The sequence below is a fragment of the Equus asinus genome, chromosome 1 (assembly GCF_041296235.1).
Source record: "Equus asinus isolate D_3611 breed Donkey chromosome 1, EquAss-T2T_v2, whole genome shotgun sequence".
Lineage (NCBI taxonomy): Eukaryota > Metazoa > Chordata > Mammalia > Perissodactyla > Equidae > Equus > Equus asinus.
Window position 1 is genome coordinate 110,252,765 of NC_091790.1, and position 1,146,507 is coordinate 111,399,271.

Here is a 1,146,507-nt window from a genome sequence, read left to right on the forward strand (position 1 = left end):
TTATTTTCCGTTAAAAAAAATTATAGTCATCCTAGTAGGTGTGAAGTGGTATCGCCTTGTGGTGTTGCTTTGCATGCCTCTAATGATGCTAAGCATCTTTTCATGTACTATTGGCCACTTGTTTATCTTCTTCGGAGAAATGTCTATTCGAGTTCTTTGCCCATTTTTTACACAGATTACTTTTTAAATACAAAGGAAAAAAGGTACTTTTACCATGGAGAAATGATTAAATGTAACCTCACCAATAATGGAACAAAGCGACATCATAGTCCTCCTGATGCAGCTTACTAAGACGGACACAACATCATCTGTCCAGTGTACCTGACAAAGTTATGTAACTTGAATTTAAGAGGGAACAGATGAATACAAACTGAGGAACATTCTGCAAAACAGAATTGGATTCTCCAAAAAGTCAATGTCATAAAAAGAAAAAATTATTTTGGGATTATTCTATATTAAAGGAGCTTAAAAAGACATGACAACTAAATGCAATGCGTGATCCTTGATTGTATCCCGGGTTGGAGAAAAAGTCAGCTAAAAGGGATATTTTGAAAATTTGAATATGGCTTCTGTACGTTACAGATAATAGTATTATATTAATATTAAATTTCCTTGGCGTGATAATGGAATCTGATTATGTAGGAGAATATCTTTGTCTTAGGAGATACTTACTGAAATATTGGGGGGAAAGGGTAACTGTCTGCAAAAAACTCAAATGATTTAACAAAAATAAGACAAATACCGCCCCGCACACACATACACACACACACACACACGGCAAGCAAATGAAGTGAAACGTTAAAAACTGGTGAATATGGGTTAATATGGGTGTTCATTATGTTTTTCCCATAACTTCTCCGTAGGTTTGATATTTTTGGAAATAAGTTGAGAAAGTAAAAGTCTAAGTTCAAGCAGCGCCTTGTGTTCCGTTGGGTTTAGTATCTTCAGAATAAGACTAGCTGCTTTGCTCAGCTAAGAATCCAGTTGTAGGACCAAAGAGAGGGAAGGGTCAGGATGAACGTCTTTCCAAAATACCATGACTATTTAAATAAACAAAGGAATACGGCGGTTATCATCTCGTCCCACTGTCAACTCGATTCACATCTTTATTAGGAAGCATGATATGAGGCGAGTTTGGAGCGAGCGGGGCCTAAATTCGAATCATCGCTGGGTAAACTGCCTACCCTCTTTAGGACTCAGCTTCCTCATTGTAAGATGGAGAAGGTAACTACTTTGCGGGATTGTTGGGTTAAATTGCCCTACATGCGGCATTTATTGAACTGGGCTGTAATTCAGGTGGAAAAGCTCCATCCTACTTTGCCCGCTATTTGCATCCTTTCCTTCATTAAGCTCAAGCAGTCGTGTGGGGCAGGTAAAGGTGAGCGAGGAGATGACTCCTCCAAGGTCACACAGCTGGTGGGGGACCCAGGTTGCCGGTTCCCGGTCCGGAGCCCTTTCCACGCCCGCCGGGGAGAAGGCGGCGGCGCTCATGGGGACGCAGGGATGCAGAGGCGCCCAGGGGGAGAAGAGGCCGCGCGAGGAGAGGTGCTGGGAGACCCGCGGGGGCGCGGCCCACGGCAGGGCGCACGGCGAGGCGGGCGGCGCCGGCGGCCGGAGTGCGTAGGGGCCAGGCCGGGCCGCGGGCAGGGTGGCGCGGGCCGGGGGCCGGGCGAGGCGGGAGGCCCGGGCCGCCGCGGGGGCGCGGGAGGCGGAGGCCGTGGGCGGGGGGCGCGGGGGCCGCGGCTGCACGGGCGGGCCCCGCGGGGGCGGGGGGCGCGGGAGGGGCCCGGCGCGGGGGTCCCGCCCCCCCGGCGGGCGGGCCGGCGGGCGGCGGGAGGCGGGCGGCGGGGGCGGGGCCGGCGGGGGCGGGTCCTGCCGGGCCCCCTGCGGGAGCGGCGGCGGCGGCGGCGGCGCAGGCGCGGTCCCCGCCTCCTCGCGGCCGGCGGAGCGAGTGGAGGCTGCAGCCCGGCTCGGCTCGGCGCCCGCGTCGCCGCCGCGAAGCCCCCCGCCCGCGTCCCGCCGCGTCGGGATGAGCTCCCGGAAAGGTGAGCGGCCGCGGCGTTCCCTGCTGCGCGCACGCGGGCCCGCGGGCCGGCGGCCCGACCGTTAATGTGTGTCTTCTCTTTCCCCAGTGCTGGCCATTCAGGCCCGAAAGCGGAGGCCGAAAAGAGAGAAACAGCCGAAAAAGTGAGTCCACGCTTGCCCGCCCCCGGGCCCGGCCCCGCCCGCTCGGGGCCGCCGCCGCCGCCGCCGCCGCCGCCGCGCCGGGAAAGTTGCCGGCTGCCGGGCCCGGGGACGCCGCGCTCGCCTGCTGCGCGCCCGCGGGCGGCCCGGGGGAGGGGTGGCGGGGGAGGGGCGCGCGAGCCCGCGGCGGCCCCGGAGCGGCCGGGACCCGGACCTGGGTGGCCGCCGCGGCCGTCGGGGGCGGGGAGGCGCCGGGCGTGCGACCCCGGGCTGCGCGCCGAGCCCCAGGGGGCGCGCCGGGTGCGGGCGGGCGGGCGGCTGCTGCGTGGCTCCCACCTGGGCGCGCGGGCCCCGGAGGAAGAGGAGCCGCGGACGCGCGCGCGAGTGTGAGTGTGAGAGTGTGAGCGTGAGTGTGTCGCCTCCTCTTCCTCCCCGGCCCCCGCCCCTCGGCCTTTCTGCCGAAAGCCCGAGCCGGTTGTCGGGCGGCCCGCCGCGGGCGTGTTCCTGGCGCGCGGTCGGCCCCGGGAGGCGCGCGTTGCGGCGCTCGGCTTTTTCTTGCAAACTTTCTGCCCGGGCCGAGCGTGACTTGGCTGCGCGCGGGGTGCGGGCCGGCGGGCCGGGGGGCGTGTGCGCGGGCGGCCCGGCGCCTCCCCCGCCCGCGCGCTGCCGGCGACCTGATGGATGGGCTGGGGATGTCTCCGACGTGCCAGCCGCCGGCCTCCGCCAGCCTGGCTGCGGACCGGCGCCCGGGAAGCCGTTCCTGGAGAGCCGCGCCGAGACCGCAGAGCGCCGCCGCCGCTCCCTCTTTCCTTCCTCGTTTCCTTCCGAATTAAAAAAACCCCAAACCCAGCATTCAGCGTCTTTGCTCCTTCCTCTGGATGGGTGGCTTCGCTCTTCCTTTGGAGCAAGGAGTGCAAGCAAGGTAGTTGGGTACTTTGGGAAATGGTAGTCCATCATCAGAAATCTCGAGGCATTTGTTTCCTTTAGGGGATTCCCCTGTAGCGTTCCTAGGCGTTTTCCCTTCCTGCTCGCCTTGATCTCTGCCTAGCGAATTTCATACCCCTTGATGGCATCTATGAAAACGACCTAAGTCATTGCTAATGTGGGGGTATATCATGACAGGATTTGTGTTCATTCGAAACGGAATACAGCTTGAAAATATTTTTAGGATTTCACAAAATGTGGATATGGACATCATAATGGCCTTCTTAAAAACTGCTAGAGGGAGAGAAAAGTACTTATTAAGGACTCGAGGAACTGGTGGGTGAAAATTGGATATTGGATTCTTAGGGCGTTAAAGTAGATTGGATATTTGGTAGTTTTAGATGCTTTAAGAAATGAGTGCCAGCCTTCACGTCCATCAGAACCTTAAATTTGGGATTTCGTTTGGTGAACGACACAGGCTTAGCTTATAAGTAAGGAGAACTGTAGTGTTTATGATGCTGAGTATTGGGTTTTAGTTACAACTTTGAATTCAAAGTGCATGTCCCCATAGCCCATTATGTTCAGAAACATAAAAAGGAGTTGAAAAAAGCATGCCCCCAGTTTCGGAGATGGCTGTGTGTGTGTAGATATATGTATATATATAATCTATATGTGTATGTATGTTATATACATGTGTACATTTAGAAAAACAGTTTTAGTTAAGTAGGTCAGCGTATGTTCCGTATTTTCATGTTTCAGGGTAGGACTTCCCTAGTGGCCAAGAGCCTTTTTTGATGTGCGTCAGTTTGGATTTATATGGTGTGCTTATAAAGAATTAGCATATATCCATATCAGCTTTTACTTTTCTGATTTATCTATCAGTTTCTTCGTTGTCTCTTGTATTTATGTGATAAGATTTGAAGGGAAGCCCCCAGCCGATGACTAAATGAACTGGTAGGTCAGCAGGGTAATTAGCACGGGGGGACCAGCCCAATTATGTAACTGTTTGATTGACACAATGTCATTTTTCACTTAATTCTTGTATCAAGACTTTGTTTTAAAGGGATGCCGGATATGGTTTATTTGTTCATGTATTCAACAAGCTTTTGCATGCCTTTCCTAGGAGACGGTGACAGAGCTCTGAACAGGACAAGCACAGCTCCTGATGAAGCTTACATTCTCTGGGGGCGCGGGGAGCACCCCAAAGAGGGTGACAAGATGACAACTTCAGATAGTGCTAAGGGAGAGGGAGAAGATGGGGCGCCTTAAGTAATAGTGACAGATGACATTGGAACACTGTGCCAGGCGCTGTGCTGACCGCTTTACGTGCCTTTACCCCTTGTGACAGCCCTGTGAGGACGATGCTGTTGTCACCATTTTACAGATGAGAAAATGGGGCCACAGCATGTGTGAGTAACATGCCCGCCTGTTCAGTTGCACCTGGGCAGCCTGGGACCAGATTCCACACTCAACTCTTTGAGGAGGTGACGTTTGAACAGAAGCTAGAATGAGGGGGAGGAGACGGAAGTGTGGCGGAGTCCCTGGGGAGGCATGCCGTGCTAGGAATGTTGGAGAAACCAGAGGTCAGGGTGGCTGGGGGGCTACTGTGGAGGATGGGGAAGGGGGAGGAGTCCGAGTGGGTAGGCCTCGCCTTGTGGGCCATTGGGAGGCTTACGGATGGAACGACAGGGTCTGAGTCCTGTTTTGAAAAGAGCACTGGCTGTCGCTGTGGAGAGTGGATTGTGGGTGGCAGGGGAGCTGGCCGTCTGTGGTACGTGGGAAACCTTCGTGGCTGGGTTCAGGGTGCAGGGGGTGGCGCTGGGGAGAAGTGGTAGTAGGAGGGACTTCAGGGGCCTGGTGGTCTCGGAGGTGTTCCTCCTTTTACGGAGGGTGCTGACAGAGGTTAAGGTCATACTTAGTTTGGACCAGAATTCAGGTCTCCTGATGCCCAGGGTTTTTGCTTTTTGATTAATTCTCCAGAGGACGAAAAGGAGTAATATGTCTGATTTGAAACTGTATTAATGTAATGATTGGCAGACTTGAGTTATGTGACTCTGTGGGCCTGGCTTGATGTAGTAGGATCTGCTTTTGTCATTAAGTGCTTGTGTATGCAAGCTGGCTCTTCATTCATTTTAGTTCAGTTCAGTTCTGTGAGCGTCTGTGAACTGAGCCAATTCCTTTAGGCTAAGTTTTTAGTGTACTGAAATTTGTAGTTGTCAGGAATGAGATGAAGGTTTCTCTTCTTAGCTGAGTCAAAATTTTAATCTCATCAGATTGCTCCTGCGAGTTTAGTGTGCTAATTATTAGTTGTGCTGCTTTTTGAGTGACAGGCAGCAGGAAAGGGCTATGGTATCATTTAATCATGGATCTTAAGAATTAGCTAAATCACGTGGCTTGGGATAGACTTTTGCTTAGGCGCATGTGTATATGTGCAAAGTTTTTTAAAGATCTTTTTTATTTATTCGTTTTTTTCCCCACATGTAACTTTTTCTGAATGAGACATCATTCATGTACCGTAAAGTTCATCTTTTAAAGTGTATAATCCATTGGTTTTTAGTATATTCTCAAAGCTGTACAGCCATCATTGTTATCTAATTCTAGAACATTTTAATCACCCCAAAAGAGAAACCCTGTACTTGTTTAGCAGTCAATCCCCATTCTCTGTTGCCCTCAGCAACCACTAATTTATTTTCTGTCTCTATGAACTTACGTGTTCTGGATATTTCATATAAGTGCAATCATACAATATATGGTCTTGTGTCTTATTTCTTTCACTTAGCATAATGTTTTCAAGGTTCATCCATGTTGTAGGATGTGTTGGTACTTGGTACCTTTATATGGCCAAGTAATGTTTCATTGTGTTGATACACCACATTTTCTGTATCCATTCATCCATTGATGGACATTTGGGTTCTTTTCACTTTTTGGCTATAAATTACTTTTTAACTCTTTTTTTTTTTTAATTAAAACTTTTTATCTTGAAATAATAGGACTCACAAGAAATTGCAAAAATAGTATAGAGTTCCCTGTGTACTCTTCATCCAGCTTCCCCCAGTGGTGATATCTTCCATCACCATAGGACATTGTCAAAACCAGGAAACTGACGTTGGCACAGTACTGTTAACTCAAGTAAGATTTCGCCAGTTTTTACATGCTCTGTGTGTGTTTGTGTAGTTCTGTCAAGTGTTACTGCGTGTGTAGATTAGTGTAATCATCATCATGATGAGGATGCAGGACTGTTGCATCATCACAGAGAAACTCCGTCTCGTTACTGTAATAATTGTACCCTCCTCTCAGCCCTCACGCCTGGCGAGCGCTGGTCTGTGCTCCGTCACTGTGATTCTGCCGCTGTGAGAATGTTATATAAGTGGAATTATACGGTGTGTAACCTTTTCAGATGCACTTTTTTCACTCAGCATAGTGCCCTTGAGACTCATGCGTGTTGTTGGGTGTCTGCGTGCTCATCCTTTTGTTGCTGACCAGCATTCGCAGTGTGACTGTCCCACGGTTTAGCCACTCACCTGCCGAATGACGTTGGATAGCTTCTGGTTTTTGATTCTTCCAAATAAAGCCACTGGTCATTTGTGTACAGGTTTCTGTGTGAAGATGTTTCCATTTCCGTAGCAGAAATACTCAAGAATATGATTGCCGGAGGACTTCTCTATGTATTTTGACTTTATAGCAAGTTAGCAAGTGGGCCTCTTGGTGTCTGCTGTTCCCCTCTCTCTTTTCCTCTGCACAGTGTCTGTGATCTGTGTGCTGCTGCTCGTGGGTTCTGCACTGTATCCTTTGGGCTCTTGACTTTCTATTGGTAGGTGGGTCCTGTGGGTTGTTGCTTATCTGTTTTGACTGCTGCAGAAAATGTAAAGCATGGGGTTAGTGGCACTGGCTCAGTAAGTCACAGGTGAGACAATTTAGGAATGCCGTCCTACAGGTTTGTATCTTTATTAGGTAAGCCATAACCCTTCCCTGTAGTACACACTCAAGTGCACAAGCCCATGACTTTGGAATACTGCCATGGAAAGTAATCACCTTTTTTGTATGTGTGTGTGTGAGGAAGATTGGCCCTGAGCTAACGTCTGTTACCAATCTGCCTCTTTTTGCTTGAGGAAGATTGGCCTTGAGTTAAGATCTGTGCCATACCTCCTCTATTTTGTATGTGGAACGCCACCACAGCGTGGCTGCTGACGAGTAGTGTAGGTCCACGCCTGGGAACCAAACCAGGCCGCTGAAGCAGAGGACACCAAACTTAACCACTAGGCCATAAGGCCAGCCCTGGTAGTCTCTTATTTTTGACCTGTTTTGTTACACATTTCTTTATTCAACAAAGCACTTTTGCTTACGAGCCGTATAATTGAAGATGATGAAGACACAGGAAGCAGATTCCTGGTGCTGGGGTCTGTGTTGGGGGCTGGAAAGGTTCGGTGGCATGAATCAAGCCCACCACTGACAGGCAGGTAGGAGAGATGGCCTGGGCGTGGACCACTGCAGGGCGGTGTGGTGAGCACTGTCAGGTTTAGGTGTGGCGGTGCTTTGGTGGCTCTGGGAGGGTTCAGGGGGAGACCTGGTTTGTAGCATTACAGTCTATGCCGTTCTGTTAAGGGGGGGGGGTTGTTCTGAGGAACGCATCCTGGGGCTATTTTATCATCGTGGGAACATGGTAGAGTGCACTTACACAGACCTGGGCAGCACAGCCTGCTGCGTGCCTGGGCTCTCTGGGACTAATCTTGGGGGACCACCATCATACACGCAGTTTGTTGTTGACCGAAACATCGTTATATGGTGCATGATTGTGTTATTTTAATGAAATAGCTTTATTTTTTAATGATTAAGTAATGTGGTCATGGTAAGAAAAATCAAACAGTACAGAACAGTTTAAAGAACTAAACGTTAGTTGTAGTTCTGCCAATTATTTTGGCATATTATCCTTTTACTTGTGCATATTTTTGTTTTTAAAAAATTGAATTATACTGGGGCCAGCCCAGTGGCACAGCGGTTAAGTGCACACGTTCCGCTTCAGCGGCCCAGGGTTCGCTGGTGCGGATCCCAGGTGCGGACATGGCACTGCTTGGCAAGCCATGCTGTGGTTGGCATCTCACATATAAAGTAGAGGAAGATGGGCACAGATGTTAGCTCAGGGCCAGGCTTCCTCAGCAAAAAAAGGAGGATTGGCAGCAGATGTTAGCTCAGGGCTAATCTTCCTCAAAAGAAAAAATTGAATTATAGTATATGTATGTGTATTAGGCATATTATCCTTTTACTTGTGCTTTTTTCTCCTGAGCTTTATTGAGATATTATTGCCACATATGTAAGTTTGAGGTCTGTAACATCATGATTTGGTATATGTATATATTGTGAAATGATTACCACAATAAGGTTAGTTAACACCTCCATCCTTTCACATAATTACCATTTTTTTTTGGTGGTGATAACATTTAAGCTCTAGTCTTTTAACTTCCAGGTTTGTAATACAGTGACGTTAACTATAGTCTACTTGTGAATATTTTTGTTTTTAAAAACTTGAGTTATAGCATATATATATATACGCATGTGCGTATAATAAAGTAGTAACGTGCACTAATCTTAAGTGTACAGCTTGATGATTTTTACATACCCGTAAACCCACCACCCGGATCAAGATATAGATCCTTCCAGTGCCTGCAGGGTTCCTCAGACCTCTCCCAGTCTGCCCCTGCCACCCAGGGGTAATCGCTTTGCTGACAGCTGTCGTTGTTGGTTAGTTTTGTCTGTTCTTGAACTTCATGTGGATGAAACCCTGTAGAATCTACTCCTTGTCTGGCTTCTGTGACCCAGCGTGCTGTCTGCGGTTTGTCCGTGTTGCAGGTGGCGATAGCACCGTTCGTTAGTTGTTACTGCCTTGTAGTCCTCCACTGAGTGGATGCACCACGGCTTCCTTTTCCTTCTGTCGAGGGCTCTTTTTTCCTTCAGTTTTCAGTCATTATGAATAAAGCAGCTGTGTACATCCTGGGACACGTCCTCTTGTAGACTTGCGCTCGTTTCTCTTGGGGATGTGCCCTGGCAGTGGAATTGCTAGGTTATGGGATAGGGGTATGCTTAGTGTTAGTATTAATTGCAAAGGTATTTTTTTCCTAGCTTTATTGTGAAATAATTTTGATTGAACTACTTTCCATTCTCACCAGCAGCCTGTGACAGTTTCAGTGGCTCCACATCTTTGCCACACACACTCGATAGTGTCATTCTTTTTAATTTTAGCCATTCTGAGTATGTACTGATACCTCATTGTAGTGTTTTTTTTTCTTTTTTTAGATTTCATTTTTTTCCTTTTTCTCCCCAAAGCCCCCAGTACATAGTTGTATATTCTTCGTTGTGGGTCCTTCTAGTTGTGGCATGTGGGATGCTGCCTTAGCGTGGCCTGACGAGCAGTGTCATGTCCACGCCCAGGATCCGAACCGGCGAAACCCTGGGCTGCCAAAGTGGAGTGCACAAACTTAAGCACTCGGCCATGGGGCGGCCCTGAACATCTTTTCATATGTTTATTGGTCGTTTGAATTTTCTATTTTGTGAAGTGCCTATTTGGTCTTTGGCCAATTTAAAAGCAAAATTGGGTTATAAGTCTTTTTTCTTACAGAAAATTTCGACAGTTTTATTGAGATATAATTTACGTACCATACAGTTCATCTACTTAAAATGTACAGTTCAGGGGCCGGCCCTGTGGCTGAGTGGTTAAGTTTGTGTGCTCTGCTTCGGTGCCCCCAGTTTCGCTGGTTCGGATCCTGGGCGTGGACATGGCGCCACTCATCAGGCCATGCTGAGGCAGCGTCCCACATGCCACAGCTAGAAGGACCTGCACCTAGAAGATACAGCTGTGTACTGGGGGGTTTTGGGGAGAAGAAGAAGAAAGAAAGAAAGAAACAGATTGGCAACAGATGTTAGCTCAGGGCCAATCTTAAAGAAAAAAGTACAATTCAGTAGTTTTTAGTAGATTCACAGAGTTGTGTTAAACTGGATCTCAAAGAGCCAGTGCTAATTTGCCAAGTAAATAAGAGGAGGGAGTGAGGGCCCTCCAGGCGGAAGCACGTTGCGGTGGGTGTAGACATGTGCAGGTGTCAGATGGCATGCCATGTTCCTGGAATGTCAAGCAGGTCGGGAAGGCTGGGGTGCGGGGCATGGTGAGCGATGAGTGGGCCCTACTGCTTTGAGGAGGTTGACAAGGGGCTGGGGAGCTGATGAAAGGCGCAGACTGAGATTTTTAGAAAGATTCCTTTAGCTACTGTGTGGAGGATGGCTTAGGGGCCAGGAGATCCATTAGGAGGCTGTCGCAGGAAGCTGGCACAGGTATTAAAGGAGTACAATATGCTGGGCTCAGTGTCCAGTTTAATGTGGGAGGAGAGTGGGAAGGGTCTAGGATGACTCTCCGGTTTCTCAGTTAGCTAAATTTGTGGGTGGTGTAGCCATTCGTCGAGGGAGGGATTGCAGGGCAGCCTGGGAAGAGCTCACGATGGCTTAGGTTTTCTGTTCGAGGTGTCTCAGTGCCTTCAAGTTAGAGACATTGGTCAGCGCAGCTGGGGCACTGGGAAGAACTCTGGTTAGGAGATGTAAATTGGGGATCAATCACTCGTCAGCCATGCTGTGGAGGTGACCCACATACAAAATAGAGGAGGATTGGCACAGATATTAGCTCAGGGACAGTCTTCCTCAGTGAAGGAAAAAAAAAAACCCTGAAACAAAACATCCTCCCAGACCTTGCTGGAATGTTACATAATACATGATATAGACATCATGTTATCTTTGGAAAATCCAGAAAACTCTAATGGGGAAACATCTGGCCTCAAGGATGTGGACCTGTGGTCATTGTGCAGCACAGGTTGGCTGTGGTTAGTAGGCTTTTGCTGTTGCTGCCTTACGTTTTCCTAAATGATTTATCCGGTTGTCCTGACTCTTGCATTTCCCCCCGTATACTTGAGAATCGAGTGTGTTGACCGCTCTGTTCCTGCTTTAGCGCCACGTTGTTTTCATTGCTGTGGTTTTGAGTACATTTTAGTTTGGTTGGGTGAGGGCTCTCCCACGTCCCGCATACACACTCTGTTACTCTTGTTTTCAGAATTTTTCTGGCTATTCTTGCAAATTTATTCGTTAAGTCCTATTTCCAAGTCCCTGCCCTAGTTTGTTTTTGCCATTTGGTTTGAGATAATATTGAATTTGTAGATTAATGTAGGGAGGCCTAACAAGTCTTGAATTGGAAACACGTTTAAAAAATTATTTTTAAGATATTTTGTACCGTATCTGGAAACTATAGGAGTATATAAAGAAGAAAACAAAACGACTCATATTGTCACCGTCCAGCAAGACAGGCACGGATAGGACATTGTTAATATTTTGATACAGTTCCTTCCAGTCTTTTTTTCATCCTCGTGTTTTTTATTTGCTTAATCATCTCCTATATAATTTTGTATCCTCCTTTCTTTATTTTAACATTTTGTCATAAACACTTTTAATGTCCTTAAAAACTTTTCATAACCAATTATTGATGACTGTGAAAGATTCTAATTTACTTAACTATTTAATTTGCTTAAATGTTTCTCTATTGCTAGACAAATGTTTCCTGTTTTCAGGCATTATAATATTTCAGTGACTGTCTTTGTCTGCATTTCAGATTTTCTTAGACTTTGTGGAGTCTCAGAAATGGAAATATTAAGTCAAAGACAGTGAAGCTTTTTTAAGGCTCCCAAAGTTTGGAAAGCTCTTTTTAAAGAAGAGTCAACAAGGCTAGAGCTAGCTTATTGTGGGACATGAAGAGGAAAAGCAGTAGAAAATGACAGAGTTCGTTTGACTGAAAATGTTCTGCTTGATGAAGCGTAAGGAGAAGTTGTTTGGAGAAGGGACTGAGAGCTGTCTTGGGCGCCCTGTGAAGGGGCGCATGTCTGGGAGGCATGTCGGAGGCACTCTTGAGAGCACACAGTGAGGACGGTTCAGACAGCGAGTGCGGCTCACTGCGGAAAGAAGGCAGAGAGAACAGGGCTGGGGCCCGAAACCTGGAAAATGCCTGTTGGGGCATAACACAGGGCAGGAAGCTGAAGAAGATCAGGTTAAAGAGGATAGATGAATGGGGCAGAGAAGTCTCAGGAGCACGGGGTTTGAGAAGAGGTCTTTAGATTTGTTAATTTAGTTCATCACTGATGGCCTTCATATTTCAGGGGTTAGTATGTTTCCTTTTTGCTTTCTTTTTTTTAAATCATGACAGTTTATGAAGAATTTGCCTGTTGCTGTCGCATCATTTGATATAGGCCGATTGTATTATTTGTTGCTGACTAAGGATTAAAGGGACTTTGGTCTTGCTCTGTTTGTATTAGAGGTCTAATAGGGCCCCCAGATTTTTGGCATCAGATCTTGTGTTCTTTTCGTACCTGCGGTCACCAGGTTTTTAAGCTTGTAGCCTGCCTTGACTCCAGGGGCATCGCCAGCCAAGGTGGCAGGCGGCGCAGGCTCCCTGAGACCCCTGGTGGCGTTAGAGAAGTTGGTGTGGACAGTTATTAACCAGAGACTCGTCTCTCTCTGCTGTTTGGTGGGGAGCCTCATTTTGTGTGTGTCTCCAAGGTTGTGTTTCAGATGGAGTTTGTGTTGTCAGATACCTTATGCACCTGAATGTAAGACAGCCTGGGTTGTAAGTCCCCTTGTTCCCCAGTGAGACGAAGAAAATTTATACAGCTGGAATATGTACATTTTAGAGATACAGGTGGAACGTCAGATGTTTACCTCTGATGTTTAATTTCTTCAGTTAATTAAAATACGTTTAAATCCACAAATAAATTAATACATTAATTTAGAAATACTCTTTTCTGGTCGTTTCGTGATACATCTTTATCCAGACATTTCACAACTGCAACATCAGTGACTGTTCTCGTTAGAAACGCTTTCTCACTCACCACACACACAGAGTTGTAACTGTGTGAGGGGTGGATGTGTCAGTTAACCTGGTTGTGGTCCTCATTTTTCTTTCTTTCTTTCCTTTTTTTTTTAAAGATTGACACCTGAGCTAACAACTGTTGCCATCTTCTTTTTTTTTTCCCCCTTCTTTTTCTCCCCCAAACCCTCAGGACGTAGTTGTCTGTTCTAGTTGTGAGTGCCTTTGGCTGTGCTGTGGGAGCTGCTTCAGGACGGCCTGACGAGAGGTGCCGTGTCCGCGCCCAGGATCTGAACCGGCGAAACCCTGGGCCACTGAATGGGAGCGCACGAACCTAACCAGTAGGCCACGGGGCCGGCCCCTGTGACCATCATTTCACAAAGATATGTATGTCACATCACCGTGTTGTACACTTTACATAGATGCAGTTTTGTGTGTCAGTTATACCCCAATAAAGCTGGGGAAAAAAGTTACTACAATTGCAGAACCTGAGTAATCGCTCATGGGCACTCACCATTAGCTTCTCTCTGTGTCTCTTCGTAAAAATAAAGAAGGTTTTCAAACATGTTATTGAATGCTTTATGAATCAGTTAATAGCTTTCCACAGCACATGATATCTCTTCTAAAAAACTTCCTTCCAGCTCTATTGAGAAATAATTGCCGTACATGACATGTAAGTTTAGGGCGTGGAGGCACAGCGTGATGGTTTGATTCACGTGTGTGGAATGATTGTCGCGGAATGTGCAGCTGCCATCATCTCACGTGGATGCAATAAAAGAGAAGAGAAAATTTCTCCTTGTGGTGAGGCCTTATAGGATCTCCTCTCTCCGCTTTGCGGCATAGCACACGGCAGTGGTAACTCCTGTCACGTTGGGCATCGCATCCTAAGGCTTGTGACTGGGAGCTTGTACCTTTTGACCACCTTCCTCCGATCCCCCCGCCACCCCCTCTAGGAACTGCAAATCTGATGTCTTTATAAACTATTTTTTAGAGCAATTGGAAATTCCTGGGAAAGCCGTGAAGATGGTACAGAGAGAGCACACTTACTTCAGCCCGAACGGAGAAGCATCGTTCTTGAGTCTGTATATGATCCCAACGCTGGGATGTTATCCAAGCCAGAACTAACCATTTGCAAAACTCTGGGACCTTTTTTTCCTCATTCATTCTATGGAATTACATTTGTTATCACAATTTGGTGATTTACTTGCTTTTGAAAGCACTTTTTTTTTTTTGAGGAAGATTAGCCATGAGCTAACATCTGCCAGTCCTCCTCCTCTTTGCTGAGGAAGACTGGCCCTGAGCTAACATCGGTGCCCTTCTTCCTCTACTTTGTATGTGGGACACCTGCCACAGCATGGCTTGATGTGGCGCCTATGTCCGCACCTGGGATCCAGACCTGCGAACCCTGGGCCACCGAAGTGGAGCGCACAAACTTAACTGCTGCGCCACCGGGCCCGCGCTGCTAAGGCAATGTTTTTAAAAAGGCTTGTGTGTAGCATTAATGGGCTTAATTCCAAAATTCACCCAAGGAATAATTCCAAAAATGTGTTGGACTTATTCACCTCCTTTTAGATTGATGTTACTGGGTTGATGTCTGTAAGCCTCCCGACTCGGTATTGATTAAGTGATTTCAGACAGTTCCCCAAACGGGTCTCAGTCGGGGAAGAGCGTGTCACCCCGTCTCCCCTCTTCTCGGTCTGACGAGGACTCCTGAGCCGTGCGCCTCTGGGAATGACCTTTCTCTGCCATGGTACACAGGGCATGGTTTCTTACCCTCTGCCATCGAGCTTGGTGTTCCTGAAGTCCTGATTGTTCATTTCCTCGTGTCTGGAAGATTCTTTTTGCTTTATTGTGTTAAAATAAGATAATCAAAAGAGCAGTCTGTCATAATAAAGCCTTTGTGAGGGCTAGAGTATAAGGAAACTACCTCTTTTTTGAGGGATAATTTTTGGGAAAAGACCATCGGTTATGTTTGGGCACATATGATACTTTATGCTGTGTTCTTAGCTTGTAGACAACTCCTACAAAGTGTATATATAATGTTTTGCCCCCGATATTTGACTTCAGTTCCACATTGAATATCTTTGTAGTCAAACTACTTTGCTAATAAGTTTAAAATTAATAATTGGTTTATCAATTCCAGAGTGCATTTATTTCAGCTATCTCTTGGACAAATTATTAATGTAAGTATTTTTAGGCATTCTAATTCTCGAGTCAGGGTCTTGGAACGTGAGGCCTAAAGGGCTCGGGACGAGAGGGAGCATCCGGATGAGAAGCTTGAACGCTGTCAGCTTGGATGTGTCGCGGCACCCAGACTGCTCCTCGCCTTGCTGAGCAGGGCGTGGCTGCCCCCACCCCCTGTGCTGCCGCGGTCTGGTAGCTGTGCCTGGACGGAGGGTGTGAACTGCTGGTTTGCCAGGTGGGGCGGGAGGAGGAGTAAAGACAGACTTCAACCCGGGGGCACCTTGATGACCCCAGGAAGCAGAAGTTTGCTTGACATGGAGAAGAGAAAAGGCAGGATCTAGTTAGAAGAGATTCCTGGCTCTTGGGTGCCTGGGTGCTCCCTTTGGTCCCCTGGAGCCGGCGGTGCTCCTGGCATCTGGGAACAAAGGTCACCGCCACTGTTTCTGCTGCCAGCTTAGGTGTCACAGCCTCTTGAGTAGGGACTCTTATCCTATTGATTATTTTTATTTCTAGAATATCCCATTGAAAGTTTTTTGGGAGGGGGAGGGGCATGATGTGTTTTATCTAAAATAGGATGTACTTAAATGTTAGTTGCAGCACTGATGTGAAATCGGTGCATCTTTCCCAGATGAACAGCGGGGCGTGAGGCTGTGGGCCTGGGAACGCGTTGCCGTGGCAGGGACTCGGTGTCTGGACGAGAGTTCTCACCCTCACTTTGTCGTAGCAGAGCGCTTTTCAAATAGAGTGTTACGTAGGACTCTGTTCTGTGTCCTGCGGGAAAGGGGCACCGGAGGAGTGGCGGAGGGGGGCTTGGTGCGACCTGACCCGCCCCTCACCCGCTGTGTGGAGTGCTCCCCACTGCAGCTTCTTGGAGCACAGCTTAAGTTCTTCAGGCCCTTGTTCCTGCGTCCTTTCTCCTTCAGGGGAGAAGGTTGAGTGCAGGAGAGATGAGGGCCCGAGGAAGCGAAGGTGCTAAGCTCACGCCCCTGTTTAGTGCCTGAGCGTCTGCAGCGCTGGCTTAGAGTCCTGGGTTCTGACCCACTAGTCGTTGAAACCACCGTTGGACCTGCAGAGAGACCAGCCGTCGGGGACTGATGCAGAACAGAGAGTTTCTAGGCCCCAGAGAGAGACTATTGCAAGAGCCTTATTTCTTATTCTTCCCTTTGCTGTCAGAAAAAAAGTGAAAACAGATTCTCTTTCTCTGAATGGAGACCACTCCTAGCATGTCATGCGGGCTGGGACTTTTGTCCTGTGTGTAGATGGCAGGAGTGGGGTAGAAGTCGCTTTATGTAGATTTTAGTGTATGGGAAGGCAGTTAAAAGAACGGTGCGACTGTCTTCTGTCTTAGCTTTGAGAACTTGTTTTTTCCGTTTGGTTGTCTAGCAGCTTCAAGGCTGGGGCCTGCCGGGTCCCTCGTGTAGTCCCCAGCACCTGTAGGTGTCACGGCAGTGGCAGAGCGTGCTCCTCTGCCCCTCCTCCTTCGCTCCCCTGATGCTGCCCACCTGCAGCGTCTTTGAGATCGAGGGACGCTCGAGGACAAGTCTGCCTTCTAGAGGGTCCTAGGCTTTGCAACTTGACTGTCTTGAAGTTTGAATCCCGTCGTGCTGTGTAGGCAAAGGCTGTCTCACTTCCTCAACTTCCAGAGAAGATGTGAGAGTTTCCCGTTTTCCCAAAGTCTGCTTTGTCTTTGAATGTTCTTTGCTGAGCCTGATTCTGCCTCCAGAGGCAGCTTAGCAGGTTTCAAGAGTTGAAGGCATCACTTTCTCAGTGGTGTTAGATAAGTCGTTTAGTTTTTCTGAGGCTCAATTTCATCATCCTAAAAGACAGCTAATAATGCTTACCTCTCAGAAAATAAATGTGAGGAGTGAATGAGATGATACTTACTTCTGTGTTCACGTGAATGCTCAGTAAGTGAAAGCTGTTGGTTATTTTATAGTATTTCAATTGAATTTTGGAAATTTTTTAAATTTAATTATTTTATTGAAGTCATATTGGTTTATAACTGTGTAATTTCAGGTGTACATTATTATATTTCAGTTTCTGTATAGACTGCATTGTGCTCACCCCTGCTAGTCTAGTTTATATCTGTCACCATACTATGTGCCCCTTTGTCCCCTTTTGCCCTGCCCCCTTCCCCTCTGTAGCCACTAATCTGTTCTCTTTGTCTGTGTTAGTTTATCTTGCACATAGACGTGAAATCATATGGTGTTTGTCTTTCTCTGTCTGGCTTATTTCGCTTAACATAATACCCTCAAGGTCCATCCATGTTGTTGCAAATGGGAAGATTTTGTCTTTTTTATGGCTGAGTAGTATTCCATTGTGTGTGCGTGCACATATATATACACATATATATATATACACACGCGTGCACACACATCTTTTTTATCCATTCTTCAGTCGATGAACACTTGGATTGCTTCCATATCCTGGCTATAGTGAATAATGCTGCAGTGAACATAGGGGTACATAAATCTCTTTGAATTGTTGGTTTCATGTTCTTTGGATAAATACCAAGTAATGAGATAGCTGGACCATATGGTATTTCTACTTTAATTTTCTGAGAAATCTCAATACTGTTTTCCATACTGGCTGCACCAGTTTGCACTCCCACCGGCAGTGTATGAGAGTTCTTTTTTCTCCACATCCTCTCCAACTTTTTCTTTCTTGTCTTGTTAATTATAGCCATTATGACGGGCATGAGGCGATTGTAGTTTAGATTTGCATTTCCCTAATAATTAGTGATGTTGAACATCTTTTCATGTGCCTGTTGGCCATCTCTATATCTTCTTTGGAAAAAATGTCTGTTCATATCGTCTGCCCATTTTTTGATCAGGTTGTTTGTCTTTTTGTTCTTGAGTTGTATGAGTTCTTTATATATTTTGGAAATTAGCCCCTTGTTAGATATATGATTTGCACATATTTTCTCCCAGTTGGTGGGTTGTCTTTTCATTTTGTTCATGGTTTTCTTTGCCTTGTAGAAGCTTTCTAGTCTGTAGTCCCACTTGTTTAGTGTTTCTTTTGTTTCCCTTGCCAGAGTAGACATGGTATTTGAAAAGATGCTGCTAAGACTGATGTCAAAGAGTGTGCTGCCTATATTTTCTTCTAGGAGTTTTGTGGTTTCATGTCTTACATGTGAGTCTTTAATCCATTTTGAGTTAGCTTTTGTGGATGATGTAAGATAGTGGTCTCCTTTTAGGAGTTTTTATAATAGGTAAAAAGGAAGCTCTGGAATTATGATAAAATTTTCTCGAGCATCTAACCGTGCGCAGGCCTTTGTTTATTTTGGCCAACTTAAATCTTTACTTTTCTCAACGGTCAGTCTATGGGTTATTTACAGGAGCTAGGTCACCTAGGCGTGGGTCCTTGAAGTGACTTAGGGCAGAGTTACAGTCAGATCTAGGAATCGGGAAGGAGGTACGTATCCTTCGTAGCAGGCGGTCTCTGCCTAGATCTGTAATTTGAAACTAGAATAAGAAGGCGGGGAGGAGATGAAGATGTGATAAAAGGAATGAGTGACCCCAGTAATTTTTTAAATTTATTTTTTTATTTTTTAATCATATTTAGGCAGAGTCCAAGAGGAAATAAACATTTGGTCTCCCTTGCTGTATGAAATAAATACATTTTGGGCAAGATTGAAAAATCACTTTTTGTAAAGGGAATTCTAGTTTCCTGTTAGCTTCTGTTAAGAAATGGAAGCAGTATTTTCTCTTGAAAAGATTTCTTAATAGGCCAAGTTGAGAACTTTGGCTACTGAAGGACTGAGGTGGATGTGAGCCTGGTTCATGGCATTGCTGTTGGGGCAGGAAGTGCTTTGCAGCGCTGATAGTCTCCGAGACCTGCCTTTCCCGAGCTCTGCCTCTCGTATTTGCCACAAGACTGGAGAAATCTCTCTTAAAGATCCTTGCCTCTATAACCTGAAGTTGAAAAAACTTTGGAAACAAGCCTCGTTCCTTTTTGATACAGATGCAGTCTTAGATCTCACTAAGAAAAAGCAAATCTGGGTTGAATATGCCTTAATTTTAAGCTGAGTGTATATGACATTGAGCTATATGAAATTGGCTTTTTTCCCCTTAATTGTCAAATTCCATCAAATTTCATGTGGTTCCTCTAATACAAATAACTAATATAGCAGCTAGCACTCATTAAGCACTGACTGTGTGTTGGGCATTCGACTAAACGTTCAATGTGCATTTACCATGTTTCATTCTCACGGCAACCTTGAATTGGGCTCTTTAAAGTTTCAGCTGTCCAGAGTCCATTCATCCCACAGGGAAGAGGCCTCAGGCTTGGTACGGGGATCACCCTCACCTGTTCTGGGTCACATCGTTTGGGTCTCTTCCCTGCCGGCCCTGTTGCCGTGGGGACAGAGTGGGGCCTGTTGGAGTTAGTGCTCTGTGCCGGTGGGCCGCAGGGGGACAGCCCACCCAGAGCTGACCCCAGGGCTTCTGCTTTCTCCTGTGGGCTTGGCTGTGAGAGGATGTGCAATGGAGTTACTGAAGCCGTGTTGTCGCCAGGCAGATCCTGAAAATGAGCAGAGAACAGAGCCGAGCCAAGGGTGGAGAGAAACTCGGTCCTGAGGACGGTGTTGGAACCCTGTGTCTGAAGCAGGCGCTGCCCGCTGGACTTCCAGTTATTTGTTCCAGCCAGGTTGAGCTGGGCGCTCTCTTAAAACTGAAAGAGCTTGGGGCCAGCTCCGTGGCCGAGTGGTTAAGTTCGCGTGCTCGGCTGCGGCGGCCCAGGGTTCGGATCCTGGGCGGGGACATGGCACCGCTCCTCAGGCCACGTTGAGGCCGCATCCCACGTCCCACAACTAGAAGGACCTGCAACTAAGATATACAACTATGTACAGGGGTGTTTGGGGGAGATAAAGCAGGAAAAAAAAAAAAAAGATTGGCAGCAGTTGTTAGCCCAGGTGCCAATCTTTAAAAAAAAAAAAGGAAGATTGGCAACAGTTGTTAGCCCAGGGGCCAATCTTTGGAAAAAAAAACACAAAAAACTGAAAGGGCAGCATTATTCATAGTGGCCAGGTGGCAACAACCCAGATGTCCATCAGCTGATGAATGGATAAGTGAAATGTTGTATATCCACACAATGGAATATTATTCAGCAATAAAGAGAATGGAGTCCTGTTACACACTATGACATAGGTGTACTGTGGAAACATAATGCTAAATGAAAGAGCCAGTCATAAGTGACCACATAGTACATTATTCCATTGATGTGAAGTGTCTAGAACAGGCACATGCGTAGAGATGGAAAGCAGAGTGGCAGTTGCCTAGGGCTGGGGGCGGGGGGAAAAGGGGAATGATTGTTGATGGATATGAGATTTTTTGGGGGGTGATGAAAATGTCTAAGATTGATTGTGGTGATGGTTGCACAACTCTGTGAATATACTGAAAGTCAATGAGTTTACTCTTTAAGTGGTGGCTTGTATGATCTGTGAATTATATATATCTAAGACTGTTATTAAAGCAAATAAACACCTGGAAGAATTCTAACAGGTCACACTGTTGTTCTCATTTGCAGATGAGGGACTGAGGCGCAGAAAGGGTGAGCAGCAGGCCCGTTGTTGAGAGCTGGTGGGTTGTAGGGCTGGGGTTCAGGACCACCCGTCAGACTGCCAAGGCCAAGCTTATAGCTGTGCCCTGCTGCCCTTTTCAAAGATAAGTAAGACTCATCCTCACAGAACTTGGGAGTTGGGAGTTCCTTAGCGCTTCCTTAATCTAACCCCTTCATTTACTGATGAGAAAAGTGAACCTCGGATAGTCCAGTGACTTACTCAAGACTGCCAAGTCCGTTAGTGGCAGCCAGGGGTTTATGACCTGCTCACAGAGTGATGGAAAGTGGAAGGGACTGATGGCAATTAGAGGTTCAGGCGTTGTGCCGTGTAACGGGGAAGGACCAGTTAATTCTGATGACTCACCAGGGGACTTTTTGTAGAGGCCGCCATAGTCTGCGGGAGTAGCTGGTAAGCGGTCTCAGTGCTGGGGCACTGGGAGGTGTCCTGGGTGCCTGTACTCGTGGAGTGTACAGCAGGATGCAGAAGAGGGGTTGAGTGGAAAGTCCTGATGTGCTGTGGAGCTAGTGCTCAGGAATTCTGACTCTGGAAGCTCTAGGGCTGTCTTTGAGCAGACTTTGAGTGGAGTAGCATGATCACCTGCCTGAGAAGGATAACGGGCAAATATGTTCAGGGTGGATTGGGGGGAGGGTCAGAGATGGAGGCTTCGGAGAGAAGTTTGAGCGTGATGTCTGGGGTCCAGCTGCGGGAGGCTGAGCACCTGGGGCAGGAATGGGAAGGCGGGGCTGGACGTGGAGTCTGCGCAGGTGGGGTCCTCAGGATCTGGCAGGTGGGCGGAGGCGTGCCGGACTGTGAGCTTCTGGGGCGGTCGCCTCCTGCTTGCCTGCATCCCTGGCACCCAGCTGGGTGCCTCATGGCTTTGTTGAAAGCAGCAAGGGGAGAATTTTGATGTGACTTTGGATATTTCTGCCTCTGACTCTGAAGATTTTGGTCTGTTAGTGAACCCAGGAAGAGAAGCAGGATTGGGCGTGGAGAAGAAGGGAAAAAGGTAAGGAGTAAGCGGGGTGAGGGGAGGGCAAAAATTCAGACTTGGTTGAGTTCGAGGTGCTGTGAGACGTTTGTGTGGGGCTGTTGAGCTGGCGGCGCTGAGATCCGTGACTCAGATGAGAGGCAGAGGCTGCAGTACATTCCGGGGTCAGAAAGCCATCTGCTAAGAGGTCGTTATTGAGGCCGTCTGAGAATCAAGAGGACCAAGGACGGAGGTTTGAGGAGGACCTGCATTTTGAAGGGGCGGAGGAGGAGGCGTACAGAGGCCACGAGAGAGCCGTGCCCTTAGTGCATCCTCTGGAAGCCACCGGAGCGGGCGGTTTGAGATGAGCGTCGAGGCAGTAGGGGAGTAAATGAAGACCAGCACAGGGGCTGTGCGGGGGTGGAGCTGCCCCCTGCTGAGGAGTGGGGATGTTTACAGCGTGGTTATGAGCCTGGGGGAGGCTGCTTGTGACGGGCAGACAGAGAATCAGGGTCAGTAACAGCGGGCACTTCTGGACTTTTGCTGCACGTCAGACCATCTGAGAGCCAGGCACGTTCCTCCGTCTAATCCTCACAGTGACTCTGAGAGGTGAGCACGAGGGAAAGATGCTGTGAAATGGGGAGGGTGTGTGAAATGAAGTGATGATCTGTCAGATTACAGATGGCAAAACCGAGTCTGAGAAGTCGCCCCTTAGTCCGGTCGCACGGCTTCTCTTAAGAGGTGGCCTGCAGAGCTGCAGTCTTCTGGACTGTGAATTTCCACGGCAGGATGCTGGTCACACGAGGGACGTGTGTGTGTGAACTTTCCTTCCTGGTTGTATTGGTTATTAAATGCCCTGTAACAAATTACCTGAGAACATAGTGGCTTAATCCCTAGGATGTACACTTTAAATGTCTTACGATTTGTTTGTCACTTACACCTCACTAAAGCTGGAAAACCCCATGGTGGCCTGAGAGAACAAACATTTGTGTTGCCCCTTTTCTGGGGGTTGGGAGTCTGGCAGAAGCGTCCTGGTGGTTCTGGATCGGGGTGGCCGTCATCTGAAGGCCTGGCCGCGGCTGGAGGCCGCTTCCAAGCTGGCTTACTCACGTGGCCGCTGGCGGGCGCCTTCCGTCCTCGCCGTGTGCCCGCTCCTGGAGTGTCCTCACATGTCAGCTGGCTTCCTCCAGGGTGATGGTCCGAGAGAGCAAGGAGAAGCCGCTTTTGAGGACCTGCTCTGGAGGCCCCCCACCTGTCCCTTCCGCCATGTTGTTGGAAGTGCGCTCCCGAGGGGACAGGCGTGGTCAGTGGTTTGCGATCATGTTTTTAAAAGCACCACAGGTGGAGGAGGGAAGGCAGTGGGTGAGGAGGCGGAGACCTGTGTGCCAGACCCAGCTCGGCTGCTGGCTCCCTGAGACCGTGGGCGAGGTTTGTCCTCCCCGAGCCTCTGTTCCCTCTGGGAAGGTGGGGACGTAAGACTGCTGTCGCCTTTGAGCGCCGTAAAGGAGATGGCAGACACATAACGCCTGTGATGGCCCTGTGCCCTGGAGGGTGCCCTGGGCTTTGGCGGCAGGCGTGGCTTGTTATCCCTGCCCTTCCACTCCGTAGCTGGGTAATCTTGAGCATGTTGTTAAACCCACCCGTGCCTCAGTTTCCTCATTTGTACAGCGAGATCTCGTGGGGTTATTGTGAAGATTATGTAAGAATTCAGGTAGTATATTTAGCATAATACCTGCATATATTAGTTCAGGCGTTACTTAATAAATGGTAACCTTAAGACTCTCTTCTTTTTGCTTGTGTCCATTCTGTTACCTCTTTCTTGGGCTTTAGCCAGTACTTGGCCCTAGGCCTTTCACATGGGTTTTCTTCTGTCTTTTTTTTTTCTTTTGAGGAAGATTAGCCCTCAGCTAACGTCTGCCGCCAATCCTCCTCTTTTTGCTGAGGAAGATTGGCCCTGAGCTCACATCCGTGCCCATCTTCCTCTATTTTATATGTGGGATGCCTGCCATGGCATGGCTTTATAAGTGGTTTGTATGTCCACACCTGGGATCCGAACCGGTGAACCCCAGGCCACTAAAGCGGAACATGTGAACTTAACCACTTACCCGCTGCACCACCGGGCTGGCCCCTCACGTGGGTTTTTACGAAGAATCCCTGAGTGTGTGGGATATTAAGGGGTGGTTGGAGTTGAATGCTACTATTTATTACACTACAATCCCCCCCCCACCCCCGTTAACTTCATGTGTCTTTGGCAAGCTCACATATATTTCTTTAAATAAAACTATTTTAAAAAATATATCACCTGATTGTACAGAACTAGTTTGGTTGGAAAATATTTCAAACTATTCTGTACCCAGTAGTGACTTACAAATTTGCCGAGCAGTTACAGTCTCGTTAATATTGATGTGGTCTCTGTCATTTGTGTGGACCAATTGGAAAATGTTTTGGTTTTTCTAAACTTCTGTTTTCAAGGAAACTTGCCATTTGTGATGTAATTGCGCCTTTTATGAATAAGTGAGCCCTTAAGATGTCCTCGTTAGTGGTAGTTTAGAATTAATTGTGCACATTAATACACATGACTTTTCTTAATAGTAGTTCACTAACTGTTGCAAATGCCATACCTAAAACCTCCTCTTAATTCTTTTTTTTTCTTTATTTTTTTCTTTTTTTAAGTGCGGTAACATTGGATTATAACATTATATAGCTTTGAGATGTACGTCGTAATATATTTCGAATTCTGTGTAGATTACATCACGTTCAGCATCCCCTCACGTGTGAGCCTCATTGCCCCTTTTGCCCTCCCCCCCCCATGGTATCCACCCGTCCAGTCTCCATTGCTATGTATGGGTTTGTTGTTTTTATTCCTCTTAATTCTCATTGAAACCAGAGTTTGTTTTCATCATGGTAAAATATACGTAACATAAAACTTACCCTTTGAACCACTTTTCAGTGTACATAGAGTTCAGTGGCATGAAGTGGATTCGCATTGTTGGACACTCATGACCACCATCCACCTCCAGAACTTTCCATCATCTCAGACTGAAACTGTGTGCCCATTGGAAACGAGTCTTATTAAATAATTTTTTCACTAGGTACTATTTTGAAAACCATTTGATTAAAAACATTTTTTTAAATGACTGAGACAAGATTTATTGCACTGCTACGCTAGAAAAATAGAAATTGACACTACCCACATGGAGTATTGTTAAAATATATTTGTAGTAAAATATTTTTATAAAGGTTCCCGGATAACTTATTTCATATAATATTTAAGAGAAAGTTTCAGTAGCAGCAAAATATTACGGATACTTCTTTGGAGATCATTGTAAATAATTTAGCACACGCCAGTTTTAAGTTCTCTTTAGAAAAATTTATGTCAGGTTTGTTTTAGAGCCTGTCATCTATAAGAAATAATTTATACATATTCTTGTTTTAATTGTAGGAAGAAACAGCTAAATTTACCATCTTAACTGTTTTCAGTGTACACGACAGTGACGTTAACTGTGTGCACGTCGTTGTGTAACTCAAGGCCAGAAGCTTTTCATCTCACAAAACCGAAACTCTGTACCCGTGAAACAGCGGCTCCCGTCGTCCCTTGCTCTGCCCGCCACCTGTGCCTGTGTGTCCGAGTTGGACGGCTTTGGATCCCTTGTATAAATGGGCTCGTGCAGCACTGTCTTTTTGTGACAGGCTTATTTCGCTTAGCATAGTGTCCTCAGGAGTCATCCATTTTGTAGCGTGTGACAGGATTATCTTCTTTTGTAAGTCTGAATAATCGTCCATTATATTTATACATATTTATTTAAAAGCCATGAAACTAAGTAACTTATGAAACTAAGTGACAGAAAATTGCACATTAATTTTATAGTTCTGAGGCCGTGTGCAGTACTTTTTTTCCCCATAGACTTCTCACTTTTTAATATGTCCTTGATTTTTAGGGAACCAGAAAACTTGTAAGCACAAATGTGTGGTGCATTTTAATTCCTACAGTCAACAACTTACCATAAAAAATAAGGAGCTGCTGAGACTTGAAGCTCTGTTAATGCCTGTCGTCGTGACTGGGACTCTGGCTCTGCCGTTCTTTGTGACAGTCCTAGAGAGACTTAGAGATCGCTCGCTCACCTTTTTCATGCACCTGCTGTTTGAGTGCCTTCTATGGGCCAGGCACAGGGCAGAGGCGACAAGTGGGAGCTGGTTTCCACTTGAAGGAGGGTCGGTGAGGTCAGAATTCAGAACACTCTCCAGGACAATGGAAGGTCGCAGTGGAGAATGTTAAAGGAGCACAGTAAAGCTAATCAGAAGGTAGAAATAGTTATTGATGATGAAATATTCATTTCCTGAATGTTGTGAAAATTTTAAAACCCTGGTAAAAGCATTCAAGGTGATGATTTTGCTGTCTTGAGTCAAGCTAGAAAGAAGTTTCTTTCAGCTTTTAATACAGTAAATACTTTTATAGAGAGACTGTTACATTGCGCTCCCCTGGAAGCATATGGTAAATATTTTACATTCTCTTTTTGAAGAAAGGAAGAAGTTAAGTTTCATTGTTTGCTCAGTGAGCAGAGACAGGGAAATACATAACATGTCTGACCCAGTGCTGTCGCACAGCGCACAGTGTGATGATGGACCTGTTCGGTGTCTGTGCTCTCCAGTGTGGTAGCCACGGGCCAACCTTTGAGCACTTGACGTGTGACCAGTACGACTGAGGATCTGAAATTTTAATTTGATTTAATATTAGTTAATTTAAATTTAAATAGTCGCATGTGGGTTAGTGGCTGTGATATTGGACAGAGCAGATATCCGATCGATATCAGTGGAACCTAGGCTGTGTGGTCACACTCCAAGTCTGTTTCGGACACTTGTTTCTTGCCCAATTTTGTATTCTAAACACATTGATTTCTTCATGCATAAAATGAAAATTTAGGAATGAATTTGAGAAAAGTTTTCATCTTTCAAAAGATACGGTGTTTCAGCTTTTACCTTGTTCTCTATTGTAACTTCTAGTTGCTACGTAATAAAATGTGCCTCCTTTGTAATAATTTGTCATTTCTTGGAATATACTTGGTCATATTATTCATTTCTTTAGTCTGATGTTATGCATTTCTTTAAAACGTGAGAATGAGTTTAGACTATCTCATTAGCAAACTCCAAAGCTAAGGTTTAGCTTTCAGTGTTTGAGTCTGTGGGAGAGAAATTAGGACAAAGAGTTGAGATTCATCATAATGGACTCTTTTAACACTTGACCTTAATATAAGAGTTGTCATTGTTCTTTGTTCCGTTTACACAATTACTTAAAATCCCCTTTTCCTTCCTTCAGTGTTTTAAATCAGAAACTAGATAAGCAAGTTTTTTTGTTTTTTCTTTTTAAAGCTGTGAATGTGGGTGAAACTGAATGGGTTTAAGTCAAAAGAAAGCTTAATTGTTCATTACCCAGAGGCCATCACGCAGTTGGGGCTAAGCAAGAAAGACTTGCAAATAAAGTTAATTGTGGTGCTGTGGAAATATGGGATGATGGAAGGGCTGTGCAGTTGGACCTGTAAGTTCGGGGGTGGAGCGGGGGTCTGCACAGTATGGCTGGCTGGCCAGTACAGCCGGCCACCTGTGTTCATATGGCCTGCGAGGGAAGATGAGCTTTACATTTTTAAATGACTGAAAAAAATGCAAAAGAATATTTTGTGACATGTGAAAGTTATATGAAATTCAGATTTGAGCAGCCATAAATATTTATTGAAGCAGAGTCGCATTCATTTGTTTACATATTGTCTGTGCATTTTTGTGCTGCAACAGAGACCATATTGCTTACAAAGCCGAAAATATTTACTATCTGGCTCTTTGCAGAAAAAGTTTGCCAACGTCTGGTGAGAATGTTACTGAAAAATAGGAGGATGTGACATTGTAAGCTCAGAATAACTGGAGACTCATAACCCAGGCTTGATAACCTAATTAAGTAGGGTATTGAAACATGAAGCGATAAAATGGAAATGCGCTCGTTACGGTGAGTCAACACATGTGCGTATGAAATGAAAGATGATTAAGCTTCTTTCCTCAAAGAACCTAAGTTCTGCCAGAGAACTTGACAACTCAGCGCAGAAATTTTCCCAGGTTTTCTGGCCTTCACTTTCTCCCATTTTTAAGACTCAGGTACTGCTAAAATAATCACGTTCATCCTAACCTTCTGAATGTGCGCACGTTTGCGGTTCGGCACGCACTGCTCTGTGACACCGCCGGCCTCCCGGGCCTCTGGCGGCCCCTGCCCGCCGGCCTCGCTCTCTTCCTGCGTCACGCAGCCTTTTGCTGTGAGCCCTCAGGGCCTGGAGAGCAGGTTTGGGCTTGGAGAAGCTGTTTGTGGGCCCCTTAGCTGGGCTGACTGGTTACACATTTTTGAACTGTCGTTTGTGCTTGGGCCCCGGCCCAGCGATTTATTCCCTTGCCTCTTCTTGCGTGTCTCCTCTCTTCTCTTTTCCCGTTCCGTGCTTCCGTGCCTTCCGTTTTCTTATCCCTCCCCCATCCTTGTTTATTTGAAGCTTATCGCTTGTCCACGTCCGTCCGGGTCAAATCGATAGCTGGGGGCTGTGGGGGCGGTGTTGGAGGAGAAGGACAGGCCTAGGGGGGTGTCTGATGTTCCAGGGAGAGAAGAGTGGACGTGTAGAGAGGCGTGGAGTCAGGAGAGGACACGATGGTTCCCGAGTTGGTGTGTCTCACATTTCATGTCTGTGGGAAGGTCTTGGGAGAGGAGCCCAGGGAGCTGGGCCGAGTTGGTGCTGTCAGAGACCCTTTCCTAGACCAGCCGGTTTTCAGGTCTCAGCGTGTGTACGATTCATCCGGGCTGAAACTGCCTCAGCTGCAGCCCTGGGCATCCTGAGTCCAGATGCACGGGGTGCTGGCGGCTGACGGCAGGTGGGTACCAGCGTGGCTGGGGCGACGGCACGCTGTGGAAGGTCTGGATGTCTGTCTGAGCTTCAGCTTTTGTTAGAAGAGCACTATTTTAAGGTTCTTTCTCAGGAAAGTGACCCCGGGAAAGCCACTTCCAAAAGAATTGTTCAGAATGCATGGGAGTGGGGAGAAATTGGAGGTGTTGAGGGAAGCTACGGGGCTTAGAGCAATTAATGTGCATTTATTCAGCCTCGTTCCACAAACGGCTTGAATTGAGACTTCACACTTGGGACAGTAGCGGAAGGAAAAGAAAGAATTTGAAAATGGAAATAAAACTCCTGACACATGGGATAAAGGGGATGAAAAATGAGGGAATACAAAGTAAGTCATGTTAAGTTTTAGAAAATGCAAAGTGATATTACCTGATATTTTGATGAACAAAATTAAAATTAGCTTTACTTCAGGAAAGGAGTGAATTTTACAGGTTACTTTCTTTTAATTTTTGCAATTATCTCCTAAAATCTTGTTCTCAAGTTCTCATTGGTTATAGTTTCCCTGTCTTGTTTAATGGTTTTATTATTCTACTTTTATTGTATGCTACTGCAAACCCTGTTGGAATTGCATGAGATATAAAATAAATGATACACATTTTCTTTAGTTGGTATTTGAAAAAAAAAAGAAATGAAGTTGTTGAAAATGAACCCGCTTTCCTAGTACTATTTCCATTTTTGTCTGTTTCCTTCTAGACCATTTGCATACATTGTTTGGTTTTGGATTTTTACCAACTTTATGAGGTATAATTGACGTGCAGTAAACTAACTGCACACATTTGATGGGTTTTTGGTGTATGAATATACCTGTGAAACCATCACCACAATGTTGATCATAGACGTATCCATTACCCCCAAAAGTTTTTTTCTGCCACTTTGTAACTCTTCTGTCCTGTCCCTCCCCGTCCCCTTCCCAGGTTATGAGACAACCACGTCTTCTATCGTGTGGATGTTTGTCTTTTCTAAAACTTAGATAAATGGAGCTGTACAGCTCATACTTTGTTGTGTCTGGCTTCTTTTCACTCAGCATAATTGTTTTGAGATTTATCCGTCTTGTTGAGTGTATCAGTATTCCATTCCTTTTTATTGCTGGGTATGGGTATGTCACAATTGGTTTATATTTGTTGCTGATGGACATTTATTTCTAGTTTTGGCTTTTGTAAAGAAGCTGTGTGAACGTTTGTGGGTGGGTCTTCGTATGGACTTAGGCTTTCTTTTCTCTTGGGTAAACAGACGTGGGATGACTGGATCATGTCTTTATCCACGGCAGAGATACACTGAAGATGGTGTGGTGTATCTTTGACTGTAAGAAATGCCAGATGTTTCCCAGAGCGGCTCTGCCGTCTTTTCTTCCTACCAGCTGTGTTTAAGAGTTCCATTTCTTCCACGTCCCTGCCCACACTTGGCATGGCCGGTCCTTTTTAATATTTTGACATTATCATAGGTGTGTGGTGGTATCTCCTGGTTTTAATGTGTATTTTCTGGTGACTGATGACGTTGAGCATCTTTCCATGTGCTTATTTCCTGTCCCTAGATTTTCTTTGGTGAAGTGTCTGTTTAAATCTTTTTAACAATTAAAAAAAAAAATTGGGTTATTTATTGTTGAGCTTTGAGTTATTTTTTTAATTCTTTTTTTTCATTGTGGTAACGTTGGTTTATAACATTGTATAAATTCCAGGTGTGCATCATTATGTTTTGATTCCTGTGTAGATTACATCATGTTCATCAACCAAAGGCGAATTACCATCCATCACCACACACGTGAGCCTACTCACGCCTTTCCCCTCTTCCCTCCCCTTCCCCTCTGGTAACCACCAGTCCAATCTCTGTCTCTGTGTGTGTTTGTTGTTGTTTTTATCTTCTACTAATGACTGAGGTAATTTGGTACTTGACTTTCTCTGAGAGTTCTTTTATATATTCTGGGTACAAGTCCTTTATCAGTTATGTGATGTACAGATTTTGTTTGTTCCATTCTGTGGCTTGTCTTTTTAAAATTTTTATTGAGATCATATTGGCTTTTAACGATGTGTAAATTTCAGGTGTACATTATTATGTTTCGGTTTCTGTATGGACTGCATTGTGCTCACCACCAATAGTCTGGTTTTTATCTGTCACCATACACGTGTGTACAGCTTGTCTTTTCATTTTCTTAACAATCTTTTGAAGAACAGAGGTTCTTAATTTTGATGAAGTCTAGTTTACCAAAATTTTCTTTTATGCGCCTGCGTTTGGTATTGATTCTAAGCAATCTTTGCCTAATCCAGTCTCACAAAGATAGTCTTCTTATGTTTTCTTCTAGATGTTTTGTAGTTTTAGCTCTTCTTCCATTTTGAGCTAATTTTTTGTACTTGAAACATATAAATGAACTTTGTGGATCAGAGTTCTTTTTTTTTTTCTTACAAATGGGTATCCAATTTTTCCAGCACTTTTCATAGAAAACAGCATTCTTTTTCCACTGAATTGCTTTTGCACCTTTGTTGAAAATTAATTGACCATATATGTATGTTCTATTTCTGGACTCGACTCTGTTCTGTTGATCTCTTTGTCCTGATGCCACACTGTCTTACTACTGTAGCTTTAATAATAACTCTTGAAGTCAGGTGGTATAAGTCCTGCAAATTTGTTATTTTTCAAAGTTATCTTTTTGTTATTCTAGTTCCTTCATATTTCTCTGAATTTTAGCGTCAGCTTGTCAGTTTCTACCAAAAAGTGCTTATTTTGATTGGGATTGCATTGAATCTATAGGTCTTGGACATCTTTTGTCAGATTTATCCCTAAGTTTTTAATATTTTTGATGCTAGTATTAGTGGTATAAATTTTTTAGTTTCCGTTCTTTACTTCATTATAATTGTAGCTTACATAGGTGATGCTCACGATTGTGGATTCTGGAATTAGACCCGGGTTTAAATCGCAGCTTTGCCACTTCTTGTGTGGTGTGGGTTGGGTAAAAATCACTCAGTCTCCCTGAACTCCTGTTGTTGGTAAAGTGGAGAACGTGGACGGAATTTCTCGACCTGGGCTGTGGATGTCTGTCGCAGCTGCTCAGCCTGACAGTGAAAAGTGTCTCCAGATGTTGCCAGATGTCCGTGGGCATCGGGGAGAGGGGGGTCAGGATCAGCCCTGAGTGAGAACCATTGCTGGTGCGTCAGCAGATGGCTGTGAGGGTTAACTCAACGTGTGGACAGAGCTGAGAGCACTTGTCTGTGGCACGCTGGACTCGAGCTGTGCCGTGTCGTCCGTTCTGCACGTTGTTTTGGCACCTTAAGTTATTCTGTTTACTCTGAGCATGAGCTCAGGAAGGGTAGCCTGTGGAAGGACATCACGTCATTATGTCTTATTAGAGTCCTGGGAAAGTCTGATAAAGAATAATCGGATGTGGTGTCACTGTCTTTACCCTCGTTTGAGAAAGTGTATCTGATTACACCCCTGCGTGGCAACCAGCAAGACATGAAGAGCTAGAGTGCTCTTAAGGAACTGCACTGTCGGCCACTTTTTTTGTGTCACTTCCTCCTAGTGTGGTTTTACTGTCAAAGGTGGTGGATTTCCAGAGTATTGGTTACAAAAATTAAATGTGTTTCGACAACACAGTAGCTTCGCCTTGCCTGGTGGGCATGTGTATTTCTTTCCTGTTAATCATTGACTTTGTCATCTTTTGAAAGGAGCGTCCTGATTTCATTTTGCGGAATCCTGCAGTCCTGTTTGGGAGTGGTGGTGGAAATGCTGGTGGGCTGGAGAGTGTCCCCTGTCCTCCCCTCGTTGAGAGGCAGGCACCTGATTAGTTTAAACCTGGGGTTTCCTGCCTGGAATCTGAATCCTGTGCCTGATAACTGGAGGTCTGTCCTCCAGGAACAGGTCCAGATGAGGCCGCTGAAGTTACCCGGGTGCCTGCCTCCTAACCTTTCTGCCCGTGCATCGGTAGCCTTGCCTTTGACCTGTGAGCTCACCAGCACTTTGTTTCTCTCTTTTTTTTTTTTGAGGAAGATTAGCCCTGAGCTAACATCTGCTGCCAACCCTCCTCTTTTTTGCTTATGAAGACTGGCCCTGAGGCTAACACCTGTACCCATCTTCCTCTATATATGTGGGACGCCTACCACAGCATGGCTTGCCAAGCGCTGCCATGTCCTCACCCGGGATCCAAACCAGTGAACCCCGGGCCACCAAAGTGGAATGTGCAAACTTAACTGCTGCGCCACGGGGCCGCCCCTCCCCGTCAGTTTCTAACGACTCCGCTTCTCTTTTGTTCTGAGTGGAGTCGGGTGTAACAAACTGATGTTTAACCATTCTTCCAAATGTGCCAAGGGCCCAGAATTGTTTTGAAAACTGGTATGTAAGTACGTACTTTTCATACGAATTATTTTGTCTGGTTTTAACCTTATATTCTGATCATGTCCTTTTCTTTCCAGTGGAGGGCTAATGTGAGTATAAATCTGGTCTACAAACAATCGCACTTGACAGCGGCCGTCCCTTTTGAGGGGGTCTTCATGTGTGTGGATTGGATGCTGCGGGCTTCTCTGACACACTGAAGTAATTCTAACACTAATAAGCCAGAGAGTGGGAAACGGTTCACATTCTGCAAAACCTCACATTTCCCGTTTTTAAAAAACGGTTATTTGCTCTTGGGCTAGAAGAGTTTTGGTCCGTTTAGTTGTAGGGTAAGCATTTCTGTCTTCAGCCTGAATACTGTGTGGACGTCACAGAAGCCCGTGGTTCCCCTGAGAGGTGCTGATGAAGACTGACGTTTGTTGTTGACATTTGACTGGGTCGTTTTTCTCTCGTCTCGGCTGCAGGTAGCCTTTCTGCATGTTTAGAAGGAGATTCATTAGGACCTGGCTAGTCTTGTTGTGATTGCCTGATGAGTTTTAGGACGAGCGATGGTTGAGGACTTGCAATCTTGGAAAGTGGGTGAAGTTAGGAAGAAGCTGGTAGCTCAATCAAAGACTCCGCCTGTTAATTAAAATAGGCAGATGGCCAGTGCCAGCTTCCAGAGCATCCTTTTCAGTGGCATTTAACGTTTCTCAGGAAATTAAAGCAGAAGCCGTTTGTCAGGCTTCATTGACTACTTTATTTAGATTAGAAGTAAATTACTGTGCTTAAAGGATCTTGCTGAAAAAGGTAGATTTAAAGCTTCCATTTTAGGAAGGAGCTCTGTCATTATTAGGAAACAGGTATTTAAAGTGTTAACATTTATGGCCGGCCCAGTGGTGCAGTGGTTAAGTTTGCATGCTCCACTTCGGTGGCCTGGGGTTTGCAGGTTCAGATCCTGGGCAGGGACCTATATACCGCTCATCAAGCCATGCCCTGGTGGCGTCCCACGTGCAAAATATAGGAAGACTGGCACAGATTTTAGCTCAGGAACAATCTTCCTCAACAAAAAGAGGAAGATTCACAAGAGATGTTAGCTTGGGGCCAATCTTCCTCACCAAAATAAATAAATAAAGTGTTAGTATTTAGTCTGTTAAGATTATATAGTGCAGTTGTTGTCTTTTTTTTCTTAAGGGAGATTCGCCCTGAGCTAACATCTGTGCCACTCTTCCTCTATTTTGTACATGGGTCACAGCCACAGTATGGCCGCTGATGAGTGGTGTAGGTCCACACCTGGGAGCTGAACCCAGGCTGCCAAAGTGGAGCACGCTGAACTCAGCCACTAGACCACGGGGCTGACCTCAATATATCGCACAGTTTTAACTTTGTTCTTTTAGGTGTAACTGTCTTTACACATTGTTTCTGTTCACAGTGTAAATGTTTATTAGTATTTTTTAACATCCCCCAGAAATTCTTTAATTAACACCAAGCTTTAATTTTTTTAGTTTGGTTTGTTTGTTTGATTTGTTTTGTGATGGGGAAATTAGCATCGAGAGTATAACACGATGTCTGAAAATACCATCTGTCATACCTTTCTCAGAGGGGATGGTTGTGCTTTGCTCGTTGGTTGGTCACGGCTGTCTGGAAAGCCAAAGATCACCTGGTGATCTCTGTGAAAACCCCTGAGCTGCTGAAAGTTGTGATGAAAAAGGCATGTCCTTTAATCACAGGAAGCCGCCAGATGTTTAATCAGCACCTTCGTGGCCATTTCCTTCATAGTTTATAGCGGACTCGTAGCCACGAATCAGGTTGTGGAAGAATGTCATCAGGTGGGTTGGGGTTGCTGGGGGTACGTGGACCGTTTTCAATGAAGTTATGATAAAAGTGCTCTCTATACGTTGTCGCCTGTGTTTGAAATCTTCTTACTCCTTTTTCACCTTGTGTAACCGCAATTCTCAAACACTTTGGTCTCAGGACCCCTTTACACTTAAAAATTATGGAGGGCTCCCAAAGAGCTTTTGTTTATGTGGGTTATACCTGTCAGTATTTACTGTGTTAGAAATTAAACTTCAGTTAAAAATTATTTATAAGTAAGTTTATTATTATTTAAAAATGGTCCCGTAAGTAGCCTATTTTTTTTAATGGAAAATAACTTTTCCAAAACACTTGAGAAAAGTGGCATTATTTTACCTTTTTGCAAATCTCTCTGGTGTCTGACTTAACAGAAGACAGTTGGGTTCTCATATTTACTTCTTTATTCACCCCATTGTGATATATTGTTTGAATTGAAGTATATCAAGAAAATGTAGCCTTAAGCAGATATGTGGTTAGAAAAGAGCATTTTCAGAGAATTATAGTTATTCTTTATTACTACACTAAAACTTGGCAAGTGTTAGAAGGAAAATTGTTAGAAGAAAGGTTGTATTGTGGACTCTGGACCCATCTTGATGGAACTTTTCGTACTCTGTTACATTAAAATCTATTGATCTTCTTGTATTCTAAATGACTTTTTCCCCCATACATCATTTTGTAACATCATGCATTGGTCATTTGGAAAATAATGGCTTACTGAGTTATGCAGGTCTTCCAAATGTTGGCACGTCATTATACAGTACTCAAAATAACACTCATTAATGTCTCATCAGAAAAGTCTCCAGGGCCAGCCCTGTGGCCGAGTGGTTAAGGTCGTGCGCTCCACTTTGGTTCACAGGTCCAGATCCTGGGTGCCAACATGGCATTGCTCATCAGGCCACGCTGAGGCAGCATCCCACATAGCACAACTAGAAGGACCCACAACTAGAATATACAACTATGTACTGGGGGGCTTTGGGGAGAAGAAGGAAAAAAAAGTCATCTCCAGGTATTAAGACCTGCTGTGCTTATGGTGGCAGATAGAAGTTGCACAAAATTCTAATACTCTCTTGAAAGCTTGGGTTTCGTCATTGGCAACACAGACTTTCATCTCTTTTTCTTTAATTGGTTGGCTTGCTTCATTCATTTTATAGAAAACGTCTGCTATATAACCAAGTCTGAATAAGCATGGTTTGTGTATCTGTTCTTTCAAGTAAAAATGGTATTCTGTGAAAAAAGTGGCTAGTTCAGCTCACAACTTACGCTGTTGCCATGATAAGCTTAGTGTTGTTCTAGAAGTGTCAGTGCCCTTGGACCTAAAAAAAACAAAACACGCACAATAGAAAGAGGCAAAGCTTTTTATTTTCAGATGATATACTCTACTTGAAAAATCCAGGACTCTTGAAAATTATTATAATCAAGAAGAGTTAAAGAAAGTGAACTGTTTCAAACAGAAAAGAATCAATAATTGAAAAATATTTCAGCAGTAACCTATTGGATATATAATAATAAAAAACACCCTATTTAAATAGGATCCAAGATAATTTCTCTTTTGTAATTGAGGACATTTAAGCAGATAAATAATTTGGGCAAGTTACTTAATTAGAATATGAGTCTTTAAGGTTACTGCTTTTAGCTTGAGACTCTTAAGTGAGACAGATTATTTAATAAATCTTGTAACAGTTTTTACCAAGTTTATTTCAAAAATGAAGTTTCAAGTAACCTTTTGTTTTGGCCTCATAATAATTTCAGATTAGTGCTTTGTTTATCTTAAAATAAAACATTTTATTTTCAGGTTTTGATTATAGGAATTACCTTGAAAAGTATTTTCTTTTTTTTTTTTTTCCCCTAAGATTGGCACTTGGGCTAACAACTGTTGCCAATCTTCCTTTTTTTTTTCTTTCAAAGACTGGCCCCTGGGCTAACAACTGTTGCCAATCTTTTTTTTTTTCTTCTTTATCTCCCCAAATACCCCCGTACACAGTTGTATATCTTGGTTGTGCATCCTTCTAGTTGTGGGATGTGGGACGCTGCCTCAGTGTGGCCTGATGAGTGGTGCCATGTCTGCGCCCAGGATCCAAACCCTGGGCCGCCACAGCGTAGCATGCGAACTTAACCACTCGGTCACGGAGCCGGACCCAAAAAGTATTTTCTTAAATTCTGTTTTAAAGTTTTTTTATTGAGAAATTTGAAACTTAGAAATTGAAGTAATAGCATATTAAACCTCAGAGATCTGTCACTTAACTATAATAATTATTAAAAATTTTCCTCCATTCCTTGTATCTTTTTTTTTTTTTTGCAAAGGAAGATTTGCCATGAGCTAACATCTGTGCCATCTTCCTCTATTTTGTCTGTGAGTTGCAGCCACAGCATGGCTGCTAACAAGTGGTGTAGGTCTGTGCCTGGGAACTGAACCCAGGCTGCCGAAGCAGAGTGTGCTGAACTTGACCACCAGACTATGGGGCAGGCCCTGTATCTATTTTTTTAAAGCAGATGCGTGGCATTTCACCCCTGCATACTTCTGGGTGCACCACTGTCTTAGCTCAGGCTGCCATCACAAAATGCCGTAGAGTGAGTGGCTTAAAGGACAGAAGTTTGTTTTCTCCCAGTGCTGAAGGCTAGCAGTCTGAGAGCAGGTTGCCAGCGTGGTCAGCCTGTCAGGGGGGCCTCCTCCTGGCTTGCAGGCTGGACGGCCTCCTTCCTGCTGAGTCTTTCCTGGAGAATGAGAGTAATCTTCTGACCTCTCTTCTTGTGAGGGCACTAATCCCATCGTGAGGGCCTTACCCTCCTGACCTCAGCTAGATCTAATTGTCTTTCAAAGCCCCATCTCCAGTCACCGTCACACTGGGGTCTGGGCTTCAATATATGAATTTGGGGGGACACAGTTCAGTCCACAGCAATCACTAAAAGATTTGGACATTTTCTTACATAATCACAATGTATTATCATATCTAATAAAACTGACAAAATTCTAAAGTCTGTATTCACGTTTTCATGATTACTTTTTTCTTTTGAGGAAGGTTAGCCCTGAGCTAACTACTGCCAATCCTCCTCTTTTTGCTGAGGAAGACTGGCCCTGAGCTAACATCCATGCCCATGTTCCTCTGCTTTATATGTGGGACGCTGCCACAGCATGGCTTGACAAGCCGTGCCATGTCTGCACCTGGGATCTGAACTGGCAAACTGTGGTCAGCTGAAGCGGAACGTGAGCACTTAACCACTGCGCCACCAGGCTGGCCCCTCATGATTACTTTTTGCAGTTGATTTGTGAGAACTGGGACCCAAAAATAAGTCCATGTGTTATGTTTGTTTGTTATGCTTTTTAAACCTGGGTAACTAAAAGAATGGTTTTTAAAAGCAGTGCAGCCAGACAGCTGACTAATTTTCTTCAACCAATGGTCATGTAAAAAAAAAAAGAAGGAGGGGGAGGGGCTGGCCCGGTGGCACAGTGGTTAAGTTTGCACGTTCTCCTTCAGAGGCCCAGGATTCACTGGTTTGGATCCCAGGTGTGGACCTACACAACGCTTATCAAGCCATGCTGTGGCAGGCGTCCCACATATAAACTAGAGGGAGATGGGCACGGATGTTAGCTCAGGGCCAGTCTTCCTCAGCAAAAAGAGGAAGATTGGCGGATGTTAGCTCAGGGCTAAAAAAAAAAAAAAGGGAGAGAGGAGGGACTGCTTTAGAGTAAAAGATATTTAAAATGCAAAATAAACAAATGTAATATGTGGACCTTTTTTTTGGTGCTGATTCTAACAAAACTGTAAAAAGATGGCAATATCTTAAGTTCTGTGACTCTAGTTTTCTGGAAAACCAGTGCATATCAACTTTAGAGTTGTGAAGAAAAAAAGAATAACATTCTGAAAGTATTTTAATTACATAAAGATTTTATACTTCTCACAATTTATAGTGGTATTTTAGTTTTAAAACAGTCCCAACACGCTAATGAAAATTTTATGTGAGGATATTGTTAAAAGTCAAGATATTATTAACTCATGATATAGCTTTAAAACTTCTCCAGAGCTGAATCTGTCAGAGTAGTTTAGTAAAATTTCATGAAGAGAATTACTGATATATTTTTTTTATTGAGTTATTGATAGGTTACAATCTTGTGAAATTTCAGTTGTACATTAATGTTTGTCAGTCATGTTGTAGGTGCACCACTTCACCCTTTGTGCCCACCCCCCACCCCACCTTTCCCCTGGTATCCACTAAACTGTTCTTAGTCCATAATTTTAAATTCCTCATATGAGTGGAGTCAAACACAGATTATCCTTCTCTCGCTGGCTTATTTCACTTAACATGAGAATTACTGATATTTTTGACTGTATTTTACATTAACTGTGGTGAATATTTGATGTGAAATGACATTATTCAAATATGAATTTAACCAGTAGGTGGCAACAAATCAATATCTGAATTTATTTTAAAGCAAATTTCAGGAAAAATAGTGTAAGTCATAAACAAGGTATATTTGATTTTTTTCCCCATAAGTAAACATTTTGTGCTTGTATCCTTAATTTATGTCTTTTTTAATTTGAAAATTTGGAATAGATTTTATTTTCATATGATATGCATAGTTCATGTTAAAGCTGTGATTGACTTTTGATAGATAGATGGTTAATTTGTAGTTGTATTTAAAAACTGAGTGATAACAGTTATTTGGTTTATTGCCTGGTGGGTACAAATAATCATGATTTGGGGAATTAATTTTTGCCTTGGTTTATTAGAAGTTCAATAATCATCTGGTTAATAGGTAGTGTTATTTAACTTAATAAAAATAAGATTACAGTTTAAAAAAACCCAGAAACTTTGTAGCAAGGTGTCATAGAAAAAATTGGGAACAATCACTGTTTTTCAAAGTGGGGGTGTATTCGTATGTTGTACTCTTATAAATGCGTTTGATCCATTGGTATTTATATCAACTATACAGTATTGCATCAGAAAGTTTAATAAATGATACAAAAGTATAGTATCGTTTGTAGAAGTTTTCCAGCACCACATGTTGATGCTTGTTGTGTGTGTGTGTTCTCTTGTCTCTCTTGCTCTGTCTCATGAAACTTTGTGAAAATGCGCTGTCGGGTTACCCTAGAAAGTGCTGCCCCTGCGCAGCAGGAGAGATGAGGACTCAGAGTTTGTTTTCAGCGTTAATTTAGCTGCTTTTTTGCAGTATTAGTAGTTAATTTGGAAGAGTGAGAATAAGAGTGTTTGTTATAATATTTTGTTCTCTTCTGTATCTTTTGAATTAAAAAAGACAAAATGGAACGTAAATAATCCTGAGCAGAGCGGTCACTGGTTACACAGTGTTATTGTCACTTCAAATTTGAAAATTTCAAAGGTGTATATACATTTTGGATTTGTTCATATATACAAATTACATGTCACTATTTAATACTTGATATAGTAAACATTTTTGTGTGTCTTCTACACTCAAATAGTATTTCTAATGTAAGTTTTTTTAATGGTGTTTTTTTAAAGATCTTATTTTTTCTTCTTCTCCCCAAAGCCCCCCTGGTACATAGTTGCATATTTTAGTTGTGGGTCTTTCTAGCTGTGGCATGTGGGACGCCGCCTCAGCATGGCCTGACGAGCGGTGCCATGTCTGTGCCCAGGATTCGAACCGGTGAAACCCTGGGCCGCCGAACCAGAGCGCGGACTTAACCGCTTGGCCACGGGGTTGGCCCCTCTCATGTAAATTTAATACATCACAATTTATGTAGTTCACAAGTTTGGGCTTTTGGTGGTTTCTTGTTTTTTATTTTATAAATATCTGTTTTGTTTTATATTTATAAAATATATTTTATATTTATAAAATAAAAATGTGGCTATCTCTTGTACGGTTGGTTTTGGGGGAGGAAGAGTAATTTTTTGGGACTAGAAGTCTGTGTTGAGTCTCACGGTATGAGCGGTGTTGTGGTTCCTCTTGTTTGTTTGTAGACTGTCTTTAGAGTGAACCAGCGTACAGTTCTGTGCAGCCTGTGTCTGCGCCTCTCTTTCCTCCTCCCCGCCAACTGCTGCCTTCGTATTTATGTGGTTTCGTTAGGCGGATAAATGCACCTGGCTGTCTGTTTTCCCGTGTCGAGGTGTATTGTGCAGGAACTCGTTTTTCTCGTTCCTTCAGAATAACAGCCTTGTTTTCCTTGCGTGCTCTCTGTGGCCGTGGACTGTTGTCTGCCTCTGGCCTGTGAGCTGCTATTTTCCTTTGGTTTCTTGCTCTTCATTCTGGCATCAGCTTCAATGTTGTGCCGTAGAGAATCCTTCATGACGTCCCCTCTACAGTGCCTCCCAGTCTGTAGTCTTACCAGAACTTTCCGTCGCTTTTTGTGCCCTCTGCTCGGTTCCCTACCAGACTTCAGCTCCCCGAGGCCCGGGGCTGTGTGTGCTCTTCAAGTCTCTGAAAATGCAGGGCCTATGAGAGCGCTCGAATGTTGTATGCATTTAGTAAATCATTGAATGAGTGGACTTCGAAGATTTAAGGTTTACGTGTCGGAGCTCATTTTACTTTCTTCTGTTCATCCCTCTTGTCTCTTCCTTCTGTAGGAATGAATTTTCCTCTTCTCCAAAACAAGGATATACTTTTAGGATCAAGATTTTGTTTTTATGGGTTATTCTTTATATAAACTCTGACACATCTGAAATTTGTTATAGAATATAGTACGAGGTATGATCCAAAGTAATTGTGTAATACCCATTTATTTTAAACTACATTTATTGTGTATTGAGTTGTTTCTTACTGTTATTTGGAGTTACTAAGGATTTAAAATTTATATCTGTCTGTGGAAATACTGTTTTAGTGCCTTGATTAATGTCTCTGTTTAATCTAGAAAAATCTAGTTTTAAACTAATATATTCTGAAAACCTGGCAACATGAATATATAATAATTACCATTTAAATTATTTCATTTTTGTCACACATGTGAATTATAGAAAATATTCTGTGTGGTTTCTGCTTGGTATTCCATTTAATTTCTAAATTCCTAGTGTTGTCGTTTTTGTGCTTGGATAGGTTTCGCATTTCTAAGTTAAATGGCGCTCAGTTTGCGTTTTCTCTCTCGGTCCATCCCCCTGCGCCCCCTGGCCCACCTGTCCGTCCTGCGACTTTACTGGTTACTAAGCCGTTTGAAAGTGTGTTGCAGACGTGTTAACTTCACCCCTGAGTAATTCAGCCTGTCTCCTAGGAACAGAGAAGTTCTTCTGCAATAAAACTCTCAGGAAATTTAACATTGATACAAAAGTGTCATCTATGTATAGTCCGTATTTAAATTTCCCAATAGTGAGGTAGACATACATATATATTACACACGTCTCTGTGTACATATATAATTTAAATCCAGAATCACACACTGCGTTTAGTTGTCGCGTCTCTCAGTTCTCCCTAATTTAGAATAGTACTTACTTCTGAAACTCTCTCTGGTGAGCGACCAGCTTTTTCTTTTGTTTCCATTGTGCTGTGGACCAGTAATTGGTAAAATATAATAAAAATAAATTACTGGAAAAACAAAATGGAAGAAATAAAGACATAAAAATATGGCTCATTTTGAAAATTAGATTATACTATTGAGTTGCTGTTAAAATTTCTGAACTCTGATTTGTGGTCATGGATCAGTAACATTTTGAGGACTGTTAGTGACTGTGAATTAAGCAGCACTGGTCTAGCCTCATTCTTTTTCTTTTTTTTTTTAAGAGTGGCACCTGGGCTAACAACTGTTGCCAATCTTCTTTTTTTTTTCCCTGCTTTTTTCTCCCTGAGTCCCCCCAGTACCTAGTTGTATGTATATATTTTTTAGTTGTGGGTCCTTCTAGTTGTGGCATGTGGGATGCCACCTCATCAGGCCTGATGAGCGGTGCCGTGTTCGCACCCAGGATCCGAGCCAGCAAAACCCCGGGTGGCGGAGTGCGCGAACTTAACCACTCGGCCATGGGGCCGGCCCCCTAATTTTTTTTTTTTATGGTCATGAGAGATTTGATAAGTCCAGCCCAGTTGTTTTATAGATGTGTCTCTCAGTTTCAATTTGCCTGATTGTTTTGTCATGATTAAAATCAGGTTGGGGCTGGCCCTGTGGTGTAGCGGTTCATTTCAGCGCTCTCCACTTTGGCGGCCTGGGGTTTGCAGGTTTGGATCCCGGGCATGGACATACACCACTCATCAAGCCATGCTGTGGTGGCATCCCAGATACAAAACAGAGGAAGATGGCCACAAGATGTTAGCTCGAGGCCACTCTTCCTCAAGCAAAAAGAGGAAGATTAGCAATAGGTGTTAGCTCAGGTCCAATCTTCCTCACCAAAAGAAGAAGAAAAAAAAATCAGGTTAAATGCTTTTTTTTTGAAAGATTTTTCCTTTTTCTCCCAAAGGCCCCTCGTACATAGTTCTGTATATTTTAGTTGTGGTTCCTTCTAGTTGTGGCATGTGGGATGCTGCCTCAGCATAGCTTTATGAGCAGTGCCATATCCGTGCCCAGGATTCGAACTGGTGAAACCCTGGGCCTCTGAAGCAGAGTGCGCGAACTTGGCCACGGGACCAGCCCGGGTTAAATACTTTTGACAGGAATGCAACATGGATCATGTTATACCCTTCTCATGCATCACAGATGGGGCACATCATTATTGCTGATGGTAATAATCACTTGGTTAAAATGCTGTCTTCTCGGTTTTTCGATTGTAGAGGTTTCTTTCTGCTTTTGGAATTAATAAGATAGTTTGAGACTGTGTGAATATCTATTCTTATATTTATGCAGTGGTTTTAACGTCTCTTGATGTTTCTTGCCTGAATCTATCTTTTGCAACTGTAGGTTGCAAATGGTAATTGTCTAGTTCTGTTATCCTTTTACATTGGTTCCTCGTCGTTCTTTTGAAGCGAAGAGCTTTCCGCGCTCTAACAGAGTTCTTAAGCCGCAGAGCAGAGACTAGCCCGTACCCCCTGTTTCTGCAGGCTGCCTGTCTGCCTGGGGGAGGTGAACGGTGTCAGTATCAGAAGGCGCCCGCTTCCCTTCTGCACCTTTTCCGCTCTTGCTGCCCTTTCGCCCGTTTCCTGGCACTCTTGGTTTGCCCTGAGCCCCCTGCTTCAGAGCCTTACCTGAGTCTGCCGCGGTCCTCAGGCTCCATCTCCCTCAAACTCCTGCTCTCTGTTTTCTCTCTGTCTCACTATCAAAACTGCTTTAGTCCACATTAATGCGTGAGATTTTGTTATTTTCTTAGCTTTTCAGATCCCTTTGTATTTTAAAAAGCGATTTCTTGTAAGGTGAGTGAAAAAATTAGGTGACTAACAGGCGTTGTGACTTGGTGAAATATGTAAAGATTCAGGCGTTGTGGGAGAAAAAAATTCTTGGAGGGGGGGTGATTAAAACTGGGGTCTGTGGCCCATCCTATAGATTGGTATTGTGCAGACTCACATCTGAGCCCGGACCCTTTGTTTCTCCTGTGTGTTGTTGTAGTTGATGATGTTAAAACCTTTTACTGCTGGGCTGCAGGTTGATTTACAGCCCACTTCCCAGTTTCCTGCCCTGATCTGTTTTGTCTGATGTTGGGGTTTGTGACTGGAATGAGTTGAGGGACAGAGTCATTCGTGTGACTCTGTTGGAAGTCTGGCAATCTATTTTGGGTTTCTTCTAGAAGAAACTCTTGTAAGTTTGAGATTGTTTAGATCAGCTCGTCTGCATTTGGTACCTTGTGTTCTTTCATTCATCCAGCGAGTATCACTGGGCACTGCCAGGCTCCAGGAATACGGTGTCAACACGCAGAAGTGGCCTCCCCCCAGCATCTTGTAACCCAGGTGGGAATCAGGTGTGTAGCAGACAGGTACACATCTCAGATGGAGGCAGAGGGAGGGGCCGAGATCGGGTGCGGTGGCAGGGAGAAGGTCCAGGAACGCCCCTTGGAGGTCAGAGGGTTGGAGAGAGGCAGAGAGTCAGGAGATTATGGTGGTGGTTGACCAGCTTTTTCTGTAAAGGACCAGACGGTAAATACTTTCAACTTTTCAGGCCACATCTCTCTCGCAGCTACTTGACCATTGCCGTGCAAGAGCAGCTGTGGACAATATCTGAACGGTGAGCATGATGGTGTTTCAGTTAGACTGTGTTTCTGGACACTGAACTTTGAACTACTAATCATTCTCAGGTCTCATGAAATAGTATTCTTTTGATTTTTCTCCCAACTATTTAAAGATGTAAAAACCGTTTTTAGCTCACCTTGTTTTAATAGAAACAGGTGGTGGGCTGTAGTGTGCTGACTCCTGGAATATGGTGCTAAAATGCCCGTTATCGAGGGTCATTTGCTTGAATTCTTTAAAAACAGAGCCTTTGTATGATGGAGCTGTAGTCGGTCATGCATTATGCTTTCAGTAAGACACAGATTTATAGGTAGGCTTCAAAATTACAGTATTTCTGCACCTCTAGTAATTTTGGAACATTCCGGTAATTTTGGAAGATGAAAGGAGAGGATGTTGGGGATTCTGAGGGTGACTGACTGGTGGCCCACGCGCAGAGGAGCTCGCGTGCGTAGAAGGCCCGCATTCCAGTCATGATCTCGTCAGTTACTGGCTGTGTAACGTTGGGCATATCGTTGCACTTTTCTGAGCCTTGTCTGTTTGTGAAGAAGAGAAAGTAAACAACACACTGCTCAGAACTGTTGCAAGTAATAGTATACTGTAAAGCACCATATACAGTGTCAGCATCAGTATCTTAAATTATGCAGCCGTTTCTCACATCTTTACTATGTCATATAGGTGTAAGATAGCGTTATATTGATTAGACGGGTTCTTGGAGAATTCAGCCATCATGCAGACATTCAGTGTCTGCTAGCTGCTGGGTGCTGTTCTGGTTTGGGGATAGAGCAGTAAACAAGAAATTGTTCTGTCCTGTGGGTTATGCATACATATGTATTATGATATAATACCTGGTAGTCATCAGTGCTATAACGAAAATGAAGGCAAGGGGAGGGTTCGGGGTGGGGTGGTGGATGGGGAAGGGACTGCGGAAGGCCTCTAAGGAAATGATGCCAGAACAGAGACCTGCTGGATTTGGGGGTGTGGGGAGCTTTCGAGGCGATGGAACACGAAATGTAAAGGCCCCGAGGTGAGGAAGAGTTTACTGTGTTTGAAATCAGAATAAAGACCAGCAAGCGTGGGTTAGATCAAGTGATGTAGAAAGGCAGGGGGCGGCCTGTAGCACCTAGTGGACCATGGAAGAGAATTTGGATTCTATTTAGAGAAAGATTAACAAGCTACTGGAGGATTTTGAGCAAAGGAGTGAAATAATCTGTGTGCGTTTAAAAGTGATCACTCCCCCTTACCCTTCTTCCTGAACGAGTCAGTCCTAAAGCCGTTAGGTGGGACAGTGTGGGGAGAGGGTGTGGGAGTTGTTGTGGCCCAGAGCGGCATCTGGCCCAAGTGGGAGGGGAGCTGTCGCAGGAGTCTGCCCATGCAGGGTGACACAGGATCTTTCTGACGGTGACGTGGTGTGGGGGAGCCGAGGGACAGAGGGCAGAGCAGACTGCACGGGAGGCAGGGCTGGGGCTGTCCCCACCATATAAGGTGGCCTGCCGCGAGGTGTGAGGATTAAATTACCATAACCATCGGTCTTAATTGTGTCATCTTGGTGACTTTATTGCAGTTATCCAGACCATCCTTGTTTTTAGCATCCTAAGGTGATTAGGCATCAGGTTGGCAACTAACTCTCAGGTGGTTTGGGGAGAGAAGTCCTTTGAAGTGTGCTTTCCTGCAATTTCATTGTTTCAAAACTGAAAAAAAAAAAACAGTGTCACTCTGGCCACTGTATGGGGCATGGATTGTAGAGTGGCAGGAAGGGGCACGTGGAGACCAGGGAGGGGCTGCGGCAGTCTGCCTGCTCCGGGGGGGGGGTTGGTGACAGTGGCTTGGGCAGGTTCAGGGGTGGGAATGGTCAGGTCGAGGACAGACTTTGAAGCTGGAGCTGACTGGATTTACTGATCGGGTGTGAGAGAAGGGAAGAGTCAAGAACTGCTTCTGAGTTTCTTAAGGCCTGAGGAACTAAGGAAAGATGATGCCGTTAGATAATACCATGCATTCATTTTTTAAAAAACAGAGTTTGTCACGAGACCTGGTGTCTAGTCTTAGTTTACCCACTGAGATGGTGTGTGAACTGAGCCTGTGTCTTGACGTTTCTGGCTCTTGGTTGCTTCGCGTGGGCAGCACGGTGTAGAATCTTTACAGCGGGGCCAGCAGGCTCCTGTACCCATGCTGGGTCTTGATTTCAACAGGCGTGGATAGTCTTGCGACACTTTGTTGAAGAGCTGAGAAGTGTGGTTTATGTAATTGTATACCTAGATAGTTTAACACCTATTCTCCAAAAGTATTAATGAATAAGTCACTAACTTCCAAAGAGCTTGTTAGTGGCGAGGTGAAATACTTTGTCTTTGGTCCCGTTTTGTTAAACGTTTTTCTCATTGACTTGGATGAAGGCATAGATCACTTGATTATCAAATTATATATGTAGGGATGTTAAGAGCCCCCTTTTGGGAGGATACAGTTGGGACTCATAGAAGTCTTGCTTGAATGAAACCACCTCTAAGTGGTTGTTACTGATGAGTGGCTGCAGTTAATTTGCAATGTACCTCCTTTAGTATACATGGTTGGACTTTACAACGGGAAGAATAGGGTTATTGAGTATTCAGTGGTGGATGCGAAAACTCTACATGGCGCCTGATGGACACACCCAGTAAGTGTCGGGAATTCCTCCCAAGTCAAAGGGGTACCAACCTTGCCTGTTCATACTGCGCAGTCTTTAGCTTTCCAGTTATGAGTTGTTTGGTCACAGTGCTTTTAAGGGAAGACAGTTTGAATCCTCCCCAAAACTTGTTTCTATTGTGCATGCTTGAGTTGGTATTTCTTATCTTGAAGAAAGCTTCCTTAGGTGTCTGTTTCCAGCCAGTTCGCTGGTCTCCACTAAGGGAAGGGTGAGTGGTCTGTCCTCAGATCATCACTGTAGTGTTCATGATGTGGATGTATTTATGTAGTGTTATACATAATGTAGATATATTTCTACTTCTTGGAAATTAATGTACTGTTTCCATTTTGTCCTTAAAATATTCACTGAAAGGCAAGAAACACTGTTCCCTGTGTTCTGTGTTATTATGTAGCATCTTGTACACTTGGGTGCTGAGTCAGTTACATAGTAAGTAACTGAGAAGAAAGAATTTACTGTTCTTAACGTTCTGAACACTGCCAGTATTATAACTTTATTTGCATTGAGAATCAGCCCTTGAAAAAGCAATGCACTGCCTGCGATGTCTCAAGTATGAAATATAGGTAGGTGTTGTTGAGACGTTTCTGTGCAGCTCTGCCTTTGTGGTTTGAAAGTTTGGAACCCAGAGGAAGTCGTTTGCTGGCTGACATTTTCTAATATCGGTGGTGGTAATGCAGACTTGCCGTCTTCCCTGAAGGCTTTGCCTGCATTTGTTTTTACATATGTTAAGGAGGCATTTTCCCTAGCATAAAATTTCAGTCTTTATGTAAATGTACATTCTTACTGTTTCTTTTCATAGATCATTTTACCCAGTGTTTCTCGTCAGCTGCAGCCAGGCTGTGAGCCGCGGGGACCTGAGGGACCACTACGCTGGGGAGAGCCTTTCTGGCTGAGGTGGAGAGGGATAGACCAGCAAATGAGACATCTGTGCCAACTTAAAAAAAAAATTGAGCTGAAATTGACACAACATAAAACTAACAATTTTTTTTTTGAGGAAGATTAGCCTGAGCTCACATCTGCTGCCAATCCTCCTCTTTTTGCTGAGGAAGACTGGCCCTGAGCTAACATCCGTGCCCTTCTCTTCCTCTACTTTATATGTGGGATGCTTGCCACAGCATGGCGTGCCAAGCGGTGCCATGTCTGCACCCGGGACCCGAACCGGTGAACCCCGGGCCACCAAATTGGAATGTTTGCACTCAACCGCTGCATCACCGGGCCGGCCCCAAAAAACTAACAATTTTAAAGTGAACAGTCCATTGGCAATTGGTACATTCACAGTGTTGTGTAGTCACCAGTTCTGTCTAGTTCCACAATGTTTCATCACCCCAAAAAGAAATCCCATACCCACTAAGCACTTGCTCCCCATCACCCCTCCCCCCAAACCCTGGCTGCCGCCAATCTGCATTTTTCTCTATGGATTTACCTATTCTGGACATTTTATTTAGTGGAATCAAACAATATGTGACCTTTTGTGTATGGCTGCTTTCATTTCACGTGTTTCTAAGGTTCATTACTTGTAGCGTGAATCAGTACTTTATTCCTTTTTATGGCTGAATAATATTCCGTTATATGTATATGCCACAATTTGTTTATCCATTCATCCGTTGGTGGATGTTTGGGCTGTTTTCACCTTTTGGCTTTGAAGGTGTGTGAATGTGTTAGTTTGCGTATCAGTTTTCACTTCTCTTAGTTGTGGACCTCAGAGAGGAGCAGCTGGATTGTATTGTAATTCTGTGTGTAACTTTTTTTGAGGAACCCCTGAACTGATTTCCCCAGAGGCCACACCATTTGATACTCCCTCCAGCAATGTGTGAGGGTTTCTCCATGTCTTTGCCAACACCTGTTAGTCTCCTTTTTCTTTCCTTTTTTTGAATTATGGCCATCCTTGTGGGTGTGAAGTGATACTTTATTATAGTTTTTATTTGCATCCTCCTATTGAGTACTGGTGTTGAACATCTTTTCATGTGCTTGTTGGTCATTTGATATCTTTGGGGAAGTGTGTATTTCAGTCCTTTGCCCAGTTTTTAATCGGATTGTCTTTTTGTTGTTGAGTTGTGGTGGTATATATTCTAGGTACTAGACCCTTACCAGATATCGGATTTGTTAATATTTTCTCTTCTGCAGATTATCTTTCACTTTCTTGATAATCTCCTTTGATGCAGAAAATTTTTTTTTTAAAGATTTTATTTTTTTCCTTTTTCTCCCCAAAGCCCCCCGGTACATAGTTGTATATTCTTCGTTGTGGGTCCTTCTAGTTGTGGCATGTGGGACGCTGCCTCAGCGTGGTTTGATGAGTGGTGCCATGTCCGCGCCCAGGATTCGAACTGACGAAACACTGGGCCGCCTGCAGCGGAGCGCACGAACTTAACCACTCGGCCACGGGGCCACCCCTGATGCAGAAAATTTTTAATTGTGATTAAGTCCAGTTGATTTATTTTTTCTGTTGCACCTGCTTTTGTTTATGTAATCGAAGAATTTGTTGTCAGAGTCAAGGTCCTGGGTCTTTTACCCTTTTGCTTTCTTGTAAGAGTTTCATGGTTTTAGCTCTTATATTTAGGTTGTTGATCTATTTTGAGTTCATTCTTGTATATCATGTGAGGTAGGAGTCGAACTTCAGTGTTTTGGAATGTGGATGTCCAGTTGCCCCAGCACCATTTATTGAAGAGATTGTGCTTTCCCCATTGAGGGGTCTTGGTGTGCAAACTTTTATTTCTGTGTATATGTGGATGAGGTGGTCTAGAATTCACTTCTCAGGGGGAGCTGTATGTGAAAAGGTATCTTGGGGCCACAGTCTGGCTTTTGGTGGTAAATAGGGATTTGTCACTTGAATGCAAAATTTGCTTTATAAATATAACTATTTAAATTAAATGCTTAAATTAGTACTGATTTTATTTTGGCCTTTGAGACTTCTTATAATATCTATTTAGTTTGCCTGTTGCAGTTCAGTACTGTGGAAGTGGGCTTACTGGTTGCCTTTTCTGAAAATTTATGGTTTGTTCTCTAATTTATTCTCAAGGTGATTATTAATGTTTTTTTTAAATGAGAAATACCAAAGAAATAATATTGGTAAATTTGCTTTATGTTTTAACATAAATATTTTGCATACGCAGCTCCTCTTTTTTCCTCGTCCAAATGATTAAATTGACAAAATTTTTGTGTTAGGGGAATTAAGGTGAGAGGTGCTGAGTGAGATTTGACCGTTAGCTTCCAAGGTCTGTTCTCGAGCCTCGTTAGGGCTGTGGTGTCTGTGATTGTGAGAGAGAGAATGTGTGTGTGCATGTGTTTTTGAAGCATAGATGTTGCTTTACTCTTGGAAATTTACTTGTCTTAAATATAGAATAAAACCAACCTGCAGTCAGTACTGCAACTAGAAAGGATTATAACTGTTTAAAGATTTGATGAACTGGAGTTTTAGAAAAAGAACACTTGATTATTTGGAAAGAAAGTGGAAGAAAACTTAAGCTGCATCTTATATTATTTTTCCCCCTCCTGGATTAAACTTAAGAGGATGTTGAAAATAAAAACAAAAGCTTGTTCAAGTTAATCGTTAATATGTTTCTTAACTAAATTTTCAAGAATGTAGAAAAAGAGAGAGAGGAAGGTAATTTTAAGCCTTAATAGTGTTGCTAATGAATGTTAAAAAAGTTCATGCAACCATAAACACCTGGAGGCTGTAATCCTTAAACTCATCCAGTGTCTTTGCGTCAGCTGTTTTCTTTAAAGCAGCAGCCTGCTTTTGTTCATTTTTGAGACTCTGTCTGCCAGATATCCAGGTTGGAGTAACCGTGGCTTGTCTGTCAGTCAGGTGGGAGGGCGTCCCCTGGAAGAAGGGATAGCTCTGCTGGCAACTCAAACAGCCACACAGGTGTTTGTCCTCGAGACACAGTGTGTGCAGCGGAAGCGCTTCTTATCTCATCAGGTGGAATGTTAGTGCTCCGAGCTGAGATTTAATGAAATTAGTGTCTCACTCCTTCTCAAGAACCCTTTTAAGTGAAGCTGGTGTCACCTGAACCGCAGGTCCTTGTCGATGAAGAACACAGTGACTGCGCATGCTGTTTGGGGCCACTGCCTTGACTGGTGCCCAGGGGCAGCACTTCACCCGCTATTGCCTTTACATTGTCAGTGCAAAGGTCAGCACAGCGAGGGCCGCATGAAGACGAGGCAGTCAGTGAGGGACCACATATACGACGGTGGTCCTGTAAGGTGAGTACCATATGGCCTCTTGGTGGTCCCGTAAGATGAGCCCCATATGGCTTAGGTGTGTAGTGGGCCGTGCCAGCTAGGTTTGTGCGAGTACGCGCTATTGATGAAATCGCCTGAGGACGCATTTCTCGGAACACATCCCCTCCTTAAGCGACACATGACTGTAGTGTCTTGGTATCATTGTGGAAATAGTTTTGATCTCTTGGAATTTGTGAACCGTACTTTGAGAATTGCTGAGGTGGACACTCCCACTGTGGAATTGCTGTGGCAGCTCTTCCACCCCTCAGAAAAAAAGAGAATCAAACCAGAGTCTAATTTCAGGTATCGTGGAGAAGGAGAGAGGACAAATATTTGTGACTTTCCTGTCATTCGTTCTCATTTAAGCCTCTTGAATATCCTGTGAATAGAGATATTATTGACCCTTATTTGCAGGTGAGGGAAGCAGATCCAAGGAGGTTTCACAGCTTCCTGAGGTCGTTGAGCTAGTGGGGAGTGGCCAGTGGGCTGCAGCCAAACTCGGGGTGAAATCAGAGTCATGTGCTCTTCCCGAAGCCACGCTTGCCTCAGGTGGCATCATGGGTCCTGGAAGGAGAGTCTGATGCAGAGCTTAGGGGAATGTTGCCTTGTCCTGGTATCGCCCGTGTCCTTGCGTCACTCTCTTCCTTATCTTGTCATTAACCTTTTGCTATTAAAAATAATAGGAATCTTGATTAGAAAGATGCTCATGGAAACAACTGGTATTTACTTGATCTTTGCTCTCACTTGTAAGACTGGAGTAAGGTCAAGGAATCAAATATTGCCCAGGCTAGAAGTCAGGAAGGTCGTTTGTCTGGCGGGCTGGGTGGTTTTAGAGTTATTTGTGCTAGTTTGCTGTGGAAGTGCTTCTTCACGTGGGGGGAGAGCTGTGCTCGAGGGTGTCCTGACTGAGGGCAGACAGCCCACACAAGTGCCTGCTGCTGGCCTGTCCTCGGAACGTAATCTGAGAGGTTTCCACCACTTCGAGAGCTCTCTCCCTTCAAGTTAGAAGGCACGCTTTTGGGATTACCCTGAAAGCTGTCCTTTCATTTAGTACACCATTTTACTTTGTGTGAAAAGGCTGGGAGTTTCAGGACACCAACTAAGAAGTAATTACAGAAAATTTTTAGTGACTAATATCTATGATTGAACACAGGTTAGGAGGAAAATGATCATAGAATCTCAGAATTAACAGAAACTTGGTAAGCAGTGTATTAGACTCGTGCCGAATACAGTTAACCTGGGTGTTTGTTATTTGTGTTCACCGAGTGCAGTTCTAGGCTTGCCAGAGGGTTGAGAATGCGGGCGTATAGTGTGTCAGACTGCTGGGGACTTTGGGATTTCCTGGTCAGGTGCTTCTAGAACTTTGGAACAGTGGAACCTTTTCTTTAATTGAAATCGTGTTCGGGAGTGCAGTATCTAAAGCATCAAAGGTAGAAGGTTGAGATGAGAGTCGGGGGTCTGAATCCTCGTGCTCGAGTGGCAGGTTCTGAGGGCGCTGCTATGAGCCCTTGGTCGACAGTCGGGAACAGCGTTAACATGTGGGCGTTCGTTCTGGGCTGGGTACTGGAGCAGTGGAAATGCACGATTTCACAGTTTGGAAGCCACTCGTCTAGTGCAGCTTCTGAATTTTATCTCTGAAGGAACAGACCCACACAGCTTAAATGAGCTGCCTAGGGTCTGAAACTGTAGTTAGTGTTACTGGAATCCTGTCATCAGTTTAGCTGATGGTTTGTGTGTGTAGTGTGTTATTTTTCTAAATATGAAAGTAATACTTATTCATTGCAAAAAATTTTGAATTTACGAAAGAGTATAAAAGGGAAAAAATACTGAACATCACTAATTAGGGATTGATAATATTTTGGTGGTCTTTATTAGAAAATCGATTATGAGTCTTATGGTTAATAGATTCTACAGCCTATTCCCTTTGTCCTAAATTTTCTTTGAGAGAGTGATTTAATGAAATTTTACTAAATTTTGAACAGTTTATTTAGTGTTTCTCATTGTACATTTATGATTTTTACAGGTGTTTTTTCTTCTTGCTGTTTAGCAGTGTAACGAATGAACTGTAATAAACATTTCATGGGCATACAGTTTCTGGAACATTAACTTCCAGATTTCAAATTACTGCATCGACAGGTGTTTGAAAAACATATTTTGAAACCTATTTCCAAATGGATCTGCGGAGGGTGTTGCCAGTTTATGCTTCTACACGTCAGGTTCTTAAGCTCTTGAGAGTTCTGGGCAAATGCAGTTGAAACAGATAAGTCATTATTTAAATCTGTGTTTGTTATAAATGACGTCAAGCTTTCCCCCTTTATATTTATTAGCTGTTTCTATTTTTTTGTTTGTAAATTTCCAGTTCTTTGCCTGTTTTTCTGTTTGGATGTTTTTTCTCTTTTTAAAAAATGAGAGTTCAAGAAACACACATCCACGTGACTCTCCACCAGCCCCTCCACCCACCGCCAGTTTGTCCTATCTGTTGCCATGTTTTACTCAGGTTTAAAAAAAGAACATTAATTTTTGGCAGAAAGAAGTTTTAGTGGCCAGCCCTGTGGCCAAGTGGTTAAGTTCACGCACTCCGCTTCTGCTGCCTGGGGTTTCCCTGGTTCAGATCCCGGGCAAGGACATGGCACCGCTTGTCAGACCATGCTGAGGTGCCGTCCCACATGCCACAGCTAGAAGCACTCACAACTAGAATATACAACTGTGTACTAGGGGGCTTTGGGGAGAAGAAAAAAAAAAAGGTTTTAACTTTTTTATCTTTCAACGCGTAGAATTCTGATTATCTATTCTTTTGTGATGTTATCAGCTACTGATGACCGTTGCCTACTTTTATTAATTCATTAGGTGTTCCAAAATGTTGATATTGTGGGGCCGGCCCAGTGGCATAATGGTTAAGTTCACGTGCTCCTCTTCAGTGGCCTGTGGTTCGCAGGTTTGAATCCCGGGCATGGACCTAGCACTGCTCCTCAGGCCATGCTGTGGTGGCTTCCTACATAAAATAGAGATGGATTGGCACAGTTGTTGGCTCAGCAACAATCTTCCTCTGTCACACACAGACACGTACACACACAAAAACCAAAATGTTGATATTATAATTTTTTCATTCCTCTTTCTTTTTTTAACCTATCTCAAATCTGTCCATTTCTCTACATTTTCATGACTCCTTAACGAGTCCAAGACACTGTCATCTGTCTCAGGACTCCCACAATCACCTTTCAACCCCCTCCTTCCTTTTTTTTTTGAGATTGGCATCTGAGCTAACATCTGTTGCCGATTTTTTTTCCCGTTTTTCTCCCCAAAGTCCCCCTTCTGGTGGTGGCATGTGGGATGCCGCCTCAGCATGGCCTGATGAGCAGTGCCATCTCCGTGCCCAGGATTCTAACTGGTGAAACCCTGGGCCGCTGAAGTGGAGCGCGTGAACTTAACCACTCGGCCACGGGGCCAGCCCTCCTTCTTTTCTTTATTCATTTCCTGGTATGTTTTGTAAAGAGGAGTTTCCCCGTATCAACTGGATGTGTCCTGTGCAGTTTGTATAGGAAAGTCAGTATACGTGCTTGGTTCTTTCTTTTTATTTAGCAAATTCAAAATAGTTGATTTACTAGCTTCTTCCAAAATGACTAAGTATGGATTTAAAGTGTTCGTGTATTATTATACCTATTGATGCATAATTGTTCCATCTGTGGCCGGCAGGAGCTCCTTGAGCGCGGCTGTAAGTGACGGGGCTGAGCCCGCCTTTCTGACCCCAGCTCCTCTCAGTCCCCGTGTGCCTGTGGAATTGAGCCACTGTTCTGAGACACCTAGAAGAGGGGGGAGGCTCACGGATGCTTTCGGGGGAGTAGTGGTAATGAGTTTGTTATTGATCAGCACGACAAATCCTTGAAGCGTTCCTTTGGTGTGCTAGGGAGACAGTAGTGACCATGAATACACAATTTCAGATGGAAGCTCTGGAGAAAATAAAGCAGGGTGAGATGAGAGTGAGTGAATGCACTAATTTAGGCATCAGTGAACAGAGTGGTTGTTAATTGTTATGCACCTGGAGTCTGTAAAATAAAAATCTTGCCTTTCATGGACCAAAAACAAGCCGTGGAGGCATCGAGTGGGGCTGAGTTACCTGAGTGTGTGGGAAGCGAAGGAGCCTGAAAGAGGAGTTGAAAATGGAGCTCCGGAACGTCTGTGCAGCACATGCTTTCAGACGGAATTGAGGTTATCGAGACTTGGGAGACCGCGTGCTTGTGGTTCCTCTCATCCGTGTGATGAGGTAGTTCTGTGGTTAGCGTGGTGGCCTGTCCCGCAGTGAAGCCCGCGGCGGGAGGCTTCCGGGCTGCAATCTCGGGGTTGGTGGTCCTGGAAGAGCTTTGGCTTTGTCCCCTGAGGTGATGGCCATCAGCCTTCACTGGGGGTGGGAGAGGAGCGCCGTGCTACCTCCTTCTGGGAAAGAAAGAGAGTTCTTCTCCACATCTGGACGTGATAGCATTTTGGTGGAAGCATCACTCAAAGCTTTTAAAAATCTGTAGCAGTGTTCGTGGTGTGGAGCCGGGGTCCCTGCTTCTCCTGACGGGCTGTCCGCTCTCGAGGTTGGGGAGACGTGCCAAGATCGTCCTCAGCGTCTGGGACAGCACCTGAATGAATGGACAGGGCTCAGTAAATACTTCACTGAAATTACTGGAACCTTGCCAGAGAGCCTGTTGAAGCTCACAGCTTTAGTCTTCGCCTTTTCACTGGCTTCTTTCCTGTTCATTTCTTGCCCCATTTAAATGGAAAACAAAGCTCTAGAATCTTCTTTCCTTGCTGCCTTACCCTGTGGTTGCTAGTTTCCCTGCCTTTCTTGTTTGGGCGAGGATCATTGGAAGGATATCTTACAGTGTTATAGGGTTTTAGTCCTTGCAGTGGGGGATGGGTCCACTGTTGTTTGCTTTGTAATTGTGCTGTTTAACTTGCAAGATGCATCCTATACATATTCTTTTGTATCTAGCAGGTATTACCTATTTTTTAGAGAAGAATGTTTGTTCATGTTCTCCATGCTTAGTTCTCATTTCTCCTGCCTTCGCCTCCAGTTTTTTGTTTGTTCACAGTGTGTGGACCTACTGTGTGTCCCCTTGGCATCAGTCGGAGGAGGCACACACAGCATTGTGTAGTGGAGAGACCGTGGAGTCCTGAGGCCCTCCCTCTGCAGATGGAAGAGGACGGTGCTCTCTTCTTTCTGGGATGCTCGTGAGGCTCAGATTAGGCGTACATTGCAAACTCTAAAGGGCCGCGCAAACGTCGGGCGCTTTGCTCATGGCAGAGATGATTGCGGCAGCAAGGCCTGGACTCATGCGGAAACTTGGGGTGTTTCACATAAAAAATCCCTATTTCCATATTCTGAGGAAATGCGACTGTCTGGCTACCCTGCTACAGCGTTCTTCCATGATGGCTGTTGGCTAGGCAGTGTTGTGGTTGCTCCCCCTTCAGAGGGTTTCCATAGTCCCCTGCCGCTCATCTTACAGGAGGCCTGCTTTACTCACGTTACCTGCTGTCCCCCTGAGACGCTTGGGGTTGGATCCCCGATCTAGACGGAGGATGGACTGCGTGCCCTGCGACCAGATCTGTCTAAACCTGACTCAGTTGGTCTTTTGGTAAAAGGAGGGCAGCAGACGGTTGGAGGTTTTGGTTTCTGGGTGTTGCTGCAGTCCTGTCTTTCCGTGAGGCTGAATTAGGGTAGAATCTTAAGCTTCCGTATGTACCTGCACAACTGAAACATGCACACAGTGCTGACGAGTTGAATTTCCAAGGACGTTAGCGGATGACTGTCCCAGAGACGCAGGCTCAAATAAAATGAAATCTTTAGTTACGAGAAAGTTTATCATTCTGAAGTTCCTAAATTCCTTTTTAAAATTTTCGACTTGTAACGTGTATGTTGATGTGTGGTTTTTGGTTAAAATAAACTTTTCTTACCTTCAGCAAGTACTCATGGACTTGCCTAGAGAAATCCTTTATGAAATGAAAGATGAAGTTTTGTTACTTATGTTTGGAATTTTAAGGCATTAAGTGTGTTCTCGGCGTGGCGGTGTGCAAAACTTGTGTGCACTGCCTTTGGGCCGTGGTCCCTAACTCCCCCTGTATTTTCATAGAGGACTGATTGGAGGCCCAAAAGCGAAGTGCTGTCGCCATGGGCAGGGGGCAGTGCTGAAGGATTTTACGCAGGGCCGTGCTGGGGTCAGTTTTGTTTTTGAAACTTGCCCCTGCAGCGGTAGGTTGAGGGTTAGCGAAGTGCGAGACCCCAGGGGCGGAAGTGGTAAGGCTCCAGTTAGAGTGAAGGATTGGGGAGGAGCGCTTCCGCCTGTGTTTGCCCTGAAGTTCTAAGTCATCTAAGGACTGAGGTTAGTTATGGCATTCTTTTCAAATAGAAATGAGTGAGTTCTGGGAAAGCTGTGGCCGACAGTGTCCTCTTGGTAAGTCCCTGTGTGGTTTGAGTGGAGGAAAGGCTGCGATGTCTCGGGCTCTCTGTGGAATCTTTTAGTTTGAGTAGCAGCAACTCACGATTGCCCCTTTCTGCCCGCTGATAGGTTCCGGATATGGGTGTCACGTGCCTCAGGCAGCACAGAGGAAGCGGTCCTGCCAGCGGGGGTAGGGGCTCCGCCAGCCGCGGAGCTGAGACCAGCCTGGCGGTCAGAAGCGAGAGGTGTTGTCTGGGTTTCGGTGATGAGATTCACCACCTCTGTCTCTGCGTCAGTTTCCCCAGCTGTCCCTGGGAGTCCTCAAGGCGTTTACCTCAGAGGGTTGTTCAAGGAGTAGTTAGTCCACGTTGCCTCTACGACTGCTATCACTGTTTTTATTAATCGAGGGATCCACAAGTAAGAGTTGTTCTGCGTGAAATTTCCATTACATTATGTGTAATTATTGTAAGTAGAGATATGAGTAGAAAGCTTCAAAAGCGGAAGAATACTGTTTAACTTCAGATCACAATAAGAATGTTGCATTACAGCTTTTTAGGGTGGTCATGAGAATGAAGATTAAAGTCCATACAACTAAAGGGAAGCCAGCACCTGTCCCCCGTTCCTTAAGAGAACCCCCTGCCCCTGTTGGTTGGCCTAAATAGAAGTTGTAGTATGCGGTACTTTCCGTATAAACTGTGAGCATTTTTGCACGTACGACAGTGAGCACGAGCGGCGTGGGTTTTCTGGAGCTCTTCGAGAACGTGGTCCTGTGAACGCCTGGGAGGTGAATTGGGTGAAGGGCGAGCCAAAGAAGTGTTCAGGCGCCCCTCAGGCCGCTCCGCAGCTGCGTGCTACAAAACGGGGCGAGGCTTTGCTTCCAGTGTATTTTTTTTAGTCTCCTTGACGCAGAACTAATTTTCTATAAAAACAATGTCATAAACCATCATGACCTCCAGGTGGAGCAGCAAAAACTCTAACCCCAGACGTCTCACTCGGGGACGTATTCCCATGATGAGCCCACAACTGTACAAGTAAAGCTGTTAGCTAACATTTATTAAGGCCTTCCACTTTGCCCAGGACTTTGCCAAACACGTTTGCTTACTATCTTGTGTCATCCCGACAACAGCCATATGAGGTAGGTGTTCTTGTTATATTCTGTTTTTGTAGTTGGTGGTTAGGGATAGTAAGTAATTTGAATTTTAGGAGCTGTCATTCAAGTCAAGACAGTCGACCAGAGCCCATACTCTTGATCACCACTGCATAGCCAGTTCTTTTTTTTTAATGTAATACTATGTACTTTTAATTTTTATTTACTTACTTTTATTGAGGTAATGTTGGTTTATAACATTATATAAATTTCAGGTGTACATCATTATATTTTGACTTCTGTGTAGATTACATCATGTTCACCACCCAAAGACTAATTACCATCCATCACCACACACGGGCCTAATCACCCCTTTCGCTCTCCCCCCTCCCCCTTCCCTTCTGGTAACCACCAGTCCAATCTCTGTCTCTATATGTTTGTTTGTCCTTGTTTTTATCTTCTATTTGTGAGTGAGATCATATGGTATTTGACTTTCTCCCTCTGACTTATTTCACTTAGCATAATATGCTCAAGGTCCATCCATGTTGTTGAACATGGCAAGATTTCATCTTTTTTTTATGGCTGAGTAGTAGTCCATTGTGTATGTATACCAGATTTTCTTTATCCATTCGTTCCTTGATGGGTGTCTAGGTTGCTTCCAAATGTTGGCTATTTGAATAATGCCACAGTGAACACAGGGTTGCATGTATCTTTATGCACTCGTGTTTTCATGTTCTTTGGATAAATACCCACCAGTGGAATAGCTGGATCATATGATAGTTCTACTCTTAATTTTTTTGAGGAATCTCCGTACTGCTTTCCATAGTGGCTGCACCAGTTTGCACTCCCACCAGCAGTATACAAAGGTTCCCTTCTCTCCACGTCCTCTCCAACACTTGTGGTTTCCTGTCTTGTTAATTATAGCCATTCTGACGGGCATGAGGTAATATCTCATTATAGTTTTGATTTGCATTTCCCTAATAATTAATGATGTTGAACATCTTTTCATATGCCTGTTGGCCATCTGTATATCTTCTTTGGAAAAATGTCTGTTTAGATTTTGCCCATTTTTTAATTGGGTTGTTTGTTTTTTTGTTGTTGAGATGGATGAGTTCTTTGTATATTTTGGATATTAACCCCTTATCTGATATATGGTTTGCAAATATCTTCTCCCAGTTCTTAGGCTGTTTTTTCCTTTTGTTGTTGGTTTCCTTTGGTTTGCAGAAGCTTTTTAGTTTGATGTAGTCCCATTTGTTCCTTTTTTCTATTATTTCCCTTGCCTGGTCAGACATGATACTTGAAAATATGCTGCTAAGACCGATGTCAAAGAGCATACTGGCTATGTTTTCTTCTAGAAGTTTTATGGTTTCAGGTCTTAGATTCAAGTCTTTAATCCATTTTGAGTTAATTTTTGTGTATAGTTTAAGATAATGGCCTATTTTCATTCTTTTGCATGTGGCTATCCAGTTTTCCCACACCATTTATTGAAGAGACTGTCCTTTCTCCATTGTATGTTCTTGGCTCCCTTGTCAAAAATTAGCTGTCCATAGATGTGTGGGTTTGTTTCTGGGCTCTTGTGTTCCATTGATCTGTGTGTCTGTTTTTGTGCCAGTACCATGCTGTTTTGGTTACCATAGCTTTGTAGTATATTTTGAAATTAGGGAGTGTGATACCTCCAGCTTTGTTCTTTTTTCTAAGGATTTGGAGTCTTTTGTTGTTCCATATAAATTTTAGGATTCTTTGTTCTATTTCTGTGAAAAATGCTGTCAGAACTTGGATAGGGATTGCATCGAATCTGTAGATTGCTTTGGAAGTATGGATATTTTAACAACATATGTTAATTCTTCCAATCCAAGAGCATAGAATATCTTTCCATTTCTTTGTGTTGTCTTCAGTTTCTTTCAGCAATGTTTTATATTTTTCAGTGTACAGATCTTTCACCTCTCTGGTTAAATTTATTCCTAAGTATTTTATTCTTTTCATTGCAATTGTAAAAGGGATTGTATTCTTAATTTCTCTTTCTGCTACTTCGTTGTTAGTGTATAGAAATGCAACTGATTTTTGTATGTTGATTTTGTATCCTGAAACCTTACCATATTAACTTACTATTTCTAAAAGTTTTTTGGTGGATTCTTTAGGGTTTTCTATGTATAAAATCATGTCATCTGCAAATAGTGACAGTTTCACTTCTTTTCCAATTTGAATCTCTTTTATTTCTTTTTCTTGCCTGATTGCTCTCGCTAGGACTTCCAATACTATGTTTAAATAAGAGTGGCAAGAGTGGGCATCCTTGTCTGGTTCTTGTTCTTAGAGGGCTAGCTTTCAGTTTTTCTCTGTTGAGTATGATATTGGCTCTGGGTTTGTCATATATGACCTTTATTGTGTTGAGGTACTTTCCGTCTGTTCCCATTTTACTCAGAGTTTTTATCATAAATGCTCTATCTTGTCAAATGGTTTCTCTGCATTTATTGAGATGATCATGTGATTTTTATTCTTCATTTTGTTTATGTGGTGTATCACATTGATTGATTTGTGGATGTTGAACCATCCCTGCATCCCTGGAATAAATCCACTTGATCATGATGTATGATCTTTTTAATGTATTGTTGTATTCGATTTGCTAGTATTTTGTTGAGGATTTTTGCATCGATGTTCATCAGTGATATTGGCCTGTCATTTTCTTTTTTTGTGTTCTTGTATGGTTTTCATATAAGGGTAATGTTGGTCTCATAGAATGAATAAGGAAGCTTCCCCTCCTCTTCAGTTTTTTGGAAGAGTTTGAGAAGGATGGATATTAAGTCTTTGAATGTTTGGTAGAATTCACCAGGCAAGCTGTCTGGTCGTGGACTTTTCTTTCTTGGGAGGTTTTTGATTACTGTTTTGATCTCCTTACTAGTGTTTGGTCTATTCAAATTCTCTATTTCTTCTTGATTCAGTTTTGGGAGGTTGTATGTTTCTAAGAATTTATCCATTTCTTCTAGATTATCCAGTTTGTTGCTGCATAGCTTTTCTTAGTATTCTCTTATAATCTTTTGTATTTCTGAGATGTCTGTCCTAATTTCTGCTCTTTCATTTCTGATTTTATTTGAGCCTTCTCTCTTTTTATTTCTTGGTGAGTTTAGCTAAAGGTTTGTCAATTTTATTTTTTCAAAGAACCAGCCCTTAGTTTCATTGATTCTTTTCTGTTGTTTTTAAAATCTCAATTTCATTTATTTCTGCTCTGATTTTTATTATTTCCTTCCTTCTGCTGACTTTGGGCTTTGTTCTTCTTTTTGCAGTTCCTTTAGGTGCACTGTCAGATTGTTTATTTGAGATTTTTCTTGTTTGTTGAGGTAGGCATGAATTGCTATAAACTTCCCTCTTAGAATTGCTTTTGCTGTAGCCCATAAATTTTGGCATGTCCTATTTTCATTCTCATTTGTCTCCAGGAATTTTTTGATTTCTCCTTTGATTTCTTCATTGACTCAATCGTTGTTCAGTAGCATTTTGTTTAATCTCCACATTTTTATGGCTTTTCTGGTTTTCTTCCTGTAGTTGATTTCTAGTTTCATACCTTTGTGGTGAGAAAAGATGCTTGCTATTATTTCAGTCTTCTTAAATTTATTGAGACTTGTTTTGTGGCCTAATGTGTGATCAAACCTGGAGAATGTTCCATGTGCATTTGAAAAGAATGTGTATGCTGTGGTTTTTGGATGGAATGTTCTGTATATATCCACTAAGTCCATCTGGTCAAATTTGTCATTTAAGGCCAGTGTTTCCTTATTGATCTTCTATTTGGATGATCTATTCATCGGTGTAAGCGGAGTGTTAAAGTCCCCTACTGTTATTGTGTGACTGTCTGTTTCTCCTTTCATGTGTGTTACTAATTGCTTTGTATATTTAGGTGCTCCTATGTTGGATGCATAGATATTTACAAGAGTTATATCTTCTTGTTGGATTGTTCTCTTTGTCATTATGTAGTGCCCTTCTTTGTTTCTTGTTACAGTTTTTGTTTTAAAGTCTGTTTTGTCTGATATAAGTATTGCTACCCCTGCTTTCTTTTCTTTGCCATTTGCATGGAGTATCTTTTCCCATCCCTTCACTTTTGAGTGTCTTTAGTCTGAAGTGTCTCTCTTGTATGCAGCATATATATGGGTCTTGTTTTTTTTTTAATCCATTGGCCACCCTATGACTTTTTATTGGAGCTTTTAGTCCATTGATCTTTAAAGTAGCTGTTGATAAGAATGTACTTACTGCCATTTTGTTACTTTTTTCTAGGTGTTTTAGTGGTTCTTCTCTGTTCCTTTCTTCTTCTCTTCCCTTGTGGTTTGATGGCTTTCTTTAGTATTATGTTTTGGTTCCTTTCTCTTAAGTTTTTTTGTGTATTTATTACAGGTTTCTGGTTTGTGATTACCATGGGGTTCATATATAATCATCTACGTATGTAGCAATCTATATTAAGTTGATTGGCTTTTAGGTTTGACCTCTTGCTAAAAGCTCTACTCTTTTGCTCCCCTCCTCCCACATTTTATGTTTTTGATATCATATCTAACTTCTTTTTTTGTGCATGTGTAACCATTGCCCTATTATCATGGAAATAGGTCGTTTTAGTACTTTTGTCTTTTCACTTTCATATTAACTTCGCAGGTGGTTGATCTGCTACCTTTACTGTATATTTGCCTTTACCAGTGATTTTATTATTATTATTTTATTATTTTCTTCTTATTTGTGGCCTTTTCCACTTAAATAAGTCTCTTTGGCATTTCTTGTAAGGCTCATTTATTGGTGATAAACTCCTTTAGTTTTTGCTTGTCTGGAAAACTCTTTATCTCTTCTTCTGTTCTGAACGATTGTATATCCTAATTCAATGTGAACTTGTTATTATGATGATAAAAAAATAAAGTATTACAAATTGTATATTTACAAAAATGTATATTTTTGATTACAAAATGTATATTTATTGTCAAGTTTTGGAAATTTAGAAATGTAGAAAGAAGGGAAAAAACCTACCTATCGTCTTACCGCTAATACAACCGCTTTCAGTATAAATTCATCTCGATTCTTTATTACATCATACTTGTTTTTAATAAAGACTTCTGCAGGGTATTGTGTTGGGGCGTTTGTAGAGTTATAGCTTTGGTACTTTATTTCAAGGAGTCTTTTTCTGTGTGAAAGCATAATATAAAACGTAGGATTTAAATAATGCTTTGAAACAACAAGAGAGAGTGGAAAGTCAGTGCATGTCGACTGGCAGACAGACTGTGGCACTGCCAGTGAGCGCGGGCCGTGAGGGCCAGAGGCTTTCTCGCCTGCCTGTCCGCGACGCTGCTTGTCAGAGTCCTGGGTCCCCAAGTCAAAACCACTGGTTATACATTGGGAATTGTTCGATTCTATATGCCCTTTTTTGGTTTATCATTTGTTTGTCATTTGTAAAAGATCCTTGAATTCTTTTTTAACAAAAAGGCTTTCTTACATGAAGAAAAGCCTCTTTGTATGCACCACGGCAGATGGAATGGCGTTTGTACTTCTGAATTTTTCAGTAGTGAGACTCTACTAAAATGGCACTAAAATTAATTACTTCAGCTGATTACCTCCCCTTCCCCCTTTCTGCCCCTGTTGGGGATGTCATGGTTAGGTCCCCCTCCAGGGTCGTTTGTTATTTCTTCTACGTTATGAAATCTGACCCTTAAACTGAGACTTTTGAGCGGAGGCGTTTGTGGGTCCAGGCCGGGCTGAGTGGCACCTGCCTGCTGCTCGGTCTTTCTCTGCTCAGCAGGGTTGTGAAAGCAGACGGGGAGGAGTGAATTCTCTTTTCAGAACCAGGGTGGCTGGTGATGTGACTCTGAGCGTGCCTGTGAGCTGTTCGTCTGCGTTCACGCATTTCTTTCTCACTGTTGTAGCCGTATCTCCCCCTTCTTGGTATTATTTTCTGTTACGTGAATGCTCCTATGTTGATGTTTTAGTTCTAATTCTGAGAAACTTATGACATTTGTTCCTCATTTTCTTCTTATAAGTTACTCTGTACTTAAGTTAGAGATGTGTGCAGCATTAAAATGGTTTGCGGATAAACCTATTTGTAAGTGAGTGTTGTTGTTCCGTGCTTTCCCACCTGAGGGTGGCGTCCTGCCAGCGGGCGGGTGGCCGCGTGTCTGTCCTCGGGACTCTTCTGTGCTCAGGAAGAGCCGCGTCCTGCTGCCTCAAGGGTAGACAGCTCCCCTCCTCTTTCCTTCATGCGATTTTAGAAGAGTATTCTTTGTCTGGCTTAAAAGAGTTGACCAGATGACGACTGGGCTGTGGTTCCTTAATTTTAAAAATTTCTGCTTAAACAGTTTGGGTCTAGCGGTAGTGATGATTTATGATTATTATGACTTTCAGTTATTAATGTTCTGAAGCTCTTTATGGTGTTGCAGTACATGTGTTTAAAGGCATGAAGTGAGAGTACAGAGGTGTGTGACCCTCCAGGCCTGATTAGGTCCTTTAAAAGCCTGAAGTGCTGTCCGTCCTTTCTGTCCCGCACCATGAAAAGTGGGAGTCCTGAAATGCAAACGGAAGTAGAGAAGGCCAGCAGAGTTCTCGTCGTCACCCATGGCTTTAAAAAGTCCACAAAATATCAATCTTAGAGCAAAAAGCATTCTTCTCATCTTTTGGTACTCTTCTTTTGTTGGTTCCCTAAGCATGTCGAAAGGGAATAGATTATGCCACCCCCAAATCTGCCACATTGGTGAAAGGATGTTTTGAGCTGAAGGCATTTATCCTACTTTCTGTCTCAAAGCGGGACATAGGTTTCCATTGTAGAAGTTTCTCCCATACCAGGAAGAGGAGGGTGACTCTTACCTGCAAATCAGCCCTTGCAGCAACCCTTATTTACCACCATGTTCTAGTCACCTTCTCACAAGTGCCCCCCACCCCTCGGAAGCCCCAAGCCCCTTTTCCTTTGTTTGGCTTCTTCTCCATACTTTATTACCTTTTGTTAAGATAGCATATAAGCTTCCCTTTCTACCCATCCCTTGGGGTTACTCATCACTGAATTTTCCTGCATGTGTGCATGTTGTATGTGTAAATAAACTGGGTTTTTCCTCCTGTTAATCTGTCATTTATCACTTTGATTTGCAGGCTCCAGTTGCTGAACCTAAGAGAGTAGGGTAGTTCTTTTCTCTTCTGTGATGTGCTGATTCTTGTTCCTTTGGGTAATTCAGCACTCACTCTCCCTAAATTATACAAAAGACAATTAAAGTGACACAAGAATGAGGGAGAGAGTTTAGTTTATCTGGAAGAAGCGTTCTGCTTTTTAAAGTTATTTCTCTAGAATAAACTAAATATTAATTCTTTTTCATGGTCTTTTGTCTACTGCTGTGATAAAGTAACGGGCAGCAGGATTTTTGTTAAATATACCTCCTCTTTTCTCTTCATGCAAGGCTTTAGAATCCAAGAGAACTTAGAAATCCGTTAAAATAGGTACTTGACCTAAAGCGTTTTGAGCAATAGTTAGTTATTGCCACAGTCTCGATGCTTCTGGAGTCTAGACTGGAGTGATAGTTTATATTTTTCACTTAGATCAGAGATCTTCTTTAGTGATGTGGTAGTTTGGTTTTAAAAACCATACACTTTCTGATTTATATCTAGTCTAGGAAGGCTCTTAGTTTTTCTTTGAGCAAGGAGGCATCCTTCGTCAGGGGATCTGTAGGCACTGTGTAGCAATAGGAATAGCGAGCTGGGACCAGAGCAGTCCTGAGGCACCCACAGTGGATTGCTCTATATATCATTAGTCTCGGTTCCTGTAGTCGCTATGCTAAGATGAAAAGAGACCAAATATTTTGGCTTTTCAGTTTGTTTTTCTTACCATTAGTTATCTAACTCAGGCTTAGGATGTTACCTAATGGGGAATGAAGGGTTAAGCCAAACTCAGTCTCAAGTCTTTGGACCAGACATTTCTATTTACTGTAGCGTGCATACATGCATATGCTGCCTTGTCCCAGAAAGAATTTAAGGTGGCACTTCTCTGCAGTTTTTATGGTCTGTGAGTAAGACTTCCTTATAAATGCATTGACCAGTCTCAAGTTGAAGTGAATCTGGCTTCTAAAATGGTGTGTGCTTACTCCAACAATGCTGCCATTGTACCTCAAGGGCTCATTGCACCTTTAGCGTTTGAATATGTTCCCTGGTCATAAATCTTTATCCTTTGATGTTAGAATCAATTTTTGGTGTTGGCCAAAAGTCATTGAGTGCCAAGTTTGGTGAATAACCTGGATAGGCAGCCTGGGTCGTTAGAGCTTTTGGTTTATTGTTTTTGCCTCACGGTCTATGAGCCAGAACATTTTCAGGATGATGAAACCAGTTTCTGGGCCACAGTTAACTCCTTGTGGCATCCCGCAGACTTGAACAATGGGCCCAGTTGACTCTTGGTCTTTGTGGGCTGCTCCTGCCTTAGCAACGCCATCAAGATCAAATAAACAAGTTAACGTTGTCCTCACTTGTGATTGTGATATGGATGTTTTCCTGGGTTTGGACTGCGGCAAAGTTTTCCATTGCACATTTCATGTTTTCAGGTCATTATGAAAACTTTTAGCATTAGCTCTACTAATTTTCTCAAAGTGTTCTTTTTTCAACTATTCATGAAAGATCCAAAAGAGACAAGTTCTAACTGCTCTTTATCACTTGGTGAAAAGGTTTGGAACGCTCTTCACCAAGTTTCCATGTATTTATTCCGTTCCCCTCACTCCCACCCTCTTTGCCCCCTGCCAGATTTTCTTAGTTCAATTGAGTGAATCAATGTACTACTTTGACAGCATTTTATAGATGAGAAAACAGTCTTATGGAAGCTGAGACTTAATTTAAGGAATCAGATACTAAGGAGTCAAAATTCAAGTCCCAATTTTCTGACTCTAATTTTGAGGATTTTTTCGGTACATCATGCTGCCATGATGAAATCAGTCATACTTTCTTCAGTTTTCTTATAGTAATGTGAAAATTTAGAACTTTCCCCTTTTATTTCCATATATTTAATTTGTGGATTTAATGCCACCAAAAATGAAATGTGAATTTTTTTCTCAATAAAGGTTTTTGTTTTATATTGACATGGAGCTTACACATGCATTCAACCAACTGAAATTGTTGGACCAGACGTTTCTATTTACTGTAGCGTGCATACGTGCTTATTCTGCCTTGTTCCAAAAAGAATTTAAGGTGGCACTGAAACCAGTTGTGCTTTGCTTTGAAAATAGTTTTTGCACATGGCAGAGTTACCACACGTTCCTCCTGTGCCTGTTCCTTTGTTTTCATAAATCATGCCAGAAAATCAGTTCTATTTTATAGTCACATTAGTGTTTGTGTTGAAACATTAGTTTGTCCTAGTCATGATGAAAGATATGTAGCTATAAAAGCCACACTTGGAAGTTTATTACCTGAAAGTATTTAGTTTCTGTTCTAATATTTTGTCTTTTAAATTATTTGCACATTTAAATTAGGGTGAAGCATAAAGAGTTTATTAAATATTATATTTCATATATGATGGTGTCCTCCTGCACTGTGACTTGGAGAACGACCGTTGTTATTTTGGAAGTGCTGTGGACCTGCGTAAGTGTCGTGCTGCATTCTAAGAGCTGTGCGGCTTGCAGGAGCGGAGGCCGCTGCTTCTTTCTCTGGGGAATGTGATGCGGGCATTCACTTAGATAGCGTGTCGGTGGCAGCTTCATGGGAAGTGTGAGTGTTGGAGAGGAGTGGGTCCCCAAATACAAATCAGAATACGGTGGTTACAGGCGAGGAGATTGAGTGAGACCGTGTGCCAGAACCAGCACGCGGTCACTGCAAGTCCGTTCCCGGGTCGTCTCCACGTAGGGGTGGCGTGCTTTGCCTCCTTGTTTTTCTAGTGACCATGCAGGCCACGGAGACACTCAGTTCACATCTCATCCCCTGCAGCTCTTCACACCCGCGGGACTCGCCCAGCACGCGCTCTTAGTCTGCACGGGGGGATGTTTTGAAAAGGTCCCCTTGTTCTGGGCCAGGTCTTCCTCTTATAGCTGGAGTCAACGTAAACTGTGCTCTGAGGAGAGCTCCAGGAACTGTTAGGTTTTGTGGGAAAGGATGCTGGGTCTACACCAGGAGTTTTCCTGTGGCCCATCCCTACCTGTCAGTAGGCAAGGGTTTAATAAGGGCACTCCAAGTTCTTATCAGAAACGTCATAAACTCTGCCACACGCAAACCCTCAAAAGCTCAGTGGAAGGAAATAGTTAGTGAAGGATCGCGTGATGGACACGCAGCCTGTCCCTTCTGTTGTAGTCTAAATATTACGATTGTATTAAGCTAAGCCATTTTGGTGACCCATATTTCTAGAAGGCATTGTATCAAAAAGGGTTATGCTTCTTGTAGGATGAAGGGACCGTTATGTCTCTCCTGTGCCCACGGTACAACATAGGAAAAGGTTAATATTTCTAATTTTTTAAAGTTCCTCTTTAGAAGTTTCAGAAGTTCCTCTTTACGGTAATCAGAATGTACTAATTTTCCTTAACTAGAAACAGATATGTTGGATGTAGTGTTCTTTTAGGTTCCAGTTTTTTCCCCTATATTCTTAAAATGAGAAGATAAAGGGTGATAGCAGAAAGTGGCATAAAGACTTGCAAGCATAAGAAGTGATGGACTCAATCAGATGACGTCCGAGTTCCCTGAGAACCTGGGCTGCTTGGCAAGCTGCCAGTCCGCAGGCTGCTCCGGGGCTCGAGCTGTGGGGCCTGTGGGATGAGCGGGGTTTTCTTCAAGGCCACGGATGTGCTAGAAGAAAGGGTTAGTGTTTCAGTTAACGGAAGTGTTATTTGTTCTGCAGATAACAAAGGTAAAGGTTTGCTGTTAAGGATCTAGATACAGTTTTATCCAGACAGCAATTGACTTTATCTTTACAAGATTGACTATTCTCCTTTATTCTTAATTTCTGAAAAGTTAGCTTGCCAATATCTTTTTCAAAAAAGATAATAAAATGCGAAATTCTGAAAAGCGAAGTATTATCCTTCATCCTCTCGCTGGACTCTATGGAAAATATTTTTTAAAATTATATAGATAAAAAAATGCCATTCAAAACGTTGAAATGGGATGAAGCCTTTAGTTGAAAGGGTTACGGGGAACTCGAACTTCACTTGGAAGGCTCTGGCTCTCCCATCTGAACCCACTTACCAGTCTGAAGAATGGGCAAGTGAGACTGTGGGGCAGTGGGGGGCAGCCCCACCTCCACCCAGGCCCTGCGGTCCGGGGGCCTCCATTCCCGGGCTGCAGGAGTCACCTCCTAGGGCGCCAGTCCAGTTAGGGCCAGAGGAGGTAAGGACTCGCTGATGATTCTTAAATTCCAGTGGGCATTGGAGGGGGTAGTCCCAGAGGGTCAGGGGAGGGAGCTGGGAAATTAGGGCAGATCAGTGGTGCTGGTGATGTGGATAGCCCTGGCTGCCTGAGCTGGACAGGGTCTGGGAAGGTGGATGCACAGTTCAGGCTGAAGGAGTGCCAGTGCTGGTTGTCTTGGTGGCAGGGAGATCAGTGATGGAGGCCGATCGAAGGCCCAGGCGGCAGGCTCTGTGGGGTGGGCCCCAGCCTCCGCTCTCCCCTGCTGGGCTGGAGTGGAGTGAGCTGGGGGAGGGGCTGGGGCGACCTCTTCTAGGCTGCCGGTTGCCAGTTTATTCTGACCCATGCTATCCTGAGGGGCCTTTTATTTGATAATTTTGTTTGCTTTTATAAGACACAGAAAGATTATTATACTGTAGTAGTGATTGGATTGAATTTTGTTGCTTCCTTGTTTAGTGGGGTTTTAGCTTTTTAGTCCCCTAAAACGTCCTGCCAAAAATGCTAGCATGCAGAAGTGTCTGCCGTGAATACAAAGTAGTCGAGAAGAATTTCCCTCCGCTCTCGCTGTTTCCTGAACAAGCCTTATTCTTTCACATCTTTGTTTATTGCTTGTGGTATTTCCTCTTCCTAGAATGTTATTCTCTGCCTGGTGAACTGTTGCTCAGTGTCGATACCACCCCTCCCGGCTGTTAGCTGCTCGGTCCCTCCTCCTGCCATTGTACTTGCACTTATGTTTTTACACTGCTCACCTCGTCTTTTAGTCAGTTGATTATGTTGCTGTTTCCTGTATTAGTCTATCCCCTCTTCTTGTCTTTTACATCCCTAGGCCAAATATAGGTGCTCAGAAAACATTTGTCAAATAAATACTGTGATAAGGGCAGTAAAAATAAAATAATTGATACCTTGCACAATATACAAAAAATTAACTCAAAATAGATTATAGACTTAAATGTCTACAAACTACTAGAAGAAAACATTAGGAGGAAATCTTTACGACTTGAGTTAGGCAAAGATTTCTTAGGTATGATACTAAAAGCATGATTCATTAAGGAAAAAAAAAAGATGGATAGACTTCCATCAGAGTCTTCTGTTCTTTGAAAGACACTTTTAAGATAACAGAAAGAGAAGCCACAAGCTGGTAGAAGTATTTGCAAATCACATAAAGGAGTTTTCTCTAGAATATATAAAGAACTTTGCAAACTCAGAAAATCAGAAATGAGACAAGACACCAATTAAAAAAAAATGGGCAAAGAATCTGACATTTCACTAAAGAAGATAGACAGAAGGCAAAGAAGCATATGAAAAGATCGTCCATTTTATCAGTCATTAGGGAAATGTGAGTTAAACCATGAGATACTTCTGCAAACATTTTAAAATAGGAAACTGACCCACACCGAGTGCTGGTGAGGACATGGAGCCACAGGACCCCTCACACTTCATACCCTGTGACCCACTTCTGGGTTTCACCCAAGTGAAATAAAAACTTAGCTTCATATGGAAACCTGTACACAAATTTTATATCAGCTTTTTCTTTTTTCTTTTTCACAATTGCCAAAATGGAAGCCATTCAGATTTCTCTCAACTGGTGAATGGATAAACCAACTGTGATGCATCCATACAGTGGAATACTGCTCAGCGATAAAAGTAAATGAAGTATTTCATACCATTGCAACAAATGGATGAATCTAAAGTATATTATGCTGAGTGAAAGAAGCTAGACTCAGAAGCAGACAGACGGTACAAGTGCATTTGTGTAGGAAAAGGCAAGATTATAGGGGCAGGAAACAGATGGGTAGTTGCCAGGAGCTGGGGTGGGCAGAGTTGGCTGTAGAGTGTCCTGGGGGATGGAGCTCTTCTGTGTCTCTCTGTGGGAGTGGTTAAACAACCGCCTGTGTTGTTCGCACAGAACACTTGCAGAAAGGGTGAATTTTTCAGTATGTAGGTTATACCCTAGTTAAAACTCAACAAAACGGAAGTAATTGATGCAGGTGATTTAGCACAGGTTTTGTTAACTTGGTTAAAGCTTGATAAAACTTTGCAGGTTTGGGGGCACCAGTTTGCCAGCATGTGATCCTCTCTGAAGGCCTTCAGGTGACTGGTGTGGACCTCTGTCTGCCTAGTCGTCTGTAGAAGTGCACAACCAAGGGGGGAGGCTGTCGGATGTTGGCCCATCTGATGGAGGAGATGGTCCCTGTATCAGGGGGTGTGTGTTGAAAACTTGGCAGACGTTGACTAAGACAGCATTAAGTGTACAGTTCATGGTAAAGGAAAGTGTGCAGGATGTGACAGACACGCTGCCTCCTACCTTGCGTTTCCAGCGGTCGGACCCCTCTGTGTGGTTTGTGGAGCCTAGGTCTGCGGCATTTTGTTCTCTCGATATGTTATTGAACTCCATGTAGAACCAAAGATCTGTGATTGGCCATTCGTTTACTATTTCTAACAGTCCATTTGTTTTTATTTTTTATCTCTAAAGTAAAATTGGTTTATTTCATTTTGACAATTTTATCGCACCTGTGAGTTGTTGTTACTGAAGATTCCCTATCTTCATGCCCAGTGGGTGGGTGAAGGGGGGGCTCACTAAGTATTCTTAGTCTTCACTTTTTTTTATTGGCTTTTGACACTTGAACCCCACCATAAATGTTGTTGTGAACCCACTATCAATATTATGAGCAGCAGTGTGCAGTAGTGGCTTCTGGAGCCAGCTAGCCTGGGTCTGTCTCCCAGCTCTGCCATTTGCTAGCTGTGTGACCTCAGGCAAAATTGTTGAACTTCACTGTGCCTCTGTTTTCCTCATAGTAAACGAGGGGTGGTAATCATAATACCGACTCCGGGGAAGGTTTGTGTGGGTTAAATGAGCTGAGAGGCGGAAAGCCCCCACAACAGGTAATAACACGCAGTGAGCTGGACGTGTGTTCGCTGCTAGTGGTGGTGTTACCGTTACTATTGTCTGTGAACAGCTTTGTGAGCCTGCCTTAAGGATGAGGATGGCTGCGATGCTCTTTCTCCTCTGGCTTCCTGAGACTGGATTTCTTTAGTTCTTGTAAAGCCAGTGGATTTATACTATATTTTCTTTCTTGTTTCCCTGTAATTTTTCTCTCTCATACTTCATTGCATTTTTGAGTTTTAGTAAATTTGCTTGGTACATTTGGAATCTGTTTTCTAAAGACATAAGTCTTTATATAACTAAACTAATTGGGAATAATTTGTTACAACATACCCTCGTCTATGTTCAGAGGTGCAAAACTATTTCATTGCCTTAAGAAATGTGAGACAAAACTCAGTGTGTCTCTTTGGTTAGAAGCCAGGCCAAGGTGGTTATAAATTGAGATTTGGAAATCATGTTGAGTGGAGAGGACTGGGTGCTATAAATCAAAAGAACGTCAGCTTGTTTCCTCTCTGTGTATTGTGTTACTTTTGTAAAGTTGTGTCTTTTATACAGAGAAGTGCCCTCAGCACAAAGCTGATTGTGTTTGTCAGAGCATTTTGAAGATGCCTGTTAAAAAGCACTTGTGGAATGGTTTGTGGAAATGACTAGGAGATTTCACAGAGTATTCTTGTCCTCTTCAGATCCATTCTTTCGTAGGGAAAAATAAGATTTATCTTTTAAGTGGATGGTAGCAAACTGATTTGCTAGACTTTTCTCCTTATGGGCTTCATTAGAGATATGTAAAAAACCATGAACTGATTTGCTGGCAGTGTTCATGTCCTCTGTACTGATAGTTTGCGGTATCTTTGGCAGCCTCTCTTACCACCTGAGTAAGGCTCCTGCACTGTGGAGCCTGAACCATCCCCTTCTCAGCCCCTAGTAACTTCTGCTGTATTTTCTGTCTCTTAATTTGCTTATTCTGGGTACTTTACGTAAGTGGAATTAGCCAACACTAGTCCTTTCGTGTCTGGCTTATTTCACTTAGCATGTTTTCCAGATTAATCCATGTTGTGGTGTGTCAGAATTTCTTTCTTTTTTATAGCTGAATAATATTCTATAAATCCAATAATATAATTTAATAATATGTTTAATCCAGTGTATCCAAAATAGTATCATAGCAAGGTGTAATCTGTGGAAAGATGTTAACGAGATGCTTTTCATTCTGTTTTTGTGCTAAGCACATCTCTGTTTGGAGTAGCCCCATTTCAGGTTCCCAGTAGCTAAAGTGGCTGGTCGACTACACTTTTGGACAGCTTAGGTCTAGAGTAAGGGAAAGGTTACTTAAGATTATTAAGCAGCAAAACTTTAAAAAGTTTTTTAAAGAAAAATACTGATTGCTGGAAGGCAATATTAGAGAAGGTTGCAGTCATCGGCCATAGAGAAAAAGGATTTACGAAATGACAAAGATCCAGGCATCGCCTTGTCTGTGTTGGTAACTTCAAAGGGACCAGGAGCCTTCAGAGGAAGAAGTATTTCACTGTGAGTTTCTTTTCCTCAGAACCTCTGGCGAGACCTGAGGAACTCTCGACAGGATTTTTATTTGATTCACACCGTCCTAAATACAGTGCTGGTAAACAGTAGGTAATTAACATTTTGAGTAGAAAACTGAGTAATGAGTGGAACTGGAGCAGAAACTTGCAATGGGTGCTGTGGGGCTTGATGGAACTGTGGCCCAACTGCGGAAGTTTCCTTTCCATTCCTTGAACTTGGGCACTCGTGCCTGATGTGTGTTACACACTCCCCTGACTCCTGGGGCTGTCAGGAGCTGTGAGCACACACATGGTGTGGACTGGAGATGACCACTGGCGGCCTTTTGGGTGTGCCCCCTGTCTCCAGTGCAGGCAGTCCGCCGGGGTCCCTCATCTGCTGGATGGTGTGGCCTGGCTAGAAAAGATGAACTGGAATAGTGCATTCTCTGCCTCAGGTTTTCTGAAAATGAGAGATTAGCTCAGTTCTGCAGGGCCAGTATGTCACTGTGGATAATAATAGCACTCACTTTAAGAGTTCGGCTGACCTGGGGCCAGGTTCTGTGTCTGCCACTTAAATAGCTGGGTGATTTTAAACATGTTACCAAACCTTTCAGGCTTTCCTCTTTGTATAAAATAGAGATGATATTTGTATCTGCCTCATAGTGTTTTTTTGAAGATAAAGATATGGAATCCTTGCCAAATCCAGGAGTTACCGTTGTCATCATAATACAAATACACTGTAATCTAGAGGAAGCTGACGTGCTTCTGTATCTGTGTGCAGGCTGCGGGTATAGAGCTGGTCACTGGGGAAAGAATGACCATTGCAGACGCTCGAAGAGAGCAGGAGCAGGACTCTTTATGTGAGCCTTGACGTAGGACTCAAAGGTTCCAGTGTTCTAGATAGTTTAAGGAAAACGTTATGTACAGTGTGGAAAACTACCTATTTATAGTTTTCTCACCAGGTTAGAATGAGCTAATTAGAAGTGCACACATGTAGTGACATATGGCTGACTGTAAGGGACAAGACAGAGAAGCAGTTGCAAGCGGAAAGCCCTGGAGCCCTGGTGCTGACGCAGACCTTCAGCTACCTTCCGAGGACCTGAGAATGTCAGGGTGGTGCCAGTAATGACAGGCTTTGCGGCAGCCAAGGAACTTTGTTATGCTTAGTTTACTTTTTAATCAAACGTGACTGTTTCAATCCAGAATGGCTTGAGTAAGAGGTCATCTTTGAACTTCCATGAGCACGTGGCTGTCCAGCATCGCTCGTTCCTCGAAGCCCCCGGGAGCTGAGGTTTGCCTGTACTTCAGAGGAGGAAATAGGGGAGAGAGCGCGCTCGAAAGCAGCGGGGAAACCAGGCCATCATTTTAGGAGAAACAGGGTTCCAGCCTTGCGGGCACATGTTTCCGTGATTCTTCTGGTTAAAACTTATTTTGAAGTTATGAAGTCTTTCAAGCATATAATACTTGAAATATGAATGTAAGTTTAAAGAATAAGAAAATAGGCACCTAATACCCACTCCTTAACTCAAGAACTAGGCTGCGGTCAGTCCAGGTGATAGCCCCGCCCCCTGGTAGTCTCAGTCCAAATTTCAGACACTTAGGCTTTAGAAGAAAAGAGAAAGTTGGGTACTTCAGATGAGTTGAAATACACTGGCTAGTATATTTCAGTATAAATTGAGGAACCATTTTGTTATTAAAATAGATAGAGATAGGACTGGAAGGAAGTTGTTTTTTTTTTTTAAAGCATTAGACTAGAATTTCTTGAAGCTCTGCTCTTTGCCCTTACTTCTTTATTGCTGGTTCTTTTGTGGAAGGTGTTCTTGCTGTGCAGTATTCCCTGGCGTTGGGCTCTAGCTTCTCGGGCACGTGCCTTCCTCCTCTACACGGTCTTACAAAAGGACCCTAATATTCCGATGGTTCTACTTACAGACTTTAGTCTTCTCTTCAGCTCTCATCTGTGGGATCTCTGCTTCTACAGCAGCAGCGGATCGTACATAAGCACACTCCATCCCTTAGTTGAGACTTGATCATTTTTGGGGCTTCTAAATTAATACCTCTATTTTGAGATGGGTATTTTTTCAGTTCACCAATTTATTCCAGCAATTTTGTTTTAAGAGTATGCTCATGATGGAATTAGAAGGGACAAACTGATTTTAGTTTTTAAAGCTAGCTCTAAATGCCAGTTGTACAACCTGCATGAGACTCCCTTTCTTCTGATATAACAGTGTCAGAAGAATTGAGATGTTCTTTTTTTTTCTTCTTCAGTATAACACTCTCAAAATTCCAACAGAACTTTGCTTTGACCTTGATTAAACTGTGAATTTTATTTGAAAGTGAAAATTGGCATTTTGGAGGCTATTTATAATGGTGTGATGGCAGTCTTTTTTGCAGAGTTCTTTTGAAAGCCATGTAACCACAAAGGGATTTCTTTTAAATGGGATATCCTTTAGCAACACTTAACATTATTTAAGAAAATTATTATTATTAATTTTTTGGTGAAGATTTGCCCTGAGCTCACATCTGTGCCAGTCTTCCTCTGTTTTTTGTATGTAGGTCACCATCTCAGCTTGGCTGACGATGAGTGGTGTAGGTCTGCCAGGAACCGAACCCGGGCCACCGAAGTGGAGCGTGCTGAAATCAACCACTTGGCCATGGGGCTGACCCCAAGAAAATGATTATTATTTTTAATTAAAGTTTTTTTCTTTTTAGATTGGCACCAGAGCTAACTTCTGTTTCCAGTCTTTTTTCTTCTTCTTCTTCTCCCCGCAGCCCCCCAGTACATAGTTGTATATTCTAGTTGTAGGTCCTTCTAGTTGTGCTATGTGGGATGCTGCCTCAGTGTGGCTTAATGAGCGGTGCCATGTGTGCACCCAGGATCTGAACTGACGAAACCCTGGGCCACCGAAGCAGAACGCAGAAACTTAACCTCTTGGCCACGGGGCCGGCCGTATAAAATTATGAATACCTGTAAAAAAAATTCCAGAGCAGATGAAGGTAGAAGCCCCCGGCCACCATTCCTCGTTCCACGTCCCACCTCCAGAAGTAAGGAAGACCTTTATCTAATTATTTTAGAGTGTCTTCTCTCCTACCTTTTTCATTTACGTACATGTATATATGCTCCTGTGAAAATATATATCTATAACGAAAGTATCACACTGTGTGTATTCTGCGAGCTGCAGTTTTCTCTTAATTTTGGAGATGGGTCAGGGTGTGTATATCTACCTCCTTCTTTTCAAATGCTGTGTGTTATGAACGTGCCGTGGTTCATCGGACAGTGGGGTTGTTATCCCTTCTTTGCTGTTGCACATGGCATTGCGACGGGCATCTTTCTGTGATTCTCCCAGGACACGTGTGAATGTTTTCTCAGCTTAGGTTTGGAAGAAGTGGGACTGCCGGATTATAACTATCAAGCATTCCCTATACTGAAGTCAGTAAGTAGGATATCGTTGGGCACGATTGGCTGATTGATTAATGGTGAGAATTGTGTATTTGTAATATTGTCGTTTTAGTCGGTAGGGAGGATGCGGCCGAAGGGAAGCCAGTGATTCTCGGCCCTGGCTGCAGAGTTGCCGCTAGGGCTTTTTAGGCCTCATCGCCCCAAGAGAGTGATGTAGTAGGTCTGCGAATCAGGACGTGCGGCCCTTGCCATGAAGAGCAAAGTTAAATACAAGAGACACATCCTGAGACTTTCTTAGAATGCCCACGTTACCCAGTGCCGGTTCAGTACCTAACTTACCCCGTGAGACGCAAATACAGCAGAAGCTTCTGGTTTTCTTTAGACTCTTGATGTAAGGTAATTACTTTTTGTCCCCCAAAGCACTTAGTACAGTGGATAGGTATAGTAAATGATTGTTTTAAGGTTGACAGGAAGAAATAGATTATTTTTAGGAGGGAACAGCAAGATTATAAACATTACGTCTGAATAGGACTGAATTTGTAGGATTATGTTATAGCTTTCATACATATTATTAATATAAATGACTTTCAGCTTTTTAATTATGGAAAAATTTGAGGACATTCTAAATCAGACATGCAGAGAGCATAGTGGTTGGGACTATGCATAGTCCATGTGTGTTTCAGATCTTCCTTCTACCATGCTGCCTCTGTGAATTGTGGCAAGTTTCCTAGCCTTTCTGTGTCTCAGTTTCCCTATCTGTAAAATGGAGATGATAATATTTATCTTAGAGGGATATGGGAGTACTGAGAGAGTTATTATATGTAAAGTAATAGAAGAATGCCTGACACATTGTGACTGGTATGAAATGTTAGCTGCTGTTGTTGTTGCAATTTCTTATACATCCAGCTATTATTAATCTTAATGTCTTAAACGTCAGGCATTAGTTTGTGCTTAGAATATTATTCTAAGAGACCAGAAACTAGCAACCCAAGACATAGCTAAAGATGAGAAGGATGAAGCGCGTGCACTCTGGAATATTGATTTAAGGTGACTTTGATATAACAAAGCTGAGGTTTTTTTGTGTTTTAAGGCCCTGTTTGTTGAGTCTTGCGTGTGACAGTGGTGAACTAGCTCAGATTTCGTGTTCATGTAATTGGTGGGAAATCTCTCAGACAGCAAGACAAGCGTACAGTAGCCTCGGTCTGTTGTGCTGAAGTGTCTGCGGTCCTTTGTAACGTCTTGTAAAGCAGCAGAGGCTCGGAAGTAGACTTTACTATTGCTTGCTGCTGTTGAAGATTTTTATAGAAATAAAGGTTGGCTGATGCTTGAGGTGAGACTTTTAGGATTTACAAATGAGAGAAGTGATAATTGGCAAGGTTCCTGAGGGGGTACTGTGTGGGCAGAAATGAATCGTGGAGAATCGACAAGCCTTAGAAATAGCTCTGTGCACTTTAATATTGCCTCCCCAGCACGGTAAAGATTTTACAAACTTGTTTCTAAGTCTTGTTCACCTGTTGAATCTCTCGTTTTAGTTCTGGCCGTGTAGTTGGTTATATTTCTACCCTACGTAAACCCAGGACTTCTTTGTATGACGTATAGGATGCCCTAGGAACAGGCCCCTGCCACTGTTGCTGACCTCATTTCCACCGGTGCCTGTTTCACTCCTGCCGGTCACCAGAACAACTCGGATGGCCTACAGGTTCTTTGCTTGTGCCATGTTCCTGTTCGGAGCGGGCTTTTCTTCACCTGGCAGAGTCCTCCTAACCTTAGTGCCCAAGCCCAAACGCCTTCTCTGACCGTTCTTTTTCCCCAGACGGCCTCCTTGGGTGCGGGCTGTGCAGCACAGCTGTAGAGCTAGCCGCCTGGATGCTCATCCTGGCCCAGCCACACACTAGCTCTGGAATCTTTTTTTAAAATGGAGATTGGGGCCATCCTAGTGGCACAGCGGTTAAGTTCACACGTTTTGCTTCTCAGCGGCCCGGGGTTCACTGGTTTGGATCCCGGGTGCGGACATCCCACCACTTGGCAAAAGCCATGCTGTGGTAGGCGTCCCACGTAAAAAGTGGAGGAAGATGGGCATGGATGTTCGCTCAGGGCCAGTCTTCCTCAGCAAAAAGAGGAGGATTGGCAGCAGATGTTAGCTCAGGGATAATCTTCCTCAAAAAAAAACCCCCACAAAAAATGAAAAACAAAGAAAATAAAATGGAGATAAAATTCACATAAATCCCCTTTTTAACCATTTTAAAGTGTACAACTCAGTGGCTTTTAGCACATTTTTATAATGTTGTAAAAACGTTACCTTTATCTAATTCCAGAACATTTTCATCGCCCTAAAAAGAAACTGGTGTGTGTTAGCAGACACTCTCCCTTCCTTCCTTCTCCCTTCCTTCAGCCCCTAGATCTACTTTCTGTGTCTATAGATTTCCCGGTTCTGGACATTTCATCTAAGTGGAATCATATGCTGTGTGTTTCGTGTCTGGCTTATTGTACTCTCCATAATGTTTTCAAGCTTCATCCGTGTGGTGGCATTCCTTTATGTATGGCTATACCATATTTTTTTTTTTTTTTTATAAATTTTATTTTTTTTTTCCTTTTTCTCCCCAAAGTCCCCCGGTACATAGTTGTGTATTCTTCGTTGTGGGTTCTTCTAGTTGTGGCATGTGGGACGCTGCCTCAGCGTGGTCTGATGAGCAGTGCCATGTCCGCGCCCAGGATTCGAACTAACGAAACACTGGGCCGCCTGCAGCGGAGCGCGCGAACTTAACCACTCGGCCACGGGGCCAGCCCCATATGGCTATACCATATTTTGTTTATTCATTCATCAGTTGATAGACATATGGGTTGTTTCCACTTTTTGGTTATTATGCACAACATTATTGTGAACATTTGCGTAGAAGTTTTTGTGTGAACAGTATGAGCAAATGTTTGCATTTCTCTTGGGTGTATACTGAGGAGTGGAATTGTTGGGTCATTTGGTAACTCTTTGCTTAACTTTCTGAATAACTGCCAGATTGTTTTCCAAAGAAGCTGTACCATTTTACATTCCCACCAACAATGCATGAAGGTTCCAAATTCTCCATATCCTTGCCAACACTTGTTACTGTCTTTTTGATTATAGCCATCCTGGTGGATATAAAGGAGTATTTAATTATTGTTTTGATTTGCATTTCCTTAGTGACGAATGATGGTGAGCATCTTTGCATGTGCTTATTGACCATTTGTATTTCTTCTTTGGAGAAATGTCTATTTAAATCCTTTGCCCATTTTTTAACTGGGTTGTTGGTTTTTTAAAATTGTTGAGTTGTGAAAGTTCTTTATATATTATGAATGCTAGTCCCTTATCAGATATATGATTTGCAAAAATTTACTTCCATTTTCTGGATTATCTTTTTGTTTTCTTGATAGTATGTGTCCTTTGATGCACAAAAGTTTTTAATTCTTATGATGTTCAATTTATCAGTTTATTCTTTTATTCCTTGTGCTTTTGGTGTCATATGTAAGAAACTTTGGCCTAATCCAAAATCCTGAAGATTTATACACGTTTCTTTTTAAGTGTTTTATAGTTTTAGCCTTTATATTTAGGTCTTTGATCCATTTTGAGTTAATTTTTGTATTTGGTATGAGGTAGGAATCCGACTTTATTCCTTTGCACATGGATATCCAATTGTCTAGCATCATCTTTTGAAGAGACTGTTATTTTCTCATCTAATGGCCTTGGCACTGTTGCCGAAAATCAGTTGTCTGTAATCTGAGAGTTGATTTCTGGATTCTGATTCTATTGTGTTGATCTGTATGTCTATCCTTATGCCAGTTTTGCACTGTTTTGATTATTGTAGCTTTGTAGTAAGTTTTGAAATTGAGATGTGTGAGTTCTCCAACTTTGTTCTTCTTTTTTCAAGATTGTTTTGGCTCTTTGGGGTCCCGTGTATTTCCATATGAATTTTAGGGTCAGCTTGTCTGTTTCTGCAAAAAAGGCAGTTGGAATTTTGATAGAGATTGTAGGAATCTGTAGATCAGTTTCGAGGGTATTGCCATCTGAACGATAAGAAGTCTTCCAGTCCGTAAACACAAGATGTCTTTCTGTTTATTTACGTCTTTAATTTCTTTCAACAATGTTTTATAGTTTTCTGTGTACAAGTCTTTTACTTCCTTGGCTAATTTATTTCTAAGTATTTTATTCTTCTTGATGCTATTGTGAAATGGAATTGTTTAGCTCTGGAATCTTGAGCAAAATTCTTAAACTTTCAAAGCTTCAGTTTCCACGCATATAAAATGGTGATTATATTAAGTACCTACCTTATCCATTGTGAGGATTAAATGAATTCGTTCATGTAAAGGGTTTAAATAAGCCTGATGGTCAAGCTAAATGTTGGGTATTAGACTGTGACCTCTCTGAGGGAGGGAATTTTGTTTTACGTATTTTTATGACACCCTCTTCCTCCCTCTGCTCAGGTAGCACCTGGCTCAGTACCTCTCGGCACTGAGGGACTGTAGAAGGCTGGAAAAACTGGACTATATCACATCCATTTCAGTTCCTGAGTTTGAAAGTTAATGTGGATTTGGAGTTAGGGACACTAATTCCTCCTTATTCCATTTTGATACAGCTTCTTTTCTTATACATGCAAATAAGCCTTATACAGTAATTTTGCCACCTCTTAACATAGTGAAGTTTCTTTTTAAGATGGTTGAGTGGGCCTTGGCTTCCTAAAGGAGTTGGAAAGCAGGCTTTCATTTCCTTGGTGAACTCACAGTCCCTTATATGCCAAAATTGTACATGAAATTAAACTGTCTTAATTTAGGACATTGTAAGTCACAATATTACAGAACCAAGTAGTTTCAGTTGTATATTAATATCTAGTATGAAAAACTATTTTTAGGATTATAAAAATACTTCCTTTTTCTAAGTGTTATTCTATGATGTAATTTCTAAAATTCAAATATTGTATTAGAAAAATATACAAATGATACTTACTTAGTAAGTGTAAGATGAGAGAGCTTTAAAACTTGGCCTCGTGGTGAGCAGAGCGTTGGATGTCACCCTGAGGGTAACAGCTCGGTCATCTAAGAACTTGTGTTTCTTCTCCCCGCAGACTCAGGGTAAGAGCACCTTTGTTCTGTTTAGCGGCTGGATTAACGATTAACGATGCTCTGCTGTGGTGAGAAACCTGCAGACCATTTTCAGGGATTAGTTTCATTATGTTTCATGGCTGGTAGAAGGCAGTGATGGTGAGGCTAATAAAATTAGGCATTTATTTAAACATTTGTGTTTTCACACTTTGATGCATTTTTGTATTTAGTTGTTCCTGAAATTCCTCAACATCAACATAACCAGACAATGCTAACAAATACTGTACGGAACTGCGAAGTTATGACTGCTCCCTGCGGTGTTAGGATGGGTGATCTGGGGTCTGGGGTTGGTGCAGACGCAGCCCCAGCAGCGGTCTCTTCTCTTTGCTTTCTTGCTTGCTGGCTTCAAGAAGGGGCTGGCTGAGGATGGGAATCCTAATTTGAGGGGATTCACCCACTTTTCTTGCTGGAATTTGGAAATCAGTAACAAACGTTTCCTTTTAAACTAGTATTTCTTTTGGGTTATAAATTGCACTCAGAATAATAATTTAAAAAGTGACAGAAGGAAAAACATTTCCTTTAGTAAATGAAGTTTCTGCTAAGTTCTAAATCAGAAACCTGATGAGCCCGAGACCACCTCCTTGTCCTCCAGTGCCCCTCCTCCCACCCCGCCCAGTTGGAGAGGTCCGAGCGAGCACATTGTACCATATTCAGGAGCACAAGTAGTTCTGTTGTGGAGTTGTAGCAGGGGGAAATGTGATACTGGAAAAGGACTACTTTTAAGGAAGGGGGTAGAATTGAGACTTTATCTTGAAAAAGAAAATCAGATTCTGAAAGTGCACTTATTTTATTTAACAAAATTCAAGTTGTAATTGAAAAGTAGTAGTGAGTTTTAGAATGAACACAGAATGTATCGTGTTGGTTGTTTGTGGCATACATTTTCAGACTGAGATTTATATCATGACATGATTGGATATGTTTTAAATTATAACACAGTTATAATGATGGACATTTTTGCAGACTGTTTAAGAGTTTTATTATTTTCCCCGTTAGTCTCTGATAATCAAATAATTGTTGTTCTTGAGACACTTAGTGTGTTATTGTCCTTGTTGATTTTTCTCGTCAGTGACTAACCTTCCTAACTCCTTTTGTATCCTCATTTGTCGGCGAATTTGCCTGGGATCCTAACATTTCTTTAGTATCTTTTATCAACTTTGTCAAGTGTTTCATCTCTTGTAGCTGATTTTCAGTTTGCCCTTTATTCTGGATTTGTTTTACTTGAATTGTTGGACCGTGTGACCATAGTGAGAGACTGACCAAGAAGGGGTTTGATGAGTAGGGGTGGAGGCTACTGATGATAAGGGACGGTTGTTTGAATGGTCAGTTCATTAGTGATTTTTTTGTCTGCACGATTTTTGCTTTTGTGTACGTTGTCCTGACAGAGGAGACTTGAAGAGCGCATGCTGGGATGACACGGACTCTTCTTAGGCTGACTGACCTTCAGGGTGTTGGTCAGTTGGTCCTCAGCCTTCCTGGATGTCCCAGAGCTTACCGTACTCCTGCCCCTTTGTGAAGGCTCTCTCATGTGTCAGTCTCTTGAACTTGGTCACGACCTCAGTGCTTGGTCCCAGATGGTACCATCAGGGATTGACATTTGAGCCAGAAAAGTGTCTGCAGGCCCTCTTTGGCGTTAAAAGGGAGCTCCTTAAAAATACTCTTAGGCTTAAGTTTGAGACACCGAGAGAGAAGGCCATAAGCCTGTATCCTGGGTCGGTAGAATCTGTGAACGTGTGAAATAGAGAGGAGAAGCAGTTAATTGGTAGTGACGGGAGAAATGGAATTAGGGTCAAAGAGGCGTTGATCTGCCAGAATGGTGAAGCGTTAAGGTGGAGAGCAATCCCTCTGAACACTGGTAGCGTAAACTGAGTTTCAGGAGCTGCCCTGCCTTCTGAAGAAGACTCTGGTTCTGAGGCTTATTGAGGCATTTTCCTGTTCTTAACTTCTGATGTATTCTTGCAGCATTATCCTGTCATCGGAGGTAGGGTGACCACACACCTGTTTTTTGTAGCCTGAAATGGCTCCAAATATATGTAAGGCAGTAATTTAAAAAAACCCTCCTCATGTGTACCCAAAATAAAATCAGATTTGTGCATGATCATGTAAAGAATTTGTCAAGTGAAAGGAACTTTAGTAAATCTGTCAGAATAACACCCATAGAAAAACGGCAGAGGCCTAAGAATTTAGGTAGAACCACCTGCCTGATTATTATGTCTTACTTAATTTCCACGTCATAAAAGTAAGGGTCCTGTCTGAGCTCATGCTGATGTTGAGTGATCGAAAGGACGCGGGAGCGTATCATCTCCAGGGCGTCCCTGTGTTAATCTTACGCTGCTGTTGCCCTGGGATCCTGGGTGGAAGCAGGGCCGCCCAGTGTCCCTCTTAGGCCGGCTGAGTCTTTGAACCCCTCCGTTAGGGGACTTCGCGTTGAGAGCAGTTGTCCGTCGCTGCTCTTCCTGCTCAGGGTTCTTAGAGGTTGACTCAGCTCTGGACTCATGGCCCTAAGGGTGCCAGGAGTCCTGGAAAAGTGAAGTGCTGGAGATAGTAGGCCACTAACTGAGGAGTTACACTCGTCGTCTTTCCATTTTACTCCAATTTGAGTATCTTTTAAAGTGTGAGTATAGTGAGGATAAAAAGGCATCATGAAGATGATCTGGTAGGTTGGATGGAAGAGAATGAGCCGGGAAAGCTCAGCAAATTAGTTTTTCTTTTTTGGTGTCTAAGGTGATGACTAACAAGAGTATGTCATAGACCAATCACTTGTTTTAATCAAGAAAGCCGACTATTAGTGATGATTTTAATTGATTGGAGATAGGAGAAAATAGCATTTAAGAAGCTGGTTTAGAAGAAGGCCGGAATGTTCTGCTTGGGTTGCGAGGTCCTTGGAAATTTAGCGATAGGTCTAAGAGACAGTAATCTGGAGAAGGTGAAGAATGTTGTTGCCACCAGGTGTTTATCATTTTTTCCCGTCGACTTGCTTCTTTATAAATTCATGTGGTTCAGCTAGGTAGTGATCTCTGAGGATCCTTCTAGCTCTGCGGTTGTTTGAATCCCGACTGAGTAACTGTATCTGGAAATGGGTATTTAAGAATAAGGAAACTAACTTAGGTAGATTGTAACTTTAACACTAACTAGACTAGAACAGGCCACGAAAAAACTAGAACAAGAAAACCATGAAAATATCAACAAGTAAATGTGAATTGAAGGGAAAATTCAGGTCCCTGTCCTTAAGGGAGGTATGGTCTCAGAGGGAGTCAGACAAGTAGTGTACGTATTTTAGTAATTCTGTAATGCAAATGTATGTGATTGATCAGAGGGGCAGCGGAGGAGGCCTGTATTCTGTCTGGAAAGATGTTAGGGAGGAGGTAATGATTGGGCTGAGATTAGAAAAGTGAGGTGGGTGTGCAGGGAAACTGGCTGTACAGTGGCGTTGCGGGCACATTCTGTGTAAGAAAAGACTCGGTGTGAGAAAGTGTGGTGTGTTTGGGGACTCACTGAGTAGAGCTCAGTGTTTCTGGAGCACGAAATATATAAAAAAGGAGAATGGTGGTAATATCCCGAATGAGACAGGAGTACTAGTCTGGGGTCCCTCAAAACTTTCTACTCGGAGGGGGTGTTGCTGTTCACTGAGGTAAAGACTCTCCCAGGAGACGTTAGATTGAGACATCGATGAGTTTGTTGTAGACATTGCATTCAAGGTGTCTGGGGGTCATCTAGCTGAAAATGCCTAGTAGGGGCTGAAGGATAGATTATTCTGGGTTGCAGGAGAGAGTATTAGGCTAGATGTTCAGATTTCCTCATCATCATTGCCCTTATGGTTGTGGATGTCAGGGGGTCGGTAGCAGAGTCACTGAGTGAAGAGAGGGTCATGTGAGTGCGACCAGTGTTTAAGGCCTGGGTTAAAGAAGATGGTCCAGCAAGAAACTCAGAGCCAGGAGGAGAGTCACAGAAACACAAAAACATTAAAAAACAAGAAAGTATGTCATTCTGTCATGTTATTTACAGAAGTTAAAACAGAATTATGACTAAAAAAAATCAAATTAACCATAGTTTTAGATATGCTTATTCAAACTGCACAGGTACCGCTCACTCATTTTCTTTGTGAAATAAGGAAGTGTGGCCTTTTATACTCATTGGCCTGAATGTATAAGTGGAGGCAGTGGATGGTTGTATACATACATATTTATACGGTTGTAAGACTGCTGCTTTGGAAGAACCACAGAGTGGTGGAGAAGAGAGCAATTTAGAATTCTGGGAATGGGATGGGGTGTAAAGGTTTTAAAATGTGACCTATAAAAATAGACTGGATCTCTTCCTCAATTCATAGACCAACGTAAATTCTAGAAGAGTCCAAGATTTACTTGTAAAATAAAATTATAAAGCATCTTGGAAGAAAATAGGATGTTGATTTAAAAAATTTTAGTGTGGGGGAAGTTGGAGTTTAACAGGAAGACCATGATTCATAAAGGAAAAGATTGGTGGGCTTGGTTTCACAAAAATAAAGTGCAGGATCCCAGATAGTGTGAATAAAATAGAAAAACAGCCAACTAATTTGGGGGAAATATTTGCAGTGTGTGAGAGTGTCCTAAGTGTGGTCCTAGTAGGAGGTGACTCAGGTGACCAGAGGTTCAAGAGATGACGATGAGACTGTTGAGGAGACCAAGGTGCTTAGCCAACAGTTTTCGAAGTCGTGTCAAGATGAACATCACATCCCCCAGGTTATGGCAGGTATTGTGGTGGAATGAAACGCAGTGACAGGGCTTCTGGAGTTCTTAATGCGTGTGGGGAATAATCAGCCCCATGGATGGTCTTGACAAGGAGGAGTAGAGAGTAGCATGGATGGAGTACGTGGGTTTCAGAGGATACAATATTAACATGGCATTTGTGAACACTGTGGAACCTTTTATTCCTTTTGCAGCTATAAACAAATCTGAAGGTTTGAAGAAAATGATGTTTGGAAGCCTTTTCATGTATTGTGTGAAACCTTTTCATTTTTTTTATTTTAAAGATTTTCTTTCTTTCTTTCTTTATTTCCTTTTTCTCCCCAAAGCCCCCCGGTACATATATTCTTCATTGTGGGTCCTTCTAGTTGTGGCATGTGAGACGCCGCCTCAGTGTGGTTTGATGAGCAGTGCCATGTCCGCGCCCAGGATTCGAACCAACGAAACACTGGGCCGCCTGCAGCGGAGCGCAAGAACTTAACCACTCGGCCACGGGGCCAGCCCCCTGTGTGAAACCTTTTTGATTTGGAGCACCCAAAGTCACCCGCCAGAAAATAGTTTAGTCTTTAACTTGTCTTTCTGATGTTTGTAAGATGGCCATCAATTCCATTAGAGCCGTGTAGCTGAATCTTGGGTTTTTCAGTTTAAGACAGATTTTATATAGATACATTGGGTGTGAACTTTCATCCTTTTGGAATGAAAAATTGCCGCAATGAAGAAGAATTCAAGTGTAACCTTGTTTCTGAAATGAGTAGTTGAGAAACTGAGAATAATTCTCTAAATAGGGAGACTGAGATAGAGATTAAATTCCCACGTATAATAAAACTATGGTCCTGACAAGGTGGATGTTGGGGTTGGTAGGAAGAGGGAAAAGATGGGTTAGAACCATGGAGAAGCCATGGAAAATAGGGTAGACCTAGTGTGCCTCACTGACTCGTTCAACAAATAGTTATTTAGGATTGCTATGTTTTGCTAGGCACCACCTAGCAAATTCTCAAATTCTAGGCAGAGAGGGCCTACTGTGTGCCAGGCACCATACCACGTGACTTTCGTGGATATTTAATTAAATCCTCACAGCAGCTCTTCACCTAGGAATTATTATTGCCATCTTGTAGGAGAGGAGACAGAGGCTTAGGGAGTTGAAGTAATTTGCCCAAGGTCACATGGCTGTTCAGATGATGGGGGAGCCTGCTTTCAGTCCAGGGCTGCTTGGGGCAGAGCGTGGGCTCTTAAACACCCTGCTCCATTGGAACAGCGGGAGGGCCTTGCTGAGCGTTGGCCATGGCGCCAGGGGCGGGGCTCTGTTACCCACATGAGAATCCTCAAGGTAAGTGTCATTGTCACCATCTCAGTGAACCCCTGTGCTGTGTGCCCTCCCCAGTGGTTAGGTAGTTTGGCTACAGACTCTGGTAGGTTTTATCCCCTCCTCAGATAGCCATGCCGGTTTTATAATGCCCATCGGATGAAGCTGTAAGCTTAAGCAATTTGGAAGACTATTCTTCTTTGGGTCCATTGTATTTTACACAACTAATTTTTATTCCTTTTTTCTTTGCATCTTCTCATATTCCTGTAATTTCTATAATCAGAATTCTTAAAAATTAAATTTGTTTTACCCTTAAAAAAAGCAACTATTGAGGTCTACTTTGAAATCCTGAGACTGCCTATAGCATCACTGTTTTTTATTTTAGTATGTGGACTTTTTATTATGACTAGGAAAACAGCTTTACATGTGAAATAGTCCAGGTGATAGGACCACGTCAGTTTTATTCATGTAAAATTATATACGTTGGGTTAGTCATCAGTATTTTAAAGGCAATATGTTAATTTTTTTCTTTTCCCTCTCCCTCTTATTTTTACCTCTCCTTCTCTTTTAGTCTATTACCATTTTTTCCGAATCAGTATCAGCAGTTAATCTTTTAATTAGATTGAATTGGCGCTTAGATTTCTGTTGTAGATGGCCTTGCCAGTCCTCTCCTAAAAGGACAAGTATATTATCTGCTCGGTAACTGGGTGTTGCTGTTCACTTGTGCTGTACTGCGAAGGAGGAGGGGAAAATTAAGGTGTAAAATGGAAGTCTTTTTCTAAAGGAGTTAGGAAGTAGATTTAAAATATATCTTTAATTAAAGACAGTCAAGAAATTATAATAAAGGTTAAGAAATTTTTAATCTATAAATTGGGCTTCTGGTTTAATATTTCATTCTTAAATGACAAAAATGATTCACTGAGCCATATTTTTCAGGGCTGGTGAAATAGAAGTAGCCAAGGGTTGCATGTCTGGTTCATTACAGCCTGTAACTTTATTACCCGGGCTTCTCAAATTCTCTAGTATATTGAATCCAGTTGTTAGCATCTGTAGTTTATATTTTAATCTCCTGTATTTGCAATCTGCCCGTAGAGCCGTGCCAGCTCTACCTTAAGAAAGAAAACACCCCTCACTTAGAGGCGATGGTACTTCCTGCTTTCATAAACAGTCATGTGCATAGTTTAGCAAGGCCTGGTGCCTCTGGAGCTTTCCCCTTTATAGCACCATTGAATCCCAGTCCTGACAGAAGTGCTGCGAATCTTGTGGCCTCGTTTTGAACAAAAGGGATTAGAGAAGAAAAATCTCTTGATATAAGGCTTGAAAGCAAGGGCAGGCAATCTCGGTTGTGAATATTTTCTGATTTTTCCAGAAATCAAGCAGAAGATTGAGCTGCTGATGTCAGTTAACTCTGAGAAGTCGTCCTCTTCAGAAAGGTACAGCTCCATCTCTTGCATGAACAATTAATGGTGTAGCATTGCTAAGAAACAAACCAGGACATATTTGTTTCCTTGTCAAGTTTGCTGTATAACGTATTGTACTGCATGCCGGTCATTGTGCTGTATTGAAGGTGTATATTTGGGCAAACTGTTCTGCTTTTGCAAAGGGTAATTGATTTTTTAAAAAATAGTGAAGCTTAATCAGCTGCAGCATGCACACCATAACACAGCAGACTGCTGGTTCATGTGTGACAGCTGTTGAAGGCTTTAAAAAATAATTTACTTAGCTAAAAAGCAAACAAAAATCTTGCTTTCTTTACAGAAATACTAATATTAGATTTTCTTGCTGCATTTTGAGGTTTTTGCTACAAGAAATTACCAACGTTATTTGTAAGGTCTAGGTTAAAAATACTTGGCTTTTGGTTCTAATACATATTTTTCTTATGTGGAAAGGGAGTGCCATTTGTAAATAGCTTAAGAATTGCAAACCCACAGATTAGTCACATTCTGAAAGAGATGATGCCTCTTCAAGTCTGTGCTAGGAAATGGAACAGTCACTGCATGCAGTAATGGTTCATGCCTGCAGGTAAGGACAAAATGACTCAGAAGTATTTTTAAAGCAATTATTTTATCTGTCAATCAAATGATTATACCTGTAAGGAGATATTTCCTTAAAATGGCTATTTTACTTAATAAGTGGAATTAAGGTATTTTTATCTCAAGTCATAAATAAGGCTGTAGTTGCCTATTTTGATATGTAAATATTGAGTTCACTTGTGTTTACCAAAATTGTATATACTACATAATGTTTTAAATTGAGGTTTGGGGCATACAGTTGATGCTTACCTTTCTCTTGGTTATCTAATAGTTTATACTTAATGCTGATATTTTGTGTTTAAGATGTGTTGATTTATCTTTTCCATGGTTAGTTTTCAGGGTTATCTTTTTTCTTCATAGATTTAATATTTAGGAAAATATTATGGAGAAATAATTTTGGAGTTAAGGAATGATACAGGAAAAACATGGGAAAAAAATATGAGGTGAAGAACCTGGTGTGGTGAAATGGATTTAATTGAAGTCCACCGGTGTGTGGAGGACGCGATCTGACGGCAGAATGGTGACATTAAATCCATCGATTAGTATAATTAGGGGAAAGGCTCCTGGCTGTAATTTAGGGCATTACAAATAAGGAAGATGTTACTGCTTTCGTTAGGGATTGAAAACAGAACAATTTATTCACATTCGTGTTTATTTCTCTGTAGCTTCTAACTTCTGGTTTGTGGCTAGCCATCCGATTTTAAACAGTCTGTTTGCTGAGATGAAAAACAGTCTTCCTCCTTGTGAATGTTCTGCCGGTAAAATGGTGGTAATGGGAAGGGGAGAGGGTGGCAGTGGAAACAGGGAACGGTCCGGTGCCGACTGTAACGTTAGAGTTTTGTTACTAGGAAGAGCATTCTTAATGGGATGACAGCGATAATTGTGTGAGCTTTTTTGAATAGCATGTATTCTCTATTGATAAATTGAGGGTTGAACAGAATGGATGAATTTATTGAGAAACAAGAATGGGTGAGGTTTTTCTGCTTAAATGTACAATCTTGTAAGGAAAGATTCTAAAATATTTCGGTGATTACATTTAGTAATGCTACTACTGCTACTGCTAATTATTATTATTTTGCCTGAGCTCCTGTTGTTAAATTTGATGGAAAGGAAGGATGCATGTGCTCGTGATTTTGAAGTTTAGAAATCAGCCACAATGCTTATGACAACTTCACACACGGGTTTCCCAGAGCCTGCTTGCTTTGTTATTCTTTCGTGGGTGCTTAGATGTATGGCAGTTGTGATATGTTGACTTAATGGGTCATAAATGCAGCTTATGGGTCAGCCAACACTTTGCAAACATAGAAGTTGTTTCATTAATTAAAATATATTAAAAATAGAAGTTATACTTTTTTTCTCCTCTTTTTTAAAGGCATACAGTGATGAATAGTCAAATCATTTGTCTTTTCAATATGTTTGGGAGAACTTGAAAAACAGGAATCTGAAGTTAAAAAAAAATTCATGGCCTAGTAACACTACATCCTGCCCAGAAATTTAATAGCCTATAGTGTCATGTAGTGTTACTGTCATATTCTTCAATTCCTTGTTCACCTGTCACTTAAATTTTAAAAGCCTTTGCCTGTTTTTTAATTCAAGTTAGTTGTTTGAGGCATGGCTCGAGTCTTAAAGATATTTGGAATTTGCCTATGGTCAGAATTCCCCTGTGTTTATTGGTGGAAAGGATGAAGAAACCCTGTCTTCTTTCTTTAAAGAGGGGAGAAGCTACTTGTTTGTAAGAAACCAGAAGTTATCATTTGCCATAATTAATTTTGTTCACTGTCTGCAGTATAGAATGATCTTTTGCTATTTCAAGACACGAGTGGAGAAGCTGCTCTTCTGAGAATAAGATATGGTAGCTAAACAGTGAGGTGATGTCCCTAATCATTGTTCCATCTCGTATTTTTAACTGTGTAAATGGGAATTGCTAGTCTAGTGACAGCTAGTATTAGTTGAATTAATTTTTGTTCAGACAACTTTATATAATGGGAAAAACGAAACCAAAAATTAACTTATTTTTGTAGGCTCCTAAGGATCCTTCATTGAAAAATACACACATGATTTGAAGTCATATTATAATGGAATTTTGAAGGTTGTTTTGGGGCCTAAATTAGAAAATGTATTTTCTTAACAGGTCTCAATACCACCTTGAAATGTAAGGTATTTTTTACCTTTAACAGCAGAATGCCATCTTATGGGGGAGGCGTGGAACACTTCAGTTCAGAATGGCTGACTCATGTGACAAAAACCAACGGGCTGACAGAAAGTTACAGTTTATTTTTTGGTTTTATGTTTTGGGAGAGAGGGAAAAATGTCAACTTGCTTAATTTTTAAATTAAAGGCAGAGAACATTATTGAATGAGTAAAAAAATTAACGATGCCTGATTTGTATGTTATTATTGCCTTTTAAAAGGAAGACATGTCCCTTGCAAGAGAGTGCCCTTCTGCAGATTTTAGGAGTAAATCCTACTACAGGTGTTTTCTTTTCAGTTGAATGCCTGTGGAATGGATGAATGTGTTCCTCTTCAACGTGGTAGGGACAGGGCCAGGCACAGTTTACTTCCTCATCTACCCCCTTTAATGCAAAAAATAAATAAATAAATCAGTGATTGTTTATTTGATTCAAGAACTGGGTTTCCAGGTTTTGGTTTTTTTCTTGCCATTTCCTAGCTAGAACACCCTGAGATTTGGAAATTTATAAGGTAGAGTGGGTGGGGAAGAGGAGTAATAATATCAATAATAGCTGGAAAAAAGGCAGTAATTTATTAAACGTTCCGATGCCAGTTCTGAGTGAGGAGAGTCTGTGTGTGCACAGACACCAGGAGTGGCTGTGGGCGGACTCCTCGACAGGCCGGCCCAGGAAGATCCCGAGTGAGCAGAGCCACTTGGCTCTACTGGAATGTTTGTCAGACCATGTTGCTCCTTCTTCAGTGAACTCGTGAACAGAATTGGACAGTTCTTGATCAGTAAGGAGGAGCTGGGCCCAGAGTGCTCAGAGTTGTGGTTCCCAGTCTGTCCGGGCTGACTCCAGGGAGGGCTGAGGAGTTTGCAGGGTGAGGGCCTGAGCATCTGCATTCATTCTAAGTGTTGCCCACATCTGCTGCTTGCTGTTAAATGTAAATGGGTGTTGTAATGAATAAGACTGCAGTCAGTGAAAGTTTACTAAATAGCACTACCTATTAGGTTTGCAGTTTTCTCAGGGAACACATACTAAAAGGATCACTTCCTGTTGTGTATGTGTGTGTTTGACATGTTTTGGTGTTAAAAAGGAGTCCTGATGCTGGAATAGCTAAGAAGCACTAGCCTAGGTCATTCGCATCCCACATAGTTAGCACATACTTGAATTCACACATTGCAAGCTACCTTTTGCAGAAGAAAGAGAAGGAGAAAGTATCATAAAAACATTTATGTTGTGGCCTATGTGCCACCAATGCTGTGTCAGCAGGACTGGTGAGAAGTGGTAGAGATTGTGTGTCCTTCTGTCTGAGGGCATTTGAAACACATGAAGAACCTGTACTATTTTTGTGTGTATTTTAATTCCTTTTCTTATTTTGGAACCTCTTAAATGAAGAGGAAAAAGGGCATATGATAATGATGCGTGGTTGCAGAAAGCAAAAGGAGAAGCCTGGAAGAATAAGGAGAATGGAAGGGAGAAAATAAAAAAATAAGGGTGGGCCCAGGTGAAGAGAGAAGGCGGTAAAGGATATTCGGTGGGAAAGGATCCAGGACCAGGGTGTGTTTGATTTTCTCTTTGGTTGAGTATATTTTTGCCCGTGTCTCTGTGGTGAGCTAGGAGTAGTCATGGGAAGAGAGCCACATGTTATAAAGGGTTCTCTCAGTGTACCCCCTCCTCCCCCTCCCCTTCCAGCTCAGAGGGCAGGGCAGACAGTTACTGGTACCTGGTTTTCCCTTTTCCACCCGTCAGTCTGCCGCCCTCGGGCCTGTCTCTGTAATTGCCGGATGGATAGGTGTGCTTGAGATGTCTTTTCCCTGAGTGGCGAGATGCCATGACAGTGGCTGATTGTGTTGTGATCCCCTCTGCTCAATCCTTCTGCTTTCTTTTGTTTTTACTTAATTTTTAGTAATATTTTTATTGAAGATCTATATGGGAAAGTACATAGATCATAGATTACTATGAAATCCAGCTTGTAGAGTTCTTTTCTTTTGTAGTTTATGTTTTGTGTGTTGTATCTAAGAAATCCTTGCCAAGCCCAGAGTCACTAAGATTTTCTGCTAGGTTTGCTTATGGGAGTTTTTGGCTCATTCAAATATTTAAGACTGGGATTCATTTGGGTTTTAGTGTTAAGGTGTAAAGATTGAGATTATTTCCACGTGTGACTGTTGGTTCTTGCGTCTGATTTTGAACATTGTCTGTGAATAGAAACCCTCCTCCCTTGGTCTGTCTTCTCCCAACCTTTCCCGCGTGCGACGCACCCATGTTTCCGTGTGCAGTTGTAGTTGATTCGGTCTCATTGTTGTACGGTCGTCACTTTATGAATACACCTCACTTGACTTCTCCGTTCTGCTATTGATGAGCGTGTGGGATGTGGGCAGTTGGTGGCTGTTAGGAATCGTGCTGCCGTCAGCATTTGTCTACGTGTCTTGGTGAATGAACCTGTGCACGTGTTTCTGCTGTGTATTCTGATGCAACTGCTGGGCTGTGGTGGAGGTTGCCAATTTTCCGAAGTGAATGTGCCAGTCTGCACTCCCACCAGCTGTGCTCCAGGTCCTTGCCAGCTTGGTTCTGTATATTCTCTCTCCCGTCCTTCCCTTCCCATTTCTTTCCTTTCCCTCCTCCTCTCTCTCTCAGCGTGCTGGTGGGTGTGCCGTGTGATCCAGGGTTTGAACCTGTTGGAGGAGCATTAGAAGCGGATAGGGGCCTCTCAGTACGGACTTTCAGGAAGGAGAGCAGAATTAGAAGTTTAGACCAAACGGGAACCATAGGTTGTTGTCCTCGCAGGCACTGCTCTCTGCTGACGGATTCTCAGCTGGCTAGGTCCTGGAAGCCACAGTCACAGTTTAGACTTGGTTTCAGCAGCAACAGCATTCCCCCGGTCAAACCTTAGCAGAGGCCCGTCCTGTAAAACTTGTAGAGAGAAGCCCTGGCTGGACCCGGGGGTCGCCAGGGCCTCAGTTCTCCGTGCTCCTGAGCCGTCTGCCCCTGAGAGCCCTCCAGGGCTCCAGTGCCCTCTCCTTCAAAACCCTGGAGCTGGGTAGGCCACCTGAGGTCTGAGCAGGAAATCAGGACATTTCTGATATGTTCCAAGTGTGAAATTTTATATTGTTCATAGACTCTAAAATTTTTATACCGTATAAATAAAAGTGTAGTGTTATCTTTTAATTTGTTTAAAACAAAAAGCCTGGACAGTTAATTTTCTGAGCTTCCTGCCTGTTGGTCATCGTTTATTTGGTCTGGATGCAGTTAACTGCTAAGTTATTTTGTTTGCTATTAGTTTAAGCTCTGATTCTGTCTGCTGACTCCTCTTCATGGGGCCGCCACGTTCCAGCAGAGCAAACATTTCAGAACACGGGTCTGCTCAGGTCGGCCACTGCGCTTGAAGACCCAACCTCGTCTTCCATTGTTGGCATGAGGGTCAGCCCTGTATCTGGGCCAGTGAGCACCCACGCTCTCCAGCCCGGTCTCAGGCTCCTTTCACTTCGTCACGCTCCTCCCGCCTCGCTGTTCTGCTGCTCCCGTCCCTGCCATCCTGAGGACGCCCTGCCTGGGTCAAATTACGCCTGTTATAGCCCGCACAGAACCATGTACCTCTCCTTTGTAGCATTTGTCACAGCTGCTGTTTGACGGTGGAGAGTATCAGTGACATTTGTTCTACTTACTGGTTAACTTACTGTTACCCCAACTTAAGAGCTTAAACATAGGCGTGCTTTCATCGCAACACATTTTTAGTCCGTAGCATCATTTGCAACTTGCACATGGTGAACTTTGTGGGAAACTTCTTTAGTATAGGGAGCCATCTATTTCCATGGTGTTGGCCCAGATTAATAAATTATAGCCATATAAAGTCATACATCATCACTTATATATAGTCAATCATAGCCAGAAGCTAATTTAACTCTTATAAAGTGTCAAGGTTACAAATCTTAGGTTTTCCCATCATCATAAAAGTGCACAGTTTATTATTACATATGTCTTTTATTTTACATATATTTGTTTTAATGTAAAATGGAAATGAAAGTAAATCTGAACAACTTTCCATCTCTGCCAAACCAGGAACATCAAATCCTAGCCATTTATTTCTCAAATGTTGATATTTTATGTCACTTTGGTGCTTTTTGTCGTAGTTGCACTCCATCTTCTGCTTTTTACTGAATATTATGCTTTTTAAATTTTTAACTGTGGTCAAATACACATAAAAATTTGTAATGCTTTTTAAATGTTAGTTTTTTTAAAAAGAAATCTTTGTAGCCCTACCAGAACTGGAGAACCGGTATCATTTGCCTTTAAAAACAATGATTATTAAACTCCATCTAGATTCTGTTGTCTGATAAAGGCTTCAGGCCTGAGCCATATGCTCCCTCTGTTTACCAGGGAAATTAAATTGGCCAGTGTCGTAAAGCGGCTTAAATATGTTTAGCACCAGAGTGAGACTTGCTCTGTGCTGTCCTCAGATAGATTGAAAGAAGTTTGGGAAGGAGTAACTTGCTCATTTTGGGACTCACTGTAATTCCGTCCAAGTCCCCAGTGTCACCTAAGGCCATTTTGTTGTGTATGAGCAGTGGCACTTCCTCTTCTCTTTGGGAACCCCCCTCCCACCCAATGGTAGATCAGGGAAGTTTTGAACAAATGTGAGCAGCTATTACAAGAATAACAATGGCAACAATAAAAAATAACTCTATTTTTAACAATCATGTTGCAGATTCCCTTTGTAGCAGAATTCTTTCTGTACCAGTGGCTGGAAGAAATGAGGACGGATTTTAGTATAGGTTACGTCTGTTATCCATCCATCATTTGTCCATCCGTCTCACATTTATCAGCAGCTGCGATCCCCTAGCCACATGGTGATTTGGAAATCAGGGTGCTACAAAGGCAGCACAGGATCTTTACAGAAGCAGCTGTGGTGGGTGGCTGACCCCGACCTGAGTTGGTCAGTTTCTTAGGCATGCAGTGCTGAGCACTATGTCGTGGGCCTCTCTGCGCTGGGAGGCCCTTGGCACTCTTTGAAAGAATTACAAAAAATAACCAATAACTGCATTTTTTGGGACCTTACATTAAGACTAGAGTGGCAGTGATGGGATTACAAACACAATTGCCTACCAAAGGCCACTGTAAATGAGTGATGAGGGCCAGGTGGGCACTCTAGGAAACCGGAGGGCACAACCCTATCAGAAGAGGCGGCCGCTGACCGGCGCTTGCTGCCGTGTTGAAATGCAGGCCAGGGTTTGCCAGCTCTTGTGAGAAGTTGAAAATTTGGTTTTTATGTCAGATCTTTCTTATTTTAAATGATGGCACAAATTAAAAAACAAAACAGAAAGTTGTACCAGCCTTAGAAAAATTTATCTTCCGTCTAAATTCAGCTCCTGGTAAGTGTTTTTCTTCCGTGCGGTAGCACTTTGATTCACAATTTGTGACCGCAGACCTGTGCAGGCTTCTTGTAGAGGGTTTTCAAATCCTCTGAGTACTAGGCGTTATCTGTAGGTTGAAGGCACACAAGTCAAACTGTTGTCATGCAAAGGGGTGTATGTCTGGGTTTTTCTGATGTTTTAAATATGCAGAAACCCTGGTGGTCACTGCTCTAACTGCCACGTACGGGGATTCAAAATTCAGTAAGATGTCACCTATTTGGAGTGGGAAGGGCCCCTGAAAGATGTGCATTTCTCACACTGCAAAGTTGTTACGTTCAATCACTTATTCTACAAATATTTATTAAGTACCCGCTATGGTGGAACGTAAACCTTAATAAATAGTCTGAAAATTACAGAGGGAGAACAGTGTTCTCGCGCTCAATGCCATCTTGTCCTTTTTCTCCTTTCCGTTCTCCTTATTTCTTTCCCCTCTTCACCCACACCTCTCCCCACGAAAAAGATTTTGAGGCTAGTTAGAATATCTACAATTCAATGGAAAGAGGGTGAGAGAAAATGCAGGTCAGGTGGAGGGTGGTTACTATGGAGGATGGTCGGAGGCACACCCAGGCGGGTGGCGTTTGCTGTGCACCTTCTAGCGGTGACCGACAAATTTGGCTTGAAGTTTCCTGACACCCAAATAAAGAAGAAGAGTAACATTGCTCTTGCTATCGATAAGGAGAAAGTATACTAGTTTCCTCAGGAGAATCAAACCTTTCCTCTGACGTAATTATGATGGTGATTATTTATCCTAACCTTTTTCACATATCTCAGAAGATTTATTCATTTTAGAAAATTCAGATAAAAAGAACACCAGAAGCACTATACTTTTATCATTAAAGGTCCGTCACCATTATTAACTTTTTGTTTTTTAGTGGAAGTAGACTATAAAAATCAGGCAGACATACTTTAACAATGACAGCGTCACCAACAAGAAAACCCATTCTGGTAAATTATTTTGGAATTGAATTTTTACACTTAACATATGCAATTTTTCTTGTGTTATTAAATAATCTTCTGTAGTATTGTTTTCTTATGGTACCATTTTTATTTTATTTATTTATTTATTTATTTATTTTTTTTAAAGATTTTTTTTATTTTTTCCTTTTTCTCCCCAAAGTGCCCCGGTACATAGTTGTATATTCTTCGTTGTGGGTCCTTCTAGTTGTGGCATGTGGGATGCTGCCTCAGCGTGGTCTGATGAGCACTGCCATGTCCGCGCCCAGGATTCGAACCAACGAAACACTGGGCCGCCTGCAGCGGAGCGCGCAAACTTAACCACTCGGCCACGGGGCCAGCCCCTATGGTACCATTTTTAAAGGCTGCATGGGACTGAGTCCATGCTATGGACGGATGGACCATGATTTTCTGTATTGAGTCTTGGTCTTAGAAATGGAATCACTTGCAAAGCCGACTTATAAGGTTCTTGATAAGGAATGTTAAATTGCTTCCAGAAAGCTAAGCTACCCTCTCACTGGCAGTATATAAAGGACCTTTTTGTCTACTCCCTCATTTGGGATTCTCAGACTCGTCTCTTCCTGAGTGTTGTATAGATGACATTGAACAATATGCTAGACAGTGTTGACTTAGCATCCCTCAGCTCCTTAGCTCTTCTCTCTAATCGAGTCAGATGCTACTGTGGTGCCTTCAGTGTTTCGTCGGGTGAAGTCAGTACAATCGACTTTAACACAATGAAAGACACAGTAGCTTGTGTGTTCAGTTGTGCATTTATGAAACGCCTAAGGTGTACTTAGTGTTTGTGCTAATGAACACTAATTTTGTAAGGGATTTCAAGAAGTTATATGATCTAAGCTTCTCACTCCAGGCAAATGACGAAACATTCAACACAGATGGTTCGTTTTCCTTTTTTAATTTTTCAAAGATGTGTAGGAATTAAGATTCTCCAACCTTCCTTGTTAAACCAGGGTCTGGTGGATGTTCAATAAATATTCACTGACTTTATTGCAAATTTTAATCACCTTTTTAGTCAAGATCTTCCTTTTGCAAAATGTGTTTTTCTTGCTGGAGTTTGAACCTGTTTGGGGCCAGCGGGGTGTGCTTTGTACGGCCGGGGCCTGCGCTCTACCCTCCAAATCCTCAGGTGAGCATTGCAGGCGGAGGCCACAGCGTGCAAGGAATCAGGGTGAAACGAGACACCGTGGTACCATCTGGGAGCTCTAAATAGTGCCGTAAGGCTGGGGGAGAGTGGAGGAAAGGATGGGGAATGAGGGGAGAGTGATGCTGTGTGCCAGTGGCAGACTCTTCTGTGCCGTGCTAAGGTTTTTGGATTTTATGCTGAAGTTTGCCAAGAGCCGTTGAAAGGTTTCAGCGAGGGAGGTGTTCCGCCATGTTTGGAATGTGCACAGGCTCCTGTGGGCATACAGTAAGGTCTTCTGAGAAAGTCTAAAGCAATCACCCTTTTTTCCTTTAGAATGAAGGTTGCAAGATACGCTGTGGAATCAGTGGCAAAATGTTATTCATTTGCTCTGGAAATGCGTGCAAAAATTATGGCAGTGTTTACCATTTGAATGGCAGAGGAAGGATGAATTCCTGACGTTGGGAGTATTAAACATTGAAATGGATTGCCAAGAGAGGCTCTGAAGCATATTTTTCTCCAAGGCTTTAAAAAGAGGCTGGTCCCTTATTTGTTTGGATGGGTAGAGATGCTCCTTTCTTTATTTCCTTTTTTTTTTTTTTCTGGGTGAGGAAGATTCGCCTGAGCTAACATCTGTTGCCAATCTTCCTCTTTGTATGTGAGCCCCCATGACAGCGTGGCTGCTGACAGACAAGTGGTGTAGGTCTGCGCCCCAGAACCAAGCCCAGGCCGCAGCAGCAGAAGGCACCAAACTCACCACCGGGCCGCTGGGCCAGCTGAGATGCCCCTTTCTAAAGGTGGTTGGCCTGCTGAACCTTGTGTGTTTTTCTGTGTTGTATATGGTTAATCATATAGGATTCCTCAGTTATGGTTAATAATTTGAAATATCTGTCTCCAAATTTTCTATCGACAGTTTGTGACAGATGTCTTCTTGGTGGAGATATATAAAGAATTGCTTCTGTAAATTGTTGAAAACACTGTAGGCCAGTGCTGCACAGTAGCCTTTGTGCACTGATGGAAAGCTCTGTAGCGCAGGCATGGCTCGTGGAACATTTGAAATACGGCTACCTGATCGAAGAACTAAATTTTAAAATGTAATTTTCATTTAAAGACCACTGAACTTTATTTTCAGGTGAGAATGCCAATGAAATGTAATTTTAACCTTTCTTTTTTCATTTAGAAAAGAGTATTGGTTTCTTCATTGTTCTTTCTCTTTCTGAAGCTCCACCCTATTCCATTTCCTGATTATTTTGCTTTTTCTATCCTGACAGTACCATACTGTATAGGTAAAACAGTTCATTTTCTTTATTTTAACTCAAATTGATAATTCAAAGGAAATTGCATTTGCTAGCTATTTGTCCTTTGATAAAGTTATTTTGAGTTGTTTTCTTAGGAAATTCTTAATCTCCCTTCCTCTTTTTTTTTTTTTTTAAAGATTGGCACCTGAGCTAACAATTGTTGCCAGTCTTCTCTTTTTTTTTTTCTTTTGCTCTTTCTCCCCAAACCCCTCCCAGTACATAGTTGTGTATTTTAGTTGTGGGTCCTTCTAGTTGTGGTCCCCTCCTCTTTTAAGGGAGAAAAATATCGCTCAGTTATCTGCTATCACACCACTTACCTGAATTTTAAGTCCTCTTTTTGACAATGCACTAACTTATAAATGAAATTTAGTTTCCTAAATGTTTGGTTTTAAAGGGAAAGATAAAATGATACAGATGAATATCCAAGTCTGTGTTATGTCTGATAAAAGAGATGAAAATAAGTAGATGAATTAGAGTTTATGGTATTCATGCACACGCACACGCGTGTGCACACACAGGTTATTCTTGGTTTGTTGTTCTTGCCGTTCAATTTTAGCCAGAGCTTAAAAAAAGGTCCAAAATTCTGACTTGAAAATTAGTTCTTGTCCCCTTCATCAGCCTTCTTTTTCTTGACAGAGTTTACTAATGATGATTATAGTGCTTTTTGTACCCAGAGTGGAAAGGGCCGTCCTGTTCTTGGGGCCAGGAAAACCCTTGGCCTGCAGGAGGAGCCTGTCCGGCGGAGGCTGAGGAAGGCAGTCAGTCGTGCTCACTGTTGCTGCATCCGTTTACTGAAAAGGGAGGCTGATGGGATGAAACATAGAACTGTCCAAGAAAAGGTTTTTTTGTTCAGCTCAATCTTTTTCATTTTCTTAAGAGATGAAAGAATTGCCTTCTTTCTTACTGGATATTTATCAGTTATAATTTGACAGTCTGTGTTTGAATAAATGAAAGACTTCTCTACAGAAACCCTTGGCTGCCATGACATAATAGACCCCTTGGTGTGTTCTCTGTGATTTTCTCCTCCGTTGAGGACTGTCAGTTTTTTCTGGGCTTTTGTGGTTGAAGCAAGAGAGTGTGTACTGATGGATTTATTGTTACGGTGGTATCTTGGTATCCTTCCCTTTCAATGTAAACGCGTTTATTTCAGAGTAAACTGAGACATTGTGTTTGGGTGTCGTGAGGTGTGCGGTGTCCAGCTCACCCTCCCTTGCCGTTGCTCCAGCGCCGTGCACCTGCATAGCTCCTGCTGCTGCTGCTGCCGCTGCCCCGAGGTCAGTCGTTCCTACTGGCAGCTGAGGCCTGCCTGGCAGGTCCCCTGGCTGCTGAAGAAAAATACATTTATTAGCCCCTGCTTCTCTCAGAGTTGCTATAAAATATTTAATGGCTAGTGACAAAAATGGAACTGATTATCATAGTAGTAAAACTTACCTGCTGTTCACCCACCTGAGTGTTTAATGGAATCACAGGTTTTATGGAGAACATTAAAGGCCTTCTGATTCTTGGGACTAGATATTACGATGGATGTGTTTCGTAGAAATACTTTTAGATAAATGTAAATCAAGCATTTTCCAAGAAATTTCTTAAAATGTAATGTTTTAAAAGTGAGTCTGCTGAAGTTAACCTTTTCCTGAAGATGAGGCTCTGTCTAGGTACCTGATGTGATGTGGTACTTTTTGTAGTCTTGAAGTTAGATTCCCCTTAGGGTTCAGTGGCGTCAGCCCTGCAGGTGTGTACGGTACACCTGTGTGTCTCCAGATGTGGAATTACGCGGTGCCTGACGCCGTATCCTGGGAGGTCCAGCGCGGCCCGCCTCTCCTCCGGGAACGAACATGAGCATTTCTTTTCTTGCGTTGTTTGCATTGAAGGGCCTGTGGTGCAAAATAATGTATTTTAAAGACTAGAAGGACATTTAGCTCAAGGATATGGTCCTGCTTTGAGAGGCACACGGGCAACAAGAGCCCATATGAAGAAACTGAAGAGGTACACGTCGTGTCTCTTGTCACTCCATGTCATGCACTCATTGAAAAGAATGTCGGGAGGAATCACCACATTATCAAAATTATTTTCCTTGAGATAGTGGAAGGTAAAAGAGCATTTATGAATGATGGAACTCAGTTATCATGATTCATTTTTATTGACTGATCATAAGCATTTAACTCGTTCTTTTGACCAGGCGTATACAGAAGAACGGAGTGATAAAAATGTCACGGCAGGAAGGGAACCTGGAGGCGCAGCCTGTGCTCCACCCTTGTTTTGTACGTGAGGAAAACCGATGCCCTGGATGGTGACGTGATTCGTCTAAGGTTCCAGAGAGGAGTCTTGTAAACCAATAACTTTCAGTATTTAAAGTGAAGAAATTGAGCGTTTTGGAACATTGCACAAGGAAATTGGTTTGGCCAGTTTCCTTTCTCCTCTTTAAGAAAACCAAGAATGGTTATTTTAAATGATACCATAACTGTTCTTTATCTCTGCCCCAGCCCAAGCATGGGAGAAATGACTTAAATGCCTTGCGCTTTACAGTGCATTCTCCTGCTCACTATTAGTTTAATTCTATAAAAAATCCTCGTAGAAGTATAGTGTAGATGGTTCCAGTTCCACTTTATGGGTAAGAAAACCAGTATGTTTATGATTTAACAAAGTCACTTACCAGTTAGTGGTCGAGGTGCTCCCCAAGCCACCGTTTGCAGCTCTGACCCCTGAGCCTCAGAGCACGTTGCCTGAGTAACGAGGCGTCCTGAGTCAGGGCGCGTGCGGTTAATAAGAGCGTGTGCCCTTCATGACTTTCTCGGGTCCCATCAGTGCGTAAGCATCAAGAAGGCAGAGAGATTAGAAGGCCAGCCTTGCCCATAAATAAGAGCAAACAAACTGGCGTACGTGGGCAAATTCATGCTTTTGCCATCTTCTACCCTTTTCTTGCCCATCCTGGTCTGACATATGGGTTTTAACCCCGGGTGTTTTCTATCTGAAGAGAATTATGCAATCCCTTAGGCAGAGGCGCAGTGTTTAAACGTAAATGTGACTCTGACCCTCTGCGATCACGGACTGGCTTCCTTCAGGTACTAGCAGCCTTTTCAGGAGATGGTGAGAAATGTCGTCAGTGCAGTCGATGCAGATACCAAGAATGAAACTTCTCCATTTTAGTTGCTGTTTAATGTATTTTGTTAGGCACTGTTAAGTTGTCGTATTTTGTTCAGTTAATAGTTAAAAACTTTGAACAATAAAAGGAGAAGCCAGTGGAAAGTTTAGCTTTTTTTTTTGCCCTATGTGTGGCACTTAGATGATTCTTAGAGCTGTGTGAGCGTTATTGGCACCTTGATGATCAGTGACGTACTTAAGAAGGGTCATCATCATTTACTATGTCTCTTCGTCCTCTTCTGCATCTTTCTTTGATGTCCGACGTTCCCTGAGTCTGGACCGATTTTCAGGCACTCTTTCAGTTGGTCCTCATAGCAATATAATCTCTGTTTTACTGATGGATTGGAGATAACTTAGCCAAAGTCACAGAGCTTATCAGTTTAAAAAGTGCCTCCTTGGGGAAAACAGGATTGAAAGAAAAACACAACCCACCAACTGGCAAAAAATATTTGCAAGTCATATATTCGACAAAGGGTTAATCTCCATACTATATAAAGAACTCACACAGCTCAACAATGAAAAATCAAACAACCCGATCAAAAAATGGGCAGGGGATATGAATAGATATTTCTCCAAAGAAGATAGACAGATGGCCAATAGGCACAAGAAAAGATGCTCATCATCCCTGATCATCAGGGAAATGCAAATCAAAACCACACTATCATCTTACACCCATTAGAATGGCTAAAATAACTAAGACAAAAAATAACAAATGTTGGAGAGATTGTATAGAAAAAGGAACCCTCATACACTGCTGGTGGGAATGCAAAGCGGTGCAGCCACTATGGAAAACACTATGGAGATTTCTCAAAAAATTAAAAATAGAAATACCATATGACCCAGCCACCCCACTCCTGGGTGTCTATCCAAAGAACTTGAAATCAGCAATTCAAAGAGACTCATGCACCTCTGTGTTCATTGCAGCATTATTCACAATAGCCAAGGCGTGGAAGCAACCCAAGTGCCCGTTGACTGATGACTGGATAAAGAAGATGTGGTGTATATATATATATATATATATATATATATATATATATATATAATGGAATACTACTCAGCCATAAAAAGGGTAAAATGGTCCACTCACAACAACATGCATGGACCTTGAGGGTATTATGTTAAGCAAAATAAGCCAGACAGAGAAAGATGATCTCTGTATGACTCCACTCATAGGTGGAAGATAAACAAACATGTAGACAAAGAGAACAGATTAGTGGTTACCACAGGAACGGGGGTGGGGTAGGGGGTGGACACAAAGGGTGAAGTGGTGCACCTACAATATGACTGACAAACAATAATGTACAACTGAAATTTCACAAGGTTGTAACTATCATAATCTTAATAAAAAATAAAATAGGAAAAACAAGTGCCTCCTTGGGGCCAGCCCAGTGGCATAGTGGTTAGGTTTGGTGCGCTCTGCTTCGTTGGCCTGGGTTTGCGGGTTTGGATCCCAGGTGTGGACCTACACTGCTTGTAAAGCCATGGTGTGGCAGTGTCCCACATACAAAATAGAGGAAGATTGCCACAGATGTTCGCTCAGTGACAATCTTTTGCAAGCAAAAGGAGGAAGATTGGCAACAGATGTTAGCTCAGGGCCAGTCTTCCTCACCAAAAAAAGAAAAGTGCCTGTTTTTACAACAGAATGCATTTGCTCTTCATCTGTGGAGAAAAATGGCTAATGGCAGGAAGGAGGACTTCAGTGATATTAAAGGAAAGAACAGCCTGTGAACACCCAGCCTTCTGCTGTGACTAGCAGCCCGTGGAGACATAGGTTTGATTCCCTGTTCCCGGGGTACCACAAGTAGCGGAGCCCTCCATTTTTCTCTGCAAAATGTTGAATTTGAATGCCCAGTGGGGAGGCGCAGGCCCACCCCAGGAGGACCAAGACCATGTTTACCCTGTGTGTTTTAGTGCCGTGTGGTCACCTACCCGATTCGTGAGGTGTTTGAGCCACGAGCTCACGTGAAAAGGGAGAAGCTCCCTTTGTCTGGAGACGTCGCTCATGAGCAGGTTTCGGTCTCGTGCAGTCCCCTTTCCTGACAGTTCTCGGCAGGTGAAAGATTGCTGTCCCTAACCAGCCGCCTCTCGAAATTGGTGAAGTTTATAGTTGTCTTCAGTGTTGAGTGTCTGGCTCTGAAATACATAGATGTGCTTGCTAGGAAAGGTGTCTCTCTCTGCCCGGTGAAGAAGTTGGGATGGATGCTTAAGAACTAAAAGTGGTCCATCTCGGTTTCTTTGTTGGTCTCTCCCTCGTCCCAACGCTGGCCCTCCCTCAGGCTCCCTGAGCCGGCTCTGTTGCTCTTCTCGCCCGCGTGCTCTCTGAAGATGGTCGCATTTGTTGCGGTGCTGCTGAGGACCATCTGTGTGTGATGACCCCAGGTTGACACCTCCAGCTCTCCATTCTGAGCTACGGACATTGTATCTGCTGCCCCCTTCACATTGCTACCTGAATGTCTGTTGAAACCTCAACGTTTGCCAGCCCTGAACCAAGCTCACTGTCTCGTTTACCCCTCCTGCTTGTGCTGACAGGTTATATGGCCGGTCTGGGTTTCACTTCTCTGTCTTGTCAAATGTAGTTGTAGGGGGAGGGAGAGAGAATAAACAAGCTTTTTGGTTTATGGCTGCCTTTAGGGGTTCTGGGTCAATGACAGAAATCATGCGGTGTATGACCTGCCTCTGAGGGTGTAAATGAGCTTCCTACAGATCTTTGAAAGAAAGGAGAAGGCGACAGGAAACTTTGTGAGGTCTGTACCGGGATCGCGGACGTTCCGTCGTCTCAGCCCAGCAGACAGGATGCTTGCCTGTGTGTATCTGTTCCCGTCAAGCGTTTCTTTGCAGCGGCTGCTGGAGCCACCGTCTCTCTGACGGACTTCTTGCTCATGTTACTTCTCGACCGCCAGGCTCTGCAATGGCGGGGCCCCCTGTGGCTGGGAACAGCCCTTCTGTCTTCTGTCGCTCTGCTCCTTTTACCTTAAATAAGTGCAAGTTCATGCCTTTCCCTGGACCCAGAAGCCTCGGCATCGCCTTCTCTCCTCGTCTTTCCTCTCAGTCCTCTTCTGCTTGGCCGCTGACTCAGTTGCTTCCTTTGCAGAAGTCCTGCCCAAGTCTGGCTGCTCCGCTCCCGCCCTGCTGCGCTGCTGTGGCTGGGCCCGTCCCGCCCGGACCTGCGCTGCTCGCTCTCCCCTGCGTGCCGCCAGCCTCCCCTCCACCTGGGCCCACCTCTGGGGTGGGATCCCTGGAGACTCCTTCTTCGATGGAGCTTGAGAAGCTCTTTCGCAGTCTGCTGCTCCTGCCGTCCTCTGTCTTTTCACTCTCTCATCCTCCCCACAGCCTCTTCCCTGGGCGTGGACCCTGCTGTCCGGACGCGCCTGCCCCCAGAGCTGCCCCTGTGGGGATGCCCTCCCACGCCTGTGCCGGGAGCCAGCCGTCGCCCCCTGCACTGGGAGAGGCGGCGGGGTTCTGTCTTCGTGTTCCTGCTCCTAGCACGTCTTCTGGCCCATAGAGGACACACAGATGTTTATCTGAATAAAATTTTTTTATTTTTTTCCCAGGTGGTGTGGAAATTTTCTCTAAGAAAAAATTATTTTTGTCTTTTGTATTAGACAATATTGGAAAGCATCTTCTTGTTTTACTCTCTTCTGAAAAGCTCTAAATGTTCTTTCTGTAGCTGTTTGACCCTGTCTGCCTGTGCTCAGAAACCGTAAGGGACCCACTGCTTTCAGTGGGGTCTCCAGCAGTTTCTTTCTGCTGATACTCTTTCCTTCTAGAAGCTCCTCCCTGATGTGTGAACTGCCTATGAGCCGTGAGCTTGGAGGCACACCCAGTTAATGAATGGCAGAATCGAGACGCGCCTCGGCTCCCTGTTAGTCCAGGGCTCTTTCCCCTGCATCTGGCTGATGCCAGCGGCCAGGATACTAGGCAGAGCCCCCTGGATTGGGCTGAGAATATTTTGTTTATGCCGGTTCTCATATTTAAATTTAGGTGATCTGCTTAACAGCTGGTATTTATTAATGTGCTATAATTTAGAGATGCTCTTTATAACTTAAATTGAAAATTTTGCAACTTTCCTCAAATTTAGAGTTTATTGAAATTTTCAGTTTTGTTCACAGCCCTAAATGTACCATTTATTGTTTAAGGTTGTTTTGCAAGTGCCTTTAGGATTTTAATGTTAATCTTGCCACCTGTGCTCCCATATCCGGTTGCTCAACTCCAAAATGACTCATCTAGACTTGGAGAATTAAGATTAGGCTGTAGAGAGGTCCAGGCCTTTGAAGCCTTGGCCGCACCTTCTACCAGACTAAGTAGAGTCCTGAAGTAGAATTACACGTTTGAAATGCGACGTCCTTGGCAAGCTTTGAGCCTTCGTAGCTTTCTGTTCCTAGGTTCAGTTTATAGCTGTCGTCAAGCCAAAGGTTTCTCTTAAGGCTTGGAGAGTCTGCTGGCCCTAAGACTCGTTGGTGAGCCCGGGTGGCTGTTCATTTGGCTGCTGCAGACCAGCCTAGGCTCTCTCTTGAGTGGATTAGAGCTGAAAATAGATGATTCATTTTGGGTTGGCAAAGCACAAGCTTGGGATTGTTTTTTGTTACTTGTTTCAGATTGCACTTTGTGTGTGTGCCTCTGAGTAGATCTTTGTGTCTACGATAGACCCTAATAATGGCTACTTTGCTTTACTTGCTATGTGGTTTTATCTACAACTCGTCCTCCCCCTGTAAAGTTCCAGCCCCTCCTCACAAGCAGGCAGAGAAGAGGGGGATGTACGTCAGATAACTTAGAGCTCAGAGATGGAGGGGTCGTCTGAGACCGTGATGTTCATTTCATAGGTGAAGTAGCAGACCCAGAAATGTTGCCCGTCATCAACCAGATGATAATGGCACAAGATGGACGTGACAGTGTGCAGTATTTAATTTTTTATTAAAAAATAAATCAAACTTGATTTGGTCCCCGGGTTTGGAGTCAGGTTACCATTGCGCAGGGTATGGCTTACTGTTGACAGTGGCCCTGGTGACATTTGCTTGGGGGAAGCTTTCCTTGTGGTGTCTTTCAGCTTTTGCAGTGCTCTGTGTGAGAGAGGTGGTAGAAAGAGTGACTGACGATAATGGAAATCCTTGAGTCGTCTGGTCGTTTTGCTGGGCGAGATGCTGCTGGGGCGTGTGAAGGAGGAAGCGGAGAGTTGCAGTGGTAACAAAAGATTACCTCTGACTTGGTCGTCATCCTGCACGGAAGCCCTGTTTCCTGTAAAGGACGGGATCATCTTGTGATGAAAGCTGTACAGAATTTTGGAACTGAAAGCAGCGTGGTATTTTGGAAAGAGTAAATGGGCTTTGGATCCGTGGACCAGAAGCTAAATCCTGGAAAGCTACCTAACTTGTCTTAGTTTTCCTCATCTTTAAAATAAAGATGGCCATGCCCACCTCACGTGGAGGGAAGGAGATAGTGTACATAAAATGGATGCTCGAGAGTTGGTGGGTGGTCTTGTTTATGAGGGGACCTTGGGGCAGAGAAATAACCACATCCTCTGGAGTCAGGCCAGATCTTCGAAGGAGCTCGTCACTGAATTGCTTGTTTTACCTCGGGCCAGTGGGTGACCGTCCCTGGGCCCCAGTTTCTATATCTGTATAGAGCAGATATAGTAGCGTGTACCAGCTGGGTAATCGTGGAATTTAACTGAGAGAAGGTACATAAAGGATCCAGGAGAAGATAACCGTTCAGTAGACGGTCTCGGAGCTGATAGATGCTGCGGAGAAGGAATGTCTAAATTTAGCCCCACGTCCTGTTCTGTACCTCAATTTGTCACCATCTAATTTTGGTATCAGAATTAGAGTTCTTCAGAAGCAAAATTACAAGAAAGAAGTTTATATCCCTTCCTTACCATATAATCTCTTTTGAAAAAGTTAATTTATTTTGTATTCTGACACCATTTCCGTGCTTTCACGTAGAGTTCTTGCGTCTCGTTGCCTTTACACCCTTCCCTCCAATTTGGCAAAATGGTTCTTGAATATTCTTTAAGGCAAACACACAGAATGATGGTAAAGCACTGCAGGCTGTGAACTGGAATAGTGCTGCCAAAGGGTACTTTAATTAAGTATCTTCAACGCTTAGGTAAATATTCGGTAAATAAACATATCTGGTAAAAAAATAGTAAATAAACATTTTGGTAAATACCAGGTAAATACTTTCATTGTGGTGATTAAAGGCCTACAATGAATCAAGAGCATATTTGAAGTACAACGTATGTGAAAAAATGTATTTTAAAAATTGCCGTTTTAAAGCACTATTCTTTCTCATCACCCAGAAATCTTTCCATTTTTAGAGACAAGTGCGGTTCAAAGGTCAGCTGTTAGTTCACCCTGTACTTTCTGAAACTATGGTCTATTTTTAGGCTTTTAAAGTTAAAAAATTTTTTTCCTTCTTGCTTCCCTTCCTCTCTCCCTCCGTCCCTGCCTGTTTGTAGTTTCCGCCCAGGATTTACGTGTAGAGCGCTTTATGAACCCCACGTAACGTAGGGCCGCACTGATCTTTGTACGTCGTCTGTGTTCTTGGACCTCAGCTTAAAGAAATGTTTTAAAGTATGTTCATACCCTACTGCTTCCGGATAAAATGTGAGTATTTCACTATCGCTCCAAAAAAGGATAAAAATAAGCTTACAGAAAGTTTACTTTTGACCTTTTGGGCTGTGCCCCATGTACTTAATCTAGAGATTGATTTTATCGCACTGTCGTGGAGTGGGGACGGGCGATGGGCGGGTTCCTGCTCCCCCTTGAGAGAAGAGGCAGGGGGTGGGCTAGCCTGTAGGGAGGACCACCGCTGACGAGGGCGGAAAGCCAAGAGTGAAGGCGCGACAAAGCGACATCCTAGTTTAAGGGGGAGAGAAAATTAAGCTCGGGGGCTCTGGCTTGCTTGTGTTTGTCAGCCACGTATCGTTGCTTTAATCTGTTCGTGCTCTGATTTTCCATACCTCTGGTTTTTCCCTTGTTGCTTTGTACCGTCCGGTACTCTTCCTGCACCCGGTCTGTCGAACTAGATGTTATGAATTCTGCCTTTATTTTTCACTGTCATCCCGTCACATCCGGTCAGTTCTCACTCAGGAGTATGTTTGAAACAACATATTTTGATGTTCGGCTATTTTCCCCCTTCAGACTTCTTACGGGCTCTGACCCACTTACAGGGGGGAAAAACCCAAAAAGATGTATTATTTTGGGTGTGAAGAACTGGATGTACTGCTTCACTGGTGCCTTATAATTCAGGGAAAAAGTCCTTTGTTCTCGATATGTTTTTTGTAGAGTGACTTCCTGTACAAAGACAAATTGTATCAATTTTTTTTCTGACTAAGAAGGAAGGAGTGATGTCTATATTTTGTACTTTTCGATGCTAATTATATTGTAGCTTTTTGTTTAAGAAGTTTTCCTTAAAATTTTGGATTGGTTAGGACTTAGAAATGTTTATCTTCTTGTTCCTCTTTTTGCTACTGATGAAGATAAATCATGCTAGGTAAGAAGGATTTATAATTCATAGCCTCTTCTGATCAGTGGGACTGTTTCCAAAGTAGGGAATCCTGGCAGTAGGCTGAACTGTGCAGGGGTGTCGGGCATTTCTACGCTTGGTCTGCCAGGGATCGCCCCAACTGATGGACGTTTTCTTCACTTACTGAGAGGGGAGGGAGGGAAGGAAGCCCGTTTACACTGGGAAGCGTGGTGGGTGATGAGTTACGTGGTCACGTGGCTTAATGATTTAGTAGCTCTCCAGTGTGGCTCCTGCGTCCATGCTTTCTTCTCTGGGGTCACAATGTCTCTTTTGGCAAAAAGCTTGGAAAGACGTGCTCCAGAATGGTTGTGGTTATTTCTGTCTAGGTGGTGGAATTAGAAATGATGTTACTTTCTTCATTTTACTTCTACTTTCTAACTTTCTGCTAAAGGAAATGATTTTGTTATTAAAACAACTAAGCAAATTTTCAAAAGTTAATTTTAACAAAAATAAGATAGAGACTGTGTAATGGTGAAGCCTGTCAATGAGGCTTCTGCGTTCCAAGCAGTGCAGCCTGACTGTGGCTGTTTTTACTAGAAATGCAGTTATTGGAATGATTGAAGTAGGTGATGGGCACAGAAAAGCTGGGGGACAGCTGGAGAGGCAGCCGCCACCATCAGGCCTCTGCATCAGTCTTGGGACATCATGGCTCCTGGACACGCCCTGCCACTCCAGCTGGCCCCCTCCCACCGTGGTGGTGCTGCTGTGGCCTTGAGCGACTCCTTCCAAGTGGGAGTGTTCCACAGGCAGTGGGGGCCTGGGCCTGGGCCTGGGCCTCCAGGGAGCAGGGACAGACCACATCTCCTGCTCCAGGCGTGGGTGGCAGCGCTTTATGGTGTCTCCTGTCTGAACTTCTCTTACATCTGTCCACGCCCAAGGGACGAGCATAATAACAATAAATAATAATAATGATAATAATAATAGTAGTAGTAGCAGCAGTAATAGCAGTGTCTTGAAAGGGAATCTGCCTTGGCTTCAGAATGATTGTTGATCGCCTCTGGTTGGAGTCCCAAGTAATGTTGCTGCTGTGTCCCCTGTGTGATTCAGCCCTTACTTAGAAGCTCTCGTCATTTGTCTGGCTGGTGGAGAACAGAATAGTTACTTTGATAGAGAGATTGATTTAGATCCATGCCTTGCCTTTAACTCTGGGTTGTTTTGCCCATGAGTTGTGTCCAACGTAATAATGCTGTAAGCTATCTGAGTGCTTTAATTGTCAGAATGTGCCGCTGCAGTTATTGGCTGTTCATAAATATTTAAATGCTTTCCCCTAAATCAGTCCCAGACTTACATGTTTATAATGAACCTAAAACCAAGCAGCAGAAATAGAAATATCGTGTGTTAATTGCTCTGGACGTGCTTCCTTTGGTTCTTTACATTTGGCCTGTGGCTTTAATAGAGCACCCAAGTGTCTCCTGTCTGGCGGTAGACACCATCTGTGTGACAGCTCCTGGCTTATCAGAGTCTGGGGATTCAAGTCCTTAATCGTGTATGATGGTTACAGCAAAAGCTCTGTGGCCTCTTTTAAGTCTGTTTTGCATTTTTCTAGTCAGAAGTTGAATGTGAGATTTAAGAGGTATTTAGAGTTCCTTCTGAGATGAAGACTTCCTGGGCTCCAGAAGAATCGTCAGCTTAGACAATTCGCTCCTCTGAACTTTCAGTTGTTTTAGTCAGGAAGATCTGTTTGATGAACAAGAATATTCGCAAATTCTCCTCCTAAGAATTAGAACCTTTAATTGATCTGAGTAAACGCGTGTGTGCTTTTCAGAATGTGCCGAGTAGATTGCATAATTTAGCGGATCTTTTATTAGTAGACTTCCAGTTGGGCGTGGGAATATGTAGGATGTTATGACAAATAATATTTGTTAGGTTTTCTATTCTAATTTTTTCCTTTAAGTTTTAGAATTAAAAAACCATTTTGGCAGCCCACAGGATGGTATTTCAGAAAGTCACACACCTTTTCAAAGCAAATTTGATCAAAAACATAAAGTTTGTGGTTTTTTGAGAGTTGTTTCTGTTTGGTGCTGAAATGTCTTGGGTTTCTGGTAGTTTCTCAGAAAGCTGGTGGTGCCTGGTGTTCTGGCTGCTCTCCGGGCCCAGGGCCTGTCTTGGCACCAACCTGAACGTGTGGTATCACCTACTGTAATTTAAGGAGAATCCTCAAACCAGCGTCCGTCTCTGCAGAGACGTTATGTCAGATTCTGCGTCTTCTGCATCTGGGAAACAGAGTTCCCAAACTGCTTTCTGATTCTCCCTCTGCATTTGTGGAGGTGGTTCATTTGGCTCTTTTCAGCTATTTATTTATAGCTTCTTAATAAAAATCTTGAAGCGACTCATCTTAATTGCTTAAATTTGGTATTTCACACCTGGTGCCCGTAAAGTCTTTTCTTGGCTCCTGTTGCTGATCTGTTATGGTGCATTGGCTTGCCCTCATCTCCTTTCCCTCTCTCTGGCAAGCAAACTATGCATCATTATTGTAAGCAGTATTATATTAGGGGAAGACGTTTGGTTTATGTGTCAAAAATTTTGGCTTTTTTAATCTTGGACCTGTAGTTTATTAGCTGCGTGTTCTGGCCCTGTTTTCTCTCTTACAGCTCCCTGTATCAGGAGAAATCACATTGTTTTTCAGTGAATCAGCCACCTGTAAATTAACATACCTTTATTTTATGTACCACTAAGAAAGAAAATTCACTGCCTGTTAAACTAAGATAGAACCTTGATTGCAAAATGCATCTTACTCTCAGAAATGATAAATGTGAAGAATCTACATCTCAGATCAATGGAATATGTTTATGTGAAAGCTCCACTCTCCATATTCTGTCAGTGATGGTCTGGAAACCACCGGTCTCGTAATATCACTTCCTTGTTGAAGTTGCTCAGTGGCTCTCCGTGGCCTGAGGATAAGAGCGAAACCCCGAGCCTGACGGACGAGGTGTAGTGCAGTCTGGATGCAGGTGCGGTGTCTGCTCCTGCAGCATCCACGCCTCCTGGGAACTGCGACTTCTCAGACTCTACCCCCTTCCTGCGGAATCAGGAACTTAGGGGGAGATCCCTGCAATCTGTGTTCTAACAAGCTCTTCAGGAGATGCTGCCGTATGCCTCAGTCGAGGAACCAGGGATGGAGGGCAAACCTGTTTTAAGTTGTTTGGTTCCGTCCTCTACTGTGCGTGAGGTTAATACAGAAGGACGGTGACTGCTAGACTGTGAGGGGCGCACCCTCGTCCCCCGCAGAAAGAGCAGAGCATCGCACAGCGCCTCTCGTGGTCCGGGAACTGTTTCAGTGCCTTCACTTTGGATCGCAGAGAATTCTTTGTGCTGACATATTACACGTTGAAATGATTTCAGTCAGTGCTTGGTTTCAGCTACTTTGAAGGTTCGCTAGTGGAAGTCGTGAAGAAGGCAGAGGCATTTTAACACTGATTTTCTAATTATTCCTCACAGTTACAACTGTTGACTGCCTTTCTAAGGCCTTTTATTTTATTTTTTTTATTTTTCATTTTTTTGAGGAAGGTTTGCCCTAACATCTGCCGCCAATCCTCTTTTTGCTGAGGAAGACTGGCCCTGAGCTAACATCTGTGCCCATCTTCCTCTACTTTATATGCGGGATCCTGCCACAGCATGGCTTGACGAGTGGTGTGTAGGTCTGCACCCGGCATCCAAACCGGCGAACCCTGGGCCACCAAAGCAGAATGTGCGAACTTAGCCGTTGTGCCACCAGGCTGGCCCCTCTAAGGCCTTTTAAAGAGCACATGAGAAAGCAAACAGTAAGCGATTGTGATGTGGAAATCGTGGGAGTGTGAGGGAGTGTGTAAAATCAGATGGAGAAGCCAGCTGGCCCGAGGGCCTGGTGTCTCTGACGTGGGGAGCAGTCACAGCAGTGGTATCATGTATCCTTAAGTAAAGACAGCAGCAGCGACAGCGCATCTCAGACAACAAAGAAATGAGGGGGCTGTCTTTGGAATACTGACTGGAGACTGAAGAAGTGGCTTTGCCGATGAGTCCAGTGATGACAAAGAGGCATGTGAAGCATTTGAGTAAATGTGCTTCCTGAGAGTGTGAAAAACAATCTTTGAAAATAATATTCTATAACATGTGAATTTAAATATATACACTTAAGTTAAAAATTTAAATATTATAAGTAAGCATTTTACTGTTTCATTTCTATACCTAAAAATTCACCAAAAATTTGGGGGCAGCAGTTGCCAAAGAATTTTTGTAGTTTCCCAGAAACTCCATTATCCCCTCTGCCTGGAGCGGTCTGCCTCCCCCTCCTCGTGGGGCTCTTGTTTTCCTGGCACATAGGAAGCGTCAGTAAATGCTTGTTATTCAGTTTTGTCCTCAGCACATCTTAGGGACCCAGGATATATTTCTTAAATGAGGTAAAGGGATTTTCTCTCATTTAGACCCCTTTACTATGGATAGATCAAAAACTAATAGTAATCCATAGAGGAAATATTAGCATATGTTTCAAAATCTTATTTACTAACTAATATATTTGCATTGTTTCAAACAGTATTTGGTTCATTCTATCCCGTTAAAAAAAAACTACCTACAATCTCGCATTCCAGTGGCGACTACTGGTATATATCTTTGCCGTCGTCTTGTCTATTTTTTAATTCTTACGTAACTGAATTTACTAAAATGCAGTCTCATTTACCTGACTATAACTGGAATTGGAAAAGTTTTCTTAGTGTGAATCTTTTAAATAGGGATCTAAATTTCACATAAACAGTGAAAAAGGTTTAACTGGGCCTCATCTTGGTATAAGAATAGCTATAAATTATTAAAATTAAATTAGTTTTATCTTTTACTTAACAGTGTTTGTCATTGTTGCGTCTGTAAGCTGGTTCCTAGAATGAACAAAGAATGATTCAAACGTTGTTTGTGGTGTAATATTCCCCCCCAACAAAGTCTATTTTTAACTTCATATTTGAATTTTACAGGAGTTGTTAAGAGGGCTTTATCTTGCGGAAGTGGTTGAGAGCTTCATCTCCTTTTCCTCTCATCTCCCCTGGTTCTTTCATATTCAGGGTGCTCTCTTTTGAGGAACCTGTTACTGTGGTGTCTTTGTTGATCTTCTGTAGTTGTTAGTCGCTCGTCCAGGTTCTCATTTGTCAGTGTCTTGGTCTGTTATTAAAGTCAACATCTGTTTTGTCACCATGAAACGTTGCCTATGTTAAGTTTTATTGAATTGTGTCTGCATTCCATTGTCAAATGCTTCGTTTCAGTGAAAGAGTGACTGATAATTGATCTGTGCCTCCATCAAACAGATTTATGTCTTTTTTTTTTTTAAGTAGAGAGATACTTGAATAGGATCTAATTTCATGACTGGTCAGTTCATTTGTGAATGCTTTTGTGTTATTTACTTCCTTTTGCAACGTCATCACTTCAGAGACTTAGAGTACAAGTGTTTGAATAACAGTCTTTTAAAGGCAATTTTTTTTTTTTTTTTTTGCTGAGGAAGATTAGCCCTAAGCTAATAACATCTATTGCCAATCATCTTCTTCTTTTGCTTGAGGAAGATTAGCCCTGAGCTAACATCTGTGCTAGTCTTCCTCTATTTTGTATGTGGGTCACCACCACAGCATGGCTGACAAGTGGTGTAGGTCTGCGCCTGGATCCAAACCTGTGAACTTGGGCCGGTGAAGCAGAGTGCTCTGAGCCCAACCATTACACCACAAAGCCAGCCCCTAAATACAGTTTTTTACATTGCCATTTTTGCTTTAATGTTGTACTACAGACTTTTTGTAAACTTCGCTTTAAAAATAAATTTTATTTTTTAATGAATTCAGGAATATTAGATTCATAGGGTCCCATAATATGTTTGCTGCTATGAACAATGATTCTTGATCATCATCGCATGCTTTTTTTTAGCTGAACAATATTTGGATGTTTTCCATGGATAAGTTCCCAAGGAAAGATCACAAGAGAGGGCAATTTTAGAGTGTTGATACATACATTGCCCAGTCATTTTAGCAGTTTACCTTCATCAGCAGTGTATGAGGGCCCATTTCACTACACCTTTATATGTATGGTTGTTTTCATAAACTGAAACAAACGTGAACAGTACATCAAGGGCTTCTCATTGGTCTGTATGCCTTTCATAGGAAAATAAATCCGCTCTCTGGGTAAGTCTTTTTAGCATCCTGTGTTGCTCTGCCCATCTTGCTTCAGTGTGCCAGATGATTCCTAAAGCACTCGTGGGTCTGTCATTTCCTGAGTCCCCATTTGCTGCTTACTCGCTTCTGTGCCGATTTCAGGGCCTGACGGCGATGGTCTTCAGCATCCATGTCCGCCATCTTGGTAGCTGGGTTTGTTCTGTCCCATGGATGCTGTGCTGTCCCCAGCTGGAGCGCCGCTGTTTGCCTTTGCTCGAGTTACTGCTGCCTTTGCTCGGAGTGCTCCAGCCTCCATCTCTGTCAGTCTCACACGTCCTTCAAGGCTCATCTTTGTCTTCAAGTGTCTTTGTCTTTCATTAAAGGATTCCGTGGTTTGGTCACTCTCATCCTCAGATTGAGCCCCACAGCGTCCGCCTGCAGACCGTGTTCATTACTGCTTCAGTGTCTTAAGGCTAGAAGGGGGACTGAGTCTCCTTTACAGAATGCCCTCCCCACTTCCGCCTGGATTCTGCCTGTCCATCAGGACCCAGTTCAATCCCTTAAGCCCTCAGCACCTTCCTGGTCACTAGGTCCTCCTCCTTTTCATCAGAACCACTTAGTTCTTCAGTGGAAAGCTTGTGCAGTTTTCGCCGTGGTTCATGGCCTATATCCCTGGGACAGTGCCTCTGCTTTGCTCTTCTGTTAGCACTCTTACTTGACAGTGTATTCCAGTCTTTTTGCTCTGTATGTGGTTGCTCGACATCCCCCTGCGCTTAGCCCAAGTGCTGTAGTTGGATCGGACCAGGACTTTTTCCTGTTCTGTGATCATGGAACCTGACTCGAGAATTTTCTCCCTGTGCTCCCTCTCCATCTGTAGGGGGTAGTGTGGCATGAGAAGGAGAGAAATTTCTCCGCGGTAGCAAAGATTAAGGCTATATGTTTGACATAACAATGGGATATCTAGATGCCTAGATTTTTGTATGTTAGCACAAAAAGGGTGGTCCTTTAAAGCAACAGTGTTCCTTCAAATTTGGGGGTGTTTTTATATGCTAGCTTTCTTGTGCTGAACTCGCCACAATTTTCTTGTTCTCTTGGGTACCAGCTTTTTAAACAACTGTTGGTGGGCTGGTGTCGTTCCAGCTTCAGTTCCACAGTGAAAAGGCAATAAAGAGACTGCTACTTTTGTGAGCAGTAGTTACCGTTAATACAGCAGAAACTAAAATGTTTTTCTGTAAACTACAATGTTTCTACATGAAAGTGACATATGACTGTATATATTAGCTTAACTCAAAGTAAACATATAAAAGGATGCTTTGGCATCATTTCTACATCTTTACTTTGGGCTCATTGTTATATGTCTAAAGAACTTTACTGCATCTTTCTTATTCCCTCTAGTATCCAGATACTGGAATGTCAGAAATTTCTGTTCAAAACATTTTTGAAGAGAGATATTTTCAGAAAGTTAATGTGCTTTGCAGCCTCGATGGAAATTTTCTAAATGTGATTCAAAAGGTCTAAATCCACGCACTAAACTTTTCTAGTAACAGCTGGTTAACTTGCCACGTATGGTGAGCTGCACCCATTTCTTTGAATCACTTCTCCCACATCCACTTGGATATTGATCTTGGCTCCCTTTCATTTTTGTTATTAAAACCTTCTTAAAAACAGTAGGTTAAAAATAGTTTGTGGACATGGACATTCACCCTTGTCAGTTACTCCCTGTTCCTCTGGGGTCAAGGTAGGTTGTGAGATGTTTGCTCTGCTTTTTTTTTTTTCCAATGATATTTTTAAAAATGAAAAAGCAAAAGTATTTCTTTGGTCTCTCAGACTATTTTGTGTTAGTACAAGGCATTGCGTTTTCTGTATAATTGAGCACAGTAAAGTACACCATATTTGCTCACTTAATTCTTACCTCTTTCCCCCACGGAATGCACAGCATGGAAGAGGAAATTACATTACTGTATTTTTAATGCCCTTAGTATATTTTACCTCCTTTACAGAAGAACTGTGGCAGAATAAATACATTAAAATCTAACATGTTTTTCCTTAATATATTCTGTGCTTAAAAACTACTGTTTAGAGTTACTGGTTCAATTAGTGGCAATAAAGTTCTAGATACAAATTTCCCTTTAACCAGCAAAGGGAGTTCCTCTGGTCTGTGGGATACGCTGTTTGTCTGTCTGTCTGTTTTGGCAGCAAATGGGGTATAAGAGTGACTTCAGAGGAAAGGTGGGTGGGAGGATGGGCTTGGTATGGTTGACTGGGGCTCGAGGCTGGTTGAACACTCTTGCTGGACTCGTCCTTGAAGTGGCTCTGGCTCCCCCAGTGACCAGGCCTAGATCAGGTAGGCCTCAGTTTTCTGTTGGGTAAACTAGATGATGATAATGTCCATCATAGAGCTGTAAGGAGGGTTTAACGAGTGAAATATGTAAAGGCTTAGGACAACACCTCACGTTCGTTTAGTCTCAGTTGTTATTATTCCACTTAATACTTTTTAGAAAAATTGATTGTTTTCTTTCCTATACAGAAGCTTTTTAGTTTGGTATAATCCCACTTGTCTATTTTTGTTTTTATTACCTGAGCTTTGGGTGTCATATGCATGAAACCATTGCCGAGACCAGTGTTATGAACATTTTCCCTTATGTTTTTTTCTAGGAGGTTTGTAGTTTCACATCTTACTTTTAATTCTTTCATCCATTTTGGGTTGATTTTTGTGGACGATGTAATGTAAGGGTCCAGTTGCATTCTTTTGCACGTGGAGATCCAGTTTTCCCAAGACCATTTGTTCAAGAGACTACCCTATAAAAATAACTTGTGTTATTTTTTTGTACTGGTGGTTTGGCCTCCGGAGTTCATGTGCTTTCTGGTAGCTGCCTGGAACAGGAAGTGGAGAAATAGGTGAACATGTTGTTTTTTCCTTGCAGACGTTTGTGAATGTAGTAAGAAATAGGTAAAGTTCTTGAGGACCCCTGAGGGTGCAGTAAGTAGATCTGAACGGGAGGTGAAGAAAGAGGTATGATGTGTCATGGGGCTGAGTTGTGAAAAGAATTCTGGATTTTGAGGCACAGTAAATTTGGCTTTTGAAGTTGTAAGAATAGGAATAGTGGCATTGTTGAAAGAGGTGGGAACTTTTAAACATTGCGAGGGGACCTCAGGATCTTTGGGGGTGTCGAGGAATCTGAGACAGAGTCAGAATTCTTCCAAATTCATGATCAAGTGTTTCTGAAAAACTTTCTTTTCTCTTTGAAGCCGAAGTATGAACTTGGAGCCCAAGGGCAGAAGAACAGCAAAGGAGGGGCTGTGCATCTCTAGCGTTCGTTCAGGTGGTGGAACTCCTCAGTCTCACGTCGTCATCGTTGATGGCCTGTCACTGCTTTGTTCTCCCCAGACGTGGTGTCTTTGCCCCTTGAACTGTCCGTGGACGGGCTGTAAACTAACAGGATGCTTTCCTCTGGGGGCCATCTTCACTCTTGGGGACGTGGATGCTGGGAGGCAGAGGCCTCTTGTCCCCGGCAGTCAAGCCTTGAGATGATGCCCGGTGAAATCCTGGGCTCAGATCCTCCTTGGTTTTTGTCAGGGCATCCTGGCTCATTGTGTGACTCGCATGGTTTGGCTGGTAGCCCCATTTCTCCCCTTATTAAGCCTAAAGGGACCAATGCAAGCTGAATAGGAAATTGATAAGCTATGCGTTTTAATTTTACTTAAAAATGTGTGTACATAACATCTTTGAGATATAATTCACATAGCATATAGTTCACCCATTTAGAGTACAAGTCACTGGTTTGGTGTATGTTCACAGAGGTGTGTAACCAGCACTACAGTCAGTGTTAGAACATTTTCATTACCCTAGAAAGACATCCTGTACCCTTTAGCAGTCAGTCCCCATTTCTCATCAGTCTCCCAGGCCTAGGCAAGCAGTCATCTGCTTTTTCTATATGAATTTGCCTATTTTTGGACATTTTGTATAAATGGAACCCTACAATATGTTGTCTGATCACGGGCTTCTTTGATTTACCATAATGTTTTCAAGGTGCATCCAGATTGTAGCATCTATCAGTACTTGATTCTTCTTTACTGCTAAATGATACTCCATTGTATATATATGCTACATTTTGTTTATCGGTTCATGAACTGATGGGCATTTGGGTTGTTTCTACTTTTTGGCTATTTCAAACAATGCTGCTCTATGAATATTCATGTGCAGATATTTGAGTGAACATATGTTTCCATTTCTGTTGGGTATATGTTTAAAAGTGAGTTTGCTGGGTCATATAGTAATTGTTGTGTTTAACCTTTTATAGACACGGCCAGAGTATTTTCTGAAGCTGCCGTGCCCTTTTACATTCCACATACAATGTAAGAGATTTCCAGTTTCTCCACATCCTTGCTACCGCTTATTATTATCTTTTTTTATTATAGCCATCCTTTTGGGTGTGAAGTGGTATCTCACTGTGGCTTTTGTTTTTCTGTTGCTGATGGCTAGTGATGTTGAGAATCGTTACTTACCGTCATGTGCTTGTTGGCCATTTGTGTATCGTCTTTAGAGAAATGTCTAAGATCCTTTGCTCAATTTTAAATTGAGTCATTTATCTTTTTTATTACTGAGTGGTAAGAATTCTTTATTTGCTTTCAGTTATTGGGTTTGGGAGTTAGATGCCTCTGATTCTGGGGGAAAGGACCAGGCAGCATGAACAGTCCCACTTCTCAGTACTAAGGTGTTTCCAGTAATGTAACACAGAGGAAGGGCAGAGGAAGCCAGAGGCGAGAAATGATTTACTCCTGAGCGTGGAGGAAAGAAGTCACAGCTCTCTTACCCTTATATCCCAATCACCATTTTTTTTTATTTAGCCCAGAACTTGAAAAAATAAAAAGGCTTTCTTTTTAAGGGGGAGGTCTTTGCTGCTGGTGACATGGGTATTCTTTTTTTTTTTAAATATTTTATTTTTCCTTTTTCTCCCCAAAGCCCCCTGGTACATAGTTGTATATTCTTAGTTGTGGGTCCTTCTAGTTATGGCATGTGGGATGCTGCCTCAACGTGGACTGATGCGCTGCACCATGTCTGCGCTCAGGATCCGAACCAGCGACACCTTGGGCCACCGAAGCAGAGCGCACGAACTCAACCACTCGGCCACAGGGCCGGCCCCTGGATCTCTTTTTAATGCATGAATTTTGTATCTTCCTTGAACACATATTCAGTGATTTTTTTAAAAATCAAGCAAAGCATATTTCTCCTATTTTGTTTACTAGGAAATATTTAAATATGGTAGTTCCCTAAATGCTTCACAGACAAATATGACTTTATATTGATTGTAGTGAAAGTAGATTTAATATTTTCACATAATTATTAATGTATTTTGGAGATATTCAGATTCTGAGACTCAACAGAAGTTTGTACTTGGTCGTAAAAACCTGTGTTTTAAAGAAAATTTTAATAGCACAGTTGACGACTTTGAAATCCACAGCAGCGTTGTTCAGTAGGACTGTCTGTGATGAGGAAAGTGTTCTGTCCCTGTGGTCACCTGCCCCCACCTGCGGCTGCTGAGCGCTTGAAACGTGGCTGAGAAGACCGACTGCTGAGTTTTTAGATTACATTATTTTTAGTTAAAATTTAAATTTAAGTAGCCACAAGTGGCTGGCAGCTCCCTTCCACAGGTTCCAGACAGCACAGGTGTAGAACCTCACCAATCTACTGTTACTTTTTTAAAGTATGAGTTTAGTTGTAAGAAAATCTTACAAGAAATAAGTACAATATAGTTTTGGTAAGTATTTTTACTGAATTTCTTTCCTCTTTTCTCCACAGTCTTAAGAATGCTTGTTTTCTAGACGCAGCCTATTAAATTTTATAAATAAAATTAAATTTCTGCTTCTGTGTCTGTAATTACAACGTAAAAAAATGGCTCAGAAGATTTTCTCCAAATTTAGAAGGTTTGAGATGTTCCGAGTGAAAATATAGCTGTGTGTCATACGTCAGAGTGGCTTTGGGGGAGTGTGGTGACCGTCCTCTGTGAGAGAGGCTGGCGGATGGTGGGGAAGCCCTGCCACACTTCGCTCAGGACATGACACAGATGGGAGCATCCTGTGGGTCCAAGTATGAGTCTTAAATAGAAAGCTACTGGGGCAGATGACCCTAACGGCTGGTGGGCAGCCCTCCGCAGCCTGCTCCAGGGTGAGGGGCAGCACTGATTCTCCAGGGCACTTGGAGAGGGCTGGGCGCTGGTCTTAAGTAACACCCGTCACCCACTGTCCTTACAGGCCCAGGAGCCAGCCAGATTTCATTGATAGTTTCTGGAAGGTGGCGATGTTCTAGGTACATTGAACTTTTATTAACATGATCGCGAAAGCTTTTGAAAGAAAAGGGAATCGGTTGGTTTGATATTTTAACATACTTTTTATTAAAGCTCATGTGTGTCTCGAGATTTGGGCTTTATCTCATGGAAAGTTTAACTTGTATTTAGCAGATAAACATTGGAAACTTTTTCAGGCCAAGGAGGACGTTTAGGTCACTTTAAATAGTAGCTCAACATACCGAATTCGTGAAATTAAATAGGAATAATGGCAAGATGTGTTTTAACTGACAGCTCGCAGTTGGATTTAGAATACTGAATGTTCCAGAATGGAGGATGGTGGCAAGCTGACACCTGAGCCAGCATTAGCTAAATGATAAGTGAAGGGTGTGCTCGCTGCCTGGTTGGAGTGTGTGAAGATCTTTTCTAAGGAAAGGATAGAGGTTCTGAATTCCTAGAAATAACTCTAACAAAACCTATGCAGGCTCTTCGTGCAGAAAATGACAGAATATTCCTGAGGACATAAAAGCGCTCTTGAATATAAAATAAACGGGATGGGATGATACTGTGTGGAAGTCACTTCTGAAATAGTCTGACATTCAGTGCACGTGTGTAATCGATCATCTGATCTAAATAGTTACTGGGACAGTTGGTTGTCCAGATGGGCTAAGCTAATACTAGGCTCTACCTCGTACTTCAAAGAAGAATTGCAGGTGGATAATTATCTAGATTATCAAGATATCAGAGTCAAAGATGTGCTAGCCTGCTCGTTAGAGTTTTTACTTCTAGATAGACACTTTCGAGCAATGGATTCCATATTTTATTCTTTTGTGACCCACTGCATACAAAGATCTATCCATGTATAGCTGAAATATGTTTAAAGCATACTCTTACTACATGAAACTCACTTAGGTGTTTTCTACTTTATTCCATTTGAAAAAATTTACTGTCTGTGACCCAGTACATTGATTTCATGAGTTTCCGAGTGTAGCTTGATGAAGACTGCCTTTGAGAAATTTTTGTACACATGTACAAGGAGATGAGTGTGAAAATTTAGATGGTTTGTAATAATGTAAAGTGACACATTAATTGAGAAAAGGGCTCAATCTTCTGACCAATGCTCAGCCAGTGAAATACTATATGACAGCTAAAATGAGAACTGGAGTTACCTCTACCAACATGGATAAACTGAGTGAAAACAAATTGTAGGATGACACATACAGTGTGCTACAGGGTAACATTTGTTGTTACCCGCTATATGATTAAAGAATGAAACATGCATAGGACGGATGAAGCGTCACTGTGGGAGAGCTGTTACCTGTGGAAGGAGCCGGAACAAACTGGGGCCTTCAGCTCTGTCTGTAATATAAGCAGTCCTTAATTTGAAGAGATTTGAAGGAAATGTGACTAAATGTTAAGATTTGTTAATGTTGCAGCTGGGTATACCTGTTTTGTGTCTTGTCAATAAGGGGATATAATATAATAAACAAGAGGGGAGAAAAGAGCAAAGGGGTTGAGATGAGGCTAGAGCAGTGAGCCAGGCCAGGATCATCAGAGTTCTGTTTATCATGTTACAAAGATTTTGCTTTATCTTGAGAGCAGAAGGATTTGAGAAAGCAATGATAAGATCAGATTTGTGGTGTCTCTGTTTTTGTTTTGTTTTTGCGGAGGAAGATTCACTCTGAGCTAATGTCTCTTGCCAGTCTTCCTCTGTTTTGTTTGTGAGCTGCTGCCACAGCATGGCCACTGGTACACAGGTGGTGTAGGTCTGCGCCTGGGAACCGAACCAGGCTGCCAAAGTGGAGCATGCCAAGCTTGACCACTAGGCCACCAGGAGGACTGGCCCAGATTAGTGTTTTCGAAGGATCACTTTCACTGCAGTGTGGGCCATAAATTGGGTGAGCAGAGCCTGAGGGAAGCACATGGTGATAATTCAGTCGAGGGGGTTTGTGGTCTGAACGCAGCAGGACAGTGAGAGGGTGGAAGGGGAGGCTCTGTAGACATCAGGGAGGTGGGCCCGTTCTGTGGGGGCAGAGGCTGAGGATAGCCCCCAGCTCCCGTGTGCAGCGCTGAAGTTCTCAGTGGTGGTCCTCTTCCCGGGAAGGGGGATGGCAGAGCTGGACTCGGTCAAGGGTGGTAAATGCAGAGAACCACAGGACGGGTCATCGTTTCTATAGGAAGATGATTATGCTAGTCATTTTCAGCTTGATTCTTTAAAGAACTAAAAATAAAATGTTGTAATTATGTGTTGTTCACAGAAGGGTATTTTTTTTTTTTTAGTTTGGTTTTGATTAAGAATGTGATTTTCTGTTTAAAAATGAAACAAAGAAAGGTCTAACGAAGTCCCTGTTTGAATAGTAATGGAGATATTTGAAATCTCCAGAGAGATTTCAACAGAGAATTGGTTTTGCCTCATGATACAGTTTATACATATATTTGCTGAACTTCTGGTGTACCATTAGGTATTGGAATAATCTGTTGGTTTTTTTTCTTCTCATCTTTCAGGAGTTAGCTTTCTCAAACATTGTAAGAATTTTTAAAGTAATGCCACTGTTTCCTAGGTCTTAGAATTCTAATTTCTGTTTCGTTTGCAGCTGGTTTCAGGAAGCCAGCTTTGCATTTATTCTTTTATTGCTTTATTGTCTTCCTTTCCACATGAAAGAAATTTGATAAAACCCAAACTTCACAGTTTCACCTGACGCCATAAATAGAAACCTGTCTTTTTGTAGGAACGTGCTGGAGATGCACCTGCTCGTGGAACGGAAACCTGCTTGGCTTGTGTACATCTGTCTCTATATGTTGGAGCTGTTGCTTAGAAAGCTTCAAAGAGGTGACATGTTAGGAGTCATTCATGCAAACAGGCATGGCTGTTGTGTGTCTCATTCTCGGGGTTTACAGTAAATCCGTGCAGTGCCTGGCACAATGCACGGCACACAGCGGATCTTTAGTAATTACTTGTTGAATGAAAGTACGGGACCAACATATTGAGTATTTGAACCTTTTACAGTTGTTAGTGTCTGTTGAAGTTCACTTACTACTTTGTGAAGATGGAACATCACTCGTGGTATCATATTTTTACTTAGCATACGAAAGCATGGTTCTCAGTGAGCAGATTTATTTAGGTGGTTTGGAATGCTCCTCTAATGTGGTTTATGATGGCATGAGCCCTGTTTGTGTGGAAGTCTTCACTGGTCAGGCAGTTTTATAAAGTTCTGATGAAGATTTCCAGGTGAAGCTTTTTTGTTTGTTTAAATTCACATATATGTTATCCAGAATGCTAAGGTAAATAATGTTATTGTGTTTGACGTTTATTTTTAAAAATTAAGAGGAGAAAAGGATTTAGGAGGTATTTTCTAAAATAAGGAAGTAATTTCATGTTTTTGAATTAAAGAAAATAGTCAAATGTTTGAACACGTACTAGCTTCTTGACCTAACAGATTAAATACCTGTGTCTCAAGAACTCGGTTATCCAGGATTCTTTCGTTCTTCACCTGAGTTATCTAAAACACAGTGAGAGTAGGAGGGCCGAGTTGTGAATTTTGCAGTGTGTCGAGTGGGGGGCGTGGAGGAGGGGTCAACCTGCAGCTGGGGGAGGAAGATGTGTATGCAGTTACTGACAGCGCAGGGCGATGGCAGGAAGCGCTGTGGTCGAGGTCTGTGGAGGACACAGACGTTTCGCAGGGGGTTGATCAAATTGGACTTGATTGTGAAGGAAGAGCATAATTTGGTGAGATGAGAGTGAGCAAGAATGGCGTTTATAGGGCGGAAGAGACGAGGTCGAGCCGAGGTGGGAGCCAGAGCAGGGAGGACGGAGTGGCGGGGGCAGGCTGTGCAGGAGTGGCCTTCAGTGCCACGTTCCACCTGGACCGTGAAGATGTGGAAGGAGAGCCATGACTGGTCAGCACGTGAGGAACCTCTCCAGAAGAGGCTTTCCAGTTCTGCTGACATCAGGGAAAGGCTCTGGAAGGCAATGGTAAAGGAGAGTTGTTGCAGTTGATTTTTCTTTTTACCTGAAGAGATGATGCATAAATCTTTTTTTGGAATTATTGCCCGTGAGCCCATTCTGGGCAGGTGGAGTTAAGCTGGTGATGTCACATGCTCTCAACACGCCTTTTCTGGATTGAGAGGTGGTGGCCTGAAGCAGACCCCCTGTGGTGTCTGTGTGCCGTCCGTGGTGGGCTCAACCATGTCGTCTTACTCTGGATCATGTGCACAAAGAGTAATTGCATCAATAGTGAATTTTATTTTGTGCCAGTTGTAATTTTAAAAAAATTTTGAATAAATGTGAAATATGTAGATAAGGTCTGGCTCACAACAGGAGCTAGACTTTAGTTGGCTTTTTCCGCCAGTAAAATTACGAGTATAAATGTCCCTGTCCTAATTCCAGTGTAGCTCCAACAAACACTCCGTGAGGTCAGGCGCCTCGTCAGTCTCGTTCGTGATGAAACAAACACAGAAATGGCCAGTGGGGTGATAGTTCCGCTTAAGTGCAAGTGTTTTGGACTTATGTTTTAAAATTCATGTTATCAGTTTAATTTCTGTATTTATACCAGAATGCTCCTTCTCAAAAATGTGACTAATGAAAACTTAGAAGGAATGCTGTGGGATAACAGTGTTTAAAGAGTTACAGTACTCAGAATAGATACTGATCCAAGTGAGAAAATAGAAGTTTTAGAACTTAGCAATGATTTTACAGTTAAAAGCTAATTTTCTGCTTAAAATGCTTAAGTTGTTAGAATGTTGTCTTCACTTGGTCAGAATTGATCAAATTGTACTTCAGATTTTAAGCTTCAAACTGTATTGATTATAGTGCCTTCATTATTTTTATAGCAAGGAATGTTACTTATTAGTAAAGTGACAGATGAGTGTAAGGAAACTGGAAACAGTCTTCCTTTTGTTGCTGGGATGTTTCTAGTGAATGTGTGCAGGAGTCCCTTCTGAGCAGTTAAACTGTGGAGAAGGGTGCTCCCTGGGCCTGCCTGGTGGCACAGCGGTTAGGTGTGCACGTTCCACTTCAGTGGCCCGGGGTTCATCTGTTTGGATCCCGGGTGTGGACATGGCACCGCTTGTCAAGCCATGCCGTGGCACGTGTCCTACATATAAAGTAGAGGAAGATGGGCACGGATGTTAGCTCAGGGCCAGTCTTCCTCAGCAAAAAGAGGAGGATTGGCAGCAGTTAGCTCAGGGCTAATCTTCCTCAAAAAAAGAGGGAAAAAAAAGGACGCTCCCTGATGATGAGGGTGTGACTCCAGAGTTCTGTAGAGCGCTTCGGCAGTATGTTTGGCTTCTAAATGTGTGGAATCTTTGACCTGATAATTTACTCCTGAGACCGTGTCCCAAGAATATAATTTGCAAAATATAGGCAGAGATGTGTAACTAAAGATGTTTTGCACGGTGTTATATACAATCTCCCAAGACTGGAAATGAATGCTTAAGGAATTTTGGTAGATTTGTATAATGACGTTGTTTTTGCCTATTAAAATGATACTTAGAGAGTTTTTAATGACACGAGAAAATGCCCCTGAAAATAGTGATCTCAAATTATGTAAAATATACCTGGGTGAAAATTGGGAAGGAAGTATATGGAGATGGTATGGTTTATCTCTGGACACCAAGATTGTAGACAGTGTTTCTTGATAGTTCTGTCGTTTACATGTTTTTAATAATGAACAAGCATTATAGTTGTAATCCAAAGAGAGATAAATAGTACTTTCCAGGCAGAAAAACCACAGGTCATATCTTTGTTTTGGCAAGCTGGCTCTGGTAAAGGAAGATGGGTTGAATGGGGAGGGGGTCATGGCGTCAGAGACGGGCGATGCAGGGTGGCGTGTGAGGCAAGGAGATGGATAAGGGAGACGCCCAGGAGGAGCAGCGTCAGGATTCAAGGATGGATAGCCAGAGCAGGCAGAGAATGCGCTGGGGTGTCGACCTTGGCACACAGGTGTGGTTGGGGCGAAAGCAGCGTTTGATGTGACATTGATTTGAGGTCCCAGAAGAAGTGTCTAGATTTTCCGTACACCAGTTCAGCAGGCAGGTGAGATGCTTGTCTGAATCCCAAGAAGGACATGAGGGCTGTTGTAGCTAGGGGAATGAGGACGCCTGGAAGAAGCGTGTCCCAGAGAGCTGTGGTAGCTTGCTCAAGGCCACAGGACTCACAGCTGATGGAGCTGGAACTTAAACCAGGCCTGTGAACTTTCGTGATCATGCTTTTTTTTTTTTTTTTTTAAGATTTTACTTTTTTTCCCCTTTTTCTCCCCAAAGCCCCCCAGTGCATAGTTGTCTATTCTTCGTTGTGGGTCCTTCTAGTTGTGGCATGTGGGACGCTGCCTCAGCGTGGTTTGATGAGCAGTGCCATGTCCGCGCCCAGGATTCGAACCAACGAAACACTGGGCCGCCTGCAGCGGAGCGCAAGAACTTAACCACTCGGCCACGGGGCCAGCCCCCTCGTGATCATGCTTTTAAACCTCTACTATGTACTTTTCCGAATTTTGTGTGTGTGTGTGTGAGGAAGATTGGCCCTAAGCTAACATCTGTTGCCGTTCTTGCTCTTTTGTGTTTTTTTGCTTGAGGAAGATGGTCGCTGAGCTAACATCTATGCCAGTCTTCCTCTATTTTGTCTGGGGGGCGCCATCTCAGCATAGCTTGGTGAGCCATGCATATGTCCACGCCCAGGATCCGAGCCCGGGCACCTGGGCCACCGAGGTGGAGCACGTGAACGTAATCACTAGTCACGGGGCCGGCCCTGTACTTTTCCAATGTTAATGAACGAATTAAGATATTGCGTACTTTGTAAAGACAAGTGTATAAAGGCAGCAATATGATATGTTTTAGAGATTTTTGTCACAAAAATGGTGAGTGGACCAGTTCACTCACATGAAATTCGTTTTCTGACTCTACCAAATAAATACTGCTAATATGTTTAAATTAATGATGTGTAGTTCATTTTATCAGTTTCTACCCTTGTTTCCCCGCAATACCAAAAGCTGATTGTTCGTCATGTTGTTTCTCCTCCTCTGGTGATCTCGTAAACGTTTTAAACGATTCAGGAGCCCCTTCAGAACCAATTAGACACGTCCTGGGAGTCAGGGCTGGGAATCGGAGGGTCTTGATGAAGGAAAGTGGTTAACTGTAATGAAAACAATGTATTAAAATTCTACTAAAATGGTAAGCTAGTTTTGGGTTTTTTTGGTGGTTTGTATCATATAGTAACAGACTATTTCAAGGTGTTTTTATTTTAGCTGTGTCTCACAAGTTAGACTGTCAAACGTGTAAGTGGATCCAAGAATTAGGAGAAACAAAGTCACTTAGAGCATTCGGTATGTAAAATATTAATTTTATTGTCACATTCAAACTCCACTTTTTTTAGGGGAGGCTGAATTTAGTTTTTTTGTCTGCTGATTTTAAAACATTAATGGTTTAAATGAAGCCATATTTCACTTTTCAGGATTTAAGTAGTAATATTTGAGTTCCTAAAATTCTCCATAACAAGTACTGATGAATTGCCTGTTTAGCTCGTGAGCCTCCAGGTCAAGTGTACGCTGGTTAGGAATTTTTGCCTGTTCTTGCCAGCAGTTTGTGACTGAGTCATTAGTAAGCTTCTTTACTCGTGAAGTCCTGATATGTAGAAATAGTATCTCTGTTCAACAGAATTTCTTATACTTGCACCTGGCACCTCGTTATTTACTGCATATTTGGGGGGAAAGGAGTAGGAAATATTTTCTTTAATACAGAAAACTTTTGTGACTCCTTTGAAGTTCAGAATCGATGTAAGACAATGAAATCAAAGTGTTAGATTATATAGCCTTAATGGTTTAGAAAGTAGCAGGCACGTGCCTTGTCAGTTCTGATTTTTCGTTCAGCGTATTTTGTTTAATGTCTGTCTTAGTGAGGACCTGTGCTAGGTACAGGCACTGAGGCGCAGCTCCTGTCCTCAGTCATCTGTTCAGCAGCATCCCTAGTGAAGGGGGAGGGGTACCTGGTGCTGCAAAGCCCAAAGGAACCTGGGTGTAGGAGCTGGTGGACCTGCCTCAGGGCGTGGGGAGAACGCGGCGGGGGGGGTATGAAAGTGCTGTTACCGATTGCTAGTTTTTAAGAGAAGGATGCAAAAAGAGAATTCTGTTGTAATGACATATGGGCCTGGTCTGAGTGAGACTGTCGAGTTTCTCCAGTGAAGAATTTTCCGTATTCCTGTCCAGGGGAGAAAGAGAGGAGCTGGGCGTATGTTTTGGGAGCAGAGTGGAGTAAGGAGTCTGAGATTCTCACTATTCGTCATTAAAATGGTTTCTCATCCCAATATCTGATCCTACCCTCTGGGCCTAGTGTCTCCAAAAGGTCCAGTCTTCGCGTCAGGCTGCCCTGGGGGTGGGGACTGCGGAAAGGGAGCCCGGCGCACTCAGCAGCATCCCCCAGCTGCGGCCGTGGTGCTGAGGCTCCCCTGGAGCTGGCGGGCTGGCTCCTGTCCGTGTCTCTGTCTGCGCTGACTGTTGCTTGTGGCTGCTTGTGTCCTTCCTAGCTGGTGTCTCCTCCATTCACTTTGTTTTCTAAAAAATAGTGTTTTGGTTTTTTTTTTAAGCTTCACTGCATGATTGTGTATCCTAGTTGTTAGTTTAATTCTCTCTGTGAGCCTCCTGGTTCCATGACCAGGAAATGACCCTGGACCGCGGTGGTAAGCGCGCTGAGTCTCAACCACGAGGCTGGCTCCATACTGTTGAAGTTTTTGTTCCTTGATTTTTACTTCCTAAAAATGTCCCACAGGGTCGTGAGTGACTCCTGCAGCGTGAGTCTTAACCATGGGTGTGTCTCAGCGAGTGACTTGTGCCCGCACCACGTGCTAGCCCTGCTCAGTCAACGGCCTCATGCTAGGTTTCTGGTTTTTGAAAAAGCTGCCACATAATTGTGGAGTATAGTTCTCTTTAAGAACTATTGTATTATGGCTTCTAAATTTAAAATAGATTAAATTTGCACGGCATTTTATATCATATCAGAAATAAACCCAAATTCTTCATTCAAGGGTGTCAAAATCTGGTCCCAAGCGTTCTTTCTAACATTTCTGCCGTGTTCGTCTGTGGGTTCCTTGTATGTCTGCAGAACTGCACGAGCCTTTCCTGCTGCCGTGTCTGCTCTCGTTCAGGAAGGTCCTCTTGCCTCCAAAGCCCTTTCCCTGGCTATGACTGTTTCTTCCTCACAGCTCAGCCTCAGTTGTCACTCTTCTCTAAGCATTCCTTGGGACTCGACTAGCCAGACAGAACCTGTCTGCCTTTCTGTGTATTTTGTGCTTGTCGTTGTATCTCCTGGACTTTATAACAGTCCCCGAAACTGTGTGGCTTGAGTGTGTTTTGAGTTAATTCAGGAAGTAATGTTTTCAACCCAGTGTCTGCCTTGTTTTATATTGTTTGTGTACCTCTCTGATCTAATCTGTTAGACTCCTGAGTCCGTGAATGAAGATACATATTTTACTCATTTTGGCGATAAAATAGAGTTCAGTAAATATGTCTTGAACAGGTAGGTGGGCTGTCTCCTCTGTACTTGGGTCCTCAAGTAGAATTTGGAATGTGGGGCGGAATCACAAAGCGTGTGACACAAAGCAAGGGGGGAACACTGCAGCCCGGAGTTCTCTTGCTCTGAGTTGGAGGGATGCTCGCACAGGGAGGGCTGCAGGCCCGGCCCCGGCGGGGAGACGGGCTTCGTGTGTTCCAGGACGGCCTTCCGCGGTCGGAGGAGCTGGCGCTGAAGCGGGGCCGTGTCGTCTGGGGCTGTGAGAGAAAGCCGTGAGGCTCATGGGTGCTGCTCTGAGCACCGCCTTAGGGCTCGGGTTTCTGTTCCACCTGAGGTGAGGCAGCTCTGATGCTCGGCTTGGAAGCTGGTTTTCCCGCCTGTTCAGCGCTGCATTGCAAGGTTGCGAGTGGTTTAAAACTAGGCGGCGAGGGCGGGACTGGGTTTCCTGTGTGCCAGTGTCCGTGACTGAGGCTCCGCAGGATGTCAGATTTGGTGGTGAAAAGTGATCCACTTGGAGTGTGTGGGAGCCGCTCACAGGGGAGAACCCACTGGTGGCTGTGATGGTCTTTTTTGCTGAGGAAGATTGCCCCTGAGCTGGCATCTTTGCCAGTCTCCCTCTGTTTTCTGGTGGGTTGCTGCCACAGCATGGCTGCTGACCTATGAGTGGTGTAGGTCTGCGCCTGGGAACCGAACCTGGGCCACCAAAGCTGAGCCTGCCGAACTCAACCGCTAGGCCGCAGGGCTGGCCCCTCTGATGGTTTTTTTTTTGAATCAGCTTTATTAAGGTATAATTTACTTAAAGTGAAAATTCACCGATTTTAGGGGTACGAGTCAATGGGTTGTGACCAGTGTACACACACGGTGTAACCACAACCACATCATGAGGTGACATTTCATCAGCACCAGCAGTCCCCTGGAGCCCTTTCGTGGTTGGTATCCCACCCCCTCCTTAGCCCCTGGCAGCCATTGATCTGCTCTCGTCACTGTAGTTTTGCCTTTTTAAGATGGAGCCATGTACTGTGTGGTCGTTTGTGTTTGCCTTCTTCCACTCAGCACAGTGCTCTGAGTTCATTCATGTCTCTGTTTATTGCTCATTGTCTTATTACTGCTGAGTAGTTATTCCATTGTTTAGCCACACTTTATCCTTTCTACCAGCATCTTTTGGAGAGCTTGAAACTGGCACATTATTTGTCTAAGGGTCTGCCTGGCATCTAATGTGCCAACTGCACGTGAACATGATTTTTCTAGTTTAAAAGCTCTTTAAAGTCAAATAGGAAATTAGACTAAAGGACTTGTATGTAATGGTTGCAGTGGTCACACGTGCGTGGGCTAATGTTCAGGCGTGGCGCTGACCCACCTGCATCAGGGTCTCCTGGGGTGCTTAGCAGGCGTGCAGACTCCCGGGCTCCCCTCGGCCTTCGTGAGTCACCCCTCGTGGCTAGAGAGGTGAGTGCTGTACGCGGATATCCGTGCTGCAGAGGACTCATCTCCTCCCTCTGCGCGTGCGTCCTAAATGCTTCAGGTTCAAACCCGTCTCCAGCGTCACCCGTCTGCCGCCTCCCCTCCCTCCACAGGGGCTGCCGGCCCAGCAGAGGCTTCGTCCCACTAGAATGCTGGGTGTGGGAAGATCTCAGTGCTGCCCGTTGTTGTCTGGTGGGGCCCGCTTCGTTCCAGGCTCTTTACTCGGGAGTTACGTGACCTTGAGCGAGTGATGTACCCCTTGTGCCGCGTTGTCCTCATCTGGGAAAGTGGGGTGAATAATTGTACTCATGGCATAGAGTTGCTTGAGGATTGAGTGAGTTAATTAGGAGTAAAGTGCTCAGAATAGTACTATTACTTAAGAGTTTGCTTTTTGAAATACTGTGATTTTAAACCACGTGTTTATCGCCAGTCTGGAGACAGACCATCCGTGTTTGCTTTGGTTTACTCACGTCTTCACCAGTTTGTTACGAATCACCATTTTTTCTTGTAATTCAGCCCTTCCTTCCTGATGGTTTCCTCTCTTCCTGAAATATATTCTTTCGAAGTTTCTTTAGAATAGGACCTGTGAATGGTAAACTCAGTTTTTGTTGATTTGAAAGTATCTTTATTTGCTTTGTATTTATATTTTTTCTTTAGCCATGTGTCCAGCCAACAAGGACAGGTACTGGCTCTTAGCATCTTGATGATCTTACACTGCTGCTGTTCGACTTCCCTTCTGTCCTTTGAGAGGTCTGGGGACAGTGTAATTGTCGTTCCTGTGCAGGACATTTGACTGTTTCCCCTTATGTTTTTTCTCTTTGCCTTGGAGTTCTTCAGTTTTACTGAACTGGGGATGTCTTTCTCTCTGGCACACGTTGTGCCTTCCGAATCTGAGAAACTATGTTTCTATCACTTCCGCACACTTCTCAGTAGTTATTGCTTCTAATGGCGTCTCTCTCTTTCTCCCTTTTTCGAGAACCCCAGGTGGTAGACAGTTAGACCTTGTCATTCTCTGCTCCGTTTCTCAACCTTGATTTCGTATTTTCAATCTCTTTATCTTTCTGTGATGCATCCTAGGCAATTTCTTCAGGTCCATCTTCTGGTCTCTTGTTTGTTGTCTCATCAATTCAGCAAATTTTAAACCTTTTTTTTTCCTGCTCATGCTTTAATTTCCTTCCTTTATTTCTATCAACATCATGAACATACTTATTTTATAGTTTATATTTCATAATAGTATATCTGAAATCTATTTTTGCTGTTTATTATTTCTTTGGGCTTGCTCGTAGGGTTTTGTTTCCTTGCTTATTTGGTGATTTGCATAAGTTGTTAAATCATATTTGCCCAATCTTTATCATTTAGGATTCCAAGGAGCCCTGACTGAGGGCGCCTTTCTCCCAGGAGAACTTGTTTTTGCTTCTTCCAGGTGTGCTGGGATGGCGTTGACCCAGAAGCACCCTGGATTGATTTCTTGCTTTGGGGGTTTCCAAGACTGGGTAGGTATAATAGTCAATTGAAATGCTAACTCTGCACAGGGCGGGGGAGCTTGAGGTGGCAGATTCTTGGGGGAGGTCCTCTGCCGTCCTGAGAAGCACGTGTATGGCGTCCCAGGTTCGTCTCATGGGCTGACCCTGGTGTCTGGCTTTCCTTCCTGCAGTCCCATCTCTTCCTAGAGCCTGTCCTTGGATGCCAGCTCACGTAGTTGGAATCCTAACCTACTCGCACCGTATTCTTGGGTCTCTCCTCTTGGGATTGGATTTCCAAAAATCTGGTTTCCTTGGAAGATGTTTTTCTGGTGGCTTCTTCAGGTATCCAGCAGTCTCTGGAAATGGCCGCTCCTGCAGGAGTCCTATTAATGGGCTTCAATGTCTTTGAAGAGCTATGTACACAATTCCTCTAGTAAGGCTGGCGTTAGTGTCAGTTGAAACAAGTCTTCAAAAATAGAGCTGTTTATCTAAAATTTAAGAGTATGGATGAATGAAATTGTAAGGTTTCAGAGAGGCAGAATGTGTTGAAGAGGACTAATAAATCTTCAGGTGACCAAAATTCTGGGCCAGCAATTGTAAATTTTTTCTCTCTCTAAGGGAAACGGTTTTTAAGATGGGAATAGTTTTTTTGTCGTGTGGAACCCTAGTTCACAAGAAGGTCTCTAAGTAATGGGCTTAACTTTGTACTTGTCAAAAAAATCCAGTTAGAGCAAGTCATGTGCTATTGGAGAATGTTTATTAAGCAGTTTGCTTACTCATTAAATTTTAAAAATCAGTTTTAGGCTTCTTTTTCTTCAAAGATGATTTAATAGCAGTACTCTCCATTTTGTCATGTTGCCTTGCAGAAATATATGACAGTTAACAGTAGAGATCCTTGTGAAACTTTCTTGAATCTCTTAACTAATCATGGTTATAAAACACATGGGTTTAAAAGCAGAGGGGTTGGAGGTGGGACTGATGCTGGCCTTTGCCCCGAGGGCCAGAGGTCTGGTGGGAATGTTGTGTGTGATGTGTCAGGGTGTGCTTATTTGGCCCAGCTGGAGCCCTGAGGAAGCGGGTCCATGGCAGCCACACACGGAAGCGTGGGGAGGTGAGGCTGCCTGTCGGGGGCACAGTGACCATACCAGGAAATTTATGTATCATCTCTTTTAATTATCACAAGACTCTGACTTTCATTAGAGGCCCAGAGAAGTTGTCAGAGGCTTGAGTTCTCATGGATTTTAGTTGCTGGAACTGGTGTTCAAACCTCCCCCAGACCTCTGTACCAGAAAGCTGCACGTCGCTTGGACTTTGACTTTTATCCTAACTCTCCAGCCCTCACATAGAATTAGACAGGACTGGCCCAGGCCCTAGACTGACACTTGGTTATTTCGTGAATTCTCCCTAGGTGCCGGGAGTGGGGTGGCCTTAGATATGAGCCACTTTCCCAGCATCTACTTTCTCTTTGCTTGTTTTCCTTTCCTGTCTTCATAAATTAATCATTTATTTCAGTAGGCATACAGAAAGTGAAGAAGTCTGAAGGAATATGTATAGGGGATTTTTGAGAAGTTAATTCCTCTCCCTGATCACCAGTCGCTGAGTTTCTTTTCCTGGAGAGAACCGTTATTGTCAGTTTCTTCTCACTCCATCCAGAGATAATCTATTAACGCGAGGTGCGTGCTTGGTGTGTCTGTAAAACAAGTGACGCAGCCGTACACACATGCTCTCCACCTTTGTATTCGTCAGCGGTATACCCTCCATGTTAGTACATAGACAAACTGTTTCATTATTTTCTTATTGGAAGATAACTCACATACCATAAAATTTACCCATTTAAAAAGTACAATTCAAAGGTTTTTCAGTATACTTACACGGTTGTGCAGCCATCACCAGCTCCATAATTTTAGAACATTTTGATCACCCCAAAAAGAAATTCTGTATCCTGGAGTAATCACCTCCGTTTCCTCCCACCCCCTTAGCCATAAGCAGCTTCTAGTCTACTTTCCGTCTATTCTGGAAATTGCATCTAAGTGGAGTCACACGGCGTGACCTTTAGTGACTGGCTTCTATGATTTGCCGCAGTGTTTTCAAGGATCTTCCAGGTTGCGGCATCTGTCAGTCCTTCATCCCTTTTTGATGTTGAGTGCTATTCCATTGTCTGCATCTGCCACCTTCTGATTTATCCTTTCACCAGTTAATGACATTTGAATTGTTTCTACTTTTGGCTGTTATGAGTGATGCTGTGAACATTTATGTACAAGTTTTTGTCTTTATGTATGTTTCCATTTCTCTTGGGAATCCATCTAGGAGTGGAATTGCTGGGTGATACAGTGACTCTTTAATACTTGGAGAAGTCGCCTCCGGTTTTCAAATCTTTCTCTGAACCGCTGCCCCATTTTCCTTTCTCGTAAGCAGAGTATTGAGAGTTCTAATTCTTGCACATCCTTGCCATTGCTTGTTATTACTTGTCTTTTTGATTATTGCCACCTTAATAGGTGTGATGTGGTGTCTCAGGGTAGCTTTGATTTTCATTTTTCTGATGACTAATGATGGACATCTTTTCTAGGAGTTTTAAATACAGTCATGTGCTGTATAACAATGTTTCGGTCAGTGATGGATCACATAAATGACTGTGGTCCCATAAGGTTAGTGCCCTGTAGCCTAGGTGTGTAGTAGCTACACCGTCTAGCTTTGTGTAAGTATGCTCTACAGTGTTCACACAATGACAAAATCGCCTAAACGCATTTCTCAGAACGTATCCCCGTTGTTAAGCAGTGCGTGACTGTAGTTTTCGCTCTTAATGTGTAGGTCTCTGATCTGTTATCAGTTGATTTTTGTGTATGCTGTGAGTTACTAGTCCAACTTTATTCTTTTGCGTGTGGATATTCAGCTGTCGTCCATCACCATTTGTTGAAAAGACTGTTCTTTCCCGTTGAGTGGTCTCGGCTCCCTTGTTGCAAAATCAGTTGCCTGTAATGTGAGAGTTTATTTCTGGACCCTCAGTTCCCATTGATGCATATGTGCATCGTTGTGTGGTACCACACTGTCTTGATTACTGTATCTTTTTAGTAAGTTTTGAAATCAGGGAGTGTGTGTCTTCCAATTTTGTTCTTTTTCAAGATTGTTTTGGCTGTTCTGGGCCCTTGTATTTCCTAAGGAATTTTAAGAATGGCTTGTCAATTTCCACAAAGAAACCAACTGATATTTTGCTAGGGGTTGAGTGGAATCTAGATCATTTGGGGGCACATTGTCATCTTAACAGTATTCAGTCTCCAGTTCATGGACATGAGGTGGCTTTCTATTTATTTAGGTCGTCTTTAATTTCTTTCAATATATTTTTTAGTTTCCATAGTCTGAGTTTTGAACTTCTTTTGTTAAAGTAATTTGAAGTATTTTATTCTTTTTGATGCTATTGTGAATGGAATTTTAAATGTATTTGCCTCATTCTTTTTAGCAGAGTTGTGTGGTATGCATGTGCCGTCATCTGTCATAATGTTATTAACAAGTCCCCTGTGGATGGACATTTAGATCCCGATACATTGCTGTTTGCAGACATTGTGAATTCCAGTAAGGAGGTGTGCTGAGCCAGTGGGTCCTTAGACACTGGAATCATCTGTCACGTTTAAAATGGAGGAACCGGGGCTGGCCCCGTGGCCGAGTGGTTAAGTTCCTGCGCTCCGCTGCAGGCAGCCCAGTGTTTCGTTGGTTCGAATCCTGGGCGCGGACATGGCACTGCTCATCAAACCACGCTCAGGCGGCGTCCCACATGCCACAACTAGAAGGATCCACAACAAAGAGTATACAACTATGTACTGGAGGGCTTTGGGGAGAAAAAGGAAAAAAAAATAAAATCTTTAAAATTTTAAAATTTAAAACAGGAAGAGGAACCTTCCCTGTTTATCGTTTTACAGCTTATTTCAAAACTTACCCCCCAAAAAAACCTTCCAGTAGGGCTGTATAGAAAAATGTCCTAGACTCTTTACAGTTAATCTTATTTACTTATTAAAAATAGTAGATGCTGGAAGAGGGTCACACTGTTGAAGTATTGCCTAGAGCAGCGCTGTCCATGATGACGGAAGTGTTCTGTGTCTGCACCGTTCAGCGATGTAGCCGCCAGCCGTGTGGGGCCGGGGCCATCGAGCACTTGAAATGAGGCTAGTGACTGAAGAACCGGATTTTAGATTTTATTGAGTTTTAATTGATTTGGCCAGTGGCTGTTGTGTCGTATGGTTATAGCTGCGTTTGGATTTAAAGCTCGTGGAGATTTGCAGAAGCCTTGCCCACGGTGGTATATGTTGCATTATTTCCTGTGTAGCATAAGGCAATTGTTAGTGGTCATAGTAAGTTTCGTCAACACGTAGGTCTCAGTAAACATCTCTTGTTTTGTAGCAGTTTGCCCTGCATCCAGCCGGCTTCAGATTGCCTGCATACCAAACTTCTAGATAGAAACACATATGGGTCCTTGGTTTGCTTGTTGTTGTTATGTGTATAGCCCACCCCACTGTAAAAGGTAGGCTTACGTGAGGTTTCTGTCACATGTGTGTTCTCTAAAATCTGCATGTGAAATTTTGTTGGTGGCTTGAATAACCTTGTCCTTGGGCCCTGGCCTGGGCCCTTCCCCTGGCCATTTCGTTCCTCGTCTCTCCATGGCACTGACATGCTTGGAAAGGCTTCAGCCACCAGCTGCTTGGTCATGACCTCTGCTTCTGTTTGCAGCCCAAAACTTTATTTTTTAGCTGTAGATTCTATCTACCAAGCATTCCACTGTATTTCTACACTGCGGGGCATCCCGCATGCCCCTCAGAGTCAGATGAGCTACGATAAGTAAATTTTCTCTGCAGCCCCTTCGTCGTCCTCCTCCCGCTCTGTTCTCTGTCCGGAGCCATGGTGTTTTAGTACCGGAAACCTGGGAGACAAACACCCACCTCCAGCAAACGAACGACCAGGTTCTGAGTTCAGGTTCTGTTATCTCTTCCCGGGACTCCTCACTCGTTTCCTTTCTTCTGTCTTTTATCCTTTCTACCCATTCTACACACCAGTTCCATATGTTCTCTGCAGAAAGCAAATCTCTGGTCCTAAAATTGCGTTTCAGTGGCTCCTACTTGCCTTGAGGATAGAGCCCGGACGCCTTAGAGCTGTGGATCGTCCCTCGGTGAGCCGACTGCTGCCTGTCTCCAGCCACACCGGCTCCTTCAGGCCTTGGGCCTGGACGTGCCCACCGCCCTGCACCTCATTTTGGTCAGTCTCTAAGATCATGCTCAGCAGGTGGCTGTTTCTGGCTCAGCCCTCTGCCGCCCACCCCTCTGTGACGATGCCCAGAGCAGTTGATGACCTTCATGTTGGCCTGCACTTCTCCCCTCGCGGTTAGACCACACAGCCCCCTGCCCCGGGCCCTTTGTGCCCCGTACACTTCCACTGCCTGGAAGACACTGTTCTGATGGCATTTTACCTGCCTTTGAACTCTTCGGTTTAAACTTCTCTGTCAGTCTTTTTTTCTCTACTTCAGTAGTAATAATGTTTTCTGACAGGTCCCACACGTGTTTTATGAGATGATAATAGTATTGGTGGCGTAATAAGTGTGTCACCCTGTCACGTGTGTTGTTAGGGGACCGAGCAGTCAGCTCCTTTGTGGTCTGGGAGGTGGATTACTCGGGAAGCAGGTCTGATTTACTTCCATCTTCACTAACTTTTAATTGGCTCTGCTCCATCTTCTAGAGACACCAGTCTTAGAAAATAGGAAATCTAAAGCGTCTGGCTTGGAATTTTGACTGTTTCTGTTAGAATTTGGGGAATAAGATTTTTTTCACCTGCCTGTGCTCAAAAGAGAATTGGCCCCCATTCCTGATTACCCAGCTTCTTAATTCCTCTGGCCATTTAAATTATTTTTAAAAACCCAAATGTCACTCTTGAGGCCAAAATCTGATAATTTAACATGAATTACCATCATTCGTTGCTTAGTGATGGGGATATGTTGTGAGAAGTCTGTCGTTAGGTCATTTTGTCATTGTTCAAACATCGCAGAGTGTACTTACGCAAACCTGGATGGTCCAGCCTACCACACACCTCGGCTGCATGGTCTAGCCTGTTGCTCCTGGGCTGCAAACCTGGACAGCATGTCGCTGTACTGCATACTGTAGGCGACTGCAACACGATGGTAAGTACTTGTGTATCTAAACATATCTAAAGATAGAAAAAGTGCAGGAAAAATATGGTATAAAAGATAAAAAAAGTACATCACTGTAGACTTTATCAACACTGCACGCTTAGGCTACACCAGTTATAAAAAAATTTTTTTCTTTCTTCAATAATAAATTAACTTTAGCTTACTGTAACTTCTTTACACACTTTTAAATTTCTTTTAACTTTTTGACTCTTTTGTAATGACACTTTAAAACACAAACATTGTACAGCTGTACAAAAATATTTTCTTTCTTTATATCCTTATTCTGTAAGCTTTTTTCTATTTAAAAAATTTTTAATTTGTTTTTACTTTTTAGATTTTTTTGGTTAAAAACTAAGACACAAGCACACACATTAGCCTAGGCCTCCACAGGGTCAGGATCATCAGCATCACTGTCTTCCCCCTCCGCCTCTTGTCCGCTGCTTGGTCTTCAGGGGCAATAACACACGTGGATCTGTCATCTCCTATGATAACGATGCCTCTGCTGGAACACCTCCCGCAGGACCTGCCTGAGGCTCTTCCTGAGGAGGTGTCACTCTTCAGAAATACATGCGTGGTGATTTTCTTAATTTGTTTCTTCTTTTCATCATAGATTTGCTTGCATGCAGATAATAATGCACCACAAACATTCCTCTCTATTAATGAAAACCTTTTGATGTAGAGGTCCGTGTTTTCAAACTTTTAAGGAGCTTGTTGAGCAAAAGCTTCTGTGAAGTCTTCACTGTGTGTTTTCTTAGGGGTTCATCTTTTTCTTCTGCAGTTGCGTTTTCTCTTGTATGGCTGTATGATGTCACTAGGCAATAGGAATTTTTCAGCTCCATTATAGTCTTATGGGACCACTGTCATATATGAGGTCTGTCGTTGACCGAAACGTCATTACGCAGCGCATGCCTCTTAATACTTACTGAGAACTTGGCAGCTGTACCCGTTTTCTATTGCTGCATGACAAATTACCGCACACTTAGCAGCTTGAAACAATGCTCATTTATTCACTCACAGAGGTTAGGGCTGCACAGCGTGGCTGGATTCTCACTCGGCTGAGCTCAAGCTGCTGGCCTAGGCTGCAGCTCGTATTTGGGCCTCAGAGCCCTCTCCCAGCATCACTGGTCTCTGGCAGAACTCATTTCCGTGCCTTGATGTCCTTGTTATGTTTCCAGCTGTTGGCTGGGAGCTGCTCTCTCTCCTGGAGGCCGTGCGCACGCAGCTCTTGCCATGTGGCCCGAGTGGGCAGTTCACAGCCTGCATGTTTGCTTTTCCTCAGGCCAGCTGCAGCATGTCTCTTTGCCTGCTGTGACCAGCAGAGGAAACACTCTACTTTAAAAGTCTCACGTGATTAGGGGGAGCGCGCTGAGTGTAGCTGCCCTTTCGCCATATAACATAATACAGTTATGAGAGTGATGTCTTACCCCGTCCACGGGGTCTGCCCACACTCCCTCGCTCAAGGGGGAGGGCCGGTGCAGCTCATTTCAGAATCCTCCCTCCCACAGCAGACACTTCCCATGTAAGTTTCATTTACGCAAAGTTGAGGCGTTCTCTTTTCCTTAGAGAGGAATATGTGAAATCGTGGCTTTTTCCCTCCCTAGCTGTGTGGCTTTCCCCAGTGTGATAGCCAGCCTTTTTAGATACGCTGTTTTGAGAGAAAGTAAATATTGATTGATTCTGTCCGTAAGTAGAAATGCCAGATTACATATTTCTCGGCCACCAATTACCGCGGGAGAAGGAAGAGTGAGGAGGAGGGAGGGGGCCCGAGAGCGAGTTATAGATCAGGGGGTGGACATCGGAAAGAAAATGCATGTGAGTTTATGTCAGTGTCCCAGCGTACTGCCTGAAGAAACTCATTTGGCACTCCTTTCCTTTGTATTTTGGTTAAAGATTAATTGAATGAATTAGTGTCCTACATTGTGTCAGTTGTCGTTTAGGCTGATAACAAAAGAAGGGACTCCTTTTCCTGCCAAATGTGAAGTTTACTTGTCCTTTTCTCTGCTCAAAAGGAATAGCAGCTGGAAGGAAATCAGCGCTCCCGTCGGTTGCCGTGGCAATTTAGAGCAGGTGATGCGTGCATTTGGCGAGGGCTGTTCAGTTTTCGCTCCCTTTTCTGATAAATACAAGATGAAGTGGATCAATGTAATAAAGTAATCTTACTACTATAATAGTTAAAGGAAAATATTTTGTGGGTATTTTTGAAATGTGCATTTTTATTATATCCTTATTTGTAGTAATGATTAGAATATTTAAGTTGTGTTTTATGTAGGGCAATAGTTTTTTGTGAAAATGTATAGACTAGTTGGAATTTTGCTTTCTAAATATTTTGTTCCAGTGACTGAGATGATGCATTTCTTATGTTATATGAGAACATGTTCTTAAGTTAGTGCCTTCTGTAAACTTCGGACAGTTAGACTCTCAGTCTACTTTTTGCAGAGCTGCGTGTTACTTCTCACTGTGAATGTGGCTGGGACAGTTGTAAAAGAGACCATGTGTAGGGCCAGCCCAGTGGTGCAGTGGTTAAGTTCATACGTTCTGCTTCTGCGGCCAGGGGTTCACCAGTTTGGATCCCAGGTGTGGACGTGACACTGCTTGGCAAGCCATGCTATGGTAGGAGTCCCATGTATAAAGTAGAGGAAGATGGGCATGGATGTTAGCTCAGGGCCAGTCTTCCTCAGCAAAAAAAAAAAGAGGAGGATTGGCAGCAGATTTTAGCTCAGGGCTAATCTTCCTCAAAAAAAAAAAAAGAGAGACCAGGTGTATAGCTCATTCAAATCTAAATGTAGGTGTTTCTCATTTTTCTTGGAAGCATATACTTTATAAAGTTATAAAGTGGACATTAAAAGATATTACACAGTTGTACAGGCTTTTACTTTTTATTTTTATTTTTATTTTTTTAATTTATTTTATTTTATTTTTTTTTAAAGATTTTATTTTTTTCCTTTTTCTCCCCAAAGCCCCCCAGTACATAGTTGTATATTCTTTGTTGTGGGTCCTTCTAGTTGTGGCATGTGGGATGCCGCCTCAGCGTGGTTTGATGAGCAGTGCCATGTCCGTGCCCAGGATTCGAACTGACGAAACACTGGGCCGCCTGCAGCGGAGTGCGCGAACTTAACCACTTGACCATGGGGCCAGCCCCCAGGCTTTTACTTTTTAAAAAGCAGCTTTCTAAGGTGTAATTCGTATACCATACAACTTACACATGTAAAGTTCAGCTCATTGTGTTTTGCTCTGTTCACAGGGTTGTGTGACCAGCACCACAGTAAATATTTTCGTCCCGCCTACAGAAACCCTGTACCTCTAACAATCAATCCCCATTTCCCTCCTCTTTGTCCCTGGCCCCCAGCCCTAAGCAACCACTGATTTACTCTGTCTCTATGAAGGTGCCTATTCTGGACATTTTGATATAAAATGGAATCATACAACGTGTGGTCTTTTGTGACTGACATTTTTTACTCAGCAAAATGTTTTCAAGATTCATCCATGTTGTAGCATGTGTCAGTACTCCATTTGTTTTTGTTGCTGAATAATATTACACTGCAAGGATACAGCTCGTTTTATTTATCCGTTTATCAGTTGATGCACATTTGGGTTGTTTCTGCTTTCTGTCTAGTATGAATAACGCTGCTGTGAACATTTTTGCACAAGATTCCGTGGGGACATATGTTTTCATTTCTCTTGGGTATATCCTTAGGAGTGGAATTGTTGGGTTATGTGGTAACTCTAAATTCAGCCTTTTTAGGAACTGCCAGAAATTCCAGAAGAGCTGTGCCATGTTAGACTTCAACTACAATATATGAGGTTTCCAAGTTTTTCATTCTCAACAATACTCGTTATTGTCTTTCTTCTTATTATTGCCATCCTCTTGGGTGTGAAGTGGTGTCTCATCGTGGTTTTGCTTTCCATTTCCCAAATTACTAATGTTGGTGAGCATCTTTTCATGTGCTTATTGGTCATTTGTATATCTTCTTTGGAGAAATATCTGTTTTAGTCTTTTTCCTATTTTTAAATTGGTTTGTCTTTTTGTTGTTGAGTTATAAGAGTTCTTTTTATTTTCTAGGTACAAGTCCCTTATCACTTGTATGATTTGCAAATATTTTCTTTCTTTCTGTGGGCTATCTTTACTTTCTTGATGGTGCCTTTTGGAGCACAAAAGGTCTTAAGTTTGATCGAGTCCAGTTTATCTTTTTTTTCTTTTATTGCTTATGCGTCTAGTGTCATATCTAAGAAACATTCCCTAACCTAAGGTAATGAAGATTTACTTGTATTTACGTGTAAGTTTTATAGTTTTAGCTCCTTCATTTAGGTCTTTGGTCCATTTTGAATATTTATGTAATGTGCGTGTGATATAGAATTACAACTTCATTTTTTTTGCTCACAGATACCCATTTGTCCCAGTACCACTTGTTGAAAAGACTTCTTTCACCTTTTAATTGTGTTGCACTCTTGTGGAAAATATTTATGGGTTCCCCCCATGGCTTCTTAAGTGCTTCTAGTAATTCTTAAACGAAACAACTTCTTGATTGTTTTCGTTAGGATTGATGAAGGTATTTTCTTTTGATCTGTTGATATATTTCAGGAGTATGTACTTGGTGAGATAACCTGCCGCGTCTTGATCTTTTAAACAATTAAGACTTCACCAGGCTTTGAAGTACTGTGGAAGCCAGCAGGCACCGCTCTGAAGAAGCCAGCCGGAAGGACAGTGTGGCATCCTTCTCTTTCCATGCATCTGCCCCAAGACAGAGTCACTGTGTTTCTCCTCTGGTGGGTGGTGCAAGGGTGGACGCGGTGGAAAAGGATCACTGATTTGGAGCACAGCATTTGGCAGTTACATTGCACTGGGTCTTACGGTGTTGAATTGAGTGATTTGAGAGTCAGTGATAATTGGTGTGAAGAAGGTTACTAGGAACAGCCTTAGAAGAAAGCAATAATCCCTGGTGTGGCCAGGCATCTCTGATTTTGAGGCCAGGCTGCTCCTCTGGTATCAGTGACTCGGCAGGGTCTAGAGTAGTGCTGTCCAGTAGAGAGAAGGGAGCCCCATTTGTGATTTAAAGTGTTGAAGTAGCCACATTTTACAAAGTCAAAAGAATCAGGTGACTTTAACATATTTTGTTATATCCAAAACATTATTATTTTAACATGTAATAAATATAAAATTATTAATAAAATATTTTACATTCTTTGTACTAAATCTTGGAAATCCGTACATATTTTACACTTACAGCACATCTCAGTTTGGACTAGACACATTTCAAGTGCTCACTACCCACACGTGGCCAGCGGCTACGGTACTGGTCAGCGCACTTGTAAATGTTTTGACGTGATAGCCGTTTGAAGTTACTCCACTTCCTGTGTGCTCTAGGGTGCCCTGACTCAGCCTTTAACTTGCTGGAGCTGGCTTTGGGGAGCTTCTGCCTGCTGTCCTCTGTGGCCCTCGCTGGAGGGGTGGGAGGGGGCTGCTCACTGAGACCAGAGGGTCTAAGGATTCTGTGAAGCGACGTGGGCAGCTCACCGAATGGGTGAAGAATGATTGAGAGACAAATACTATGATGACGGTACCTGAGCCTCTCAAATGAGAGACGACGGGCCTGTGACAATTAGCCTCTCTTCTTGCTTACCACAGATGCAGTCAGCTCCTTGTGTGGAAAAGACCGCTAGTGCAGTGGTGCGCCAGTCGGCATGGTTTTGTCCCCCGGAGATCCCTCAGTGTCTGGACACGTTTTTGACGGTCGCGCCTGGGAGTGAGGGCTGTTACTGATGGGTGGTGGCTGGAGGCCCGGAATGCTGGCAGCATCCTGCGGCGTGCAGACAGCCCCACAGCAGTGCGTTCTCTGGCCCAAGTGCCAGGCGCGCAGAGCACAGTCGGGTCCTGCGCGAGGAGAACAGGATCCTCCAGTGCTTCTCTTTTCGTTAATGGTTACATAATTTCTCCAGGGAATATAATGTGTTTTCTTTTAAATTCAGAGAATCTCCTTGTTTTCTCATGTGAAATTTCTGAGGAGGAAGCAGCCGCTTTCCAGGTCTTCCTGATGGAGCAGTTTGTCAGAGGGCGGGTCTGGCCGCCCTCCCTGCCCGGGCAGTGGGGAGCCGTTGCCCTCCTCTCCTGCGCCCCTTCTCCAGGCGTCTCCTGCTGGGCAGCTCGCCTTCAGTGAGAGCGGGTCTGTTAGAAAGCAATGGCAAGGCTGCCAGGAGGATGACTGCACTTCCAGACGGTCTTGGGTTGGGGTGTGTTCTGGCAGCCCGGTGGGTGCTCGGCCATGACTGTCCCCTTCAGGGCTCCGTCACGAGGAGTGGCTAACTCACGTTGTCACCACCGTGTTCCTAATGTCTGTCACCAGGGAGCTGTAACTTTGAGTCTTCAGAAACTCTAGCAAGTAGAAATCCGTAGCAGGCGTTTCAGCGTGTCAGTGTTCTTTGTTTCCTGCCCGAGGTGGGGCTCCTCGCCGGTGTTTGCCTCTGAGGTTACCCGTGGGTGTGTCCCCCGCGCTTCCTCACGTCGCCTGGGGTTTCTGCTGCCTTCCGCCTCTCCCCACTTCATTGCTTGCGGCAGTCTGTGTTTCTGGTGGCAAACCACATAGATGAGCAGTGGCTGCCTTAGGCCTGAAGGCTGTGGAGTGAAGGCTATTTAGGGCTGTTAGATTTGGCAGGAATTTAGAGGTCCAGCTTGGAAAGGGGCGGTGCTCAGCACAGCTCCTCTGGCCCTGCCTCCTGCTTGCAGCTGCGGGCGAGGTTGCACCCCATGCCGGCTGACCTTCTCAGGGTTCCAGGGCTGGAGAGCGAGCTTCGGCTCTGTGTCCTGGGCTGGACCATTGTGCAAGGAGGAGCAGTGTCTTAAAAGGTGCTTTTAGAACGGGAGCGTGGCTGCTGAGCAGGCCAAACAAGTGGCAGGTGTCCACCACATCAGTGCCTGCGGGATGCCCCTCGCTCCCAGGCTAGAGACCCCCCGGCTTGCCCTACTGAAGCTGCCTCTGGGGACACATCCGGCTGCCCGCCCCTGTCCCGCCGTGTCTGTTCCCTCCCCGCTTTTACCCACAGCTCGGCGGGCTCAGCCCGCACGGGTGTGGCGCCTTATCAGGCGGCTTCCCGCTACGGGAGAGATGTGCAGGTGGATCCGGGTCGAGACTGTAGGTTCATGGTCCCATGGGACATGCTTAGAATCAGCAGTTCATTTACAGCAGATGAAAGCTGGATCTTGTAGAAGGGCGTTATGAGTGCTGTACCTCCCAGCAAGTGTCTGTAATTGTAATATATCCTTGCGTTATTCTGGATGTCTGAAAGAAGCTTACATCTGTGCACTCTCAAGCGTTTTTTTTGTATGACTGATTGTCCTATCGTTTGTGAAAGAGTATATACTAAACATCATTTAGCCTTTTTGTGACAATTAGAAATGACCATTGCAGGGGCCTGGCCCGGTGGCGCAGCAGTTAAGTGCACAAGTTCTACTTTGGCGGCCCAGGGTTCGCCCGCCAGTTTGGATCCTGGGTGCGGACATAGCACCGCTTGTCAAGCCATGCTGTGGCAGGCATCCCACATATAACGTAGAGGAAGATGGGCACAGATGTGAGCTCAGAGCCAATCTTTCTCAGCAAAAAGAGGAGGATTGGCAGCAGTTAGCTCATGGCTAATCTTCCTCAAAAAAAAAAAAAAAAGAAATGACCATCACAGACCTTGCATTGATGTATGGGCTGTATTTATATTGGACTGACAATGGGTGTTTTCTTTGTTTAATTTTCAGTTTGGGGTAGTGTTTTTGATAAGGTTGATAGATAACTGAATTCCTCAATGGAATGGCCGTGCTTCACCTAGAATATAGTCAGCATTTATGAGTTATCCAGGAAACCTCAACAAATTGCTACTATTTTTATGGGAAAAGGAATTCTGGTTTTAAAATAAGCCCCTTTATAAGTTCAAGGTTACTTTCACCATCTTTTCATAATCTCTGTGGGATGTGTTCTGACTTAGAAGGCTGTACATCTTGGGGGTACTCGTTTGTTTCACTTCCATTTCATAATATTGTCTTGGCTTAACGAAATATTGAAGCTCTGAGCAAAAATGTGCCTGCAAAAATATTCCTTGGCTAATTAGGGTAGGTTTTTCCTCCTGGCCCGTATGTTAAAAATGCACTTGAATTCAGCTAAAATGGATGAAGTGACAGTAGTCAGCGTTTCTTCCTGGTGTGTGCTGAGTTTTATTTTTTCCCATATTAGGAAACTCTCAGGTGTGTCCATATGCAAGATGTACTCCTAAGTAAAAGGGTATTTTCTTCTGCTGTTCCAGGCCGGAGCCTCAGCAGAAAGCTCCCTTGGTTCCTCCGCCACCGCCTCCACCACCACCCCCGCCTCTGCCAGACCCTGCACCCCCCGAGCCAGAGGAGGAGATCCTGGGCTCCGACGATGAGGAGCAGGAGGACCCCGCCGACTACTGCAAAGGTGACGCACTTGCCTGCCCCACAGGCGGCCCGTGGTTGGCTGGGGGATGGGTGATGGGAGTTAAGGATGCAAACTGCTTGGTCTTTACTAAATTAGCCTCCTGGGGTCAGTATCATTTCAAATGCTTAAAGTATGACATGGAGTGATACCAGAAAATGTAAGCCATATCAGAAGGAGAACTGTAAGAGAGAGAAAAATATATGCATATGTATACACATATTCTCCGTACTTTTAAGAGGATTTAAATCTGCTTGTCGAGGTAAAGATAGTATAAAGCAGGACATTAAAGATGAAAACATGATAAGCCATCTCAGAAGAACATAGGGAGTAGAGGATGCCAGGCTCTTGAGGGGAACCAATTTAGCTGTTGTTCACTGCATTTGACTAAGTTTTCCGGCTGCCAAGAACTAGCAAGGAGCCGCTCCTTTCTCTGAATAGCAGTGAATTACATAGTATTCATTGTCTGTGGAAAGAAAGCCTGCCCGTTTGTATACAGAGACAGACTTTTTCCTGGCATTGTACTCAACGAAAAAGACCTTCTGTGGGTTCTGCCATTGTGTGGCATAGTGGATTGTGTTTCAGCTATGATTTCACAGAAGACAGAAGTTATTCAAGTGGAGTGTTCTTGTTTTGATGCCTCGTAAAGACCAAGAGCATAGAGTTAAATTCCTAGGAAGCCAGCATGTTGTGTGATGAATGTTGGTCCAGCTCCGTACTCTGTAGACTGGAGTCTGAGAATCCAGGAGGAAGGGAGGTTGCTCTGCCCGTTTGGCTGCCTCTCTGGTACTTAACTTCCTCATTTGGACTTTAATCCCTCTAACAGGAAGTTATCACAGTCTGCAATTCTGAGCTTCTGAACAGTTGATGAGACATTTATTTGTTCTGCTATGAGAGTTTGAGAACTAATCTTCCACACCTTGTTCCATAGGTGTGGGTTTCCACCTATAGAATCAGTGTTTTCCTTAGAAGGAGGAGTGTAGCTCTTTAGCATTTGTATGAGTAGTGTTCAGGACCCCAAAGGTCTGTGCCATCTCATATGGACAAGGAAAAGTTTGGAAAGGTGAAAAGAAGATGTTTTTCATCCTCCCTTTTAATCTGCATTTCTTGGTTCGGAAGTTAAGTTGTTTGAAGAAGAGATGTGGACAGTTGTCTTGTTTTGCTGCTCAGGCCAAGGTGTTTGGTTGGTCTGTGGGAAGTGTTCTCCTGAGCACATGGCCTCCGCCTGCTGCACTGAAAACCCATTTGCCTCACTGGCTCTCCAGCCTGTGGGTCAGGAGGTGGGACCAGTGCTCTCCTCCCTTTACCAGCTCTGCACGTCAGCACAGTGGACACCCCAGACCGAAACATGGGCCACGAAAGAAGGATTCCACAGTCAGGGCTGATTCTAGATAGCGTTCACTGACCTCAAAACATCTTAGAGCATTAAAGTCAGCCTCACTAAGGCATTTTGGAGATGGTGAAGTTCTCTTCTCTCCCTCGGTCTCTCTCCCTCTCATCCCTAACTTTGGTAAGTGACTTATGCCTCTAGTCAGTATGACATGTGACAGATGCCTTACTCTGAATTTTGTAGTATAGACTATAACAGTTTGTTTAAGATAACTGACATGAATGCATTCCAGGAGTGCATGGAATCGACTGGGAATGTCTAGGATAAGAACTGTGCCTTCCCTTTTTTCCCCTCTGTGGATGTAGTAGATTACTCTTTCCCCTGGAACTGGTTGAGTTTAAGTACCAACAGGATGTGGTTTTTTTTTTTTTCCCATTTTTTTTGAGGAAGATTAGCCCTGAGCTAACTTCTGCCAGTCCTCCTCTTTTTGCTGAGGAAGACTGGCCCTGAACCAACATCCGTGCCCATCTTCCTCTACTTTATATGTGGGACACCTACCACAGCATGGCATGCCAAGTGGTGCCGTGTCCACACCCGGGATCCGAACTGGCAAACCCCGGGCAGCCGAAGGGAATGTGTGAACTTAACCGCTGCACCACCGGGCCGGCCCCCAATGGGATGTTTTATCACTCTGAGTACTTCAGCATGTTGTGCCTACGATCCAGTACATTCTCCTGTGTAACCACAGTACAGCCATCAAGATAAGGAAGTTAATGTTCGTGACCGACCAGATCGCGTCCTAACTCCTCATCCTTTACAAGACTCTCCCCGTTGACAGCCTGTGCAGCCTCGGCCGTGTGAGCAGGAAGGGCGTTGTTGACAGTTCCTCCCCGCCTCGGCGCTCTCTGGGGAGTGGGGTCTCCCTCCTCACAGCCGGCTTCTTCCTGCCCGTCTTGCTTTTCGCTCTCCCACCAAACCCAGGGAGATTGTGGACTTTGGGGTCTCAGAGACCTGGTTCAAACCCTGGCCTCCCAGCTCTGGATCCCTGGACGACGTTCTTTGCCTCTAGGCTTTGCTTTCCTCGTCTCTCTCTATAGTATGATATATAATAACATCTGACACCTACAGTTTTGTGAGGGATAAAATGAGACAAATGGATGAAGTGTGCAGTGTGGTCCCCGAAACATAGAAGATTCTTAAGAAATAGGAATTTTGTTTCCTTCTGTCTGTGTTCCAGCCTTCTCCCAGGTGTTTCCCTCTGTGCTCTATGCTGCACCTGTGCTTGCTGGTCCTCCTAGTGGTCTGACCGCCTCACCGGGGGGCTTGTTTTCCCTGGCCTCTGGAGAGAGCAGTCAGTGTTGCATCCTTCTCTTCCTGTCTTATCTCGATGTCACGTCTGGTCGCTTGTCTGGGGCAGGAACTGTGGCAACTGGCCTTGCAGTTTATAGAGACTCCTGCATCCAAGCCCAGGGGATAACAGGGTCAGGCACGGGGCAGCCGTAGACAAACACTGCCGGGAGGCTCTTGTGCAATGTGTGCTCGCGCGGGAGCTCGAGCCCGAGGCCTCCTGGGGGAGACTTCAGTGTGCTGTGGGTTTGTGGGGTGTGACCTTTGTACCACCTGTGTCAGAGTCGCCAGGGGTGCCTGGCAAACATTCCTGGGCTGCACCATCCATCCTGAGCTGGAAGCCCTGGAAGCAGACCGGGACTCAGAATATCTAACAAGTTCACCAGGTGATGTTTCTGCACGTGGAAGCTGAAGTTGCTCGTCCAAGGCGTGCGTCATCCCCCTAAACTTCAAAGCTGTGACCAGGGAGGCGACCCTTCTCTTCACTTCACGCTGTGCCACTGTTTCCTGTGTGAGGGAATTACTGCTTTGAAGAGCTGTAGGTTCCAGGATTTTTCCAGAACCCTCAGTGTGTGTTAACTGCAAGGACCAGTAAACGGTGGCAGGAGGAACATTGCTTTGTCACGTCGTGCCGCCTGCACTGACTGACTCCCCATAGACCCAGTTTTGTGGCTCTCTGAAATCATTCTTAGATAAGTTGGCGCCTTGTACAGTTTCATCACTTGTGTTATTTCTGGAAACATCGATTTCAACACAGTTGTGGTCTTAACTTGGTATGAAAGAGTGTGTTGTTTCCTCAAAAAGGCCTTCTTTGAACCCCTAATCGTGTCTTACTTAGGCCCCTCCCTCTGTTGCCTTACAATAGTGTCCAGCGCAGCCCCCGCGCCCTCGCACTCGTCATGGTGTGTAATTACACATTTGTGCTTGTGCTCGTTCATGCCCTCCTCCTCCCAGCCTGAGAGTCCCTGTGGTCCAGGGCTGTGCATTCTGTTAATAACCCCGCTGCGTTTGCACTGCCCGCGCTGCAGTGCGATGGGTGCTTTTGGTTGGATGAAGGAGTTGCCCCCAGCGTTAAGCTACAGCTAAGGGATAGACAGCGCCGATGTTACCTGTGTGTCTGAGAGGGCTTGTCGGGGTGAGGAGGTTGACATTCCATGAAGGACACACAAATCAGAATACAGGTCCTTTGTTTCTGCCTTAAATCTTCTTAAAATTGTTCATTATTCTCCAGAGTTCCTATGTATTAAGCATGTTTGAGGGGCATACAGTTTGTTTCTTTAGAAACTTGGGGATATCTTCTTCAAAACATAGGGTAAGCAGTATAAATATTCACACACTAGAAAAATGTCAGATGACCTTCTTATACACAGATTGCCTTTCCATCTATGAGAAGTTTGGACTGGCTGAATTTTAATAAGTTTCAGAATTTAATGGTCGTGGTGATAAGGTCTCCCTGGCCTTGTCTCTCTCCACAGTCTGACTTATGAGTATTTCATAGCTTCAGTTTTTTTAAAAGAAAGAAAGCAATACATCTTACACAAGGTTGCCTTAGAAACAGTGTCATGCAGCTCAAATGTTTTATAGAAATGTAAGTTTTAGTTTTTGTTCTTTTTGATATGAAAGAGATGACGTTTATTCGTTCACAATTCTTTTCCTTAGATCCACTAATGCTGGACACGTACTTAATTCACCACGGTTGCGTGTGTTTTTAAAATTAGTTGGTTTAATTGGCTTACTTGAAGCCTGAACAAGAGACTGCTTATCTGTGTGGACAAGGTAATAGGTGCTCTTGAATTTATTACATTTCTTCCATGGAGGCTGAGGAGGTTCTAGCACCTGATGGACCTGTTGGAGCTGAGAATTGCTGCTGACGAGGGTATTGATCACTCAGCTCTAGTTAGCGTGACAATTGAATTCTTTGAGGCTTTGCTCTGTGTAGTGTTGTTGTACACAGGGAATATGAAAGTCAGCGAGAAACAGCCCCCCCTCTCGGTGTTCCTGGCCTCCTGACGTGGGCACGTCGGTCCCAGTGCTGGAGCCTTGGCCTGTCTTCCTTCCTTGCTCCATCCCAGCACCCAGGCAGGGCAGTCTGTGGCCTGCTGAATGTTGGCTGAATGAACAGACTAGATTAAGAAACTACTCAAGGACGTTTTTCACCTTTATTGTGTGGTTAACTGTAAGAGGGGAAAAAGGAAGATTTGTGAGGGCTTAAAAGGAGTGAGATTGTGGGGCTGGCCCCGTGGCCGAGTGGTTAGGTTTGTGCGCTTCGCTGCAGGCGGCCCACTGTTTCGTTGGTTCGAATCCTGGGCGCGGACATGGCACTGCTCATTGGGCCGTGCTGAGGTGGCGTCCCACATGCCACAACTGGAGGGACCCACAGCAAAGAATATGCAGCTATGTACCAGGGGGCTTTGGGGAGAAAAAGGAAAAAAATTTAAAAAATCTTTAAAAAAAAAAAAAAGCAGTGAGATTGTATGAGAATGTACAGGAGGCCTGGACAGCTACAAGGGGCTGGACTTTGTTGCTGAGGGTGGCGCTTTTCTGCTCAGGCCTGGAGGCTGGAAGGGGTCTCTGAAAAGCCCTCTAGGTGCCGTTGTGTTCCTGACAAATGGGCGAGCTGCAAGCCGTCGGTGGAAGAGTGGGTTGAAGGATAGCTTGGGAGCATCATTGTAGATGACAAATGTGAGGATGAGAAATTTGTACATGAAGTAAGTTAAAACATCACTTAGTAGTATATATCAAAAAAAGTGAACTTGAAGGAAAACAGCATAATTTGTGTGTGTGTGTGTAGATTTCTTTGGATTTTCTGCATACACAATTATTTATCATTTAACTGCAGATAATTTTCTTTTTCCTTAACATTCTTTATGCATTTCATTTTTCTTGCTTCATTGCTCCGTGCACGAGATTGAATAGAAATGGTAAGAGTGCACATCCTTGTCTTGTTTCTGATCTTACAGTAAATGTGTAGATTTTTTTTAAGGTATCTCTTGATGGATCATAGATTTAAATGTAAACGAAAAGTATAAAACTTACAAAAAGAAAAAAGTAGGAGAATGTTTTCACAACCTTGGAGTAGGGAAAGACTTTTTAGAGTATACAAGAAGTGTTAACTATAAAATAAAATTAATAAATTGGATTTTGTCAAAATTAAAAACCTGTGCTGATTAAAAGACGGTTTTAAAAATGAAAAGACTAGCTTCAGACTAGGAGAAAATATTTGCAGTACATAAAGCTGAGTGAGAACATCAGGAAACTTTGTGAGGTTTTGGAGAAGTGTTTTTATTGATTCAGGCGTGTACGTTTCTCAAATTTCAGGGAATTGTGTACATAGATGTTTGGCTTCATTGTACATAAATTTTGCCTCCATTTAAAAAATGTTGCAGTTATATCTGGATTGTAGAATTTCTATTTTTGTGGGGGTTTTTTTTCCTTACCTCTCAGTCTTGTTTTTCTTTGTTTTCTATATAGGACATATTTTTTTTGTAAATAGAAAAAAAGAAATGTTTAAGGGAAAAACTCAGCAGTGAGGAGCCATTGTAGATTTTGAACAAGGAAGTGCTGTATCTGAGAAAGATTAGTTTGTGAATCTTGAACCATTGGAGGCATCTCGGAGGTAGCATCTTTATCATTGGACAGATGACTGGGCAATGATAAAAAATTCCAAGTCGTGAACCCTGGGGTAACTGGAAGAAGAGTAGTGCTTTTTTTTTTTAGGGGACTCTGGACTTTGAAACTGTTTGTCATTTCTTCTTTGTTTTAGATACTGTTTGACTGTTAAAGCTCAAAGCCGCATGCGCAGCCTGCCTCTAACAAGTGAACAGAATTTATGTGTGGCATTCTGTGTCCTGACTTCACTGTGACATTATTCTGTTTTATTTTTTCTGGGCTATTTTTTCTTTGCCCCAATTTCCTTCTAATTTTACATCTTGTATTGTGGTTTTATAAATTGCATCGATTCCTCGTTGGAAAGAAGTGGCTTTGACACTATTGACAGGAACAGTGAAATCACAGTTGGTCTGGGGAAATTTTGATGCTTGACTTCACTCATTTGAGTTTAAAGAAACGGGTGAAGATATTAAAAAGGCAGCCAGAAGTATGAATCTGGGGCTCAGAAGAGAGGGCAAGCAAATGGTGTAGTACAGAATTTAACGTTTCCAAAGAGAGTTCTGGCCTTTGCCCTGAGCTCTGGGGTGGTCATTTCTAAGCCCTTGGAATGTCCTGCCGGATAAGTCTCTTTGTTTACCTGGGAACCTTGGGCCACACGAGATAGTTTAAGAGTGTGATTTGTGGTAGGGACTTTTGGAGGATGTGGAGATGGAGGTCAGCCATGTTGCCTGTCAACCATGTTTACATAATGGAGCCCTAATAAAAACTCTGGACTCTAAGGCTCGGGGGAGCTTCTCTGGTTGGCAGTAGTCTCTGTGCATTGTCACGTGTCATTACCCAGAGAGAGTGACACTGTCCCTAACTCCTCTGGGAGAGGACAGCTGGATGCTCTGTATTGGAGACCTTCCTGGATTCTGCCCCATGCGTCTCTCCCCTTGACTGATTTTAACCTGTAGCCCTGACGCTGTAATGAACTGTAACCATGAGTGCAGCAGCCTTCAGTGAGTTCTGTGAGTTCTCCTCCAAAATTGTTAATTCTTGAAACTGGGCATGGTGTTCGGAACCTCCAAACTTGCAGTTGGTGTCAGCAGCGAGGGTGATCTTTGGGCCTCCTCAACTCTGCAGTTCCATCAGGGCTGGGGGGTCAGGGGTGGGGGTCTTGTGGACTGTTCCCAAACCTTACACAAGTATTTGGTAGGAAAACATCGCATAAGGGCTGTTAAGTGAATAAAAAAGATGCAGAGAGGCTGTTCAGGAACAAGTGTTTGAGAAATTGAATGGAATACAAGAGGCGAGAGAACAAGTTGAGAGAAGCGGATGCGGCAGTCTGGGAGGTAGGAGAGCACCGAAGATGCGTGTTCAACTTGCCGGGGAGCAGACTGAGGAACTGAGAAGACGGCAGCTCTGTGATTCTGAATGAAAGATTCCTTAACATATTCCATTGTGTAGCCTAAATTTTCCATTTGTTGGATGTGGATGGGGTCTGTCTTACAATCATCCTAAATGTCACTGGTGCTGTCCTCACCTGTCAGCCTCCTGCATAGTCTGCCCTTTTGGATCTGGACGTCCTCAGAGGAGGGCGCCGCAGGATCTGGGCCAGAATCGCCATGTGATGTCTGTCATGATCTTCCGTCCAGCCCCTCACTCCTGTGGATGCTGCCAGTGCCCACAGTGAGAATGCTCTTGTCCAGGCCGCTGGGGCTGTCCTGTTGTCAGTGCCAGCGCAGGATTGTGGCATAGGAGTAGTGAGAGACAGCAGCCCAAATGCCTCCTGGGTCTCCACTTTGTCCCCTGGCGTCTGCGCAGCACTGCCTGCACCATTGCACTGAGCAGTGCGCCCTTCACGGAAACGGTCCTCCACCCATCCCACAGCCCTTCTCTCCACGGCCTGCACCGTGGGTCCCTGGAGTCTGGTTTTAGAGTCCACAGTCAGTGTGATGGCTTGCTTTCACTCCTCTGTCCCATCCTCTCCTCATCCCCCTTTATAGGCTCACTGGAGCGTGAAATTCCTTCCCTTCCTTCTCTCTGCCCCAAACTGAAACATTCTTGCAAACTATTTCTTGCACGCTGGCTCCTTGGGACCGTCCACCAGCTCCCTTGGCAGGCCCAGGTGAGTTTGATTCTGATTTGGGATCTAAGGTAGGATTCGAAAAGCATTCACAAACAGAACTTGGTAATGGGACAAGTTTTGGAGTACTTTATTTTCTCTTTTTTTAAAGTTTCTCTTTACTGAGCTATGATTGACATGTGACGTTGTGTAAATTTAAGGTGTACGTTGTGTAAGTTAGGGTGCTGATTTGATACATTTACGCGTCGTGGTATGGTTACCCCTGAGCCTCAGCTGACATCTCCATCATGTCACGTAGTTGTCATCTCTTCTTTGTGCTGGGAACAGGTAAGCAACTTTGGAGTTTACAGTACAGTGTTGTCTGTATTTTCTCTTTTACTTCCCGCTTGAGGCTAGTGTTAAAAAAGACTGTGTTCTTAGAGGTCCCTATCTAGATTTCTCTCCTTCATATCCCTGATATTCTGGACTGGGTAGAATCATGATGAATTTTGTATCTCTCTATATTGGATCCTGTTTCATCCTGAAATTGAAAAGATTGGAATGAAATAAGTTTCCGATTTTATTGGAGGTTTTTTGGTTTCTATTTTATGTTGACTATGAAGGAGTAATTGGAAACTTGCTATTTTTTTCCTCATACAGTTTTTTAATTGATAACATAAAATTCACCCATTTAAAGGGTACAATTCAGTGGTTTTCAGTATCTTCACAGAATTGTGCAACTATTCCCGCTGTCTAATTCCAGAGCATTTTCATCACCCCGAGAAAGAAGCACATGTTCATTAGCAGTCAGTCCCTATCCCTGCTCCTCCCTGTCCCTGGCAACTGCAAATCTCCTTTCTGTCTCTATGCATTTGCTTATTCTGGACGTTTCATATAAATAGAACCGTACCATATGTAGCCTTTTGTGGCTGGCTTCTTTTACTTGGCATATTTTTCGGTTTTGTCCATGTTGTAGCATGCCTCAGTACTTTTACCTTTTATGCTGAGTGGTATTCTCTGTCCGAGATCTATCACATTTTGTTTAGCCAGTCATCAGTTGATGTGCATTTGGGTTGTTTCCACTTTTTGGCTATTATATGCGGCTATCAACATTTGTATTTGAGTTTCAGGGCGGGGGGGTTGTTTGTTTTGTGAGGAAGATTGCCCCTGAGCTAACATCTGTTGCCGATCTTCCTCTTTTTGCTTGAGGAAGATTGTCACTGAGCTAACATCTGTGCCATCTTCCTCTATTTTTTATGTGGGACACTGCCACAGCATGGCTTGATGAGCAGTGCCAGGTCCGTACCCGGGATACCAACCTGTGAACACCAGGCCACTGAAGCAGAGTGCACAAACTTAACTACTGCGCTACCGGGCCAGCCCCTGTATGTGGGTTTTTGAGTGGGCATATGTTTTCATTTTTCTCGGGTATATACCTAGGAATGGAATTATTAGGTTGTATTGTAACTCCATGTTTAACATGGGGAATTGCCAGAATGTTTTTCCAAAGCAGCTACATCACTTTATATTCCCACCAGCAATATATGAGGATTACGATTTTTCCACATCCTTGCCAACACTTACTCTCTTTTTTATTTTGATCATCCCAGTGGGTTTGAAGTGGTCTGTCATTGTGGCTTTAATTTCCCAAATGACTGTTGATCACTTTTCACATGCTTATTGGTATTTACATATCTTCCTTGGAGTGATGTGTGCCCTTATTGCTGAGGCTGTGGTCCACGGTAACAGGTGTCCTTCTGTTTATGGGGACCCCTGAGACTTTCCTCCACTCTCAGTACCTGGGAAAGCTGCGCTTCTGCCCTCTCCTAAGCTGTGAGGAGCCTTTCAACTCAGCGACTGTGGCGGTGCCCCCAGTTTCTTGCTGGATTTTGATGTTAGGAGGTGCTGTGTGAATTGAGGTTCACACCCTCGCTTGTAAGTGACCTTACAGATGTATTCCTGTAGCTCTTTATTTAAACTTATATTGCAGAATATATGTTTACTTCTTATTTGCTAGTTTAAAAAGTTATGATAAAAATGATATAAGGTAATGTTAAAAACAAACAGAAGAGAGAACAAAAAATTGAAATTCTCACTTTTTACTTCTATTCCACAGTCCTCTTTCCCGAGGTGAATTGAAGGGGTTAAAAGTGTCATAGATAGCCACCCAGCTATATGCACATCCGTATGTGCGCAATGCCCTAAATGTGATCGACCTGTGTGAGCTCTTCCATATTATGCTCTTTTCTTTCAGTAATATTTATGGATATATTTCCATGAACCTAAATACAGTTCTGCATCTTTGTTTTCTGCGTAATATTCTATTCCATGTGTTTACTTTAATTAGCTTTGTATTGATTAGACAGGTTTGGGTTCTCAGTTTTCACTCTTAGGAGCAGTGTTACTGGGAGCTCCTTGTATGTTCATCGTACAGTTTGTCCTGAGCGTGATGTGAAGGTTGGATTAGTTAGTTTGAAGCACTGCACATGTGCATTTTAAAACATGTTGCCAATTGCCCTCAAGAAAGATTATACTGATTTAGACACTTACCAGACATACATGAGTGTGGTGCCATGTAGTCCTGCTTACCGTGTCTTCACGTGGTATCACCAGTAATCTCTTTGTTTTAATTTTACTCATTTGGTTATTAGTACAACTAGCTGTTTGTTTGTTTTTTGGTGTTTTTTTTTAAGATTTTATTTTTTTCCTTTTTCTCCCCAAAGCCCCCCAGTACATAGTTGTATATTCTTTGTTGTGGGTCCTTTTAGTTGTGGTATGTGGGACGCTGCCTCAGCATGGTTTGATGAGCAGTGTCTGTGCCATGTCCATGTCCGCGCCCAGGATTCGAACCAACGAAACACTGGGCCACCTGCAGCGGAGCACGCGAACTTAACCACTTGGCCATGGGGCCAGCCCCTGTTTGGTTATTTAAAATTAATTGTGTTCTTCATTTTTTTTTAACCACTGGGTTGTTTTTTAAATTTTTGCTGAGGAAGATTGGCCCAGGGCTAACATCTGTTGCCAATCTTCCTCTTTTTTTGCTTGAGGAAGATTAGCCCTGAACTAACATCTGTGCCGGTCTTCCTCTATTTTGTATGTAGGTCACCACCACAGTGTGGCCCCCAGTGAGTGGTGTAGGTCCATCCCCAGGATCTGAACCTGTGAACCCAGGCTACCGAAGTGGAGTGTGTGGAATTTTAGCCACTTCGCCACAGGGCTGGGCCTGACCACTGGGTTTTTAAAACTTACTTTTATTCTTTTTGTGTCATATGATGTTGTATTTGATTTTTTAAAAAAAGTTTTGTTTCTGTGCTAATTTCTTCATCATATCTTGGTTATACTTTATTCTCCTTTGTCCTTTATATGCTAATTAAAATCATTTTACTTACCTTTACCTTTTACTGATCCTGATAGTAGCCTACTCAGCTCTGTTTTCCAGACCACCTGTATTCACTGTGAGCCTTTAAAACCTGAATATCTCGTCAGACTCCCAGACCAAAACTCTTCCCTAGGAACTCATAATTTTCCTATGTTAGTAACACACGGAGATGCTGCTGTTCTCTCCAAGATTGTTTGGTCTGAGGCATAAAAGGAGAGTTTTCAGGAAGGAAGCAGTATTCAGTTAAGCCGGAGTTTGAGAAGGATGAAAGCTAAGGAAGGGCCAGTGCGTGGGGATGGTCCCCAGTGACCCATCAACCAGGGCCAGCATGGGACATGCAGATGTCAGGGTGTCCTGGAGAGAGCGTGAGAGGTTCTTTAGTGACATGAGAGAAGCTTGCAGCTTGTGGGGAGTGGGGTCAGATATGGACAAGGAAAGTCAATTTTATGACAGGGTGGCCTGAGCATATTTCCAGGCAGAAGAGAAGAATCTGAGGAGAGGTTGAAGGACAGCGGGAAAGGAGTGAACGAGCGATTTCTGGAGATAGTAGGCTAGTCTTGGAAAGACTGAGGGCACGTCTTTCTTGCGGGACAGTGAAGGTTTTGCATGGCTGTTGTGGCGAGCAGAGTAAGGACTGTTCTGGTTGTTACTGTTGCATAATGAATTATCTCCAAACTTAGCAGCCTTAAGCCAGCCTTTTATTTTGCTTATGATTTTGTGGATCAGGAATTTAGAGAGAGCAAAGTTGGGGTGGTTTGCCTTTGCTTCGTGATATCTGGGGCCTCAGTTGAGACACCTCTCAGGCGTATAGTGACTTCACGGCTGTGGGCTAGAGTTCTCTGAAAGCTCACTTGCTCGCCTGTCTGCCCCTGGGCTGGAAGGGTTGGCAGACGAGGCCTGCCAGCTGGAGAGCTTCCATGTGGCTTGGCTTCCTCACAGCATGGCGGCCTCAGAGTACTCAGACTTCTTGCCTGATGACTCAGAGTTGACTCAGAGTTCCAGAATCGAATGTCCGCCTTACAAAATGGAAGCTGCGTTGCCTTTTACCGCCTCGCCTCAGAGATGACACGGTCACTTCTGCTACATTCCATTGGTTAGAAACACATCAGAAGCCCGTCAGATCCCCAAGGAGAGGTAGAGTCCATTCTTGATGGTAGAACTGGAGGATTCTAGAAGAGCAGGTGTTGTGGGAGCTGCTGTTGCAGCCTTCTTTAGAGAACACAGTCTGTCAGAATAATGTGGCAAGCAATTAATAAAAGGACGTTGCAGACTCCCAAGTATGTTTAGTTATATTTATTTTTTGGTATAATCATTTAGCCGCTTTTCCTAAGATATAAATTCATCTGGTGCTCTTTTCGTCTGGCTTGAATTATCAGCCTCAGTCCTAAAGTCCACTGACTGTGTGTAAATTGCTGTGTTGGGTACCAAACAGAGGAGGGTGCACGAGTCAGTGCATGAGTTAGACTTTCTGATGGTGATTAAACTGGAAAGCATTCATTACTCTTGAATTGTACACCTGGGTGGGGCCTTAGAATGAGGCTCAAAAGTCAGTTCTGTTTCCCTAGGTGTATATTAAAGATGTTTTGCTTACTGCGTTTGTAGTCTCTTGTCTCTAACGCCTATGTTCTTTTCCCATTTTGTTGAGTTTCTTTAGAGTCATTGAGAATTTGGATCACTCACCGTGTTTTGTTCCTCATTTTTTACACAAGGTGTGATGTACACCTGGGAGCCTGCCCGTGGTGGTGTGGTTGAGTCAGACCTCGCTCTGCCGGGATGCAGCCAAAGAGCCTCATGATCGGTCGGAGCCAAAAAGAACAATGGATCTTAATCTTTCAGTTATATTTTGATGTCTCACTGTGTATAATTATGGCCTTTGGTCTTAAATAGCCAGGAAACTGCTTTCAGAGTTTGTTTTAAAAGTTTTTTAGTTACTAAAAGAGTGTTTTTTTAGTTGTCAAAGAAATCTCAATATTTCTCGAGTCTTCTGATTTCTCAACTCTGCTTTTACCCAACCAAGACTTTCTCATTCCAAGATCAGTTGTTTCCCCAGTTTGTAATTCAGTATATTGTACCTTTAGTTATCCAGAACATAATTAAGAACTGAGGACTGAGCCCCAAGTCTCTGAGTACACGTGAACGATGGCCAAGTTGCTGCACCAAAGCCCGTGTTTACCATGCAGAGAACCCCCTCTTAGAACCCACGGGACCGGCTGCTAAAGCTGATTCTTTAAAAAGATAAACAGAATTGAGGCCGGCCCTTAGATGCATCTATCAAAGATACACAGAAGAGGGGCCGGCCCCGTGGCCAAGTGGTTAAGTTCGCATGCTCCACTTCAGTGGCCCAGGGTTTTGCGGGTTTGGATCCTGGGCACAGACATGGCACCTCTCATCAGGCCATGCTGAGGTGGCGTCCCACATGCCACAACTAGAAGGACCCACAACTAAAATATATACAACTATGTACCGGGGGGATTTGGGGAGAAAAAGCAGAAAAAGAAGATTGGCAACAGTTGTTAGCTCAGGTGCCAATCTTTAAAAAAAAAAAAAAAGACACTCAGAAGAGACAAATGGCTGTGTCTGGCACTATGTATTTAAGAAACAATAGAAAGTGTTGGTAATAGATCCAAAATGTGTTCGTTAACTCTTTAGTTGTGAATGCTGAGCTTTGTAGGGCATTTGTATGGTCAAAATACTTTCAGTGAAATTGAACACTGAGTTGTATGTGTATGTGTGGGAAAGAAAGCTTGTGACCCAAATTACAGTAAATCTCTAAACTGGGTCTCTTGGAAACAGCCATTAGCCGTTTATGATCTGATGTTAACTTTTATGCATTTTAAGGACTCCTACCTACCCCCCAAGGTGCTTTTAAAATGCTGTGTTCTGACGTATTCTCACTGGACTGAGAAACGACCCAGGAGTGTTCTAGACTGTAGAACATGGAGATGAGAGTTTCGAAGTCGGGCTTGCCCCAGGGTGTGACTTGCATGTCCACTGTGGGCTCTGCCATAAAAGTGGAAGTGTCACCATCAGTATATTTTAGAAGAGTTTTGCTGTAGCTACAAAATTATAGCACTAAAATAACAAGAAATTTAGATTATTGATCATAAAAGCAAAAGAAATCCTTATTTGTATTTGATTTTTGTCCAGAATCGGATTGCAACTTTGTGAACCTATGGAGCTATTAGTGTAGTTTAACCTCTTAAATGTATGTGGATTCCGTGATTGCTGCGTTTAGGATCTTATAAATATGATCTCAGCTCGATAGCCTTCCTACCGGTCTGCCTTTAGTACTAAACATTTTCATTTTGCAGTGTAACAAAAATAGGATTTTCTCACTATACATTTCTCTTAGCAGTGTTTCTATATGATATTACTTGGGTTACATTTAGATTATTAGTTCGCTTTTTTCCCATCTGAGCGTAAGAGAAATAGGGAAATCTTCTAAGGATATACTGTGTTGTTAAATTTTTTTCACAGTTAACCAAGAAAGTCTAAACTTGCACTCTCAAGGCCCTTCACCGTCTGATCCCAATGTACTTTGCTTGTTTTCTTTCCTAGCGTCAAACAGAACTATTTATTTTACCATAAACGTGCCTTCTTGCTGTTGTAATTTTCTTCATGCTCTCTTTTCTTCCTTCTGGGCCTTCCTCTGTTTTTCTGTTAGAGTATAATACTAACTCAGAGCTTAATTTTAGCCCACATCTTAAACTGGTAAAGCCTTTCCCACTTCTCCCTCACATCGTACCGGGGAACAGAAGAAACCGCCCTCCCATCCACCTGTGTCTCTCTCGTCCCGTGTTCTCTTGCTGTCTCTCTCGTGTCTTTACTGAGTGCCTGTTGTGATCCAGGTACCATGTGCTGGGGATACTGTCCCTGTCTCATAGTGTGTATAATCTCCTGGGAAAGACAGATGAAAAAATGAATAATTAAAATACATTCTATTGTGTCTTGTAAGAGAAGTGTAACAGAACAGTGAGGTGTGTAAGAGAAGCACAGGACAGGCTCTTCCTCAGCCGGGAAGATCAGGAGATGCCTCCTAGGAGGAAGCCTTGCTTGAGCTTATCCTGAAGGATAAGCAGCTGTAATTTGTATCCTTCACCTTAATGCTTGAGGCATTTTACAAATAAATACATAGAATACAAAAGACAAATAGGTGAGGAAATTATAGAATGGAAATAATGAAATAAAGTCAGATTAAGGTTAATACATAAAGATTTATTAATAGAGATATGTACAGTTTGAGAGTGTTGGAAATTTGCCTTTGGGTTTCTTGGTCACCAAAGCAAGGAAGGAAATGCAGTGGTTCTGAGACTGAATTTTCATAAGATGAAAACAAACCAGTCACTCTAAATAAGAGGTTTTTTTCTTGAAGCCAGAGATAAACTTATCACAAACCAAGACATTCCTGAGATTTTAGCTATTTTGAAAGCTAACGGTCAGCCATCCACCGTTTGATGGGTGCTTGCAGAAGACATGAGACACCTGGGTCAGAGACTAAAGAATTTGTTACTCACGGCACCACAAGCAGCAGGGGCTTCCTCTTCATACTGGTTCCCATTGCCCCCCACTCCCACAAGAGCCATGTGGAGGCAGACCCAGTGGATGCCTGCAAACCCCAGTCTTCTCTGAAGGCCTGCAGCCAAACCTGCCAGCCTTTGTTCCTGAGGGAGACATTTATTACACCAGGCCGCAAACCAGCCTGCCCTCTTCTCCAGAGGGAGGGTCTCTCGTGAGGTCACAGTCCAGCTGTCAGCTGGGGCTGCCGTCGTCTGAAGCCTCTGCTCCCCCGAGGGGTCTGCTTCCCTGCTCACTCAGGTGCCTACTGGCGCCCCTCGGTTCCTCGCTGCCGTTCTCTAGAGGCTTCAGCTCTTTGCCACGTGGGCCTCTCCACGGGCCTGCTCACAACAAGACAGCCAGCTTAGCAGAGAGAGAGCGAGCCCAAATAGGAGACTGGCTTGGGAAGTGACATTAAACTTGAACGTCGACAGTCTTGATTCCTTTATAAGAATATTTCAATGTCCAGATAAACTACTAATAAAAAAGTTAATTTCTTTTTTTTTTGGACACTTGACAGCTGTAACTCATTGTCATATCTGGAGGATCAGAACCCTTTGCTAATTGGGCCATGCTCGTGAATTATTAGATTACACTTTGGGCCAGTTAGTTCTACCCTCTTAAGTAGCTGCAGACAATGTTCTGAACCCCGGCCTGCTGACTCAGTAATCTGTGTCATTAGTCACAGTGAGTTTGGGTTATGACAGAACAGCAGTAAACACTTATGTGGCACCTAATATGTGCCCAAGTACGGTTCTGAGTGAGTGAGGTAGCAGCAAGTACCCAGAGAAATGAAGGAATTTGCTCAGTGTCACATAGCTGGTAAACGCCAATGCTGCGATTCAAACCAGCGTCCCTAATTTAAACACGGATCTGCGTAAGGAATTGGCAGGAGGCAAGGGCTTGACGTTTTTGTTGGCGTTTATATTAACATTTCAGATATTCAGGGTCTCTCAGTCTGTGGGCTCTGCTTAAATCTCCGTAGCCCTGCTGCAGAAATGGTTTCTGCATCCGTCGTATCCACTTAGGCTCAGGGGTTTCTGTAGTTGCCTCTGTAGGTCGCGGGTCGGTAGGAATCCTCGTCTTCTGGAGCGTTTTCCTTGGCACTGGTTTTCCCTCTAGAGCTCTCCTTCATTCATTAGTGTTATAGGGGACGTTTGATGTAATAGCAGAGATTAGCTTACATTCAAGGGTTTTTAAATAGCAGTGATTTCTCTGATTGACGGCTCCGATTCCCCTGGTCTGCAGGGGCTTGGCAGTTGTGTCAGAGGCTGCCTTATTCCTTTTTTTTTTGGTGGGTACTAGCATAATTTTTTATAACCTTATTTCTGCTGCATTTTTACAGTTGGTATTGTTGCTAATGTTTCTGGTGGGTGCAAGGGATTTAAATTGTACTTTAAATTACTAATGAAGAAAATAGTGTTTTCTTACATTTCAACATTTTTATTTGATGTCACCTGCAAACGTTTTCCACAACTCAGATGTGGCTGTCAAATTTTAGGAAGTATATGTAAAAAATTTTAAAGCAATAATTTATTTTCATTTTTGTTTTATAGCTAAATTATGGTTTTTAAAGAATGGTGGTTAAATTTTGTTCACAGAGGCCAATTACAACAGATCCTTGTGAATCATTGGCAGACAAAGCATTTCTGTCTCAGGCAGTATTTTTGCTATCTCAGGTTGAGAGGATAGATGTCTTGTAAAATGACAGTTTTTATTTCAGACTTTTTTTCTGTTGGTTCACACCACCATCCACTTAATTCACATTAGAATCCTAGTCGTAATGGAAAGGGGTCCATGTTTTAGCTGATGGGTGAATAGTACAACATGACGTAGCAGAAAGAGCGCAGTTTTTAGAATCTGGCCGATCTCGGTTCTTTAGAGCTCCTTCCTAGGGGACGGGACTAGCGCGTAACCTTGCAGGCCTCTTTCCTGCCTTCCTCAGTAGGAACGCTGATGATCCCAGTATTGCACGCTGTAAAGGACATCCCAAATGGAAAGGATCTGGGGTGGGCCTTGAGCAGGCTTTTCATTTTCTTTTTCCTCTTAACCTGTGTCTTAGAGTTTGTTTTAGAAAAAGTGGGGTCCCACCTGCAGGCTCCTTCTGGTCATGTTGCAGAGCCTCTCTCCTCCGTGCTGCCTGCTGGTTGGGACTGGTCTCCCCGACTCTGCCCTTTAGTGATTGCCTAATCCTGTAGATTGCTCTTCCCACCTGCACTCTCTTGGAATGAGACTGGTTAAAAACGACATTGTTTGGGGCTGGTCCCTAGGCCTAGTGGTTAAGTTCTGCGCACTCCACTTTGGCGGCCCGGGTTTGGTTCCCGGGTGTGGACCTACGCTACTCCATGGTGGCGATGCTGTGGCAGTGAGCCACATACAAAATAAAGGAAGATTGGTACAGATGTTAGCTCAGGGCAAATCTTCCTCAGCAAAAAGAAAAAAAAAAAAAGGACATTCTTTTTATTATGGAAATTCTCAAACACGGAAGTGTTGAAGGAATAGTTTTGGGAATTCCTGCATTTCCTCTGTTGAGGAGGATGCTAACATTTTAGCATTGTTGAAGAATTGCTAACATTTTATCTTACTGCTGTATTTTTAACATGTGTGATACATATGTATTTTTCTCTTGCTGAATTACTTAAAAGGAAATTACAAACATCATGACACTTCACTTCAGAAATCCTCAGCAAACATCTAAGAAAAAGGGCATTCTCCTATTATATAGCCATAATGTCATTGTTTCACCTAAGAAAGTTAATAATTCTGCAATGTTATCAAAATCTATTTCTTATTTAAATTTACCTAATTGTCTCAAATTTCTTTTACACCTTTTTTTTTTTCCTTTTAAATCTAGGGTCCAATCAGAGTTTTATGCCTTAGATTGATCGTTACATTTCTTTAATCCTTTTGATCTCGGAACCAGCTCCCTCTTTCTGCCAATTCCATGTGTGGACCAGTTGTCTTTTTGTTTAGACGTTCCCTCTTGATTTGTAGGATTCTTCGTGGTGTCATCTGTTTCCTCTATCTTTACTTGCTGTAAACTTGAATTTATGTCTAGAGGCTTGATTAAATTCAAGTTAAACATTTCTGGTCATAATATTTTATAGATAATGCTGTGTTTCATATTACATCCCAGATTGTCACTGTTAGTCACTTAGCTAAAGCGGTGCCTGCCAGATGCCTCCATTGGAAGGTCTGTTTTCTAATTTGCCATTAGTAACTATTCTATGGGGCTGTTGCTTTGCCTCCGTACAAACTATCTGTTCCCTCATAAGAATTTGACCTAAAAGTTTTATCATCCATGGGTGATCCTTGGCAATTATGTTGTGAGTTATAAGAAATGGTGATTTTTCTAATTCTATCATTTGCTTCCTTCATTAGCTAACATTCTTCTGTGTGCCTCCCAACCCCCCTATTTTTAGTATGAGCATGGACTTGTGGGTTTTGATTTATTGGGTGTTATAATCCTTTTCAGTTATTCCTTTCAATGCTCAGATTGTCCTTCTCCCTCTGTCCTTGTGGTGTGACCGACCACATTTCTCTGAGTATGCTCCTGCTTTCTGGTACAGGCTCACCTGAAACTTGCCCAGCTCAGACCTGGAACCAGCAGTTTTCCTGCTGAGGCTGGTTCCTCTGATTAGGGAGTGCCTGTGTGTGCTCGTGTGCATGCACCTGAACACATACGTATATAGAAATGTATATACGTGTATATACAGTAAGTAGTTTTCTCATTACAGAAACGTCATTTGTAGGCCCTTTCACAAGGCTGTGCAAGGAAATAACTTTTTTTGAGGAAGATTAGCACTGAGCTAACATCTGCTGCCAATCTTCCTCTTTTTGCTGAGGAAGACTGGCCCTAACATCTGTGCCCATCTTCCTCTACTTTATATGTGGGACACCTGCCACAGCATGGCTTGCGAACCCCGGGCCGCCGAAGCGGAACGTGTGCGCTTAACTGCACTGCCCCCAGGCCGGCCCTGGAAATAACTATTTTAAAAGAGTTCATAATGATATTTGCAGTCTTTATTTAACTGTCTAGGTTTTTTTTTTTTAACTTCTATACTTTTAACTCTTCTGTATTGAAAATCTTGGTTCCGTAATAACATTTATATATTACCTCTTTGCTTTATCTTGCAATATAAATGGGATATTTCAGAATTTTTATAATATTAATGACAGACCTATTTGGTAAGGTTTAAAATTTCTTTGCAGTTCTTTGTGACCTCCAGATATTTCCTGAGCTTAATAATCTGTTGAGTTCTCATTTCATAAAAATAAACAGATTGGTTGTATGTGTCCTAGATGATGTTTTTTAATAAAGAGAGGTGGTGGTTAGTACATACATAATAGCAAGTCACAGAAGTGGTTAATATTAGCTGGGTGGCAGCATGTATAACCGGGAAGGAATTAGCATTTAGAATATAGAAGGAATACCTACAAATGATGATGAAATAAACAGCCCACTAGAAAAATGGTCAAAATCATTGAAGACGTATTTTACACAAAAGAAAACATGAGTAGCCACAATAAACATAAAAAATGACCCTCAACCTCATTAGTAATTAATGCAAAATAAAACTGGGGTTATAAGCCCGTATCAATTATATGCGGTGCAGATATTTCCTTCCAGTCTGTGGCTTGCCTTTTCCTTCTTTTAAGTGTCTTTTAAAAAGCAAACGTTTTTAATTGTTATAAAAGTCCAAGTTATCACTTGATTCATGGATTTTGCTTTTGGCATCCTGAGAAATCTTTGCTTAACGTGAGGTCACAAAGGTTTTCTCCCGTTCTTTCTTCTAGAAGTTCTCCAGTTTTAGGTTTTACGATTGGATCTTTGATCCGTTGTGAGTTAATGGCAGGTGATGCGAGGTACAGAAGAGTTTCTTTGAAGTTTTTTGTTTTGACATAGGGATATGCAGTTGTTTCGGCGCCATGCGTTGAGAGGCCTGGCCTTTCTCCGCTGAGCTGCCTTTGCAGCTTTGCCCCAGATCGGCGCTTTATGTCTCCACGTGAGCTTTAGAATCAGTTGTCGCTTTGCGCAGCAAAGCCTCTTGGGGTTTTGAGTAGGATTGCGTTGAATCCGTAGGTCAGTTTGGGGAGAGTTGACATCTTAACAACGTTGAGACCTGGAACTCGTGCACACAGTGCCCCTCTCCGTTTTATTTAGGTTTTCTTTTTTTTCAGCAGTGTTTTGTAGTTTTCACTGCATAGATTGTTCCCATCTTTTGTCAGATTTATCTCTAGGTATTTCATATTTTGTATGCTACTGTAATTGATATGTTTTGAAGATTTCGGTTTCTCATTGTTGATTCCTGGTATAGAAATAGGGTTCATTTTTCTGTCTTGAACTAATGTTCTGCTACCTGTCTTCACTCGCTCAGTAGTTTTAGCAGTTTTGCGGGTTCCTTCAGCTTTTCCATATAGACAGTCGTGTTGTCTGTGAATAAAGATAGTTTTACTCCTTCCTTTCCAGTTGAATAGAAGTGGTGACAGCAGACATCCTTGTCTTGTTCCTGTTCGCAGGGGGAAGGCCTTCAGTCTTTCACCTTTAAGTGGGATGTTATCTGTAGGTTTTTCATTGATGTTCTTCTGTTCCTGCTCTGTTGAGGATTTTGGTCAGCAGTGCATGTTGGATAGCGTGAAAGGTTTTTCCTGTGTTTATTGAGCTGATCATTTGGTTTTTCTTCTTTACTGTGTTAATTATGGTGAATTAAATGCATTGATTTTTGAATATTAAAGCAAATTTTCATCCCTGGAGTAGACCCGACCTGGTCATTAAGTATTATTCTTTTTATTTGTTGTTTAATAAGACTTGATGAAGTTTTGTCTAGAGTTTTTGTATCTACAGCATGAGGAAAACTGGTGTGTAGCTTTCTTATGTCTTTATGAGGCTTTGGAATCAAGTAGTGCTGGCTTCATAGAATGAGACTGGGAGTATTTCCTCCTTTTCACTTTTCAGGAAGAGTGTGTAGAATTGTTAGTATTTTTCCCATAAATGTTTGGGAGATTCACCAATTCATTTTTTATGGGAAGGTTTTTAATTGCAAATTTATTTTGTAAAGTAAATATAGAGTTATTTAGGTATGTATTTCTTCTTGATTGGGACTTGGGTATTTTGTGTCTTTCATGGTATTTGTCCATTTCATCTTGTTTTTTCATATTTATAGGTATAAAATTGTAATATTCTCTTATTATCCTATTACTATTTGTAAAATATGTAGCGATGTCACCTAACTCATTCCTTGTCTGGGTAATTTATGTTTTCTTTCTTTTTTTCCCTGGTCAGCCTAGCCAAAGTTTATTAATTATTTTTATTTTCTCAAAGAACCAGCTTCTGGTTTGACTGGTTTTGTCTGTTTTTATGCTTTTCATTTCACTGATTACAGCTCATATCTGTTATTTTCTTTCTTGTGCTTACTCTGAGTTACATTTACTTATCTTTTTCTAGTTTCTTAAGGTGGAAACTGAGGTCATTGACTTGAGATCTTCTTTTCTCATAGGCATTTAGTGCTCTAAATTTTCCTCTAGGTTCTGCTTTAGCAGCATTTCGCAGACCCTGATATGTTTTGTTTTCATTTTCATTTAGTGTAAAATACTTTATAGTTTCCGTTTGATTTCTTCTTTATCCCGTGGGTTATTTTGAAGTATCTTGGTTTCTCAATTTGGAGGTGTTTTCTCTTTTTGGTTTCTAATTTAATTCCGTTGTAGTCTGAGAATGTGCTTTATGTGACTGGATCTTTTAGTTTCTGTTGAGACTTGTTTTATGGCCCAGTATGTGGTCTGTGTTGATGAATGTTCCGTGTACTTGCAAAGAGTATTTTCTGTTGAGTAGAGCGTTCTATAAATGTCCATTATGTCCAGTTGGTTGATGGTGTATTCAGATCTTCCATATCCTTACTGATTTCTGTCTACTGGTTCTATTAATTTTTCAGGATGGGAATATTGAAATGTTGAGTAACCCAAAATGTGTCTGTGCTATCCTTCTGTGAGTGAATTTCTTTTACCACCCCTTCCTTTTTTAAGACTGTGTGTGGGAGGTGATTCTCAAATCCTTCCTTAGAGCTTTGAAAGCCTCCATTGGTTGTGGAGATAAACCTCACCATCAGAGGGCTGAGAAAAAATGAATACTTAATATTCTCTTTAGTAAAAAATAGAGACTTTGCTGATAATCCTTCCAGACTATTGTCTGTGACAGAGTTCTGAACTTTGGATTAACTCTTAGAAATTGAACCTATTTTTTGCTTGGCAAGGCAAAGGGAGTTGTCTTTATCTTCAGCCCACAGTTCCCCCTAAACAAGTGAGAAGACAGTTGTAGGACTGCCGTCTTTGGAGCCTTATTCACAGTACAGGTAGAGCTTTAGTTCTCGTTCTCCTGGTGTGCTGGAGGGGTGGAGTCAGAGGAGAAACCAGGGCAGGGAACTTCATGACACTTAACAGTCCACTCTTGTTCTCTTGTGTTTGTATCCAATCGAAGATTTCTCTCTTAAGAAGAAAAGGAAAACTTCTAAATGTTAAATGCGTGGTTTTTATATTAAACCGTACAAATTGTGAAGTACAAATGTCTAACAAACCCCTAAGTGGTGGTAGTCCTCAGGGCTCGACCCTTTCTGCCCAATGCCGTGCGCGGGGTCCCCAGGCAGCGCTGTTGTCTGTCTTCCTGTACCGTCTGTTGGTAAGGCGGCAGCAGGGGAGGGTCCTGCTCTGTGGCTGTTCTCAGGATTCCTGTGTGCCACACGGTGTTATAGGCCAATGGAGGCGTCCACTGCTCATGACCGCGGTGGCCCACCCTGTTGGTCAACCTCAGGGCGTTGGGGAGTTTCCCGCAGAGTCACTGGAGTGTCCATCTTGTCTGACTCCCTGAGTGTCGGGGAAGTGGGTGTGGTCTGCGATGGGACGTGGCGCCACCCTTTGGGCAGCATGAACATTAGTTACCATTTTGTGAGACGAGGTTGAACAGTGGTCGGAAAAGCATCATTTTCTGTAGAAATCTGGCAGTTAGGATATGAGACAGATATGAGAATGTATAGAATATGGAGTCAAAAATGTGTTCGTCAACTTTTCAGAATAAAAGTTAGGATAAGTGCTTAGAGCTTTCAATTGTTTTTATATTTGTATTTAAAAATTGCTTTTACGTCTCTTTTGCTTAGTTGGCCTTTTTTTAGGGGCAAAATTCTCAGCTAGCCTGTGGGCTCCTGAGATAACCGGACTAAACTAGTAATTTCTTGTTCAACTTTCAGAGTTCCATTGAGAAAAGGAACGGCTGCGCTTTTGCTGAGATTACACCAAAAATAGTCCTTCTATTTTTCTGTCATGTAGACGCTCTGGCTATTTGAGAATTCAAATTTGAAACACAATAGGGATACGAGTTTCTTCTCTTTATGCATAATTAAATTATTTTTAAATTTAGAGACTTTAATGTTGGCAGTAAGATGCAATTAAGTAGTGAATAGCTTTTAATTAAGCTGTCGAGTGTTCCCTGTGTGCTGAGACCAGGGAGCAGTCCTTCGGGTGTTGAAATGGAGCGCAGTCCTCACGGTGGACAGAGCGAGGACTTGCAGGTCAGACCCCGTTTCCAGCCCTGAAGCTGCTACCCACATCTCTGAGGCTTGTGCCCACTTCAGCGGTGTAGAGATAACACCGTCCGCTCTGCGGCGTGGCTGTGAGAAATGACATAGGCATCGGTGTTTCCTAGCTGCTTCGTGCTGTGAGATGTGGCTGGGTCCTTGAAGAGGTGCTTCCGTGAGCAGACGTGTGGAGTCGCAGCCTGCCCTTTTGCTCTTTCGGGTTCCCACCGTGTGTGAAGACTCTGGGCTCTGGGAACCCCGTTGGTCAAGAAACCTACTTTGCTTCGTTGAACTTCCCCTTTCCCAGACAGCTGCTCCTCCCGTCCTCCTCCACCCCCGCTGCACCCCGCCCCCCGCCCTGTGGAATCCCTGCAGCCTTTTAGTTACCTTCATCTATGGAACATGATTTTGAAAATAAAGTGCCTAGCACAGTGCCCCTAATTTGTACTTGAAAAATGATATTTTCCTTTTCCTCCTTTTCGGTATTAATTTTAATGGTTTAAAACTGTGTTGGAAATTAACACTTTTGAAAAAAATTAACATTTTTTTCTTCTAATTTTTTTGAGACATAATGGACATACAACACCATGTAAATTTGCGTACAGCACAGTGACTTGACACACTGTGTGTATTGCGAAATGATTGCCCCAATAAGTTTAGTTAACACCCATCCATCCATTTAATAATTTGCTATATTTTCTTCCTGATTTAATTTCTTTTAGTTCATGTCTTTTACCCAAAATGTTGTCATAGGGTTTGATATTAAAATCTGGGAAAAGCAAGTGTAGTGGTATGAGAGTAAGAATCTTTGAGCTTCTGGTAAAATTTCTGCTTCTCTAATTCAGCACAATTTAAATATTCATAAACATTCGTGATATTTCTCCAAGTGTTGCTCTAGGCCTCTGAGAGTTACACAGATGTATTGGAGGGTGCATTTTAGACACTTGCTGCACCTGCTCTGAGCCCCTTGACGCTAGGCATGAACCATCCATGTGTGTCTTGAGTGATTTGTAAGAATTCTGCAGATTTAAAACATGAGAGAGAACATCTTTGCAATAAAAAAGCAGTAGATGTTAAAAGAATAAAAAGTAGAAAAGTACTATGTTAGTTTTTGAAAAAAATTGAAAAAGGTAGATAAAAAGAATAAAATATAGATAAAGAGAGTAATTTTATATCCAGAGATGTTTGTTGCTAGCGTTTTATCCTCCTAGACTTTTTCTCGTGTGTTTCACAAAAGTGGCATTGTATTATCCAGGCTACCTCGGAGCCCACTTAGTGCACTTACAGAGCAAAGGGAAGGCCTTTTTCATGCCGGGAAGCCCCTTCCTCCCCTGGAGTCTCCTTTAACACGGGGCCCCCTCTCCCTCCCGAGGAGCGTAGGTGGGAGGAAGAGTGGTGGGAGGAGCCAGCTCCGGTGGAGGGAGAACTGCCATCCGTTATTCACGTCCGTGTTGGTCATCTGTAAACTGCCGGTGTGTGCAGAATTAGGCAGAGTACACATCTTTTATTTTCGTGAGTTATGTTGTAGTGACTCAAAAAGATTGTGTTTAACTCATCGCTTAGAAGATGCACAGCTTGTCTGGAAGTGTCAGGAGCTGGTGTGTGCATGCTGTGTACACCTAGTCTTAACCCTGAATTATCGTTATGGAGTGCTGGATGGTTCGTTGCCTTTCCGCGTGAAATTAAAACCAACAAAAAGCCTAATAGAAAGGCACGGGACATTTGTCTCTTAATGAAAGATATTCTTGAAAAGATGTTATTAAACATGTTTTAATCTCATTTTATGATTTAGAGCTTTCTTTTAATGATCAAGAACTGACAGAGGAAGAGATGCGATTCCATTACTGTTTTTCTGGAATTTAGTTAATTTATTATTTTTTTAAACAAAAGGTGGCTACCATCCGGTGAAGATTGGAGACCTCTTCAACGGCCGGTACCATGTGATCAGGAAGCTGGGATGGGGCCACTTCTCCACGGTCTGGCTGTGCTGGGATATGCAGTAAGTGCTTGTCGGCTCTGTCGGCTCGGTTTGATGACAGGGCGTGGCTGAGGGGCACACCTGCCTCCGTCGTGGCGTGGGGAGTGCTCAACACCAGCCTGCTCCTCCCGGCCAGACTTTTCCCCCTCTCTTTGAAGTTTATTTGCCTGTTATCTTAAAATAGTAACTTTCTTCTGCCTTTGTATCTAAAGCTTCTTCATTGAAATTACGTTTCATTGGCGTCATATTATTTTTCTTACTAACTCATCTATACCAGAAACACATTCAAATATAAAATCATAATGTATAGGCCTCTCAGTGTAGTGGTTTCTGGCTCTTTTTTTTTTTTTTTTTTTTTAAGATTTTATTTTTTCCTTTTTCTCCCCAAAGCCCCCCGGTACATAGTTGTATATTCTTTGTTGTGGGTTCTTCTAGTTGTGGCATGTGGGACGCTGCCTCAGCGTGGTTCGACGAGCAGTGTCATGTCCGCGCCCAGGATTCGAACCAACGAAACACTGGGCCGCCTGCAGCGGAGCGCGCGAACTTAACCGCTCGGCCACCGGGCCAGCCCCCACTGGCTCTTTTTTTTAAAGCCATGACCTACAGTATGGAAGTGCATTGCTACCCAGTACGCATATACATGGGGTGTGCGTGTGTGTGTGGACTGAAACAAAAGTCTTACAAGAGCTAAACCTTACTATATGTGATGAACTCTGACATTTTTCTAGTCTATCTTATTTTTATTAGGAAAAGATGGAAACGCAAAGCAAAAAAGAGATTGTATTGATCCATGAGCCCACTGCTTAATTTTGGTTCCACAACTTGAAAAGTACTATTTTAAAGGAAAGCTTATTAAAAGTTTCCATTTATTGGATAGATCTCATTATAATGATTGCTTCTGATAATATTAAAAATATGCATTTTTTTTTTAAAGGGGGAAAAGATTTGTTGCAATGAAAGTTGTAAAAAGTGCCCAGCATTATACAGAGACAGCATTGGATGAAATAAAATTGCTCAAATGTGTAAGTACTGCAAAAATGTGAATGATACAGGAAAAATTAATGACTTAAAATTTCACAGAGGGGTTTTTCTGGGTTTTACTAAATTAAAATTGCATTTATTTTTTATAAGTTCAAATACTGAATCTTAGTTTTTGAGAAAGATTAGCCCTGAGCTAACATCTGCCGCCAATCCTCCTCTTTTTGCTGAGGAAGACTGGCCCTGAGCTAACATCCGTGCCCATCTTCCTCTACTTTATGTGTGGGACGCCTGCCACAGCATGGTTTGACAAGCGGTGCCATGTCCGCACCCGGGATCCAAACTGGTGAACCCCAGGCCGCCAAAGCGGAGTGCGTGAACTTAACCCCTACACCACCGGGCCGGCCCCTGAATCTTATTTTTAAAAGCATCACTTTTATTAAAACAATATAATGGAAATGACTTTCATTCTTATGCTGCTGTTCTTGAATTCACTTTTTCCCCATAGGTTCGAGAAAGTGATCCCAGTGACCCAAATAAAGACATGGTAGTTCAGCTGATCGATGACTTCAAGATTTCAGGCATGAACGGAATACGTATCCTTCTGACACTTCTGTTGCTTCCTAATGGCTGGATTATATTGCAGTTTTTCTTTTGACTTTTAAGAAAAGGGAAATCTTTCAGGCTTGTAAACTTGTGTTTTCTGCTGTGTCACTCCAATACAGCCTCTAGTGTCGCCGCACACTGTTAGTAGATGGTATGTCTGGAGTGCTCTGCGAGGACCTTTTGGGGCTTTTGATGTAGTAGTGTCTTTTTTTTTTTTAGTGTTAGGAAGGTTGGTTCTGAACTAACATCTGTTGCCAATCTTCCCCCACTTTTTAAAAATTTTCTCCCCGAAGCCCCAGTACATAGCTGTATATCCTAGTTGTGGGTCATTCTAGTTCCTCTGTGTGGGATGCCGCCTCAGCACAGCTTGAGAGCAGTGCATAGATCCACACCCAGGACCCACTCTGGTAAACCCTGGGCCACTGAAGCGGAGCACACGAACTTAACCACTGGGCCACCAGGCCAGCCCCATGGTGGAGTAGCATCTTGTAAAATTATTTTTACAACAACTTGACTTGATTTTGGCGTAGAATTAGTTCATACTCTTTTTAATTAATTCTAGTGGAGTTTATTTTATGGTGGTGGATGGAAGTGTATGCCAGCACTTCCCTTTGCTTTAAACTTTCGGACATCAGTACGCAGGTGCTGGGTATCCCCCAGGAGCTGCACAGAATCCCGTGCGGGTGAGGCAGGAAGAGGGAAAGCGCCCTGCTGACGTCATCCTGTGCAGTTGCACTGGCTCCTGCCGAGGGCCGTCTTTCCACCAGCGGGGCGTGGAAGTGTTTGGTTTCATTTATTTTGCTCCTAGTTTGTCTGCTTTGGAAAACCTGATAAAAGAACAGAGATGCGTTTTCTGTACTGTTTGGTAAATCTGACATAAGCCAGTGCTTGATGGAAGAGACCTCCCTTGTTTTCCCTTAGAAACATTTATAACGTAAATTTTCCAACACACATAAAATTAGAGAGCGCAGCGCAGTGAATCTCTATAAACCTGTCACCCAGGTTCAGTAATTATCGAGGTCTGGTCACAGTTGCTTCGTTTATCCTTTTTCTCTTCTCTTGCTGAATCATTTCAAAACGAGTCCTAGAAGTCATGTTCTTTTGCTCTACAAATGTCAGTGTGCATCTTTGAAAAAATATGGACTGAAGAAAATCGTAAAACTCATTAAATAAAATAAGAATAACTTCTTGGTATCACATATCACATCATAGTGCTTATTCAAATTTACTTGATAATGCAAAAATGGCTTTTTAAACGCTCGTGTGAATCACATTCTTCAATCAAGGTTATTTTCTCCTAAGTCTTGCCTCTTCCCCTTAAGTCTGTATCAACTTACTTTAGTTGTTTAAAGATCAAATTGTTCAATTTACTTTTTTTTTCTTTTTTATTAGAATGTCAGACAGACTATTTGCTTTCTCAAAAAGAAGTTGTCCTGATGGAAACTGAGCCTTGAAAGGTGAAAGTTTCCTAGTTAGCTATAAGGTTAGTTGTTCCTTTTGCTTCTTGCATAGGGAAGCCCACGTCCTGATTCTGGGTCCTCTTGGAAGAGAAGTGTGTCTAGCGAGAAGACAGCCAGGGCCTCTCAGGACTTCCCTTTCCCTTTGGAAAATGTCAGTTTTGCCTGGGCTCCTGGTGGGTTGTTTGCGTTCTCGTCGGTTTGTATGGGGCTCAGGAGGAGGTGAGCGGGGATTCTGGTCACCCAAGACCGTAGCTCGAGGCTCAGCGCACGTGGAGAGGAGATAATGCCGTGAGTATCCAGGATACCCGTGCCACGGTTTCACTCTCCATCCTCTGAGATAGCCGTTCGGGTGGCTGACGCAGGCACTGCCTTCATCTCCCAAGGTTCAGGAAGATTGACCCACTTACTCGGAACCCTGTGACTGATGGGGGCCAGAGGTATGTCAGGAGCCGGGGTCTCCTCCCTCCATCCTGAGGTTTTGCTCTTTCCTGTATGTCATGTTTGGAACAGATCTGGCATTTTTGATGTTCGACCCGCTGGAGCTCCAGAAGCCTGAGGACAAAGCCTTCTCCCAGCTTCGCCCCCAGAGTGACGTCCTGTTTCTCCATCTGCTGAGGCTTGATCCCTCAGGGAAGCGCTCCCCTCATGCCCTGTGGATTGGAGGAAGTCTTTGTATTCTAGAGATTGGGCTCAGGGTTACTAGCACATACCGACGACTGCTCATGTCACCTTGCCCTTTGCCTTACAGTCGTTTCTGCTGACTGCTGAGCGCATTTGTCGCTCGTGCTGGATAGAGAGTAGAGCCGCTCCTTCTGTCTGCTTGAGCCTCTGGCTCGTGGGCAGGCCGGGCAGGCCCTCCTCTCGGATCAGATCTGCCGGGCAGTTCCTGAGACAGCTGACAGGGAGAAGGTTTCTTTGGAGAAACCATCTAATATGTAGGTAAATGGAGGTTTTTTTGGTGTATACATTCTAGTGGCTATTTTTTACTGTTAAATAAAGTGCTCAGAAACCACCACAGTCTAGATTTGTCATTGTTTCAAGAAGACAGATCATAATTTAGAAATCTCGGGCTTCAGCTCTGTCTTTACTAACTTTAGTCCATAGTTTGCCATTTTTTGTAATGAGCCTGGAAAATAGTAAGAAACTTCCAGCTTTAGATGATCTGTGCATAAATCTATAGTGCGTCTGTTCTCCGACATTGTAGAAATACTTTTCTCATTTTTGTTAAAAATCTTTGAAGCACTAGTTATTGTGATGTGGTAGATGCCGGCTTTTAAAAATATTAAATCCACTGACCTTCTTTAACTACCTATCTGGAGGCCTCCAGGATGAACAGAATATTCTTGAGGCGTTTCAGCGCCATTTAAAATCTTCCCGTGTGAATGACGTGAATATATTTGTGATGGACTGCAGTGGGTCGCAGTCCTGGAGGGTCGGTGATTGACTAGAATGTCTGATTGTTCCTTTTAAACAAACACCATATTCCTGAGATTTCATTCCTATAGGTTGGTCTTAATGCCGTGTCTCATCTTGTGATCCTACATTCCTGAGACCTGCCTGTGGTGTTAACACTGTCTAGTTACGAGGTGAAAGATATTATCCAAAGGCAAGATTAAGTGTCTTCACGGCGTCTGGTAAATCTCTGCTTCAGAAGGTGTTTTATCTGATGTGTGGTTGGAGATTTAGGTGGGCAGACAGGACGCTTAGGACAGGGGCTTCTTCGCTGTTTTCCTCCCCAGTCTCTCGGAGGTCTCAGTCTCGCTGGTTTTCACTGAGACTGGTTCCCAGGGCGGAGTGCGCTGAGGGGCATGAGCGCGGGCGCGCGTGGGCCTGGACCGCGTGGCACAGGGAGCTCTGAACTCTGAGGTTTCCCCTCCTCCTCTCTGTGTGGGGATAAGAACATGATTTCCTGAGGTGGTTACGAGTGCACATTAAGTGATATATGGCACATAATGAGTACCTACTGAATGTTAGATTGTTTTATTTAGGTGAGAAACCACAAATGACCACTTTTGGTATTATTGTTAGGATTGATGTTGCATTTTATAAAGAAAGAAATGTTTTGCCATGTGCCACAGTGATGCCGCTGTTAGTGGCTGCATCGCTCCAGGAAACAGCCGCATATGATCCTTAGCCTCGTCCCAGATGTCTGCATGGTCTTCGAAGTGCTGGGCCACCATCTCCTCAAGTGGATCATCAAGTCCAACTACCAAGGCCTCCCCGTGCGCTGCGTGAAGAGCATCATTCGACAGGTGAGGCTGGCGAGGGCAGCCCCCCACCCCAGTACCTAACTGGAGAGCCCTTCAACGCAGACTCCTTTTTTTACATTCAAAAATATATTTATTTATATACTCACAAACCTATACACGTATATATATTTTAATGTATATGTAATTCCTGTTTTAAAAATATATACATATAGTGGCTGGCATTTTGAACTTGTTAAATCAACTTTATATTTATTTGGTGATGTGCCTTTCTGTTGTGTAAAGGGAGTGATGTGTAAACGTGAGGCATACATTTCTTTTGGTGTCTTGATCTTTTCTAAGGTAAGTGATATGGTATGATGAGAAATTATTTTATCCAATATCATTACCAGAAAATGTCCCACTTAGTTCCTTAGAAAATAATGAATTTGTTAGAAAATGATTCATAAGACATAGATAATTTATTGTGTCTATTTGCTATTTCTGAGTATCTTTGGATGGAGTGTAAATGAGAGAGAACTGAAGAAATGTTTAAGTTATTCAGGGGGTATTGTGTTTGGAAACTGTGTTAGATTTGTACTTTGTTTAGTTAGCTTGACAAAAGAAAACCTATAGCTAGGGTCTGATTTGGTGATGCTGCTCCAGCAAATATTTATAGAATGAGAGTGTACACATATGGAAGATCTCCTCCTACTTAGAAATGTCACCAGATGCGGTTTTCTGGGTGGAATGTATCCGTCTGGATCCCCATTGCCCCAACCGCCTCAATTAGCAAAGTTGCAGATGTGACTTATGCTGGATTCCCTGTCTGATACACTGGATAATTACTGGGGATAATTCTGCAGAGTAAGTATTTGCTTGAGAAGACAACTAGGTGTCTGGAGCCCCTCCCTTGCCTCCAGGAGCTTGAGCTGGGCCTGCCCAGGGCTCCAGGCCTGAAATACAGTCTTTGGTCCAGAATTCTTAAGTAGGAAAAGAATCAGGGAACGATGCACAATTGAAGACTTGTGAATTCAGGAGGTGGGTGCATAAAAAGATTTGCATACATGCATATAAGTAGATTTTAAACCCTTTTTATAAAAATTTTGAAGCTTACATTTGTTTAGTAAAAGCATCGTGGGTTTTGCTTCTGAAATTGTGTCTAGGTAGCTCTGTTTGGTTGGCCCGCGTACGTCTCTTGGTGTATGTTTGTCTTTCTGTGCTGTAGCTCGGCAGCCTGGTTTCTAAAGCTGTAGGTGGTGTTTGAGGAGAGGGCTGGACAGGCCGGCTCTCTGCATGGCCTGCGCGGTGGACACTCTCCTTACACATGCTGGAACGTTAGGCGCACATACCTGCCCACTGTAGATTTGTGGCTGGTGTTTGTCTAATAATACATCTGTTCCCTTCGAGACTTTGGATAGTAGCATTTTAATCCATTACTTTAACATGACTAATATCTCAAGTGAAAAACGATAATTTTTCTTTGATGTAGAAGAAGATATGTGCTAAGTGAGGGGGAAAATTACTGCATAAGTTAATTGAAGTTATTTGATCCCCAAATGATACATTGGTATTTATAACTGTTGGCGGCAACTTGAAACTCTAAAAAAACTCATCTTGTTAAAAGGCTAAAAAAATTTCTTAGTTATCTCTGATAAATCCTGAAAATATTGAAAGATTTATATATTCTAACAAAAAGTAAATAATTTCAGAAATATCAGCCTGTGTGTATTTCACCCAGGTTCTGTCATCCCCTTGGGCCCGGCGTCTTCCAAGACGTCTGCTGTTGCCATAGGGGACTGTCATGTCTCCACACTCGGGCTTGGCCGTGTAGGAAGGTGAATTGGCAGTTGAACCGTCGACGTTTACTGTGAATGCCACAATGGAAAAACAAAATCTAGCCTTTCTTAGCAAGTGGAAGAGCCTGTCCCTCTAAGGACGAAGTTCTTGCAGCTTCATGGAGCCTGAACGCATGCGTGCTGCGTGAACAAGCGATTTAATGGATGTGTCCTGCTCACTGCAGCTCAGGTGCCCTGTGCTCTGGAGACTGAGAGCCCTTGTACTGTTTCGTTGGTCTAGAAAAATTTCAAGATGAAAGTTTGTTTTTATGTGGTTTACACTTAGTTCTTGTAGGCAGTGTTAGAAGTTTTGTTTTGCTTTCGTGTGAACGCATCTTTAGTTTTATTTAAGAAAAATATTATCCTGGAATCTGGATTTTTTCGCCTAAACTTGTAACTTTCAAAGTAGTAAATTGTTGTATATCCCAGTGAATAATCTGCTTCCCTGAATTTCCCTTCCTTGCCTTTGCTTCAGCCACGGGTTCCGTGTTCAGACTCCCAGGGCGCACTGGGAAGATCCGTTACTGATGTAGCTGCACGGTCACATCACGTCCCAGAGCAGACGAGGCAGGTGGCCTTCGGACGCTCTCACCGTGTGGCCTCCGCCTTCCAAGTCAGGGAGCTCGAGGCCTTTCAGTCATCCCTGTTGCTGTGTCACTTGCTCTGCTCGCTGGTCACCTCACCGTCTATCCCTCCTGTGCTGTGCCTTTTACTCTTGATGTCCTTTCCATTTCCGGCACCACCATCCTCAGTTCAGGCCCTGCCTCCTCCACCCTTTCACAGGCTTCTCTCTGCTCTCCGGGGGTCCGGCTCATCTTATTCCACTTCCCTATTCCAGGTTACTCTCCTTTCCGGTGGCAGTTGCCTTCCTAAGTAAAACTTCCTTTAATCATTCATATTCCCCATTTAGAAACTTTTAGTGGATTTCCATTGCCTGTTGTCTAAGGCTTATCGTTGGCTTCCATGAAGCAATATATGGAGTAAAGGGCTTGGGTTTTGGTGTCAAATATACCCTACTCCAGCTAAGGACTTTGGCCAAGTTACTTAGCCTTCTTAAGCCATAATTTCATCATGAAAAAAAGGAGAATGATGTACCTTCCTTTTGTTAAGATGTAAAGGGATCCTCCTCTTTTTTTTTTTTATTTTGAGGAAGATTAGCCCTGAGGTAACATCTGCCGCCAATCCTCCTCTTTTTGCTGAGGAAGACCGGCCCTGAGCAAACACCTCTGCCCATCTTCCTCTACTTAATATGTGGGGCACCTGCCACAGCATGGCTTGACAAGCAGTGTAAGGTCTGCACCCGGGATCCGAACCAGTGAACTCCGGGCCACCCAAGTGGAACATGCGAACTTAACTGCTGTGCCACCGGGCTGGCTCAAGGGATCCTACTCTTAATAATTATAAATATTCATTCACTGTCTACTATGCACCAGGCACAGTTCTGAGTACTTTGCAAATTTTAGTTCTCTGAATCCTCACAATAACTCTCTGAAAATGGGTATTTTTACTCTCTCAATTTTATGGAAGAGGAGCTGAGGCACAGAGAGCTTCAGTAACTTGCCCCTCATCAGGAAGTAACTTAAAAATTAGTAAGTGGTGGAGCAGGAATTCAAACCCAGATCATCAGGCTTCGGAGCTCACACCTTTACCATTTTGCCAAGCAGCCCGTCCTGCCTTTGAAATGGCACTCAGCCTGTCCAGTAAAGCTGGACCGCTCGTCCTCCTGTGACCCTGGTGAGGGTCCTCTGCCATCTGAGGTCAGTGCACATTTCCCCTTACAAACCCTCAGTCAGCTCTTGTTACCTGGCAGGTAAATTTTCCCCATTAATTAATCTTTTAAATAGGTAATATGCCTAAATATTCTAAAATGTGTGTCCTTCTCGTACCCAGTTTCCCTCCTGGAATCAACCATTTTCTTATGAATATTCACTAACGTCCCAAGCATTTATAAATACATGCTGATTTACCAAAATTTTTATTCATAAATTTTTACTAGTTTCGTTTTTAGTTTTTAATTTTTTGCTTGGGGAAGATTCGCCCTGAGCTGACATGTGTGCCAGTCTTCCTCTATTTTGTATGTGGGACGCTGCCACAGCATGGCTGCCAATGAATGGTGTAGGTCTGTGCCTGGGATCCAAACCTAGGCCACCAAAGCAGAGCGTGCCAAACTTAACCACTAGGCCACGGGGGCCAGCCCCTTTACTAGTTTCATTTTGTAGGTATTTTAGAGAAAATCCGTGCCTTGCCATTTTTAGCTTCACGTCTTTGATCATTTCTTTTATCCTAGATGCTGAAAATACCATCCTTTCTTTTCTACCCGTGCTTTTAAAGATTCAGCCAAAATCCCACCTGTGTGGCAGAGGCTTCCGGTGCTTCCCCGTTCAGAGTGGTGTTCCTTCCCTCCTTGGTGCCCGCGGCCTGCATCTGGTCCTTCCTGAAGACTGCAGGGTCACACAGTGGGGGCCGAAGCTTCTCAACCCTGAACTGGTGGCCTTTGAGGCTGGTTCCTCTTCACTGTAGGGGCCTGTGCTGTGCATTGTAGGATGTTTAGCAGCATCCCTGGCCTCTTCCCACTAGGTGGCCTGTATCAGTCACCGCCCCCCCCATAGGACAATTAAAAACGTCTCTGAACTTGTTACATGTTCCCAAGGAGGCGAAATTCCTTCTCAGTGAGAACCCCTGGAACAGGGGAAAGTCCAGCGGGTATGTGCCTTGGCGGTAGGCTTAGTTTCAAATTCTAACTTTGGCACTTAGTATTTTGTGACCCCGATCGAATTACTTAACTGCTGTGAATCTATTCCCGCATTTGTGAAATGGGGATGGTAATATGTAATTTGTGGCTTTATTTTAGAGATTAATACTGAGAGACTCCTGGTAAAGAGTCTCGCATAGTGACCAGCACGAAGTAGTCGTGGTCTCTCCCCAGCTGTGTTGTGAGCACCTCAGAGTTACGGACCATGTGTTGGGAGTTCCACATCTCTATGTAGCTTGCTTCATGTCATATGTGGTCAAGAAACTTTTTTTTTTTTTTTTTTGAGGAAGATTAGCCCTGAGCTAACATCTGTCACCAATCTTCCTCTTTTTGCTGAGGATGACTGGCCCTGAGCTAACATCTGTGCCCATCTTCCTCTAGTTTATATGTGGGATGCCACCTCTGCATGGCTGGCCAAGTGGTGCCATGTCCGCACCCTGCATCTGAACCGGTGAGCCCCGGGCCGCTGAGAAGCGGAACATGCGAACTTAACCGCTGCGCCACCAGGCCGGCCCCAAGAAACGTTTTCAATAGGTGTCTTTTCTGAAATGAAAGAGCAGACGTGTGTTCCTCTTGTTCTGTACAAAAGGGCTGACCTGTCTGTGATTTGACAAGCTCGTAGATGAACGTTGCCACTTGTTTATTCCCTAAAAGTAGTGACACAGCTGACTCAATTGCTTGCTCAGCGTTTCCAGTACCCGAGTGTCGGTCCTCTGGTCGGTTCTTGGCTGTCCTCATTTGGCCGTGGTGTCCTCGTGTGGGGTCAGCGGGCCCTCCTGGTGGCCTCTGACGGTGGTGGGAGGACGGCGTGGGCAGCCTCCTCCCAGGCTGCTGCTCTGGCCTCACGGGTGGCGTCTGTGGTTGTCTGTTCGGCCCCCAGCTTTCCTTTCTCTTTTCTCTTTGAAGCAGCTTTCCTGAGGTCTGTTTTATGTCTAGCTCTTATTTCTAAATCTGAGAGGAGAGAGGGCACCCGTGTTGGCAGTGCTTGTTCGCGGTGCGTTAAAGATAGCCCACAGGTGATGGGTGTTTCCACACCGCGGCGTTCTTTAAACGTGGCTTTGACTTTCTTAGGCCCTTGAAAGGGTAGCTGACATTTTGCTTCTCGAAACTTTGTGGTTTAATTTATTGCCCTTTCCAGAAACCTTGCAGAGAAGTGGCTGCTTCCATCACTTGGAGCTTGGAAAGGGCAAGGCCCCGATCTGGGTGACTCTGCTACAGGACTGGAGAAACTGGCAGTTGGAGCCTGTAGCCCTGGATTTTTAAGTTATTGTTACTCTTTCCTGTCATCGCGATTGTCACTAACACTCGTTCTGCTCTCTCAGGCCCTCGCTCGGGCGCACATTTTACAGGTGTTCATGGTTTTAGGTGCCTTATTTGTATCATGCCACCTGGTCTTCACCACAACCTTAGGAGGCCAGAGATGCCATCTCTGCAGAAGGCGTCGCGCAGAGAGGGCGAGAATCTTCTGCAGGCCCCTCAGCTACTGTGGGGAAAGCAGGATTTGAATCCAGGTGACGTGACTCCAGGATCCCTGCTCTCATTGTGGGGTGGGGTGAAGTGTCCGCAGGAGGATTTGGGAGCATGTTAGGTTGTGGCCTGTCTGTATGAGACGTGTGCGTCGTGTCTCTGTTTGTGGTAACTCGTTTTATTTTGCCTTAATGGTAGAGCTGGCAGTTAGATTGTTTAAAAGTACAGCCAGTAGATTTTATTTAAGAGGTCGTTTGTCATTGGTAATACGTGCTGCAATGTGTAAGCTAAGGGGACTCAGAATGCACTGCTTTTCCAAACCCACCTTCTTTGGGGCCATGGCCCCTGTGGGCCTGGGAGGCATGGCCCTGCTGGGCAGGCTGGCTCGCCTGTTATCACTGACTGATTTTGTCTATACTTAGTATTTATTTACCGTTTTAATTACTTCACTGCTCCTCATTGATTAGGATCGAGCCAGTATTGTTCACTTTTGGCCCAGGAGATTGATTTTAAGTTGGTGAACGTGTTTATGTTTTGGATTTGTTCCGTGTAGTAGTATGTCTGATTCTGTGCTAACCTGGGATCCCTCAGAATGTTGGTCCTCAGCTCAGAAAGATGGGGGACTCGCCCCTTTCAGGGGAGTGAGTGAGGCTCTCTCTCCGCCTCCTTGCTCCTGTGCGCTCTTGTGCTGGGCGTGTGGCCTTGTCTGCGTCCTGCCCTCGTTCAGCAGCCCAGCTGCCAGGTTTCCTCGTTGATTCTCGCTCGTCCATGTTGATAGGACAGTAGTCGGGTATTTGAGGAAGTGGATCAGGCCTGCGTCCGCTGGGTCCCCTGTCCAGGGTGTCTCGTTGTTGTCCTCTTCCATCGTGGCAGGCGTCTCCAGCCCTCTCCATGCAGGTTGACATCACGCGTGTCAGAAGCAGTTGGTAGAAAAAAAACAAATTTAAAAAAAAAAAGAAGCAGTTGGTAGGACTTGCCTCATGTCTGTCTCAGGGAGGCAGAAAAATCCAGGGGGAGCTGGAGCTTCCCTGGGGAACCGTTTCTCGGCTTCAGGAGAGCCCCACTGGTGTTTCCTGCACACCCATGAGGAGTTGGCATCCGGGGAAGGGCTCCTGCTTGGGGCCCCTGGCCCGCTTGTCCATCCGGCTGCCACTGGGGCCTCTCCTGGTGCAGCATTAGCAACACCTTACTGTGGAGTGAGAGGCAGGCCAGGTCTCCTGGCCTCGTGTCCTCATCCTGGTCGGGGTGGGAAGAAAGGCCCCACGTTGTGCCCAGGGTCAGAAAATGCTTTGGAAAGTTGCTCTCTTTCTGTCTCTCTTTGCAGTTTAGAATTTGGGGGAAGCGTGAGCAGGCTGGGCATGCCTTCTAGAGAAGTCTGTGCATTGCTCTTAACTTCTGTATCTGCAAGGATTCCTCCTCTTCTGTCTGCAGGATAACAGGACCTATTTTAGCGAGGCGCTGTGGAGGGGAGCTGGCTTGTGCGCAAACACAAGTGACTGACGGTCTCTGGTGCGGTCCGTAGTGCGTGGGAAGACCCTCAGAGACCACCTGCACCCAGCCCCGTATTGGACGGCTGAGCTGAGGTCAGGGAAGGGGAGGGACTTGCTCGGAGCTGTGGCTGTGAGTTCCTGACCAGATGCAGGGCTTCCCGCCCCCGCCCTGGGCTCTGCCTTCTGCCACCCTGGAAAGGAAGTGGCCCGCTCCGGCAGGTGCGCGTGGCCCATAGGGGGGTGCAGGCTGGCCCTGGCCCACCTGGGTGGGCTGAGCGCCGCTTCCATGGCAGCTGTGGATTGGAGCAGGCGGCGGTGAGGGCCTCTGCTGCCTCCTGCCGATGAGGCGGGTGCGTCTTAGGCGAGAGAGACGTGCTCATTTGAGCAATGAAGGCCGCAGAGGGGAGATTAGTGAAGGCTCCTTTGGACTCTGTTTTTCAGAATTTGCAAGAGGAGAGCTCTCCTTGGACATGAAACTTGATTTGTTGATTTTTATTTTTTTGTAGCATCATAGTTATTCTCCGTAAATGGTTGAAAGATTGCTCAGCATTCTTGTTTGAGTCTGGATTCTGCGGTGCTTTATTGCTTTCAGCTTCACTGGCTGAGAGCAGGAATGATATTTTTGAAAATAAAACCATTCTTCTTATCTTACAGCTAAAGATTTTTTTAAAGAATAGTAGTCTGGAATTAAAAGAAATTATGGAATCAGAGTTTTGTTGCTGGAATGTACTGCAGAAGTTATCGGGTAGAGCCCATTCCTATTAGAGCGGGAGAAATGGGACCCCGAGAAGTTTGATGAGTGACTTGGCAAAGGTACAGTCATTTCGTCAGGATCAGTACATGTCTTCTGATTCTACCACTTATTTTGAGTCTCTGATCCTTCCCGAATTTCGAATAGAGATACTTCCCCTCGTTTTCAGATGAGAAGGTGGAGGCTCAGGCAGCGTCGGTGCCTCGCCAGCAAGTGGATGATGGAGCGGCAGTTTAGGAGCCTGTGACTCCCAAGGTCGTAATTTAACAGCGCGCCGTGCTGCGTCTCGTAACTGTTTACTTTCCTTTAATGATTTGCATCATCTTAATTAACTTACTTAATTTGTCCCAGTGGTGAAGTCTGTTCCTTGTGTTCATTCTCAGACGTTATAAGCTGCGCTTCATAAGGAAAGTTAACCCAGTTGAGTGCAATAGCTAATATTTTAAAAATCTGGGACCTTCAGTTCTTGCTGAGAGCACGTTGATGGTGTCGAGTACCTCGTTGCCTTTGGGCACTCGGTACACCTTTGGATGCTGAAGCTGGTTAACTCTTACCTGTGTAGGCCCGCACGCAGTGAAACAGCCTCAGAACTATGAAGGAGCTCAGGTGGGACAATGGGGGTGACTTGGGCATGAGATGGTGTTGAAAAGATCTTTTAGGAAAGATGCTTGACATTTACTTTGAGTTAATATTTGATAATTGAAATTTTATTGGAATAAATTTGAAACTCTTCAAAGTTTCTCAGATCTTGTTTCTTTGACCTTTATAGGCTGGAAATCATCAGTGTACCTGTCTTTCAGTTTCTTGTACTTCTCAGGCTCTTTCTTGTTACTCAGATATAAAAACTCAACATGTTATTTCAGTTTGCACAAAGAAAATGCCTGGATGTCAGTGTATAACCTACAGGCCATTGGACTGTGTTCCCTTCAGGATTATAATCTTATTCTTTATGGAAATATATAATGATATCTTTCTTACCATTGGTCCTTTGGTATTTTAAACATAATTTAAACATATTCTTATTCCAGTATTATCTAAAACATTAAATATTCTAAGGTAAAAAGTCAAAAGTTTTTCCTTCTCTTATTCTATATCTGTCCATTTTACTGGTACTTACTAGGAACTGTCAGCATTTTAAATCGTGTTTGCTGTGCCCATGGTTTGGCTTGGTTTCTTTTTGGGCAATTCTTTACCTCCCTTGGCTTGAGACAGTAAATGAGGACATGAGGACGATATAAGCCCCGTGTGGACGGGGGACTTCATTATATGCTGCATATCACACACCTGGGGTCAGCTGATGTGTGCTCAGTGAAGTCGTGTAAAAAGCCTTCCTAGGAAAGTTATTTTAGATGAGTGTAGGGATTTCCGTCCTGTGTGAGAGACAGGTCTTCCTGTTTTCATTTCCCTCTGGAACCTCTGTCCCCTCACTTGCTGACGCTGTGTCATTTGCTGAGGTGGTTTCGCCAGATACTCAAGGTGGACAGGTGCATCCGGTTTACTGACAACTTTCCAGAGCTGGGTGATGTTATGTATCTTCTGCTTGTCTTTCTCCCACTTCCTTGTCTATTGTGGGCAAGACCCATAAATGACTTAAAATGTTTAAATGCTAATATTTATTAAGCATGTGGAATTTCTAATGTATGGGAACATCTGTATTTTAAAAATAATTTTTGTTTATGGAAAGAATTGAAAGCTTTCCTCTCTAATTGGCCTTTTATTTAGATCCCAGCACTCTGTCTGTTCTGGGGTGTTCTCCGTTTTTCCTGATACCTGCGGTGATTATGTGACTGTTTGCTTCAGCAGTGTCCTTGTAGCTCAGTGCTGTGGTGTTAGCTGGGTACCAGGGCTGTTTAACCCTCATCTCCTGCGGTATGAAAAATGTGTGCACATCATTAGCCATCGTGGAAATGCAGAGCAATGACATACACGCTTCATACCCGCTAGGGTGACTAAAATAAAACAGACAGATAACATCAAGTGTTGGCCATGATGAAGAAATTGGAACCCTCATCCATCGCTAGTGGGAAGGCAAAACAGTGCTGCCACTCATATTAAATGGTTTGGCAGTTCATCAAAAAGCTAAACATAAACCGTATGACCCAACAATTGCACTCCCGGGTATATACTCAAGAAAAGTAAAAACATATGTCCACACAAAAACTTGTACATGAATGTTCATGGAAATATTATTTATAATAGCCCCAAAGTGGAAAAAACCCAAATGTTCATCAAGGGAATGGCCAAATAAAACGTGTGTATCCCACGGAACATTATTTGGCAGTTAAAAGAAATGAAGTATTGACACATGCTACACATGAATGAACCTTGAAGACATTATGCCAGTTACAGAAGACCGCTGGGTATGATTGCATTTATATAAAATGTCCAGAATCGGCAAATCTATAGAGAAAGTTAGATTAGTGGTTTCTTAGGGCTGGAGGAGTTGGGAGGAGATGGAGAGCGACTGTTAATGTTTCTTTTTTGAGTGATGAAATGTTCTAAATTAGATGGCGGTGATGGTTGCACATCTAAATACCATTGAGTTACACACTTAAAAGAGTGAATTGTACGGTATGTAAATTAGATCTCAATAAAGTTGTTATTAAAAAGTGTATATATATATATAGGTGCACTTGCTTCCACGAGCATAAATTGCCACCAGAATGATACACATCTGCTGCCTATGGGAAAGAGCTGTGTTCCCTTGGGGGCCAGGGCGAGAGGTCGATTTTTACTAAATACCCTTTTGTGTCTGTTGAGTGTTGCACCTTGTGATAATATTACCTCTTTTCCAAATAAATGTTGAATAATAAAGGTATTAATAACTGTCTTGATTTTCTGTGCCCAGGTCCTCCAGGGCTTAGATTACCTGCACAGTAAGTGCAAGATCATTCACACTGACATAAAGCCGGAGAACATCTTGATGTGCGTGGATGGCGCATATGTGAGAAGAATGGCAGCTGAGGCCACCGAGTGGCAGAAGGCGGGCGCTCCCCCTCCCTCGGGGTCTGCAGGTGAGGAGCTGAGCCAGCTTCGTCTCGGTCTGTTCGGGGACATTGAGAGCCTGCACAGTGGCACATCGAAGGTGGTTGAGTCAAACGTGTCCATATTAGGAACTTCTGTAAAAGCCTGATTCCTAGAAAGAACTAGATTTTTCTCTTGAGAAGGAAGATGCGCCAGTTAAATTATACCTTGCTGTTTGAATTACTTACCTTTGTCCTCCCTTGAAAGGTCATTTAGATTCTTAGCTGCTGCTGCATCTACAGTGGGACATTTTGTTGTGTTGCCACTTCTCTGCACAAGGTCATGTAGCAGTAGGTTTCATGGGCGACCTGCGGGCATCAGAATTTTTTTCCAGCTTCAGGCTTACTGGAGGGCCGCCTAGTTCCCAGTGAGCGTAGCTACATCAGTCTGAGTCTGACTGACGGATTTGGAATGAGTCACAAAAGACCCAAGGGCGGGGCAGGAAGACCAAGGGACCCGAGTATCAGCCTCGTGTGTAGTTATTTCTGGTTTCATTCCCCGCCCCGACCTGGTTTTCTCCCGTCAGGGTGGTGGTGTTTTATATCGTGGGGCCGTAGTCGGTCAAGCGTTTGCTGCCGGCAGGTTCTGGTCATTTGATTTCTAGAACAGTTGCTGCATTATTTGATTTACTTTGGTTGCAAAACTGGCCAAATAGTTTTCAAACATAGATGTACATCTTCCCATCTGAACCGTTCATTCCATTGTCTGTAACACAAATTTGGTTTGGCGTTTGTGAATTCCTCTTCATTGTCTTATCAGCCAGGGCTTTGGGATTGACTGTGTTTGAAATGAATGGACAATTTTAGACAAATAAGAGAAATGGCTCCATATTGAACAGCTACTGCTATGCCTTTTAAGAGCCAATCATTTGAGTTGGATCAACTTTCTTTAGATCTCTATGATTAAGAAGCTCTGATATTTAACACTTGTTGAAGTTGGATAGCCGTTAAAGGGCAATAATTATTTCATTTTACAATTCAAATTACCTACATAAAGATGTGGGTCAATTTTCCTCTAAACCGTCATTTTGTTTCGTTTTGTTTTAGTGAGTACGGCTCCACAGCAAAAACCTGTAAGTACTTACACGTCTACTTCACCTTCATGTCAAAAGTGACTGTTCATTAGTGAGCTTTTCAAACTGTAACGTTAGTTTCTGTTTCTTTCTGCAACAGTTTGTCATTTAACGGTTTTTGGGGGGAATTGGTTGTACGTTTTTTGGTTTCTTCTCAGTCACTGATGTTCTGATGTGTATTAATGTGGAGGACAAGACGGGCATGTTGATCAATGCCGTGGATCCTTGACTATAAGACCTCCTGTTTGATAAGTTGAAGTGATTTTAGAGGTGGGGTAATTGGGGCCACTGCAAGTTGGAGCTTCGTTTCCTCATGTCCTTCGTTTCCTGGCTGTTGGCCGAACCTGAAGAGACGTGAAGTGAGAGAGAGTTTGAGGTGTGGTTATTCCAGAAACACTTTACATTCTTCCTGATTGGCCTCCAAGTTACATGTTTTTCGGAAGCTGCTGTTCTGATTTTTTCCCAGCCAGTAGTTAAATATGAAAGAGTATTATTTATTTTGTGGTCCTGCCAAAACCCTAAGTCTGACCCAGTGAAACCAGCTGCTCAGAATTAGCTCCCGCCCTGGCCACCTCAGCCTGGCTCGCTCCCAGGAGAGGACGGAGCCATGGGTCACCTGCAGATTTTGAGAGAGCTTTGTCAACCAAAAGCCTTTGAAAAGAAATGTGCAGAAGGTCCAAGTGCTGCCACCAGCCTCAGTTTGAGTGGAAGTCCTGGAACGAGAGGCCGTCGTGATGACGATGCCACCTGGCCTGCCGAGGTGCCCATCGTTCCCACAGCTCTGTGGGGCCGGAGCGGCTTGTTTGGATTATCGATTCTCTGAGAGCCTGGAGGCCTCACTGCCAGGACTTTCCGAGTCACATGGCCAAGACTGGAGGCAGACTGAAACCTGGCTTTTCCTTTTTTCATTAACTTCATATGCTCATGTTTTTACAGTTCACGCAGCCTTGGCTGTTGATAACAGCTCACTGTGTGAGACCCACACCCAAACAGAGCTGTCGACCAACAAGGGAGGAAATAGACCTGGTTTGGTAGACTGTTCGTTTTCGGCAGACAGTTGGGTGAGACAGTGAGGAGAGGACGTTGATACAGGTAGCAGCAGATGAAACTTGCCAGCGGTGCCTCTTGTTCAAAGGCAAGCACATCTCAGCCTCTTTAGTTCTTCTGAGAGTTTAAATGAAAAAGACTCAGTGGGTTTAGCGTATCCCTCTGAGGGCGGGACCTAGTTGGACTCCCATTCCTGGATTTTAGCACTGCTGTCTTTTTGCTGGCTTTACTGTAGCCCTAACCATGAGGTGGAGCTCATGTCTGGGCGGGTAATCTTAATCGAATGTGACCTGAAAAGGCAGGACTTGTTGGTGTTTGCCCTGCTGCCAGCACTGATACTGTTGCTTAGTGCTTTAAAAAGAAGCAAACTGACCTGTGGTATTTTCTTAACGTGTAGATAGGAAAAATATCTAAAAACAAAAAGAAAAAACTGAAAAAGAAGCAGAAAAGGCAGGCCGAGTTACTGGAAAAGCGTCTGCAGGAAATAGAGGAATTGGAGCGAGAAGCCGAAAGGAAAATAATAGAAGAAAACGTCACATCAGCTGTACCTTCCAATGAGCAAGACGATGAAGACCGCCCAGAGATGAAACTGAAAACAGCAGAGCTGGAGGAGGCTGCCGAGGCAGAGGCTACGAACGACAATGGTCAGTGACACCTGGAGGCCGGGCTGCCTGGGGGTCCTGGGAGCGACATTAGTGGGCTCCCGCCAAGTCGTCACAGAGTGTGACTTGCTGCTGCCTCAGACGTGAGGGTGATTCCCTGCACCTCCTTTTTCGGGAGGAACAGTCTGGCAGTTCATTTGTAAAGTCTGTGCCAGAAATATGTTAATATTTCAAAATAGTTTTTTAAAAAGTAGAAGATGTCTGAGAAACACCATGTCTCTCTCATGCTAATAATTGTCCTCTGTTTTGGAATTAACCTTTTGCCTAACAGTGATGCATCCGCAGACCTTTTCTGAAGATTGTAGAGCAGAGGGGAGAGACGGAATGGCAGCTCGCACTGAATACAGTAGCCCCCTTATCCGCTGGGTCACTTTCTCTGGTTTCAGTTACCCACAGTTAACCATGGTCCAAAAATATTAGATGGAAAATTCCAGAAATAAGCAATTCATAAGTTTTAACTTGCGGGCCATTTTGAGTAGCACTATGAAGTCTTGCGCCATCCTGCCTGGGACGTGAATCGTCCGTTTTCCAGCGTATCCCGGCTGTGTACACGCCCTGCCTGTTAGTCGCTCAGTAGCCAACTCGGTTATCAGATCATCTGTCTAGGTGTCGAAGTGCTTGTGTTCAAGTCACCCTTAGTTTGCTTAATATTGGCTCCAGAACACAAGAACAGTGATGCTGGCAATTCACATATGCCGAAGAGAAGCCATAAAGTGCTTCCTTGATGTGAAAAGGTGAAAGTTCTTGACTTAAGGAGAAAATTGTATACTGAAGTTGCTAAAATCTACAGTAACTTTTATTACAGTATATTGTTATAATTGCTCTATTTTAGTATTGTTATTACAATAACAAAGAGATTAATATTGTTATTAATCTCTTGCTATGCCTAATTTATAAATTAAACTTTATCATAGTTATGAATATACAGGGAGAAAAACATAGCATATATAGGATTTGGTGTGCTGTCCACGTTTTCAGGCGTCCACTAGGGGGGCCTTGGAATGTGTCCCCCCATGGATGAGGAGGGCCTCCCATAGTCATTTTTCTCCAAAAGCTGTCTAGAGTAACTTTCTAGTAAGAGTATGCCAATTATTTAATAAATGAAGGATAAGATTTAGAAAACCTGAAGATTTTACCCTGAGCGCCAAGAGATGTTTGCTGTGTGGTACATGAATTAAGCACATTCGAAAATGTCTCTTGTTGGAGGAAGTAAGTAGCTAGTGCCACTGTGCTAAGGAGAGTAGTGAGTTCTAATTCTTAATCCATCAACTTTTTAAGGTGAAGCTGAGGACCAGGAAGAGAAAGAAGATGCTGAGAAAGAAAACATCGAGAAAGATGAAGATGATGTTGAACAGGAACTTGCGAACATAGACCCTACGTGGATAGAATCACCCAAAACCAATGGCCATATTGAGAATGGCCCGTTCCTACTGGAACAGCAGTTGGATGATGAAGACGATGATGAAGAAGATTGCCCGAATCCCGAGGAGTATAACCTTGATGAGCCAAACGCAGAAAGTGATTATACATATAGCAGCTCCTATGAACAATTCAATGGTGAATTGCCAAATGGACGACATAAAATTCCCGAGTCACAGTTTCCGGAGTTTTCCGAATCGTTGTTCTCTGGGTCCTTAGAACCTGTGGCTTGTGGCTCTGCACTTTCCGAGGGATCCCCACTGACCGAGCACGAGGAGAGCAGTCCATCCCGTGACAGAAGCAGGACGGTCTCTGCCTCCAGCACTGGCGATTTGCCAAAAGGTAAGTGTCCGTCCCCGTCAAGTGTCTGCTTTCGGTGGCCCAAGTGTCACACGCTTGACAAACGCTGTGAAGGGAATTGGCTGGAGGTGGTAAAGCCACGGGTGCATGCATTAACTGTTTTCATTTTACACTTTGGTACTCGTGAATAAGTAATAGAATTCAAAAGATATTCTGTGCTGCTGGGCTTTCTCTTGCTCTCTGCATATCTGATCCCATTTCTGAGCCTTTCTCATTCTTTCTGTATTTGTTCAGTGACATCTACATTGGCAGAAATCTTCCAAGTCTGGCAGCTTACACCTGTAGCTTTCTAGAACGTGTAGTTTAATTTATAATTTGTCCTTCCATCTGATAGTATTATATTTAGTTTTGGTTTTTGTTCTGTTTTGTTTCTATTCAAGGAAAAATGTCCCTGCCCTTTGTCATCTTTTATTTTGATAGTTGTTCCTGATTATAAGGCTCTGCTACTGAGATTTTAAAGGAAGCAGCATGGATGTAAATGTGCTGATGACTTACACCCCCTCCTTTTGAGAGTGAATGCCACATGACGTGTCCCTGCCTGTGACATGCTCGGGACTTGAGTAAGCAGACACTGGGCACCACGGCTGGCTTCCCTTCCGGCCCACAGTGGGAAAGCTCAGACACCTCCTCTGCTCCCTCTGCTGACAAGAGCGTTTAATACATGGCCAGTCATGATGAGCCAGCCTGCAAATAGCCTAAGAAATTCTGCAGCCCCTTTCCCTCCAGCGGGTGGAGCTGCACAGAGCCGTCCTTGTGACTCGTGGGCTGTGGCTCACCGTGCACAGGATGTGGTGGACGGACTCCCCGCCTGCTCCCCTTCGCGATGACCGGGGTCTGTTGGGAGGCACTTAGGAAATGCGTTCATGTGGAATGTAGGCTCACCTAAGGGAGCACTCACCTCTCTGGGTCTCCTTGATGCTTGTGCTACTCTGACGCTTGTGGTCACCAAATGACCATTTAACTGACTCCATTTAACTCAGTTCTGATACTTGGAGATAGCATCAGATCACCCAGGTTCAGGGGTCGGTCGCCCAAGACTGTCCCCTGCTCGTATGCCAACCACCTGTATTTCTGACCCGCAGCCACAGGTTGGAGGTTCCCGTGACCCACTCCTCGGGTTCAATTATTTTGTTAGAGCAGCTCAGAGAACTGGAGGAGACAGTTTCCTTGCTGGGTCACTGGTTTATTATAAAAGGGGGTAACTCAGGAGCAGCCAACTGGGGGAGACACACAGGGCCCGCGATGGGGCGGGGGCGGGGTACCCCGCTCCTTCTGGCTCGCCACCCTCCCTGCTGTCTCTCACACATTCCTTCCTGTCATGGACTCATGGATTCTTTTTTCTTTTAAAAGACATTGAATTATGTGTTATAATCATTTATAGCTTTTTTTTCTTTGATATCAGAACTGTCCCAAATCTGGCCCATGTGAGCCTCTTGGGGGTGGCTCTCAAGTCTGACATAGTCCTCTCCTTTCTCAGGTGCTTTCTTGCCTTCTAGAACCATGTGTCCCAGGCTGGAGTGGGCCATATCTCCAAACAGTTTTGGTTACTAATTTTTTAATGTTTTTTGATGGACATAAAAATAGGAGCCAGTAGTATGTAAAATTTATAAATACGCATATATTGGGGTGAGTGTTCAAACTTTTTTTTTTTTTGAGGAAGATTAGCCCTGAGTTAACATCTGCCACCAGTCCTCCTCTTTTTTGGGGAGGAAGACTGGCCCTGAGCTAACATCAGTGCCCATCTTCCTCCACTTTATATGTGGGACGCCTACCACAGTGTGGCTTGCCAAGCGGTGCCATGTCCACATCCGGGATCCAAACTGGCGAACCCCGGGCCAGCGAAGCAGAACGTGCGAACTTAATTGCTGCGCCACTGGGTCGGTCCCCCAAACATTTTTATTGATGGAGTAAACAGTCAAAAAGCTTAGCAGTCCCAAGTGTGGCAGAACCTGTTCCCAGCTTATTTTCGAGACGTGCTAGAGGGCGTCTGTGTGATCATGACCTGGTCGCTCATCCTTCTGTACCTCTGTGTTTTTCCTCCTGCGTGGGATGTTTCCTCCTGTTTTTGCATGGTCCATCCTTTTGGCAAACTTCTGTTCTTTTGTCAGGTGACAGCTCAAATGTAGATCCTCCTGTGTCCTCAGCAGGTCTCAGGCCTCTTGCCCGTCTTTTCCTACTTGTCGTCTTTTTCTTATCCATCTGCTCGTTGTCCGTTTCCATTGTCTTTCTTCTCACTGGGATGTAAGCCCTTTGAGAGTGCAGTGTGTCCTCAGCACCCGACTCAGGATAACGGGCAAACAAGCCAGTGGTCTCCGTTTGTAGTGCTCTCCTCCTCACTTTGTCCACTCACAGTCCCAGTTCTGTCCAGCACACTCCCGTCCCCAGCACCCTGTCTGTTGCGTGAATGTTGAGTCAGGAAGAAGCAGTGGGAGGTCTGTTTTTCTCATTGCTCTCAGTCTGCTGCCAAGCAGGCCTTTTCAGTGTCCTTGAATTCTGGGGACATGGCAGGGACAGGGTCCTCTCATCCAGGCATTTTTTAGAGGCACTCAGTTTTGGTTTCCAGCTTGGTCTTTTGGTCACCGTGGGCACCTCCACGGAAGGGGTTTGGTTTCCTGCATGGAAGGGATGGCCTGCAGGCTGGTCATTGGCCACCTGGTATTGGTGAGCATGAGGCAAGAGAAACAAGCTCTGTTCAGAGTTCGTGCAGACCCTCCTCGTTAGAGCAGAGCGTCCACACTAGGCGACAGGAGAAGGAGAGGTCGGCCACAATGAGAAGACTGAGGAGCTTCCACGCTGGGCTTGAGGCCGTGAGCTTTTCCCCGCGCTGGTTTGGGGGCCCTTGAAGGTGGAGACGAGGAGGCAGGAGGCCGCTTGGGTTATGAGCTGCTAGAGCCATCACGCGTCCCGGCTTGTCACACCTGAAGGACGAGCCCTGTGCCAGGGTGCTCCTGTTGGCTTCCCCTGCAGGGTGCATTGGGGTCCCTTTGCTGTCACCTCGTAGTGACCCAGGTCACTGTTGGTCCTTGCCTCGGCTGCTGCAGTACAGGCTCCATGCTCGTCTCACCTCCACTAGTCCCATCTCTGGAGGGCGGTCAAGAGGGCTCTTTAGAGGGCGCCCAGTCACCCTGGTCTCCAGCGTGGCTCTGCTCAGAGGCCGCGCTCCGCAGCTCTCAGGCTGTGCCCAGCCCAGCCGGCAGCCCTCTCTGGAGTCCTCTCCGTGCCTCGGTTCCCCTTGCTCACCTGCGCCTGCCACGCTGGCTGCTTCTGAGCTTTCTCCAGAAAGCGAGCTTGCTCCTGCCTGCTGCGCTCCGCACGCTGTCTCCTCCGCCCCCCACTCAGGCCTCTCCTGGGTTGGCGCTGCTCCCTGGACACGCCCCCTGCCACCGTCCCCTTTCTGTGCTTTGTTTTCCTTTATGGCACATAGAGCACCTGACGTGGTGTGTGAACGCTCATCTTAGGGACTTTATCGCCCACGTTCCCGACCGGCACGCGCGTTTCCTAATTTGGGGTGTGGTTGGGGGAGCCTTGTCTGCCCCGTTCACGCTGTCCCCAGTGCCAAGGCGGCGTCTGGCGCGTGGAAGGGCCGCAGTGAACACTTGGTGAAGAAACGGGTCAGGTTTGGGCGTTAAGTCTCCTGGTTCTGCTGTGTCCGTGGGCCTGGTGCTCAGCCTCCCGCATGTAGCGAGGATCCGTCCCTCCTCGGCAGGCTCTTTTCTCCTCGGAGGAGTCGGTCTGGGGCCAGCCAATCCCTGCGCTGAGTGGAGGTGCTGTTCCAGTGCTGGAGGCTGCTGGCTGCCGCCTCACGAGGCTCCAGGCTGGCTTCACGGGGAAGGAATCCGCTGTCACCCAGAGTCCGGCTCATCGGAAGTCACTGAAGGGCCCAGCCGCTCTCGAAGTGAAGGTTTCCTTCTCTCTCCCCACTTTTCATTCCCTCCTCGGTAGAAGCAGAGCAAGGAAGAACTGTGGTAGGTCCCCACGCGCACGACACCCAGGGGCGCGACCTGATGCCTGCCCGCAGCGAGGCTGAGCCACCTGTTTGTCAGCTCCTGAGGGTGGCAGGCGATGCGCGCACGTCCAGGCAGCTCCTCTTCCACTTGCCTCCTGTTCATGTACAGTTAGCTTTTCGAGACTCACTCCCCGGTGTCATCTAGGATGCATCGTGAGCTGGGGACTGTTACAGCCCTGAACCAGGACAACAGCGTGTCACTGAAGAGGCTTCATTCACTGACCATAAATGAGGGATATTGAAGATGTGTGGCAGTGTGTCTTTCAGAGTGTTTCCTCCAGCCCGATTGGCTTATGCAGCCTCTGTGAAACGTCTTTACAACAGCAGGTGGGAGTGGTGGCGATTACGGAGCCCCCTTCCCCTTGAGTGCCCTCAGGTGTCGGAGCCCGGAGCTCCCTGCTCTTCTCCGTCAGACCTTTGGTCTGAGTTGTCCGGAGCCGAGGGCCCCAGCAGGCGGCTTCCCCTGCTCTGTGCCGTTAGGAGCCTCAGCCTCGGAGGGTGGTCCGGCTCGCTGCGGGCAGAGCGGAGGCCCTGGGTCTGGCCAGGCAGACGCTGCAGCGGCTCTCCTGCGTTTGGTCTTCTTTCTCGTGGGTGGGTGGGGAGGGTCGCCTTCTTCTTCGCTTCCTCATTGCCTGAGAACTGAGCCTCAAAGACTGTAAGTCATTTGCCAGAGTCTTCAAATTTGTCAGTATTGAAACTTAGCTTTGGATCCAGTTCTGCAAACCGCAGATTCCCTTTTCTGGCCTGCTGACTCTCTTGAGTTAAATGCCGAGGGATTCATCGAGCCCTTTCTGGCGCTGCCCGTCCCTCCATTGGTCACACTGCTGTGTTTCTCCTGGAACTCCGCTCTCAGCCCATTCCCTGTTCAGTGCATCCATTTTGCCTCCTCAGGTGGGTCTCTGCCTTCTCTGAGTACCTGTGTTCCTTCTCCTCAGCTCACCCCTGGCCTTTGCTCAGGCCCCTGGTGGATCAGCATCCTTATGAAGAGAGAGGTGGCATAGGACAGATGCAAGAAGGGAACCTGGCCATGCAGGTTGATCCACAAGCCCGACAGATGGCCCTTGAGGGATAAATCATTGGCCAGAGTTCTCTCTGTGTCCTGTGGCCCCTCCTGGGGAGTCTGTGGGTGCCCTCTCTCTTGGGTGCCTTCCGTGCTCACTGCCCTGCTGCCTTTGGGGGTGCTGGGCATGGGAGCCTCCCCAAGCACCGAGGCTCCATGGCACGCTGTCCCAAGGGGAGGTGTGGTCTGTTAGCAGAGCCCAGCTGTGAGTGAGCAAAAGGGCGTTGACTGTTCAGCCTTGAGCAGGCTTTTCTGCTTAGTCTGTAAATACCATTTCAGAATTACTTCTAAAATAAATAGAAGCCATGGTGACAGCTCATCCTTTCCCGAAATTCGAGCTTGTAGGTCAGTTTGAGGTCCGATCAAGATGCTGACTCTCTTCAGCACCGTCTCTCTGCGTCTCACCAAGTTTCTTTTCTTCATCGCTGGCCCCTGGTTGGCTGTGCTTGCTGCAGGCGTGGTCTCACACATCTTGGCGCCTCCACTGGCCGGGAGCCCTGTGGAGCCTAGCCCTGTGCCTGCTGTTGAGAGACCCTAGGGTCACCCTGGGGGCAGAGTGGCCTGAGTACTTGATGAGTTTGTGAGGGACCGCGGAGGTTTGCCCTTAGGACCCAGGCCATCTCAGGAGACCCCTGTCCTGAGGATTCCTTGCCCAAAGCTCAGCCAGAAGGATCGGTCCCCACCTTTAATCTGTATTTCTTGATCAGCCGTCATCTAACTTTTGAGGTCTCTGTGCTCAGCGCAAGCAGAGGCAGAGGGGGAGAGCTGTGGGTGCCAGGGGAACTGTGTGTCCCTTAGGAAGGGATTGGTCACCCAGGGCGGCATTCCCTCTACCCTCGTGTTCCGGGCAGTGATGCACCAACAAGCTCGATGTGGTCTGTCAGGGAATGGGCTCTGATAGGACAAGGAGCCGCTGGAAAGATGCCGAGGGGAGCAGAGCTGGGCTGACCTCGAGGTGACGGAATCAGGAGCGAAAGGAGGGGACGGGGCAGGGCCTGCAGGGTCTCGGGCAGCCCAAGTTTGCTCTCTTCTGTGAAATACTTCCTGGAGATGGAGACCAAGGATTTTAAATTCTGTTGAGTTCAACTTACAGGATTCCAGGGCTGATTGGTGGCTGGTCGCCGTGTAGAGCAGGGGGCTCCGTGCCTGCAGACGTGGCACGCAGAGCTCTGCCCACACTAACTGCCTGCTGTTTGCCATGCCAGCCAAGACCCGGGCTGCCGACCTGCTGGTGAATCCCCTGGATCCGCGGAACGCAGATAAGATCAGAGTGAAGATTGCCGACCTGGGGAATGCTTGCTGGGTGGTAAGTGGACTTCGCTTCCTCCGACGTGTGGGTCCTGACCACGTCTTAGAAGACCTCTGTGTTTTGTGGTGTCTGTGCCCCCCGGGGTAATGCAGTGTGTTCTCTTCCAGCATAAGCACTTCACGGAAGACATCCAGACTCGTCAGTACCGGTCCATCGAGGTTCTGATCGGAGCCGGTTACAGCACCCCCGCCGACATCTGGAGCACGGCCTGTATGGTAAGAGGGGCTGGTGGGGCATCCGTGGGAGTGCCTGCCCATTAGGGTGCCAGGCTGTCCCCCAGTGTGGCCGCCGCGGGCCAGCTGAGGGCGAGGTGGCTGCCGTGGCGTCTTAGAATGGCAGGAAGTCTTCCTGGGCACGTGCTGGAGTGGGGTTGCTCCTGTGCGAGATGCTCTTTTTGAAAGCCCCCCACAGCCCCGAGCCCCAGACCCCTGGCCGGCTGACGGCCGACGCGGGGTCCCTGCTAGCCCGCCAGCTCGCTGGGGGAGTGCAGCTGCCCTTGTCCCGGGGAGGTCGGGGGCGGAGGGGCAGCCTTCGCCGTGCCCCTGGCGGACCTCAGCCCCATCCTGGGGAGGAACGGCTTTCCCGTCTCCAGTGTTCCCGCTCCCTCCTTGGTGAAGCAGAATCCAGAGGGTGTTCCTGCTTCTGCTCGAGGCTGTGCGTCACCTCTGGGACTGCACAGCTGCGGCACCCCTTGCCGGAGGCTGGCCCTGTAGGAACCGCCACGTTTGGCCGCAGGGCGCCTCCTCCTTCACCCACGTGTCGGAGCTGGTTTTGCTGCCAGTTTTGTGCATCGCAAGTTTGAGCTCTCCCCTGGCTGCCACCAGGTCTTTGTCTCACTCCATCCTTAGCTGTGAATCGCGGAGCGTGGCCCCTCATCCGCTGGCCCCTTGCGGTCCTCTTTCCCAGCCCTGTTTCCTGGCTAGTTCAGTGCCTTCCTCTTACTGGGCTGTTCTTCGTCGCTCCATGTTGGAAAAGCGGAGGTGTGTGTATGTTGCTTAGGGTGGTATTTCATGGTTTTCTTATTTCTTATTTATTTTTTCCAAATTCTCCTCTGGTATTTAAATGAAAGGGCACGTGTGTAAAGCTTGGCACTTGTCTTCTCACTGAAAAAAGCAATGCAGGTTAAATATAATTGTCTGTTAATCAAGGATCAATGTCCCAGTTCTTTTGAGTGTGCTGTGTCGTGTCTTCTGAAGCTAAAGGAGAAGCAGTGTTAACAGAGCGCTAAAAGGATATGAAAAAATGGAGATGTTTTGTGTCTTCCAAGTCAGCACAATCTGAGGCGACAGTTATGGCCAAATAGATCAGAAATGCTGTCCTTTCTAGGCCCACGTTGCTCTGACGGATAATACCAGATAATTTTAAAAATTAAGTTTTTCAGGAAGTGTCAGAACTGAGTCCTTGCCGTGCTAGGCATAGAAGAGAAGAGTTTAAAGAACTGCTGGACGTGGGCTGTCGCTTTGAGTTTCGAGACTGCTGTGTGGGGGCTCAGGCTCGCTCTGACTGTGGGCCGGGGCGGCGGGCGGAGTGAGGTGGGCAGGAAGGGAGCGCTGCGGGGAGGATGTTCTGTTTCAGGACGTGGTGAGGTTGGGCCTCGCTGTCCCCAGCAACACAGCAGGCCCATATTGGGGCTGCCCTGAATTCGCCTCTGAGAACTCTTTCAACTCTGAGATCCGGTGCTTCTAATTTGGGGTGTTAAATTTTGGTGATATAACCAGAAAAATAGGACAAGATCGCACATGTAGTGGAATAATGGTGGAGCTGTAGGCACAGTTTTATACCCAGTTGTCTCTCAGGCCTTCCGTTGGGTAAGGCCTGGTCCCTCCACACAGTCTCCTGTCCGCCGGCTTCTGCTGGTGCTGTGAACCGTGCCATGAGCCCCAGTGACAGACCACTCGGGAGAAGTGGTCACGCCTTTCACCTCCCCCAGGAAACTAAGCATGAGCTCCCATGGTGCTTGCAGGGCTGCTTACGAGGGTTTTTTAATGGAGTGTTACAAGGTGATTTTTCTGGAAGGGGCAGTGCTTCATTCCTCCCTTGCCCCGTTCCTGGAGCTCGTGTCCGAGAGGACCCTTTGGTTCATCGTGGGGAGCCCGGGGAAGGTGAGGCAGTTTCCCTGCCTCTACCCGGTGGTCGCAGTTAAAAATAGACCAGCTGTGATAAAGCGCCAGAGTGTTCTTGGCGGCCGAGCCCACAGTCCTCAGAGTGTCATAAATGGCCCCCGTCTCACGGCACCCCCCCAGTGGAGGGGAGCGCCTGCTGGCGGCTGGTGGCCGCGCTCACTGAGAAGTGCCTTTGCTGTGTCTGGGAGGAGCTTGTACAGCTGGAGAAGGACGACACAGTGAGGCCGAGTCGCTGGGATGTGTCAGGCGTTGAATCTCTCTTCCTTTTCTTGAGCTTTGGGGCCCCTCCGTTGTGCATATCATCTAAAACTTCCGTGCGGGCTGAGGCGTCGGTTCCTGCGCACCTGTGTGTCCGAGTCCTGAGCAGGCATCTTCTTGCGGACTCTGTGGTGAGCCCCAGCCAGTGCCATGGAGACAGGAAGGGCCCGCTGACATGGTTCACCGGCCTTCTGCAGCCTGGGTCACGCACACAACGAGTCGGTGACCTTGTTTGTTCAGAGCAGGAGGCCATTGCAGGAAGGAGGCACCCAATCTCCCCAGCACGGGGCAGCCCTGCGAGGGGATCGGGCCAGCTACAGAGGGAGGAATCCACAGTTCCCGAATACTAAAAATAAACAGTGATCGGAGCAGAAAGCTGTATTGGGAGTCACTTGCTGAGTTGAAGGCGGTCGTCTTGGTGGGCTCGTGGCCGCCAGCCTTAGAGCAGGTTGTAGGGCACAGAGGCTGCCCTTGTCATGGGATGTGCATCGCCCTGTGGCGCAGGTCCTGTTTGTGAAGAAAATCTCATCCTTCTCCAGAGAACCAGGGCCGGATACCATGGCAAGGGGCCTCCATCTTGCCTCTGCCTTTTTTCCTTTAAGCCATTTCGACAGGCTTCTTCCACTCACACGTTTCGTTGGGGATACCTGGGTGCTAATCAGAATGGTCATCATCCAGAGGACACCTTAGGCTGTAGGAAATATATACAACCAGGTGGAAATGTTTTTGCAAGTTGTCTGGAAGCATGAGCGAGGACCCGAGGACGGGTCAGAGCCGCTGGGGCTCTCCGTGGACGTCCATGGCGTGGCTTCTCGCGGCTTCTCCCTCCGTTAGGGTTTTGCCTTTTTCTCTCGGCGTGTGAGGTATTGAATTGATTGTGTCCCAGGTGAGGAGGCCTCTTCTGGCCATTCTCTGTGTGATCCTGACGTTCCCTTGCGTCTGTGGCCGAGTTTGAGGTTTTCTGTCCTGACCTGGCGCTGGCCCCATCTCCCTGTTCACTGGGTGGAGAGGAGCGGCCGCAAGCGAGGACCTTCCGGGCCCGGCGCCACTCGGGTGACCACCCTCGCCTGTGTGAGACTCAGCATGTCCAGGTCCTGCTCAGACCCAGGTCGGTTCAGGGCAGGGATCCTCAGTCCACGAGTCCGTGCTCATCGCAGGGGCTGGTGGCAACAGTCTCGTCAGCCCACTTTCCTCCTTTCTCCAAAGAAAAAAAAGGGAAGAGCTGTGGCCCCGGGCGAGTGCGCCCTCTCTTGGTTTGGAAGGACAGTACAGGACAGGTGCCCCACCCCCAGCAGACCAACGTTCCCTTAAGGCAACCCTGCACCCCATGGGCGTTGGGTCGCTGCAGCGACGGCTCATCAGGGGCAGGATTGGGGGCAGGGCCTCGAGAGGGTGGGGTGGCCCACAGGCGTCAAGGAAGGGGCACTGGGCGCCTTGCAGAACAGCAGGATCTAATACAGAAGAAAAGTTAATATGGGAAAAACCAAAAATGGGATTTAGCTTATCCTTTTTTTAAAAAATTTAAAACATGGTATTAGATCAGAGCAACGGCAGTTGCCATCCTTATATGTTGTTACCAAATTAAACTCACGGCCCCGAGATTTTGTGAGCAAGGGAAGTAGACCATCTGGCAGAGTGGAAACAGATGGCTCCCCACAGGCACCATGCGGGGTTGGGCAGGTGGGGACGGTGGCAGCCCAGAGCCGCGCCCCCTGCCCTCCTGGACCTACACGGTGGTCCCTCGCTCCTGGCCCCGGGGGGCTGAGCAGGGGCCACTCCTCTGGCTGCAGGTTTTGCTTGGTTGAGTCAGAAATGAATGAAATGATGCTTAGATGCTGAAAATAGCCCTCCGGGACTAAGACAGGGAGCTCTTTGCTTCAAGAGAGCGACCCGCCCATGGTCAGGGCCAGGCTGGCCTGTGGTGTGGACGGGCCCCGGGGGCAGGCAGCCCTGGTCCTGGGCCGTCCCCGTCGTGCCACGTGGAGGGAGCACAGTGCTCGGCCCGGGCCTGGCAGGCTGCTGGCCCACGTGCCGGTGTAGCCGTTTGGCTTCCCGCAAAGCGGAGAGGACGCAGCCCTCCCGTCTTGCAGTAGAAGAGCTGCAGGGATGTCTCTGCAGCCTCTTTAAACTGGGTGGAAGGGAGGAAGAGTTCGGTGTGCAGCCCTTCTTGGAGGCTCTCTGCTTGGCTTCAGATCCCCATAAAACATGGGTCTCCTGAGTGAGGAGGGAGCACGCTGACTGGGGGGCCGGGCTCTGCGACGTGCTCAGCGTGTCGTCTGTTGTGTCCTAGGCATTTGAGCTGGCCACCGGTGATTATTTGTTTGAGCCACATTCTGGAGAAGACTATTCCAGGGACGAAGGTGAGTACAGCTGCCTGCTGAGCACCTCAGCCTGGGGCTCCAGGAAGTCCTGGCCTTCTGGAGAGCATGGGGTTTTCACACCGACCTGAAGCTGGGTTTGGTTTTCAAACACCCAACTCAGACGCTTTTCCTTTGAGCTTGAAGCCCCTCAGGCACAGGGAATGGGCAGAGCCCCCGGCTCGGGTGGCACTGGGAGAGCCCCTGGGCCTGCGCCCACCCCCAGCCAGCCGGGTGAGGACAACTGTGCCGACCCCAAGGCCCGTCCGTGGTCCTTTGTCCACCGAGCGCTGCCCATTTCTCTGTCCTGCTTGCGAGCTGAGTTGAAAACCCGGGAATTCTGGCTTGAGTTCCCTCTGTAGGCTCACCATCTCCATGCTTATTTGCTTTCGATGCTGGGCTGCCCTGGGCTGCCACCTCAGTCACTGCTCGCGCCCCGACGGTGCCTGAGGCCTGCCAGCCCAGAAGCTCTCCTGGATGTGCTGCAGACATTGTTGATTTGGATCTATTTCTGATTTTTTACTAATTTCAATTTTTCCCTCTTCTTTTACCCCGCCCTTCCCCGCACCCCTCCCATTCCCGGATCCTTGTTCTCTCCTCCATAGACCACATAGCCCACATCATAGAGCTGCTAGGCAGTATCCCAAGGCACTTTGCTCTGTCTGGAAAATATTCGCGGGAATTCTTCAATCGCAGAGGTAGTACCTCTCCTTTTTGAAAAGCGCCACGATGCAGACAGAAATGGAAGAGCAGCTGCCGATTGTCGCACTAGTGGTGACAAGGGCATTGCTCCTAAATTCAGAAAGCGCCCAGCAGGACCCCTGTGCTGGTTTAAAAGCTGAGCGGGAAGACCGCATTTGGCCCTGTGCCGCGGTCGCCTGTGCGCCAGCTCTTCCTGGGTGCCCTCAGCACTGGGGGCCCAGAATCCGGCCGTCCGCGCCAACCCTGTGCTTTCGATCATTAGGTCGCGCTCTGTTTCTGTCTGCGCGGGCGGTGACAGTGTCTGCATGCAGTGTACTGATTAAACTGTCGTGTGTTTCTGTTTTGCTGGCAATGTTTCCCAATGCAGATCACATAGCATTGATCATTGAACTGCTGGGGAAAGTCCCTCGAAAATACGCTATGTTGGGGAAATATTCCAAGGAGTTTTTCACCAGAAAAGGTAACGGTATTTATGCAACACTAATTTTCAGCATAATCTTCTCCCAAAAGGAGAAATTGTACATTCACGTGTGGGCAGTGGAGAAAGATCTGGACTTTTACAACTGGGGAATTCTGCTGAAGAAAGCTCTCAAGAAGTAAACTTGAACCGTCTGATATCTGTGGAATAAGAATTTTCTAAGAGAACAGCCTTCCTAAAATCCTTTCCTGCTCCAAGCGCCAATCTGGATATTCAAGGATTTATAAAAAGGAGTTTGAGTGAGTTTTAGAAACCAGCTAGACTTATGTATTTTCCTTTTATTCACGGAGCTGCAGTGTCTCTGCAGCAGAGCGCCGGCGGCCTGCAGCTCGGACTCCATGCACGTCTGTCCACGTCCCCCGCGATCTGTCTGAGACTGGATGTAGTGGGTGTGGGCCTGTGACGTCTGCGTGCCTCATGCGCTTATCAATCACGTGGTCTCCCACTGCGTTAGCGCACAGGGTATTGTGGGTGATGTGTTTAGTACCGCAGCTCTTGTTGACCTTCCCTGGGCGTGACCCTCAGCAACTGTGTCTTTGCCCTGTGTTGTACTCATAGCCAGTGATCACTTCTTAAAAGCGCTCCAGAGCGCCAGGGCGCTTGCTTTTAAAGACCCCTCCCCAGTGCCGTATTCTTTTGTGTGAGTATAGTTGGCCCTCTTAATTCATGTTTTCCCAGCTTAGATTATTTTGGGGTTGCAGCACTCTTTAATAAAGAGCTTTTAAAGTTGGTGTGAGCAGGACATGGTGTTTCTAGAAATTTCTCAGAGTCCCGGATACTCTCTGTCCCTTGCTTTAGCCAAATTTGGAGAACCAATTTTAGTTTCTATTTTCCTATGAGATCAGGAATTCCTTAGAGTGATGATCCTTTGCTATACACTTCAGTGATGTTAAGCTGGCCAGTTCTTGTTTTATCTTTAAATCGCGTTTCCCTGGTCGGTGCCTGCAAGTCGAGGAGGAGCCGTGCTGACATGGTGGTTTCCCGCTCCGCTCACTCTGAGCACATGGCCATGACTCGGCTGTTCTGGGACCGCCCAGGGCCAGCCTGTGACATGTGTCACTAGACGTGGTTGTGTTCTTACTACCTTTTGAAGGCTTTTCATAGGAAAAAAAAAAAATGTCAGGGAAAACTGTTCTTCAGACACCTTGGGTTAATTTTGGTTCTGAGAATCTGGTCTTCAAGTCTGGGTCCCCTGAACGAGGTACAGAGTTCTCTCTCCACACACACACTCTCGCACAGGCTCACATACATTAAGGGCGGTGACGTGGCTTTGCCACTGAGCTGTGTTCAGTGACAGAGCTGGGGTTTGAGCGTGTGTAGGACTGAGCGCTTCGTGTCCTCTCTGAACCTTTGTTTCCTCGTCTGTCCACGGGGACGCTTCAGGGTGCCTCATTGTCATGAGAAGGTATGAGAGAGTGCTGGGTGGCACATAGCGCAGTAGGAGCTAGGTGTTATTGCCGGGGCAGAGTGACAAACAGGAAAACACCATAAACGTTATGAACCACCAGACAGTGGTATCACTGAGAGAGGGGACTGAGTTTCCCTCGGAGACTTCCAGAAAATGTTATTTGAAAACACTTGAAGCAAGGAAGAGTTATGGATTATTATAGGTTGGGGTTCAGTGTGGCTTGGGGAATTGGGTTTATTTTAATGCAGGCAGATCCCTTCTTCCACGTTTCGGAGTGTTTTCGGAGCCTGTGAGAACTGGCCTGGCCCCAGAAGGACGCGGCTGCTGGACGACAGGCAGCGAACACCCGGCGGTGGCCTCACATCGTCACACGGGGCTCAGTGGGGAGGGTGGCCAAGAGCTCCCAGCCTAGTCTGTCATGGGAACAGAGAACACCGTTGACTTGCCAGTGCTCCAGAGGGGACGGGAAGACCCGAGAGAGCACCCGGCCAGGCACCTGCTCCTCTAGGCAAGTAGAGAGCCTGCTGTAGGCTGAGGAGCGGGTTCCGGCCCCAGGCTGTGGAAACCTCATTTCCCACCGCGGGCATAGGGCATGGTGGGGACCAGCGGCCATTGATGGCACACAGGGACTTTCCTTGAATTGTGCTCCTGCTTCCCTTTCCTCTGCAGTAAGGAGCCTCCTGGAGTAATGGGGCTCTGCGTTTCTCCCTGTCCACTCTCTGTGGGTTGGGAACCACATACTGTGCACAGCAGGGCCGAAGAGGAAGGCGAGATCAGAGGAGGGGCCTTGAATGGTGAGAAAGTGAAGTCAGGCGAGTTCTTTGAGGGTGCCTTTCCAGGCAGCCTGCAGCTCAGTTTGCTCGTGGGGGCAGTCACTCGAGGCTCTCTCCTGCCTGTTAGGCTTTGCCTCTGGCCTGAGCTGCAGGCCACCAGGGCCAGCCCCCCTGAATGCCTGAGCCCTCTCCTCGCCTGTCTGGTGGGGCTCTTCAGAGGGATGCGTGCTGAGCTGGTGTCGGCTGCTGGCTGGTTCCAGCTCAGAGCTCCCTGTCCTGCGGCCCTCACATTGGTCTTCCCGTCAGCACCCTTGCTCCCGGGACGGCCCATGCCCAGGTGGCAATAGAAGGTGCTGCGCAGGGCCTTGCTGTCCTCCCGTCGCGTCGTCATCTTGCACGCTGATTGGGCCTTGTGTGCGTGGTTCTTCCGAGGAGCTTGTTTGAAGGGGGCTGGCCTTCTGAGTTGAACTGTGTTGGGCATCCTTGGCAGAGATAGACCAGAGACATCTGACGTGGTGTTACTTTGGCAGCGTCTCCCCTTCCCTTCCTTTGGATGTAGGGGAGAATTTATGATGAGTCAAGAAGTCCCCTAAGATGCCTAGGAATTGGGACCACAGTTCCTTCCTGCTTATGTTTGTATATAGTAACTGTGGGGGTTGGAAGGGATTTTGGGTTTTTACTGAAGTCCCGGGAATGATATGATGATGAAAATAGATTTCTCCATGTCCCTTAGCATGAGGGGAATGATTTGTTGCATAAAAGATGTGTTTTGGCATGCCTCCCTACGTAATATGTGTGAATATACATTTTAGAAATAATGGGGTCTTAAATGTATCCATTTAATTTAATTTAATTTAAATTTTTGCTGAGGAAGATTGACCCTGAGCTAACGTGTGTGCCAGTCTTCCTCTATTTTGTATGTGGGTCACCACCACAGTATGGCTGACAGTGATAGAGGTTTACACCAGCATCCGAACCTGCGAACCTGGGCTGCCAAAGCGAAGCGCAATGAACTTATCCACTAGGCCACAGGGCTGGCCCCACCATTTAACTTTTTATCTAAAATACATTGTGGCAGAACTGTAAAATGGAAACTGCTGATAGTTTGCTCCCGTCTCATTGGAAAGTAGTTGAGATCGGGAGGTAGCGGACAGGAGGCTTTCCTGTTCTTTGTCCTCTTGGGTGGGAAGCAAATTTACCCCGACCCAAGGCCCGGGAAGGAGGTGGGGCCTGCGTGTTAAAGTTAATTGTTGCCCGCACCTCAGCGATATCTTCTTCCTTACAATTCGGCGTAAAATGATTGGTCCTAGTTTGAATCCTTTGTGTGCCAGGGATTTTAAAATTGAGCTGGATTTTTTGGGCAGGGCATGTAATTTCTGTTCTCGCCTTATTGAGGTTTGATTTGTTAGTTATCCCCTTGAATGTGGACATTAGCCACCAAAGAGCATTAAGGACGACGACCATGTTGGTCAGTGTGTCAGGATGCGGCCCACTAGAAATAAACACCTCTGTGGGTTTTGTCCCTGTCCTGTCCTGCTGAGATCTAAATGTTTTGTTCCCCCCCCCCCGAAATTTGTACGTTGAAATCCTAAACCCTAAAGGTGCTGGCGTTGGGAGGTGGGCCCTCCTGAATGGGATGTTGGCTCTCAGAAAAGGGGCCCCAGAGCGCTCCCAGCCCCTTCTGCCCCGTGAGGACCCCTGGAGGAGTCTGCTCCCCGAGCTCCTCGGCCTTCCAGCCTCCAGAACTGGAGAAGTAAACGTGTTGTTTATAAGCCGCCAAGGGGGCTGTGTTTTGTGACAGCGGCCCAAACTGCCTAGACATGTCCCCACGGAGGGGGCAGTCCTCGGAAGGGTGCCAGCTCTCAGGTGATGGTGGGAAGCAGTGCAGCCTGGAGCACCCCTTGTGCGCAGCTGGACACACGCTCTCTCGGCCGGCGGTAGCCGTGGTTTCAGTGCCAACGGCTGTGTGGAGAATGGAAGTGTCCGAGGAGACAGCTTGCTTTTCTAAAAACTGAGGGCTTTTTAAAGTCAGTGTGTTGGGATATGTGTGAGTGCTTTTGTTTGTCAGACCAAAGACCTTCTGAAATTTACAATGCAGAATTCTAAAGCACGCGAGAAACTTCCAGGCAGCCAAAGGGCTGTGTCTGCAGCATGAATTCACGTTCCCGGGCCCGGCGGCGGGACAGCGGGAGCTGGGCTGGTACACAAGAGTCTGTTTCCTATTCTCAGTTTTCAGCGTTTGAGAGGAAACTTGTTAGAACGATTTTCACTTACCTCCAGAATCACTGAAAATCAGCAGGTTCCCTTATTCGGTGCAGAGCAGAGCCGTTTGCTGGCCGCTGCCCTCCGCGGTCGGCCTGGCTCCGGTTCGGAAGCGTGTGGTCCAGGCGGTCCCCACCTGCGCGGGGGGATGCGGGCGGATGCACGTGGGCGCCCGTGGCGCCAGGAGCCAGGGTCCCCTGGCTGGGAACGGGGCCTGGGCCTCTGATGAGGTGCCCGGCGGCACTGTGGGCGGGGAGGTCGGCGCAGGGTCTTCTCGGTGACGTCTTGACTCCGGAAATAACTAGAAAGTGGCCTGGTGCTGGCAGTCTTGCAGCTTCGAACCAGGAGCCGCTTTAACCCCGGTTTGACCATGAGCATCGCTTCCGAGTCCGAGCAGGAGAAGCAGAGCTGGGCGGGCGGGCTGGCCCGGTCCTCACCACGGGACCCGGCCTAGGCAGGGGCCTGGTGCCGGGGCTTCGGTGATACCGAGTTCTTACATTTGGAAACGCTGACCTGGGCCCAGCCTTGGTTTTGGACGGAAGCCTTTGTGAGCTGCGGGCGGGTGGCAGTATGTCCTCCTTGCCTGGGACCGTCCTCGTCTGCCCTGTGACGCCCCGGCCCCTCGCTGAGGTCCCTGCCTCCCGCCAGAGCCTGGGGATATGGGCCGAGAGGGCGATGCTGCGCCCGGGGGCGGGCGAGGTGCCCACAAGACAGCGGAGATGCTGGAAGTAAGCCACGGGCCACACGTGGTTGATCGTAGGTTTGAATTACTCTCTCAATCGTTTAATTTTGGATTTGAGCATAGGATGCAAACAAAGCAATGGAATTATTGCTGTAACAGGTTCAAGTAAATTCTATTATAGTTCATCCCATTTATTCCTCTCGTTTATTATGAGCTACTAATTAGTGAAGTGTTTCTTTCTCCACGTGCATTAACACAACATTGGAATTCTTTTAAAGTTATTTGTTGGATGCTCTGTACCAGTTTGCTCTAAACAGCTTTACCGAGATACAATCTGCATGCCATACAGTTCACCGTTTTGAAGGATGCAGTTCCGTCGTGTTTAGTATATTCAGTTATGCAGCCGTCACCACTGTGGGATTTTAGAGCATTTCTATTATCTCAGACAGAAACCGCGTGGCCACTAGCCCCCTCTCTCCACCATCCTCACCCTCAGCCCCTGACAGCCACGCATCTGCTTTCTGTCCCCGTGGATTTGCCTCTTCCGGGTGTTTCGTGTAAATGGCATCAGACAAGATGGCGACTTTGGTGATGGCTCCTTTGACTTACTGCGATGTGTCCCCGGTTCCTCTGTGTGGCAGCGAGTCCGTGTTCGCTTCTTTTTCTGCGCGGATGGAGCACATTTGGTTCCTCCGTCCATCAGTCGATGGACAGGTGGGTGGATTCCACTTCGTGGCTCTTGTGGACCGCGCTGCTGTGAACATTCGTGCACAAGTTGTTGTGTGGATGTAGGTTCTCATGTCTCTTGAACGCACGTGTGTGATGGTTGAAGTAGTGAAGTTTTTAATTTTGAGGAAGTCTCATTTTCTACTTTTATTAATTACTTCGATGTCACATCTAAGAAACCAGTGCCTACCTCAAAGTCATGAAGACTTATTCTGTTTTCTTCTTAGAATTTATAGTTTAAAAGCTCTTACACTTAGGCGTATGGCCCATTTTTAGTTAATTTTTTTATGTGTGGGAGGTTGGGTTTATCCAGATTTTGAACTCAAATATATACCGACGTATACTTCGTAGGAATATGTTCAAATTTCTTGTGTTTTCTGTCTTGTTTTCTACCAGTATCGATTGATAGCTTTCCTTTCTTAGGTGTGTGCTATTGAAATTGGTCCTAATCTCTTTTATGTTGTGGTTCCTTTTCTGGATACAGTATCCCTTAGAATACCGTACCAGAACTTGCCCCCATAGACTCCCATGTGTGGTGTAAAACCTTCTATGCTTGTTATGTTTAATTGTGGAATATTATAATTTCATGGACAAAATAATGTATTTTGCCTCACAAATCACTTAAAATAATAGTCCAGAGAAGTATAATGGAAGTACTTACCTTTTTCCTTAGAAAGTTCTCTGGTAATCTGGGACGGGCAAACAGCCTGGTGATCCCAGAGGAGGAGCCCTCCCCCAGGGCCTGTTTCCTGCCAGTGGTCCCTGGCTTTGTCCAGGTGGTTCTGTCCCCAGAGAGGAGGAAGCCCCGTGGGCTGCCGAGGGCAGCAGTGATGCGGGGTGTCCCTCGGCCGGGCTGGCCCCTGGTTCGCATGCACGTGTGTGAGAGCTGGCCCTGAGGAGAGGTGAAGCGATCCTCAGACTTCTTTGAGAAGGAGAGGGTGGGAACGGCTTGAACAGTAAAGATGCCACAATTAAGTGTCTGGTTATTTGCCAAATTGGTTTCAGCGAAACGTATCCTGGAAAGTTTTCCTAAGAGAAACAACAGTCATGGTGAAAACTCTTTACCTTGTCAGGGAGCTACTTTTACAACAGGAACAAATAGTAAAAAGTTGTTTTTCAGTGTTTTCTGCCCTTCCCCTTTTGTGTTTTCCTGTAAGCAGCGGTGGTGGAGGCAGCTCTGTCCCTTGTGTGACAGCCGCGGGCTGGAGCTGGCGCGCGGCCGGGAGGCGCTCGCTCCCGTGACCCTGTTCTTGGTGTCTCCTCGCAGTCGCTGCGCCAGTTGGGGAGCTGAGGGTTGGTTTGTAAGTGATCTTGGGCTTCCTAAGACAGCGTCTTTCCTCATCCTTGAATCAAACATAAGGATTTGTACATATAATCATAGGGCCTAGGCGAGTTGATTTCCTGTTTCTTCCTGGCGTTACAAAGGTTTTCCACCTGTCTACATAATGCACATATTGGTTCTTTTTAGAGGCAATTCGGTACTCTGCTATATTGCAATATTATTACGTATTCCGTCCTCTTGGTACTTAGGATTATTTTATGGGTTGCATATTTTCCTACTACAGAGAGCATCTTTGCACACAGTTTTTGTGTGAGATGACCTGGTCAAAGTTTGGTAGATATTTTAGGCTGTTCTTTAGCAATGTTTCTGTCGATGTGTAGCGCTGCTAGTTAGGTATGAATAACTAGTTTTTCATAGCCTTCCAGCACTGTATCGTTTTCATCACTATATTATGCAGATTTTAAGGCATCTATCATGATAAAGCTTTTCTCTTTTTCATGAGTCTAAATTTGATGCCTGTTGATTCATTTTAGTTAGTTTAAAAACTGGTGCCCTCAGAAATGGATTTCTTGGTGTCAGGAGCAGTGGCTTCGTTCACAGACCCAGGGAGTGTGCGCTCTGTGTCAGAGCAGGCAAGCTCAGGCCCCCCCCTGCCCCCGCCCCCGGGACTTGCCTTAGCCTGTGAGGTGGGCGCTTTCTGAGTTGCTTTCACCTTTCTGTGGTGAGGTCAGCCGTCACTATATAAAATCAGTAGACTGCATTCTAGAAAAGGCAGAGAGAGAGGGGACAACCTGTGCCAGAGCTGCTCTTTGGGGCACCTGCTGTCCATCTTCTGGGTGCTTTGAAAACCCCTCTTGTGACCCTGTGTAGAACGCAGTCTTCTCTTCTTTCACTAGCGACACTGTACCGTATCGTTTCCCCCTTGTTGTTAAGTAACACGCATCCAGTGGCTGTGCTGTGGTGGCCGTTTTTTAACCGTCATTCTCCTGTTACTGAGCATTTGTAATTTTGCCGTGAGCACATTTTGGGGTCGGGGGCGGCCCGGGTTTATCTCCTGAGGCTGGGTCCCGAGACCTGAAACGTCCGGCTTAAAGGGGTGGGCGTCCAGTGATTGCCCAGCCTTCGTGCTCATGGGGCTGCCCTTCCACTGCAGGGAAGACGCTCCTCCGAGATGGCAGGTGCCCCTCCCGCACTGGCAGACCTGACCCGCAGTCTGGAAGCCGTGCGTCACTCTCCCCAGTCCTCACATGGAGCCAGAGCTGCTTTTATACAGCAGCCCCTTTAACAAGAGATTTGGAATTCTGTGCACATCGTGATTCCAACTCCGCGGACATGCGAGTTCATAAAAGCGCACATGGAAAGAGCGCAGGCCAAAAGGAAAAGTCACTGTGGGGTAGGATTGCAGGTTGTTTCTCCTTTTGTTTTTGTAGTTTTCTGTAATGTTCTCTTATTTTCTTTATGATTGAAGAAAGAGGGCGTGTTTGTAACTGAGTTGAACGAATGGGTGAGACAGACCAGGCCTCGTGGGAAGATCTTCGTCAGCATGGCGCTGCGTCCCTGTTAACGCGTGTCGAGGAAGGATCGCCTTGTTGGTTAGGTCGCGGCCGCTGGAAGGGGAGAGAACGGGGCCCGCACCGGCGCCCGTCGGGGTCTGGAGGCCTCGGGTTCGCTCTGCGCCCGGAGGGTGGGGGCGCAGGGCAGCGCCGCCCTATCTGTGGAGCTGCTGGGCAGACCCTGAGGGGCACCCAGGGAGGCCTGTGTGGGCGGGGCTGGGCTGTCCCGTGAGGGCTTCCAACAGGCGAATCAAGTTACTCCTATTGAAAGTTCCCCTGACCTTTGGACAGTCTGACTTGAAAATCACTTTTTTTCCTTTTATGAGAAAGGCTGTTGCAGCTCACAGACCGTTCACTAGCTTCTTGGTCATTCTGTTCTGTCAGTCAGGGCTGCTTGTAACCCACACTTTACACTTTTGAAAAGTGTCACTTCAAGGTTTATGAATTGATCCTGGTATCTTAGATCTTACAACTGTGTAGACATGGATGGTATTTGATTCGGGTTGGCCTCTAGAGCTTTGCTGTCCACTATAGTAGCCACTAGCTACTTATGGCTATTTAAGTTGAAACAGAGTAAAATGAACGCTTCAGTTCTGTGGTCACACTAGCCACATTTCAGGTGCTCAGTAGCCACGTATCCTGGCAGCTACCATCTTGGTCAGTACAGATGAAGGAAGTTCTCTTGAAATGTGCTGTCCTGGAGGACAAGGCTCCCTCTTCTTTTCACGGTAACATGCAGAAACAGTGGTCCGAGGAGCTTAAATAGCGTATGTCTTAAAACTTGTTCTAAGCAAGTTTGTTGACTGCAAAAGACCCCGAGTGGGCGTAAGAGCGCCTCCACCCACAGTCCGCGAGCCAGGACCCTGCAGGTGTGCTGCCGCACAGAGACGCAGAGCCAAGGCACAGGGACTGCCCCCCTTACCTGAACCCCTCTTGACCGTTGCCAAGCTGACTTGAACTAGGACGCGGTCATATACACACCAGATGCTCATGGCTTTGGGGGACGCTGGTGCGCTTTGGTGTCGCGTAGCGTCGAGCAGGTAGGTCGTTCTCTCTCCCCTGAAAAGAACCTGGCTGGACCAACAACGGGAGATGCAGGTTTGGCGCCTTCCTGACCCGCTGTTTTCCCTGCAGGAGAACTGCGGCACATCACCAAGCTGAAGCCCTGGAGCCTGTTCGACGTCCTCGTGGAGAAGTACGGCTGGCCCCACGAAGATGCGGCCCAGTTTACAGATTTCCTGATCCCGATGTTAGAAATGGTTCCCGAGAAGCGAGCGTCGGCCTGCGAATGCCTTCGGCACCCGTGGTTGAATTCTTAGCGGCTTCTGCAGACGCGGCGGTCTGAGCTAGCAAATGTTCCCAGTACGTTGGCCCTGAACCGGGCCTCTCATTCTTTAACAGGATTACCAGTGAGCTGGCTTCATCCTCAGACCTTTATTTTGCTTCGAGGTACTGTTGTCTGACGTTTTGCTTTTTGTGCACTGTGATCCTGGGGAGGGTAGTCTGTCGTCTTCAGCTTAGTAGTTTACTGACCCACTTTCTTCTGGAAACAATAACGTCTCTAACATTGTTTCTTGTGTTGTGTGACATTCAAATGTCAATTTTTTTGAACAAAAAATACTTTCCCCCTTGTGTTTTGGCAGGTTTTGTAACTATTTATGAAGAAATATTTTAGCTGAGTACTATATAATTTGCAATCTTAAGAAATTATCAAGTTGGAACCAAGGAATAGCGAGGAAATGTACAATTTTATCTTCTGGCAAAGGGACATCATTCCTGTATTATAGTGTATGTAAATGCACCCTGTAAATGTTAATTCCATTAAATATGGGATGGGGACTCCGATCTCAGAAAAGCTGCCCGGCCTGGAGTGCTTTGTAGCCTAAGTTGCATGTAGCGGACTTGTACTCTCCAAGGAGTCGTGCGAACTTTTCATTCCATAACAGCCCTTTCCCATGGGATTTCAAAGCAAGTGGCTCTGGGTTATGTCATTCCCTATATGGCACTTTAGAGAAAGAAACGACACACTTCTCATTCGAAAATACGTGTTACAGTTTAGCACTCCCATTCATATTTTTGCATATTTTTAAAAGTACTTTTAAGGAAAAAGAGCAATTTCCCTTTGAAATTGTGAAGCCCACCTTCAAGTGCTGTAAGCTCAACTCTACACAGATTAAATTGGACAAGAGGGACACGTTCACTGTGTGGAATGAAAAAATATATATCTATTTTCGGAAAAGCTTGCTCGTGTCTGTGTAAACCCAGGTCTGGCACACGCAGTCTGCAGCGCAGCGGGCAGCACGCGCCCCTCCTGGCGCAGCGGCGGGCGCATTCAGTCAGAGGCAGGTTCGCGCGCGGCCACAACAAATTCTAGCCGTTTCGTTGTCCTTCCATGCATTGACGTTGAGAAAGTGATTTTCCCTTTGCAGGTTGCACACAATTTTGTTTATGCATTTCCTTAAAATTGTAGAATTCAGGACACAAACCATAGTAGGCAATACAATTTTAGAATGTAATGTATAGAGGTATAAACGCCTCTTTTAGAAGTCAGTGGACTGAATGTCAGGTTTTTTTTAAACTTCCCATTCATTAAGGTGCCTCGTTTTTCTTGACTTTGTCCATTAACATTTATCCATATGCCTTTGCAATAACTAGATTGTGAAAAGATAACAAGTGTTGTAACAATAATCCATTGTTTGAGGTGCTTGCAGTTGTCTTAAAAATTAAAGTGTTTTGGTTTTTTTTCCAGACATTGCCTCAGTCATTGGCCTATGTTTGAAGCGATAGAATCAACAAACATTTGCTGTCCTTTCAGTGTAGTGTAACCCAAAGGAAAGGAAATATCAGCGTCCCCGTTGCAGGAAAGGTAGCTGTAGGACATGCGTGAAGGCTTGTTCCAGGGAGGTCCTTCCTCGTTCTCTAAGGGGAGAATATGGATTCAGAGGAGATCTGTAGTGTAGATCTGTTAGCTAGAATTTCAGTGATCCTTTTTCATTCATGTTTCGTCAGAAACATCCTAACTATATTTTGTTTGAGCATTGCAGGTTTCCTTTTGCTTTTTTAACGGTATTCACTGGGGGGGAACAGGACACACAGTCCTCCTGGGAGTTGGCCTTACCTCACGTGCTGCCGTGCGGGGCAGCATGCCCCCATCGGTGACCTGTACGTGCTGTTTTTCCCATGGGACTGTAGGGTACCATATAGGTTCTGTGACGGATGGTGGCTGCAGACCAGTGGTGCTCACGATTTCCAGAGGAACGAACCATTCTTACAAGAGCCACGGGGCATTGGCTCAGGCTACAAAATAAACTAGATAATTAAGGAATTTTTTAAGGTGCTGTCCCTTGTGATAAATGGCCTCCCTGGTTCCCAGTGTGAAGACAGTTGTTGTGAAGGACTGTGCGGTTCTCTTAGGGACAGTGTGGCTTTAGCGGATCCTTGGTGGCCTGACGGTGAGGAATGCGCGTGAGCTCAGTGAGAACTGCTGGCCGTGCAACCCTGGAGGCAGCTCGGTGACCTGAGCTGCACGTCCCGTCTCGGCCTTTCTCCCCTCCGTGTGAAGTCGTCCTGGAAGATGCCCCGCAGCGGATCCCACACGGGATTTTCGCAGATCCAGAAACTGGCTGGCGAGAAATTAGAACTGCGCAAAGGCAGAAAAAGTGGGTTTAGGAGCTTCAAAAAAGCACAGACTTTTTAGGTGAAAACTGATTTACTTGCTTCTTCTGCTACCTGGATCGTACATAACTAGTCAACAGAGTAAACTACTGTTTCTACTTGGGTGGAGAACTTCCGTTTGTATCTACAATTCAAATTATTGCTTAAATTCCACTTTTTTCTCTATTTAATTCTTTATAACTTCAATGAAATTTTGGTAGAGGACGGTATTGGAGATTGTGTGGCATCAAAGAATTCTAAGATTCTGCAGTTTACAGAACAGCCCGTGAATATATGGTACTTGTGAAGAAGACAAGTTTAAAGCTAGGAGGGATTAAAAATCCTGAGGCGGACAGGCCCTTTGTTTTGGCTGAGCTCATGTAAGTTGCCGATCTCGGTTTTGCCTGTGAGCTGCCGTGACGGCGTGGCCGCGGACAGCGAGTGGTGTAGGCCCGTGCCCGGAACCAGGCCCGGGCCGCCGGAGCGGAAGGTGCCGACCTTAACCACCAGGCCCGGGGCAGCCCTGAAGGACAGTCCTGTTACAGAGGAGTGAATACTGACTCTTTCACTATCTGGTTAACTCTGTTCGGTATTTGAGACCGTCAGGGGATGGATGGATGATGAAAGGACAGGTGCTTCCTTAGTGAATACCATAAGCAGAACTTTGTCTGCCTAAAGGCAAGGGTGGCAAAGTTGATCTGAGTTCTTTTCACACTTGAAGCTGATTCGATTAGGACCAAGCCCTAAATGCAGCTGTTACTGTACCATCATTAGCTAACTTTCAAAAGGAACTGAACTTTAAAAAAAGTGTAAAACATGACTTAGATTATTGCCAAATCTTATTCAGTTAATTTTAGTCTACTTTTTTCTCCTAATGCACAGAATTTGCATACTGTGCCAAATTATGTGATGTAATTGGATGATGAAAAATGCGTTGACAAATAGTGTCATTACTATCGGTTGTACTAATTAATCCTCCTAAGACAATAAGAAAATTTTTTCAAAATAATTAGCGTTTTCTATTTCAGCAATAAATTGCTCACCTAAGAGGCCATCATGTCACTTGAGAGATCTAAGAATAATGCCTTTTTCCTTTAGTTTTACACACCAAAACGAATTGTAAAAACTTCCTACTACTTTCTTTCTAATACTGTAGCTGGACAGTAAATGGTCAGGTTTTCAGATAGTTTGATTAGTCACTAGGACATTTCAGTCATGTTCTAAACTGTAACAGTTAGTTGGGCCTCCCTGTTGTGGCTGAGCTGCTCCCCGTCCCCACACGACTGTGGGGACGCACGGCGCGCCCCTGCCGTTCACAGTGCTTGCGTGGGCGCGGGCACCACAGAGCACCGCAGCTTCCTAGGGCTCGCGTTCCTGCAAAAGTGACAAGCAGGAACATTACAGGAACAACTCACGGCTCCTGATGCTTGCCGCGGTCCAGCGGAGGTGGGAGTTGCTAAAGCAAAGGGAAGGCTCCTTACAAACTGTATTGAAAAATGCAACTTTTGTAAAAAGACCCCTGTGTCAGAAGGTTGTACAGGACAATTTGGTAAAACTGACATAATTGTGATTTATTAACATGAATTAAAATGCCCAACCAGTGCTTCAATGTGACAGTATATTTAAAATAAAAAAGAAATTAAAGGCCATATACTGTACTACTTTCACAAAGATCACACAGTTTTGCAGACTTGTCATATGTACAATGCTATATATCAAATGAGAAAAGCTGTAAGCAATTATATACGCAAAAGAAATGCAGTATTTACAGTTTGTCAGGAGACATTAAAAATCATCTATACATTAAATTACATTTTGGTTGCCAATAACCGATAAAACAAAATGAGCCATGTCCACACCAAACTATAAAAATCTGTATTGCATTGTTTTATACCTAAGATGCACTCACAGGACTGCTGAGAGAAAAAAAAGGAGACTCCTCATCGTGCCATTACTTAGCTGTGTACTTAATGCATACGTATAAAATAATATAGAAACGTTCACTAAATGAATTTAACTGCAACAATAAAATGTAAAGGTCATGTAGCATCAAATCTACTGCCAGAAGAACAGCTGGAATGTTCACTTACAAAATAAAGATATCTAATACTGGCTTAACAGCACATTTTTAAAGGAATTTTAAAAAGCAAAAATGGGAAAAATACAATGAAAGAGCACTGGTGTTTTTTTTTTATACAAAGTTTCATGTACAAGCTTTAAAAAGTACCTTAACAGGTACATACGAAATATACAGTTATCTTACAGAACATTTTAAAAAATGTTTTTGGAGTCCATTTTAATGCCACCCTGAACCATGGTAATTGTTCTGAAATGTTGGTGGCACCTGTGCTCTGTGAATTGGAATCTGTCCAGGCACTGGAGATGCCTGCTGAGGTCCTTGGACCCCATGTGGCAGGGCCACAGAGCCAGGATGAGGACAGAACCCTGAAGCAGTAGGTGTTGGAATACTGTTTGGTCCTTGGGGCTGGAGATGAGGACCTGCGACTGGTAATGGACAATGTGGCCCTGTTCCAGAAGGCTGGTGTTGGGGTCCCGGTCCCAAAGTGGTGTGATGTGTAGCTTGTGAGGGATATGGTGGTACAGCTGGATGAGCACTCGAAGGGAAAAGTGGAGGTCCTTGATGAGGTGGGTGGTGTAAGGCTTGAGCTGATGTGGCGTGATGCCCGGAAGCCAGAACAGTGGAAGGAGGTGGCGGCGGCGGCGGCGGCGGGGCTGGGTTTACAACATGCTGGTGTTGTGCTTGTAGACCCTGGAGTCCTGTGGAAGGATGGGGCGGTGGATGGTGGTGAGGGGCAGGACCAGGAGGTGGAGGGGGTGGTGGCAAGTGGTGTCCAGCAGTTTGCGAATGCATGTGCGACCCAGGGGTGACGGCATGGACAGGCCCCACTACGTGTGCTCCAGAGTGTTGCTGATGGGAACTGGGCTGCGGGACGAGGTGGGGCCCTGGCGCGGGCGGTGGCGGGGGTGGGGGTGGGACCGCGGCGGCAGCAGGATGGTGAATAGTAGGACTCTGAGAAGGCAGAAAGTGGCCGGGAGTCACGTGGTGGCCTGGAACTGGCTGCTGGCTGCTGGTGCCAGGAAGTGCTTGATTTGGTCCTGATGTAAACACAGTGTGCTGGGCAAGACTCCCTTTGAGCTGATTGTAACTCTGAAAGTTTGCAGAGGGCTGCTGGTTTTGGTAATATGACGACGACGGAGGTGGCGGCGGAGGCGGGGGTGGGGCCGAGCTGTTCAGACTCTGTTGGGTAAACTGACTGAATGTTGCTGCAGATTGTCCTGAGGGTGCCTGTGGAAATAATGCTCCAGATGTTGCCTGCTGAGTACTGGTTTGAAGGTTCTGTGCCGCTGAATAAAAATTTCTCTGTGGCTCTCGCTGAGGGGCTCCGACTTGAGGTGACTGTGAATGGTGCGGCCTGTAGGGCGAGCCTAAGGGCTGTGCCGGGGGCTTTGGTGAGAGATAGCCATGCTGGACGGGGGTGTGCGGCGTCGATGACTTGGGCGGGTTTTCTGTGTGAGGTGATGGAGGGCAGGGCAGCTTCCCCGGCACAGAAGGCAGCTTTTGGGAAAGTTGCTCAGACGAACTGCGCGTGAGCGGCTGAGGGGGGTGATTCTTGGAAAGTGCCTGGCTGTTATTTAATAGCTGTTTCTGTGGGAGTTCTGTTTTCAGGTGAACACCATTCTCAGCTTCTGACACAATACCTGTTGCCTCCCAATGGGAATCTGGTTTTGTGAGTATTTTCCCATGTGGTTGAACAGGAATGACAGGTCCTGGCGAACCAGGCTACGAAAAGAAAACAGATCATATCAACTTTATGTATTTATATAAACTTAAACATTTATGTACACTGAAGTTAGTTATTACTTGTATTTAATGTTATTTACATATTAATTTTAAAAAGGAGTTGGGAATAAGATAGGTTTGAGAAGTCAATTACAGAGGCTTGGGATATTCAAAAGCCAGTTTTCCAGTAGTTCAGCAAGTTCTGGTAAAAACTGAATTCTCTGAATTAATTTTTATTGAAGACAAGTCAAGGAAATAATCGTCTATAAATTTAATCTCCCTTTTTCCCCCTGTTTTGGAGCCTTACTCTAAAAGAACTCTAATATCTTAAACAGCAAGTTTGAATTCCATAACTGAAATTTCTACACCCAACCTAATCATAAATTGGTTTGGGTAAATAAACTTGCTCCCCCAAACCATTTTGCTTTGTAACACCTTTTACATTGTTCAAATAAAAATAATCTAAGTACAAGGCTACTTAAATCTATGTGATTCAGTCTCAGGCTTCTCATCTTTAGTGTCCAAACATACAGCCACATGAGATGATCACATCTTCATGACCCAAAATGGAGAAAGCACTTCTTTCAAATGAATGTCACCTGACCTTTGCTTTTAGAGAATTAATTGTGTGGTCAAATGTTTCATGAAAAAGACCGTGTATTTCCTAGACACCAAAAGAATAGGGGTGGAACTCTTGGAGAAAGTGTGTTTGGCACTTTAGAATGTTTGCTCCAAGTCTGACAGGAAAAGTGTCCAGAAATCACAGATTGATACTTGGTACAGCAGAAAAATCTCCATGTGCATATTACCATCCACTTTTCTGAATGGCCACGTTCAAAGGTCAATATTATTACCTTGCTCATTTTTGAAGGGCTTTTACAAGTATTCTGAGAAATCTCTGGGGATGGACATTCATTTGTAGTCGTGGGTTCTGGATTTTCAGAATCAGGATCTGTAAAGCAGAAGAAACTTTACTAAAAGTGAAATTACATGATAAATATTGCCTTTTTTACTAACACCAAGCAAAGTACATTTTACTGTTCAAACCGACTTTTTATCAAGGCTCTCTCCTTTCGGATTTAAAAAGACACTGAAAACAATAACCATGAGAGGTCATCTGCTTACTGACCTTCCGTGAGTTCACCGAAAGAAGGGACTGGGCCCTTGGGTTGCAACTGGGGAATGTGATTTGAATGAGATGAAGGTGAAGACGGAACATGACTCGGTGAACATGGGACACAGGGTGACTCTCCCCCTAGAGATGAAGCAGAAGCAGACCCAGAGAGAACATTAGAGCTGCAGAGAAGGAGGTTAGCTGACTCCACTTTGCGGCAAAGGGACGAGTTCACTTACCACCGTCTTTGTCTTTGCGGTGGTCACTGAGAAGTAGAGCTCTCTGGTAACTCCTCTCTCTCACTTGCTCCACGGAAGTTGAGGCAGTCCTTTAAAATAAAATCATATCATCAATTCAAAGACACTACTGCCACCTCGATTATTCTTTGTCCCTTGATGGTCAACATGTTCTCTTATACCAAGGCTTTTGCTTTTTGTTTGTTTTGCTAACAGCTCTCAAAATTGAGATTTTTATCCTCACCTATTTGAAGAACTCCATTCCTCTGTCTTAAGCATTTTCTTGGTGAAAAGGAGGAGGGGATTGAAGGGTAGTGTATGACCATTCAGAATGTCGCTTCAGGTTACCAAAAGTAGCAAACGTACCCCTACAAATTACCTTGTGTCCAGATTGTAAGGCTAGCTGGAAGCTCTTGGGAGTTAAGGGGACCAAGGAGCAAAGTGAATGGCCTCCTGCCCTTTGCCAAGACCCATCCTACATCCAGCTTCTTCTATTCCTACTGAAGAAACACTAAACTTGGTTGTTCTTTCAAGGTATGGGTTGTAAAGAAACTGCAGGATGCTGACTATGATAGAGATTCTTTGGAGATAAATATTTGTGTGAAAATTATCACCGAGTAAGCACCGGGGACCTTTAACAACACAAGCAAATATATAGCTGGTTTAAAACCCTGTCAGCAAAGAGGACCTTTCAAAATTCTGACCACAAAGCTCCATCGGCGTAGCCTTGGGAGAACAACAACAAACAGGAGGGACAGTTCATTATTTCAGAATAGCATGCTTCAAATCTTTGTAGCTGTTGCTCCATTCAAAATCAGCTGTGTACATAGCTAAGCTCCTGACTGGGCGATAAAGTGATGAAGACGACTCTAACTGTCAGGCGGCCTATGGGGAGTTCTAAGGTTACCAGGTGGGGTTTAACAGGCTTACCATTGAACTTCCGGTTCACTCTTCTCACTGGCAGAACCTTCCTTAACGGGACAGTTACTGCTGGGTTCCTCCGAAGTAGCGTTAGAAGCAGCAGCTGGTGTTGGTAGAGGTAGGCTGGCTGAGCTCTCTACCTGCTCCCCATTTTCGGTCCTGCTGCCACACCCATCACCATTGCTGCTGCTCAAGCTTCCGCTTGCGTGAGGCGATACGCTAACCAATGGGAAGTGTTCTGCCTTAGAGCCACTTTTCCTAGCTTCACGTTGTCTTTTACGGTATTCTAACAGAGACACCTTAAGCAAGAAAGATAAGGAAAAGCAAATCCTTTATTCTTGTTTTATAAGGCAGAGTCAATCTATTCTTTTTTTCTAAAGAGAATTACTATGTTTACATTAGGAAAATTATATAAAATAATTTGATTCTGAACAAATAATAATAATAAACAATTACCAAATGCCTACTATATGCCAGGCATTGCATTTAGATGATTTACATACATTACTTAATCCTCACAACAACCCTATTATGAAATAGGTTATATTATCATCCCCATTTTACAGATGAGGAAATTGAGTAACTCACTCACTCAAGGTCACACAGCTGGTGAGTGTTGGAGCCGGGATTCGAACCTAGGTCTTACTTGAAAGCCCGTGCTCTTTCCACTATACTACATTGCTTCCCACAAAGTTGCCAACTGGACTCTGTTATAAAAATTAAAAGCACACATCACTAAAATTCTTTGACTTGCAAAGCAATAAGCCTATTAACAAATAAAATAAGTGTTGTAGTTTCTCCCATTCCTCTGAAATAAGGCATTCTTTTGTCTCAATATGACTGCCAACCAAATAGTGCTGGCAAATCAGGGAACTTATTTATTACTTACATAATACTTATCTATTAGTATAATGCTTTTCAAAAGACTCATATCCATGGCCTAAATACTGTAGATATTATGGATGAGGAAAGAGGCATTTCTTCTATACAAGGCTGCCTCTTCTATGTAAAATAAGAGTGGTAAGAACACAAATATTATTCAACTGTTTATTTGGTTGGGAAGTGGCTATCATTTTTAAAAGTTACTCTTTTGGTGAAATAAATCACCTTGAGGTTTCGATCTCTGAAACCATGCTCCTAAGACTTTTCCATATCACTAGAATGTTATACTTCTCTGTAAACATTTTCTAATTAAACATTTACAAAAGGTTCAAAAAGGTGTACATGTCAAAGATTTAACTTGAAAAACTAAAGTATGAATGCCTTACATAATACTTATTATAACTAATTATGCTCAGTAGTAGTATGAAAAAAAACAGTATTAAAAAAGGACTATAAATCTTTAAATTTGTAACCTTTTTCTTTTGTGGTGGATTTTGGGGTGTGCAGCTTCCGTCGATCAAGTTGTCATTGACAGTCCGTCCGAAACCAGATACGAGCCCATCTTCTGAAGCACAGAACACAGGGGTCTCCATAAAGATGCCTCTAGGGTCGTCCTGTGTCAGGCACTTTGACTCACTCACTCGGAAGCCTCCTCCCACCTCTAACTGGTGTGAGGGTGTCAGGTCCCTCAGGTTAGAGTTTACGGAGAAGTTAACTCCTGTCCTGTCAGGACTCTTCACCCAGGAAGAATACACTGTGCCCCGTCCGGAGTGAGCCGATTCCAGCTGGCTGTTGGAATCAGTCCTGTCATGCGCAGGTGTCTCCGTGGTTTTATGTAAGGCAGTCTGCTCAACGGCCTCGAGTCCCAGTTGGAGGTCTGCAGACTCCTTCTCCCCAGGGCACTGCCTGTTGACTTCAGTCCTGCTCCTAGGGCTGCTATAACCAATCGTCTTGATTTCCTGCAGACTCAGTTCAGTTAAATTAGAATTTCTAAAAGGCCCCAATGATAACATGGTTGAAGATCTGTCATATCCCTGGTTACAGAATTAAAAAAAAAAATTAATTACACAAATAACCACATGTTGAGACTACTTATTTTAAAATGTACCAATAATTTAAGCAAAATGCTGCTGCTAGGAAAGAGTCACCGATTTAGATGACTTTTGTGAATAACTCCTTACCTCTTGACTATAAGTGCGTCTCTTAATTTCTGGAGAACTTTCTGGGGAAGAAATATTCTATATAAAAGAAATAATTAGAATTGAAAGTTAAAATGTATAACTAAACCCATGATATTTCTAGACATAAACTTGAAATGACAGACTGCTACATAGACGTTGATTTAAACTTCCTTTTGTCTTGTCCCCCTCCCCATAGAAGACATCTGCTTTAAGGTCAGGGTGATACGCTGTCATTCAGTCTGACTCTCTATATCAATGAGATGAAAGTTACCCATTTTAATCAAAACAAGTTCAAATTCACATAAATGCAAGTTCCATATTTTTTCTTTTAAAAAACTTTCTTTCTACTCAGTACACTAGTTGTTAAAGCTGGTGGGGGAAACTATTAAAGAAACCCCATCCTCATGGGTTAAAAAGAATTTTTTTTTCATTTAAATTTCTCACCTCAAAGTGCATGCTATTTCCTGGTGTGCCAGGAGTTACTGGGGTAACTGGTGAATATATGGGCTTATAACTGTTTCTGCAGGCTTCGTCGTCTGCTCTTGTCCGTGGAGGAGTAGCGAATGGCGGGTCCACTGCAGTAGCGTCGGTGTGGGTCGGCGTGGCACACGGTGAAGGAGCAGGGGTGGAGGCCTCTGAGTAAGCAGAGTCTAGCGACTGATAAAGTCTCCGTTTCTTTAGTGGTGTAGTTAAATCTGTTGGTAAAATAATAATTTATAAAAAAAATCATACTGCTGGTATTTTCTATGATCTGTAATATATTCTGAAAAGATCGAAACATCAACAATAGCAATTATGATGACTTTCACCCCAAAACTAAATTTCACGGTTTTAACAACATGAAGCAATCTCTCCTCACTCCCCCAAATTAGTTAATTTCACCATTTCTTAGAGACTTAGGGGTCTCTGAGAAATCTTACAAGTACAGAAGTACTTGTGACTGATTCTAAGAGTCCTTTTGAATCTGTTTGAAAAGCACCAAGCCCAAAAAACAAAACTAGGCCAAAAATTCAACCATAAGCCCCAACATACATGGTTCTACTAATGTTTTCATGTCTGTCTGCATCCAAAAGGTTGGAGGACAGAAAAGAGGAAATATATATAACAAGGTGCTTCTTTTGTAACGTATGTAATAATGGGACTGTGTAAAGCTATATGTATCTTGCCACAAGCTTCACACGAAAACACCGAAAAGAAATCCTACCTGGAAGGGAACAGCTATCATTTAATAGTAGTGGACTTTTATTTTCACCATTGACTGTAGGACTTCTGGATCTTTCTTGACAGGGTGAATTAAATCTATGTAAAATTGCTGAGTTTTCTTCTTCTAAAGCTTGTTTCAGCCATCGCTAAAATAAAACAGTAAGTGAACAAAAGTCAGTTTGTAGCCGTTTATATAGCTGATAAATGTAGAGCCGATTCTAAAAGCATTTCACTACCAGGAATGGTAGTAAGGAATGAGATTGACATTTGGCTCATCTTAGATTTTTATATCCAAAAACAAAGTTTACCTTCTTGCATGAGCCAGAAGTATTTTCGGTAGGTTCTTTTCTTCTCCTTTTTTCTGAAAGGAATGGTGAAGTAAATCTAATATAGTGCTTTGGAGTAGAGTACACATGGGGACTATAAGTGAGACCTGGTAAAGAGTTGAGCTGTGTGGCTAACACTTCTGGATCTGTAGTTATGCGCAGAGGCCTTTCTGAAAGGCTGTCTGAAGGTTTTCCTGTCTTCTCATTCTTCTCACTTAACCATTCATTGACCAAGTGCTAGAGAAAAGAAAAATCTGGATCACTATACATGTAATTACACAGCTTCTCCTATAGAATATTCTAATACCAAGTTTGAAATGGATCTATTATCTAAACTGATATACTGAGTAATTTAAATCATTCATATATGAAGTCCAAAAAAATCAGTATAAGTAACTCTGCATTTCCTTGGGTATCTACTTTTAGTCCTAAAATTTTCTACACAATTATACTTTGTAGGAACAAAACACGTGGCAGCTTTTGTACAACAGTAAAATCTAGGAGACTTCGGTGCCATCTTATAAATACAAACACTAAATTTAGGTTTGTTACTGCTTCTATTGTAGGTATAAAATGTTCAGTTTGTCAGAAAAATCTGGTTTTAGGCAGTGCTTTTCTACCCTGGCTGCCCATCAGAATCTCCAGGCAGTGCAAATACATTTAAAAAAAAAGAAAAAAATGTCAGTATTGACCATCACTATTGATTTAAGGGGTTTGAAAGTTCCTCTAAGTTCTGTGCTTTGCAAGTTCACATAATTCTTTTATTAAGTAATTCTGTTGAGTTTTTGATCTACAGTGTACTACAGTTGTACTACAATGTACAATTCTGGCTATATGAATATACCTCACCCTCAAGTATAATGATTACTCACCTTTTTTTTTTTAATGAACTGGTTATTTATTTAGGAAGTTCATTGTAATGGGCATGGAAATAAGTACTATATTTGTCAGCACAAGCACATTTTCTTTGCTATTTGGGCATTCATATCTTTTCTATCTAGTTATCAAATGATATTTTTATTATAAATGTAATTTGCAGAAAAAGGGTGTATATATTTGCACATACATTCTCACACATATAGAAACACACACATTAAAAATTAAAATAATCTCCCTACATCCCATCTTCCAGAGAGAATCACTATAAACATTTTGGCATCTTTTCTTTCCCTCTCTTTTCAGTTGAGATAGAGCTCTTTCTAGGGCAAGCAGTCGACTGTATTGCTAAAGCACACGGAGCCTGCGTCCAGACTGCAGCGCGTGAATCTGGCGTTGCCACTCACACCATGACCTAAGCAAGTTATGTAACTCTTCCACAGCTCAATCCTTACCTGTGAAAGAAGGGCCATAATAGAAACTAGCTCTACGTGTAGGGTTACTGTGAGGATTCAAAGAGCTCTTCAAACAGCATCTAGCATAGAATAAGTGTGCAATAAATTGAATGAGGCCTTTACTTCAGGGAAATCAGGATAATTTGGTACTCTGTCAACTCTATAAACTACTCTGTAGTTTAAAATAACAGAACACCAGAAGCAAAACTTGTGACAAAAGAGGCTTTTTTAGAGAATCAGGATATAGGAGCTTACATCACAGACCAGGGATTTAGTAAATCTATAGCACCACAATACTTTCGTCATTTAATAATTAAAGGGCAGGGATTTGTCATATTTGTAATCAAGAAAGTGGCTTCTCTTTTAAACATGAGTTTTTCTTTTCACTAATCCAAATTACAAAGAAAAGCTGCATTTTCATACTTCCAAAGCAGGCAAAAATAACCACTCATTGTTAAAGGCAAGCATTGGCTTGCTCGCTCAAGATCTGTGGTGCAGCAAGGAGAGTACAGACTTAGGGTGAGACAGAACTCTGTCTGGATCTTCTCTCTAACTAACCCTCTGACTTGCCATTACAGTATTCTCCCTGGTTCATCCCAGACGTTTACTAAATAAACTTCTCATGGTTTCGCAGCACATACAAACTCTATTGAATTTGGTAAGAACAAAGACAAGATAAATGGAGTTTCAAACTATTTTGTTATAGGAGTGTGTGAGAAAGGTCCATTTCCCATCTAGCCCCTCTCCACAGTGCCTAAAGATTACCACGTTGGTATCTCTGCTCCAATCTGCTGTACTCTACTCAGTGAGAGAAAAACAGGACCTTCATAAGAATGTTAGTTATTTCCGAGCTCTAAATAGGTTGGTTTATCTCAGTGAATAGTTTCCCATAATTGCTTCATTAAATTTCACAGTTTTTCAAAGATTTTTATTAATAAGTTGATCTAAAACTATCCTTCCTTATAAATTTTTACATTCTTAGTATATTTTATGGAAATGAACGATTTCTTCACATTTAATTCTTATAATCTACCTATACCATGGAATTTATTTTAAAAATACAAAGAATAAAGAAAGGATAACACATCTAAAACCAGTTGTTTCTGAGAAGTGTAAATTTAATACATAGGGTACACAAATTGTAATACCAGAAGGAAGTATTGATATACTGAATATTATAAATGCCTTCGTAACAATAATGCAAAGGTTTATATTAACTGATTTTGCAGTTTGCAATTCTCATTCTTTGTTAAAAAACTTTGCAAGTATAAAAACTACACCTCTGGGGGCCGGCCAGGTGGCGCAGCAGTTAAGAGCGCCCGTTCCGCTTTGGCGGCTCAGGGTTTGCCGGTTCCGATCCTGGGTGCGGACATGGCACCGCTTGGCAAGCCATGCTGTGGTAGGCGTCCCACATATAAAGTGGAGGAAGATGGGCACTGATGTTAGCTCAGGGCCAGTCTTCCTCAGCAAAAAGAAGAGGATTGGCGGCAGTTAGCTCAGGGCTAATCTTCCTCAAAAAAAATAAAAACTACACCTCTTACTCTGTTCCTTATGATAATGTTGTAGATTGAATTTTAAAAACATGAATATGTTTAATATCACAAGGCACTGTTGTTAGAAAACAGTTCTTACACTCATTAAGAATCATACCTTCTTTGTTTTGGGGTACTTTGTAGGACATTTATTAAGTGCTGGGACTTCCGTCTCAGTAATTATTGCTGTTAGTGCAGCTTCAGTTTCTGGTTCTAGTGCAAGCACAGTACTTTCAGCATCATTTTGTTGTGAAGTAACTTCTATGTCAGGAGAAGATGGCTGGATGTCCGAACACATGCTCACAGTTCTGTGGCGCCGACGCTGCTGTCCAATGTGAGTCCTACTCCGAGAAAAGCTTTTCCTCTGTTTTGTTCTATTCACTTTGGCAGGGGTTGGCTTGCTAGCAGTTTCTTCTTTTGCTTGTTCCTAATTCAAAATACAACAGAATGGGACTTTCAATAGCACATGTATATAAGTGAGAAGTTGAGATCTAATAGCATTAATCTACTTCAGAAGCTAACTTCCCCAAATTTCTTTATGAATTCAGATATATAGTGAATTGACATAATTAAAAATTTTCTTACTCTCAAAAACAAAGCAAGTAGAGTGTTACACCTCAAGTCTAAATTCTCATGGGATTTAAAAAATGCTACTGAAAGGCGAGTATCAGACATTAAAAATTCTTTATAGCTGTAACGAAATCACGTGTGGAAACTTTATGGGAAAGTACTGACGTGTGAAGACACAGCTAGACCTGAATGATGCTACTACCTGAAGAACTTCAGCATCACTGACAATCTGGGCATCTTTACATTCCGTTTTAACTTCAGTTTTGGCTGTGCTGATCCTTTCCAAAGCTTGTTCTCTTCTTTTCTCTCTTTTTTCAAGTCTGGCAAAAGCTTGCAGAATTGCTTCCATTTTTCTTTCTTCTCTTGTCTACAAAATTTAAATTTTAGGTGGCATAATAAGTATCATTGCTCTGTAGTAAAAGTTAGAAGTCCAAATGTTCATGGTCAATTTAAAAACTAATTTCTATGATGTTGTTAGCAAAACACTTCTAGTGGTGGTAGATATGGAAGAAAAACATTTATATTCATTCAAGATCTTCCAAATCCCAAACATCTCGGTAAGCTCTGTCATTACAAATATATTCCAGGAAAGGAACACTTGGATGATTGTCAATGATAAGGGTAAAGCAAAACCAAAAACGCCTCAAAAATTACCTTGCTTACCTTACCAAACTGAAAATCTTTTTTCCCAATAATACAGAAGTGAGCCTTTTTTCTAAGATTCAAAGTCCCTAAGGTAATGATATGTTGAAAAGGTTAAATTCATATAAACTTAAGGAGTGAATATATTATTGACATGTGGTAGCAGGATATAGTGGAGTGAAGTCCTGGGTTCAAATCATGGCTCTACCGGTCTCATTTACTATCTTTATGACCCTAGGCAACTTAACAACCCTAGTTAACTTTTTTGAGCCTCTTATGAAATGTAATAATACTTACACTTCACTGAATTGTTAGTGAGTTCAAATAGAAAGTAGCTGAAGTTTTCCAACAGTACTTGGAAAATGGTAGGCATTCCATAAATGTTAATTATTATTTCTACTTTAGGTCTCTTGCCCTCTGTTAGAATTCTTATAAGGCATTCTTCTACCTTCTGCTCTTCCCGTCTAACACTGACACTTCAAGGCGCAGACTGAGGAACAGCAAGAGTTCCTTTGAACATCAGTTCTCTTTGGAGAGAGACCATTAAAAGCAAGACCCAGAGCCTTGGCCAGTGGGCCTGGCAAATGCTTCAGCTTTCAACCAGAAAGAGCAAGCCTGTCCATCAACTGTCCAGTTCTCCAAAAGAAAAGAACCAGCTCAGCTCCATTTGTCTTTCCTCCTTTATTGTCATCGATGTAGGGAAGAAAGAAAGATCAGAAACTCAAGGTCTGGCTGCATGGTCTTCTCAACGTTGGACTTTAGTTCCAGTAATTATCAGCAGAGACTGAAGCATTAAGACATCTACACTCTGGAAACTTCTGCTTACTCTTTCTTGTATTTTTTTTTCTTTATTATATTCAGTAAGGGAACAAAGTAGTACGTCAACAAAAGTCCTCTGAGAATACTTCCAAGTTTCTAATTAGTTACAAAGAGTCGCCATACTGCAAATGTGTCACTCTTGCAAAATGTGTTATCCTCACTCTCTTTATTTTACAGGGAAGGAAACTGAGGTCCAAAGAGGTAAGATTACTTGTTAATGGATACTTACCTGCATCTTAGCTCTCCTGGTCTGGGATGGGTAACCAGACATTAAAATAAATAGCATAGGCAAAAGGTGGTCCAGTAGAGCTGGAAGTGTTACAGCTGAATTCTTTCCTTAGAGAATCTGTGTGTCTGCTCTTTCAAAACCACTTGACTTGACCTCCTTTAATCTTATGGCTCTCTATAAAAACCCTGTCTCCATATATCAGGGCTTTTCTAGAATTCTGAATTTAGAAATCTGGAGTAAGTAAAAATGATTTTCATAATTGCTTCAGCTGTTGAACAGGGGGAGGAGAGTGGTGTGTTAATTACTGTGGCTCTCTTAAAAAAAAAATCTGGGAAAAGTATATTTTTCTAAAAGAAAGAAACTTGTCTTAGCAAGAATCATTTTATGTGTATAAAAAAAAATTACCCACAAGCCAGGCACCCAAGGAAGATATTTCTATATCATGATTATCCATAAATTTCTAAAACGAGTATGAATTTATGCCAAAAGAGGTTTCCTTGCCATAGTCCATTATTCACTTGTTTTGGACAGTGAAAATGAGGGTCATATATAAAATTATTTGATGTAAAGACCAAACTCATTCAGTTAAAACTTGAACTCCCTTGTAAACAATACAACTAATTGGTAAAGCAAAATCTTTTATTTAGAGATGACTCAGTCCTTTTGAGCTAGTCAGGATCTCAAGAAGTAATCTAGTCATACACTGCTGAAGAAACCAAAGCCCATGTGTGTTAGAAGAGACTCACTCAAAGGTAGAGCCATAATTATTATCCAAGTTTCCTAGCTCCTAATTTACTCTTCTTTCCAGTGAACAACGACTGACACACTACATGAAGGAAAATAAAGCCTAACTCTTCCTACATTTATTACAATTGTTAACTGAAAGCACTCAACAGATACCCTAATAGTTTTTTTTTTTAATAGATTTTTTTTTTTATTTGATTTTTTCCTTTTTCTCCCCAAAGCCCCCTGGTACATAGTTGTGTATTCTTCGTTGTGGGTTCTTCTAGTTGTGGCATGTGGGACACCGCCTCAGCGTGGTCTGATGAGCAGTGCCATGTCCGCGCCCAGGATTCGAACTAACGAAACACTGGGCCGCCTGCAGCGGAGCGTGCGAACTTAACCACTCGGCCACAGGGCCAGCCCCAACCCTAATAGTTTTAACCCAGCTTCCTCTTACAACACACAAATGTTGGAAATGTAAGCATCCCTTTGATTTTCTACATGAAAAAATCATTAGCACACTGATCTACTTTTATTTTAAATTCCTTAAGGTTCATATGTCCTTCAGCTTTTATATTCACCACTGCGTCTAATACATTCTTTTTTTTTTTTTAGATTGGCACCTGAGCTAACAACTGTTGCCAATCTTTTTTTTTTTTTCCTGCTTTATCTCCCCAAACTGCTCCCTGTACATAGTTGTCTATCTTAGTTGTGGGTCCTTCTAGTTGTGGCATGTGGGACGCCGCCTCAACGTGGCCTGACGAGCAGTGCCATGTCCGAGCCCAGGATCTGAACCCTGGGCCGCCGCAGCGGAGTGCGCGAACTTAACCACTCGGCCACGGGGCCGGCGCCGCATCTAATACATTCTTTGACCCATAACCAGATATACAGTATCTATTTAATGACTGAAAATTTACCACCATTTGATAGCTCTAACTGGAAAATAAGTTTTATATATAGCTTGAAGTAATTACAGCGGATTGAGTGGGGATTCGAGAAATTAGGAGTCCTGATTAACCCCAGCTGACTGTTCAAGGCCCCTAACATCTGTGCTTCATGTAGTTGAGATTACACTTGTCACATAAGGCCGCTCTTAAGACCTGTGTATTCTATAACCATGACTCATTCCAAGCCAATGACTCTGTCCAGACCTCAGAGTCATCTTACCATCTGTGAGCTGGACAAGTGACAGACCCCAGGGCAGAATCAGAATCAGATAGGGTTCCTTTCAGGAATACTACGTTAGCTTTTGACACACTGTTAATGCTGGAGTGTTGGGTGCTCAACTGAACTAGGAGGGATTTCTGATGAGATCGACCTACAGATTGCTTTTATGCCATATATCTTAGTTGGTTTTACAACAGCAAATCTATTGTAATTTCCTATAAGCAAAAGAAAGTCTGCTTGATATCCCTTTACAGGATTTCATTATTTGAGGAGTAGGTGTTTTGAGAATTTTTATTCCAACTTTGTGCTTCAATGTATAAACACACGAGCACAAATTTAATTTGAACTCATGTAACTTTACACTTGGAAGAGACTCTGGAGATCTTCTAGTCCAAGCCTCCTACTATTCAACAAGTGGGGAAAACCTAAGGTCCATGTAGTGAAAGGGTTACATAATAAACAATAGGAATTGGGGCCAGCCCAGTGGCATAGTGGTTAAGTTCACATACTCCGCTTTGGCAGCCCAGAGTTCACTGGTTCGGATCCTGGGCGTGGACCTACACACCGCTCATCAAGCCATGCTGTGGCAGGCATCCCACATATAAAATAGAGGGGGACTGGCACAGATGTTAGCTCAGTGACAATCTTCCTCACCGAAAAAACAACAACAACAAAACCACAAATTAAAGTTTTATACAATATTGCAACTGAAAAACTTCACTGAGCAAATTGTTGTAATTCATCCCAATTAGAGGTATCTGGTAATTTGAAACTTAGAATAAGTTTACGAACTGTGGATGCCCCACAGCAGCTTTAGAGGGAAATGCGCTAGTAGTAGGATATAAGAATTGAGAAAGAAACAGAAAATGAAAACACCTAGGGACTCGCGATTTACTTTTTTACCTTGCTACCAGGTAGAAAGTGGCTCTTCTTAAAAAAACAAAAACAAAAAACTTGCCTTTTAAAGGAACAAGAAAGAGCAGGGCCAACCTGCCAAATTACTCTCCCCGATAGCCTTGAAATAGAGAAACTTAAAAATTCCTTACTCAGATAACTTCCGTTACCCTTTTTGAATAGGAATTGGAGATTAATTTATTAATCTTTTAAAAAATGGATAAGATTACTGGTTACCAATAAAATCTTCCAAAATAGTAAATATGGCGTGTGTTGGTATCTCCATTTCTTCTCCACCACATGACAATTTAGTTTATCCTCATAGTACCGTTTCCTATTTGACACTTGTTTGTTATTCCCTGCACCCCAGCCTCTATGAAGGCTTTTCCACAACAGGGACCTTGCCTTCTTTGTTCACCCAGTACCTTAAATGGTGCTCAGCATATAGCACACACTCACATTTTTGCTGAATGAGTAAGAATTGTGTATACACTATGTAAAGCATGTTATTTGAAAGGCATGTAACTTGACTTAAATAAGATTTTGGAAATCCTGAATTTATTAGGAGGAAGCTAAAGCTGAGAATATTCTCATTTTGTTTGAACAGAATACCTATAAAAATAATTGTTTCTTTTGCTATTCAATATCGCAGTGTCAGTAATTATCTTTAGAAATATAATTCCTAAACTCTGATGAAAGAAAATGGAACCTCAGAAAATTAAAATTAGCAATCTGCATCAACTTATTTATGCTATAAGGAGAGAAAAGTGAGATGGGTTATATATGTATCTATATCACATCATCAGATGCCTTTTTCTGGCAACAAATTTTACCCTCCCTAATTATATTTGATTATTATTAAAATTTCTTTTGCATCTTCTAAATCAAATCACTTCCTGTAGGCATTGGTAACAGGGTGGACTCTGTTGTTTAGTAGTGTTTTCCCAGAGTATGTTTGTTCCATGGAATAAAAATCTATGTGACGTCAAAGGTGTTAGCACAAAAAGCAAGTTGCAAGGGTGTACAAGTTTATTAGGAAATGCTGACATAAACAGAATTTCTCAAGTTTTTAAACATACCATATATACTGGGAATCTCAAAACTGGGGACATGGTATGCTGTTTATTAAACTCAACTGGCCACAGAGCTTTCACAAGACATCATACATTAGAGTTGTGTGGAATAATTTTTGATGTGAAGGATGGGGGCTGAGAAACCTGTGGGGAATCCTGCCTCCTAGCAAGGCCCCCAGGGCAGTACCTGGGCTATAGGGAAGCTTCATTTAGTTCACACTCACAAGCCTGTCAATAGCTTTCCTCCAATGGCTGCCATTAATATTTGGTAGGCTCATTTATGGACCATCTACTTTTATAAAAGCCAGGCACATTTTTTTCCCTAGGAGCTGGGGCTATGACAATGAGTAAAACTGCAAATTCTCTCTCTTATGTACTCTAGTGATATACAACTAATTCTAGATTATCCTAACTGCCTGACAAATTCAAGAATCTCATACCTAGGTGACTACCCTTTTTCATATCCTTCACATCCTTTTTGTTGTTTCTCAGATTTCTATTTGAAGACCTCTTGAACCACCTTCCACGGTCTTCAGTTTGAGCAATCTGACTATAATAGGCCATCAAGTATTACCAAAACTGTATTCCCAAGGTACAATCTTGCCATAAGTTTATGGAAAATTATTTTGAAAATATGAAAAGATACTAAAAGGAAGTTCTTTTCATGCCATTATAAATGGGGGGGGGGCAGGCCTCTTTTAATTTAAATCTTTCAAAGGTTTTATTTTGTAAAATAAAATTAACCTCACCTCAACTACTGTGTACTTGGGGGAGTCCACTCAGTAGTGCCCCGGTTTTGGAATCAGGTGAGTATAAATAGCCTATTGTATTTCAACTGCCATAGCTTAACTGAGCTGACTGCAAGATTCTTCCAAGTCAATTCCAACCCACTGCCAAAGAAGCATCTCTTACTAGCTGAAGAGGAAATGCCCAATAACCATCTATTCAGTTCCATACCATTTAGCCACATTTGCTTTTGTAAGCAGGTAACAACTACTTAAGGGGGTTGGCGGGGGGGGGGGGGGGGGGGGGGGGGGGCGTATAATGGAGGGAAAAGGAAAATGTTAATAAAAGAATGGCTTTCTACCCTGGCCACATAGTAATTTGAATAAATATTCTTTCATGAAATCTTCATCATTCAACATTTCATGTGATCTACAACCAACCAACCTTCTCTCCCTATACTCTCCACCCTCCAAAAAACCAGCCTATAATTCCAACCAAATATGATTTATCACATTTATTACTACCTCCAGGCTATTTCCCTTAGAGAAATAACCATCCATTCAATTCCATACAGTTTAACCACAAGCTAATCTGTACTTGTTTAAACCCTACTCATAAGGTCCACTGTAAATACTATCTAGCTCATGAAATGGTCTCTGATCCCCCCAGCTATAAGTTATCATATTTCTATCTCCTTTATCACATTTATTGCTGCAATGTAATTATTTCTGTAAATGCCTCTGAAGGCAGAGACATTATCGTCCCTTCTCACCAAAATAACAAGCCAGCAACCAAAATACATAAATAGACTGGTGCAATTTTTGGAGACTGAGAAAAATGGTAAATATTAGGTTGTGTATGAAACTGCCATTTGTGTAAGTAAAACTGCCCAATCAACAATTTCATATGGTTTAAGTTATGCTACAAAAGGATGGGCTGAAGTATATTTGAGTTTGGACATTATGTGGTATTTATCTGGGAGGAGAGTATGACTGATTCCTTTTAGATCCCAGTCTTGTAAATATACATGAGAACTACTATTTCCTATTATATCCATAATGATTTAAAGTCTGTTCTGTCACAGGAGGAAATTTAAACCAGTTTCTCAGGAGTTGACCTTATCCTTCCAACTACTCATGTTAACCCAACCAATATAAAAGGCAAACACTAGAAACATAAAGGCCGATTAGTATTTAAACTTTTCAAAACCAAATATTTTGGTCCTCACAAATACTAATACTTTCACAGGGGCAGGGGGAAACCATACCAGTTGCTTAAGAATCCTAGGATGGGTGCCAGCCCCGTGGCCAAGTGGTTAAGTTTGCACACTCCACTTCAGCGGCCCAGGGTTTCACTGGTTCGGATCCTGGGCATGGACATGGCGCCGCTCATTAGGCCATGCTGAGGCGGCGTCCCACATGCCACAGCTAGAAGGACCCACAACTAAAATATACAACTGTGTACTGGGGTGATTTGGGGAGGGAAAAAGCAGGGAAAAAAAAGAATCCTAGGATGCATGCTTTTGCCTTCTGCTTGAGTATATCCACAAATTCTATAATTGAAACATCAAAGTAAATGTACCAATTAGAAATAACATTGCAATGGCTGAGGGCTACAGGTCAAGGAGCCAAAGATTTTTAAATATTTATTTCATATCCCTTCAAAATACCAGATAAATTTTAAATATTTACACTTTTTAAGTTTTCCACATTTTATTCCTATGAAAAATACCCAGCTCCACAGCCACCTTAGTGGAAGATGTTAAAATGAATATGCTAAAATGGACATAAAAACTTGAAGTATTCATCTATATTAATATAAGCATACTAATAGGCAAAATCAGTAACAAAAATGGATTTCCAAGTAAGCCTTTTTGTCTCTCTATCCGAAGTTCTACCATGTTCAACATCAGCAAAAGGGTATCCCTCTTTTCTTCTGGGATCTGAAAATGAGGATGTTCAAAGTTTCTCAGCATTGATAGAAGGATATATTTTAAAAGTAGACCCACAGTTATATAAAATTTAAAACAGAATGCAATCTGAGTAAGATTAACGGGCATAGGAGAAACCTCTGGGTTTTTTTTTTTCAGTTTCCTGTTTTCTTCAAAGCGATCGTTAAAGCCCTTAAAGCCACTTGTAAAAGAGGTTCCTCCTAGCGGACGCATGCCTCATGGGGAAACCAGTGATACTCTGAATTGATTTTCTAAAACTTCCTCCAGGATAAGTGTAAAGACAAGGCTGTGGCTATTACGGCACAAACAGGCCAATACTGAAAGTCTAGTCAAGAAAGGGCCACAGGTAATTTGCGTAGGTAAGGTAATTTAGATGTAACTGAATCCTGAAAAAGGTTCAAGATAATTCCTTTAGGTAGAAGAACTCCTTTTCTTCTTTATAAGCAACCTCCCCCGATATTTTCTTCTATATTTGTTTTCCTTCTCTCCTATCTCTAACACTATCCTGTCCCATCAGAGCAGTGTTTCTGAAGTCCTGATGCTGTGAAACAGTTCTGCACTGCTTTCACAATTTTGAACATCAACAATAGTTCAGAGGAATGACCATCAAGGCAATAAAACAGATTTACACTAAGTAAGCCTACAATGACCAAATTCCAAAAATCCTACCCCTACACCTGACACTCCATGGAATACAGCATGAAAATCACTGAAACAGGAAATAAGAGAGCATATAAAATAAAGGAGAGTGGGGAAAACTGATACTAAGATCATTAGTTGGTGAGTAAAGTCATTTTCAAATCTTAGGGCAAACTATATCATAACACTTTCTTAACTGGCCTAAACATTGTATCAATTGCTAAATTACCATAGATTTGTGAGACAATATCTTGTTCTAGTTTTAATACAGATATTTGCAAATAATTAATACAAAGAATATAAATACTAAACTTACTTTAAGGAAAACCTTATTTTATGATAGCAGTATGAGATACAGAAACAGTAGCTACCAAACGGGGTTTTTTTTGCATAGCCATTTATTTGGTGCTATTATAAGCTTTAAAATTCCATTTTTGTTTTACATTAAATTATGAAGAGAAAGATACATTTAGCTAATGAAAGACATTTTGAACAATAATTCTGGCATTAAAATTTATTAATAGTTCTCAGCTTCAAAAGTGTTAAAAAATTATTTCTAAAATGTCTAATGAACACACAGTAAAAATACATCAGATTAGTGGAAGTTACTTGAATGGTAATGACAAAGCCAAGTAGAAATGCTGAGTGGCACATCATATTTGCTACCGTCAAACAGGGAAGAGTGTAAATGTCCTTGTAAAGGCAGCAAAGATTATTATGGGAAGAGCAGCTGTCACTAAGCCCAAGTGACAGCAGAAAGCAGCTACTGGCTTCCCAACTTACCATCTTCCTTTTCCTTTCTGCAATCTGCTCCTCTGATTCCATTTCAACTTCATTGCTAATGGGAGTTTTTTCTTCAATATCATCAATAAAATCTGGTTCCTGAAAGACGGAAATGACTGCTTTATAAAAACTACTACTCCATCTACAAACTAGGGACATCGACCTAATTTGAACGTCTTTCAACCAGAACTAATTCAACATATAAAAAGCGCAAGCCTACTTAAATCCATTTCAGAAATTTAAAACTGATTCCTAATTGAAGAAACTTTTCAAAATCATGGAATCAAATAATTGCTTTTTAAAGTTCTAGTCAATAATGTTCTTATCAATAGAGCCCACAAGGTCAAACATGGTAGCAGAGCCTTATGTTTATATTCTTCCCAAAACATAAACATACAAGTATTTCACAAAACCCACTGCTTCGAAATACCAAGTGCTCAATAAATGTTTGTTCAATTTAAAACTTTACGGAAATTATTTCTAGAAGATAGGGTACTGGAGGTGAGTAAAACCTTACTTAATTTTCACATTTCAATAGTGCCTTCTAACTTCCATTTGTTTAGAGGACATATAATATTTCCTCCTGGGGCAAAAAGTATAGGCCAAACCCCTTCCCCCAAATTATCTTAATGGATACTTAGAATTTTCCCTCTAAAGTCTTATCTGTCACCCTTATAGAATTGATTTATGTCCAAAATATTAAAGAAAAGGAAATTTTAGGACTTCAGACTTTAAATAAGAACATTATGAACATAGAACAGTGCCACCTGGGAGAATCTTTTAAATTACCCTGTCTTAGAAACATCTCATATTGAATGCTCCAAGGATTTGCTTGCTGAGTTGTCTCTTAACAGTTTAACAAATATTGTACAAATTCTAGCAGAACCTGTATTTTACGCTTATAAGTACTTCATTAAATAACAGAATGGACTTAAAAATTTTAAACCATTTTACATAAAACAAAAGAGAGGTTCAAACATGACATTATTGTCCGCTGTTAACTCCTGTCCGTGAGAGTCAGCATAGTTCCATACCTGATTATTTGACACTGACAGTCGCAGTGGAGACGGCTTTATCTGTTTAGTTTCTGGGCTCTTCATTTTGTTGGTTGTTCCCTCACAATCTAAAGTAATATTCTGATTTTGTGGGTCTTTTTCCTTTGAAATATCTTTTTCTTTTTTTCCTTTTTTCCTTCTGGTCTCATAACCACTATTGATGTTTTCCGTGGATTCAGAACTACGTTTTAGTACAGGGCACTCTGGGTTTTCTTTGAGGCATGCACAATCCACCTTGTACTTACTGGAAAGATAACCAGTTTAATATTTATTCAAGACATAAACTGTAAAGTTTTCTAATCCATTTTAAGCTACAACTCCACAAAATTGTATGCTGTTACTAATTATAAGCAATACTTACCTTTCACTGATTTGCATTTCTGGTAACTATCACAAAAGATCGTACTTTCTCATAAAAACAATGTAATAATTAGAAACTGATTTCTGACCAGAGATTAGACCTTCAATCATAAGGATAACCAGTAAGTAACGGTTTCTAGGAGGAGAAAACTCCAGTAAATTACAACTGAGTCTTTTTAAGCAATATGGTACTGTGGCTTACATTAAGGCAAAAACCTAAATATGTTCAAAAAGCCACAGGAGCATTTTTTGGAAATCTAAAGTTCTAGCAATAGGGGACTAGATAAATGGCATGAGCAGTAAAAATAAATGAGCTAGAGCTACACGTAACAATAGAACTGAAGCTCACAACAGTAACGAATAAGAAAAGATGAATGTAGCATAATACAGTAGATAATTTACATAAATTTTAAAATATACAAAATACTAGATACCATTTAGGGACATAAGCAGATATAATAAAAATGCTAAATGCACCAAATCAAAGATGGCAGTTATCTCTGCAAATGAGGAAAGGGAGATGCAATCTGGCTGCTAAACATGAGGGGCTTCAATGGACAATGTTTTATTTCTTAATTTGGGAAGGAAGCACATGGACTTTTGTGTTATTATTATTTATGTTTTTTATATTAAACTTTTAAAAATTTAAATTGAAGTTTCTATGCTCAGAATTAACTTTTTTCCCCCTAGTGTTTCAGAACAATAATGCTCAGAGTTTCCTCACAGGATCTCCAACAAACTCAATTTATAGTGCGAAGAAAATTTGGCACAATTTCTTTTGTTTTGAGGGGCAAAAAGTAAAATTATCCATTCCTACTGATTAACCAAACTAACTGTATGACTGAAATTTTACCCTATAAAATAGAAGAAGGAAAAAATTCTCATTTAAACTCAGTGTTGTATGGCTGAATTATGATTACTAATTATAATTACTATGAGCATTTACATTACAATAATAATTAGGGGAAGTTTGGAAAAGTACTAATAAGCAACAATGCTGTAATGGAAGCTGATACCAAAATGCTTGTTTTCAAGTACTTTGAATTGCCTCATGATAAATAAAAAAAAAAATAAGAAACTAGAGACTTGAACTTACCAATTCCCATAGTCAAAATCAAAGGCAATAGTAATTTCAGTTCCCTTTGGAATACTTTGTATAGAATAAATATAAAGATGTATGGTTCCATCTTCAATTTCATGCCTCACCTGTTAAAAGAATAATTTTATATTTCTATAAATTACTTTCTGCCTTTAGAAGCATCTCATCCAACCATTATGAAAACTATTCAAAGTAATTCACAAATACGACATGGAAAACATGCCATTAATTATAAGACTTGTAAACCATAAGTCAGTGGTTATCAACTGTGAAGGAGGTACGTCAGTGCAAGCTTGATGCACGCTCTACAGCCCACCAGGTAGCATTAAACAGAAAATACTGTATTTCATCAATTCTATGATGCATATTTTTTTACCTTTTAGCATCTCTGAAATTGGGAGTTTTACAAGTGATGGCATCTTTGATTTGAGGAAATGCAGTAATGGTCCAGTTAACACTACACTTTCTGTGACAGACACTGTTCTAGGTACTAAACTCCTTTAGTCCTCATAACACTTTTACAGATAAAACTGAAGCACAAAGTTACAAAGTTAGTAAGTCCAAGAGAAGACGTGAATGTAGTCTGCCTTCAAAACTTATACTCGTAACTGTAACATAATTATAAAATTAAAAACATTTATTTTAGCATGTAAAGAAACAAAACCAGAAATATTCCATACTCCACACTAAAACACAATTTTATGAAAAATTTTGTAGTAGCACATAGAAAATCTTCTTTAGCTTTCAGCTTTGTCATCTACTTTGATCAAATCAGAGCATATATTTGATCCATAAACAGAGCTTTCAGGATAAATGTTAAGTCCAATATTTCCTCTTACAAGGAACTTCACAGTTTCTTCAATGTGCCAAGTAATATTTTAAGACCTTACAGCCAATATCACCTAAATTTTCATAATGGAAAGATGCTGGGCAGTATAAACTGCATTAACAGTTAAGTATTTTAGGCTACCAGACTTTTGTGCTTAATACAGATTCCACACCCTGAACCCCAGGCTCCCCAAAGGATTTCTATAAGCTTACCTCTGCATTGGGTGTACAAGAACGTCTGATGAACCGAGCCTCATTCCCAAAAGTCCTTGCATCAACACACATTTCTAGCCCGTGAAATTTAGAATAGAATAAAACAAAAGGGTATGGTCTAAAAAGAAAGAAATGCATTATAAACTATTAAAATTTTGAGTTTAAGAAACTTCAAAAATACTCACAATAAGGAGTGAAGACAAGATTTGAACACAGGCAGTCTGATACCAGAATCCATTCTTAACCATTATGCTAGTTCATGCTAATAAGATTTTTACCTGCTCCTTTAACCTTGCATAAAGGTAATTAATTGAAGGTGGAAATTCACATTTACAAAGGGAATGACTACTACTGCCTTCACAAAAGGATTCATAATTGGATACGTTTATAGTCCCTATCTCCTGGTGCATTTAAGTGTCTGATTTACAGCACTGTTTCAGATCAAATCTGCTATACTTTCAAAAGGGAAAGATTCTTCTGTATCTTTCATATCTTAAGTAAAATCTCAAGTTATAAACAAATATCTTTTAATTATTATAGTACATGGACTGAGAATGTTATCTCCCTCGAGACAAACATACTTCTAGACCTCAGGGAAGCAGTGGCTATCAAAGGATCACATCAATTCCTCCAAAAAGCCACAAACCACAGAAGAACCTCCAAAGCCTGCATGACCAAGGAAGCGGGAGCTGAAAGTGGTGGCAACACTGTTAAGCCCAGATCAACGTCCTCTCACAAAGAGGAAGGGTGTGCCTGTGGTCACCAATGGTCCTTTCCGGTTCTAGCAATTTTGTTACAAGGAAGTAGGAAGGGTCGTGGATGGAAACGGTACCTCATAATCTCAGGTAAGCAGAGTCTTTAATTAAAGTGCACCTATATTGCTGCAGTTTATCTTTGAAGTAGATTGTTTTAGGCATGTCAGCAAGATACGAGATGGATACGAGACCGAGGACTATATCTGCATTTTTTCACGTTATTATAGTTCAAAAGTTATCATTAGTCACTGTTCAACCACACTACCATTTTAAATATTAAAATGATCACTTAAGAAAACAAAATACATATAAATACAGCATCCTGGTACAACAGCCAAAAATTCAATACTTAACTACAAAAACTAATGAGGGAAAATAAATGAATATACCTCTTAAAGAAATACCCATTTGCTTCAAACTGTTCTCTGAGCATAAACTTCCCTCTGTATTCAATGATAAGTGCATCAGGAGGCAGATCTTTTGCAGATTTCAGGATTTTCTTATTTTTTTGTATATAGCTCTAAAATCAAAGAAATGTTGAGATTAATTAAACCTGACTGCTTTTAGTCTAACTACTTAAGATATACAGTAGAAAAAGGTTTTGTTTTATAATTTTTTGGCAAATGATATACTTACCTCTACAGGAGGTTTGAAGAGCAAATTGTTGGTATTCAAATCTGATTTATTTATCTCTTTTTTGTCATTTCCATTGCCTAATCTCAGAGCTAGTCTTTGTGCCTCCCTTTGAACACCCTCACTGTATTGGTTATTATTTGCTTCTTCATATCGATCCATCCATGCTTTGATTTTTGTCTCCCATCCAAAATTTGCACCATCAGATGAAGGATCAATCTCTGGAGCTGAACCCTGAAATTACAGCAAACTAAAATTAATATCTAGACAAAGTATTCATACACACATACACAAAAAATAAATCACAATCTATATAAAAGAACATAATATAAACTAGAAATAATGCTAGGCTTTCTAAGCTGGTCCTAGTGAAAAGAAGATAATAAATGAGCAGCCTACTACATTTTCATACCGCATGGCAGACAAACATGAGTTGGAAAATTGAAGGAAGCTGAGTTAAGTTGGAACAGCAGAAATTCAAGCTTCACCATCACTATTGTAGCCAAATGGAGGCTATCAATAAAAGTGTAAATACCCAAAACTTTGGAGTCATTGTCAACTAACAGTTAAAAATAGATAGCACATAAAATTTTTTATCTCAAAGACTGCCACTATCTACTCTGCACTCACAGTTCTAGTTAACCAGAATAAATTAGCAATTATTATATAAACTACATATACTGCTCATTAAGTATAAACTTACTTTCTAATATACAATTTTAACATTTTATAACAAAAACACATAATTTAGTGTAATTCCAAGAACTATAATCAATTGTCCACATGATAAATTTGACATGAGAATTAAAATGTCTCATAGAAATGTGAAATGACCCAAAGTGGTCCATAGACTAAATTCATGGTTCATAATAAGGGCAAGGACCTTCAAGCTTAAGTGCTTGCTCCTCCTCTAGATTCCTTATTAAAATCTGTATGATAAGAATGCTAAATGCCAAGTAGTAAAAAATTACAAGGGCCGGCCCAATGGCACAGCGGTTAAGTGCGCATGTTCCGCTTCAGCGGCCCGGGGTTCACCAGTTCGGATCCCAGGTGTGGACATGGCACCGCTTGGCAAGCCATGCTGTGGTAGGCGTCCCACATATAAAGTATAGTAAGATGGGCATGGATGTTAGCTCAGGGCCAGTCTTCCTCACAAAAGAGGAGGATTGGCAGCAGATGTTAGCTCAGGGCTAACCTTCCTCAAAAAAAAAAAGAAAATTACAACCTCTCTTCTTAATATGTTACAGAACAAAAAAGGAACCCTTTTCTCACTGGAATGCAACTTACAGAAAGGCACAATTACCATACATTTTTAAAATTTATTAAAACCCAGATTCCCACAATTCATTCTTATTTGCAATCTTAGGATGAAACACACACACACATATATATATATATATATATATATATATATACTTTTTTTTTCTTTTTGAGGAAGATTAGCCCTGAGCTCACATCCACCACCAACCCTCTTCTTTTTTGCTGAGGAAGCCTGGCCCTGAGCTAACATCTCTGCCCGTCTTCCTCTACTTTATATGTGGGACACCTGCCACAGCATGGCTTGACAAGTGGTGCATTGGTCCACACCCAGGATCTGAACCCGTGAACCCCAGGCTGCTGAAGCAGAATGTGTGAACTTAACCACTACACCACTGGGCTGGCCCCAGGATGAAACATATATTTTATCTTACCATTAGCATGATTCAAATTTATAATGGATTAAACACATGGAATTTCAGTTTATTTGTAAATGCTCTTCCTCAATTTCTTTCTACAATATTGAACACTTTGACAAGAAAAAAGACTATTTCTGTAATATGCACAACCTAACAGAACTGTGAAATTTTAAAATCACATTAAGATTTCATAAAGATCCTTATATATCCTGTTAGACATATACATGTGTACAGTTATACTTACTAAAATTTAACATCAGTCCTCCTTCCATATAAGCAACTAATCTTTATTACAAAAAGTAACATTCTTTTCTACAATGAAACAAACTACAGTTAAGTTGCTCAACTATTTGATAGGGGTATGCTTATTTCACCAATTGATATTTTATGTTCTTACCTATTCTAGGTGATGATCCCTTGAGAAAGAACGGTTTTTTATACAAATATGATATACTATATATCAAGGCTTTCCTCAGCAATCTATTCAGTTTTTAAATTTTTCTTTTTAGCCTGCCCAAAAGAAACCCTCTACTGACCTGGTATATATTTAATACAGCTCTTCTCTATCTCTTGAACCTTATAAACACTACAGAATTACTTATTGGAATTGTAGTGATCTTAAAGAAATATCTTCAAGCTAATGAAAATATATTTTTAAAGATGCACAAAGCATTTAAAAAATTTTATTTCCTTAGTCACTTCTTCACATAATAAAATGAAAATATTTCAGTTAAGTAAACGATGCTCCTTCCTCATTAAGCCTGCTGTTGAGATAATTAGATAAAGTAGGAAGCAAGGACAACTGCTGGAGTATCAATAGTTTCAACAGCTGAATCCAAGAACTTTTCAGATCTCTTTAATCTGTGTCAGAGAAAACCCCATAAATCCAAGTTGAATATAATAAAAGTATAAAATCACCAACTTTAACATATAAGGAACATTTTATGAGGCTTTGGACTTGCAGTATATTGAATGACACCATGTGTTAACATTCTTGAGAAAGAATTACAAAACTACGCAAGAATAATCATTAAACAGTTGTTTAATGATTTGTTTTCCAGGAATGTGGAATAAGGAATAATTATTACGTTTCCTACTACAGGGACAACAGATATACCGTAACATACTCCCACAACCTATTTTAACATCTGACAACTTGACAAACCCATTACCCTTGAGGACCTAACCTAGAAAGCTATATTAACACTCTAGAGCTGACCTCTGTAATCTAACACAAATCTATCTTTTAAGGAGGGGCAGAGCTGGGGAGCCTTGCTTTTCTCAGCAATCTTGGCATCTATAAAATTGAGGATGTATTCTAATTAATTCAAGGTACAAGTGGTTAGTTTGTACTTATTTGGTGGATTTATGATGATTTTATAGTATTTTATAACAACTGACTTAACTAAATCACTAGAATCCCAACTATGCAAAAGAGTAAATTTTCAAATTTCAAATGTGATTTTGCATTCATATGTCTAATATACTAATACAAAGTGATACTGGAGACATGGAATGCAACGATAACTGAAGTTCAAATTAGCCCAAATTTTAATATTAGAAATTAGTTATATAGCCCTCCTCCTTTTGGTTAATATTTTAACAGTATTGATAAACTCCAAGAGTGGTATATGAATCCAATTATAATTCTCTATGGTCCCACTTCTGGTAAATATAATAAGCAACATAATGACAAACAATGAAGAGAGCATAAAGTAAAGATTATGGACAAGCAACCACTTAGCTCCTGTATAACTGACAGTTGATAATAAGGGCTTAAATTTAATGTACTTACCTTAACTCTTGATGATTTCCTAGAACCTTCACGAAAGGCCTGAAATAACATGAAATTCTGAGTTAGTTTTTTTTTTAACTGGATATAATTAATATTTAAGAATCCTTCAGTTCACTGAAGCTTTTTACTAAAGTCTCATAATAACAGAAAGTTTAGTAATAAGCAACAAAGCCAGACCTAGGAGAATGTTTAAGTAAATAAAGTCATGTACTAGAATACTACTCTACTATTAAAAATAGAATGCAAACTACAGAACATGAAAATATGTATATGACACAATGCTAACAAAAATTCCAGATTTTCTGAGTGCTCAATATTACAACCATGGAAAAATAATTTGATAAAAATTGGAAGGGTATTAAAAATATTACAGTAATTTTTTTCAAGTCATGAGACAAGTTTTGGGGGTGATAACGTTATTACTTTAATTCTCTAAGTCAACTAGCAAGTAATATTTGAACATTTAGTGGGGCTTAAGTAATCAGCGTTGTGGTCAACAGAGTTGTATTTATTCAATAAATATTTAGTGAAAGCTCACTAATCTGCCAGGTCCTGAAGTGTTATTTAAGATTTAATTCCTATCCTCTTCACTACCCACCCCCAAAAATGTAAACTTTATTTAGAGAGACTAACAAACATAAACCTAGAGTAAGCAATACAGATCCAAATATATTTAAGTGCCAAATTTATATGTAGACTATCTTTCAGGAGTGAACAAGATTTACTTTTTAAAAAAGGCGAAGAACTTTCATGTAAAACATGGAAGAAGAACTAAGTGAACTGTAGAGAATGGATATATTCAGACAGACGAACACCTGAAAGGAATACAATCCTGGTACTTACAGGAATACGAAAGAAGGCATGAAATAGGGAGTGATATGTTACATTCGAGGAAAAACTAATATACCACACTTGTACTTACTGAAAATAGTATGACATAAGACTGGCTAAAAAACTTACAATTGGGTCATGGAAGCCTTATTTTAAAAGTTACATTTTATGATTCTGACTTCAATACTGTATGTTCTTCACTATGATGGAGGAATCCACGAAATACTTCTGAGCAGAGAAGGAATATGAGAACAATACTCACAGGAAATATCATAACCCAATGCAGAACGGATTGAAGCACAGAGGATAAAGTTAGAGAAATTAAAGATAAGAAGATATTATTGCACTACTATAAGGTAATGAGGGCTTAGACTGGGTTTGTAGCAGCAAAAGGGAGAAAAATAACATTTTGAAGTGACATTCCAAAAGAAAAATCAATAGTGCTTTTGAGAATAAATCTGAATGTCAAAGACTAAAAATGATTTAAAAGACTTTTGAGTCTGGATATTGGCTGTGCTGCTGACTCAAAAAAAGAATCTGAAGGATGGTCAAAGAAGATAGGAGTTTGATTTAGAGAGGAAACACAAAGAAAAATGGTAACAGAACATTCTTAATATGTGCTGACAATGGTTTTATGAACTAAAAAATTAAAATCAAGTTTAAAATTCTTTTCACGATAATATTAGAAAATATTACTTTTAAAAATCCTAATATGTGTCACAATACACAATCCATGTCTTTTAATGCTTTATTCTGCATTATTAAGTGTTAATACTTCATGTCAAAGTCCTGAACCGCTAAAACAACAATACTTTAATAGGGTTTTATGAATACTTTAAAACTGTCACCTGTCCAGAATGTCTACTGTTAACTCCATTCACATTTTTAACAATTAGGCATAACAACAAGCTGAATAAAAAAAGTAAAGGTACATATATCCTTTTGATATATATTTTTAATTACATATTGCCCCCAAATAATAGAAAAAACTTAACCTAGAGCAAATTAGATGTTATATGCCCAGTTCCTGGATTTTTCCTCCTAATCCTTGTCAAGTATTACTAACTTAACACAAGAGAAAAATGTCTTTTTAAATTTCAGAACAATATTCTGAAAATAAATGACATGATCCAAGAGCCAGGACCGATTCATTTTAAATAGCCAAAAGTCATCCCAGCCAGAGAAAATGCAAAATCTATGCTTTATTCAAAAAATAATTTGTTAAACCAAATGACCTAAAAACAGAAATGCACAGGGCTAAAATTTCCAAGTAACTTTTATGCAGTAAATAAAGAGGAGGGGCCAGCCCCGTGGCTGAGTGGTTGAGTGCACACACTCTGCTTCAGCAGCCCAGGGTTTCGCCAGTTCAGATCCTGGGTGTGGACCCAGCACCGCTCATCAGGCCATGCTGAGGTGGCGTCCCATATAGTACAACTAGAAGGACCTACAACCAGCATATACAACTATGTACTGGGGAGCTTTCAGGAGAAGAAAAAAGAAAAGAAAGACTGGCAACAGATGTTAGCTCAGGTGCTAATCGTAAAAACAAAAACAAAGAGGAAAGCATAATTTGAAAGCAGTAGATCAAAAAGGTGAGTCAATACCTGAACATGAGTTCCTAAATTATAAAAGACACTTAACAAACAATCTCTGTCTTTGTCATCTACAATCTGAGATGAGGAAAATAACAATGAAACAAGGCAAAATGTGGTTAAGTGCTATAATAAAAGGTTCAAGTGTCATGACGAGATGGAAAGAAAGATGGTAATATTTGGTAGGAGAAAAGCAAATTTCATGAAGGAAGCAGTGCTTGAGATAGGCCTCAAAGTAGAGTAGGAGTTTAAAAGACAAAGATGGAGATGAGAATATTCTAAACGGTGGAGGGAACAGCTTAAACAAAGATAACATATCCAGAAAGCACAGGTGGAATTTGGTAACAGAAAGTTGTCCAAAATGGGTAAAATACAGGTGCAAGAGTAACAGAACTGGACAGAGACAGGTATGTGAAGACTGCCAGAGTCAAGGGTTATTTTAAACACGGGAGGTTAAATTAGAAGATGAAAACTGTATTTAAAAGCACATGCTGCCTATTAAATAATCAAATAATATCACGAAGAATTACTCAAGGAAAAAAAAGGCCTTTTCTGGGAAACTTTGATTTTATATCTGGGTATAATTTCTCTATAATAGCAATATAGTCATTGTGAAAAGTATTTTTTATCTTGTATGACAAAAATCTTCATTAGCAGTTGTAAGAAATGTAATGAAAAAGTGGCTTACGTATTGTTTTCTGCCATCATATCCTAGAGATAATTTATCACATAAAATTTAAGTGAAAATATCTACATGGTAAGAAATTCAAGAAATACGGAGCCTTATTAAAGTGATTAAATATGATTCAGAGAACAACAGCTGTAAACAATCATTCAAATCATTATACGCTCCTTTACCTGTTCAGAAGCTATTAAAAATTTAGGATTGTTATTTCTGTTTTCTACAACAGCAATCTTTTCTATTTTATTCTAGCTTTTGCTTTTCTATGACTAGTCTCATTAAAGTGATGATTTCAAAGCAGTCTGCAAACATTTTTTTAACACTTTAAAAATTTAAATGAGTTTAATTAAGCTTAGATCCTGCCACCTTTTCTAGCAACTATCCATTACTCTCCTGCCTTTCCTGTAAAACTCAGTTCCCACCATCTCCTATGTACTCATCTAAAAAAAAGGAAAAACTTACTTTTTTACATTTTGCAATGTTTTGTTCTTTCTCGCCACTTTTTTTCCTTCTTTTATCATTAACCTTGGAAACTCTTGAAGCAGTTAAAGTAATCGATGTTGGGGTATGCTGAAACGCAGTATATAATTCCACAGGAACCTCATCACCACTCTCGGTTGCGCTAGTATCACCATCTTCAAAGGCAAAATAAAAAATTATTGCACATGTGCTACTTCTATTTCAAACAATAAAATAAGACAGCATTCCACATGACAAACTCTTATATCTCCATCTTTCTAAAGAATAAGCACATTTTTTCACTTCCTCATCTCACTCATAATTAGATACATTTAAATGAAAACTACAAATATCATTTCTCATACATTAAACTAGAAAAGATACAAAAGTCTGACAACACATTCAGGTGGTATGACTGTGAGAAATAGGCATTTGTATACATTGCCAGTGCGAATTCAAAATTACCTACGAGGTGGAATTTAGCCATATCTAGCAAAATTACATATGCACTTAACCCTTTCATTTAACAATCCCGTTTCTAGCAATCTGTCCAAAGATAAAATGGCAAAAGTAAGAAAAGGCATCCAAGAGGGTTTCATTGAAGGTACTATTTGTAATAACAAAAATAAAACAAAACAAAAAATACTGGAAACCCAAATGCCCATCAAACAGGAATGGTTCAATGAACTATTATTCAAAACCAGATGTACTGGTATCAACATATTTTAAGCCAAAACAAAAGTTATAGCATGTTATACTTCTAAATTCTGTTCCTAAAAATGAAAGAAATACCATTCCACATGATAAACTAAGGCTCATCAAATTTCTGAAGAGCAAACATATTTTAGTTCTTCTTTAAACCAATAGGTTACGTATATGTAGGAAAATTTTTATTTTAGTTTTTAAGTTTTTATTTTCTTTTCCTCATTTCCACATTTCCTAAAATAGTACATTCTTATTCTATAACCGGTAAAAAAGAATATTTAAAATCTACACCCGAGATTGTAAATTATCTATACAATCAACATTCATCAGTAAAATGTTTACATCCAACTAAAAATATGCAGGGCACTTACTGTCTCAGTCACACTAATCTTAAATTAATGTAGATCCTTTTCACCCACCTGACATATTTTCCCTTTTTCGGCGTTGTAGTAGCACTGCTCTCTCTTTATCCAAACTCCTACATTAGAATATTAGATGATTATTTATCAACCTTTCATAAATTTAGATATAAAGCAGATCTGTTTTAAGTATGATAGACTTTACAATTCCTCTAATGTTCTTACTGAAAAACCAACAGTGTAAAACATATGTACTATCCCTTGCCTTAATGGTTTAGATTTGATCTAGCATAATTAACAGTAGAGCCAGTTAAGTGACTATATTGTACTCTCTTAAGAAAATAATTTGTTACTTAGGAAACTAGTACATTTTTTTTTCAAATTGAGTATTTAAAGCAAAAAGTCCAGAAAAAAAATAATATTAACAATGTAATTAAAATCGCAAATGAAATTTCTTAAAATAAATGTATGACACTGAATTAGAATCTATTTGCATTATTACCATTTGCCTAAAATTATTTCCACTTTTGAAATAATAAACATTTAACAATTAAGTAAAATACTTCATTAACCTCCTCCAGCCTCCACTCATGAACTACATCATCCATAGTCATTGTTTTACTCCCCCCCTCCAATTTTCACTGTCCAAACTTATTAATCTAGAGGTCAAATAACACTAGATATTCTTAGATGGGAAAATAAGGCCTCTAGACTGAAATGCCCACAACTCAGTAAGAGACCTGCCTTAATGTCTACTAGAACATGTATCTGGGCATCACTGATGACTATCCTAGTTATCACAAAATGATAAGCAGCTATCACTCAACCGACTGCTCTCCCTAATAGTCAGTTTTTAATCAACTCTTATTGAATTCATGAACAGATATTTACCACATCAAAAACTATCTGGCAAAGGGGCCAGCCCCATGGCCGAGTGGTTAAAGTTCCACATGCTTCTCTTGAGCGGCCTGGGTTCGCAGGTTCAGATCCCAGGCACAGACCTACTCCACTCACCAGCCATGCTGTGGAGGTGTCCCACATACAAAAAAAATAGAGGAAGACTGGCACAGATGTTAGCTCAGAGCGAATCTTACTCAGCAAAAAGAACCCTATCTGGCAAAAAGCTAGTAACTATCATCAAGTGAAACAAAATCACATAGTAAAACCTCACTCATAATAAAGAAATGCAAAGTGTAACTCTGAGATTACCATTTCTCACCTAGTTAAACTGGCAAAAATCCAAATCTATCAAACACTCTATTGTAAGGCTTGGGAAAATAGGTATGCTTATCCATTACTGGGGGGAACTCAAAATTGTCCAGCTCCTACTGGAGGGGAATTTGGTGATATCTGTCAAAACTTTCCATATACATTTACCCTTTTACGAAATGATCCCACTTCTGTTTACAATTACAAAAGACTGGAAACAACTCAAACATCCGCGTAAAGGGGACTGGTTGAATAAACTACAGTACGTGAAAAAGATGGAGCACCTTCACGTTATTGGAAGAAATGAGTCAATCTCTATACACTACTATGAAGTGATCCTCAGCATATATTTTTAAGAGAAAAAAGAGAAATGTGGCAAAAATTCTATATAATATATTACTGCTTACATAAGTAAGGAGGGGAATACAAATATGTATGTACATAGCTGTTTCTAATAAGAAAGCAAACACTGAAAGGAATAACCAATTTTTAAACAATTGTTACTTCTAGGGTGGAAGGAACAGGGATAGAAGTTAGACTTAGTTGAATATACTTGGTTTTAAATATTTGACTTTAGAATAATGGGACTACTTACATAATTATACAAATATATAATTACAAAAATAAAGTACAAAAAGCAATCTTTAAAAAATAACTGGATTACTCATACATTTCTGTAGGAATGTAAAATGGTACAATTAATCTGCAAAATAGTTTGACAGTTTCTTCTAAAACTAAACATGTAACTACCATATGGCCAAGCAATTGCACTCTTGAACATTTATCCCAGAGAAAACAAAATTTAGGCTCACACCAAAACCTGCACACAAATGTTCATAGCAACTTTATTTGTAATAGCCAAAAAGTGAAACTGATCCAAATGTCCTTCAATAGGTGAACAGTTAAACAAATTGTGGTACATATATACCATAGAACACTACTCAGCAATAAAAAAAGAATGAATTACTGATATATGCAACAACTTGGCTGACTCTCCAGGGAATTATGCTAATTTTAAAAAGCCAATCTCAAAATGTCACATACTGTATGATTCCAATTATGTAACATTCTTGAAATGACAAAATTATAGAAATGGAGTATAGATTAGTGGTTGCCAAAGGTCAGGGATGGAAGGGGCAAGAGGAGGAGGTGGGTATGGCTATAAAAGGCAACATGAGGGATCCTTGTGATGGAAATGTTTTGTACCCTGACTCTATCAATGTCAATATCCTGGTTGTGATATTGTATTAACACTTTTGCAAGATGTTACTACTGGGGGAAACTGGGTAAAGGACACAGAGGATCTCTGTAATATTTACAACTGCATGTGAATCTACAATTAACTCAAAATTAAAAGTTTAATTTAAAAAAATTAAAAGTAAAACTAATAACCTAATCAACATAAGGGTATATCCAGTTGGTGTTATAATTACACAGTGAAATTCTTTCAAAGAACTTCAAACACAATAAATTAACAAGACACCCCTTGTGGGAAATATCTTAAGAGAAAAAAGTTCTAAACTGTTTTAACATATCATATTGTTGTGCTAGTGTTGGTACTGTTACTCTGAGACTGTTGTATTCTTCTATGGGATTAAGCAATTGAGTAATTATGTGACATTTTAATGATCTTATTGTCTGTGTTGTTGAGAACTAGGATAAAAGGAGATACAGATGGACTATAGAAATGGTTAAATGAAAACCTTGTATTCCTAAATTTAAATTGCAATTATCAGTATAAACTCATGTATTTTATCTTAAAAATAAACAGACAAAATGTATTTCCTAGCTTTGTCTACCAAAAAGACTTAGCAACAATGACCAATCCAGAAGGAAGGAGCATGACTAGCTCTCAGATTGTGGTCTTGAAAAGCAATTCTGACTTTGGGGCACAGAAATATAAGTTAAGTTCGAGATATCTTGTCATACCAGATGTCAAAAGGACTCAAGAGCCAACTTGAAGAGGTTCCCATTGACCAAAAAGGGGTCAAAAATTGAGTATCAATAAGAATAAATGCAACACACTGGTATCCAATACAATTAAATCCCTGAGTTCATAATGACACTTAAAAATTTTTTCATTATTCTGAAAACTTGTAAATAAAAGCTAAGAATCAATAAGCAACTACTGTATTCATTGAAATATACCTTAGGAGAACTGGACAGTTAATAGGGGAAGTTTGTTTCTATAGAAATATTCCAGCTAATAAGTAATGAGCAAGAGAATTATAACATGTCCCTAATTTACAACCCCTAATAAAGTAATGGATGTAAAGAATGACTAGCAATGAGTCCTATCACAGAGACAACCAGATATTACGTGTCACCTGATAGAACACAAGTCTATGAAGTAGTCTTACAAAAAGAAAAATTGAACCCAAATTTGATCACACACCTATTTACAGAAATATAGAGGACGAAGAAACCTGTTAAATCATAAGAACGCACTCAGCAAATTCATCAGGACAAATAATTCAGTTCCTTAAAGAAACACGGTACAAGGGAGATTGGGGTTGGTGGGGTAAGGGAAGTAGGTTTACCAAGCAATCAATATTTTCTTAGTGACTGCATGATGACAAATTTTGTTGCACATACAATAATGGTTTTGTGGTGAGACCTGAAACCATAAGGCTTCTGGAAGAAAACGTAGGCAGTACACTCTTTGACGTCAGTATTAAAAGGATCTTTTCGGACACCATAACCCCTCAGATGAGGGAAACGATAGAAAGAATAAACAAATGGGACTTCATCAGATTAAAGAGCTTCTTCAAGGCAAATGAAAACAGGATTGAAACAAAAAAACAACCCACTAACTGGGAAAAAATATTTGCAAGTCATATATCTGACAAAGGCTTAATATCCATAATATATAAAGAACTCTCGCAACTCAACAACAAAACATCAAACAACCCAATCAAAAAATGGGCTGGAGACATGAACAGACATTTCTCCAAAGAAGATATACTGATGGCCAATAGGCACATGAAAAGATGCTCATCATCGCTGATCATCAGGGAAATGCAAATCAAAACTACACTAAGATATCACCTTACACCCGTTAGAATGACAAAAATATATAAAACTAATAGCAACAATTGGAGAGGTTGGGGAGAAAAAAGAACCCTCATACACTGCTGGTGGGAATGCAAACTGGTGCAGCCACTATGGAAAACAGTATGGAGATTCCTCAAAAAATTAAAAATAGAACTACCATACGATCCAGCCATCCCACTACTGGGTATTTATCCAAAGAGCTTGAAGTCAGCAATCCCAAAAGTCCTATGCACCCCAATGTTTATTGCAGCACTGTTTACAATAGCCAAGACGTGGAAGCAACCTAAGTGTCCAGCAACAGACGAATGGATAAAGAAGATGTGGTACATATATACAATGGAATACTACTCAGCTGCAAAACAACAAAATCATTCCATTTGCAATAACATAATTCTCTCAAGGTCCATCCATGTTAAGTGAAATAAGCCAGTGAGAGAAAGATAATGTGTGTATGACTCCACTCATATGAGGAATTTAAAACTATGGACTAAGAACAGTTTAGTGGATACCAGGGGAAAGGTGGGGTGGGGGGTGGGCACAAAGGGTGAAGTAGTGCACCTACAACATGACTGACAAACATTAATGTACAATTGAAATTTCACAAGATTGTAACCTATCAATAACTCAATAAAATAAATAAATAAATAAAATCAATAAAAAACAACAACAAAAAATAATGGTTTTGTGGTTATGGTTTTCTTTTTAAACAATTCTTTTATAGATATATATACTGAAATACATATACACATAAATAAATATATGCTGAAATACATAAGGATACATATAAGGAAAATAATATATCTGGGATCTGCATTAAAAGAAATACATGGGGCCAGCCCCAGTGGCCTAGTGATTAAGTTTAGCATGCTCTGCTTTGGCAACCCCAGTTCGGTTCCCGAGTGTGAACCTGCACTGCTCTATTAGTAGCCATGTTGTGGTAGTGGCCCACATACTAAAAAATAGAGGAAGATTGGCATGGATGTTAGCTCAGGGTGAATCTTCCTCGGCAAAAAAAGAAAGAAAGAAAGAAAGAAATATATGGCAGGATAAATGAGAAAAGATTGTTAATAATTGTTGAAGCAGGGTAGTGGAAACATGCAGGTTCATTATACTATATTACTTTTGCATAGGTTTGAAATGTCCATAATAAAAAGATTAAAACACACACACACACACACACACAAATAAATGGGGAAAAAACATATTACTGCAAACAGGTGGAATGACAGTAGAGACCTACAAAATTCTGTAACCAAGGGAATGTCCTTCTAGTAATTCTTTAATAGTGCATTCCAGTGAAAAAAGATGCCATCACTTAGAAGATGCACTATTATTTTATGGATCATTAATAAAGTAAAAAACCTAAAAAGTAAACCACGACACATTATCAATGGAAGAGTCTTCCCGATTTTAGAGATCCTGGAATACAAAAGAAATAGTAAACATAAAAATGAAAAGTGTATCTTAGAATTGATGAAATACAGTAATCAATCAATTGTTTAATCTAGAATTCATACATAAAACTTGTAGTAACTAAAGATTACCTCAGAAAAATTACTGGCAGGCTTATCAGTATGCATGACTTACCTAGGCTGACAACGTTCACATAGATATGTATCAGGAATATGCTGCCTGTCAATGCCCATGCAGTCAATATGTTGCCAAACACTTAAGGAAAAAAAAAAGAACATACAATATATTATTAAAATCATCCTTAATTTCATATTTCATTTAACTATTACTTAATAAGTGCCTGCTTGGAGTTTACCACTATAAAAGGTGCTGTGAGAAATTCATAGAAATATGTCCTTGGGGAGATAAAACTTTGAGATGCAAAAACAAGAGGACAAATATAGGATATTATATATAAATTTCTAAAGCAAATATAATTTTAAAACGTAAAAGGTACACATTACAAATATTATTGGAAAAAACAAAGTGGAGATATCCACACCACTTGGGAGTTAATGGGACAAGCACCCCAGAGAATAACGGAGTTGAACAGACACTTGTTTGAAAAATTAGGAAGAAAAGATGTCATTATAGCAACGTTTTCTCAAGTAGACAGATATGAGGAGCAACAGCCAGAAGGCAGTTAATATATATGAAGAGGAATGTTCATTTTGAGAAACAGAGGTGGGTAAAATTAGATTAGCAAAATGTAGTCAGATTATATAGGACTTGGAATGTCAGGATGTAGATGTCCTCTAACTGGCAACAGGAAACAACCTGAAGCACTTTGAGAGTGTTAATTCTAGAGAGTTAAGAAACTGGAAGCAGAAAAACCAACTAAGAGGCTTTTCCAACATTCCAGACTTGAGTTAAAGAAGGAAAGAACTAGAGTGATGGCAGAGAAGACGAAGTTAAACAATCCAAGAGACATTCCATGAGGATAGAGATTAAATCCATTCTGTCCTCTACTATCTTTCACAGAATACATACGCCAGCCTGAGGCAAACTTCTCAATTATTGCCAAGACTTTGGTCTAAAGTCAATACATATGCCTGTTTCTAAAAATAGTCTTAACTATTCTTCACATCGTAATTACTCTTCTAATACACTAAGTTAACTGCTACTGTATTGCTCTTCACTTAACTGAGAACACTGGGACAAGAACTGGTAGACTCTGGAAGGTAATGGAATATATATCAAAGACGTGGGGGGAAAAGTGAGAAAGAAAATCAGAGCACCTGACAAGGAGGGTTAGAATAACAAGTTAAATTTGCGGGGTAAGTAATGATGTCATGCAGACAACAAACAAAACTAGAAAATGAATAAATGTTCAGTGCTCTACATGTCAGACTTGAAAGAGATAAGTATGGGCAGTAGGTACAGGAAAATACACATAGGCAATGTAAAACAAGAATAGGAGAAAAAAGAATAAGCCTTGTAGTATACTAAAGTTAAGCAGTAGAAAAATAGAATGAGAAGAAAAAATAGATTCATAACAAAGAGAGCAGCTGCTGAGAAGCAAATACCTTGAATAATCCAAAAACTGTGAACTGGTCCTTCAAGAATTTGTAGATAGGTATAAATCCTAAGGACTATTTCACTATTTTCTAATAAAGACAATTCTATATTACATATAGATCATTGTAATTAATCAAAAGAAAAACAATGTTTAGATTATGCATTAAAATAAAAAACATTGCCAAATGATACGTAATTTATCACATTAAAAAAGATCAGCGAAGAGAAAGCTATTTTAAAATATGATTGGTTAAAACAGGAATTGAGATTTTCTAATAAGTAGCTAATTAAAAAATGAGGAAATCAAGTTATCACAGAAATCATTGTTTTAGTTTTTAAATTTACCTTCTGAATAAATTTACTAAGTTGACTGCTCATGGTAATGATATATGTAACAGGTAATGAGAATTTGTTTTTAAATTTGAAAAGGTACCACAATATATTTTTATTAAAATTAAATCTAAGTGTTAATATTACAACTTTCCATAAAAATAATATCAAATTTCACATTCTACTTAAGACTAATTTTCTCCCTTTTTGGCAAAGGTAAATCAACTTTGAAATATAACCCTAATTCATGTTTGCGTCAATAACATCCAACTTCTAATCACCTAAACTAGTAGATGGGAACAATACTACAAATAATTCAAAGTAATTTATATTTGTCTCTAGGATGCATTTTTATACTCACATTCAAATATGGGTATTAGCTATACTGTTTCAAATCAAATAATGAAGCTATGCCATAAGCACCAAACCCAGGAAATTCTGCAAAGCTACCAAACTTTTTTACCCACTACAGTGTACTGCTTAAATACTCTCTGCTTCCCACTCTATGCAGGGGATGAACTTGGTAACTTTTAGGCTGAAATCCTACTGTTCCCTCTCCATCCTCCCCAACTCCCTCCCACCAAAAAAAACAAAACAAAACAAAAATGAAAACAAAACCCCGCTTTCTGTCCCAATCACACCTTCTCTAGGGGAGGAGGCCTTTCTTGGTGGTTGAACCAGGGTTGGGGGAGGGGAGACTGTGGTTCTGGTTCAAGGAGACTCCAAGTGCTGCAAGGTTCAAGTCAAAAGGAGGTGAGAGAGTCAGGTCAAACAAACATCAATTAAAATGTATAATTCCCCCACACTGGAAAATCACAGTTGACTATACAGCACAAATAATTCCAAAGGAAATACACAGGACTCAATTCTCCTCTCATTTCTATCTTGTCTACTACTATACATAGTTGTATCACTATTGAATGAGTGAAAAGAGAGATGTGATCCCATATGAACAGTTCAGAACTGACTGCTTATTACTCAATTAACAATGAGGATCTCTAATAAACTCTAAGATAGCTTTTTTCCCATAAGGGCTTTCACTAGGAGCAAAACAGACTGCACTGACAGTAGCAGAAGTCTCAATTAAAAATCACATTCATTAATACCTTCAAAAGTGACTTTAATTATCTTTTCCAACATCAACAATCAAAGATTAGCAGTATTCAAGAAAAGTAAACTAATGGTGTAAAATATTTTTACCTGCATTTGTCACAACAGATCATGTATCCATCATCATGTGTAAAACCACATATGCACCTGGTTACATCAGTACCGTAACTTCCGTCCTCAGATGTGCTGATTGTAGTAGCACTGGAAGTTTCATCAAAATTAGGAGTGGTAAATATGCCTACTTCATTTTTGCTAATAAGAACTGATGGAGGAGGGGAAGCCGGAGGTGTTGGAGGAGGACGAGCACCATAATTATGGTCCTGGATAATTAAACAAAAATAGACCACAATATAACGTCAACAACGAGAACCAAGCAACTTAAATAAAATTCAATCTGTAATTTGAATATTCACGAGATAAGAAATTGGCCCATTTCTTCTTTAATATCTTTAAAATAATGACTTGGTGAAGCTCAATATTAAACCATCGCAGTAAGTGAAAATGTTTGTCTACAACAATCTCTCTCAAACTCCACCCTCCTACCCCCCAAATCAGAAGACATCTTCACAGTCCTGTAGTCATATAACTCCAACTTCAAGATAAAAGAAGGTGCAAGATGTGAGCACAGAGGTCAGAAAAAACCCATCAGGTATGTGGAGGCTAAAGAATAACAAAAACAACTATAGCAGACACATTATCACTTTATGGTACATAACATGGATTTTTAAAATTTGCATTTCTTATTTTGGTGTCCAGTTCTGTAACTGTTTCATCTAAGCTCTGCCTCTTACTATCTATGCAACATTGAATAAGGTAACTTAGATAAGCTTTCATTTTCTCAGCTATGACATGGGGATAAAAATTACATCTATCTCATGAGGCTGTTTTTGAAGATTAAATGAGATAATATAGGTGAAAATGCTTACCACAGAGCCTGGCACCTAAGTGCTTAATAAATGGTAATTATATAATTTACTATGTAAATTACTATATAATTTACAATTAACAGTAGATAGTAAAGTACAATTCTACCTACAATCGTTTCATAGAGAAGGTAAAGAATTATAACACCAAACTATTAATAGCATAAAATGCAAAATAATAATAATAATTAAACTTCTAGGGACTTCCTCTTAAAGAATTTTAATCCCTTGAATAAATATACTTAGATCAATGAAAAATTAAACTATAAATTATATCCCTAATTATTTAGGGGGTATAAAATAAGTATGTTTTTTAAATATTCAGTTTTAGGCACAATACCACACACCTCTATCAACCTCTACATATAAAAAATACCCTTCCAGAGAAATGTTTGACACTTACCGCATAGGGCAAACCAATGTAACTGTGTGAATGATGCGAGCTGCTGGTATATAACTGGTGGGGATAACTGTTGGATTTCTCAACTACCACAGGGCTAGCTTCTACGGATTCTGGTCTGGAGGGAAACAAGTTGCATCAGAGAGAATTCCATTCATTTTTTTTTTCTTCTAATCAATTTAAAATTAAAAGCACTTAATTTATTGGCTATACAGATACAATGTCTTTTTATAGTAGGCAGACACCCTGCCAGCCCTGGTGGTCTAGCGGTTAAGATTTGGCACTCTCACCACCACAGACTGGATTCATTTCCCGCTCAGGGAACCACACCACCTGTCTGTCGGTTGTCTTACTGTGGCAGCAGGATGTTGCTGGGAAGCTGAAAGCTATGCCACTGATACTTCAAATACCAGCGGGGTCACCATGGTAGACAGGTTTCAGTGGGGCTTCCAGACTAAGACAGACTAGGAAGAAGGACCTGGCCACCCACTTGTGAAAAAATGGCCAAGGAAACCCTATGAATAGTGCGAAGTGTTGTCTGATACAGCACTGGAAGTTGAGAGGATGGCACAGAAAGAAAGACCAGGCAGGGTTCCACTCTTCCACTCTTCTGTACATAGGCTCGCTAGGAGTCAGAATCGACTGAAGGGCACGTTACAACAAAAGCTACCTTGTGGATGAGGCATATCCTAATCCTATCTAGATTCCGTGCCATAACAAAACTTTTGTTTAAGTAAATGTCCCACCTCCAAGTTCAAATATAGTTTCCCTCTCTATCATTAAAAAAAGTTACTACAGATTAAAGTTTTTTTTTTTTTGAGGAAGATTAGCCCTGAGCTAACTACTGCCAGTCCTCTTCTTTTTGCTGAAGACGACTGGCCCCAAGCTAACATCCACGCCCATCTTCCTCTACTTTATATGTGGGACGCCTACCACAGCATGGCATTTGCCAAGCAGTGCCATGTCCACACCCTGGATCCGAACCAGCGAACCCCAGGCCGCCGAGAAGCAGAACGTGCGAACTTAACTGCTACGCCACCGGGCCGGCCCCTAAACATTTTTTAATATACTCAGTGGCACTGGGGACACTATGCACAAGTGGAGAAAAGTAGTAAAAATAATTTAAACAGGACTAAGGACATACTGAAACTATATGGGCCTCAATTTGAATGTGAAGTATATTTCAATGTTCAAAACATATGTGTTAGTGTGCCAAGATATAACAAAGACTCGGAAATATCATTAAAGTTAAGGAATAGGAATCCTCATAATGAACCGAGGTTTACATACGAAAAAACATAAGCAACAGCATGTGGTAGAGTAGGAAGGGCAGTTCTGGCCTGGAAATGGTTAAGTGATGATAACCAGACCAACTGCGCATAACAATTCACCCATTATGGTTAATTTGTAAGCTCCTTGGCCTAGCATCCTACAGGTATAACTTTCCCAACTTTTTACTCATATCAATCCTCCTGAGCCCTATTCCAGTAATTCCCATCGATCAATGTGGCAGTGAACCTACTTCTGAGGCCAGTTCACACTGAAATTAATTTTTCCCTTGTGCACACACAATATGACTCGTTTCTGTGCTTTTATTCTTACTACAGCCACCAGTTGAGATGATTTTTTCATGATAACCCTTATCCTACCTCTTACTCAAAACTTTCCCTAAGAACTTAGTACTGTTTGCAGTCTTCATGGTTTAAGACTTCACAGTGCAGTTGCACTGTCATTGGTCATATTTCTAGTCAACTGCTTCTTGATATACTGTCCCCCTTCACTCATCTCAATTTAGCTCTAAGTGGCTGCACAAACTCTCAATTTAACTCTAAGTGGCTGCTGCAGGATCCAGTGTACTAGATCAGTAGAGAGAGGGGGCACAAACTGACGTTGTTAAATGGTTCTGAGGGAGATTATAAAGGAAGTCTCCAAAATGTTCTGAAAACTTTGACACCCAATACTCACCTAATGTCTCTGCTGTTACGTTAAAAATTCACTTATCACTATTCTAAAAAAGAAATGTTTCTTAATTTCAAAATTAATACATGCTCATTGTATAAAATATAAATACATTAGTACATAAGAAAACGAAAGACCAAGTCTTCATCCAAACCCTAGCTACACCCACGTTAAGATGCAGTGTATCCCCCTTTAAATTTTTCTATCCATAAATACATCTAACAGTTGTTTTTTAAAAAATGAGAATATACAATATGTACGCACAATTTGCTTTTTCCATCTTTTAATGTCAACACCTACCTATTTTATTTTTGGTAGTAATTGTTTATTTCATTTTCTGAATGTACCATAGCTTATTCAACAATTTCCAATTGGTGGGTATTTAAATTGTTTCTCTCTGTCACTGTTGAAGGTATCACTGCAATTGTACACCCTTATATAAATCTTTTCTGCGTACCTGGTAGATAGGATTTCTACAACATGGATTCCTAGAGTTAGCAATGTAGAACAACAGGGTAAATGTACATAAAATGGATAGATACTGCCAAACTGCTTTTGATTACTTTACAATATTGATTCCTTTAAAATTCTTTAAAAATTACATAGAAAGAAGAATAGAGTTTTAGCAATTCCTGATCTACAATACTATTATTAAAGTAGCATGCAGGGACTGTGGCCAGAATAAACGATTCACTCTGAAGGACTCAGATCAAACTCTGAATATATTAGTAAAGATTGTGGCAAAAAGCTTGACATTTTGGAACAGGCTAATGGTTAGGAATAAAAAAATAAAACTTTCAGTGCAAATGGAGGTAAGCTTAAGCATATAAATATGTCACAAATGCTTTCATAACCTCACGATTCAAATTAAAGCTGCAGCACTGACAAGTAGGCACTGCAAGAAAGCAGAAATAACTTATCAAGATCCTTGTTTCTAATGCTGCAACTATTAAAAGTAATTTTTAAAAGGAAGGTAACAATTGTTAAAAAAAAATTCAGTTGACCTTTTTTTTTTTTGAGGAAGATTAGCCCTGAGCTAACATCTGCTGCCAATCCTCCTCTTTTTGCTGAGGAAGACTGGCCCTGAGCTAACATGCGTGCCCATCTTCCTCTACTTTACATGTGGGAACGCCTGCCACAGCATGGCTTGACAAGCAGTGCATAGGTCTGCACCTGGGATCGGAACTGGTGAACCCTGGGCTGCTGAAGTGGAACATGCGAACTTAACCACTGCACCACCAGGCCAGCCCCTTGGTTGACATACTTTAAAGGGTTTTCTCAAACTATAAGACAGCAATTAAAAAAAAAAGTAGCAGCACAACAGATAGCCTTAGAAATTTTCTTAAAAGGTCCCACAGTGCTAAATATCCTCAAACCTCTGCATTTCCAAAAGACAGGAGATGTGAAAACAACTTTCTAACAAATAACAAAAGTCAAACATTCTTTGATCCAGTAACCCCATTTTGGGGAATTTATCCTAACAAAGTAATTCCCACTAAATAAAGACCCATGGAATTGAGATGTTCATTGGAATACTACTTGTAAAACTAGACATAAGAGCAGAAATCATTTAAACGTCCAATCAATAGAAAATGATTATTTAAATCCGAGCAAATCTATCATATTTACATAGGGACAACAGCTTGGCAGGAACTCATAGTAACAAAAATCACTTTATTAGGGTCACAGGAGTTTTCCTCAAAATCTCTTGGAACATTATCGTAAAGCTTTAATAAAATTTTAATGGCAAGGCTAAAGAGATAATATACAATGATGAATTTCTGTGTAAATAGTTGCTACAGTGGTTTGTTTAGCCAATTTATATATATTCACATAAATACCAACTTAACATCAAGTAACAAACTACATTAGCATAGTATTTCTATAAATAATTATGTATCAAAACACAAACCATGGTGCTGTGTTCATCCTACAGACAAATGAGATTTCACTTACATAATTTTGATATGTCACTTTTCAAAGAGAGTGTGATACTTATTTGTACTCATTCATATACTGCTTTCTATGTGTTCTTAAATCACTGAAATAGCGATCACTGTCAAAAAGATCACTCTTTGTCCATGAGAAACTTCTCAAAAAATAATTCCCTAGTCTGGGAATTCAAAATGTCCAAAAATAATAGGTAATCAAAACAGTACCAATATATAAGCAATCGGTATGGTCAAATTGTCAAAACCACCAGAATTTGTAGATGAACTCACTTTTTCAGAACTTTGAATTCTGTTTCCCATAAGTAAAAGAACTGAAATGCATAAAAAGAGATTCTAATAACGCAACTTGGTCTAAAATTGAGATAAGAAGTATGCTCGTATGCTCTCTTGTTAACTAAGCTAATACCTAGGTACTGACTGCTTCTTTTGGAAGTTCCCTAACAACTAATAAACACAGAAGGAATGATCAAATCCAAATCCCTCAACAGAGAAAGGATCTAGGCAAGAGATAACCATGGATGCCAAAACCTTGAAAGGCTGAAACTTGATAAAAACATAAGGCTGACAACACCTGAATCTGTTATTATTCTTATAATCATTGGAAGTTAGACAAGCAAATTTTATGTGCCTCTCCTAATGTTATGCAATAGAAAATACAAAGTCTCACAAAGTGTCATGCTGAAAAAAAAAGGAAAAAGAGAGAAAAATGAAAAAATGAATCTGAAGCTAACCACATCTCTAGATCTAAATATCAATTTATCAGATATATTGGTTAAGTAGAATATTACATGACACCAAAAGGAAGCAATCAGCCGAATCCAGAATGCTGAAACTTCCATAGGCCAAATCACCTAGTTTCTTCAACAGGTATATGGTATGAGGGAACACAAATTTTAAAAGGTTGTTGTAGATGAAAAGATATTCAAGAGACATTTCAATCAAATACAATGTGTGGATCTTGTTTGGATCCCAATTTGAACAGACCAATTACAAAAAGACATTTTTTGAGACAAATGAGAAAAATCAGAAGATGAACTGTGCATTTTATATTAAGGAAGTAATGCTGATTTTGTTATGTGAGATAATAGTACAGTCATGCATCACTTAACAGGGATACATTCTGAGAAATGCGTTGTTAGGCGATTTCATCATTGTGTAGACATCATAGAGTGACTTACACAAACCTACATGGTAGCCTACAAGACATCTAGGCTATATGGCATTAATCTCTTGGGACTGTTGTTGTATATGTGGTCCATCGTCAACCCAAGTGTCATTATGCAGCGCACGACTGTATTGTGGTTTAAAGACAAAAAAAATTCCTTATCTGTTTAGTGATATATACTGAAGAATACATAGGTAAAATGATGTGGGGATTTGCTTTAAAATACTTTACATAAAACTGTGGGATAGATGAAACAAGACTGACAAAACTTTGAACAGTGCTGAAGGCTGAGTAATGAATACCTGGAGTTACTATACTGTTCTCGCTACTGCTGTGTATATTTTTGTATTTCCCTACTAAAAAGTTCCCCAAGCTTTTCATCTTACATTTAATATCCTTTACAGAATGAGTACCTGTAGGAATGCTATGCTATCTTCTTTCCTCCCAATTCAGGAAGATGTCCTGGGTATCTCTTTTTCTAAGCCTCTATCTGTGAAATCTCTCTTAATCCTTGCTTCTTAATTTCAACACACTTCTCAAGGCTTACTTGAACTGCTCCTTAAGGAGCACTTTCTTAATTACTTCAACTCATCATAATTTTATAAATCCTATGGATTCCTATAGCACTTATTTACTGTATTGTTAATTTATTACTTTTTATGTAATATTTTTTATGTTGTCAACCATCTTTTCACATGCATCTATTATTTTCTCTCCCAAACTCCATCAAAATTAACAAGGAGTTCCAAAGTGGATCAAAGACTTGAAGATATGTCCTGAAACTATAAAACTCCTGGAAGATAATATTGGTAGTACACTCTTTGATATCGAACTAAAAAGGATCTTTTCAAACACCATGTCCTCTCAGACAAGGGAAACAAAAGAAAAAATAAACAAGTGGGAATTCATCAGACTAAAGAGCTTCTGTAATGCAAAAGAAACAAGGATCAAAACAAAGAGACAACCCACCAATTGGGAGAAAATATTTGCAAATCATATATCTGGCAAGGGGTTAATCTCCATAATATGTAGGGAACTCAGACAAATGAACAATAAGAAAGCAAACAACCCGATCAAAAAGTGGGCAGAGGAGATGAACATTTTTCCAAAAAAGACATATAGATGGCCAAAAAACACATGAAAAGATGTTCAACATCACTAATCATCAGGGAAATGCAAACCAAAACTACACTAAGATACCACCTCACGCCTGTTAAAATGGCTATTATCACTAAGACTAAAAATAACAAATGTTGGAGAGGGTGTGGAGAGAAGGGAACCCTCACACACTGCTGGTGGGAATGCAAACTGGTGCAACCACTATGGAAAACAGTATGGAGATTTCTCAAAAAACTACAAATAGAACTACCATATGACCCAACTATCCCACTACTGGGTATTTACCCAAACAATCTGAAATCAACAATCCAAAGTAACATAAGCACCCCTATGTTCATTGCAGCACTATTCACAATAGCCAAGACATGGAAGCAACCCAAGTGCCCACCGACCGATGACTGGATAAAGAAGATGTGGTATATATATACAATGGAACACTACTCAGCCAGAAAAAAAGACAAATTCATCCCATTTGCAATAACATGGAAGGATGTAGAGGAAATTATGCTAAGCGAAATAAGCCAGACTGAGAAAGACAAATACCAGATGATTTCACTCATATGTGGAATATAAACAAGTACTTGAACAAAGAAAACAGTTCAGTGGTTACAAGGGGAATGGGGTGTGGGGGGGCACAGGGGTTGAAGGGGAGCACTTATGTGGTGACAATCAAGAAATAAAGTACAACTGAAATCTCACATTGATGTTAACTATTATGAACTCAATTTAAAAAGAAAAAATTAACAAGTTTTCTCCAGTAGAAGGAACATAGAATTGGGATTTACATGTCTAAGGCTGGCCATTCAATGGGTAAAGATGAGTATTCCCCTTTCTGAACTTGAGTTCTTTATTTGTCAAGTGGGGATAAATATACCTGCTTCACTTTCTTCCCAGCAATATGGATACAGCTCAAATGATACAAGGAACCTGAAAATGCATTTTCTCAACTATAATCCATTATACAGATGCATAACACTAATTATTTGTTCAGACATGCCTCCTAATATAATTAAGAATATTCAGTCTGAAGTTGCTTTTAAATTATTTTAAAACCTTAACTCCATAATTATTCAAATTTCCAATTAAGTGGTTCTAAGTACATGTCTAGCTAGACCTGTTTTAAATACATCACTCAATTTGCAATGTGTCAAAACACTGTTGATATTTAAATCATTTAATAAATATTTATTGGGCACTAAATATGTGCTAAAGTCCTTATAAAGTTTACTCTTCTTAAAGTGTACTCCCATAACTCTCAAAATTATATTGAAATAAATGCCTTGAAATAAAATGGTTCCATTGTAATCCTTTTTTAAAGCAGACTTTTAAAATATATTTTCTTAAACTTGAGTTCATAGGAGCTGCCCTGTGGCCTAGTGGTTAAGTTCAGCATGTTCCACTCTGGCAACCTGGGTTCAGTTCCTGGGCATGGACCTACACCACTCATCAGTGGCCAACTATGACAGTGACTCATGTACAAAAAAAAAACAGAAGAATACTGGAACGGATGTTAGCTCAGGGTGAATCTTCCTTAGCAAAAAAAAAAATTGAGTTCATATATATATGAATTCTTCACATAGTAAAGACCAAACTCTACATCAAGAAATGTAATCTGAGGGGCTTGCCCCATGGCCAAGTGGTTAAGTTCGTATGCTCCACTTCCGTGGCCCAGGGTCTCGCTGGTTCAGATCCTGGGCACGGACATGACATCGCTCATCAGGCCATGCTGAGGTGGCGTCCCACATGCCACAACTAGAAGGACCCACAACTAAAATATACAACTATGTACTGGAGGGTCTTGGGGAGAAAAAGCAGGAAAAAAATCCCTAAAACAGAAGATTGGCAACAGTTGTTAGCTCAGGTGCCAATCTTTTAAAAAAAAAAAAAAAGAAATGTAAACCGCAATCACGGACCTGTAATGATGTTGATATAATAAAGTTCTAAAATTCTAGGTCGGTGATTCAGAACATTAAGTTAATTAGTGAAATAAAATAAGTTTTATTGCAACACTGTGTGTGTGTGTATGTATATACATATATATGTATCATTAATCTAACGGGAAAACAAAGCAATACGCATACATAAATCACTTTTCTATACTTACTTTTCATGTCTCTTTAATGACCTTATAAGTTCGAGGAAGCAAGGACCTATTACTGTAGCAAAGGTTATTTATCACAAACAAAATCGGAAATAGATGGAAAATGGTATAACAACAGAAGGGGATTAAAGTTTTGTTTTAGTTCCAATCACTTGCTTAAACCATTCATAATTTCAACACAAAAGCTAAGTAAGCAAGGAATCACTATCATTGGCAGCAGAGATTCTTAATGTGTAAACTGTTTTTAAATTAATAATTCTAAAGTTTCTGGTTTCAAAGGTTCTTAAAAGGACTATACATAGGTATGGTTAAGTCTTAAGTATGTCAACGAAAAATCAACAGGATTTTGTGGAATACTTACTATACATATGCCGATTAACAAAATCTGACACAACACATTAGATTCATTGTTCATGCAACCTAATATCCAATATGTTGAACCAAGAAACAATATATGAACTTCCTGGAGAGTAGTGACTTTTTTTTTTATTTAAAACCTTTATAAAGGAATACTTTATTGTCTTTTATTCCTCTCTTTAAAACTTTAACGGTGCTCCCTAGTTTTAATGTTAAGTGACTAAGAACTGTCCATATAGATGGGTTCACTCGTATCTCCACTGAATTATGATGTTTCCTGATAACGTGGGTCACAATCTTATTTACCATATTTATAACACCGCCCCTTAAGCGCTCATGATCATTTATCTTTCTTCAGATCCACTGACTTCTGTAACAAAATGTGGCAGACAGAAAGGCAGGGTGCTGCGGCCACGAGTATAATATACTCTGTACAAAGCTATGATGATCTCATGATGATCATTTTGCTGGATTCTCTCAACATAGCAGCTTACTATACTATACTAAGTCAAGGAATGATCTTATCTTACTATTTCTGTCCCTGCCCTAGTGAAACATTCACCAATTTCTGCTGATTCAGTCTTTTCAAATCCATATCTTAGCACCATTAACATATGCTTTCAGTACACGAGAGAATGAATCTGGAGATGTCATTATGCAGTCCCCATTCCAAAGAAGTCATACAAGCGTTAAAATGAGAGCCACCCTAATAATACTGGAGGAGGACACCACTGTTACACCACTTTGTCCAGGAAGTTTATTTCTAGGTTTTGTTTCCATCTATGAAAAATCCCACTCACAGGGGCTGGCCCCGTGGCCGAGTGGTTAAGTTCGCGCGCTCCGCTGCTGGCGGCCCAGTGTTTCGTTGGTTCGAATCCTGGGCACGGACATGGCACTGCTCATCAAACCACATGCCACAACTAGAAGGACCCACAACGAAGAATATAATACATCTATGTACCGGGGGGCTTTGGGGAGAAAAAGGAAAAAAATAAAATCTTAAAAAAAAAAAAATCCCACTCGCAGAATTTTTTCTAAGTTTTTTGGTGGATTTACCTTACAGTCAAAGCAGCATACAAACTAGAATTCAACAAATAGTTCTATGATGGTGTTCACTATATGTTTAAGGCACTTCATTAGAACCTAGACCGAATAAAAAGATGTATAAAACACATTCATGGGGGCCGGCCCCATGGCTAAGTGGTTAAAGTTCCACACGCTCCATGTTAGCGGCCTGGGATCCGTGGGTTTGGATGCTGGACACAGACCTACTCCACTCATCAGCCATGCTGCAGAGGTACCACACATACAAAAAACAGAGGAAGACCGGCACAGATGTTGGCTCAGGGTTCATCTTTCTCAAGCAAAAAAAGAGGAGGATTGGCAAGAGATGTTGGTTCAAGGCGAATCTTCCTCACCAAAAAGAAAAAAACCTGACATATTCATATCCCTCAGAGTTTCTCATCTTGGGAGGAACAGCAGGATTAGCAAAAAGAGACAGAAACATCATACAAGGCAAAAATAGGGTAACGCCACAAGAAAGGTATGGGTAAATGTGTAACAAAACTCCTTCCTCTTCTGTATGAGACTTTGCTCTTTAGTTAACTTTCTACCTCTGTTCCCCTAAAAACCTGATAAAGTAATTTGCTATATTGTTAGGCACATTAATAAAAATGACCCTTGACTGGGAAATTAATTGTATCTGGACTGGGAAAACTATAAATACTTGATGAGGATGCCACAGATAACCGAGATGCAGTGACTCTAACTAGTGAACTAACCGAGATGCAGTGACTCCTGTACCTGGCATGTCCTTTGCAGGGAACCTGGAAGCTCTGCCTATGCTTCTAAGGAGCATGAGGCTTCTAAATCAGGGAGACCCTCGCATCCACCCAACAGGGATCTTATCCCCTTGTACTTGACCAGTCACTTAAGAAGCAAAGAAAACAGCTCCTGGACAGCTGACTACTCCTACGTGGTCTCACACAGAGAGGAACACCTGATGCTAACTTCTGACAAGCTGTGGCTCCTGTCCTATATACCACGTAGACTAGTGCCAAGCAGAGCCTATGATAGCCTTGTAAGTCTGAATGTTTAGTTGAACCTAAAAAGACCTCCTTGTAGGAGTTGTCAAAGGTCAAAGTTCTAGGCTCTAGGGGATTCAAGAGAAGGACACATCTACTTGAGTAACAGGAAGGATAAGGAATACACGACAAGGTTTCATTAAAGGTGACAATGCTTCTGAAAGATATGCAGGACTCTGAATGTTTGAATTTTATACCAGGTATATCCTATATTGAAAAAAAGTTAATCTAAAAAAAGCAGTAATGATGGAGAAATACAATATCCCAGGCATATGCAAAAAGAGGGAAAAAACAGCATGGGAATCTTCAAGGAGTATAGAGAGGTCAGCTTATTTAGTTGTTTCTCACAATTAAGGAATAGACAAACCCCCAACACAGAGCGCGGGAGATTTTCTTTGTAGATTTGGCTTTACAGCAACACTAAGTTAAACTATGTCTTTAGGTGGATTTCGAGAAACACTAAGTTAAACTAGGTCTTTAGGTGATCTGCATACCAACACCACTGAACACAAGGTCAAGCACTTGCATTGAAATTTCATGGCAGTATTCAATATAAAGTGGTAGTCATCCAAGATGATTCTAAACATAATTAATTTTTTTCCTAGCTCAAAATCAAAATAGTAAAATTTTAAAACTTCATAGAACTCACAGATCCCCTGGAGACTACATCCATAGACCTCAGTTTGACTAGCACTAATTAAACAAATATTGAGGGCCTCATGTTTTCCAGAAACTATGAGAGAGATAAAGATAAGATACTGCCTCTGCCTTCAAAAACTTATAATAATACAGTCTGAGAACACATTAAGTAGAGGACACAGTAAGTAGAGGATACTGAGATGCTGGAAATTAAAACATAAAAAAAAGGCAAAAAAGTGGTCTTTCTTCTCAAGAAACTGATGCATGAGGAAAATAAATATATCAATTATTACAGTAGTGCCATCAGAGGTATGCATAGAAGCTGTTCATAATAATCATACTTAAGGAAGTTTGAAAGAATGACAAGTTAACAAGCCCAAGAAATAGAGAGGTGCAAGAGATGGAGAAGGTATTCCAGACAAAAGGCACATACACAGTCAGAGATATCAACAGCAAGACACGTTGAAGCACGTTTCTCTAAGCATGATCAACAGACCACAAGCATCACAATCACCTGTAGTGCATGTTATAGTTTTCTACAGCTCTACTTAATTGAATGAATCAAAATTTTTAAAGGTCAGGCTCAGAAATCTATATTTTCATAAGCACCTTCAATCTTATGTTCACTGCAGTTTAGGAAGCACAGATTAAAAAGAACTGCTAAAATTTAGAGCAGATAAGAGTTAAAGGCATGGAGAAGGGGCCAGAGATAAGAGCAGATAAGTCAGGCAAGGATCAGTTCAAGAAGTACCTGGGTATCCAGCTAAGGAATACGATCTTTACCCTGAAAAACTACACAGAGCCACTAATGGTTTGTTTCTCCCCCCAAGCAAAGTAATGATGTTCTCAGAGTAGCAGCATGGCAAGGTAAAGCTGAAGACTTCAAATGTGAGGCTGAGTAATCTGTAAATAATTCTCCCAGACTCAGTAGGTTCAGGAGAAGCCCTAAACCTGATCAAAGCATGTAAAAAGTGCTACCTCTCCGAGATTCCTTCTCCCGTTCCCACTTACAAATAAGTTACCTTTGCTCAGTACTTTGCTTCACTAAAAAATACTTAGTACTCTGTCTAGTTTCAAAAAGATCCTCGTGAGTGTATGGTGCCCAAAATCCAAACTGGCCACGTTTTAATTTAAGAAAGAGATATTAAAATGTGCAAACTGCTATTACAACTAACGATTCTGCAATTTTACCCTTGAGTTCTTTCAATTCTCAAGTACGGAACCAACCCACCTTGGTGATTTACCCACATTTTTTATTGGTATAGAACACAGGGCGCTTTAACCACAGTTAGATTTATCTGACATTTAGTTGCTTTCAGTGACAACATCAAAATAAAAGACTTTCAAATATTTTATTACCAAAAAAAGACTTAACTCTTGGTAATCTCTCTATCTATCAATTACACGACCAACAAGAAGTTCCCATTAATTTTCTAGCAGCCTTCCTTCTTATAATGTGTTTTTTAAACCTTACCAAACTTGGTGTCATTTGCTGAATATGCTTCAAATTATCTTTTCATCCACTTAATTTCTAGTTATTACATGACATGCCAAACTTCTTTGAGTCTACTTTTCCCCCTAATAGACTGTTCTGAACTCTGAAAGAAACATTTTATTTGGTCATTTTACTTAAAACAGCATCTTTTATTTGGCTGTTCAGCCACACAAAGCTTGAATCAGTGTCAAGTGCCTATTTCTTCTCTCTAGCACATTACTATACAGCTTCCAAAAGTGGATCTTTACCTAGACTCTAGAGTTGAGAAAACAAAATTATATTGTAACTCCTACTTTTTACCGTACAATCTGGGAAATTTCATCATTTAATCCTTCATCAGTCAAAAAGAACGTGATTTAAAATTTCCTAGTCAAAATACTATGACTTAAAAAAGCACCATCACTTGTTAAAATTCTTACACTAGAGAATTTTATATTCCTCCTGCTTCTACATTCTGTCCTAAGGTTTTCTATCAAGGTCAGTATCTGAGTAAGTGTGTAGTCAATCAGACAGTATATGAAGTAAATTTCAATCTCGCACTAGTTGCTATTTTAATTCTGCTATTTAATTTCAGTATTTCCTAGCTTCCTGAAATAGATACCAACCAGAATTGCTACGTTAAAAGAAGTATAGCATTCAATTCCTTGAAATCACACTAATTGCATAAGACTTTTTACATACAAGGGACATTTTGTTCAATTCTATATAGCCCCTTACATCTGTCTACAATGGAGAGGCTGTAAAATATTTCTAGCTTTAGTTCTGTCTCTCAACTGAAATAGAATTAGCTAAGATACGCACATTCAACAATCATTCCTACATAATAAGCTTCAGGGTTAACCAAGAGACCTTCAAGCATACTTACTATATGCCAGGCCCTACGGTAGGTGCTACAGATACAGTGATATAAAATAAAACAGATACAGTGTTTGTACTAATGAAGCTTGTATTTCAGTACAAAGATAAAGAAGAAATAATGAAATAAAACAAGAAGAAATAATGAAATAATGATTTTAGAGAGGTTTTTCAGACACAATTTCAGATAGTGTGGAGAGGGAAAACCCTTACTGGAAAGTTATATTTGAGCTCAACTAAGACTATGCTAGGAACAAAAGAAGGATGATCCAGGCAGAGCGAACAGCAAGAACAAGGGCCCGGAGGGAAGAAGAAATTTAGAATGTTCAACACAAGGAAAATAACATCAACGTGGGAGTAACAGTAGGCTAAGGGGAGAATATCAAGTAGAAATTAGAGATGTGGGTGGGGCCTTTGAGGCCAAAGGAAGTTAGGATTTTATTTTAAGTGAAACAAGAAATCATTGGAAGATTTAAGTAGGAAAAATACATGATTTGGCTAATGCTTCAAAAGAATCACATTAACTTCTGCAAAGAGACACATGGAGACTACTGCAATATCCAGGCAAGAGCTGAGAAGGGCTTAGACTAGGACAATGACAGAAATTCTGGAGAGCAGTACACTGATTCCAAATGTACTTTGCAGGGAGACACAGGAATGACCAATGAATTAGATGTGGAGGGTAAGCGAACAGGAGCAATCAAGAAAGACACCTTAGGGGGCCAGCCTGGTGGTGTAGTGGTTAAGTTTCACGTGCTCTGCTTCAGTGGCTGGGGTGCACTGGTTCAGATCCTGGCTGCGGACCTATACACAGCTTATCAAGCCATGCTGTGACAGGTGTCCCACATATAAAAGAGAGGAAGATGGGCATGGATGTTAGCTCAGGGCCAATCTTCCTCAGCAAAGAGAGGACGATTGGTGGTGGATGTTAATTCAGGGCTAATCTTCCTCAAAAAAAGGAAAAGAAAAGAGACACCTTCAAGTTTTGTCTTAAGCAACTGGATAGAGATGGAATTATTTAAAGAAAAAAATGAGCCTGGGGAAAAAAAACAGATTTGAGGGCAGAAGATGAAGCAAAAAATGAGACAGAGTTGCCAGTTAAGTTTGGTAACTAGAAAGCCAACAGAGTTAAATCTTTCTAGTAGGCGGGAATGGTTATTTACATCAAATGCTGAGAAATCTATATAAATTATAAAAGACTACGCACTAGTTTGACAACATAGGTAGCTATAGTGGTGCTGTGCAGCCTGATGTTGAGTGCAAACAACTCTTTCAAGGAGTTTGCTATAAAGAACAGAGAAATGGAACAATAAATAAAAGGGGGCAGGAGTTTTAAGATATTTCTATGAGATAGGAATGATCTAATACAGAGAGAAACTGAAGGGGCAGGAGATATGGAATACTGCAGGCAAAAGTGAAGTGTAAAGATCTTGAAAAGGTGAGAGGGGATGAGAGCCAGAGGGCAAATGGAAGAACAAGATTCTAATAAGAAAGTGATGCTTTCCATGTTACAAGAGGAAAACCCAAATTTTAATAATAATAATAATATATTATTATTATTATATAATAATAATATATTATTATTATATAATAATAATAATATATAATAATATTTGAATAGAAACATAAGATTTTAGATATGCAGTGGTATCCCCGGCACCTAAAAGAGTAGCTGGCATATAATAAGCCCTCAATAAATACTTGTTAATTTTTAAAGAAAGTCATACCACTGAACTGGCAGTACTTGCTTAAGCCAATGAAATCAGAGAAAAACGATATTCTTTATTAGAAACAGTACGTTTCTCAAGATTCACTTTTTCTAAACAAGAGGTCAGCAAACCAGGATCCTTGAGCCAAACCCAGCCTGCTGCCTGATTCTGTAAATAAAGTTTTACTGGAATATAGTCATGCCCATTCATTTACACATATTATCTGGCTTTCCAGCTACAAGAGAGATGAGTAGTTGCAACAGAAACCATATTGTTCCAAGTCAAATATTTACTCTCTGGCCCTTTATAGAAAAAGTTTCCTGACCCTAGATCTAAATGTAATTTAATTTTAAATTCCAAAATAATCTGGGAAGTGAAAAATGATTTTCTACAACAAACACGTATTTTATAGTCATGAGACATCTAAGTTAAGAGGTCTAGTAATGGGTGGGCTCATGAGATAGAATTAAGTTAAGGATGATTTAGGAGTCATGAGCACATCTACAGAAGTGGATGAAACCTCCAGGATACTTTACAAAGATAAGTAAAGACTCCCAGAAAACATAAATATTTAAGAAATGGGAGAAGAAACCTTTACAAATGAGATTAAGGCATAAAAAGAAAGCCAGATGGTAAACAGTTTGGTAGTTTCTCAAAATGTTAAACAAAGAATTACCTTATGACCCAGCAATTCCACTTCTAAGTATATTTTCAAAAGAACTGAAATCAAGGACTCAAAAAGCTACTTGTATATCACTATTCATAGCAGTATTACTTACAAGAGCCAAAAGGTGGAAGCATCCCAAGTGTCCATCAACAGACGAATAGATAAACAAATCCATACAATGGAATATTATTCAGCCATAAAAAGGAATAGAATTCTAACACATGCTACAACACGGAGGAACCCTGAAAAAATTACGCTAACTAAAATAAGCCAGACACAAAAGAATATTTTATGAGTCCATTTATATAAGGTATTTAGACTAGGCAAATAGAGACAGACAGAAAAGTTGAGGTTACCAGGCGCTGGGGCCTGCAGGGGGTAAGAGGTTGTTTAATGAGTGCAAAGCTTCTGTCTGGGATGATGAAAAAGGTTGGAAGCAGATAGTGGTGATGGCGGCGCAACACCACGAATGTACTTAATGCCAGCGAATTTTACATTTAAAAATGGTTAAAATGGTAAATATTATGTTACGTATATTTTACTACAATTAAAAAAAGGAAAGAAAACCACAGAAGGATAGTTTCACTAAAGCCAAAGGTACAGTCAATAGCATTAAATCCTAACAAGAGAGCAAGCAACATAAGGCCTGCAAACTATGCATTATCTTCCATGTGATAGCAGCACATCAAAGTAAAAGCCAAACTGCGGGCAGCAGGTGGAAGATTAATAAAAGGGAGAACAATGCAAGGATTCAAGCATTTGAATAGGCCTACAATTTAGACACTTCCCATGGAATTACAGAAATGAGAGGTACAGATCATACTGACAGAGGATCAAGATTTAATCCAAATTAGCTACTCCCAGGCCCTACCTCGGACCGCTTGAGGTGATGCTGGGGACCTGCAGAAGGTGAAATGCTGTTGCTAACTTGGTAAGTAGAACAGGTAGAACAAAGACGTGGTGGAGCTGGTTTGCATCTGGTCCCAAGGGAGTGTCAAGGGATGGCTTCCTTCACCTCAGACTTAAAGCAGATTTGTTTTGGCCTAGAACTGGTGGTAGTAGATCTGCTCCTGCTTAGTCTACATAGACATAGTGTGGAGGGCGGTTCCTAGACCCCCAGACAATGCTGTCAGGAAGCTAGGGGTGGAGGAGCAGTAGGTGGGTCCTGCTTGATGTGAGACAGAGTGCAGGAGGACAGAAAGCGTTCAAGAAAATAGAGTCTCTGCTGCTCCAAAGTGATGTTCAAGCACTATCCTAGAAGGTATTTTAAAGATCACATCATCCAACCTCCAGTTTTACAGACCAGGAGATGACTGATCTAAGTGTCACAAGCTCTAGATTCACCCCCTAATTCTACCACTAAGTCACTGTGTATCTTTGGGATATGCCACCTAACCACTCTGGGTCTCAGTTTCCACATTTGTAAAATGAACTCTTAATTCTAAGTCACGTGCTGTTACGATGGCAAAGAAAATACTAAAGGCGCAATCTCTTAAATTGGTCTAGCGATGTTTCCCATCAAACTTCAATGTTCCCACTATGCCTATGAAATTTACCAGAGTGCTATTTATGCCTGTGGATCAGTGACTTGACATAAACAGCTTTACCTCATTTTTGTATTACAAAATGGTACCATGTGTCACTTTATTAGAGTTACACAAAGCCTGAGTCCTGGTAATCCTGAATCTATGCCACCTTAATTTCATTACTTCACAAAGTTTACAAATACAGAGAATAGTCTAGTCACTAAAATTAAAATTATTTCTTTATGTAATATTTCCATTCTTAAAAATGCAAATAGGCTATTTTCAAACGTGTTGTACTAAATTATTGCCGAAAACTTACAAGACAGAACTACCATTTTGTTTGCAGTAATCTACCCGATGTTGTCACATTTTTTCTGGAACCACTTTACAAATTTAAAATCTTATTTGTTTATACCAAAATATTCTTATTCTTTAAAAAGTCACCACATTATCCTCTAAGCCACATCACACGTTCCTAGTGCAGACATTTAAGTAAGTTAGGTGAACCGAGCTGGAAATCTAAAAAGAGAAAAGTGCCGATTATTAAATTAAGAGAGGCATTTAGAGGAAAACAATAAGTTAGAATGATTGAATAAGTAAGTTGATTGCTCAGAAATTGGACTCTTATGATTTCCTTCTTCCTCATCAAAAATTTAATTTCTTCCCTGTATAAATCTTCAAAATATAGTTGGATTTTAATGAGAAGTTCAGTCTTTTAAGTGAAACCTCTGCTTTCCTTTTATCATTAAAACGGTCAACAACACACACTTGGGTATCAGTAATGGCACATGGATAGACTGGCTACCTAATTGTTATGGTAATAGGTGTAAAAGATCTCCATGAGTTCTCAACATACTCCTTCAGATTTGTGATCAAAACTTGTCCATTTCTGGGGCTGGCCTGGTGCACAGCGGTTAAGTTTGTGCACTCTGCTTCAGCAGCCCACGGTTCGCTGGTTTGGATCCCAGGCTTGGACCTACGCACCACTTATCAAGCCATGCTGTGGCAGGCGTCCCACATATAAAATAGAGGAAGATGGGCACAGATGTTAGCTCAGGGCCAATCTCCTTCAGCAAAAAGAGGAGGATTGGTGGCGGATGTTAGCTCAGGGCTAATCTTCCTCAAAAAAAAGATTTTTTTTAAACTTGTCCATTTCTTTCATCCTTGTTATAGCCTGCTCTTATTTTTTAAAGATATCACATTAACTTAAAAATAATTACAATAGCATACAAGAAATTTTTTAAAATGGAGAGAAGGTTTGTGTGACATCCTCAGTTTATCACACATGGCATTTTACTTCATTTGAGTCATGCATTAACAAACCCTAGGTCTTCTGACCTATGTGGTAGCATGGGTCTGGGGCCAAACAACCCTGGGTTCAAACTTAACTCTCTTTTTTACTAAATGTGTGGCCTTAGGTAAGTTTGTTCATCTCCTTGAGCTGCATTTCTTTCGTAAAATGGAAATAACACCTGCCTGACTTTTCGCTGGGATGATTAAGAGATATTATACACTATGTTAGACACAGTCGTATGGAAATAGTGAGCTCTGTATTCAGTATCACAAGTGAAAAAAATTAACAGAAAAAATGATTTATGATTAAGTTTGAAACAAACGAGAAATGCAGCATCATTCTAAGAATTCTAAACAATGCTAGGACAGTACTTTAAAATAGGCTTTTGAGGGGCCGGCCCCGTGGCTGAGTGGTTAAGTTCACACATTCTGCTTCGGCAGCCCAGGGTTTCATCGGTTCAGATCCTGGGTGTGGCCTAGCACCCCTCATCAAGCCACACTGAGGTGGCATCCCACATGCCACAAGCAGAAGGACCCACAACTAAAAATATACAACTATGTACCGGGGGCTTTGGAAAGAAGAAGGAAAGAAAAAATCTTAAAATAGGCTTTGAATATTAAAACAAAACCACATTTAAATGAAACCACTTCCAAATTCGGACAAGCAAATCAATACTCACTTTAAGAGCAGTAGAAAGTATTAGTTTCTTGATAGTGGATTAAGTATAAACAAATCATAAGCAAAAATGTTAAGCACTAGTGAAAAATGAACAAGTAAAAAGCTACTGAAAACATTTCATTATACACAAAACATTTTGGTATCTTCAATGACATAAATTTAGACTAAAGGCAAACACCTCAACAAATTAATGAATTCTGTCAGCAGGTGGCTCTAGTGACAACGAAATAACTTAGTATCAAATTTTATAGCAAAATATAGGTAGTAAAAATGTACTGAATCTCAGCAACTGGAGTCAAAAGGAGTCACATTAATACCTCAATCCAAGTCCTCTTTTTAAATGAAGACATCAAAGTCCATTAGGTGGCTTGTTTACGGGCTTACATGTATGTTAGTGGCAGAACAAAACTGAAAACCCAGATCTCTCTCTTTAGTACTCTTGAGTCAACAAATGAGCATTTACTATATTGCCAGGCATACTACGAGGAGCTCTCCTCCAAAATAATTCACCTCTAACTCACACGTTACATTTTTGAATTTGTCCACCTCATCCAAAAATACACATAATTCTATAAAAGCTAATTATAATGATTTCTAATGGTACCAAGGAATATTTGGTAAACAATAATATTACAAGGAATACAAAGCTGGCAATCATGTTCCCAGTCTCTGAGAGGGAAAAGTAATTTAGCTTTTCTTTTTTTTAAAGGCTAGGAAAGAAGGAATCTAACACTCCCCATTTATACCTCTACCCACTATCCAGTTCCAGAAGGGTCTGTCATCTCTCTTTTCTTTTTTTGCTTATTTAACCAGTTTAGGAATTCAGATCGTTGTAATACCAGAGGTAGAAGATGTAAAAAGGAATAAAAGAGGTAAGTTCTATCTATTAAGATAAAAAACATACAATTCTAATACACGCTGAACTCTGGGGTTCACCTTTCCTGTGTGTCTAGTGACAATGGAGTCTAGGGTTTTCTCTTATATTCCTCATCCTTGAGCAAAGACCTGAGAATACCTTTACACATGCAGTCATTTATCATACTGAAGTTACTACTGCTAGAACTGAACCTACTACTTACATGAGAAACAAAGTAACAAAAACTAGTTATGTTACACAAATCATTCTTTGTAATAATATTAGTAAAAGAGCTGTGAAAGAAAAGGCCTAAAATCAACACATCGAGTTCTGCCTCTGCCACTTACCTGCTCTAGGAAACTAAAGTCTCCTCACTCATAAATTGAGAATAACAATCTCTATCTCATAGCTATATCTTGATCTTTCTCAGAAAGAGACAGATTGTTATGACCTCACTATTACAACTTCCATAACTAGCGTAGGCTTCACTGTTCTTTTCTCCTCTGAGATCCTACCACTTTATTATCTAGTTTAGGACTTCTCTATCCAATACAGTAGCCACTGGACATATGCACTACTGAGCACCTGAAACGAGGCTGGTTTGAACTGAGAAGTGCCAGAAGTATAAAATACATACCATTTATTAGTGTGGGAAAAAAACAATGACATACCTTACTAATATTTTTTATACTGATTAGGTGTGAAGATGATAATACTCTGGATATAGTCGCTTAAAATATATAACAATTAATTTCTCTTTTTAAACCTCTTTAATATGGCAAATAGAAAATTTAAAAGTATACATATAACTCATATAATATTTCTATTGAACAGCTCTGATCTGGAGTTGTGACTTCTCCAGTGATATAATTTCCTTAAGGGGAGAGAGAAAACTTTACACTTTGCCTTTGTAACCCGAGCCTCTAGTAAAATACTCTCCACACAGCTAATGCTTATAAATGATGATCCAAAATGTGCTTTCTCTTGAATTGTTAAGTCCTATCCTGTGAAATTATGCTAGAAGCAGGAAATCCACGTCTAGTATTAGCCTACATTTATCACACGCAGTTAATTTAAAAACTTTACAGATACAGCTTCCTGATAAGAAAGGTAGTCCCCGATTATTCCATGTATGGTCACTTTGCTAATCAAGTTAAGAAAAAATTATATTTACACTTAGCTCAACTTTCCCTTTAAATATATTACTACCTTTCTACATTTTCAGTTGTACCAAGGATTATGCCAAGCACTAGTGAGAAAAATCAGTCAGTTACTACGTTAACTTGTATGTTGTGATTGGTATTTTTCAAATCTAAGGACAAACAGAGTGCAGGTAAAAGCTTACTGCTAAGATCTAAGATGGCTAACAGGCGATTTCTTAGAGTATCTAAGAGTCTCCATTTCTATTCACCAAGGTCTAGGTATTGGTTTTTGTTAATGCTATGTACAGTAAAAAGTTATTTTTAAATAAAACATCCTTGTAGTTAAGCCTGCGAAATATTCACAACTGCTTAAAGAAAACCTTAGGCTAATGAAACAAAATTTTATTCTTCTTATTAAAACAGATATCCTTGGGGCCGGCCCTGTGGCTGAGTGGTTAAGTTCGCACGCTCCGCTTCGGCGGCCCAGGGTTTCGCCGGTTCAGATCCTGGGCGCGGATATGGCACCGCCCGTCAGGCCACGCTGAGGTGGCATCCTACATGCCACAACTAGAAGGACTCATAACTAAAAATATACAACTATGTCCTGGGGGCGCTTTGGGGAGAAAAAGGAAAAATAAAATCTTTAAAAAAAAGCAAAACCACACAGAAAGATAACCTTAAATCAGAGTCTACCAACCTTCAATAATCAGTTATTCCTAAAGTATTTAAAAACCATTCTTTTTAGTTCAAACATTTAGGCAGAGCCACCTCTTGGCAAAGTAATGGGGAACAGAAAGAAGTAAAATATAAGATCCCTAACTCTGAAGGAAAGGGAAAACAAGCCCAAGACTTTTCAACACTTAGTAATGAGAGGAAAACAAATATGTAACAAAGCAGCAGCTGGACTTGGTGGGAATGAATTCTATTTTAGAGACACAAATAATCCAAAAGCAAATGTTACTGAGTATAGAAATACTGGACTAGAGTTTAGCAAACCCATTTTTCATAGATCCTGAACTAGACCTTCAATTTCCTTTCTTTAAAATGCTACAGATAGGGGCTGGCCCCATGGCTGAGTGGTTAAGTTCACGCACTCCGCTGCAGACGGCCCAGTGTTTCATTGGTTCGAATCCTGGACGCGGACATGGCGCTACTCATCAAACCACGCTGAGGCAGCATACCACATGCCACAACTAGAAGGACCCACAACAAAGAATATACAACTATGTATCGGGGGGGTTTGGGGAGAAAAAGGAAAAAATTTAATCTTAAAAAAAAAAAAAATGCTACAGATAGACTAGATAAACTCTAAATGATCCAATAAATTCTCTTTTATAATCTTAGAAGTGAGTATAAATTTGGTCGACTACACTAATTCATTCAATAAACAATCACTAAGTATCTCCTAAATTTTAAATTAGTTTAATTTTTAATGATAACACTCTATTTTAGCAGGACCATCATTTCTTAAAAAGTAACTAATATATAATTAATAACATTACACAGCCACGAGTGCAATAAAATGTACTTCTCTCTCTTTGTTAAAAACATCTTATTTTGAAATAATTATGTAGCTTCACAGGAGGTTAACAAAGAAAGGCATAGGGAAGTCCAATGCACCCTGTCCCCAGCATCCTGCATCTTAATACAACTATAGTATGTTTTGATTACGTATGTGAAAGAAAAAGGAAGCAAGATGTTAATTATATCAAAATTTCTTATGAAAACAGCTCCAAAAGCTTTATATTTCTGGGAGAAGGAGAAATAATGTGATTTAAGAGTCTTTTTAAGCTTCTAGATTTTATATATTAAAAAAACACAATTTAAAAGCTTGAAAATTAAACCACAAAAATTCTGATGGTTGTCCCATATTAAAAATTGGCAATAGTTATACCTTCTATGTCCACTGAGTGGGGGGAACTATGCCCAAGGGACATACACAGGTATGTGGAATAGAAAAAACATCATTTTCTAAAACATAAATGGTTATTAAAAGATAGTCATTCTGTAATTGCCTACAAATTGATCATTTTCCCATAATAAAAATGGCCATATTTGTATCAGAAAAGATTTGGCTTCATAATATAAACTATACTTATTCTATAAATACTCTATAAATGCTTTTAATACAGAAAATAGGCAGAAAGCTTTCCCCTACACTGCCCTCTTTCAACATACTATTCATTCTGAATATTCTTTCATTCTGTTTATGAATTGCCTTATAGTATACATACTAGACATGCAAACAAGGCACAGATGTATCTCACACCGTGTACTAGACAAATTCTTATCTAGTATATAAACAACATTTCATAAATTACATCTTGTATTAACTGCATAGAAGACTAAAGAAAAAAAGACTGTCGAGGTGAATATTTTTAAGAAGCAACAAATCTTTGATTATTACCAATAAATGCCTATAACTATTACCAGATATACATTTGCATCTGTCAGATGCTTTACACTGAGAAAGACCAGTACTCTAGACTTGGAGCCCCTTGCCTCTCAAGCTATCCAGGTTCTTTTCTTCCTTAGTAGTGTCCTATTTGGGCAGAATGAGTGGCAATCTATTGTCACAAGAGTACCCTATTTGGCAATCTATTATTTTACAACAAAATAACTTATACATAGTGCAAAGAACATAATCACTGTAAAAAACTATATTACAATAATCATACAGTTAAAAGAACTGTTACAAGAATATTAGAGAGCATCTGTGGGTCTTTCCCAACGGAAGAAGCAGGAGTGGTGAAAACACTTCAAGACCACTTGAAATACCAACAAAAGAAGAACAATAACAGCATTTTTGCCTTTCCATACACCAGTCTCAAGAGCCCTAAAATAAATTTCCTTTTCCTTAAATTTAAATTCCACTTAGTTCAGCTTTCTGGTCAGTAAGAGTACCATAAGGCACAATACAAGTATATACTGAATCAGAGAACAAACATGCATCTTTCCATCCTTCAGCTTCCAACATCGTCACTTGAATCCCTTGCAATTTCCAGAAGCAAATAATCAATCAATCTTCATAGCAGTAACTCACTGTTTAAGTGGCTGGTCATTCAAAAACAAAATCTAACGAAATCTAGCCAGACAATTAATTGCCTAGACCAAATAGCCTAGAAGCAAGGTAAGAACCTTTCACTGGATCCATCAAAAATGGGTCCCATAAAAGTAAAATCTGTCAAAATAATCACCCAGCAGGAAATACTTCCTTTCTCTTCTTTAAAAATGGCTTGAATTTTGTTGTTTCAACTCAACTTTTTAAAAAACAAAGCAAATCCCATGTTTAAGTGGATATTATACTTTAAGAAAAGATCAAATCTAAAACTAAATTACCTTTCTAATATAAATATGACAAATCTTACAATTTAAAACAACAGTAACTATTATCTTGATTCTTGATGTCAACAATCAGCAAATGGAAAAGACAAAGAATTAGAAAAAAATTAAGCATTTTGGCTCAAAAGTTATTTAAAGAGTAATTTCAGTTAAACAAATTCTTGCCTTCAAACGTCTGATATTTTATTTTAGCCAAGCCTAAAATGAGAAAAAAAAAATAAATGCAAATCAAGCACTGCTCGGTTGTGCTAAAATAATTCTATGAAATATTTTGCCTTTCCCTATCCAAAATACCTTTAATTTAAATACTTACTCTGAGCCTGCAGCCATTTCCAAGTATGACGTTTCTGCTGTATCAACCCCCAACGGGATCACTATGCTCATGACGTTCGCCTCTGGTAAATTCGATTACTATGGAGTCCTATGCATTGGTATCCAAAACACTGGGGCATGCCAGCCACAGTGCTCATTGCAAACATCTAAGTGCATCCACAAACCCTGTTTAAAAGAAACGGGAACAAAAAGTCAAGAATCGTCTTCACATTCCTAGCAACAGTCACACTATAACAACAGTAAGTAAAATACATGAAGAAAGCATTCTTTATTAAAATGTCAATATAAACTGGAATTTGTTCAGGAAGTCTCTATTTTGTTTATTTTTCTGGAATTAAGTTATGTGACTTTGATCAAAAGAAAAGTCTGTGAATCATATCTTCCTCAGGGAATGAATTTAGGATGCCAAGAGAAGGATTACTAACGTAAATTACTTAGAGAAGAACCAACAAATATTACTCATTTTTGAAAGATAAAATGGAATTTCTTATAGCACTAGTATCCAAAACAAGTCTTCTCGATTCAGTGAGTGATCTAACAAGAAACTAACGACTACTGAGTCCTCACCATGGACGAAGCACCATACTATGCTTTTGCACGGATGATCTATTTAAACCTCACAACTCTGAGGTAAGGATCTCCACTTTACCACTGAGGAACACAAAAGCAAGAAAGGTTAAGTAACTTAACCAAGGTTGCTCAGCTTCAGAGATAAAACCAGGATTTGAACCAATTCCACTCTATTGTTTATATATGTATAAAAGGAAAGCTATTTTATTTATAATAAAATCAACCGTTTTACAGTGGTTGTCATTTTCCATACTACATAAATACACGCATATTAAGGGGGTCCTCAAGTGTTTTTTAAAGAAATTTACCATAGTAACAGAAATATATTTAGCTTCAACATCAATTTTTCTAATCTAAATTCACTGTATAACACTTGCTATACGTACTGTGTGTGAAATAGCTACTCAAAATCTTTTCAACAATGACATAGTACAACTCGGAAACAAAACAGAGATATGGCAACAGGAAAAGAACAACAGTCAAAACTGCCCCTACCATGCTATACCTGAAATGCTGAAAAGCAGTGTTTCTTTGAATAGTAATTCTTTTATTTATCTTTAATTTTTACAAGGAAGCTTGAGAATACCTATGTCAGGTTAATTCATGTGTCACAGATGATGCAGGTTGTGAGCTTCTATCTTATGGGGGAAAATACCGAAACAGGGAAATAAGGTGGTAATAGAGCTTTGAATTCTCCAAGAAAACTAGTCTTTACTTTTAAATCATGTTTAAGTGGGGGAGAGCTACTAGATTACAAATTATTATAATAAAAATATACAATAATAGGCAATTGCACTTGGAAGTTGAAACCACAATAAGCATTGGCATCTGTCTCTGACACCCACTAGATGCGGGAGCCAGGTGTTACTCAGCCTCCGGAACCACCAGGTTCCTTGACACTGCATTACGTGAACTGGGCAAGCAGTAAGTGGTAGCCACAGAAGATGAGCTGCTCTTAGTTCATCAAGAAAAGTGTAGATAGAAACACTCTCCAGCTCTCATGTAAAGAGAATCTTCCAAGAGTTTTTGAAAATAACTATGGTTCTCTACTTGTGATGTTTTTACAGTTTGCTCCATCAAATTAAAACTGTGCTCTAAAAACAAAGCAGAGTGAGAAAAAGGAAAGCTTGCCCTACCTTCTTTTCTGCACCTGTGACCATATTAGTTACTTCATAAAAGCCATATTTATTTAACCCACACACAGCTACAAAATTATAAAATTTCTAAATAACAAAATGCAAGCAATATACAAAACTATAAGTTTGTTCTATTTAAATGCTACATTATTTTGTATTTCTTTAAAATGCTGAAGAATTGGACCTAGTAACAGGTAACAACTACAATTTTTTAAAAAAAATGTTCTTCCTTGATGGTAGCATCTAGTTGGTAGAAGTTTCCTTTAGCTCAGATTATCTTTACATTAAACTCATAGGAAATCTTATATGTTAGGTATAGCTTATTAAATATTTAGTTGTGCCTTTTTTTTTTTTACCAGAAGCAGAAACTGGAAAGCAAAAATCAAATTACTATGCATTCTTTTAGGTAACTGACTAATATTTCCAGCCTAAAAGAATCTATTTGAGTATGCATTTAATAGTGTGCCTCTTTTCTACATAAATATACATAAATATACATTCCTCAATAAACACTACATTTGAGCTGTTTTTAAATAGCAGTGAAGAGCTTGCCATAAGCCCATTTCAAACAATGGCTTACATTTGTGTGATTACTGCCTGTCTCTCAAACCCCACACAGCGCCTGTTACAAAGGACTGGTGAACGAATTACAGCACCAGGGATGAAACTGCAGCTCTGGCCTCATTAACCAAATGAGTTGTCAACCTATACAACTAGAAGCTATAAAAACAACTACATGACACCTTTTCCAGAAATGAGTCTCTCTAAAAACACACAAGCTCATCCCCAGGATAAAAACACATCACTTCTGAAACAGAACCACAGACTGAGTTTGATTCAATAGGAAAAAAGATCTCAGTAACTTACTCACAAGAGGTCAGAAGACAAGCAGTCATCTACTGAGACCATAAAATGGCAAATATTTCACTATATTCATTAATATTAAGAACTTCATAGCCAGAAAACTCACACTGTTTAAAAATCCAGTTGATATTTAATAAAATCATAAATTCATAAGGGTCAAATCATTGTCTTTAAGAAGAAAAGAAAGGGAAAGCCAATGGAGTAAGCTGAAAAGATGTGAGCTTATAACACGGGCTTAACTAGAGGAAAAACAATTCAACACAATCCAAACAATTACCACAAAGCTTTCACATCTTATATGGGAATCAAAAAACTGGTTATCCAACTGGCAAGTAAAATACACACAAAATACAATGAGAATAAATGGAAGCCATTAAGAAATAATATAAAATGAAATACCATGAGATGTCTGGTAAATGTGAGGTCCAAGAAAGAATAAATGTCTTCACAAAACCTGCTATCCAGAATAGACCTAGAAACCAAGTGAACATAGGAGTATTGAGCTATTTTTAAATGGCATAAAATTACAGGTACTTCTGCCTAACATGGCACCTAAAACCAAAGGGACTCAAACACAGCAGCTAATTCTTTAAAAAATAAATTTATTCTTCACTTTTTTATACAAATGAATGTAAACACAAGTAAAGGCATCAAACTATCAAATCAAACTGAAAAGAAACTAGGAAAATACGATGTTAACAAAAAGATTTAGCAAAGAAAAGGCAATGATACCAAAACAAACAAAACCCAAAAGTGGGAAAAACAAGACGAAATGCAAGGAAAAGCAAATTAAATTAGAAAATAGTCTATCAGAAAAACTGGAAGACTGAGGCTGCTTTTAAGACCACATCAGGGCTGGCCCTGTGGCCGAGTGGTTAAGTTTGCGCACTCTGCTGAAGGCGGCCCAGTGTTTGGTTGGTTCGAATCCTGGGCACAGACATAGCACTGCTCATCAAACCACACTGAGACAGCGTCGCACATGCCACAACTAGAAGGACCCACAACAAATATACAACTATGTACTGGGGGCTTTGGGGAGAAAAAAGGAAAAAAAATAAAATGTTTAATTAAAAAAAAAAAAACAGACCACATCAAAAAGTTCAGAAAACAAAAATACCACTGAAAAGATGAATACAATACCCAAAAGGCAGGGAGGAGGAAAATTTTTTTCCAAAATTACAAATAAAAGTGCCCAATCTAACATAATCTCTTTGAGGAAACGGTCATTTATTATTATCTTTCTGTCCTTTATAAGTACCTTAACACAGAGATCCATAAATATTTAAAATTAAATCAATGTTTATATTTTGGACATGTATGACTAAGAATAAGAGGGTTAATTTTTGGCTGAATTACTAATGGAAATGAAATAAAGAAACTTAAAAGAAACTGTAACAGACCACACACCTGAGATTTCCTTATAAATCAGAAATTAAACTGCCTTCACTACTCATTTAAGATTTTTTATTTACAGCAGTTGACTAAAGTAAATAAAAAGAATACTGGTTGATCAAGATCTATTACCAAGTTACTACCTATGAAACTTTGGGCAAGTCATTTCACTATTCTGGGCTTCAACTATAAACGGAAGTCGCTTAGGTTGACGATCTAAGTCACAAGTACATTAACAGATTATTCCTGATAATCAAAACAACAGAATAAATATCAGATTCTAAAAAGCTACCAAAAATAAATCTGACAACAGAATGAATTATATATTTCTCCCATTGGGTTAATATTAGTATCAGACAGCGCTCCATGAGCACTTACCTGACTGATACTCAAATCTCCCCAACTAGAGGTTATAACAATAGTAATAACAAATACTGAGTGCTTACAATGTTTAATCCTCACAATGAGTCTATGGTGTAGGTCCATTTATTATCCTCATTTTACAGATAAGGTAGAGAGGTTAAACTTGTCCAAAGTTCCATAGCTAATGAATAGCAGAATCAGATTTGAACCCTAGCAGTCTGATTCTAGAACTGACACATTCGTTTGCTTGAAATTAAAATTTGCCAGATGATTGGTATAATAAATCACCTAGACTTTACAGTTAAGGGGAAAATACTGACAACTGCCTCTCTCAAAAAGACGAGAAGTTAAATACATACATAAGTGTCTCGCTTCAGAACACCTGGACTGCATTTATCCTGGCACACTAAATGAAAGAACAGTAACAAAACCCAGCTGCTCCTCCCCCAAATCTGATCTACTCAATAAACTTACATCCACTCCACAACAATGCACTGAAACACTACGAAAGGAGAAGCATGGGCTCAAAATCTAAAATCTGTATTTAAAATATTTCGGGGATGGTGCAAAGCACATAATCAAAGGATAAAGATACTCAAATTCTCTATTATTTTCAGGAACAAACCCATGCCTCACTAGTAAATTGAAAACAACCTAGAAGTGAAGGGAACTGTGCTTCAAATTTGAGATTACTAATAGATGCATAAGGATATTCAATTCCTTATACAGAACTATTTATTAAGCAAAGACCACCTATCTAATCAGTTAAATTTTAACTTGAGTCTCCCATTTGTTTTCTAGAGACAAAGAATTTTAATAATTCAACTTACACTATAATACTTTTATAGCAAATAAAATCTTTATTTAGAAAAATCTGTCTTCTTGTAGTCAGTTAATTTTGGTGGACCTACTTGAAAAATAGAAACCTATATATAAAATTCAATGTTCAAAAAGCACATTTTCTGGTTATACTAGAGAGTTTCAGAGTTTCACTGTATCATATTTAATATTTACTACAATTCCAACCACTACTACTAAATTCAGTATCAAAGTAGCAATGCTTTAGCTTTCACTCTCTTATTAATAATGGTTACTTATTAGTAACGCTTGCTTATTCTCTTGAAGCCTTAGTTCTTCATCTGTAAATAGGAATAATCATAGAATATATTTCTGAATTGTTTCAAGGACTGTGTGGCACTCAGTTCATTAAATATTTAGGAAAAGTTCTTAAGATATATTGGAGAACAATTCTCAGCTATTATATTTGTAAAAGTCAAGTAAACTATTAAGAATTTCTGATCTATTCCAGAGACCATTCTTGTCAGTAAAGGAAAAAGGATGCTTCTGTATTGTAAATTTGAACTGCAAATTTAGAGAACATGATTTAAGTAGTTTCACTCAAAAAGTCAACAGCCAAACACTTCTTTATTACAAACTCAAAACACAGTTTCAATTATTTCCTTAAACAAAAATCTGTGTACAGACTAATAGTTAAAATAAATAGGTCACCTGAATTCTGAAATCTCAAACTGTCAAAACGAGATTGGTTCTGATGAGATTCAACTCTTTAAAGAATAAACCAGTGGCAACTCTCATGATATTACCCAATGGCACCAAACCACCCCTACACAGCATACAGTCAAGAATGAGGCACTTTCCAAAATCAGTCAGTAATTTTTACAATCCATACTGGCTTACCTTGCAACCCAGCATACCTGATCTTTAGCTCACTAGAGATTTGATATTAGAATGAAAGTAAAGTATCAAGAACAACCTTTTAAAAAAATATTCACAAATGCAGAGTGAACCATAATGCAAACTATACACCAGTTGATAACAAAGTGTCAATGGTGGTTCATCAATGTAACAAATGTGCCATAATGATGAAGAACACTGATGATGGGGAAGGTTGTGTGTAGTGAGTGGGGAGGAGGCATGTGGGAACTTGGTATTTTCTGCTGAATTCTGAGGTAAACCTAAAATTGCTCTAAAAAATAAGGTCCATTAATTAAAAAATACACGTATGAATATGACATAGTGAAATATTTATTTGGCATTATATAATGGGGTACCATTCTTTCTACCAGGGTTTTTCGGAAGCTATTCTAAACATCAATTTTGCAACTAGCTAAAGTGCTAGTACATTCCTCCACCACCACCCCAAAATCCTCCTAAATTAAAATAAGTAATTTCAATACTATCCAACTTTTTAATGTACCACGTTATTATTTTTTAATAGTATTTGCCATCCCCCAAAGTACTGGAGATCATTAAACTATAATGTAAAATCTAGTAAAATGTGGCCTTTTATGAAAGTAGCAATTCAGCGACTAACATCTAGTTAGATTAACATCTCCAGGTATAAATGTACAATTTCTGTTCCTACACACACGAAACTGTTCTTAGAATTTTTGTCTTTGTTCATACCTGAGAATGTACCTGACCAAAAGTGATTTCCTTCGAAAATAGTTATCTATTCCCACTTTTTACTTGCCATATGGCCCATGACTACATACCTTAAAATGTATTACTCCATATATGAATGCAGAAGAAAAAGAATCTTCAAACTTAAGAATAATCATATCTTCCCAAGGTCTTTAAAATACTGCTTTTAGGTACAAAAGTAATGAGCACCATAAAGAATTACACCACATACTTCAATGGGTTCTAAAACTTGCTTCAGTTAAAAAAAAAAAATTATCGACATGAGTAATTTTTAAGCTGTGCTCTCAGTAGTCCTAATGGAGTTGGGGATTGAGACAGTAGGAGAAAACAGTGGAGGAAGTTAACAAAAGAAAATGAGAGACAACACATTCTGTAGATTTAAAAGGAAAAATCTGAAGCTGCATGTTCTATGTTGTAGCACGAAATGGGAAAATAACATTAAATGGAACACCAAGTAATACAAAGGAAGGAACTATTGATACATGTAACAACTTGGATGAATCTCAAGGAAATCACGCTGAGTGGGGGAAAAAAAGAATCCCAAAAAGGTCACATACTGTATAATTCCATTTATATAACATTCTTGAATGACAAATTATAGAAACAGAAAACAGATCAGTGTGGTTATAAGAGGGCAACACCAGGGATTCTTATGGCAACTGAACTGTTCTGTATCTTAACTGTGGTGGAGGATATAGGAACCTATGGGACAAAAATGCAGAGAACTAAATAGACACACATGCACACACGAGTACAAGTAAAACTGAGAAATCTGAAAAAAAACGGATGGCTACAAGATTGTATCAGTGTCAATATGCTGGTTGTGATATTGCACTACAATTTTGCAAGATGTTCCCATTAAGGGAAAATGGGCAAAAGATATACAGAATTTCTCTGTATTATTTCTTAGAACTGCATACGAATCTACAATTACCTCAAAATTAAAAATTTAATTTAAAAAAAGGCCTTAAAATTGTGGCCTTCAAACCGTTTTTGAGTATTGATAGAAACCTTCCTACAAATGAAATCTTAGAAATCTAAGTATCCATTTTGATTGAAGGATGAAAAATAGTTTTAATCTCCTATGCTTTTCCCAATGATCGCTAGCGTCAACCTGAAGTGTTATATTAAAGAGGCCAAAGCCAGATAGAATGGGAGAAGGCCACAAGGATTAGTGATGTCTGCTAATGGGCACGGCAGGCATTTCTATCTCATATTTGCTATGTCTGTGGTTAAAAAGGGTGGCAGAGGAACATCCCTGTCTGCATATCCTCCCACCTACTAGTCAAGTTCCATGAAAAGCCTAAGCCTTTCTGGAGAACAGTTTGAAAATCAATGGCTAAAAGAAAATACTGACTGACTCAGCATGTGACATGAAAAACTTATTTCAGTGGTAAACTCTACTTGTCCAAAAGCAGAAAAGAAAAAGTACTCTTCAAAAAGTAGTGTTAAAGTCTGCTGTAATTAAAAAATCAACCAAAAATAACCACAAAAGACCTGCATTTATCTTTTAGTCACTCAACCTATATGGACTATCAGGCTGGTTCATTCTTGCTTTTTTAGCCTTCAAATTAAGCATGCCACCAGGTAAGGACATAGTTGGGGGTTTTTTTGCTGAGGAAGATTCACCCTGAGCTAACATCCAAGCAAATCTTCCTCTATTTTTCAGTATATGAGCCACTAGCACAACATGGCCACTAACGGCACAGTGTAGGTCCATGCCTGGGAACCGAACCCAGGTTGCTGAAGCAGAGCACACTGAACTTAACCACTAGGCCACCAGGGCTGGCCCAGGAAGGGCATACTTTTTGACTGAAACAATCAAAATTGGCAATAATTTTATTTTCTCATTCTTTATTCTAGTCTCAGGTAAGACAACGTCCACACTCTCCAGGATTAACTAAGTATTCTTTCTATCACATTTTGAATCGTTTCTTTCAGACTACAGAACTTGAATCCACTCTCCTTTCGCTATCTAAAAAGAACATGCATCAGAGGATATAAACAGACATTTTTCCAAAGAAGATATACAAATGGCCAACAGAAACATGAAAAGATGTTCAAGATTACTAATTATTAAGGAAATGCAAATCAAAACTACAATGAGATATCAACTTACACCTGTCAGAATGGCTATAATTACCAAGACAAAAAATAACAAATATTGGAAAGGTTGTGGAGAAAAAGAGAACCCTCATACACTGCTAGTGGGAATGCAAAATGGAGCTGCCACTATGGGAAACAGTAGGGAGACTTCTCAGAAAATTAAAAATAGAAATACCATACAATCCAGCTATCTCACTACTGGGTATTTATCCAAAGAACTTGAAATCAACAATTCAAAGAGACTTATGCACCCTATGTTCATTACAGCATTACTCACAAGAGCCAAGACATGGAAGCAACCCAAGTACCCACCAACTGATAAACGGATAAAGCAGATGTGGAGTATATGTGTGTACACACACACACACACACACACAAATGGAATACTACTCAGCCATAAAAAGACAAAATCATCCCATTTGCAACAACATGGATGGACTTTGAGGGTATTATGTTAAGTGAAATAAGCCAGATGGAGGAAGACAAAAACTGCATGATTTCTCTCATATGTGGAAGATTAAAAAACACATGGACAAAGAGAACAGATTTGTGGTTCCCAGAGGGGAAGAGGGTTGGGTGGGCGAAAGCGGTAAAGGGGCACATATAGATGGTGATGGAAAAAAAACTAGACTATTGGTGGTGAGCACGATGCAGTCTATACAAAACTGATGAATAATAACATACACCTAAAATTATACAATGTTATAAACCATTATGAACTCAATAAAATAAAAAGTAAAAACAATGTGCATCAAATGTAATTAATAGGATTTAAACAAATGTTTCTGACTCTACTATCTGTATTTCATTAGCCCAGGCCAGGGCTACCAGAATAATTTTCCAAGTGGTTTCTCTCCCTATTCTAACCTGACCTAAACCAGTGGTTTTCAAACACAGATCCACAAGCTGCTACTTTTCACATACCTGGGATTGAGAGGTGAAAACAACATATTCCTAGGCCTAACTCCAGATATTCTGATTTAGTAGGTTTGGGATACAGCCTAGATGCCTTATCAGGAAAAAAAAAAAAAAGTGCATTTGCTCCAGTTTAGAACAACTATTGAAACACTGAACAGTACATACTTCACAGCTTAGTTTCTTAACTTTACACTCTTCAAAAATGCATAGTATATAGCTCACAGTAATTTCAGTCAAGTTCCTAATCTTGACATTATCAGGTTACCTTGTTCCAGACTAATATTCCAATATATTATCCCTTTGTGATATATATTAGAATTCCAATATATAAACATTCCAATATATAAATCCTCTGATTATGGCAGTCTTTTTGCTATTGTTGGCATATTCTTGCTGATTCCCCATCAAATTTTCTAAAATCATTTTCCCTTACTTCTATCTATCCCACCCAATAGAAATCTTATTAAACCTTTAAGGATCATTTAAGTACCAATGCTTCCTTGAAGCCTTCTCAACTTTCCTACAAAACTAGCTTTGACGTCTCTAGTAGGTCAACCTCCTGAGGACTGTTGCCTCATCTGTAAACAAAAATTTGACTAGGTTAACTCAGAAAACTGTTTCAGCTATAAAACCTGTTCCACACTAATCTCTTCCCTTCTTAACCTCCCAAAGAATATATTACTTATAATTTTTAACCCCTGGTTTATATTTTGACACATTTATTTTGAAAGAGCTGTTAGATATACAGCTTCCACAGTTAGATCATCTACTTCACCCTACAGCAAAATCTGAGATATTAATATACTAGCTCTCAAAGCCCAGAATGTGGTGGCTAATATATGACCTAAGTTCTCTTGATTAAACCATACTTTCCGTCTCTCTAACACATTCAGTGCCCTCCTCCCCTTTTAGATGAACATGAACATATCTTAAACACAAAACAAAAAAGCTGCCATTGAAGAATGTTAGTGACTGATTTCCTTCTGGAACCTTTTTTGTTTGTTTTTTTCTAATTGTTTCCCTTTCCTTTATTACTCTAAAATGTAGTCCTCCCTCAAGGTTATTAGTCTCCCTCAATATTTAACTTTTCATCCCTGTTTCATTTCCTATTCCCAGCCGTCTATAGGATATTTATCTATTCAAATATCTGTCATCACTGCAAAACTCAAATAAACCTTGCAACTGAATCTTTTCCACAGCTTCTTCCACTCCTTATTGGTACCCCATTCTCCAAGCTTTTGTTTGAGGAAAATTAGCCCTGAGCTAACATCCACTGCGAATCCTCCTCTTTTTGCTGAGGAAGTTCGGCTCTGAGCTAACATCTGTGCCCATCTTCCTCTACTTTATATGTGGGACACCTGCCATGGTATGGCTTGATAAGTGGTGCATAGATCCGTGCCAGGGATCGGAACTGGCAAACCCTGGGCCGCTGAAGCAGAGTGTGCAAACTTAACTGCTACATCACCGGCCGCCCCTCCAAGCTTTTTTTTTTTTTTTTAAAGATTGACACCTGAGCTAACATCTGTTGCTGATCTTTTCTTTTTCTTCTTCTCCCCAAAACCCCCAAGTACAGAGTTGTATATTCTAGTTATAGGTCCTTCTGGCTCTGCTATGTGGGACATCACCTCAGCATGGCCTGAGCAGTGCTATGTCGGTGCCTGGGATCCAAACTGGCAAAACCCCTGGCCGCCGAGATGGAGGGTGTGAACTTAACCATTTGGCCATGGGGCTGGCCCCCGAGCTCTCTTTTTAATCTTTCTTTTCTCTAGTCTCCTATTAATATTTGGTCACCCAGTCTTCTGCGCCTCCTCAGTGTTTCAGATTCTTTCTTCCTCAGTTTCCCAGACCCCCACCATCAAGTCATCATCTGAATAATTTCCAACAATCAACAATTCTTCCAGCTTGTTACCATCAAGTTCTGAGTACCTTGTCTCCAAACAACGGAATAAATCTTTTGTGTTATTTAAGCATTTTCCCCTCAGATTATGGCAACTATTCTATTATTTCAAAATAGAATAAATTCAAATTCATTCATTTAGCATATGTATTGGGCATATACTATGTTCTGGATACTGCTCTAGGTAGTGGGGAAGGAGCAGTCAACAAAATTAAGTTGCTCTTAAGGCACTTGAAATGAGCTAGGACAATCTCATATGATTAAGGGTATCTTAGAGTAGTTTTCTTAAGTAACTGCCTTTGATTAATGATTTGTGTATTCTCATTACCTTGCCAAGAATCAGTCCTTCATAAGGATCAATAGAAAGCTATGATAATTTTCAAATCACTTGAACTGAAATTCTTGATCAGTCCCTCTAGGCCTCTCATGAAAAATGGGTAAAATATCTACCTTGCAGAGTCGCTGTGTAGAGTAAATAAGATATGTAAATACACTGTAGATAGTCATTGAGGAATGTTAGTGTCTTGCCTCTTAAAATTAAAGGCATGACGTTTATACTATTCAAGCCAATGGTAATTTAATCAATTCCAGTTACAATACTGTTGACCACTGAGCCACTCAATTGGTTAAAGAACAGCAGCTCTATTACTGTAAGTATCTGAAAAGTTATCTTAATATTCCACATACATTTAAAATATTTATAAAAATCTTAAGCCTAAAACAAGAGTACTTTAATTTCTAAGTATTTAACAACCCACAAAATCAAGCAAGAGACTAAAATGAATAAAAAAGAAAAAATACTTTTCATGTTTAAACCGTTTATTTCTATGGCATTTTTCCTAGTCCTTTAATTCTAAGACTTACAGTATTCAAAAATCAACTTCTTCCTCTTCATACATTATATAAACAGAAAAACAAAAACAATAACCTGGGAATGGAAGGGCTAGTGTATTGCAACCAGAGAGCTGATGCTTGGAAAAAAAGTGTGTGTGCATCTTATCCTCAAAAACGACCTACGGAATTAAGAGATCTAGGGCTCTATCAGGAAAAATACTCAGATACACAAGCTTTATTAACTTATCATGTGTCTTCTTTTAGAGTAGGCTACTCTAAAAGCCTGTCTTGAACAAGGCATATAACCACTGAGAAACTTTACAACAAAGGGAAAAGTAAAATGTCAAGAACGAAGTTGTTGGATACAATAAGTGCTATAAGTAACCAGTATATCTTACTATAAGAGAGGCTATACCCACTTTCACTTTTAAATTTCACTGTAAAGAGATCATATACAAATTAAAAATAATCCGTACGTACTGAGCTAATCAGTTACTCTTATAAGTCATTAGAACACGGAGAAGGAAGTTGCTGTGTGAAGTTGTGGACTGAACTAGAAATGCTTTTCCAAAAATCCTTAACGAATCATTTACTTTAGGAGGTAAGAGACAGAAACTTTAAACTGCCTATAAGTGATACTTTAGCCTATACCAGCAGAATCTCTTTTTAAATCTCCACCATCACTCTAGATTAAATTTAAATGATAAATATCACAGTTTCTCAGATATTCTCAAAGTAATTACATTAAAAGAACTGCGTCTTTTGGCACAATCACACCATTTCCATAAGATCTGCCAGTTTTAACTTGGAATTCAAAAATCAACCAGTTGTTACATTAATATATAACTAATAGGTTACTACTAACCATACAACAACTAGGTTACAATAGACCAAACAATTACAAGCTAATATACACAAACTGATCCCAGGGATATTAGCCAACACAATCATCAGTTACTTTCCTTAGGAAATATGTGCAAGATCAGCAAGCCAGAAATTCGTACCTACCCTGATGCTTTCACATAGACAGCATTCAACTATTTGCCACAAAATGAATCTACTTTATAGTATTATCAGAGTTAGAAAGGTCCTAAAGAAGAGTACAATTTAAATCTCACAAGATAACAAAGGTTGTTGGATCCTGACACCTCAACATGTCTGACAAATTCCAGAGACATTTGAAATCTGTCATTTTATCTAGGCAGAGTCCTATAAACCCCACTGGACAAACCAGAGTCAGATTCTCAAAGAGCATTTTTAGATTTCCAAGATTCTAAAGGAAAAAAGAAAGTTACAGAATATGGTAGGATCCATCCCCTTTAGGATTAAAAAAAGAAACCTGAATTTATATACACAAAATAGGGACTAGAAGTTTGTGAGTTCATCAAAGTCAGTTAACATGGAGAATTATAAAAAAAAACTATATATAAAAAAATATACCTTAAACACTGTATTTTTCATTTAAACTATCATTCATCAGTATTTTGGTGTCAAGCCAAAATGTTCTCTTTGAATATGGCTTCCCTAATTGGAATTCTGTGCTCTCATTCGTGTATAAACCATATCTATCAGGCATTCTCTACAGGGTTTTGTTTTAGATTATTGCAAGGTAAGAAACCAGCAAAACACTTGTGGAGCAATGTGAATGCAGACTTTCTTCTAGATTTTTATTATTTTTCCCCATAATCTTTTAGTTATCTTACCCATACCTAACTAGACAACAATTTTCTTTAGCAATTAATTTGCCTTTATCAAGTATTCCAAAGCATTTAACTTAGTTTTCATTTAAACAACAATTCTCTCTTTACACCTATTTATCACTGGTTTATGTAAAATCCAATTAAATAATATAAACACAATACAAGTACGGTGGGATTAGCCAATTTGGGAACAAACATATGACTCTCATGAGCATTCAACTCCACTAGTGGAAGCCAAACAGAGAGTTTTACATCATTCAACATGCAATGGGCATTAGTATTTTTTAAGAAAGAAATATTACTCCTGCAGGTTGGTTAAATGATGGTTAAAGAAATGTCTACAGGACCTACATAAAACACTTCAGGAAAAATGCATAAACTATAAATAGTTGTCACCTCAGCACATGAGAGACGCTAGGGATGGCAGTCAGAGACTCATTTTTTTCTAGAACAACTACAGCAGAAACAGCTATAAAGCTTACTAAGAATTTTACACATATTAGCTCACTGAATTCTCAAAACTACTCTATAAAATAGGCTCTATTATTACCTCCATTTTGCAGGTCAAGAAACTAAGGCACAAAAAGGTAAGCAACTTGCTCAAGGTCACACAGCAGTACAACCTGGTTTGAGGGCAAACCAAAGTAGTTCTAGAGTTTCTACTCTTAAACCCAATGCAATACTGCCTCTAAAGAAGTACTACTTGAGTTCTTTTAATAAGCAAATATTACTTTCATAATCTTAAGAAGTGGATGGGGTAAATAAGCATGTCACACAGTATGTCACTCCCCAAAGCAAATTTTCAGTAGCTCTCCCATAAAGTCTATATTCTTTTACCCTGGCATTCAAGGCTCACCACAACCTGATCTCAATTTGTACTGCTATAATTCCAATCCAAGACTCTTCTCCACATCACACATGGGTTCTGGAAACCAACAGATCATCTCGAACTGGGATGTACAGAAGCACTAAACATAGAGAGTCTGTCACATGACACTAGACAAAGCCAGTATTCCCTCATTCAGAGAATCCAAAAATAGTGGCCTAGTTTCTCAAGAGAGTCAGCATGGTTTCTTGGAAAAATATAAAGCACCAAGCATCAAGACCTAAATTTTAATCCTTGAACAACCACTATCTAACTATATGACCTTGGGAAAATGATTTAACTTCCTTGGGACTCAGTCTACTTGTAAAACAAAAGGGCAGAGCTAGAACAGTGTAAAAATCAGTTGAGACTAGTACTAAAATGCAAAGTCAAGACCCCACTAGAGGGGCCGACCCGTAGCCAAGTGGTTAAATTCACACGCTCCACTTCAGTGGACCCAGGGTTTCGCCAATTCAGATCCTGGACACGGACCTAGCACTGCTCATCAAGCCATGCTGAGGTGGCATCCCACATACTAGAAGGATCTATGACTAGAATATCCAACTATGTACTGGGAACTTTGGGGAGAAGAAGAAAAAGTAAGATTGGCAACAGATGTTAACTCTAGTATCTTAACTTTAGTCAATAGGGTACTAGTCAAGGTGTCCAAGATGGGGGTTCTAGTACAAAAGAAAATGCTCTAGTTCATCATGGGACTTATTTTTGCACCTTTCACCCTATACTTTTTTAAAACAATAGGGTAAGATTTGGTAGCACTACAAACTGAAGTTTCATTCTTTTAAGACACAGATACTGTTGATTTAAATGAGTTTTAAATCAATGAAGCACCTACAAAATGCTAAGAATCCACTGTAGCATCTCATTAATCCTTACTATTCTGAAACATGATTATCTTAATTTTCTCAAAAGGAAATTCTAAGTTTTTCTCTTTGACAAAGGAGCTGAGGGCCTATAATGTAGAAAAGACAGTCTCTTCAACAAGTGGTGCTGGGAAAACTGGACAGCCACATGTAAAAGAATGAAAATCGACCATTCTTTTTCACCATTCACTAAAAGAAACTCAAAATGCATCAAAGACCTAAAGATGAGGCCTGAAACAATAAGTCTTCTAGAAGAGAATATAGGCAGTACACTCTTTGACATCAGCTTCAAAAGAATCTTTTCGGACACCATAACCCCTCAGACGAGGGAAACGATAGAAAGAATAAACAAATGGGACTTCATCAGACTAAAGAGCTTCTTCAAGGCAAGGGAAAACAGGATTGAAACAAAAAAACAGCCCACTAATTGGGAAAAAATATTTACAAATTATTTATCTGACAAAAGGTTAATCATAATATATAAAGAACTCACGCAGCTCAACAACAAAAAATCAACAACCTGATCAAAAAACGGGCAGGGGAAACGAACAGACATTTCTCCAAAGAAAATATACGGATGGCCAATAGACACATGAAAAGATGCTCATCATCACTAATCATCAGGGAAATGCAAATCAAAACTGCACTAAGATATCACCTTACACCTGTTAGAATGGCAAAAATATCCAAAACCAAGAGTGACAAATGTTGGAGAGGCTGTGGAGAAAAAGGAACCCTCATACACTCTTGGTGGGAATGCAAACTGGTTCAGCCACTATGGAAAACAGTATGGAGATTTCTCAAAAAGTTAAAAATAGAAATACCTTATGACCCAGCCATCCCACTACTGGGTATCTATCCTAAGAACCTGAAATCAGCAATTCCAAAAGTCCCATGCACCCCTATGTTCATCGCAGCATTATTCACAATAGCCAAGTCATGGAACCAACCTAAGTGCCCAGCAACTGATGAGTGGATAAAGAAGATATAGTATATATATACAATGGAATACTACTCAGCCATAAAAAAGGACAAAGTTGTCCCATTCACAACAGCGTGGACAGACCTTGAGGGTACTATGTTGAATGAAATAAGCCAGACAGAGAAAGACGAACTCTGTATGACTCCACTCATAGGTGGAAGTTAACATATAGACAAAGAGAACTGATCGGTGGTTACCAGTGGAAAGGGGAGGCTGGGGGTAGGGCACTAGGGGTGAAGTGGTGTACCTACAACATGACTAATAATGACGTACACCTGTAATTTCGCAAGGCTGTTAACTATCATAATCTTAATAAAAAATTATAAGAAAATTCTAAGTCTTAGAGACTATAATCTCCACTTTAGAAATATTCACAAGTCTCAAAATTTTCTTCTCCAAGTGTCTCAGAAAATTTCCAAAGAAATTAAATTAATAATTTTCATTCAATATGTTACCCAGGGCCTGAATGAGTAAAACATTCAAATTATCATCCAAATTCACTACCAATATTTGCTATCACTGAAAGGAAATATGCCAAATGGGCCGGGCTTCTCAAGAGAACAGTGTTTTCCCTGTCTCTTGTCCCTTTCCTGTCCTTCCGAACTGTTCCACAATGACTGCGTATTTCTTTTATTACAAGGTTCCAGACATCATACACTGCTTTGTTCTAAGACTTACAGATGTCTGATGCTTTGCTGTATTAAACGTACCCTCTCACAACCCTTTTTAAAAGTACTGACTTGCATATATGTAAAAAACAACTTGTCTCAATGATTTCAGAAAAAAATACTTTACTTCAAAAAAATTACTTGAAGGATTTATTTTTAGTGGAGGAAGGGGAATAGCACCATAATTAAAATGCATAGTTTCAGCCTCATCTTAGAAATCAAACTGCTAGCATTAGTAGCAAACCATAAACCTAAACAATCATAACTCAAGGCTCATTTAACAATAATTCTAAAAGCTAACTGAGGAATTGGAACTACATCATTAAAAAAAAATAACAATCTAAGTACTTAATTTTAACTTCTATGTTCTGGATTTCAAATTAGACCAGCATTCAAGAAACTATTTTAAATGCCATTTGTGTAGAAAACTGTGCAGGAATACTACCTGGTACTATCTAAATTATCTACACTTTTCTTCCTTAAAATTTCTTTTATTTGTTGTGATTACAAAAGTGACCCATATGCATTACAGAAACACCAGAAGAGAAAAGAAAAGAAAATTCCCACAATCCCAGTTACCCAGAAATGAACCGTTGCTACAAACCTTGGTGCATTTGCAGCCACCATAGTAAAAGTTATTCAGGCAAGAACTATCAATAGACTCGAAGTCTAGGAGAGGAAGGTCTAACGAGGAACAGAATATTTCCGCAATCTCAAAATACCTCCCCACAACTTACTTAATAATGGCAAATGAGAAACAGTAACCATAGAACAGAGAGACTACTCAACACCTTAAACAAGCAATCAAAATGAAACTGGTAAGGGGCAAACAAACATCAAATCCCTCCAGATGATAGAAAAATACATATTACTTAGCTAGTATCCCAGCCAAAAATGCAAAATCTGAAACTAATCATGAAGAAACCTTAAAAAAACCCAAATTGAGGGGCACTGTATAAATAACTAGCCTGCTAATATCATGAAAGACAAAGAAAGACTGGGGAACTCTTCTAGACTAAAGGAGACTAAAGAGACTTGAGAATTAAATGTAACCTGTGATCCTGGACTGGCTAACGTACCAGAAAAAAATGCTAATAAAGTGCTTAATTGGTACAATTGATGAAAATGGAATATGGACAATATACTAGATAAAAGTTATTACATCAATGCTAAATTTCCTGAATTTAACCACTCTGGTTACCTAAGACACTTGTTCTTGGGAAATGCATACTTAAGCATCAAGGGCTGTTAAGAGAGCATGATGTATGCAATCTACTCTCAAATGGCTCAGAAATTTTTTTTTACATGTATAGAGGGAATAAAACAAATGTGATAAAATGTCTAAAATCAGGGGCCCTGGGTAAAGGGTATAAGGGAAGTTTTGTACTATTGATGTAACTTTTCTGTAAGTTTGAAGTTATTTCAAAATAAAAAATTAAAATAAAAACCCGTTGTTTTTTTTTTAGGATTTATCAACATACATACATGTATTTATATACATAACATTTGCATTTTTTAGTTAAAAAATGGAATCATCAGCTTGATATTAATTATTTAGTTTTAGAGCCCTCCCAAGTACATTTGAACATCCCTGGAAAAAGGCAAGTGTTATCCGATGCATTAGAGGTGTCTTTCTTTTGCTCTCCATCCAAGGAAATTCCCACACACACACCATAAATCCTATCCCACCACCATCTCCTTAACCAGTCACAGCTAATTAGAGGCATCAAGATGGAGAATAGTGGCTCTCTGACACCTTGCCAATTCCTGTGAGGCCCAACTGTACCTTACTTTCTCCAAATAAATTCTGTGAGATTTCCCTATAGCCTTATATCAAATCTCTTACTTTAAGCTAGTTGGAGATGATTTTTGCTCCTTGCATCCAAACAAACCCTAAAACAGCAGGCTTTCGAGAATCAGAAATAAATGGTGCAAAGGAAATAGTAGCTACTCAAATTAATCTTTCGTCTGTGGCTGAAAAATATTGTTTTGGTGGTGGCTTAATGATAAGATGTAATAAGGCTGTGTCAATTCAACCAATTATGCAGCTTCATTTAAAGAGAAGCAGAAAAGCCAGTAATTCCAAAAGGAACAATCTTATTTTCTCCAGAAGTTACTATGTATCAGACCAACCTCAGAGCCATGAATTCACAGCTACTAAAAGCACAGTCCTAACCACGCAAATCAGCCACATCAAGAATCTTCCCATCTTTTGCTCCATCATTAAACAGGAAATGGGTTTTCAAACTCCCGAAACTTGTCTTTCTTTAAACAACATATAGAGCAGGATAAGAGAAATTCAAGAGGTCTGTCTGTAAACACTCAAAAATAGAAACTATTATATTTCATTATTACTTTGTGAAATGAAAAGAAACATATTAGAAGAGTGTATCTTTCTCATAGTCTCCTGATGGGTGAACTTTTGAAAAAACAAAACTATGTTTTCCTGACAATATCCTAAGTGGTAACGGTTGACTGTTTTCACCACATTCCTCACTTTTTGCTAAAAGCCGCTGATGCCAGGCTTTACCTTATTCTTAGGCCAAACAGTGAGAAAAATACGAAAACATATTTGAGTTAAATAAATTTAAAGATTAAATAAGTTTAAAATAATTTATCAGGGTAAATTCTGTTTAAGTCTTTAAACAGAAATTATGTTTTAAATACCCTTTGAAAACAAAAGTCAACATAGATTAAAAAATTAAAATTTTTTCTGGTCTCAGATAAAATATTAGATAACGTAATTATGGGAACTTGAACTTTAAAATTGTCTTACAAATACCACAAAGTAAAACTAACTCAATCCCACTGTTATATTACTTAGCTTTCTGCCACAGACTCAGACCTTAAATGCTGCAACTATGTTGGCTATAACACAGGTGTGATTACTCAATATTATCTTTCTCAATAATAAACTTCAGGACCAAGAATGTTTATTCCCTCAGATTAACTCTAAATTGAGCAATCTTCTAAGAGCTGGTAGGAAATTCTCTCTCTTCTCCAATTGTAAGACTAGAATAAAGAAAACTGCACAGGGCCTGGCCGGATGGCACAGTGATTAAGTTTGCGTGCTCAGCTTCAGTGGCCCAGAGCTCAAGTGCTTGAATCGTGCCTAAGACCTATACACAGCTCACCAAGCCACGCTGTGGCGGTGTCCCACCTACAAAAAGTAGAGGAAGATTAACACGGATGTTAGCTCAGTGACAACCTTCCTCAAGCAAAAAGAGGAAGATTGGGCAACAGATGTTAGCTCAGGGCCAGTTTTCCTCACCAAAAAAAGAAAACTGCACAAATCATTTTGTTTCTCATGGTGGCCTGTATATAGGTCCCTTCTCAAACCCAGATTTCACATGTACAGTTTTAAAATGCAAAAATAAGTATTTTAATTAAAACTGGACAAGTAATTATTTAATCATTAATTATATTATAATTATTTACTCATTAACGATATAATCTGTTTTGATAGCACAATTTTAATGCAACACATTAAAAAAAGAATTCTGTGACTGACCAGGTGCACTGAAAATTTCCAACATCTCAACACCTTAAATAGTTTTGGTAAATAACCAAAACAGATTTTCAATACAGCTGTAAAATTCACCTAACAGTAAAAAAAAAAAAAGGGTTTCCTGCACTATCTAAAAATAAAATTTGATTTTATGAGCTATCCACGAGGGGGAAAAAAGATTTTCTATTAAGTGAAAATATATATCAAGTGAAATATAAGACCAACTGTTTTCTCGACTCTGAGGTAGGTAAAAAGCATCCTAGTTACTAATGGTTAATAAAAACTTCTCCTATTCTTGAAGATACAAATAAGATCTAATTAACTTAGCCCAAGTGACCACCATCTGATTTTTAATATAGCACTTAGCATAAGTGTTCACAATAACAAAAGACAATTTCTTTTGGTTAATTCCTACCTCTTTCTAAAATACTCATTTAATTTCAATAGCAAGATTTTTACAGTTAAAGACTGTCTACTTGAAATTTAGTGCATTAAAAACAATTTTCAAACACAAATACTGCTCTTCTATATTAAATAAATTTTTAGGTAACACAAAAATACTATCCTTTCAATATTAAGAGAAAAAAATGAGGCTCCTCCCACCATTTGCACATTACAAAAGAGACAGTAAAAAAGAGACAGTGAGCCAACTCAATTTTAAACCCAGCCTAAAAGCTAGCTAACATTTATACCACAATATCTCAAATAGTAACCTTCTTGTTATCTTGCCAGTCAACACAAAAATTAATTTTACTGTAAAAATAATTCTATTTCAACAATAAAAAGTAAGTCTCACTAAATACAAGTATTTCACATGTATTCTAACACATGACAAGTAACAGTCCCTGATTACCCTGAATATTTGAGATGTAAATGTGTTCACTTACACTAAAGCTTTAAATTCAACAAATAATTGAGCACCTACCATCTGCTAAGAATAAATCCTTTGGAGACAAAAGCTATTATACACTATTAAAATACTTTTTAAAAATAAACAGCATCTTTTAAGAAAATTCCATATTAATATTTCTTAAGCAGTTTTTGATAGCTCCTCAAGTCCTGTTGGTTTAAACATTTTAAACACACAATGGCAGTACACCTTTAAGTCCCAGCAGTAACTTCCAGAAAAGCAAAACTGTCAAGATTTACACAATACACTTTTAAAAATAAAACCATAGGTTTCTTTAAGAATTTGATGCATGAAAATGGATACATTATTCTTAGAAATAAGAAGCAAATTTAAGAAGTTATAATTTCGCTAAGACCACTAAGGTATGTTTTGAAAGGTAGAATTTCTCCTAACTTATTAATTGGCTTTTCTCCTCACTTCCTCGTTTTTAGATCCAAGAAGTCCTAGAGCTTCCTGTGGTATATATGGTAAAAATTGTCCGGCTGGAAGCTGTGAGGAAGACAGACAAGCCACAATTGTTGAGAGTTATCAGAAACCTAAAGAGTTGAAGGGACATGGAGAAGCCCTGTAAGGTCTCTAACTTACACTGAGATCAAAGGAATCCTGTAACTTACACTGACAACAAAAGAGAAGTATGATCAAAATGTAGTCTCTAAAAATAAAATTTGCTCTCCTATTACATTATGATTTTCTACAAATCCACTTAACCAGATAAACAACTAATCCCTCAAACTCAGCTATCCTAAGAACAAAGACTATTTGACTAGTTTTCCCCCAAGGGACTAAATGTTTCAAAACTCTCTGGGAACAAAAATCATGCCTAACATTTTAATAAATTTACCTTGACAATCCTAACTCAAAACAGACAGCTGACTGGAGTATACATTAATAAAAACCAAACATTTATAGCTATGTTATTTATAAAGTAACCACTTAGAATAAAATGCAATATATTTTTAAAAGTCAGTCTCATTTTATAGGAACCAAAACATATCAAAACAAGAAGAAAGAAAACCCAAAGCAACGAAGCAGGCCAATGTGAAAAAGCTAGTCGAGTGAAGGCAGCTTTTCTTATAATTTCTAACGTGATACTGTTTGTTTGAAGCCCACTAAGTCCAAATGTTTTTTATACGTCTAGACCTGACCAAGGTCACCATCAAGACAGACATGGATACAGACAGTGCTCCCTCCTATGGCTACACAAACCAAATTTCCTAAGAGTATACTGATTTCCTACACTAGATAGTAAGTTTAAAGTACCAATCTTCTGAATCACAGACCTTAACCACTCATCTATAAAATAAACGTACAGTCTTTCCACAGCAGTTAAGGCTCTGGAGTTAGACGATCACTCAGAGCATAGTACACATGAGTATTGACCCAGAATGCCTACAGAAACTCTCCCACAGCTCACATATTATAATAAAACACTGCAGAAGATTCTAAGTAAGGTTGTGTGCTCAGTCTTCCATGATGAAACTCCCTAAGTCAGTTATTTCTACAATTATTTTGTAAAACAGAAACATGAATCTAGCTCACATATGAACTTCGTGATTCTCTTATTCCATTGTAAAGATTTTAGAGCAGAATTTACAATGAAATAAGAGAATCATGAAAGGGTGTGTACTCCCCAACCTTTTTAAGTACTACTGGATTGAAAGGCACTCATCTTTCAGTTGCTCCGCAATCAGAATTGTCATTAAATGCCATTAATGGCCCACTCATATCTCACCGATTAGTTCAGGCCAAAAGGATGGACCTCCCACTCCAGAGATGAATTCTAATCATTCACACTTTTAAAAACACAGTTAAATTACACCATTTAATTTTCTGCCTCGATCTATAAGATTCTGAAATTAGCATAAAATGGATTCAAGACCCTATCATGGTATGGCTTTTATTTAAAGTCTATTGAAACTAAATTCCACACCCCAAAGCAGGTAAACAGGCATGTTTGGGGAAGAGGGGGGAATCAACAAATAATACTTCCTCACTTACGTAATTTCGATAGTATGCTATAAGACAATTTCAAAAGGCAGCAAGGCATGGAGCTTCACTTTACCAAATACACCATCAACTGAGAAAATTCTTAAGGAATGCTTAAATATTTGGGACAACTGGATGCAAAATATAGTAAAAAGAACAAGCATCTCCACACCCAGTGAAGTAACAGGTTTAGGCTTGTTTGTACAGCTCCCTAAAAATTAATCTGAAAGACTACAAAAACCAAAATTCACAAAATTTGTCAAGAGTTGGATGGCAAACAAGTCATACAAACTAGTCACAAAACACAGGGTGCCCTTATACACTTACTAAACATTTTAATTTACTTTGGCAAACTGAATAAAGATGCTTGGATCAAACCGAACAAAAACTATTTGACCCCAAATAAGTCTTTTTAAAATATATATATATATTTAAGAGTACCGAGCCTCACTACCGAAATTTCTAAGGCTACCTGAGTGTTTTTATTTTTTCCACAAGTGGAGTCATTTTATTTGCCTCTCAGGGTAAAGCCAATAAAATTCATCGGCTACAACGTAACATTGTAATTTGCAGTAAAATCAACACATTTTTGTAAACGGTTTGGGGAAGGAAAAAAAGCCCAGTCTTTTCATGTAAACATAATAAGCCTGTAATATGCTGCAGACAAACGCACTGCATGGGGTGTGGAGGACCCGAGCTGATTAGATTACCACAACATCAGCCTGGGGCCGCCATTTTTAGAATCTGTAAAGGACAAAAGAGGGAAATTCACTTTTTACTCCCCATCTCGGAAATTAAAGGGGAAAACGGGCCTCCTTTCCCATCAGGGACTGCTGTCTGCAGCCCGGAGTTGGATGCACCTCGCTCCATTCTCCCCGAGGTCTCCAGAACTCCCCGCGCCTCACATTGTGCACAGCCCTTCCAGGGGCAAACAGGCCCAACGGGGCTTCCTCCCGGGCGCACCGGAGCGACTTCTGACTGGAAACTGTACCGCCGCCCGCGCAGGGCCGGCCGCGGGGCTCCGGGCCGGGCCGCGGGACAGCGCTCGGGTCGCCTCCCCTCCCCTCCCCCGTGCGGCACAGTGGACCGTTTGTTCCCCTCCCGTGTCCGCTGCCGCGGCGCCGGTGCCAAGCCCGCGGTCCAAAGACGCTGCTCTGCGATGTGCCATATTGTGGGTCCGCGGCCTCGGGCCAGCACCGGCCGGCGACAACGCGAGGGCAGCGGGGGAGGCGGCGGCGGCGGCAGCGGGGGGCGCGGGAGCCCACGTCCGCGGCGGGCTCGCCCCCTCCCGGGGCCGCCGAGGGCCGGGCTCGGCCCCCCACAAAGGGAGATGCCCGGCGCGCTCTCCGAGCCCCTCCGCAGTTACGGGGACACCAAAGCCGCGGCCGCCCGTCAGGAGACGGCAGGACGGGGAGAAAATGGGGCCTAGACGGCTCGCCCGCACCTGAGCCAGATGCAGGCGGAAAGGCGGAGCGGGCAGCGCCCGGGGCCGCTTCCACCCGACCCCCGGCCGCCCTCCCCACCCGCGGCCCTAACCCCCGCCCAGCAGGGGGGCGCCCCCTCCCTAACTCCCACTCTCAGGGGGTTAACTGCCAGTTCCCCTTCCCCAGCCCCAAAACCCGCCATAATGCTCCCTTCCTAGGGACAGGGCAGCCAAGGGACGAACGGGACCCAAACGAGCCCCGCGCCGCCCCGGCCCGGACACCTGAGCGTCAGCGTCGCCTCCCCCGCCGCAGGATGAGGATGCGAGAGCCCCCTCCCCCTGGAAACACGCGTCCCTGCACCCCCCGGACGCCCCCGGAGACGACAGCCACTGACCTGGGATGTTCACACACCAGACGCCCGGACCCCGTTATCGGCTCGGCCCCCGCGACGTCTCTCTACACGTCCGCGACCCGACGACCCCCGGACAGAAGCCACTGCGGACGCCGGCCCCGGCTCCACACACCCCTCCCCAAACAGCAGCGCGCAGCCTCTTCGCCGGCGGCCGAGGAGCAGGGGCGGGGGCGCCCAGTCAGCCGGCAGGAACGCGGAGGCCACGGCGACGCTGCTCCGAGTGTCTGCGCCCCCTGTGCGGCCGCTCCCCGACTCAGCCTCGCTCTCCGACTCGGCCCCCTGCGCCCGCTCAGTGTCACTGCCTCTCGCTCTGGGAAAATGGCGGCGGCGGCGGCGGCGGCCGCGGCGGCGGCGGCGGCGGCGGCGGCGGCAAGTGCACGGGGCCCGCCCGCCCCGCTCCGCAGGGGCAGAGGGGGAGGGGACGAAGCCGCCCGCCGCCATCTTGCTTGTGGGCTGCCGCCCGCCGTGGCCTCTCCACGGAGGCTCTGAGACGGCCAACTGGAGGCAGCGGGGCGGACAGCATCTCCGTCTTTTTCACAACAGAGGCGTTCGACCGTTCGCCGAAGGTTTGGGGAAGCCTCGGTACTGGGTGGGATCGGGGTCGCCCCCTCCGCCCCGAGGAGCCCTCAAGTCTGGAAGTCGGGGAGCCTGGGCACGCCACTGCTCGGGACAAGCATCGGGACGGTGGGCCCGGGACGCCCCCCGCCCGTGCCCCTCCCCCCGGCCGGCCTCCGGCGCAGGGGAGCCGGCGGGGGCGTCGCTCGACGCCCACTGGGGGCTGGGGCGGCTCCAGTGCGCAGGCTCCGGGCGCCGGATAAAAGCGGAGCTGGCGAGTCGGCGGCGTCTCGATGGAGGAGCGAGAAACGGAAGAGGCCGGGGGGAGCCGCCGCAGGAAAAACGCCGCCAGCGCCCGCGCCGCCTCCTTGCCACCGTGTATCGGGGTAAAAAGCTGCCGTCGCCGTCGGTGCAGTGGCCGTCGCCGCCGCCTCCTCCTCTCGGCCCCGGGGAAGGATTTCCCCGCCGGCGGGACAGCGTGCGGGGACGGAGGGGAGCGGGCGTTCCTTTATGTGGCGGGGATTAAGCGAGGGAGGGACAGAGGGACGCTTATCTGGAAGCAAAACGGGGGAGGCCAAAGAATAAAACAAGGGTTTCCCCACTGAAAATGACACGGTGATTCCGGTCCTTGTTTTCGGGGTCTTTCCCCGAAATGGCGGTTTCCGTCTCCTCCTCGCCCCAGGGCGACCCGGGGCGGTGGGGAGGCAGAGGCAGCCCGACCAGCCAATCAGTGCCTGCCGTGCGCTGTCGGGCGCGTCGGGATTGGCTGGCGATGACCTCATGCTGCAGCAGCGGGCGGGGCCGGCGCTGTCGGGGGAGGCTGTGGCACAGGCAGAGAGGGCGAAGTGACGATGGCGATCGCGGCTGCCGCGGCGTTATGGAACCCCGGCGGCGGCGAAGGGACTCTCAAGGCTCTGCCCCGACCGTTTCCTCCTGTCCCTGCGCGAGGTGAGGGCCCTGGCTCGGCCTCTGCGAAATGCTGGGGCGCTGGCGCGGACGAGGAGACACGCTTTTGTCCCGTGACTTTTGTAACTGCGTCAGGGCAAGATGGCGCTGGGTCTCCTCGGGGCGCGGGGGGAGAGGCACGTCCTCCGCCGCCGCAGCGCATGTGACCGGGCTGCATTCCTCGGGGCTGGGCGCAGGCCCGGGCGGGGGCGGGGCGGGGCCGGGCGGACGAGCCTGGCGCGGTCGGCGCCGGCGGCCGAAGAGGAAGAGATGACTGTGCGGGCGCGTCCCCTCCCCCGCCCCAGCGCGGCCGCGGGGAAGCCCGAGGGACGCGCCCGCCCAGGTGGCGGCCGCGGGCCCCATCTGCCCGCGTCCCTGCAGCCCCCTTAGGTGGGGCGGCGGGTGCTAGAGGAGAAGCGGGCTGCCCCGTGGGTGCCCGGGGGAAGCGGAGGGACTGGCTCCTGGGCCACGACGTCGAAGAGCGGCTGCTTTCCGAGAAAACGTGGTTTCCCAGACCCGAACGGAAAAATACTTCCTAAGTTGGGAAGCCAGAGTGCAAGGTGTAAATAACACCCGGGAACACTTCATTTCCCAAAAGTTGGCCCAAGGAAGACGCCGTCGCGGTGCCGAGGGCCCTGTTCCCGTGTCTGCCCCCCCCGTCTGTGCTTTCCCTCGCCCCCGGTCCTCCCCGTCTGTACGTCCTGCAAGAATGTGTAATCGTACCGGCGGGTTTGCTGTTGTCTTTAAGTGGAGGCGTGATTAGTAATACGGAATAAAAGCCGCCAGTGTTGTAATCCGTATGAAGTTGTAAGGCTCTTTTTGATACTTCTAGTCTTAAAAACGTTGTCTTTCTGTCGCCCTCTTACTATGGTTTTTAAAAATAAAAGATGACATTATAAGCTCTTTTGGTAAATGTTGTTCATTAAGATTTCTGAATCATTAGGCAATATTAAAGCCTATCTCTTTAAGTCATTTCTATGGAAGTGTGAACTTCAGTTTTAGTTTTGAAACCTTGGTGGGTGAAGCTCTCCACCAATTCAGAAGTCCGTAGAGTCTATATTGGCAGATCCAGGAAGAAGGACTAATTTTATGTTCACGTACCCTCTTTTGGCCACACCCGTATACATAGTAGCTGTCCCCTGACTAGGGAAGCTTTGAAAGGCCTCTGCCCGCGGGCAGCTGGAGCGCAGGCACTTAGCCAACAAAGACATTTGCGTCTGAGCCCGGCTGGCGTTTTTGACAGAACACCTCTCTGCTGCTGGGAGATGTTTGCCGCACCTGAAAAAGATGGGCTTAACCTGGGCTCAGGGTTGTGCTGTTCACTTTAGTCTCTTATGTAGACTTGGTAGTTTGAAAACAAGACTGAGTTTTTAATTCACTTGTGTATGCTTGAATCCCTGCTAGTTTTGTGGCTGTCTTTTTCAGGGAAGTGACTGGGAATTAGCTGAAAAGCCCATAATTAAACTGTTTATTAAGTAGTGCAAAGGTTTTAAAGTTCAAAGCTTTTTTGTTTTTGTCCACTCTGAGTATAAAATGGGCATTTTGCCTGTAAGAACTCTCGGATAACTTCAAGGGTCTCTCTGTTTTGTGTGAGTTAAGTAAGGGCTTCCTTACCCTCCTAACAACTTTTTATTCCAGTTTAGAAAAGGGGGACTAAATATGAAGTCAGTAGATTTGAAGATAATTTTCAGAATGTTCCTAGCCTCACTGTGCCTTAATAAGGAAAAGAGACCATTTTTCAAGCTAATGGAAACAAATCCTTGTTGTGTACTTTTCATTGGCGTGTGTCCTCATTGTTCCTAATTGCCAAATCCATGAACCTCTTGAGCTCTAATTTTTCTTTACGTTCCTGTAGCATTTTAAATATCACTTGAGGTTACTTCTTTTCTTTGACTTCCTTCTTGCGTTGTATGTTCTCTCTGGCCAATTGCAGTTGTGTTCTCCAGTCGCACCCAGACTTTCATCTCGGAGCTGTAGGTGCAGTGTTCAGCTACTTGTAACTTAGTAGCTCCTATTAAAGCTACTAAGCTTGCTACTTGATTCCTAAGAACTTTTAACCCGTTCCCTCAAATTTCTTTTGCTTCTCATCCTACATTTCATTATTTGAGTAAATTGTCCCCCAGCTTGCTTTCCCTTTTCAATTCGTCATCTCTTGGACAATTGCAGTAATCTTCTAACTGGGTTCACATAGCAGACATCCCCCGAGGGGCTAAAATGCATACCATCTCGAGTGCTGTGCTGTTGCACACCTCTGTGCCTTTGTCCACACTGCTAGAAGTGCCTATTCCCACCCTTGGATGACATTCAGAGGAGTCTTTGTCTCTGAAACTCTTCCAAATCCCTGTTCCCAAGTAAAATGAGCCATTCTTGACATTGATGACCCAGCCCAATGCTTGACGTTCAGGCGTGCATGTTTCTAAAGATTAATAACAAACTGCTAATAGACCGTACGGTCCAAACTGTAAAATACTGGCTTTCAGCCTATTTCAGAAAAATTTTTTTGACCACCAGATTTGGAGAAGAGATGGAGGGTTAGGAAGGCTCAGGGGCAAGGTGTTCTCCCCTTTCACTTAGAAGATGGGAGTCGGGGCTGGGGACAGCTTATGGGACAGAGTTCTGCCCCCAAAAAAATGAGAAGAAAAACTGGCCTTAGTATCTTTCAACATCCGTATTTCTCAACTCTAGAGGACATTTTAACCTGCAAACTTCAACAGTATGTAAACACTAGTGATTGAGTTTATAATTCTTTGATTTGGCGTTTATCGAGGTGTATAGTGCTGCTTGCTCTGGTACTAGAGGACCCAATTTGTTGTGCCCTTGAGTTTCATTAGTTTTTGGCACTTTTCTTGCTGTCATAAGTGTCAGCATGCCAGCCTCTAGTAGCTACATGTATTTTATGTATCATGAGGCTGGCATTCCAATAACAGGGCTTGTTAAAATTGTCTGTAAAATGAAACTCTGCAGTAAGACTGTTGTAGATCAAATTTGAGTTTTACAGCATAAACATTCATGACCCTTTTGTGTGCTCTTAAAGCTTTTTGGGATATTTTTGCATAGTTATTGTCTGTTACTTTATATTTTGACATATTTGCTGAAACTCAAGTTCAAAGTAAGAAAATACTGTGAATTACATGTGACTTTCCCTGGATTTTGTTATATGAAATTTTCCTCTGCCCCGTCACCACCCCTGACTTTAGTGTCCTCAAAGTGTGGAATGAAATGATTTATATCTGAGAATTGTTTGAACTCAGACTATTAAATATACGTTAAAATGCTATAATTAAACAACATACACAGCCTGGTTAGTTTAGCTTCCTGAAAAATGAATTAAATGCTGTCTTCCTGTGCAAGGTGTTATTTATGTTAACATCAAACCTGAAATCCATATTTGCAAACAGTGGTCAAAAAAACTTTCAAGCGTTGTGGATACTTTGAATCAACTTGACTCTTTTTCTTAAGGAGAGGTAGTAAGTTTATGCCTAAGTATCCAAAAAACATTTTGAAAGTTACCTATCCTCTGCTCTCCAACAAGATCAGGCCTATAGTGTCCTCCCTGTTGACTGTTGAGTTCAAGTTTGAAACCTCTTTAAGTATGGAATTTTCTCTGGAAACTAGAAAGAGTGTTATCTTTCCATCTAAATGAAGCAAATAGGAAGGTAGCAAAAGCTTACAGAACACACTGTTCAAAGGAGTGGTTTAAAATTAGATGTAGTAAAAAGGGCTCCTTAATCTCCAGTGTAAAGTGTATCGAATGTAAAAATGGAGCCAGTGAAGAAGCGCTGTAAAAGCTATTGGCGGTCCTTTATTTGCTTGGAGAAGTGAGTGGTAGTTTACACAGAACAAAACGTCCGAATGTGCTAATTTATTGACTGCATGTTCTATTTGGAGCTGGTAATGTGTTCTTTGTTTTTTAAAGAGAAGTATTTTATGGCATTTTTCCTTCAAGGCTTATGTTTTCTGTAAGCATTGAAGCATGTAGAGTTTATCTTATATTTGTATTTCTTATAAAAAAAAATTGGGATTTGGGGTTTTGTTTGTTTGCTCCTTTGTTGTAAGCTGACCACAAAACAGAAAGTGGCATGGTCAGCGTTGTCTCTTCGAGGTACAGGATGTACCTTCAATGAACAACTATCTTTTATATGGTACTGGTCCTAATAAATTGGTTATTGACCTAGGGTAAGTGGTATTTCATACAACTTTAGCTTAAATCAAATTAAATTACATAGAAATCTTTCCTAGAGATTATATCACTTCAATATTTCTTATTCTCAAAAGTATTTAAAGTGCCCCTCTTAGCATAGATGTCTGTGTCTCAAATTTAAAACTATATTCTGGTTCCCCTGCCAGTTGTTTTGTTCCTGGGGCAGATGGGAGCTCCAGCTCTGATTTCAGTGAAATAATTTGCATTCCTACCCTCTTTTAAGACACACAAAACATAATTCCTAGCCCTTTACATTTTCAGTTAAGTTGGTAAGATAAACTACTCAGTAATTAGAACTTTTGAAGCATTTATATCTATCTAAATATTTATTTGCTAATTTTTCCCAGCCTTTATTCAGCCTTTTTAAACTTAGTTCAATTTTAATGCCACTTGGTGAGCACATGAAATGGTTTAGCGATATGTCAAACTCTAAATTTGGGGAAATTGCCTCTGATTTGTTAAACACTTGAATTGTTGTTATATAGCTAGATGAGAACTTACCAACTAAATTCTTGGTAGGACTTTATAAACCTCTCCTTTTTACATAGGAAAATGAAATCTCTCTGCAGCCTTTTTGCACCTCTTTGTCACATACTTACACATCATGCCCAATGCCTCATGCCTGTTGTCTTTCTAATAAGCTTTAATGTTGTTAGGTAAAGGGAGAGCTTATTCTTCCCATCTAATCTTTATCCCTAGTATTTAAATGTTTCATGATGGAAGGCTATACTAAGGTGACAGCTCATTCCTGAAGAAACTTATTTTGGATAAGCAAGAAATGCCCGATTATTTTTTCTCATTCTGTAGTTGAAACCTGAAAAACCAGCAAAAATAATCGCTATCCTCAGCTTTATAAGATAACAGTGTGTGGTGGTCTAGGCATCTCTCTATCCTAAACACAGTTTATCTGACCAAATCTGTGCAAAATATTCCGTGGCTACTCTATCTTTATTCCCATGCTCTCACTTGATGGCCAGTTAAAAGGTCAAATGGGAGTAAAATGGATAAGAGGACACATCAGATGAATGATTGAAGAATCCTTTAAAAAATTAAATAACTGAGAGAATAGATACCAATAACATCAGAAGTCAAGGGTTCACTTGTGCCAAGTTTGGATTTTTTTTTTTAAGTGTCTAAAAGTTAACTAGTTCCCTTTCTTCACAAACTCAGCCACTAGGTAAGTTTTCTTATTCCTGAGGAATAAGAAAAAAGTATATGCAGTTATTTGCATTTATAACATTTTGTGAAAGTTCTGTATTATGTGCTCCAGATGTGGGTGGTCTTATATTACCTATAACATTTGATTCCTTAGAATATACCTTCCTAAAACTGCTTGGTTTGTACACTAGTAGCCTTTGCTGGTTACTACTTCTGTCCTTCCTCTTTTCATTGGTTGCTTTCTTCTCCTTAATTATTGGCATTTCCCAGTATGTCCCCAGCCGCCTTTTCACCAATTGGATTAGTCAATTCCCACACTTTTACCTATTTATGACTCTGGAATTTATAATCTCTGAACTCAAATGGAACTACTAAATATCTCAGGGGTCCCATAGGTGCTTTAAACTAACATTCAAAACTGAACTTTTTTTCTTTTGTTTCCTATTTTGGTTAATAGTTCTACCCTTCTAGCTTAATTCATATCATCAAACATCTTTCCAAAACAATCTTTTTTTTTTTTTTTTTAAACATTCAGTTCACCACATGTTTGAGGTTCGAGTCCAAACACCCTCTGACATGCAGGGTTCTTCACCTGGCCCTGCTGATGAGCCTCATGGACACCACTGAAGTTGCAATGACCCGAGTTTGTGTGTCTGCTCCTCCACTTTCACTGAGACCTTAGGTAGTTTGCTTTCTGGGCCTCAGTTTCATAATCCACACAATAGGTTAAGTATTTACTACTTCATTGTAGTGGTATTAGGGATTAAATGAGAAATAAAAGCTCCAGGAGCAGTTAGTGATTTGTGATAAAAACTGAGTTATTTTTATCTGCAGAAGATGAGACATTCTCTTTTCTTTCTTCTGTACTTATCACACGATTAGATTCATGTTCCTCTTTTCTGTTAGTCCATGAGATGTGGAAAGACAGTGTCTCATTCATCTTTGTAGCTAAAGTACAGAGTTGCTGGCATTTAATAGGCAGTTTTGTTGCACAAATAACAGAATCTGCATTGAAGCCAAGTGCCTGAATATTTTGCCATATCATGTGTTTATGATAGGTAATAAAAGGAAGTAAGTTGACTATATATTCAGATGCAGAATGCTCTGGTTGACTCTATACCATCATGTTACAAAACTTTGGAGTTGATTATTTCCCCCCCTTTTTTTTAACACATACTTTGCCAGTACCGTTAACCCTCAAATCTGGTTTCTGTCTATTGTGTTCCTGTTCAGTCAAATATTTTTACCTGTCATTGTGCTGGCTGGTACTGGGCCATTCTCTGTTAGTTTATAATCTAGTGTGGGATTGAGCCATGTAGGTAAATACTGTAAGCATTTGGCCAGGAACCCCACTTCACCAGTGATGTGTTTCACAGTTTTGAACTAGGAGGCAAAATGTTTGTGGTTTTGATAGTGAAGGATTGGGGGCAGCGACACACAGTGTATTTGCAGTTAGCATGGCTTTATGTGCAAAGGCAGAGAAAGGAATAGAGAAAATGTGTAAGAAACCCATTTGACTAGGCTTACCTGAAGTACTTTGAGAGCTGAGACTGGGAAAAACAGTAGATTGGGACCAGATGATTTCATTATTTTTTTAAATTTAGAGTCTTTTTGCCAGTGGAGCTCAAGCCATTCTTTATTCTTTCTTTTTTTCCTGTTTTATTTTGAGGAAATAGTCTCAAAGAGGGAAATGACTGGCTTAAGTCTCACAGTAGGCCTGGAACCCAGATATTGCTAACTCGAAATTGAAAACTTGACAGTTAATAAAGAGAGTCTGTCTTGTACTAGGTTATAGATCTCATTCATAATCTTCCTTATCTCAGCCTTAGGTGGGATTAGGATTGGAAAAAGTAGTTGATTTCTTAGTTGTGCATAATAAGAGAAGGAATGAGAGAGCAAGCGTGAGCTTTAGTGTCAGACATTTCGTTTCCCGTCTATCACTCACCTCGGAAAACCTACGTGATCTTGATAGACGTAGTTCATCTGTTTCATCTGTAAATTATTAAATAATCTGCAAATGTGTGGCTTAGTGTTAGTCAGCGTTAGATGAACAATCGATATAGCCATTGCTGTTAGTAAACATGGATTTAAGAGAGTTCTGGTGTTTTAAGTTATGCTGAGAATCCTTGTCGCACAGGCAGTCTATGTCTATACCTCTATGGCAAAACCCAGAACTTGTAAGTTTGCTTCTGCATCAGGAAATATATCTTGACACCTGATTTCCTCATGAAAATTCTAGGCCCAAAAAAACTTAGTAAATGCTTCAGATTTCAGGTTAACATGTTTGTTCATGCCTGTACATCTTAAATTCATTAAAATTCATTATGCCCATGCAAAATGCATTTTTTGATGGCTTTAGGACAACATATGCACATTTGGCAATCAGCAGAAATCATAACAATCAAATTGTAGTATGTATATGCTACCTTTATATGACCAGGATGTTAGTGTTAAACTGAATGCTATCTGGCCATAAAAAAATTGCCGTGAGAAGGTTGTAGTGATTGTGACTTGAAAATAGTCATATATAGACAGTCCTGATTATAATTTCCAGGTGACTTTCATGTTCTCATAATTTTATAGCGTGTATTTCAGAAGAGCTCATCTGGTTATTCATATCTCATCCATTTATTGATCTAGGAGCACACCCATTAGAAAGCAGAGGAAATTTATTATATAATAACATTCAAGTTGTGACATTAAATTTGAAGAGGAAAACAGTATCCTGTCATTGTTTTTATACATATGTGTAATTCTGTATGTGGCTGGGTTTTTTTAGAATTAATATTTCTTGCCTGGGCAAATTTCCGTATTATACATTTTGACCACTTCCGTCAACCATAAGATACAATAAAAATAAATGTTTTATTTAGTGCTTTAAATTACAAAATCTCTTATCTCCATCTCCCACTTACTGTTTTAACAGCCTTATTGGTACTTAACATGGCAGTTGTTCTACTTTACAAAAGAAGGCTGTCTGAAATATAACACCTGTTTGAAACTAAAACACAAGTTTCACAGTGAGTTTCTCTAAGACTTTTTTTTACTAAAAAGATGTCTAAGCCCTTGTTTCAGTATGTAAGATGTCACCAAATATGATGCTAGGTGGGCTAAATATTGGTCATCTTATAGCTTATTTCTTTTTTTCTGAAGGTTGTTCTTGTGCCACGTTTAAAAACCTTCCCAGGCTCCAGCAGTTAAACATTTTGAAAAACAAAGCTTGGCTTATAGTGCTTTTGTATCAAGTGTCTGGTTTGTGTATGCTTTGTATTTGTATGTTGTGCTTAAACTGTTTTTTTTTTAGGGAATGTAACATTTTAGATACTAAGTTCATAATTCTCAAATGTGTAGGACAGCTAAAAGTTAGAACCAGCTAAGAATGAATGCAATTTATACTTAATGTGTCAGTTGGACTTAAATTATCTTTACCTTTCTGGTGTATCTTACAAAAATTAGTTTTTAGTGATAAAAGAGACTTTTAATTTAGTCCTATTTTTACAAATGAGGAAATTGATATCCATCAAGATAACTCAAATTTAAGTACTTTATTTTCCTAGATGTGATGAAATTTGATCATATTTTCTTTTTCCCTTCATTTTTTTCTTTTCTTTTTTTTAGATTGGCACCTGAGCTAACAACTGTTGCCAATCTTTTTTTTTTCCCCCCTGCTTTTTCCTCCCCAAATCCCCCCAGTACATAGTTGTATATTTTCGTTGTGGCATGTGGGACGCCGCCTCAGCGCAGCCTAATGAGCCGTGCTATGTCCACGCCCAGGATCCGAACCAGCGAAACCCTGGCGGAGTGCGAGAACTTAACCACTGAGCCCCATCTTTTTCCCTTCATTTTCATATGAATCCAGCCACTTAATCAATGCTTGCTTTAATAAGTTGTTAGTTTTTGTTTTCAATACTTCGTGTATCCTGTCTCTCTCCTGGGTGATCATTAACACAGAGTAGGCACCTAATTTTTGGTTCCCATTCTTACTGCCCTCCCCCTTTTTTCCACCCCTGTACTCTGCAGACTTCCCTCTTGATCAACAACTTTGCAGTTTCTGTGGTTAATGTAACAGTGTATACCCTGCTACAAATACATGTGTATCAAAGTGTTCTAAATTTGTTATCCTTAACTTCTGGGGACAAGAATGAGTTTTATTTATCAAACTTTGGTATTATAGAAGCCCTCAGCCGCTTTAAAGATGACCAGGGATTAGCATAGTTAAACTGAGAAGGAAATTAAGACTTTGTTAAACTTTCTTCAAGCTACAGAGTAAACTGACCTTAAGTTGCACTTAAGTAGTACATTACTTCCTGATTCATAGCTTTAGGCCTAAATAGCCTTTTCTGAAATTAAAAACAAAACGGAAAACATTGAAAGTAATAGGTTTATGTCAGGAAAATCAAAATGATCATGAGACCTTAATAGCTGTTACATACCGCTATTTCTGTGTATCTCTGCCTTTTTTCTATCAGCTAAATGGACATTATCAAATTATGTTTAAGGATAAGGACTAAACTCAGTTTAATTGGAGGCCTAGATCAAAGTGTAGTCAGTTTTTTTTTTTAAGATTAAACTCTTTAAATGTATGGCTAAGTTGTCTGTACAGGTGCTCAGTAAAATCAGTTATTTGTGGAAGAGAAGCAGCTGCCTGGTTTTCTCTGCATAGACGTCTCAGCCTACCAGCCCTTGCCATCATGCATCCCAAAATGAATAAAACCAAACCTTAGGTTATGTCTTTCATTTCTAAAACTGTGAAACAAGTCATATGTTCCCTAGAATAAATTTTACATTTGTAAATAAACAGGAACCATTTTTCCCTTGCTGTGTATTTTTATGAATTAAATGTAATTTGTGTGAAAATTAAAATACTATTCTAAAATATGAATTAGCGAAGTAAAATGAAGGATCCAGATTATAAAATCAAGTCATGGGGTAAGGCTTGGGGAGATTGGAAGAGGCTAAACATTCATATATGGAGTTTTAGTTCTTTGGAAAAGAATTCTCAGTAAAGAGGATGTCTTCGTAAGGGTCATAAAATTCAGTAATTTTAGAATTCAGTAATTACAGCCAGACCCGCAAACTTTTTAAAACTTGGGACTCTAGAATGTTCAGGTGAAGGTAAATGTAGGGTATTGACCGTCTTTAGACTGAGGAAGTAAGAAGAGTTTTGATGTCACGGGCTATTTGGATTTAAAGCTATGAATTTGAAAGTAGTTTCGTTATTTAGAGTTTGATTATTCGCCCCCTTTGGCCTCTCCCTCTCACTGGCAGAACTTATTTCCTTGCGTGCTTCTCTTGGTACCACAATGCATCAAGGAGGCATTGTGTACCAGAGGGCTGTGAGCTACTTGCAAGAAAGGTACATATAAGAACAGGGTGATTATTAATCATAATAAACAGTCTTTGTCAAGGTGCATGGATACGTCCCTCATTTTTTTTTTTTTTTTAAGATTGGCCTTGAGCTAACATGTGTTGCCAGTCTTTTTCCTCCTTCTCTCCAAAGCCCCCCAGTACATAGTTGTATATTCTAGTTGTAGGTCCTTCTAGTTCTGCTATGTGGATGTGGCCTCAGCATGGCTTGATGAGCAATGCTATGTCTGCACCCAGGATCACAATTGGCAAAACCCTGGGCCCTCGAAGTGCAGCACGTGAACTTAGCCACTCAGCCATGGGGCCAGCCCCTTCCTCATATATTAGCAGCAGTCAGTGACTAGATCGCTTCCCAACAAGCAGGTTAGATTTGTTCCTTTTATAGCAAGGACTTCTGCTTCATAATCTAGGTCTGTATCTGACAGGAAACCGAATGATTAAGATGAGAAAGGCTCACATTCTGTATCCCTGGAATACAGAGCCATTGCTGAAGATAGGATAACTTAAGGATTTAGGACAAAGCAAACTGGGTGTGTCCGTTTAAATCTGTAGGATATGAATTAACAAAGCAAAACAATTGTGAGACTCTTGTGGGTTTTTTGGTAGAATGTTGCAATCCAGTATATATGAGAGGCCAACTGAAAAACAGTTGGCAGGGCTTTAGAGGTAATCAAATTCCATTGGTTCCCAGACTTTGGGATTTCTCTTTTTTTGTTTGTTTCTGAGGAATATTCGTCCGGAGTTAACATCTGTGGTGGTCTCCTCTATTTTGTATGTGGGTCACTGCCACAGCATGGCCACTGACGATTGGTGTAGGTCCGCACCCTAGAACTGAACCTGGGCCACCGAAGCAGTGTGTGCCAAGTAGAAACACTAGGCCACCAGGGCTGGCCCCCTGGGATTTCTTGAATGAATCAAATGATAAGAAATATGGAGGGGCCGGCCTGGTGGCGCAGTGGTTAAGTTTGCACATTCTGTTTCTCTGTGGCCTGGGGTTCGCTGGTTTGGATCCCAGATGGGGACATGGCATCCTTTGCCAAAAGCCATGCTGTGGTAGGCGTCCCACATATAAAGTAGAAGAACATGGACATAGATGTTGGGTCAGGGCCAGTCTTCCTCAGCAAAAAGAGAAGGATTGGCAGTAGTTAGCTCAGGGCTAATTTTTCTCAAAAAAAAAAAAAAGAAATATGGAAACCGATATAGTTGCCAGTTTTAGTTCTCTAAATAGCAACACTGTATCCAGCACTTAGTTTTAAAATGGCTATTAACAGCAAATAAGCACACAGTCTCATAATTTAAAAAATTGTCTTTGAAAAACTTGCACGTTGTTCTTGATCTAATTTTGCTATAGGAAAATAAAAAATTATCCAGAATTCCTTTTGGATTATTATCTGGGAATCATTCATGTATCTCAGTTCTCATTTTGTGACAAGTCAGTCTTAGAAGTAGACAAACATATAAAAGGTTTATGTTTCCAACAGAATCTGTTTAAATTAGGATAGGTCCATAAATACAGCAGTTAGGATTGTTTTCAAAGAAGCTTTGAAGTGCTTCTTTGAAACGTACTACACGGAAACGATAACAAAAATAGGAAAATAGGATCACAGTTTTGTAGGGCTTTTGTACGTTGTGTATGTTTTCACAGAAATGGGTAAAGGAAATAAAGTGGAGTGGTTTCAGTGGTTGTCTCTAGGTTGTAGGCTTACAGATGGGTTTTCTACAAAAGGTGTGTATTACCAGAGAGCACTTTTTTCAAAGATGTTCTAGTTTGTGGTGATATGGGAAAGTAATTGTATATTAACTAAAAAATTGGGATACAAACTAAAAACAGTATGGTCTCAGCTTGTCAGAAACCCAGACACCATCCTCACTCCTTTAATACTCCATGTCTATTATGTCCCTAAGTAATGTCCATTCAAACTTTATTTCTTGGTCTGCTTCCCGTCATTTTCATCACCATTGCCACCACTTTAGTTCTGGCCTGCCATAGACTAGTCAGTCACTGTGAATATTTGCCAAATTAAATGAGTTTTATATGTAACTATGTGGTGACCCCCTAGCGTACCCTGGCTTTAGTCTTGCCCCTTATAATCTATCTGTCGTTCTTTAAAGTGATTTTACTAAAATGTGAGTCTGATCTTACGCAAAATCCTTTAATGCTCCTTAGGGTAGCATACAAGGCACTCTCTGTGATCTGTCTCCAGCCTTTTTTCCAAGGATCCAGTTGCTCCTTCTTTTGCTTCCACCCATATTATTTCTGCCTTCAGTTCCCCAAACATAAACATTGTTCTCTCAGACCTCCTTTCTTTTGTATGTACATACTATCTTCTCTCCATGGAACACCCACTTCCTCCCCCTTGGGAATGCATCCTTCAGTTCAAGTGTTTCTCCTCTCTGAGCTTTCTCTGGTGTTCTTCCAGGAAGTCCGTTGTTTATAATTCCATGTACCTTTTACCCAGCTCTATTATAGTGCTTATTGCAGTTTGTTACGATGATTTAGAATGTCCACGCCCTGCTAGAATGTGAGCCCCTGAAGGGCAGTGTTGAAGTTGCGTTGTCTCCTTCAGATAAAATGCGTAGCACTTGACATTAATACTTAGGACACAGTAAGTGCTCAGGTAAAACGTTTGAATTAATTAATTAGGTCTCTCTTTGGGTATAAGAATAAATCTGCAAAATAGCTCCTAAATTTTGATTGTGAAAAGAAGGAAAGAGGGTTAGAGATGTATTTTTGTAGTTAAAAGTTAGGAAACCTGGGGCTGGCCCCGTGGCCGAGTGGTTAAGTTCGCGCGCTCCGCTGCAGGCGGCCCAGTGTTTCGTCAGTTCGAATCCTGGGCGCGGACATGGCACTGCTCATCAGACCACGCTGAGGCAGCGTCCCACATGCCACAACTAGAGGAACCCACAACGAAGAATACACAACTATGTACCGGGGGGCTTTGGGGAGAAAAAGGAAAAAATAAAAATCTTTAAAAAAAAAAAAAAAAAGTTAGGAAACCTAAAATTGCTAATGATTTGTGTTCAAGAGCAAAGCCATCCTTATTCCAGAAAAAAAAGAATATCAAGAAAATAACTGGCCATCTTTTCCTCTTAGGTTTCATCAGGCACAGTTATCCTGAAAGACTAGCAAGTCCAGGTGAAACATTTGCTGGTGCTCTTGGGTCTGATGCTGGTGAACGCAGCCTCTCAACAAAGCGTTACATTGTGTTGGGCAAATTGAAAGTTCTGATACATCCTCTGGTGTTCGGTTATAAATGTTTTCAGGATAACCTGCCTTTCCAATGCGTAATAGAAATAAAAAGTAACTGTAGAGGTACTTTAATTAGAGAAGAGAACTTTCCCATAGCTAGCTCTTCTAAACAGTTCAGCAACCCTGTTAACAGGATGGAAGCTCAGAGCTAGATTCTAGCATCTCATTTCAAAAGTATAGCTGTGGTCCTACAAATATGTTTCGAAATCCATAAATGCTTACCGATATGCAGCAACAATCCTAGGGACTAAACAGCATCCCAAATGGCATTGGGAAACATACATGTTTATCTCTGCCTGGAAAGTTATTTAGCTGCAATTTTGAATGGTTTACAATCAACAGTAGATTATGTTAATACCCATTTCTATAAAGTTGAATCCATTAATGTGCTAATCAATCCCTCCCACACAAGGAATTTTATATTCTTTGGGAAGGTTTGGCACTAAATTAAAAATCACTTCTAAGATTTCTAACATTAAATAAGTTGATACATTCTGTTACACAGATAGCAACAGATTTCTTTTCCCATGTGTCACTTGAAGGTACTACGTAAAAAACTAGTAGAAATATCGTGACGCATTTAATTCTCAAGGCAGAACTTAGTTGGTCGCCCCTTTCTAACAACTTAATCAGTTTTCATTGAAGGCAAATTCTTATGCCCAGGATTATAGGTCATGGCTGCCAACCTTTAAAAAGAATCCACTTTTTAAAATGTTTCCCTTCTATAGGCATGTTAAAATGCTGCAAGTTAGTGGTTCCCAAGCCAGTTTGAACACCATAATTATCTGGGAAGCTTATTAAACTATACATTCCTGGGCTCCACACCCAGAGTTCCCAAAACAAAATGTTAGGTATCATCATTCATCATTTTCTCAGAATGTAGCAATTCCTGAAGAACCATATGCCAGACTACTTAGTGTGACACTGGAATATGCATTTTTGACAAACCTCTCATCCTCAAGTACTTTACATGTAAATGCCACTTTGATAAATACAGATAGGTGGAATGAAGCATTTCGCTAAAGTCTATATAAAGCTACAGTGCAAAGACAGTATTTCTTCATTTCTTTTTTGAGGAGCGTTACTGTAGTGTTAGACCTCTGACCTGAGAAGCTTGGGGTACTATTGCTGTGAACCTTTTCTTGCATTTCTTGAAAGTTTCATCAGAACAGCAACATAAGTTGTTTTATAAGAAATTTAGAATATTCTGATGGACTGAACTTTTTTCCTCTAGTAGATAAGTGTCAAGTCTTGTTAGCCTGGGAACCAGTTTCTCGTCTTTTAGGAGTGTTTAGGTTCATTGTGGGGGGAAAAAAGCCTTATTTCTAAACTCCTCCGCACTTTTAATATATATGAGTATCTTAAAAGGGGAGGGGTTAACTTATTTTAAACATAGTGACATTTCACCCTACTACTTTTACAACTAATTATTCTAAGATGTTTAGCCAATGTGATCTTTTAATTAAGGTTACTATTTTCCCCTAAATGTCAAACCAGTCATTTTTAATCCCAGAAGTGCAAATCTGACTAGAAAGAAGCATCACTTTATTTAGTATTAGTAACTTAAGAGCAGTAGATCTTTAAGAAATTTAGATGTCATGAGCTAGGACTTTAAGGATCCATTTCAACATAAAAAATTCAGGCCTAATGTCAGTAAATTTCCTCATCATATATTTCCACATGTTTTGGTATCATGTTCACCAGGCAACTTTATGGCTATAATTAGATTTCTTCCATAGTTTACCTCCTTGGAGGTAATACACTGGCCAAAGAAATATGTGTCTTTGCTTCATAATTTGATAAATCAGATTATTTTTTTTTTAACCACACACACTCACCTGTCTCTTCACTGATTACTGTGCCTTCAGCCTGAGAGACATTGACTTGCTTATCAACAAAGTCAGCTGTCTTGATCCCATATGTTTAAAGTCCCCACTTTAGATTGGTAAATAAGCTTCTTTTGATTTTTTTTCATTTATAAAAGCTAAATATAAGAACAAATTACTTCAGTAAGTCAATTATGCCAAATGCCAAAGCATATGGAGATACATATAAAAAAAATAGAGTAAACTAAAAAAATTCGTTCTTTCATCAGGCTGGTAATAAACATTGATTTGTGTGTGTGTGATTGTTTCTGAGTATACTAACATGTCTTTCAGTCTTGAGTATCTCCCACTATGGCTGCTATATTACCCAGAAGATGAACCAGAAACAGAAAGTGTACCATTTAGTTTCCCTTGGATCCAAGTTAAAGCTCAACCAGGTCTTTCCCTGCTGATTCTGCAAAGCTAGTTGTCTTGGCTGTGTTTCACTAGTTACTAGGTAGGGACCTTGGGAATCTTGTTCATCCATTCATAAGCATCATTATTTAGATGATGAGGCATTTGGCTACCTTGAGAGTCATAGTTACTCCCTGTGTTACCCTCACTTCATTGAATTTCTTCACTATGACATTCAGAGCGCTGGGCAGAAATCACTTATTAGTTTTGGGGACTTTGGTATTTTTTCAAGTTAGAGTTGCGCTAAATTGGAAAATAAAGTAGTCCACATCATTAGCTATGGGGTTCTTTAACCTGAAAGGCAGAAGACAGCATAATTGCATTTAATTATGGATAAGATAAAGAATTGTGGGGTGAGAAGGGAAGAAATTTTTTTAAGGTGACTATATTTTAACTCCTCTTGCCTAATAAATTTATTGGAATATGAAATTTAGTCCTTCTAGCATTCCATTGTGTTAATCATTCTTCCTGCTCAAGAGGCAGTGAAGAATAATTTATGAGTGGCTGCAGTTATAACTATGCTGTATATGCACCCAAGGGTGGAGATGAGGATGGAGTTAAAGGTGTTAAAGAGAAGAAGTTGGCCTTCATTTTTTGTTGTTAATCATTTGATGGTTTCTATTGCCCCTAGAGACTCATCTGAAGTATCACTATTCTTAGAACCAGAGTTTATTCAAGGGCCAAAAACACGAACAAGAATACCCCATTAAAATTCCTCGCAAACCTTGTAGATCTTAAAAGAGCAGGTGTATCTGTGGGCTGTCACAGTGGTCAGTCTTGCTCCGTTCAGCATAAGCTTAACAAATAATAGTGGAGACTGACAGAATTTAGGATTTGCCTAAAACCCTCTAAGGTACCCAGTGTTAGCTAATTCCTCTCCCTTTTTATGCATGTATTAGTTTGCCCAATGAGTGATTGACCTCTGTTTGAATAGCCACAGTGATACTGGGGCAGTTTATTGTGTTTTTAGACAGCTCTTTTTTCCTGAGGACCCCTAGAACTGAATACAATATCCTAAATTGATTCTGTGTCACAAAACATGAGTACAGTGAGGACTTGGGTAGGTGGAAACGGCATAACTTGTTTGGATGCGTAGCTCACTCCATAAGTAGACTAACCAAGTGAACAAGAAGCTGTTGGAGAAACTTAAAGGTTCTTTTTCCAGGTGTTATTTTTAAACCTATGGGAATACTTTCATAAAAGAACAGTAATTTCCATTATGTTAGCTGCTAGAATGACAGTGGCAAGTTTTAGGAGCTATTTGTTACATGTAAAACTATAAAATTATATGCATAAGTATATGATTGTTGTACCTGTGTTGCAATAAACTTAAATCTCAGTTTCATTTATTTCTTAGTTTATAATCATTAAGTTTCTCTTCCCCCAGGCTGTAGTGTGAGTATATTTTAATACTTGCTGTATTAATTGACCAAACAGAAGCACTCAGCAATAATCTGATTTGCCAAAAAGCATTATGGTCAAGACCAAGTTGAATTAAATATCCAGCCAGCACTTTTAAGTTTCTGTGATCATACATGCATGCATGAAGTTGAGCTTTCTTTACCCTTTTCCTGTTAAGGACCAGAATGGGAATGGACAAGCTACAGCAAGCACAGCCTCTGTTTTTAGAACCTGGAAGTTAAGAACGTTTTTTCCATTTTTAAAGGATTGTTGGGGTGTGGTGGGGGGGGCCCTATGTGACTGAGACTTACATGGCCTGAAAAGCCTAAAATATTTCCTGTGACCCTAGACAGGAAAAAATTTGTGGATTCCTGGACTAGAGCAATTAAAGGAAATATTTTGAACATAAGACTTCTAAAAACAAATAATGCTCAAATGCAACTAGTAACCCAGAGAGCCTGCTGGTCATCAAGGGATCAGTCAGTTCATAGAAAAGACGGAACCCAGCTTAGCCAGGAGGTCAGGATACAAATAGTAAGAATTGGCTAATGAACAGGCAAAGAATTATATACATATACCATGCCACACCCAGTAGATAGGGTTCATACGCCTTCGTTAAAATGAATTTATACTAACATGTAAAAAATGTTCTTGATATATTTAAGCTATTAGTATAGGACTTTATAACCCATATCTTAGTGACATACAGGAAGAAAATGTAATTAAAGAAGATACAGCAACTAGCAAATATAGACATGTTAACTTTGATTTAGTGCATACTTCTCTAGTAGGAGTTTGACTTAATCTCACTCTTAACCTACTGAGTGCTAGGTTGAGTCATGCGTAGCTTTACAACAGGGATGTGTTCTGAGAAATGTGTTGTTCGTTAGGCGATTTCATCGTTGTATGACAGGAGAGTGTACTTACACAAACCTAGATGGTATAGCCTACTACACACATAGACTATGTGGTACTAATCTTAGGGGACCACTGTCGTATACGTGGTCCATCATTGACTGAAACTTCGTTATGTGATGCATGACTGTAGTAGTTGATTGTACAACAAAATGCTCTGAAGTATCATTTTGGCAATAACCTTATCTTAAAAAGAAACGGCAACTAATAGGTTAAGTTGTGAGCCAAGGCCTATATCTTGCTCAGTAGTCAAAAAAGAGTGATGGGGACCAGCCCAGTGGTGTAGTGGTTGGGTTTGCTTGCTCCTCTTCAGCAGCTCAGGGTTGACAGGTTCGGATCCCAGGCATGGACCTACACACTGCTCATCAGGCCATGCTGTGGTGGCTTCCTACATGTAAAACAGAGGAAGATTGGCATGGATATTAGCTCAGGGCCAATCTTCCTTACCCCACCCCACCCCAAAAAAAGGAATGGGATAAGTGACATGAATAAGTGGAAAGAGATAATTTGCCTTTTCTCTGGGAAAACTTAACCTTCAAAGCTGACACCACTAAGTTAAAGTTTTAATGCAATGGAACCACTTGAATACTTTTTATTACTTGACAGACTAATAAAGTTAATCAGACATAATAAACATTGTCAAGATTTTCTATTAAGATCAGAGCCTCTTCAGTGAGGTGTGAGCATTTTATAAAGCAATTATCAAAGCTATAGTGGACTTAAAAATTGGTCATCAATGCATGGTACATCCCATACATAGCTGCCCTCCTTGGATAGCCTTTGGCTCATGCCAAAATTTAAAACAGCGCTGTGTCCTTAATAACATTCCCCAGAAAGAGAACCTACTTCATGAGACATAAATAAGTAATGTATGTTTTACTAACAATTTCACAGGATTTGTAAAAATACCCTGTTTTGTTCACAAAATCCCATGCAGTTATCTCTTGTGGTTTTTTTAAATTGTGGTCAAAAGAAACATAGAATGTGAAATCTACCCTTTGAACAAATTCTAAAGTGTACAGTACAGTATTGTTTTCCCTGAGCTTTTGATTCTCACTTCCAGCTGCCCAGTCCTTCTAAAAATTTCCTCCTTTTAAATCTTCTTTCTTATGCAGTTGTAGGCAATATACAACCGCAGTAAGTATATTCTTACACTTGCTGAGGAAGTAGCAAATATGATCAGTTTCTGTGTTCTTCTGTCATGTGGCACTGATCCTTGATGCAGGGTCCCACTGCACATAGGACTGATAGTAATAAGAACCCTGTAGCTGCCTGTCAACAGAGGGGCAAAGCTGTACATGAAACATAGCAGCTGTCTAACATCTTTGGGGAACATCTCACTTGATTGGCCAACTAATTTTACCAGGTATTCGGCAAGGTGTAACTGCAGTACGAGGTCTTTTTTTTTTTTACATCTTGATTCAGCTCTTGGGTCTGCAAAGTCTTGATTTGCTAACTCCATTTCCCTCAACCTAGGCCCTTACTCAGCATTAACCAAAGCAATAAAGAATTGTATATTTTAATCATAAATACGTGGTGGAGAAAAACTGGTTTGATAAACTTGGGATATATTATCTCTGAACCTGAACATCTTGGATAAATAACATAAAGCATTTGTGAAACAGATTTTTCTATAGAACGGCTGCAGTTTCCATCCAGCACATTTCCTTTGGCAGTGTTCCTTCTTTATAATACAATAAAACTTGAAGAATTCGAAAGCAAATTTGCACTTTTGCGCCAGTTACTCAGTTTGGTAGCTGTCATGCCTCCATTGCTATTTTCCATCTGATTCTATAAAATCTACAAGTTGCCAGGATAAACTCGGACAACCAAAGAAAGGATTCTACGCAAGGGTGATGTATTTGCCTCTAAGGCACTGGCTCCTAAAATGTGCATCCTGGGTCAACCTGCATCAGAATTACCTGCTTGTTTAGGGTACAGACTATTGACAAACCTTCCGAGTCAAAATCACATCAGTCCTATATATTAGAAAGGTAACTAATCCAAAGGAATGTTCCTTTTTTGAGATTTTGAAACTGCAGTGAAGAGATTGTCCCATTTTTAAATAGGATTATGAGAAATACCATAATGTTAGACTCCTTATTTATGGGATGTGTTATGAAACCCAGATAATATTTTAACATGCTTTTAGGAATGCAGATATTATAGGGCATAGCATGAACAACTGTAAAGAGCGGTGTATTTGGGCGGTCATGGATTTGTTTAGGGAGCTGTGAATTTACAATGCAATCCTATAGGGAAAGGAGGGGGAGAAAACTGCTATTTTGAGCTGCACGCAGAAGAACTGCATCACATCTCAGATTGATACTCCCTCTCCTCTCTCTATTCCTGTTGAACAGGAAAACTGCATGATAAAAGGTAACTTGATATAAAAAAAAGATATTTAACTGTAGGAGGTCAGAGAATAAGAAGAAAATACCACTTTCAAAAATTAGTTGTGGGGGGAGGAGGTTCACCTGGCCAATAACAAAGGGATTAACATCAATTTTTATCTAAAAGGAAGTTACCTACCTGCCTAGCATGTTCAACCTAAACTGATAATGCTACGCACGTGACTGTTCGCTGAGAGGCTTTCTTAATTTTTTTTTAACAAGTTACATTAGTATCCTGTAAACCTGGCCCTAGTCAAGGGGAATCCAGCGACAAAACCCAGACTCTTTGTACAGAAGGAATACAGCTTTAAAACGCCCCCAAAGTATGGATTAGGATAGTGATGGATCACACTCCTTCCTTTTCGGATGGTTTCATGGAACCAAGTTATTTGCCATGAAGAACCAACATCTGATTCCCACATGGAAGGCATAATAGGGAAAGGCAGCGTGTGGGCCTGATCTGGAGTGTCGTGAAGTAGGCCTGCTGCGGATAGCAGTGTACCTTTTCCCGGGACGCTCTTTGCTGGCCAGGAGCCAGCTCCAGGGAAATAAGCTAAATGGCCTGAACAGTTCCTTCCTTCCCGAGTGTCGTGCCGCGAGGCCTCCGAATCCCTCCTCAGCCCGGTCAAGTGTGCTTCGCGGCGCGTGCTCTCCCCGCGGCCTCGCGGAAGCCCGCTGGCCGAGAGGGGCCGAGGACAGGCCGGGGAGCTGTTTGGAGAGAACGCCGGCCCTGCGCGGAGCCTGGCCGGTCCACAGGGGGAGGCTCCGGAACCCGGCGCTGACCTTCCGTGGAAGCGGCGCTGCGAGTGTCGTCTGCGGACACCCGGCCGCGCCCGCCAGGGGAGGCGGCCTTCGTGAGGGCTCGCCCCTTTCTCGCGGGTGGGCGCCCGCGCGGCCCGTCCGGAGCGCGAGCGGCGGGGAAGGGCGTCGGCCGCGCTGCTTCCTGCGTCACGGGGCGACGGGGCGCGCCGCCGCCCTCTCAGGCCGGAGACCGCCGGGAGGCCCGCGGGCCGGGGGAGCTGGGCCACGGCCTCGGAGGAGAGAGGAAGCGCGCTTCTCCGCGGCGGGCGGCGCCGGACGCCCAGCCAGGCCGCTTCCGCCCGCGCCGTCTGCGGCCGTTGCGCGGCGGGGGCTCTTCCGGTGCCCGGTGCCCTCTTGGTCGCCCGCTCCCCTTAACCCCGCTGCGCCGCCCTCCCTCCGGAGAGCCTGCTCAGCGCCGCTGCCAGGTCGCCGCCCGCGCGCCCGCTGCGTTGGCGCCGGGAGGAAATGGATGCCGGCCTCGGGCTGGGTTGCTGGTGACGGCGGCGGGGTCCACCTCACAGGGAGCCGAGGGAGTGGAGGCGTAGCAGGAGGTGACTAACTGCCCCGACCCCCGCACGTTTTAGGCCGCTGCCTGGCGGCCTCTGCGCTCCCCGACGCTGGCCCTACGGTTGGGATGGGGCGCAGAGGGCGGGCGCGGGAGAGAGGCCAGCCAGCTCTCTCTCTGGTTCACTGATGACTCTGCTCGTTGTCTGTGCTTAGGGCAGTTTACATGGGAATTGCAAAGAATTAGACGAGAGGTTATCTTCCACCGAACAATGGGCGAACTCCACGCTCGTGAGTGACTCCCGGTGCTCCGAGGCCTGCGGTGTTGAGGAGTTAGAACGTTTCCCTGCCGGGCGGGGTCCGATTCTGGACGCCCGGCAGGACTCTCAGTCCCGGCCCCCGACACAGCCTGGACGGTGCCCTCAACACCGCGACCCCGTGGAGCGAAGCCGCTCGCGGCCGGCGGCCGAGGAGCTGGAGCTTCCTTACGCCTCAGAACACTTAACCTCCATGTAAATCACGCTGCAATAAGACAAACCCAAAGTGAAATGGAAGACCGTCTACTGACACGGAGAGATGAGCATCATGTGTAGTTTAATGAAATCACATGCACACGGTAATCGCATTTTGGTAAAAAAAAAATGTACCCGTAAGGATATACATCAAAATGTTAATGATTTCCTCTTTCTACTTTTAAAATGTTCTGCAGTGATGATGTGTTGCTCTTGTAATAGTGGGAAACAATAAAGATTATTTTGTAAACTGTCTTTGTGATTTATGAGAGATGTATATTCTGTTAGCTAACTCAACTTTCACAGAGGAAAATAAATAGTTTGATATGTCTATATTTCTATATCTTGATTTGTTTGGAAATCTGGAGTTATCAATAAAAGATGTTGACTCGAGGTTGGAGTCTTGTTCCTTTTCATTTAAGCTGTTGTATATGGATTTTCTTCTTTTTCTTAAATGTATGCACGTTTTACTGTGTTAAGTAAAATTGAAAAGCTAAAACTACATCTCAGTGCAGTTGTTAGAAATGTATTTCCATCCCGGTTGCTCTGTCCTTTCCCTTCTCCACCCAGCAGGCTGAGCAAAGAGAAATTAAACACCAGGCTGAAAGGTACTTTGAATAACAATCAGGATCAAGTAGAGACAAATTATGAATTGCTCAATATAAAGCATGAGATTCTTTCTTTTTTTTAATTGAGGGGATAGAAATACAGCTTCTTAATTATCATAAACTGCGTCATACTCTTTTTGGGAGGGCCTTTTGGCTTGAATCCATTACTGATTATATATCTGGTAGCACTGTGGGAACTGTATTATTATCCAAACAGCCTTAAAGTCGCAGCTTGTATATTTGGCGCCCTCTACAGCATTATTTGTAAGTGACAAAAGCAGCTTTCCTTACTGAGCTGTTGTCTGGAAGATGGTAAAATGTAAATTTCAGTCCCCCTTCCCAGTGTGATTCATCTCATTTCTTTCCCTGGCATCCAAAGAGACTTACCCCTCTCTGCACCTACACATTAATTCCTAGCGATGACACTCCCTAGGCTGTTACCTTGCTCTGGTTCCTTAATCTCGAGGCTTCAATTTCCTCATTTATAAAATGAAGTTGATAATTGTAAGAACCACATACGGTTCCTCTCAGGACTAGATGAACGAATATGTGTAATGTGGATGCCCTGCGCACAGTAGGAGCTCAATAATTGCTAGCTGTTTTTTACATATAAATAGATCCAGTCAATACTAAACATGCTTGAAGACAGCAATCAATCTTGACTCAGGTGTTGTAATCAGCCAGTTGGGGAATGCGAAGAATGTTAAAGAGTGGCTAAGAAAATAAAGAATACAAGCCTGGATATGATTCTAATCTCTGGTCAGTTCCTGCCAATTGTGGAGTCTGGAAGCACGTTCAATTCCTTTGGATCCTTCACAGTGCCTATCATTGCATGCCCTTAAGAAATATTTGTCTTGTTTTAATGTTCAAGGTAAGTGATTATATGGTAGATCTTGGAAAATATAGAAAATGCAGAATGACAGAAAAAAATAATTAGTCCAAAAAATTGAAGATTTGGATTCAAACTTCTGATTTCTAAGCCAGAGGCTCCAAATGCCATTTTTTGGGTTAGTGTGCTTTCTGAACGGGCTGTGGACAGTATTTGTGTTATCATTGTACCAGTGTGAATGCAGCATGATTGACTCTATGGAACCCATGTAAATCAGAATTTACAAATCAATGAAAGTAGTAAGTTCCACAATTCTCATCCATTGTCACCTAATTATAGCATTGCTTAGGCTATGCAGCTAAAATTTATTTCCTCTGACACAGTCCAAGAATTACCTGCCCTCTCCAGATATCCTGAGAAACCATCTATGGTTCTTTTCCTGCAGTGACAGACATGGACTTTGGTGCTTAACATCTGTACCTCCTGGGCTCCCCGAGTCCCTCTGGAGCCTTTACTTGGTCCTATATATAATAAATGTCCCCATGCTTGTTTTTCCTGAGTGTGTTGTATTAGACATATCACTACTGTTTCTCCTTCTCTTCCACTACTTCAGTGCTAAACCAGATTAATTTTCTCATCAACAGCTCTGGCTAAGTGTTTATTGAGCCTCTATTATATGCTCGGACACTATGCTAAGCACTTTACGTACATTATTTCTAACACAACCACAATCCAGTAAGGTAGAGGGTATTATCCCCGTTTTCTAGGGGAGAAAATTGCGCTAGGTCACCCAGATGGTAAGTGTCAGAGCCAGACTTCTAACCTGAGTCAGTCTCTAGAACCCATGGCTTCAACGCTGCCTCAGAAACACTTGCCAAAGGGAGAATTTTGAGTTACGCAGACTTCAGAAGTGCAAGGAGAATCTTGCAACTCCCTTCAGGCACTAATCCATCAGTTCTGAGGCTCCCTCCTTTTCAAGAAAGCCCATCGATCTAGCCCTGCCATAGTGATACCTATTAGAACCACGAGGGTCCATATTTGCTTGCCATCTTGCAGTTTGCAAAGGTTGACCCATGGGGAATCATATTTTGTGTTCCAGAACAGCTTGGGCTCATCATCCGCTGAACCTCCAAGCTGGGGCAGCAAGTTCTTTTCTGGCAGAAGATTGCAGCTGCTACTATTTACCCCCCAGGGGATACACTGAATCCCCAGCCTTACAGCTGGGAACACAGATCTGGCTGTGCAAGCCTATAAAAGAAATCCTGACAAAAGAGGAGGAGTGTTCACATGCCAGCCATCCTGGTCACAGTGCACTGGGCAATGAGCTCTCCTGCTGGAAGCTGTGCCGCAGAACCAAAGGCATGGTCTTGGCCACCAAACCCACAGTCAGCAGTCCTTAGTCAGCTGGGCCTTCCCAACACATGTGCTCATTCAATTGTGCCAAGCGTGTGGTCTCCTAATTTCTTTTCCTCTCTCTCACTCTCCCTCTTTCCCTCTACCCCCAACTTGCTCTTGTCCTTACAAGTTTCCTCCAGGTTTACACCTCAACCTCATTGTAGGATCCCAGCGGATGCCAAGGCTTGCGTGGGTGGAAGATTATAAATCAAAGCCTTAGACGCAGGCATGAGGGAGGGGCCCCCAGAGGGTGGAAGGGCCACAACTTGAAAACAAATGAGCCTCTTTCATCCCAGTGGGATTTTTGTTGTTGTTTTCTAAAGCCTGCTGTTCCGGCAGGGCGCTTCACCAGAAGCTGTGGTTTCTGGAACTTTCAGAAAGAGTAAGCACTAGCACAGTCGTCCATATGTGTGTCCTCTGACAGTTTCAGCAAAACTTGGGGGCCTGGAGAAGGTCTGTTACTTAAACAAGCCTCAGTTTCTCATATGTTTCCATTTGAAGAGCAGCTTAAAGCATAGCGTCAGTCATCGTTTTCTCCATAATTAATAAGTTTCACAGAATGGCTGGAGGGGTCAGATTTGAGAGATCTGACTGGATAGAACTTAAGAAAAATTAAATCTTGTCAGTTCTCAGTTGTTTGTCCTAGTGGAGGGGATCCAGAGACAGAGAATTCTAGTGGGACTTGAATTCACTGTTCATTTTCGTTTGGTTTTATGAGGCATTTTAGTAATTAACATTTTTATATGGGTGTGTCTCCGGTTCTGGGAATTTACGACTGTTTACATCAAATAACAAAGCTACTCAGTAAAGATGCTGACGGGGCTGGAAGGCTGTCAGATGGTCTTCCAGCCTCAACTCTGCTCAGTGAGAGCTGGAAACAAAATGGGCTTTGGCCTCAGACCATGGAAGGTTTAAACCCCAATGCTGCTGTGTGACTTTTCAGCTTCCTTACTTGAAAAATTGGGAAAATGAAATACTATCGAGTACCTCAAGCATGGTATCAGAGAATAACCTCGGAAGTTGAGAGGGAGTTCTCAGACACAACGATGAAGTGTATCCAGCAGTCAACTGGGTGTTATTTTAATCTGGATGGATTAAAGACTTCCATGAGTAGACCAGAGCTGCTAACCGGCTTGGGTTGGGGGGAGCTTCAGCAACCTCTCTTTATGACATTCTGAGTATAGATTAAAAAGGGACTCAGCAGGACCCAAGAAGGTCACAGGCTAGAGTTAAGTCTCTTGCTGGAATCTCGCCAATGAGCAACCAGCTCAGAAGGAAAGCATACTTAGTGTTCCTAAGAGCCATCCCAAAAATTCAGGATTTCTATTAAGTGGTTGCTCCGTGGCTTATCCTTAGTCATCTTAACTTATCCTGTGTGTTAATACATGAATAATTATAGTTCTCAATAATTTGTTTGCATTCTTACTAAGTGGCAGGTGTGGCCTTGAATTCACCACATTGCCAGAGAGGCTAGATGGCAAGAAAAGCTCATTTGGGCAGCCCTCCTACACAAAACCCTTGGCACCACTTGCACAAATTTTGAATTGGAGTGTGGGGGGACAAAAGAGGGGTTGGTCAGTATCAGGCAGAAAGATGGAAACTAAGAACCCAAGCATACGTGATCAGCTGAAAATACCAGATGAGTTTCTGCAGTGTCTTCACCATCCCAATTATATAACATGTTCTGAAATAAGGAGTCACTCTTGATCACTGAGGTAGAATTGGGTCCTTGCACCCATAAGCAAAAGAAAGCTTGACTAACTCGATTGTACATTCTTTACAAAGGGCACACTCGGTTTCAGGATCAGGAAGTCTGTTGTACCAAATGTTTAGATCTGGTATTACTTAGGATAGAGGTTCAACAACTGACAAAGAGATGCCAGAATACAGTGGTTGTTCAGCAGTGTCAGGGGCCCAGTGTGTTTTCCTTGTTGTGCTGCCACCCTTGGTCAATACTTGGCTTCCGTTTGCAATCCTGAGTGCGTGACTCCTCAGCTGCTCCAGCTCCAACTCTCACATCTTCATTCTAGCAGGAAAGGAGAAAGTGAAGACATTCTTCTTTAAGGGCAACAATCTGGATGTCACATACATCAACTTCTACTCCCAACTTAGGCCACATCTACCTGCAAGGAGGGCAGGGAAACTTGGTGACCACGTGTCTTGCCGGAAGTTCTGTTATATAAGAAAAGAAGTACAGACTGGAGGACAACTGCAGTTTCTGCCATGGTTCCCCTCTGTGGTTTTCCACTCCAAACCTACTGAAGAATTCAAAGTGCTGAGCTAGAAGCTCCTGGAATTCCCTGTGTACAGAAAACATTGAAAACTAGAGGCAGTTTTACCCCCTCTGTTTTTGGACAGCATGGGTAATACATGTTTATTCTTAGGGGAAAAAATAGAAAATACAAAATGGTAAGAACTGAAGAACAAGCATCCTGAGACTCCATGCCCCAGTGATGATGCTAGGATTTTGATATCTTCCCTGATAGACTTGCCTAACGCAGCTGGAGACATAACAGAAAATCTTGGGGTAGTAATTGACATTACATGATGGTGATGGTAAGTGGCCTATATTCTTGTGGGGTGGCAAGGGAGAGCTCTTTAAATCTAACCTGTCATATGGTTGAAAGAAAACAGAAATTGGGGGACTTGGCTTTTCGTTCCACCTCTTACTTGACCCCTGTGTGACCCTGGGTAAGTAACCAATTCTTTTTTTTGTTGTTTTTTGAGGAAGATTAGCCCTGAGCTAATATCTGCCACCAATCCTCCTCTTTTTGCTGAGGAAGACTGGCCCTGAGCTCACATCTGTGCCCATCTTCTGTTACTTTATATGTGGGACACCTACCACAGCATGGCTTGCCAAGCAGTGCCATGTCTGCACCCAGGATCCGAACTGGCGAACCCCAGGCCGGTAACCAATTCTTAATGTTTCCATTTCTTCATCCATCAAATGGAAATTAATTATACTTGATCTTCTCAATCCCCATTATAAGGTAGTTATGACAATCAAGTGTTCCTTCCTGCAGCCCTTCAAATTCTCTTGGGTGCCCTCTGCGTGGCAGGTATTGAGAACCGGACAGACATGTTCCCCGCCCCATGATGCCTACCAAAACGATTTGAGGAATATGAGCTGAGATTATGTCAAGGGTTACTATCAAGGAGTGGCTACCAAATACCGCAGTGTTCTTTGGCCTTGATTCCTCTTCACCAAGGCCCGAGTTGGGGAAGAGCTAGGAGATAAAGTGGTTAGATGGAAGGATGTGGTTTAGCTTGGTCGGGCTGCCATTTTACCTGCCCCTCCCCTCCAAATCGGCCTTAAGTCTACTCCTAAAATCAGCGTTTTCTGGTTTCATCTAGTCTTTTCTACTTGCCCCACCCTCTGACAGGGAAGTAGGAAATTAGAGATTTGCAGAAGTTGGTAAAAACTAATGTCAGAAGGCAGAGTTCCATTTCTAGATCCAAGAAAAACTTCCTGTTTTGTTAAGACCCTTCTTAGGAGCGGAAACTAGCTCACTCAAATGAAAACCACAATGAATCATTTTGCTGATTTGTACCGTATGTTTAGCAAGCCGAAATCCCAAGAGGAGGCTGGTGAACGAGAAGAGAAACCGTCAGAGGGAACTGTCATCTGTCAACCCCCAGCTGACCAGGGCTGCTCCCTGCTTCCTCCTTCATCACTCCCTCAACAGTGACAAGGGATGGGGTGGAATAACTTTGGGGCACACGATGCAAAGGCGACCTGGCAAAGTCTCAGTAGCCCCTTCAAGGACTGTGTAACTCAGATGGCTCATCCTTTCTCCTGATGGAGTTTCCTCTTTTACAAAAAGATCTAGAAAAGCAGTGGCATTAGCCTAGACTGTGCTGCAGTAACAACTTAAGCCCAGATTTTTGTCTTAACGCAATGAAAGTTTATTCTTCCTTTTGTTATGTGACCGAGGCAGGGTGTTGGTGAAGTTGGAGGTGGAGACAAGGGAATTCTGCTCCAAGACCCCTGGTTGATAGAGGCTCCGACGTTTGGAGCTGTATCCCTGAGTCTTAGACCTCCAGCATCCTGGCAGCAGAGAGGGAGAATGCATGGAGATCTCATTCCTGTTCGTCTGTGCCCCAGCCTACAGGTGACACGTGTCCCTTCTGTCTCAGTGGTTGCACAGAACAAACTACAGAGGGGCTGGGATTGGTGGGGAAGCATATAGATGTTTGGTGAGCAATAAATGCCTCTGCCGTAACAGCACCTTAGCGCTAACTGAATGCGTGCTACAGCCTGCCACAGCAGCTCAGAATCCAGACTGTCAAAAGATGGTTTGAATCCAAACCTGACATCTCTAAGGGTCTGTCTTATCGATTTCCTGAGTGTCTTAACAGGCAGCTGTCAGGTCAAAAATGGCCCCATTTAAGGTGGGTTCTACATAAGGGTTTTACCACTATCCCCTCCCCCTGACTATTTATTTATTCGCCTAATTAGCTGGTTCACAGGAACTAGCCGCTCAGCATCCCCCCACAAGATGTTGTTGGGGGACCGACATAGCCTGGTGTCCCTGGAGGCCTGGAACAATCAATCATTGGGATCAAAGCTGAGTTTTTAAAAAATCATGGAATTTTCAGCTGTTCGTATTTAATTCCACAAAAATGACACCGTAAAACTGGAGAATTGTTCCCTGAAGGAGTATTGACCAAAACTCTTCAAAATATGATTCAAGCCTCCTCTTGCAGCTGACTCACGTCTGACTCTCGTCCAGTGCTTTCACGCCAAGGGAGGATGCTCTGTCTGTGGTCACCATCACCATCAGTTACATATACATGCAGCCATACACGGATGACGGAGTTCTCTTGAATGAACTTGTGTGCCCTTGCCAGGGTCGAGAGGGTCACTTTCTAAGTGACAGCATACCCGGGACTCGAGTTCCTCTGCCTTCCCCCCTTGCTCCCTTGCTTTGGGGACATTTTGCCCTCCACCAAAAGGGCAGGAGAGAAGCAGGGGAAACAGCTCAGTTGGAGACAGGCTGACTTCACAGGGTGGTTCTCAGTCGTTTTGTTTTAGTTGGCCTGCTTTGGGGCTGCTTTGGGACACATGAAGTTCTCTGACCACAAGGCCCTTTCCAGACCCGATTTCCCCTTGGAATGACACGTTATCCTCCCTTCAAATGTGGCAATTGTAAATTCCTGCCTGGGGAGCAGCAATTGCTTTGAATTACACACTCCTTGAATAAACCAGTATGGGATTAACAAGGCCTTATTGTTCTGCGATCCTTTGCTGGAACTTGCTATAGTAATTTCTGGTGACGTTATATTTCCCTGCCTAGCATTTGACTATGCAAAGGAACACTTTTTCCACACTTTAATTGGTCCCTTTTAGTTGTATGTAATAAAAACCTCCTTTTACCATTTTACCAACGCTGAACAGGAAGAAATAATACTATCAGGTTTTTTTCCATTCACTTTTCTCTCTCTCTCTCCTCTTTGGCATCATTAATTTCCCAGATTCGTGGTGCCCAAAATATTACTTCATGACTGCTATTTACACATGCAAGTACACGCACTGTACACACACAACTGAGGATGCTCTCCTTTACAATATGCGTACGTGCTATTTTAAAAATAGACCTCAGGAGCACAGTATAAAATCAGTCAGCGTCCCTGGTTTGTGACACGACTCTCATCATTGGCGTGGAAATGCTGTTCTAACAGGTTTGTATGACGACTCAAGGAAACAATTTACATTTACTCTGTTCAATTTTTTTTTTAGATTTTTTAATTTTTCCTTTTTCTCCCCAAAGACCCCTGGTGCATAGTTGTGTATTTTCAGTTGTAGGTCCTTCTAGTTGTGGCATTTTGGACGCTGCCTCAGCATGGTCTGATGAGCGGCGCCATGTCCGCACCCAGGATTCGAACTGGTGAAACCCTGGGTCACCAAAGCAGAGCGCACGAACTTAACCACTTGGCCACGGGGCTGGCCCCCCTTTTTTTTTTTAAAGCATTCCTTTCTCATTCACTTTTTAATCATCTGCAAATAAAACTCCATAACCAAGAATAAGTCTGCCATTATTTACTTCCTAACCAAAATTTATTTCTTTTGTGTGGAAGTGAAGAAGACTGGCCCTGAGCTAACATCTGTTCCCAAACTTCCTCGTTTTTGCTTGAGGAAGATTGTTGCTGAGCTCACATCTGTGCCCATCTTCCTCTATTTTATGTGGGACGCCACCACAGCGTGGTGCTAGGTCCATACCCAGCATCTGAACCTGCAAACCCCAGGCCACCAAAGCAGATCACGTGAACTCAATCACTACGCCACTGGGCCAGCCCCCCAAAATTTATTTCTAACAAAACCAAAAGGGAATCTCCTTACAACGACAAAGTCTAAAGGGAGGACTAACAAAAATGTTGAGACACAGACATGATTTACCAATAGAAGAGGCCTTTATAGAAGCTTCTGATACAGCGAGTGTGAGACCAATAAATTAGAGCTATATTGGAGTCTTTTCCAGCTGGTTTTAGGCCAGTTAAATCTAATAAAGATCGTGAAGATAGAGAAGTAAATTGAAGCCGGAATAACTACTGAGACCACTCTGTATTCCATTAATAGGTAGTAAAATTAAATCTATGTACTGCTGAATAAAAATATAAATTCAGATTGCTTATTTATATAAAACTTTAGGTCCACATAACTAGCCCTCTAAAAAGAACAGCTCAATAGCACAATATTTTTAAAACAGGATTTGATGAAATCCGCAAATAATTGTTACCCATTTGTCCCCAAACCATCTCAGATCTTCTACCTAAGTTGAAATTTTTGTGCCAGAAGGGAGTTGAAAGATATTTCAGATATAGTTATACTATTAAGATGTATGATTAATTTTTTTAAAAATCATTAGATGATGACCATAAACCTGGCTAAAAAAGCCAAGTCTGTAATCTGCACTGAAATGATTTTAATCTGGAAAGATTAAGCCAGCTTCTCCCGTTTTCCAAACCAGAGACGTCTCTGAAGCATTTCCTCTTAGAAAAGATAAAAAGAAATGGTTGTTGCAACTGTTAATAATTTCATTAGCAAGGAAATTGGGCTAATTTCTTTAGAGGTCTTGTTTCAGAGTTGTGTGGATGAAATCCTGTGGTACTCCACCGAAGCTGAGTGGGCCTTATATAAACACTTGACTCAGGGAGCACAGACAGGAAAGCTCAAACAAGCTGGAGCCAAAACCATGCAGTGATTTGTGGAAGAGCAATAGACATTTTGAACTAAACCATAAAGAGATGTTAGATAAAAACCTTGTGAGCAGGTAAAAGGAACTAGGAAGTTTAGAAAAACTGCCATCTATCCCAGATATTGATTTTTTTTCTCATATGACTTCAAATAAATGAGTAGAAAGAAAATGACGGGAAATTTGAAGTAAAAACGTTCAGACTTCCAGTAACAGTATGTAACAGGGTTCAAGTATTCAGAGTTTCTTATAACTGAAAAAGAAAGAAACAAAAAAAGCCCAATTTGAGCCTCAAACATTTCACATCTGGTAAACTATTTGGGGAAATTCCACCAAATCTGCAGGCCAAGTAATTTTGTTTATTCTTACACTCCAACCTTTCCATTTCGTTTTGCTCCAACAGTTGTTAAAGCAGCGGTAGACAGCTGGGAGAGACCCAGGAATGCTCTTTTCTAAGAACAAACTACGTGTGCGTCCTAGGCAGTGAAGTTTTCTTCCAAGCTGAGGCCCTCGTCACTAGTGAAAAATGTTCTTCAGATTGCCGTGTACTGCCCACTTGCCTCCCCAGACGCCAGATGATCACCTTGCAGGAGCTGGGCTGTGAGTGCCAGAGTAACTCGTGGCCCTGACCAGTCGTCCTGTACAGCAGAGCTCTGAGAGCCCGCGAGGTCTCCTGCGTCACAGCTTTTCCTCCCTTTCCTTCCTCTTTCCACATCCGCCCTGCAGTGACCCAGCCCATTACGCTTCCCTTGTGCCTCAGTTTCCCTCATTAGGCCTGCCCCTCAGCTGAGGTCCAATTACCCTGTCTTGCTCTTTGCCAGCTATACGCCTTCCTATCCACCCTTCCACAGCCCCCACTAGCTGGGACTCTGCTGGGAATGTCAGTTGCTCGAGAGCCATGATTCCTTCATGATTTTTGTCTGCTATCTAGACACAGTCATTCCCCTGCGTACTTTGCTCCCTGAAGATGCTGATAATTGCCTGGACCAGATCCTCTTGCCTTACCTAGTGAGCCCACCTGGACACATTTTCCTGAGTCGGCCTAGTTGATGATAGGTAATTAATGATCGTTAAGAGCCTAGTCTATCTCAGAAACTGTCTTAGGTGCTTAATATACTTGAATTTACTTGATAATGACTACAACACTTGGAGAAACCGACACTGGGAGAGGTTAAGTGACTTGCTCAAGGTCACCCAAAAAGTAAATGGCACAGGTAGAATTTGAACCTAGATCTTTCTGATACCAAGTGTCTTTCTGCTCCCAATTCCAGTGTGTGGGTTTTTTCCCCACACCAAGCAATTGTTAGACACCAACTGGTGTCCTACAACTCAATTCTGACACCATCTACCTGGAGATAGAATTAGATCCACAGGTTAAGGGCTCACAAGCAAGTACAGGTTATCACCTGTGCTTCTGACCAACTGGTCATAGATTGGAGGCAGGTACCAACAACCCCTGCCTTGGGTTCCATTAATTTGCTAGAGCAGCTCACAGAACTCAGAGCAACATTTTGCTTATCAGATTACTAGTTTATTGTGTAACTCGGGAACACCTAGATGGAAGAGATGCATAGGGCAAGATATGGGGAAAGGATATGGCACTCCCATACCCTGTCCAAGCTTGCCACTTTCCTCAAATCTCCACCTGTTCGCCAACCCAGACGTTCCCCGAACCTGTCTTTTTTGGGTTTGTATGGAGGCTGCATTACTTAAGCATGATTGATTAAATGATTGGCCATGGGTGATTGAACTTGATCTCCAGCCCCTCGATGAGACTGAAAGTTCCAACGCTCTAATTGCATGGTTGGTTCTGGCAACCAATCCCCATCCTTAGGTGAGGTCCAAAAGTCACCTCATTAACATAACAAAGGACACTTTTACCATCTCATCAATTTAGGAAATTCCAAGGGCTTTTTTTGGAGTGCTGTGCCAAGAATGGGGACAAAGACCAAATATATATTTCTTATTATAAATCACGGTGTCACACCAGGTAGAAACTCTTAACCCCAGGCCAAGGGTTCTTAGCATTCGCTTTGCGTCTCCATCATTCCCACGCAGTGTACATTCGTTGTGGGCGCACCCATCTGACACTGTGCGGCATCTCAGCTCTGCTGACTCCCAGGGGGCCTTGGACCAGCCGTTAGGAAACTGTCTCTCGTATTTGTGCTTCCACTGCTTCAGCTGGCTTCACTGCCAGTAGACATGGCTTGTTGGCCACGCTCAAACCTTACACCTGAGTGCAGTCATCCATCAGCTCCCTGAGGCCTGTGCAGGTTCGCCTGGCATCTAGGAAGCCACAAATCTTAGAGTTCTGGCCCAAGCCTTTAATTTTTCTACTGTCATGCGTTGCTTGATGAAAGGGATACGTTCTGAGAAATGTGTCGCTAGGTGATTTCATCGTGGGAACATCGTAGAGTGTACTTACACAAACCTAGGTGGTATGGCCTACTACACACCTAGGCTACATGGTACTCATCTCATGGGACCACCATCAGATAGGCGGTCCATCATTCACTGAAACGTCGTTATGGGGCTTATGATTGTATTTAGAACTGAAGCTCAGAGAAGTGAATTAACTTGTTCCATGTCACACAGCTTGTTAGTGGTAGGGCCAGGACTGAGGTTTCATGGCTCCCAGGCCACCGTGAGTAGGCTGGAAACAAGGAAGGCCATGTGTGGCAGCAGGACTTTTGATGGCAAGCTAGATTGCTTGAACCTGTGACTTTTGCCTCTGTGTTTTAATCTGTGAGATGGAGCAGCAAAGGAGGCCTGACTGAAAGGATGACAAATGTTGCTTATAAAGAGAAAATTGTTCCGGAGGAATTGCTCGCTTGCTCATCATCAGCAAAAACTCTGAGTCCATTTCCAGTCAAGAAGCCAGAAAGGCATTCACTGATGTATTCACATATCGTGATCTAACTTCCACCACAAAAGAGAAGCAATTTCATGACGAGTAGCGGCTTTAACTGAGCATTTATTAACCACCAGAGACTGTTCTAAGTAAGCACTTTATTAACTTATCCAATCCACACAGCAACCCTATAAAGTAGGTGCTTTATCATCCTCATTTTATGGCTATGGAAACTGAGCCATAGAGAAGTCAAGTCACTTGTCCAAGATCACACAGCTAGGAAGAGGCAGAACCAGGATCTGGATGAAGCTGTCTACTTCTAGTGTCCACACTCCTAACCCCCTGCACCAGACTGGCTTTCATGAGAATTGGGGAATGGCACTTTTTGAAGATACTCAGAAAGACAGGGATCTGACAATTTTTTTGTTCAGGAAGGAGAGCAAGTACCGCTTGTCACAGACATTCATATTCCTAGGTTCCGGGCTCACCTACCCACTGACAGGGCCTGTGGGTGACCTCAGTAGCCTGCAATCAGCTTGTCAGAGCTTTCCACTTTGCTCTAGGAAACTGTTATGCAGCCCCACGTGGTTCCTGGGCCACTCCCAGAGCACTTTATAGTCATTTCAATTCCTAGATTAAGGTTCAAAGCAGAAAAGGTGCAGAGAAACATAGAAAAGGAACCAAATAAAACTAACAATAAAATAAAAGTTTGACAACTGTCAAATCTTGTTGCATAACTCCTCGCTTGGGAAGAAATGCTAAAAAGTCAACCGGAGGAGGAAAAAGAGGATGTTAAAAAGCACTTTTATTATGTTTTTAGAAGTTTCCTGCCAGTCTAAAACTATTTCTGCCAAAAATAACGTGCTTTCTCCCTACAACCTACACAATTTGGGTTTTCTGGGAATTTTGTGGGATTTTTTAGAATGAAACCAGAAGTTCCCATAAGTTCATTTTCAAAAAGAATGTCCCAGAAATGAACACACATACAGAGAAGGAGCCCCATGGGTGAAGACAGCGGTCCTGTGGCCTCTACTGTGAGCAATGCATCCCGTAAAGCCTTGGCCCGAGACTGGCATCCACTGCGGAGTCTTCAGCGTACCCAGTGACTGCCAGTCTCCTCCTGCCACTCTCTGTCCTAAGGGCTGGGGATGCACAATGACAAGATCATGAAGATGTCAGAAGGGCCTGGGAGCCAGACAGCGCTGGGCTCAAATCCTGGGTTCACCATCTCCTAGCGGTGTGACCTCTCTGAGCCTTCCTCTCATCTGTGAAGTGAGAACTAGAATACCATCCTGCAGGATCGTCGTGAGGGTTAAATGCACTATCGTGTGCACATTGCTCGGCACAGTGTTCTGGAAGTAGTAGCTTCAGCCCTTCCACTGGGGAGAAGACTGGATCTGGCCAAATGACGGACAGCCAAGGCAGAGGGAAGAGCAGAGGGACTTGAAGGTCCATAGGGAGAGGAAGAGAAGAGAGGAGAGCAAGGAGGAAGGACTCACTCAGTTTTGTCCTCCAAGATATACTTGTTGGGACAGAGAGAAGATTCAAGGGGAAAAGGAAAAATTATTTTGCACCATCCAGTAGCAAGGTTTTTTGACTACTTAAGCACCATTCTTCCAAACATTAAAAGCATAGCAAAGGGGTTACAGTATTATCATTGAGTGGTAGAATTTGGGAATATTTTTGAAACATTGTGTTTTTTTTCCTCCTGCATTTTTTATTCCCCTTGCCTCCTCTCCCCCTTTGAACAGATAAGCCATTCTTTGTTCATACCTAATGGGTGGGACATGAAAGCACAAAGCTCAGGATTTTGGAGTTTCAAAAGCCCCGGCCAGGGGTTCTCAAAATGCGATCCCCAGACAGGCAGCATCAGCATCACCAGGGCATCACCCGAGTACCACCTGGGTATCACTGGGTATCCCCCGGGTTACTCGTTAGTAAGGCAGATTCTTGGGCCCCACCCCAGGCCTACTGAATCAGCAGCTCTGAGGATGAGGCCCAGCAGCCTGTGTCAAGCCCTCCAGGTGATTCGGATGCAGCCACCGTTTGAAAACAATTGGTCTGGGCCCTTAGTGGACTGCAGAGGAATGATAGGCAACAGATGTAGGAGAAAACATCACGAGTGAAAGCAGAGCTCACCCAGATTAGGAAAGTATTCCCCAGGCTGAGGGATGAGGGCAGCTAGAGAGGAAGTGATAAGAGACGTGTGGGGCCAGGAGGAGAGGATGGATTTGAGCGTCAGCCTGCACGTGCACAAGCCCTATCCTTTGCCCATGCCAAGAGGCTGTGCTAGTTGCCTCTGGCGGGTGTCTGGTGAGGACTTACACTTGACAGTAACCAGGCTTTCTTCATTGCCTGACAAGCATGAGAAGTTGTTGGGTCTCTGTCCTCCCTATTCCATACGGACAATCCCTCCTTACAACATCATGGAATGCTCATCAGCCTTTGAGAAGGAAGGTGGGGCCCTGGACCCCTGGTGGCTTGAGAGGTAAGGGAGGGAGAGTAAGCCTTGCACTTGATCTCAGGTGGGAATGAACAGAACCAGCACAAGATTACCCCTGAGCCAGAGCAAGGATAACACCCCAGTCATAATCACTAATTGTGTTGGAAATTGATTGGCATTGAGTATCCGTTCCCACCTCTTCCTGGGGTGCTTTTTGTGTTTTAGAGGCTGGAAAGATTAAAACTACATCTCCCAGGGGCCAGTCCCATGGCCTAGTGGTTACCTTCAGTGCACTCTGCTTCAACAGCCTGGGTTTGGTTCCCAGGTGCGGACCTACCCCACTCATCGGCAGCCATGCTGCGGCCACGACCCACATACAAAATAGAGGGAGATTGGCAGAAGTTCGCTCAGGGTGAATCTTCCTCAGCAAAAAGACCAAACCAACACAAAAACTACATCTCCCAGACTCCCTCATAGTCGTCGATATGCAACTCCTGGATTGTGCGAGTTTCAGAAGGCGGAAGTAGGGCAGGGCCATCAGCCATCTTTTCTTGGCTTGCTTGGTCAAGCTTTGTCGATGGCAGCAGTGGTGGTTCCTGCTCCCCACTTCCACATTTCTCAAGGACAGCAACTGCAGTGTGTTCGTGAGCTCAACAGTTCCCGTGATATCCCTCTGGTCCTCATTGGGGCAGAGGTTGTAGCTCCTTGGCTCAGTGAGGACCAGTCCTATGGTTTTCAGATAATCATCCCAGAAGGCCCCAGCTGACACGCCTGTTCCTTCAATACTCCTGACCATTTCATAAGCACTGACTTCCCTACATTAATTCCTTTTGTGCTTAAAACCTAGTCTGGTTCATATACTATTCCAAAAAAAAAAAAAGTCTGCCTTTAAATTTAACAGGAGAGCCAGGACCATTGCACAGAAATGCTTATGATTCCAGAAAACCATGCCATGTGCCAGAGGAGCATGTGGATGGTGCGTGTCTCAGAGGCTCGGCAGTGAGAGCACCCACCATCCCAGCTTAGGCTATGCCTTGGGGCAAAGTGGGACCCACTAAGTCTCTGCACTGAGGCCTCTGCTCCTACTCGAGAAGGCCCTGTCCCTGGTTTGCTGTCTTCTAGTCTCCTTTTGGTGAGGTCAGAGCTGTACTTCTGCTCTGCTCCAAGTGTCACTGCAGAAGAGGGAGAATGCAGGCCATATTAGTCAGGGTTCTCCAGAGGAGCAGAACTCATAGGATGTGTACATATAGAGAAAGATTTATATCAAGGAATGGGCTCAAGCTATCGTGGAGGCTTGGCAAGTCCAAACTCTGAAGGCAGAGGCCAGCAGGCTGGAGACCCAGGGAAGGGGGCAGAGTCCAAAGCTTCTGCTAGCAAGCCCGGAAGAGCCAATGTTGCAGGCGAAGTCCAAAGGCAGGCTGCTGGCAGAATTCCCTCTTGCTCTGGGGAGGTCAGCCTTTTGTTCTATTCAGGCCTTCAGCTGATGAGATGAGACCCACCCACACTATGGAGGGCAATCTGCTTTATGCAAAGTCCGCCACTTTAATGGAAATCCCATCCAAAAACACCCTCACGGAAACATTCAGAATAATACTTGGCCAAATATCTGGGCACTGTGTCTTAGCCAAGTTGATACATAAGATTAACCATCACAGGGTCTTGTTACTAAATGGCAGGGGAGAAGTGACTCATATTCTTGGGCTCTTGCTTCATCCTGCCTCCAAGACAGTGGCTTCGTTACAGGTCCTCCCTGGGGAGCTGACCTGGCATGGTTTCCCTCGGAGGTCAGGGATGGGGGTGGTGACGTGGAAGAGGAGTGCTGGGCTGGAAGTTAACTGGAGAAAAGTTGGGCTCAAAATCTGCTCTTCTCACAAATTTCCAGCCTGTATATCCAGGCCAAGCCAGAGAATTCTCTTTTCCCTCAGGATTTTCACCAACGTCTTGGCCCTGGAGCCCAAGTTTAGCCAACCACTGTCTCTCCAAGGAGCCAAATCTCCGCTGGCCGGCTCCACTAGTGCCCAGCACATGTCCCAAACTTCCTGAATCCACGTGTGTGGTTGACTTCAGCCCTGGTGACATTAGTCATGTTTATTGTTGACCGAAAACAAGGATAAACTGTAACCAAGGCCTCACTGTGGTTTTTGACTTAACTGTTGCTCACAAACTATAACAAAACTATAAAAAGGCCCAAAATAGAAACTGTGTATACAGTAAGAGTAGATGGGCTAAGAGACCAGACTCTTCTCCTTCAGGGATAGGAGGTGGTTGGGCTCCTTTCCTGGAACAAATTCACGTACACGCCCTCCTCATTGTTGCCTGTGCTTTCCCTGACTTTTGTTTTTTTAAATAGCAGCTTTATTGAGATATAATTTACATTCCATACAATTCACCCATTTAAAGTGTATGACTCAATGGTTTTTAGTATATTCACAGTCATGCAACCATCACCACAAACAACTTCAGAACATTTCATCACCCCTAAAAGAAACCCCATACCCACTAACAGCCACTCCAATTTCCCCCCCAAACTCCCCAGACCCTAGGCAACCACTAATCTACCTTCTGACTCAATGAATTTACCTATTCTGGACATTTCTTATCAATGGAATCATACAATATGTGGTTCTAGTTTTTATAAAGGTAAAATAAACTTAGATCTTGTAACAAGATAACCAGACCAAGCATTACCCTCCCAGAGGTAATGGGTCACATTGCTCATCTCAGTGAGACAGGCAAAAAAGCATCTAAGCAGTAAGGAAGTCAGACATCCTGGGTTTCTAGCAGCACCAGGCAGATTCCATGTAAATGAATTCCATGTATATTTTATGTACCATCAAAGGAGGTCCCAAGGGGCATTTAGTGGACAAGGCACTTAGGATCACATGAAGAGCCCGGTGAACAATTCTGTCTGGCAGCCAGGTGGCAAATTTCCTAGAGTCTAGCTGTACACTTTAAGGGGTGTTTCTGAGGAGAGATTGACTGCCTTACCCAACTCAGTAAGTATGAAACAGGCATTTAATTTTCCTTTTGTGTCATGACTGAATAACAGAAGAGTGCAGAGGATGTAAAATCAAACGTGCACTTTGGGGGGATCACAGCATCCAAGCCCGAGCCCAGGACCGAGGATCCAGAGCCTGCAATCCTACAATGTCCTGCACTTGGCAGAATATGAGAAAGAAAGTGCTGAGACGGAAAGTCAGCCAGACAAGCTAGCTTTCCTAAACAAAGAAAAAAGAATGAGCCCAGCTCTCAAATCGCCTCTCACTGGACCCTGGGGTATGGTTTTGCTTTCTCAGAGTCTGAGAATTATAAAATGTTGCCTCAAAAGAAATGCACATGAGTTTAAGGATCCTTTGACTAGTATACGAGGGGAGTCAAGGACCTGGCATGTGTGACAAAGCTCACCGTAGACTTTACAGGATAGAGATTACGGAGGGCTGGCCCAGATGAGCAAACTGGAGACTGTGGGGAAAGAGTGATCGAGCTTCCTAACAGCAAGGACCGAGTGAGAGAGCAGAGAGGAGGGTGCAGACTGCCCCAGACAGCGGCCTGTTGCACACGCTGCTCGGAAGTCACGGCCTCTCTCGGTAGAGCACTCCAGTGATGCCTCAGCTTTGTGGGGAAGTTTCAGCATCAGAAGACCACGGCTGCTCCTTCCCTTTCTTGCAAATCTGTGCAAAGCTCAGGTTATTTCATAGGCTCCTGGGAAAATGCCAGATTGCCTTCCCCGAGGGCCAAAGCTTCCTCAAAGAGAATGAAGAAAAGGAGACTCAGTTTATCTCTTCAGTTAATCTGGCAGTCTGATAGAGATCCTAACAGAGGAAAAACTTGGAACATGGTCATGACGGTGTATACCGCCTCGTACTGTTTGCTAATCTCTGTGATTTCTTCCTTTCCCATCTGCGCTTAGTCTTGAAGGTAGAGAAGGCGTATTTCCCTTCTGTGCTGTCATTCACTGTGCCTGGCACAGAGGAGACAAGGACAGTCATTTTAGACTGGTGGTTTGAAGCGGGGAAGCCACACACAGGCAGCCAACCGGCGAGACAAAGGGGAAGAAGCAAAATTTTCAGCAATTTAAAAATCAGCTTGCAACTAATCAATAGTTAATTGTAACACCTTGAAACCCATTCCAAGGGTTCCAAGACCGAGAAGTGTTTCAGAAATAAATCCCATGAAATGCGTTGCACACTTTAGTGAACTAAAGCAAAGTCACAGTTTTACAAGGAATTTATCTTCTAACAAACCACGTGTAACTCCTTGAAACAGTCCAGGAAATTTTCCTTTTCTTGTAGTGGATGCAAAAGTGTTAAATGAGGGTGAAAGACCAAATACTAAAGCCCTGTGTTGAAGAAGAATTTTCTCATTCTGAGAAGAAAAAAAACCAGAACTAGATGCTGCTTTCTGAAGAGCCTCAGCCAAAGAAAATAATGGAGGTATAAACTGGATTAACTCAGATGAGTACCCAACAGCAAATATGTTCAGATGTGGGAGATTACGGTAAGTGGGGAATTAGTATCTGCCCGGGACAGAGGTGGGGTGCTGGAACCCAGAGTGACGAGGTTTGTCGGCAATCAGTGCTCGAACTGCAAAAGCAAAAGAAATGGAAGATAAATCTGAAATCAAAATTAGAAGTAGAAACTGAGGGATGGAAATATTGACCTTATGAAATTTCATGTTGAAATTGCTCCTCCCCCCAGGTGTGGCCACCCCTAATGGACCGGCCATTTCTCAGTTAGTGGTTCTCATCCAGGATGCTCAAGAGAATGACCAGGAAGCTATTTAAAAAGTCAGATACCTGAGGGGGCCAGCCCGGTGGCATAGTGGTTAAGTTCGCATCCTCTGCTTCAGCAGCCTAGGGTTCGAGGTTCAGATCCTGGGCATGGACCTAGCACTGCTCGTCAAGCCACACTGTGGTGGTGTCCCATATAAAACAGAGGAAGATTGGCATAGATGTTAGCTCAGCAACAGTCTTCCTCAAGCAAAAAGAGGAAGACTGGCAGCAGATGTTAGCTCAGAGCTAATATACTTCAGCAAAAAAAAAAAAAAAAGTCAGATACCAGAGCCCAGCTCTGACCTGCTGAATCTGGGGCAAGGTTTCTGACACTGAGTATTTTTAAAAAGCTCAACAGGAGATTCTGATCCAGTTGGGTGGGTGGACCATCCTTAAATACACCATTGTTATGGACTGATTGCATGTCCCCAGTGTTCATATGTTGAAGCCATAACCCCTCAATGTGATCATACTTGGAGACAGGGCCTTAGGAGACAATTAGGTTTAGGCAAAATTACGAAGGAACTAAAGAGACGCCACAGCACACTCTCTCCCCACGTGAGGACGCAGCCAAGAGGCTGCCATCTTCAAGCAAGGCAGAGGGCTGTCATCAGGAACGGAACTGACTGGCACCTTGATCTTGAACTCCCCAGCCTCCAGAACTGTGAGAAATAAATGTTGTTCCAGCACCCAGCCCGTGGTGTTTTGTTACAGCCGCTCAAACTGACCATGACAAGCAAGAATTAGTGAAGTTGACCCCGCTCTAATGTTGGGAAAGCTGCAGCCATCATAACACATAGAGTTTTTCGAATAGTTTGAGGTCGTGTTTTCTACACGTTCAAACCTATGTCATGCTAGGCTCTGGGAGGCTTGGAGGTGGGTGCTGAGTAAAGCATCTAAGTCATCCTTGGAGGGGAATGGACTCTGCAAAGACACACTCTACGTTGAAACTTTGCCCTGGACAGACAGCCTACTCCTTTTTGCAGCTTTTTTTTTTTCTCCTTAGACTTGATTTGTGTGCATGCTTGCTTTGCCGCCAGACTGTGAGCTTCAGGGAGGCATTACCGTGATTGATCCATTTCTGTAGCCTCAGAGGTTAGCTTAGTGCCTGGCACACAGTAAGTGCTCAATAAATGTTGAATGAATTGCTTGTTCAGTGAATTATACCTTCAAATTTTTTGAAGGATAAAGTTTGCTGCTCAAAGAAAACCCCCAAACAAACCCTTTTTACTATGAGCATTTTCACACACACAAAATTAGAGAAAACAGTAAAATGAGCTCTGAAACCCTGATCACTCTGCTTCAATATCAACGTACGATCAGTCATGCTTCCTCTACATTCCTCATCTCCCTCCCTCCCCATTCTCACAATGCACGTGATTATTTTGACCAAAAAACCCAGATATCACGTCATTTCATCCAGATCCTTCAGAATCGATCTCTTTAAGATAAAGACCCTTAAAAGAAAGCAATACATAACCACAATAACATTATCAATCCTACAAAGATTAACCATAATTTTAATACCATCAAATGTCCAGTTAGTATCCAAATTCTCCCAGTTGTTTCATAAATCGTATTTTGTTTTGATTGTCTGAATCAGGATCCAAACAAAGCCCGCAGGTCGAATTTGCGTAGTTTATCCGTCTCTCAAGTCCATTAACCTACGAATTCCTCTTCTTTTTTTCCTTTTCTTGCAACTTCTTAAATTGAAAAAGCCAGACCACTTGTTCTGCAGAGATTTCCACATTTGGACTTTTCTGATTGTATTTCTGTGCTGTCGTGTTCCCCTAACATGTTCCTTCATCCTGCCAACCGGTAGGGAGAATCATATCTAAAGGCTTGATTGGATTCAGGCCTCCTTTTTTGCGCCTTATATTAATTTAGGGGGACAAAATGCTTCTGTTCTGGTTACTATTGTTGCATAACAAATTATCCTCAAACTCAGCAGCTTAAACAACTTTTTAATTTTGCTCATGATCTTATGGGTCAGGAATTTGGGAAGGGAACCAGATATGGTTGATCTCTGCTCCATGGTGTCTGGGGCCTTAGCTGAGGCTAAAACTCAAACTATACACACACACATCCCCCAATACCAACATTACAACACAGAAGATGGTTTTATATTCCTGGACAGTTTATGTGTCCCCCCAAATTAACATGTTGGAGGACCTCAGAATGCGACTGTATTTGGAGTTATGGTCTTCAAAGAGGTAATTAAGGTTAAATGAGGTCATTAAGGTGAAATGAGGTGGGCCCTAAGCCTATAGGACTGGGGTCACTAGGAGAAGAGGAGATTAAGACACAGACATGCACCGAGGGAAGACCGTGCGAGGACACACAAGAAGACAGCTATCCACAGGCCAGGGAGAGAGGCCTCGGGAGAAACCAACCCTGCCGATTCTTTGATCTTAGACTTCCAGCTTCCAGAACTGTGAGGAAATAAATTTCTGTTGTGTAAGCCACCCAGTCTCTGGTGCTTTGTGACAACAGCCCAAGCTGACTAACACACAGTTTCCTTTTTTTTTTTTTTTTTTGAGGAACATTAGCCCTGAGCTAACAGCTGCTGCCAATCCTCCTCTTTTTGCTGAGGAAGACTGGCCCTGACCTAACATCCGTGCCCATCTTCCTCTACTTTATATGTGGGACGCCTACCACAGCATGGCATGCCAAGCGGTGCCATGTCCACACCCAGGATCTGAACTGGCGAACCCCGGGCCACCAAAGCAGAACGTGCACACTTAACTGCTGCGCCACCAGGCCGGCCCCACACAGTTTCCATTTTATCTTGAGGATATATCGTAGTAGGGGTCTAGTCCGTTTACTATATTTTAAAGCTATTAGAAATAATTCCTCTCTGTATAGTTTGTCACTAATTCAATACATAATTAAATTCATTTGCCTTCAATTTTTAGGAATTTCTTTTTTTAACCCATCTTTATTAAATCTTGTTTTATAATTATTTAAGACACATACCTGGTCCCAAAGTCAAATCTACAAAATAAAGTACATTGAGGGAAATCAAGTCTAGCTTCTGTTTCTCTCCCCTTCACTCTATCCCCTCATCTCCCTAGATAACCATTTTTACTAGCGTTCCGTTTATTTTTCTATTAAAAAAAGGCAAATAGAGGCTGGCCACATGGCTGAGTGGTTAAGTTCGTGCGCTGCACTTTGGCAGCCCAGGTTTTCGCCAGTTTGGATCCTGGGCGCGGACGTGGCACCACTCATCAGGCCATGCTGAGGCAGCATCCCACATGCCACAACTAGAAGGACCTACAACTAAATAAAATATACCACTATGTACTGGGGGGATTTGGGGAGAAAAAGCAGAAAAAAAAAAGATTGGCAATGTTGTTAGCTCAGGTGCCAATCTTAAGAAAACAAAGGCAAATACATATAAGTAGCTGCATTTCCCTTTCTTAGGTAATAATCGCATACTCTACACACTCTTCGGTGCCTTGCTTTTTTCACTTGACAATATACAACAGAGGTCATATTATACGCAGAGCTACTTCTCTTCCTTTTTCACAGCGGCACAACACTCCATTGTGTACCCTATAGAGGGACATTTGTGTTGTTTCCAGTCTTTTGCTTTGCAACAGAAAGCATACTTGAAGCTTCTTTGGGCATCTGAGACTTTAGGATGACATCTGATTAAATGATCCAGCATCCTACATCCATCCATCTCAAAGCGAGCTCTTTTATAGTTTACCCTGATTGCTAAGACAGTACGTCTTTCACTCCTTCTTATCTCACTTTGTATAGGAAATCTTTAGCAGGAATAACTCAAGCTCCTGTATTCAAAACAATACCCCTTGGGCTTTTAAAGAAAAAAACGTAGCAATCTATAGTTCTGCAGGTTGCTTACTATTCAGCAACCTATTCCTCCAACCCTCCCCCTTCCTCCCTCCCTCTTCCACTAAGTAAGACCGAAGTCAGGGATTATACAAATGCTTCTGGTTCCACATTCCTTAGCTCTAGAAAAGGAGTCAGACCACATCCCCTTAGGCACCACCTCCCCATTGTTGGTGTGGACAGCAACCTGCTCCATTCACTTCTTATTCAGCAAATATTTAATAAATGTGTGCCACCTGCCAGACGCCATGCTGGGTGCTACAGACGGAGCAGTGAGGAAGACCACGTCAGTATCTACCCTCCTGGAGCTCAGACAGTGGCTCTTAGATTCTGGGACAGGCTCACGCCATTCTGGTCCACACATAAAACAGCACTTGGTTATCCTTTCCCAGCCTCGAGGAGCTCACAGCCTCGAGGATGTCATCATCGTCCCAAGGTGAACACCAGACCAAGTTCCTCCTCATTTTATGGAAAACGAAGGAGAAAGCCCCAAAGTGTTTGGCAGTGCTCCCAGCACTTCGCTCCCAGGTGTCTAGATTGTGGATCCAATGCAAGCACTTGCTCCAGTTCTAACGGATGGTAGCCAGCCTTTCCTTTACGTGCCTCTTCTACGTCAATCACGTCTCAGTCTTCATTTTGCATTTACTTTGCTCTGCACTCCCAAGTTCTTTGTATAACAGCAATAGTCATCATTCCTTGAGTATTTACCGTGTTCCAGGTGTGCCAAGTCCTTGACATGTAAATCATGTCATCCTCTCAATTATAGGGTAGGTGCTATTATCATCACAGAGCAGGACACTGAGGCTTGGGGAGGTTAGGGAACAAGCCCAAGATCACACATCTAATAGGGGCAGACACAATTAGCGGAGTCACACCAGGGAGGTAAAGAAGTCTCTGGTATAATTAATAGGCTATCACCAGAAAAATAACAGTAACCGCTAACTTTTATTGAGTACTCACTATTGTTCCAGGTACTCCGTGCTCCACACGTATTTATTAGGGTGGGAAAAAATCCTTCCTGCTCCCGATGTTCAGGCACGAGATCCCTGACCTCTCTCTGCTCCTTGACTCACTCCTCCCTCGGAATGGGGAAGGATAAGAAGCTGGAAAGGGAAGAAGGAGCAACTTCTCAGGGGTGGGGGTGGGGGTGGGGACACGGAATGCACAGCTCAGAGGAAGCCCCTCTCTTCCTCTTGGCAGTCCCTCCAGAGCATGCCATCAGCTCTGTTCTCCTACCATGCATGGTTTACAGGGACAGTTCCCAACTGGGAGGCCTGCCCCAGCCTGTGTGGGTACCCTGTCTAATTCTGGGGTTTTCTTACCCACAAATATAAACCACTGACTCCAATATAAAATTTATCAGTGAGCAAGTTGACATTTTGATCCCATTTGTTTGATTTCTTCTTGCCCATCCCGTCACTCCTGAGAACTTTGTAAGGGACGAGGGGTGCCCTCCGTTACAGCCTCTTGAATCCCAAAACAATGAACTCATTTAATCCTAACAAGAATTCCATTGGAGAAGTCCCCATGGGAGAGGATAAACATTCGCTCTGGATTCAGGATCCAATGAAACTAAAGCACAAGAGAGTGTCTGCAAACTGGGAAAGCGACATAAACCCAAGAGCAGAAGGGCAGTGGTTCTGGTTTTGAAGCTCCCCGGCAGTAGGATCCTGGTAAGTGCTTTCCAACTTCCTGTTCGTTTATCAGTAAAGACAGGGGTCCCACTGGCTGCTGTGTGCAGCTCGCTCCTGCTTTAACGTTCTGTGACTGTGGGTCAATGATGACTCGCCATTGACTGTTCCCCTGGCTTCCTCTCCGTCATTGAGGACTTTCCCCTGGTTGAGCTAGGCCCAGTCCCTGGGGGACACAAGGGCTTGCACTCCGCCTTGTTTAACAGGCTCTGCCCTCTGAGGTTCACTGCCCGGTTGCTTGTGGTTGCCGCAGCAACACAACACAGGCCCACACTTCCGTTTCCGAGAGCGTGATGCACGCTGATCTGCTGTCACTCCCTTGTTGCCGGGGCTCTCCCAGGCCCAGCAGCTCTGCAGCCTTTCCTCGCTTTCGCAGAAAGGCCAGATGACGGGGGAGAGAAACCCCCTAGTCATTCCTAGGGAGCTGTGGTGGCAGAAGTGAAATCATGCAGTTTCTCAGAAAAAGATGCACATCTCCAGCAGATCAGCAGAAGGCAGAAAGAAATCTCAAGATCCAGGCTCAATATGAAGAGCCTGATTCAGACCAACGAGTTCTGCCGTTGCAAAAGCCTGTCCTCTGATTGGCCTCGTGAAATCTAGTTTAGTCACCAAGTTATGGGGTTGATGGAGACCTTACGGCAGGCCTGCAGTCTGATACGTTTCATCTGATTCCGAAACTCGGTGGTTTAGCACCGGAACAACGCAAAATAGCAAAGAACAGGAAGTGGAAAAAACATTTTGCCTAGTGGAAACTACCTTCTGTTCACCTGCATTCCTCCAAAACAGCAGTCAAATTAGCCGGATACCTACCCTTCTGGGGGCTATCCCCAGATGGTGCATCCCCTGAAAGGACTTTGTTGATGAATTTGATGCCCCAGTTTTTCAGAAGACAGTCCTAAAGGCATCGTTAGAGGAACTCGAGGTTGTGTCAGCCTGCCCCCATAACAAGCGAGCTCACTCTCTGTTGCATTTTCTGAAGAAAGAAGCTGCAGGGGGACGGGAAACAAGGACAGACCAGCCTCCAGGTCTGGACCAGTGCGAGGGAAATCTTTACATATACGTGCTGGGACAGCTCCTCTGGAGGGAGGAACAGAGACGTGTGTTTGCTTTGGCAGAGGGGCACAAAAGGGATCAGACAAGCACAGGGTTTGAAAGTGTAAAAGGGTGGAGGTGTCAGTGCGTACCAGAGGGGAAAAGGCAGGCAGCCAGGACGAGAAAGACTTCTACATCCTGTTGACCCTTGCCCTCACAGGACCTTCTGCCTGCCTGCGTTGGGCAGACACTTCCTCTCTTAGGTGGGGGAGGGTAGCTGTGGCCCTCTGTGGCATTGTTCCCAGAATGGAAAATATGGGTGTTGGCAACCATGTGGAAGGCCTCAGATTGTTCAGAAACCTTTACACTTCTGACCACCAGACCGCAGAGCCCAAGGGCCTTCCAAGGCCTGCGGAAACTTTGGAACAATAGACTTGGCCCCCGCCTGTCTGTTTGCATGGCTTTCTGCAGGAGGTCAATGGGCCACCAATGAGCTATGCTCTGGATCACTCACCATCCTATCGACCTCCACACTGGTTCTCACAGGTTAAAGCCAGTGCTATCACTGGTCCTATCGCCAGCACCAGTTAGCGATGTGGACCAGAGATTACTTCACTCCACTCTTGGGAGCCTGAGACTAGAATGAGTGAGGTACTCACCCCAGCACAAAAGTTAAGGGGGCGCCAAAAACTCTGTAATCCAGATATATGATATTTTAATGCAATCTTTAAAATTTTTGACTTTTTGATTTTGCATTAATTTTGAGTTTTAAAATGATTACGTCAAAATATCGTTTATCTTGATTGCGCAGTTCTTGGTGCCCCCTTAAATTCTGCACCAGAGTTTAGTGCCTTACTTGCCTCACCCTAGTCCTGAGAAATGGTGTTATTCACAAACACTCAAAATTGGAGACATGGAAAAGGCCCATGATGATTGCTCAGGAGGGAGGGTCCTCCAGAAGGTGGAGAAAGTACAGCCCGGATTACCCAGGCCACGTTTCTTAAGGCCTGGATGTTGAAATTTGGGCAGAAATGTGACAAAAATCAGCCTCATCACAGGTTCCAGATACCTAAGAATTCTGCCAGGGAATGTGGCTGGAAAGCCGCCTCCAGGAGCCCCAGTCCAGCCCACCTGGATCTGCCCAGGGGGCCTGGGGCGAGATGCAGCAGTATGCTGTTGCCTGCTTGGTACCATCTGACAAAGATTGGAAAGGCTCCTTTCCTAAGGCCCAGAGCTGGATGTGCCATCAGTAGCCAATCCTTTGGCTCTTGAAGTCATCTTGGTTTTAAAGAACCTTCCATTAAAATACAACTGTCTCTGTGGGAAACCATTATCAGCACAACCTTAGCACAGTTGTACTTATTCATCACTCAACAAACCCACATACCAGACAGGAGTAGGGTCTGCCCTGCCCAGTCTAAGGGGAGTGACAGATAGTGTCGACACAGATAATCCATAATCAGTCTATAAATCAAAATTGGGATGAGTTTATTATGAGCCAGGTCTGAGAACCACATAGCCTGGGAGAGTCCTTTCACAAAGGCATGGAGGACCCAAGGAGGTAGTGGTGTACAGAGTGGTTATATACCATCAAAGAGCATATATCGCATATAATTGGAGTGTCCCTTTTACAGAGTCACGAGATCGCCTAGCCAGCACAGCAATTCACACAGCAATTGGTGAACACAGCAGGTAGCAGGTCTGTGGTCTCGAGCTGGGTGGTCACGGCAGGTGAGCAGTCAATCCCTAGCCTAGGGAGAGATGCTCATCCTTAAGGAAATGCCGATGTGGGGGAAGTTACATTTTTATCTTAAAGGACATTGTCCTTGTCTTTGGGACATAGTAAATACTTAAAGCAGATGTACGATGCATGCTCAACGGCCACGTCAGTCCCTTTTGGAAAAACAAGGGCAGGTGAATTAGTTTGACACCAAATGGCTTCCTCATATATTCCAATAAATCCTATTGCTTGTCATTTATTTATCACTAGGAACATCAACCTGGTGGGCTAAGGGCAGGATAGAGACCGGGGCAGGAGGGCAGAAGGACCCACATTCAATTCAGATCTCCTTCCAACTGGAACTGCAACTGAAGAAGAGCAGGGCTCCAGGCAGGCTCCTGCCTGGGAACACCAGAAAGAGGCGCAGAAAGGGATGGAGAGAGCTCTCAGAACACCCCTCAGCCGTTCCTCAGGCTTGCTGGGCTGTGAAGGGCTGGAGGAGGCAGCCAGCAATGGGCTTTGCTTCACGGAGGTCTTGTCGCACACCTGCAGGGGGTGCCATCCTCATAGAATACAATGTACAACTCTGTGGCATTGGACAGGGGTGGTAGAGTTCTGTCCTGGCACAGCCAAGACAATCTCTGAGAGGGAGGTGAATTTGACCCTGAAGCTACGTGGCTGTGCATCTGGGGGCCTGTGCACAAGGGATTCAGACCCTTATGGGGTGGGAAGAGGAGCCCAGATGGACCCCACCTCTTAGATTTCTGCCCAGGGCTTGCCTGACACTGTGGGAGTTCACACGGCTTTGTGGCCCTGGCCCAGCTCCTCTGGTGAGGAAGCGGCCGGAGCCCAGTGAGGCAGCTTACCTGGGAGAGAGAAGCCATTCCACTTGTGCTCTCTTTGCTGCGCTTCCCAGGGGAGGTGGCCTGAGAGCTAATCATTGAGTTAGCAGTAGGGAAATGACAAGAGAAAGGAGGACAGGAATGTTTCTGGATCCTGAAAGCTCACTCTCTCTCTTTTTAAACAATTAACAAGCAAACATTTATGAAGCACTTTTATATACATCATCTATTTCTTTTTCATGATGCAGGGGAGGAAGACAAATCCTCTATCCTCTGGGTCCTTGTGTCTGGGCTATGAATTAAATTCACATGAGACAGAGTAACAGGAGAAAATCAAACAAAGCTTTATAACACGTATACATGGGAGAGACCCAGGAAAACGGAGTAACTTGCCAAAATGGCCAAGCTGCCACCTTAAATACCATCTTCAGCTAAAGACGGAGGAGGATGTTGGGGGTAGCAGTTTAGGGCTTCCAAGGGGAGGAAGGCAATTAACATGGAGATGGAAAAGCAAATGTTTGGTAGACAGAACTTAGATAAGAGCGGGCTTAGCAAGGATCCTCCCAGTCTGTGGATGCCCGAGATATCTATGGTGATGGCCTGATTCCTCTAGGCAGTTAGGTGGGAAGTTCTAAGTTTCTTTCAGTCTTTCATTCTATCAAGGCAAAGAGACACACTTTGGGGCGGCCAACTTTGATCCCCCACAGTGACAACTCTATTATGAGAGGTTCTGTTATTCCCGTTTTCCTGCTGAGGAAATTGAGTCCTGAGAGGTGGCATAGCTTCCTGATAACACAGTCAGGAAACGGAAAAGTTAGGACTTGAACCTTGTATCCGGTGCTTCCTTCCCTGCGTCACTCAGGCCCTGTGGCCTCAGGCCAGACACCTGGAGTCAGCCTTTCCTCCTCCTCCTCACTGCTCCTCATGTACAACCCATGGGGAAGATTTCTACCTAAGAATACATCTCAAATCTGCTCATTTTTCTCCATCTCGTCGCTGCCATCCTTGGTTAAGCCATCCTTATTGCTCACCTCCTTACAGATCTCTCTGCTGCCACTCTTGCACTCCCTTGGATTTTTTTTCTTTTCTTCCTTGCTGTGTGTCCTCGGGCAAGTTTCTTAACATCTCAGGGCCTGAGTGCTATCTCTGTAAAACGGAAATGAGACTAGCACCACCCCACTGGGTTGTACTAATCATTAGGCACATGCTGTTCCTAGAGCAGTGCCTTCCAAGAGAAATGTAAATGCAAGACACGTGTAAGTTAGGAGCCAGCCTGGTGGCACAGCGGTTAAGTTTGCACGCTCCGCTTCAGTGACTGGGGTTCGCTGGCCCGGATCTCGGGTGCGGATTTACACACTGCTCATCAAGCCATGCTGTGGCAGGCGTCCCACATATAAAGCAGAGGAAGGTGGGCACGGATGTTAGCTCAGGGCCAGTCTTCCTCAAAAAAAAAAAAAAAAAGACACAATTTAAACTTTTCTGGTCACCGTATTGCAAAAGACAGAAAGAAAGAAGTGAAATTAGTTTTAGCAATATCATCTATTTAACACAGCATACAAAAATAGTACCCATCTAACATGTAATCAATATTTTAAGAATATTAGGGGACAGCCCCCTGGCCGGGTGGTTAAGTTCATGCGCTCCACTTTGGTGGCCCAGGATTTCTCCGGTTTGGATGCTGGGTGCGGATGTGGCACCGTCATCAGGCCACGCTGAGACAGCATCCCACATGCCACAACTAGAAGGACCCACAACTGAAAATACACAGCTCTGTACCGGGGGGACTTGGGGAGAAAAAAGGAAAAATAAAATCTTTAAAAAAAATAGAATATTAATGAGATCCTTTATATTTCTTTTTTTGTGCTAAGTATTCAAAGTCTGGTGTGCAGTTTACACTGACTACCCATCTCATTTCAGACTAGCACATTTCAAGTGTCCAATAACCACACGTGGCCAGGGGCTGCCGCACAGGGCAGCGTGGGTTTCGAGTGTGTGTAGCAAGGGCCTGGTGCTTGAGTGTCGGCTGTGATGGTGGTTGCTGTTCTGTGGCCCTGGGCCCCAGGCAGGTGGTTCCTCCCGAGCTTGTTGCTCTTTCACACCCTCATGCTTTTGTTCCGGCTTCTTCCCCTGCCCCGGCCTACTGCCTTCCCTACAGAAGGTTATGGGATTGACTCCAGGGGGACAGAAGCTCTGGCTTCTGTTTCCTGCCAGCAGCCAGTCTTAATGTGAGGCCCCTCTGCCTTTGTGTAGTGGGGAGCCCTTCCATGCAGCCAATCTAATTATATGGAATCAATCTTAATTAATCAGCATGTCTGTTGGGGCTCCCCGGGGGTGGGAGGACATATTTTGGGAAAGGGGGGTTCAGGAAACCCCCCTTTGAGTCAGGAGGAGAGGCATTTCCATACGTGTGGGCCCCCGCTGAGGAAGGAGGCACCAGGAGCCCACTGGAAGGTGGTGATTAGGGAGGGGTTTCCAGGGCTGAGCTCCATATCTCTCCTTCCACTGCTTTCACTTTAAAAGAGTGTGGCTGGAAGCATTCGGAGCCTAGAAGGAGGGTCTGCCCTTCATGGGGGTTCCCAGCCCCTTCCCTAAGGCCACCAGCCCCTGCCCAAATGCAGAAGCAAAACACTGTCTTCAAAGAGCTGTGTCAGGCTGGCCAACGGCCGGCCCTTGCCCTCGGAGGGGCTGACCAGCCACACTGCTCAGCTGCTGCCACGGGTTTGCTGCTGCCAGGGCTGAACTGCTTTCCTGCTCTCAAAGGCTTGGCTTTGCCCCTCACGTTTCCCGGGAAGACAGCTGCATCAGTTAGCTGGGGCTGCCCTGACAAAGCCGCACGGACTGCTTGGCTTACAACAACGGAAATGTCCTGTCTCACAGCCTGGAGGCCAGATGTCAGAAATCACGATGTCAGCGGGGTGGGCTCTTTCTAAGCGCTGTGAGGGAGAGATCTGTGCCAGGCCTCTCTCCTAGCTTCTGGAAGCCGCCGGGATTCCTTGGCTTGTGGATGATGTTCTTCACATCATCTTCCCTCTTTTTATAAGGACCCCAATCGAATTGTATTAGGATCCACCCAAATGACCTCATTTAACCCGATTACCTTGGTAAAGACTCCGTCTCCAAATAAGGTCACACTCTAAGGTGATGGGGGTTAGGACTTCAACATGTAACATGTGAATTTGGGGGGGGGGGCGGGCACAAGGCAACCCATAACACCAGCCTCATCTCCTTTGGCAAGTGCAGGTGTCTGCTCTCGTGCCTGGGAATCCAAGGGGTGGGCAAGCCTCTGAGCCTTCCGGGGCCAGCGCCCGACCGTGACTTCAGCAGTAGTGTCCGCTGCCAGGGTCATTTCGGTAATTTCCAGGCCAGCTCACAGAGCTTCAGAATTTCCTAGGGCTGCAAACAATACAATGACCAACATAACTCAGCCAGCCTCGCCCTTCAGGAAATGTAATCCAACAGGCCAGATAAGACATTAACCAGATAATAAAGCAGAGGGCAGTGACAGGTACAAAGAATAAAGCCATAGAAGAGGGCGTGCTCCCTTGTGGTTACGAGATAAGGGAAAGATTCATGGAGGCTCGCTTTGAACGGTCATTCTGATCCCAAAGGTAAAGGTGAGAAAGGCTGGGTGGTCCAGAGGTGGAATTCCAGGCACAACTGGATCCCTTGGCATGTTCATAAAGTGGATGGAATCAGCTAGGGCGAGAAAAGGGTGGGAGAGAGCAGGACAAACCCTAATGTGAGGGGCTTGTCCTGCTGGGCCCTGGGGACCCACTGAGAGTTTTCTAGCAGGAGGTCAACATAATGCAAATCAGCTATTAGGGACATGAATCTGGTCAGTGAGACTGGGCTGGGAGGAGTTAAGAAGATGGAGTGGGAGGATGAATAGGAGGCTGGGCTTGTTGTCCAACCGGGAAGGCCTGAGTCAGGGCGGTTGCCATGGAGATGCGAAGGAAGGGATGGGAGTGGGGAAGTGTTTGGGAAGAAACAGCTCACGGAACTTGACAATGGAGCATGTGCTTAGGTGTGAGAAGAGACAAAGATGGCTTCAGGTTTCCAAGTCTGGGTTATCTGGAGAGGGTGGGTACCATTAAGAGAAGGGAACAGGGAAGTCAGGGGCCTGGCTGTCCTGTTTTATTGGGGCACTCCCTGCCAGAGGGGAGGGGCATGTCCTCCCCTTCTCCTGCCTCCCTTTAATTGCCCAAAGCAGGAGTGGCCTCCCCTGACCCCTACCTCATTTCTTTTTCCCTCAGAAGTTGTATCTTAATCATTTAAAGGTACATTGTTGTCTTAAGAGTGTTCTTGATGTCCCAGTGAGGAAATGAGAAAAGGGAGAGGCCTTAAAGCAACATCGTGGAGATCAGGAAAAAGGAAGAGGTTGCAATGGTGTAAAATATATATCTGACAACACAGCTCAGCCCAAAGCTGGCTCAGCACCCGCAGGATGCTGGTGACACTGGCATTCTTCCTATTGGGGCAAAATAGATACTTGTATTTAGTCCCTAGGTCCTGGCTTCTCTCCCGCCAAAATGAATAAGACACAACTTCTGTCTCCTTGTGAACGCTTCTTATCTCCTATGTGCAAAGCTCTGGAGTGTGGCTGTGTGTGTGTGTGTGCACGCGTGCGCACTCGCACATGTGCATGTGTGCTCCCTCCTTGACATCGCTTCCTCCCTGCCCCTCTCAGCCCTCTTGCATTGCAGGAGTGTTTTCACATGCCTCCCCCCCAACCCCCCCACCCCCCTCCCCCACCCCCCCCTCCGCTAGGAAGTCCCAGGGCCCGGTGTCTAACCAGGCAGAAACTCTAACTCAGGCAGGGTGATTCCAACAGTGTCATTGGTAAGTGAGCTTCCACTAATGAAATACAAGATGCTGGAAACAAAGCCTAGCTGAAGCCGCCCTTTTAGTCTCTGCTGTCTTCCAGTATCTCTGAGGGCTAAGAGGTGGAAGGCCAAGTAAGAGAGGACGCTGTGGCCCGGACAACAAAGTCTGGACATGGCTCCATTTCTGGACACGGCTCGTGCAGAAAAACACCTGGACTCATCCTGAGGTCGGGGGTAAGGGAACACAATGGATGAATGCAGAGCAGTCAGATAGGAGTGAGACGGTGAGTGAGGGGGAGGACGGAGTTGAGAACTATAAAAGGCTAGGATATCACCCCCTCTAGTCTCAGTGTCTGCTCCTTCATGAAAGAGAGAATTTAAATTCCATCAGAAATGACCCAAATGCACTACAGTAGGGGATTGGCTCAAACGATTATCTTTTATCTGTATACTGAAACACACTGCAGCCCTTAAAAGGGAGTGGTAGGCGTGGCTGTACGGACGTGGAAAGGTGCTCACGATCTTTCACTGAGGATACGTACAGGAGCATCTAGCTTTTTATGGGAAAAGCATGTGGATGCTAAATGTTGAAAGTGGTTATATCATTGTTGGATTATGGGTGATCTTCTCTCTTCTTTTTATTTTTCTGGTTTTTTCTTCAGTGAAAATATACTATACTTGTGAAATTTTAAAATGGATAAAATTATTCAACAATAACGTATGCCCTCAGAAATATTTCTTTGGTGTTTAATTGGAAACGGAATTAGATGAAGAGCATCTCCTGACTGCTGAAGCCAGGCTGGTCCTCCCCACCCCTCCTGTGCACTGCTTTCCCTCTCACAGCTCCTCTGAGCCCTGCTGGGGAGCATGTGGCAGCTGTACTTGGCTTCACCACCCTCATCAGGGGAGGGAGGGGTCTGGGGCAGGTCGAGTGCCTCTTGCTCTGAGTGCCCAGTTAATCGGGTCCTGTAGGAGGTAGGAATTGGCCTTCCTTTCTCTCTCCTTCTGGTTTCCAGCTGCCAGCTGCTTGTCTCATGAATAGGTTTTCTTCTGGTTTCACTCCCCTGACTTTGCTTTCCAAGTGCTGTTGTACCCCTGTCAGCTGGTTAGCAGGACTCGTTTTTAGGGTTATAGAGTCTTCAGGTCGCACAGGGGTGGAGGGTCATGGGAAAGGCAAAAGCAAAGTTAGAAGGTCCCCAGGAAATCAGGAGGCAGGGGCAAGGGGGAAAGGAGGTGACCCCCTGTACTGTACGGCCTGAACGAGTGTCCAGTGAGTGACCAGGCCTTGTCAGGGACTTGAGGGCCAGGCTCCTCCAGCAAAATTCTCAGGGACAAGAAGGTGTCCAGGTGTTCCTCAGACAGCTGTGCAGACCTTTGCTACCACTTTGGGAGGTCAAAGTGGGTCATAGCCACCTGCTCAGCCCCTCCTCGCCCTCCAAGAGGTACCGAAAATGCAGGTGAGGGTACTCTTGAGTTCCCACAGCGAGGGGAGCCCGGAACCACGGCGCAGCTTCAGAAAGCTGATTGGCTGCAGGACTCCTTGTCCTTTGTGAGTTTTTACCATGACGTGGCACCTCTATCAGTGGTTTCATTTGGGGAGATCTTGCCTGGAGAAAAGGGGAGCCCCTAGAACACCCAGACTCCCCGGGACCTGGGGCTGCAGCCTCTGAACTCTTTTTGGCTGCTCTGCTCTGCCCTCTTCCGAGGATAAAAGAATTCTGACACATCAGTTCCAGGGGATACAGCCAGAAAATACGGAGCAGTGGTTCCGAACTCTGCCTGTGAACTTGGTCTAATTACTTAATTTCTCCTAGCCTCAGTTTTTTCATACGCAAAAGGAAATAATAACAGTATATGCTTTGGAGTTGTGAAATAATGTATCATAAAGAACTCAGCGGACAGTACTGGGAGCATACTAAGTCCATAACTTTGAAAGCATGTAACAACTAGTAAGGGCAGAGACCGCATCCTTCTTACCTCCTCCTTCTTACCAGAATGGAGGGTAAGACGGTGCTGGAAACAGTTGTGGAGGGCCTTTCGGTGCCACTCGTTAACCCATTAGTTGCTGGATTGTGGGAGTTTGCAGAGGGGCTGGGGTGCTGAGGAGGGCAATGTTGTTTATCAACAAGTGTGAAGTTACTTAAATATTTCACAACTGAGTATGGCAGCATGCCACCTGAATCTCAATTCTAAATCTGTGTTAAATATTAATCATTAATTAGCATACATAAATGTTAGCTGTAGGGCTTTGTAGCTAGATTCTCTCTCCCCCAACACGCACGCACACATGCACACACACACACACGGCTTGTTAATTTTTCAGGCAGAAAAACCAGGAAGCACTTAGGAAAAGTAAAGGACCAACATGTGTCAGACTCAGATGGCAGCTGTTCCGATGCGCCAAGCTCTGCGATTTGGGAGCTGTGGGTGCCAGCAGCCTGTTTGGGGCCACTGTTCCCCCAGGAGCTGAAGCTCTGTTTTCTGGGGCGCCTGGGCCTCGCTGTCGTGGCCTGCCCGGCGTGCGTGGACTCTGCAGTTACCAGGCTGCAGTGTCGAGGGACAGGGCCGGGGTGGGGATGCGGGAACAGACCCCTGGGCTTAGGTGGCAAATTAAGGAATCCCATATTAGCTTGCCAAGGCTGCCTTAACAAAGTACCTCAGCCAGCAGGCTTAAACAACAGAAATTTATCTTCTCATGGTTCCAGAGGCCGGAAGTTCGCGATCAAGGCGTCAGCAGGGGTGGTTCCTTCCGAGGGCCAGGGAGAAGGCTGTGTTCTGGGCCTCGCTCCTTGTTTGAGGATGGCTGCCTTATTCCTGTGTCTTCACGTCATCATTCCTGTGTGCATCTGTGTTGAAATCTCCTCCTCCTATAAGGATACCAGTCACATGGATTAGAGCCCATCCTAACGGCTTCATTTTAGATCCCGTCTCCAAATACCGTTACCTTCTGAGGCCCTGGGGGTTAAGACTTCAACAGATGAATTCTCGTGGAGACATAACTCAGCCCGTGACAAGTTCATGCCTCCCAGCCTGGTGAGCCCAGGGTGGTCTGTGGGCTTTTCCCTCTGGCACTGTAGGGTACATGCTCCTCTGAGATTCTCCCCTGTGTCTTCTTTTTCTCACTTCTTATTGTGAAAAGACTCAACCACATAGTAGAATACCTATCAGCTCATGTATCGCTCACCTAAATTCCAGACTGGTTAACATTCTGTCAAATATCATTCATTTGTGTATATATTTAAACGTCTAATTTTGGAATCATTTCAAAGTTACCTTGAAATACCTCAGGATACATCTCCAAAAATAAATGAATAAATAAAAAGACATTCTTTTATCCAGCCACCATACCATTATCATACCTAACAGTATATCGTCTAATAAATAATCAGTCCATATTCAAATTTCTTAGACTATCACCGAAATGTCTTACGATGGTTTTCTTCACCAATCAAGATTCATGCACTCAGAATGGTTGTCTCTCCAGTATCTTGTATCCTTGAATCTTGAACACTTTCTCCCCAGCTTTTATTTTCATGATATTGACTTTTGAAAGACACTAAGCCACGTTAGAATGTCCCCCATTCTGGGGTTGTCTGATCATCTCCCTTGAGGTGGTGTTTTATTTCAGGTCATTATAATAAATAGCCACACGAAAACCATCTGTTTCCTGTGAAACAGTTGTTGAGGACAGGATCTGGCACGACACCAGTTCCCTAGGTACAGTCCATATAAGAGATTTTCATCAGATTGTAAATTGATGCAGCCACGATGGAAAACAGTATGGAAATTTCTCAAAAAATTAAAAATAGGGGCTGGCCTAGTGGCGTAGTGGTTAAGTTTGCATGCTCTGCTTCAGTGGCCTGGGGTTCAAGAGTTTGGATCCCAGAGGCGGACCTACACACTGCTCATCAAGCCATGCTGTGGCAGCATCCCACATACAAAACAGAGGAAGGTTGGCACAGATGTTAGCTCAGGGACAATCTTCCTCACCAAAAAATAAATAAATAAAATAAAAATAGAAATACCATATGATCGAGCTATTCCACTTCTGGATATTTAGCCAAAGAACATGAAAATCCTAATTTGAAAAGATATATGCACTGCTATGTTCATTGCAGTATTATTCACAATAGCCAAGACTTGGAAGCAACCTAAGTTGCTTCCATCAAGGGATGAATGGATAAAGAAGATGTGGTATATATACAACGGAATACTACTCAGCCATAAAAAAGATGAAATGTTGCCATTTGCAACAACATGGATGGACCTTGAAGGTATTATGCTAAGGGAAATAAGTCAAGTGAAGAAACACAATTACCCAGGACTTCACTCATACGTGGAAAATAGACAAACATGTAGATACAGAGAACAGATTGGTGGTTACCAGAGGGGAAGGGAAAGGTGAGGAGGGCGGAAGGGGTAAAGGGGCGCATGCGTACAGTCACAGATGGAAACCAGACTTTTGGTGGTGAAAACGATGCAGTCTATACAGAAGTCGAAATCTAATGATGCACACCTGAAATTTATATAATGGTATAAACCAATGTAACCTCAATTTAAAAAAAAAGAAATTTTCACCAGGATTTAGTACCAGGAAAAAGTTGTGTCTCCCCCTACAAATTGGCATTTTATTTTTTCTGACGAGAGCTGTGAAACTAACTCTTTTTATTCAAGAAACATAGAGTGCAATTTACAACTGTGGTACGTTTTAGGGTTATCATATCTGCTTCTCCTTTTTCTCTCAATCCTGGGTTCTATTTTGTTAAGATTATTACATGTCTTTTATTATAAGTCCTCTTCAAACTCTTTTTTGTTTCTTTGCTTTAAAGATGCAGGATATCGGGCCGGCCCCGTGGCCGGGTAGTTAAGTTCGCGCACTCGGCTTCGGCGGCCCAGGGTTTCCCCGGTTTGGATCCTGGGCGTGGATGTGGCACCGCTTGTTTGGCCATGCTGAGGCGGAGTCCCACATGCCACAACCGAAGGCACGCACAACTAGAATATGCAACTATGTACTGGGGGCCTTGGGGAGAAGAAGAAGAAGAAAAAAGATTGGCAACAGATGTTAGCTCAGATGCCAATCTTTTAAAAAAAAAAACAGATGCAGGAAATAAATAAATCCAGCTGATTTCCCCAAGGCTCACCCTTGCCTCCAAGCAAAGAGATGAAGAGCCCACCCAAAGGTGCTTTAGAGCTGACTGCTTTCAGGGAAGAAAGGATTGCAGAAAACTCCCAAAGACCAGCCTCTCCCCTACAGTGCTCTTGGAGGTAGTCATAGGCTAACTTTGACCCTCTCTTATGACGGTGATCAGGAAGTCCGCCCTACAGTGTTAATTTCTTCAGGCATCCTGGCTGTCCCAGAGCACCTCTGGCCCACATGTATCTGCCAACATTCCATTGTTCACCAAGCACCAAGCCAGGAATGGTGGGGAATCTAAGGAGGCAGTCATGGCTTCTGACCTAGAGGGTTTAGGATTTATGGGTCTTTTGTATTTCCTTGAGATCACAATACCTCTTGACAATCAAGGACTTAAACACACCCATCTAAGAGGGCTGTTAATCTCCATGCAGATTTGATAGCCAGAAACCCTTTGAGGTTTGGTTTTAGTGACTGCTTGTTAAGCGCTTATTATGTGCCAGGAACTTAAGTGTATTGTCTTATTTAATCCTCACAACAATTCTGCAATACAAACGTCAGCTCTCACATTTTCTGGAGTAGAAATCAGAGGTTCAGAGCTGCTAAGTAACTTGCCCGAGTGAGTGGTGAAGCTAGGATTTGAAACCACATCTGCCTCCTAAACTCATTCTTCACTATTACACCATGTTGTCTGTGTCTTGTTCCTTGCACAGAAGAAAATTAGAGAGGAGAGAAACACTGCCGCTAAACTCAGAATGAGGGGAAAGAAGACTATCTCTTATGCTTTTGACTCCCCAGTACACACGGAGTTAGGTTAATTCTGTTTTATTCTTGGCCCCGAGGCTGGAAGTGGCTTCTCACCACCCCCCCTGCCAGTGACACCTGAGAGTTGGTGGGGCAGCAGCAACACCATCTGGTGGCACAGCTTTCGACTAGGAGGCCCCACCCACAGTCTGCTCCCCGCCATGCTGGCAGAAGGAGAGCATCACCATTCCCAGACCACAAAGCTTGCCAGGAACTCCAATGCTTATTCAACAAATTGTATATGGTTGAAGAGAAAGTTTGTGATTTGAATATGCGTGTAGGCAGAGCAGCTTTCTGCCCCAGCCCCCTGGATCGTCTGTGCTAATGGGAGGACCTTGGGACCCGGGTATGACCCCTCTTCCCCCCTCACCTCACCCCCGTCCCCTCCTGCAGACCTGTTGTATCTGGAGGGGCCTTATCTTGCTCTGGAAATTGTGAGATCAGGAGGTGTTAACTTAGGTTTCCTCCCCGGGGTTCAGGGAATCCTTGAGATTCTGCACACTTTATATTTGTGTGTGTGTATATATATACACACATCTTTCTGGGAAGAGGGGCCTTAATTGTCAGATTTTCAGAGGGGGCCCTGACCCCTAAAGGTTAAGAATCATAACTTGGGGACTAATTCAGATCAAGTTTTGTTGATTTGATATTAACTTGAGTTAATTTAAAGTGATTTTGCATTTCCTAAGAGATTTCTGTTCTGTCGTCTTGGGATTTGGCTGGGTGGTGAGAAAATGTTAAGTAGAGTGAAAAATGCGTCATCGATGAGGCCGTGGAAGCTTCGTACAGCAGTTCAGAGCCCAGGGTGTGGAGCGGGACTGCCGGGGCTCAGGCCCAGCTTTGCTATTCACTAACTCCATGACCTTGGACAAGTTACTGAAGCTCTCTGAGCTTGAGTTTCACCTCTCCAGAAGCCGTTGATACCCACAGTACTACCTCCTAGCGTTGTGAGGATTAAGTGAGCTGACGCACACAAGGTCTTTAGCACTACATAGGGTCAGCTGTTACTGTCATTTGTTCTATTACTCCGATCCAGATACACACACCTTCAAAGCCAACCTAACTGGCTGCATTAGTCATTTACTTCCTTGCGGCTTCACTAACAGGATATCTTATAGTAGTTAGGTTTTCATGTTATTTTGTCTTAAGAAGTCTGTAAATTCCTTGAGGACAGAGACGATTCCTTCGACTATTTTTCATACCTCGTGGTACCGAGGACAATATCTTGGGTATAATGAGTACCTTATAAATACTCATTTATGGATTATTGAATGATCGTATGTATACGGGAAGCAGCTGAAAGACGGACATGTTTCGTTCCATAATTTAACTGCTTTCTTATACTATAAGTAGATAGGGTTTTTTAAAGTATCGTTTCTGTAAAACAAAATTCAAACATACATAATATGCTACTATTAATGCTACAATCTTTCTAATGTATCTAAAGAAAGAATAAAAACATAGCCGGAAATAACAGTACCAGAGGCTCATACCTGAAATTTAAGCGCTTGGCACATTGCCTGGGGTGAAACAGGGAATGATTATTATTATCACAATGCTGGTTGTGCAATTATCACCTATTATTATTATCACAGAGCAACTTGTTCCAAGGGAATTCTTGACTCCAGCTTTAAAATGTTGAGAAGGAAGGAGAGGGGGCCGGCCCTGTAGCGTAGTGGTTAAGTTTGCGCACTCTGCTTCGGTGGCCTGGGGTTCGAAGGTTTGGATCCTGGGTGTGGACCTACACACCACTCGTCAAGCAGTGCGGTGGCAAGTGTCCCACATATAAAGTAGAGGAAGATGGGCACAGATGTTAGCTCAGGGCCAATCTTCCTCAGCAAAAAGAGGAGGATTGGTGGAGGCTGTTAGCTCAGGGCTAATCTTCCTCAAAAAAGAAAAGAGAGAGAGAGAGAAGGAAGAAGAGGACTATTCCCTGTTCTAACTTTTTCCCTTTGATCCTTAGCCTTTAGAATAAGTGTTATCCCCATTTTTGCTCACGAGGGACCTGAGGCTCACAGAGGTCATGCTATTTACCCCGGGAGTGGTGGAGCCAGGATTTAAATGCAGTCTGCCCGTCTCCAGGGCCCCAGCTCTCCTACTACACAGATACTATTACCGCGTAACAAATGGCCCCTACAGGAACAGTTTAAAGCAGTAAGCATTTGTTATCTTAAGTGGTTCCCAGTGTCAGGAATCCAGGGGCAGCTCAGCTGAGGCTGCAGCCAGGCTGTTCACTGGAGCTGCAGTCATCAGCTGCGGCTCCAGAAGTCGCTTCCAAACCCCCTCACATGGGTGTCGGCAGGCTTCGGGTCCTCATTGGCTGTTGGCCAGAGGGCTCAGCTCCTTGCTGTGTAGGTGTTCCATAACCTGCCTGTGTGTCCTCACAACATGGCAGCTGACTTCGTCTGTGAGTGAGGAGAGAGAGTGAGCTCAAGACAGAAGCCACAGTATTTTAAAACCAAATCTTAGAAGTGATGTCTCAGCCCATCTGCTGAACGCCACTGGTCACATAGACCAACCCTGGTAGAGTGTGGGAGGAGATTCCACAAGGGCGTGACTATGAGGAGGTGGGGATCACTGGGGGCCATCTTGCAGGTGGGCTACCCATAATACTTGGCCTAGTGGTTAAGTTCCACATGCTCCTCTTGGGCAGCCTGGATTCGGTTCCCGGGTACAGATTTATACCACTTGTCTGTTAGTGGCCATGCTGTGGCTGCAGCTCACCAACACAGAGAGGAAGATTGGCAATGGATGTTAGCTCAGGGCGAATCTTCCTCAGCAAAATAAATAAATAAATAAATAAATAAAAATACTTGGGCTGATGGTCAGCTGGACAAGGTCCAAGCGGTGGCCATTTCCTGTGCCAAGTGCACTGGCCATTTTGTGGGGACTCTTGGGCTTATTCTTTGGGGGCGCACGAAGCTCTGGATGTCTACACTGGGCTGCATGTATACTTTGTACTGCCCAGCCTGACACCATATTTCTACACAGCCTGCTCCTGAAGCTCCAGCCCTGAGTATAGAAGGAGCAGAGAACCCAATGCTCCTGTAATAAGAAATTACCTTTTCTCTAGGAACCTGGGCATATTCATAAAGAGACCTAAAACGTGAACTCCAGCATATGTCATAGATAAAGCAATATAGCCTCTGGCAGGAAGAGCAGTTTGATGGTTAAGGGCTTGGACACTGGGTCAGAGTCCCTCTGCCGTCACTTACTAGGTGTCTGACGCCGTAAAATAGGTCTAAGAACATCTCCTTCATAGATTTTTTTGGGGGGGGTGAGGATTAACTGAGACGAAGCACAATGTGGCTAATTGTATCTTCCAAAGCTGGTGACACCAGTGTGTACGGATACATATCACATCTCAAATGCTCCTCTTACACTGTGCCAGGAAAGGTGGGGTCCGCGTTCCCTCCTCTTGGGAGGAATTCAGGCAGATCTTTGTAACTGCACCAACCAACAGAATGTGGCCGAAGTGAGGCTGTGTGGTTTATGGCCAGGGCATAACAGGCAATGAGGTTTTCACTGGTTCTCTGTCTGGGGAAGCTTGCCCTTTGATCCTAGCCCCCATGCTGCGAGGAAGCCCAGGTCACACAGGGAGGCCCCTTGGGGTGTTCCAGCTGGCCCTTTGTCATCAGCCAGTCTCAACCATTAGATGTGTGGATGACCAAGCCTTCAAACGGTTCTAGCCTCCAAGTTCCAGGGTTCCAGCTGAGGTCCCCGGCATCCTGGAACAGAGATAAGCCATCCCTCCTCTGCCCTCTTTGAATTCCTGGCCCAAAGAAAACACGACAGATAATACATGATTATTGTTGTTCTAAGCCACAGAGTTTTGGGGTAACTTGTTATACAGCAATAGACAATATCCACAAGAACCCTCCCAATACAGGATCTGAAAACAGGTGATCAACAAATTCTGGGCTATACATTTTTAAAAAAATGTGTGCCTCATTCTAAGACACTTTCAAAAAACTGAGGGACCAGCCCCGTGGCTGAGTGGTTAAGTTCACATGATCTGCTCCCATGGCCCAGCGATTGCCGGTTTGGATCCTGGGTGTGGACCTAGCACCACTCATTAGGCCACGCTGTGGCAGTGTCCCACACAGCACAACCAGAGGAACCCACAACTAAGATATACAACTATGTACTTGGGGGCTTTGGGGAGGAAAAAAAAGAGGAAGATTGGTAACAGATCTTAGTTCAGGGCCAATCTTCCTCAAAAAAAAAAGAAAAGAAAAACCCCCCCCAAACTGGGCCGAAATTCTGTTTTTTCTCTGTTTTTTGCTTGAGGAAGATTGTCACTGAGCTAACATCTATGCCAATCTTCTCTATTTTATGTGGGATGCCGCCTCAGTGTGGCTTGATGAGCAGTGCTAGGTCTGTGCTTGACAAGTGATGCTTGGTCCATGCCCAGGATCTGAACCTGTGAATCCTGGGCTCCTGAAGTGGAGTGCTGGGAACTTAACCACTACACCACCGGGCCGGCCCCAAGCCAAAACAACTGTTTCCTGATAGAGTTTTGGAGAAGGGACTTTTTGATTTTGTTTCTCTCCGGCTCCTTTTACACATCAGATTACTTCCTCTGAGTGTAAAGCATTGGAGAGCAGGTTTTTAGTTCTCTATCTGCTGAGGTGTCTCATGGATTTCCAGTCCATTGCTAGGGGTTAAGCCATAGCTGTTTGTGGATCTGGCTTATCTTTTTTTTTTTTTTGGTGATGAAGACTGTCCCTGAGCTAACATCTCTGCCAGTCTTCCTCTATTTTGTATGTGGGATGCTGGCACGGCATGGCTGACGAGTGGTGTAGGTCCATGCCTGGGATCTGAACCCGCGAACCTGGGCCACCCATGTGGAGCGCGAGGAATTTTAACCCCTTGGCTGGCCAGCCTGGGCTTATCTTTTGGCTCACTGGTTCACTTAGAGCTGGTTCTCATCGTTATTCAACAGGCCTCGAGGTTGCCCACATTGACTCCTTGCTCTCCCCGCAAACGAAAACTAGAATCACATGCACTTTCCTGACATTTCACTTCTTTGGAGAGCACAACCTTGATTTACCAGGCCCAGACGGCCCCAGGTGAGAGGGGCCCAGGTTGGAGTTAAGATTGTCACAGAAGCCCTGGCAGATTTTCAGGATTCCAGGGTGTGGCCGTTTGTCTTCCCTCCAAGTGTCAGAAGGTAACACAAAAAGGGTCCTGACTGTGTGTGTGTGTGTGGGTGGGGGTGGTGGCGTCAGAAGGCTGGGGGACTTCTTTTGAGGTCCAGGTGCGCCCTGGCCGGGATCCCCCGTCCCCTGGTGGTGCCCAGGGCTGCTCGGCCAGCATTTGTATGTAATGAGGGCAGAGCTGGCAAAGAGGAATGTGTGCCTATTTTGTTTATTGCGGCAAAATACATATAACACAGAATTTGCCATTTTAACCATTTTTAAGTGTACAATTCAGTGGCATTAAGTACATTCACATTGTCGTGCAGCCATCACCACTATTTCATATGCAGAACTTTTTCACCATCCCAAACGGAAACTCTGTATCGACTAAACAATACTCCCCATTCCCTCTCCCCCAGCCCCTGGTAACCACTGTTCTGCCTTCTGCCTCTGCGAAGGGGACTATTCTAGTACCTTGTATGTTGAGGAATCAATGTTTAGCCTTTTGTGTCTGACTTTTTTTCACTTAGCACAATGTTTCCAAGGTTCGTCCACATCGTAGCCTGTATCAGAATTTCATTTGTTTTTAAGGCTGAGTAATATTCCATTGTGGGTATGCATCTCATTTTGTTTATCCATTCATCCACCAAGGGCCGCTTGGGTTGTTTCCACATTTTAGCTATTGTGAACAACACTGCCATGAACACTGGTGTGTAAATATCTGTTTGAGTCTCTGTTTTCAATTCTTTTAGGTGTTTACCTAGAATTGCTGGATCACATGGTAATTCTAGTGTCCAGAGACCCAGTCCTCATTGTGGCTGAGGATCCATTTGCTAGAGGAACAGGACGGGGGATGTTCTGCTCTTCAGCATCCTGAGGGGCCATGCAATCTAGGCTCCCTGTGATCCCCCAGTACAATGGCACCTTGAGTTTCCATCGAGCGTTTACTTTGTGCCAGTTTCTGTGCTCAGCATAGTGTCTCTTACACTGCTCTATGAGGCAGATGGGTATCACCCCTGTTTTACAGACTAGGAAACTGAGGCATGGAGGTCTTTCATAACTAGTCTAAGGACACACTGGTGGCAAGTTCTAAGCTAGGATGAACCCGGACAGCATCCTGTTAGCTCCCGTGTGTTAACCTTTACACAATTCTGCTTTTCCGGACAGAGTGGCCATTAAATTAGTCAGCTGGGATTGTCTTTATTTACCTAGTAGAAATAAACATCTTATGTGGGATAATTATGGTAAAAATCAGAGAGGAGCTGGTTCTCTCTATATTTGCAAGAGTAAATTCTCCTTTCTACATTGGTTTTAAGAGTAACTCAGGGGACACACAGAAATGAGCTGTAGGGTCTTGAGATCTGCAATGAAATGTACCACTAGGTGGCAGTACAAATCAAGCTTTAATAATCGAACCGCTTTCTAAATCTGTGTAGTAAATTAAGCTCCTGGAAAGCACTTTCATCATTTTTGACATGATTAGGGCAAGTGTATTTAATTCAAAATGCGTTTTAATTACCTAGAAGAGAATCCACAAGCTTTTTAAAATCAAAAGACCTGAAAAGTGTAAAGGCTTTTGGAAGGAAAGCTGCTTCTAAAATTTTAGAAATTCCTGCTTTGGAGGAAGCCAAAGTTATAAGTAAATGTTTTGACTTGGGAAACTGCACCAGCAAGATAAGCTCAGTTCTACATACTTCCAGGATCCTTTCGGTTCACCATCTTGGGTTGGCTAAGAATCAACCTTTAGTCCCTAATTGCAGATAGAACTGCCAAGTTAGTCCTTGGGGACACTCCTTTCAGTTAATACCAGAGAAAAAGCCAATATTTCAGTAATGCGGGATGCTAGGACTGATCCACAGGTTGGCTCGACATCCGAGCCCCTGGGCTTATCACTTGTGGTTGTGATAATGAAATAGATCTCACTCATTAAAAGGGAATTCCCAGCTTTTTCTCTGAGAGCATGAGCGATCATGGTGAAAAGTGAGGTAAATGCATTACTCGTCTCGGTTCACCAAGGTTTGGCCCTCATAGGATGAATTTTAATGATCTGACTGGTATCCTGCGTAGCAGAGAGAATTAATGTTTTATTTCAGAGAAGGTGGTATATTTGTACCTGGATGGTAAGTGTTCTCAAAATGGGAAACTGACTTAGAAATGGATTCCTTCTTTTTTTCTCTCTAGCTATTATATGCAAATTATTAGTCTCTTCTAGAAGGATCGCTGGGAACCAGCATCAAAGAAATAGAATCCAGCTAATCTCTCCGAGAAACTGAAGTTTCAGGACATGACTTTGTTTTTTTTATTGGCACCTGAGCTAACATCTGTTGCCAGTGTTCTTTTTTTCTCCTTCTTGTTCTTCTTCCCAAAGTCCCCCAGTACCTAGTTGTATATTCTTTTTTTTTTTTGAGGAAGATTAGCCCTGAGCTAACATCTGCTGCCAATCCTCCTCTTTTTGCTGAGGAAGACTGGCCCTGAGCTCACATCCGTGCCCATCTTCCTCTACTTTATATGTGGGACGCCTACCACAGCATGTGCCATGTCCGCACCCAGGATCTGAACCGGCGAACCCCGGGCCACTGAAGCGGAAGGTGCGAAGTTAACTGCTGCGCCACCGGGCCAGCTCCCCTAGTTGTATATTCTAGTTGTAGGTCCTTCCAGCTCTGCTATGTGGGACCTCGTTTCAGCTCAAGGAGCAGTGCTAGGTCTGTGCCTAGGATCTGAACTGGTGAAACCCTGGGCCACCAAAGCAGAGCGAGGGAACTTAACCACTTGGCCACTGGGCCGGCCCCAGGACATGACTTTTGAAAGCCAAACTCAGGCTGACTCTTGCCTACAGACCACCAAGAGCTAAAGTATATCTGAAAGCCGTTGTCAAAGCATGAATGAGGACACCTGTGGTCAAGTCCATCCTCTGTGACCTTGTGGGTGAGTCACTCAGCCTCTCTGAGCCTCAGAATCTTAATTTGTTAAATGCGTGTAATAATACCTCACAGGGGTATTGTGAGGGCAAATGAGATAACGGACGGAAAGCACTTGTAAGCTATGTGGTGCTATTCCAAATACTGGCTGTCACTGCCATTATCATGTCAGCCCACCCAACTCCGTGGTCGCCTCTACCCGTCCTCCTACCCCACAACAAAACCTGAAACCTGAGCGTCGCCTTTGTTCTCTCTCTCACGCTCCGCACCCAGTCAGTTTTCACTTCTGTCTCCATTTCCACACCCAGAAGACTCTCCTAAATGGACTTTCGCCTTCTAACCTAGCCGGGCTCAGCTCCATCCTGCTCACGGTTGAAGAAATAATCCTGTTAAAATCACATTGATTGTATCCTTCCCTATTCAAACATTTTCAATGGTTTCCCATTGCCTGCAGAAGAAAGTCCACACTTCACAGCAGCTGGAATTAAAAGCCACAAACAGTCTGACCCTCCTACCTAAATAACGTCAAGGAGAGGGCCACACAGAAATCAAAATATCAGAGTTGCTGCTGGTAAGTGCTAGACTGGAGGATAACGTATTGCGGATAATTTCTGCTTCCCATTCCTTCCTTCAGTCTCGACAGTGAGAAAGTCCCTCTGAGGCTTGCTTCCTCCCTGTGGTCACTTTAAGTGAATTTTACCAAACTGTCCCCATTCCAGCCTCCCCAAGGATTCCTGCACTCCCTCACCTGTCCTGCCATCATCATGATCACCATCTGCCATGACATTTATTCAGTTTACTTTAGGAGAGTCAGAAACTCATGACTCGCTGGCTGAACCTGACTCCTAGACGTGTTTTTGACCCTCACAATGTTGGTCTGCGCTGTATTTAACAACGTGCCACCTCCTCAATTTCAACTCTTTTTCCCAATCCATCGCTTGTGTTTCTCCTATTTCGCAAAGACTGTTCTTGTCAGTGTCACCAGTAACCGCCATAATTGCCCCATCCCGTGGTCTCTTCTCTGCTTTTGTCTTACTTGCTGTTTCAGCAGCATTTGACACTTACTCACTCTCTACTTCTTGAAATACTTTTTCCCCTCTTGGCTTGCATAACACACCCTTTTGTGGATTCCTTTCGTCCCCTTTGCTGGCTCCTGTCCTGGGCTCTACTTCTAAAGTCAGGGTGGTCTCATTTTGGTCTGGGGTCCTCTTCTCCATGCGTTTATTCTTCCTAAGTGATCACATCCAGTGTCAGAGCTTTAAAAGCCACTCTACTTACCGTGTCTACTAAGTTTCTAGCCTGGACTTCTGCCTAGAACTCCACACGTCTACATCCAACTGCCTCTCGAACTTGATACCTCCACTTGAGTTTCTAGTAAGGATTTTGAATTTAAACTTCACAGAAAATGATTTTTAGCTTTCTCTCTCCCAAACCTCCTCCTCCAACTCCTCTTCCTATCTCAGTAGATGGCACCACCACCCACTGTCAGAGCAGAAATTACTAGCTCTCTTTCCTCATCTTCCACGTTCAATCCATCCACAAGTCTCATATTCCAAAAACGCGTATCTGTAGTAGATGCTGTGAGGTGCACCCCCTCCCCCCAGAGCCCTCATCAGGACTAGAGGACTTTTTCCCACAGACGCTCGGTCTGCTGCCACCTCACAGTCCTCTGCCCTCTCTGGAAATTGCCTTCATCTGAGGAGAGCCACCACATGCAAGGGCACACCCCTTCCTGAGGGCAAGCAACCCCCAAACGGTGACTGATGCTTGAGACCCGAGCCCCTCGAGTAATGTAGGACAACTCTGAAAAGCCGTCCCAGCTTTCGTGCTCCCTGTGGGGTCAGCAGAGGCCTTCGTGAGACTGCATCGCAGCCCCACTTCTCCTACTGCCCACCCTGCTTCCTGCCTTTCCTTTCACTTCCCTTTCACGGGTGTTGATCTGGAGAGCCCTGCATAATAAATGTTGCACCCTGTTCTTTCTCAGAGTCAGCTTCCCGGGAAACCCAATCTGCAAAGTTGTCTCCAACGTATCCATCTCTTTCCTTCTCCGCTCTGACTCACCGCCTTCTCTCACCTTGCTTGCTGCATTAGCCTTGCTCCCATCTCCCTGTGCTCCTGACCCCTCCCATCCCTTTTCCTCACAACTGTCAGCAAGCTTTTAAAATATTCAATTAATTTTATCTTATTTCATTAGATAATATTGAATACAAATATGTGACATATATATGATTTCGGAAGCAGGAAACAAACAAACCTATGAACCCTCCACTCAATTAAGTTCTGGATCTGTTGAAGTCACTTGTGCGCCTTTCCTTGATTACAATCCCTCCCTACTCTCCAGAAGTAACCACAATCTTGAGATTTGTTTTTATCATTCCTGTGCTTCTGTCTTTCTAGTTCTACCATATAGGTGTTTATCACTAAACAATATATAGCTTAGTTTTGCTTGTTTTTGAGATTTATAAAAATGGGGCCTTAGTGTATCTGCTGCAACTTCTTTTTTGCCCACTCAGCCTTATGTATCTAATATAATGTAAACGGGTACGGCGATGTCTGTAACTTAGCTTTATTCACTTCCGTGCTGATAGTAGGATTAAATAATTGATGGAAGAATAAATTGTGAATAATCCACAACTTATGTCTCTATTCTCTGTTGATGAATATTTGTGTTTTCCGTTTTTGAACGTGTTTTTTGGTGCTTATGTGCAAGAATTTCTTCGACATATATACACCTGGGAATAGAATTGATGAATTTAGTGTATGCAAATGTTCAATTTTACAAGATAATGCCAAATTTCTTTTCAAAGTGATTATACCAAATTTTATGCTCACCGACAGCATAAGAAACCTCATTGCTGCACAACCATACAAATACTTAGTATCATCAGACTTTTAATTTATGCTGATAAAATGGATATTATTATTGTGCAACTAATTTGCATTTTTTGATTACTAATGAGATTGAGTATTTTTTATGTTTGCCATTTGTGTTTCCTTTTCTGTTAAATTCCTATACACATCTTTTGCTCTCTTTTCCTTTTTTTTTGGCTTTTAGAAAGTAGATTTTGAAGAGTTGTTTGTATAGTCTGAATTGTTATCCTTTACCAGTAATGTATTTAGCAAATATCTTCTCCCAATTTGTGGCTTTTAATTTTCTTTATGGAGTATTTTGATGAACAGAAGTCTTTTATTTTAATGTAGTTGAATTTATCAATTGTTTCCTTTATGATTTTTTGTGTTTTGTTCAATAAGTCCTTCCCTTTTCTGAGATTATCTATGTATTCTTCTAAAAGTTAAATTTTGCCTGTCACAGTCAAGTCTTTAATTCATCCAGAGTAGATTTTTTGTACAATGTGAGTCAGATATTTAATTTCCTTTTTTTCCAAGTGGAGAACTGTGAAGAACCGTGAAGGTCTGAGATTTTATCTCACTTGCAGACTAAGGAGCTACCCTGCCAAAGTCTGATGGATGCTGGCAGAACACATGAGACTCCTGGGTCAGAGACAAGGGACGTTATTCCTCACGGCACAGCAAGCAGCATGTCGATGTCGGTTCACTTTGCTGCATTCCCAGGGGGCTATGAGAAGGGGGCTCGCTGATTCATGCACTGCAGTGGGTTGTATTACAGGAGAGGAACACTGAGCTTGGGGAACCTGAATGTTTTATAATGGGCAGTGAGTCAGCCTGAACTTTGCCCCAGAAGGAGACGTTATCTTTATTACAGAACAGTAAACAAACCTACTCTTTGCTCTGGAGGCAGACCCTGTTTCTGTCTTCCCGGGCTGTTTGCTACATGGAGTCTTAAAAAGATAGCCTGGAAGAAAGGCAGTCAGTTTCTCTGCTCTTAAGATGTGCAGAAACACAGGAGGCTCAGGCAGAATTGTCTCCCAACAGCAACCAAATGTTCCAGCACCATTTGCTGACTGGTACATTTCTTTTCCAATTGATCTCTCATGCTGTTTCTTTTTCTATCAATTTAAAAAAAATGCTTTCATATCCTTCTAGGCTTTCTATTTTTCTTCTTCAATTTGTCTATTTTAATTACTATAGTTTTATAATAAATCGGTATCTGGGTGAGAAAGTCTTTCCACCTTGTTCTTCTTTAGGAGTGTCATGGCTATTCTCGGCACCTTGCGCAGCCATAAAAATTTTAGAATCAGCTAGTCAGGTTCCTCAGAAAACTCTGATAGAGTTTTGGTGGACATTTCATTGATTGTATAGATCAATTTGGAGAGATTCAGATCTTCATGATACTGAGTTTTCCTTCAGTGAATATAGTATATCTCTACATTTTAAAAGATTTTCTTTCAGTAAAGTTTCATAATTTTCTCCATAAAGGTCCTATACATACTTTGATAGATGTATTCTTGGGTATCATAATTTTCGTTTACTACTGTTAATGTTATTTTTTGAAATTATATTTTCTAATTGCTTGCTGCTGTGATAGAGAAATGCAACTTTTATATGTTGATCTTAAAACTAGCCATCTTGTTAATTTCTTACAGATTCTAATAATTTTTCCCTGTAGTTTTGGTTTGTTGTTTTTTAATGAGGGCAATGATGGTCATAAAATGATGACAGTTCATTTTTCTTTCCAAATTCTTATACCTTTCACTTCTTTTTCTTGTCTTACTGTGCTGGCTAAGACAATACAGTGTTGACAAAGGTGCTGGTGGTGGGCTTATTTGTCTTCTTCTTTATTTTGAAGGGACTTCTTTTAACATATCACAATTACACATAAAAGTATATTGTTTGGTAGAAATTGTTTCTTAGGTAAAGGAAAATTATCCTTATTCCTAGTTTTGTAAAATTCTTATCATAGATGGGTTTTAAGTTTCATCACATGATTTTTTTGCATTTATCAGGCAATCATATGTTTTTTATCTTTTAGCCTCTTCGTGTGGTGACTTACACAAATATATTTTGAAATGCTGTTTCTATTAGCACACAGATCTTTTTCAAACTGTCCTCAAAAGGAGTTGTGACAGGCTTGTTTCTTTCTATTCTCTGGATAATTTTGTACTAGATTTAAATTACCAGCTCACTGAAAGTTCGATAGTTGTTTTCTTTGTGGGAGATTAACATTTATAGACATTGAGGTGTAATGCATATAAAGTACACAGATTTTAATAGAATAGAAGCAATATTAAAACAAGATTTGATATGTAACAGTTTTATTATTTTTCAGGTACAAGTGTGGCATTTTTACATGCCATTAAGTTAAGCTTTTTTTTTTTTTTGAGGAAGATTAGCCCTGAGCTAACATCTGCTGCCAATCCTCCTCTTTTTGCTGAGGAAGACTGGCCCTGAGCTCACATCTGTGCCCATCTTCCTCCACTTTATATGTGGACGTCTACCACAGCATGGCTTGCCAAGTGGTGCCATGTCTGCACCCAGGATGTGAACGGGTGAACCCCAGCCTGCTGAAGAGGAATGTGAGAACTTAACCGCTGCGCCGGCCCTAGCTTTTAATAATATTAATAGAGCTTTCCTTTGGTTAGTAACTATCTACTATATATTTTCCTACTCTTTTATTTTCAAATTTTCTGGGTCCTTATGTTTGATATGTCTCTTTTAAACAGCATATTGATGGGTTTTAAAAATCCAATCTCACAATGTCTTTAACAATTTTTTTTTTTTTTTTTTACTGGAAGACTGGCACTGAGCTAGCATCTGTTGCCAATCTTCCTCTCTCTTTTTTTTTTTCCTCCCAAAGCCCCAGTACATAATCATATATCCTAGCTGTAGGTCCTTCTAGTTCTTCTAGGTAGGACGCCTGCCACAGCGTGGTTTGATGAGCGGTGTGCAGGTCTGCACCCGGGATCCGAACCGGTGAACCCTGGGCTGCTGAAGCAGAGTGCACAAACTTAACCACTACACCACTGGGCAGGCCCCTCACAATCTCTCTTTGAACTGACAAATTTAATCTATTTCTATGTAGTTAATCTACTTCTATGTATTATGTTATCTAATTTCATCTTATTACTTCTATCTTGCATTGTGCTCTTTATTTGTTCTGCTTTTCCTTTTTTTTTTTTTGAGGAAGATTAGCCCTGAGCTAACATCTGCCAATCCTCCTCTTTTTGATAAGGAAGACCGGCCCTGAGCTAACATCGTCCCCATCTTCCTCTACTTTACATGTGGGACGCCTACCACAGCATGGCGTGGCAAGTGGTGCCATGTCCGCACCCAGGATCTGAACCAGGGAACCCCAGGCCCCCGAGAAGCGGAACGTGTGCACTTAACCGCTGAGCCACCCGGCCAGCCCCTGTTCTGCTTTTTCTATGCGTCTTTTTTTCGACCTCCTTTCGTATTGACTTAGTGTCTTTTTCCTTTGTGTTCTTATTCCACCTCCCTTCATTGTTTTGAAACTATAACTACTATTGTTTACTTTCAAATTTTATCATTTAGGGGCCGGCCCCGTGGCCGGGTGGTTAAGTTTGCTCCCTTAGCTTTGGCAGCCCAGGGTTTCGCTGGTTTGAATCCTGGGTGCGGACATGGCACTGCTCATGAGGCCACGCTGAGGCGGCATCCCACATGCCACAACTAGAAGAACACATAACTGAAAATATACAACTGTGTACCAGGGAGCTTTGGGGAGAAAAAGGAAAAATAAAATCTTTAAAATTTTATTATTTATATTTAGCTTTCTAAAAGCAGCATAGAGGGTAGTAAAGTGCATTGAATTTAGAGTCGTATTCCTTGGGTTTGAAACCAGCTCTTAGAAGCTGTGTGACCTTGGGTAAATTATTTAAACCCTCTGTGCCACAGTTTCTTCATCTGTAAACTGGAGATAACAATAGTATCTCATGATGTTGTTAGGAGAGTTAAATGAGTTATTACATATGCCTGGCACACTATGAACAATTAATTGCTAGCTATTATTATTATTAATCTACATTTTAACTCTCTTACCAATTAACACAAATTCTTTAAACTCTCATCATCTCATCCTAATTTTCATGCTATTGATATCCAGTATTTTAGGTGTCTTTTTTTTTTTTTTAAGATTTTATTTTTCCTTTCTCTCCCAAAGCCGCCGGTGCATAATTGTATATTTTAGTTGTGGGTCCTTCTGGTAGTGCTATGTGGGATGCTGCCTCAGCATGGCCCAATTAGTGCCATGTCCACACCCAGGATTTGAACCGGCAAAACCCCTGGCTGCTGAAGCAGAGCATGTGAACTTAACCACTCGGCCCCGGGGCTGGCCCCTCAGTGTCTTTTTTTTAACCCCACAAATTAGATGTTTTATTATTATATTGTACAACGTTTGTTTAGACTTACATACCTACTAGAGTCTTTGCTCTCTATTCCTTTTTGCTTCTCAAACCTTACTTCCTGGCTCATTTTTAGAAATTCCTTCTGTGTTGGTCTATTGCTGGTAAATCTCCTTAGGTTTTGTTTATCCGAAAATGTATTTCAACTTTGGTCTTAAAAAAGAGTTTTGCTGAAACACAAGTTATTTGACTTCAGAATTATGAATGTTTCATGCCAACGTCTCTGATATTTAGGATCAGCCTAGAAATTGTTCCTTTGTAGGTGGTACACCATTTCTCTCTTATGTTTATTGTAGTTCTGTCTTTGGTCTACACTGACACTGCCATGCTTGGATTCACATTTTATTTATCTTGCTTGATATCTCTTGTGCTTCCTATATGTGTGGATTCATATCTTTCATCATCTATGGAAAATTTTCAGCCATTTTCTACCTGAATATTGCCCTTCCCTTATTCTGTTTCTCTACTGGAGCTCTGAGTAGACATCTATATCTTCTTTGTTGCTTAACTTCTTCATCCTTTGCTAACTCCTTGGCTATCTGTATTTCATTCTGGGTGATTTCTTTAGCTCTGTATTCTAGTTCACAACTTCTCTCTTCAGTTATACCTAATTCATATTTAGTTTACACATCATATTTTAAGTTTCAGTGATTGTATTTTTCAATTCTAAGAACTCTTTCTTTCAAATCCATGTAGTTATATGTAATGAACTCTTTATATTGTTCATTTTTTAGATATCGTCTTTATCTCTTTTACATATAAAGCGTAATTATTTTATATTCTGTATCTTGTAATTCCAATATCTAAAATCTGTGGGGCAATAAATCTGTTGTGAATATTCTGATTCTCTCTCATGGTTTGTTTATTAGCATTAATTATTGTTATTTAATTATTGTTATTGTTAATTATTGTTAATTATTGTAGTAATTTTTAAACCGTGAGTGCACACTTTGTTACGCTTAGTTGGTGAGATCTATGTTAAAGATGCTTTCCTCTAGACAAGATGTGTGCTTGTATCTTCCAGCTACCATGGCCCTAGCAAGCTCATATTTTTTGGTTTGGAGTTTTTTTGACCATATGAAGAGCGTAAGTTTGAATTCCAGACTTAAGGGGGCCAGGTCCATGGGTTAAAATTTTGAGGGGGGTGACTTTTTCTCTTTTTCTACCCGCCCTCCCCCCATCTAGAGCCAATGTGGAGATAGATTTCTTGGTGGACTTCTTTTGTTTGCTAGCATGACTACTTCCTGGGCTACCCTTGTCTAAGGTTGCCATCTTCAATGTCCTGGTTTAGGGTGGGATTCTCAAATTTAGCTCATCCACTTCCACTGGCCCAAAGCATAGTCTCCCGCTCCCTGCTCTGCTACATGGGTTTGTCTCTGGGCAATCCCAGTTTTTGCATTTGCTTATAGTTTATGCTCAGTTTCCCGTCTCTTCTTCTTCTTTTTCTTTTTTATGCCTTTGGGATTTCTCTTACTTTCTTGCAAGCTAAGCTGTGTATTAAAAATAAGCTCATTGCAATTTATCCAAGATTTGGTAGTACTGTCTCAGGAAGGCTTTTTAGAGTATATGGCTCATATTCCTAGAAACAGAAGCCAAGAGTAATCTTTTTTAAAAGTGTAAAATAGTTGGCATCACTCTCTTCTTAAGACCCTCAAGTGGCTTTTTCTCACACTTAAAATATGCCCCAACCATCCTGGCCTAGGAAGCCCAGAGCTTCTCATGGCTCAGCTCACATCATCTCCCTGTGCCACTTTGATGTTGCTCCAGTCTTGCGACCTTATTCCTGCCTTAGAGCCCGCACATTAGTGGCTCTTCCTGTGTGGCATGTTTTTCCCCCTTTCTTCACATGTCTGGCTCATTCTTATCATCCTGTTCTCACTTTAAATGCCCCCTTTTCATAGCAACTTTCCTTAATTAGCTCCCGCATTTCTCCATCAAATCACCATCTTTTAATTCTCTCTAGGGCACCTATTATTAGCTGACATTTTCTCGTTTATTGTCTCTTTTCCTACCAGAACATAAGACCTAGAGGAGCAAGGACCTTGTTTGTCTGGTTTACCACTATCTTCAGAAGAGTTCCTGGCACACAGAAGGGACTCAATACACATTTATGGAATGACTAGAATCTCTTTAGACAGGACCCAGGCTCGCGAGTGCTCCACAGGACCGACTACTTCCTATTATCTCCCCAACCCAGCTTGCTTTGCTTTGTTTATTTACTTATGTACCTGGCCCCTGTAGGCATTTGAGTTTTCAATCCCTGCTCATAATGTTACTCTAATTATCTTCAGCATGTTGAGAGCAGAGGCTGTGTTTTATGTTTCTTTTCTTCCTTCAATGTCCTGCATATAGTAGGAGGGGAAGAAATTAACATTCATTGAATATCTCCTTCCTGTTGAGCACAACACACGTAATTTAATTTATAGCTTCATAACAACACTATGGGGCCAGGTGTTATTATTTGTGTCCATTCTACAGATGAGGACACTGGGGCTTAGAGTTGTTCAGAGTCATATAGTAAATGAAGGATCTGGCATTCGAACCCACCTAGACAACACGTACTCAGTATGAACTATTGCAAACGGGTGGCTCATTTCTGAGAAACAGGTGCCTGTTTCCAATTTGCAAAGTGGAGATTGAGCAATTAACTGGCATTCAGGTCAAGTTTTACTTGAATGGTCTGGCTATTTACTTATCAATTTCATTCCACTGAGTCTATAAGACTCAACTTGAGGTACGTCTGTATTTGGCTAGAAAAGGCTTTGGGGAGGGTACTCATGCCTTCTACATGAGGGTCCTGCATATCTGATAAGTGTCTGCTGTTGGCAAATATTATGGAATCTGACAGCAAGGAGATTTTCTGAAGATAGTTATTCAGTCAATTATCACCTGTCACTGGATCATCTGACAAAGACAGACACTGAATGCACAGAACGTGTGCCACACCACCAAGCAATCTTTTAAACAAAAATCTTATTTTTATTTTTATTTTTTACAGAAATTCAGATATTCCAACAAATTTCTTTACATTTCCTGGACCTTAAAAAAATTACACACAACTTTTGGACACAATACAACAGAACAGAATGAGAAAGGGAGTCACTTGTGTTCTTTAAAAAAAGATAAAAACATACGTCTTATACTTAACATTTAGTGATTTACATGTGTATTACTATGTACAAATGGTACGTCATCAATGACCCATCTTCAGAGCACTGTGATATGCTAAATTACATTTAAGTTTTACGGAAAAAACTTTAAAAAACATTTGCATGTGTATAGGAAGCACTATTTCATTTTTGCAAACACCACTATTAGTGATGTAGGACTCCCAGTGGAATCTACAATTTACATGGATTAGAGAAAGCCAATCCTTTCTATTTTTATTGTAGATAAAATAGAAGGGTACCTCCCTTTAAATAAAAGATGAATTCTTGAAAAGTTGTGTGTAATTAAATTTAGTAAGTAGCATGTTTTAAATGCAGCGGGAGAGCTAATATTTAAAGCAACGAATAACTCCCAAAATGGCTAATACTTTAGAGAGAATAAGTATTCCCTTAATTTGGTTCTTTAGAATATCTATATCTTTGTGAATTGGGTTTAACTCATTTGAGCATACCTGTAACAGACTTTTAGCCATTTGAAACAAGCTCATTTATGGTGAAGAGGGCTCGTACTAGAAACACTGGCAAAAATAGGCGTGTGGTCCTAACAGAGCGAGGGGAAGAGAAATCGACCAGGATCTGTACTACTTCCGTTATCCTCCATCTGGCGTTCCAGTGATGTACGCTGACTTGATCTTAATTTTGAGTCTAAAAATGAAGGCATTTGACACGTCCATGTCTTCTGCTCAGGTATAGAACATGGTGTGGCTTACACTGATTACCCTGCCGTACACTTTAACTTGTCTTCATTCTCAAGCCATTGGCTACTTCAACATGAAATATTTTTCTGTTGTTGCATATCGGCAGGATATATGTGGAGGCTGATGGTGGGGAAGCCTGGGAGCAAAAGACCGTTGAGGATAACTGATCAGGTATAACTACTTCCAAATGCCAACAACTAAAAAAATTTGAGTATTTTTGGAACAAACGTTAGTAAACAAAAAGGCAACTTACTCCTACCAAGTTTCTTTGACCTGTATAAGTATATATTCATTTATTTCTAAGGCTATTCTTATTTATTTTGTTAGTACCACTTACTATCATTTAGAAGTAAGATTAATGGAATAATTTTTTTTTAAACAAAAATGAGTGCCTGTCAGTAAGGAAAAGAAAGGGTATCGATTTCTGATGACATGAATGGCAAAGAAATAGAAAAAAAAGGGAGATATTTTGGATGCCTATTTATAAAGTATTTTAAATTCCTATATATATACTAGGGGGAGTTAGAAAAAGTGTTTATTTGATAGCAGCCTATATATTACATGTGAGCATCCAAGTGAAGATGAGCTCTCTATATTATTCATGGTTCCTTGATGCTGTTTCCTGAAAGACAAGGAAATCTATGTTGCTGGGGAACCTGTGATGTTCAGATGTACTTCCTGTAATATACAGCTTGATGGAGGATTAGTATATGTCAGAAACACTTTCTCAGTAACAACTTGTACAGACAGATGAAACTGAACACAGACTCGGTAAAAAGTTTGAATTGTTACATCTCTTAACGGAGTGGTTGTAACTAATTACACAGTGAAATAAATGAACGGCAGAGATGGCGAACCAAAGGTCATGGCTCCTATGAAAATATTCAGAGGCATTTCTAAGACGCTTCCTCAGTAAATGATGCTCGATCAGCCTCTTGGCTATTGAGTTAGGAATAATTTAGGATTGACTGCCTTTTTCAAAATAATGTTGAAAGATTAAAGCTTTTTGTTTTCAGTTTGATTAAAAAAGGACAGCTTACAAGCCTCAGTACATATATTTTACATGTTAATTCTAGCACATTTATATTCCTCTTCCTTCAAATACTTCCTGAATGTGGTTTCTCATGAATGTTATCTGATCTTATTCAGTGGTAGTTTCCAATGAGCTGGTGTTTAATCCATGGTGCCATCTCCTTCCAGAACATGGCTCCCATCTCTGCCAATCTCAGTTTGGAAGTTGCTTTGACAAGCGAATGTTCAGTCTCGTCCATTTCCATCTCTGTACTCTCATGTCTCCCAAGCGTCTTCCTCCTTGATGTTGATGTACGAAAGCTGTTATTCGATTTGTTTAGCTGTTATTTGATTTGTTTTGTGCTCATTCTAGAGAATACTGGCTTAGCAGAACTGCAGGGGGAAGGGGAAGAAGAGAAAGAGAAAAGAGAGAAAAAAATGCATCATTTTCTCTCAGAGAGATTTTTTCATATTTGTCACAGAAAAACCACAGCAACAAATGGTTCAAATACCCTTTAGATTTGTTATCAAAAGTAGACTGAAAAGTTTGAGGTTTCTGTTCCATTAAACAAACAGCCCTTCCCTGTAAGAGGGCCCCCTACAACCCAGACATGCCATTCCCTATGCCTGGGTGAAGATTACAGGCTGCTTTCAAGGAGCCAGCAAGAATGCAGAAGGATGCCAAGCATGAGTGGTTTTTCTGCCTGGCATAAAAAGTGTCTCACTTGAGGGTTTTCCTTTTCCTTCCAAGTTCTATTTATTTATTATATAATCAACATTCCAACAGCTACGAAAGAAAAGATTATAAAGATGAATCAGCCACAATCTAATCATCTCGAGACACCAGTTGTTTTCTTCCTATGTTTCTTTCCACTCCTTAGCTAAATGCGCACTTGTTCTATATAGTTGGAATCACAGTATAGATGATATTTTAAACATTGTATTTAAAACAACTTTCTACATTTCCACTCTCTGCATTATCAGCATCAATTTTTAACGGCTGCATAATATTCCATTCCAGCCTCACCCCTTTCCACCCATGGTCAACATTCTATCCTCAACTATTTCACTACTGTCAGATATGTAGGTAGGTTTCTGGTTTTTTTGTTATTATCAATAATGCATATGTGCATATAAAGCTCTATTTGTTCTGTTAAATTCTTTCTTTAGGACGGATTCTCAGGGGATGGCTGCTTTTCCTTTTCTCTAACATATTAGGGACCATGCCTGTATTGATACAACGAAACCACAAATAGGATGATCGACTCCATTCTTTGGATGATTTTCACAGACTTTAGCACTGTTAACCAGGCCTTCAGGGTACCTTATATGTCGTAAAGATGGGTAAATGCACCTAGCTGGCCAGATTTGAGCTGAAAGAAAGCATCATGTTGGATTTTATATCGCCGAGCACTTAGAAACACAAATTACAATAAAACAATTGGCCCATTATTCAGTTATAGTCCTTGTTCCGCATCACAAGATAAGATTATGGTTTCTGAATGAGTGCTAGGGAAACTCTGCAAGATGCTGTTACAGTTTCCAGTATTTATCCCCTTGGTGTTTTCCAACACACTTTAAAAATTCCTGTGCACATTATGATTTTAATGAACTTCTCTCAGCAAGAGAACTCAGTTACTTTAATGTACCCAGACTACACAGGGGATAATTGAAATATGATCACGTCATAATGATGATTAGTCTGCAATGATTCTCTGAGATTGAATCCTGCTGGCAGAGGCCCTGTGGAAGGGAAGGCTTTCTGCAGATATTATTTAAAGCAACATCAGCAATCCATGGGTTTTACCCAGTACTCTTGGCGCTTCGGAACCCCGAGTGCCACAGAGGCGCTCTTGCTAGATGGAGTCCAAAGTGGAGTTTGTGGGTCCATGATTCCACTGCTCTGGCATTCTTCACCCTGAATAGTTTTCAATGTAAGTGTCTGGGTTTTCCAATGACATCCTGAAAGGTGTTCTCTGGGGAGGGAGTTGTAACCATATGAAGGAGAACAGGGAAATGGGTGTGGAAAGTGGCTATGCAGGCGGGAGAGAAGCTAGCACATAGAAGTGCCTGGGGTTCTACGTGTGTGATGCAGGGTAAGAGGGAGGCAAGAGGGCAGTTCCGTTTTCTTGAAGATTAAAATAAATACACCCCTGACCTCATGCAAGAAAAGCCTGCTTCAGTGTAAACCATTTGTTGGCATCCAAGAACCAGAGACTCCCACTTTCTTTCCCAGGCTCTCATCTGCCTGATTTGGCTTTAGCACATCACTGTAGGCTGGGAAGAGAGCAAACGGGGTGGGAGGGCTTTCGCCCAGCCACCGGAGCACGAACACCCAAGCCTAGGGGGGAGGAGGGAGCTTCTGCAGCTTAGGCATCTCCCTGGGAAGATCCTGAGCGCTCTTGTAGGAAGGGAACATCTGTGGCCAGTCTCACAAGGGTTCCTGTTTACACCCTACCATCTGGGCCTGCAGCCCAGGGGATGACCAGGACAGGTGGCTCATCAACAACCCTTCTTGGATCTGCTCTGGTCTTGGGTCACCTGTAGCCTCCATGTGGCCAAATCCCTCATTGTATCCCTCACTGTAGTCTCATCATTGATGACTCAACCCTTCCATCTCCATGTGAATTGCCTTCCTCCCCTTTGAAATCCCAAACCGCTACCAACATCCTCCTTGTCTTTAGCTGAAGATATTTAAGCTGGCAGCTTTGGCCAGATGGCCGAGTTACTCAGTTTTTCCTGGGTTTCTCCCATGTATACGTGCTATTAAACTTTGTTTGATTTTCTCCTGCTAACCGCATTTTAAATTATTTGACCAGCCATAAGAACCTTATGGAAAAGCGGGGAGGAATTCTCCCTCTTCCCGTACAGGAGTGAATGGGAAAATGAAAGAGTGAAGCCAGTGAGCCTGGCCTGGACTAGAGTAAGGCAAGGGAGGCTCCTACGGCACAAGATATAAGGAGGCACACACTCTCAGGGTTGTGCAAATGCAGAGTGAGTGGCTCCTGAAATTTTGCACATTACAGGCCTCCTTTGCTTCATCCTAGTCCTGGCCCTGCCCGTGAGCACAGGCTGCTCCTCAAGAGGCCTCCTAGGAGTGTGTGCTTGAGTCTGAGTTACTTAGACACTGCCACCACTGTGTATTTTTTCCTCCTAGTGCATGACATCACCACGCAGCAGGAACCCTAGGGCGTGGGAGAATTCGGCAGACTGTACTAAGGCTAAAAAGAACCAGCATATCTATTCCAGTGGTGATCAGAACGTAAACACTCCCCACACAGTATCCGGAAAACACTTTGCTGGGGGAGTAAAATTAGAATGCTACTACGATTACACATGCATGATGAAGAATTTCCACCTGAAGGCTTGCAAAGGGTTAGCCCTCCAAACACATTGGTGAAGCCAGTACGTGGAAGAGGCTAAAAGACAGGGTTTTCCTCTCCAGATGTTGCCATCACTCCTTCAGTTTACTGACTGTGAAACACCAGGGCAGTGTGCAGAAGCCGGTGGAAGCATTAGTGTGGTTACACTGTGATCTTCGCTTTGTAAAGCTGATACCGGCTCAACACAAGATTGACGTAAGGGAAGCCATATTGTAGAAGAGAAATCATGCTGTAACTTTGAATGACCTCTGAGTAATGAACCCAGCTGGATGTGCACCCTCCTGGAGATCTAACTGCTTTGTAGATCTTATGACCTCTGCTTGCGCAGGTACCACTCAGCTACAATAAGACAATAACTTTGTTCTTTTGAGTTCCTTAGGAATGTGAGACCCCTAGACAGTCAATCCGGTGTGGCAACTCCCAGTCTGTAACACCAGAGGGTCAACATTCCTAACCTCCTCCCCTGTAACGCACTGGCCTATATAACTGCTTCAAGATTCTATGCCCCCTTAAGATGGTTCTTTTGGACATTAGTCGGCCATCTTCCCCCTTGCTAGCAAGCTGTAATAAAATGCTCTTTGTCTGCCACCATCTTGCCTCTTGGCTTTTGTCTCATGGCCACCAGATCACGCCCTTTGTGCGGTAACAAAACATTCTGCTTTTTTTGAAACTTTTGCTAATGTTTCCCATGCCCCACAGATGTTGCATAGTGCAAGGGAGGCAATTTAAAAGATGTCACATTCTCCCAGGTTTGTACAGGGCAGGACTGAATAAATAAGTCATTCAATGCTGCTTTGGATCTTTGTTCGGTCGGGTCGCCCATGTTCTATTTCCAAAAGGCTCTTTACAAGTGCTTTTCGAAGCTGTCATTTGAATCGCCGCTCAGGAGAGCAGCGTTTATAATGGCCACATTGTCCAGGCTGTCTAAATGCTGCGTTGTTGAATTTTCCATGTGTTTGTGGACTTTGAAAGGTCTCCTGTGGTCTGCTTCTGCTGCTTGTTCCTATCCGACCTATTCAATTAGGGCCTAGACCCCCACTGTCAGGATGGCTGGGGGGCAGGCACCGTCTGAGCGAGAAGAATGCTTGGTGGGAGTGGTCAGGCTTTTAGCGGAGTGGCTTGCTGAATCTTTGTTGTGAAAATGAGTAAGGGAGGAATTCCAGGCCATTTTTTCTCACCGGCTATGCAAGCTTTGCCATTTTCTCCCATTCCATTGTTTCAAACTGCGCCTACCTCTAACGGGGTCTTCTGACACCCTTCATCTCTGGGAGGTTGAATACGGTCCTCTGGAAATAACATCTCACCGCCTATGTCCTGAGATGCTCTAGACGTGATGTGCCCCAGTGGGTGTGGCTGCAGATTCTGTGCCATCCCTCCCATTGAGAGCTGAGGTCTCTGTCCCCCTCCCCTTCAAACTGGGCTTTCAGAGTATAGGCAGCTCATTTTGTATTGTGGTAAAAAAAATACATAAAATAAGATTTACCGTCTTAACCATTTTAAAATGTACAGTTCAGCAGTGTCAAGTACATTCACATTGTTGTGAAACAGATCTCCAGAACTTTCTCCATCTTGCAAATTTGAAACTCTATAGCTACCCAACAACACTTCTCTTTTCCCTTCTCCCCCCTCCCCGAGTAACCTCATTCTGCTTTCTGTTTCTAAGAACTTGATGATTTGAGATAGCTCCTATAAGTGGAATCAGACAGTATGTGTCTTTTTGTGACTGGCACTTTTCACTTAGGATAACATCCTCAAGGTTCATTCATGTTGTAGCATGTGACAGGATTTCCTTCCTTTTTACAGCTGAAGAATATTCCATTGTATAGATACACCACATTTTATTTATCCATTCATCCATCAGTGGACATCTGGGTGGCTTCCATCTCTTGGCTACTGTGAATAATGCTGCTATGAACATGGGTATAAAAATATCTCTTTGAGACCCTGCTTTCAGTTCTTTTGGCAATATACCCAGAAGTGGGATTTCTGGATCATATGGTAATTCTATTTTTAATTTTTTGAGGAACTGCCATGGTGTTTTCCATTGCACCATTTTACAATCCCACCAACAGTGCAAAGGGTTCCAATTTCTTCACATCTCTCTACTGTTAGTTATTTTCTGTTTTTTTTGATAGTAGCCATCCTAATGGGTGTGAGGTGATATCTCACTGTGGTTTTGATTTGCATTTCTCTCATGATTAGTGATGTTGAGCATCTTTTGAGTATGGACAGTATCTGATTCCCTTGCTGGGGTGGCCACAGGGAGAGGTCTTGGTAGTACTTGGTAGTACCTGGAGAGCAGGAAGGGCCCAGAGGAGCCCAGCTTTCTAGCCATCCCTGCCAAGGGGCCCACATGTGAGTGAAGCCATCTTGGACCCTCCAGACTGATAACTAAATGGTAAGCAATAGGATAAGTGTATATAAGGAAGCCATTTGATGTAAAACTAGTTTGGCCTCACCTTGTTTTTTCCGAAAGGGCCTGATGTGGCCAGTGAGTATGGCTTGTGTATATGCTTTAAGTATTTACTATGTCCCAAACACAAGAAGAACGCTCTTTAAGATAAAGATGCAACTTCCCCCACCTCAGCATTTCCTTAAGGATATGCATCTCTCCTTAGGCTAGGGATTGATTGCTGACCACTGTGACAATCCAATGCTCTTTGATGGTATATAACCACTCTGTGCACGCCCACTTCTTTGGAGTGCTCCGTTCCTTTGTGAAAGGACTCTCCTGGGCTATATGATCCTCAGATTGGCTCATAATAAACTCACCCCAATTTTGATTTATAGATTGATCATGGATTATTTGCATCAACAAGACCACTCAGCCACCTGCTGAATCCCTCCAAGTGACCCTAGTTGATGCTACATGGAGCAGAAGAATTGCCCATCTAACCCCTTCCCAAATTCCTGATCCACACAATTGTGAGATGTAATAACATAGTTGTTAGGAGCCATCCTAATGGGTGTGAGTTTTTTCACCAAACTTGACAAAGTTTTAAGCCACTAAGTTTTGGGATAGTTTATTACACAGCAGTAGATAACTGGAACAGTGGGCAAATGCCCTTTCTCTGACTGTGGTTTAGATTTGCTGTATTAAATATACTAGAAATGACCTGTGTGGCTGGACAGCTGGCACAGTGCTCACAGGTCATAAAGAGTGCCGCCATCTTTGCGTGGTATTTTCCTTCCAGACACATATTTCTAGAGAAGCAATACCTGAAACCCCAACCTCCACTTACTGGTCTACCCATAGTCTCTCTTTGGACCATCATTGGCTGGTCCCTCAAGTGGTCTAACTGTAGGGGGTTTGGATCTGTGCTGAAGATAAATGCATGCTCACAACATACTTTTGGAGTGAATTAAGGTCTAACACTGATTTTGGTTGCAGATTGGTTAACACCAACTTCATAGGTGATTAGAAAGTCTGAATTTGTTGTGGTTGTTTGCTGTGTAGTTGGCCAGGAGGTTGATGAAAACTGGGGTATATGCCCACTGTTAATCTGCGCTTACATGCCACCCTCCCACTGAGTCCCCGTCAGCACACTCTCTGGCCCCTGACTGCAGTGATGCAAGAAGACAGCTGGAGAGGAAGCTGCGCCCCAGTTACCAGCCTTTCTGTATTCTCTAATGTCTTCTTACCCTAACCAGAAGGGCAGCACCAGTACTTCTTTCTGGGGTTTATAATTTAGTTTGCATCCAGATTCTTAGTTGCTCACAGCCCAGACTTTTCAACTGGCCTGACCTAACGCGTGTGACTGCGCCTGCTTAGCGCTGAGGCAGAGGGACAGGCAGCGGGGAGAAGGGAAAGGACAACAAAGTATTATGATCTTTGGCTTTTTCAGGTAGGACTAGTGACTGTGTTTACATTTGGAGAACAGAAAACAAGATATAAAATAGAAATAACTTACTCCTGAAGACGGCCATCACCCGATCTGTCATACTTCATTTTGGTTTCTTTCCATCATATTACAGTTTGTTTGCTTCTTAGCACTACTCATGATCTGTAACTATCTCGTGAGTTTGCTGTTTTCTCCCCCATCAGAATGTGAGCTCCTGGCCATCAGCACCTCCTCTGTCTTGCTCACCAGTGCCCCCCCCCAGCTCCCGGCTCAGAGCCTGATCTATGGCAGGAGGTCATTAATAACTTGCTGAACAAATGGAAGAATTAAGAAATAGAAGAGGCTCTCCCTCTCCCTACCAGTAACCCACTCGGTCAGTGCTTCTCAAACCTCAATATGCTAAGATTTGCCTATCTTGTTGAAAATGCAGATTTTGATTCAGTAGATTGAGAGTTAAGCCTGGAACTTGCATTTCTAACAATGTCCCAGGTGCTGCTGCTGTGGCGGGTACCACACCCCGAGAAGCAAGGCACTGGACTGAGCTCCCCAAGGCAGATACTGTGTTCTCTTCATCTTTCTATTCCCATCTTAATGAGATCCTTGACGTAATAGGTGCTCAAAAGTTGTTTGTTTAGTAAATAAATGAAACCAAACCAGGCACAGGAATCTATGAAAAACCTGGCAAATCAAATCTTAAGAGACTGGCGGAGGACTCAGTGACCTGCCACCTCAATGTGGACTTCTGGGGGCTTTCGATTGCTTCCACCTCAATCAAGGAGCTGGGCGGGGGATGAAGAGGTTGGGTGGGCTCGGGCTCCTTCATCCTGAGCCCACAGATAGAGATTTTATCTCTTGGTTGTAACAATAATTTTTTTTTTAGCACAAATATGTGGAGAGGTAGCTGGGAAATAAAAAAACGTACTACCTGAGACCATCCCAGTACATCTTCTTTCCTCCTTTCTTCCCCTAGGTTATTCTTAAAAAAAAAAATCCTTTGTATTCTCTGCCTTTCTTGCTGTCTCTCTTTTTCTCTCTCTCTCTCCTCCCCACCTCCTTTTCCATCTGACGTGCTGATTTCAACCCAGGAGAGCTGGAGGATAATCGCTACAACTGCTCATCTGGCCACGGACGTAGATCTTCTTGGCTGAGAGGGGGCAGAAAATGGCTTAACAATCGGGTCCCGATAATTTTGCGCTATTCCTGTATGCAACGGACAATTAGACTCGGACATTGGGCACAACACTTTCTCAAGTGAGCTTTTCTAGACAGTAAGTAATTCACGAGAAGGCATTTTGATCGTCCATTCATGAACATCTCTCTTCTCTTCTTCCTCCTCTCATCCCCGTTAAGGAATACTGTCAAATCTATTCAAAGCAAGAAAACAGGCACAGTTACTTGTTAGGCTTTCCTCAGGCACGTTGAGAAGAGAATGTTGGTGCTGATTTATTAATCCTACCAATATTGACTGTCCGCTTTTAACATGAAGCCGTTTCATATTTTACACAGGTTGAAAGGCTTTTGTTAGTGAAGCCCCAAAAACACATCCACGGCAGAGTGAGACCGTAGCACTCTCAATTCTTAGCACATTTCACAAGAACTAATACAGGGGGAGTCAGTCTTAATGTGCCTTCCTCGCTTCAGTGACTTCTACGCACTCTTCTGAAATTCTTCATAATTGTTTTGCCTTCCCATTTCATGAACTAGCTCATGACTAACACTTCACTATGTGGTCATGACAGTCCTTTAAAAATATAAATAAAAGCAAAAACAAATTGAGCATTACCACACGTGAAGTTGCAAATCATGGAACCCAAAGACATGTTGGCCTCTCAAAATGATAGAGTTATCTCTGTGTGCTGACATTGACTATTCTCCCTCACGCATCTTGCTCTAAGCTGCTTCTCCTTCCTGTAGGGGAAAGACTACCAGTGATAATTTGTATCCTTTCCGTGTTCTTTGCTTCTGTCCACACTTATCTTGCAGGAAGGGTGCTTTCTCCCTCTCTCTCTCTCTCTCTCTCTCTCTCCAAGATCTGCTTCACAGGGTTTCTCTTCTCCAAATGCTATCTTGGGAGTTAACTGGACTTCCTTGATAATATAAGTTTCCTGCTTTTCTTGGAGGCATCTAGTTTACTGATTAAATGTACATGTTCTGGAGCTATTTTCTCTGGCTTTGATTCCTAATTCCACCACTTACTGGCTGGGTAACTCTAGAGAAGCGTTTTTTAACATCTCTGTGTTTCATTTGAAAAATGGAGGTACCCCCTGCCCAAGGCTGTCGCGGAGACTGATGGAGATGATGTTTATAAGGTGATTAGGACATAATGAGTAAACCTGACAAATAGGAAGAGCTCAATAAATGTTCACAGGTTTGTTTTGTTTTAAATGTGGAATAGTATAAGTAGCACTATGTCATTCCAGAAATACCACATATATACACTAACCAAGAGTAAATCATAGAAGCATTTACTTTTCCCTGAGACAGGATGGCCGATGGTCCAGACTGGGGACACTGGAGTCAGACTGGGTGTGAGCTACAATTTTGCCGCTTATTTCTGTTCTCTTGGGCACGTTACCTGGCCTAGTGTCCTCATGTGTAAAATGGGGATTAGACTGGCCTTGCTCATGCATCTGCTGTGAGCGTTAAATAAGCTAATATGCAGCAAGTACTATAATATGTTAACTATTGATTATTATCGTTTGAAGTCGGATTTTTACCTTGATGTTGTAGGGACAAGTAAAAAGTGAAAATAAGAGGCTTAATTCTCCCTGTTGAAAATAAGAGAAGAGCGTTCTTCCCTTCTCCACCCTTTTCTTAGAGCATTTAGAAATCTTGTAATTGTAAATTTTCTCTGTTTCTTTGAAATGTGGGTAAATCTTTTCAGAAACTAAATAAGGCTCTTGACAGCTTTATGGCCCAGGAATGCCTTTTTCAAGGGCCTGGGAGCTGTCTGTTTGAAATGTAAACATCAAGGGCGATAGCACCCTATCTCCCAGTTTCTGGGGGAGCCTAACATCAGGGGGCAACTTGCTCCAAGTTGCAAAACCACTTCGGTCATAAAGATAGGAGTTTATTTTTCCTTTGTACAAAATCAATTAACTAACAGATGGTCACCCTCGATGAACCAGGTAAATCTAGGGTGAACCGTCTGTGACAAATGGTGCTGTCAAGTCTTCTCGAGGACCAGTTACCACTCACCCTGACAACATGGATGCGTTGGGTCACCTCTGCTTGGCCATATAAGAGTGAGAGTTCTTTCTGTGTTTGCAATCTCTTAGCAGATGGCCTGTGATGGGCATCACATTCTGGTTTAATGCTCATTCAATCATAAAACTCTTTGCTTTTTCTACTACCATGGAGAGGTTTTCTGGGTTGGGGTAAGATTTTGTTTTTAATTATATTACCTGGACAATGTATATGGATGTATCTGTATTTGTGCATCTAATTGCCGTTATGTAATGCCTGTCCTCTTTTAGCACACAGCTTACAATAGGGAAGGGACTATCTTTCGAAAATTTCTCAGAAAGCACTAGAATCTGGTTAATAAGCAGATTACTTAAAACTATGTATAAAAACCCAACTGATGCTCCCCTTGCTTCTTCCTAACTACTTGACAAGCTTCTGTGAAATTCCAGTAAGGCGGAGTGCCGTAAAACCGTAAACTCATTCTCTCCCTCAGGAAGTGGTGAGGGTTTCGTTTCTTCTGATGTAAACCTAAGTCTTCAGTAGGCAGAGGGTTCAAGATCCCCAGCTTTACATGCCTCTGTTACCGCAAACGTAATGGTCCTGGTCCTAATTGTCCATAGGGGCGCTTCCTGTAATGAAATAAGACATTCAAGTATGATGCATGCTTCCTCTCTAGACCAAAGCGAAGCGGGCCGCAGAGTCCAGAAGGCAATTTATAATCAAGGTCTAATCAACACATACACACACACACACACTCCACAGGCCCTGTTAGAAAAGTAACCAAGAATGAGTGCATTTAGTAAATGTGTAATCCATCACCGACTGGCTGACATCAGTTAGCCACAAATGATAGAGAGGTAAGGGGGAGCCAGAGACCAGCTGAATGACAGGATTTTAGGGCTCTCTAAAATGCAGACGTGAATAGATTGTTCAGCTTAAAACTTTTTAGAGGCAGCTCTGTGCTATCGAATAAGTCCAGTGGCTCAGCATAGCCACGGGGCCTTCGTGGCCTTCTCACCTCCCTACTCCAGCCTCTCCTCCGGGATTCCCCATTTCAGGCTGTGCTCCAGCCTCCCAAATGTGACCTGCAGATGTCGGAATGAGCCCTCCAGGTCTTTGTCCCTTCTGCTGGAAACGCCGTTCCTCCAGTTTTCTAGCTGCTGGACACCCTCTTGTATTTCAGATCTCATCTCAAGACTTCCCCGGGAGGCACCACCTGAACGCTCCCTTCTCTCTTTTGGGTCCTCACTGTGCCCCAAGCATCCCTTATCAGAGCCTGCCTGGTCCTCTGAACTCTTCGAGTGCAGAGGCCACTGCTGATAAGTGGGCCTCTGTGCTCCAGGCACCTGGGGCAGGGCCCTCCACACAGTAGATGCTTAACAAACCTCTGGTGTTTCTGGAAAGGAGCCTTAGGCATTGTTACAGACTGAATAGTGTCCCCGAAATTCATATATTGGAGGCTTAACCTCCAAATGTGACTTTAGGTTGGAGATAGGTCTTTATGGAGGTCATAAGGGTGGGGCCTAATCCGATAGGGGTGGCATGTTTATAAGAAGAGGAAGTGACACCAGGGGCGTGCATGCATGGAAAAAAGGCCAGGTGAGGACACAGCCAGAAGGTGGTCATCTGCAAGCCCAGGAGAGAGGCTTCTGGAGAAATCAAACCTGCCCGCATCTTGATCTTGGACTTCCAGTCTCCAGAACGGTGGGAAAATCTATTTCTGTTGTGTAAGCCGCCAAGCTGCGGCATTTGGTTGTGGCGGCCCTGGCAGATCAGGACAGGTATCGACTACGCCAATTTTTTTTCTTTTGCAGGCAAGCACCCTGAGGCCCAGACAGGTGGAATTTCTCCAACATCATCCAGCTGGTAAACTGAAGAATTGGATTAGAGTTCTTCTGACGTAGACTGGTGTTCTTTCTCCACTAGTTTTGCAGTTTCCTTTTTTTTTTTTTTCCAGTGTAAAACGTTTTTTAAGTGACTCTTTTAGGAATTCCAGTTTTATATATGAAACCGAGTTGAGTGCAGCTGTCCCAGTCAAGCTCGGAACCCCACCCTGCCCAGGCCTTCCTCTCTTCCCCATCCCTCCTCCACACCGCACCTCTGCAGCTCTCCAAGGAGTCATGGAACCCAGTTCGAAAACCACTGCTGTGCCCCATGCTGCCTCCTCCTTACAATATCACAGATCTTCCCAATTTACCACCTTCTCTCACACTGACGTAAAGCGTTAGAAACCTGCTGTGAAGTAGGAAAGCCAACGGGTCAGCAGAGGATAAGATAAGAGCATAGATGATTAGGATTTCAGAGAAGGAAAGGTCACTGAAGTTGATCTGACTCTATTCTGGGGAGATGATAAAGACGACTTTCAACAGATACAGCAGAATCATCCAGAAACCAGATGTGTCTCAACCCTGGTCTGGGGCCCATTTGGTAAGTCAGGGAATATCCAAAATGTACACATGGCTCTGTATTGAAATTTCAGCAAAGCTACTTTGGTGGTGACCAGGAGCAGAACATTTTATGGGCTTAGGGATCCCTGTCTCAGAAACTGGGCTTTGTAAATGCTGACTGGACAAGGACGGTGCTTCTCCAGTTGTGACCCCTGGACCGTCCTGGATCTCAATCACCTGGTGTTTGTGAATGTGCAGATTCCAGGATCCCAGCTGGAACTACTGGGTCAGCATCAAGCTCCCCAAATGTTCACTCAAGTTTGAGATTATTAGCACCTGGGCTTTGGAACGAGCCAGAGGAAAGTTTGAGTCCTGAGTTGGTCAACTCCTCGATGTGGCCAAGTTATTGTACTTGCCATAGCTTTGGCTTTCTCATCTGTAAAATGGACATCATAACTATTTTACAGTGTTGTTTTGAGGAATCAAGGTCAACATTTAACACTCATCCCCCTGGGGGGAGACAGAGAGAAGATGAAATAGAGTAGAATTGAGCAAAGCCATTTCTAAGACCTCCCTGTGAAGTTTTTCCTATCTTGACAAATAAGAAAATAAGAAATCCATATAGTTTCTCAGTGCTTATTTGGAGTGAAGCACTTTAAAATATCTCCTGAAGCTTTTATAGGCACCGAGGACGACATCCAAGTCCTGGAGATACAGCTCCGTTTGGGGTAAGCCTTTGGCTGGAAGGCGGAGGAAAGGCGCCAACAGGCTTGAGTCCAGCAGAGGATGGTTTGCTGTATTACGGATGTGGCCATATTCTGAGTCAGATCCTGTCCCCAGTCAGGAAATCCCCCGAAAAGCTCAGAAATCAGCTATGATTCTTGTTCCCTGTGAGACTATTGGCTGGGATTTAGGCTTCCTCTACGATGAAAATAGCTGCCTGTCCTGAGCACTAACTGTGTGCCAGGCATTGTGCTGCGTACCTTACATACATTATGCTGCTCAATCCCCACAAATAGCCCTCAGTGACAGGTAATAGCATCAGCTCCATTCTGCCAATGAGAAAACTAAGTCCGCGAGCATGACTCTGAGCGGTATGTGTAAGGACAACAGAGAGCCAAGGCAGACAAGATCTGGCTCTGCTGTTTTCTGGAGCATTCTACTTTGATCTTCCTCCCCCAGACAAGCCTGGGTCTTGAGATAGTCTTGCCTGTCACTGTCTTCCTTTCTCTGCTCCGCACAGATGGGACTGAGGTCTCAACTAATACTGGGTTGTGAGCTTGAAGTCCAATGAATGGCATTTAATAAATTTTTGTCAAAAAATGCTCTGAACATACCATGATAACAATAGAACACAGTTGTGCACATTAGATGGTTTATCACAGCAAAAAATCAAAAGTAACATTAATGCCCCAACTAAGAGACTGGATAAGTAAATTGTGGTACTTTCATCCAGCCATTTAAAATGAGTGTAGATATATATTAAAGGAGTGACATTCATGACATATTAAATAAAAATATCAGGTTATTAAATAGCAGGTATAGTGTAGTCATTTTTGAAAAAGAAATATGTTTGTATAAACATAGAAAAAAAAACACAGAAGGATCTACCCCATAATACTCTACTTCAGCTCTGAATGATAGACTTAGGATGTTTTCTACTTTCTGTATTGTCTGATTTTTCTTTTCTTTTCCTTTTTTTTTTTTACAGTGAGCTGAGCATGCATGACTTTTATAATTAGAAAAAAAGTACTATAATCATTTTGAAAATTAAATGCCTTGGAAAGAAAAGGAAATTACACATTCTACCATCTTCAATGTCCTCATGGATTGGCGTTTGTTTCTCTAAGAGGGTGGTCTGAAGACAGGACAGCCATGTGCGTATTTCTAAGCCCCTCTTTTGCCATCTCCGCCTATACTGAATAGACTCCTCAATCTATCACTCGATACATTCTTGTTCAGTGACTGAGCACTGAAAAGAAAACCTGTGATCGATATGCAAAGTATTGCAAAAGCAGAACACTCTCATAAGGATGGGAAGTCATTGTAACAGTGGAAAACAATAACTTTCAATTGCTTTTTCTTAGATTCCTGGTAGCAGGATTAACTTGTGATCAAAGCGATTCAATGAGTCCAGTAGACCTTAGAATCCAGGCGGAGCACAGTGGGAGTTGTTTAAGTCACTGTAAGAATTGCCCCCGACAGATGTTTCCCATCAACCTGTCTCCATCCTGTCTCTTTTCTTCATTATTGTTGCCTTTTGTGGATGTCAGAGATAGGAGGGCTGAATAATGCTCCCCACAGCACATGCCATTTCTCCTTTGTCCATTGCTTGTTCACTGTAATAGGACGTTCTGCTTCCATAGATAGGGAACAGATTTCTGGTTCTTAGAAAGGCTTTCCAACTTCCAACCAGGCTTTGATCATTTTACTTGTGATTCAGGGGAATGGCTCTTGGCCAGCACAAGAGAATGCCAATTCAGGGACCATGCAAAACAGACTCTTAATTCAGCAAATGGATGTCTCTGACATGAGAGGAAAGTTGGGGAGCAAGCAGGTGACGCCCAGATCAGCAGAAAGGCTCAACAGATTTGTTCTGACAGCTGCATTCAGTAGCCATGGTAGAAACAGAAATTATCTGCTGTGGGACAGTAAAAAAAATTAAGCAAACATCCAATGACCGCCTACTCTGGTCCAGGGCAGGTAGGGTGTAAGGCGAGCAGGGGCATTGATGGTGAGCTTCCCGGTGCCCCGTCCCGTCTGTGCTGTGGGGGATTTGGCCACCCCAAGATATGTCTCTTTGGCATGAGGATTATTTTGAGCTGGTTACTTTTAAAAATTGCAGACAAGAGAGGAACTCTGAAAAGTAGAAGTTACCCTTTGCGAGAGACATTTACATTTGTCATGGAAATCTCCATCTGTAAAGGTGTCTCCCTCTCTGTACCAGGAAGAAGGGGAGATGAACTTATCTCTAGAAACTCTTATCAACATGGAAGGCAAGGACTTAAATGTGCATAATAACCTTACTCTTGTTTACTGTGCTTTTCTGGTAATCTCCCATGACAGACTCCCCCCACCCCCAAAATCCTCCTTTGTAGCTGAAGATGGTATTTAAGATGAGAACCTCTGCCATTTTGATGAGTTGCTGTTTTCCTGAGTCTCTCCCATGTATACACGTTATAAAGCTTTGTTTGATTTTCTCCTGTTATTCTGTGTCATGTGAATTTAATTTGTAGCCCAGCCAGAAGGACCTAGAGTGGGAAGAAGAAATGTCTTCCTCCTCTGCAGTTCTCATCAGCCTAGGCAGGGGAGCACAGTAGCACCCCCACAGGCCTTCCTGGGAGCCACGTCCAATCTCTGTTTCAGGTAAACCAACAAAGGAAAAAAGAAAGTGTGAAGGTGTCCTGCTGTGCACCTTTGGCTGCTGAAGGCAGTTTTGGCAGAGCCCGGCTTCCCTGCTATTTCCTTCTGTGGCCTCTGGCCTGAAATCCTTTCCTTCCTGCTAGCAGTTTATCTCAGCTCTGGGCGCTGAGGTTTCCACCAGGTGAGCGTTCAGGACCTGCTGAGGGGGAGGGACTGACTGTCAGCTCTAAAGGGGTGAACACACAGCCAATTTAGCCGCTTAGTTTCAGCCCCTCCATGAGGACATGGGGCAGGGCTCCTGTTTGAGGCAGCGACTGGACATTCTTTTCCTGAGCTCTCTGGGGAGTTGTAATGCAGGGGAAGAAGGGGATGGAGCTCTCATTGGGAATATGAGCAGGCCTAATGGCCTGGTGACTACTCAGAGACTTGCTCAGGATCTCCATCTGCTCGGCGGGGTGGGGCGGAGGAAAGCTTCAGCATTACACTGCTGGGCTGTACAGATTTCTCTTGGAGGTTTCCTGACCCCAAAGACTGAATGAGGAGAGAAGACAGAAGAAAAGAACACCTCTGGGAAATATAATTAGAATTGTTCCTTAGTAGCAAAAACTGATGGAACTGACATAATTTTTGAGATGGGAACAACATACCAGGTGGATTGTTGCAGCCTGAATGTTTTAATTTCTATTTTATCAAGGCAATATGTGCATATTGTTCAAAGAAATCAAACCACATGGGTGATGTTGGGATGAAAAGAGCCAACCCACTCTTCATCCCTTCTCATACCCAGTCTTACTCCCCCGAGACAATCTCCTTTAAGAATTTCCAGTTTTATTACAGTAGCTACTTCAATGGCCAAAATAATATGCTAATATTGCCCTATTTATTAATGTATCAATTTTAGACAATATGTATTGTCTGCTCTAGAAAAGTGAGAGTTTGACTCCGTTCCTCCTCATCTGCTTTCTCTCCCAATTTTGAGTTGTTGCCTTGCTGCATTTAACTAATATGTATACTTTTGCCTCTTTTTCTTGTTCCCTTTCTGACTTCAGTCAGACTCAACTTGTCTCTGTTTCAGGAGACGCTCTCATGTGACTGTGCCTTCTCCTACCACCTTTTTACCACTGACTGTTTAATGTAAGGTTGACTTTTCAAAAGTCAACAGGGAGATTTTAAGCAGATAAATCAAAGAGAACAATTTAGAGAGGACACTCCTCTCTTCCTTCTCCTGGTAAACCTAGTCTCATCCCAAATATCCACATAGACTTGGAGAATGCTTTCCAAACATTATCAAGGGGAGCTGGAGGCCTCTACCTTCCACATGCCTCCACATGGTTGTTCCTGCGTTGTTCACACCTATGACGGTGACTGCACTGAGTGTCGCGTATCTGTTCACAAGGGTATCTGCCCTCCTGGTGTCGTGTGAGGCTTGATGACAAGAACGGGGCATTTCATTTCTGTATCCTCATGACCCAGCAGAATGCCTGGTGCACAGTAGGCCCTCAGTGTCTCTTTGCTGTGGCATGTATGTACTTCTCCATTACATATTTTTATATAATTACACTGTTTACTGTTTGAAGGGGTGAGGGGTCTTAAAGCATGCCTGAATATGAAAAAAATTAGTTGATGCTGTGTCTCTAATATTCTGCTTCCCTGAGTGAGCATGTATGTAGGCATATATGTATGTGAGGTTCTTGGTCTTGGAAAGAGTGGTCAGGCTGGGGCTGCCCTTCTGATGGCAACCCCAGAGGAAGTGCTGGCTTCCAGAAGGAAAGGCAGGGCTGCGTTCTCCAGTCAGATCTGCTTTTCTTTGTGACAGGCTGTTGAGGGTTGTCACAAACAAGACCCAAACCCAACCCAGACAGCCCCACCAACAGATCCGGTCCCCTTAACCTGAAGCAAAATGACCTGCATCCAAACATATCCCCAAGATCTGATTTCTCATCGAAAGCTCTCCAGAGCTCTCCTGTTAACCTTTTATTTCTACACGAGATGACTTTACGGGAGAACAGTCCTTTTTAGGAAATGCTTTCTGGAAAAGTCAATACTCATTGCAGAGGCTGTCAGTTCTCTGTCACTGTCCTCCTGGGCTTTGCCATTTTAGCCCCTGCATCTTTTTACCAGAAGACTTTCTCTGGACACAAGAGCCCTCTGCTTACCCACAGGGTGGACTGGAAGTGCCCGGGAATTAGTGTCCCCTATCCCAGCAGCCCTCAGTCGATGGCGGATGAGAATTGATGCGTATGCATCACCTCCCTTGGCCCTGGACTCCCAGAGTTCTCTGGTGGATTGAGGTCCAGTTACCCAAGTAGCGACTTGCTTGATAACACATCCTTTATTGGCTGCTCTCCTTTTCCTGTCTCACCTTCTCAGTGCCTACCAGTGTTTCCTGGGATCTCTTCCTCGACAAACAAACAAACACTTGTTTCAGACCCTTGTTTCAGGGTCTGCCTATGGGGGAGCCTAAGCTAAGCTAATATTCTTATAGAATATGTTCGATGGTTACCTTCCTTTTGCTTTAGCTATTTCCTACAAAGGAATCGTTTTTGCTTTCTGCTATGCTCTGTGGAGCTGATGCTTATGTGCCACTAGTGGGAGTCGATGCCCATCTTTGTGGGTACCATTTATGGAAGAATGGCGTCAGCATAACAAGCTTTGGCATTAAAAGAGAATATACTATGGATTTCTTTACTTTAAGATGTAGGAAGAAAGTCACGAAGCACATTCTCCCATCCGTAGTTAAATGTTGACAGTAGTAAGTGGCTTTGTGGAGTTACATCAGGCTCCCCTTCCCTTGACCCCTGAGACTCAGGAAGGCCTGAAAGAGTTTTAATGTGATTTCTGGAATATGCTTAACTTTCAGGGAGGGAGCAGCTTAGCCCCTGGGAGAATTCCATTAATATAATTTTGCAATAGAAAATCTTCCTATTGCTTAATCGCATTAGCTCTGTTTTATGTACAGTAAGTGGGTAAAAGCTGAGTTTGTGATTTGGTAATTGTGAATACATAATTTTCAAGCACTTTGAATGTGGATAAAGAAGAGATTTTCTACTTATGCAAAGAGGAAGTCCAGAACTTCAGAAATGACCATTTACTGAAATAGGGAATGAAATAGGGACATATCTTATCTTTGGGTAGCCCCCATAAAAGAACAGAAGGGAGGGAAAAAGAGAAGAACCAGTTACTCCATTCTTTCCTCCAAGACCTTCAAAATAACCTTGAAACCACCTGTCAGTAGCCATCCTTACTTATGTTCATACTTCTGCTTGGTTTTGCTTCATTCATCCAACAAGTACTAATTAAGCATATATGATGTACCAGGCGCTCTTCTAGGCACTATGGGTACAGTGGTGGACAAAAGAGAGTAAGTCCCAGCTCTCACAGAGCTTCATTCAAACAGGGAGGCAGACAATAAACAGATAAACACACACTGTAATATATCAGGTGGTCTTAAGTGCTATGACGAAGAAATCGGGGTAAGAGGAGAGCTGCTATTTTGGGGCAGGTGGTCAGGGAAGGTTTCTCTGCACGAAGTGAGGGAACAAGACAGCTGGGGGATCTCCAGCTTCCCGGTGGAGGCATCAGGAGAGGCAAAAGCAGGAGGAACTGCAGGGAGGCTGGGGGAGCTGGAGACAGGACATGGGTCAACACGGGGATGGGGCGGGTCCTGGGGGACCGCTGGACCGTGGGAAGGTGTTTGATGTTATCTTTAATGTGACAGGAAGTCACTGGAGAATAGGGAAATAGGGAAGGAGGCGACGAGATCCATTTGATCCATTTGGGTGAGTAGGGTGCTATTTACTGGGATGAGGAACACTGGGGGAGAAACATTATTTTGGAGGAAAATCAGAAGTTTAGTTTCGTACGTGTTGAGATTTGAGCTGCTTATTAGACTTCTAAGTGGAGGTATGGAGTAGGCAGTTAGACACAAGGATCTGACAGTTAGACCTCAGATACATATTTGGGAGTCATCGGTTGTACAGACGATATTTAAAACCATGAGATGGGAAGAATTCACTTAGGGGCTTTCAAAGAGAAGAGGGGAAGCCCAAGGAGTGGGGCCTCTGCCATCCTCACCTTCAGACGGGCGAGAAATGGTCTAGCAGCAGCAAAGAGCAGCAAGAGGTTAATTCTCCCGCCAGCTTCATCTTAGGCTGGGTAACTGGGCAGCTGCATTGTAAGTGATTGAACTGAATAGTCTCATTGTGGTCATCTCTGGGAGGGTGGAAAGCAGCAGGGTCCTTTTACCATCGGTTTGTTCTGCACGTGGACAAGCTTGGAGCCCTGAATGCTGTGGAGTCGGTATATTTGAGAGGGCTCTCCTTCTTTCCCTCTCCCCTCCCCCCCGCCCTATTCCTCTCTTAACCTTTCCTCAGTTTCCCTTTCTTCCTCCTATGCTTCCACGGCTCCTCCTCTTCTGTTCCCTCCTCTCCGCCGGTCCCCAGACCTGGGGCTGAATTTCACGTGGCTCTGGGGCAGGAGGAATGGGCATCCTAAATCACACATCCTTCCTTTCAGTGTGCAGATAAAGCCTCCCCTGAGGCGTGGGTCGTAGGCAAGGTCATTTTTCTTTAAACATCCAGCCCACATGGTTCACTAATTGGAAGTTCATTAAGGTTTGCAAAATGTCAGAACACAAATTCTCCTGAAAGGGGAGTTTATCTGTTCTTCACAGTTTCAGCGTGAACTATTTTAATCAGATAATCAGCTAATTTCCCTCCTAACAGCTGGTTGAGATCAATCTGTACTACATTCTCTATTTAAGAAATATCTCGCTAAGAACACGGCAGATTCTTATGCATGCTAAAGCTTAAGACTCACTTAGGAACTGCATTAAAATGCAGACTCCTAGGTTCCATCCCAGAAATCTCATCTTTGTGGGTCCAGATGATTCCGATGCAGGCGGCTGGAGAACCACACTGGGAAATATTGGGGTACAGAAGATTGAACAGAACTTTGGGGCTCACTGGGTATTTCTGTGGACATGCTTGGCAAGCTGCCAGAATGAAGACTTTTGACCTGACCGCGAACGCAGTAGGTCTCAGGGTGTCCATGAGGAAGGAGGTGGGGCATGGGGAGGAGATTCCAGAATAGAAGGGAGTGGAAGGAAGCTGACGGCTTCTCCGTGATGTTGTTAGCACCTGAACCCAGGTGTCGTGGGTTCCTGGTTCTACACTTCCAGGGCGGACAGAGCGTTTATCACGCACCAGGCTTGGGATTTGTTATTACTTTCCAGGCACCATCTCATTTAATTCTCACCACCTGCTTCTGAGGGAGATACTCTATAATCCTTGTTCATGGATTAAAGAGGCGGCAAAGGTTTTAAGTGGGAGAGCCAGATCTGCAACCCTGGTCTGGGTGACTCCAAATCCAGGCCCTGGTCCCCCGTGTTGCACTGCTGAAATGCCAGGGGGGCATGGAAGCTCAGAGGGGAGGCTGTGAAGATCACCAGGTGCTCAGGAGTGAGCATCAGTGACTCAGTGACGAGCACCGGTCCCTCTGGGTTGGGCTGTTTTGATGCCCCCTGCTGGCTGCGGTACGCTGAGAAGTCACAGGGAGAGCAATGAATAACAGAGCCACAGCTGGCGAGGAGGGAATATAAATGATTCTGAAAATGCCTCGCCTCTCACCTGATGGAGCACGCAAGCCCTTTACTCCCAGTACCTGAGCATTTCCAGGGAACTTGCATTAGAGCGGTGTCCCTCATCTTTTGCCTCCGGGACACATGACACTCCAAATTGCAAGCCACAGCCTTTTAACCTGATCACAGCTGCGCACAGCTTCCCTCCAACCACGGAGGCTCAGAGGGACCCGCTTCGTTTCCATTCATCAGTACGGAGAAGCTGCCCGGCTTCTGTCCTGTCCTAGGCCTGCTTCTATTTTTAACAGCCTGTCTGCCAAAGCACAAGCTGGGCCAAAAATAGACTGACTTATAATACAAGTCATCATGTACTCAGCCGCCAGGAGGAAGCTTAATTTAAGCTTCACCCAAGGTGAAATACCTTTAAGAAACACATTATTTCATGTCACTATTTATTAATATCATTTTTTAATAGTCCTCTGATATGGACCATTTGCTATAGATGTTGGAAGTGACAGAACTTTAGTCAGAAGCTTGTGAAAAGAGGTTTCCGCAAAACTATTTAGTCATACTCTTAGGGCCAAGATTATAAAATGCTTTGGGAGCTCTTTTCCTTAACTTCAAATTCCTTTGGTCCCTCTTTGCTTTTTTTTTTTTTAAGTTGTTTTATTGAGGTCATATTGGCTTATAACATTGTGTAAGTTTCAGGTGTGCATTATTATATACCAGTTTCTGTATAGACCATATCGCGTTCACCATCAACCTCTTTGCTTTTTTGTTTTGAGGAAGATTAGCCCTGATCTAACATCTGCCACCAGTCCTCCTCTTTTTGCTAAGGAAGACTGGCCCTGAGCTAACATCTGTGCCCGTCTTCCTCCACTTTATATGTGGGACGCCTACCACAGCATGGCTTGCCAAGAAGCGCCATGTCTGCACCCGGGATCCGAACCGCGGAACGTGCACACTTAACCGCTGCACCACCGGGCCGGCCCCCAACCTCTTTGCTTTTTAATTTTAATTCTAGATCTGTGCTTCAACTTGATCCAGGTGAACTGGATCATCTTGTAAAACTAGGGTTGCCAGATTTAGCAAATAAAGATACAGGATTCCTAGTTAAATTTCAGATAAACATTGAGTGGTTTTTTAGTCTAAGTATACCCCAAATATTGCATGGCTTGCCTAGGACTTTCCCAGTTTTACCACTGAAGCTTGTGTTTGGGAGCACTCTCAGTCCCAGACTAATGAGGGCAGTTACTCTAAACACAACATAAACCATACACCCCCATCTTGATGATTTACTACCCACTGAGAAGGCCTAAGGGAGAGAAACTTTTTTAATAACAATTTTGTTGAGATATAATTCACATACCTCTTAGTGCAATTCATTGATTTTTAGTATATTCATAGAGCTGTGCAACCAGCACTACCAACTAATTGCAGAATGTTTTCGTCACCACAAAACCCCCATACCTTCCCATTGACGCCTCCCTCCAGGACCGGGAAACACTAACCTACTTTCTGTCTCTATGGATTTGCCTATTCAGGACATTTCATATAAATGAAATCATGCCATATGTGTCCTTTGTGACTGGCTTCTTTTAGTTAGCATAATGTTTTCAAGGTTCATCTGTGCTGTAGCATGAATCAGTGCTCCATTTTTAACTGCCAAATGTACTGCATTATATGGATACGCCATATTTCGATTATTCATTCTTCAGTTGATAGTTATTTGCATTGTTTCCATCTTTTGGCTACTATGAATAGATGCTCTAAACACTCTTGCACAAGTTTTTGCGTGGACGTAGTTTTTATTTCTCTTGGGTGTATACCTAGGAGCAGAATTGCTGGCTATATGGTTAGTGTTTCACTTTTTGAGGAATTTTCAAACTGTTGTCCAAAGTGTCTGCACCATTTGACATTGCTGTCAGCAATATATGAGGGTTTCAGTTTCTCCACATCTTCACCAACTCTGGTAATGGTCTATGTTTTTGATCACAGCCCTCCTAGTGGGTGGGAAGTGGTTATGATCGGTATTACTGTAATGACTAATGATGCTGAGAATCCTTTCATGTGTTTATGGGCCATCTGTATATCTTGTGTCTCATTTGGAGAAATGTCTACTGAAATTCTTTGCCCAATTTTTAATTGGGTTACTTGTCTTTTTACTATTGAGTGTTAAGAGTTCTTCATATATTCTGGATACAACTCCCTGATCAGGTACATAATTTGCAAATATTTTTTCCCCATTCTGCGGGTTGTCTAAGAAACCTGTTTTTAACCCAGTGTTCCCCAAATGCTGTTTGACCCTGGAATTCTTCATTCTAACCATCTATTCGATATGGAGTTTACATTGTGTGCCAGGCATCGGGGTTCCCAGGATGAAAGGAGCCGCCAGGAGGAGCTGACAGTCTTGGGGTGGGGGATGGAGAGAGACAAGCATGCAAGCAAATCATTTTAGGGAGAGTGGGGAGGGAGACGTTTTGTAAATATAGAGTGTCTTCATCTATCGCCAGCATTTGGTGCAGCGTGGGACACACAATTGTGACTGATAAATATTCGAAATAAAGATTGAATCTGTAGCTAACTAAACTGGGGATCCTCCTGCTTCTCTTTATTGTGGGTGTGGAGTCGTGATTTTTTTTGTTTATCACATAATTTAAAGAATTCTAAAAGGCAAGTGAAGTCTGAAAAATCTCCACTCTCTGCTGCTAAGAACTAATGTTTCCACCACCATTAAACACGCCTGAGGCTCTGAAGGTCTTGTTAAAATGGAGCTGTATCATCTGTGAGGAATATAAAGAGCTGTCGTCAGTCACGTGGCATTTTACTGTAAATCAATTCACCCAGATGGGTTTTAATGACCTGCTGGACTCAGGACTAGTACAGTTTGAAGGACTCAGGCCAAGGAGTAAAGAGCTGGCTTAGATCTGGTGGACTGGGGAGAGGGTGGTAGGAGGTGTGAGGAGCTGGGGGTGGGCTCAGGGAGGCACTGACAAGGTGGAGCCAAAGAAAGGAACAGGAAGAGCATCAAAGACAAATTTTGACTGCACAATTGTGCCCGGGGCCTGCCCTATTTACGGGGAATGAGCATTTCACCTTGTGAACAGAGATGATAATTCGTGCAAAATTATTCTCTGCAAGAACCATCCAACTACAGGGTTTTAATGTCGTGCGATTAGGTCAATGAATGCGCCTGAAATAACACGTATGTACTGTGACTCTGAGAACCCTTGAAACCCAACTCATTTGAACATAAGAAAGAATTACCTAAGCATAAAAGGCCTCCTTTCAGGCACTAAAACACTGTCAGCAGAAAGACACTCGTGAAAAACCTCTCCGATCTCTTTTTATGTAAGTTAAATATTAATTAAAGCTAATAATTTAGGTGGCAATTATGTGCAATTGTGAATCTTTGTATTAAGAGGAAATGCTCTTCAGAACAGTTAATTGGCATCAATTGTGATTTGTCCAAATGAATTGAATATCCAGGGTGAGGTTAATATTTTGAACATTTTAATAATAAAGAGAATTAGAGACATGAGATTGGAGCAGCTCCCAGCTATGTACGGACGGCATTTCTTGGGAGTCCTGTCACATTTCTGGGCTCCCCTTCTGCTCATCCCAACATCAGTGTTCACGTCCGTGAGGGAAGCCCCACGGGCCAGTTTTCATGAGGCATCCCATTCTCCTCCCCGCCATTTCCCCCACAAAGCACTGTCGGACCTTCCCACACCATCCTGAGGACAACTGAGGCTAGCTGTGTAAAACGGGTGCAACTCAAAGCCTTGCCAGGGCCTGGCCTTGCACTCGGAGATCTCCCACTCTGTGAGAGCAAACAGTGTGCCGTTTGCTGTTAGTACCTGAAATCCCTTTGGAAATGTACGGAAAAATAAACAAAAGGGGTGTGTGGGAGTGTATGAGCACATTCATACACAGAGTATTGTTAAAAATCAGAATTAAAAAAATTAACATACTGGTTTCGGTTTGTTTGTTTTTTTTAATAGGATCATCTGCCACTGTTTTTCTTTTAAAATAATCTTACTAACAACATACTTACTTGACACATATTCCTTTTAGGAAGATGAATTGAAGACCAAATAAACCTGACACATATATTCACATAGACACACACACTACTTTGTCTTCTTTTCAAAAGTTTTAGCAGCCCAATGCTTCAACCTGCACCGGCTATTAAAAGGATTAAAACTCCCTTCTCAAGGATTTGGATGGCTAAGGGAAACGAGGCCCTCAGTCAAGTACTGTTATTTGCTCCAGCCCCACATTGAACTAGAGACCTGGGACTTCTCAGGACTGGGTACATCCATGTTCTCTGTAGACTGGGTCCCCTCTCTCACTTTGGTGAGGAATAGATGCCACAGTTGGGATCCTTTCTTCTCTTTAGAATGTGGTTTTTTTTTTTTTTTTTTTTTTTTTTGCTGAGGAAGATGTGCCCTGAGCTAACATCTATGCCAATCCTCCTCTACTTTGTTTGTGGGTCACTACCACAGCATGGCTGCCAATGAGTGAAGTGGATCTGTGCCTGGGATCGGAACCTGGGCCACTGAGGCAGAGTACATGGAACTTAACCCTTAGGTCATGGAGCCAACCCTTTTAGAATGTTTTCTTGAGCATGCTGTACAGCTTTCACACAGATAGATTTGGGGTTGGCTGAGTCCTCCAGACCCCTAGAGGTGACAGTTCACTCTGGCTGGATCTGCCTTGGGGTGACCATCTCGGAGGAAGTCAGAGTCCTTAAGAAAACCTCCCAGAGCTTCCTTCCTCGATACATAAACTGGGCCTTTGGTCCCGGTGAAGTTCCTGCTGTCACAGCCCCTGCTGTAGGGCTGGTCGAGTTTTCCACTTTGGCTTCCCATCCGGCTGAAGGTGCCATGAAGTCAGTGTCTCGGACCTGGGACAGCGCCCATGATGACCCTAGCAGTTGCCGTTCATTTTGCCCTTGGACGAGTAAGCAGGCTCTGTGCTAAGAGCCTTCATATGTTTTCACTGTAACCCTTGCCCCGTGAGACAGATATCACTCTTCCCACTTTACAGAAGTTGCGAGAGGGTAAGCGGCCAGCCCGTGGTCACAGGGCTGGAAGCGGCAGAGGTGGGATCGGCACCAGATCTGTGCGATACCAAACCCCATGCTGTGAGCTGTCGGCGTGTGATGCTCCTTGGTATTCCGCGCTGTCTCCTGCACAGAACTTTCACACGGAGGGGCTCCACACGTTGGTTGACTGAGAGAAGAAGAACAGCTAACAGTTATGTTGCGCTAACTTTGTGCCAGCAATGACCCAGGCACTTTACAAACACACACATCACAACGATTCCAAGGGGCAGCCATGTCATCATCGCCTTTCACAGATGGAGAAGGGGAGGCATGGAGAGGCTGTGTAAGCCTCCCAAGGTCCTGCTGCCAGCAGGCGGCGGACCTGGGGTTTGACCGTAGGTGGTTGGTGGCTCCAGAACCACACACGCCCCACCACTCTTGAATGATCTGAAGAGTGGCGGGGACACGTGCTCTGTTTGTAGAAGACTCTGTGGTGTAGGGTGGGTCCCCTGGATGAAGAAACCGCCGTTGGAAGCTCTCCTGACCCGGGAGCCCTGCTTGGCTCCTTCTCCCGCCGTGCTCCGGGAGCAAGGGGTGCTCCATGGTTGGTTTTTCTGTCTCTCCTTGGCATGTACCAGGCGATGCAATGCATGTTGAGTGAATAATTAGCTAAACGCAACCCCGTCCACCCATTTCTTGACTGTGCAAGAAATCAGCTAAGGGAAAAAGGGAAGTTGAGAAGCTATTTTGGAGATGTGAGGGAGAACAATAAAGGCTGGGAGGAAACATGAAGATGGGATTATGGGAAAAAGAATAGTAGGGCTAAAACCGAGCATAACATCACGTTAAAAAATGGAGCTCTTCTCCCCCTAGAGAAATCCACCTGTCTGCATCAGGATGAGACCTGCTCAGAAAGCGTGAGAGACGCTTCTCCCGGGCTGCTTGCCTGTCGTGAGTGGCTGATCCCGATTTTACGGAGTTCAATGCCTGATTCTCCCAGAGGTGAAACAGAGTGAGGAGCAGGGCAGAAGGAAGAGAAAATGGGCTTTGGAATCAGAGAGAATGGGGTTCAAATCCTGAGCCAGCCAGCGGCTCACTGTGCGAGCCTGAGCCAGGTACCTGATGTTTCTGAGTCTGTGCTCTCGCCTCCACAGCGAGGACAATAAGTCCTACCCCGTAGGTTATGCGAGAGCTAAGTGGTGACAATGGACATAAAGTGCCTGGCCTGCAGTAGCTGGTCAGTGGATGCCAGTTGCCTCTTCAGCTGCGCCCTGGGGCAATGACCACGGGCTGCCCAGAGGCAGCTCAGGGTTTTTGCTGTGCAGATCCCAAATGCAGAGGAGCCAGGGTTAGAGACGGGACGCTAAAAGCATAGCACTTGTATTTTGGTTAGGCTTCAACGTTGTGGAAACAAACACAGAGGTTTCAACTGCGCTGCTTCATTTGCCAGTGGTCAGTGACCACAGGTGTTGGCAGATGCTCTTTCAACATCGGGCCGGGAGAGGCAATTTCGTTTGGCCAGAATGAAATCCAACATGCCCGGAGGAATAAATCGAAATGTCTCCAAGAAGATCAATGTCTCCAGAAGATCCACCCCCTACCCATCATTTTTGCACTGTTCACTTTGTAGGATTTTGAGATGAAGAGAGAGAAGTCAAGTGGAGGTCAAGGAAGTCAACAGAAAATATGATATGGAATCAATAACAGAAAGCATTTCTACTCTTAATTTTTTTTCGGGGGGTTGGGGGGCTTCAATTAGAAAAGACCCACTAAGCCAAGGACGAAGGGCAATTAACGAGCATCGCTCGAGCTCTGTGTAACTGGACTGTGCTGCCACATCTGAGGTGGCACAAGCTTGCTTACAGACACTCAGTTTCTCAGCTACAATGCATCTTCCCACACACGCTCTCCTGGGGCTGGGCAGGCCAGCAGCTGAGCTCTTCTCTAGCTCTGACATGGGCAGCTGGCGGCGTGTGTGTGTGTGTGTGTGTGTGTGTGTGTGTGTGTGATGGCTTTACCTCTTTGACTCTCCTGTAATGCGTGTTATCTACTAGCTCTGCCTACTTCCCAGGTTGCTGTGAGGGCCAGTGGGAGGTGTGGATAAAGCTCCTTGAACAGCTGGCCTCAGGGGGTGGCAGGTCCAGATCCGCATCCAGCTTTGAGCTTTGCAGGAACGAGGGGCAGCTGGAGCCAGTACCCAGTCAAGGACCTGAGATGCAGGCAGGACCAGCAGCTCATACACAGGCAGCCAGGGAGCCCAGACCTGCCCTTCTCCAAGTCACAGAGGTCACAGCATCAAGACTTCCTCTGCCTTGAGGAGAGTGGCAACAGTGAGCCCCTCCTTGAGGGCAGTGAAGGCCGGGGTCAACGCGTGACCTGGGCAATTGCTTATCCTCTCAGAGCCTCATTTTTCAATCTGAAAAATAAAATGGAGGTAAACTCCTACCTGAAAGGTAAGTAGTGAGGTCTAGAGGTAATGTTTTAAAGCACCTGGCACCAGGAGGTGGCAATATGTGGTAGCTCCTACATTAGTTCCTTTCAAGTCCACCCGTGACGTTCATTTTCACCTCATTTCACCTGTCTTGAAATTCAGGGAATAGAGGCTTCTAACTAGCCCTGGTCTGTAACTCCCAGCAAAGGGTGAGGGGCTGATTCCTCTGGCTGGCAGGCTGCACGGCATTTTCAGGAAGACGCATTTGAGGTTTTAATTCAAAGCAGGTGAAATTTGAAGAGTATTTTCTATCCTCCGGTCAGTTTGTGTCCTTTTATTCCTTGAGAGTTGAAAACCAGTTGCTGGGAGATGGCGGGAGACAGCCACAGCCGTGTCTCCTGCCCAGGTGAGTTCTAACCTGCTCCTGCCAGGAGCTGATGTCTCCACGAAAGAGGTCACAACGCTGTGCTAGCAGACCATCAGCCCAGCTCTGCCCCCTGCTGATCTGTTCCGCTGTTCCCTCAGGCAGCCGCTGTGGAGCCCAGCACTCATTGCAGACCTTGATGGATAACGTAACCCCCAGAAATCTGCACCAATCAAAAGGCTGCCTGACAGCAACACTGCTGGGGAAGATCGCCTCAAAGGGAAGGACTGTCTCTCCTCCTCCCGTGGGTTCTCTGGGTCCTCCAGTGACCACGCTGGAACCAGGAAGCCTGGACCATCACCTTAGCTTCTCCCAGAATCACCTTCCCTGAGATGCACTTTAATGTTATGTCCTGATTTCAAGGAATAGCCATGGAAAACACTCCTTTTTATTATCCTGTTACGAAACTGCTGTTAAGGACACTGTCCTCTATGTCACTCAGTGTCTCACATAAATGGAAGTTCCCTCCCTAAGAAATTTATTATAGAGTTTTTTTCTAGGAACATTCCTTGTTTTTTCCCTTGAGAAGACAGTATGTTGCTTCTTTTCTGACAATGGGAAAACGGTGTAACTTACTGGTGCCAAGAAGCTCAGAATCATGTTTGATGCTTACCCACAGCAACTGGAGTAACTTTTAGGATTGGTGTATTTGAATTGTGCTCCATTCTTTAGTCCTGATTTTCTCTTTTATTAATAATATATGTATATTTTGTTGTGTATGTATCTTTTACTGTAAATAATATAGACATAGATACATATGCATATATACTATACATACACATATGGACTTTAAGTGGAGTCGAATCATTTTTTGGAGATGCAACTTTTTGCCTGATGGAAGTGGCTGGATGATGATAATGTTTAAGATCCATTAGCTTACTCAACCTTCAAATCTTCAAATACCCTTTTTCAGCATCTGTCTCTCTGGGAAATCTCACAAATCTAATGAATCTGGTTTATAGCCTTGGAGCCTCTATGAAAAGTTATTTCATCCCCAGCCTCAGTATAATACCACTTACCCATTTACTTAATAAAGTGCTATGGGGATAAAATAAAATACCGAATGCCCTTTGAATTGAGGCTTTTTGAAAAGGTATGAGTGGCTAAAAAATTACCAATTTAAAGATCAGCATTGCCTGATGAGGAGAATGCTACTGGGAAGAGTGAAGAAAAGGACTACAATTTATTAAGCACTTTGCTTGATGTTTTCTGATTGCTCCTCCAGACCCACTCTCCGCCCTTCTCCACCCAGCTCTATGCTCGACGAGCCTGATCCCTTTAGACTGCACCCGCTGGGCTCCTTTGCCCTCTGGCTTCAGCCAACAGGAAGCACTGGCAGGAGGTTGGAGGATGCAAACAGAGAAGTTGGGGTATTTTCCCTCCTAACAGGCCACAGGTTGAGTGGCGGTATTCCTCTCTATTCAAGGCCACAGTTCCTCTGAGGAGGCCTCTCCCACAGCCAGTTAGAGAGCTGCAAGCAGGCTTCTCGCCAGCTTCTAGCAGCCCCAGGAAGGCCTCATCAGCCCTCTTGGTTGTCCTGAGTCATGCCACACCTTTGCAAATAGTTGCTTCACTAAATTCTCCTAAAGTACCCTGATTGAGGGCACCACCTGTTTCCTGTTGGGACGTGGTCGTGTCCCCCACCTCCAGAGGCACAACCCTCACAAAACCGCCTTGAGGTAGTAATGATTGCTCACTTTATAGATGAGAGAAAGATATGGCTGAATATATTTCCCAAGGTCATATAAATTGTAAGTGATAGAGCTAGGTATCAAACATAGATCTGTCTTATGCCCTTTCTATCTGTCTTATGTTCTCCCAGGTGGGTAACCTCCAGCATAAGGCTTAACGGCAGTGGTGGTGGAGGCATCTTCTCTTGTTCCTGACTTTAAAGGGAGGACTTCCAACGTTTCACAGTGAGGGAGGATGTTTGCCGTTGTTTTCAGTGGATATTCTATAATGGGTCAAGGAAGTTCTCCTGTGTTCCAAATTTTCTGAATTTTATGATTTTATTTAATCACGGAATGCTTTTTTCTATGGCTATGAGAATGAATGTTGGCTTTTCAACTTTGATATGTTATATGGTGAGTTCAGTTGCAGGCAGGCACATATAAAGGACCTCCAGTGGTGGAAGAGATTCAAAGAGAGGAAGCTGGAATTTCCATCTCTGTATCCACCGAACTTGGAAATCTCCCCTGGTTACCCACTACCTCCCCCAAAAGACCTTTCCATGTTCTGCAGCTCAGAGAGTTGGAGAGCTCCTCATGGCCTGGGTTGAATCAGTAGCCTGTAGCGCCCCCCACTGGTGCTGCATAGTGTAGAGTACAGAGAGCCTCTAATCTCTCTTCTGGATAGTCCTTAGGACATGGCCATAGGACCGGTTTTAGGTACTTTCACTGTCCTAATTGTTCCTCTCTGAATGCCTACCAAGCTTCCTACAGTCTTGGTTTGCATGTGATGTCCAGAGCTGACACCGGCATTGTGGGCCTGAATCAAATACTGTTAAATTGAGGAGGACATTTGCTTCCTGGCTCTAGATGCTTCGTCTTTTACAGCCTAAGATTCCATTAGCTTTTTCACAGTATTGGTGCCCAGTGACCTTGCTGTGTAACTAAATCCCTGAGCCTTTCTTCTATGTAGCTCCTGGCTTACGACCTTTCTGATTGTGTGATTGGGTGCTTAGAAACATGGTCAGATCCTTACATTGACCTTTGTTAAGTGTTATCCTGTTAGAGTCAACCTGTCAAAGTCTTTGGGACTCATACTGTTATCCTGCTAACGATATCCCACAGAGCTTTGTGCCCTTCTCAAGTTTGATAAGCTCATATCTCCATCTGAGTCATTGCTGAGAATGTCAAACAGGACGGGGTTGAGGATAAAGCCCTGAGTTTGCCAGTTGGAAGCCTAGTAGAACAGCCTACTCATGTCTGTCACTCAAAGAGAAGTTTGGAAATGGAGCTTGGGCCGAAAACATAGACTGAAGATTGAGACTTGCGAGTCATTGGGACTTGGGAGTCAGTGAGAGGTAAAACAATGAAAGTGAATAGTGCAGAGAAGAGAGACAGTAAGAGAAGAGAAGACAAAGGTCAGAAACCTGGAAGGGGAAGAGGAGCCAGAGAAGGCAGAGATGGGGGAATCAAAGACATAGGGTAGGAACCGGGGGAGTCCAGGGTCATGGCAGCCAAGAGAGGAGATGGCGCCAAGGAGAAGGTCAAGTAAGGTTGCAGAGGAGGCAGAAGGAGTAGGAGCAAGATTAAATCCCCGTGCAACTCTGAATGGAGGTATTGGCCTTGCTTTTTTCCTTAAGCCACGTGCTGAGTAAATAGGTGTTTATCACATCATTATTTATACTTTTTTTATGGGTACTTTTTCTTTTATTGAAGATTGGCCCTGAGCTAACATCTGTTGCCAACCTTCGTCTCTTTTTTTTTCTCCCCAAAGCCCCAGTACATAGTTGTATTTCCTAGTTGTAAGTCCTTCTAGTTCTTCTATGTGAGATGCCACCACAGCATGGCTTGATGAGCAGTGTGTAGGTCCATGCCCAGGATCTGAACCTGCAAACCCCGGGCCACCAAAGCAGAGCATGTGAACTTAACCACTATGCCATCAGGCCAGGCCCTATTTATACTTTTTTGAATGCAGGAAATATTCATAAAAATTTTTTTTTTCCTGAAAAGAGTGAATAGGTGGTATGGAAGTAGAGTGTGGGGAATAGATTATTTTTAAAATGAAATTATGGTGGTTAAAAGGCAAGAGAAGGAGTAAAAGCTCATGATGTAGAGCGTGGAGGTCCTGGTCCTGAGTATATTTATAGCAAGAGGGGAAGACGCCGATGGAGAGAAGGAGCTTCCATGTGGGGGCAAAAGAAAGGAACTGATGGACTCTAAACTCTGGAGGGGCCAAAGGAGAGGAGATTAAGAACTCAGGAGGCACAAAAGCTAAAACGTGGAAGCAACTCTCGTCTCCAATGATGGATGAATGGATAAGCAAAACGCAGTACATACACGCAATGGAATATTATTCAGCCTTAAAAAAGAAGGCGATTCTGACACATGCTCCAACGTGGATGAACCTTGAGGGCATTATGCTAAGTGAAAGAAGCCAGTTACAAGAAGACAAATGCTGTCTGATTCCACTTCCATGAGATACTTAGAGTAGTCAAATTCACAGAAACAGAAGGTAGAATGATGTTGCCAGGGGCTGGGGAGCTGGCAGGATCACAGGAATGGGGAGTCATTTAAAAGAAAAAGAACTCAGGAGGAAGAGTAGTCTCTGGGACAGAAAAAGAAGAGACAGAGATGAGGGAATGAAAAAGAATGAAAACAAAGGAAAGATTTGAGGCGGACAAGAAGGAATTTGCTGTTGTCACTGGATGAGCTTCATCTCAGCAGAGGGGCTAGTGGGGTCCACCGAGGGTCGGGGTGTGTGCAGGCTTGAGCAAACAGGAGGGGGTTTGGAGCCATTTCTGGAATGGACATGTGAGGAACAAAGAAGGAATGAATGAAGGAGGCGCCCAGTGGCAAGGAGGGCTCGGCAGAGGTTAGTCCTATGAGGGCGTAGCAGATGCACCACCATGTTTGGGTCTTTCTCCAGCTGTGCTCAGCTACCTAAGAACAGAGAGGGAGAAAGCAGACAGGGTGTTGGTGGTGATGCTGGTCTGAGGGTTCTCAGCGTAGGGGGAAGACACCTAGGGTGCTGACAAAGCAGGAGCAGGGCAGGGCAAGACGCTCTTTCTGACTTTATTTATGCCTGGGAGGGGGTCTCTGGAGGTGGCTCTGCTTTTGGGGACCAAATTGTGAGCCCCCCAGGAAGCATCCATCAGTCTGGAACACCTGCAATGTAAAGGGGGCTGAGGAAAGTTCTTACAGATTGATTGGTTTGGGGTGAAAGAAATCTGAAGTGCTAGCTCTCAGGGCAAGTCTAAAGGATCTTCAGGACGTTTTTACACAGTTTTCATATTGACAGTGAGATATTCTGGTTTGTATTCAGCCCTCATAGCAGGAAGTAGCCTGGGACACAGCTAGAATTTACCCACTTATTTTAACTAGACTTTGCCACAGAAGCGGCTATGTTGCAAAGATTGCAAAGCACATGCCCAGAAAACTCCCTCTGCTCTTGTGAATAGCTTTGCTCTTTATTACTAGAGATTACATTGAGGGGGCCAGTTTCTGGAGCCCCGTAAATTTTACCAGCGTTCGGGAAGAAGGAAAAGACTGAATTTAACACGCTGAAGAGTGTTAAAAATTTATAATTCTCTGCATTGCATGACAAAGAGGATTCAGCGCCAAATTTACTGCGCCCAGGAGTGGTGTTGCTTGAATAACAGCCAAACTGGCACAGTTATCCTGACATCAAAATAATGCAAAGGTGCTGGAACTACTTCTGGGAGAGTTTCAGAAAGGGAGGCCAGGCAGCTAAACGGCCTCAAGATTGCTCAAGGACTTGAGGGTTCTGAGTTCTAATTCTGGACTTCCTCTGTGACTGGATGTCTCAGTAACTGGGAGCTTCTTGAGGCACATTTATTCATCTTGTATCCTGAGATCCTGGCAGGTACGTGTGCTTCATGGATGTAACACAGAATGAACCACCACTGGAATGGAAATTAGGTGGCCACATGGTAGTATAAAATGTCCACATTTGATAGCATCACCTCCTGGTTTCTGCCTTATTTGGGAAAGGAAAACTATCATAGTGGTTGGAATACTGTTGAAGAAGAGCCTGCGTTCCAGAAGCAGAGAGCCGGGAGTGAACCCTGCTCCACCGCTTACTAGTCGAATAGCTTCACTGAGCTGTAGTGTCCTCATTTGTGAAATGGGGACAATATTCCACTACCTACTTCATAGATTATTGTGGGGATGAAATGAGATAATACAGGCAAAGCCCCTGGAATACAGCGAAATCACAATAATGCAAGGGAGTCGGGAGTCTCTTAGCTGTTATTATTACCTTTTTCCTCATTCTCTCAAAGGTTCGCTTTCAGCTCCCTCTTGAAGGCTGAGCCTTTCCTAAATTTATCAAACCTGCAGGGTGTCACCGCTCATAGAGAAGCTGTGAAGAGCAGTTAATTCACAGACCCCACCACAGCGCCCAGGTCCTAGTACGTCCTCAATACGTGCTCACTGAAAGAATGAATGTTGGGAGAAATTTGCTCTCAACCTCTGCAAATTACGAAACATACAGATTAGTCTTCCTAAGCAAGTGAGTTAAAGATCGTCACGTGTGCAATAGAATTGTTGGATCTTTAGATTTTGAAAATACAATAATTCACCAAAATTAGTGAAAGTGTCTGGGGGTCTGTCACTCTCTGATTTTACTACGCAAGAGTCTCCTGGCTAACTCAAAAATTCCCAGAGTCAGAATTGCAGATCTGGAAAGACTGTGGGTGTCAGCATTTTAAACCAATCCCCAAGGGGGTTCTGGTGCTCCCTTTAGGGTGGCCTAAAGTCTGCTGGCAAACACTAGGGGATCCTTAAAAAATGTGATGCGCACGCAGCTCAATGCAAGAATCTCTCTGTTCTTTTACTTTTAGGTTTCCCTCTTTTTCCTCCAGTGGGTGAAAGAAGCACAGGATTGGAATTACTGCAGCTTCAGTCGTAGGTTGGGCTGGGAAAATCTGGGCCCATGCAAGTTCTGGTGTTGCACAAGCCTGGACACGCTTAAAAGATTTGCTGTACAGATCAAAAGTTATTCGGACACACTACATGCCTGAAAATCATCCAGAAGGACTATTCTTTTGGTTTGTTAAGCTAGGAGCCTATCTGTTTCTCAGTCTGATGTTTCAGGAGAACTGTATTTTCTCCTTCAGGATTAAAGAAAGAAATATTCTGCAACGCCATTATAAATAATTCAAAATCCAAGAAGGCTTAATGCGAACCACAAGAACATGACCTGCAGGCACACTCAGTCTAAGAAGAATACGTCTAGACCAGCATTAAAAGTATATTGCTGGGAAATAAATGCCAGGTCCATCAGCCTGCAGGAGAGAATTTTCTGTGTAGTTCTATGATTTTCCTAAGGAACGACGCTCCCCCAGAATCTGGACCCTACAGTGACCTCCAGTTGAGGTCATTGGTCTGTTCCATCCCGACATGGTGCTACCTGGCATCGCTCTCCCTCTGCCACTAATCTGTTGTCGTAAATGTTGCCTTGAAAGGGTCTTAAGATTCAATTATTAATCAGAACCAATTTAACAGGCTGTTGATGCCAGGAATGAAATTTTTTCAATTTGCAAAGCTGGGATAAGCTGATCGAGGAGAATGGTGCGATTTTACAGGAAATACATTAAGCCTCCCACGCCTGCCTAAAGAGCTTAGGCGGTTCGGGAGAGCGCAGAGAAAGGGTGTTTGGGTGGGTGCAATATCCGTCAATGGGAGAGTAACTACGAGAAATTTATAAACCACAGCAGCCTCAGCGTAGCGAAAGTTTTCTTCACCTGGAAGGAAGGGCCAATATGCTATACTCTCAAAAATCTCATTTAAAATGTAGCCCCACCAATTTTACTTAGACAAATGGTGCTACAAAATATTTTCTGCACTTAAATCTGTTTTATTCTCCTTTTCATACTAAAGCTATGAGAAGCCACAAGCTTTATTCCCCTTTTCACACTAAAGCTATGAGAAGCTACAACCTTAAATTATCTTTTGAGGCGCCAGACGTCAGACAGGAGGATGATAAATGACCTAAATCATTTTCAATATGCTGGAAGTACAGACAACCTGTGCTGAGTGTAAGAAGCTACGTTCTTGAAGACGGTCTCTCATAATTAACGACTTGACCTCACTGCCCTGTGCACACACGAGGCCGCCTAGAAAGGTGACGGGTGCTCATCGAAACGGAGGAACCTCTGTTTTATTACTTTTAGGTTGCTTCCTTTTTCTCTCCTGTGGATGAATGGGTGGTAAGATGGAAATGACCTTCAGTCACAGACTGGAACGTGCCCCCGCAGGAGCAGACTTTCCCCTCTAACACTGGAGATAACTAATGTGATCATCTCCAAGTCAGGGGAGGCCGGGCGGCATGGGCTGCATCATTTGCAGGCCTAGTGCTGGATGGAAATCGTTTACAAGCAGGAAAAAGTGCCATTAAAGGTATTAAAATACAGAGCTTTTCCCTTTTTTCCCGTGGTCTCTCTCTCGCCTTGTTATGGTGTTGGTTTGTTTTTACTCCTTTTTTCCTTTTTTCTTATTGTGCTAAATTGCACATAACATAAAATTTGCCGTCTTAACCGTTTTCACATTTATACAGTACAAGCACATCTGGTACATTTTCAAATGTGCAGTTCAGTGGCATTAAACACGTTCCCTTTGTTGCACGACCATCACTGGGTGGTGTTTTTATTGGCTATTTAATGTCGTTCTAAGTAAATAAAAGTGAAAAATTTAAATTAGTAGCATGAATTCTGCAGTTCAATTTGACACTGTGCAACGGCAGTTTTAAATGCAGACGTCAGAGCATTTAACTCATTTGTGCAATCACTGGGATCACACAGTTCACATTTTGTCCCTGGAGGATGCCTCGAACTGGCCAGAAAAGACAAACACAGACCCAGGAAGGTGGGAGGGAGGGAGAGAGTGCCCCCAGGTACAGTGGGCTTGAGGGAACCGGCTGGGAGCACTCCGTCTGGCAGGGGATGCGTCAGGACCCTCAAGGTACCCAGGAGCCACCCACCCTGTGTGCCCACTCAGGCCTGATGGCTGCTGGGATTCCAGTTGCTGGACTGATGCATTGTTCCCTGGCTTGGGCCAGGCCCTGGGCAATCTCCCTTTCTCACCAATGGTATCCCCAAGCCACTGCAGACAGGTGAGCCCCAGGGTATTGCAGCCTTCATACCAGGTAACTGGATCAGGAGCGGGCAGTAGGTTCACTCTTTATCCAGTTGTAGTCTGCTGCTTGATGTCCAACAGACACGTTGCAGCACTGCCAGTCCTGGGCGGCGTGGCCACTGCTAGGCCCTGCCCCAGGGGGCTGCAGGATAGGTGCACCCAACCTCGACCCTCCGCACCTGCGCCCAGGGCCTTGCCTGGGGCAGAGGGTGGCAGTGGCCACTGGGGAGGGGAGGGGGGCCTGGCAGGGCTCAGGTTGCAGGGGGCAGGAGAGTGGGCCGAGAACCCAGCCCCAGGGAGTTGGGCACATGGGCTGAGGGCGGGGAGACGGAGGAGGGAGAAGGAGGCAGCGGGAAGTAGGCCCCCTGAGCTGTCCCCAAGCCTCCCCACCCGCTGCATGCTCCAATGCACCATGGTCCCGTCAGACTTCACTCACAAAACGCAGCTGCAAGACTGGAACTGCAGAGCATTACTCCCCAAGTGCGAGGCCCTTCTGAGCTGGGACCCTGCAGGACTGCACTGGTCCTGCGCTCATGGAGCTGGCCCTGGGTGCAGGAGCAGAGGACAGGTAGGCAAGAGGAAAGCCAGTGATTCGGTCAGCAGGGCCAGCCCTGCCCATCCCCACTCCCAGCCAGGGCCCTTCCCATCTGGGAACACCTCTGTGTGAAGAGTAGGCTTGTTCTCCCCTCTTTACCATCACCCTCCTTTCAGCATCGCCCTTTTTTCTTCCCCTCCCCCCTTTCCTCCGACTCTGGATTTTAAGCACAGTGCTTTGACCTGACCCCACTGCTGGGGGCAGCAGGCTGCGCTCCACCCAGACTCAGAGTTAAGTTTAAAACTCAAAACTCGACAGCGTTTGTGGCTTCTCTATGGATCGTCATTTTTGCTGCTCTTCCCTTTCTTGCTTCTCTTCTCTCTCCCGCTGTCTGAGGGAGGGGAGATGGGAGATCTGTCTTTTAATTACGCTTTACAGTAAATTAAGGTGGCAGTCCCTGCCTGGCAGAATGCGTGCGGCATCAGCAGTTAATGCTGGTGAGGCTCTGAGCTCCTGGGGGGCAGGGCGGGGGGACCGGCTTTTCAGGACTCTGGGAGGCCCAACAAGAAGACAGGAGAGAGAGGGAGAAAAGCTGGAGAAAGTCACAGAAACAGAAAACATGGGAAAGAGACATGAGGAAATGGATAAGGGGAAGAAGAGTGAAGGAGGGAGAGAAGGAAGGAGGGAGGAAAGAAAGGAGGAAGGGAGGCAAGGAGGGAGGGAGGGAGGGAGGAAAGGAAGGAGGGAAGGAGGGAGGCAAGGAGGGAGGGAGGCAAGGAGGGAGGGGAGGCAAGGAGGGAGGGAGGGAAGGAGGGAGGGAGGGAGGAAAGGAAGAAGGGAGGGAGGCAAGGAGGGAGGGGAGGGAAGGAGGGAGGGAGGGAAGGTGGGAGGGGAGGGAAGGAGGGAGGGAGGGAAGGAGGGAGGGGAGGGAAGGAGGGAGGGGAGGGAAGGAGGGAGGGAAGTAGGGAGGGAGGGGAGGAGGGAGGGAGGGAGGAAGGCAGGGAGGGGGGGAGGGAGGGAGGGAGGGAAGGAGGGAGGGAGAGAAGAAAGGAGGGAAGGAAGGAGTGGGGGGCGGGAAGGGAGCCAGCTTTAGCCTGCTCTACCATCCTGATCTGGAAAGAACAGAGACTTGAGCTGACAAGGCTACCGCCCCCAAGCACTCAGTATGTGCAGTACTGGAGCCTAGACAAGGATCGAGAGTCTTAGGTGGTGACAAGGATTGTCAGCACCAAGTTTCTTCTCTGCTCCTGTCAGATTCTTGAAAACTGTGCCTGCGTATTCGTCTTCTCAGAGCACACCCCCGTGAAGCGCCCCGTGAAGGTGTGGGTGCTCTGGAGAGAACTGGAGGGGGTGAAATGGGACAGAAGAACAATGGCAAATCCCTCTGGAGCTTCCAGCAGGGCCAATAGTGGGTTGAGGACAGCTGGGCCTTTTCATTCACAAGACTCTTCACAAACATGAACTCTATTTTTCAAGAATGATCGATGCAGAGGCCGCAGGAGCCAAGTATATGCATTACCTCAAGTTCTGAAAACCCTTTCTTCCTAGATTATAACCAACTAGCCTCTTGGGTCCCATTGGGAAAGCACCACTGACTCGCTCATTGTTTGAGAAGGAAGAAGAAAGGGCACCTTGCTATCTGATGGCCTCAGCCTAGAGATGACATGGAGCTTCTTGGTTGAGCCTGGCCACTGCCTCAGAGATCCAGCCTCCCAAGAAGCCACAGGCTTCCTGTTCTCTCAGTAATTAACGTCTCTTTCCAGAGGAAGATTTCACTTTCTGACGCTACTGAGATTTCCCTCACAGTGGCAGCAAAACTAACCTGGAGTCCTCTGATAGACTTATTGAGATCTCTTTCATGGCTGCTGAGATATGAGAACAGTAGTTACCCCTAATTCAAGAGAGAAAACTAAACTGCACGAGCGCAGATGGTCCTGTTCTTTCCAGAGCAGAATTTCTCAAAATGGTGGCCTGTGGATCCCTCACATCAGAATTACATGGAAGGATGGTTTAAAATTCAGATTTCTGCAGGACTACGGAATCTCTGTGGGTGAGAGGGCAGAACCTGCATTTTAAATAAGCCGAGAGTTTGCAATCCTGTACTCAGTACTGACATTTGAGAAGCCATGTTTGGAGCAGTGGTTCTCCAACTCAACTGAGCCTCAGAATCAGCTGCAGGGCTGATAAAACACAGATGGCTGGGCCCCACTCTCAGAGTTTCTGATCCAGGAGGTCTGGGGTGGGGCCTGAGAATCTGCATTTCTAACAAGTTCCTGGGTGATGGCTGATGCTGCTGGTCCCAGGACCACACTTTGAGAACCACTGGGTTGGAACAATTAACATATTTGGTCTTGTGCTGGTCAGGTGTGACCTGCCTACTGTTCTCAGGAAGCCCTGAGGAGCAGAGTGCTGGAGGCCTTGCCGTCTGTCCCTCTGGGAGGTGAATGTCTGGGGAAGCAGTGCAGGGCCACAGTGCCCCCAAGCCAGGCTGGTCACTGCAGGGACCTCAGGGAGCAGATGGTGTGTGCGTCTGTCAGATAACCGGGCATCTGGTGTCTGGCTCTTCAGACTCAGGAGCTCAGTTTGGTTTCAGGTAAAAATGGGGTTATAGGTCTGTTCTAGGGCAAGCCGTGAGGGACTGGCCAAATCTAGTACTTCCAGTGGATCCCGAAACTAAGCTGGAATAACCGGAAGCACGAAAAAAGGCGGCGCTCTCATCACCATAGGCAACAGCCAGCTGGGCATGTTCACATGGCGAAGGCCACCGGCCTCCAGGCTGATCTTTCGGGGGTCTCAGGACACAGATGCGCCCTTTCTTCCATCTAGAAAGGATTTCTGGCCAAGGCCTCCACAGACCACCCTGGACATGCTTGGCTGGTGTGCCGGGGCAGCCTACAAAGACCTCCCGGTGTCTCTGTCTCAGCGCCTCCCCTCCTTCTTCAGACACGTGCAGTTACCCACACGGCCACGAGAGGTCTCAGCAGGACAATGATTATCCCAGGAAGGGACAGGAAGGATCCGGAAGAAGCCTGAAAAGTGGTCACCAACTCCCACTGGTTGACTTGTTGCTTCGGGGGCTGTCCCGCAAAGGGAAAACGAAGCTGAGGAGCTCATGACCTCTGCCTGCCTGTCCAGCATGCTCAACGTGATGACTCAGTGTGATGCCTGGTCCTGTGGGGCTGCCCAAGGATGCCGTTTTCCTCCTCAGATGGTGCTACACTTGTCAGGAGAAGGAATGTTAAGAACAGGGCCATGATGGTTGCCAAGAAGGGACCTGCAGGCCCCCACCATAATTTCCAACAGCTGCTCCCTCAAATGACATGGTTGATTGGCATTTTTCAACCTTATGTGGCGTGCCAGGCAGATGCAGCTCCAGGAGTCCTCCAGCACAACCCTTCCAGCCAGATTTGCTGCCTCCAACTCCCCTCTCCACTAAAATTCTGATGCTGAAGTTCTTAACGAGACTTTCTGAGGCTCTTTGTGGGGCTACGCCTTGTCCAGCAGCCTTAGAACCTCAGATATGCACAGGAAATTACCCACCGCTATGTCTCTCCCCACCCCGCCGTATCTGTTCTGTCTTTCCCACCCAACTTCGAGTCAGCGGCAGGTCCAGGGAAGACGGCTGCAGACCAGATGGGCTATTTTGGAAAAATTTGCATGTTAAGCCAAGCTGGATATATGGAAACCAAAATGGGCCAAACTGTTAAATCAAGTGAGGATTTTTCGCTTTATAAAAAAGACTAATCATAAAAGTGCCATGGATTTACCATAGAGAAAGCAAGCTCTGTTAAAATGACATTGAATGTTTCTATATTTCTGTATTTCTACAATTTTATGTAAACAAGGGGTGCATCTCAAAACTTCGCTGGAAGCTAGCACGTGTGGGTCTCTACTCTTGCCTTGTTGGCTTTCAAATTATTCTCGGACGGCCTCAGAGACGTCCCTGGCCCCATGAACTCAGTGAGCAATACACCGAAAGGCGAGAATGTAACCTGTTCACCCAGTGAGTCTCTTTAAGTTCCAGAGCTCTAATCAGTGGCATCTTGGAAAGGAGGGAAGTAGATAGACACCAGCTGGATGACCCCAAATTGCAGAAATCGGCATATCTGTGATGACCACCTCTGGAGTTTGCCACATCCACCTCAGCTCATAGGTCTGTGTAAGGGGAGCAGGCCACTGGCTTCTCATCTGCACCTTCTCCCCCCTGCCCGTGTCCTTCTTCAGTTAATAACACAGTCTCACGGGGCTCTCGCTCCTGTAGGCTGGCCCATTTGCGCAGCCCAACTCTAACTTTTTCCTTAATCCTGTAGTGGGAAAGGAATCCTGCTGGGAGGAAGCTGCATGAAAACAGCCTGAGGTGAGTGTGCAAACTGAGCATCACTTACTTTTTGAAACCAGCTGTTCTCAAACTCATTTTACAGATGAGGAGCCCGACGCCCAGAGAGGCTCAGTAACTTTCCCAAGCTCACCCAGCTATTTAGTGGCAGAGCCAGGACTGGGACCCAGCCTCGTTTCCTAGGATGTAGGCTCCTTCACTTTCAAGCACTTTTCAAAAGCTTTCCTGGCCGTGTACGGGGTTGTCTCCCATTTCTCTCTGGGGGAGATGCTATGATGGAAAGAGGAGGACTGAGTTTTAATCCAGGCTCTGCCCCATCTTGGACAAGCGGCTTTCCCTACCGAGGCCTCAGTCATCCTCTATGAATTCAGGGGTTAGGAGTGAAGGGTCTTTCCGTAAGGACCCTTCAGCTCCAGAATTCTGCGCCCGTCTAAACGATGGGGTTGGGGGGTCTCTACACCGCACGGGGTGGGGTGGTGTTCAGCCCCATCTCATGGGAGCCCCTTCAATTTTGAATTCTTGGCATCTCTGACAAGTAACTTGGAAAGTTTCCTCCTAATTCCCACTCAACACACACTGGAATCCTCAGTGACATTGCAGTTCCAACCCTAAAACCACGGCCAGGTGGGCAAGGCTGTCCTGTAAGACAGGCTCCTATTTTAAATGTCCCTGGGATACTCTTCATGAGGCACAAATTCCTACTCCCCAATTGGTTTACTCTGTAAATCTGGTTGATCATGTACTGAATTCACTCGAAGTGGAAATACAATTTATGTAGATTCAAGGAACACCAAAAGGGATTGTGTGTGTATGTGTGTACGTGTGTACAATGAAGGGCCAATATAGCCCATATTTGGCTTAAAAACCATGATCCTTCCTCCTTCATTATCACGGGTTTGTTCAATATATGAATGTGTGTCCATCACATATATTATGTACAGAGAAAATAATAAATAAACGAGAAGATTAGCATTTCTCTCCACGGCTTATTTTAGCCTCGTTATACGGCACAACGGTATTTATTTTCACACAGCATCCACTCCTACAAAGACTCACAGAGCAATCATCAGGCTAGGCTGGTGGCCCCAGAAGAACACCACATAGCAAAGGCGTGCTCTCGGTGACCACAGCCTGCATGGAGAGGCCCGCACGTGTGGCGTAGTATGTTGCTGTGAGAACGTGGACACATGCCTAGAATTTTAAAAGCTGACACTCTAAGGGCTCATTGTCAGAGAACTATAACCAAACGCATTCTCCAGGAGTCCCCAGCTCCTCCCGGGGGAGGCACCAGGCTGACAGCTGCAGGTGCACTGGCTCTTCCCCACGTGCCAGGGATTGCGGGCGAGAGAAGCACAAATACAAAATCAGGAACAAAGACATCCAATCTACGGCTTAAAAGTGGCAGTTCATGCGGCCCAAGCGCCAAGCGGCGGAAGCGGGAGTGAGAGAGCAGCGGAGAAAACATGCGGGGACGGTAGGCGGAAGCGCACAAGACACAGCTGGGGCCACGGGCGCCATGCTCACACTTACATGGTGTGGTCTCACACTACCTTAGTTTGCTTTAAGCATTTCCATCATCTGAGAGTTTGGGAGGGAAAAACAGAATGGTTAAAGGTAAAATAAATTAAGAGCTCGCACTTTATTTTTAAAGGTTAATAGTAACAACGTCATTTCTGGTATTTCCATTCACAATGCGCAGAGACAGGTGTGGGGACTCACGGCGACGAGAAGCAGAGTCTGAGAGCCAGACTCTGGTTTCACTTCTTGGTTCTGCCACCTGCTAGGTGTGACCCTGGGCAAGTGTCTTATGTTTTGGTGCCTCAGTTTCCTCATCTGTAAAATGGATCTAACAGTAGCACTATCTCATAAGACTGCGGTGAGGACGGAATGAATTAATAATGTGAAATACTCAGAACAGTCCCGTTCAATACTAAGCATGATGCCAGTCTTAGATATCATCGCTGTTGTTATATTTATCTTTGGCTTCCTTGGGCAATACCACCCAGACTAGATGATCAAAAGTTTATAGAAAGCCAAGGACTCGAAAAGAATTTCAGATGCTCCATAAGAAAAATAATAGAAAACATTCAGGAGGAAAAGACGAAGTTAGAAATGCACAGGTCGAGTAGTAGTTTCACGTGTTGTTATAAATCTTTGAGGGCATCATTTCAAATTCAGAGCAGCTTTTAAAGAAAGATAAACAGAAATCAATTGCACACACACAGATGGAACCCTGAGGCTTGGTGCATGCTGGACAACTCAAGGCTATGCACACATCCCCAGGTAACACCCTTTGGATTGAAGGCATCTTACATTTTCTAACCCACTTCCATCCAATGCCTCCCCCAGAGAATTGCGTAACAGTGCCAGTGCGAGAATGGGGCTGGGTCATGAGTACCAAGCGGTTTACCAAGTCATGCAGGAGGACCCACTTCTCTCCTCCATTCTTCCCAGAACCATTGCATCAGCTTTGACTCACTTGGCAAGAGATTGTGGTCAAGCAGGAAAGATGGAGACTTTGGCCCTCTTTTTACTTCTCTCTTTTGGTTGTTACCTGCCTACGTCGCTTCTTACTCATCACTGCCTGAGCCAGTTTCCAAGGTGGAAGCTCTCAGCCTCTGCTCTGTCATCCTCAGTCTGCTCTGCTCTTTCTCACTGTCTCAAAGGCGTGGAGGATTGTGTTGGCCCTCTTTGGGACATGAGCATTGGAACAAGCAATTTGATTATTAACGTTGGGTGGTAAAAGCATCATTTCAAGTGAAAAATTAAAAGCAAATTGGAAGTCTTCAGCTGGTAGACTATAGAAGGAAAGAATGACAAGGAACACATCAGTGTGCGTTTAGTAGCCTAGCCTAACGGACCTTTGCCAGAAAGCATAAGTCATAGGCTGCTCCCCTCCTGAAACACAGACACCACAATGGCGGTCAGCTTCCAGCTGGGCGCACTCTATCACCAAACCAAGCAGCATACATGTTTGTGTGTGTGTATCTTGATACTCTGAGAAGGCCTGTGCTTTGAGCAGCTTTAACCTGGATAATATTCTTGTGTGCAAATGTACCCTAGAGGTGAATTCTCCAGCTGCCAGTCGGGCTGCAAGCTCCCAAAGGCTGAGCATGGGCTTTTCTTTCTCGGGCAGCCTCTCCCTATGTCGAGTCCAGCATGCCCCCCACTGCAGGAGCGAGTTAGGGCTGCCGGTGGTCACAGCTTCATCTGTCTGGCCGGGAAGCTGGCTTCTAAAAGACACAGTCTTAGATCTTTCCCGATCACAGGTACTGTTTCAAGGACGTAGATTACAGTGCTTGGGCTCTGGAACGCAGTCACCTTGATCTGCTCGACACCTTTTTGAAGGGCTGCTATTTATGTCATCGGAAGGTTGCTCAGGCGAAAGTGCAAATGGGAGAAAGGGCCAGAGGACACTTTGAGGATTTCCAACCAGAAAAAGTAGGTCTATTCTAAGGAATTGACGTTTGCAGAAATGGAGACATTTAAACAGAACTATTAAGCAATTAGCCAAATTATAAGCAGGATAGGAAATATGAGATGGTTTCAAAGGGAATCATTTCAAATTAAGTCATTCTCCTCCTTCGGAGGGCTTTTGTTCCACACTGTCCAGAAGGGTGTTATTTTAACAGAAGAGATAGAGGCAGTCACATTTTTTTTGTTGATGAGATAAGCAATGCCATGTCGCCTGGAGGGTCAATGAGCCTATCAGGCCACAGGACCACATATGGAGGGCTGGAGCCCTCGAGGCAGCGAAGACAGCCATGGCATCATCATCCTGGACAGCGTTTTAGTAAAGAGTTCAGTGGCAGCACCTTCTAAGTTCTGCTCTGGGTCCCAGGGTCCAATCCCTCGCTAGTACAGATATTCCCAGGTGTAAGTTGTCAGCGTAAATTGCAGTGAGTAGCCCACGGAGGAAAAAGGCGGAAAGAATGGGTTCCATCACTAAACGAGGGGCTGATGCCTGAGAAATCTTTGGAGTATTTGGATGTTCTGTGCTCTGTCTTAGCTACCTAGTCAGGTCTCAAGGCAAACCTCTTCTGGATCCCTCTGACCCCTGAGAATTAACCCACAGACCATAGATATCATATTCCAGTCAAGGCTGAGGCAATGGGACATACCTTATGTGTATCTTTCCATAGAGCGGGAGATGATTCCTTAGAGAAAATGAATAACATCACCCCTCCCAAAAGGAAGCTGTGGCTTGGTGGTTCTGTGCACAAGTGTGTGCAGCGTGCTTGTCTCTGTGCTACAGACACGACAGGCCCTGTGCCGTCACTGCTTGCATTGGGCCCCTTTGACTGTTCAGGGGCTCACTAAATACACGAGTCACTCTTATGGTAGTAGGTCAAGTAACAGGCCAAGATTCCACTCATTAAATAATTTTATCCATAATACTCAAAACATAAAGTCAGACATAGCTCTTCTGTTTCCATCTGATTTACTCACACTCGAGTGAACAACTGTCTCATTCATTTGGAACTTTATGGAATCCACCCAAAACGTCCCTCTGAGTAAGTATTTCTTTTATATCTGGATAATTGTCACTACGCCCTGGGAGTTTAGGTTTGATAGTTTAATTTCCCACTTCCTGGGTGGTAGCTGATAATAGATGGAACGCTGAGTGTTGACTGATTTTTTCCTTCAATGCATCACCTCCTGGGCCTTCGGTGCTCACTGGTACAAGGAAGCGATGAAAAGAATGGAAATGAAATAGAGGCCTAGGGAAAATGATTTTTAGTTGAGAGGCCTTTCAGAGAAGAAATACAAGACGGCGCTGTAATTTATTGTTAGAATCAAAGACATCTAGGCTGGACGTGACCTTGGTAGTTAGCCATCTAGTCCACTGCTTTATTTGACAGGTGAGGAAATGGAGGCTCCGAGAGGACAAGAGACAAAGTCTGCTGGGGACAGTCAGGGTCAGTGTGGACCTCCTGACTTGTGATCCAGGATGACCACACCACGCTGCTTCCCGTTTTCAACTGAAGAGTGAAGTTTTCAAGCCATGACATCCATCAGGGAATATAACATGAGTAACACGCCCTGCCTGCGCTCTGAGTCTAGAAAGGGCAAATTTAGGAAACCGCTGTAACTCCTCCCATAAGATAAGAATCAAGTGGTGTCTGTGGTCTGCTTCCAGGTCACTGATCCCCAAATGTGAATAAACTATGGACCCCTTTAAAGGAACATAATTGGCTAAGACCTATGATGGGTTTTCTTAACCAGCCTTTGAGAAACATTTACTTAGCAAAGCTAAAATCTCATTCTTTGAACAATGACTTTCAATTGAGAATTCTCACTCAAAAAAGACAAGTTTGTCTTTATAATTAGTAAAACGAAAGCACAAAACTTAGATGTCCTTATTAAACCCGAAGATCCCCATCTCCCCACAAGAATACGTCCTTGAAATCCAATTTAAGAGACATTGTCCTAGCTCAGAATTCGCCTCTGCTGTCTTCTTTGGGCCAGTTAACGAACTTCCCCTTCAGTTTCCACCTCCACTTCTTTTTTTTTTTTTTAAAGATTTTATTTTTTTTTTCCTTTTTCTCCCCAAAGCCCCCCAGTACACAGTTGTATATTCTTTGTTGTGAGTCCTTCTAGTTGTGGCATGTGGAACGCCGCCTCAGCGTGGCTCGATGAGCAGTGCCATGTCCATGCCCAGGATTCGAACCAACGAAACACTGGGCTGCCTGCAGCGGAGCGCACAAACTTAACCACTCGGCCACAGGGCCAGCCCCACGACCACCTCCACTTCTTCAGTAGCTACTTCTTTTGTACAGAATGGATTTTTTAAGTTCACTTTCTTGCAATGGAGCCTGTGTGTCCTGTATTCCTGTTACCTCGTCACCCTGTCTCTCTCTGAATCCTGGTCACTTTGTGATTTTCCTAATATTTGCTTTAGAGAAAAATTCAGCATAATCCTGCCTTTGTGGAACGGTATTTTTAGTGAAAATGCTAGTTTTCTAAAATGAAAGAGATAGAGGTTTCCGATTTGCCATCGAAGCGGCATTGGCCACTGTCTGGATTTCAGGAATGGAGTTCCACCAGTTAAAATGCACTTTCAACACCTCAGCTGGCCTTGTACGGTAGCTAAGGTCCCTGTTTTACAATCTTACCAATTTAACATTGACATCCTGTCCTCACTCTGGGGTGACAGGTGGCTAAAAACACATTTAGAATTTCCTCTGAGGGGGAATGTCTCTTTCCTTGACACTCTCTCTCCGCTCTGTGTCTCACAGATGATGAGGGATTTGCCAGGGAGCTCCCCTTGGGAATGTCTCTTTCCTGCCCATCTGCTTTCATCTACTTCTGGGTCAGAATCCTCTTTTTTGTTAAGAATTCTTGCCCCAATGGAAATGTAAGCATGCTAGAATATCTTCTTGGCTCTACGAGTGTCGCTCTTGTTGCTTTGAATTTTATGGAAAGTGATTTTTTAAAAAAATGTACTTGGTCCTAGTTCTACATTAGTTAAAAAAATGGAAGGATGTTTCTCCATACTTGCCCGTTCCAATATGGTAGCCACTAGCCACATGGGGCTACTTAAATTTAAATTAATAAAAATGAAATACAATAAAAATGTAGTTCCTCAGTCTCACTGGCCATATTTCAAGTGCTCAGAAGACACGAGTGTGGGGCGCTGTATTGGACAGGGCAAGTGTAGACATCTCCATCATTGTTCTGCGGGATGGCGCTGCGCTATAACATTTACTGTGCTTTAAGAAAATTTGAATGTAAGCTGCGTACTACGCTCTAGAAGTCAGATTCTGAGAAAGACACAACGAAACATAAATGTGTAAGCCATCTTCAGTCAACACCCATCTGGAAAGTGCTGAGGATAATTATTTAACAAACAGTACAGCTGGAAGTCTGGGTGTCTTTATGTTCAAGTTGGCCACATGAAGCCTCATCATTTAATTGAGACTGTAAGATCAGACTTCATTTAAATGAAAAGATAGAACTGACTTTCACTAAAGCGGTGGTTCTTCTTGGTGGAACTGTGTATGTGGGGCAGGGGTGGTGGAAACACATCAGAAACTCCTATGGACGTGTCTCAAACTCGACATGCCCTCCCCTCTCCCCAGAGCATTAGAGTTCGCTGGCACAGGGGAGGTGCTGCAGGTGGAACTTCTGTCGTGCGAAAAAGCTCCTCAGGTGGTCCTCATGAGTCTTCTCCACCCCTATCCCTCTAGTTGGGAACCACTGCTCCAAAAAATGGCTAAACTGGTTGGGGAGATGTGCCTAATTGCAGAATGGCAAGGGCCTCTTAGTCGGTTAAGTGCATAAATGCTTATATAGGCACTTATATCAGTCAGGGTTCTCTAGAGAAGCAGAGCCAATAGGAGAGAGAGAGATATAAGATCTATATAGGTGGGAGATACATATCATAGAAGATATATATACATAGGAGACATATGTTATAGAAGGTATATATACATATATGGGAGACATATATATAGGAGATATATATATACATATAGAAGATATATATAAGAGAGATATATATAAATAGGAGATATATATATTTAGAGAGAGAGCTATATATAGGAGATACATATTAGTTCACACAATTATGGAAGCTGAGAAATCCCATGATCTGCTGTCTGCAAGCTCCACACCCAGGAAAGCCAGTGGTGTAATTCAGTCCAAGAGCAAAGGTCTAAGAACCAGGGGAGCTGATGGGGTAAGTCCCAGTCTGAGCCCTAAGGCCCGAGGACCAGGAGTGCTGATGGCCAAGGGCAGGAGGAGCTGGATGTCCCAGCTCAAGCAAGAGGGCGAATTCACCCTTCCTCCACCTTTTTATTACATTCAGGCCCTCACGGAATGGGTGATGCCCACTTGCATTGGTAAGGGCATCTTCTTTACTCAGTCTACGGATTCAAATGCTAGTCTAGTCCAAAATCACCCTCACAGACACACCCAGAAGTACTGTTTTACCAGCTCTCTGGGCATCTCTTAGCCCGGTCAAGTTGATTCATAACATTAACCATCACATAGGTAAAGTTCTCATTTCTGAGGCTGGCCTCGTGGACAATTCTGCACGAGGTCAGAGTCGAGGGGGTAAGCCTTCTGGTTAGCAAGGCTAGGTTGCTTCTCCAAACACTGAAGACAAGTTAGCAGAGCATTAGACATTTACTCATCAAGAATCACGGACTGAGCCTCTAACAGTGTCTGTCAAACACCTTGAAATGCATTGCGGAACATGGTAAAGTAAGTAAGTGACGGCACCGGAGTGTGGCAGCTGAATTCCTGAGGGGCTCTGGAGTCAGCCTGGGTTAAATCTGGTACGCTCTAGCTGCGTCCTCGGCAAATTACATAACTCCTCCAAGGTTAAGGTTCCTGCATTGAATTGGGGACAATGCTAGCACTTACTTCATGGGGTTATTGTGAGGATTGAATGATATAAGGTGCAGAGCAAACATTCAGTGAAATTTAGTGACCACAGTTATTATACAAGAGGATATAGTTTAGTGAGGAAGGTCAGCTCACTCAAGCTGTGCTCCCCTCACTGCAGAGACGGCTAGTCCAACTGATAACGAAATGGTGCCAAAGAAGTCAAAGCTAGAGGTTTAATCCCCATGTGGCCCCATCAGCTGCGGGCTAGATCAGACGCTCCTGCCTTTAGCTGCCATCTCAGAAACGTGGGCCACTAGGAAGTCAGGATGATGGTATATGGACAGTCAAATGTGAGAGCTGAGAATGACTCAAGATGGAGTCAGGCCAACTTCTGTTCTCCAGGGATGAAGAGACCAAAGTTCAGAGTCAGAGTACTTTCCACACTTTAAACACAACCCACTGGTGGCAGAGCTGAGGTCAGAACCTGGGGGCCCTGATTTCTTGCCCAGTGTTGGTTGTTTACATGCTGGTAGTTTCTAATGGAATGGAAATCTTCATCACCGTGAAATATTAGGAAAGATGCTTATCTTACTATCATTAGACTGTGGGATTATTTCCAAATACATTTACATTAGCTCCAGAACCCAGACACCACGCTGGGTACAATTTTCATTTGTCTGCAGAGGTAAATGACATCCCAGGAGACACAGTTCCTAGAAGGGAAACTCTGCCAACTCACAATCTATAATACCCGAGCGTCCTTGGGGTCTAGTCTGTCGTACATCCCAAAAGCTAACATAGCTTATGACTGCTCAGCAAGGGTAATCGTCAATTCTTTCTCGAATATCGCAGTGACTAGGAGAGCACAGTAAACTCATGGAAGCCAGGAGGCCGGAAGGTAGGACCCAATCTTCATGTTCGATGGGACGTTGGAAGCCTGTCAGCTGGCTTTTGGCCCTAAGTCTTCCTTCTGTCCACCTCCCATTTGTGCAAGTGTTTGTCCCTACTGGACAATGGCACCTACCACACCTTATCTGCCATCTGGATTTGCCATCTTGGTCCCTGTTGCCCAGCCAGACCCCACTGATGTCTAAATGGGTGATTTCAGGAGGCAAATGAGATACAGAATATTTAAGGTCAGCAGGCAAAAGCACTGATGATGTCCAAGGGCATCCAGGAGGTACAGAAGAGAGAGAGGTCAGGATTCAGAAGGAGCTTGAGGCTGGGCTCTGATGGGATCAGAGACAGGAAAGTCCTCCTGAGGATTTAGTTATTCTAACCATCTGGTCTGACCTTTGCATCAAGTGGAATTACTAAACAGAAAGATCCTAAGACAAGGTAGTGAGCCATGACAGGAAAAGAGCTTTCTGAGGTGGATGAAAAGTATTCCAAATGAGAAATAACAGAGTAAAAGAAATGCTTTAGGACTCCATTTGCTGGGTTAAATATGTTTTACAGGAGTATTACTCTGTGACACGTTCGGACAGAATGAGCATTCGTTATGAAGAAAATTCTCTCCTCCGATGTATGCACTCAAGCCCTGTGAATTAAAGACACTGAATGTGTAGCCAGGAGCAAAATTTGGTCCTCCTTAGTTACCAGTTTTCTTTATGTTCAGTGGAGGATGTAATGCTATGGGTATTAATATTGCCCAACGGAATGATGGACAAACCAACTTTAGCTTTTCTACCATAAAGGGCCAATGACAATTACATCTAAACCTCCAAATGGTCATGTCTATCTTCTGTGCCAAGCTCTTTCACTGGAGCGGAAAGTAACAAAGAACGACACTGATTTCTGTAAGTTACATTCCATTTCAAAGGGTTCTCACTGTTCCAGCTTGACTTTCACCAATATACAGTGAAATGGAAAAGAGGAGAAGCAAGGCGGCTGGAAAAATTCATATAGTACACATCGTTAGTCCCCACGTAACTGAAGGGCCACTTGGGGTGAGGGACTGAGTGTCTACTGTAGGACAGGCATTTCCTTACTCCATCTGGTCCATTTCCACAACGTCTTTGAAGGCAGTCTGATTAATCCTCCTTTTATAGATGAGGGCAGTGAGTCTAAAAGTCTCTAACCCAAAGTCACTGATGAGGGAGCCGTAGTGTGGGTGCAGTGGGGAGTCAAATTCAGGTCCAGCTGCTTTGAAGACTACACTCTATCCCCATCCCACGTGTGTCCTACTGCATTGGAAGCATCTTTTTCTGATGTATTAAGATGTTCTCTGAGACATTACCTCTAATCGTCACGATCTTTCTATGAGGCAGGAAAGTCCCTGCTGCCACTTTATCTTTCAAATGAGAAAACTGTGCCTCCAGAGCGTCTCGGAGATTCTGGAAGCCTTATTGTGGTGTCTGGTGGTTTGGCGTGAGTAGGGTACACGTGGGGACTGCAAGTGACAAAGGGACATGGGGAGGACACGCTGGAGGAGCGGGGCTGCAGGTCACTCTCCCACCCTGACAGCGTACCACCCTCGATTTTCTCTCTGATACGGGATGTGGTTATGCCCAGGTTGATATATATATAGCTCCAGGCTCCGAATGTTGCTCCTTGCTTGGTCTTCTAAAATTTTTTGTTTTTCCTTCAAAAGAAACCAACTCAGTTTTTCTTAAGGAAAAATGCTTTCAAGTACAGGGAAGTTTTGAGAGCATGACTGCTTTCTCTCCGAAGCTCTCTTCCCATAAGTTGGAACTGCCAGAACTGAATTTTCTAGCAGTCAGGGGAACGAAAAACCACATAGACTGCACTTTCATCCGAACCCTTTTTGGTTAATTTCAGTATTGTCATTATGGATGGATAATGTGTGTTGTTTATTAGGAATAAAAGTAAAGCTTGATGACATACTACTTTGATTAAGATAACTCAGTGTAGATAAGGACATAATTTTTAATTTGTGAAGGTGAGCATGGCAGCACGGTGAAATGGTTACTTTCTAGCTATGAATATGTCATGAGTTATAGGAGAAAAGTTACCAAAAGAATACTCTCTTGTTCTTTCTAGTCCCTTTCCAAGGTAGTTGCCATGTCCTTTTTGCCCAGTCAGGTCACTCATGAGAGTGAAAGTGGGCGCTATGAATAATTATGTCAGGCCAGTAGGTGTAAACCTGGCCTGTCCCGTTAAACCAGGATGGACGCTCATCCCATCGAAAGGGGGCCGCTTTTCCTTCTGTATATTCCACGAACAGCCCAGCAATCCATGACTTAAAGGGCACATGACCTTGAACATTCCCCACTGCAGAAGTGGGGCTTTTTATTTTTTGTTACTCTCTTCCTTCACTTTTTCTCCATTCCTGCTGACCTCCGAGGGTGGGCAAGCCTGGCCAAGGACCTTGGTCAGTGAGGGTGGCACTCCTTGGAGGCTCTGGGTGGAGGTGCTCTGTCCTCCAGGAACGAGGGCTGGGACTCAGTCCTGGGACGAGCAGCCTGGGCCCCACAAGCATGGGCTTTGGGAGTCAGTGTGTTTTGGAGACGCTTCACTCCTTCCTACTTACGCCATCCATCTGACTGACCCCTTCAGCTGCTCTGGCCTGGAGAGCCCCCGCTCAACAGCTCTGTGGTTGGAGAACAGGAGGGCAGGCTGGCTGTGGTCTCCTGAGCCCTGGTGACCTCACCCTTGGGAAGGGCTGTCAGGCCCGTATGCCCTGGGCGCAGGTCCTGGAGCCCAGGACGCTACTCCTTTGCTGGAAGGGTGTCTGAGCATCCCGGTCTCTTGGTTTCACAAGAGGGCAGAAGAGGGGGCTAGATTTGAGTCACTGAGTTCTCTGCTTGCTGGGGCAAGGGCTCTCCCCTCCCCATGGTATAACGCTGTCCCCTTGACCTTTTTGCCTGCTAATTCGGTGAGCCAGCAGCACCCTGGGGAGTTTAAGGTGGTGGGGACAGAGACTCAGGGTCCCTGCCTCTCTGCTCTGAGGGCACCAGAGCCCAGGAAGGTCGCTTGCGTGTCTGAGGCCATCCCATAGGAGGCGGCCTGGGGCTGTCTCAGAGCCCCTGCTGGAAGGGTCCCCAGGGCTGACGTACAAGCCAGGTGGAGAGGACGGAGCTGCAAGAGTGTCTAAAAGTAGGGAACTGACGGCTTTCTGTTTCCCCTTGGGTTGCCCCCGCTAGGTCGCTACGTTCTGCTGTGGGAGCCATAGCTAAAGAGAGGTCTAGTTCAGAGGAATGTTCAGGACTTCTGACAATGCTGTCTGACTTGAAGGCCCTCGGTGCTCAGTCTGGGCCTGAGACGGCCTGATAAGCACAGGACAGTGTCCTTCAAACATACAAACGGCTGTGGTCTGGAAGGGGTTCACCCCAAAGGGTAGGGAGGCCTCTGAGAGGTGGACCATGACCCAAAGATGGGCAAGGCCTTCTGAGGGGTCGGCACAGTGTGCTGGGCCAAGCATTTCCAAAATAGCTTTGAGAATAAAGGAAATAACAATAGCTATTATTCATTGAACATTCTCCATTTGCTAGGTGCTTTATATTCCATAAGAGAGACTGCTAATTAGGTACTCACTGTTTACTCTCCCCTTTTGCCTTAATTCCCTATATTCTTGGGGGTGGCAATGTGTCGCACTAAAATCCTAAATTTCTCAGTCTCCCTTGAAGTAGGTATGGACGATGGGCTATAAATAGAAGTTGTTGGGTGGAGCATTTAGAGAAACTCTTTAAAGACTCAGCTGGGAGGCAGGCTTCTTTTTGTCCTTCCCTCTTCTTCCTTCTTCCTGTCTGAAATGCAAACGTGATGGCTGGGGCTGTAGCAACCATCTTATGATCATGAGGTCATCTGGAGGCTAGAAGCCACAAGCTAAAGATAATACAGCAAAATAAAGAAGGAAACTGGGACATTCTTGATGTTACGGTGCCCCCTTGCCAGCCCTGAACTGCTACCACTAGAATTCATAGAATATGAAGGAAAATCAACCTCTACCAGGCTCAAGGCACTGTTATTTGGGTTTTCTGTTATATGCAGCTGACTTAACCCTGAAACACACAGGATTTCCTTTAACCCTCACAATAATTCCGGATGATGGGTCTTCTTATATCCATTTTATACATAGGGAAATGGAGGCTCCCAGAGGTTAAATAACTCTCTCAAGGTCACACAACCAGAACACAGTAGAGCTACAATTCAATGCTGGGTCAACCTGACCCCAAGTTCATCACCTTTCCAAGCTGTTTCTCTTTTCACAGAGTAGTTAGCGTGTGACGGCAAATTCTGTACCCCTCCATCGCACGGATGCCTCTTGCTCTCTGACTATGCTCTAGTCCATGAGGCTCACTGTTGCTATGCTTGACCCATGCCAACCTGAGTGGGGGAGGGAAGCAAGCACTTGTATCCTTCCTACCTCAGTCCCAATTCTTTCTATCCCCCTCCCACCTTAAAGCATGTCCTCTCTGTCTCTCACTCATCCGTGTCTGCCTGGAATGGATAACTGGGGCTAAGTGCGGCTCCGTCTTGCTTACTGGACCCACTGCTTCCCACGTCCACTCTGGGTGCATCAGGACACCCCTGGTCACACGAGCATGAGTAACTCAGAGAAGGCGAGTCACAAGCTGGGGCCTCGTGCTTTCCAAGCTTCTAAATCTTGTTGGAATGGTTTATTAGCCATATCTCTTTTTCTTTTTCTTTTTCCAGCTTAGTGGCCACATCAGCAAAGGTGGAGGGTGATTTACAGTTTGTACTTTGTGCGCTCTCTGAAGTGGAGCGAAAATTGAAAGGCTTATGTCAAGCCCATTCATTCACAGACACATTCAAGATCAAATTAATTTTAAAGCACTTATGGGCTATTTAATGTTTCTGAGTTTTGCTTTACAAATCTATAGTGATCTTTATGGCATAACACATATTTCAAGCTGAAGCTATTGCAGACGTGGAGATAGAATTTTTTATATAGAATATTCTGGGATGAAATACATCACAGGATGAGAAATTAAGCTCAGAATGAAGAAAGGCAATGCTGCTTAGTGAATGCAATCACCTGGAGACAATTAACCAAAAGGGCTCAGAGTCACGGAATGTCGTAGTGGGAAGCACCCGAGAGATAGCCAGTCCAGCCCTCTCATTCTAGAGATGGGAAAATTGAGGGCTAGGGCAGTTAAATGGCTGTCATGGGTCACACAGCTGGTTAGGACAGGACCAAGCCTAGAGTCTGGGCCTTCCAAACTCTTTACACAGGTGAAAGATACTTATACAATTAAAATTTTTTGCAATAGAAACATTTTGGAATGAACTCATCTGCTTTCTCTGAATTTGTTTATTAATATGGGGAGCTGTTGATAACATTCTCCATATACTGTGCCTCAGGATCTTCCCTGTGTCCTACAGCATATGCTATCATGTATCACTATTTTCATGCATAGCATATTGCTATGGTCTAATCCTCCTGTTGGACATGACTATGCTCATCTCCTCATGCACACGTAAAGTTCGGCAGGCCTGGGACTCCGTGTTACTTTGGCTTCATATCCCTTGCAGGGATGGCCCCAAGCTAGCCACGCAGCAGAAACTCAACGAGCACTACTCGGTAGAATGAACAATGAAAACAAAGCAATCTTTGGGCATCAGCCCACTGTCTTTTAAAATGCTATCTTTACTTTCACTGTCCCACCCATTTCCTGGCTCTCTCTCTTAGCCCTTTGCTGGAGATCACAGCTATTTTGAACCTCTGTTCCATCTAGGATCCCCCAAGCTGGTATGGCTTACTCGGTCTTAGAGATGAGCACAGACGGGTTTGCTAACAGGCTGCCACCAGCCCACAGGGTGCCTTTGTGTGAATTAGCAAAAGTCGCTCCTTTCTCTAGGCTGGTTCTTAACCAGGGGAAATTTTGGATCCTAGGGGATATTTGGCAATGACTGGAGACATTTTGGTTCATTACAACTGAGGGATGCTACTGGGTAGAGTGGGCAGAGGCCAGGGATGCTGCTAAATATCCTACAATGCACAGAGACGCCCCCAGCCCCATAAAGAATGAGCTGGTCCAAAACGTCAATAGTGGTGAGACTGAGAAACCCTGCAGCAGAAGGAAAACTTCCAGAATTGGACTAGGATGAAATTTTGGAGACTTGGTTTTTTACCTGATAGACATGTGATATTAAGAATTCAGCACTTCCTGCATCAAATATCTGCTTGGACCAAGACCCACTACTCGTAGACATCCGAATTTAGAAACATCATGACTACAGTAGAGTTGTATCTAGCTTCTATGCTTTCCACCTTTGAGAAAGACCCTTCAGACAAAGATCACGTCTGGAATCCAGTGTTTGCCCTGGGCTCCTGAAGCCTCAAATCACTTGGTCTGATGGAAAAAAATCTCCTTAAAGCGATACAGCTCCATTTACAGCTGTTGGGCGTGAATCACTGAAATACCCTCCCCTCTTTCTCCTCCAGGTGATGGAGCTCTAAGTTATAGCCCCTCCAGCTTCACTCAATAGGCCCTTCCCCTCCCTGGTGTTGAGGCCTTCCTAATATATGTGGGCTGTTATCATCTCTACTCCACAATTCCGGGGAGCTGAGTCGCTCTCTAAAACTCTTGGTAAATTTACCAACCTTTGATTACAGTACTTAATCTGTGTTTGCAAAGTGCTTCACCTGTATTATTTGTGCAGTTTATTGTACCTAAATGAGGTTTCACTTAGAGCTGGGAGGACCCGCTATTTTATTCATTTCTCTGTGAACTCCTGCTTTGGCAACTCTAGAAGCTCTGGCTGGGCTACATTAGGCCTTTAAAGATGGCAAGAAAAGGTTATAAAGTAGTGCAGTGAGGTGGTCACACTGAAGGTTAAATCAGGTTCCCCAAACTTAGTGTCCCACCTCATTCACACCACATGTAATGCCTTTAAAAGAGTCCAGTCATTGGGGCCAGCTCGGCAGCATAGTGGTTGGGTTCATGCACTCCGCTACCATGGCCTGGGGTTCGTGGGTTCAGATCCAGGCGTGGACCTACGTGCTGCTCATCAAGCCATGCTGTGGCAGCATCCCACATACAAAAAGTAGAGGAAGATTAGCATAGATGTTAGCTCAGAGCTGATCTTCCTGACACACACACACAAAGAGTCTAGTCTTTGTCTTCCAGAATCTTTGGGCTCACACGGTTATATCTCCTGGAGTTTGAAGATTTGGCTCTCTCTGAAGAGCAGGGACAGCTAAATGTACTTAGGGGACAATTCAGGATTTCATTTCAGAACCGAGAGAATATTCCCCACCCCAGCCCTCACTGCAGAGTGAATCTGCATGAAACCGCCTCTTGCCCACAAGTACAAGTGCTTCAGAATTGGAACTCTTCACTTCCCTGACTCTTGTCCTCGTGCAGAGGCAGGCCTGCCACCCCATGGGGGAAATGCTTCTAGCAGGGGGCCTGTGCTGCTCCGGATGTTCCACAGAGCACTGGAGGAGGAGGACGCGGGCAGCCACCCAGCCTCACTCCCCCGATGTCCGCACCGCTACGGACACTTGCTAAAACCCATGGAATGGGTTTTCTCTGGTAGGAACTTCCTGGCACATTTATTAAAAAATTCCACACCACATAATGGTATTTCTTTAAAGGCAGAAAACTTGCAATAAAGATTAATCTGGGAATCTAGAAGGAGTGATGTCTGGAAGATAGCTGAATAAGACGTCGGTTGTGCGTATTCCCTTCTCAACAACAATAATTTGGAAACCGTCCATGGACAAAAGTACCTTTGTGGGAGCCATGGGACCCAGGTAGAAGACTGTGAAACCCTGGGGCAGTCCAAGAAGGAGGAGAGCTGTTTTAGGAGACAGGCTCGAGCCCAGCAGCTGGCTCACAGACCGCAGTCCTGACTATAGACCAGGAAACCACTGTGTACCCCAGAGGACTTGGTTATAAGCCCATTTGTCTCTGGTTCTACGAGGATGGTAGGCCAAGGAATCTTGGAGGAGTCTCGCCAACCCGTTTGTTGACTAACAGGCATACTAGACCTTGGTCCTGGCTGTGGACACTGAAGTGCCTTGTGAACCAGCTCCAGCCACTCTTGGCTGTGGTTCTGGAGCTCCTGGTGAACTCTGGCTTAGACAATCACTCATGGATGAAAGCGCCTTTGTGGAAGTCCAGGTTTCCAGAGGAGAAATTCCAGCATGCCAATGGAGCAAAAATGATGCAAGACTGGACGTATTGGAGAAGGTGAGAGGAACAGTTTGATTTTACCTGCGTCACCCTTTCCACATTGTGGTGTAGCTCAGTGGTAAGAGAGCCCTTCTTGGCCCATTATTTTTCCCGTGGGGAAAACGGAGGGTATGTGAACGAAAACTCAGCTTTCCCAGCTGTGTGAGATGCTGCCAAAGAGGCCTGCTTCTCTCTCTTGAGTTGTGAGCTGCACAGATGGGGAGGCCAGAATGTATCAAGGGGATGTAGATCCTAGTAACAGCATCAGGGATCCCATGGGGAGGGCTGCCCATGAGCACTGGGGATGCTTTGCCCGTGGATCTCCCCAGCTGACCCAGAAGCACCTCCAGTGCTCTGCACTCCTCACTCGCACACCTCAATACCTCATGCCTGACTCCCTGTGCATGTTCCTGATGACAGCAAGAGTGAGCTTTTGCAGATGACTAGTGGGCCTGAATCTATGGGCCTGGGAGAGACCACAAATTGAACATCTAGTACTGTCCTTGGGAAAGCAAAAGGGATGTTGTCAGCACGTGGCCCAGCTCTGCAGGATTGAGAGAAGGCATACAAGCTTAAGAATTCTGCCACAAGAGGGAGAAAGATATATAGATCAGGTGTATCCATAGAAGACCTGAGAAGGCCTCAGATCCCCAGCAGGGCTAACAGAAGGTATTTCTCTCTTCTGAAGTCAGCCAGTAAGGACTGGAGGAGGCGACTCCTACTTCAAACACTAAGAGAGCAATGCGAGACTTCAAGGAAATGAAAAATCAAGGACACATTACACCACCAAAGGAACACAATAATTTTCCTGTAACCGATCCCAAAGAAATGGAGATCTGTGATTCACTCAATAAAGAATTCAAAATAGTGGGGCTGGTCCCATGGCCAAGTGGTTAAAGTTCTGCACGATCTGCTTAGGCGGCCCAGTTTGCAGGTTTGGATCCTAGGTGCGGACCTACTCCACTCATCAGCCAGGCATGCAGTGGAGGCATCCCAGATGCAAAGTAGAGGAAGATTGGTGCAGATGTTAGCTCAGGGCTAATCTTCCTCAAGCCAAAAAAAAAAAAAAAAAAAAAAAAGGAGGATTGGCAATGGATGTTAGCTCAGGATAAATCTTCCTCAGGTAAAAAAAAAAATCAAAATAGCTGTGTTAAGGAAGCTCAATGAGCTATAAGAAACCACAGAAAGATAAATCAACAAAATCAGGCAAAACTATACAAGAAAAAGTGAGAAGTTTAATAAAGAGATAGAAGTCATTAAAAAAACCCAAATATAAATTCTGGAGTTGAGGAATACAATGAATGAAATAAAAAAATGCAACACAGAGCATCAACATCAGAATGGGTCCAGCAGAAGGAAGAATCTGTGAATCAGAAGACAGGGATTTTGAAATTATCACATCACAGGAGAACAAAGAGAAAAGAATGAGAGAGAGTGAAGAAAGCCTATGTGATCTGTGGGATACCATCAAAAGAAACAGTTTGCAAATTATTGGAGTTTTAGAAGGAGAAGAAAGTGAGAAGATAGAAGAAAGCTTATTTAAAGAAATGATGGTTGAGAACTTCCCAAATCTGAAGAGAGATTTAGACATTCAAGTTCACAAAGCTTATGGGTCCTCAAATAAACTTAACTTAAAGAAATCTTCTCCAAGACACACTATAATAAAACTGTCAAAAATCAGACAAAGAGAAAATCCTGAAAGGAGCAAGAGACAAGAAGCTTGGAACTTACAAGAGAACCCTCATGAGACTAACACTGGTTTTCTCAGCAGAAACCTTACAGACCAGGAGAGGGTGGGATGATATAGTCAAAGAGCTGAAATTTAAAAACTGCCAACCAGGGCCAGCCCCGTGGCTGAGTGGTTAAGTTTGTGCACTCCGCTTTGGCAGCCCAGGGTTTCACTGGTTTGGATCCTGGGTGTGGACGTGGCACTGCTCATCAAGCCATGCTGAGGTGGCGTCCCACATGCCACAACTAGAAGGACCCACAACTAAAATTATACAACTATGTACCAGGGGGTTTCGGGAAGAAGGAGAAGAAAAAAGAAGATTGGCAACAGATCTTCGCTCAGGTGCCAATCTTTAAAAAAAAAAAAACCAAAACCCAAAAAACAAAAAACAAAGCTGCCAACCAAGAATTCTCTATCTGGCAAAATTGTCCTTCAAAATTAAAGGAGAGAGAAAATCTTCCCAAACAAGCACCTACATTAAGGAAAGAGAAAGATCTTGAATAAACAACCCAACTTTACACCTCAATAATTACAAAAAGAAGAACAAACTAAGCCCAAAGTTAGTAGAAGGAAGGAAATAAAGATCAGAGTGGGAATAAATGAAATAGAGACTAAAAAGACAATATAAAGAACTAAAAAACTAAGAGCTGGCTTTTTGAAAAGATAAACAAAATTGACAAACTTTTAGCTAGACTAGTGAAGGAGTAAAGAGAGAAGACAAATAAAATCAGAAATGAAAGAGGAGACATTACAAGTGATACCACAGAAATACAAAGGCTCATAAGAGACTGCTATGAACAAATACACACCAGCAAATTAGGTAATCTAGAAGAAAAGGATTCACTCCTAGAAACATACAATCTACCAAGATTGAATCATAAAGAAATAGAAAATCTGAACATATCAATAATGAGTAAGGAGATTGAATCAGTAATAAAAACCTCCCAACAAAGAAAAGTCCAGGACCAGATGACTTCCTGGCAAATTCTACATACATTTAAAAAGGAATTAATGCCAATCCTTTTCAAACTCCTCCAAAAAAATTGAAGAAGAAGGAACACTCCCAAACTCATTTTATGAGGACAGCATTACCTTGATACCAAAGCCAGATAGGGACACAACAGATCTTCCTTGACTTACAATGGAGTTACATCCTGATAAGCCCATTGTAAGTTAAAAATATTGTAAGTTGAAAATGCATTTAATACACGTAAGCTACTGAACATCATAGTTTAGCCTAGCCTATCTTAAATGTGCTCAGAACACTTACATTAGCCAACAGTTGGGCAAAATCATCTAACACAAAGCTATTTTATAATAAAGTATTGAATATATAATGTAATTTATTGGAATACCGTACTGAAAGTGCAAAGCAGAATGGTTGTATGGGGGTACTGAATGGCTGTAAGTATATCGGTTGTTTATCCTCATGATTGTGTGGCTGACTGGGAGCTGTGGCTTGTTGATGCTGTCTAGCATCACAAGAGAGTATTGTACCACATATGCTAGTCCAGGAAAAGATAAAAACTCAAAATTTGAAGTATGGTTCCTATTAAATGTGTATTGCTCTCGCACCATCACAAAGTCAAAAACTCATCAAGTCAAACCATTGTAAATTGGGGACTATCTGTACAAGAAGAGAAAACTACCGGACAATATCTCCAATATAGATATGGATGCAAAAATTCTCAAAAACATATTAGCAAACTGAATTCAACAGCACATTAAAAGGATCGACATCATGACCAACTGGGATTTATCTTGAGATGCAAGGATAGTTCAACATACAAAAAGCCAAAATGTGATAACATCACAGGAATAGAACAAAAGATAAAAGTCATATGATCATCTCAATAAATGTAGAAAAAGCATTTGACAAAGTACAACTTCCTTTCATGACAAAAACTATCAACAAACTGGGTATAGAAAGAAGGTACCTCACCATAGTAGAGGCCACGTATGAAACTCTCAGCAGACATTATACTCGATGGTGAAGGGTTGAAAGCTTTTCCTCTATATCAGGAACAAGCCAAAGATGCCCACTCTTGCCACTTTTATTCAACATAGTACTGAAAGTCCTAGTCAGAGCAATCAGGCGAGGAAAATAAATAAAAGGCAGCCAATTGGAAAGGAAGAAGTAAAAGTGTCTTTGTTTGCAGATGATATGATCTCATATACAGAAAAATCTAAAGACTCCACCAAAAAACTATGAGAACTGACAAATTCAGTTAAGTTGAACTATACAAAATCAACATACAGAAATCAGTTGAGTTTCTATACCCTAACAACAAACCATCTGAAAAAGAAACAAAATAATCCCATTTACAAAACCAGCAAAAACAACCAAATATTTAGGAATAAACTGAACCAAGGAGGTGAAAGATCTGTACATTGAAAACTATAAGACTTTGATGAAAGATATTGAAGATGACACAAACAAATGGAAAGATATCCCTTGTATATGGATTGAAAGAATTAATATTGTTAAAATGTCCATATGACCCAAAAGCATCTATAGATTCAATGCAATTCTTATTAAAATTCCAATGGCAGTTTTCACAGAAATAGAAAACAAAGTCCTAAAATTTGGACAGAATCACAAAAAGACCCTGAATATCAAAGAATTCTGAGACAGAAGAACAAAGCTGGAGGCATTGCACTTCCTGATATCAAGCGATATTACAAAGCTATACTAATCAAAACAGTATATTACTGGCATAAGAATAAAATAGACACATAGACCAATGGAACAGAATAGAGAGCCCAGAAATAAACCCTCACATATGTGGTCAACTAATATTTGACAAGGGAGCCAAGACTATTCAATGGGATGAAATGGGAGAAAATATTTGCAAATCATGTATCTGATAAGGGGTTAACATCCAAAATAAATAAACAACTCATACAACTCAATAGCAAAAAACAATCTGATTAAAAGGTGGGCAGAGGACCTGAATAGACATTTTTCCAAAGAAGACATATAGATAGCCAACACATACATTAAAAGATGCTCAACTTCACTAGTCATCAGGGAAATATAAATTAAAACCACAATGAGATATCACCTCATATCTGTTAGAATGGCTATTATCAAAAAGACAAGAAATAAATGTTGGCGAGCATGTGGAGAAAAGGGAACCCTTGTGCTCTGTTGGTGGGAATGTAAATTGGTGCAGCCAATATGGAAAACAGTATGGATGTTCCTCAGAAAATTAAAAATAGAACTACCATATGATCCAGCAATTCCACTTCTGGGTATTTATCTTAAGAAAATGAAATCACTAACTTGAAAAGATATATGCACCCCCATGTTCACTGCAGCATTATTTACAACAGCCAAGAGATGGAAACAACCTAAGCGTCCATCGACGGATGAATGGATAAAGAAGATGTGGTATATATACACAATGAAATATTATTCAGCCATAAAAAAGAATGAAATCTTGCCATTTGCAACAACATGGATGGACTTTGAGGGCATTATGCTAAGTGAAGTAAGTCAGACGGATAAAGACAAACACCCTATGATCTCACTTATGTGTGGAATATAAAAAAAAAACAACACAAAAAACAAACCAAGCTCATAGATACAGAGAACAGATCAATGGTCACCAGAGGCAGGGGGTCGGGGGTGGGCGAAATGAGTGAAGGGAGTCAAAAGGTACAAGTTTCTAGTTATAAAATAAATAAGTCCTGGGGAAGTAATGAAAGCATGGTGACTATAGTTAACAGTACTGTATTGTATATTTGAAAATTTCTCAGAGAATAGATCTCAAAAGTTTTCATCCCGGGGGCCAGCCCCGTGGCAGAGTGGTTGGGTTGACGTGCTCTGCTTTGGCAGCCCAGGGTTTCACTGGTTCGGATCCTGGGCGCAGACGTGGCACCGCTCATCAAGCCATGCTGAGGTGGCATCCACATGCCACAACTAGAAGGACTCAGAACTAAAAATACACAATTATGTACCCGGGGGCTTTAAGGAGAAAAAGGAAAAATAAAATCTCAAAAAAAAAAAAAAGTTTTCATCACAAGAAAAGAAATTCTGTAACTAGGTATGATGATGGATGTTAACTAGACATTGTGGTGATCATTTTGCAATACATACAAATATTGAACATTATGTTGTACATCTGAAACTAATGTTGTCTGTCAATTATCCCTGAACAATGATAAAAAAAGAGAATACTCAATGGGGAAAGAATAGTCTCTTCAATAGATGGTGCTAAGGAAACCTGGATAACCACATGCAGAAGAATGAAGTTTGACCCTGATTTTACACCATTCACAAAAATTAACTCAAAATGGATTAAAGGCTTAAAGATAGAACATGAAACCATAAATCTCCTAGAAGAAAACACAGGGAAAAAGCTCCTTGACATTGGTCTTAGCACTGATTTTTTGGATATGACACCAAAAGCACAAATAATGAAAGCAAAAATGAATAAGTGGGACTATAACAAACTAAAAAGCTTCTGCACAGCAAAGGAAACCATCAACAAAATGAAAAGGCAACCTATGGAATGGGAGAAATATTTGCAAACCATCTGTCTGATAAGAGGTTGAGATCCAAAATATTTAAGGAACTCATAAAACTCAATAGCAAAAAACCCAACAATCTGATTAAAAAATGGGCAGAGGACCCAAACAGACATTTTTCCAAAGAAGACATCCAAATCGTCAACAGGAACAGGAAAAGATGCTCAACATCACTAATCATCAGGGAAATGCAAAGCAAAACTACAATGAGATATCACCTCATACCTGTTAGAATTGCTTTATCACAAGACGAGAGATAACAATTGTTAGTGAGGTTGTAGAGAAAAGGGAAGTTTTGTGAACTGTTAGTGGGAATGTCAACTTTTACAGTCGCTATGGAAAACAGTATGGAAATTCCCCCCATAATTAAAAATAGAACTACCGTATGATCTAGCAATCCCACTTCTCGGTATATAACCAAAGGAAATGAAATCAGAATCTCAGAGAGATATCTGTACCCCCATGTTCATTGGAGCATTATTCACAATAGCCAAGATATGGAAACATCCTCAATGTCCATCAGCAGATAAGTGGATAAAGAAGATGTGAGATTATCTGAATATTATTCAACTATGAGAAAGAAGAAAATCCTGCCATTTGTAACAACATGGATGGACCTTGAGGGCATCATACCAAGAGAAAAAAGTCAAACAGAGAAAGAAAAATACAGCAAGATTTCACTTGCTTGTGGAATCCCAAAAAGCTGAACTCAAAGCAACAGAGAGTAGAGGGTGCTTGCCAGGGGCAGGGGGTGGGGGAAATGTTGGTCAAAGGGTACAAACTTTCAGTGTTAAGATGAGTGAGCTCTGGGGATCTAGGTACAGCATGGTGACTATAGTTAAGAATGCTGTATTATAGAGTTGAAAGTTTCTGAGAGTATAGATCTTAAAAGTTCTCCCTAGAACAAAAAAAAATAAGTATGTGAGATGATGGAGTTGTTAACTAAGCCTATTTTGGCAATCATTTCACAAAGATACATGTATCAAATCATCACCTTTTCCACCTTAAATTTATGCAATGTTATATGTCTCAATACAGCCTGGGGGAAAAAATTAATCTAACTGTGGTGATACTTTGAAGCTTCCATTTTGTAAATGAGCAGTATAAGGGCTAATGCTGGGAAGATGGCTTCTGAGAGATGTTTGAAGTTCCGGGGGAAGGGGAAATGCAGTCTGGGCTTAAGCGGGGAAACGCTGGGGGGTCTCTCTAGGATCCTGTCTGGGATCAGATCTTGAAGATGCTTCGAACCAATGTCAGGACAAACTGGTTGCGCAGTTAACTGTGTGTGCTTTCCTGGCAGTGGGCTCATTGCAAAGGGATGGGAGGCATTTCCTCCTCCTCTGGAGGGTGCGTGGCGAGGACCTTAGAGCTTGGAGGTCTCTGACTTTTCTGCCTAGGGGACAGTTAAGGTGTCTCCCTAGGTCGGTGCTCACTGAGATAGTCAGACTGACTGAGAGAGAGGCGAGCTGCCTGACTGGAGGGAGAAATGGCTCCTACAAGACATTGGGAGGGCTCTGGTGTTACAGGCTCCACACAGGGTGGCCTCTGTAACCTGCTTGTAAACGAAGAAGGCTGGGCTGCTTGCGAGCCTCTGCAAAGTCACCATGAATGGCCAGAGTTGACCTGTGTGGTCCCACAGCAGCCTTCCTTCTGTCTGCAGTTCCTTCCTCTTCCCCTCCTCTTTGACTTTTCCCAGGGACACACAGCTGCAGCCCCCTAGAGCTCAGGCTGCAGGTGCCCCGGAGGAAGATTCACAGGCTGTACGAAAGCCACCAGCCACCAAGGCACAAAGCCATTCCTTCAGTCGGGCTCCAGGGTCTCCCAGCTCTTAGGAGAACCATAATCCTACATGGAGAGTCACATTTCCTCTTTCCCATGGGGCTTTTTCTGCTCACCTCCAAACCCCCTTTCTGCTCACACCCATCTCCTCTCAGCCTGATCCACAGTTGTTAGACTGGATCCCTCACCCCTCGGAGAACAGGATTTACCAGATTTTCTCTTAGCCACGTTGCTCTATCTGAAACCTGGGCTTTATTCTTCTGTAGATTCTGTCATTCTGCAATTCAGGGTCGTATTTCATTCACATCACACAGTAAACCATGGTATGTTCCATGATTAAGCACTAAAAGGGCGACAGGTGGTGCATTTAGGGGTAATCAAAGCCTGCCGCAGGCTGTGTTATAGTGTATAAGATCGATGGTGCAGGAGTTACAGCGATCTTTGGTGAAGAAATGGCTCTGCCCGTCATGTGGCTGTTGCTGCTTGCAAGCTTTCAGACAAAGAACAGGATTAGGGAGAAAAAGCTCGCTATTTTCTAATTGACGTTTAGGTCATTTGGTTCTTGGAGGTTCCGGGTATTTGTTTTGCTTTGGGGTTTGTCTTGGCTTTTCAGAGTTCTGACGCTATATGCTACAAAGCATAATGATTCACTCACACTCAAGTTTCAGGACTGAGTTATTCATAGACTATTTAGAGATGCATTACACTTTTTGAATTATTAATTCAAGATAAAACTTATTCTGTTAGCGGGAAATTTTCTACGTCAGTTTATCCCACGAATCCTCTAATGGTTCTTGGTCTCTGCAGATCAACCATTAAAGGGATTACATTGACCTCCAAGTGGTTTTTTTCGATACAAATACAAGTTCTGGATTCTGGGAACCAAAGTATCAAAATTCTCTTTCCAGTAATAATACATGTTCTCCTGGTGACTGTGAACATTTTCTCTTGAGTGTCACTGAAATGAAGAGGACTTCTCATCTTTTGAGGATGTTTGTCCGTTATGTTTTTTGATCTGAACATCATCTGAATATTTTCAACGTGAAAAAAAATCAAATGGGTTAAATTTCATCGACACTTCTAGAATGAAGAAGATTATTTGTTAGTGCAAGGAGGTCCTTTTGCTTTCTTTTAGTTGTGAACAGAATATTCCTAAAGCACCAATAGGACTGGGCCCTGGAGTGAGGAAAGGGCACTGACAAAGTCCTGCTGGGGCCACACCTGCCATCAGGCAGCTGCCTTCCCCCTCCCAGCTACAAGAGCCAAGGGCCTCAGTTTACTCGTAATGCCTCTCCAGCAGGAAATAGTACTTTTGGAAATTCTCTTCTTTTTTCAGTCCTCACCTCTTTCTACATGTTCTTCTTAATAATTTCACTTATTCCTATGACTCTGTTGTAGGTTGAGTTATGTCGCCCCAAAAAAGAGGTGTTGGAGTCCTAACCCCAGGTAACTTAGAATGTGACCTTATTTGGAAACAGGCTCTTTACAGAGGCAATAAAATTAAGTTGCAGTCATAGGGTGGGCCCCAATCCAATGTGACAGGTGTCCTTATAAAAGGGGAAATTTGGGGGCTGGCCCCGTGGCCAAGTGGTTAAGTTCGCGTGCTCCACTGCAGGTGGCCCAGTGTTTCGTTGGTTCGAATCCTGGGCGCGGACATGGCACTGCTCATCAAACCACGCTGAGGCAGCGTCCCACATGCCACACCTAGAAGGACCCACGACGAAGAATATACAACTATGTACCGGGGGGCTTTGGGGAGAAAAAGGAAAAAAATAAAAATCTTTAAAGGGGAAATTTGGAAACACCAACAGACGCAAACACAGGAGGAACACCATGTGAAGATGAAGGCAGAGGTTGGAGTGATCCTTCTACAAGCAAGGGAATGCCGAAGAGCACCAGCAAACCACCAGAAGCTGGGGGAGAGGCCGGGAAGAAGCACTTCCTTGCAGCCCGCAGAGGGAATCAAGCCTGCCAACACTTTGATCCTAGACTTGTAGCCTCCAGGACAGTGAGACAATAAATTTCTGTTACTGAAGCCACTCAATCTATGATACTTCGTTTTGGCAGCCCTAGAAAACTAATCCAGATCCCAATTCCCAAATTACTTTCAGCTCAAACCCCTCTTCTAAATTGCTGATTGACAAGGGATATGCAGGTTTCTCAAAGTCGTGTAACAGGCTCATTTAGCCCAATGCCTAGACCTCAACAAGTTCTCAACAAAAGTTAATGGTGCAGCTACTGCTACTGCTGCTGCTGCTGCTGCTGATGATTATGATGCTGACGAAGTGGCAAAACGGGGAGGAGAAGCAGTAGCAGCAAGAGAAGCAAAAGAAGAAGAGGACGATGAAGAGAATGAATTAACTGAGCCTGACTCCCCTCTGTGAAATGCAAAAGATGTAAACATTCTCAGCAAGGTATATATCTTTTCCATCTTTGTATTTTCCCCACCCATCCACCCAAAGAGTATAAAGCAGACTCATTACTGAATCTTCCGAATGTTTGTTCTTACTGAATACATTGGCGGACACCGGTATTTAACCACAAATACACACCCTTGAGAGGAAATCATAGTTCCTGGCCCCTTTGTGCAATCAGCAGAAGTGTTTATTTGTGTTCAGGCGGTCTGGAACTCTGCCTCATTAGCCAGCGCTCTGCTCCATCCAAGTAGAAGAGGAAAATGTGGTGTGATATGTTCGCACCAGGGCTCCGCCTATGATTTAAGTAACTGTGGTCTCTCAACCCAACCTTCCTCCCCTTCAACCACACCCTTCCTCTGAGAAAGATGAGGGAGCATCACAAAGCAAACCATGCCCACCGCCTACAGGAACCACAGTGCCCAGATTATTTTAAACGGAACCATTTATCAGCTACCTCCTAGATATTCAAAACACTGTCAGACACTTACTTCGTATTTATTATTCCAATTGATCCGCCAACCCCCACTTCCAGCATGGAAGAATTTTTATTCTCCCATTTCAAAAATCACCGCCCATCTCACAGGTGGCTAGTTGCCCAAGATCATCCAGCCAGGAGGTTGCAGAGCTGGGATTTGAACGTATGCCTCTGTGACTGGTCTGCTTAGGATCAGTCACTGGAATGGTACCCAGTGCATAATAGGTGCTCAAAAGGTATTTTGTGGCCCAAATGACTCCAAAGCCTGTACTCTTTCCACAACATGATGGGAATACTCTAGAATTGGAAGAGAAGAGGTGAAGAAGATAGAAACTCGAGGCCAAAGCTCTGGGCGACCGGGGTCTGGATACTGAAAGGGAAGCATTTATTCTTTCTGTTCTACCAATGGCTGATTCCCCCAACTTGCAGGACCTACACACACTGCACGACAATATTTATTAGACTCCTTAAGACTAGTGAGTCTTAAAAACAGGTAGATGACAGCAACAAAAAAAGATTGTTATCATTAGGAATATCTCTTGATTTGGGGATAATCCCTCACAAAAACCTTATTTCATTAATCACTGTTTGGTCATTCTCTGTCCTCTCACAAACCCTGTGGATCTGCGATCGTCTTGCCAGAAGTTTAGGAATGAGCCTAAAGTGCAGGTCTTACAGAAAGACAGGTATTGTGTGATCTCACCTATATGTAGAATCTACAAAAGCCAAACTCAGAAGCAGAGGACACAAGGGTGGCTGCCAGGGGCTGGGGGGTGGGGCAGATGGGGAGACGTTGGTCAAAGTGATAAGATGAGTAAGTGCTAGGCATCCAGTATACAGCAGGCTGGTTATAGTTAATAATACCGTATTATATACTTAAAAGTTGCTAAGAGAGTAGATCTTAAGTGTTATCACCATGCAAAACAAACGGTAATTCTGTAGTGTAATGGAGGCGTTAGCCAACACTATGGTGGTAATCATTTTGCAATATATAAGTGTGCCAGATCAACATGTTGTACACCTTAAACTTACACAGTGTTATATGTCAATTATATCTCAACAAAGCTGGAAAAACAGATTTTAAAAAATAAAGTACAAGTCTTTCTGCCTGAAGCTCTCCAGAAGTTTATAAATCATTTAACATCTTTTTTCCTAAATGTCAGATTCCTGAGACAGGCAGAAGAGTACATATGCCTTCAGATGCTTTTCTTAGTACGTGTGCTGAAGAGAGTGAATGAACTGTGAAGAGCTCTTGCCAGGTTCTCCTTAGGAGAGCAGATTAGTGAAGCTGCCGCAGGTACTAGAGGGACTGTCCACGCCTGCCTTTGAGGGGCTGGACACAAAGACAGGTTTTCTCTTGGGAAAAATCCCAAAGCCCTTGATCCAAGGTCAGCTGTGTTTACTAGTTCTTGATACATTTTCTTTCCTGAAATATATTACCAGCGCTCTCACAATAACAAAACTTTTAATTTTGAATTACTGGTAAATAGTATTTCCTATATATAATCTTATCTAACATGTGAGTCTTATAATATATATGGTGCCAAATGAATAGCTTAAAGAGCTTGTTTAAGGCAAGGGAAGTCTGACCCAAACAGCACGGAGGAAGCTCATTTCACTGTGGCTCAGACGCCCTGGACTTGAATGTTCGTCACCTCATTGGTGACTCTTTGCTGAGCACCAATGATGGGCTATGCCAGGTGCTGGGGATGCAGGGAGGAGCAAGATGAACCTAGCTCCGAGGCGCTCAGAGCACATAGTCTTTACGAAAGCAGTTAGAATAAATTCGCTAAGTGCAGGCTATACCTGACAGGGATGCTGAATCTTGTCTAGAAGGGTCAGAGAGGGCTTCTTGGAGGAAGTGACAACTAAGCTGAACTCTGAAGCAGCAAGCCAGGTGAAAGAGAGGAATGTGCAGACGAGGAGAAGTGTGTGTGCAGCGACTCGGAGTGGACGCGGTGCTTCCCAACACCTGCGGTCCTGACTACCTGAAGGTTGAAGGATTATGTGAAGAGTGCCCAAAGGAGCAGCCAGAGGGCTGGCCGAGATGGCCCTGTGAGCCATGGACTTCATCCAAGGGCAGCGAGAAGCCACTGCAGGGGTCTGAGCAGGGGTGACATGATCACACTTGTGGTTCTAAGGGTGGAAATCAAGTTGCAGAGGAGTAAGACTAGGGACAGGGGGACCAGTGAGGGGGCCACCCGGAATAGCACAGGCAGGAGGTGATGGTGTGCGAAGGCCACGGCACAGGGACGCAGAGAGAAGTGCTCAGGGAGCGTGATGGTGCCCGTAACTGAGAAAAGGAACATCAGCGGGGTGGTAAGTTGGGGACGTGGAGGGAAATCGGAGGAGGAAGAGCAGGAGTCCCTTTGGATAGATAAATGGATCATTTATTGTCCAGACTGGGACACATTTGAAAATAAAAAGAAGCACTGTTGGTGTTATTGGGACAAAACCTAAACTGAGCCTGTACCTGGCAAGCCAGGCACATGGTCATTCTCGTTTGAGGACATACTGAGGTTGGAGGTACCAATAAGATATTCAAATGAAGATGTAAGGTAGGCAGCAGTAGCGTGTCTGAGCTTGAGAGGTGAAATTCTTTTTTTTTTTTTTTTTGAGGAAGATTAGCCCTGAGCTAACTACTGCCAATCCTCCTCTTTTTGCTGAGGAAGACTGGCCCTGAGCTAACATCCGTGCCCATCTTCCTCTAATTTATATGTGGGACGCTCACCACAGCATGGCTTGCCAAACAGTGCCATGTCCACACCCAGGATCCGAACCAGGGAACCCTGGGCCTCCGAGAAGCGGAACGTGCAAACTTAACTGCTGCGCCACCGGGCCAGCTCCTTGAGGTGAAATTCTTGACCAAAGAGTTTCCCACCGGGAAAACAAGGATGTTATTTCTTTCCAATTGCATTATGGTGTTTAATTAAGACATGTTTTATGACTGTTGACACCATAGATGCTGAAATAAACTGTTGCTCTGTCCTTCCCTTATAGTGTATCTCGTATCAGGTAATCCAGGTGTGCCCAGGAGAACCGTCTCCAGCTTGAGGTAAGAGTCACGATGAAAGGTAATCAAGGGCAACTTGCTTAAGGTCAGACTGTCAATAGGGGTCAGTTAAGAGAGCAAAGATGGACGAGTACACATGTATCCCCAACCCTGGAGGAAAGAAAAGCTCCAAAACATAGTCTACTGGCTCTGGAAGAGTGGCATCATTTTATATCCGGATGACAGCATGTTGTTGCTGTGGCTGTTATAATCATTAGCAATTATCATTATTATTATGACAGATGCCACACTGATGCTGAGCATCAGTCTTTGTCAACGCTAGCATAAATGAATACATATATTAAAGTTCTTTCCACTTTTAGTTCTTTCTCATTTTGAAGGCTAAACCTGAAATAACATGAAGACATTTATTGCTGTCACCTAATAGCTGATTATATTATCATAAGAAGAAGCCTATTTTAGAGAATGCACACAACAGCGAAGGACTTGTACAGGATGTCTGCAGAATTAATACGTCCCACAAACATGAAAGGTTTACGTTATTATTTGATAATATGTTAACCTGAATGCAATCATACAGAGAATTATTTCTCTAATGCTGACAAAATTGCAGCAAGGGAAAATTCGCGAGTTGCCAGTGTGAAGAACCAGGCTTCTGTCAGTGTCCAAGCCACCATGAGCCCTTCTGTTTGTTGCATATGCTGTCTTACTTGGAAAGTGATCGATAACACTTTCTCAGTGACTGGTCGTCATTACAGTGTAGAAAGTCTCCATCTGAACTTCAGTTAATTATTTTTTTGGCATGACCACTGCTCACAGAGAGCCAGCAGCTGCTGAGAAAGCAATGATCTCAAAAAGGAAAGGAAAATGACCCAAATGGCCATCCCTAGTAGAATGGATGAATAAATTGGTCTATTCATGCAATGGAATACTATACAACAATGGAAATAAAAGAACCACACCTACCCACATCAAGACGGATGAACCTTACAATGCACAATGTTGAGCAAAAGGAGGAAACTATAAAAGAATACATACAGTATTATTCCAGGGTCAAAAATTGAACTTGGAATACTGTTACCATGTGCACACAGCTGATAACCCCATAAAGAAAAGCAAGGAAGTGATTGTCATGAAAGTCAGGAGAGCGTTTGCCCCCAGGGGGAAAAGAAGGGCATGTGACTGGGGAGGAGTCCACGGGGTTCCCAGGATGCTGGCAATGGCCCATTTCTGGACCTGACTGGTGGTCTCACCAGTGTTCGCTTTATGACTATTTGTTAGTCTGTGCATTTGTATTTTATGCACTTTTCTGAATGTCCTCTACTTCACACACACAAAAAGTTTTTAAGATAAAGAGATTACTTGAGTAGTGGTAAGAGGAAACCTAAATCTATACATTTAAAAATCTAAGGACAATGATTTATCCAAAAGGGACAAAGAATTCTTCCAGTTCGACCTGTTCCTCCTTCGGTTCCGAGCTCTTCCCCAATGCCACCTCCCTCTCAGATGGCTCTTTCTTCTAATTCTACTCCACTCGCCCCTGCCCCCTGCGCCACCCACAGTACAGTCTCATGCCCGAGTCCCTCCCTTGGTTTCTGACCCGAGGAGAGGCTGCAGGCCTGGCTGTTGGGAGACGTTGGATAGCTGCCACCCTGCCTCACAGCAGTACTGGGGGAAGGAGGCTCAGTGGTGAGAATGGATTCCCCCCACCCCCCAATTTACGCTGTTTGCAACGTTCCCCCCCTTTGAAGAAGGAGGGGTTTATGCATAGAGCTGCTTCGCTCATTTGGAAGGGAGGGGCCAAACTTCTGCTCTCCTCGTAGCTGACCACAACGTTCCGTACAGGCCAGCACTCCCTTTCACAATGAGGAGAGTTAGCCCCATGCTGTGCTTCCTGTCACCTGTTCTAGGACATTCTACAACAGTCTTGACTCTCGTTATGAGTATGACATGGAGATCCCTGCCGGAAAGTACAACTTGAAGAACTGAGCTTTATAGGAAAATCTTTATTCCTAAGTCTCCTGGGAACACGTGCTTTACGGTGACCACCTTTGCCAATAGATGCCAAGCTCTTCCCCAACCAGGCCCAATAGGGGCACCAGGAATCAGCAGTGTGGGTGAGAATCCTGTCTAAAACGCTCATGCCTGTTACAAACCTGCTTTCCTTTTAGCCTAGCAGGATTCCACCCTGCTCCCCAGGATTTGGGGGTCTGCACTGAGCTTCAGTGCTGTGTGAATCACTATGCTTCTCCTGAAATTGCTTCATAAAAGGATGTATTCACCAAAGATAATCAGATAGTCTATTCAAAGCACAAATGTGAGCTCTAGCTTGAACCTGTTCTATTTCCTCGGATTTGAAATCATCACCTTTGATCTTAATTTTAGTCCTCGGTGGTAACCATGGTTTCAGAATCCTTCTTTCAATTACTCTGAGCGGTTACATAAAGGAGAAGTTGGGTTTAATCTCTTAAGCCCCATCTGAAATTTCTGCACTGAACTGGGTGGCAACTCACTTATAAAATGAACTTCAGACCCTGCTTTCCAAGGCAGACAGTGGTTGTCAGAGCTGAGCAGTTTCATTTTCAGGCCACTCAACGTGGCAGAGGGCTCAGGCGTAAGCATCCTTTGCCTGGGTGTGGCATTTCATCTTGCTCCAGTTCCACCTCCTGCCTCCCCGAGGGCCTCCAGGCTGTTTTAACACCACTGCTTTTGTCAAGAAAATGCACTTTGCAAGCCTGCCTCATTAACCCTCTGTCTTCTGGCTTTCCACGGTCCCCTGGGTCAACTACACACTTTTGACCGTGACCACCTTAACTTCCCAGCATCCAGCTCCTCCAGTCATTCTGTAGCTCACCTCCAACTTCTTTCCCTGTCTCCCTTCTCTGCTTTCCACCCAGTCAAACTCTTCCGGGCCAGGCCCAAGCCCCACTGCACCCAGCTACCCCAACCCACAAGGGTCTCTCCCTCCTCTGAAGCTGGAAGCTTCCGTCTCCGCCTCTCGAGGTACTTCATTGGAGCATGGCTTTGTGTTGCTATTTATCTCTGCTTGGGTAGAGCTGGTTTGCCACTCTTCACAACAGTTTCCCTGAGGGTGGAACCCTGTCCGATACTTTGTGTGAACAAATGATGCCTACACCGCGCTGGGTGTTCAATATTGACGTGTTGAGCAAAGGCTGGGATTTTTTCAACCTCGCCCCCTAATCTTCATTCCGCCCACAGGGGCCCCCCCGCTCTTCATCTTCACCTCATTCACCTTCTCTAACCACTGCCTTGACCCAGCCCAAGCCCAAATCAGAAAAGAACAGGACTTTCTTGTTCCAGGAAATTTTCTCATGTAAACGCCGCCTTTTTAACAACCTTACTTTCCAACTCAATCTCTGGAATCCAACCCTTTCCCAGTCTCGTGCAATACTTCTGTGCTTGTGTTTAGGTCAGTAGTATACTCTTTACTCTTGTTCGTCTCTCTCCATTAGACTGGGAGCGTCCTGAGGACAGAAACTATGCCTGTGCTTTACTGCACAGCCCCAAGAGCTTCACATCCTGTAGGAACTCAGAGGCCTTTCTTGATTTGCTGATTGATAGTTTTAGGTGTAGATTCACAGAAGCCTTCTCCCGCAGACAGTACCATATGTCTCATTCTAATCCCACGTGAACCCCCTTAGCCACACCATTACACCCACCTGCTCCGAACACGCCTCCCTCACACCACGTCGTCAACCATCCTTTGAAATCCTCCCATTGCTGACTCATCGCAAAGTCTTCAGTTGAAACGTGATTCCAATACCCAGTGCTTAGACCTGTGCTGGCTATTTAAATTTAAATTAATTAAAATTAAATACCATTTATTTCCTCCGTCACAGTAGCTGCATTTCAAATGATCAATAGCCGTGCGTGGCTGGTGGCTACCATATTGGACAGCACAGATACAGAACATTTCCACCGTCACAGAAAGTTCTATTGGGCAGTCCTGACTTCGAGTAAGCAAGAGAAGTAATGAGCTGAGAGGAGAAGGAAGGAGGGTCATCTAGTTCATTTCAGAGCTCTTAGGAATGAGTGTGCCTGAATTCCTCTGAGGAATATGGCGGGTCATTTTCCTGTTCTGTTTCATTTTCTAATGATTTCAAGGAGAGTCTCTTCACCATCCTCTTGGTAATCTATTGAGTCTGTCACAATCCACACAGGCAGGAAGTTCTCTCTAAAGTCTAACCTTGTTTGTGGAATTACTTGCCTGCTTAAGGCAGCTGACCTGGGAAGCCCAATATATACATATATATATGTACTTCTTTAAATATCTATTTTTTTGATTTTTTTAATGCCAGTCATTGCAGTCTCAGTTTTATGCTTTACTCCACCGAGATTCTTTTGTACTTGACCCTACGTGAGAATATCATTATGGACTCAAGCTTATAAGTAAAATAATCAATAGTCTAAATTTCAGATGTTCAAAAGTACTCAGAAAGGGGAAACTGGAGGAAATCCAGAAAATCAAAGATGATGTTTCAGTTTTCCTGTAATGTGGTTATGTACGTGGGTTGGGTTTCAGAATTTGTTGACTTGCTCTAGCAAATCCTTCCTCCTCGCTCTCCTCTCTCTCTCTCTCTCACTCAAATGCTAAAGAAAAAAAAAGGGAGCAGTTGGTATGCACACTCAAGATCTTTGAGATTTAATCTTTAAATTCTCATCTTTAGGCTTCTTCCTCTTTTTTAATCTCTGGCAATGCTATCAGAGACATCAAGATTCTCTTCTCCCGTCATGTATCTCCTACATAGAAGAAACTGCCTGTACAATTCATAGCTGTGTAGAACCTTAAGAGAAAATATATCACAGGCCCTGTCAGTATTCATAATGTCTATTTTACATGCGTTAGGCAAAGCCCCAGACCATTCCCGGCATTACTAACAGGATTTAACATCGGCTTAATTTGAGCCCTGTAAATGCAACTGAAAAATTTTCATCTTGATCCTGCTAAGAAAGCAGTAAATCACATGAATGATAGGGAATGTGCTTGCACTTCTAATAATAATTCCAAAACAGACGGTCCCTATTGACAGCCATCACAATCGACATATCGCCTCTAGGAATCTACCACGGCTCACCACAGTTCAGTTTTATGCAGACCTCTGCCGCTGCCCTTTATCTGTCTCCAAAAGAATACGCTCCTGTCGTCCATTTGAATTTGGAAAAAAACTGCTCTCTTGACTACTTACACAAAAACACTCTGACCCTTGCTTCTGAATGATTTCTTGCTATCCCGGCAGAAAAATTTTTGCGGTGGGAAGCCTGTGCCTTTTTGCTTCTTCTGCCAAAAAAACCCAGTTGTTGTATTACTCCAGTAATATGAAGTGTACATCCTTCAGCACTAATACCCAAGTCTCAGCAGCCAAATTAATCACTTGAAACGCTATTCCCAGGGAAGCCCTCTGCTCAAACGTAATCATGACCATTCAGAATTCCAGTCATTTTATATCAGAGCTCACTGACATTTGCAAACTTTGAGAGGGATCCCATGCCATCTTTACAAATCCACCACTGCAGCCTGTATTTTTGAAGGCATGCAGACAGTTCGTCAAGGACCAATTGGTTTAAAAAATTACAAAGCAACAAACATGGCTATAAGGAAGCTTCAGCTGCCACAACGGTCCCCACTGTCACCAGGCCCCTGATGGAAGAACAGCTAGGATCAAAGCAATGCACAAAATGAGCTGATTGTGACTTTTTTTCTTTAATGAGAGACAAAGCTCTGTCTCTGTGCTATTTCCTTGTGTGTTTAACAGTTTGGTCTCCATATTTATGTTATTGCAGAATTCTCTCCAGGGAAACTGGGCTCCCCAAGATGTTTGCACCTTCTCTCTCATACACATCTGGACACGTCGTATCTGAAAATTGGAAAATGCAAGTGCATTCGCAGGCCATGCAAAAAACGAGAGTGGGAAACGCTGAGCCCATTTATCATTCTCAGTGAAAAAATTGTACAGGCAGCTTCTTCCACAAGAGAAGCAAATGCATGGTGAGTGGGGTGCTAATAACGCGCCACGGCTCCAGATTAAAGTGTCAGTGCTGCGGCTCAGCATCCGAGCCACTGAAACGCTTCTCTGGGTTTTGATTAGGAAAAGGAAGATACTCACAGAGATGTGAGCCAAGTGTCCAGAATACATTTTCATAAGCCAACCACGCCTTGTCAAACCAGTACAGAGATGCTGGCAGGGGTTCCAGGCCAGGCTGAAGCCCTTCGCAGAATGGTAAGGCAGGTGAATTGGCAAAGATGGAGCAGACTTCCAAATCAGTGGCAGGTGACAACTGTCTACATCATCACCAGCAGTCATGACCTGCCATTAACAAGGATTAATTTTCATTTGAGTCATTTCTCTTTCAAGGACAGTTATTTTGGGGTCCAAATTGCTTGCATACCCTTCAGCTCTGCACCCGCACATTCTGTGTGGAGCTGACTTCTGTAGCTCAACTTAAGAGATGCCAGAAGGGCACCAGACATTATCAATGAAAAATGTCATGGAATCTCCTTTCCTTTGGGTTAAGACCTGAGGAATCTGTGACAATTGGCTCAGTTAGATGCTTTCTCTGAACAGTAAACTGAGGTCAGTGCACAGATGAGTATGGAAATGCATGGGGACCAGGGAGTGCTAGGCCTTTCCTAAGGTATATAAGCTTTCTGGCTGCTCCAGCTTGGCACTGGGTGGTGGGTAGGGGACCAGAGCAGAGCTGGGAGAGATTCTGAAAGGGATGTGGGAGGGAAAAGGAAGTGCATTGGTTATCTATTACTGCCTAACTATATTACCACAAACCTAGTGGCTTAAAACAGCACACATTTGGGGCCAGCCCTGTGGTCTAGTGGTTAAGTTCAGCGTGCTTTGCTTTGGCAGCCCAGGTTTGTGGATTCAGATCCCTGGCATGACCGACACCACTTATCAGCCATGCTATGGTGGTGACCAACATATAAAATAGAGGAGGACTGGCAACAGATGTTAGCTCAGGGATAATCTTCCTCAGCAAAAAAAAAAAGCAAAGCACACATTTGTTGTCTGGTTTTTCTGTGAGCTCTGTCTCAGTATCTCTCACATAGCTGCAATCAGGGTGTTGGCTAGAGCCAAAGTCTCATCTGAGAGCTCTATGAGGAAAGGATACTCTTTGAGCTCATGTAGTTCTCAGAAAAATTCAGGTCCTCAGGTCCTACCCAGAGGCTACCTTCAGATCCTTGCCATGTAGGCCTCTCTAACATGGCAGCTTGCTTCATCAGAGCACACAAGCCAAGAAGGCTACAGAGAGTCTGCTAGCAAGATGGAAGTCACAATCTTAGGGACCTAATCATGGAAGTGACATTCTATCACCATTGCCATATGCTACTCGTTAGAAACAAGTCACAGGTCCCACTCACACTCAAAAAGAGGGTATTACAAAAGGGCATAATATCAGAAGTTGGGGATCAGTGGGGGCCATTTAGAGGCTGCCTACCACAGGGAAGAAAGAGGGAGGAAGACATCTTTCTATTTTTTTTGCTTTCTATCCATTCATCTTTCTTCTGGTAATTATACCTAGAATTTCCTTCGAGGGACAGCCCTCTCCATCACTCCCAAAGTGACTCTGGCAGTGTCAGCTTCAGAGGTGGACATGCGACTCAAGCCTGGCCAGTCAGAATAGGACATGCCTGGTGATAGCGACTGGCTTAGAGTTGAACACCTGACCCAACCAGAGCCAGTGAGAAACAGTAAAACTTCCTTGAGAATTCTGAAAAGATATGCCCCACTTTGCAGACCGACTAGAAACTAGAGAGGATGCAGGGCCTGCAGCGGCTGCCTCCATCTGCTGTGACGTGAAGCCCAAGGCTGAAGGTACACAGCGGAAGGAGAGATGCCGACTCCTGATGCCGTTGCTGAACAAGCCTTGAGTCCAGCTGCGCCCTAAGTGAATTAATTCTAACGTGCTCAATCCAGTTTTCTGTGATCTGCAATTGAGAGGGTCCTAGCTGACTCAGAGGAAGAAGTTAACGTTTATTTGACACATTTTAGGGTCATGAACATCCCGTATCTCATCCGAAGGCAACTTTGGAATACTCCACGGTTTCATTTAGAGTTGACAAATTATTTTACCTGTGTTACATATTTTACCTAAAATATTTAGCCCATAGTGATTGTCCTAACATGAGGTACATAAGGTTTGAGATAAAGTGGGTGGTGTCACTCTTCCTCCCATCTTTGACTTTGCTGTATTTTAGCAGCCTAGAGAAAGATAAGGGTCCCAAGATACATATATAGCCTGCACAGGGATTTATACCTCCTTCTAGAGCCGACTTAGGGCTAATATACTTCATGTTTTTTTAAATCAAGGTACGCTACAGCACAGTGCCTTTACTGACATACATGGTGTTCTTCGTAGATTCTAAAATTCTCTTACTCCCTTTTCTACGCTCACTCCAGAAATGAAGGGGTCTATGGTAATGTTTCAGTTTATCTCCACTTGCACCAGAGTCTTTTGTTGGCTTTGCCTGAACTCTAAGTTAGCTTGAAGGCTGAGTGTGTGAATGGGCTGCGTGGGACGAGGGGGCACACACCACCTGATCGGGTGGTAGAGCCATTAGCAAGAAACAAACAGACCTGTGGTTTAATAAACCACCAATATTCCACCAGTGTGAAGCTTGCTGTTATTTTTATGATATGGTAAATTGGTACCAAAAATCTAATCTCTGAATACAGTTCACTTATTTTCAGAGACATGATGAGGATAATGGTTATATTGCAACTATTAAAGGAATTGCAATACAATTTCAAATATTAATGTAAGTTTTACTTAATAAGTATATATTGAGGACTGCTGAGTACTTTACAAAATGTTGGTAAATAATTAATTGTTCAATGTTGCCGTAAATATCATAGTACAGTAAGATTCTGTGGGTAAATGACAAGTATACAGTTCATGTAACATAAAAGGGACAAAGATGGGGAATGTTTCCTAGACAAATTCATTCATCAACAAAGATTTATTTTGCTCTTAAGACATCTTAGATCCCAGGGCTGTTGCATACAGCTGGGCAGTTTGTGCACTGCACAAAGGCACCTAGCCAAGGGGGTAAGTGGGAACTGAAACCAAGTCTTCCTTCTATTTGCCAACCCTTTGCCCTGGTGTGGAAGTGGATCCATCAAGGGAGGAGGAGTTCTAATTTGCTCATAGGCCAGCTGTCCCTCTGTTAAGCTGAGTAGGGTGGAAAGGAGTGAGCATGATAGAAAGTTGTGGCTATAAAGATGAACACACATATGATGCCTTCCCCTTAGGAGTTTAATTCAAGTGTAGGGTTATATATGCAAACTGAAGATCATGATCACTGTAGGAAAGGCTAATAATGATGTTAGAACACATGGCCATGGCCTTGGAACCATAATCGAGGAACGTGGTCCACAAACATTTTTCCTTCTAATTTGTGAAGGGGAGGGAATATTTGAAACTGGTACTTGTGGCTTTATGTTTGCCACAGGCTTATAGATGGTGTAAGTGGAACAAAGGAAAAGGTGACGAGCTTAACTTGGGGAATGAAGAGAGTTAGAGAAGATGTTAAAGGAGCAGTATGTTTGATCTGGATCCTCAAGGATGAGCTGGACGTTGGCAAGAGGAGAAGAAAGGGCACCCCAAGCAGGGGAAATAGCAGTGCAAAGAGTAGTGGAGTGAAGGCACTGGTCTACTCTAGGAAAGCTAGGTAGCTGCCCTGCTTGCACCTGCAATGTGTGAGAGAGGGCGAGTAGCAGTAGGACTGAGGCCAGCGTGGGACTAGATTCAGAAGGGGCTTCTAGGACAAGCCATGGAGTTTGAACATCACCCTTTAGTCACAGGAATCATCCCAGATTTCAAAGTTGGGGAGCAACGTATTTTAGGCAGATGCACAGTGTGGATGAGGATGGGTTAGAAAGGGGAGTTGGAGAACAGTGTAACCCTCAGGGTCACACCATCCAGGTAAGAGATGACCAGGGTGAATCTTGGCATCGGCATTGGGGGTGGAAAGGATGGAACATCCACGTGCACTAGTTCGGAGATACAGGCTACCGTCTCTAGTCCGCTCTCAGAGGGAGGCGGAGAGAAGGGGTAGGAGGAGGAGTTAACGGTGATGATTTTTGTTTAGCAGGGTCAAAAATTTACTGCTACAACTCACACTGTGAAACAAAAATCATAGCTTTATTATTGTCTACTATTTAGTTAATTATCTTTGATAGCTCTCAACGCTATGGTAGGGGAGAAAAAACATAAACTAAAGAAAAACTTTAGTGCCAACCGAAGAAATCTCACTCTCCCACATTAAAATGGTTGCTTTCAGGTTGAGCCCACCTCTTCTGGTTACACTCAGACTTTCAGGGTCTTCCCTCTTTACCCTGCCCTCAGACCTCCCCTTGTGTGGGTGTAGAAGAAAGCTTATCTGTCCTCACCGTGATGGGGAGGGGCCTTTCTGGGTCTCGGCTGGTCGCTGTTGTGAGGGCCCTAGCTGGGCTGGGCTGGTCCCAGAGCCTGGTGCTATGCACTGGTGTCCTTGCAGCGTGCCCAGTCACATTTGGTCCTTGGGGTCACCTGCTGCTTCTTCATCATTTCAGCCATATCTTTCCAGTTCAAAGTCCTCGCACTCTGTGGCCCCCTTGTCCAGATCCCAAGGCTCTGCTAAACCAGTGGTGTTCTCAGGACCTCCCTGGTCCCCGCTGGGACAAGCAGGAACTTCTGAGACCCCTTCACGCCTCCAGCAGCCCTTGGGAAACTGGGAACATATTCGTAGGCGCATCTGCCTGGTCACCTCCTTCAGCTAGTTCTGATCTGTGGCTCAGGTGGCAGACGATGTGGATTTCTGTATGAGGCTGGTCATCTCCTAAAGGGAAGTTAGGCCAAGTTTGCATCTGCTCTGGGGTCTCCAGAACTTATCTGGAGCTTCTCTTGTACTCGGCCTCCTGTTCCCTCCCTGGTTCTGGTCCCAGAGTTGGGGATATGTGTAGAAACTCTAGCATCTCAACTCCTACCCTTTTCTCCAGCTCCTCATTCGCACACCATCTCTCTGGCTAGCAAGGAAAGGAACTAGATCACTGATCACTGAGGAATGCTCAAAGAGGTGTTTGCATAGGTGGCTTGATGACAGTGGGGGGCAAAGATTTGGGTGGGGCAATAAAGGGACAACTAGTTCAGTTTAGACAGGTTGAATTTGAGCCATCTAAGGTATTCCAAAGACATCCTCCTTTTGGCAGTTGGAAACAGAGTTTGAAGATCCAGAGTGGTGGGGCCAGAAGTGCTGGTTAGGGGTGGCTAAAGCCATGGGAATGGGTGAGTTTAAGGAGGGCACAGGTTGGAGGAGAGAGGGGAGGAGAGGCTCGAGGAAGAGGAGCTGGAAGGAACCTGGGGAGGCGTGGTTGGAGAAACAGGAGGAAAGTTCTCGCTCCCTCTTGGGAATGAAGCCTGAGCCTGTCACATACAGATCACAGAGAGCTTGAGGCCTCCTGGAAAGCTCACAAAAACTCACTTAAACGGCAATACTTAAAGTTCACTTTGCTTTTCAAATAAGAGATAAATATATTAGGCAAGCCGAGATGTAAACTCGATTATCGATGAGGCAGATTTTCAAAGGCAACGTCAGCCTCTGGTTTAAGGACATCGCTGGGTTAGGGCCAGCAGCACCTTCCTGACCTGCCTTTGTAACTATTTAAAATTCCAGCTCACTTACATAACGGCAACAGAGGACAAAGCCTAGACCTGGCATCTGGCACTTGCAAAAAGGAAGGTCACCTGGAAAAGCAGAACAAGAAACTCCAGCACCAACTGGCCTTGGGTCAGGAGGAAGAAAGCTGCAGACACAATTGCCAGGAAAGAAGATGGAAATCGACGCCTTGAGACCACGGCAGCTGAGTTTATGCCTGGGCAGTGGCTACGCAGTGAGTCTCAGGAAGGCAACTTACGAAGGGCATTAATCAAGGTAAAAGCGAAAGGAAAACGAGGTGCTTCAGGGCACAATGCATGGGAAGCAACAGCGTGATGGAAATCATTAGGAACCGTGCCCAGACTCCCTCGCCCAGCAGGACCTTTTGTCAGCAGCGTCTGCTTCCAGCTCCTAAGGCGAGTGCAGAGAGGCCGGACGCCAGGACTGTCAATGCCCAAGGGTGATCCTGGAAGCGTCTGCCCCTCCCCGACTGGGTCAGGACACAGAGGGAGGCCAGAGTCTGAGGGCTCCTGGATACTTTTTCCTCCTGGATTGACTGCTAAGAGAGGACCAGGTGGGGAATGGGCAATGCTGGTGCTTCATGGGTCCGTGGTGACCAGACAGACTCTCAGGGTCCTTTGCCAAGGGGAAGGGAATCTCTTCGCGAGGTGAGACGGGTGCAGCCACCTGGATGTAAACGTGCTGCACACTTTTCCCATCAGCAAACGTCTGGGACTCCATTCCCGTCCAGACTCCGCCGGACTGAGCATGAGCCGGCCGGGCCAGAGCCCAGGGCCCAGGTCTTCTGGCTCCTAGGCCAGTGCCTTTTCTCAAGCCAGCGGACAACCTAACAACAATTTCTGTGCCTTTGTATTTTTATCTCTGGAAGGAGGAGAGTAAACAAAAGCTCTCAAGTTGGTAATTATGACTGCATTTTAGAACAGGGAAAAAAAGAATCTAAAAAATGAGCATCCTGTCCCTGTGTGACCATAACATGTTTTGAAGATTATGACCTCATCAAAGTCATCCAGAGATTCTGTTGTGGGAGCTCTCGACAACCAAATGCAGGAATAAAAATTATCTATTGGAGAAAAAACCTGCTTAATCTCAAACATTACTTCAAGGGGGGAAAAACTCCTCCAAATCGTTCTTGGATTATAGGAAGGAATTCCACACAGTTCAACTTTTGTTGAGGTGCTTAGAAAAATTTTACAATATACATGGGTCAGCGTCAATCCCAAAAAAGCAGCAGCAAAGGCAGGAATGGGTTTTTAAAGATTTTTTTAAGGAGGAAAATATGGATGAATTTACGAAACAGGTATTTTACTTTAGCTACTAATCACTAAAAAATTTGAGACTTTTCTATTTTATTTTTATTTGAGAACCAGGCTTTCAGAAATCAGAAAATTTCCAGAGACTTTACAGCACTTTTCTTCCTTAATACTAGGATAGTCTATATTATATGTTTGTTTATACCTTAAAAGGCGCTGTCATTTCAGAAGAAAAGGCAAGCAAGGGTAGAATGGTGGTTGCCAGGGGTTGGGGGAATCGGGGAGATTTGAAGGGTACGAACTTGCAACATGTAGATAATAAGCCCTGGAGATGTAAGGCACAGCATAGTGACTACAGACAACAACACCGTATTATAAACTTCAAAGCTGCTAAGAGACTAGATCTCAATCGTTCCCATCCCAAAAAAGAAATGAAAATTGTGTCATGTGATTGAGATATTACCTAACACTACAGTGGCAATCATACTGAAATATTTTCTTGATCTGGGTAACGCTTTTCTCCAAATTTCTTGAGTAATTTCTTTAATCAAAAAAAATTAATAGACAGTATTTACACATATGCAAATTACAACGTTGTACACCTTAAATTTACACAATGTTGTGTCAATTATATCTCACTAAAAAAGCTAATTATAAGATGAAATGGAACCAAATTATAATTTTTTTGGTAGACCATACATCAGAGCAATAAACTTTGCACATGTGTAGCTATAAATACATACCAATTAGTGATAACCTTCATATTTCAAATGCATTTCAAAAACTAGAATTGATTTTAATAAATGTGAGACTTAAAATTTTTGTTTTCTACTTTGCAGGTTATTTTTTCCCATGAGTACATTTCTGATCTTAAATAATTATTTACATGAATTCACATTTTCTTGATCTGGGGATTGCGCTTTTCCAAATTTCTTGAATAATTTCCTTAATTAAAAAAATTCAATAGAGGGGCCAGCCTGGCGGCACATTGGTTAAGTTCACACATTCTGCTTCAGTGACCTGGGGTTCATCAGTTTGGATGTCGGGTGTGGACCCACGCAGTGCTTATCAAGCCATGATGTGGCAGGCGTCCCACATATAAAGCAGAGGAAGATGGGCACGGATGTTAGCTCACGGCCAGTCTTCCTTAGCAAAAAGAGGAGGATTGGCAGCAGATGTTAGCTCAGGGCTAATCTTCCTCAAAAAAAAAAAAAAATTCAATAGAAAGTAGATTTCTTTTTATTCCTTATATGCCAGGTATGTTTTTATGTCCTTAAGATCACTGGATTATTTAAAAGAGACAAATTAGGACAAATTTTGTTTCTCTTGAGAAGCAAGAACCAAAAGTGGCAGCTCTGACTACGGGAGAAAATTCTTAGGAAAACTTTGCTTTTTCCTGGCTCTTGTACATACTTGCTCACCCTGACCTGCCCATACATAACTAGTATGTGACACTGGTGTCCACATCACGTGGTCTTCCCACCTAGAACAGGGGGCCAAGAGCTAACTTCAGCTGCTGCCATGGATGTTGCTCAAGCGGTATAAAGAACAGACCAAGATATGCTGGAGTGAAAAAAAGATCTTAGCGGGTTTAAACAACAATATTTCTTGCTCATCTCCATCATGGGTTGGCTGGGGCTCTGCGCCAGGTCTCCTTGTTCCAGGATGTATACTGAGGCAGCAGCCACCATCTTGAGCATTCACTTGTCCCCCAAGCAGAAGTAAAGGCAGTTCTGGAGGCCTCACAGTGGCCATTAAAGTTTCTGGCCTGGCAGTGACATGTGTCACTGCTGCTCACTATTCATTGACTGCAACAAATCTCACGGCCTCACTCAACCACTAGGAGCCAGGAAGTACAATCTCATCATGTGCCAGGAAGGTGGGAAGCCAGAAATACTTGGTAAACAGCATTAATGATTATTATAGTCGCCCACACAGTGTACATGTCCCCTGTCTGTATTCTAGGAGAACGCTGACTTTGAGTAGTTAACTCTTTCTCTCCCGCGCTGCCCATTAATTTGGGTAAAGGTGGCTCTATTTCCCTTTCCAGGAACGGACCTTAATGCATTTAAGTCAATCAAAGTAATCTTAACCTGGCTGTAATTGGTTCAGAAAGGAACAGCAGGCATAATTCAGGCAGATGAGATGCTACGAGGGGTGTGCAGGGCTTTGGGGAATGCTTCTTCTCATTCTTTGAGGACACCTTCTGGGAGCAACTCCCTTGCTTTCCCTGGATGTGATGGAGAAAGCATGGAAACCCAATTGCTGCTCGCAGCCATTCTGCGACCTAGAGGAGACCCAGTCTCAGGAGGGAGCTGACACCATGGATGGTAGAGCAGAGAGACAGAAAAAACCTGGGTCCCTGATGAAATGATTGGCTGCTGGATTAGCCACACCTAAAGCCTATCCTGCCTTTGGACTTCCAGTTATCCTTGCCAAAAAGTATCCTTACTGTTTAAGGCACTTTGCATTGGGTTTTCTGTTACTTGCAACCAAAAGCATCCTAACTGATATATTTGCTTAACTGGGTTTTCTGTCACGTCCTTCCCGCCTTCTTTGTAGCTCCTGACTCCAATTTGGCCTCCTTATTCACACCCTCCTGGTGTGAATATCACTTGGATATAGAATATAAATTTGCCTTATGCTCCCAGGATCCTATGAATTCCTCCCTTTGCTTACTGACTTCGTGACCTTCACACATGGCCTGCTGGTCTTCTACTCTGCCTCCAACTACATGGACCATTCCTGGCCTGCCTCGCTTAGCAGCTCCCACCCCAGCTCTCAGAAAGAGACCCGCTTCTCAAAGACATCTTAGCTTCTTGAAAACCCGTCCTTGCATTGTTAAATTGTATTTTGCCCCTACACTGGTTGAAACGAAAGCAGCCCACATGGTCAAATGCTGTAAAAGACAAAAGGTCAGTGGAGCCATCCCTCCACGCTGTCAGCTGCACACACCATCAGAGAGTTGGGAGCTTTGTGATTTCATGACTCTTTTCCCTCAGTCCCAAATTGAGGCTGTACAATCGAAGCCTCAGCGGGCTGATTTAAAGCTGCCATTGAAACATCCCATCACAAGCCATACATGAACTGAAGGGTGACAGTAGAGCCCATTTCTACGGCACTTGTCACAGCCAAAGGCAGAAGCCCCAGCACTAATGTGAGCAGGGGCATGCTTTTTAGATCCAGATTTTAATGAGCGTATTTTAGGTGAATTCCAATAGGCATGAAGTTAACAAACTTTGCATGTCTCCCAGCCTGGCTCATATACCACCATAAACATAAGAAGCTCTGGCACCTCAACTTACCTCAGGTATTTTGGGACAAGTCAGGGACAAGGTGAAGTTGTGTGTAATGTCAAAAAGAGAAGATTCCAGGAGCTGTGTGTGGGCGGAGGGCCTGGTGTGATTGATGTGACTGGACACGTGGAGTCTGAATCGAGCCTTTTCTGAATTATTAATACTTTCTAAAACCATACCATGGAAGACCTGGACCTTTTAGATTTACTGCCTTTGTATCTAAAAGGGATGATTCCAGAGAGATTTTTGGCAGGTTCTAGGAGAGTGTTCTGAGACTGACACTTGCTTTGGGGAATAAAGAGACAGCATGTGTCTCCTTTTTTTTCCCCCTTCTATTCGTTTTCTTTAGCTCTTTTTATCAAGTCATGGAAAGCTTTCACTAATACAATTGAGGCTTACAAACTGTTAGAAGAATTGCTGTCTTAATGAACATCATTTAAGGAACAGAGGAAGAAAGAAAGGAGGCAAAGGATGGGGAGAGAGAACAGAAGGCTGTTATCTAGCGGTTTGGCTCTCTCTCATCCAGAAGGCTGACTTTCCGGCAGTGGGAAGGAGGGTGGGTCAAATTATGGTAATTAGGACCTTATGCGGCAGCTCATGATTTGCATTTCCTTCATTTCACTGTTTCCCTTCATGTTTGCTGGAAGACTAAATAATACACGTCTGTGTTTGAAGCAAAGGGTTTATTCTTGGGATTCAGAAGAGGGGCGGCCATCAGAGAGCATGTCTGGCCTGGTTTTCCAGAATGGTTTTCAGGGGGACGAAGGCAGGTGGCTTAGTAGAATCAGGTGACCCGTCTCTAGGGGACTTTAGAGACTTTAGAAAGCATCATAAGATTTTAAGAATTTCCCTGTGGATCTACTCTCCAGGTGCTGACTACCTAGTTTATTATGCAGTGGATTCTCAAAATCATTTACTTTTCCCTTCCGCATTCTACTAAATATATTTTGCCTTCCAAGAGACTCCAGTTGTGGGAAAAGCCCACAGGGAGTAAGGTGTTGCTCATTTTCTTATCAAATAGAGGTCGCAGCAGTTTCTCCCATCAGTCCAGCAAATGCCCTGGAGCCCAGGCCCTGGACTTCTCCCATCCATTGTGAGAAGTGATTGACAACTTCTCAGTGATGAGAGAGATGCTGAGTCTCCCCAGCTGCCAATCAGTCACTGTACAGGTCACCTTTAAATTCACTTTATATTAAACAACAAAGGAAAGGAAGTGCTTGAAACACTGAACTGCAGGATTGGTTGGAAGTTCCTATAGTATATTTTAATAGAATCATCATAATTTCCCACAGCTGCTTTTGAGAAGAAACTATTAGAGAAACATTGGCTCTTGAATTTAATGGGATCATGCACGTCACTAGCTGTGTGATGAACATCTGCTTTTAAAGTAGGGGCCCACTCTGACAGCCACCCTAATTCTACTTCTTTGCTATCAACATGAGCCCTGGAGTCAACTATCATTCCCCACGCCACGTGGCAAATTTACACAGCCTTCAGTTCACTGCCTTTCCTGGGAAGGCCTGTGGCAACCCTGTCCACGTATGATTATTATTCAAGTCACTAGTAGCAGGAATATCAATGCTATGCATTCATCACGCGCCAATGATGATGGCACCGAGAAGCTTCAGGGCTGAGATCATCTGCTCTACCTTCTCATTTCTGGAGCAGAAACTCGGGCTCAAGTGACCTCTCCCAAATCTGTTGGCTGTTTAGAGATTTGGCAAGAGAATGCAAAGGCTATTTAATGTAAATTTTTTCTGAAGTATAATGATTATTATGCTTCTGCAGTGTATACAGAAGAGTATGCATATCATATGTGCAAGCTCGGCGAACTCACAGAGTGGGAACCCGTGTTTAGACAGCACCCAGCTCAAGAAACAGAATCAGTACCTTTATGCTCTATTCCCCCGTACCATGCCCCAACCTCTAATGCCTTAGACTAATTTTGCCTGCATCCAGACTTTGTATTAATGGATCCAAAAGCCTTTAAATCGGTGCTCCTTCCACTACCACTTTCTTTGGACGCCATGTTCTCCGAAAGGCAATAACACAAAAGAGTTCAGCAGTTTCAAAAATGAGACTGGAAGGAGAATCAAATTATATTTGGAAGTCAGATTTCCACCAGATTCAAGGGACAAGGTCACCTCATTGGAGCCAAGTTGCAAAAACACCAAAACAAGACAAACCCAGCTCCTGTCTGGTCAGCTGTGCCATCAGGGCCACCTAGTTGCTTCTTGGTCACTCTGATGACAGTTGTAATTCTGTAAGGGTGAGTTTCAACTATTCCTCAGAAAAATTTATTACCTTTTGTGGCTGCTATTGATTTTCACCCTGACAGATTACTATCTTTCACAATTTTGCATTTTCGTCACTGACATCTTAGTAGATCCAGAGACAGATACATCAATGGAGTAATTTCTTCATAATGAATAACCAACTTTCTACATCTCATTTCCTATAGTGCAATGCTGGTCTTTCTGTTTGTTTGTTTCCATTTTGATTTAAACACCTGGTGTCTATGACAGACCTTTCCCATCTCTCCTCTGTTTTCTCCCTTTTCTCCAGGGGATGCCGTAAATCTACATGCTTCATTTACCATCCAGTTGAGCAGCTGACTATATGTTGTAAAGTCAGCAAATAGCAGGATCTGATCCAGACTAGTGGGCAGCTCACAAGATATCTGTCAGGTTCACATCTTTCGGTCACACATCCCTCTTTGTACAAATACTTTCCAAAGCAGTTTTTTATGTACTGAAATGTAGGTGGCTGCAGAATGGGGTCTACCAGCTGTCCAAACTCTTTCAGCACATCTGTGGATCATCTTATTTTTTGCTTTATAAGTTACTGAATTTGGAAAAAACAGAATGGATTCTCCTTGTCTAGTAAATGAAGGGGTAAAGTTACAGTAGTAAAACAGAGATACAGGAACAAAGGGCTAGGGTTTGCTCTCCAGAGGGCATTTGATACAGCCCCGTGCCTTCTTCCCCAGAGGCAGCAGGATTCTTTTGATGTTTGAGTCCTGAAGAACTGTAAGAGACAATAGTGAAAAGCTATTTAGTCATGGATAGTACCATGTCAAAGTGAACTGAAATAAATAGCTGTGACGGAGGTAATAGAGTTCGGACTCGTAGAGAATTCTAGCAGTTTTTGGATCAAATGGGAGAGAGACGTGTTGTGGCTTCCAGGGAAGAAGCTGGCCGTAAAGAGGTCTTCTCTCAGATTTAAAAAACTACTTTACAGGCTGCCAGCATTCTAGCTAATGAGGAGTCTGGAGGCACGTACTTCCATCCATTCTCCTTCCCAACACATCTACCTGACTATCTTTCTATCCACTGGATGGTTTTAGGCAGCAAGATCCTGCTTTTGTGGGGTGAGAGGAAGCGGACAAAGAAAGTGGGAACAAGGACAGGGATGACAGTGATGGGAAAACGCTCTATCTTTGAGTGGCAATGCGGTGCTTCCCGTCGGTCTCTAGTACTGAAACTTCATGATTTCGAATTTCTTAAAGATCAAGTATCTCTCCACGACCCTTAGAGAGACTGGGAGTGGACAAGCTCTCAGGTTCCTGAGAGTATAGTATCTCCAGAAAGAAAAACCTGAAATCATCCTGCAGCCACCACGAAAGAGCTCTCAAAGACTGGCTGTCAGCTAAGGTTATCCTAATTTGATAGGCCAGGTGAATCAAGACACAGGAATCTAAGAATACCGAGACCCTGACCTCCTGGGAGAATATTATTTACAGTCAGGTGGGAAATATATTCCTTAGGATCCATGAAAATCAGAATCTCTCTCCATTTTCTTCGATTGGCAGAGGTGGCAGTAGCCCAAAGAAGCTGAGATTCCCAAGGATGGCAAGGCAACCCGCAGTTTCAGCCACGCCTCCAAAGAGGCAGGCAGGTGGGGAGACCCCTGAACTGTAGAGATCACGTGAGTGGAAGCTAAAAATATCCAGGAATGTGTGATGTAAGGCTGCCAGAAACCCTTTCTCTATACTTAACTCCATGATTAATTAAACTCTTTTTAATTATGCCAGGATTAGCCCTGTCAATAGAAATGTTGCCCACAGGCTCGGTTCCCAGCCTTTTGAAATGTCCTTCGTACTTTTGTGTTTGTTTTGTGAGCAATCAGAAAGTTTCCCTGAAGCCAAGGGAGTCTAAGCCAATGACAGCCTCCCCTCCTCAGATCAGATCACCACGGTGATAGCTGGGTTACTGGAATGGAATCGGCTCAGAAAGTTCCAATTACACCAAGAAGAAGCTCGAAGCAAAAGGCAGCAGGTTATGGAAATAATAATGGAATACCAATCTCAGAAAAACAACGATAAAGTCTAAAATTTGTGGAAGATCTTCCAGAAAGTTCAAGATGTTCTATCCACGCTTTTCATTTATGTCAACGATGAAAGACCAAATGACTTAATAATAAAATCATGCATTTGAAGAGTATTTTACAGCTGTGAATTGCTTTTGCTCATCCTGCCATATTTGATCCTTATTTGAACCTGAGAAGTAGAAAGGTATATAATATATTCATTTTGTATACAAGGAAAATGAAGCTCAAAAAGGTTTTGTGACTTGTTCAAAGTCTCCAATGACTAGGAATCCATTTGTCTAGCAACGAGCCAGCTGTGAATTTCGATGCGCTAGCATGTCCTGTTCAACATATTTCAGCATGGTGGATTCCAGAGGATGGGCTTGGCATCTTGACATAAATCAAATAATTACTCAGATTCCTATAGCCTATTCTAGGCACCACGGGCTTCAAAAAGAAAACAGGATGTGATGCTGCTCACAGGTGGTTCACAGTCTGGTTGGGGAGAACGGCCCTGAAATAAGGAATAAACAAGACAACTGCAAAATTGGATACTACCAAAAAAAAAAAAAAAGGAGTGCAAGCAAATTCCAAAAAGGAGATGTAAATATGGCCAGGCAATGCTGGGGGGGCGGGGGTTCCAATCCGAGAGGAGGCAGGATCTAGATGAACGAGGGCTGTAGAGAAGCAGGCTCTGCCCATGGGGAGAGCAGAGGGGGTGTGTGAATCTGAGCCAGGGAGCAAAAAGGCAGCTCAGGAAGCATCTTGATTTTAGTTATGTACAGGGAGATTTTGGAATTTGTGGGGAGACTTGCGTTGGGTTGTGAATAAGTCGGGTTATGAGGACCCAAAGCATTGAAAACTTCAAAGTAAATTTCAAGCCTTGGGACCGCATTTGGAAGCCACTGGACAGCCAGGCTGGAGAGCAAAACACAAAGGTTTACGCTATTGCTTTACCGTCTGGTTCACTCTCCTCAGCAAAGCTCTGGCACTGGCTTTCTTCTTGTCTTACAAGACAGTCTTGAATACAAAAACCTAGCAGGATAAATCAGGAAATTCAGAACCCAGAGACAGACCTGTGTGGCTGGCAAATTCTACAATATGTAATGTTAATTTAGTGCCTTTATTACATAGCAGAGAAGGAAAAACTTCTAGAAAAAGTTAAGGACTATAATCGGTCTGATAAGGATTGCAATCAATCTGAATATTGACAGAGTCTTGTTAAAGTCTTCACTCCTCCATGAGATGTGTATGGAGAGGAATTCTCTCAAAGAACACCTAAGTCAGCCACAGCCACCTGAACCCAGGGCTGGTAATAATCAGAGTTGGAGACTAATAACGGGAGGAAAATCACAGTTTATGAATGGATGACTAGGTTAGGTAATTTTTTCTGGTTTCCTACTGCTCTTTAAGCCATCCAAACCCATTTTAGGGTGCATATGGATTTAGAAGAAAATGGTGGGGAAGGAGTGATTGATGCCCGAAAACAGGAGCCAAAGTTTCTTACTCCAGGTAGGCTGGGTATTGGGACAGGAAGTCGGAATCTATGTTTTTATGTTAATTTTGTTTCCTCCATGGTGGCTTCCTATGCAGATAGTTGAGGGTTGGTTGGAACATGGAAAACCCCAGAAACCCAACCCCGTTAAAGACGGCCCCTTTGCATTCCTCTCAACTGCAGGAGTCTGTTGGCCTCACAGTCCTTAAAACTCACTTATTCCCTGACGTCTGTCCCCAGGACTGAGTTAGTTTCTCTCCATATATTCATCAAGAACACCATGCACTTATCAGCTATAGTATGAGTGTGTGTGTGTGTGAGAGAGAGAGAGAGAGAGATGGAGAGTGAAAGAGGGAGGGAGAGAGAGAGAAAGAGAGCGTAGACAGTGCAGGTTGGTTGCTGGCCTCCCATTGCAGTTATGGAAGGCAAGCTGTCAGTGAGCAGGGGATGGGGGCCATGAATTCCATTCTTCACTCAGTCCTTCTCAGTCCCTCTGTGCTTTCCATACCATGAGCATCTTGCTGTGTTGTGTTTTGGAGTTTAAAGATGTTTAGTTTTTTAAAAAAAGCCTAGTCCATAAATGCAAGAATGGTGGTCAACCAAGCAGCAGCAAGTGCTTCTCACACGGCGGAAGGAAAAGCTGGACGTGTTGGACTTAGAGAAATGGTAGCACTTTCCTAAAGGGATTTTCTTTTTCTTTTTTTTTTAAAGGAAGAGACTTTTTTTTTAAAGATTGGCACCTGAGCTAACATCTGTTGCCAATCTTTCCTTTTATCTTCTTCTTCATCTCCCCAAAACTCCCCAGTACATAGCTGTGTATTTTAGTTGTGGGTCCTTCTGGTTGTGCTGTGTAGGACATCACCTCAGCATGGCCCGATGAGTGGTGCTAGGCCAGTACCCAGGATCTGAGTTGCTGAAAGCCTGGGCTGCCAAAATGGAGCGCATGGACTTAACCACTTGGCCATGGGGCCAGCCCCACTAAAGGGATTTTCAAGGGTAATTCTGGCTATACATAATTTTTGCCCTGCCACTGACTTTAAGCCACAACTCCGGTGTAAATGCAGTCTTATTGCGGAGTGAGAGGGGGAATGAATGCAGGTGAAGGGAAAGACTGAGGAAGTGGCCAGTCTGAACTGGATGACCCTGTCACCAACACCTTAGGAAAGTGTGTCCTTGCCCATGAATGGTCACATGCTCCAACTGTTGAGGCCGCACCTTGCTCTCAGTCTTCAGCTTTCACATGAGGAAGGCAGGGAGAAGACCATGGTATCCTCATTAAAAAGACAAGGACGTCAGGGTCCTCACTGGCCTCAGTCAGTGGGAAAGCATTTGACTTTGAACTCCAGACTCAGTTTATATTCTCACATGCGTAATTTAAGCACAATATAGAGCACTATGTGCTGTCTCAACGGTGCAGGAACAAAAGTAACAGAAGAAGATTTTCATAGTCCCATTGGATGAAGCTCTACGAAACTAGATTGAAAAGATAAAGTGTGAAATGGTGTGTGAACAGAACGAGCCAAGTTAATGGGGGAGTCTGCGCAGCGACAGCTGACCGGATTCAAGATCGAACCCGGCTGATGCCTTCTGGAGAACACGGTCTTGAAGGGCCCATTCACATCCCTTGATACACATATGCTGAGCTCCCTAACAGTTAGGCTGTGGGTGATTCTGTTCTGCTTTTTAGACTATAAATCAGTTGACCTACATCATGTGCCAGAGATTATAAGAACAGAACCAGGAAGGCTGCTGAGAATGCTTTCCATAAAGGAATTACATTTTCTCCCACACGCGAACAGAAAGAAATGGTTTCTGCTCTTCCTATGGTACTACACACAATTTAAGAAGGGATCACTGGGGATAGGTTGCATTGCACAGGGTTTAAAAATTCAATGGGAAAGAATGCAAGGAAGAGAACCATCTCAGATCTATCGTTCTCATGCTCTCTATTGTTTTAGGATATGTGACTATACTGGGAATAAGCTAACGTTAATTTTTGCCCTCACCGCTGCTGTGTTTCATCAAGTCACCCAAATTATACTTAAAGCAATTGCAAGACTTTCCTTTTCTTGAAGGGCAGAGAGCATAAGCTGAACAGCATGAGGCTTCGGTGATGAAGCTCAGAGTGTTTCTGAGTGGTTCTCAATGAGACTGTGAGAACAAGGCCCTTTAAGAAGGGGAGAAGATCTGCCACAATGTCCAGTGACGAAAACATTAAAAGACAACAAAACAAAGCAAAGCGTAAAGTAAGTGACTTGCAATAGCAAAGAGGGAGCATGATAATTACACATCGCAAGTAGGCCTCGTCATTCACAGGGCACAATGAGAGAATTTTCTAGAACTGTCTTGTTGGTTCTGAACAATGTTGGGCTTTTAGTAAATATACCACATTGTGTCTTTAAAAGTTATTTTTCTAATAATACAAATGCGTTCGTGTGATCTGGGTAATTAAACTTAACTATGTAATTAGAACAAATGAGCAGAATTAGATTGCACTAGTCATGTGTAACAACATTATTAGGTATATAAATCTTTTCTTCAATTTTTATATGAGACACACACACACAGTAGTATTACCCAACAGGACCATGAACCTTCATCTTGTTGTGTCGTTCCGGACAGCACCTATTATTTGAATCCCTCTTACTCCTCTCCCTACGAGGAATTACACAGCAGCACTAGAGATGTTAATGAGGTCTGTTAGTGAGAATGCATGCCTAAGAAGCAGATAGAGAAACTTGATTGCATGATAATAATAATAGCTGCCATTTATTAAGCATCACATTATGCCAGGTATTGGGTTAATCACTTTATATATCATCTCATCCAAAATTTGACCACTCTGTGAGGTAGCTGTTATTCTTATCCTTGTTTGACAGATGAGGAGTCTGAGGAAATAGTGACCCAGCTACAGATAATTCCAAAGTTCGGCTCCTAACCATTGCACTACTTTGACTTTGATAAAATTGATTATTTTAATTCTAAGTACTGCCAGTCAAAGCCCCCACCCACTGCCCTTATATCTTTCCTGTGGACAGCTGAATTTGGCACAAACGTTTCATTGTGTAACCAGTAGCTAAGTGGTTGGACAGCTGTGCTGAGGTGGGAAAATGTTTTGGGTGAAATTGTGTGCATCACAGCTATATTGCTCTTTGCTGAGTGTTTACTTCACACCCATGAAGCATGAGTTGTTGCCAGGAAGAGAAGGTTGGGCGCGGTGGAGAGTCTGACCACACACAGCATCTGGCATGGACACAGAATGGAGCTAGAGAAGGGCCAGTGCATGAGGAGAAGGGTGTCTGCGATGAGGGGGATTTGGGGTCTGGGAGGAAGGACTGCCCGAACAGGTGGGGACCAGAACACAGGGACATTGTTGGTCCAACCAATGCTTGTGGAATTAACTCTGTAGGAGATGGGAACCCATGGAGGTGTGAGTGGGGTTGCTACATAACGAAATTTTCCCTTTAGAATGAAAGCGCTAGCACGAGTGTGGACAATGAACTTACCGGAGGAGCAAACGGAGATAGGAAGAAAGGCATGGCAGGAGTCCATTTGAGAGAAGATGAGGCCCTAGGGAAGGAGACAAGTGGCCAGATTCTCAAGACATTTCTAGTTTAGGGTCAGCAGGGTTGGATATTCAGTGAAAGCAGGTCGGGAGAATCAAGGATAATATTAACCAAGACCATGAGGAGAAGCTTTTTTATTTCCCCCAGGAGAGGTTAAATACATTAGATTTTGGATATGTTGAATCTGAGAGGTCTATGGGACAGTCAGCAGGTGTTCAGAGAGTGGATGGAATCAGGTTCTGGAGCTTCGAGCTGGGTAGAGGCTAGAGATCAAGATGCTCATTACTTAGCAGATGTTTGTTGAGTGCCTCCTAAACTCCAGGCTCCAGTTTGAAGACTTGGCATAGAGCAGTGACAGTCATCAACATGTAAGTGGCTGGCAAAGCCGGAGGAGTGGCTGACAACTTTGGGAGTGTGAGAACAACAGAGGATGGCCAAGGACAGCACCCTGAGGGACCTTGACAACCAAAGGGCAGAGGGGGAGGCGGAGGAGGGAGCAAAGGGGGCTGAGATGGAGTGAAGGGCGGGAGACACGGTATTAGAGGGAAGAAAGGGAGGGCATCGGGTCCACTTTTTTTTTTTAATTAAAAATACTTTTAATGTAGAAACGTATAACCTAAAATTTACCGTCTTAGCCATTTTTAAGTGTACAGTTCAACTCAGTGTTGAGTGTATTTACATTGTTGTACAACAAATCCCCAGAACTTTTTTATCTTGTAAAACTGAAACTCCATACCCATTAAACAACAACTCCCATTTCTCCCTCCCCAGCCCCCGGCAGTCAACATTCTACTTTCTGCTTCTATGAGTTTCACTTCTTTCGATGCTTCACCTAAGTGCAATTGTACAGGATTTCTCTTTCTGTGACTGGCTTATTTTTCTAGCATACTGTCCTCCAGGCGCATCCATATCGTAGCGTGTGACAAGATTCCCTTCCTTTTTAAGGCTGAGTAATATGTACGAAGGCTGAATCATTTTCCATTGTGTGTATATACCATATTCTGTTTATCCATTCATCCGTCGATGGACCTTTGTGTTGCTTCCATCTCTTGGCAATTGCGAATAGTGCCGCTATGACACGGGTGCGTAAATAACTCTTCAAGACACTGCTTTCAGTTCTTCTGGAGATGTATGCAGAAGTAGGGGTGCTGGATCATACGGTAGCTCTGTTTTAAATTTTTTGAGGAACAACCATATTCTTTCCTATAGTCCTCTTGGTTTTTGATATTACTGCCTAATTCTGACTGGGAAGAATAGAAATGCTAGCTATTTTGTATACCAGCAGTTTAGGAGCAGAATATGTACATTATCTTATTTAATCCTCAAAACAATGTCCTGAAGAGGTATTATTCCCATAGGCTGCAGGTGAGGTACAGAATCCTGAGTGGGCCACAGAGCTGGTTAGGATTTGGGACTTGAATTCAGGTCTCTCCTCATTTTCACATGTAGCCATTTTGATGTTTTATTTCTAATGAGAAGCGCTCATTTCCCCAAGTTCCGAAGCGATTTATGAAATGTTTTTCATAATTTGGAGAGTATTTTGTGAATCACAAGGTCACATTCAGAAGGACTGAGAGTTGGTAATTATACTGCCACTCTTTGATAAGTCTGGCCCCCAGTTCTTCACAAGTGGTATCTTTCTATGCAGAAACAGAGGCAGTTGATTGCCACGGCTCACCCACGGCAGTCCAGGTTAGCACCATCCTGAGCCTCTCCTCTTCAGCCTGGTGTTGGCCTTGTACCCACTTGCTGTTATTGTGCAGAATTAATGAATAGTTTGCAAACTAGCATCACTTCTGCGAAAGTTGATGGACACGTTAATTATATCTTATTCAGATTTCACAGTTGCATGACCCAGATTCTCCTTTTCTGCCAACTTACCAAAGAATCAGTGGCATTTTAGAAACTCTACTAAACATATTAGACAGTATTAAAATGCAAGCAGTGGAGGAACTGGCCATGCAGAAACGGGAAGATGAGGAGCTTGGCTTATCCAACTTCGGAGCCAGAGTCAAGTGGTCCATTTTCAGGTTTTAGGGAGATTCAGCAGTGCATATGTTTCCCCTCTGGGGTTTTATTAAAAACTTTCGTAGGCACTGTATCTCCTCAGTGTCTCCTTTCTATTCTGCAAGGATCAAAGCATTTGCTGGAAGCCTGGTCTCAGCTGCTAATCACCAATGTCCTAAGTGCATTACATCTCTTGTTTTTGATGTCTGTCGTCTACTTTTCTGGAAGATTGGGATGCACACTTGGGTTTGAATCGTGGCTGCACCACTTTTTCTTGAGCTACTACTGTGATAGACATTAGGTAGATGCTGGGATGCTACGCAGCAATAAACAAGATACAGTCCATGCCTAGGGGAGCTCAGAGAGAGCCCACAGGGTTAAACAAGTAAGCAGGCAATTATACTACACTGTGATGGGGCTCTGCCCAGGGGAAGGACGGTCACTGTGGACACACACAGGAGAGATCCCCCTCCCAGTAGCTGAGTGGAGGGCTAGGCCAGGGAAAGCTGCCTGGAGGAAGTGCTGTCTCAACCAGTGTTTCTCAGACTTTAGCGTGCACCAGAATCAGCTGGGGGGATTGTTAAAATAGAGATTTCTCGGCCCCATCTCTAGAATTTCTGTTTCAGTAGGTCTGGGGTGGGGCCTGAGAATTTGCGTTTCTAACAAGTTCCCAGTTGATGCTGATGGGCCGGCTCTGGGACCACATTTTGAGAATCACTTGACTCAGCCAAGATCTGGAAGAGGGTGAAAGTGGAAAATGTAGGTGTGTGTGCACATTTGTGTACACGTATTTGTGCTCATGGAAGGCAGGTAAAAGAAGGCACGACATCGATATTGTAGAGTGTATATTGAGAGGTGAAGATGGTGGTGTCAGCAGTGACAAATCACAGAGGACCTGGCTGGCCATGCTGAGGAGTTTCGTCATGGCGATGGGAAGCTGCTTGAGTGTTTTAGTCAGGAGAGTGATGTGAGGTGATGCGCAGTATAGAAAGGCTGCTCTGGCTTCACGGTGGATAATGGGATGGAAGGGGCAACACCGGAGCAGGGAGCCCAGTCAGCCAGACAGGAAGGCATTACGGTAGTCCAGGAGAAAGATGATGATGGCTGTGCAGACACTGTTTTCTGTTGAGGAGGAGGCTGCGGTGGGTTGAAGATGGCCGCAAATTCTTGGATTCCTCTTCCCATTGAGAGATGGGGTCTATGTCTCCTCCCTTCGAATCCGGGTGGGCTTAGGACTAGTTGATCAACAGAAGAAAGCAGAAGCGATGCTCTGCCAGAGGCCAGGCTCGGGCTCTAAGAAACTGGCAGCTTTCTTGTCCTATCTCTTGGAGCACTTGTTCTTGGATCCCTGACCTGCCTTGTGAGATGACTGATGACCTTGCTGGAGAGACCATGTGGAGAAGTTTCGAGATCACATAGAGAGGAAGAGGGTCCCAGCTTTCTGGTTATCCTTGCCAACATGCCAGGAATGTGAGTGAAGACATCTTGGAAATTCTAGCCCAGCCCAGCTGCTAGCTGAGTCTCATCGAGTGGCCCCAGCCGATGCCATGAGGAGGAGAAGAATTATCCCGCAGAGCTCCGCCTGAATTTCTGACCCACAATACCATGAAACTAAGAGAATGGTTGTTGCTTTAAGCCATTAAGTTTTGGGATAGTTTTTTCTGCAATAATAGATAACTGGAACACTTTCACTAATCGAATCACAAAGAACATCAATATTTAAAGGGCAGACAGAGGAAGAGGGACCCTCAAAGTAGAATAAATTGGAAGGAGGGAGGAAAATAAGAAGAGTGTGGTGTCATGGAAGCCAAAAGAAGAGAGTGCGTCAGGCAGAAAGGAGTGGCTATCAGTGTCAAACGCTGCAGAGAAGTAGAAAAAGTTAAGAACCGAACAGTGTCCCTCAGATTTAGTGGCCCAGAGGTCACTGGTGGCATTGGCGAAACTCTGCTCAGTCCAGAAGACAGCCTGCAGTGAGGGAGTGGGTGAGGAGGCAGAAGGCAACGCTGTCAAGAAGCTTCACGATGAAGAAAGAGGGTAGATCTGGGGGTATGTAGGGTTCAGAAAAGGTTCTTATTTTTAAGTTATCAGACTCGAGCGTATTTCAGTGCTGATGAAGAATATAAAATGCAGGTAAAAGGTGAAGAGACGGACTGGGGGCAAATGGCTACTGTAAGGTTCTGCAGAAGCCGGAGGGGAGGTGCTCCATGGTACAAGCAGAGGGATTTGCTCGGGATGCAAGAGTGGACCCCTTTTCCACTGTGAAGGGAGAAAATGGGAAAATGATGACACAGAGGAAGATACATGTGTAGACGTGTAGCAGCTGTAAGGCGAGGTACTTTATCTGATGATGCCTATCTCTCCTGTGAAAAAGAAGCAAGGTTGTGAGTTCAGATTGCTGGGGGTTTGGTGAGGTAAGACTTTTAGGAGAATAAAGAAACTTGAAATAGCCACTGTGGCGGATAGCAGGGGACCAAGCAGAGAAACACAGAAGGACTGCATCCTTGGTGATGGTACCTATTTCGGTGGTTGTGTGATTTTTTTCTTCCTTCGATACAACTTTACAGTTCAGGTGCAGAATCAAAGAAGGCAGACAGTTGGATTAATCCAGAGTTGGAGTCTTGGTGGACTCATATAAGGACACATGGCAATGAATTTGAGGATGTTGGCAAAGAAAGGATTGAAATGAGGGTGTACTGGTCAGAAAGCAAGTGATGAAAGAGAAAGAAAGTCAAGTTGCAGGATCAAGGTCTTGATCAGCTTGAAGGACAGAGAATGGACAGCTGGGTTTGGATTTTTGGAGTTTCCAGGTAATGGCAGAATCTAGGATCTATAGCAGGAGGCTGACGTGGAAAGGAGGGAAGAGCACTGAAGTAGAGGAAATCAAAGAACTGAGAGATTACATTTATGTGGCTGGTCACCGAGGAGGTCTCTGCGAAGGTGGCAGGGCTTGAGGGTGAAGGGCGACTTGGGCGCAGTTGCCGAAGTGTTCAGTGTGCAGGTGGGGAGGTGGTGAATCCCGGTGTGAGGAGAGGCTGGGAGAGAGGCAGGCTGGGCGCAGGAATCTCAAGGAGCCTTTTTTTTTTTGTATATTTGTTTTTAACCTGAGCCTGCCACGATATACCCTGGAAGGAGCACTGGAAATCAACGAGGACACTGTCACCACCAGCTTAAAAAGCTGTGGGACAATGAGCCATTTCTCTGGACAGGGCTGCAGAAGTGGGGTCCTCAGGGCAAGGCTGGGTTTTGGCTGAGGCGAGGAGGTGAGGAGGAGGGAAAATTCAGGGAGGAGGTTGAGGGAGTTTTAAAAATTTTTTTGGCGAGGAAGATTGGCCCTGAGCTAACATCTGTTGCCAATCTTCCTCTTTTAGCTCGAGGATGATTGTTGCTGAGCTAACATCTGTGCCAATCTTCCTCTATTTTATCTGAGATGCTGCCACAGCACAGCTTGACGAGGAGTGCTAGGTCTGCGCCCGGGATCCAAACCTGTGAACCCCAGGCTGCAGAAGTGGAGTGCGCGAATTTAACCACTATGCCATTGGGCTGGCCCCAGAGGGAGTTTTTTCTTAACTGTAGAACGGGGGTGCCAGGGATTGCCGACAGTGGGAGCCTTGCCTGGGTCCCTGCTGTGGCTCCCTCCCTTCCCGGGATTCTTGGTTCCTGGAAGGAAAGAGGGGGCCCGCACCAGCACTCACCAAGAGTCGGAAGTGGCCACCAGTGTGGAGTGGGGTACTATCCTTGTGGATGTGGGATCTCTCTGCCCAAAGATGGTGCCACACCTGGACAGATGTGCACAAGAGGTGGGCTCCCAGGCCCTGTAAAACTGTGAAATTCACCCTTCCTTCCTTCACTCACAGGCATGATTATACGCCATGAGATTACTTTAAAAAAACAGAAATTTATACTATTTGTAGGCGTTCCATGTAGGGTTTTAGCCATGAAGCTGTGCTCCGGGGATGGATTCTTAGGGACGGACCACAGCTATCATAAGAGGCCTACAGACAGTCGTCAAGTGGGACCTGCTGCACGTGTCTATGGAGATTGTCTGTAGCCAACACATATCAGCTCTGAATCCATGTTCAGGGAGGAAGGAAGGAAACGAAAACTCAAGATCGAGAATTCTGGAGTATGGTCTGCCAAGCTATGTTTCAGATGCGGAAGACGCAAAAAATAAATAAGGTACCTCTCTGCCCTCGAGGAGCTCCAAGTTGAGACAAGTGAACACACACTGACAGAAGGCGACACTCACGCGGTGCTTACTGTGTGCTAGACGCCGCTGAAGGGCTTTACACGTATGACCTGCTTGATCCTCACAAGCACCCCCTGAAGTGCGTCCTCTTATTATCCCCACGCTACAGAAGAAGAAACCGAGGCATGGGGTTCACACACCTATGAAGTGGCAGAGCCAGGCCTTGAACACGCTCCACAACAGGCAGCTGCCTGTAATTACAACACATGGGGAAATAGCTGTGGAAGGCTCAGGACAGGGAGTGAAAGGGAAGGCGGGTTCCTAGAGGACATGTGTCGCCTTCGAACCCTGTCCGGAAGACTAACAATAGCTCACACTGAGTTAGCCAGGCATTATGGCGGGTACTCGACGTACAATAATTGTGTTGAACCGAACCCTCCTGACATCCCTTTGCAGTGGGCTCAGTTGTCCTCCTCCGCCTTTTAGAGAAGAGGATACTGAAACACAGAATGGTTTAGCACTAGCTGAATGTCACAGAGCATGTGTGGGAGCCTGGATTTTAACCAAGGCAGTCTGGTGCCAGAGCCGGGCACCCCATCACTGCCCTGTAGGTGCCTCAGCCCAGGAGCTCCAGCGGGAGAAAGGGTGGGTGATGGTGGGAGGGGAAAGGGGGCCTCAGGGCTGAGGGGAGTGTGTAGGCCAAGGCAGGAGGAGGTCGTGTGGCAAATGCAGTAGAAGTTAGCGGGCTCAGGGAGTTCCTGTAGGGAGCGCACCATTGTTGGAAAACTGGACAAACACATTGTGAGGGATTTTAATTCCTCTTGGGAATCAGGATATTGTTCCTTCCACGTGAGTATGTGGAGATCAGGGGGCCTCCTGGGTAAATCTGTGGAGTGGTCAAGTCTGTGGTGGGTGTGCTCCTGCCTGCCCCCTCCCCACACCAGGCACATGTCCCAAACTCCAGCGGCTCAGCCACTCGGACAGTCAACCAAGTCTGGCTTCATGAGGTGACAGCTCATCAAGGCACGCAGCCCAAGGCGGGCATGGGCGCCACCTCCACACAAGGTTGTGGGAGAATGAGCCGATTCACAGTAAGCTTAGGCTTCAGAGGGGTCAACAACAAATCTAAACCTGGCTCAGTCTTCTGGTTCCAAAGCACGTGAAGGATATCATGAGGGCTCAGGATCTCCACAGCCGCAGCACCTATGGAGCCACCGCCCCGGTAGGACCTGAGCTGCTTCCTTCTCAGTCCTTGTCCTCCCTCCACGGCAGGGCTCTAGTTCCAGGGAGCTGAGCCCAGCATGTCTCGGGAGGAGTTTGGGGAAGCACTGTTGGAGGAAGGAGAGCAAACTAAATACATCCCAGATTCGCTCCTCGCATCAAATCCCGCACAGCCTGGCAGGCAGCTGGTAAAGTAAAGCTGCTGAAAGGATTTACTTAAATCACAAGGAATGCTCTCCTTCCCCTTTCCTTTCACTTGGAGGAATTTCTTGAAAGAACGTGATGTCGGCTGTGTTTCCATTCCAACTCTGCCTCCAGAGCAGAGGATAGGGAAGGAGAGAATACGAGCGGCTCAGCTATGGCACCTGAGCCAAGTATCCGCCATCCGGAGAGGACAGGGAAATGGCCTCCCCAGTTTTCTGCAGAGTAATTAAGACAAGCGATTTTCTTGGACGTGCTGGCAATCAGGCGCTGGGGATTTCTGGGAAGGTTGCCTTTGGGGGTTTGGATCAGGCCAAGGGAATGATTAGCTGCAGAGGGAAATGAGAAACTGCAGATACAGCAACCAGGAAAAGCCAGGTGGCTCCTCATTCCCATCAGACCCTGGACCCGCGGCCTTCCCCAACATGGTGCTTGCAGCAAGAGGTCCAGGACCGATGGGCCACGGAGGGGCGTCTGCCCAAGGGCTTCAGAGCTTATTAGAGTGCCACTCCCAGCTCACCTCTTGAGCTCTGTTTTCTAGGAGTCCCAGGGAGGAAAATACCAAGTGCTTAAGCTTGAGTGCTCATCTCCAAACATCAAAGACCCTGCAGGGACCCACTAAGACCATACATGGAACACTGTACTTTCAAGACAGAAAATGAAGATAAGAGATGAGCTTCTTTCTCCTAAGGTCACACCATAATCCAAGGGGCTGCCATTTAGCTCCCTGCATCCTTTTCCTGTGGCCCAGACAACTCGAGACGCGTAGAGGTCACAATGCTCAGAAACGGACAGCACTGTGTCCTCTGGATGATGCTGGAACACAAAGTGCCTTTCCAGTGAGACGGTCTCAGAACAGAGTTCACTAACTCGAGCGTCATTTTATTTTTCAAGTAAGGCTTTTTGCAGCTGCATCAGGGGCGAGGGGTGTTCAGACATAAGTAGGTATGTTTGTTCCCCTTGTTGTAAAAGCCTGTCATGGTTTTTTACAACGTGGGCTTGGTTATCCTTCAGCCTAGCAGCCCAGCCATCCAATCTGACCTGCACAGTCCCACATGCTGTAAAATCGGGAACCAAACACAGGACAAATAGGCAATGACAATAAAACATCTAAATGTGAGTGTAAATATTTGGGACGTTAAAGCGGCACTTTCTTGTTAGTCTAGGACCAGAGATTGTTCAAGTGTGGTCCCGGGGCTGGCAGATTCCCATCATCTGGCAGCTTGTTAGAAATGCATGTTCCTGGGCCCCATTCCAGATCTTCAGAATCAGAAACTCTGGGGGAGAGGCCCAGCAGAGGTGGAGGCTAGGAAGGTGACACTGATGTCCATGGCTGGTGAGAACACTGGTTTACACTGACCTGAGTAAAAGGGGAGCAGTCAGGAGCTCCTGTGCCTGGGCTAGGATTTCAGCATGTTTCAGATACAGGATGTCTTCCCCTGAGCCTGCAAGGAAGGCCTCAGGAGGAGGCCTGTATTGCAATGGGGAGACCCACAGTTACCTTGGTAGCATCTGGATTTAGGGTGTGATTTTTTTTAAAAAATCACTCTACTTGGCATTATAATCATGGCAATAGGCTCAAGTGTCACATTTCCAAACACATTTTTCTTATCCGTGTGGGCGCGTAATTTCAGTTGTAGCCTGGATGACGTGGGACATACAGAGGTGACTTACTTGCTAGTCCTTTGCATCTGTGATGTTCACCACAATGAAGCTTCGATGTTCTTAGGGCTAGGTGTAGATTTACACCCACTGGATCCACACCCCTCTGTGGCTTTGGTCTGGTATCAGCCAGTTCACACCCTAAACCCAAACTAGAAAATACGGGCAGAGGCTATTTTTGGAATTGCATTCTCTTTTTTTTTGCTAAACAATGCATTCCAAGATTCTGATACAAATCGGATGCATCTTAGCAAATATATGGAAAAATCAAGATTTAAGAAGAGAGAGAACATGCATTTTTTTTTTTTATGTTCTGATAAGCTGAGAAAAAAAGATAGAAAAGAAAGTTCAGAGAATCCAAAAGAAGAAACCCTGAAGAATAAGCCTTTTAGACAAGAAGAAAGATTGTTAGTTGCTGGCTATATTCAGAAGATTTGCATTTTTAAAGTTAATGACTAAAATAATAAAACTTCCAGTTAAATTATCACAGTGGCTGCTTGCTTCAGGGCAACACAAAACCTTTGAAATTTTGAATCAGATTCTATAGTCTGGCAGGAGAGGGTATTTTAAATTCTTGCAAAGTATTTCTTTAGTCTCTGTAACTTTTCTCCACCTGGTCCGCAATTCTCACACACCTGGCAGGAAAATGAAAAAAAATTCGTTTTGTATAAAAAAAAACTTAGTATTTGGGCACAAATGGATAATATTAAGACAGATGAGGCTTCCTTGGGAATACCGTTTGGTTAGTACGTATAAAAAAATCAGTAGCTGCATTTAATTGCCTGAAAGGCATCATATTATGGTTATCCTGTTTATGAGCCTTGGTGTAATTCAACCCTTAATGTGTGCATTGACAATGGGGCAGGACCCCTGACATCAAACCTGCCCCAGAACAGCCAGTGATGCCCTGTAACTGTGACACCTGCGCTGATAGCTCAGCACTTGCCTTGCATCAAAGAGGCAGGGTGAGAGGAAATTTGACAGTGTGGTTCTGCTCTAACGTATAAGATGCTAAGGCTCATACATTTTGCCTCCTGAATGGGGCCTTTAATCCAGCATGCTCTGTACTGCAAACAGAGATCCTGAGAGCAAAACTCCATAAAAGGAACATGATCAGAAAGCACTGAATATACAAAAGTACTTGAATGAAACGGACCATATCTTGATGTTCAGAATGTAAGTAATCAAAGCGCTCTTTTTCTACAAAGGCCAGCTTCTGGAAAAACACCGGGACAGAGTGGTAAGCATTTGTTTAGAGGTTTTACTGGGGTTTAAGCTCTGGAAAAGCAAAAGGTTGCGTTTGACCTCATGTTGCAAAGACCCTTTCTCTCTACATTATCTGAGTGAAAGTACAGAAGCATACAGCAGAGTGGTTAGAATTGGGTTCTGGAAACTGGCTGCCTGAAACCAAATCGGGGCTCTGTCGCTTATCAGCTGAGGGACATTGGACGAGTTACCTGAAAGTTTTTTGCTTTAGTTTCTTCATCTGTGCAATGGGGATAATACCCATTATCCCCCTTATAATATAGATAATACCAGCATCTAACTCCTAATTAGGGTTTGGTAATATACATGAAAGGCTTAGAGCCAGGCCTGGCACGTTGCAGGTGCTCAACAAATTTTGCTATTATTACCATTCTCATTGTAACTTTTATTAATGAGGGTCCTGTACGAAGAGGAAGAGAAAAGGAGAGGGCCTACCACTTTCTTCCCACCTTTTCTCCTTTTCCCGTCCTTCTGCCACCCTTCTTTCTTCCTCTTTCTATTTCTTTGCCGTATTCCAAAAGGGATCTGAAGCTGAGGACGGAACACTGAGTATGTTTGCTGTCACGTGGTGAAGCTGGGAGACCTGAGGCTGGGAGACCTGAATTCTCTTTGCGGCTTTACCGTCGGCAGGCTGGGTGGCTGCAGAGACGTTCTCTCCCCTTCTGTGTTGGTTTGCTAGGGCTGCTGTAACAGAGTACTGCAGCCTGAATGACTTAAAACAATAGAAATTTATTGTCTCGGGGTTCTGGGGGCTAGAGGTCTGAATCAAGGTGTCGGCAGGACTGGTTCCTTCTGAGCACTGTGAGGAAGAATCAGTTCTAGGCCTCTTGCCAAGCTTCTTGAGGTTTTCTGGCAATCTTTGGTGTTCCTTGGCTTGTAGAAGCATTATTCTGCCCTCTGCCTTCATGGTCGCACAGTGTCCTCCCTGTGTGGGTGTCTGTGTCCAAATTTCCCCTTTTTATAAGGACTGGATTAGGGGCCCACCCTACTCCAGTGTGACCTCATCTTAACTAATTATATCTGCAACAACTCTATTTGCAGAAAAGTTCAAATTTTGAAGTACTGGGGGATAGGACTTCAACATATAAACTTGGTGGTGGTGGTGGGGGGGGGTGGGGTGGGGACATGACACAATTCAACCTATAACATGAGGGGACAGTTCTCAGAGGCTTCTGAATATTGCCGTGCTCTGCCGTTCTCCAAGAGGGGCATAAAGTATGCGGGGCATTTCTCAAACTTCTCTAACTGGAGAGCACTTGTGTTCTGCTGTGGAGAATTAGGACAGCCTCACGCTAAGCAGGAAGGCCTTTTGGGCAATGCTGATGGGCCTGTTACTTCCATCATGAATATGCACAACCAGGGCTGAGTGCAACCAGGCACAAGAAATCCTCCCTCCATTTCAAGGGAGAGCCTGCCTTGGCTCCCCCAAGTGGCATCCTGCCTGTCCTTGGTTAGCTCCCCAGGCTGATGGGTAAAGCCGGGCTAGCAGCCCCTCACTGTCCTGTTAGTTCATGGGTGGGCGAGGACCCCCCCCAGGGGGCCTCTCTGGCTCAGAGGCAGCTGGTGTGTGTGACATGGAGGCTGGGCAGCTGCATTTACATTCAAGTGGCTGTGATCCCCATACCAACCAGAAGGGAAAGCCCACAAGGGAGAAAATGACTTAGTCATAACATTTTAATAAATAGGTTAAAAGAAAAACCTGCCTCAGCTTCTCTTTGTGTGTGTTGCTGTCAGCAAGCACATCTCTCGTAGCAAGCTGACATTCTTGTCGACTGCGCTGTTAAAGCACTCGGAAGAAGATAATTACCCAATAAAGTTAATGTTAGCCAGATTGCACAGAACTTGAATTAAAAATGTATCTCATCGCAGGACTGCAGCCTGAGTCGTGTGTCTCACCCGTTGAATGTGTGGTTTGCGGCCTCGAGAGCAGGAAACATCACGGGAGGGAGGCTGCCATTTACATTCTGAAGGTGAAGCCACTCTTGGAAGGAGGAGCCTGAGGATGGTTTTTCTTTGCCTGAGGCAGCAAGGGAATGAGATTTCTGCTTTCTACTTGATCTCTGTGTGATGCTTCCCTTCGCTTTGCAGGGCAGCCGTGCAGTTTAGCGCACCTGCCCTTTCCCGGTGAACAGTGAGCTGAGGTGGCAGCAGAATGGGAAAGGGCACCGCTGCGTGAGTCCTAGTGTCCTTGTAGTGTTGGTGCGAGGAGGTGGTCTGAGCTGCTGTTTAAGCTCTGCTGCCTGCACACCCTGGGACTGCATGGCTGCAAGACAGCTCACACCAAGGCCATTAGGTTGGGACAGAAGAGGGCAGGACCCGGGGTCAAAAGAATGGGGTTCTAATAGTCACTGTGTCACTACCTAACTGAATGATTTTTGGCAAGTCAGTTCCCTTCTTTACATCTCATTTTTCTCATCTGTCAAATGGAGGTAAAAAATTTACTCTAGAGGCCAGCCCGGTGATAGAGTAGCTAAGTTTGTGTGCTCTGCTACAGTGATCCCAGGTTTGTGGGTTCAGATCCTGGGCACAGACCGACACACCACTCATCAAGCCATGCTGTGGCGGTGTCCCACATACAAAATAGAAGAAGACTGGCACAGACATTAGCTCAGGGACAATCTTCCTCAAGCAAAAATAGGAAGATTGACAACAGATGTTAGCTCAGGGCCTGTCTTTCTCACACATACACAAAATTCACTCTATCCTCGGGGGTGAGAGAATAAAAAGAATAATAGACATGGAAGTACCATGAATATAAGTAGTTATCATTAGCCTTAAATGCTTTACCAGCAAGGAAGTTGTCATTTTAGGATATTAAAAAAAAAGGACAAAAGAAAAACTAATAAAAATAAAAAATAAAACTAAGGAATCTCCCAAAAAACAAAAGTCCAGGACCAGATGGCTTCACTGGTGAATTCTACCAAACATTCAAAGAAGAATTAATACTAATCTTTCTTAAACTCTTCCAAAAAATAGAAGAGGAAGGAATGCTTCCAAACTTTTTTTACGAGGCCAACATTACCCTAATACAAAAGCCAGGCAAGGTTCCCACGAGAAAAGAAAATTACAGGCCAATATCCATGATGAACATAGATGCAAAAATCCTCAGCAAAATATTAGCAAACTCAGTTCAACAATACATAAAAGGATCATATACCATGATGAAGTGGGATTTATTCCAGGGATGCAAGGATGGTTTAACACTTGCAAATCAATAAAGGTGATACATACCTTAACAAAATGAAGGATAAAAATCACATGATCATCACAATAGATGCAGAAAAAGCATCTGACAAACTTCAACATCCATTTATAATAAAAACTCTCAATAAAGTGGGTATAGAGAGAATGTACCTGAACATAATAAAAGCCATATATGACAAACCCACAGCTAACATCATACTCAATGGTGTAATCTGAAAGCTTTTCCTCTAAGATCAGGAAGAAGACGATGATGTCCACTCTTGCTACTTTTATTCAACATAGTATTGAAAGTCCTAGCCAGGGCAATTAGGCAAGAAAAAGAAATAAAAGGGATCCAAATTGTAAAGGAATAAATAAAATCATCACTATTAGCAGACGATACAGTATTAAATATAGAAAACCCTAAAAACTCCACCACAAAATCATTAGAATAAACAAACTCAGTAAAGTTGCAGAACAAAACCAAATAGATCTTCCTCAACTTACGATAGGGTTACATCCCCATAAACCCATCGTGAGTTGAAAATGCATTTAACATACCCAACCTACCAAACATCATAGTTTAGCTGAGCCTCCTTAAATGTGCTCAGAACACTTACATTAGCCTACAGTTGCGAAAAATTAACACAAAGCCTATTTTGTCATAAAGTGTTGGATAGCTCATGTAATTTATTAAATACTGTACTGAAAGTGAAAAACAGAATGGTTCTACGTGTATTGGCTGTTTACCATTGTGATCACGTGGCTGACTGGGGGCTGTGGCTCACTGTTGCTGCCCAGCATCAGGAGAGAGTATAATACCACCTATCAATAGCCTGGGAAAAGATCAAAATTCAAAATTTGAAGTATAGTTTGTACTGAATGCTTATCACTTTTGCATCATCATAAAGTCGAAAAATTATAAGTCGAACCATTGTGAGTTGGGGACCATCTGTATCCAAAAATCTGTTGTGTTTCTATATGCTGATAACAAACTATCAGAAAGAGAAATTGAGAAAACAATCCCATTTACAATTGGAATAAAATACCTAGGAATAAATTTAACCAAGGAGATAAAATCCTTGTATACCGAAAACTATAACACAATAATGAAAGAAATTGAAGACACAAATAAGTGGAAAGATATTCCATGCTCATGGACTGGAAGAATTCATATCAAAATGTCCATACTACCTAAAGCAATCTACAGGTTCAATGCAATCTCTATCAAAATTCCAGTGGCATTTTTCATAGAAATAGAACAAACAATCCTAAAATTTGTATGAAACCACAAAAGACCCCAAACAGCCAAAGCAATCTTGAGACAGAAGAACAAAGCTGGAGGTATCATGCTCTCTGATTTCAAATTATATTACAGAGCTATAGTAATCAAAACAGCATTTGCATAGAAACAGACACATAGATCAATGGAACAGAATAGAGCCTAGAAATAAACCCACACATATATGGCCAATTAATTTACAACAAAGGAGTCAAATATATACACTGGGGAAAAATAGTCACTTCAATAAATGGTGTTGGGAAATTGGACAGTGAATGCAAACAAATGAAACTGGATCACTATCTTACACCATACACAAAAATTAACTCAAAATGGATTAAAGATTTGGATGTAAGACCTGAAACCATAAAACTCCTGAAAGAAAGTATAGGCAATAAGATCCTTGACATGGGTCTTCGTGATGAGTTTTTGAATTTGACACCAAAAGCAAAGGCAACAAAAGTAAAAATAAACAAGTGGGACTATATCAAACTAAAAAGCTTCTGCCCAGCAAAGGAAACCATCAACAAAATGAAAATACAACCTACTGAATGGGAGAAAATATTTGTGAATCACATTTGATAAGGGGTTAATATCCAAAATATATAAAGAACCCATACAAATCAATATCAAAAACACAAACAATCTGATTAAAAAATGGGCAGAGGTCCTGAACAGATATTTTCCCAAAGAAGATATACAGATGGCCCTCAGGTACATGAAAAGATATTCAACATCACTAATCATCAGGGAAATGCAAACCAAAACCACAATGAGATATCACCTTACACCCATTCAGAATGACTGTTATCAAAAAGACAAGAAATAACAAGTATTGGTGGGATGTGGAGAAAAGGGAACCCTCATACATTGTTGGTGGGAAAGTAAATTGGTGCAGCCACTATGGAAAACAGTATGGAGGTTCCTCAAAAAACTAAAACTAGAACTACCATATGGTCCAGCAATTCCACTGCTGAGTATTCATCTGAAGAAAATGAAAACACTAATTCAAAAACATATATGCTCCTCTATGTTCAGTGCAGCATTATCTACAACAGCCAAGGCATGGAAACAACTTAAGTATCCATTGACGGATGAACGGGTGGTTGGCAGAGGCAGGGGGTGGAGGATGGGAGAAATAAGGGAAGGGGGTCAAAAGGTACAAGTTTTCAGTTATAAAATAAATGTCATGTGGATGTAGCGTACAGCACGGTGACTACAGTTAATAATACTATATTGCACATTTGAAAGTTGCTAAGAGAGTAGATCTTACTAGTTCTCATCACAAGGAAAAAATTTTGTAACTATGTATGGTGACCGATGTTAACCAGACTTATTGTGGTGACCATTTTTCAATATATACAGATATCAAATCATTACGTTGTACACCTGAAACTAATGTCATGCTAAATGTCAATTATACCTCTATACAAAAAAAATAACATAAATAAAAAAACTAAAGGTAAAGTTCGGGCTCAGGGAAAAAATTCTAAAGTCTTTTATTTTCTTCAGAGTAAGCAAAGCACTCATGGATGAGGTTGTATTAATGAGTTACTACAAAATAGAGCCAAAATATCAAATGCATTGGGCTAAAAAATTAGTTTTCTTTTAAGAAATCTAGAGAAATACTCAAAATATAACATAACTACAACTATATAACTAGTAGTATATATTTCCCAAATCTGTAGAATTGGAGAAGAAGGCTATATTCTTGACTGACATAAATGATCTATCAAATGGCAGCAAGAACTAGCGGAGAGAGCACCGAGCAGACAGATGCTACCTCTGACAGGAACAAATCATGAGAAAACCACCTCTGTGCCTTTGTTCCCACACCTCGAAAATGGAAATGATAATTCCTGTCCTAGTCAACTCACAGGGTTGAATGAAACGAGATGAAATACATATCTGAAAAAGTCAAACTGCCATCCACCTGCGAGGTACCACTATTTTAATTATTTGGTCAGGTCTCTGTTCTTATTATAATCCAATTCAACAAACATTGATTGAAGTCTGTAGGCCAAGTGCAGCAAGTGTGGTGAAGAAGTTACTCATACTGTGTGGCTCTGTGAAGCAAGAGGAGAAAGAGGTGGCTTCTGGCTGGAAGGGCTGAGAAGGGTTCATTACAGAGGTGATGTGTGAGCCGCCTCTCAAAAGTCTGAACGAGCAAAGATTCATTCATTCATACATTCATTCCATCAATATTTGTTGGGCTCCACCCCATGCCAACCTTGTTCTATGGCCTTAGGAGTTCATCAATGAACAGAAAAAGATCCCTACACTTAAGGAATTTATAGTCTAATGGAGGAAGGTGGGGGCCAGGTGAGGCAGAAGATGCAAGTCGTAAGGGTGAGCAGAGATCATCTAGGAGAAGACAGCAGTGTTAACAAACACACAGAAAGGGAACTCACAGGGGCTCTGGCAAATAAGCTTCATTTCTGGTTTTACTTCAGATTACTTGATAGTAGCTGCCTGGAATCTGTGTTGAGGGGCATTCTGAGACTTCCTTCTGGCTCAAATGGAAGGGTGCCAGGATTGATTAATGATGCCTGCAATGGGTGTGGGAAGGGAAAACTGGAGCATGTGTGCCAGATATTTGCCAGTCCCAGAGAGGGCCCACGTGGCTAGCTTATACCTGTGCCGTTATGGTCTGTGCTCTTCCAGTTTCCTGAGAATGTTATGAAGCTCAATAAGCAAGCATTATTAAGTCCAGCACTTGCTTGTACATGAAGAATTATTTGGATATTCTCAGAGAAAGGCTCTCCTACATAAATCGAAGCGTTACTGGTCTGCTTCTTCAATCTTTTATCTCCCCTACATTGAGACCACACACCGTCATGTAACTCAGCTATGTTTCAAAGAACCTGTTTCTGGTTGTGGTTCCACTTCTTTGGCTCCCTGGACCCCAACTCAAAGTGAGTTTCAGCCTCTTAGATTCTCAGAAGTTTTAGTTGCTTATTTGCTATTCTTGTCTTCTGTTTGGAGTTATCTAATTCGTCCCCTTCACAGCAATTTAGAAAGAGAGCAATCTAGCTCTTTCCTGTAAGTCTCCCGAGGAAACTATACAGGCCTCCTTGTTGACTCATCTTCTTTGCCTCATATCTCTTGCAGTGTATTGAGGTTCCAGAATATCTCATACTAGGGCGACTCCAGCTTTCTGGCTGGGCCTTAAAGATAGATGGAAGGAAGCCTTTGATATGTCAGATAAATAAATTTAGAAAATCCTTTCTCTGTTGAGACTATACTGCTCTTAAGCCATTGTCTTAGTGCAAAATTTATTTTGCATGTCAAAAGGAAATTGTTAATTTTTTTCTATTAGATTGAACTACAGGAAATTGCTATATTTTAGGTCAAAAAAGTTGACTGCCAGCAATTTCCTGTGGTTCAACCTAATATTTGTATACCTTTTTTTTTTTTTAAACAATCCTAATCTTGAGGATCTGGGCTTTAGGCTGTTTAGGGAGAAGTTCTTGTACTTAGAAAGGCAAAAGAGAAATGAACGTTAATATTCTGTCAAAACATGTCTTTCTGCCTTCAAAGCCCATTCTTCTGCTTCCCTCCTTAACGACAGTAAGAAAAGCCGCTCGACGTCCTTGCTTCCCAAAGTGGAAGAGTTAGATACTCTTCAACTCAGCTTTTATGGATGACATAAAGCCAGAAGGCAGCTTGTCCCCTTCAGTAGTCCCTGGTTGGATGGAAAAAGAAAGCATTTAATGAGAGTCCCCTGGGATGTTTGAAATGATATCCACACCTCTATTTGTTTCCCAAATGACTGAGGACTATCTGGTTTCTGGATTAACTGTTGCACACATCTGTATTTAATAGCTGATGAACCTTGAAGGAAGACTAGGCTGGGGTTCAGAGAAGTTTTGTCCAGGCATCCCTTTTTATTTCACTCATGCAATCCAAAGGCTGCGTGTGCATGCAGGTGTGGAAGCACCTGAGTGTTTTGATTGACATTTGTATGATGGATTGCAGTGAAACTAAAGAGTGCAACAGAATAGGCTAGTTGGAGAGAGGGCTGTTTCAGCTTGATAGAAGGCAGCAAGAAACCCATCTTCTAAAAGGGGGATGCTGGGAGTACCATTCTATTCCTGGAAATAAAGTCAAATTAATCTTTTTGTGCCAGGAGCTTTGCTTGCTGGACCTATTTCTCAATGTCTGAAAACTGTCAGTCACAGAAATAATGCAACCAGTTGGTTAATTAGCAGGGATTCTGCTGCTGGGAAGGGGAGCATCCACAGATGAGAAAGGGACACTAAGAGATCTTAATTCCCGGCATTGTCACCTCATACCGTTTAGTCACACAGTACCTCTAGCTACGTGGGTGAAGTAGCAGGCTCGAGACCACCTCTGCTGACTTCACTAAGAAAAATGGAAACACGGAGAGTAGTTTTCACTCCTCAAAGATAGGAGTGTGAAATCAGTTCACAAAAGGCCAGTGAGATGTTGCCCTCTGGTGTCAACTTTTTCTCACAGAGCCAAGAAAGGGGTTCTCAGCAAATTCTGATTCCTTCAGCCAATTGGCCAGGTCATTATACTTAAAAACAATATAGAACATGAAGATCAAAACTAGAGATCGGTGATATTTCCAGTAAGAGGAAGGAAGGAAGAGGCAATGTTCCCACTGTTCTTTTCATCAGAAGAATCACAAGCGTATTTGGATGTCTGCTTCTGTCTTTCATGAGTACTTTCCTTGGAGGCTCATGTGGAAGAAGTCAGCAGCTTCTTTTTCTTTGCTGAAAGAGTCATTATCTCAGAGATTTAAGTCTTAGAAAACTGGGGATGCCACATGGTAGAGATGAGAGGATAAAAAACAGGATCTGGGAATATTTGCTTTTAGGCAAAGATGAAATCAACATGTCATTTCTCTCCTTTGCTCTACCATCTCCTTAAAGTCATGTCACATGAAGTTACCTGTAAAAAATTATCTTATGAGTGGAGGACAAAACCAAAAGTGGTGGTGTGATTGTTAGGAGAGGGAGTCAGAAGCCACTGAACTCTAGGTTTTTATTCTCAAGCGAACCCATGGATTTGGTAATATACTTTGGTCAATCCATTTGACCTCCATGATTTTTTCAACAAAATCGCTCCCTGCCTCGTGTGGAAGTTGCAAGGTTGTTTAATCAGGATTTGTACGTTGAGAGGCTCACTGAAAGGTGCTTAGAAATACACGGTAGTGTAACAAAGTAAGCTGAAGACACATTACAACAGGGATGAAAAATACTCACAGAGTACCTAAAATTCATTTTGGAGGAGCCGAAATGCGAACTTGACCCAGAGACTACATAAGTACCAGTTGGAGAGAATCATAGCAGCTTCCATGGGCCTCAGAATATCAGAGACGGGGTGATTCTGTTACCCTGTCCCTCTGGAGTGTTACCTGAATTTTCAAACCCTCTCTCTGGGTCCTGTCCAAGATGGCAGCAATCTGCCAGCGGCACTTCTGGGTTTACAGATCGTCTAGCATTCACACTTCATCTTCCAGAGCTCACTCCCTGACTGCGGGGCCAAACGACCTCTCTCAGCTCCATCGAACTCCCAGCTGCTCTAGTCCTGACAGTTTCTATTTGATCACTACGAACCTCCTCACTGAGGGTACTAACTAGAAGGCTCCAGAGCTGTACGTGACAGTTACCTTGACAACCATCATCTTCGGAAAGTCCCAGCCTCTGTCACCTGATCACAACTTTAACCTGTACTTATTGGTTGGGATTAGAACTTCAACATTCAAAATTTGGAGATGTTCAGTGATTTTTGTTTTTAGCTTTTTGAAAAGAAAATCCAAGTTTCCTAAGATAAAGACAAACAATTACAATCCTTCCCATGATTATAGGCTCTGCTAAATGCAAATCATAATGGAAATAAAATGTATGAACTTGGTATGCAAACCAAGACTAAGCTACTTCGGATTTGGTGCCAATCAGAGATAATGACTAAAAATCCTTGAAGTGGGTTTTCCTTCCCCAAACATCATTTTATGTGTTTTGAGTATGACTTGTCTGTGACATCCAGTATGGTTCTCCAAACTCACAGTTTGAACTTTGCCATAGATTGGTAGGGTAGTAGAGGGAAAAAATAGAGGAGAGAAGGAAGTTAGAAGAGAAAAAAAATGGAGTGGGAGGTGGGGAGAAGAATGAAAGAAGAAAGGAATGTTTATCTTATTCCTCATTCTCTGATATCAAACTTCTGCCACTCATCTGAGGGGCCCAGAATTGGAGGATCCTGCACAGGTTAGAAGTACGGCAGTGGTTTTCAAACTCTCTGCCAGGGAACCCCAGGGGTTCTTTTTGCGGGCTGGCTCATAGATGCAGAGGGAGAGAAAAGCTCTGTACCCTTTTTTCCAGACCTTTCATGGACTTTACAGCAAAATGGAATCCTAAACAGAGAGCCAAATATAGTTTTCCAGGTGAAATTTAACCCATTTAACATTTTAGTTTTAAAATTAAGACCATCAGAGCTAATCTTCCTCAAGAAAAAAAAAGAGAGGAGGATTGGCAGTAGGTGTTAGCTCAGGGCTAACATTTGTAATTGGTTCATGCCCCTCAAGGCTGGACTTTCTAAGCTCAGAGGCTGCTTCTCACATTGGCCTCTGCCAAAGCCTTGGTCCTGCGGCATTCAGACTGCCAAGAAAAGTCTGGCTTTGGGTCATCCCACCTCTCACTCTTCAGATTGTCTCCCATATCTCCTAAGTTTCTTTTGTTTTCCAGAAAGCCAAGATAACAACAAAGCCCAGCTTTACCATTCACAGAAGTTATTTTAGGGTCATTCCAGATAATCAATATGGATTTCTGTGCCAACTCAGGAACAAAGAATTTTGTTATACAATGATGACATAGCAGAAAAGATATTGGAAGAAGCCACAGAGTGGGGTTTTGAGAATTACAAGAGCTGACTATAAAATAGGGAAGAACATGCTGAAGTTTAAAAATAGTGTCCAAGTAGTGGTCAGAAGAGCAGTGAGTTGGCTGCTGGATTGAGCCTGGTGTTGACCATGAAGGAGCTGCCAGAACTTTTCTGGGAGAAGGGTGAGATTTCTGCAGGAGGAGTGGAAACGCCCGCTGAAAGCTCTGCTGAGAGAGAATTACAATAATTGAGCCTTCCATCATGGGGCTCTGCCCTGCTGCCACAAGGTCATTGTGGGAGAAATAATGGAGCAGCTTGCAAAAACCTAGAAGCATTTGGTCCTTTGCATGCCCTGAATTGTGCTTTGTACATGACAGCAGCTCAATAACTATCAGTTAAAGATGGTGCAGAAAATGTTTTTTGTAATTTCTCATGAGAAATGGCCTTCTTTCCAAAAATTAGGTTTGAAGGAAAGTATAACTACTTCTAAAAGTGATGACAAGAAGCAAGGATGCATCCTTCATGCTAATGCTGTCCCTCCCCAATAGAAATAATTTCCAAGGTGCATGAAAATTGGAACGTCATCTAGGTATCTCTTTGAGGTAGAGAAAGACACTCTAGCAAGGTCTTTGGCCAAATACTGAGCTTAACAGCATTCTGCCATCCATGCTGATCATTAAACTCTGAAGAAAATCATTGAATTCATATTTCAGATGTGGTTTATCAGCTCCTTGGTAGTGTCATAACCTTTCCTACTGTGCCAAGGAGGGACTGGAAGAGACTCTTTCTTATAGCTAGGCTGGAGTTCTTTCCCTTAAAATCGCCATTTATTTAGATTCATCAGAATTTTAGGGTCCAACAGAATTTTCTCCAACTACTTCATTGAAAACAAAACAAAAGACAAAGTGTCATCTTCTGGTTGCTTCTCTTAGAACCCGTGATAAGAAATGGCTTTGAAGTATCAGATCTGATATCCTAGGAAACTGAGCTCCATTTACATTCTGTCTCCCCCCACCCCCACCCCAATATTAACTCCTCAAAGACGAAGATGGAGTTTTGAACCTTGGCACCATTTCTTATGAAATGCATGACGTTGGACAAGTCGCCTAACTTCTGTGAGCATCAATTTTCTTGTCTATAACACGGGGATAACAATAACAATGGGACTGTTGGAAGGATCGAATGAAATAGAGGACAGTATAAAAACACATTGTAAATTGTAAAGCTCTGCACAGGTACAATTATAAATATTAAAGAGGCAGTGATGGTGTAGTGGAATGAGCGTCGAATTTGAGGTCAGAAGACATGGGCGTACACCCTGAACCTTCTGTTTAACAGTTCTGTGATTTGGGGCAAGTCATGTAAACTGTCTAAGACCTAGTTTCCTTAATTGCAAATGTGAATTATTAAAATACCAGAAAACTTCACAGGGTTTGGAAATTGAAATAGTAGCCAATTGAACAGGGCGTAGACATCTAGCCTAAACTATGCCAATCGGTTTCTCTTCCATGGGAATTTGGGATTAGGACTAAAAGACTGTCCTTCATAACTGAGCAAGGATGGCAGAGAGAGGAGAACTCAAAGCGCCTTCCATCCTGATTAGTAGGGAAAACAGGTTTACTGAGAAGGAAGAATGAAGCAGGTGAGAGAGACAGACATTCACACACACAGAGAACAAGAGTGAGAGAGGACTCCATGATTTCTTTACTGTTCCGTTTCCAGGTGACATCTCCAAATATCCTTATTGTAAATTCCTTCTGGATTAGCCAAGGTTCAGGTGCAGATAAGAGAAGCCATTCTAGCTAGTTTAAGCAGAAAGAGACGTAATACAGGAATTAGGTACTCACAAAGTTGGGAGGGAGAGGAGCAGGCTCCAGGCCAAGCTTTCAAGACAACTCCCAAACAACCCCAGGAAAGTGGCCACCGAGGGAGTTCCTGCCCTTCTAGAAAGCGGGGTAAGCAAGAAGCTGCCCTCACAGCCATAGCTTTAGAACCACATTGTTTTTGTCAGGATGCACACCAGGAAGGTTCTGGATACCTGTGAAGCTAAGAACTGGACATGCAGCTATCTGCTCCCGCTCTTACCCTCCACCCACACACGTGTCCTCACCCACCGTGAGGAGCAGCCTCCAGCTCTTGAGGTAAACCTCTGCTTGGTGGAACTGCACCCTACAGAGTCTGAGTCATGTGGTCTCTATGGTTTCAGTCCGCAATGTGCCATAAGCCGGGTATGGGGTACAATGGGGTTCAGTGAGCTAACCTGCACATCCCCCCCGCCCCGATCGACCTTGTCTTGTTTCCCTTCAAACTAGGTCCAGTCAATTTCTGTTCATTTCAGCTGAAGAGTCTCATCAACACACCTGAGTGACTGACAGGCTTTTGAGTATGCTGCAATGGAGCCAATAGATTTCTCACAATGAAATGTTCAGCAACGGCCATCTCAGGGACCAACACGGAAAAACAAGGACAAGGTCTGGGGTGCCTCGACCTTTATAAGTCTCTCCTGTTCTCTGTCAACACTTTTTGCGCTCAATTACCTGTTAGCGAGCCCAGAGCTTAAGATATGGGTACTTCCTATGTGAAATGAGAATAACTGTAGAGGAATTAACAAAGAGACTGGATTTTTGGGGGCATAATCATCATTCTGAACTGTAGCCTTAGTAAACAGCAGGTCTTTACTATGTCATGCAACGCCTGGCTCTCCACCCTTCCCTCTCTCTTCCGTTTTTAGTTCAGGCCACATGCCCCCCAAGGCTCATCTTCCTTGGATCTAGAAGCAGATAGCGGGAGCCCTGCGTTAGCATCCAGTAAACCCACTGATGTGCTGCTAGGCCTGCCTGGGGTCATGGAAAGAGGATAGATTGTGAGTTGTTTGCTTTCCCACTTATTGGCAAAGGACCTTAGACAAGGTATGGAATCCCTCTGAACCTCAGATATTTCTTCAAAGTGGAATAACAATGCCTGCCACAGATATTTGTGAGAATTGTATGAGATCCTAAATACGAAGCCCTTTGCTACAGAGCCTGGCACACAGACCATGCAGATGAAACATTAGCTTCTTTAGGGCTGAGTTTTTGTAACTGTGGGCTCAGCCATGTTTCTGAAGCTTCACTCTTGGTAAACGCAGCCCAGTCTTGTTGTCCTTGGTTGGAGTCCATGTCTTAGGTCCCACAATCCTCTTGTTCTTGCTAGGACCCATATCTTCTGTTCCCTCCTCTCCCTCCACCTTGTCCCCTCATCTGTGTTTAGTTCTGTGGCGAGATATCTGCTACAGCTGCCTGCCTGCACAGATATCTGATATTTGATACCCCACCCTTTCAATGATCACATCTTAGATTGCTACTGCTTGCCTGAGCTGCCACCTGCTATTTGTCACATTACTTTCTGGATGCCAAGTTCCACCTGCCTTTCTCTTGCCACTTGTAGTTGGGTCCTTATTTTTCCTCCTTGCTGCTGACATCCCTCCCTCTTACTCTCCTGCTCCAGGGTCTAAATCTACTCTCAGGTCCTGGATATGAACCCTCTCATGCCACATAGAGCTTTCAGGTATGAACCAGAGTCCTCTAGGTCCTTGCTGCTCAAAGTGTGATATAATGGCCTCACCTGAAGCTTCTTCTGAATCAGAATCTGCATTTTAACAAGATCCTAGGTGATTCATAGGCACATGAAAGTTTGAGAAGCACTGTGCTACAGCGAGGACACGTGGCTAGGTTAGAAAATCCTTAGGTGGTGTCTGGCAACATCTATTAACCTGCCTCCTTGTGATGTTCTGGAGACAAACTGCTGTTTCCTAATGTGGCTTGCTGCCACTTCCATCAAAAGGACTGCAATACGGTATTCTGTGTCTTTTCATCCAGGGCACGGGCTTTGTGTTCGAAGGATGAAGTCCAGGCTTGTGTCAAGATGCAGTGAAATGAAAATTCTGGGAGGTTATATATTTGCAGAAATCACTCTGAGGCAGTTCTACTTGCTTTTGAATCAAATCAAATGAAGGGATTCTGAGTTATGAGCTGTACCATAAAGAAAAAGGACTCGTGGAGTCTGTTTTTTATCTTATCGTTTTTCCCTCTTCCTACTCCAGCCTCCCCAAGCCTTCCTTTCTTCAGTTGCTCCAGAACCAGCAGCCAAGTACAGAGCAGACCCAGTGGTCTTGGGGGAGGTGGTGGGGGAAAGCTTTGAGAAATGGCAGGTATTTTCGGTGACATCACCGAATTGGTGGCCTTTTCTCCTAATGTTTTTATTCAAAACATGTCTTTTTGATATTGGGGTATTAAATTTGTGTTCTTGTTCATTTATTCAGATACACCAAACCCCACCCTCTCCCTTCTTAAAAGTTCTAAGTGCTACAACGATGAACTATTCTAAAATTAAAATAAATAAAAATAGAAACCAAATCAATCAATCCATATTCAGATAAAGAAATAGGCTTGATGCATCTGTTAGGAAAGGTGTAGGCTGTGGGTGCCTAACTACCCCATGCCACCTCACTTTTTCATGTATATTGCCATTAAATGACTGAGAAAAAAACACAGCCTAACTCTTCTCTGTTTTGAACATGCAGACGTTACTTACATTTCTGATGAAGCATCTAATGAAGATGACTCTTCCATTTTCAGCGCCCATATCAGTTTGACCTGGTCCTATCCCATCAGCACACCTGGGTCTGCTGTCATCTTGTGAAAATGATGGGTTCCATGACATGCATAAAATAATCTGTTGTTTTTCTTCAGATGAGACACAGTTTGGGAGTTAGGGTAGAAGACAGGGCTTAAAGGCATTAAAAATAAATGAGAGGGATGGAGAGAGCCCTCCCTTGCAGAAATGGAAAGGGATAGAGGTCAATGGCTAGAAAGATTGAAAATGCCCCCAAGCTGCTGAATAAATCAAGAGGTGGTGGAATTTGCAGTTAGGCGCAAAGGTAACTCATTTCTTGCTTCTTGAGCGCAGCAGTGGTGGTTAAAACACAGTAAGTTAAATTTCAGACTCAGATAGGATTTTTCTAAGTTGTAGTGAATGCACAGGACTATCATTCGCCTTTAAAAAATGCTACCAGGTAGATGTTTGATGATGTGGCTGCATCTTAAATAAAAGATACTGCGTGAATTTTTCAAAAGGAAGTAGCGATGACTTAGAAGGATGTGTGCTTTGGAAAATACTACCCAATGTTTACATGATCCAAGACAGCCACATGTATCATTTCCTCTTCCCTGCAGGAACTGAGCGAAGAAGCAAATGCTTCTCTACTTGCAATAAAGTACTATGTTCAATGGTTAATTATAAATGAATAAAAAGTTTCATAATGAGTGGACCTATCCCAGTCCATACAATGAGGTAGCCAGCTTTAGCTGACTAAGGGAACAACCACGGACAAATTTATGAACCAAAGTTCCATTTCTGGCCCCTTAGGGAAACATCATTATTAGCTTCAGACAGACAGACTCCCATCAAATCCAGTCTGTACAGCAGAGCTTCTCGGTGTGGTCCCTCGACCAGCAGCATCGGCATCTCCCGGGAACTTGTTAGAAACGTAAATTCTCAGGCCCCATCCTGACCTGCTGAATCAGACACTTTGGGGGCTGGGGCCCAGGAACCAGCATTTTAACAAGACCTCCAGGTGAGTTGGATGCTCACGCGTTTGAGAACTGCTGCTACACAGTGAACAGGACACAGTGGAAAGGACCAGGGCCCTGGAGCCAAGCCGGAGTTCCTTCCCAACTTTGCCAACAGCAGCTGTGTGACCTTGGCAAGTCCTTGGCCGCCCTGAATCTTGATTTTCTCCTCTGCAAAATGAGGATCATCTCTTCTCCTTATAGATCGGTTGCAGGGCAAATGAGATGACCTAAGTCCTTGTTTATATAGGAGGTACTCAGAAAACATTGGTGCTTTTTCTCTTCCCTTCCCTGAAGCTGAATTCCTAATGGGAAATCCAGCATGTAAGATTCATAAATATTTGTGGGAAATTAAGAGCATTTTCACATACTCATGGACATTACTCAGTGAAGGTTGGACTCCTCTATTAAGCAGGCTGTCTGTGTTAGGCCTGTGCTATCCAATGTGGGAGTCACTGGCCATGTGTGGCCACTGAGCACTTGAAATGTGGCTCATCTGAATTGAGATGAGCTACTGGAATAAAATACACACCAAATTTTTAAGACTTAGCATGAAAAAAATGTAAAATATTTAATTTATAATTTTTATATATTGATTACATGTTGAAATGAAATTTTGGATATATTGGGTTAAATATGTTCTTAAAATTAATTTTACCTTTCTAACTTTTAAAAATGTGGCTGCAAGGAAATGTAAAAGTACGTATGTCGTTCACATGAGATTTCCGTTGGAGAGCGTTGGTCTAAGCACCCTCAGGGTCACTGCATTGTCCCTCATCCCAGACCCAGGAGACAAGGGAAGAGCCTTCTGAGAAAAATTGCTTCTTAGCTTCTTGGCTACAAAACTTAGAATCCCTGTGGAATCATTCCTCATTATCATCTTTGCAGCGTTTTGTAGCTGCAAAGGATTCCGCAATCTTTTCAGGGGTTATTTCTCACAACACCGTCTGTGAGGCAGGTCACTGCTACCTCGAGAGACTCATTGAAGTGGTCTTCACCATCCAAAGGCCAGTGGAGGCCTCCACAGACACACACCCTCACGCGGTGGTGAAATGAGATTGCAGAGGATGACAAGAACGGCAAAGCAGAGGCTAGGGTGGGAGAAAATGAAAATGCAGAGCTAACTCAGAGTAACCTGGGCTTGTTAATAATGTCCACCCCTCCCCCATCCCATCATGTTTTCTTACAGGCAAAATCAAGAGTCTTGGTTAACCCTTCAGGTGCTTTTAAAAGTCAGCTTTCAGGAAATGAGACCTCTTTAGGCATCTGCCCACTCCATCTTCTTTTGCTTAACAAAAGATAGTGAAAGGCAATTCCCTCAGATGTGTATTTGTCGTTGGTTGGACTTAAAAATCAGCTCAGGAAATCAACTGCCAGTAAAGTATATTACCGAGAGAAACATTAATGGAATTACCTGAGTTGAGATGTTTCAAACGACAATTTTGTATTTGTACCCCTTAAATTATTCAAGACAACACAAGCCTGCTCTAATCTTTAAGAAGATTTTAGGATTAAGGAAACTTGGCACTCTGTGTTTTAAATATTTAGTTTTATTTGAAGAACCCAACGCTTACAGGAGACTCAGAGAACATTCTAATAACAGAAGGAAGCCCTCGGTGTGAGTACCTAGGGTGGGTTACACGCATCCGTCTTCGAGCTCTTTTGGGAGATGTTTCCCTGTGAAAAGCAACTGAGGACGTGCGGAATGGGCCAGGCAGTAAAGACAGATGACTATGCCTGTAAAATTGCACGTGTAATATATATAATATCCAATCGCTCTTTCATTTCAGGTTGTTGTTTTGGTTGGGTGCAGAAAGTTCCCAGTTAGTTAAGTTCAAATAAGTATTGAGCACCTGCTGATGCCAGGCACCGAGCCAGGCACTGGAAGAGACACAGTCCTAGGTTCAGCTAGGACTAAAATAGAAATAAATGACAACCTCCCCCACATAGCCCTGATTGCTGTTTTATTGATTCCGTGTATAGACTCATCACTTTCTTTTTTTTCTTGCTTGCAGGGCACCATTTCAGGTACCAGGCCCTTGGGACAACAATGCCACATTTTTAAAATATAAAAGGCATATTTAAATTTAATTTTAGCAGCTGAGAAAGGGATATTTTACACACAGTAGTGAAAAGTCTCTAGAATCTGTTTTCGGTATTCAAACCAAGAATGCCTTTTTGAATGAATGGATGCTTCTTTGAAAAGAAAAACTGTCGTATTTATAATGTAATGTGAATACACATTTCAGGCTGTTTAAGCCAGTCTTCTCTTACCCTCGGACAAAGGATTTATTATTTTTTTGAAAGAGACTTGTGAATACTCCTCCATTTCATTAGAAACTGACAGTTTTGTGTTTAAATTTTATATATGCCAGACTGCAGCTGTTGGTACAACATTAGGCTATGACAGTAAGTCTATTAAAGGTTCAAGGCTATGTGTTGTTTCTTAAAGGTTAGGAATAAACTTTATAAAAACTCTTAATTTCATCTCAGTCCTTAGTTAATGTCTCCATATTTGCTCTGGATTCAAGAAAGTTTTCTTCTTCCTTTTAAATATCTCTAAACAGCACTATCTATTGAGTTGTCTATTTCTTTAGGGCTATCTCTCCACCCCTGCGCCTCCCACCCTGGACCCCACAGTAGGCGTGATCTATCCTTAGTTACTAACTGACTGTATTAGAGCTGATACCACACTAGTCGCTGGGGCTCCTGCCATCAGGTGTTTGGGCATTTCCGTGTGTGAGAGAGACCTGCTTGTGTCCACTTTTTGCATCATCTGGTGCTCAAACAGCTCTCTTGCTTTCCAAGCTGGGCTGTGTTCCCTCTCTCTTGTCACTCATAAGAAGTATGTGGTTCCCTATGTTGACTGCATGAATGGCCCCAATTCTTCATCCTTCCCTGTCCTTTGTCTCATAATTTTGCTGTGCCCTCCTCCTGTGGGTGGGTCTGATTCCCCACCTGTAGGCATGGCCATATAACTGACTTGGACCAATGAGATGTTAGCAGATGCGTCACAGCAGAGGATTCACACATCCTTGATCTTGATTTTTCTGTGTCCCTGCCATCACCACAGGAAGGACATCCTAGCCTGTTAGTTCCAGGAAGAGGATGAGAAACACATGGAGCAGAAACACCCTCAGACAAATGTAGCCCAGATGCTCCAAGCTCCAGGTGACCCACAGACTTGTAAGAAATAATAAATGATTGTCTTCCTAAGCCACTGAGGGCTGGGATGGTTTGTACTCAACAATAACTTGCATACTCTCTACTCTGTCATCTCCACGGACCCCAGATCTCCCCTTCTCTGCTTCTCAGGCTTCTTTCCCACTTAACCTCACTCTGTCCTAGCTCCTGGTGGCAAAAATTGGGACCTTCTGTGGCACCAGGGAAGTGGAAGAGGAAGTAAAAGGGGGAAATAAAGACAAAGCAGAGAAGACAGACGTCAACTGTGAGATTCTCATGGGAAAGACAGAAATCTTAATTTTCCCCATGCTCAGCCTGATTCTGCCTAAATTCTCCCACCTCTTCCCTCCCCCAGCCCTTATTTCCTACCCTTAATTCTTTATGTTCCCACAATCAATCTTCACAGTGAGGCTGGGGTTCTATTATAATAATTGCTGATTTTTTTTTGAATATTAACTAGATATTAAGCCCTGGGCTAAGTACTTTCCTTGGATTATATCTTTTAAACCTCACTTTGATGCTTTAAGATAGATAATGCGATCTACATTTTACACATGAAGAAGCTTGAGAGACATCAAATGATTTGCCCAAGATCCACAGCTAGTAAGTAAGAGCTGAGGTGCTAATGCCGGCAGTCTGAGGTCAGAGCCGTGCTGGTGTCGCCCTCGGCACCACACTGCCTCTCTTTGTTGCATCTCCTTATCCCCATTTCCTACTGTCATTCTTCTTGCCCCTCCATAGGCAACCATTAATGTATATATTTTTATTTGAATATATTTTTGCACAACATGGATGGTTGTTTGGTATACATTATTTTTAATTCACGTCAATGATATTTTATTACCTATTTTATTGTTTCCTTCTTTTCACTAAAATCCATTTTCAAGTTCCATCCATGTTTCTATGTGTTCATTTAATTTGTTTTCTCTGACCCCCTACATAATAGTCTATGGTCACCACTCACCCAAATTACTTATCCACTCCTCCATAGTGAATATCAGACTTTCTCCAACTCTTCACCACAACTAACGCTTCAGGGAGCATCTTCATACACGACCCCTTATGGCCCTAGTGAGAAATTCCTGGATACAAATCCAGCATCACCGTTCGGTCCTAGGGTATGTTTAACAGTTGGACCAGGTCACTCTCCAGAATGGTTGGTTCAGTCCACACTCTGGCTAGCAGTGCATGGAGGCCAATGCCTGTGATCCCATAAAATTCCGCCAGCCTAAAAGGTGCAAATTGATAACTCATTGCTGTTTTAATTTACACTTCTCTAATTACCAATGATTTGGGACATTTTTTCATATGCTGGTTCTGTTTTGAGTTTTCCCTTCTACAAACTGCCTTTTCAGAATCTTTGCTCATTTTATAACTGAGTTCGATTTTTTTCTTATTAATTTGGAGGAATTCCTTGCTTGTTTGAGATACTTGTTAGGTTTGAAACATTCGAAGTAACTTCTCCCAATATGTCACCAAGTCTTTGTCCTTGTTGTCCTTCCTGAAGAGAAGTCTTATTTTGATGTAATTCAACTAATATACTTTTATGCCTTATCGTTTTTGCCTTTGAGGTTTTGTTTAAAAATTCTACCACACCTCCAATTCTCAAAGATTTTTATTTTATATTTTTGTTTATTAACTTTACGGGTTCACATTTTTATTGCTTCTTTTAAAAATGTGATTGATAAAACAATCTTATTCTTATAACACTATGAGTGAAATAAGCTTTGGAAGGTGGGTCCAAGAATTTGATTGCTGTGCATGTCAATTATTTCCATGAAAATCGCGAGCCCATTTAAGCACTGAAGGTTGCCAGGATATTTACGAAAAGGAACTCTAATAATACTGGTCTGGCTATGGCATTGGCCTCTGTATCGTTACATTAGAATTGTAGTGTCATTCTGATTATAAATGACCTGGAGCAGTGTTGCTTGAAGTGGAGTCCTCAAATCAATACAACACATTTACTTGAATGTGCTTATTAAAAATAAAGACTCCATTTGTCAAAGCCCAGAGAATGGATAACACAGAGTGATGTAAACTAATGTAAACTATGACTTTGGTGGATAATGATTTGTCAGTGTTGGTTCATTGATTTTAACAAATGGACCACACTGAAGTGGGATGTTGATGGTAAGAGGAGGCCTTGTGTATGGGGAAAAGGTATGTGGGAATTCTCTATAGTTTCTGCTCAATTTTGCTATAAACCTAAAGCTGCTATAAAAAATAAAGTTTATTAATTAAAAAACAAAAAGAATCCAGAGCTGTTCCTAAGAACTACTGAAGCCAGAATTTCATTTCATTTAAAATAAGCATCCCAGGTAACTTCATTTCATTTAACATACACATCCCAGGTAAATATTATGCTCATAGAAGTTTGATAGCCAGTACCTGAAAATTGATATTATTTGACTAATAATAATAACAATGATAAGGCTTGCTATAAGTGTTACCTAGTGGGTAGGAAGAGCCGGGGGCGGGGGGGTGGGTGGGTGGTGGGAATGGATCACTTCAGAGTACATCAGGAAAGACAGCCAGAGAGAAATAGGCTTTTGGGTAGTGGAGAAAGAGTCCCCCATGATTTAATTTCTAATAAAATTTTTGTTACTTACGTTTGTTGGACTTGTGCATTTTATTTGCTATGTTTATGGTGAAGAAAATAAAGATGTACCCTGACCAAAACACACGGACCTACTAGCTTAGTGGCATTAAATTTTTATCACCCCATGGGAGAACTGAAATGATCGTATTCTCCTACATTCGGGGGATTCTTATCTTTATTGCTTCTTCTGCCTGGGTGGAATTCCTTCCCTATCACTTCTGAAGGACATCTCCCGCACGCACTGTTAAGGCCTTGGGTTTGTGCCTCATCTGTCCAGCAATGCAGTGACGAATTCTTAGCCATGCTGAAAATGGGTAACATTGTAAGGTGTGAGTCTCGTTTCCATCAGGGGATCATGGCTCCCCTTGGTGACTGAATGTGAAGAGCCAGCTATAGGAGGAGTTCTCTGGATGGGAAATGTAAAGGGATAAGCTGCCCCCACTTGTCTTGAGACCTGGGCGTATGCAGGAAGATTACAATAAAACAAAACAAAACCCTCAACCAATCAACAAACTAACCCTCACCGGTCTTATTAAAAACACCCAGAAAGCGACCAGATGAAAAAATCACATTTACGCATGTGGAGGAAGCAATCTCTAGATCTCAACGAGGCCTCCATCATGATGCGGGGTTGCTAGGAACAAAGGGAGACAGTGGGGTGGGGCGAGCGCTTAGGGCACTAGCTCTGCACTGCGTGAGTCATGGCGTCTGATAGCACTATATACTGTTTGTCAAGAAAAACCAAAGCTCTAAAAATAACAACAGTTGATGTGGGTCAGACTTTGTGACAGATAGTTTATATGCATTATCTTATTTTCACAAAATCTCTAGGAGGCAGGTTCTATTAACGTCCTCACAGATGAGGTTGCTGAGGCTTAGAGAGGTTTGCCTGAGTTCACCAGCTAGCAGGTGGCACAAATCTACTTCCCAGGGCTGCCAGAGAGATGTTTCCAAAAAAGGCAGCAATGGAACTGTATCAGAGAGGTGATTATTTAGCCCATTATAGGATGAATCTTGGCTATCTTCATGGGTTACCTGCCTATTTCTAATTATAATATCTCAAACTAATGAGATGTTCTTTATTTCCCCTTTCTGTGCCTCAGCTTCCTCATCTGTAAAATGAGGGCGTTGGGTGGACTCATTGATCCCCAACTCTGGCCGCACTTGAGAACCTTGTGGGGAGTTTTCATACCTGGGTCTACCTTGTGCCGACTGCGTTAGCACCTCTGCAGCGGGGCCCAAGCACTGGACTATTTGTTGAAGCTCCCCAGGTGATTGTAAAGAACCAAGCGACTTCTGGCTCTAAATGTCCTCACTCTGAGATTATATTTCAACATTCCTTTAGCTTGATTCTCAATCCAGATGAGAGGAGAGAGTTGGTCATTATTGCCCCACATCTGAACAGTTATCAAGCCCACCGCTAAGACTGCTCCTCAGGTTGACCAAACACAAAACAAAACAAAACAAAAACAGAACACTCACTGATGCTTTTAGAAGATTTTCCTGAAAAAGGGACTTCAGGACAGTGTCATCTGCCACCATGTACCAATCTACACAGCATCTTTGGGCCCCACTTCCAAGGCCAGAAAAGATTTTTTTTTCTTTTTCCTTTTTTTAAATGGGGGAACTGGAAACAAAGCTTCTGGAGACCAGACAACCGCCTTTCTCCTATCTGGACAGTCTGGTTCACTTTGTACCTTGGCATTGGCACCAAAAGGCCAGTCTCTGGTGAGGAACTATGAGGCCAGCAGATGGAGTTTTCTCTCGTGACTCCTTTTTGGGCTTGTCACCTTCTCTGGGACTGGGGACAGTTGTTTCAGAATTTCTTTGGAGAAGGTGCCCTCCGTGAGGGCTCTGGTTCAGAGCTGTCCTTTAGTGAGGGCTGCAGCCTCACCTGCCGCTGTGATGGGCTGTATCCAGCTCCCCCAGCCTGGGCTTCTCTCCAGCGACCGGCCTGTCTCATGGCTCTGTCAGAACATACGTTGGGGTGGCTGACACTAACGCCACAGCCGTTCTTCTCCCAGGTTGAAGTCTGCCCTTCAGATCTCTTGACAACGGCGTCACTCTTGCTCTTGTGGGCTCTGACAGCACATCGACTTGCAGACAGCATCGCATGGTAGTTGCCAGAATTCATATCTCCCCTCCTGATTATTCCAGGTACTTCACCGAAGGTGGCGTGGTTGAGTTAGAGAGATGATATCCACTCAGGCCAAACTGATTTTTCTCCCCCACCAAATTCGAGGCCCAGGTTATGTGTGCAGTAAAGCAGGAAGAAAAAGCCAAAGAAATGCACAAATGTAGCACTGGCTGAGTATCAGCTGGCCCAGTGACTGTTGAAGAGTGATGATGTGGGCAGTGACAAGCGACTTCTTCCTAAAGTTTAGATTTTAAATAGACGGCTCTAAAATGAATGCCTTAGCAAGAAGAGAAGACTCCCCACCTCTCCCACCATTCTTACATGTCTCTGCTCCACAACACGTCGACCGTATTTTTCATTTCTTCGTAGTTGTGTTCTCCTTTGTTTATTTAATATTAATAGACTCTCTGATGTTTTTCCACAAGCTGATTTTTTAAAAACCTCTCAACAGCTGAAAGCTTGTACGTCAAATTGTCCTTGGGAAGCAGTCTCTGCTTATTATAGCATCATCTTTCATGGGTGCTGGAGTAAGTCAGCTGTCAGAGAGTGGCATTGACATGTTTTATACAGAGGTGGCACCAACAAAGTGCCCTTGGGAAGCCACGAATATCAGAATGGGATCCGACCTCAGAAATATCACCTTGTACCTATAACACTAAGTGTCCTACTCAAAGAGACTTAGGGCAAACCCTGTCCCACTCATTTTCAAACTCCCAGTGTCTATCACTAGGTTTGACCTGCATGATGCATGCAAGAAATGTTTGGTGAGTTGAATGCTGTAATTGTCCCCATTGCTTGGCACACGCTTACTGCCCAGCACATTTTTGTGGCTGTTGAAATAAGGCCTAAGGAAGTGTAGGGATTGGCCTCAAGTGGCAGAGTTCCAGTGTAGCGTTCTAACATACCACTCCTTGACTCTTTTAAAATATGTATCTATGTGTAATGTGCAAGCAAATTTATTTCCTCTGCAATCAGTGAAGTAAGGGACAAACTGTTTGATGTACAGAAGACATGGTAAGTGGGGACATTAATTTAATATTTACACAATTTTTTTCATGAAACTGATTCAATAAAAACAATAATAATAAGTGCTCAAATTTCTTAAGCATTACCATGTCCCAGGAACTATACTGCTGGAGGTAACAGATAAACAAGATGTAGTTCCTATTCTCAAGAAACTTAGAGTGAAAAATGAAATTTGCAGGTTTTTGGAGAGTCATATTTTGTGAAGCACTAACAGAGACAACACATATTTCTGCAAGTAATCTAACATTTATTTATCTTAACAGTATTTGCTTGGCACTGTGTTCTTTTTTTTTTTTTTGAGGAAGATTAGCCCTGAGCTAACTACTGCCAATCCTCCTCTTTTTGCTGAGGAAGACTGGCCCTGAGCTAACGTCCATGCCTACCTTCCTCTACTTTATATGTGGGATGCCTACCACAGCATGGCTTTTGCCAAGCGGTGCCATGTCCGCACCGGGGATCTGAACTGGCGAACCTCGGGCCACCAAGAAGCCAAAAGTGTGCCCTTAACTGCTGTGCTACAGGGCCAACCCCGCGGTACTGCGTTCTTACCTGCCCTACCAGCTGTCAAAAACAACTTTGTTTCTCCTTTCTAAGGGCAAGTAAAGTGACAGGTTACATTTTCATTGTGTTCTTTGACCTCACAATGGAATCACTGAACACGTAGCAAGAACGTAAACATTGACTCTGCCACCAAAGTTTCATGTGCATTAAAAAACAAATTTGAGTGGGAAAGCTGAGGCCCAAGGAGATTTAACTAGCATTAAAGTCAAGAACACTAACATTTCACTTACTGTCTGTTCTTTTGATAGAGCACATGGCAAAGAACCAGAGATGCTGGGATGAGTAAGAGACAAGCTAGAGAAGTTCATTGTTGGGAAACTAAGTGGATAAACAGGAAGAAAGTAAACTAGTATGTTTACGGGGGAGAAAAATTGTCAGAGGTCTGTTTGTGGTCTAGAAGTTTCAATGCGTAGCTGAAAAGACTAGAAATAATAGATTTGCCCTGAAATAAAAATGGTTTACTTGAATGAGCAAGTCTGTGTTACAGGTTAAAATAAAAACAGCAAATTTAGAAAAAGATAACTAATTAACTTCAAACATTGAGGTGTCTATCAAAGCTGTCAAGAGTACACAGATCTGAAATTAAACTTGGTCTTATAAAAGGAAAAAGAATTGGCAGCAGATCAGTAACCTGGAAATAAGAAATGTAATCCATAAACCCGGGCAGTGTCTCATGAAGGTCATTACGCTCCCTATTTTCAGCTCTCATGATGATACTATTTAAAGGGAGAAGAGGTAAGAGGCAGGGGATGAAGCTGGTAAATTTTAACCTAACTAGAAGACATCATTTAAAGTTATGCTGGAACTTTGATGGAAAATTTCCTGATAGGGCTAAATCGTGATCATCACGCCTTTGTTGTATAAGGATCTTTTTAATTTTTTATTCTCTCCTCCTTCCTTTCTTCTAGCTGGTTTGATATTTATCCAGACATCCTTTCTCAGGGACTGAAAAGATGAGTCCTTATCTGAGACACTGAAAAGATCATTGAAATGTCAAAATTATTTTGGCTATTGGAGTAAAGTGGATAGTGATGGAGCGTGTGACAGCTATTCGAAGTCAGCACTCCCTCTGCCCTCAGATTGCAAGACTACTTCTGACTGATATCCACTAATTGGGGAAGGCTGAGAGGAAGACACGGACTTTGAAGGTATCATTTGAGCTTGGGTACCAGTCAAAGAGAGAGCTCCCTCTTCGAGCACACCATGGTACGTTCACGACCTCAACGTGTATTTGTTGAATGGACTAGAGTTCAGGTGGTCTCCAAGTTACCTCTAGGCACGGAGGGTAAACTGAAGGAGACAATTTCTAGCCACACATCCCCGAGTGACTCCTGTAAAGTTCTCTTCCTCCCACCACACTTTTGGATGTCCTCTCTCTCCTCCTCCTCCCCACCGGGAGTGGCACTCTGCCTGGGTAGCAGACAGCACTGAGAACATACATGTCTCTAGATGCCCAGCAAGACATGGGAAACTATACCACCTGGTGAATATGTAACTTTAACCATTACAGACATGATAAGTGTTTCTAAATAAGTCAATAGTTTAAAGTAGAACAGGGAGAAGCAGTGGGTGGACATTACAAGGAGGTATGTTTCAACTTAACGGAAACAGCAACTTTCTAAGGTTAAGATCCGTGCAACAATGGAATGACCTACCCATGAGATAGAAATTAGAATAGACTCATGCGTTCATTCAATAATTCACTCATTCAACACATAACTACTGAGTGTCTACATATGCCAGGCATTATTCCAGGCACTGGGGATACAGCAGTGAACAAAAGGGACAAAAATCCCTGCCCTTGTGGAGCTTTCCTGGAAGGAGACAGAAAATTAACAAGAAAAAGAGGTAAAATATATAGTGGGTTAGATGAAATATATGTGATGTGAAATTTTAGAGAGGTTGGCTGGGGAACACCTCTTTGAGAAGGAGACATTTGGGTAAAATCTAAGAGGTGAGGGAGCGAGCTCTGAGATTTTGAGGAAGACCATTTCAGGCAGAGGGAACAGCAGATGCAAATGCCCCAAGATGGGACTGTCTCTGGAGTGTTTGAGAAACAAGGAAGTCACTGTGTCTCGAGCAGAGGAAACAAGGGAGAAACACTGCGAGGAGGTCAGAGTGGCAAAGATGGAGGCAGCTCCGCATGGTTTTGTAGACCAGGGTAAAGGACTTTTGCTTTCACTCTGAGTGAGATCATCCAGTCACTGAAGAGTCTTGAGTTGAGGAATGGCATGATCTAATCTACCCTTCAACAGGATCATGCTGGCTGCTCCGCTGAGATTAGACTGAAAGGGTGAAAAGGTGGAACCAGCGAAACCATGTAGGAGTGACTTGCAGTGATGGCCTGGACCAGGATGGCAGCAGTGTTGGGGGGTGAGAACTGAGAGAATTCTTGATATATATTGAAGGTAGAGCTGACAAGATTTTTGGATGGGTTAGATGTGAGTTGTGAGAGAAAGAGAAGAGTGCAGAATGATCTGATCAGTGCAAGTTGTGATCTGATCAGTTGGAAGGATAAAGTTGTCATTAACGGAGTTGGGGAAGATTGGGGGAGGGGAGGTGGGGAAGAAGGCTGTGTGGAAAACGCTGGGAGCTCAGTTTTGGAAATGTTAAGTTTGAGATGCTAATGTGATACTCAAAAAGGAGACACTTGGCTATATGAGACCAGAGTTCACTGGAGAGGAGGAGGCAGATTAAACTTGGCAGTCATTAGGGTTTAGATGTTATTTAAAGCCATGGTGCCAGTTGAGATAACCTAGGAAGCGAGTGTAGATAGAAAGAGAGGAGAGAGAGGGAGGAATCAGCAAAGGAGACTGAGAAGAAAGAGCCCCACAGAGGCAAAAGGAAATCTAGGCAAAGTCAGCTACTGGGAGTCAGCTAAAGAGTTTCAAGATGGGGCCAGTGGTCAACTTGAGAAGGCTGCTGACAGGTCAATATAAGAATTGAAACTTAGCAGTTAGGAGTTTGGGGGTGACTTCGTAAGACGGTATCTGTCAAATGCTGGGGGTGAAAACCTGACTGGAGTGAGTCTAGGAAAGAGTGGGAGGAGAGGAATTAGAAGCTGCAAGTACATAAAACTACTCTGAGGATCCGGGGTCTGCTCCAACTCTCAGATTAATTTCAGCCCTTCTGAAAAAGCGCCAGGATATATGCAGTTTTTTAGGGGTACATTCTGAGACGCTTTGATGACCATGAGGACTTTGTTCAACACAAAGCCCTTTGGGAAACTGACAATTCACTATGGCCTTACTAAATTTCTAATTCAAAGCACTTGCAGATAATTTTTTCCTGGGCTTTGTGATCTTACCTCACCAGGTTTTTCTAAAGTTACATAGTCAAGTAAGAGGATCGGTTTTAAATAAAGGCTATTCCCCATTCTCAAATGTATTAAATTTTTGATTAAATAACATTACCTAAAAGCTACCAAATGGAAATAAGGCTAAACTTATTTAAACCTTGTACAGGACTGACCTGTCAAGTTGAAAGCAACAGAATCAGCCTCTGTTAAGAACTGATTACATCATGTTGTGTCATAGAAAGAACTTGCAATTTCTTGTAAAATGATTTGGGTTTGAGTCCTGGATCCATTCATTCCCAGCTGTGAAAACTTAGACAAAATATTTAACTTTTATGAGCCTCGGTGTCTGATGTGTAAAACTAGGATGATGGTAACTATCTCACAGGATTATTGCAAAGATCAGATAAAATGTTATATGGGAGAAATGTTTAGTAATAGTGAAGCCTACATAGATATTAAGTGTGTATTATCGATTATAAATTGCTTCCATGCACACGCTTTTTTTGGACTGTCCCAACCCTCTGGAGGAGGCAGGACTGGGTGTTATGGTTATTTCCATTTTAAAGAAGGTGAAGCTGACGCTCTGAGATGTTAAGGGACTTGCCCAAAGTCGCGTGACTAATACATGCCAGAGTTGAGACCAGAAACAAAGTTTTTTCTCTGATCTGGGGCTCTGTCCACTGTCAAGGTGTCCACACGGACACCACATGGTCTGGGAATCCAGCCAGGCAAGGAGGCTCCTCTGCCTGGGCCAGAGTTTCTAAATCCGACTCATTCTGCTCTTGGTGGTGAAGGAGTGGGGCTGCGACAGTGCGGTTCAGTGGGTGGATATATGGCAGAGGGAGAAACATCCTCAGCGACCCAGAGTTCCTGCCCCTTGACCTTTACTTTCCCTTCGCCTAGTCCCCCCTGCATTGCTAACAAGGCCCTAAAAGAGCCTTAAATGTGTTCACTGCTATGACTAACAGGAGCTCTTACTGCCCTCAGGGCATCTTGCAAGGACACCTCTGAAGGGGTCCCCCAAATTGGAGTATATTAGAGCTGGAAGAAACCTCAGATGCTATTTAGCCAGGGCTGTAATTTATAGATGAGGAAGCTTGATCCTGGAACTATTAAGATATGGGAGCGAGGCTCCTGGGCTCATAGCGCACTAACTCTGGGCAGTGCATGCTCTTTCTGCTACCCTACGCTGCCGCTCGCCGTGTGGCCGGGCCACCGCACGGTACCTTAAATCAAATTCCCGGAGCGTTTCTCAATTAGTTCTTTCAGTAAAGTGGGTTTATTCTAACTCCCCCCATTAGAGCATTAAAAAGAGCTTAAACTACTTAATAAATGGTGGCTGGAGTCACCTCTTGATGGATGATCATGTTTTCTCATTGGAAATTTAAGGGCTGGAGGACAAAGTGACTTTAAAACTGCTCATGAGAGGGCCCAATTATCTGATAAGCAATTCCAAACAAATGAAGAAACAGACCTCTTTATGAACAGTGTCTGATAAGGAAAGAGAGATTTTGTGGCACAGGACCTTTGAAAAACATAATTATTTATCCTCTCACAATTAATGAAAGAAATTGCAATGAAGCTTTCATTTAAAATTCTTTTTATCTGGATGAAACTTTAATTTTACATAATTAAATTGACTTCGCAGTTCAGTGTGTTAAAATATGCAATTAAGCAGCATATCAGGGTTAAATGCCTACTGTTGTTGGCTCATTTAGACAGCAAGCTGCCGAACTCCCAAACAGGAATGAACATCTGCCCGGCCACCATTATCTCCAGAGCCAAGGACGGCAGGCAGCCTGCAGGGCTGGCTCCCCAAACTCAGAGTAGACCGTTCAGTTGTCTTGCATGTGCCAACTCCTGTATAAAGTTAGTTGGAAATTTGAAAAGTTTCACTTCTCTTTTTCAGTGGGGCTTTTTTTGGTTTTTTATCATGACAAAATATTCTGGGACTTTGATGGAGCCCCACAGATGATTAACTTTCTCTCTTACAGAAGTTCCCTATGAGACAACACTTGCATCTTCAATGGTGTTGCTTCCTGTTTGTTGAAACGATGTTAAAAGTCCTTTTTCTCAAGTTTGCCATTTCACAATTTATGATAAATTTCAGCTTAGATCTCTTTCAAATTATCTTTGCACTCTTGGAAAAGGAGGGGCTTAAGAAACGTTGTGGGCGGTGTTGAAGGGGGACACTGAAATGGGTTTAGGGTAATTTCACTGGAAATTTATCTTAAAAGGCAGTGGTTTGTGGAGCGGTAGAGTACATTCCCTTGTTTTCCCTCTGAGTAGCACCTTTGTGATGGTTAATTTATGACTCAGTAGCATCCTCCATTCCCTTTCATCTAAAGACTCTGTGAGTGAAGTATAGTTCAACAATTACAACTGAGCTCCCTTTCCTTCTTTGATATATTCTAGAATTCACATAGCAGTGTTTCTTGTTTCCTTCACTGAGGTGGTTCTTGGGAAGAACTCATGGAGCTAAGCAATATCCTTACTGTAATGATACACAGAAAACTTGAACCCATTTGGTGGCTTTTCCAGATAAACGGGGAAATGTGTTACTAGATTAATTACAAAAGCTAGAAAAAGAAGGTATGATGGAGACATGAGACTGCTCAGGACAAATTTCCTCAAATTGGAGCACATGATACATTCACAGGTCTATTCTCTCTATGATGCTCCTGATAACTTATTATAGGACGTAGGTTGTTAGGATGACTGACAGACTGTAAAACTAGAAGATGGTAAAAGACATTACAGTGTGTACAGTGATATAATGTAAATCAGAATGGATGAATGTTTTCCTCTTTTGAGCCAAGGCTTGCGATATGGTATTGTCTGCTTCCATGATACCAGAAAGTATCATGGAGTTAATAAATTTTTCTAAAATTCCACGAGCTAGATTGGCCCCTGTCTCATTGTGTTGCCTTGGAACCCAAAGGAGGCCTTGGCTCCCAAGCGACATCTTGGTAGTTTTATCAGAAAAAGAATTAATAGTGAAAAAAATGTTTTAATGAGTGAAAAGTTAATGTATCTATGCAAACTGTAAAAGCACCCATTGATATATAACCAATTTCATATTTACAAATAATTATCTTAGCAGATCTCTCTTCCCGTAGGATCTATAGAAGGTAACATTGACAGTATTTACTTTGGTTATTGATGTCCTTGAAAGCCATTAAACCACGGTTCAATGAAACTATGTTCATAAAAAAACATACAAAACCACTGATTGGTCTTCCCTGAAACAATCTAACTTTGGAAGAAGTGTTTAAATAATACGAAACAAGAAAAGCTACTTTGTACAGCAACTATAAATCTTGGACCCTTTCTTAGAATTGTGCAGGTTTGATTACGGTTTTTACAAGGCTTAGAAATCCTGGTCTGATCTTATTCAGACCCTATTGTATGAGGATATGAAATCCTTACATAGTAGAACTGTTGAGATCTTCTCCGAGTTCCAGATAAAGCAATTGCAACTGTGAAATAAAAATGTGGTGCAATTGAAATGTTCCATCAATAAGGCCTGATGCTCTTTGCTACTTTATTGCATCTGATTTGATACAGATGAACTGCTATTAATTTTAGTCCTTCAGAATCAGATGGAAGGATACACGCAAATGTGATACATGCAAATGGAGATGATGAACACAAAAATCACACACAGACAGTCCCTACACCTTATATTGACCTCTTTTAACTTTCTTTCCCATTGACATTTTACCAAGGTGTTCCCAATATATTACTGAGTGGAAAATGATGCTTTCTTGAATGAAAACCTAGATGGAAAAGGTCAGACATCAACATTTAACTGAGCTAACTAGAAGAAAAGACCCATTTTGAAAACTGTTGAGCGTTATTCTACAATCTTAGCTGTTCATTTTTGAAGCATGAATCCAGAACTGTTATCATTCATATATGTGGATAGGAGTTAGAATTCTCAATTGCCATGTAAAAATCTTCCTGGTTTTGCCATTTTCTCTTTTTCTGAATTTTCGTCTCCTTATTTGTGGTCAAAGGATGTCTGGAAAGTTCAAGGCTCTCACTATGACTTTGAATTGTACAGTGAATAGAGAGCATTCTGGCCCATCAGCGGGTAGTGGTGGAAATCAATCATCTGTAGAACAAAATGATGTTTTCTTTCTTTCTTTAGAGAAAGGTCACTTATCCTAACATTAAGCATCATTATTAATTTCGAAGTGAAGTTAACTGGCCAGAGACCTGTGTACATCCTACAGGTCACAAGGACAACAGACAAGGGCTCCAAATTAATGAGTGCATGTGAAAGCACTTTAAATCCATAACATGCTTGATAAAGTGTAATTATTATATACATATCATCCTTTTTACCTAGAAAGGACAATTGTGAGAGGGAAGTAATTGTGTTTTTAGGACGTGTCTGCACTACTCCCCTGTGAAAGCACTAATTTTGTGTTTAGAATATTTTTGACAGAACCAAGTAAACCAATATGTGTTCTAGCTATAATTCGGGGAGATAAAAGGTTCGTGGACCACTGCTGCTCTCCTGGACATCTCGATCTTCTCTCTTTATGGCTCCTGGTTTATAAGCATGAACAGTGATGGTCTAAACCAAGCTTGCTACACTATCATTACACGTGACATTCACGTAGATATAATACATACTTATTTTGAGGCCTGTTGAAGCAGTGAAGAGTTTTGGAAGTTAGCAACTACTTGAAATAACAAGCTAAATTTCATAATTCAAGGATGCATCTAGTTCCCAATTAGGAATAAAAGCCAGAAGAAGCAGCCACTCAGTTGAAGGTATTGGTATGAAGTCCAAAGTATGAAAGATAACATAAGGATAAAGCCATTAAGTGAATCTAAGTCTATAACAAAAGAGAGACAGTAAGATTCCATCCCAAGAAATTGGTTTAGAAATCTGGAAAGAAAATCAAAATATTCATCTTGAATAACGACTTGCTACTTGCGGTCGGCACACTACAATATTTATGTATCATTCACTGGCCAATGTCCTATTTTCTATCCTAGCTTCTCTGTTTCAGAAGGCGTTTCTTTCTGAAAAGAAATCTGAGGACTTTTGATTACCCAGATAACACATTTAAAGTTCAGCTAATTAGGTAACTGTTGCAATCTCTAACTGTAACTATTTAGGGCCAATATTGCTACTTTTCTCTGAGAGGATGAGTCTGGATTCAAATATTGTGAACGGTTTAATAAAGACTTTTGTAGATGATTTTATGAGATTACCCAGGCATTTGTTTCAACCTGGAAAATAGCTGAATAGTACATGGAGAAGATACACTCTCCATTTAATGAGGTAGACAAAAAAAAAAAAAAAAAAAGTATCATCGCCATTAACCTACGGGGGAGGGCAAAAGAAACCGGAAGAAATGTATTTAAATAATAATAGACTCAGCCTCAGAAAGGTAAGTGTGAAAACACTATATTTTAACTGTGTAAACTCTTTGAGTCGAGTCTAGGGGAAGTCAATGAACTAGACAGCATTAAAAGATGCAGCAAATTAGATCCACAGGGGAAGCACTGGTCCTCGATGGGAAAGAAGAGAGAGCATCATTTTCTGTGCTTGGAGCATCCAGGTAAGGATCCCCTGAAGCAATCTTACCTTTGTTTTCTGCCTTCAGTTCCTCTGCCATCAAGCTGTCTTGTCGGTTACCAAGCACAAATGCCAGAAACGAGAGGATCAGAGCATCCAAAATCCCAATAATAGCCAGGATGTACGCCCAGCGGACTGAACAAGCCCCGAGCGTGTACTTGTCTGTCTTTTCTCCACACATCCGTTTAACTTCGTCTGAATCCCAGCCATCAGGGAAAATCATACAGCCAAGCACAAGGCAGGCAGCTGAGAGAGAGAGAAAAGAAAAAAGACAAAAAAAATGGAGTGAACGTAAGTTTTATTTTAGCAAAAATGGCTACAGTGCATCAAATCACTGTTTTGAACTCTTGATTTAAAAAACAGCAAATCTGGGGCTGGCCCCGTGGCTGAGTGGTTAAGTTCGCGCGCTCCGCTGCAGGCGGCCCAGTGTTTCGTTGGTTCGAATCCTGGGCGCGGACATGGCACTGCTCATCAAACCACGCTGAGGCAGCGTCCCACATGCCACAACTAGGTGGACCCACAACGAAGAATATACAACTATGTAACGGCGGGGGGCTTTGGGGAGAAAAAGGAAAAAAAAAATAAAATCTTTAAAAAACAGCAAATCCCACCACTCTTCTACCCTGTTTTTTTTATTTCCTGGCTAACTTAACAGCAGCCCGGCACCCCAGTGAAAGGAACTCTGGGAATGCTCTTTGTACCACAAGCCTGAGCACTCTGAGAGAAGTGAAGGAGTGTTGATCTCTAAGAAAATACTAAAAATAAATCGAATTTCGGTGCGCAGTTGTGGGAAGGCTTCCATTGCAAATAAGGAATCAGAACACTGCAGAATGACTATCCAGTGGTGGCTTTGAAGAGCTATGACAGCAGCCAGATAAGGGACTAGGGTGACAGGGAAAATGCCAGAATGTATATTGACTTGAGTCATGGTAAAAAATAATTTCATATTGCGACCCCTACACACACACACGCACACCGAAAAGTTTCTTAGAACTACTTACCACATGCATTGCACTCTGACATTTTCTGTGCTGTTCTCTGTTCTATTTCATTTCTAAAAAGGCTGAAAAACAGTGCCACACAGTGTGGTACCACAGAGCTTGAATGGAAATTCAGGAATTTAAGGAGAATACATCTCTTCTATTTCCCAAATATCACTGTGTGAATCCTATGAATACTTTTAGTAAGAATATGTTACTTTGAAGATTAAAGAAGATAAGTAGCTGTTGTTGCCCCTTTCTCTATTTAATTGAATTATTTAGGGGCAAATGATGGTAGTTTTAGGTCATATAGAGCTTTCTGAACAGGTGTGTTCATTCATTAATTCATTCACTCATTAATTCAAAAACTATTTATTGAGTATCTCCTATGGAGTGCCAGGCACAGCTCTCAGTGCTGGGGATACAGCAAGAAAAGAGACATGGTTTATGTTATCATGGAGCTTACGTTTTATCAGGAAAAGAGGCAAAAAGAATAAGTGAGCATACAAATAAAATAGTTGTTAGTTGTGATAGGTACTAGGTAGGAGAGAAACAAAAGGCTGAGATAGAGAATAAAGGGTGGGACCTTTCTTAGAGGAAGTGGTTAGGTAAGGCCACTTGGGAGGATGACAGCTGAAGCTAAAGCTAAAAATAGACAAGGCATTGGACATGCGAAATTGATGGGAAAGGTGTTCCAGGCAACAGCACATGCAAAGGCCCTAGGGTTGGAAAGATACTTGGTGTGTTTGAGGAGCTACAAGGAGATCAGTGCCTGGGTTGGAGAAAGCGATCACTTTGAGGTCGCAAAGGAGGCAGGGGCTATGCACCAAGGAAGGTTATTGGGCACGTAACTGAAGAAGACTCCAATGGCACAACCAAGTGAGTTCTGTGACTCTCAGGGCCAAACAACGCCTGACACTGGCAAGAAGGGTTGCTGTGTAACTCTTGCCTCACTGCTCCTTACTGAACAAGCCAGAGTGGACCCCTACTGTCCTATTGTTAAACAGGAACGTGGCTCTACAAGGCGGGTCTGGAGGAAACAGAGACAAGAGGGCTGACAAGTAGGAAGAGTGCCGGGGAGAACTCGGATTTAGGGTATCTTGCCATTTTACAGAATGATACTTCAAAACTTTGCATCATGCTTGATTCCTCTCTTTGCCCCACGTCCCAAATGTTGCTATGCTTTTCTCACCTGTATCTCTGAACAGGTAGGCATCACTGACACTTCCCTACTTTAAGCCTTTGCCATGCCTCAAAGGAATGCTCACTTCTCCCTGCCTTCAGTTCGCCCCCATGTTATCCTATATCACCTACTACTGCTCGGACCATCACACTCAAAACCTTTTGCTGGCTCCGCACTGGTACGGAAGAGCACTCAGACCTCTCAGTCAGGTACTCAAGGCTCCATGATCCAGTCTCCACTTATTTTCCCAGCCTCCGTCCCCCTTACACTCTCCACTTCACTTGGGTTGAACTACACATGAATCCCTGTCCACACACCAAGTGTTTGGGTCCCCCTCTTTTCTCTTCTGTCTGGAATATTTGACACTATTGTCCCTAAGTGTTCCGCTCTTAAATATCTTTCACCATTCAAGTCAAGCGCGACCTCCTCCACAAAGCAAGCCATCTCAAATTCTTGCCCTACAATATTGCCCTTCTCTGAACTCCTACAGCTGTTGACTATACCTATCTTAGAGTCCTTGTGGCTTTTTAGATTCATTATATTTATTTACAGGTATTACCTCAATTAACAGACTATAAACTTTCTGAGGAAAGGATCTTTGGTCAGTCATCATATTCATAGCACCTAAAACAGTGCCTTGTAGATATCTGGCACTAAAATACTTTTGAATGGGAAAGTGAATGAATGAATAAATGAATTGAAACACCTAGACAGCAGACTCTAAAATATAGTTTATAGAAGTCAATACTACAACTACTCAAGATCACGAATCTAGTTAAAGTTGGATTCACTTTTAATAGGCGACATTTAAGAAAGACAATTTTGTTACGACGAGACAACACATTACAAGTACTTGGGAGATTAAATAGAAAAAAGTGAAGCTGATGATTTGAAAATATTTCAAATTCCCATCCAAGTCCTCGGTACCAATATGCTCTCAAAAGCATTTCTAGCGATGATGATCTGTGTCTTTTAGAAACATGTGGTTTCCATGAGCAAAACTTTATTTGGGAAGACACAGATCTTTGAATCCAATCCACAGTTCAGAAAAATCACCTCTAAGGATGCTATATTACTTGGAATATTTTAAAAATATTCTAAACGCTTTTCACACATTAAACTATTTTTATCTATGAGAAAATTAGTTTCTTATAAAGAAAAAGGAAAATTAAATATTTTTCCTTTATGAATGGGAATCACTCGGAGAATGATAATTTATAGTTTTAGCTAAACTTAATAGAAATCACCAAGTGACACAAGTTTGGGCAGGTTATTGGACATTATAGGACAGCTTTGCTGGAACAGAATGTTTGTGGAATGGTAACATCAACAAAGACATCTTTTCTCAAGGTCTTTCTGCATTGAGGGTAGAATGACTAACAAACATTCCCATTTCGGGAAATTCTGAATTACAGGTTGGGATAAAAAGAGCAGAGGCAGAATTAACACTCACACTAAAACCTCAGGAGAATATGAATGGCAACTCATTGTTTCCTATCATCAAAGTACATAATTTCCTTAATCAAATTTTAAGTGAAGATCTCGGAAGATCGATGATATAATATATAATTGTGCTTCATTTTATGCAATGGGTATTTGGCTCAAAGTTACAAAAATAGAATTTTTGAAAGGCAATTCTTATTTTCAATAGTCTAAGGAAATCGGCTATTCAGAGAAATTCTAAGATAAAACCTGGGCCAACAAGGGCAGGTTTTGGCCTCCTGGGGAAAATGTTTAGGTCCCCCCCAAACAAGTGTACTCCAAGTGACCTTCAGTCTACAAGGCACTGGAATAAGTACCACCCTTCGTGTTGGCCTTTTCTTAAAGTGAAAGATCTGGTCTACTTCTGATGTATCTGTTTTGAAAATCTGAATGGTTGTATAGTAGGATAATAAAAAATGAAACTCAATTGCACTTAAAAGCTTTCAAAACCTTGTAAGTGAAATCTGTGATTAAAATTCAATTTTTAAGTAAATAAATCCTACCTTTCTCAAAACTGTGCTTCTGGATGACCACTGCGTAACAAAAATTTTATTTTTTGACAATGTATTATCAAAATATACATTTTCTACTCCCCATATCCAACCTTCGCCTTCTTAGTTGTTTTGTTTTATTTTTGAAAGGCGAAGGTCCCCCAAAAGATACAGTGTATTTAAGATTAATTTAAGCCATTAAAATAGTTTAGGCTCTGTTGGTTTCTTGGGAAAGGTATGATTATTATGTTTGGCACTAATGCCTGAGTGCTACAATAAACTCTGCTTTCTGGCATTCTATTAATCAGAACCTTGTTAACCTGAACGATTTGTATAGCCGCTGGAAATTAACAGCTGCTCCTAATCCTGACTAAGAAGTACCTGCAAGATCCTAGGCTCAATCAACGAAAGATTACATAATATTCCTCTTGGCTTTATAATTATTTCTAATTCTTTGCAAATTGATCATCCTGTAAGACGCGGCACCATCCCTACACTCAATATTAACATGTGCGAGGCCCCAGAACATTTGATTAATTTCGACATGCTATCTCCTGACCATGAGGGAGAGTGGAGAATTAGTTTCAATCAGGCTATTATCCCAAAATGGGTTTCTTATTAGACTGTCACCTAGGAAATGACTGACTTACTCGCAACTATATATTCCTTCATTTGGCCAGCAGGTTTTCTGGAAGTGTATCAGACAACATTCTTGAATGTTAAAGAGAAATGAGAGCTCACAAGCTGGAGGTGAGCAGAGAAGGATGAAAAGAAACCCACGCCTTTACTGTACACCGTCATGACATCTTCTCATCTAGAATATACAATAAAGGCGTCCTCGGGAGGGCATGACTGTTGATTTCAATTTTAGGTGTACTCCAAATGGTTAGGAAGCATCCACATTCTAAAAGGAACCTCTGTGTAGAAGCTACTGCTGCCCACAATGGGTTCTTCTGAAATAGTACACACGCTAGCTAGTGGTTCCTTAGAGCCACTAATTGCTCCAGCATTTTTCTTGCCAAAGAGCTGAATGTAACTTCTGTGAAGGAAATATCCTTGGAAAAACCCACAAATGTTTTTAATTGGGTCTTTCTCCAAAGGAAAATGAAGCCAGATGAAAAAAAGCAATAGAGGGCCTATGATTTGGGCCGCTCGGCGCCTGCTGGTATTGATGGTCTGACGATTCTAACCAAGCCTTTTATCGTTGCAAACCTGAGAAGTGCTTATTTTTTGGATGGGAAGAGAAAGTCTAAATTCATTCTTTAAAGAGTCTGTGTGCTGTTGCACAAAAAGCATGATAAACTGCCTCACGTTGCTGAAGCACTCAAGGGGAATTTGGTGAAAAAAAAGGACCTGCATTCACTTAACTCTATCAATTATTGAGGCATACAGTAATTGAAGAAACTGATGCCAGGAGAGCCGCCAGGTTCTGGAGGGGAGGCATTCGCACGAGGATTGTTGCTCTAAACACCTGGTATAGGAGCGACACGAAGCATTCCTACAGATTGTTCATTTGCACGTGGCTGACAAACTCAGGCTATGGTACCTCTGTGTCTGGAAAAGGTATTATATTTATACCTCAGAAAACTGAGTTGCTAGACAATCCAAGACATGAAATACTGTGGTTTAGAGTCTGGTAGAGAAAACAAATTGTCTCCTGATAAATTTTGGTTTTAAACCCAGTATAATTTATGGGCATTTAACTTGGGGTCATAACACAAAAGATACAACATTTCTTAGAAACGGAGGGGAAAATAAAGTGTAAACAAACCCTGGGCTCTCAAAGGAGAAGAGTTAGAAAGTTGTTTGTGATGATGAGAAAAGCTTTCTCATTCGGTCCACTCAGCCCGATACCCATCTGTAACTTGTGCTGAATCAGCTGTGAAACCCTGACCACACCTGAAGAACATTTAACTGTACAACATAACTTGCTAATTTGTCCAACTTTTGAGGGTTAATAGCCAGATAGAATACAAATCAGAGTTTAGAACTTAAAAATGCAGCTCTGGTCTCTAGAATGCTACCAGATGGCTTTTGATCTATATCTTGGGTCCAATCAAATTCCTTGAAATCTTGATAACGACATAGTCAACAACACACATCATAGTAATAGTTAATATGTATTGAGCACGCGCCATGAGCGGGGCAGGTGTGCTCGCGTCATCTCATTTAATTCTTAAACAAAGCTGAGAGAAGCAGGAGAGCACTTCTTCCCAGCCCCTCTAGTTTCACAAAGAGGGATTTTTCCTGAAATACCCTTGGTGCCTTATCCCACTCCTTTTTCCTTGCTGGGAGGCGGAGGGGGTTCCCTGAGGAGTATCTGGAGGCGAGGATGGTCACGCCAGCCTGGGTGCGTGTGCCCTTAGGAGCCGTGTGCCCACATGAAGCCTATGCTCCCCTCCCCTGGGCTGTGGACTATACAGAGGGCAGCTTGATTTTCCAGTGCTGCCTAGGAGCAGGACGATACATATGCCTAATTCTGGGGGTGCAGAGGAAGTCCTTTTGGCTAAGAGACCCAGAGAGCGACATTCTTCAACTTGAACTGTCTCACAATAAAGGGGATATTTTGGTCTCCACCTGCTGGCTCTTCTTCATCTCTCAGTTGGTTCAGAGCTTGAGAGCATCTCACAGTTCTGGAGACTGGAAGTCTGAGATCAGAGGACCAGCATGGTCTGGTTCTGGGGAGCACAGTCTTCTGGGTGGCAATGACTGACTTCTCGCTGTCTCCTCACATGGTTGAAGGAGAGCTGGTCCACGCTCATCACCTAATTATCTTCCAAAGGCCCCGCCTCCTAATACCATCACACTGGGATGAGGGTTTCGACACATGAATTTGGGGGGACATAACATTCAGTCCGTTGAGAGGGGGAACGGAGGGTTTGTCATTCACTGCTTCTCCGCCAACTGTATTTTCTTTTTTACAGACTAGGAAGCCGGGGCACAGACATTTCAAACACTTGCTCAGGGTCATGCAAAGCCCTCAAATGGTTGAACTAGGATTTGAATTCAGGCAGTCTAGCTGTGGAATGTATGCTTTTACCACCATCTAGACTATTATCCTTCACTTCGCAACGATAACGATGCAAGTGAAATCCCTTTAGAATATTGGTTTTAGCACCAAGAACACTGACAGAATCTTGGCAGTGCTTAACATGTTGTTTATAATTAGACATTTATTCTTTGAGCACAAGAACTTCTACCAAAATGATGCTGAGAAGCTGTTTGCTTTTACATGTATAAATATTTCTTTCATTTACACTAGTATTTCACCTCATCACAATTTCCTCTTCTCTGTAGTGCCAAGAACATTAGAGTAATTACAAATTCTAAATCCCTGAAATGGGAATTAATGGAGTTTTATTGCATAAATATATGTATATTTGGTTTTATACACATTTCACAAGAAAATCCATCTTTACTTTTGGGCTTGATATTTTAAGTTGGCTATGTGTTAGGCAAACATTTTTATAGGTTCTTAAAAGGTATATATTCCTGTGAATATATATATATATCTTATTAATTTATACATGGTTACTTGTATGTAGAATAATTTCTGCTTTGATTAAAAATAAAGACGTAAATCAATTAGGTTATATTTAAGTTTTTCTGAAGTTTTACTCCTTTTAAGTAACTTCTTTGACTTTCTATAGACACATTGTTTTAATGAACATTTCAATAAAAATATAACTGAATGGGCTGGCAGGTCACACACATGTCTGAAACTGTTTTTTTTTGCAGGTGAGCCCTTGACTCAGGCCACATTGTCACGTGCTAAAATCTGTATCATATTTCAGACACAGAGTCTGAAGAGAAGAAGGGATCATCTTTCTCCATGGCCATATGAACAGGACCCTGTTTAGAACACCCATCACCATTCGCCCAGAAAATTCTGCTTTAGCCAGGATAACGTGCCAGCAAGGCAACTGGAGCAATGACTATCCTGCCAGCAGTTTTCCATGTGGGTTTTTGTGCCACGGCTCTTTTATTTGTAAAACAGGGAGCTCAGGTCTAGATTGTTGAATGGTTTACCTCCCATTTACCTTATATTATTCATATTTAGGAGTAAATCTGTATTCACTTGTTGCTCCATACATATACCTTTTACGGGAAATAATTGTGCTTGTAGAACTAATTCTCGAGCTGACTCGCTGTCTCGCACAGCAGGCGGAGAGAGGGCGGCACCCTCGCTCTGCACCCTGACCCGCCGTGGGACTCAGGGAAGTTGCTATTGGCTGGGATCAGACAAAGTCAGGAATCATGGCAGTCTGGCTACCAGCATTTCACTCCTCAGTACAAGGGGTAACCTCAGGAACAACTGAATTCCTTCTCAGGGAGGTTGAGCGCTCCCAAACCTGCTGGGCCGCCTGGAAACAGACTGCCCATTTCTAGACACCTTCCGGAAACAGAATTTGGCACCAATCCAGCTTGATGGCAGCAAAAGCTTTTCTTTCACACAGCTTGCTTACTTTTTATTTTATTCCCTCAAAGTAACATTTTAATGCTTTAGAAACTCAAGGTGGTAAAAAATTAATTCGTCAAAGAAAACGTGGAAAAAATATTGTATGCTAAAAATGTTGGAGTGGAACCAAGTGCGAGAAGGATGAGTGCTTCTCCAACCATCCTTCATGAGGAAAGGTCTTATTTTCAAGGGGCACCAGATGCACACATTTACACATTTTTAACAGACTCCTAGGTTACGCTTTTTCACAGTTTAGCTGATTATCCATCCATGCATCCATCCATCCATGCATCCATCCATCCATGCATCCATGCATCCATCCATCCATCCATCCATCCATCCATCCCTCCATCTACCTACCTACCTACCTGTCTGTCATCTTTATCTCTCTATCCCTCTGCCCAGTCCTGGTCCTTGCTCCCTGTAAGAACAGTTGCATCAGCTATGGAGTGCTGTCAATCTCTTCGCAGAGACGGCTTGTAATATCATTCAGGACAGACATGATATAGACGAGGCACTGAATTATTTTTTCACCAAACTGGAAAGGGCAGAATGGCACCATGGAGCACCGGACGACCAAATCTCTTCAGGCTGACTGTTCTTTCTGTCTATTCTGCTCCTCTTTAGTGTCACTTCCTCCCTCCAGTTCCCTTGCCCCTTGGATACGTAAGATGAAGTTTACGTGGACTCTCAGGGACTGATTTATTACATCCAAAACAAAAAACTGCTGAAGAGACGACTGTGGCAAATTGTTTGAGGTTTCTTTTGTTTATTCTTGCTCCCTTTCCCCATCAGATTTTCCTTAAAATGTTTTTTTTTTTTCAGGCTTTCATTCTCTTTGCTGGTCCTTCGAAACAGCTTATTGAGACTTCGGAAAATAAATAATTCGAGACGTGTTATGCTTTGATCAAACTACAGTAAGATCTTCCGGTAATTTATATATTTATTGAGAATGCTGCTGCTTTAGAACAAGAAACTATCCCCATAGAGACTGAATTGGAATCGGCAATAGGCATCAAAAAAAGCTGTAGGACAAAAACCAGGTCAGGAGAGGGTGAAAGAAGTCATTGTGTTAAATGTTCTGTCAAAAGATTTCCGTACATCTTTCAACTTTAAGTTCTGAAAGCGGTAGCCTAAACTTTATAGATAAAACCTTGAACACTATGACATTTGAAGAACAATGCCTGAGTCGGAACAATGCCTTCCTTTGACTAAAATGAAATTTCATCCAGTTTTAACCTGCCAATGAAATGCCCAGAAGGTGGTTCTGCTTTGAACAGGGTGCTAGAGTGGCCCCAGGCAAGGCTGAGGGGAAAGTTCTGGAAACTGAACAGAAAGCTGAGGCTTTTGCTCTCTGTCCTTGGAGATTTCTTCTCCCCTCAGGGCCCTTTAACCATAGGCCCCAGGTTCCTTCTTGGCATTAAAAAAAAACATCTATTGTGTTTCATTTGCCCCTCTTACAGCTGAGGTGGGGGTATGCTGATGGAATTATAGCACTGTGACATCTAAATCATTTTAAATTCTGGGATGACGGTCATCTGAACTACTGATGAACTCTGCTAGTTAGAAATATTTACTAAATGTTAGGATGGTGTATTCTAATATGTTTCACTGAAGAATTTGTTTGTTTTTCTTTCATTTCTTGACCACTGTCTGAATCTAGAACACCAGTCACCTCCTTGCGCAGAGTAGGGGATATTAATTCTTGTTAGAGACCAATTTATCACCATGAGCAGAGATTCAAATTTCGGAATGGAAATCGAGAGCAGTCTAGAGCAGCCATAATCTGTGCTTGGGTCCTGGTCCCTGTTTACATGAGCCCAGCTCTGGGGCATAAAAAGATTCTCCACCCACAACACTGCCTGCTCCCCCCCTTCAAGGTATTGTTTGTATTCTTCAAAGTCAATTTTTAAATATAAAAGAAATATCATTTGGGACAAATTATGGTTTTGATGATTCTAGAGTCAAACACAGCCTAGATTAAACATTTCCTTATTTGTAATGTGTATTAGTTTTGTATTGCTACGATAATAAATCACCACCAATTTAGTGGCTTAAAACAACACAAATTTATTATCTCATAGTTCTGGAGATCAGAATTCTGATTTGAGTCTCACTGGGTTAAAGGCAAGTGTTGGCAGAGCCACCTTCCTGCCTGGAGGCTCTAGGGCACAATTCATTTCCTTGCCTTTTCCAGCTTCGAAAGGCTGCCCACATTCCTTGGCTCATGGTCCCTTTCCATCTTCAAAGCCAGCAATGTCCAGTTGAGTCCTTTTCACCAATCATCTCTCTGACCCTCTCTTTTGCCTCTTTTTCCCCCACTTTTAAAGATTCATGTGATTAGATTGGGCCCACCCGGATAATCCAGGGTAATCTCCCCATAGCAAATTCACCAGATTAGCAAACTTAATTGCATCTGCGAATTTAATTCTTCTTTGCCCTGTAACTTAACATATTGATGGGTTCCAGGGGTTAGGATGTGGACATCTTTGGGGAGGCCATTATTCTGCCAGCACATAATGTTACACACAGTAATGTGTTGTTATAATTCTGTTTCTGTCTTCTGATTTGTACTTATTGTGGTCCAGACCAAGAGGTGTAAAGTCAGTTGTAGAAGTATTGTGTGGGATAAACCCTGAGCCCCTGTGCCTCCCAAGTTTGACCTCTGCTGTGTTTTCTCAGCTTCTGACATGGTTCTGTCTTGTTTTCCTGATTAGCTTTATGGGGGCCAATATTTGACTTTATTTTGAGCCTGCTTGTCTGCAGTCCTGATATTTTGCTTGTCTCTGGCTGTGTAAATTCTTTTTCTTAAACTCTTAAAGGCAAGCCTGAATCATGTTCCAAGAGGATGGGTCACCTTGACCAAAGCAAGTGCTGACCAGAAATGCCATGACTTGGGGCTCTCTTGTGGCAGGACTCAGTCCACTTCTTGGCCACCTCTCTGCATTGGATATTGTCTCCAGTTTGAATCAAGCCTAACTTTGGAATCCTTTGGGCTACTTGCTATTCCCATTAGTGACTCTGTGAAAGCCCAGTCTTGCTAGTTCCAACTTTCTGCCTTTCAGCATTAGCTCTGTATTAGGGTTACGGCATGCTATTTGGTTAAACTCATCTAAATTCCAGCAAACAAGGCCATTTCAACAGCTCCAGTCCTGTGGAGGCTGTCACCAAAGACTCTCTGTTCTCTGTTCTCTTAAAATGTGGGCGATCAACATGAATACCGCTGATGTCTGCAGAGTGACAGTGCTAAATAAAAGCTTCCTGAAACTTCTGCCATTTGATGCATTTAGAATTTTGAACAACAGGCATATGGGTCCTGTCCGCTTACCTCTAGGTACTCAAGCACTCAACCTGTGGGCTCAACCTTCACATCTCTAAATCTATCTTCATGAGGACAGGCAGCATATTGGGAGGTCCAGACGCAGTTGCACGGAGTCAGTTATGGGTCTAGCGTGTAGGATGCACTCAATACCTCAATTCTTACCTATTATTCCTATGTTATCAGTTCTGATCCCTGGACACTAATGGTAGTGTTATTCTTACATAAAGCCAGAGTCATCATTTAGGTACCTGAGAATCCAGAATCCCCAGAAAGATTAGTAGTTTGAACAAATGTTGAAGAAAATAAACAATTTGTCAGGGAAATTGGAGCAAAAACTAGGAGTGCCTTCATTTTCCTAAAATATTTCGATGATGTAAAAATAATAGCTAACATTATCGAGTGCTTGTGCCAGCTACTCTCCTATATGAATCAACTCAGCTAAACCTCATTACAACCCTGTAAATTAGGGACTATCATTGCCCCATTTTATAGAAGATGAAGCAAGAATAGAAAGCTGAAGTAACTTGGAAAATGTCACAGGTAGAAAGCGAGGTGCCAGGATTGACACCTTGGGTAGTCTGACTGCTGTTCTATCTCTTAACCATTACATAATTACTGAGTTTAATTTTTACTATTTCAGAAAATCTCAGTGCTTTCCTCAGATGGTAAAATTAGCATACCAAAAAAGTAGATTCATCTAATAACTCGTGAGACTGATGTAGATAATCTGACAAAAGACTGGTCTGCGACTTAATTAAACACACTCAAGGTTTAAGGTCAAAGCAGACTGGAAAAAATGCAAAAATCAGACTCCCTGACAAATATTTGTACTGCAGCGCACGGCTAGGAGGCTATTACCGAGAAATGGTCTTGTGGCGGAACAATACCAGAGTTCCCATGCACTTTAAGAAATGGACTAACTTATCTCAAAGTATCGGCATTCCGAGTTGTCAAAATGACATCTCTAGAAATAACTGGCAGCAAGATCTCAGTAAACTAAAGTGCAGGAACTTCATCGATTTTTGTTGTTGTTGTTGAACTTTAGAACAGTGTATTCCCAGCCAGGGGAGTTCTGTCAGCATCTGATGAGAGTCTTAAGTGGTGCCATTTTTTGTATGGCCAGACATAAAGCAATTTTCCATATCTCTAGCAAATAGCCTCTTTAGTCAGGCAACTATTATTTATGCCTCAGGTCTGGGGATGGTGGTGATTAACACAAATCTAATTCCTTCTCTCGAGGGACTGGGAATCTAAAAGGTACCCAGTTTAACTGCTGCGATGAGTAACCAAGTTGAAAAAAAAGAGGGAGACAGAAGTTACGGAGTGTAACTGAGCACGTCATCTTAAACCTCCAAACTGTGCTGTGGAATCTCAAAATTTACTGAAAGGGAAAACTTAAGCTTTTTGGTCCCAGACCATCATTCTTTCAACCAGATCCAAGAGACGGAAGAAGCCTGGCACAGAGAGCACTCACAGTTGGAGGAGGGAAGCGAAACAGTGTGTGCGTCTGTGGGGGCATGGTTATTTAATCACAGTACATAAAATGAAATGTAGGTATAAATATAACTGTTAAGAATAGGCGGGCAACCAGTATCCAAATAGAAATATGTAGTAGAACTTACAATTACCGGGGAGGACAAAAGGAATTTTTAAAAAGCTAATAATTCTAGCAAAAGAAATATGAACTTGGTTTATAGTCTCAAGCTGAGGAAGTCGGGGATGTCTCTGTTATATTGCAATAAGACTCAAACTCGAGCTCCCTGTATCATCAATAGTGTGGTACGTTATTCCTCTCTTCCACTGGAAGGATAGTAAATATTAGGACTGGATGCTTCCAGAACGAAAGTTATGTTTTCTTGAAAGAGTCTAAATAACAGGAAAAATGATTTGCCATTCCCTAATTTGGCTGAGGACACCTCATATCATTTTTGCCCAGAGACCTGCAGTGATCTGTGGACTGTAAGAGCTGACAAGAGCCTTGCTCTTGGGCCTTTCCATGTGGTGATGGGTATGTTTGGTTGTTTCTACTAGCCCTCAGAGCTGGTCCTTGAAAGCAGGGGAAAAGAGTTCTAGGCACTCAGACTTCTGCTCTCCCTTCGCCTGTTCTTTATTTTTGACTTATGCTAGGTCTTTGGCCTCTCTGATGCCCCTCTGGACTTCCCTCTTAGCATTTTTTGGAATTAAGCACCATTTCATGGTTTTAGATTCCTCTTATCTGCCTTGGCTTGGCTTGGCTGGTAGTATCATGGCTGAATATGCCCCCTAAAACGTCGCCTCTTCTCCTTTATGCATGCTCCTTCCTGCGTTGGAGAGGGGATCACAGTGGTTCCTTCAATTCTGTAGGAAGTATTTTTCAGTCATGCACATGAAGTTAGTGGAGAACTCAGCATGGCCTTTATAAGCCAGAATGGAGCCAGTATAGAGAAAAATCTAAAAAAAGTGCTAGAGAGAATGGAAAAGGCCCAGCTCTGTACCTAAGACTCCTCATGTGTCAGAGGGAGAGAGGGAACATCCTCCTTGGGGTCCCAGCAGGACCTCTGTCAGGAATGGTTAAATCCTTAAGGTAACTGAGGTTCCTTAAAGTTCCAATTGACACGTGGCTACTGCCCACTGGTCTTCCCAGGATATCAAGAGCTGCAATATTCAGATTATTCTCATCTCGTTGGTGGACAGTGCGTTCTTTGGTTCCTACAGGGTCCCAAATTTGCAGGTCAACTTGACCGGGAAGTTTCCACACCTGGGAGGGAGAGTGTTTATTTTATTTATCTCAGGCTGATACAATCCAAAATTTGACAGAATATATTTTACAGTGAATTGGCTGGTTAGAAACCCTAAGCTGCTGGCTCTTCCCTGACTGAACATTAGGCATCCTGGGAAATGGTGAGCTCTGGAGTGAATTAAGCCTAATGGAGCATGAACTTAGGTCTCCATCCATCTGTCGTCAGGCACATTCAGGTACTGGATTTGACTGAGGTGGTGCTTTAGATGTGGCTGAGTGATGATACAACTGCCCCTCTGCACACCCGGGAAGGTGAATGTTTGGTGTCAAATTTAGAATGAAGATCCAAGGCTTCTTCTTGTCTTCTCATCACGGTGCACTGAGGGACGAGGATACTGGTCAGCATCACATACTAGTCTAGCTGGGCGTGTGATCTCGTAGATATCGCCCCCCTCCCCCAGAGTCTCAATTGCAGCTACTTGTGTTGACCAGTTTGTCATTCTGTTTTCAAAGATGTTGCCAAGAAAGAGAATTGTGGCTGGGCCACCGAATCTGGAATGAGATTAACATCAATGCTGACCATTGAAATTTCATCAGCGAGACAAACATCACCCATACAATTGACCAATGACGACTTTTCTCCCATTTGAAGATTAATAAAAAAGGAAGCCATCGTGGGGTATCTTGTAACCTGAAAACTGACTTCCAAGGAATAGTTAACACCTACTGTTTCTACCACCCTAACACGGTAAGTTCCTACATCCTCAACAATATGGTTCTGGGATTCAATCTTTACTGAACTTAAAGTCTGGCTCTGCCTCAACTCGGAGTAAGAGCTACATCGTGGATGCCGACTGTCTTGCATGTGAGACTTTGATGGTCAGGAAATTGAGAATATTGCCCATCTGTCCGGCTCCAACAATGCGCGGACCTGCTGGTGACCCTCCTAGCCTGTGGTCTCTCAGGATGCCGAGTCGTAGGCCAGCGCTACATACTATGTAGCAGTGTCCCTGTCGAGGCCTGTCTGGGAGTGATACCCCTGTCTGGTTCACCTGCCAGTGGTACCACTAGCTGGCAGCAGTTGATGCCCTGGAATTTTTTAGGAAATGACAAGGACCATGCCTGTCGTTGTTTTGATCTGGTGATGTTGAGTGGCTATTATAGCCGTGAAATAGGGTCATACGGTAGGCCTATAACATACACAATTGCTTTGCCACCAAAAGAAATGTATGGGAAGACAGAGGCCTGAGAACATAACCCTGACTCATTCCTCCAAGTTCCTCCTTTGAAAACACAATGAACAAAATGAGGCTGCTGGCAGAGCCTGGAGGGCGCGTGCTAATCCCACAGTTAAGGTCTTTGCTTCCTGCGGTGCTGAGGAAGAGTGGAGAGGACTGTGGGGAGAAGGCCCCTAATTTCTTGCTCCTTGAGGGGCCTGGCCAAGCAGACGCCTGTTTGCATGGGCTGCATATGCTCCTGGGAGGAGCTGCCAGACCTCACGACCCGGACAAGAGACACTGTGTTAGGCTGAGCTGCTCCCAGTTCCTGTAGAGGGAGAGGATGGCCTCTTGTTCCCAGACAGACCTCCTTCTCGCCTCAGTGTAGGCACTGCCAGTTCAGTTGCTTATCACTTGATGGAGCAGAAGTTTTCATCCCAACATCATGGCCTGGGGAACCTCAAAGTCCTGACTGGATGGGCGCTGAAGGTCAATAAAACACGAGGAGGGAAAGAAATGACAATCCCTTTAAGGGAAATCAGGGAACTAATGGAGGAAGGCAAAGCTGAACTGGACCTGGGGGCTCCTACTGCCATAAACTGAAAACAGAGGTGGGAAAGAACTCGAACAAAGCATTGAGGCTCCTTGCGGAGACGCAGTTGGAATACAAAAGACCCTCTCAATCTGAAAAAGAAAATAACCAAAGGAGATGGCTGTTGCTGAGAAATGAAAGAATGGTTTGGAAGAGCCGATAGAAACAAATGTCACAAAAGAACAAAATCCCAAGGATACGAGGGAAAAGACTAGAAATTTGGAGGTTACAGACTTGCAATGTAAACAATGAGCTCCAGGAAGAGAAAAAGGACTATATGGAGAAATAAATTTTTAAAGACGAGGAAAATTTCTCTGGACAAAGATAAGTTTTCAGATTAAGAACGGTTACCAAGACTTAGATGAGATAAATGAAAAAAATTAGGCACCAAGCTATATCTTGGTGAGGTTTATCAATTCCTCAGATTAGTAAAAATCTTATAAATTCCCACATAGAAAATGATAACAACGACAACAACAAAACAGATTAGTTAGAACAATAGTTCCTCTGTGTTATAGAGTTTTGAAACGTAACATATACCCAAAGGGAAAATAATAACCCTGAACTAAAATTTTGAAGCAGTCCGACAAAACCCACAAATTTTAGCAGAAGTAGAAATGCAGTGGTGTACTGGTAAATGATTAACAACCGACTACGGAAAAACGATAAACAAAACCCAAAGCCCTGTGTGGTAGTGCTTGTCAGCTTCCATGGTGTAAATATTCCCTTCGTGGCCAATTTCAAGCTATCAGGGTGATGTCTCAGAGCACAGAGTTGGGAAGGAAGAAGGTCAGTATGAACCAGCTCCGGGGCACCACTGTTGAGGACGGTACTCAGCAGAAGTTATCACAGCTTAGAAATTTAATCTTTGTGCAGTGCTGGATGACTAGGCACAGAAAGTACCTTGGTGGGAGGATACTTAACTTTGATATGTTAATAGAGAGATACAGGTGTGACTACAACAACTGGAGTGAGATGGTAATGCTCGGAAGAATGGAAAACAATTAATTAGCACTTCCAAATTAATGGGCAAAATGTAAAGGGCAAAAATGCAATGAAGAGAGAACTGATGAAGCCAGAGAAATAAAGAGAGGGTATTCCCGTTGCCTGTCCATCATGTAAGGAGCTGGGAAGTCACCATTCTACCCCTAACTATAAGTAAGAGGCTGGACAAACTAAAAAAGTCGACAATTCTTCTTAGATCTGTCAGGGAGTTGAGGTCGCAGGGCAAGCCGCTGCCCCCAAATTGAAGACACAGACAGGCAGACACGGAGAATCACAATTTACTGGAGCAGAACCGTCCTTGGGAAGCAGTGCTGGGCAGGAACAGACGAACTGTAATGGATGAATTGCTGGAGGCTCAGTGTGGACAAGTCCGGAAGGTAGAAACTCACAGGACCCAGTCATAGGGCGGCCTCCACACTTCTGGGAGTTTTACCTCCTGGAGCTTGCAGTGAAAAGAGGAGAAAAATCCCCTCACGCGTCCAGCAGCGGGCAGGGAAAAGGAACCATTTCGAAATATTCTAGAGCATTCTGTCCTTAGCAAAGCCTGCCCTCAAGGGAAGCTTTACCCGAGCCTAATCAACCTGGGGGAAGGGAATTACCCAATTCCAGCCCCCTCTAGCCATCCTGGGGCGCGGGATGGCACGATGGGGACTGAGAAGCACTTGTGAAGAAAAGGAAGTAGAGGGGAAAAGAAAAAATGAATTATGTTAAACGCTAAACCTAAAACAAATGGAAGGAAAAACACAAAGAATGTCAGTTATCACCATAAATGTGGTAAGTCTGAACTTCCCTATCAAAACACGTTATCATATTCAGTTAGACGAAATCCAACTCTGTGTTAACAAGACTCAGTTAAAATACAGTGACAAAGAAAGCCTGAAATGGTATGGACAAAGATAAACCTAGTCAGTGCAAACAAATGAAGCAGGGTAGCAGAATGCAAAGTCGAAAGCATTTAACGGGACAGAGATGTTTATATACACTAAAGATGATATCCATGAGAAAAATAAGCCACAAACCGGAATGCACCAGGCCATGTACAGACACTGCAGACCAACACGTAAGGCAAACTTCACTAAAAATTTGAGGAAAAGATGATAAAATCACAGTGGAAGAATTTAATAAACTTTCAGAATCTGACAGATAAAAATAGTTAAAAATAAACAAACTAAAGGATTTGAATAACATAATCAACAAGGTCAATAATTGACATCTATAGAATTTTTACCCAACAAACAGGAAAGATAACTTGAGTCCATAGAATACTGACGAACACCAATATGGTGATAAAGGGCCTATGTAAATTCATCAAAGTTGTGATTTTTCAAAAGCTACATCTTGACTTGAAAAGACCAGAAATCAACAATAAAAAGATGACCAGAAAATCTGCTTGGAAATTAGATGGATACTAAAAGTTAAAAAAAAAAAAAATCTGGGGGGCTGGCCCAGTGGCACAGTGTTAAAGTTAAGTTCGTGTGCTCCTGCTTCACTGGCCTGGGGTTTGTGGATTTGGCTCCCGGGTGTGGACCTATGCATCGCTCATCAAACCATGCCGTGGCCGCGTCCCACATACAGGATGGAGGAAGACTGGCACAGGTGTTAGCTCAGTGACAATCTTCCTTATGAAACAACAACAACAACAATAATAATAATCTGGAAAAAATGGAAAGAAGTCTTTATATCAAAACCTATAGGACAAAGTTTTTCCTTTCAAGATTGCAGATGGATGACAAATGTTTACTTCATTGTTCTGAGACTCTAACTAAATTGGTGATATAGGAAAAAAGATATAAGCCCACAAGAAACATTCACAGTGTGGTGCAACCATCACCACCAGCCACCTCCAGCACTCTTTCATCTCCTCCAAATGAAATTCTGTGCCCAGTAAACATCATCTCCCATTCCCCAATCCCCCAGCCCCTGGCAATGACCATTCTACTTTCTATCTCTAAGAATTTGACGACTCTAGGAATCTCATATAGAAGGAATTGTACAGTATTTTTTCTTCCGTGACTGCTTTATTTCACTTAGCATAATGCCTTCAAGGTTCATCCACATGGGAGCATGTGTCAAGATTTCCTTCTTTTTTAGGGCTGAATAATATTCCACTGTATGTACACACCACATTTTGTTTATCCAGTCATCTGTCAGGGGACATTTGGGTTGATTTCACCTTTGGAGTATTGTGAATAATGCTGCTATGAACATGGGTCTACGAATATCAGTTCAAGTCCCTGCTTTCATGTTTTTCTTTTTTTTGTACACCCAGAAGTGGAACTGCTGGATCAGATGGTAATTCTATGTTTAATTTTTTTGTAGAAAATGATACCATTTTCCACAGCAGCTGCATCATTTACATTCCAACCAGCCATGCACAAGGGTTCCAATTTCTCCCCATCCTCACCAACACTTGATATTTTCCATTTTTTTTCTGATAGTAGACATCCCAGTGGGTGTGAGGGGATACTGTGGTCTTGATTTGCATTTCCCTGATGACTAGGGACGTTGAGTATATTTTCACGTACTTATTGGTCATTTATGTATCTTCTGTGGAGAAACGTCTATTTAAGTCCTTTGCTCATTTTTAAATTGGGCTGTTTGTTTTTTTGTCGAGTTGTAGGAGTTCTCTATATATTCTGGGCACTGATTCCTTATCAGATATATGATTTGCAAATATTTCCTCCCATTTCATGGATTGCCTTTTCACTCTGTTGATAGTGTCTTTTAATGCACAAAAGTCTTTAATTTTGATGAAGTTCAACTTACCTATTTTTTCTTTCGTTGCTTGTACTTTTGGTCCTTATAGGGTTTTAAACTTTGAATTGACTGAGACCCAAAACAGTCTGTCAACCCCTCCAGAGCTTAGTAAACTGAAAGAGACGTGGCTAACTTTAATTGGTAAGTTTATGACTTTTTTGTTTTTATTTTTTGCTACTAAGTGGGAAGAGGAGCTCTAATGCAAGACATAATCGGTTATAGAAAATGAAAGTTATTTTTTGTTGTTCTTGCATGTCTGAATTTTAGTGTATACGTTTTTGGCGCTTCCTCAAAAGGATGGCTGAAAATTCAGAAGCAAAATGTAACAAAAGCCCCATGAAAATGGTCACAGAATACTGTTCCATGCCAAGAACGTGCCGGAACGAGGCCTGGCCAGGAGCATGTCGCTTGGCATTTTGAGAGTTATTCACCAAGGCCCTGTGATATTGGCTGAGGATTTGGAACTTATTTAGGTTATTTTGTTTTTCCTTCTCAAGAACTTGAAAACCATCACCCAGGGAATAAGAAACCCATAATACAACCATAGTAAAGATGGGAAGTTAAATTGAAAGTCATAAAAGGCAAAAGAGAATTTCAGAAGGAATCAATGCGCTGTTGCGTCCACAGCCCTCCCACCAGCTCGCTAGAACATGAATAAATTAACTGGGTGTTCTCTCTGTGCTGATGTTTCATGATCGCAAGTTAAACAACTGACAAACCGGCTTTTCCCCTTCATCTTTAAGGACATAAATATTCATGCATCAGCACTAGGGTAAAACCCAATTATAAAGACATGTTCGACGAAAAGCTCAAAATAAAAGCTTTGCTTTCTAGTTTTGTTGTACTTCTGAAATGGCATATGGAGAAACTACTCCAATTTGCAAAGGACACTACTTATTTTTGAAAAGCCAAATGACTTATTATATATATATATATTCTTTGTCCTAATATACAGCAAATCTGACTTCTATCCGTGCTTCTAAGAAGGCTAAGAGCCTCTTTTGGCAGGAAACATCGCTCTATATTTTATTTTTAAATCATATGTTATTAATACTCTCAGGCAGTATATTTGCTCAATCTTTGTTTACGGATTCTTGTGACACAGAAATTGTGTGACCCTCCTCATATATCTGCCAATTTGAAATAAGTTGCAGGTTTTCACACAGATTCTCAAAGAACTCGAACTGTTTGATAAGTCTTTGCTCAGAGCTCATCTCTTATTAGTTGTTAATGATTGTCTTTATTTTTGGAGACAGTATTTTCCTGTAGTGTCATTGTCCATTTCTTCTGGACCCTACGACTATTTCCTTGCTGTAGGAAAGTCTCCTTGATGTGGAACAGAGTGACTTGATTCCCTTCTCTCTCATGGCTTGTTGACGGAAAGAGTTTCTAACAAAGGGATAAAATAATGGGTCATTTCATTTCAACTTCACCGTCTGATTCGGCTTCGACCACATTTATCTTTTCTTATGGTTCCCAGTCACCTTTTCCCGATGAGTGGCATTTTTGCAAGTTCACTCCTGCGCCGTGAAACCCCTTCTCAATGAGTCTGTCTGCTGCCCTTGTACCCCAATGCTATGCATTTATTTTTTAGAAAGCAGCTCAAATGACAACTCCTAAAACAAATTTCTGGTTTAGAACTCTGCAGGGACAACCATTTTACCAGCTGCTACAAAACCCTCAGAGCCATCAATTTCTTGCATCCTTTGTGGCGTGACCTTGAATTGTTCAGCTCTCCCTGGAATTAGTCCTCTTCAGTGACAGTGAGGCGGGGGCTTACACTTGTCTGTATCTTCCCCTCTTGCTAAGACTTTTCCTCCCCACCCCCTTAGCTAAGTTAGCCCATAGTCTCAGTACCCTTTATAAGGTGAACTTTAATAAATTTTACAAAGAAAACACACACACACACATGCGCGCGCTTAGTGATACTTTGTCTTTTTCCGTTTCATCCCTCTAAACTTTGTATCTCTTTATTTAATGCCATCTCTGAGCACACTTATTAGACACTGGTGGTTTGCAGCTTACATATTATCATTTAATCCTCAAAACAAGCTTGCAAGTAGGCATTAATCCTGCTTTACAAATGAGAGGTTTGAAGCTCAGAATTGAAATCATCTGGCAAAGGGCACGCACATTTAGAAAGCAGGGGAGCAAGGATGTGAGCCCAAATCTGTCTTCTCTTCCTGCTACAGCCACTGCTTTCGTACCTGGCGTTCTGCACGATTTCCAGCCTTCTGCTCATTGCTTATTGCCCTTGTCCATCCATGTCAGATCTAGTAAATTTATTGCTATTGCTTCTAGGTCCCTTGGATAGGTGGTACGCTTCCTCTGGATACTTTCCATTCCTCCTGTCACCTTCCATTCAGCGGCATGGACCTCACCCAGCAGAAGCAACGTGCCAGTCTTCCAGATCTGAAACACCCAGTTGCAAAGCCCATGAATTTCCTGGTCTCAGCAGCTTCAGTGGCCTTGTTTACAAATCAGGATGTTCGCTCTTGTTCATCCGGCGCATCTCGCCAGCTGATTGTTCTTATCACAACACTGAGGATTCAAAAATCTAGGAGACCCAACAGATAAGGTTATACCTTTTTGATAAGGGTCTCATCAGTCCTCTTGTTTCTTTGTTGCTTTGCATCTTTTATTGTGACACTCTTAGTTCTGGTTAAATAGGGATGGCTCATCTATGGCAATTACACCGAATCAACATAGTTAATTCATTCGCTTGATTGATTAAAAACCTGACAAACGACTTCCTTTTTCTTTTTTTTGGGAGGGGTGGCGGTGGTAGGCATCCACAGAACTCTGAATTTTTCACTTTATTTTGACATCATGTCCACAAACCTTTGTATAGATTTCTCTCACCACCACTTCCACTTCCAGAAAAAGAAAAAAAAAACAGGTTTTCAGGTTTTTAATTGAATAAATGAATTAACTATAATTCAATATAATTGCCATAGCACCTTTAATAAATTGTTCTTTTTGGGTGTACTTAGGTTGAGACTATTAAATCTGGTTCTCAAGGCTTCCATATGGCAACAGACCAGTATTTCTCAACCTTGCTTTTCTTTATTCCCCTGTAAGGAGCATTTTAGGACATTTTTTCCTAAGTGCCCTGCTAAGAAACTTTGATACCAAAATGCATTGTGTGTTTATGTACTGTAGCCTTTGGGAAGAGGTCACAAACCGTTGTAAACTGATATTGCTCCATCAAGAATGCATGCATAGACCACCAGGGTAAATTCTGACACTTCAGTTAGATGTTAAAACATTCTAGAACACTTTTTATGGTCCTGGCTGTTCCTGAAGGAAAGGAGAGGAAAACACTCTTTGCCTTTTCTCCTTCCATTTCAAGACCCTACCAGGAGACCTGGCTAGTTTATCCTAGTTTATGCAGAACAGAACAAATTCGTAACTATTTGTGTGGCTATTAGGAAGCTCAGACCAAAAATTCAGGTGGACAAGAAATCCAGCTTTCTGTATTATGCTCTTAAGGGAATTTAATTTCAGTTTCTTTCTTCCATTCTGCTGAATGGCAGAAATTTAATGCTTGGCAATTCAAGGTTCTCACTCCTCTTTTCTCTGGGGTTTTGTTTAAACTCCAGGCAGGTTTACAGAGCTCTGGTCCTGAGTTTCCTACCAAGGTTGGTGTCTGTTCAGATGCCCTGGCTTCCGGCCGCTGGTCCAGGTGGGGCTGTTAGATTCTCCCTGGATCCAACCACTACGGCCTCCAGGTTGGCCAGCTCTCTGTCCTCGGCTGTCCCACTCTTGGTTCACGGGAACACGCAGCTGCTCCCGCACCCCAGTGCTGCACTGAGCTCTGCTCCTCTCCTCCTGTCAGGAGGCAGGGCTCACCCACACCACCCAGCGTTCAGGGAACCCTGGAGAATGTCTGGGCCTGTCCCCCTAGATACACAGCTGTATCTTACGCTGCTTGTGGGGCTGGGCTCTTGCCATCTCTGTGCACTTCGAGGGTTCAAGCACACCTCTGCCCTGATGTGGCCCCCGGGGGCGGTGGAGAACAGGACTTCTCTTCAGGGGCCGCCTTGACTCCCCTTGCCCCCCCTCACAGCCTGAGCGTCTGCTTTCACCCCTTACAGTTCTTCTAAATCTTTTGTCTTATGCCGGGGCTTAGGCTTTTGAAAGTCAAACAAAACACATTGTTATCTGTGTCCTGCTGAATTATCCTCTGTCTGGGGGAGTGAAGGCAGAATTCTGCTTAGCTGTCCCATATACGGAAAGAGCCGGGGTAATAGATAATACTAGAGGTGAAAACATAAATTAGCGTTCTGAAACAGGACCTCACCCATCCCTGGGCACTTATTTCTCATGTGCTTCTGTCTAAAGGACTAGTTCTTAACGTTTTTGTCTGTACTGTTTCCATGCTTCACACATTTCCATCAGTAAAACTCTATTTCAACAGGGCAAGTCATGCCCCACCCATTTGACAACCAAAGGTAACTACTCAGCAGATCGAGTAAGGTGTGCCTATTTACATCTTAAATGCATAAGCCACCTGAGAATTGTTTCTTCCTTCTTTCTGAGAACCTGCTGTGTTATTTGGACTTTTAACTTATACTTAGAATCTAGGCCTTGGAAGCAGAGGCCTAACCTCAGGCTGGGGCCCAAGATGGTGGCGAAGGACCAACTTGGTCCCATGGGCACCTGGTCATTCTCAGAAATATTTGGAGAAGGCTACCCAGGAAGAAACAGACTTTTTGTGGGTCGAGCAATCGAGGAGCTTGGAGTCTGAAGACTGAGGCTAAGAGCATAACGACGGCCATTCACAGCTGGAGGATGGTTAATTCTGGCCGTCCCAGTCACGCGGAGAAATTGATTCTGAGGCTGGCCTTGAAGATTAAACAGAACTTCTCGTACATTCTGCTGAGTGTTTGGGACTTGGGGCTTTTCCAGCTCTTCTCTGAGAGGGACAAGGCACTAAGGAGGATACAGTGCAAGGCGTTCAAGTAGAAATTTATTCTCTTAACCAGAAATTCCAGAAAGCACCCATCTGATTTTAAATAAAGACATGATCAGCATCTACTCTCTTCCTCTTCCTTTCCCCTCTGGCTAGACGGCACGCTTCAGGTCTCCATTTGCCTTTGCAACACCATGGTTGCCATAATAATAATAATAAATAATAAAATAATGAAAATGAATAATAAACAGTATTGCTATTTATCAAGCTAAAATGGGATCATCTGGCTGCAGTGTCGCCTCCGGTCTTGCTCGGACTTGCTACCCATTTTCTCGATTCTTTCTCACCTAAGTCTTCAGAGACATCTAAACAACTAGCCTCAAGGAGCGGCTGATCTTCACAGGGGGAACACCTGCAGCTTCACTGGGCAGGTCTGAGTGACCGTGCGCAACGTGTGTGTCATGGATCTGTGGTCTCTGCGCTGTGCAATGTCTCTTATTGAATGAACAGAATCTTAGAGGCAGAGGGTCTTAGAGTTCTCATGCCCGGTTGTTCTCTTATGGCTACAGGTGATGCGGGGTCGGTGAGCCAAGGAGTCGAAAGAAAGATTTCTTAGACTCTCAAGATCTGGCAGTAGTGCTCTTTTATTTAGAGAATAGAGTAGAATAGCATGGGGACAGGACCCATGGGCAGTCAGAGTTTCTGCTGCCACCGCTGCTGCTGCCCCCGCTGGCATGGGGACAGGACCCATGGGCAGTCAGAGCTCCTGCTGCTGCCCCGAGTTGAGGGTTAGGGCTAAATTCAAGGCATAGGTATGTGAGTCATCTCTTTACAAGACAAAGGAAAAAAAGTTAAAATGGTACCAGTGCCGGTAGGGTCCGGCCATTGGGCGGTCCCACAACTTTTAGATAAGAATCAAACCGGATTGAGTAAATGGCAGAAGTCACCGCTCAAATATTATCTTCAACTAAAGACAAAGGAGGATTTTGGGGTGGGGGGTCAGTTACATGAGGTTGCCAGACAGTAAACGACTTAAGTTCTTGCCTTCCCCATTAAGAGTTTCCAGAGATAAGGCCATCCCCCCTTCCTCCTGGCGCAGAGAGGGAGGCATGGAGATTTCCTTCACAAATGCAATTGTCTCTGATCAAAGGGCAAGCAAATTCCACTCCTCGGAGCCTGATTCTCATCTGCAGTTTTAAAATTAACCAGCCTAAAAATCCTCATCATAAACTGTTTTAAAATCAAGCAGCCTAAAAATCCTCATCACAGGTACCTGGTTACCCCTTCTGGAGGCTTCCCAGGATGAACGCTGTAGGGACACCTCCTGGATGCTCTTAAACTCTGACTTTTAAAAATCTCGTTAGCTGAGTAGGGTAAGGGAAACGCGTTATGGAAGAGAAGGCGTGGAAGTGGGCAGGGCGCCTGGGTTTGGGTCACATTTCTGGCCCTGAGTGTTTGTTATGAGTCACTGAATCTTTCTGGGCTGGACTTCATTGGAAAAAGGGAACAGCTAAACTAGAGCTGCACAGTCCTAAAATCCTATATCTAACTCTTTACCCAGTGGTCACAGGAATAAGTAAATGAGTTTCTCTTTGAGAAGGACAACCTATTTCTTTTCTCAAAGTGCCCACAGAGGCGGATAATTTGAGATGATCAATTCATATCTTGTTTTTACTGCTGTCAAAGGAACAGAATGAATATGATTTTCCCTCTCACCAAAAAGAGGGCACATAGGGCCCTGAGTGTGGATATTAGGAGTATCCTTAACTCCTGGTTTTACCCTGAGCACATCAGTGGCAGCCAGTGTGGACAGACCAGAGTGGGAGTCAGAAAACCATATGGTCTGCCACCTGTTTTTATACAGCCCAGGAGCAAAGAACAGATTTTGCATTTTTAAATGGTTGAAAAGAAACCAAAAGAATAATGATATTTGTGACTATGAGATAATAGAAAATATATATATTGGTCTCTGCCCCAGGGTTCCTGACAAGGGGTTCCTAAAACCCTTTTAATTTCCTAAGTGGTAAGAACACTAGGCACATCTTTTGTTCTATATTTGCTCTTCGACCCTGATTCCTGACACAAGGCTCCTAAATCCCTTGGAATTTCCTGGGTGATAGGAGTGTCTTTTGTTCTAAGGGGGTGACTCTGGGTGAGCTCCTGTATGGGGGCTGGTCACCAGAAAGACCAAGCCATGATTAGAAGCTTTGAATTTTCAGCCTCACCCCACATCCTCCAGAGAGAAGAGAGGGGCTGGAAAAGGTGTTAATGATCCATCATTCCTATGTGATGAAGCCTCCATTAAAATCCCAAAAGTCTGGGGTCCTGAGAGCTCCCAGGTTGGTGGACACATGCAGGTGCTGGGAGAGTGACACACAAGGAGAGGGTGTGGAAACTTTGCGCCCCGTCCCATATACCTTGCCCTATGCATCACTCCCATCTGGATGTTCATCTGTATCATTTATCACATCCCTTTATAATAAACCGGTAAACAGTAAGTAAACTGTCTTCCTGAGTTCTGTGAGCCACTCTAGCAAATTAACTGAACCTGGGGAGGGGGTCGTGGATGGGCACCTCTGATCTGGAGCCAGTCAGTCAGAAGCACAAGTGACAACCTGGACTGGCAATTGGCATCTGAATAGGGGGGCAGGCAGTCTTGTGGAACTGAGCCCTTAATCTGTGGAATCTGATGCTATCTCCAGGTAGATGGTGTCAGAATTAAGTTAAACTGTAGGATGCCGAGCTGGTGCACAGAATTGCTTGGTGTGGGGACAAATCCCCATACATCTGGTATCAGAAGTATTGTGGGAGGAAAGGACAAACCCAGCAGGAGGACTGAGGTCTTTCTTACACAATGACACATGACAATTATATGAAGTTCAAGTTTCAATGTCCATAATTGAAGTACTATTGGAACACAACTACATTCATTTGTTTATGTATGGATTGTCTACGGCTGGTTTCCATAATGTCAGAATTGAGAAGTTGCAATGGTGACCAGTATAGCCTGCAAAGTCTAAGATATTTACTGTCTGGCCCTTTACAGAAAAAGCTGACCTCTTGACTAGAGAGCCCTTGGAGAAAGTTCTGGATCTTGTAGGAACCTTTGGGACTTTCCTTTATCTCTGGTGAGCGGAGCCCCATAATGATTGAGGAGAAATTTCCCACCAGTTGGGGTTCAAGCTTACATAAGAAGTTTGATTGAACCGGGAACTTGACTTAAAGTGCCTTGTTTATTAGTCGTCTTGTTTTCAAATGCCATCTCTGGGTGAGGTGGAACCTTATATAATCTCAACCAACTAGTCAAGCTGCAAGTTCTAAAAACAAAAATGATCCACCCATGTTATACAGTCTAATTGTAAGGTGAAAGATATGCTAGTATTTGGCCATAAGATAGATTAAAAAGTTCCGTTGACAATCTCTCTATCAAACCCACCCCTCAGAGGAGTATTAAAGATGTTTCAAAGAGCGAGAATCAGATTCTCGTACAGCAAAGGACAAGTGGCATTCTATCCTATTCCATTCTACTCCATTCTGTCTGTTCCACTCCATCTCATTCTATTCATTTATTTTAGCCACAAAGCCTTTTGTTCAAAAGAAATCGGAAGCAGAAGCACGGTATGAAAAACAGATAAAAAGCTGAGCTGAGCTGGCTGACAGGGAGATTGGAGGTTGGGCAGGGGAAGGGGTACCCAGAATCCTACCTCCTCCTCATCTTTACCCGAGAAGGTCCCTTAGGAGAGGGGATTTTAGGGACCCGATTTTGAAAATCCGTGAATATAACTTCATTATTTATACGAGGATTTGGCGATTCAGTTTGAATCTCATTTGAGTAGGAAAGAATTCCTTAAGACGAATTAGCTTTAATACTACAACACAAAGGGAAATGAAAGGAAATCGATAGAGAGCAAAACTTAAATCCAGAGTTGTGAATTAACAAGCTTGGCACTAACCTATGTTCTAGAAACTACAGTTTTAAAAGTAATCTTGGCATTTTCTTTATTATAGGACAAAGAGAGTTAAATTCTACTGCTAAATGTAGATACGCTTTTTCACAAACAGTAGAGAGAGAATTGGTTCTCTATCAATCAGAGCAGCATATACTAAAGCCAACCAAAAAAATTTTGATCAAGCATTTAACTCAAATAAATGGAGAGGAAAATCAAGTTCCTCGCTAAAAAGACTAAATATTGTATAAATGTCAATTCTTCCCAGTTTGAACTAAAGGGATGTGAAATTTTGATTGCTGTTTTGTAACATGGCGATAATATTGAAACTTACTAAGAAAGAGAGAATGCAAATCAATATAATATCATTATATTGCCCCCAATTAGTAGAACTTAAAAACATACACTAACCCCAGAGTTAGTTGATTTTGTGTTTGGATCAGCACTTACACTGATTTCGGGAGCATAAACTGGCACAGTCCTTCTGGAAAGCTGACATTACATCTCAAAGTAAAGCTATCAAACACCCTTTGATTCAGTAAATTTTGGGGGGAACCAATACTAAGAAATCGTCAATCGTGGACAAAGATTTACAAAGAAGAATGCTCATAATAACATGATTTAAATAGTAAACAAAATGAGAAACTATATATCTTTTCAATTAGGAGTGGTTAAATTTTCCTATAGTCACAAAATAGAATAATAGAGATCCATCTAGTTATCTTCAAATTACATCATGTGGGAAAGCATTCAGGACAAGTTAAAAAAAATCAAGTCACAAAATTCACCAGTATAATCCCATTTGTGCTTGAAATAAGACTGGTAAGAAATACACACATGTTCACAGCAGTGGTTCGTATTTTCTAACTTGTCTGCAATAAGCCATGTATTGCTTTTACAGTCAGATATAAATAAGAACCATGAGAAGAAAAAAATTCCATCTGAACTAAATACGAGCTTGAATTCAAATTGTTGCATATTGAAATTAAGCCAGAACACTTTGGTCCTCCCAAAAGTTTCAAGGTTATTGCTATTATAGGTAGTTGGGGCATAAGGAACAAAATTCTATTGAGCGTCGTCAGGTACAATATTGGGCACTTTAATTCACACATTTTATCAGATGAGGTCATGAGACTTAGAGCTTCTCAAAATTCAATGTGTCTATGAGTCACCTGGGGATCTTAAAATGCAGATTCTGATGATTCAGTGGGTCTGGGGTGGGGCCTGAGTTTCTGTTTTTCTAAGAAGCTCCCAGGTGAAGGTTGTGCCTCGGTCCTCAGATGACACTGAGGAGCAAGAGTTTACAGAGAGAGGTCTCTGGTCCAAAGTCACACAGCTGGTAAAAAAACGGGCATGGGAGGAGCTTTCTACTTTGCTGACTGTTTTTAAATAAAGTGAAATGAGTTTGGAAAAGAGACATGTAAAAGATTAGCTTTTCCAGGATGCCTACGTGAATTATTTTCCATAACGAGTTAGGTTGCTAATAACAATGCTTGCCAATTATATAGTTCATTATATTTTCAAGGCTTTCTTGTAACTGTTAATTTGCTAATCTCCCAATTTATCTCGAAGAGAAGTAACTATTATCATCTGTGCATTGTAACCCAGTTAATTGTACACAGTAGGCTGAGAGCAGAATCCAGACTGAAGGTATTAAAGTATCATGCACAAGTCACATAGCCATGTATGAGAATCTAAACCAGGACCATGGGTGTGGGATCTAGCCTGTATATGTCCTAGTGTCGTCCTTTTACGATTAGGAGAATGATATTTAAATAAATACATGTGGGAATCAAGTCCTTCATCAGCTGTGCGGTTTAGGCAAGTTACTTAACCTCTCCAGGTCTCAATATCCTTACCTGTAAAATGGGGAAAACAAGACTCTGTGGGGATTAAACATGATAATGTGTCCTTCCATCCATCCACCCTTCCTTCCTCTCTCCTTTCCTTCCATCATCTTTTTTTCCTTATTTACTGAGATACAATTGACATATAACGTTTTGTAAGTTTAAGGTGTACAACAGGATGATTTGATAGACGTATATACTAAGAAGTGACCACCACAGTAAGATTGGTTAACACAGCCTTCACCTCACATAATCCCCATTTTTTTATCATTGTGGTGGTGAGAACATTTAAGGTCTACTCTCTTAGCAACTTTTAAGAATATAACACAGTATTGTTAATTATAGTCACTGTGCCGTGCATGGGATCCCCCAAACTTAGGTATCTTACAACTGGAAGTTTGTACCCCTTGACCTCCTTCCTTCTTCTTTCAATAAATTGTTATTTATTTTTTTGGTGAGGAAGATTGTTCCTGAGCTAACATCTGTGCCAGTCTTCCTCCATTTTGTATGTGGGACTCTGCCACAGCGTGGCTTGATGAGTGGTGTGCAGGTCCGCAACCGGGATCTGAACCCCCGAACCCCGGGCCACTGAAGCAGAGCCTGCGAACTTAACCACTGTGCCACTGGGCCACCCCAATAATTTCTGGACATATACTTTGCACCAAGAACTATTCTAGATGCTGCCTAGGGTTACAGCGGGAAATAAGACAAAAGTCCCTGTTCTCATCCTCATGGGCCTTACATTCTACTGGGGGAGACAGACAGCAAACAGGGCTTACCAAAGAAAAGAAAAGGAAACAAAGAAAAACCGAAACCAAAACCAACAAGGTATGTTAAGGATGAAGAACAATGCCTTTCACTTAATAACTGCTTAATAAACTAAAATGTTGTTATTAATACACTGGGAAAGAGGCTATGTCTCATATAAAACAATCTGTTCAAATATGTTACTTTCCTATGTGAAATGGTAATATCTTAGAAACTTAACCTTGGTTTAGGTTTGATGGATACTGGACAGTGCTGTGCACTCAGCCAGTAATTCATTCATTCAATAAACGTTTAGAATCAGGCTAATTTTCCCTCCTCCAGATGTTTCCCTTCTTGTGTTTTGACCCTCAAGCAGAATTCACTCTGTTTGGGCAACTCCCAAGCTTCTCTTCTTTTCTTCTTTCATCTCCATCAAGTTTATCTGTTTTTTGTCCTGGTTCTTCCAAGCAATGTCCTCTTAGAGATGGCTGTCAGCGTCTCAGACTCAATTGTCCCTGCTGATGTGTAACTCTGCAACGTACATACTCTTCCCTATACAACCGTGGAATGAAGCCTACAAATGGCCTTTGGGCCAGACTTCTCTGGAAAGACTTGAGAAGTGTCAGGCCCTGCAAGGGGAGTTACTTTTAAGGCCCTGGAGGCATGACTGATGTGGTGAGAACCAGAAAATGGCAGGGCTTAATTGGGAGGTATTTTGGGGGTAGAAAGGACTTCAGGGGCTCTCAAACCACACCATCAGAGTACTTGCTCATGTCGCCCACACAATCCTGGGCACGAATGATTGATGAGCAATCCCCTGAGCTGGCAACTATTTCTGCAGCCATGAAGGATGATGAACACTGTCACATAGGAAAGTGCCATGACACCCAAATAGGGAAAATCTGTTTTCAGCTTGGAGCCCAATTGGGAAATTACTCCTGCTGCCAAAGGAGTGCAACACAACTCCTCCCGTCCCTCAGCATAAGGACCAGCACAGCTGACGGCAGACGCAGGCGGGCTGAGCAGCCACTTCACCATGTGGGCAGAAACAGCCCATTTTCAGAGGGAGTAACTAGCACTCAGCATTCTGCATGCTTGCCCTGATGCTTTTCTTCTTTCCTGTGACTCTCAAGGAAACATTCTGTTTTGGACATGGTAGGTTCAAGAAACCAATTGGTCATCGCGGTGGAGACGTTGAGTAGGGAGCTGGATATACAAGTCTGAAGATCAGGGAGTGGTCTGGGCTGGAGATGAAAATTCTCCATGTTGAATTGCATGAGATCACCCAGGGAAGGAACGAGATAGGGAATAGCAGAGGGCAAAGAGTTATTTCTGAAAAGATGTCTCCATCTGCTAAAGCAAAGCTGCAGAGCACCCACCATGGTACTTCTCTGCTCCCTTCCTTCTGAGTTGAGAGACCACCTGAGTTTTCTTTTGAGCTCTTCTTTCACAACGAGCCCAGCAGAAATCTTGGAGAACAAAGGGTAGCACACATTTTTTGGCTTTTGATCTCACAAAGGTACAATCTTAGTGGGAAAAATGTGTCAGGCGCAAAATTACAATGACTGTCTAACAGAACTCCAAGAAACATGGGGAGAAAAAATGTACTGCAAATCTGACATTTGGCTACGAGCCTCAGCATGTAAGTTCCATTCAGGTCCTAAGTACGGCTTTGCCTTCTCCTATTCGACTGTAGTATAATAAAATAAACATAGACCAATCAAGCTGGTTAACAGCCTAAAGCATTCTATGTGTGTTTTGGTTTAAAGTAAGTGCACACATTCCTTGATACCACCTTGTAGCCTTCAAGAGGTGAAATCTCATTCCTTACCTCTTGAATACAGGCTGGACTTATGGACTCTCTTCTAAGGCAGAAGTATGGCTGATGACTTCAAGATTGGGCCATAGAAGACACTGAGGTTTCTGATTGTTTTCTTGGTTTACTAACTCTGGGGGAAGTCAACTGCCACGGAGCAACGACACTCAGACCGCCTTGTGGAGAGATCCATGTATTAAGGCCTCTCTTTCTGCCAACTCCCAGTAGGGAACTGAGGCTTCTTGCCTGCCATATTGGAAGAGGATCCTCCACTTGGAGGCTCAGGTTAAGATTTGACTGCAGCCCTGGCGGACAGCTTGACTGAAATCTCATGAGAGACCTTGAGCCAGAACCACTCAGCCAAGCTGCTCTAGGATTCCTTACTTTCAGAAACGATGTGACTAATATATGTTTCAGGTTGCAAAGTTTTGGGTTAATTTGTCACATAGTAATAGATAACTAATACAATATACAGTTATGAATTATAATAACTTGAAGTATATTTTCTTTTACTTTCTAGAGAATTTATTTAGACTTTAAATTTCCAGGAGTCTTCTCAGACTAATGTAAAAAAGAAATTTCATGTTATTTTTAAAACGCAAGAAACAAGTGAAACCTATGGCTGCACTAATGTTAGTTCAAAAGCAGAGTTAATTGCAATGTAATGAAAGCCTAATTGAAATTCTTATTACGGCTATATAATTATATGTAAATGCTCCTGCCATAATTTCATTATTTTTAAAACATTATTCTCCCATCAGAGTATAAATAGTTACATTATCTTAAGTGCTATAAAATTTAATAATCCTGATTAAGAAGAATCAAGAATTGCACCTTTTTTTTCCAGTTAAAGACAGATAGTAGGTTTTTGGGAAGCTTTTGAACACATTAACCAGAAGAAAATAGCTCTTAAAACATCAGCCACAAAACAAAATACCAGAAAAGGGTGGTGTTTTTTCCTTTTTTTTTCAACTTTATAAGTTTCAGATGTACAGCTTTATAATTCAACATCTGCATACACTACAAAGTGCCCACCGCCATAAATCCAGGTACCATGCATCACCATACAGTTGACCCCTTCACCCATTTTGTGCACCCCCTAACCCGCTTCCCCTTTGGTTACCATTGATCTGTTCTCTGTATCTATGAGTTTTGTTTTATTTTGTTTGTTCTTTTGTTTTGTTCTTTTAGATTCCACACATGAGTGAAATCATACACTCTTTGACTTTCTCCGTCTGACTTACTTCACTTAGCATAATACCCTAAAGGCCCATCCATGTTGTTGCAAATGGCAAGATTTCACTCTTTTTTATGGCTGAGTAGTATTCCATTGTATATATAAACCTTACCTTCTTTATCCATTCACCTATTGATGGACACTTAGGTTGTTTCCATATCTTGGCTACTGTAAATAATGCTGCAAAGAACATAGGTGGGCACATATCTTTTCAAATTAGTGTTTTCATTGTTCTTTGCATGCATACCTAGAAGTGGAATTGCTGGGTCATATGGTAGTTCTATTTTTAATGTTTTGAGGAACCTCAATGCTGTTTTCCACAGTGGCTGCATCAATTGACACTCCCACCAACAGTGCACCAGGGTTCCCTTTTCTCCACACCCTCACCAATGCTTGTTATTTTTTGTCTTTTTGATAATAGCCATTCTGACAGGTGTGAGGTGATAGCTCCTTGTGGTTTTGATTTGCATTTCTCTGATGATTAGTGATGTTGAATATCTTTTCATATTGTCCATCTGTATGTCTTCTTTGGAAAAATGTCGTTTTAGGTCCTCTGTCCATTTTTTAATCAGATTGATTGTTTTTTGCTATTGAGGTGTATGAGTTCTTTATATATTTTGGATATTAACCCCTTATCTGATATATCATTTGCAAATATCTTGTTCCATTCAGTAGACTGTCTTTTCATTTTGTTGACGGTTTCCTTTGCTGTGCAAGAGCTTTTTAGTTTGGTGTAGTTCCATTTATTTATTTTTGCTTCTGTTGCCCTCGCCTGAGGGGACAGATCTAAAAAATACCACTAGACCCATGTTAAAGAGCTGACTGCCTATGTTTTCTTCTAGGAGTTTTATGGTTTCAGGTCTTACATTCAAGTCTTTAACCTATTTTGAGTTTGTTTTGGTATATGGTGTAAGAAACAGGTCCAGTTTCATTCTTTTGCATGTAGCTGTCCCGTTTTCCCAACACTGCTTGTTGAAGAGACTGTCTTTTCTCCGTTGTGTATTCTTGCCTCCTTTGTTGTAGATGAATTGGCCATATAAGCATGGGTTTGTTTCTGGGCTCTCTATTCTGTTCCATCGATCTATGTGTCTGTTTTTGTGCCAGTACCATACAGATTAGATTACCATAGCTTTGTAGTATGGTCTGCAATCAGGAGAATGATTCCTCCAGGTTTGTCCCTTTTAAGATTGTTTTGGCTATTCCCTCCTTTTAGGAAGTCATTACAGGGTAGTTCTTCCCATGTAACTCTTACACATGCAACAGAAATCAGCCTATTTAAAAAGCAACATTTGACAAGGGGTGTTGTTTACCTCCTCTGGGTACCAGAATCTTGTCTATAATATCAGGATAGCATTTACCCTGTCCAGAATTCTGTCTTCACCAGGATCCAGAAGAGTTTTTTAATTATAAGTTTTTTGACAACAACCAAATATATAAATTAAGAAAAACCTACATTATGGAATGGGAACTCTATATGGTTTACCTTACAGTTAATTTACACCTAAACTACATGCATCTATAAATTCTACATGCTGAAGTTGGAAATAAACCTCCAGTTTCTCCTAGGAAACTGATGGGGATCCTAACTCCAATTGGGCTGATGGTCTCAGATCTTGTCTAATCTGGAGCTCCTATCCCAGTGAACACGGTCGGCCGATCCTTTCCTCTCTGCCCCATGCCACTCTGCCATAGAACGCCACCGTCCAATACTGTGGCCGTTATCTGCGTGTGATTCTGCAAATTTAACTTAGTTAAAATGAAAAGTCAGTTTCTCAGTTGAACTAGCCACATTTCAAGTGCTCACTAGTGACAAGTGGCTGTTGCATTAGACAGCACAGATATAGAGCATTTCCACCATTGGAGAACATCCGAATGGAAGAGCTGCCCTAGAACGTTGCTTCTGTGTTATTTTTGTGAAAAATTCCTAGCCTTTTATTTGGTGATTGCTCCATGTGCCAATGTAATAAATAGATGGTAGAAAATTTGAAACAGGCAAGTCTAATAAAATTAAAATCATTTATCTCATACCACTCAGAAATGAACACAATATTTTGGTTTATAGTCATGCATTGCTTAACACTGGGGATATGTTCCGAGAAATGTGTCACTAGGTGATTTAGTCATTGTGCGAACATCACAGAGTGTACTTACACAAACCTAGATGGTACAGCCTGCTACGCATCTAGGCTATATGGTACTAATCTTACGGGACCACCATCGTATATCTGGTTCATTGTTGACCGAAATGTCATTATGCTGTGCATGACTGTGTTTCTACTTTCTAGGCATATGTAAACGAAAACAGGTCACACAGCTTCAGTATATTAAAACATTTTTCTATGGCATTACTTCTATGACATCATTTTAAATTGCTGCCTAGTATTTTATCATATAGACGTGCTATAGTTTAACCAATTTCGTATTGTTCATGTCGTTCTTAACCTTTCAACACATCAAATATGGGTGCTGTGGACATTCTTGTAGTCAAATCTTTGCCCTCATCAATTATCATTTCCTTTAGATACATTTTTAGAATTTGGACTTCTAAGGCTGGGACTGCAAAGTCAAAGAATATGCCGAGTTTTCAGGCTTTTGATGCAAATTGACACACTGTCCTCCAGAAAATGTAAACCAATGTACAAACCCTCCAGTATTGTTTCAGAAAGACCATTTCTCTATCTCCTAGCCAACTCTGGAAACTTTTTTGTATTTTGTATTCTCTGCCACTTCGGTAAGGGAAAAATTCTATTTCATTCATACGTATTTCTTTATTAATGAGGCTGCACAACACCAAGTCTTTCCAATGGTATTTCTAAGATGGTTTGCTTCACCCAACGTGGTTGTCAGATGATTTTGAAAAACACCAGATGTGTTTGATAAAATACTGTCTACCAGAAAAGAATACGTGTATCATTAATACATGATATAGGAAGGTCCTGATGAGAGTTTTTATTACATCTTTGCTTTTACATTAGGTTGTATAGCTAAAATACTATGCTTTTCACTCCTTTGGAAGCCAAAGATGGAGTTTTTTTAAAGGAAAAAGATGACAAACATAACGGTGATGACTTCCTTACTTCACACTTGTTCATATGTGTAATCCTTTTCTCCACTGAAGCGTCAGTGTTTCTCTTAGAGATTTTTGAATTTTTTATATGCCACGGATGTTAACTCTTTGTTCAAAAGTTTCCCCTGAGCTTGGTTTTTGCCTTCAGATTAATGTGCAATGTCCTCAGGAGGAGAGAGCACATGATGACCATAAAATGACTAGGTGAGCAGAAAAGCGATGGGGTAAATCATGGAGTGAAATCTGACATATCTGACTACACAAAAATTTTACTTTTCTATCCTTCTCAGTCTTTGCTGGCTCCTCCTCATCAACTGGGCTCTAAATATCAGGGTAACCCCGGGTCAGGCTCAGACAACTTTTCTTCTCTCTATCTCTTCAGCACCTGGCCAAAGATCATCTCCCCTGGTTCCAGGCTTTGCTGAGCACTCCCGCTGTCTATCCCTAGTCCCATCATTTCTCTGAATTCCAGACTCACATTTCCAACAGCTATGGAGGGACACCTCAAACATAACCTGTCTGAAAGGGAATGCCTGAGTTTTCCTCCCAAAGCAGTGGTCGCCACAGTCTCCTTCCTACTGCAAATCATCAGTGCATCCTTCTAGCTGCTCAGGTCAAAAGACCCAGATGCCATTTGAGACTCTTCTCTCTCACACTCCACAGTGGATTCTTCGGCAGTACCTGAAGTTGACTCTGCCTTCAAAATTTGCCCCCAATTTGATTATTTCTCATCACCTCCTCTGTTATCACCCTGGTCCCAGGCTGGATTGCTGCAATTACCCTTAACTGTTTTCTCCACTTCATCTTTGTCCTCTCCACCTTTTTTCTGCATAACAACCAGAATGATGATTCTTTTAAACTTTAAGCCACAGTATGTCACTCTTCTGGTCACAACTTCCAAGGGTTTCACATCTTACTCAGAGCAAAGGCAGGGCGTAGCAGGGAAGACCCTGCATGACCTGCTCCTATCTACTGGTTTCTCACCTGATTGCCCTTTGCTCTCCTTTCTGCCCACCCTGCTCAGCCAAATTTAGAAGACACTAAGTATTCTCTGCCTCAGGGCATTTGCACCTGCTATTCCCCCTCCTAGAAAGCTCCTCTCTTACGTATCTAATTGGCAAGTGCTTCTCTTCTGTCTGCTCAAATGTCAACTTCTTAGAGAGGTACATAGCCTCCTAACCCCTGGGATTCCTTATTGCTCTACTCTGCTTTATTTTTCTCCAAAATACTTATTGCCATCTGACATATTATATATTTACTTACTTTTAAAATTTGCTTATCACATGTCTTTCCACCACATGTCTTTCCACATCAAAATGTTTTTTCCATGAAGGTGGCAACTCAGTCTTTTCCTTACATTCTACCACCTAGAACAGTACCTTGCAAAACAGTTGGTGTTTACTTAATGAATACATTTGTATTTTTTCTCCTGTGAATTGCTCTGATCTTTGATTCCGTTTCTTTCAAGTTTTTAGTGTTTCTCTTCTTGGTTTACAAGACCAATTTCTATTTGGGCTACATTTAACCTTTGTTGGAAACATTTTCTTCTAATTTTGATTTTGCATTAAAATTTTATTTATGATGTCCTCTGAAGTCTAGAAATATTAAAATTTTATGTCATATGTGTCCATTTTTTCTCCGCATAGTTTACTCCATTGCTTTTATGCCTTACAAAGTCCTTTTCCCATTTCAAATTTAACAAAATAATCAGCCATACTTTCTTGTAGAATATTTTTCTTCTTTTGAGGAAGATTAGCACTGAGCTAACTACTGCCAATCCTCCTCTTTTTGCTGAGGAAGACTGGCCCTGAGCTCACATCCATGCCCATCTTCCTCTACTTTATATGTGGGACACCTACCACAGCATGGCTTTTGCCAAATGGTGCCATGTCCGCACCCGGGATCTGAACTGGCGAACCCCGGGACACCAAGAAGCTGAATGTGCGAACTTAACCACTGTGCCACTGGGCCGGCCCTCTTGTAGAGTATTTTTAAAACTTTGAACTTTTCTATCTATCTGGGATCTCCTTTGCTGTGTGGTGTGATTGACTGTAAGACTGAGGTATGTGAGAACTGACCGGAACAGGATGAAGAAATCAGAGCTTCTAGAACACATGATTGGTTTTGCAATTACAAAAAGGCATGTATTCTTAGCTTTCCCTAATCATGGACAAAGCAGAAGATACCCTAGTCTCTGCTATGGGATCCCACCCCCTCCCCCCACCCAGCTGGTCCTGGAAAAGCCTCCGTGTGGCCAGGAAGGCCCTGTTGAAGATCTGAGCATGGCCCCTGGTCTCTTCTCACCAGGGATCTGAACAGTCCTGCAGAAGTCCTTTTCAGCAGCTCAGTCTCTTCCCTTCTTAAATGGGTTGAACAACACTGTTTGATGGAAAACACAGAAGGGCAACAAGAACCACGCAGATACGGTTCTAACACAGAGCGGTTAAAGGTGCCGCGCTTTCGTTTCACTCCCAGGTCTAATTGAGGCTCTCCCTTCCAAACAAAGAACTATCCGTCTTCATTGTTCTCCTTCACTTCTGAACTCTCGCCACTAACTGAGGATGCCCCGGCTCCAGCCCGTCAGATCCACAGCTTACTATGGGCAACAGTCTCCAGCAGGCAGTTTTGGCTTCCCGTCGCGTTCTCTCTTCTGCACTGTTGTCTCATTGTTCCATACCTGCATGGCTTCTTTCTCCAAAGAGAAACAAAGGCTTTTTTTTTTTTTCAATCTCATGTATACTGCTTTTGGAAAACATCAGAAGGCATCACATCTGGCTCGCCTTGAGCTAAGATTTCATGCTGTGCACGTGGCAAAGGTGCAAAGACGGGTAGTAACTACCAGCCAGAAGGTTCCCTGTGTGTCGCCTTTGATTACAGAGATCACTCATCATGCATCAGCCATTTTAATCATAAGATTACACAAAATCAGTTACCCTCCAAAAAGTGTTAGGCGAGAACACACATCGTAGACAAAAGCAAATAATTTTTTGGGGGGGTGGGGGGGGGGTGAGGAAGATTGGCCCTGAGCCAACATCTGTTGCCAATCTTCCTCTTTTTGCTTGAAGAAGATTGGCCCTGAGCTAACACCTGCAGCAGTCTTCCTCTATTTTGTACGTGGTATGCTGCCACAGTGTGGCTTGAAGAGCAAGCAGTGTATAGGTCTGTGCCTGGGATCTGAACCCATAAACCTCGGGCTGCAGAGCAGAGCATGTGAACTTAACCACTATGCCACTGAGCCGGTCCCAAAAGAAAATAATTTTATACTTAACATTCTATTTTGGAACTTCTTTAGGCAACTAACGAAATAATGCTAATTTAGTGTTTCCCAAGAATTTCATACTATGTGTAGCTGAGTTACCTTGGATCTGTGTATAAACCCTTTTATATTTTGCTCGTGTTTAAAAATATTAAATTCTGATTTAGTTTGGATTCCAAGTCATTCCCAGCCTTTTGAAGACATGGAGCCTACATAGAGGGCAGGCTGTGAACTTGGAGGGGGTTTGCTGGATGTCATAATGGATTGGTACACAAACGTAAATTAACCAGAAAGCCAGTGATAGTTGCAAAGGATAAACATCTATGGTTAAGTGACAGGGGAGAGGCATTACTTCATTCAGATTAGAAATGAAGAACAGTAGTGGAAGGGTCATGCAGAGAAATGACCATATTTTTTCCTTTACTGATCGGGTAGAGAAAAAGACGCCAGAATCCCGAGGGCTCATTTGCTCTAGAGAGGAGGGCAGAATATGAAGCCATCCCTGGGATCAACCAAAATGATGGGGGAGGAAGAAAGGTGAAGGAAAACCCCAGGAGCTCCGTGAGGGCTCCGGATGAACTGAAGAAACGTGCTTCTCTTGAGCCCACGAAAGCCAAGGCTACATTAAGTTGTGATTTGAAAATAAAGGTTCAGGACTGAGACACTTAACAATACTTTGGTAGAGAAGGGGAAGAAACAAGCATCTGAGTTCCCACTAAGTGCCAGGCACACCCATGATCTCATGATGCTCGTTCTCTCACCAGCTTGATAAGACATGGGGAGAAGAGTCAGAGCTGGTGTTGCCACTTTCCAGCGTTGACCTTGAAGAGATGACTCATTTCTTGAGCATCAGTTTCATGTCACTCACTCTTTAGTCACTTATTCATTCATCCGAGCATTTATTGGTCACATTCACCATGCCAACCACTGTGCCTAGAACTGAGAACGTGACAATGAATTAGGATAGGGATTCTGGCCCCAGAAGTCCTCAGTCTAGAAGGGGGAAACACACACCTAGTGGACAGATTATAGGGCAAGATGGTTAGTGCAACTAGGAGAGGGGGGCTCTGTGAGCTCAGATCATCTATTCCGGGACGATATTCAAAATATTTAACATGCTGTTCACGTGGTACTGGAGTGTCAGAAGGGATGCAGCCATGAGAAACCAACCCACGGACCCACCAGTTCGGCCCTGCCTGTGCCTCCTGGCTGAATGCCAGCCCTGTATATATGCCACCATGTAGGCAGTTCGACAGCAGCAGCAGCAACAACAAAAGATGCACTTGGAAATTAAAGTGAATTTTCTAAGAAGGGAAAAGATATCAGAAGAAAAATTAAGGACTCTCCTGCTGGCTTGTATCAACAGCTCGTTAGTGCTGCCTATCATAATCTATAAAACTAATGACAGGAAAGAATAATTATTTCAAAAGAAATAGGGATGTTGATATTAGTAGAGAAAAAGAAACTCAAACACCAATTTGCCAACTAAATTATAAAATGGGTATAATGACACCTTGCTGGGTTGTTATTAGGAATAAATTAAATAATGGATATAGAAGAGCTATGTCAGTGCTTAGCACCTAGAAGACTCTGCGTAAATGGGGACTATCAATGTCTCTTTTATAGATGAGGAAACTGAGGCTGAAAGAGGTTAAGCAATGTGTTCAAGTGCACACAACTAGTTACTGTTAAAGCTAGAATTTGCTGTCACTATATGACCATACAATGGAAAAGTCCATAATGTTTCCTTGTATTTCTTTACTTCTCTAAGGTGTAAGTTGCAAGTATAATGGTGTGTTGACCTTAGTTACCTTTAGCTTTTTTTTTTTTAAGAAAGCATCATTTATTTATTTATTTACTTATTTTCTTCTTTTCCCCAAAGTTCCCCAGTACATAGTTGTATATTCTAGTTGGAGGTCCTTCTGGCTCTGCTACGTGGGACGCCTCCTCAGCATGGCCTGATGAGCGGTGTTAGGTCTGTGCCCAGGATCCGAACTGGCGAAAGCCTGGGTTGCTGAAGTGGAGTGTTGCGTGAACTTCACCACTCGGTCACCGGGCCAGCCCCTAGCTGTTCGACAAGTTCAATGTTGTACACTAAATGGATAACTAATATTAGTTATGCTGATATTTGATCCAGTTACAAAGCTTTACAGGAAGACTGGCTAATCCGGCCACAAGTTCATCACCCAGATGACATCAATCCTGCTGGGTCAGGTAAGTTAAATTAGAGGCATAAGCACCCAGGCAGATGGCAGCAGCCGCTGGGTTGTGAGCCTTGAAAAGTCATATCTATAAAGTGACAGCAATGGTCCATAGCATGTGATGTCTAATACAGGCAGGGACCATGAAAGTGATTTGTGACTATATGAATGTGGCAGAGCCACCATAAAACACCTTTACGTGCTCATGTGTACCAGGTGCCATGCAAGCCAATTAAGGACTTCTTTCCCTCAAAAAATGGAGGATAAGTGTAACAGTGGCTATTTGCATTGGGAATGTGCACCCTTAAAAAGGTTTCACCAAACACTCATCTAGAATCCCTAATGGAACATTTTAAATAGGATTTGAAAAGGTAAGGCAAGGGACAGCTGCAATGCCTTTGGAGTTTGTGGTTTTCTGGCCAGAGGGAGAACTCCAAGTGGGAGACAGAAGAGATGAGCAGGAAGAGAACCCCCCACCTCACAGTGTCTGAGTCAGGCAGCCTTCTCTGAGGGTTAAGAGATTATGAAGACACCTGTAAAGCGAGGCACTGGAAAAAGTCAAAAACAAAGCAGAAGATCAATTCTTCCCTCCTTGACAAGTCTATTAGAGATGGTCATTCTTTCCTCATGCATCCGAAATAACTCACCTTTGAGCAGAGATCAAACACATGTAAAGCTTCACTGAAAAATCACATTTTCTTTCAGACAAGTTATGAAAAAAGGAATACATGAGAAGTAGGATGTCTATGATCACAGCTCCTGCTGTCTTGGACACAACTTGGATATAAATGCTTTATGCACATAGAAGAGACAAAGTTACTGTGGAAAATACAGCCTAGAAATTCCTGGAATTTTTCTTACACTTAAAAAATCTCAATCTGGTTGTATTTTGTAATTGAATGGATTATTATAATTAGAACCTGGCTTCTTGATGTCTGAATCATATTTTCCTCATCTTCTGAAGATTGCACTTGAACTATGGAAATAATTCAAGGTCCAGTCTTCATACATGGACCCAACTGCTGAGTATTCTGATGAAAACTATACAGAAAAGCCAACAAGCAATTATAGGTACACAAACCGCCACTTTCCATTAGATGCTACATTTGTAGATAACAACGTTTCAATAAAAACATGATGTATTATTTCCAATATATTACCTCTTCTGAAATCTAGTTTTATAATAGCAGTCTGAGCCAAGAAATTTGTAACCACTAAATTAGTGATTAAGTGTTAAAATTCATTTCCACGAATATTATTGCTTTTAAGAAATCTGAAATTCAACAAGCATTCCTTTTATGGGACCAACAGAATAGCTGCTCTGTGTGCTTGATGCCTATGGCTGAGATGGCTAAATGTCCATCAAGGACTCATAGTTTTCTTCCATGATGTAGAGGCATTGCCTGGAAGTGGCTTCCCAGCCAAGGACTACATTTCCCAGGCACCCTTGCATGTAGGTGATACCACGAGACTAATTCTCACCCATGGAAGTGGTGTGCGACACATTCAGTACAAGCTGACTCAGTGAAGAGTGTGTGTTCTCTACTTTTCTGAGAAGATTCTGAGACCCAACGGCAGGGGTCAGCAAAATATAGCCTATGGGCCAAATCTAGCCTGCCACCTATTTTTGTAAATAAAGTTTTATTGGAATACAGCCATGCTTAGTTGTTATGGGTGCTTTCTGCACTACAACTACAGAGCTGAGGAATTGTAAGGGGCCATGTGACCTGCAAAGCCTAAAATATTTATTATCTGACCCTTAAAAAAAAGTTTCCAACTCTTGCCATAGGGGATATTGGAAACAGAGTATGGAAGGAGGCTGGGTTCTTGAATCATCATGATGAGAAAAGTGCCTGATGAGGAACACCCATTTTGGATCTGAAGGATTGGGAAAGAAATAAACTTCTGTATTTGAGCCATCTTTTTAAAAAATTGTATTGTTTTAGCATGTACTCAAAGAGAATTGGAGGGCCAAAGTTTTTATATGGCTGAAAGAAAGAATGCTTGAATAAAATTGCTAATTTGGTACAAAACTGACTAATGTCCCAGGGCAATAAAAATGTAACGTTTGAGTTCTCTTTTCTATGGGACAGAACTTGGGACAAATTATTTCTATCTCCACTAGACAAAATTCACTGGATTGCTTTCAGACAAGAATCATTTCCATCACTATCAGTTTTCTAGAAGTCATTATCTATCTACTAATCCACCACAAATAGCAAGTGAAACAAAGAAACGTGCCCCTAGAACATCAGGTAATTCCCAGGCAGATCTGCTAGCTGGTATGTCACCTTACACTGAAAAAACATGAAGTTGTATCTTTTGCCTCTTTCAAAATTTTGATGACCTTATAAGCAAGGTGGATAAATGTGGTCTGAGCGACTGAACAGTTGAGCAACCAACTCCAAAGATCTCTCGTTCACGTGGATCCAATTCTAGAAGCATGGGGTTCTGTGATGGTAAGTACAAATTTGTCTGTGTAATACACCATAAAGTCACCACTCTTCTAGTTTGCTGGTTGTTCTCTTTCAACATAAAATATGTAGTTTCCCAAGCTTGCTCTCCCACACGGTAATGTGGAAAATTTTGGCATATACTCTAACTCTCCTTGGTTTGCCCATGACAGTAAGGCCGCTAGCAGGACACACGACTCTATACAACTTTGCATGTTGTATAGGAATTCTCCACCCAGATGCTGTAGCCATGTTTTGTTTGTCACCAGCAGCCTGGATCTATGCTCAACGAAGGATGAGTGAGCCTTGGCTCCTTTCACAGACGGGAAGTTCCAGCCAGAATTGATGCATGGTTTGCTTTAGCTAAATCCCTCCAGCTAAAACTTCAACTCTTCCTGGATTGGAATGCTAACATCGGCTGCCCAAAGACGTTGAGGAAAAAGGAGAAATCCACACAGATTCTCTTTACGTGTTGACTATCTGTTACTTCTGCTGTGTTTTCTTTCTCGGTGAATGAGTTGGTCTTCCAGCATCGTGGAGTTAAAATAATTTGTTTTAAAAACCCAGAAAGCATTTCAGATTCAAATTCACATGTACTGTAAACAAGTTTGACTACAAACTCAAGAAGATGAACTAGAAAATCTTCAAGTTCTTGAGTCTGTGATCAAGGTTATTATTTTATTTTATACGTTGAAGTTAACATTGGCAGAATAGGCATTCAAGTAAACATTTTTTTAAAGTGCCAAGCATGGTTGGATTTGAGAAGAAAGGCTACATGAAGAATTGGAACTTAAATCGTGGTGAAGGGAAAGTATTTTTAAACACAGATGGACATGACTTACTTGATATAACTGTGAGAGAATCAGTCCAAAATGTCTAAAGATGTTTCTGGAAAATCATACATTTTGATTTAAAACTTTAAAAACTGACAATATAATGGTAATCATACAGAGCTTTTGCTTTTATTAAATTATTTTGATCCAATAATTGGGAAGGTGGGTTCCGTCAACAGTAACTACCCCAAACACTCCTTTTTCTTCTGTGCAAGCTAGTTGAATATTCATTCGTTTGTTTGCTCATTCATTTGTTTGTATCATTCATTCAACAAACATTCATTAAGTGCCTGTAAAGCATCCTCATTGCTCTGGGAGCTGAGTATCGCTTACCATAGCCCAGGGGGCAAACAGTTACAGAGAGAGTTGGCTACGGAGCCGAGCTGCCTGAATTAGACTCTAGGCACCTCCATTTATTAGCTGTGTAACCTTGGGTAAGTTATTAAAGGTTGTTGTGCTCAGTGTCTTGTAAAATGCAAATTAATTATAGTACCTATATCATCAGGTCTTTGGGAGGATTAAACGAGATAATATAAAGAAAATGCCTGGAGCAGTGAAGGCAAATAGTGAGTACTAATACACTTTTGCTATGATAATTATCTGTGAGATGGTTCAGCTCAAACATATCACCCAAACTGAACCATAAAATATCACGGGCTGTGTCCTGCTGTCAAAGTCATTAGTGTGTCTACATTGTGAGGGAAACATAAATTGGATCTATCAAATACTTTTCCTTGTCCCCATCCCAAGATGACATAAAAATATATTTTTTCCTCTCAACCGGGTAAACTAAGGCAGAAGTATCAGAACATAAGCATTTTCACTTCCTGATTTAACTCCTGTAGGTCAGAAAAGGGCAGTTCAGGTGACCTGCTTTCTCAAATGGTGGTCTAAAATGAGTCAGCTCAGCTGGTTAGTAATGTCGCCATGGATGCTATAACTATTCAGGGAAATGACTCCGGGGAAGAGGGTGCATGGGTGGGATGGGGAGGACAGCCACCTTCCCACTCCTCAGCCAGCAGGGACACTTCTGGAGGCCAACGAGATTTCTGTGTGTCGTTTACATCTATATATTCAGCGGCCATCACCACCTCATGGGAACCTGAATGTCTTTTGACACCATCTTAATGAAGCTCACTGTGCTCTGGGGTCCAGCAACCTCGTGGACCATCACTGCGCCATCCTTAAGCCTGTCTGATACCACTGCTTATATGAACTCCAAATGGAGGCATCCATATCATTAAGAAAGTTGTACTACTAATAGAAATGCGATGTCTCCGTGACCACGTTGCCAGCCAGCAGCAGCACCAGTTTTAAGATTTAAGCCCATCCGAGTTTACATCTGCAGGTATAACACGAAGACGCGTGGCATTTATAATGAAAAGGAGACAAGATACAATGGAGTACAACGGAATGTATGACCTTGGGAAAGCCACTTGACTTCTGTGTGTTATGCAAGATGAGATTAATATTGATGCTCCAAGGGCTGTTGTGAGGCCAAATGTAGAAGTTTTCGAAAAGAGAAAGAGCTATGCAAATGTGGCTATTAATATAACCTTTGAGGCAAAGATGAAAGCCTTCAAGGATGATTTAATTGACATTGACTAGAAAGTAATCTATTTCCTTCCGCCTCCACATACGACAGAAGGTGACTAGGAAGTTCACATTGGGTTGTTTATATAGCAACTTTCTAACCCACTCTGACATGCAAATCATGTACCTTCTGCTAAATTTGCATCGAGTTGATAGAAACAGACAAGCTGGCATAGCACAAACAGGTAGCACGGTATGACTAACATTCTGCCCCCCACTGTCTGAGGAAAAAAATCCATTTTTTGTCCAAGCCACAATTGATCAGAAAGAGATCTCAGCCTGGAACTGGCGACGGGCAGAGCTGGGCTGGTTGTGCTGACAAAGCAGATGGTAAATGGATCACTTGCAATATATCAGGTTCAATTAAACAAAGGGGCGTGGTGGGAAACCTGAGGGCCGGGAACGAATCGATTTGAAACATCTCATAATGATGAGGAAGAAAGTGACAATGAGGCTCATCTCTGGGGGGGCGTGGGCCAGCAGGACACACCAGGGGACTTCTAACTAACCGTTTCCCTCTAATGTTAGTGCTAGTTGGCTTAGAAATAGGGTCTGTGGCTAAGCCAGACCAAAGCAAGACAGCTTTCTAGGCTAGCAGCCTAGCTTCTTCCCTGATTTCATTGTCTGAAGTTTTAAGAGGCTGCAAATGTGACAGTCTTCTACTCTTCTACTGTTCAGTTCAGTTGCTTATCTGGAACACTGCACTAAGGTACCCAGGTCAATGGTTTCCATTTTTGCATTGAAAAGTAGTCTCTTTGGTCTGTTTTGGGCCGCAAATCATTCCCCTATCTCTGCTAACCAGCCCCACTGTGGATTTGGGTCACCAGAAGCACCCAGAAGAAGCATGTGGCTATACTGTGTATTATGGAGCACTCCTGGAAGGCATCCAAAAGTTCATGACCTGCAGGAGCGGTCTGGAATTTCCTGGTGAGCAGGAAGGAGCCCTGAATGGCTGACAGAGGATGGTGGACTGGTTCCTGGCTCTACAACCTGGGTGTCAAATTCAGGAGACACCTCCCAAATTCCAGGCACTAGGGGAGCCACTGGTCTGAGATGAAGCCTGCCATAGAGGAGCTGACAGTCTGTCGGGGCACAGACAGGTGTGGAGCCAGCCATCTTCAACGTGGTGGATATCAAACCATTAGAGCAAGCCAAGGGCTCTGTGAGCAAGGAGAGGATGACACGCTCTACCTACCCAGAGCTGAAGGACGAGGGGGGTTTCATCAGGCAGAGGGGAAGTAAAGATACGGGAAGGTCATGTGCAAAGGCCCAGGGTGCGCTCGGGGAGCCAGATGGGTGCAGGTGGTGTGATCTCACTGAACCTCAGATTTTTCCACTGATAAATTTCTCCCTCACAGGCCTGTCTGAGAATCCAGCAAGGTAGTGTTTGCTAGGCTAATTCCTTTTTCTCTTCGAGCTCTTCTCAAAGTAGGGTTTGGGGATTACCTGAGTCAGAATCATCTGCAGTACTTGTCAAAAATCCAGATTCCTGGGCCTCAACCCAGACATCCTGAATTTGAATCGGGTGCAGCCCAAGGAGATGACTTTTTAATAAGTACTCCAGGTACTAAAGATGGACAACCACTGATGTCGTCTATAGGGATTCTGAGCAATGCAGAGATGAACTAAACTGACTTCACAGGCTTGCTGTGTAGCTAAAAGACTAGGTCAGCATGTTTTCAAAGTTGGACTGGAATGAAAAAAATATGGAAAGATCTATGTAGACGTATATTGGGAAAAGGTATTTCCCTTGAGTCTTTCTTCTGATCTATCTAGAAATGCACTTGATATTTAAAAGAAGTCAGAACTGAGAACTTGCAAGAATACATATACACGTATATTTAATGGTGCGTAAAGTGCTACGTGCACATTATTTGACCAAGTCAGCATTAAATACTAAGCAATTCTAACTGCAAGGCAGCAAAAAATTTGAAAGCTCTCCATAATTTTACTGAAAATCATGTATTATTTTCTTCCAATGAGCACTTTATGATTTAATATTATAGCCCTATTTTTTTGTTCTGCCAAAGGCTTAGCACTGAAAATAATTGTACTAGTATCTGTGGAAAAATACTTGATTAAGTGGGCCCACACATCACTGTAATTGCGTTTAACTGGCAAGTTAGTAGCCAAATAAAATGGGTCATTACTCAACTGTCAAGACTCAGGATTTACCATTATCAGAGTAGTTTAAATTAAATATGATTGTGGAAACTTTCAACACAGCAGAAAAGAGAGAGTTTAAAGCCATGGCCTCGGAGTTGGGGAAGGGGAAGTCTCTAGAAGGCCAGGCAGGACTCTCCAGAGAAGGAAGATGGCAGGACAGAAGGGTGGGTGGGAACCAAGTGCCCAGAGAGAGCAAATTGTGCTGGAAAGGGTGTGCGATGTGGAACCAGACCTGTATTCACATCCAGGTTCCTTCATGTGTTTGGCAAAGTAACTAGCTATATGATCCTCAATTTCTTCAGTAAAGTGGGAATATTATTGTCTATGTTGCAGGGCTGCTGTAAGGATTCAGTCTTTGCAGATACTGGACATTAAGTGATAACTATTAAAACTACACACTGGCGTATCCAACAGAAACTTTCAAAAAAATCCATAGATTCTATTTTTAATCCTCAGAATGAGTTTCAACCAATGACTTGCTGCCTGAAGAATCACACGTAAACTCTGCCTTCCCAATGTCATTAGCTACGCACGGCCTGGAGCAGTGAGACTATTGACAGGCAGGCTACCCGGAGCACACCCTCGGGAAGTAGGGGTCCTTTTGGCAGCATCTCATTTAGTCTGAGGTCTTCCAAGATGAGGTTGTACAAACAGCTACTGGTTTTAAATATGCAACGTTGAAACACATGTTGGTGCTGGAATATTTAGATGCTTCAGAACCACTTGGAGAGAGATTCATCACATCCATCAGCATGCACATAACATTGCTCAGTGGGTATCATCTTCTTTTTTTTTTCAATTTTATTTATTTATTTTTAATTGCAATAACATTGGGTTATAACATTATATAGCTTTTGGATGTACATCATAATATATTTTGAATTCTGTGTAGATTACATCATGTTCACCACCCAAAAACTAACATAGTCCATCCCCTCACATGTAAGCCTAATCACCCCTTTTGCCCTGCCCCCACCTTCTCCCATGGTAACCACCAATCCAATCCAATCTCCATTGCTATGTGTTTGTTTGTCGTTGTTTTTTTTTTTTTTTGTCGTTGTTGTTACCTTCTACTTATGAGTGAGACCATATGGTATTTGACTTTCTCCCTCTGACTTATTTCGCTCAGCATAACACCCTCAAGGTCCATCCATGTTGTCACAAATGGCCGGATTTCATCATTTGTTATGGCTGAGTAGTGTTCCACTGTGTATAAATACCATATCTTCTTTATCTATTCGTCCCTTGATGGGCACCTAGGTTGCTTCCAAGTCTTGGCTATTGTGTATAATGCTGCAATGAACATAGGGGTGCAGGTATCTTTATGCCTTTGTGTTTTCAAGTTCTTTGGATAAATACCCAGCAGTGGGATAGCTGGATCGAATGGTAGTTGTATTCTTAATTTTCTGAGGAAACTCCATACTGCTTTCCATAGTGGCTGCACCAGTTTGCACTCCCACCAGCAGTGTACAAGGGTTCCCTTCTCTCCACATCCTCGCCAACATTTGTTGTTTCCTGTCTTGTTAATTATAGCCATTCTGACCGGAGTGAGGTGATACCTCATTGTAGTTTTGATTTGCATTTCCCTGATAGCTAATGATGTTGAGCATCTTTTCATACGCCTGATGGCATGTATTATCTTCTGTTAGATTATGCATGATTGAAAAAAATGAAAATGGGCATGTGGAGAATTTGAGTCATCAAAATCAGGCAAGCTCCTGGCCATACCCTTTACAAAAAGGTAAATGGGAGCCCGGGAATTTGTTTCTGGCCAGGCATGTTTTGCTCAGGAGTGGACTGGTGGACAACCACAAGTTCAGAAAACATAAGTAACATGGGCTCCATAGGGAAGTGGTAGACATCCACGACCTTTCTTTAAAAGGGCAGCAGAATGTGAAGGTGCTCACACTGGGAATTAGAATATCCGTGTGATGTCTTAAAAGGAAAATAAAAGGTGATTGCAAATGGTCTCACAGTCAGTAGATATTTGGCCAGATGGGTCTACGGCCCCTCGATTCAGGAAGTCCTGGAGAAGTGGGGAGAATGCTGGGAGGATGGTGATCGGAGTAAGTTTGTGGTGCACGGGCTGTGGTTTTCCTCTGGGCAGGCCCTTCTCAGGCTGAGAGATGTCCAAAGGGCCGCCCTCTTCAGGAAGCATGAAGGGGAGGATGCCCATGTGTGTCACTCCCAACTTGGGATTGCATAGCAGCCTCCGCAGGGAGATCTGGTCCCTAGCTTCCAGGCAGCAAAGAGGGAAACAAAGATGCAGGGCTGTGAGCAGGGAGTCATGCCCCTGAACACAGCCCCCAGGTTTGCTTACAGACAGTTATTTCCCAGTAAGACCCACTCCAGCTCGTGGTTACCTCCTCTATGGTCTACACCAGCTCTCACCAGGCTAATGGATTCACTTGGGTTAAGCTCATTTGAATTCGCTGTTGTGTAGATAGGGCAGTTAGTAATCATGCAAATAACACTTCCATTTTTCGGAAGAGTCTTTTCACCTGCACACCCTAATGCCCATCTCACCTACGTCCCCGCGAATCACAAGAAACACGTTTAGCAGATTCGGGTATGCGGGAGGGAATCAAGTAAGAGAAAAATGAGCAGCAGTAATCTTGTTTATTTTACTTAGGTGAAGAAACTCAAATTATTTTTTCTAGAGCCAGATTGATTATATTGAGTTTTAAATCAAACGTCAGAATTCTGAAATCTGTGACGAGAAAAATAAAACCTCTCCAGCGAAGAAAACCTCTACGAGTCATTTTTTTCCTTTTGTTATTGTAGTAATTTTATTGAAAAAACAAAATGCAATGCTCTTCTGGAGACAATAGCACAATCACTAGTTCTAACCTTTGTCAATGCAGCACCAGAGCAGAGCGAAATTTAACACCAGAAACCCACAAGTGAAAAACTGGAAGTCACTGGTAACCAAGGAAACTAACAACGAATGGTTGTGTATCGCTGGAACTCTTTCAAAGGGAGATAAGAAGGGCAGGAGAAAGATAATGCAGCATAAGTAAAATCCCATTGCAAGAAAAGATGCCCCATGCCAAGCAGCCTGTAAATACCATCTCCATTTGCCTTCGCTGACTCCTTGTGACAAAAGTCCCTGCTACAAACACTTCAGTATCAGAAATACCTATTTTTGGCCTTAGTCCACAGAAAAGCTGTGCTTTATAAGAAAATCTATTTAATGTTTCCTTTTGCCTGTGGCCCTTTAGGTATCCCCAATTTTGCCCTCAAGGGCTGTCACCCCAAAGTGCACACCAAACACTACTTCCTGCCAAAATATTTATTTGCTGTTGTGATCGCCAAGTTATCATTCATGGAATATAACATTGTCAATGCCATCTATTCGTGATGCCCATCTAGATAGCTGCTGGCACAATCATCTTTCTGCCCCCCAGCCCCCCCTTTTTTTTTTGGTGAGGAAGATTGGCCCTGAGTGAACATCTGTTGCCAATCTTCCTCTTTTTACTTGAGGAAGATTGTTGCCGAGCTGACTCCTGTGCCAGTCTTCCTGTATTTTGTATGTGGGATGCTGCCACAGTGTGGCTTGATGAGCAGTGTGTAGGTCCGCACCCAGGATCCAAACCCGTGAGCCCCAGGCCACCAAAGTGGAGTGAGTGAACTTAATCACTACACCACCAGACCAGCCCCATCCTTCTCCATTTTTAATCGCTAGTCAAACACATTCACAGGATGCCAGCCAGGCCCGGAGGAGAAGAAGAAACAAGATGTAGAACCCTGGGCCAAAGACTAGACAACCTAAGAGACAGAACAAACATATGGAGTGAAAAAATAAGACATCCAACTGGAAAAATAGCAAGAGAAAACATAGGAACTGCACTCTGCCAAAGCTAGCTACACAGCCCTGTGTGTACGTGTGGGAGAGACGGAGTGAGCGGCACAAGGGTTGTCATCACTCAGGGCTGGATTCCAGGATGAGCTGGAGCGGGTAGAGTCATGGGAAGCCCCCGAGGTGGGGAATGGGTCAGGTGTGGATGCTTGGAGGTAGGTGAGAACAATCTGTACTGGGCTTAAGGGAGAGACTGCACGCGCCTGTGTGTGTAAGAAGGTTTGCTTAGCTTGTGCATGGAATATGATCTGCAGGATGAGAAGGGGCTGATGGGGTAAAGAAGCATATGACGAGGAATCTGGAATTTATGGAATTAGAACTGAAAGAGTCTTTGAAGAAAACATCACGCTGCTCAGCCGTTCATCTTCAAGGAGATGAATAACCAAACCGGTGGGCATGTATGGCAGCTAGTTTCTTTTTGTATTTTCTGAAATGAGACTCCAACATCACAGATATTATTATTACAACCACGTACTGAGTGCTTGCTGGTGCCTCACTAGGAAGGTTACAGGCATTATGTCTAATCCTCATGATGATCCTGCAAGGGATGAATAATTATCTTCATTTTGCAGATAAGTCTGTGGTTCAGAGAAGTTAGGTAACTTGCTCAAGGTCACACAGATATTTGAATCTGGGTTTCAGATCCAAGTCGGAGTCCCAGATCGGAACATTCCCAGTGTAACAGGCGGCTTTTCTCAGAGAGTACGAGATTCAGGAAATCACTGACCCATGGCAGCCCACCTAAATCCTCTGGTCCTGGAAACATGTCTGAATATTTAAAACAAACAAACAAACTTCTCAGACATTCTCATAAGCTGAAAGGAGCAAATGCCCCTTGGTCAGCCCTGGGATTTCCTGCCAATGACACAGGGCAGATGTCCCAGCATGAGGCCGTGGACAGACACCACATCGGCTTTCCCGTTTCTGTTCTTAGACAAGGCAACTAAGAAACCTATTAATTACATTGCACGTGCAGTCACAATCCGAGGGCACCTGGAACTGCCTACTTGTGGTTTCTCTTTGGAAGCAAATTAGGAGCTTCTTGGCACGGAGTGAATGGGCAGACCTTAGGTGCCATCCTAAGATATTTTTAATGTGAGCGCTGTCATGCAGGAAGTTGCTCCCAATTAAGCTTGACTAGTGGGCAAAAAAGTGCTGTCTCTACCGAGGCAACATCACCTGGCTCTGCGTGGAGGCTGCTGGCACGCAGCTGGACGGAATGAACTGGGCCTGAGGATTTGGGGGCATGCCAACCAACAAATTAGCTCTGCCTCTAGTACACGGGGTTGTAATTTCTTTTTCTTGGCCGGGAGGAGGGGATGAAATTTTGCAAATGAATGTTCTGACAAAGTCCCCATGGGCAGGTGGAATGTCAAAACCTTCTGAGGGGTTATAAAGAGCGACCTCCACACATACATGGCTCAAAGCAGCGCTCAGAGCAGGGGCTGGCAAGCAACGGCTGGTTAAGTCCGGCTTGCAGCCTGTTTGGGTATGGCCAGAATGATTTTTGCATTTTTAAAGCGTTAAAAAAGGAAGAAGAAGAATATTCCACTGAAACCATATATGGCCTGCAAAGCCTAAAATATTTACTATCTGGCCTTTTACAGAGAAAATTGGCTGACCCCCGGTTTGAACATTGCCACTGTGGGTCTTTAGGGCCCCTCCACGCCTCCTAGCTCCACTGCTGGTATGTGACCACTGGTGCTTTTTACCCCATCCTCAATTTCTGTTCAATCTTCTCTCTGGGGTCCTCCCCCTCAGTGACCCTGCCTCCTCTGGCAGACTCTCCTCGGCCAAGCTAGGCTCCTGCGAGCCCTCTTCTGGACTAGGCCTGAACCTTGGCCCACGAGGACTGCAGACTCTCAGCACAAACCATTTTGTCGACTCCCGACTCCACTAAGAGACTTGAGCGAACAGGAGCATGGTTTCTAACAGCTCAGGGCCACGTCCCTGGGTCGACTCGCCCCGCCCCCACCCCGCCCCTTAAGTTCACGCCTGGGGAAGCTCAAGGCTGCCAGAAGAATTCACTGTTTGTTCCAGCCAACACCTGAAGATGGGACCCCTATCTCCCAGTCTCTGTGGGAGGGCAGGAGCCCAACTTACATGAGCGCCTCTTAGCAAGCCCAGACGGCCCGATTACGCTGGCCAGCCCTCTGCCGTGCATTTTGTAGTTTTCCACTTCCCCGACGTTGCTGGAGCCCCCGATGGAATTTCCACCTGCCTCCTCCCTCATTCTCCCTTTGAAACAGCCAGTCACCTGGGCTCGGATCAAAACTGAACTCAGTTTACACTGGACTCTCTTTGCTACTGTAGCAGTTATTGAGTAAAGCCAGTTTTTACTGCCTTTAAGGAGTGTCTGGCTTCGTCTCTCTTTGACACCTCCCACAACTTTGGTCCCTCGTCAGCGCGGCTCTCATGCACCACCACTGGGCTCTTACCCCGCACCACTCCCCAATCCCCACAATCAGGGCGCAGTCTCCATAAAAGCCCCGACCTCCTAGTGGCCTCCTTTCATCCTTATCCTCCGGCCTTTGCAGCATCCCATCCCGGACTACAGCATTCTTCCTGAAACTTCCCAACAGCCCCAGGCACTGCCGTCAGCTGGTTCTACTCCTGCTTCTCTGCCTAATCTGGCTCTCTTTTCTCCAATCTACCCGTCAACGTTGATGTTCCCTGGGGCTTTTCCTTGGCCCTGTTACCACACTCTACACACTGTTGTTGATGGCTTCACCGACACCATCGTTGGTCCCAGGATATCAATGCATCTTTTCAAGCATCTCTGCACACTCCTCCTCTCAAACTCAGCGTGCGCCGAACCAAACACCTGGTCCCCACCCTTCCTCCTTGGCCTCACTCCCTTCCTCAGTTAAAAGCAACTCCATCCACCTAGATGCCAAGCTTAGCAAGTCAGACACCTCTCTTGTTCCTTTCCCACATCTTATCACAAAACCTCTGCATCACATGGCAGACATCGATAATGAACTTTTACTGAGCATCTCTTGCTGGTCAGAAAACCACACTAGACACCCCAGATATGCGATGTCACTTAACCCACACGATCACCTGTGAGTCTGGAATTACTATCACCACTCGCAAACCAGGAAATCGAGGTTCAAAGAGATTGCTCCCTCTCCCCAGGTCTCACTGCTGGCGAGAGGCGGCAGGATTCCAGAGCGTATGCTCTGAAGTGCTTCACGGGCAAGATCAAAGCGGTGGCGGATGCTGGAGGCAAAGAGGCTGAAACCAGAAATGTATCATTGTACACACGCTTGGACACAGAGGAGGAACACCGGGCTTGAGTCACTTTTATTTCTTTTGCACATGTCTCTGAGAAAATCATGATGCTGGATCTCTTGTATTCAACTCAGTCCTGCCTGCATGAAAAACAGCCAGGCTCCCTGGTTCCCTTCTCTTCACAAACCGGGCTGCTGAGGGCATGTGCCAGGGCGAGCATCTGATCCACTGCCAGGTGCAGGGGCTCCACGCAGCAGGTGCCAAGGCCCCGGGGCTCAGAGCTGCACACAGACAGATGTGTTTGCCCCGAGATCCTTCATCCTTCTAGCACCTTGGGTCCACACAGCTCACAGTGCATTCCAGCCAGCCAGCCTACGGTTTAAAAGCTTTATTTCAAAATACTGGCAATAAGGAGCCCAGCCCATCAAGCCTTTGTTCAGATTTCTACCAGTTTTAGAGCTTGAGCACGTTTGGATTTTTAGCTCATGGAAGGGAAATCACACCGCCAAGGAAAGCGTTTCTCAGTGTGGCCTGTTAAACTGTAGCCTGTTCCCAGGGAGTCAAAGATCTGATGACTTCCCTCGGAGGCTTGGTTCAAACTCACCCTTATTCTGGACCCCATGCTGTGCTACGCAGTCTGACTTCTTCTTATTGTGGCTGCTTCCTTACCCCACTGCTACACTCCGAGGTGACCCTGTCACAGAAGACAGCCACTTAGATTCTTAAAAGTCCTTTGAGATGAAGACAGACTCCTGTTGAAGCAAGACACGGTTGAGTCTGATTTTTTTTTTTTTTACCAGACTCTCTTTGACAACGTGAATCATTCACTTCAGCAGTTTCACTGTGATGCCCCATGGAAATTTTGAATCACCTTACGTGATTGTCCACTTTGCGTTTACAATCTCATCCCTTTTCCCTGCCATTGACTTCTTCCGCATCTCTCTACCGTGTCAAGGGTGGCGCTCCCTCCACACTGGATTTTCTACCCCCAAAATGTGTTCATGTTGACATGAGAGAGGGCAATCAGCAGCTTCTAGCGGGAAGGCACTCATTCTCTTCAGGCTGCAAAAGCTTTCTGAAAACAACGCTGTCAGCCTGGAATCTGCACGGAATACTTTAATTTGCTCACGTACGAAATGTTTCTCTAATGCTCCAGATTCGTTAAGTCTTGGCGGCGTTTAGCTAGCTAACCCTCACTGGAAGGGACTGTTTGCTAAGGAGGAAGAAACACTGAGGCCAACGATTTCTACCGCATCATCTGGGATTGTCCGCTGAAGCGCCTCTCCCTGCTCCACCTCCTGGGTTCCCCAGCATCTTCTGAGGCTGCTGGGGATGTGTGCATCCACCCCAGACAACGGCTTGGTCAGTCTCTGGAGAAGCCACATCTTCATGCTATGGTGGATTCATGTCGGCCTCTTAGGACACACAACTTGTCCAGGTCCCTGCGCCAGAGCACGTGGCATCCGAATGCAGCATTTTAGACTGCCTTTCGCTCCGACTTGAGCAACGGCAGCTGTTTACTCTTAGCTGCCGCCTTCCGTCATAAAGCCCTTCTAGTGGGACTCACCACCAGCATGGGATTTAAAACTGATCCCTCGATGAAGTTCTCTCTCCTGCCTCTGCATGCTAGAGTCGTGCTTCTCCTACTGCAACGGGCGTGTGAGTCATCGGAGGATCTTAGTGGCGATGCAGACTGAGTCTGCAGATCTTAGGTGGGGCTTGAGATGCCCCATTTCTAACAAGCCCTAGGAAGTGTCAACGTGAACCACCGACCACACTTTTGAGTACAAGATGCTAGATTCGATGATTCTGTGGCAGCCTCTTAAGGGGCTCCCATGCTCCAATTTGGGATGTTCAGGCCCCTTCCTTGCTCCTGCAGCCCCATCACTTCATGCCTCTGTGCTAATCGCAGGCAAACCCAGCCTTCTCCCTGGACTTCAGCGGCTTTGGCAGTCTTGTGCCCTCTCAACAAGCGCTTACATTCAGTTTGCAAAATCCCCAATCCAGCAAATATCATGATTTGGCCCCAGTCTATCCTTCTGGGCTGGTCTCCTCTCCCTGCCTCTAATCACTTTCCTGGTAACTAACACTGGTTGAGAGGTTGCTGTGGACCAGGTCGCCCCCCCCACCCCCCCGGACTCTACAAAGTCTCCATGCTCTTTCATGCCTCGGGGATCTTGCACGCACTGCCCCTTTCCCAGGAGTCCCTTCTCCCCTCCTCTGCTGTCGAGTGGTGAGGAGCCCATGCCACCTCCTCTGGGAAGCACTCCTGGATTCCCCCAGGCAGGAGTGCTCACACCCTTTTCTGTGTCCCCACAGCTTCCAGGACAGATCTGTTTTATTTTGTTCATTTGCCTGTCTCTATGCCCAAAATGGCCCCTCCAGATGATGAGGTCCTAGGGGCCTGGGAAGTGTCTTGTCACTCCTAGCATCGACCCCGGAGCCTTCCCCTGCTCTTCACATCAATGCTATAAAGCGAATTCTGCCAGCTAACCTCTTTGCTCTTCAGAACAGTCACACCCTCTCTCAGCTTCCAGATCATGAGTTTCGGTACGCAGCATCCAGGCGATGCGGTCTGCTGACCCCCTATGCTGGAGTACAAGGAGTGAAGACAAAGGGGAGGAGGAAGGCACTGAGAAGCACGGAGGGCCAGGACGTGTCCACAGGGCTCCCTCGGGTTCGGGCTGGAGAGTGGACAAGTCACGTGGGATACAGAAGAATTAAATGTTCACTCTGAGCGCCACTCCTGCATTGTGCTGAAGAGCATGGCGTCTGGGATCAGACAACCTGGGTTTCATCCGAGCCAGCGACTTCACTTTTAGAGTCTGTTTTCTTCACAGGACTAGTGCTCACTGGTCCTAGTGGTCGCCGGGCAGCTGTGGGGAGGATGAAATGGGCTTACCCGTGACCAGCACTCAGCTCAGTGCTGGCGCAAAGGGAACACTCTGTACGTGGTAGTTACCATAATGCAGAGAACACACGAATCTGAGGGAGAGTATAACAACGTGCTGTGGGACCAGGATCCCAGGAGCCTGGTGTCCTGCTGGGTGACACTGTGTGAGTCACCAAACCTGACCTCACCTTTACCAGCTTTTGTGTCCTCCAATGGGAATAACAGCATAGTTCCGTGATTCTGGGATGTCATCAGTGGAAAGACACTTCATTGATTCGGTGAAATCTTTCCCTTTGGTAGGGGTGTGAAAAAAGAAACTGTTCATGGTAGACATCCCCTGAGGACTTTATCTTAGAATTGAGGAACTATGGCTGCCTGGAGGGCTCAGAGAGACCACCCTGGTAAGCCGTCCCCTGGGGCAGTGCTTGGCAGTGGGTAAGCGCTCAGCGCACAGAGCTGTGAGTATCACTATGACAAACAGAAGCAGCCCACAAATTGGAAGAGCACATCCTTCAGGACTTGTGTCTCTGCCACTGGTTTCCTACACAGGAGAGGTCCTTCAGGGATAATTATATTGATGCTTTGATCCGTCAGGTGGAAATGGCCCAGCCTACCCTGTAAAGAAAGTGGAGAACACACATCTAAATATCTAATAGGAATAGTAGATGTTTCACTCTGCAATCAGTTCATTAGGAGCCTTCTTCAGAATTCAGACACCATTGCTCATACGAGTCAATTTACTTTAATTAGTAAACACGTGAGGCCAATTATCCATTTATTTCAGTATCATCCACTGTGTCCATGAGAGGGGTTTGCACAGACCACCAGAGTCCCAACTCCTTTTCCCTTTCTGGCCCAGTGAATTGCCAGCAGAGGCCTGCTGTAGGCTTCCTGGGAAACTTCTGCTTTCCTGATACAGATGCTGCCCCTTCCTCTTCCTCTTTCTTCCTAAAGGAACACAAAAAAGATGGTAGGAACTGCAGCAGCCATTCAGTGCTGGTGAGGAAAACGATAAGAGAATCATGGAGATTTCTGCACTGGCCTGACCATCTTCCTCTACTAATTTATATGTGCGACGCCTGCCACAGCATGGCTTGATAAGCGGTGCGTAGGTCTGCACCCAGGATCCTAACCAGCAAATGCCGGGCCACCAAAGCGGAGCACATGAACTTAACCACTACACCACCAGGCTGGCCCCAGTATGGCACTTTTTTTTTTAAAAGATTTTATTTTTTTCCCTTTTTCTCCCCAAAGCCCCCCAGTACATACTTGTGTATTCTTCGTTGTGGGTCCTTCTAGTTGTGGCATGTGGGACGCTGCCTCAGCGTGGTCTGATGAGCAGTGCCATGTCCGCGCCCAGGATTCGAACCAACGAAACACTGGGCCGCCTGCAGCGGAGCGCGCAAACTTAACCACTCGGCCACGGGGCCAGCCCCTCCAGTATGGCACTTTTTAAATGAGTGTTTGATGTGGCGAAACCCTGCAAATGTGTTCTAAGAACCAATGCAATAACAGGAAGACACCCTGACGAGTTACTCAAGACTCTGGACGTCTGTAGAACTCAAATTCACAATTCCAGTTCCGATTCATTATATTTCCTTGGAGGCTGGATGAATACCATCCCTGGCAGGAATCACGGCGCAAGCCAAGCTCAGCTGCCAGAGGTGCAGAGCTGCCCTGCATTGGAAATACGTCAGCCTGACTGAGTTCCAAGGTTTTGCTTGGGGGCTGGGTGATAGGAGCCTGTACCAACTAAGGAGGAAGCTTCTTGGAGTTGGTCCAGATGGAGGAATTCCCTCTTCTTGAAAACCTGGGTTCAAAACTCATACTCTTCAGCAGGTATATTCCAAATAGTAAAAAACAGGGAGACTTGTACCTTCATTAGGATGAATGAAAAGAATAAATAATTAAGACTCCCCTGAGACTTCTGGAGGGTCCTGGGGTATCCCAGGATGATGCGCTTCACTGAGCACAGGATGAGATCCGTGACTCCGGGACAATCAGTGCCTGTTTACAATGGCTGCCACAGTACCCGGGAGACTGAATCAAGATCCTCCTGTTCACAGCTCCCGGAGCCTCCTGGGGTGGGGGCCGGGCCAGGTTCTGCCCTTATCCATCTTTATACTCCAGCACGTAGCACAGAATCTGGTACTCAATAGAAGTTTTCTAAATACTGAATAAATGAAACGCTTTCTATTAACCGTGAGTTGGTGGTTCAAATCTCATTGCTCTGCTCTAAGTGTATTATGCTTGTGGAAAATCAACTTAGTGACTAACGATTTAGGTCACATTTCCATTCAACAGCACAGTCCCCTATAATTACGTTTATGTTCCATTAGGACAACTACAGTCTGTGCCTGCCCATTTAATTTGTTTTAGTACAATATATGTTAGAAGTAAACGTGGAGAGTCTTCCCAGTGAAAACAATTTTCTTATTGAGTTTTAGAACCTATTTTCCAAATGGAAACCAGATAACACAGCCAAAAATGTTTCAGATCTCTTTTTTTCTCTGTTTGCCGATTTTTATATTCTATTTCACAGAAATAAGACTGAATCATAGTTCCTTGCTGTACGCACATATAACACTATTTTCCTCCACTTGCAATGATGCCGATGACCGTTTAAAGAATGTTAACAGCACACAGAGTGTGCTACAGAAAATAAAACTTAGAGGCCTCGGTGAGCAACTAGCAACCCAAGTGGAAGTGAACGAATTCTTTAAAATACACATTTATAAACTGAACAACTAATTTACTGACCACTTACAATATACCTGGCATTGGTTTGTTGCTGCACATAATTTACTTAAGACTCATATTGGCACCGAAGTGGGTCAGGGTGTGCCACCCCAAAACGTGCCCTTTGGCATAAGGATTATTTTGAGCTGAAGGCAGTTAAGAATCGACAGATACAGGAAGAGTTCTCTGCCCTCCCCTTATCTGCCTAAAAGCAGGGCATAAATTGCCCCCTCTCCTGTACCAGGATAAGGAGAGCGACCCTTGTCACTGGAGATGGACAGCCAGCACTGAGATGAGTCTGCATAAACAAATCTTACCACAATAGCTCATATCTTCCATTAATTCCTCCAAGTTTCCTAGTCACTTCTCCACAATTTATCATCTCTTGAAGCCCAAACCCTCTTTCCTTTGTTAAGAAAGATATATAAGTTGCCGAGTCTAATTGCTTCAAGTTTTACTTCTTTTCTGTCAACTTCCATGCATGTACACATATGAATACATTTCTATTCCTTTTCTCCTGTTCATCTGTCTTTTGTTGGTTAAATTCGCAGGCCCCCTTCATTGAACCTAAAAGGGTAAAGGAAAAGTTTTTACTCCCCAACAGCATTGTGATTCCTCTCTTATGCAACCAGGGAAAATGAGGTACAGGGAGATTTAGTACCTTATTTTGGTGACCTGGTTAGTAAGAGGGAGTGCCTGGAGTCAAACCCAGGTCTGTCTGAGGGTAGAGCCTCACCCCTCAGGTCTCAGTGCCTGAGGGCTGTGGAGGAGCCTCTCCACGAGGCAGCACTCTGCTTCTGAGATTGAAATCCCAATCTTGAAGAGCAGCAGTATGAAAAACCTACCCCCCTAGAGCAGAAATGTCAGGAGACACGTCCTTCACATCACAAGAGGCATTAGACATGGTTCCTCTGCAAACGTTTTGCTGTATTTATGAATGATTTCTTTCTCAGAATTACTTCACTTTCTCTCTCTCTCTCTTTTTTTTTTTTTGCTGAGGAAGATTAGCCCTGAGCTAACATCTGTGCTAATCTTCTTCTATTTTATATGTGGGTCACTGCCGCAGCATAGCTGACAAGTGGTATAGGTCCGCGCCCGGGATCCGAACCTGTGAACCCAGGCGGCTGAAGTGGAGCACACCACACTTAACCAGTAGGCCTCAGGGCCGACTCCTTCACCTTCTCTTTTTGTCAGGAACACAATTATTGAGAGAGATTCTGAGGGAACATAGTATTCACCAAGGAAGTTTTAAGAAATTCTTTTCGCTGGGAGATCATATTTCATGTGATAAAGTTAGAAGCCAACCAGTCTCATTTCTGATTTCTAAATATCATCAAGAAGGATGAGCCCATGTGGAAAGAGGCCAGGACAGAGGGTGAGGTTAAGGAGGTTTTACACTGTCCAAAAGGGTTGAGACATCTACTAAGTTTAACAAAAAAGAAAAGAACTCCTGTTTTATTTTTAAAACTTAGGCAAATTTTGTATTTTAGGCCAAGAGGTTTATTTATTTTTTTTAAAGAAAGACGTATTTGTCGCAAGTTTTGGCTAGATGATAATACATTCACATGGCTTGGAAATAAAAAGTCTAAAGAGGTCAACGTGAATCCCTGTGCCCCACCACTCTCCTCCTCTCTCCACATGCTCTCCTCCTGCTAAAGAGGTCCCAGCAAGGTTTTGTCACTTGTCCATCCTTTCAGTGATGTTTAGAGCATAACCAAGTAAATACAAGTGCATGCGTGCACACACACACACAAACACTACACATATTCTTTAACTCCCCTTTAAAATATATTTTAGCAGACAATGCACTTTATTCTGAACTTTGCTTTTTCTCCCTCTGCAATTCCTTTGTATTCTATTGTATATATGTACCATAATTTATTTAACTGGTCCTCATTTGATGGACATTTAGTTTCTAATTTTTTGCTGCAATGAATAACCTTTTACATACATTGTATACACTTCCAAGCATACCTGTAAGATCAGTTCCTAGAACGTCAGTTGCTGGCTCAAAGGACGTGTGCATTTAGTCTGACAGTACTGCCCCATCTCATTCACTGGAACTGAGCCAATTTACTCATCCTCAGCTACGTACGAGAGTCTATTTCCACACACCTCACCAAGACAATGGGTGATCAATTTTTTGAAGTTTTGCTAATTTGATAGGTGAAAAATGGTATTTCAGTGCCATTTGAATCTTCATTTCTCTCATATGAGTGAGGTTGAACATCTTTTCATTTAAGCCATTTTTGTTTAAGCCATTTTGTGACCCATTTTTTTTTTCATATCCTTTGCCCCCTTTCCTTTTGCTTCATTTTTTCCTTTATCGATTTCTAGGAGCTCTTTATATAATTGATAAGTTTAACCCTTTGTGAGTTAGAAATATTTTCCTCAGCTTGTTGTTCGATTTCTTATTTTGCTTAAGGTGGTTTTTTTTTTTTTTGCCACTTAGAAGTTTTTTGAGTTTTATATATTTGAAGATATCAGTTTTTTTGTTTTATTGCTCTTTGAATTTAAGTCACAGTTGGAAAGGCCTTTTTGACATATAAAAATTTCTTCGGTATTTTCTTGTATTTTGATGGCTTCATTCTTCTTGACTTATAACCTATTGACATGGATGGTGTGACATGTGAGTCAAATTCTGTTTTTGTTTCCCAATTGCACCTGCTTGTTCTAACATCAGTTGTTGACAATTCCATCCCCACCGATTTGCAATACTACCTTGATCGTATACAAAAATCCCATCTACATCGAGGTTTATTTCTGAACTTTTACTCAATCACATTAGTCTGACTATTCATGCACCAGTGCCACACCATTCTACCTGTTAAGGTTTTATAATGTTATAAAATCTAAGGCGGCTAGTTCCCCATCATTGTTCACTCCCAGAGTCCCTGACCATTCCTGCTTATCTGTTTTTCTATTTCAAGCTAGTCACCTTGTCTAGATCAAAAAAGGGAGACAGGGATAGAGAGAGAGAGTGCAGACACTCTTAACGCCTTTATTTATTATGATCGGGCTAAATTTACAAATTGACTTAGGGAGAGTTGACATCAAACACTGTTTCAGTGTTCCCATCTACAGCATGGTACGTCTGGTCATTGCTACAAATAACTATGTCTATTTTAATACGACATAAAATTATTCCCCAAGCTAATCATATAGCCAAATTGTGCTTCCAGGGAGATTCCTACCAGTCACATTTCTGAATCATCCCTGAAGGTATGCAAACCTCTGTTGGAGAAGTTCAAGTTCTAAGGGGTTGTATTTGTTTAAGACGGAAAATATTTTCTTCTCACGGTATAGTTGGTTCATAAACACGAACCATGATCATTTAAGCTGCAGATTGGCTGTATCTGCCAAGTTGCTTAATGGCCCTTCTCAACTCTTTCTTTGTGGCCTTTGAATTCCCTTAGCCTCATATACCCTGGTAGGCTCTCAGCGGCCATGTTATAAAAGATCTTTGCTTTGCCCTGGCCCCAGCAATTGGACGTGAGGAAGTCTGAGACCTGGATCGAGAAATTTAGAGTTGGGATCGAGAGAGAACAATTTCATTTCTTTTGGCAGCTGGGCCTGTTACCTGTTCCAGTTGGCAGCCAAGTTCTGCTATTAGACTGAGGAGGAGAGGAAGGTGTCTAGCAAGAGAAGAAGGAAGCAGGTGCACAGAGAACGAGATGAGAGCGAAGAGGAGGAGCACAGAGCCACCCTTGGCTCCAGTTCCTCCCAGGCTGCCTTCCTCTCCTTGAATGCGATGAAACACCTTTGTATCCTTGTAATAATTCAAGCTGCTCAGGGACCGGAACTTGATTTTTGTTTGTCGCAACCAAAAGTAAATTAATACGCCAGTCCATGCTTCCATGTGAAGTGATCTATATTAATTCCATAACGATATGGAAAAAAAACTTTAAAAAGAATCTTCCAAATTTAAAAATGCTCTTAAATACCTAAGGATAGCAATATGAATATTTCTTGTATGCTCACCAAGTATTGAATTTCAGCACTTGACATACCCTCTCAGGCCATCGTGGATGGAGGCACATTGTGGATGCCAAGGCACAGGTGTGTTAAGTGAATTGCCTGCTCTCAGTTTTGAGAAAGTTGAGATTTCAACGCAGAGCCTGAGATATCCCCGGATGAGCAACACTGCCTCGAACACTAACTTTGTCTCACAAAAAGCAGTGGGAAAGATAAGCCAACTCACTCTCAAAGCTGGCCCAAGCTTTCCTCGACTGGGCTGCCACGCCCACCCGCGCAGTCCTCTGCTCTGCCTCTGCTCTCTGATGGAGGGCTGGAGGCAGAAGAGGTGGCCTGAGTAGAAGGAAAATGTGGTTCCGGAAGATGCAGCAGGTGTAAGAGATGGCTAGACGAGAAGGCCCCAGATTGGAGATGTGCTCTGAACCTGGGCACCAGTACCACAGTCCACTGGAGACCTGCTTATTAGGATTGGCTCAAGTCTTGAGCAATGGAGCCATACGAAAATGATTTCAAACTATTTTTTTCCTCTTTTTTCTGGAAGATTAGCCCTGAGCTAACATATGCTGTCAATCCTCCTCTTTTTGCTCAGGAAGACTGGCCCTGAGCTAACATCCGTGCCCATCTTCCTCTACTTTATATGTGGGACGCCTGCCACAGCATGACCTGACAAGCGGTACCATGTCCGTACCCGGGATCCAAACCGGCTAACCCCAGGCTGCCAAAGCAGAATGTGTGAACTTAACCGCTGCGCCACTGGGCCAGCCCCGATTTCGAACTATTGAACTTTAACTAAATACAGAAAATATGCCATGGGCATAAGTGTTTAATATTATTAGGATAGCTTTTTGGGGTCTATTCTCCATCCAAGTAAATTATTCCATTTTTCAGTTGTGTACACAACATTTACCTTGAAATAAAATGGAGTTAATTCACAAAACATGTTAAAAATATGTTCTTTTTGGAAAAGAAGGCTTTGCCGTCCCTTTGGGACTTATCAGCCATTGAGCTCTCTGATACTTTCCCTCTGCTGAGCACCTGCAGGTCAGGGGATGTTTCTGTGTCACCGCTTTTATTTCCAATGCTAATTCCATTCACTTCGGTCTGGATTCTATGCACACCATCCACCCTCGACCCAGTTTTGCTCATAATTCATTTTTGCGTCCTGCTTTCCTTTTTGAAAAGAACAATAAACAGGAGGAACAGCAAGCGAACCAAGAGCTTGATTGCTGGGCAAAATTAATCTTCGCAAATCAAATTAAAGCCTGGTTTAAAAAAAGAGTTGGACAAAGGCATCATGATGGAGAACTGCTTCTGTTGCCAGCCTCATTAGGAGCGCTTCACCAGCCTCATTAGGTGAAGAGTGGCCAGGGTTGATCTGCAGGTGTGGAAGCAGCAAAGCACAGGCTGTGTCCACATGGGAAAAGCAATAGGGAGAATCTATGTAATCCAGATTCAACTGAAAAACCTGGGTGGTTGCCTCTTTGTTACGGTGGCAACATTTTTATAGAGTGATTCAAGCAGAGACAAGGTCTGGGAACGGTGGAGGGGTGGTGGGGTGGGAAGGGGTGCGGAGGGGTGGGGTGATGGACGAGAGACCTGGGTCAGTGGTACCCAGTATTCATTATATATTAAAAACCAGGTGGGAGCTTGTAAAAAGCACTGGTACCTGGAGTTTTTTGGGGTTTTTTGTTAGTCTTTATTGCTCTAGTGTGAAGCTTGGGCCTCCTATAATTTAAAAGTTCCTCTAGGTGATTTCATGTCCAGCCAGGGCTGGGAAACCACTAGGATGGATGATAGACACGTGGGAGGCACAGAAGTGGGAGAAGGAGTGTTTCTAGGGGAAGCAGCAGGCACAAACGGTGGGGAGAGTCTGCCCCCAGCCCTCCCTCACAGCTCTGAGCAGGGCTCCAACAGCTGAGGATAAAGTCTTTACTCCTGCTGGATGTCATGCACACTGCCTAATATCAAGCAGTCTTTCTACTAAGAAGATTCTGTCTTGGCCAGGATAAAGTGCTCAGCTTGGCATGTGAAAAAAAATGCTACTAACCAGTTTTATTACGACCAGTTCTAGATGTTGCTTTCCCTGGAGTAGCCACGGATGCTGCCAATTCATCCACACGTTTTTAATACGTCAGCTTTCTTATAATCACCCAATACTATGTGGCTGTGTTACAGACAGTGTGTGAAAAAGAGGTTTCTTGGGAACTCTTGGGGTAAAGAAAGTTAGTGAAAAACTCTCATAGCATTGGCTGGTTGAGCTTGAGTTAGTGTTTTTTATTTTTATTAAAGATTGGCACCTGAGCTAACAACTGTTGCCAATCTTTTTTTTTTCCTGCTTTTTCTCCTCAAATCCCCCCAGTCCACAGTTGTATATTCTAGCTGTGGGTCCTTCTAGTTGTGGCATGTGGGACACTGCCTCAGCATGGCCTGATGAATGGTGCCATGTCGGTGCCCAGGATTCGAACCAGTGAAACCCTGGGCCGCCAAAGCGGAGCACATGAACTTAACCACTCGGCCACGGGACCGGCCCCTGGGTTAGTGTTTAAACAAGAGTTCTGGGTAGGAGAAGGTGGAGGGCACGTGAAATTTGCACCTACAGCCACGGGATTGATCCTTCCACAGACACAGGTCTCCGAGACTATTAGAAACACTCAGAAACTGTAATTGTGCTTTACGACTGCGTCAGTGAAGTATGTGCCTGGTGATGAAGGAGAAACGTGATAATTAGTATTTTGACTAATCTGTGAAATCAGTGACAAGTTATTTTGACTACTGTCAACTCAAAAATGGGAAATGTTTCATCAGTGGCTACAGTCTCTGAGTACAGGTAACACTCAGCAAAACCTAGTAGTTGACATCCATTAATGACGCTTGGGTTTGAACAACGTTAGCTTAGAAGAGCTCATTAATAGGTTTCTCAGGGTTTCTGGTGGATAAGATCATGATTCAATAGCCACCCAGGAAAATCCTGCAATTCTTACCACAAAGGGTGGAGAGTTCCTTTGTGAATGGGCTGTGCGCTGGTGTTTTTAGAAGCTGTACGTTGAAGAGAGAGCCTCGCACTGGATTTTGCTCAGGTGGCTTGAACCTAAATTTAAACCAAAACAGTTTTCAGCCTTGCTTGCCCATTAGAATCACCTGGGGAGCTTTTCAAGGCCCAGCTGTGTCCTAGACCAAATAATTTAATACCTCTGGGGGTGGGGTCCAGACATCAATCATTTGTAAAGCTCTCCAGGTGATTCCAACGTGCAACCAGGGTTGCACGCTACTGACCCAGAGCTCTCCATGGGCCGGTCAATTTCTCCTGCTGCTCCAGCTTTCCCCTGGGGATGGCAAGATAAATGTAAAAATTTCCAGGAAGCTTTTAAGAAAATCTATACAAAAGAACCATAATGTAGGTGATATATACAGAACGTATACGATCCTACACTTAACAGACCCTGTAGTAGTAGTAAAAGTAGTTAAGAGTAACAATAACTAGCATGATGGATGATCTCAATCATAAGAAAAGCCATGTGAGGTAGGTGCTATCATTACCTTGATTTTAAAAATAAGAGAACTGAGGCTTATGGAGGCTGCAGGAGTCTGCAGGAAGGCTCAGAGAAGTTCTTGTTTACTATGTTCCTTTTTTATTTCTTGCACAGGAACTTGGTATAGGAAGGGTCAGAAGGAAATGAGGCCAGAGCTGCTGCCCTCCTGAGGACAGGTCCAGATGAAGAAACCAAGGCTCCACCAACAGGAAGGACTTGGCAAGATTTGGTGGGTCAATGCGTTTCTCATGCGTCAATTTTATCCAAAGTTTGGACTTCAGATTCTTGCAGGCATTCATGCCCCGCTCTGCAGAAAAAAGACCAAGCTGAGTTTATGCGAAAAATATCTACACCAAAAGAGCTAAAAAGTAAATAAACTCAAACAACCCTTGGCTAAATATCACTGAAGTTAGACTAAAAAACGGGCTAAGCTTTTAAATTCATTAAACCTGGAGAAAACTAAGGAGAGAAATCACTGTATTACAAGATTCTAAAAACGACGACAGCTCACGAGGCAGGTGCTGGCTTATAGTTCGATAATCTTTTGGCATTCAGAATGCCTGCTGGCAAAGGGGGGCCCTTCTGAGCTGAGATTTCCACCAGATGTCTTACAGTCAGGTCTGGCAGCAGACAAGCATGATGTCCTCCAAGCCTCCCCTGTCACGCCCTGCCTGAGAGAGCAGGGGCCCAGGTTATGGGAGAGAACGTGGGAGGCCGGTAAAAAGTGCCTTGTTATTTCCACATGGAGAGGGAAAGAACCCCTCTACCTATGACTAACGAGAAGGAGAAAGAAGAGAAACTTCACGAATGAGAGGCTTCATTATGTAAACATGAGACGTCCTGGGCTCTGAAAATGGAAAGGGAGAGTCAAACAAAAATTTTCAGTTGGAAACATTCTTACTTATGTTTGTTCTCTCCCGTATTTATTCCAGAACGACCAGATCACTCTAGGGGAGGAATAAAAAATAAACCAATTTGTGAGACTTGGAAGTTACGGGCCAGTAGAAAATCTCAGTGTGAAGCAATTTAACTATCGCTCCCGACCAAGCTCTAAGAGCAACAACCAAAAGATGGATTATTCTTAGTGTCTATTTTGTTATATCTGGTTATAAAACTTGAGTTGTTTTTCATCATTTATGTATTACTTCAAAAACAGTGGCTAACATAATGAGATTCAGAGAACAGATACTCATCAGTTTCGTGGGGAAGTCTTTTTTTCTCTGTCTGTAAATAATAAAGGAAAGGTCTGATAGCTTCTGAGGATGTGAGTGAGGAGTCTTGTAAACATTTCAGCATGGGATTTTATACTCTCTCCCATTTATTTCTATTTTCATATAAGGCTTTCCCCACTCAATTTAAGAAGGAATTTGTCACTGAAACCACAGGCCAGAACACATGAGCAAAAAAAGAGTGGTTAGCTTCCAGAGAAACCCTCTCATATTTTACTTAAAGGAAAATGCCAAGAAAGAGAAGTATCTGCTTGGACACTATCTTTTCTCCAGAAGAAACTAATTCTGATTCTCAAGTTTACCTCCAATGAGAATGGAACAAAGGAAGGCTACTTACCGGGAAAGAATTATTCCATACGTGATCGGCTGGATCCACTTTCATAACAAAATTAGCTCATTCATGGATCCTTGCTACATAATTTACTGAACATATTATGTTCTCCATGATGCATTAGGGAGGGAGTAACATGGTTCCACTCAAGTGAAGCTGCGCGTGATTCTCATTTAACTCACTGGTGCTGATCTAAAGTCTGATATTGCCAGCTTTCTCTATCCTGCGCATCGCTGGTGACCCAAAGTCATAACTGGTTTATTTTGACACTCAAACTTTTATTACTTTTGATTCTTCTCAAGCTCTTGGGCATCCCACTTGGAAATAAGATAGACTGTCTAGGAATTAAGGTGGTGCCAAAACACAGTCAACACACACTTACTTATTATTCCCTGTCCTACTTTCCGCCTGGCTTGCCATTTTCTTTCTCCTCCCCCGACAGGATGTGCTCACTTGGGAAAAAAAAAACCTGTCTTTACTATGAGTCAACCTAAGGAAGCATCGTGTAACGGCAACACGCTTCTAAAATCATGTAATATGGTCCAAACCCAAAGAAATATTTTTCATTCAGTGTTTTAGATTATCTATGCAATTCCCTCCATTAGCAGAATTAATCAAGAGTTAACTATTCAGTGCCTAAGATAACTACTGAAATTTTCCTTATTTACAGAGGGAGACACTTTTCTTTGGAATTCATGCATACTGCTCCTAAAAATGCACAATTCTCAAGAACTCTGGCTCTAGAGAAAGCCCTGTGTTATTTAAGAACGGCGGGTCCTCCAGCTATGCTGGAGAGGAGAGCGGAGAGACTGTGCATAACACATACTGGTACTAGATACTCTGAATGAGGCTCATTTGGCCATCAGTCTGTTTATAATCTAAAATATTTTCTCCAACACCTTAAAACTGCTAAAAGATGATGAATAATTAAGGAGTTCTGACATATGGAAAATTCAACTACATTTCCACATGTAGAGTTTCAAGTAATTATTTGATGTCAGTGGTTTTATATATGTTAATTCAAATTACCAACCCACATGAATCTGGCATACAGTTAAGTAAATATTAATCACTGATGTGTGTGGCTTTTGGTTTCCTTCCGAGAGTCAAACGATAGTTTCCGCTGCCTTGCTTTTACAACACTCCCTCCCACCCCCAAAATACTGCAGTGTATACGCAATGAGGATTTTTATCCACTTTTCCAAAATATCAGATATAATTTTAATAAAAATATCACACATAGAAATAGTTTAAAAAATCAAACAACGATACAAGTCTTAAAATAAAAAAATAGCAGTCTCCTGTGTCCTGCCTTATCTTTTGCCCATCCTTGAGAGGTAACCCCTTTCCGCTCTTTTGAGCTGTTTCTTCTGGCATTAACTTCCATTTCTCTAAGTAATATAATATACTCCTACGTCTTAATGCATATGCTTTAGATACTGACTATTGAAAAAAGCTTAATTTCCTTTATGATAGGTAAATATTCTTCCTCTCCTTCCAATGTAATTATATTTCAGCTTTGGCTAGGTGTATACATAATCAGTGTGTTCATGATAACGACTATGTAAGAATTGTTCACTGCTCAACCACAAAGTTAATATGATTCCATTTCCTTTCTTGGATTACATTTTATTGTTCCTAGAGTCAATAATTGCCTTTTCTGTTTACTCATTTTTGGGGGGAACATCTGATGAAGTCTTTCCCACAACCTCCAACAGCTCTATAAAATGCCTTTCAGTATGATTTTCTACATGGCCAAATTCGTCATTTAATTTATTGGTCCATTTCTCCCCTGGAGACATACATCCTAGAGTCTTCTAGTTTTCTGCTCCAGTTCTGACTGGCTGCCCTCTGGCCTGGAGCAGAGCTGTCATGAAGGGACTTCGTTTTACTCTCATACTGAAGGTTTCCTTCACCTCTTTCCTGTGTCAGATCTCCACTGGTCTTCCTCTTTCTTGGTTCATTCCCTTTGGTTTTGTGGAACACCTTCTTCAGCAACTTCTTGAGTAATGGTGCAGAGAGAGAAATTTTTTGTGTGCTTGCATGTCTGAAAATGTCTTTTTTCTACCTTCCTGTTTCCATGATAGTCTGGCTGGATATAGGATTCTCAGTTAAAGGTCATTTTCTTTCAATATCTTGAAGGCATTGCTCTATTGTCTTCCAGCTTCCAACGTTTCCGTTGAGAAGTCCCATCCTCTTATTCTTGTTCCTTCACATTTTCTCCATTTGTTCTCGCCAGAAGCATTTTAACATCCTCTTTTTCTCCCTAATGTTCTGAAATTCATTATGATGTACCAGGGAGTACACTTTTCTTCATTCTTTGTCTGAATACTTGGTAGCCTTTTCAAATTAGAAATTAATATCATCCTGTCTTAGGAAATTGCTTCATTTCTTCAAAAATGTCTTTTAAGTTTTCTCTTTCTATAAGTCCTATTAATTGGATGTTGGACCTTCTGGATTGATATTCCATTTTCTTACTCCCCCCCTGCCATACTGTCTGTCTCTTTTTTGTTCTACATTCTGGGAGATCTTTCTATTGAGAAAAATTATTTGGCTACACCATTTAAATTTCTAAGTGTTCTTCCTCAGTCTTCAATTGTTCCTTTTTTTTTTTTTTTTTTTACATAGCATCTTATTCTTGTGTTTCTTCTCTTAGCTTTCTGAGTATTTTAATTAAAGTATTCTTTGATCCTGTTCTGTTCTGTATTATTTCTGTTTCCCCTGGGCTTTATTTTTCTGTTTCTTTGTTTTAGTTTCTGTATTTCATGTTTGAGACTTTCTTCAAATGTCACATGATCCTTTTCTGTCCATTTATATGAATGGAAGTTCTCTGTGTATGGGCAGGACTGGTATGCCAAAGGCTTTACTCTAGGGGCAACTGGATGGCCCGTGGGCATTTTGGGAGGAATATCCAAATTTCAGTATCTGTAGTTCTTTGGTGAGGTTCAGTTTCTTCAGAGAAAGATCCTATAATCTTATACTTAGGAGACATGATTCTGGTGCTAGCAAAGTAGAGTGGGGAGGGAAGAAGACTGTGAGAGTTTCACTGTTCACTTGCAGACTTTGACCTAATCTCTCCATTTCAGGTCTAACACTCTTTCCTCCTTGGTGCCTGGTGTCCTTGGGTCCAGAATTTACCTGATTCACTTTTCTCAGAATATAAACTTCTATTTTCTATGGAGGTGGTGGAAAATCTGTCTCTTTATCACATAGGGTGGGGATAAAATTCTGAAGAGTTCTATCTACTCTGTATATAGACTTTCAAATACCCTTTCCTCTTTTCAGCCAACTGCCTTCCTCCTGCTGTGGCACTCAATGTCTCCAATTTCTAAGACTTTTTAAAACTCCCACAGAAGAGGATGTTGGCTTACTTGTCATCTCCCTCCCTCCTCTTGCCTGTGGTACATAGGATCAACTTTAGTCTCCTTGGATAAGCCATTTACCATTCTTCTTTTTGCTGTATCTTTTCATATACTGTGATTCAAGATGGGATGTATTTCTTTGTTTAATTCAAGATGGAGTTTCTGGTTTTGCTCTCTCTGTTGTCTTAATGTGTGTGTGTGTGTGTGTGCGTGTTGAGAGAAGGGTCATAAGTTACAGGATAAAAAGACAAGAGCATCCTCAAATAGTCTGTATCCATGTGTCAAAACAGCTGTTCAACTTATTGAATAAAATGTCATTCTAACAAGTTGTTTGCTCATATCTTTGGACTGACAGAGTGTCTTTCAAGGCAGTGTGGTAGAAGTGGAAGGGGCACAAGCTCTGGGGTCGGAGGATCTGGGCTTGAATCTGAGTGGAGTTTTCCTGGCTTTCTCATCTCAGACAAATTGCTTAACCTCTTTGACCTTGAAGTCTATATATTATTACTGAATTCAGAGTTATAGTAAGGATGAAGTGAATATATGTAAAGTTTCTAGCATAATACTCTTCATAATAATAATAACTCATGGTACTTTTCAGCCAATAGTTTGGGAATCCTGAAGACATAGTGGTATGGACTGAATTGTGTCCCCCCAAATTCATATGTTACAGCCCTAGACCCCGAGGTGACTGTATTTGGAGATAGAGCCTGTGAGGAGGTGATAAAAGTTAAATGAGGTCATAAGGGTGGGTTCCCAATCCAATAGGACTGGTGCTCCTATAAGGAGAGGAAAAGACATCAGAGCTCTTTACCTCTACCATGTGAGGACACAATGAGATGGGGCTATCTACAAGCCAGGGAGAGAACTCTCACCAGGAGCCAAAACCAACCAGGCTGACACCCTGATCTCAGACTTCCAGCCTCCAGGACTGAGAAAATAAATTCCTGCTGTTTAAGCCACCCAGTCTATGGTATTTGTTACGGCAGCTGGAGCTGACTAATTACATAGTGACCATATATTTTATGAAAAAATGTTTATTAGCCATTGGACTTTACATATCTCCTGCATAAAATGCAGAAGACATCAGTGAGGAAACAAAGATATTTGTTAGAGATTCTTATAAAAGTTTAGGATAATGGTGGTGCTTAACCAGTGCTGTATTAGAATCACTGAACCATGCAGGCGAATAGAGAGGGGTGGCTGACACTACCAAAGTAATCTTGATATCCAACACCAGCTGCTGGGTGTCCCAAATGGGCTGCACCCACAAGGCTGGTGCCAGAGAAATGACATGGAGGATGGGTAGGGAGAAAAAAATGGACACCCTATATTGAAATAAATCGGCTTAATGGTGGCAAATTTAGCAGATACTTTAATAAAGATGAAAATGTGCAGAGGGCAAATTCTTTGCAAGTGAGAACTTTTACATCTAGGATGGATTAAAAAGATAAATTAAATAGCCTCTCATAATGTAATTATGTAACATAACATCAAATTGCACATGTTGAAAAATGATCCCTCACTGCCATACTACAATGAACAGGTAGCCATTTGATCTATATCAAGTTTTAGGAAGGAAGCTCTAAAAGACGATGATCTTAGGTCGTTTCTATCCTCAGAGAAACAAAATTATTTCTGGTTCACTGTGGCTGTGACATTCGGCCAAACTGATGGGGATAAAGGTCATTTACAGTGATCGTCCCATGGGAAGGGCATGAGTAGACTTGTTTAGTCCTAAGGTCTGGTTGTGTGTCATTTACTAGTGGTTTTTCCAGCCAGTTGAGTAGAGACAGACAAAATGCCTGTCACAAGGCAGGTGCTCAGTTCTCAGTTGTGGACTGGAGTGAATGTTCTTTCCCTATAAAGTCAAATTTATTGAACAAAATCTAGGAACTCAGAATGGAAGACAAATCATTAAATTATACTTCCAAATGTTTAACTTGCACCCAGGATTGACTGATGTTTTCCAGAGAGTATCTGATATTGAGAAATTGAATAACTTGCAGATGACCAAAATAGAAGCCTTAGCCAGGGTTGGGAAAGTTTTAGAAGTCTCTCACAACACTAAAAATCATTTCTGGACTTCAACATCATCATTGTCATCATCCATTATCATCCTTTGTACTTACTGAAAAAACATGTATTCTGAGGTGCTCAAAGCATTATTGAGACTATGCAATTACTTGCATAATATTCATAGTTTCCATATGTATACCCTTATCACTTAACATCTGACCTGGTGGCCTGAATTGCATTTAACTCTGATTTAATTTTAAAAAGTTATCTGTATGGAAAACTAGAGGGACTGAATCAAGTTTCCTAAGAAACACTTATGAAATAACCATTGTGCACTTTTTAAAATGTAATCAGGTTATTTCATAATAGTTATATATCAGAAATTGCTTCCCATTATGGGACTGTAATAATCCCTAGGCTAAAAATTCACATAAATGTTTAAAATGAACCAAAAAATCCTTTCCTTTTATTATAATAATAATGTCTACACCCTGAAGAGCACATTCAAACAGTGATATTAGTAATGGTCCTGTTCAATGTAATTATGTGCAGGAATGTAATCATTTGGGTCTCAAGGACTGAGATGATTGCCGGTCTTATTGCTACCTATATATGAAAAGCTGATTTTAGTGGTCTCTTCAAACCCAAAGAAATTTGTCCTACCTCTACCCAAAGAGAGGTGACTCAATACCTTCTAGAGTGGTCCCGGACCTTTCTCAGCACTGCTAAGATTGAGAAAGTCCTTAGATTGGATCTTAGGTTCCTTCCCGTAACTTATTCTTGATGGTTCTTCTTCTGTCCTCCGGGATGATAAAGAACAAGTTAAAATTATCTTCCAATATAAACTTCTGTTCCGCTATGGCTAATATCCCCAGGTCCTTTCACCTTCCTCAGCCTCTTCATCATACTCTTTTGGAAGTGCTATGGTTCTTCACTGTCTTTCTTTAAGAGGAGGTACCTAGAATTGCATGCAATATTTATGCCATAGCAAAAGCTCTATGGATAAAAACTAGGCCAATGTATCTTTTGTTCTGAACTCCATTAATGCATCCTAAGATTGCATTTGGATTTTTTAGAGATCGTATCAAATTATTGGCCCCTGGTGTACTTACAGCAAACTTCCCCACCCCAGATCTTTTTCACAAAAACTGGCAAACCCATTCTTCCTCCATCCTTCGCACGTAGAGCTGATCAATAGTCCTACTGAATATAAGCATGTCAGTTTAGACCACTGATCCTCAATCATGGGTCATGCTGCCTCCAAGGACCAATCAGGATCTCTGGAGGTGGTTGGGTGGGTGGGTGGGACAAAGCCGATTGGTTAAAAAGTATATTCAATATGATTTTATATTTGAAAAATGAAAGAGGACACTGGTAAACTCTAAGTAAATGAGAAGTTGAGGTGTTCCAGTTATCACTTTATTACCTCAGCTGCAAAGTCATACTTCACCACTTGCTCAGCAAAAGTTGAGATGGGCCTTTTAAACACTTTTCTTTTGTCAGGTGGCATGTTAGCCTTTCCAATAAAGGGTGTTGCAGAGATATTGCAGGAAACGGGACACCTCCTGTGAACAGCTTTTCCTGGCACCTGAGGGCAGATTTCCAGGAAGCTCCACCATTGTGGCACCATGATGCCTTTCCTGCCATTCAGGGAGCCACAGCTCTTCCCTCTCCAACAAAGGCCAAGATGGTCCGGGTCTCAATCCTGAGGCTGTTTCTGGGACACTCTGTCTAAGGTCTAAGGATACTGGCTACACCTTAATATCTGATTTCCTTATCTTTAGAGCTCTTTATTTATTTATTTTTTTACTAGCCAATCTCTGATTGCTCCAATCCCCTGTTATAGATAATAATTCTTTATATTTGACTTTCCCCGTTCAAGTTGCTGTGTGGTTGTTTCCTCCTAATTGGACCTTGACTGTTAGACAAAGGGCCATGAGAAAGAGTTGGGTCCAGCTTGTAAAGATCAGGGAGGTAAATATCTCCACAACACCTGGCAAATGCAAAGTCAAACAGTGGAGCTGTCCTCTGCCTTGAACCACGTGGTGATGAGTCATTAGATTCAAGTCCTGTGCATGGCGTCCCAGCCTCCCACTGATGGTCTCCATCTTGCTTTCCCACCGTAGAAGTCTCAGTTTTCGTCTTTCTCCTTCCGGCATTCTTTACTCCAGCCAAACCGGCATGCTGCCCTCCACAAGGTGACCTACATTTTCACAACCATCCATGCCTTTTCTGTCTGATTACCTCCTTCTCCAATGCTTGTTTCCCTCCTCTGAACCAGGCCTCTCTCCTTATAAACCTGGCTTGCCATTTGATGTCTCTAAAAAACATTTCTAGATGAACCTTATCACAGACTATTTGTTCATCTGTCTTTCATCCGCCCTTGTCCCTTTTGTGGCCTTAGTGTACATGCGTAATATAAAACGTGCATTTTAAATGTTTGAAATCTCTTTTATAAGTCTGCTGAGACTCTGACAGAAAATCACGAATTCCTCCAAAGCAGGGACTTTGTCTTTTATTTCTCCTCTATGTCTTCCTTGAGGGGTCTGGTCCTATGCTTATTGGAGCCTTCTTACTTACTCGAAGGTAACTAAATAACTAGGGACAGCCGGAACCTTCACTTCTTTGAGAAATGATGTACGGACAACCGCTGCAGGAGAAGAAAAATGCACGAAGAGGAAACCATACCCTTGAGGCATACGTGACATTAAAACACGCACATGGTCCAGCTTATACATTTCCTGCTTGAGGATAGTGCTCAGAAATGAATGCATCCAATGTGGCATCAACACTGTGTCAAGCTGAAGAGTCAGCTAAGGTTACAGAGTAGGGGCCATGTTTAAGGGCCAATATGGCTGGGATAAAGACTGGCTATAGCTACTGCAAGGAGCTTCTTAAATAGTTTTCTTGACACCTTTTATGCATCAATTGGCAAGTCTGAGTCACGAGCAGTGAGCTGGAACACAGCCGCTCCATCGGCACTGAAGCCAGGCTTGGAGTAGCATTAGCTCTGCAGGGTTGCAAAAGTACAAATGACAGATAACCGAAGGCCTGCTGACCAGCCTCCTTGTGGGGCAAAAGAAACGCAGTGAAGACTGCTTGAGGAAGGGCTCAGGTGCTGCTACCCACACTATAAATACCACAGAAACAGCCAGCTAAGCAACGCGGCTTGTGGCCCTTAGAGACAAAGTAATCATTTTGAACTGTGGGACCACGAATTCTGGAGAGTAAAGAAACAGAACTGTGAACAGTGACCAAGTCAACAGGTAACTAACTTTCCAGAAGATGTGCAGAGATGCAAGAAGTAGGGAGCTGCTAACCCCTCTTCAGTCTTTATCGCCATCTGAAAGCTCATGAGCATCAGTGATAGCAGCAGCACCCTTCTATGAATACAAAGGGCAGGGAGTGAGACAGGCCTGACATGTCCTTTACTGACACTATAAAGGAGAGAAGGACTTTTCAGGTCATCGGCTGGTAATACATATATTTTTGGTTGCTTAAATGGCAGTATTACAATTGCACAAAAGGAATAAAACCCAAACAAAATTTATTTGACATAAGGCAAAATGGGAAGCCGGCCCTGTGGCCAAGCGGTTAAGTTCATGAGCTCCACTTTGGCGGCCTGGGGCTCACTGGTTTGGATCCTGGGCATGGACCTACACCACTCATCAAGCCATGCTGGGGTGGTGTCCCACATAGCACAACCAGAAGGACCTACAACTAGAATATACAACTATGTACTGGGACTTTGGGGAGAAAAGAAAAAAAGAAGATTGGTAACAGATGTTAGCTCAGGGCCAATCTTCCTCAAAAAATTTTTTAAAAAATGAAGGCAAAATGGTATTTTTTTTAGCAATATTCCCAGACACTTAGGCAAAGAATATTTCCAAGATATCTTAAGTTAATGTTGATATGACTGGTGCCAAGGACAGTCATGGCTCCCCTGGATTTGAGGAGCCTGCTGCATATCCAATATCAAGAAACATTCTGGGGGCTGGCCTGGTGGCATAGTGGTTAAGCTCACATGCTTCACTTTGGCAGCCCAGGATTTGCAGGTTTGGCTCCCGGTGCAGACCTACACGCTACTCACCAAGCCATGCTGTGGTGGCATCCCACATACAAAATAGAGGAAGATCGCCACAGATGTTAGCTCAGGGACAATCTTCCTCAGGCAAAAAGAGGAGGATTGGCAACAGATGTTAGCTCAGGGCCAATCTTCCTCACCAAAAAAAAAAAAAAGAAAAAAGAAAAAGAAACATTCCTATTTAAGGTGTATCCTCCCCAATTATGGCCTAAATGTCCAAAGGCACCATTATTAATCAATGAGACTAGAATTGGGTCAGTTCTTAATTTCTTCAAAAAGAACTAACCTTTAGTTAAAATTACGTAGGCAAATCCTATAAAAATAGTACATTTAATTTTAACTAGAAAAGCCTAAATTTAGCTCTAGGGAATCTTAGTCATATGAATCTCCCTCTCCCCCTCCTTTTCTCTCTCTCTCTCACTCTCTACACACACACACACACACACAGAGTCATTTATTTCCACTGATCAGAAAACACTGCTACTGGTTGTAATAATTTAGCAATTCTGCACATGCAGTGAGGTCCTTGACAATTTTCACTTGATGGGACCACAAGGGAAAATTTATTGACCAAATTTAGTATTCCAACAAAACAGGCTCAAAGCAAATGTTATTTCCACCATCACTGATATCTCCCCCAAGAGATATTTTGTAAATATAAAGGGATCCTTGGTACATCATCAGATTAAAAGAATCACTGAGCGTTTGATTTTTGCTGTTTGTCAAATTCTACAGCTGGGTTTGCCAGTATCTGAGGATTATGTATGCCAGGCCAGGGCTGTGTTTTGATTTGTGGTGCTTTATCTTAGCTAACTATGGCAATGATTTAGAAAGGCTTAGTCTGGAGAGGAGCTGCAGCAATACAGGGCTGTTCTATTTAAGGCTTGCTTGATAAGGCACCTAATGCAACATTACCTCCAATGAGATTCTACACCGCACACATTTATTAGCATTGATGTGGAACAGGAGGGAGCCATGTGTATCTGGTTTTCAATGGACAAGAGAAAAGCTATCATTGTCATACACCTCAGACCCGTGCTGCCCTCTGTCTGCTCTCCAAGCCCTTCCATCCAAGGCACTCAAGATTTACCTGTGGGCAGAGCTTTCCTGACCCTAGAGGAATGTTAGAAACCCTACCTACCCTCATGATTCAGGATGAAAAGGGTCATAGACTTACTACCATTAATGGATTATAGACATCCGGTTTGGATAACTCATGGTTACGATTATTTCCTGATTTCCTTTATTGCAAGAGCAGCAGTTAACTGCAGAGCGAGAATGTTCGATTTTTGCAATAATTCTCTCCCTGCAACACCACATAATGAGGAAAAAGTGCTTTCTTTGGATTCTGCCTTGGAGGCGGTATGGCCTGGCAGTTTGATCACAGGTCATATTTTAGAAATTCAGAGTCCTAATTTCAGATGTTCAACCCAAAGTGGCTACAGCATGCAAGGAACTGTCCTAGGTCCTGAACCCTTCCCAGTTTGTTATTCAGAAGATCATTCAGTACAAACAATGAAAGGCGCAGTATCTTCAGGAAGGCCTAGCAAAATTAGGATGGTCTTTGTATTGGAAGAACAGCCCAAGAGGAGACCTAATTTTGTGGATAAGCCTGCTTGGCCCAAATCTGTCTAATATTACAAAATCTTCTTCTAGTTCCTCCAGAAGATGTCTCTTCCATCACCTTAACAATCCACACTCCATAATTTGGTCACAAAAGCAGTAGAAAGAGTGTTCCATGAATTAAATAATTTAGTTTCTGGATATTCCCAACCAAGACATTCCAATCCTTCATAATCTCTAAAATTCATTTGTATCCTCACAATGTCCTACATCCATATGTCAAAAATCCTAAATTACATAGGTTTGTATACTAAATTGGGGACCCCAGGTCACTTCAAAGAGGGCCAGAAAAGTGAAGGATGGAGGGGAGGTAAGTATTTTAAAGTGCTTAAATGACACAACAAAGAAAGGATATTATGCAAACCAGAGCAATTTAGCTTATTGTAGATCCTATTTGGGAAACTAAAAAAATAGAGTGTAAGTTTGAAGCCTTTGCTTCTGATATTAACACTTGCGACCATGAACAGCTGCATTCTAGAGGCAGGAGCTCTGATGCTCAGAGCCCTAAATGTCTACGGGGTTGATGAAGAGTCACACACACCACCCTCTCTTTGAAAGCGATCTTGTAAGGAGCAGGCACTCATGTCTAAAATGTTAGGCCCTGGAGCTAGTGCATATTTTAAGAAAGTAAAAAAATTACATGGGCCTGGAGGATGTTTCCCCCATAATATTACCGTCTTATTTATATGAAAGGAATGGCTACAGTACATTGTGCTGTTCCTTTTTTACTGGGTATACGCCAAGTGTGAAAGTACAGCTTACTAAGGCCTGTCAGGCAAATTGGCTCTGGCACGGCCATGGGTGGGAAGGTGACAGCTGGCTGGCTGGGTTGTTACTTTGGAGACTTTAAAGAAGTTTCATGATGTTAGTGCCATGCGATAATTTTAAACCTTGCCATCTTGGTGTGGGCAACCTTGATTGTATTTGGTTGGCAAAGTCACATCCAGTGCATGAAAGACTCCAGGGGAGGGTTCACAAATTACTAAGAATTTCCTCTTGAAGTTTCAAGTTTAGGTAGGCCTTTGACCACTTAGTGACTGAAAATTGTAATTTGGAGGTGGAGGACAGCCAATGAGCAAGGGAAGCTGGTGTTAACATCACACATGATTGGTCAACAGAAAGACCAGTGATAAAAAGGATAATATGGTCTCCCCTCCTTCATGGATAAAATATAGAGGTACAGAATTAAGGGAGGTATGGCAGACACTTTGAAGACAGAAAATGCCAAGTGTTCCTTCTCTCTCTGCTGGAGTGCCACGCTTATGACTGCTGCTGAGCTTTTGCTCATGAAGGGGAGGACTGTGGTCTCCGGTACTGTGGAACTGAGACGGGCAGCATTTTGCTCATAGAACAAAAAGGCAAAATTGTCAGTTGGTTGTTTAAGCTGACTGTTTTCTGTGATAAGCCCCCAAATGCCAAATGTAATTACAGTCATTGTTTTCAAATAAATGTCTTAGTTAATTCAGAATGGTCACCTTCCTTTCACACATTTTGCTTGGTGAAAGAGGACAACATATTCGACGTAATTAGTATCTTTTAAGTAATTGCATGATACTTAAAACTCTCCAGGTGGAGATTTAATGCAAGGACCATCTTAGTGATCTGACTACTGTATGATTTGCAGATTTGTTTTAATAAATTAGAAGCAGAAAGGCCCCTCTACATATAACCTACAGGCAGGTGTCACCTAAACCATTGTGGGAAGATGACTATTTAATTCTTCATTATCTTTAAGAAGGTGAAGGGGCCGGCTCGGTGGTGCAGCGGTTAAGTTTGCACATTCTGCTTCTTGGCGGCCCGGGGTTCACCAGTTCGGATCCCGAGTGTGGATGTGGCACCGCTTGCACACCGTGCTGTGGCAGGCGTCCCACACATAAAGTAGAGGAAGATGGGCATGGATGTTAGCTCAGGGCTAGGCTTCCTCAGCAAAAAGAGGAGGACTGGCAGTAGTTAGCTCAGGACTAATCTTCCTCAAAAAAAAAAAAAAAGAAGAAGAAGAAGAAGGTGAAAACACAATGCTTATTATCTATAAACCCTCTAAATGATTAACATCCCACATGATCAGAAAGTTCTTTTTATGCCTGAACCCAGATTTATCCTCCTTTTGCTCTTTAATTAATTCTCTGGAAATAAATATCTCTCATATATAATAAACCAAAGACACATCCACCTTTTTTCCACTAGGGAAGGAAAGAAGAAAAACACAGGCTTCATAAATCTCAACCTGCTACTTTTTGTAATGTTTCAATTTTTTTGAGTTGAAGGGACACCACTAAATGGCCCCCCAAAGAATATTCTTCTTCTTCTTTCTCTCCATCATCCATCCATCCATCCATCCATCCATCCATCCATCCATTCATCAATCTAGCCATCCCTCTCTCTCTTTCTTCAAAATAATAATAATAATTCAAAATAATGACTCCTTTCTTTATTCCAGTATTTAAGTCAGAAAAAAAGCAGAGCTGCCTTGGCTAAAGGGATGGTGATGAGGAGGCCCACCCACTGGCCTTGTCCTCCTTTCTCACCCTTTCTTCCCCGCTGGGAGCATAGCTAAAGCACCTCCACACACCCCATGGGACTCTGTGGAGCTCAGTAGGAAGATGACTTCCAAGGAGACGAAGTGACTTGTCTCTGGGCGATTAAGTATTAGAACAGTTGAAATTCCACAGGAATTCCGGATTTCCAGCAGATTCTTCTTTGTCTACAAACCTCAGGAGTTAATTAGAGGAAGCCTCTGATTCTCCATATTGCCCACTTAGCTAGCAGCTGGGTGGCTGAACAGAGCTGCAGCTCTACACACTGTGCCCTGAATTGTTTTGGAGGTGTGTGTTCCATTTTTAGATGTGTATAAAAGTCTCAGGGTATCTAGTTTAAATTTGAAGTGATGTGGCAGTTGGAAGGTCACTACTGCCTAAATGCCTGAAAACCCTTCTAACAGCCGCAGGGTTCAAGACGTAGGATCCCAACAATAACATCAAAGAACATCACCTCTTCTATAGTAAGTTCCTTCAGTAAATATAACCTTTCCTTTCTGAAGTAGACACAGTCACTTTCCCAGTGTTTCAGTTATCAACCTTTGTAAAACAAACTACCTCAAAACAGAATACCATTTTATTTTCTCATGAATCTGAGTCAGAAACTCGAGCAGAGCTCATCTATGTGATTCTTCTGCTTCACATGACATTGACTCAGGTGCTGGAAAACCCGAGAGGTCCAAAATGGCTGCACTCACATGGCTGGCAGCTCCCGCTGGCTTTGGCTGGGAGCTCAGTTAGAGCTGTTGGCCAGCGGCCTCAGTTATCCCTCATGTGGACCTCTCTACATGGCTTTTGGGCTTTCTCACAGCATGGCAGCTAGGTTCCAAGAAGTTTTTCAAAATTTGAAGGCATAATCTGTAGATCTCTTAAGATACAGACTCAGAAGTTACTCAGAGTCACTTCTGCCACATTTTCTTGGTCAAAGGAGCCAAGGAGTCAGCCAAGGTTGAAAGAGGAATGTCAAAATCACATTGCAAAAGCGCATGTGGGAGGAGAAAATGTTTGCTAAACATACATCTGACTTGTATCTAGAATCTATAAAGAACTCTTACAATTCAATAATAAAACCAAATAACCCAATTTAAAAATTGGCAAAAGGCGTGAATAGGCATTTCTCCAAAGAAGATATATAAACGGCCAATAACTGCATGAAAAGATGCTCAGTGTCATTAGCTATCAAGGAAATGCAAATAAAGACCACAATGAGAGAACTCACACCCACCAGAATGGCTATAATCAAAAAGATACTAACAAGTATTGGTGAGGATGTGGCGAAAAAGGAATTTTCATGCACTGCTTGTGGGAATATAAAATGGTACAGCTACTTCGGAAAATAATGGTTCCTCCAAAGGTTACACATAAGAGTTATCATATATTCCAACAATTTCACTCCTAGGTATATACTGAAGAGAAATGAGAACATATGTCCACACAAAAACTTGCACATGCATGTTTAGAGTAGTATTATTCATAATAGGAAAAAAAGTGGAAACAACCCAAATGTTATTAACTGATGAAGAGATAAATAAAATGTGGTCTATCCACACAATGGAATATTATTTGGCAATAAAAAGGAATGAAATACTGATGCATGCCACAGCATGGATGACCCTTTAAAACATTGTTAAGTGAAAGAAGCCAGTCACTAAAGAATGTATATGGTATGATTCTATTTATATGAAATGTTCAGAATAGGGAAATCTACAGAGACAGAAATTAGACTGGTGGTTGCGTAGGGCTGTGGGGTGGAAGGGGTGGAGGGGGAAGGGAGAATGACTGCTAAGGGGTATGAGGTTTTTTGTGGGGGGTAATGGAAATGTTCTAAAATAAATTGTGGCGATGGTTGTACAACTTGTGAACATACTAAAAACCATCGAACTGTACACTTCAAATCGGTGGATTTTGTGGTATACGATTATATCTCAATGAACTTGTTGGTGGGATGGGGGACACTACTGCAGCCCCTCTTGGAAACACGATCTACCTCAGTCAGAGGGATTCATTCTTTATGCCACGATGAGTAAAAATCAAGGGAATTTAATTAATCATAAACACAGATGCTCTATCTTCTGGGGAAGGAAGAGCATTTCTTGGTGGAGGGAAGATGATGTTATTTTTCTGTCAGTATGGGTTAGTAAAAGACCCGAAGACTGGGCATGAGAGGCCTATTTTGAAAATTCTTTGGGGACCTAGAGCTCAAAGTTGCTAAAACATCAAAGTTTTGTCACCCTATTTATCAGTGGAGGGACCCTCTCTTCCTGCCCTCCTTCCTGTTAGCAATGCTATGACAAAATGAGAGGACTGAAGTTGTTGTGTATGTAGATACAACTAAAAAGCCAGTTACAATCCCCTTGGGAGAGACAGACCAATTCCCCAGTAAGTCACTGTCTTCACAGAAGGCAATAAGATGAAGTGATCTGCCAGCTCCAGGGAGGGAAAGGTGTCAATGTCACCACCTCTGTTTGGAAGTTCCGGGCCCCCCTCTCACCCAGCTCACTCTTCAGTGGTCTTTGTCATTCATTCCAACAGCGGCTGCTTCTTTCACTATGAGTCTGCAGGAGTGGGAAGTAATTCAGTTTGCAAATGCGTTAACTCTGGGAAATCCCATGTTAGCATTGTGCTTTTAGGAAAGTCCACACACAAAAAAACACGAGCATGCTTGTTTCTGGAGTGGCAAACTCTTTCAGCGCAACCTCTCTCATAGAATAGTAGGGTTTTCTACTAATCCATCAAGAGGGAAAAAACCCAATTCAAGTAAACCTCAAGAGCCACAAAATTAACTTCCAGGAGCAGATCTCACTCGACTGTTGGATGGACAGCAGAGGTGTCATGGGATTATAGGTGGGGTTGGAGACAAAACTGGGAGATCTGGGGATGGATCCACAGATGCGGAAGGTGAAGAAACTTGAAAATCCAAGCCTTCACTCTGCCCCATGACTTGCCTGTGTAAGAGGAGATGTATAGGAGAAAGGCCCGGACAGAGCCCACTTTTGTGAGCAGGGGATGGCGGTTTTCCTAAAGGGAGTAGAGATTTATACTGTGAAGGGTTGAGGGAAGGGCTTTCTCTGTGAGGAAGGAAATGAGACAGGTTCCCCAGCCTCAAGGCATTGAAGGCCAGCCTCGGTCATCGCCTCCTGACATCTTTATCTGTGGCTACCAAAAAGGTAGCCGGGTACTTTATTTAGCCCTCTCGTTAATCATAAACCCCAAACTGGGCTCCTACACACAGGAATTATTGCCCTTTCAAGATCCTCAGTGATGAGTTAGAGAACTCCAGGCCATGATGTACCCAGAAATGGAAAATCACTGGGGGGAAAAAAGAGCTACAGCAAAGATAAAAGGTATTTCTATTTGGCTAAAGGTGCTCTGTGTAACAAAGCCCAAGCTGAAGGCTTAGACAAGGAGTTAAAACTGATAAGGAGAACTTGTGGAAATGAAATGGATGTTGATTTATGAAGCATTCAAAGAATCACAGACTTGAAGGGAAAAAGCAGAGACCGTCACACAGTGATAAATGGTCAAAATGGAGGGAACAGTTGTTCAATTTGACAATGAAGCAAAAGGTGAGGTAGAAGCCAAAAATATGGAACCTAATTTATACGGACAAAAGGGTTTATTCATCATTATTCCATCTAAAACTCTTAACGAACACCTTTATAAATCTGTAGGAGAGTGATAACTGTTTCTAATAACAGATCTAAAGTGCTATTAGACCCCAAAGTATCCTCTGAGTCATCCAAGATTTAATTATGTCTAACAAGATTTGCCTGCTTCTCTGATTTTCCAAGGCTGGGTCACAGGCTTGTCCCCTGAGTGCTGTGTTCTTACCCTCATCACAGGACACTTGGCATATTGTACGATACTTGTCTAGCTCCCCAAGTGGACCACCAACTCCTTGAGGACCAAAATTATGACACTGTTATTTTCCCAGTATCTAGAACACTGCTTGATCCAGGTAATAAATATTTCCTGATTAAAGGAATAAATTAATGAACATTAAGTGGTGAAGTATATTTAATCCGAGTTAGTTGAAAATTGATATCTTGGCATTCGATTTAATAAGTATGTAGTATTCTACTAACTAGAATAAATATGTGTTATTCTATTAACCAGAATATCTCTCACTCAAATCATTCTGAATTAATAAAAACCTTCATTGAATTATATAAAAGAAACATGATGATGAGCATTGGCAGAGAAAGTTCTGAAACAAGAAAAAGGGACTATAATTACAACCTGCTACGTAACATTGACACCCAAGAGGAATTATATCAAAAATCTCAAAACACGTCACGGTAAAAGGAATATGTGAAAATAACACAAGTGCACAAAAGAAATAAAGAAAAGCAATGGAATTAACGACAGGATAGTTTTCACACTGTGCTCTAAGAGTAGTATCAGAAATAAAAATTATTAGTGACAAATAAAGGAGAACATAAGTTGTGACTATATATACTATGCAGATATGAGAAATTGTATGTTATTCTTACTACAGTCATTTATATCTAAAAAAATCAGTTTGTATAGTCACAAAGAGCCTTTCTGCTTTCCACTCTCCACAGCACATGCAGCATGCACCTCATTTCTCATGGAGTCCGAAGGGCAGGCGTTCAGTCTGAGCAATGCTCCTGAGACAATCACAATGAATGGTTTTTATTTGATCACTGAGCCAAAAATTATGAAGTGGGGATGAACTGAGAAGTTACTAAGGGGCCTGTTATTTCAGCTGTCCTGAATTCTAGCGATCCACTCTGTTAGGGCAAACTGTATTTCACGTCATTTTGAACTTGATTAAGGTACTATCCCCAAACTCAGCTCCATAGTTGGCAAGATACATGTCTACTAGTCCCAGCTCTACTGCTAAAGGGCTGTGGGACTTTCGCTAAGTCATGTGACCTTCTGGATCGTAGAGTTTCCCATTTGGACCAAAAAATCAGAATCTAGTGATTTTTACATTACCCTTCTCTTCCAGAATCCCAGGATAGAGCTTCTCTCCCTGAAAACAAGAACTACTTTTTAAAGAACTAATCTTTCCTTAGGCTATTTAGGTCTATGACACAGCCCAAGTAAGTTTTCCACTAAGAAATGGGAAGACATGTAAAGCTAAGATGATCAAACAATGTACAATGAAATGAAAGATGCAGGCCCTTAAAAATGAGGCAACTAGAGGCAGCAGAGCCTGGTGTTCAAGAAGGTGGATTCCAAAGCCAGACGACCTGGGTTCGAATCCGGGTTCTGGCACTTACTAGCAGTGAAACTTAGGGCAAGACACTTCACCCCTCTTTAAGCCTCAATCTCCCCAACTGTAAAATGGGGGCATTAATACTTTCCACGTACTTGTGATGGGGATTATATGAGTAGGTGTCATAAAGCCTACAGTAAGCCTGTATACGGTGGTGGTGGTTGTTAACCAAGCGTATGTTCATTGAAGCACTGGTGGTACTATTTTCTTCATTATAGAATTTCTTTATTCACCTTTTTTCACGGTTATAAAACCCACTCTTTATCAAAATACACTATGGGTACTGTAGAATGCAGTAAGCAGCCAGGGAGGAAAATGTCTCTGGCTGTTAAAAAAAAAAAAAAAAGAGGAAGAGCTGTTTTATGGCGCTAGTGTGGAAAGAGATTACGGGAAAAACTCAACAACCAAGGAATGAACATAATCCTTTTTCTCAGTCATACCGGGAAGTCCTGTTGTGAAAGAATCATGTATTCAATCAACAAATACGTGTATTGGAATGCTACTTTGTGCTAGGTATTCCTCTGGGTGCTGAGATACAATGGTGGAACGGGTAAGACATAAGAAAGACCGAGTTTTGGAATCGTTCATGATGTTGGGGGAAAGGTGTTGGAAAATGGAACTCCTGTTAAAACAACAACTACCAACACTACGAACCATGGAACAACAGTGCAAGCCTGCTTATTACGTCAGTCTCGGAATGTGCTGTTCGTTTCTATATACATCAAGTATTTTGGCAGGACACATACAATTTTTATCTACACGGACTTCTGGGCATAGTGTTTACTGAGCGGCTTGTCTTTTCACTACTTAGGTTTTCATAACATGCAAGTTGCCATTCTCAGAGCCCCACTCCTTAAGAGTAGGCAGGTGCTCCCATTAGATGTCCATCTCCACCTTTCCACCAAGAAAGACTCTTCTTGTCAAAGTCACCCATGATTTCCATGTTGCTAAATCCAGTGGTCAGTATCCAAACCCACCCCTGTTCCCCTGAGCCCGGACCCCAAACAGTCTTCCTCATCTCAGTTCATGGTGCTTCTGTCTTGGTTGCTCGGCCCAACATCTCTGGAATCATCCTTGTCTCCTCTTTATTTCTCCCACACCATGTCCAGTCCTCCATCAGCAAATCCTGTTTGCTCTATCTTAAAAATATATCCAGGGGCCAGCCCAGTGGCATAGTGGTTAAGTTTGCATGCTCTGCTTTGGTGGCCCAGGGTTCGCAGGTCTAGACCCTGGGGGCAGCCCTATGTGCCACTCATCGCGCCATGCTGTGTCAGCATCCCACATACCAAATAGAGGAACACTGGCACAGATGTTAGTTTAGCAACAATCTCCTTCACCAAAAAAGCCCCCAAAACTAAAACAAAAAAACATATCCAGAGTGCCACCATTTCTCACCTCCTCCGCTAACACCTTGGGTCAGGCCTCCATCACCTCTCACCTGGAATAAGCCAATGGTTTCTCCATGGTGTTCCTATGTCAGTCCTTGCCCATTAGTCTATTTTCTAAAAATGGAAGTCAGGTTATATCACTCCTCTGCTCAAACCCTTCAATGTCTTCTCATTTCATTCAGAATTACATCCCAAGTCTCTGCTCAGATGACACCTTATCAGTGAGGTCTTCCCCAAATGACCCCTATATATGGCAACATCCCCTACCGCCCCGTCTTATCACACACATATTCACACTCAAAACCAGAAAGTCCCTATCCACTTTACCTTCCTTTTTCCTCTCCACAGCACTTAGCTCCTTGTCCATTTGTTTGCTGTTTTTGTTTCTGTTTCTGTTTTTATATATCTCCTGCCTCGAGATCAGAAGCTTAGTGTGGGCAGGTCTTCATCGACTCTGCTCACTGCTCTGTCCCCACAGTCTATAGTTAGCACTCAGAAAATAGTTGCATATGAATAAATGACTGAATGAGTCCTAGGGATTTCAGAATACCCCACTGCTTACCTACCGAAAGCCATTCCCTCCTTCCTTGCTGGCAGAACCTGGCTTCATTTGGGCATCCAATTAGGGGAAATCCTGATTATTCTGTCTTTCATGACGGCCTCACTTTTTTTGTAAGTGACTGGTTTAAGCCTGCTCGTATGATTGAATAATATGATGCAATGTCAAAGATTGTGGAGGAAAAAGTTTCCTTGGCTGATAAAAAAAGACATATAGGAAAAGGTGTCCCTTCTCTTCACACCTCTCACAGACAATATCCAGAGCTGGGGCAGTTACTTTTCAGTTCTGAGGACAAGGAAGACGCCTGGAAGGCTGCAGAAGAGAAACAAGGGACAGTGATGATACTGTTAAGCTGCAGGTTCCATGAGTCTGGAACTGCCTCACCAATGAGTTCTCGTTCAGTGAGAGAATCCGATTCCTTCTGGTTGAAGCGTGAGGCCCAAGGTATTTCGAGTTTGTTTTCTGTTGCTTGGCAGCTGCACGCATTATAATTGATACAGCATGTACAGATTGCAAATTTCCTCTAGATGCACAGACACTGGCTCAGATTTCGTCTTCAACAAACTATGGAATTACTACCGTCGTGAATATGTTAAAGAGAATCCTAAAACTCTAAAGTCTCAGCTCGAAGCCATTACTGAAACCACACAGTAGTGAGCTTCGGGACCACGTAAAGTCGGAACATTTGGATGAAAGGCAAACCATTCATCTAATCATTTGTTGACAATCATGTGGCCCTGTGACCCAGGCATCTGGAAATATCTGGATATTAGACATAATCTAGAAAAAACCCAGAAGGCTACTAATTAGGTTTTTCTCTTTGTATCCAGATGTTTCAGCACTATGTAAACATGAATCATACCTAGGAAAAACAAAAGAATATAAGATGCCATTACTAAAACTCTCCCAACTCTGAAACTTTGGAAGGACCAGTTAAATATGGAAAAGAGAAATTAGCTTTTGATGTCCTTACAGTTCAACCACAGGCTGTCCCGGCAGAAATGAAACCCTTCATTTTGCGTTATGAGCGTTTTGTGTTAAGAATGCTGCTCCAGATCATGTATGAAAGACCCTGAGGGATTCTTGGTGGCTAGAAAAAGTTTGAAAATTTCTAGATTCATTGTTAATAAAATCTGTTTCATGGGACCTCACATTCAATTAACAATCATCTTTTATCCTATTTAAAAGGCAGTGGAATCCTTGAATTTAGGGGAATTATCCTTATTGAGGAACTTGTGCTCCAGGTTCTGCAAATACTTTAATTCTTCTCTGAGAACTTAGTCTTCTAGTCCAAGGCCGGACATGAGTGATGACTTCAAACATTTATAAAACTACAATGATTATTTCTGAAAAAGAATGATTAATGGAGTGACTGTAAATGCTTTTATCTGCTATGGGGAAATATTTTTGAGAGAAGAAAAGTGATTTAGTACAAATGTTTCCAAGAAACTTTTTAAAGAGATACTTGCCATTTATCTTCTTTAAAGCATCTTTGTAAACTTGAAGAGAGCATGCAAATTTTTTCACACTTATTAGAGCTAATCTCTTAGTTTGAACCAGCTCGTATACATGAAAAAATATTTTGTGCTTCCTACGTGTAGACATTTGGTATGTTGTGTTTACCTGACTTACAAAGAAAAATCAGGTAAAAGACATCTATTTGGACAGGACAGTACTGTGGTCATGGTACTAAATATTTGTAAATTAATGAATGATGTCTTTCTCCATTTGCCCAATATCCAAACGAATCTTTTTTTTTTTTTTTTTTTGAGTAAGATTAGCCCTGAGCTATCTGCTGCCAGTCCTCCTGTTTTTGCTGAGGAAGACTGGCCCTGAGCTAACATCTGTGCCCATCTTCCTCTACTTTATATGTGGGACGCCTACCACAGCATGGCATGCCAAGCGGTGCCATGTCCGCACCTGGGATCTGAACTGGTGAACCCCGGGCCGCTGAGAAGCGGAAAGTGCGCACTTAACCGCTGTGCCATCGGGTTGGCCCCCAAACGAATCTTTAACTCTGTGATCCCAGAGAAAGAGCACAGAGGAATTCTGAAGGCACTTGGTTCTTTGAGAACTTTGCTCTATTCCACGAATATTTAACGAGTGTCTACCATGTGCCAGGCACTCTGTGGATACTCTGTACCTCCCCAAATGGACAGATATTAAATAAGTCAGTTCTACTCAATACTGGTACGTTAGGGCTCTCATCAAGAGCTCGTCTTAAGCTTGTAAATTCAAAGTCAAACTTGTAGAAGCCTAAACAAATAATTATCACTGGAACAACTATTATGAAAGTGTCATGAAAGCATGTAGCAGGCAGGGGGACCCTGACCAAGATGGCCTTTGTGTTCCCCTCAACTTTAGACAGGCTGCTTCCTGAGTATAGGCTTCTGTCCTCCCTTTTCTTAGAGCATTTGCTTTAGAAAACTTGTAACTGTAAATTCTTTCTCTGCCTCTTTGAGATGAATCTCTTCTCCCAGCCTCTTGCCAGTTTTACAACTCAGGAATGTTTTTCGCAAGGACCTGGGAGCCATCCCTTTGAAATGTAATCATCAGCTATCTGTATCTCCCAGTCCGTGTGTGTATCTGTGTGTGTGTGTGTGTGTGTGTAGGAGCCTAACTTCCATGCCAATGAGCAAACACAGATGGCCTAATCACCTTGAACAATCGCCCTTCTAATGTCCTTCAGCACTTTCCCACTTGCTCAGTCCAGTGCTTAAAAACTCTCTCTTCTTTCTCTCAACAGAGTTGAGTTCAATCTTTCTCCCCTATTGCCATAGTCTTGAATAAACTCTTCCTTGCCTGTTTAACTTGTCTGGTACAATTTTCCTTTGCCAACCCTAATCTAGTTTGAGTGGCAGAGTGATTGGGGACACTTCAGAGAGGAAGTGATGATTAAGCCAAGATCTGAAAGTTGGAGTTATCTAGGCAAACACTGATTGGGAATGAGGGGAGGGTGGGTGGGTTGGTGTTGAGGATATGGTGTGTATGCAAGGCAAGAAGGGATAAACTATTCTTATGACTACCTTTCATCACCCATTGGCCACTTTTGGCTTTCCCACTGGTTCTGAAGAGGTCATTTCAAAAGCATGATTATTTTCTAAGCCCTGGATCTCTTTCTTTGACAGCAGCAACTAAAAAGCATTGAGGACCATTTGTAATTACACAGGAAAGGAATACTAGGACTCAAGGTGACAGAGTTCTTGTACTTAAAATTCTTAAATAGCTTAAGTTGCTTTAAAACCAGATCTTCCCTAAGCTGATCTGTGGAGTTTCCATCTGGGCATTGAGCTTTAAAAAAGTTCTGGGGCTCTGGCATCATTTAGTACCGACTTTCCCACCCCCCAGCTTTATTGAAGTATGATTGATAAAGAAAAATTGGAGAGAGATATATATATATAAGATCTATAGCATTATGTTTTGATATTCATACATATTGTGAAATAATTACCACAATCACGAGAGTTAACATATCTACCACCTCACATAGTTACTTTTCTGTGTGTGTATGGTGAGAACACTTGAGATCTACTCCCTGAGCAAATTATAACTATATAATACATTATTATTAACTGTAGTCACCATGCTGTGCATTAGGTCTCCAGAACTTACTTATCTTATAAATAAAAGTTTGCACCCTTTGACCAACATCTCCCCATTTCGCCCACTCCCCAGCCCCTGGTAACCACCATTCTACTCTGTCACAAGTTTGACTTTTTTAGATTCCACATATAAGTGAGGAACTTTCATTACAAGTGCTGTGATTGTTAAATTCAGTTCTTTGCATATTTGTTTCCGAATGAATTACTCCAATTCCACCTCTCAATCATAAACAGGAGAGCTGAGTTGGGCATGGCAAAACACTGATATGAAGAATTCTGGAACAAGAAAGCTGTGATTAATGCCACAGGTTAATTCACAACATTTGGATTCTCAAAGATACTCCGTGGAGGAGGAGGAAGAGACTCATTTGGCAAGGCAGTTAGGAAAATGAAATGTCAATCTCTCTAAGCAAAGCACTGCCATCATCCTGCGCAGCATTCTGCCTCCCTGTATTGGCCCATGATTACACGATTAATCAGCTGAGAGGTGTGAAGGTTTAGATCTCAGCAGACGTGCCTGTGGAGCTTTCCTCGAGAGCTCTTTTTAAGCTTTTAATTCATAGTCAAATTTTAGAAGCCCAAACAAATCACGTGGCCATTCAAATACTTTTAAAACTATGAGCAGCTGTTAGAGTGGTGGTGGTATCCTTTAAAAATTCATGAGACTTCTCTTTATTCCAAACTTTGAGTGTTGGTTAGTCCACTCATTTCTTTTTGAGGCATTCACTATTTTGTTTTGTTTTGCTTCTTGGCTGTCCATCCATCATCCATCCATCCATTCATCCATTATTCACTATTTATGGAGGCATCAGGATAATACTTGACACATTTTAATCAATCCCCAACAACCTGGGAGGTGGTTAGAAACTATCAACACAATTTATAAATGTGGAAACTGAGGCTCATAGAGATTGAACGACATATTTAAAGTCTTCCACCAAGAGGTGGAAGAGCTGGGACTCAAAACCTGGTTTGACTACAGAGTCTCTATTTTTAATCTCTGGTCTTGAATTTCCAAACATATTTAAGTCATTAAGTCCCGTAACATTTCACACGCTATGTAACTCCAAAAGAAGAAAAAAAATTAGACTGTTGCCTAATAATGGAAAAATAGTTGTTGTGATAATCATCCAACTCAATGTTGGAGAATGATGATATTTTATTGAGTACTTACTGTAGGCAAATTGCTGTGTGTCAGAACTGGATGGCATGCTCCTAAAGAGCCTACATCCAGCCTGAAGTGCACGAGGCTGCCCAGGATTGCATTATCCATTACACAAAGCACAGAACCTCTGCGTTATCTTCTTTCTTTCAAATGACCTAAATTGGGATTTGATTCATATACTTGCAAGTACTCTTACTCTATTGTTATCCCTACGTAGAAACCCACCTGAATTTCTTTTCTGTTAATATTTTCTGGCTTTTCATCAACTGTCTTATATTTGGCCCCATGTTTCTTTTTTCTCCTCTATAATTAATTTCAACCTTGGGAATGGGAAGATTGAACAAAGATGTTTTACCTCTCTTTTACTCTTTCCTGTTTCTTCATTGGCTGCATCAACTATCCTTACTGTCAACTTCTCTGAGTTGAGCTAAACATCAGACTAGTCTCCCTCGTTTGCTCTTTGACTCAGACACTTTCAAGTGTTCTAACAAACACATCTGTCCTCTAATTAGCTAAGGCAAAACTGTGCAGTGCAAGTGTGCCGTGGTGTATTGGATGCCTGGATCCCTCCCCAGGCAGCCTGTATTGCTTGGTATGGATATCCCCTTCCAAGGTACCATATAGTGGGTTAGAATTCCAGCTGTAACTGACCAATACCTGTGACTTTGGATATAACCTCCAGAAGTCTCAGTTTTCTTATCTGTAAACTGGAGATAATAAGGGTCTATGCCTCATATGGCTGCTCTGATGACTAAATAATGTTAGTGTTCTCGTGGTACCTGCCTAACTCATTATAATCAGCTAATAAATTTTATCTGCTATCACCACCACCACCCAGCAATTGTCATCACTATCCTAGGGTTCACCCCAACTCCCTTATCAGCCCCTATCTGCCTTTCCTGGTCCAGACATCTCAGAGCTGCTTATTTTCTCCCCTTACTGTCTCACTGCATTTTAAAATGACCAGCCCAGCATCTCATTGCTTCACAGAACTCAACTGATTCATGCTACTGGCAAATGAAAAGATGATTAGAAGGTTGTTCCAGAAGCTGGGTATTTAAACTGAGTATGTGTTTGAGAGAGCCATCTACTTTTTCTCATCCACCCTGTGATGGTTAATTTTATGTGTCAACTTGACTGGTGCCCAGATATTTGGTTAAACATTATTTTGGGGCGTCCCTGTGAGGGTGTTTCTGGATAGGATTAATATTTGAATTGGCAGACTGAATAAAGCAGAGGGTCCTCTCCGATACACATGGGTTTCATCCAATCTGTTGAAAGTCTGTGTAAAATAAAAGGCAGAGTAAGAAAGAACTCTCCCTCGGTCTGTCTTCGAGCCGTGACATTGGCCTTCTCCTGCCTTGGAACTCAGACTCAATTGGAACTTACATCATTGGCTTTCCTGGTTCTCAGGCTCTTGGCCTCAGACAGGACAGGAACTATATAATCTACTCTTCTGGGTCTCTAGCTTGTCAACTGGAGATGTTGTACTTAGCCTCCTTAGTTGTGAGAGCTAACTCCTTATAACAAATCATATATATACATAGACTATTTTGGTTCTGTTTCTCTGAATAGCCCAGATCAATATAGATTTTGGTAATGAGAGTGGTTCTAGAGTTACAGAATTTTAAGGATGAGTTTTCTGAATTCATTCTGGTGTTTCTAGGATTGGCTCTCTAATCTGGTTAGATTTAAAGATGCTAATGACTATTTCCAGTAGTAAAGAGAGTACCGATAGTTCTTGGTGTGATCTGACACCAGAGGGATGCAAAATATCTCCATTGGGTACCCCAATCAAACCACTTACAAGAAGTAAGAAGCTAAGTGACTCTGTATATGATACTTCCAAACATTTTTGGAAATCTAATGAGTATGAGGTTGGCTAGTTGTTCCTAATGTCTCTTAACAAAGTGGTGAATAAAAAGGATGAGCTCAAATTCCCAGCTCAAGTGCCACATAAATGACTGAAAGTTTCTATGTGTACCCTGAAGGAGACCCTTATCTCCTGTAGCCCCAGGGCTGAGGTTGCTGAAAATCAAATGCAGAATCTCATTCTGCAATTGGCTGCATTGCAATGCAAGTTGAACTCCCAGCCTACTGTTAAAGAGAGGGAATTGGTGGGGAAAGAGAGGGATCCTGTACATTGGAATGGGGACATGTGGGAAGACCTTGATGAAGCTGGGGACATTGAGTCCCTGAATTCTGATCTGTCTTCTTTGCCAGTGGAAGAGGCCTCTTTACCCCAAGAGAAAAGCCTCCCCCAGTGGTGGAAGGAACGTAAGTTTGGCTCAGGCAGAATTTATTGATATGAGCTCACTAAGCAGAGATTCTGCATGTAATGTTGCAGCTTGAGTAGTGAGAAGGGGCTGTAACAGTTTGGTTGGTTGGTTTGTTGGGTGAAACATGGACCAAAAGCTGTCCCACAGTGAGTGAACTGGAAATGCTGGGCATGCCTTAGTCTAATGTGGAGGAAGAGATTATAAGCTTAAGGAGATTGGAATGCTAGAGTAGATTTGTCATTTAAGATCTACTCACTCATCCTGGGAAGGTCCAGAAGATATATCTTTCACCACTACTGTGAGAAATAAATTTGTGAGGGGAGCCCCAGTATCCTGGAAGTGTTCTGTGATTGCTCTTCTATGTGGGCCAGACCTTAGAGTGGGGGATCGCAGTCACTGATTTTGGTAACCTAAATGTAATGGGAGTAATTAGATCCCAGGCCAAGTAGAAGCATTCAACTGTCAAAGGCAAAGTGGGTGTGATCACCTCAACGGACAACAGAGTCAAAGGAGCACTCAGAATGATCTGACCCCCAAAGACCTATGGTGTTGGCTAGTTGATCACGGTGTTCATAGACATGAAATAGATAGGATGTCTACTAAATTCTTCATCTGTGCAAGCAGAAAAGTTCTAGGTCAAGTGAACAAAAGCCCAACCTGAATCATAAAAACAGAATCATGGCACCTCAATCAATTGCCATATTTGAGCCAGTTTACAGACTCAGAATCCCTTGAATGAAGGAGAAGCTGGGATCCCTTAAGGAAGGACCCTGGTATCCTGCCAAAAACTTGTACTATTAGTCTTTCTTCCAGCCTTCCCCAAAGGGACCTACGGCCTTTTATCAGGGTAACTGTGCATTAGGGAAAAGGAAATAATAAGATTTTGGGGGGACTACTGGACACTGGTTCTGAACTAACACTGAGTCCAGGAGATCCAAGGTGTCACTGTGGCCCACCAGTCAGAGTAGGGGCTTGAGAGGTCAAGCTATCAATGGATTTTTAGCTCAGATTTGTCTCACAGTGAACCTAGTGGGTCCCCAAATCCATCCTGTGGTTATTTCCCAATTCCAGAATGCATAATTGGAATAGATATACTCAGCAGCTGGCAGAATCCTGACACTGATTTCCTAACCTGTGGAATGAGAGATATTACGGTCGAAAAGGTCAAGTGGAAGCCACTAGTACTGCATCTACCTACGAAAATAGTAAACCCAAAGTACTCCAGCATGCCTGGAGGGACTGCAGACATTAGTGCCACCATCAAGGATTTGAAAGATTCAGGGGTTGTGATTCCCACCACATCCGCCTTCAACTCACCTATTTGGCCTGTGCAGAAGACAGACGGATCTTAGAGAATGACATGGGATTACCGTAAGCTTAACCAGGTGGTGACACCAACTACAGCTGCTGTACCAGATGTGGTTTCATTGCTTGAGTAAATTAACACATCCCCTGGGACCTGGTATGCAGCTGTTGATCTGGAAAATGCTTTTTTTCTTGATATCTAGTAGTAAAGATCACCAAAAGCAGTTTGCTTTCAGCTGGCAAGGTTGGCAATACCCCTTCACTGTCCCACCTCAGATGCAGATCAACTCTCCTGCCATCCTCTGCAGATAACTACTCTCCTTTTGAGGAACAGCTCTCAGCTGGTTACTGGACCTTTAGTAGAGGCTGAACCATGAGACACCAAATTACCATGATCTGCCCATCTTGAACCGGGTGTTATCTGACCCACTAAGCCATCAAGCTGGGCATGCACAGCAGCACTCCATCATCAAAAGCAAGTGGTATATGGGCGACTGAACTTGAGCAGGCCCCAAAAGCACAAGTGAGTTACACGAAGAAGTGGCCCAAATGCCCGTGGTCCCTGTAGCTGCTACATTCCTTTCTCTCTCTCAGCCTGCACCTATGGCCTCATGAGGAGTTCCCTATGAGCAGTTGACAGAGGAAGAGAAGACCTGGGCCTTGACTTAGAGAGGGCTCTGCATGATATACAGGCATCATCTGAGAGTGAACAGCTGCAGCACTACAGCCCCTTTCGAGGACACCCCTGAAGGCCAGTGCTGAATTCCTTATAGTAAATCTCTTCCTAGGTATGTGTGTGTATATATATCCTACCGATTCTGATCTGGAAAATCCACACTAATACAGACCCTGTAAGAGTGAGTTGTGATTAGAATCCAATTGACCAATAGCAGAATTGGCAAGTTGATGGGGAAAACATTTTTGAGGAAGTAGGACCTCTCTATGCTTTAAATCATCCATCTAATGTAGAGGGTTGACTTGGCTGTAATAAAAAAAAAAGCCTGACATTCAATCAGAGATGCCAGACATTTACTGAGTCTCTCAGAAGATTCAGGATGTAGGGAAGATTGTTTATTTACAACTCAGAATCCAACATTTACTCCCAAGTTTTAATTTACTGTATGGGATCTCTAGTCACAGAAAATAGTTATACAGTCAACAGGAATCAGCCCTAGAATGGGGAGCAACTAGCACAAGAATTGGATATAATCTTGGTTATAGGAATAACTCTGTGAAGGAACTAAGGCAAAACATTGATGTCTATTTAATCCTATTGGTGGTGAAAAGGTATCTTATATTCTTTTTGGTACTTTTGTTAGTTTGCATAGTTTCATACGGAAAATGAAAGAAGAAATAATTATGCTTCCCTCGCACACCCCAAATGTCTCCACTGGCAATGTCTGAGAACACAATACTGTGTCTTCTTAAAATAGTTGCTTCCTTTTATACTCTCAGAATTGTGTTATTTAATTACTGTACTTTTTAACTAAAATATTTTAAAACTAATTAGACCCTGTTTTGTTTTAACTATTTTTCCAGATGTCTTCCTTGCTTACCAGCCAAATTTAGGAAGCGACGGCAAACCAGCTTGGCATGTTTAACTGTTTTATGGGCACTGTGTAATACCAATATTGCCATTTTAAATGTACTTTACTGCTCTCCTGGGTTTTTATAGTCTCTGTGCCATTTTCATTACTGGTGATTCTGTGCCTCTGCCTGCTCATTTCAGCTGAGACTCCTTATTGTGTCCAAACTTTTAAAACAAAGAGAATGTTCTTTTTGAACATTATTTACTTTAAACTAAAAAATATCTACTTATGTATCTCAAGACATATCTCAGTTACTGAGAAAAAATTCTCTACATCCAGGAGATAAGTAGTTGCTTATATTATAGGTGGGCAAATAGAGGTATAGGAGGTTAAATCCCAATTAAGATAATAAAAAATAAAACTAATTGTACGTAACATTTATTGGGAGCTTGCTATGTTGCAGGCACTATCCTAAGTGCTTTATCATCTCATTTTATCCTTCTAACAACCCTACTAGATATTATTACCGTCTCCATTTTACACATGACAAGACACAGAGAGGTGATGTACCTTGCCCATATAGTTAGGTGGATCGAGCAGAATCACTTTTAAAACTCTGTGCTGTACTGACTTACTCACCCTCCTAGATTTGAATGCATTTGCTTCAAAGGTTAGATTTCCGCCAGAGTTGTCCCAACTCTGCCCCTGGGACTGACACAATGGCCCAAACAGCGCCAGTATCTTTGACTCCTTGTTCTCATTTCAAGGAATCATGGGTGGTCTCCTAAATGCCAGCTGTGGTGCCTTTGGTCTTGGGTGTAGCACCCTGTGGGCTGATCCTCTGCAATGAGCCCTGAATCTTCGGTCTTGTGGGACCTAACCATGGCCATGGTGACGGTATAGAGAGAATACCACACAGGGAGTTTTGCAAAGCCTTTGCCAGACATACAAGCGACTCTGATCTGAACACATGGTTCCGCATGTAGTTAAGGTTTGCAGAAAGCTTGATACATTTCAGGCAGAAAACTCCTCTGAGACCATCAGAACAAAAGCGTACGTCTGTGCAGCACTTTGTGGTTTTCAAAGCCCCTCATCGTATAGCATCTCACTTGACCTTCCTCCAACCCTTTGAGGCAGGCAGGAGCGGTATTATCATGATCTCCACTTTTTACATTTTTACAGAAACCTGAGGTTCAAAAAGGACAAGTGAGAAATGCTCACAAAAGATAGAGCATTTCAAATACCAAGTCAAAGCAAGTCAGCCCCGGGCACCTGTCAGGCTGTTCAAAACAACAAAGTTGGTTGTCTGTAGACATGGCCAAATGACGAATTTGCAAAAAAGATGATAAAAGCAATAGTGCCTTCCGATATCCCTGTTTGTTTTTCTACCTCCCAACCTCACTCATGACTGTCTGGCCAAGAGCCAAGCATCCTGAAGTGACCCAATCAATAAAGGGGGTAACGATGACAGGGGTGTGGTCGACATTGCAAGTTTCCAGTTCCATCAGCTCAAATTTGCTGTCTGAACGCATCTTCTTGGTTGACTCCAACTGATACCTCTATATCAAAAAATAAGAGCCTACTAAAATCTGCAGCAGCTTTTCAATATTTTTAAAGATGTTCCTTTTTTTAGAAACTGCCATTTAGATTCTGACCAGCTTCAAAAAGGACTTGTATTCCCTGCCCTCTCAATATGGGAGTAAGTCTGGTGTTTTTTCTGTATTTGTACCAACAGTGGTAAACATTGCTTTATGCAAAAGGGATGTTCTTGAAAGCTATCTGTAAACTGAATCACCAAAAACGTGATTTGGGGCTCTTAAAGGGAAGATTGCTTTTATAAGAGACATCACTTACTGATGTTTGTGAGTTTATAATTTCACGGTTGGCTTTATCAAGTCAGAGAACATCTTGGAACTTTTACGTGTATATGAGTGTGTGTTCATGTGTGTGTGTGATTTGTAAGATAAAATATGTTTCACTCATCACTCTGTGGTCAGCATCCTTAAGTAATAAGTTTGTACAACTCAGCAGCCATAATATGAGTGAGCATGATTTTGAAGGACTTAACCAAAGAAAGCTAAAATAGCCATTAAGAAAACTAATATACAGGCCTATGGCTGTTACTGGAAATTAGAGGAAATGACTATTTTTCTCACTTGCTTTGATAGGAGAAAACTTTTCATTTCTTTTATTCCATTAGTAAGAAGGTAATCCTCTGGAAAGTCAGATTATTAGAAAAGAGAGGGAGGTTAGGGATTGTCCTTATGAAACAAAGGGAAAGCCATTATTTGGTTGAGAACTGTCAGTAAAAGGTTTAAGAACCTTATTTGATAGTGTAGAATTTTTCTTATGGATTAAAAAAAAGATAGTTGTGTGTTCACATTGCCAAAACCTAGGTTATTTGAATATTTAGTTACCGATATCTTGAAAAGACAGCTGAATACAGCAGACTTGTGTTTATTGAGAGACGTTTCAGAACCTTGAAGGATGAAGGACATGGCTGGTAAATTCCAGTAGGAAAATAATTATTTATCTCCACTAAGGTACATTTAATTCTGATGGTCCTTCGTGACCATTTTGAAACCATCCCTCGGCTCCCTGGAGACTGACAATCCTGATAGCTTCATCTGGCAGTGGAGCAGTCTTGAAATCAGTTCTGCATGGCCCAGCAGCTTCGACAGCTGAATAATTGAGTGGAAAAATCCATTATTGGAGGAATTTGATCTTCCTGCTATTTGCTTTCCCTAAAAGTTAAAAAAAAAATCATATCATAGTGACAGACATAGTTCATTCTGTTATCCTGGAGGAGCTCATTTCGGAGTTTCTGCCAACTTAGGTAGATTCAAATCAGATATTTAAGCACTTTAAAGTTATAGAAACCTCAAAATTAAAGCATCGGGACTTATACAGATTTCAGAAGTAGTAATTGTTATTTTTAAGTATTTAAAAATCTACGCGAGGTAGGCTGATCAACACATACATGCTAATGAATACCTGCTGAAGGAATGAATAAACTGATTTATGGTCCAAGCCCTATTTGAGAAGCTTATCATAGAAGTTCAGGGTTTTGTCCAAATGCATCAATGTAAAAAATTAGGAAATGTCTAAGGGTCTGAATACAACAAATGTTATTCAACAAATCTTCAGCATCTATGTACAAGGCACTGTGGGGCTATGAAGATGAATGACATCTGTTTGTCTTTACATTGAGATGACATATTGAGATGAGGGAGAAAGACAAATTACAGGTAAGTGCAATACAATACAGAGGTGCCATTACTGACACACCAAGTGTTGTGGAAGGGTAGGAGTGTGTTAAATCCAACTTGAGATCGTCAGCGAAGGCTGTGCAAATCCTGATCCTTGCCTGATAGCTTTTACAAGTTACAATTTATTTAAAGGTTGGCTTTGTAAAAAACTCTCTTCCAGAAGGTTCCAGAATTTTCTTTCTGCTCCAACACAGACCATGAGTAGCCAAGCTGAGTACAATGACTATTGTCAAAAGGGTCATATCTGCAAGGTATGTATCATAGTCTTTTACAAGGAGACAAAGGAATGGTAATTTCAAAGATCTCCTCAGGGGTCATATGCCTCCTTTACTCCCATCACTGATGTTTTAGGTTAGGGTTTAAAGATTATTTTTCACTTTTATACAAACATAAACTAGGTTCCCATTCACTATAAGTCCTAGATAGATCTTTTTCAGTGATTGGTTTGTATGAAACCCTTCTACTGATATAATACTGAAGACACCATTGATTCTGTGTCCCTGAGGTTTAATTATGGGGAACTTCACACTTAGCCTTCCTCTGGAATCTATACTGAATAGAAACCTAGTTGCCTGTCACTTCATATGTAAAAGTTACAGGATGTGGGGCAAAGACATGTCAAACAAGGAATAACGAGCCAAGCTGCTTTCCAGAATCTTCTAGTTCCCACTCTCCACTAGTTGCCTTGTCTCCTGCTTGAACGTTAAGTTCCATTCAGAGGTCAGAGAAAGACAAGAATCTGGATCCTTAAGAAAGACAAACTGCTTATGGAAAAATAAACTGCTGATGTAAATGTTTTTCAGTTTTGAAAGAACTGAAATTTTGAATATCAACTGTCACGTGACTCAGGGGCTTTCTCTCTGTAGGTCCCCACCCATGCTGAAGATGGAATGAGTACTTCTATGGATTTAGGGAGCTTTGGGAAAAAGGGCAGGGCTGTGTGTGATCCCAGGTCATGGGGACCAGAGCCAGCTCCAGGCTTTGGCAGAGAGAAAGGCTTGTGAGGACCAAGCCCTGGCGGGTGCTTTTGGCATTCTGGCCCGAGCTGGGAGTTGACTAGATTTTGTTCATGCCTGATGCCTTTGTGGGATGAGGGGAGCAGTGCCCGTGCCAGCTGTGGGCAAGAATATGTCCAACACCTGACTCCAGCTTTTGCATGGCTGGCTGCTTTTGCCATTCAGCCCTTGGCCTGAATGCCGCTCCTCAGAGAGGACTTCTCTGACCACCCTATTGAGCAGTTACTCTGCCCTACATCCAGCTCATCGTCCTGTTTAACTTCATTCAGAGAACTGGTCACTGCTGGGAGTATATGCTGCGTGAGTGTAGGGACCTCATACATTTAGCTCACTGCTGTATCTTCAGTACCTAGAACATACTTGGCACATGTAGGTACTCAATACATTTTTATTGAAAGGATAAAATAGAGATAAAGTTGGATATTTAAAAAAAGACTATTATAAGAGTTAAGCGATAGTTTAATCACCAAGAGGGGAGGGGAAGAACACTAACTCAAACAACCCTCTGTCCTGAATGCCCCCGCCCCACCTCCCTTTCCTCTCCCAGCAGATTCTGATATATCACCTAGGGAAACAAACGCTTGATGAAAAGTCTCTGTGGTGTAAGAAGAGACATTATCAGGAGCATGTGCTCTGCTTATAAACAGATTGGAGGTGGGAAAATGGCGGAGAACCTCTGGCTTAATGAAAAGAACGTGAGAAAGGCGTTAAGCACTGCCTCCGCTGCTGGTAAATGGAGACTTTGGGTAAACAACTGGTTTGCTCTTCCCCCAAATATTGGTAACAGTACCCACCTCACAGACAGATTAGATAAGGCATTACATATGAATGCACTCAGCACAGTGCCTGGTCCAAAGCAGCTGCTTAATACCTCTTAGCTGGATATGAATATGCATGACCTTGGGTAGCCACATCACCTCTCTGCCCCTCAGTTTGCTTATCTGTAGAATAGTGCTGACTCCCACCCATGGGGACTCTGAAGACCATATGTGAGAACATAGTACAGCCCCTTATGAGCTGCACCATTCCATTCATGCGCAAGGCCCTCTATTCCGTCTGCACCGTGAGCTAAGTGGCAAACTCAGTCTTTGGGGCCTCTAAATCTTTAGTAGCAAAAAGAAGATTTTACCTGCATTATTTACTTCTTCACTCTGAGGGTAAAGTGAGATAATAGTTTGGGAAATGTTTCGTAAAAGTGAAAAGCACTATGAAACACAAGCTTTTGGTCATCACCATCATCAACATCAAAATTATGGCTCCAATGGTTCTGGTGACAGCTGAGTTGAACAGTACAGGTCCTATTAGAACCTGCGTGACAATAATCTTTCAGTCATAGATCAGCTTGGTGGATGGAAAATACATAGAATTAATGCCAGTTCCTTACGCTCCTGAGGGTTTGTATTCTTCACAGAACAGAGCTCAGTGTCTCAATAAATATTTGTGAATGGAAAGAATGAGGGATTAATTCTCAAAAAATAGCCAGCTCAGAAAGTACTCAATAGTGAAGTAATGTTGTGGTGACAAGGTCTACTTAACAATTCTTCTACTATCAGTTCACATCCCTTCCCTGTCTCTCAATCCCCAACATTACCCGTGAGTCACTGGGCCAGGAGGGCCCCAGGTTACAGTGCCAAGGGTTAAACACAAAATAAAAGAGTGACCAGAAAGGCCAGGTGCGTTATCATACACAGATGTCAGGCCAAGGGCAAGAGGCATAAGCCTTATCTGAGGCTCCTGCTGTAGGAGGGAGTCTGCAAGTCAGTGAGTGCTGGAGGCGTAGGGCCAATGCCACAGTGCTCCTTGGGCCTGCCGTTGTAGGGCCAGGGAGGTCTGGTGGTGTCTGAGTTTAAGAGGTCTAAGGCTTTCACAAATTTTTAAGTTAGTGCAGCTCAGGACTGCCTGCCCAGCCAGACCTTAGTTTTCAAATGGCCTCACATTAGCCATTGCTGATGTTTGGCTGGTAGAGGCACTTTGGTTGATTGGATGGGAAAATAAGAGAGCTCTCTGGCCGCCTCCTCACCACTGCTGCCCTGAAGAGAAGCCTGGTTTAGGTCCCTCTGTGATGTTTCCTTAACACCAGGTGCACATCTTTATCATGGACCTTCCTCATTGTATTTAAGCCTTAAATCTCCAAGGTCTCCTCCTTAGACAGTGATGTCTGCTTGTCTGATCCTTAGAGTTCAGTGTTGCACACAGTCCCTGGCAGAGAAAAGGGGCTCAGCAAATGCTGGTTGAATGAAGGAAGAGAATAGATATGATGGGTTCTTTTACTCTCAAAGCCCAATGCTACTCCACCTTTAAAGGGAGGACACAGGAGTCATTGACCAATCAAGGACCATCTAACAACATTACTCTGTCCTCTTACCTCTCCCTCCATTACAGCCAGTCCAAGAGCCTCAGTTACACTTACAAACAAAATTTATTTCCAAAATGGAACTTGAAAGCCAAGTTTAATTCCAATGAAAATGAAAAGAAAGTAAATACAAAAGGCTTCTGTGATAGAAACAGACTATTTATGGTGATAATAGTTATTCTATATGTTTGGGTTTAAAAATCACATAAACTAGTAGAAATCTACAGGAGTAACTTTCATTTATTGGGTCACTAATTCTCAAGTTGTGATCATTCAGATGGGAGCCAGAGTAAAGTGTTCTCTTCTATTATTTGCAACAATAATAAGTGGACACAGTTGGGGAAATATTTACCTATTTAAGAAAAGCACAGATTTCAAGCCCTTTAGAAGCATTCATATACAAGCAAAGGAGTAATTAACAATGCCAGCAGAAATCAGTATTGTCAATATACAAAGCAATTTTATATATTGATTGAAAGAGGATAGTTCTAGTCAGAATTTTGGCAAAGATAATTCTAGTTCCTTCAAAACACAGTCTATTTCAGACTTCAATTAACTAAGATTCTATTTCCTCTGAATTAATGCAAGTAACCACTTTTTTTTTCCTCTACCACATATCTCAGTAGAGGCAGGCTCTACTTGTCTATTTATGTAATGGAGTAGAGTAGACTCAAATAATCTAATGACAATAATAAGCATTTAATTCCTTCTGGTATGACTATTATCAGATGCCTGCAAACTAGCTTTAATCAAGGGGGATCAATTTAAAGATGCATCGGCGAGTCTTAACTAAAGTGTTTAATGATTTCAGTTGTATCAAAGCTTGAAATGTAAAGAGTGGAAAAGGAAACTTTATTCTGTAGTTAACTCTAAAGGCAGCTTCAATGAATATTCATAAAAAGAATGGCTGAAATGAATTAAGTAATGTGCAAAAGACAAAAAAAAAAATAAAAAGAATTATCCAAAAAGCACTTTAAATGGAAAGAGATGCCTTAACATGCCATATATACAAATTAAGAAAGAATGTTCTCATCAGGCAAAGATTATTGTTGTTATATCTTATCCATCCATTTATCATGTTATAGCTGTGTGACTTAGATAAATTTATCTGAAGGGTAGACGATTACAGATGTTTTCAATGGGAAAGAACAGAAGAGAGAGTGTGGGTTCTTGAAGTTCAACAAACATTGATTCAGCACTCAGATATGGGTCAGATGTTGTGACTGATGCTGGGGAGAAAACAGATGAACACGATAGGGTCACTTATTCCCTCAATGAGCTCATGGTCACTTGGGGAGGACAGACGTGCAAAAAGATAATGCTTTAGAGCTCATTAGTCATTCCAATAATGAGTGCAAAGGCCTCGCCATGTATCTTCTAGCAATAAACATGGGATGCTATTAGGAGGAATGCTGGCCAAACCTAGGAGTGTAAATCTTAAGTTATATTATTAAGTATTTGAATGGAACCTCCACCCTACAACAGTAGATCCTATGATTACTGAGGCAGGTCTGAAGCACACAGAGATTTCTGTCCCTAGTTACACTTTGTTATTCATGCGTCTTCAATCTATCTGGAAACAAACACATCTGAACAGAGTGATTTTAATTTCCTAACCTTTGATAAGATCCAAAAAGATGAGGGATTATTATTGTTATCCATATGACGAGCTGGACAAAGAGAGCTGAAAAGAGCTCACTTAGACTGGTAGCCATGTATCAATCATATTGAGATTTAAGTCATAAATGGAGGAAACTTCTTCATGAAGATGCTGCTGCTTCTGAGCAGGATTTGCGTGATGTCTCAACAAATCAGTTCGACATATTTAAATGTTTCATGGGCTAACCTTGGAACTGGAGTTCACAATGAAGCTCCTCTTGAGTAAACACAACTCTATGAGCCCAGAGAAGGTCCTAGGCAGGGAGACTGCATCTCATGTGATGAAAATTAAAGGAATGACGTGAAGCATGGAATTGTCACAGCAGCCGGACAGAGAGCCCTTGCATGCAGGAACAGCAACATTGCTCCAGACCATCTGCGGAACCATCAGACAAACAACCACCCCCGTGGTGTGATGCTATCTTCATGTGTGCTTGCAAAGAACGTTTGAAGCAGATTCTGCAAGAGAAAGGGGCTTTTGGAGGGATTCACAAACCATACTCCATTCGAAAACCAGTAGAAAATGCCAGGTTCTATCTAAGCAGTTCATATTACTCGGCATTCAACAATCTTGATTATTTACATGATAGCCATATGATATGCCTCAGGAGTGTCTGCTACTTATTACAATGTTACTAATTGGAATATTGTAATTATAATATTATAAATACGTGTTAATTACAAAAATGTTTTTGTTTTCACTCTTTACACTTCGTTATTCCTGCTTATATCCAACCAGTTCCTGTGCTAGTAACTGTAAAAAAACAAATGATTCTTGTCAACACAAGGTTTATAATCTGGTGGGGAAGATGGGCTTTTTTCCCATTCAAATTACAGAAAAGACTACAAAAATATAATTATGCTAAAAGCTTTTAAGGAGAGGTGCGGATGGTTATGAGAGCATCTTTCAGGGATCCTAGCCTGGTTGAAGGGTTTGACGGAAGTCTCCTTGATGTGTAGGTGGAGACCTGAAGAATGAGTAGGTGGGAGCGAGGTTGAGGGCGGGTGTCCAGTCACAGAAAACAGCACGTGCAACAGTGCCTGTCACACAGGAGGCTCTGATAAACATTTGTTTAATTAATGATGAAACAGCAGCTGCTCTTTAGCCCTGTGCCAAAGTTGACATGGTTGCCATGAAGCCTACAAGGCCATGATTACAAGGTTTCCGTTGTGGGAAGCCACGCTGGGAGTGCCACAGCATCTTAGAAGAGAAGTTTCCACACATGGTGAGGGCCAGCACGAGACCTTTCGGGAAGTGTTTCACACCACTAAGAATGAGTTTCCAAGACATTCATGCCCCTAGAACAACTCAACCCCAGGAAGTTAGCAAGACATTTCTGAAGGGGTTCTCCAGAAACTGAGAGCTTGCCAAGGGGAGCTGCACCACCGAGGGTGAATTTAGTCACATGTGGTACAGATAACAGGTCCAACAACAGTCTAAAATGCTGGCAAGTGATCCACGTCCAATGTAGCCCAAGACATGAAACCCCTTCCCCTCTATGTATAACGCATCTTTCTTTCTAGTTTAAATTACCAAACCAATTATGAAAGATTTGTAGGAAATCAAAGACACACTCCTACTCAAGTGGGCTTTCTGTACCAGCTTGTTATACTGTATGTAACAAGGCTCGAAATAGAAAAACATTATAAAATAATATTTCTTTGAGTTAAATGATTTCTCTTATCTTCACACTACATTTTAAGAGTTTCATTTTTTCTGAATACTAGGTAAGACAGTGGCTTTATAATAAAACTCATGCCCTGAGATTTTTTTGAGGGGGTAGTTTTTCTTGCTATCAAAACAATAAGTAATATGTTAACCTACAAGTCTATCATGGGTATCTGAAGTCTTTGATTCCTTGAGTGACAGAGTAATACATAGCGCTTCTTGTTAATTCATGTATAACAACTTTGTGAACGCAGAGTCACCTTTTTAACTATTTGAATTGGTGTGTGAGGCTCCTCCTACTCAACTCTTCCTCTGTTCCCTTCATGGCAGTTCTCAGAATGGAACCGGCCATTGTTGCTCTTCTTAGGACATCTTCTCCCCTTTCAGTTGGCACATGGAGATGATAAGTGCAACAAATATGAGTGTGACTTCGGGAAGAGGGAGGGAAAGGTCAGATGTGGCTGCATGAGAAGGATTGGGATAACTGTTCTTCAAGGGCCACGTCTGGGTCCACAGAGAAATTTGGGGATGGCCCCCGTGAGCACCTTGAGGGCAGGGACCACGAGTTACTTTTGTCTCTTTATCTCTAGGACCCATCACAAAGCTTGGTACATAAGCACTCACTGAATCAATGAATATTTGTTGAACAGGATGGTGGAGAAGCAACAGGAGCTGAGGCAGACTGTGAGCTCCCAGGGGGAGGGGATGGGACCAGCAGGAAGAAGCACTTCTGCAGTCTGTGTTGCTGTTATGACCCACCCCGCATATCACTCAGATGACTTTCATGATGATAATTTTCTTCTTTATCAGAATGTTTAATTTCTGGTAAAAATAAAATATCTTAAAATATTTCCCCTTATACTCAAGTCCTGCTTCCTACTGTAAGAGTAATCTTCATAACTATCAAATCTGATTTTATTACTCCTTTACTTGAGACCTTCAGGATTCCCAAATGCCTACTAGATAAAGTCCACACTCTTCAGAGTTTCAGAGGGCTTCCATGAGCCAGAACCTACCTATTTCTCCAACTTGTCATCCCCCTAGTGACCTGATTCTGTGGTTAAACTTAGCTCCTTGTAACTTCCACCATTGGGGCATGTTATGGTGCCCTAGGCTTCTTTCATACCTGTCTCCTTTGCCTCCTTCCCTTTGCCAAGCGGACAAACATCTACTCATCTTGTAAGACCAACTGAAAAGCATCTCTGACCTCATCTTTCCTTACGCCCTTATAAATCCTTCAGTGGCACCCATAATCCATTGTTGCACTGTTGGTTTACACGGGTACCTCTGCATTTCAGACAGGGGTTTCCCTGATGGCAGCGACCACACCTTAATATTCATTTCTGTATCTCAAGCACATATCACAGTGCCCATAACATGGTAAATGCTCAATAAAAACAGACTAAAGGAATGAATGAAAAACTCAATGAGCATTTCCCCCCTTATTATTTTTGGTGTCACAACAGGGACAATCTCTCTCTGTTTCTTTGTTTCACACTTGTACATACTAACCTCCCAATTTTATGTCTCTGAACTGGAGAAGATCATGGCATATAATCTTTCAACAGGATATTTTTGGAAGAAGGACCTTTTCAACATTTCTCATGTACCCAGAAATGTCTACTGACTTCTAGTATTTCTCCAGTTGGCTCATTAGGAGCCTACAGATTGGGTTAATGTGCTCTGCTAGAAAGAGTTTTTATAAAACTTGCTTGATGCATCACAAAGGAGATCCACATGTTTACTGAGCCAATCCTTTTTTTTATAAAGTTACTACACCATCTGTTGTGACTGCCTTCCATAAAAATGTAGTAGGTAGACAATGCTAATTCTAAAATATGTAAGATGTTTTCACCCATTGAAACTCTTAAAAGAATATTTCAAGTAAATTCTTAAAAAAAAACCCAAAAAACCCACGCCTTTCCAACTTTTAAGAAATGAGATCTGGGTAAGCTGAGATGAATCAGAAGAAAATGTATTTTACCTCAAGTCATCTCAACTTTCTACTTTGTAATGTTTTGTACAATTATTTTTTTGAGCAGGAAGGATAATTTATATGCCTTGTTATCTCCTCTTTTGAAAATACAGAAGAGAAATAAAAGGTGTGTGTACAGATGACACCCAGGAGAAGACCTGTGGGTGGAAGTGGTGGGTGAATTATAATAGCTGTTTTCAGCACCTAAAATATAGAAGAAGTAGGTGTAAGAAGAAATAATGTTCCATCTTCTCCAACTTGCTTTCCCAACCATCCTTAACTCCTTTTTCTTTTTCTCCATTAGAAATGTCCAATCTCTAAAATTTCCCTACGTTCAAATTCCAACACATCTTCTTTTATTTCCTTCTCCTGGATGAACACAAATTTTATTTTCATGGTTCACCTTCCCCATAATTTATGCACGTTCTGATATCCTAATTCAGATTTTCATTCTATTCACTTTTCACACTATTCTCAACTGACTGCCCCTCTTCATCTGTAATTATTACCATGAAAGTTTTGAATATCATTAAACTCTTCTCACCGACTGCATTAACTTTTAGTAATTTGATTAATTCCGCAAGCCACTGATAGATGCAGACTTGACACCTCACGGAATTTGTACATTATCAGTGTTTTGCAGCAGCTAGATCGAAAAGATAAATGAAATCCTGGGGGACCAGATTAAAAAGAAGGCTGGTTGTTTCCCTGAAAGATTTTAAGTAATTTCGTTAAGCTTTAAAAAGTGCATTCTAAATTGTTTCCCCCAGAATTGCATACAGAGGCTTCTTCTGCATTCCCCTGCAGTTTTGGTTTAATAATTTTTCATTTCTGAGGCGCATGTGTGTTTCCAGGGCGCAGGCAAAGGTTCTTCACGTGGGAAAACACAATGACTTGGAGACAGCAAAGTTATCAACTGATCAATTGCAGAACAAGGTAGCCTGCCAAAACTCTCACTGTGCAGACTTCTGCTCTCTTCAACATTTGCCAGGGGCAAAGCCACGTTACTGTGTGTGTATGTGTTTTCCTCAGTGCCTTATTCCACTTCCACCATAGCTGCATCATATTCAAATAAAATGGCGGTGGATGAAAACGATGAGAGCGGGATGGGGGATGCTGAAGGGTCCCACGCACATCTTGACAAAAGTAATACATGCTCATGGTAAATGTCCACATTTTCCTTTAGAGGAACAAAGAATGCGTTAAAAGGTTATCTTGGGTAGAATCCTTTTAGTCTTAGGCATCTCCCCAGGCAAAGTAGCTGCTATGGGAGTCACTAGGTGTCACAGGAAGTGGTGACAGGCTCATGGCACAGGAGAGACAGAGGGCAGGGATTGAAAGGAGAAAAGGGAGGGCAGGTAGAAGACTGAACAAGAGTGTTCAGAGTAGAAGGGAGAGAGGATGCGAGAGAGGAAAAAGTGCCAATCATGACACAGAACTGTGAGGCTCGAGTGCCACTGAGGGACGGGAGTGTGACAGAATGGCCACCCTTCATGTATGGGCCTGAGGCTTTAGCATAAACATAAAACATATGTAAACACAGAACCAAAGAAATCCCATAGATGCTGCCTATGTTCCTAAACCTACTCAGCACTTCTGAGTGTACTTAGGTTAGTGGAGCTCACTGACCACTGTGCTGACTTCTATTTATTCTGTGGACCACTGAGACCAGTGAGTTTTTCTCTTAAGGACTACTATCTAGAGACTCATTCTTATTTTGGTGACTTCTGGGTTTTACTATTTCTTTGAAGTGATAATATGAGCATATTTCCTTAAGGAAATGCATTCTTTCTAACTCTTCAAGATTCTACACTAAGAACTCAGTAAGGCTTTCTCACCTTGGCTACTCTTCCAATGTGATACATAATGCAACTCTGCTCCTGGATAATGGCTTACCAGTTGGTTTACACTTAGATATTTTAGTTAACTGGTAAGGAATGGAATGAAATCATGTCAAAAGTTCACTAATAAAAGGAAGTAAATAATTTCTGTTCTCTATTTAGCTGTTTGATTGAAGGCGGAAAATGGATGTTCGCAATTTTGCTTTAAACAACCCTATTTTGGCAATAGTTTAAAACCTCGCCTAACCAGATTCTCGGTGGAAGGGCTCCAGAAGTGCCTGATCAGCTACTCAATAATTCGCTTTTTTTTTTTTTTCCCTACAGATTGGCCCTGAGTTAACATCTGTTGCCAATCTTCTTCCTTTTTTCTTCTTCTTCTTCTTCTCCCCAAAGCCCCCCAGTACATAGTCGTATATTCTAGTTGTGAGTGCCTCTGGTTGTGCTACATGAGACGCTGCCACAGCATGGCTTGATGAGCGGCGCTAGGTCCATGCCCAGGATCCAAACCAGCAAAACCCTGGGCCGCCGAAGCAGAGCACACAAGCTTAACCACTGGGCCATGGGGCCAGCCCCAATTTCGATTTTTAAATCTGGTCTTATTAAAAAATAACACCCACTAATTGCAAAAATCCTTAGCAGAATATTACTAAATTGATACAAACAATATATAAAAAAGACGATATATTATGACCACACTGGGTTATGTGCAGTATAAGGAATGCAACATTGGCCTAACATTAAAAAAAATCAATCAACGTAATTCATCACATTAACAGAGTAAAAAAGAAATATATGATATGCCAAATGCTTTTTCTAATTCATCACATTAACAGAGTAAAAAAGAAATATATGATAATCTCAATAGATACAGAAAAAGCATTTGGCAAAATTCAACACCCATTCACAAATACTAGCAAAACAGGAATAGAAGGGAACGTCCTCAATCTAGTAAAGAATATCTATGAAAAACCTACAGCCAACATCATATTCAATAATGAAATGAGAAATATCTCCCCTATGATCAGAAACAAAGCAAGGATGTCTATTCTCACCACTTATATTTAATATTGTTCTGGAGAGCCTAGTCTGGGCAATAAGACAAGAAAAATGAATAAAGGCATACAGATTGAAAAGAAAAGGAAAAAAAACTGCTTCTGTCTACAAATGGCATAATTAAGTAGAAAATATTAAGTAATTAAAAAATAATTATAAGAACTAATAATTTAGTAAGTTGGCAGGATACAAGGTCAACATTCAAAAATCAATAACACTTCTATGTATTAGCAATGAAAAATAACATTTCCATTAATAATAGTATCAAAAAACCACAAAATAAATTTTAAAAAGGGATTTAAAAAGAAGAATAAAATTTTAAAAGACATACAAATCTCTCCACTGAAAACTGCAATGTATTGGTGAGAGAAATTAAAGAAGACTAAATAAATGGGGAGATATGCCATGTGCTCGGAGTGGAAGACTCAGTGTAGTCAAGATATCAATTTTCCTGAAATTGGTCATAGATCAATGCAATTCTGATAATAATCCCATCGAGGCTTTCTTTGACAAAAATGAACTAGCTGATTTAAAATTTTATATGGAAATGAAAAGTATCTAGAACATCCAAAGCGATCTGAAAAGGAGGAACAAAGTTAAAGGACTTCAATACTTTAAAACCTACTATCAAGGTACCTTAATCAAGACAGTGTGGTACTGGCACAAGAATAGACAAATAGATCAATGGAACAGAACAGAGAGCCCAGATACAGACCCACATTTATATGGTTATTTGTGTTTTGATAGGCCATGATCATTCAATGGGAAAAAAAAGTCTTTTAAACAAATGGTGCTGGAACAACTGGACATCTATATGGAAAAAGTCAACTTCCTCATACACAAAAATTAATTTGAGATGGATCATAGACCCAAACATAAAAGCTAAAACTATACAGCTTCTAGAAGGAGACAGGAGAGTATTTTCACAAACTGAGGAGAGGAAAGTTTTCTTAGACACGTCATAGCGAATATGCATAAAATTAAAAACTGATAAATTAGTCAAAATTTAAAACTTCTATTCATCAAAAGACACTGTTAAGAAAATGAAGAGGTGAGCCACACAATGAGAGAAAATATTTACAAAACATATATATGACAAAGAACTTATATCCACAACATAGAAAAACCGCTGCTACTGTACACCTGGGCCTTTACAAACAGCAATAATTTGCATATATCAACACTTTAGGGGAAAGCTGCCTGGTCAGCGGAAAGGAGTTTATTAAGCATGAAGACATTCTCAGAACTTATTTTGACTAAAGATGAGTGAGGGTTTGAATTTCCAGAAATCTCCTGAGGGTCTCTCTGTCAGTACATTGCTGGGTATGTCACCTTTCAACTTAGGACTGAACATGGAAAGGTCTTATATTTATGGCACAGAATCTACCACCAATGGCCAACAATTTAAGTAAGTACCTCATTACAAAGAGCTGAGTTTTGAGTTGTAAATCTTGCAATCAATTAGCGAAGAGCCTTAACTCTCAACCTCCAAGAGCCATAACACGCCCTGTAAGCAAGCTTTAGCTCTAAGGCTAGCTACATAGTCAGCTCCAGGAACGTGGAAACTCTCTTAAATCACTACCGTGTCCCCGGTGCTAGCATAGCTCCCTGCACATGGTGGATGCTCGGGAGGTATTTATGGCATTGAATGGCAGGGCAGTAGTATGGCTTGGGCTCAGTTTTCTCACTAGAGTAGTTCTAATCTGGTTTGTGTAGCTTACTTCTGAAGGGAGTAATTTAGATATCTATAAAATACAAAGTAAGTGCTTAATACTAATGAAAATAACAACAGCCAGTGTTGACTCACTGGCTGATTTGTCTGGGCCTGTAGAAAAGGGGGAAGAGAAAAGCATAGCTAAGATCAGGCATGGAGTTCAGCCCACTGGACCTCTCCAAAGCTTCCAAAATGCATTACAAACATCCTCAAACAGTCAAATAATGAGGATGCTCCAGGAAACCGGTGGGCAGTGCCCTAAAATTAATTAGGAGACTTAATCATAATTCTACCTCAAGTTCAGAAGTAGCCAAGCATAGTCTCCGACTGACCACTCTTGGTGGTATCTCAGTTGACTTTGACTTTCTGCTGATCCATCCCTCTGTCAATTCTCTTTTCAGGACTACAACGAAATGTAGAGCAAGAAGGATAAGGTATACAGCGGTCCCTCCTAGTGGGTGGGTACTGTCAGGTAGCATCCATCATGCCTAGGGTAGGGGGACAGGTGGACAGGGTCCAGGGATATCCGCTAAGGACTGGACACTAGGAAAGCGGAAGACAGGTGAGTAGTGCAAAATAGGAGATTATAATATAATATGATTTGGTATGACATGGTATGATACCATATAACTGATACAACATAATGTCAAACTTTTAAGGCTTTCAAACATTTTCAGGTGTTCTATTTGATCCTCAGAACATTCTGGCCTGGCTGCCTTGAGGCCTCGAACCCACAGGTGCAGGCAGGGGGTAGCCCTGGCTGGAGAGGGGGAGAGTGGATGTGGCACCAAATGCAGAATCTGTCTCTTAGGAATGGGCAATCCCAGTGCTCGAATGTCTCGGGAAGTGGGATGGAAAGTGACAGGAACTGTAACTGAAGCAGACTCATCACGGGGCAGCTCGGCGAGGCTTCTCGGCAGGGGCTCGCTGGGAGCTACCCAGGCTTGAGGAAGCCTTTTCAGAACAAATCTATAACGCTGTAAATCTCAAACATAAATCACAGTGACTCCTTCTGAAACCTCTTTCCCGGAAAAGCTAACTGCCTATAACTTTTTCTTGACACCTGAGACAAACACCAGTGTTAAGCGACTTGGAAAAATGCCTTAAATAATTGTCCCCTACTGCCTTTTTTATCTGAGGTAACATTCTCCCTGACATTCTACATACGTCGCAGTAAAACATGAGAAACCGACAGAATGTCCTTCCAGCATTTCTTCTTGTTCTTCCACATAGAAACAGACCCAAACGTATTTTTCTCACTTCCCCATGGTTGAGGGGAAAAAGAGAGTCTGTGTTACTATGGCAATGCTTTAAGCATTTATTAAAGACATCAGAATGCATTAGCAGCCTTGGGGGAGAAAGTGCGCAGGGATGGTTTTCTAGAAAATTCAGGTGATAATGAGAGCGACTATGCATAGAAACCATAGCTCAATATGCTTCACATTATGAAGAATAAACTCCATCTCCTGCTCAGCCGTTAGCATTTATAGAAGGTGTGGTTTATGAAACCAGAGAATTTCCAGCAAAACAGTGAACATCAGAGGGACAGAAGGAGAAACCATCTGTAGGTTTAAGAACCTTTATATGAAATAAGGTTTCATTTCGCTCAAGGGAAATAAACACACATATACATATATATGCATTTATAAATACACAAACCATATATATTCACATTTATATTTATATTTCTATATTGCTGGAATTTAATCCACTTAGCCCATCCTCCCAAGAGTGGAATGTTGCATGTTTTAAAACAGAAAGTATAATTGATGTAGATTTTAAAAACTATTCCAACTTAAATAAAATCTTGAACAAGTTGTAAAAGCTATATTAAAGGTAAGATAGCAAAAATCAGATTTACACGGGATTGAAGCCTATTTGTGTGCCCAAGAGGACGCACTCAGCTATTCCGCCTGGGTCCTACTGACCCTACCACTTCTACCCCCAGATTGGAGAATTTTTCCCAAGGGATGGTTAAAAGACCTCCTAAGTACTTAGGAAAACCCCATCTACCTAGGCTATAAAATTTTGGTTACCCTGAGAAAAAGCTTCGCAGAGTTACAGCTTAATATCGTGATCATTAGTATCCCTTCTATAGGCATTTAGATTATTGCTACCTTGGCTCTACCACGTCAGTATCACTCCTATATCAGCTCTGCTTTCTAGGTTGTGAAAATACCTTGAAATCTGTCATCTACTGACGCAGTCTTCCTAGTTTCGGGGGGGAAGTGGGTAGGTGGTAGTTGTACTATTTTACTCCCGCACTGTCATTTTATCGGGGTTTCAGGAGGGACTGCCATGTTTAACTGGTATCCTATCTGTGTTTTTAGAAAAATCTAGAGTTAAGTTTGTAGTTCCACTGCAGCAGCCTTAGCCTAGGATTTTTTCACTTTTAATTATTTTGCACCTGTTTTTAAAAAATCCTTATTATAATTATCCTAATGTACTTTATTATATCCAGTCTAAGATTATAAAACATTTTTCTATGAACCACTAAGAAAAGAAAAATCACTACCAATTAACCTACGAAACAATGCTTTGGTCTGTTGATTTTAAGACATACACTGATTTCAGAGAGAGAAAAATGAGAAAAAATGTGCATTCTTACAATTGATAAAATATAGCAACTGTCTTGTACTGTTTGCTCCTCAATCCTGTTTGCAGCAGGTGGAATGTTTGTAATAAATGAGTGAATGAGCCTCCACACTGTACCAAGCTTCCCACTTTGCTTGCATGAGCTACTGACAAAAGAGTAGGCATGTTGGTGTCCTGGTCACACAGGCGACACCCTCACAGACTAGAGATTCTATGAGATGTACACAGGAAAAGCTTTCTCTTCAGACTTTTCTATCTTTAAATCCCACAGCAATTACAGACCTTGCAAATGATATACGTGCAATAAAGATTTGTGGAATTAATTTCCAAGTAATTTAAAGGATAAAGCTACAGAAGAAAGGCTTTAGGTAAACTTTTATAGCCTACTTTTTTATAAGATGCCAAGTTAAACCATCGATTAAATTTAAGGTATGTTTCGATTTTACTTAATGAGAGTAATAAGCACCAAACACAATGCCTGATGCAGAGCAGGTGAACATTTGCTGAAGAAGTCAACAAAATTAATGAGATATTTCTAAAGTTACCATGAAATGGAAATTTGAAATGTCAAGTGGTATGGCTGAAATAGACAAAACACCTCTTAGTTAGATGATTCTATGGTCTTGATGCTTCCACCCCCACAGAGTATCACAGCGCTATGTGGATGATGTTTTGTAAGACTAATCAACACAGTATGAAATGCAGAACCAGGTTCTCCCCCCGGGCTGAAAGCCAGCCAGCCGTGTGACCAGGTTGAGAGTTGCCACTCAGGCTCCTCATCCATAAAAGGAAGGAACTGAACTAAGTGAGCTCCTAGGCCCCTTCCAGCTCATAACATTGATTCTTTAAAACTAAATAAATGAAGTCATGAGGAGATCCATCACTGAGTTGCCGAGCAAACCTGACCCCTCTACCCTCGGATGAAACGCCAAGGACAGACCTTCACATCCTCCAAGGACCCCTTTTCTCATTAACATTCATGGGAAAGCTTCTTATTAGGTACACTGCCTTTGATAACAATCATAGTTTCCTTGAAGATAGATCTATCAAATAAAGAGTCAACAGGAATGATTTCAGGTGACTGAATGCTATTTAGCAAATAACTAGGGCTGAGTTTAAGCCCGAACAATGTAGTCTAACTGGTGGTGTTATATAACCACACCTCCGACCACCGAGTATCTCCCTAACTGGGCCCATGAGCAATTTGTAGCTAAGGAAGTCTATTGTTTCTCTGATACAACAGCCTATTTTTCCACTCTTTTAAGCATTTCATAAGGATACATTCACGTGGAAAATGCCTTAATTGACGATCACAAGTCACAATCTATTAAGAGTTGAGAGTAGATTTTCACTAAGAAAATAATATAGTTTAGGAATGCAGAAATAAATTTCTCGGACAGAGCCAAAAGTGAATAAAACCCATTAATTTTAAGTTTTGAGTTTACCATCCAATAAGATCTTAATGATGCTCAGGAAGTACCGGCTTATAAGGCAGGAGAGACTACATAATTAGATTTACAGGCACTGAACAGAAAGAAAATCCTTAGAAAAGGTTAAAATATTTGAGAGCATTGACAGAAAATAGATCACATGTGGTCCTATAACGAAAGGCAGCGGCTGAAAGGTTAAGACCCTGTAAACACAAAGGTGAAAGTACACCGTTGAAGGAGATGATTATTTTCCTCACAGACATCAAGATAACTCTAAGTACAACACCGAGCTTTCAATGTCAAAGGAGGTAAAAACTTGGCATGAATTCAAAGAACGGCAGCAGCAAACGATTAACACAAGGCGACTGAATTGTGAGATGAGACTAAGGGAATTTCTCATCTGGAGGCTGGCTGCGTGTAACCCAGCGCCACGGAGGAGACAGGCAGGGAGAGGATTGTATCTGTGACCTGAGAGCAATAGTTCCATTGCTGCTTCATGTTTACATGATAGAGAAACTGAGGCACAGGCAGGGGGATCACACGATTGATCTGAGAGCTTCAGATAAAGATTCAGCTCCAGATTAATTTCTGGTTCTGTGGGTGTTGAATCAGCTGAGATAATCAGAGACAGTCCAGTCCGGATAAGCAGTTCTCTCACTGAGCTATGAGGGGATCTCGGAATCTTGAATTTTTCCTCATTGCTTTGTTTCTGGACTGGAGACCATACTAATTATTCCTGGATGACATTAGCCAAGTGCTTATGAGTCTTGGCTCTGGACCATTAAATTCCTGTTCCAAATCTGATGGTGGCACTGTCATCGTCTTCCCTTACTGGCCCAGTCTGACTTAGGTGCCCCAAAGCATCCTGCTGTCACCAGAGAATGACAATGATGGGGGACCATCTCTGTCTCCTTGAAAGCCCGTTTCATGTCTAGCTCACCTCCGTATCCCTTGCACCCAGCACACAGTCTGGCACATGCTAGGTGTTAATAAATGTGTCTTGAATGATAGAACCAAAAGATTTTTTCAAAGAGAGTGTTTCAAGGAGTTAACTAAAGAAAATATAGTCTGTGGTGTGAAAAGAGATTCCAGATCATGAGTTCTGAAGGTGACATGCTCTCCCAAGGACTTTGGTGGACCTCCCATTCTTTTCTCTTATTTCCACAGGTTTTTAATATGAGCCAAGATGACAGATAAAACATTTTAACTCTGATTGGAAGAAACCTTCTCTACGGTGATGGTTATCCTGGATCCTGACTGACGTGCAAACCACAAAATCAACAGGATTGGTGATCCCAGATTTTTCAAAGATTCTCAGAAGGGAGAAGTGTTCAAGCCAGAAGTCTCACTTGTCCCTTCTGTGACGGGATCCAACCCACTAAGTAAAACGTGTCTCTGATATACTAGATATTCCACAAGCAAGGACAGGCCAGTCCACAGATGAGGCAAAAGTCCTGTGCTCTGCTCCAAGTCAGCAGCCATCTGAAGACTGAAGCCAGAATTTTCACTGTTAGAGTTCAAACACTTTCTTTGACATCAAACACTTTTCTTTGACGTCAGTTAAAACACAGTTGGCATTAGAACAAAAAAGGTTTGAGCTCTTATTTTCACATTGCTGGCAATGAAGAATCACAGAACAAATTTAGAGCCAGGAGAGGGAAACTCAGGAGAAGCCAGGAAAAGCAGAAGGCGTCAGAATCAAGAGAGGAGAACCAGAAGGCTAGATTATTTAACTGAACCGCTGTCTCTGTTAATACAGACACACACACACATGCACAAACCACTGACCACTGAGGGCAGGTCTCTGAAAAATAGGTGAAGTTTGCCCACTGCCAGCTTCAACTAAGTTTTCCTCTGCCGGGGTATTAGCACTTTCAGGGGTGAGGGAGAGTGATTCTCTCTTTCCTTCTTCATCCCAGCACCCGCCCCCATCCCATCACAGCTTCTCTGTTACCACTACCCACTGGGATGGGTTTGATATTAGGACAACCATTCGGGCCCTTTATTTGCTATTGGGCACAGCCTCAATGCCCCTGCCTCCCACATGCCCGGAAATGCCCAGAGAAGTATCTCCCATTAATCTCTTTACCTGTCTTTAGTCAGCTGCTTCCCCCTCTCCACAGCTGGAATCTCAGACTCACCTCCCAAGGAGCCACTGGACATGATCTCATGCAACTTCCTGTCTCAGACTCCCCGCAATGTCCCCAAATCAACCTATATCCAACCCATCTTCGCATGCCTACTCAAGTTTCAGCAGACAGAGTGGGTCAAGTCCAATATTCTATCTGTGCCCTTGATCACACCTTCTCCAGTAAACTCAAGAACCACATTTTATCTGCCATTCCCTATCCCTTCCCCAGATCTTCAATTGTTACTGCTCTTCCAATTCTTCCCCTCTCAGTTGTTTCCCTCTGGTTACGATTCAACTTTCTCTTCCCTTTTCATCCAAACTCTCACAAAGACCCTCACTTCTCTTCCCACCCATTCACATATATGCCCAGTGCAATCTGGCTTTAATCACCCGCTCCTGACCCTACTAAAAGCTCTCCTGCATTGCCTTGCAAAATCTAATGGGCACCCTTCAGTCCTTAGACTACTGACCCTCCCTGTTGAACTTCGAACTGGTGATGATGGTTTCCTTCCTGAAACTCTCTACTTTCGTGGCTTTCCTGACGCCATGGGCTCCTGGTTCTCACTCCTTTCTAAGCATTCTTTTTCCATATCTTTTTCCTGGATCTTCTTCCTCTGCTTGTTCTTCAAGTGAGAGTTTTCCCCACAGCTTCACTGTCATCTTACTCTTCTTATCATTTCATAAAAGCTCTCCAGGTGATCTCATCCACTCAAATGGTTTTAAGTAGCACTTAATTTTCTTGTATTTCTAATTGGGATCTGCACTTCCATACTTGAATGTCTGACGGTCTCCTCCATCCCACACAGTCAAAACCAACTTGTTATCCCTCCTTTAAACCAGACTTCTTCCTTTATTGTCTGCCCCAGATAGGGATGTCACGATCCACCCACAGCTAAAGCTAGAAGCCAAGTCCTAATTTGAACACTGCTTCCTTCTCATATACCCCAAGGCCAATTAATCACAAAGTCTTGCTTATTTTGATTCTTATACACCACTCACATTTGTCTTCTCACTGGTTTAGTTCAGGGCCTTGTAATTTTTGCTTTGATAATAGCCACAGCCTCCTCTCTTAGCTCCCTATGTCCAGCTTTGCACAACTCAACCCATTCTCTGTTCATCAGTGAGAGTGTTCTTTCTAGACTATAAGTTTGACATTATTCCAATGCTTAAAACTCTCCAGCAACTACCTAGCCACTCACTTCCTCTTAACACTTTATGCTGCCAAATGCTGAATTATTTAAAATTCTCCATACACTCTGTGCTGATTCCTACATCCAGGCCTGTGTTTATTCTGTTCTTTCTGCCTGAATACCTTTCTCTCTCTAAGCATTATTTCGTGCCTATTTATTCTTTAAGAAGTGACTTCCTCCAGGAAGCTCTCCCTGACTTCCTCGTGCTTCCACTTGCCTCTCTACACACTCCATAGCCTCTCTGAGAGCACACTGTCTTTGATTAGCTATTTGATATGTCTAGCCTTCCCATCTCTATAATATGTCCCTCTCCCGAGGGCAAGAACTGAGTGTCTATATCCTTAGAATTGCAGTTGCTGATTCATGGTTGATGTTCAGTAGATGTATATTGAACGAACAAATCAATGGAATGCTGGATCCTTTTCATGGAATACAGGAAAGCTGAGGTTATATGGATTCCGTCGATTTTGGAGTGTTTCATAAGGGTAAGAGTCATCAGAAGATAACCAATTAAACAGAGGACTGAGCGAGAGCCCAGGGCCGAAGGAAGGTAAGAAGAGAAGTTTTGGGGACAAATTCATTGTGGACAAGGACCCAAGGAAAGACTATCAGAAAAATTAAAACATAGAGTAAAGGTCCTCAGGAAGTGATGGCAGACAAGACTGATGGCTTTTGGAAATTTGGCACTAACCACTCTCCTGTTTAAGCCTAAGCCATGATGTGGTCATAGCCATAATTTGTTTCTCAGAGGCCCTGGAGGTCAGGGTATGATTGATGACTGAAGGGCACTGGGGGATGAATGGTCCATGAAACAGTGTAAGGTATGGCAAAAAAGACAGCAACTCTCTCCAACAGGACAGAGGATCAGTAGGTCTGCCCTGGGAGAAGACCTGTGTTCACTATGGTAGCGGGGTAGGCAAATGCTTCCTTTGTTTAGACAGGAAGGCAGTGTGGAAGTTTAAGAACTCATAGCAATGCCTAGCATTGGAGGGGTATTGGGAGCACTTGAGCCCATCTATAATCTCCATCAGTTCTCTTCCGCAAACTACTCAAAATGAGTGTCTAAACATAAATAGCGTGTTTGTAATCTCGGCTACAAGACAAATTCCTTAACCACTCTTTCCAGAAAGATTGCTTCCCCCAAGCCTCTTAAGAACATGGAAGTTCTGGAGACACTGCTCTCAAGAACATCAGTTGGGGGTGGAGGGAAGCTGGTTCCCTCTTCATTTTTAAAGGGTAAAGTGAAGGGACTTTAAAGGGTAAAGTGAGGACTTCCTGTGCAGGTGGCTTGCATCTGTTTTTTTTTTTTTTTTAAAGATTTTATTTTTTCCTTTTTCTCCTCAAAGCCCCCCGGTACATAGCTGTATATTCTTCGTTGTGGGTCCTTTTAGTTGGGGCATGTGGGGTGCCGCCTCAGCGTGGTTTGATGAGGAGTGCCGTGTCCGCGCCCAGGATTCGAACTGACAAAACACTGAGCCGCCTGCAGCGGAGCGCGTGAACTTAACCACTCGGCCACGGGGCCATCCCCCGGCTTGCTTCTGTTTTTAAGGCTCTGGAGGCACTGTCTGCTATTTTATCACCCACTTTCCACATGTTAAAAATAGACTTATTTGTCAATAATACATAAAAAAATGCACATAACACTTCCAGCGAATTTTAGTCAGCTAATCATACTCAATTTCTATTATTATATTCTTTAAATAAACTAACCTCCAAATTTCTTTTCAAGGTTGATTCTTTTCAAAGTAATTAGGGGCATATCCCAGACTTCCTGCAAACCCTTAAAGAGAATTTTTAAAAGCAAGGGAGAAGGAGAATGGTGCAATGGAAAGAAGAGTGGTTTGAGAGGCAGGGGGTCTTGATATCTAGTTTGGGTTCAGTGGTGAATTGAATCAGGCACAATTTCTCTGGGCTTCAGTTTTCTGATTTGCAAAACTGAGGAAACTCGATTCCCTCTAAGGCTGCTTCCAACTCTCAAATTTAAAGAATTAGTAACATGCAAAATATTCTTAGCCTCTTTCTAAAAGAAGTCTTCTCTTGTATATGTTCCATTTCCATTCTCTCAGAAATGAAGGTATAAGTAATTTATTACTTCCATTAGACATTTATAGTGATTAAAGAGTTAATATTTATTCATCAAAAGCTGTGACTATTTTCTAGTGGAACTCCCATAGACGATATTGGGGTTAAAGTGTCCAGCATGTCCTTTCTCATCCTTTCCCCAGGACCCCATGCACAGAGTGTCATATTTTCCACCTGGCATGCTATTGCTACCCTTCTTGAACTCCAATACTGCCTCCTCCTTCTCTAGGAGAGTAACATATACACATTACTAGTGAAAAACCTAAGAGCATGTAAGACTTGCAAAAAAATCCTAAATAAACAAATGAATTCTTAAATGAAGTAAGCTTTACAAAGTCAATAAAGATCCCTTTTCACATAGCACTTCAGAGTAAGTAACTAGGTTTCTATTTATCAAAGAAACTTATAATATAGGTGGATTTTTGACAGCATCTATGTTGAGCACCCTCAAATTCTTATAGCATCTTTTGCACATCACTATTCCTCTCCCCGCCCTCTTAAAAAAAAAAGACTCCAATAGGGTGGGGAACTCTGAAAGCTGCTATTTGCTTTGAGCAGTCTTTCATTAATTTAGCACTTGCCAAAACTCTTATTTAAAAAATGTAAAGTCCTTTAAGGGATTTTCCGAATAAAAAAATGACAGTTATATTTTCAGTATAATTTTACGTTAAGTATATTTTACTCTATTCCAACTCTCTAAAAATTAATAATCCACTAATGATATTGTAGGACTTTTATGTTCCTTCTCCAGCACAGCTTGTTCCCTTCGCTGTCCCTGCCCCTTAACGGAACTCAGTGCATGAGGACGCATGCTAATGGACTAACGTGGCTTGTTTCCTTTCAGCCGAAGCAATGGTGTTCTGAGTAGACAATTAAACCATCGCTCTTAGTGGACTTTCTCTGGTTGGAAATCATGAGTGGTGAATATAGTTGGAAAACGCACTTGATATGACACTTAGATGATTGGGAACTTCTACACTTTCCCAATTTTGCTGGGGTTCTTCGTAGTTACCTATTTTTCAAGCCCACGTGTATTGCTTTGGACACAATCAAGAGATCTGAATTAGCAGGAAATATTGTCAAGCTGTGATACAACAATCTTTTATTCCAAACGTCAATCAGCCCTTGCTCTGCCTCTTCCAATTCATGCTCTTTCGTGGATGGATGTCATCTTCACTGACACCAAAATTCAAATAGAATACTATTTCTTTGCCACAAAGATAAAGGAGAAAGCTTAGATGGAGGAACTCTTAAAGGGCAGAGGAACATGTCATATGCACTGGTGCAGCGCAGAGGACTGTGGCCAGAACAAATGACGGTATTGAGAGAGAAGGGAAATGTTACTCACTAACCGCCTTTTTATCGGGAAGGGCCACTGAGAAGAGCTTATTGAAAGAAGACCAAAACAGTAACAGGCTTCTCCCAGCCTGCACCCAGAATTCTTCTTGTTTGGAGGAGAGGCCATTCAGTGACTGATGTAAGTATGACTGTAGCTGAGAACAGGAGAGAAGAAAAGCTTCCAAATGGAGCAAACACTGAAATGGGAAAATGATCTCATACTAGCTGGTATTTCATTCGCATCTCTGTTTCCTAGATTCATCCATATACCATTTAATAGCCAAACACAACCTGTGCATTACTTATTTAACAGTTTTCTTTAAATCAACCCATTTTTATTCCTTAAATAAATTGATTTAAAGGAAACTTCCTATACTAACTTTAAGGGAAAACAAATGTCAATTACCATAAATATAAGGTAAATTGTTAATGTAAACACAACAAAAATAAGACGATTCTATTTAATTCTAGCTAAATCTTGTGGTCAGCCAAAAGCTGTGCCTGAAAAGACCTGCTCTTTCTATTTAAAAGGAAACTGGTGACCAATGTGAGACTTTGTTCTTCTTTTAATTAAGAGACTTAGATAACTGAAGAAGAAATACCTTTCTCATTTATGAATCCGTGTTATTCATTGTGGTCCCTAACTCTAAAATCATCTGTTGGAATACCAGGGGTGAAGTTCCAGACTTAGGAAGTCACCCATCTACTTTCATCCCCAGAGAAGATTAACCTTTAAAAGCAGAGCACTATTAGCACATAGGTGCTATGATGAGGTAGCTAATTAGTAGAGGAATAAAAACGTTTTTTGCTCTTGTGCAAAATTATCCAGCAGAAATACAACACAGTAGATCACATTTTCAAAGAGAGACAGAAAATGTGGTTCTATGACATTGAATTATGTAAAAATGGTTGGAAAACTTTCCTATGAACGTTCCTAGTGTTTGAAGAAAAGGAAATCTCTCCAAAAGGCTTGTTTTAGCCTTTTGGCTAACCCAATTAAAGCCCATAAAGCTATAAAATTCTTCCTATTCTCAAGGAGAACTTTAATTCTTTTGAAGTAACATAGACTTGCTCATTTGCCAAACCCAAACCCGCATTTCTTTCGTTTCCAAAGCCACATCTCCAAAAGGTAGACCATAGATGAGCCTAAAATTATAGTTGTATGTAATTTTTAAAGTTTTGTTTTGTTTTTTATAACAAAATATAGATTCGATTCTGTGAGGAAAATACTTGAAAATACCACCATACTTTTTGATCTGATAAGTTCGTTTTTTCCAAAACTCAGGTGGTACATCTCTTAAAGGGAACAGAATGACTCAGCTAAAATCTGTACACTAAGACAGGCTGACAGCCAGAAGAATACCCACCAGATGGCTCAGACTGGTTATCTCTTGAAGGAGGAGGTTAAGAGTTTAGAAGGTTTTTATATTCTACTTTACATATTGAATATTGCTCGATTTTTTAAGACAAGGAAAAGTACAATAAAAAAAGGATTTTTGTCAAAATAGAATACATCCAGACAATCCTCAGGTGGTAAATATCCTGAGCACCATTCCTCTCAGGGAGTCATGAGACTGTGTGAATGTTTAGCCTTGAGAAGTCTTGGCTCTCTGCAAATACCTACAGGGTTGCCAGAGGGAAAAAAGAAGGAAATATAAGTGGTGTTTCTTCCGAAGGCAGAATTCAGGTTAATTGGTGGAAATAACAGGAAAGCAGATTTTTGTCTCTATTCAAGGAGCATTTTTGTTATAATCCGAGCCACCCATCGGTGAATTTGCTTTCCTTCAAAGGCGTGAGCTCCTTTTCACTAAATGTGCTCAAGAAAAGGCTTGAGAACCACTGCCAGGAGCTTCAGAGCCAAGGTGACTGTATGTAAGGCAGCAAAGGATGAAGAATAGAGGAGCCTCAAGGCTCCTTCCAAAGGGAAGAGTCTCGGATTTGTGCTGAAACCCAGAACTTCATTCCACATCTCATCTTTTGCCATTGACTAAAGACTGAAAAAACAGAGAAAAGAGTTTGGTTTAATGGAGGAATCATTTACGGCCTCTCGACTAGATGAAATGACAAATCCGTAGCTTTTTCAACTAATTTTTATTGTACAGTCCAAAGTAGACACTTCAGGGCATCAGGTAAAAATAAGACGTATGAATTACCGACATCATAAACCATTTAGGGCGAAGTTGCTGAAAGAGTTCCCTGGAAGTTTTTAACACTGAGGCAAGATGAATTTAAGCAGAGAGTGAAATATAATTAAGTTAACATTTTAATTCAGATGCTTATTCACATTCACTGGGTTCTTGAAAAGAGCTCTTTTTACCAGGTGAACACTAAGGGCAGGAGGTCTGAGTAATGTGCAAATGTCTGATTCTTCATAAGATAAGAACAGCCAATATTCTAGAATGATTACTGAAAGGCAAAGCAGGATTATTTGGTAGGGTGCATATTTACATATGTGAGTTCATAAGAAAGCAGCATAGAGTTTATTAGGAATATGTCTATTGGTGGAAACTGATGATAATAGAGACAATGCGGCTGCTAGGCATCCATTCTAAGATAAACAGGAAAAGTACTGGAAATAAATTTCCTTCAGATAGAGCACCTGTCCGTTTACCAAGGAGGCTGAAGTTCAAGAAAATTGCTCCATTTTTTGGCTTGTGACATAGTAAAAAATGCAAATCATACCATCAAGTTCTGATTTGAATCCTGGTCTACCTAACATATCAGCTGAGTAGACAGTGGTGTCACTGAGGACATAGCCAGTCGAGCTCCTGAAATTCCACCATAGAAAGTCATTCTTTTGGGTGAAGTGTTCTCGTATACATAAATTACCCAGAGAAAAGCTGATACATGAACAGTCTTTAGTTAAAGTGTGGTGCCATCACGAGGGGTGTAAGCAATGCTGATGACTGCTGAGCATGTGGCAGAACTGACAAGAGCAGGCAAAGGGCGGAAAGGGGAAGGCTTCAAGCAATCAGTTAATCAATCAAAACTGATTAGGTATTTACTCTGTAATGATAAATTTCACCCATTCCACAATTTTCCAATGGCTGGTAGAAAGTATAGCTTTCATAACACAGGAACGGTCTAATTTAATTTAATCCAGCACTTTAAACATTTAAGAGCAAACATATTTTGAGGAAATTAGCATTTTCATATAAGACTCTGGTGCTCCAAGACACAATGAGTCATGTCTCTGTTACAACAAAAATTGATAATTTTCATGAGTTTATCTTAAGATTATCCTTGGAGATAATCAGGAAAATAGGACGGCGGCAGTGGAGGGAGGGCAACACAGCACAGCGGTTGACAAGGTAGTCTTGAGTGTCAAGCAGAGTTGAGTTTGAATCTTGTTTCCATTATTTCAGGCTATGAGACCTGGGGCAGGTTACTCAACTTCACTAAGTCTTCTTTGTATCACGTACACAAGGAAAACAATAGCATCTCCTTTCTAGGACTTGCTGTCAGAATTAAATGACATAATACCCAAAACGAAGAAGTGTGCCTTGGGGGGCTGGCCCCATGGCCGAGTGGTTAAAGTTCTGCATGTTCTGCTTCGGCAGCCTGGGTTCACAGGTTTGCATCCCAGGCGTGGACCTACTCCACTCATCAGCCATGCTGTGGAGGCATCCCACATATAAGGTAGAGGAAGACTCGCACAGATGTTAGCTCAGGGCTAATCTTCCTTAAGTTAAAAAATAAAAATAAAATAGGAGGATTGGCGGGGCTGGCCCCGTGGCCGAGTGGTTAAGTTCGCGTGCTCCGCTGCAGGCGGCCCAGTGTTTCGTTAGTTCGAAACCTGGGCGTGGACATGGCACTGCTCATCAGACCATGCTGAGGCAGCGTCCCACATGCCACAACTAGAAGAACCCACAACGAAGAATACACAACTATGTACCGGGGGGGCTTTGGGGAGAAAAAGGAAAAAATAAAATCTTAAAAAAAAAAAAAAAAAATAGGAGGATTGGCAATGGATGTTAGCTCAGGTAGAATCTTACTCACACACACACATACAAAAGAATTGTGCCTGGCACATACTAAACCCTCAATAAATGTCAATCATCATTATGAATACTGTATTTGTAATTGTTGCTATTAAGAGATCATTGAATGAGAAAGTGCAGTCACAGGCAATTATTTCTACCTTTGCCATGAAAGTAAAAATATTTACCTTCAGTTTGCAGGTCAAATGTCATTCATTCATTTCAAGGTGTTTATTCAGTATCATCTAGATGCTGGTGATACAAAGATAAGACATTTCTCTGCCCTTATATTGCCTGGAGTCTGTCCTGTAGAGGACACAGTCATTAAAACAAATACTTGTAGATCAACGTCATGGGTGCAACTCTAGAGATAAATATAAGAGAAAATATCATGGCCCAAGGAAGGAAGGTAAGACATAGGGAGACTTCAACCTCTGATTCTCTGTACTTCCATCACTACATTGTCTATAGTTGGCCATCTGTCCAGGGCCACAAGATGAAACATGAGTAGAAAAATATAATTTAATAAAAATACAGCATGAGAGACTTTGACTCCTCTCATGAAGACAAGTCATTAATCTATTACTTCTTAGGGGGATCTTTTTTTTTTGTTAAAATATATTTATGTTAATCTGTCACTTTCACAAATGTTCAATATATGTTTCAATATTCAGCCAATACAAAGCTTTTTTTCTCCATTAATTCACATAACTCAAAAAGAGCTTGCTAGATTTTTAGAAACGTTGTTCTACCTCCCAAGGAACAGAGTCATGGGAAATTTAACAGCAATGTGAGGAACTGATTGAAAAGTTTAGCTATAGGTGAAAAATACGTTAGGAGATGAATTCTGGTTTTTCTGGCCTCCAGGAGGGCACCACTGGTATTTTTTTTGGGGGGAGACAAGAATCTGCACCATGTCCTGGGTGACAAGCAGACAGAGGCCACCAGAAGTGAACAGGAGAGGTGCCAGACGGGCAGTATGACTTTTAGCACGTCACATAGGCTGCAATCAGGGGTTAGGTCGCCCCAGAGAGGCCATGTAGATACTACAAGTTTAGAGGGCAAACTTCAGATGTCAGTCTTGGAGTAGTAGGAAGAACTGTGGGCTGGGAGTGAGGCGATCAGAGCCCTAGTGCTAACTGTGCAACAAATCCATTACTTGACCTTGGCTAAGTCATTAACATTCACCAGCCTCAGCTTTCTCTGCTGAAGAACTTCCCACTTCATCTACAAATACTGAATACCTACCCTATCCGTGATAAGATTCAAAGGATACGACATGGTCCCCGCCTTCCAGGGGCTCACAGTTTGGTGACAGAGAGGAACAAAACACAAGTACCTACAGCACAAGGAGAAGAGCACCACGTGGTATTAGATGCTTAACCAGGACCGAACATCAGAATCACCTTGGGGTTTCACCTCGTATCGACCAAGTCAGCTGCTCTCTAGGGAGCCTGAATTTGAAAATTCTCTCCCAGTGAATCTCAGGTACATATCTGTTAAGGATCCTATTCGAAGCTCTTTGTCTCTGAGGTTCCTTGAGGGCCCATACGAGGGGTATGGGGCCTGAAGAAGAGAGTAATTTAAACCAAGGGTCTTAGACTCAGGCCCCTTCCATCTCTGACATTTTTGAATCTACAGAATGGCAAAGCACAGCTCCTGGGGAGTTTGTCATTGGTATCCCAAGACCTGACTGGGAGGGCAGCAGACACGCCTCAGGGTCCAGGCCTCAGAGAGACGGGAAGAAAGTATCTCAGGTCTGGCAGATGTGGCACAAAGCAGCTGGCATGGCCATTAGCTCAAGAGCGGGGCTCATCTGTCTGTACTGAAGGTATGCCCCCAGCAGAACGAAGCAGGGATCCACAGGAGCATGTGGAAGGCCACACTGGGCCCTTGGGGACATCTTCACGGCCCAAACTAAAAGGAAAGAAGTGCCCCCCCATCACCAGCCCCAGTTACTTTCTCCACTGTGGGCTGGTCTCTGACAGAACAGCTTTCTTATACTAAGAGGATTCTAGAATCTCCCCCAAAGACGAATGGACAAATACAGCTTTGTGACTAGAGGAAAGCTTTCGTCCTAGTTGTCTGTTGGTTTTGACCCTAAGCTTGTCCAGGTCCTCATTTGATGCCACAGATGGGCCAACACATCAGCTTTGGGAATGTCAGTACATTCAAATAGAAGAATATAAAACTGCCCACATCTCCTGACACAGTGTGGGCATAACCAGGGCGAATGAAAGCGGCATTGGCATCTCCCGAAGAAGGCTCATCATGTCAGTGGCATCTCCTAAGAATGACTGATTTATTTAGAGGGCCTAAAACATCACTATGATTAAACACTGCTCTGTTGCACATGTGTTCCTTTGGATATAATTACTGAGAAGAAGTCATTGAACTCATTGGTAAAGGAAATAGAGCCTTGCAAAACAGGCATGCTCTCACAATCGCTAGAAATCACTTTGGAAAGTCTGCTTTCATGAAAGTTAAATGACAGACTGTACCACCCAAAAGCTTAGTTTGATATAAAGTTGACTCTATTTCTATACCAAATATAGAATATATATAGCTGTCTGGGAGGAAGATATACAAATAAAACCAAGTTTGTCAAAAATACAATAGTTGTTGGGGAAGAGAGTACATCTGGTACAAAAGAATGTGAGGGATGAGCCACAAGCCTATTATTTGGAGATGAGAAACGCTGACAGAAGGTCAAGGAGAAATTTTAGTTTCCCTTGAAAGGTTATAACATTTTCTCCTTATGAAGTACCTCATGCGACATAGTTATGAAATGGAGAATTGCACTTAGGAGATAAATAACGTTTTCCCTCGGTGCTTGAATAAACAAAGAAATAAAGGGCACAGGGGACTTGGTTCAATCACATGCAGCATTTCCTCAAGACTTTTCGCCTTAAAAAACACTAATGAATTCTTGTTAAATAGGGTGCACAGCTGCCCTAGTGTCAGCACTGGGGAAGAAAGACAAGACTTCTGGGGCCACCAATTAACAAGTGGGAAAGAGATCAGAACAGGGCTTTAGGCTCAGGTCGTGGCCCTCTCCACACCTCTCAGTTTTAATAATATGAGCAATTTTTGGATCTTACTCGAAACCCCACCATTTTTCCTCCTTAATTTTGAAAAGAAACCCTGAAAGCCCTTGTATCAATATTTAACATTCACAACTCAATTTCTAAGCATGAATCAAACGACGTGTGAGAAGTCAGGGTATTTTTACTTCCAGATGCAGAAGCTGAGGGTAGGTGATAAGTGTAGGGAGAGAGTGGTTCTGGGGTACAAAACTGACTGGAGCTTACCTTCCAAGTCCTACCGCTGTTCGGCTCTTCTAGTTGAAACGCCTTTTCCCTCCAGTGAATGGATGGCTGTGGGCCTTAATAGTGCACCATGCTTATGGGCCCTGTCACATACGGTCACAAATAGTCATCACTCATCAGTAGTTGCCTCAGAATGGGAGCCTAGAGTATTTGTTGACTGATTATATAAAGACTACTAGAAGGGAAGATTAAAAAAAAACTCATCTACACATGTACAGACCCAGTTTTTGTATAAAAGCCACTTGTTATATTTTCTGATGACTCGAGATGCAACATGAGACATACTCCTGACTACACTTAGCCCAGAACTGATGCTTTGGAGTGACAGGTCATACGGCGAGATTGTTGGGAATTATATATAGGTAGTCAGGCAGATAAAGCACGGTGCCACTTACTCGAGCATAGGGAAACGAGAAATATAAGGAGGATAACTTTTATCCAGCCAGACCAAGTGCCTGAATTTACTACGAATGGTTTTCAGTCAAGAGCCAAGCAATAAGTAATCTGTATTTTAAATTAGTATTTTCCCAGGATTTAAACATTCAGACAGCTTTCGTCTCTCCTCCTCCATTTCCTGTCAATTCCTTTTCTCTTCTCTCCTCTCTTAACTCAATTTCCCCTCATATCTACTGAACAAACCTGTTTTGGGCAGGTTGGACCAATTTAACTAATAGGCCAGTTTAGTCCTGATTCTTAAATACAGCGTTTTAAAGAGTGCTCAGGTAAATAGCAGCATTTCGTCTTATGCATTAGTCTCTTAAATGTATTATTTAAAGCACAGAGCTTTCTGAACAGGAAGGCGACTCAAATTTATGATTTTCCAGGGGTTTTAGTTTCTTTCAAAAGATCAATAAGCCACGGCACTGAAGAAGGTTGTCCCCCCAGGACTCAATGTTTTTCAATAAATCTGTCCCATATGTTTGAATGCTTAGGTGATTTCAAAGACTTATTGTTACTTTTCCAAAGTCTACTGGTCAGCTATAATTTGAACTCATTAATAGTGTTTTCTGCTGATGATAAATTAAGCTATTTGCAAAATGACTTTCCTGATCCATGCGACCACACACTGTTATTTCATTTTCCAGGTTCACGAGATTCCATCACTGACTTCCTTTAGCTTATACAGTCACGCATCGCAGAACAACATTTCGGTCAATGACAAACTGCCTATTCGATGGTGGTCCCGTAAGATTACCATGGAGCTGAAAAGTTCCTATGGCCTAGTGACATCTTAGTCATCATAATATTGTAGCACGATGCATTACTCACGTGTTCGTGGTAAGGCTGATGTAAACAAACCCACTGCACTGCCAGTCATATAGAAGTATAGCACATACAATTATGTACAGTACATACTGCTTGATAATGATAAACGACTATGTTACTGGTTTACGTATTTACTATACTATAGTTTTTATCCTTATTTTAGAGTGTACTCTTTCTGCTTACAAAAAATTGTTTACTGCAAAACAGTATGCTATGTTATGCCAGGAGCAGCCTCATACGTCTGTGTTTACTGTCTCTCTCTCTCTCTTTTTTCTCTGAGGAGGATTAGCCCTGAGCTAACATCTGTGCCAATCTTCTTCCACTTTATATGTGGGTCGCCACCACAGCATGGCTGATTAGTGGTATAGGATCATGCCTGGGATCCAAACCCATGAACCCGGGCTGCTGAAGTGGAAGACATGGAACTTGAACCACTACACAATGGGGCCAACCCCTGCTGTGTCTCTTGATTGCATTATTTTCTCTTGTACTTTATTTAATCTCATGCTGTTTTGTTCATCATGACCCCTCAGCACACACAATCCACTGCTAATGTTGCCAGTAAGAGGCCACATCAAGTGACTAACCTGGAAATGAAATTAAAAGTGATTAAGGGCTACAAAGGTGGAAGATCAGTGATGGTTATTGCTCACCAGTCAGGCATGTCCCATTCCACTACAGCTGTGACCTTGAAGAACAAGAAGAAGGTGATGGAAACTGTCAAAGGATCTGTTTCACTGAAGGCAATGAGACTGACAAAAATTAGAGAAGGGCCAATGTCAGACATGGAGAAACTTCTAATGACCTGGATTGAAGACCAGACAGAAGCATATCCCTCTCAGCACCATGACAATCAGGGCAAAAGAGTGTGTTTGTGATGTTGAAAGAAAAGGCTGGACCCAACTATGATGTTGAATTTACTGCCAGCTCTGGCTGCTTTAAATGATTCAAGAATCATTATTCATTACATAATGTGAAAGTGGGTGGTGAGTCTGCGAGTGCTGATGTGAAGGCAGCTGAAGGATTTTTGGAAACTCTAGATAAGCTGATTGTGGAGGAAAATTTCTTGCCAGAGCAAATAGTCAATATGGATGTAACCTCTCTATTCTGGAAACAGATGCCTGAAAGGACTTTCATCCATAAGGAGGCCAAGTCACTGCCAGGTTTCAAGGCTTTTAAAGACAGGATAATAGTCATGCTTGGTAGCAGTGTTGCAGGCTACAAATTGAAATCCTTTGCAACCTGGCACAGTGAGAACCCCAGGGCCTTCAAGCATATCAATAAGCACACATTGCCAGTGTACTACAAGGGCAATAGGAAGTTACAGATGACCCAGCTCCTCTTCCAAGATGCCCTCCTGAATTGCTATGCCAGAGAAATGGAGAAGTACTCTCTGGAGAATAACATGCCTTTCAAGATTTTGCTTATTGTTGATAATGCTCCCAGACATCTTCCTATTATTGGTGATCTTCATCCCAATATCAAAGGCGTGTTTCTCCCTCCAAACACCACCTCGTTGATCCAACCAATGGATCAAGGAGTAAGAGCCGCTTTTAAGGCCTATGACCCGAGGAAGACCTTTGCCCAGCCTGTTGCTACAACTGAGGAAGACACTGAGAAGACACTGATGTGAGTCTGGAAGGATTACCACATCTACAACTTCATTAAGAACCTTGCTTGGGCTTGGGGTGATGTCACCAAGGAGTGTATGAATGGCATCTGGAAGAAGACACTCAAAAGGTTCATTTGTCACTTCAAAGGGTTTGCCAAGGATGAAGAGTTCACAAAAATCAACAAGGCTGTGGTTGAGATAGAAAACAACTTCAGCCTGGGTGTGGATGAGGATGACACGGAGGAGCTCCTAGAGGTGGTTCCTGAGGAACTGACTAATGAGAAGTAGTTGGAACTGGAACAGGAACACAGCTGAAGAAGAGGCAACAGAAAAGAAAACTGCAGGAGAAGAAAAGGAAGACGAAACTCCAGGAAGATTCACAGTGAAGGGTTTGGCAGAAGATTTAGCAGAGACCTCAAAAGGCTCCTTCAAAAGTTTGAAAACATGGACTTCAACACCAAAAGGTTTTCATTAATAGACAGGAATGTTTATGGTGCATTTTCTGCTTACAAGCAAATCTATGATAAAAAAAGAAACAAACCAAGCAAACCACCATGGACATATTTCTGAAAAGAGTGCCACCTCCTCAAGCAGAGCCTCAGGCAGGCCCTTCGGGAGGTGTTCCAGAAGAGGCACTGTCATCACAGGAGATGACAGCTCCATGCGTGTTATTGCCCCTACAGGCCTTCTAGTGGGACAAGATGTGGAGTGGAAGACAGTGATATCGATGACCCTGACCCTGTGTAGGCCTAGGCTAATGTGTGTTTGTGTCTTAGTTTTTAAGAAAAAAGTTTAAAAAGCAAAAAAAAAAAAAAAAAATTAAAATACAAAATAGCTTTTACAAGAAGAATACAAAGAAAGAAAATATTTACATACAGCAATACAATGTGTTTGTGTTTAAGCTGTGTTATTACAAAACAGTCAGAAAGTTAAAAAATTTCTAAAGTAAAAAAGTTACAGTAGCTAAGGTTAATTTATTATTGGAGAAAGAAAAATATTTTTTATAAACTTAGTGTAGCCTAAGTGTGCAGTGTTGATAAAGACTACAGCAGTGGACAGTGATGTCCTAGGGCTTCACATTCACTCTCCACTCACTCACTGACTCACCCAGAGCAACGTCCAGTCCTGCAGGCTCCATTCATGGTTAGTGTCTTATACAGGTGTACCATTTTTTATCTTTTATACCATATTTTTACTGTAGCTTTTCTATGTTTAGATACACAAATACTTACCAACAGACAATTGCCTACAGTATTCAGTACAGTAACATGCTGTACAAGTTTGTAGCCTAAGAGCAATAGGATATACCATATAGCCTGGGTGTGTAGTAGGCTATACCATCTAGGTTTGTGTAAGCACACTATGACGTTCAAACAATGATGAAATCACCTAACCGCATTTCTCAGAAAGTATCCCTGTCATTAAGTGATGCATGACTGTATTTCATCATCACTAATGGAGAGTCATTGCTAACGGGAGCAATGAGCAAGGGTAATTCACAGTTACTCAGCCAACATCTGAGCCTGTACTCCAGCACTGAAAGGAACACGGCACTCTCCTGCCCAGTCTTCTCCACCCCATGGGAATTGAGGCACAGTTTCTCCTACACGGAGACAAGGTAGGTGTCACAGAGTGGCCCTCCTAGGCTTTCGAACTGGAAAGTCCAGCAATGGTCTGTTATTTCAAGACCAACCCTCCCATCCTCAGCTCCTTACTGCTACTTTCTGAAGCGGACTGGGTAGACACTCACAAGTGATGGCCTCAGTCATAAGGCATTACCAACAAGAAAGCCTAAAGAAGAACATTCAGGAGAACACATTTCTCTATGTTTAACTTTGTCTATTTTGTTTCCTTCTCACATAAAAACAATTTTTGTACAGGTGATCAGATTCTGTGAGGTCTCTAGATGAGTTCGTTATATTATTCAAATATCTTTGTATCCTTTGCAATAACTAGTTTTGTATCTTACACATCACAGGCCTTCAACAAACATTTGCTGAATTGAATGAAACAGAACTGAATGTCATCGGTTCCTACTGCTGGCTGTTTTAGCTATCTTAATGGCATATTTTATAATGCAGGGAAGGGTCTTCTAAAACTGACACCACGACATCAAGAATTACTGAGTCTCGGATAAGACAAGCACAGCTGTGACCCTAACTGAGGCCTCTGAACATCAATCAGTAGAAGAAGAGGCAACAGAGCCCATAACATAGGAGTTATGGGCACAGGTTTTAGGTGAGACGATGTAGGTATAAATCTTGATTCTATCAGGTGTGTCACTTTGGCCAGGTTATTTAATCTCTCTATTCTCTCTTGTATGAAACAAAAGAAGCCACACTGGAAGCTTGTTGAGAGGATCAAATGAGTTATTGTAGGTGAAGTGGTTAGTATAATGCCAGCCACGTAATAAGCACATAATAAATGGTAGTTACAGCTATTGGAAATTTTCTATGGCAGGAGGATCAGTTATTGCAACTCCATTTGTCTAATAATCATTCACTCCTTGATTGAATGCCAATTTTAATATTTCTGCTTATCTAGATGATTTGAGTTTTGCATATAGGATGCCACATTTGAAGGGGATAAAACATATCCCAAGGATCTTCCAATCAGATTGTTGGCTTGCAATTTGGTTAGTTGCCTGGCAAGATGTGGAATTTGATGGCTTTCTAAGTCATCCAGAATGCATTATAAGAAAAATAAATATTAATGAAAGTAATTATAACATTATTATAATTCCTTTCCTAGATTAAGGCAAGAATGTCAAATCAACTGAGACTGATAAGGGCATTCCAAAAATAAAAACAAAAACCAGCCCTGCCACCAAAGATATTGAGCTGTTTATCAAAATGAAAGAGACAAGGATGACCCCTTATAAGATTGATGGACAATAAAAAGCATGGTGCAAAAGATCAGAGGTTCTTTACTGATAAATTGTCATCAGGCAGAAATACTGACATCATGAGGAATCTGTGGAATTATATGGAAAGGACTTTGGGACTGAGACATCACGAGTGAATACTGGGAGACAGAATACATCAGAACGAATCCACAGTCCACAATCATCCACACAGTTAACGCCTGAGCCCGCAGTCGGGCCAGACACCAGTTATTGGGAAAGGCAGATTCCTCCAGGCCTGGACTAATTAAATTCCAGTGTTCACGTCTCAGAATGAAATGTCAACTACAGCTGGGATAGGAGTATGGCAACAGAGGGGTCTTGCTTATTTGTAGGGTGTGAAATGATCTTAATATTCTGTCGTTTTAATTTGCAAATCACCTTAAGGCTCATGATGAGTATGATGTAGACCAGTAAGGTGCAGCAAAAGAAAAGTCAAACTGAAAAGAGAAATGGGAACAAGGTGACTTTAAACCACTTGCATTTTAGAGTCATATTCCTAAATTTACTGAGACTACAGGCAGTTTCATATCCAACCAGGAGAGTTGGGGTTAAACATTTTCGGGAAGGTGCTCAGAGATTAGGGAGGCAGTAAGTGGTCTCAAGTCATTCCTTCCCTCCATTTTAGGCAATAAAAAAAGGAGCTAATTCCATCCAGGTGGAGGGTATTGGGTCCATTATAACATTATAAAAATAAACAGAAAGGTGGCAACAAAGTAGAGGAGAGCATATTTTTGTGTCTTACAGCACAGTTTCTGTGTGCCGACTTCTGCCCTGAGTTATTAATCTGAAGGCCAAACTCTGGCTTCAATTCAAAAGGTGTGAACTCTAAGAATGTGAAATACTGCTTCTCTTGGGCAAGGATATTGCAAAACATCTATAAAATGAGACCAGGATTCTTGTTTTAGATTCAGGACTGAAATAACATGGTAGAAAGCTGCACACTGAGCTGGAGGTGTGGAGAGGTACCTTACAACAAAGAAACCTAATATATGAATAATCATAATCATAATACAGATTAACATTGGATGAGGCAGCAGTCTAAGTGCTTTGTGGATATTAACCCACGTAATCTTCAAAATAACACATAAAATATATACCACTCATATCCTCATTTAAAGAGGGAAAATCGAAACATAGAGAAGTTAAGTAGCATGCTCAGGCCACACAAAACCAAAAAAGGCAGAACCAGCAACTGAACCCATAAGCTTAATTCCTACTTTATATTCCCAGATTATAAAAATCTGTGTCAAAAAAAGGAGAATTAGGAGAGAGTAATTTTCTTCATTGGATTCATTAGATTACAATCAGCCAGCTCAGAAACCTGCTACACCTAAAAATATTTCATTTATAAAATCTGCATATATATATATACATTTCATAACACAGATTAATTACAGGTAACATGTGCATTTTCTTAGAAATGGCCAAGAACTGAATTTGTTCCTTTTAAGGCTCCAACCCTGAATCAGACCTCTATTGCTTAACTCAAAAGCGATGGCGAGTCTCAAAGAATTTTTCTGAGGGGAGCAAGAGATGCCTTCCTGGTCCCACCCCAAGGAAACCTAAATCCTCACAGGACCCCCAGCGATATCTCAGTCAGGTTAGAAGATCTCAAACAGCCCAACCATGGACAGGGTGACACTCTGGTCAGCTTTAAATTCCAGTGAGCCCTAATCAATTAGGAGGAAATTGCTATAGTAGGAAGTCAGAGAGCTAACAGTTCCCTTTGGGAAAGGCCATCGCCAGGCTCTCGTGGAGCTGTCCATGGTGCTGATCTCTGTCTGAACCTGCAACTGGGCCCTGGTCTTGCCAGTGTTTATTCCCCGGCCTCTGGATTACTTGGTTCATGTCTTGCTCATCTGGTTACTGCCTGACACCTCCCTCATGTTGCTGTGGACTACTTTAAGCCCTATGGCCTATCTAGGCAGAGTTCTACAGTTTAGAAAATTGAGGCACAAGGAGGTTAAAGTAACTTGCCCAGGGCTTATAGCTAGTAAGTAGTGAGGCTGGAATTCAAGCCCAGCCAGGCCAGCGGCAGAGACCTTGTCTTTTACCTCCACATATAACCACCGCCCTAAATAACGGTCAACAAGGTTTAAGGCAGAACCCCATAGACGCACGCAGAAGGCATCAGGTCGTGAAACTGAGGGTTCCGGAGAGGAGAAGGTGGCTGATGAGCAGAGAACACCAGGAAATGAGCAAATGGCCAGCCGACCAAGTTGCTATAAAGAAAGAACCTCCCCTTCGAGATTGGTGTGCTTCAAAAGAAGTCTTTCTTCCCATTCTCACACTCCTCCCTGGAGAACTATGCAGCATTTCCTTGAGTTATTCAGTTTTCCTTTATTTTTATTTCTGAGAATCACCAATACCTTTATTTTAAAGAGGACTGCCAAGTTTAGGTTAATTTTTGAGTAGCTGTGTTGCTAAGGGCCAGGAGCGCAGGTTTGATTTTCCACTTTGTCATCAGCACCGTAACTAGTATTAATATTAATACTCAATACTAAATAATACAGTGGAGGCATTTGTGAAAAAACTTGACCATGCATTAAAAGTACCTTGACAACATGGTAGAGATCTCCCTGAGCAAGTCAATCCTCAGAAGCAGGGGCAGCAAAGTGGGTGGGTACAGACAGGCGGGGAGGGTTCCTGTTCCTAGGAAGAACACTACATCCGTGCAGGTCAATCTTTGCACACAGATCCTGCCTGCGAACCAAACCATATCTGAGAACTAGAACCCAAGGGAGAGCTATTCAAGGTAAGATTTACAGCAACTGAAAACATGCCAACATTTTTCAAACAGAAAGAAAAATTTCCTAAGAAAGGAAGAAATGCAATCTCTGCTTTCCCTAAGCTCAAAGTAATAAAGCCTATTTAAAAACCTATATTGTTAGCAAAATTACAAAGCATCTATATTCCCCAGGACCAACTGAATAGCTGTTTTCCAAAATACTGCAAAACATGAATGAGTGTGTGTGCATGTGTGTACGCAGGTGGATGAGGCTGGGGTGGGGGCCACTAACCTCATTCAAGTCTATTAAGAAATGTTTCGATTAGTGCATCGTGTTGTGCAGTCTATTGAAAAGGTCAATGTCTATAGCTGAGCTAAATATAACCCGATGAGAAAGAGGTAGGAGAGCTCTGGAAAATTTTGAGAGGCTTTCCTACTGTTTGGAAGATAAGAACATTTTTTGAAGGGATTTCGTTCTTTTTTATGAAGCACGTGATTGAAAAAAAGCTATCAAGGACAACTATGACTTCTTATACAAATAGCTTTAAAGAGAAATGTAGAATAATTTCTCACTGTTTAAAAAAATCTTAAAAATAATGCTATGTTCCTCTCATCTATCTTTTCTCTAAGAAACTTAAATCATTTTCACAGGTTTAAATAGAGCTGGTAATCTTTCTGCTTTTGTGAGAACAGAGGTCAGTGTGACCTTCCTAAGACACAGCTGACCAAGATACTTTGCTGCTTAAAAACCCAATGACTCCTCATGGCCCATGGGAGAAAGCCCAAAAACCCTTTGCCATGCCATCAAGGATTTGGTTTTCTGGCCAATGATTATTTCCCAGCTTTCTTTTATACTGTTTTCCTCCCAACTCATTCTGTGGTCCTTCAAATGACCGGTGATGTAACTGTGTGGCTTTGGACAGATGTCCTTTCCCACGTTGTCTGCAGACTCTTCCTCACCCTTGAATTGTTATTTCCCCAGTCACACCACCACCTGACAGCCCTTCCCCTCCCTCTATACCTCTTGCCAGGACGAAAATGACTGCCTCTTCCATTGGCCTCCATAGCACATTTTACAGGCTTATGATATAACACCCAGCATGTTTATCATATTTATTGGTTAACATCTCTGTCCTCCCCTCGGTTGTAAATTCCAGCAGGGCAGTGCCCACCCAGCACGGTGCCTGGTACATAACCAGTGGAATTACAGATAACCAAGGTTTCCAGATAGATACAGAAATACAAAAGTTAAGCAAAATTTCCCCATTGTTTTAAGACATCTCAGATTATTCAAAACTGTTACAATTTTTATTTTCTAGTCTCCTCTCTTCCTCCTCATCACCTGCCAATTATAAAAGCAAAACCCTGACAGCAATGTTCCTTGTGGGTTCCCACCACCCCAACACATATTTGGGTACAGAAAATGCGTACCGAATGTGTACTATATATGTAAGCATGTGTGTGTGCGAGGAGGGTGCTGAAAAGAGTGTACCCTGAAAAAATACAAGGCTAGTGACTCCTCTAGCCCTATTTTAATCAATTTTGATTATTTGTGCCAAACAATAATAGTTACCACGTGCCTAGCATTGAAGAACGTTAAAAACCGTTCTACCTTCATTTTATACCATTTTACGTGGCAGGAGACAGAACTCACTTGCACAAAATTACTTTTATCAAGACTCCTCAAGTCACCTAGACCAATTTCCTATTCATTTCCTTAAACTAAGCTGAGCTCCATGACAGAAAATCACATAATGTTTCTCCCAGCACTTTCCTTCAAGAGCCCTATAAGGTAGGAGGTTGAAAGTAGTCCCTGGAACGAACTGCCCGGGTTCAAATCCTAACTCCATCACAGGTTAGCTTTGCAACCCCATTGGTAAAATGGGGATTAATCACATCCACTTCATAGGGTTGTAGTGAGGGTTAAATTATATATATATATATATCTCCTAGAACAATGTCTGCAATATAGAAATACAGTAAAGACTAAAAAGTACCACTTCTGACCCAGAATCTTCAGCAGCCCACCTTGATTATTGCATCATGTGGACTTTCACATTACTTTTAAAATTACGTTTGCTATTTGCTCCTTTTCCACTCATGCACCAGCTCCCCCAGTACTCCCTCTATAGATCTTATTACCTCCCATCTCAACCTATAGAGGTCGCTTCTCTCCGTTAGTCCAACTCCTGGATTCTTCAAAGTTGAAGTCCAGTTCCCCAAAATATTTCCTGACTCTAAAATTCTCCTCTAAGGATCCCTTAAGGACAACTCTATCAAACATTTAAAATAAATGTTCTGAACTATTGTCTAGCTGTTTTGTGTAGGCATCCAGACTGCAGGGTCCTAGAAGACAAGAACAATGGCGGCTGCCTCACTTCCTCCCAGGGCTGGTTCATGGTCTGCTGGTAGTACTTGTGTGCTAATTGAACCACATTTTGAGTCTCTCTTTCAGGAAGACACAGAAAACGTGCGGGTTTCTCTTTCTTCCTACCACTCACCTGGGCTGGCTAACTAGTACAAGCTGGGCCAAGCTATAGCTTTCCTTGGCAAAGATTGCTATTAGAGAACTTCAAGAAGGGATTTTTCTCCAGCAAACAGCTACAAATAGAATGCTTAATTTAAAAAAATCACCATTTTAAAAAAAAACATTTTGGGGATGTCTGCAGATTATACATATTTATATTTACTTGAATTCTCCATTTGCTCTTTTTCCTCTTTTACTTTAATTTTATTTAACACAGAATTATTTATGTGTTCATACATACACATGCAACTGGAGAACAAATGTTCAAAATAAAACAAGAAACTAAGACTGAGTGAGAGAAAAACTGCATTAATTATTGGAAAGAGAATTTTATGGTTAAAAGAATATTGGTTTCAAACATTTTGGTTCTTATTTAGTTTAAACATAGAATGAAAACACTACCCAGGATAAAATAACACTCTAAAAAATGTAGTGAGTTTTTAATCTTCAAGTAATAATTAATTAATTATGTATGTTGTCACAGCTCCCTAGATGCATTTTACATTTCTGAAAAATCATGCGATACCATTTTTTCCAGACTTGGGATAACTGGAATTTAACTTGTATTTGCTGATATTTACTGTAAGAATAAATGAAAAGTTTTTTTCTAAAATTTTGAAACTCTCACTGGTTGTCATATTACTTATCATTAGATGCATTTGATATCAATGAAAATTGAAGAGCATGGCCTATATATTCCTCTACAAGCTTTCTGGTCCTTGGAAGTTGGAAGGGTATAAATCTCTATTTCATCCTCCTCCTTCTCTTCGTGTCCTATGCTATGAGAAAGGCCAGTGACTGGCAGGTGAATGTGCTGGCTGGAAATTTTCTATGCCTGGAATAGGATGCAGAAGCATAGCCCTCTGGACAGCTGGAGAACTCTGAACTCTCACCATGATCAGAAATCATGATTTATTTAGACAGGATACATATGCACACAACCTGCTTTTATAGTCAAGAGGCAACATTGAAGGATCACCCTGGAACCACATCACTATTGATTATTCAGACCTGGGATCATGCTCACACTCCCAAGCCAGATTCCAACAATCTGAATACACTATTGGGGAAGAACTGTACAATATCCCTTGAGTATTTCAAAGTAAACCCTGCAACCATCTTCACTGACAGGTGAATAATTAGTTCCACTCGGAAGCAGGGGAGTTAACTGGCATAGATTATATTTATTTAAAGCCAGTATTTGTTGAGTTCTTGTTAACATATGTGCCAGAAACCTTACATTTTCTCATTTAATCCTCTCAACAACTCTGTGACGTAGGTACAGATTAGTACCCTCATTTTACAGAAGAGAAACCTGAGCCTCAGAGTAATGACCAAGGCTATGTAGCTTTCAGAGAGCAGACCATGGAGCCAGGATCTGAACCCAGGCCTCCAATTCCAAAGAAAGAACTTTCATAACTCAGTCGTGCAGCCTCTGAAGGACCCAACAATTATTGTAGGTGGTGAGCTCTCTGTACGATCTTCTGTAGCTACAGTGAATCTTTAATTCAACATGTTATTAAGAACATTAGCATAGTAACAATTTGTACTGCAATGAAAGAAATCTACACTGTCACTTATGTTACAGTGAGGGACCCATTCATTAAGAGAGCAGTCTTCACGTCAATTACTAGTTTCATTATTTTACTTTCTTTTGAATGCCTTTTGTTTTTTCCCTCCACAAAGTTACATTTGTCATCCAGTGCCTTATGAACCTTCACTATACAATGTGTGGGTAATAAGTAGCTGGCAATGAGTCTTGGCTACATATCAAGGGAATTTCAAAGAGAAATTAGTTAACTGATTCGAAGGTGCTAGATTAAATATTTTGTTATGGACTCATTATTTCTACTAAAAATATACAATTAAATACAAACTACAAATGGGGTGTTAAATTAAATTCTGTGGTTCTCTCCCTGGGATATATCTTTCAAAGTCAGGCTGCAAACAGCACGTACCCACTAAAGACCCATTAAGCACATTCTGGTTCAGAAAGTTAAAGCATTTATGTCAGAACAAAACATGCTCGATAGCTCAGAACCAGCCTCTGAAACAAAAACGTAGTTTGGCAAAGTTGCCCTCCTTTGTAATTTTGTGTGTGTGTGCGTGAACTATCCTTGGTAAGATTTTTAGCTCACAGCGGGCTCATAAGTAGCCAACAATCCATCCAAGTTCGGCGTCTGAAGATTTTCACACATGCTGAGAAAGAAAGGAAAACGCTTGTCTTTTCAACGTCAAAGAGAAGTGCTTGGCTGTTGGGCACTTTTCAGTTTGCAATGCCCACTGGAAGCAGGCCTGGTGGAGGCAGGGGGCTGACCCAGGAAGACCGACAGAGTCGTTTTCTTGCTCTTAGACTCCTCAAACAGATTTGCTGAAGCAGCGAGCTCCAGTTATGGGGCCCTTCGGAGGGTGGTAGGAAGGAGCTGCTGGTTGGAAGGATGCAATGGCTAAACTAAGTCCCCTGGCACAGGAGCATCTCTGGGAGCTGTCCACAACCACCGAAGGGCAGGTGGCTTACGCCGTACTCTACTGGAGCCAAGCAGATCAAATTCACCTGGAGGACAGCCCTGGGAAGATTAGAACCCCTCTTCACGCCCTATTCAGAGCAAGCAGGCAAAGCTGCAAACCAGCTGACTGGTAACAAGATGTGGGTATTCCCTGGAGGCCAGTACTAAATTCGTGCAAGCATCCAGGGAGTGAGTCCATGAGATGGGAAGTGGCAGGGGCGAGCATTAGAGAGGAGGGCCAGAGCAGGTCATTGAGGGGAAAAGCTCAGAGCTGAGCTGGGCTGACACCACTTGGTGAAACTTATTCGGTATCTTATCTTGCTCTTCAGTGACAAATAAAGTCAGAGCAAGACGAGGGTGACAAGGTAATGATTGTGGAGAATGTATGTTTACAGAAATGGTGTAAGTGGGAATGATTTGCATATTATTTATTTGGCCCTAATCAAACAAAAGAAGGAATCGGACAACTTTCAAAGGTAAAAATGATTTGAGAGCTTACTGGGGGGAAAAGGAGACAGACGCTTGAATTCAAGATAAGATGAGGCAGTGTCCATATTGGTATAGATCCCAATGGACTGTCAGGTTTTATCTAATGCACCTAATTCAGAAATCGTAAATTTGAGGCTTAAATGATGTTGTCCTCAATTAAGACAGACGTCTTTTCAAAAGGCTAAAAGATACTCCATTTCTTCAGAGTCTGCTTTATAACAACAGCTCCCTTTCTGGTGAGGGTGCAGGAAGAGGACCTGTCATTTTAAAGAATTCCACAATTGCATGCTCCTACTCCACAAATCATTTTCCACTTCCCACATAAAAACACCTCTTTCCCTCAGAAATCGTCTTTGAGATAGAGATGCAGTATGAAGGATGGAGTGGAGGGGAACTGAGTGGGGAGGCTGTTTTTGTCTTTGTCAAGAGCCCCCATCACTGATGCCGAACTGCTCTCATCCATCATTTCTCGGCTAAAACTCCTGGTTGTCCTAGAAAAAACTGAGAGAGAAATGACTTCAGGGCTTGGGGTTAATGGAAAAATAAAATGTTATATTTCTGAGGGAGAGAACAACAGATGTCCCATCAAAATGCATCTGACCCTATAACATTCCAAATTTCTGTCTTTGTGAAGGCAACTTATAATCTCGTGGTTGCTTGCCTAATCACCACTTGTTAGACAAAGTGACGCGTGTACATAGTTAGCTTGTATCCCGAGATGACCTTGGAGCCATACAAAATTTCCCCCAAACCTATAAATGTCAGTTTAATATTTGAGTTACTTTCATTCACCAAAAATGGGATCTTAAAATTCGTTGGAAACGGACTGGATTCTAGTCATTGGTGATGTTTTATGACCATCCGCATTTGAATTATAACACACTACTTCCATTTGCTCTGAATGGCACCTAGGTCAGCTGGGAGAATTCAAATCAGACAATTCTGTTCTTCTTCACCTCCTTTTGTCGGTTGAATGACTTGAAAAGCCCTAATAGCAGGTATTTTTTAAAGGGCTCTTGCACTGAGCAAAGTAGATGAAAAAGGAGACATCATCAATTGTCTCCTCACTCCTTCATGCACTGGGTGGTTCCAGCAGCCTCCCACCTGGGAAGGGTGTGTCTGGAGAAGAAGCAAGGGTAATGGCTTATTGAGGACCATGACTTGTCTGGACAGGGTCTCTTAGCCAAGATGCCATTTTGGGGAGGATGCAGCAATTGGGTTGGGTATCAGAGCACGTTCTGTATGGGACTAATTTAGGAGTCTCAAAGAGCGGCCTGGGTCTGAGATCAGGTCTCAGGTTTTTTATGGCAATCCCCACAGCTGCTTCTGTTCATCAGAAGATGGGACCACTCCTCATTGGCTCATCCATTAAAGCTACTGAATAAGCCATTCACTGGCTCCGTAGGACCGCTCAGACAAGTGGAGGGTTTTATTCTTCATTAGCTGAATTGCCTTATCTTGCTTAGGGAGACAAAGTCAAAGTGCTATAAGGAATGAAAACACTAGGAGGGCCAGGTCTTCAGGACCAGGTCCTGGAAATGGGGCCTCAAAAAACCAAGATGTCTTCCCCTTTAGCATTCGTCTCTGCTCCTCTCAGGGTCTGCTACACTCCTGCTTCTTCCACTCGCCAGGAAAGAAAGCTTTGTGAAACAGTCACTTCTCGCCCTTAGCTTACTCAGCCTCTCAGCAGCACTGCCCTGAGTTGACCACTTCTTTCTTCTACACTCTCCTCTCCTGGCTTCCACAGCATGCTCTCACTCTGCTGGTTTTCTCTTACCTTTCGGCATCGGCTGGTTTTTGTGCCATTCCCAGTCTCCTCCATTAATGACCTATAATTGTTTGTGTTCCCTGGGCTTGGTCCTAGCCTCCTTCCTTTTCATTATTAGGCATTCTCCCTAGGGGATCTCATTTATTTCTATGGTTTTAAATATACCATCTATGCTCTATTTAGATGGCTCTCAAACTTAAAGAAAAACATTCAAGTTTATTCATTCAACATGTACTGAGAATTTGCAGGAGAGAAGCACGCTTCTATATTATCATTCATGACAACCTGAGCATCCTGCTCCTACACACTTGTTCACTTACGAATCCTTGTCAGTAATCTCCCTCCATCCTCCCACACGGCCATCTGTCAACAAGCCTTATAGACTTGTTTCTTTTGTGTATTTCACATCTTTCCTTTCCTTCCTTATGAAAACCTTATTCAAGATCCTCATCGCCTTGTGCCTAGGGGGAGAAAGCCTTTTTATGTGGCCTTCCTGTGTCTGGAGAATACTGACCCCAACTCAGTGTTCATACAGAGTGATGGTGGCGGTCATTCACTCAACGTGTATCCTTTGGCACCTACTATATGCCCAGTGCTGAGGAGACACATTGGAATCATACTGTCCTCGCTCCCAAGTTGCTTACATTTTACTAGAAGAGAGACAAGTGAACCACTGACGCAAAGGGTGATAAAGACAATGATGGGACATGCACAGGGGCCACGGGAGCACACGCAAAGGGCATACCTCAGCCTTGAGGATCAGAGGAGCTCTTCCTCTGCAAGTGACTTCTGAAGGAACTGGAGCAAGAGTTACCAGGGGTGTGTGTGTTGGGGGGAGGGTGAGTTGTGGGGAGGATGTGGACATGAAGAAAACAAGCACCAGCGTAGTGCAGTAGAGAAACTGCGAGTGCCTCCTCACCACAGGGTTTTAAGCAGGAAAGCAATGAGGTCAGAAGCACTCTTTAGACAGCTTCCTCTGACTACAGTCAGAAGAAGAGATGAGAGGAAAGCCGGCAGGAGGTTGTTGCGTTCTGTAACCCAGGCAACAGATAATGGCGGCTTTGAACTAAGATAGTGGCAGTGGGGATGGACAGAAGTGGAATAATCAATAACTGGCCTTGGTGAGTGATTAAATGGAACAGGGCTAGGTTCAAATCTGATCTCGGTCATTAACTGACTGCAAGTCAATCACAACCTTCGCTCAGTTTCCTCATTTGTAAGAGGGAGAAAACACTAACACCCAGCCAGGGTCATTGTGACGGTAAAAGAGGATTTACTGCATATGAGAGTACCTGACATATAGAAAGTTGTCAATAAATTTTCCTTTCCTTCCTTCCTCAAACATTGTATTGATCTTGTAATGCCACATCCCAGAATGCATAGTAGTTCCTGTTATTTTATTGTATTGAAATCAACTTCCTGTAGAGGAGTGTTTCTCAGCCTTGGCATTATTGACATTTGGGGCCTGATAATTCTCAGTTGTGAGGGGACATCTTGTGCTTGTGGGATGGCTTGTACCCACTAAATGCCAGTAGTCCCCCAACCCCAGTGATGACAATCAAAATGGTCTCCAGACATTGCCAAATGTCCCTGTGACCTGGGGGGAGAATCAGCTGTGGTTTAGAACCATTGTCTAGAATTTTCTGTCCCTCTGCCAATCACACTTTCAATACCACCTCCCATCCTCAAAAATAGTCTTTTGATTATTGTCCTCCATGGACCACCACTCTAGCCAGGTAAACTGTATTATAATCTCATTCTCATCTCACACCACATGATTTCCCTACACCTTACACAATGCTTAGAACACAGCATTGAATGTCACTGAATGATACATCCATCAGCTCTCTATTCTCAAGAGATTAAAGCCCAAACTCCTACTACGGCAATAACATTGCATGAATCTACCCAACTGGATCTCATTATCTCCTATTATTCCCCCCAATTCATCTTTTGCCATAACACTCTGCCTTCCAGACTTCTACATTTCGTGGATCAGGGGCCCCCTCTCCACCCCAGGACCCACACAGAGAAAACCAACATAGGTCTTCCAGCTTTTTATTCTTCCAGGTAAGAAGGTTTCAACAACAAAAATAATGGCAACAAGCACCCCACCATCATTTTGTTAAAGGGAATTTTAATACCAAAAAAAAAAATAGAAATACCAAAATAATCTCAAAATAAAAGTAAGAAATTTAAATGGAATGAATTTAGTTTTATGAAAGGACTCACTACATTGTTCTTGTTTTCCTCATTTCTGAGAAAACACTGGTGCAGATTTCATCATGGATCAGCATTTGGGAACCACTGATGACGTGTCCAAGCCAACTAGACCTGACCAGGTTATTTTCTTCCTCGACCTGAACCTCTTGGTCCATGGGCTTCTATATGTCCCCACCCCAACACACTCTTCCCACCCATCACTGCCTTCTTCAAAGTCAGCTTGGAAGAATTAAGTTGTGCCCAAACCAGAGGCAGTCTTTCTCCTCACGTAGGTACTTCTTGGGGTACTTCCTGTAGTCCTCCTATTGGCGTGTTTTTTATACAGGCCACAACCAGCAGCATCTCCTCACCTTCACAGAAGAGGGCCTGGCAAGTCAGCAGTGGGCCTCCAATAAATGCGCGCTGCATTAAATGGTCAAATTGACTCTGGTTTTGGCTATTCCATTCCCTCCACTGGGAAAACCTACTCTATTAGTTTTCTATTGCTGCCATAACAAATTACAGCAAACGTGGTGGTTTGAAACAGCACAAATGGATAATTTTATAGTTCTGTGGGTCAGAAGTCTGCCACAGGTCTCCCTGGGCTCAAATCAAGGTGCTGGCAGGGCTGTGTCCCTTTTTTGGAAGCCCTAAGGGAGATTCTGCTTCCTTATTTCCAGGTTGTAGAGGCCGCCTGAATCTCTTGGCTCATAGCCCATTTCTTCCATCTTCAAAGCCAGCAATATTGCGTCTCTCTGACCATTCTTCCATAGTCGCATCTCTCTGACTTTGACCTGAATCAGAACACGTTCTCTGATTCTAAGAATCCATCCTAATCTAGGCTAACTTCTCCATCTCAAGCTCCTTAATTTAATCACACCGGGAAAATTACTTTTACCATGTAAAGTAACATGTTCACAAGTTCTGAGAATTAGGCTGTGGGCATCTTTGGGGGCCATTATTCTGCCTCCTACACTCACCCTCACTGTTCTTTATCAATCCACATTCCTCACTCTTTATTCATGATCTGAAACTTGCTCAAGGTGCCTAACATAATAAATGATAGAATCAGGATTTGAACCCAGGTCTATGCAGACACAAAGCTCCTTCCGATACCTTTGTGATAAAGAAAGCCGTGGCAGAACATCTGCCCTGCACAGTGGACCGCCACCACATGGAGCTGACAATGAGGCAGTGAAAACATTTTATTCTGAGACACCTTTTAGATGGCATTGAAAACACATTGATGCTTCCTCCCAACAGCCAGTGTATATATGGTTCTGTGTTCAAAGACCAATGATCATGGCCAGACAAGACATCTGAAAAACAATCTTCTAAACTGGGCTCCAGCTTTTGTATCTCAGCTGTCAGGTCGGGTAATACTCATCCCTAGGTGGCAGTATATTTTTAGCATCTTGGAACGTTACACTATTAGGCTTCCTGAGCTTTGACCTGAGAACACATTTCTCACAAGCTCCCCTTTAGTTGTCACTGTGTTCATATCTGCGAAGCCTGTGTGGTGTAGAAAGGGCTATTTTTGTTAAAAAACTTAGCGTTGATTATGCAGTGGTGATTCATGGCTTGGGCACTTCAAGACTTGATTAATATAATGGTGCATGGTAAGTAAGGTCTTTGTGGCAGAATTCCTCACTAATTACCACTGAACTGAAACCTGGAGTTCAGAGTTTTATTTTCTCTAGCAGGGCTCAGGAGAGGCTGTTTCTCGCAGAAGAAATCTTTCCCCCTTGACTTCTGTTCACTATGACCCACAGTCTGTTGAGGGGGTCACATAATGCCTAAAACTGCCCCAGCTTCAGAACAGCCTTTACCTACACGAGGAGGACCTCGGCGGCAACGAAGCTGAAGGCATCATCTGCTTACAGGCAGGACTGCACATAAGTTATCCTAGACAAGTGTTCAACTTCCCTCATCCATTTGCATTAGAGACCAGTAGGGAAAGAGTGCTCTCTCTTTTTCCCTAGCTTTGTTAAGGTATAATTCACATATGGAAATTGTGTATATTTAAGGTGTACATCTTGATGTTTTGATATATATACACACACACACATTGTGAAATAATCAGCACAAACTAATTCACTATCCATCACTGCACATAGCTACCATTTTCTTTCCTTCTCTTTCTTTTTTTTGTGGTGAGAACACTTACAACCTACCCTCTTAGCAAATTTCAAGTATATAATATGGTATCGTTAACTATAGTCACCATGTTGTACATTAGATCTCCAGAACTTATTCTTCTTGTATAAATGAAGCTTTATATTATTCTTTGACTAATATCTCTCTATTTCTCCCACCTCTCAACTCTGGCAACCACCATTCTGTTCCCTGCTTCCATGAATCTATTTTAGATTTCACCTACAAATGAGATCACACAGTATTTGTCTTTCTGTGTCCAGTTTATTTCACTTAGCACAACGTCTTTCAGGTTCATCCATGTTTTTGCAAACGGTAGGATGTCCTTTGTTAAAGCTGGATAATATTCCATTGTAAATACATACCACATTTTGAGAGTGCCATCTTAATTTAAGTTAGCAAAAGGAGTATCCTTGATGATAATCCTTTATCTGTATATGATTATCTGAGCTTCAAAATGATCACATCCATGAAGCAGGGAATCTAACAATTTTATCCACATTAATTAAAAAAATAAGATTTGTTAATTAAATCTGTCTTTGATTAACAGACAGATGTATCATGGATTGACGTGCACAACCTTTATCGATCATCAAGAGAGATAAAACAGTTAGAGAGGTTGGGTTAGTTCAGATGCGGGCTTAGTGAGATCACCATTTCATCACACATACTTCAGATATGGGCAATGTACCTAGGAAAATCAAATGATTGGGGCTGGAACCCACAACAATTGAGTAGCAGAAGTGACAAACAGAAAACCAAAAAGCAAAACCAAGGTTGCCTAACTGAGGAAACATCTTTCCTATAAACAGTCTAAAGATTCTACTGATAAGCTCATTTTCTGAATGTCCTCCTCAGGAAATGCAAGTGTTAGAAGGAGGACGAAACGTGGAAAGAAGCTGAGAGCTTTTAGAAATAATTACTGTTAACTGGAAACATCGCTCTCCCCCACATCCCCAAGTCTCTTTTTAGATGAGCAAGCAGCACTGACCAGATGGAGGATGTGTGTTGAAACGCCTTCTGTGATGTGAGCCAAACGACTGCAGGAGTCAAGCTCCTCTCGAACAGATGGACCACCAATTTCTTGGGTTAAAGATCAGCCAGGCTCATTAAAGAAGCTGCAAGGGTTCAATCGTTAGAATTCCTTTTTAGCCTCACATCCTGAGTGACAGAAGCATCTTCTGCAACGTACAAAAAGGTTAAGCAGAGTTGGGGGATTAAACAGTTCATGATATTGATATCAAGGAAAAAAGATAGGAGAAAAAGGATGAAATTAATGGTCACTTAAGCTTAATGCTATTGCCCAGTGTTGACATTCTTTGAGTACTTTTTGGTGTGTTATATTATAAATGAATTGACTTGAAAGGAATTAGTGAAAGAGTTTTTGTGTGAATGCAAGCTTAATTTATCACCATTCTGAAAAAAAACAGGACAGGCTGTATAGGGGAAGTAAACGATAGGGGCATCTTATCTTCCGTGTAAAAGTATTAAATTAAATAGAAAACTTGAGGCTGGCACTGGGGGGAAACATGTGAGAAGCCAGAGGTCAAAAGTTATGTTTCCTGTTTCTTGAGCAAGATCAGATCACAGAAGATTGGATCAATAGCTTCCCCTGACAGAACAGCTTTAATTGATATTGAGAAAGAGCCAATTATTTATTCCTACTTTAGGAGAAGACTCAATGTAATGGTCTGGAAAATTGTACTTGGGAAAAAAATTTCAAGTTGGCCTGGAGATGAAATCACAGGTATTCCCAGGCACATGGTCTGCATCAACCATTGAAAGATACGTGAATTAGTCAAAATTTGATACTACCGTCCTCTCACATCCATCCGCTTTCCATTTTCATTATTTTGTACCTTGGGGTTACAGGTGTCGCCCAGTTTCATTAGAGACTTCGTACATTTGTGTTTTGTTTTCTTTGAGGGTCTATACTAAATATTTTGAGAATTAGAAATCTTCAAAAATGTACTATATGCATCTGTGGCTTCTGAAACAGAGAAAAGTAAATGCCATTTTTATCTTGATTTGCCTTTGGGTCCTCTTTATGATTATGAACCGTTTACTATGCCCTCCATGGAGCTAAGGCTACAGACGAAGGTATGGGTGGTGTGGGCCACAGGAAGGTGATGCAGCTCGTCAATGGTCCTGCAGGTAGAGTGATGGTCTCTCTAGGTGGCAGAGCTACACTAACCGTGCTAATGAGCACACGCAGCTGGCTCCAGGGGTCGCTAAGGTGTGTTGGTGCCACTTGCTTCTCACCTTCCGATGACATAACTATTCTCTTTTCTGTCTTTCCATGGCTTCCATCCCAACATCTATAACAAGTTTATGATTTCCACAGCTTGTTATCCCTGCTGCTTTTAATATTCACCACTCTCTTCTTTCTTGTCTCTTTGGATATCCAGGATTCTCCCATGATCCTCCCATGATCCTCAGCTTTCAATGGCTAGCCTGGTCTTGACGCATTCCTCCACTGACACAGGGCTATTTCTTTATAATATGCCTAATAACTAATCACAGTCTTCTCTGTCTGAAATTTAGGTGTTTTGTGGCTTTCACTGTTGCCGGGCTCAAGGGCTACTCTCTCTGGGAAAGACCATTTCCACTTAAACCTGTGTTTAGAACAGAACTGGACACTTGAGGAACCTGTCAGTGGGGAGGCTGTCTATGAATTATCAAGGACTTATTAAAGTGGGTTCTGAATTATTTCACTCAGTAATAGAAATTAATGAATATTTTCTAGCAACTACATGGGCATGCACAGAATCAAATGAAGGGTACAGTTCTGAATGCTTTGGAAATTGCATTTTGGTACATTTCATTGGATTGCAGCCAAATACAGCTTCTTGTAATACAGATCCAGAATGACAATTTACACTGCTTGATAGAAGCATCATTTGGATTTTCAGCAAATTCTCATCAAGTTATATGATATGATCAATCTTTTTCCAGAGATGTAAAAGAATACAAAATATTCCATTTTCTCCTAGGTTTTCTTTCTTACCAAAGAATAATGCATCTTGAATAAGCTTATTTGTGGTTCAATCAGAGAAATACTGATACCTAAAACACCTGGTGGTAGGAGTTATGAGCATCTTAAACACAGGTTAACAGGACAAAAGAACAACAGAAAGGGGAGTCAGAATCTGCAGTCCCTGTGTAGTCTTGGCAAATCCATACTTCCTTCCTCTCCCTAAATTTTACACCCAGTTCTGTGTCAAGCATGGGAGGGGTAACGATGAATCTGAAGTCATAATTGTTAAGTCATAATTGCTATTTTCAATCGGCTTACAATCTAGTTCTTTGAAGCAGAAAAACCACAATTTAAGAACTACATAAAAGAATGGAATGTTGCATGAAAAGTTATCACCTTATAGAGGAATGAATTTCTAAATTAATAGTGTGGAAGCAAAATGCATACTGCTTGGTTAAGTGACGACTAAGTGAGGATATAAAAGCAGTCTCTAAATACTTCAAAGGTGCAAATACGAAGCAGGGTGAGGAATTGTTTGTCTAGTACTTTACAGAAACAGCACTGAACATGGAATTAAGAAGAGGAATACACTGAATTATAGTGTGAATAATTACAAAGGAATTCTTTAAACTGCAACTCCAGGGTACTTAATGACCTCAAACCAGCTCTGGCTGTTTGATAATACTTGCTGTCATCCTGCAGTTGTCCAGTTAAGGTCAATGAGCATCAAGATTGTAACAGACCCCATGATAGAGAAAGGTAAGAGATACCCTCCAGCTCTCCTGGAGCAGGAGGTGAGATGGAACTGTGGGTGGAGGTAGGCCATGGCCGACTTGGGGGCCAAGCGAAGGAAGCCGCACATGAGAACCTCCTGGGGAGCTCTTGCAGCACACTGACGCCAAAGCTCTATCTCAGATCCACTGAATTAGCATCTCTGGAGTTGTAGCCAAAATCAATATATTTAAAACGTTTCATGGATTTTTTGTTTTCTGATGAGATATCAGGGTTGCAAATATTTGCTGATGAGTTTTAAGCAAAGGAATGATCAGCAGTGCATTTTCGAACAATCATTCTGGCTGCCATGTAGGGAACAAAATAGGAGACTGGAGAACACGTGGAAGCTGTTTGAAGAATCCAGGGAAGACTGGATGAGGGCTTAAGCCAAGGCACTGTCAGAGGGATATAAAGGAGAGTCCAGAGCAGGTTCAGTGATGGCTTAGTGGTTAACCCCATGTGAGGACATCAAGGAAAGTCTGGAAGTCAGGAGTCTGGCTCATCCTTCACCAGTGGAAGGCAGCCTAGAAAGTTAGCCCGACCGGTTGAGGGAGTTTTCTTCCAAGATTGCATGGACAATATAATCAGAGAGACAGAACAGAGTCAAGTATTAAAAGGGAAGTTGAAGTCCAAGAAGCAAAAAGGAAGACCAAAGATTACCAAACTGGCAGAGTCAGAAGCAAAGAGCGCAATCGAACCTGGAGTCCCAGAGCCAGTTAGATGAGAGTAATGACAAGGAGATGAGAAGTAAATCTGGAGAAGCTGTTGCAACTACTGAGAATAGGTATCCATTTTGTGTGCCTGGGTGGACTGGTCAAGATTAAGGAGCAGGGGTGGGAATTGCAACTGTGAATGATAAAAGGAACCATGAAGAGGGGTACAAGTTAGTGGGATAGAAGTTGAGGCATTCCGCTTTGGAAATGTTGAGTTTGAGGTGCAATGGGACATTCAAACGGGGGTGTTCAGCATGCATTTGGATGTAAGGGTCCAAAGCTCAGTGGGGCAGGGATGAGTCATTAGCAGACTGGCAGTTAAAACTGGAGAGTGAGTGAGATCATCTTGAGAGAGGAACAGAGGACCAAGAGTGGAAGCCTGGAATTGCACACCGGTAACTACTCAGATGCAAATAAAGGAAAAACTCTCATGAAGGATTTCAAGGAGGGAAGATCAGAAAGGCAGGAAGAAAGCATGAAACAGTGCTTCTAAGGAATCCAAGGGAGAAGAGAGTTTCAAAAAAGAGTGGTCACTCATGTCCAATGCAGAGGTCTCAAGAAGGTCTATTAGTTCTGTTGTTTGTGTTCATAAATACGGACCTCTATGAAAACCACTATAACGTAGATGATTTGGCCAGTGCTAATAGAGATGATGACTACAGAAATCACTAAATTTCATATATACGATCATATGGGTAAAATCGTACAATTTGGAAGTGGAGGTTCTTTTGTCTAGTGTTTTGTTTTTCTGCTCAGTGCAAAAACGAATTAATCAGGCACCTGCCTTTGAGAATATACACGTGTCTATGCTAGGATAATTTTTTTGTGATAGCAATTTATAATTTTCACCCTACATATTCTATTTTCTCTTCCCCTTCAGGGAAAGAAACAAAGATTGCCTATGGAAACTTTCCTTCTTGGCTTTTGTTTGCAGAAGTAAAAGCCCATTGAGAGCAACGGGTATAAGGAGATGGAGGTACTTGTCAGGAAGAAATGAGAAAAGACAAGGATTTCCCAAGATAAAAATAGGTTCTCCAGGGTCAGAAGAAGGAGGAGTCTAGGTGCATGCTTCTGATGGAAAGAGGGAGAAAGGGAAAGATATTCCAAGGGTAAACACAAATCGGCTGGAAGGAGGAGAGGGCTGTGTCGTTCCTGGAATCTAAGAGTTAGTCCCGGGCGGTACCAAGAAGATGTGGCAGAACCTTGGAGAAATCAAGGCCCCAGGTCTCCCAGCCTTGACACAATTTCTCGTGTGCCCAGTGTCAAACCAAAGACACCAATCAGTGTATTGACGGCATGGGCTGGGATAATATAGGGACAGATGTTTGACGCCAGGGGGGCCATCCTGACTCCTAGAACCTTAGCAAAACCACAGTGAAGAGAGCCCCACAGATAGCTGAGGTTACAGCCCAGCAAAACGTGATGTATCGCAAAGTCAGAATTAAATTGTTAACGGAGAAATAAATAAATATGATCTCTCCCGTACTCTTGAGTTTGTGACCCTCTACTCACACCCACAGCATGAATGATTTCCCACGTAGAGCCCTTTGTTATACATCTGGATGTGATACTTGGGGAATTCCTAAAAGACACGTTTGCTGACAACAGGTGGGCCCAGCTGTCTTTGTGAGGGTCTCAGGTTCCAGGACAAAGTAAAACAATTGCCTTTGAAGCATCTCTGAAAGTAAGATGCTCATTTCAAGGCCAACGACATAATTATGTAAACACCGTGCCACACAGCACCCCCAGTGCGTTAATCAGCAGAAGTTTAACCCTCCCACTAGCAAAATAATCAGCGGCCCTTGCCAACTCTTATTTTATCTAGTGTTAACGATGTTACAGTTGTTAGCTTGTGATAGCTGCTCCTATCTTCACTGGGGTCCTACAGCTCCCTGAAGTTCTGAGCTGACAAAGTGAGCTGATCTGTCTGGACACCTCTGGGGTGAGGAAGGAGTTGTAGAGGGAAAGAAAAGAATCCTCAATACCAAGAGAAAGAAAATCAAATGAGAAGAGAGGCAGTAACTGTCATGAAAACGTACATTAGTAGTATTAAGCGCAAGAGGCAAATGTTACGTGGGCATCCTCGGTGCTGACCCGGGCTTTGTAACTCAGATCCATTCCAGGCCCTGCTCCAACTTTCAGAACGTTTATTTATTTTTTAAATACAGGCAATGTTAGATAATTGTAAAGCACTTTCCACTAGAACAACCAAAGAGCATTATGCCCCTGCCATGGAGAGAAAGTATAAATGAAAATCGATACTACATATCATAAATTACTTTTTATTACAAGACGAGTAAATGACTGCCTCAGAAAGTGGACTTGCTTGCATGGCGAAGGATTAAAAGAACATTTATTGTTGCAATCTAAACCTTTACAACAAACCCCTTGGAGGTAGAAAGACAGATTTTAGCGCTTCTATTACTACTCCACAATACGCTGTTAAATCAGCCTCGTTTCTTAAGGCAGCTAGTAATTCATTGCCCAAAATATGTTGCAGTTGTCATCTGTGAATTCGGAGTCACACAGCTGTTAAATTTAACGAACTATGGTTAAGAAATGAATGAATAGTTATGAGCCTCGCAAATCAGATTCTCAAAACTACACTGTACTTTTCTTGAATTCTAAATGTGTTTACAACAGGCACAGCTCCACCCCTCATTGGCTTGTCACGCTCAATTTTACAAGGACAAGCAAACAACCAGTCGTATGAGCTGTCTGCCAATTACAGCTGTGGCTGCGCTGGGCCCCGGGTGTCCTGGAACTACCACCGCTGGTGGGAAACCACTCTCCGGGCCATATGCTTGCTGTTTGTGGCCATAAAGAGCCACATGGCCTCCAGCGCAAAGCAATTTTGGCTCTATTTAAGCCTGGAAAATAGAACCCGTATCTCATCTTCTGCAAGTCTGTGGGAATTAACTGGTTTTTCATTTCTGTGGGATGCAAAATGGCTTATTTCTAGAACTAAGAGCCCAAGTCTCAAACGCTGAGTTGCAATCATAATGATGATTATTTAATCCTATCATCTTTTCTTTCTAAAGCTCTCAGAGCCCCCTTCAGATGTTACACTACTTTTAACATTCCAACAGGAGCGGTATGGACTGTTTGGACCAGGAGGATGGAAACACAGCACAGGCTCATTCTTGGAGGAAGAGCAGCTGAAGCAGGTCTCTCATAGCCCAGCTTTGTCTGGGCCTTGGTACCTGCACGTCCTCGCTCTTCTCGTCATGTCTGCACTTCCTTCACAGCCTGGTTCATTCCACCTGAGTCTCAGTCTCAGATTTGCCCTTGTTAGTCCACCTCAGCCTGACTCATTTGACGCCAGGCTCCCACCCTGTATCTCCATCCTCTGTGCTGACTCAGTCTCTTCTGGAACGGCTCTACACAGATGCTGCCCACCCTTGTTCTGACTCCCCATGCCACTCTCCAAACTAGCTGAAGAACCAGCCTGGCTCCTCTCCTGCCACCTCCCCCATTGGTCTGGCCCTCAAACTGTGGACCAAATATTTCAAAATGATTTTCTGCCTTCTGTAGAGAAAGAGGACTGGTCACCCACACACAGGAGATAGGAACCACCAGATGACTACTCTCACTGAAGAGGGTTTATACCCAACATCTGATGTATGTTCTTTATCACACTTCTTGGAGGACCCTTCATCAGCTCTGGTCAGGCAGGAGCTGGATCTTGAACAATGAGACTGAGTTTTTCTGAAGAGAGGAAATGACATCACAGGCAGTGGGAACTGCATAGACACGAGATCATAATCCTGAAAACGACCTGGGGTTCTTAGGGGACAGGAATTAATTCCTTGGGATTGGAACACCAGGGGCTGAACACGGAATAGCAAGAGATGAAGCTGGAGATACAAGGCCTAACTGAGGAATCTTCTGCTTAAAGTGTGCTGGTTTGCTGTCCTAAAGACAGTGAAAGGATATCCACGGGAAGCCATGTTAATAAGGTCTGGCCAATCAGAGCATCACCTCCTGTTGACTATAGTCATTGGTTCAGAGACAGACATTTGATCCAATCAGAATCAAGAGATGCAATGAACCTTCTGCTGGGCCTCTGAGGGAAGAACCTCATGCTCTTTGTCTGCTGGGAATGTGAGCCTGGGGTTGCCAGGAGCTAACATGTAGAGTCTGAGCCTGAAGGCAATGCAGGAGAAGGCTTCACTGAGAGCTTGGGGAGAAACTGAGCTCCTAGATGAAGCCATGCATGAAAGTAGACCCCCCACCCTGCCACCGGACTGGTTATATGACTGATGAATTTCCATTTCTGCCAAAGTCAGTTTGAGTTGTCTTTCCTAGCCTTTACACCCCAAAAAAGTCTTCAGCCATTATTTGGATGCCAAGCTAAGGGGTTTGGACTTAATTTTCTAGCAAATAAAAAGATGAGGTGTGAGGGCATGGAATCTATATAATTATGGCTCTCTTAATTATGAAATATTTAATTGACGTTCCATAAACCTGAAAAAGGCCTAGTATTCTCAGGGAACGATAAACAATTCCATGTGATCGGAACATTCTTTAACATATTCTGTTGCACATGGTTTAGCCCTTTCTTATATACGACCTTAGACTGTTTATCATTGATTCTTATGTGCTCATCTTGTTCACCCAACCAGCTCTTCCCTTGCTGATCCCAGGGACTATGATTCTGTATGCACCACACGGTCCTGAGCATACAGTAGTGTTTTCTAATTGCTTATCTGCACAGAGTAACAAGGATGAGAAAAGGAAGGCAAAATCCTTTTATTGAAATCTGTGAACGCTTCTCACCAAATTTACCTTCAATCCCCTTATTACGACCTTGCTTATTCTCCAAGAGGAAGCTAAATGACTCTATTTACGTAAGTGCCAAGTCCTGCAGCTCCTGTATATGTTTTTACCAATCACGGCAACTCACTCAATTGCTTTGAAACATGTTGACAAATCCCCTGGTGGCAGGTGAACCCAAAAGGAAAACACCAATCCCTTTGAAATGATCAAACCAACAGAATTGCTGATGTAACTTATTTTGGTTTCCTTTGTGAAAAATGTATCACAAGGTCTAGGGAGCTATTAATTCAATTATCAGCCTTCTACATGAATCCTCTGCTCCCTTGAGAGTTTAATTAATTTGGAACAGCCATTTCCAAGAGATGGGGAAGGATAGAGACCAATGTCCCCAAAGATAATCATGCATAAACTTTGATTTGTGATTTACATTTAAATAAATAAGGTCATCCTCTCTGAATATTAAAAGTACAGCTTCTGCCCTTGTTATAGTGTTTTGAGTCTCAGGCTATTCCCTATCGGGTAGGGAGACAGAAGTAAATGGATGTTCCTTAAAGAGTTTAGAAGATGAAAAGTGAATCTCCCTCTGTATTCAGACCTATAACTGATGACAAAGCGAGCTGCATGGCCACAGTGAGGCCAGGACTTTGAAAGGGGCCAGCTTGGGTCTGTCGCCTGACCTTCCTCATCACACACTCCCTCCCTCACTTCTCTGCTGTCCAGCTTCCTCCCCAACACTCTACCTGCACTTCTCACAAAGCTCACTCTTGATATTCTTATTTCTATCTAAGAATAGTAGCTGACTTATTGTCCAATTCCAGGCCTTTTTCTCAGTCTTCACTCTCCCTATTTCTGAGGATTCTTACTATTAGTTCCTACCCTTTTATTGAAACTCTCTTCCCCTTGGTCTCCAATCCAGTGCATTACCCTTCAAAATATATCCCAAATCTGTCCATGGCTCACACCACCTGCACTGCTACCACCAGAGGACAAGCTTTCGTGAACGCCTACCCAATCATTCAGCTTCTAGTTCGCCATTCTGTCTATGTTCCACACAGAAACCAGAGATCTTATAAAACTTTAAAATTGATATCACAGCTGCCACCCGCCAATGGCTCCTCCAGTGGCTCCCACCACATTTAGGATACAACCCCAACTCCTTGGCATGGACTACGCGGCCCTACAGTATCTGCCCCCGCCCACCCCTCCAACCTCATCACCCACCACTTGCTGCTGTAGCCACACTGATGTGAATGCACCAAGCTTGTTCTCACCCCAAGGCCTTTGCCTTTCTGCTCTTCCCCCAGATCTGCACATGGCTGGTGCTCTCACTTTGTTGCAGTGTCATCTCTGATCTGATCTTCAGACAAAGTAGCACCCCATGTTACTCTTTTCACTCAGCTTTATTTTTCTTCATTGCACTTATCATTATTTGGCATTTTATTATATCAGTGTCTGTCTCCCCACTAGGCTATAAGCTCCCTGAGGGTAGGGACTTTCGAGAATCTTCCTCATCACTGGAATAGTGCCTCTCCCTTAACAGGTACTCAGTACAACTGTTGAATGAGTGCTTCTCTTTCTTTGCTGATAAGAATTCCATGTTATTAATACTGGGTCCACAGAATCAGAACTAATTTCTGGGATCTTAAAATTGCTCCCTGGCCTCAGCTGTTAGTGCACCAAAAAGTCTGAATTGCAATGTCAACAAAAGTCTGGATAATATTTCTCAAGTGGGTCAATAGGATTGTTCATCAGAGTCTTAGATTGGGTAGTTTATAAACAACAGAAATTTATTTCTCACAATTCTAGAGGCTGGGAAGTCCAGATCAAGACACTAGCATGGTCGGGTGAGGGCCCTCTTTCTGGTTCATAGCCGATGACTTTGCTGTGTCCTCGCATGGTAGAAAAGACAAGGGAGGTCTGGGGGATCTCTTTTATAAGGGCACTAATCCCATTCATGAGGATTCCCCATTCATGACCTAAGCACCTCTCAAAGGTACCACCTCCTAATACCATCAAATTAGGCATTAGGATTTCAACACATGAATTTTGGGAGGACACAAATAATCAGAATATAGCAATCAGAATTTTAAAAAGATGCTTAACTAACGGCATTTAGAGGTATGTCACATTTTCAGTTGTTAATGGCCTTTATTTACTTATATAGACAGGGCATAAGGCACTTAAGTAGCTAACGAATTTGCCACTTACAACCAGAGAGCTGGGGACTGCTGTGATATTTTCATACATAAGGTTCCATCTTTTTTGTTCACCTCTGTGTATTTATGGCATCACTGTCGTGCCACACAGAGGCTTGTGGATGTTTTCATGGAATCACAAATCCTAACTCAAGCTCTTTTATGGGTTTTTTTTGTTTGTTTGTTTGGCTAATGTCCCTTTGTTTTGGAAAACCAACTCTTCCTCATTTTACGTGGTTTTCCTAACGACTGAATCCAAATTTCTGCTGGTGGTACCTGAGAATCTGAATTTTAAAAAGCACCTGAAGTAATTCTTATGAATAGTACAGTTGAGAAACTCTGATCAAAAGGGTAGGAGTAGGGCTCAGGTGGGACTGACCCAAACTTTTTTCTTGATAGGTGGACTCTGAGAGAAAGATGCTCTTTTTCTACTGTGGTTGCCAAGCTGGGAAGGTACAAATCTCAGCCTTAGAGCAGGCCCTCTTCACATATGGGGAGAGCCTCCCCACCTGCAAGGATAAAGCCAAAGAGAGAAAGCAGAGTCAGGAGAAGATGAAGACAGAGATTTGGAGGCAATTCCTCTGAATTAGTCCCTGAGACCTGATCCTTTAAGCTCTTCTTTCAATCCTGTGAATTATCTCAGTAGCCTTCTTTTCTACCTGAGTCAACACTTTCTCCTTTTGCTTAAATTCATTGACTTGGGTTTCTGTCACTTTCCAAAGTATCCTCACTACTCTAGAGTAAAATAATGACCATGAAAATCATAGGTTCAGGAGGCTCTAGAGGGCTCCTTGAATATTCATTATGTATGTTTATACTGATGCTGTTAGTCTTCGGACTTCCGATGCCTGATGTTGGTATGTTTCATTATGAGTGGAATGACGAGACATACAAGTGGCGACATGAGCGGTTTAAAAAGGAGAGGAATTGCTTCTCTAGGGATGATTTGAATTTGGTGGTTTTTGGAGCTAAAACAGTGAGCAGCATATTGAGATTTAAGATGTGTGATACACATTGAAGAGCTCAACTCTTGAGTGGGAAACAAACACACCCACCACCACTTTAAGAGAAGCAGTTCCTCCAACACAAGCTGCAGGAGCTGTGAAACCAGCAGCACCTTCTCCTATTTCCACCACAGTGCATATGGCCACAGCACACTCTGCTTCTCTAGGAAGCTAATGTTACAGCAGAAAAACTAGGTGTATGTGATTTGTCAGTGGTTGGAGGCACTGCAGAAACCAGACCAGGAAAACGAAGAAAAACTTTTTTTTTTAAGCAAACCACTGAGAGTAAAAAAGAACAAATAGATTGAGATGACAGGGCTAAAAGAATAGTTGAGGCATAGAACGTGTAAATTTTGGAAGAAATCCTAAGGATTGGGGGCCAAATACGACTCGGCATTAAAGTGATTCCATTATTCTCAGTCTTTATTCAAAGTAGCATTATAATTACTGTTCCAAAATTAAAAGATACTTTTTTCTTGGGACAAGATGTCTAAGACTCTTGAGCCATACCATGGGGCCGAGTCTATCAGGAGTTTTTGACTCAGTCTAATTCAGTTCAGCAAACACTGACAAGCAGGGGGCTAGGCCTGAGGACACAGGGAGGGGTGGACACCAGGTTTGCCCTCGAGATGCTCCAAGTGGGTGGAAGGCACAGGTCCATAAGCAGATCATTTCATTGATGTTAGGACCAGAAGGGCCACTTGCTGGCTCCCCATAAAATCTGTAAGCAAAGTGGCTTCCTAAGAGGTACAGGCTATAAGCCTCAGCTTCCTAAGATCAAGATCTTAACTTTGGGTCTTTGCCTGGCCTTCCTTAACTGTCTTCCTGTGAACTTGACTCCTTGTGTCCATATGGGTGATGCCCGAGCTCCAAGGGCTGTCTGTGTTTGGTACATCTCCCTGCCCCTTTCTTCGCCATAAATCCTGCTTCTTGGCCACCATCCTACTTGCCTCGTCCAACTCCTTTCCTCATCCTATCATCTACCTCCGTGCTATATTCTGTGACTAGATTCTATAACTACATATCTATAACTGTTATTTAACTCAGAAATATGATACTGCTGGAGCGTAGGGCAAAAGAGAGAAGCAGTCTTGTTCAATCCATACGTGCATTGACAGCAATGGTTCCTGAACACCTATTTGTGGATAGACTGACTGCATCAGGATCATTTGAAGAAAAATTTTAAGTTATTGATTCCTGGGATGGATCTGGGAGAGACTCTTCCTTAATACGTTCGGGATGAGCACCACGAATCTGAATGTTTTAAACTCTCCCCAGCAGTGTAGCCAGGTTGAAGGATTACCATTTCAGAGGCTCTGTCACTCTATTACAAACCAGAATGAAGACAGCAAGGTCCTGGGTCTCCTTGGACTCGGTGGTTGTTGGAGTTCTTCACTGAAGAGTGATCATCTATTTCCACGTTGGAGTACACCAGCGTGGCTGGTGAACATGTGCAGGCATCACATTACCTTAGTGACTGTGTGCATATGAAACGTTCTTTATAAAGGAGTTTTATGGGGAAGATAGAAAAGATGCCTGGACTGCAGACTAGAGGATGGAAAGGGGAAGGAATGAGTGGCAACGTCTAGGTGTCTCCTGACCAGCTTTGGTTAATGGGTCACGAGGTAAGTCGTATTTCACTTCACACATTTGACACCTTTAACATGTATCATACAGATGTTAGGGGAAAAACCAACTTTTATTATAACGAACTTTTTATCTTTAGTTCCAGAAAATGTCTTATTTCATTATACAAAGGGTTGGAAAATATTCTTTTTATTTTTGTTCTAGTTTTATTGAGAAATAATTGGCGCATATCACTGTATAAGTCTAAGGTATACAGCATGATGGTTTGATTTACATATATTGTGAAATGATATCACCATAGGTTTAGTTAACATCTATCATCTCATATAGATACAATGAAAAGAAAAGAAAAAATTTCTCCTTGTGATAAGAACTCATCGGATCTACTATCTTAACTTTCCTATATATCGTAGAGCAGTGTTAACTATAGCCACCATGCTGTATATCACATCCTTAGTACTTACTTACCGTTTAACTGGAAGTTTGTACTTTTTGACCACCTTTCTCCAATTCCGCCTCCTCCCAGCCCCTGCCTCTGGAAACCACAAATCTGATCTCTTTTTCTATGAGTTTGGTAATTATTTTTTATTATTAGATTCCACATATAAGTGAGATCATACAGTATTTGTCTTTCTCTGACTTATTTCACGCAGCTCAATGCCTTTGAGGTCCATCCATGTTGTCCCAAATGGTAGGATTTCCTTGTTTTTTTATGACTGAGTAGTATTCCATTGTATATATATATATATATATATACCCCAACTTCTTTATCCATTCATCCAGCAAGGGACACTTAAGTTGGGAAAACACTCTTTTTAGATTCTCCAGTGTATGTGTGTTTTATATAGTCCAGAGATAAATTTGCTAACATGAAATCATTAGAGTTGGGTAAAATGCATTTATTTAAAGGATCTATAGCAGTGCCTGGCACATGGTAGGGGCTCAGGAATGGTGGATAATTACTACTCAGGAAGGTGCTATTGACCAGGATCAATTTGAGAAGCATATTTTATATGAAGTTGTGAGTGAACAATTAGAAGTAAGCTCTCTCTATATACATAGACATAGACATATATGGATTATGTATGTGCTGCATATATATCGAGAGAGAGGGAGAGATCTAATATACATTATATGTGCAATATACCTATTGCAGAAGAGCCTGTCCTGCCCGCCTCCCCTCAAACTCGTGCTCTAAGCCGCCTGTCTATTACTTATTCCTCAAACACTCTGTGAGCATTTCTCTGGTCGCCTGGAAAGTCCTATTGACTTCTCTCCACTTTTCAAAGTCTTACCCTCGTTTCAAGGCCCCAGTCAAGTCCTGTACTATGCCATGAGCCTTCTGTGTGGGCCTAGCTCCAAATGAACTTCTCTTCACTTGAACTATACCACAGGACAAATGATGATAAAGACTTGTTTGTATTGCCTTTCATTTCTTTAAGAACAAATCCTGTCTATTCAGTTGGATTTTAGGTTTTTTTGAGACTAGGAACCATATCTTACATCACATAAAATTCTTTACACTTGGCACATATTAGGCACTCACTATTTTTTTTTTTTTCCTTAACATTCAGCAAGACCTTGACAATTGCAGAAGTCCAGGGAAACAGGCAGGATGAATTCCACCAGTGCCAAGGACAACCCCATTTATAATTTATAATTCTTCATTTGTAAAAATGATGCTCCTGACCATCTTTCAGTACCACATCTACAGTTGTTTTCTCAGAAGTGCACGGAGGCATCTGTGCACAGCTGGCTTGTCTCTCTTGCATCAATTATTGTCGGTGGCTCCCAGGCAACATAAAACTAATAGTCATCACAGTCATCAAAGCCATGACCTTGGCCTGCTTAGCGGATTTTTTGTAATGGAAACCAAAAAAAAGGCAAAGGTGTTTTCTTGACACAGAGCTCTGTCAGACAAGGACTGAGTCAATGGATGTAAAAAAAAATAAACAACCAAGAACACAAATGATCAGCTTCTTTTCAAAGGTGTTGGTTTCCCATCTCTACTCCTAAACTAGTTTCCATCTTATTTTGTGTGTGTATACACACATCTATCAAAATACTGGAGTGGGCGATGTCAAAAATATCATTAAAATATACAAAGCAACACGTATCCAGTGAGTTTAACTTTCTCAGTCATGAGTTTAAGCAAAATTCTATTTGACCCATGAAGTTGCCAATGCCTCCTCTCTCTCTGGCGGGCTCCCCTGACAGGCCTGAGTCCACTTGCAATCAGAGAAAGCCCAGTAAATCTCAAACACCCATGCAAGTTCAGGGAACTTTTCCTCTTCTCTCAAATGACTTGGCCCTAGTTGAAAATTCTCAGTCTCACAGCATTCTTTTAGGTTACGTTAGTATTTCCAGGAAACCCTTGTACAACACAAATGCCTTTCCAGAAGAGTAACTGATTAATAGCCACCCACACCAAAGTGTGTATTAGCATGTCAGGTTGGGAGGGAGCAGGGAGGGTCCAGAAGCAACAGGAGGAGAGTTTTGTTGGAAGAGCAAGAAAAGCTCTAAGACGAGCGTCTCCAAAACATATACTTCAGCCTCCCAAATTTAAAAAACTATGTACCCTTTGCACATTTTTCAAGTTAACATCTAAAATTCTTTATTTTAAAATAAAAATAGTTGTAAAGGAACTATATCAATACTCTAACATAGAACTCTTACTTCACTCTTGTAAATGTACCAAATGGAATTTAAATACCACAGAGATTGGATACCCATTACCATTCATTTATAAAAACCAGGCCCAAGCTCTTCTTAGTCAGAATTTTTAAAGCATTCCTTTGCTTCTTTAACTTGTATTTGCCTTCCACTTCCTCCACTAATCATTATTCAAACATGATATATTTTCATCCTTGAATATCTTTTATTGATGACCCTATCATAGTACTCTGAAACAAACAAAGTATATAAATTAAAATTTTTTTAAATGTCCTGTTACCATTAGGCTGCAAAAAGTTTAAAATGTTTCTTCTGAATGAAGAAATTATAATTATTAGTAGTAATATATAAATATTGTTAGTAGTATACAAGTGATCAAAACAACATATGTAGATTATCCATTTTGATAAATTATTGAAGTAAAATATTACTGGAAATGCAGCTCTTTATCTGGGAAAGATTTTATTTCTCCATGATATGTGAAGAATAATTTCATTGGATAGAGTATTCTTGGCTGATTGTTTTTGTCTTTCAGTATTGTGAATATATCGTTCTATTTTCTCCTAGCCTGTAAGGCTTCTGTTGAGAAATCTGCTGAAAGCATGATGGGGGTTCCTTTGTAGGTTATTTTCTTCTGCCTTGCTGCCCTTAATATTTTCTCTTTGCCGTTGACTTTTGACAGTTTTAATATTATATGCCTTGGAGAAGGCCTTTTTGCATTGACATAATTAGGAGTTCTATTAGCTTCATGGACTTGCATGTCCCAGCTTCCAGGTTTGGGAAATTCTCAGCTATTATCTCTTTGACAAGCTCTCTGCTTCTTTCTCCCGCTCTTCTCCCTCTGGGATACCTTTAATCCTTATATAACTTTTCCTAATTGAGCTGGATATTTCTTGAAGAATTGCTTCATCTTTTTTGAATCTTAGTTCTCTCTCCTCCTCCGCCTGAGGCATTTCTAGGTTTCTATCTTCAAGGTCACTAATTCTTTCTTCCATAAAGTCTACTCTATTTTTTACACATTCTATATTATTTTTTATCTCATTGTGTTCTTCATATCCAGAATTTCTGTTTGGGTTTTTTTAGAGCTTCAATCTCTTTGGTGAAGTATTCCTTCTGTTCATTAATTTTATTCCTGAGCTCATTGAAGTGTCATTCTGAGTTTTCTCATAGCTTGTTGAGTTTCTTTGAATTCTCTGTCAGTTAGATTGTAGTATTCTGTGACTTCAGGTTTGGTTTCTGGAGAGTTGTCATTTTCCTTCTGTTCTGCAGTGTTACAGTCATTCTTCATGGTGTTTGATGAATACATCCTCTGCTGGAGCATTTGTGGTACTAATCACCTTTTCTCATTTGGATACAGTTTTGGTTACTTTGGTTCTGGTCACCTGGGTCTCATGTTCCTCCACTGGCTCTCTGTGGGCTCCGATGCTGCTGTCCCGTGTACCACCTGTGCTGCTGCTACCAGGTTGTCTTGGGGTGCTGGCTGCACTGCTGCCAGGGGATGCTGGGTTCACAGGTCTCACTATGGCTGGCAGGAGCCTGGGGATCCAGGGACTTGTATACAACACCCCTGCTGGTGGAGCTGGTGTCAGGGTTGCCGCCACTGGGGGCTAGGTCTGTGGTTCCTATTTCTTCTGGTCACAGACTCCACCTGCCACCATGGGGAGGTGGACAGGGGCTTGTTTTTCTGTTCCCACCCCATCTGCCTGTAGTTGTGCCAGTCGGTCACTCACTGGGGTGCCTTTGAGCAGATGAACCACCACCACTTGGCAGAGAGTGTTTTCATGGGTGGGGCCACTGCAGCTTGGTGGACATTCCTGCAGGCCAGGCTAACACGCCTCTGCAAGTGTTCACGTGCAGGCTGGGGTGCCCCTGCCTCCACTTACAGTCACACAAGCTCCTGTGTGAGGATCCACAACCTGGATCACTGACGTTGGGGAGGGGTAGGGGGCGGGGCTGCTCCTCTCGTTCCACTGCATCCTGGGGATCCAGTCCACCCACCTTCAGATGTATAGCTGCATGGATCTCTCAGGCATCCTGTGGTGCAGAGGGAATCCTCTGTTGGTTAATGGATGTCCATTTATTTGCAACTTAGAGGGGAGAGACAAAGGGAAAAACTCACTCTGACATGATGCTGACGTCACCTGGAAATGCAGCTCTTAATGGTTTGTTGTTACTCTTATTGTGGATCTAGCTCATATATTCCTAGATTAAAACAGGCTTCATCATCAATTTGATTCCTATTTTTCATTTTATAGATATACATTGTGAAATGTTGCTCACATAAATGAGTAGATTCTGTTATAATAACACCAACTAATTGCTTGAACAGATGCTGTTATATGCCAAAAATTTCAGGATTCTTTATTATTAAAATTAGTTAATAATTTAATAAAATTCAATTTCATTTAAAATTATTTTTTCAAAGCCCATAAATAAAACCACACATCTGTGGACAGCTCGTCTTTGACAAAGGAGCCAAGAACATACAATGGAGAAAGGAAAGTCTCTTGAATAAGTGGTGCTGGGAAAACTGGACAGCCACATGCAAAAGAATGAAAGTAGACCATTATCTTTCACCATATACAAAAATGAACTCAAAATGAATTAAAGACTTGAAGGTAAGACATGAAAACATAAAACTCCTAGATTCAATATTTGTATATATTGCGAAATGATCACCACAATGTCTCGTTAATATCCGTACAAAGTTACAAAATTGTTTTTCTTGTGCTAAGAACTTTTAAGATCTACTCTCTTAGCAACTTTCAATTATGCAATACAGTATTATTAACTATAGTCACCATCCTGTACCTTACATCCCCAGGATGTATTTATTTTATTACCAGGAGTTTGTGCCTTTTGACCACCTTCCCCCATTTTGCTCACCCTCCTCTCCTCACCCGTGGCAACTTTTAATCCATTTTGGAAAACAGAAACCTGTCTTGCAAAAGCATCTGATACTCATTCATTCGAATCATTAACTTTTTCAGTTCTGGGAAGTATACCAAAAAGATTTTACCAAGATTTTTCAAATAACTATTCGTTATACCTATTTCTCTTTCACTTAAAGGCATCTTATTTAACTCAGTATACTCAGAAATGGTTGGAGAAATAAAAGTACTGCTAATTTCAATACTCATTTGCCAATACAAGTTTTTTTGTAACGTGACAAATTTTTGTCAAAACTTGGCCCTAGTTGAAAATTCTCAGTCTCACAGCATTCTTTTAGGTTACGTTAGATGCAAGTCTAGCTCATTCAATTTACGGAAGATACCTTTGATATAATGTAATTGGCAAAGCAGTCCTTAATCAAAGCATTTAGGCAAGGCCTGTGCCTTCCTGTCTTAGACACATGTCTGTTACAGGCCATGAAGGATGGTGTTAGAAAGCAAGTATGCTGGTCCTTGTTGAGATGTTCTGAATCCCATGCTGATGGCAATTTTCCTTCAGTGACCTCAATTTTTTCATCCCCCAGCTATTATCACAGAATGTGTTGCTCCTGAGGGAGAGTTCTTTGAGAGCAAAGCAAACAAAGCATAAAAAGAAATATTGAAGATGGTAGCATTGATCTCATCCTTGCAGCAAACTCTTGGCAGAGCTCCCTGCCCTGTCTACCTTGCTATCTGAGAATTCAAAATCCGAAGTGAGGTGGCTGTCACAAAGATGCGTATTAACATATTTATTAGAACTGAAACACGAGGCCAAACTGTTTGGCCAACTTCAAGATTTCCAGCTGTCCCCTTGTTTGATATTGTGGAGGTGACCATAGTGAGTTTTCGGAAGGGTGAGAGAGACTTTCTTTTGTAAAGCAGGAAAAGAGTGACTATGGTTGCGGAGGTAGAAGAAACTCTGCGTAACACCTCGACACGTTGACTGCAAGTCGCCTGTCCGGTAGCTCAGTCTTAGGAAACAGTACAAATGGGCACCGAGCATCTGCAAGTTGCTTCCCTTATGCTATCTGTGTGTGCCTACTGCAGGCGCGCTCTCTGAGTCCCGGGAGCACGTGGACCGGGTGTGGAGTTCTCTGGCCTTAGAGAACCAAGGGGAGGATGGAAGGCAGTGCGACAATCAGTGTTCAAGTCTCCAGACAGAGGGAGAGCGAGAGCAGTTGGCTACACTCTGCAAACTACATAACTTTTCCTAAGGAAGTCATATTTCCTAATTTTGGGGTTAATAGAACAAAATCTCTTATGTACACACCCAATGTAGCAGGAAGTATATTTTTCACTGCCACATAGTTCAATGGCTAAATTCAGGCAAATGCACAAAGTAGGTATATCTTATTTTAAATGACCTCTGGTCTGCCTGGTCTATAACACCCCTGACTCCTGGACCTCACCCCATGCCCAGGCACCAGGAGCTGTTAGATTGCTTCTAACCATTTGAAATCCCCCAACCTGGGCCTGCTCTCAAACCTTCTTTCCTTCTCTGAAGTTAACCTCACTCCTCATCGCCCTCCCAATCCAGACTCTCAGTGTCTCTTTACCACCCTGAGGAGGAAAATGACCTGATCTTCTAATTTACATAATTCATACTAAAGTGTGAATGGTCATAAGGCTTAATTCTCTCTGAAGTTGTCTCCATTCTAAAAGAGGAGTTATTGGTGGATTACGCCAGAGCTGTTTTGTTTGAGGGTGGCAGCGAAGAAAGGGGAGTTTCCCTCTTTTACTCTCCCCCAATAAAGAAGAATAGAAAGTCAGCCATTTGCCTGCCTCCTCTGACTCCCCAAATAAAAGGTTTCTCTATGCCTAACGTGCTTTGAGCACATTCAGGCCTCTATCCTTTAGTAGTAAGTCAAGCACTCAGAGAGGTACCATATAAGCAACTGAACCACTAAAGAATAGGCTCAAATAGCACCCTTCTAGCTTCAAGAAATAAACAGCCTTCTCACGCAGTCATCTGAGTATCAGAGTGACTCAGGCAGACAAGATGGCGTATTTGTCTATATTGCTCAAGGACGAAGAGGACAATTCTTCCTCCTGCCCCCCAGTGACTTAAATTGTCCTGGTGTTTTCCACACACAGCTCTCACACACCCCGTGAATGGACGGCCACGGAAGGCATGTCATCTCAGGGGCTGCAAAGAGACGTAAAAAATTCTTCCTCCTCATATCGTTGCTTTTTCTTATTCCAAGGAACTTTTCTAATTAGAATGAAATCATATGAATTCAAAGTATGATTTCTTTATAATTCTAGTCATTCTACTAATCAGCTAAGTTTTATGTCACAACCCCCGTAAACAGCAGCAAAAAAATAGTTCAACTTGGAGGAAGCTGGAGGACGTAGCCCAGCTCTTGACTTCTGGAGCAGCCTCTCAGAAGCCTGGGCAACAAGCTCTCTCCCCATTTGCATTTTGTGATCCCAGTTCTTTGAATAGGGGCACTGCTCTGTTACGGATGAAAGTCACGGAACCCAGTGAGTTCTTTTAGATCTTGCAGTCAATTACAGCCAAAAAGGAACAACCAATGAAATTTGGCATCACACTTTATTTTCAGTGCCAAATATTAAAAACCAAACCAGGAGTCTATTAAAGAGTGAAACATCTCGGGGAATTAATAGTCAATGCAGATTAATCCCTCTGGGCACCTGGATGGAAAGATATGTTTTTAAACTGCTATTTTGAAAATCAGAGAGTTAACAATCAAAGGAGTAAATTTTAATTTTTATGTCAGTAATTAATTCCCAATTTACCTGTACCTCACAGGGCACCATTGCATAATCCCACTTCACAGGGTGCCAGCAGGCCAAGTCTATGGAGAGATGGCAGAGCAAACACCACCAGCACTGACAGTAAAAGGAGCAGGAAGAAATTAGTGTGGTAGGCTACAAATGTCTGTCCTTCTGTGTCTGTCCCTGAGTTACCACAGGGTTCGTTTTCTTTGAGCATAGATTGTCCTACCAGAAAAGGAGGGTCGTTTCAAAAGGAGGTGAATGGCTTTATACGATCCCAAAATTTTAGAATTGTGCCAGATTTTAGCCATCATGAAGCCCAGTCCAGTGGTTGTCAACTTGGCATTTTCAATCACCCTGGGGCATTTAAAAATGTCTACTACCTGGGTTCCTCCTCAAACCAGTTAAATGAGCACATGTGCGTTGAGTCTCAGACATTGTCTTTTAAAAGTTTCCTTAGTAGCTCTAACGTGCAATCAAGTTTGAGAATGATTCCTATCTCACAGATGTCTATACAGAGCCCCAGGGAGACGTAGTGACCTGCCCAAGATCAGGTTAACTAGTTTTCAGCTAACCATTCCAAGGCAACGGCTTTTATGACATCCTCTCTCTCTGGTGAACACTCCCCAAGCTTCCAAATAGAAACTGGTTCATCCAAGCAAAAAGTTATTTATTGAACGCCTGCAATATGTCAGGCGCTGGACTGGTGGCTGGGGGTAAAGAAAGTGAGAGAGAGAGAGACTTCTTGATCTGTGTAGGAGAATGGCACATGTTAGAAAGCTCTGTGGCAAAGGAAAACATGGAATGTTCCAGGAGCTGAAAGAAGGCCAGCGAGGTAGGCAGGGCATCTTGGGAGAGCTGACAACCAACTATGCTAATCAATTTCACATACAAATATAAACTCTAGCTTAAAACATGTACTTAACCTCATCATCACAGGCACAGTGAAATGATTTACACACACCACAACCTTGTCCCCTCACTTTCAATCTGAAACAAACACATGACGTGTACCCACAAATAAGATTCAAACAGGCTGTGGACCTCCACTTGGCCAGCGGGTCTCAACCTCGGCTACACATTGCAATCACTTTAAGACCTTTAAAAACGCTAATAGTGAAGAGAGACGTTAGATCAATTTAATTAGAATCTTCGCTGGGGTGGGAGTGGGGGCAATCCAGGCGATGGTATCTTTTTAAAGGTCCCTTGATGATCCAAATTTGCAGCCAAGATTGAGAACCACTGTTCTAGGCTGAGGATTTGATCAGGAAGAATACGAGGAGGGAAGAGACAAACTGTTTGTATTTGCCACTCTCCATCTTTAATTCTTGCCTCCACTTGAAGCATTAGGACTCACCACGTAATGGAGATCTCCTCTGTGTTATAACTGCTTAATAAACAGCTGGATTGGAATTAAAACTACGGGAGCTCCTAAACGAAAAGTAAAACTCCCTCTTCCTATTTCTCCCTCATACTCTGTCTTCTCATTTTCAATCTTTCCCTTTCTACTCGCTCTGTGCGTTTTGATTTAAAAAATAAAACTTTCTATTTTGAAGTCATGATAGATTCATACACCGTTGTAAGAAATGAAGCAGAGACCCCCTAAACCTTTCACTCAATTTCCCCCAAAGGTAACGTCTTGCAAAACTATAGTACAGTGTACAACCAGGATGCTGACATTGATACATTCAAGACACAGAACATTTCCATCGCCACAAGGATCCCTCAGGTGGTCCTTGCAGCCACAGCCCCTCCCCTCCACCCTAACCGACTCCTTTAGCCCTGGCAAGCACTAATCTGTTCTCTATTTCTACAATTTTATCACTTAGAGGATGTTACGTAAATAAAATCTTACAGTGCACAGCCTCCTGGGATTGGCATTTTTCACTCAGCACAATTCTCTGGAGATTCATCCAGGTTGTTGCATCAATAGTTTGTTCCTTTTAACTGCTGAGCAGTATTTCCCGGTAGGAACACTCTACTGTTTGTTTTAACCGTTCACCTGTTAAAAGACATCTGAGTTGTTTCCAATTACTGGCTGTTACGAATGAAGCTGTTATGAATACTCGTGTACAGACTTTTCTGAGAACATATGTCTTCATTTCTCGGGGCTAAAAGTCCAGGAGCGCAAGTACTGGGTCTTATGGTAGTTAAATGTTCAGGGTTTTTTTGAGGAAGATTAGACCTGAGCTAACATCTGCTGCCAATCGTCCTCTTTCTGCTGAGGAAGACTGGCCCTGAGCTAACATCCGTGCCCATCTTCCTCTACCTTATACGTGGGATGCCAATCACAGCATGGCTTGCCATGCAGTGCCATGTCCACACGTGGGATCTGAACCAGTGAACCCCGGGCCGCTGAAGCGGAATGTGCACACTTAACCACTGTGCCACCGGGCCGGCCCCAAATGTTCATTTTTTTTAAGAAATTGCCAAACTGTTTTCTAGAGTGTCTGTACCAGTTTACATCGCCAACAGCAATGCGTGAGTGACCCAGTTTCTCCACATCCTTGCCAGAATTTGGTGGCGTCACCATTTTTTTGTTTTAGCCATTCTGATAAATGTGTCTAGTGATGTCTCATTGTGGTTTTAACTTGTATATCATTAATGGCTAATGGCATAGAATATCCTCCTGTGTTTATTTGCTATTTGTATATCATCTTCAGCGAAATGTCTTTTCATGTCTTCTGTCCGTTTTCTAATTGGATTGTTTGTATTTTTACTGTTGAGTTTTGAGAGTTTTTTATATGTTCTTAGATACTAGTCTTTCATCAAATATGTGGTTTGCAAAATACATTTTCCCACTCTGTAGCTTGTATTTTCATTCTCTTAACAAGGTCTTCCACAGAGCAAGAGCTTTACATTTTGAATGAAATCCAATTTGTCAACTTTTTCTTTTATGGACTGCATTTTTGATGTCAAGTCTAAGAACTCATTGCTAGCCCCTAGATTGCAAAGCTTTTCTTCTATGATTTTTTTCCTAAAGGTTCTGTAATTTTACATTTAAATCTATAATCCATTTTGAAATAATTCTTGTATAAGGTGTGAGATTTAGGTCAAGATTCATTTTTATAGCTATGGACATGGAATTGCTCCCGCACGATTTGTTGAAAAGGCCATCTTTCCTTCATTGAAATGTTTCTACACCTTTGTTCACTTAGGGTTCTTAACTTTGTTCCATTGATCTATGCATCTATCCCTCTGCCAATACCACACTGGCAATCTGCCTTTCATTTGCTATGTTTAGACCATTTACATTTACTGTATTTATTGATCTGTTAGGGCTTAAGTAATTTTAATTTTTTGTTTTGATTATTATCTGTAGTTTTTGTTCTCTATTTTCTTTTTCCTGCCATCCTGTGATTCCTTGAACATCTTTTTAGGATTCCATTTTGATTTATCTATAGCGTTTTTGAGTGTATATCTTAGTACAGATTTTTCAGTGGTTGCCCGAGATATTCCGTTATTTATACGTAACTTGTATCAGTCTTCCACTGTCATCATTTCACCAGTTTGATTGAAGTATGGAAACTTTACCTCCTTCTGTATTCCTTTACTCTTCTTTATTTATAAAGTTATCTTAAATATTCCTCTACATTCATTTAGAACCACATCAGTGTTATAACTTTTGCTTCAACTGCCAAACATAATCTAGAAAACTGAAGAGGAGAAAGAAAGCCTATTGTATTTACCCATATTTTTGCTTTTCATGTTCTTTCTTCCTTCTTAATGTTCTAAGGTACCTTTCTTATTACTTTCTTTCCATTCTGACGATTTCCTTTTGCCATTTTTTAAGGATAGGTCTACTGGTGACAAATTCCTTAGTTTTCCATTATCTGTGATTATCTTGATTTCCCTTCCATTCCTGAAGGATATTTTTGTAGGGTATATCCTTTTCAGTTGACAGATCTTTCATTTCAGCACTTTAAAAATAGTATTCCAACTCCTTCTTTCCCCAATCAGTAGGTATATGTCTCTTGCCAAATTTGGGAAGTTTTCAGCCAATGTTTCCTCAAGTACTTTTTCAGCCCCATTCTATTTCTTCTCTTCTTCTGAGACTCTGACGATGGGTGTATTAGATCTTTTGTTACAGTCTCACAGGTTCCTGAGGTTCTATTCATTTTTTTTTCTGTCTCTTCTTTCACGTTTCTTAGATTAGGTCATTTCTATTGTTCTGTTTTCCAGTCCACTGCTTCCTCTGACCCCTACATTCTGCTGTTGATCCCATCCACTGAGCTTTTCATTTCAGTTATCGTGCTTTTTCAGCTCCAAAATTTCCAGTTGATTTTTCTTTATATTCTCTATTTATTTGCTAGGTCTTTCTACTTCTTTCCTGAAGCTTTGTATTTTCTCATTTGTTTCAAGCTTATTTGTACTTACTCATTGAAGTATTTTATCATAGTTGCTTTGAAAACCTTGTCAGATAATTCTAACATCTCTGCCATCTTGCTGTTGGCATCTATTGATTGTCTTTTTTCCTTTGGTTTGAGATCTTCCTGCTTCTTGGTATGACAAGTGATGTTTGACTGAAATCTGGACATTTTCAGGTTATGCTATGAGACTCTGGATCTTATTTAAGCCCCCTGTTTTAGCTGTTTTCTCTGACATCAGTGTGACAGAGGAAGGGAGAAGTGCACTGTGCTGTTACTTCTAGGCGCAGGTGGAATTCCAGGTTCCCTACTTGGGATCTGTTGACATCCAAGGGTGTGGACTCTTTGTCACCCCTGGGTGGGGGATGGGGGAGTTCTGGTCTGTGTGTGGCCTCTACTGACACTGTAGTGGGGTGGCCTTACTACTGCTGGGTGACGGTGGCAGTCCTGACCCCACACTAGATCTCCTCTGCCACTAGTCCAGTGCGGAGGGGGAGGAGTGCCTGGTTACTGCTGATGGAGGGGGAAGTCCAGGCTTCCCATGTGGTCTCCACCCACAGCAAAACAGGCAGGAGGAGGAACTCGTTATGCATGGAGCGAGTGAATGAGAGTGGAAGTCTAAGCGTCCACTTGGCTGCTGCTGGCATGGGGGGAGCTGGGGCCTCAGTTTCATCTGCAATGTTTGGCTGGAGCACACTGGTTATAGTCTAAACATTTTTCATCTTCCTAGGGTGCTTTAGTGCTTTCCTGGAGCTTTGGCTGGAGGGAGCAGACTTTGTTGGGACTTTTTTCCCTCTCTGCCTGTTGGCATTTCCGTGTTCCTGGCTTCTTCAGCTCCAAGTCTGGGAAAACCCAGGGAACTCACTTTCATGTTGTTCTCTGAGGCCTGAAGGTCCCCAGCCTTCTTCTCTCCACCGTTCAGAGTCTCCTTATGTTTGTTTTGTATCTAATGTCCAAAGTTTTTAGCTGTACTTAGCAGGAGGAATAGAGGAAAATACGTCTACACCACCTTCCAAGGGGCAGAACTTGGCTCTGTGCTTCAAATACGCACCAGGTCTCTCTCTCAGAAAAAGAATTTTTTAACGCATCTTCTTAGTGACCTTCTAGGTTTTTGTGGCTTCCAATGGGAAACTTTGTGAATTAGTCAGCTATTTCTGTTACTTCTCTTGTGTTAGAATTTTCTCTAAGCTTCCTGGATCTGTACTTCTGTTCCTCAGTCTTCTGCTGAGCCTGCTCTCAAAGATTACAGTTACTCCCATACCCTTTTCTTTAAATTAAACCCAAACGTCTGCTGCATTTAGAATTGTTCGGTTACTCCTGTTAAAATCGTATCTTCTTTAGTTTCTATGACCAAATGTTTGAATCACAGCTCTTTCACTAACTGTCTGTATGACTCTGCAAATCACAGAAGCTCTTAGAGCCTCATTTTCTTCATTATGAAATGGGGATTATAATCCTGACCCATACCTTTTAGGTCAAATTGAGGCCCAAGTGATAGTATATGTATTTAATGAACACCGGTTAGTGTTAGAGACCATGGTAGGCCCTGGCTATCCAACAGTGAGTATAATACAGCCTCAGGAACTCCACTCAGTCTAGTGGCAGAGATAGGTAAGTGAACAGGTCAAGGGGTAAGGGGAGGGAATATGATATGCATGCCCATTGTCATGGAAACACGTAGGGGCATTGAGGGCTCTGGTAAGGCTTCCCAGCGGAGGTACATCTAAGCTGAGTCCCGATGTATGAGCAGGAGTTCAGCGATGGGATAACGAACAGAATGTGCTCTGCGCACTCTGAAATATTGGGAGAAAAAAATATTTTCCTTATAAAGTCAGTTTTCACGCTATTTCAGTAAATTGAAAGTGACGTTCACTTTCAAAGAAATGTGTGCATATTATGTGTAATCAAGTCCATTTTCGGCTTTGGAGGAAGACACATGTCCAAGATGTATTTTCACCGTATAACTTCTGGTCTATAACTATGATCTTTGAAAACAGAGAAGAGTAACTTTTAAAGACTTTTCATTAATCTACTTGGGAGAGATTAGCTTTTATATTACAATGACATGCTCTGGTAATTGTAACGGTGACTAATTCCATTAATTGCATTTATTCATGTTCAAATACTTGTTTGAGTTCTTCTACCACAGTCATTCACTCATCACCTTGTGCTTATCTTTTTTGGATATATAAATACATTATATATATATGATAATTAACCAACTGCAATATCCCCAAAGAGTTTAAATTTTTTTCCTCTCACACAAAACAACTCGGTCATCCGTGCTCAGATGGTTTTCCCCATGACGTCCAGTATTATCGATGTGGTTCTGCTTTTTTCATCTGGAACTCACTGATAGCTCACCATTCTCCATCTTTACCAGCTCCAACTTTTTACCCTCTGCTTTCTCGTTACCTTTAGGCATCTACAGGAGAACACAAGGTTGTGCTTTGTAATTATCATCACTTGCTTCTAATTTGCCACTCAACATCAGCAATGTGAAAGCTTTTCATTTCCATATCTCATTACAATGCGATGGCTTTAAAAATAAACGCAGCCCAGGTAAAATGTTTTCTCCTGTTCATAATTCAATGCAATCATGGAGTTCGAAGGCAAAAATTCCACTGGTGGTATGATTTATGTCCTATAGGGCAGAAAAGTAATATATATTTTCTTTAATGCTCATCTTTCTGAATATTGATTTGTGGGCCAGTGCCACACTGACACAACTGTAAATGTTGAAGAGTTTTGCTTTGATGCACTACCTCCTACATACAGGCAGTGTGACTTTGCAATCTCTGAAGAGTAGGAAAATTTCTTCATGCCAACTGCTCCATTGCTGATGATCAGCTATCAAAAAACTGCCCCAGTAACTCTATGAAGAACAAGCATGCTGAATCAATTCTATCTCTTTTTATGATACTGCACACAGCAAAAACAAAGCCATAGTGACTCAGTAATTTACCTTGAAATATGGTAAAAATTTTAAAGCCATTATGAACCGTGTGTAATTACACATCCACAAAGCGGGAAGTAAGATGTTCACTGCCCTATTGTAATGTGGGAAGATAACTGAATTAAGGATGCAACCTGGAGGAAGAGGTGATGTGGTTTGTATTAGAATCAGCCCCAAGGCCACCGTATTTGTATTCAACGTTCATGACCCAGAATCAGGAATGCATTTACCAGATCTGCGGAGAATTCTCAAGCAGAAAGGTTGTTACTGCTCTTAACACCCCTGACTGCATTCAAAATGACCTTGACATTTTTGAGATATTTCAATGTCAAAAGAATGCAACTTAATGCTATAAGGACGAGCATGTAAATGAGAAAACATCTAGGATAAATATTTCACAGCAGACGTTAAAAATTGGAATAAAATGCAGTCAGATAAAAATGTAGCCAAAAAAAGAAAAAGAAAACTGCAAAATATTCACTGCTTATAAATGTAAAGTGAATACACAATTAACTATGACTATGAAAAGAAAACATGTCATGTTCTTGAACAGCTCAGGTTAAGGACAATTCCTTCCACTATAGTCTTAGTTACATTTTTTTCTGATTGCCCCCAGTTTGGTCACTGCATTTTAAATTCTACGTAAGGAAAGTAGAGAAGGTTCAGAGATAAACAACAAATAAAGATAAAAGGAATAGGAGATCGGTTCATGAAGAAAGATGAAAGGAATGTGGTCTTTTTAGGCCTGGAGAGAAGAATGAGTAAGAGGTGACTTGATTAGCATCTTCCGGTACAGGATGGATCAGGCAAGGATGCTGAACAGTTACTGTCCATCACCAATCAAATAAAAACAAAACAAGACACACAAAACAAGCACCTAAGGAAAAGAAGCGGGCTTATGCGAATGCTCGAGAAATGTTGGTTGGATTTAAGGAAAACATTTCTTAAATAGGGAAGTGATCAAACTATGAAACTGAATACTTGAGAACATTTTGGAAGTCATTACCTTGAGACATAAAAATGTTTTTCCTTATAAAATAAACAAACATTCATTGTAAAAAAATCTGGAAAAAAATAGGTGAGCAAAGAGACAAATACAAAAAGCACCTATAATTCCACAAGCCAGAGAGAGCTAACTCCTTCCAGTCTTTTCTTCACGTGTGTGTATGTGTGTGTGTGCACATACATGGGTTTTTTTTGTTTGTTTGGGTTTTTTTTTGCTGAGGAAGATTTGCCCTGAGCTAACCTCTGTGCCAATCTTCCTCTCTTTTGTATGTGGGTCGCCGCCACAGCACGGCTGCTGACAAGTGGTATAGGTCTGCCCTCAGGAACCAAACCTGGGCCATGGAAGTGGAGTGCGCCAAACTTAACCACTAGGCCAAGGGGCCGGCCCCTGTTCATTCTATTTTTTAACCTGATCTTTCCACTTAAAATTATATGTGAATATCTCTTCATAGCGTCAAGGTATTCTACTGTCCAGGTCCTATAATGCTTAATTTATTTAACCAATCCCTTATATGGGATTTTAAAATTATTCTACTTTGTCTTTTTACAAACATGTAATGAACATTTTTATAATTAAATATTTGAAAATACATAAAATTATGTTTTTAGTATAAATTTCTAGAAGCAAATTGCTGGATCACGGGTTTGCAGAATTCTAAGGCTATTAGTGGTTATTTCTTAATTATCTTCCAGAAAATATGTAATGATTTATACTATCACCAACAGTGTGAAAGAATGTCCTTTCCTAAGGGCTCAGATATAACTGAGTACTATCATTTTAAAACATAATTCTCTGAGAACTAGACCTACCAGAACCGTCCTATAAACCAGTTAATATGGAATAGAGTAGAATAAATAATGAGAAATGTTATTTATGCCCTAACAATACTGACAATGGAAAAACAAATGTTATTAGAAACTCTTTGAGTTACAAGGGTTGGAAAAGCACTTTAGGCAAGTTAAACCACACATTTCACCTTCCTTGCAAAAAGCATACCCAAATACCTCAGGAGGTGACGTGTGTGATGGGGGCGGGGGAAACACAGCAGCCTGGATCCACCCCGGACAGTAATCTTCTGTAATCTTAATGTTCAGCAGTAATAATTCATGCGGTCAGAGTCAGGAGCTCTGTAAGGACCACTGGCCACATGGCTTAGTCAACAAGTGGATACAGTTTCTGTGGTCTTTTTCTTGCACACCTTTTTGACTTCAAATAAGAAGAGTATAAACCTGTTTTTTTTTTCTTAATTTGGTCATAGCACTATATCTTTGAAGAACACAAGCATGAAACACTGACTTCTTGCCTTCTCTTTAGGTAAAAGGGGAATTCATTTCCAAACTCCAAACCATGGGACAAAGACAACAAATTTTAACTAGTTCAGGTGTTAGTAAATAAACTGTGTTTTGCACTATTAGATTTCTAATCTAACACAGAAAGCAATGCGCTATGCTGTACAGGTGGGATACCGATCCTCTGTTCTCATGGACATGAACAATTCTGAATCAATTGTTTCAATATCCATAAAATCTCAATAACGATATGCAGAAGTTAGATGATTCATGTCTATTTTCACTGAATCATTTTCCTTATAAGTATCATTAGCAATCTAATTTCCACCCCTTTCACAAATGCATTTACAATAAGCAGACCACAATCTGATTATTTTGGAATTCCCTTCCCTTAATTTGATTCCCAGCACGGTACAATTGATCTAACGTATTGTTCAGGAATCCAGTTATTACAGCCAGAAAAAGAAAAGAAAAAGAACCACCACCATCAAATCAACTATGCTCCAGCTAATTCAGCAGCAGAGTCTAGACACTGCTGCAGAATATATTTGGTTTTCCCTGAGATTTTCCTTGAGTTATAACCACTCCTTTCCTCCCTTTTTCAAATGGGAACCTATCATTTCTAGAACTCACTTTCATCCCTCTTAACAGACCTGAGCCCCAGGCTGTGTCAGGTCAACTGGCCAGAACCTCTGAACTCAGTGTATTTGACCCGTGGCCATCCAGAGAAGAGCAGGGCCTGAGAAATACAGCCCACAAGGCCCCCAAAGAGAGGGGCGAGTGGCTTGTCGGCATGACTTGCCATTACGTTTAGGGGATGGCGTATATCTCCAGTTCGACAGTTCACAACAATAAAACCACATACAAAAAATTCTATTTAGATGGAGCTCCAAATTTCACCAACATCTTATTTGCTCTTAACTTCAAATCTAAAAACGCTTGCCTTCGGTTTAAATCATATCAGCGATTGTATAGAGCACTAACTGCTCCCCAGTGACGGGAGCGATTCAGTTGACTGGTGTTGAAGGCTTCATCTTACTTAACAGCTTTTAAATTAGCAGAATGAATGTTGTTGAAAGAAAGGCTGCACTAAGTGGTGTATGGTATTGGCATATGATATTGTAGAGTCCGTGAAAATATCCTTATGATTAACCGAGAAATAATATTTGAAATTCAAAAGGATACACTGAACCAAATAGTTTGTTCCTTTATTCTTTCATTTCTTCAGTCAATAAACACTTATTGAGCATTTTTTCCAGACACTGTGATAAACCCGGAAGGTATATTAATGATAAAGATGAGGAGGCAAGAGGCAAATACCAAGTTGCAATATAAAATGACAAGTGTACACACCAAGATAACTATATGCCAGGTAATCTAGAGGGTAAAGCTGCCTGCAAGTATAAGGGGAGATGGGGCAGGTGTGAGAGGGCATCACAGGGACATGTGACACTTGAAGGATGACAAGGCATTTGAAAGGTCAGTAGGGATAATCCTGGGAGAGGAGGCTGGGAGACATGAAGGAGCACGGGGCGTTCAGAGAACTGCATACGGTCATGTAGGATCAGAAGAGTGGGTTTATTCCACGGGCAGGGATCGGCTCAAGAATTTCAGGCAGGTGAACGATCTGATTCACTCAGTCTTCCGTGAGGACAGAAAGGTGTGGAAGAGGGAAAGATGTGAGGCGAGAGGACCAAAGGGGGCTAATTAGAACAGTCCAGGTGAGAGAGGATGACAGCCTGAAGCAGCCCAGAAATTATCAGGAAAGAGAGAAGGTGGGTTGATTCAAGAGCACAAAAACCACAGGGACTTCATCCATCAACACACGAATGCTCAGCTATGAGAAACTGTGGTTTTATACGTATATATGATTTCACTAATTATCTTTTTGTTACCTTCATAAAGGTGAAATGGTAACATATTTTCAGCTTTATAGAGCAAAATTTAGTAAGCAATACTTTGTAGAGTCACAAACTAGGCTATAGCAAATTCTTTCTATTTTGTTTTTCAAAATAGCTAGTATTGATCTCCAGTTGATTAGAAGAGATCACAAAGATATTGATAAAATCAGCAGGTAGCCGAAACAGATTTCCAGAACCTGTCTGATCCCCTCAACTGTCTCGGAGAAGAACAAACCTCAGAAGAACCATGTCACCATTAAAACAAAAGGCTTATGATCACCTGTGGAACCTCTGAGGCGCCGCCAATCTTGGCCCACATTCCCATTTCTTCCTGGACTGAATCAGTGCTGGAAACTGCCATCCAATCAGGGATGATGCATAGTCAACACAAACATTTCTTCCCCACCTCCACCCCATGTACTGTGCTCATCTTTATAATTCAATACTCTGTTAAAGGGGATATATTAACAATCCCTTTAAATGTATCACTCTGTTAAAGAATTCTTTAACATTTACTGCATTTGAAAGAATAAAAGTTGCAAAACATCTTTCTACTCTGTTGGTTCATTTCATTACTTTCTTTATTTCCAGCAGTATTTTCTTTTACTATTAAGACAGCACTATTAAAACAGAATGGAATCTTCTAAAGCAATTTACCAAGCTCTGTATAGGTTTTAGTTTAAATGTGATTATAACTGCATGCGTTTTATTATCTTGCTTGAAAATATGGATGAGATCATTAGTTTAATGATTTAAACCTCCCAATAAAAAGAAATTAACGTAACAGATTGAGCTAATTCATCTTATTTCTAGTCACCAGGCCTCTTCAGGGAGGGAAAACATTCTGTAATTAATGGTGCAACGTTGGTGCCCTCAAAGCTAAGACAAACACAGAGAATTCCTTCATTCCCTTGCAGGCCTTTCTCCAAAGGCCTGAGAGCTGTGAGACTGGCTGGTGGCAGAGCTTTCCAACAGGGTCTGCCCAGGGCGATACTAAGGTAGTTACTTAAAAGCTAAGAGCTGGGTCACGCTTCACTGGAAACTTAATGGCTTTCTTCCCTTACTAGCAAATACTAACAAAAACATAAACAATGCAGGTTTGGGATAGCATTAAAAAAATTTTTTTTCAAAGCACATTGACATCAATGACTTTGTTTTATAGCAAGAACTCTGCTAAGACCAGGAGGGAAGGCGTGCTTCATTCTGCAAACGAGGAAAGAGATAACTAAGGGTTAAGTGGTTTCCTAAGATCGCTCCTCAAGCAGATGGCAAAGTGGGGACCAGACTCCCTGTCTCCTGACTCTCAGCTCTCTATTCTTCTTTTCCTCATAAAGTCGTTGAGATGATGTTACTTCCCTCAGGAACAAGATGAAGGCAATAAACAACCTTACTAGCCGTGTTCCGCGCCATGGCCACTGGAGTAAACACTTTCAGTCAGGCTTCGGTAATTTGTGCTTCCATGAGTTATTGTACCTGGAAATGTCCATGCCCCAAACGTAGACCCACTGTCATCATGGAAGGAAATTCACTGAACATTTTTGGAATTTCTCCTCAAAGGAGAAATAGATGAATATATCTTTCTATTTAAAAATTTATTTCAAAGTTCTATTTTTAGCTTAGAATTGATTGTGGACCCATTTTCATCCCAACAGCTGGCATTCCTAAGCATTCTTATTGCCAAGGGAAAAGAAAATTTTATTAAAAATTGTTTCCACGTGCAGAGAGTGAAGCATAAGTGAATGAAACAATTGAAGATTAAAATTTATTTCAGATGAAAAGTTCTTGGCCCAATCATCTTCTAGCCTCAAGACAAGATGTCTAGAACAAGGGGCAGGAGTGAGCAACAAGAAGGTCTCAGGGCCCAGCGATTTGAAAGAATACAGGGTTTTTTTTCCATTCATGGTAGTCACGGTTGATTCTGTTGTCATAGTAATAACCAGAACCACAACGATTAAAAATTGACTTTTATAGTACTGTGAGTTCACAAAACACATCCCAGTGATTGTTTTATTTAATCTTCACTGTATCTCTGTGAGGCAGCTATCATTTTTTTGTCCTCCTGTTAGAGATTAGGAAACCGAAGATCAAAGATAAATCTACCTTAAAAAGGAAATTTGGCAAAAATTATTCAGGCCTTGGGCACCTATGCCTGCACCAGCCTTATGCCTAGTTTTTTGGACTTCCCTAAAACCCAGGCCTTTGGGTCCTGACTTCCCACATGTCATCATGTCAGGCTGTGACGGGTTAGGACTCTGGGACTCAGGTGTCCAGACTCTGTTATCAAGATGAACCACACAGGGTCTGGCCCTGCCTCTCCACGCCTCCGGGCGTTAGCTGCCTTCCAGGCAGCATTGGAGGTGGGATTAATTGGACAACCCTGGGACATCAGCGCCAAGGGGTTTCTGAGCAGGCTCCAGGCAGGTTGCCAGCAGCGGGGGCCCCCTGGAGGAAGGAATGGCTGGCACTTTCCACACCCCGGGGTATCCTGTATCCGGGAAGGATACACTCAGGGAAGGATGTTAATATTGAAATTTATGTTTGTGCTCTCCTTTCTTCCATTTTTTCCATTGGTGCGTGCGGGGATTCTGTAGGATGGTAACCATAGTAACAGCAGAATAAGAAAAATGAGATTTCACCCCCAAAATGCATATCATAGGCTGTTTACTCAAAGTGGCAGATCTGCCAGCTCTCACAGATGAAGACAAAGGCTTCTGATGTGGCTTCCAGTGGCTTTATTGCTGTTCTAAGTAATGACCTCACATTATGTGTGTGTGTGTGTGTGTGTGTGTGTGTGTGTGTGTGTGTATTTTTTATGAATAATTTTCAACAAGAAATTTTAGTTTTCGAGGTTGAAATCTAAGAATCTTCTTTATCAGGTAAATTAGCAATGCTTTTTATGCATGTATTTTTTTTTAATTAATAGTGTTCAAAATGAAATTTTACTTTTTGGGATTGAAACCTAAGACTCTTCTTTATCAAGTGAATCAGCGATGCTTTGTTCTGACACCTAAGTAAACCCTGTAAATGCATAGCACAGGCTCTGGGAAGAATGCTTCTGTTTTTCGCTTTGTCAGTCGTACTTGGTGACCATGATAACGGTGATCAGATAATGTCATCTCCCATTCTCACCCCCACAGCACCTCAGCTACCCAGCAAATCACCTACAACAACCAGGGTCCCTAACCACAAAATAGGCCGTGGGAGGATTTCTCCTGGTTCTAGGGAGACTGGGAGACGGTTATGGCAGGAAAAGGGACCTTGCTCTTCACTTAGGCTTTAATTTTATATCATAAAGAGGCAGAAATGACATCTGAAACATAATTGAGGAAAGTTCATAAGAACTGGAAAGTTTATAAGAACTCAGGCTAAAATTTTTCTAGGTTCCCAGGAATGCTTTGTACACATTCACATCCTATCACAGGTACTGCTCCATGCTGGGCACAGAGGGTGAGGTCTGCTCCCGCCCTCAGTGGGTTTAGCATCTCGCAGTGACAATGAGATTCACATTCAGGAGCATGTCTTCAATTACAGTTAAGCTCAAGTTGTACCGGTTAAAGGCCACGCACAGACTTTGGAACCAGCAAGACTTTGTTTAAAACCCCGGTTCCTTTATTTACCAGCTGTGCAATTCCAGACAAGTAGCTTATCGTCTCAAAGTGAAGTAATAAGCGAGGATTAAATGAGATAATGTACACAGAGTGTCTGGTGTGTAGTGAGAACAAAATGAAGCGAAACATTGCTCAAATAAAGGTGCTGTGAAAATCCAAAGAAGGGGGTGACTTTCTGGCTGGTGGAAGCGGACGGGAAGGGGCTGAGCCTTCCCTGAGAAGCAGATGTTGGAATCACAGAAACGCTGTGGGAGAGACAGAAGTACAGAGGAAACAGGGCGACATATTGGAGAATCAACTGCAATCATGGCTTCTGCCTGGTGCTATGGATTTTGAAAGAGGATGAGGATCAAGCCAGTATGGTCTTTCTGAGGATCACGGAGCAATTTGCACACACTACACAGAGTGTTAAAGAAGCTGGGGGCCAGGGGGTACTTTTCTGGCATGGAAGAAGCAGGAAAGATTTTATTAAAGATAGTGAAGGGTGGGAGGGTTTGGACAGGTGTAAAGGAGAAGAGAGTTCTATGCAGAGGGAACATTACAAACAAGGGTTTATAATGCGTATGGGGTGGGAACACAAGGCTGTGAATAGAGAACGTGTAGCAGATGAGATTTTGAGGCAGGGAGGGTAGAAACAAACAGTAGAGGGGGATACTGCACGTCTGTATGGACGGAGTGAAGGAACGAACGGGAAATACAGGTGGGGACCAGATGAATCGGGTCATGCAATGTGGAGCTAAAAGATTTCACACTAAAGGAGGCGCTTCTGTGAAAGCATTTTGTAAGATAGTATATGTTAATTATTGCTTCTATTGTCGATATCATTGCATGGGACATGAGAAGCGGTTAAAGTTGTCCAGGAGAAAAATAACATAAGCCTCATTCTGCACTATAGGGGGTGCTACCTAATAGAGATATATTTAAAGCCACATATGTAATTTAAAATTTTCTAGTCACCACAAAAAAAAGAAGAAATTAATTTTAATATATATCATGATATATTATCATTGCAACATGTAATCAATATAAAAATTACTAATAAGATATTCTACCTTGTTCTTTTAGTATTAGGTACTCAGTATTAGGCATGCATTTGACACTTACTGCGTATCTCAATTGGGACTAGCCACATTTCAAGTGCTCAATAGCCACTTGTGACCAGTTGCTCCTTATTGGAGAGCACAGGTCTCCAGGGGGGTGCAGAGAAGTAAGAGACCAGGAGAGTAGAATAGCCAGGAGGTGACTGTAAGAGCCCACAAGAGAAGTAATGAGGGCCTGAATTTGGATAGAGGTGGTGAGAACAAAGGAAAAAACACAGTTGCAAGATTATTGCAGAAGTAAAAGCAACCGCATCTGAAACTTAACTTGACAATGGGATTGAGGGACCGGGAGGAGTCAAGGCTGATCCTAGTTGCTCCAAGAGGGCGGGGCGTCAGCTGGACTAGGAACACACAGGAGCGGCAGCCTTGGGAGATGGGTTCATTGGTGGTTCTGCTTTGAAGGCGTCTGGAGACATTTAGGTGAAGAAGGCCAGCAGACTCTCGAGATCCAAGAGCTCTAGAGAGCGGATGGGTGCTCACGGATCAGGAGGCCATCACACGGAGGAGACACTGAAACTCTGATCCTGCATGACATTTCAGAGGGAGGGAGCTTCAGGGGAAGGAGACAGGAGCCAAAGGTCAAAATCCCACCTACACTTGGAGATGGGGTTGGGGAGGGAGAAGAGAGGGAGAAGGGGTAATCAATCAAAGAAGACGCGGGAAAGCCCTGTGTCCAAGGTGGAGCGCATTCCAAGAAAGGACGCGTCAGATTCCCCAGAGAGGGTGAGGAGGCTGAGCACCTGGAGAGGGGTTTTAGAGAGGTCACTGAGGACCTTCGAGATCCAGGGCGCAGAGCTAATGACACAGGGTTAAAGAGCATGTGCAAAATGAAGTGGAACGGTGCATGTATATTACTTCTTTAATAAATCTGAGGAATAAATAAGTAAGAAATAAAGGAGAATTGCTTGAAGGAGAAGGTGAAGTTTCTGATGCTTTGTCTTTTAGGATCAGTGAGACTTGTTCCTGTTTACAGACTCAAGAGAAGGATGGGATGAAAGTAGGGAGGGACAACGCATGGGGGAAGGCCCTCAAAGAGGCAGGAGTGAATGGATCAAAGACGCAAACGGAGGGAGCAAGGTGAAGACCCACATCCTCCTCTAAGACAGAAAGGAAAAGAGAGAGCGTGGGTTAAAATACACTTGCTCAAATCGGGAAGCAAGGAATTTGATGGCTCTCATAAGTCTTTAAATTAGTGGACATGGTAGACATAAATGAATGTGAAAGCAGAATAAATTTTCACAGAATTTACATAATAACCAGAACCATATGTCTTGAATATTTATTAACATACAATATTTATTAAACTCTTCTGTGCTAACGGTACAAGGTTCCAAATGGAAAACACAGCCAACAAAACAGTATGGCCAGGCAAAGCCTAAAGAGAGAGCTGTTGCCCCAAACACTTTGCAAGGTACCATTTCGTTGGTGAATTCAGTTTGGTCTAGGGTCTCACCCTAGGTTCAGGCACACTCTGAATGGATCCATCGCAGAGGCAACCAGCTTGAAACTCAAACATTCTCCCTAAAATGAGTCAGTAAGCAATTTACGGCAAGTCAGTCTCCTCTCGGCCCTGAACGTCCAGTGCTTCGAGAGCGTTACTATCCTGTTTCTATTACAGGAGTTTTGTTTCCTGTTAACTACTTGTAAATAAGGAAAGGGAGACAATCATTTAAGGAAACATCAAATGCAAAAACCAACATTTTAAAATAAAATCCAATTCATAATAGCATTGTTATTCAAATGATCTCGTAGTTCTTAACTATTGGTTGAGAATTTATCCTAGAACTGAAAAAAAATCTGTAATAATTTTAAAATAAATTAACTCCTGGTGAATGAGCACACACCAAAGGAAAGAAACCCAATTAGCCTTTTCCACACAAACATTCCAACACTGGTACACACACACATTACCTTAGAACATAGACCTAATTTTTGTATGACTTCTGAAGAATACTTGTGTTAAAAATGTGATGGGAATAAAATTGAGGATTGTAAGTTAGTAAGTATAAGAGAAATTCTCATTGGAAAATTTGTATTTTGTGTTCTGTGTTTTAATTTGGATGGGAAAACTGTTTTTTCATCATTTTGGATATATTACCAATGTTTAATTTGGATGATACAAACACAGACTACAGTAGAAATCACTTTTAAATGTCAAAGGATTAGAATTCTCTACGTTTGTTTACTTTATACCTCCATGCTCCCTGTCATTACACTTCTCAATGCCTCAAGTTGAGTTACCTGAGGTTTTACTCCCTCCTCAGGTTCTGAATTCCATCTTATTCCTGACAAGGGGGAACTGAAAGACCTCAAGGTCAGTCATTTGGACCTTGTGCCCCTACTCTGGTGACCATTACACTAAATTTTTTTTTTTTTTTTTGGTAAGGAAGATTGGCCCTGAGCTAACACCTGTGCCAATCTTCCTCTATTTTGTATGTGGGATGCCGCCACAGACACGGCTTGATGAGTGGTATATAGGTCTGCGCCCAGGATCCAAACCTATGAAACCCGGGCCCCTGAAGCAGAGCACGCAAATGTAACCACTATGCCACTGGGCCAGACTCTATACTAAGTTTTTAAATAAATATTTACTGAGGCACACTAGGTGAAGAGGACACAAAGGTAAGAGGGGATACATTTAAGAGTTTGAACTGAAATGTAAAAGATGAGTAGGAATTCCCTGGGCTCTATTCTGAGCTGCACACAACACCTGCTAGAGAATTCGCAGGGCTCAGCACAAATGGAAATTCAGGGCCCCTTGTTAGAAAGTATTAAGAACTTCAAGAGAGTGGAGAGTGAATCAAGTGGGGTCCCCTTCAGAGCACGGGACACTGTGACTGCCCAGGTCACACGCCCACGACACCAGCCATGCTTGCACAACCTTGTTCTCTTTGCCTAAAGCCCAGTCTCCTGAGAGCTCAGAGCCTGCCTTTTAGCACCTTCCACTCATTCTCAGGGGCAGAGTCTGGATCCTACGAAGTGCTGGCAGACTGTGCTGCCTGCCTGGAAGTTTGTTCAGGCTCTGGGCTCTCAACATGCTACGTCACTGCAGCTGGGCTCCCCGACACCACATTCCTACCCCAACGACCCCTGCACTCCGTTGCCATATATCTAGATGCCCTATGCTGCCCTTTCTCATGGTCCGCTGGACTTTCTCTCACCCCTTGACCATCTGACATGGTCATTGGGGGGTGAAAGGGTAGGTATAATTCAGCTTCTGAACCTTCCAAATTTTTAGTCAAGCTCTGGAGCTGACAGAGAGAGAGAGTGCAGTCACCCCCCACGGTGAAAGAAAATGTCCCAAGATCCCAAACCCAAGTGGACCAGATGAAAAGCAGTGTGACGGCCTTCTCGGCCCTTGTATACCAAAGATCTTACCGCTCTCCAAGGAAAAATGAGCAATGAAAAGAGCATTGCTCCATAACGAATTCAAAATTCAATATGGAATTTTGGAACACCCGTGATTATGTAACTACTCAGCATTTTTCCCTTTCTCCTCTTGAAAATCGTCCAAAAGCACACTCAATTTTTGGCAAAACTAGGAGAGGGAACTCTAAAAAATAGTTGCAGGGGTTGCCAAAAGCAATCAAGTTCACTCAGGAGCTCCATGGAAGAAACTGGAGAGGAGCCTAGCAGAGATTTCTATGGCAAGGACTCAGCTGTGGGAGGTCTCAGAAAGTAATGACAAAAATGCACTCTCTGAAGTTAAGAGGCCCATTCCAAGCGCACCTTGTCTCCAACAGTAGAGGTGGAATTGGGAGTGAGCTGTCTTGATTTTGTTCAGAGAAGCGAAGCAGAATGGACTACATGACAAATCACGGAGACAAGCCATATTTTCAGGAAGCAGCCTGTCTTGGTGGTAACCAAGAAGAAAGCCTCAAGTTTGTGAATTCCAGCTAGCATGCAGGATTACCCTTGCCTCTTCCTGCTTTCGATCAAAAATAAAAAGTGATAGAACATCTAGTGTCTAATTTCCATAGACGAAGCTATCAAAAGGATCTCTCCCATCCCTAAAAAGCACCAGGCCAGATGCTTCCACAGGAACGTTCTACTAATCTTTTACAAGGAATATAATTACAATGTAATTTAAACAATAAAAGGAACATTTCCAAATTATTTTTATGTAGTAAGCATAATATTAACGCCAAAAGGTGATAAAGAGCGCACGAAAAATATTTCCAAAACTACAGCTCAATATCACTTACAGATGTCAGTGTAAAAATAGTAAATAAAATACAGTTGGCCCTCCGTGTCCACAGGTTCTGCATCTGTGGATTCAACCAGCCGCAGACCTTGTAGTACTATGTTTACGACCCATGGTTGGTTGAATCCGTGCAGAATCCTTGGATATGGAGGGCTGACTAAAGGACTTTGAGCAGCCCAGATTTTGGTATTCACGGGGTTCCTGGAATCAATGCCCCACAGATACCGAGGGATGGCTATACCAGTAAATGGAATCCAATAGTACATTAAGGAATAGTGATCAAAGAATGGTCCAATATTTAGAATTACATTAATATAATTCACCATACCAGTAGTTCCAAGAAAATAACCATGATCATCACCATCTTTGGTATTTTTTAAAAAGAACACTCCATAAAATGGGAATTAAGGGATCTTGCCTTCGCACGATAAAATATATTTCTCTTAGTGCAAAAGTCAACATCATCCCTAGGAACCAAGACGATGGGAATAAATTACGGGAGACAGAGTTTTCACCATATATTTTTATACACTTCATGATGTTAAATCACATGAATGAATGATCTATTAAAAGCTGTGTGAATAATATGTTAAAAAAGAAAAGACCTTCTCAGCAGGTCTTCATTCCCCTGCCCGTCACCCCATTTTCATCTGTGGAGAACCCCTCCTATTCTGTGTGATGTGCCTTAAATCCTTTGCCTCACCTCTCTGGGGAGAGAAGAGAGACTTCCAGAGGGTAAGTCCAAAAGGAATCGAGAAGCCAGGAGAGCTTTTAATGTTCTCCCTTGCTCCCCTTCCCATCATGCTCTAGTCTCAGCACCTTGGCCCAGGGGTGGCCATGCTCTGAGGGATGGAGTGAAGGAGGGAAGAGGATGGAAGATGTCTCTATGTGAGAGTGGGGTCAGTAAGGCATGGAATGCACCTTGAGACCCCCCAAAGGGTTGGGGATGTCACTAGTACCTTTCTGCTCAGTCCTGCTTCCCTTAATCTTTCAGAGCCAGCAGTGCCATTCAAAATCTAATGGAGGAAGAAGCGGATGCAGTCACAGCACAGCTGGACAAGGTTTTTTTTTAACAGAGAAAAGACACATGAACTTGAAATAAAGAGCCCAAAATCACTGAAAGAGAAGAAGGGGAAGGAAATTAAAAATTCGAATCTTCAGGTCTATTATGATTAATAAGACTTGAAAATCTCAAGGATACTGTATAAAGACATATCAATAAAGTTGCCAAACAAGCCAACTCTGCTCATTTACTTGAATCAATCTCTTACATAAAATGACATGTCCAAAATACAAGTTTTAGAATTTTTACTAAGTTACTTGGAAGAATTACAAATATTTCAAAATTTGCCAAGAGTATCTTGCCCACATATTTACTTTTACATCTCCTTTACATGATATACCTTTTTTTTTTCCTTGAGAAAAACAGTAAAAATACCTGTAGTTTTAAAAGTCTGTGGATCATCAATTTAAAAATCTGGCTCTTTGGTTAAGAAAGAAAATGACAACTGAACATAAAATTTATAAAAGGGTGAATTAGAATGGCAGTCACAGTGATATATACTCTTCCTTTTCAATCTCAGGACTCAAAAACAGTTTATCAACTACTGTGCAAGGGCCACCACTTGCTGGAGATTGTTGTCCATCCTACTTTAGGACAAGAAGGGCGTTGAAGGGAACAGAATCAATCTTGCAAAACAAGTCAGGACTAAGAGTGAGACCAAATGACTGGTTCCTGTCCTTTGGTCAGTTGGTGATGTGGTCCCCAAACTTTTGTTTTTATTGCCTTGAGCATATTTTCGCAGAATTTAAGGACTTCCATCTATTTTGGAATCAGTACCTCAATTCTGTGATCATTTCAAACTCTCTGCAAAACCAAGGATGGGAGATCTCCGTGTGGTTCCATGTGTCCACATCATCATGGCATGAAGTGTATCCAACATATTTCCTGCAATCCTGTGTGCATTTCCATATGGGGAGACAATCAACACTGTCGAACAAACTAAAATCCAGATGGAGACTTGGCTTCATGAAGAATGACGCTGAGCGTGTCTTCCCAGGTCTTCCGTTTTCCTCAGACTGGACCGCAGCCAGCCCGTGAGCTGTGAGCTGCCAGTCAAGGGGGAGAACACCTGAAATGGGAAACGGTGGCATACGGCACCCCGGGCAACTCGCCAGCTGCCTTTTGGGTTCTAAATCTGTTCCATGTTCATGAGATGCAAGCAATTGCTGTTTTAGGGTTCGAGGAGGTGGCAGGGAAGAAAAGCAAACCTCAGAAAGGCAGTCTCTTCTTTTAGCCCTGTTTGTGACAAATGGCTGAGTCACCCTGCCTACTATGCACATGGAGGCAGGGAGAGAGTCACAGGAGGGTAAAAACGTAAGAGTCTAAAAGGACAGACTCAACTGAGAGAAGAGCTTCGCTGACCACCCCACTGACAGGACATCTATTTAGGGTGAGGAGAATGGCTTGAACGAGGCTCCCTCTGGGCAAATACACGATTGACAGCAACCCTCTGGAACCCCTTATGCAGGAAGGTCTGGCTCCATGAAAGGGCTTCCAGACAACCAGGGTGGCTGAGATTGGGTCCCTCGAAGCAGAGCCCGAGCCAAGTAATTCTGCATGTGATTTACTGAGGGTGTGTTCTCAAGAGACAGACTTGTAAGGAGGTGAGGGAAGAGGGAGATGACAGAGAAAGAAGATAAAGCAAAGATGTGGTTCAACTGAAACCTAAGTTGATTTCGGTCATCCTCAGGGAGCTCTAGAGGGTGATTGGCAGGCACTACAGAATTCTTTCACCTCGAGGAGAAGGACCTGGGCTTTTGTACTCCCATATTTATCAGTTGTCAGTTGCAAGCCACCCCTGAGAGGAGGGAAGTGTGTAACCACTCTAGCAGGGCAATTACCTTCCAAGAAGGGCAATTCTCCAGCCTAAGGTGCAAGTGAGCCCATAGCAGCCAACAGTTGTGGAGTGGGAGGGATGGGTGGGTGTGTCATTACAGATGTGGGCGGAGCACCAACAGCTGCTAACACACTGGTGTACCTTAGCCTGCAAGGTCAACCACTTAGTGCTTGAGCCTGTATCCTCTCTAAAAGAGCTCTCTTCATAAGCGATGGCTCCTATCACACTCAAAAATGCTTGAAGTGGGGTGCCACATATCTAGTATTGAGGAGACATTTAAAATTTCAACTTCCCTTTGTGCACAGCAACAATATCTTTCAAAATATTTTCATGAACACACTGGATCCCTTACCAGCTCCCACGCCCTCATCCTCTCTTCTGATTCCCAATCTCCAACCACATTTCCTTTTCCACCTCCTTCTGTACCCATGCTCTTTCCTCTCTGCTCTTCACTGATGGCATCTGTGCTTTATAGGAGGAAGCACAAGCGACTAGAACCCAGAACTTTTCCCTCAGAGAACAAGGAGTCTCCTTTCTGGACCAGTGATCGCCACAAAATTAATTGAGGTTGGTCTCCGGGTTCTCGATCACCATTTATGCAAGTCCAGGTGTGCTGGAGACCTATAAGTAATTTTGTGTGGCTGGAGCCTAGGGTGAGGGAAATGAGAGATGAGGCAGGAGTAACAAGTAGAGAGCCTAACCATGGAGCACCTTGTATGTCCTTATTCAAGGGCTTTATTCATAGATGTGTCGAATGTCTGTGTTACAAGAGACCAGCATCTAACAGATGACAAACACGTTGCCCAGCAAGGCCAAGTGATGCGACTGACTAGTAGCAGAAATGAGACTCAAATGCTGGTTTCCTTGCTGCATCCCAGTGTTCTCCCACGAGTGGTTCCTTCAAAGGCCGGGCCTAGTGCTTTGTTTCATGAATGGGTGTGTCTCACAGTTTCCTAAGGAAATCAGAATTCCAACCAACCCACCTTCAGCCACCCTAGTTTAAATGCCCGCCGCGCATATCTACTGAGATAAATTCCTGATTTTGCCCACAGGTTATTCAAGTTTTCATTACTGTTAGCCTAGTTGCATATCGAATACCTGTTTCATGCTTGGCTCTTTTCTGGCCGTAATTTCAGCTCTGGGACACTCTATGTGCAGAGCAATCACAAAATGTGTACCATAATTTTTTTTCAGACACAACTTTCTAATTAAGTGACTCAAAGCAGCTGACAATGGAAAGCTGTACAAAGAGGCAACGCTCACCTTGGCAATCGGGCGTCAAGAACTAACGTTCAAGCCTCACAATCACATGGCCTTGAAATGTTCTGAAAATAGTCCACTCCAGTTGCCCAAGGAAAGTTGCTGTTTATTTTCCTGTCTATTCCAAATACATTTTCTATTTCATGAAAGGACGCTTTCTCTGTGATTTTTCATCTCAGTTGGGCGGGGCTGTCTGCAACTGCCTACTCACAGTTAGGTGTTCATTTGAGTATCATTCCACTCAAAGCCTTTTGGAAATCAGGGGTCATTTGTTGAGCAGCTGCTGCGCATCAGGCACTGAACTAGATGACTTGTATATGTCATCTCATTTAATCTTCGCAACAATTCCGTGAGGTCGAATCATTATTCCTATATTACAGTTAAGGAGAGGGGCTCAGAGAGGTTAAATGATTAATCAAGCTCCCACAGCACCAGGATTCACGTTGGGGCCTGTCTTCCTCCAAGGTTCTTGATTTACCTTCTATGCAATGCTCTCTTCTCTCCATACTTGTATCCATGATGGAATGCTTTAAAATGTTGTTTGGTGTAAAACTGTGACGAATAAATACCATTGAGAGACAACCTTCATCCTAAAGTTTCTGTTTTCTGTCCTGCATGTGAAGATAATGAAACCTATTTTCCTAACCTTACAGATTAATTGTGGGGAACAAATGAGATGACCAATAGGAAAGTTCTAGAAAATGATAAACTGCAACACAAACAGGAAATATTACTATATGTATACAGTAGGCCAAACTGTAGGATTTGGGGGTAGGAAACAGATGCTGGGGCAGTGAGGGCTCAAAAACCTTGCAGGTTTGGCAGACACAGGGAAGCTGGGAACAGAACACATTTCCCCCTTGGGGCTGTTTAACGTCAGCAGAAGTGGAAGAAGTGCCCTTGTACGTCCACTCAGCATCTCCTGGTAGTCCAGGGGTGGTATAGAACTAGCAGACCTAAGAACCCCTATGGAATCCCTCAGTGTGGCCATGAGTTAAGTACCTTAGGAAAAACGGTAACTCCTTAAAGGCAGTTGTTAGTGCTTAGATGTTAGCGTTTACTGTGAAGGACACACGGCGACTAGATTTAGGTAAACTAAACCCACCATTTTCTCTCCTTTCAGATAAGGACCAAATGGGCTCTTAAAATTTCTTCCAGCATGAAGTCCTTTCCCACCACGTGGGCCCGGGCTGACAGCCAACCCCATCATACCGCAGACTCCCATCAAAGGAGGTTTTCTTGGGAATGGTTCTACTTAACAGCGGAGGGAAATCTCCCACTGCAGCACAAGCGAGGGTTTCACCAGCCACTCTGCACAGCTCTCAGAGAACTATTTTAACCAGATTACTGTCCCCTGATTTGGTTCTGGGGCAATCTAGTCCTGTTACCACTCCACCCTCAGTCAGTGCGCACTACCTCCACAGGACGTTCTTGCTACACCCAGAGGGCGCTTCATTTGCACATTGGAGTTAAGACTAACAGTGCAGCTAACTGTGCAGCGACACACCAAGGAGTGCCTGAAACTTGGTCAGGCTCCTTTATTAGTGGGCTTTAAGTATTTATCTGAGGTTCCCTATGAGAGAGATTTACAATGTAGGGACAGAATGCACGGGGTACACTTGTAAGTAGCGCTCAGAGGACGCCAAATTCCTGCTCCACAGGATCCTCACCCCAGGGACACGGGTGATGCAAGGACAAGTAAAAGAGTAAACCATTAGCCAGCGATGGATCAGGATGAGCTGAAGCGCCTTGATTGTCCCCCACCCCCACTCTACTGCCATTTTCCCTCTGGAGGTCTCCCGCCGCAGCCAGACTTCTATTTCCAGGTGAGTGGAGCAGTGGAGAGTAGAGTAAGGAGTGAAGAAGTGAAGCCCAAAAACTGCCCCAAGAGCCCTCAAGGCCATGACCTTGGCTCTTGTTCATTCAGGAGCTACAACTTCCAGGAGTGCTTGGTGACTGAAGTCCCAGAAACCAGCAGACCACACATCTTCTCATGCCAGGGAATTTTCTGGAAGCTGAAATAATTTCTCAACTAATCAGGACTTTGATTAAGATAAAGGGGCCTCATAAAAGGGTTCTTATAAAACTATCAATTTAGTAAAACATCCTTCTTGATTCATGGGGATTTTTATAACTTTTAACTTTAAGAATATTATCTTCATTGTAAAAAGAAAAAAAGAAAAAAACAGAAAGGCAAAAAAATATATAAAAGCATTCACATTTAACATTTTTATGCTCATTCTTCCAATCTTTCCTCCATGCAAATACAGAGAGAGCCTTTGAGATTTCAGTAATTCTCCCCCATAGGATGGGGTTCAATATGGACCCACCCGAAGTCCTTTTCATAAGCTGTTCATATGTCTCGAATGCTTTTCCCTCTCCGTCTTCATCTGGCTAATTCCTGGTCATCCTTCAGATCTCAGTGAAGTGTCACTTCTTCCGTGAAGCCCTCCTTGACGAATAGGTTCCCTTGTGAATGCTTGTGTAGGACATTGCTCCTTTCTTTACAAGACATCACTATGTTCATAGTCATCCACTCACTCATGAGATAATTTGGTTAATTATGAGCAGCAGAGGGCACACTGGATTTGCTCACCTCTTCACGCTTATTGCCTAGCCCACTGCTTGGCATGGAGCAAACACTGGATAAACATTTACTGAATGAGTGAATAAATGAATGGAACTACCCATAGGGAATTACGTTCCAGAGAGACCAGGATCACAATGAAATGTTCAACCAGATCAACAGTCATTTATCAAACGGTCCCTTTCCTGCCTTCTAGTAGGTAATACTGCTCCAGGTGTGTGTTCCTTTGGAGTACATTTGTTTCTAACTTACCTAATACAGAGATTTTAGTGAAAATAATTCCCCTAAAACATTTCCTTTCTTTTTCTTTTTCCAATTTAGCAATAAAAAGAAGAGAGAGGCCAAGGAGTCATTTCAGGCTTTCAGTAGAAGTCATCTAGATACTCCCATGTTCTCCAACATTTCGATCTTATAATTCTTAAGAGACAAAATCAGAGAACAGTAGAACAGTCAACATCATCTGAAATCCAGGTTCCCAATCCTTTCACCAGGACAATTCTGTCATACTATTTTGCTATTTTACATCTCTTGTGTGGCATCTCCAAATCAGAGAATCTCTGATGGGATTTTGTGTTTGATTTATTTTTCTAGAATAATCATTGACAAAGAGCTTCCTTTGGGCATGCCCATTTTAGATGGCAGTAGCTCGTCATCTGTCAATGAAAAATGCTTGGGAGAACATCTAATAAGTGTTTTCAATAATAAACAAATGCTACCACTCCAATTTCTCTAAGCTCAGTCAGCACAGATTCAAGACATGCTACACTCAGACAGGAAGAAAAATTACTTCTGAAATAGACTAGTGTCAGTGACAATATCTGTTAAGAGTTTTCCTTAAAATTAAGAGGATAAAAAATAGATAGCCATTGATGAAAAATCAATTTGATGAATTTCATGTTATGCCATTCAAAAAAGAATAGAAAACAAATCATTCACCATTTTCTAGTCATAGGGTCTAGACAACCGTTTCCTAAAATTGTTTTGAGAAAAACTAGTGTTATTACTATGTTTGGAAATTTAGCTCTAAACAAATTTAAATGGGCTCCTTTATTGCAAGCCTTCTCAGAGCCTTTGTGAACTGTTACCATTTGTCACCAAATGGAATTATAAGCACACATGTTTCACAAAAATACTTGATCACGGAGCCCTTTCTGTAAGACATGATGTCTCTTTCAATTTTAAAATTTTTAATGTGGTTAAAAACACATAGGACCTGCCCGATGGCATAATGGTTAAGTTCACATGCTCCACTTTGGCAGCCCGGGGTTTGCAGGTTCAGAACCCGGGTGCAGACCTACACACCACTCCACTCATCAAGCCATGCTGTGGTGGCATCCCACATACAAAACAGAGGGAGACTGGCACAGACGTTAGCTCAGGGACAACCTTCCTCAAGCAAAAGCAGGAAGACTGGCAACAGATGTTAGCTTGGGGCCAATCATCCTCACACACACACAAAAGAACAAAAAACCACAGAACATAAAATTTACCATCTTAAACATTTTAAAGTATACGGTCCAGTAGTGTTAAGTATATTCACATTGTTGTGCAACGGATCTCCAGAACTTTCTCATTTCATAAAACTGAAACTCTATACCCATTGAACAACTCCCCGTTTCTACTCCCTCCAGCCCCTGGCCACTGACTTTGTATTTTGGAAGACATTATTTATACTATACCAAAGAAAAAGAGTTTTCAAGTAATATGGCAAAGAATTCTGGTTTAGTTAAAAGATTAAAACCACCAGGACAGTCCTCATCTGTCCCCCCATTACCCCCACGAGTGCCTGCTGATTATCATTACTCCCATGACAGTCAGAGAATAAAAACTGGGGAATAATGTTGAGATCTTATTAGAAGCATTGGTTTTATCATCTGTTCTAAGAATTTAATGAGAGCACATTGATAGCTTACAAGGGGTGTTTCATAGATATGGAAGAATTCCCAGAGAAGAATACCACGAAACTGATCATATCACGTCTCCTCTCGTCTTCACAACCTGCGGCGGCTCTCGTTCAAGCTTCCTTGCAACGATTCTGTGCCCTTGGTGATCTGGTCCCAGTTCCTATTTCTAGTCTTTTTTTCTCAATACCCAGTGCTTTAGACAACCCACTATTCCCTAGCACACACGTGCCTTTCTCAGACCCGTGTGTGTTTATCTGGGCGTGAGCTTCTTACAGGTTCTCCACTGAGAAGAACCAACTTCTCTCTCTGCGTCAGAAAATAAAGCCTCTCCATGAGACCCTGCTTAGATCTTTTCAGCATATATTTCTCTCTGCTAGGACATTCCCTATTCTGGAGTCACAGGTTGTTTGAGGTCAAAGATACCTTCTTAACCTTTTTGTTCACCTTAGCCCTGGCATAGTGCCTTTTCATCAAAAACACTCGAATACTCGTCTAACTGAATTGAACTGAATCCCCAAATAGACCTTCTGTGAAGGTCTTTAGAAGCAAATCGAATTCTAATTATTCAGGGATGACTTATATTTTACCTCCCAGAAGGCAGGGGACGAGCTAAACCCTGCTGGAATGGTTTTCTTGTACCCCAGGGAACCGGGGTAGAAGCGAGGGCTCTTAGGATTTATTTTGCATGACTCTCTGCTGAGCAGACCACATGGGCCTCCCAGCTTGGGATGTTTTCCTGCTCCCTGCTAGTGACAGGGTTGAGCAGAGTGGTGAGCTTGTGGGCAAAGAGTACACACTATTCGTGTGTGTGTGTGTGTGTCTAGGTGGGAGAAGGATACATGTGTCATGCAGCTTTATAAATACTTTTCCCTAGATAAATGTTTTACTTTTTGCTTTTCTTGTTTCTCTTAGTGAAGCGTGAACATCAAGGGCCATTTGTCAGACCAGGGCCTTCAGATGCCATTTGTCAAACTCAATTTTTAAAACAACTTTACTCTAAGATTTATTTAGTGCTTACTATGTGCCAGGCACTGTCCTAAATGCTTGACACGGGTATCTCCTCTAATCTCCACAACAACCCCATGAGATAGAGACTGTTTCATTCTAAATTTACAACAGCGTAGTTACGTAATTTGCCCAAGGTCGCACAGTAGAGAAGGGATTTAAAACCAGGCTGTTCTGACTCCAGAGACCAAGTTCTCGTCTACATGGCATGGACAGATGGGCACAAAGCACGCATTGAATAATGATCTGTTTTCTTGGCAAAGAGTGGAAGCAATTGATGAGATAGGAAGACTATAAGAACCAAGCATAACTTTCTTAAAGCTTTTAAGATGTTAGTTGACTTGCCTGCCATTTGTTATTCATTCTGTAGTAGATACAAGTAAACAATTGTAGGATATATAGGTGTTCCACTGAGAAATCCAGCTGGGAAGACTCTGCATAAAGAAAATCTTTACTGTCATTAAGAGAAAACTTCAGAAAAAGCCAACCATAAATTGCACAGGAAAACCTTTTAACAGGTTGTAAAACTTACATTTGAAAGAAGCATCCATTCCCCACGGGGTTCTGGTATTTGTTCTCACGATTGACAATATGTTGTAGGATTTACAGTTCATAGAATATGTCAGTATAATTGTGAGCCATTTGTTTGAAAACGGCTCTCCATTTCACTGCCTCTACTTCCACAAGGAATAAAATCTTAATTTCATTAAAATCATGACTATTTGAAATGAGGAATGTCTTTTATTAGTATCGGTAATATTTGTTATCTCTTCTCCTGGGGGCTCTAAGGAAGGAAGTTCCCGTAACACCACACCACATTTCATTCTGATCAGGTTTGAAATCCTCAGTCAAGGATTGTATGACATTTTACAACGAAATTGCATTTTTTAACAAGCCAATGTCATTAAAAAAAAAAAGGACTGTGTTAAATGAAAAGAGACTTAGGGGATAATAACCAAATACAATGACACTGTTTTGAACAAACCAAATGTACAGAAAAATACTGGGTCAATTGGGGAAATAGAAATATGGACTTGATTTAGATGAGATGAAACTTTACCTAAATGGAAAGGAAATCATTGGTTGAAAAAAACAGATTACATAACAGTGAGTATAATAGAACAACATTTTGATTAAAAATGAATATTTGCAAACCTCATACACATATATGTACACAAAGGGACCTGGAAAAATACACAGGGGAATGCTACAGTGATGATCTCCAAGTGGTAGGAATGTGAGGTTTTATTTTATTTTTTTATTTTCGCTTGTCTATATTTTCTAATATTCTACAAAGCACATGTAGTATTTAAAGATTATTAAAAATAGAATGAAGTAGCTTTCGAGGACAGTACTTCATATTACCCATTTGATGGAGAGTGAGGCTAGATTCCAAAAAATGTAGCTTCTTTGTACCTCTCATCCTTCTTTCTTAAAAGCATATAAAGTTGGGCCCAGCCCAGTGGCACAGCAGTTAAGTCCAAACGTTCCACTTCAGCAGCCCCGGGGTTTGCCAGTTCTGATCCCAGGTATGGACCTACACACTGCTTGGCATGCCATGCTGTGGCAGGCGTCCCACATATAAAGTAGAGGGAGATGGGCACGGATGTTAGCTCAGGGCCAGTCTTCCTTAGCAAAAAGAGGAGGATTGGTGGCAGATGTTAGCCCAGGGCTAATCTTCCTCAAAATAAATAAATAAAGCATATAAAATTCATCAGTGGCACGAGGCTGATCTATCTTGTTTTGCTCAATCTTACTGACCAAAATAGTATATATTCACTCACCTCGAGTCACGAAAATCTTACACTGTCAAATATTTCATCAAAGCATTAGTGATCCCACTTCAGTGTAACATTTCTCATAGTATTTGTACACATTTGTTGATATAATTCAATGTCAAGGTCTGAATCCAAATGGAAAGTGTTAAATGTGAAGCTGTATTATGCACCTTTCTGATTCTATTAATTAAAATAAAATGTAGCCAGGAAAAATGAGGCACAGAGTAGTTATGTAACTTGCCCAAGGTCACACAATACAGAACCTCGTATTTGAGGTTCCTCAAGGTTTCTATAAGCCATATACGGTAATTGTCAAGACCACATATTTTGAAGTCATTGTTTCAGACCAGTCAGGTTTTAAGGCCTGGCATTGCCATATACGAATTGAACTGAAGTTACCTAAACATCTGTTTCCTCATGTATAACATTAGAGTAATGATATCCACCTCACATTGGTGATGAGGCTTAAATGAAACAATGTACATGAGAACTGTGGCTGTTGCACTAGAAGCACATGGTCACAATGATGGAGGAGGGGGCGGAAAAGACGCCAACAACGAGGAGGCCATCTCGCTTTGTTTCAACGGCAACAGCAAAACATCACATTTTCATCCTGCAACTGAGTATTTTCGTTGTCAATAACTATTATCATTGCCATCAAAGATATTTATTAAGAATATTCCATGGGATGCTTTGAATTGAATTACAAGTACTGTCCCTGCCTTCTAGTGTCTAAGAGACTATTAACACAAACATATAGAAAATATGCCAAAAGTACGTAAGTGAGAACACCCTGTAGAAAGAAATATTTAAACGTGTTATTGTGTATAGCACAATGAGCATGTATCAGGAATATCATGAATGAGAAAGTCATGGGAATTCCATGTCTATAAAGAGAAATTGTCTTCTTAGTGGTTAGGGCTGTCTTTGCAGAAAGGCTGAGATTTCTTGGACTCACTGGAAACTGAGAAAACTTCAACAAGACAAAGGGTGGAAATAACACTGAGTGAGCTGGGCTGGGAACTGGTGGGAGGGCAGAGTCCTGAATGTGCCATATAGATTGCACAGAAAAGGCCCCACTAGAATCTAGCTTATGGAAATGAGAGTGGAATGAAAGGGAAGAGGTGGAAAAGCCAGAGGAATTGCTGAGAAGAGAAAGCATCGATGAAAAGACTGTTGCGAGTGTTTGTGCACGTGGTTGGGTTGAGAGGCAGGCAGTGAAGGACCTGGACTCCAGGGCCAGCGTGCCTGGGTTTAGATTTCACTTTGGGATTCACTAGCTGTGTGACCCTGGTCAAGTCCCCTACGCTCCTTGTCCCTCACTTGCCTCATCTGCACAACAGGGAACAACAGGGTCGTTATCAGAGTTCAGTGCCTCAATACTTGTAGACCTGTTTCTGATTGCACAGGGTGAGCACTGTTAAGAGCTGGATAAATACAGCATGCTGGCACTGCCCCGGGCCAGGCATGGAGACGGTCACAAAGATGAGCCACACTGCCTTAGCCAAGTTGAATTTGAGTTGAGATATTACCAATACTTTGAAATCCTGTCTTACCCACAATACATTACATGAATGGGACTATGTGGCAAACAGAGACTCACAAAGAATGAGTAGTTATCAAAAGCAAGAGAATGAACAAGGATTAATCCCTGTTTGTGAAATAGTTCATCCCTTCAAATTCAGAATTATCCCCCAAGAGAGAAGTGGAAAGGGATTATCAACAAAAAGCCAGTTCTGGCAAAGGCCACTCTCATTGATCATTTTTCCTTTTCTTCCTTTTGGAAATACAGGGCCAGATATTAAGAACAGACAGAGGGAAAACCCTAACAATATCCATTTTCTTCTTCTCTCCTTATCTCCCAGCTGGTTCATTCTTCAAGCTCACATCATTAATTTTGTTCTTCCCTTTCAGGACGAAGCACAAGACAACACGTGAACCCCACACAACAAGAACGCTCACCTGGGATTTGAGCATGCTCAGAGCACAGCATTTTAAATGCAGCCGCCTACTTCTTTACATTTTTCCAAAATTGTGCCATAATTGTGCTCAGATGTAAAGTTAGATTAGGGATAGATATCAATATATAACTTGTCTCACATTTAGGGTGATAACTACTTCACTCACGCTCTGGAAGGTAAGCAGCGTCACCTTTGCCTAACCAACAAAAAATGCTACCCTGATTCAAGTTGATTTAAGTTTCTCTGATAACCATTTTTCATGGACTTCCAGAGAACCAGAAACAAAATTTAATGCTTGCTATTAGGGCACAGAGTTCTACCACTGTTAAAGGTAATTTAGAAGGGGGAACCCTCATGAATCCTGGAGATCTTCAAGAGCTAAATTGAAGTGGGGGTTACCAGGAGAACCGAGGGGAAGTGCAGGTGCTCAGCAGCACCTCAGGCAGGTGGCCACTCTGTAGGAAGACTTATACCAAGTTTTATGAGTTAGCTAAACCTGGTAAATAATATTATAAATAAACATAGCCAATAGTCTATTTCTTTGGGAAGGAAACTTTCACTAAGAGAAAAAACAGATACAAACAAAATCCAGTTTGGCACCACTCCCAATTAACGCGTACCAGGAAGTAGTCACAAAATGAGTACCACGTGTGCACACTGCTTTAAAGCTACACCATCAGATATGCTGATTTCGTGGATCAGGCCACAAAAGTAGCAGGGGCTACTCTGTCCTTTTTCTTCTATACAAAACACATCACTGATGAGCTGGGAACAGAACAAAGGTCTGCCTTCAGCCCCACTGTGTGACAATGCTGCCTTCGTTTCTAGACGGCGCTTGTAATTCTCGGCAGCAGCCATTTCAGAAATAAAGCCATCAGCTCTGAAGCTGTCAGGCACTCACTTTATTTACTCCAGTGTCCAGGGGCTGGATCAAACCATCCGTATGTCCACAGGGCAAAGGTTTACCGTGAGCTTGTTAAATTGGAGTCTCCCACGGAATGGATGACATAAGAGCTGAGTGAGTCAAAGCTGTCTTCCCTGGGAAGCACCTCAATGGGGAAAGGCAGAAAACGTGTTCACAAGTCCTTCCTACTTTGGGGAATTTGTCATTCTCCATGGAAACTGCTCCATGCTGAAACATGCCTACACAACTCTCAGTCTGAGAGCAGATCTTCAAGTCTTTGCTCTCATTTGAAAGAGTTTAACTGATGGATCCATTTTATTGGTTCTCTAGAACTCAAAGTCGCTATTTTCTCTCTTTGTTTCTGAAAACTTTAGGATGATCTGGCAGTATAAGCCAGCCAGCCCATCAAGCTGAAGCAATTGGCACTAGCTTCCAATCTCACCCTATTCTTGCAGAGGATGGGAAGTTAAACACTGTATTCCTAGCCTCCTTAGCAGTAGGGTTCTGGCAGCAATCTACCTTCTGCCAATGAGATGTTCTCACGTGGGTTTTGGCTGATAGGTAGTTGTGACCTCAGGAACTCGATTCCATATCCCAGGGTCCAGGCACCAGCTTCAAGAGTGCAAGCCAACGGAGGAAGGCAGGATGGGAGGGCAATAGCAGCTTCCTGACCTCTGAGTTGAAGCTTTGGAAGTTTAACCCTGAAATCAAAAGTCCAGATGATTTCTGCTCTTCCAATCCTTTCAGTGATTTGTAAACACCTAATTCCCTGTATTAAATCTTTCTGTTTAAAATATCTTGAGTGCACTGAACACTGAACAGATCCATCTTTCCTCGGTGAGAGTTGAGTAAAGACTTACCCCTTACTGCTAATAGTGTAGGAAGCCAAAAACACTGCATAGAAAGGAAATTCATGGGTTAGCCTACAGCTGAAAGACATGAAAAACAATACAGAGGGAGAGAGAGAAAGAAAGACCGGAAGAGGAGGAGGAAGAACAGGAAGAGAGGGAGGAGGAGAGAGAGAGTAAAAGAAACCAAATGACTTGATGTCCAAGGTCATAATTTGCTCAATGCAAATTCCCAGTTATTGCCAATCTATGTTTTCAGTCTGTCTATTCTCAAATATGGTCCTATCCAAATGCATCTAATTTCTTGATTGGGTAAGGAGAAACCAACCCAAGAAATGTTATTAAATTGGATATGCATCCATATGCAGTTTGCCAAATGACAGAAGATAGCCTATTTGTCATGCACCACAATCCAATCCAAGGATAATGAAATGGATTAATCCCTCATAGTCAATTGGCCACTTATTTCCTGATCAGAGGTAAGCCTATATAACCTACATATGATAGCACTTTACAATGTACAAGGTATATTCACATACCGCGTCTCATTTGCTCCTAATACACTTTTGTGAAATGGACAGGTAGGAATTATTATTACTCCTGTTTACCAGTAGAAGAAACTACCACTCAAGGAGATTCCATGTCATTGAATAGCAGAGGTATGAGATAAGCTAAAGTTTTCTGCCCATCTCCCAATCCTAGGTCCTTTCTGTTACCCCTTACTGCCTCCTATCTACTCTTGTCTGACTGTCACATCAACCATGTGAGACAGATAGGACAAGGAATGCCTCCCTTCTCATTTTTACAAACCTTATTGACACCTCCAAAGAACAATAAACTCACAGTCGTGGCCCTTGCTCTGCCTTACAACTAACTTTAGACACCATTGGACTTCATAGATGCAAGTAAAAAAATACAAAACATTTGGTTCTAGATAGGATGTTGGGAAAGAGGGGCACCAATGTGAAGCTAAAGAGGAAACTGACATTAATGATGGAGTCGACCGCTGGAGAACCATTGGGATGGGTTAATCCCTAGCAGTGATGGCCACTTTGGAGGGAGGTAGAATTAAAGGAAAGGGTCAGAAATATGATTCTTGAGAAAGAAAAAATGGAAAGAGGAACCAAAACTCACACGATGATTCTGGGCAAATGCTATGTTGTCGGAAGACGCAGAGTCCTACAACATGGTTTCATTTGATTCTCATCAGAAGATTCCAATTCTACCTAAAATCCCTTTGAATCCATAGGCAGGGATTATAGCTAGGTCAAACACCCAGTTCCAATTATCCATGAAGTCTTGGCACAACAAAAAAACGACATAAAAGCCAGTATGCTTCAATAGGGTAGAACCGACAGAAATACTGGCAGAGGCGTGGCTGAACAAGGACTGACAACAACATCGGGACTTAACTAGATGTGGTAGAATTTGAAAAAACAATGGTCACTTTTTAGCAGTGGAAGAGGAGATTGTGCCCAAATTACCTAGATATTTTTACTAGTAGCATTACTACAATGCTATAGAATGAATGTTTGTGTCCCACCAAAATTCACATGTGGAAATTCTAACCCCAATGTGATGGTATTAGGGAGGTAAGGGCCTTTGGGAGGTGATTGGGTTATGAGGGCAGAGCCCAGAGAGCTCCCTCACCACTATGGGCATGTGAGGACACAGCGAGAAGACGGCAGCCTATGAATCAGGAAGCCAGCCCTCACCAGACATGGAATCTGCTGGCGGCTTGATCTTGGACTTCCCAGCCACCAGAACTGTGAGAGAGAAATTTCTGTTGTTTATAAGCTACTCAGTCTGTGGCATTTTGTTACAGCAGCCCGGACAAAGTGAGACAGATACACAGTCGTCTGGAGCATCTAACACAGGCTACATGTTTCTCTCATTTCCAATCATGACATTTCCCGCTCTCCTGGGAAAGGGCACAGATCTAAGCATTGTCTAAAAACATATTTACATGACACACTTCAGTTCACCCCTTCAATTCAAAGGTATCCATAGCCTCTAAAAGGTCTCCAAAAGCCGCAGTTCTAGAAGACTGACATCAGAAACATACCCACAGGTTTCAATAATATTGGGTTTTCGTTTGTTTTTTGCACGCTCTCAACAGCAATAGAGACATAAATTTTCAGACATGTAGATTGTTACTGGGTAAAGGTGTTATTGACGCAATTGTTTTGTAAATCTGTACGAGCAACAAACATGGGTTCTTCCTAAAAATTAAGGTCAATATTTCCCTGGAAAATCATATGCAAAAAGGAGGATATCTTGCTCAAGTGTTATAGCCCATTATTAATCCCAAAACAAAACGTCAAGTATATAGGCCTCTAGCTACTTATTTCCTCTCCAGTACCAGTCACTAGTGAGACCTTCTCCTTCTGCCAGTTTCAAGGCTACAGCTTAGGGGACGTGTGACGCAGCTAGGAACAAGATGGGGACAGCCGGCCATAAAAGTACTCAGGTCCTTATAAATTCCCGCATCCTCTAGAGCAAACCATCAAATAAAGTATGCTTCAGATGATCAATGGTGGCAGGTGGCGCCATGAATTTTAATCTCCTCAGACCAATATTTCTGCCCATCCATCTTGTTATATCAGCTTCTTTGAAGAAGATGCAGAATGAAGCCTAAGGCCCAAGGCCATAATTTCATTTCAGGTTTAAACTTGTTACTTCAGGTAAAATTCGCAGAGTACACTAACGTACTAGGATTTGGACCCATTAACAGGGAACAAGTGGTGCTTAAACGTGGGGTTGAATACAGTGCAGTAGGAACTGACTGGAAAACAGGAACTGCTCTAGATAGTTCAAAAAGAAGAACTTTAATAGAATTGGTTACACAGGTGTTGGAAGCACTTAAGAAGCCATAGCAGACACAGTAAAGCTACTCAAAGATTAGTAACCACAGGAAACCACTGCTTCTTGGGCTGGAGGAGCAGGAACCCTCAGAGGCTGCAGCTCTGCTGCCCAGACCCCAGCTCCCCGACCCTCCATGGGCAAGGCTGACAACGCTGCTACCTCTGTTGCACTATAGGAAATCCTCCAGAAACTGGACACCTCTCATCTCCTTACCTCCCAACCCCCTAACAGTGCCTTTCATTAGCAGAAAGTAGTGGAAAGCCTGCTGACATCAGAATGTGAGAAATACAGTCTGAGAGGGCTGGGCCCTAGCAGAGCACAGGAGACTGAGGGCAAACAGGCCAATCACAGCACACGTGGTTTAAAAAAAATAGGAGAAGAAAGAGAGACCCTTTGACAATGAGTTGGGCATAAAAGGCAAAAACAATCTTAAAGTTGAAAGCTAAAATGTAAAGCCACTATATACTTCTTTCTAGATCTTTGGCAACATCCCCAAACTTACTTAGTTTTTACATGTTGGGATTTTGTTGGAAATCACAGTCTGGACATGCTTATGTAATAGATCTCTTTATTGTCTCAATTTCTTAAATATCTTTTTTTTTTTTGAGGAAGATTAGCCCTGAGCTAACATCTGCCGCCAATCTTCCTCTTTTTGCTGAGGAAGACTGGCCCTGAGCTAACATCCGTGCCCATCCTCCTCTACTTTATACGCGGGACACCTACCACAGCATGGCTTGACAAGCGGTGCCATGTCCGCACCTGGGATCCGAACTGGTGAACCCTGGGCCACAGAAGTGGAATGGGCAAACCTAACTGCTGTGCCACCTGGCTGGCCCCTTAAATATCATTTTTTTTAAAGGCGTATACTGTTAGTCCTCTATCTATGCATTACTTCCTTCCACCCTTCCATCCTACAGGTAAACCTAAAGTTCTTCTGAGAGCTTCTTAATACTCTACCTTGAGATAACTATTTCATCATAATTCTTGAGCTTACAAAAACATAAAGGATCACACTGTACAAATACAACTTTATAAATTAAATGTATATGCATTTTTAGATTATTCTTTCTTTATTCATACAGTACACAAAATTGCAAAAGACACTTCACATTTATATATGCAGAACGGTGACAGTCAACTCACTGAAACTTGGCCCCGTAATCACACGAACAAATACAGAAACGAGAGTATTCTTGGCACTGACGTGCTCCATGCTGTTGTGGGCAATAGAAAAAAACAAAAACAAAAAACTTCATACCTACTAACTAAATCCCCATTGTGAACACTTAAAATATAAAATAATTACCACTGAGTCATTACATGCAATGATTTATGAAAATAGAGATGGCTCTGACTTTTTGAGCATTTTTTCTTACAAATAATCTAAATATTGGTACAATCCTATGAAGAATCAAGTTGTCATTGTCTTGAGTGGCTAATTCTTAGCAGTTTGAGAGAAATAACTATTAAATATATAGAATTCAAAGTCTAAGCTGCCCTTTTTTTATGAGTCTGGTTTTAGATTCTGTTTTTGTTTTTTTTTTTGAAAGATTTTATTTTTTCCTTTTTCTCCCCAAAGCCCCCCGGTACATAGTTGTATATTCTTCGTTGTGGGTCCTTCTAGTTGTGGCATGTGGGACACTGCCTCAGCATGGCTTGATGAGCAGTGCCATGTCCGCCCCCAGGATTCGAACCAACGAAACACTGGGCCGCCTGCAGCGGAGTGCGAGAACTTAACCACTCGGCCACGGGGCCAGCCCCTAGATTCTGTTTTTTGAAGTGCTCGCCACACATCGGCCAAATTTCAAAATTGGAAACTTTTCAACTTGTTATGAATCAACTAATTGAGATAAACATTTTGTGACTCAATTAATTTGCCTCATCACCAATAACTCATTAAAAGCAAAATGCTAATTAATGTGCATTTTTAAATCACAAGATCCATTTTTGGTGAACAGGGCTGCCTGTAAGTCAACGTTGATATTGGTGATGAAGTGAAAAGCTGCAATCCACACCTAGTTTGTGCATCAGGATTAAATGAAACTATAAAGGAAAAACATTGAGGAGGCTCTGAGGCAAAATGACGGAGGAATAATGAGAAGGCTGGCTAATTGACCACAGCTAATAAGACAAGATGGAAGAAGCAGGTTACATACCTCGGTTCCTTTCCATTTAGCATTCATACACTATAGACTAGACCAGGAAACCAAAGGATAAAAAATAATAGAGCTGCGATTAGAACCCAGCCAGGCACTTTGCATCCATGAACTCACTGAATTATCCCAATAATCTTGAATAGAGTTCTTACCCCTACTTTACAGGTAAGGACACTGAGCCTCACAGAGGCTAAGTTACTTGTCTACAGGGTACTAAGAAATAATACAGCTGCGATTAGAACCCAGCCTGCATGTCCCAAGGCTCTTGCTTTTCCTTATGTTACGGATATTTTCTCTAGACACCCATGAAAGGTACAGCTTGGGCAGGTGACGACGCAGTAACTCAAGTAGGAAGCAGCAGAGTCCCAGTTCTGAACGCCCAATGACAGCAATACTTCTCATTTCTCACAGGTGAGGACCAATCTTACAACATGTATTCGGACTGCCCACTTTATTTCCCAAAACTTGACCTTGGCGGAGGGTTTCAGGGAGACAAGCAATGGCTCTCCCTATGGTCTGACTGATGTCCCTCCCGCCATGTTCCGGTCAGTTTGACAACTATTTGTATATAGACGTCATGAACTCCAGTCCTAGCTTCTGCCCAAGAGGTACTTCAACCAGTATATGGAAAAGTCAGAGTTATTCATCGCTCCCCATCTCTTTCTTTGATTACCTTCCCTGTTCTGGAGAAGGATAGTCCCATTCCCCAACTGAGCAGGACAGTCGTAACATTAGACAGGTTTCTTCCTGACTGTAGAGTATCTACTTTAGAAAACTTGCAGTTGTAAACTCTTTCTCCGCCCCTTTGAGATGTAAGTTTTCCATATCCAGGAATGTCTTTCTCAAGGACCTGGAAGCCATCTCTTTGGAACGTCATCATCAAGAAAGATACCACCCCATCTCCCAGTCTCTTTGGGAGGGTAGGAGTCTAGCTTCAATAAATACCAGTTAGCAAACACAGAGCACCCAAATCACAGTGACTACCATCCCCCATCCCACAAGGCCTCCAGGACTTTACACAAGTCTGAGATCAAGAACCAGCCAACTGTAAAGGCACTACTAAGTAAGTTTTAAATTACAGACAGGAGAAGTATTTGAAATACATACGACAGACACAGGGCTAATAGCTACTATACAAAGAACTTTTACAAATCAAAAAGAAAAAGTACAAAACAGGCAATTCACAAAAAAGATACAAACAAAAGGACAAAAGAAATATCAATAAGATAAAAAGATACAAATGGCTAATTAACATATTAAAAGGTTAAGTCCATCTAGTAAACACAGAAATATAAATTAAAACTACGCAACATCAGTTTGTCATTAGCTATAAAATGCCTTTAAAATATGCATGCCCTTTGACCCAGAAACTGCCCTTTAAGGAGTGTATCCTAAGGAAAGAATTTGAATAAGTGAACCAAGGTTGGAGGCACAAGGAAGCTCACCGCGGCACTGTGTGAACACTGTGAGCAACTCAAATGCCCATCAACAGAGCAATGGTGAAACGAATTCGCCCACAGATCGAGATACAGTGCAGCCACTAAAACCGATGTCTGATGTGAGAAGCATCCATGCCATGTTTTGACTAAATAAGCAGATCCCATTCACGTAAAAAGTCACACAAATCGATCGCTACCTATGCACGCACAGAGATGACTCCAAGAAAAGAGCACCAAAATGTTAGCAGTGGCTACTGCTGGGTGATAGTTTGGAGGAAGTTTTTACTTTCTTTTTTTTTTTGTCCTTGATTTTATTACTTGGAAATGTTAAACAATGACATGTGTCACTTTTATCGAAACGATAAAAGTAGTTTAACCATAGAATATAGACTCTAAAACCAATTTTATCATATATATTTAGGCATAGAGAAAAGATGTTTTTACCAAAATGTTGCCAGTTGATATCTACGTGTACTAAGATGATTACCAATTTTTACTTTCTTCATACGTTTTCTGTATTATTTGGTTGTTTTGCATATATTTTTTTTTAAATCAGAAAAAGCTATTGCACTAGAAAAACAGGAAAAAAAAAAAACCACCTCTTCAACACCAGCATCAAGGCATTCCTCCTTTCCTAATACCCCAGTACTTTACAGATTAGATATGCTTAATCAATTTATAATTGATTGGCTTGCCTTACTGATTCCAATTCCTCCAGTTGTCTTAACTTTGAACATGGCAGCCAAGTTCACCTTCCAGCCTGGCCAGCTGATCACCAGGAAGACATTTTAAAAGGAGTCATCTGTATGGCTGGAGTCCCTCTTTTCTGTCAACCCCCTCCCTGAAAAAACGAATTCGCCATTCCGCGTGTATGACCTCTGGAAAATCAAACTCTAGACCTGTAATTCCAATTCCACTTTGAGTTCTCCCTGGTCATCCTAGTCTTACCAGATTTTTAGGAGGAGCTATGGGCTCCTTGCTCAGAGCCTCAGAGCCTCACACCTCTGAAGACCCGCCCTGATGCAAGGGTGAAGGGAGGCGGTGGAGGGATAGGAAGGTTTATAGGAGGCTTATCCCTTCATTTCCACTCTGCTTTGTCTCTTTAGCGAAGGCTGTTCAGAGAGAGAGAGTGACAGAGGAGCTCACTGCCGAATGGGGCAAGGATGTTCATAGGGAAGTCACAAGCACAAATAGAATGCAGACTGCCATTGTTTTTCTTCTTGTTTCTATCTAGAAGGGTAACTTTATTTCCTACAACTCTTTTTTAAAAGGCACTACTTAAAATTCTTAAGTCAGGAAGGATCTTTTAATGCTAAGGATGGCGCTTTTGATGCAAAGCTGCATAAGCAAATCAACTGTTTTCTTTCCTTTTTTTCTCTGCCTCTCTCTACTCTCCAGATTTCTCTGATAGGTGCAGGAAATTCTTTTTCCTAAGAGTCCTCAGGAAAACTCACAAGGCCACGGATGTTTTTGAGGGGGGAAAAAGCACAGAAAACAAGTTGCCATATAGTACCCATGATGAGAGGGTTTTCTCGCAGCACTCTTCCTTTCCTTTTCCTTCCCATCTCCATTTCAAACGAGGGATGAAAATGTAAAAACAAAACTATAAATTAGTATAAGCTGAAGGAAGCAGCTTAAGAAACTGTCCTCTTGTGTCACCAGCCAAGAGAATCCAGGCAGACACCTCTGATTATCAAACAAGTGGTCATGGAAGATAGAAAAAGTTCCTGTCATTTCCGCCTTCTTAGGGAAGATAGCCTAGAGTCACTAGCTCGAGAGAGAAGGCAGAGTTTGAGGCCATATCGCCAAAAGGGATGACAGGAAAGCACCATGGAGAAACGCCCTTCATCCTACAACTCAATTTTCTGCCCTGATTAAGTCACACACGGATTAGCAAGATACACTGAAGGAATTTTCTTGGGAACGGAAGCAGATTAAGGTAAACCCTCGCACTATGGCCTAAAAAGACAGCCTGAGATATGAACCACAGTTAATTCCTGTGTGAGGAACAATCAAGATTTTACTCTTCGCCCTGTTCTCATAGAGCTACTAAATGCAGCCAGGCCTGACGTGGTTTGTGGGATCCCATTTCGAAGTCCTTATGTGATTCCATTCTAATCTCCCACTTCTGTGCCCTGCAGAGATTTGCTAAATATACTTAGATTGTCACACCTGTGCTCAATATATGTATCATGCCATCAGGAGAAGAAGCAAGAAATAGCGTGACATTTTCCATCAGGGCCTAGCAGCACAGTGTGGCAAGGCAGCTATTTTTGTCTGTCAGGAAAAAAAATCATCACAGTGGGTAGGAGCTCCATCTACATCCTAATGCATTGCTTTGTTCCAAATCCTCGCATGACTCAGCGCTACCAAAACAAACGAGCACAGATTCCTCACCAGTGTCTCCAAGGAATTCTATCTTCCAGCTCGAAAGTCTGCTTCTTGGTGCTTACCCCTAAGAAGATAGACCAAAACCGTCCCACCACAGTGTTAATCCGAAGGAAATGAATCCTTTCGAAAGATGAGTTTAGACGTCATCTTAATTTTAATCTGAAAGGCATCTTTATCTGTGTAACTACCCCTATTAGTATTGAAGCTCAGTCTCACAGTACACACGTCCTTTCACACAGCAGCCATTGGCACTCCAGCACATCTTCTTAAATAGGTTTTATAATTCTGTCATTAAACTATTCCAGATTTAACTGATTAAGTAAAAATTTTGCCAGGGCCTAAACATTATAAAATCATTTCTTTCCATTCTTTAAAGGCAATCAAGCCATTTTCTTTTCTATCAAAGCAATTCACATTAATAGTCTGGGCGCGGTGTCCCGGTGTCTCTAACACTGAGAGACTGTTCATAACAGACATATCTGTAAAAACAGTCACACTAAATGATTTTTCACAGTGAAACAGAGCATTGCACAGTTTTCATATTGTACAGTAATGGTTCTCAAAAAGAGGTTCCAAAATATTCATAAAGGGTGATAGGGAATTAGCTGAATGTTGTGGACTGACAGGCGATCAACGAAATAACACACATTTTTCATGAAAATGGCTAAATCACTGTTTACTTGATGAACTGCAATGTAATGGCTCTGAAGGAGCCATTTTGCTGTATTGGCTAAATAATGTGTGTTTACCAAAACTGGGTAATTACAGAATCATCATATGAAGCACTCTGTGTGCCTGCCAAGGAACGAGATGAACCTGCCACAGGGTGAGACCTTGAAATTTGGCTACAGTTATTTCTAAGAGAGGAATGAATAAACTATATGTGGAAGAAAGGCAAAAGAAGGGAAAGAACTTTCCTGTTTTTTTCACTATTCAATACTCCTCGGGAGAAGACAAAAAGTCTACCAGTTAAATCGGCAATTCCTATAAATTATCTTACTGAAAACGAACTCAAGGACGCCATCTTCCTTTGCAATCTTTGTGCCGTATTAATGATAATGGAAGTTACCCATATGACTTGAGGAGGAAAATATAACATCAAAATAAATCAAATTAGCTGAAAATGAGAATTTTTTTCATTAAAATGTATTGGAAAGTTTAAAGGTAAATCATATCACAATTTATATAGCAGAAGATGGATTTCCTACATAGTAGTAGAGAAAGCAAATAAAAGAGAAAAAGAGGAAATTGCCAATATTTGATCACTTTTCACCTACAAAAGTAGTAATTCATATGTCCAACTTAATATCATACCTGTGTCCTGAATATTTACTTTCAGATAAGTAGATATTTTCATTTATTTAAACTGACTGATGGAAAGATGTAAAAAGTAGAAAATAACATTTTTAAAGCATTTTTATGGAAATAAATGTTTCAGAGAGAATAGAAAATGCCTAAGATATGAACCTTGATGAAGTCTCTATGTAGGGAACACAGAAGTCAAAAAGGTAAGAGGAGTAACAGCTAGGGTTTCCAGAAAGAGGGGCAGGTACTGGTGCTAAATACTCTGAGAGCTAAGGAAAACAATTCTAAGAAAATACATTGGATTAAAGATTTAGACCACTGGTGGCCTTGATTTATAAAGAACCCGACTGGCCTTGTGACTTGTATCAACAATTAGGTGAAAAACTTCCTGAAGGTAAGAAACTTGTAATTCTTGAATCATTCATCTAGTGCAATCGTTTGCATCTGTAAGTGTTTTAATTGACCAACTGGAGAAAGAATTATCTTTTTAAATTCAGTATTTAGAAAGTGAGTCCCGAAAACCAGGGAGGAGGGAAATTTACAACCTTTCTTTTGCTGCAGATCCAAGTAAATTATCATCCGAGGTTGCAATTTGAGATTCAGTTACATAATATGCTAGAAAAAGAGTTGTAGAAAAAGGACAAAATGTATTAGAAAGTTGCAGTCAAAGCCCAAACGCAAAATAACAACTACAGATTTCAATACTGCCCTTAATGTGACATAGTGTTCTTGTGTTTCTGAAAATCTAAATTCTCCTAAATTTAAGAATTTACTTATCCATTAGTAGGAGTTAATCAGAGCAAGCATGTTATTTTGTAACTGATAGTTAAAAAAAAGTGATAAAATCTGAACCAAAAAAACATTTTTAAGACTCTAAATGTGCAAACACCTAGATGTGACGTGAGTGCCAAATAAAGCTGTTATCTAAAAAGACCTCTGATGAAGAATCTTCCTACCCAAAGGGTTTACAGATACAGAAAGAACAGAGACAGCTCTGCATGGTCTTCTGGTGGCCACATCTTCAGTGACTCTGTTTAACCTTTGCCCCCTTCCTCCTTTAACAGAAGAGGCCGTTCCAAACCATCAAAGCAGAAGACACAAACAGAACTGATTTCCCCTAAGTCAATTTCCTCTGAAAATTACTCAAGTCCAAAGAATATCTTTTTTTCATTTTTGGGGTAATTCCCAGGCCTCTTGAGGAAAAATTCATAGAAACTGACCTACAAGGCCTTTTATCAAATAAATATCCAGCTTTGTCCAATTACCCTGTGTCCCTCTGAGGAGACACTGACTAATAAAGCTTCTTGGTGATCAGAACAATATAACACTTGACTTTCACCAGCAGCTCCTGTAGAGGATGAAATATCCTGCTTTATGGATGAGGGTCAAGAGTCTCAGCTTAAATCAGAGGACAGAAAAATGCTCTTGGTTCTCTCCTTGCTTTGCTGCTATTAACCTGCAGGGGAGATATTAAGACAAGTGGGATTCGAAAGATGGTGGGGTATTACAAGGTGCAAAACTTCTTTTTAAAAGACATATGAAAGAATGAAATTCACTGTCTCTAAGTCTTACACCTTCAACTTTGCCTAGATACAAATTTGGTCGGTATAAATGAAAACAGTAAATATCTACATAAAAAAAGGAGGTACTAGACTAGAAGTCTGGCAGTTTTGTGTCACTTCCTTAAAATAAACTCAGCAACCAGACGAGGAAGAATTAACTCCAGGGGCAGGCGCCATTTCTCAAGCCTGTGAGAACATTAATAGATGAGATGATAAAAGTTTATTGAACATTTACTGTGTGCCAGGCCTTGTATTAAGTGGATTACTTCATTTAATCCTCACAATAAGCCTAGCAGGTAAATACTCTTACTATCCCCATTTAACAATGAAAAAAGCAAACATTAGAAAGATTAAGTAGCTTGCCCAAGGACACACCTAGTGAGAAAGGAAGCTGGAGTTGGACTCGGGAACTCTGATTCCAGAACCAACGCTGTTATCCATTATGTTACACTATCTCCCTATACACTGAAGCTTGTGAAATTGCTTTTTCAGTTCTATAAAACACCAACTTGTGTTTTTTTGTTTGGTTGGGTTTTCTTGCTGAGGAAGAGTATCCCTGAGCTAACATCTGTCCCAGTCTTTCTCTACTTTTTATGTGGGAGGCCCTCACAACATGGCTGAGGAGTGGTGTAGGACCATGCCCGGGATCCAAACCCACAAACCTGGGCTGCCAAAGCAGAGTACACTGAACTTAGCCACTACGACACGGGGCTGGCCCCCAACTTGTGTTTTAATAACATAAGACACTTAAGTTTTGCTAAGAATAAATAGATAAACAAGACCACCACATATTGGCCAGATGACCAATGGACTGTTAAAAACAAAACAACAGCTACCATAAACAAACAAACCAAAAACTGCCTAGGCAACACAAACTTCAGATCAACTACAGAGCACCGTCAAATTAACAAATATCAGAAAGGTCCCCACAACGATGATATTCTTTAAAAAAATTACCGAGCCACCCAAATCAGGTTTCTTGCAGTTAGATCCTTCCAGTCCATATTTATGATTCAATAAACATGGTGACTGCAACTGAGAAATCATAGCCAAGAATTATTGGGAAAAAACAATGTTAGGTTGACAGAAGGTGTTTTACAACCAACACAGTGGAAGTGCCCAGATAAAATTAAAATTTAAAGTTCCTTTAAACAATCCACCTACAACAAATCTCTAAAAATGCTGAAGAGTGGTTTCTAACACACGCACAAAGTAGGTGTCAAGTAAACCAACACTCAGTTCAAGGGATTTCAGAGCAATCACAACCTGGCACAGGCTTAGTAACACACATAATATTGTCCTGACAACACAAATACTCCTGCTTTCTACAGGGATGTGCACCTGGCCAGAGTCACCATGCACGGATTTCCTTTAATGAATGGTGAGGTCCCTCGGCAGGCATGTTAAACAGCTGCTCTGCTGGTTACAAGTGGTCCCTGGCTGGTATCCATCTCTCTACTCCTGTACTGAACCATACTTAAGAAGGGAAACTCACCAAAGGAGTCCAATTTCAGAGTAAATATTTAACTGCATGTGGAATCGTAGTTTTCCTACCCTCTATGAAATGCCCAAAGGTAGTATTAATTTGCAAAGAACCCGTATTACGTGGGATGATCAGCCAGCTTTTGGGGGATGAATAATGCATTAATTTACATTTCAGCTCAATAACTCCAGCAAAATGCTACATTTTGATAAATCATCTTTTTATCACTATAATTTCTTTTGTGCGCTCCGTATGCTCCTCTACTACTCTTTTTCAGTTCCCAAAAGAAATACACCCATTCTGCTTTTTCTGACCACTAACCACCATCTCTGTGATCACTTTCATGAACAAACAACCTGCAGAAGCGCAAGCCACCAGCATCTGCAGAACATCATTAGGGCGGCCTTAGTCTGAAATGGGGTAGGGTTCCAGACTGCTCACTTAGACCACTTACCAGGGGTCAAGAATCAGAGCTGCTCTGGGATTAAGGAATTTTACAATTACATGTCCTCGTTGGTTAAACAGAAGCACCTGGGGCCAGCCGCCATTCTTTTTATCTTGAATGCTTCCGAATTTTTTCCTGGCTGATATGGAGGGTCTTTTTAAACTCTAGACATTTCTGAGCCATTTGCCTGGTCTGTGAGTGGGGGACCTGGTAGGTAGAGGGGGTCGTGCCAAGATGTCTAATAGTGGATAGCCTGCAGTGCTAATGGGCAGTCACAAAATGATCAGAGCTCGGAACACAGATCCTGGAGGCCAGACATCCATGCATTGGAAACAATGGTCATGGATTCCTCCTGTTTCCTCTGGTAATTCATTCACCCTAACCTGTGCTATCCAGGGTGGGTGTTACCCTGGTATTTGAGTCAGACTGGGGGAGGCTGGTATTGTGTGATGCTGTGCCGTTCAGTCTGGGGACAGGCTTAGGGCTCCGTCGTGCCAGTCTCCCATCCCATCCAGCGGCTACACAGGACCCCAAATCTCCCAGGTTTCTACCAGCCACATCGATCTTTGTCTTCTTGTCACCCTAACCTCTCTTTCTGAAAGCGGGGTTCTGAAGTGGTTACCAACTGCCAGGTATAAACTATCCGAACTCTCCAAGATAACCCAAGTCAACGAGGGGATTCAGAGTTTAATCAGCAATTACTAGAACAACTATGACAATCACTCCAAAGGACAACTCCAAATATTACAAAAATTAAGGATCAGGGTTAAGAATCCAGAGCAGCTATGGTAGGAGTACAGTGAGGTCCGGAGGTAAGGAAGCCCTATTCTTTGGCATTCTAGAGCATAGGGGAGGTGGTCGCGATCTCGGGCAGCCCTGGTGATATACTTAAAAAAACAATCACTGCCCCAAACTCAGCAATTTGCCAAGGAGACACTTTAAAAACGTACAATATGTTGCCAGAAAGAGCAAGCTTTAATAAACACGCAATTAAATAATCTAACTAAACATTGCCTGGTCAGATGGCACCCAGCCTGCAGAACCATCTGGCTGACGAATATTCAGAGAATCATCAACCTAAAAACCCAGATTCTACCCAGTAGGCCACAAATCTAGGTTCCTAAATATAAATTGCTTCATGAAAAGATAATGCTTCACAAAACCTTAGCAATCCACTCTTTTAGATATTTTCTTTTGGATTTTGTATACTATTTTGCTCAGCCTCCATAGATTCCTCATTCAGTTCACTTCAACAGATGTGTCATTCCTTTCATCTTCTAAAAAGCAAGAGCCCTTGTATCAAAGCTTCAGGTCGACATCTATATTCGTAGGCCGAAATGGAAAAGAATTGCAGTAAGGCTAGGATTTTCTTGAAAGAATTAAAGCAGATAAGGGGTAAATATCCAAAACATACAAGGAACTCCCACAACTCAATAGCAAAAAATGCAAATAACTGGATTTTAAAAAATGGGCTAAAGACTTGAATAGACATTTCTCCAAAGAAGGTATACAAATGGCTGAAAGGTATATGAAAAGGTGGTAGGTACCACTAATTATCAGGAAAATGCAAATCAAAACCCCAGTGAGATATCATCTTACACCTGCTAGAATGACTATTATCAAAAAAACAAAAGATAAGTGTTGGTGAGGATATGGAGAAACTGGAACCCTTGTTGGTGGGAAGGCAAAACGTAGCCACTATAGAAAACAGTATGGAAGTTCCTCAAAAAATTAAAAATAGAATTCCCATATGATCCAGCAATCCTACTTATGGGTATATGTCCAAAAGAACTAGAATCATCTCCCATGTTCATCGCAGCATTATTCACACTAACCAAGATATGAAATCAACTGAAAAGTTCTTTGAGAGATGAATGGATAAAGAAAATGTGGTATATATATACAATGGGATATTATTCGGCCTTAAAAAGGAGGAAACCCTGCCATAGGTGACAACGTGGGTGAATCTGGAGGACACTATGCCGAGTGAAATAAGCCAGTCACAGAGGGACAAATATTGCATAATTCCACTCATATGAGGTATCTAAAATAGCCAAATTCACAGAATCAAAGAGTGGAACGGTGGTTGTCAGGGGCTGGGGGAGGGGGAAAGGAAAAGGTGCTGTTTGATGCGTATAAAGTTTTGGTTATACAACATGAATAACTTGCACAGATCTGCTGTGCACCATAGTGCTTAGAGTTAACAATACTGTGTTGTGCACTTAAAACATTTGTTAAGAAGGTAGCTCTCATCCTAAATGTTCTTACCACAAAAATAAGAGGTACAAGGCAACTTTTGGAAGCGATGAATATGTTTACAATCCTCATTGTGATAGTTTTTTACAGATGTATACATATGTCTAAACTTGTCAAATTGTATGCATTGAATATGTGTGGGGTTTGTATATCAATTATACCTCAATGAAGCTGTTTAAAAACCTACAAAAAAAGCATTGAAATGAACCGCTCACATGACTTAATCAGATATTAGTGTATATAAATATCCTATAAGTAGATACCCAATTTACCTCAGGATTGATGGTTAATCTATGTAATCACACAATCCCTTAGAAATAAAGTCCCATAGGCCATATGTCTTAAACCAGCCAGAAAGTCTCTGTGATGGTCTGTCCTGAGCTCTGTTCTTAGCATTCTAATTTAGTCAACATGCAGTCACAGTTTATATAACTAAAAAGGCTTACCTTCTCTTCTTTTTTTCTTTTTTCTTGAGGAAGATTAGCCCTGAGCTAACCTGCTGCCAATCCTCCTCTTTTTTTTTTTTTTTGCTGAGGAAGGCTGGCCCTGAGCTAACATCCGTACACATCTTCCCCTACTTTATATGTGGGATGCCTGCCACAGCATGGCATGCCAAGCAGCGTGAGGTCCACACCCAGGATCTGAACCGGCAAACCCTGGGCCGCCGAAGCGGAACATGCACACTTAACCACTGGGCCACCAGGCCAGCCCCTCTCTTCCTTTTTTCTTGCTCCTCTTCTCCTCCACCCATTTCTGTGCTAACTAGTGCTACTCGGAGAAAGGCTGGGACAGAGAGAAAACAAGCCAATTGTTCTCTTCAATCTGATGAGCGTCCAAAGAGAGGATGTATAAACTTTGGGTTATCATTTGTCTATGTATATATGCATGTATGCACATGGGTATGTAATAGCTATATGGGAATTTAAATTACTCAAATTTTCCTTCTCCTTATTGTTAGGCTGTTTGATATAACTGCTATTCGAGTAGGTCAGAATTTCATATGGCCAAACTAATACTTCAGTTCATTTAAAACCATACTCTATGGGTGGACAGGTTTACAGCTTCATGTTGTATACTGACCTTGTATTCTGAAACACATTTATTCTACTATGTTTTCTTGTGGTGGCTGCTTCCTTAGAATTTTCTATGCAATCACATTGCTTACAAATAGGGAGAGTTTTTCTTCTTTCTTACCAATTTTTGTTTTCCTTGTTTTTCTCGCCTTGTTCATTGGCTACGATCTCTACTTCTATGTTGGATAAAAATGGTGACCATGGATATCCTTGCCTTGTTCCTGATCCGTGGGAGAAAGCATTCAATCTTTTACCATTATTATCTTAGTGCAAGTTTTTAGTAAATGCCCTTCACCAGACTGAGGAAATTTACTTCTATTCCTCACTTACTGATAGTTGTTTTATTTTTTTGAATCATGAATGGACATTGAATTTTGTCAAATGCTCCTTCTACATCAGTTGAGATAATCATATGATATTTAACTTTTTATTCTGTTACTATGATAAGCTACATTGTTTGATTTTTGAATGTTAAATCAACTTTTCATTCCTGGGATAAACCCCGGTTGGTGAGAGAGATACATATATAGAATATTTTTATGTGTATCGCTGGATTTGATTTGCTAATGTTAAAATGATTTTACATCTATGTTTACGAGGGATATTCATTTATAGTTTTCCATAATGTCTTTGCCTGGCTTTGGTATCCAGGGTTATTCTGGCCTCATAACATTAGTCAGGAAGTATTTCTTCTTCCTCTGTTTTCTAAGAGTTTGTATAAGATTAATATTTCTTCCATGATTTTTTGATAGAATTCCCCACTGAAACTACCCAGATCTGAAGTTTGCTTTGTGAGGGGATTTTTCTTAATAAACTTAATACTGTTTATAGATAGAAGCCTATTCATATTTTCTACTTCATCTTCTGTCAATTTTGATAAAATTGTATTTTTCAAGAAACTGTCCATTTCATCTAAGTTGTTGGGTTTATTGGCATAGACTTGTTCATATTATTTCTTTATTGTTCTCTTTAGTTTGTAGAATTTATAGTAATATCCTCTTTCCCTCCTGATACTGGTAATGTGCATTTTCTCTCTTTTTTCTGGAACAGCCTTACTGGAAATTTAATAATTTCATTTTTGTTTTTAAAAACTAACTTTTGGCTGTTTAAATTTTCTATGTTGTTTGCATTCCATGTCATTGATTTCTGCCCTTAGTTTATGATTTCCTTTCTTCTGCTTACCTTGGGGTTAATTTGCTCACCTTTTTCTACATTCTTAACATGGAAAATTAAATCATTGATTTTTAAGCCTTTCCTTATTTCTAATATAAACATTTGAAGCTATAAATTTCCCTTGAGTGCTGCTTTAACTGCATCCTCAAATTTTGATATGTCGTATTTTCATTATCATTCAGTTTAAAATATTCTCTAATTTCCCTTATACACAAGTTATACCTCAATAACAAAATCATGAGGAATTATTTTCATAAGCCTCCAAAGAAAAGATATACCAGAGAACTTTTATGCTCACAGTACACGAATTATTTGACGAGAACAACGTTTCATGGAAAACCGGTGCTACTGTAACCAGTGGTGGAGTAACTATCTAAATTAGAATTTTTTTTAAGTATTTCTAAGGTAAAGTTACAGAGAAAGCACCACACATAAAATTCATTCACTGCACAGTCAAGCTGTTGTCACAAACAAAGGAAGCCAGAAGTGTACAGTGTAAGAGAGTATCATCAATGTAGCTCATTTTGCACTAACATTTTTTAAAAAGTAGAATCTTTACAATACTTTTATATAAGATTATTGCTAACTATAAAACTTGTTTTATCTCTGGTATCTTGTGATCAAGTACAGAACTCGAGAAAGTTGTCAAATATAAAAGTGTACCTTTTTTGACAAAGGACAAGTGTTATAAATTTTCTGAACTCCTCTGTGCTGACAAGCAGTTAGCAATAGTATGCTACATTGCTGATATTTTAGAAAAGATACGATCACACTTAATCTGTCCCTTCAATGTAAATGTGTCATTTTTAGCAATGAGAGCAGAAAGATTTAAAAGATAAACATATGGAAATATTTAAACACGTGGAATTTTAAAGAAAACATATGGAAACGTCTCCATCTTTTTCTTCATAAAAATTATGTGTGTCACCTCTAAAACGTGTCACATCATTTTAAACCTGTTTAAAAATCTTTCTAACAAAGAATTTTAGCAGGAACCACTTGATAATATAAAAATGCAACATCATCCAATTAGTTTGCAAGAACAACTTAATGACACGAGGAGAGAGAAATCTACCAGCTGAGTTTCAATAAAAGCCTTTGCATAATTAATAAGTGGGTAAAAAACTTGAGCATCATGATTCATAAGTGCAGTCAACGATGCCCTTTCTCATATGACATACACATTGTTGTGAGGTATACATTTCAGCCATCAGATCCATCGAATGTATGCATTTAATAAATGCATGAGACCTTTGAATTGCTATAACACAAAGTAAGAAACCAAGATTTTAAAAGATGGAGAAGCATATTCAATCACATTGCTGTCACTGGTGGCAAAAAGAACTGATGGAGTACGCTATTAAAAAGGCTAGAGACTATGGTTAAGAGCACGAATTGGGTTTGAGTACTGGCTCTACCGTGTAAAACCCTGAGATAGCTATTTAATTTCTCTGATTATCTGTTTCTTTCTATGAAAAATGAGAATATTAAAGATACATGCTTCATAGGGCTGTTGTAAGGATTAAATAAAACTAAAATGCATATGAAGTACCTAAACGAGTGCTGGCCACTTATGTAACCTTATATAATACAATAATACTATGCAATAATATTGTGTTATATTACATTAACAATTATTATAACAATGTTATAATAGTTATTATAACAATTAATAGTATACAACTTTATATAATAAATAATATAACGCAAGCCATTTATGTAACTTTAAAATATTCTAGTAGCCTCATTAAAAAAGTAAAAAGAAACAAAACTAATTTTAATAATATACTTTATGTAAGCTTATGTCTCCAAAATACTATCCTTTCAACATGAGGCACTGATCACATTGCAAGTGATCAGTAGCTACTTATGGCTGGGGGCTACCATATTGGCTAGTACTGGTCTAGAATATAATGAAAATGTATAACAGCTATTATTTGAAATATTTTTATTATTATTACGACTATAATTTTCAAAATACCAGCCATCCTCATATTCAAAAGTAAATTCATATTCCTAGATCAAATATAAAAGGATTATCTTTGCCATTTCTCTTCTAGAATCTTGGAAATCACCTTATTTTTGTTGTTTATAAATGATAAGGAACCTGTTGACCTTAACACATTGACTCACAGGCCATGGGGCCAGTCTGTAAATAATCAGTCATTTCATAGTTACCCAAAACATCAGATGAATGCAGGAGGAAATGTACATTTAGACAGGAATTCAATAAGAAACAGACTTTCTGGAGGTGAACTTTCAAAACAGAGGAAAAAAAAAGATATTCAACAATCAAGCAAGTGGCCACTGATTGAAGACACTTTCATGCTCTACTAAATCCAGAATATGTCCTACTACAGAGAGTACTGGGGTGTATATATTGGTGGGAAGGGGTGATAAAAAATAAGAAAAGAAATCTAATTTGGAAGGAAAAATATCAGTCTAATGTGTTTAATAAATGAATATTAAAAGGAATATTATGGAAAGCATTTAATCTCATTTCTTTCATTCATTTTCATTTTTAAATGTTTACTTTTACTTTGTTCTTGCACCACCAAATAAAGGAGTCATATCTTTCACAAAAAAGATATATCCCAGATGCAAACAAAACACTTAATATACTTAATAAATAATTGATAATATATTAATAAATTCACTAATAGTTAAGTAAACACCTACTAAAATGAACCCTATTAATGAGTATCTATATAAAAGTATTGATGGGTTTTTTAAATTATTTGTCTACAGAATTGACCAGCAACTGAAATCTGATCTTACAAAATAGCTTTCTGAGCACAAGGCTATCTTAAATGTAATTTATTAGCATTAGCCTGAAAATTTAGGTCTGAATTTGCCTCTAATCACCTTCCAAATCTATTTGCACAGTAGCTGTCTGACTGACAAAGATTGACATCCTCCGTTTACATGGCACACGGTACAGCACCCTACAAATTCCGCAAAGAATTCTCACAAAGTCATAGGAAGTATAAACATGCCGTCATAAAATGAACCTGGGACACTGACTGATCTTGCACCTAACTTCACACTTTTTCACAGAAAATAAAATAGCCCATTACACACTGAAACCAATTCATTAATCATAAAGTGGTTCTTATACTTTCCAGAATCCTTGATCCCTTTCAAAGGTAAAAGCTATATATTCCCTTCCCCAGGAACATCCACATATGCAAAATCTTTTGCATGCAATTTCCGCACTGTCTCCTCCGGTCCTCCGACCCTAGGTTAATCTACTGCCGGCATAGAAAGATACCCCACAGGCAAATATTCAACAGTTCTAGGTGGCCAAGAAAGTAGTCACACACTTGGAACTGCTTCCCCTTTTCATGCCCTAGCCCCACCATCCCGATTTCCTGCTTGGTAGGGTGAAGATGGACCCCCCTCAGCGGCAGCTGGTCCTCTGTAACTATCAAATAAATGGGTCCACAGCATATACCCAGTAGCATCCACAACTAACATCTTACTAGTGTTTGTAAATTGGAATTTTATAACGAAAGAGGTAAATTAATACACTTTATAGAAAACCATAACCCCAATTTACTAACCATTTAAAGGAAAAATATCCAAGTCAGTTATAATGCCTTATATTACTAGGTATATATTTTTTCACCCATTGATTCAACAATGCTATTGAACATCTACCATGTGCCTGGCACTGTGCTAGGAACCCATGATGAAGACCCCAAAGATCTTACAGTCCAGTGAGGGAGGCACAAGTCAACAACAGTTACAAAAGAGGAGGACAAATGCTAAAATGGGGCTAAGTTCAAGGAAACCAGAGGAGAGGCCTGGTTTTCAGGGAAAGTTTTAAGCAAAGTTGAAGATGAAGCTCATCCAGAAGGATGAGAAGAGGTACAGGCTTTCCAGGCCAAGAGAAAAGCAGTAGCAACGGCCTGGAGAAGAGAGAGGGAAAGGCAAGTGCAGAGGCTGCAAGGCTTTCAGCATGGCTGACGCAGAGTTCAGAGTGGGGACATCAAGGGAGGCGAGTCTAGAGAGACGGGCAGAGCCAGATCATGAAGGGTCTTGTGCATCTTGCTGGAGTTTTTGGACTGCATCCTGAGAGACCATGGTAAGGCATTAAAGTGATTAAAACTGGGAAGCAGAGGGATCAGATGGATGAATTAAGCAGTGGTTCCCAAAGTGTGGTCCAGAAATCTCTTGGGGGTTCCCAAGATCTTCAGGGGGTCAGCGAGGTCAAAAATATTTTCATAATAAGATATTGTTTACCTTTTTCACTGTAATTCTTTTAAGAGGGTATAGTGGAGTTTTCCAGAGACTACATAACCAGTGATGACATCATTGATCTGATGGCTCCTAGAATACGTGCTTGCGTTGTTCTTGTGTTTTAAATATTTCTTGGTTTTAATTTCAAATCAAGTAAGTAGATATATCTATATCACATAAATGAAGCTCTTTGGGGCCTTCAAGAAATTTCAAGAATGCAAAGGTTGCCTGAGACCAGAAAGTTTGAGAACCACTGAATTAAAGGTTTCACTCCAACGGCACTGAATGGAACAGGAGGGAGGGAGAGGGCAATGTTGGAACAGCTGGGAAGGTCATTGGCCTCACAGGGGAGTGATGATGGCCTGGCTTAAGGCTTACAGTAGCAATAGAGAAAAGAGGATGAGTCTAAGATATGTGGAGAAGGTAGAATCAACAGAATTTGGTAATTAATTAGATGTGGGGTACGAGGGAGATGTCAGAAAGGACACTCAGATTCTGGCTCTGAAAGTTAAGTGGAGGCCTCACAGAGAGAGGCAGCTCAGGAGGAGCTGTCAGGAGTAGGATGTGTTTGGCTGTGGATGTGTTTTGCCTCTACTTGGGCATGTCCAATGATGAGTTGAATATATGAGTCTAGAGGACAGCAGAGTTTAGAGCTGGACATAGACAGCTAGACACCCTCAGAAGGTAGGTGGTAACTGAGGTCTTTAAAGGAGATGAGCTCATCTCCAGAGAATGTAGAGGATGAGAAGAGAGCAGGACCTGGAAGAGAACAGGAGTGGGCAGAAGAGGAGGAGTCTTGGAAGGAGAAGAAAAAGAAGCACCCCACAAATGCACTATCGGGAAGGTAAGGGGAGAGTGTTAGGAAGAAGGCAGGAATCAATCGTGTAAAACACGGCTGAGAGTGAGACCTCTAGTTCCCTACGAGATGGCAAACTAGACCTGGCTGCTGACTTCTTTCCCCAAAATCAACCCTGGAGAAACCACAAAAGCTAGGGGATGCACAGACAGAAAGTATCAGTAACAGAGAAACCGAGAAACTCGTGGGAAAGTCAATGGCTTTCAAGTGCAAGGTCAGGTGCAGCCTGGTGCAATGGGAGAACAGGCTGAGGAAGAGCTTTTAAATTCTGGTCTAGTCTCCACCCAGCACTATGCTGGAAGACGACAGAAACCAGCCGCAGTAGACTGTCCCGTGGTACAACATAGGGCAGCCCAAAGCCCAGTGGGGCGGGGAGCTGGAGTATACCAATGAGGCTGACAGACCCCTGGTCCATCCTCCTCCACCTCCTCAGCCCGTCAAACCTCCAGGGCTAGAAGACCACAAACTAAGGAGACGGACGTGATAGAGAAATTAAGACAAGAGGAAACTCTAAAGCCTTGCAAAAAGAAAGAGTTTATCACCTCCAAAGGGATAAAATAAAAATTTGAATGAAATCATCTCTCTCAACAGAAAAATGGATGCAAACAGATCATAGGGTAATATGTTAAAGTACTGAAGGAATAAACTTTGAACCCAAAATTTTATGTCCAACAAATTATTATGTGCATGTGATGGTGAAATATATGTACTGTCAGGCTGATAAAGTCTCAGAAAGTTTGCCACACAAAGGCCCACTTTGGAAATATTCTTACAGGAATGCTTAAAAAAGACAAGAAATAAATTTAGGAGAATCCTGCAAGAGATACAGGAAATAAAAATGATCAGATAAATTAGAAAAATACACTATCTTCTAAAAAAGCAAGGACCATGGCCCCGTGGCTGAGTGGTTAAGTTCTCGCACTCCGCTGCAGGCGGCCCAGTGTTTCGTTGGTTCGAATCCTGGGCGCGGACATGGCACTGCTCATCAAGCCATGCTGAGGCAGTGTCCCACATGCCACAACTAGAAGGACCCACAACGAAGAATATACAACTATGTACCGGGGGGGCTTTGGGGAGAAAAAGGAAAAAAATAAAATCTTTAAAAAACAAAAAAAAAGCAAGGACCAAAGAAGATAAACAGCAAAAATGCCACCCCAAAGAATTCAGTTCTAAATACCAGGAGATGCCAAGATGGTGTGGGGTGCAGAGGCTAAAAGGATGAGGGAGTTTTGTTGGGGAAACATGTAGCTGAGGCTAAATTAAGAATTTGATAACAATGAATAAGATAAGAATGGCACAATTATGGCAGAAAGGCAAAGAGAAAGCTTGAGAAGGGTCCGCTGAAGGAGGTCAGTCTTGACTGTCAGGGAATCACTTTAAGAAGGGCAGTGGGGACTAAAGTCAGTCCTCAGTGGCTTTGGGAGTGAGAGAGAGATAAACACAATCCGCAAGTACAGAAAACTCTTTAAAAACTGTCTTTAAAGGAAAAGAGACAGGAGAGCACAGATAGGTGAAATATTGGGGTTGTTGGAGGACTTCTCAGATGAGAAGGAACTGAGCATTTTTATTTATTTTATTTATCATCACAAAATAGATCTGAGGTGGTTTTGAAATACAAACAAACCAGATGAGCAAATTAGGGTAAGGAGGAAGTGAAGGTAGGGAAAATAAAATCATCAGGTGTACAAAATGCATACCTTATACACTTGCAAAGATGGGGCAGAGAGGGTCCTAGCAGCCAATTCAAAGCCAGAGAACACTTTGATTAAAAATAAACCTACATCAACATGAATGGTAATCAGGACACCAATCTGCGTTCACACAGGATGCTGCAACAGGCTCTAGAAGAGCTGGCTAAGTCCTTGCCTTGGTCCATCACTTTTCTACTCTAACGTCCTCATTATTTTCCAGAGAGATACGGGATCCAACTTGAAAGCAGACAGGACAAAGGCTGAAATGATGCTTTCTGCAAAACACATTTTTAAAAGAATGCCTTTAGTTTTTTTTTTCCATTTTGTTTCCATTGTCTCTTTTATTTCTTCATGTTTTCTACGTGACTGTCAGCGCCACGTTCAGTTGATACTGAAGTCCAGCAGAGCAGTGCAAGGAGCCATGGAGCCATTTCTCCTTGGTTTTGTCCTTCTGCGTCTCAAGGCGAACAAGAGACTTGTCCTTAAGGAACGTTCAAACAGCCACAGGCATGTTGCTTCTCAGAAACCACAGGTCCATCTCTGTCACGCTTTTTCTTTCTTTCCCAGGTCGAACTTCAAAGTCTACTGATTTGCCCCAGTATGTCTCAAATTCATATACATGTCAAATTTCAGTTAAACTAAAAACCAGCTCTGTTATATATTACTCTATCTTTATAGATAAGGAAAAACAAATCTGAGGAACCTGCCCGAGTTGTACAACTTATAGCCCAATCTTTTTGTAAGAAATAATTAAGGAACGACACAGACGCCTCTACCTGCGTCTCCCTGGGTCTTTAGATGGCTGTTGTTCTGCTCTCGTATCTTCTATCTTGTTTGCTTGTTTTGTTTTCTTTTTTTGGTTTAAGCAACATCAGGGATGGTTAACATAGCAACTCCTAGCTGGGAGAGAAATCTATTTCCAAGGGCCCAGCAAGGATGTGAAGGGAAAATGCCCATCCTGTTGGCCATTTCAGAGGGACTTGCTTCAGAAAATTGAGGGAAGACTCTGGAGGCACATTAAGAGGTGCTGACAACTATTTACATAGGAAAGAATGAAAGCTTGTCACACTCTTGAGTAAGATAAAACGAATTACTTTAATACAGAGTCCTTCCGTAAAAAAAGGAAAATCTAGGCCGCTGTTTTTAAATGGGACAGATGTGACTCCAGTTACCTTGTTCGGGAGTTGATTTTTAAATGCTTGCACACCAGCAACTTCATCAACAAAAACACCCATCACTGAATAAAACAAGAAATACTTACCACCAAGAAGAACACGAGATAAGGTCACTAGTAGTTACTGATTTTATGATGTTTTTCAGTTCCCTAGAGGGAATTTTCTTTTTGTGCAGCTATTTAGAAGTTACGATGGTTCTGTTTGTTTATTTTTGATAATTCTGAACCTAGCCTTGGCACCAGGGTTTAATTCCTGGGGGCTAGTATGCGTATACAAAGAAACCTTCCAAAGGTACCTTCCTATCAATTGAGTTATTTAAAATAGTAATCTATTAACCTGCCAGAGAGAACCATACTCCATATTGATGTCATATTAAAACTAGGCTTTTGGATGGAGAAACATCACTGGCATTCATTTCTAAAGAATTAAAAGCCGAACTATGAAAACAATTACAAAATAAAAGTTTCTAGAGTTGCAAAGCTATTTTGCAAATCCTAAATGGCTAATTCTAATGGTTCCACAAAGACAGGTCAGAACTGACAAGCCAGAAGCCACAACTTGTGCTCAAAGTAGACATTTTCGTACTCTGTGAAGATTTGATTAAGTGTAAATTCTAGATTCCTCATTAATCAGACCATAATCAGGACAGCAATTATTAATGCGTCAACTACACATAGGCAGATATTGGAGAGAGAATGGGCTAAATTGTCAAACCTGAAGAGAAAATGCCTACTTTTGTTTCCTCCTAAGTCATCAAGAAGATTCAATTGTTCTCATCTCCGGAAAAAAGATATTAACTGCAAGAAAATTTACTTCAACAATAGCGTGCATTTTCAGATGTGGTGAAATAATTTAATTAATGATTATCTTAGGATCTTGTTTTCATACATGAGTTGTTCTATAGTCTCTTCCTAAGTGAGGAAAACATGACATTGTGGGACCACACTACTGGGTTATATATACAGATTTTAACATAATGGCGGACAGACATCTACAAAAGGGCCATCATTTAGGATGCTGCAGGGAAAGGTGACATAATATGACTGCAGATCTAAGTGACTGAATGACCATTTAAAAAGTAAGTGAGCAAGGTGAACGGTGACCATTACTTACCTGATGCATTGTGACACTGAGGTATGATCTGCTTTATTGGGATAGCACTTTCCATCCATTTTAATTAGACAAGTTCTATCCTGGCGGATGCTCTGTAACCTCAGCTTTCATATTCTGAAGAGGCAGCTGGGACTTCTGCTCATTCCTGTGCTCATCTCAGCAAAAACTGATGCGTGAGGCGTTTTGAGCTGTGATTGCTTGAACTGAACAATCCAAGCTACTCTATTCATGACCCCATGTGTAAAAATGTCAAGTCCTTAAAGAACTAGACTATTAGAATTTGAAATAGAGTTCAGAACTTCTTGTTCCACATAAACCACTGGGCTGCTTAAAACCCCAGATGGAGAGACCACAAATGATTTCAACTTACAACAAAGAAAAGTCCTAATGTGGACCAAGTCAGCGATGGAACAAGCCAGGCTGTATCGTACACAGCCTGATGGTAGACTCTTTTTTAGGACATGTGGTCTGCTTCTTTCAAATTTACACAGTAACTCAAACTACATGTTGACAAAATATTTTCAAGCAAAGACCCTGCCAGGCCTGCTTTAAAGAATAATCTGACACTAACGTTATTCATTTTTATTATTTATGAGCAATTGATAGATTAACAAGAAGCTCTATGATTGCTTCACCTGTTCATTTCTTAGCAGACCCTCCTACTTAGATAGTTTAGTGTAGGCTGGAGGAGATTTAGGAACAATGATATTTCACCCATCCACAAACCCAGCTTTTCAACTTCACAGAGGTTTCATTTGAGAACTAGACTGGTTTCCCTGAAGATATTCAAGCAGAATATTCAAGGACACTGTGTGTTTTTTCTCTTCCATCCTCCCTTCTTCCACCTTGCCTTCCACCCTGCCTTCCACCCCGCCTTCCACCCCTCCATGAACATCACTGAGTGTTGACCATGGACAAGTTTCTGCTGGATTTGACTAGATAGGCTCAGAACACCTTAAGATGCAATGTCTCTGAATTCCTAGAACTTAGCACAGCATCTAGAACACAGTAGGTATTCTATAAATGTTTACTAATTATGCATTAATTCAATTTTATTCAATAAACTTTTTGAATGTTTATTATGTGTCGCACATTGGGTGGGGGGTTGGCTGGGGTGGCAGTGAGAGTAATGAATAATACATAATTCCTCCTCTTTCCAGGAAGCACATTGAGTAAAGGAGAAAGACCACAGCAAATAATTTTAAAGTAGCGAAGTTCAATGCTAAAACAATCATCAAAAAGTACTTTTTAACCCACTAATGTAAATGAAAGCATGCGGCTGGTCCAAAGAACAAAGTACATGTTGGGCAAAATGTATATACAGTAGAGAACCTCAGGACAAAGTTACCCCTGGCACATCTATTTTTAAATTCCGTGCTCTGCTCTTAACTTGGTCCCTTTCATAAACACTGACTTCATTTTTTTAAGAGCATCACTATGTTTTGGAACATAGGAGAGCACAGGAATAAAAATATCACATATAAGTCAACCTAAGAAATTTCAATCCTTAACAAGCAAGAAAAATTAAAATTAAAATCCCACCACGCACTAGAATAAAACGCTTAAACGGATAGTGTTGAAAATGCTGTGCCAAAAAATGGGAGCTATCTTGATGCCACACGGCATCAGTGCGGGAAGGTAACATTTACCCTACTCTATGGGTGTTAAGCTACAATTTTGCCATTGTGAACAGAAGTAATAATGTGGATGGAATAACAGTCCAAATGACACAGAAGCTTCCCTGAAATTTACCTTCCATGTATAACACTTTATTTTAAGAGTATTCAGCCCAAAATAAGGGATAGCTGGGAAAGGATAAGAACTAACTATTTTGCAAGTAAAAGGCTAAAAATGAGAAGATGAAACACTTCATTTAGTCCTCTACATAAAAAAGCTTGAGAAAAACCCTCTAGGAAAGAATTTCACCAAGTCATCTCCTCCCAGAGCGAAGAGAATTCCTCAGGCATTTCCAACTGTGAAAATATCAATACAATTTCATCACTAAAAATAGAAATTAGTCAAGTAATTAATCACCTACAGATGTGATCTCAGAGCTAAGAGGAAAGCCGAACCTTCAATAAAAGCATTTCAGCTAACTTCTTTTTCTTTTTCCTCCATTCCTTGTCCCTCCTTTTCCCCTCAAGTGACAATATAGCAAAGAACCACAGTTGTCTTCCTAACCATCACCATCATAGTGATAAGACCTAGCATTTATTGAACATCTAATATGTGCCAGGCAGCACTATATTAAGAGCTCACAGACACTAACACCATCCCATCCAATATTTTTAATAGGCAAATGAGGAAAATGTCCATTATTTGCAGATAAGAAAACAGGCTCAGGGAAGTTAACAAAGATGACAAAGCTACCACATGTTGGAATAAAGACTCAAGTTCACATGTGTGTGTATGCGACACATAAACATCCTCTGTCAATATCAATAACTGGAACACCACCCTCCAAAATCCCCATTCCAAGCATCCCCACTCTCCAAGCCCCCATCTACTTTCTATCTCATCCTCTCCACTGCCCTGACTCCAACACGCCTTTCCCCTTACTGGACCCTACGATCTGGAGACTGTACCACTTTTTGCTGCCCCGCGCCTACCTCATGTCTTCGTCCCCCCTTCCCAGCTTAAATTCCATGTTCTATCATACAGGTTCTCAACCTCGGCACTCCTGACATTCTGCACCGGCCAGTTCTTTGCAGTGGGGAGCTGTCCTGCGCGTTGCAGGCAGTTCAGCAGCATCCCTGGCCTCTACCCACCAGACATCAGTAGCTTCTCCCCTAACCAGCTGTGACAACCAAAAACGTCTCCAGACCTGGCTTGTTGACCTTTCAGATTAAGAAATATTTGGATTTACTGTTTGGGGGAGCCACAATGTGTTTATTCAGTTAGTCTATACTTTTATTATCAAGCTTTCTTTGGTCTTACATAACCTCCTCTGTAAGGGAAAACTGTGAGCATTTTGAAATGAACTGAAAGGCTGTCTAGTTCCGGTGTGGATCCCATAAGAGCTCCTCGTGCCTCAGTGGAAGGCCTTTCTTCTTTCTGTACCTTCATTCAGCAGCACTTCTGTGAATTACAACAGACAGTTCTCTGATTCCCCAGCAAAAGTACCTCGAGCCAAGTAGGGCTCTGCCGCCTCTCACAGAGCAAATGCCTATCAGGAGACAGCTAAATCTGAAAACCAATTTCTCTACAATAATACCAGTAAGTCACACACCTGGTAAAGTAGCCATAGTTTTAAGAAACTTAATATGAAAAACACTATAAACCACAGTCCCTTTTTTTTAAAAGTAAAGAAGCATTTATAGGATAATTTCTCTTCTAAAGCACTAGTTGAGTGACTTTAAAAAAAAAAATGTTCTGCTTTAAAAATATTTGCAAATCATATATCCGACAAAGGGTTAATCTCCATAATATATGAAGAACTCACACAACTCAACAACAAAAAACTCAAACAACCTGATCAAAAAATGGGCAGGGGATATGAACAGACATTTCTCCAAAGAAGATATACAGATGGCCAATAGGCACATGAAAAGATGCTCGTCATCACTGATCATCAGGGAAGTGCAAATCAAAACCACACTAAGATATCACCTTACACCCATCAGAATGGCAAAGATTACCAAAACAAAAAATAACAAATGTTGGAAAGGTTATGGAGAAAAAGGAACCCTCATACACTGCTGGTGGGAATGCAAACTGGTGCTGACACCATGGAAAACAGTATGGAGATTTCTCAAAAAATTAAAAATAGAAATACCATATGACCCAGCCATCCAACTATTGCATATCTATCCAAAGAACTTGAAATCAGCAATTCCAAAAGTCCCATGCAACCCTATGTTCATTGCAGCATTATTCACAATAGCCAAGATATGGAAGCAACCCAAGTGCCCATCGACTGATGATTGGATAAAGAAGATGTGGTACATATACACAACGGAATACTACTCAGCCATAAAAAAGGATAAAATAGTCCCATTCACAACAACATGGATGGTCCTTGAGGGTATAAGTTAAGTGAAATAAGCCAGTTATAGAAATACAATCTCTGTATGACTCCATTCATATGTGAAAGATAAACACATGGACAAAGAGAACAGATTAGTGGTTACCAGGTGAAAGGGGGGCTGAGCGGTGGGCACAAAGGGTGAAATGGGGCACCTATAATATGACTGACAAATAATAATGTACAGCTGAAATTACACAAGGTGGAAACTATCATAACCTCAATAAAAAATAAAATAGAAAAAAAATGCGTTCTGCTTTAGGAGAGCACATTAGGGGAAATCAAACTGCCACCGTTAACAACAAAGCTAAAGGCCCAGGCCATTCCTTCTCCACAGGCCAATTCTCTGCCAGCTTTTCTTTCTTTTCTCCCCCTAGTTTCATTGAGATATAATCGATATATAACTTGGGTAAGTTTAAGCTTTACAATACAGTGATTTTACCTATGTGTATATTGCAAAATGATTATCACAATAAGGTCAGTTAACACATCCACCACCTCACAGAGTTACAATTTATGTGTGTGTGTGGTGAGAACTTTTAAAATCTACTCTCCTAGCAACTTTCAAACATAAAATACAGCATGGTTGACTATAGTCACCGTGTTGCACATTACGTCCCCAGAACTTATCCATCTTATAACTGGACGTTTGTACCCTTTGACCAACCTCTCCCCATCTGGCAACCACCAACCTGTTCTCTGTTTCTATGAGCCTGGTTTTTTGGATTCCACATATAAGTGAGATCATACAGTATTTGTCTTTTTCCGTCTGACTTATTTCACTTGCCATAATGTCCTCAAGGTTTATCCATGATGTTGCAAATGAGACAGAATTTCCTTCTTTTTTATGGCTGAATAAAATTCCATCACGCATGTATATATATTACATTCTATTTGTTCATTCATCCATTGATGGACACTTAAGTTGCTTCCATGTCTTGGCTGTTATAAATAATGCTTCAATGAATATGGGGGTGTAGATGTCTCTTTGAGAGAGCAATTTCATTTCCTTTGGGATATAGCCAAAAGTGGAATTGCTAGATCATATGGCAGTTCTATTTTTAATTTTTTGAGGAAACGCCATACTGTTTTCCATAGTTCTGGCAGCCCTTCTGATTGTCACTGGCCATTTTTAGTTCAAACAGCCCCTAGACAGAGCAGCCTTTCCTCTCTCTCTCACAGCCATGCCAAGTTGGATGGCCCACCTCTGAACTTCCATAAGCAGCAGCCTATTTGATGACTTCATTAGAAATGTCCATTACGACCCCCAAGCATCTTGCTCAACGAGGCGGACATTAACCACTCTACTTTAACTGGCATCCCCACCACCTCTCCCACCCTGATGTCCATCGCCACTAGCTTATTCCCCTTTCCTCTCATAACACATATGGCCTCCTAATGGACTGTACTTATTTACTTTATCATTTATTTTTTTCTCTCTCCTCATCAGAATGGGAATTCCATGAGGGCAGGGAATCTTGGTATATTTCATTCACCAACGTATCACCAGCTCCTGGAACATTGTAAGGGGCTCAAGAACTATTTGATCAATGAATCAATTAATTTTATTATGATTGTTGATTCACTCAAAGGTATTAATATATTTCCCAATACCCTCTGAGTCCTTGAGGACAGGGACTCTATCTTATTTATCTCTGAATTTTCAATGTATTTTACAACACCATCATCACGGTAATAGGGAATACTAATGAGTATTGTCAGTTCTGTGACCCTTTTTTGGTGCAATACCATATTAAATATTCACCATGAGTTAGGTATTATATCATTATTCCCTTTGTAGAGATGAGGAAACTGAGGCTCAGAGAGATAAAGTAATCGCCCAAATGACACACATAGTATGCTACAGAGTTAAGATTCAAGCCCAGGTGGTTTAACTCTAGAACTCTTGCTTAACCATTTTGCAAAAAAAGTTAGTGGAAGATAAGGGAATCTCCATAAGCCACGTAGCCCAACCTAATTTATTTTGGGGGAGGAGGAAATTAGAGAGACCATCATTAGGAGTGCGGCAATCTTGGCTTTCCACATCTGAACAATTTCCAAACCTATTTCTTCCTCCTCCATGCCTTGTCAACTTATCTTATTCTTCCCCCTTTTATTTATCCACAGAGCTTTTTCTCTTCCAGTGCTTTAAGTAATCTCTAGTGTCGACAGTCATCATCTTCTCTCTGGCTTTCCTGGCCGAGCCTCTCCAACGCTCAGTGAAGACTTCATTTCCTCTAGTTCAAGATGCTGCAGGAAAAAAATCATCTTCATGGCCTCTTTCCAAGAAGACTTTTAAGTGACTTTCTCCTATTACATGTGATGTTTGTCTACCTCCTCTCACATTTTCAGCCCATTTTCTTCTCCCCACTGTGCTCCTTTGGATCTTTTCTTTCTGACCCCAGCTCTATGATGTCATTCCATAAAAATCAGGTGCCAGCTGCAACATGTCGAGCGTTCTCCTGCCACAATGCCTTGCAGCTGGTCAAGACTCACTTCCACCTTTTCTCTTCGCTACCATCATTAGAATCTGCCTACATCTTATCTTTCTTCCTCAAATCTATAGGAGCAAAGCTATCCTTGCTCACCAGTTTACAGACTGCAGAGCATTTAAAACTCAGAGCATTTGCCTTTTTTGGAAAATTCCAATAAGCCCTTTTCTAATCGATCCTTTCTCATGTCCTCCAGGATCTCACTTCATTAAGTATGTATTTCTCTTTTGCATAAACTTACTGCATTTGCCGTTTCCTCTCTCTGCCAGTCTCCCTTATCTTTGAAACCATATATAACAACTGCAAACGGCTCCGTCTGGCTAGGCGCTTGAGTTGTTGGACCATCTCTCTCATTCCTTTCAACTCAAATTACCCCAAAGCGTAGTCCACATTAATTCTTTCCATGCTTCCCACCTGCTTATTCTTCAATCCTGCCAATTTGTTTTAAATCTACTATTCTTCTAAATCCACCCTTTGGAAGGCTACCAGTAATCATCTAAAACTTAAACGCAACCTTTTTCAATTTTCACCTTCCTCCGTCCTTGTATGGAATTTAACACATCACACTTCTCTCTCTCAGCTCCTCCTTTCTTCTTTGACAAGCCTCTTTGTTACCTACCTGTCTGCCTGTCTTGGCTCTTTCTTAAACATAAGGCTGAGCATCATCATAGTTGTTCTATGTCCTGGTTCTCCCGCTCCACCAACAAGGGGAGGGAAGGCTGCCATGTACACTTTGTTGACCACTGTGCCAGTGGGTCGAGCCCCACTAGCGTGGCCCTCTGGTTCTCTCCCTTCTGTGTAGCAAAAGCAATAAGAAGGCCTGGCTGTAACTCCTGGAGGAAGGCCCAGAAAAGTACTTTCCGTTCTGCTTCTGGGCTCCTAAGGCTCATCCAGCCTCGGCAGATAGGGCCCTCCGCATGGCTGAGTCTGGGCCCCTGGAATTCTTCCTAGCGTTGGAGCCTAAGCTCTCTATAAGGAAGAGCTCCTCTGCCTTCCTCTGCCTTCCCTGAGCTTTTTTTTCATTTGGAGTCTGAGGATGAGACTAAACTTGTCAAGGGTATGACTGAGATATTTCTGCATGCCCTCGTCCAGTTCGACCACATTCGCACCCCACCGTAACACAGAGAAAACTATTACTTCTTTGTGTCCCTTGCTGCCCTTTTTCGTCCTCTTTCCTCTTCGGTGTGACATTCCTGAGCTTCCAGCCTCCATCTCTTCCTCTTCTGCCTTCTCTTCAACCAATGCATATGGCCGCTGCCTCCCACTATCTCTACTCAGAGGACCCCCAAATCTGTAGCTTTCGTTTCATCCTTCTTCCAAGTTCTTGTTCTGAATTCTTAAACTTTTTGATGAAGATCTCCACCTCAAAATCAACATGTCTAAAGTCAAGTTTATAATCTTCCCCCTAAAATCCACTCTCCTTCTAACGTCCATGTAAGTGTTTTTAGTGGCATCATGCTCCTCTGGTCACCCAGACCTGAAACACGGACATATCTTTGACTTCTTCCTTTTCCCCATATTCCATGGGTCACTAAATTCTGTTCACTCATCTTAGAAATGTCTTTCAGATTCATAGCAATGGTTCTACATCAATCTCTCGACTACATTTCAAGCTCTTGCTATCTTGCCAGTGGCAATTTATCTCTTTAGCTGATCTCCTTAACTCCAACATCTCCTTCCCATAAATCCTATACAATGTCACCGGATAGCCCTTCCAAAGCCACACTTTGAACTTATAACTCTGCTGCTCAGAACATCAGTGGCACTCTAGTCCCTACTAAATGAAGTTCAAACCTCTTCACCCGACATTCAAGTACCCTCCACAGTCTTCTGGTTTATCTTTCATCAATATCTGACTGACATTCTAAACTGCAACCAAGTTGGATCCGCTAGTTTTATTGTGTGAGACAATTTTCCCAAATATGGTAAAAAGCTTGGGCTTTCAAGTCAGACAAACAAGGATTCAAGCTATGAACTCTATTATTTGTAGCTGTGTAACCTCGGGTAAACTACATAACCTCTCTGAGCTATAGTTTTTTCATCAATAAAATGCAAACAGTAATGGTATTTGTCTCATAGGCTTGCTCTAAGGATTTAAACAGATGGTGTACATGCAATGCAGAGATAGTTAACATGGTCTGTTATGCAGAAACGCAAGGGGTAAACTACACGTGGAAAAATATTTATCCTTCCTAAGGATCAAGTAAATGCAAATCAAATCAACCTTAACTTACCATTTTATACCTATTTTACCAATTAAATACAAAGAAACTTTAAAAATCACTCAATACTTAGATTATGACGCAACAGGACCAAGTGTATACTATTTATAAAGTTGTAAACTGAGAAAATGCTTTTGAAAAAAAAATCTATGAATATGTAGTTGGAGTTACGAAGACTAATAATGGCCACTCAAGACGTGGCTCAACAGAAGCTAAAACACAGGCACACACAGGTCACCACCTTCAACAGTAGCAATCTGGAAGTTACTCTAACTGCTCAATAAAAACAGAAGAAGCTTCTTCATAATGGCATCAACTTAATGGAATATCATGCAGCCCTTAAAATGCATAATTACAGAGTTTATTATATTGGACAATTGTCACCGTTTTTGGTTGCCTGGCATCTGAGCCCCTTCCTTTGTTGGGGGAATTTATGCCTTACGAGTTTCAGAGAGAGGCTGCAGAAGCAGAAAATGCCAGCTCCTCATTTTTCCAGCCCTCCCCGTGGCGAGGGCATGGGCGTGTGCCCTAGGAGTCACCGCTCAGATGCTCCTGCCAGGCTTTCAGGGGGAGCTGGTGGTCCACAAAGAGGAGCCAGGGAAGGCTTCTCTCTGGAGACAGCGAGGAGGAGACGGTGAGTAGGTGATGTGGTGGTGAGTGGTGTATTCGTTTCCCAGGGTTGCTGTAACAAAGTACCACAAACCAGTGGCTTAAAACAACAGAAATCCATAGTCTCATGGTTCTGGAGGCTAGAAGTCCAAAACCAAAGTGTTGGCAGGGCCATGCTCCCTCTGACACCTGTGGAGGACATTCACGCCTTGCCTCTCCTAGCTTCTCATGTTCGCTGGCAATCCTTGGCACTCCTTAGCTTGTAGCTGCCTCACTCCACTCTCTGCCTTTGTCATCACATGGCATTCTCCTCTGTGTGGCTCTCTCTTCTTATAAGGATACCAATCACATTGGATTATGCACCCCCCAACTCCAGTATGACCTCATCTCAACAAATGACATCTGCAATTATTTCCAAATGAGGTCATATTCTGTGTACTGGGGGTTAGGACTTCAATGTATCTTTTTGTGGGGACACAATGCAACCCACAACAGGTGATATCTACTGACCTGGACCAGTGTGTCTCCAGTCCAAGCTGCAATGTCTAGTGTTTGGTGGCAGTCATAGGGCGTCCTTACTTCTCATGCTCATGACCTGACTGGGACCTTGTTTGGGGGTCTCTAGTCAACTATAGCCCCCTTGGAAATAGTAGAAGCTATCTAGTGTCCTTTAATAATTCGTTTTCTACTTAAATTGGCTATATTCCTGTTGCTTTCAACCAAGAATTCTATACAACTATTTAGAAGTATAAAAACATTTATGGGGGCTGGCCTGGTGGTGTAGTGGTTAAGTTTGCACACTCCACTTCAGTGGCCCTGGGTTTGTCAGTTTGGATCCCAGGCACAGACCTACACACTGCTCATCAAGCCATGCTGTGGTGGCGTCCCACATACAAAGAGTAGAGGAAGACTGACACAGACATTAGCTCAGTAACAATCTTCCTCAGCAAAAAGAGGAAGATTGGCAACAGATGTTAGCTCAGGGCCTATGTTCCTCATCATAAAAAAAAAAATTTTACATATCTATGGGTTTTGACAAATCTATAATGACAAGTATCCACACTTACCATATCACACAGAATAGTTTCACTGCCTTAAAAATCCCTATGCTCCACCTAGTCATCTCTACCTCCTCCCTAACCCCTGGCAACCACTGATTTTTTTTACTGTCTCCACAGTTTTGCCTTTTCCAGAATGTCATATAGGTGGATTCATACAGTATGTAGCTTTTTCAGAACTGTTTTTAAAAACCTATTTATTAAAAAATATATTTATGTATCACATTAAATGAAAAGAGCAGACTAGAAAATGGAATGTGTTTTATGATTGTAGGCATGTGCAAATATGTACTTAGGTAGCCAAGAACTGAAAACTAACATTAGGAAAATACTGTATTGGAGTTGAGGTGAAGGGACAGCTGTGGTTTATTAACTTTTCACAATTGCCTTTAATATTGTTATATAATTTTCTTAATTTTCAAAAATTCTGAAAGAGGTAGGAAGGAAAAAAACAATAACCCAAAGTCTGCCTCGAATCTGATACTATAACTTACTATTTTCTTAGTAGGAATTTCCAAATAGTGTTTGGGGGTAGGGAATCCATCTAACACTTTGGTATTAAGAAAAAAATATCAAGCATCATTCATAGAATAGTTGAGTGACAGCCATTCAACCAAGCTCTCAATCAGAAACTGTATCTTAACTATTTTGTTGTTAGCACCTAGCACAGGCATCCCAAACAGAACATACTCAATAAATATTTGTTGTTGAACGGTTAAACTATTAATAATTGCATGAGTATGCAAGTGTCCTTGTTGTAGAATTAATCATTTATTCTCCCATTATTCTGTTTCTGTTTCCAATTTCTTGCCTCTGATCAAACCAACACCAGCTGATGATAAAAAAATAGTTATGCTCTTAAATCAATTTCTGTACTCACTGCTTTTCAGCATGATCTCAATTATATGCTAATCGGAGTCAACATTTGCTGGTAGTATAACTATATAGGGCAATTTGTTTTCTTCTCAGGCTGACCTGTGAATAAATGCTAACTATCATTAAATTCAAACACAACCTAAGCAATGCCATGATTACACATTGGAAATACATTCATCTGGAATGATGGGTAAAGTTTTCAGATGCCAACATTATCTGAATTTGTCAAAGTTCTTTTTAAATCAGCAAGAGAACTCAACCCTTAAAACTGAAATGTTAAGACTGCTGGCTGGCAGCATGAAATTGAATGCAATGAGCCTGTTTGGGATCACTCCTGAGCTGCTAAGGTCAATAAGACCTTGTTTGTGCCATCTACAGTTTATGCATCAATCTAACAGCGTAAACAGACACTCTAGCTAATTTACATTCTCAACAGCAACTCTGCCTTTACAAATTGTTTCTGTCTTCTGAAAGGAGGAAAAGGAACAATTTAATTGATTGCACAGTGTCTCCCTTACAATTTTCTTAAAAATATCAGGACAGCTGTGCCTCATCTCAGAGCTCCCTGTCCTCAGATCTGGGCACAGTCACGTGTTGCTCAGAATATACAGGCTCCTAAGAAATTCTATGAAATGCCTAACAATGTGCTCCTTCTGCAAGATGCTTTAAAAAATCCACACAGAAATTCCTCTGCTAGGGATCCTGAAAAACTCATCAGCTGCAATTTCCTCTTCTTATTCCTGAAGCTCTGTACATTTCTTAAAAAGCAAAAGGGGAATTCTAATTAAGAGCATATGTTTTACATGGATAAAGTATGAAAGCTGCTGTGACGGACGGTTAACGATTTTCAGTATAACTTTCATTCTCCATCTGCTATTCATACTAAATGCCAACAAACAGGTTTCAAAGAAAAAATAAACTTTTGTGTGACACACTTCTTTCACTGAAATAATGGAGAAATATAGTGCCAGATTTTGAAGAAATGAAGGGGTTCATTTAAATATTCCATCTCTATGGTAATATTATACTTTTTAAAAGTCTGTCTTTTGTAATGAATGGGAGATCATTATATGTTAAATCACTTTTTCTGCACAAAAGGAATTAATCTGGCCAATGGGTCAAATGGAGAGTAATAACAAGGTTCCTCCAAAAAAAACCAAGTGATCACCTATATCAGAAGCTTGGCCTGGTGTCTGACTATGGTGGGTGAGGGACACAGAGCTGAGTTCTCTTAGAGAAGGGAGGAGCATAGTGGTCAAGAGTGTGGACTCTGGAGCCAAATCACCAGTTTCCAATTCCCACTCAACTTCTGCCAAACTACGTGACCTTAAGAGAGTTATCTTACTGCTCTGTGCCTCAGTTTCCCTCACCTACAAAATAAGTATAACAGGATTCTTCTGAGGATTAAACGAGCTCGTACAAAATGACTTTGGAAGAGTACCCGACCAATAAGTGCTTTCCAAGTCTTAGCCAGTATAATTGTTCATGGGTGGTGAGGGTTTGGAGAAGCAGGGCCAAAGAATGAGGGCCCACTGTGGGGACAGGCACATCCTGGCAGACCAACCAGGTGGGGAAGAGGGCCCTGCATCAGGACGTTTATGTCAATATTGGTCTAACATCAAATGCATTTGAGGGAAAAAGCAGGTCAGCACCACCTGGGGTCTCACTCTGCTGGCTGATGCTGGCCACCAACATGACTGGTCTGATGGGGAAGGAATCCGCAGGTGACCATAAGCCAGAGCCTATTTCTTTCCTTCCCTTTGCCTGACATAGCTCTAAGCCAGTAGCTGATTTGAAAAGAGACCAGCAGCTACCATTTCTAAGTTTGCAGGAAGTAAATTGGTCAAGAGCAGGTTTGCAATCCATTCTCTCCCTTTGTTGAATATGAGGAGTTGGGTGGCCTGGGAGGGGATGAAGAACTCCGGGAAAGAGAGAAGGCAAGTGATAGGTTCAAATCGCCTTGTAAAAATGCTAATGACAGACTTCCGGCAAACAAACTCACAGTACTTACTAGCAGAAGAGTCCTTATCTCTGGAACGCTTTCAGTAGGAAGTATCTGGTCTATCCAGAACTGCTTACGATAAACATACCTGCATTCTAGAGATTTATGGGACATAAAATAGAAAATGTCACATAAGCTATGGAACTCTTAGTACGAAAGAGAGATTGTCCTACTGTGCCAGTGATACGAACTGCACACACCACTTACACACCTCCTGTGTTAATCTTGGCCCAGAGTACATCCTGGCACAGCAATAAAGGACCCGGGGTGCTGCCCTGGAGGTCCTAGACCACTCCCTGCTTTGCTGGTGACCTGCAATTATCTGCACCCTTGAAATTATTAGTGAAGCTTGATACTGGATAAGATCCTTATAATGTGTGAGCAGGAGTTCATTATCTGGTACTTTGTGTTATCTAGGCTTATTCTGAATAACTGATGAACAATGCTACTTTCATTTGCTGCCTCTCTGTGACAGTCTTCACACAGCGGCCCCACACAGGGAGGCAGCGGAGTGGAGTGGATTGGGAAAGGACGGGGGCTCTGGGAGCGACTCCACACTCACTGTTTGCAATCCTGTGGGCAAGTTACTTAATCTGTCTTCACTTCCACGTCCTCATTGGTCAAATGGAGAGAGCCTGGCTGCCTCAGGGATTTCTCTGAAGATTAAATGAACTAGATAGTAGATGTAAGGGGCTAAACACAGTGCTTACAACCACAGTAAACACTCACTAAATCATAGCTCTTATTGAAATTAAGAGGAGATGTTACTGAACGTTAGATCAGTGTCTTTTGCTGAAGTTAAAAGAGAGAAGAGAGATAGTAAAATGAAAAAGATCTTGTTCCTTTCACCTTAATTTTATGCCAATGTTCTCTTTATTCTGGTCTGAACAATCAGAAGGAGATTTGCACATAGAACTTCAGCCACATCTTCCGCAATCAATTTTTTAAAAACAATTGAAAATAATGCTTCTTGCTTTGTCTGTGTTTTCTAGACTTAGCAAATCCAGGCCTTACAGACTGCCACCCATTCAAATAAATGGGTTTTTTACTTACTTTTTAACAGCTGAATTGCAGTATTGCAATATGACTGCTAAAAGGAAAAATACTTCTTTGGTTTATTTTCAATACCGCCCTTGTCAAACTTCTTTTCATGTGTGTGCTAGACGTCGTGCTGATATTGTGATAGCCTCAAATGAAATTAGAACACACTTACAAGCTTTAAAGGAGTTGGAAAGAGCAAATTTTGTTTTCTGAGGATTTCTCCTAGATAGCCTATTTCCACTGTTCCGAAACTGTTATTCTAAGCCTCAATTAGATCTACGATGGGTGATTTCAGCAGGAAAGCGGGCAGGATCTGTGAAGTACATACATTTTACCTGTATTTTTCAAAGAATTAAGACAATCGAATTCCAAAAATATAAAAAAACGGTATAAATTATCTTTCCTCTCCTACCATCTTTAGTCAAAAGTTATACCAATAAGCCTTTCTGGTTGTTCTACTGCGAAAAACACATCTAGCCAAATTAACCTGCCATTTCTGAGGAATGACTTCAATATTCATAATACAGTCAATGGCACGGAGCTATCTATCATCTTGATAATCCTTTCACATATAAAGATAAGTAATCAACATTATTGTCAATAACAAAAACCTACTGGAACATAGAACTGAACTTGTAAGCCATAAATCAAGAGGTTAACACATTCAAAACCAACTGATGGCCCACAAGCATGAGAACAGAGTTATAACATGTTCCACACAACTAAGCCAATATTACCTTTTAATTAAAATATCCTCACTGAAATTAATACAGTTAGAAAGAATCTACCTTTATGAGTCAATATCCTTCTCTATTCTGCAGTGTTTAAATTACAGGCAGAGGTGTTTTCCATTAAAATAATAGTAATCGGGTCCTATTCTTCCTGCATGATTGAGGAAATAAATCACATTTCTGAAAATCACTCAGAATCATATTGAGACACTCAAGACACATCAGCATTAGACATTTTTCTTTGCCAATGCATCTTTCAAATGTTTCAATTTACATGTTTACTAATATCCTTCTTAGCTGCTTCCTTGCTGAGCTATTAAGATCATTTGGTAATTAACTTTATATGATCCATATTAATCAACACCATGTTAAGTACATTAGTACACATATTTTCCTCACTGCTGAAAAATAATGCACTGTTTATGTCCTTTGCATGGCCTTATTTGAATCTTTAATAAGATGTGTTGTAACTCACGAATGACTTAGTGGGTCACTCTAATGGTAAATATTTCTATTTGTGGGTTATTACTCCTTTTAGTCACTAACAGACCTATATTAATGTTCACTTTCAACTTGTTTTCACATTCGTTATTTTGTTATACAGTGATTCTCATAGTAACCCTGTGGACAGGTAAGATAGGTTCTTTAATGTACAAAACAGACACACAGAGAAGTTAAATAACTTGTTTAAGTCATGCAGCCGGTTACTGAAGGATCCTGGACCAGGTCTCCTGGCTTTGGTTCAAGTGCTCTTCCCAAAATCAAGAGATCTCACCTCACACACATTAGAATGGCTATTATCAAAAAGACAAGAGAGAATAAGTGCTGGCAAGGAAGTTGAGAAAAAGGAACACTGTTGGTTGAAATGTAAATTGGTACAACCACTATGGAAAACAGTATGGAGGTTCCCCCAAAAATTAAAAGCGGAACTACCATATGATCCAGCCATTCCACTTCTGGGTATCTCAAAAAGATATCTGCACCTTCACACTCATCACATTATCCGCAATAGCCAAGACATGGAAACAACCTAAGTGTCCATTGATGGAGGAGTGGGTAAAGAAGTTGTGGTATGTGTGTATACATATATATATATGTATGTGTACATATATATATATGTATACACAATGGAATATTATTCAGTCAGAAAAAAGAAGGAAATCTTGCCTTTTATGATAACATGGATGAAATCTGAGGGCATTATGCTATGTGAAATAAATCAGAGAGAGAAAGACAAATACAGCATGATCTCACTTATATGTGAAATCTAAAAAAGCAGAACTCATGGAAACAGAGAGTAGAATGATGATTGCCAGGGGCTGGGGTGTTGGGGAAAGAGAAAGGGACTGGCCAAAGGGTACGAACTTCCAGTTATAAAATGAACAAGTTCTGGGGATCTATTATACAGCATGGTGACGATGGTTAACATATTACATTCTTGGAATTTGCTAAGAGAGTAGATCTTAAATGTTCTTACCACACACACAAAAAAGGTAATTTTGCAAGGTGATGGAAGTGTTAACTAACCATATTGTGGTAATCAGTTCACCATAAATATACATGTATCAAATTATCATGGTGTACACCTTAAACTTACACAATGTTATTTGTCAATTATATCTCAATAAAGCTAAGAGGTGAGATCAAACTTAACGAATACTCACTAAAGAAAAGGATACTGGAAAAAAAAAAAGAGGTCCCTCCACATGGGAAAACTTGTGGTAGGGAATAAGTGTTCCCCTCAACACCATAAAAAGGGAAGGAAGAGCGGGAGAGAAGGAGGGAGACATATACCAAAATTTTGTTTGAAATAGCGTCTGGTTATTAATCCCTAACTGAGCCTCTTTCAGGTGTTTCTCTAAGACACCTACACACACGTAGACACACACACACACAAATGGCTAAATCTTTGAAATACAGGACAAAAAAATACTTGGGGAACTACCATGGAATTTGGATGAAACTACAGGGCCAGTGGAACTGAAGTGAGAATCTGAACTGGAGCCTGCCATACACTTCCCATTGAAGCAACACCTACAAATCTGAGAAGACAGATGTTCTCTCTACCCACAGACCTCCTGCCCCACTATCCCTGGTTTCGGGCCTCAATAATTCAGCACCTGAACCAATCTAAAACCTCTGCACCAGCTCTCTGCCATGTATTTGCTGTCTATGGTCACTAAGTGTTGGTTCTACCCTCTCTCTTAGGTACCTTCTCTATATTCATTCCGAAATTCTTACACCCAGAAAACTACGAGAACCAGGAAACACTGGGAGGATGGGCATAAGAAAAGGAAGTATAATAGCAGTGCGTTGCTTTCTGAGAGGTGTAAGTCCTAATGAAGCTGGCAGGAGAGTAAATTGATACAACCTCTCTTACAAGAAATCTGTTGATCTATAACAAGAGCCTGCTCATTTATAATATCCCACTAATTCCATTTCCAAGAGTCAAGAGAAATCATCAGACATACAAGCAAAGATGTATGCTCAAAGACATTTGTCACATTATTTGTAATAGTAAATAATTGAAAATAACATAGATATCCAAAAAGAGGAGAATAGTCAAATGTCAATCATTTAAATGCAATGAAATGGTACATACTCATTTTATTTTCAAAACTATTGAACAAAGGGAAATGTTTATGATTTGCTCACAGGTAACATCTGCTAACAGTGCTTATCCCGGGGTAGTGAGATTATGGGATATTTTTAGTTTTTCAGCATTTTCCACTTTTTAAAAAGTCTATTCTTCAACAGAAATGAGTTTTCTAAGAATCAGAGTAACACCAAAGGTTCACCCAAGATTCTTTCATATTTATAAGACTTGATAACTTTCAGACACACACACACACACATAAATTTTAAACTTTACGATAGATTTTATCAAATCAAGACGTAGCAAGGTCACGGTCCTGATTTTCAGACAAGGAGCAGGGATTGAGAGCCATTTTCCTCCCTCTCCATAGGGTTAGACAATTACTCCACTAGTCTGCTACTCCTCTGTCCCTCCCCGGCCCCCAGCACAAAAGGCAGACACAGCTAGTCTATCACAGCACTCACTCCAATGAATGCAACACGTCTCAGACTTCTGCCTCGAGTATCTGGACGGCCCCTACCCAGTTGCTCATAACTGGCATGTGGAACGTAATCTATTTGCTATTTCTGAGATAGACTCTATTGATCAACATTATTAAGTTGCGGTGATGAAATTAATTTGGCCAGATAGCTACCTGTTTGGCTCAAGGGCTTATCTCCAAAGATGGGACCCATAGAGACAGTCTGCTCAATTTATATGACACCATGGCAGAACAGCAGACTGGTATCATATTGTCCAATACTGATCAATATTTGGGGGATGCAGAAGACTATCAAATTTATTCTAGATATCTGAAGATCTGGTGAGCAGGTATATATAAACACTACAAATTCACGTGTGAAAGTTAAATCCCACAAGAACAAAACTGTTCCCACAAGAACCAGGTAGCTCAAAAATTAACCCTTGCTAGGGGCCGGCCCAGTAGCGCAGCGGTTAAGTTCACACGTTCCGCTTCTCGGTGGCCCGGGGTTCGCTGGTTCGGATCCCGGGTGCAGACATGGCACTGCTTGGCAGCCATGCTGTGGTAGGCGTCCCACGTATAAACAAGAGGAAGATGGGCACGGATGTTAGCTCAGAGCCAGGCTTCCTCAGCAAAAAGAGGAGGACTGGCAGTAGTTAGCTGAGGGCTAATCTTCCTCCAAAAAAAAAAACAAAAACAAAAAAATTAACCCTTGCTATTGGCTGAAATTGAATTACAAAGGGGTCGGAAATAACAAAAATGAGGAAAAAAATCTATTTCAAAAGTACCACTCTTCTATAGATTAGAAATACTGTGAAAACAAGCCAGAAAAGACGGCTCAAAGATCAAAATAATGGCCTTAGTCATTGCAAACTGTGCTGGATAATAAAATCGGGTGAGAAAAGACCCACTCATGTGTCTCTGGGTTAGTTGGCCCAAGCATGATAGTCCATGCGCGTGAAACAGGTAATTTTCAGGTTTCCTGGTCCATCCAATTTGAGAAGAGGACTCCAAAGAAGAATGAGCCAGAGGCAACCTGATTATCATCCTATATGCAAAGAGAGTGAAATGTGATAAGAACCAGTATGTTGAAGCAAACATCATTGGATTTAGAATCATAATAACATATGGGTTCAAGTCCAGACTACAGCACTTAGCTTTGTAAATCTCAGAAATTAAATCTGTACATCAATACTTAGAGGGCGCAATTCAAAGCTTATAATGGAGAGATTAAAGATTCTGTTTTTAATGAGGAAAACAGAAATAGTTACTCTAGATTTATTTCGAATATATAACGTAGCCAAGAATTGAGGAGAATCAGACTATCCCATAGCTCCTTCTGTGGGTTAATTTACCTTTTTATTAGTTTATAGTCACTGTTCGGGCTGCCTTACTTCATTTAGCAAAGAGAAAATAAATTAAATCATACTTCTTTTAAGCTTTACCTACATCAAAGCTAAGTTTTATTCTAAGATTAGTTTAGACTTGGATAATGGAAAATTGTCCCAAATTTTAAATTAAATTTTACTTTAATACTCACAGATCTTTCAATGTATCTGAAAACATACATTAAGTTTCTTGAATGATCAGCCCATAATCCTCAGTTTGAAAGGGTGAAAACTCTAAGGCAGCCACAATTCTATTTTCTGGAAACAAAGCAACAGTCCTGTTTTGCCCCTTCCTCTTGCCATCCATAACAGTGTTAGATGCTCTTTGTTTCCCACTGACTCTCTCACCACAGACATCGGCGCTCAGGACACTAATTGGTCACCTTCTATTTTGTGTCTTCTTTTTGCAAAGTCTGTCTTCCCTTGACTTTATTAACATTACTCTCTCTCCAAGTTCTGTTGTTTTCTTTTTCTTTTTTTCTTTAATCACTTCTCAAGCTTCTGCACTTTCTACATTTGTTTTAACCCGCTTGCCCTTTAATCTGTTGCCCCTTTCTCTTTTTTCTCCATTTAAGTCACTAAGTTTTGTATTTTTTAAAAAATTTATTTTATTGTGGTAAGAACACTTAACATGAGACCTACCCTCTTAGTAAATTTTTAAGGGTACAATACATTATTGTTGATGACAGGTACAATGTTGTACAGCAGATCTCTACAGCTTCTTCACCTTGCTTAACTGAAGCTTTCTGCCCTTTGATTAGTAACCCCAAAGAAGTCACACAGACGGCCAACAAGTATAGAAAAGGTGCTCAACATCCCTAATCACCAGGGAAATGCAAATCAAAACTACAATGAGATCTCACCTCACACCTGTCAGGATGGCTACTATCAAAAAACAAAAAGTGCTGTGGAGGATGTGGAGAAATTGAAACCCTTGTGTACTATTGGTGGGAATGCAAAATGGTGCCGCCATTACAGGAAACATATGCAAGAGGCTCCTCAAAATATTAAAAATAAAACTACCATATGATCCAGCAATCCCCCTTCTGGGTATTTATTAAAAAAACTAAAATCAGATCTCAAAGAGCTATTAGCACTCCTACATTTACTGCAGCATTATTCACAATAGCCTAGGTGTGGAAACAACCTAAAGGTTCATCAACAGATGAATGAATAAAGAAAATGTGGTCTATAAACACAGCAGAATATTATTTAGCCTTAAAAAGGAGGAACTTCAGCAATATGTGATAATGTGAATGAACCTCAAGGACATTACGGTAAGTAAAAGAAGCCACTCACAGAAAGATAGATATTGCATGAGTCCACTTATTCAAGATATCTAAACTTGTCAAATTCATGAAATCAAATAGCGGAATGGTAGTTGTGAGAGGCTAGGGGGAGAGGGAAATGGGAGTTAGAATTGTCCAACTTTTACTTGAACTTTCTAAATGATCGCCACGAAAGACAGTGTAATAATTTAAATAAAATTATTTCACCCCAGATGGGAAATGAGGCACAAAGGACTTAGTTGGTGTCTACTGATTATGTTCCCACAACCTCATATGTTGAGATCTTAACCATCTCTCAAGTCCTAGGTCACACTGCAGTGACACAAAGAGTGTCTCCATTCTCAAATTCTTTTGCTTCATAAGGTCCACTCAGCAGTTTTTGTACTTTTCTCATAGAACTTAGGCCATCTGCTATTAAAACTATTTTTGTTCTTGACTATCCCCTCAACACTTTAAAATATTAAGGAAAGGAATTATGTTTTCTAATTTTCTAGCAACCACAGAACCTAGCAGAGTGATCTGATCTTTGAGAATTAGCATCTAGGTGGGAATAACCCAGAGGAAGGAGTCGTCATTCTTGTATCCAGCAGAAGGTCAGATGTGGTTACCTGTGATGCCATTGATCCTCCCTTCCACCCATGAGGTAAGTCCTGTAAAAGCCCATTTTACAGACAGAGCCACTGTGGCTCAGAGGGGTTCCTGAAGGTGCCCAAGATCAAATAACCCTAAGTGGTCAAGAAGCAATTGCTATCATTTTAACTGTTTAACCCAGGGAAACTTGCTAACCTCTTTATGCTTCCATTTCCTATTTTATAATGAATTCCACATCCCAAGACTCTTGTGAGGATTAAAGGGCATTATAGGAAGTGAATGGCACAGGAAAGGTCTTAACATATAAAACACTCAATTAATACAGGCTGAATCCAAATCTCAAACATATCCATGCTTTAAATGTTCTGTTTTGCCCCAAAGTTTTAAAAACAAAATTTATACTTAAAAAGTTTTCCAGGAAGGTAGTGATTGGGAGGAAGTATAGTATAGAGATTAAAATCCTGGACTTTTGATCTAAACAGTCTGAATTTGAATCCTGAATCCACTGTTATTGTGTGACTTTAGACAACTTACGTACTCTCTCTTTGCTCAGGTTATAAAATGAGAATAATCTTAGTACCTACTTCATTAGACTGTTGACAGGATGAAAAGAGAAATTTTATGTAAAGCACTTAGGAGAATGCCAAGTGTGTAATAATTCCCTAATAAATGCTCGCTATCATTATTTGGGAACATCAGGATTTTATTTTTATTTTGCTGGTCATCTGATAAGCTAAGTGTTAAATGTATTACTGAAGTCAGCAATGAAAAACATTTTACTTCCAGTCAATTCTACATTATTAATAAATAAAAGCGCAGGAAAGAGATAAAACAGTTTTTATCAGATAAAATATTAATTAGGAGAAAATAATATCTCAAGTGTCATTTCTTACTTCATTCCATAATTCTGTAGTACAAAAATTGTTTTGCTAGGCTGAAAAATCTAACTAGAAAAACAGACAAATCCCATCATGATTTTACCTTAAGTAAAAAGTAATATCTCACAAACAGAATCAATACTATTTTGAAAAACTATCTACATGAATTTTTTAGGAGCACATAAATCACACACATATACACACACATAGACACACACTCACCCACACACCGCCCCTTAAAAACCTAAGTAACTAAAGATGTAACTAGTTGTAACAACGTGTTGAATAGTTTGTATGGACCTGATGAACAACTGTCAAATATCAACAAGAGACCAGGGTGAAACAGCAAATTTGAGAACAATCTAATGTACACCTCCTTTATAGAGGTAATTCTACAGAATTTTATCTTTGTTTAAACTACCTAGATAATAAGCTATGAAATCAAGGCACTTATAGTCCCTATAAGGTAGCATAGGATGAAAATACAAAATGGTTCAATAAATATCTAGCTAGGTTCATAGGCGGCTGATTACAGGCAAGAATGGTACTACCCGCTCACCTGGGCGCGTCAGGTCAGAATCTCGGAGCTCAGCTACTCTGCCTCCAGAAAGGCTCTCACCTGACACAGGCAGAGGCAGAAAACCAAGGACACAGAGCTAGTGGTTTGAACCAGTACAGGGCGTCTTACACTTTTACGGCTCTGTTCTCATTCCTTCTATGACTGGAGAGGTGACTGCTGTTGTTTACTGCTACTAACCAAAGACAGGAATCTTGATTCTCAAAGCCAGACTTTACCTCTCAAAGTATTCTCTCTAATTTAGCAAGTATTTCTCAAACAATTTTACTTCAGTAAAAATGGACCTATATCCAAATCATTACTGATCTCTCATGAACCATATAAGCATTTTTTTAAAAATATTTGCTTCGTCTGGCTAAGAGTCTGACTCCAAAGACATTTAATTAAATATAATTCTATTTTGAAAATGAAAAAATTTTTAGTTTCAAGTATTTAAATAATGGTTATTTCACCAATACATATTACAGAAAGTAGGAAAATCAGAAAATAATTAACTGTCACAGTCATCTCATTAAAATAACTGTTTAAAGATTTAGCTTATTGAGCAAGATACAAGATATCGTTCAACTATTATCTCTCTAGAGCAAGGGTCAACAACTTTTTCTTTAAAGGACCACATAGATATTTTAGGCTTACAGGCCATATGATCTCTCTCAACTCCTCAAATTATCCTGTTGTCACACGAAAGTAGCCATAGACAATATGTAAACAAATGAGCATGGTTGTGTTCCAATAAAACTTTATTAAATACACTGAAATTAGAATTTCATATAATTTCACATATCACAAAGTATTGTTCTTCTTTTGATTTTTCTCAACCATTTAAAAGGCAAACATCATTCTTAGACAATGAGCCATACAAAACCAGATGGCACGCCAGATTTGGCCAGGTAGCTGTAGTCTGCTGACCCTCATCTCATCTCGTAAAAAGAGGAAGAGAGAGAGAGAGAGAGAGACAGAGAGAGAGAAAGTGAGAGGGAGAGAGAGAGAGAGAGAGCCTACGCTCACTGAGAACATGCTTTGATCTCCAGGGCCACCAAAACCACAACTCATTCTAGCAAGATCCTGGAGGTTCACTTCATAGTCTTTCTCTCTCCTTTCGCTCCAAAGATATTTTTAACTACACTCTAAAAAATGTATAAAGAACCTGAGAATTAAAAACTTATCCAGAGACCAAAGTAATGCATCCCAAAGGAGAAAAGTTGAATAGCTCCTTCATTAACTGTATCTTTTTCTCACTCATGCATTCATTCATTCATGTTACAGAATTTTACAGAGTGCCTACCCAGTGCACAGTGCCTTGAGAAGTGTGGAGATTAAGAGATGAATAAGACACAGTCGTCGCCCTGAAGAAGCCCAGGGTCTAGCAGGGGAGGTAGACAAGTAAACCTGGGTTCCACCACACCATGCTGTGCGAGGGTAAGGCTTCCACATCCCGCTTAGGGGGTCCCAGGTCAAACACCATCCCTCACCTGTGTGGCAAAGGTTTCTCTGGTACGATATTTGAGCTGAGTTTTAAAGAAAGAGTAGAGTTGGCCAGATAAGGTGGACTAGAACAGCATAAGCAAAAGCCCTTGGCCAAGAAATCCAGACAATTTCCTAATTTAAACTTTCGTATAAATTTACTTTAATTAGGTTGCGGGATCTCCCCCACCCACCTAGAATTTGGGTCTCAGGATGTTAGCACATTAAGTGAGATGAATAATAAGTGATAATAAAGAGGAACTTTTATGTTTTATTTGCTCAGAGAGCTCAATGTTTAATCCTACGGCACTTTCAGTGGGAGTAAACACTCAGCCATCCAAAAGTATTCACCGGTTGGAAGCTTTTTTTGGATAACCTTTTTGAGTTTATCCTGTTATTTTTTATTATACCCACATGGCGTCAGGCTAAATAATTGCTCTTTCTTCTCAGTGTTTTGCACTTTTTAAATGTTTGTAGACTGTTATTATCACTCCCCTGAATCACTTCTAAGCAAAGCTAGACATTCTTTGGTACTTTACTCTTTCCTCGTAAATTAATTCCATTGTTCCCTTAATAATTTATATTATTTGTTTTCTCTTCACTGGATTCTTTCTTCAATTTTCTGAATCTTTCTCTTAATGAAACATCCACAGCTGAGCCACTCAAATACCAGTAGCGAAAAATGGAGAATGTATAAGTTTATTTATGGCTGTTTCTAGTATAAATCTAGTTTGTCTTGACTTACGTTTTCTAAATATTCTCTTTCCCAAAGTGAATTTCTGAAAAATGTCTGGCACTAGGCATCTTCTTTTTCCTTAAATAAAATTTATTTGAGTTTAGGATTTCTGCTTTTGTTTCTCAAATTCCAAGTCATCCAAAAGGCTACACTCATTTTTTTTTTTTTTCTTCTCCATTGGTCCCTGTCCTTTCCTGTTTGGTAAACACGAATTATTTTCTGGTCTTCTGAATACTGCTGAAATTGATTTGGATGGCTTTATTTAGTGAAAATGTTAGCTTAAATGTTATGCCAAATACATTTTTAAAAATCCCATCCTACAGCCTTGGAAAAAAAATGCACAAAAATGATATTTTCTCTCAGATTTTCTTTTCCTCCAAGAATCTCAAGGATCTTTATAAACTAATTTGGGATTAATGCCAGGAACAGGCCTAGAAGAGCCATGTTCTACTGTATTTAGAGTTTGTGGCTGAGAATCTTGATTTTCTCCACAAGTAATTCATTACTAATGCTACTTCTGATCACCATGTGGAGAATGAGAGCCATCAGCGGGGGACAGGAGAAGGGACCCAACAGACAAGCCCAGGACCAGGGCCCAGCCCCAGACTAGAACTGGTCCTAGGACTTCCTCTCTATTTAACAAACAAGAGAATTATATACATTCTGTTCCTTCTATAGGACTCCAGTAGATGTCAATACAAAATTCACAGCTCTAAATTACTTACAACAATGTAATGAGGCACCCTGAGAGTTCTGTAAACCTTTAGAGATGGCAGCTGGCCTCACCAATGAGGAATATTTACAAAAATAATTCCGAAGGATGTATAATGGAAAAATCATAAACAGTTCTTAGGGAAGATTTGGAGAAGGAAGAGGTTGAAAATTTTGAGTTGAAAAAATTGAGAGAAGTTTTGAAATGTCTGGTTTTCACAGAAATTATAGAGGCTGGGCCAATTTAGATAGTGTTAAAGGTATCTGAGTTTGTTAATTTTGGCTGAGTGGAAGGGTACTGCCTTTGGGGTCAAATTTCTAGATTTTCTCTTTTACCACTTATTCAATCTGGTAAAAATCAGACGACAGGTAATAGAAAACTGGAATTGCTGGGCAAGCATTACTCATAAACTAAAGATCCTCAGTATGGTCTATGTAGAATATTTGATTTTCTTTAACAAAATGGCAACTAAATGGCTTATCATTATGAATATGCCCCTTGGTAGCTGAAGGAATTGCCCTACCAGATAGGGTTAATTATATTCTCCCATTAAATTTTGGACAAAATCTGCCAAATACAACTTTGGTTGCAGGATAATTTATGCGCAAGCGCTCTTTCTGTAGTTAATGGGCAAGTTCAGACACTTCTGGTGTCCATCACCACAGCTAAGAACGCACATCTTCCGCTTTGAAATCCCACAAGTAACTCAACCCTGGACAATTGCTCAAAGAGATTAATCTGTAAAGACACACAGTAGGTCAAATCTCAATTTTCTCGTAGAGTCTTTATATAGCCCTCAATACAACCCCTTGGGCATCTTGGGGAGCCACTTAGGGTAACATAATTGCCTTAAGAACAGAACAACCCAATGGAATCCTTCTACAATTTGCTCTGATCTCGCCCAGTCCCAGAACAGATGCGAAAAAAATCATCAGAGCAATAATAAATGATTAAAAATCTTAAATTACCCAGTGAAATTAAACTTGCATAAAACAGCAACATTCATGGTGATTTCAGACAGTTTAGTACCTAGATGCTTACTCTAGCATCCTAGAGCTGCACCAGGGCCTGCCCACCTGAGACACCCAGGATGCAAGGGAAGTGAGAGGACATCAGGGGTGGCAGCTTCACAGAAACTCTCTCTCTCTCAGCAAACTCCGCCAGAAGCGACCACTGCCCCCCGATACCTTGCCACCTTTCAGCAGCACACAGAAGCTGCTGGAAACCGGTGTTTTTACTCCAGCCATGACTATACCCCCAGTCAATAGAAAGGGAATTGACCGTTTTTAAGCACCTACTCTACGTCAGGCCCTATGGTAGGCACTGGGATATCAAAACAAAGAAGACTTCATCTACACTCTCAAGAGGCTAAGCCCAGCAAGGGAGAAAGCCAGGCAAACAACAGGAAAACAGTGTTAGGAGCTGCGATATAGGGACATGTAGCTTCTGTGAGAGGACCCAGGGGACAGGGGGCTTGTCAGGGAAGGTTTCCTGAGGAGGGAAAATAGAAGTTGGCCAGTGAAGAACAGAAAGCAAGAGAGGAGTGGGGTACGGCAGCTGCCCAGGCAGCTCAGAATTGCCAGACTGTCCTACGGTGTGAAGGGCAGAAGACTTGCGCTTGAACTCCTTGCTAACGGCTGGATGATACGAGAAGTTCCCTTCTCTCTCTGTGTCTCACTTTCCTCTTCTGTAAAATGGGCTAATAAACAGAGGACGGATGTGAGAATTAAATGAGGCAATACACGCGGAAACGCTTTGTAAGTTGTAAGGCATTAAAAATGTCAGTTACTGCTTTTACTGGGACAGTTTCTCACCTGCCTCCTCACTTTGTCCTAGTTGCACCACAAAGTGAGAAAAGGAAATCCACAAATAACACGAAGAAGATGATCCAGATGCAAGAGCAGTAGATTACTAACTCGGACCCTGATTACGTCTGCATCCCTCTATTCAAGAAAAGATATTTGAAAACAGGGATCGAGCCCCAGAGCTCTGTCCTTGCTCAGGCTTTTCACATGGAAGATACAGTACAGAGTTGCTTCCCATGGGAAGGGCCCTAACTCTGAACAGGTGGAAAGAGCCCTGTGAACTTTTTACAAACTGACGATGACTCACTTACTTCTGTGGTTCACCCTAGACTCCACGACTGGTAAAACCTTCAAAGGAGAATTTTTATAGTTGTGATAATTATGCTAAAGGACAGCCAAGGTGGGGCTGGCCCTGTGGCGTAGTGGTTAAGTTCGACGTGTTCTGCTTTGGTGGCCCAGGTTCACAGGTTCAGATCCTGGACAAGCATGGACCTATACCACTCGTCAGCCATGCTGTGGTGGAAACCCACATATAAAATAGAGGAAGACTGGCACAGAAGTTAGCTCAGGGCTAATCTTCCTCACCAAAAAAAACACAGAAAGAAAGTTGAGGAAAAGCTAAAGAGACTTAGCAAAAACCCCCAGAAACAGTTAAATGAATAGAAAATAATAACCACATTAAAAATTAAAAAGGGTTGGTTTCTCATCCTGGGAAAGAGAGAAACTTAAAATAAGGGCTCACCCTGTCTATCTATCATGAGAGACTACACATTGAAGTGGTTCTGTTTTTTGCTACCTGCATGGAACTCAAGACAACGTTTTACCCACTGGAGCCTTTACTTGTGCTATTTGCTTAACATGGACGCCCATTCCCTGTTTGCTGTCAAATTCCCACGCTCCCTTCAAGGCCCACGTCTATCATCACCTCCTTTTTGAACTAAACACTCCTTGGTTTACTCCCATTGCACACTGCCTCTTCTCTGGTTGTTCACAGCTCCTCCTTCTGTCTTTCAAGTAGCAGATGCTCAATAAGTGTCTGCTGAATAAATGGGTTATTGGAGAGTAAGAAATGCCCCTTTTCCTGATATCATGAAGTGTGTGCAGTGGGAGAAGGAAAGACTGCTCCTAGAGAAGGAGGAAAAGAAAGGGCTGTCACTTGGGAAAAGCTAGGCGGTAATATGATGAAGAGGCTGAAGACTTCCTGACCAACAGTTACATTTTTCTTCCCCTGCTGCCACGGCAACCATGGCCAGGAATTCCCAGGAACGTCTCAAGGGCCTCAGGTTTTCTTAGGTAGTGTGGTGGAAAGGTAAAAAATTAAGTACAATTTGGGGGCTGGCCCGGTGGCGCAGTAGTTAAGTTCGCGCCCTGTGCTTCAGCGGCCTGGGGTTCACCAGTTTGGATCCCAGGCATGGACCTAGGCACTGCTGCTCAAGCCACGCTGTGGCAGGCGTCCCACATATAAAGTAGAGGAAGATGGGCACAGATGTTAGCTCAGGGCCAGTCTTCCTCAGCAAAAAGAGGAGGATTGACAGCAGATGTTAGCTCAGGGCTAATCTTCCTCAGAAGAAAAAAAATAAAGTACAACTTAATCTCAATTCATATAAATTTTTTTTTTCCCTAAAGACTGACACCTGAGCTAACAATTGTCGCCAATCTTCTTTTTCTCCCCAAAGCCTCCCAGTACCTAGTTGTGTATTCTACCCATGAGTGCCTCTGGTTGTGCTATGTGGGACACTGCCTAGGCATGGCCGAACCGGCAAAACTCTGGGCCGCTGAAGCAGAGCACACAAACTTAACTACTCGGCCACAGGGCTGGCCCCATATAAATTTTTTTAATAAATATCTATGGAAGTTAAGAGGAATATGGTGAAATGGTTCACTGGGTAATGAAACCCAAAAAAACAATAATAAGACTCTCTACTCTTGGTGTTACAGCTAGAGAGTATTTCTTAAGATGAGAATGTTACACAGTATAAAATTATAGCCTATAATTTTTACTTTAATGGAATTTGTACAATTTTATTGGAAAATTCACTTGTTACTAATTACTTTAAATTGTGTCCCAAGCTCCATAAGAATGTTCATTATGCTCTAACATATATTTTCACATTTGATTTTATTTTCAGTCTTCTCTCTTATTGGGACTCCTTGGAAATATTAATCTTACATCTTTTAACCCAACCAAACAAAATACTACAACTAAAAACAGAAGAAAATCTCTGCACAGTTTTCATCTTTCTTTTTCTTTTCCTAACGCTTCATTATTGTGCTTTTGTACCACATTTCATGGTAAAAACACAGGGGATCTAATGGAGAGCGCAGGTTGGAGAAGAGAGGATGCCTCTGACATCCTGATTGAGCTCTGATGAACCTCTAATATCATAGCTCTGTCATCCCTTCCCTTGAGGAACTCAAAGCTATGGCATCATGACTCCATCCTTGCTGGCCGCACCCTCTGCTTTCAGTTGGTGGGTCCATCCATTATCAACTTTCTCTGCTACCTTACTATAGCCACTGCTCTGGAGACCTTCATTTCTGGGCCATTATTTCTTATGTCAATGCTATTTGGTGTCATTTTGTGCCATCTCCATTTCCCTGCATTTCACCTCCTCCATGTTCTCCTGTAGCCGTGGGTCTTTGGAAGCCATCTTGTAGTTTTGTACAATGTGACCCTAACATAACGTGGGCAGCTGAAAAAAATGGGGCCAATTCCCTTTGCCAGGAATCTGGAATAGGTCCAAGGGAGAGCTGGTCCCTCTCAGCGTGGCTGAACCTGCAGGCTCATGAACACATGAATTCGGAGGTGATGGAGTGGCCATGTTTTCTACCATGTGGACTCAAGGGCAGGAAAATGTGCTCCGCAGAGAGAGAAGAATGAAGAAGAGTCTTGGTGGTCTTCCAATATGTCCTTCCTTCAGGCTCACCTGCCTTCTTGTTCTTGAAGCCAGTGAGACAACCTGGATTTGCCCTTTCGAGTTGAGGTTTACTTGCCTATTTCTATCACTGTTAGCGAGAAAGAGACTTTACTAACAAACACACATTCATAAAATGCAAAGCTTTATTTCTGAGGGAGTCATAAAATCTAAAGCTAGCTGAACACCATAAACGTTAGGAAATAAAGAAAAGACGCCATTATGATTTAATCCAATATGTAAAATCATCTGGTGCTCTAGAAAAATCCAAGCTGAGCAAATTTATTCTCATAAAGGATGTTTGGGACAGAGCAGACACTGAGACAGAAAAAAGCAGAAGAAACTCAGTGTCTCAGTGGAAGGCAATTTATTTCTTCCATCTGTTGCACAATTCCTCCCACCGCCCTTAGCCACTGCTTCTCCTATCAGTCAGTGAGTCCTTCTGATAACTAAGTAGATAAAAACTATGGAGAGTGCCCCTGTGGTAGGAGTGGAGGAGAAAGCCTGAGTGTAGGTGGCAAAGAAACTGGATGTCGGTTTCAGAAAAAATTATTGCCTGTAACGATACAAGTGACACTAAGTGGCAGACTGGCTGGAGAACACAGGTAAGTCAACGAATGTGCTGGAAGAACGTGGAAAGCATGTGAGCAGACACGGGAACCCAGCTATTACAACGACAACTAAACTGCTCTGAAGTGACAAACCACAGGTCAGCTTTTTAACGGACTATGGATTCACGTATTTAGGAAAAATTAGATTTAATTTTAAAATCTTCACGTTCATTAATCATGTTAAAATGAGCCTTGATATTAAGTAAGCTATCCAGTACGTAATAAAATAACTATAAGCTTCTTATAAATCACATCTTTGGAATCCCTTCCTCCTTGGTGTATTTCATGGCAATGAGGCATATATTAGATGTTGGGTAATTGTGATACGAAAATTAGCTCTTTGGGTAAGAACCAGTCACAGCATATGGCTTAGTGTTGTCCTTAGAAAATGACGGCTAGTAATTATACCTAATCACAGTTGCCTTATTGATGCTAACCAGAATGTTTAAATAGGAAATAAAAAATCAATACTAAGATGAATACATATATTTAGATTTTCATCCATAATTTTTTTACAAAATTAATTCTCCTGACAGAAATGTAGGATAGAAAACTAACATTAGCCTAAAATAAATATAACATGCTTGCAGAGGATTTCTTTTCCTTTTTTAGAAATGGTTATTTACTTCTTTCTGATTATTAAAAAAAAAAGGAAGAACTTTCAAAGAATCAGAAAACTTAGAAGAGTACAAAAAAGAAAATTAAAATGACCTAAATTACATCACCAGGCTCATTAATTGATAATATTCCTGAAGTTATCTTTCCAGACTTTTTTTTTTTTTGCAAGTCTATTGGTTTGAGAACCAGAAGCATCAACATTACCCAGGAGCTCATCAGAAAAGCTGCATCGCAGGCCCCACCCCAGACCTGCTGAATCAGAACATGCATTTTGATAAGATTCTCCAGGTGTACACAGACTCTCTGATGCACGCTAAAGTTGAGAACTGCTATACTAGGTAGACTTTTAGTTGGCTTTGCCAAAATGTTGAACCAAAATTTTTTATAATAGTTTTATTGAGATATAATCCATATACTAAACAATTCACTCTTTTGAAGTATACAAAGGTCTTCAGTAAATTCAGAGAGCTGTGTAGCCATTGCTACTCTCTGATTTTAGAACATTGTCATCAGCTTCCCCCTCCGAAAAAACCCATATCCATTAGCAATCACTCCCCACTCCTCCTACCCCCAAGCACCAAGCAATCATTAATCTATTTTCTATCTCTAAAGATTTGCCTATTTGGGAAATTTCATATAAATGGAATCATACACTACGTGGTCTCTTGTGCCTGGCTTCTTTCACTCAGCATAATGTTCTCAATATTCATCATGTTGTAGCTGATGTCAATACTTCATTTCTTTTTATTGCTAATACTATTCCATGGAAAGGATATATGACATTCGTTTATCCATTCATCAGTTGATGAACATTGTTGGGGGTTTTTTTTTCCTTCACTTGTTGGCTATTATGAACATTGATGTACAAGTTTTTGAGTGGACGTATATGTTCATTTCTCTTTGGTACATACCCAGGAGTGGAATTGTTGGGTCATATGGTGACTGTTTGTTTAATGGTTTGAGGTCCTGCCAGACTATTTTCCAAAGTGGCTCCACCATCTTACTTTCCCCCCAGCAGTGTATGAGAATTTTGATTTCTCCACATCCTCAACAACACTTGTTATTACCTGACTTTTTGATTCTAGCCATCCTAATAGGTGTGAAGTAGTATCTCATTGCGGTTTTGATTTGCATTTCACTGATGACTAATGATATTGAGTATCTTTTCATGTTTTCACTGGCCATCTGTATATCTTTCTTGGAGAAATGTCTGTTCAGACCCTCTGCCCATTTTTAAATTGGCTTGTCTTTTTATTGCTGAGTTACAAGAGTTCTTTATGGATCCTCCTTTCATAGGAGACCCAACTTCATTCTTTTGCATGTAGATATCCAATTGTTCCACTGCCATTTGTTGAAAAGACTATTCTTTCCCCAGTGAATGGTCTTAGGATCCTTATTAAAAACTCAATTGACTACAGATGTATAGGTTTATTTCTGGAATCTTAATCTTATTTCCTAATCTGCATATCAGTTCTTATTGTGGTACCACATTGTCTTGAATTATGTAGCTTCATAATAGGTTTTGAAATTGGGAAATGTAAGTCCTCCAACTCTGCTCTTCTTTTTCAAGATTTTTGGGCTATTTTGAGTCCCTTACACTTCCAGAGGAATTTTAGGATCAATGTGTCACTTTCTGCAAAGAAGCAAGCTGAAATTTTGATAGGGGTTGCATTGAGTCTGTTAATTTGGGGAGTACAGCCATCTTAACAATATTATGTCTTCTGGTCCATGAATATGGGATGTCTTTTCATTTATTTAATCCTTTAATTTCTTTCAACAATGTTTTGTAGTTTCCAGCATACAAGTCTTATATTTCTTTTGTTACATTTATTCCTAAGTATTTTTTCTTCTTGATGCTACTGTAAATAAAATTTTCTTGATTTTACTTTCACACTGTTCATTGCTAGTATACAGAAATACAATTGATTGTTGTATATTAATTTTTTTATCCTGCAATCTTGTTAAACTCATTTATTAGCCTTAATCTTTTTTTTTTTTGTAGGATTTTCTACATACAAGATCAAGTCATCTGCAAATAGAGATAGTTTTCTTTCTTTCCAATCCCAATGCTTTTATTTCTTTTTTGTGCCTAATTGCCCTGCCTAGAACCTCCAGTATAATGTTAAATAGCAGTTATGAGACTGGACATTCTTGTCTTCTTCCTGATTTTAAGGGGAAAGCATTCAGTCTTTTAGTGCTTTTAATAGTCTCTTAAGTATGATGTTAGCTGTTGGCTTTTCAGATTTTCTTTATCAGGTTAAAGAAATTCCCTTCTATTCTTAGTTGATTGAGTGTTTTTATCTTGACAGGATGTTATATTTTGTCAAGTACTTTTCTTGTGTCTATTGAAATGATCATGTGGGTTTTGTCCTTTATTCTATTAATAAGATCTATTACACTGATTTTTCTGATTTCAAGCAAATCTTACATTCCTGGGATAAACCCCACTTGTTCATGGTATATAATCCATTTTATATGTGACGGAATTCAGTTTGCTAGTATTTCTGTTGAGGATTTTTGTGTCTATATTTGTAAAGAATATTGTTCTGTAGTTTTCTTTTCTTGTGAGTCTTTGTCTGATTTTGGTATCAAAGTAATAGTGCTCTCATAGATTGAGTTGTGAGTTGGGAAATATCTGCTGCTTTTTTTTTTTTAATAAAAATTTGTGAAGAGTTGGTGTGACATTCCTCTCTTTGAACACTTTGAATATGTCATAGCACTGCCTTCTGGTTATCAGTTTCAGTGAAAAGCCAGCTGTGTATCTTATTGAGGATCCCTTGCACATGAGTAATTGTTTTTCTCTTGCTACTTTCAAGATCTTCAATTTGTCCTTGTCTTTCAATGGTTTGACTATAACATGTCTAGGTGTGGATTTTTGAATTTATACTACTTGGAATTCGCTGAGCTTCTTGGATATTTAGATTAATGTTTTTCATCAATCTGGGGGGAAGTTTGCCAATATTTCTTCAAATATTCTTTCTGTCTCTTTCTCTCTCTTCTCTTATGCCTCTCCTTCTGGGACTCCTGTTATGCGTATATTTATATGCTTGATAATGTCCAAAGTCTCTGAGACTCTGATAATTTTTCATTCTTTTTCTTTCTGTTCATAGACTGGATAATCTCTGTTGAGCTTGGTTGGGTTTTACTGGTTCTTCTTTTTGCCAGCTCAAATCTGCTTTTGAGCTCTCTAGTGAATTTTTCATTTCAGTTATTGTACTTTTCATCTCCACAATTTCTATTCAGTTCTTTATAATGTAGCTCTTATTGATATTCCTTATGTGGTGAGACATTATTTTATATTTTCCTTTAATTCTTTACACATGGTTTCTTTTGGTTCTTTGAATATATTTATACACTTGAAGTATTTGTCTAGTAAGTCCAACATCTTGGAATCCTCAGGCATAGTTTCCATTCACTGCTTTTTTTCTTGTCTATGGGCCATACCTACCTGTTTCTTCGTGTGTCTTATAATTTTTTGTTGAAAAGTGTTTAAGTAACATAATGTGCCAATTTGGAAATCAGACCCTCTTGCCCATCCAGGGTTTCTTGTTGCTCTTTTTCGTTTCTGTTGTTGTTTGTTTGTTTAATGATTTTCCTGAACTAATTCTGTAAACTCTATTCTAGGTTAGGTGTAGCCATGATAGTGTCTGCTCAGTTGGCTTAATGGTCAGCTAATGACTAGACAGAATTTTCTTAACTGCCTTGAACCAACAGTCTCCCAGCCTTTGCTGAGGGGCTCCATGTGTGCACTGGGGAACATCTGCAATGCTCTGGGAGTTCATAACTCTGCCTTAGTGCCTTCACTTCCTGCCTGTACAGAGCCTCAAGGTTAGCCAGGCGTGAGAAATTAGGACATTTTCTGGTCACTCCCAATATAATTACATTCTTGCATATCGTATGTGACCTTCTAGATCCCCAGGACAACAGCAGAGTTTTTCAAAAACCCCTATGGATATCTTGCCTCTCACATCTTCAAGTTTTTGGCCAACCTCTTGTTTGCCTCAGCTGGCATTGCAGCCTCAGTCAGCTGTGATATTAAACAATTGCCAATGATTATTTTTTACACACTCCTCAAGGATAGTGGTTTTCCTGCAGAGTGAGCTACGAAGCAGGTCAAATAATGACAGTGCCTTGTGAATGTGAATAGAGCTTTTCCAGGGAATTGTGAGACAGGTCAAACGATCACAGTGCTATGCAGATGGGACTCCTTGAAGAGTCAAAACAAGTTATGCCTACTCCAGTGGCTGCTAGGCTGCTAGTTTTCACAACTACCATGGTTGTGAGGCTGCTACTATTCAAGGCCACCACAGAGCTGGGGAGAGGAGGATGGGTATAGAACAAGTAAAAGTGCCATAAACCTCACTGTTCTTACCGAGATTTAGCTGTTTTTCTTGAATAGATGCTTCTCAGATTTTTGTAAGCCTTTGGTTAATTTCCAGAGCTCTGAAAAAGTTGATGTTGATCACTTTTGCCAGTGTTCTCATTACTTTTATGGAGGTGAAACTCTTGGAGGCCCATTGTGGAAGTGCTTCCTCTTTTCAAACTTTTAAAAATAAGTATTTGAAAACTTATGTCTATACTAAAAGAACAGAATGTGACATTTGATGCATTAATCTTCAGTTTAGAACCACTTATAGCTCACCGTATTATAATGCTGGTAAGAAAATGTAGTTACCTTAGCTTATCCTAGCACTAAAGTAAACCTCACTCTATTCCTTGAAAGAATGAATGAATGAACTGGCACATAAGTGGCTGAACGAATGAGTGAGTGAATGCATGCATGCATAAATCATGAAAATCCATCCTACCAGGAGAGGCAGGCTGGCTGCCTACCAAAATGCCTTCTAGAGAGGCAATCATCATTTTGGTGATTTTACCCTGGTGCCAAGTCTGGCCTTCAGCTTTGTAGACTCAGCTTAAAGCCAGTCTGTCAGCACATAAGTGGGGCCACATCTCTCAGACAGCTTCTCATTAACCCAGCTCAGAAAGAACGGAATGCCAACTTATTAATTTATAATAAGAACTATAAATGCCACGAGGACCACGATAATTACATCAGCGGGTCTAGTGCATTCTCTCCCTGCAGGTAGAGCTACATGGGAAGACAAATCCTTTCAAGAAGTTTGCCAGGCGAACACAGGAACAGGACAACAAAAATCATTATAAAATTTAAATGTTTAATGACATTAGGCTACTGAGGCTTGAGAATCTATTAAAATCTTAACTCCTGCCTTGTACCTACCGCCTTAGGAGACTAAAAATAATGAAAAGGTAATCTTACCATGTAAGACCTAAGACTCTTACCAGAGGAGTGGGTTGAGGAGCCGGGAGAGGACGGGAAGGGACTAAGCACCTTCTTTGTGCTTTCTTGGCCCCCCCCCAGCCTTTGTTTGGAAGGTTGAGCTCAGCAGGGAGTTAGCTGGCAAGGTCCCAGCCAGGATGGAGAGGGAAGCTGACGCTTAAACAAGAAAAGGAAACGATTTGACGTGGAGAGTACTTGGTTTCCCTGAGCTGGAGAAGGAGACAGGGTTTGCAAAAGTGCTTCCACAAGTGGCAGAGGCCACCAGTGCCCCCGTCAGGAAGCTGGGCGTTCAGTACCTGTGTGCTCAGAAGTCCCAGGTTTGCAAATAGACCGTGCTAGCTACAAGAGTGAAGGCACACTGAAAACCAGAGGCCCAACTTCTCTAGACTAAGTAACCTGGAGAGTTCCTCATTGCAAAACACAACTAAGACTTAATTTCTCAGCTGCCCCTTGCCCTTCCAGTGCCAAAGACTTCCCTCTCCTGGGCAAAGTCTGAATGGTTCCTGCCAAGATGCTCCCCGCTCACTCCCCTTGTAACGCGCCATTTTGGAACAACCCTGCCTTTGACATGTTCATTCTTTAGTCTTACTTTGGCTTCACTCAAGCCCTTCAAACAGACCTTCCAGAGAGCTGCGCCCGCCTATGTTCTGGGAGGCATCTCGGTTTTCCTGCCACCTCTTGACTCTGCCACCCAGTTTTGCATTTACCGTGTCTGCGTCGAAAAGGTTACTGTGGTATTCGGGGTCCAAATAACTGTTTAAAAAGAATCCTGATCCTTCTCTTTTCCCCTCTGTCTAGTCTTCTATCTCCCCTTTATTCTTAAATCTTTTACTTAATCTCCCTCAATTTCTGGAGTTAATAACATTTTCTGACAGGCTTATTCACATGCTCTTCCACTTCTCCCATTCTCAACATGGTTGGTTTTATTTAGTTTCCTTTGTCATCATTATTGGCCACTATTTAACTTATTCTCCCCGCAGTCTCCACTCTAATTATTTGAAATTTCTCTCATTTCCGTTTCTCTCACCCATAAAGGTTGTAGGTGGAAAAGGAAAAGCCAGGTGAGTAATATTCCTGTTGGCCAAGCTTCCAGGATTCCCAAGATGCCCACTTGATTGCTGTAAGAAGGCCATTGCTAGAGTCAGGCAACTGACGGCATGCTTAAAAATAATTCCGCAAGGCACACAGACATGAGCTCTGCTGACGTTCAAGATTTAATACGAACCTTTAACAAAGTGCCACTGCTTGCTTGCTTATTTATAGCTTTTTTAAAAAAACAGGACAAGCAATTCCTGCAATCTTACCTTCAGACTTTAAATACCGTCAAAAAGAGCAGCAAACTCCTAACACAGTTCAGGCTTACAGAGAGCCACACTTTTCCATCCAGAAATCAAAGGAATTTAAAATGCTGCTCCTTAGGAGAAAAGACCATTTCCTTCATAACAACTCTTTGAAAGAGAAGCCAGGTGCTGTGTATTCAATCAGCAAATGCTAATGAAATGCTAAGATCTCAGGGCAAAAACCGTTAAGCCGAAGATTTTGAAATGGCGGTTCATCTGAACATCCAGTTAAAGGAAGTGCACTCACAGGGGCCAATTAGCAAGTACATTAAAAAAAATTAACTTTAAGGATGACTGACAAGGCCAGCCTCTGTCTAAGCAGATTGGGAAGCCACTTATTTGTCCTGTGGCCCAAGATCCCTCCCATAGTTTGCCTTGGCACCTCCACATCAGAGTCACCGTGTTAGATGGGAGCCTCCATAAGAAGCGACATTAAAACATGCACAAGTCACAGGCAGAAAGGCACAGATTTTAAAGCAGGACTAGAGGTTTCCACATTTGTTACTATATATGATCCTCACAAAAATCTCACCAGGTCCAACATTAGGATCACTGTGACGAGGTCAGGAGCATGGCTATAGAAGGTGACTTCCTGGACTGAAAGCCTGGGCTCTCATGGACTGTGCCTCAGTTTTCCCATCTGTGAAAGGGGGCTAATAATGGACTTATCTCATAGGACTGCTGTGAACAATAGATTGATTACTGCATATTAGCTGCCTTGAACAGTGGCTAGCACTTGATAAGTATGTAACAGGTATTTTGATTATTATTTTCATAGGAAAAGACTGAGCCATAAGGAAGTGAGGTAACCTGCTGACAATCACACAGCAGGTACGTGCCAGAGCCCTGAACAGTAAGCAGGGCCATCTGTCTCGAAGCCCAGCCACGCACTTTTCATACCATCTCACCACAACAAGATAGTTAATGGAGCTGGCTGTTTGGTTTTTCAGATTTCTTTGTGCAAATGGGACACGGGATATGTAAAAGGTGATCACAAATGGGGTATAAAGAGAATGGGAGTCTGTAAAGACCTAGGCAAGTGGCGCTAAAACTTGGCTGCACAAGTTCAAAGCTCCTGATTCTCAGTCCACATGCAAGAACAATTAAATGCAGCAACTTTGGGGCTAGGACCCAGGAATCAATAGTCCCTATAGCTCCCCAGGGGATTCCAATGTGCAGTAAGCTTGAGGACTGCTGGACCAGAATCGCCTGAAGACCTTGTTCAACAAACTCCTAGGCCCCATCCCCAGAGTTTCTGATTTAGTAGAGATGGCACAGGGCCCAGGAATTTGCATTTCTGACAAACTTCCCTGGTGATGCTGATGCTGCTGGTCCAAGGAAAACACTTTGAGAACCACTGCCCTAGGCAATCAAGAATTCTGCATCTATGCGCCCGGATGAGACGAGGAGTCAAAATGTAGTAGGGAGGGGTAAGGGGAGCTCAGTATCCCAGAATGGGGTCCAGGGACACACAGAGGGAGTGGGGAACAAAACACACTTCTGCCACTTCACAATTTCTTTCCTAAGGCTAATTCGAATGATGAACAAGGGTTTACATTTTTATGCTAATCTTTGGCAATTTTCATCAAATTAGTGTCTCTCATCATTCCAGTGCATCTGTTCCAGTAGAAGCAGTGATATTTCATCCGACATCAAGCTTTCAGTGAAAGAGGCTGGACTATTTAGAGTCACAATCAACTTACCGTTATTCATCTACAAAAATGTTTTATAGTAAATATGGGGGCCGGCCCGGTGGCACAGTGGTTAAGTGCTCATGTTCTGCTTCAGCGTCCTGGGGTTCGCTGGTTCGGATCCCAGGTGTGGACATGGCACCACTTGGCAAAAAGCCATGCTGTGGTAGGCATCCCACGTATAAAGTAGAGGAAGACGGGCACAGATGTTAGCTCAGGGCCAGTTTCCTCAGCAAAAAGAGGACTGGCAGTAGTTAGCACAGGGCTAATCTTCCACAAAAAAAAATGTGTTATAGTACATAGATGAGCAAAGATTTATCAGGCAAATAATGAAAACAGGAATTACAATCTTAAATTGTTATTAGATTTTAAGTTCCATGACAGCAGGGATCGTATCTGTTTTATTTACAACTTTATATCCAGAACAAGTGCAGAGCCCGATATAGAGAAAATAGTCAACAACTGAATGTTGAACAAAGGGAGGGAGGGAGGAATCCTTCAGAACCAAATGCAAGGCAAAAACGATAAAAGGGGCAAAGGGGATTATTTCTGTTGATAAAGTGTACAGTCCACAATAAAGAGATAACAGTCATGGATCTTTATGTATTGAACAGCATAACGTGGAAATATGGAAAAGAAGAACTTTGAAGTATATAAGGTGGAAATGCTAGGAGCTCAATTGTAGTAGACCTTTTTGAGTCACCCTGTTTAATGTCTGCTCTTACGAACAGCATCCTGTTGAACTCTCTTGCTAATAGACTTGATCCGTAAATCTTGGGCAGTACACAGAGGAGTAACACCCACTTTAACTCAGAGTCATAACCTAAATTTAATCATAAGTGATCCTTGGATTTTAATCTCATCATTATGCTTTATGATTTTTATTTTGTATAACACCTTAATCATTCCTTTGCGGTCTATCTTTTGCAATATGGATTAAATTCTAGTTTCTATACTTTTTTTTTTAAAAGGTTTTACTTTTTTCCTTTTTCTCCCCAAAGCCCCCAGGTACATGGTTGTGTATTCTTAGTTGTGGGTCCTTCTAGTTGTGGTATATGGGATGCCACAACAGCGTGGCTTGATGAGCAGTGCCATGTCCGCACCCAGGATTCGAACTGATGAAACCCTGGGCTGCCTGCAGCGGAGCGCGCGAATTTAACCACTCAACCACAGGGCCAGCCCCCACTTTTTATACTTTTTAAAAACAGCTTTACTGAGGTATAATTTATACACCTTAAAACTCACCCATTGTACATGCCGATTTGCAGTTTCTATGCTTTTTGGAAGGTATAGCTCTATTTCTAATTCCACTTGTAAGTACCTTTCAGCTTTAACATACACACTGAGCCTATGACACTAATTACCAGCAGGAGAGTGAAACAGGACTTATTAACTTCCCCTTGAGTTAAAATATTAAGCTATTTACTATTTTTTGCCTTACTACTCCTCACAACGTGCTATTTCTAAAAATAATTCAGGATTTTCTACCAAGTTGATAAATACTAAACTAGTATTTATCTTCTCAAGATTTATTTATTACAATTACATTCTACTCGGTAAACAAATTTTTGACAGTTAAGAATTAAATCTACACAATTGATTTCAATGTTCATGACAATTATTCTCGTGACTTGAATTCCCTTTCTTGCTGTTTTGTTTTTATTCATTTCTTTCTTGGCTAGAGAATGCCTGTCAGGAAATTTTCCAGGATTGCATACAAAGGACATGTTTTCTAAGCCCTTCCAAATCTGAGAATGTCTTTCTGATTCCTTCAGGCATATATGGCTTAGAATTTCTCAGTCACAAACGTTCCTCCTTAAAATTCTGTTGACACATGGTCTTCATCTTATGGGGATGTCTAAGACTATCTTGATTTTTTTATTCCTTTGCAGGAAATATTTTTCCCTTACCGAATGCTCGCTGAATTTTTCTTTACTTTTAAAATTCAAAAATATCACACAGATATATTTAGGTGACAGCTATTTTCATTAGTTTTTCCTGAAACATGGTAAACCCTTTCAATCTAAAGATTCAGGTCTTCCTCGAGCCCTGGAATGTTTTCTTTTAGTTATATCTATGAATACTGCTTATGCTCCATTTGTTCTTGAGCCTTCTGCAGAAATGCTAATAATGTGCTGGATTATTGTTTCCCATTTCCTACATAACACCTCTTTATTTTCATCTCTCAATATATCTACATCTATATATCTATACATTGGTACATTGAACAAGGTATGTTATTTTAAATAAAATAATAGTTCATATTTATTAAGGACTCACCATGTGCTGGGTACATGGATTATCTGAATGAATCGTCATAAGAAAACTCTATGAGATGAGTTCCTTTATATCTCCATTTTGCAGTTGAGAAACTTGAGGCTCAAAGAAGATACAATTACATGTTCAAGGTTGCACAGCTGGTAAGTGATGGAGTTATGTCCGGAAGACCATCAGTCTGATATTAGATCCTGTGCTCTTAACCACTATGCTTGCTAATAAGAATATGATACATATCATAAGGAAACAGATAAGACTTTATAATATCAACAAACAGAAAGTCTATGCCATGGGCAGAATTCAGTGTTTCTGCTTTAGTCAGAAGATTTTCATATTACCAGCTCGATAAATACTCAAATGTGGCAGTTGCCATTGTGATAAGTGAGATTTGTTAAAACCTAGGATAGCACTGTGACTGAGGGTCCCAGAGTGTGGCTCCACCCACATCCATCCCTTCCTGTACAGAGCAGAGCTGCGACTGTGCTGAGAAATCCATCTCTATTTCCCCTAATAATTTCAAGTTGGATCTGCACATTCACATGAAACTTTGTGACTTCCTCCCAGATAGTTTGGTGGCTTTCTGCGCTATTAGATCTTGTCCTAGAAGCATGAACTAGCACACCTACAGCAGAGTCCATTAGCCAATGTGTCCATCAGACTGCCCTCCTCCTCTGACTTCCTACTTCCTTCCTGCCAGCTCGGGCAATTAAAATAGTTGACTTGTCCAAGATTTAAAAGAAAAGAAGCACTTTATTATTTCAAAGATGGTACTTCTCTGGGATGCATCATGATCCTTGAGAAACCCCCTTACTAGCCTCTTGGAATGAGGGAAGGAAGGTCTGCACTGTCACGTTCAAGAAAGCATCAAAACCAGACAGACACACTTACAAATTCACAAGAGAAATTCCCTGATGTTGGCAGTTAGTTTGCTCTAGTTCAGGCTGGTCTGCACTGAGGGAGGCCCAGGGAGTGTGGACTGTTCTCCTAAATTACCTCAAATTCCCTAAGAGACCAATTTGGAGACCTGGCCCTGTCCTGGAGGGGTACCAGGGATCTGCTAATCAATCTAGACTTCCAAGCTTGCCCTAGAAGTGGACCTGGTTGGACTGAAGTTGGCAGGAAATAGCAAGGTCTGTATCTCCAGGCCAGCTAGCACTATTTCTTTCAAAACTTCCAAAGTTTTGTGCTAAGTTTATAAAATAAAAGTTAGCACTCTCATCTGATATTATTGGTTCCTGATTTCAGAATTTAGGACCCTTACGTAGAATGATGTGTTGGGGGACTTACGAATAAATTGAACCCAAAGCATAAAATAAAAGCATTAACTGAACTCTTTGAAAGACTCCATTAAGAAAAACAAAAAGGCAAATCTTAGACTGGGAGAAAATGATCAAGATCTACACATATATCAAAAGACTGGTATCAAGGATCTATGAAGAACTCTCACACCAAACTTGCAAAAGACTTGAAAAGACACTTCACTGAAAAAGATATATGAGTGGGCAATAAGCACATGAAAAGAAGCTTAACATCATCACTAGTCAACAGAGAAATGCAAATTAAAATGAGATGCCACTGCACATTCATTGATGGCTGTAAACAAAGGGCAGACAATAACAAGCGTGAACAAAGACATGAAGAAAGTGGAACTCTCATACGTTGCTGGTAGGAATTTAAAATGGTGCAGCCACTTTGGAAAACAGTTCAGCAATTTCTTAAAAGTTAAACATGCACTTACCCAATGTCCAAGAAATTCCACTCCTAGGTATTACCCAAGAAGAGTGAAAACATGTATCAACACAAAGACTTGTATACGAATGCTCATAGCAGCTTTATTCATAACAGCTAAAACCTGGAAGCAACACAAATGCTCATCAACGGGTGAACAAATGTGGGCCATCCATACAATGGAATACTGTTTGGCAATGAAAATAATGAACCACTGATAAACACAATAATTTTGATGAATCTGAAAAGCATGCTCTACAAAAGAAGCATTAAGACTACACACTGCATATTCTATTTCTCTGAAATTCTAGAAAAGTAAGCTACTCTATAATGACAGAAAGCAGATTACTGGTTGCCTGGAGTCAAGGGTGAGGGGAATGGCTGCAAAGGGGCAGGGGGAGAGTTTGGAGGTGGTAGAAATATTCTCTCTCTTGATCGTGATGGTGTTAGGTAGGTGGATAGTTGGTCAAAACTCTGAACTGCACACTTGAAATGAATGCACTTTATTGGATGTAAATTACACCTCAAAAGAGTTGATTTTTTAAAAAAGAACAAGCCAAGAGTAAATTTCATTTGGGAGAGTTCAGAATTCCAGTGCAGTGCTCCATCTATTTTATTTCCACAAGGTGGAATTTTTACAAGAATTGAAGAAGCCACAGGCAAGTAAACTCTAGGTTTCTAAGTTAAAGGCAATAAAAACTTAGCTATTATTATTGAGACAACACAGGGAAATTTAAGAAGGATTATTAGATTTTTTAATATGCAGTCTGTCCTTCCCAGGGTTATGTAATGCTGAGGAGATGAGGCGACACTTTGGGTTTGGGGTGGGGTGGAACGTGGAACAGGCACCATTTTGCCAACTGACTCAGAAAATGGTGACAGAGTCAACTTATGTTAATTGACCCAGTTCCTCACAGGTGCAAGTCAATTCTTCAGGAAAGCCAATAGATGGTTTTAAGGATTCCAAGCAACAAGGCTTCTGTCATCTTTTAAAAAATTTATTCCAAAGAATAAAAGAATATTATGATAAAGAAATGCTTTTCCAAGCATTCAGTTTGAAATGCTCCTTTTTCCTTAAACTCTTCCTTTTCCTTCTACTTATGTGTGCCTTTGTGACACATTGAAACCTGATTTCTGTCCTTTTCCTGTAAAGAATGGACCTATAGCTCCTTTAACAAATAAGCAGGGAAATAAAAAGACATTTTAACAATTGTGTTTTGCAAGAGGTATTCAGCGTTTTTCCGGCACCCCATGATGCCTCTCTCTCAGTCACCTTTCCTAATCAGGCACCTGCAAGGATAGCAGGTGAGTCAGCAAATTCTTGCTTTCTGTCCTGTGATTAAGCAAGGCATGGAACTTTACAAGATGTCACAATGCATCCGGTCCCCTGCTACCCACAACAATGGGGATATTTTTGACTTTCCTGCAGTCCTAATGGAGTTAGTTAGAAACTGGAAACTGTCCAGATATTTGGAAAATGTAGCCAATTTGGGATGTTTCCTTTTTGTTCCTACCAAGGAAATTATCCAACAAGAAAATTAAGCTTTGTACTACATCATATTTCAAAATTTCAAAGTCATAACCCAGGTATACCACATGCCAACAACAATGCTAACTTGCTTTGCAGGACTCCTAGAATTTTCCAGGAAAGAACTATACAATCCGAATTGCAGATGTACAGATATTATTGGTAAAATGACTAAAATAACGTAATTCACAATATAGTCTAGCAATGATGAGGAAGAGGGTAGCCTCAGCTTCCTGCCAGTCCAGAGTGATAGAGACTGGCCTGCAGACACTTCACCGACTTTATTGGTTTCTTGATGTCCACCCAAGGAATATATTTTGACAAAAGTTTTCATCAAGCAAAAGTTCCTCCTCACTATGCAACTTTTCCCAACCTCCTGCCTTCAGCCTCAACTTATCACCGTGACAACCTACATTCCATGAAAAGTAGCAGGAATATTATCAGGAGAATAGAAATTGGAAAATTTTCAATGTTACCCTTGCCCCTGCTGGAGAGAGGACTGACTTCAGAGATCATCTCATGCAGCATCTCCTCTCCTGGGGGCTCTTGGCATTTCATGACACACTGAAAAGTTCTATACGAAAACTTCCTTACGCTTTATTCATTGCAATTATCACTACCTGAAAATATTTACTTTGTACTTGTGTAGAGTCTTTCACACTAAAACGTAAACTTAACTTGTTGATTACCTCCCATAACCACCCCCACCTCCAGCACCTATGACAGAGCCTGACACATAGAAGTGTCCACAAACTGTGTGTTGACTGAGTGTATAAAATAGGAAGTGGATAACTCTGTGCTGTCCTGACATCCTGCCACCAATGGCATTGCTCATGTCCCTTCTCACATCCAACATCAGTAAACCATATAAAAAAGGCATGAACCCTACATGTTAACCAGTTGTTCCCAAACTGTCATCTGCATAAGGATCACCTGGTACACTATAAAGGTGCAGATTCCTAGGCCAAACACTCTAGATTCAGATTCAGTAGTGTGGGGGTAGCACCCAAGAATCTGGATTTTTAGCAAGTATTCTAGATGATGCTGAAACACTTTGAGAAACAGCGAGCTAGAGAAAAGATGAAGGTAAACATTTTAATATAAAAGATGAAGGGAGGAAGTTATAATAATAGCAAAACAATGCAGGATGCTAGAGAACTGTAATAATGCATTCTCTGGAAAATATAGCGAGGCAAATACTAGCTTGTGCAGGTTTGCCTCCAGAACTCATTGTGTAAGTGGGTGATCCAGGATAGCGCCTGTGAAGTTTCCTTTGCACCCATTGTTTCTACCAAATTTATTTATTTTTCTGGGCAAATCTAAATGTTGTCAAGATTTCATTCTTCTATGAACTCTTAGCCAATAAGAAACTTCACCATGTGTAATTTTGAGCTTTGCTAGTTTCATATTACTTTGAATACTTTCGTCAAGTCCAATTTTTCCCAGGTCAATTTTCACAGATTTCAATTTTACCAAACAGATTTGGTTTTACAACTAGTTTGCCAATCGTACCAAATTTTGCCATATGCAGCGTTTATCATTTTCATTTTTACTTTGTATCATTATTTCTACAGATGAAATTCATTATGAATTGAATTTAAAATAAACTAATATTATGTATTTATTGCTGGAAGCAAATAGCATTAATGTAAGGTAAAGAAATATGACCTGAGTGACAGGTGGGATCAAAATATTCTGCTTCCAATTCTTCTAGCTCGTTCAACATTTAAGAAAATAATTTCATGTTTACCACAAGGCTGGTACTGTGCTAGGATGTAAGGATACAAAAACACATCAGGTCCATGCTAAGAAGCTCACAGTGTACTGGAGGAACTCACACTTCTGGTGGGCTCCAAAATTATTTTCAATAGCCTGGGTCTCTTCAATGACATTCATGGGGAGTTTAAGACCAAAACTTTCCCATTAGACCAAGGGAGGGCTCTGCGTGTTTATAACACCCCAGCAACCCCCACACGGTACTTCTCGTGCTCCGTCTTAATTTCCATTTTTTATGTGTGTCTCCCACTCCCACATCCCGAGTCTATAAAGAAACTTAAAATCCACTCATAGATAACAGAATTATCCTCCAAATCAACAAATACTCAAGACATGTTTATTCCCATCTTGGGAGTTGAAGGGATGGCAGGTTATAACACACTATCAATAAATGGAAAGCAAAAATAACTTCAGAAATATTAAAAACATACATAATACTTTTGAACCACGCATTTCCTAGGTTCAACCAACTAAAAACTCATTTCAATTATTTCACGGTTTTTCCTGATATGTGAGTGCCACTGTGCAAGTAAGTAAAGAAAGACTTTTTTCTTCGATTCTATTTCCAAGTAAAATTCAAGCACCTTGTTGTCTTGGAAAATTTGCTTAAAGCAAAATATACCAAATGGATACACTATTCCATTAGTTGTTACATGAGGGAAAGGTCTAATAGTCAAATAAGTAGAACGTGTTGGATTAACAAAGTTCGCCAGCATTATTTATTGGGGGACTTCCCAGAACCTTTAACATGTTAATCTGCTTTACGCATCTCTAGTACAGGACTAGAGCACGAAGCATCCACAAACTTCTTTGCCTATAGAACTGTCTTTTTACAAAGTATGCCTCAGGACAACTTTGGGAAATGCATGTTTAAGCCATAGCCTTTCTCCTTTACTCAGAAATATGGACAGTGACAGGCACAGAGAGTTTTATTTGGATTAATTCATTATTTAACCATTTACTGGATAATATATAACAAAATCATAACCACCTGATCCTAAAAGTAATAGGATGTGAACAGCATCCTGGAAACATGGAAGTCACAGATGAATCAAGAACTACGCTAATACCTAGATGCAAGTATCAGATTTACTGCTCCTGCTGGTCCCGCAGCAGCATGATGTATTCAGAACTGCAACCTTGAATTTCCATTTCATAGGCTCCCTGACCAGAAAAGGACAAGAGCCTAAAAGTCAAAGTAGACGTGAGAAAGTGGCTTCCTCACCACCACCAAGGCAGTTACAGGATGGATTTTCATGTTGTGGGTAGATACGTGACTACCTCCAGCTAAAAGACTAAAACCATGTTTAGTCCTGACCACTCTGGCTGAATTCATAGTATTTTTAATGGCTGTTTGGAACAAGAACAAATTATCATCAAAGAGGCAATGGTCTGAAAGAGCTAGGTTATTCTTAAATGGACTGTAACTTTTACCGAAAAGAAAAACGAATTAAGTGGCCATTAACAATCCACTCACCAAAAAATTTTATCTTCTCTGATGTTCTGAAAGTGCAGTGAGGTAATTCTGGTCCAGACTCCTGGTCTGGACAGATCTGTCAGGGAAAATATATATCTCCTACATGTATATTCACAGAATGGGGGAACTCTCATATGCTATGTGCATATCCCAGACAGCTTCATTTATTTTGTTGCAACACTATTTGTCTATGCAAAATTATGTACCTATGCTCTTAAGAGTTCTAAAATGTCACTTCCAAATTCTAAGCATAAGACTATCACACAGCCTACTGAACCAATTACGCACGTGTCACATCCGTATTGTGACTCATCTGGAAAAAAAGAAAATCTGCCTAATTTCTCAGTTGGGGAAAATCATGCTAATATCATTACTCCAGAATTTTCAAGTTTTAATGAAAGCATCAAGTTCAAGTCCAAAGTGAAAACAGTGAACTACCTTCTGAAACTCAGAGAACTAGAAAGCAACCAAAAAATAGGAGAGAAAGACATAAGCAACCGGAAAACATGGAATCCAGTGAATTAGACTCTTGTCCTAAGAGAGAATGATATCCAAATGATTCTCCTCTAATGCCAATTACTCCCAACTCCCGTGGGTAACACTGGGGGAGAAAATACCAAGTGCCCTTATTGGTAACCATTTTAATGTTGTAGGAAGCAGAGAGTTGAGAGTGGGAGACAGAGTTATGAAAAAAATGGAATAAACCGGGTAGATTAGTTCCTTTTGAACACTGGAACCAAAGCTAACTCTCTGGGGTCTCTCTAAGTAGAGTCTAGAATGCTATAATTCTCTTACACTCTCAAGAACTCAGAGTAACTATGGTAGCTTTTTTCTCAACTAAGAGGACCACAGAAGATGCAAGAGCTCACAACAAGAAGAAACGTTGTTTGAAAACCACAGGTTTTATTACAACAAATGGTTGGATCAGAGAGGCAGACAAAGTAGCAGTTAAGAAAATGGGCTCTGGAGCCAGACATTCGACTTCAGATGACAGCTCTGTTGCTGTCAGCTTGAATATCTTGGGAGAGTTATGTAACTTCTTCATTCCTCAGTTTCCTCTTCTGTAAAATGGAAATAATGGCAGCACCTACCCATGCTGGTTATTAAGCTGTTGTCTATCAGCTTCGAACTCACCCTCTGTAGTCTATTCTTTGATGCTGGGGCTGGGACTCTGTGAGCCACACTTCTGCTTTTGCCGCCCTGTCCCTTTCCTTGTTGGGTTCTGCTGACGGGGGGTGCTAGAGGGAGCCTGGAAGGCCGGAGGAGGGAGAAAGGGCTTCTTGGTCCTCCTGTCTACTGCTGCAGCCCCTCCTCTTCCCATCAGTGGTGGTTAGGTCCAGTAGCAGTAGCTGGTTGCAGTTTGCAGGTTTTTCAACACTCCAAGAACCAGCTCATTGTACCCCCTCAGTGATATCCGCAACAAATGGGCAGCATCCTCTCCTCAAAGGACTAAGTTTGAGCTCCTTCTCCAAGCTTCTAAGTCCTATAATTGCAACCTCTTGCTTCGTTTCTCCATCCTTAGAGGTGTCAGCTGCTTCTTGCCGTGGTTGCCTCCATGAAACTTATGTTCATTTTTTCCTTTACAATTCTTCACTACATGGTTGACCTGTATGTTAACATGGTTCATAATTCTTCATATTAAATTCTCTCTATTTAAAGAATTGATGTGTGAAAAGACCAGCTACAGGTTGGTAGAAGACATTTGCAAATTATATATCTGACAAAAATCTTGTATCCAGAGTATATAAAGAAGTCTTACAATTCAAAAATAAGAAGGCAAGCAATAAGCAAAAAACTTGAATAGACTTTACCGAATAAGACATATGAATGACTAACACATGAAAAAGTGCTCAAAATCATTATTCATTTGAGAAATACGAATTAAAACCACAACAAGATACTACTACAACCCTACTGCTATGGCTATAATCAAAAGGACAGCCAACACCAAGTGTGGACAGGGAAGTGGAGAAATTGGAACTCTCATACATTACTCATGGGAATGCAAAATGGTCCATCCACTCTGGAAAATAGTTTGGCAATTTCTTAAAAAGTTATATATAAACCTACCACACAACCAAGGAATTCCAGTCCTAGGAATCTATCCAAATAAATGAAAACATATGCCCAGATATTATCCGTTATAGTCAAAACTGGAAAAAACGTAAATGTCTATCAACTGCAGAATTCATAAATGAAATGTGGTGTATCCGTACAATAAAATCCTATCCAGCAATGAAAAGGAACAAACTTCTGATACATGCAACAATATATACGACGTTCAAATGCATTACACAAGTGAAAGACACCAGACACAAAATACCATGTATTGTATGATTCCATTTATATGAAATGTCCAGAAAAGGTAAATCTCTAGAGATATAAAGCAGACCAGTGGTTGCCTGAGGCTAGGAATGGAGCAGAGATTGACTGCAAACAGGGTGATGGAAAGGCTCTCAACCTGGATTACAGTGATGACTACACAACTCCATAAATTTACTAAAAATTATTAAACTGTACACTTACAATGGATAAATTTTGTGGCATATAAATTACATCTAATAAAACTACTTAAAAACTGGAGTGGTTTCTGTCTCCTGAAGAGACCCTCACTGATGCAATCCTCATAGGATTGCTATGAAGATAAAACAAGTCACTACATAGAAGGTGTGTAGAAAAGGGCCTGGCCCACAGTAAGTGCTATGCAAGTGCTAACTCTTACATTATTATTACTTTGTCCTCCCACAAATTAAACATTATATGCGTGTAGCACTTGGTACCATGATTGGCATGCAGTAGGTACTTAATAAATAGTAGTACCAGTGCAGAATCAGCTGGCGACGCCCTTCTAAGAGGCCAGTATGGAGGTATCCAAAAGGAGGTATCCACATAAAAACCATAGAACTGTTGGTCTGTGGGAATGCTATGCAAAGAAAAACAGAACAAAGCAAAACAACACATGTACACACACACATGCACATCATGTTTGGAAGCAGGACAAAGATGCTGGGGCTGAGAGTCAGGGGCAGAAAAGAAGAAGAAAGAGCCAGGCAGAGGCAGGAACAGAGAAATAAATGAAAGGCAGGAACTGCTGGTGAGCATCAAGGAACAGATGACAAGCCAGAGAAGTGGGTCCCCACCGCCCCACCCCATTCAGGAGGTTGGGTGTCTACAAGCATCTTGCCTTGGCCAAGGTCCTACAGCTTCTTGCTAAGCTAAAACCAGAGTCTTAAAAGTCCCAAACTGAACCATTCAGATCCTTTCCTTCCTTTGTCCCTCACACCTCCTTTCCAAAAAAGCTGGACAGAGGTCTCGAGCACAAGGAAAACGTTGTTCAAACCCAAATTGTCCTGCTGGGGAAAATCAAGTACAGGACCCACAGCAAAGGCTGCCCGGCCAGGCCTCCTGAATACCAGGAGGGACACCTACATCACACGCCCCCCCTGCTGATGAGCTGACAGCTTCACTCAGCACTGCTCTCTATGGGGAAACAACCCAGCAAGAGGGCAGGAAGCCCAATGAGAGGAAAGCGGGGTTCACAGGCAAGAAATGATAGCCAAAGAATTACAATGACAAATTTCTATGTGCTTTGGGGCTAAAAGCTTAACGTTCAGAAGTACAAGGGGAAAGCAAGCCAGGGGGATACAGTTTCTTCTAGTAATGGACCAGTACAGAGAGGCAATTTTTTCCCTGTATCTCTAGATGAAATAATAAAAAGAAATTTTCCTGCAGGATACTCCCCTTCCTTAAGCCCCAGAAATCCTTCAGCAACAGCCACTTTCACCTGCAAGTCATGACAACTCGATTTTATTTGCCCGGGCAGCCCAAAACAAAAGCAAACAAATAAACCAAAATACACACACGTTTCCCTAATACCATGTGAATAGCTCTAGAATTTCCAAGTTGGAAAACACACATCCATTATGCTGATGTTTCCAAACCCGCTATTTTTAGCTGTGGTCATCAATAAGACAGTAGTCTTCCTCTTCTGCCTGCTTGAATCTGATCGATCATCTATATCCCAAAGCCATAAACAGCCCTTTTATCTGACCCAACATTAACACCAGGTAGCAGTTAGAGTTGAACTCCATCTTACGACACAGAAGCTTGAGTGTAACAACACACCAGTTCACTAATTTGGAAACAGAAGAAGAAAGGTGTTCACTCAGGTTACGAGTTAAACACACGGCATCTGATTCCCACACTGGAAATAAAAGGGTTGCCCTGACATTTACAGCTCAAATGGCCCTCAGAACTTGAAATCGTTCTCTCTGATGATCAAATGCATTATTTGCATGCAGTAAAGGTAGAAACTTTATAGAGTCTCTCAAAAATTAAGAATGTCTCTCTGGTATTTTACTTTGATCATCGGAACTCAGCTAAATCCACCCCAGTATAATTAATCCACAAACTCCATAACAAACTTACACCACTTCTCAGATAAAATTTAATAGCAGAATATGGAGCAAGAGGGCCCCATGCAGTCCAGACATCTTTACGCTTAGAAAACATGCTTCACGACATTCACAACTAAGCTATGAAGTATTATCATAAATATGTAATTAACAACCATCCACATTTAGCAACATAAATGAAAAAAAAAAAAACCTACATTCGGCCGTGCTAGCTGTTTGATTTATTTGTTTTCTCTTTCCTGGCTATTTTTCAGAAGTCGGCAATCCACAAATGGACTCACTCGTCTCTCATACAAATGAGCTGGGTTCTCATTTCTGTTTCATTTTCTCTGTATTATATTTACTGAATCTCTAGGAATGACTCTTTATCAAGAATGTAATCAAAGCCATGGCCATAAAATATATTCATCGGGCAAGGTGGAGGATGCAATTTTGTATTAGGATGACAACAGAAACTCTTCCTATAGAAGTGGGAGGCACAGCTGGTATAGTTAGGGAAATTAACCCTCATCGGGGGAGCCAGCCTTGTAAAGAGAGGAAAGGAAAGCCCTCAAGGGGGTGCCTGGCAAGAGACTAGGTCACCTCCTCCGAATGAGACGAGACCTGCACATGCCAACCTTGTCCAAAGCCTGGTCATTGCAGAATTTCTCCCTGACTCCATCGTTTGCCATCATTCTGGAGAACATTCAGTTTAATTTCCTTCTATAAAGACTGACTGAGCATCCACTATGCGCCAACAACATGCTAAGGGCTAGGGTACCAAAGTAAAGGAGAGCTTTGGGCCTGCCTGGCCTTGTTGGGCTCACAGTCCAGCACTCTGCCCCTGTCTGCTTCAACCTTCTCAAAAAGGGGATGTAATGCCCACTCCATTTCAACCTTTAACAGGTTTTAGCACATCTTTGCTGAGTACTGTTTTGCCTCCAGTGTTCCCCACGTGTCCAAAACTTCTTTCCTTCCATCTTGTGCCTACTGAACCTTCTCCCTCATAGAGACCAGAGGAAACCTCAAACCAAGGGCAGTCATTCCAAGGGTGGCCCCGTCTTACATTTAGACTCCCTCACCCCTTGTCCTGGCGTGTCAAATTATCAAAAATACGGCAACTGGGTCCACACAATTCCTGTATTCCTGTTGTTCAACTTCATTTGAGTCCTTGCTGTGCTCCAAAATATTTCTATTTCCTTCTTGGTAACTCTCTTGGTCAGTCTCCATACAATTGTTCCAAACTTTCTCTCTACTCCTTAATATGTCCATCTCCCCTCCCTGCCCACACAGTCTAGGCAGACGACCAGGCTAGCACAAGCCTTTTTATCTTCTTGACGCGAACTCATCCTCCTCACTACCTCTGTCTCCACCCACCGTGTCCTGCCTCCAGCTTATCTTAGACAGAGGAGCATCCCCACCTTTCAGGACTGAGTCCTCGCGCTGGTCTCCTGATGTCACTCTCTCCCACCTCCTTCGCAACCTTGCTACGGCAGACGGTTTCTTTCTCCCGCACCTTCAGTAACTCTCTCAACTAACTCCTTCTCTCAGTGTCTTCTAGCCTAAAACAGAAATTTCTCAGTCCTGCTAGCCCTCTGAACTGACAATCTCTTCCTTTATTTTCATTGCCAAATTCAGAGCTACAGTCTTCTCCAGTTTCATCTTACAAGTGAAAAAAGCAAAGGTAAATGGTCACACAATTTGTGCACGCTAGAGTGGGCAAAAACGCAAGGATGCCACAGTTTTTCACTGTGATATGATTCCCTTCCTCCTAACAGCCTGCCCTCTCCCCAACACCTAAATTCCAATCCTGACTGTACCACCCCACTTTCCACCCCTGGAACTTGCCCCCAAGACAAGAGCGGAATTTTGGTAGATCCGGGTTCCCTGCATTTCTGAACATGACTAAGCAGACATAAAAATCTAATATCTACTACCAGCTTTGCTATTATTTGTTCAAAGCCATTTTTCTTGCAATACCTCTTTGAAATGTGTGTGTGTGTGGTTAATGTTCCTTTTGCATTTACTCTGTTTGCTTGTTTCCAGCTCACAGAGAAAATGCAGCCTACAACAAAAGAAGTTGCAGGACCACATGCTGAAAAGGACAACTGTTCATAAACAAGCCCTTCCCATCATCAGGCTGTAATAGTATCCAACATCTATGCCTATTGCCAAAGGCTCTTATCACAGGCTCAAGGTGAAATCTTTGGATAATAATTGCCTGTCTGTCTCCTCTGTCTCCCAAGACATCTAGGAAACAGCTAAATCCCAAGACGAGCTTTGGATTGCTGATTTGGGGGTAGGAACTCTTACAGAACACCCATCTTGCTACTCTACTTCTAATGCTCAAAAATAAGAACTTTCAGCTAAACTCTGAATTTTCATGAGATCACATGGGAAAGTCAATCCGAATTAAATATATTCCAAACCATGATGATCTGCTTAATAGCTTAAACTTGTTAACCTATTAACAAGAAAAGGAGGAGGCCTGTAAAAATGAATTAAATCAAACCCACTCTGGGAGAATCTCTTATTGTTCACCAATATCCAGTGTCCTTCCCTTTCCAGTGAAACGTGAACAGATACAGCCTGTTGCCCTGGGTAAAAGCTTTAAGAGGCTACCCTCTGCCCTCTTCCCTCTTCCACTAGACTGAACTAGGGTAAAGGAAGCGAGGTGCCTATGGTACAAAATTTGGGAGGCACTCACTCTCAGGGCTGTGCAAAGGCAGGGCTGGCACTTGCGTGACCCTGAGAGTGAGGCCCAGAGGTGCCTCCCTTACATTACCCCAGAGCCAGCACCACCAGACAGTGGTGCCCCATCCGCCAGATCCCCAAGTGAGGATGAGATCCACGTGAAGCCATGCTGCCACCCACATGGACATGTAGTGAGAGAATTATCTTGTGGCTAAATCACTGAGACTTGGTGACGGGGGGGGGGGGGGGGGGTGTGGGGGGGGTGTGGGGGGGTGTTATTTGTTACTGCAGCATAACCTCCCAACATACACCTGTGCTCCTAACATCACAAATCAGAAACAACCCAAAATATCAGTGGGAGGCTCCTGGCATAAGGAATGACCTCAATATCTGGCAACGGTCGTTTTTATTATGCAAGGAGTTTACTAAGTTCAACCTCCTGAGGAGGGACCATGTGATGCTTATTCCACACAGCGCCTCAGAGGGCCCCCAGCAGATGGCGCCCAGTTGTCTACAACCATCCAGGGGATACGCCCTCTACTGGCTTTTCCTCCTCCTTCTCCCACTCTCCCTGCACCCTCGCTTCTATTTCTCAAGAGCATCTCCCCAAAATTGTCTTTTAAAAAGTCAAGGCAGATTTACATATCTTGAAACCACAATGGTCTCTCTCATTGTGCCAAGATTTCCTTGCTACTTTGGCAGCATTACAAACATGCATTTAATCATCAAATCTAAATTGTTTTAGCAGAAACCTATTATTTCGTGAGTCAGAGTTGAAGATCATTACCTGGAGATCCTCTGTGTGCTATTAATAATACTGTCTTATACTTACGTAGCACCTTTCCTAGAGGAGCACAAAATACTGTCTAAACACTATCTCATTAATCCTCACGGCAGCCCGCGAGGTAGCACGGGGGCCAGCGGCTGCCATCGCCCATCCCACCTTTTCCCTTCAGCGCCCACTCTCAGATGGAAAAGTTCAAAAGCAATTTAAAAATTAAAGCTTCTTTACCAAAATCAATCATAAGAGATTTTCCAGATGCTATTTAGAATGTACCTTCACCAAGCACAACAATTATTCCAGGCCCTTCACGCCAACACAGATTAAAGTAACACCAAGAATCAATAGGAATCTATAAATAAAATCAATACGCTCTGCTTGAAGGCTCCTGAAACAATGGAAACAATATTACTCTGTTTTCCCACCAGCCTTAAAAGGGGCTGGCACTACTATGGCTCAGAGCGAGGTTGGCAAACTTTTTCTGCAAAGAACCAGGTATTAAATATTCTAGGCCATGTGGGCTATGTGGTCACTGTTGCAACTACTCGACACTACTCTTGTTGCACAAAAGCAGCCACAAATAACACACAAATGAAGGGGCACGGCTAGGTTCCAGTAAAACTTTATTCATGGACATTGACATTTAAATTTCATATCATTTTCATGTCATGAAGTCTTCTTCTTCTTTTTATTTTTTCAACTGCTAAAAAATGTAAAAATCACTCTTAGCTCGGTTTTTGTTAGGACTATACAAAAACAGACGGCAAGAAGGATTTGGCCCACAGGCTATAGCTGTCCAGTCCGTAGCTTGGAGGCTAGAATGGCAATTTTTGAGTCAGGGCAGATGATCTCCCTGAAATCTTTCTCCAAGTTCTTTCTTTGTTTCCATCTTGGGCAAAAAATGCAAGTAAATGTGTAAACACATACACACACACAAGAAAGCACTTACCTGAAAAAAAAAAAAATCCACTATGGAAATAACCTCCCTAAAGCTGAAAATACAATGAACAGAAAGCCTGAATTTCACCGTCAAGTCTGTCACTCCATTTGTATTTGAGGTGCTGGCTGAGCGCTCCTCAGGCAAACACAGAAACAGGCGGCTCGTCTTCAGGTCCAGGTAGCTGGTCCTTGGTCTCCTACTTCACCCGTCCAGCCTCCCTCTGGTCTCCCCTTCTCCAAGATGTACCTGGATGCTTTAGCTGATTGATTCAGTAAGCACTCATTAAGGTCTCACTTTACGCCAGGCTCTGTGCCAGGCACAATAAAGGATGACAAGGGTGACTACAGACACACCGGTGGGTGTACAGCGAGCACAGAGGGTAACTGTGGAACATGATACGTGAGTCTGCAAGGCTCCAAAGAGGAGGATATAGATAGGCTATGTTTTCTAAGAGTACAGAAGCTCTTCAAGTGGATTACCTGCCATGGCACAGGTCTTCTTATCAGGAAACTTCCCCGGATCCCTGTCTCCTTCAAAACTGTAGGCGCCCTATGCCCCATTTTCTGGCGACTAGCCGCTGTGGCCTGAATGTCTGCATCTCCCTAAAAATCACATGCTGGGATCCCAAGTGCCAATGGTGATGGTGTTAGGAGGTGGGGCCTTTGGAAGGTGCTTAAGTCGTGAGCTGGAGCCCTCAGGAATGGGATTAGTGCCCTTACTAAAGAGGCGCCAGAGAGCTTGCTTGCCCCTCTGCCATGTGAGGATACAAGGAGAAGCCTGCGACTCCAAAGACAGCTCTCACCCAACCAGGGGCACCGACCTCTAGGACTTCCAGCCTCCAGAACTGTGAGCAACAAATTTCTGTTGTTTCTAAGGCACCTCGCCTGTGGGATTTTGTAATAGCAGCCCAAACAGACTCAGACATTAGCTCTGTGGCTAAAAATCCTAAAGATCCTTGTGGGCATGGTGCAACGGAAAGTGACAGGGTTTGAGAATCAGACTCTCCTGGGTTTGAAGTCAACTCTGTCACTTACTATCCGTGTGACTTTGGGCAAGTCACTCACCTTTCTGAGTGTCAGTTTTATGATATGACACATACTGCACAAAACTGTTAGAAAAAATAAAATCACATGTATGGAGTGCCTGGCACTCTTATACATCTAACTCTCATAAATAATTCTCTTGAAATAAGTGTCCTGTAAAGATAGGCCAACCTGAAATGTGAACCCTAACCGTAGCCATTTGAACACTGTGCTAGGCCAAAGGTGGCTACAGTTGGGCAGAATTCTTCCTCCCATAAATATAAAGCTGCTCATAGGTCCCCAGGTGCAGGACTCAGGGGCCTGAATAAGTCAAAGAATGCCTGAGAATATGTAAGTTGGCGCATTCAGTTTTGTCAAAAGGACCACGTCAAATTGCACTTAGCTTTTTCATATATTTATTGAGTAATAAGGATAAAAACATTCACACCTCGAAAACTTTTGTCCAAAATCTGTTTCTAAGGCTGAAATCAGCTCTATATGAAATCAACATATATGATGGTTAATAGCAACTTTTACATTTCATTTTAAACTTGTAAAAATGACATAAACGAAACCCTATAGGACCTCCCAAAGGTTCTTTCAGTTGTCTGAAGTCCTGCTTATGCCAGTAAATAAATTCTTCCTTAGCAACTTCAAATACTTAATGTTGCTTCTCAAAGAGCTGAAAATATTTCCAAGAAGAAATCTCTGTGTCGAGGGCATTACACATGCAATGTGCTGTTTTCAGCTGAGAAGGAAGAAGCAGAGACATAAGCAGAAGGACATTCCGAGTGGGCCCTCTCCGCGGCTCAGCACAGCAGCTCTGAACATCCGCCCCACACAGCCTCTCCCAGGGAAGGCCCACTTCACTCCCAGGCTCCAGGGCACTGTCAGAGCCCATTTTCTTGGTGATCCAGAACTCTTGTTGGGAATTCATCTATGTCTGTCAGTAGCAACAAATTTGAAAAACATTTCTCTGAACTGTCACCACTGCAAAAGGATCATTACACTGACATCCACCGTACACCAAGCGAGAGCTCGTGCTATACACAGAGGAAAGGACCCACGCATCACAGTTCCCAATAAAGAGCAAGTCTGGAAAGCATTTATGGAGAAGAAAAGAGCCAGGGCAGTCAAGTATCCCCAGGAACCCAAGTCCAACAGCCAAGCTACATCTTGGTTTTCTTTCTGCCAAGCCAGAGATTCATGACTGTCTTCCCAGTCGGCATACTCTAAACAAAAGCTCCTCGTATCTGAAGATCTCCATCACTAGCTCTGTGAGAGCCACCTAATCCTGTATTATCTTTATTACTCAATACACTTGCAAGTTGTCCAAGCAAAGCTGGCCTGTGCCCTCCCGTTATAAGCTGGGGATTCAGAACAACAGGCTTGAACAATGTCCATCTCAAGTGTGCAAGGGAGCTGAGGTTGCCACTTGTCAAGGACCTGGATCCTTTGCTAAAGCAGAAGTAAATACACTAAATTGGCACCTATTTTCTTGTGAGGAAGAGAGTCGCTGAGCTAACATCTGTAACAATCTTCGTCTATTTCATGTGGGATGCCTCCACAGCATGGCTTGACGAGCAGTGCTACGTCCACGCCCAGGATCTGAACCTGCGAACCCCAGGCCACCAAAATGGAGCACGTGAACTTAATCACTACACCAATGCACTGGCCCACTAGATTGGCATCTTTAAATTATACCCTACCCAACCACAGGAGAGGTGTGTTCCAATTCTGCGTCCACTGCAGTCAGCTGTGCAGAGCACTGTTTTACATTACATTTGATTATTTTTTATTAGGGTAGGAACACACATAACACAAAATTTACCATTTTAAAGTATACAATTCAATGGAATTAACTCCATTCACAATGTCGTGCCATGAACACCACTATCCAGTCCCAGAACTTTTACATCACCCCAAATGGAAACCCTGTACTCATTAAACACTGTCTCGTCATTCTCCACAGTCTCAGCCCACGGCAACCACAAATCTGCTTTCTGTCTCTGTGGGTTTGTCTATTCTGGATATTCTTATATTTATATAACATGTGGCGTTTCGTATCATTGATTGATTCCCCTGCCAGTGCCGTAAGTTGCCTGATCCCATTGTTAATATCACCTGCCCTCACCGTAACATCAGGGCTGCTCTATGGGAGGTGTGGCGGTCCATTGTTCATGTCAGTTTGGCTAAGATGTAGGCCCCAGTTATGCAGTCAAATGTTAATCTAGCATTGCCACGTAGGTATTTTGTAGATGTGATTAAAGGCCATAATCAGTTGGAAGGCCTTAAGAGCAGAACTGAGGCTTTCCTGAGACAAAGAAGAAGAAATTCCACCTATGGACAGCAGATTAAGCTCCCTTCCAAGAGTTCAGCCGCCCCAAAAGATTTCAGATTTGCCCAGCCAGTCCCCACAATCGTGGAAGCCAATTCCTTGGAATAAATCTCTTGATATGTATCTCCTATTGGTTCTGTTTCTCTGGTTGAACCTGACTGATACAAGAGGAAAAAGAGAGGCTCAAATACATAGCATTCTGATTTTCCTAGTCCACTGAAGTGGGCTACCTAAAAGTGAGTGCTTGCAAAGCTTTAAAGATGCCTTATCTTAAAGGGTTGTTTTAGATAGTCATTTGCCCAGATGCCCCAGTCAATAACTAAGAACTGCCACTAAGAGGAGGAAAAAGGCCTGGCTCTGCCTGTATCCTGGGTTCACACTCATACTTGGTGACCAGGTGAATGGCCAATACTGCACACTACTTAGCAAAGAAGCAAGGAACCACTTGTGTCACAGCTCTGAGACTGCTCTGGGTGATGCTCACAACGCTATAAGACCTGTGGAGCCTGGACACAGACGCCTTTAAGACTGAGCCCTTTACTCCAAGGACAGTAGGCAAGGAATTCTGCCTGCATACTACTACTTGGGAATTCCCTCGGAAGGAACAGCCTAGGGAGCTTTTTCCAGCTCATCTCTGAGTGTGGAAATCCTACTCACCTTTTTAAGTTCACCTCAAAGACTATCTACTCAAGTCCCCAAATTAAATTAAACGCGAAGGCTTCCATTTGAGCTCCTACACCACCTCTGTCTCTCCTGTCTGCCCTTGCTTTTCATTGTCTGTGTGTTGGTGTCATCTCCTCTGCATCAGATTGTGGGAGTGATGTACCATTCATCTTTGGAATCCTCTAAAGACGTGCACAGTGTCTTTAAGGAGACTGTTTGCTGAAGTGAATGAAGTCCTAGGAGTCTGGGGAGAAATGGAAGCCAGAGAGTCCATCTTTAATCCTTTTGGGTCAGAACTGGGTTTTTCTTTTCTTCATTCTTTGTCTCCTCCCCAACTCCACCTCACTCTCCTTACCAAAGCTAAAGGAAAATATTTAAACTTCGTAGCTGCCGTGGTCCAAATGAAACTCTTCCTGGAAACAATAAAAAGTGGGGGGATTCAGAAGGGTCAGGTAAGGGCCCACGTGTCTTCGCATTCCCTTGACTATTTCTTTCCATCATGTGTTTCTCAAACTGGTCCTCACCCAATTTAAGGGTTAAAGTTGTCACCCCTTTCTCTGCATATAAGGTCAGGGGAAGTCTGTGGTCAACACTAAGGAATAGAGAAAACAAGAAAGAAAATTCTTTTACCTGCTATATTCTTGCGTTGGGTCTGGATTCCATCTCTTTTTCTTCACCTACCCCCTGGGCTGAGCAGTGACCAAGTTGGAATATGTGACCATGAGTTGCAAGCAACCACGTTTTCCCTTCTTTTGATACAGCATGTTTCCTTCTGTCACAACAGTTAGATCCTAATACAATCATTTTACTGATATGACATTTGTCCTACAATCTTTCACACTCTCTTTGTTATGATGCCTACCATATTGCATATTATTATCTCTGAATTTTGTACATCTGTGTAATGAACTATATCAATAAAATCAAGATGAAAATTTATCTTTCTATATTATATTTTCTTATTAAAATGAGATTATGTTCTGGCTTTGCCTTTGCAGTAAAATAAACTAACAAATCCTTATGTCAGGTTAACAACAGAATCAAAGACTGTCCTACTTCTTCATTCAGTATAGATGCCAGTGGAGGAAAAGGCTCTCCATTAATTTCAGATTCAAGAAATTTCTCCAGTCACTTAAGACAGGCTACAGTTGTTCCTGAGGAGGGGTCTTTGGAAGGCTTTCTGGGGGCAGTTACAGTGGAGGGAACCTGACTATTTTATTTAGACAAATTTTATTTTTATAAGCTTGACTCCCTTTGCTTAGAAATTGCTGCGAGCAGGAGGTCGCATCTCATTTATACTTTTACAGACATCTTAAACACACAGTGGGGCTCAACAGATGAATTACCAGACAACGAGCAATTGTTAACCAAGCCCAAATGTGACTGCAAGAGCTAATTTAGTTTCAAGTTACTCTGGTGGTGGCAGTGTCTGGGTCAGAGGAAGCTAGAATGTGTCTGGACTCTGCCCCATCCATAGACTACATCTAAATAACCAGGCTGCTTCTAGTGCCCCATCTTAGGAAAGATACGGGCAATCTGGAATGCAATCAACCCAAGGGCCCAGTGTGATAAGTGAAGGAACTATGTCATGTGAGATATAACTGGGGGAAATGGGGATGTTGAGGACCAAGAATAGGACCGAGAAAAGAGAAACTCATGATCTATACTCCAAGGCTTATCTGGATGTCTTCTCAAAGACAGATCGCACATTTTATGTCTGACAATGGAAAGCAATATTACAATAAATGAGTAGAAATTAAAGAGAAGCAGATTTGGGCTCAATATAAGAAGGGCCTTCTAATAATGAGGCTTATCTACAATTTTATAAACAATGTGTTTTTCTGTTAGACAAAATTTTACTTGTATAAAGTGACTACATTTTACCTCAATCATTGGAAGTTTAGCATCCAAACTGAGATGTGCTTTCAATGTTAAATACACATGGGATTTTAAAGACTTAGTATAGAAGAAAGAATATAAAACATCTCAATAATTGTTTTATCAATTACATACGGAAATGATCACTTACATCTATTGAGTTAAATAAGATATGTTATTGAAATCAATTTCACCTGTCTCTTTTTACCTTTTTTAATGTGGCTACTAGGAAATTTGAAATTACATATGTGGGCATGCATTATATTTCGAGTGGACAGTGCTTGTCTACAGAGACGGGCAGGGTGCTGACCATAACCTTCATCCCCTGAACTGGAACACAGGGTAGCAGGAGAAAAAGTTCAGCTAGCAAGCATATGAAGACATGATTTTTTAAAAACGTTAAAAATTTAGAGAAATGCCGACTAAAACAATCAGCTATCACTTTATCCATACAAACTGACCAAAATTAGAAAATCAGAAAAATGAGAAAACTGAAAGTGCCAGTGGGGATGGGAGGCTCCAGGGGCGCACCTGCACTGCTGGTGGACAGGTGGGCTGGAGCAGCCAGCCTGGACAGCAAACTGAGCCAGGATGGTCAAAGCGACCATCTATGTGTCCCGTGGTCCAGAAACTCCCACACAATCCCACACAGGTTCATCAAAGGAGGTGAGCAAGATGTGCCCTGCAGGGCGATTCAGTGAGGTGGAGATCCAGAGGCCACCTGGATGCCTGTCACTGATGAACTGCGGTGGATGCTACCCTGGAGTACTGTGCAGCTGTCAGCAGCAATGGACCAGTAGGACAGCAGCCACATGGATGGATCTTCATGCATAGTGCTGCATGAAAACATGTTTTACATAAATAAATGGATAACAAAAAGAGATAGAAATCTATCACAGGATGCCATTTACTGGAATTAAAAATACAGGAACACAAAAGAGAAAGATTTTTTTTACAAGAATCAGTACAAACAAAAGGATACACATCAGACTCATTAAAATGGTTTCTCAGTGGGTGAGGAAGGCAATGGGAGTGGGAAATGAGGCAGAAAGGGACTAACTAGAAAAAACATTTGAAAGAAAAGAGAAACACAGTCTTGAGCCTTGCTTTTCCACTGACCATGGGGGTTCTGGATGAGTCACATAAGCTCCCTGAGCTTCAGTTACATCATCAGCAAAATACAAAATCCACCTCGAAGGAGCGTTAAGAAAAGTAACAGTGCCGTGGATGAGGCAGGCGGCACAGCACGGGTCTACCCCAGGGCTCCCTACATGGAGCCACTATTATCATTTGAGCTTATGCAGGTTCTGCTCAGCCTCCGAAGCACAGCCTCCCTGCTCTATGAGGCAGTGATGCTCATGGCTTATTTAACTCCAGGCTAACCCGGCATGAGTGAAGAAAATCAGGTGCCATCATTCAGATTTTAGGGAGTTATAAAGGATTATCCTTTATCTATAGGAATTACTCTGCCTCTGCAAATACTCCTTTCATCCAGAATCTGTTATCTTTATTTCTATACAAGTGAATAATTTATCACTGCATCTATCAGGAACACAGACCCAAACGAAGGCCTGAGGAAACATAAATAGAAAGGACTACAGTGATTCAGCGACAGGATATTAAGAAGTTGTGAGAAAATGGTGCTCCCTCCCATATGTGGCGCTCCTCATTTAGTCTCCTTTAACATCACGCTAGAACAGCACAGCGCACCCTAATTTCCTCCTCTTCAGCGCAGTTGCCTACAAGTCCAGGTAGTTTTAACACATGAATTCCTCCACCATTGGCTACTGCTAAATATCTTACACTTCCTCACAGAGTGGCCCACAGTGTGCCATATATATATATATATATATATATATATATATATATATTTTTTTTACAATATAAAATGGACAAAATGCCTGGCATCATGACATGTCCAAGCTTTTAATGCTTCCTCACAAACACAGTGCAAACAGAGATCAGTAAATTTCAAGCCCTTCGGAGCCTGTGAGACAGGCAGAACTGCAGGGGGAAATAGCCCTTCCATGTAGCCATCATAGGCTCCCCACTGAAATCGGGCACCTCCTCAGTGCCTGGAGATGCACTCTCTCTCAGCTGCCAGCTTTTGAGCTTTTCTAGACTATTTTTAAATGGGCTTGGGGAGCCCCAACTGTTACCAGAAGATTAACCTGGAGCATGTGGCTGGTTCTACCTGGATCCTGCCCACAACCATGGGACCCAGACTTCCCGCTGGAGACTTGGTGGTGCGCCCACATGATCCACCCTACCCTGAGGAAAAGGATGGAGAAAGCTCTGCCCCTGGAGAAACAGACTTATTGTCTTCTGCCTTGAGGCCCACCCTTTAGATTGTAAAATGCTTGTGCTGAACAGGTGACATCTCAACAGTGCCTAGTACAGGAGGATTCCAGGGTGTCCAATGTCTAGACACTCTGATTTGCAAGACAGACCAGGAGGCTTAGGAGGAGAAACAGTGCTCACCAAAGGAGACAGGCACTGTCCAGGACACAGGAGTGGGACTGGAAGACACAGGTGGGCTGCACTAAGGAAGGGTAGATGCTTTGAGGCAAGAACTGCTTAAATAAAGCAGAAAAGGGTCGAGAGTACTGGGAATAATAATGATAATAGCTAACATTTATGGAGTTCTTACCGTGTACTTGGTACTATTCTAAGAAGTTTACATGTAAAAATACATTCTATGTAAAATGCTTGGAATATAAATATAAAAGTAGTACTTTACTTCATTTTGTTCTCACAATTAAGAGAAGGAAGTAGCGATCTAGCTGTTTTAGATCTTAACAGAGCAAAGGAGAGCACAGACTTGGACCTATAGGATGTAGACACCAAGGGCGGAACAGCCATGGTCAGGAAGGGAGGGTGCATGGAAATTCCCATGAATCAAAGCTTTCCTAATACTTGGCAAATGAGAGGCTGAATGTATCCTTATGGGCTGTCAATGTAGTTGCCATCTTGAAAAATTTAAATTTATTCAAAGACTTGAGATTCATTTTCCATGTTTGGTCAAACTAAGAACAATTATCAATTAAATTCATAAGGCTGTTTCTTGAGTCTAGAAGTAAAATTTTATAACAAGATTTAGTTCATTTTCATCTTAGTTTTCTTAATAATTTTATCAGCTTGGCTGTATATAGAGTAACTTCTGATCCAGTAGGTTAGCAGAAAGGCTTTTCAAACTATGATCCTGTAATCCCTTGGATAACCCTTGGTTAATCACAGAAGGGTGCTAAGATCTGCTTTGTGTTCCAAAGTCTGCCAATTACAAGATCAATAATATTTGTCAGAGAAACGCAATGGTCTCTAATGGCTCAAAAGCAGACGCACAGGAACTGGGAAAGAAAGGTTACTTCACACCAAGGGTGAGGAAGGCTGAGCAGACGAGGTATGAGAATTGGGAAGAGAAGGGATTTCTGCAGATGCTTGCCATTTCGTGGGGCACACGACACGTGAACTGAACTCCCTGATCTTTGCTGCAGGGCCTCTGTACCACTGTTCCCACTGCCCGGCATGCTCCACTCTCACTGCTCTGCATGTCTTCCTTCTCGCAGGTCTCTTCTTAAATGGTATCTTCTCAGAGAGACTTTTCATCAGCACTCCCTCTCATCATCCTTAGCCCGCTTTGCTTTCTCCACAGCACTTATCACCACCGATACATTACGTATTTGTTTGTGTCTGGCTGCCTCAAGCAGAATGTAAGCTCTGTGGGGTCAGAGGATCCATCTGTTTGGCTCACTGTTGTATCAACAGCATCTAGAACAGTATCTATCACTCCGCAGGGGCTCTATAAATATTTGTGGACTGAATTAATGATTCTTCCATTCAGTCTTTAGGCATTAGTCTTGCCTTTTATCCTTCATGTTAACATCAATTCATAGACTCTCAGTACCAGTCCCTTTACCGTTAATGGAAGAGGGAAAATAAGACAGCTCAGTGTAGTAGTTACAAGTATGGACCTGGAACCACACGGCCAGGGATCAAGCCAGGTTTCACTACTTCCTCGACAGCACTGTCCAATAGAACTTTCAACAATGATAGAAATGTTCTGTTCTACACTGGTCAACACAGTAACCGCTAGCCGTATAGACCCTGAAACGTGCTAGAGTGACTGAGGAACTGACTTTTTAATTTACCTTAAATTTAAATTTAGGTAGCCACATGTGGCTAGAGGTTACTCTATTGAACGGCACAGTTCTAGCTGTATGATCCTGGGCAACATTTCTAGATCTTTCTGTGCCTCTGTTTCCTCATTATTGAAATGGTAATAATAATAATAACAACAACAACAGTAACAAGAAGAGCACCCCATAGGATTTTGTGAGGATTAAATCAGGTAAAATCAGGACTAGAACAGGACTTGGTACGTGGTGAGCTCTCAATAAATGGTACCATTGTGGGCCAAAAGAGCTGGCTTTTCAATAACACTGAATTTCCACTCAGACGTAACAACAATAGTAACCCAACATATAAATAAGCATAGGGAAATATAGGCATTTCCAATAAGTAAGATTATATCAAATATAGGATAAGTCAGAAAATAGGGTGAATATAAGGAAAATCTAGAATAGCATGCCAATAAGTTGACAATTTTGGTTGACCATAAAAGTTACTCTTTAATAAAACAGCAGTTACCATGGCAGCCAGATGTCACAAAGTCATTTCAAAATCAAAGACAACAAGCACCTTCTTAAAGAATCCTTGTGAACAACGTAACTGAGCAATATCATGAGAGGGCTCCCTTCTATGTCTGGGGTTTATCATAGAGAATAATTGATTTCCCAACACTGTTCTCCAGCCTTCAGTATCTACTTTACAACTGCACCTAAGATTCCACACATTTTTCTTATTTCTCAGGGTTTATTTATGTGTTTTTTAAAAAACTCACAACAGTGAAAAAGGTAAAACAATTATTTTACAAGAAAAAATGACAATGAAGTATATCTTGTGACACCACTTTATTACTGCCCCGAGAAGCAGAAAACTGATGTTATCGTGTTCTGAAGGAGGCTCGAATTAACTTTTTATTTTGTACTGTGTTTTTGTGGGCCTCCAAATAAAATGTTCTTTCTGTACCTATAGAGGTTTTCTCCTTTATAAATGTTACGGGTTTTTTTCCTTCCCAGAGAATTTGAACATCAAGCCAAATTTGCGAATAAGAAGAAAAAGCAGAGAAGGAGAAGGGGGAGGAGGTATATAGAGGTCATTTGGCTCTCTGATTACACTCCACCTGATCCGTTCTCCTCTTGCAACTGTTATATAAAGGTCCGTAGACGGAGCCGGGGGAGTAGAAGAAACTGCACAAGATTACCACTGCTTCTGTCACATGCCAGTCCCATCTGTTCAGCTCCTTGAACTATCCTGTCCCCTGTGTCTTTCTGTCTTCTGTCCTCTGGATCTTCCCACCTCGCTCGACTCTCAGATTTTTCTGGTTGTCACCCTGAAGGCTGAATACTGAAAGAATTTCTTTTGGAAAATAATATTTAAAAACAAGGTTTATACTCAAATATGTTAGTGTTTACTTGGTTCTAGAATGTTTTTATTCTTTGTGTTAGGGTCAAAAGTTATAAACCATACCTGATTTTAACAAAACATCTATTTTTCAATGCCAAATTGCTGTGGTCAAGGTGAGCCATTCAGAATACGTGCCATTCCATATTCACACACACAGATAGTAAAGCATAATCAAGTTTGGCTCACAGTTCACCATTTTGAAACTTGAAATAAAAATGGGACCTGTTTTCTTAAGTGAAGCTTGAATCATGTGGACATGGTAAGATCTCCACTGGCAATGACTCTGTGAGAAAATCACTATGTTAACTTGTTCTCTAAAGAGAGTTGAGAAATTGTCTTTATATCATTTCCTAGGATAGGGCTTTGAGTTGTGACGTCAGTTTAACGCACTGAAAGATGAGACAAACTTACAACAAGAAGCATCCTAGGCACTAAATATACAATGGTGAATAAAACCAGCCATGATCTCTGTCCTCAGGAAGCTGCCAGTGAAAAGGGCACAAGGAGCTGAATTGCTAACTACTACACAACACGTCCTGTCCGAGCCCTAATGATATCATTCCACGGCTCCTCAACCTCCAGAGCAAAAAGAGAGGGCCAAAGGGCACCCTCTTCAGGCAGCTCCACAGCTTCCTCTGTTCTCCTCTCACTATCATAAAGTCTCCACAAAGACCTAGGATGGAAAAGGCTGACCTCACCCAACAAAGACTGAAGGAGCAATGAACCGACAGCTTCAAAATGTACAAGATTCCTCTTCTAGATTAAAAGAGAAATAAAATATTGAGGTCATATGGGGTTTTATAGAACAGCAACCTTCTACGTCCTTTCCACTTCTTTTTGTTCCTTCTGCGACTGCTTTTCTGACGTGATGACGACGACAATAACGATGACAATGGTGATACTAATATCTAACACTTATGAGTGTCTTCTCTGTTCCAGACATGAGGAAACTGAGGCATAGATAGGCTAAGGAACTGGTCCAAGGTCATACAATGACCTTGTACATGAAGCAGCCACCACACAAACCTAGATGTTCTGGTTTCAGAGCTTATGCACTCATCTAGTGTGGTAGAGCTGCCTCCACATTTTTCTTCTTAGTCATGCAAAATTCTTTCCAATCCTAAGAAGAAAACCAATCACGAAGATATCCTTAATATTAAAAAGTGTTCTAGTCTTCATTTCTTTTCTAATACACATAATAGGCACTCAATGGGGAAGGGTAAATGAATGAATGAAAGAATAAAAGAAGGACTGAGAACCCAATTACAGTATTTCTGTTATTTAATGTGGTATTGCTATACTAAAACTAGGAGAAATCACATTAAATGCATATGTCCTCGGAAGTGAAGACCTTCAGTCCTTTGCTCGTAATATATAGTTCATGTTAGAAAAAGCTAATGCTAACTCACGATGGGAGATTCATGAGTTTTGAGGAGCAGATTCAGAAATTAGTTTGCATGCATCAATCCACATTTCTCCAATCCTGTCCCCCTTTTAGCAACGGCATAAACTGGTGACCCAGCACTTTGAAGTTTAGGGTCCATTGACCACAGACCTAAAAAAGTTAACTGAATATTTCCCATGGTATTTACATTTTGGGGGCAATATGGAAGATTAGATAACAAAAAAACTTTCCCAAATAGAATACCCAAAAATGCTGGATTAAAAAAATCAAAAAAATTTTTTGACATGCATAGCTGAGCAATAGTAAAATAAGAGAAATCTTTAGATGTAAGAAAAAAGACAAAGCAAAAATCCAGAGAAGCAATTGAGCATTAAAGCTGACACTGATTTTGGTGCATCAGCTGATTGTTGGTGGTGCAGAGTTTTTTTCTCATCTTTTTCATATTATGATATGCAGAGAAAATAATGTTATTGTTATAGCAACTGCTAGAACAAATGGGAGGGTATTTGGGAGCATCTATACATAGCTTTGCAAAAACATTCATTATATTTACTTCCTATAAGAAAAACAGAATAAAAAGAATTAAATAATAAATACATTCAATATGTATTCAATATTAAATATATTGAATTTGTATAAACCATGCCGTTAGAATATTTGTAAATATTCTAACAAGTAACTTGAGTTCTTTCATGAACATATATTTTTTTCATTTTATGTCATATCTGAGATGGTTGCATGAAATTTTTCCTGATGAAAACTTTTAATGATGATCCCTTCAAAAGTCTCACTATAGGGCCGGCCCCGTGGCAAGTGGTTAAGTTCGTGCACTCTGCTTCAGCAGCCTGGGGTTTTGCCAGTTCGGATCCTGGGTGCGGACATGGCACCATTCATCAGGCCATGCTGAGGCGGCGTCCCACATGCCACAACTAGAAGGACCCACAACTAAAAATATACAACTATGTACTGGGGGGATTTGGGGGGGGGGAGGATTGGCAACGGTTGTTAGCTCAGGTGCCAATCTTTAAAAAAAAAAAAAGGTCTCACTATAGACAAGCCTTTTTTTCCATAAGTTTATAGCAGCTAAAAATTAATGGGCTTGGAATAGACACATGAAAAGATGTTCATCATTGCTAATCATCAGGGAAATGCAAATCAAAACTACACTAAGATATCACCTTACCCCCGTTAGATTGGCAAAAACATCCAAAACCAAGAGCGACAAATGTTGGCGAGGTTGTGGAGAAAAAGGAACCCTCATACACTGTTGGTGGGAATGCAAACTGGTACAGCCACTATGGAAAACAGTATGGAGATTTCTCAAAAAGTTAAATATAGAAATACCCTATGACCCAGCCATCCCATTACTGGGTATCTATCCTAAGAACCTGAAATCAGAAATCTCAAGAGTCCGTTGCACCCCTATGTTCATCGCAGCATTATTTACAATAGCCAAGACGTGGAACCAACCTACATGCCCAGAAACTGATGATTGGATAAAGAAGATGCAGTATATATACACAATGGAATACTACTCAGCCATAAAAAAAGACAAAATTGGCCCATTCACAGCAACGTGGATGGACCTCGAGGGTATTATGTTAAGCGAAATAAGCCAGTCAGAGAAAGACGAACTCTATATGACTCCACTCATAGGTGGAAGTTAGTATATTGATAAGGAGATCTGATCGGTGGTTACCAGGGAAAAGGGGGGGTGGGGGGAGGGCACAAAGGGGGAAGTGGTGTACCCACAACATGACTAACAATAATGTACAACTGAAATCTCACAAGGTTGTAATCTATCATAACATTAATAAAAAAAAAAATTAATGGGCTTGGTAATAGATTAAGAAGTTAGAAGAGGATAAACCCAAAGAAAAGAGAAGAAAAGAAAGAAAAGCAAAAATTAATGCTAGAGAACAGAGGAATATAATGGAGAAAAACAGCAAAAATAAAGTTGGTTCTTTTAAAAAGATGAATAAATCTGCCAAACTTTTGGCAAAATTGATCCAAAATAAACAGAGAAAACACCAACAAATAACTCTTATATGATGATAAAGTATAGTATGAACAGGTTTATACCAATAAATTTGACAATGTAGATGAAATGGACAAATTCTTAGAAAAATCTATCTTCACAGAGGTGAAATTTAAAAACCCAAATGATTCTACAAAAGTAAAGAAATGTAATCAGTACTTTAGAATCTTCCTATAAAGAAATACCAGGCCCAGACACTTTTACAAGATAATGCTATTAAACATTCAAGGAACAGATAATCCCAATTGTACACAACTTCTTTCAAAGAACAGAGAAAGAGAGAGACTTTTCAACTACTTTTATGAATCTTACATAAGCCTGATACCTAAACTAGATAAAGACAGGATGACAAAGCAAAAAAGAGACCAAGCTAACTCATGAAAATCCTTTAAAAAAAAATAAATAAAATATTAAAGATTGAGTCTCATGATGTATGTAAAGTTTGGCTTTGTTTTTAAAATGAATTATTTTGACATTAGAAAACCCAGTATAATTCATCTCACCAATATATATTAATTCAGAAAAGTCATTTGATCATCTCAATAGATGCAGAAAATGCATTCAATAAAATTCAACAAATATTCACAATCTAAAAACTTCTTACGGAGCCAGCCCTGAAGGCCTAGTGGTTAAAGTTCGGTGCTCTCACGGCTTTGGCGGCCTGGGTTCAGCTCCCAGTTGCAGAACCACACAACCCGTCTGTCAGTAGCCATGCTGTGGCAGCGGCTCACATAGCAGAACTAGAAGAACTTACAACTAGAATATACAACTGTGTACTGGGGCTTTGAGGAAAAGAAAAAAAAAAAAGAGGAAGATTGGCAACAAATCTTTCCTTGCAAAAAAAAAAAAACCAAAAACAAAACAAAACTTCTTATCAATGTAGGAACATAAGAGAACTTCCTTAACCTAATAAATAATATTTTCAAAAAACTCTACAGCATATGTCATATATATAGTGAAATATTAAAAACATTTCCTTTAAAAACAGAAACAGACAGAAATCAATGTGTTAGGAATATGTGCATTAGTGATAAAACTATAAGGAATGTAGGGTAATAACATAAAACTCAGGAAAGTGGCTGCCTCTGGATGGATATAATCATGAGAGTGGGTAGCAGATATATAGTCACTTTATTATTATTTTTTAAACTGTACACATGCGCACACACACAGCACATGCACACAAATGTAAAGTATATTATTCATAACATGTTTGCAGATGAACTGAAACAATGATTCATTCTGCAAATGTTAAACAAAACCAGAATGATGGCTAGGCTAAATAACATTGTAACTACAAGAGAAATTTAAATCACCTTCTCTTTCATTGTCCAAGTTTAAGCTTGCCTTCATCGAAGTCGTATTTCTACTCTAAACTGAGATAATACTTTAACACATCCGGGAATAAATTTCAAATGAACTGCTCATGTCACCATGAGAATCAGAGAGGAAGAATTATATGTGAGACTCATTTTATTTCCTGAATAAATCTATGACAATTAAAACTTTAGTGTTTAGGGACCACTTCTCACAATCATGAGGTTGGTGTTTTAGAAAGCTTTTGCAAAAAAATCAATTCTTTAAGAGCACACAAAGGAAGGGAAGGGCCCTTGTCAAATGAACTCACATTGATTGCAGAACTTTTCCCCTTTGTCCTATGCACACTAAATTCAGCCCCCAAACTCCAAGAGGCCCCACAGCAATGCTGGTGCGCTGCGCTGAACAGCAGCATCAGCACCGTTTCAGATTTCCTGCTTGGCCTGCTGAGTCACAGACGCATTAGCGGGCACTGGGGCCAGAGTGGGGCATTGGGGCTAATGAGGGGGAATTCTGGGGAGAATTAGAAAAGAAGGTTTTTTGAGTATGAGACAGAAACAAAGGCTTCATGTAGAGCAGGGACATGTGCTTTTTGAAAGTTTTCCTCTAAAGAACCTTCTGTACTTCAGGTTCCCAAAGACATAAAACAGAAACCAGATTGAGTTCAAGTCCCACTTTAAAAAAGGAATTTATGTGTTCTTTGAGTGGCTTCCAATGGAGAAAGCTATGTGTCCATATAGCAGGTACTTAGTCCTTCCCCCTTTCTATTTTGTTCTGTTTAAGCAAATGGACTCTAGAATATGTAGGTAGGAGCTAGTAACGAAATTGGTGCCAAGTTTTTCATTCTTTTTTTTTTTTCCTTTGGTGAGGAAGACTGGCCCTAAGCTAACACGTTGCCAATCTTCCTCTTTTTTTTTTTTCTCCCCAAAGCCCAAGTACATAGTTGTATAACCTAGTTGTAGGTCATTCTAGTTCTTCTATGTGGGATGCCACCACAGCATGGCTTGATGAGCAGTATGTAGGTCCATGCCCAGGATGTAAGCCAGCGAACCCTGGGCCACCAAAGCAAAGTAAATGAACTTAACCACTCTGCCACGGGGCTGGCCTCCCAGTTTTTCATTCTGATCATGCAAAGCATTATTTGCCTACAGCCTGGATCAATGTTCTAAGTTTTTGTAAACATAATTTTTAAATTCTGGAAAGCCCCTAAAGTTTCCCAAGAAATGGGATTTCCAGTTCTACTTTTTTCATTTTCAAAAGGTGCTCAGGCTGCTGTAGAGACACAAACATAACACATAGTTCTTGGCCACCAAGATCAAACAGCTCTTTAAAATCCTGCAGTTCTGAATTCCTCAACTCCTTTTGAATCCTCCAGTAACGTGCTATGAGCAGGTCTCCTAATTGACTGACGCGCTAATTCTCCAATGATGGTCAAGTTATGCCAGCGTCCACCTCCAAGCTAAGAAACAACAGCCAAAATATTCTGTTGGAAGAGGACCAGCCCAATGAGTCCTCTAGAAAGGTAGGCCAGTGGAAAGCCACAACAGTTCTTAAAAGGTCAGATAAGTTATACAGAGTAATTCCAAAGAATTTATACCCAGGCAAGAGGCTGCAGAAAGTCCAGGAGGAGCTGGCTTTTTCCTTGTAGCTAAGGGAGCTCTCCCTCTACTGCACGTACACTGGATGAATCCCTTCTTATTCTTTCTCAACCTTCATATTTTATCCTTCACGCCCCATCCCCTAAAATGTTATAAATAGTGTCACAGGGAAAATGACTCTGGACCTGACCCTATAAAAGAGAAAGTTCTCAGAAGCACAAGATGACAGGGCTGGAGCTCCCTCTAGAGCCCATCCTGCAGTCCATGGAGGGGTCTTCAGGAAAGGGAACCAGGGCTGGGTAGATCCCGGCCCATTTCCCATGCCAGCTCCTCTTGCTGGAGAGCCTTCCCACTAGCTGAGAGGTCTGGGACAGCAGAGGTCCTCACCAGGACCAGCTGGGAGGACGCAGTGGGGAGACGGCCCAGCAGTGTTCACCAGCATCTCTAGAAGCAGAGAGTCTGATTGAGCATGCTTCCTCAAGAAGTTCTCTTGTCAACATCAACTCTGGATATTCACCACGAAGGGATCGTTAAGGAGCTAACAATGCTCATTTGCTCATTATTCAATCCTATGGTTTGGGTCATGGGCATAGACGTATGACCCATAACAAATGGATATTCTCATTTTACAATAAGCTGATGACTTTAAACCTGAAATGAAAATATTAATAAGAAGTAATGTTGGGGTTTTCTTTAAACCTTCTTTAGAAAAGCTAAAGAAATACAGGGAATTAACATGTTAAGGAAAAACAGCACAACATAATCTTCATTTCAGCATATATCTGACAATCTTAAATCACTATGTTCTTTGCTTAGGAAGAAAAAGAAAGGTTCACAAATATACTGAGAAACCTAATTTTCAATATGTCACAGCTACATTTAAAATAGCACAGAAAACAAAAGCTACTTCTGATTTGTTCCTGTTTCATGACGTTATTAGAGACTGAGAATACTCTACTCTGCTTTTGATAACTGTGAAGAGGAAATAACTTGGGTAACACTTGATAATATTTCTCTATCATTTGGGGGGAACTTAATAAGTATGTCTAAGTGCTTAGGTCTTGACATAATCAAAAGATTGTCTGGCCCACACTGCCTTCAAAACATGGCTTCTTTCTTCAAGTTCACTCAGTTGAAGTTATTAAACAGTTCAAAATTATCTCCAAAATACATTTTTGAAACTTTGAGTCATTACTCTAGACAAATAAAACAGAAGAGCTAGACTCTGTTAACAGAAAATTAAACTCTTAATTGAATATGGTGTTTCATTAGTACATCATGTACAAAATCCAACATAGGAACCACAACGGCATTTATATAACACTACAAAGGCTTTCACGGCCAGTATCGTTCCTGATCCCCAGAACGGGTGGGTCTGGTATGTACAGGTTGTGAAACAAAATTATCCTCCTTTAAGTTGTATATTGTGAGTTTAATTTTTCTGTCTACGAAATTTTCTGAACCCCTCCTCCAGTCCTGCTCTCAACAACACAGTAATTATAGCTAACATTTATTGAGTGCTTACTGTCTGTTAGGTCCAGTTTTAAGTGTTTTAAACGCATTTATTTCATAATCCTAAGACCACAGTAGAGAAGTATTTTTATTTAGTCTCACTAGATTGAGGAAATCTAACTCTGGATGCCTATCTGTCTAGGATTCTTCCCTATTTGCTTTCTTCTTTAATTTCACCCTGGTTTGCCTAACATTTTCTTTGCTGGAAAACGCAGAGCAACACTTAGTGAGCAGACGACATATTTTTAACGTCCATAACTTGCCATCTCTTTTTATGTATCTGGAATACAATTATATAAACCTTAGAAAAATAACATCAAGAAAATGAAAAGTCAACAGTAGTTAGATGACTTGCCCAAAGTCATCCAGCCAATAAGTGGCCCAGATGCAAATCTTCCAACATCCACAAAGTTCTCCTTCCTCATTCTGATGCCTCCAGAAGATGCTCAAGTCTATTATTACTCTCTCTGGAACTGTGTCTGTGACTTGGCGATCCTGTCCACCACCACCACCTTCACCACCATCAGTGAGCAAATCTATGAAGAACGCTTCTGCATTTGATGCATTCCCGGAGCGGATGGCACAGAGTCAGTAATGCTAACATCTACCCTTGTCCTTTCGGAATTCGCAGTCTAAGAATAATAGCAATGAGATCAGAGGACATCATGGGCAAAGAACCAGCCAGGCTCCAGGTTAGGGACATGAAAAGGATGGGATGAGGAGTCACACCTACGCATGCTTGAAGAGGGAAGTCTGGAAAACACGTAGATAACTATTTTCCCTGTAAATACCAGCTCCTTCCCTTCGTGTCGATACAGAATCATGCAAACGCACATTGAAGACTTATACTAAACAAACGCACGTTGAGTTGGGAGGCAAAAAAAGGGGCAGAACTAGCGTTGCACTGAGAATCAGACGTGTTAGTCTCAGCTCCACCAAGGGGTAATTGGGGCAAGACTCTCAATTTGTCTCAGACTCAGAGGCAATATTCTGTAGGGCAGGAGCAGAGTCTGACTTTGGCTCAAACCGCTTACTGGCTCTATGACCATGAATAATTTTTTAAGCCCCAGTTTCTTCAACTGAAAAATGGGTATAATAATGCTAACCTTGTGGGATTGTTGTGCGGGTTAAATATACTAAACTAAAGGTTTTTGCAAATAGTAGTTGCTCATTAGTTAGTATTCACCATCGTTATTTCTTTATCTAGAAAATGAGGAGATGCTGAATATTTTTTAATATCCCTCCAACTTCTAAAAGCCTGTGAGCCTATATCCATTTGGCACTGGGTTAAGCACACTTGTTTAAGGATTTGCCTAGACAGACTGTTGCTCAGAAGTGGACAATGTCATTTTTTGTAGCATGAATGGCCAATTTAATCACACCTGGAAAAATAATTCTTATTTTCAACCAACCCACAATCTAACTGGGGTATATTAGCAACAAAAGTCACTAATGGAAGGGAGAAAAGAAAAGCAAAGAAAAATGTCTCAAATTGCTCAGGTTAAGTATATTTTACCTAATCTACCCTCTAATACAAAATTACCCATGCATTGGTGCAAAACTTTCACAATTTTCCAAAGAAGAGACCATTATTTTTCTAAATTCCTATTACATCATCTTTTCTCTGGAATGGTGTCTTTCAAATATTTTGAACTATAGCCCACAGTAAGCAATACATTATACATTGCAATCTAGTTCACACATACATATATAATATTTTAGGAAATCAAGGTTTCATAAAACCCTTACTATCTGCATTGCATTCATATTTTCTAATGTTTTAATCCAAGTTTTAATGCTGATTGTTCTCTAATAAATTGATATCATGACCTATCATGGTCACCAACCATAATTTGTAAAACACAGCAGTGCTGTATTCCATTCTCTATGAAAGTTTTTAAAAAATGCCAACTAGTCAGTACTATACCTGGTCCAGTAAATTGGTTAAAGTGTGGATATACAGTTAACTAATGTTTGGCATTACACAGACCCACAATATTGCTGGTTATTGATCATCTGAATCTTAGATAAATTCAATTAATCTAGCTTCTAACTATACGTCTCCTTAAAATGCTCTGTAAATATATTTACCCTAAATGCTCACTGTGAGCTTCCTTTCCCCATTAAAAGCATTATAGGAATCAGCTTAGCTTCACAACCTGTAACTAGATTCAAAGAGAAACTATAGGAATGCTATTTATCAAATTTTACAATGACCTTTTCTTTCTTAGGTTGGCTTATTTTAATTCTTCTCCATATTTCCATCTACCATACAAGAAGTTCGATTCTCTCTCTCTTTGAATAGCTTGATCTTAGAATCTATTATGACTCCCTGTGGGGTGGGGGGTGGGGGGCAGAGCCATAATTTTTCTTTCTTGGTAATTGGGATTTGCACACGACCTTGCACTCTAATGCATATCCCAGCTCTCTGCTTGTCCCATGCCAACGCATTTTTAAGCCGCTGACGACATCAAATTCAACACGCTTTTGTTGTTCTCAAATTCCACAGGATTTTCAACCTTGAATTTCTTCATGTCTTTTCCATTCATACTTCATTTAATTTTGGTGTCACTCTCCTATGTCCCTATCATTCTTCACAGCTGGATCTATTTGCCTGTTTTTCAAATACTGAGCCTTCCGTCAATGGTGATACACGTTTCCCATTTTGATTTTTGCAACCTCACTCTTGATCTTCATTGAAACCAAAAAGGGCCTGTGAGGAGCCCCCCGGCCCCCAGACTATTTCCTCAAGGAGTTCTCCAGACACATAAGTAAATGGGCCTATGATGCATTCTGTACTAAAGCTAAAATTGAGTTCCCTCCAAACTCCTGTCTGCCGCTGTTTTCCAATAGGGCAAAGAATGTGTAGAACTCTCTTAATTAGTTAAGTTCTGCATGTCTGCTTCTGAGCTAAGGTCTCTTTTCTGATTTACAACTATTTGTCACTCATTTCACTACCTTTCACTACTCTTCCACTAGCCCTTTCATTGATAAGTCATAATCTCAAAATTTCATGCAATTAGACTGACTTCACTCACCTATCCTTTAGGACCTTTTCTCTTATTAGGCACACACAGACTGTCCCCACCCCACTGCAGACCTGGTTCCATTAGTCTTGTAAAGCCGTCAGACTCTGGGTATGCCAGACCCATTTTGGCAATTCCATTCCAGCCACTCTTGAAAGGTTTGCTTTCTTCTTTCATTCCGCACAACAGTAGCTAGACCTGGTTCATGTCTTTATTGGTCAAAAAGTTATTTATCTTCCTCCTGAAAGCCACTCATTTTTCTGTTTTATTTTAGCAGAAGAGATGAGAAATGTGCTCAAGATTACCGTTAGGACAATTTAAACTATGAATGGTACCATGACCCCGTGCAGTAGGAGCATTATAGAATCGTAGTCATAATTTGAGAGCTGCATGATATTAATTATGTGAACATTTAGGATTTTGGGAGAGGTTGTATTTGTTTATTTCTTTTTTTTTTTTTCAAACATTGGCACCTGGGCTAACAACTGTTGCCAATCTTTTTTTTTTCTTTTTTCTGCTTTTATCTCCCCAAACCCCCCCTGTACACAGTTGTATATCTTAGTTGCACATCCTTGTAGTTGTGGGATGTGGGATGCCGCCTCAACGTGGCCTGACAAACGGTGCCATGTCCGCGCCCAGGACCCGAACCCTGGGCCGCTGCAGCGGAGCGCGCGAACTTAACCACTCGGCCACGGAGCCGGCCCCCTGTTTATTTCTTGATTTTTGAAATGCCCCAAAGACTTTTCATAACAGCTTAATGTTTAAGATATCAAATAACTTACCTATTATTTGTTATATGAACCAGCCTCTTGCTTTCTGTCATTATTAACATTTTCTTGTTATTATTAAGAATAAAGGTCAGCTCCTTGGTCTTTCCTCCTATCAAATAAAAATTCCAGTTGACTCATTATAAGGAAAAATCACATTAATTAAAGCTCGTGCTGACCCCCAAAGTTCAAATATGTTATGGAAATTACACTTTAAAACCCTTCCAGTTATCACACTATTAAGCTCCCAAATTGGAATTCTCCTTTTGCTTCATGCCAGTGTGATCGGAAATTCTCTCTCCTCCTGTCCCCTCAGTTTATCTGCTCCCACCACACACAGAAGTGCACTGAGCCATACCACAACTAGAGCTATATGCTCTGCTGTTTCTTTTCAATTTTGCTAACTTTGAAAGATTTCCTAGGTATGCACATAAAATTTAATATACTGGCCTGCCCATCTGGACTGTCTTTACTGGATCATAGCATCATATCAAACATAAGCACCAATCACTAAATAATTGTTTTCATGTTAAGCATCTGATGCCACATTCTGGTTAGGTATTTATTTGTTTGTTTATTATTTATAGAAGTATGTAAGCACCTTGACAATATTTTTACAATAGAAAAAAGCTGTTAAATGTTCTTCCTTGCATCAAGAAAAAAAAACCCACCTAACGATATACCGTACGGGTTATACGAGGCCTGTTATTTTTCACAGATTTCACTTAAAATCTCACTGTTATAAAAATTGTTTTGACATTCATATTAATATATTTTCCAACATCTCTTCAATTGTCATAATCCTTGTCACACTACATAAAAGCAAAAAAAAAATGTTTCTAAATTCTCATTTCAAATCACTTTCTGTAAGTTTGGCTTGGTAAAAAGAAAATTCTTCAAGTGGAATATGTTGTTAGAAACTGCAAACTGCCCTCTTTGGGGGTACATATTCTTCCCTCTGCATCTGGGGAAGTGTTTGAAATGCTCTGGCAGGGGAAAAACCCCTCCTTAGGGTCATTCCAAAACTCTGAGCTCAAGATGGATTAGCAGCTCTTGGAGCAAGATCTCACTTTCCCATGTGCTCGGCACCAGCCAAATGGTGAGAACTGGTGGTGTCTTGAACACCGAGTCTGCACCTGAGTAAACCCCAGCCCTGTCCTCTCTTCGGAGCTGTGCACACGCAGGGCCACGTATCTGAACAGGCCTGGAGGGTCCAAGAAGAGCTCATGGGCACTGACGCCCAGAAAGATGACAGACAAGCCTGGAAGACACATCCCCTTCGTCCAGATTGCTCCAGAAGGCCTGTGAGGAATCCACCCCAGAATGTGGTCCCTGCTCTTCTGAAAGCAAGCCTGATCTTTTGAGTCTTATGTAAAATTTTGAATAATGTGATGCTTTTTCATGAAAAACTAAGCAGTAAGGGAAAATCTGCTGAATCCTAAGATGTAATTGATTATATCCCAGTGTTGTAATAAAAATCACTACTTCGGCATCAGAAAAAGCCTCCATTTGGGAATAAGCTCATCACGAATCAGGCTGTCAAGTCACAACCACCGCCATCAAAGAATTCTGGGAAAGTGCCTTTAGTGTGATTACTGCTGATGCCACAAACCAACGAGAAACATGAGCACCATGGCTTTCAAACTATATGGTATTGACTTCTCAACACAGCAGGTGGGAAATTTTAAACCACTTCTTTCTCCTTTCATTCTTTACTCCCTTAATCATTCATATTTTTATTCATTAACTCAACAAAAATTTATTGAATACCTACTATGTGCCAGACATATACATGCTACTACGTGCCAGAAAACAGCAATAATAATAACATGAGAACAGTGGCCGTAACTAATACTCATATAGTGCTTGCTTACTATGCCCCAGGCACTGTTCTCAGTCTATACATTAGCTCATTTAATCCTTGTACCAATCTCCTAAGGTACACACAATGATATGCCCACTTTGCAGATAAGCAACTGAAGTACAGAGAGATTAATGCTACAGGTCATGGAATGAGTATGTGTCAGAGCCAGGGTTCAAACCCGCATCTTTTTACTCCAGTGTCCATGATCTTGACCTCTATACTATATGAAGAAAAACAGATGTGACTTGATGGAACTTTCAAAGTACTGGAGAAGACAGACATTAAACAAACACATTTGTAATCTCAAATGCCAATAAGATACGTAAGAAAAGAGCAAGGCGCCACGAGACGGGATGGTATAACACGGCGAAGGCACTTCTTGCAGGCTAAGAGGGCAGTGATGACCTCTGACGATTCTCATCTCACTTAAATGACAAAGTTAGAAAATTTATGAAAGTGGGTTGGCTAAAAAGAGCTGGGGAAAGCCAAGGCTGGGAAGCTGGGGAAAGTGACTAAGCAATTCAGCCCTTAACCCTTGCCATAGAGTCCTGCCATCCTGGTGGCCCTTCTTGTTGGTACACTCAGAATGACCAGAGACAAGGGATCTGAATACAAGCCCCTTCTCCTATTCTTTACACCTTCTAAATAAGGAAATTCAACCTGGATATGGTGCCCCATCTTCACACATGAAAGTGAATACCTCCTCATCCGCTGCCTCTGACCAAGAAGTCCATGGTGGGGACGTCTATAAAATCTTAAATTCTGCCGTAATGCTTTAGCTTATTAAAAAAAAGAAAAGATTTCTTTGGCCTATGATGGTTAACACTTGGGTTTCCGAAAACAATTCAAGATACAGCTTACAGTCAGTAAAACAAACAAACACACACCTTTATGAGACTTGGTTATTAACAGACTTGGAAACTGACTGAAATACTGATTTACAGAACAAGAAGATGAAAGCAGAGAATCAGCTTCCCACAGCAACAAAATTCTCTTTCCATCCTGATTAAAAAAAAAAAAATCTGGACTTTATTACTCTGCTTGACCAATTACAGATCTACCTGTTTCTTTTTTTTTTTTTTTTTTTTTTTAAAGATTTTATTTTTTCCTTTTTCTCCCCAAAGCCCCCCCGGTACATAGTTGTGTATTCTTCGTTGTGGGTTCCTCTAGTTGTGGCATGTGGGACGCTGCCTCAGCATGGTCTGACGAGCAGTGCCATGTCCGCGCCCAGGATTCGAACCGACGAAACACTGGGCCGCCTGCAGCGGAGCGCGCGAACTTAACCACTCGGCCACGGGGCCAGCCCCTCTACCTGTTTCTTTTTAATGTTAGAGAAATCATTCAGAAAGAAGTAAAGTCTCTCTTTTCTTCTCAAGAAGTTGTCTCTCTGTAGATTTGGGAAATTTTGCATGTCTGATTGTTATTATTTATTTTACACATTTTTATGTCTTCAGTCTCTATGTTTAGCATGGTAAACAAGTATAGGATTATATCCAGAAGCAATGTGACATTAGCTCCTAATTCTGTAGTCTCACTACTGAGGTTAACAATGATTCAGAGGGGAGAGCGAGAGGGCGAGGGTAAGGTGTTCCTAACAGCCCCATTAACTATATGCGCTTCACACATCTAGATAGAAGAGCAACGTCATTTTCGGGTCTAATAAATTAAGCACTTTTTCTAGTTCATTGTTCAGAATCATAAAAAGAATAATTCATGATGTTGTATCGCCACAAGAAAGTCCGCTGCTTCATCATCTTATTGTATCGTTTCATAAGGAATTTTATATCCTACCTAGCTCTACTTTATGACGTTACTATATTTAAATGCTTAGATAACTAAACACACAAGATACTCATTTGACAACCAATGAGAGTTAAACAGCCTCTAATAAGCAAATAGTACATTAAGTCTCTTCTTTCATAGTCAGCAAATTCCACTCAAGATTAGCCTAGGCACAGTTAAATTACGAGAACCCTCCTTAACATTAAAGAGGAACAGTCTAAAGGTTAGAAACCAAACTTTGAAAGTAACTTACAATACATTATGTTAAATTTTTTGCTAGTGTCATGAGACTTTGAAAACAAAACCCCTGAAAACCACAATACATGTGACATTCCTCAAAAATATCTTCTATGTCCCATTCCTTAAAAATCTGTGAATTGACTTTGATTCTTAACTGCCCTGTTGTCATAATCCACCTTATTTAATTAATATACTTCATTAATAAATAAAATTATATCCTTCTCTGGTTCACCTACAAATGAAATACCAAATAAATTGCAAATAAAGGTTTTAAAAAGTATGCCTAGAACTTAAGGATCTTGGCTTCTCCAAAAATAAAGTAAATGTCCTTATATTAAGGCTATCATCACATTTTACACTGACATATGGGAAACAGAATAGCATATTTATGTCAAACTTATGAAAACATGACAACATATTTCACCAGAATAAATGATTTTTGTGTGCTCTATTCCAGGAGGAGGAAAGAAAAAGACATTGTAATAATTGCAGTTTGTATTAACTTCAAAGCTGGTAATTTTCCCCCAAAGGTAGTTTTCTTTCCTTCTTTAGAAATCAAACAAACAAAAACTTGCATTTGGAGCCCGAAATCTCATAAAAATAAAATATTTAGGAATACATTGCTGAGAAATCACCGACAAATTACTTTCAGACCTTTACAAAACAATCTAATTTGAATCACCAGTCTAAATAGGTCATTTAACTCAGAAAAATTAAAATTAGCTGTGCAAGGTCAATTCTTTTTCTAAAACCTCTGCATCCTCCATGTGCTGTAGTCTTCCAAGTCAAACCATAGCTAAGCATCAAGAACAACAATACACAAACATTTAAAACCTCAGTTAGTCTGCTCTTGAAATAGCCATAAAACTTAACATTATACATACAAATATAGAGTCAGAGGACGGTGGGCTTCAAGAAATTGGAGGTGAAAGGACAGAAGGAAAAATAGAAAACACATTTCAGGAGAATAATGGTATGTGTGAGGGAGTGTGGGTCTCTATGATGCGCGTTTCCTGTTCACAGTACATGACAGATCAAAATCAGCCAAGACACACTTACTACAAAGTGAATACTTTCATACAAGTTTAGCGTCCCACAAGCTTCTCTTATATCAAACCAGCAGTATAAGATCATGAACTTTAATGCTTTTAAGCACTTTTAAGGACTTAATCATCCTACAACACTGGTAAACTCTGGGATCAAATCCTTGCTCCCCAGAAAACCTCCCCAGGCATAGAAACAGCTACAAAATCTGGGCAGTAACATCTTTAAAGAACAAGAACAATAAAACAAAATGCAAATGAGAACATTTGGCTGCCTATATTCCTCCACAACCAGATCATCCATAAATTCAAAAGCGGCCCAACAATGTTGGTGCAGGAGGGTGTCAAGTGTCCCAGGATGGAGTCTGCCTTTAGAAGGCAGGACATCGAGGTGGCTGGCAGAGAGGGAACCCGCATCAAGGGAGGTGGAGAAGGGAGTCAGCTTTGTTTCAGGACTCGGCAAAGCCACGGTGAAATGCACCCCCATCCCTTCTGGGTTGAAAGTAACTTTGATGCTCAGAAAAAGTACTTTCATATTCTCCAGCTAGCAACAATCTATCATCCACAGGCAAGCTCGAGAGATCAGAGATGCCAGTGAAACAGGTTTTCCTCTCTGCCCATCTCCCTAAAGCCACTTCCCCAAAATTAGATCTTGAGAAATCCTGATTCCCTCAAGACCTCTCTCTGTTTAAAGATGGAATGGAAGCATCTTTGTTCTGACAAGGAGGCAAACTGAAGACTTGACATTGGGGAATTGCTAAGGAACATTCTAAGCTCTATTTTTCTCTAAAGGGTGAAACTTAAAACAGAATTAGGATTTTTTCATTTCCAGATGGATGATAAAATTTTTGTAACTGCCTGGGACACAGAGAAACAATTTCGCGCCAGGTGCCCCCACCCCCCCCAACCACCCTCACGAAGCAACGACAGAAACAGTCCCAGAGAGGGACAGAGCAGGCTGACTCTCCTTCCACTACAACGTCTCAAATCCGCTTTTCGCCTCGCTGTGTCAGTCCCTCAGCACGCGCCCTAAGCGGCCGCTTCTTCGCCCCATCTTTAGTTCTGAGCGGACTCGGCCCAGCAACCGCCCTGCCTCCGGCGCGTCCCCTTGGGTGGCGCCCCCCGCACTTGGTGGGGTCTCGAAAGGCCAGGACAAGGCGCTCGTGCCGGCTCTGGGGAACCCCGGGGGTTCCGGCCTCCCTGGGCTCCCGCACCCCACCCCGCTACGTCCGAGCGGATTAAGTTGCTCGGCAGCCGGCGGCGCGCACAGCCCCCGTCCCTCCCACTCCCGCCCCGCCCGGGCTCCGGCGCCCCGAGGTGCCCTCGCCCCCGCGGAGGTGAGCGCGCACTCACCGGAGGTGAGCTGCATCCAGGCACAGATCTTGTACACGGTAGCCGTGTTGCAGAAGAAGAAGAGGGTAAAGCAAACGATGCAGGCGATGATGAGCATCATGGAGAGGCCGATGAAGAAGGAAGCGGCTTTGAAGGCGCCCGAGGGCAGCGTGGAGAAGTCCGTGAAGCTGCCCCTGCAGGTCAGCTCCCGGGAGAAGCCGTTGCCGATGCAGTAGTGGAAGAGCCCGAAATAGCCGGCTTGCGGGGTGTCCACGCCGTCGCCGATCCAGTAGGGCTGGATGAAGCACACCACGTTGACGATGGCAAAGCAGATGGTGAAGATGGCCCAGAGCACGCCGATGGCCCGCGAGTTCCGCACATAGTTGGTGTGGTACAGCTTGGCAGCCTCCTGAGCCGGGAGCATCGCGGCGGCGGCGGCGGCAGCAGCGGCGGCTCCGGGCATTCTCCCCCTCCTCCTCCTCCTCCTCCTCCTCCTCCTAGTCCTCCGCCTCCCCCCGCCTCTCCGCGCTCAGGAGACACACTCACCGAGCCGCGCGCGCTGCAACTCCCTTGCCTCCGCCTCAGCCCAGCAGCGCCAGTTTCGGAGTCTGCATCCTCGCTCCCGGAAGGAGGGCGGGGGAGCGCCGAGCACCCCTCCGGCTCGCCTGGCACAGCCTCCTGGCCCCCCCTCCCTCCTGGCCCGGGCTCCAGCCCTCCTCAACACCCTCCACCCCTCTTCCCGCCGCCGCCGCCGCCGCCGCCGCTGCAGCTGCTGCAGCTGAAGGCGCCAAAGCCCGCGCGGGGCAGCGTGGCGCGCGAGCTCGGGCGCCCCCCGCTGCGCTTCCCGCCTTCCGGCCCCTGCCCCCCCGCCCCGCCCCCCGGCTGCCCCGGGGCGCCGAGAACCGCGGCGACCCTGGACTCGGCGCCAGTGGTGGGCGTGGGCCGGACGGAGCAGAGGGCCTGGAGCTGGGGAGGGGGAATCTAAGGAGGGGGCAGGAGCACCCCCAGGGATCCTAGAGGCGATCCCGGGATCCTGGTTGGCGTTGGGGGCCGGGTGCGGGAGGGTGAGCCTGCGAGCATCTCAGCGCCGCACAGCAACGTGCTTCGACCTCTGCATCTTTGCAGTGGCGCGAAGGGCAGCGCGGCAGGTGCAGGCAGGAGACGCCAAGGGAGAGGAGACGTGGTGCCCCCCCCCGGAGACTTCCCTATTACCGCCGCAAAACTGCCCCTGGCGAGCTGCTGGGGTGCCTCGTGTCCATGAGGTGGGGGCGGGAGAAGTTGGGCAGGAGCTCGGCCGACAGTAACGTAGAAGACACACGTTAAGGGTGGTCTCTCATCTGCTCACTGAGCTTGTCTCCTCTTCCCGTTTGCCCATTTATGCAGCCAGATGAACTGTAGCCAGTCATTGCCCTATGCTTTTCTTAAAGTCAGAGCATTTTCCCCACAAATCCTGCCATAGATGGGTCCTGGGGGGCGTGCAAGTGACTGTATCACAGAAACGTATAGTTCGTCTGAAGACATGGGATAGTTTGGCTAGTGTTACACTTCTTACAGAGATTTTCACTGGCAGCTGCTCTGTGTTCAGGCACTGTGCTGGGTGCCAATGGAGACAGCGGAGACCACAGCAGAGGACTGCTTTCATCGTCCAGGTATTTCCCCTCCCCCACAACCCACAGCTTCAGCTGACCAGAGTTGTTTTCAGGGTAATTTCCTCTAAATTACCTAGACATACTTCCTCACAATTTCATGTGGCAGTGCTGTTTTGCCCCCGCACTGTATGCTCTTTCCTTAGCTTCCTGCTTTCCCTTTCCAGTCTTTCTATTGCTGTTTTAATAGTCCCTGCCTTTCAAACTCCATTTCTCTATTTCTATTGGTTCCTTTTTCGGGTCCTTCTGATTCTGAGAGAAAGAAACATGTAACCCCCCACTCAAAGCAATGAAACCGGGATCCTCAACAGCAGCAACAGATTTTGGTAACAAATCATTTTGAACCATATGACTGCCAAAGTCTGAGCAGAAAGAAGAGAATTCTGTTAGAATTCAAACCCTAACTCTACACTTAATCGCATGCTTTATTCTAATGGAAGAACTTTCGTAAGCTCCTTGACACCATCTTGCCATTATGCCCAGTCTGCCTGCCTTCTTATAGAGCAGTAAAACCTGAGATCCCAGGTGGAATATGAAACTACCAGGAATGGTTCAGGAAGCTGAGAATGGTTCTGTTGGGAGCATGGGGAGAGAAGGAAGGACAGCTCCAAAAGGTATTCGGCTACATAAATACCTGTTTCATGGGAAAGAGGTCATACTCTAAGTGATGGAGACCAACCATGCCCCTCATCTGATGACCTGAAGTTTTGAGATTGTATGGGGAGAGAGTGGAAATAGGGATGTAGGACACACAAAGATAATGAAGGAGCGGTTGCTGAAACTGGGGAAGAATTTAAACGGGTGAGTGTTGGAATCTTACATTCAGCCTTTCCTATAGGGCATGGAATTCAGGCATTACAGTTCGAGGTCCATTAGGCAGGTCTTTGGAAAGCAAGAGACAGAATTAAACAGTAGTGTGAGACATGTAAGTTGAGGTGACTAAGAATCTCTTGCCAGTATGGTCGTAGACACTCAGAAGGTCTTAAAAAAAAAATCAGAATTTGGGAGAGGTGGGGAAGAGGACCTAAATATGAGCCAGCCCAGTATAACACTTGCAAGTCTCTAAAAATAAAATTCGTGATGATGTGTCATCAGTGCTTTGGTGGCAATGGAGGGTCAGAACTTCTGCTAGGCTGTGTTTGTCTTCACGCCCCTGAAGTTGCTGGCAAATCAGAAAATCAGAAGAGTTTTTAACATGGAAGGAGGGAGAGGAAAGGGGAAGGTAATCGGATTTATGGGGCCATCTGGCAGGCCATGTGTCCCAGGGGCAGAGATAGCTTTACAGCAAGAACTGGCAGCAATTTCTAGTGACTCTCCCCAGCCCTCAAATACCCCCAAACCTGCTTGTATGAAGCAGTCCTTCTTTAAAATCAATGCCTAAAAGAGATCTGACTGTTCCCATGGGGTGGTGGAGATGGAAGGTTGCTGAGAGGAGAAAGGCTGAGAATCAAAAAGCCTAGTTTAAACCTCAGTGCTTAAATTGCCTTTACGGGACAAAGACAAGACTGGCGAGTGACTCAGATTCAAATGTTGTGATTCAAAGAGCTTTTCTATTTGAGTCATGCCCGAGGAAAGCCTTATTCTTATTCCAGGTTTGGAATTGCCTCTGGGTTCGTGCTCAGAATCACTATGCCAGGGGGCACGCTCAAGGTGTTCGCGGTCAACAGCAGCTATGAACAGACCCGTGTTGGTATATTGCTCATGTAAAGTGCTCCTATGGATTCCCCCTGAGACTTCAAGTCGTTGCTCCTTGAGGTGAGGGGTCAGTTAGGGATGAACTGAACCCTGCCAATGGCCCCACTCCTCCGCTTTATCCTGCCCGGCATGGCAGCAGATTTCTAGGATGAAGCAGGGTCTCCCAAGACTCTTGGAACTAGGGGTGAACTGGAACACCTGCCAACTCTTCAGCTGCTATCAATGAATGCAGATTGTCCTTCTACATCTTCCCAGATCCCTGTGTTGCTCATCCCCAACCTCGCCCTTTGCAACCGTAAACCCCAGAAGTAAGATTGTCCCTACCGTTAATCTAAAGCTTTTGCCTGACACCACGCAGACTTTAGGAGTTCAGACAGTTAAGCATCTGGGCAACTCGTTACATTCATCAAATATGATGGGATCAGGAAAGCTGTTCTAGGGAGGAGAAAATAATAACACTAGCCTGATTCGTGCGAAGAAGTTACTATTGATAGAAAAGTATTTTGAAACTATAACGTGATTCATATGTGCTAAATAACTAGTAGAAGTCAGTGTCATTGACAGCATGGATTTAGAAACACTGAACATTCAAATCTCAAACTTTGCTGTTAAAAATGTTTTTCTCTTACTGCCACAAAGGGTCAGTAGTGAGACCCACTCTTTTCCCAAACTGTGTCTTGCTAAATGTTAGGACTATAAAAGAGAAAACAACACAAGAATAGTTGGACTGTGTAACGCTATTAAAAAGATCTGGGTGAGTTACAGGACTAAATATTTTGGTCTCAAACTAATCTGTGATGGCTTGGGACACTGAAAGCCTCAGAGGGCAGGAGACTTGGGATCCAGACGCAGCACCATCTCTGCCTAACTGTGAGAGCCTGAGGCTCTAGGGGCTCCGTTTTCTGATTTCTAGAATTACGTTGAGGGAGATGGGCTGTCAGGTGAATTCTCAGGTGACTTTGTGCAGTAAAATTCTGTTCTGTTCTGCAAAGACCAATCCAAGATGAATTTGCAAAAAAAGGCAAAACCCAGTAGTTGGGGGGAAAAAAAGAGGCGAGACCTAACAAGAAATATCAGACTCTGGCGATGCAGACATTTTATTTAAAATTGAAAATCTCTTCTGAAATCCAATTGTTAGAATTTTTCAGGCAATGGGTACTTAGTGTTTTCAGGTGAGTCATTGCTATGACCTTGGAAAATGGAGAAAGAGATTTCTAAAATCTGTTACTCACTCAATTTCTAGGGCTATTACCAAGGTCAGTATCAGGTGCTGCTCCAGGATATAAAGATCCTAATAATGAAGCTCTTTTCACTCACCAAAGGTTTCCACTCCCTTAGTTTTCTTTTGGGGCTTTTCAGAAATCGGGAGACACTTCTTAATCAGTCACTAGGTTGGCAATGGTAATCAGATGGATTGAGTGCTTTGATGCCCCCTGCCAATCAAGATCACATTGGTCCCAAGGCTCCCATCGTGTTGCACCCTGGTCTATGCTACTTTGTGATGAGAGGTGAGTTCCACAGAGAGAGAGAAATGGGAAATAGGAATATCAGTCATTCTCCTTCTTTCCCTTTCCCTTCTATTTTGAAATGGATTCTGTGTAAGTCACCCCTTTTATAATTTCTTTTCACTTTTCCAGACCCAGCTAAGAGCACAAGTTGTTTTCTCGGAAGGCTGAGCACCTCCACAGCCTGTGCTAGGAGAACTCTCTCTCTCTCTGTTAACCTTTTTAAGCCCTTGATGATTTCAGAACAATTCTGTCTGAAGGTAAGGAATGACCTCTGTTGAATAAAATACTGTAGAAACTTGACCGTCACTTGAGGTATGATTATTTTAAAGTGTAGTGGAGTGAATGATATTATATTAAAGTTTTAAATTCAGTGTATAGGTTCTATTCTCTTTCAGGATAATACTAGATGGTCTTCCTGATCTTTAAAAAAATTAATACTGTCTGTTTTTCATTCTGAACATGCTTTATGGAGTTTCCCATTCAAAGTGCACCTGAATTGAAAATCAGCATCTTCATTTGGAACATCTGTCCTTGAACCTTCAGTTTGGGTCCCATATTTGAAACCACTGCTTGGATTATCTGCTAAAGACATCTTAATCCACAAAGCTTCTCTCTCCTACTTGACAATCACCTGAGTTTCTCAAACCTCAGGTTGAGCCTTCTTGAGAATCTCCCCAAGACACAGAGCACATATTTTAAGTCTTATAAGCCCAAACAGCCCTCTAAATGTGAAGGAAACCCATCCAGATGCTTTCTTTGACTGCTATAGTGACACAAAATAGCAATCTGGATAATTCAGTGCTTTTGTTGAAGAGACACATTTTCATGCCTGTTTTAGTCAGCTTTTGCTACAGAAGCAACACAAACTTTCAGTGGCTTATAACCACCACCGTTTACTTCTAACCCACACCACATGGTGGTTGCTGGTTGGCTAAGGTCCTGCTCCAGACAGTGGACCTGACTGCAGGTCTGCTTGTGTTCTCATTTGGAGGTCCAAGTTGAAGGAGCAGCCCTTCTCTGGGACGTGATGTTGGCATAAGGACAGGAGTACAGGAGGCTGAGGCAAGTTATAAAACTGTATCCAAAATTTCTGCTCAAATATAGCATGCAGCATATCATCTCATATTCCCTTGGCCAAAACACATCCTGTGAAGAAGTCAAAAGTCAGTGTGCCAAGGATATAAAATCCTCTTACAGGAAACAGATGAGTGGAAAAATCAATAATTTTAATCTAATCTACCACCTCTATCCTCTGACAAAACTTTGACACCAACTTACTTTTCACATGTTTCCTGGAAAGAATATACACATATATGATTTTGCTTAAAGGCTATAGAACTATTTCATTTTGGATAAATACTTCATCCCACTCTTTCTTTTATTGAAGAATCTGCCTCTACTTTTTTTATTGGAAAAATTAATAACTGAAAAGAGGTCCCATGAGAAGCTAAATTCATAATGAATTTATTCACTTTACAATGTTAAGGCATTATATATGATTCTGCCTGTTAAAGTGTGTTTGATCTAAAATGGCATTTAGTTTCAAAATGGAGAAAATATGTGTTGCCATGTGAATTCTCACAAGCCTACTGTCTTTTCCAAACTTGAGTATGAATCCTTTTAAAAAACAAAAAAACGCTAGTGTACCCACAGTAGTGACTTATAAGTTTATGATTGTAATGATACTTAAATGTACAGAGTGAATATTAAAAGCATCAAGCTTAATTTAGCAGACTTTCAGGCATGGCAGCATGAAGAAGTCAGTGCATCCTCTCCCCCAAAACAATTATAAAACTGAGTGAAATTGTCAAAACAACCATTTTAAGGCTCTGAAGTTTGACGAAAGGCAAACAACAAGTTGAGAGGTGTTTACTCAGGAAGAACTGCTGGAATTTGGATAAGAGAAGTGGGAGTCTGTGGTCTTCTTGCCTGGCGTGGCTCCCTTCCTACTCTCCCCCAGCTCAGTCAGCACGCTGCTTCCGCAGGGCAGGGCTGGCAGTGGACACCACCAGCTTCTGCCAGAAGGGGAAGACTTCATTTGGAGTGGAGGACAAAAGTCTATACCAAACAGCATTGCCGCTGAAATTAGCGAGCTCAGTAGGAAATGAGTGTGGAAAACCCGTGGCTCTGCTAGCCTGAGGTCCCGCTTGGGGCAAGCAGTGGACTAGTGAGGAATTTACTGGAGATAGCTTGGAGATGAGAGAGCCATAGAAAAGCTAGATGAACCCTCCACACATCCCTGGCCAACTGAGGAATCATATGAACATTCAGGGGAGACAAAAAAAAATTTGGTGGAAAGTAGAAGCTGAGGAAGACTTGAGAAATGCCTGAATCCGTTGCCGGAGGATGGAGGCTTTACCAGTTTGATGTGTTTGAGCATAACCTCTGCCCAAATCATTGCCTGACCATTAGGCTATGCAGACTCAGGAGAAACTTCTGGGGAACCAGCCTAAAAGATAGATGTGAGAATAATATTTTTTTAAAAAACCTGAGCAGAGATAGCAGCAGCCACACACCATGAGGGAGACAGACTCTGTAAGATAAGTCCAGGCAAGTTGCTGAAAAAAATCCCTCAGAAGGGAAAAATCAGAATCTAGAGTGTTGCTATAATTTATTATTCAAAATGTTTAGTTTTCAACAACAACAAAAAATTGAGACATGCAAAGAAATAGGACAGTCTAACTCTTAGAAAAAATTAGTCAGTAGGAACTGACTTTGAGTGGGCCGAGATGTTGGTTTTAGCAGACAAAAGCGTCAAAGCAGCTATTTAAAATATGTTTTAAAAATGAAAGGAAGCCACGTTTAAAGACTTAAAAGTATAATTACTACTCAACAAATAGAGAATCTCAACGGAGAAATAGAAACTACAAAAAAGAAGCAAAGGGTGATTCTAGAGTTGAATAGTACAATAACTGAAATGAAAATTCACTGGATAGATTCAACAGTATCTGCAAATTTGATATGATACAAGAAAGCATCAGTGAACTTGAAGATAAATCAAGAGAAATTATGCAATCTAAAGAACAGAGAAAAAAAGATTAAAGAAAAACAAGCAGAGCTTCAGACATCCGTGGGACAAGATCAAGTGTACCAAAGAATGTGTAATGAGAGGCCCAGAAAGGGGCAGAAAGTTTATCTGAAGAAATAATGACTGAAAACTTTCCATATTTGATGGAAAACCTTACAGATCCGAGGAGGTCAACAATCCCAAGGAGGATAAGCACAGAGACCTGTATCTAGACATGTAGTAGTGAAGCTGCTGAAGCTAACGATAAGGAGGAAATCTTGAAAACATCAAGAGAAAACCAATTCACAGGAACACTGGAGCAACAATACAATTTATGGTTAACTTGTCATCAAAAACAGTGGAGGCCAGTGGCTTTGGGATGACAGACTCAACATGCTGAAAGGAAAAAAACCATAAACCAAGAATTCTGTATCCAGGAAAAGTGTCCTTCAAAACAATATCACTCAGTAATTTTTTAAATGGAAAAAACTATTGATACATATTATAATCTGGGTGAATCTCCAGTGAATTATGCTGAGTTAAAAAAGCTGAGTGAAATAATTCTATTTATATAACATTGTTGCGATAACAAAATTGTGGAAATGGAGAACAGATTAACAGCTGCTAGGGGTTAAGGAAGGAGTGGGTATCAGAGGGAAGAAGATGTAGCTATAAAAAGGCAACTGTTGGGGTGGGGCATCCTTGTATTGATGGAAATGTTCTGTATCTTGACTGTATCAATGTTAATATCCTAATTATGTTATAGTACTATAGTTTTGTAAAATGTTACCAACTGGGTGAAACTGGGTAAAGGGTACACAAGAATCTCTCTGTATTATTTCTTATAACTACATGTGAATCTACAATTATCTTAAAATAAAAAGTTTAATTTTAAAAATTATATGTAAAAGTAAACATATACATATTTAAAACTTAAAAGACAATGAATGGACCAAACACTCCAATCAAAAGGCAGAGATTGTCAGACTGGCTAGAAAACTATCCAAATGTCCATGAACTGGTAATGGATAAATGGAATGTGTTTTATCTATACAACAGAATTTATTCAGGCACAGACGTGAAAAAACTACCAATACTTGCTAGAAGATGGATGGACCTCAAAAGCGTTATGCTAAATGAAGTACGCCAGATGCAAAAGATGCCACTTTTAAGAAAGTTCCAGAAAAGGAAAATATCTAGAGACAATCGATTAGTAACTGCCTGGAGTTGGAGGTGGGAGCAAAGACTGACTTCAAATGGGCACAGGAGAACTTTTGGGGGAAATTAAAATGTTCTAAAACTGGGTTACAGTGATGGTTGCACAACTGTGGAAATTTACTAAAAAATCGTTGAACTGCACACTTACAATGGTTGAACTTTATAGCTTGTAAATTATACTTCAATGAAACTGTTTACAAAATTAAATATAAACTCCCAGTGCTTATACTTCTTTTAAAACCTACTCATGTGATTATCAACCTGAGTCATTTACAAATTAAGTATGAGTCAAACCACCATACTAATAAAACTCAAATTAACTTTTCCAGATTATAACTGAGAAATTTAAAGATACCACCTAAGAAAAATCTTTTTCTTAAGTATCATTTATTCACTTATACTAATGCCACAAGTTGATGCACATAAAGTCAAGATCAACTGAAAAAGTCCTCTCTCACTTGAATTTGGCTGTGGTTGATCTGGCACAGGTTTTGTAGAGGCTGCAATGTCTAGACTGCAGTGTGCCCTGTGGCAACTCAATTCTCACCACATGTCTCCCTCCAAACTACTGCACAACTTTCCTTCGCACAGTTGGACCATAATGTGATTTGGCTTTGCTTGGTGCCTAGACGGCATTCATGAGAATGTAGGCTCCACAGGACCAGGGACTTTTCTGATTCACTGCTGTGTCCCCAAAGCATAAGACAGGGCATGGCATATTGCAGCTATCAAAAGAATGAATGAATGAATTTACACATAAAGACCACTTCTACTACGTATTACTTCACAACATTACTCTGATGCACTATCTCATTTTCAAATGATAGTATCATAGTCACTAAATAAGAAATTAACATCTTATTCTATAAAAACGATTTTTTTTTTTTTGTTGAGGAAGATTGGCTCTGAGCTAACATCTGTTGCCAATCTTCCTAATTTTGCCTGAGGAAGATTGTTCCTGAGCTAACATTCGTGCCAATCTTCCTCTATTTTTTGTATATGGGATGTCACCACAGCCTGGCCTGATGAGCAGTGTGCAGGTCCACACCTGGGATCCGAACCCGTGAACCCCAGGCAGCTGAAGCAGAGTGCCTGAACTTAACCACAATGCCACCACGCCTACCCCTATAAAAATGATTTTTAATTGTAAATTATCACGCAAAAAAAGGTTTTTTGTTGTTTCTCTTTGAAACTACTAGGAGTTGTGTAACAGTAGTTGTGGGATGAGGGTTCCCATCTTGACATCAGGATGTAGTGCAGCTGGACGTGCTTACCAACACGTTTAAAACTAAACTCCTTGGCAGATCACTCAGCATCAATGCCATCACAAATACGGAGCCTCCTCTGTTCTAAAACTGTTTGTCAGCCTGTTTCCACACCAGACAGTAAGCGTATCAGATTATTTGAAATGCTTATATTAATTTTTAAATTAGCACCTAATAAAAACTGAAATTAAAAGTTCTCCCAGAGAACTCTCCAATGCTAAAGAGTGTGTCATGCGTATCTCAGGTTGAGAAGCAGTGGCCTAAATCATTCTGCATTTCACCTGGTACTGTTTCTGTTTCATGAGTATTTATATTTCATTAGCGTCCTCACTAAGAGCATGAACTAGGGCTTCAACTAATTATTCTGTTGAGACAGGTATTCTATTTATTAAAGTATTTATTGAAAACACCTGCTTTTAAATATTTTTCAGACCCAATTCATTCCTACTGTATTTTATGATGGAGAATTCCAAAATCTCTCACCTGAGAATTTCTTCAAATGCTGAATTCTTCAAATTATTGGCCAGGGGTGGAGGGGTGGCTGCACCGTGGGGAAGGAGCGAGGGGAGTGAAGACCACTCACCAGGAAGCTTCCTGCCCACTCCCAGACAGAGGCAATGGCAACCCTTCGGGAATGAAGACTAGCTGCACTCCTAATTTTCTCCCCAAGAATCTCAGCTCTGACACCTTTGTATTTGGGGTCTTACACACAGAATTCATTCCCTTCATTCATTGATATAAACAAATACTAACCAGTGCCTACCGTAGGTTGTACACTGTGCTAGTTGCTGGATTACAGATGTGAACAAGACAGTCCCTGCCTGACGGGAGCTCACACAGTCAGGTAAGAGAGAGAGAAATGGAACGGGCTAAGCTCTGACCTCTGATAGAGGTGCCCTCTGAAGGCACACAGGGGAAACATCTAGCCAGCCTGAGAACCAAGAAAGCTCCCTTGCTGAGGGTTGGGATGATGAGGGGATGGAGAGAAGTGAGAACAATCGGGGAGGATGTTGCACAAAGAGAGAGCAATAGGAGTAGAGGAAGTAAGGCAGGAGAGAACCAGGGAACTTGGAATTGAGGAGGATAGGTGCGTCTATTTTCTTATTCATTCTCCCTTCCATCCATCTGTCTGTCTATCCATCCGTCCATCCATCCATCCATCCAACCAACACTCATTAATAGTCTCAAATTCCTGATGCTTGGCTAAGTGGTGTGGATTCAAAGATTATTAAGAGTTGACCCCTATTACTCTAGAGAACTGAAGGCCGGTGGTTCAGGAGAGACCCGAAAAAATGCAGGACCTCCCATGTGTTTCTTGAATCTGTTCAGGTCTCCCCATCTCTACCCCAAGGCTAGTCTAAGTTATTAATCACCTCCCGCCTGAACTACTACAATAGCCACAGCATCGTCCTCCTTGCTTTCACCCCCTCTTATTTATCCTTCACAATGAGGACAGTGTCCTTTTTGAAATGCAGATCTGGTTATCCCACTGCTTCTTCTCAAAATGCTTCAGCGGCTTCTCACTACTGTGAGACTCAAGGCAAAATGCCTCAGCATGCCCCTGCTCGTCTGGACACTTCTACGAGGCTGTCCAGCCTCCACTTATTCTACTTCCCACTTGCTTCTCCAGCCACACAGGCCTTCCTATGTCCTCTTCTCATCAGCTTCCTTCCTTCATCCATACGGCCTTTTCACATGCTGTTCCCTGTGCGTGGAATACTCTTGGAGAACTTTATCTTTCATCATCCTTCAGATCTCAATTTAACTCTTATTTGTTTTTCCAGAAAGAAGCCTTTGCTGACCTCTTAGACTTCCACATACTCCCTCATGATCTCACATTTGAACCATTTATCACTGTTATAATAATATACCTATTTATGTGACTGTTTGAATGATGCCTATTTCCCTCACCAGACAGTGAGTGAGTATTTTTCTTCACCACTGAAAACTTAACTCCTAATTCAGTGCTTGGTCAACATTCATTGAATGAATGAACACATATGGTGTGGCAGGTTGCACTTCCCCAAAGTGGCCACAACCATATCTACCATCCCACATGTTCTTCTGAATGTGGGGCTTTAACGCTCCTCCGAGGAAGTCCACACAGCCTGTGGAGAAGCCCATAAGGTGGGGAACGGACACACCGCATTCCACAGCCCTGGCTCAGCTCCCACCTGACGACCAGCACCATCTTACAGCAACATGTGTGAGCCATCTTGAAAATGGATCCTCCAGTCCCCGGGTGAGCCACCACAGCTAGCACTGTGGGGAGCAGTGATCAGTGACCTCTGCAAAGCCCTGCCACGATGAATGGTTGCTGCTGTTTTAAGCTGTGAAGTTTTGAGGTGGTTTGTTACACAGTAAGAGGTACTGGAATATATAGTAAAAGAGATTCATACTCAACCGACAAAATATCCACATTAGGCTGTCAAGAGCATTCAATTGGATTGAATATCTGGTCACTCACAAAGCGCTTTTCAATCAACCATTTTAATAATTGAATAGAGGAGAAGCGATCATCAAAGCAGCACATCAAAGGGTCGTGAGGAAATATTACTATAAAGGATTTCTGCCTTTTCACTCCGTCCAGATCCCAACTCTGTGCTTTATTTCTGTCCACTCCATTATTCTTTTTTAGCCTCTCCTTTCCTATCTTCATTTCCCATTCTTATGCCATTTAAATCTTCTAAATTGCCTCGTTCTAATCTTTGTGATACAGAATGAGTCCAAGCTGGTGATAATTTCGTGATTGGTAGAGAAGCAGCTTAAAAGACTATTACAAGGATAATAGAAATACCTAATCAAAGGAATTTTCAGTGACATATCTGCTGCACAAAAGTGTCTAGAATGTTTGGGTTCTCCATTTTACTTCTGCATGCTTTGTGGCATGTGTCTTACTGAATACATACAAATTGAGAGACTTTATGAATTCACTGCAACATGGCTGCTGGTTAAGCTGGTAAAGTTATCACGATTGGGGATGGCTATAAACTAACCTCTCTCTGGAGTACACCTTGAGAAGCGCTGCTCCGGTCTACCCTAAAAAGTTAAGTTCTACTGACCGGACGCAAATAGAGTGTAGCATATTGTGAATAAAGAGTGCCAGGTGTTGAGTCTGGCTACCTGGGTTTGGATCCCGGCTTATCATTTATTAATTGAGTCACTGTGGCCAAATTACTTATTCTTTCCAAGACTTACTTTCTTTAGCTGTACAATGGGTACAAAATGGTACCCATCTAGAGGATCATTGGGAAGGTTAAAAAAGATAATCCACGTGAAGCACGTAAGAGGTGCCTAGCCGCAGAAAGCGCTCAATGAATACTAACTCTTACGTTGTTTCCGTAATGACTCATTGCTTCCAGTTTCATTCTAGATGTCCAATCGCTGCATGACCTTTATAGAGAGATGGTGTGTGTAAAATAATCTTGAAAGAAATGAATGAATTTATAATTTTTTTTTGCTGAAGATTAGCCCTGAGCTAACATCTACTGCCAATCTTCCTCTTCTTTTGCTTGAGGAAGATTGTTCCCGAGCTAACAAATGTGCCGATCTTCCTCTATTTCACATGTGTGATGTCGCCACAGCATGGCTTGATGAGTGGTGTGTAGGTCCATACCTGGGACCCAAAACTCATGAACCCAGGTCACCGAAGCTGAACATGCAGAACTTAACCACTATGCCACAGGGCTGGCCCCTACAATTTTTAAGACTGCCTCTCACCATATCAACTTGTTCCCCTTCCCACTTCTGTCATCTTCATGTTTGTTGCAGTTTTATAAGTTCACCAGGCAAAGAAAAATCCTAACTCTCAGTTTACTCTAGTAACTTTGAGAACCAGAATATCATTTAGAAAATTAAGACCACAGTATACCAAATGATACCATAGCGTTTTCAACAAATTCCTAGAAATGCCTACCTTACCTCCAGGGAATTGTTTAATAAAGTTTCAGATAAATCTAGATGAACATGTGTTTAAACATAATCATGTTTTCCCAGTGAGGTTAAAGGGAGAATAATGCAAAAAAAAAAAAAAAAAAAAAAACAGAGAAAAACTTGGAAATTAACTAAATGCCACTAATAGCAGAATTGTTCATTAAACCGTGGTACAAAAATAAAAAAATTAAAGTTGAAAAAAAGGGAGAATAATGCAGTACGTCCATTTTTCAAAGGCTTTATCTACACCGCACAGTGGAATTTCACTATGTTAAGGCAGAACTGATATGATTATAAAAATGGATTGAGACAACTGAAGATTCCAAATCAACTGTGCTGGCAAGTCAAGCACTTTCCAATCATATAGATTCTAGACAATGAGGAAATTCCCTTCAACTCCACTGCCTGATCCAGGCCTGCGATACAACATCAAACAGTGTCAGGAAATTGTGCTTCTATATTACAGTTAGTATGAACAGATTAATTATATTTACCCCATGAGGTGAACCTATTAACACTGTGGTTTCATTACATGTCTATTTTAACATGGGAATAAAGTAAAGAGTATACATGGGTAGTGATGTGGAGGAGAATCCTAACAGTCTGAGCACCGAGTCGCCTTCTAAGTACTTCACACAAATGGTTCTATTTAATCTTCACAGCAGGACCATGTGGGAGATGAGATCACTATTCCCATTTTACAGATGAGGAAACTCAAGCTTAGAGAGGTAAAACGATTTGTCTGAGTCACACAGGGTTAATAAGAGTCAGAACTGGGATTTTGACGTATAGCCATCCAACTTTAGAGTCTACTTTCTAAACCACTGTGCCGTTGATAGGTTGGACTGCGGTAAAACTAACTTCCACTCTTCAAAAGGCACTGTTAAAAAAGTAGAGTGGGCTGGTCCTGTGGCCAAGTGGTTAAGTTCGCATGCTTCACTTCGGTGGCTCGGGGTTTCTCTGGTCCACATCCTGGGCGCGCACATGGCACCACTCATCAAGCCATGCTGAGGCAGCATCCCATGTAGCACAACCAGAAGGACCTACAACTAGAATATACAACTGTGCACTGAGGGGCTTTCGGGAGAAGAAGGAAAAAGAGAAAAAAGAAGATTGGCGACAGATGTTAGCTCAGGTGCCAATCTTGGGAAAAAAAAAAGGTAAAAAGAAAAAACAATGTTTGAGAGAAGATGTTTGCAATGTCTATATCTGACAGAGGAATCCTATCCAGAATAATTTATATGTAAAAATTCTTACCAATCGATAAGAAAAAGACAAACAATACAGTAGGAAAATGTGCAAAAGGTTTGGCCTGGCAATTCATGAAAGGGGATAAGCAAATGGCCAGTAAACATAGGAAAATGTGCTCAACCTTATCATCAAGACCGTAGTGAGATACCACTGCACACCCGCCAATAGGCTGGAATTAAAAAGACAGGCATGCCAAGTGTTAGCGAGGATGAGAAGCATCTGGAAGCAGCATCCTATACTGCTGGTGAGAGTGCAATTTGGCGAAACCACTTTGGTGAAGCGGGAATACTGGTCTGTGAGTACCTACTAAAGCCAAATGTTTGCATACTCTATAATCCAGCATTTTCACTCTTAGGTGTATACCCTAACAGAAACGTGGGGGATTCTGTATGAATGTATACCAGCAGACAGGTACAAGAATGTTTTCTGAGCCACCATTTGTAAAACTCCCTAAATGGAAACAACCCAAAAGTCCATCAATAGTAAGTGGATTAAAAACAATTGTAGTGTATTCACACAATGGAATACTATATAGCAATGAAAATAAACAAATCACAACTGCACAACATGGGTGAGTCTCTAAATTCCAAGATGCATGTGTGTGTTGGAGGGATATTTCCCTAGACCAACAAGCAATTCTCCAACCAGCTAGGTATCCTACAATTTAACTCGGTTCTGACACTATCTACCCAGAGATAGTGTCAGATCCCACAAGTTAAGGGCTCAGTCCTACAAGACTGCCTCCCACCCACTCCCAGTCCCACGCACATGTGCCACTTCAGATGCCAGTTGCAAGTTCAGGTTGTCACCTGTGTTTCTGACCCACCGGCTACAGATTGGAAGTTCCAATGACCCCCTTCAATTAATTCACTAAAACTGTTCACAGAACTCCGAGAAACATTTTGCTTAATAGATCATCAGTTTATTACAAACCGATATACCTCAGGAACAGCCAAATGGAAGAGAGGCATAGGACAAGGTATGGGGAAAGAGTGAGGAGCTTCCATGCGTTCTCCAGGTGAGTCACTCTCCTAACACCTCCACCTGTTCACCAACCTGGAAGCTCTCCAAACCCTAACCTTTTGGGGTTTTATGGAGACTTCATTACATAGTCCTGATTGATTAAATAATTGGACATTGGCTATTGATTCAACCTCCAGCCCCTCTCTCCTCCCCTGAGGTTGATGGGCTGGAAGTGAGAATTTTAAGCTTCTAATCACACGGTTGGTTCCCCTGGCAACCAGCCCTCATCCTTGGGTTACCTAAGGGCTTTCCAAAAGTCACCTCATTCACGTAACAAAAGACGCCTTTATCGTTCTCATCACTTAGGAAATTTCAAGGGTTTTAGGAGTTTAGCACCAGAAATGGGGTTGAAGATCAAATATATATATTTTATTATAAATCACAGTATCCCACAAGAATATTATGGATTGAAATGAAACCAAACACAGGAGTATATATTGTATGATTCTACTTACAGACTTAAAAGATAGACAGAACTAATTGACAGTGATAGGAAAGTGGTTCCTCTTGAAGGGAGTAATGACTGGGAAGGGGCCCAAGGAAGGTTTCTGTTGTGCTGATAATGTTCTTTCTTTATCTGCGTAGCGGGCACATGGCTGTGTTGACTTTATGGAAATTCGTCAAGCTGTACACAAAATATTTGTGCTTCTGTGTGTATGTTATACATCCACTTCAAAAAAAGGCAAGCGGCCTGGCTGAAGTCTATTCTCCTGATGCATAGTCTTAGCTGATGGTGAAGGTTTTTATTTTAGGGTCAAGAAACTAAATCTTTGTTCTCCAAATCTTTCTCTGTTGTACTCCCAGAAGTCCTGGGATCAAACAAATGGGATCTGAGTTAGCTGGTTATGACCTTTCTCTCCCTTCTAGAGTGAGTGAACATAATAAATCTTACCATAATCCTACTTCTATTCATTAGACCTTCCCAAACCTTTTCTGCACATTTTTTACTCTTTCCTGCTGTGGGATTGTCATTCCACATTATCGTTGTTGGTTTGAGCTTTTTGCCAGTTGCCCATTCTCCTTTTTGTTTTGTACTCATAGACATGACATATTTATACTCTTTATTTATCTCACTTTCCAAACTATAACTCAAATAGGAATTACACTGAGCCTTGTCTCTCAAAACTTGTCACTCTTAATTGTGATTGAGATTGGGACCCAAGCAGAAGCATAATAAAACTGAGAGCTACAGGGAAGCTGGCAGAGTGGTCTTTGAATAGTGCTTCCAAGTATGAACTGAGAAATAAAACACATCAAATAAAACACATCAGGAACAGAAACAGAAATAGATTAAAGTGGCTGAGAATTACAACCCTAAGAATTCTAATTTTTCTGTGACTTTACCAATTGCTTGAAATACCTATGACCATAGGTCATGGTCATAGTACAATAACAATAAATTAAATTTAGAGTATTTAATATGTGCCAGGTGCTGTGCCAAGTGCTTTTATACACGTGGTCTCGTTTTATCCTAGCAAATACCCTGGAAGAGGTATTCTCTTTATAGTTATCTCCATTTTACAGATGAGGAATTTGAAATCTGGAAATATTAAGGAACTCACCTGAGATTGCATAGCAAATGAGAGGCGGTGTTGGAATTGGAACTTGGATCCATCTGGTCCTAATCTCCACTAGCTTAATCAGTATACTCTACTACCCATTTGTTTCATAGTAGATCGTGGAGGCAAGGGATGAGTCCATGTATGGGGGCTGAAATAAGATGTATTACAGTGAAGTGTCGTAAAAATGGAGCAAAATTCAGAAATTGAAACTACACACGTTGCTAATTAGGTCTGATACAGAGAGACCATCAGCAAACCCAACCATATGCTGTATTATTTTATTTTATGGGACCTGGATACATTGTACATTCATCAAGATGTCTCTACTCTCTTAACATTCATCAGCGTGTTATTTGTTTAAAAACTCAAGGTTGTTGTATGTGTTAACCGAGACTAATTTATAAATATTATGGGTTTTACACATCATCTGGGACCATTCTTCGCTATTTAGTGCCAGTACTAGGAATAAAAAAGGAGACTTGGAGGCTAGAGGCTCACTTCCCTGTATTACTGTTGCCATGACGACTCCCAGGATCTTCTCTGATAAGCTGTTGCTATCATTCAAAAAAAAAAAATACTAAGTTTTGCATTTTTATTTTCTATCATTGGCTTTTTCAGTGTTTTATTTCTTTATCTCTTATGATCCATGACCAGACAAACTACAAGGCATGAATAATCATCTTAGTTACTTTGGGATCACGTCCATTGGTTTGTGTAATTCAGATTTTTAAAAAGATGTGAAAATATGTTTCAATTTAAATTTAAGATATATTACATTTGAACCGTCATAATGTTGGTTTGGTTGATTCTGAAAGATTGTGGTAAAATCAATAGACCACTGTGTAAATGACCAGGACCAGGCTTTCCAGTCTAGGGAGCTGGATTGTGAGGGCAAGGTTGCCCATGTGAGTAGCAAAGAGTTGGGTATGTAATGTGGCTGAAGGGACTATGGGTCTGCCCACCTTAGCCAAAAATATTTCCTGCTACTTGTCAGATATGGTCCCTGAAAGACCACCATTAGAGCTTTATTTCTGTGAGTCTTGAAAGATTTTCTTTAAAAAAAAAATTCTTTTTGGTGTGACATATAAGACACATACGTAGAAGTGCATAAACCATAAAGTTTAGCAATTACAGTAATTATTAAGTAAACACCTGAGCAACCATCACTTAAATAAATAAAACATTGACAGCACTCCCCAAAACCTCCATTCACCCCATCCAATGCACAGCCCCTTCCCTCTTTCCCAGAGGTAACAGGGTTCTTGCATTTACAGTAACAATTTCTTTGCTTTTCTTTATAGTTTTCCCAACTATGTATGCATTCCTAAACAATATAATCACATTTTGCATGTTTTTAAAAAACTCCATGGACTCATACTATAGATATTCTTTACTGTCTTGCTTCTTTTGCTAACATTATATGTAAAATTTGTTTATGTTGTGGCATTTAGCTGTGGTTAACTCACTACAATTAATGGATAGTATTCCATTGGACTCTACTGGGGATGGACATTTGGGCTGTTTTTTCTTTATCTTTTGAGTTGATCATAGGATTTTTCTACTTCAATCTTTTGTTGTGATGAATTATGTTGATTGATTTTAATGTTAACCCAATCTCACATTCTTGGGTTTTGCAACTATTTTCAAATTTGAGATTGGCCTCTATTTTTCCCTTTTCATACTATCCTTATTGAGTTGTAGAATCCAGGATATGCTAACCACACAAAAAAAGCTGGGATATGTTCCCTCTTTCCATTGTTTGGAAGAGTTTGTGCTAGATTGATTTCATCATTGAAGTATTTCATTACTGAATGTTTGGTAGAATTTTCTGCTGAAGGACTTGATTTCTGTGCCTCCATCCCTGAGGCCGCTGAATCAAAGCTCAGTTTCCTGGTACCTTTCCTAGTATTCACAAATGCCCTCAGAGAAGCATTGGTGCTCAGTGACTTTCCTTACCTCTCTCACATCAGGCTTTCTCTCAGACTTTGTCTGACAGTTCTCCACTATTTTGTCAACACTTCAACATTTAAAAGTGTATTTTTATTTTGTTTTTTGTTTGTTTTCATGTCTGCAATTTTACTTGTTTTCAAGTCTGAGAAAGGGAGGTCTGGATAAATGTTTAATTTCATATAAATGGAATTATAAAATGCAAATATGCCTAGGAGGGTAAACTATTTGAACACCTGACCAATTTACTGGAGTTCATTGTGTTCCTGGTATGTTCCAGAACTGAGGTAGGTAGGGACAAAGGTGACAGATATAATGCTGTGGCCCTAGTAAGGAAGACAGACCATACCAGTGACTCTTACCTCCCATGCCACACCAACTCCAACTTACACAGTTCATTGTCCCTGGAAATCATGAGGCCACTCAGCCTTTGAGCCCAAGAGATTTCACGTCAATAGAAGTAAGTCCTTGAACCTAAGAGATTTCACCTCAAAAGAATTAAGTCCTTGAAGGGATTCAGGTGACACAACTTGAAGAGTCATCACACAGTGCCAAGGGTATAGAAGACCACCCCAGCAACCACTCTGTACTTCGAAGGAGGGCAGAGGCTGTCTGGGTCAGATGAATTTCCTGCATTCTTGGGGCCCCCTCCTCCCTTAAAAGTTTCCTTGTAGCCCCATCACCACTTCTTTTTGAGGGTTTTTTGACTCTAAAATTGAGGAACCTGACCATTCGTCTCAAGCCCTTTTTGGAGGTCCTTCCCATGAGTCTTAAAGGAAAATGGCAATAGAGGCAAAAAGGGATACAAGATGGTAAAAGTAACTTTTTTGTGGGGAATATATATAAACCTAAGAGCCAACTCTTTTGCACATGGACCTTGGCTATGCCGGGAGCAAAGACAAACTATCACTCTTCACAATCCATCGCAAGGCAGGGCTTCCCATGACAAAACTTCTAGGAGTTGCCATCTTGCTGAAATATACGGGCAATCTCCTTGTCCCCATTGCTCCGGACTTATTGGAATCTGGGCCGCTGCCTGAAACAACCTCACAACTGAGAATCTCTGAGCACGTGCATTATATTACCTTTTCTTTTCTGTTAATCTCTAGTGTAAATAGACAAACATTTTGAGAATCCATATTTTGAGACAACTTCATGAGTGAAAAAGTTACCAGTCTGGTTGTCATAGGACCTGAGTTCTAGTTACTGGGTGCATATCCTTTGGTGAGTGACATTTAATCATTCTGGACTTCAGGTTTCTTATTTCTTAAACGATGGGATTCAACTGGATGGTATTAAAGAAAGTCTTGGTTCTCAATGCAGCTGGGATCACAAATTCATTTATCAATGCAAGAGATGAGTAGATGGACGGTTGCCATTTAGAGTGGGTATTTCAGTCTAGAGCCATGAGCTCCCTGGGGCATAGTTGTCCTCCCTCCTTAGGTGAGAGGACGCTTCGTTCAGTTGTCTACCTGAGGTCCAAGCTGTCCGCCAGAGATCACTGAACTTCCAGGTAGCAGGAAAGTTTGGAAGGCCCCAGCAGGACATGATGGTTGCTCTAGCTGCTGAAGTGACCCCCAAATGTCTTTGTTTTCCAGCACTTATTTTGCAATCCCATTTCATTTATCTCCCGGATAAGCTTAAATGCCTCCTGTGGACTTTTTAGCCAGTCATTGTAGCAACATCACTTCCATTTTAGTCAATCTGTCTTGGCCTTTCAGTCTACTGTAGTATCATCAGGGACATGCATACGTAGTAGAGCTTTGTGTGATATATTTCTGATAACTAGCAGGGCAATATGACATGAACTTGAATAATGCATGAAAATCAGGCCACAAACTCAGATATTTAAGAAATAATCACTCTTCCTTCTCTCCCTTTTAATTTTTATTTTTGACTCTGAGCCCCCATATCACCAGGGAAGCAGGAAATTGCACTATAGCTACTTTGGAGCTCTCGTCCCAGTGCCCCATCCTTCACTCCCATCCCCAAGTTGTTCCAATAGCTCAGAAGCTTCCACAATGAACAGCACTAGATTTGAGAAGTGGGGGGGAGGATACTCCGATCGTCAGTCATCACAGTCATTACAGAGGTCACGGTCTTCTGCTATCTCCTCGGAGTCGTCCGCTGGTTCCTCCAGGTCCACAAGCTCTCGGCAGCTTTCATGTCACCCATGGGTGAGGCCAGGAACCTCAAATCTTATAGTTTTTCTAGACCAGTGGTTCTCACCTGGGACAATTTTGTCCCCCGGGAACATTTGACAATATCTAGAAACATCTTTGATTGTTACAGCTTGGTGTGGATGGGTGCTACTGGAATCCAGTGAGTAAAGGCCAGGGATGCTGCTGAACATCCTACAATGCAAGGACAGCACCCCTTCCGCTTCCACCAAAAAATTATCCATCCAAAATACTAATGGTGCTGAGATTGAGAAACTCTGCCCTAGACCAGTGAATCTGACTGCCCATAAAAATCACTAGGAAAGCGTTTGAAAAACAACTATTTCTGGGCCTAAACCAGACCATTTAAATCAGAATCTTTGGAGGTGGATTTGGATGTTGGTATAAAAAATAAAAAGCAAAAAATTCTCTCCAGATGATCTGATGCACAGCCATGGTTGAGAGCCACTGCCTTGGACCATCCACGTAGCTATTTCTCTCTGGGGTCCAGCAGTCCTTGTGTGTTATTAGGAAATAAAGAATAAGTTCTCACTGTTCCAGGAAACTGTAGACCTCTCAGTTCTGCCTCATCTCAAGAGTGTCTTCTTGTAATCTGAAGGAGCCAGCCTCTCCCTCCATTCTGCTTCATCGGTCCACTGTTTCTTGCTTAAACCTCTTGCAAAGGACTTATGCTTTTAAAGATGCTAGGTCCTCTAGACTACTTTTAGACTTTCTGCCTACCTCTTAATTTCCCTTAGCTGATGAAGCACAGAGTCTACTACTGAACTAATGGAAGAAAATGAACAGGAAAATTCTGGGCGGGGAGGGGAGAATATGAATTAATGTCTCCAAATATTATCCAGGCATAAACTTCGCAAACATCCTACAACTTCTTAAAAACCATCACTGTCCTCCTCCACTCAAGCACCTGAATGAGTTCTAATTGGTCTGTTTCAAAGAGTTCCCTTATAGGTTTAAATATTTATAGTTTTGTTGAATGCTCATCAGAGTCTGTAATTTCACATTTACAATTGTTAAGGGACAATTCCAATAGGATGTTCTGACATCAACTCACACTCCACATTCTAAAGCAATTCATCATCTTCCAGCTTACATGTCTCCTTTTTGTTCTCCACCCTCGTCTTCATTTCTGAATTACCTTCAAGAGAAGAGCAATCCTCCATCATTCAAGGGTGAAAAGGTGGAATCACTTTTCATGACTATCATCGTCCATCCCCCGATTCTATTACGTTATCAAGATCTTTTGAATTTTTTAAAAATGTACTTTATTTCTGCTTCATTCTTCCAATTCCCACAGCTACCACCTTAATTCATGACCCTATCACCTCATGCCTGTGTTACTGTGATATTTTCCATCATACTTAGCCCAGTTGCTTGACATTTTCCGTCCATTCTGTGGCCAGGATCTTGATGTCATTAAGCCCTGCTTTTACCAACTCATTGTTCTTCTTAAGAAATTTCAAGAGTTTCCCCACCGTGAGTTAAATCATTTCCACACTCCTCTCTGTTGCCTTCAAGTCCTGTGGAAGTTGTCTCTTTCATCTACCTACCCTCTCTATATCCATAAATCTGCTAACCCAGTCAGGCTGTGACCTAATCATCACTAACACCCAGCATGGCCATTTCTGGAGTCTGTCATGGAGCTGGGACTGCAACTCCTGCCACTACACCAGCCTGCCTGCCTCTCTGGAGACAGGTTTGTCAGTCACTCCTCCACACAGAGACCAGAGGCAGGTTTTCTGGGGGCAAGTTTATTGACCAATCACAGCAGGACTTAGCTGTTAGGATTTCCTCTACCCAAGACAAGAGAGTAAATAAAAAATTCTGTCTCCTCCCAGAGGGAATGGCAAAAATTCCCACTCCCACCATTAAAGACGTAAAGAATGCAGGGATGGTGGTTCCCATCATATTCTCATGTCATTCAGTAGTTTGGCTCCTACAAAATCAAATATATCGTGGCGGATGAAAGTAGACTACTGCAAATTCAACCAAGTAGGAACTGCAGTGTCACATGTGCTATCTTTGCCAGGGCAGATTAATGCAGGGTATGTGGTATGCAACCACTGATCTGGGAAGTGCATTCTTTGTCATCACTATCAGGAAGAAGAATCAGAGTAGTTTGTATTAATAAGGCATAGACAACAGTACGCATTTGCGTCTTTTATTTTTTTAAAATACCGGCCCTGAGCCAACATCTGTTGCCAATCTTTTTCTTCTTCTTCTTCTGCTTCTCCCTAAAGCCCCCCAGTACATAGTTGTATGTTCTAGTTGTAGTCCCCCTGGTTGTGCTGTGTTGGACGCTGCCTCAGCATGGCTTATGAGCGATGCTAGGTCCATACCCAGGATCTGAACCTGCGAAACCCTGGGTCGCTAAAGCATGAACTTAACCACTGGGCCACCGGGCCAGTGCCCACATTTATGTCTTCATCCAGGGTTATACTAACTCTCTTATCCTCTGTCACAGTCTGAAGGACCTAGGATATCTAGACATTCTTCAGAATATCACGTTGTTCTACTGTATCAATAAGATCATGTTAATCAGACTGGTTGAGCGAGAAATGGTAAGAAGAATGGTGAAAAGAGCAAGAACGATAAGAAATGGTAAGTATATTGGAGACCTTACTCCAGAGAGTAAGAGTTTGATGGTGAAGTACAAAGTCCTGGCCCCCTGCTATCAATTGGAGACAATGCTGAAGGAACATCCCAACTCCAGCGCTCCCCAGGGAGTGAGCTGAGGTCTCTCTTGCAGCTACTTCATAGATCAATTTCTCCTCAGTCTAATTCTACTTCCTTCACTACCTTACAAGTGTTGTTTCATAGTACACTCCCCAGTTAACCACCTGCATGCAAATATCCCCGTCTGTTTCATGGGGAGCCCAAATCTAAGATAAAGCTGATGGTAAAGTCTTCAAATAATGAGGGGAAGTCAGTAGGTGATATCAACCAGAGAGAGAGTGGGTTGCAGATGCTGATGACTCAAAGTTCTAAACTGGTATTTGCGGGAGGGAGGCAAGAGGAAGAATGGCCTACAGTCTACGAGAGGCAATGAGAAGCAAATCCCAGTTGTTCAGAGTGTGAGAGAGAAAATGGCCTTCACTGGAGAGGGCCAAAGCAGAAGCAGAGTCCTGAGGAGACTGCCACCTTTTAGTGAGGGCAAGAAGGTAAAGGAAATCTTCAGAGAATATCGAGCAGATTTTCTGATGGTAGAACATGAGTTTCAGAGAACTGATGGGAAGGGAAGGGGTGGGACAAAACTTAAGGGGAAAATACACAGAATTGCTTGAGGAGAATTTTCCCTTCCTAATCGCTGATATAGCATCAAATTAAAGATGTTTGGTTATAATAAGAAGCTTCAGAAATTGAAGTTGTCAAGCAAAATATCCATGTTAATCTCAGCTCCATTAAACACACACATATAAGGAAATAAAAAGATTATCTGCCAAGCGGAAAGAATAAAATCATCAAGAAACGAAAATATGTTCATGTTTATAAAAAGTTATGTTTGGTGTTTGGAAAAATATTTCTTCTGACAACTGCAGTGACTGTTGAGCAAAGCCTTCCATCTTGTCCACAGAACTGATCAAATGCCGGTGGAGGAAAGACCTTCATTCTAAGCCCGTCTTTGCCCTGAGTAACCTGGGAAAAGTCATTGATTTGCTGATTCATTCACAAAACAAAATATCGTCTTTCACCTACTATGTGCCAGGCGCTGAATTTGGTCTTGAAGATAAAGCTCTGGAGACGACAGAGGCCATCCTACCCCTCAAAGAAATGAGGGTAAGGAGCCAGGCACGGACCAAGTGGCAACTACAGTGGAGCGTGGTAAGTGCTCGTTGAGAAAGTGCAGGAGCTCCCCGAGCGCGTAGGAGGGGTCCTGCCTCAAGGTAAGTGGGAGTTAGAATAGTGAGATGACTAGAAAGGTGTCTGAGGCGGAAGCAACAGCTCCTGAGAAGGCCCAAGGTAGAGGAGACTCTCAACAAAGCAGACTCGAATTGTCGATGAGCAATGAGGGGAGGGGAGCAGCTGGAGTGTTAAACCAGTTAAAACGGTTTGGTCTTTACCTCGGGCTTCGTGAGTCGTTGGTCACACCTTCATCTTAGAAAGATCACTCTGACTACTGTGTGGAAAAAATGGATCGGAGAGAGGACTTGAAGGGATCGGACACGGTGATTTTTAAGACTTTTTCTGCCACAAACATTCCATGACTTGAAGGAATAAATCATGTAGAACTTCTGTATGTAGTCACTAGGTCGTTCAGAAGAACCAAGGATTGTCATAGGGCTACTAGCATTTATTACAAGTCTACTGCAGATCAGGATCTGCTGTACACACCCTATATTAATCAATGAGTTTAAACTCCACAATGACCCTATGACACACGTTCTACTATTATCATCATTACCCCCGCTTTACAGAGAATGAAACTGAGACACAGCGAGGAGAATCAGTTAGTAAGCAGCAAACTGGATTTGCATCCAGGCTGTCAGCTTCCAGGGCCCAGCCATTACAGCTCGGCATGTAAATATACTGACTACTCTCCTTCCCATTATTCAGAAATCTTGTGTTCTACAGGAAGCATTTCCAAGGTGAAATGAGAAGGGATCTTCCTTCATGACCAGGGGTGACAAACCTGTCATCTGTACCCAAAGTTGGGATGCACTCCAATGGAATGCAGGAAATTCCCCAAGCCGATCTCCTTCCACGTCTGTGCTCAGAGATCAACTGTGTTTTGTCATAAATAGTAAAGGTTTCTAGCTTTCAGAAAATCTTTCCCCAATCCCACCACCACCAAATTTAAATTGGTTGACCAAATGCTTCCTCTTTTGGAGTAATAAAATTAGAGAAAGAAAAGTGTCAGAAGCGACGTAGGTCTATGATCATGTTCTTGGTAAATAATTAGAAGTGTTTTTTTCTTTAACTAAGAGTAATTATTTTTGATTTTTGACTGAATTGGAAGTGACTTGAGCTAAGGAAATGAATTAAATATCCAACGGATGGGAAGTCACTTTGAGATTCCAGGTCTGGTAGCCGAAAGTGTTGCAGTTCTTGTCTAAAATTACTATTAATAAGAGTTTAAGAAAACCGGTAGTTTCTAGGCAGCCTGGTGGTTGAAGTGACTAAACTTTCCATTTTGTGATTTTAAGAGAAGAAATGGTCCCCCAAATTGGGCGTCATTAATATACTAAGATACCAATTCATAAAATCCACTTATATTTTAACCTAGCAGCAATATTCCTAACATATTCAGTAGCTAAATTCTTACATGTGGGGTCAGTTTGGAGAAACTTATCTAATAGATCTGGACTAGAAATGCCTTTTATTAAAAATGCGTTTTATTAATTTATTTAATTTATTAATAAAATTTAATTTTACTGATGAAATTTATAATTTATTTATTAAATTTATTAAATTTTAATAAAATAAAAATTTATTTTATTATTTATTTATTTTTAAATTTAATAAAATAAAATTTAACAATCATAATTTATTTATTAATTTATTCACTGAATAAAGCATTGTTCAAGATCCTAAGAATCCATCTTCCCCTTCCCACTTGGCTTTTGGTGTCGTCTCTCTCACTTGCCATTCTCCGGCTATTTTCTCCCACCATAGGGAGCAAAGTGTTAGGAGTTTACACACAAAACACACACACCACACCAGATAGTGTTGGGACACCTCATAATTCCCTTTTTAGCTTCCTGAAATCCTGACCTATGTATTTCGTATTGCTTGGATCCAGTTATTTTCACTGACTGAGTTTAGAAATTAGTTTTAACTTACTTTATTGTAATCCTTACTGGTATGTTACTTGGTGAGAGACTTCTTTAGTAATTCACCCATTTATTTGTTTGAAAACATTTAATTAAGTGTCTGCTACTATGTGTCACGAAACGCATTAGGCCCTGAGGATAGAAAAAGAATTAAGGCCTTTCTTGCCCTCAGAGACTTTGTGGTCCAGTGAGAGGGATGTGATAGTGGATGTGACAGTGGATGTGATGGTGGATGCGACAGTGGATAAGATAGTGTGTGGTGACAGTGGATGTGATAGTGCTGTGCTGAAGATGCGCCCAGGATGCAAGTGGAGCAGAGAAAGGAGCAGAGCTGAAGCTCCACCCTTCTGTCCTGTATTAGTTTCCTATCGCTGCTGTAACAAACTACCACAAACACAGTGCCTTAAAACAACACAAACTTCTGACCTTACAATTCTGAAGGTCATAAACCCAAAATGAGTCTCGCTGGGTTAAAGTCACAGTGTTGGCTGCATCCCTCCTTGGAGTCTCCAGGGGATGTCTGTGTCCTTGTCTTTTCCAGCTTCCGGTGGCCGCCCGCCTTCCTTGGCCCCTTCCATCTTCAAAGCTAGTAATCACGTCACTCCGACCTCTGTTTCTGTCTTTACATCTCCTTCTCTGCCTCTGCCTCTCCTGCTCCCTTCTTTCATTTATGACGACCCTTGTTTTTCCACTGGGCACCGCCCCCCTATATTCCAGGACAATCTTCCCAGCTCAAAATCCTTAACTATCACACCTGCAAAGCCCGTTTTACCATCTAAGGTGATCAATGCGCAGGTTCCAGGATTTGGACATCGACACCTGACTGAGCCAGAGAACCCAACTAGGCTGCGCCCGAATTCCTGACCCACAGGAAGTGTTGTTTAATAGTTGTTGTTGTTTAGGTCACTAAATTTAGGACTAATTTGTTATGAAGTGATAGATAACTAATTCTAGTGTGTCTAATACATATTCATTGAATTTGAATTGGGGAAAAATGCATAAAAGGTGGAAGTAGGGGAAATATTGAGGAAGGCTCTAGAGAGAAAGTGATTACTGAGCTGAGGTTTGAAGGGTGAACAAGAAGGGAGAGAGTACACCCAACAGAGGAATCAGCATGTAAAAGGCAGAGAAAATGTAAGGACATGTGAGTCAGGAAACACTAGGACTGGTAAGAATGGAGGGCAGGATGTCTACAGAAAGCAGCTGCAGATAAAGGTGGAAAGTTATAATAAGAAGAACGCTCTGAGAGGCTTTGTATGTCATGCAAAGGATGTGAGCTTTGTTCTCTAGGCAATAAGGAGCCAGTGAAGGCTTTCCAGTAGAGAAGATGCATTAGATGATAGCTATGGAGGGAGATGGAGTAAGGGGTGGTAGTGGGAATGACTAGAGAGAAACCCAATTGGAAGACTACTGCAATAATCCAGATGAAGGACGGAGGTACCCAGAGTGAGACTAGAGTCATAGCGGAACAATGAGAGGATAATTGATTCAAGAGCTTTAAGGGCAATGGGACTCCACACGGGAGTGAGGTAGAGGATAGGGTCTAAGGTGACCTGTAGGCCCTGCTTGGATGTATGTCTTCATTGACAGCAGGTAAAATCTGAGCTAGAGAAATAAACCAAGGCATTATCCACACAGAGGTAGTAGGTGACGGAGAATGAACATTTAATAAGCACATACCTTGGGGCAGACCTGATATCATCTCTTTACTTATGGTTTCACATTTATTTTCCACGAGGACTTGGCAAGTGACATATCATTAACCCCAGCTTACTCAGGACAAGGAGACTGAGGTTCAGAGAGGTCGAGTAACTTGCTCGAGATCACATAGCCGTAAGTGGAGGAATCAATGTTCCAACCAACGTATCTGTCTCAGAAGCTCATGTTATCTCCACTCTCCATGGTGCTCTGGGTGATTGACAAAGTGAGAGCGCCAGGAAATGAAGCGATGAGTGGAGGAAGAGGAGTCTGTGAAGTGTCCCTGAATGAGTGGTCTGAGAGGGAGGAGAAGATTAGAAGGGGTGGTGTCATCGAGGCAGTGGTAAGGGAGACTCAGGATGGAGGAAACTGTCAACAGGGTCATCGCGGCGCTGAGATGAGCGAGAGAAAAGTGGTTTTTAGCCATCTCAGGAGAGCAATCTCAATAGCGTGTGCCGCTGCTGGTGAGGCAAGACTTAGGTAAATAAGCAGGGGCAATAATGCACACAAGTCCTTCTCTGAGTTTGGCTGTGAAGGGAAGGAGAAAGACTGAGATACGTGGAGGGCGCTCAGAGCTCAGGTAAGACTTTGCTTGTTTATATGATTAGTTTAGACACAAGGGAGTTGATCAAATTCCATGCTGAGAAGGGCTCGGTGATGAGGGGGAGGCTTGGCAGATAGAGGAGGGCAGGTTATTGATGGACTAAAGTTCATCAGGTCACAGAAGAAATCTCCATCTGGAGAGAGACAACAGCCTCCAGCTCGGTCTCCAAATTTAGTCTCCCCTCTCTGTGACCAGGAGCAATTCTTCTCTCCTGCCTTGAAGGTGACCTACGTGGTACCAGTACTCTTTATGTATGCTCTTGAACACAACTTGAGATCTCTAAGGCCTAATTCAAACCTCTGCTTCTGAGGGGCAACACCAGACTACAAAAATAAGTTCTAATATGGTTTCTGGCTCAACTATGAATGTTCTGTGTGACCCTTGTTTCTTAGTTTTTGCTCCTTCTTATCTCCTTAGACCCCTGAGATATTGTAAGGATTGAAGAGATCATTGTGTTCATCTTTATATCTGCCTAGCACTCAGCACAGTTTTGTGCATACAGTGAGTGTGTAATAAATGTGTTGATTTGCATCCTCTCAAACTTGAGAAAATCAGGTCCATATAAACCTCTTGAGGAAGACTTCCACTTTTCTTATGCAAGAGGAAAATATCTATCTCAGTATTTAATGCCTGTAATCTGTAGGCTAGAGGTGAGGTCATACAACGATGTCTAAGCAGCCTTTGTTATATTTCTCATAGGCAAAATTGTTAGAACAGCATCTAAACAGACTGTGACTTAGGTAAACAGTGCCTCTGCCAGAAACTGCTGGCTCCCCTCTCCTTCAGACCGTGGCGATGTCTTTCCCCAGCATGCAGGACAGAATAATTGTTCATTGTGTATGTATCAGTAAGTCGTTTGCAAGCGGCCATTGCCAAAATGAAGGAATTAAATAATAGCATTACAGTGGCTAGTTGTGTAGAAATTTGTCCCAGAGACAAACCCATTAACACATTTCTGCTTGTTTCTAATTATAGTATTCTATCAGATTAAGGCAAAACTGAGTCAAATGATCATTCAGTTCAACAGAAACTGAAGACAAGAGGCTGTTCTTTTTCATTCCTATCCGGACATCTACGTAGCGTTTAAATTAAATGCAGTACAATAGGCATATGGTTGGTACATATAGGATGACCAAGCTAGCTTGAGGATGCAGGACACACTCACATTCAGAAGAAAGGGAGACACATTCAGGTCTCCATCCAGGCACTTTTCAGTACAGTGATTGATCGTTTACTCTTTGTACGGCTGCTTTCATAGCATGTGGTTACTCTCTTCAAATCATGTCTCTACGCGTGGATGAAACCCTGACCCGCCTCGGTATCCCTTAGTCTTCAGCAGCAGTGAACATGAAAATCACAGAATCAAGTGATCATAATGTTTTCCACTGCATCCAGGCTCAGGATCCAGTTGAATACCAGTAATATCCCTACTGCACGGGGTGAAGAGATAACACCACAGCTGCATCGTTTACATCAGATCCTACTTGTGTCACTCCCTAGGCACTCTGTTGGTCAAGCCCTGTTTTGATCCCCGAGGTAGGAGAAGAAGGAGTGAGGGATTGCCCTCTGAAGTCCTGAAAAGCATCCCCAGCCTTGTGGCGAATTTTCATCGCTGGAGTATTTGGGAGGCCGCGTGCCTGAGGGGGCTGTCTACCAGCAGAGGGAGAGAGGGCGGTATTCTTAGCCGCATGTGATCAATAAATATCCCTTAGCGCTTCTGTGAATAGCGGAGATGGTGACCTCAGTGTCACAGAAAATTTCTAATTTGGATAATTACATTCTGCTTCTCTCTTTGGCTCCTGCGGCTTAAATAGAAAATAGAATTCTTCCTTTTCGTTTGTCAACTGCTGCTTAAGTCGCAGGGCTGTGAGGTGTCGCTGTGAGCTGGTAAACATCAGCTGTGCCCTACTTTGGAGGTGGTTGTGTTTTAATTGAATTTTACTCTAATTTGACCCGTACACACTGTATAGGTAATAAATCTGTTTGCAAAATGCTTTGGAGTCGATTTAGAGAAAAAGATTCACATAAATATTAAAATAGTTTTATGAAAGATATTTGGGGGGTACATTTTTCTTAAAAGATATTTTGCAAAACAAAGTCTATTACTGAGTGCTTTTCACGGATGTACAAGAAAATCCACATTATTTATTGTGTACAAAGCAAAGAATTTTCAATTAGCAAATCAGTCCATCAGTAGGTGTGTTCGACCCCTGCTTACCCAGGGCTGGGCTCTGGCTTGAGTGAAGAGGTGCTGAACAGATCTAAAAAGTTATTTCCACTAGAGGTCAGGCCTAGCCCACTAAGGCCAGCATTGGGGGATACCAAAATCCGGGGCACGGGGGGAATACCAGACCCTCTGCCTGCCCCAAACCACCTCTCCCTCCAGTCTCCCACAAACACCCAAAATCCCACTATTGAAATTCCGTGCAAGATCCCTTGAAATGTGAATTACATCTTGAAAGGACTACAAAACTGTGGAATATTCTTACAAGTTTTTCTTTCGACATTTACTGAGAGCCTTCTCCATGCCAGAAACGTTGCCTTCAGGATTATCATCACTATTGGGCAGGTGAAGAAATTCTGCGAGGCTCAGTGTACTGACCAGGTTGCATGCTTCCTAAATACCAGAAATGGGATTCGACTCTTGGCAAGTTGTTGCTGTTTCCACCTCCCCAGCTGGCACCTTGCTGATGAGTTAGCTGTGGCCTTGTCCCATCCACAGGCTAAGGGGAAGCAGACACATCTATAACTACAATGCAATAGGATAAGAACTATCATGGAGAGGAGTACACTGTGGTGCCCGAGCTCGGAGGAGGGGCTGGCTAACTCTGCCTTGGGGGGTCAGAAAGAGTTTCACTGACGAGGCAGCATTCTAGACTGGGTCTTGAAGGACAAAGAGAGGATGAGTTTCAGAGCACAGCCTGATTAAGTGAAAAGTGATTGGGCTTTAGAATCAAAAAGACTGGAGTTTGAATCCTTGTTCTAGCCCTTAACCATTCTACGAATTTGAGCAAGATTTGTAAAGTTTTCTAAGCATGATTTTTCTCATTTTAAAGATGAGAAAAACAACTAATTTCTAGGAGTATTGGAGGAGGAAATGGATGGCACCATGCCCAACACATCAGTGGACATTCAGTGATGACTGATCACCTTCTTTCTCAGGCAGGGAGAGTAACACGTGGAAAGTTCGACCGATGTGACAGCCAGAAATTTGGTTTGGCTCCAGGAGAAGGAGGGTGGGGCATCTTGGCGGGAGACAAGGTTTTACACAGATTCTAAAAGGCTTTAGGGGTTCTGTAAGGAGTTTGGATTTTACCCTATAGGAAGTCAGGAGCCATTAGCCATTTTTAAGCAGAAGAACACCATGATTAGATTTCTGTCCCAAAATAACTCTAGTGTCAATGTGAAAAATGGGTATTAGAGGGACAAGAAGAGAAGTTAGGAGGCTGTTGCAACGGACAGTTGACAAGTTTTGAAACTCAAAACCTACACAGTGAAAGTAGAGATGGAAAGGGGACACTCAGTAAATGAAATTGATGGAAATTTTTGACTGATATGAATTAAAGGTGACTTGAGATTTTAATTAATGGGTCTATATAAGTGGGGCTGCTACTAATTAGTTCAGGGGAGTAAAAATGTTTGGGAAGAAGGACCATTAATCTTATTTTATATAATAGAATTTAGGGAGCTTGTGGGACATACTAGTAGACATTTCCAATAAGTAGATAGAAGTTTGACCTGATGCTCAGGATAGAGATGTTAACATGAAAGTTAATGTTATGTAAGTGGAAGGTGAAGTCATGAGATTGGGCAAAATCACCCTAGGAGAGCAGAGGAAGCACTAAGAGACAAGGTCCTTGGGAAGAACCATGGGAAAGCATAAACGTTTAAAGACGGGACAGAGACTGTGAAGCTGAAAAAAAGTCTGAAGAACTATCAGAGAGCTTAGAGGAGATTACACAAGCCAGGAGGCCAAGAGAACACAAAAATTTCTCCTACTCCTCAGAAGAAGCTCCACGAGGGCAAAGATTTTTGTTGCTGCTGTGTTTCACTGATATTTATCCCAGCTTTTGAAACAGTGCCTAGCACATAGTAGGTGGTAAATAAATTCACTGAATGAATACATGGTAATTAACATGATGGGAAAGAAGGGAGTTTCAAGAAAGAGTGGTCAATAGCATCAAATGCTGTAAAGAGATCAGGTAGAATGAGAACTGGAAAGATCAGCAATTGAAAGACTTTTCAGTATGTGGTGAATTGGAGACTTTTCAGTATGTGGTGTTCATATTTCACTGGGTTATATTCTAAGTGGAAAACAGTATGGAAGTTCCTCAAAAAATTAAAAATAGAACTACCATATGAGTGCATGATCCAGCAACTCTTCTTCTGGTTACACACCCAAAGGAAATGAGATCAGTATACCTCAAAGAGATAGCTGTACCCTCATGTTCATCGTAGCACTATTCACAATAGCCACGATTCACAATATGCAAACAGCCTAAGTGTCCATCAACAGATGAATGGATAAGGAAAGTGTGCTATATACACATAATGGAATATTATTCAGCCTTAAAAAAGGAGATGTTGCCATTTGCAACAAAATGGATGAACTGGAGGACATTATGCTAAGTGAAATAAACCACACAAAGGAAGAAAATAGCTACATGATCTCACTTATATGTGGAATCTGAAACAGTTGAAAATATGGAAGCAAAGAGTAGAGCAGTGGTTTCCAGGGCTGGTGGGGGGGGGGGGGGGGAACAGGGAGATATTGGTCAAAGGGTACAAAGTTGCAGTTATGTAGGATGAATAAGTCTAGAGATGTAATGTACGGCATGACTATAATTAATACTGTATTGAATACTAGAAATTTGTTGCAAGAGTAGATTTTCAGTGTTCTCATTTTAAAAACATGGTGACTGCATGAGGAAATGATATATTAATTAGCTTGACTATAGTAATCATTTCACTGTGTATATGTGTATCAAATCATCACGTTGTACACCTTTTTTTTTTTTTTTTGAGGAAGATTAGCTCTGAGCTAACTACTACCAGTCGTCCTCTTTTTGCTGAGGAAGCCTGGCCCTGAGCTAACACCTGTGCCCATCTTCCTCTACTTTCTATGTGGAATGCCTACCACAGCATGACGTGCCAAGTGGTGCCATGTCTGCACCTGGGATCCGAACCCGCAAACCCCGGGCTGCCAAGAAGCAGAATGTGCAAACTTAACTGCTGTGCCACCGAGCTGGTCCCATGTACACCTTAAACACATACAACTTTTACTTAAATCTTTTTGAAATAAATAGAGAAGGAATTGATGGAGAAGAAAGCGTATAAGATAGAATACCAAGAAATTTGGAAGTGGAGAAAAGAGAGGGTAGTTACAGGACAGTTTTCTGGAAGAGTCGTTATTAGTATGTCTGCAGACAGAGTGAAAGAAATGACTAGAAAGGGAGAGAGTGAACATACAGTGGAGAGGGGAGGCAGGAGGCTTTGAGTCCAGGTGGAGCGCTCAGCCTTGAGGACAAAGAGGGGCAGAAGTAGCAAGAAGTTCCTTGGCTATTGCATTATTTTGAGGTGGAAGAGAGCGGCCTTGGTGAGGTAAGAGGAAAGGTTATCTGATGAATTTAGGGAGATTGAGGGTTGGGTAGGGTTAGGTAAGGAGAGTGAAGAATAGCTAAGAGGGATCCACAAAGCCAGAAAACTACGGTGAGTTTAGCATATATTAGTTTATCCCATTTAGCTAGTGGGGTCTTTGAAGGCAGAGCTCAATGCTCAGAGGGAAAGTGACTTAGAACAATTTTCTTAGGGAGGAGGAAAAGTCCAAAAAGAGCAGTAGATAGATGGGACGCTGGCCAAAGAAAGAAACCCCAATAGAAACCCCAAAAGGGCACTTGGCCCTTGGGAAGGTGGAGAGGGTGATTACGTGGGGAGTTCAAAAAGGAAATGGTGCAGACGTACTTTGAATGCTACGATCTTGAGTTGAACAGGAACATACAGGCGATCAAGTCAAAACACATTCAGAGAAGCACGGTAAGACTTACTGTGAGCTTGGTGCTGCAGGAAGCATTGCTATGTGCAACCTAATAACAGTTCTTACATTAAGGTATTTTCTGTTGTCCCTTCCTGGGTACTTAACCTTCTCTCCATTGAGCCTCGTTATCCAAATGTGGGTGAAAGAGTAGGTCTGAGAAATTAGAAATTTGAAAGGAATGCAGTATAAGAACGTGGTAACATTGTGGGACTCAGCTTCCGACATGAGAAATAGGATTAGGCAACAAGACAATAGCTTTGCTAACCAGATTTTTGTCTTGAAAGAAGATTTCCTAAATTCCCTCATCCCCCACATTGGCAAATTTACTACTGAGCTTGGAAGACAAAGCCCATAGTGTTATACCATTTTGTGAGTGGTATCGCATATTGCATCCTCCAACAGGCCGGAAGGCAAGGTGGAAAATGTGGCAGAGATGCTGTGCTTTTCTAAGTGTGGAAGAAGAGAGGAGATCACGTCAATCAGGCATCTCACCTGATCTAATCCAAAGGGACCAGACTGTGAATTACACGTTGCAGAGACAAAACTTTTGTTTAAAAACAATTTATGTTGAGTGAGGTACTCTGATATTTTCTATTCAGTTCTACTCTATTCTATACAATTTTACTTTTTAAAAATCCTGGGACACAACCTACTAAATCGATACGACACTCTACAAATAGATTTTGAGCCACAGTTTGAAGAACATTGTTTTGGGATTTGTAGTGAGGACTTATACATATTTTATTTTCAATATGACAGAGAAGTTTTATTGTGTTCCAATAACAAGGGAAAACATATTGGAATGTCAAAAGAGGCTGATGAGGAGGACAAAGAAGAAAAAGTAAACTTGGAAACTAATGAAAAACATATCTCTGGATAAAGAGCCTCATACCAACCCTCCAAAGCAGAAGTCTAGGTGTTAAAGGAAAAGTGGGTATGGAATTGGAGCTGGAAACCTTTGAAGGACAAGGAAGTATAGGAGAAAAGGTGGGAAAAGAGAAAGCTCTGAGGGGGCACAGTTGGCTCTCACCAAAGTGGTTTCCAGGAAATCCCTGAAGGGAGATCTCCCCCTAAGCTGGCCTCATACACAATTTGCTAGAGAGAAAAATCATAAGCAGGAACCATTCCTGGGCACGGCAGGAAGTGCAGAGTTCTCTGGCCATGTGCCAGGTGCTTATTTGAATTGCTAATGGTCGATGATGAACATCTTCATTTGAATTGCTGATGAAATAGCATCCAATTTTGGTATATCAGGGGTTCAGATATGTAAGGAAGTACCTTCAATCTTAGAAAAAAGGGATCTGACATCTAAAATACAAAATATTTGTTACTAAAATTCCAACTTGTTTCTTTTTCCTGTCCTTACTATATTCTTCTGAAGAATCTCCACTTAGCAGTCCTCAGGACACTCACCAAGCATCATTTAGAGATCGTGAGGAGAGTGAAGTAAATGGAAAAGACTGGCCTTGGGGACGGTCCAGAAAGAGATTTTACAAGCTGAGGCATTGCTCAACGGTTAGGGTTCTTTGTTTGCAAGCAAGAGAGAGAAAAGAATGCTAAGCAAAAAAAGAAAAGAAAACAAAGAATGTTGTTGGGGTGACTTGTAAATTCAAATCAGCAAAGTATGCAGTCAGGACAGGGTCCAGAGCAGTCTGGGGACCTCAACAGTAAGAACCAATGGACAATCTCTGCAAAGTGCCATCATTGGAATGGGCCAGCTCTTTGTATCAGCTTCAGTTCAAGAGTAAGTTCCCAGACGAAAGCGTCTAATGACCTAACTTGGGCCACAGTCCTACCCCTTGACCAGAGGGTGGCAGGACATCTTGATTGTTACACCCATCAAGTCTGTATCCAGTGAAGGAGGGATGGATAATTCTCCAGAGCAAAACTGGGACACAAATGACAGAATAAGGTTCAGATGGTGGACAGGGAAAAATCACAGTGTCCACCCCCGCTGCCTTCAGGGTACCATGCTGATAAAGAAGGCAGCCTCAGGGGCCCCTACTGGACTGGAGAGGACAGAGACACTGACATCCGTTCTGAGAGGCCCAGGATCCTCACATGGCTCATGTCCAAAGCAAATGCACTTGACTGCCTGCATTCCTTTCCAGGACTGAATTTGGAATTCAAATCAAACATTATTTGGATGGAAGAGATATGACTTTACTGGGCTGTTTCAAAGAGCACATCAAAGGAGCTCTTTGTAAATAAATTATACTGCTCTAAGTGTTACATAAATCTTGAAGGACTATAACTGCTCTTCAATACGCAACTGGGTTAAGTTACAATTAAGGGCAAATGCCAGGACATTGCTGAATATATTTTTACCTTTTCCTTTTATCCTTTCAAGAGGTAAAAATGTTGATTTCCACGCCTGTGGGAGTTATGGATCAACCCAGTCAATTCTTCTACTCATCACCTGCCACACTATTACATATCTGACCACTTTCCCAATACAAATTTAGCTTTTTCCCATGAAAATACAGGTCTTTAGTAAGAACACTACATTGTTTTTAAATCAGAGGAGAACCCAGATTATTGAAAGGTAAAATACTCTTGTAATACCACTTTCTTAAATGTATAACTTGACACACAACTTGAGCTGTGTCTCTTCAGTGGGTTTAAGGACCATACCACGTGGGCACCAGCATACACATCCACATGATCACATTCCTCCTGCTGGTGTTCTCCTTCCTGGTGCATGAGGCCATCCGAGGCTGAAATGTCCACGCGTGATCAGCTCTGCTTGCCCCACGGAACAGAGGTACGCCCTGGGGAAGGCTGCTGTTCGTAGAGCTCAAATCGTCTAAAATACATGCTCCTTGCCTCATGGTCTGCCTTTACTAAAAACTCTCAGCAGTCTTCTAATTGCCACTCAATTCATGGTCCCTGCCCCTGCTGTTTTCCAGTAAGCCACACCTTCGGGGTGAAGGCAATGCAAATTCTTAAGCAAGATCAGAGGTGTCTGATCCTGATGCTGTATTGGAGATGATGCCCAACCTGAAGCGACTTACCCAGAAGTTCCCGTGAAGTTTAAGACTAAAGAACTTCCAGATTCCAATTGCTGGATCACGTGCTTTGCTGGTACAGAGTTCGCTAATGTCGCATAAGACACTTGGGACTCTCCATTCAGCTAAAACTCTTGACCCTAAATGGGAGTAGGTAACCCATTCCTGAAGACTGATTTCTGACCGGCTGCTATGAGCTCCATTAAAAAGACAGAAAAAGCGCAAAAGCTAATACCATAGCAACAGAAACAGTTTAGAAAGGCCGCCATCTTTCTCAATCTACGGATGTTAATCCTAGTTGGGGAGGAGGAAGACGACCGAGGGATAGTGAAGGAGCTGAGAAGGCCATCTGTTTTATTAAGTGGAATTAGATTTGTCAACAAGTCATTCATTCGTTCACATTTGGTCACTAGACAATTTCCTAGCTTCTGACAGAATACCAATGTCGCTGAAAACTGGACTTGTGTATTTATATAATGCATTTCATATCTTTTTCCAGTTTCAGTTTTCTTGAAAGTACGCCAATATAAATGAAGGAAGATAAATGCATCCATGTATGCAGCTCCTTCCTACCATTCTAGGGAAGCTATTTCAAAAGATATTTCCTCAAAATGTCTAAGCAGAAAAATTTCATGAGAGCCAATGAAATCCCAGCAACCTAGGTTTTATTTCATTTTCCAAAAATGAATCAACCAAACAGATATCAAGTCCGCAGTTATCCCTGTATCATAAGAGTGTAGCGTTCTTCAAGTCTCTAGCCTTCCTCATACATTTTAAGTAATAACATGGCTCCTCACTGTGCCTGTGAAGATCTATACTACTACTTTGTATGATCTTCTCTCCTTTGGCTTTACATCTGAGAAACAAACTAATTCTGTTTCCACTAATGTCAGCCTTGCTAATATAACATGTCGAATGTTGAAAGTTCAAATTTGATTTTTCCAGATGAAATACTGAATTTTTCATGACTTGAGTCAATTTGAGGGGTAAACTAATCTTTTACAAAAGAAAGATTACTTTCATACTTCCTGGGCTTCCTCTTTCCTAAATAAGATTGGCTTTGTATGGGGGATCACCAATGATTTGTCATTATGTAGACTGCTACAGTAGAACAGTAATTTTTGGTTGGAAGGATCATCTTTTAATCTTCATTGCAGCTATTTGTCAGAGCAACCAATATTTTCATGTCTCACAAAGAGGCATGATTTAATCTTTTTTTTCAGAAATTACAATTGACGTTGTGGGGCTTTTTCTTGCACCAGGCGTATAGAATCAAGTTTAGCCAAGTGCTGCTCACCATGCCATTCAATAACCCATGCTATTCATTATAACCCAGGAGGTTTGTGAAACAGAAAGACAGTTCAATACGGTTCTTGAGTTCTTAAGGGACTTAACCGCAGTCCTGAAAATTATGCAAGAAGCCTCTGTTGTTTGATTCCCTTCTGGCTATTCTAGAGGTTGAATGGTAACTTCAGTTTTCACTCTTCCCTAGAGATCTGTTATGACTCCTTGTGTTGGACATCTCTGTAGATTAAGATAACTATCAATCTAAGAATTACATAATTGGTCAAACTAATTGCTACATGTGACCAAATTTTGGGAGGAGCGATGGTGTGTATATTCTTCTTCCCCAAACTTCTGTTCTCTATCATTCATGAAATAGTCATCTTAGAGGACTGGCCCAGACCACCCCCCCCGCCCCCCCGCCCATTCTGACCAAGCTCCCCTTTACCTCAGGCACCTACATAAATGGCTAAAGGAGCTTTACTTTCAGGGCGAGTCTTAGACATAATCTGACACAGGAGCAAGAAGAAAATAACCCCCCCACCGAAAGCAAAACTTTTTTCTACCTGCTGACTATGGCTTAAAATTCTTTTCACAGGAATCAAAGTGTCTCATTTCACAGCTAGAAATCAAGGGCAAACACCTGGAAAATTTAAACCTCAGTGTAGGTGAGATTCAATCTAACTGCAAATGCTGCCTCTGGGGGTTGGTGCCTTAGGCTTGGGAAGAGAAAAGATGGACCAGCAACAGTGAGGATGGGAGGCTGTCAGTGATGGGCAAGACAGTAGAAGAAAGGTTCCAGGGCAAATGCAGCCTGGCAGTGGGTGGTCAGAGGCTGAGAGAGCGGCCAGAGTGGTTTTGAGTATTGGGTGAGGCTCTAATGACAAATAATCAGGGGAAGTCAAGAGGAGGCAAAACTGAAAGGTGGTGGCATTTATACATGTGTTTTTGCTTGGCTAACATGTGTCTGGAAAGCTGTAAAAATTGGGAGGAACGAATCTTCAACCATCAATTTTGAGGCAATATTTTGGAACGTGGAAGAATCTAGGGGCTAAGCATTTATACTCCAATCAAAGTATTTGGGTTGCTTGTAACAGAGTTTTAAACAAACCCATGGTAGAGCTAATCAGGGTTTCCTGAAAGATGTTGAGGTTCCTGTGTCTGGGATTAAAATACTGAAGGAAAATTGCACTTTGTGTCTGTGAACATGACATGCAAAGGACAGTATAAAAGCATAGTTTTTATATTTTGGGGGAGCTCTTGTATGACTTACTGCAGAGGAAGAATCCATATGCTTCAGATTATAGAGAGTTTCTCATCCCTGTAATGAACCATGCTGCAAAAATGTGTCAGCAAAATATCCAGAACAATGAAGCAGTGCCTCACAAAGGAGTTGTCTCTGGCCAGTGACCTGGCCTAACCACTCCAGGCAGGTATACAAATGACAAAGGAAAGAGAAAAGCAAATTAAAATTTGTCTGAAAATTGAAATAAAAATCAAGATAAAGTGAAAAGTTTTGGACATGTGATAAAACAGAGTAATTAATGGAAATTGCAGTTCTCATTGGCTACAAAAGTGAGTTCAGCAAGAACAATCATATTAAACTAATCTTTTCCTTTTTGGATAAGACATAGCTTCATAGGACACAGAAACATCATAGACGTTCAACATATCTTGATTTTTAACAAATATTTGGTGAAGGTTTCCACAGCAGCCTCATGGATGGGTTGGTGACATGACAGCATCGTTGGGGAGTTATGGCAGCTTGCACAAACACAGTTGGTGCTTATGAACGACATCATGTGGGTCAGCCCACTTCCGAGCAAGTCCTAAGGAAAGCACACAGCACTATCAGTGCGGCAGCGCATTCAATAAAGTGTTAGAGGCTTTCCTTCTCTTCATCCTGTTCGACAATATCAGTGACCGGTATAAAGTCCCAGAAAGCAGGATTATCCAAATTTTAGAAGGTAAGCTTAGGAATGATGATTTACTGAATAGAAGGAAACTACACAATAGATTGCGTAATACCATTCATTATTTCTATGAGCTGGAATACTGGATTAAAAATCTGTAGAGTGAAATTTAATAGAAATAAATGATAGTTCATGTATTTTGTCGTTTAAAAAATACTCCAAATGTGCTTCGGAAGTGTGGTTTGTAAACAGTTTGCTTTTATGAAAACATCTCATGGAACATCATTCTATCTTAAAAAGAATAGTGTCCAGATCATAAGACTAATAGTTCCTTTACTCCTCAAGTGTTATATTTGATTTTTTTTAGTGGCACATTTTAAGAAAGACACTGACACATAGTGAGGCATCCAGAGGTGATTTGAGCAGCCTGGAAACCATACCTACTGACAAGCAATAGAAGGTAGCATGCTTCTTAACATTGATAAGAGAAAGCTAAGAAACTCCATTACAGAGATTTAAAAATATATACTTGAGTTTTCCTAGAGAAGCGAGAGAATAAATTTGTTTTACATTGCCACAAAGGAAAAAAACAGGATCAGTAAAGAGGCAGATTTCAATTCCATATGAGAAAATACTTACTTAAATAACGAGGACAGTGATACAGGGGTGGCCTGGCAGGGCAGGGAGCTCCCTTTGCATCCTGGACAGAGAGGTCCACAGGAGATCTACCACAGCTCAGAGGCAGTGATTAAGACACGGGGGCAAGTAGGTGTAGATATAGAGGATAAAGAGAAGAGAACTGAGGATGGAACTCCGACATTGGGGTCCCGGACGAGGACAGTCCAAAGGAGACTGAGAAGCAGAAATTCTAGAGTTAGAAACAGACAGAAAACAGCATCATCTCTTAGAAACCAGAGGAGGGAGCCAAGAAGAAATAAAATGGTCAGCAGCATTGGACACTCAAGAGAGAACAAGTAAGCTAAGAACTGAAAAGCAGTCTTTGGACTTGGCAAACATAAGATCACTGGTGATCTTAGTGATTTCAGTCACGTTATGAGGACAGAAGCCAAATGGTAGAGTTGTGGGAAAAAAAAAAGAGGTGAGAAAAAGGAGCAGAGAGTGCAAATATTCTTTCCAAAATGTTACCTGAAAAGTTCCAGAAGAAGGAAAATGGAGCAATGTTGTGGACTGAATGCTGTGTCCCCCCAAAAATGCATGTGTTGAAGACCCACCCCGCAATGCGACGGTATTTGGAGATGGGGCACTTGGGAGGTGATTAGCCTTAGATGACGCCGTGACAGTAGGGCCCTTGTGATAGGATTAATGACCTTATAAGAAGAGGAAGAGCTAGAGATCCCTCTCTCTCTGCCATGTGAGGACACAGCAAGAAGGCGGCCACCTGCAAGCCACACAGAAGAGCGCCCTCACCAGAACCTGACCATGCTGGCACCCTGGTCTCGGACTGCCAGCCTCCAGAACTGTGAGAAAGTATATTTTTGTTGTTTAAGGCTCCCAGTCTATGATATTTTGTTATGGCAACTTGAGCTGACAAATACAGGCAATAAGTAAAATGAGGCTCTGGAATCAAGGGAAAGGCTTTCAATTTTACCTTGTTTAGGATGGGCGGGATTAAGCATGTTTCTAGGCTGAAGGGAGGAGTCAGTCAAGAAGGAGGGTTGAGGAGGCAGAAGATAAAATGGATAGCAATTGGAGTAATGCTCCCAGGAAAGCAATGGGAAGTGAGGCCAAGAGCATGACACAGAGATTGATCTAAAATAGGAAAAACACATACGGGGTGTGTATGAAGCAGTGTTTCTAGAATCGCTACTCATGATTCTAGAGAATTCTAGAAGAGAATGAAGTGCCAGGTTGGAGAAGAGTGGATTGAACAAAACGCTCAGTTTCTCGGGAGCCATATTGGTTCACTACTAACCCTCCAAAAAGTATTTCCCTCCCAGTGTAGGAACTTCTACCTATTTTCAGGGATAATGGAGAAAATTTTATTCATTGTAGCTATATGGTAAAAAGACACTGTGACCCAAAGTAAAAAAAGGAAAAGCTTAAATTGCTTCTAGGTGAAGTTTTTAAGCCAGGGACATATATGTCTATAATAGTCAATGAAAATAAATAACATATTACCGATGCTGCACAAAACACAGTGAAAAGCATTTTCTGAAGATTTCCAATGCATATCTGAGTGTCAGAAATATTTTTCAATGAAGAGAATAATTTCACGTCTCCTGGGATTGCTAAATGCCTGACATATAAGTTGTAAACCCCTATTTCAGTTTTGGGTTCTTTTAAAAACACATTTAATGTTATCTGGGCTCCATTACTCTCTGCTGGTGACCATTATTAACACAATTTAATCCTGACTTTTCCTGCTCCCAGGCTCAGGAAATTCCACATACTTCCCAAGTAACACCCGGCGCTTCTTATGCACACAGATAAAATTTGTTAATTCAAGCTCCATTGCCTTTTAGCATTTGCCCAGGAAGTAATAAACGTGAGAATGAAAGCATGACTGTTTTGTACAGATTCATCTCTATATAATATAACAGCCTGATTAAAGATAATCACCCAGTCGTCCTGATTTGCAGATGGAGGAAGTTTTTAAACACTGCCATCTACTGCAATAACCACAAATTGCTTAGGCATTTTATGAACTGAAAGTAGACACGAGAGAAAATGTTTGTTATGCCATCCCCAGCTCTATCACTAAACGGTTGAAGGTTATTTGAAATAATAACCATTTTTGTTCTTCTTGTTATACTATGAAAGGTAAATTTATATACGCACTTCTATGCCACTTTCTAGAATAGTGCAACTTGTTCAAAGGCAGGATTGGGGAGTGCTTGTGGGTTCTGACATGAGAAGCCTGGTGTGCAACTAGTGTATTTAGTATACCACTTCTGGTAGTGACCAAGAACCCCCTGCTGTGAGCCACCAAGTAACAATTAACTTGAACATTGAATCCAAGCTTGGTTTAAAGGGGAGACTTATAAAGGCTTTAGTCAAACTAAATAGCTTTTTGTCTGGCTCTTAGAGTCCTTGAAATTCTCAGTTCAAGGGAGATCAAATAATTATATCATAATGTGTAAAGTTAATTCATCTCTTTCTGCAGATTTTTATTATAAAAAAGTTGCTTTCAACAGAATAATTCACTGATTCTTTTTATATCTCATTTGAGTGTATATATTTGGCAGAGAATTTTTATGAGAATATTATCTGTGAGGCCTCTATCACCCTAACATCAAGAGAAAGTAACCTTGACTGAATTAAATAAAAAGAATATACTTTCATTGTAGTCTCCATTTGTCTAGGGAAAAAAATGCTCTTTAGATCTCCACCGTTTTTATCTGTTTGCCTCTCACTGAAGTGTGTGATCTATTCTGTGATTCTGTAGTTATTGTCTAGTCATACACATTAAGGTGACATATCTTAGGATTTCCATTGGCAAGACAAATATAAACAAGCGAGATCAATAGCCTGATGACCTTACGGATCCGAAATTCGGAGCCTTAATGTTTACCCATTATCTGTCACAGGCTTCAATTCAGGTATGTGCCATGAATACCAAGTTTACCTGCTTGGAATCTCTGAATAAAGCACAATGATTGAGAAAAAAGAACGGAGAGTAAGCATGATTGACTGGTGCCCTCCTATTCTCACCATTAATCATTAGAACAAGCAATCTAAAACAGAGTATAGTAGGGAATTCCATAGCATTTAAATTCAACATTGTAAACTGGACTAGAGTTCCCTTCTCCAAGTTATTCAGCTTTGGGGTTACTTACAAAAAGACTAAACACAGTAATCTATAGAAATAATTCTTCCTTTATGATGCCGAGTCTCAGTATTCTGATAAAGAGCTGTATTGATCTGGTGTGACGGTTAATTGCACGTGTCAATTTGGCTGGGCCACGGTGCCCAGATATTTGGTTAGACGTTATTCTGCATGTTTCTGTAACCACATTTGGATGAGATTAACATTTAAATCGAAGAATTTTGAGTAATGCAGATTGGCCTCCATTGGATGGGCCTTGTCCAGTCAGTTGAAAGCCTGACTGGAACAAAAGGCTGACCTCCCCCGAGCGAGAGGAAATTCTTCAGCAGAGGGTTTTCGGACTTGAACTGTAACGTTGGCTTTTCCTGGGTCTCCAGCCTCTTGGATCTCTCTGCAGATTTGGGACTTGCCATCGTACGTAATAGCATGAGCCAATTCCTTAAAATAAACGTCTTTCTATGTATATACATATTCTAATGGCTCTGTTTTCCTGGAGAACCCTGAGTAATACACCTTGTGTTTCATTTTCAAAATTAAAGATACGTGTTGTAATAGAGTCTTCAGTTTCAAGCAGCAGAATGTGACTCCGGCTGAGTTAGTTATCTTTTCCTTGAATGCATTGAGTAAGCCTCGGACTGGCAGAGGAAAGAGGTTGTCTGACAGCCTCTGCCTGCTGATCCCGGGGGCCTGCAGAGGGGCATTTGGTAAGCATTCACGGCAGGCATTGCTGAGTGTAGGTTTCAGTAAACCCACCAAACAAACAATACCCATGTCATTCTCTCAAACAGTAATCCAGTAACTCTGGGGAGTGCACTCATATTGACAAATTAATCCCAATCTCGAAGTATTTATTCATCTTTCTTTGTTCTATCTCTTTTAGAACATACTACTATACATATTCTTTCTTCTTTCTCTCCTTCCTTCCTTTTATCATGCAAATCAGCAGTCTTTTGATACTTTTGGAGCGCGAGTCTTTGATTCTTGGGTTTGACTTTATATTTGCCTGCTTTGGCCTTGAGGGGATCCGATTCCAGGTTAAGGGCTGGAGATGATGGGAGATGGTACAAATGGCAGGAGGAGAACTGCCTTCCTGTTGCAGGGCAGCTGAGGTGAGATATTCGCAGAGTCTTTACACAAGACAGGAAGAGTGAGGACAGACATTGTCCTCTGTCAGAGGACAGACAGAGGAGTGAGGCCAGGGGAGTCAGCACATCTGGAGTACTCTGAGCCACTCAAATCTCCCCATAAGTTCCCACCCTGATTCTTGGGGTCCCATTCTTTCCCTTAACTTTCTTATAAGAGAACAGGCATGGCTGTGAATTCAACTGATATAACGAAGCCATCCAGAGAATCAAATTTTGAGTCTGATTTTCTGGTATGTTATCCTACAAATACTTTTGATAAGAGATTCTATATGATAATCATAGACATTCCATGGCTTTCCGTGAGCTGAGAATTTAATAGGTTGAAGCTTTTATTCTCTGTCTTTGAGCTATGCAGTGCAATTAGGAGCAACCGGCTTATCCTATAGCCCTTAAATTTCTCACAACCTGCATATCTTTTCTACGGTAACAGCCACTTGGTCATACGGAGTCTTGCCTTCAATGGACACTTTATTCCACGTGGCTGTAGGTGTTAACTGTGTTACCTAACTTACTTAGCTTTTTTGCCGCTGTGTGCCGTGTGATGCCAGAATCTCCCGCTTAGTATCAGCTAGATTTTAGGAGCCACCCGCCCCAAATAGTTCAGACAACCCATTCCAGGTTTTCTCCATTTCCCTGAGGTTCTGTTGCCTGTAACCACTTCCATAACCGATTTCTGTATCTAAAGTTCTAACTTGTAAGGAAGAAAAAGTTATTTTGGCCAATTAAGCATAAAATATCCTTTATATTAGGATATTAAGAAGCTCATGGAATTGTAGAGATAGCTAGAGAATGAAGTTTGAGACTAAGCTTCTAGGGAAAATTCCCCAAAACATACTTTAATGCTGCCCTGACAAGGAACATCCACCACAGCCCTCATGAAGCACTGACACCAGGACCTTGACTTTTCTGGAACCTTTGTGACTTCAATGCCAGGGACCCAACCTTGCAGCCAGTGCCTCCCTCAAAGCTGAATGCCTCTGTGTCACTCTGGGTCCTCCTAGAAGCAGACACCAAGACGGAATCAAGCATGCAAGGATTTTATTAGGGGCAACACCTGTGTGGGAGAAAATGGAGGGTGCTGGAATAGGAGGAGAGACATCAGACCTCCAACCAAGTCTGACCCTGAGTGAAGGGAAATGAGAGGGGAGGTGAGTTGAGGTGTGCCAGACTGCTACAGTCTCGGGAAGCTTCTGGAAAGTTCTTCAGGGAGTCCTCCAGCTAAAGTTGGTCATCAGAGGATAGGAGTGGGCCTACCTGAGTATTCCTGCATCACTCATTGAGCAACTGTGCGGAAAGTGTGGCTTCAGTACAAATGCAGTGATGGCTCTCAGAAGACAGCACTTGGGCCTGTGGTCAACTTTGCCCCCCGTTCTTGGAGGTCTGGCATGCCTTCTCATGGTTACCACACCTCTGTCACCTTGCCTTGCCAGCATGCGGAGTCTCCTGCTGCAAGTTACTTTCTCCCGGATCTGAAGTCTCGCATGGGTGGGCAGCATTGGTGGAATCTAACTAAGTCATATGCCTGTGCTTTGGCTGCAAAGAAGGCTGTGGGGAGGCACTGAATTCATAAGCTGCAAATTCCACAACTATAGCAAAGGTGGTAAAAAAATATGTTGGGCAGCCAGAAAGCATGGCATGTGTCCATCACAATAATGAAAATAAAATAATGTTTATGAAAGACGTGAAACTGCCTATGCTTAGCTATTTCATTAACATTTGGTGAACAGTTAAAAAGAACAAGTTTTGTGCATATCTTTCAGAAATAGAAGGAGAAAGACAGAGGAGAACAATGACTAAGGGAAAGAAAAGGAGAAAAACAGAGGGCAGAGATGGAAGAGAGAGAGAAGCAGAGGGCAGAAGAAAGATGTTAAAGGACACATTGATGGGGAAGAAACTAGAAGGAGGATGGGGGATCCTGAGGGAAGAGAGAAGAACTGGGGGAAAGTGAAACAGACAAAATTCAAATTTAGGAGCTAGCCTCCAGAGCCCACACTTTTAAACATTATAATCCAAGATTACGCGACTAGTGAGTGGTGGTTGGACTTGAACCCAGATCTCTCAACGCCTTCTTTTGAGACCCTTTAATTCGTCAAAATGCCCTCTGGACAATTCAAACATACAGAAAGAACTTTTTGCAAATAATTTTTTTCATTTGATTTGGTGCATAAAAAATTATAAAATCACGTAGCATTCCAGGAAGTAGCCTTTAGGTTTGTTTCTTGTTAACTAGCTATGCCCGTCGATGACCTTTGCATTTTCTACGGTACCCTGTAGTTGGCGCCTTAGTTGGTGCTTCCATTTTCGACTAAGTTTGTACAATTCTGATAGACTATGTGATGTACAATTCAGATAGGAGGCATTTGAGTTAAGTCAAATACAAAATGTGAGTAAATGGATTAGTTTTTTTCCGGTGCGAATTCTCATTTTATTTAGGCCAGCATGATTACAGTTTTATAACATGATTTCAGACTATAATGACATTACTGTACTAATCCTGAGGAAGTCAATTGGATTTTATATACTAGCTATAACAATCAGTAATATTTTATAGCTATATGATGACTGTTATGAATATTAATTGCCATTATCAACAGTTCCCGGACTTCCATCATTTATGCTCTATTCTTTTGGCTTCACAGTGAAAGCTCTGTAGTGAAATCTACTTATTATCTGTGCAAAGCAATTTTTAAAAATGCTTGTCTTGAATCTTTTGGATTACTCTAATTCTATCTTGCTATTTTTAATGAATGAATATTGTAAAAGTAGATTATTTTGGAGTTGGAGGTCTGATTTTGCCCTTCTATTACTCATACAATTTCAGCCAGTCTTTATCCATGCACATAGAATATATTATTTTCTAGCTGTTCTAAAGGAAGAAAGATTTTTAAAAAGACAACTTTAGCGCATAAAACAGTTAACACATAAAAGAAATGAATCAGAAAAGTCTGGATAATTAAGTAACTTTCAGAATAAAATAATTGTGTTTAAAATTAATAGTTTTGTATGCTCTGTTTGAATAAGACCTAGTCAACAATATTTAGTGAGAACTCTCTACAGTATTATTGTATATAAAAAGAATACATCCCAGCTATGACTATACTCTTTCTGTTAAAAACTTTTATCAAAAAATATTCTAAGAATCCTTAAAACTCAACAATAAGAAAACCAACAACTCAATAAAAAAATTGGGCAAAAGACATGAACAAACACTTCACCTAAGAATATATACAAATGGTCCAGAGATATATGAAAAGATGCTCAACATCGTTTGTCATTAGGGAATTGCAAGTTAAAACGATGAGATACCACTACCCATCTATTAGAATGGCTAACATCCAAAGAAACTGACCTTCCCAGAAATCACTAGACCGGCAAAGACGGGAAGCCACAGGAACACTCATTCACTGTGGGTAGGAATGCGGAATGGTATAGCAATTTTGGAAGACAATTTGATAGTTTCTTCCAAAGCTAAACATAGTCTTAGCATATGATTCAGCAATTGTGCTCCTAGGTGTTTCCCCAGTTGCGTTGAAAATGTATGCCCACACAGCAACCTGAGCAGGAGTGTTTTTAGAAGCTTTATTCATAATTGCCAAAACCTGGAAGCAGTCAAGATGTCCTTCAACAGGTGATGAATAAACAAACTGTGGTACATCCATATGATGCAATATTATTCAGCAGTAAAAAGAAAAGGGCTATCAAGCCACCGGAAAGATACGGAGGAAACTCAAACGCACGTTGCTAAGTGAAAGAAGCCACTCTGAAAAGATTGTATGATGCCAATTATATGATATTCTGGAATTACATTCCAATTACATAATATTCTGGAAAAGGTAAAATTATAGACAACCAAAAAGGTCAGTGGTTACCAGAGTTTCGGGGGGAGCAGAGGAATGAATAGGTGAAGCAGAGGGGATTTTTAGGGTAGTGAAACTATTCTGTATGCTACCATAATGGTGAATACACGACATTATGCATTTTTCAAAACCCATAGAATTCTACAACATAAGGAGTGACTTTTGATGTAGGCAGATTTTTAAAAAATCATTTATATATATATATATATATATATATATATATCATAACCACAATATTAAAAGCCAAAACAAAAAAACCCAAAGGACTAATTCTTACTATGTAAACATGGTATTAAGAAAAAAACCAACTGTGACTGGGTACTAACTACTAGTAAATGCTTTTTCTGCATCTACTGAGGTGTGATTATATTATTATTTCCCTTGGTTAATCTATTAAAATGATGAATGTCTAAAAAAATGGAAATTGATGTTGAGGTTGATAAGAAAACCAGTAAGACTATATTAAATATGTGAACAAAGCATTTAAACAATTTACAAAAGAATAACTAAAGGTGGTCCACAGACATATAGAAAACAATTCTCTCTTACCAACAACAAGTGGCAATTACAAATTAAAATGACCACAAGATATCATCTTTCCACCCAAATTAACAGAAATTATTTTTAATAGCAGTATTGCCACTGGCAAGGTGTTGTGAAGCAGATCTTTTACACCTTGCTGAAAGGGGCAAATTGCTGCAACAATTTTAAAAACTAATTTGGCAAATATATATCAAAACATTAAAAGATGAATATACTTTAACCTAAAAGTATATTGTAAAGTACTTTAACTTTGACCACTACTTTTCACTTCTGCGACTATATGCTAAGGAAATATGCCTAAATACAAAACTATATATAGCTGCTCCCCACCTCCCCCAGAAAGGACAAAAGTGTGTTTCCAGACTTAAATGCTCGCTATGGGGGAATGGTTAAGTGAAAGATGGTACCTTCATATCAATGGGATATTCTGCCACAGTCAAAGTTACATTTATGAAGTTATAATAATGATACTAGTAACCACAGCAATAATAGCTATCTGTCAGGTGTCTTACAAGTGTATCTTTAGCTCCCACAGTAGCTGAAATGTAGTTATCATTAATCTGATTTTATAGACACAGAAAACCAGGCAAGAGAATAACAAAATAGCTAATATTTATTGCTTGCCAACTATATGCCAGCAACTGCATTTTATCTGTAAGTAACAACCATATGATGTAGGTATTATGTGAGGTGATAGATGTGTTAATTAGCTTGATTATGGTAATCTTTTCACAATGTATACATGTATCAAATCATCATGTTGTACACTTTAAATATAGACAATTTTTACTTGTCAATTATACCTCAATAAGGCTAGGGAAAAAATACACTTTGAGTAGGATGTGAAAGTTCCACGACTCCCTATTTTACTAATATGCTGTGCTTCTGAGTTCAATAAATAAATGCTTTATGAGTTCTGAAAAACAGGAAGTAAAAATTAAAAAATAAAAAGTGAAGAAACTAAGGAACAATGATCGTGAAGCTAAAAATTGGCACAGATGCTCAGAATATGAGTGCTTTCTTCCTGTTTTTTCTTTCTAGTTTTCATTAGTTTCTACACCATCTTTAGTAAGAACTCACTTTTATAGGGAGAAATTATGTTTTAAAAAATTCTCATAGAGTAAATAGCCAGCGCTCTTCCTACGCTGTCTGCCTTCCCCTCTCGCAGTCCTAGAGTACGCAGGCGCCTGTAGTGAAGACAGTCGGAACCTGAGTATCTAAGGATTCAGAAGCCCCGGCAGGAAAGAAGCTGTGAAATCAGGTACAGCATAGAGCAGAGTTCTTAACCATCCTAGAGTCCTGAGGCATCACTTTTAGGATCTGAAGAAAGCTGAAGGTCCTCCCCCCAGAAAAATGCACCTCTGTTTACTCACGTACAATTACAAGTTCCAGACCTTTTTATCCACAGAAGCCCAGGCTTAGAAGAACCAACCCAGCAGACAGGACCGCATCACCCCTAGGGTGAAAAGTAAATTAAAGGGATGGTGAGCCACTAACACTTTAGTATAAGTAAATTCAATCAGATTGCTTGCTTTCTAACACCTAGGCAAGATCAGATGCATTATAGGAAGGCGCATTTTAATTATTCTGGAGTTTGGAGTACTTTGGGAAATGGCATAGACCTGGAGAAGGATTTAGATCACCGAGCTCTGGCAGGTGGGGAGGACTAGAGGTGAAAGAGGGGTGCAGAAAGGGAGGAGGGGATCAAATACAAACTTCCCCACTGCCTAGGAAAAGGGAAACTAATTTTTTTATTATTTAGTATGTGCCAGGAATTGTGAAAGTCAATTGATGTATATTATCACATTTAACTCTCCAAACAATCCTTGCGTTATTTCCCCCCATTTTACAGATAAAAAAGGAAGCTCGGTAATAGAGAGTAACTTGCCCAAGTCAGCGGATTAGTGACACAGCAAGAGTGACTGAACCCAAATGCGTTTGCCTCCCATCAAGGCCCTGCCACAATGGTTTCTTCCGACTCGAATCCAGCCATTCCTTATAAGATTGTTTCTAGGAGGAAATGTAGGTCAAAGTCTTGACTGAGAAATGAAATTCTGAAATGCAATCTGTTTTTTATTTTATTTATTTATTACCCCTTCGTGTCCAACTTACTTCATCAGACCATCACACACAAATATCTCTTCGCCTTTCACAAAAGCAAATGGCCCAAAAGGAGCAAAAGAAAGAAAAAAGAAGCACAATGTTTTTTCAGCAGAGACTGCCTCTGTTCACTTTGATCATAATGCTGTTGTTTCTTCTGGGCTGGGGTGGGGTTCTCCAGAACATACAGAACTGGTCTGCTGCACTCAGTTCTATCAATGCTTGCCTTTTAGACAATATCCCTGCAAATACGTTGGCATTCTCCAAGCAAACATATGCCTGGGTGTTATTTAATTAACTGTGGAGCTATGAACATTGTGAAACTCAAGTTTACATATGTTTTCAAACAACCTATTTTAAATAAAGTTATTTGCAACGGAAGAGGGAGCTCATTTATTCCTCGTTCGTTCGACTGGTATCTGTCGAGCGTCTCTGTGCCAAGCCCTGCTGGAGGACGGGACTGCCACAGTAAGCCAGAATCCCTTCCCTCCCGGAGACTCTGTCTCCTGAAAACCTCTTCAGTGAAGTGTGAGCTGTTTGCATTATGGTGCCTCTGTGGAGGAAAACTTTAAAAAGCCAACATATTGAGAAGGAAAGACATGGAAACAGCCTTTTCACTACATGAAATATAAACCATCTCTAGATTTTCCTGCTCTTCTGGTGCACTTAAAAATGATTCTTGGACGAATGCCTGTCATTCAATCAGAAATTCAGCTTCTTCATCGTATGGCGTGTGTTACAAGTGGCAGTGGGGAAATACAGACACGTTCTTAAGCAGCCTATAGTCTAAGGGAGGAGACCACAGGCTAAAATAAAGAAGAAAACTCTAGGTCAGGTGTTGGCCAACATTCTGTAAAAGGCTAGATACTGAATTTTAATTTTGGGTTTCCGGCCCATATGGTCTCTGTTGCAACTACTCCACTCAGCCATGGTAGCATAAAAGCAGCCATAAACAATATGTAAACGACTGAGTGTGGTTGTGTTCAAAGAAAGCCTCATTTACGAAAACAGGCAGCAGGCTGTTTTTGACCAACGGGCCCTAGTTTGATGAGCCCTGCTTCAGGGAAAAGCCATTTTGCTATCTCTACCCTCCTGTGGAGGGTCAGCGTGGCGGTATACACAGGAATCTCCTTCCTTGCTCACCGCAGGATGTGCGTCCTTCCCAGAGTGGCAAAACCATCTATCTACCCACATAGGTCATGGTCGGAGAATGACTTTTTGAGTCAATGCATTCCTATGCCAGAACTTCCATAAAACCACACAAAAGCCCACAATTCAGAATTAAGATATTAAATTAAAGTTAAAATGACAAAGGATTAGTCAAGAAAAGTAGGGAGACCACTGCAAATGGGAAATAGAACAGGTCCGGGCTGAGGAGAGGGAAAGAATGAGGGTACAAGGAACAGCCTGACGGAAGAAAAGGCGTGCACTGGCATGATGAATGAGGCAGGAGGAGGTTTCCACAGGAAGATAAGGATGAATCCTTGCAGTTGGGATTTTAATTCCGTCTGAAAAACAAGTGGGGGCCATGCCGGGGAGAGACAAACCCAATGTAATGAGTTGAGGCAGGAAGATGTTTGAGTCTGGAAGTCAAAAGATGTCTAGACCAATAGTCCAGGCTGTGGATGGAGTACTTAAAGTCTCCTCTCCATCCAGGCTGTGGCTTACTACCGGGGGATCAAAGACTTTGGTGAATCGTGGATGTGAGGTTGAAGGAGAAAGATGGGAGGCTGATAAACCATGACCTGGCCACCTGTGCAGACAGGACCGGGTGACATAATCCCAACTTTGGCACTTTGCATATGGAGCAGAGGTGAGCTGAACACCTTAATCTTTAGACGGGCATCTATGTAAGCAGCAGAGGCAGCTGATGTCATAACCTAAATCAGGCACCCGCACATGTGCAGCAGACCGCCTGCAGCCAGCCCAGTAGGCGTCTGCCCACAAGTCCAGATGTTGCTTTGCTTTCCTAACATAGGACAGACACAGTCCTCAGTTTTTTGTCTTTAAAAAGACCTATTCTGGGGCCAGCCAGTGGCATGGTCGTTAAGTTAGCACGCTCCACGTTGACTGCTTGGGGTTGGCCAGTTCAGATCCCAGGGGTGGACCTACGCACCGCTCATCAAGCCATGCTGTGGCAGGCATCCCACATATAAAAGGGAGGAAGATGGGCACAGGTGTTAGCTCAGGGCCAATCTTCCTCAGCAAAAAGAGGAGGATTGGTGGCAGATGTTAGCTCAGGGCTAATCTTCCTCAAAAACAAAAAACAAAGACATACTCCGTTTCCCCTTCCCTGAACCTCATCCTCTGGAGTCTAAATTGTTCTGGATGTGTCGCTGTGTCCACCTGGTGCTCGATATTTGTTGTCTTATTATTTTTCTTTTCTCTTTGATGGGGTGAGCCCAATTTCTACTTGACCACTTACACGTTTTTTACACTTGTAGAATTTTTTTTTTTTTGCATTCCCATGTTCTGCTCCTCCTCAGCATCTATCCTATTATAATGACTGATTTCCCCCACCATCCAGTTCAGTTAGGCCTTACAAGTATTTATTGAGCATTTGCAATGCCAAGACACTATCTTAGGCTTTGGAGATCTAATAATGAATAAGGTACTGCATTTCTCCTCAGTGAGTTCACAGTCAAATGGGATGCATTTACAGTTGATATAGAAAGGGATTTATCTATAATTTATTAGACATTTTTGATGCATGCACTAGTGTAATAGTAGGAATTTCTTTTGGAGCATTGAAAATAGTAATACCTTATATTTGCGTAAGCTGAATTACAAGCTCAAAAGCTTTCAGGGTCAGGTAGTTTACATAAATTAATGAAGCCTACCAGGTGTTAAACCTATTGGGGATTGTCATTCATCTGATGGCACCCAAATTTAAAATCATTAAAAACACTGTTTTATCAAAATCAAACACATCTCTGGGCTATGTGACTGAGATCATTGGTTTAGTGCCTTAGTTTTTATGAAGTGAACACATACCTCTATGAACTCGTACTATACCTCATACCTCCTACACCTCTGTGGAAAGAGGAACAAACCCTGACCAGAATAGTGGGGTGTCTCAAGGCTCCACATCTGAAGAGCTGTCCTGCCAGGGGAAATGTGGATGATTGAAATTGGCTGAGAAAAGATGCCAGGCTAGATTGACCTTCACCCAGGAGAAGACCCCATGACTGAAGGGCCCCATGAGCTAAAATCAAGGGTGTGGGATCCCTAAGGAAGACTGATCTCAGGTCAGATGAAATGAACAGTGATGTGAAGAGAATTCTCATCCAGGAGTAACGATACGATTTGTTGTTAGGGAAGTGTCATATGTTGGGCCCCCTGGGGAGCAGAATGTGAGTTCAGCATGCAGATGTTAGTAAGAAGAGTCCTGGAGATCCATACCTGTGGAAGAGAGCGGAGGAAGCAGGATTGGAGCGAGGGAGCAGTGGAGCTGCGATGCAGCCCGATGACAGCCTTGGCAGACTACACGGAGAACCCTGGAGCTAGAATGGACCTCCAGGGTTAGCCCAAGTTGGGCCAAGATGGCCAGGCTTTTATACTCCCACGTTAATCAATTATCAAATGTGGGCTGCCCTGGGAAGGGGCATGACCTTGGGCGAAGGCACTCTCTGCAGCTTAGGCAATCTCTGAAAGGGCTGACAGCTGAAGCCTGTCTGAAGCACTCCCAGCAACTGGGGCAACCGATCCTTCATTGAAGAGGGGTCTGGGCAGTGCATAACAGCATCTACCACAGTGAATGACTTGTGCCACTTGGATCCACTTCTTTATATATATTCTGGAAGCAGCTCTTCCAGGATTCTAGGTGACCGCTCTGCCTGCAGGAGCGTAGTAGAGAAGATTAGTGGGGTGAATTATGCCCCTGCCACTCCAGCTGGTCTTAAGGCTACAGCTGGTTCTCATCATCTCCCTCCCCCATTGTCCATTCAAGATTCTCTTCACCCTCAGCCAGCACCTCTGCGGGTCTCATTGTTATGCTCTGTGGTGTGACACATCCTGAGAGGTGAGACCCTGGCCGCCATGAATTTCTCAGGACAAGGCTGCTGCACTTTTCCATCCACCGTAAAAATTGGGCATGGAAGTACCAAGTGATGCACCAATGGGGCACCTAAGTGTCATACATGTTCCTCCCTGCTTCCGCTATACAGCTCTGCCTCTTCTCAGTGCCCAGGGTAAATTACCACTGCCGGGACGATGGCTCCCCTTCTTACCCTTCTTAGCTGCTGGTCCCTTGGCTCAAAGACCCTGAAGTGCCACAGCAGTCATACTTTATAATTCAATGGGATTTTTGCTGTGTTCCCTGGTGGAAGCCTTCCCCCCTTTTGGAATCAGGACCCTCCAAACCTGCAGAGGTAAGAGGTGCAGGGATGAGAAGCACCAATGCCTCACAGGGAAAGCCATGGGAGTTACTTGGGAGTGATGGCAAGCAGGGCCACTCCCACTTTCACTCCTTGGTTCCTGGACCCATCTATTCTTCCTACTGAGGCCGCAGCTCCTTACTGAGTTCTTTGATTCAGAGTGTGTATTGCATCCTTCTGTTCTTGTAAAGTATGGTCTCCAAGCGTACTTGTCAGCTTTGCCTTTAACAGGATGTTCCAATGCTCTTTCAGGCCTCTGGATGACGCAGTATGATAGGAACAGTGGATCCCATAGACAAAGGCTTACTCCCACCCATCCTCTTCAATAAAGTGAGTCCTCTAATCTGAAATGATGTTATGTGGGATCCTGTGTCTGTGGATCAAGCATTCTCTAAACCCTTGGATAGTGGTACCGGCTGAAGCCTTGCAGGGAGGAGAGGAAAGCCCATGCTAGAATATGTGTCTGTTTCTGTCAGCATAAATTACTGGCTTTTCCAGAGTGGAAGAGGTTCAATGTAGTCAACTTGCCACCAAGCAGCAGGTGGACTCTTCAAGAAATAATAACATAAAGGGAACTTAGTATTGGTTTCTGTTGATAGCTGGTTGGCTATTCAGCCGTGGCAGCAGTTAGATCAGTCTTGGTAAGTGGGAGTCCATGCTGCTGAGCCCATTCATATCCTCCCTCCCTGACACCATGGTGACTTCACTCATGGGCTCTCCTGTTCAGAACATTTTCTTGCTTGGCTTCTAAGATACAAGGATCTCCTGATTTTTCTCTTACCTCCCTGTTCATTCCTTCTCAGTAACTTCCCTCAATTCATTTTCCTCTGCTTAAACTCTTAAATATTGTTAACACTCAAAGTTTTGTCCCCTATTATCTTTACTTCTCTAGTCACATATTATCCCTGAGTGAATTCACCCATTGCCAAGCCTTCATTAATCAATTCTATGCTAATGGGTCTCGGCTCCAGACTGACCATGATCCCTAACTCCAGGCTCATATTTACATTTTAGAAAGAGAACTCGAGGCATTGTGAAAGATGGGTTCACTCAACCATACATTCATTTATTCAATGACTATTCATTGAGTTCCTATTACCCAATTAGGAAGGGGAGAGATTGGGAGCAGAGAGAACAGTGTTCAGGCAGGTGGTGGTTGAAGCCATGAGAATGGATGAGATCATGCAGAATCTATGTGCAGGGATAAGACCAGGCAAGTAAGAATCAAACCCTAAGATTCATCAACATTTGATAAACCGGCAGAATTCGCCCTATGAACCTTGATGAATTGAAAAAGGCAGGTCCAAAATCAGCAGGTCCAAAAAAACCCCTCATGTCTCTTTTCCTCTTCCTCTTATATCTTTTTGCCAAGCATCCCATTTTCTTAAGCTGGAAACCTGAAAGTCGTCAATGTCTCGCCCTCATCCCCATCCTCTACATCCAATTGGCGGCTAAATCCCATTAATTCTTCTTGTGACACAACTTTATTCGAAAGGCCCCTATCTTTGTTTAGTCTTGTGTCACCTCTCTCCTGGAGGTGACATTGGGCTCCTTACTATCTGGGGCCACCTCATGGGACTAGAGAAAATCTGGTATGAGCAGTCTGTGCGAAACTTATATCGATGTGGGAGGTCTTGGGGCTGTGCCAAAAGGAGCTTTGTAACCAATTATGACTCTGCGAGATTTCCTGCAAAACGAGAGATCTTAGTCAGAATCCAAGCATGAGTCAGGAAGAGAGTTAACTGCTGTGAAAGGTAAGAGAAGCTAGACTGGAAACCAGAGATACACATTTACCACTTGTATCCTGAGATGTTCCTCTCCAGTTGTTTTCACCACCTATGGGAGTGAGAGCCAGATTTTAAAGAAACTGAGCCGAGTGAGATGCTAACAGATCTCTTGGTCCCTTGTCTGTCCCTCTTCAAACCTGGTACATGAGAGGTGATCAAGTAACATTCTCCTCACTGCCCTAAGAGTAGTTTTTCTAAACCATGAATTTTGTTGTATCGTTCTCTGACTTAAAATACTTCAATGGTCCCTACTGCCTTCAGCAGGAGTCTTAACCTGAAGGCTTTGGTTCATTGTTAGTGCTGCTGAGTCAATTCCAACTCCTAGAGACCCTGTGTACAGCAGAGCGGAACCCTGCCGGGTCTTTTCGCACCATCCTCTCATCTTCTAGAACTATATCAGACATGCTCCGCTGCTATTCACAGGGTTTTCATGGCCAGTTTTTTGGGAAGTGGGTGGCCAGGTCCTTCTCCCTTAGTCTGGAAGCTCCATTGAAACCTGACCACTGTGGGTGACCCTGCCGGTATTTGAAATACTGACGGCATACCCTTCAGCTTCACAGCAACATGCAGCCACCACAGTATGACAACCAGCAGCTGAGTGGTGTGGGTTCCTGACCGGGAAACAAACCTGGGCTGTGGTGGTGATCATGCCAAATCTTAACCACCAGACCACCAGGCTTCAGTAGAGGGTGGGAAGTGGAGGAAAGAAGTCTATGAATTATGTGTTTTTGCAGCATGGTGTATGTGTCTTTCCTGGGGCTAAGAATGGCTGGCCAGTTGGATAAAATGTAAAGTCCATCTGACCTGCGTCTATTTTTCTTGTCTTCTTATCTTCAGTTAGCCTCCAATTTTTCAATCTCTGTTTTAGCCAAACTAAAGTAATTGGTGCTCTCAAACAGTCACGTATACTCCATGCCTTGCATAGGCGCTTCACTTTTTCTGGAATACTCTTATCTGCGTTTTAGACTAGTAGTCACCCCTCATGCCTCAATTCAAACATCAAATACTTTCTGAAGCTTTCTCTTGACTTTTCCTGGCAGAGTTAGACTCTCTTGGCATTTGGACATATTTCCATGTCTGAGCTTAACACACATTTTTGTAAATGTCTTTTTTCTAGGCTAAATTTTGGGTTTCTTGATGGTAGAGACTGTGTCTCCACCTTCATTTGCTCAGCACCTCTACCCTCGTGTCTTAATGGATACTTGAGGAATGAAAAAATAGTTCCAACATGTTTGCGAGTGGAGGAGTCTTGCAATTATATCGAACTATCTATAAATGTTGCAGCTTCTGGATGGGAAGTCAATTCAACAGAAACGAAATGACTTCAAGGTGCTCTCTGGCGTGAGACTCTGAGATTTAAGATTGAAATGATAAAGAACACCATTTTTCACTTCTCTTCTTTACAAGTAATTAACAGTGTTATCTGAACCAGAAATGTTAGTTTTTTAATCAACTCATAAGGCCACAACAGTTTAAACTCTAGTGACTTCTTTTTTAAAACCACAACCATAACCATCGTTTTACCATCAGTAATGGTCAACTGGCTTCTCCGGGACCTACCAGCACGCAACACTCTCCTTGGGTAGATTTGAGTACTGGTTATGATATTATTGGCTCAAGCAATTAAATGAGAATAAAAAAGTTACATATGTGGGCAAATACCTTCACTCTAATGTCGTTGATTGAAATCTTAATACTTTGATTTTCCTTTTTAAACATGACTTTTAAAATCACTCTTACATCCAGACTAAGAAATGGTGTTCATATTTAAACATCACATCTATTTGTGGCTGATGAATAAAGCTTCCCTAAACAAAATAAACAAAGCTTTCCATCTTAGCCTAATTTTCACATAGTTCTCACATTTTGCTTAGAGAGATTTCATTTCCTACATATGAAATGCAAAGGAAAGGAGAGGAGAAAAGGGAGAGGAGAAGGAGGAAGGTAGACCATGTTACCGGCTCTATATGGAACAAAGCTCCCTGGACTTTTCTTATATTCTGAAAATCATCTTAAACATATGATTACATAAAAAGCTAAAGATATGATTTTTTTCTTAAGCTCCTTTTATTCGTGTGATAATAATAAGAGAAGCATTTCTGAATTAAAAACAAAATGAAACAAAACCTACATATAACGAGATTGTCCATGCAATCAGTTATTCTGATCATGTGCCTTTATTAGAATTCAGGATGTCTATCCGGGTACCATAAATCTGGACCAGATGCCTGAAGGCAGCTACATCCAACTGCTTCTCCTGTTTGTGAAATAAGTGATCAAAATTATGTCCCTCTGACTAGCCCCTTAATTCATACATATTTGCTTCCTACATGCTTTCAAGAATGAAGTTTTCTCATTTTTCCAGATCGTGAGGTAGTTAAGATTTCAGCTTGATGCTTGTTAAAACACTCCTTTGACAGTAGCTGTCTTGCTTAAACCATTTTATGAGATTTACACATGAGCAAAAATGAATTCCAACTGTATTAGGAGTCTAAAGGAAGAATGTCGCTCCTCCCCCAAAGTATGTTTTACTCCATTAATTTAAGAGAGCAAACAGGATTTTAAAAATCTGACTAGTTACTGCACAGAAATTTAGTTGGCTTTTCCTCTGCACCCTCCCTTCAGTTTTACTGCAGATTCTAGGACCCGTTTCTCCTTCCAGACTGCTCCATCTAGATTTGCTTTAAAGCAGACTCTGCACTTTAAGGATGACAGAACATCCTCTGCTGTGGCGGACATCACTATAGCTTCAGCTTCAGCACAATCGTGTGACCGTTCTGACTTTATTAACCTTTTCTAACTACGGCTGCCCCTGTGGCTCTATCTGAGGTGCCTCTAAATGAGACATATTTTGTGTTTCTCTAATTACAGAACCATCTTGACAGTGACAGTCACTGCCGTAACTACTCACCTCGGTTTCCTCCAAATCTGAAAAAAAAAAAAAAAAGAAAAAGAAATTGTCAAGGCTGACAGGCTACTCCAACATTTCGAAAATAGTTATTTCCTTGGGAGCAAAATTGTCTCCCAGTTGCCTCCCCCATTCTGCCTACTTGGTTGTCCTCAGGCATCCTCTCCTTCCATCTCTAAAGGTATTCATCACTCATTTAAAGACAGATGCTACACATATTTCTCCCCTCTGTGGCCACTGCCTCAGAGCCCCCAGAACAAAGAATTGAGCACAGGCATTTAAAGGAGGGCCTTGCGTACATCTCTGCAGCTAGCCTATAACTCACTACATTTCCCCCTAAAAGGTGGGAGTGAGAGGAACACAATGAAAATTTACCGAGACATCAGTCTCTGAGACAAAGGATTTCAAGTCTGCTAGTCTTGTTAGCGTTTCCGTGAAAAACAGTGAGCGCACTAATGAATTATCTTGAAGCATACTGAGGAGGAAAATAGACACAAATCTGTGGTGGTAATGAGTCTTATCTCAGTGGGTTTTTTATTAATGAGAGAAATATACCTTTTCTGTACAGAAAGAAATCTTTGGGCAAGAAAAATTACTTAAGAAAGACCACTGAGGCCATTGTATTACCACTTGTCTAACGCCTCTAATTTACATTTATGCTCTGACACAGGAAAGAATGGAAATGTGACACTTCTGGATATTGAAATATTTGTAATGACACAAAGTAAATCTAATCATTTTGCTTGCACTTAGTATTTTTTTTTCCTTCCACACTCCTCCCCTTTTGCCTCTACTTCTCAGGAAAAATTGAATTTATTATGACGGCAGACCATACTGTGAATGTCTGCACTAAGAAAATTTGATTGATGCACTGGTGAGAGTTACTTCTCTCTAAGACTAATTAGGAATAGTGATGGCTCGTCTTTATTAGTCATTATTACCATTTACATTGCATCATTCATCTTAGGCCAGTCAACAAAAATAGTGTGAATCCAGATTCTGCATTTGTCACTCTGTCAGCTGCTGAAAACTCAATCAGACTGTGTGATCTCAGAGGAACCACGGAGCACTGAGTATTAGTGCAGAAAACACCTTAGAGATGACTCAGTCCAGCACTGCCCTTGTTGGCCATGCATCAGAATCACCTAAGGTCGTTTTAAAACCACAAATGCTTGCCTGGGCCACACTATTGTAGATTTTGATTCAGAAAACCTAGGATGGAGCTCAGGCCGCTGTATTTTTTAAAGCTCCACAGGGAACTCGGACGACCAATAAGAATTGTGAGCTACCACCTGATCTACTTATTTCAAAGGAAGATAAAACTGAGACCTATACAGCTTTTGAGATTTTCCAAGAGTCATATATCGAGGATGTGACACTGTTAGGGCTAAATCCAGCTTTCTCCACTCTTAGTGCTCTTTTATATTGGTTCACGATTCTTTTAACTGAAAAGGGCAAAAATCCGTTTTAAACTACCTTAAGCCAAAAAGAAAGTGCATTGGCTAATGTCATGGAAAAGTCCAGGGGTGACACCAGGACCAGGGGCAGTGTCTCTCTTTCTCTAAGTCTCTCCAATATGTCTACTGGTAGCCTGAAAATCATATTCTACCAATTTGGCATGGCAATTCCAGTGGAAAGAAAGAGTCCTTCCTGAGAGCTCTAGCACACGCACACACACACACACACATGCGCACACACACAAAATCCCAGGGAGCACACTGATTGGACTGGCTTGTGCCACCTGCTTCCTCTTCAGCCAGTCTCTGTGACTGTGGGATGCAGCTCTCTAATGACAATGCTCTGTCCAAGATGCATGATGGGTCTTGAACAGAAGTGGTTCTATTGCCAGAAATATGGCTGGAGAAGGTGCTAGACAAAAACTATAGAAGTCTAGTTCATCTATCTAACCCACTCCACAATCTTAATTTAAGACTTTCAAAGCTTTTTAACCATGACCTACAGTATGAAAAGTAACTTGATCCTAAGATTCTCAACTTTTGTGAAACACAGTTTTCACAAAACAATGCTCTGTTTTGCCAATGCATTCTGATATTTTCCATTCTATCATGTTCTGTTTCATTGTTTAAAAATCTTTGTTGTGACACACCAAAGTGTTTTCATGACCACAGTTGATCATGAGTAGTCTGAAAACTGGTTTGACTGATATTCAATTCAACAAATATTCAATGAGCAATTAACAACGCCCAGCAATATCTATAGGCATTATGCAGAATTTAAATGCATAAAAGGCAGTCTGTGGTCTCTAAATGTGTAAATAATCAAGGAGAGGCTGGGTCAAAGTGTGGCATTGAAGTAGGAGGCCAGTCGGAGAGAGAAATAATACAGCACCTCTCAGAAGAGGGCTGAGGGGATGGGATATACTGCACCTCTCTACCCAGAGATGATATTGGATGAGAACCAGGCAAGCAAGATGGATGACATTCCAAAGCCAGGAAGTAAAACACACACCAAGAGTGAACAGAAGGTAATCCCATCTTCACCTCTTAGAGAATGTCCTCTTTGTCTATTAGCTCTGGTCTTCTCAAGTAAAGAAATAAACCATTTACTGTTAAAGTGTCTTCCTAAAGTGCCTAAAGTGACTTCATTTTCTTTACTGTTTTCTTCCCCCAACGACATCTTCTTTTTCATCTAAAACTGAGATCTAATAAGCACGTAGTCTCTTCCTGGCAAAATCTCTTGGTAAGTTGCAAGACCTGGATTGATTTTTCCCCAAAAGACCCCTTTCTGTGAACAAGCTTCAGGTGTCATTACAGTGACTGCCCACTCCCCTCTCCTCCTGTCGTTCACCTCCATCTCAAGGACATAGAACACAGCTGTGGCTTCCCCTTTGGTTCCCAACGTGTGAATAAAGCCCAGCCAAATGGGAGGGAGTCACTGCTATCCTAGATTTATCGCTTCCTTGGCCAGCAGACTTACACACCACACAGAGAGCCAGGGAGCCCTGGCCACATGCTGCCTCTCCTCCCCGTTCACTGCTCCCTGTCTGCCCTCAGGAGAGATCAGGCCTTCAGGTTAACCAACCTAAGGTGTGAGCACCCTGCACATCTGCTCTGATATTATATTTCCTGTGGTTGGACATGAGTGACTTGAGGAATCTATTTTGGAACCATTCTGTGCACGAGCCAGTAAGATCAAACTACACAAGTTCCACAATTATTTTTCTAAAACCCTTGTGGTTTAACCTTTTGGAATTCAGAATTTTTCCAATTTTATGAAGAAAACATGGTGCATGGTTCATATATTATTTAATGACTCCCCCGAAAGTCTGAGACAAAACCGTATTGTCAAACACATTAATATCTCTCCAGCAAAACATATGACAACTCACATGAAATAAAGACTATGAATAGTTTCAAGTCAGATCAGGCTAGATATTACTTTGAAACAATTAGCAAAAATTTTAAGTTTTCAAGGCTTTCTAGCCTTTAGACATGTATTACAGACAATAGCTAATGCTGGATTGGGTGCCGATTGCAGTGCTTGGTTCTTCATCCAGAATTGTCTGGTGACCTGCCGAGGTTGTTGCACGCTAGCACTGTGGATCAGGGGTCTTTGATCAGAGGTCTACACTCATAACTGCTCTGTTCTTGAGTCTGGGAAGTGCAAGGACCCATTCCCGTGTGATTGGTTTGTTGCCTAATCAAAGTGCTGACCCTGGCTGAGTTTCTACAAGGTTTTTTAAAACTGTAACATGAACAGTTAATTTGTTGAGATATTGATTTATGTTTTTTCTCAGTATTTTTCCCAACCCCCCAGTTCCAAGAGGATATCCAGGTCCTCTATGTTCCTTTCCCTCTGGATAGGCAATCTCTTTCCCTGGCATTCATTTCCCAAAAGCCTGAAATTCTCGAAGGAATTCTATTAGGAAGAAATGGAGAGAAGTGGATAATTTTGAGGAGTGAGAGACAGAAGGAGAGACAGTGGATTTTTTTAAGACTTGGAAGAGTTTGGAAGATAGCAGTCCCCACAGGGAGTGGGGACCTGCGGCTGGATTGGGAAAGGCGCCAGAATTGGGCGGGAGGCTGGCTGCATGGTCACTGTCATGGATTGAACATTTTTGTCCCCCCTGTAATCTCATATGTTGACGCCCTCATCCTCAATGTGATAGTTTTCGGAGGTAGAGCCTTTGGGAGGTAATCAGGTTTAGACGCGACCATAAGAGTGAGGCCTCATGATGAGATTAATGTCTTTCTAAGAAGAAGAAGAGAAACCAGAGCGCTCTCTCTCTCTGCCATGTGAGGACACAGCAAGAAGGTAGCTATCTGCAAGACACGAGGAGGGTTCTCACCAGGAACCAAATCTTCCAAGCTTGACCTTGGGCTTTCCAGCCTCTAGAACTGTAAGAAATAAATTTCTGTTCTTTAAGCCACCAAGTTCATGGTATTTTCTTACAGCAGCCCGAGCTAAGACAGTCATGTAGCATTGAAAAATTCACATGTCCAAAGAAGTAGGAGCCCTTCAAAGGTCCAGCAAGGACAACGGGAATATTAACAGTAACCAGGGTGGGCCGAACTGGGAGGTGCCACCGATAACATTTTTTAAGTTCCCTGGAGTTCTTCAAAGGATTGGGGTGGCAGGCAACGGGTTCCAATATGATTGAGATTGAACTTTCTGTCAACCTCGTCACAGGAATTAGGACCAAAGTCATGTTAAATCAGATTTAAAAACATAAAACGAGGTGCATCTGAGTGAGTGGATTCCTATTTGCTGTCACCAATTTTCCGACATCCTTCTTTCTCTCTGACCTTTCTTATCTCTTGGCTGCTTTTTAAAATATATTGCCATCCTATTTCTGGTAGCTACAGTTTGATTTGCATTTTTTATTCTTAATATTTTACATGTTTTCGCTTCTTCACATTTCTTCCTTACCCCTCCATTTTATTCTCCTCTTTTCTTGATGAGGAAGAATCTCTTCTCAGAAAATTTTGGGATGACCCAGGAGGACAAGAGTAGAAATAGGACATTTGAGAGCCCGAGTGTGACTTCATATGACATGAAACAAACAAACAGTTAAAATACATTTGTTTCTGCCTGAGACGCTTGACCCATCTGTGTCCTCTCCTGGGTGAGGCTCTGGCTTGGGCTAGGTGTTGGGGTGGGGAGGCCTTGGGCGCTTAGTAGATCTGTGCTCTTTGCTTCTGGGCTGACAGCAAATTGCAGTGTAAGTATGTGTAAAGTGCCTTGAACAAAGTCCTCTATAACTGCAATAGTACCCCACGACTGACCACTCAGGTAGTGTCATGTCTTTGAGAACAAAAGGGTGAAGGACGAACCTCAGTAATTGTATGTCAAGGGTCTTCAGGGACTAAGAAGGGCTTACCAAGATGTCATTGTATGTTCCTTACGAAGCCACCAGTATGCTATTCAGATATTATTCTACATCTTGAATGGTCCACAGTGGTCTGGCTGGGAGGTATTGTGAAAGAGTAACAATACATGGTAGAGGCCTCCCCTGATTGGACAAACGTCCAGCTTCATGTTAGGCCTTCTTGCATTCTGCTTCCCCATCCCCCAGGGGCCTCCGGCAAGCGGCCCTGAGGATTTTCCAGGTGTTGCTCCCGACTGACTGCGGGTAGCACCAAAGAGCTCATCCATGTATACATTTTTAGAATGATAAGCTCATGATTTCTTACAAGTCCTGCTTATATTTTTAGACTTATTGCTAGGAACTTATTGTTATTGTTGTTTTGGCAAATAATTTTTTGATTCCATTTTTATACTGTTTATTACTGATATGTAAAAATGTTACTGACTTTCACCCTTTGTGCTTTCAATGTTGTGAAATATTTCTGAGCATTCCTTTAAGGTGAAGATTTTTGCTGGTGTCATTTCCTCTGGGACATCTTCATATTTTTCATTACAACCACTTTATTTATTTTTCTTATGTCAATAAGTTTACCTTCACAAAATTCCTCTGGTTGTATGTCTAGAGTTTCTTGAATGGTGACAATGTCAACGTACCCACAGTCAGCTATTCGTTCTTTAATTCCATTCACGAGTGATTCAAATTTCTCTTCCAACGCTATCACTTGTCACTTATTTGCTGCACTTTCATTTTTGGTGGCAATTCCCTCTTGAGTATTCATTTTTGTAAAATGTCATGTGGGATTAACACTGGGAGACAAGGAGACAGCACAGCCACATGCTTTGCTGTCTGTGTTTGAACTTAATAACAAACGCACAATGACCAATCACAGGCAGACTTTGAAAGAAGTGATGTGATTGGTTACTGATCAAGATGCTCACCTGTTCTTTATGCACTGATTCGTGGAGTGTGTTCTCTATGCAGTTATTCACAGCCAACATGCCATGGTAACTGAGACAGGAATCATGCCGTTGGGACACTGGTGTTATTTAACCAAATCATGGTAACTGAAATTTGTGCATATTGGAACTGCACAAAGTGAGGACTGATTGTCCTGAATTGATATAAAATTACTTACACCTAGAAAGGCCAGAGCAACAATCAGTATGTACATTGTAATCTGATTAGAAAACTGATAAGAGAAAAATACGGAAAAAATATTATTCACAATAACTACTCCTAAGTTATAATTCTTATGAATAAGCTCAAAAAAGAATGGGCAAAGGTTATATTTAAAAACAAACTTTATTGAAAGATGTAAAGGAAGACATGGATAAACCGAGAAACATCTTCCTGGAAAAGCAGAGTCAACATTTTGAAGGTATTAATTCTCTCCCAAGTTAATCTATAAATTTAATGTAATTCCAATTTTAAAAAATACCAGGAAATTCTAGAATGTTTTTATAATTGTGAAATGGGGAAGGCCTTTTAATTATGAATCCAAACCTAAGAGTCAGGTCATAAAACAGAGTGTTAATAGAGATTACTAGAACAAATGTGTAAATTTCTTACAATGAAAAAGATTACAAAATCCTCAATAATATGTAGACAGAACTCTAAGAACATCTTTGCATTATATATAACAAAGGACTAATATTTATAATTTAAAAAGAGCCCTATGAACACCAGCATGGATAAATCTCAAAAGAATTATGCTAAATGAAAAAAGCCAGACAAAAAAGAGACTTCACACTGCATGATTCCATTTCTATACAACTCTAGAAAGTGCAAACCAATCTACAGTGACAGGAAGCAGATCAATGGTTGCTGGGGGCTGGAGTGGGGTGGAAGTGTCAAAGGGCAAAATTATAAAGAAGTATGAAGAAACTTTTTGGGGTGATGGAAATGTTTATTATTTTGATTGTGGTGATGGTTTCACAAGTACATACTATGTCAAAATTTATCAAATTGTCCCTTTAGATAACTTTAAATATGTACAATTTATTGTGACTATTATGCCTCAGAAAAAAAAGCATAAAAAATCAACTTGGCAAGACTAACAGTCAATAAAAACAAATAAAGGAAATGTATAGCCAATGCACAAAAGAAGAAGGTAAATAGCCAGGAAATGATAAGATATCTTCATTAGTAATCAAGGCAATGGAATTTAAAACAATAAATTTAAAAAATCATTTTAATTTATCAGATTGCAAAAATCCAAAAGATTTATAATTTCCAGTATTGAAGAGGGCGTAGGGAAACAGACATCCTCAGACATTGATGGGCTGTGGCTTGGAGGGTAATTTGACTCTATCAAAATTAAGCCCTTTGATCCGTTTCTAAGAATCTATCCTAGAGAAATAGTCACACAAATTGTCATAGATATCAGAGTATTTACTGCAACATTGTTTGCAATAATAGTAGCGACAACAAAACTACTAAACTATAAATCAATGGAATTTTTTAAATTATAGTACCTTCAGACAATAAATATTATGCAGCTATTATACAGAAAGAGTAGATACATATGTACTGAATTGCAACAATACTCATGATTATTCCTAAGTGGAAAAGCAAGTTGGAGAGTCATCTTTTTGTTTTGAAAAAATTGACTATGCTTCTGTGCGTGTGCGCGTGCTTGTGTAAACAAAAAATTCCACCTAGGGAATAAAAATGACAGAATTAAAGAAAGATTTTCATTTATACATTTCTGAAGCTTTCAGATTTACATTTTATTTTTCCCTTCTGAAAGAAATTTAGTCAAGACATGACATTGCCTACAAAGCAATATATGTAAAGAAAAATGTGTGTCAAAGTCTAAAGTTAATATCTTAACTCTACTCCCCTCTGAAAAAGGTCTTTGGGATGCTTAGATTCCTATCTCCTCCCTGCCACCTGGCATGACCTTCTTGCCCCATGTCTTGGTTCTGTCCTTTTTCAATCTCCCCAAATTAGACATTATTACTATTATTATCATCATCATTTTTTCTGTAGACAATGTTTTAGATTTATCTACATTTATCATTTTCTTTCCTCATCATTGCTACTTGCATTTCAGACCCTTCTTCTAACAGAATTTCCCTTCTTTTCAAAAGTACAACTTCTACACATAACTTTAGTGTAGATCTGTTGGTGACAAACTCTCTAAGCTTCTATTTATCAAAATAAACTTACTCATTTTGCTCTCATTCTTGGAAGAAGTTTGCTGGGCCCACAATGTGAGAGAGATTTTCCTCTCAGCTCTTGGTCTTCACCGTTGAGGAGGAAGTCGGCTGTCACTCTACTGGTGGTCTCTTGTTAGGTATCTGACTCTTCTCTTGGGCTGTTTTTATGATGTTCTGCTTGTTTTGGCTTTTCTGCAGTGTGGTGAGGGGGATAAAGGTGGATTTTGCAATGTCACATGGCATGGGTAAAGAATAGGCTTTATCTGAGGGACATGCACAAGCCAAGGGCAGCAAGCAAGGCCCGGGCGTCCCAATTCTTCCTCCACCCCACAGAGCTCTAAGCCACTGTCAGCCACACCAGCAGGTTGCAGTGAAGAGATGCCCTCTTCCTCCCCTTTCCTTTTTCAGTGGGCAAGCGTGAGAATACTCTCAGTGGGGCAACTGCAGATTGCCTGGTTTCCAGGAAATGCTGATTCAGATGTTCGCTGTTTATAAAGAGCTTTCTGGGACCCCCAGCTGCCCAGCACCTTGGTGGTTTGGGGCCAGTGAGAAGTTACAGCCCCTCCTGTTGGGGTACAAGGTAGCTACCAGCCCAAACTGGTTCATTGCCCAGGCAACAGAGAGACTCCTGGAGTCTCCTTCAGATAATTCCATTGTGTACCACAGTTCCAGCCCCTAACCTCCGGTCTCCTCACATAACCGACAGAGGAATATCTGATACTCTCACCCTTGAAGCCCTTCAGTTTGGGGATCGGATGTAGACACCTAAGTTCAGCTGATTATGGTCGGTCATTCCCCCTAAGGAAGGGGCAAGGTAGATATGCAGTACTTTTCTTCCAGTGACGTGCTCTGAGAGACCCAGAAGTTGTTATTCTGACTCCAAGGGCGACATCTACAGGCAGAGAAGAGTAGCTGCAGAACTACCTGAAGCCATTGGTCCTTCCAGCCATCCGCTGAGGTCCTCTTTGCCCGGTGACAGGTGCTCCTGCCAGAGGAGAGGGCCAAGACTGCTCCTTTGATGTCCGACCCCCTCCTGCCCATTTTGGACTGCATTCTGGTTACACTTATACTTCCATTCTAAAGCCATCAGCAAGGAGACATGATGAGCTCCCCTGGTTTAGCCAAAAGATCCAAAACCAAGCCTGGTAGGTGGAGTTCTTCCCGCTGTGAGCATCTGCAACCCCAGGGGTCGGGGTGGGATGGCATGGATGACCAAACCCCACCCCTGTCCTCCTCTAGTCCCAACAGACCCAACCAAGGTAGGATCCTCTGGCTTCAAACTGGCCAGGTTTGCGGCCCTGCCCTGATCTGGGTGGGGAGACATGTGGGTGGGTCACCATCATCTTCTGGGACTGGGAGGCTGTGGGTTTGGAGGGCAAGGACAAAGGCACTGATCTCTAAAGGGAGAGGAATTCCCCCACCCCCAGGGCCTCCTGGCCCATTGCCTTCCTCATGACTTTCTTCCCACCTCGTTGACCTTACAAGAGGTTTTCTTTAAAAACTGCTCTAGCTTTTCTCTTTCCCATTTACCCAGCCCTGGCAACTTTTGTGGATCTGGTCAGGGTTGTTTTTTTTTTTTTTTTTTAAATCAGTTCTCTGGCTTTCTCTTTCTCTAGCCTATAACTGCAGCTGCCTGCAAAACCCAAGGAATTAGGCCCAGAGCCAGAAACACATCACTCTCCTAGACAATCCTGCTGCTCATTTCAGGGATTTTCCTAATTCGGCGTGCTGTCTCCAGATGGTGCAGCCTCGGGCTCCGAGAATGCTCCTCTGCTTAACCTGTTCTGTTCAAGACTGTAGAGGGCAACCTGCCCACTCCTCTCTGGTCAGTTCAGGAGTTTATCTTGCAATAGCAGGCCCTTGGATTGGCAGATCTTAAACTATAGAGGACGTCAACTCCCTTCTGCCCAGAATCAGGTGGTATTACTGGATTGTGACCACACACCCCTCTTCCAGTCCCCCTGGTTTAATCCAGAAGTCCCAGTTTTCGCTAATTGGAGCAAATTACTGGAAGGCAGTTTGGTAACTACATCAAGTCTTCAAAAACTATAGATGTTTTGACATAATTCCAATTCTAGGATTTTAATCTAAGGAAATGTTTGAACACATGTCAAGGTCTATATACAAAGATATTCATAGAAATTTTTATAAAAGCAAAAATTGGGACTAATTTTAAGGTTCAGTGGTGACTGGTTAAATAAATTATGGTGCCCCCATACAATTGAATCCTATGTAGTGGTTACATTATAGCTACTTAAAATAACAATGCAGATCTATGGTTACTGAAATGAAAAATGTTTGCAATATCTTGTTAGAAAAAAAACAGTCTACAGAACAGCATATCTAATACAATGCCGATAGGTATTTCACTTGACCTCTGCAGCATCTGACACTGCTAATCATTCGCTCTCTCTTGAACTTTTCTTCATTTCTTGACACCTATTCCTCCCACTTTTCCTGCATTCTCTCTGCCTGCCTTCTCAATCTGTTCATCTATTCTTGTGCCCACTTCTGACGATGTTTTTCAGAGTTCCATTTTCCACTTCTTTTATCTTCTCATTCTATCCTCTCTCCTTGAATGACTTCACTTATCACATGAATTTAACAACCATTTCAATGATAACGACTCTTCAATCTGAGCGTTTAGCTCAAATGATTTTTCCTAAACTCCAGAGCCATTAAGCCAACTGGGCATTACCATTTGGATGTCCTCCAGGCTCCTCAAACTCTGCCTGCCCGGAACAGATCTCATCTTCCCTCTCCTCCCAATCCGCTCCACCCAGTATTGCTCATCTCAGTGATGGCCACTAGCGCCACTCAGTATCCTGGCAGTCATTCTTGTCTTCTCTCTTTAACCAAACAAGTCTGTCAATTCTGCCATCTGAAGAGCTCTTGAACTGGTTTGTTTCTCTTCATTTCCTCTTCCTGGTGTTGGATTATCTAATAGATAACTTCATCACATGATTAGAGCACTAGCAGAATATGGGATCCAAGAGGCTCTCAGAAACTCCCACCTCACTGGCCAAGACTCTTGGCTATTTGTCATGTAAGATGAACTTGATAAATGGGCACCAGAAGACCACGATCTGTCCTGTCCTGTTCCCAAGAAATAATTGATACGTTACTACAAGGGGAAGACATTAAAACATCAGTTCTTCAAAATCTTCTTATCCTGGTCGGTCATGGGACTTTTTGTGTACTTGTTACTTTGTAATATTTTTAATAAATGGTAAAGGAAGCCCACCTCTAATTGCCCCAAATAAGAAAGGAAAAGTTGTACTTAGACATTCTCACTGTCGGTCATCTTGATACCGAGCTTGATCTGCTCAGCACAAGACAAGAGCCAATCCATCACAAGGCAAGGTGGTGGAGAGAGGAAACTTTATTCAGCAATGAGCCTGCTGATCAGATGATGGCAGACTATTGTCCAAAAAATAAACCATCTTAAAGGGGAACTGATTTGCTAATGACATATAAGGCAGACAGGGTTGGGGAGGGGGCTCAGGAGTGTCAGGTGATGGATTTCTGCAGACTGTTGGGCGCCTCTCCATAGTTTCAGATCTGCTGAAGGCAACATTCCTGAGGAAACTAAGAAAACATTAGCTATTTTCTTATCAGAGAGAGAAGGAACAGTCTGGGCAGAGGACTTAAATTTTCTGCTAACAAGTCATTCTTTCTACTGGTAACTGATTAGTTTGCCTACATACAGTTCTAAGCGTTTCTCCAAAGCACACTGTGGGAATAAGATGTGTGTGGGGGCAAATTTAGAGACGGAGTCTCTCACACTAACTCCGTCTCAGTCTCAGATGTAAAAGAGAAAGGCACTTAATTTTTACCCAGCCCCTCAGGGACTCAGTGACTGGATCACATCCACAGAGTTTAACTGTAAATAGGCATCATTTTATTAGCTATCCTTGAGACAAGAGAGGCATGCACTATTAGAATTATGGGGTGGTTCTAAGAAAGAAGTCTCACCAGTACAGAAGTGAGAAACCAACGTGTAGATAAAATCTGATTTTTAATAAAAATGTTAAGGAGAAATGAAAAAGACTTTGTGTAAAAACCCTTTGACTGATGATTTTTCTCGCTTAATGTTCTGAGTCTTTCAAACCAGGTAATTAATTCACACCCTGACAAGCAGGAAGAATTCTCCCCTGATCTTTGACCAACAATCTCTCTAAAATACCAGGAATCAAAAAAAAAAAAAAAAAAAACCCAGGAAAAAATTGGAAAAAGAGTTTAATACGTCAAAAAAGATTATATTCAACATAAGAAAATAGATCATTATTGAATTTTCTTACTATTTTTATGGCTTAATGTAGTTTTTATTTGAAATATACATGAGGGAAAACTTGAAAACATCAAAATCTTTGCCAGATTTGAGTCTTAAATCTGACCCTGCTGAGGCCATTCCCTATTTGAATTCCTGAAAAATTCTAAACCAGTTTGCTAAATCAGAGGTCTCTGTTTCCAATTCTGCCTGATTCAACATTCTTGATACTGCTGCCACTGTGACCTTCAGATGCAAATATCCATGCTTAAAATGCTTCAGTGGCTCCCCGTAGTCTTCAAGATAACGTGTAAACTCCACATTATGGCATACCTGACCTTGCATGCCCAGGACACTCATACTTGTCCAGATTTTTTTCACATTCTCCCCCAGCCTTCTTCCTCCATTTCCGTCTCTCTTGTACCCAGCACTCTGGCTCTGCTGAAATATCTGCAGCTTTTCTAATGTTTTCACGCTCTTTTTAGCACTGGACCTTTACACATTCTTCTTATTCACTTAATTCCTACTTATATTTCAACATTCATGTCAGACATAATTTTCTCTGAGAAGTCTCCTATAACATGTGCTTTTTTTTTTTTTTTTTTTGAGATTTTATTTTTCCTTTTTCTCCCCAAAGCCCCCTGGTGCACAGTTGTATATTTTAGTTGTGGGTGCTTCCAGTTGTGGCATGTGGGATGCCACCTCAGCATGGCATGACGAGCCATGCCATGTCCGCGCCCAGGATCCGAACCAGCAAAACCCTGGGCCGCCAAAGCGGAGCACGCAAACTTAACCACTCGGCCATGGGGCCAACCCCTATAACATGTGCTCTTGATTCCATGTCCCAGTATCAGCATTTTTGTGTGAGTTGCCCAAGCCCCATTTCCACAGGGCAACACAACAAAGACTGGATAACACCTGTGTGTACAGTGGGTTTTGTTACATGAGAGGGAACCCTGAGCTTGGGGAACCTGACTCTTTCATAACAGGCAGGAACGTGCCTGCTCTTTGCTCCTGAAGGAGACAAGTCTCTTTCTTACGCTGGACAGAAAGCTTGCCTGCCCCTTCACTTCAGAGACACTATGTCCATCTTCCAAAGCTGTTTACTAGATACACATCCTGGAAGAGAGAGTCTTGAAAAAAGGGCAGTCAGGGGCTGGCCCCGTGGCTGAGTGGTTAAGTTCGTGCGCTCCGCTGCAGGCGGCCCAGTGTTTCGTTGGTTCGAATCCTGGGCGCAGACATGGCACTGCTCGTCAGACCACGCTGAGGCAGCATCCCACATGCCACAACTAGAAGAACCCACAACGAAGAATACACAACTATGTACCGGGGGGCTTTGGGGAGAAAAAGGAAAAAAAAAAAAAAAAAAGGGCAGTCAATGCCTTGCTCACAAAATGTGCAGAAATGTGATGGACCCATGGAGAAGTGTCTTACAACAATATTTTAAAGATAGAACCAGAATTTATGCTGGATTCGTGAGTTATTAAGAAAAAAGGGAAATATGACTTCAAAATTGTTGGCTAAGCAATAGCAAAAATATAGTGCCAATTTACTGAGATGGGACAACTGGGAGCAGCAGGGCAAGAATTACAAGTTTGATTTTGGTCAGGCTAATTAATCAACAAAAAATGACAATCATAATGATATTTATTGGGTATTTGGCATGTGCTGAGCACTGTGTTAAACACATCACATACATTCACTCAACAAATATTAACTGAGCACCTTGTATGTGCTAGTCACTATTCTAGGAGCTGGAGATACAGTATTGAACAAAGCTGGCGAAATCCCTCCCTTGTGCTGTGGTTCTTGCACTCTAATGAAGAACAGTCAGGCTGCTGAGGAAGCTCCATGTGGGTGAAATAACCTCTTCCTGGATATACAGAGGTGTCGACTTTGTGAGGTAGGTATTATCTTTATTTCCCTCACTTTACAGATGAGGAGACCAAGGCTTAGAAAAACGAATATGCCTAGGGTCACAGTTAACAAGGACCGGAGTGAAGGTTCTAATTCAAGTCTAACTCTCAGAGCCTAAGCTTTCTTATTTATCTTTTGAATAAGGAGTATTCACGAATATTCACTAGTAAAAGATGAATATAATGTCTTTTAAGAAGTGTTAAATTAGCCTGGCCAATAAATTTTCCTTAGAGATGCAATATTGAAAATTTAAAAAGAAGTAATGTAAAAGTAATGGATCAGGGGGCTGGCCCTGTGGCCCAGTGGTTAACTACGGTGTGCTCCACTTTGGTGGCCTGGGTTTGGATCCCGGGTGAGACCTACACCATTCGTTGGTGGCCATGCTGTGGTGGCAACCCACATACAAAACAGAGGAAGATTGGCATGGATGTTAGCTCAGGGCAAATCTTCCTCAGCAAAAATAATAATAATAATAATAATAATAATAATAATAATAATGGATGTGGTTGTTGCAGTGGAGAATTTAACTGAATTGCTTTTTCAATTTAATATTGATTTAATTTCACTCTGATATTGGATTTTCTTATATTTCACTACATAAATTACTTTGAGTATAGTTTTATTACATATCCTTATTACTTCTTTTTTCTTTTGTGGTATAATTTAAAAAATCATCTCGTTGAAATAAATTTGACCTGAGGTGAATTTCAAAATATTTGTCCTATTCAATGTAATATTAAAAAAGATTTCTAATATATGTTAGCATCTCTCAGAGAGCCTGAAGCACTGAAAGCTGTGGTCCTCTAATGAAAATCTGACACTTGGGCTAATTTTTGATCATTTATCAAAGAAAATTTTTGTGAAAAACATTTCCTGGGGCTATATACAGTGAAATTCTCAAATAACGTGATAGGGACCATAAAAAACGTTATATTTTAGGCTAAATGTAATATAAAGCAGAGAGGGGGAAAAATTGTGGAGAAGGGGTTATTATTCACACGGTTACTCAACCATTCACTTATTCATTCTATAGGTGTTTATATTAATTATTATTATTTACTGGGAGTTGGCATGTGTAGCACTCAGTGAGCTTCTCATTACATCTTCATTGTGTGTCTTCCCTGCTAGATTGTAAGTTTCACAAGGATGGGACCACGTCTCTCTTAGTGACACTGCATCCCCAGCCGTCTGGCATGATAGGTCCTCGATAAATGCTAGATTAATGAACAAAGGAATTAATAAATGAATCTCAGCATTTTAATCTGGTTGGTGCCCAAAAAACCATAAGCACAAATATCCATAATACAAGGTCAAGAGTTTCAGGTGCTATAACAAGTGTAAATAATAAATCCTACGAGACTTGAGACACTGGAAGATTTTGTTGACAAAATCGAGGGAGTTTCATAGCATTGGAGCTTGGACTGAAGATAACCTTAAGAGGTCTTAGGTTTGGTTTCCTGGAAAATACTGCCTGAGTCAATGACGAAAGTGCTTTCAGAGGGAGGGTTCAAACCAAGGGCAGAAAGAGTGAGTAAAAAGAGAAATGAGACAAGAGAACATATGTAAGCTTGGATTTAAAAAATAACCAATTGAGTTCCACCACTAAGCAAAAATCTGAAAGGAGCATCGCTCCCACCCTAACAACAAGAAAAGCTGAATCAACAAAAAATTAATCATTTTTCCTTAACCCATCATAGAGCTGAGATCACAGGAAAACCAAGCAGCCTGAAATCTAAGGAAAGATGGCCTTTTCCAAGGAGAGATTCGAGCACTGACTCACCTGTGGCAAAATAGGAGGTGGGGGAAAAGACAGGCGCCATACAAGCAGGTAAAAATATTCAGCTAACAATTTGAATAATTTGATAAATGCCGACTGTGGGTGATACAGAGCTACAGTCACAGAGGGAGCCCACATTCACCCACAGGCTCATCTCCGTGGCCCTCCTGTGGATGCTCACAAGGAAGTCCGAGGGCAGAGCAGGAGACGGCCTCCTGCAGAGGAGCAGGTCTGGAGGAAGGGAAGTGGCCACGTGTCCCGTGGGAGGTGACCAAGGCCTTGCTGGACCCTGTTCTATATAAGACAAAGTCTTAACTCAATCTTTGGGAGACGGGCAGCACCCACTTCAGGGTACGTGTGGAGAGAAGAAACTACAGGTGGGAGAAGCATAAAAGGAAAACACCCTGCTCAAAGAAGGCCTCTTTAATCAAGTGACGTTTGAGCAGAGATTGGAAGGAGTGGAGAAGTGAGCCATATGAATAAAGCCAAGGAAAGGATTCCAGGAGGAGGAGCAAGCGCAGAGTCACAAGAAGCTGGAGCGCACCTGGCATGTTCCAGAGAAAGCAAGGAGGCCAGTGTGGCTGAGGGGACTGAGCTTGAGGAAGAGAAGCAGAAGATGAGGGCAGCGAGGTACGGTGTGAGGTGGGAAGCAGGTTCCACAGGGCCGCGTACATTGTGAGGACCTGGCTGTGGGCAGTGGAGAGAAACGAGAAGGATTTGAGCAGATGGATGAGAATGGAATTGCTTTCCTAAAATTAGATCATTAACTTGCTCAAATAAAATCTTCTTGAGGTTTTCCATCCACATTTGGGCTTACCTCTAGTTTATCCGATGCCATGATGAAGTTCCACAACCATTATCTGAGATTTCCATTCCTCCTGACTACTTTTTAAACAATTAATTTATATTTTATTAGTCCTGGGATGCCAGTACATCACAACGTATATCTGATTTTCAAAATGGCATTGAAAAACAATTAGCCTGAATCACCCAATAGTTTAGGACTAACCCTTCTATGTTTGTTTAGTAAACAAATCATTAAGTTAAAAACTATAGGATAATCAAAGATTAAAAGAGCACAGGGTATTGTTGATAGCATTAAAAGTAAAGATAGTAAAATTCATTTCATTTCTTTCCTTTTGTTGGCTCTTAAACACTATTATAAAGAAATAATTTGAGCTTTGTTTTGAAAAGTAAAATTTCCTGTTGTTTGATATTATTTAATGTTTTAGCTTTAAAAGATCAAAATTGTGGTTGAAGACCCTTTAAACACATAGATACTGTACTTATTTGCTCCTTACGTTTACATACTGATAGATCTGGCAATTTTCAGGACTCTTGAAAACATCCCTCGTGTATAACTATCGGTGCTCCACGGCTTGTGATGTGTTCACTTTTTCTACAGGAAACCATGCCACGTTATTGTTCTTACATTCTTTAAACCAGCGTCAGATGTATTACCACAAGTTTTGGTTTACAAAACTAATTCTGGTAAGTAGAAAAGCTAATGAAATAACCTACTTGTGATTGTAGGTACTCTCGATTTTTCCTTCAACTAAAATTTGAGTTTTAATGCAGCAGGTCCCAAACTACAGCTGTTAAATATGCTGTAGAGAGTGAGCTTCCTGCTATCAGGATGTTTCTTGAAAATATTTTCTTTCTGTGGAAAAATAACTTATAGTACTTGAGGACCAAATTAACTATTTCATCTACTACTACTACATTTTAAAATTTTATTTCATTTATTATTATTATTTTTATTATCATTATTGGTGAGGAAGACTGGCCCTGAGCTAACATCTATGCCAATCTTCCTCTATTTTGTATGTGGGAGGCCACCACAGCACGGCTTGATGAGCGGTGTGTAGATCCAAGCCCAGGATCTGAACCCATGAACCCTGGGCTGCCGAAGTGGAGCACGTGAACTTAACCACTATGCCATGGGGTCGGCCTCTTTATTTTTTTAAGAGTTATTTGCAGGCTTAATGTGTAACAAACTCATACGCTCGGTGAGTAATCTAAACCAGCGCTGGCTCAACTACCTCTCCGGCGATGACTCCTGTGTCTCCCTCCCTATATCACTCTCTCTGTAGCTCCAGATCTTATTTTTACCGGATTTCTTTACCTGGTTATCCTGTAGACACTTGAAATTTAATATGACAAACTCACTTTGGTTATAAAGATAAAATTAAACTTATACCATAAAGATAAAACTAAATCAACAAACCTGCTCCTTCTTTATCTTTTATTTCATTACTGGCAAAATCTAAAATCACCTAAGTCACAACCCTAAATGCTATTCTCGATGACTCACCCCTCCACCTCATGCAAGCAGCTACTGAGTCTATGAAATAGTTTTAAACTTCTCTCTGATTCAGCCCTTCCCAGTATGGTGTAGTGGAAAGATGAAGGGCTTTCAATCAGCCAGACCTAGGTTCAACTATATATATTAATTGTGAGACTTTGGCTTGTTTTTCTATTTGTAAAACAAGAATAATATCTCTATTATAATATTGTTAAAGTTTAAATGAGATAATATATCTATCACAGTGCCTGCCACATTATGATAAATGAACCTTAATTGTCATTCCTTCTTACCTCTATTCCTTTCCTTTAGTTTAAGCCATTATCATTTATTGCTTGGAACATTGAAATAGTCAAACTGATTCCATTTTCCGTGCTGTAGCCAAACGGATCTTCCCAAAAGTCAAGTCTTATCATTTGCTTCTCTGCCTAAAATTCTTCATTGGCTCCCTGTGGCCTACATAAGGTTCAATCCTCTTACCATAACATAAATTGTCCCCAACCTGACTTCCTGCCACTCAGCAGGTTTACTCTTAAAAACGACTTGCTAGTCCCTGGCACGGGATTGCCCATTTGCCTCTTTCTGTCTTTATCTTGTCTTTTGTTCTGTTGCTCAGAATTTGTTGGTCTCACAGGTGAATCCTTATTCTTTAGACCAAGCTTCTTGGTTTCTCCTCTGGGAAACATTCCTAAATCTGTCCAGGCAGGCAGGCACATCCTCTCTGGTCAACAATTATTTATTGACTGCTTATTATGTATGGACCAAGCACTATGGTAAATGCTGAACATGGAGCTGGGAAGACAGGGCTTCTGTCCTCAGAGAGCATCCAGAGGGAGACTAACATATAGATAATTATTTATACTTGTATTGAATGCTGTAGAGATGTAGTGTTAGCAGAACGTGTAACCCAGTCTTTGGAGGGTGGCAAGGCCCAGATTCCCTTAGGAAGATACACTGAAAGATTTGATAGACGGTCCCACCGCACCCCCTATAATTCTCTTTTAAAGTACTTAGGCAACTGCATCTGAATTGTTGCTCTAAAAGTATTTCTACTGGCTAATAAAGGAGACCACGATTATCGAGAAGATACTTTTGGCCATCACAAACACAAGAATCTGATCATGATGTCCGCAATTTAGATGTATGTGTACCGGCTCTAAGGAGACCATCGCTTACTCCTAGCAATAACCGGGCTGTTATTATCCCTATTTTATAGATAAGGAAGTTGAGATTCTAAATGAATGGTTCAACCATTCTTCCAAGGTCTCTCTTTCCGGAAGTAGCTGAGTCAGTGGCACCGATCCAGAGATTTCAGGACTCCAAGTCCTCTTTTCACCACACATTTCTGTCTACTTCTATATCTTCCCCCCCTCCCCCAAATCTTCTAGTGTCTGGTTCTAATGGTGTTCCATGAACGAATACACGTGAAGGCCTCATGCTAACCGTAGCATCATTTTGACTCCTGTCGCCCTCACCGACATACACTAGAACTCCCTCCCTCAGGGCGGAGGGGCACGTCCGTATCTGGTTTCAGGCTTGCATGGAGACTAGCGATTCCAAGTTGTATGCTCAAGCTCATTACACGCTTTCCAGCGAACGATACTAACCTCTCCCCCGTCCTTAGGGAAGACGCCCCATCTTTTGAAGATACAGGTCATCTGAGTCTACTGAGGGCGGCCCTGGCCCCGCCCGCCGGCCAGGCTCCCCTCCACGCCTGCCCCCGAGGTCCTCGAGGGGGGAACACCGAAGCCACGGGCACGCCGGTCACTGGAGCTCGCCGCTTGGCTCCTGCCCGCCCTTCTCTGTCTGCCCAGCCCCGCGTCGTCCTCCCGGCCTCCGGCTGACAAACGCCGCACCCCGGCAACCCCCTGCCAGCATCAGCACAGCAGAGCCCAGCACCGAGAAGCAGAGAAAGCCCGCGTCTCCGCCGCCGGCCCCTAGGGCGGGGCCACGCTCCGCGCGCGCTGACGTCACGCCGACGCACGGCACGCCGGTCCCTCCCACCCCCCCGCGCGTCTGGTTTCCGGCGGGAGCGCAGAGCCGCGGGCGCGGGGCGTTGGCGGGTGTGCTGTGCTCCGGTCACCGCCGGGATGGCTCACTTGGAGAACCTGGTGCTTTGCCGCGAGTCCCAGGTGTCCACCTTACAGTCCGTGTTCGGAGAGGTATGGTGCTCAGTTGTTTTGTCTCTTCCAGATCCCGGAGGCAGGCATCTCCGTGGGCTGGCGGCACGTTGCAGGTTTCTGTTTTCGGGTTTGGATGAGGGGCAATAGAGCATCTTTCGCGTTGGGGTGGGGGATGCTGTAGGTCGCCCCGACTCCTTCCCCCAGAGTAACTCCTGGTTAATCCCCGAAGAAGAAGTGCACGGGAGGGACCGGCCTGCACGGCGGGACGCTAGCCCGGGACGCGTTCCTTCCCCTACGCGCGCTTTTGAGATGCTGTCAGCCCGAAGTAGCCACTCACTCTCATACCCCGGCCGAACTGGCTGTTTGTTACTCGACAGGTGTGTCTGCAGAGGTTCTTTATGCCCACTTAAGTGGGCCCGTTTCAGTGAGGTAGTTGGTGTCAATCAGATATGGATAGACCGGTGAGGGCCAAGAGCAGTGCTTTTGGGTTTAAAACTCCAGCGGCTTTTCCACAATTGGAAAAGCCTGAAGAAGTCTAGTGTAGGCTTCCTGCCAGCAGTTCAGATGGTGCCCGAAAGAAAAGGGTAGTTACTGTCTTCCCTGGATGAACGCAGCCAGGCGAGTCCTTTCCATAGGCAGGCTGTAGCAGTCACCCATTCAAAACTTCACCTAATTTTTATGATGTTGTGGTGGCCTTTGGTGAGCCTTTGCTGCGGGCTCATTCATTAGACTTGGAATTAATCAGATTTGGATCTTATCTGTAAGGCGAGTAAATGAAAGTTTAGGGTCATACTCATCATCACCCTCCTCCCCCCATCTTCTGGTTTGTCTTCTTAAGTACCTTCTCCAACTGGAAATGTCTGAAGTGGCCAGTGAAGTGTTAGGGACAAAATACCACCGTCCTAAACAGGCACATTAGTTAGGGAAGTAAGAGGTCAATGACTGCATCCTCAGTATTCCAGTTAGAGTGCTTTCGGTTGGAGTTACTCATGTTATCACTGAGAGGTTTTCTTGTTTGTGTTCTGTGTTCCTTCTTGGAGTTGATCAACCCAGATCACTCCAACTGGAAGTGCTCCTCCTCAGAGAGAATATTGGCAAATAGAGGTGAGTAGTATGGATTTGGTGTGGATCACGAAAAGGGTTTTGAGTGCAAATCATGTTTAACAATACTGATAAATCGCTTTTCTGCAAGGTGGTGTGCATTGTGGGAGATGCAAATAACTATAAAAAACTGGTTCATATTTCTAAGATTCGTTTATTCAACAAATAAATATTAATGAGCGTCAGGCACTGTGCTAGATCCTGGCTTATTACAGTTTACGTTAGGGAGGTTTGTGAAGGTGAAAGGTTAAATAACAGTGCAAGAGTTCAATACCATTCTAGATAACAACAGAAAAGATGTTATAAGCTGGGATGTTATTAAGCACCAAATAATGGGTGCAGACAAGTATGGCAGGATTCCAGAAAAAGAGAGTTCTAGTGTGGCTTGGAACAATTTCTTGAAGGATGTCTTGAGCTTCTTTTTGAAGGTGAAACATAGTATTTGCGTAGCAGAGATGCTCAACAAGCATGCATTTAATTCTTGGGACAGGATTTTTAATCTAGTTAGTTTACAAGATTGTTACATAGAAACTTTAAAAAAGGATTCATGTATTAAAATATCCATTTTTAGTCTATTTTTAGCATTTGGGCTGCTTTTGCCATAGGCATATGGTGTTTAAAAGGTCTTTTCCTGTGTAAATCTAAGTTCCTGATTTGTCTAGCAAAAGGAAATGTGTGACTTAGTGGCTAGGATGTAGTAAATGTTTGTGACCACTGTTGTAGTGGCAGATGATGATCATAGAGATTCCACTTTCTCATGCAAATTGCATCATCCAATTTTCTTGTAATTATTTTGAAAATATATGTCTTCCCACTAGACTTTGAACTCCTCCAGAGCAAATTTGTCCTTACCTGATATTCGTCCTCTTCAGCGTATCATGGTTTTCAGCATTTAGTAAGTGTATACTAAATGATCGTTGAATGAACGAAACATATTTCTAGTATCGACTAGACCAATAGAGGGGCTTTTGACAACTTTTGCTTTTTGCTAGGCATCTGACTCTTAATGCACTGCATTCAAGCAAGTTCAAAGTGTCATGATGAGTCCACTGTTGAAATAATTTGGATTGAATATTTTGCTTTACCGCATAAAACTTTCTCATGAATTGATAAATGTTTATTTTCTTTTTTGTGTGTGCAGACTGATATTTGTCTTTTCTCCCATAGAGACAGCATTTCAGCTTTCCATCGATTTTCATTTATGGACATACTGCCAGTGGAAAGACCTATGTAACACAAACTTTGTTGAAAACTTTAGAGGTAAGAATAACCCCAAATCAATATTAATTGATTTTTACTCATAGACTCCTGAAAATGGAAGGAGATTATTTATTCCAGTTTACCTTTCTCTGAAGGAGTATCTTCTACATAAAACATTTCTGACCTTCTTTTGTTTGAATATCTTCAAACACTGTGAGCTTCAGAAGGCATTGTTAGATACCTTGAGCCTTAATGTTAGAAAGTTATTTTTTATATCTAATTTTCATTCACTGATAATATTTGGGGAAAAACACACATAATAGTAAATTCTTTAAAAAAATTAAAATCTGTTTCTTTCCCATTGTTACATTTATAATATGGATAATGATGTTCAGGAAAATGTTCAGCTGCCCCTTGCCTGATATATATAAGATGGTGCTGAGCTGAATTCAGTTTATTTTCTTAGTATAATGGTGAAGAGTTTGGGCTGTAAAGTCTGGCAGACTCATGTTCTTCTTCTGGATTCACCACTTAATGCTTTTCCCATCAGAAAAGTAGACCTAATAGTGACAACATTTGGGATTGTTGTGAGGATTAAATGAGCTAATACATGAAAAGTGCTTATGACAGTACTTAGTATATGGTAAGCTCCCCATAAAGGTTAGCTGCTGTTATTAATGATTATTGCCACACCTCCTTCATATCCTAAGCCAGGCATGGACAAACTTTTTCTTAAGGGCCAGACAGTAAATATTTTAAGCTGTGGGCCATACAGTTTCTATCAGAACTACTCAATTCTGCCTTAGTGTGAAAGCAGCCTTGGACAGCATCTGTCTGAATGGGCATGTCTGAGTTCTAATAAAACGTTATATATAAAAACAGATGGCCAGCCCGTAGTTTGCTAACCCCAGTGCTAAGCTCTAGCCCAGAGCATGCATGTCTTATATGGATATCGAAGTACTTACAGTTCCTGTTCTCTCTGACTTTCAAGCCTTAGCGCGTACTGCTCCCTCTGCTTGGAATGGCTTTCCTGGACTCACTCGCTCGGCCTCTACTGCCCTATTGCTTGGCAAATGCTTATTTTTCTAAGTTTTTCTTCTACCCACACTCTGGAAGCCTTTCCTCACTCCCTCGGCTGTTGTTAGAGGCCCCTCTGAGGTGCACCTTCGGCACGCTGTGCTTAATTCTGTCGTAAAATGTAGCCCTTTCAGCTGTGGGATTGTGTTTGTGTTTCCCTGGCTGGAGAATCTGAGCTTCCTGAGATAATCCCCAGCACCAAGTGCAGTGCTTGGCACGTATCAGTTTGTGGATTTTAGCCTTTGATTCCGAAGATCACCCATACATTTTAAAAATGCGAATGCCTGGGCTTCATATTGGACTTCAGAATCTGAGTGAACGGGATCCTGGATCGGGCATTTGCATTTGAGAAGCCCCTTATGAGGTGTCCACAAATATATATATGTTGAATCAAAGCATGAAAACTGAATGAGGAAGTTCCATATTTAAGGACTCTATTCCTTTTTTTAATACATTATAGTTTTTGCTGCTACTTAATCATTGTAATAAATGATGATTATCAGTGCCTCTGGTACAGGTACAGAAAGAGACACATGGAGTATGCTGCCCTTATAGGTCATGCATAGCACCGGATAGCAGTAAGCAAGACACTTATTCATGACAGAGATGTTGTGGACTCTGGTTCATAAAGGAATGGGGATAGAGGAGGTCAGTGAATGCTGGTGAAACTGCCTAAGTAAGTATAATGTAGCCTTGGTTACACTGTTACTCTGAGAGAGAAAGAAAAGCCTCCTTATTGGGTGAGATTTGTAGACTGTTATTAAAAATAGTTATAGGTTCCATTGTTTGTGCCACATGCTGTGGGTTATCGTCTTCTGAGTGGTAATACTGCTTTTGTGATTGCGTTTTCTGAACAGACTATATTTGTGAACGAGTCTTTTATTTCCTTGTTACTTCTGGAACTACCTCCATTTTGGTAGTTCTGTAAATGGAGAGCTAGTTCTCAGTCCTCATAGAAGGATTACTGTGCTTTCTAACCCTTAAATTTTTGTTTCAGTCTAGGTGTGCTCATCATTAAGAATATTATCTTAAAATTATAAGTGTGGAATTCTCACTAAGAATTTTAACATTCACATGTACTTGGGAGTCTCTGTAAAAATCTTTAGGGGAGAATATAAGTTTGCTTTGAATCCCTACAGGAAACAAGTGGCAATCAAATAATTGAAGTGAGTTTAGTGAAGGGACTTAAAGGTTGAAGAAATGTTGAGGGAACCATTAAGGGATGGTGAAGCACCAAGAGCCTTTACCTCCCTCAGCCCTGCACGGGCCACAGGAAGGTGTTGTTACCACACCTCAGTAAGAGCTGTAGCCTTTGATGAGGGGCTGCCCAGCTGGAGCGGTGGCCTCTGGTAGAAGGACGTAGCCCCTGTCAAACTGTGGGCCGCTGAGGGGTGGGAGTGGGAGGCAAGGGAATAAATATTCAACTTCTCTCCCACTGCTCTCCTCCAGTTTCCTGCTGGTGCTTTCCATTGGCTGAATCCAGCCAGAGCCGGAAAATAAGTCTGGGCAGTGTAGCCTGTAGTGGTCAGCCTCCTGGGGCACAGAGCAGGTTGGGGAACGGTGGGGTATAGATTTAGAAGGGCAGATGGGGGAATATCCAGCAGAGCCATTGCTATATATGTGTGTTTTCTCTTTACACTCTTTTTGTTTTTTGTTTTCAGCTCCCACATGTCTTCGTGAATTGCGTTGAATGCTTTACCTTGAGGCTGCTCTTGGAACAAATTTTAAACAAGTTGAATCATCTCAGTTCTTCAGAGGATGCATGTCCTACTCACATAACCTGTGAAACATTTAATGACTTTGTTTGCTTGTTTAAACAAGTCACCAAAGCTGAAAGTCTCAAGGATCAGACTGTATATATTGTAAGTCATTTCATTTCATTATATCATGTCTCGTGTCTTTCTTATCCAAAGGGAGCTTCAGTTTAATACAAGAGTTATGACACATACTCAGCATGTGACTAAGCAGAATGTGGTAAGTGATAACCTTGAGATGCAATTACTGACTTAGGCACATCTGGTACAGCTTCATGAGGTGATAGCATTTGAGATAGACCTAAAAGAATGGTTAGGGTGTTACAGGAAGAAGCTGAAGGAGAGGAATTTCAGATGGAGGGAATTATGTAAGCAAAGGCACGCAGATGGGAATGGAGGCCGGAGAATGCCAGATAGTCTAGTCGTAGAGAGTTGTAAAGTATGAAGGGAGAAAAAGAAGACTGGAAAGGTAGGCGGTGGCAGGTCATGGACATGGACTGTCTTGAGAACTATACTAAAGCACTCTAGTTCATTTCCTAGGCAGTGAGAGGAGGTAGTGAAGATCTTAGAACAACAGATATGCTGTGGGAAGATAACTCTGAAGGCAGGTTGAGTGGCTGGCTTGGAGGGGGTGAAAGACTGAAGGCCAGAAGAATGGTTTTGAGGCTCTTGTAGCTGTTTACATTAGAGGAAATGCGGGCCTAGACTAGAGTTGGGGCAGAAGATGCAGAAAAGACTAAGAGGAAGAGGCAGCAAAGGTCAAACTTGTCAGCTGTGTATGGGGTAAGTTTGTGGGCACAGGTGAATCATTTGTGTATGGGGTAGTTTTGGGGGGAAAGATGAATTATTTGATTGTAGGTGGGCTACGTTTGAAGTCTAGTTGTTACATCTATGTGAAAATGACTAGCAAACAACTGAAAATATGTAATATGTCTTATATTAGTGAATTTTTTATAATACTTCAGCCTTTTAAAAAAATTGTCATCTCTGGAATTGGAATTGAAATTGAATTTTAATATAATGCCTTATTATAACACCTTAGTTAAAAACTCCCTGAAGGGACCAAATCTTATGTATTCTTGCATCTCCATAAATGTATGAAACAGTTCCTTCCGTGTTTTAATTTCATTCATTCATTTATTTGACAAATATTTATTGAGCACTTCCTGTCTTCCATGCACTGTTGTGGCCACTGGAGATAGAACAGGGAACAAAGCAGAGTCTGCCCACTGGCACCTTACGGTCTACTTGAGGAAGATTGATGATAAGCAAGTTAATATGCAATATGTCAGATGCGATAGGTTAGTGGAGCAGAGTAAGGGAGGATCAAGCAGGTGGGGGAGAGTAGTTATTTTTCTCAATAGAGAACGCAGGGAAGATCTCACTGAGTTCATGATAAATGAGCTAAAACCTGAAGGAAGTGAGGTGCAAGCCATGAAGACATCTGAAAGAAGAGTATTCAAGCAAGGAGATCTCCGTAAGAGTGCGAGGGAGACTGGAGCATGCCTTGTGTGTTCAGAGAATACCAAGAAGGCCATTGTGACTGGAATAATTTAAGTGAAGAGGAGCGTGGTAATTGAGGATCAGCTGAGGGGTGCAAGGGTAGAAGCATGCAGACCAGCGTTATGGCTTATATTGTTTCTCTCAACAATTCATACGTTGAAGTTCCAACCTCTAGTACTTCAGAATGTGACCTTATTTGGAGATCAGTTCATTGCAGGTCTAATTCATTAAGATGGGGTCATAAGATGAGTTTGTACTAGTGTTAGTAGGCCCCTAATCCAGTATGAGTGCTGTCCTTGTACACGGAGGAAATTTGGAGACAGACGTGCGCACAGGGAGAAAGCCGTGTGAAGATTGGAGATATGCTGCCACAAGCCAGGGGACTTCCAGAAGCTGGGAGAGAGGCCTGGAGCGGGCTTTTCTCTAACACCTTCAGAGGAAGTGTGGTCCTGCCAACGACTTGATCTTGACTTCTAGCATCCGGAACTGTGAGATAATAAATTTGTTGCTTAAGGCGCCCTGTTTGTGGTGCTTTGTTTGCTGGCCCTAGGAAGCTAACGCAGTTAGTTATGAGACGTTCCTAATAATCTGAGCAGAACATCATGTTGGCTTAGACCAGGGTAGTGGCAGTGGAGGTGATAGGAAGTGGTCTGGATACATTTTGGAGGTAGGGTTGACAGAATTTTCTGATAGATTGAGTGTGGAGGAGGAGAGAAAGAAAGAAGTCAAGGATGACTCAAAAGTTTGTTTGCACCTGAAAGAACGGAGTTCTCATTATCTGAGTGGACAGAGCTGTAGCAGATGGAGTCTTGCTGTAGGGGAAGGAGTGATTAGGAGTTGGGTTTTGGGTTGAGTCCAATTAGAGACATTGAACTGGCACTTGGACACTTGAGTCTGAGGTCAAGAGAGGTCCAACGTGGAGATACCATTTTGGAGGCGTGAGCATGTAGGTACTTGAAGCTGTGAGACTGGATTAGGTCACCAAGAGTGTGAGTGAGGTGGAAAAGAAGTGAGTCCAGTGACTGAGTGCTGTGGCAGTCTGGTGTTTGGGAATGAGAGACAGAAGGAATCAGTGACGTACAAAGAAAACTTGGAGAGTGCCGTGTCCTGGAAGTCTTTGCGAGGCTGCCCTCCTGTGGCTGGAGATAGCGGGCTTTTGTTGTGGCTTTTTCGGTTTGTGCTTGTCAGCCTCTGTGTGCCTGGCTTCTTCAGCTCCACACCTGGGATGTGTGAGGCAGAAGACAACTCAGGCAGCTCACTCTGAGGCCAGTTGCCATTCTTCTGGTCCCAAGGTTCCTAATTGGTCTGCTCTCTTCTCTCCACCTTTCAGAGCCCTGTTTGTTTTATGGATATTTAAGATTCTTAGTTTTACTTAGCAGGGGGAATAGGAAACGGTGCAGCTGCTCCCTCTGCTCAGCAGTGGCAGTCTAATTTTTTTTGGAATGCAAGTGCGTCGTGAAGAATACAGCGACTGCTTGTACAGTTTGGCTTCGTTGCTTTCGTTTATGCTAAGGTGGCTCTAGTTTAACCCACCATTGCTTTTGCACCATCACTGTAAATGTCAACATGTTGAAAAAGGCAAATCCTCTTTTAGTATTCTTATGAAAATTGTTTTGACCTTGCTAGCCTCCTGAAAGGGTATCAGGGATGCTGCTGCCACTCCCCCTCCGGGGACCACAGACCACACTTCAAAAACCAGTCATCAAGGAAGTAAGTTGGTCTTTCACTGAGGTAGAGTGGGAGATAAGATCATTGTTGGAGAGCTATTTAAGGAACTAAGAGTCTACTGTGTCAGAAGGGGGTCATTTATGTGGGTTTGAAATATCTAAAAAAAATAGGAGTTGTGTTAGAGAAGAGATAGTCAGAAACTGTAATATTTAACGAATGAGGAGGATGACCCCAGAATATGTGGATGACTCCAACAAGTAGAATTTCAAAGCCGAGTCCCTTTAGGAAGAGGGGAGAATCCATATTCTAGAAACAGCCGTGAGGAGTGAGTAGAGTCCTACTCATTTTTCAGGCCCAGTGGATGTAAGTAGACATTCAGTAAGTATTTGTTAGTTGACTGAACGTTAAGAGTGGAAAAGTTTGCAGATGTTTAGTGTAGAACATTTTTTAGAGGAAGTCTGTAGACTGTTCAGCTATCTAATATATGAATTGGTAAGCCTCAATAGTTGGGAAATAATACAGAAAGATGGCTGAGAATGTTTTCTTGTCAGTAAACTGGCTTGCAAATTGAGTCTATGAGAACTCCTTCATGTAAATTATTAAGAAAAATATTTGGATCTGAATTAAAATTTTTACTTCTCTGAATATTAGTTATCTGATAATTGCTTTTGAAGAAGGATCATCTATTAGAATACCATAAAATGATTAATTATAGTGAGTTAACTCGATCAAATTGGAAGAATGAACTGTTAATTTACTGCTTCAGCTTTGTGTTTAGGCATTAAAATGGGCATAAAAATGGACCAATTTATTTGAATTAATCTGTGTCCTGGATTAGAGAGTTATTTAAATGGAGATTGATGGGAAAATTGTGTAATGAGAATGCATAGTAGAGAAACTAATTTATATCTTTTTAGCGGTAAATAATTTTAGCTTTATTTTGTCTAATTAGGAATGAAATAAGTTGGTTACTCTCATACATTGTTTCAAGCTATCTATTAATAAGTAAAACAGATACAAAAACAATTTGGACTATTCAGGGAAACAATATTCCCTGCATTTTAATTTTATTCCTAATTTAAATGATTATAATTTGCAATAAGATTTATTAATAAAATGTAAATGTTTTTTTAAAAAACTGCTTTCTTTGGAGAAAGAGTGATTTCAGTTTTGGGAAGAAAATGTACGAGATAAACCTAGACCATCTTGCCATAATAGAAAGCTAGGAAGATATCAGCTACTGCTGGGGTCATTTAAAAAAGACAAAGAATCTTATGGATTGAAAAAATTAGTATGGTTAAAATGTCCTTACTGTCCAAAGCCATCTGTAGATTCAGTGCAATCCCTGATAAAATTCCAATGATGTTTTTCACAGAAATAGGAAAAACAGTCCTAAAATGTGCATGTTACCACAAAAGACCCTGAATAGCCAAAGCCATTCTGGGACAGAACAAAGCTGGACATAGCACATTTCCTGATTTCAAACTGTACTATAATGCTACAGTTATCAAAACAGTATAGTGCTGTCATAAAAATAGACACACAGACCAATGGAACAGAATTGAGAGCCCAGGAGTAAACTCTTGCATATATGATCAACTAATATTTGACAAGGTGGCCAAGCATACTCAATGGAGAAAGGATAGTCTCTTCAATAAGTGGTGCTGGGAAAACTGGACAGCCACATGCAGAAGAATAAAATTAGACCCCTGTCTTATACCATTTACAAAAATTAACTTGAAATGGATGAAAGACTTAGATATAAGAACTGAAACTGTAAAATTCCTGGAACAAAACAGAGAAGAAGCTCTTTGACATTGGCTTGGTGACAGCTTTTTGCATATGACACCAAAAACACAAGCAACAAAAGCAAAAGTTGGTGAGTGAGACTACGTCAAGCTAAAAAGCTTTTGCACAGCAAAAGAAACAATCAACCAAATGAAAAGTCAGCCAATGGAATGGGAGAAAATACTTGCAAATCACATATGTAATAAGAGATTAATATCTAAAATGTGTAAAGAACTCATGCAACTCAATAGCAAAAAAACTAAACAATTAAAAAGTGGCAGAGGACCTGAATAGACATTTTTCCAAAGAAGACATACAAATGGCCAACAAGTCCATTAGCGCGACATCACTAATCATCGGGACTTGCAATCCAAAACTACAATGAGATATTACCTCACACCTATTAGAATGGCTGTTATCAAAACGGCAAGAGATAACAGGTGTTGGTAAGGATATGTAGAAAAGGGTACCCTTGTCCACTGTTGATAGGAATGTAAATTGGTGTAGTCACTGTGAAAAACAGTATGGAGGTTCCTCAGAAATTAAAAATAGAACTGCCATATGATCCTGCAATTTCACTTATAGGTATACATCCAGAAGAAGTGAAATCAGGATCTCGAAGAGGTATCTGTATGTACTCCCATGTTCATTACAGCGTTATTCACAATAGCCAAGATATGGAAACAACCTAAATGTCCGTCACTGAATGAATGGATAAAGAAGATGTGGTATACACACACGCACAATGGAGTATTCAGTCATGAGAAAGAAGGAGGTTCTGTGTTTTGTGACAAAATGAATAGACCTTTAGGGCATTCTGCTAAGTGAGATAAGTCAAATGGAGAAAGACAGAATACTGTGTGATCTCACTTATATGTGGAATCTGAAAAAGCCAAACTCACAGAAACGGAGCCTAAAGTGGTAGTTACTGGTGGCTGAAGGGTAGAAGAAATAGAGAGATGCTGGTCAAAGAGTACAACTTCCGGTTATAAGATGAATAAGTTCTGAGAAATCTGATGTAAACATGGTGATTTTAGTTAATAATACTGTATTATATACTTGAAAGCTGCTAAGAGAGTAGAGTACATCTTCAGTGTTCTCACCACGAAAAAGAAATGGTAATTATGTGAGGTGATAGAAGTGTTAGCTAACGCTTTGGCAGGAATCAATTTGCAATAAATAAGTGTACGGCATCAACACATATACCTTAACCTTATGCAATGTTGTATGTCATTTATATCTCACTAAAGCTGGGGGAACAAAAGACCCAAGCCAATTTGAAAGGACTTCAACTGGCCAAAGATGGGACAATTTGACCATCGAAAAGAATAATGATTCAGTGGATGGAAGCACATTATATATGATAAAATCCATGAATTCATAATGTTACTAAGCAAATACATAAAGAGCACAAAACCTCATCTCATGGGTTACTGTGGGAGTTTAATTTACTAGGGTGCCACAGTAGGCTGAATGATGGCCCCTGAAGATAGCAGGTCCTAATCTCTGAAACTTGTAAATATTACCTCATTTGGAAAAAGAGTCTTTGCAGATGTGATTAAGTTAAGCATCTTGAGATGGGGAGATTTACCTGGATTATCTTGGTGGGCCTGAAATGCAGTCACAAATGTCCATACGGCAGAGAAGATTTGACTATACCACGTACAAAGAGGAGATGGCCAGATAATGGAAGCAGAGGCAAGCAGAGTAAGTGAGGAACTTGAAGATGCTGGCCTTAAAAATTTGAGTGTTGCAGCCATGAGCCAAAGAATGCTGGGCAGTCACCGGAAGCTGGGAGAGGCAAGGAGTGGATTCAACCGTAGAGCTGCTGGAGGGAGTGTCCCCCTGCCAACACCTTGACTTCGGGCCAGTGAAACTGGTTTCAGACTTTGGGCTTCTAGAACTGAGAGGGAATAAATTTTTAGTTTTAAGCCACCAAATGTGTAGTAATGTGTCACAGCAAGTGCAGAAAGCTAATACAGACACAAACTCATTGTTCTGAAAATTGGTACATTAAGGGAAAGAGGCTTTATTATTCTTGTCCTGTGTGAACTTTATTTCTGGGTAGCTAAATAGTGGATGAGGGAAAGATCTTTCTAGGAAAATGTCCTCCAGTAAATGCAGAAACAATCATAGAATACTATAGTTTTGCAGTTCCTAATGAAATAATGAATATAGGCAATGATCATCAATTGATACTGAATGCATTAGGTGAAAGGCTGCTGGCGAACTTTATCATGGATGGGTCAAGACTGACAACACCTGAACCTGTCAGTCAGTCTTTATCACACAAAAAAAAGACAACCGGATATTGTATGCCTGTGGATGTAATTCAGTAAAAGAGCACTAGTGAAATATTCTTGCCCCAAACTTGAACCTGAATCTGATCAACCCTCTGGATGTGTCGACTATTTTACAGTAAATATAGGGCATAGAGGAACACCTTAAATGACACTACAAAGATGCAATCACCCAATCCAGAATATGGGAAATTCTGCATGACAGATGACCTGGTTCCTCTAAAAAATAAATAACGAGGGAAAAAAGAAGGTTCAGTGAAACTGTTATAATTTAAAACAGGCTTAGAAGACTAATAAACCAAATATAATAAGATGCAATGTATGGACCTCTTTGGATCCTGACTCCAATAAGCTAACTCTGAGGACATTTATGGAACAAGTAGGGAAATTTGCATACTGGTTATTAGATGATATTAAGAAATATTGTTAAGTTTTTAAGCATGATGATACTGTGATTTTTTTTTTTTTAAAGAGTTCTCATTTCTTATAGTTTCATACTGACGTATTCCCTGATGGAATGGTATGTCTAGGATTTGCTTTAAAATAATCCAGCAAGAGGGTGGAGGGCAAAAGTTGGGAGGTGGACAGAAGAAATAAGATTGGCTGTATGTTGATTTTTGTTGAAGCTGGGTGAAATATATATGGGAGTACATGGTACTAATCTCCCTACTTTTGTGTATATTTTTAAATTTCCATAGCAAAAAGTAAAGACAAAAGTTAGACTGAATGTTTTAAATAGTGCTCTTAAGACCTTGATTTTTTTATGGACCGATCGATGACCTCTTGAAACAGAATTTTAAAAAAATTTTAACATTTTTTATTATGGAAGTTTTAAACATGTAAAAAGAATGGTGTAATGTATCCCAATGAACCCATCACCCAACTTCAAAAATTATTAATAGGTGGCCAGACTTGTGTCATCTGTACCCCATTCATTGTTCCCTGCATCGTATCATGTCATCCATAAATATATATCTATGTACTGTATCTACCATATATGTATATCATATGTCATTCATAAATATATATAGTATATCTCTCTGTATACTGTATATATGTATATACTGTATATCTCTAAAAGATAAGTACCTTAAAAAAATATAATCCCAGTAGTATTATTATAATACTGAACAAAAGTTTAATCTTTTTTAACATGATCTGTTATCCAGTTAAATGGGGTTTAACATACATTTGCAAAGTTCAGGCAAGAAGAGTTTTATGATGAAATTCAGAATTTTCTTCTCTCTCTCGGATCAGAAAGAGCTGTAATTTTTGGTTCATGGTAGATATTTTTTACCAAATGGAATAAAAATTACACAAGGTTGTATTTCTTGTAAACCTAAGAAAATGTCCTTAAAACATCTTATGTCATTGTCTTTCTGATAGTATACCTGTAAAACAGTCCTTTTTAATGTAGCTATGCCTCATTCTCTATTTAGAAATTTGGGTTAAAATATGTTATAAGTACTCTGTTTTTTAACTAATTTGACCTATTTGAAATGTTTTCCGCAAATGTAAATAGCATTTAAAAGTCAATTCATAAGTTACAATTTTTATGGAAAGTTCAGTTCTTGAATTGTGCATTATATTATGTAAATGTTTTGTAAAGGGCTTTGTCAATTGATTTTGACGCTGCGTTTTTTTCTGTAAGGTTCTAGATAAAGCAGAGTATCTAAGAGATATGGAAGCAAATCTTTTGCCTGGATTTCTCAGGTTACAAGAATTGGTAAGTAATGTATGAGTCTTTTTTCCCCTTTGCCCTAATGAATAGATTGTGTTGTCAGATTTTTTCATTTTGCCAATCTGATAGATGAGAAATGATATCTTAATATAATTTTAATTTGCATTTCTCTCAGTGAGTAAAGTTGAGCATTTTTCAAAGTTAAAGCAGTTTGTGACTTGATAACATTTATTCTTCAATTGTTTTAGGTTTTTGTTCTAATTGTGAAGCGACTCACACTGCTTTCTATTAAAAAGTTTTAGGTATTTGCTAGAGTAAATGGGGGGAGGCCAGACTTTGAACTTTATGCAGGGATTCTCAAAGTTTCTTTCGTTTCAGAAATCTAAAAAATGAATGGTATGTCTATGATGGGTCATCGGGAGTTCTCTCTCATGACCACTCGGTGTCAGAACCACCTTTGTATTTCAGTGTACAACTGTGTTGGCACCAGATAGTAATAATATTGCTTTAATTGTTGTGACCTTATAAGAAAAAAGCCCAGATAGACTTAATTTGCATATGTGTCAGATGAAAGCCAAATAATAATATTATGGCCTAAACAGGGTTTTGCAGTAGTTTGAATAAGGAAAACTGGTAAGAGAATTCAGTGCTCACCAACACCAGTTGATAGAGGAACGCTAAACCCAAAAGCACTGTGGCTGTTTCCTCTTAATGCCATACTCACGAAGTGAGCAGAGGTTTAATTTGAGCAAAACAGTACTGTTAGTTATATTCAATTAATGTTCGTTTAAATTTTATTGGTTTGGTAGCTTTGTATTTAACTTGTAAATTCTTTTTGGTTTCATAATTTTATAAGTGCTTTGAGCATAAATAGTTTTGTGTCTGTATTATTTAAGTATTAAGTAACATTATAATAAAAATTTCGTAAATATTTGAGGAGGCAGCGTTTCCAGCATCTCCACCTTTGAAAATTTGGGAAACTGCTAGAAGCTCAGGCTTTCCAGGTGCGGCTGAAACCGTCGCGTGCCTGAGGCGGGCTCCTGGCTTTCACGTTAGTCACAGTCCTGGGGAGTGTGAAGAAGACGGGGGAGTGACGTGGCTGTGGTGGCCTCTCCTGGGCGTTTCCTCACGCCGTCCAGCCTTTCCCAGTTTGATTAACTCTTGACATTTTACTGCCGAGACCAGGGACCCATTCTCTTTGAATAGCTGTCTCCTCCTCCCTTTCTTTTTATTATTGTTGTTGTGTTGTGTTTGTGTTTTTTTGTGTACCTTTGTCTGCTCTTTCCCGTTGCTCTGCTCTAGGACTCCCTGTCTGGCATCCAGAGTCTGCTCTTGCTGTCCTGTTGCCCTTCCAGTCAAGCTTACTTCATTTTTTCCCCTCGTGCCCAGTACTGGTGATGGTGCATCCCTTCACAGGAGTTAGGCCGTTCACATTTCTTTTAGTTTTAATTGTGGAAACTGAGGAAAATGTGAAGATTCACAGAAATCTTGACTCTGCCAGAAAAGAGAATTGTTGTTTTGACATTCCTGAAAACATGCTTGATTTTTCTTTCTTTCCTTTTTTTTTTTTTTAGGAAGATTAGCCCTGAGCTAACATCTGCTGCCAATCCTCCTCTTTTTGCTGAGGAAGACTGGCCTTGAGCTAACATCTGTGTCCATCTTCCTCCACTTTATATGTGGGATGCCAACCGCAGCAAAAACATGCTTGATTTTTAAAAATTTACCTCATTTGGGAAATATAGCAAAAGCATTTCCCATTTTTTTATATTAAATATTTATCTGAGTAAAATGAAGCTTAAATTATGATAGATGGTGTACATTGAAAGTACTTTCAGATGATCAGATGAGAACATTACCAACTTAAAATCCTTTCAGACTAATAAATATCATACTGAGTAAAACATTACTCAGTAATTTGTGTGAAAATAACCTTTAAAAAAACCTTAAATTTTCCTAATAATATCAGGTGGTTATGTAATGTGGCATATCTGTTTTTCTTCAAGTCATGTTTCCTTTTGTCTGGGTTGCTATAGCCATTTTAATGATGAGAGATGTTAAGTTTTGCCTTTTTTTGTTTATTGATTAAAAGCTAATGATTTCTTTGAAAATTCCCATAAAGAGGTCTTATCTTAATTATTCAAGCAAACATGTTTCTTAATTTCCATAAAAAAGTACTTGTGTGACTGTCTTAACGTTCATGGCTAACTGAAATGTCAAGTAACTTAAGAGTTTCATGGAAATTCCAAGTAGTTATGTATGAAAATTTGCAAGTGGATGAGCTCCTTGATTAGGTTTTCTAAATATGGCTTATTAACATGCAAATAATTTGTTAGATGTGGGAACTTTGCTGGATTTATTTGAAAGAAAAATTCAAAGGGAATTACTGCTCTACAATTTTTAAATGCACAGTTGCTTTTGTTTCTCTTTCTTTTACAGACCGACAGAAATGTGACTGTTATCCTTCTCAGTGAAATTGTTTGGGAAAAGTTTCGTCCAAATACTGGCTGCTTTGAACCATTTGTCTTGTATTTCCCTGATTATAGCATAGGTAAATTTTAAAACTTTTCTTGACAAATGAAATTCAGTAAAATAGTTTTTGTTGTTTGAAAGAGTAAGCTAGCTTGTTCAGATGAGAATACTTTGAAGTCTTAATTTGTTCAGGTTTGCTGCCAATCTCACATAAAATGTGGCTTATGTGTCTACACTTACAGAGGTTTTATTTTGGAAGTGTGAGGGGTTATTCTCATATAATTATTAAAATTTTTTGCATGAGCAGTTCTCAGATATTTGTGCTAATTGTGTATTTTGACATTTTTTAGTCAGTACATTAAGATGTATATATTCCATTATAACACCCATACAAATAAGAAGCAGACTAGGTTGGCAGAGCACATTAAAGTTGTATGGAAATCTTTATTTACCATACAGTTGGTAAGTACTATGTGGAATGCATCTTTTGATTTTGTAAATCTCATTTCTCATTACTGTAACCTCTTATATACCAACCACTAGCCCTTGTGTTTCTTTTTTGGTTTGTATTTAATGTTACATTTCATAGATCTTAATTATTTTTGTCTTTGGAAGAACGCAGTAACTTTTTGTATTGCTGAAAAGCTTTGTAGGTTAATATTGTACTGTTGCTATGCAGACATGATACTTCTGAGGCAAAGTTTATAACTGTGAAGCATAAGGTGGTTAACCGTAAAAAAGTAATATTTCTTGACCTTGGCCTCATTAATGCTATCCCTGTGAACAAACTGTAAACATTCGTTGTTAAGATCAACATTTTTGCCTGTTTTCTCAAGAACAGCAGTCAAATAAGACTTCCTGCCTTAGCTAATTAACTGAGATAGAAAAAAGGAGCCCAAAATAGATGAAGGGAGCTCTTATTTTCAATAGCTTCTCTTCCATGAAAGTCACAAAATAAGGAGAAGAGAAAAAGGTAGAAAGAAAAGTAATAAAGCAAAGGATTTCATTAAAAGAAAATTCCTTTGTACCTATGTCATCATTGTTTGAAATTAAATTTTTTTGTGACACGTGTTAGGCTTAAGCACTGAGAAGTTATTTAGAATTTAATAACATTTTTTAAAATGCTGATTTTCTGCATCTTATTGAAGTTGAATTAAAGTATGGTGTAATGAATTGTAGAATTTTATTAAAAATTTTAAAAAGTAAAGATACAAAGTGGCATAGATAGAGTTTGAGGACAGAATTAAATAAAGTGATATTGCCACTTTTTAAGAGTATGTTCTAATAGATTTTTGTGAAGTACATAATAATGGAACCAAGTTTAATCTGATTATTAAATTTTAGGGGCTTTTACATATTTTTTTTTTTTTTTAAAGCAAGACGTCATAATCATACAAAAAGGCATTCAAAAAGGAAACATTAATTGGTACGCAGATTATAGTCAGAGTTAAGTAAGCGTGGAGCCAGACTGGCAACGGGATGGTCTTAGTGGCTAATGTCATCTAGTTATGACTCACATGTCACCTTCGGGAATGTGGTGTCTGATGTTTAGAACACTCGTCTTAGCAATGATCACCCGGGGCCCTATTTGGAGTCTTGTTTTCTGCTCTCTGCCACATGCAGACCTTCTCATCTTTTGGTAAAGCTTTTTTTTTTCTTCTTCATTTGGATTGTAATGCTCTTGATCAGGTTTCGGGTTTTGTTGTTGCGTCGGTCAATAAACAATCCGAGAATCTCGGTGACTTACGGTTTCCCGCCTCCCAACCTTTGTGCTGTTGTTCCTACGTTTTACTTCTACATTTATTATAAATTCCATAATACATTATTATTATTTGGGCTTGAAAGAAAGAAAAAGGCAAGAAAGAAAGTGTCTTTTATTATTTATCCTGCTTGAGATATATGGAGCTTCTTGGATATTTGAGTGTATAGTTTCATCAACTTTGGAAAAGTTTCAGCCATTATTTCTTCGAATATTTTACCTGTCCTCCACCACCCTTTTTCTGGGACCACATTGTATTTATGTTAGATGACTTGATATTGTCGCACTGAATCTCTGTTTATCTATTTGAATTTTAAATCTTTTTTTCCCTGTGTTTTATTTGGGGTAGTTTTTGGTTCTGTGTCTCTAAGTTCACTGACCTTCTTTTCTACACGTGTCTAACCTGCAGTTGCTACTATCCAGTGGAATTTTCATTACAGATCTCATCATGCTTTATTTTTCTTATATCCTTGAGCATATTTACAATAGTTGTTTTAATGTCCTTGTCTACTAATTCCATTACCTCTTTCACTTTGGGTTTGTTTCTGTTGACTAATTCTTCTCTGTTATGAGTATTCACTGTGCGTCTTTATGTGTTTAGTAATTTTTGATTGAATGATCGATGTTGTGGTGTTTGTTGTTGCGTGTTGGACTTTATTCTGGTAAGCATTTAAATTACTTGAAGATAGATTTGACCCTCTTAAGGCTCTTTTTAAGCTTTTCTGGAGGGAGGATCTAGAGTAGCCTATATCCCAGGGCTCATTTGAGCCCCACTTCTAAGCCGTTGCCCTCCTGGGCTCTGTGCTGAGTGCCCCCTGTGTTCAGCCCAGTTTCTCCATTCTGACAAGTGGTCACGTGAGTGATTCACAGCTGTGTGAGCTCTGGGCATTGTTTGACTTACAGCTTTCCAATAATTATCTTTCCCCAGAAGTAGTTTCTGCTTGGCCTTAGGGTTTTACTCTGTGCATGTACGGATTGGTATTCAGGCGAGACTGAAAGGAAACCCCTGTGTAGATTTCTGGAGCTCTTTCTCTGCATAGCTGCCTGCACCCTGCAAATTCTAGCTGCCTTGGCTCTCTCTGCTTTGATGTCTGTCTCCTCAACTCGTTGAGATGAGTGGGCTCCTTTTGGGACTCTCCTTGTACCACAGTTCCTAAGTTACCTCTAGTTAGGAAGCCTGGCTGGTGGTAGGACTCGCTCATTTCTTTCCCTTTTCTCAGGTTCCACAGTCCTTTATTGCCTCTTGTTTGAGGTCTGAAGATAGTTATTTTCTGTATTTTGTCCAGTTTTAGTTGTTAGTTATAGGAGGGTATTTCTGGACCATCTTACTCCCTCATGACTGGAAGCAGAAGTCCCTCTCTGAGTTAGAAGTGATTGTTCTTTGTGTGTTTGACCATACTTTGACAGCGAAAGTTTATGAGGGCAGGAGACCAATCAGATGGTTTCTCCTTCCCTTTATTTACTACCTGTTAGTACGCTATCTTCAGCTTTCTGTTAGAGACGAGATTTTCCTCAGTTTGAATGGTCCTAGACTATTAGAGCTGGCATGGCTCCCTTACTGTAGAGTTGTACTCTGCGATTTTGTATGTGGTCTGTAACTGAGCAGCTGGTTTACTTTACAGCAACACGGTGAGAGTTCTAATTCTTAAAAGGCTTTTTTATCAGGACTGAAGTATATCTAATCAGCTTTCCTGTGAGACTGAGAGGCACCCAGAAGGGATCGCTGGGTAGAGATGTTCAGGAGGAGCTCAGGAGTGCAGTCTGAGCTGGAGACCTAACTGTTTGCCAGATTTCCTTGTCCATGCACTTAGAGACTATCTTTTTTGCCTATGTCTGTCTGTCTCTCTGACCGTCCATCCCTTCCCCGTTTCTCTCTGTCCCTCCTTCCTTCTGTCTATCCAGTTATTTATTTTTTTTGTATATAAATATCTTTATCTCCAAGTTTTAAGGTGCCTTTTGGAAATTTTCAGTGTATCAAATATTTTCCCATGCGTTATTTAAAAAAGCTTAGTGACATTAGATTTAAAATTCACTTTTAGCATGTAAAAATCCATAGACTCCAAAGTAAAGTTTTGGCTGTGAGTATTTTTTTCACTGGTTATGATATAAAAATACAGATCTGGTAATGGTCTCCCAGCTGGACTCCCTTCAGGATGATATGATATTCTAAGCATGAACCTGGGCTTTGATTTTTTTTTTTTTTTGGTCAGCTGCCCTGTGTAAAATCTCTTAATATAGCTATTTCTAAGTTTCTGTTTATGAATTTTTATGAACATCCATTGATAGTCCATGTATGTTGTTTGCTCTTGCACCTGTATCCGATTGTGAGCCATCTGAGTGGCTAGAATCAAGGGCTGATGGTAAATGCCACAGTATCCTTGGTAAAAAGGCTCACCTAATGGGAACCTTAGACAAGAGGAAATTGACATGATCAGAACATCCTATAAGAGATTTTACTTGTAAATACTGCAAAAGTCTTGAACTCTGTGGAACTAAGTTTAAAGTACTAGTTATGTTCAAAGTGCTCACAACTGAGAAGTCTAAAGAGACTATTGCACCAAGAAGTCAGAGGGAAGTGCAGTAAGGAATGAGTGACTAACTGATTCATGCACTATCACAGGGAAATTTTTAATAATAGGAGTTGTTTTCCTTAAGCAATAACTCTGCTTCTAAGATACAATATTTCTAGCAAGATAAACTATGTCTAACCACGTGATATTATATAGAGTTCGAGGTAGAAGAGAAATAAAGACACCAGAGCTGTAGGAAGAAAACATGTTTTATAGAAGGATGAATGACAAAATAAAGATGATTCTCATCAAAAACTTCATGAATACTTGGGGCCAGCCCAGTGACGCCGTGGTTAAGTTCCCACATTCTGCTTTGGCGGCCTGGGGTTTGCCGGTTCAGATCCTGGGTGTGGACCTACCCACTGCTGGTCAAGCCATTCCATGACAGGCATCCCACATATAAAGTAGAGGAAGATGGGCACGGATGTTAGCTCAGGGCCAGTCTTCCTCAGCAAAAAAGAGGAGGATTGGCAGCAGATGTTAGCTCAGGGCTAATCTTACTCCAAAAAAAAAAAAGTCATGAATTCTTTTCATTTTATTAAAAATGAAGAGTGTTTTCCAGTTTGGTGGTAGTTTATGTAGTGCCCCTGTTTTTTTTGTAGTTAATTTACTTAATTGGCAGAAAAATAAACTAGAATCCATGTTATTTTTCACCTTTGATATTGATTTTGCCTGTAATGAGGTTCTTGAGATTTTCTTTAGATGTCACTGTTTAATATTTGTCTTAAGCAACAGTTAGTAATTTTTTTAGAATATTAGATTCATACTGCTTCTACCTTAGTTTCAAAATTTGTATTACTTTTCTATTCTAATCTTGTAACCGTTTTATTATTCCTTAATAATTGCTGGACTTGTGTATTCATTGTTTTAAATCTTTGTTGTAAAATGCTGGAAGGTGTAACCATGGTGCTGTGTTAATCATCTGTGTTCATTTGTGTCCTGTGAACAGGGAACCTTCAGAAGATCCTGTCCCATGACCATCCTCCAGAGTATTCGGCTGATTTCTATGCTGCCTACATTAATATTCTTCTTGGGGTTTTCTACACCGTCTGTCGAGATTTGAAAGAGCTCAGACATCTGGTGAGTGAGCATTTTGCTTTAAAAAAAAATGTACATCTTTTAATATTTTTTCATGTAGAAATGGTGTGAGATAGGCTAGAAGCCGAAAATTTATTCTTCAAGTTTTGGATATGGCCTTTTGAGGCTAGTATAGCACAAGAAAGTAAAGTCTGTGGGTTAGTACAAACTTTGACCCGGTCAGAAAACGTTTATTCATCTTTAGTTATATCTTTTCATTCTTCTTTAGGAGTGTTTTTTTCTTTTTTTAGCTGAAGTGTAGTTGACCTACAGCATGATTATATTAGTTTCAGGTGCACAACAAAATGATTTGACATTTGTATACGTTGCAAAGGAGTGTTTTTCTTTCTTTCTTTCTTTCTCTCTTCTCTAATTGTAGAAAATGTAGAACTCTGTTAAAATCACAATGAAGGGTCACAGAAAGGAGGTGTAAAAACTTAAGCAATTTTACCTTTCTTTGTTAATTTTTTGTAACAAGTTTTTTTGTAATGAATTTCTTTCAAGTTTTATATATGTAGTGATAGTGGTCTGGAATCCAGGTGAACTAGAGTATGGTCAGAACCTTTAATTACAGGTCTTTCATTAGCCACTGACCTTGAGTTAGTAATCTTTATATAAAGGATTACTTTTAATATTTATATAAAAGATTACTTAAAAAAATTTAAAACCTTAGAGCAGCTGTTTGTATTTCACAGGCAGTTTGGAAAATGATCATATTTACTTTCATTTTTCTTTGACCTCTCTCTACTTTAATTGTGGGGATGTGAAAGCAAGGAGGCAAGAATGTCTGGTTTCCCTTTTAGAAACCTTCCATTAATACTTAAGATCTTATCTCCATGTCACAGAAAACAGTAATATATGTAAGGCTGGAAAACAGTAACTTCCAAAGCAACAGTTTCTATATTTCTTAGCACATTTTCTTCACTTTGCTGTATTCTTTTCTTTGCTCTGAAAAGTTTTAGACAGATACAGTGTGTGTTTGAGACAGAACCTAGGAGAAGATGACCATTTAAAATCGCGTTCACATTTAGTACGTTTTGGGAAGTTTTGGATTTTAGACCTCTTCTGATACAGATGTAAATTTCAAGCATCTTCTGAATAGGCAGAAAACAAAAGGCGGGTTGTTCTGCTTCAAGGTCATCACCAAAACCTCTCCAGAAGTTGAACGTCTGGGATCCCTGGTGTCCAGGAGGAAGGACAGCAGAGGGGCTTACAGAGGGGGAGAGAGTCAGCGCACTGTCCCGTGGGGGGGGGGTGGAGTCAGAGCAGATACTCGTCCACTGTTCTTCCTGGGAAATGACTTGGAGTTACTGCTCCTTAGCACCAGTCTCCTTGCGTCCTGTGGGAATCAGTGCTGGCAGCCATTTCAGAGTAGATTATAAAGTACGAGAAGGAAGAGTTATTTAGGGAAGCTACTTTGGAAAAGAAAATGGAAAAGGAGAAAAATCTGTATTTAAATATGGTATTTTATAGAGTCCTTTGCATTTCACTGAGGAATGAATTTATTAAAGGATATAGCTTTTTTAATTTTAATAGCTTTTTTAATAGCTTTTTTTATTTTAAGGTTATAGCTTTTTTTATTGTTGCCTTATATTCATAAACTTGAAGCTTGAAGTGTGGTTTAAGCTTCTCCTGCTGCTAGTAATACTAATAAGTGTAAGAAGTAATCCTTACACATTGCAGAAAACATAGCATAGTGGTCTTATTTTTCTGCATATGTAGAACATAGGATAATAAAGAAGTATTTTCTCTTTTTCCTTCAAATGGATACTATTATTTGTTTCAAAGTTTACCTGCAAAGGATTCTTTTCAGGCATCTTTTCTGTGTATGTGCTTTCAAATTTGCTTTAGGAATTGGTATGTCTGTATGTATTTTTTGGAGCCTAGCTCTGTGGATAGCACAAGACGGGAGAAAGAAAAGGACTGCTTTGAGTATGCATTTAGCTTTGTCTTCTCTGACCATCCTGATGATATTCCTAAAAAAATGGTAATTATAATTTTTAAAAGGGTCAATTGAAGAAGTTATTTTTATACTTATATAAATGCCAAACACAGAATAGTTCATTTTCTAAAATAAACTTTAGTTTTGCATCATCTTTTTTAAAACATCTGTCACAGGCTAAATTTATTGTATTTCAAACTTTTTTCCCCTCAGTTATCATAATTTTCTTATAAATTACTCAAAAAGGTGAATTGCTTAGCCAGAGCTTAGTAATCTTTTAGAGTGCAATTCTGATTTTCTGAGTTTCTGATGCCTGTTTTTTTTTTTGTTACTGTTTTGTTTTGTTTGGCCCTGTGGCTGGTGGCGGCAGCTAGTGACATATGACTAAGAAGAGGGTGCCAAATAATTAAAGTATATATGGTAGAATGAGTAGAGAACTTAATATTAAAATACCTTAGCGCTGCTGCTTACCGGCTGTGTTGTGTTGAGTATGGTACTTAATTTTCCGTACTTCAGTTCCCTCATTTCTAAGGTGGGACCAAGGATATATACCCCAGATGAGCATAAAATGAAATACTGTGTATTAAAGTGCTTATAAACAATAAATGTCCGTAAAGATGTTAGGTGATATTACTGATAACACTAAGTCATTTGAATAAATATTCTCCTTTTAAAATACAAATAATTTCTGGGAGGATCATTGCCTTTTTGTGAATTATTTTAAGTAATATAGCTGTTTTTCATGTGGCCAGGACCCAGCTTCTATCCTTCTGTTTCTCTGGTTCTTCTATTCCCAGGGAATAGAAGTTCTGGTCTTATTTTTGAGCTTGGGCTGGGTGGGTGGCCCCATGGATGTTTGAAGAGTGGAGCAGGGGTGCTGGGCAGCAGGACAGTGAAGGGGGTGGCCCCGAAAAGCTGCTCCAAGTGCAGGTTGTCTTCCGCGGCCTCACACGTAACTCAGCTATGTCACGTGCAGCTGACCACCAAGGTCACCTCTCTTCAGAAGGTATCATGACATGCTCAGATCTCAAATTCTTTAGCATGTGTTTTAAACAATTTTTTTTTTTTTGATGAGGAAGAGATTGGCACAATTCTAAAGTGGTTGCAAACCTGTCCTCTAACTATCTGTGGGTTCATAAAGACAGTGTACAGTTTCTATACGTATTATTTTTGCTTGTTTACTATATGATTGTATACTAGGGAAAAATGGTCCCTGAGAACTAAGATGAATATGGTTACAAGATTTTGTGGATGAAGAGTCACAGGGTCTGTCTTCCAAGCATGTTTTCGTAGCACCGTACTGCACTTCCTCTTACATAGTAGCCAGCTTTATTGAGAACTTAACTGTGTGCTGGGCACGCATCCAGCAAGCCTCTCACTGGCACTAACTCACTTCTCACAGCAGCCCCATGAAGGAAGGGGCTATCATGGACCCTTATTTTACACGTGAAGAAACACGAGTTCTGTAATTTACCAGCTGTTTGATCTTGGGCAGGTTACTTAACCTTTTTGAACTTCAGTTTTCTCCTATGTTAAGTAGGTATAATACCTGCCTTAAAGGAATTTTGTGAAACAAAAAGAGGGAACACGTGTAAAATGCCTGATCGCTGTTGGGGGTCGGTTAATTTTAGTTCCTTCCTCTGCTGAGCAGGAGTTCACGGGCTTGAAAATGTGGTGAGATCTTACTGTCTCCAGGAACGTAACCCAGAGCCCACGTGTGGAGACTGCTAACACCTGCTGTAGGTTCGTGTCATATATTAAAGTCATAGGGAGTCTGAGGGGTCGTCTGGCAGAAGAGCTGTCATTCGCTGAGTGCCAGATCTGATCTGACCCTTGGCTGCGTGGGTGGGTGTCCTGCACCACTCTTTCATATCCTCATGCTGGTTGGTTTATGGATGAGGGTGTCTTTTCCACTTAGGGAAGAGGGATTCTTTGGTTAAGGGTCCTTAAGGGAGAGGCAGAGTCTTTAACTAGGAGAAATAGTCTAGTTAGATTTGTTTTTCTTTTCTTTTTTCTTAACTTTTTGATTAAAGTATAACAGACATATAGAAAAGCACAGAAACCATAAGTATGTATCTCAATGAATTACCACAAAGTAGAAGATTACCAGCACCCCGGGAGCCCATTCATGCTTCCTTTCAATCTCCACCTTTCCTCCCTAGAGATGATCACTATTCTTACTTCTAACATGAAACGTTAGCTTTGTTTGTTTTCAAACATTATGTAAATGGAAGCATACAGCATGTATTCTTTTCATCTGTCTCCTTTTGCTCAACACTTTGAGATATTCCTCCGTAGTGGGTGAAGCTGTAACACATTCTGAGCAGCCACGTGGTCTTCGTTAGACGTGGAGGCCGCAGGAAGTGGTCTGTAAGCCAGCTTCCCCAGTGGTGCCTTTGCAGGATGCCTTTATTTATGGCCTTAAATCATTAAGAATCCTTTTTGTATCACAACCACATTCAGTGGTACTGACATGTTAATAGTTGGCTCTAATAATTTTTATCAGATATAGTATTTACTAGATAATCAGATATAGTATTTACTAGATAATAAAAATATTGGATGTTTTTTAAATTTATTTTAAAAATTTGGAAGCATTTCTAATTTACAGGAAAATTGCAAGTACAGTAGAAAGAACTTACTCTCTTTTTCCCCAAATTGTTTGGGATTAAGTTTATGACCTCAGGCCCCATCACCCCTGAATACTTTAGTTTGTATTTCCTACACACGCTCCCACATAACTGCAGTACAACCATCAAAATCAGAAAGTGGGTTCGTTGCTGTACTCTAATCCTCAGACCCTGTTCAAGATTTACCAGTTGTCCCAGTAACGTACTTCAGAGGAAGAGTCCAGTTCAGGATCACGTGTTGCGTGTAGTTGTCATGTACCTTGAACTTTCTTCTGGAGCAATTCCTCAGTCTTCAACGTCATGCCCTTGAGACCTCTGAAGATTACAGACCAGCTGTTTTGTGGAATCTCCTTCAGTTTGGATTCGTCCAGTGTTTCCTCGTGATTAGATTCAGGTTGTATCTGACAGAAGTGTCACAGAAATGATGCTGTGCTCTCCGTGAATCCTCTCCGGTGTTGGAGGATTTCATTTTTATCCCCTAACTGATAATGTTTACTTTGATCACTTGATTAAGACGATCTTTTTTTTTTTTAACTTTGTAATATGTATTTTGTGGGGAGCAACTTTGAAACCTTGTAAAGGTCTTGCTCTTCATCAGAATTTCAACTTAATCCTCTTTTCATATCCATCTGGCTTCAGGATATTCTAAGACAGGGTGATTATCAGGGTGGGTCTTACCTGATCACACAGCCCTTTAGAAGCAGAGAGTTTTCTGTGGCTGATCAAAGAAGGGGAAGTCAGAGACTCAGAGCATAATTTAACTTCTCTGTGAAATGGGAGCGATAGTAATAATGTCTCCCTGATGGATCATTTAGAGGATTTAATGAGTAAAGCATGTAGAACACTTAGAATAGTAAGTCCTGGCACATGGGCCTCATTGTTTGATGAAAACTGTAAATTAACATTAATGCCATGTTCTCAGTTCTGATTTTTGTTCCTCCATTGTTTCAGAAATAGGATGTAGGTATTCTTAAAAAGGCAGAGCAGTTCAGAAATTATTTCTACTTGGCCTTGGAATATGCTTTTACATCCATGCTTCAGTCTGTGTATTAGTTTTTTATTGCTGCGTAGCAAATTGCCACAAATTTAGTGGCTTAAGACCACACCTGTTTATTAGCTCACAGTTCTGTAGGTTGGAAATCCAGGCACTGTGTTGCCGGCTTCTGTGATGAGGTATCACGGGCTAAAATTAAAGTTTTGGCTGAACTGGATTCTCATCTTGAGGCTCTGGGGAAAATCGCTTCCCAGCTCATTCAGATTCTTGACAGAATTCAGTTCTTTTGGTTGTGAGAATGAGGTCCAAAGCTGCCCTGCAGGCTATCAGCCTGTCTCTCTCAGGCCTCCTCGAGACCACCTGCCTTCTCTGCCACGGGGCCCTCGCTGTCTACAAACCAGCCAAGACGCCGTGAATCCTTCTCTACGCTTCATCTCTGACCAGCCGGAGAACACTTCCTGCTTTTAAAGGGCTCATGTGATTAGGTCAGACTCCTCTTATATCTCTTTATTTTGGCTCTCCCAGAAGTAGTATAATCTTTGGGACTTTAATTGCATCTGCCAAATCCCTTCATAGCAGTACCTAAATCAGTGTTTGATTGAATAACTGAGAGAAGGTTTATGTACAGCAGGGGCTGGGAGTCTTGGGGGCTATCTTAAAATTCTGCTTCCTGTAACATACGTGTATCAGATTGTTTTCTAACAAATAATTTCAAATACAATGATGAAATCTTGTTGAAAATCTCGCTGAGGAAGAGTTGGAAAAGCTTTGTAAATTGCCTGTCCTATCTTGTGGCAACCTAGTCAGTATTCATAATAGATTGTTTAGCCTCCTAAAGAAATGCAAGTTTTTCTTTGCAATATAAAGGAAATGTTGTCTTTGTTTCACTTGAGTCAGGCTTTGGTAACATGGCGTCCTTATTGCTTTAGAAATAAATTCCTGGAACGTCTCACAAATCCACGATCATCAGTTCAGGCAATGGAATCTCTGTGTGCCTGAAGGCAGGTTATACTTTGCTTCTGTTCCCTCGGCTGACAAATGGGCATAGTAAAAGTGCAGTTGTCAGGGATAAATGAGATAACAGGTGGCCGTAATTAACTCTTGGTAATTATGCTTCTGTTACTATCCTGAGCGTTTGCGGAGCACATGATCATTTCTTAGTAAAGTTCTTCTCTGTCCCCTTCCCACTTTCATTATTGCGACTAGTTAAGAGTAAACTATATACCCAAGGAATAATGGGGACGTATATGGGGGAAGGTATAGTGGTAGTGGAATTTATAATATCAGAAAACCATCTAAACATTATTTCTGCTTGGGCTTTTGAATTATTAAAAGGTTAGTAATCTTTTAATTTTCATTCTCTGGGTAGTTGGGAGACAGGTTAAAATACCAGTGGGCTGGAATTTAGATTTTGTTGTAAATAATCCCAATGCAGGGAAGTGAGAATTTGTTTATATTTGAGGACTAATGTAGAAGAAATGAGCATAATATTGGAGAGCACACTTGAATGTTAATAGCCAAAGTTGTGAAAAGTGTTTTGTATTTGAACAGATACTTTGTAAACTTCCAGTTGTTAGTAAGGGCTAGGCTTTCTAGATTTACTTAAATATAAAGATCGTATTTGGACAATTAAATGTACTCATTATAGCCTCATAGTTTTATAGACTCAGTAAGTTCTTGTGGGATGACGTGGGGAAAATACTAATTTATTAAAGTGAAACTGGAAAATAGTCTCCTAAAATTATCTTTACTGCCCTTTTACCACTATTTGTAAATGATTAAACATATTTAATGTTTCAACCAAGAAAAAAAGCAGGATATTTTTATTTAGCCAAGTTGTTTACCAGTCGATAGTAACATTATGACATCTTGGTGTTACTGGCCTGAAACCAAGGTAAGAAAGTTGGCTTCTCTACGCTTAATGTTAGCAGAATTTGGAAGATTTTGCTGGCCTAAACGGTTGCTGTTTATGAAATAAAATAGGAAAAACCGTCTCAGGGATTTGTTTTTTAGTCGTCTGTTATCTTCTTAGCTTGAGGTTGTGTGATCACACATTATGAGCGTCTTCCCTCTAGGCTTCGTTATTGAATCACTTCAGCATGAAACACGTGCGAGCAAGTTAACGTTAATGAGTGGCAGCAGCATGTCTTTATCAGTTTCCTAAACTGCCTTTCCGTAGTTCCAGCGCTGCGTCCTGGAAGGCTTCTGAGTGATCCTGATCAGTTAGCGCTTCTCAAACTGTTGAATACATGGGCTACCTAGAGAGGTTACCAGGCTCCTGCACCCCATCCTCAGGGATTCTGGTCCAGGGTGCCGGGCGCTGCCGGGAGCTGGATTCACCACACTTGCAGGCGGGGCTGCCGCTCACAGAATTGGAGTTGTACCGAACTAGATGCTGTTTGACATGTGAGAATGTCCAAACCTGGGAAATAACACACTAATTCTTTGGGCTAGAAGTATTTTATTGTATATTTTATGGTTTTTGTGACATAATTATGACCTAAAACTACAAATTATGCTTTGTTGTATTACTTTATATCTAGAGGCTAGTACATTAGGCAGGAGTTAGCCAATTAAGGAATAGGTTGCATGTTGTTTTACTATCATTGATATTTGCTGTTTTATTATTGTAGTTATAAGCTACAATAACAGTTTACTTGAGCAATTGTATTGAAATAAAATGATTGAATTCTAATAAAATTTTACTTGAAAAATAATTTCTAATTATGGTAATAAGTGCTTTTTCTCTCTTTTTTTGCTTCCTTTATTTACAGGCAGTGCTTAATTTTCCTAAATATTGTGAACCTGTGGTTAAAGGAGAAGGTAACTATGGGTGTAACTTATTAATATTTCTTTTGAAAAAATTTCTACAAGATCTGAATTACTGAAATTGTCTCCCCTTTGCGGTAGCCAGTGAACGTGATACTCGCAAACTCTGGAGAAATGTTGAACCTCATTTGAAGAAAGCCATGCAGACTGTTTATCTCAGGGAAATATCAAGGTAATTTTCTCTTTAGTAAGTGTATTATTTCTGTATCTTTATTTGGGGTATTTACTGAAGTGTCCATGTTTTCATTTTCCTTCTTCACATTGGGAAAAAGCTCTTGAGGTTTGAACCATTTCTTATTATTTTGGGAAGGGTAAACAGTTTTTAACCAATATGATACACAACTTGAAACAAGGCATACAGGCCTATCTCAGAGATAATGTGGGTTCAGTTTCAGACCACAGTAAAGTGGATATCACAGTAAAGCGAGTCACAGGGACTTTTTCAGTTTCCCAGTGTGTATAAAAGTTATGTTTACACTACACTGTAGTCTGTTAAGTGTGCGATAGCATTATGCCTACAATGTACACACCTTAAGTAAAAAGTACTTTTTTGCTAAAAAATGCTAACCATCATCTGAGCCCTCAGTGAGTCGTAATCTTTTTGTTGATGGGCGGTCTTGTAAAAAAATGCAGTATCTGCAAAGTGTAATAAAGTGAAGCGCAGTAAAATCTGACAGTTACTATTTTTTTTAATCTGGAAAGCTGCAGGAAAATCAGTTTTGTCTTTGTTTTTTATATTTATGTTAGGTATTTGGTATAATAAAAATTTGATTATTAAAGAAATGTATAAATCGTTATAAATCAATATTTGTCTATTGTTAGAATTTCGTAGTCATGAAACCACTCAGGAGAGATGGTGGCACGTAATGTAGTGGGAAGAAGAGGGTTTTGATTTCTGGCTCAGGCATTTTCTGCCTTGTGGTCTTGGCCGATCACCTAAAACCTCTAGGTCTTGGCTTCCTCTTCTCACAGTCTTTAGAAGATTTAAATGTTATATGTGAAAATGTTTTGTGAATATCAAGCACCTTTAGGCGTTAGGTTAAGCCTAGGTTACAAAGCAATATAGGAAATTTGTAAACATCACCGTTATCTGCTTTTGTCACTTTATTGTCAGTTTTATCATTTTTCTCCCATAAATAACCTTATTCTGTTAACTCCTTTCATTACTAACTTAGCTTTTGATTAAGTTAGCTGATTAGACTGTAATTCAGGTCAAAATTTAATAGTTTCTGAATAAGTAGAAACATTACAAAGATGCTATTATTCCACTTTTCAATAACGAAAGGCATTTGATGAGGACTTCAGGAAGTCAGAGAATAAAAAAGCTTGTCATCTGCTCTTTTAAAGGTAGAAAAATTTGGATACTGGTTAAAATGAATCTTACGTAATGATGAAAGGAGTTATAGTTTCCCGTAGGATAATGATGGCCACCTAAATCCAGTTCTGTCCACAAGATCAATAACGAGAGCAAATAAAATCACTCGTAACCCTTGCCTGCAGTCTAACTAGGAGTCTGTAGAGTGGACAGACTTCAATCTGTATGTAAATAGTGAAATAAGCAACTGGAGGCAGCCGAGCCAGCTCTGGAGCTCATGCTCAAGTGAAAAGTTAAGCCAGGACGTCAGGGAAGAGAGGAGAGGACAGTGGGGGCGGGGGTGGGGTTGACCAGTAGTGGTGAAATCACCTCCAGAAGGGAGTCCAGTTCCCAGAGGGAGGATACTGAGAACAAGTCTGGGACCCGAAGGATCAGAGCACTGGCCACTGGAGAATCATGAGAGGTGTTTTAAGAGTGTGTAGGACAAGAATAGCATGGCAGTGTGGAACCGTACTGTGTCTGAGGGGAGACAGGGATGTGATTTTGTGGTGTCGCCTGGAGGCTTGTAGTGAAGAGAGAAGCGAGGCATGGATGACATTACCCCCCATCAAACAAAAAGAGTGACAGAATCAGAAGGTAAGCCAGCCCCTCTGCCTCAAAATGGCCCTCTGTGTCAAAGAACCCACACTGCATTATTCATACAGAAGAAGCCACTTTAGAACGAAGAAATCTGCGAAGCCACCACAGACCCTCACCCCTGCATTCATAGGATCATCTCTTACTGCTGATCCAAGAAAACATTAGTTAGGCATTTCAAAATGAAGAGCAGACAAGACAGAAAGCCATATAAAAGTGTTATAAGAAGAAACAGAAAATGTGAATAACATTTTAGCTGATGAAAATTTCCTCTGTCCCACTCAAAATAAGGCAGAGGAACACTGTAACACAATCCTCCAACCTGATTTAATTCTTTTACACAAGCATTTTTAGATATGAAAAATACCTTAAGTTAGAAATTCAGCAGCTCAGAATAAGTGGACAAAGAACAGGAAGATGTGAAACAAACATTGGCTGAACTCAGGAACAAAATTCAAGCAAAAGTAATCATCTCAGAAAGGAAACAAAATTTTAAAATATCCAAGGGGGAGTAGATTGAGAATATAATAAAGGATCTTGAGCAGAGGAGTGGACACAACCAAGAGGACAGAACTAATAGGTAAAAATAATCAAGTAGAATGTGCCATAAATGTGATAGGCAAAGAAGAGTCAACATATGTATAATGGGAGCCCCTGAAGAAAGAAAACTAAACATTGGATTAGAATTAAGATCTTAAACTATAGTCCAAGAAAACTTGCCAGAAGTGGCAAAGGGTTCATCTTTGCATTGATCCAGAGTGGCCTGCTCTGAAACTGTCTTAGTTTATTACTCTGTAACAAGTGCCCACAAATTAGTAGCTTAAAACAATACACATTTGTTATTTTACAGTTCCAGATGTCAGAAGTCTGAAATGGGTGCACAGGGCTGCCTTCCTTCTGAGGGTTTTGGGGAAGAATCTGTTCCTTTCGCTTTTCCAGCGTCTACAGGCTACCTGCATCCCTTGGCTTATGGCTCCTTCCTCCATCTTCAAAGCCAGCGGCGTATCATTTTTCTGCTTTCTGACCTCCTGTCTTCCTCTTAGAAGAATCCTTGCGATTACATCAGGCCTACCCAGATAATCCAGAATAACCTCCCCATATCAAGATCCTTAACTCAGTCACTCCTCAGAGTCCCCTTCACCACGTTAAGGTCCCATTCACAGGTTCCAGCGATTTGGACATCGACAGCTTTCGGGGACCATTATTCAGCCTACTACAAGGACTTGCTTGTAATACTTTTAGACTTCAGAAATAAAGGAAAACCATCTCTGAGCTTCCAGGCAAAAAGATAAGTCACTTACAAAGGAAAGCGAATCTGTAATAAAGCAAGACAGTAAGTGGAGCAGCATTTTCCAGAAACTCAGGGAGAAAGGATATCCAGCCAACCTGTCATTCAGGCATCAGGGCTATGGAAGAACAGTTTTAAACGTGAGAACTCAGGGAACGCTGTGCTCATAAACCCTTTCTGAAGAGTTAGTGACAACGTTGGTGCAACGGAAATGACTGGGAAACTTGAGCCAAAGGACTGATGATGAGCACTGAATTTGATTCATTTTAGCTCAAAACTAAAAGTGGGAACAAGGGTAGGAGAATCCTATGTAAATATTGTATGTTCTGACAGGGTAGGAATAATACAGTTACAAAGTTAAAAATTAGGGAAGGAAGAGAAAGAGAAAGGTCCAAGTAGAACAAAGTCATTGATTGCTGTGCTGGTGAGAGGTGGGTGTCAAAGAGTGATTCATGAGCTAAAACTCTCTTGTACTCAGAGAAGTCTCACAGCTGTCCTTTCCCCTTTTACTCCTTTCCTAACCACATGGATAATTTCTGGTTTGGCTTCTGCATCTTTTTTCAAAAATATGTGAATATTCACATATATCTTTATATATGCAAAGACATCTTCTTCCTCTTGCAATTAATATATAATCTGTAGTATGTTTCTTTCACAAAAAAGTACAGAGCACAGAAATAAGCATTGCTAACCTGACCTGCCTCGCTGAGGCGTTCTGAAAACCTTTTCTTTAATTGGTGAGTTACACCTGTTTATATTTGTTGAAATAAAGTATATATGTTTTATATTAGCTTTGTCATGATAATTTGCTGAAGTTTCTCTACGTGGTTATATTCTTTGTCTTTTTGAAAAATTTCTTTTGGTATTTAGGACAGTTTGCATTTTTGTTCCAGCTGGTTACCTTGTAGTCATCGTATATGATGCCCTTGGTCCCTTTTCTCCTCACACTGCCGGCATCAAGGACCAGTGGGACTCTCCAGTAGTGTAGTAGAGAACTAGCATTCTAAGCCTGGTGATACCTACTGCGCCATTGAAATTCCTTCATGGTGAAGTGACTTATCCATTCTCCCCTCTACCCCCTAGCCCCCCCTGCACCCATGTGTAATAAAATTTTCACTAAGTTAAAAATAATAATCATCACATTTCATATTTCTGAATTGAGGCTAAATAATTGGGGTAAAGGATAAAGGAATAAAGGAAAAGGAGAATCCGGTTATAGAAGTCTAGATCCTGACTCATTGAGGTGTTATTGGGAATATATGTTGGTTTATGGCTTTTATGAGGGATTTGGACAAATTATGAAAAAGACTCCAACCTTGTTCCCTGGTTCATCTTGAAATTATAGTCTATTCAGCCACAGTTAATCCAACTACTGTGACACCAAATCACCTCTGGAAACTGATGGTTCATATGTCTTACTTTGGAACGTGGAGGAACTTTTTAGTCAGACAGATCTTAATTGAAATGCAGTTCCACCACTTAGAAGCTTTGCAACCTTAGTCAACTTAGTTGAGTTCTCTCTCAGTTTGTCATTTGTAAAGAAAAAAAAGACATACTATATATCTCAAAAGGTTATGAGGATTAAATATGAGGTATGTTAAGAGTTGAGTTCATAATAGACAATTAGTAAATGTTGGTCTCCTCCCTTCTCCTTTAAGATGCTTAGTTTTCTCCTGGTTGTCCTTTGAGAGTTTAAATAACACGTTAAATGAGTAATTGCAATATAAGAAAATCTTAGCCACTTAAACTGTCTTGAAGTCTGGGTTAAAACTTTGATATAACATATTTTCATTTGCATTTATAAGGAGTAATGAATGTGAAAATGCACTATAATCTGTGAAGTGCTGTTCAGCCATAAGGTGGAGGAAGTGGGCTATTTTGAAAGTCAGCTCATTCTGCTAGGTCTGCTCTCCGCATAGGTTACTAGTAGCCTATCAAAATTTCCCATATTGCTATATTCCAGAATATTCAGCTATGCTTGCAGATTTGAAAAAATATGTACAGTTTGATTTTAGATATTTAATTGTTCTGATCTGACATTTAGTTTTAAGTTAGTATTTTAAGAGCCATGTAAGAGCGTTTTAGAGTTGGAGGGGGTCCATAAAGATCATTGTATCTAACTGCCTTATTTTTTGATCAGACAGTCATTGATTTATTCAGGGTCATATAGCCAAAACTTCTGCCTCCTAGGGTAGTTTTTTCACTACACTGTGGTGTGTTTTCTTATGAATTTGATTTGCCGTATCAAAATCACTTCATAATCTTATTGATGCTTAGGGCTGTCTAATAGTTTTAATTACAAGAAAGACCAGAGTGGGGCGGCGGGAACAGCATGAACTCTGCGGGCGTTCTCCAAGGAGTGAGCTCTTAGCTCCACTGCCGCCTGCCTGGGTGACCTTGGGCATCGTATGTGGGCCCCAGGTTTCTGACCCAAAAGTAGTTATGTTAAGAGATTGTTATGGAGTTTAGAAATAGTGTATAACAGTTGTATTTAATATGATAATTGGAGCATTGGGAATTTTATTGACTGGTAGGTGATGTTATTTATTTGTTGGTGCTTTTTGATAGTTTACAATTATCAGAGGAAAAGAGATTTTTTAAGAAATTAACATCTGAGTATTGATATATGAGTTTTATATTGTTATAACATACACTAAATGATTTTGTAGAGACTACAAACGTGTATTTTTTGTGTATATATTGCTTGTCTTGTTTATAGGGAAATTAAATCTATTTTGTCAATAAATCAGAAAATTTTAGCTTTTCTAGGACTCTGTTTTAAGTATAGTATATTGATTTCATATCAATTTCAATTTGAAAATCATATTTTCAATCCTTTTTTGCTCTTCTATCTTCTTTCAGTTCACAGTGGGAGAAGATACAGAAAGATGACACAGATCCAGGACAGCTGAAAGGTATCAAAGGAAATATTGAACAGTTACCAGAGACAATTCTTTAATTGATCCCTAATAGTCAGGAGACTAACGTTAGTACTAAAGATAGTGTCAGTCAGTAGGGTTATAAAAGAGAATTTACAATACAATGGTATTTTAATGATTTTCTTTTAAGGGAAGCTCCAATTTAGTGGGAGAAAATAGTTTGAATACCAGTTTTTCATTTTCTAAATGTTGGATTATGTCATGTGAAAACGAAGCAGTTTATGTTTTTTTAAATGCTTTCATTAAAACAATCAATTATATACATAATTTTGTCTCATTATCTGTGTATTTCATGAGTTTTATGAAATAAAATTCAATTTTATGTTAAGGTAGTTTGGGGTATGCATTTAAATTGGTTATATTTTGAAAGCTTTATGCCTCTGTTTATTTTTTATTTGTTCATTCATTCATTCACTTATTTTTCATTGGTAAGGAAGATTGGCCCTGAACTTAACATCTGTTGCCAGTCTTCCTCTTTTTGCTTGAGGAAGATTGTCCCTGAATCTGTGCCAATCTTCGTCTGTTTTGTATGTGGGATGCCACCTTCGCATGGCTTGTTGAGCGGTGTGTAGGTCCGTGCCCAGGATCTGAACCCACAAATCCCGGGCCGCTGAAGTGGAGTGTGTGAACTTAACCACTACGCCACTGGCCCGGCCCCTTTTGTTTGCTTTAAAGAAATTATTATTTTGGATTTAGCCCAATAGAACTACATTTACTTTTTTAAAAAAATAAGTGAGTATCTAAAATATTCTTAGTTTGAAAATAGATCAGTGGCTAGTGGTTGGGAAAGTGGTATGAAATGAAGTGGTGTTGAGATTTTTTTTGTCTCTTGGTTTCTAAGTGCTTGAGATGCTATACAAGCGATGTTTAGTTCCGTGTTAGAATGGAAAGAAGTAGATGCTGGAGTTAGAAAAACTTTAATAATTGGTCTGCACTACTCCCTAACTGTGTGACCTTGGGCCTAATTCAGCCTTGATCTAAAATGGGAAAAATTTCTCGATTTAAGTTACTGCAAAGATTCGGAGATGCTTAAGTGAGGACAGCACAGTGTCTTACACATACTAATGTTCAGTAATTACCAGGTTCCTTCTTCCCTTCTGGTAAGAATGCACGCTGCTTGACTGCCTCTCTTGTTTCATTTGATCCATTTATTGAATTATTTCCTTTGTGCAAGGTACTGTAGGGATGCAGAAAAATATATTAGATATGACTCCTTCAGCAAACAGTATAGCTTTCTAAGAAATATTTATGTATAGTTAACTGTTAACGTAAGGTCTAAGTTAGATGGGCCATAAGTAAAATACACAAAGTTGGAATTCATGGTAGACAGACTTCTCTATTTTGGTGTGGTAGGGGCACGCTGGGGAAGGGTTAACGGAGGGTGTGGCATTGAGGGGCAGGGTGGGTAGGATTTAGACCTCAGAATAGGAGGAGCCAAACAAAAACAGTAGAGCGAGCAGAGCTTCTCAATAATAACGTTCGCGGCTGCCATCATTATCATGACACTTGAAGCTCAGGGAGCAGGTCACTTTGACTAGAGAGCACTGTATAGAAGTGTAAAGACAAGTGAGAAAAGATAAAAGATACTGAAAATCTAATGGTAGGCTACTAAATGCCTTCATAAAAGCATGTTGTTGCATAGGTCTCTCGGCATATACTCACGTGGAGCTTCCATATTACTCTAAGTTTATTCTGATTGCTGCGTACCTCGCTTCATACAATCCAGCAAGAACTGACAAGAGGTTCTTCCTTAAGGTACTTATTGCTTCTTTTCGCTTCATTTTTGAAGATCCCAGGAATATTTTGAAATTTCTCAACATCTCTAAATTTCTAAGAGGCAGAGATTAGAATAAGAGATGGCTAAATATGTATTTAGGACTCATTCTCTAAAGGCTGTAAATTAAGATCGCAGCCTGACGGGGAGACATGGGTAGTCTCACAGAAGAGTTCAGGTGTACCTTAAGTAACAATTCTAGGTTTAAAAAATACGTAAATAAGGTATGAGAGATGGAAATAATTTAAGGATGGTAATGCCTTTATTGTTCTAAAGCTCACACTGTGGTGTCATGTACTTCATACATTATTATCCAGAACATTCAGGAGCCTCTTTGCATGTACGTTAGCGGGAGAAATCCCATTTTAGAGTTGTTTTCTTTTTGAAAAAATAATACAGAATTTGATTTATTATTAAATGTATTTATAATAAATTTTTTTTTTTTTGGCCTCTCTCTCCCACTGGTCTTTAGTTTCATGAGGGCAAGGACTACATCTGGTCTTTTTCCCCCACTGCTGATCTCAAGTGCTTAACTAAATGCTCTCAGTGTTTTCTATGTGAATTGACAGCCTGCCTTAAGGGATGAATAAAAACCCATTTATTTTTGAAAGTTTTGTTTTTATAGAAATAAATATGCTGTCATAAATCATGTAACAAGTTCTTTTAGGAAGTACCACTATTTTATTTTAAAACCTTTCTTTACGTGCAAAAGTAATCTTGTGTACAATCAAAATCTAAATCAAATCAGCCTAAAATATAATACTAAAATAAGTTAGTATTATGTGTGCTATGTTTAGACAAATAATGTTTTCTGTTTTTGTGGAGTACTATCTCTTTTTAATCTTAAATTATTTTCCTTAATTGCAGCATCATGGGAAAATCAAGAAAACCAACTTCCTGAAGAAACATGAAAAGGTATTTACATTTTCTAATGGGAAAAGCTTATGAATTTAGGATACTACAGGCAGTGGATAAATGCATAATTAGTCATTTGTATATAGGCAGTTATTTGTATTGATAATGGTGTCATTATAATGTTGTGGTTGTATTTTGTTATTTTGAATGCAGTGATAGAATTCAGTTGCAGTGAGCTGGTAATAGAGATGAAAGTGAGTTGACACAGTTTTTTTTTTTTTAGTGAATTAATAGATGAAAAAGATCACCCTGGAATTTTTTAATTAAACACAGATGATTTTCCTCTTTTCCCCTTTGAAACACCCACAAGAATGACATTGGAGAAATTAGAAAGGTAAACTGTTAAGGCCTAGGCAGATGAGAGACCTGCAAATTTTGGACTTGTGTAGTGGATAGGCAGGTGCCCAAGCAGACAGGGAAGGCTGAAACCTAACCCCCGAAGCAAGCTGATGTGAGCTGAGGAGTCTGGACAAGCTTAGGGGTTAGAGGCTCTAAGTACCTTGGAAGGGAGGGCTGTGGGCGAGGCTGAAGTTGGGGAGACGAGCGTTTAGGCTGTTGAATCACCTGTCCGCTTGTACGTCTGAACCGCCCTGCTTCTCAGAAGAGGGAGACATTTGACCTGTCGACTTTGCACTCTAGAAGCCGTGGTTTGTTTCTCGCTCTCCTTCCTAAAAACAGTTTTGCACTGGCTAAACTTCTAAATTGAGAGTGTTCTCAGGACTTTGAAGACGTTCTTTACTGTCTTCTGGCTTTATTGTGGCTCCTGGGAAATCTACCGTTGGTCTGTTCTTCTGTCTGTGTTTCCTGTGGCTGCTTTCAGGTTCTCTTCTTTCCCTTTGGTGTTTGTACAGTATCACTGGGGTGTATCTGGGATTGAGTTTCCTTTTACTTGGGATTAGTTTTGCTTCCTGAATTTGAATAATGATGCCTTTATTCACGTCTGGCAAATCCTCGGTTGTTGGCCTTTCCAGTTCGTCCTCCTGAGACACTGATCAGACGTATGACAGACCTTCTCCACCCTGTCTCAGAGTCTTTCACGTTCCTCGTTCCCTTTGTGTGCTGTGTTCTGGTGATTTCTTCAGTTCTGTGTTCCAGTTTTCTCTTCAGCTTTATCTGTTCTGCTCTTTGTATCAACTTTGTAATTTCAGTAATCTTTAGAAGTTTTGCTGGTTCATTTCAGGTCTGTCTGGTCACTTTAATATTTTTCCTAGTCATATTTCTCTTTAACATAAAAATACCTATTTTATATTCTGCACCTTATATCCCAGTATCAGAAGTCCTTGTCAGGCTAATCCCACATTTCTGTTTTTGCTGACTCATGCACATGATGCCTTGTTTCCTGAACATTTTGTTATTTTTGATTGTTGGCTGAACTTAGTCTCTGGAGTTTTTGAGGCCTGAGGGTGTTCCTTTAGAAAGCTTTTACGTTTACTTCTGTGTGGGCACTTAGGAACACCAGTAACCTGGGACCATTTGAAATTCAGTTCTCAGCCTGGGGGTTTCCATACCACTAAGATACTGTGGATTATGCCCCCGCGTTAGCATTAGCCCCAGCTTCTAGTTAAAATTCTCAGCGAAGGCTTTTTCCTCCCTTCACACAGAGCCAGAGTTTAGCAGGGAATTATCCTTACCAAGTCCATTTGCTTGGCATGGGAAGGTTTTTTAGTATGCCCCTCCACTGGGACGTCTCTGATTAGGCTCTCCACCATAGGCAGGCCATCGATTGTGTACCCTATTTCTATATGTGTGGCTGCTTTGGGTCCTAAAGGATAAATGGGAGAGAGTACTCCTCGCTGGGGTGGTCAGGGGATGATTTGTGGTAGGGCTTGCATCTCAGTGGGCACTCAGGAGTGGTAAGGGTTGGGCATGCAGAGATGGGAGAGGAGGATGTCCCAGTTGAGGAAATGAGGTATGCTAAGAAGCAGAGGTGAGGAATTGTAGGGTATATAAAAGAAATAATGAAATATAGTTGACTGGAGTATATGGGGAGTTTCAGAGAGAAGTCACTTGAGGCCAAATTGTCTAACTCACCAGTTCCTTAAGGGAAGGAAGCCCATCTTTTCACCTCTGTACCTCAGCACTTGGTGGTATTTCGTGGGTGTTTTTTGAACAGATGAATACATTGAATGAATGGATGAAGAAAGTTAAAGAAGGAACATAAAGCTAAGAATTTTAGGTGTTACTCTTTAGACAGAGAAAGTCATTGAAGAATTTTGAGGAGGGAGATGCATGAGTGCTGGTGGGTGAAACTGTGAACGAGCTGGCACTTTAGACGGTCCTTGTGGAGTGAGTGGGTTTGTCCGAGTCTAGGAGAAGGGCAGTCTTGACGGAGGGAACCACGTGAGCAGACGTCACGAAGATGTCTCAAGTCTGGATGAACTCTAGTTCCTCTGACGTTGTCCTCACAGATTTGACTTTTGTAGTAGTCTCTTTTGTCTTCGGTTCATATCGTTTTAAAGTCTGAGCTTAACTGAAGGCCCCCTGTGAACACTTACTTGTTTTTTTATGTTTTTGTTCCCTCTCTTCCTGAAATCTTGACTGAATGTTTACCTTATGCCAAGCCCTCTGCTAGATGCCATGGGTGTAGTGGAGAACAAAATAGCTGTGGTCTCTGCCCTCATGAAGCTCTCGATTTGATCAGGGAATCAAACATTGAGAAGCAGACCCCACCAATAATTATCATAACACTTGTTTTAAATCTGTTATATGTCTTCAATTGTATAATTTTTTCTCTGTATATCCTCAATTGACACTGATTTTTTGTTTTTTTTGAGGAAGATTAGCCCTGAGCTAACATCTGCTGCCAATCCTCCTCTTTTTGCTGAGGAGGACTGGCCCTGAGCTAACATCTGTGCTCATCTTCCTCTACTTTGTATGTGGGACGCCTGCCACAGCGTGGCTTGATGAGCGGTGTGTAGGTCTGCGCCCGGGATCCGAACCAGTGAACCCTGGGCTGCCGAAGGGGAGTGCACAAACTTAACTGCTATGCCCACTGGGCCGGCCCCGACACTGATTTTTTAAGATTTTACTTTTTACTTCAGCTAATGCATATGTGCGGTTGGAGATTACCTGCCAATTAGTTTATGTGGAAAAGCAACAGTCTTTTTCCTCTCCTGACCCATAGTCCCATTTCCCACAGGAAACTTCTTTTAATTGTTTGTTTTAGTTTTTCTGGTCTAGATACCCATAACTCTTAGGTTTCTGTTCCTGTCTCTATTTTTCTTGATTTAACTTGAGATCAGTTGTGATTCTCTTTCATCTCCTCAAAAATGTATTTTGTTTGGCTCCCTTTTTCGATTCTTTCTCCGTTCTCTCAGGCCTTCGCTCTCTCTGATGAGCTCCAGTGAATCTAGTGAGGGATTTCCCAGACTTTGCTGTCGTTTCTAGGTGAGAACAGTTTGCATCTGTAGCACACAAGGCCAGGTCAGTGAAGAAGGTAAATAGCGTATGCCCTCCATGCCACTAGAACACTTTCAATAAAAACAAAAGTGAAAATCAGAAAAGAATCAGCAACTTTCACAATGGGACTCTCAACCTGAATTGCCTCCCACGTTATTCCCAACACTTCAGGAATGTAGGTAATTTTCCTAACGTCAAGTCACTTCTCATTGTTAATGAGGACAGGGACACCAACTCCATTTAGATATCTTAACATTTACCTTTATTTTTTTTCTTTCTTCCCTCTAATAACATTTCATTCATTCGTTATCTGTTCATCCATTAGTTTATTTAACTAACCATCCCAAGTGCTAGGGATAAGAAGGTAAATAAAACATTTCCTGTTTTCAAGGCATTTATCTAGAAAAGAAAAAACGCATAAACAAGTGTATCATGATGATGACAGTACAAGCTGCTGGGCATCTGCAAGCCAAGCCCTGTTAAGTTCTGTTTATCATCTTATTTAATTTTCACAGTGACCTGATGAATGTGGGTGACTATCGTTATCCTCACTTTCTAGATGAGGAAACTGAGTATTAAAGAGAAATTCAGTAACTTGCCCAAGGTTGCATAGTTAATATGGTAGAACCAGTGTCTACTTCCAGGACTTTCTGACTCCAAAGCTACCGTGATCTTGATTGCTGTTCTTGAACTCGTACAACTGACAAATGATGAGTGTCTGTAATTTTTAGTGACTCATACAAACCAGTAAGAAAAGGCAAAAATCCAATAGATTAATGGCTAAATGATATGCAAAGGAGCTTCAGTGTCTAACAAATGTGACATGATTATCAGCCTCGTTCACTAATGAGAGAAATGCAGCTTTAAACAACAGTGAGTGAGATATCATTTCACGTTCTCGGGTTGGCAGAACTGAAATCTCTGATGATTCTCGCTGTTGGTGATGATGTGGAGGAGTAGGAGCCTGTGTGTTCTGCATTTTGGCACTATCTAATGAAGTCAATGCATATGTGTGTGTGCTTTGATTGGTCAGGACACGCTGGGCTGTGCTATAGCATAAAACAAACCCCCAACCCTCTGTGGCTTTACACACCAAAGGCTTATTATATCGCTCATGACACAATGGAATGTGGGTTGAGTGGCCTTCCGTCATCTTGTAATGATGTCGAGTGAAACATGGTGGCCTCCAAAGTTGCCACTAAAGGGAAAGATGACTAAAGAACCCAGTGGTTTGAAAGGTCGGGCTTGGAAGTAGCTCACATCACTTCATCCATGGTCCACGGCTGGAACTCGGTCGTATGGCCTCCAGGTGCCCGCTGGGGAGACTGAGAAATGTGGTCTTCCTGTGCGCCCGAGAAGAAACAGTGTTGGCAGACACTTGACATTGTCCCTGCCTTGTACTTTGGCTTCGCATCCCACTGAGAGGAACTCACACACGTGCCCGAGAAGAAGTGTACGGGATTGGCCTTCAAAGTATCATTGGTCATGAATTTTTAAAAGCAGATAGTGATTTGTCATGAAATGGAGTTCTGTATTTAAAAATGGGCAGGAGCTACATGTATCAATCTGGATGAATTTCAGAAACCTGTTGAAGGAGAAGAGCAATTTGGTAGAGTGATATGTCCAAGATGATGTTATTTGTATGAGATTTTAGATCATGCAGACAATGCTGTTTATTGCTTATGGATACATATGTAGTATTAGTAGAAAACCTATCATGAGGGGCTGGCCCGGTGGTGTAGTGGTTGGGTTTGCTTGCTCTGCTTCGGCGGCCCAGGGTTTGCAGGTTTGGATCCCGGGTGCGGACCTAGCACTATTCATCAGGCCACAGCTTATTCACAAATTATAAAACATCCTCTGAGTTTTTCTAAGCTAGTTTTTACTAGTGGCATCCCACATAACATGGATGAAGATTGGCATAGATGTTAGCTCAGCGACAGTCCTCCTCAAGCTAAAAGAGGAAGACTGGCAGCAGATGTTTGCTCAGGGCCAATCTTCCTCACCAAAAAATAAAATAAAATAAAAAACCTTTTCATGAAAAAACACCAAATTCTGGGTGGCAGTTCCCTCAAGGGAGGAAAAGGGGGAGTGGAATGTGAGAGGGGTGCGGGGAGCCTCCACTTACCTGTAATGTGGTCTGTTTTGTGTCTGCACATACTGCATAACGTTGGGCTTGATAAAATTGGGTGGTGGGTACACTGATATTTATTACATTAAACTCTATACTTTTCTAAATGTGTAAAGTGTTTAATGACAAAAGCAAATAAAATTTAAGACCTGGAAAATGATTTCTAAACTATCTTTTAGACATAAGTAGCTGAAGTAAATACTTCATTTTGTAACTCTGAGTAGGTGTTTTTCTTTACATTCACTCATTTTAAGAAATAGTTTCCCATTTTATTTGCCTTTGCTATTATAGAGTCCTTAAAATCGTACTTTGCTACTAAAATTATCTAGTAGAATGGACTTGGAGCACTGCAGTTTTCTAATGGCAAGTAATTGTACTGTACGACTTTTCATACAGCTATGGAAATTTTACAATTTCTTAATTTTTTAAATAAATTTTGTATTGTTTCAGGCTGACAGCTTATTCACAAATGATAAAACATTCTCCGAGTTTACTAAGCTAGCTTTTGCTATAACGGATCTTTTTAGAATGATTAAGGTTGAACAATACATTTTCCAGGCAGGGGCACAAAGAGGAATGGTGAGCAGTGAGGAGTGAGTTAGGACCTGCACCCTGGTTTGGGCTGTGCACCGTCTGGGCAAATGACTTGGCTAAGTCATCCTGTTACAACAGCGAAATGGGTAGTGTTCAGGACTAGGCTGGTGACTTGTGAGTTCTTTTCTTTAATTAATAATTGTTAATGCCAGGTCAGAACATCTTGAAGAAAGTGTTAAAAGATAAATCGTGATCATATCAGTTCAAGTTTTAACGTAGAGACTGCAAGTTGGATTTCTTGGCATCTTCGGGGAACTATGTACAGTGTAGATATATCGTTATTGGGAGTTTGTCATACAGGAAGTGAGTGTTCAGCTATGAGAAGAAAATCTATCTTCTTTTTTCTTGCAGACAAGCAATCATCTCCTTGGACCAAAACCGTTTCCGCTGGACAGATTATTAGCAATATTATATAGTATCGTGGACAGCAGAGTTGCTGCGACAGCAAATATCTTTTCCCAGGTAAGCTTAATGCTGGGTGATTATATATCACCTTTGTCTTTGTGGCATTCCTCAGACAGTATGGTTCCTAGAGTTCCAGGCGTTTAGATTTTTGGTCAGCACATACTCCTATTTTAACTATTATAATGACAATGTTCTTGGTAAGGAATTGAAATTCCAGGTATAGAATCTTCGAGAGTCACTGAATTTGAATATATTTACAGCTATAATTTGATGACAAAACAACCTGATGTTTCTGGATTATTTTTCATTTTTCAGTAAAGGAATTTTTAAATTAAATGATCATAATTATTTTGCTGGTTAAATTAAAAAGTGGCTTCATAATTGAATTGATGAATTACAATATTGAAATATAATTTAATGAAAAAAATTTATTTTAATTATTTGTAAGAAAGTAATCTATAACATCCTTTTTCCTTGTATGTATACTTTGCAGATTTAAATACTTTGGTATGTATACTTTGATTTTTTAAAATGCATACCCTCTATTTTCCAGAATGATTAAGTTCTCAAAATTTTCACTAGATGGCAGCAGTAGCATAAAAATAGGAAACGTGACTTTTCCTTAATAAAGTAGTTAAGGTTCTTTTTTTTTTAGTTGATATTTTAAGAAAAACCTATTTATTAAAAATGTAGTCGCAGTAGGTTTCTTAAATGGTCCATAAAAACAATACTCAGCACATGGTATGAAGGGATAGAAGAAAAAGCAAATAATGTCACTAGTATTTCTTGAAAAGCAAAGTCACCACAGATGTTGCAATGAGCGTTTTGTTTTATGTGTATGTTTTTAGGTTGAGAAATATTTAAGTGATAGCATTTTCATTTTAATTCACTGCAAATGAATTTGGTCCCTGAATGGATGACTTTGTAATGTAATGTGTGGTGGCAACTTAACTCTTCATTTAAAGAAGTCTTTGAGAACCAAACTAGCTGTGCTCTCAGTGTTCTCAACGTTGAAGTTAGATGACTTGTATAAAGTCAGCATTTATAGAAAATTACACCTATTCATTGTGTTCTGGAAGAAAGCTGGTCTAGTCACTCGTTAGGTTATATAAATAACTGGCTGGATGGATAGGTAGATTGGTAGCCTTAATGCTGATAATTTAAAAAATCTAATTCAGTTTTAATTTGTAGTACGGGGGTGTTTTTTCCATATATATTTTTTTTAAATGGATTGTCCTGAAATTAAAGTAGTTTTTAATCGAACTATACGTTTTGTTAATAGCTGTCTCCGTATAATGCATGCGCTTTCTGTTTTGCTTTTGCTATGGCAGTAACTGTGAAGTAGACAGCAGGTGTTAGGGTCTCTCTTGGAAGGAAGGAGCCTCAGAGAGGTTAAGTGACTTTCTCGTGTGAGACGAGTGAGTCTGGAGAGTAAAGCCTGGGGCAGTGAAGCAGACGGTGCTTCTGCACAGAGCACACAGCGTTTGCGTCACACGTGATTGGACTTCTCAGGTGCCCCGGAGTTACTTTTGTGGGCGACGACACAAAGGGTCATAGATGTCTTTTTTTTCTTTGAGAGGGCTTCTGATTTATTCTGGGGGATAAAACATGTACATGGACATAATATGGTGAGGCTGTAAAGGAAGGCCAGATAGTGCTGCTGGGAAGTGTAGAGCAGAGGCGACCTCTGGGTGGGCAGGAGGAGAGGAGGCATCACAGGGGACGTGGAAAGTGGGCCGGGCTGTGGAGAAACAGTGGGATTCTTTTCCTTTGAATATTTCTGATTTACATAGCACGCATTTCCCTTATACAAAAGTCAGAAAATAGGTAAATAAAAAAAGGAAAATAATAGGTCAAATTAGCTGAGATCTTATTTCCAGTGGACAGAATTTAGTTAGGTTAGAGATTTAGGAAGGCATGATAATATGACCAAAGGTCTGGGACCAGGAAAAAGCAAGACACAGTTGTGAACTGTCACACCGGCTTAGTTGAAAGTTGAGGTTAGGGTGCAGTGGTGGCAGTCATTGTAGTTGTGATGTGGTGGGAGTACTGCCACCACCACCCCTGACACCTTGCTCTTGGTTCCTCACGTCTTCTGGCTTACGTTGGTGGAGCATTTCCCAGCAGTGAGTCTGGGTTTATAGGGATAGACAATCAAGAACAACGAGAGGGTTCTGATTTAGGGATCTACCAGCTGCTCTGATGATAGATGAACAGTGACACCAGTCTTTATGCCTTCAACAATGTCTATAATGTGATTAAGAAACAATTTGGCCCAAGATGTATCCTCTTTTCTTTCTTTCTTTCTTTTTTTTTTTTGGTGAGGAAGATTGGCCCAAGCTAACATCCATTGCTAATCTTCCTCTTTCTTTCTTTCTATTTTTGCTTGAGGAAGATTGTCCCTGAGCTAACATCTGTGCCAGTCTTCCTCTGTTTTGTATGTGGGATGCTGGCACAGCATGGCTTGATGAGCAGTGTGGAGGTCCACACCCGGGATCCAAACCCACAAACCCTGGGCTGCCAAGGTGGAGCACATGAATTCAACCACTACACCATGGGGCTGGCCCCTCTTTATTTCTTAATGAAGTTAAATTCTTGTCAACCTTAACAACCTCAGTCATTTTATTTATCTCTTCTCATGAGCAATAATCAAAATGATAAATTTTGTATATTTAAAACATTGCTGTAAATGAATTTATGTTCATTTGATGTGAAATCATTGATTCCCATTTGGGATACAAAGGATGGGGGGTACAAAGGGAGATGCATCCAGCCCTAAAGAATGGATCTTTCCATTTGCTAGGTCAATAAAGTATCCAAGAAAATCAGTAATGTATATACCATGTTTAAGAACAAAATGTGGCAGAAATCGCATCTGAAAGAACGATGTTTCTCCCACGTGCCTTGTATGTTTTTTCTTCCCGTTAACTCCCAGTGACTTTTTCTATTTTTCCCCTTTTCTTCATCCATCGAAACTATACTCTTACCAATAGGAATGACAATTTGTATTTAACCTGTGCACACTCAGTTTTTTAAGTGCAAAATAAAAATATGACCTTTGTATTGAAAGTGCTAATTTGATATGAACACTAGATGGTAGTATTGTTGCATTCCAGCTTTAAAATGAACTAGGAAAACAGCTTTTACTTGTTAGTGTTGTCTTTGGTATTTAGAGAAAGCTGTTTGTTAGTTTAACATGTTGGTTTATTTGAATACAAATAAAATTGCCTGAAGATACTTAACGATGTGTGTGTGAGTGTGCGCGCCTGTGTACACTTTCATGAAAATGTAAATAAAATTGGTGAGGAATTGTGTTGCATGAGTATTTTCCACCTGGAACGAAATTGCTTTTTATTGGTTGTAATATGTCCATATGAGATGATAATGTATTATTTTTCTGTTCATTTAGTCTACATGCAACTGTTTTAGAATTTATTTTATAGTAATGTGTTATTTTTATAGCTTGATTTACCAGTTACCTAATTCTCTGTAATTTTTCACATATAAATCGATCTAATGTGGTATATACATTCAGAATTCTCTTGAAGCAAAAGTTTATTTCCATCTCATTCATTTAAGTCTATTTAAATCTGTTCTATAGTAAAGTTGTAAAAATAGTAGCCTAAGGGAACCGGCCCCATGGCCAAGTAGTTAAGTTCGCATGCTCAGCTTTGGTGGACCCATGTGCTGCTCATCAAGCCATACTGTGGCGTCTTCCCAAGTAGAAGAACTAGAATGACCTACAACTAGGATATACAACTATGTACTGGAGCTTTGGGGAGGAAAAGAAAAAAACAAGAAGAAGATTGGCAACAGAGCTTAGCTTAGGGCCAATCTTCCTCAGCAAAAAGCAAAAAGAAAAAATTAGTAGCTTAAGGAATCTTTAAAGTTATTAAAATTCCAATTGAGAATAATAAATTCATAATAGTATGAGTAATAGTAATATATCGTATTTGGTATTCTGAATTTTGTTATTCTTCATTAAATTTTAGATAAAATTCTTATTAACTTTTTAGTCTCATAAAAAATTAAAAAGAATAATAACACGTTTAACATTTTACATTAGGTTATGCTTAGATTTATTGAACTGAAATATGGCTTTTAAGTTTTTCTTAGATTTTTAAGATAATTTTATCCTTATCCAATTTTAGTATAATTTTGCAGTTACAATCATGGGTCATTTAAAAAATTTCATTGAAACAAAATAAATGTGACCTGAACTTTATGAATGACTAAGCAGTAATTCTGGTGTTTTCATTCTCTTCTTCTCTCAGCATGGAGAGAATGGATAAACTAAACCATTGATATGCAAGAAATGGTAAAGTTCATAGATATTATCTTCAAAATTTAATCAGTTATGCTTTTGAACACCATTTATCTTTAAGAGAAATACTGTTGAATTGTCTTTTTTTCGGAAGTCTATTAAAAGCAGCTTATCCTTTTTTATTTTGTCTTTTTTTGTCTTGAAGAAAATGCCAATCTGTCTACAAATCCTTGAACAATCTCGTCGTTGGTGTTTCTCTGTCTTCTCCTTGTCCTTGCCCGTCCCCTCCATCCTCTCCTAGTTGTGGGAAGGCAGTAGGAGTCCAGTTGTTTAAGATTATCAGCTGTGTCACCCACTTTAAAATGTTAAGCCATGTTGCTTTAACTTTTCCCAGAGGACAAAATTGCTGAAGAGATTATTTCTAAAATTATTGGGACAGGTTTCTAAAGTGACTTTTAAAAGGAAAATTATCTTTAAAAATTAATATTCAGTTACACATATGCATTTATATCACCTATTATCATTGATCTTATAAGTTAGCATTTTGAAAAATTATTTTTGAAGATAGTTCACTGTAATTCTAAATTTAGAAGGTTTAAAGTAATATAGTTATTTTCTTAGTAATTATAAGAAACAATGTACTCAGAATTAATATCAAGAAAGAGCTAAAAGATAAGAAAAGGAGCATAGTTCTTTTAAAAAATAGTTCTATGTGCCATATTGACGAGTTGCATTTTTTCAGTAATTAATATCTAATTTCTGAATGGTTTCATATTTAGTTGTGCATAATTTAATAAGAAAACAATTTAAATTAGAATGTCCTTGTAAATTTATTTTCATTTATAAGCGTATAAATAAAGAGCATTTGGGAGTAGAGAGTAACATACAAATATATTTTTTCAAAAATAGCCATTTTCATTTCTGTTTTCTCAGCTTTTGAGCACATGATGATACTATATACTGGAATATATTCGGACTTAGATTTGTTCTCATGAATCAGCTTGGTCTTTTTCCACAAGAGTTGCATTAACTAGTAGCGTTTAGGTAACCTTAGCTTTCTACTCATTTAGTTGTTGGTTTATGAGCTATACAGGATATGTTTAAACTAATCATTTGTATATTTTCCAAATGAATTTATCGTCAGAAAGCAGAATAATTTAGTTATTTTATCTGAGAGTTTTTTGAAGCAGATGCTTTGTCTCTAATTTATCATTGCTGCAGGAAGATATTTTTGCTCAGCTGTCAGGGCAGCTAGCATTTTGTTCAACCAAAAACAGAGTTTTGGCATTTTTCTTCAACTAGAGGTAGATGTATAGAAAATTTATATAATTTTCAGTTTTCTAATGTGAAGAAGGGATTTTATTCATATTAACAAATGCTTAAGAATAAAAGTATTTGAATCTAATTCAAGCTTCCAATTCAAAGTCAGTATTGATTGGAATTAAATTTTTCTTTCTCTGCTTAAAATTTCGTTTAACAGATATTTATTCGGGGCCTGCTGTGTTCTAGGCACTGTGTTGGATAAAGAGAATGCAGAAGTCAAGCAAATGCAGTTGCTGCCCTCAGACCTTATGGTCAGTCTGTGGCTTCCACTGCCCGTCACCTGTGCTTGGGGCGGGTGCCAGATTCGAGCTGGTCCTGGAGTGGAGTTAATGGTGTATGTGTGTGTTTTTACTGGGAGGACAGACATGCTGAAGGCACCACTACCAAGTATTTACTACTTAAATACTTAAATGTGGAAACTAATACTTAAAGTGACTGTGTAAAAACAGGGTTTTTCACTTCAGTAGTCACTGATATTTGGTAATGTAGGTATTTAAGTGTCTTCTTCCAGGCAAAATAACAAAGCTGTTTGTTGGGTGCTTCCTCCTGACATGCCTTGAACTTAGCGCTGTGAAGCGCGATTGTTTGATACCTATGTCATGACTAAATTTAGTTTAGTTATGGACATTTTAGTAAATTTAATAACCTGATTAAATTTCATTATGACATTGTTATGGAACAGTCTCAGTTAAGACTTGGAACTTGTTAAGTTGTGGACAAATAAATAGTGTATTCTGCGTGGCCTATTGTAAACTAAGTGACTTTTCTTAAAAATGTTGCATGACTGTATTTCAAATACTTTATGATTAAAAGTTATTGTGTCATTCTTCTATATATACTATTTTAAACTACTTTTATGGATTTCTAACCAAACTTTAACCAAATATAATAATTTTATAGACTTATAAAACCTCTTTACCTTAAAAAATTAGTTTGCATATTGCATAATATTGTGGTTGTTTGATTTATATTTCTTAAAAAAAGTAATTTTATTGAATGCTAGTCACAACCTCAGAAATCATAGTTGGTGGAGTACTGTCCAATGCATATATGGATTAGGGGAGAATTTGAACCTTTTAAACCTAAAGTATAACTTCCTAAAATAAGATATTTATATTAAGTGATTCGGGTATGAGGATTATTTATATAGATATTGAAGCTGGTGAACGAAAAGGGACAGTTTTCCTAAAAACAAATTCCCTGGGTACTAGAGTGTTAGAAAATGTGAAAAGCTCCTTTGTAGCTTCTCTGTGCTTCATTTGACTTGTGCCCGCGTTCCAGTGTCTCTGTGACATACAACTGACGTACTTGGTGCTATTAAGGTAAATTATCTAAATCACAGAAGATATCTTGAATGCTAACATTTTCTAATAACCTTAATTTTTTTTTTAAACCACAACTGAGGCAGTGAGGCATTCCGTCCCAAAGATGGTAAAGGAGCCTTACTTGCTGCCTGCTCTCTGATGAATAGGTCGGCAGGGTGCTGTGTGACCCGGGCGGGCCCTGCCCTCTCGGGGGAGAGTCTTAGCGCCATGCCGCTCGGTGCCTGCTGGTACCGTAAATTAGGTTCTCAGCTCTCCTGCTGCCCTGGGGGGCACGTATGACTGTTCTGCCGTCAGACCGCTCTGCAGTGCGTGCCTCGTTCAGGAGATTTTTTAAAAACTGTTTTGGGATGCTTCACATTTGAAAAGAGTGAAGCTGATCTGTGGTTTTCACCACCTGCGCTATTGTTCCAGGGAATACTAATACTAATCATGGCCGAGGAGAATAAAAAGCGCGGTATATTTCACTCTCTTGCCCAGGGGTGAAAGGTTGTCTTTCTTGTTTCCATTTGTAAAAGAATAGTGTTCACCCCTCCTCTTCTCCTCTCTTCCCTACATCTGGTTTTAAATTTCTTCGGTGTAACCACTTTGCCTTTGTGGACGTATCAGCCCAGCAGTTGGCATTTTTACTGAACTCTGGAAAAATGGAACCATTGCTCAAGGATGATGTGTAAAATACTGCCTAAGGGATAAAAAAACTGCATAAATTATGCTTTCAACTTTTGAGTAAAAGAATACGTTGCCACCTTATTTTTGTAGACAATATTTTATAACTACCTTTCTCAGAGCCTAGCCTTGCTTCTAATAAATATACCAAATATATACCCTTCATTTACATTTTTTGGGGAAATATATTCAACAGCAATAAATTTGATTTGATTTGGCACGTTTTGTGCTGAAAGCACACAAATAAAGTTTGTATGGATCTGTGCTTGCACATGCCTGTTGAGGAAAATCTGTGCTATTAATAGAGTGACTGTATGGTAAATGCAGACCTTAGGTAGGCCTGTATGACTAGACTGCCTTAACGAGAAAAGGAGTTTTAAGAAGAACAAGTTAGGAAGTAAATGATTAGGAAAAATTTACAGTATGGAAATGTGTGCTACCCTTTAAAATACTCTATGCAAAGATGGTTAAAAGCAATGTTGATGAGGGGCCGGCCCCGTGACGCTGTGGTTAAGTTCGCACGTTCCGCTTCAGTGGCCCGGGGTTCACTGATTTGGATCCCGGGTGTGGACATGGCATCGCTTGGCACGCCACGCTGTGGTAGGCGTCCCACATATAAAGTAGAGGAAGATGGGCACGGATGTTAGCTCAGGACCAGCCTTCCTCAGCGAAAAGAGGAAGACTGGCAGTAGTTAGCTCAGGGCTAATCTTCCTCAAAAAAAAAAAAAAGTGTTGATGCTTAAGGAGGTTTCCAATGAGAGATTGTCTTTATCAGCCAACAACTAATTGGAGTCCTTTGGAGGAGATTGGCCTCACCTGCCTGTACGTAGACATTTCATTAGCTGGTGTGACAGAAAAGTCCTGTCCTTTCCCCTGGATGAGAACTTAGCGTCTTCAGTCCCAAGTTGCCTCTAGAACCTCACTGCCCCCTCACCTTGGGCACTCTGAATGGTGGGAGAGAGTTGAATTCTTAATAGGAAGTAATCATGCTTCCAGAGTTAGGAATAAGAAAGGGAACAGGTTTACCCAGAACTGTCTTATCTACTCCCCTGGCTTCAAATGCTATGCGTACATCGATGACTTTTGAATTCTGTATTTTTGCCCTTATCCTCCAGCTCTGGGCCCAGATTGCCAGCTGATCAGTCATACCTGAATGTGCCGTCTCCATCACGCACTGATATATCCAAAACCAAGCTATTTCCTAAACCGTTTCCTGTGCTATTTCTGCCTTACCTAGATTTCAGAACTCATCATTCATTCATTCATCCTTTACTAAGCACATACTTCGCGGCATGCGCAGTGTTAGGTGCTAGGAAAACAAAGACAGATAATAGACAGTTTCTAGTTTTTAGTTACATGGAGAAATATTCTCTGAACCCTCTCTTTTGTTTTTATTCCATTTAGTTGGTCAACAAGTCCAGTCTGTTTTTCTCTCTAAATACAAGAGTCTCTTGAACTTATTCCTTTCTTCCCACCCCTGCTGCCACTGTTGTCAGTCCATAGCTTTGTTATTTCTTAGACCATTGCCCAGCATCCTAAGTGGCCTTCCTTTACCACTTCTGAGTTCACCCTCCATGCCGTCGTCAGCATAAATCTTAAAAAATAAACATGGTCTTATTTTCCTGCTTACACTTGTTTAGTGAGTTACATCGTTTGCAGAACCAAGTCTGCATTGCATTCCGTAGCATTTCTTAAAAGGCCCCTCACAGACCAGCTCCATTTTCTGTCCCTTCCTTCGTTCACCCTGGACCCTGTTGACGAGAAGCTGTTTCCTCCCTGGAAGCACGCCGGTTTTTCCTGTGGTACTGTTTCCTGTGCTGTCCCCCTACCACTGCTGAGCTGTCTTTTATACCTCGTGGCCCACCCCCCTCAAATGCCATTTCTCAGTAAACCCAGCTTTTTGCCTCCCTCCCTAATTAGTCATTTCCTTCTCTAAAATCAGGGAATTGCATTTATATGTATCACTGGCATAGCAGTCATGTTGTGCCATTATCATTTTATTATATGTTTGTCTCCCCCGCTGCCTTGAATACCTTTAGGGCATAGACCTTGTCTTCGTTTTTGTCTCTCTTGCACAGTGCCTTGAATGTGGGGTTCACCCAATGAGTGAATGACTCCCCATTCTCCCAGGTGTGCAGTTAAGGTCTTCCTGGATACAAAAAATGCGCAGTCATTTGTCTGCTAAAAAGTTCGAGATATTAGAGACGCTTAGTTCCTCTGTGTATAAACACTTGCCACTTTTTGTTTATCTGAGAATAGTTGAAGACTAGCAGTCCACTACCTGCCCTTTTTTTGGAAATATAAATTCATGGCGATGATTTTAAGATGCACACCTTTGACAGCGTTTGCCTCTCTCTTCCATTGCTGCGTGCATCACCACTACCTTGTGTCTGTAGAAATGATGGTTGAAGTCTCTTGGTCAGTGCCACATGCTCGTGAATTATCACGTCGCCTGAAATCAGATCAAATGTGGGGCTTGTTGGGTTGTGTGGCCCTCATACACCAACATATCACACGTTAAGTTCTTTATTTAAATAATTTAATATGTTTCAGGTTGTAAAGCTCTTGCAGGACAAGCAGCATAGGGTGTTTCACAAATCAATTGACATATATACCAACCTATGAAAGTATAAAAATAATGAGCGTGTTAAAAATTAATTACAGTTGTAAATTGATTTCCTTTTGTTGGCAGAAAGAACCTACTTTATTAGCCTAGGAACAGGTTCACACTGTTTTAACATCAAGCACTTCCAGCTGAAGCTTGTTAGTGACTGCCTCTCAGATTAAGAAAAAAAAATCCTCCCTGTGGTACATGAGCTCCCATTGTTAGGACATAAGTGATCCGCTCATCCCCTACGTGGATGAGAACAAAGACCCTAACAGTACACAGAGCAAAGATTAACTAAGCAAATAGTGTATGGCCCCACTAAAGAGGTAAATTTTAAAAGGTTCTATGTATGGATAAGTAGGTTTGCATTTTTTATTTTTCTTTGTGAATGCCTCAGTGATGACACAGGAGCTAATCAGAGGGAAAAAAATATATACTTTGGCTTTTGAATTAGGTAGTTTGATTATTTTAAGCTAAAGTAAAATAAAATCCTTTAATTAGTGTCAATATGCTGCTAATACATGAAAGCTAGGGAAATATTGTTCTCTGATAGCAAGATGCTTTAGATTTTTAGCAGTTCTGTTTATTTTTAAACCAAGGACTAAAACCAGAATTATTATTTTGAAGAAAAGGATCAATGGAAATGTATGAGTAAAAATTAAAGTGGCTAACTTTTAGTACAGCTTTTTTAAAAAAGCAACTTTATTGTGTATTTCCTAGCACAGAATCTAAATCCTCACTTTGAAAAAGAAAATTTGTCCCCTAGACTACTTTTTTATTCAATTGAATTTCATTTGTTTGAATTTGAACTTGACACAAGAGATAAGAAAAGCAGCTGTAGAAAACAGTATATACTTCCAAAAAATCTGAAAATTATTGGCAAAAAAATATGTCTTCATAAGTAATAGAAACCAAGAAGGGGAGTAATAATTTCCCCACAGAAATTTAAATTTACTTACTTAAAATATTTCTTTTCTGAAAATGATTTCAATATTTTAGGAAAGATCTTTTCATTACCTTTGCTTTTTAAAATTGTATTGTTTACCCTAACTTTTAATTTATTATATATTTTGTGTGATTTATGGTGGTGAATTTTTTTGTAAATGATCTTTAATCCACAAATGTGTAAGAAATTTTACTTTGAGATACCATTTTCAATGTTGTCTAATAATTTCAGATTTTAAGAAATCGTGCTTTTCCCCCCACCTTAAGTTATCTTTTCAAAAACCTTAAAAATAGTGATTTTATGTCTAATATAATATGCAGTCTGATTTATAAAAAGCTAACATGTCATTAGGTTAATAAATTCCACGTTAAGTTTACTTTGGTGGCGTCACACCGCTCACACCTGGTCCTTTTGTTCACAGGATTCTTGATGGTTCCTTCTCCAGGCTGTTACCTGTGGCCCTGGGGCAGGCCGGTTGCCTGTTGAGATAACTTCTTGATTCTTTTTGCTGCAGTCACATTGAAGTGTTTCTCTCTGTTCTTTCTGCAGTGCCTCCGCTGCTGGGTTTCTGACCTCCAGCGTCCTCATGGTGCCCCTTGCAGTGCGGAATGCTTTCTGAGTTGTCGTCGTACTTTCCTTCCCACTGCCTTCTTGGAGCTTCCCTTGGTCTGTCTCAGTACAGTGATCTCTTCTCTGTATTCTGCAGCCCCCTTTTGGGGTAGTGTAAGCAATGTGGGCTGTGGATTCAGATGGGGTTCAAATCCAGTGTTGCTCTTACCACTCTTAGCTCAGTGACCTTGAAGATTTCCTAAGCTCTCTGAAGTTGTTTCCTTATCTGGAAAATAAGGGTTATTTGTAGTACCTAACTCGTGGCTGGGTCGTTGTGAGGACTGAAGAAACTGAAGTGCCTAGTACAGTGGTAGTTACAGATCTGTCAATGTCTAGATCTCGTCTATAGAGCCTGGACTCAATAACAAGTTCCAGTTCCTATACCACTAATTACCCGTGGTCACTGATGTTAACTTGATCCCAAAGCTCTTTTTTCCCCTGTCAGGTTTTGTCCACATGCTCTACTAGATCCTGTGGGAAGGCGTGCATGCCGGGTTACATGTGTGTCCTCCTCAGGAATTTTGAAGCGCAGTAGAAGAGATAAAAGCACTGACTGGGCTCCTTATTGCAGCAGTGGTAGTCTTGGCAAACCACCTTCTCTTATTCGTCAGTATCCAAAATGAGGCATCATTTTGGCTAAACATTTTTAAAATGTTAAATATTCTTAAGATTGTCTTTAATTTAAAATTTGTTGTTACAACTCTAAAATGTTTCTAGTCGACCTCTAGCATGGTACATTTGCTGTGTTCTTTTTCGTTTGGACTTTTGTATTAAATAATTGGGAACATCTGCTAAAGTGCCCCAACGTAGTAGTTTGTGTGGGGTGACTGCCGGGGCTCTGATAATGCCTGTCATCCTTTATGATGTGGGTTTTCTTGTGCGTAAAGTGAGGCATTGATCTCCAAGTTTTCCAGTCCTGGTGGGCTAGCTCAGAATTTTATTTTGTAGTAATTTTTACATGGAAACATGTCAGCTTTTAATAAGTTGGAAGTGCAGTTGGTTTTTATAGCCCCCACACAAAACAAAACTTTCACTGTTTTTAAACCTAGAAGTAAGAGGTGGAATTTGGGAACATGGAGAGCCCTCAGGTTGGGATTTATGTGATAGCAGTTTTGCTGTAATCCTCCTGTGCGCTGGAGGGGGTCATAAGTTCTACTGGCCACAGGTGTGGAGCAACTTTGTGAGCCCTCGATGGGCTCGCAGCGTGAAATCAGCAGCTGCAAATCCTCGCAGCTGAACCACAAGCCACAACTAATTATCTGGCTTTCAGCAGGAAAATCCACAATCTATAAACTTTTTAAAACCTGTATAGCCTCACTTCAGTGGCCTATCAATATTGAAATAATTAACATTCTCAAATTTACCCACTTTGAACAGTGTTTTATCAGGTAATTTCTTTAAAATCCCTGTAATAAGGGTAGAAAAAGTATTTTCATTTCTACGAGCAGACTTAAGTAGCTGCTCTATAGGTCCTTAAGTATTCTGAGAGACAATTTATTCTGGCAGTTTATAAGTTCTTTCTCAAAGCTCTCTACATTTTGTGTATTTCGTCAGTCTGTTTATTTTTTAATTAAACCTTTTTTTGAGGTAATTATAGATTCACGTGCAGTTGTGAGAAGTAATAAGGACTCTTTCTTCCTGTGTACCCTTTACCCAGTTTCCAGTTGCAAAACTAGTACCATATCACAACCAGGAGATCGACATTGATGCACTCCACTGATCTTAATCAAATTTCCCACTTTCGCATGTATTCATTTTTGTGTATGTCTGTGCGTATTTGGTTATGTGAAATTTTATCTAGTGTAGATTTATTTATTCACCACCAAAGTCAAGATACAGACCAGCTCCATTATCACAAGGACCCTTCCTCTTATAACCACACCCAGCTCCCTCCCACCCACTCCCCCAGCCCCTGGCAACCACTAGTCTCCACCTCTAACATTTTGGCGTTCTAAGGATTTGTATAAACAGAATTATGCAGTATGTAACTTTGAGATTGGCTTTTTTCACTGAGCATAGTTAATTCCTTGGAGATTCATCCAAATTGTTGCATGTGTCAATAGTTCATTCTTTTTTATTGCTGAGTAGTATTCCGTAGTATGGATGTGCCGCAGTTTGTTTAACCATTCACTGACTGAAGGACATCTGGGCTCTTTCCCTTTTTTGGCTGTTACAGATAAAGCTACTGCAAAGATTCATGTACAGGTTTTGGTGTGAACAGGCCGTTCTCTGGGGTGAATGTCCAGTGGTGCAGTTGCTGGGCAATGTGGTAATTGCAGGTTTAGTTTTATAAGTGGTGTCGATGTTTTACTCTTCCAGTGAAGTATGGTAACCTTGCTTCCACTTTTTGAATACCATTGTCTTGAGGATCAAATGGTGTTAGTTTTTAATCAAATATGGTTTAGAAAACTCATGAGGAGATAGTCTATTTTATTCATTTTTCCACTCTTTCTGTTGTTCTTTCTCCCTTTTTGATGCTCAAGGTTCCTTCTTCTATCATTTCCTTTTTCTTTGAAGAACTTCTTCAGCCATGCTTTAAAGGTGTGCTTTAAAGGACAAATTCTTTAGTTTTTCCTCATTGGAGAATGTCTTTACTTCTACTTCATTCATGAGGATAGATTTGTCAGATGTAGGATCCACAATGGCCAGGTTTTTGGGCAGGACTCTTGTTCCGTTCAGGGGAGAAATAAGCCCACCTGGGTAGCTTTCTGTTCTGGCCTGGGGACTAGGGCACGCTGGGCCTGGTCACCTCGTGCTGTTGGGTGGGGAGTCAGAAGACCCCTTCCCTGCGTCTGCGTTGTTGCTCTCGTCCTGGGCCCCTAAGCAGCGGACCTTGCTCTTTGCACCTTTCAGAGTCCTTTTTTGGTTGTCTTTTATGTTATTTCCAGGGTTTATAGTGGTCCTTAACATGGAAGAACAGTAAGTATGAATCTATGCCATCTTGACCGGACCAAAAGTATTATTTTTTAAAAGATATTTTCTTCTTTCTAACCCTTCTGTCTAGGCTCTTTGTTAGTATTTGTTTACGAAATGTGTTCCAGGGTCATTCAAAGCTCAATTGCATGAGAAGCCTTCTGTGAACTAGACAGCGCTAAAAAATATTTCAGAATATATTTTATCGTTATTATTGAGAGCTTTTTCCTGACAAAGTTTAAACCCTTTTAAGACATTAATTTTACTGGCTGCAAAATATTTCAATTTATTCTTCTTTGCTGAAACTAGAACCTTACTCTAAATCACTTCCTGCATTTAGAGCCTTAATAACCAGAATGACTCTGTGTGGCTCTTTTCTTTGAGTGATAGATTTGTCACTGAAGACTCCGGGGCTGCGGTGGGTGGGAGAGACTCTGGTCCCACCTCTACATATGCATGCGCATGCAAACACACAAAACTGAGATCCCACCGTGAGTCGTCCTGAGTGCCTTCACTGTCTAGAGACTTCTGCCGTGTTCCCATTGACCATGTCAAGTTCTTTAGATATTAATGCCAGCCTGGAGATACGACTTCATCATATTGTCATGAACATTTAAAGTTGGGCAAGGAAGTAAGTCAGTATTTTCTGTGATCCTGTTCATCTTTGAATGGACAGTACCTAGAGCAAGTCCTCAAGAGTTTTATGGATATGTAGTTGGAAATAAAAATTAGATCATTTTAAGGATCTGATAATGGAGGGGGAGGTGGATATTCTTGTACTGATGCATGTAAGAAATAATTTTCCAAAAGTTTCATATATTTTTTCCGGAAGTCTTCATTTAGGTATAAATTAATACATTTGAGGTTCAAAATGTTGGCCCTATAAATTAATCTTTGTACTTGATTCTTTTCAATTTTGCTCTATCAGTATTTTGATAAACTGGTAAAGTACTTTTAAATTTTGGGTCATTTGTACACTGCTTTATGTGGTGTTCCCCTAAACTATGTATTTGTAAGTTGTTTCTGTTCATATGGTAAAATCAAGGAATGAAAGACCTCAAATCAGTGTTTTTTAATGTGAAAAATCACATCCTAATTTAATTATTTCATTTTGGTTTAGATTTTTTTTGTGTATTAGCTTTTGCTGAATCAGCACCCCTACCCCCACCCTGCCCAAATCATCTTATTTGTATTTTGGAGATGCCTTTGGACTGCTGCATCTTGAAGTGATACTGTATCCTTTGTACAATTTGAATGATTGAATCTGTCCGTGGAATCCTGGTAGAGCTGAAAGCGACTTCAAGGCACTATCTGGTCCAACTGATTGCCTTTGAAAATTTGTCATAACTAATATAGTAAAAGTAATAAAACTGTAAGGTAGCTGAAAATATTCTTGAAATTCTAACTTAACTAGATTAAAGACAGATTTTGTTTCCCTGTGGGAAAATGGAAGAAGAGTAATTTAGAACAATTTGGGTTAAAGAATTGAATTAAATATTTCAGAGTGTTTGAATCACAGGAAAGTAGAAGTTACAAGAAATATTATAAGGAAATGCTAGTGGCAAAGTAAAAGGTGATTAATGTTTTCCTCTGTGTTAAAAGAAAAATACTGAAGAAACCTGCCTTTAATAATAAAGGGAGATTAATGTGTGAGTTTCAAATGACTATTATCAACTTACTTTCACAAATGAATTCCTTATGGAAAAATAGAAAGGATTGAAGTTAGTGAATGTATTTTGCCAGAGGAGACCATATTAACTCTTCTGTATATCCTCCCATTTGTTACAATTTCAGGCCTACTTTCTCCTTGTGATTCCTACCTGTTTCCCAACTGGGAAGGATAATGCGTTTGTCTTGACTTTAAACAATGCCCTTCCCCAAAGACCCCATGGTTCCTTGGCTGCCCGTCCTCTTCTGTGTCTCAACCCTTCACAGTAAAGGTCTCGAGTAGCTCGTCTTGTAAGATGTTTGAGCTCAGGGCCTGCATTTTGTCATTATTAAGTGAGCCTTTCTCTCAATCTCTTTTTAAATGTTTTGTCTGTCTTCATTTTTCTTTTTAGTTAGTATTTTATGTATCTTCTTCTATCCTTTCACCTTCCCATATTCTTCTGTTTTAAATATATCTCTTCTAAACAGTATAAAGTTGGATTTATTTTTTTCAGTCAGTCAATCTTTCTCTTTTATTTGCAGCGATTAGTTTCCTTTTAATATAATTACTAATGTTATTTTGTTTATATCTTGTTTTATACCTTCTATTTAGCTTATCTGTTTTTGTTTCTTTTTCTTATTTTCTTTTGGATCAACTATTTTTATAATTCAGTTTTTCCTCTCTACTAGTTTAGAAGTACATACTCTTGTTTCTATTCTTTTAGTTGTTACTTTAAAAATTATAATGTTCATACTTATCAGAGTCGAAATTTAATGAATACTTTTACTTTTCTCTCAGACATCACAGGATCTTAGAGCATTCTAACTTCATTTTCTCCACTCCTGGTTTATATGTTACTGGTATTGTGCACTTTAATCCTATTTTTGAGCCCATAATACATTATTGTTATCATCTATATGGGAAAATTCACTTAGATTTACTGGCATGTTTGCTACTTTCTTCATTCCTCATTCCTCCTTCCTCCTTGCGTTTCAGACCTTCTAACTGCGATCCCTCTACTTTCCCCTGGAGAAACATTTTAGGAATTCCCTTCAGCGTGTGGGGATCTTTGGGGATCAAACCTTTGGTTGTTCTTAATTTGGAAATGTATTTGTTTCATTCTCAATCTTAAAAGATTGTTTTTTTCTGCGTGTATAGTTCTGAGTTAACAGTTGTTTTCTTCAATATATTGAAGCTATCTTTCCACAATTTTGTGGCTTTCATTGTTAATCATAAGACAGCTGTCAGTCCAGTTGCCACTCCTTTGAAGGTAATCTGTGTTTTCTCCCCCAGCTACTGTGAATAACTTTTCTTCATCTTCATTGTTCTGCACTTTCACTATGATGTTTGTAGGTGTGGATATTTTTTGATTTTTCCTTCTTTGGATTTGTTTGGCTCTTCAATTCTGTGGGTTGGTATTTTTCATCTCCTCTAATGAATTTTCGTCTGTTATCTCTTCAGATATTGCTTCTCCTCCATTTTGTTCATCTCTATTTTCCTTCTAGATCTTTGATTAGAAGTATGTTGGAGCTTCTCACTTCCTCTTCTCTAGTTTTTAACCTCTTTCATATTTTCCCTCTTTTTATCTCTTTAGTCTTCATTCTGGATAATTTTTTCAGAACTATCCTCGCATTCCTTAATTTTTCTCTACATCTGGGTCCAACCTGCCATATAATTTTTAATTTGTTATATTTTTCATATAGTTATTTTTAGTCTGCAGATAGTTTTAAGTTTTGTATTTTCTAAACAAATTAAGCTTGTTATTTTATTCAGAAAGCTGTAGGAAATTCAACAGTGTTTTCAAATATAATAATGAGTTTTAAGTAAATTAATAGGCTATTAGAAATCTCATTAAATTTGAAATTGGAAAATAGTGCTAATAGGTAGTAATAATATAAATAATATCTCATTACTGAATACTATGTCCTAGGCACTGTGCTGAATATTTCACAGATGACCTCATTTATTATGCACATCACTATTTCACACATTTTTAACAGCTAACTTAATTTTAACCATTTTTTTCATTTAACTTATAAACTAGGTAAATGGGAACTCAACTTTTGTAAAAATGTTGAATAATTTGACTTTTTTAATGTTTTCATTAACTTTACTCACATGTGCTTATAAAATGTTGTAAGAAACGCATTTTACTAGCTTATGAAATCATTTTCTCCTTGAGTCAATTTTACTCTTCCTTCTGTCATCGTTGGATGAGAGATAAATACAACAGAAATAATTTCAGTTAGAAAATACCAAGATCTGTGCCAGGTGTAGGGTACTCTGGGTTCTTTGACTTTATTTATATCACCTCGATTCCCCTTCCTATCATTTCCTTATCCTCCTCACATTTCCAGTTAAAATGTGGAGAACTCTTATGGGATTGAAATGGGTTTAATTTAATCACCTATTTGACCTTTTCATTTTGATCCCTGTTAATTCAAAATTAGTCAAGGAAACAAGGTCTTTCACTTTTCATCTACCAGTACCTATTTTAAAACTGAAACTAAAAATAGAAGTTAAAGGCAATGACTAAAAATATTCTTTTTGCATCTTTTTTGTAATATGTACCAGTTTTGATTTTTGTGAATACTATTGTAGTATTTGAGGGTAAACTCTAGGAAAGGAAGGAGCGTACCTTTTGTAATTTTATGGAATGGGGGATGCCCACTACATATGCCAAAATGGTTGATCCATAGAAGGTAGGCAATAAGTATTTGTCTAATGAATTAACAAATGTTATATTCAGTAGGTCATAAAATAGAGTTACTACTCATTTTTAGCTTGCTTTGAGAGGAGATATATGATTAGTTTCTAGTAAAAGTCTAGATGTTACTTACTTCATATGGACAGTAGTGGGGCCCTTTGATACCTTAAATGAAATCTCGTTTCTGGAGTATGGCATAAGAAACTGAGAAAGTAATAAAACAGAAGTACTTCTATTGGTGAAGTCAGTGAATCTAGTGAAAGTTTTAAAACTTATGGCGGTATGCAGAAGCATTTAATTCTGTACTGCATATTGAAAGAAGCTTTCATCTGTTCACTTCATTGACTGTCTGATGGTTCGTTCTTAGAGTAATCATAGAATGTGCCTTAAGTTTGGTTCTTTTCTCATGTCCACTCTAATAAAGGCTTTCTAAGGTATAAATGGAAATTTGTTGACAAACAGTAAAGTTGCCTTCTAGGGATTTTTATCCCTGCAGAAAACCTATGTCTAGTGACTCAATTTCCATATAGGTAGCAAGCGTTGCCAGCCCTAGTGGTCTAGTGGTTAAGATTTGTGCTATCACCGCTGTGGCCTGGGGTCATTTCCCAGTCAGGGAACCGCACCACTCATCTGTCAGTTGTCATACTGTGGCCACTGTGTGTTGCTGTGATGGTGAAAGCTGTTCCACCAATATTTCAAATACCAGCAGGGTCACCCACGTTGGAGAGATTTCAGCAGAGTTTCCAGACTAAGCAAAGTAGGAAGAAGGACCTGACCACCCACTTGCAAAAAAAGTGTCCATCCTTTGGAATAGCAGCACAGCATTGTCTGATACAGCACCGAAAGGGTGAGAGGAGGGCGCAGAAAGGTTGGACAGGGTGGCATGGCACTAACAACAAAGCAAGTGTTACCAATTCATTAATTTTGGCTGTTTTTTATACCTTTCCTATCACCTATAATCCTTTGTATAATTATTTGAATAAAGGACTTGATTTCCCTTCAGAGTCTGTGTTCTTCAGACTGAATCAAACACACCATTGTCACATCTAGAACATCTCTAGTTTGCAGGTACTAAAAACAAGTTTAAAATTTTCGTGTTGCTGTTTGGAAAGTTGAAGTGAGCGGCAGCTCGGTGGGACGAGGGGCAGCACTGGAGAGGTGGCTGGCACACCTGGAGAGGCAGGATTCTAGAGCAGTGGCTTGCGTGGGCAACTGGGGTTCAGCAACTGGCCCTTAGCTTTTAAGATTTTTTTGTAGGTTTTTGGTTTTGTAGGTTTTCCTGGAGGTAATCAATATCTCAGGGATATGGTTAGAATTAATGATACCAGTCAAATCTCAAGAGACAAATGTTTAAGCCAGAATGCCAGTTTATTGATAAATATTGTTAAGCAGAGTAAATGTTGAAAAATTATTAGGCAGATAGGACATTTGAGTTTGCTAATCAGCTCAATCAACTCAAAATTAAAAGTTTGATTTCTGAAATCGGAATAAATTTATGCCTGTTAACAAAATATGTATAATTTATTGAGCAATTGCCCTTTGCCAGGCATTGAAATAGGACCTTGACTTTTAGTTATCTCGTAAATACTTAGAACATACCTGCATGGTTGATGTATTATTATTTTGATTTTTGGTTTTGAAAATTGAGGCTCAGATTGTTTATGTGACTAATCTGAATTCCATTGCTAGTGAGTGGCAGAAGGTAGGTCTTCCTGACTTTGCATGTTCTTTCTCCTAAACTGCCTTCTCTCTTCTGAAATCAGAAGATTAAGCATGGAAACAGAATGGGGTCGGGGTGGGAGCGGGAAGGAGATAATAGGATGATCTTAATACCTTGAGTGACAGCTGGACAACTCTGCATCTATGGTGAGCACATACTTGTAGCACGTACCAGATTTCCAAGTTAATGGCCAGGGAGCCCTTAAGTCTTGTTGCTGGAAGCACACTGCTGGGTCTCTTCTCTTGAACATTCTCTTTTGTACCCATCATCCCCATTCTTTTAACACATTCTTTTTTCAGGCAAGAGTATAATACAACTTATTAGATATTAGCTCTCTTAGCTGTGATCGCAGTATAATCATGCATTTCAGAAGTTTTGGAGTTGAGATTAGGAGACCTAATGCCTAGTCAAGTCACGACCATCCAGTCATTATCTTTTTGGGAAAGTCACTGAACATCTCATTTTCCACATTGGTTAAATTAATCATCTGAATGCAGGAGTTGGCAAGCTTTTTCAAAGGGCCACATAGTAAATATTTTAGGCTTTACAGGACAAGAGGTACAATGGAGGATATTATACAGGTACTTGTATGAGCAAGAGAGAAAACTCCTGTCTCACTCAACCGTGTATGCCTGGCGTGGGTCACGCTATTTTGTGGGCTTGTTTTGTGCTCAGTTGCCATCAGCTGAAGACATTCATGGGAGAAAGAAGGAAGGGCCCTAGCAGGCAGGACAGACAGGGTGACCACTGTGGTCAGTTTCACTCTTCATCAGAGTGACATTCAGGTTCCTGTACCCTCTTCTCTCCCAGAGAACCCAGCCGTCTCAACAAATTTCAAAGGATTGCAGTGTACAGACCACATCCTGTGATTCCCCCCCCCCACCAAAGGAAACAAAACAAAAAATACTAGAAAAACTCCATGAGTGGGGAATTAAAGAAGAATTCTGAAATAGCTTGGGGGCCAAAGAAGAAATCAAAATGGAAATTAGAACTAAATTACAGTGTATAACTACTTCCAAGGTAGTAGAGTAAAACAACAGAATGAAACAATATTATAATTCAGTTCAATGAAAGGCAAGAGAGGAATGAGAAAGACACAGAGATGAAGGACAAATGGAAAGCTTGCCATAATGGTAAAAATAAAATTTTAGACTCTCATAACAGTAAAAGCAAGTGGAGTATATAGTCCAGTGAAAGGTAAAGGTTGTCAGACTGGCTACAAAGAGAAAATCCCACTATGTGTTGTTTACTTGAGAATTGTCTGAAGTTAGGAAAATACAGCACTTGGAAGTAAAAGGATGAAAAGTAACCTGGGAAAAAAGATGAGCACCTAAAGGAATACTGATATAGTTATATTAGTATTAGAAAAAATACTCCGTATGGCAAAGGCATTACTGAAGAAAAGGACCAGTAGATAATAATGAAAAGGTTTAATTTGCCAGGGAAACATGGTAATTTTAAGAGTATGCATTTAATAACATAGCCTCAAAAATATAAAGCAAAAACTAACAGCTATAAGAAGGAAAGGACAAACTCTGTATCATAATGGGACAATTTTAATACCTCTCTCAGTTTTGATAGATTTAGTAGATGAAAAATGGTGTATATAAGATTTCAACAACACAAATAAGTTTGATCTAATAGACATCAATAGAACAGAGTGTACAACAGGTGCAAAGTACATACTCTTTTCAACATGCACGGAACGTCTATAAAAAATGTTGCAAGGTCTAACCCAATTTGTGATACTGAATTAGAAATTAAAGTCTTAGCCTTTTGAATGCAGAGCTTCTTATGTGATATATTAATACAAAACATTTTCCTAATTGAAAAAATCTTCATATTTGCTAAATATAGAATCTTCTGTGTATAACACACTGTGGTATCTACAATCTGTTCATTTTTTAATTTGTTAATAAAGTAGTGACAGCTGGCTGAGCACTACATAACAGTTCTCTTGTTAAAATTGTCACAGGAGGGCCAGCCCTGTGGCCAAGTGGTTAAGTTCGTGCTCCACTTCGGTGGCCCAGGCTTTCGCTGGTTCAGATCCTGGGCGCAGACCTAGCACCACTTATCAAGCCGTGCTGAGGCGGCGTCCCACGTAGGAGCACCAGAAGGACCTACAACGAGAATATACAACTATATCCTGGGGGGCTTTGGGGAGAAGAAGAAGAGAAAAAAAAAGATCGGCAACAGTTGTTAGCTCAGGTGCCAATCTTGAAAAAACAAATTGTAAAAGGAAACCTAGTGGAGTCTGTGTAGTGTAATAGGCTGAGTGTGGACTCCAGGCTTGAATTCTTGCTAAGTCACTTACCAGTTCTGGGATCTGGGGAAAGTTACTTAAGATCTTTAAGACTCATCTATAAAATGAATGTAAGAATGGGGCTGGCCCCGTGGCCGAGTGGTTAAGTTCGCGCGCTCCGCTGTAGGCGGCCCAGTGTTTCGTTAGTTCGAATCCTGGGCGCGGACATGGCACTGCTCATCAAACCACGCTGAGGCAGCGTCCCACATGCCACAACTAGAAGGACCCACAACGAAGAATACACAACTGTGTACCGGGGGGCTTTGGGGAGAAAAAGGAAAAAATAAAATCTAGAAAAAAAAAAAAATGAATGTAAGAATGTCCACCTTGTAGGGTCATGAGAAATAAATGAGATACTCTGTATAGAGTACTTGGTACCAAGCAAATCACTTCTGCTCTTATTGTCTTTATTACTCAAAGAATGTTTCCTGAGCATCTGCAAAGTATTAGTCTCATGTGAGCATCTTTAATTCCTAAGACACGATTAGGTATTATGGATATTGTAACTCATCCCTTATTTTGCCACAGAGCAGTTACAGATCACCAAGTCTCCAAATCTTTCCTTCTCGCCCTTGCTGGCCGTTTCTTGTTGGCCTGCAGGAATGAGAATAAGAAATTGGGCTAAGAGGGATGGGCCGCTCAAAGCATTTCAGCTCTTGGATCAGCTTGCCTTCTTGGTTTTCAGAGCACTTAGTACTTTCGTTGGCCCTTATGAACGTGAAGTTATTTTGTATTTTAATTTTGACTTGTCACAGTACACTTTTGCTTTTGCCGATAATAATCCTTCTGGGGTTTTCCTGACTCCCTAATTGGTGGTCTGTTCTAAAGCAACATTCAGCCCAGGTCTGAAGGATGGATCTTTTATCCTTTGTCTGACCAGCTACCCAACTCTGAAAGCGACTCACCTTCTCATTTCAACTACTTGATTCTCAAGAGAATGTAGTTTTGATATTCGGAGGTATTTAGGTAGAAACTCCATAAAATTCTTATGTAGAGAAGGAATTTGCTTTACTTGTAGTTTTTAATGGTTAGCAGTCATGTGTGAGTCATTAATGAAACAAAGCTGTCTCTAGTGGAATCCTTAAAGACGAGTGTTAGTTTGATTAACTAGGACTTCAAGCAAATATGCACATTTGTGTATTCAAATTTAAAAGTAGTCATTCTCCGCAGATATTCTTGTGAATTCAGTTATATATTTTTATCAAAGGAACTATAAAGTCTTTCAGAAACAAGGGCATGATGTAATCTCCTTAAAACGTTTTCTCATAAAAATGCTTTCTTGTTTTTAGATTACCTCTCTAGTGACCCTTCAGCTATTAACCCTGGTTGGCCATGACGATCAGCTTGATGGACCAAAATACAAATGCACAGTGTCCCTAGACTTCATCAGAGCTATTGCTAGGTAAGCATAGAATAATCGCCAATTTAAAATGTCTTGAATTATGTAGATGACATACTAAATATAAAGATTAATGTTCTTCCTGATGTCATGTCATTAGTCGTTTCAGCAAGAAAAGATCATTTAAGTGCCACAAGTGAATAAGTTTCACTGTAGAATGAACCCTCTCATCAAATTTACAAATGACATAAAATTGGGAGAATTAACTAATGTGTTAGATGGCAAAAATCAAGATTCTCAAAGACCTTAGCAGACTGGAATAATGGTCTCATAGTAGCAAGGTAGGATTTAACCGACTGTTGACTACAAAAAATTCATATGTACTAAAAGAAGATGGGAGAGACCTGGCTTAAGTCCTGAATATTTTGGCTGACTACAAGATTTTAAAAATCCTGGTGTCTCTTTCAAGGGGTGTCATAGGTCTACTCTGTGTTGCCATAGGCAAGTCAAATCTGGTGTGCTGTGCTGTGCTTGCAGTTTTAAGAGGGGTATTGACCAAGGGGTACATGCTGAGGGGGCAGTACAATGAAGAACCCTGTCACATCCCTGACCGAGGGAAGAGGTGTGAGAGAGTAGCCTTAGGAAGGAGGTGGTAACTGTGTCAAGTATTTCAGGGTCCATCGTGTGCAAAATGGATGAAACTAATGCTGAGCAATTCTAGAGCGTTGGAAGTTCTAGGGAAGAAAGTGTGTCTGTCCAAATAAGAGCTGCCTAAAAATGTGACAGGTTTCCTCACAAAGAGGTGTGCTGACAGTTACCCAGAATGCTCCAGCCATTTAGGTGAATAGGTGACCTCATCTCATGGTGGCAGCTGGATCGCAGTCTGTCCGGACTTGTAGGAGTAGAAGTGTGTGTAGAGCGGTCGGAGGAGCAAGATAACCCGTGAGGTCGTGCCTCCCAAACCTTTTTGAATATGAAGAGTCCATTTTAATAGCCTTTGAAAATTAATTATGCAGGTATTTACATATATTTCAAAATTAATAATACACAGGCATGAAACGTTATTCAGACTGAAGACAGTGCTTGACATGGATTTGCAGGTCTCCTCTCATAAATGTTTCAGCTTCTTGAAGTTCTGAAGTCCACAGCTTGGCAGCCTCTGCCTTGAGGTCTCTTCTGAATTAAAAGTTCTCTAATATTATGATGCAAGTATTTGAGACATTTTGATGGCGTGTGGACTCTAAAACCTGAGATGAGAGTTTCAAAATGTGTTGTTATGATAAAATTGCACAAACTTTTACATAGAAGAAATTGAGCAGAAACTTTTTTTGAATGTAATCAGTATGACCATGAAGCAATAACTTTCTTTTTCTAAACAATAATATTAAAAACTCTGTGCTAAGAGCCTGTGTCAAAGGCGTACCTTTGGAGTGAAGCATGTTTATTTTAGGGATGTTGTCATTACTCAGAATGTGTGGGGTTGTGCCCCAACATAATCATGGTCAAGACAGAGGTTTGTGAGTGCCTGGTATGATGAATTCAGTGAACCAAACTGAATTGGGTGTTACTTAATCTGCAGCATCAGTGATGTTGTTAAGCACACCCAGAGAAATGCCCTTCCACTTCCCGCCTCAGGAGGGGGCAGGAGTTGTAGAGCTGGTTTTGCCATAGGACTTGAGCACTCCAGCGTGTGCTTTGTTCCTTTTTTTTCTCTACGCCTCCTTGCTTTCCATGCAGGGTGTCCAGAGAATGACTGCCTCCTTCTTCCCCCATCGCCCTCTTCCGCTCTCATCCCTGTGGTGGTTTGTCCTTTTCTGCTGATTTCCCTCCCGTTCTTTCCCTGCCTCCCGTCTCCTTCTCTCTTTCCTAATGTTCTTCCTTGTTCCTTAGTGGAAGCCTGATTCTTCCCTGGGGATACTTCCCTGGGGATACTACTTCCCCTGGAGTTGTCTCTAGTGGTAGCTACTTATTTTCTCAAACCCCAATCCCTCGGAGTTAAGCACTCTTTCAGTGCCATCCTCTCTTCTTGTTGCCACTTCCAGATTGCTGCTGCCCCCAGCTGCTTGTAAAAATGTGGGCTTCTTTGGGGCTTGTGCAGTCTGACTCTATTTCCCTATTCTCCTTATGATTGATTATCTTCTACTAGCCTCCCAGCCATTCCACCTCCTGCATTGAAGAATAGAGCATGTGGTTCACAGGCTTCTTTTCAGCCTAGATTCTTAATGAAACCACAGATCGGAACATCTCTCCTGTACTCACTCTGTTCAGCATTCAGTCTTTCACAGAACAAGATTGAAACCATCAGTTGAGAACTCCTTCAGCTCCCTGCATGGTACCCATCTTCTTTCTTTCCTTTTTCAGTAGGGTGGGATCCCTCTTCCTGTTTAATTGCATCTCCTCCGTTTTCCCAGAACCTTTTTTAGTCCTTAGGCTGTTTGTCCTCTCAATGACACCCAGCACTGTTGGCTGCTCTTTGTTTCTTAAAACTCCTTCTCTTAGAGCCCATGAGGAGCCCAGAAACCCAGTCTTCTGGTTTTCGTCTTTATTCTTTGGCTGATTTTTCTAAGGCTTGTTTGCCAGCTTATCCTCTCTACCTGACCTTTACATGTAGCTGGTCCTTGAGGCTTGGCTCTTTTCTCTTTTCATATTATACTTTTTTCCTAGGCAATTTTAGCTGTACCCATGTCTTCAACAACCATCTACATATTAATGACTCCTCAATTTTTTTTATTATTTTTTTTTGCTGAGGAATATTTGCCCTGAGCTAACATCCATTGTCAATCCTCTTCTTTTTTTTTTTTTTTTTTGCTTGAGGAAGATGAGCCTTGAGCTAGCATCCTTGCCAGTCTTCCTCTATTTTGCATGTGGGACACCTCCACAGCATGGCTAGTGAGTGGAGTAGGTCCACACCCAGGCTGCCGAAGTGGAGCACACGGAAGTTTAACCACTCGGCCGTGGGGCCAGGCCCTCCCCAGTTTTTAAAGGCTGGACCCTTATTCTGAGTTTCTTGACCTTTATTGGATGTTTCCCAGCTACATCACTTCATTTCCAAAACTGAACTCAGGAGTTCTAAGCTCTGCTCCTGTTTGCCAGCAAGGAAGGGAGGACCCAGCTTCCCTCCAGTGTTCCCTCTCAGCAGTCAGCACTGCAGGCCGCCGTGTAGCCCAGGCCTGAAGCCTGGGAGTCATTCCTGGCGTGTCTCTCCCACACTCCCAGTGTACAAGCATCAGTCCTGTTGAACCCACCAAGGTCCTCCTGTGCATTGCGGACTCATCCATTTCTGTCGTTTGTACCATTGCCCCTCTAGACCAAGCTCCAGCATCTCTTCGCTAGCAGCCTCCTGAGTGGTCTTCTCTCTGCTCTTATGCCCTTTGGATTTGTTGTCCACACCACAGCCAGAACGATTGTCTACAAGTTTAATGTCACCCTCCTACTTAAGTCTTCAGTAGTTTCCCCTAACTCTTGGGGTAAAAACCCAGAATAGCCTACGAGGCCCCCTTGGGCAGGGCCCTGCCTGTGCCCGGCCCCATCTGGCACACGTCTTCTCCCTGGGGTTTGCGCTTACCGCTCTGGCTTCTTTCAGTTCTTCACATTCACCACCCTGCTTCCCCCCTTTGCCTGTGCGGCACTCTCCAGCTCCTCCTCTCCTTTATCCAGCTAACTGCAGCGTCACCTTTAGATTTCAGTTTAAATGTGTGTCCCTGAAGAAGCCTTCTCAGATACACCGTCACCACCGCCAGCCCTCCACACATACACAGTGTTACAGGTCGCATTGTCTTGTCGTGATTCGTATCATAGTTTTAATTAATTCATCTTTCCTTCTACAGTGTAAGACCATGAAGCACAAAGCACAGACTGTGTTGGTGTCAATCACTCTCTTACCTCAAACCCAGCACAATGCTTTAAACCTAGTATATGCTGAACATATAAATATTGTGTGTTTTCCTGCAGTGGTTAGCAGTAAAACTTCAGATGAAAGGGAACCATTGTGGGCTTGTCTTTTGGGGCAGCAAGATAACGGCAGCTAAGGAGACACACACTCATTCCAAATCGAGGCTTGGTAGGGAGAGGAGACCCCAAGGATGGTTACCCCCGAAGAAGTAGGTAGGCTGAATTCCAGACCTGTGGCAGGGAATGAGCAGTTAGATCACAGGACACACGTAAATGTCCAAAATAGGGGAATGGGTCCATGATTTATTGTACATTTTTATGAAAAACTCTATAGTTATTAAAAATCATACTTTGAAGGATAACAGCATGGGGAAATACTCTTGTTATGAGTTTAAGGGATAAAGCAGTTATATATAAAGTTGTATATACAAGAAAAGTGGGAAAACCTAAGGGAAGGGAGTAATGGTCAAAATTGTCAATTGCTTCCAAGAAATCAAGCCGAGTCCATTCGATCTAATGATAAAGCAGTCATTTGTAACTTTATCAGGAAAGCTTTCAGGGATGTAGTGGGGGTAGAAGTCAGATTATAGTGCATCTAAGTCGTAGTTCAGAAAGTTGATGCAGCGAACAGAATGCTTTCCATTCATTTATTCATTGAACGTTTACTGTGTTGTCCATTATAATCACTGTGCGAGGCTTTGGGGATGTGGCAACAAGTGTAACAGACCCGTAACCTATCCTTATGAGCCCATATTCCAGAATTTTATTGCCATGAAGAAGAGAGGATTCTTACCTACTAAAGGGATTGTGGGGTTATGGGAGGGTCATTATTTTTAAAGATTTGAGCATATTTAAATGCTGATGGCAAGAACTGATACAGAAGGAGAGCTGATGATACAAAAGAGAGAGAGATTAATTTAAAGCACAAAGTCCTTGAAATGGTAGGTAAGCATGGGATTTAGAAACATGAGTTGAAAGAAATAGCCCTGGATGAGAGAAGGGGAATCCTTTTGCATTATAACGAGAGGACAGGGTGGATTCAGGCAGAGCTGAGTTTGGAGGTTTGGTGGCAAGAAGTTAAGGAAGTTCTGATTTGATGTCTTCTGTTTTACCTGTGAAGGAGGAGCCAAAATTGAGACTAAGGACAGAGGTAGTAGCTGTTTGAGAGGAATGTGGATATTTGAAATAGCTGCCATGGGGAGTGGAAGGAAGTGCTGACAAAGAAAGCAGCTTGCTGGGAGTGTTGCGGGCCCACTTGAGGTTCCTGACCTTGAATTTACAGTGGCACCAATCTGTGAAACTTGTGATCTTCTCCAGCAGCATTCCATATGCTAGGTACTGGGACAGCAAAGGGATATAATTGAAATCACATAGGATTGGGGTTTTGCCAGGTGAATTCAGTGGATGCTAACAAGTGAGCGCATAAAGTGACGGACCGTGGAGGCTAAGCTAGGAAGCGAAGGAAGGAAGTAAAGCCATTAGAGAGCTAATAGTTCAGTGCCCGGCACATAGTGCTCAGTATGTGTTTGGAGATCAGGAGAATGTGAAGGGATCTGTGGGCTGGTTGTCTGAAGGTGTTCCAGATAGCTTAAAGGAAGAGATGGGGATCAGAGGGAAGAATGTCTGAATTTATGTTTTTAGAGGTAGAACATTTCTGAGTGTGATCATAAGAGTAGAAAAGGCCGTTGGAGGTGAGAAAGACAAGTATGCAGTGAGGTCACAAAGGCTGGAGACAGGTCTTCGGATGGAGAGGAAGACTGACTGGGTGCTGCGTTATTCAGTGAGTGAGCGATGGGGACAGAGGGATAAGGGTGGGAAGGGGTTGTTCCGAGTCTCAGAGGAGCAGAACTGTGTGCACAAGGACACCAACCCCCCCGACAGGACTGCCTGGGGTACGGAAGGGACTCTGAACTCATGGGAAAGAGCTGAAGAGTCCTTCAAGGAGAGCCACCTCTCAGTTCAGCCCAGAAGAGAGAAAGCCACTCCTGGAAGAGGTAGAGGACGTGCAGAACTTGACTGACCAAGGAGCCGTGGAAAGGTTTGGCCACACATGCAGTAGGAGGCTGGTTCCAGAGCGGGAGTGGAATGTGGAGAGGACACTTGACTGACCAAGGAGCCGTGGAAGGTTTGGCCACAGACGCAGCAGGAGGCTGGTTCCAGAGCGGGAGCCGGAATGTGGAGAGGACACATGACGGGTGACCAGACGCTTATGGAATGCTGTTCCTGGATGTTTCCACGTTTGTGTCTTCCGCAGTCAGTGGGCAGACCCTACAGGGTGACTTAAGACTGCAACTTAAAGTACAGCTGCAGGTTGTCAGAAGCAAACTGAGAAAGAGCTCAAACTGCCTAGAAAAGGAAAAGGAAATAAAATGGCATCCCGTGAGAAAGAAGTGCTTCAGTGTAGTAAAAGAGTCAACAAAGTGGAATAAAAGGATAAGGGCAAAATTAAACCCTGAGATATATGCCATGTGATTGACTTCTGTTAAAGCATTCTGAATTCTGACTGAGGAAGTACTCCTAGGCACATGGCTACCGCACTGTTTGTGTTTATCCTATTTCTTTATAGATGTTTACTTCAGAAAATAATTCATTTGTGTTCTCTGTGAGAGACAATCTCTTGTAGTATTTAAAAACTATCCAAAATCTTAAAATTGTATTTATGTGAATCTAATATGTATCTGAAGCTGTGAAAAGCCAGAGAAAGTGCATGCAAAGTACACAACTATCTTTGTAAGTTAAAGCTTTCTTTAAAGTGGACTGTTTGTCTCCAAGTCCTGGAAGGCACATCTTTGGAATGTGTGACATAATTTTTGATGTTGCCTTTGTGTTTATTGTATCAAATTCTGCCCTGTTTTAGAATAATATACGTGGGGATTCATTGGCAAGTTACCTGTTTATACTGAGGGATGGACGGATGAGAGAGAAAGATGGTCGTACATCTTGGGCAGTAAAAGTTAAAGGAATGATCTTACATATTCAGTTCCTGATTAATTTAGTATTTTAAAAAAGTCCAGAAATCTTAACTGTATGATTCAGTTAAGTACTTCCCAGTGGCAAAGCAGAGAAATGGAATATAGTCAAGCTTTTATAAATGAATGCATTTAAATTGGTTGGTGTTTTTAAGTCAGTCCATTCATTCTAGTAAAAAGAATTTTATTGCACAAGCTCTGCTATAGTTCCATAAACAGATTACTGAACAAAATAGGAGCCCTACCACTGAGAAATCACAGTATTTCCGTTTGTTTGTGTTCTCATGTAGTGTCAGTCCATTATACGTACTCTGCTCCTTACTCATCACAATACAGTTGCAATTCTCTGTGCTCCTTTCTCCTCTTAATGTTGTAGGTATGTCTTCATGTTGATCATTTTGGATGGGTATGTAATATTCTATCAAATAATGCCTTCCAATCCCATAGTGTTGGAATTTAAATTGTTTCAGTCTTAGCTTCTTCTCAACTTTTTTTCACCCAATGCCAGAAACAAACAAACAAAAATACCAGTAAAACTTAACATTAAGTCCACTTTACTGTGTCACTTTAGGTTTATAACCTTAAGACCCAAAGTCATTGTGGGGAAATGTGTCTGAGAGATGTACAAAGTCCATTTCCCTTTTTGCCTGTGGTTAGAAATAGCCTCCTATGTCTGTTTCCTTCTAAGATCCTCCAGAAAAGATCTTTTCAGCCAGTATCATGATTTAAAAAAAAAAAAAAAGATTTGTTAATGGTACCTTGTTACCAGTAAATTTGGGGAGTTCTAGAATTGAATGAAAGAAAAACACATAAAATAAAATAGCTTTAGGATATAATAACCATACCTTTTGTGTCTTTATGCCTGAGATAAGATTTTTTTATTTTTAGTCACCATTTTTCATGGTTTTATTACTGCTAATGATAACAGGATTGTTTCGGCAGTGTTTTTATACCATTTGGAAAGATTTCATATTTTTCAGAGAAGCACTATTGTAATGAAACAAAATATTCTTCAGTCCAACATTAGGTACCACAATAGCCATAGCATCTAATTTGAGCTATTTTTAAGTGTGTTTTCATAAGCAGTATCTATAGTTCCCCATTCCAACTTTTTAAAAATATTTGATATATGTCAGTCATTTGCTTAGGAACTTTTTTAGAAAGTGTAGTACCAAGTGATAGACAAAAACATTAATTGATGGTGGTTTAATAAATAAGAGTGTGCAATTAGTGAATCTTCAAAAGGCTGTTCTCACATGGATGATTATTTTTGCAGAATTGAATATTTTAAGGCTTTAATTTTATACTTATTGCTAGATCATTATATCTAATTATTTTGACCATTTATTCAAATAATAAACCTCCAAGTCTGAATATTTATAGTGAAGAATGAGTTTGGAGAAAAGAAAATAATTATATGTCTCTGTCTGCCTGCTATTTTATTCTGCCTGCCATCAGAGTACAAAAATATACATTCACATCGTCTGTTTGTTGTCTCATATTCTTGGATCATACAGATTTAGTTGCAATACACATACAGGTCAGCCAGTGTTAAAAGACTGAAAAGAATGAAAACTACAAATGAGGACAGATGAGCTATGCGTTATGTAATGATAAAACAGGTGTTTTGGAAGATAAACAATGTTCAAAAGCAAAGAAGATTTAAATACTTCTGCATCCCTAATTACTTTATTCTGGTTATTAGACAAAAAGCAAATAGCTCTCAGATGAAATCTAAACTTTCTGTTGTATAATTGAAATACGGAAGTTGAATCGTTCTAATGTTTTCTTTTTTTAGAAAAGCAAACTTTATGCATGGGGGGGAAAGAAACTTTTTAAAGAAACTCTGTTTCTAGGGACATTTTTAAAAATCAGCGTCAGTCCCATCCTGGTGCTTTTGGTAGCACCATTGGACTGTTGAGCATGAGCTGTGAATTATTTTGCATGTGCTTCCCAGAATCATACACGCAGAGCTGAGGAGTCTGGGGGGAGGATGCTAACATACTGTCTGTTCTTGTTTATAGGACGGTGAACTTTGACATAATAAAATACTTGTATGATTTCTTGTGAAAACAAGCTTCAAAGCCATATGGACACTGTGACGATGACTAAGCCAAGCTGTGTTCATCCACCTCCTTAGCTGGCCAGGGAGAGGAGGTCTTTGGCTCTATTGGATTTGTCCAGACAGGTGCCGGCCCAGCGTGGAATCGGATGAAAATCCTCTGATTGGTCTGGGTGGATGTGAGCAGAAGACTATTTACCAGGGACCCTGGAGTATTTGGACACAACGTGTTAATTATAAACAGCAGGGTTTGAGCACAATCTGTTCTGCTCTTAATGATGTTATCTTAACACTGAAATTGCCTGAAACCCATTACTTAGGACTACATTTTGCCCTGTGAACTCTCCCCTGCGCTTTGAATGTGCCAGCAGCCCTTGTATGTGAGCCTCGTCTCTTCACTTCCTCCCCACAGGAGCCTCTGCAGTGGCTCGCCAGAGCAGATTTTCCTAAGGCCACCGTTTTAAAAGATCGTAGTTGCAAAATATAATAAATAGAAGTTTTAAAAAATGTATCTTTTAGAAGATATTTGTATATGCTTATTTTTCACCCAATTTTCTCAAAAGGCAAGGTAGTTTGATCAGAGGTAGGCCGACCGTCCCTCTCTAAGCCTCCTTGATAACTAGAGACTGCTTCGTGAGGTTTACCTGGTCACTCCTGCCATTAACCACCCACCCTAGCTTTTTGACCCGCGTGATGGTTTTCTTTCCTGTTTAAGAGTTGCACGATAAAACATTTTCCCGTTAAACCAGTTAGGAACCTTGGGTCTGATTTTCTTGTCTCTCCGTATTTTTGAAGAAGCTTTCCGTTAGCATTTGAATGCTTGAAAATGGTGTTGAGCAGATTGAAAGTGCTTCATTACAGAGCCTACTTTAAATTTCAGTGGCATTTTATTCTTTGATTCCTTTTTTGAAGAAAAATGCTCACCATAGGCACTCCCGGATAGGAAGCCTTTCAATGTAGTGATTGTCTGACACTTTGTGGATCAAAGAAAACAAGTAGTCGTCTACTTGCCTTTAGCGGTGATGGGCAGGGGCGAAGACTGAGTTCCTTGTTGCCTCCCTACGTAGGACAGCGAGGGAAGACTTCCTAGCCCAGAGGATGACATGCACCATGAGCGATAGAGCACCCTTCCGTAAGTCCCTTGTCCCACGGGAGACGGTGAAATGTGGTGTTCCACAAGATGTTTGGAGGAGCCAGGACCAGGGAAAAGGCATGTGCACTGTGAAGGCTTGGGTTTCCCGCACGTAGAAATCCATGTGCCATTAAAGTAGAAAGCAGTTTGGGTATGGGTAGCCGATGCCAGGAAGAGCACTGCCCCTTGGGGGGGGTTCCGCCCCTCATAGCTGGCTGTGAGTGGCAGGTCTGCTGTGCAGCCCTCTTGGATAGGCTGGGGCCGGTCTGCATCTTGGAGAAAGAGACTGTCCTCGGGTTCTGGGGAGGACGGAAAGGAGGCCGACTTTCCTGTAAGTGACTTTGCATGCCTCTGCTCACTGCTGGTCGCCTGTCCTGTACTCCCTACAAGGAGCTTCCCCCCGTGGTGGCTCCCCTGCGGAGTGCCTGGTAGCCGGGTTTTCCCTGCCCCTGACTGGGCATCAGGTCTTTCCTGTGTTGTAATTCCCTTTCTAATGGCTTGCTAAATGACTCACTCACTAATTTGATTAATTTATTTAAATGAAGACTAACAGCTTAATATGGATATTAGCATTTTAACAAGGGTCATCCGCAAATGAATCCTCTAATTGGAAGATATAAATCTCCAATTACGGGAGGGAATCTAATGATGAGAATTACGCTGGCTGGTGGGCCAGATACTTCCATTAAGAGAGGAGGCGCTTAAATTATCTTCAGCGTCTATTCCACCTAGATCTAAAAATGATTTAGGTGGTACAAGAAGAAAGTTACCAAGCTGCGGGTTTTTAGATTTTTCAAGCATGGACACTCCTCCATTTTAGAAATGCTTTGTTTCAGTGACCATGGCCCAGGTGTACACACTCGAGTGGAGACCTTCCTCCCTCTTCCTTCTTACTTTCAAGTCATTTTCAATCCTTGAGTCAGTCTTCATTGCTGCAGTGTTTTTTTTCAGTAACTCTGGAAGGGATTCTGATCCCACAAGCCTCTTCTCACTAAGCTCTGAAGTCAGAAAGGGGTCAAGTCTCTAGGTCAGCGGTGAAGACTCAGGCTCTGGAGTCAGGCTAACTTGGATCAAATACCATCTGTATCTCTATGAGGTGTGTGACCTTAGGCGAGTCACTGAGTCTCTCTGTGCCTCTGCTTTCTCAGCTGTACAGTGGAGAACAGAGCTTCCCTCATGGAACTGTTTTGAGGATTAAATAAATTGATATATCTGCGTCAGTAGTTCTCAACTGGGGGCAGTTTTGCCCAGTAGGGGACATTTAACAATTTCTGGAGACATTTTGGTTGTCACAGCTAGGGGTGGGGTGGGAAAGGCAGAGGCCTGGGATGCTGCTAAACATCCTAAAAGCTTGACTCACACAGCAGAATTATCAGGTCCAAAATGTCAATATTGCCAAGGCTGAGAAACCCTGAGCTTGGTAAAGTACCTGGCACGCAGCAAGTGCTCAGTGAATGCTAGCTGTTGTTATTTTCATGAAATATTATTTGTGGCCTAGAAAGGAGGTAAGTGAGGGAATGGGGCAACATTCCAACTGAAAAGAGAAGAGGTACTCTTACCTAAGCACATGGAGGATAATTATTTCTTATTTAGAATTTTGGAATTATCCAAATGGTCACAATACCTTGGATTTTTATTTTTAGAGTTGATGGATTATCTACTGCGTTCTAATCCACATGCAGATGTCATTGCTTATTTTTCAGGATCTTGTTGAATAGTCAAAAGCATGAGCTGAGAATGATCAAATCAGAGAGCAGGTGACTGAAGAATTATGTTATTTTCCCTCAAGGTGTGATGGCTGAAGAAGTAGTGGTATACCTCCAGTAGAGTTAGTTAACCGACAACTGTTTGATGTAGTTACTGTGGTCTGCAGCATGGAAAGCTCGGGCAATAAGAAGCAGCCTCTCCTTTGTCCCTCCAGAGTCTGCACCCCTCTGCTTTTATCATGCAAAGTAAAGTAACGGGCCAAGTCCAGGAATAATGCATCCCTTATCACATTAAGTTCTCAGTGAGCCTCTGAAATAGTAGATGAAATGCAGCAGCTGCCCCATGTGTGCAGTCAGGGCTGTGATACTGTCCTCCGTTGCTACCTGAGGTCGCACACTATCGTGTACCATAATTGTTCGCATTTTATGCCGTTAGCCATGAGCAGAGACTTAGATTGGAGGTAATTAGACCAGAGATTGATATTCAGCTTCATCCCCTACATTTTGAAAGCTTCGTCTGCTACAAAGTCTGACTGCCTATCATATGTGAATAGTTTAGATAATTTTGCATGTAATTTCAGTCTGCTGACACAGTTTGCTTTAAGAAATGCTTAGTAGAGCTCAAAGAAATCTTTCCTATCAAGATATCAACGTTTCACTCAAATTTGCTGTTAAATGCCCTGAATACACAGTTAGTGTTCATTTTCCAGCAGTGACACATTCATGAAGCACAGTATGAGAAGCAGAAATTTTGGAGAGCAGAGAAAATTATAATCAATTCATTCATTTAACTTCATGTTGATGCACAGTAATGATGGGAATTTTAGAAGGCATTCAACTGTTGGAGTAAATAGTGGTAGCTTTGGCATGATGGAAAAGGCCTGGATTTTAGAGGCAGTAAAGATTGGCTTGGGTTTTGGATAAACCATAATCCAGTCCATTGGTCTTTGAAGGAGCTGAGAATGTGATTTAATGGCAGTTTCCATAGAAGTTTTCAGTATTCATTCAACAAATACTGAGTGCCAGCTGTGTGCCAGGTATCGTGTTGGGCGTAGGAGATAGAGCAGTGGACAAAGGAGACAGATTTCTGGCCTGGACAAGAGGGGCCGTCAACGTTTGTAGAGCCATTCCGTGAGAAAGGAAATCCTGGGAAAGGACTGGGTCTGTGGGGTGAAGAAGATGGTGAGTTCAGTTCTGGACATGTTGCCGTGAGGTGCCGATCCAAGTGGAGATGTGAAGTAGGTTACTGGATCTAGGTTAGAGCCCAGAGTTACTGCCAGCTATAAATGTGGGAGTCATCAGAGTAGAGGAGGTTATTTAGTGAGTTAGAGCTCTCAGTTCTTAAAGTAGTGTCCACGACGTGGTGAGGGAGAAACCATCTTGAAACGAATTAAAGAAAATATGTAGAAGGTAGTCCTAACTTCTGCTCTTCGGCTCACCACAGAACTGCAAGTTAATTTTTTCAAATAACAGTTCTCCGCTATTCATATGAACCCCATACCCCCCCGATAGGAAGCGACAGTGAGAGACATGGGCTAAGTCCCATTCAGTATCTCATCCCAGAGGGAAAAATCAAACCCACTTAGATTCTTAATTCTGAGGACAATGTTAGGTCCAAACATGATTTCATCACTGTTGGCTGACTTTCATAACAACAGAGGCATTGCTCTGGCTCAGGTGTGCCCTGGAATTTCTGAGCCCTCTTCAGGTTCACTTCCTCTGGGAAGGGACGTTCAGCCAGCCCAGCTCGTGGGACCCATCCAGCTGGAACTGAAGAGGGCCTCAGAGGACCTGAAATATGCCACCCCCGTGGACATCCGTGAGAAAGGATGCTGAGAGAAACCTCTGCCTTTTTCTCCATCAGTTTTTCTCTTTTTAATTGAAAACGTTGACTAACTGAAGCCTAGTCGTCGAAAGGATGAAAAGACCCGGGAGAGAGCCCCGTGGCTCAAGGAGGGATAAAACAGGCAGCTGCTGTGAGCGCCTCTGAATGTGGAAACCTAGTAAGGAAGCTGAAGTGACCTACAGAGAAAGGAATAAGTAGATCTAAATAATTGAATTTTTCATTGTGATCTTATAACTCAAAGTTATATGGGAGAAATAAAACATGTATCAATAAAAAATTGTCTTAGATTACGAGAATCAGAGGGCTATGAGCGGACTCCCCAGCCTAGGTAGGAATAAAACTTTGGAACTGGTGAGCAGAAGAGGACGCTTCCACAGCTCCGTGCAACAGGGGCTGGCTGCCCGAATTTCTTTTGTGATAAAAGGTCTGAGTTAAACTGAAAAGAAACAAGAGGGAGAGAATATGAAAAGACGCCCGTCCCAAAGGGAAAACACTATAGAACATGTTCTTCCTAATGCTATCATACATACTTCAAGCATCTGTCTTTATTATAAAAGGACCTCCTGTTTACTGTGGAAGCTGGGGGCAGTCACGAAGAAGTAAAAATCACCAGTTAGCAACATTCAGAGAGAGGCTTTGTAAGTGAGAGTTTTGATATGTTTACCTCTAGTTGCTATACTGTTCTTGTAATTGAAGTAGAAAGTCTAATTGTGTCTTTTATAGTGAGAAAGAAAGGACAGGTCAGGTGGAGACTAATGCCTATCGTAGCAGCCTGTGAAATATGATCGGTAGGACTTAAGATTGGAGTTTTACCAAAAATGCTTACAGTGATAACAGTTTTTTAAAAAATCATTTATATACAAGTAATGGAGGTGTGAAACCAATCAACATAATGAAAAGCAATATCTCAAAGACATTACATCAAAAGCCAATTCTGAAATATGTGTGGCCGGTATGTCTCTTTTAATAGAATTGCTTATTGAAAATGCTTATCATGATAATAAAATGAGAGAACAAAAGAAACACTAAAGTGAGTGAAGAGAGAAAAAAACTGAAGCGAAGTATGAAACGAGGAGGGCAGTGATGTAGATGCTCACCTGTGGAAATAGGAGTCAAAGACGGCACAGAAACAGGATGTTCTAGTTATCTGCTGCTGGATAACAACCCACCCCAAACTTAATGGCCTAGAAACAACAATTTGTTTTGCTCATGAATCTGCAGTTTGGGCAGGGCTTGGCTCCTTGCGATGTCCCTGGGGCAACTTGAGACAAGAGTTGGAATGGCATGAAGGCAGGCTCCCTCACGTCTGCAGGCTGGTGCTGGCCGACGGCTCTCACCTGGAACATCCACACGTGGTCTCTCCATGTGCCCTCCCCGCGTCCTCAGGGGATGGTGACTAGGCTCCGAAAGACAGCATCCCAGGAGAAACCAGCAAATGCTGCATGGCCATTTCTGTCTGACCTCAGAAGTTACATAGCATTGTGATTAAGGCCTGCTTATAGTGAAAGGGAAGGGAATTACACCCACCTCTTGATAGAAGGGGTGTCAAAGAATTTTCCAATATGCTTTAAATCACACAGAACACAATACACTGAAAATATTATTATAGAATGCAGATGGGGTATATTTTGTGTCTTTTCAAAATTTGAATTGGTGTGGCAGACACTGCTGATTGTCGCCCCACCAAGTGTCTCTCCTCCTTTCTTTCAAAGCACAGGAGCCCTGGCTGCAAGGAGGCCAATGTGGTTGGAGGCCAGGAAGCAAAGGCAGCTGTAGTAGGAGGGGATCAGAGAGGTGATGGGGGCCGGGCCAAGTGTGCAGGGCATTGAAGGACCTTAGTTTTTAGTCTGTGCGAGATGGGGAGAGTTTTGAGCAGAAGAGTCACGAAATCTGGCTTAGATTTTGAAATGGATCACTGGATGCTACACTAATAGGCTATAGGAGGGATGGAAGTGGAAACAGGAAGCAGAGGATATTAAAATAATCCAAGTGAGAGAGAATAATGGCTCAGATAAGGGTGTTAGTGGAGCTGGTGAGAAGTTGTCAGATTCTGGATATAATTGGAAAGAAATGTCTGCAGGACTTGCTAATTAATTGGATATTGATTGTGAAAGAAAGAGCCAAGGATGACTCCAGGGTTTTTGACCCGAACATCTGGAAGAGTGGAGGAGAGAAAAATGGGGGTTCAGGTGTGGACGTGCTAAGTGGAGATTTCTAGTAGGTTTCTAAGTGGTGAGGTCCAGGAGGTAGACAGACAGATGGGTCTGGAGTTCAGGGTAGAAGCCCAGGCTGGCGATACAATTGCGGAGCTTATCAGTATCTAAATGGAAATATAGAAGGGAAATGTGTATATAAAGGAAATATGGTCAGCTCTTCTGGGTCGGAGCATTCTTCCTGTTCACGGCTGAGCTTCTGCCCAGGAGCATGGAGAGCCCCTCCAGAAGGTGACCTCCTCCCTGGGCGTTGCTGCTAACTGAGGAACCTTCAGTCACTCTTTTCTATGGGAAGATGGGATTCATGGTACAGTTGCAGTTTCTGTAATTTAAATATTGAAATCTCAAGTACCAAATTTTAATACTAAAATGTCAAGTGGTTCTTGCAGTGTTAAAAAGAAAAATGACAGGAAAGGAACGAGTGGGTCATGGATTGAGGTGTAAATGTACACCATGCCCAGCCCAGACAAAATGGCCTCTAAATACTGAGCTTGCAGATTAAATATGCCAATTAAATTCCCAAAGCCCAATGTTTTAAAGCTGTTCTTACTACTCTACATTTACTTTCTCTCCATTTCAGAAATAATAGATTATATGCTGAATTTCTCCATTAAATATAAAAATTCTTCCTAAATAGATATAAGCATGGAATATTTGATTAGTAGTACCTAACTCCCTTTTTTCCCCGGAAATATCCATCTATCTTTCATTGTATTTTTTACCCTAATCATGATAAATCCACCACTGAATCACACTCAGTCATGGACATACTTGGAGCTGTGTCTCCAGATGTTGGGTTGGTTTGCGCGGATTTTCTCTTTATCTCCTTTGTGACCCATGGCGCTCATTAGAAGACAGTTGTAGGAGGCAGAATAAAGTGAAACTCACGGGCATTATGTAATGCTAAAACTGTAAACATGGTTTCATCATTACCATACAATAAATAAGATCTACCTGAGTAAGGAAGATGAGGACAAAAGCTTGAGAGATTACTGGCCACATAGTGTTGTTTGCGATGGAAATTGATTTTTCTTTTCCTCTGTTACTTTTCACTGTTGAAACTACGTGATTGTAATATTGTTAACTACCAACTGAACATTTATGTTCCTGGTACCGTAATAGACAATTCACATACATTATTGCTATGCTTGTAGAGTTTGGATGAAAAAAATGTATTCACTCAACTGCTAACCCTGGAAGCCTCTTAGGGAAGAAAATACCTTGATGAGCAACTAGGAGCAGAAGATGAGAAAGAAGACGCAGAAAGGGCAGAAGATGAGACCCTAATAAATAAGAATTTGTTTTTGCTCCTGAGGATCAGACCTAGAGCACACACACAAAAAAGGGGCTTGTAAGCTGGGTCACTGTGTGGGTGAGACAGCCAAAGAGAAGTTTTAGTTATTGCTTTACAATTCAAGATGTGACCCTTTTTTTGGAACCCTTAAATTTTCTGTAACGGTCTGCTACATGCAGCAGCCATGTTTATGGGGAGGTCATCAAAAAGAGGCTGTTTCCTACATAGGGGTTGGCGCTAGAGTAAATTTCTTTTAAAGCCTGCAAGATACCAACTGGAAACCGCAGAGTGAGCTGAAGTAAGAAACTAGTTGGAAGTGACCGTGAGAATGTAAGATTCAAACCGCACCCTCCAAACAAGGAATGCAGACACATCTCGGGTGTGACAAACTCGAGTGAAAAGCATCACCTGCTTTCTTTCTTCTAACTGAAATTCATTTAGCTTTTGAGCCCCCACTTCTGTTGATGGTAGAAACTAACTGGTCAATTCAAGATTAACTCAGCCTCTTCTAGTTTAAACTCAGTTCCAGGGTGTTTTTCCTCTGCCTCCGCCCATATTGTTAGACCCATAGAATCTGTGCTATTCATGAGCCTATTGTGCAAGCAGTGGAAGAGCTGAGGACAGAAGCTGGCTGACATCTTCTGACCCAGTCTCTCTTTCCACTCGGTGATTTAGTGCATCCTCTGTAGCGGATGCAGAAAATTCTCACAGCCTGTGCCCACTCTCATAGGTCTACCCACGTGCCTCCTTCCGCAGACCTCCTTGTCCCTGATTTTCCAGGCTTGTTCCTTATAGGCTTCTAATCAACCAGCCAAGCTCTTCACTGTCCCTGAGTCTGACTGTAACCTTACCTGGGGCTACTTCTCTCTCCATGGAAAGTGGAGGACCACTCAACTCTGTCCACTGGGAGGATTTCCACTCACCAATGTCATTCACTTCCACGGAGTAGGGCTCTAGTGCAACCACAGTCCATTTTCAACTTGGACCAACGTACAGAGCTCACCCATCCATGAAAGAAATCCAGCCTTTTTCCTCCTTCACCAGTTGACCATGGGGAAAGCCCTCCATGAAGCCACAGGTGGGAGCTGAGGGAGAGGCACTGGGGCAACAGTGGATCTGGGTCACCTGTTTCTATAGCTTTCCTGTGCTCTCTGCATCCATTTGAGATTGGTCCCTGATGTATCACTTCCATTTTAAAATAGGTAACTGCTGGTGAATTGGTGGGTCTGAGAGTACCCGGTTCATCATAATGGGTAATTCTGGCCATGTGACACTTGATGTCCCATGGTTAGATGCTCAGCTTCTGCCAAGGCACTGTAGCATGCCAAGAGCTGTTTGCTTCAGCCCTGGAGGGGACTGTGCTACACCTCCACTATTAGAACTTGCCAGAGGCTCCACCCAGCATCCTTCTCTCCCACAGGTCTCTATTACCATGGGTTCTGCAGGGTTGTATGGCCCAAGAGGCAGGGTTGCTTGTACTACAGCCTAGATCTACTGTGGACGTCTTTCCTGCTCTGCTGCCCACTCAAAAACAGCAGCCCTCCCTGTCACTGATAAATGGGTAGGAGTGGTAGTATATGTTGCCCCCAGAACCTGAAGAAGCCTATGCAGCTTTGTGTTTCTTTGTTATCAATAGGAGATGCAAGTGCAATAACTTTACCTTTATTTTGGAAGGAATGCCACATCGTATCCCATACCCCCCAAACTTCACCAAGGTGGAGGGCCTCTGAGTCCTCATGAGGCTTGTCTCCCTCCCAGCACGTGTTGTCGCACCAAGGCATCCCGATTCCTTGCAAGTTCTTGCTCAGTAGTCCCAATTAATGCCATGTCATCAACTCAGTGGCCCAGTATGATGTTTTATGTAATATCTGGATGGTTCCAGTCCCTTTGGCTATGTTGTAACAGAGAGGGAGAATTAGTGTGACCCTGGAGTAAGACCGTGAATACAAATAGCTGTCCATCCTATGTGAATGAGAAAAGCGCACGATTATCCTTCCTGGTGGGTATTGATAACATGCATTTGCTACATCAAAAGCTGGGTATTGGGACTTCTAGCTTCTATTTAGAAGGCAGAAAGTCAGAAGGGGCATCGCCAACCTTACAACAAGAAAAAGATAGCCTACAAAATCATCACTTTTCTTGAACCCATCAGAAAGCTGAGGTGGCAGAGCAGCTGACTCGCTTGAAATCTGAGGAAAGCAGGGTGACTCGAAATCAGAGAAAAACAGGACATGAGCGTTTCCCCACTGGGTCAGGTGCTGGGTGTCATACAAGCTGGTAGGAAGAATTCAGCTAAAATTTTTAACAAACTGCTAAAGACTGAGTGTGGGCTGGTATGAGAACATGGAATTCCTGGGAGATGCAGACGCAAGGAGAATTCCTGGGAGATGCAGACACAAAGAGAATTCCTGGGAGATGCAGACACAAGGAGAATCTGCATGTCTTCGCAGGGGCTTCTGCACGTGTTCCCAAGAAAGACTCGGGACAGGGCCACAGACTGAAGAAATCGGCCTTCATTGGGCTTAGGGGAGGGGAGGAACAGCTGCTGTGGAAGGGCACGAAGCCCCACTCATGTCTCTCTCCTATCTCCCTATGAAAGAAAGCCATAAACCACTGGGGGAAAAGCAGCAAATTCAATCATCTTTGGGGGCAAATTGCAGCTGGGAGAAAGGAACATAAAAAAATCTGTCTACTGCTGGGGAAGATCAGCAAAGTTGATAAACCTCTAGTCAAGCTAACCAAGAAAAAAGACACAAGTTACTGTAAGATAGAAAAGATATAACCACTGATCCCACAGACATTGAAAGGATAAAAGAGAATATTATGAATAGTTCTATGCCCATAAATTTCATTATTTAAATGAAATTCCTTGTAAAGCACAGACTACCAAAACTTGCTCAAGAAGGAATAGATAATCTGAGTAGCTGTACCATTCACTGGAGCATTCTAACATTATTATTTAAGGGGGAGATTATTTAAGGGAGAAATAATACCTATTCTACAAACTTTCAGAAAATAGAAGAGATGGGAACACTGCTTAAATCATTTTATGAGCCAGCATAACCCTGATACCAAAACCAAAGATATAACAAGAAAATTTTCAGACCAATATCCCTCATTAAGATATACACAAAAATCCTTAGCAAAATATTAATGAATCAAAGCTAGCAAATATATAAAAATAATGATACATCATGACCAAGTGGAATTTTCCCAGGAATGCAAGACTGATTTAACACTCAAAAATCAATCAGGGGCTGGCCTCGTGGCTGAGTGGTTAAGCTCGTGCGTTCTGCTTCGGCAGCCTATGGTTTTGCCAGTTCAGATCCTGGGCATGGACCTAGCACCCATCATCAGGCCGTGCTGAGGTGGCCTCCCACATAGCAGAACCAGAAGGACCTGCAGCTGGAATATACAACTATGTACTGGGGGCCTTTGGGGAGAAGGAGAAGAAGAAGAAAAAAGAAGATTGGCAGCAGATATCTTGAAAAAAAAAATCGGTCAATATAATTCACCATGTCAATAGACTGAAGAGGAAAACCACAATGTTACTTTAATAGATGCAGAAAATCATCGACAAAATCCAATATCCATTCATGATTTTAAAAAACTCTATGCAAATGAAGAATTAAAGAGAACTTTCTCTGCTTGATAACAGGCATCTGTGAAAAATTGACAGCTAACATCACACTTAATGTTGAAAGATCTAATACTTTCTCCTAAATCAGGAATGTGGTGAAGATGTCTACCCTTACCACTCCTATAAAATGTAATCTCACAAATATATTCCTGACAAATATATTAAATTAAATATACTGGAGGTTCTAGCCCAAGCAATAGCAGAGGAAAAGGAAATGAAAATCATTCAGATCGGAAAACAAGAAATAAAACTGTCACTATTTGCAGAGACCCAATTTAGTATGTAGGAAATCCTGAAGCATCTACAAAAAAGCTTGTAGAGCTCATAAGTGAATTTAGCAAGGCTGCAGAATATAAGGTCAATATACAAAATCAATTGTATTTCTTTATATTAGAAATGAACAATTAGAAATTAAAATGAAAAAATAGTGCAGTCGTACTAAAAAGCATGAAATACATTCTTAGCTATAAAAAAATATATACAAGGTGTGTGTGTTGAAATCTACAAAATAATGTTGATGAGAGAAATCAAAGAGGACCTAAATAAATAGAGATACATGCTGTGTTCATGAATCAAAAGACTCAACATTGTTAAAATGTGACTTCTCCTCAAATTTATGTATAAATTCAGTGCAATAACATTCAAAATCCCAGCAGGATTTTTTTGGGTAAAAGTAGAATAGCCAAAACAATTTGTCAAAAAAGGAGAAAAAAGTTGGAGGATTTACACTAAGAGATTTCAAGACTAAACATAAAGCTACAGTGATTAAGGTAATGAGGTATTATTGAAAATATATACACGTAGATCAGTGAAACATAATAGAGACTCCAAAATAGACATTATACATATTGTGTATTTATATAATTATCATTATATATAATTATACGTGTAATTATATATAATATAATAAATGTAAATACATATATGTATATCTCCACTGAATTATCTTGGCACCTTTGTCAAACATCAATTGATCATAGATAGGTAGGTAGGTAGATAGATAACTGATGTTTGACAAAGGTGCCAAGATAATTCAGTGGAGGAAGAAGAGTCTTTTCAATTAATGATGCTGGAACAATTGGACATCCATGTGCAAAAAACATAGAACACCAACACATAACTTGAGTTATATATAAAAAAAATCTCAAAATGTATTATAAATCCAAATTTAAAACCTAAAACTATAAAACTCGCAACAGAAACATAAAGAGAAAATCCTTGTGATCTTGAGTTAGGCAAAGATTATTAAGACACACAAATTACAAAACCATATAAGGAAAAAAATGTCATTCTTCATCAAAATTAAAAATTTTCTTCTCCAAAAAGCACTGTAAGAAAATGAAAAGACAGGTGACTGGGAGATCATATTGGCAAAACCCATAGCACTGGTATCCAGAATATATAAAGAACTCACACAGCTCAATAACAGTAAAATAAACAACCCATTAAAAATTTGACAAAAGATTTCAACAGACACCTTATCAAAAAAGAGAGATTGCAGAAAACACATGAAAGATATTCAACATCATTAATCAGTAGGAAAAGGCAAATTAAAACCACAGGGAGATACTACTGCACACAGATTACCTAAAGATAGTGAACAAGCAACAACAACAAACAAAATATCAAGTGCTGACAAGGACGCAGGGCAACTGGAACTCTCTTATGTTATTGATGTTGGTGGGAATGCCAAACGGTGCAGCCACTGAGGAAAACAGTTTACCAGTTTCTTAAAAAGTCAAACATACTCTTACCACACAACCCAGCAATTCTACTCTTAAGGTTTTGTTCGAGGGAAATGAAAACCATTATCTACCACAAAAACAAAAGCCAACAAAGAAAAACCACAACTGTACTTGAATGTTTATAGTGGCTCTAACCATAATAACAAAACAAAGAAAAGGAAAAAGTCAAAAAGAGGAGAAAAGGGGCCACCCCGTGGCCAAGTGGTTAAGTTCACATGCTCTGCTTAGGCGGGCCAGGGTTTCACTGATTCAGATTCTGGGTGCAGACATGGCACTGCTCATCAGACCATGCTGAGGCGGCATCCCACATAGCACAACCAGAAGGACCTGCAAGTAGAATATACAACTATGCACTGGGGGGTTTGGGGGAGAAGAAGAAGAAGAAAATAAAAAGATTGGCAACAGATGTTAGCTCAGGGCCAATCTTTACCAAAAAAAGAGGGGAAAAGAAAAACAGATTTAAATTTCCCATTTAATGCTGTGACATTTTTGACAACCCTGCAAAGGAGATACTGTTATTCCTTTTGTTCCTATTACTAGCTTTGGAGGGGTTAAGCGATATTTCTAGGGCACGGCTAAGTAAGATGCAGGGCCAGTTCACCCCCAAGCCAGACGGTACCCCATTATATCATGGCTACAGTTTGGTGAGGCTGGTTGATCAGTGTATTTTCTATACTGTTGTTCTCTAGAAACTGCAGACGTCACAGGCCAAGTCCTTGAGATAAACCTTGGAACCCTAGTCGATGGGAATGCAGACACCGCAAGAGTCAATATCAGGCTTTTAGTTTACCTTTGCCAAATACGGAATAAGGGTATTTGCATTACATTGTATTCTGAGGGGCCCCAAAATGTTTGTGGTGAGGAGCTGGTCTGTTTCTCGTTTGAAACCTTGCTCTCCATTAGCCCAGAGAGGGAGGACAAGTTGACCACGGAGAAGGCGCAGGCGTTGCTGACAGGTTCAAGCCAGGCGTGTCTCCTTCCCCACTGGAGATGCTCTTGGGTCATGGTGAGGGGCTGCTGGAAGCTTGTGACCCCGCAATCTCGGCGGGGTTTTCAGGGTTCCAGCAAGTCACAAGCAGCCAGTGGGGACCCCGTGGGGGTTCAGTTGTCATGGGAATCTGTTTTAAACGCTGGCAGTGAGAGGACAAAATGCATTGAGCATAAGATGCTGCTTTAAAAACCTGTGACTTGTGATGCTGAGACAATGTGATGAACTTATTAAGAACACAGCAAGGGTTTGAGAATATTTCCCTAAATATCCTAGCCTTGTATGTGTAGATTCACAAACTTGATGAGCAGGAAGAGTTGTTAAATGTCTATGTTAAAATAAAGGTATTTGAAAAAAAGCCTTTCTTTCCCAAACTAGTTTTTGTCAATTAATACCTCTGAAAGTGTGTTGATTAAAGTATTAAGCCCATAAAACAGCAGTTGAGTAGCAACACACTGAGGGTTGCAGAGTCCCACGGTGGGCTGGGGCTTAGGTTAGGACTTGTGTGTGCACCAGCTTTGTAAATGTGCTCTACAGAATAAATAGTGCATTAATGACATTTGATAATTATTCTGGTTGCAAATCAGTGTCAGCAGCAGTAACATTGTTATAAATGGACAGGAGAGAAGAATGTATGTAGGTGGGGAATAGCCGATATAAACAAGTAACAGGCATCATCAGCATTTAAAAGAAAAGCAAAGACGGGGGCGCCCATCACAGAGTGTTTCTCCATCTGACAGACTCACTCACTTTCAGGATCACCCAGCCATGTCCTTGATGAATTCAAGGATGTCACTTACAGACAGGATCTTTGTAACCAAGTTCTACTGAATATTTGTCAAATGCAAGAGGCCCCAGGAAAATGTCATGCCAACATAGGTGATGGGGCACAGGGAATTGACCTTACCATCTTACAGGGCACAGTAGCTGCCCAGAAGGTTATGCTTGGGGCAGGGGTGTCGGGCTTTGTATGGAAGACATGTAATTATTCCAGTCAATTCCATTCCTTCAGAATTTTCCTCTACCTGTTCTCACGTCAGGTGAAGAGTTGACTCTATTTCCGGCTCATGGTTTGATGAAGGATTTTTGAAATGAGGATACTTACTTATTGTTGTTTATATCCACAGAAGCCTAGATGAGATATAGAATTACAGTGGCCTGTTTCAAGTGAGGACTAGTTTGACAGATCAAGGTGATGTGTCCATCCTTGTTAGGTGACGAGGCCGGAAACCATCTGACTTTATCAAATGATTTAGGGCCTCATCATCTACTACTGTGTACTGCTCAAAATTATTCTGCCTATGTTAGGCTTGTTTCTGCAACAGTCAGTCATCTTTAAGATGCTGAGCATCTCTGGGAAAATTCTGAGCTAGACATAAATTTGGGACTCACCCATTTAGGGGTGGCAGCTGAAGTCCTGACCACGGGTGAAATTCCACAGAGAGGAATAGTGAAAAGAAAGGAAGGCCAAGGTAGACAGCAGAGAAGTTTGGGTCATGGATGTCAAAGAAGAGAATGTCAGCTGGGAAGAATATAAACTGTCAAATCACAAAGATTGAAAAAGGGTAAAGGCAGATTGCAATGACTTGAAGAATGAATCCCAGATAAGGGACCCCATGGGTGTGCCTTCCTGAGCTGCTCATGAATGCTGGTTCTGGATAGTTCTTTCCCTCCAGGCAATACACCTGGTGATGGCTTCATTCGTTCCATGCAGGTGTACAGTTCCTGCTGAGCCAGGCACCGCTCTGGGCCTGGAGATGCAGCAGCAGACAAGACAGACTCAGACCCTGCCCACAGGCATGCCCTCCAGCAGGAAGGGGGACCACTGGACAGGCAGTACCAATAAACTGTAATGGGGGTCATGGAATACTGGGCGCACATCGAGTCTTGAGAGCCTTCTTGCCCCACAGGCAGTGCTGAGGGGGTCCCAGCTCCTCTGCAGGAAGCTGCCTTCTCCCTGGCACCTCCACAGGCTTTGCGAGGGAGGTCCCACCTCTGCCCTGACTCAGGGCACACAGTGTGGAAACATTTCCAGGTTTATCAATGTATTCAACAAACACTATTCATTCTCAGGTGTAAGCTTTCTTTGACTGGTGCCTTCCTCCTTTGAGCAAGGCTCTGATCTTGGTGGTGGGGGGCTGGGAGACGGCCTCTGCCCCCTGTGCAGATATTTAAAAGGACCTGGAAGGCTGTGCAAGCAGTGGGCATGACTAGTTGCTAAAGGATACTGTGGGGGTTAAAAGCAGTGTTCCCTGAGGCTGCCCTGGGGCTGCCATGCCCCAGAGAGAGGCCTCTGACAGCTGAGGAGCAGGTGGCATGTATGAGCTTCCTATCGCTGCTGTAACAAGTAACCCCAAACCTAGAGGCTTAAGACGACACAAATCTATTGTCTTACAGTTCTAGAGGGAAGAGGTCTGAAATGGGTTTCACTGGGCTAAAGTCGCCTGTTGGCAGGCCTGAGTTCCTTCTCGAGACTCTGGGGGGAGAATCTGTTTCTTTGCCTTTTCCAGTGTCTAGAAGCTGCCTGCATCCCTTGCTTTGGCACCTCCCATCATCTGAGCCAGCAGCATCACATCCTCTGCTCTCTCTCCAACTCTGACCTCCTCTTCTGTTGTCACTTCTTCTCTGCCTCTCCTGCCTCTCCCTTTCCCTTACAAGGACACTTGTGATTACATTGGGCCCAGCCGGATAATCTCCCCATCTCAGGATCCTTAAGTCAATCATATCTGCAAAGTCCCTTTTGTCATGTAAGGCAGCATATTCACAGGTTTGGTGAAAGGATATGGACATCTTTGAGGGGGAGGCATGATTATGCCTACCGCGTGAGGACTCTTCTTCATTGAGGAGAAAAGTAGCTAGATTTCCACACACACATGTTCCTCAAGCACCCACCTTGCCAGGCACTGTGCAGGGGACATGCAGGCAAGTGGGACACCATCCTTGCCTGCGTGGAGCTTCATCTAGTGAGGGGGTTGGGACCAGGATGCACATTCCATGTTATGTCATGATCGAGAAAGTGCAGGCGTCGGGGAGCGGGTTCAGGAGTGGGGAAGATCACGTGCACTTGGGGTCAGAGGAGGCCTCCTTTCACCTGGCTGGGTTAAGTGCTGTGATAGAGGCACACAGGGCAGAGCAGTGGGAAGGCTATTCGTCCAACTGGACGAAAGAGAGACAGTTCATTGTGTGGGGACAGCATGCCAGGGAGGCGGTGGCATGCATCCTGGGTGCTGGTAAGATTTTAAAAGGAGGAACCAGGTGAGCAAAGCCAGGAGACAAGGAAGGCTGTCCTGCTCAGGAAGGGGAGCCTCACCCAAGGGGGATCGCACACAGCAACTGCAGCGAGGGAGCTTTGTCCCTGTCTGAGCACACTGTACCCATCCTTCAAGGCTCCCCGCTCTGCCCCAGGTGAAGCTGTTCTCCGGGTTCTTCTGCTCCCTCTCTCGGCCGGTTCACTGTCTTCATTTTCCCTGTGAGTTCCTCTCCCGTTCTCAGTCCTCACTGTGCTACAACTTTGTCTTCTAAACCTGAAGTTCCTGGAACACTCCAGTCCCTCAGGAGATGCTGCCTGAAGGTGAGACGCACTTCTGTCTTCAGACAGTCTGTGCTGGGGAAAGGCCCAGCTCTCTGCCGGTCTGACATCTGGTGAGAGGCCCTGGGGACCAGGGCTTGAGAAGGGCTCACCCACAGCTGTGGACAGACGTGGGAGTCCAGGGAAGATACCTGCATTTATCACTTGGTCAGCTCTAAGTAAGTGATGGTGCAGAGTGCCAAGTCCGGCTTTCCCAAGGAGTTACTTGTTCAAATGTGGGTAAATCAGTAGCATCAAAAAGAGATGATCATGAAAGTAAGACGGGGGAGGGATAAACACAAAAGAAAAAGCTGGTTGTTAGGAATCTACATTGATAGTCTCTAGCTGTTCTGTCTGACACGGCAGCCACTAGCCACATGTGCCTGTTTAAATTTAAATAAATTAAAATGAAATTAAATTAGAAATTCAGTTCTTCAGTTGCCCTGGGCACATTTCAAGCAGTCCATGGTACCTGTGGCCAGCAGCTCCGTTATTGGACAGGGAAGATATAGAACATTTTCATCATTGCATAAAGTTCCGTGGGACAGCGCTGGGCCAGGGCAATGCTCAAAACCCCGACACCTTCTCATAAAACCCGAAGTCTCTGTCACAGCTCATCACATCAGCTCCCAAGGAGATGGTACTGTCCGCTGGGGGGCTTCTGGGAAATCGGTGGAGGTGCTGCTGGCATTTAGGGAGTGGGGACCAGGAAAGCCAGACATTGTACAAGGCTTGGTATAGTTTCACACAATGCAGAATTGTCCTGTGTCCAGCAAGACTTTTGAAAGTCCTCCTGAAATCTATTCGTTATGCCTTGAGCCCACATCCTAACTCCATTTTGCACACAGACACAAACTCATGGTTATGGTTTTTACCACATACCTCTTTATCCGAGAAGGTAACTGCTGCCTCCCTCACGGGATGTTTGTGCTTCATTTTGTTGAGAAGTCTTCAAGAGCCAATCCCCATTTCAGAAAATCCCCATCCTGACGGCAACATCAGGCTGTTGAGTGGCCATCACACTGGTCCACTGTGTCTTTCACAGTGATTGTATGTACGGGGCAAGCGATCCTACAATTCATTATAATTTCTGGTATGCTTGCGAGATACTTATTTTATTGTACGCCTTCTGCCTCTTCCTGGAGTTAGGGCATTATATTAATTTTTTTAAATCGTGAGTGAAGGTTATATTATCTACAGATTTTATTATAAGAGAGTGAAGGGGCCATTGGAAAACATTCGTTGTGTAAAAGGGGCTTTTGTGTTTTGTGGACTCAAGAACCTTCCTGGGGCCAACATGTGATGGGCCCCTGGCTCACTCTTGCTTCATCTCCGATCACTTCCCATCTTGCTGCCACCACACTGGCCGCCTGCTCGCTCTCAAGCCCAGCAGACAGGGCCCCGCCTCCACCCTGTGCATTCTTTCTCCACCTGGCCTGAAGTGCTCTTTACCCAGTGGCCCAGTGGTCTCAGTCCCTCATGCCTCATCTGCAAGGGCACCTCCACCTCACTCATCACCCATCTATGCTCTATCTGAGGACTCGTTCCCTGTCTGTCCCCCCAGCTCACTCACGGCAGCAGGGACTTTGTCAGATGGACCACTGTTCCCAGCACCGTGTTGGGGCTCAGTAAGTCACCTTGAAGGAATAAAAGAAACTTGAGTTCCTCAGGCAAAGTACTCCAGGCCTTGAGAACTTACATAGCTCTAAAGGGTATTAGGAATTTTTCTTTTAAGGTGGGAAAACATTTTCTAGAAACATGAAATGTGTAAGAAATTTTGGCTTCTATCATTATCAACTTTCTTCTTTGTTAGACTAAACGACCCTATTTTTCAAGTTGCTTGTTCCCCTTGGAATTGATCTCCAGTGATGCTGCAAAGAAAGGTTCGGGTTTTGCTATGTCGGATCCCAGGAAGAGTCTGACAGTTTCCTTACTGCTTATAACCTGCAGTTCCCCACAGAGGCCTCCTCCCCACCGCAGCCCCTGCCAAGTGCTTGTCACAGCATTAATTAAACGAAGAATAAAGGCTTCGCATGTCATTTTCTATATCGGATGACTTCATGGCATGGACGTGTCTCCATGGAGAAACCCTGTACATAAACTGCAAACAAATGCCTGGTAACTTGACAAAAGCCCGATCAGGGTACAGTTAAAGGAGAAATGGTAGCACACTGAAATGCGAACTCTGTTGCATGTATCATGTTTTTTAAATGTCTAGAGAAATATGAGTTTACTACCTTTTTAAAATTATATTTCAACTTCTTCCCCCAAAACATATTCAGCAGTTTTTAAATGGTCACATCTTTTTTATGGATACAATCCTTATTATTACCATATCTAGGCAATAGACTTGTGTCTGTGAAGTAAGAGAAATAATTGTCCTCTGCATTCATACATATGGATAAAGTTTTAGGTTTATTTCTGGATGTTCCCAGGTACCACATATGCAGCCTGTATTAAGTATGTTGCATTTTAAGAAATATGTTTTTAATAACAGTGAGCATAATGAAATACAGAGTAAACCAAAACACAGAGGTGTGCTGTTCCTCAACAGAATAAATGACTTTGGAAAGATAAGACTTTATCCCCGCGGTCCGAAGTTCAGCTTAAGAGGCTTCTGTTAAACTGGAATCTGCAAGGATTCCATAGGAGGCCTCTGCAGGCCTTCCCCAGAAAGAAGTTGTGGACGGAGTTAGCAAAACACAGAGGCCGACCCGACCCTGTTAACCTGAGGGCATGAGGGGGCGGACCTGCTGGGAGCCTGGGGGCCGGAGAGGAGACTGAACTGTGAAGCGGAGTCTGGACCCCGCGCCTCAAAGGGCATTTCTCCGAGGCTGTCCTCACTCACCCGCCATGACATAAGGTTGACATTAAGAGTAAGCGTTCAAGAGTTTTTATGGCAGTTTGACAGTTATTATATTTCCATTGAACCTAATAGTAATACATTATATTTTATTATTAATTTAACTATTATTCTTATATGTCTACTTTTAATTTTACTTTTCCAGTCGTTAATTTTTATTGTAAGGTTTAAAAGTATTGGTCCACCATGGATTGGAATTTTTTTTAAATACGAAAGGTCCTTTGGCATAGATAGTTTCAGAAGCACTGGCTGAAATCAAATTGAACTACGTAAATAAATCCTTTGCCGAGGAGTGAGCTCTTAGCAGAACTGAATGCAGAGCGGAGACGTGCAGACTGTTCCCGGCTTGTACATTACACGCATCCTGAAAAGTCTGACCTATCAGCTGGAGGTCAGATTACTTCTACAGTGTCTTCCTACCCTGGTTATGTGCTTAGTTCACTCATTTAACAAATACGTATCGTTAAATGTTTCATGTGCTTAGAATACACTAGTGAATAAAAAAGCAAAAAAGGAATTAACATTCTAGTGGAAGGCGACAAAAAATAAACCATAAGCATGATGAGCAACAAAATTACACAAATGTAGAGTATGTCACAGTAAGTCTATGATAGAAACCTAAGTTTGGTATACCAGAGTTACCAGAGTTTGTGTGTGTGTGATGATTTAAAATATTGCGGTAAGGGTGAGCCTCTTTGAGAAGGTGACATTTGAGTAAAAGATGAAGATCATGAGGAGTTAGTCATGTTGCTTTATGGGGGAAGAATGGGCCAGGCTGAGGGAAGAGCTAGTGCAAAGACCCTGGGGTAGGGTAGCTGGGAGGATGGGTGAGGGAGCAGCAAGAAGCCCAGTGTACCACAGCAGAGTGCTCAAGGGGAGGTGATAGGAGATGAGGTCAGAAGAAACGGGAGCCCGGATCTCTTAGGCCCACTGTAAAGACTTTGGCTTTTACTCTGAGTGTCACAGGAAACCAGAGAGCAGAGGGCCTTGAGTATAGGGGTGGCTTGCTTTAAAAGGGCCACTCAGTCTGCCGTGTTTAGAATAGAGTGTTATGGGCAACGAGTTAGGAGTCTCTTCCAAGTGAGAGATGACAATGGCCTGGTCTAGGATGGCAGCAGGAGAGGCGGTAAGAAGTGGGTAGATTCTTGTACGTTTATGGCAGAGCCAACAGGATTTCCTGACATAGGGGGATGTAGCGTATAAGAGAAAAAAAGGAATCAATTGTTTTGGTCTCAAATTTTATTTGCTCCCATTATAACTTCAGAGGTGTGCTTCCTCAGAGAAACTTTTCTCCTATCATGTGTGAAAACCACCGTGAGGAGCCCTGTGTTCAAACACTGGATTGTGGCCTCTATCGAGACGGGGCTGCATCTGCTCCCATCTCTAACTCCAGCATAAGACGTGATTCCAGGGACAATACAGGCTCGAAATAAATGTTTTATGGCACAAAAAGGATATTGTACTTTCATTTACACACAAGATACATGCATGCAATTCTCCCATACACCCTTTGAGACAATAATCAGCAAGTAACCCCAGCACCCCATCCTCCCTTACCATCCGTTGAATATCTATATCAGTGTATATATGATATTGATTCTTAGTCAATGGCTTTTACCTGCCAATGAGAGTTTAAGCAGTTTAAGATGCTATATTGGTTATTATTTCCAATTTTAATGGAATTTCCGGCTCAAAGAAGCACAAGGAGATGCTTCCTTAGGGCAGACCGTCTATCCTTCAGGGTCTGGACCCTGGTGATGGCTCACTGACACCAGAAGTTCCTCACATGTGTACCATCTGTGGGAGAGGTGACGGGACCAGTAGGCCTTTGGCATTTTGTCAGATCTGTTCTTCAGACGTGCAACCGAAGAGCCACATTTGTAGAGTTTCAACCACACCCCTTCTGAAATCAACCCTCCAACTGGACCTGAAATCTGGCCCCTTCAAAAACCTCCCTTTTATCATAGGGCCCTGACATCAGCAAAGTTCTGCATTTAGCACCAGAGCATCCTCTGGTTTTAAAAACAGAATGCCATCCGGAAGGGATAAAGACGCAACTCAATGGGGGAGCTGTGCCAGACCCCGCACGGGACCCTTCACACGCATAATCTCCCTGACTGCAGCCTGCCACTGTGAGGCTATAACCATCCCAAGCGAAGGGCTGGTGAACAGGCATCGAGTTTAAGCAGCTTGCCTAAGATCACCCAGCTGGTTGATGCAGCCAGGATTCAAACTCAAATGGTTTGATCCAAAGCCCTTTGATATTCACCATCTCACTATTCTGCCTTTTAACATAATGCTTGCCAATTGATGGTCACATTCCGCCCTGTGAAACTCTAGCCTCCCCTTGTGGAAAGTCCCCTGGAAAGAGGGATGAGGGTGTCTCTTCCAATTTCTATAGTTTACCAACCCTGGGCATTCATCTTGTCTGGACTGAACTTCAGCCAGTTCATTTTCAGCCAAGTCTCCAATTTAAGCAGCCAGTGGGTAAAATACAAAAACCACCCAGCCGGAATCAGATGAAAAAGAAATGCAGGCTGGGGATTCTTGGCATAAGGATGAAGCAGGAGGTCCAGGTCCCTTGCTGGTGTTTTAAATGGTCTCCCATTGACACTGAACGGGGAGCATCCCCCTGGCGGGACGCAAGAGCAGCATCTCCTCAGTGGACGAGCAATGGCCACAAAAAGTGTTTTGGGTTTTTGGAGAGAAGGATGGATTTGCTGGAGCCAAAACAAAACAAAAGTCTATCCACTCCACCTCAACACCCGAAATTGAATAGTGCTTGGCGACGGTACAAGGAGCACAAGAAATATTAAATCAGCCAAACTCAATTCAGTTGACCACAGGACTCAAAGTGGGAAACCAAAAAGAATTGACTGAAATGGTTCTGCGCATCCCTTCTGTTCATCCCCCACCCGCATCCACCCTTCCCTTCCTCCGTCCTCTCCACCTGCTCAGCCCTCCGCCACCGGGGGTGCTGTGAGCCTGTTATCCCTGAGGAGGCCCACCCGGAAGGCGAGCGGGCAGAACATGTGGGCCCTGTGAACACAGAGACTTCAGATCTTTTGTCTCCTCTCACCCTGGAAGGAAAGGTCAGGCAGGAGAGAAGGATCCAGAGCAAATGTGGGGGGAGAACCTGCCAATTCTGATGGGAGGGAGGCCAAGGAAGAGGGCAGGGGAGAAAGAGAGTTGAGAGGAAAGGAAAGTAGAGGGGGACAGGGGGGAGAAAGTAGAAAAGGGAGGAGGAAAGGAATGAGCTGAAAGGGAAGGGCCGCAGCAACAACCCAGGAGGCCCTCCACAGGAAGTAGTCGAAAACACTATTATGCCTTCCTACTGTTTCTTCAAGTCCTTAGAGAATTAAAAAAAGAATTTTTTTTAAAGATTGGCATCTAGCTAACACCTGTTGCCAATCTTCTTTTTTTTCCCTTCTTCTCCCAAAAATGCACCAGTACATAATTGTATATTCTAGTTGTAGGTCCTTCTGGTTGTGCCATGTGGGACGCCGCCTCAGCATGGCTTGATGAGCAGTGCTAGGTGCACCCCAGGATCTGAACAGGTGGAAATCCTGGGCCGCCGAAACGGAGCACACAAACTTAATCACTCGGCCACGGCACTAGCCCCCTAAAATTTGTAGTAGGAATCAAGACAGACATCTGGGCAGTCTTTTTAACCTCTCTACTGAGCCCAGGTGGGACTGAACCCCGTCTGCATGGAACTCCACTGTCTTCCTTCACAGAACCTCTCGCAGGTACCTCCCCCATCTGTGTGCACGTCTGTGCCCCCTGCGGACTGAAAAACAATCAAGGGCAGTGACTATCTCTAATAGGTCTTTATGGTCCCTGCCTTTAATATGATTGCTGCCTCGTGGCAGGTGCTTAATAAGTAATACATAAAAAATCCAAGTACCATAAAAGCCAGATCATTGGGCAGACTCAGAAGAATACATTCTATGTGACTGCATGTATAGAAATTTCCAGAACAGGCAAAACTAATCTAGGGACAGGAGTCAGGATTACCTTTGAGTAGCAGTAATAAATGGAAGGTGGCAGGAGGGGGCCTCTGAGGAGTGTGATGTTGTATTACTTGATCTGGGTGCTATCTTTTGTGTTGCCTTTGTGAGAATTAACGATTTGTGCTCTTTTCTGTTTGTATGTTATGTGTGCTTCAATAAAAAGTTTACTAAAAGAAGAAAGAAAAATCAAATAATCTTCTACTCTGGATAGAGAACCTATCCAAAGAAACTGAGGTGGTTGAGAGGTTCTGATTATACCAGGAGCTGCTTCTCCCTTCTTTCTTTGCAGAGTCTGAATTAAAGTAACTTGCAAATTATATGACAAGCCCCACCAGCACTTCCTAAACATAATTACTCAGTAGCGAATCTTATTTCACTGCTGATCAATCACTGATCCTTAACAGGTCAACAAAAGGAAATGCACCCAGATGTATGTACAAATTACAATCTAATTAAGGTCCTCTATAGTACCATGTTCTGTATTATCGATTTACCGAAGTGCTGTTACACTGGAGATGAACAAAAAGACTTTTCTGCCTCCGTAAGGCTTTCAGGATGTCAGACACTGAAAAGTGAATTGTGCCTCTGATTAATTGACTTTAATAATAATAATTTTATTTATATAGAGACCTTGCCAAGGCATTCAGGGAGCTGTAAAGCAACCTATAATCCATGATTAAAGCATTATACAAGCAATACATAACAAGCCTCGCTCCTAAAGTAAAGCAAAGGGGAGAGATGGATGGGGCTGAGATATGAAGGTGCGGGAGAGGGCGGTGCAGGCTGGAGCTTCCGTGTGGAGAGGGTGATAAATGCTTCATTAGGGAAAGAGGGATTTTCCTGGGATTGGCGAAGGAGCGTGATTTAACAGAGTTGGACTGAAATAGTGGCCCGTGGGGAGTCAGCCCCAGCCCTGCAGAGATGTGCGCACTGCCTGCTCTCCCGGCCTGAGTGAGGGAGCACAGATAACCATCATATCTTTCCTGCCAGCTACGTCCTATCTACCAGCCGGGCTGTTCATAGCGAGCCAACCCTCAGAAGTTAAGGAAATACTTATAAATTATTCCTCACTTCTTGACAGTGGCAAAAGAGCTAGGTAATTTTCATTTTATCGGCTCTGAGTGAAGTCCTGGAAAATATTTGAAATATTTGAAAGTGACTGCGAAGGTGTTCAAGTGTGAAAGTTCTGACAGCTGGGACAGAGAGTTAGGGGTGCTGAGCTGGAACTTTCTTCCTCTATGGACCCTTCCCCAACCCCACCTGCACCCCTTTCCCAAGGCTGCGCCCTCTGCCTCCCCCACAGTGCCTACCACCACTCCTCGTTAGTCTTCACAGTTTGACTTTCTTGCATTAACTTGCAACCCAATGCACGGACGTTATGAAAAATGTGAAAAGCAGAGAAAGATGTAAAGAAGTAGAAATAAAATTATCTCAGTCTGACCACCCAAAGGCGGTTGCTTTGAGATTTTTCTAAAATACTGTATTAGTGTGTTTGTGTGTGATGCATATATGAGAAGCATGCCTCTGTGGATGCACGTATCAAAGTGTTGGTGGTGGTGATTTCTAGGTGGTAGAATGATGGTTGAGTTTCCCTTTATCTTTCTACCTTTATGTGATATCGGAAATAATTGGATATGGATATCTATTAGTGAAAATCAGGGAAAAAGCAATAAAGTAAGAAGAGCCAAGTAGCTTATTTCTCTATGGAGCATTGTCACCTGGTATTAAATATTATCGAGCCCTTCTTTTTTAGGTGAAATGATTGAATAAAATACGACTTCCCAAAAGATGCCATGGCAGCTGCTGGGCCACTCCACTCTAGGTTACCAATTTAGCCCATATTTAGTTTGGTCACCTGAATAACAAGCAAAGAACGATTCGTTGTAGGAAAAGGAAAAGTAATTAACAAAAACCACAAGTGATGAGATGGAAGATTGAAAGTGACACAGCCTCACTAGCAGGGTGATGTGTACAGTTAAACAGAAAGGCCAAGCTCATTAAAGGGAGTTTTTCTCTTGTCCAGACCCAGGGCAGGGAATTCCCTATGGCTCAATTAATTTCACCTAATCCCTGGGTAAGTCAACTAAAATCTTTATCTTACCCTGGGTGGATGCAGTGACTACTATCTACCCAATAGACTAGGATGTTGTCTGTAAGGAAATAAAAAAATTTTTAAACCCCTCTTTTGTTTTTTGTTATTCTTACCTAGGTTGGCTGTGTAATCACGCGCCTTTGTCTGATGAAAGCTGAAAAGATGCTCTGGCAGAGGAGGAAGGGGAGCCAGAGTTTACTGGGAATCCTTGGGCAAGAGTGATTGATTAGTGGGTGAGGAGTCAAGTGAGAGCTAGTGCCCTGGATTGAATAAAAGAGCTTCTATTATGCAGAGAGCGCTAGAGAAGGATGGCGAGAGACTGCCATGGAAGGCTGCCATGGGTCTAAGAGAAAAGCAACTTTCTGGGAAAGAAAGCAGACGTTAGAGCAAAGAAGGGAACCATATTCTCCCCACTGAGCAAAAAATTTCACATTAGGGAGGACAGAGGATAAAAATGAGCCTGGAGAGACGCAGACTGCAGAACGTAGCGCTATATGTGTTTTGCTTTTGTGGGACTGTTTCTCCTTCAGTATCGGCCCTTCTCTTGATTGCTGGTTCCATAATCACCAGTTTTATAGATTGTTATGTTTAAGATGAGGGATTTTTCAAAAGCCTGTGAGTGATGCTATGAGATTGCAGTACCTGGCATCTGAGACTATTGCAGAAGAAAGACAACAGCAAAGGATGGAAGCTCAGTCGCTCAACGTGGAGCAGCAGCTGAGTCAAAGCCGGGGTTCTCAGGGGACAAACAGGTCCCGTGCTTGTGTTGCTCTGATGTGCTAATTCCATCCTTCTCTGAACAGTGTTGATCAAGCTGCAGGTTGGGAACTATTCCTGAGTTGTGAAATCAGTTGGGTGGACTACTCAGCATTATTACAAGATTAGGGAAATCGAACAGAACGCACCAGAATGCACTGCGTGTAGTAAGGGTAAGTACGGTTTCATAAACGTTTCACGTGCGCACGCACACGCAGGAGTGTGTGTACTGACTTGCAATGTAAAATGTATTTTTTATGTGGGTCAGAGTCAAAAAGAAATTTCAAAGCTGTTGTCATAGAGAACGTTCTTCAATAATACCAAGTGACGAGATAAAAAATATGGCAGCATTAAAATCTCAGGTCTTTGGAAAAGTGGACTTTATAAGAATTTTCCACAAGAATTTTGCAGCAACAGGCTTGAGTTGTTTCAAACCAGAGTAGACGGGACATTCTCAGAAACTGCGCTCATTGGCAGGTCGGAGCTCTCGGTAAATGAGTGGAGGTGAGCAGCTGTGTGTGGGGGTGGGCAGCTGACTCAACACGCATTGACTTTTGGATCCCAGACACGTGAAATCTACATACGTTCAACTTTTGGTAATTTAGGATAATGCATGAGAGGCTACTGGATCAGAGAATTCAAAATACTAGATAAGAAAGATATCGTTTGTATTTGTTTTGGACTATGCTACTTGAGGTTTCTTACTAGATTTACTTCACTATTTACATTTCCTATCTAGTTGCATTAAAATGAGTTTCCTTCTCTGACGGTGGAGGAAGGTGGTGACTCATAAGCAAAGCAAATGATTGGAAGTCGCCACTCTGAGATTAAAGTTTGCCTCGTATAATCCGTGAAGAAGCCATTTACAAGAGATTTTGCAGCTGGAAAAATTCACATTATGACATGTATCTTTGAGTATTATTTCTTCTATTGCATGGTATCTGCCACAAAGAAAGATTTCATTTGTCTAGTCAGTCTTGAGTCCTGTTGAAGACGAATTTGTCTCAGAAGTACCAGAGCGTTTTTATTATTGGGAAGCTTTACACCTGAGTCTGTCTTGTAGAGTCTGCAGGATGTGGATAGCCTCGTATTTTGATATTCATGCACACACTCACCTGGATTGCTCCATGCAGTCCCCAGCCAGGCCTCTGCCGCTTTCTGAGGAGTTAACCCAAGAGCTTGGTGTAGAATGGGTCAGCAGTGACCTGGGTGTAAGGAAATCATTTATCTAAGTACTAGTGTATTTTAACTTTATTTTAAGATACTTTAAAACATCTATACTTGAAATTCCCCCCAAAAGAAAGCACTCAGTGAAGAGGAGATGGGGGTAAGCGATGAGGAGGCACTGAGGAAGAGAGAAAGAGCAGTGAAAAAGCTCAGTTTCAAGGATTTGGCCCCAAGCCCATGAGCGGAAGCATTTTTAAGTCTCGTTCTTCGGCAGTATTGCTGCAATCCTAGGCAATCTGACTTCTGTAAAGCAGCGTTTTGAGAGCTTGCACCAAAAGATTGAAGTGTGGTTGTTGCTTTTTGAATTGGTATTTGCTGAAAATTCATCTTTCAGTCTGTTCCTCACTTGGGTGTTGGAGCTATGTAGTCTTCTCTTTAATAGTTAGCAATCAGATTTCTTCAAAAGGAAAAAAACTCCCTTGCAAAATTATCTTTAAAAAAAAAAAGTTGCTGATTAACGAGCACTAGCTCTTGGTAGGAGTGCCGTAGATTTCTTGGCAGCACACATCTTTATTCATGAACACCTTTTGAAATTCAGTTTTGCATGTGTTTAATGCAATTTTTTGTTCAAAATGAATGAAGTTGTTTAAAACCAAGAATAAATACCCCACATTTAGTCCTTTGAAACAATTAAAATATTTAAAAGTGATTGTCCTTGAAAAACCTCGTTGCATAGAAAAGCTTATTGGCTCTCACCTAAAAGTTGCTCTTTGTATGTCTTAAAAATATTAAACACAACCTCTATCCAAACCCTATCTGTCTTTTTTGCAGAAATTGACAAGCTGACATTAAAATTCATATAGAAATACAGGGAAAATACAGAAATACAGAAAAGCCAACACAGTCTTGAAAAAGAAGAGCAGAGCTGGAGGACACACACTTAACAATTTCAAACTTAGCGCAGAGCTACAATAATCAAGACTAGAGCATTAGCTTGTGTGTTGACATATAGATCAATGGAATAGAATTGAGATCCAGAAACAAACCCATACATTTATGGTCAACCGATTTTTTTCAACGGTGCTAAGAGAATTCAGTGGTAAAGAATAGCCTTTTCAACAAATGATGCTGGCACAACTGGATAGCCTTGTGCAAAAAAATAAAGTCGGACCCCTATGTCACCCCATATACAAAAATTAATACAAAATTCCTCGTAGACCTAAATGTAAGAGCAAAAACTATGAAATTCTTAGAACATGAGGGAAATCTTTGTGACCTTGATTTAGGTAATCGTTTCTTAGATATGACGCCAAAAGAACGAAGAACAAAAGAAAAAATAAATTGATTGAATGTCATCAAAATTGAAAACTTTTGTGCTTTGAAGGATAGTATCAAGAAAGTGAAAATACAACGCACAGAATGGGAGAAAATATTTGCAGATCATGTATCTGATAAGGGTTTGATATTCAGAATATGTAAAGAACGCTTACAACTCAACAATAAAAGACAGCCTAATTTTAAAATAAGCGAAGGATTTGAGAAGAGCCAAGATGGCGCCGTGAGTAGTCCTCTTTGTCTCTCGCCCTTCGAGTCTACAATTATTTGGACACTTATCGCTTGACAAAGGATATCCAGACAGCATCTCAGGACGTCTGAGACACCCACGCGACTATACATCGGAAGGCGGATGGACTTTCCTCTGGGAGGATGTGGAAATAGGTGAAAACTCTCCGACCCCGACGGGAAGCCTAGTACCCGCAAGCGGCTTTCTTCCAACGGACGCCCCCAGAGGATCCACACACATCTAGGGCAGGAGCGAGAACACAACAGAGGAGCGACGGTGGAAACAGGTGACCAGAACCCTACCTAAACCCCCTGCAATTACTCCTAAACGCAGAGGGAAACTTTGGAGTTGCACACCTGAGCCCGCGGGGAGAGTCTCTCCCCGCCATTGGCGGGGAGACCCAGCCTGGTGCTCGGGGCGCCCGGAGGGTCCCAGAGAGAGACACGGAGGGCACGGAGATCTCCCAGCTGCCGTTGCCCGCCCCGTGGGACTAGGGATTGCCGGAGATCTCGGAGAGGACCAGGGCCAGGGGAATTTTCAAAGGCCGGTTCTGCGACCTCGAAGGGGAAGCGCCGGAGCTCCGCCCGGGCAGCAGACAAAACTCTCTGTCTGCCGTTAGCAGAGGGGCCACGCTGAGCATTCACGGCTCCGGGAGAGGCCCGGAGAGAATCCCAGAGGGCGGGGCGACCCCCAGCTGCCGTTGCCCGCCCCGTGGGGCTAGGGATTGCCAGAGATCTCGGAGAGGACTGGGGCGGGGGGAACTTTCAAAGGCCAGTCCTGCGACCCGGAGGGGAAGTGCCGGAGCTCCGCCAGGCAGCAGACAAAACTCTCTGTCTGCCATTAGCAGAGGGGCCACGCCCAGCATTCAGGGCTCCCGGCAGAGGCCCGGAGAGAAGCCCTGAGGGTGGGGCGACCCCCAGCTGCCGTTGCCCACCCCGTGGGACTAGGGATTGCCGGAGATCTCGGAGAGGATCGGGGCGGGGGGAACTTTCAAAGGCTGGTTCTGCGACCCGGAGGGGAAGCGCCGGAGCTCTGCCAGGCAGCAGACAAAACTCTCTGTCTGCCATTAGCAGAGGGGCCACGCCCAGCATTCACGGCTCCGGCAGAGGCCCGGAGAGAAGCCCTGAGGGCGGGGCGACCCCCAGCTGCCGTTGCCCGCCCCGTGGGGCTAGGGATTGCCAGAGATCTCGGAGAGGACCGGGGCGGGGGGAACTTTCAAAGGCCGGTTCTGCGACCCGGAGGGGAAGCGCCGGAGCTCCGCCCGGGCAGCAGACAAAACTCTCTGTCTGCTGTTAGCAGAGGGGCCACGCTGAGCATTCACGGCTCCAGGAGAGGCCCGGAGAAAATCCCAGAGGGCGGGGCGACCCCCAGCTGCCGTTGCCCACCCCGTGAGGCTATGGATTGCCGGAGATCTCAGAGAGGACTGGGGCTGGAGAGAGTTCCAGAGACCCAGCTTAGTAGCCTAGGGGGAAACCCTACAGGCTCACAGCAGCCTTAGGGAAAGCCTCTGCACAGCACCAGTAGAAGGCACCCAGCCGCCAGCCACAAGGCTGGAAGACCCCAGGGCAAAAGCAGCATAGCTAGGTGTACTAACCACAGACTGTAAGATGCCAATAGCTCTCCTGCGACCCATAGAGGACAAGTGAGATTTGGTGGGTGCTGACAGCAACGGAGCGACAAATATAAGTGATCCCACCCCTGGCCGCTGGAAAAGCCCATAACACCGTTGCAGACCCCAAGGAGAGAGCACATCTAGGTGGGCTGCAACAGTAGGCACCTGCAGCCTGAAGCCCCCCTGTGACGGCCCCCACGGCAGAGGAGGGAATCCAAAGGGCCACTGTGGCTACGAAGAGGGGCCCAGGCCCAGTTAGCAACTACGGACAGGGTTCCTGGTTGGTGAAGTATAAACAGCTGCTCCCCCCACCGCAGCAGCTGAAACAAGTGAAAGGAGCAACTAAACTCTATCTCCATGCGGAGGCACAAATCAACAACATCAAGCAATATGAAAAAATACATTAAATCTCCAGAACAGAAAGAAAGCAACAAATACACAGAAAACAATCCCAAAGAAAATGAGATATATAACCTAAATGACGATGACTTCAAAACAGCCATCATTAAGATTCTCAATGAGTTAAGAGAGAATTCTGACCGACAACTCAACGAGTTCCGGAGCTATGTCACAAAAGAGTTTGATACGATAAAGAAGAACCAAACAGAAATATTGGAAATGAAGAACACAATAGAGGAGATTAAGAAAAATCTAGATGCTCTGAACAGTAGGGCCGATAATATGGAGGAAAGAATTAGCAATTTGGAATATGGCAATATAGAATTGTTGCAGGCAGAGGAGGAGAGAGAAGCAAGACTTAAAAGATATGAAGAAACTCTCCGAGAATTATCAGACACAATTAGGAGATGCAACGTAAGGATTATAGGTATACCAGAGGGAGAAGAGAAGGAGAAAGGGGCAGAAAACCTATTCAAAGAAATAATGGCTGAGAACTTCCCAAATCTGGTGAGGGAGATGGATCTTCAGGTGACAGAAGCCAATAGATCTCCAAACTTTATCAATGCAAGAAGACCAACTCCACGGCATATAGTAGTGAAGCTAGCAAAAGTCAACGACAAGGAGAAAATATTAAGGACAGCCAGGCAAAAGAAACTAACCTACAAAGGAACCCCCATCAGGCTATCAGCAGATTTCTCAGCAGAAACTTTACAGGCTAGAAGAGAGTGGAATGATATATTCAAAAATCTGAAGGACAAAAATCTACAGCCGAGAATTCTCTACCCAGCGAAAATATCCTTCAAATACGATGGAGAAATAAAAACTTTCCCAGATAAACAAAAATTAAGGGAGTTCATTGCCACAAAACCTCCTCTTCAGGAAATCCTCAGGAAAACCCTCATTCCTGAAAAATCCAAAAAAGGAAAGGGGCTACAAAACCAAGAGCAGAGGAGATAAGTAGAAGGACAACAACAGAGAGTAGCAGCTCTACATCAGAACAGATTAAACCATGGGACGAGAAACAAAGGAAACTGAAGAAAACCGGAAAACAAGACACAAAATGGGAGTGGTAGGCCCCCACGTCTCAATAATCACTCTAAATGTAAATGGACTGAACTCCCCAATCAAAAGACACAGAGTGGCAGGATGGATCAAAGAACAAGATCCAACAATATGCTGCCTCCAGGAAACACACCTCAGCCCCAAAGACAAACACAGACTCAGAGTGAAGGGATGGAGAACAATACTCCAAGCTAATAATGAACAAAAGAAAGCAGGTGTCGCTATACTAATATCAGACAAGGTAGATTTCAAAGCAAAACAGATAAAGAAAGATAAAGAGGGACAGTATATAATGATAAAAGGGACTCTCCACCAAGAAGACATAACACTTATAAATATATACGCACCCAACACAGGAGCACCAAAATTTGTAAAGCAACTCTTAATAGAACTAAAAGAAGACATCAACAACAATACAATAATAGTAGGGGACCTCAACACACCATTAACACCAATGGACAGAACATCCAGACAGAAAATCAACAAGGAAATAATAGAATTAAATGAAAAATTAGACCAGATGGACTTAATAGATATATATAGAACACTTCATCCAAAAACAGCAGGTTACACATTCTTCTCAAGTGCACATGGAACATTCTCAAGGATTGACCATATTTTGGGAACCAAAGCAAACATCAATAAATACAAGAGAGTTGAAATAATATCAAGCATCTTTTCTGATCATAACGCTATTAAACTAGAAATCAACTACAAGAAAAAAGCAGAGAGAGGTGCAAAAATGTGGAGACTAAACAACACGCTTCTCAACAAACAATGGATCATTGAAGAAATTAAAGAAGAAATCAAATATTATCTGGAGACAAATGAAAATGAGAACACGACATACCAAATCATTTGGGATGCAGCAAAAGCAGTCCTAAGAGGGAAATTCATCGCAATACAGGCTCACCTCACTAAACAAGAAAAAGCTCACGTAAGCAACCTCAAACGACACCTAACGGAACTAGAAAAAGAAGAACAAACAAAGCCCAGAGTCAGTAGAAGGAGGGAAATAATAAAAATAAGAGCAGAAATAAACGATATTGAAACAAAAAAGACAATAGAAAGGATCAATGAAACAAAGAGTTGGTTCTTCGAAAGAATTAACAAAATTGACAAACCCCTAGCCAGACTCACCAAGAAAAGAAGAGAGAAAGCGCAAATTAATAAAATCAGGAATGACAGAGGAGAAATCACAACAGATACCAATGAAATACAAGAGATCATAAGAGAATACTATGAAAAACTATATGCCAACAAATTGAACAACTTGGAAGAAATGGACAAATTCCTAGACTCCTACAATCTCCCCAAACTGAATCAGGAAGAAATGGAGAATCTGAATAGACCAATCACAAGTAAGGAAATAGAAACGGTAATCAAAAACCTCCCCAAAAACAAGAGTCCAGGACCAGACGGCTTCTCTGGAGAATTCTACCAAACATTCAAAGAAGACTTAATACCTATTCTCCTCAAACTGTTCCAGAAAATTGAGAAAGATGGAGAACTCCCTAACACATTCTATGAAGCCAACATCACTCTGATCCCCAAACCTGACAAGGACAACACAAAGAAGAAGAACTACAGGCCGATATCACTGATGAACATAGATGCAAAAATCCTCAACAAAATTTTGGCAAACCGATTACAGCAATACATCAAAAAGATTATACACCATGATCAAGTGGGATTTATACCAGGGACACAGGGATGGTTCAACACCCGCAAGTCAATCAACGTGATACACTACATCAACAAAATGAAAAACAAAAACCACATGATCATCTCAATAGACGCAGAGAAAGCATTCGACAAGATCCAACACCCATTTATGATAAAAACCCTCAGTAAAATGGGTATAGAAGGAAAGTACCTCAACATAATAAAGGCCATATATGATAGACCCACAGCCAACATCATACTCAATGGACAAAAGCTGAAAGCCATCCCTCTGAGGACAGGAACAAGACAAGGGTGCCCACTTTCACCACTCCTATTCAACATAGTACTGGAGGTGCTGGCCAGAGCAATTCGGCAGGAAAAAAAAATAAAAGGAATCCAAATAGGTAACGAAGGAGTAAAACTCGCGTTGTTTGCAGACGACATGATCTTATACATAGAAAACCCCAAAGAATCCACAGAAAAACTATTAGAAATAATCAACAACTACAGCAAAGTAGCAGGTATAAAATTAACGTGCATAAATCAGTAGCATTTCTATACACTAACAATAAACTAACAGAAAAAGAACTCAAGAACTCTATCCCATTCACAATCGCAACGAAAAGAATAAAATACCTTGGGATAAACTTAACCAAGGAAGTGAAGGATCTATACAATGAAAACTACAAGACTTTCTTGAAAGAAATAGGCGATGACATAAAGAGATGGAAAAACATTCCTTGCACATGGATTGGAAGAATAAACATAGTTAAAATGTCCATACTGCCTAAAGCAATATACAGATTCAATGCTATCCCAATCAGAATCCCAAGAACATTCTTCACAGAAATTGAACAAACAATCCTAAAATTCATATGGGGGAACAAAAGACCACGAATTGCTAAAGTAATCCTGAGCAAGAAAAACAAAGCCGGCGGAATCACAATCCCCGATTTCAAAACATACTACAAAGCTACAGTGATCAAAACAGCATGGTACTGGTACAAAAACAGGTCCACAGATCAATGGAACAGAATTGAAAGCCCAGAGATAAAACCACACATCTATGGACAGCTAATCTTCGACAAAGGAGCAGAGGGCCTACAATGGAGAAAAGAAAGTCTCTTCAACAAATGGTGCTGGGAAAACTGGACAGCCACATGCAAAAGATTGAAAATCGACCATTCTTTTTCACCACACACCAAAATAAACTCAAAATGGATCAAAGACCTAAAGATTAGGCCTGAGACAATAAGTCTTTTGGAAGAGAATATAGGCAGTACACTCTTTGACATCAGTTTCAAAAGAATCTTTTCGGACACTGTAACTCCTCAGTTGAGGGAAACAATAGAAAGAATAAACAAATGGGACTTCATCAGACTAAAGAGCTTCTTCAAGGCAAGGGAAAACAGAATTGAAACAAAAAAACAGCTCACTAATTGGGAAAAAATATTTACAAGCCACTTATCCGACAAAGGGTTAATCTCCATAATATACAAAGAACTCACACTGCTTAACAACAAAAAAACAAACAACCCGATCAAAAAATGGGCAGAGGACATGAACAGACATTTCTCAAAAGAAGATATGAATATGGCCAATAGACACATGAAAAGATGTTCATCATCGCTAATCATCAGGGAAATGCAAATCAAAACTACACTAAGATATCACCTTACCCCCGTTAGATTGGCAAAAACATCCAAAACCAAGAACGACAAATGTTGGAGAGGTTGTGGAGAAAGAGGAACCCTCATACACTGTTGGTGGGAATGCAAACTGGTACAGCCACTATGGAAAACAGTATGGAGATTTCTCAAAAATTTAAGAATAGAAATACCCTATGACCCAGCCATCCCATTACTGGGTATCTATCCTAAGAACCTGATATCAGATATCTCAAGAGTCCGTTGCACCCCTATGTTCATCGCAGCATTATTTACAATAGCCAAGACGTGGAACCAGCCTACATGCCCAGAAACTGATGATTGGATAAAGAAGATGTGGTATATATACACAATGGAATACTACTCAGCCATAAAAAAAGACGAAATTGGCCCTTCACAACAATGTGGATGGACCTCGAGGGCATTATGTTAAGCGAAATAAGTCAGTCAGAGAAAGACGAACTCTATATGACTCCACTCATAGGTGGAAATTAGTATATTGAGAAGGAGATCTGATCGGTGGTTACCAGGGAAAAGGGGGGGTGGGGGGAGGGTACGGAGGGGGAAGTGGTGTACCCACAACATGACTAACAAAAATGTACAACTGAAATTTCACAAGCTTGTAATCCATCATAACATTAATAAAAAAAAAAAAAAAATAAGCGAAGGATTTGAATAGATAGTTCTCCAAAGAAGATATATAAATGGTCAGTAAGTACACGAAAACCTTTTTAACCTTTTTTTCGTTAGGTAAATGCACGTCAAAACCACGATGAGATACCACTTCACACGTTAGGGTGGCTATGATCAAAAAGATGGACAATCACAAGTGCTGGTGAAGATGTGGAGAAACTGGAACTGTCCTATGTTGCTGGTGGGAATGTAAGATGGTTCAGATGCTTTGGAAAAGAGTTTGGAAGTTCCTCAAAATATAAAACGTAGAGTTACCATATGTCCCAGCAATTATACTCCTGGGTGTAGACTCAAGGGAGTTGAAAACGTATGTCCACACAAAAATTTGCACATTAATGTTCATAGCGACATTATTCATAAAAGCCAAAAAGTAGAATCAACCCAAATGTCCAGCAACTGATGAATGGATAAACAAAATACTGTATATTCATACAACAGAACATTTTTCAGCTATGAAGAGTGATGCAATGCTGATGCCTTCTACAACATGGATCAACCCTGAAACCATTGTGCTGAGTGAAAGGAGCCATACATCAAGCCCACATCTCGTAGGCTCCATTTGTATGAAATGTCCAGATCAGGCAAATCCACAGAGACAGAAAGTAGATTAATGGTTGGCAGAGGCTGGAGGGAGGAGGGAATGAAGAGTGACTGCTGATGAGTAGGGGATTTCCTTGAGAGGATGAAAATATTTTGAAATTAGATAGTCAGGATGGTGTATAACAATACCACTAAATTGTACACTTTGAAAAGACAAATTTTGTGGTATGTGAATTTTATCTCAGTAAAAACAAAAACAAAGACCTTTTAGGAGACAATTGAGGAACTTTGGACATAGCCTAAATATAGACACTATTACAGAATAATTTATAATTTTCTTAGGGTAAAAATGATATTATGGCTATAAAAGAACATCATTATTTTTAATTGACAAATTTTGAAATATTTAGGGATAAAGTTTAAGATGTTTGCATTTGCTTTCAAATGACTTACCAAAAGAGAAATATTTTTATACATATATAAATAAAGCAAAGTTAGCAAAATATTACCAGTGGTCCCACCTGAGTGTCCACTGTACTTTTCTTTCAACTTTATTTGAAAATTTTCATAAAATAAAGTGGGGAAAAGGAAAAAAGAAAAGAAGTCCCCTAAAGTTTCATCATTTGTCACATGGTAATTACCATTCTGTCTCCTTTATGGGTTGGTTGTGAAACTCAAGCGATAATTTGTAAAATGATACACAGATTTTACTGGTTTCTGTTTAAAAGTCTGCATTTTTAGATATTGGAGTGTCCATCACCAACGAATTGTGACAGATGTAAAACCATTATTTTATGATGACTGTTTTCTACCCTCATCCTTTTATTTTATAAATTTAAGGCATGCTTTACTTTTCTATTCAAACCCTTTTTAGAAAAAAATTTCTGGACCACTTAGGGTAGGTGATGAATAGTTGGCACTGGTTATTCTGATGGCTAACTTCATTTTCCAAGTTGGGGGAGAAAAAAATGTATCAGGGCCGTCTTCGGAAAGTAAAAACAGAAATGTTGGACTTACCTAGAAACTCACATCGTGGGCTTCTTGAGAGGAACATACATGGATATTGTAAATAGGATTGATGAGCTGACGGGATCAGGAACTAGGAAGAATAGGGAGAGCTTAGGGAAAATATCGTATAGACAAACCTCGTTTAAAGCTCATGAAGCAGCCCTCCTGGTGCTCAGGCCCTTGAGGTTCGGCATAACCCTGTCGCCCTACCAGACCACCTACCTGACAGCCTCCTCCTGACCCATCCAACCACAAAGCTTTCTGCCATAGCGGGAAGCTTTGGACCTCTGTGCACACCCTTATCAGTAAGACAAAGACAAATTTTCAACCAAAGGATCTTACCCTTCAAGAAGTAAGAAGGGCCTTATAGACCCAGTAATGTCCTGGCAACATCTACAGCATCCGAATGCACAAGCATCCCTCCATTCACTCCATCCGTTTACCCACTCACTGGCAGGCAGTGCATGTAAGCCATGAGAGCAAGAATCCCATGGATCTTGTTCACCGCTCTGTGCCATCCGGCATGTAGTAGCTGCTCAATTAATATGGGTTGAATAAATGAGTATTATTGAGGGCCAACTATGTACCATGCCCTATGTTGGGTATTGGGGTTACTAGGATGAATAAGACATGATCTAGCACTTGAGGGACTTTCAAACTCTTGGGAAAAACAGCCATAAGCAGATTATTATAATATTGCAAGTACAATGAAAGGGTTGTGTGTTGGTATAATGAGATCACAGAGGGTGGGTAGACTCAGGAAGACTTTCCATTAGTACTTTCAGTGACAGTAGGGGTGGCTTGTTTCACTGAAGAATTGCCTCCATTCTGATAGGTTAACTGAAACCCAGAGGCCTGGGTTACCAAGCTCTACACTCCTTTGTACATATTTGGCAGTTATTAAAAAACAAAACCAAAAAACCCTGGAAATAGCCTGTTCCCTGCTGACTAGTGTCTGATGACACCTCCTGGTGGGGCTCAGATCTCTTCTGCAGGAAGTGTTCTCTGATCAGTCCTCAGATTCAACTTCCGCTTCCATTCTCTGCCTTTGTTTTGCTAATTTGTGCTGACAGTCGTTGCTTTGAATTGCTGTTACTTGTTTTGTGTGTCTGTATGATTTTTCTCACTGGATTGTCAAAGGATGAACGCAGCTCGTTCTTCCACTTCTATTTTAGTTCGCTCTTCTTCCTTCACAGACACCTTCAAATAGAACTTTGCCCAAGGCAGTTCCTTCATTATGGTTGATCAAGCGTGTTGACTTATAACCTAACTGATTGTCACCAACCACAACGCAGTTGTGGGTCTTCCTTTCCCTTCTCTCTTGACTCGAGGCCCTACTGTGATTTCCTCCTTATGAAAGAATTCTTCCACTTCCTCCCACAGGGTGGACAGCCTCTCTGATTTCCCTTTGGTTCAGTGACTAAGTGACCCAGTGAGACAATGACCAGTCAGAGCTGGCGCTGCAAAGCAGGACTTGGATGACAATAGCTTTGTTCTAAGCTTCCGCCTCTCATCTGTCCTTCCTGGGATGTGTTCTTATTCCTTTTTCTTTCCATTCCTAAAACATACTCACAGGCTAGGATCTGAAACCCAGATCCTATAGGATTATAGGTTAATTACAGTTCAATAACCCAGCAAATCTTAAACTAAGGGGTGAAACTCAAACCATGGAATTTCACATATAATCCTGCAAGAGGAGAAAGTATTTTCTGGCCATCTTAGTCTCCTCACCCATCTACTTCAGCGCCCTAGTTAACTCACATCTAAAGCCAGCATGCTCCCTGGGGGTCACCACTTCATATCTGAAGTTGGCTCTCGTTGTTGTCTTCTTGGTGACAACTTGATATTTATGTGAAATGAAGTGATAATTTCATTTCCTTTCCCTTGTTCAAAGATGCCCAATACACAAACTCCATCTAACAAGTCTCTACCAATCATTAGCACTTGGTAAGAAATCAGACCCAGGAGACGGAATAGTCTAGAGAAAAGCCTCTCTCCCTTGAGTGCTTCCTTTAACAAAAAGTTGACACTCCTGCAGCAGGAAAGGCTGAGAGGAAAAGCTTAATGTGCAATTTTCCAACCTTTGCTGGGGATAAATTGGGTAAGCACTGGGATTCACCAGAATCCGATTTTCTAATCATCTCGAGAAGGCAGCTTATAAGCTGAACATGAATTTAGAGATGTTCTTACAAGGAGAACCAGGCAGCACAAGTGTTGTCTTTTTGATTTACAGCTGCAATAGCAGACCCTTCATGCATTTCAGATGATGTGATCATATTCTATCAAACTCTATGGCTCTAGTGTGAGCCCTGTGTAGATCACTTACTGACTCTCCTGATATTAAAAACAGCAGAATATGAACATTTCTTTCTTTGGGAGCGTAACAGAGAGATGGACGCTATGCAGTTCTGTGACTATATAAGCCAAAATAATGTTATCAATCATCTGTTAATAACTGAGGCCACTATAAAAGTTAATTCGGATTCAGGTAATAGATAGAAGTATTTAAAGACAGGAAACTGAAATCATAGGTTAGAAGTACCTAATGTCATGAATAGTTCCTGAAAGTTTCTATATGAGACACTGCTTTTTAAAAGAAACCCATGTCTCAGAACAGTTATTTAATCACAATAACATGGAAACTTCCTACGTTAATTTCTTTCAAATAATATTGCTTTATATGCACGACCTTGGTGTCAAGGTAGAGTTGCTCTGATCCAGCCCTACCCTTGCTTGTAACCCCAGTGTCTCATCAGCTGGAGTCCTAGCCTTACAACACCATCTTCAAGTGTTTCAGTTCTCTGCACATCTATTAGCAGTCTTGAGGGCTGACCTCTGGCTTACTAACGTTCGCCAGTGTCCCCCCATGTGAGTGAATGAATCAATCAGTGCTCCCAGTCTCCTTCTGGGGAAGGTCTCATCCCTGACGCAGGAGTATCTCCTTTCTGCAACTCACGGAGGACTCTGTCTGGCTAAGGCTGTGCTGTTCCATGTATTATGAATAGAGCGATTGACAACCTGACAATGCCCCCTCCTTTGTGCTTCATTATAGCTCATTCTCATTTTGCCCTTCCTCTCGCTATTTTGGGTATAGAACTTTTTCCTCCTTTGGTGGGCTGGTGGGTGGGAGATGGGCTCAGAGGTACAGAACTGAGGGATCGTGCTCTTCAGTTTCATCGCATGATCAGTCTGTGCAAGGCCATCTTTTGCTTTCTTCCCTCTGTTCGTTTTTCTGCCTTCATCCACTTTCCTCACTTCCATTCCTCCCTATAAACATCCTGACTGGGTACATATATGGATGCTCCTCCAAACCATTCTTAATTTATGTAGATACATGTGCTTTATTGAAAAACAGTACTTCTACGTATACTGTGTATAGCTTTGGTGCATAGCTTCTTAAAGGCAATAAATGGAATTGTGCTCTGGATGGGTCTGCTCGGGCTGCCAGAACAAAATACCACAGACCAGTGGCTTGAACAACAGAAATTTATTTTCTCACCGTCTAGAGGACAGAAGTCCAAGCTCAAGGTGTGAGCAGGCTGGGTTTCTCTGAGGCCTCTCTCCTTAACCTGCACGTGGCTGCCTTCTTGCTGTGTCCTCTCCTGGCCTTTCCTCGGTGCATGTATGTCTTTGTGTCTCTGTGTGTCTTGATCTCTTCTTCTTACAAGGACAACAGTGAGATTAGCTTAGGGCCTTACCCTATTGGCTTCATTTTAACTTAATCACCTCTTTGAAGACTTTATCTCCAAATACGTCCTGAAGTACTGGAGGTGAGCCCTTCAACATATGAGTGTGGGGAGGAGGGGAACAGATTTCAGTCCATAACATATTCTATATCTCATTGTTTCTTCTTTTTCTCTCAATGCTCTGTTTCTGAGGTCAGCCTGTGATACTATATGCAGCCTAGTTTGTGACTTACGACAGATAGAATTCCACTATATGGACTATGCCATATCTTATCCATTTCCCAAGAGATGGAGCCCCTAGTTTTCCTGAAACTTTGCTACCACAAACAATGATGCAAAGAACATGCTCAATGTATAGCTCCTTGTGGGCCTTGCAAGAAATTCTCTAGATTATATAGCGGAAGTGGGCTTGCCAGGATGTAGACTATACACGTTAAGTCTCAGTAAGTGCTTCCACTCTTCCATATTGTTTTCCAGAATCATCTGATCAGCTGTGGCTGAGGATTCCTCTTCCCCAACACCATTGCCAGCACTTAATGCTCTTTCTAATGTTTTCCACTCTAATGAGCAAAAAAATTATCTTGTCGTTGCTTTATTCAGCATATTTCCCTCAGTCCCTCTTCTCAGGAACTCCTTTTATCCAAGGATGTTGCAAGTGCTCAAACTGAGGCGTGGTTTGAGGAGGAGCAGGTTGCCAGCTCATCTGCATTTACCCTGTCTATTCTTTACCCGCAGCTTCCAGAGCTTCCAAGATATCATCTTACCGGCCCTGTGGTTGTGGCAGAGATGGCAATGATCTGCTCACGGCAATGCTGGGGAGAGAAAAGAACACAACTAGAAATTCCCTGCCAGCCTATCCCCATGTGGGGCTATAGATCATGCCTCATCACCTACGCGCCCCAGACCCAACCACCTTCTATTTCTCAAAGAGTTTCTTATTGTTTTTGTTTTGTTGTCTTTTGTTTTTAAGTTGCAGAGCCATCTCTAGCTCTTCTTCAGCTTCTCTTGGGTTGGGCTTGGGGAAACGAATCATCAATGGAATTTCTTGGACCTGCAATTGAACCTGTAATTGCTCAGACATCTATGTTTTGTTAGCATTGATGTTCTGATTCACTAGGGCAATAATTTTTTGCCAAAGGAAGCCCCTCAACTGCCATTGACTCATGGGCCAATGATAGACAAGGTCAACCTTCAGAGGTCATCCAGCCTATCCTCCCAGGGAAATCTGCACCCAACACTATCACAAAGGGACAGAGAGCAAATCTCCGCTCAAGTGCTGAAAGGTCTGGCTCTACCTTCCGTGGTTATTACACCTACCACTATCTTGAATATTGTAGTAGACGTTCTGAGGTACCATCCAGGTCCCCGTTCAGGAATGAAGGATTTTTCACCCCAGCTGTTGGGAGTGCTGCCGACAGATAGTCTTCAGCTGTCAGCCCTTTTCAGGGATTGCCTTAGCTGAAGAGATAAGAGGAGATATGATGATGATGATGATGATGATAAGTGTAAGGGAGAACTCAAGGAACAATTAAGCAAAGTTCCCACCTTTGAGTAGCCCACTGTCTTGTTAGGAAGACAATTCATAAATAAAAAGAAATATAATTGAGAATACAAGATAATATGTGATAAACCACAAGGATGAGCCAGACAGCAGTTACAGTAATTTGGGAATTTGGAGGAACAGGCATGATGTCCTTTTGCTCAAGGCTAGTCATGGTAGATTCTGTATATGGGAGGGATTTGTAAAGTGTCTTGAGGCTGGATGAAATTAGCTAGCATATATTGCAAATATGGTTGATCTGGGGATTTCTTAAGTCTATCAGATACTGTCTATCTTATTTCAAACAAGATTGATATGTATTTGGGAGAGTTCATCCCTGCAATGAGCATGGGAGCTGTCGAATAATAGCTGAATTTTATCCCCCCAAATGCTTACTCATCCTCACAACTACCCTATGAGATGGGTACCATTATCTTCCCACTTTCTGGATAAGGAAGTAAGGCGCAGGATGGTTGTGACTTGTCCAGGATTACACAAACAGCAGGTGGTTGTGTTGAGATCCAAATCTAAGCAGCTGGAGCCAGAGCACATGTTTTCCTACCCTGTTTTCAAGGCAGGTACTGTTTTCCTTTGAGACACCCAAATATGAGAACTGGATTGAATCTGTTTATGAAGTGATAGTTATGGATAAGCTATGATGCCTCTGGGAAGAGGAGCTTGTTTATCATTTCTCATCTCTTCTGCAAAAGCAATTTTGCAGCAGCTCCGGTTATATCATGAGTAAATGAAGCAGGTGCTCATTAGGCCTGCAGGCTGGTGTAACTCTCACTTTGCAATTGCTGTATGAAGTGGAGAAGACGGGCAACCCTAAATGTTCGCCACGGAAACCTGGACATCATTTCTATTCATGTGGAGTTCATTAACCCAAGTTTCTTTAAACTGAGCTTTATGAAACAGGCAAATATTTCTGGGTGTGGAAAGGTGAAGGAGAGGAAAGTGGTATATCTTCAGAATAAAAAACAAAAGCAGAAGCAATAGGAAAATATTCCCTGCTCTTTCCTTTTATGGTGGTCTCTGAAGCACATACGCACAGACTGCCTTTGTGTTTTCAGCGCAAGTTAATAAAAGAGTCATTTATTTTGGAAATGAGACAATACCCTACCTGATGGCTCAACTCTCTTGACTCCAGCCTTTGCAGCTTTAATGAGAGGAGAATGTGTGGTATTGTGAGATGTCTCAACAGAACCCATCCAAACGGGATTTTACAAACATGGCAAGGGCTGCATATCGATCCAAGGGATTCTGGAAGTCACAGACTCGTTGTAACAACTCTTCTCTGGTAAAGTGTCTGCTCCCATTCACCCGAGCGTAAACATGGGATCAAAGTTCTGATTCCCCCAAGATTAATCATTTTCTTCTTTATCTGCATCAAAGTCCTTTGATATGGCAAAACTTCCTTTTTCAATTGAACTTACTGTATGTTTAGATTTCAATCAATAACAGTAAATATTGACTTGAAAGGTTACTACTTACTTGGGGGAAAAGGGTTATCGCTAGAAAAATTCCCATTTGCAACTTTCGTGCTCCTTTCCAGAAAAGAGTTTTATTTCAGAATCATCAATGTGAGAAAACAAAGTTTGGCGCAAATTCCTTCACTGTTTCACTTTCTTATTTCAAAACATTGGGAGGACTTTTTCCAATTTTGCAGCGTAGTTACCACAAGCACAGAGTTTGGACTCACAAGTGCTTGAGCTGATTTGTGACTATAATTTCTCATTGCCTAACGCTGGGCAAGACACCAGCCTCATAAGAGCAGACAATGACATGATCTATGTTTTATGGTGCTTTTGAGTTTCAAAAGATGCAATCAATATAAAGAATTTAGTTCAGTGCCTGGCATATAAGTGCTCAGTAAATATTAGCTGTTAATGATATTATAATATTGAAAAACACATATGTGTATGCAAGTTATGTTGTGTGAGTGTTAATATAATCTAAAAACTGCTACAGCTTACAGGATCCAGATGTAAGTGGGCTCAGCAATTTTCTTAAAAGATCAATAAATCTTACAACTCCTTGAGCAGAGATGTCATTTGTTCAGGAATATCCAACATGATTTTTAAAAATTAGGCATGCACGCCAAACTGGCTTGACTTTGTACTTTAAAATGGTGAATATATTTTCACTTTAGAATTCAAATTCATAGGTTCACAATGCCCAGTATAGTTAAAATAATATGTATATGAATACATACTAATTGAAATGATAATATATGCTAATCAAATATACACATAGTGTGTATGTGTGTGTTTGTGTGTAAATGTGACCATCAATATTTCAAATAGGGAACCACAGGCCTGTCAGTTAGTGTCAATGGCCTCTTTTTTCATCATAGACAACTGGGGAACTGCATTGAAGAATCATTTTCACATATTTTTTCAAAACGCAGGTGCCTGGGCCTCACCCTGGACTTAGTGAATGAGAATTTCCAGGAATGGGATCCAAGTACTCACACTTTTAACACCACGGTCCTGCCATAAACAATTGGAAAACTGGGGGAGAATATATGATAGCATGGTTTTTAGACATTGGATAGCAGGCTGTGCAAGACTTCGACCCACGGAAGGAGGCCAACAAATGAGGTAAGTCCTTCAATTGCTCCAGCTTCCTGCCTGGAGGCTGTTTCCAGGCCTCAGCTCAGGAAGGGGGAACCCAAACAGCGCCTGAGGGCTTGCTATGGGGTTCTGGGAGGCTAAGGTGGCTAGAATTTGTGGATCAGAGTGCCAGAGAAGAGGAATTTGCACAGAAAAAGCTCTGGAGATTAGCAGAGGGTTCTTGAGTTTCTGACTAAGTACTGATCTATGCACACGTGAGCTGAAACTCAGTGAGCCTGGGGAAAGACCCACCCTCCAATCTCCACTTCCTTCATCCTCCCCAAAGAAAACACCTCAAGATTATTTTTGCCTGTTTTTGAACTTTATATAAATGGAGTTATATTATATATGTATTTTGTGCGGGTTGCCTTTTTGGCTTGACGTTACGTTGGTGAGGTTGATCCGTGTTGTGTGGCAGTAGCATTTTCATTGTCATTGCTAATGTTCTTTTATTTTATGATTAAACCATACAGTATTTGTCATTTGATGGTTGAGGCAGCATTGGTTATTATTTTTACTATTACAAATAATGACGCTATGAATATTCTGGTGTATGTCTTTTGCTTCATATATGTAAGCATTTTTCTTCAACATCAACCTAGAAGGAGACTAGCTGGGTTGTAAGATACATTTACATGTAATGTACATTTTTTCCAGAATGGTTGCACCAATTTCACTCCCACCAACAGTGTATGAGAGTTCTGGTTGTTCCATAGTCTCACCAACACTTGATATAGTCAGTCTTTTTAATTTGAGCCATTTTGTTGGGGGTGTAGTGGTATCTTATTGTGGTTTTAGTTTGCGTGTTTTCCTGATTGGTAATAATATTGAGCACCTTTTCATATGTTTATTGATCATTTGAATATCCTTCTATACGATTGTTTATATTTTTCTTACAGATTTATAAAAATTATTTTTACATATTCTGCATACAAGCCCTTTGTCTGTTATATATTTTTCCAGTATCTCCTCCCACTCTGTGGTTTGCCTTTCACTCTCTTATTGGTGTCTTTTGATTTAGGAATAGGAGTTCCTAAATTTAATTTACTCTAATTTATTCATCATTTCTTTTATGGTTAGTGCTTTTGGGTCCCATTTAAGAAAGCTTTGCCACCTCACTTCATGAAGATATTCTCCTATTTTTTTTCTAGAATTTTTTCCTACTTTGACGGTGGGAGCAGTCAAAAAATAGCTGAATTTTATTTCCAGTTTTCTTTTTCATATGGATATCTAATTGACCAAACACTGATTTTTGGAAGATCATCTTCTTTCTTCTCTGCTATGCCACCTTTCACATAAATCAAGCGTCCATATGTGGGTGGGTCTTTTGCTGGACTCTACTGTGTTCTTTGTCTCTGTTAGTCTATCCTTGTGCCAATACTGCAGTCTCAGTTGCATAGCTTTATAACACGTCTTGACATTCAGCAGTGTGGCTCCTCCAACTCTGTTCTTTTTCTTCAAGATTGTCTCAGCTATTATTCGCCCTTTGTATTTCTGCATAAATTTTAGAATCAGTTGATCAATTTCTACCTTTCGGTGTCAGTTGTAGTAAATGTGTTCTGGGAATTTTTTCATTTTACCTAAACTTTCAAATCTCTCATCATAATCCTAGTATCCTCATATTGTCTTTTTTTATTGTCAGAAGGACCTGTGTTAATATCTCTTCTTCATGTCTGTTTTTGGTTATTTGTACCTTCTCTCTTTTTTTTGTTGATCGCTCATACCAAGGTTTTATCACTTCTCGTAGTCTTTTCACAGAATCAACTTTGGCTTTGTTAGTCTTCTTCCTTTTACGTTTCTTTTCTTCTAAAATAATTTATGTTCTTGTACTTCCCTACTTCTACTTACTTTGGGTTTCATTTGCTTTTATTTTTGCAGCTTCTTGGGATAGATACTTAAATCACTGGCTTTAAGCCCCTTTGCTTTTCTAGTATCTATGTTGACATTTATATTTTTCCTTAAGAACTACTTTAGTTTCAGCAAGCAAACTTTATTACGCCTGATTTTCGTTACTATTCAGCTCACATGTTTTCTGACTTCTATTATGGTTTCTTCTGGGTCACATGGGTTATTTAGAAGTATATTGGTTATGTTCCAAACATATGGGAATTTTCTAGTTTTTGGTGGTGGTGGTATTGTTATCTATATTAATTCCACTGTGGTCAGAGAATATACTCTCTAATTTTAACCTTATGAAATTTGTTAGAGCAGCTGATGAACTAGCATATATTTAATTGTGATAATGGTTCTGCAGTTTTTGGGTGCACTGCTCTACACATGACAGTGAAGTCAAGAGTGCTAATCTTCACGTTCTTAATATCAGTTATTATTAATATTAGAATTTACCAGCTAGAATGTCTGTTTCGTTCTTCTTTTTAGTTTCCATTTCTCCACTAAAATTCTCTATTTTTTCTTTTAGCTCCTTGAACATATTATTTTAAAGTTCATATCTGATAACTTCATCAGATAAAATAATAGACACCTATCATATGTTTTATTTTGTTGACTTTCAGTTAAGTCTTATCTTCTCAAATACCCAAAGGTTTTTGATTGGGTATCAGACACTGTATATGAAAAATGGAGAGGAAATTGAAGCTCTCAATAATGTCATCTTTCTTCCGAGAGAATTTTCTTTTACTTGGGGAAGTCAGCCTTGAGCTGTGGCCTCCAGATCACCTTATAATCAGAAGTTAAAATGATTTGAAGTAGGATGTCAATGTCTGGAGATACTGGTCTATTTCAAGCTTACTTGTACTCCTAGCATATATCCCGTTGGGGTCCCAACTCACCTCTAGACATAGATTGCTCCTCTTTGGCAAGCTTTGAACTTTAGTCCTTGCCCCATAGACCTGTGTCTAAAAGTTCTGCTCAGCTTCTCATTTACTGCTTCTAAGAATGCCATTTCTCTTGAAAGAATAGTGGCACCAAATGCCAGACTCACGTCTTTGGGCTTCTTTTCTCTCCCTAAGATATTTTCCCCACACATCTTAACTGTCCATGTGTGTGTGTCCCAACTTTTCTAGTTCTCAGTGGGGAGTTTGGTCCAAACAACTAATTTTTGATGGTTAAAAGGTAGAACGCCTAGCCCAGAGAATTTTAAGCTAACAGAGCGATCTCATCTCATCTTATGTGTTAATTGGTTCAGTAAACGCAGACCTACATCTGGAATTCTCCTGGCACATTAAACAAGGATTGTTGTTGTTTTCAGTCGCTAAGTTTTAGAGTGGTTTGCTATACATGCATGGATAACTGATGCAGATTTTGGCGCTTGTGCCTGCTTTTGGTACTGCTGCCATAAGAAAAACCCAAAACATATCACTGGCTTTGGCACCACGTGGTTGGCGGAAGCTGGAATGGATACCAGGAGAATGTTAGTGAAAACCTAAAGGGCTTTGAGAAGAATGTTAGCAGAAGTCTAAAAGCCCCCAAGGAAGCTTCCAGAAAGGGCCTACAGGAAAGAGAGGAAAATATTATTGGAAGCTGGAGAAAGGGGGCCCTTCTCATGTAGTAGCAGAATGTGAAAAATGTAAAATGTAATAATAAACTTGATGATCTAGCTGAGGATGTTACCATGGAGAGCACCAATGGTTCTGCTTGAGTTTTTGTAGCTGCCTGTGGTAAAATGGGAGAAGAGAGGTGAACCAAAAAGGAATTGTGGCAGGCAGAATTCTAAGATGGCCTCTAGGATCTCCACCTCCTGTACCCATGATTAGATTACATTATATGGCAGAAGAAATTTCACAGACGTAATTCAAGTCCCTAATCAGTTAACTTTGGGTTAAGCAAAAGAAGATTGTCCCAGGTGGGCTTGACCTAATCAGATGAGCCCTTAAAAGAGACTGATCCCTTTCTATGAAGAGATCTCAAGTGTGGGAGGGCTGTGGAAGGCAACATGGCCTGGACCTGAGAGTGTCCTCTAAGAGCTAACAGCAGCAAGAAACAGGGACGTCAGTAAGACAGTCCAAGGAAATAAATTCTGCCGCCAACTGAGAGAGCTTGGATCTTTCCCCAGTTGAGCCTCCAGATGAAGACGCAGATGACTGACAGCTTGATTTCAGCCTTGTGAGACCTGAGTAGAGACCCCAGCTGAAATACACTGCACTCCTGATCCAGAGAAACTGAGATGATAAAGTTGTGTTGCTTTAAGCTTCTAAGTTTCTGATAATTTGTTACCCAGAAATAAAAAAATGAATACAGCAATTGTTCAATTTTCAAGCAAAATTTAAAGAAATATAAAGAAGCCAGGACTTTTTAGATTTGAAAATAAAAGTATACCTTTTCTTAATCTCTTAAAATGGCAAACTATTTTCAAATTAAGAAATGGCTTCCAAGGGCTGGCCCCGTGGCCGAGTGGTTAAGTTTGTGCGCTCCGCTGCAGGCGGCCCAGTGTTTCGTTGGTTCGAATCCTGGGTGCGGACATGGCACTGCTCATCAAACCATGCTGAGGCAGCGTCCCACATGCCACAACTAGAACGACCCACAATGAAGAATATACAACTATGTACTGGGGGGCTTTGGGGAGAAAAAGGAAAAAAATAAAATCTTTAAAAAAAAAAAAAAGAAATGGCTTCCAGGCAAAAATCAAATCTAGGATGAGCCTGAAAGATCCTTTTGTAAAACCTCAGAAAAATTTAAGATGGCACCTCATAGACTCTTTCAAGTAGACAAAAATCCTTCTGACGATCTTAGAGCATGCCTCGCAGACTCTCTGTTAAGTAATAGGACTTCTTAGAATCTTGAAGGATTGTTACATAGCAGCTTCATAAGGACTCCAAGGCAGAAGAGAGCTTATCTTAAAAAGATTTGAGGTTGTGCCTTTCTCAAAAGGACTGAAACTTAGTATGATTCATGGAGAACCCATTGGATATTTAAGAGAATTGTGCTAGTGAAAACACTGTCAGCTTGAACTGAGAGCCAAGAACTAAGGGGCAGTACTGGGATTTCATCAAAAAATTAATTTTTTCCAGCTTCAACCTTTGAATCAACTTCCTGACTTCCAATTCTCTCTCCTCCATGATGGCCCATGGCAAAACTAAGCCAAAGCAGCTAATGTCTTGCATTGAAACCCACGGTCTCGCAGTGAGGGTAAGAAACTTTTGACACTAGCTTTTGTGCTTTAGGTCAGTTTTCCAGCTCAGGTGCCCTTGGGCTGCCACAGACTTTTCCAAGCAAAAGGAGAGCAAGGCTGTGGGAGAAAGAACTAACCAGCTGGCTCCTCCTTTTTTGTTTCAGTATTCCACATCCTTCTCATGATTAAATACACATGTTTGAGCATGAATCCCTGTCAAGCTTGTGTAGGCATGTGTATATGTTGTGTGCATGTGTGTGTCTGGGTATCATCCCAAGGGTATCTTCAAGCAACTCTCCCCTAACCTCTCCTCACCCAACTGAAATGTGCCCTTCTTTCCAATGGAAGAGCTTTCTTTGTCTCTTTGTAACCAAATTCATTTCCCTGGTTTAAAAGAAAAAAACAGAGAGATCTTTTGTCTAACATAGGGGCGTACAAGGAAGGGAGATGCTCATGTCAGACACTGCATAGGATGTTTTACTAGCTGTTCCCTCAGCATGGCATCTCCATGGGCCAGTCACTTAGGAATGACCCCCGGACATCCCAAATGTGGCCACTGAACTCCCAGGATGTCCTCATTAGCGTAGGCCCAGCCTCTGCACAGAGTCAGAGAAAAAGCAAGAAAAAAATCCGTCACTCAGGCATAGTTCTCTTGGAGATGCTTCATAGAAGAAAACGTGGGCTGACTGAATTGCATAATTCTTTCTCGACCACCCTGCCAGAAAATGTGTACTTTCTTAAAATGAAAGAGCTGAAGAAGAGAGTTGTCTAAAATGTGCAGCATATGTTTTTTTTCCTGTCCTGAGGGAAAACCTGTTCGACTTTGGGTTTCACCACTCATAAATTATCAAGTTGTTTCTCACTTATGGCATAAATTTCAGTCTGGTTGGTATATGCACCCACACATCAGCTGAGACTGAAGAGAGCTAAATTTACAAAACATTAAATCAATAAGCATGTGTGAATGGGCAAACAGCATGAGATCCTAAACTTAATAGGCCACAGCACTCCTGTTAATCATCTGTTTTGCAACTTCTGAAGTTTTTTCTTTCTAATTTTATAGTGTTGCTAGAAGCCTAGATGAGTGAAGGTCCCTCTATCAGAAGAAGAGATCAATGTACCTCAAAATAGGAAATGAGAAATATTCCCAGGGAGATGCAGCTTTGATAATATCCAAAGTCCTGTGACCATTGCAAGATGCTGTATTTGTAATGAAGAAATAATGACAACAGTGCATTTCCCTTGTTGTTTAAACTAATGAGAAACCCTAGAACAGACAGGGCTGCCAGATGTCTCTCAGGAAGATACCAATCTTCCAGACGGGGGTTAGAGGAAGATGTAGGAGCAAGATAATAAAAATAACATTTTTTCTCTCTCCTCTCTTTTAGGGGTCCCCCCAAAACATGTCTCCAAACCCACAAAAACAGATTGACAATGTCTTCACATTAAAAAATATCCTTCTGTAGAAGTACCCGCCTCCACTGTGGGCTGTCCTGTCATGTTGCTAAACAAATGTCCTAACAGGCCAGTCTGGAGTGTTTGAACTGGATTATTTACCCACGCCCAGATCTTCTTCCAAGGACAATGCTCTGGAGGGAACCACTAGCAGATGAGAGATTTCATCTGGTGGAAGACCTTAATGACTACCACGAATGGGTGGAAGTTATAGTCCTAAAGAGTTCCGTGTAAATGCAAAGAAGGACAATGGTGTGGAGAGAGCTGAGCTGCGAGGCAGAACCCAGAGGGACTGTGGACTTGGGGTTGGTAGGGATGGAATGTGGGAATAAGAAGGGAGTTGGAAAACACGTCATTAATTGGAAGTGTGTGGAAACACAAAGAACAAACTGCCTGAAGAGAAATAGGACGAGTAGATGAGTTCTGGCCTCTCTACTCATTCATTTGCCCAACGTATAGACCAACTCTCCACTCCATATCCTAAAATAAATCCTCTGTGTTGACTCTCTCCACCTTCGCTCTACCGCCGTTACCACACATAAACATAGCTCTGGAGCTGCTTTTCTACTTAGGGGTGAGAATGAGCAAGAAAATATACTAACGTTTGCAACAGGAGAAAATCCATATCTGCTACCCAGAAAGAGTAAGCTAGTCCATTTTCACATGCGAATGGACGAAGAAACACCTGAAGAAAACCAGAATCATAAAATGGAAAGTTCAAGATAGAGAGAATATCTGATCCCCAATAAATAGGAGATAATTTAGGAAAGAGAAGAGACTAGAAAAGGAAAAGCAACACTGAAACTATATTTCCAAAGAGATTCAAGGATGTATTTTTAAGTGTATGTATGTCTTTAAAATTCATGAAATATCTCTAAAGGATTCCTAAGACATTAATAACAACATTGTCTCTAGGGCTGGGAATTGGGTAAAAGAGCGTACTTGTCACTATACGTTTTTTCTTTATTAAGTTTTGTTTCAGGAGCATGTATTACTATTTAAATTAACAAATTAATAAAATATATCCATAAATTAAGAGCAAAGTACTATAGAAAAGGAACAAGCAGAGAACAAGAAGGAACTCTTGGATAGTAAAAATATTATTGCTGAAATAATAGAAAAGTAGGGATAACAGAGCAAATATGCAAAGAGACAGCAAATCTCACTAGTATGAGCTTCGTGAAAGGAAAACAGAAGGGAAAAAAGGAGACATTGTCAAAGAAATAATAGAAGAAAATTCCTCAGAGCTAAAGAGACATGAATCTTTAGATTGAAATTATGTTTTTCATATTTCTTCTCTTCTATTTTAAAAAAAAACTGCATAAAACTATGTTGATGGACTTAGAACATGTAAAGATGTAATTTGTATGACAATAATAGTCCAAGAAAGGAGGAAGGGATGGATACATATTGAGGAAAAGTTTCTATATATTATTGAAATTGTTGGTGTTAATCTAAACTAGATTATTTTAAATTAAGATTGAATTTACGCACAAAATTCTGAGAGGAGTGAATGAAAAAAGACCTACAGATAGACATATCATTGTGACATTTCAGAATTTCAAGGATAGAGAAAAGATCCTAAATACTTTCATGAAAGGAAAAGAAGTCACCATATAAAGGAGTAGGAATCAGACTGGCATGAAGCAACACCTTCAAAATTCTGAGGAAAACAATTTTCCAGGTAGTAATCTACAGTCAGTCAAATTATCAGTCAACAGTGGTTTTAACACAAAAGCATTATTTATACAAAGTCTCAGAAAATTTAATGGAAAATATTCCTTCTAAAGAATTTTCTTCTGACGAAATGTAAAAAATAATACAAAAGGAGTTGTCACATGCTAGGAATGGTGGCACTAATACAGGTACACGCTAAAGAGGAATCCCAGGAGAACAGTTCTGCAGCGGGCCTGGAAAGCGAGTGGCCCAAATTAGAAAGTAAGTCAAGGGCTCCTATAAGAACGTATTTAAGTGGAAGCTGAAAGAGAGCAGGGCTAGCTTTACTTGTCTCAGACAAGATACTCTCAACATCGTCTCTTCCTCTGATTTACTCACCTGACGATAAAGCAATGCGGGGTGAACTCAACTCTCTGCTGTGCTGTGTCTGCACATCAGCAGCCTTTCATGCCTGGGGAGACCACTGCGGCCGGGATGACCACTCTCTGAGAGCGGGACTGCAGGTCGCACAGGTGCCCTCAGCACAGACTGCCAGTGCGACTATACTTACGTTCCAGTCCCTCTCTCCCATCCAACTATTTTACTCTGTCCTCTTAGTCCCCAAACCTCATATGGCTGTTTCCCATTCGTCACACTTAGCTTATAACCCACATTATTGATTTATTGATATAGTAGACACATTGTTCTATATGATTCTTCTACTTGTGACTACATCAGTGTGGATCAGTGTGGACATGCCCGCCCCAACACACACACACATAAAACCCCATGTGGTCTGGAGAAGCAGAGAAAACCTGTCTGAGAGAAAGAGAAGAACAAAGCAAGTACACAGGGATGTTAAGGTAAGACGTGGAGAGAATCCAGCTGGGCTCGCATTTCCTGGTTCCAATTCCCTCCTGAGGTCCAACAGCTTTTTTGCCCCGAGTTCAATGAAACATCACTGTAGCTTCACGTGAAACTCTATTTTCTGTTTCTCTCTCTCTCTCTCTAGCTTGATTTGGTTTCAGTTGACTAATACAAAAAATCTGAATACTTTATGGCCCACTTGGACTTTTCAAATTGTCATTTAGATAAATTCCCCTAGTTCGGATGGTGGATTTCTGGCCTAGATTGGTGCACCCTCCTCCCTATACCAAGTTTTGAACCATAAGATAACGGAGACAGGCAAGTGAAGATAAAGGAATCAGGTTTATTACTGATTATTGTTGAATTGGAAGATGTAACTTAGGTGTGTGACGAGAGAGAATTTCCTGATGCTGAATCCCAAAATTTGACCAACCTGCCCACCCATCACGGGTAGCACAGGAAAACTGTGACCTCGCCGTGAAGGGCGGAGCCTTTACCAGTTTACCTTGTGGCACGTTTTCTCTGCAACCAGACAAATCCCAAAGAGGAAAGAGGGGAAGAGGGGACGAAGTAACCTAGTCACAGGCCCTGCTCCTGAAATCACTCAGGAGATAAGAAATTCCTCCTTTCCTGGGGACGAAGAAGGCCTGAGAGAGTCCAGGAGTGTAAGGCAATGGATGTCCCTCCACAAGGACGAAAACCTACAGCGGGAGAAATACTTAGTCCCACATAGTCCCTCTGGAGCCTGGCACAATTGCTGATTCCCTATTCATTGTGTCTTCCGTCTGCATAGAAACAGGGATCCCCTTTTGTCTACCCTAATGCAGCAGTAGGGCTCCCATTATGGAAAAAAGTAGACACACAAAAATTACGCCAATAATGGGAAAACACTTTGAGATATCTTTTAAAGTAGAGATTTCTCCATCTAGAGTAGGTATAGGAAGTTGACATATATTCCTGACCAAGACTTCTTACTCACATCCTACAGAAGATGATTTCCTTTGTTGGATTACAGGCAGTATTCTTACGTACATCACAGTTTTTTACAACCCTTACAGTACTGTAATCAATTCTGGGTCACCAAAGGTAGCTTATGGCCAAGGCCTTCTTGCAAACAATTGCTTCATTGTGCTTCACCTATTGTTGCTAAGATAATATGACAGATGCCTTTTGGAATAACAGTGAGATTTCCCCATATAAGTCATTCTTCATGGGCAGATCACTCATGATAACAACTTGTTAAAAGCTTGGGTTCCTCCGCCCTTTTCTCCCGGCCACCTCATTCATACTGCATTTGAGTCCAAGTAATTAATATGATGTGCCTTGCCTGAAAGGATGGATAACGGGAGTATTTGACATTAAATCTCTTGCATGGGAAGTGGCTTACCACAGTTTGGAGGCCACTGGGACAAGGAGCCCAGAGTCCTGGAATTAGATGTTGTTCTTCCAACCTACTCATAAGACTGGAATAACTATAACTGGGTAGAGCTCTTTATTTTGCATATCCCCAACATAATTAAAGTGTAGGCTAATCTTTAGAAAAAAGTACCCAAAGAACCTTATGATCACCACAATTTTTAGAGACAATACCATAGAACTCAAATAGCTACAGAACTCTATCTCCTCTGATAAGAGAAAAACTTCTTTTCTGATTTATGCCCAATTTGGTAGTGAAAATGAGATTTGTTCTTAGTTGATGAGAAATCTCAATGCCATCTGATATTTGCGGCCGTGTTTTTCAGAGTAATTAATTGCAACAGACAACCTTGAAATCTCAGGGGTGTAACACAATAAAAGTTTATTTCTCACTCTTATCACAGCGCAATGTTGGCCAGGCAGAGCTCCAACTTTGTGCACATATGTGCGTGCTCTCCAAGGTTGCTTTCGCTGGGGAAGAGAGTGATGGAGAAGCCATACAAGTTCCACTGGCCTCAGCCTGGAAGGGACACATTCAGAGCCCGTTAGTCAATCTAGTTATTTGGCTCTAACCTAACTGTGGGAGAGGCTGGGAAATACATAATAAAGGTGTAGGCTGCTCTTCAGAGAGAAATACCTAAAGAACACTAAACCCAGCCTAAGTTTTAAAGGCACTACCATAGAGGGGGTACATGGCTTTTGCTAAGCATTGTGTCTGTCACTGTAGCTGAGCACAGCTCGCAGGCCATCTTACAAATCAATGGTGGTTTATTTTAGCAAGACAGTCCTACTGCATTCAGAATCTACATTTTATATCCTTAAATCTATAAGTAGAGTAGGTATTGGCATGTCTAATTTAATCTTTAGATATAATGGAGCATACGCTTGTTTTGCCCTTTGCTACACCTTTGCTAAGCTTTGCTAAAGCTTATTTTCGCAGATAGGATATTTATTTGTAATAAGTTCTTTAATTTCTGAGACTCATTGGCTAGCACCCTCATATCAATTTTGCTTTAGTTAAAGGGGATTGGAGGGCCATTGATAATGCCTCTTAAAAGATGATCCTGCGACATTATCTAAGAAATCTTTAAGATTCCTGGGTGGAGACAGATGGTGCGACTTAGCAGTAAAATAATCAGTGCACCCCAGACTGTTGATCTTACACGCGGATCATAAATCTGCAGACAACGACCGATGGTGCTTGCGAACATTCTCCCGCAAGCTCATCAGATGTGCTCGTGACGGTGCAGCCAGAGAACTGAGTTCCCCTGTTGTAGTAGTTTTGAGTTACACAGGCAATGGAAGCACCATACACTTGACCAAAACACGATGTTGGATTTGCTTTAAGATAGAAGCAAGCCTCTCAGCATAGGAATCCCAAGAAGCAGCCTGACATCAGGTTGTTCAATTTGTTTTCATGTGTGAGGCTGTACTCATTTGCTTGTCAGTAGTATCTGAAGGTGGATTTGTACTGAGTGTTGTTTTCTGTTATTTTGGGATAATTAAATACAGTATTTTAAATCTTTTTATTATGTGTTTTAATGGAGAAAAGCTGATGGTTTCATACTGTGGTAGTTGAAGAGAGTTAGGGTACCATTAAATTCACATAGATTGTCTGCAGGGCTAGGAATTGCTAATGTGTTTGAGCTTTGTCCATTACTTTCAGGATTACTCTAGTTCATCACAAGTTCTAGGATAACATGTCTTCTCAGGAAGTCTATGAAATGCTGCCACAGATGATGGGTACAAGGAAAAGGATGTGTGGGTGTTTAGGAAGAAATGGTTTAGATAGAAGACTGCTGTTTTAATTTGTTCTCCCTCCCCAATCAATGATCTTTCTTAATTGATCAATTAATAGCTTTGTGGACAGAAACTTAATTTTTTTTTGTAAATTACATGTGCTAATTTCTTCATTAATGAGTGTCACTTGAGAGAGGTGAGGTTAGCCACATGTAACTGAAAAAGTAAGTTTTTTACATGTATAATCTGTTGCTTATAAGGGAGGCAGAATAATACAGTGGTAAAACATATCTGCTTGGAATCAAATTTCCTGGGTTCAAATTCCATCTCGGCCTACCTACTAGCTGTGTGACTTTATGTCTCCGAGCCTCAGTTTCTTAATCTATAAAGAAAGGAAAATAATGTAATCTACCTTGCAGTGTCATTATGATGGATAATGAGATGGTGTTCATAGAGAATTTAGCATAATTTAGCAATGAAAGTTAACATTTTTGCACGTCAGAGAGCATAAGCAGGTGCTGTCCAAGGTCCTGAGATGAGACCATTATGACACCTTACGAACAATACAAATGGCCTGCTCAGCTGTACAGTATGTACAGTCTATCAGGTAGGTGGCCTTCCATTCAGTCAGGCTCTCTCTGTGTGGGGCGGATCATTTTGATTAAATGGAAATGAGACCACTGACAAACTGCCTAACATAAGCTTTATGATGGGATTAAGTGCCACCAAAACAATTAGCCACTTAAGAAGACAGTGTTTTGACTTGATTTATCCATTTTCTCCATGAGTTATCTGAAGTGACCAATTAATATCTTTGTGGACACACCTAAATTTTTAAAATAAAATACATATCTCCGGGGGCTGGCCCAGAGGCACAGTAGTTAAATTCATGCACTCTGCTTCAACGGCCTAGGGTTCACAGGTTCAGATCCCAGGCGCAGACCTACACACTGCTCATCAAGCCATGCTGTGGCAGCATCCCACATGCAAAATAGAGGAAGATTGGCATAGATGTTAGCTCAGAGCCAATCTTACTCACATACCCACAAAAAATACATATGCACTTTTCTTCATTATATGAGTTTATCTTCAAATGATATAATTTTATTGAAGGACCAAGTAGCCAACTGACCCATGACCTTTGTTCCTATTGACCAGTGATGTAGACCACTAGCCTGGCTGTTAATGTTACAAAAGACATGCAAACAGAACTTTCCTTATTATAAAATACACACACGATATGGACATTATTTAGTATTTGGAGTGCTTCAGAATTAAAAGGTGAAGCAGCCACAAGTCACTTTGAATAATGTGGGAACCATGGTAAAAATATAAAATTTAACTGCACTGTGTAAAATTATCTATATCAGCATCTCACACTCATAATTTTAGCTGTCGCATTAAAAGTAAGGTGGAAGCAAAGTCGAGAGTTGAGCAGACCAAGCTGAGGTCAGTAAATTCGACAAAAGGATCCAAATAAGTCCTCAAAATAGGTGGCGAATAAAGAGTGTGAAGCCAAGATGTTGAGTAAGAATCAAGATAGGGTGGTAAAGACACAAGGAGGAGAATGAGAAAGAAAAAATGCCCGTGAGCAGGCATAAAAAGGCAATCAGGGAAAATAAGGAGGAGGAGCCTTACTCGAGTGTTTTTGAGCTCCCTTCGACGGACTGCACAAATAGGCTGGCTCCATTTATAGAGCCAGGGATGGAGCAGATGCAGTGCAACCTCCTGAAAACGACATGATCTCACTGAACTTAAATTTTTCTCACGTCTATGGTAATAAAATACAATTCACACTGGTATTGGAGGAATAAAATGAGATAATATATGAAGCAACTTGCCTTGGTTTGAGACATCGTAGATGTTAGATATTTCATGCTCAGCACTGGCTTCACATCTCAATCACAGAGTAACTCTTAAACCAGCTCTTGCCTGGGCTTCACCCTGGACCTAATCAGAACTTCTAGGGGAAAGCCAGGAATTGGATATTGTAATAACCTCCCCAGATGATCCTAATGTGCAGTCAATGTTGAAACCCACTAAATCAGATAGATATATTTTGCCTTCTCTTTCTCCTCATTCCCCCAAAACCAAATATTTAAATATGCATGAATGGAAATTCATTATGAGAATCTGTTTAACTTGATAGTTCTCCTATCAGCATGTTATGTTCGTTTATTAGCTTATTATGATTAGAGTATAATGTCCAATGGTTTGATAAGCTGTCATCTATTAAACTGTGCTCAATAATTAAAACTCTTCCTGATGTTGCATTATGTACTATATAGCTTTAATGTTTAGTTCTTGTCCACCTCTGTTATGAGAGAATGTATCCTCCGTAACGGCAAGATATTGTCTCTTTTGTTCACCCCTTATTTCTAGAGCATGGAAGTATGCATGGCATATGGCATATAGCAGGCATTCAATAAATGTTTATTGAATGAATGAATAAATGAACAACAGTGTAACCAAGAGGATAACCACCTTCATATCTTAAATGTTCTCTTTGTCTAAAATAGTGTAAAATCCTTCACTTTTGTCTTGTAACATAGCTTAATTACAGGAGTGAAATCCCATTATATTCATAGTCCCCCCATACTCAAAGGAAGATGACACGGGGTGTGCACATAAGGGAGTGGCAATCTTTAGGGGCATCTCAGAATTCTGTCTGCCACATCTATAGACTAGAAATGCAAATTCTGGGGCCCCACCACACATCTACTGAATCAGAAACTCTGGGAGTGGGGATTGGTGATCTGTGGTTTGACAAATTCCAACACTTTTTCATGATAAACGTACACACACACACACACACACACACACATTAGGAGTAGAAGGGAACTTCTTCAACCTGATAAAGGGTGTCTACAAAAAACCCACAGCTAACATCATGCTTCATGGTGAAAGACTGAAAGCTTTCCACAGTCCACATAGTGGGAGAAAATATTTGTAAATCATGTATCTGAGATTCGACTTGTATTTAGAACATATAAAGACAAATAACCCAATTTAAAAATGGGCAAAAGATATAAATAGACATTTGCCCTAAGAAAATACACAAATGGCTAACAAACACATGAAATGATGCTCAATATCATTAGACATTATGGAAATGCACATCAAAACCACAATGCAGCATCACTTCACACCCGTTAGAATGCCTGTGGTCTAAAATATGGACAATAACAAGTTTTAGCAAAGATCTGGTAAAATTAGAACCCTCAATATTGCTGGTGAGATTGCAAAATAGTGCAGAAGTTTGGCAGTTTCTCAAAATGTCAAGCATAGAGTGAATGTATGACCCAGCATTTCTGCTCCTAAGTATATACCCAAGAGAGTTGAAACATATGTCCTGTACATGAATGTTCATATCAGCAGTGTTCATAAGAGTCACAAAGTAGAGACAAATGTCCATCAGTGGATGAATGGATAAGCAAAATATGATATAGCCATACAATTAAACATTATTCAGTCATAAAAAGGAATGAATTATTGATCCATGCTACCACATGGATGAAACTTGAAATCATTATGCTAATGGAAAGAAGCCAGCAATTAAAGGCCACATATTGTATGGTTCCTTTATGTAAAATGTCCAGAATAGGTAAATCCATAGAAATAAGAAGTATATTATGGTTGCAAATGCTGGAGGAGGAGTAAATGAGGAGTTACTGTTAGCGGGTACGGGATTGCTTTTTGGGTGATGAAAATATTCTGAAAATAAATAATGGTGATATTGCACATATCTGTGAATATACTAAAAACCACAAATGGTAAAATGCCTGACATGAATTATATTTCAATAAAGCTGTTTTAAAAGTTATGAATGAAGAAGCACATTTAACAGCCAAAAATACTTTATAAAGAATTCCATTCCTTACTTGCCTCTTACAAAGAAATCCAAATATATAATTCTCTATCCATTGCCCTCTCTCTACATCCACTGTCACTTTTTCCTTGAACTTTTCAAAAAACATTTGTTCTTACTTTCTCTTACCACTTCACTTCTCTCTGAGTTCTTCCTTGTGCAAATAAGCTTAGCATCTCCCACAGCTAGCAAGAGCTCTTCTTCTTCACAAGACTGAAGAGGGGCAGGGAATAGCCTGGAAGTGACAGGATGTTTTTGGTGGACTGAGGGAAGAAGGAAATCTGCATACACTCCCACGTGAAAACTTTGTCCTCTCTCACATGTGTTTGTGTGGGTAGGAATATGAAACAACAGACATTTAATTTTGTAATAGAGCCAACTGTTTTGTAGTCAATGATGCACATTAAGGTAGGGATTCCTAAAGTGATATAATATTGTGGGAAAGACTATCTCTTCCCACTCTCCATTCCCCCATCCATGCCCTCACAGAACCTGGTTCTTCCTGGTGCTTGGAGAGCAAATAGGAGGGAATGCAAAGGAGCTCTTTCTAATGTAAGTGAAGGGAAGGAGACATATGCTAATGTATCACACTGGATGTAGGGGTATCCTGAGGGAATTAAGTTTGGCCATGTGAAGTGTTGGAATGGTTGCTAGACTTTTCCTCTCTCAGGCTAGATCTCTTTGATGGCCTCTTCCTTCTTCCTATTCAGTCACAGGATTTGAAGCTCTTCTACTCCCCCGTTGTGTTAGAGGAACTGGATGGTACATAGAATGACTACAGTCACCATCAGAAACGACACAGGATCCCTTGAGGGTGGGTAGAGAAATGGTTAGAGCCTGAGGTACTTTTGAGGGAGACAAGAGATGACACAGAGAGATGCCCAAGGGGAATACTCTCTGATAATTGAGGTCACCGGGCTACGCAAGAATCTAGGAGGAAGGACCTGCGTCTAAAAGTAGAAATCAGAGATGAGCCAAATAGATGAATAGAGTCAGTTGCAAATCTTTGCCACCCCTGTGGCCCTGAGTGGGTTGGAATAGTATATGACTTAATTCTGGTCTAATAACTGATAATATTCAATGGGATTTTGGCCTGTTTCTGATTGGTTGAAGGAACGGATAGGTCACACTTACCATCACTCCAAAATTACCAGCAAGCTCTTTGATTTTTCCAGTCTGAGGGTGGGCAAGTGAAGAGAGCCACGAGTGCACCAACCAACTTTCTCTTCCCTGATAAAGGGCCTACTTTCTTGGTTTCAATAATGTAAATTCATGTCAAGGATGAAAATTAAATTTTCCTCTTTCGATTTTATATTATTCAGATCATGGTTGCACACACACACACACGCTCAGTTTCCACATATTAGGGCATCAGCTGTACAGGCTGCTTTATGAGGAAATCCCTGATGACATTAGTAAACAAATACATTTGGGGTGACAATGATAGTGATTGCAAATCAGGGGAAAAAAAGGAATTCAGAATTAATACCTTAACTGATAGAAAAAGGAAAAATATTCAGTAGTTCTATAAAAATGACTAAATGCCACCTCTACCTGGTAAACATCCCAGGGAAGCCTAGAAGGCTAAGGGTCTGTGAATCTGGCATGGTCCACTCCTCCTAATAAATCTCCAGAGATTTGCTGCAGCCATCTAGCGGGAATTGTGTGCTAGTAAGACCCACAGCGAAAGAGATCTAAATTCCTGCCTAAACAAAAAAAATTTAAAAATTAAATAAATACATAAAACCACCGCCCTCACTCCTCAGAATCTGCAAAAATTTTCTTTCTCGAACTAGTCAGACATTCCAAGGATTAAAGTGCATCTAAGAACCAAACACAACTATTTTTGTGAGGAAAGGCAAAATGACTCTTCTGCCAAAATAATTTAGCATTGGCAGGGCCTGGGGTTCTTTCGCTGTGTTGTTTTAATGCCCAGAAAAATGCTTTGTTTGAAGGATATTGCAGGACAAATTCATCTTTGGAGTGTCAGACTTCATACTCCTGCATCTCCTCCTAGTCCCTTACCTGTCATTATATGAAACTTTCATGACTGCTTGCAGACAAAGGCCAGAAGCACAGAGGGGAGAAAAAGAGAATAGCTCAGTAAATAACAGATCAGCCATTTAAGTTCGGCTGAGGAATTCTGCTCCCAGGCCCCAGACTGCTGACGAGGCTGCACTTCCATGTAGTGGACACTGGAGAGTCAGAGAGGAGCTTTTTCCTGTCCTACTGTGATGTTAACCCTGCTTCCATTGCCAAATGACAGACTCTCACACCAATCCTTAACCTGTTTGCCTCTTTCTTTACCTGCAAAATGAATCTGCTAACGTTGTGCTCTCCTTTGATACACAATATTGCTATAAAATATGGCTAATGAAAAATAATTAGAAAAGCAAATGACAGCTATAAGTTACATAAATGTAAATTAAATAAATTAAATAAAGATGGCACACTGTAGGCATAAGAGGAACTCTTTGATTTCTCCATAACAATGATAGGCTACATGTATGGAGGGTTTAACTATGTGCCAGGAATTATTCTAAGTACTTTACTTATTTAACCACTTATTTAATCCTTTTAGAAACCCCATGAGGTCAGTATTTCATCTATGACATGCAGAGAATAATAATTCTCCGTCTCAAAACTGTTGGAACAATCCCGGGCATAGAGGAAGCACTCAGTAAACGTCAGCTATTCTTATTCGGTTCACAATCTACTCTTTCTCGCTCCTTGAAAATTCAGGCATTTGCTTTTCACCAGTTTTCTGGTGCGTTTTTCCTTCTCCATGACATCACAGAAGTCACATACACAGATTCTTTCCATGTTTTTGGATAAAATTGTTACGCGCTTCAAAGGGTGGATGCACTTAAAGCAACAAAGTGCACACTTACGTGGTGTCTCCTCTGCTCTCCTGTCTTTGCATTCCCTTTTTGCTGAGGTTTATGCAATAGTCCTAATATTTGAAGACCTCATTTAAATTTACACAGTAATTTTACACGTGTTCTTGCCACACAGCAGAGTGGTCTTTGGAGCTGAGCTTTGGCGTGCCGCTAGCCCCGGGTCCTGGCTCAGCATTGACGGGGTGCGTGATTTGAAGCGATTCACGGATCTCAGCCTGAGTTTCCTCACGTGAAACATGAAATTCATAAAATTACATATCTTCTGGATTTATTTTTAAGTGATATAATACATGTAAAGTGTTGGCACAGTCCCTGGCACTGTAGAAAATACCTACAGGAAATGTTAGTGAAGATTATCTGTAGTGACAATGGTGGTTGACTTTCCAACATGGATTCCACCCCATAGGGTTGGTCAGAGCTAGTCATGGTTACACACTTACCCTTACAGTGACTGATTGTGTCTTTATCAATAGGAAAAGGGGAATTATTCAATACTTTTATAAAATGACTAAATGCCAACTCTACTTGATAGACGTCCCAGGGGAATCTAGAAAGCTAGGCATCCATGAATCTGGCGAGGTCCTTTCCTCCTAACAGAATAAATCTCCAGAGATTGGCTGTAGCCGGCTAGTGGGAATTGTGTGAACAAGACCCACAACTGGCATGTCACCCACTTCTAGGCAATAAGACAAGAGGGGAAGTCAGCTGGGGAGTTTCTGGAAAGATTTTCTTGCTCCAGAAGGAACAGCAAGAAAGAGCTGGTCCCTCTTCTTCCTTTGGACATTGTCATGCCTGGATGTGATAATGAGAACAGCTGGAGCCATCTTGCTGCCAGCCAGCGGATGGAGCCAATCCTCAAGGAGAGGCGGGGGAGCTGAACTCCTGAGGCGCTGAGCTTGGAGCTGCCCTGCCTCTGAGCTCCTACTTAAATTTTCCTACTGCTTAAGCCGTTCAAGTTGGAGTTTTCTCTCACTTGCAGGCAAAATCAATCTCTTTTTTGTTTTGTTTTGTCTGAGTGCGCTTTCCTACTTGGGAAAATATTTTCCTTAATTTAGTGAGATGAAATAATTTACGCATGGTGATCAATAAGCCCTTGGGTCAGGTGCAGAAACCTCTTCTATCAGCCTGTTTCGTAAGAATTACACAAAAATTTATTATGGAACATAGTATGAAATAACATGAAACATTTCTTGGTTAAGTCTTGCGAATAAAAACTATTTATGCTACTTCACTCTCTTTTGGGTCTTTTTCTCCTAAATATATCTTCTAGATTTCTTAGGTATGCTGCACAGTTATATATAAAGTTCCTTTTACTTAATGGACATTAGCAACAAAACATTTATAATAATAATCAGCAGCAACATATGAGGAAGACTGATGAGGTTTTATATTTCTCTATGACAAATGTTCAAGTGGTTCTGTGAGTAAATGATTTAGTTCAAGTATTCATAAAGGAGACAACCTTGTTCTTGTAATCCATCTAAAGTTGCCATATTCCAAGCTTATGTATGGCAAGCTGGTTTTTAGAATGTCTTGGGCTTTCTATATCAGCTGGATGTGCTGGAGGATGAGGTGGGAAAATATTATGATCCATAAGGTCTGGTTTATGTCTACTTTTGCCATATTATAATAAAGCTGAAGTTGTCTGGCTATAGAACTCTAGAAAACAAAGACCACCTAATGATTTTCAATCATGGCTTTGGTCTTTTTTACTCTCATTGCTTTCTAATGTTCATGTAAACACCAGCGTTGATTGTAGGTTATCAAACAAACAATCCATTTTCAGGCAGGTAATCTGTCTCAGTTCTGAGAACATTTTATCAACATGATCTGTGTTCGACCTTACGTTTAAATTGATTTCTTTTTGGCTAACCTGAGAGCCAACATTCCTTAGATCGGACAATCCTTCTTTCACTCTTTGCAACCAGTATTGAGAGTCTGCCTAAGTATTATGATCATCCTTTTCCTAACACAGTGGTCTTCAAACTTTAGGGTGGCACAAAATCTCCTGGAAGGCTTCTTAAAACAGATTGCTGGAAAACTTTAGGTCTGGAATGGGACCCAAGAACTTGCATTTCTAAGTCTTTCTAGGTGATACTCATGGTCCTTGTCCAGCGACAACTATTCTGGTACAACCTTCTAAACACTCAAATTTAGTTTTTAATACTTTGAATACAGAGAAGTGAATAAAGCCCATCATAGCTAGGAAATAGTCTCAGATCTTTCTTTCCTTTCAACAAATCAGTATGGAATTTATACCAGTTTTTGTGGTGATTCATTGATTGTTGGTTTGATGCTGTTTTTAATCTACTTCTAAGAAAAGGCCACCTGGGCCCTTAATGTGGTTGTTCTTCAAGGTTCTTCTTTGGGTTTTTTCTTCTCTTACTTGATAATCTCACCAGTGTTCACAGTTTCCACCATGGTTTCTGCACAGCTCTCTCTGATATTCATATCTCCCTCCCTGAACTCCCACCTTTCTCCATAAGCTAGCCCAGCTAGAAGCCTCAAACTTAGGATGCCAAAATACAACACCCAATCTGTTGTTCTTGCCTGCTTTTTTTCTTTTCTTTTCTTTTCTGGTTTTTTTTTTTTTTTTTGAGGAAGATTAGCCCTGAGCTAACATCTTTGCCCATCTTCCTCTACTTTATACGTGGGATGACTGCCACAGCATGGCTTGATAAGCGGTGCTAGGTCCGCACCCAGGATCCAAACCAGCAAACCCTGGGCCACCGAAGCAGAGTGTGCAAACCCAACTGCTATGCCACCAGGACAGCTCTGTTGCCTGTTTTTTATTTCCCAAATTCCCCTGCACCTTCCTACTTTCTGGCCTTCATTCAATACACTCTCTCTGCCCTGTGAGCCCCTTGTTAGAGACTTCCCTCACCTTGAAGGACCGGTCAAATCTCTCCTCCAAGAAACCTTCCCAGTTCTTCCTAGAGAAAGGCATTGCCCTCCTTTCCATTCCTCTCTCTTCCTCACACTGATAAGATCAGGCCCACTCAGAATAATATCCCTTTTTATTAACTCAAAGTCAACTGCTTAGGGACTTTAATTACATCTGCAAAATCCTTCACTTTTGTCTTGTAACATAGCTTAATTACAGGAGTGAAATCCCATTATATTCATAGTCCCCCCATACTCAAAGGAAGATGACACGGGGTGTGCACATAAGGGAGTGGCAATCTTTAGGAGCATCTCAGAATTCTGCCTGACACATCTATAGACTAGAAATGCAAATTCTGGGGCCCCACCACACATCTACTGAATCAGAAACTCTGGGAGTGGGGATTGGTGATGTGTGGTTTGACAAGTCTTCCAGGTGATTCTAATGCACGTCAACATTTGAAAACTACTGCCTTAGATTATTAAATGAAATAAGAGTGCAAACTCAGAGGTCTAATCATCTTACTGTGCGGTCATGGGATATCAAATAACCTCTCTGGGCCTCTCTGTAAATAACCTGTCTATAAATTGAAGTTGGGATTGATCCTTTTGTTTTTATGGTGTGACTGTAACCGGAGCTGTTGGCTTCTGGATTGTCACGGGGTCAGGCCTTGCTCCTAGTTTCCATGAACACTGGGAGTCAGGGAGCTTCCAGGCTTGTGCTGGAGCCTACCCTTACCTGCTTGGAAGAGCTGAATTTTAAATATTCAGGACTTTCGCAGGTCGGTTAGCTTGAAATTGGCCATGCTGGGAGTATTTACTCCATGAAACTGGCAGATGCTACAAATCAGAATACAGGAAATGCTTGTCCTCCCTTTGTTCTTCCAAAATTTTAAGGGGCACAACATGATTTTTTTAGTTGGGGGCTAAAGGAGAATAAGAATCTTTTGGAAAATGCATTTGGGAAGGTGAAACATGGCGACCTTAGCTTCCCAGGGTTGATCTCTGAGTAGAATATTGGGAATAAATATACTCCCAATCTGGTGGACAAATAGCGACCAAAGTTTTGTGATCACTGGTTCTCTTTCTGAACCATCGATCAGCTTCCATCTCTTTTCTTTTTTTGTTTCCTTTCCTGCTTTGAGATCTCCAGATCTGAGAACCGAATTGCATTGGCTGTAGGTCCAGCCGTGTCCTCCTTGAGTTTAGGAGGCCACTGCAGCACAGAGAGTGAGAGCATAGCCTTTGGTGGTAGTAGCCCAAGTTCAAGCACTGTTTTTAACCTGTTTGGCTGCCTAATCTTGAGCAGTTACTTTGCCTTTCTATTCCTTTGATTCCTCCTACACAAGATGCAGATACAGCCAGCCCTGCTATGTTGCCTCTTCGGAAAACACGAATTTGTTACAATGCCCTGTTTGGTAGCAAGACACTAGATGAATCCAGAAAACTGCACACGGCTGACCCGAGCCCCAGTGGAATATCCAGACATACACGTGCACACACCTGGCAAGGACAAGGGGCCACACCCGTGCACATCTGGTCTTGTAAGTTCCCCTCCGATTTCTGATAATCCTTTTTCCACTACTTCCTCATAGCTCACCAACAGCCACCCTTGGTCTCGCAGCCTGACACCCTCCCCTCTTTAATTTTCCTTCTTTCTTCTCAGCCTATTTTGTACTGTTTCTCTCTGTTCTCTGTTCTTTTTCTCTCTTTATCTTTTCTCTCACTGTTTTCCTGTATTTCTTTCTTTCTTCTATTTTGATTTTTTTTTTACTGCAGTAACGTTGGTTTATAACATTATATAAATTTCAGGTGTACATCATTATATTTCGATTTCTGTGTAGATTACATCAGTTCACCACACAAAGACTAATTGCCGTCCATCACCATATACGTGTGCCCAGTCCCCCTTTCTCCCTCCGCCCCCTTTCCCTCTGGTAACTACCAATCTAATCTCTGTATCTATGTGTTTGTTGTTGTTTTTATCTTCTACTTATGAGTGAGATCATACGGTATTTGACTTTCTCTGACTTATTTCACTTAGCATAATACCCTCAAGGTCTATCCGTGTTGTCACAAATGGCAAGGATTTCATCTTTTTCATGGCTGAGTAGTATTCCATCTTGTATATATATCATATCTTCTTTATCCACTTGTTCCTTGACAGACACTTAGGTTGTTTCCAAGTCCTAGCTATTGTGAATAATGTTGCAATGAATATAGGGGTGCATATATTTTTACACATTCATGTTTTCATGTTCTTTGGATAAATACTCAGCAGTGGAATAGCTGAATCGTGTGGTAGTTCTCTCAATTTTTTGAGGAATCTCCATACTGTCTTCCGTAGTGGCTGCACCAGTTTGCACTCCCACCAGCAGTGTGTGAGAGTTCCTTTTTCTCCACATCCTCTCTAACACTTATTTCTTGTCTTGTTAATTATAGTCATTCTGATGGGCATGAGGTGATATCTCATTGTACTTTTGATTTGAATTTCCCTAATAATAAGTGATGTTGGATATATTTTCATGTGCCTGTTGGCCATCTGTATATGTTCTTTGGAAAAGTGTCTTTTCAGATCTTTTGCCTGTTTTCTAATTGGGTTGTTAGTTTTTTCGTTGTCGAGATGTATGAATTCTTTATATGCTTTGGATATTAACCCCTTACCAGATATATGTTTTGAAAATATCTTCTCCCAATCATTAGATTGCCTTTTTGTTTTCTTGATGGTTTCCTTTGCTGTACAGAAGCTTTTTAGTTTTATGTAGTCCCATTGGTTTTTGGAGAAAGGAAATTCTCTTCAATAAACAGTGTTGGGAAAACTGGACAGCCACATGCAAAAGAATGAAAGTACATTATCTTACATCATACACAAAAATTCACTCAAAATGGATTAAAGACTTAAATGTAATACCTGAAACCATAAAACTTCTAGAAGAAAACATTGGCAGTACGCTCTTGGACATCAGTCTTAACAGCATATTTTCAAATACCAGGTCAGACCATGCCAGGCAAACAATAGAAAAAATAAACAAATGGGACTATGTCAAACTCAAAAGCTTCCTGTGTTTGTTATCTGTATGCGAGGTGGCAGCTGGGAGCAGGTGGGCAGGCCAATGGGAGTGCAGGCACCCACCCGCTACAAGCAAACTTCAAGTCTTTTTCAAGGGAAAGTGCTGTGTTTATTGTAGTAATTACGTATTTCTTAGCTATTTCACATCTACAAAACAGTGCTACCATTTTATTCACTTTTTATCTTTTTAAAAATAATCCACTGAAAATTTTTTGAGTATCATACCACATTTCCTCACAAGACCTGTGTTTTATTGCATGACTTTTCATAAAATGGTGATTTTTAGGAACGCATATATCATGTTACAGCAGAACTGACTATAATACCAATAGCTGTGTCTTTCATAAGGCTAATGATTGAGTTAATATGTAAAAACACTTAGGATAACACTTGGCTATAGTAAATGGTAAATTAGCAATGGTTATTTTTGTTCTAACAAAGGGGGATTAAAGTAGATGATATTCTCTGAAGACCTTCCATCTCCAGGGTTTTGTGCATTCTAGAGTCTAGGCCCCCTGATTATCCATAAAAGCTGGGAGACCTGAGGTCCGCTCGGGGTCACACAGCTAGTTAATGGGGAGATGAGAAGGCACTGGCGCCCAGACTGAAGGCAGCAACTGAAAACTAATAGCAAAGTCATTAAGTGTCTCGCAATTTCTAAAAGACGTACTCAAGTTTCCCAGTTATGGTAAATTGTGTCGGATGGAAGGGACTCGAAGGCTCTTAGCAGTTTGGCTCTGTAGAAAGTCATAGCCAGAAGGCAGATGTCTAGCCTATTCAATCTTTACTCTGAGTTTGAAGCACCTTTCCATCTTTCTGCCTGAAGGGAGAAAGGCATACAAGGGTAACATCCAGTCCCAGGGATGAACGCCTACGGGGCAAAGAGAAATTTACTTTTATCTCCCCCATCACATTGTTATCTTTTCAATAGCAATTCCCTCAACCCGCAACACTGAGAACACTTATGCCCATGGGTGATGCTTTTCTCTGTATTGCTTATGGTGTACAATGCATGCCTGCCTAAGGAATGTGGTTTCCTTTGTGATGAAACAGCCTTATGAGCCACTGTGACCTGAACTTCCCCCAAATTCTTTGTAGTCCCTGATTTTGCACTGGGCCAAGAGTAAAACCATAGGATATGGACCCTCCATACATTGGAACCATCTTGCGACACTTGGGTTATCATCCACTCTATAAATGGCAACAAATTTTTATCTCAATTTGCATACTTCCCAGCTTTCTCTACAAGACCAACTTATTTTTTTAGATGATTTAAAGGGACTGATGGCTTAACTGATTTTACTCATTGTGTTGCATCTTTTGAGGAAGATGAGCCAATTAAAATGAGGACAGCCTGCTAAATTTTTGTTTTTATTTTCTAGGCTGGATTATATTAAATAATAGCAAGCTGGTTTTTTAGAGCAATTGTTTTCAAAGTGTAGTCCACAGACCCTAGGAGTCCTGGAAGACCTTTCCAGAAGGTCTGCAAGGTCAAAATTAGTTTTGTAAAAGCACTGAGATGTCACTTGTCTTTTTTGCAGAGTTGACATTTGCCTTGATAATGCAAAAGCAAGTTGTGGCACCTTCACCCAAATCAGAGCAATGGCACCAAACTGCGCTAGCACTTGCAGTTAAACAAACAGACTCTAGCTTCAACTAAGAATGTCCCTGATGAAACAGTCAAAATTAATAATTTTATGAAATCTCAATCTTGGGGAACATGTTTTTTCCATCTGTATGACAAAATAGGAACAGCTCATAAAGTACCAAAGTCCAACGGTTGTATCAAGGGAAACCCATGGAGCTTTTGGATTTGATTGAATCATGAGCTAAACTAGCCACTTTTTTCATGGAACACATTTTCATTTGGAAGAACAATTGACATATAAAATATGCCTTTTGGACTTTGCAAAAATGAACCAAGTAAGCCTTGGTTCTAGCTACAGATATTTGTTGTCAATGAAAAAATTCGAGCTTTCAGGTGAAAATTAGGATTTTTGGAAAGTTCACACTTGCCGCCATGAGCTTGATAACTTCTCAATACTTACAGACTTTTCTGATAATACTGGCGGTGATATTAATGAGTGATTGCTTTTAAATATTGTATAGTGAAATATGCCAAAATTTGGAAGATCTTCATAACTCAGTGAAACGGTGTTTTCCAAATGACTAATGTCTGGTGTGACAAAATCAGGAATGGGTAAAAGGGACATTCAAAATACAAGTGAGACCAATGGGTTTTAATGAGAGTATGAAAAGTTCATTAATATGGTTTCAGATTCCACATTTTAACCAACCTTTGAGAAACTTCTACTTGTTGAGTTTTGCTGTAGTATAAAAGAATATCCACAATTATATAAAAAGATTATTAAAATAGTCCTTCCTTTTCCAACTGAACACTTAAGTGAGGCCAGGTTTTCTTCGTATACTTCACCCCAAAGCAACAGATGGAATGTAGAAGCAGGTGTGAGAGTCCAGCTGTCTTCTGTTAAGCCAGACATTAAAGAGATTTGCAAAAATGTAAAACTATGCCACTTTTCCCACTGAATTTTTTTAAAATTTTTCATAACCAATGAATTATTTCATGTAATGGATTTATTATTTTTTAAATGAATTTATAAGTAGCTATTTTTAAAACATTTCATTTTAAATTTCTAGTAAAATATGTATTCCTAGATACGACCTACAAAAACAAGAGCTTTTTGGGATTCTCAATGTTGTTGAAAAGTTTAAACGGTTCCTGAAAACAAAAAGGTTGAGAATCACTGTTTAGAGTTCTGAACTGGATTTAAAGATGTGGTTTTTTGAAGCGTGGTCTATGGACCACCAGGATTATAGAAATAACATGGATAAAAATGAATGTTCCTGGGCCCCTTCCCACGTTCCTGAAGTGGACTCTCACGGTGTGGTGGTGGGAAAACCTCCACGTCTGGAAAGCTTCTGGTCATTCTGATGCACATGCAGGACCCTGCACTGGTCTCCATGGACTGGAGCCCTGGACCCCGTGTCCACATTGGCTACAACGTATTAACTGATCTTGGGTCACTCTGCCAGCCTCTTAGAAACTCAGTTTTCGACATAACAAATTGAACCCCGGGCTCACCACAATGAAAGCTTATCCAGAGAGCCTCAGATAAAAGGCTTTTAAAACATCCCACGTGTTGCCATTTCTTAAATTACGTGTGTTCAAATAAATGACTAAAGTACATGTTGCAGAGCAGTCCCCTTGACATTGGAAAATAGTTCTTAAAGTAGTCTTTTAAAAGACTGTTAAAAGTAGTCTGCTGATCTATTATCCATCAATTTCAAAACTCACAGTGGACATTCTTGTCATTAGTGTGTATTGGCTGGGTTCTAACCCAAAGTGCTTTCCCAAAAAAACAATACCCAAAAAGAGAAAGCAAAAGGAAAGCATAAAAAAGATAAATGTCGACTACCGAAAAAAAAAAAATAAATAACAGCTATAAAACTCAGACACAAAATGAATCTGAGATGCCAAGGGGCCCTGAAAAAGGAAGGCTTTTTAAAATGAGAGCTGATCCTCCCTGCCTGGAGGCTGCAGAAGGAGAGGGATGTCCAATCCTTTTAATGTTTCGCTAAGGCCCAAAGTCCAAAGCTGCATTCCCTCACACACCCCGAAGGCCCTGAAGGCAAGGGCCAGCCCAGAGTTCGGAAAGCTCACTGGAAAGCAGTCCTTGAAGAGCTTTGAAAGTTCAAAGCAAAAACTTTAAACTTAATCGGTTGCTCACACAAATGTCCGTTCAAGGAGGCGCAGCCCTGGGCAGACGGTGTCCTCTCTGCCCTTCTCAGGACATGGCAGGGCTGTCACTCCCTCCGTCCACCTCTCATAACAGAGCCACACCATCCAGTCACTCCTGGTGGGGGCTACCCCTCCACCTTCCCTTTGTGCCGCATGTGCTGGTGCATCCTTTCAAGGCAACACATGTTTTTCTAAACTAGCAGCCCTCTTAATTTCCTACTCTGTTAACAAGGGATATGTTTACTACTAATGGGTCACGTTTATTAAATCTTTACATGTCACGTACTGAACTCAACAACACTGACAACAATTCTATGAGGCAGGGACTATTATTAATCTTACACATGAGGAAACAGAGGCATGAAGAGGTTGAGTAACTTCCTGAAAACCACGCAGCTGGCACATAAGTTGCATCGGGTTCAATCCTACGATCGTGTGTATGGCTCCAGAACTTGAGCTCTGAACAGCTACCAAGAGAAACCAAGAGGCAGAATAACCCCCCTCGGGGTGGAGGGAAAGCGGGGAGGGGGTCCCTCAGTAAAGCTTTAAAGGCCAATAATAGTCTTGCAAGAACTATTCTAATATTTAATAAAATCATTAGATTTTATTAAAAATCTTGCTTGCATTAAACTGGATTTTTTTAATGTCTAGTTTAATTTGTTGCCTTTTCTTTGTGGATGATTGGAAACATACCAGTTTCGGGGCCATGGCAGCCAAAGGTCGCTGATTCTCCCTCCTCCCTTTTTTCTTTTCTGCTGTGTCCATTGGATTCAGGGCAAGGCCACGAGTAGAGATCTTATAGTACGGCCTAGCCCCACACGCATACAACGTTGACCTTTGAGCTAATTCTATGTTTATTCTTTGTTCCCCAGCACCATACTAGCTCTTCTAGACAATATCAAAAAAACACTTTCTTGCATTGCACCTGAAAGGAATGGAGGTTTGAAGAAGCATTTATGTCTGAGGGGGTCATATTTTTAGAATTCGATCTAGGGTCTGTTGCTGGATGTTCTAGAACCATGGCCTTTCTGATTTTTTCTGTTCTGCCCTACCTTCCAAACCTCCAAGCTGGGACTGAAACCATAGTTATGAGCTATCCCCGTCATTCTTTTTCTTTGTGTCCTCGGGCTCTTCCCCCATCGGAGTCCTTTTTTATATCTTATACTCTTAACATTGACATTTGTTTTTAGTGCAAAACTTACTTAAGTCGTTTGGGAGTTACATGATCATTCACTCGAGTTGGACAGAGTGGATGTACTGCAGAAGTCTAAAGAAATAGTCAGCTTCTTTGCTCAAGGGAATGTCAACAGATAAAGGAAAGGGGGGAAAACAGCTCTGATATTCTAGAACGCATGTATTTGTTTCTCGAGTCTTTTTTCATTTTTTATTATTATTAAACTTCATTTCAGTGGAAAGAAGAAATCTTTTGAGGGTTGCCAGTCTGAATTTATAAGACAGTCGGATTATAGAATATGTCAGGAGAGAAGGTCTTTTACTTACTATCAAATCCTCAGGATAAATTATCAAGGTTTGCCTCATTGACATGACTAAGGTGCTCAACAGCATGCTGTCTAAAATATTTGCACAGTCATAACTTAATTTATTTACTAAAATAAATAATATTTATATGGTGTTTTTGCATAGAATGCTGTGTTTGTCTTCACAGCAATCCTGTTCAGTAGGCATCGCTGATAATGCTCAGGAGGTTGAAGAACTTGTTTGAAGTCACGCAACAAAAAAGCAGAGGATCCAGGACTTGTATAAAATGTTAAATTTGCGTTTAATGAACATGTTGTCATTCAACAAGCATTTTCCATGCCCCTTTTAAATTAAATCACTAAAGAAGATTTCTTAAGAGCTAGGTAACAGGATCTCTGCCCTCAAATTCCCCATGGAGGAAAACAGACCCATAAACCAACCTCAATTGTAAGAAATGCAATCAAAGAAGATAGGGCTTTAGAACGTGAGCTGAATATGTATTTAAAGTTGACAAGGAGAACTTGCTATTTCATGGAGTACCACCATGAATTACATTGTAATGTGAATATTCACTCTCTACTTTGTCAACTGGCCTTAAACAATACTTGGTTTATGTAGACTCAACTTTACCCTAAGATAATTTAGGTTTTTAAATATCTTTCTTATATCATTAATCTATAAAAGAAAAAGGGAAATTTAACTCGGTCCTTTCCCAAATTAGAACAAATTTCAAGTGGGTTGGGTACTGAGGACATTTTAAGACAATTTGAAATTTAGCTCCATTCCTAAGTGAGAGGTCTGTGGAATATTACCCACAGGCTACTTATGAAAATATCTTTCAAATGTTACTTGGCCCAATAACTGTCTTGGTAGCAATGATGATCGACTCCTGACATTTTATCTTCTGTGTTTTGGTTGGAAGCAATTAACTAAGCATAGAACCTGGAGTTACTTTAGAATCCTTTGCCTCACATATTTAATTGGTTGTGAGTAACCTGTGTAATTTCTCGTCTGTGTCTCCACAATCAAGCATTTCATGCCAGCCTTGTCTGCTAGCCACCCCCGCTTACACCAGTGGAGCGCCCTCTCTCAGGTTTTCCTCCAATAACCCGCAGTCCATTCTGAATGACAACATTCTTGTTCCATCATTCTCTCCTCTAACAAGAGACAACATTAGGCAGTGAGGAAAGTTCAGGATTTGGAGTAAACACATTTGGATTAAAAATCTTCTGCCACTTACTAGCTGTGTGATCTTGGACAATTTACTTAACGTCTTTGATCCTCAGTCTTCTCGCCCATAGGAAGAGGGTGATACTGATAAAACTTAATCTTCCTAGGTTCTTGTGAGGATTAAATAGAATAAATATATTAAGTTTCCAACACAGGATCTGCTACACTTTAGACAACCAGCAAATGTTAGTTTTATTCCTATCTTCTTCATTAGGTTTCTCATTACCCAGGAATTCGGAATCCAGCCTGAGTTATCGGTGAACTAGTCCCGTGGTCCTTTCTTCGATCCTCCCAGCCACTACTATCTTTCCAGAAGGTCACCTCTCTGCTTAGCCTTCTGTCTTTGTCCGCTGGAGCCTGCTTATCTGGAGTGACTTCCGTCTCTAGCTTGCCCTTTCATTCTTCTCCAGCTGAGAGTCCAACTCATCCAAGAAATCTTCCTGATGAAATTAGCAATTGGCCTGTTTATTAGCTTATCTTTCTACTGAGTTTAGTGTTAACCATGCTGCTTTGTGTGGAATAAATACTTAGCACACGAAATAAAGACATGCAAGTATCTTTTGCCGGTTCACCCCATTCTGTGGCACGTAGCAGGCAAGTAGTTGGTAGGGAAAATATATTAATCAAGTGTATAAACTGTTCTTGCAAACTCAAATCATTCTGTGAATGAAGTCAAAGGTTCCGAAAGACCCTCTAATGAGATACTGATAAAAGGAAATGAGTCATTATTTCTATGTGTTCAATTGCAAGCAGCTGTGATTTTAATTGATGAAAAGCACCAGTTATGATTTGCTGATAGCAAGTGATATTTGACCCTTAAAGAAAAATACCTCCCCAGAGAAGTGTCCTTCACTACAGGGCAGCAATTCACTGAGTGCCGGGCCACTACTGCCCCCTACAGCCCATCCAAGACATATCAGGGCACACTACAAAATATTTTGCCTTATCGTGCTCAAGGAAAGGCTTTATTGCCAGAAGATCTGGTGATTGTCTACCTAGCATCTTGTCCCCACTTCCCCCTTCACAGTGGATCTCTGATTTTATGCAGGCATCCACAAGATGCAGCCCATATGACTTAGGGAAAGGTGACCCCAGCACCAGTCCCTGGGGGCTTAACGAGTCTAAAGCAATGGTGGTGATCTCCTGTCTCTTACCTGGATTGGTTAAGTAACTTGGCTTAAGGAATCAGTACATGGCATTCTGTTGGTAACGGGACTTATGTTGGGTGAGTCAGACTGAAAGGAAAGAATCTTATATCATAATTGAGGCAGAAACTCTCAATCACTCTCTGCTGTATATACATGCATATACATCATGTATCCTTATTTGTCCTGGCAATCCTGCTCTGATCGCTGGGGGAAACTTTGTAGGAAGAAGTCCACACCATGGAAGGCAAAGTAGTGAGGTGGCAAGACATGGGGCCTGGACTTTGAGCTGCTAAGTCAGCCAAACCTGAAGCCTGACCCACGTTGGACTTTTTATTATATGAGATAGTACATTTTGTTGTTGCTTAAGTCAGTTTGAAAGCATCCTGTGAACACTACTGAAAACAAATGAAATAATAATGAATCTTTAAGGTCTTGTTGATTTCCAAGATTAAGAACATTATATAAATATACATTATTGGATGGCACACCTCTAAGGAATATCCTCTGAGCCCTCCTGTAAATAGAAATGGAATGTGTCTATCCGGTCCAACTTCTTATTGGGCTCTTTGGCTTTCTATACAAGGGTTCCTGGATGTTGAAGACCATGAGTCCATGTTCAACCAGCAACATACGATTGCTGAATTCAGGTATTTGACATCTCTGAGTTCATTGCACAGACTTCTTTCCCCAAAGCTTGGCTTCCCTCTACTTAAAAATATACCCTCAAATCAAACCAGATCATCATAGCTATTTTTACTGAGTTGCCCCTTGGTGTGATGTCATCACTATATTTTCAAGATCCCTGGTTTTTTTTAATAGAAGTGCCAAATTCATTATTAATTTAATTTCATACTGTCCTTTCTATATTGCCTCCCTCCCATGAGAAATAACTGGTTTCTAGTATGAAGATTAGTAATACCTGAGCAATTTATTTATTTTTAAAATTAAGAACATTGTCAAGTATGTTTTTACAAAAAAAATGTGTTTCCCAAAAGAGGGGGACTTGAGAGTTATTTACAAGAATACCTAAACCTTGTGTTTTTATTTAAATGATATTCTAGACAACAAATTAATATAAGCATATTTTGGATCATTTATATATTACCGTTGAAAACTGCTCCACAGTTTCACTGCCTGAGTTCCTGTTTGTGCTTCTAATAGAGTTGACGCCAGGTGATACTTTTTGGGTTATTGCCAGGTAATGAGAAAAGAACACCAGTGTGCCTGAGGCATCGAGGATGTCTTCTCACCAGGGGAAGACCAACTGGTATAACAAGAGGCCGTACAAACTCGGTTTCTCAGTGGTCTAACTGGAGAAAAAGGTAGGGAGAAGTGAGACATCCAATTGCAGCACGCCAGACTTAAGTGAACTTTCATCTTACTGCTCAATTCCATATTAATGTTGCAAGCAGGATTTAGTTTCAAAGAACACCATTTTAGCATATAAAATTAAAGTTGTTAGCTGGCTTGTTTTTGTGGCTTTGTTAATATTTCATCAAATTTGTTTCTTGTAGGTGAATATATAAAAGCTGAAAGCACATGGAGTTTATAGCCAGTTCATCTGAGTGCTCTCTTAGTACCGTCTCACTTTATCCCTTACTAGGGGCACGATCTTGGGCAAGTTACATAAACTCTTCATTCCTCACTTTCCTGATCTGTATCTACTTCATCAGATTTTGTGAGGCTTAAATGATTTAACATGTGTAGTGTACTCAGAAGAGTACCTGAAATTATAGCAAGCGCTGTATGAGTTAGCACAACTCTACCTAGTAGTGTATATTTACTCCTATTACAAATGAAATAATCTAAGCCAACCATGAGGAGTCATTAGGGTCTTTTAGTTTTACACGGATATCCTAGAGTTTGAATGTCCCTTTTCTCAGTCACTGCTGGAAAGCTCAGCACCAAATCTTTGGCCCACCAGTAGCAAGAGGGAGATTATTATAATATGTCGTCTTTGCCCTTATTTTTGGCTCCATTTATGCTCCCATCCATATTTTCCTTTTTTCTTTACTCATCTCATGCTTTTAATTTATGAGGTCTTGTTGCACCTTATATGTCTTTTTAAGCTGTCTTAAGTCTGCTTTGGAATAGAAAGTGTGACACATAAAAATCAATAAAGTGCATATCCACTCTTAGACCGTGTGAAAGTAGGACATTTAATGGACAATAAGGCTCACTGGGACATATTACCACATACAGGAAGGATCTCAGAACTCATTTCCTGGACGGTGAGATATTTTCTCAGGAGTAAGAGTATAATGTAATTGACCACAACTATCTTCTGTTTGTTCTATGAAGGTTGCACGTGTTTGTTCCCTTTCTGTAAAAAACCCTTATGTGGTATTTTTTTCGTGTTATTTTTTAACTCTCTCACAACGAGTTCATTTAGGAGGTTCAATGTTTGTCTATGTTTTGTTTAGATTTCTAAATTTTTGATGATTTCTTTATTTTTCTTGAGAAGGGAATATTGGTGTTTATAGTGAAAATGCTACGATTCAGGCCCAGAAGAACAGAATATTATTCGTGATGACAGTTATAGAATTTCCCTTTCCTGATTTTTCTGCTCCATTTTCTGGGCCAGATTTCAACCTCAAACCTTTTGTACTGAGATAAATGAATGCCCTGCAAGAGATTTGTAGCTGCCTGTTAGAATTTGTTAAGTGAGATGAGAAATAACGTGATTCATCAGGTGTTGAAATTTGCTACTTATAGTCCCTGGGGAAAAATAATACCTATCAGTGTATCCAGAGCCAGTTTGCTTTTAAAGCAATTATCACTTTGTGTTGGGGGCTGAGATGGGAAAGGAAGTGATACCTTCTCTTAAAAGCATCATCCATATCCATAAGGACGATTATTCTCCAATTAAAATTCCCTACTCCACCTGACGTTCGACTCTCATTTCATTTAATTTTGTTCCTTCAACAGTATTTATTTGGTCTGTGATTTATTAAGACGGTGTAAAGAGAAAAACTGAACTTGAGGACTTCCAAATAATAAATAACTTTTAAGTGTTTTTTTACACTTCCCCACATCCAACCAGTTCAGATATTATAGCATGACTTATATAAATAGATGATTTCTTCTTTTATAAATTAGTGTAATTTCTGCCCGCTGGACTTGCCTATAGGAGTAACAGCAGAGTATTTATTCTCTCAGTATTGCCATCTGTTCTTTGTGTGATCAATGTCTACCTTCTGCTGGTAACATAAAGTTAGATAGCTACCAACGGCTTTTCACAGTGTCCTTGTGAAATGCAGTCACCAGCTTTAGGTTTCCTTGAGACATGTACACAACAAATAATTTTGACAACTAGAGGTTTCTGCTTCTTTCTGTTCTGTGAATTAGCCTGATACAAAAACAAGATGTGGTGGGGTGATGTGAATAGCGTTAATATGTATGCAATGTGTTTACCAACCTCTTTCCCCCACATTTCATGGATTATTATCCCAATGCTAAAAGTGTCCCTCCCAGCTTCCTTGGAACCCTGACAGCAACGCTTTTAAGTTTAAGAACTGAAGTTCTATACTTGAGACAGGAAATATTTGAGAAGAGTTGTGAGTAGCTAGACCAAATTAATGGGTCTGTATGGTGTGTTTTGAGGAGCTCCTCTCCTGTTGGCCCTCACCATCTGTTTGAAACAGACTCATTCTTCCTAGATGAAAAGTTCAGAGTCGTTCATTAAAATTTAAATATTCCTTGAAGGGTGACCTTAAGCTGCTTTCAATCACTGGAATTAGTTTATCAGATCTTTAAAAATGAATACATGTTCCTTGTTCAAAAAGCAAATTCAGACAGTACAAAAGGGTATAAAGAGAAAAGTTTCTTTTCCTTACCCCTACTCAAATTCCACTCCTCTCTTGAGTATCTTCCAGAAATTTTCTTTGCATATGTAAGTATTAGTTTCGGATTAAATTTTTTTCAAGTGGGATAATCCGTATATTCATAAGATAGTAGCCTTTTCCTGTATTTCACTCCTGGGGGAAACCGATGTTAACACTCTTTCTCAGTGCCCAGATAAAAGCAAATAATATCTGATTTTTAAAAATGGGACGATACTCAGCACATTATTTGGCAATTATTTTCTCACTTAACAATACATGGACATCACTAAAAAGTAATAGATATAAATCTTACTTTTTTCTTTTTAATAGCTATACAATATTCCTTGGAATGGCTATACCATAACTAATTGCCACTACAACAATGTTATAATAAATATCCTTATGCAGTAGTCTTACATTCTCACGTTTTTACTTTGATAAGATGGATTCCCAAAAGTGAAATTTGTGGGTAAAATATCACATTATCAGTGATTTGGCCAGATTTCAAAAGTGTGGCAATTCATCCTGAAACCCCTGTGTCTAAGTGTGACTGTTTTCCCGCATCCTTGACAACACTGGGTGTTATCATTCTTTGTAATTTGCCTACTGTTTTTATTGGTGTTTGCCCAGTAGGTTTAATGTATTTTATGATTATCAGCCAATTGAATTTACTCTTTTGTGAATTAACCATTCATATCCTTTGTCAGTGTTTCTATTAGGATGCTTGTCTGTTATTATTACTATTAATTTGCAGACTTCATTGTATATTGGTGGTATAGTTGGTGGTAATATATTTGTAAATATATATTCCTAGTCAATGATGTGAGGGGCAACTTAGTGCCCATTTTCTGGAGCCAGACTGAGTTCAAATTCTGGGTATTATTATTTACTGGTTGTGTGACCTGGGGCTATAAATCCATCATCTGAAATATGGGGAAGATAATAGTACCTAGTTCATAGGATGAGATGAGGATTAAATGAATTAATAAATGTAAAACGTAGAATAGCACCCAGTTCACAGTAAGCCAATGTTATTTTGTTTGCTAGTATTATTTTTATGGTCTATTTTGCCCTAAAAGCCTTTTAAATCATTATATAGGATCTATGTTTGTTAGTTTACTTGATGGTTCTTGAGTTTCCTGTTTTATTTTTCTCATTTAAACTTTAAATCTCTATATAATTTATTTCTGTATATGTAGTGAGATAGAGAATTAACCTTGAGTTTTTTCTCTAGATGACTAGGCTACTATATTTGCACTATACATTAAATAAGGTCTACTTTCTCCTATAAAATAGAATGCTACCTTTGTCATTTATTATTTATCTATAGTGGGTGATTTTTCCTTCACTCTCTATTTTATCCCACTATTTTTATTATCCATTTCTACTATTTTTCTTATAGTAGCATTATATTACATTTAATATCTGACAAAGTAAGTCTCATATCAAAAATTCTCTTTTTCAGAGTCTTCTTGGCTATTCTCAGATGCTTTTAATTACTTTATTTTCTTGTCGAATGCATTGGCTCTAAAATGATGTTGAATAAGAATGCTGATGAAACACATTCTGCCTTGCTCCTGTTTTTAACAGAAAAGACTTCAGCATTTTACTGTTTAGTTTGATGTTGGCGCTTGGTTTGCAGCAAATAGTCTCTATCATATTTTCCTTCTACTTCTCTTTTATTTGGAGGCTTTTAAAATTAAGAATGCATGATGAATTTTGATAAATCCCATTTTAGTATACTATTGTTATATTCATAACAATATTCATTTTCGCACTCAATTTGTTGGTGTAATGAATTATCTTGAAAGATTATTTAATATTGAACTATCCTTGCATGCCTAGAATAAACTCAAATTGTTGCTGTCTACATTTATTGCTGGATTAGATTGATAATATTTTACTTAAAATTTTGCATCTATGTTCATAAGTAAAACTGACTTGTAAGTTTCTTGTTTGTACTATCTATTGGGTTTTGTTAATAAGGTATTGCTAATTGCATAAAATGAAGATTAATTCATTTTTCTATGAGCTAGAGTACATTAAATGACATGAATCATTGGTTTTTCGAGATTAAATATATCTGTAAAGCCACCTTGGCCTATAGCTTTTACTAAAGGTATATCTTCAGTTATCATCTATGATTTTTGGTTTGTTTAGGTTTTCATTCTTTTCCTAGGCTAATATTGGTAATTTATGATTTGCTGGAAAATTACCTCTTCCCTCTAGCTTTTCAATTTTATTGCTATAGGGTTACACAGAGTTTTCCCACAATTTCTATAATCTCTTTCATATCTGTGGTTAAATCTCTCTTTTTAAAACATGTATGCTTTGCCTTCTTTTTTCTTAATCAGGCTTATCTTTTTTTTTCTTAAAGAACCGACTATTTTTCAGATTGATTTTTGAATACGAGTTAATTGAAGTGGAAAAGGTGGGACACAGGCAGAGAGGAAAGCAAGCCCAGAGGAAGGCCCTGCAGTGGGAAGCGGACAGCTGGCTCTCAGCGCTGTCTCATAATTTTGTCCATAGTTAGTACTTCAGGGGTTAGATAAAGCCATTGCTTTCCAGCTTTCAGGTTTCAGAGGTAGCTTGGCGCAGCACTGGGATGACAAAGAGATTTCGACTAAAGCAGCAACTGGAATAGATTGGAAGCTGCTGCCTGCTTCTTCATGTTGAGGAAGATACTGAAACCACATTTGTGACAATAGATTTAGTTACTAGATTTGAGTCCGAGTTTATTTACTAGCTGTGCTGGGCACGTTGTGGGCACTCAACCAATAGCTGATGAACCGATGGTGATCTCTACTGAATGCTCTTAAACCCACTGAGCCTCACTGTTTGCATCTACAGGATGGAACAGTAACACATGGGTTTATTTTGAAGATTAAGTAAAATGAATGCTAGTGCATGCAAGTGTTTTCTCAAGTATAGAATCCTAAGAAAATGTAAAATTTATAGCCTGAAATTATACAAAAATGAGACTGTTGGACAACTAAGTCATCTACTGAACACTTACTGAGTCTTTATTTCCCTGACTCTTGTGTAATAGTTTATTATTCAATAGTAAGCAATTTGGCCAATAAATTTCAGCAGCAATGGACCGCTCCCTGGAATTCGGGCAGCATCTAGGGTTTGCCTGGTACCTGGTAGGATGACCTCAGGGCTTCCTCAGTCCCTGAACTTCATCTTGTATATATTTTTTAAATTTAGTAATTAGGTCAAACAATGTATTTGACCATAAAGCCACACCTTGACCTAATTTAAGATGTTCTGCTCTCATTTGAGCTCTTAAAATTTTACCTGGCAGGATAATTAGGAAACTTATTCTGATTATTGAACCTTTGAAATGTGATTTTCTTCTCCCCTCCAAGTTCAGACTTCCTTGTTTGCATCTAATTTGACTAAGAAAAAGCCTTCATCATTTTGGCTTCAAACTACCGAAGAATACTAGCAATCGGATGCCTAATATGACTATAACAAAATAAGGGAGCAAAACCGTGCCCAGAAGTAAGTATTGGGTGATGCAATCACTAAGCCAGGGCTTTCAAAATCTTTGTGGGTTTACATACGATCTTCTCTCTTAGCGGGTCAGTCACACGCTTTAAACCTCAGTGACCCGGTTGCTTTATGTACCCATCAGTTGTCCAGTCATGATTAGCCATTTACACCAAGTGTTAGCAAAACTCAAAATATGGGTAAAAGAAGCTCCATCCTACTTTCAGATGGTATATCTTAGTCCAGGCTCAGTTATCCATGATCAGGGGACACCGTTGTACTGAAGGTCAATTTGAGGTCAACATTCTTTTTCAACACTAACACTTGTCACAGGCCTCCCTTAAGCTGGCAGTGGTTGTCTTTTTCCCCTCTTTTTTCCTTTTCCTTTGACCTGGAAATCCCAGGGCAGCCCATTAAGGCTGGACCTTTATCAGGCTGCCTTAGAGTTAAAGCCATGACTCATTTTCAAATTCAGAAAAAGAGAGTTCAATGATTAACCAAGGCGGGGAGAACGGCTGTGGTGGGAGCCCATTACTGAGTTCCCAGAAAGTGCTGCTTGTTGACATACAAAGTTGAGGGTTTTAGTATCAGCAAGCAAAGCTGCATGATCCCAATAACTCAGCAGCCTCTGTCACCCTGTGTATGCAACAGCTTGTCCACCAGCTCGGAGAGCGTGGATCCCTTAAGGACGGAGGGGCGTGTTGTCTTCTCTGTGGGGCGCCTGGGTGCCTGGGCCTTCTGACTGGGAAGCATTTCTGACCTCACCTCACTTGGAGCCTGTGAACAGCCCATTCTTAAAGAAAATCCTCTCTCCAGCCCTTTGAATGATTCTTGGAAGAACCCTAGCTTGCCCACTGGAGGGGTTTCTGCAAAATCTGAAGCTATAGCACTGGTCTTGTTATAAACACCTTGCCTCACATTTTAATGAGAAACTCCTGATATTTAACACTTCCGTATGAATTATATAAATGATAGAGAATTTGGCTAAGTTGAGGCTTTTAAAATTATGATTATTGCTTTGTGCATTAGTACCTTCAGTTTGAGCAGCAACTTTGTGAAACCGTATCTTAACACTGACCAGTTTTATAACGTTTACTGTGTTAGATTTTCAATTATAAGGCAAATTTTGTCAATGACCTTTCTCTTATTAAATCCTTTGCTATTGATGAAAAATGAAATGTTCATTACAACTATTAGGAAATAAGATATATTCTACTGGATTGTGTAATGCTGAGAAGTTTATGTCTTCAACAAAATTGTTAGACCTGTCCCTGACTTTGAGCAATATTCACATTACAGTCATTAACTGAAAAATAAAGACAAAAATATGCCATTGTGTCCACTATGTGAAAAACAAAAATCTCGTAATATCATAGGCATGGAAGTTGCTTATCATTTCACATTTAGTGCTTTGTTTGAAATTGACCCATGACCCATTTGAGATCAAAGTTCACGCAACTGGCAAGTACTGGTGGCATTATTGTGTGTCTCTGACATGTGAAGTGCACAAAAAAGGAATTCATAGTGATAAATTTTTTGGCATGAACGAGTCCCCTCTAAGCCTTAAAGACTTTCTCAAATTCAAATGAGCATAAAGAATGAGAGAAATAAATTATTAAAGGTAGCCAGTTTTATTCTTTTTCCCCCACCCAAAAGGCCTGGGCTTCCTACTTTTTAAATACTTTTATGCCTTTCAGAGTCAGACTCATGGTTCAAGACCCACACGTTTACTAAACATGCCAGAACTTTCAGCAGTGGAATCGTGCTATATTTCAGCTATGTTGCGTGTTAAATAAGCTTTTATGTCAAGGCTTAAACCCTAAGTATGATGTACTGTGTTTGGGGCAGAGTGTGAAGGGAGGGAAATGAACTCAGAATTGGATTGCAATGTTCCCTATAGCATGCACATAGCCAAAATTACTGCCATGCTCACTTGGGCGCCATACACACCTGTGTGCTGTGCACAGGCCAGGCTGACACACAGAGGAGGAAGTCTGATGCTTTACACTATGAACCTGAAAGGGAGGTTTACCCCTGGAACAAGAGAAGCCACTCAGCTGTAGTGGATTCCTACCTCCTGCCTCTCCAGAACAGGTGATGGATCAAGGAGGGATGGGCACAGTTTCCCTTCTCTCCTCAGCACCATTTTCCAAAGGGAGAAACAGCTTCTTATAAGGCCTTTAGGGAGAGGACACTGAAGAGAAAGATAAGGGGAGGCGCTGTCTGTCCAGACAGATATCCAAAGTTGGAAGGTTTTTTCTTGGGGTCAGCATGGCTAGGAAGGGGCACTATTTATGGAATCCAAGGACCTTGGTTGAATTCACAGCTCTATTACTTAGTAGAGACCTTGGAGAAGTTGCCCGTTTTTGTAAATCCAGTTCTTTTTGGAACATAGCCGCATCCATTTGCTCACATACTGCCTGTGGCTTCTTTCATCATGCAACTGTAGACTTGAGCAGTTGCAACAGAAATGATGGCTCAAAAAGCCAAAAATATTTACCATCTAGCCCTTGACATGAAAAGTGTGCTGACCCCTGGTCTAAACCAAATGTTAGGGCAGCAAACTGATTAAACTAATTGACACTAAGACGTGGATGACTAATATCTCTCCCATAACCACCCCCTAGAATGTTAACCTATTAAAAATGCTTTTAAGACAAAATTAGTTGCAATTACATGAAAAAAAAATCTGAACGGGTGCTTGACGGATATTTTTCGGTAGGTACCCTTCTCAAGGCTCGCTAGGGGACGCCTACATCTTCAGTTATGTGCGGGCTTCACCTAAGCCTATTTTTATTTAGCTGAACCCAGAATGTTTGTTCATTTCTGTGTCCTCTGCTTGGATTGCCTTTTCATCGCCACCCTTCCTCTTGTACCTGGATGGTTCTTACTTGTACTTAAGACTTAGCCCAAGCCTCCCCTAAGACATTTCTTCCCCATGGAAGCATTCCCAACACCTCCACCATCCCATTCCATCATTTTTCTTGCTGACTCTCAATTCTAAGTGCCACAATGCGCATCATTCATTTTATCAGAGTATTTAACACACTACATTATAATTACTCATCTGTTCATTTCCTCCATTAAACTATAAGCTCTTCGAGAGCTTCATCTGTCTTCACTCTTATATCCCCAGGGCTTAGCATGGTGCTTGGCATGTGGTAGGTGAGCAATACTTAATAAATCATTATTTATTAATCTCCCTTAGTTAATCCATGATAAGCAAAATTCCGACTACCTATTCCAATGGGAGCCATGTTTATAAGTAGAGAAGCTGCTCAGAAAATTTGCTTGAATACTATGAAAAAGAAAGTGGGTAGATATCATCTACAATTGCATCCTTGTCTGTTAACGAAAACTTACTTTTCAGGCACCACTAATAGCTGTTGAATTCCAAGATAAATTTTTTTGTGGTGAAAAGTTGCCAACAAGCTCATATGCTCAGAAAGTATGGACTGTGGTTTTTCATAAGCCCAGGTGTGTCAAAGCATTGATAATGTGGGCAGTATTTTCTCAAGAATGAAATGTTCCTGAATAATTTTCCCATTACATCAGTGCACAGCTTTGAATTCAACAGTATTAAACAAATCCTTCTTCCTTATTTAAATTTACTGGAAAGATTTACAGAATTATATATTATTCATGTAGGACTTTATCATGGAAGTAGCAAACTGAGGACCCGAATTGGAGACACTATTAATATTAAGTTTTATAGAATGTGAAAGTCCTGGCCTCTATTTTACAATAGTCCAGACTTTCTTGACTAAGTTAAAATTTACTTTCTGAAAACCAGCACTTGCCATAAGCAGAAGAATGTATTCAGACATGTTGTCAGATATCCTGCAGTTACTAGCGAGCTACATGACACCAGGATGCACTTCCACTGCTAGACAACAGAAGGAAATTTCAATCCTCAGTTGATGCAGTGGGTATTGGTTTGTTCTGCTTAGCATTCACTCTCTTTTTTTTTTGGCATATTTTCTTTCGGAGATCCACCCCTTCCTGCCTCATCGTCCATGTGTTTTCAGTGGGCCTGACTCTATGCTTACTAATCCTAGGCTCTAGGAGACGTGTTCCACACTGGGGTGATCAGCGTTTCTATCACAGTGACTGGTTCAGAGCTTGGCACATGACAGGCAATCCAATGAGACTCAACCCTGTGATGATAAAGTGTGCTGGACTTGCCAAGGGCTACCATGTTGGAAGAACCTGCCTGAGAGTGATACTACTGCAGAAAAGAGCAGAGCCAAGAGATGGAGAGAGAGCGAATGGAGTTCTGGAAGCATTATTTAAGCTATGCCCACAGCTAGAACTTCCTTAAAATGTTTCAGTTATCTCAACCAATAAATAGCTTTTTTGGATTGAACTAATTTGAGTTGGGGTCTCCATTTCTTACAACCAAAGGGTTCTATCAATGCCAATAGACAAATAATATTGTAATAAAACTATAAAGTTATCTGGAAAAAGTCAGAAGAGTTCAAGTAGAAGAAAAGTAAAAGAAAATATAAAGGGAGTGAATATGAAACATCTCTGAAAGCATTTTGAAGCTAGTTTCAAAAATTAGACAAGTCCTTAACTGGGAATGATGCATGAGAAAATAAGTTATTGTATTCTCACTTTCCATTTTTCACTTTTACAATTTTGAATATAGCATAGTATTTTAGTCATATTTTAGGCATTAATATTTTGAATGTCATAATTAATATTTAAGTAGAGGCTATGATTTTTATTTAATTCCTGCTTTTAAAAAGGTTAACGCATTCTTTCAAAAATTTATTATGAAATATTTATACACATAGGAATACATTGGGAACATAAAATATAAACATACAAAATAACATAGGAAATAACATAACCAACATCTAGGTACTTATTAGTCTAAGAACTATACCATTAAAAGTGAAATGGAAGCTCCCCCCTCCTCTCCTTGAGTGGATCCCTCTCACTCCCTCCTGCAGATAATTACATTCGGAATGTGTTGTTTATCATTCCCAAGCATTTCTTCATATTTTACCACATTTGTATGAATGGCTAAACAACAGTGTTATTTAGTAGGTAATGAAGCTTTACGTACGTAAGTGGCGTAATAGTCTATATTTTCTTCTGCAACTTGCTTTTTAAGTTAATCATTATGTTTGTGAGCTTCATTTATGTTGAAATGAGTAGCTCTTCTTTGTTCACTTTTACTCCAGTATTATATTATATTTCAAATTCTTAATAGGTTGAGAACCCAGCACTGGGTGGGCGAAATCAATGAAATAGAATTTTCACTGACCTTTAACTGAAATGCAGCATTGCCTTCAGTTATAGAGTAGGCAACAGCCATAGTAACTTAAGACTTTATCACCAATAGAAATCACAGATATTTCCATAGCACATTATGGTTGATACAGAGATCTCAAACTATGGACTACGCTCATTAATTACTTTGAAATTGTTAGTTGCTAATCTTGCTACTATATATAGTTATTTAATGGGTTAATAAAAAACACAAAAGTTACCATATTATAACTTTTTTAGTATGCTGACAATAATCATATTTCCATATAATTTCTTTGTAATCCTACATATTTTATTTAAAGGCATTACGAATTTCTTTAATCATCATCCTGGGAAGGGTTCCATGGGTTTCATCAGACTGCTGAAGAGGCCCTTGGCACAAACAAGGTTAAGAACCTTTGCTCCCAAGCAATTCCATTCCTAGGTATCTGTCCAAGGGCACTGAAAATGTGCATCCATGCAAAGGCTGGAATGTGAATTTTCATAGCAGTATTATTCATAATAGCCAAAAAGTGAATGATCTAGTCACATATTAGAATACTAAGAACTAACTGCTGATACATGCAGCAACATGGATGAACTTTGAAAACATCACGCTAAGTGAAAGAGGCCAGATACGGAAGACCACACATTTCAAGATTTCATTTATGTGAAATATCCAGAACAGGCAAATCTATATATAGAAAGTAAATTAGTGGTTGCTTGGGGCTGGGGATGAGGAAAATGGGATTAACTGCAAATGGGCATAAGGGATCTTTCTTTGGGTAATGGAAATGTTCTAAAATTGGATTGTGGTCATGTTGCATAGCTCTGTAGATTTACTGGAAATCACTGAATTGTACACTTAAAATGGGTGAAATCTATGCTGTTTAAGTTAAACCTCAATGAAGCTGTTTAAAAAGCAAGAACTTTTCCTTCCTTGTATGACCAGATCATTTATTTATTCTTCTATTAATGATATTTAGGTGGTTTCCATTTTTGTTTTTGCTATTAATAGCAATATTGCTATGAGCATTCTTGCACGTCTCTTTCTGCACCCACTGGGCATGTCTCTATGGTGTATGTCTAGAGGCAAAATTACTACATTGCTTCAGCTTTACTAGATATTGAAACATTGCTTTCCAGATGGATAGAACAATTTATATTCCAGCAGCAACGTGTAAGAGTTCCTGTCCATCCGTAGCCTCACCAATACTTGCTATTGTCAGACTTTTAACTTTTGGCAATCTAATAGGTACGAAATGGTATCTTGTTTTAATTTGCTTTGCAACATTTTTTCATCTGGTATAAGATATGGGTGTTTCCCCTTCTGTGACAAGGCAGGATAGCGTGTGTAGCGTTTGGGTGCTTAGAAACATTCTGTCTATGCTTAATTTTGGGTCTGCCACTTCGTAGGAATTAAGTAACCTGGGAAAATTATTTTATAATTTTATCCATTTATAACTTCACATTTTTGTTTTGATTTCTTCCTAGAGGGTATATTTTGTTCTTGTCATGTTGTTGTACTTCTCTGAGTAGTATCGTCTTATATTTCTTCCCTGTTTTCCATGTAGGTAATCAAATCACTTGTGAATATACAAACTATTAGAATGAACATGTAAGTTACAAAAGTTAATTGAGATTTTGTGCAGTTTTTTAAATCATAAACTGAAGTATACCAAAGATAAAGCAAAATTCTTAAAAGAGCCACACACAGATACAGATTATCTTCAAATAAGTAGCAGTTAAGATGCCAGTTGACTTCTCAGTATCAGTGATGATGCCAAGAGACAATGTAACAACATCTTCAATATGCTGAAAGAAATTAACTGCCAACTAAGAATTCAGTTTGTTCCTTTCCAGTTCTTATATATTTCTTTTTCTTCCCCCCTGTTTTTATTTCACTGACTAGGACAGCCAATACAATGTTAAATAAAAATGGTGATGGAAGGCATGTTTGTCTCATTCTTGATCTTACAGGGAATGCCTTTAATGTTTCACGAACAAGAATAATGTTTCTTGTAGGTTTTTTTGTAAATATCCTTCATCAGATAAAGGTATTTCCTTTTAATTTTCATTTTGCTATGAGTTCATCATAAAAAGATGCTGAGTTTCCTATATCTATTGAAGTAATTCTTTTTCTTCTTTAATTGTTAATAGAGTGAAGAGCTTTTCTAATATTAAATTATTCTTTTAGTCATCCTGTAGTATCTTTTTTATCTTTTGCTGGATTCCACTTACTGGAGGGTTGTTTAGAATTTGTGTATCTTTGTACATGAGTGATTGAGATTGGTCCATAATCTTCCATTCTCATATTGTCTTGCTTGGGTTTTGCAAGTGGTACATGGGCTGACTTCATCTTCCTCTCCTGCCCACTAAGACGTCGTTCTTCGTCACTGTAAGCCCTGCACACCCATACATATTGACCATGATGTTTAACTAAACTTTGTTAATAAAGATTGAAGTTAGGCAGTAAGCTCCTCCTGAATACGCTAACTCTGAATACACCGGCCTCAAATTAAATTAAATTATATACACAGATACAGATATCTCACAACTTAAATTTTAAATTTCTGATATGTACATTTATTCATTACTATTATTATTCATTATTATTACCATTAGTCTGCTCACAGTTTTTTTTAAAAAGCCACTTTATTAAGGTATAATTGACATGCACAAAGTTGTACATGTTTAATATATACAACTGGATGAGTTTAGAGATAAGTATACACCCATGAAACCATCACCACAATCCATACGATGAATGTATCCATCACCTCTAAAAGTTTCTTCCTGCCCTCATTATTTATTATTTTTGTGGTAAGAACATTTAACATAAGATCTACCCTCTCAGCAAAATTTTAAATGAATGTACAATATAGTGTTGTTTCTGTGTCTTACACCTTCCTTCAATGCATATCAAATATTACACAATAAAAATGAAAATCCAATGTATAAGTTAATGGCAGCTTAGTGAAAGAGAATTAATGAACTGGAAAACAGATTTGAAGAAATTCTCTCAAATGCAGCACAGAGAAACAGACAGAAAATATAACAGAGAGGTTAAAAGATATGGAAAAGTGAGTGAGAAAGTGTAGTTTATGTTTGAACAGTGTTCCAGAAGGTAAGACACGGCAGAATCTGTTGAGGGGCAAATTTCAAAGAGTAATGCCTCGTTCACCTCAAGCTAATCCCAGACTCGTAAAGACCCTGAGCTTATTTTTCTCCTCCCTTTTCAAATTTTATAAAAACATATGACCACATGAACCCATTTCTAGTCTCTCCTCAGGGCCTGGAAGATGCTCAGGCAAATGAAAGGCCCTGTATTTAAAGCCTGTGGCCCTGGTTGGGGGTGGAGGTCCAATTTCATTATTTTCCACATGGATAACCAATTGCCTCAGCACATTTATTGAAAAGTCCATTTTTTCCCTTTGAATCTGCAGTGCTGGCTGCTGTGTGTTGAGTTTGTGTGTAATTGGGAACCCACGTTCATACGTGCTCGCTGTACATGGTTCCGGTGGGTGGTTCACGGCTGGCTCCTTTTTAAATTCCCTGGTCTCTTAGTGATTTCCTTTACTTTCTATAAGCCCAGGAACATATGAAAATTATGTTTCATGCTGGATCTAGTCGTTTTACAGAACGTCTAATATGCTGTGCTATCAGAAGCAGGAATCTCTGTCCTCAGAGTTCTAAATTTTGCTTATATTTTTTGCTTTGAGAACGCCTGGTCATTCTTATTGGTTCCTTATTCTTGGTTATATTTTTGAAATTATTTCATTTTTCTAAATTTATTAAATATATACATGTCATATTCTGTGGCTGATAATTTCAATATCTGAAGTCTGGGTGGGTCTGATTCTGGTTATCTACTGTTTCTATTGACTCATGGGTTCTGCTTTCTCACAGTGGTAGTGATTTTCGGTTGTGAACATGTGTTCAATGCACCTTTATCTGTTATAATTCTTTGAAGCCTGACTTAAAGGAGCTTTTTTTTTTCCTCCTCCTTCTTAGAGATGATTTGAATTTGTTTCTGCCAGGTGCCTGGGAGTACTTTCAACCCAATTTCACTTTAAAATTAATTCTTGGCTCAAGAGTTTTCTAATCAAACAGAAGTATGAATTTGTGCCACAAACTCTTGAGAGCCAGATTGTGGTTTCAAACACTGGGGAGAGAATTCCCCTGCCATCACTACCCTATGCCAAGATTGAAACAAATGAGGAATTTTTTTTTTCTAGTTCGCCTTTCCATCGAGGGTCCAGCTACTTGAGGGGGTCATAGCTTATGCCTGGGTTTCCTATCACAGTGCTTCACAAACTCTCTCTTTGCAATCCATCACAGACAGATACTTTTGTAAAATACAAATGCAAATGAGTTACTAGAAAGAAGGAATGCTGCTTGGATGTTACTGCACTGGAAAATTACTGTAAAAGTTTGTAAACACTCTCAATTTCTGTACATGTCTCAACATGAACTGGCAACGCATAATTTGTAGACTGATCTTCAACCCCCACTTTGAGTTGCACTGTCCTATCATTCTTCTCACCTTGAGCAGGCCCTGAGCTCTCTCTCTTGTTCCCACACCCCACATGCCCATCAAAAATGGAAGTTCAAGGTCTGTTGATCCGGGTGATCTCACAGAGTCCTGGGGGGGCTGGGCACTCACTGGCTTATGTCTGGATTCCTGCTTTCCCTTCATTTTTGACCTCACAAAATCTCTATTTATATCTCCCTAGTTTGCCCATACATTAGGAAAGGTTCCCTTAGGATCCAACAGTCCTTCTCCCATCTGAAATGGATGCATGTGTTCATCAACAGACACGCACAAGAGTATTGTTAACTGCATTTTTCATAGTTGCTCCAAACAGAAAATAGCCAAAATTTTCATTAACAATAGATACATTGTGATTCCCTCTCCCCATATAGGGTATAATAATGAGAATGAACAAGCTATTGCTACGTCTAACAACATGGATAATTTTTACAAACATGATGTTGAGCCGAAGAAGTCATATATAAAATCATATATATTGTATAAATCCATTTAAAGTTTAAAAACAGGAAAAATTAACCATCCTGAAGACATGTTATGTCCTTGCTTAAAAGCCCTTCCACGCCTTGGGGAAGAGACAGTTCACAGGGCTCACAGACACTTCTGCCTAATGTTCTCCAGATGCCGCTCACATGGGGTGTTGTGTTTGTGAGAAGGCACTGAGCTCAAGACTTAGGATTTGTTCACTTTTTTGTACATATTTATACTTTGTCAAGAAGTTTATGGAATAAAAAGTACTTAAAAAAATAGTTTATCCAACAGCAACAGTCACCAAGCTGCAAAAGCCTGAAAGTTGGGCACCATCTTCAACGCTTCTCTCTCTCCTTGGCCCTGTGTCCAGTCCATGATCCAACCCGTCGCCCAGTCCTGTAGTTCTCTCTCTTACATACTCTCAGTTCCATCCTCTTCTCTCCGTCTCCTCTCCAGGCCATCGTCTCTCACCTGAGCTACTTGTACCACATCCTAATCTTCTCCTTGCATCTGCTTTCACTGATATGCAATCCACTGTAACCAAGATGATCTTTCAAATGTGTGCCTATGACCATGGTATATGTCCCTGCTTAAAATCCCTTCCATGACTCACCATTGCTTTCAGGAGAAAGATGCAGCTCCTTGCTGTGGCTGACAAGGCCCTGCGCATCTGTCCACTGCCCACGCTAGGAGATCATCAGGGCCAGTCTCCCTTGATGTTCTGTATTCCATCAGCACTGACATTCTTTCTGGGCTTGAATCTGCCACCTGCCTTCCCACCTAGGCTCCTTCTTACACAGAGGTGCTTTGGCCTGAAATATTTTTTCCCTCCTTCTCCTCAGCACTTTTTACCAAACTAACAACTCATAGATCTTAGCTTCAACCCCTTCCTCAGTTAAACCTCCATTCTTCTCTTCTTTTCTTGCCATCTTTTATTTCCCTGTAGCACACTCATCACTTTTATAAGTCCATCATTGTAGCAATTGATGTTGGTATCTGTCTCTCCCACTGAAATGTAAGCTTCAAGGAGCAGGAATTAGATCTGTCTTGTTCACGACAGTTTTCCCGGTACCTCAGACAGGGCTTTGCAGGTAATGTTTGTTCAATTAATATTTGCTGAGTAAATGAATGAATAAATGTACTTTGCTATACTGTAAAAGAAACTGTGCTGGAGACAATTAAATTTATTTAAACCTTGTGGAAAACATACTAGGATTTTTTTTCCTCAATAGATATTCTATTCCTTAATTAATTCCTTTGGATCAAGTCACCCCCTGACCCAAACTTCTCCATCACATTGACTTGATCTGGCCCTTGCCTGCTCCTCTGGCCTCAGCCCATACTGCTCTTCCCTTCTCGTGCTGCCCTTCCTGAGCCTTCAACATCCCAAGGGTGGTCCTGCTTCAGGACCCTCATACAAGCTGTACACTCTGGTGGGACTGCTCTTCCCCTCCATGTTCACATGGTGGGCTCGTCCATATTCATGAGGTTGCAGCTCCAATTTCACTCTTCCAGACATTTCCCCGACTCCTCCATCTAAGGAAGCTCCCTGCCCTAGACACTCTACCACGTCATCCTGTTTTCTTTATAGCATTTACCAGTGTCAGAAATTATCTTGTTTATTGTACTTGTTTACTGTTCTATCCCCAACACTGATTGTAATCTCCATGAGGGCAGGCACTGTATTAGCTTTATTCACTGCTGTGTTCACTGCCTCTCGCACATCGACTGGCACGTAGGAGGCGTTTGATAAATATTGACTGAATGACTGAATGAATGTATTAGTGAGTAAGCATTCATTCATCCTTTCAATACAGAACAGTGCTGTCCAATAGAACTTTCTGCAATGATGGAAATAGTCTATGTACAGGGTTCTCCAGAGAAACAGAACCAATAGGATATATGTAGATATTTGTAAGAGCAGATTTATTACAGGAATTGGTTCATGTGGTTATGGAGGCAAAGAGTCCCACAATCTGCCATCTGCAAGCTGGGGACCCAGGAAAGCTGGGGGTGGAATTCAACCTGAATCTGAAGGCCTGATAGTGTAAGTCCTGATCTGAGTCCAAAACCTTGAGAACCAGGAGTGCAGCTGTCTGAGGGCAAGAGACGATGGGTGTCTCAGTTCAAGAAAAAAAACAAAGAGGAAGTTCGCCCTTCCTCTGCTTTTTGTTCCATTCAAGCCCTCTACGGATTGGAAGATGCCCCCGACATTGGGGAGGGCTGTCTGTTTAACACAGTTCAACAAACAAAATGCTAATCATTTCCAGCAACACCCTAACAGGCACACTCAGAAATAACGTTCTACCAGCTCTCAGGGCATCCCTTAGCCCAGTCTAGTTGACATAAAATCAACCATCACAGTCTAAAGGCTGCTCTGTCCAATACAGTAAGTCCTAGCTACGAGTGGCTACTGAATACTTGAAATGTGCCTAGTGTGACTAAGGAACTTAACTTTAAATTTTATTCAATTTCAATTTGAATAGACACATATAGGTTACCATAAGAGCAATGCGGCTCTGGGAAACCTAATTTACAATGGTGGGGCAGGGTCAGGAAAGGTCTCTCGGAGGCAAAAACGACTGTCTTTTTTTAAAGTTTTTGTCTTTAAGTGTCAATGGCGACTTAAAAGATTAGTGATAGAATCTGAGGAAGCAGTGAGGTGGGGGAGCGGAAGGCTGAGGGGGTGCCGGTAGGACCCAAGAAACAGGAAGGGCATTCCAGAGAGAGGAGAGAGCACGTGCAAATCCCCGGAAGTGGAGAATCTCTAAAAAAAGGATTTTCAGTGTTGAGGAATTGGGTTCTTTTCAGAAATTTTATGATAGAATGAATTTTTATGGACCCACGGTTTATCTCATCTCAGTATTTTAATTTGAGGTGTGATAAGAAACACGTTCTGACAGGACATGCCTATTAGAGTCAGTCCTCAAATATCGCGCCTTTCCCAGTGAAGGTTTATTCCCTAAACACTCAGCTAAACTTTTTTGGCTTAAGAGCCTCAATTTCCTCAGATTCTGCCATGTCTTATGGGTAATAGGTTTTACAATTTTACTAACTGCCATGGAAGGAAGCGTTTTCTCTCATTTGGCTTTTACTACCATTTTGGAGCCTAAAGAGTTAACTGATTTCATTTTGCTCCCTCTCTCCATATTTATGCTTATGTGTTTTTTGGTTTTATGTACTTTCCGCTTGACTTTTACATTGTAAATAAGACTAGAGGTTCACTTTCCCATACATGTCAAAACTTTGATATTTTGGCTCAAAAAATCAATGAAAGGCAGATACTGGCACCCAGTTTAAATGTAATTCAACATCTTTTTTGTGTTTAATTTAGAGTCATCATCTCCCAGTGATTTGAAAGTTATAGGTCTGATACACACACACGTATAATTTAATTCTCATTCTGTTATGATTATTCAAACCCAATACTGGGCAAAATTTGTACTTATCAGCAAGAAAGGATTCACAGTCTAAGAATGCGTAAGTGTAATTTTTTTCGGAGATTAATTACCACTTCAAAGTTCTCTTGATTAAAAAGGAATCTTTTCCCGTTTTAAACTCCCTTTCCCACAGATTTACTCATTTTTCACCCCTGACATCACCTTTTATTTTTTTGCAGATTTTTTTTTTATGTAAGCCAATTTTCCTTGAAAAGTACTTATCTATTTTTCCATTTAGTTCGAAGGTTTGCAGATTTTCTTGGCCAAATATTCTTGAAGCTGTTTATTACGGCTCACTAAACAGAAGTAAGAGCTAAAGTTTAGCACACGAGCTAGGAAACTGGAAGTTCTGAGTTGTAACCTGATTTGCCACCTAATTGTGTTGTGACTTCAAGTGACCTGCTCTGCTAGGAAGATGCTATTCCCAAGGTTCAAGGTGATTCTATATCCATCTTGTGTATTTTCCTGATTTGTTTTTAAGATTATTAAAAAGTATTAATAATAACTAGTTGAGCCGGATTTAACCAAGAAATCCTGAGAGATGTGTGAA

General features: G+C 41.8%; 4 protein-coding genes and 1 long non-coding RNA gene across 49 annotated transcripts; 3 read left to right on the forward strand and 2 right to left on the reverse strand.

The window, feature by feature from the left end:
- The first annotated feature begins 1,875 nt into the window (after positions 1-1,875).
- On the forward strand, positions 1,876-224,152 carry SRPK2 (SRSF protein kinase 2). 16 transcript variants are annotated; one of them, XM_044769642.2, is made up of 18 exons: positions 1,879-2,045; positions 2,133-2,187; positions 90,826-90,889; positions 152,358-152,509; positions 179,224-179,332; positions 180,246-180,333; positions 180,798-180,885; positions 184,501-184,607; positions 195,688-195,853; positions 196,910-196,935; positions 198,380-198,626; positions 199,923-200,405; positions 206,695-206,795; positions 206,906-207,013; positions 211,470-211,539; positions 212,142-212,234; positions 212,606-212,698; positions 222,537-224,152. In XM_044769642.2, exons 3-18 carry the CDS (start codon positions 90,852-90,854, stop codon positions 222,719-222,721), a joined length of 2,154 nt encoding a protein of 717 aa, XP_044625577.2. In that variant the 5' UTR covers positions 1,879-2,045; positions 2,133-2,187; positions 90,826-90,851; the 3' UTR covers positions 222,722-224,152. The 16 variants fall into 16 exon arrangements, with proteins under 16 accessions (XP_044625560.2, XP_044625577.2, XP_070361624.1 ...); XM_070505475.1 differs by lacking the exons at positions 1,879-2,045; positions 2,133-2,187 and adding exons at positions 58,027-58,146; positions 58,261-59,266; XM_044769625.2 differs by lacking the exon at positions 90,826-90,889 and having other exon boundaries at positions 1,876-2,045.
- A 2,449-nt stretch (positions 224,153-226,601) lies between these two features.
- KMT2E (lysine methyltransferase 2E (inactive)) lies at positions 226,602-322,284 on the reverse strand. 5 transcript variants are annotated; one of them, XM_070505443.1, is made up of 28 exons: positions 321,955-322,091; positions 299,081-299,153; positions 296,092-296,276; positions 270,842-270,956; positions 269,606-269,835; positions 269,047-269,134; positions 266,693-266,773; positions 260,903-260,961; positions 259,782-259,954; positions 256,215-256,253; positions 252,747-252,977; positions 252,500-252,630; positions 251,356-251,473; positions 250,312-250,421; positions 248,835-249,099; positions 247,801-247,899; positions 238,357-238,521; positions 237,703-238,011; positions 234,704-234,958; positions 234,397-234,541; positions 233,637-233,887; positions 233,193-233,249; positions 232,485-233,045; positions 231,139-231,428; positions 230,212-230,300; positions 229,988-230,113; positions 229,713-229,810; positions 226,602-228,858 (listed from the first exon to the last, which is right to left on the reverse strand). In XM_070505443.1, the coding sequence occupies exons 7-28, from the start codon at positions 266,749-266,751 to the stop codon at positions 227,353-227,355; spliced, it is 5,136 nt and encodes a 1,711-aa protein (XP_070361544.1). In that variant the 5' UTR covers positions 266,752-266,773; positions 269,047-269,134; positions 269,606-269,835; positions 270,842-270,956; positions 296,092-296,276; positions 299,081-299,153; positions 321,955-322,091; the 3' UTR covers positions 226,602-227,352. The 5 variants fall into 5 exon arrangements, with proteins under 5 accessions (XP_070361544.1, XP_044625513.2, XP_070361534.1 ...); XM_044769578.2 differs by lacking the exon at positions 269,047-269,134 and having other exon boundaries at positions 321,955-322,284; XM_070505433.1 differs by lacking the exon at positions 299,081-299,153 and having other exon boundaries at positions 321,955-322,095.
- A 9,471-nt stretch (positions 322,285-331,755) lies between these two features.
- LOC139044848 (uncharacterized) lies at positions 331,756-422,461 on the forward strand. The gene is made up of 3 exons (XR_011502172.1): positions 331,756-331,851; positions 418,682-419,294; positions 420,966-422,461. It is a non-coding gene; the product is annotated as an uncharacterized lncRNA (long non-coding RNA).
- LHFPL3 (LHFPL tetraspan subfamily member 3) lies at positions 383,035-882,924 on the reverse strand. Of its 5 annotated transcripts, none has more exons than XM_070505577.1 (4): positions 882,368-882,914; positions 552,660-552,896; positions 451,344-451,371; positions 404,543-406,849 (listed from the first exon to the last, which is right to left on the reverse strand). In XM_070505577.1, exons 1-3 carry the CDS (start codon positions 882,807-882,809, stop codon positions 451,355-451,357), a joined length of 696 nt encoding a protein of 231 aa, XP_070361678.1. In that variant the 5' UTR covers positions 882,810-882,914; the 3' UTR covers positions 404,543-406,849; positions 451,344-451,354. The 5 variants fall into 5 exon arrangements, with proteins under 5 accessions (XP_070361660.1, XP_044625603.1, XP_070361678.1 ...); XM_070505574.1 differs by having other exon boundaries at positions 405,771-406,849; positions 451,324-451,371; XM_070505559.1 differs by lacking the exons at positions 404,543-406,849; positions 451,344-451,371 and adding an exon at positions 383,035-383,173 and having other exon boundaries at positions 882,368-882,917.
- An 83,224-nt stretch (positions 882,925-966,148) lies between these two features.
- ORC5 (origin recognition complex subunit 5) lies at positions 966,149-1,099,407 on the forward strand. Of its 22 annotated transcripts, XR_011502174.1 has the most exons (18): positions 966,159-966,317; positions 968,547-968,639; positions 971,318-971,518; positions 974,540-974,623; positions 980,321-980,395; positions 982,787-982,898; positions 988,098-988,228; positions 996,566-996,614; positions 996,702-996,792; positions 1,002,722-1,002,774; positions 1,004,441-1,004,553; positions 1,005,440-1,005,487; positions 1,011,960-1,012,070; positions 1,023,692-1,023,808; positions 1,036,331-1,036,443; positions 1,092,172-1,092,364; positions 1,097,344-1,097,461; positions 1,098,833-1,099,407. XR_011502174.1 is itself a non-coding variant. In XM_070505593.1 (16 exons), exons 1-16 carry the CDS (start codon positions 966,246-966,248, stop codon positions 1,089,015-1,089,017), a joined length of 1,524 nt encoding a protein of 507 aa, XP_070361694.1. In that variant the 5' UTR covers positions 966,159-966,245; the 3' UTR covers positions 1,089,018-1,090,870. The 22 variants fall into 22 exon arrangements, 17 of the variants coding, with proteins under 17 accessions (XP_014687399.1, XP_070361694.1, XP_044625474.1 ...); XR_011502175.1 differs by lacking the exon at positions 1,097,344-1,097,461; XR_011502180.1 differs by lacking the exon at positions 1,023,692-1,023,808.
- Positions 1,099,408-1,146,507: the final 47,100 nt, after the last annotated feature.

What these genes read in the sequence shown, in the direction of transcription:
- KMT2E (XM_070505413.1), bottom strand. Translation starts at nt 296,162, where the DNA reads ATGAGCATAGTGATCCCGTTGGGGGTTGATACAGCAGAAACGTCATAC. An exon ending in AATGGGTATTTCTTTAAGAG is followed by an intron (nt 251,474 to 252,499) that starts GTATATTCATTT and finishes CTTTCTTTTTAG; the next exon opens with ACCATACCCTTTTGTTTTAT. An exon ending in GACGCACTTATAGTCAAGAG is followed by an intron (nt 233,046 to 233,192) that starts GTAAGGAGTTAT and finishes TTCTGTAACCAG; the next exon opens with GGATATGACAGATCTTCAAC.
- SRPK2 (XM_044769625.2), top strand. An exon ending in TGGCTGTGCTGGGATATGCA is followed by an intron (nt 179,333 to 180,245) that starts GTAAGTGCTTGT and finishes TTTTTTTTAAAG; the next exon opens with GGGGAAAAGATTTGTTGCAA. An exon ending in CCCTCCCTCGGGGTCTGCAG is followed by an intron (nt 195,854 to 196,909) that starts GTGAGGAGCTGA and finishes GTTTTGTTTTAG; the next exon opens with TGAGTACGGCTCCACAGCAA.
- LHFPL3 (XM_070505549.1), bottom strand. Translation starts at nt 882,809, where the DNA reads ATGCCCGGAGCCGCCGCTGCTGCCGCCGCCGCCGCCGCGATGCTCCCG. An exon ending in CTGGATGCAGCTCACCTCCG is followed by an intron (nt 552,897 to 882,367) that starts GTGAGTGCGCGC and finishes TCTCTCTCTCAG; the next exon opens with CTGCCTGCCTTGTGCTTGGC. An exon ending in ACTGAAGGCAGAAAACAAAG is followed by an intron (nt 500,440 to 552,659) that starts GTAAGATTGCTT and finishes TGTCTCTTACAG; the next exon opens with TTCTTCAGGACTCAAACATC.
- ORC5 (XM_070505583.1), top strand. Translation starts at nt 966,246, where the DNA reads ATGGCTCACTTGGAGAACCTGGTGCTTTGCCGCGAGTCCCAGGTGTCC. An exon ending in TGAAAGAGCTCAGACATCTG is followed by an intron (nt 988,229 to 996,565) that starts GTGAGTGAGCAT and finishes CTTTATTTACAG; the next exon opens with GCAGTGCTTAATTTTCCTAA. An exon ending in TCCTGAAGAAACATGAAAAG is followed by an intron (nt 1,005,488 to 1,011,959) that starts GTATTTACATTT and finishes TTTTTCTTGCAG; the next exon opens with ACAAGCAATCATCTCCTTGG.